The 1,096,231-nt window shown below is 36.4% G+C and overlaps 2 protein-coding genes, 1 non-coding gene and 1 pseudogene across 6 annotated transcripts; 2 read left to right on the top strand and 2 right to left on the bottom strand.

The window, feature by feature from the left end:
• Window positions 1-27,984: 27,984 nt before the first annotated feature.
• LOC138377742 (small nucleolar RNA SNORD5) lies at window positions 27,985-28,056 on the bottom strand. Its single transcript, XR_011231893.1, has one exon. It is a non-coding gene; the product is annotated as a small nucleolar RNA SNORD5 (small nucleolar RNA).
• Window positions 28,057-124,222: 96,166 nt separating this feature from the next.
• IMMP2L (inner mitochondrial membrane peptidase subunit 2) lies at window positions 124,223-971,692 on the top strand. Of its 4 annotated transcripts, none has more exons than XM_069461995.1 (8): window positions 124,223-124,260; window positions 124,773-124,845; window positions 164,468-164,604; window positions 179,371-179,472; window positions 192,793-192,896; window positions 698,085-698,150; window positions 786,280-786,382; window positions 971,129-971,692. In XM_069461995.1, exons 3-8 carry the CDS (start codon window positions 164,470-164,472, stop codon window positions 971,246-971,248), a joined length of 630 nt encoding a protein of 209 aa, XP_069318096.1. In that variant the 5' UTR covers window positions 124,223-124,260; window positions 124,773-124,845; window positions 164,468-164,469; the 3' UTR covers window positions 971,249-971,692. The 4 variants fall into 4 exon arrangements, with proteins under 4 accessions (XP_069318096.1, XP_069318098.1, XP_069318095.1 ...); XM_069461994.1 differs by having other exon boundaries at window positions 124,235-124,289; XM_069461996.1 differs by lacking the exon at window positions 179,371-179,472 and having other exon boundaries at window positions 124,235-124,289.
• On the bottom strand, window positions 527,840-529,966 carry LRRN3 (leucine rich repeat neuronal 3). The gene has a single exon (XM_069462206.1). It carries the CDS (start codon window positions 529,964-529,966, stop codon window positions 527,840-527,842), a length of 2,127 nt encoding a protein of 708 aa, XP_069318307.1.
• Window positions 541,345-541,442, top strand: LOC138377752 (small nucleolar RNA U13; annotated as a pseudogene).
• Window positions 971,693-1,096,231: the final 124,539 nt, after the last annotated feature.

The raw sequence follows: 1,096,231 nt of genomic DNA, 5'->3' as shown, positions 1-1,096,231 counted from the left end.
CAAAATTTGATTGCTTTAGAAAACTTGACACAAAACAGATAACTGTACAAGGGAATAGTTGAATGCTACCCGTGCCAGCTGTGGCAAAATCTATCCGCATTCCAGCTTTTCTCCCTGTGTTTCACAAAATGACAGGAAATACATTTGACAAACACTGCTGTGGGGGTGAGGGGATACTTTCCCTTTGCCCTGGAAGATCAACTCACAATAAGGCAGATTAATAAGAGAAAGAGATTTATTTACCATGCACAGGGGGAGAAGCACAGAGTGATTACCCAATGTCCCAGTGGGGTCCAGAGTTTATATACCCTCATTTTAGAGGGCAGTGGGAGATGAGTCATGTATGTAATTCTGTTTAGGGACAATAAATGGTTACTAGGGAGGATGAATGTATACTTGGGAGAATGAACAGACGGGGGGAAATAGATTGACTTGTAAATGATTCTCTTTGGAAATTAACCTGAAAGAAAGGTATTGTCTGTAAAATGGGTTGGCCAGCTCTGGTTGCATCCTTGATCTTCTTCCCTGCAATAGATTGAGATAACCAGGAGGGGAAGGGAAGGCAATTGTTCTTTGGATGGATCTCTCTGGTTTTATACAGATAGAGGGAAAGCCCCTTCCAATGCCTGTTGATCTCTAAGGGCCTTTAATTCAAAATACTCTTTATACCAAGGAGTCATATTTTGGGGTGAAAATCCCTAAGCTCCTTCACTGCAAAACCCATTGACTACAAGCTTTCTGTTAATAAAAAATGGCTTTTAGTTTGGTGAAATGTGTCTATGCTGTGTTAGTTTTAGGACATTTATGTAAGCAAACTATCGTCTAAAGCTTCTGTCCCATTAAATACCAAAACCCATTTAAAGGCCATTGTCAATGTCCTCCTGATTGTTCCTCAACATTAAGTGACTTTAGAGCATTTTTGGATCACTTTCATTACAACTGTGTTTCCATTCTACAAGCATAATTACAATACGAATAGCTCAGTTTCCTATTTAAGTAGGCTTCTCCCTTGATTATTATTGATTATTCTACAAAACACAACAGAGAATAACAAGTTGCACCATTTTGCCGTTATCTGATCTTTACACATTAAAAAGCGGCCTGTACCAAAATGTATTCTTGGTTATTGAAGTAAGCCTTGCCCTCATTATATAAGAATACCATAAAAAAGTTTTGAAAAACTGACAAAATATCAATTCCTTAACATAACTGTTATTATTTTTTACATATCCCTTTGTTTTTTCTACATGGATATATTACATAGTTTTTCTACATCGTTGACTGCTGGTTCTTCAACACCAACACAATCTATTGACAATACAGGGCTGAGTTCATTACTCACTGTCATAAGAGAGACCCATCTATTGGTATCTTAGAAGCAGAAGGGCACAGTCAGATTTTATTTAAATTTCTGAGTTTTAAGGGGAATCTTTCAATGAGCAGGCCTTAAGTAGGACTGAGTAAAGATCATGGTGTAATTGCTTAGGATTTGTGGAAACAGCAAAGCAAGGATTTTGAGTCAAGGGGTTCAGAGAGTTGTAACACATAAACTATCAATCAGCAACTGATGCTTTTTGTTAAAAAGTTGATGAGTCTGCTGAGAACTTCCTGTTAAGAAGAATAAAGTTATTTGTCTGGGCAAGAGACTCCTGGAAGATTAAAGGTATGCTAATGAACATTGGAATAGTAAAGTCATGTTCATATAGACATAAGCTGTACGGGTTGATGGTGTCAGTTCTCAACATGTATATTTTACATGTTGGAATCACAATGTACTCAGACAGACAACTCCTATTTTCATATTATTACATGTATGTAAAAAGCAAAAAATATATTCCACACTTTGTTTAGCCATTTCCGTGTTAATGGACATTATTATTTCCAGTTTTTCAGTACTACAAATAACACCACTGTGACCTTGTTATGTACAACTTTTTCCATGTTTTACATTATTTCCTTAAAACGGATTCCCAGACTGAAGTTGCCAGAGCAATGGATTGATGGTTTTTGTGATTCTCTTGTGTTGGAGGGGAAAAAATAATTTTCCCTCTACCCTTTATAGTTCTTAGCTGGAACCCCTGTAACAAAAGACTGTTTACCAAGAGAAAAACAAGTTTTACTAACATGTATACCTCATGTATACCTGGGAGATATCCCGGGAAAAATGAGTTAATCTCAAGGGTGGCTTAGAATTCAGGCTTAAGTTCCATCTTCAGCTAAAAGCACAGAAAGAAGGGGTGGGAGAAGGCCAGTTGTGGGGAGATGTTCAGGAAAAGTAACCAAGAGTATGGGTTGTTATGCAGATTGAAGTCAGTGCTTTCTCCATTGAGAGGAGTCTCCTGAGATTTAATCATTGTTTTCTTCCTAGCACAGAGAGCGAGCCACCCTTACAAATGGAGATTTCCTTTATAGGTGCAAATTTCTCTTACAAAAGGGTAACTTCTACCCTGTTTTCAGAGCTTCTCCTGTGTCTGCCCTTACTCAAAAAATCCTTATGCCAGAGGAACATATGTTGGGGTGGTAAATTCTGGTCTCCTGTAAGAATATTGGCAAATTATTTCCCAAAAGTGTTATGTCCATTTTAGTGCCACCAGCAATATATTTTCATGGTAGTTTTTTCAAGATTAGATATCGATGTGCTATTTTGTTTGTTTTTTGCTAATTTAATATTAATATGTGGTAAGAAAATACTGCTGCCTTAAAGTTGGAGAAAATGTTAATATGTCAATTAAGTATTTTACAGAATCTCAGGCTAAGTACATTGATATCTTGATAAAAGAAATAAAAAGGGGAATCTCAAGAAGAAAACTAACAAGCATTAAAACTTAGGATGGCACCCACTAAAAATATTGCATCCTGGAGAAGAGCTTACTAGGAAGACATTTTAGATCCTCTATTAGTGTATAATACTAGAAAGTCCCAAACATTCTGAATACATGTGTTGTGTATACCACCTTACTTAGCTGGAGTTAACCTCTGTCGTTCACAACCAGTGAAGGAGCCAGAAGCCTAGAAGTGAGGACGATGGTCTGAACAGCCACAGTAGATGGCCCAGTCTGCTCACTCAGTGAACCGTCTCCAAGATGATGAAGTTGATGAAGTGCCTGATGTGTTTGAACTTACTGAAGGGAAACTTACACTTCATAAGAGAGTTGAGCGATGGATTAACTAGATAACCAGAAAGCTGTGCAAGTGGGAAAAACAGCTAATAACTCCAGAGAGAACAAAAAATTTTTACACAAGAAAATAAACATAACTACAATATACTATGTGGATCAGTTACATGTAATATTAACATAGTTATGGAAATGTAAAATTTATATATTGATCTAGCCCCAAATTATAATATAATTATATTAGGAGGATGAGAGTAAGGCAGGAATTTGTATGAGTGGAGAATAAAATAAATTCTCATCTTCCATAAAGGGATGTCAATAGATAATGCCTAAAACTTACTGACAATCAAAAGTAGCAATAGAAGATACTTTTTTACTCAGAGATATAAGGGTAAACATTAAGAAATAACTTTAAAAATTGAAAATAGTTGCCTCTTGGGAGTGAAAATGGCTTGGGGCCTGGGACATTTGCTCCTGTTTTTTGCAATGGCTTTAAAGAAATACATGTAAGTATGACTGATGCATTTTAAGAGAGTGAGAAAAATTATACAACATTCAGATACCACCACACTGGTTTCACTTCTCTTATTTTTTGCCTCCTTTATGTCACAGCAAATATGGATCTGGACCTCTTTGAGGAGTATGTGCAGGGTTTGCACTCAGGTGTCTACTGAAGGCAGTATGTGTAGCAGCTGGGAAATCAGAAATGTTAGTCATATAGAGATGGTTTACATAGAATGTGATACATTCAATCAATGGAATGGAGTTAACATGATATTTAAGAATATTTTGAAGACTGGTGTAACAAGGGGAAAAAGGTAATATATGAAATGAGAAAAAGCAAAATTTCAAGTATAGGTACACTGTGATTACAACTATGTTTTTAAAATTGCATACTTAAAAAAACACCATATAATAGTTGTTTTAAGTAGTAAAAATATGGGTGATAATTTCTTTATTTACAAAAAAAAAAAAAAAACCCCAAATTGTAATGGAAATGGAGAGAAAAGGTGGGCAAGGAACCGCCAAATCAAAGCATTTTCTAGAAATGCTGGGCAAGGAGAAGCAGGAGCAGCCTCAGGCCGGGATGAGGTGAACCCCTCCCAAGAGCCGGCGCCGGGACGCGAACTAACGCTGACCCCCGGGAATGGGGTAAGTGAGGACGTCCGGATACAGCGTAAAGGAGAGCACTGGGGGGAAACAGATAAGAAGTGAGAAAAAGGGGTGTTGGCCGCAATGGAATCGGAGCTGGGTGAGGCCAAAGGAGAGGACGGGGGGAGGAAGAAGAGGAGAGTGAGATGGCGGCCAAGCGCAGGGAGGCGGCAGGAGAGGCGAGTCCCCAACCGCGGACACCAAAGGCGCTGTTCGGAGGCGAGTGGTTGGGGAAAGCGGGAAACCAGGTATCGTGGACTCAAGGAGTGTGTCCGAAATGCCGGCATTGCTCCATCATGAAGTTTTCACACATTTTTTCGTGACGTGAGAAAGGTAAGAACAATACGATGTGGATATGTATGTTGTCTTAAATTCCTACTTGTCTGAAGTTGAGAACTTCTCTTCAGCCTTTCTAGTATGTTCTAGTGCTCTCTGTTCTTGAACTATCAGTGAGAGTAGAGGAGAGAGTTTTACCCCGGTATTTTTACTTGCACAATTAAAAGTTAACAAGCTGCAACTGTCCCCCGTTGCTTTCGTCGTGCTGCGTCATGAACCCCAAGGCCGGGGAAGCGGAAGTGGGGTGCCAGCCCGGCTGTCCGAATGCGACGCGGTGCGGGCCGGGCCCGGCGGGCGTCGCTCTGAGGAAACAGGACGGACATTAGCAGGAACTACTTTTAATACTGTTCTCTGAAGGAACCAAAACATTTTACAGAAATGCACTGATTAGTTAGCCCCTTCGCTTCAAGTTCCTTAGTAGTAATTTTACGTGGTTCAGTTAAGTGTGAACCGGTTTCGTTCCTTCCCCTCCATCTCACCACGCTCAGCTGTGATTTCAGACTTTCTAGGCTGAGAGCAGGGGGTTCATCTCGAACCTTGAGCTTTGAGGGCTTGATTGCGGCAGAATTCAAGCTGAAAGTGCTTGAGTCATGCTGGTGAGCGGGTACTGTCGCCCAGACACTAATTTCGTTTTCTCCCATATTCCTGTTACTGGCTTTTAAAGAAAATTCTGACATTCTTTAAAGTTGATGGGAAGCTGTGTGTCATTCAGATTTGTTCAAGCGACATGTGCACAGTGCTGAAAGGAACTGATGGGTTGAAGGGTGAGGTCTGGGTGGCAACAGCAAAGGTTACTTACTGTGCTGAAATGGCCTTTGACCTTATGTGGGACTCCTAAGGACACCCACCAGCTGCCTCAGCCAAAACTGCCCACTCACTGCCACCTGTGAGTGATGCTGAGCAGAATCACCTCCAGCTGCATTTTACAAGCGTGCCAGGGCTCACCGTGGAAGGCAGCTAATTCCCTGATGGAGTCCTATGTCAGAGGCTGAAAACATTAGCAGAACATGGCCCTGTCCCATCTCCTCGTAGTTTTATGATCAAGACTAGATTCATCTGGGTGATTAAAAACCATTTACTGAGGGCTTCCTAAGAGCACAAAAGTGTAGGTATACAAAAAAGTATAATCCTTGCCATTTTCCAGTCATTTTCTCTTAACTGAGAAAAATAAAGTTATGTATATTATCTAGTGGAGATATGTGTGTTACTCTCACAAGAAGAACAATTGATTAGTCACCACAGGAGTGACACAGCCCATAAATACTGACTTCGTATGATACATACCCATTCAACACATAGGTCCAAACACTCTGCTTATCATGTTGTTAGGTTGATTTATTTTCTTAAAAACAGTAAAACTATGTTTGTATGGGGCTGATGATCCTGACGTCCTGTTTTATGTTTCCCTGTTCTTAGAGAGGGGCAGTCAGCCAGATGCCATGAATCTCTGACATGTTTGACTCTGATATGAGGCACTGATACTTAAAGTGTGGTCCTAGGGACATAGCAACTGACAACACGATGTTTCCAACTTGGAGGAGGCTAGACTAATGGGAAAGAACAGAAATAGACCAGCACTTAAATACAGGGTGTTTCGCCTATTGAGCAAAATATCTACCAACACTCTCTAAAATTCTCCTTGACACAGAAATTCTACTTCTAAAAATGTATTCTATGAAAATATCCTTATCATAAATGTGTACAAATATTTATGCATAATCATTGAAGCATTGATTATAATAATGACAACTTGAAATATTCTAAATGGCTAACAATAGAGAATGGCTTTAATAAAATATCCATACAATGTAATGCTCAGCAGCTATTAAGAATTATGATGTGTTGTATATTTATTGGCACGGAGAGATATTTACAGTGCTGCTAACTGAAAATTTATGACATAAAACAATATTTATAAACCTCTATCAAAGAATCATATATTTATATGTACATACTTAGAAATATATACTAGAATATGTGCCAAGAATTTAGTAATGATTAAATCTGGGTAGAGGAATTATATAGGTTGGGTTTCTTTTTTTCTCTCTTTGCCTAGATGTAGTTTCAATTTTCCTACAGTTAATTTGTATAAAGAAGTAAATAGCTAAATATAAGAATAAATGATAAAGGCATGATAAGGACTAAAAAAGAATCATGAGGAGGATGCTATGGTAATGCCAAGGCATTTAGCCTAGAGTGAGGTGAAGTGGGTAGAGAAGGTATCAATGAGGTGGTAGCCCTTTATCAAAGACTTGAAGGACAATTAGGAATGACAAAACAGTGAAAAAGACATTCCAGGCATAGATACCTGCGCAAGCAGAGACCTGTAAGCTAGCAGTATTTAGGGGATAGTAAGAGGGTCCTGATAGCAAAAGCATCAGGTGGCAAACTGGGAAGGTGGAGAGATGGAGCTGGACATGTGGGGGAAGAACAGGTTATGAAGGGCATGACCTGCCATGCCAGGGAGTTTGGACTTTTTTCTTAGTGGTGATAAGGATCCACTAAAGGATCTTAAGCATGGGGCAGGACTGCTTAGGTTTATGTTTTAGAAAGATTGTTGTGCTAGATTACTTGTAAATCATGAGGAGAATGGATTGAAATAAGCAAAGAATGGAGGAGGCAGGAAGACCAGCAAGGAGCTCCTGTGGGCCTGCAGTAAAGATGATCTGATTAAAGGCAGAACTGCAGAGAAGCAGGAAGGACAAATTGAAGACATCTATCTGCAATAGAAATAATAGGATGTGTCTAAGACAGAAAGAGTTGGCCTATGGGGTGGATGAAGATGTTCCTGAGAATGGGAATGGGATCCAGGCAACAGAAAAGGGATTGTTCTTGAGCAGGAGGAAGGATGCCTCTTTCTCAGGAGCTCTTGGTGTTGGATACAGATGAGCATTTTTTTAGTGCTGCAGTAGGAGTTTAAAGAGTTCACTCTTAGTGACCCTATTTTATCCATGTAGCAGGAAGAGAATTATTTGCAGAGAGTAAGGACAGTGAACTGGTAAAATAGGTCTGAGAAGAGTTGTGAAGTTTGGGACAAATTTGTCGGAGCTAATGATGTCTAAGCATATACAAGAATTTCTGGACAGTGCAGAGGGCCATCTGAGACTAGTGATTGTGATTTTGCAATGGCACCAAGTGGTGCAATTTTGCAGTTCTGTTTAATAGCATTCAGTGGCCAAGGACTAGCTTCCAGGAAGGTAGATGAATGTCACTTCTATCTTGGTTCAGAACTTGTGGTGCTCTGATAGACTTAGAGGAATGTGACTGGAGGGTTGGACAAAGCCAAAGAGGGGATGTGGAAGGAGTAAGTGCTAGATGGAGGAAGCGAGGGCCAAGAGTGGATGTTATATATCATTTTAGACTTGTTCTGGGTGATCAGCAATCCAGAGAGTGCCATGGAAGTGAGTGGCTGATGTTGAGGGGAGGTGAAAGTCAGAAATCAAAGCACAGGGCAGCAAATAACCATAATATTTACGGTAATGTAAATGTTTGTAATAGTCCTTGATTCATTCTTCTTTGGAATACATGTATTTATTATTTTACCTGTTTTATTCTTTGTAGATGAACACAGTTTTTTTTGCACTAAAATATTCTGTTGCTTATGTCCTTAGTGACCTTGTCTTTCCATTGATTGAAATACTCAATTATTTCTCTTATTCTGTAGAGCTAGAATCTACAGGAAAAAAAAAAAAATAGGTGAAGTGGAGTGTCCTGGCTTGCTCACTGAGCCACACTGTAAAGTAGACTTCTTCAGACCTGTACCTTCATTTTGGAGGCTTCAGTTTAATGCCTTGGTAGATTTCATCAGAGGAATCTTTGGATCCAAGATCCTTGTTTGGTATGGCTCAAAAACTCTTTTGTAGTAAAAATCAGCCAAATTTTCAAACATTTCTCTCTCCAAAGAAGTGACAGTGAACCAGATAAACAATTACTGACTTGAGCCCATGGAGGGACATCCTCTGAGATATCCTTTCTCATTAACTGGTCCTAAGCGAGCCCTTTGTGTGTGTGTGTGCGCGTGTGTGTGTGTGTATTTCTCTCCAGATGGCTATTTGACATACCTTTCTACCATTTTTTTCTCATGTTTTTTCTTCATGCTCCAGTATTTTATCACTGACTAGTCATCACTTCACTTCATATATAACAAGGAAAAAAAATGTTGACGTTCCATTAAAAACTGCAATGAGCAGATGAAAATGTTTCTTTCCTCTGCCTAGTTAAAAAAAAAAGTGCCAAGGAGGCTTAGTTTCACAGCCTTGGGAACCTCATCAAATGTAATGAGCCAAGAAACAGCTGGTGAACCAGACGTGTGGATTAAAACCAGGAAATGGTGCCCGTCAGGCATGAGTGGATGCTGAGTAGCAGAAGTGGCCACAAAAGGCCTCAAAGTTTGTATTTTACATTAAGCCCCTTTCGTGTTTTCTACTACAAGTAGTGTCCAGGTCATTTGAGTCACATTTGGAATTACTAGCTTAAATGCCAAGATAACATTTTTTTTTTCATGTAGCTACTGGCCATAAATCACGGTGCTAATCAAACAAGACAGCACTGGAAAGAATTAAAGACTCCTGTTCTCCTTATCAATTACAACCAGGCCAAACTCCCTGAAGCTGTCCAGAAGACAGAAATATGAAAAGAAAGCACTGTTGTTATTCTGACCTACAGGTTTCCCTGGCCTCAGTGACTCATTATCCATTCATTCAACAATTACTATGAGCCTATTATGTGTTCATAAATACCCTCTCAGAGTTCATTTTTAAAAATTTAAAAAGAAGAATTCACTAACTCTCCAGACTTCAATAGTATTGTTGAAAGGACACATCACAAATCCCTAGTAACTAGAATTATTATCAAGATACCAAAGGATTTGTGGCTGAGATGTGACAGTTTTCTTGTAATGAGACTGGTGTGGCACTAGACTCACCTACCAGGTCAAACCTGCTGCTGGGGTTACTGATTAGCTTGTAGGAGCTAATAGCTGAGCACAGTCTGGATAAAGAAAAGCACAAAGCCCAAATCTTATGATATCTACAGTTACAGCTTATGCATGGTTAATCCATGATTTGAGCTCAGGGTGAGAAGGCAGGGGGCCAGCACAGATGGGCAAGGGAGCTCTCCAGGGAAACCAGAGGGCGATGGATGCTCAGGAGGCTGACGTTGTTGTCTGTTAGGTCTTCTCAAGGAGAGCAGAGTGCCAGTATCTAGACCAGGGTCAGAGGCAGCAAATGCCCAGCAGGCTTCTGACCAGGAGTCAGGATGGGGAGCAGAAAGAAGCCCAGTTCTATAAGCTGACACTCACTTGGAAGACTTAGGCTTAAAACAAGGACTCAGAAGTTTATTCGTGTAAAAGAACAGGCAAGAGGTGGACATGAGCTGCATCAGAGCGATTGAGAAGCCCATCACCTGTCCCTGGGATCCCACTTCTCAGATGAGAGGTGAAGCAGGTACAATGAGGACACAATTCTAGAGCCTCGTGTAGGGTGCGGGGCAGCCCCATGCCAGGTCAGGTTACTTGGTAGAGTGAGTCAGTGCTAGAGTCAGGGGGGTACGATGTGAAGCAGGAGAAAATTTAAAGTAAGTAACTCTGGAGCTGAATAGGACAGAGCTTTCACCTGAGCGGGGAAAGACACAGGAAATAAGCGGAAAGGGTGGATTTATCAGTGTGTAGCTGGAGAAGGCAAAGACGAGAGGAATGAAGAGTTAGGTGGCTGCTGGTGCTGGTTCATCTGACTCATGATACTAATAGAAACCCCAGCTCTTTATTTCTGTTGCATCATCCTTAGTGGATTTGCTTTATTCCTCCTGTGTGTCGCCTCGTGGACACAAGGTCACTGCTGCAAATTCAGACATTATACACACCAACTGTAAGAAAGCACGGGGTGGGGGTCGTGGAAGAAGAAGGGGCAAAACGGCCATGTTGACAAAGATCCTGTGAGCCCTCTTGTCAGCTCGGCCTCATCCTGTCTTCCGCCTGCCTGGTCCAGTTGTAGCTAGAATCCTGCTAAGTCGGTCTAGTAAGAATCCATCCACCCCTGGTATCTGAGTCTCATCAAAGTCCTCATCACCCACGCTTGGCATCCAATCAGCCTGGCCTGCCTTAGCACGAATCCCCCTCCCCATGACGTCTCCTCTGAGTGGTTTCCCACCCACTGAGCCCTCACTGTCCTCGCAGGCTGCGTATCCCCGGCGGTCTTTGCTGTATTCAGAGGGGAGCTTGATCTAGGCCCCCATCGTGATAAGTCTTGATGTCTGTAGACACCAATACTCCTGAATAAAGTCTTCTTTACCATTTTAACACGTTTCTGAATAATTTTTTTCTTTAACAATGTCTTCCTCTTTTATTAGTAAAAGGAAAAGCCTTCCCAAATCCCTAAACAGACATCTCCTTCGCCAGAACTGTCACATGGGTATCCCTAGCTGCCAGCAAGGGAGGCTGGGAAAGTTTGTTTTGTTTTACCTGGGGCTGAAAGTATTGCTATCTTGAATAAATTGGGTTTCTAATAGCAAGCAAAAAAGGGCAATGGATATTTGGGAGGCAATTAATAGTGTCTACCAGAGAGACAGAGCACCGTGTCAGCCAGTACGAGAGAAGATGCTAAAATGGGCATCTATCAACGTAGGGGAGCTTACCATGTATGAGCAGTGGGATTGGACAAGAGTTGCTTGGGTGGGGATTTGAGAGGAGAGTTTGAGAGAACTCTGAGTATGAATTATCTGGAAGGGATTGAAAGGAAGAAATAGAATGAGCCAAGGCAGGAAGCAGCAAGGTGTTGGGGATGGAAGGAAATTCAGAGGAGTAAGAAGAAGTTGGAATAGTTACAGAAGATGAGAGAGGAAGTCAATTAAATAGGGCCATGGGTGCTCTTTAAAAAATACTACCCATGTTGGGACAATACAAACAATAATTTCAGGCTATTGTAATAATTAAAAATATTAACTAAAAAGCTAATACCCTCTATGGCTTCAGGTTTATATACAAAGATTGAGTGATTGCTATAACCTAGACACTGTTCCAGCTACTTTCATCCCTATCATCCTAAGAAGGAAACTGAAGCATAGAAAAAATTAAGTCATTTACTCACAGTCACAGAGCCAATAAATACCAAAGCTTGGATTATGAACCCAGATAGTTCCCATACTCTTAACTCTATCTAAAGCCTACTGCCTTTCTCCTCTGTAGGAAGCACACAGTAAGAAGTCACTTATTCAATAGGACATTCCTCTCTGTGCTTCATTGAAGCAAGGAAGGAGTTAACTGCGGAAAAACTAGTAAACATGCACACATCAGCTGTCCCCTGATTGGGCGGAGACTGCTAAACCTTCTTCCTTTGGTGCTAGAACTCCTCTGTTAGCTGGGCTCGTGGCAGAGACTTCATCTCCTAGCCTCCCTTTAAACTGGGAATGGCCATGTGACTAAATTCAGGCCATAGGGAAGTGATCATAAGTGATATATGCAAATTATGGGACAACTCATATAAGACAAGCTGCTTGCCCTGGACTAGAGCCTTCCCCTTACTGACAGTTGGAAATGGGAAGAACCGCAGCTGAGGCCTTGGGCCTAGAGATGGAAGCCGTGCGTTGAAGGCAGAGATCTCAGGTCATGGAGCAGGGACATTTACCCATTTTAGAACCTTTGGATTATTATGGGTGAGGGGTGGAGAACTCAATCAAATGTAATCCACAGTATTTAAGCAGGTTAGAATGAATCCTAACCAATACATATGTGGAACCTAAATTATAGAATTGATACAAGTTGTGTCAAAAAAATTAAATCACATTTACAAGGGGTTCCTGTTAAATTTTTGTGCCACAATAGGCAGCTATAGGTAGAATGGGATAAATCAAAGCAGACGCTTAGTATATTTTTACATATACATGAAAGACTTTTCAATGAGTCTTGGCAGGGAGTGTGTGCATGTGTTGAAAATACTTAAGGATTATATGATGCCTTAAAAATACTTTTGAAGATTACACTCTCCCAAAATATCTAAGCTGATCAAATTCATATCTCAAACCACCCAGAGCAAACATGCACATTAAAAGTGACAGAAAATTGAATCTCTGTCACCTAGTTTAGAGGATTTTATCTGAAAAATTCTTTGAAGGTAGACACAAACTTAATAAACAGTCTCTAGGTAGCAGATTTTTGTGTTTTAGGGGGAGGTTATTACCCAGAATCAAATCCCCATTGCCATTTGTGGTAAGCCTCATTGTGGGTAGTGTTGTGGGAGGCAGGACTCAACCTCTCACTTATAAACCAAGAGTGCTGGGCCCTGCTCCTCTCTGCTCCCTGGAAGCCAGAGGCTGCCAGCTGGCTACATCATCTCAGAACTTTGACTCTTGTAGTGATGCAAAAACAAAGTGTCAATAAGAATGTACTGCAGGCCTCCCCCAAAGTGACCCACTCTACCAATCATACACCAGCCCCACCCTTCCTTGCACCTTCTCTGACTCCCAAGCACTGACTGATAAACTGTCCTATGTCTTTAACCTCTTTTCTGAACATTCTTTTGATTTCTTTCTCTACCTATTAATAAAAGCTGGCGTTTCCTGAGAACACCTCCCTTGCGAGTCGCAGCCCTCTCCAGTGGAGGCTGTTCTCTCTCTGACAGCCTATGGACCTCAGCACCAGGAGTTGACTTATGTGGTCTCCCTAACCCCTCACAATTTACTGCATTAAGGATCCAGCCCCAATTCTCGGTAACCTTCTTCCAAAGTCACAGATTACTTCCTTGTCACCAAACCTGTGGTTGTTTCTTTGTCCTCACTTTACCCAGTCTCTCAGAAGCATTCAAAGCACGGTTGACCATGACACCAGAAGCACATGCAACAAAATTAAAAATAGAGCGAGTTGAACTTCACCAAAATTAAAAACTTTTGTGCTTCAAAGGGCACTCCTAAGAAAGTGAAAAGACCCACAGATTGAGAGAAAATATTTGCAAATCATGTCTGATTAGGAACTTGTATCCAGAATGTATAAAGAACTCTTACAAACTAAGCAGTAAAAGACAAATAACCCAATTTAAAAATTGGCAAAGGATTTGAATAGACATCTCTTCAAAGAAGATATACAAATGGCCAATAAGCCCATGAAAAGATGCTCAACATCATTAGTACTCAGAGAAATGCAAATCGAAGCCACGAGATACTATTTCACATGGACTAGGGTAGACATAATCAAAAAGATAGACAATGACAAGTATTGGCAAGGATGCGGAGAGATTGGAACCTCATCCACTGCTGGTGGTGGACATGTAAAATAGTGAAGCCATTTTGGTAAACAGCCTGGCAGTTCCTCAAATGGTTAAAGGGAGAGTTACTATATGACCCAACAGTTCCACTCCCAGGCATATATGCAAGAGGGCTGAAAATGTATGTCACACAAAAATGGATACACAAATGTTTATAGCAACATTTCTCACAAGAGCTAAAGAGTGGAAACATGCAAATGCTCGTCAACTGATGAATAATAAGATGTGGTATAGCTACATGACAGGATACTATTTGGCAACAAAAAGGAATGAAGTACTGATGATGCTACAACATGATGAACCTTGAAAACATCAGTAAAAGAAGCCAGTCACAAAGGACCACGTAGTGTACGATTCCATCTATATCTAATGTCCAGAATAGACATATCCATAAGGACAGAAGTAGATTAGAGGATGCCAAGGGCTAGGGGCAGGGGAATGGAGAATAACTGCTAATGGATATGGGCTTTCTATTTGGGGGTGGAGGGAGTATGAAAATGTTCTGGAACAGACTATGGTAATGGATCCACAAGTCTTGTACACGTTAAAAGGGGTGAACTTTTTGATATGTGCATTATATCTCAATAAAGCTGTTAATAAAAATCCCACAGTTGACCATTCTATCCTTCTTGAAGCACTCTGGTTCCCAGTATATCACCCTCTCCTTATTTTCTCTCTATTTCCTAGCCTTCTTTGCAGGTTCTACATCCTCTCCCGGGGCCTCTAGCTTGAGTTATCCAAGCTCACTCTAAACCCTCTTCTCTCCCTAGATGACCTCATCCCACTTCCATGGTTTCTTATAGCAGTTTTATGCTAACACCCACATTTCTTCTCTGAGTTCAAGATTTCATTATCAGGTGGCCTAACTGATGTATCTGGTTGAATGTCTTATAAGCATCTCAGTTTTAGCATATCCAAAACCAAACTCCTGAAGCACACAAAGTCATTTTGGGAACAAAACTATAGCTTATGAAAGCAACTAGGAGTTAGAGTAGATAACCATAGGGGAGGGGAGAAATACAGGGGTGCATCATAGAAATAGACAAGATACTGGCAGGAAGCACTCCAAGGTTGATTTGTGCCCTGAAATCCTTGACGGAATACATGAGTGTTTTAGGTATATCTGATATGACCATATGCATTGCGAGTGTGTGAATACCTCTGATAAGATGCAGCCTTCACCATACCGTATCCACAGTGAAGTATACAATAAAGCCACAATCTCTCTCCTACCCATAGAGAAGAGACATAGAAATGTGGAGTCAGTCTTAAGGCACCAAAATCAGTCTGGATCAACTCCCATATTGGTTTGCAAGCAACTCTTCTGACATGACTGTATATTGTAGCACAGGAGTCCAGGAAACAGACTCTGAGAAAGAGATTTGCTTGAGGAATTTTCTTGGGAAACTCAAGAACATGACAAGGGGTGAAAGTAGCAAGATTAGGCAGAGAGAGAAGCTGAACTGAGATGTCCTTGCCAAAGATGCTCAGCTGATCCCACAGCAAGCTTGGAGCGGAGGTGGCTTTCACAGTTGTCTCAGTTTGAGTTGAGGGGGCAGGTACCCCTGCATTGACCAATCATCAGGTGGCCACTGCTGGGGCTGGGGGTGCAGCAGGAGTGATGTAACCCAGAGTGAGGCAGCTCCCTTGGGCAAGGGGGTGGGAGTTAGGGTGAGGGTGGGGTCACATCTATGAGCCATTTGTGCCCACATTCCCAGCAACTAACACCTCAGTCCTGAAGGGGACCTGTGTCAAGTACATACATTCTACTACTCGGCCTGTGTTTACTTGTATCACTGCCATTGTCACACCATGTCACTATAGCTGCCACCAAGTATCATAGCAAAGCAAGCCTTTCAGGCCTCAGACTTCCTTGAGGAGAAGCAATTGTTGACTGGACAAAAGAGAAAGGGGTGTAATTTACTCCCTTTTGTTTGGAGCAAGAATGGAATTGTTTAGATCCTTACCAACTGGTTTTAGAAAATTGTTTTCTGTTCACTCAACCACTGGCTATACTGATAGATTAACTGTAAGTTCCGTGCAGGGTAGGTGAAACGGATTCTGCTCTGAAGAGAACTAAAATTTTATGTGCAACAAATGAAATGATCTACCCAGGAAGAGAAATGACAGCAGATGGTGAGGTCAGCTTGTTAGCTCTACTTATCTAATTAAAGCCTTTACACATATTGTCAGGTAAAAATCAGCTGTCAAAAAGTCCACCTGGTCATAATTGATCATCATTAATAAATCTCTTCTAACCACTGCTGCCAAAATCTTAATCTCAATTAATTAAGAACACAACTCCAATAACGGAGCTTGGCATTACTTTTCCAAACTGGAATGCAATGTTGATTGACAGCAGTGAGGGGAACAGAGCATGTTATGTGACTATCTCAGCCCTAGACCCAGGCACCACCACAAATCGGGGTGCTGAGGTCAGGCTTCTCCCTCGAGCTGAATTTGATTATCACTTGTGTATCATGGGTGCAGCAAAATATTGATGAAAATAAATGAGTCTGGAGTTCCTATTTGCCCTTTGAAACCAAATTTTGCTTGAGGCCTTCTCTTGACCTTTCCTTGAGACATCTTCATCTGAAATATCAATTTGCATAAATCCGTTGAATGAAATTAGCCTTGACTTGCCAAGGGAGAAAGCCTGATTTCTGCTCACTCTTCACAGAGGTAAGGAAGACTGATTAAGCGTTTTCATCTGAAAGGAATTGGAAGAACCAATGGGCTATATTTCATCAGTTTTTTAAAATATCAAATAATTCCTGAAGTTCTTTGATATAGCTTCTCTACTTTCTTACATGACCTATATGTACATCTAAAAAGTGCAAAAGAACAAAACAGAATATAGGTATCTGTCCGTCATTCCAGTGCTATGAACTATAATATTTTCTTATGTAACTCATTCACTTGTATTTTAAATACATATTGGTACATTTTAAGATAATTTTATCTGTTACAATGTGCAATTTCTCAGGAGCATTTCAACATAATTTCTCTTAAAAGCTACTTAAGCAGTTGAAGCAAAGGGGAGAGACATTAATGCAAACTAGAGTGGAAGTTGCACCTGTTCACTAATACATAGTCCACCAGAATTTTCAGACACCAAGGAACTAAAGGAAGTATAGAGAAAAGGAAGATCTTATAAGGGTAATATGACTAGAAACATGAGCTGGTTCCTAAGGTTGGCAAAACTCCCTTTGAAGTCAAAAAAGAGTTTTACTTACCTAAGAAGCAAAGGATTTAGTTCTCAAGGAATATCATATGAAACGATGTTAGTTTGAATTAGCTCTCGGTAAGTAGATAGTGGATATGCCTCTAATTTGCTTTGTTGTATAAAATCATACCAATTCAGACGTTAGAGCTCCATAGATTATATTTTCTCATACAGCAAATTTCTTAGCCTCTGGGCCTGTTTTAACCCCATTGGGATGGTTTTGATATTCCCAACGAAAGATTTATTAAGAAGTGACGGATGATTTCAAGTAAAATATCAAAGTTTACCTAATACTTTCTAAAAAGGACTTCAAAGATGTAACATTTTAAGCAAAATCTTCCTGTTGCTTTTAATTTTTTGGGGGGGGGGTCACTCTGTGGGAACAAATTTGAAATGTTCAAGTAAATGAATACAAGCTTTGTATTATTTGACCACAAATCAACATTATATCTTAGGAACTGCATATTGAATCCTTGGCCTTTTTATTTCTATTTTTTACAAGTGGGATGTTTAGAAGAGAAATGTTGTAATTATAATAGATTTCTGACATTACTGGGTTTGAAAAATAGCAATTTTTTCTTATTAATTGTGACCTTCTAAGTTTATGAAATACATTGGAACTTTCCTAGAACACAAATTTGAATTCCATGGGTTTTAAGGGAGCTTGCTAGTATGTGAGCCTACAGTCCACCCCATATGGAATCCCTATCTCAAGTCAAATTTTTTGTTCTCTATAATTGTAACAATTTTTTTTTAAGGCTAGTCAAGTGAAGCAGTGAGAGTAGAGAAGCAACAAAGGAATCTGTAACTGGTTGTGATCAATTAGTTGTAAACACCACTGCACTCGGACCAGCCTATAATTAATTTAAAATCCAACATTTATTTAGCAATTACTCTGTGCCAAGTACTGCGATAAAACTTTCTATCACAAAGTCCTCTTAATAATGCCTTGAGGTAAGTTTTGTGGTTATCCCCGTTTTATAAATGAGGAAAGGAGGGCATGAAAAAGACAGATAACTTGCACAAGGCCACTAAGCTGTTAGAGAGAAGAGTCAGAATCTGACCCCAGTAATCCGGCTCCAGGACCTGTGTTCTTCACCTCACCTATACACTATTACTGCATTCAGAATCCCATTCGACATGACTCCCACAGTGCTACAAACTCTGCTTCTTTATCAACCATGACCATTATATGAGGAGAAAACACTAGTCAAAGTTAAACTATGTGATGAACGTGACCTGTGAGAAAGTCTGGCATCTGTACAAACATTCTCATGGCTCTAATCCTGGAAGGCAGGCAAAAACCCCAGGGAGAGTCTTTACAAATGCCAAGGGTGTGCTGTATTTAGCTCAGGTTTTCTAATTGCCTTAGATAGATGTATGTGGTATCCTTTAGAAAAACTGCCATTCAAAAATGTTTAATATTTTTATCATGGCAATGAAAGAGTAAGTAGAAATTATCAAGGAAATTCATCTATGTATATTAACTCATTTCCAATAATGCCAAGATAAAATATTATTCAATTTGTGCTTATTGATTAGGAATTAGCAAAAAAATACAATGCAGATATGTTCATGGTTCTTGATTTTATTTTCTTCAGTGTTTTTACTGGGTTGAAGTCCTAGCAAGCAGCACTTTGTCCTTCAGCTTACAATACGAATAGTGTACTTTATGCAGTATGACACTACCTGAAGGGCTGAGTAGAGCTATGTCTAAGTCACATAGCTGAATGAACGGTTTCCAGCCCCATCATTGTTTATCTGTAGAATAATGATGAAGTAAGTGGCTTATAAGTACATAGTTGGTCCAATTTCATCATTAAAGTGGCTGAAATAGCAAAACAAGTGTGCAGTATGATCAACTGCTTGTCCGTTGGTGGCTGATGTGCATGAAAGAGCCAACATTTCCAGAATGGTCCTATTTGGCCATATGTATAGACGTAGCTGAACTTTCATTTTTTCCATTGATTTTGCTATCTAGGCAAGGGCAAAGAAAATCAGACTAAAACCAAACTTTATAAATAGGACTGATTCAGACTTGAAAATTAGTAATTTGGTCTCCTAGGGCCCAGTCTGTGACTAAGCCAGACAGTACATCTCTACAGAGGCAAGGCGGGTGACAGGAGGAGACCAAGGCAACAGTAGTGATCCAAGCCATCTGCACCAGCGAACTCCAGCGGTGAGTGCCGGGAGTTACAGGCCAGAGTCAAGCATAACAGTTAACTTACGTTTATATTTTGCTTTTACATTTACAAAGTCATTTCACATATATTAACATATGATCCTCAAAAAGCACCAAAAGACTCATGACATTGTTTTCTAATTCACATAAAAAGAACTGAGGCTCAGAAATGAAGGAGCCTTACATTAACTGGGGGCCTATGGGCCACATGTCTCCACTATGTAACTTATAATAGCTAATCTTCCTAACTACCCGGTGAGTTAGATATTTGAAAACATTCAGGGTATCTACTTGTTTTATTAGCTGCTCCATTTCTCTGAGTTCTTCCTTCTCCCTATAGAGACAAACCCTAAGACCACAATTCTACCACCTGCCACTGACAAATGACTACACAGAGCAGACGGGGACACTTGATCCAAGTTCAGTCAGAACTCACTGCCAGAAATTTAGAAATCTGGAAATGGCTCTGAGCTTGCACAGAGACCTATAAGGCAGCCCTGCACGTGGAAAGGCCAAGAAAGCTCACCTACAGAGAGAAGAATGAAGCTGATGGGCTGATTAAGAGTATAAAAAGACCATGAGGCCACAAAGTTGGAGAAATTCAGAGAGAAGCAAAGAGGCGGAGAGAAATTGAGAGTGGCTGCCGGATCAGTTTCCCAGTCTGCATTCCATCTGGCTGAGCTGTGCTTCCTGCCCTTGGATTTTGTGAAATAGCTCTGTTAAATCTTAAGATAAATTCCACACTTTTTTCTTATGGTGGTTTGAAGTGGTTTTCTGTGATTCACAGACACCAGAGCCTGGCTCTCCAAGCAGGAGGTTACATGGTCCCAGCTACAGAGGCCAGGAAGCCAGAGCACCAGGGCACCATGTTTGTTCTCACACAGAGATCTCTAAACAAGGTTGAAACAGTTTTCTCAAGTCCTGAGTCACAGCTAATGTTTATCACAGAGCAGAGAATAAGTGGAGGGAGTCCTTGCTGAAACTTCAGTGCTTAACCTAGAATAATTTGTTAATGTCACTGGTAAGTGTTGTCATTGAGTTAGTGAGTTTCAGAACTGGAAGGGACTTTCCTATGACTTCCCTAGCAGATGCTCACCCTGCTGCTGTGTGACTCAACTCACCTCCTCATGAGACATCTGATTCTCTTGCTGAGGAGCTCTGGGACACTTTGCTGAGGCCAAAGGCGTTCTTGCTGCAGCATTTGCCTGCTAAAGTTTAGCTCTTTGGAATACAAGTCTCTTTCTTCCCAAGAACAGCCCATGATACGTTTGCAGACAGCTTATTCTGCTTTGTGTCAGACTAATATTCCTTCAAACATTCTGTATGACATGCATTCAGGATCACCCACTACCCTGAGACAGGGTCCAGCAGTCATTCTCCCCTGTCATGTGCTTAGAACCAAAAGTGAGGTTCCAGTGTACTCTGAGAGGATTCGGAGTATCAGGTACAGTTGAATACATTTTAGGGAGAAACTATTATTTACAGTGATCTGAACTCCAAACATACATGCAGCTTAGAGTGCCCTAACTGTTGTTCTTAACGTACTGACTTCATTTACTTATTTATGTACTTATTTATTTTTATTGTGGCAAGAATACATGAGATCCACACTCTTAACAAAAATTCTAAGTGTACAGTACAGTGTTGTTAACTGTAAACACGATGTTGTACAGCAGATCTCTAGAACTTTTTTATCTTGTGTGACTGAAACTCTAGATCCGCTGGACAGCAACTCCTCATTTCCCTCTCTCCCCAGCACCTGGCAACCTCCATTCTCCTTTCTGTTTCTAGAAATTTGATTACTTTAGAGACAACATTTTAATATAAATGGAATCATGTAGTATAGATATGTAATGGAATTATTCAGCTATAAAAAAGATGGAAATCCTATCATATGCTACAACATGGATGGCACATGAGGACATCATGCTAAGAAATAAGCTACTCATATATTAAGGACAAATACTGCATGATTCCACTTAATGCACTGATTCTTAAAATTGTGAAGTCTATCCTACATGTAAAAGTATATTTTTATTTGCTTGTTTTTTTTTTTTTGTTTTTTTTTTTTTTTTTTTTTTTTGAGACAGAGTCTCACTCTGTTGCCCAGGCTAGAGTGAGTGCCGTGGCGTCAGCCTAGCTCACAGCAACCTCAAACTCCTGAGCTCAAACGATCCTCCTGTCTCAGCCTCCCGAGTAGCTGGGACTACAGGCATGCGCCACCATGCCCGGCTAATTTTTTCTATATATATATTTTTAGCTGTCCATATAATTTCTTTCTATTTTTAGTAGAGGTGGGGTCTCGCTCTTGCTCAGGCTGGTCTCGAACTCCTGAGCTCAAACAATCCGCCCACCTCGGCCTTCCAGAGTGCTAGGATTACAGGCGTGAGCCACCGCGCCCGGCCATATTTGCTTGTTTTTTAAGTTGTGAAATACATATACTAAAGGGCCTATGTTGTATACTTAGGCAGTTTTGAAATAATAATAAACAAATAAGTATACACCAAACTCCTCATTAACCAACTTGAAAAACAGAACATCTCTAACATCTTTGAAGCCAACTGTGAACCACTTCCTGACTACATTCATCCTCTCCTCAGAGGGAGCCACTATTCTCAATTTTGTGTTTATCATTGCCTTGTTTTTTCTTATCATTTTATTACATGAAATACATATCCTTAACAATATAATATTATTCCATTTTAAAGTTCATATAAATAGAATCGTGCTGTTTATTGTTTCTCTGATTTTTTTTCTTCCGCATTGTTTTAAAGATTCATCTACAATTCTGCATGTAGCTTAGTTTGTTAATTTTCATTGCTTCATTTATCCATTTCCCTGATGGTGGATGTTTTGAGTTGATTCTAGTTTTATGCCCTTAAAAAGTTTTTTAATGAAGATTCTTGCACGTGCCTCCTTATGCACATGTTTAAGAATTTTTCTAAGGTACATACCTAGAGAGTCACAGAATATGTACATGGTCATCTTTACTGGAAAATGTTCATTTTCCAGTATCGTTTTACCAATATGCAATCCCATCAACAGTGTGTAGGTGGTCTGTGATTCCACATTCTTGCTATACTTAATATTGTAAGACTAATTGGTTTTTCCAATATAATGGGGATAAAATGGTACCTCACTGTGATTTTAATTTGTTTTTCCTTGATTACTAATGAGGTTGAACATAATTTTATTTGTTTATTTGCTGTTCTTGTATCTTCCCTGTGAAATTCCTCTTTGTGCCTTTTCTATTGAGTTGAAATGTCTCTTCTATTGAGTTGAAATGTCTTTTCTTATTATTGGATTTATGTGCATATTTTGCATATTAATCTGTCTTTTTAATATATTGCATATATTTTCTTCTAGTGCAAACCTTGTATTTTCTACTCTCTTTAGGATGCTTTTGATAATCTTAATTTTTTAATTTCAGTACAGTCAAGGTCTTTTAGATCACTAATTGTCCCATTTATTGAAGAATCTCTTCTTGCTGATCTGTAATGCCAGTTCAATCACACATCACAGTTCCATACATGGATGGGTTTGTTTCTGGGCTCTATTGTGTTCCGTTAGGCTATTTGTCTCTCCTTGCCTGCATCAATATCATACTATTTTGCTTAACATGGTTTTATATGTTTTTTTGTCTGGTGCCACAAGTAAGCCCTTCCTGTCTCTTCTTCTATATGCATGTTAGGCATATATTTTTCTGTCAGTTGACTATTTTGAAAAATAAATGCAGAGCTTTATATTCATGCCTTTCAGAATTCCTTATATTTACTTGGGCTATAATTTTAGCACATTGAGAATTTTTAAATGATAATTTTGTCATCTTTTATATTATCTACCCCTCATAACTTTTAATACCTTCATCTCATTAGTTGATGAAAATTTGGAACAGGGCAGAGCCTGCTTTTCTAAGAGTCTCTAGTGGGGCCATATCATGAAGACATTTAATGGAAAATTTAAAACCATCACTTGTGAGAAAGTCCAGCCCTTCCAGAAATCTGTGGATGACCATAATCATTTTAACCTCCCTGGATTTTAGTTCCTGTATCTAATATGAGCAATAGTGATAGTAGTAACTCAAACAAACAAAAAGGACAGAGGCCGATCTCTTGGACAGAAAACAGTGAGCAATGAATTTCAGGATCAAACCAGAACGATTTATAGTTTCTCCTGTTGTTAAGGTTGATAATAAAAATAAATTTAATCTCAAAGGGTAATATATTAAAGAATCTATCACTGACATAAAGGAAGAAAAATGTTTCTTGGAACTATTTAAACTTGTTGATCTTGATGACCTTGGCTTATATTTGACAAGAAAGTAGAGGCCATCAGGTAAGAACCTCTTCGACCTTCTGCCCCATCCTGCTAAATTTACCAGACATTGTTCCCACTCTGGCTTTTTTTCCCTGTCTCAGTGGAAACTGTGTCTCTCCTCCTGTCCAAATCTATTCTCTCAATTCTTCTTTTCTCCTCAGGGACTTACTATATCATCAATCCCCATTTGTTCCAGAATCTTCTATCTTTCTCATCTACTGACTCCATCCTCTCAGCATCTAAATAAGCTCAAATATCTCCCATCATAAATAAGCAACACAAAGCAAAACAAACAAAAATCTCCTTTGCTCTTAATCACTGTATAGCTATCATTCAAACTGCTTTTTTCCGTAGACAAGCTTCTGGACAGAGTTGGTTCCGTTCACTTTATCCAATGAATCCCCTTCCATTAACCCTTCAATTTACTCCAGTCTGCCTCTGACCCCAGTGGTCTTGCCAATTACATCAGAATTTCCAAGTCCAGTTGACAGTCCTTCTATTAATTGGATAATATAAGCATATAACACTGTCAACTAGTCCTTTCTTCTGGAAATACGTTCTTTAACTTCCATAGCATTCTTTCCTCTAGGTTTTCTTCTTAACTTTCTCGATTTCTCATTCTCAGTTCCTTTCACGGGCATCTCTTCCTCTACCATCTGTTAAATACCTGTGTGCCCCAAGGTTTGCTCACTCTTTCTCCCTCTTCTTCCTCCCTGTTCACACCCCTGTTGAGCAATCTCATCCCTGAATCTAGATCTTTATCTCAAACGTTTCTCTGAAACGCTCTGATGAGGTGGCCTGCAGGCATTGAACACCATCATTTTCTCACCCAGAGTGTTTTCTCTTTTTCTTTTGGTTTCTCTTTCTTGCTGGTCATTCTAGCCCCAGACCTGCAAATTATTTTAGGCTTTTCAAGTCTCACAGCTGCTCATAAAGTACGGCTAATCTACTTTTTAAACTTTGCTTGCTCATCTCTCCATCTGCCTTGCCTCTGTATGAGTTCTTTCCTTGTGTTGTGGATTTAATTATGCCCCCCTGAAATAGTATGTTGAGGTCCTAAGCCCTGGTACTTGTGAATGTGATCTTATTTGGAAATAAGGTCTTTGCAGATGTAATCAAGTTAAGATAAGGTCATACAGGATTAGGGTGAGCCCTGAGCCAGGACTGGTGTCCTTATAAGAAGAGGGAAATTTGGATGCAGAGATGCAAAGACACACAGGGGAGAAGGCCATGTGATGACAGAGGCAGAGATGAGAGTGATATGGCTACAAGCCAAGGAATATCGGCAACTACTAAAAGCTAGAGGAAGCAAGGAGGGATTCTCCCCTAGAGACTTCAGAGAAAGTTCGGCCCTGCCCACACCTTGATTTTGAACTTCCAGCCTCCAGAATTGTAAAAGAATAAATTTCTGTTGTTTTAAGCCAAGTAGCTTGTGGTACATTTTTATGGTAGCCCTAGGAAATTATTACACATTTATTATCTCTTGCTTAGATTGTTACAATAACATCCTAGCTGGTCTCCTGCCTTCAGTTTCACATTCAATGTTCATTCTCCACCATGCTGCCAAAGTGCCCTTTTCGAAAAGGGCTTTTTAACTTCCCCGGGCCTCCAGTTTGTCATCTGTAAATAGGTGCCCCACTTCACAGGAGCACAGGGAGGATTAAATGAGCAATTACAAATAAGAAAGTATAAAAATATGTTAAAAATGAGACTTTTTCTGTCTTAGTTTTGGTTAAGATCAAAAGGCCAACAAAAATACCGCTTACACCAAATACCTCTACATATTAAAGTAAATTTCTAAACTGGCCTGTCCCATAGAACTTTCTTCAGTAATGAAAATATATTCATGGCCCAATATAGTAATACTAGGCACACGTGGCTATGGAGCACTTGAAATGTGGATAGTGGAATTAAGGAACTAAATTTTTAATTTAATTTAATTTAAATGTAAATAGTTACTGTGTTAGTGGCTACCATATTGAGCAACATAATTCTAAACCAAGAGTTTGCAAAGTTTTCCTGCACAGGGCCAGATAGTAAATATTTTAGGCTTTGTGGGCCATCTGGTCTGTGTTGTAACTACTCAACTTTGCCATTATAGCGTGAAAGCAGCCATAGGCAATATGTAAATGAATGAGCGGTCTGTGCTTCACTACAACTTTATTTACCAAGACAGGTGGCAGGCAAGATTTGGCCTGTGGGCCACAGTTTAACAAACCTTGTTCTAGACCATCCATGCAAGCAAGTCATACTGAGAGATGGTAAAACTAGCTTTGCTAGCATAAACTCGTCACTTCCCTGGAGGTTACAAAAGAGGTAACTGAAGTGCAAAGAAAGGTTCTAGAGAGGGCTACGGGTGTGCTGTGGATGTGCTGGTGTGTTTGTGTGTTAGCGTATCACCAACAGGGTGGTGGGTGGGTGCTTCTCTCTCACCCTAGGCCCCGTAAGAGGAGGTCAAGGATACCACTCAAAGAGCTTGCCAAGTGTTCTCTAGAATGCAGAGAATGTAGGAGTGACTCATGACTGACTCATGTCTGGAAACTTTAAAGCTGAGAGGCTGTGATCTGCATGAGGCGGCAGAGCAGAGATACAAGGCTGCCATGGAAGATAGCTGCTCTCCCTTCTCCAGCAGTGAAAGGTGTTATTTCCAGGGAACTAAAGTCAGATACCACAAAAGAGAGCTTGCCTGGGCTCTTCCTAAAAAATCGCTCCTCCCAGATGGGCTGCTAAACATGCAATATGACCCCAAAACACTGGTGCATGGCAGAGACCGGAAGCTGCCACTTCCTCTGGTGGGGAAAGTCAGGTGCCAGCTGTAAGAGGGCCACTACCCACGACAAGTGAACTGCAGTCTGAAGGCCCTGGCGGGGACCTCTGAGGAATGTGCAATGACAGAAAGCCGGCTTTGAACTCCTGCCATGTCCAGGGGGTACCACCCTCAAATCTTAACCACATTAGTCAAATAAGACCCTTCTTCAACTCCTTCCCTCTGGCACGTAGCCCTGGAAGGATCCAAAGCAGTAGCCATGACTGAGAAAGAGGTGGCTTAAGGACTTCAGCTGCAAGAGTCAAGGAGGAATTCACTTTGCACTTACAAAATTACTAGACTGACTGGAGGTTTTATTATTTCAGGTTGACCAAGGAAGCTGTGAAGTCTACCTAAAATTTTGTCCTGGGCAGATGAAGGTGTTTTTCAACAGAGCAGGGTGACTAAAAAGGGTTGGAAGACTACAAAGATCTCTTCCACTTGCATCCTTTTGAGTCCAGCTCAAACAACAGGCCACTTACATACGTAGATTTCTTAGCAGGTGCTCAGCCATTGTTATTATCTTGTTTCCCCCCTGCCCGAAATCCTTCAGTGTTTTTTTCCAAACTCCATGGCATTGCATATTATGAAATTTGTGACCTGAAACCTGAATCCTTTTTCCTGTCAGTTCCATTTGTCTGGATTCCTGGGCTCTAGACCCCCCTGGCCCCTAGGAAGCCTTAAATGTTATACTTGCCCACACAGCTATGACTTTGTATGTGATGCTGCCTCTGTCATGAATGTCCTTCTCCTCTGCCTACTTCCTACTTGTCCTCTTTCAGGACTCGATTCACGTGGCCCTCCCTTCCTCCAGAAGTCTTCCCAGATGCTCCTTCCTCTCCCTGAGGCTGGTTTACTTGACTCTGTTCCCAGAGCGCCTGTGCAAACCTCCATCAGCATTTATCACAGATACGTAATTATTGTCTGCACGAGTTGGTGCCAGACTGTCAGGTGCCGAAAGTCAGGGCCGTGTCTAATTCATTATTTTGTGCCCAGAATCTATCACAGTAACTGACTTAGTAGATGCTCTAAATATTGACTGAATGAACAAAAAACACCTTTGGTTTAACAGGCAGAAAAGGAATATGTATATAGTAACACTGGTACTCTAGTGTTATCAGTATTTCACAAATATAGAATATCTTTTGATATTTTGCATTGCTGTGGAATCTTAGGTGGGGAAGTGGGGTAAACTTTTGTAAATATTATAGTTATTTAAATTCAAGAAATGGCTTTTTAAATAGTCATTTAGAATGACTATAGTCAAGGTAGAATGTTATCCCATATCATTTTTCCTTTGTATTATGAAATACTTTGCACCTACAGAAAGCATATGGAATAAAATAGCAAGCATCACATACTGACTGTCCAGCTTTTTCAGACCCCAGCTTCAGATAGATTTATAAGAAATGAAACAAAAATGTGTAGAAGCTTCTTGTGTTCCCCTCCCCAATAGATACCTTCCCTCTCTCCTGCTGCAAAGGTTATCCCTAGGTTTAATTCAGCATTTAGCATTTCCATGCATAGTTTATCCTTTTTACAACATGCCTATCTCTATAAACAAGATATAGCATTATTTCCTGTGTGGTTTTTTTTTTTCCTGTCAGAATTAAGTTTTGGTTCATGTCTGTATGATTCAGCAGTTGAACAGGTAAATTCATCATCTGAATATTTCCCATGTTTTAACATTTTATATATACTTGATATCATATTGTAGGTCTCCTTCTATACCTTGCTTATTTTGCTTAATTGTGCTTTTGATATTTATTGGATACATGATGTCATGATACATGTAGCTCATTCATTTACCTTAAGCACTAAATAGAACTCCATTGCAAGAAGATACCCAATTTATTTATTCATTTTTTTGTGATGCATAACAAGAAATTTGGGTTATTTCCAAGTTTTTACTCTTATAATGGTACAATGAGCATTCTTCTTTGTGTCTCTTTGTGCACAGGTGAGAGAATTTATCTAGACCATTTACCCAATAATAAAATTGCTAAATCTTAGTACATACATCTTCAGATGTATTAGGGATTATGAAATTACCCTTCAAAGGAAAGCACTAATTTCAGTCCCACAAGTAGTATATGAGTGTTCTTATTGCTTTATATTCTCACTACACTTCACAGTATATTATTAACTTTACTTTTTGCCAAATTTGTAGGTATGAAATGGTATGTCATGTGGCTTTCTATCCATTTCCCTGGTTACTGAGTTTGAGTATCTTCTCACACTTTGTTTGTTTTGCTTCCACTTCCATAAATCCCTTGTTCAAATCCTTTGTCATTTTCTATTGAGTCCTTTGTCTTTTTATTATTCATAATTTGCAGGAATTCTTTACTTTCTTAATTGTCATAGCTTCATGATAATTGGTAAGACAAATTCACCTCCCTAATCTTCAAAATTACTTACTTGAAAATTTTTAGTTTTTTCTTGTACTTCAATCTTTATAGTTTTTTGGGAGTAGGGGGAAGATGGTGAGGAAGTGTCTAACTGCCCTGTTTAGTACCTTCAGTTCAATATTAAACAGATTCAATAGAAGCATTCAAGACATAGGACATGCTTATCTTATTCTTGACTTAAATGGTTTCATTATTAAGCACACTTTTATAATAAAGAGTCTGCCCCATTTTTGATGTTTGACTGCGAATGGCTTTCGTGTTTACCACGTCTCTCCTCCATTTCTGCCCCACGTTTGGGCAAGCTAATAGGAAAGCCAGGATGCTGTCTCCTTTGGCATTGGTAGGAAACTCACACCAGCCCCAGGCCCCATGCTAAGGAACCTTCGTGCTAGGGAACCCAGCCCTATCCCCTAACCACCATATCTTTGTCTGCAAGGGTAGCTATTGCAAAACTATAGACTGGGTAGCTTCAACAGCACAAATTTATTTTTCATGGTTCTGAAAGCTACAAGTCCAAGATCAAGATGCCAGCAGAGTAGGTTTCACTCTGAGGCCTCTTCTCTTGGTTTATAGGTGCCAGCTTCTCACTGAGGATTCACATGACCTCATCTCTGTGTGTGCACACGGAGAGAGCCCTGGTGTCTTTTCTTATAAGGACACTAATCACCTCCCAGAGGTCCCATCTCCAAATACCATCACATTGAGGATTAGGTTTCAATATAGGAATTTGGGGACATAGTCTATAGCACCTCATCTTTTGATGAGAAAAGTGTCAAAGAGTTTATGGCCAAGTTTTTAAACTACCACAATTGTCCTACTAGCCACACCATTTATATTCCTCCCCCATGCAAAATACACTCACTTTCTGCTAAGAACCCACAAAAGTCCCATTCTTTTGCAATAAGCAAGCTCAGATTTGAGGTCCAGGATCTTGCTATCTAAATCAGGTCCAGATGTGGGTAAGACTTTGGGGTACAATTCCTCAGATATGATTCCTGTTGATCTAAAAAGCTGTGAACTAAAGAGACAAGTCACCTCCGCACACCCAACATATGAGGTACAGGACAGGCATAGGATCAGTGCAATAGGTACTCCTCCTCCAAAAGGAGGAACCAGAGGCAGACAGCAGTCACCAGTCCATACAAGTCTGAAATCAGTCAGGCCCATGCTGCTAGTTCGTTGATAAGGGCCTGCCTAGAATGGTTCACAATGACTCTAGGCTCCACTCTCTGGTTTCTCTGTTTCACCTCCTGTGTCATCCTTCCTTTCCTAAAAGAAATAGCCCATTTTTGCATTTGACAAAGTATTCTCAGTTTGATTCCTGCCAATAGACATTCAGGGGTCCAAAGACCTCCTTTCATTTTATACTGTTTCTGTCCCTTTCATTTGAAGCTGATATAATTTCTTTAAAAATGATGCAAGTTTCTTGTGCATCCATTTGTAATATATTTTATTAGGCATACCTAGGAAATTCTCCTAAAAAGTCTTTCTCTCCCTTGGGCCTCCTCTGAGTCTGCTATGGAAAAATGCCCTTAACGTTCTTAAATTTGTCTGCTCATTTGTCTTTCTTAGAAAGTATATGTTTAATGAAAAGTGTCTCTGCACAGCACACCCTTAAAATCCTTAGAAGACTTTTGCTTGTTTGAAAAGGTAAGACCCCCACCTTAAACTTTGTGAGGTCTAAATAGAGGTTGATAAGTCACACTTTGGGCTCCATCTTTTCCCTGAAACTACCTTTTCCTGACAGCAACTAGAACTTGACCTTTTCCCTGAGGTCTTTTCTTACTTGGAGATCTGTTTACAAGTTGGGAAAATTCATCTGTACCCTTTTCATTTTATACAAGCTCTATTCATTAGTGCATTACTCTCTCATGTTTTATTATAGGCACATAGATGAAGCCAGGAGACATTTTCAATATTCTGCACAGAAACCTCATTATCTAGATCATTGAGTTCATTAGATATATTTCCTATTTTCCACATTATCACAGGTGACAGCGTTACCAAACTTTTCACTAATGCTGAGAAGGTTCTTCTTTCCTCCAACTTCCCCTAACACGGAAGGGGAATTCCTTCAATTCTTCACTTCTGGTTTCTCAAGGTCCATCAGGCTCCTACCTCCCACCTGGCCCCTAAATCAACACCACATGTTCCAGGTCTTACTATGAAAGCACTCCTTTTTGGGTACCAAGTTATGTTCTAGTTATCTATTGCTAAATAACAAACAATCCCAAAACTTAGAAGCATGAAACCACCACCATTTTATTGTGCTCATGGGTTCTGTGGGTGATAAATTCAGACAGGGCACAATGAGGATGGCTTGTCCCTGTTCCATGACATCTGGGGTTTCTCAGCTAAGAAGCCTTGAATAGCTAGAGGTGACTCAAAGGGCTGAATCATCTGGAAGTTTCTTCATTCATGCTTGGTGCCTTTGTAGGGATACAGGAAGTTGCTTCATTCATGCTGGCTGGCCTCAAGCAGAAATGTCCATTGGAAAACTTACATGATGCCTTTCTAGCTGGGTGATTTCCAGGTAGCTGAGCTTCTTATATGGTGGCTTAGGGCTTCAAGAGTAAGTATTCCAGAAAACAAACTGCATGGTTCTTTGTGTCCTAGCATCATAGATCATTTAGTGTCATTTCTATTGAGCTCTATTGTTGAAGGCTTCAAAACCTGCCCAAATTCAAGGGGAAGGAGAACTTCACCTCTTGATGGGAGGAGTGTCAAAGAAAAAAAGACCATGTTTCTCAAGCAATTCCAAGTTTTTTTATGTTATCAAGTTTGCCATATTCGGAAATGAGAGTTTTCTGAAGTTTTTTAACTAGCACATACTCCTATTTTGAACCACTATGTTTATAAAAAGTGTACCCAACTGTATATGAGTGGAGTAAGACATTATGAGTTGAAATTTCAAATGAACAATAAGTATCATGATGTAGCTGGGGGAAATGGTTCAAATAACTTTAAGAAGCTGCTGAAATGAGATCTTGACTCAACATTAACCTCAATAAAAATGATATATAACTTGGGGAACAATTGTATTTAACCTTATGGAGTAAGATCAATGCAATTAAAATAAATATTCTCTTGAGGCTGCCACATGACTTGTGCTTTCTCTTGTTTCATGTGCCTTAGTTTAGGTACTTGAGAAAAGCAAAACTCTCAAACAGAATACCTTAATTGGAAGCAAGTAAATGTAGTTTATAGAACCAACACTTTTTACCAAGAATCAGTATGCAAATGCTATGCATAAAATATTCTAATTATGAATAATTCACACAGATGAAATAGTTCTCAGAACTTCATCCTCTTAAATTATGTGTAAGAGTTTTTTATAGGAAAAAAAATACTGCTTTCCTTATTCTAGAACACAATAAATTGAGAATTTTAATTGTAACCTTAATACAGATGGTCCCCAACTTAGAATAGTTTGACTTCGGATTCTTTGACTTTATGGTGGTGTGAAAGTAATAGGCATTCAGTAGAAACCATACTTCACGTAATGATACAACCATTCTGTTTCTTACTTTCAGTATTCAATAAATTACATGAGATATTCAATACTTGATTATAAAATAGGCTTTCTTGTAGATGAGTTTGCCCAACTGTAGGCTAACATAAGTGTTCTGGGCACGTTTAAGGTAGGTTAGGCTAAGCCATGATATTCAATAGTTATGTGTATTAAATGCATTTTTGACTCATGCTGGGACATAACCCCATCAAAAGTTGAGGAGCATCTGTATGTGTATGTTTTCACTCCTTTCCTGTCAAACAATGTCATTTCAGCAAAAAGGATTTCATATATTTTCTTTGTTATGTATATCAGAAAACATGGCCTCAGAAGTTGATTCATAAACTGGCATCTGGGATCTGCTTAAGTTTAAAAAGAAAGAAAAATTATTTCGGAGGGCTTGAAAGCCATAGATAAATTAAAAAATCACTTTTATTGAAATTTAGCCAAGGAGTTAAACAGTGAAATTCTCAAGACAAAGAACTGAAGTTGTTTTTAAACCCTTAAGCTAGTCTTCAAACTGGGGAAAATTTTATCTATGAAATTGCAAATGGATTATATAATCCATTTAACATTGAACTTGTTCAGTCAGAAGCAAACAATTTTGGATTTAACAAACACAAGCGCAAAAATTGGTAAAACCTTATTGTGTATTTTGTGATATTTATTTGTAACAGATTATCAAATCTAATGCAGACATCCAGTCCTACTGGTTGTTTCTATGAAGTACCTGTATTAGTTTATTTGATTCACCTTAAGAGTATAGATAATATTGAGTTGCATAAAAAAGACAAATAACAATGTTCCCAGGCACCTTCACACAATTAGATTTAAATTTTAAAACTTGAGTAGCCCAGAGAAGTAATATGAAACCAAAAGTACCACTGCTAGCCGTAAATAAAAGGAGAAAATATAGAGTATGTAAATGCTAACTAGGAAATGACTGAACCCATATAAGTACAGTAGTGCCCCCTTATCTGAGGGGGATATATTCCAAGACCTCCAGGAGAGGCCTATAGTACCAAACCCTATATATTACTATGCTTTTCCCTATACACACATACCTATGATAAAGTTTACTTTATAAATTAGGCACAGTTAGAGATTAACAACATAAGTAATAATAGAACAATGATAACTACATGCCAACCTCAGGACTCTTGTGCTTTGGGGCCATGATTAAGTAAAATAAGAGTTCCTTGAACACAAGCACTGTAATACTGAGACAGTCAGTCTGATAACCCAGAGAGCTACTAAGTGATTAATGGGCAGGTAGTACAGATGTAGCCGGTCCCCTTGAGATTTCAGTGCCCCAGCATTTTTAGTGACAAACATAATGTAAATTCTGACTAGGCCTTTGTTTTCATACATCTGGTAACTACTCACTGGCTCCCTGCCCAATAGTGCTTGTTCTCAGAGTAATCATTAACGGCTGGTGTACTGTTTCTTTGTCAAGCTGGAGGAGACAACTCCAGGGTCACAGGAAAAATGCACACGTTTGTTTTGCAGAAGGAATGAAGGCCTTTGAAGAAGTTCGCTGCCACTGCTCAGAAGTCTGGTTGCTCAGGATGTTATCTGAAACTAAAGAAACACAGACTTCACCCTCAGTCCCCTGAAATCTCCCTCTTACCCACTTAGCCCCATAAAACCTCCCCACTTCATCTCTTTGGGAAGATGGATCTGAGAGATTTTGCTCTCCTGTCTTCTCACTTTGGCCAAATCAAGCATCTCCAAGCACCAGTGTCGCAGTATTTGACTTTGGCTATGCATCAGGTACACGAGCCTGAATTTGGGGTTCTACAACACAGCGTGAACACAAACACCTGACAAAGGGATGATTCATGTCCAGAGCAGGACTGAGTGGGACAGTGAAGGATTGCATTGCGCTACTCAGAACAGCATGCAGCTTGAAATGTATGATTTGTTTATTTCTGCAATTTTCCATTTAATATTTTCAGACTACAGTTGACTATGGGGTAAGTAAGACTGTGGCTAAGGGGCACTACAGTAATTCCATAAAAGAGTGCACCATGCATGGCAAATGCGTGGTCCTTGTGCTGTCACTCCCCACTCCTGGGCCCATGAAAGGCATTTCTAATCATCTTTTTCTGCCAAGCCTAGAAAAAGTCTCCCAGTGCAGAACTCCAGGCAGCTTCTGCCTGTTGTTTGGTGCATGGCATTCAGATGAAATGGTCATAGTGACCCCAAACTGAAAATGAGTCATGAGCATAGCTGATTTGATTGTATCACTAGGAATACAGCAAGTAAGAATTTCGAGACAACGCTGCTGTGATGCTCAGCCATGATGTGACTGCTGCAAAAACTCCGCAGATTCATGGATGCAGCACGAAGTAGGGGAGAATGAATGGACAATTTGAACCTTAGCTCTGTAATGTTAAGCACAATTTTCATGTCTGTAACATAGGAATCATGTTACCTATGTCTCAAGGTGGTTATGATGATTAATAGAGATAGACCCATATAAATAACCTTAAAATAGGTGCTTGCTAAATGTCAGTTCCAAATTCTAGCTGCATGGTTTTTAAAGGGACATAAAGAGGTTCCTAGAGCAAAGCATCTGAAGCAGTTAAAAAAAGTTGGAAAATAAAATCAAGATGTTAATCAGAATTGGTTTTGGTACATAAATGAAAAATCAGGAATTCCTACTTGACACAGAATAACCTACATAATAACAAGACATTTTCATCTATTTGGAGATGGGAAACTAGAGAAATGTTGTCCAAAGTGCAGTACAGATGTCAGTGGTGGTGCCTGGTGTCTACCACCTGGGCCATACTAGCTGCCTTGCTTTCCATGGGACCCAAATTGCACTGGAATTTCGAACACAGCCTTTCAACTCACACAGAGCAGATCACCAAGAAGGAAGAGCCTCTGTAGGCAAATAGGACCAAAATTGGGAGCCTTTCTGAATTCTTCTGCTGTGTAGAGGTGGAGTTATGTTCCCGGCTGGCTAGAGGACAAGAACTTCTTTGGCTCATGAAAATTAATACTGGTTATTGTTTAAGGTAGTCATATAAAGTTTGCTTTTTTTGGTGTATTAATAAAATAAAACATGAACCACATAAACATTAATGGTAAGTAGATATGGCAGGAATTATAAAAACACTCAAAGTTGGGAATGAGTGAACTGAAGTGTGAAAGAGAAAAAAGGAAAGAGAAGGGTAGGTAACAGGGAACAAGTAAGGAGGGAGCCCCTCATCTAGGTAGCCCAAGGTTCCCTTCTTGCCGCCCTGCTTTTGACCTTGTGATGCCTGCCCGGGGCTGCAATCCAGCACCCAGGGGAAAGAAACTGAGGGTTATTCTAAGGATTCAGCATGGTCACTTAAAACAATTACCAGACATTTAATTCAATTGCTCTCTCCCTTTAATTAAGAGACAATTCATGCTTTGCAATTTAGTCCCTTTTGACATTTAATTAGGGCCTCCAATCTGTAAAGGGTGAATGCTATCAATCAAATCAGAGCAGCAGCAACGCTCATTTCCACATAAACAGCACAGAGGCAGCTATTACCATAGAAAGTCTACTCTCAATCTATGGTCATTAATCAGGCAGCTTTTTTCCTGCGAACACTTATTAAGTACCTTTTCACCAGGCACCGTGGAGCTCACAGTCTAATAGGGTTTTACCTGTTTTAAGGTAAGTAAATGGGAGAGCTGTAACATAGTGCAGAAGCGAAAAGGTAATATCTTTTCCTCACCCATTGCAAAGGGTCACGGCCCAACACTCCTATAACAAAAGACAGATTAACAAGAGGAAAGCATACAAGTTTATTTAATCAAAGTTTTACGTGACATGGAAGCCTTTAGAAATGAAGACCCAAAGACCTAGGGAAAACTGTATTGTTATGCTAAGTCTGATAAAAGAAGTGGCTAGTTATGGAGAAATATGATTGGACAAAAAGGATATGATCAAATGGTAATAGACTGATGGGGAACCCAGCAAGGCCGTCTGTCCAGATTCTTGTTTGCCTTTCTGTGTAGCATTTCTTTCCTCTGGGTAGGACAGGACACCTGTTACACAAGGTGTTTATTACCCACCTTCAGGGGAGGTGGGTCAGGGTGAACATTCAAGGTTTTATGGCTTGCTTGGGGGAGAAACAAGAGTGGGAGACAGGAGGGCAGGAGAAGCTCAGAGAGACTTCCTTGCTTCTAAGGCCCTCCTGTCTCCTTCAGCTTGGAAACACTCAGCATGCCAAGGCGCCATACTTTGGGGTTTCATATCCAGAGGCCCGACAACAGCATAACTAATGTGGTACGGTCAGCACTCTGACATAGGTAAACGCAACGCCATGAGTCGTGGAGGAGGTTGAAGAAGGCTTCCAAAAAGGGGGTAGATAGCTCAGCTTAGTCTAGAAGGATGATCGGGACTAGCTGGAAAGATGCGGGGAGTTAGCTACGCTCCCCGCAAAGAGGTTTATTCTCTTTGTTCCGATCAGGTCTCTAAGTTGACTACGCCAGTTTGCAGGGAGCTAGCTACGCTCCCTGCAAAGAGGTTTTTTCTTCCGATCAGGTCTCTCAGGCAGAGGTCATCGCAAAGGATGAAAAATAGTAGGAAACAGAAATAAAAAATAAAGTAATGGCAATAATAATACACAGAGCCAAAGATATAGTTTATAAAGTAAAGGTTTATGAAAATAGATATAAGGAGGGTATCCGGATGGATATATTTCTACCCGCATAAAATATATCCCCGACTGAAACTCCACACAGGTATTTTATAGGGTAGATACAGGCTCCTGTTGCCCATTTACATATTAACAGGCAGTTTGCTTTAGGATCAAAGTCTCCTAAAAGGCTACTACAGATCCTTTAACTAACTCTAACTAGGGGAACAATGAGTTATAAAATCGTCTTGGGGCAAACTTCTAAGTTTTATGATAAGGCTATTACTTTAGCAACAAACAGAGACATCTTGGCTCCGGTGATTGTGTTCTTGGAGACAGAGATGATCCCAGAAGTCAACATGGGCTGTGCTTTGTGTTAATTACTTTAACTGCATGGTTCCGTCTGGGCCCGGCTTAGGCATTAGCATAACATCAGCTCTCATCTCCCGGGGTCCTCGCCAGTCAGCTGCGGCAACCTTTTGGTTCTAAGGGAGAGGCCTGCCTTTCAAAACAGGTGAGAATCAAAGGCCCAGTTTACAGCTGTCTCTTTGAAGTGCAGCTTTTACTGACCAACGAGACCCCCTCCTGAGACGAGGCAGCTTTTTTTTTTTTTGAGACAGAGTCTCACTCTGTTGCCCAGGCTAGAGTGAGTGCCATGGCGTCAGCCTAGCTCACAGCAACCTCAAACTCCTGAGCTCAAGGGATCCTCCTGTCTCAGCCTCCCGAGTAGCTGGGACTACAGGCATGCACCACCATGCCCGGCTGATTTTTTCTATATATATTTTTAGTTGTCCATATAATTTCTTCCTATTTTTAGTAGAGATGGGGTCTCGCTCTTGCTCAGGCTGGTCTCGAACTCCTGAGCTCAAACGATCCGCCCACCTCGGCCTCCCAGAGTGCTAGGATTACAGGCGTGAGCCACCGCGCCCAGCCACGAGGCAGCTTTTAAACTAACACATTTATTTTTTCTTTAAGGCAAAGCCTTATTTGACTTCTGAAATCAAATCTTGTCTCCAGAAATACAGGGGGCATTTCTATAACTCAGTATTCTTAGGCTCAACAGAAAGAGGAGGAAGGTGGTGAGTTCTGCCCAGTGGGAGTAGCTTATGCAAAGGCAGAGAGCCCTGGAAGAACTTGGTACTGTCGGGGCTCAGAACACAATCCCTTGAAGGATGGCAGTTTGAACTGATAGACAGAGGGGCCTCAGAAGGAGGGGCCTCAGAAGCAACGTCTGTCTGACCTTCTCTGGCCCTCCTGTTTTACACACTTCTGTCTCCCTCTATGCAGAATTTCTCTTCCCCAATGCAGATCGTAGAAACTACAACCCGTCTCTTACAAAGCAAGCCATATAACCTAGACAGGTCACTCTCTCCCTTCTCCCTTGAGGACCCTCATTCCAGAAGGGTCCTGCCCCATACCCAGAAAGAAGAAATGCTACACAGAGAGGCCAAGAAGGATCTGGACAGGCCTTGCTGGGTTTTCCCCCTCAGTCTATTATCATTAGATCAAACCCTTTTGTCCAGTCCATTTCTGCATGGCTGTCCATTCTTCATTGAACCTAAGCATAAAAATACACAGGTTTCCCGGGGTCTTTGAGTTTTCATTTCTGAAGGCTCCTGTAAAATTTTCATTAAATAGATTTGTTGTGCTTTTCTCTTGTTAACCGGTCTTTTGTTACAGGGAATGTCAACCAATACCCTTATGGTGAGTGAAGAAAGGTAGCACACCTTTCTGCCCCTACAGTACTAATGGTTAAATGAAAATAGACCGTGAGGTCAGGGTACAGCGTTTGCTGGAGGAATGACAAGGGAGGAGTCTGGAGATGTAAGCAGGAGTTAGACCATGAAGGACTTTCTGTGAAATGCTAAGGAGTTTGGACTTCTAAAAGACAAAATGCATCGGACAATTAAGGAGATGATTTTATTCAGGCTACACAGGGAGAACAGTCATTAATGAGAACTGTCTCAAAAAGAGGGCAAGAAAATGAGGTTTTGTGAAACAAGAGAGTCTTTGAGGAAGGGTGGAAGTGGGTCTTACCTGGGAATATGCAAGGACAGGCTGGTCTTTCACAGTTAGCCTTGTCTCAGAACACAAAGGGTCACAAAGAGTGGGAATGACCCCTCCATCCCCATCGCTGCTTTCTTTAGCATGGAGCTAAGATAAAGTTCAATATTCTTGGACTTTCTCTTGTTTGTGCCAAAGAGGATATTCAAGGTACTCAAGATTTGTAAGCAGGGATGAGAACTAATCAGATTAGCATCCTAGAACAATGGTCTGTGCTATCTATCTGCTACCATTTACTTGCTCTCATTGGGAGAACTTATCTCTGGCCTCTTACATGCCTCAGTTTTGTCTTTGTTTCCATTCCTGGGTCTTCTGGATCCCAATCTAAGCATCATGCCTTAGTTTGATAACTAAGGAGTCTCAAGTTCCCACCCTGTTCTCTGAGGCTTGTATATAGCTGAGATGGCAACTGCTAACGAGATCAACACAGTGCTTTGGCCCATTTTCTTAGAGAACCTTATCTCTTTGCTCCCCTCCAGACTACTTAAATCTGATGCCTGGCCACAGCCCCCAAATCACACCAGAAATGTCTTGAATGAACAGCCTTTTCTGTTCCTTCAGTAAGGAAGGTTATTGGCAAGCTCTGGATTGCTGCAGCAACTCAGCTATTCTCCCTACAGGTAGGTTGTTGTCCCACAGCCCGGGGAAGGGCTGGTCCTTGTGGTCTAAACTCCAGCTCCTGCAGGTTAGATGTGTACTAAACACTGCTTTGGACCTCTGAGCAAGTTCAGCCGTGAGTTGAGCTGCTCAACGCCTGGGCATTTAAGCCCCGAGCCACGCAGTCACCCCTCAGCCAACTGTAACTGGGGTTTGCAAACCTTGACTCCTATGAATAAGTTGGAATAATGATTCTACTTAATCCATTAGCCCTGAAATAAGTTAACATTGTACCAGAAGATGTACTAGGGGAAAAACAAAAACACTACAAATTACACTGTGAGGAAATTATGTTATCAGATAAACAAGCTCAGCTCAGAAGTTCTGCTTCAGAAAAAAACAACTAATAAAATATAAAACATCAGTAATGTTGCTGAAGTTTCCCAAGAAGAAAGCCAACAAAGTTAATATGCAGGTTTGACAACACATCCATGAGCTCTGTAGAGATGGAAATACCTCAAAGTAAGTCCAATTACCATCTAGGTGACTGGGGTGTGTTTTCTGGTTGAACTTCACAGAAAACCAAGGATCCTCATGCACGTCGCTTTCTTAGGAGACAGATATAAAAATAGCAGATTTTAATCTCTGTAACAAATAGCTATAATGCAGTTGCTTAGGTTTGTACTATCATTATGAATTTAAACAAAATTAAACTGAGCCATGAAACTTAATAATACCTTGAATTTATAGACCACTCTACTTAACTCCCTTTGTTCATTGGTACTTACAAAATCAATTTACTTCTGTCTGGTATAATTTTCCAAGTAAAGTGTAAGACTTAACCAATCCAATCCTCCTCATCTCCCAGTAAATTTTACTAGCATTTTCCTTCACAGCAATCTTTTGCAATTACATAGTAATGTCTATATAAAGTCCTCCAAGTGTTTTGCAAACATTAATTAAGCTTTGCAATACCCCAGCAAGAAAGAAGACTGGCTTCATACCCAGGAGTCTTCCTCATGCTGTGCTGGTGGTTGGAATGACATTTGTTCCTGTCACTCAGCACATAGAGCTCCAGCCTGTGGGAGAAGAGCATGGGCTGATTCTGCCAGAATTACAAATGACACCACAATGCCTCTGCTTGTTTTAACTGAGGAAAATGGAGTGACTTTTCCTATCAAGATATCGCTTTCTTACAGAGCACGAGAAGATATTTTTATCTATGAACCTGAATAACTGATCCGATTCTTATTAATGTTTTGAAATTAATGGAAAATTAATGTTCTATCTATCCTATTCTATTCATAAATATTATGTTAGCAGCTCTAAATCTTATGTAACTAACCAGTGGAAAATGAGAAGTTATCATACAGAACATAGTCGGAGAGGTGTTCGCTTCTAGACACACATGGATCTTATCCCACCTTCTAAGTGTACAAAGATAAAACTTTAGCTTACAAACAACAGGCAAATGGAGAAATGAAGGAAGAAAGGATCTAGCTGGACGAACTGGCCACTCCTCTCCAGCCATGAGCTACGACTTAGAGAGATCAAGATGCTTGAGGCCTAACAGATACTTGGTCTATTAAGCTAAGTTTAAATTTCTGTGAGATGTTTTTAAAGCTACTTTCTTTAAAACATTATCTTATAAATGATTATAGTGGTCACTTCTGGCCCAGCAATGTAGGCTGCCTGCTTCCCAGCACACTGACAGCAGAGCAGGCCTAACAAAGGCACCAACGCTGTCTTGGCATTTAACCCTGAGGATCCTGTGTCGCCGTCTCTAGTCCCTGCCATAGACTCTCTAGTAACGAGAAACGTCTGCTGAGTATGATGCCTTCTTGGTTCTCAGCCCTGACTGCACCTCATGAGCACTTGAGGAGCTATACAAAAATACTTCTGCAGCAGGGCCCTACCTAATTAAAATAGCATCTCTGGGGATGAGGCCACTGTGGGCATTTTAAATGAGTGACTGCTAGCTCTAGCCCTGGTTAATGTCCCTTGGGGAGCAGCTGTGGAACTTTCCAGGCGTCAGGTGAAGTAGCCCAGCCTTGCCTGCAAGGTAATGGCTATGGGACCTCCAATTCTAAGAAAAGTCCTCCACAAAAACCTTATAAAGTCTTTGCCCTTGCCAAATTGCCTTTTATGATTCCCACCTTTCTCATGTCGTAAGTACCTGGTTGCTGGCTTGATACGTTGGCCAGTCGTGGGGAGGGACTGGCTGAGCTGAACCTGTTCTCACCTTCGAGGTCAATGGTGTTCCTGCCGGGTGTCACCCTTGGCACTAGTGCCCGTCTCACACTATGCTGGCCACTTGTGGGATGATATTCCCAGCTTGGGTGGCTACAGTCCATGTTAAGGCAAAGAAGTATTACAGAGGGGAATGAACTCAGATTTGAAGAGCAGAAGGCAGATGCTGTGAAAATATATAGGCCAATGAGTCAAGGAATATACACTACAAATATAGTTTGCAGAAATGTGGCAAAACAGGTCTGCTGGGACTGCCGCAAAGATGTTACCTTGGTCAGCATTTAGCAAAAAAAGACATTTCATTTTTCATTCCTATCCTCTAACTAAAGCTTTTGATAGAACAGGTTTTCTACGTGGATCTAATGGAGGAGGACATGCAGTATTAATTGTGTGGCAGAGAGAAGAAATTATGCTTCAGCTGTGTTTGGTATTCCTGATGGTTTTAGGTGGGGCCACAGAAACTGCATTAAGCAGATGTTGAATCAAAATGAGAAAATGATTTCCTTTTCTATTCTTTTTTAATCCTTCTGATTATACCAAGATAAAAGTCTCAGTTTGTGTTAGTGAGTCTTAAACATCTTTCTGGAACTTGATATCTCTTTTTAACAAAGCATTTAAGGAACAATGGTAATCAGCTAGAATTTAAGAATATACCTTAGTTTTCGTTTGTATTTATTTATGTGATATCTTTTATTCATAACAAGCAATAATGTTTTAAAATTTGTTTTGGTAATGTAAAGCTTCTTTATAAATTACATTAGCTTAAGAAAATGTGTGTTGATTTAAAGAGATAATAAAACCAGTAGTACATATATATAGCAAACACTCTGAAGGGCATATATTACTTTAGCTGAAAATTATTCCACTATTTTTTTAGAGGTGAGCATGTTTTTTCAACAGAGCTCATTGCCAACTTGATCTTAGGGAAAAATGTAAGAAGCATTATGCCTAATTTTTAAATCTGTTAAGTAATTAATATTTTAAATCTAAATGCACCTTTGATTTATTGTGCACACTTCTAACTTGGTTTTCAAATGAAAGTCCTTAATAATGTCACATTTACCCATTTGGGTTATCTATAATAATTTCCACTTGCTTTCAGTATTCACACTGGAAATGGGAGTTTTTAAAACCTCAAAATAGGTTTTCTAAATGTGAACAGCTGTTCAGTTTAATGATAAGTTGGGAAAACTTTATCTGCTTCATACCTATGTGGCCAATTTATAATTTGGGTCATTTCGTCCTCAGTTAATCAAGATGTTCTATATTGACATCGTGCTTTTAGGTAATACATTTTTGTTGACCTCCTTACTTGTTTCCCTGTGAATATTGAGATTGAGTGACCATAATGTAGATTTGTACCATATGAATCTACTGTGGAGATGAGATAAAGCCTAAGCAATCCTAGAGGGTAGTTGATTTAGATTACATTCCCACGCAACATGTGCGTATACTGAAAAGAAATTACCATGTCAAAATAAAATAATGAAATGAATATAACAACTACCTTCAGAAAATTTGGGGAAACGAGAAACACTGCCCATAAGCCCACCATTTTAACACTATCACTGTTATGACTTGGCTGCATTTCATTCCATTATTGTGTGTGTGTAGCTTTTAAATATAATTTCAAACTTACTAAGAAGTTGCAAGAGGAGTACAAACAACTCTGGTATATGCACCAGAGTTTCTGACTGTTAATATTTTGCTGCTTATTTGCCTTCTCATTCTCATTCTTTCTCCCTCTCTCTGCACAATTTATTTCTGGGCGTGGGTTTCATTCAGCATGTCCCTTCATCAGGATGTGATTTCCTAACAACAAGAATAATCTTTTACATAACCACATAATTGTCAAATTTGGGAAAATTATCACTGATACAAATCTATAATCTACAGCCCATATTCAGGTTCCCCAATTGTCTCAATAATGTCCTTTATAGCAATTTGTTTTTCTAGTCCAGGATCCAATCCAGGGTCACTTATTGCATTTAATGGTGACACTCTTTAGCCTCCTTCCATGTGGACAGTTCTTTTGCCTTTCTTTACCTTTCACGACACTGATATTTTTGACAATTTAAGCCAGTTATGTTGCAAAATGTCCCTCAAGTTCAGTTTGTCTGATGTTTCCCCATGCTTGATGGCTTATTTATCACAAAGCTGTAAATATTCCAATGTCATAAGGTTTTTTTGTGTTGTTTAGGAGTCTTAATATTGACTTCAATTATTTCATAATAGAATATAGATATATCAATACCGTAATGGGCAACCTTAGAACCTTTTCCATGCTTTAGATTATTTCCTTAAAACGTAAGATCCGAAACTGGTTCAATGAATATGGGCATCTTTATAAGTATATGATATAAGTTTCCAAATTGCTTTCCAAAAAGGCTGTTCTAGTCTACATTCTTACCAGCTAGGTTTGAGAGGACCACATTCATGATGCCCTCACAAGCTTTAGGACTAATCACTATATTTTTCCCCATTCATTTAAAAATCACTTAAAAATACCAATTTGAGAGAGTTTTAATTGGCATTTATTGTATTTTCAGTTAAGAAGAAAAAAATTGGGGAGGAATTTTTCCTCCCTGATATTTTCCAATAAATACTTTTGACTTCACAAATTTCTGGGTGTTTATAAGTTGATGTGCCCTGTGTTCTGATCCAGGGCCCTCAGAATAAGCCTGAACTGCTTACTATTGCCTTGCTGGCATTCCATGACCTGGCCAGCGCTTCCCTCCCCAGCCTGAACACACCCCGCTCCCAACAGTCCCTCCTCACGTCTTACCTGACACTCACACTATTTGCAGTTCCCTGAAGTCCACGGGTTCTTTCTTACCTCTGGCCCTTTGCACTGTAGGGGAGGAAAAATAATTTCTCTCTGCCCTTCATAGTTCTTAGCTGGGACAGATCCCTGTGCCAAAAGACAGATAAACACAAGAAAAACAAACAGGTTATTAACATGTATACCTCATATATACCTGGGAGATACCCAGGCCATGAGTAATTCTCAAAGAGTAGCTTTGAATTCAGGCTTATGTAGTGTCTTAGTCCATTTTATGATGCTATAACAGAATATCACACACTGGGTAATTTATAAAGAAAAGATATTTATTTCTTACAGCGGTGGAAGCTGGGAAGTCCAAAATCAAGGGGCTGGCATCTGGAAAAGGCTTTCCTGCTGCTCTATCCCATGGCAGAAGGTGAAAGGGCAGGAGGACATGAGCGAGGAAGGAGGGCTGAACCCATTCTTGCAATAGATATAACCCACTCCCGTGATAACAACATTAACCCATTTGTGAGGGCAGAGCCCTCATGACCCAGTCACCTTTAAAGGTCCCACCTCCCAACAGCGTTGCATTGGCGATTAAGTTTCCAACACATGGACTTTGAGGGGCCCATTCAAACCATAACATATAGCATTTTAACAAAGAACAATCAATTTTCAGAGAAGTGATAAGACAAAGGAAAAGGACTTTGAGTCTCCAGGAATGATAAATTGTAGGAAGGCAAAAAAGTGGGATTTTGTTATATATGTTCCTCTGGTGCTATCTCCAGGCTGATAAGGGCCTAAAGTTGTCTTTGGTGATAAATCTGTGTTCTTCTTGGTAAAGAAGGGAGGAGGGACACCTTTGCCTTTGTAAGTTTATGTCCTGCTTTTAGGCAAACAGTGAGAACAGAGAACATTTCTTCTATCTGCTTGTTCTCAGTTGCCTTCAGCTCAAAATAATCCCTGTGCCAAAGTGGCATATTTTGTTGTTGCATATTCTAGTCTTACACTTTCCCTCTGTCCCCAGCCCTCTTCTTCCTCTTCCTCTATTATCCCCTCCACCCAATCTGGCTGACATCACACTTTGAGGTTTCTGCCTGTATGTCACTTATTGTTGTCAAGACACCCACTCCTCCCCTGCCTCCGAAGACTGAGGTAGCTGTCCTCCTGTGCACTCCTACTGTGCCCTGTACTTACCTGTTTATCACCCCACACTGTGATCGTTAGTTTACCCATCTGCACCCATTCCTGTCCATTTGCCCCTAGCACTTGGCACAGTGCTCAATAAATTTGCTGACTTAAATCACAGGGGAACATATCAAGGCAACTTCTTGCTATTTATTCCTGCCCCTTTTTGTCTTCTGTTGCATCTCAGAATTCATTTCCAAGGCAGTCACTGTCTCTAATATATATAATGTTCTTTACTGCCTTTACTATGATACTTCTCTGCATCACTCTTGGGGCAGTAAAGGTTTGGAGCCCGTAGCTAAGCAGTTCACTGACTGTGGGATAAAAGTGAAAAGGGGAAATTGGAGTCATGGGAAATAAGAGATGATGGGAAAATCCATTTTCAAAATTTAAAGCTCTGATATTGCCATATATTTTGCACATTTGCTGAAAAACTGCCTAGGACATCACTGTTCAATATGGTTCTGTGGCTACTAAAATTAAAATCAACTTTAAAATTCAGTTTTTTAGTCATACTATTTCAAGTGCCCAGTAGCCACACATGGATAGTGGGTAATAAACAGTGCAGATGTAGAATGTTTCTAGCAATACAGAAAGTTTTATCAGATAGAACTGGTTTAGAACATAAAAGTTTCAACATGGTACTGAACTCCTTTCAGAAGGAATACACATTAAAATACCTAAAGCCCAATTCTACTATTAATAATTATTCCACAGCCATGCTTTAGATTGGGGATTCAAGTCACAAGCATAGCTAATAGCAAGTAGAGCGAAGAAATTTGGTAACTTCAATTTTTCAAAGTCATATGTAATTTTTGGAATTAACAAGTTGTCAATGGGAAGATTTACTTGGGTACTGGCTCTTAGTGTTTCCTAAAGGCGATATTAATTCACTATCTTAGATTGTTCACTTTGACCTCCTATGTCAAGCTATTTTGATAAAAGCAACCATGTTTTGACTTTTTAAAATAATTTAGTTGTGTGTAGTAGTTTAGATAATATCTACATGGACAAGGGTCTTGTTTAAAAACTTTTGAAAAACACAATCACTTAAACAAGTGTTCCAGGATATGGGCCATAGGCAATAGGAACGAACAAGACACAGCTCTGCCTTGTGGAGCTGATAATCAGTGAGGAGAACAGAAAAGAAACAAGTAAACAAATAATATAATTTCAAATAGTGATGTGTGGCAATACTCTCTGTGGAACTGACACTTTGAGCAGGAAACAATCATGCAAAGACCTAGTGGCAAAAAAAAAAATGTTCGAGGGGTAAAAAAAATTGTAATGGCTCCATCTGCACATTTCATAGTTATTATTTATTAAGCAGTTAGTATGGGTCAAGCAATGTGCTAAGCACCTTATATGCATCATGTCATTATCTTTTACCTACCTTTGATATAGGTATTATTATTCTTATCTTTGTTTTAACAGATGAAACTGGCAGTTAGGGAGATTGAGTGACTTGTTAGGGTCACATGGCTAATATATGCGGGAAATCAGATTTGAACTTAGAAAGTCTGAATCCTGAGTTGGGACTCCAGAACACTAAGCTATAGATTCAGCTTTGTAAGAAGTTGTGTATTTACTTGTGCACTTGGACATTAGTCTAATGATCCTATTTAGGCAGGTCTCCTTTGTTTTGCTTAAGAAGGGTTATTTCCTGGCAATAGCTTTATATGTGGATCAGTAATAACCAGTTACTAAGAATGAATATTTATTAATTGACGAACAGAAGAATTTTTTTTTTTTTTTTTTGAAGAATGCCTGTTCTCATTCCCCTAGAACAGCGTCTCAAACTGTGGCTGGTGGATAACTAGATTCAAGACATTTGGGTGCTTGTTAAAATGCAGACTCCTGGACCTTATCTGGAATTAGGAATGTCTTACACCTGAAATCTGCTCGTGTAACCACCACCCTAAGTGTTTCTAATGCATACCAAAAAGAGTTCTCTCTCTCTGATGTGGAAGACATTGTTAATTGTCTACACAAGGGCCATTCTCTTCTTGTTAATAGAATTCTGATTTTATTGCTTTGCTGTTGGGGATGAGATACTCAAGAAAATTGTGCCCAAGCCTAGCAGGGCAATCAAGATCCATATAAAACAAACAAGGTCATCTGAGTTTCTTTCCCTGGGGTTGGTTTAGGGACTCATTTTTGGCAAAAGATTTAAAAGAAGACCTCTCTGTTGGGACCATTGGAAAACATTTTCCTTTCCTCCTAAGAAAAGGAAGACATGCAGAGGTAGGACTTGCCTGTGTGATACCTAGAGCTTTTGAAAAGCAGGTGTGTAAAGGATAGTGGAGCAGAAGGGTGGATAAGCCCAGAGGCCTGGCTGAGCCTCTCACCCCACCTGAGATCACCTCTTGATTTCCTGTTTCGAAAGACAATAACTGCCCCTATTCTTTAAACCACTTTTTTTTTTTTTTTATATTCTGATGTTTGCAGCTGAAAACATGCATATTGATATACTGGGGAGGGAGACGCTAGGCAGAATTATTTTAAAGAAGAGTTGGTAGATACTGAAGTCTTAAAGTGTCAGGTTTTTGTGATATTAGACATTGAGTTGAATCAAAAACCATACTTGACAAAAGTGTGAGAAAATCATCAACAGGTGTGGACTGGTATAAATACATTTTTGGGAGATGATAACAAAAGCCATTTTTAGGAGATATAACAAAAATACTTGGCATAAGCCAAGGCCCTTGGACTCCCGGGAGGTTTGCTGAAAAATCAGCTTGCAAAAGAAAGAATAATTAGAGAAAATGCATACAAATTTATTTAATGTGTATACAAAGGAACCTTCAGAATGAAGTCCTAAAGATACAGGAAAAATTCTCCATTTTTATGTTTAGGGTCAACAAAATATGGACAGCCATGTAGAAATATGATTGGACAGAAAGGGTATGATCTAATGTTAACAGACTGAGTGGGGAAATCTGATAAGGCCTAGTAACAGAGGTAAAGGTTTGAAAAAGGGCAATGAAATGTATTTTTGAGTTTTGTTTTTTACCCCCACCCCTTTTTAGAATTAAAACTTGTGCTCCTTCCCAAGGCCACTGATCAAAGGGGCAGAAAAATGTTCTTTGCTGTGTTTGTTCTCTATTAAAGCACAGGAGATGGCTCAATAGAATTGTTTGGACAAGGATCACAAGATTGTTGTCACCGGAGATAAGGTCAAGATAACCCAAGACTGAAATCACCTATCATAGTTAAGCAACAATAGCTTAAAGCCAGGACATGGAACAGCGGTCACATAGACCCAAGCCAAACCACTGAACTCCTCCACCCCCCCCCCCCCCCCCCCCCCCCCGCTGCCACCCCGTGGCTTAAAAAGCCCTGTTTTTCTGCTTAAAGGCAGCATAGTAGTCTTTGAGACTCTAGTCTGCCAGGCTTCTCATTTGCCAGAAAATTAATAAATTCCTCTTTCCTTTTCCTCAAACCACTTGTCCTCATTCTCCCTTCTCATTGATTTAGCCTCAGCGACAAGTACCAGGCTTTGGGTAATAGCCTGTCTATCTAGATTTTCCTTGGCCTCTCTGAGCATGTGGTCCTTCCTTCTGGGTGTGGGGCAGGGCTGTGTCTGGAATGGGGTCTTACAACAAGGTAGGTCAGATCATCTCTTTATGGCCAGTTTTTAAACAGAATATTTTTAGGTGTTATGATTGGCTTTGGGGAAAAAGGGGTTCTGATTTCTATCACTGGCCTTGGAGGAGGATGGGACTGAGAGACAGGAAGGCATGAGGAGGTCAGAGAAAAAGCAAGAGGGTGCTTCTGAGGATTTTATTTTGGGGTATTGTTTTCTGAGTCCCAGGAAGCTTAGAGGAGCTGGTCTCCAGTCTACCTGCCACGGTTGGGAAAAGGATACTTGTAACCAAAAGTTTTTGAAGGGGTAAAGAAATGAAATATAAATACCACATTATGTGCAGAGAAAATCAGTAGCTTATAGGTTTTGGTTCTCCTTTCTTCTGTAGGATACTCCTGCAATCTGCCCTGATGGGGTTGCTACAAGTTTGGGGTAGGGGGGACACATTTCCCCTTTTCTCCCCTGGGAAACTGACTACAAATAAAAAAACGAATAGATGTCAAGCACAGTAAAATTCGAACCCCCCATCCCGATGCAGCTGGTTTTCCTGTTTTCTTTCTGTGGCCTTTGTCTAATCAGCCACTCAGCCTGTGAGCACCCTGTGAGATTGGAAACAGGCATTGTCACTCAGTGACCCCCCTTAACTAACTCTAAAATTCTTTTCATCTAAAATCCCGGGACTTCAAACTCAGAAATCATGTCTGAAGCAGAAATGACAAAGGAAGCTTAACACAAAGGCCGATTTTCATCTTCCCTCATGTGGTGCCACTTGCCAAACAGAAGGAAAGATCTGGAAGTGAGCTTTCTTCTGTAGGGTGGATTGTGCTTTGAAGGTTCTGCAGTTGCCAAGGCATAGAAGGGTCCTTCATGTGATTATTACCTCTCAATACACGTGTGGCTCTGAGGTGTGCATTCACATATATGTAACGAAGAAGAGAATTAAGGTAAAAACCTGTAAAACTTGGGTCTTCCCAAAACCCCTCTCATTTTAATCATTTGTGTCCCTCAGGCACAGGTGGCTTGAGCTTAAAATAACTCACTAATTTACACTTCCTATGTGGCTACATAACGCAAAGTCATCTGGTATTTGAAGAACATGAGCATCTTATAACCTCTGTGGTGAATACGGGTTGGTCAGGAATCCCACAGGCATTTTTGTGTGCAACCAGAGCGATGACTTGTGCAGAAATGATGGACCAGATACTGAATGCTCTGTGGTTGATGTGATGACTTTCAAAAACTTTTGGTCCTTCTACTTACACATGGCCAGAAGTTAGGTTACGAGTTCTGGGACCTTCTTCAAGGGCTACTCTACCCTTACTGTTTTACTGCTATCCAAAACAAAACATTTTCTAGTGATGAGGTAGAGATGTTAAGAAAACAACAGTGGGAAGCACAAATCTACTTGCAAGTAACACTTGTATGCAATTGAATACAGCTTCCACCCTAGAACTTGAATAGATTCAATGCTTAAAGTTTGATGTTTGGAGCCTGTTGAACACTTTGATGTCAGTCATGATATATCCAGAATTTATATACTGAGATGCTCACTTACCCTAAAACAAAAAGATGAAGAACTTTGGATTAGTGTTCTATTGCTGTGATAACAAACTACCACAACTTTAGCAGACTGAAAGGACACAAATTAATTATAGTTCTGTAGGTATCTGGCATAGGTGTCCATGGGCTAAAATCAAGGTGTTGGCGGGGCTGCATTCCTGTCTGTCAGCTCTCAGGTAGAATTTGTTTCCTTGCCTTGTCCAGCCCTGGAGGCTGCCTGTGTTCCTTCGCTCATGGCCCCCTTTCTCCATTTTCGAAGCCTGCAATGGGGGTTTGGGTGCCTTTCATGCCGCCAGGTCTCTGGCTTTCTGCAGCTGAGAATGGTTCTCCTGTAAGTGTTAGGGTGGAAAACCTATTAGGTTCTCACCTTGCAGGTGGAGAAAATTTCCACACAGAGATTAGGATATAAAAGTATAAAATTGATTTTCTTTTTAGAAGGAGAGAGAGAGAGAGAGAGAGTGGGAGAGAGAAAAGGGAAATAAAGAGAAAAAGAGAGAGGAGAGCTGAGTGGTGAGATGGAGAAAGAAGGATGGTAGCTGCACTGAGGCCAGGTGGCTTGCTGTTTTTATGGGGACAAGGAGAAAGGAAAAAGAAAGTGATTGCTGTCAGTTGATAACAGAATCGGCTGTGAGTAATTAGCAGGAGGCAGCTACAAAACATCAGGTTGTGTCCCCGCCCCCTAGGAATTTCTCAGGCACTCCTTGAGGCTATGAAACAAATTCTCAAAGGTAGTGAGCTGTTGGATGTGAAGAGAAGGATTTACATTTCCTTTCTGTCTGTTCATCTCTTTTCAGATGTGAAGATGGAACTCCACAGGGTGCCTGTCAGCTAGGGGGAGAGAGAGAGCAGAGAGCTCATTTTCTGTTATTTCCCTAGCAAGACTGTCTATCCTTTTGGTAAGTAGACATTGGATTCACGGGGATAACCCTTTTTACTCTCTCCATCTCAAGGTCCTTAACCTTAATCTCATCTGCAGAGTCCCTCTGGCCACATAAGGTAACATATTCACAGGTTCCAGGGATTAGGATATGGGCACCCTTTTGGTGCCATTATTCTACTTAGCACAGGCCACTACATAGAAGTGTGCCAAACTCATGATGTGCACCGGAATATGATCTCTTAGTGCTCTTGTTTTTACCAAAACACAGATGCTTGAGAGTTTATGGGATTACTGATGTCTGGTCTCATAAACTGTCATTATTCAGAGAGTCACATTCCAAACACACAGTCTAATGAAAACTTTTTTGCATCAATGGCAAAGCCATGGCCCTTCTCTCCACATAACAGCGTGGGGATTGTGTATCACGTGTTGGGAAGCACAATCTGAGAGGATGACGCAGTTTGCATTTATTGAGTTTCTACTTTACATGCTTGCCAGCATTTGATTTTCCTAACTCCTACTCCAGTATTCTTTCCACAATATCTTGTGGAAATTTATCAGCACACCTACCAAGGCAAGAGGGGAATGTGGTGGTCAAGGGCTCAGGCTCTGGATTCTGATACCCCGGGGTGTCCAATGTCTCTGTTTCTCCTCCAGACACACTCTCCAACCTTCTTTGTCCTGCCTTTTGCCCAGGGAGGCTCACATTTATGGATTGTATCAGCCAGGCTTCCTCCTCCTCTGCCTTTGGGTTGAGTATGGCCTATCAGCTATGAGCAGGAGATCAGAATGTGTGGTGAGTGCTGAGTGTGGTGCCTCAGACTTACAACCCCAGTATCCTGGAAGGCCAAGGCGGGAGGATTGCTTGAGGCTAGGAGTGCAAGACCAGCCTGGGCAGTACAGTAAGACCCCATCTCTGCAAAAGATTTAAAAAGGCGTGATGAGAAATTTGCTCAAGGAATTTCTTCTGTCAGTTCCTTTGGGACCACAGTTTGTCAGTGTCTGCTTTCCTCTACCTAAGAGAACAGATTCTGTAGGGTATCTCCTGACCCACAGCTACAGGCCTCTCGGGTTCCAGTAAGTGCTCCTCCCCTTGTCCCTGGAGGCCTGGGGGTTGTATGGCTCCCACTGGTGCTAGTCCTTGGAGTGCTACTTATCCCTGCCCACTGCTTGACAAATACTTCCTTCATTAAACTCTCCTCAATTACCCTGTTTAAGCATGCAAGCTGCTTCTTGCCAGGGCCCTACCTGACACACATGGGTGCGCCATCATCTGTGCTCTTGGATGAATTATTTAACCTCCTTAAACCTCAGTATTCTCATATGTGAAATGGAAATAAAACATAGCTACCTCATGGAGTAGAGGGAAGGACTATATTATTTAATTCATATACATGAATTAAATGTTTACCACTGTCTTTGGCACACAGCAAACACCTAAAGGAATTTTTGCTGAAATAAAGGGAATGAATTCTCTGAGAACTGATAGCTTAGTGTGGATACAAATGTTCCACCAAGACGTTTCTTAAAATGCACTTTTTGCTCCAACACAAAAGATTTATCTTGAGCTACTATTAAACTGAGGTCTTTGGATTTACCAATATGTATTAGTGATGTTGCTGAAGGTACCCAAACAGTCCTCACCTACTGAGGGATGTTCAAATTCGATCATCTGTAATTTATATTTTGACACCTCTGGAATTTTCCAATATGACACTGAGATGTTGATTTCTAGTTCTGTAGATATGGAATAATTTAAGTAATGTACGCAGAAAATTTTTGACAATAGAATAGGTAATATTTTGGAAATACAAGTCTATTGATAAAACTACCCAAACACACTAATTGCTTCTCATTACAAAGAGTTTACACCATGATCTATTTACAGGTATAAGAATGTCATGGTAGAAGTTTTAAGAGGACACTCAATCCTTAAAAAGGGATGCTTATGGAATTAGGAAAAAGATGAAATTGCAAAAAACTACAGGAAGTCCTTTAGTATTTTGGTACTTGATCCACATTGAGAGAGAGACAGAGGGAGATTGGGAATCAGAACTTCCAGTGTCAGCTTTTCAAACACCAGATGAAAAAGCTATGTTCACAGCTGACTGTGTTGCGGTCATTGCTTTAAGACTGTACTTTGAAAGGTCCCTTTCAGAAGGAAGATAAGGCCCTGGGGGTATCATCTGAAAAGACAGAACTGTTCTGAATAAGAAATAACAGGAATTTGGGGGTGAGGGAAAGCGCAGAGAAAGGAGGGAGCCAAGGTGTGGGTGGGGGAGCCACGGAAGCCCTGACAGGCGGCTGGAGCCAAATATATTTTGAGTTGTTTGCCTTGCTGTGATTTAATCACTATCTCCCCAAATCTTTCCCCCCCCAATACCTGGAGGTTTGAGTGTTTCCCCAAGTCTTTAACAAAACCTGCTGCACGTAACCCAAATGTTTTATCTGCATGATTTTCTCAAGAGAGAAAGGGCACTGTAGTCCACATCTGAGTCAGCACACAGCAAAGACAAGAGCAGAGGGTGAGGGTTGGGGGCTGTGAGGGTGAATTTTAGGTGTCAACCTGACTGGATGCCCAGGGAGCTGGTATATCATCATGTATGTCTATGAGGGTGTGTTGGAAAGAGATTGTTACAGCCCAACCAGGTTCATTGTCCACTGCTCAAGAGCAGCCAATACACTGAGACAGCAGGGGTTATAGTAGAGAAAGAGTTTAATATCACAGGCGCCATGCCAGGAGATGAGACGAATTTCTCAAGTCCTTCTCCTAGAGAATTTGGGAGAAAAGGTTTTTAAAGATAGTTTGGTGGGGGAAGGGCTAGGGAATTAGATCTGCTGGGGATGAATTCGTAGGGTTGTGAAACAGAGATTATCTTCTCAGTTGGGGGATTTCCTAGGTTAGGAGGGTCTTCAGGCTGTTGGCTCCGTTCCCATGCTTATCCTCGGGTGCAGTTGGCATCACTGGGTCTCTCTGGAATGCAGAGTCTGAAATATACTTCAAAGACCAGTCTTAGGCTTTGTAATAGTAATGTTATCACAAGTCTTGGGCTTTAAAATGGCAATGTTATCTATAGAAGTAGTGAGAGAAGTCACAAATCTTGTACCTGTCAGGGAGGATAGTGACATTAAGGAGTAACCAGTTAAAGCAGCAAGGATGCTAGGGAACAATGGCTGGTTAATTTCTGGCTATATCTATATCTATAGTTTTTATAAAAATCAGACTTTGATTACTATTTATACCTTATGGCTCTATATTACTTTAATATAGATGGATTCTAGATTAGCATCCATCAGTGGACTGAGTAAGGAAGATCCTCCCTCACCCAATGTGGGTGGGCACCATCCTGTCCGCTGAGGGCCCAGATAGAACAAAAAGGCAGAGGAAAGGTAAATTATCTTCCTCTTCTGGAGCTGGGACACTTTTCCTCTTCTGCCCTTAGACATCAGAACTCCAGGTTCTCTGGCCTGCGGACTCCAGGACTTACACTAGCAGCCCCCGAGGTCCTCAGGCCTTTGGCCTCAGATAGAAAGTTTCGCCATCAGCTTCCCTGGTTCTTGAGGCCTTCAGACTTGAACTGAGCCACGCTACCAGCTTCCCTGCTTCTCCAGCTTGCAGATGGCATATTGTGAAACTTCTCAGCCTCCACAGTTGTGTGAGCCAATTCTCCTAATAAATCCTCTCTCACATGTCTATATATATCCTATTGGTTCTGTCTCTCTGAGGAATCTTGTCTAACACAGGGGTCAGACAACAGTGAACTAAGAGGTCAGCAGAAGTGGAAACTCTGAGCAAATGAGTCCATAGAAATATGAGCTCTAAGAACTTTGTGAAAATATTGGGGAGAGCATTATACTTCCCATAGAGCAGATGACAAAGAGACTGAAGCCAACTTTATTTAAATCTAAAAGGGCAGGATGACCTCAGCTGATGTCTGAATTATAATTTGTTAGGGATGCAAGTGAAAAAACAGAAATATAAAATTAGAGCTACTGGTGTCAATCTATTAGAATAGTTGTATTCTAATTGCTAGTATTTTCCTGACCCCATATTTCAATAGTTCTTGCTGAATCTATACTAAAAATGGAGTATTTAGTGTCAAGTCTATTAAAAGGTTACTCAACTTTTTTCCTTGATAAAAGACAGCCATTGTTGAAACACCATATCGACTGTTGGGAGAATGCTGGCATTAGATTTTCTCACATGAGGACTTTAAAATTTTTTATTTAGTTAGTCTTTTACTGTCAGGCATTTATTGACTTCCAAATCTATGCTGGCACATTAAATAACTATAAACCATTACCTTACCCCATGACATCTCACCTTTTAGAGATTAACTACAAAATACTACATGGCACCAAAGCTCACTATTCAAGAGCATTGTTTTCAATAAAATATAATAGAAAGACACATGCCCACCATATATATACACACATATACCATATACATATAAACATATATGCCCACCATATACATACATACACACATACATGCATATATACACACATATACCCCATACGAATACATGTACCCTATATGTACACACATATATATATCTTGTATTTCCTCTTATTATAGGAATCTACATGTTTTACAATGATCTTCAAACTTGTGTAATTTGTATTGATCACAACAGTTGCTAAACTTTCACAGTTTGTAATGATAACAGGCCTCTTTGTGGGTTTCTCTGGGGCTTGAGACTTTTGCCCAATGCTTATGGCTTCAGATTTTCCTCCAAGCTCAGAAAGGCCATATATAACTTTGATGTTCTAGGCCATTACCAATCAAAGATCTCAGATTCTCTCAGGCCACCTCCAGTAGAAGTGTTGGTGTTGGAAGATCTATCATGCTCACCTCTTAGCTTGTTTAAAGCATGTGAATAATTGAATATGACCTATTTTAGTAAAGAAACTGACTGAGCAATTTCTCAGTTTCCCTAATATAATGGAGACCTTTAATGGTAAGAGTAATTTTTTTTTTTTTTTTTTTTGAGACAGAGTCTCACTCTGTTGCCCGGGCTAGAGTGAGTGCCGTGGCGTCAGCCTAGCTCACAGCAACCTCAGACTCCTGGGCTCAAGCGATCCTCCTGTCTCAGCCTCCCGAGTAGCTGGGACTACAGGCATGCGCCACCATGCCCGGCTAATTTTTTGTATATATATATTTTAGTTGTCCATATAATTTCTTTCTATTTTTAGTAGAGACAGGGTCTCACTCTTGCTCAGGCTAGTCTCGAACTCCTGACCTTGAGCGATCCACCCGCCTCGGCCTCCCAGAGTGCTAGGATTACAGGCGTGAGCCACCACGCCCGGCCTAAGAGTAATTTTTGATGGCCACTCATATTTCCTTGGCCCCGTTATAGGAAAATTACCTCATGCGTTTATCACTTACTCTCCTACAAACCAGTGTATCCAAGGAGTTTACAGATAAGTGAAGAGACAAAGCAGGAAAATCGAAAATATACGTATTTGAAATAACCTACATGTGATAGCTAATTTTATGCGTCAATTTGGCTGGGCCACGGTGCCCGGATAATTGGATAAACATTATTCTGGATGTTTCTGTGAAGGATATCTCTGTGTTTTTTTGGATGTGATTAACATTTAAATCAGTGGACTTGGAGTAAAGTAGATTGCCCTCTATCTAGATGGGGAAGGACCCTATTTAATCAGTTGAAGGCCTTAATATTATAGAATAAAGACAGACCACCCCTGAGCAAGGAGGAATTCTGCCAATAGACTGCCTTCGGATTCAAACTGCAACTCTTCTCTGAGTCTCCAGCCTGCCAGTCTACACTGCAGACTTTGGACTCAGCAAGCCTCTACAATCACATGAGTCAATTCCTTAAAATAAATTTCTGTCTATATATACACATTCTGTTGGTTTCGTTTTTCTGGATTAACACACTACCCAAGCCATTTTTATATTTTGGAAGTAACATCTACAACAAAAAGTCTTGGTCAAGAATTTACATTTATTTTGCAATTTTATTCTTGATTATTCCATATATAAATTGGGCTGTTGTAGGTTGATTTTTAAAGTAATCCAGGTAATTCTAGTTTCAGCTCAATCTCCTAAAGTGAAAGTTTCTGCTCTAAGCAATTGCAATTGGCAGCACTTATGCAGCAAATATTTTTTGAGTACCTATTCTGTGCAGTAAGTGCTGAGGACAGACCAATGAATAAAAGAGACAAAATCCCTGCTTTCATGGAGTTCGAAGGAGATGGACAACAAACAAATGTATGCTAGTCGGATGGTTATAAATGCTAAGAATAAAACTAAACACAGTTATCCTGTTCCAGGATGGGGAAGGATGAGATGAGGTAGGTTTGTGTAATTTTATTTTTATTTATTTATTTATTTTGAAACAGAGTCTCGCTCTATTGCCCAGGGTAGTAGAGTGCCATGGCATCAGCCTAGCTCACAGCAACCTCAAACTCCTGGGCTCAAGCAGTCCTCCTGCCTCAGCCTCCCGAGTAGCTGGGGCTACAGGCACTTGCCACAACACTCATCAAATTTTTTGTTTCTATTTTTGGTTGCCTGGCTAATTTTTTCTATTTTTAGTAGAGAAGGTGTCTCGTTCTTGCTCAGGCTGGTCTCAAACTCTTGAGCTCAAGAGATCCTTCCACCTTGGCCTCCCAGAGTGCTAGGATTACAGGTGTGAGCCACCGCCCCTGGCCTGTGCAATTTTACAAGGGGTGTTTGGAGTAGTAAATGACTGACATATGAATGGAGACCTAAATGAAGTAAAACAGTCATGCAGATTTATGAATGGGAAGGGTTTTAGGCACTGAGAGCAGCAAGGGGAAGGGTTCTGGGGCCGAAGTGTGTACAGGGTGTTAGAGGAATGCAAGGAGGGCAGTGTGTCTGGAGAGGACTGACAGAGGGTAAAGACAAGGCCAGAGAAGTTCCCAGAACTGGACTGTGTGGGGACTTGTGGATCACGGGAAAGAGAGAATCTTGTCTGGATGAGATGGAAAACAAATGGAGTGTTTTAAACAGACGCTTTATATAATTTAACTTAAGCTTTACTAGATTCACTCAGGCTGCTCTGGAGACTGTGTGTCTGTGTGTTTGTGTGTGTGTATGTGTGTGTGTGTGTGTGTGTGTGGTGGGGTGCAGGGGTTAGAGAGAGAAACTGGTGGAAGACTACTGCAAAATCCTACCAGGAAATGATGATAGTGGGAGCAGTAGAGTTGGGTATATTTTGAAAGTAGAGCCGACATAACTGAAAAATAGAGAAGTCAAGGATGACTCCATTTTTTTTGACATGAGTAACTAGAAGAATGAAATTGACTTTATTGAGATGGAAAATTCTGGGAAAGGAGCAATTGGGGGAGGGATGTGGATCAAGGATCTGGCTTTGGATATGTGGCATCTGAGATGTCACTTAGACATCTAAGTGGAAATGTCAAGAAGGCAGTTGGATAAATGAATATGGAACTCAAGGGTGAGGTCTCAGCCGATGATATGTATTTAGGAATTGTCAGCAAATAGATGGTTTATAAAGTCATGAGACGGGATAAAATCTCCCAGAGAGTAAATGTAAAAATTGAAATGGAGAAGTCTGAGGACAGAGTCTTAGGATACTCCAGTGTTTAGAGGTCAGAAGAGGTTTTTGGCTGAGCTCGTGATGGATTTGCTTTTTTCTGATAAAGCTAGTTAAAAAAAGAAAGAGAAAGGAGGAACATCAAGCAAAGAAGACCAAAGAGCAGCAGCCAGTGAGGTGGAAGAAAAGCTCAGAGAAGGTGGGGTCTTGGAAGACAAGTGAGGAAGGGGTTTCAAATAAGCAGGGTGTGATCTATGTACAGGTGCAGCAAAACAAGGACTGAGAATTAATCATTGGCTTTAACCAACAGTTATAAGTATCTTGAAAATAGGAGTTTGTGTACAGTAGAGGAAACAAAAGACTAATTAGAGTGTGTTCAAGGATGACACAGACAAGAGGAAGTGTAGTCAAGAATATAGGCAAGGCCGGGCGCGGTGGCTCACGCCTGTAATCCTAGCACTCTGGGAGGCCGAGGCGGGTGGATTGCTCAAGGTCAGGAGTTCGAGACCAGCCTGAGCGAGACCCCGTCTCTACTAAAAATAGAAAGACATTATATGGACACCTAAAAATCTATATAGAAAAAATTAGCCGGGCATAGTGGCGCATGCCTGTAGTCCCAGCTACTCGGGAGGCTGAGACAGTAGGATCGCTTGAGCCCAGGAGTTTGAGGTTGCTGTGAGCTAAGCTGACGCCACGGCACTCACTGTAGCCCGGGCAACAGAGTGAGACTCTGTCTCAACAAAAAAAAAAAAAAAAAAAAAGAATATAGGCAAATCTTTTTGGGGTTTTGAAGTAAAGGCAGTAAAAGATGAAGTGCTGGCAATGTTAGCTAGTGAGGGGCCGAGGGAGGGTTTTTATTTTTCAGACTAGAGATTTCTTTTCTACAGGATCCAGCCATTCCAACAGGCTAGAGATTTAAGGACATACATGCATGTTGATGGATAAGATCCAACAGAGCAGGGGCATTTGGTAAGGCAAGGGTGAGAGGGAATAAAATCAATGCCCAAAGTTGGATTTAGATAGGATAAAACACAAAGTTTTGGGTATACATGCACATAGGTTGGTAGATTTGGTGGTGGGAATGTGGGGAAACTCTCTCTGATTGGTTAGGGTCAGTTGATTTCAATGAAATGAAAGCAGTAAGCCAAGAGTGAGGAAGAGTGAGGATGAGAAGAGAAGGTGTTAAATGCCAGAAACTTTATTTTCTGACTGTGGTTCTCTGTTTTCCTCAGTTGAGTTTAAGGCATTTGGAGCAGGAGCCTTTTCATGTCATCCTCTTCAAGCAGAAGTATTTACAACAAAGGACATCTTTTAGTTTATTTTTGAAAAAAGATCGGCTGTGAACATCAGCCAGCTTTCCCATTACTTAACTTGCCACTCTGCTGCTCCAAGTACCAGGGTCAGTCCTGTCACCTTACTAATGGGAATACAACCTACCCAGACTTAGATAAGAACTTGTGAATAAAATTGTGTTCTAAATGTTGCACTGGCTCTTCTTACTCCTTTCTTGTTCTCAAAGGAATATCTAATCCCCAAATGGGTTAAGAACACCTGCTTTAGAATTGTCACCAAGTGCTGATTTTTTAAATCCATTCCTTCTAGCAACCGACAAGACAAAACAAGCAGCTGTTGAGTACCCACCATGCATGAAATTAATCTTTTGTAGGATCCACAATGTAAAGGAAGAAATAATTGTCTGCCTTCCATAATTGCTGAAGGTGAACTTCTTAAAATTCTTACACCCACTAGTATAACTTTGAAACATCCTTTCAAAAGTATTCTACTTGATGGTTAAACTATTATTAATTAAGTGGTAATATTTTCATATGCCAGAGGGTGGCTTACAGTTCAATGACAATATTTTTGTTTCTTGGAAGATTCTTTTTTTCTTTTAAATGTCTATATTTTTCTTCCCAGTGCTGGTCCCTCTAGAACAAGGTGGGAAAATAGGGAGGAGGAAGGGAACTAACATTCAGCACATAATGTCTGTCAGGCATTTTCCAGAGGTTATTTAAATTTTAAAAGAATATTGTAAGACAGGTCTTTGAGTCTCCATTTTACAAATTAGGAAACTAGTATAATAAAAGTAATTCTAAACTACCTGGCATCATGGAGAGTTGCTAATTAATTATAGTGCTTCAGAAATTTTTCGAAATAAAACACTGCCCAATTTTACTGCAAGGCGCCATAAGCCTTCCTGAAAGGAAAATTTGCCCACTGTGTCTTGGCCTGGTATCCTGGCTCTGAGATTGTCTCACTCCACCACCCCGACTTAATCAAGGTCATTGAAAGCTATTCCCATCTTGCCAGGTGTAAGCAGCTGCTCCAGATTGGTGTTATCAGCAAATTTATTGAACTTGCTCTCACTTCCATCACCCTGTGGATAACTCTGGCCCACAACCAGCCCTTATGGATGGACACCCCTTGATAAATGTCCTCAAGATGACAAGAAGTCACTGATAGCTACTCTTTGATTGCAGCTCTTCAGCCACTTGACAGCACTGTGATCCAAGCCATGTATTACCAGCTTGTTGAAAAGAAATGTCATGTGAAATGGTTCAAAAGCCTGACTGAAGTCTGGGTCTATTATATCTATTGCTTTCCCTTTGTCAGTGTGCCAAAGGAAGGAATTACATTTGTTTAGCTGTTTTTTTTCCTCAAGGCAAGTTGGTGACTACCCTACAGCTCTTATTTTGTTCATTTGCTAATCAATGGATCATTTTTATCTTTCCACAAGTTGAGATTTGAGATTTTGCGTGTCAACTAACAAGCATCCCTAACACTTTATTCTAAAAATCTTAAGACATTTTTAGATTGCCTTTTCTCAGGTTCTATTCTAACTCTATGAAGTATAGGAATATGCCGTTAGCATCCAAAGAGTAGTGAAAATATTCTCTTTGTCCATTCACAAGTGCTGTATTTAAGCTCACTTCAAACAAGTAACTACTGATCACTAGAAAAGAGTTGTCTTTTTATTCTAGTTGTGACTCCAACATCGTAGTACAAAGAAGTATCATTAATCCCAGGAGATCAGCAGCTTTGTGTGATGGGGAGGATTAAGTAAGTGTTCAGTGTCTGTGTACGTATGTGAAAGACGAGGCAGAACCACACTTTTCCAAGGCAAGGTAAGTTCTTGCCCACCACTGTGCCTTCTTTCTTCCCTTTAGTAAGTTCATAGAGGCAGAGAGCTTGCCTCCACTACAATTTTTTATATTTCCAGTGAGTATAATTCAATCCATAGAACAGAAAACTAAACTTAATGACTTACATTTGTAATGATAGATTTGGCTTTATAAGTTTTGAATCATCCCAGTGACAATTCCTCTCTTTTCCCTAATATCACTTCCTACCTCCTTGCCATCAGCTTTTTTGAAATACTATTCAATATCCTCCTGTTCCTGGTGGAGATATCTAGGCTTTGGTTTGATACTGAATCTATTCTTTTACATCTCCCATTTCCCATTATGCTGCTCTTACTTCTGGAAACGGAATGAAAACATAGGGCTGATAAATATTTGGCGCTCCTCCTCCATGAACGTGGCAGACATAAAAAACTCAATCACAACATTCTTTTCTTCTGAGACTAGCTGAATCCTCAGCAGCTTTCCCAACATAATATTCTAGACCAGGAGTCAGCAAACATTTATTGTAAAAGGCCAGTAAATATTTTACATTAAATATTTTAGGTTTTGCAATCCACACAGTCTTTGTTGTACCTATATTCAACTCTGCTGTTGTAGGGTGAAAACAGCCATAGACAATATAGAATGAATGAGCTTGGCTGTGTTTCAACACAACTTTATTTACAAAAACAGGGGACTGGATGTGGTCCATGGACTTTGGTCTGTAGTTTGCCTGCTGTAAACTGTAGGTCCCTACTCTAGATACCTAACACCAATCAGAGTTGCCGTCTGAAGATGGAACCTTCCTGGTGTTCCTGGGCTGAAGGGACAAGATGCTACAATGTTTCAGTGTTGACTCTTAACCTGTTGTAGATTCGCATCTAAGGAACTGATCTAACTTAGTTTAGTGCCCTCTCCTTAGAGTGTCTCAAAAGAGTCATTTTGAGAGAGACCTAAGAGAGCAACTTTCAGGCCCCACCATTTTCATTCTCTTTAACTTTGTCAGTGGTGTAGCCAGCATGGGAATTCTATACATTCTTTTGTTTCAAGATATGAAAAGAAATGGCATGAAATACCTCAAAGTCATTGCCTTAGAATAGTTACAATTAAATATGGCAGTTCTGTCATCAGAAGCTTTTCCCTGTAGGATTAAAAAGAAGCCAAAACAAAAAACAACCAAACAAACCTAAATTACATTATAATGGGTTAGGATAAAATGGAATTCGACTGCAGCCTAGCAACCATCAACTATATCTCAGTTATTTATGAGATTTAAAATGCATGAAGTAGTCCTGATTTCTGTGGGCTGGCTCGTTAGCCAGGTAGATATGGCTTTGAAAACCTAATGGGACACTTCAAGCTAAAATAAAATAAATAAAATAAGAGAGAGAGAGAGAGAGATGAATTTTTCTCAGAAGAATATCGCAGTAGTGAAACTTATCTCTCATTGTCTTTCTGCAACGGTAATTAACAAACCTCTTAGGGACTGTTAAATATTATTATGTAATGTATCTTTATACTTTGAAAGGAAAACTTCTGTGATTTCAATGACAGAAAGTTAACACGGGCCCTCTCTTAGGAAGTTGTTCAATGGAATTCATTCTCTTCTCTCAGCCTGGTACGATCATCTACACACTTTTGACTCTTCTCCTGACATCACTGCCAGGAGAGATCATGAATGTCCTCTTCTCAGATTATTATCTGAATGAAAAAGCACAAAATACTTCATTTTATCCTTCCAGCCCAACATTATATGAAAAGAAAAGAAGTCTATTTTTATATCCACTCATTACTTTCAAGCTCTCTTTAATGAAGCTGTTTCAATTTGGACAATAAAATCTCATTAATTTGTACGTCATCACTTTAGAATTTGAGATAATTTGGGCAGGGGTGGCCTAAAGATGATCTGTTCAATATTTATGGGAAAATAGAATTATTCATGATGACAATTAATGCAAATAACTTACCAAAGCAAGCTAAGTGTTCAAATGGGATTATTAAAATCTAAACTCTCTGGTAGATTTTCAAGGCCCTCTCCATGCTAGCCAGAACATATCTCTGCAGTTTGTACAACGGCTACATGCAGTCTCTGTCATAGTCAAAGAGAAAGATTACCCTGTATTTTCCTTTGTTTATTCTGTTCTTGGTATTGGAAATACCCTTTTCTTCTTCCTCTTGTTCTACTTTTCAAAATTCTATTTCTTCTTTAAAAGCAAAGCTGAAATGTCACCAGTATTATGAAGTCCAATACTGCAACAAGATGAGCTCTCTTCCAAGATTTTGTGACAAGCACTACAGTGGTGTGTTAGTTTGCATGTGTGGTTGGGTCACTGCCAATGACTTCACATATAGGCCCAAACATTGAACTCATTATGCTTTTATGTAGTCATGCCTGAACATTTATATAATTGCTATATTTTTGTCCTCCTTTACTTTCTTTTTATATACTTTGTCTTATTGTTAAGCCATAGTATTAAAGTTTTACAAGTATGTATATAAGTCTGTTATATTATCTATCTATCTATATATGTATTTTTTTTTTTTTTAGAGAGAGATAGTATCTTGCTATGTTGCCCAGGCTGGACTCCAACTCCTCAGCTCAAGCTGTCCTCCCACCTCAGCCTCCTGAGTAGCTAGGATTACAGGTATGAGCCACCATGCCTGGCAATTATCTATAAATTTTCACTGTAGTCAAAGGAATGTGACAATTCCTTTTGTGTAAAAGGGTATGTTGGGTCTGATGGGTTGAAGAACATCTGAAAGAGATTCTGGAAAGATCTGTTCCCCTTTCATTAAGTCCTACATCAAAGAATGATACCACCAGACACCCATTTTTCCAATGCAGAAATTTTGGCAATGTCATAAATCCCTCCCTCCGCCTCCCTTCACCATCCAATCAATTGCTAAGACTTGCTGGTTCTGCCTCTGAAGAGTCCACTCATCCCCAGGCCCAGCGCCAGAACTGCTGTAGCTCACCAGGGTCTCAGCATCTGTGATCTAGATTATTTCAGTTCTATCCAGTTTCCAGAGGATGTTTTACAATGTGAATCTGATTATGTTAGCTTCCTATTCAAAATTCTTGGCTGCTAACTATTGCTCACGGGATAAAAATCTCAATTTCCTAGCATGACAAAAAAGACCTTCCATGATCTGGCCCCAAGTCCCTATCTAGCACCATCTCTGTCTGGTCCCACCTCCCGCTCCCATAGTTCTCACCTTGTCATTTCCATGTGGCAACATGAACAGCACATTGGTTTCCAGCCCACTCAGCTTATATTCTTCAGTGACTTGGTACATGTTTATGTACTTCATATGTTTATGTTTATATGTTCATGTACTTTAGTAACATACATTTAATGAAATACTAGGCAGCAGTTTAAAAGAATGCGATAGAGCTCTATATAGACAGATCTTAAGTTATATGGATTAAATTTTAAAAAGATACATGACAGTAAACATGCATGATTCACTTTTTATACACAATACAAAATATATGCACATAAATTCTAACATTTTTCTGGGGAATAACAAGAAACTTAATGATGATTATACTTTTTGAACATACTTTTCTAAGCATAAACTATGTATAATTTTTTATGTTAACTATGTATAAAATTAGTATTAAAAATGAATATTCACAAGTAATTCTCAAACTTTATTGTGTACCAGAATCACCTGAGTACTTCTTAAAAAGTAAATTCCAGATTCTTACTGCAAACCTCTGTATTAGAATCTCTGAGTGTTGGGTGCCTAAGAAGATGAATTTTTAACAAGGGTCTTAGATGATTCTGGTGTAGGTGGTCTGAGCAATATTCTTTGAGAAATACTGCAGCACTACCAATTAGTACTTCAGATTCATTCCTCTGTAAGTCATTCTCTGTATGTCTGCACCAGCGATATAATAATAGTAAATTGTTGTAAGAATAAAATTAGATAATCCATGTAGATCTTTAACATAGTGCCTTGTATAGAACAAATGCTCAGAGAATGGGGGTGGAGGCAATGTGTTGTCATTTGGCTTGATCTGGGGGGTTTGTTGTTATTGTTGATCATTATTGCTGCTAGTTCAAAGATTCCTGGAAAAAAGCCAATCATTTAAATAAACTGGAACAATAAATTATACACTGAGAAAAAGTGTTCTTTGAGAACCTTTAAAAAATATGATGTGTTCTTTCCTATTCTTCACTGACAGCAGTCACTTTTTCATTTGGTACAGCAATTATATTTTTTTTTAAATTTAACCTTTTGATGCTATTATTTTATTATACAGTTATTTTTCTGTTAAATATATGGATCTTTATAATGTTTTGAACTCAAGATTTATGTTGTACGGGAATATACATCTTAAAAAATGAAAAGTCAATGGCAGAATATTATTTGATTTAAAATAGTGTGGTTGTCTTCAAACTTTTCAAGATATTTTCTTATCCAAAGTAGGATACAAAATATGGGAAGGGTCTGCAGTCAACTCTCTGCATTCTGATTCATACTGGGTAGAGTGCAGTGGCGTCATCACAGCTCACCACAACCTCAAACTCCTGAGTTCAGGCAATCCTCCTGCCTCAGCCTCCCAGAGTTCTAGGATTACAGGTGTGAGCCACCATGCTGCTCTCTACAACTCTTTTTAAATAAGAATACTGTCTGAGACAAAACATTCCTTCACTTTTAGAATGTTACGCAAAGGAACTTTAGCTAAGGAGTTTGACTTTTTCCAGTCAAATAATTTAGTACACCATATCGAATTGTCCTGGAAAAGAATTACACCTTTCTCAAAAGAGAGAACCTCCTGGCTTCTTCCTAGAAAGCTTTGGCTGAACTCCAGTGTCTTTCCTGACAACTCAGAGTGAGTGATTTCTTGATTAATTTTTTTACTTCTAACAATGTTCCTCAATGTTCTTGTTCACTCTCTGAAATGTCACTAACCTGTGTTCTAGGGTCTTGGGGAAGTCTATTCAAAAAGATAATCTTCAAAACAGGATTATATTAGCCTGAAGGAGTTAATGCAACACTAGAAAGGAAAAACTGAATCGCCACTCTTCTACACGTTTTAAATTCTTAAACATTGCTCAAATTTTAGCCACCTGTCAATAAATAAAGCAAAGATAACAATAGACTAAAGAACGTGAATAATGGAGATTTCTTGTATTCTCAAGTAAGATTTATGTCTTGGGATATAATTAACAATGAAAAAGTTTAGAAAAGTATAAAAAATGGTAAACCTAAATGCATTTTGCATTGACATTTTTTAGCCCAGTTTATATATTTTATAATATAATAGAAAACAAAATAAATGAACAGTCATTATTTGATTGTTCAGGAACAAAAGAAAACTGTTTTTTCTTCTTGAATATTCTTGACAGAATGTGAAACAGTCTTGCAGAGAATAAATCATTATATTTTACTAGCATTTCCAAAATGCATAGGTAAACAAAATTTAAACTTGCTCTCTAATCACTAAAATATTTTGAATGTGTTTTGAACTGTGCTTTTTCCATTAAAATCTGAAACTAAACAACAGGAATCATATGGAGTAGTATGCTTTAAAACATCTACAGCATTAAGTTAACCAAACACACAGTTATGAGCTCTTGATAACAGACACACACCTTTTTTTATAATCAGGCACTTCAAAGTAATCATCACCCTCTTAGAATCCTTCATACAAAAAAGATGTGATCACATACTGCTGTAAGCACAAATATCTGGGCATTTTCCCCTTGGCTGACATATTAAAGAATAAGAAACCAACATGACATTACAAATGAGAGCTTCTCTAATACCTTCCAGGAGTCTAGGCAGAACACCCTTCCTGATAGTCCAGAATCATTCTGAAGCAATTTACAAACACTTCTTCCTGGGAGAAGATGAATTGAGGTTAGTATTGAGCGGCCTGAGATAAATGGTAGCAGTGCTGCACACCATCATGTTTATAATGCCTTCATTTTTTCTTTTTCTTTCTTCTCTGGCATTTGGACAAAAGCCAGTGGGTGCGTCGGTAAAATATTTTGCAGATTTTAAATGCACCATAAATGCTCTCAACACATCCACCACAATGCTGTCAACTGAAATAGGGCCCTTGACCTTAGCTACACCTTAATCTGCAACTATTTCTCTCTAGGTAGCCCATTCTTTCAAAGTCTGTGCAAACCAGGACAGACTTTGTGAAAAGAAGTGCATCTAAGGACAGTATCAGAGATCCACAAGGATATAAAGTTTTGTCCAAAGAGTAAATTGGAAAAGTTTTTAGAGAGATTGTTGATAAGAAAAAAAAAAAAAGTGGCATTGGAAGTACACAATAATGAGAAAATGGCTAAGACTCATGGATTTTTCAACTAGTTTTTGAGGCACTGATCCCTTTGGTAGTCTGGTAAAGACTGTGGATCTCCCTTCTCAGGAGATGCTTTCAAATTCAGCATGATACAGCCCACCCCCCAACCCCACCACCCATCTACGTTCACAGAACTGCTCTCCCGCAGGCTAAGAACACCCCTGGGAGTGAATAACACTGGCCGTGGTTGGAAATGTAAAGCGGACTAAGTTTATCTGTGACGCTCTGCATTCCTTCTCTCTCTGCAGCTGCCTCTCTTGTCCCAGGCTCCAGCATTCATCAGGACCCCTTGTTTTGATGTCCCGTCCAGGCTTGATGTTTCTGAGCAACACCCTATCTTAAAGTCCTTTTTCTCTCTTCTCACCGACCACAACCCCCCATGTTCCCCAATTCCATGTGCTCCTCTCTCAGCTTTTACTTTCACAGATGAGAAATTTTTAAGAGCGGGATTCATTTTCTGGCAAAGCATATCAGATTGGGAGCACAGCAGGTTTTTAAACCACCCATGACACACATATGTGTATCATGTGGTATGTATGTCTCCACGGGGGTGGTTGGGGAGAGGTGACCTTGGCTTCCACTGCTGGTTCCCATTGAAAATGAGTAAGTAGGAGGAGAGTTGCCATGATTGCCCCATGTGTGGGAACCGAAGGAAGCAGAAACAAAGCCTTGTGGCCTAAAGAAAGTAATTGAGGCTTGTCCATTAGTCAATAAATTTACATTAAAGTGTGTCCAAAGTGAAATCCATTTTATTTAAAATAGATTACCTTTTTAAAATAGGATTGATTTCAATACTACAAATTAGGATAGTTTGGGTATGGCGACATTTTGAGGTACTCTTTCCATTTAATAAGAGGCAAATGCCTACTCCCTCCCACAAACCTGGATGTGTGAATTTACCTGTTGGCTAGAGACTCATACAGTGGACTAGGCTTCCATAAAGAGAAACAAACCTTGGCACAACCCACATAACAAGAAGCTCCAGAACACAGGGCTGATGTCTAGGTAGAGAATGTCACTTTCCTGAAGGGAGTAGAGGTAGAATTGCAAGCAAGGACAATGGGTGCAAGATAAAGCTAGAAAAATAGGCTAACTCTGTTAAAATTTATATTATTTGTCTAAAATATGATGGGAAGCTATTTGAAGGATTTTAAACTATAGAGATGATATTATAATAAATTCAAAATTTTGGAGAAAAAATCCCTTTAAAATCAGTTATTTAACATGCCAGTACTAACTGCCAAAGTTAAAATACTGTTAAAGTTAGCCAGTCCTGATTAATATTTTAAATTCTTACTCGTTCTTATTATTTTTCTATTTTATTCCTTTAATGTCTTATTTCCTTTCTTATTTACACAAGGAGTCCATAGTTGCTATAGATTGAATATTTGTATCCCCCCAAAATCCATATGTTGAAATCCTAGCCCCTAAGGTGATGGTATTAGGAGGTGGGGCCTTTGGGAGGTGAGTAGGTCATGAGAGTAGAGCCCTCATGAATAGGATTAGTGCCCTTTTAAAAGAGACCCAAGGGCCGAGGTGGGAGGATCACTTGGGGCCAGGAGTTCAAGATCAGCCTGGACAATATAGTGAGACTATGATTGTACCACTGTACTCCAGCTGGGCAACAGAGGGAGACATTGTCTTTATAAAAAATAAAATAAAATAAATAAAAGAGGCCCAAGAGATTTCCTGTACCCTTCCACCATGTGAGGCTATAGCAGAGAAGAGAGCCATTTATGAACCAGGAAGCAGGCCCTCACCAGGCCGTGAATCTGCTGGTAGCTTTATCTTGGACTTCTAGCCTCCAGAACTCTGAAAAGTAAATTTCTGTTGTTTATAAGCCACTAGGTCCCCTTATAAAAATGCCTTGAAGGGATTAAGATGGTAGTGGTATATATATATATATATATATATTTTTTTTTTTTTTTTTTTTTTTTTTTTTGAGACAAGAGTCTTGCTCTGTTGCCCAGGCTAGAGTGCCGTGGCATCAGCCTAGCTCACAGCAACCTCAAACTCCTAGGTTCAAGCAATCCTCTTGCCTCAGCCTCCCAAGTAGCTGGGACTACAGGCGAGCACCACCAAGCCTGGCTAATTTTTTCTATTTTTTAGTAGAGATGGGGTCTCGCTCTTGCTCAGGCTGGTCTTGGACTCCTGACCTCAAGCGATCCTCCCACCTCAGTCTCCCAGAGCTCTAGCATTATAGGCGTGAGCCACAGCACCCAGCCTAGTAGTGGTATATTTTATCTTACTTTTTGTCTACTCCATTCCAGAATTTCACTGTGATTCCAAGTGCTCAAAATATTTTATAATGACTTTATTTGTCTTAAATCCAGATGTATTTTCAGGAAATGAAAACCTGAGTAGTACCAACAATGAACAGATTGCTCCTCTTCCCATGAGCAATGAATCAGAACTGGAGAAGCTGAGCTGGACTTCCAGTGCTCTTTTTAATTTTGTTTGTTTTGTTCTGTTTAAAACTATTTGGCACAAACCCAAGAATGCAGTGTGACCCACGAAAAGCATGAGTGGTAGGAGTGGAATGATTTGCTAGAAGAAGATGGGGAAGGCAGGCAGTGAACTGATTTGAATTAAAATCGTATAAGTTTGGGTGAGGAGGATAATGGAAATAGGATCACAGGTTTGTTTTTATTATTGTCACACCAGGAAGAGCCCTTGCCTGAATGTCTGATATCAGACCTTACATCACACTTAAAAACTATATATTTCAAAAAGGGATACTTATAACTCTTACCAAATATAGAATGAAGACATGTCAAGTATTTTCTTTTTTTAAAAAAGTATTTTCTTTAACGCATTAATTAATAACAGAACTACTAAAATGTTAAAAACAGTTCAAAGAAAAATTTGAAGAACAATCATACACATAGGCTACCAGAAATGCCAACATGAACTTGTTAATAGATGCCAACTGGTTAATATTCTATAAGTCTTAAAATGTAACATTTGGGGTTTATTTTTTCTAAAAGGTAGAAAGCAATTATAACTCTACCAGACAAAATGTATTTGCATTTTTATGGGAAAAAATGTGAGAGTGGTCTTTGAGATATTTTCCAGACTCTCCATGCTGGTGGACTGACTGCTGCCAACCAGACCCGTGGCCATACTTAGGAATCGACAACAGGTCCTACAGAAGAAGGCAGTTTCTACTTCCCAACCCTGTGAGTCATCCCCAGCCAATCAGCAGACCCAATCCCTTAGCCCTTGGTTTGCTAAATAGTCTTTAAAAACCCGGCCCAAAAATTCTTGGGAAGATGGATTTGAGAAATTTCTTCCATCTCCTTCTCGGCACCCTGTGATGTTAAACTTTCTCCACAGCAATCCCCACTGTCTCCGTGTATTCACTTTCTTTTGAGCAGTGGGCATTGAACCTGGTAGAGAAAAATCTGTAGAGCATTTTCTAAATATGTAGAGAAAGAAATGTGTTGGTCAGTAACACGATGGGCTTGAAGAACATACAATGGCCTGGGACAAAGTCTGCTGGGCCAACAGAGAAGACAATGTTTTGTGACAAAAATCTGTCCAGGTGTGTTGACAGACTTTAGTCTTTCTTCCTACAATAGGAGCTCAGTTAATGAAAACTCAGAGAAGGGATCAGAGGTAATAGTTTTATTTTCTTCTTTGGTGGGTCTGGACTTTAAGCAGATAGTGGAACTTCAGAGAACAACTTCATCCTGTGCTTTGGGAGCCATAGAGGATTGAGAGACAGGAGGAGGACAGGGTGGTGGAGGGGAAGAGACCTTGTAGATTCTTCTTTAGTTCAGTATGTCAAAGTGCCATACTTTGAGGTATCAGTTTCTGAGTCCCAAATGGGGTATCAGCCATGACCCTTTATGATGGGAGAAAAGAGTTCACCCCCTTTCCATTCCTACATGTGCTATCAGAAGTTATTATTTCAATCAGGCAGAATAAGTGTTCAAAGTTTGTGACGTGTACTTTTTTAATACTATTCTTCCCAATCTAATACTCTAAAGCTCAAATTATCCCTTTATCTTCCTTTCCTGTCCATCAAAACTCCCATTTACAGTTTAAATAGCCTTCTAGATCACTTAGGCTAGTTCAGATTTCCTCTGTAATATGTTCTTAAAACACCTTGTACTTTTCATTCTCCTCAATTTCCCTGATTTTGTTTGATGGCTTTGAAAAACTATTTGTTTAATATGAGTCTCTCCACCTAGACCTTTAGTTCCATGAGGGAAAAATCATTGTCTCTCTTATTTATAATTACATTTCTAATGCCTAGCAAAATGCCTGATACATAGTAGGTGCTCAATACACAGGGGTTGAGTGTGTATGTCAATTTCCTTAGTGCATCACCTCTGACAAGTGGCTTCCAAATAGGAAACTTACAGAGATGGTATATCACATGATTTTTAAAAGGGCTTTAAAGCCAGACTATCTGGGCTTAACTTCACCACTTATTAGCTATTGTAAGAACAAATACAAAGTAAAAATAAGAGGCTTGATTCTTCCAGTTGAAAATAAGAGAAGAGATTTCCTTTCCCTTCTTTTTCTTACATCATTTACTTCAGCAGACTCCTAATTGTAAGGACTTCCTCCTGTCTTTGAAATGTATATAAATCCATTTGAAGACTAGATAGGCTTTTTGTCACCTTTATGAGGCAGGAATGTCTTTCTCAGAGACTGGGAGGCATCTCTCTACATTATAAAAATCAAGGGAGATAGTGCCCTATCTTCTGTGGGAGGGCAGGAGCCTAACTTTGCTCCAAGTTGCAAAACTACTCTATCATAAAGATATGAGTAGCTTGGTTTTCCTCTGGATGAAACCAATTAGTTAATACCACAATTACCAAGTAAAATTCAGATGAACTTACATGCGAAATTGTGCTATAAGTTCTTTTACCGTAATTGTTTATCTTGAAAACATTTATATAAGGGGTTGTACCTATATGGCTACATAAAAGGGTTATATTGCTTTCTGTCTTTGCAATATCTTAGCATACTGCCTGTGATGTGTATCACATTCTGGTTTAGCACTTATTCAATAATAAAACTGTTTTCTTTCTGTTCTGTCTCTGTTGAGAGGTTGGGAGATATTGTTTCTAATTTCCCCAACACTATGTAACCTTATGTAAGTTATTTTTAACTGCAAAACTGGGCCTCAGTTCCCTGGTCTATAAAATAAGAATTATAATAGTATTCTTACAGTTCTAACAGGATTTATGAGGTCGTTGTGAAGATTCAATGAGTTAATACTATAAAGCACTTAAAACAGTGCATATCATAAATTAAGAGCTCAGTAAGTTGGTTATTATTATCATACAAAAGTGTTCACCATAGCAGCTTCTGGAGACATATTTGCATTTGGAAAATAGTATCCTGGGGGCCACAGCATTCTAGATGGAAGTACAGACAACTAGAAAGGAAACTTGTTACTTACCTAACATTTCTGCTTCCTTCCATAGAGTTGCATAGAGAGTTGGTTAACTCTCTATCCAAGGGTTGTGGGCAGTTCTGGACATTATATATTTTTACATATTCTGTAACTTACTTTTGGTTATATTTTTTAAAAATGTGAGGACAAGGCCGGGCGCGGTGGCTCACGCCTGTAATCCTAGCACTCTGGGAGGCCGAGGTGGTCGGATCGTTTGAGCTCAGGAGTTCGAGACCAGCCTGAGCAAGAGCGAGACCCCATCTCTACTAAAAATAGAAAGAAATTATATAGACAGCTAAATATATATATATAGAAAAAATTAGCCGGGCATGGTGGCGCATGCCTGTAGTCCCAGCTACTCGGGAGGCTGAGGCAGTAGGATCACTTGAGTCCAGGAGTTTGAGGTTGCTGTGAGCTAGGCTAACGCCACGGCACTCACTCTAGCCTGGGCAACAGAGTGAGACTCTGTCTCAAACAAAAAAAAAAAAAAAAAAAAAAATGTGAGGACAGAATTTTCATTTTCATTTCTCTTTTCAAACTCATCCAATAACTCAATATCCTCCCTGGTTTCAAATTACCTCTTTTGATTACATACTGATTCTACATTTAGCCCTTTCTGTTTCAGCTGCATTTTCAATATTCTAGTCTTGTGTTCTTAGCAATTCTCATTTCATTATGTTTCCATTTTAATTTCTTAAACTGATTTTTAAAAAAAATGTATTATTAAACAGGAGGCAAGGCAATTTGAAGGGGAAGGCAAACTATTTTACTGATAATACAATAATAATCATTGTGTAACATATTATTCCTTTGGGTTATATGATAAATTCTAAAGCAATAAAGTATGTTAGCTGCAAACATTGGCAATAAAGCCAATGCCAACTGCATGGAGGCTATTTCATTTCAGAAGTTGTAGGTCAGTATTAGGGCTGAGTTCAGTTAAGTGCAGGCAAACCCTTAACATTATAGCTAAAATAGGGCCACGTTCGAAGTGCTGTTGTGTGATCACATTTTAGTGCCTATTATGTCTTGATTAAGACTCCCCTGGATATTCCTTTTTAATGGAATTTGAGGAATTAAAAATGGCTTCACAAATCACTTTTTAATCTGGTGAAGCAAGCAGGGAATGAAAAACATCATGCTGTCATCTTCAAGTGCAAGGAAAGTTGTAAATAAAGAAAACAAATTAGTGGCTGGTTCACACCTCATCAGCTACCTAACAACCTGTTACAAGTTAATTACATACCTTTAAAATGCACGTACAAGGGAAATTATTCAGAAATCAGTTTCTCTAAAAGAGAGGGTGGCAGACAAGTACCATATCAAAAGAAGTTTCATTTAACTATTTAATGTTATAACCAACCATGAAGGGGAAAAAATATTTTCTCAAGAATTACAGTCCTGATGGTGCCACCAATTAGTGTCCTAGCTTCAAGGGCATCTCTACCAATAATTCACTCTAGGTGGATAAATATTTACTGAGGACTTCCTCGGTAATAGAATTTCCAGTATCCCTTTGTGCTTATTCCAATCTTCTTGGTCTCTTAATAGCATCCACTCGTCTGTTTACTCTGTTCAGAGCCCAAGCCTAAGCAATGTGAGGAGAGTTAGATCACAGAGAACAAAGCTAAACACCACCACAGCAAAGAAGTTTGAATGGAGACCTGTCAAGATGGCTGAACAGAAGCACAGGACTCTCCACTGTGCCACAAAGAACCAAAATAGCAAGTCATCTCACACTTTGAATAGAACATCTCAGAGACGGATTCAGCAAAGAAATGACAGGAAACGCCTGAGGCACTCAAGAAGAGGGAGGCTAGGTAAAAAGCCCAGCAGGGATCAGCCAGGAGCTTGGAGAGGCTCCTCTATCGGGGTGGGGAGAAGGGGGGAAGGGTGAGAGATCCGCCCCCCCCCCCCATAGCATTGCTCCAGAGGGGGCGCTCGCAATGCATCTTATGCACACCTCAAGTCCCAGGAAGCTGCGGCAAAGCCCGTTGCAGCCTTGGATAACACCAGCAAAGCCCACCTTGAAACTGAGGGTTGTCCTACCGCTGCTACTACCCAGGGTCGCAACACACACGCTGCTCAGGAGCTGGAGGACTCACCCACCGCCTGGCCCACCGCTGCCACCACCAGCCTCCACTAACAACTGCAGCCTAAGCAACAAAAACAAAAATAGACAATCGGGACTGTATTAAACCAAAAAGCTTCTGAACAGCAAAGGAAACAATCAACAGAATGAAGAAACGACCTATTGTATGGGAGAAAATATTTGCAAATTATTCATCCAACAAGAGACTAATATCCAGAATATACAAAGAACTCAAACTCAAATTCAACAGCAAAAACTCAAACAATCCCATGAAAAAGTGGGCAAAAGATCTAAATAGATATCCCTCAAAAGAAGACATACAAATGGACAAGTATATGAAGAAATGCTCAACATCACGAATCATTAGGGAAATGCAAATCAAAATGCGTCTTTAGTCCCAGCTACGTTGGAGGCTGAGGCAGGAGGATGGCTTGAGCCCACAAGTTTTTTGTTTGTTTTTGTTTTTGTTTTGTTTTTTTGAGACAGAGTCTGGCTCTGTTGCCCTGGCAAGAGTGCCGTGGTGTCAGCCTAGCTCACAGCAACCTCAGACTCCTGGGCTCAAGTGATCCTTCTGCCTCAGCCTCCCAAGCAGCTGGGACTACAGGCATGTGCCACCATGCCTGGCTAATTTTTTTATATATATTTTTAGTTGTCCAGATAATTTCTTTCTATTTTTTAGTAGAGACAGGGTCTCGTTCATGCTTAGGCTGGTCTCAAACTCTTGACCTCAAGCTATTCTCCTGCCTCGGCTTCCCAGAGTGCTAGGATTACAGGCGTGAGCCACCACGCCTGGCAAAGCCCCCAAGTTTGAGGTTGCTGTGAGCTAGGCTGACAACATAGCACTCTAGCTGGGGCAATAGAGTGAGACTCTGTCTCAAAAAGATAAAAAATAAATAAAAATAGAAACAATGAGTTAAAGGATACCTGTATTTAAATATTATTAAATATTTTTAAATAGTCTCCCCAAGAGTTTATACGACTTACACACTATTCACAAAAAGAAATGTGTCTATTCCTGCTATTGTCTTGCCTCCACTGATAGTATCACACTTTTATGTCTTTACTACGCTCTTAAGTAAAAAAAGATTGAGGTTTTTAATTTATTTTTTTCATTAATTATTATTTACTCTTCACCCTCATCTCATGACATTTTCTGGTTGTAACTTTGGGCAAGTCAGCCTCTCAGAGACTTTGTTTCATTATCTAAATATAGTCCAAATGAATTACATACAAAACCTGTGCATTTTCATAAGTCCCCTTCTCTCTTAACTAATTTCATCTCCATCTCATTTTGTAATGTCTTGTTGAAGATAATTTTTTGAAAAAAAGGTAAAGGCATGCTCACAAAGACAAAAAAGGAACACATTAAAGATTTTACTTTACTCATTTGATTAGGAAAATAGGCAGAGGTTATACTGGTTCAAAGGAAAAGTCAAAAGGTACAAATTTTTATAGAGTAAAGGAATGGAATTACAAATGGAAGCAAAAGTGGTTTTTCCCTGAAAGGAGAGGAAAGTGGATTAAAACTCTCATCAGACAAGATAGAAGGTCTATCAATTTATAAAAAGTTATAAAGCAGCTTGAAGATTATAAAGTGCTAGAATATGATAACACAGAAGGATATGCTATATATAGATAATGCATATATTCTATCTTCCTTTTTGATCAAAAATAATCTCAAAAGATTACTCTTGATCACAAAATAAGATTGATGTTAGTAGATTTGGCTTGATTATTCATATAGGTACAGCAAGAATATTACTATACCACATAGACCTTCTTAAGTTTGCTTTGCTGGAAGTTTTCATAAGTAATCTCAGAATGGACTTTTAAAAGCCTCTTGTTGGCAGAGGGTGGTGGCTCACACTTGTAATTCCAGCACTTTGGGAGGCTGAGGCAGGAGGATCACTTGAGGCCAGGAGGTGGAGGTCACAGTGAGCAATGATTGTACTATTGTACTACAGCCTAGGCAACGAAGACCCTATGTGAAAAAAACAAAAACAAAAGCAAACAAACAAAAAAAGACATCTCGTTATGTGCTCTCCTGAGGCTAAGAAACCAAGGTAAGGACTGATCACCAGATTTCACTTTCAGTTCCTATAGATTTGGGCAAACTCTTTCCATTTCTGCATCCCCAAAATATGCCAAGATTCTTGGATTCTTGGGTCTACCAGGAAGTGATCTTCCGTACTCATCTGGAAGGCTGTGAACCCTGTAAGACAATTCCAGACCAGCCTTCCCTGCAGGACTTTGCAAGCATTGGTTTCATGAAGTCTAAAACCTTAGTTTCCTAAAAGTTCATGATCATATTTGATAAAATGAGCATCATTCTCAAATATGACAACTGGACATACACATGCAAAAGAATAAATTTGGATTCCTTTCTCACATCATACACAGAAATTAACTCAAAATGGATTTAAGTCCTAAATGTAAGAGCCAAAACAATAAAACTCTTAGAACAAAATGTAGGGCATAAATCTTTGTGACATTTGGGTTTGGCAAAGCCTTCTTAAATATAACACCAAAATACAAATGACAAAAGAAAAGTTAGATAATTTGGACCACACCACAATTGTGTTTCAAAAAACACCATCAAGAAAGTAAAAGAAAGAAAGAAAGAGAGAGAGAAAGAAAGAAAGATGAAAGAAAGAAAGAAAGAAAGAAAGAAAGAAAGAAAAGACAACCCATAAAATGAGAGAAAATATTTGCAACTCTTATATCTGCTAAGGAACTTGTATCTAGAATATATAGTTTTTTTTATAACTCAATAATAAAATAACCCAATTACAAAATGAGCAAAATATTTAAATAGACATTTCTCAAAAAAAAAAAAAAAAAAAAAAAAAAAACAACCAAATGACCCCAAAGCACATGAAAAGATGCTCAGCATCATTAGCTATCAGGGAAATGCAAAAAGAAATCACAAGGTGATGCTACTTCACAGCCATAAGGATGGCTGTAATAAAGAAGACATATAATAACAAGTATTGTCAATGTCATAGAGAAATTGGAACCCTCATACCCTGCTGGTGGGCGTGTAAAATGGTGTATTGCTTTCGAAAACAGTCTGGTAGTTCAACAAAGTGTTGCCATAAAAATGGCTAAAGAGAGTTAAAAGACCTAGCAAATCTACTTTTAGGTATATATCCAGTGAAAACATATGCCCACATAAAAACTTGTAAATGAATTTTTACAGCATCAGTATTGATAATAGTGAAAAAGTAGAAACAACTCAAATGCCTACCAACTGATGAATGGATAAATAAAATGGGTTATATCCATACAGTGGAATAATAGTTGTAAATAACAGGGAATGAAGTACTGATACATGGTACAACATGGATGAAGTTTGGAATGTTATGCTAAGAGAGAGACGCTAGTCAGAAAAGATCACATATGGTATGATTCATTCTATATAAAATGTCCATAATAGGCAAATCTGGGTTGGTGGTTAGTGGGGAAATGACTGCTAATGGGTACAGAATTTATTTTTGAGGTGATAAAGATACTCTGAAATTGTGCTGAAGGTTGAATAACTCTGAGTATGTTAATAAACATTGAAATGTACACTTTAAGTGGTTAAATTGTATGGCATGTGAATTATACTTCAATAAGGCTGTCACACACAAATAACTAAAGTTATGACAGACAACGGTATACTCTTATCTATTATCGGGCAAAGCTGCACCAGAACTCTGATAAACAGAACCAATTTATGGGTAGGAGGGCATTGAGAACTCTCCGGGAACTTCACATATAGACTTCAGTTTCTGTAATGTTTGTAATGATTTTACCTGTATAAATTTAAACTTGGAAAGGATAAGCATCTTTTCTGATTTGACAACTCTTTTTATGTAACCCATTAATAATAACATATTGTAGGGGTGAAAGGAACTTTTCTTTCACTCCCTGAAGGATTGAGAATTTGAGTTTATTAAATGAACTGATGATAGATAAATAGGAGAAAAAGCATGCAAACTTATTAACATGCAGGCGCAAGGCAGTCACACAAAATATGAAACTGAAAGAAGGGCCAGATGGTTGAAGTTTAAATACCCTCTTCATAGGAGAGAGGGTGGAGGATGTAGGCAATTTTAGAGGAAGAGTAAATGATTTTTAGGGGAGATGAATGAGCTGGAAAAACAGAAAATAGCTTGTGACAAAGTTCCTCTGGGCTTTGAGTATGGTAGCAACTTTAGTCTTCCTTCCTCGGAGTTAATCTTCTCTGTTTGATGAGGTTATAGGGAGGGGTCCAGGACAACTCTTTCTTTAGTCAAATAAGGGAACTTCAGAGAATATCCCTCCCTGTGCTTTGGGAGAGGCGGAAGGTCAGAGACAGGAGAGTGGCAAAGGTTAGAGAGACCTTGGTTCTAAGGCTGCCTTAGTTCAAAGTACTCAGCATGTCAAAGCTGAGTATTGTATTCTGAGCCCCAACAATTTCACATTCACCTAATTACTTCTATCACCTTTCTTTTCATAAGATGAAAGAACAAATCTCTGTGACTTCACAGGAGGTCCTCTGGGAAATCTCAAAGGCAGTTTTATTTCTTTGGGGTTCTCAATAAACTTGAAGAGCACAAAGGGGTTTAGAGACAATATTTCACTCCTGTAGGACAAAACTGTTCTTTTCCTCAAAAAATGGAAATACACAGCTATATTTCTCTGAAACCATGGCTCCCAAATATAGTCTAAGACACATATCATGACAACTTTTAGTGAAAGTAATGCACTTCCATTTCACAGAGAGAACTGGGGAGTGGATAATTGCGTACTGTCACAATAGCATTTCGCAACAGACGAGCAGAACTTGTGAATACACACAACACAGCTTTCCTCAAGCACACACATCATTTTTATACACTTCTCAAAGTGGCAGAAATGAGCACATTCATTATAGACCCATATAGATAGCCCCATAAAAATGAGAAGCAAAAGGACATAAACTCAAAGTTATGAATAGCAATGAGCATTTCAGTATTCTATCTTACTATCCTGAGATACTGTCTTATGGTCTATCTAATGACTGTCCATTCATTAACTCAACTTAGCATCAGTCCAAGGTTTTAAATTACCTATCAATCTTGGAAATTATCTTTAAGCTGACATAAGAAAAACATAATTACTATTGAAATAAAGTTTATTGGAATAATGATTCAATCTGGGTAAACACAAATGTATATTTTTTATAATATTCAACATTAAGTAGAAGTAAGACAAGCTTATTCGGTTAAACTGCTTAAGATTAGGAAGAACATATACAAGTAGCATAAATATCTACATTTATATTATTGATATACTCTGATAAATCAGAATACATAGCTATTTTTTTTTTCCGAAATATTAAGGGGATACAAATTTTTTGAAACATGGCTTGAATCTGGGATATAAATCTGCCCATCCCCCAAATAGGGTTCATTGTACCTGTTAAGTGGGTTTTTCCCCCCTCTCCTCTCCTCTGCCCTCTGCTTGATTTCCTATGACTTTTCCTTCCTTCTGTGCATTTGTGTGTCCATCGGTTAGATCCCAATTAGAGAGTACGTGTGGTGTTTTTTTTTGAAATTCCTAAGATACTTTGCTTAGGATAATGGTCTCCAGTTCCTTCCATATTGCTGCAAAAGACATTAATCCATCCTTTTTCATGGCTGAGTAGTACTCCAGAGGTATACATATATCACATTTTGTTAATCCACTCATGAATTGATGGGTACTTGGGTTGATTACACATCTTTGCAATTTTGAATTGTGCTACAGTAAACATTTAAGTGTAGGTGTCTTTTTGATAAAATACCTTCTTTTCTTTTGTATAGATATCCAGTAGTGGGGTTGCTGGATCAAATGGTAGGTCTACTTTTAGTTCTTTGAGGAATCTTCATATTGTTTTCCACAGGGGTTGTACTAATTTGCAGTCCCACCAACAGTGTATAAGTGATATTTTCTCTCTGCATCGATGCCAGCATCTATTGTTTTGGGACTTTTTAGTAAAAGCCATTCCCATTGGGGTTAGGTGATATCTCATTGTGGTTTTGATTTGCATATCCCTGATGATTAGCGATGCTGAGCATTTTTTCATATGTTTGTTGGCCATTTGTTTATCTTCGTTTGAAAAGTTCCTGTTCATGTCTTTTGCCCATTTTTTAATGGTGTCATTTGTTTTTCTCTTGTTGATTTGTTTGAGTTCTTTGTAGATTCTGGTATTAGCTTTTTATTGGATGTGTAGATTGTGAATATTTTCTCCCATTCTGTAGGTTGTCTGTTTGCTCTATTGATTATTTCCTTAGCTGTGCAGAAGCTTTTTTAATTTAATCAAATTCCATTTATTTATTTTGGGGGTTTTGGGCATAAATTCTTTGCCTAGACCAATATCTAAAAGAGTTTCACATATGTTTTCTTGTAGAATTCTTATGGTTTCATGCCTTACATTTAATTCTTTTATCCATTTTGAATTAATTTTTGTGAGTGGTGAGAGGTAGGGGTCCTGTTTCATTCTTTTGCATGTGGTTATCCAATATTCCCAGCATCATTTGTTTAATAGGTTTTCTTTTTCCCAGTGTACATTGTTGCCTGCTTTGTCAAAGATCAGTTGGCTATAGGTAGATGGTTTAATATCTGGGTTCTCTATTCTGTTCCATTGGTCTATGCCTCTATTTTGGTACCAATAGCCTGTTTTTATTATAGCCTTATAGTATAGTCTGTTTATTGGTTTGTTTTGGTTGTTATATGCTGTTTGGTTATTATAGCCTTATAGTATAGTTTGATTTGGTTGTTATATGCTGTTTGGTTATTATAGCCTTATAGTATAGTTTGGTTTGGTTGTTATATGCTGTTTGGTTATTATAGCCTTAGAGTATAGTTTGAAGTCTGGTAATGTGATGCCTCCAGCTTTGTTTGGTTGTTTTTTGTTTTTGGTTTTTGCTTAGGATTGCTTTGGCTATTCAGGCTCTTTTCTAGTTCCAAACATACCATAAATCACTATGGGTAGTATGGACATTTTAACAATGATGATTCTACCAATCCATAAACAGGATATGTTTCTCCATTTGCTTATGTCATCCACGATTTCTTTTCTCAGTGTTTTGTAGTTTTCCTTTTAGAGATCTTTCACCTCCTTGGTTAAGCATTAAATATATTCCCACATATTTTATTTTCTTTGAAGCTACTGTGAATAGTATGGAGTCTTTGATTTGACTCTCAGCTTGACTATTATTGGTACATAGAAATGCTACTGATTTGTGTACATTGATTTTATATCCTGAGACCTTGCTGAACTTCTTTATTAATTCCAGGAGTTTCTTGGTGGTGTCTTTGGGGTGTTCTAGATACAAAATCACATCATCAGTGAAAAGTGATAGTTTGACTTCCTCTTTCCTGATTTGGATACTCTATTTCATTCTCTTGCCTGATTGCTCTGGCTAGGACTTCCGGCACTATGTTGAATAGAAGTGGTGACAGTGAGCATCCTTGTCTTGTTCTGGTTCTTAGTGGGAATACTTTCAACTTTTCCCCATTTCGGTATGTTGGCTATGGGTTTGTCATATATGGCTTTTATAATTTTTTGAGATGTTCCTTCTATGCCTAGTTTGTGGGGGGTTTTTATCTTGAAAGGGTGGTGGATTTTGTCAAATGTTTTTTCTGCATCTATCGAGATGATCATCTAGTCTTTGTTTTTGCTTCTGTTTATGTGGTGAATCACATTTATTGATTTATGTATATTGAACCATCCTTACATATCCCTAGGATGAAGCTCACTTGGTCATGGTGGATTATTCTTTTGATGTCTTGGTGAATTCTGTTTCCTAGTATTTTACTGAGGATTTTTGCATGTATATTCATAAGGGATATTGGTCTGTAGTTTTCTTTTTCTTTTTTTGTTATATTCTTTTCTGGCTTTGGTATCAAGGTGATACTGGCTTCGTAGAATGAGTTGGAGAGAATTCTATCCTTCTTGATGTTATAGAATAATTTCTGCAGTATAGGTACCATGTCTTTTTTGTAGGTCCAGTAGAATTAGGCTATGAATCTATCTGGTCTATTTTGTTTTTGTTGGAAGACTTTTTATTACTGCTTCAATATCACTGTTCATTATTGGTCTGTTCAGGAGTCTGTTTCTTCCTGATTGAGTCTTGGAAGATTGTGTGTTTTCAGGAATTAGTTCACTTGCTATGTATTTTCTAGTTTATGTGCTAGAGATTTTCATAGTGTTCACAGATGATGTTTTCTATTTCTGTGCTATCAGTTGTAATATTTCCTTTTTTATTTATGATTGAGCTTATTTGGTTTCCTTCTCTTCTATTCCTAGTTAATCTCATAAGAGGTCTATCAATTTTGTTTATCTTTTCAAAGAACCAACTTTTTGTTTCACTGACTTTTTACACTTGATCTTAGCCAAAAGGCAAAGAAGAAATTCCACTAACCTTTTGTATTATTTTCTTGTTTTCCATTTCATTTGGTTCTGCTCTGACTTTGTTATTGTTTTCTTCTGCTTGCTTTAGGTTTTGTTTGCTCTTCCTTTTCTAGTTTCTTGAGATGTGATTTTATGCTATTAATTTGTGATCTTTCTGACTTTTTGATGTTGGCGTTTAAGACTGACTTTTCCCATTAGAGCTGCTTTTGCTGAGTCCCATAGATTTTGATAGTTTGTATTCCCTTTGTCATTCAGTTCAGGAGTTTTTTTGATTTCCATCTTAATTTCATTATTGACCCAATAATCGTTCAGTAGCAGGTTGTTTAATTTCCATGACTTTGTGTAGAATTGAGTGTTACTCTTGGAATTGATTTCTAGTTTTAATCCACTATGGTCTGAGAGGATACATGATATGATTTCAATTTTTATTAATTTTTTGAGACATGTTTTGTGCCCTAAGATATGATCAGTCTTGGAGAATGTCCCATTTGCTAATAAGAATAATGTATATTGAGTAGTTTTTGTAAGAACATTCTGTTAGCATTTTTTAGGTCCATTTGTTCTAGGGTCCCATTTAGTCCAGTGTTTCCTTATTCATTTTCTGCTTTGATAATCTGTCAGCTCTGATAGTGGGGTGTCAAAGTCCCTGGCAATTATGATGCTATTATTTATTTCCTTGCTTAGCTCTAGTAGAATGTGTTTTATGTATGTAGGAGATCCTGTGTTAGATGCATATATATTTAGCATTGTTATGTTTTCTTGTTGAATTGTTCCCTTTACCATTATATAATGACTATCTTTGTCTTTCTTTACTATTGTTGATTTAAAGTCAATTTTTTCTAATATGAGAATGGCTACACCTGCTGTCTTTTGATTTCCATTTGCCTGTAATATTTTCTTCCATCCTTTTACATTGAGCCAGTGTGCATCTTTGAGGTTTAGATGTCTCCTCTACAGGAAGAGACAGTAGGTGTTTGGGTTGTGTTTTTTCTTCCATTCAGCTAGCCTGTCTTTTGAGTGGTACATTTAAACCATTAATGTTAAGAAATAGAATTGATATGTGGGATGCTACTCAGTATGCTGTTCATCATACTGAGTAGTACCTTATTATTTTGTTTTCCTACTTTTGCTATTGTTTTATACGGGCTCTGAGCTTTAGCTCTTGGGTGGTTTTACACTGGTGGGTGTATATTTTGCTCATTTGTGTATAATGCAGTTCTGCGTATTTCCTGCAGGGCAGGTCTGGTCATGACAAATTCTCTCAATGTTTGTTTGTCTGGAAAACACTTGATTTCTCTATCGGTTGTGAAACTTAGTTTTGCAGGATACACAATTTTAGACTGGCAGTTGTTCTGTTTCAGAAGATTGAAAATGGGGCCCCATTCCTTCTGGCTTGTACGGTTTCCAGTGAGAAGCGTGCTGTTTGCCTAATGAGTTTTCCCTTGTAGGTCAGTTTTTGCTTACATCCAGCTGTTTGTAGAATTTTGTCCTTCATTTTGCCTTTCACCAGGTTGATTACTATGTGCCTTGGAGATGTCCTATTTGCTCTGTATCTTCCTGGTGTTTGATGACCATCTTGTACCTGGATGTCTGGATATCTGGCGATGCCAGGGAATTTTTGCTCAGTAATTCCCTTGAATAGATTTTCCATCCTTTTAGCTCTTTCTTCTTCTCCCTCCACGATACCTATAATCAGTATGCTGGTTCACTTTGCATAGTCCCATATCTCTCTAAGTGATTGCTCCACCTTTTTTGTTCTCTTCTCTGTCTCTTTAAATGACCGGGTTAGCTTGAGAGCCTTGTCTTCAAGCTCTGAGATTATTTCTTCTCCTTGGTTTAGTCTGTTGCTGAAACTTTCTGCTGTGTTTTGAAATTCCCTAAATGACTCTTTCAGTTCTTTGAGTTCTATTATATCCTTCCTTAGGTAGTCTGGCTCTTTAGTAACACTTTTATTAATTTCCTGAAATTTTTTTTGGCTTATTTTTCTTGGTTTTCAGCTTTCTCTTCAATTCTATTCATCTTATTTGCCATCTGTATTCTGAATTCCATTTCTGACATTTCGATAATTTCCTTGTGGTTGACGTGCACTACTATAGTTCCATTGTGATCCCTTGTGGGAGGGTGTCGATCTGTTTTGTATTTTCATGTTGCCAGGGTTCTTTTGCTGGTTTGTTCTCATCTGAAACCTCTTTTCTTGACTCAGGGCTAGTAAGTTTGCAGGTCACCTGTTCTTTGCTGGGAACTCTCCTGCTTAATTAGAAGGGGAGGTCCCTAGATGATGATATTTTTCCTGTTCTGGAATGTTGATGCAGCAGGGGAGGGGTGTGTGCTCTGGAGGCCTATAATGCAGCTGTTCTGATTTGTTCTATTTGCCTGTGATTGCCTCCGTTCCAGCCTGTGCTGGCTACTGTTTGTGCTGGATATTGGGTTGTTCACCAGATAGTTGTTCACCAGATGTTCGAGTTGGGAGCTAGGTAAGACCCTCTTCACTGAGGCTGGTGTGGGGATTGCTGTGGCCAGGGTCACCCCGCAGAGGTGACAGTGGCAGCTGGGAGAGGCTATCTAGTCAGTGTTCATGTGTTCTTGGGCTGTGGGCATTTGCTTGAACCAGGTTCCAGTGTGATGGTGGCTTGAGGCTGGGGGGTCCCTGGTAGGGCATTGGACTTTGGAGCAATTCCACCAGCCCTGTGGCAGTGGTGGAGGCTCTGGGGTGGGGTCTTGGGGCCCAGGCGCAATGCTAGAATCTTGGGGTGGTGTCTGGGGCCTGGTGGGGGCTCTGGAGGCACAGAGGCAGAGCCTTGGCCTGCTGTGTGAGAGCCTCATAGCCAGGACTGGGGAGAAGCCAGAAGCAGGGCTTCTGAGCAGTGCCTCAGAGCTGAAAGCTCTGTGGTTGGTGGGGCTGATCCAGCCTGGAGGGCATGGTCAGGCTAAGTAGGTGGCACTCAGTTGAGACCTGGAGGATGGAGTCAGGGCTGAGCAGGGGGCAGGTGGAGATGCCAAGTTATGCAGTCAGAAGTCGGTTCCAGTGACCCAGGGACTAGGAGTTCTCCCTGCCTCTGCCAGGACCCACCAAAGCAGTCACACAAAGCCTCCCAGACTGGAGCCTGTAGTGCCCCAGTCAATTCCCAAGCTCAGATCCCACTGCACTGTAAGGGAGAGGCATTTGTCTTCCAGGCACCAGGTATGGCTTAGAAGAGCCTCGGGTTAGTCCACCCCCTCTCCAGCCTGGTGGGGGCGATGTGAAGGCCGCCACTGCAGAGTTGCGTCCCTTGCTGACCAGGTGCTGAGCACCTGAGAGCTCAGGACGGCTTTATCGGCTGCTCTATCCCCACCGCACCTGTTGTTTGGTGCTCTGACTCCACGCAGCCTCCGGGCAGGTCCCCGGTCTGTCGGGGTAGGGTCTGTGGCAGTGGAGGGAGCCCTCTCACAACTTGGCCACGGCGCCTGCGAGCTCAGGGTGGCGCCCCAGTGCTCCATACTCCTATTCTTCCCCATACATACTTTGATCTTGTCAAGCGTCCGTTACCTTTTATTTTTCCCCACTGAGTGTCCCGCTTTGTTTCTCTGTGATTTCACAATTTCCTTCAGAGAAGAGTGTCCATAGACAGCACCAGCTTGCAGTTTACTTTTCTTTCCTGGAGCACTGCGGGCTCCTGGGCTGCTTCTAGTCCACCATCTTTTTTCCCTTCTGAGTTCTCCTTTTGATGGTGGCTTCAGGATGAACTCTTTCAGCAGTGGCAGCTGGACCCCACGCCTACTCCTGCCGGCAAACACAGGGGAAGCTTTCTCTGGGCAGAGAGGCGTGCTCACAACTTGCTTGGCGCCGGCTGCCCTCCCTGTGGTGGCGGCTTGTCTGGGGACCAGTGGCACGAAGCGGTGGCGCGTGCGGGCCGGGGCTTGGGTGTGGGCAGCCTCACATGGCTCCACTGTGGATTGCTTGGTGCTGCATCCGCTCTGCAGCCTGGAGCCCCTGAGATGCCTGTGGCAGCCTTTCCCTGGCTCCAAGCCTCTCAGGGGTTGATCTCTAGCGAAATCTTGCTCTTCTTGTTCTGCTCTGCAACTTCTTCCTGTGGAATCTCTGGTAGGTTCAGGCACTTTTCCTTCATAGTTACACCTGAGCTATGTTTTTGTTCAACTAAAACTTTTTCTTCTTTCTGAGACTATCTGGTGACTGATGTCTCTACTCAGCCAGCGTGCCGCTCACATAGCTACTTTTTATTTATTTATTTATTTATTTATTTTATTTCAGTCATTATGGGGGTATAAAAGTTCAGGTTATATATATTGCCCATGCCCCCAATCCCCCCCAAGTCTGAGTTTCAAGCGTGTCCATTCCCTAGACAGTGCACATCGCATTCATCATGTAGGTATGTACCCATCCCCTCCCCCCACCCCCATCCCCCCCAGTCAGAACTTCAAGCATGTCCATTCCCCAGGCAGTGCGCATCGCACTCATCAAGTAGGTATACACCCATCCCTTCCCCCCAGCCCCCACCTCTGTCCAATACCCAATTGGTGTTATTCCCAAATGTGCGCTTAGGTGATGATCAGGGAAACCAGTTTGCTGGTGAGTACATGTGGTGCTTGTTTTTCCATTCTTGGGATACTTCACTTAATAGAATGGGTTCCAACTCTCTCCAGGAGAACCAAAGAGATGCCATATCGCCATTATTTCTAATAGCTGAGTAATATTCCATGGTATACATATACCACATTTTGCTAATCCATTCATGAATTGATGGGCATTTGGGTTGTTTCCACAGCTTTGCCATTGTAAATTGTGCTGCTATAAACATTCGGGTGCAGGTATCTTTTTTATAGAATGACTTTTGTTCTTCTGGGTAGATGCCCAATAATGGGATTGCTGGATCGAATGGTAGGTCTACTTGAATCTGTTTAAGGTATCTCCATATTGTTTTCCACAGGGGTTGCACTAGTTTACAGTCCCACAAGCAGTGTATGAGTGTTCCTGTCTCTCCAGATCCACGCCAACATGTATTGTTTTGCGACTTTTTTATAACGGCCTTTCTCACTGGAGTTAAGTGATATCTCATTGTGGTTTTGATTTGCATTTCCCCGATGATTAGAGATGTTGAACATTTTTTCATATGTTTGTTAGCCATTTTTATATCTTCTTTTGAAAAATTTCTATTCATGTCCTTTGCCCACTTTTTGATAGGGTCGTTTGATTTTTTCTTACTGATTTTCCTGAGTTCTAAATAGCTACTTTTTATTAAACTAATAATATTAAAGTTGTCTCATTTGCCAAAGATTTACCTAAATTATGTGAACTTCAATTCTTAAGACATTTCTGAATTGGTTTCTGCAATAGCACAAAAGAGAAAATAGACAAACCAGAAAAGACTAAGACACCAGATCTCTGCCATCTCTCACCTAGCAGATCTCTATAAACCATTAATCCATTTACAGGTATCATCAGATAATCAAATCATCAAACCTAATTCCCAACCATTACTGCCAGCAATGGGGAATAACTTATTGACTGCAAACAAACCAAAACCAAAACTTAAAATATAAAATTAGTACAAGGTAAAATTAAAATGAGAAAAACAGAAAATGAGCAAAATTCCATTGCCACCTTGGATTCACCTCTGTGAATCAAGAAAAGAACCACTAGGGCTTACACTGCTCATGAAGTGCACTTCTCTGCCTGCGAAGGTTTCCTGGATCTGGTAGGTAAATCCACTGGGCATCTCAATCTCCAAAACTGTTAAAAGACAATTTTCCATAAGAGGTAAAATCATGACTCTCATATGGGTCTAAAAATGAACATGTGTTAAAGATTTTATTTTACTCATTCAATGAGGGAACCAGGTAGATATCATAATTTATTTAAAGAAAAAGTCAAAAGGCACAAATTTCTATGGAGTAAAGGAATGGAATTAAAAATAGAGGCAAAACTAGTTTTTTTTCCCCCACAGGGGATGGGAAGTCAATTGAATTCTACCAGACAAGACAGAAAATGCAAGTCTATCATCAAAGAAAATCAGAGCTAGACAGAAGTTGAAGTGGTGAAGGCAAATTTTATTCGGGAACTATTACAATAAGGGAAAAGAGATCTCAGTATAGAACCGAACTCCGTTCTGAATACAACAAGGAAAAGTGGTGATTTATAGCCAAGGAACTGAGTGGAAGTCATTAGATGGAAAATTGCTAAGAGGAAACATCAAGAATAGGGAGGTTATTGCTAGACTGACTTGTAACAGAAGAAGAGAGGCTTAGCGTGACTAGCTCCATTTTGTGTCTTACCTCCTGGGGCAGCATCCTTTAGGTTAAATGCTTCTGCTTATCTCTGCACGTAGGACAGTTAATAATTATAGGAAGAATTTACTTTGTAGTTCAACTCTAGAAGAAAGATGAGAATCATTCCTTTCCCAAAACTAACTCCTGGGAAGATAAGGAAAGTATGTACACAGTAACAATGCTATGTAAATATATAGGAACATCCATGACCTGACCTATGTCAATCAAAGTTAACTGACCCAAAACAAAGAATTTTCACAACCTCCTCAGACCCTCGCTGATGCCCAGATGTCTGTAGTCATCAGTCACTTCTTGCAACCCCCTTCTCTTCTGTCTTCTCTTAACATAAAAAGGAGCCTAAAATTCATAGTAACTTAAGATGGTTCTTTGGAACACTAGACCTGCCATCTTGGTTTGCTGGCTTCCCAAATAAAAGTCACCTTCTTTGTCCCAACATCTTGTCTCTAGACTTATTGGCTGTCATATGGTGAGTGATACGAGCTTGGACTTGGTTACAGACTTAACAGGATTCTTGCCGAAGGCAGGCCAAGGTGATAAGATGTAGAGGGTGAGGGAAGAGGAATTTGATCAACTATCAAGGGTGACCAGATACCAAGGGTGGGGGATGTTTGCCAAATTGACTCAGCAGGGTTCTTGCTAAAAGTGTACTGTGTGAGCCAATAAAAGAGCCTCAGGGTGAGACCTAGTCAAAAAGAGGATTCAGAGGAGCCTGACTAAGGGGTGGGTCTTTGTCACTATCAATTTACACAGAGTCATAGTTCAAAGATTATGAAAGGCTAGAATCTAATAACCAACCAAGAAGGGTATGCTGTATGTAGATAATGCATAGTTGTCCACTGGAGCACAAATTTATTTTTTCTATAGTCTGTTTTTTTTTACTTCTTTATATAGCATTTGTTCATGTCTCCTGTATACCCCATTATTATCGAAAGTTTGGTACTTGCCCCCGAGGCCTAATCAATGAGAACCAAGAAGGAGGACAACTGGTTTCAGGAAAAAGTAAAGAAAAGTTTATTAATTTGCCAGCAAATGAGGAGGGTAGTGGACCAGTGTCTCAAAGACTAACAACCCCCCTGTAAGCAGAAATACAGGGCTTTTTAAAAGGGGTTTTTGGCAGCGGAGCTCGGGCCTGCATTACCAGTGTCACATGTCACAGCTTCCAGCTGTTGTTGCTCAACTATAATTGGTGTTTTCAGTCTTGGGTCTTGGGCCATCATGACTTTATCTCCAGTGACTATGACCTTGTGGTCCTTGTCCTTGTCCAGACAATCCTGTTTTCAGATAATAAAGAACAAACAGCAAAGAACATTTTTCTGCCCCTTTGATCACTGACCTTGGGAGGGAATACAAGTTTTAATTCCTAAAAAGGGTGGGAGGTTCAGAGAGACAACTTGTAAAACATTCTGTTGCCCTTTTTCCAACCTTTACCTCTATTACACCATCAATATTTAATTGCTTTTCAAATAAAACCTGGCTGTTAAATGACTTGTTGAGAATAGATTCTTACTTTTAGGGTAAATGCAAAGCAACTTCATTAATACTGATGGATAATGCAGCAATTGGCCCTAAGTTTGTCTCTTAAGAAACAAAACAATAATAACAACATAAAGCTACTTGTCTAATTTCAATCTGAAAAAAAAAATTTAATTGAGTTAAAAAGCTTCTTTCCTTTATATTAGTGAGGTTTAGGACATGTCACCTAAAAATATGACTGTAGGAGACCAGAATATGCCACTCCAAATAAGCCTCTTTGGCATAAGGATTATTTTGAGCTGATTATTTTGGGAAACAGCAGATACAGGAGAAGCTCTGAAAACAAGAGTAGAAGTTACCCTTTTGTAAGAGAAGTTTACATCTATAATATAAAGGCAGTCTCTATTTGTATGGGTATCTCTCTCTAAGTACCATGAAGAGAAGGATGACCAAAACACAGGAGACTCAATCATTGAAAGAAGCCATTGACTTAAATGTACATAACAAACCTTGTTCTTGCTGACTTTACTTTTCCTGACCATCTCCCATAACCAGCATTTCCCCAGGCACTGCTCCTTTTGTTTCAACAAAGGATGGTACTATGGCTCGCGCCTGTAATCCTAGCACTCTGGGAGGCCGAGGCGGGTGGATCGCTCAAGGTCAGGAGTTCGAGACCAGCCTGAGCAAAAGCGAGACCCCGTCTCTACTAAAAAAAAAATAGAAAAAAATTATATGGACAACTAAAAATATATATATAGAAAAAATTAGCCGGGCATAGTGGCGCATGCCTGTAGTCCCAGCTACTAGGGAGGCTGAGGCAGGAGGATCGCTTGAGCCCAGGAGTTTGAGGTTGCTGTGAGCTAGGCTGATGCCACGGCACTCACTCTAGCCTGGGCAACAAAGTGAGACTCTGTCTCAAAAAAAAAAAAAAAAAAAAAAAAAAAAAAAAAAAAGGATGGTACTAAAGCCTGAAGTTTAAACCACCTTCTGAGATCTACTCTTGAGATTTACCACTGGAGAGTTCCCTGAGTATCTCCCATGTATACGGGAGGTATACATATTACTAAACTTCAGTCTGTTTTTCTCTTGTTAATCTGTCTTTTTTAATAGGGAGTCACAGCTAAGAACAATGAAGAATAGAGATAAAATTATTTTTCCTCTGCTATAAGTTTGATATTGAATTACCAGTTTAACTGATTCAGAAAAAAAATCAGTTTTTTTCTAAATTTTTATTAGTTGTTTGCATATCATTTATAGACAATATGTAAAATAAAATAAATTGCCCACAGCTGGGAACAAATGAAAGTATAGGCTGCAGTGGAGGGGCCAGAAGCTTATTAGATTAATGAAATAACTCATTGATTCATTTAATAACCATTATAGATTATGTGCCAGGTACCATGCTTTGCAAAAATAGTTTCAGCTTTCAAGAATTTTAAATTTACCAACAGCAATAATCATCTACAGACAGTGGTGGAGAATGTTATAATACAGGTATGTAGAGGGTGTCTTAGGGGCACAGTCTGAGAGTCAAAGTCACCTAAGACACCTTAGCACAGCCTTCAAGGGGTTAGCAAGGCCAGGGGTATGTGGGGCAGAGTGTTTCAGGCAGAGGGAGTAACAAGTGCACGGGTAGAAAGGCAAGGGAGCAGGTATCGTGCTGGAAATTACGAGTCTTTCCATGTAGCTGAAGCATAACATGTGAGAAGGAAGGAATGGCAAGAGAGGAGGAGGTGGGGAAAGCAGTGGCAACCATAGAGGAGCCTATTGTGATAAGCTAGAGAGCCAAGGCTTTCTATTGTAGGTCAAGCATTTTAAGTGTACAATACTTTCTATTGTAGGTCAACTTTGCATTTTAGAAAGATGGTTGAGGCAGCAGGATGGGGAATGGCTTGTTAATACTAATGTTTCCCAGTATATATGTCATTAATGATTTAGCACAGAATTTTAACTGATTCTCAGGTTCCCCTTGCAATCTTTCCAAATGTAATGGGTAGCCACAGCTTTGCTGCATTTTGAGTGCAGGGCTGTGACTCTGATAGAAGACGAATGAAAGCAACGAAATGGGGGGAAATGATGATACTGTGGGGGTGAAGGTAAAACTTCCCTTTTGCCCTTGAAAGGTTCACTGAAAAATCAACTCACAATAAAGCATATTAATAAGAGAAAAATGATCAAATTTACTTAATACGGTATACATGGGGACTCCCAGAAAATGAGGATTGAGAAACTTACATGCCTTTCCAGTAAAATGGGTTATGGGAGGGGGAAAAGATGAATTCTGTCTAGGGGCAACAAAGGACCACCAGGGAGGATGAGTGAGTGGGGAAGGAAGATTAAGTGGTAAATATTATAGTTCCCTTTTGGGATTTAAATAAGTCTGAGAGATGGGACATTATCTTCTCAAAGAGGATGGTTAGGTGTGGTCACACCCCTGATCTTAAAGGGATGGGGAAAAAAAGGACAATTGTTCTCCTAGGTGGGTCCAGATCTTAGGCAGATAATGAAACCTCAATGATTTGGGGAAGTCAATGGCATTGGTGGTAGGGGAAGGTCAGAGAGAACTTGAGGCTTCTTCAGACAGTGCAGAATGTCAAAGTGCCATATTTTGGGGTAAAATATTTCTAAATTCCTTCAAGGCCAAAAAAAAAAAAGTCTCTTATTGTAAAGAAAATGTTATTGGAGCACAGACACCCCTATTTGTGTATGTATTGTCTATGGCTGTTTTTGTGCTACAATGGCAGAGTTGAATAGTTCTAAGAGTGTAAGGAATTCAAACTGGGACGTATTTACTATCTGACTCTTTTTTTTTTTTGAGCTAGGGTCTTGACCTGTCACCCAGGTTGGAGTGTGGTGGCTCAGTCATAGCTCATTGCAGCCTCAAACTCCTGGGCTCAAATGATTCTCCTGCCTCAGCCTCCAGAGTAGCTGGGACTAGAGGTGTGCACCACCTCACCAGATAATTTTTTTGCTTTTTATAGATATGGGGTCTTGCCATGTTGCCCAGGCTGGTCTCAAGCTCCTGGCCTCAAGCAATCTTTCCACCTCAGCCTTCCAAAGTGCTGGGATTACAGGCATGAGTCACCGCACCTGGACTACTATCTGATTCTTAATAGAAAAAGTTTGCTTACCTCTAATTTAAAGGTGTAAGCATGGAAAGCTCTCTAGGTGCTCATGCCACGGGTGTAGAAAGATTTCTCACGTAGAGATTAGGATATATAAAAGTAAAAAGTTTACTTACTTTCTCGAGAAAGAAAGAAAGAAAGGAAGAAAGAAAGAAGAGAGAGAGAAGGAAAATGGCACAGCAAGAAGGAGTGTGGAAAGGTGCTGGCAGTTGAAGAAAAGCTGCTCCAGCTTGTAAAAGGTAAAAATGGTTCTTTCTTTTTCTTTGCTGCAGACTGATAACAGAAGTGGCTATGAGGTGTAGGGGAGTTGGCTTCCCGCTTCCTCTTTCCCCCGGAGGCAGGTTTGTCCATGGGATGTGGTTTTTGCAGGAACTGAGAGCTGGAGTGAGGAGTTTGCATCCCTAATGTCCACTTAGGGCTCTTTGAGGCTGAGAAAATGAAACTCCTAGAGATAACGAGTTAGGCCACAGGTATTTTAAACAAAACAAAGGGAGTAGTTGTGTTTTGAGTTTTCTCTTTAAAGGGGTGATTATGTGCTGTGAGATTCTCTTACTTTCTGTTAGATAGCTTATTTTCCTCCATTAGATAGGTGATTAGTAAGGCCACCTTTCAAAAGGGTTAAAAATTTGTATGTTAACTTATTTTTTAAATTTATTATTTATTCTCTATATTTGAAAATATTTATGCAAATGCTTAAGACCAGCCCAATGCAAATTTTCAAATCTTGAAAACTATACTGGTAATATTGCTTGTGAAGATGACTATTTTAATAACTTAAAGAAGATTACCTCCATGACATTAAGTCTTCTCAAAATCTTCCAAGAAGGAGCAGAAAGACCTGGTCCATGTGCTATTAGTTTGATTTATTTTTGTTCAATGAAAAATGTTTGATAACAGATAAATTTTTAAATATTCTGCATAACTTTTAGGACCTTGAATTTGAAAATCTCAAAGTCAATAAGCAAAGTTTGGGATTGAGTACGATAGTCATGGTTTTTACTGGTTTCCCTGTTGAATATCCATGGGCTTAGCATGACACCTTATTTGTAGGAAAAATGCATGGAATTGATTTTCCTTTGCCTGATTTTAGCAACTTCTTTGAATCCCTATTCTAAATAAGACTCTTAGATTGCATCGGTTAGGCACCTTCCAGAGACTCCAGGCTTCAGGTCATACTCCAACACTTTACTGCTGTTGTCTGCTGTACCCTTCACTAGGTAGCACAAGCTGCCTGCTCCTTAGCTAGGGCACCTCCTGATATTTGAAACCTGTTGCAAAGAGGCAAAACCCTATTTCATGTTTAAATTTTCTGTAGTGTCTTCACACTCACCTCAGGAGACTGTGACTGGAACATATAATGCAACAGTAGCATTTATTTAATAAGAAACTCCTTGGGGGAAAAAAGTATATTTCAGTTCTTGATTGAAATTATCCAACATTTTGGGAAAAGTCAATTTGCATAACAGTTGGTGTTTCACCTCCTAGTGCTAAACCTATCTTCCCTAGCTGTCTTTTTGGATGTGTTAATCAAATTTCCTGTCTTCTCCCGGAAGCAGCTTAATTGCTTATGTCCTGAAGAAACCCCTTACTGAGAAAGGGATTTAATTTGTACCTTAATCCAATATTTTTATGCAGTATGGTAAAACTCTATTACTTGTTACAGTATTTTGTCAACTTCATGATTAGTCTCCTGATAGAATTTTTTCCTTTGATCATAATCTGACTTCTATTTTTCTACTACCTGTGTCACAATTTTTGGTTTATTTTTTGACCCAGAACATCCTTTTCTGCCAGAGAAAAGTCATCATCACCACCATAAGAAATATTGATTGCATGCCCACAGGGTGCATGTCATCGTACCTGGTGCTGTGGGGTTTTACCAGGTTTCATTAGCTTTCTTCCCTGATTCAGCAGAACAGGAATAAAACAATAACCAAGTACAAAACAAAACAAAACAAAAACCCACTTTGTACCATTCCTTTTACCTGGAGAAAATGAAAACTGGTATTCTAAAGTGTAAATCAGGCACTAACATGAATCTCAAAACTGGGTGATTTAATTGGAAATGTATTCAAGCCTATAAATATATTATTAGCCTGACCTTGTTTGTTTCTTGCTGGAATAACCTTCTCTTGCATCCACTTTTTCCTCTTTGCCCTCATCTGCCCTTCTGACAGCAACAAAATGAGTGTTAGCAATGTGCTATGATTTGACATCCTTCTTTTTATAAAATTGAATTTCTTTTGATAAATGTCAGAAGGGGACACACATTCCTCAGTAAAATGAGCTGAGCCCAGGACAGATTTTTCACTGCCACCTCACCAGTCATCTCTTTTGCTTCTGACAAATACAGTATGTCCTGAGCTTGTCTGTCCTTGGTGACCTTAAGGAAATGGAAAAGTGATTCCACCCTTTCTGATTTCGGCACGGTGAATTGTCACAGATGGCAAGGTAGAAATGATTAAAGTGTTTACATATTCTTTCTTTGTTGCTGTCCTCTCTGGGCAGATGAATAAAAGGATGGCAGATCAAAGCAATGTGAAGGGCTTTATGTTAAATATGAGCATTTTACATTTTGGTTTTGAAATCTTTAATGTATAAAGATTCTGTTAGTGTTCATTTCACACATGTTTTTAGTATTACAACAGAGGGATCAATTTAAAAGTAGCCAATTCTTCAACCTTGATTCTCCCACTATATAAATCATATTAAAACAAGAAAATTCACACAAAATAACCTTTAACCTTATTCCAGCGAGTAGATCAGTCTTTCTTAAGAACATGATATTACTGTTAGTTATTCCAATGTTAAAACTGCCCTGAAACATTGGCAGTGTAGGAAATCTAAGTCAGGAAGAAGGTGTGAGATTGGAATCATTACCCTTAAAAACAGAGGACTATAAAAATGAGTATGTTAATGTAGTGATGCAAGGTATTATCCTATTTTAGGGTAGTTTGTCCTAGAAATAATATGAAGTCCTTCTTTCCCAGGTATTCCTGAAAGTCTGTTGTTACTATCCCTTATTTTTCTTTTAACTGTGAACTAGAAGTTTCAGCGTTAGCACTATAAGAAAGATTTAAATTGGACTTTACAGAAGGTAAAAATGGATCATCCATCAATTTATTCCTTTAACAAACTGTTACTAATCTCTACTGTGTACAGATATTGTGTTAGGCATGGAATGAGTGGAGAATTCAACAAAGTTCTTGCCTTCATTAAATTTATTTGCCAATAGTCAAGTAAATTAATTTCTAGATTTTTGTCTTAGTCCATTTGCTATAAAGGTATACATGAGACTAAGCAATTTATAAAGAAAGGAGGTTTACTGGGCTCGCAGTTCTGCAGGCTGTGCAAGAAGCATGGTGCCAACATCTGCTTCTAGTGAGGGCTTCCAGCTGCTTCCACTCATGGTGGAAGGCAAAGGGTAGCTGGCATGTGCAAAGATCCCATGGTGTGAGAGGAGTTGATAAAAATTGAGAGTGCATGTGAAATTGAGAAGGATAGGGGGAGGGAGCCTCTTCTAAACAACCAGCTTTCACTGGAACTAATAGAGCGAGAACTCATTCATTCATGAGAGATCCACCTCCATGACCAAAACACCTCCCATTAGGCCCCACCTCCAACATGGGAGATGAAATTTCAACATGAGATTTGGAAGGGTCAGACAAACCAAACTATGGCAATTATGAAATTTCCATGAGGGAAATAAATAGGAAGATGTAAAATAAAATAACAAGGAAAGGAGGATTGGATAGCAGTATGGAATGCCTGAAGGCTTTATTCTATTTAATAACTCAGTGACATATTTGTATATTGAGCACTTACTATATGCTTACTAATCTTCTAAGTGCTTTGAACATATTATTTTTTTAATCATCACAATAATTTTATGATGAGAGTTGCTAGGGACTGAATGTTTGTGTCCTCCCACTATTCATATGTTGAAATCCTAATCTCCAATGTGATGGTATTTGGAGATGGAGCCTTTGGGAGATAATTAGTTCATAAGGGTGGAGCCCTCATGAATAGGATTAGTGCCCTTCTAAGAAGAGACACTAAAGATAATCTCTCTTTCTCTCACCCATGTGAGGAGACAGCAAGAAGGAGGCTGTACGCAAACCAGAATGAGGGCCCTCACTAGATACTGAATCTGCTGTCACCTTATCTTGGATTTCCCAGCCTCCAGAACTGCGAGAAATAAATGTTTGTTGTTTAAGCCACCTAGTCCATGATATTTTTGTTATAGTAGTCTGAACTGACCAAGACAAGGGTCTTTATTATTCCACACTGTGATGAGAAAACTGAGGCACAGAGAGGTTTAGTAATTTTCCTAAAGTCACAAAGCTAATGAACAATAAAACCAGGATTTATCCCAGTTAGTCTAGCTAGAAAGCTTGGGCCCTTAACGACTACTGTTATTGCAAGTCATCCAATAGTTATTATATAAATTGCTTAAGTGCTGAATATTGTGCCAGGTAACTGAATATAAATAAGAGTAAAAATGGTGCATTACCTTCAAGAAACTCACAGTCTAAAGAGGGAGACAGAATGATAATTAGAATGCAGTGCAGTAAATGTAATACTAGAAATATGAACAAATTATACTAGAGGCAACTGAGGATATAACAATGCCATGCAAATATTTATTGTTTTGTTGTTAAAAAAATTAATAGAGACAGTAATCCGTGGGGCAGTTTAGAAAGTGCTGCTAAATTTGCTACTAGGGCAAATGGGAAATCAAAGTGTTGCTAATGAGTTTTTCCAAACTTAGTTTGCAGATATTCATTGGCCCTTATAGGCCAAATTCATTAACCCTCATTGATGTTAGCTTTTTCCCCTATTCCTGTCACATAGGAATAAAATTTGGAAATGAAAGGGAAAGAATTGTGTTGAAGTGGTTTATTAAGCACTAAATTATACACTATTTTACATTGAAAAATTTTTTTTTTGTGGAGACAAGGTCTCTCTGTTGCCCAAGCTGGTCTCAAACTCCTGGCCTGAAACCATCCTCCTAACTTGGCCCCTCAAAGTGCTGGGATTATAGGTGTGAGCCATTGCACCTAGCCTATTTTACATTAACTATTGTTTGATGAAGTTTACTTTTGTTTCCTCTTTATTCTTTGCTTCATGCCTCAATTCTGAATCCACAATGCCTACTCTTGCCTGCCATCCCCATATGAGTATTTCCCAAATGTCTCATAGACAGCATGTTCAACCCCAGGTATTAATATTACAGGGGCAGAGAAGTGTAGTATTTTTCCTCACCCATCGTAAGGGTCACCACTGATACTCCTTAACAAAAGACAGGTTAACAAGAGAAAAACATAGTGAATTTATTTAATCAAAATTTTATGAGACACAGAAGCCCTCAGAAATGAAGACCCAAAGACCCAGGATAAAACTGTTTTTATGCATAGGTTCCATCAAGAATGGACAGCCAAGTAGAAATGTGATTGGACAAAAGGGTAAGAACTATTGGTAACAGACTGAGGGAGAAATGCCAGCAAGGCCTGTCTGTTCAGATACTTCTTGGCCTCTCTGTGTAGTGTTTCTTTCTCCCAGGTATAAGGCAGGGCCCCTCTGGAAAGACGGTCGTTACGGGAGAAAGAAGAGAATGATGTTTTTAGATTTTATAGCTTGCTCTGGGGAAGAGGGGTTCTAGTTTTTATGTTCTGCCTCGGGGAAGAGGAATTCTGGCTTCTATGACTTGATTTGGAGGAATAAAAAGAGTAGCAGGAGACAGGAGGGTGAGAGAAGTTAGAAAGACCTTGCTTCTGAAGTCCTTCAGTTCAAAGGGCTCAGCATGCCAAGGTGCCATACTGTGGGATATTGTGAGACAACAATCAAAAGAACCGAGAAATGCTGCCACTGATATGTTCAAGCTTCTGGACTAATGCCAGCGGCCACCTACCTACATTTACTTGAGTAAAATAAGCCCCTATATGTTAAGCCCTGTTCAAAAGAAATTCTTTTTCTTACATCCAAATGCATTTCTAATTGATTTACTCACCACGCTCAGTTAATTTTCTTTTTGAAATGTCTCCTATTTATTGCTTCCCATCCAGTCAATCAAGTTTTCATCATTCCTCACTAGACAATTATAACATCCTAATTATCATCCCTGCCTCATTCCAGTCTCATCTACTCCCCATGGGCTCACGTAGAGTAATTGTTCTGAAGCACAGATCATGCCCTCTGCTCAAAAACTTTCCTCAGCTCCCAATTACTTAGAGAATAAAGTCTAAACTTGTTAATAGTAATGATCTGGCCTCAATCTATTTTTTCCTAGTCTCATTTACTTCTATATCCCTTATGCAGTCTATTCTTTGCATCACAAAATTATATTCCTAGACAGACACTGTATTTTCACATCTCAGCCTCTCTCCTTAGTCTGGAAAAATTTCTAGGAATCCTATTTATTCCTTAGAACCCAGTCCAATGTATTTTTTTCTAGGAAGGCCTTAATAGTCATCCAGTAGGAATTAATTCTTGAACTCTGATACTATGTTTTTTGTTTCTCTATATTAGGCAGTCCTAGGCTTTAGAATAATTTTTGCCTTTATCCAATGCACATTTCCACATCTAAATTCTCTTTCCTATGCTGAATCTAGACTTTCATCCTTCACTGACAGTTGTTTGATATTGGCAATTTCATCATTTCTACCCTTTTGTAATACTCGTGCAGTTATTTAAATGTTCTAATGCATTTTACTTTTGATATTTTAAAAACATGAAAATGATACTACTAATGAAAATATAATTGAGGCCAACATTCAAATCATGAACCAGGTTCAAATTTGCTATATCTTTAGCTTCAATCAGATATTCATTGTACTTAAATTGGTCTACCATGTTTAATTTTGAAGAAATAGTACAAAATTAGAGAATATGTAGAAAATATATACTTTGGTGTTACATCCTGATAAATCATCATAAATTTAAAATATTGTAAGTTGAAATGCATTTACCACACTTCACCTATTGAACATTATAGATCAGCCTAACCTACCTTAAACATGCTCAGAACGCTTACATTAGCCTACAGTTGAGCAAACCTGGTTGCTATAGGCCAACCAGGTTTATGGCCCACTGCTAAAGAGGAACCCAATATGCTGAAACAGCAGGGGTTACAGTGGAGAAACAGTTTAATATTGTAGGCACCATTCAAGGAGATGGGAGAAATTTCTCAAAGTTGTCTCCCCAAGAATTTGGGAGAAAGGGTTTTTAATAGTTTGGTGGGCAAAAGGCTAGCTAGGCAATTGGGTCTGCTGATTGCGTGGGTCCGGGTAGAATCATAGGTATGTAGAAATTTTCTTCCTGTGCTGAGTTATTTCCTGAGCGGGGGTTGCAAAATCAGCTGAATCAGTTTGTTAGTATGGGCCACTGGTCTGGGTGGATCAGCCCATCCAATCACAATGCAGGGCCTGGATCATCTCTCAAAAACTAGCGTTAGGTTTCACAAGGGTAATGTTATCTATGGGAGCAATGAAGAAAGCTAAGAATCTTTATGATCATCAGCTATCTGACTCCTGAGTAGTAAGCACTTATAGGAAAACAAGATACGGAACAATGGTTGATTGTATATATTTTTTAACTATGCCTATACCTTTGCAGAGTTCAGGCCCCTACTACAGTTCCCACTTTGTGGCCCTTTATTAATTTCACAAAGGGTGGTTTCAAAATTATCTAACACGAAGCCTATTTCATAATAAAGTGTTGAATATCTCATGTAATTTGTGAATACCGTACTGAAAGTGAAAAACAGAATGGTTGAATGAGCATGCAAAGTATGATTTCTACTGAATGCATATCGCTTTTGCACCATCAAGTCAAAAAATTGTAAGTCAAACCATCGTAAATTGGGGATTGTCTGTAGATTGTTGTAGGTTGTAACTTAAAGTCCAGGCTTAGTAATGAGGAAAATGGATACATACTTAAAGTTATGGATTAAGAATCAGCCTCAGAAATTTGCAGTTATCCAACAGCAGAGAGAAAATTACAGATTCTTAAAGCTATTAATTGGATAAAATTTGGTAGGAATTCTTTTAACAAGAAAAGAATGAGGATTGGCATTCTGTGTTTCTTCTTATTAAAAATGTTTACAAGTTACCTATGACAAAGCCAGCATCACAGTTTTCTGCAAAGTCTCCATTAGCAAGTCCTTCCCCACAAAATGAGAATATCCTTTTTTCCAGAATAGTAAATGCTATCTAAAGGAGATAAAGAATTATAAATTAAGGTAAGAAATTACTTTAGAAAATTACTTTGTTGTCTCTATTTAATGTTTAATTTACATTTTTAAATTTTAAAAATGTTTCAAAAAATCATGTACACATTCTAGAACATGTAGGGATAAAATAAACTGCACATTTATACTATAATTACAGATTGCATAATATATTTAGCCTTGTATAAAAAGAATCCCCCATGTAGCTCAGCTTCTATAGGCACAGTACAAAGAGAGATGTTAATTAATTGGGGTTCAAGAGAACAAAGAATTCCTGATCAAATAGGCTCAGGAATGCCATTTACTAAATCCTGTTGAGGAGATTCAAAATACACATTAGCATATTAAAGGTTATGAGAAGTCTCTGCACTTAAAAAAAATCCATTTACCTGTGTTTAATGATTAAAGACATATTTATTTGTAAAGAGGAAAAATTTTTTCCCCTCAGCACACCTATTAACAACCCTTCCCAACAAAAGAAAACAAAACCATACAAAAATTAAACAGCTTTTCCTTAATCCCAATTTAGAAAGAGCTAAATGATGGATTTCAGAGAAAGAAAGCACCTTATTAATTTGAATTTCTGCTGTGCCTAGCACAGTGTTTAATAGAAAATCTCCCAATAAATGCTCATTAATTAATTAGTGTAATGAGAGAAAATAAAAATGGAAGCCAGTTTGGAATGTTCGGAGCTCTGAAAGAGATTTAAAACCTTGATTCCGACCAATATTTTTTTTATTATGGTAAAACATATACAATGTCAAATTTACCATTTTAACCTTTTAAAAATGTACAATTCGGTGGCATTAAGCACATCCACATTGTTGTGCAACCCTTACTATCCGTTTCCAGAACTCTTTCGTTATCCCAAACAGAAACACTGTGCCCATTAAATAAGAACTCCCCATCCTTACTCCTCTCCAGCCCTAGAAACTTCTCTTCTACTTTCTGTCTCTATAAATTTGACTGTTTGAGTACCTCTTATAAATAGAATCATATAATATTTGCTCCTTTGTGCCTGGCTTGTTTCACTTAGCATAATGGTCTCAAGATTAATCCAGGTTGTAGCATGTATCAAAATTTCACTTTTAAGGCTGAATAATATTCCATTCTATGTATATTATTTACTTTATCCATTCATCTGTTGATGAACATTTGGATTGTTTCTACCTTTTAGCTATTGTGATGGAGGGGAAGAGGGCAAGAGAAATGCCTTTTCCTCATCCATCCTTGGTTCATGGCTAAGGGCTCTATTATAAAATACAGATTAATGAGAAAAACATATACATTTATTCACTATAAGATTTATGTAACGTGGGTGCCTGTGTCAGGAAGTGAAGGCCCAAAGAAATGGGTTAAATTTGTGTATCTTTATGTTAGGTTTAATGACGAAGTGGACAAGGGGAAATAGGATTGGACAAAGGGAATATCATCTAATTGTAATAAACTAGGGGAAAACCTTAACAAGGCTTGTTTGTTCAGATTTTTTTTTTTTTTTTTTTTTGGCATCTCTGTGTCTTTGGCTCCTTTTCTCCAGGTGTAGAGGGGCACCTCTCATATGAGGGTTGTATGGTCTGCTTCAAGGGAAGGTCAGAAAATCCTTCCTAGGTTTTATTACCTGCTTCAGGGAAGAAAGGTTGGGTAAGGTGAGAGTAACCTTCCTGCTTCTGCTGTTGTCTCAAATTTTTTCAGCTTGAAGTGTTTGGGGGTAGTGTGTCCTGAACCTCGTCAGTGAATAATGCTGCTATGAACATTGGTATACAAGTACCTGTTTGAGCCCCTGCTTTCAATTCTTTTGGGTATACACCTAGAAGTGCAATTGCTGGATCCTGTGGTAATTCTATGTTTAGCTTTTTGAGAAATTGCCATACAGTTTTCCACGGCAGCTGTACCATTTTACATTCCCACCAGCAATACATGATAGTTCTAATTTCTCCACATCCTCACTGCTGTGGTTTAAATATTTTTGTCTTCTCCAAAACTCATGCTGAAACTTAATCCTCAGTGCAACAGTGGTGGGAGGTGGGGCTTCAGGGGATGTATTTAGGTTATGAGGCTCTGTCCTCATGAACGGATTAACGCTGCTATGAAGAAGGCTTGCAAGAGCAGGTTTGCTCACTCTCCTGTTCTTCTGCTATGTGAGCACATAATGTTCTTCCTCTCTGGAGAACTCAGCATTCGAGGTGCCATCCTAGAAGCAGAGGGGCCAGGCCCTAACCCACTGGTAACTACATCTTGGTCTTCCCAGCCTCCAGAACTGTGAGAGAATAAATTTCTGTTCTGTATAAATTATCCAGTCTGTGGTATTCTGTTATAGCAGCACAAAACAGACTAAGATGCTCACCAATACATATTATGTTCAGTTAAAAAAAATTGCCATTCTAATGGATATAAGGTAGTATCTTATTGTTTTGAGTTGTGTTTCCATAATAACTAGTGATATTGAACATCCTGTTGTGTGCTTATTGGCCATTATTATATTTTCTTTTACTATTTCTGAATCTCAGTGATTTTTAAAAAATTTTTATATGACACTTACAAGTTGTCATATTTCTAATGTACACTGATCTTAAGTCACACAGGGATTTGGCTGGAGGAGAATGTTATTCCTTGATTGTCAATGCTAGGATTCTTTGTGCAGAGCAGCTAGTTGACTCCTCATTTCTTCTTCATGGTCTCACAGAAGAGAAAAGAGGATCCAGGACCTTCTGATTCACTAACAGGGAGAACAGAGAAACTTCCCACTCTAAACACATAAAAATGCTAGATAAAATATTATATCATTCAATCAATGATCTTTTAACACAAACAATTGTGTTTTTATCTTCAGCGTGTTAGCAATCATCTGGTCAAATAAAATGTCATTAATTACATAACATTGCTTTTAAGTACAATTTTTGGCAGATGAATGAGAAGGTATATGAAAATAATTTATTAATTTTCTCTTTTTCTCTTCTTTTTTCCTAGACCTATCTGACCTTGTGTATAGAGACTAAGAGGTTTATTTGAAGAATGAGACAAAGAAGAATCTAAGAAAATAACTTCATGATTTTCCTGGATTATTCCTTTTCTTATAGATTCTCGTATGTCTTTTTTTTTAAATTATAAAATATTTCCAACATTGTAAATTTGCATTTAATCAGCAAGGTTTTCCCAGTTTTTCTGCTTGATGTTTTTCTAAAAACCTTGTTAGGAAGGATTGTGAAAAATTTTGCAATAGGCATGATTACCGGCTGTTCTTTCAGTGGAATGTTTGACATTGCCTAGCTTACTCTTCTAAGTTATCTGATTCTACTGGGGTCTGTGCTTTGGACTGTTCTCCAACAACCTATTTTACAACTTAGGAAGAAAATTGACTGATAGTAAAATACAGATTATTTTTTATAGGTTTGCTAATGAATTTTATCATAGAGATACAATTGATTTCCTCTGTATAAAAAAAATTATTCCAAACATTACAATTTAGCATCTGTAGGATCTATTGTTTTGCATCTATTAGCAAATTTGCTTCAGCATTCCTGATTGCCTACATATAACTGTTCCTGTTCTTTTTGAAGAGGTTGTAATATCATACAGGTCTCCTCATTAGTTAATGAGCTAAATAAAAGCCTTCACATATTCTCATTTAATATTTGTGTTTTGCCATTTTGAGATTTATCGTTTAACAACTTATCATCTTAGGTATAAACCTTTAGGCAACACTTTACCTTTGAGCAAATTCAATTTTTTTCCAGTTGCAAAGAAAGTCAATATTTAGTAGGTTTTGCCTACTTGGTTATTAATAAAATATATGCTTATTAATTCTAAAAAGCATTATTTAATTTTCCCTTATTCCCCCACTAAATTCTAACTGCCTGTTGCTTATTCAGTCTCGGGCTCATTTCTTTTTTTGACAAGATCACTGGGCTGGTCAATTAAAGAAATGATATGGAACCAGTATATCTGGACTTAAAAACATTAGGCTTAAACTTAAACATTTATGTTTGTCTGATAGTTTTCTGTATAATAGGTAAGTGCCAACTGGGTGAGACTGCAATTAGTGCTGGCCCTGCCTGGTTGAATATTTTATCAATGATGGTTACTCCTATTGTGGGGATGATTTAGATTAATCTTTGCTGAATACATTCTGTTTGTCCGGCACTTTTACTATATCATTTAATTTATGAATATTATCTTTATCCTGTGTGTGCCCAAGGGCCAAATTAAGATCAGTGACTGAAAGTTCCAAGGAAAATACTTTCACTGAATATAAAAGAGCAACATTTTAGCATTTAGAACTGTCTGAAAACAGAATAATATGTTTCATGAAACAGAATATATCAGAGTAGATAAGAACATAAAGTTTGGTGTCAGGCAGACCTGTGCTTGTGTGTTCTGGGTCCATACATAGTAGCCTCATGAGACTGGCAACACTCCTTAGTTTCTTCACCTGTAAAATTAGGATAATAATAGTACCTACCTCATAGGGGTTTTGTGAGAAATAAAGGAGATAATATATTTTTTAACTGTTTTGAGCACAGAATCTAGCACATTGTAAGCCTTCAGGTGGCAACTTTAAAAAATACTATTATTATTATTTTCTTTGTGATTGAGGAAGAATGAGAAACACATGGAACAGAATCACCCCAGCTGATCCCAGCCTAGATCAGCCAACCCCCAGCTAATCTACAGACATGTGAGCAAAAATATATGTTGTTTTAAGCCGCTGAGTTTTGGGGTGGCTTGTTATACAGCAATAGCTGACCGATTCAGCAAGGTCTCTTTCACTTCTAAAATTTCATAATTCTATGGAAGTATACTGTACATATCTACCGTCTTATTTGAAAGCTAAATTATAAGCACTTCCTAACCATGAAGTGAAGAGTAAAATGTATCTGTTCTCATCACTGATGCTTGTCTGAGTTTCTATTTGCTATACGATGGCTGTCTCAAGAAGCAGTATATGATTACTAATCATCTTTCTCATTCCTTCGACAATTCTTGCACACACCATCTCTTAGAAGAATAGATGTTGTCTGGCTGGTTACTACAAAAAAGCCAAAGTCTGTATTGCAAGTACATGGTGGCTTATTAATTAATTTAAAAAGCATTGCTTGGTGTTTTCAACAGTATTGATATGTATAGTCTTAATGATTTAAACATTGATCTCTTAGGATCTGTTCCTGCCATTGCTACTGGAAGAGGAGGGAAAAAATTTTATGGAATTCTAATAGCCTCATTCATGTCTTTAAGGGTGTAGGAGTCCTTGGTTTGTTTAAAATTCAGTTAATTTTAGTTATTCATGCTCAAGAATAATCTCGGTGCATCACATCCAGTTTACCTTAAGTTTTTGAATCTAATCTTAATGGGTACAAGTAAAATACAATTAGCAACTTTTACTTATTTGGAACTGATTATCCAAATCATTCTTTCCTTTTCTTTTTTATTTTTGCTTAATTTTGAAGCTCCTTTACAGAAATAAACAAGCCCAAAAACTTCACATAGTTTTATTTTATATTATGTAGTGGAAAGTATTAAAATACTTTAAATATGATTTTCAATTAATTATGTGTTTTATTAATAATTCATTCCTCTACTCCATGTTAGCATAGCAGTGTTTAGGATATGTTTACAACGTTTAAGGAAATAGCATAGTTTAGTTAAGTATTTTGAAAGAACTAAGTTGTTTAACTGAATTCAGTCTTTTCTTCTTCTGAATTGGTCTTTAAGTTTGGTAGAAATAGTAAATTATTGAGATTGCGAAGGCCTTAGGTTAGCCTTTCTATTCATACCCTTAGGTCTCTCCATCAGTTATTAATTCACAAGTAAAAATTAATCCAATAAGAATAAATTCAATGTTGATTGGTAAGATGCATTGGTTCTTCTTAAAGTTCTGATATTAAACTCCTCTATGGTTTGGGCCACTTGCTAAATGTCTATGCAAAAAGACACTTATCGGGGTATCTGCCCATCCTCCCTTCCCTGGCAACTGCTTCTCCTCTTCATAGGGGTAGACCTCTGACCATCAGTTTTCCTCTACAAGGGCCAAACCCACTGGTATAGCTGATTGGAATACAGGCAAGTTTTTAGTTGTAAACAACATAAAATGACTCTGGTATACTTAAGAAGAAAAAAATTATCGGAAGAATTTAGGAATGCTCACAGAATCAGTGAGAAGACCTGAAGATCGGGCTTGGAAAAACTGAGTAAAAACTAAGGGAGGCCATATCCCAGGATAGCCAAAATCATTCTACAGAAAGAACCTGGTTATAACCAGACGTTACTGCTGTCATTGCTGAGCAGTCACCACTGAGCAGACACTGGAAGTTGTTATTGGCATGACTGCCACCAGAACTAGATGCCACTGCCATTGGTGCCGCAGCTATAGGGAAAAAATCCAAACTGTGTGTATTCCCTGCTCTGGATTCAAAGTTCCAGGCAAGAGCATCAGATTGGCTGAACTTAGGTCACATGTCTTTGTTTTAGGAACCCAAGAGCTGGGAGTTAGAATATCTGCCCACCTAACTCAAGATTCTGTATAATTAGAAAGATGTTTGGATGCTGGGCACACACCACCAATGAAGGCTCACTGAAAGGACAAACTGAGTCAATCAGGTTTTCTCCCTGGACGTACCTGAATGAAAACCAATGATTTTAGCATACCATTCTTGGCCTGCCAAATAAAGGTGGTATGAACTTGGGAGCTGCTGAGTGGACAGAGAGGCAAAGAAAGCCTATCTACAGAGAGAGAAAAATGAAGCAAACAAGAAGATATGAGAGATGAAGAAAGATCTAGTAACTTTTCAGCTCCTTCCTCAGACCTGAAAGCCCTTCTATATTCTTAAATTAAATTATTTTCTTGCTTAGGCTGGCTCGAGATAGTTTCTTTTTTTCCCTTTTTAAAAATTAATACTACTGTATTAACGAGGATCAAGACGGTTTCTATTACATACAACTTGCAGCAACAAAGATTTTCATTTAATACAAAGATTGGTACCTGTGGTATGTGGTATGGTTTTGAGTAATAGATTCTTAATCAGGAAAAATGAAATTTGGGAGCTCAAGGCACGGTGTGAGGTAGCGAAGAGCCTTTTACCCCCACCACCCACCCCAAATTTATCAGTACTTTAGGGAGTACTGAAGTCACTAGTGAAAAATGGCTTATTGTCTCTTACAACTCAGACCATTGTCCACCATGCCATCGGGGGGCCTTGGCAGAAAATATTAGTATATATCTATTTTTTTGTAGCTGTCACTATAAGGTACAGCAACAGAAAAAAATCAAGTTGGATTTGCTTGACAGGAATCACACAGAGAAAATCTGAGCTTCCAAATAGATTGCTGAGGTTCAGGTGAAGAAATAAATCAAGGAGATGTGAATTGCAGTAGTCAAGTTCTGGATTGACTCCCCTTTTTGTAATTATGAGACATACATATCTTGACTGGGAAAGTGCAGGATCCTGGAAACAGGAATGGGAGTAGCCTGGAAGAAGTAGAAGAGTAGGAAAACACTGACCATACTTCTACCTCCCATCCCCTTCTTTCCAAGTCTTCTCACTAGCTAGAGTAGGAGAATAGGGACAATGTTCCATAGCTGATTAGAAAAGAAGGGATTCTGCCATTCTGGCTACTTCACGCCAGGCCAGAGTTTCTAATTCATGTACTCTAGAGAGCCATGTAGATGGCAGAACCTTCAGAGTTGCTTCAAAATCAAGCAAAGAAACAAAATAGGCCTGCGTGGCATGTGCAAGTCCTGACTATTCAGTTCAGGGCATGACCTAACAAGATTTGTCGTGCTGGATTTTAGCAAATGGAGTCCAAAATGAATGTGACAGCTAGCCAGAAAGGACTTATAGGGGTCAAAGTGCCAGTAAAAATACTAAACCTGGTGAAAGGGGCCCACAGTTGACTCAAACCAGAAGAGAAGGGAGATGTAATTCTCAGGAAATCTTGAGACACAATCCCAAGGAAAGCATTACCATGTGGAAGTGTTAGGCGGATAGGATCGCTGGCTCTTCTTGGGACAAGGGTTCCCTGCTTTGGTGCTATCTTGAGCAATTGCTCCACTTGGGAAGAAGGATAAGGGTGGGCACTCCATTTTGGGGTTGCCCCACCCTTAATTCTATCCTGAGGAACTGCTATACCCGGGGAAGGAGGGAATGCTTTATTAATCTAGGAATTCCCCAGCCCAGGCATAATGGGGCTTAGAAAGTGACCTAGAGTAACAAAAGGATAATTATTATGCCATGAGCTTGAATCTACATTGTGGTTCACCCCTGCCAGGTGGGCTTTCTTAGAGGGAGCTCATGTATGCAGATGGGATCTTGAGGACACCTGTTGATCATCTGATAACATCCCACACCTCTGGGAAGCCCGCCTCCAGACTGAGCTAATAAAAGGAAACAATCCGAGAAGTGAGTCAGTCAGTCTGTCAGTCTCTCTCCCTCTGCTCTCGGAGACAGACCCATTTTGTTCTATAATTAAAAAGCTGCTCCTGTGAATGTGCTTCCTGCCTGGAGTTACTCTACTGCACTGGCCCTGCTAGTGATTTTTCCAAACAAGGAGTCAGAGGACCAGGATAATAGTCTGGACTTGACACTTTGGTGTGTCTGGTCATTCTTTGGCCAAGAGCATGCCAAGAACCAAGGGCAGGCTGCCACGCCGACAGAAGTTCACTGGCAGGTAAAGAAATTTTTCAAAGGAGTGTGTGAAAATTATGCCTATATGTGTCACTGGTTCTTTAAGCTTTTCAAACTGCCAATGTCCAGCAAAATTCACATGTTTTCGACCAGTGACCATTATGCGGAGTTTTCTTCCCATTTGACTTCTCCACATGGGTATTTCCCTTAAGTATTGTATGTAAGATATGTTGGGGGTGGTTAAGTTTGTAATTTAATTCTTAAATTATAAGCAAATGAGAATCGAATTAGCACTGGATTAGGCAGGAAGTATCACCCAGAAATTGTACACGAGAAGAGCAATGGCCTCAACATCACTTACGAATGCAATGGATTATCCATTCATTACTTGGGGTGGTCTTCCACTGCAGAGCAGGTGTGAGTGAGTATGTGCATATATGTATGTGTGTGCATATGTGTATATGTTTGCATTTGAACATGGGGTGGTTGGATCTTATTGATCATGAATATCTTTATAATTTGAAGAAGTGTATGTGTTCTGAGTGTACTTATTGGGATATCTGCCTAGCCAGTTTTACCAGGAATTGCCTATCATATCCATGATAGCCCCTTGGCAGTGTGTTTTTCCATTGAGAGACTCTGCTGAAGCCGTAATTGATTGGACCTAGATGAACACCTGGCTCAAAGTAGGCAAATTAGCTTCTCTATTTCCAGAAATAAGAATTGGTAATTGTGGGAAGGCTATACTTTTCCCATCTCCACATTGCTGCCTTAGTCCATCATATAAAATTCCTATTCTCTTGGAAATATTACAGAGAAAATTTCCCCCCTTCTTTCCATTTTTTAGCAGCTCATCCCTATGGGAGTTAGTGGAGTGAGTCAATTAGTAAGTTTGATAAAGAGTCATGTCTGACCAGGCCCTTGATTGTCTTTTTGCATTTGTGCAAGTGGAATGTTCTCCCCTCCTGGAGGTCTTCCCCATATGATAAGCTCACCGAGTCAGGCCTGCTCCTGAGATGCAAGAAATGCAGTTGTTGGATAATCTTCCGGGAGTTCAATTTAAAGAAAAGTTGTAGAAAACTACATTCTGGGGCCGAGTCCAACCCACGTTCTCTAACCTAGATTTACTGTGACTAGTTCTCAATTGGCTTAGCATTCAGAAGGGAGAATGATGGGATTAATTGGCTACATAATGTCCAAAATAACTGAGGCACCCAATCATTGGGGACTGGTCTCTTGCATGATGAAGATGTAAATTAGGAAGCTGTGGAGCAAATATCTTCCACCTATTGTGTGGTTAGGAAGTGTAGGAAATATATCCGCAGAAATAGAGAACAAAGCAGTTGTGCAGAGAGAAATAGAATGAAGACATAAGAGAGTTCTGATGACTTAAGTCCCATCCTAGAGCCCAGCTGCATTATGTTGGCCTTAGGTTCTGTGAAATACCACTTGTTCTTTTTATTTTTTACCACTTGTTTTTATACTGTATTTTGGTTTTGCTCAAGCTAGCTCAAGTTGCTTTATAATTTACAAAGAATCCTAACTAATACTTTCTCTGAATTTCATTATTCTCACCTATAAATGGCAATTTTAATACATGTCCTATGTATTTCACTTGGAGAACAGAATGAGATAATAGAGACAAAAAAATCAGACTCCTACAAGTTTATGATAATATCCCCAGTAAGTAGTTGTTCAGCCCTTTACCTTGACAGGAAATCACTATTTCTCCAGGCAGCCTGTTCTCTTTTCAGAGTTCTCTAGTTGCTAGAAAGTTTACTATATATTAAATATATATAATAAATCAAAATTTTCTTCCCTGTAACTTTATCTCATTTATCCTAATTCTTTCCTCTTGGGTCACACAGAATAAACGTAATCTCTCTTGTTCAGGGCAGCCCTTGAAGTTTACGAAGACAGATATTAAATTCTCACCTAAGTCTTGTCTTCTATATGCTGAATATTTTCAGATAGTTTGAAGATATGTTGTGATTTCCCTGAATCAGTGTGCCTGGAAGAAGTAAGTAAGTTTAGACATAGGAGTTGGAGAGTGAAAAAAATTTTGATTAAGGCTTGATCATTGAAAAAGAAAAAGAAAATGCCTTGTTAATAAGGGAATTGGCTGCAGCATTTATCTTTTTATAGTGTTTCTAGATTCCTGACAGATATCTTCATGATTCACGGGAAAAAAATAGAAATTTTGGGGAATTCTCAAATCATAAGTTATTCTGTATATTTAATGGTAATTATGTGTTTTTAAAAAACAATTGACAATAATAATAAGCAGTGTATCTTTTTTTGGTAATAGGCTTATATAAAAAGTTTTGGAGGTTTTCTGTAAAAAGATACAATCCTAAATGCATTTAATGAGAGTACATATTTTGATAACATGTAAAAATGATCTCTACCTGATAACAGAAAAAATTAAAAGATAAAATCATCACTAAGGAAATTCCAAATAAAACTGATTAAAAATTGAAAGATAATACAAATATTTAAAAGTTATTCTTAAAATAAAAATTTTAAATACACAAAGCATGAATTGCCATATCTGATAGGCTTGATCTTTGTTTTGTGACAAACATTCCAAACACAGAAAAATCTTTTTGTGTTGGTGTTAGTTGAATTGTTAAGAGTGCATCCAAAAGCACCTTGAAGTTAAGTGTTATAGCACACACATCTTCGTATAAGTTCATTTATTTCTTTATTTTGTCTGTTTGCCCTGATTTTAGAAATTCACATTCTTTTTGATAATTCAGACTTGAGATCGGTTTCTGATTTCATGTTGGAATATTCCACAAATTTATATCTTCTTTGCATTTCCTCTGTCAAAGTATTTACAAGGAGGACTTCTGGTTGTTGGGCAAGTGGAAGTGGTCCCATTCCTCCCAGGTTCTCCTTCCTGGGCTTAACTCAGCAAACAAACACAGGAAGACTCTGAAGGTTGAAAAGAAGAAGGTGAACTACTTAGGAAAATGTAGGCCCGAGGAATGACATGGCACCGAGTTCCCTGGACTTCCTTATTGCTTCGCACGTATCCCAGACAGAACACTGCAGAAGCTTCCAACTTGGAACCACCAACACACATACACAAAAAATGCTCCAAGACAAGCCTGTTCATTTCCCCCAGCCAAAACTTTTTGGCAACATCTGCCCTACTCCAGCCAAACGCCAATGGAAAAACTGCACCCCTCTGTCTCTCAAGGTTTCTGTCTCTCCATTTCTCAAGGTGGGACCAGGCAGGAAGCTGATGTTTCACTCCATTCACTGGAAGCAGCAGCAGCAGCATTCTGATTCCCCGCAGGGTGGCTTTGGCTGGCTGAGCAGAGAGCTGATCTTCCATCCCTTGCCCAGTGTCAGCAGGGTTCAGCAATGAGCAGAGCCTATGCCCACAATGAGACTTAATGAGATGGTGGGATGCAGGGCTTGTCACGCTATGCTTCAGTCCAGTAGGATCCAACAGGGAGCTGAGTCCCCATTCTCACCCAGCATCAACAAGACGGAACAAGTACATGTGATACAAGTCTAATCAGCATTCCCACCTACCGGCGGCACTCAGAAGCAGAGCCCAGTGGGCTGCTAAGCCACCACTCCCCATTTGGCATCAACAAGACAGACTGAAATGGTGGATGCAGGGATAGCTGGCACTCCGCTTACCTCTCTCCTCTCCTCTGTCATCAGGGAGGCCCAGCAGAGAGTTGGGAACTGAACTTCCACCACAATCCTGCTGTAACAGAATGGTGTAAATCACCTGTCTGCTTTTCCCATTTCTGGTGGCACCTCCACCCAGAGGCATCCATGTGAGTGGGTACCCCACTTTCACTGGGAAGGGCTGAGGGGTAGCTAAACTTCTGCCCCACATGGTATGAGTTGAATTGTGCTCCGCCCACTGTCCCTGCCAAATTCATATGGTGAAGCCCTCATCCCCAGGACCTCAGAATGACTGTATTTGGAGATAGGACCTTAAAAGAGGTAATTAAGTTAAAATGAGGTGATTAGGGTGGGCCTAATCCAATCTGAGTGGTGTCCTTGTAAGAAGAGGAGATTAGGACACACATAATGACACCACGGGCATTTGTGCACAGAGGCATGATCATGTGAGGACACAGTGAGAGGGTGCCTATCTGCAATCCAAGCAGAGATGCTTCAGAGGAAACCAACCCTGCCAACACCTTGATCTTGGATGTCTAGCCTCCACACCATGAGAAAATAAATTCCTGTTGTTCAAGAAACCCAGACTATTTTGTTATGGCAGCACTGGAAAATGAATACCCTACCCACAAGCATCAAGACAGCGTGAGTAAGCACCCCACTATTGCCTGGATGGTGTTGGTGGGAGCCACTGAGAGACTGAACATGCAAAATCACCTGGCTTTACTGTTTCACTTCAACAGGAGGACTGCCTGATTAAAAAGAAAGATTAAATAGGATTCAGGGTCTTATAATATCAAAAATGTCTAGGACATAATTGGACATCATTCATCATACCAAGAACTAGGAAAATCACAACTTGAATGAGAAAAGATAATCAACAGATTCCAAAATTAAGATGAATCAGACGTTGGAATTCTCTAACAAGGATTTTAAAGCAGTCATCATAAAAATGCATTAACCAGCAATTATAAATTCTCTTGACACAAATGAAAAAAATAGAATATCTCAGCAAATAAATAAGTTACAATAAAACAACAAAATAGAAATTATAGAACTATAAAATATAATAACAAACTTGCTAGATGGTTTCAATAGTAGAAAAGAGATGACTAAAGATAGAACTGGTGAACTGTAGGACACATCAATGGAATTTACCCAACCTGAACAATAAAGAGAAAATAAACTGGAACAACAACAACAAAAAAAAACAGTCTTAGGAAACTGTGAGACATAACAAAAGAGCCAATATTTGTGTCATTGGGGTTTCAGAAGTAGAAGAGAAAGAACGAGACCAAAAAGTATTGGAAGAAATAATTTGCTGATAATATACCAAATTTGGCAAAAATGAGAAGCCTACAGATTTAAGAGGCTGAGTGAATCCCAGATAGGAGAAATTTATGCCCAGACATCCTAATTAAAAGCAAAGACAAATAAAAAAATCTTGAAAGCAGTACATTACTTACAGAGGTACACCAATTTGAATGAGAGCATATTTCTCATCTGGCAACCAAGGAGGCCAGAAGGAAGTGACACAACATTTTCAAGTACTGAAAGAAAAGAACTGTCAGTTCTATTTCTAGTGAAAATATCCTTCAGAAATGTGTGGGAAATAAAGACAATCTCAGATGAAGGAAAACAGAGAATTTGTTAATTATAGTCAATAATACTTTTACATGTGTACAGGTCTAGACGCTGCTGCATTATTTCATATTGATTATTCTAACTAAATCTATTTCAGTGTTTTTAGTTTTTATAGCTATCAACAAGACACGAATCTTGGGTTGTTTATTACTTTAACAAATTTTTGCCATGTGCAGATTTATTTTGAATTGTTTCTCCCATTACTAGTTATTATGAATTGCTGGCTTGTAAGTATTATCTGGCGAATTCATTAGCTAACTTAAGCAATTCCTTCGGATATTCTCAGGACTATCAATCAAAAGGCAATGAAAGAACTCCAATTTTTACCCCTGTAGAGTACTAGGAAATCCTTGCACAAAGTATGAGGCAGGCTAGGGTCTCTTATGTAATAACTACTTCCTTCATGTATGGATCTAAGAATTTGATCAGCTGTTACTAGGATAGTCATTTAGCATGGCTTCTGTATTTCCTTTACTGAGAGATGCTTTACACATGTTGTGATAAAGGAAAGAAACAAAAAACATATAATCTTTAGCCTTTATATTTTGTCCTCACTCACTGTTTTTCTGTTTGCTACTTTATTATATTCCTATAAAAGAATAGAGAAACCCTGCCTCTCAATGTTCCAAATAAAAAAGGCAAGTCATAATTGGTTGACATCATTGTCAATCACCTTGTGCATAAAAATAGAGGCAGGTCGCCTACCTATGAAATGGTGAGTAAGACATGTCCATAGAGCTTGATCTTTGATGCTTCTCTAATTCCAGTTTTTCCCAAAATTTTGAACCCTAATACTGATAACAACCAAGCATGATTAGCGAATAAAGGACCTTTCTGATTGATCCTCATCTTTTAGGAGGTTTGAATCTTGACCTGGCTTGTAAGAATAACCTATTAATTAATTTGAAGTCAAGGCAAGGAGAAGGAAGGCTCCTTTGACTATTGGCTAAAAATTATCCTACAACACTTAGAGAGAATAGTTACTGTTTCTGATAATGTGAATCTAAGTCTTTCACATACTCTGATTGGTCTGTGTACTGGTAACTGACTATCCACCCTGTAGGCTCAGCAAAGGGCAGAAAGGAAAGAGTAAAGGATCTCTTTAGGGTGAAATAAAGTAAACATTTCTTGCTTAGAATTTGTCAAGGTAAGGCAAGTCTGGTAGATTCGGCCAGTAAGGAAGCAATGAGCTGCTATTTTTTAGATTCAGATAGTTTTATTACTTACTTGGAGAGCAAATGCTAAAGTAGCCAAAGTTCCCAGCTCTAGTGTCTCTTGCACAGAATGACACTGACGCAAAAATGGCCAGATGACCACAGCCTAGGTGCTAGGACACCCTGTTGCTGAGGAGCCAATGTCATGCTTCAGCAAAGCAGTTTTACAAAGTCAGAACATCAGAACACAGGACGCAATGAGAAACTGGAGGAGAATGAGAAATGGCCTTGCAGAAGCTCCTCACAAGCCTCCCGAGAGCTCATGTTCAAGGAGAATCAAAGAGCATTCCACCATGACCTAGATGTGCTGCAGCCAAGCCTTGCTGACATAACCTATGTGCATCTACCTACGTGCAGATGTGCAGGGCACTATGGTAGAGTCACTCTCCTGTATTTAGTCCCTGCAGTCATTTATGTGACTGTGACTTTGTTAATCGAAAGCAATGACTTTGGCCTGAATAAATTATTTCTTGACGTTAAAAGAAAATTAAGCAGAATGATTATTCTGGTTGAAGGAAGTTAAATTATTAATAATAAAGTCTTCACTAAACCTGAAAGTCACTGATTGGTTTAAATCCTAAATAGTGAGGCTAAAAATATCTCAGTCACTTCATGAGCCCCAGTCATTTGCCTCTTCATTTCCACTCTCCTGTGTCCCAATCTTTTTTTCCACACACTTGTCCTGCTTTATGGAACAAACACTGAGGAATGAGAGACAGAATGCAGGAAGAATCCAGCAAAAAAAAAAATTGCTTATGGCCCAGTGTGGTGGCCCATGCCTATAATCCCAGCACTTTAGGAGGCTGAGCCGGGACGATTGCTTGAGTCCAGGAGTTTGAAATTAGCCTGGGCAACACAGCGAGACACCCTCACTACAAAAATTAAAAAAAAAAAAAAAAATTAGCTGGGTGTGGTGGCTGTAGAAACCTATAGTCCCAGCTACTTGGGAGACTGAGGCAGGAGGATCACTTGAGCCAGGAGTTCAAGGTTGTAGTGACCTCTGATCGCACCACTGCACTCCTGGGGGATAGAGCGAGAAGTCTAAAAAATTAAAAAATTCATCCATTTATGTCACATATGTCATTTACCCCTTTTTCTTCCTTTTTTTTTTTTTTTTGTTGAAATATTTAAAAGCCAATTCCAGAAAGAATATCATTTAACTTCAACATACTTCAGAATGTCTCTGCAAAAATTATGGACATTTTCCTACAGAAACACAATGCCATTATTACAGCTAATGAAATAATATTTCTTTGGTATTGTCTAACACCAATTCGTAGTCCAATCCACAATTGTCTTACAAATCATTTTGTAGTTGTGATATTTGAATCAGGATCCAAACAAGTTTCACACCTTATATTTCGTTGCTATATTTCTTTAATCTAGAACTTTCCTGACCCCTTCCCTCTCCCTTTTGTCTGTAATTTTGTTGTACGGACTACGTCAGTTGTCTTCTAGTGTCCCACATCCTAGATTTATCTGTTTCCTTCTTGTGGTGTCATTTAACTTGTTCCTCTTAACCCTCATGTTTCCTGTAAATCTGTAAGTGGGAAGTCAGTTTTAGGGATTGATTAGATTCCATTTTTGTTTTTTGGTAAGAACATTTTGTAGTTCTGTGCTAAGTACTTCAGATGGCATTAGATCAGGAAGCACACAATGTCTGGAGTCCCATTTGTAGTGATATTTATATGATTAGGCTCAGGCAGTGACAGTCTGATGTCCATTGTAAAGTTCCTCATCAACCTTTTATTTAATGGTTTCATCCATTGATGATTATTGCCCGAATCATTTATTACATGAAAGACTGCTAAATGGTAGTTTTCCAATTCTGTTATTTCTTTCACATTTATAAAAATTCTCTTAACAACTATTTGGTTTTCTGAAATATAGTTCAATCAGGAAAAGCAAATCAGAAAAAGTAAGTTCTAATTCTTTTCTTTTAATTGACAATTTTAGAGTAAGGAGTTAGTGCTAGTTACTAGCAATAGTGTCCAATGAATTTTTTTTTTGGTCTTATTTTTGGCTTTCCTTTGGAGCATAATTTCTTAATCATGAATTTTTGTATATTCAGTATGTTTCAAACAACTGCATTCATAGCTTTTGTTTGTTTGTTTCAGAATATTATGGGGGTAAAAAAATGTTTTGGTTACATAATTTGCTTTTGTACAGTTTGAGTCAAAGTTATAAGTGTGCCCATCACTTATCACCCAGATAGTGTGCATTTTACCCATTAGGTGTGAACTTACCCATCCCTTCCTCCCCCTTCCTACCTGCTTCATTTCCATTTAATTTTACTACCATATGTAAACATGAGTGTTGATCATTTAGTTCCAATTTAATAGTGAGTGTGCGTGGTGTTTGTTTTTCCACTCCTGTGATACTTCACTTAGAAGAATGGTCTCCAGTTCCACCCAGGTTGTTACAAAAGGTATCAGTTCACCATTTTTTTTTAATGGCTGAGTAGTCATAGCTTTTTTATGATGATTAAATTGTTCCATCTTTGACCTTGATGTTGTTTCCTATGTCCTTTTGACACTCTTATTTATTTATTTATTTTTGAGACAGAGTCTCACTCTCTCGCCCCAGCTAGAGTTCAGTGGCATCATCATAGCTGCTCACTGCAACCTCAAACTCCCGGGCTCAAGTGATCCTCCTGCCTCAGCCTTCTGAGTAGCTGGGACTACAGGCATGTGCCACCATGCCCGGCCGACACTCTTATTTGTTGTTAACAGATTCCTTATTTTATGGCACAAGATAGCTTATACTCGTCTTATATATATATATCTTGCCCCAGACCTGAAGTCAGATATTCCTCTGGGCAGCCCTTGTTTGTTTTAGATGGAAATTGTATTTTAATACCAAAAACTGATAACTCATATTATTTGTAATAAAAATGAAAGCTTATATATTTAAAATCTTATTCCAAGGCAGTCACTTTAGAATCAAGTATTTAGGTAATAAATAAAACTGTAATTGGTTGTTTTATTTTTATTTTAAACTCGCTTTTAAATTATTTATATAAAAAGAGATGTACACTATTCATTATAAGTTCACCTAAAATTGGTGAAAAACCTAAAATTCACCTAATAATTATATACCAATGTTTCATTTTCTCAGATGGTACAATTTATGTTCAGAATTTCCCAAAAAGTTTGAAATGAAGGATATGAAGGAAATCTCAAATGTTTTCATATCAATTCAAATGTTATCAGAGTTGCTATAGTAAAAGCTTTGAAAAAGTTTTAGAAATGTGCTTGTTTGATACGAGCTGTCACATTTGAGTTTTAGCTTGAAATAAGTGAAGGGCTATAATTTTGGGTGTTAGCAGACTCCTATGTGGGAATACATGACATTTAAACAAATGAAATGCAAAATGCAATTTGGCAATAATTCTCAAAGTAAGGTCTGAGGATCCCTAAGGGTTACTGAGACCCTTTCTGGGGCTTTGCAAAGCCCTCCCTTTTTCAACTATAAATTTGTATGAGGGCCAGTTTTCTTAATAGTACCTTAAATATCAACATAACACAATAGACTGAAGCAAAATATGAGAATACAGCTGTCTCCATTAAGCCAGAGAGTAAAGATAGTAAAGAGATTTTTAAAAAATGCCACTATTCTCACTAAGTTTTTTAAAAAGATATAGTCATTACTCATAAAAATGAACTTTAAAGTAACATGTAATGGGTTTAAAATAAACATATCTAAAATGTTTCTGTTTTAAATTTTAATACAGTAAATACGGACACACAGAACCCACACAAACAATTGTCTTTAAAGTTCTCAATCACCTTTTAAGAATGTAAAGAGACCTTGAGACTAAAAAGTTTGAGAACTGCTACTCTATGATATTTTGCACTATTTGCTTACTGATTGTAGGTATGTATAGATAGGAATAAATTTTAACATATATGTATATATCATAGAATTTGTAAATTTAATTATTTCAAGTTAACTTTGCTTAAATTTCTCCCACAATATTAGATGTCTAACCATAATTTAAATTTGTACCTTAGGAGTATATGATTCATTTTTCTCTGACGGTATTAATATCCAAATAGAGGTCTTTTTACTACAGGAGGAGACAAATCATTATATTTCAACTAGATACATAACCCAAATATTTAGCTTAGAATTTAATCGATGAATTTGAAGAAAATGGGACGTTCTGAAGTTTGATGTCAGCTGTTGCTTTTTTTTAAATAGTTTTTTTTTTTTTAAAGAGCAGTTTTAGGTTCAGAGCAAAATTGAGCTGAAGGTACAGAGTTCCCATGTATTCCTGGACCCCACAAATGCACAGCATCCCTGATAGCAATTATTTCCATGACAAATACGTAAAAATGGGCACATATCCCCTTTACAGAGCAATTCTGTTCTCTTTACGAGATTCTTGGTATTCGAGTTATCAGGCCATTTAACTCTGAGTAGATTCTTAAAACTTTAGAATAAATCTTTTTGTTGTTTTTCCTTTTTTTTGTTGTTTTTTTTTTTGGTCTTTTTAAAATTACTTCATCCCTCTTTTTCTTTTGTTCTTGTTTTTCATTTTTTTTAGAATAAATTTTGAAACGAGTGCCAGAACGTCTGTAATTTAAATTAGTATTGAGTGATTAAAAAGTGCACAGAGTAGTTTGGCAGTATCTAGAAGTAGAATAAAGACAGAAATGATAAAGGTATAATGGGAGGAGGGGCAAAAAAAGAGAACAAAGCATTTTATATCTGTTCAGTACTTTTGGGTTCCACTTTCTTTGTAGGTTGTAATAACCCAGTTAAGAGTTTGTACCATTTGAGGACAAAAGCTTAAGCAGGAAATTCCAGTTTCTCCTAAGTAAACGACCTGTTCTGAGTTACTCCGTTTGGCTTGCCCTGAGGTAGCAAAATTGTTTTCCTGTGCGCATACAAGTAGAAAAACCAGAAGGAGTCGCTAGTGAGGAGCTTTACCGCTAAAGCTATGCACTTAAGCAACCATGGGGTCTCAGTTTCCTTACCTATAGAAACAAGAGGAGGGACTGAAGACACAGTTTCATAAATTTTTCTGCTTTGTTGCCCTCCCAGACTTTATTATGATGCTGAGCTTATAGCAAGCGCTCAGTAACTGCTTGCTGAATGACTGCTGTTTCCGATCCGTTGCAGATCCAGGCCAGGTTTTGAGCCTGACCTGTGTGGCCGCTCCAGGGGCTGGTTTCCTCCGGGGGCGGAGCTTCGTGCTGCCGCGGCTCGCCGGGGGTTCGGGGCGGAGCTTGCCGCCGGCGGAGGGCGGGGTTCGCGCGGGGACTTCCCCTGGGCTGAGCGGTGCTGCGGGTGCGGAGGGCGGGGGGTTCTGGCGACGGGTGAGGGGCTGTGAGGCCGGCAGGGGTGGGCGGGTGCGCAGCCGCCAGTCCTTGGTGGTCTCCTGGGTGGGACCCTTCTCCGGGAGTCGGCCCCGGCGGGGCGGGCGCTGCTGGGAGGTGGAGGGCTGCTTGGCCGCGAGTCCACGGGGACTGCGAGCATGTGTACGTGCGCGTGTTTATCTGAGGCCCGCGGCGGCCTCCTCTTCCTCCTGGCGATCTCGGGTGGGAAACCGGCGCCTAGAGGCGGCGACGACACCTGGCCCGGAGATGACCCGCTCTTTCCCGCCGAGCTGGCCCCCCAGCGCGTGCCCTCTCCTTGTCCCGACAGAGGGGACTCCTCCGGCCCCAAGCCCTGGCCGGGAGGGAGCGCTGTGGGGACGCGTTGCCTTCTGCCTGGAAGTGTTGGGCAGGTGGTGGGAGTTCCTTGGGGTTCAACAACAGGATTTTAAAGCACATGCCTGTCTCTGTCGTTTTTACTTTTAGGCTTTTGGCCAAATTGGGCGAGGGCACAAAATAGCCACTTACCCCTTCTCACCGAGGAAGAGCGGGAGAAAGGGTAAGTAAGGACTGATCAGGGGTGGAAGGAGCTAGGACTTCATCCCGAGAGAGCGCGTGTGCCCTGAAGCGGGAGCAAGGGAGAGAAGGGCTAGATCCAGAACTGCCCCCTGGGGAACTTGGGCCCCAAATCCACTTGTTCATTAGGAACAGGAGCCCCGCCTTCAGAGGTCACAGGCCCCAAACCCAGGACTTGTTTTCAAGCTTACAGTGTGGGTCGAGTTGGCTGGGAGTTTTAACAGCTTGGGCATAAATCTCTTTTAGCCACTTGCCCTGACAGAAAACTGCCCTTACCTTTTATCTCTTTTTAACTTTGGAACATTGGTCTTATAGTTGTCTGTCTTGGGCCCATATCTTGTTAGCCAGCTTTTATCCCTGGGACAGGAGTATTAAAGAATCAAAGTCCTGCTTGATAATTAACAGGAATTCCTTCCAGAGTTTTTTACATTTTAAAAGGGAATTCCTGAAAAAAGCCCCTAGAACCCCTAAGCCTAAAGTTAATAGCAGTATCGCAAGTGTTTAAGTTCATTGGGACCTTCTCACGTTTATAGAAGATGATATTTTGAAGGGAGAGAAATTACCAGGCGGGGCCTTTTTCTCTAGGCTTTCTCTTTGATAACCCCACACAAGCATTCTATTCACTTGTGAAAAGTCGCCAAACAGTACACTGAAGTCCTTGGAGGTTTGCTGTGATTTCAGCATGGTCCTTTTGTGGGTTCTTCTCTGGGACTTTTCCATCACTTCAGTACACTGCTTCCCTCTCTGCTGTATGGTGAAACGAAACACAGCTCCCCAAACACGGTTGGAAACCCCTTATGGATCCTGTATGTCATACATAAATACACGTTTTAAATTAGTTAAAATTCAGGTTAGCTACAGGCAAGAATGTAGCAAATCACGTTCTTGGATGCTTGCAGGAAAATTAGAATTGCCTCCTGTGGCCATCTTGACATTGGCAGCTGGGTCCTGAACCTGCCTTCTTATTTGTTCGTGCTCAAGTCGTGGGTGACCACATAATTTATTTTATGAAAATCCAGGAAGTGGTTGTCTGTTGATGATGGGTTCATTCATTGATTCAATAGATAATTACCTTTTTCCTACCATGTTCTGAGCACTGTGATGGAGGTAGAATGGTGAGAGTGAGGAGACTGCTGGAGATGGCCATTTTGGAGCAGGCCTTTCACCAGTTTTTTGTGGATTTTCTGAATAGTTATGTGTTAATTGACAAGACCTTCCCAATACTACCACTGATCTTAATGGTGTGCAGGTCCATGCAATTAAGTGGAAGAAATGTTACTCTGTTTTTCTAGTATTTGCAATAATAAACTTGCGAGGATGATCGACCGTGGTGATTTGTGTCCTGTAATGAATAGTGTCATAGTCACTTTCCCATGTACAAGTATAATAATTAGATGAGGATAACTTTTTGAATTGTGCCATAAGAAGGACCTAATATTAGAAAACATGGAGAGTATTAATTAAGGATGATGCACTTAGGAAAATAAATAATAAAGTAGACTATTACATAGGTTTCTGTGCATTTAATCTCATTTTTTAAACTCTAAGCTAGAAAAGTTCTTTTGTCTTTTTCTGATTATAAGAGTAATATAAGGTCAAAACAAAGTTCTTTGGAATTAAATCTTGCAGAGATATAAAAGGTAGAAAGTGAGTCTTCTATGAGTCCACCCTCGGAAGACCGCTGTTAACAATTTGGTATTTATTTCTTCAACTATGTGTTCGATATATGTGTGCACATATAAACACACTAAATATACAGCTTAACTATATGTAAAACATACATATAGCTTAGCTGTATATTAATATATAGAATATATATTGAATATAATATATGTGTATATATATATGTTATTGTTATTTGGTAAAATTGTATATTCCCTTTTCTCCAATTCCTGGCTATTTACCACTACTCCTTGCTCCACCCCAAATCTTCATGTAGAAGTAGTATGCCCTTCATATTTTAGATATCACCTTGAATTCTGGCTCTTATTACCTATGTCACTTTTGCCAAGTTAAAACTTACCTGCTCCTTGATTTCTCACCAGTCAAAACAGAACAATGAGTATATAAAATAGAATGTGTGAAAAACAGTGCCTGGCCTGTGGATTCTCAATATTAATATCTTCATTTGGTCACCCATCACTGTCTTAGGATCTTCCTTTTGATTGTGGAAAGCAGCTTTCTAATAGGTGCTAAGCCTCCTGCGTTATTTGAATTTTCACAGGGACCTGCTGTATCTGATCCTAGAATTTCTGGAACAAGGACTGACACCTCATGTGGCTCGATTTCCTCCTATCAGATCATCCCATAGCCCTGCCTAAAGGGTGTCAGCTTGAAAAATGAAGGGAAAGGGTTTCTATGTGTCTTAAAAGCTTTGATACTGTTCACTAAGTGAGAAAGACATACTACCACATTTAGATGAGTGCTTAAACTTAGGATTTCTATTTCAGAAATGTCTTCGGTTTATAAAAATTACAATAAAAATGCTGATGCTTCATGTCCAAACTGTCATGATTTTGCCAAGTTGTGGGTTTAATATACAGCTAAGCTGTGTATTTAGTGTATCTAATACTGCTCTGGAAGCTGAGAAAGACAAGTCCACAGACATCTGATTTCACACTAGACATCTGGTTTCACGTTGCTGAGGAGTACTTTTTGTCAGTAGATTATAGGCACATCAACTGTACTGCTGTAGTCTGGCATTTCTATCATAAGCTCTGTTCTGTAGGGTTTAGTATGTTGTATTCAAATGACAGCACACTGAAAACGAACACCTGGTTAGATAAGCACATTTCCCACAGGTGTCTTCTAATGTCATTATTTCTTACAGGTTAACAAGGCAAAATAATTTCTATCCTTGGTGATTTTTACATTAAGAGTTTTTGTGGAAGCAAAAATATTCTTAAAGAAAAGCCTCACTTAAGAACCCATTATATTCCAGAAGTTCATTTTTAAGTCTATTCTTGTTTGTAATGTGAACAATGTACTTATAGGAATAAAATAACAAACAATTAGATTTCCAGGTCAGAACCCCAAAACTTTTTTTAACTCATAGTGTGCCTGTTATGTTTTAGTGGTACTGTAGACTCTAACCAACATTAACAACAGTACTTTGGAGGTAAATGTATTCTGACTTCCAACCTAGAATGGCTGGACCACATCCCCCTCCATTTTGAGGTAGAGAGGGGTATATAAAACTCTAAAGGCTGTAAATCTTTTTTTTTTTTTTTGAGACAGAGTCTCACTCTGTTGCCTGGGCTAGAGTGCCATGGTGTCAGCCTCACTCACAGCAACCTCCACCTCCTGGGCTCAAGCAATCCTCCTGCCTCAGCCTCCCGAGTAGCTGGGACTACAGGCACGCACCACCATGCCCGGCTAATTTTTTCTTTATACTTTTAGTTGTCCAGCTAATTTCTTTCTTTTTTTTTTTTTTTAGTAGAGGCGGGGTCTCACTCTTGCTCTTGCTCAGGCTGGTTTCGAACTCCTGAGCTCAAACAATCCGCCCACCTCGGCCTCCCAGAGTGCTAGGATTACAGGTATGAGCCACTGCACCTGGCCAAGGCTATCAGTCTTCATTTTTTGGGAGGGCTCTGTCATTGCTTAGCTGTGTGACTTTGGACCCAAATTCTTCATCTGTAAAATGGGTTAATTATTCATGATTACCGTGAGATTCAGTGAGTGTGTTTGTAAAGTAGCACAATGTCTGCCAAAAAATTGGCCCTCAGTAAATGGTAGTTTCATTTTTTTCCTCTAGCTCCTGGCCATGAATAAAACAAGATCCTCTGCCTCTCCCTTCCACTTATATCCAGACTAACCCACTGGCCAGGACATGTGGCTCCAATGGAGGGGAATTACCCATGGGACCTGGGATTTGGTAGTGGGCAGTGGGAAAGGGGTATGCAAAATAATGACAAAGGAGAGCGGTGGTGAACTGAGAGAGGAAGGTGCCAGTCTTTTGCTTAGTCCATAGACTTAGGCCAATGAATTATTTGGATCCTAGAACCATCTTTTTCTCTGGCTTCTCTGTTGATCTTCTGTCAATTGTTCCACTGGAAATGCTTGCCTTCTTATTGTTTGCTTAGTCCAGTAATAAGTTTTTTTTTTTTTTTGTCACCTTGACACTACCTGAATAACCAACATACCATATTTTTCTATTTTTTTTTAATGAGTAGGACTTAATAGTATTTGTCTGTATTTTCTTAAGATCTGTTTTTTTTTCTATACTCAAAATCCAGTTGATTTTCTCTTGCCCATTTGTTGGCCTATGGTTCATTCATTAACCACCCTCTCTTCTTTTCTATTACATGCTTATGTGCATTCAACTAGTGATGAACATACAAAGATGAAAAGGCATTGTCACAAGGAGCTTGTAGCCTAGTAGGACTATAGACAGCTTGACCAACAAGTCAAATATCGGGTGCTATTTGCCGTAACAGAGGTAGGTACAAGTGCAAAGGAAACCTAGCAAGAGGTCTTGATCCCTGCAGGGAATGCCAGAGAAGGGTTTTAGTAGTGGTTGTGTTTGAGCTGAGACTTGAAAGCTGAGCAGGAGTGGGCACGTTGACAAGCAACGGAGAACATTTCCAAGGTGGAGCTAACAGCATGAGTAGTTGTGTGGCATTATGAGAACATAGTTTGTTCTGGGAACTATATGTAGATCAGTTATATTAAAGTGTGGAGGGCAAGGTCAGGGGTGAAAGGAGGTGAAACTAGATGGCTAATTCAGGGTGCACCTCCTATCTACCCCATGTGTAGTAGTGAGCTGTGGAGAATTGTGACTGGCGTGAAAGATCACTGTGAAGCAATGTGCTGGGTAGATTGGGGGTGGACTGGAGTAGGGGATGGGGATGTGGCGAGAGTGGAGCCATTGAGGACAGTGCATCAGTACCGATAAGAGGTTGAGAGCTCAGACAAGGGTGGAAGTAGTGGGGATAGAGAAATGAGAATGTTTAGGAAAAGAAGGAAGAGGGAGAATTGGCTGGTGTTTGTGACGGAATGTAAAAGGTATGGGAGAGTGAGGATGCTACAGTGCTTCCCAGGTTTCTGGGTAGTGAGTGGGGAAGGAGAAGAGGAAGCATGTATGAGGGAGAAGAGAATGAGTTCAGCTTTGGGCATGTTTAGTGTGCTTGCGAAGCATATCATTGGCAAGTTGGAGGTGTCTAGAAGGCTTGGATATAGGGTCCTGGAACATCACAAGAGATTGTGAAGGCTAGATACAGATTTCTGAGTTCTTACCATATGGAGAGTAGTTTAAGGGATGGGTAATGATAAAAGTGCTTAGAGGAATTGTATAGAAAGAGAAAAGGCTAAAAATAAGTCTTAGAGAATATTGAAATTTAAAGGACAAACCATGAAAGAGAAAGATGCAAGGATGCTTAAGGAGTGTAGCCAGGGAGGTTGCGAGAAAAGGGAAAGGGAAGCTTTTCAGGCCAGTGGCAGAGAATTTTAGGAAGTAGGACCCCGTTACAATTTAATACTACAAATCGTCAAGTATGATGAAGGTTTATAGTATCTGTTGGAAGTCACTGATTTCATTGGAGTGGCAGAGCTAAACTGCCGTGGGTAGAGGACTGGACAGGAGGTGAGGATAGAGAGTAGACATGCTTGGGTCCCTCTTAGGATGTAATGACTTAGTGTTCTTCAGTCAGGATATTTACTTATTTATTTAATTTTATTGTGTATATTTAAGTAACGACAGTGATGTTATAGAATATATATGGATAGTAAAGTGGTTACTGTTTAATATAAGTGAAACATTTTAACATATCCATCATCTTACACAGTTACCCATTTGTGTGTGTGGGACAAGAGTAGCTAATACTCATTTAGCAAAAATCCCGAATGCAATACCAAATGCAATGCAATATTAACTATAGTCCTCATGTTGTATGTTAGATCTCTAGACTTGTTCATCCCGCATATCTGCTACTTTCTGTCCTTTGACCTACTTCTTTGCATTTCCTGCCCTTTCTCCCATAACCACTGTTTTATTCTCAATCTCTGTATATTTGACTTTTTTTTTTTTTTTTGGTAAGATTCCACATGTAAGTGAGATCATGTAGTATTTTTCTTTCTGTGTCTGGCTTATTTCACTTAGCATAATGCCCTCCATGTTCATCTGTGTGGCAAATGGCAGGATCTCTTTCTTTTTTAAGGCTGAATAATATTCCATTGTGTATGTGTGTGTATATATACACCACAGTTTCTTTTTCTATTCATCTGTTGGCAGACACTCAGGTTGTTTTCATATCTTCACACCCTTTAAGATGGCTATTATCAAAAAGACAAGAGATAACAAGTGTTGGTGAGGTGGTGGAGAAAAGGGAACACTTGATCACTGTTGGTGGGAATGTAGATTGGTACCACCATTATGGAAAAAGCATAGAGGTTCCTAAAAAAATTAAAACCAGAACTACCATATAATCCAGTAATCCCTCTTGTGGGTTATGTCTAAAGGAAATGAAATCACCACCTTATAAAGATATCAGTTGGGGTTTTTATTTATTTATTTTTAATTTTTTATTGATACACAATAATTGTACGTATTCATGGATTACATGTTATATTTTGATACAAGCATATAACATATAATGATCAAATCAGGGTAATTGGGACATGATTCACCTGAACCATTTATCATTGCTTTATGCTGGGAACATTTGAAAACTTCTAGCTATTCTGAAATGTAATAAATTATTGTTAACTGTCAGTTGGGGTTTTTAAAAGCTCTCTGGGGGCTTCTGTGTGCCCAAGAATGAGCAGCACTGGAGAGAGATGTGTTTGTATGCTGCAAGGAAGGAACCCAATAGAGAGGGAGATGTTGAAAATACAGTTGCTTGTATGCTAGATTCCTTATCATATTTTCTTATGAGCGAAAATCAGGTTGTTGTCTTTTTGTTTGCCTAATCCTTCCCTGCTTTTTAAATTCATATCTGGACCCACCCTTATATCTCCTGTCCACTCTACTCTTTCCTGGCCTAGAGTTCCACTGCTGTCTTGCTCTCACCTCATGTGGCCTTTTTGCATACATTATTCTCTAACCTAATCCAGTTGTGAGGAAAAAAGTCCATTTTCCTTCATTAAAAGTTAAACAATTTCACAGGAGTGTCTACCAGGAGAATAGGGGGAAATAACCACACCAAACAAAAATCATTAAGTGTAGCCAAGACTTATTAATATCTGCTATGTTTGAGGCCCCGGATCCAAAGGTATATAAGATGGGAAGGATAAATAAAATAGGAATCTGCCCTTAAGAACCCCTCAGGGCCGTGAGAGAAATGGATACATAAAGAAAGAAATGCCTTGAGGTGCAATGTATGCTATTATGTCAAGAAGTAGAATTCAAGGTAGGATGGGTGCAAAAAAATGGACTTCTTTATTTTGTGTGATCCTGAAGCCTTCACAGAGGAGGTGGTGCTTAAGCTACAGCTCGAAGTATGGTGTGAAGTTTAGGGAGTGAGATTAGGTGAATGAAATCTTCCTTGATGGCCCTATGATAACAACAGAAGGGTTTTGGGTTTCTCACCTCCTTTTCCTTTTTGTTCAGCTTAGTTTATTGCAAGGTAACTTTGTCCTTGAGTGAGTTCTTAGGGGATAAAGATGTTTCAGCTTACATATAGAAATATCATCATTTTCTTCCCTTGTGGTATAAACTTCCCATGAATTTATCACCACTGGTTTATTATATATTAGACAGCTAACACAGACCAGAGCAATTAAATCACAATATCTAGGAGATGAGGTCTAGGCACTGATATTTTTCAAAGCATCCTAGGTGTTCTAATGGCAGTCAGGGTAGAGAACCACGGGGCTGAAACACGATTTAGAAGAAAAGGTTGGGATTTGGAGCTAAAAAATTAGATTCTTGCAATTTGTTTTAATAGCTGTGTTAAGTTACCTCAACTTCACTAAGTTACCTCATTGGTTGGAAGATGGGATGGTGGGTAGTATACTTGTCCTACATGTCTTGCAAAGTTTGTAAGGGTTAAAAGAGGAGATTTGTGTGAAGGAACATCATATGCAGATGTGGTTGTAACAGTAAAATGTTCTGGGCCAGGTATGAGGTGGGAGGATTGCTTGAGGCCAGGAGTTTGAGACCAGTATGGGCAACATAGCAGTACCCTGTCTCTAAAAAAATAAATAATAAATACAATTAGCCGAGCTTGGTAACGTGCACTTGTAGTCCCAGCTACTTGGGATGCTGAGGCAGGAGGATCACTTGAACTCAGGAGTTCAAGGTTACAGTGAGCTATGATCCTGCTTTCACATTCTGGCCTGGGTGAGAGCGAGACCCTGTCTCTAAAAGGAAGAAAAATGTTCTGTTGACCTTCTTCAGAAGTGGTCAGGCTAAGAGCTGGCCACTTTGTTCTGCAAGATAGTAACTATTCTATGGATTTGAATCTATTATTTCATCCTTATGAGATTTTTGATGATATATTTTATTACATTTTTATATTGCTATAAAAATGTTGAAGACTAAATCAAAAAAGCAAATGCTTAAACAATCAGCAGTTGAGCATGTCCAGTGTGGCATATTAATTCTAACTGTTTAAAATTACACAAATGTTTAAGATTTTAAAGTATATAAATATATATAAAGTATATAAATATATACTTTAAAGTATATAAATATTCTCGATGTCAGTAATGTAATTGTTTAGTATTAAAATTCTATAAACATGTTAGGTATTTATTTTGAAGATGTGTACATTAAAGAATAGTAAACTTCCAGAAGATAGTAAATACTCCATAGACTACCATGGAGCACCACAAATTTAATTATATGGTAGGTCCCCTGTTGTCTATTAAGAATACAAGGACATATGCTATGTCTGTGTATTGTGGGAGGCTTGGGTATTAGTGTCAGTCATATAATTATATAGGAATGATCATCCTTAGACCTTATTTTGATTGAGAAGTAGTATTGCTTAATGACAAAACTGAACCTAAAGCCTAAAGACTGGGTTCCAGACCTGTTTTCTCTACTCATTCTCATATAATAGTAACCTTTCTGAGCCTCATATGTAAAACTGGAATGCATTAGTTCTTTGTTGCTTTGTATTTATCAAAAACCTAGTGGCTGAAAAGCATAATCATTTGTCATCTCATGGTTGCTGTGGGTCAGCAGTTTGGGGCACCTTGCTCAGGGTCTCCCGAGGTTGCTGTCAGATGTCAGCTGGAGCTGCAGTTATCAGAGCATGACTAGGGCTAAAAGGTTCACTTCCAAGGTGGCAAGTTGGTGTTGTAAGCTGGTTCTTCTCCATGAGGGGCTTTCCATGGGTCTGTCCTCATGCCATGGGAGCTGGCTTCCCCCAGAGAGAGATCCAAGAAGCCAAAGTGGAAACTGCAGTGCCTTTTATGACGTATTCTTGGAAGTCACACACCATCATTTTTGAGATATTCCATTGGTCTCACAGACCAGCCCTGATTCCGTGTGGGAGGGGACTACACAAGGACAAGAGGCAAGAACCAACGGGGATTATCTTGTGAGGGTCAGCTACCTGCGATAATAACAGCATCTACCTGGCATAGGATAGTTTTCAGTTTCGTTTAAGAATTTATGTGAGTCCTTTGTAAACCGTTAAAGCAGCATATAAATGTGATATAAAAGTGATACTGTTCTCCTTGACCAATAAAATTGAGGCTGGATGGAAGCTGAATTATTTTGCTTTGTGTCATGTTAGCATTATTTCACCATTTGCCTGCTCCAATCTTTTCCTTCTTTTTTTAAGAATTATTTTATCTTATATCTTTAACATATTTATATTCAGGAAATATCCCCCTTTAATAATCTGGAACAAAAAGCTATTTTTTGGGTTTTAACATCTGGTATAGAAGTACTATGTTGAATGGGAGAAAATTATAAATACAAGCAGTGACTGTAGCAAGAATCTGTTGGTCACCTGAGTAATATCCTCAGGTTTCACCCTAGGGAATCTTGAAGAAATCTCTGAATGTCTTGTTCTTTGTACCTGTCTTTTGGTACCTCTCTTCCTCTACCTTGCCTGGATTATAGTTTTATCATATTTTCTATTGGAAACTTCTTAAGGTAGGGGCCACATCTTACTGTTGCTTAATGTCCCCCAGCACCTTTAGCACAATGCTTTCTGCTTCATGGTACTTAATCAGTGTTTGGTGAACTGAATTGGATTGCTGGCAGAACTCCAGCCTCTGTGCCTCCCTGCAATTGCAGATGAAGAGGAGGTTGTGTTTTGCTGAGGTGATGGTGATGATGATGAGGTGGCAGATCCTGCCAGACCATCTTTAAGCCTGTCTTATGGATCCCTGATTTGCCATTGGAGCCCTAGCCTGTCCTAAATGACTCAGATGTTTGGACTGCTGGTTGCTTATTCTGGCTTCCTCACTGATGACCAAAGCAAGCAAGCAAGCAGACATACACACCCCTAACAGTCATTCGTATGCGACTTTCGCAGTCTTGTTGAACTCTTTCTGCTCAGTTTGGTAACTCATGGCATGTTTTTGACTTCTCAGATTAAGAATACCCAGAAGGTGCAAATATGTAATAAATCATAAAAATTTAATCTTTGCAATTTACTGCAAGTTTATTCTGAGAGATAGGTCTTTGTGATGGCACTTTGACATACTTTTATATATCTTTCTGTTGAAAAATGTAGCATTTACAGTCACCTTTTGAAAAATCATCTTGCTTGTAGATGGAGGACACATTGTAAACACATCCAGTTCTAGCTTTGAAATTGCATACAGCAAAGATGCTTTTTAAAGAAAGGACATGTTTGTAATGTCATCACGTTCTGTATTTTAGGATAATTTCATTTTATATGATTTTCTCACTACATAGAACAAAAAACAAATTCAGAGCAACTCATTCTTTTCTCCTTTTTGCTCTATCCTGCGGATTATCCTGCTGATTTCCCTCTTTAGGAATCCTTTGCTTCCTTAGCCTCACTACCTGCCTTCTCCACCTCTTGTCTGAACCTAACTCCCTTCCTGTCTTTGGGCTTAGTGTACTGATGACAGAGGATGAGTGGGCTAGAAGGGGCGGAGCAGGTGTTGTGAGGAGCAGTGGGGGTGTAAAGGAGAGTTGCACTGGAGCTTAGGGTGCTCGTTAATAAGAAGGTAATAGGAGAACTGTGAAGTAATGATTGGTAGGAAAGGATTAAAGTTGCCACTGATATTTGCCTTTTTTTTAATAGACTTAATTTTTTTAGGTCATTTTTAGTTCATAGCAAAATTGAGTGGAAGGTACAGAGATTTCCCATATACCCTCTGCCCCCACACATGCACAGCCTCCCCACTATCAACATCCCCTCAACAGAGTGATACGTTTGTTAGTTGATGAACCTACATTGACACATCGTTACCCAACGTCCATAGTTTAGGGTTCACTCTTGGCATTGTGCATTCTATGAGTTTATACAAATGTGTAGTGATCATATATCCACCATTATAGTGTCATGCAGAGTGTTTTCACTGCCCTAAAAATGCCGTCTTCTGCCTATTCATCCCTCCCTTTCCCTACCCTCAGCCAACCTCTGATCTTTTTACCATCTCCAGTAAAAAGTTTTGCCTTTTCCAGAATGTCATAGAATCATACAGCATGGAGTCTTTTTTGCCTTTACTTTTAGTTTGCCTGATGTAGTAGATTATTTACAAAGTATCTTGGTGTTTTTCCAGCAGCTTATTTTGCTTGATAGTTGCTTGAATAAGAGTTTTATTAGTGTCAGATTAAAGACTGGGTGATTATTATTTAGTTTCGTTAAATACTATTTATCATTGTTATTATGTAAGGGTAGTTTGCAGAACTTTGTAAATGAATTAGCTTGTACTTTTTATGGGTCTCACTATTTCCCATGCATAAGAGAACTCCTGTAGTCTGAACACATGAGTTATGACAATACGTTAGAACAGGGGTCCCCAAGCAATGGTGAGTTGTGTAATTATTTCATTATATATTACAATGTAATAGAAATAAAGTGCACAATAAATGTAATGTGCTTAATGCTGAAACCATGCCCAACCCCCTGGTCCATGGAAAAATTGTTTTCCATGAAACCAGTCCCTGGTACCAAAAAGGTTGGGGATCACTGCATTATTACTTAAGAACTGCCTGGTGTATATGACTATGTGATATTAATACTGTAAACATTCAGTTAAAACCTGTATATTAAAGCTTGAAAAGTAGACATTAAATATAAGTTTCCGGATAACAAAGCGGTGGTAGATTGTGAGAAGGACATGGAATTGGGGTATGAAGACCTTTATTCAAGTGCTAGCTCAGCTATCAGCTGTGTGAACATGAACCAGTCATTGTTTGTCTCTGAACTTCGTTTTCTTTTGGGGAAAATGGAGATAACACATACTTCATAGGTTATTTTTTGAGGACTGTATGAGCTGTTTGTGAAAATTGTGTGAATTTTAACTCATTATAAAGCAATGTGAGCAATTGTTTGGTTTATGAGTCAGACTTGGTTATTGTAACTTTAAAATTTACAACTTTAAAATTTTTTAGTTTCGCAGACAATAAAGTAAGGAAATAATGATTTGGGGCTAACAAGGCAATACTGCTGAAAAGAAGGTGATTTATAGGTATCTGAGAAAAAAAATGACTGCATTTTTTACTGAAAATGTCTCATTGATTAAGCCTGCTTGTGTCTTCCTGTGGAAGGTATGCACTTTGGGGTATTCTGCTTGTGTGCTTGACTCCTAATCATATTTATTACCTAGTTGTCAGCTTTAGATGTTAGTCTTCCTTCCAAAAGTGTGAATTATATTGTCACATTCTGTATGGAGTAAGAGACACATAATTTCCTATTTTTGGAAAGAAAAGACTAGATTCTAAAGCTCTTATGACCAGTCTCTATGTGGTTCAAGCCACTAGGGCAAGGAGGAATTAGATAGAAGGATTCTGGGGAAAAGAATAGAAATAGCCTTGTGAATTTGAATTCCCGAGGGAGGTGATATATTAAATACAATTCTGGTTTCAGTCAAAATGTCCCTGTAGTTTAGAACACTTAGAAAGGAATTGTCAGTGACATAATGATGAATTAAAATTAGAGAAAACTGTATACTTCTGAGTTTGAGAATGCTCTGTGTATGGTACTTACTTGAAGATAAAAGTCATCTCTTATTAATAACATTGACCGTTGACATGTTTATTGTAATCTCAACTTTTTGTGTTTCTACCAACTTAAAGTAACTTTCTTTCATTACCTTCGAAATGCATCACATGGCCAAAGATAGAATGATGGAATATCCCGTGGACAGAAGATTTAAGAGTGACTGTTCAACTACTAACCTCTAAAGTAGACATGGGAAATCAAGAAGGAATTGTAACCAGCAAACAAGACAGAGTACAAACAATTCCTGTTAAGTGTTATTTGACCAATGATATTGAGAATGGGGAGAAGAAAACGTAACAAGCATTTTAGAGAAGCATGCAGGGGAACAGACTTTTCATTTTTTTAATGTCTGTGTTTGGAACAACTTTTCTTTGTAGCAGGCGTATAGAATGCCACTTCAGGGAATTGAACTGTGTGATGAGATAGATAATATTCTCTTCCTGCAACCGGTTTCTCACTACCCAGGTTAAATGTGGGGAAATTCAATGCTCTTGACATTTCATGAAATCTTCCTGGACATTTAATCCCAGATCTTGAAAGTAGGATAAAACAGGGATATGACAGTTTGTTTCTACTTCAAATCGAGAAATAAGAGTGAAATTGTTTAGTGAATGGCACAATTTGAGGTCCATGCTTATCTGTCTTGGATTTTATAGTAATAAAAAAAGTGGGGCAAGTCATCTACGATTTTTTGTCATCAGCAGTCTTATCTTTAACTTGGTCTGATTGTTTGGTTGTTTAAAGTTAACTAGAGAGAATAATTGTTCTAAGTCCTCAGTGAAAGAAGCAGAGCAGCACCTTACCTTATTCCAGCCTTCTGCGGCATTCTGTTTCATAGTAGTTAAAAATTGATTTATTGGGTAAATAAGAGTATATTTGATATTTGACTTAGTTTCAATTGTGGACACTTAAGTGCTGGTTAAACTCAAGATTGCAGTCAGTGATCTTTGTAAAATTCCTCTCTGACCAGCTCACTCTCCTGCTTACAATGGTTCTGTGGCTTCCAGTTGCCCTTAGATTAAAGATTGAAACTTGCTTAAATTGGCCTAAAAGACTTTATCCTACTTGGCCCTACTTGCCTCTCCAGATTTTTCTTTTTTTCACTCCAGCATTAGCACTTTGTGCTCGAGTCAGACTAATTTATAGGAAATAAGTTTTTGTTTACCTTGCCCTAGTCATGTCTTCTCATTTGTTCAGGTTTCAGCTTAAAGGTTTAGAGACTGCCATAGTACAAAATTCATTGGAAGACCTATTCGTCTACTTTTGTATAATGTAATAGACCCTCACTAAACAGTTGTTGAATCAAGGTGATTTTAAGTGATTAGGAAGAGAGTAGAGACATCAACTTGAACTGACTTTTGAAGGAAGGAAGAACGTTCAAATTAGGAGATACAGTTTGAACAAAGACATAGTGGAAGTACTTTGGTTCCTAAATTTAACATCAGTGAGTAAACCACTTGGCTACAGTACGGGGCTGTGGGACATATAAATTGAAGTTAGATTGTGAGTGACCTAAATATTAGACCCAGTTATTTATAAACGATGTACACTTAATAGTTTATAAACATTAAGGAAGGACTAATTGAAGGATTTTTGACTGGGGACCCATATGGCAAACAGTGTTTTAGGAAGAATGCTCTGACAAGTATATAGGACTGGTTGGAAAGTAGAGAGGATGATGAAAAGTAGACCAATCGTGAAACTAATTTACTTGCAAGGTAGTAAGGATTTTCACTATAGTGATTGTGGGAATAGAAGATAAGAGATGCTCAGAAACCGTTAAAGAAAAGAGTAATAAAACATAACTGCATAACAATTCTGTATTGCTAAAAAAGAATGAAAGAAAACACAGTGTATCAAAAAAGCAAAGTCAAGCAGGAAAGAGATTTGCAATTCATAGCATAGGAAAAAGACTAATTTTATAAATATGTAAAGAACAACAGCAAGTCAAGGGGAAAAAGGCCAACTGGATAGAAAAATGAACAAAGATACAAAAAATATGAATAGTTCATAATAAGAGAAATGTAAAACAAAACTTTAATGAGATGCATTTTTTAAACCTAATTGGCAAATAAATAAATTTTGAAAACATAAAGTGTCTTTGAGGGAATAGGGGACTAGGCAGTGTGATCACTGCTAATGGGAGTATGGATTTCTACAATTTTCATTGAGGACAATTTGGAAATAGTAATCAAAACTTAAAATACACATAGCATTTTGATTCTTCCACTAGATTGTATCTTATAGATCTTATACTTGTGTGAAGTAATATGTATTTAAGGATATTCTTGGCAGCAATTTGAGACAACTTAAATGCCCATCTGTAGAGGGATCAATAAATTATAGTGCTTATAGTGGAATATTTAGTAGTTAAAAAGAATAAGGCAGTTTTATATATACGGAAGTGGAATAATCTTTAAGGTATATTATTAAGTCAGAGAGATAAGGTGTGGAACAATGGGTATTAATTAGTAGGTTATTATTTCAGAGGAGACTAAGATGTATTTTCTTGTATATGCATAGAATATCTCTGGAGGGAATTACAAGAAAAGGGAAAATGCCTTGGGGATTGGAAGTTGGCAGCTTGAGAACAGGGATGGGAGGGAATCTTGTTTTCCATTGTATACCTCTTTTTGAGTATTTAAAAGTTTGTATTATATAAAAATTTTAAAAAGGTGAAACATATTCAACTCCAAATGTACTTCTGTATTACATATAGCCAATTCTGAGAAATTAGGGAATAAAAAATGAATTAAAAAAGAATCCTCTTGTTCACATATCTGATAAAGGGTTAATATTCATAATATATAAAAGTTATAACTCAACAAGAAACAACCTTACTGAAAAAGGGGCAAAGGACTTGAATAGACATTTCTCCGAAGAACGTATAAAAATGGCCAGTAAGCACACCCCAAAAGATGCTCCACCATCACTAATCATTAGGGAAATCCCTATCAAAACCACAAGGAGATTCTTCTATCTTGGACCCACTGGGATGACTGACTACTTTGAAGTTTTTTGGAAGTATTTGTGAGTAGAGATGACCAAGCAGGTATAGCTGTTTTCTTCTTGGTTTTCTCTATCTTTTAAGAAAATTTTTTAAATTGACGCATAATAATTGTACTGATTTTCTCTTAATATTGTGAAATATGTCGTCATTTTTTCTCCTTCTGCTCAAAAATCCTTCAATTATTCCTTCCTTAATGTTTATAAACTATTAAGTGTACATTGTTTATAAATAACTGGGTCTAATATTTAGGTAACTCACAATCTAACTTCAATTTATACGTCCCACAGCCCCGTACCGTAGCCAAGTGGTTTACTCACTGATGTTAAATTTAGGAACCAAGGTACTTCCACTATGTCTTTGTTCAAACTCTATCTCCTATTTTGAATGTTCTTCCCCTCCTTCAAAAGTCAGTTTGACTTCTGGTTGCACCTACCTTTGTTCTTGGTATTGTGTCTTAATTCTCTCAGAATAAGAGAAGAGGGTTAGGGTTTTTATCTCAATTGGGGTTTTTGTCTTTTTCTTACTTCAGTTTGTCTCACCTTTGTTTGGGGTATAAGCCACTCTCCTTTAATCCTTCTGTTTTATCTCTTGCCATGCTGATTCTGCCTGTTTCATTCTTAGACTGGGCAGTTACATTCTTTTTCCCATTTAAAAAAAATCCAGTATAACATTATTTTACAAATGTTGAATGTAGATCTCTCCTCCCCAGCTGCTTTCTCTGACCTTGTTTTGCTGCTCTGTTACGGTGAGCCTGAGTCCTTTTTGCCCTCTGCCATGGGGGCCATCTTCTCTTGGATACCTCCCAGCCAGTGGAGCAGACTGTGTCTAGTATACAAAAGGTGAAGATGTTTTATTCTAAAGCTTTTTCATAAGTAAATTCATTGGGCTTTATTGATTTTCTCTGTGACAGGTGAGGTATCTAATTTAGTTGCTTTGTTGATGTTGTACTGTTTTGGCTCTTCATACTATAACCTTTCCCTTTCTCTCTTTGCATTAAAGAAATACGAACTGAATTCTTAGAGTCGATAGGAACCATATTCAATTTTAAGGATAGAATTTGTCCTTTCACCAGGCATTACATTGCTCTGTTAATTTTTTTATCTCTTTTTTTCCCCTAATTCTCAGGTATTAAAGCCAATAGGATATATACATCCACACCATTTAACGAAGGTAGATGGGGTAGATTCTGAATTCATTTGTCTTGCTAATTTTTCTCTCCTGCTAGGAAAGGTGCAGGAAAAAAATCTGAGAAAAAGTATTTTCTGTTCAGCTTCTGTTGGAAAAACTTAAAGTAGTCAAAGGGGAAAGACAGATATATTCTCAAGGATTTCTATTTGATTATGGAATAAAGAAAATTTTGAGTGGTTTATCTGAAGTTTGATTCTTTCTTGGGGTGAGTTTGACATTCTCTTTGTGTGGATTTGCGTATCTTTTAACAAATATGATTGGATCTGAAGATATAAAGACTATACATTTGCTATCATACAACATTTAATCTTATAGTAATATCATTGACTGTCTAATTTTTATCTTTATTTTTCACTAAAGAATCTGATTGGTTAGAAAACATGCTGTTGAACCAGTACCTTAGGGTTAATCAAGGGTGGTCTTGTTGGCGCACAGAGAGGGATTATCCTAGTCCTTTGGCCAACACATATTTTTGTTCTCAAGCAAACTAAATTGGTGGGAAGCTTGTTATACTGGTAAGCCCTACCAGTTGTAGAAGGTGACTTGGGTGGTATGGTGGTGGTTACATTAGCTTCCCCTTTGAAAAGTAGAGCACGTTAATACAGTTATGAATGTTTACACATAGGTAATGAACTACTGCAGAAAAAGTAGTAGTTTAAAATTAATTGCAGCTTTATTTTAAAATGTAGTTGATCTTTAAGTGCTTTGTTCTGTATTTGCTTTTATATTTGCTGAAAATATTACACATGAAGATTATGCTTTAAACACTGAAGTGTTTTCCTAGTATTAACTAAACAATTGTGGGAAACGTTATACTTGAAAGGTCACGTTGATTTTTGTGGCATTTCCAATTTTACATTTTATACATACAGTTGAATTGGTTTAGCTCCTAGTTGAGTGTTTAAAGATCCCGGTAATAAATGTAGAAGGGAAATTGCAAAAGGGCACAATGTTTTGGTGTGCACCTATCTTTCATCTTTCTTTTGTTTCAGCAGTGAAATTTCAAATCCTAAGAGGCAATTGAGGGTGCTGAAAAGACAGCAGGATAATAAGGGCCTTCAGTACTTGTTAAGTCTACAGACAACTCTAATTATATTTTTCTATTAATTGATGTTGCATATAGACTTTGTCTTTTCTTCCTTTTCCACCCTTCCCCATTTGAGTGAGACTTGAGCATTTACCTTTTACACAGTGGATTGAATTAATTGTGTATTCAGAACACTTTTTCCAAGTAAGTTGCATCTGAATGCTGTAGTAGCAGTTATGAAATCAATAACTCATTCTGCCTCATGTTTTATTGGAGTGTTGAATATTTATTGGGACTGGTGAATAACTAGGAGGCAGCGTAGCATAGTGCTTAAGTGTACAGGCCAGGGGGTCATGTAATCCGAATTCAGCTCTGCTATTTACTGTCTGTACCACCCTGAGAAGATTCCTTAACCACTCAGAGGATCAGTTTATATCTTTAAAAATGGGGATAAAAATAGGCTTAATGCAAAGATTGAGATAATTAGGATAACAACATTTTTTATTTTACTATTTTTAATACAGTGATATATTTTAGACAACACAAAATGAACAGTCTTTGCTAGACTGAAATTTTTATTTCATTGGTTTTATAATAAAATTGTTATTTACAGTTTTTCTTTCTTTTCCCAGTTAATACTTTCTTCAGAGTTTGTAGATTTGATCATAATTTGGGGAAGAGTAATTATGACTGATTTGTGAATGGCTAATCACTGTATTAAAAATGAAACAAAACCTTACTGTACCATTAGTCAAAAATTTTTATGTACCTGTTTAATATTTGTACTGAAATTAATACCCCAAATATAGCAAAATGTTGGTATACTTTTGGCCAAGGAAAAATAACCTTTTTAATATTTCCTGGAGGATTCTGTTACCCACTAACCTTTCATCTGTGATTTTATTATGGCTGTTTTGCTTGACATATATGAAGAGGTGAAATTGCCATTTTTCTTTTTAATTACTTGGATGACAAATTGGCTGGCTGGAGAAAGGTCTTTGTGTGATATACCTAGTCTTATTTTGCAGAACAAAGCTACATTAGATTCTGAAACACTTCATTATTCAAAACTGATAGATATTAATTTAAATTACTTCAAATTTCTATATGGCTCATGTATTTTTTTCTAGTTCATATATTGTGTAGAACCTATCAAAATTGTTACTGGACTTTCTAAGTCATTTACTGTCCCAGCCATTGCAACATTCTCTAATACCATTAGTAGTGTTGTTGATGAGACAATAAAAATAAATTTCTTACAAAACGGGAGAGGTCAGGCGATTGTTCTCAGGGTTACTAAGCTATTGATGAAGATGAAAACAACTTTTTTTGGTGACCGGTATGAAAATAATTAGTTTTATTTATTATTTTTGGTGCTTATTTGCAAATGAAGTCATTCTTTATCTTTGCCGCTGAAAACTGGAATATACTAGAAGCTTCCTAAATGTATATATTTTCCCATATCACCCAACCAGCCACTCGACAAGTATTTGTTCAATGAGAACAGGTATGAAGTAAAGATCAGACAAGAAATTTAATAGTGTTATCATTAGAAGTCTTGACCTTGCGGCAGAAATCAGAAGTGGTCTTGGAGCCTGGGCACAACGGTGATGATGGTGGGACACATCACGGAAGATGGATAATTATAGTACTGAGAGGGAGGGACAATTCTGATGTGGAATGTAAAGGCCTGAGGTTAGACTCAGAACCATAGCTAGTTGGAGCTAGAACCTTAAACATAGTCTGTTCAAATAAATGAATTGTTTGCTCATTGGCATAGCTAGGACTAGAATCCAAGTCTTCTGATTTCTGATTTGGCACAGAGCGTAGGAGGAGGAGAAAAGATTTAGCCCTAGAACAGGGTGGGCGCTTGGTTCTTTGGGACTGACGCATTAATGGAGGGAGGCGTATTAGGTGGCTTGCGTGGCTGTCTATACAGCCTGACCTGGCCGCTCATTTTCTCCCTTACTCTCCTGGCTGGCATTTGCAGGAATGGAGTGTCTGAGACAACCATGTGAAACTGACTTTCTATCAGCATTGTACATGGATGGTAATATAAACGATACCTACAATTATAAAAGCAGTGAAGGTATATTTATTTAGCAGCTGCAAATGCTTAGCACAATTCTCAGAATTTAGGATATACAGGAAAGAGTGAGACATTGTCTTTGCCCATTAGAGGCTTGCAGTCCAGCTGGGGAGAATGGCCATACCTGTAAACACTAACTAAGAATCTTGGGGCTGGGGCGGTGGCTCACGCCTGTAATCCTAGCACTCTGGGAGGCCGAGGTGGGCGGATCGTTTGAGCTCAGGAGTTCGAGACCAGCCTGAGCAAGAGCGAGACCCCATCTCTACTAAAAATAGAAAGAAATTATATGGACAGCTAAAAATATATATAGAAAAAAAAAATTAGCCGGGCATGGTGGTGCATGCCTGTAGTCCCAGCTACTCGGAAGGCTGAGACAGGAGGATCGCTTGAATTCAGGAGTTTGAGGTTGCTGTGAGCTAGGCTGACGCCACGGCACTCACTCTAGCCTGGGCAACAGAGTGAGACTCTGTCTCAAAAAAAAAAAAAAAAAGAATCTTGGGTGCCAAATTAGAGTGTGGCTAAGTGAATGCCAGAGGTGTCTGGAAGCAGAAGAGAGCACGGTGGGTGAGAGTGCTCATGTAAGTTTTCCCAGAAGAGGTGAGAATTAGGTTTGTTTCTTCTCAGCTCAGTGTATCTTATGAGTTATTTTATGTGTTCAGCTCTAAAGGTTTCTGGTTCACCTAACTTGTTAAGTTACAGAGCTGGGGCTTGATTGCAAGTGTTTCTGTGACTTGCAGTCGAGTGCCAGTCCAAAATTGCACATTCTTGTACTGTTTTGCACAGGTTGGCAGGAGGTTTCTGTTGGAGGGAATCCCGTTTCTGTTCATCGCTCCTCAGTGAGTTCACCAGCAGATCAAATTCTCCACACTGGTCTTCTGGATGTTACATGATGGAGTCCCCCTTGGTTTCAGTTACCCTGTGCCCTGTTGTTCCTTCATTGGCAAAATAGCTAAAATTGCTAGTTAACGATGACTTTGGTGCATCTTTCCATTTAAGGTGATCTTTCTACCAAGAAACTATTAAAGTGAAATGGGATATTTGTCTACAGTATATGAAACACAGCAGCAGCTGGCATGTACAGTGGGCTTCTGTTGTTCAACTAGATTATTTTGGTGTTCTGTGTTATGAATCATTAACTTGAAGATTGGTACATAAATAATGCCATTAAACATAATAAGAGAAATCAATTTAGAAAAAGCTGCATCAGAGAATAAATGTACTCCTCAAAACTCATATTATTTTTCTTCTACCTGGATATTTCTGCATTCAAATAGTATTTCTCATTTTAGCACAAATAAGGGCCTATAAACCTGACAGAGTTGAATTTAGTCTAACCAAGAAATATGAAATACATTAAGGCTTGAATTATATAGTGCAAACCTCAAGCCATTGCTGATTCTTTAAGGCAATGGTTTTTAAACTTTTTCTTTTCTTCTTTTTATTCTTATGTATTGAGTCTTTCACAGAAAATCTTGCTTGGAATTCCATTATTTTTTATAAAAAGGAAACCAACAGATAAAAGCAGAGTGGCTCTGATTGAGCCAGGGGGGCTGGGGCTCAGAGCTCTCCTTGCTTAGTGTCTGTTACCCCCGGCCTTTGAGCCTCCAGTGAATCCTTAGGATACCATGGGACACAGATTGAAAAACATCACTTTTAAGAAAAAGCAAACTAAATACTTCTAGAAAATAAGCTGTTAATTGAAAAAAAAATTCTTAGTGCCTTGTAGTTGAATGGGTTATGAAAATTACTTGATCCTTCTTACACATCTTTATTGCCTTTGGACTTGAGTACTGTGCTATGATTTATTGATCAACACACACACACACACAAAATCTCCCCAAAGTTCAATATAAATATATTAACAGTATACACATGTATGTGGGTATATGTATGTATAATTTCATTTAAAAATCACTTTATTCATAAATATCTTCAATTGTGAGGTAAAACTTAGGTGAGAGATGGAGATAGTCATTTGTGTGCACATGGGTGTGCACACACGCACACACACACACGCACACATGATTTGCTGGATGTGGTTGGGCAATGCCCTTCTCTCAATCTGAGCCACCAGAGCATATATGTTACATTCTGAATATGACATAGATAGTCTACGTGGACAGGAAATTGTAAGGTTAGCTTACCAAAATAATTTTACAAATTACTTTTAGTAATAAATTATTAGAAGTGATTTATTAATTTCTTAAGTAAAACTGTATTGAAAGTTGAACACCTAAGTGCCAGGCACTGAAGTATGGCAGTGAACAAAATGTTTCTTCCCTCACAGAACTCACAGCTGATTGGGGGTAAGGGTGAGAAAATCAGGTGGAAGCATAGAGTGTTACGGGAACAAAGAGGAAAGGCATCTAACTCAGACTTGGAGAGACAGGGTAGACTTCCCATTAGAGTGACAGCTAAGCTAACCTGAAGGATGAATAAGAGCTGACCCAAACAAAGAAAGGTGAAAAGAGTGATGTATACAGAAGGGAGAGCATGTCTAAGGGCCCAGAGGCAAGTAAAAGCATGGCACATGGTAGAAATTGCATGGAGCTGGGTTTGTTTGGAGCATGATGTGCTAATGAAAGAGTAGGAATGATGAGACCAGGGAATCTAATCAGAATTAGACTTGTATGCCAAATTTAAGAAGCTTGGTATCATGCTATAGCAAATGGGGACTTATTGAAGGATTTCAAGCAGGAGAAAGGATGATCTGTATTTCATGAGAGGCACTTTGGCTAACTACCATGTTGACCGTGGGTCAGCTATTTGGATGGTAACAGTCATTCTCTGAAAGTGGAAGGACCAGAGAGTATAGAATACTGTATAGTTTGTCTTCCCATAACATCTCCAATTGCCTCTATTCTTTATAAAATCTATCTATCTTCATGTTATTTTATGGCCCTCTTAAACTTATCACAAGGCTGGCATAATTCAAAAGAATAATGCATGATGTTCAGTGTCTATGTGGATACTACATAGATATGTCCTCATTCTTTCACTATCGAAACTGGCATGATGCCTGGCACATAGCAGGTATTCAGTAAATGCTTATTTATGTGAAAGGAGTAAATACCAAAGAAAGAGATACCAACTGAATTCTTTTCATCATAATGATTTCTTTGCTCCTCTCAATATGTCCTTTAGGCTCAGATAATTTCAGTGTAAGATGTTTCTTAACAATCCCACAAGGGTCCAATCACTGTGTGCTAGTACTAATGATAATTAATAAAACACTGTACATTTTAAATGGTCTTCAAATTCACAAGCTTTCATTCTACTACTGGACCCCAAATTCAATTAATAGTTGGCTATATCAGTAATCAAAGAACAGTGAAAAATGAACTCAGCTAACAGTTATTTTTTTGGAAATTAGTGTAGAAGGGTCATCTGTGAATTGAAAAATTTTCTTTGTACTTGCAAAGGAACTTTCTTTCTTTCTTTCTTTCTTTCTTTTTTTTTTTTTTTTTTGAGACAGGGTCCTGTTCTGTCGCCTGGGCTAGATTGCAGTGTGCCGTCATCATAGCTCAGTCAATCCTCCTGCCCCAGCCTCCTAGGTAGCTGGGACTACAGGTGTGTGCCACCATGCCTGGCTAATTTTTCTTTCCTTTTCTTTTTTTTTTTTCCTTTGTGGTAGAGACAGGGCCTCAATCTTGCTCAGGCTGGTCTTGAACTCCTGGCCTCAAGCAAATTTCCTGCCTTGGCCTCCCAAAGTGCCAGGATTACAGGCATGAGCCACTGTGCCCAGCTGGGAGCTTCTTTTTTTTTTAACATGCTTCTGAGAATGGTCATAAAGGGAACATACTTTAAAATAATATTTTGTATTAATAGTTTATAAAGTTTTTTCTTGGTATATTACTTGTATGAAATTAAATTATCTAATTTACCTTTTGAAGCTAAATACCTATATTTTTAAATTGCCCATATTCAGAAAATAAGCAAATTCAAAACTATTTTTTAGTGGTTTATACTCATTAATGACTTTAGGTGATCAGATTTTCCCATATTTAGCCATTGGGATCACATGGCAAGCTCCTGTGTCCTTTTGATGTACTTCCATCATTTTTCTGAACACTTCTTTATTTGGTGACATATTAAGATGTTCCACACTCATACCTTCCCTGCCCCAGCCCTGGAATCACCCCTTTCCTGAAGAGACCTATTTCCTTATCGTGGGGAATGGTCTTAGAACCTAAGAACTGGGTACTAGATGTACTCATTGCCATTTCTTTAAAATAGTGTCTTTATTTCTAGAGCCCCGCAGCATTCTTCTTTGACTTCGGCTTGTGTGCCTGTTATCTCCCTTATTCCACAGTCAGCACCCTGCTCTCAACTAATGCTTACACTCATTTGCTCAGTCCTGCAATGCATTTGTGATAGTTTTGGAATTATTTCCCTCATTGTTTGCATTTCTTTCCCCCTACCTCCAACCCCAGGGTATATAATAAAATACTATGTTGAAAAGTTGATTGGATTAGTCCCTTCCCCCAATAGTTGATGCTGTTTAATTTCCTGTCTTGTTTAGATTTTAAGTGGGACAAAAAATTATATATAAATAAAAATGAGTGGTGTAAATCAAGAAAATTAGTGGTATTACTTTGACCTGCATCGAGTATCTTTCATTCGAAACTATCGCTGAAGCAAAATAATGTATAAAGGTTTTCTTTTCTTTTACTTTTCTTCCTCCATCCCTCCTTCCTTCCTTTCTCTTTTTTGTTTTGTTCCATGTTTCTTATGGATAGTTTCTCTACCTCATTGTATTTTACTTAAAATAGTAGAGGCATTTCTGCTATTAATGACATATGTGTATTCCTGAAAATCTTTATGCAAAATCATGTCCTAAAAATTATAGGGCTTATAAGGAAAATAGGACTAGGAATAGATCATTTAAAACCAGTGGAATTTTGTAAACTGACCTAAAGAAGTAGCAATCATAATAAAAACAGCATCATTAAGTCCCTACTGGCATTTGCACCCAGCATCACAATAAATCTTAGCCTTAAACCCTGGTTTTCTTCCTTTGTTATAGGTCCTTAAAGTCATCCACTTCTAACACAGAACAATTTCATCACAGTTAAAGATCTGCTCCAGGGTGTTGATCTATCAATTTTATTTTATTTTAAACACAGGGGAAATTATCTTTGCATTTCACTTGTTTTCAGTTTTTCACTGTTATAAATAATGATGTATTGAAAATCCTTGCTCGTATCTTTGCATACGTAAAATAAATTCCTGGGAGTGGTGCCTCTGCATTAGAAGGTATATTCATGTAACATTTTGGTACACAGTGCTGTATTATATTCAAGAAAGGTTGTGCCCATTTATATTCTAAAGAGAGCATGAGAGGTTCTATTTTCCCTTACTGGGTACTGTCAGTTTTTAAAACCTTTGCCAGTCTGGTAGGCTAAAAAAGAGATATCTTGTTTTTATTTGTATTCATTTTATTATTAGTGTGATTGAACATCTTTTTATATCCTTATATAGTATCCTTATTTTGTTTCAGTGAAATTCCCTTCCATGTATTTTACTCCCTATTCTCTCATAACTTTTGTCTCTTATAAGAAACAATACTTTTAGCGACATTGAGCCTTTGTGATTAATACATATTGCAATATTTAAATCTCATACTCATTATCATTTAACCTTATGTATGGTATGCTTTAATTTTTATGTAGTGAAATCCATCAGTAATTTTCTTTCATGTGTTTTGGGTTTGTAAAATGTTCAGAAGGGCCTCTTTCTAGAAACCCTTAAAAGACTGTTTGCATTTATTTTCTTTTATTACTTTACTATTTTTATTAATTACATTTAATGTTTGACTTATCTGGAATTTATTTTCTTATAATTAATTAAATATTCAGCTTTGATTTTTTTTCTCCTCCAAATTGTGGCTTGCTGTTTTAACATAATTTATTAATTCAACTCCCTCTCTTCCCAATGTGAATATCAACTTTATCTTATACCAAGTTTCTTTGTGTCCTTGGATCTTTTTGTGGTTTCAATATTGTGTTAGTTACTTCTACAAAACAAATTGCCCCAAAACTCACATACATTATTGTATTTCATTGCAGATTCCTGCTTACAGCATAGTAACTTAAGGGCACTGCATGTTGATGAAATTTCATAGGTATCTTAAAACAGTATACTCTAATGTATAGGCAAGTGCACAAAAATCAAGGCATTTAAGTGTGCGGAACAATCTAAATGGCATCTCAGCTCCATATGCTGTAATACTCACCAGAGGCTCATTATAATCCCTGGGCTTTCTGTGCAGCAGACACTTGAGTCCGGGTAGTGCTGTGCTCCATCTGCCTTAGTCCCCAGGCTATGAAGTATAAGCTTCTTTGTACTCTGACCTCTTGGCTGTTTTCATTTATTTATTTTTACTTTTTCTTTTTTTTCTTTTTAAACATATACTGACGGCTTGTCCTTTGTTGCTATTCAGCAATTGCATGTGCTTGTTTGTGTGTGCACATATACACTTGGGCTTACAAGCTTAAAGGACCACAACCACTCATTCCAAAGGACTTTGTTATTGTTGTTTTCACCTTAAATTGCATAAATCTTCATTTGGCTTGCATCTTTACTACTGAGCCTGCACCACTGCTGTTTGAGCTCCCCATGGACTTGCAGCTGCCATAGATGGGCTGTGGGCAGCCTTCCAGATCTTCCAGCCATAGTTTGGACAGGTTTTATTTTTGACAGACTAATCAGAGCCTTAATGTGCTTCCCTGCTGGGGGAGCCAGTGTTTCTAATTTTTCATATTTATTGTTCTATTAAGAGTAGTTACAATCCCTAGGCTGGCCTTAAGTTTGCTGGTTAAATTGTATTTTTCAGTCCTACTTTTTTATGACCTTACCTTTCTATCTTTGTCCCTTTGGGGTCTTGGTTGTTTTGAGAAACATTCCTACTCCTTATTCCCAACACCGATCAAAGGGAAAAGCCATGTTGGTGTGAATTTGAGTTGATATGTTATATTTACTTATAGGCATTTATATTTGTATTCTGGTAAACAAAATATTTGGGGCAAGAAGGGTAGGGATCAGGATAGGATTTTCATGAATCCTGAAATCATGTTCTTTTAAATTTTTTTTTTAATTCTACTTACGTTGAGCTAGTGACTTTTCCGCCACTACTCATGTTATTGTTTGATGCTCACTAATATTCTTCTTGTTTATTTTGTGGTCTTCATTTTTTAGGTTCTGAATGTTATTTTTTCCTTATTTCCCCTGTCTCATTCCTATTTCTTAGTTTTGATTTTTGAAGGGTTTTTGAGATTATTTTTGAGAAGGGTGCCTTTTCTGTTTACAGGCTTTCTTAATTTTTTAAAGCCAATTTCACACACAGCTCAAATGCCAAATAGTGCAGTATTTTCTTCTTAGCTACTCAGTAAATATTCCTATACTAGAAATACATTCTTTTACTAATCAAAAATATTATTGCTTTAGGAATAAATAAACTTGCGGTGAATTAGGGCAGCATCCTCTAATGGCTTTGTTTGGGTTGTGGATAAGTACCTGGTCTGTTTCATTTACACATGTATTTAAGTTGCCACATTGTTAGCTTAAAAATCCACATTGCCTTTGGCTTCTACTTAATGATAGCAGTTATGCTTTTCTATTAAACTGGAAAAAAATATAGAGTGCAGTGTTGAAATCCAAATTTTGTGGTTATTAGGGTTTAAAGCTTACCAAGCTTTTCCTTCCTAATGGTTATCGTTTAATAGGATTTTTCTCATTCTATAATAAGCTATTCACTGTATTATTAATTTTTATGGTAAACTATTTTTGTAGAATTTATGGCATTTTAATAACTGAAATTTGAGATTGGGCCTTAGTGCTGTCAAATGGCATCTATTTGGAGTTATAGAATAAGGATAATTTACAGGATTAGGGTAGCCTGATCCAGTTCTTAGAGAGGCCTAGTGTATTGTTATGAATTTTTGATTTATGATATATGATTTCCAAAAATACTGGAGCCATGAAGATTTCCATAGTGCTAAGGAAAAAAACAAAACAAAGCAAATCAAAAAATTAGTATTAAATTCAGTCTTATTCCTACTTCTCTTAATATCTGTTCTGTTCCTAGATCTGGCCAGCATTCTCACTATCTCAAATAGTCAATATATACCTTTACTTTTATGATTATATATATTTTTTATCTGAGAGATTTACCAAATGTAATTTATTCTTCTTTTATATCCAACAATTTAATGAAAAATTTTAAACATACAGAAAAGTTCTAAGAATTTTATAGTGAACATTCTTAAACCTACCACCTACATTTTAAATCATTTTTTTCTTTTCAGCTTTTTTCATCATGAATTTTTTCCTTGCAACCCCAGCTTTTACTTATCTTTCCCCAACCCCCCCATGACTATTATGTAATATAATTTATTCCTGTGGTCCACTTCTGGCACTAAGTCATATATTTCCTTTCATTTTCCTTTTTAAAAAAAAAAAATCTCAAAACACCTAAGACGGTGCTGAATACATTCTTGTCAATGTGTTCAATTGTTGAAGCCCCTGACCAGTCAAATCCTAGAACAGGATAAGGTTCAAAGCAGAACAAAATGATTACTCTATGTATTAGGTATCCTATCACCTAGATGGGCTTTATGGGTTTATTGTATGTAATGGACATCCTTAATTTGTATTCTTTTTTGATTTGTTATTGCTAGTCCTCTTCCTTTGACATGGCTAGTGCTTTTATCTGAAAAAAAAAAAACAACTTTTATTTGATGGTCTAGCCATTGTTCTTGGAATATATTACATAAAATATATTCAGATACTAGTTTTGTGGGTGGTTTTTTTTTTTTTCTTCATACAAGTGCTTACTTAAAATAACCACACACACATACACACACACGTAAACATTCTGAATCTCCCCAAACCCTGCAGGATGTCACAGATGAAAACATTTGTCTTGGTGAGATGAAGTGATTTTGTCCAAAGTCACATGAATGAATCGTGATTTGAGCTGAGGTCTATTAGATTCAAAGCTCACCAGCTTTTCATTGACTTTCCCTCTTTGCTGATGCTGAGTCTGCAGAGCACTCTTAGACTCAACTGAGACAAGGTGTGGCCTGCTCTGAGGTAGGGTAAGGGTGTGCATAAATGTACGATGTTTGCAAGTTGAAGGAGTCCTCACTAGAAACTCTGAAAGCCTTTATGAATTTCTGTGTCCTGGTTGTTACCTGGCGGTATTTTCTCTCTATACCAGTTTTACTAGAGTATGACCTTGAAGTTCGTTTGTTTTAAAATATTGCTGACTTAAAATTGAATATGTAAATTCTAATCTCCCTTCTCTTACTATCCAGGTGCTTAACAACTTACCAATAGAGAGTTACAATTATCTCTATCAAAGAGCAGTTTAGGTCAAGATGTAGGGCCATTAGCTTCTTCATTGTACCAGTGTTAAGATTTTTTATTGGGTATCTTTGCCAGAACATGATTCACTTTATGCCTTACCCCATTACATTTCACCTATTTTGGCTGGTTTCATTCATTCATTTATTTTTTTCTCTTCCTCTGTCTTGTCTTTCCTTGTTGCCATTTTTGTCCTTTCTGAGAATTTTCAAGTGAGAACTGTTAAGTCAGACAAGTTAAACGATATTTGATACTCGTATTTATGTTCTAAAGAGTGCCAAGTGTCTGTTTATGACATACTATTTATTTATAATGTGAAAGGAGAAAGATGGTCCTGAAAAAAATTTTTTTTTGAATTGGTTTCTGTAGACTACTTGGCCAGATCTGCTTCCATAGAACTGAAATTATTCTAATTCACCGGTTGTTATTTTTTTTTTTTTCCCTTGTATTAGTTCAAATGTATCCAAATGCCTCCTGGTTTCTCACACGCTTAGATTCTGTTTGCAGAGCCAGGTTACTGGTACCAGGAGTTGGTGGAAAGATCCATGGAGGAGAATACCCTGATTATATGTGGTCATCCACTTGTTTCTTGTGATTTTGTCACAGGTCCCTCTGAGGAGGAACTATGGCTTGCTCAATCTGGTGTCTTAACATAGTGCCTAACACAAAGCAGGTACTTAATGTTGAAAGAATGGAAATGGAAGCTCCACATCTGCAAGGAGCATGCTAGCCTTGTTCTACATTGTATTAATATATTTGTCCCTTAGCCAGTTCCATTATACATGGCATGTATATATTGAATAATTCAGGGATTGCATGTTGGATTTGCTTTGATCCTTGATCTTATGTTCGCTGATTTTCATGATTTGATGGTTTCCTCTTTTTAAATAAAATCTTGATTTTGTTATCCAAATGTGTAGGCTTATTATGATGATTGAAAGGTTACATTTTACATAAGATATTGCTTTATAAAATGATTTTCCTCTTATCTTCAAACCTCCCACACAACTTTTAAATAGTTTTTATAATTAGGATGGCTTGTGGTGGATTTATCCACCTGCTTGCTGTGGATGAGTGATTGGTGACTTTGTACAGGCTGAGATATAAACAGGTTTAAGAACAATTTTAGATGAATTCATGCATGAGCAAGCCACAAATTGTTCTGGGAAGGAGAGGAGTTTACAGTGTGTTTTGTTATGTGGTTGAGGTCAGTATCACTAGGAAATGTTAACTTGTAGGTAGCAAATATGATTTCAACTGATTCTGAAAGCTTATTTAAAAATATTCTTAGCCTAAGTACTTCAGCAATGAACCAGGTGTGCTTACTACTTAAATAATAATTTTCTCAGGAGCGATGTTTTGAACCTAAATGACTTGCATGGTTATTGGAAGAATGAGGTAACTGATAAAAATTATTCCCTTTTTGCCAGGTTTGATTTTAGTACTTCATCATTATTGCTTAAACAAATTTTCTCAGAAGAAGCAAGTGCTACGTGCTTATTACTATGGTGGTTTTAAACATTTAAGGTGTGAACAAAAGACCAGATCATCTGAATGATTCTCTGGCAATTTATATAGACAAAGAAATTTATTAACTTTACCAAAATGTGAACGCCATAGAACTTTATAAATTTTATTTGATATGACTTGACATAGAAATGTAATGTTCATTCTTTCATTTATGTATGGCTTCTTTAGTATTTACGTGATAGTTGGAAGCTGTAAATTGTGTTTCCTTATTATGATATATAGATACCCTTCACAATTCAGGTAGGACAGGGCCGAATTAAGCCTTTGCTTTTGAGCTTCTGAAAATAGCAGCTGCTTGTACCTTGTTTGCAGAGTAGCTTTTATTTTTCCCTTGCTCCCTTATCTTGGAGCAAGATCTGCACGCTATCAGATTGGCACACCTCCCACATGCTCCTTTATAATCTCTCAGTAAAAAAACTACTTGCCCTGACTTTGTTGTGCACGGGATGGTGGCAATGCTCTTGTCACCAGTGGAGTTGTGGAAATGAGAAATGAAAGGGCAGCAGCTGTCAGGGCTTTATCTATATTTAAAATGTTCTTTTACATGATCTGCATTGGTTCCAGCTTCTTGTCTGCTGCCCCTTTTAACTAGTTATTTAATAAAAATTAACTTACTTCTTTTCAATACTTAAAATTAAGCCTCAAACCTAAAAGATAATTTCTTATCTTTTCTGAGTCAATAATAACATGAGTGTTTGTCTTAGTATCTGCCAAAGTCCTGGAAAAACACTTTAAGAACAATAAAAAATTATAAAAATAAAGAATGCTGGTCCTAGAAAGGACTTTAGAAATAACTCTAAGCCCTTTCTTATTACAGATGAGGAAACTGAGGCCCAGAAGTGACTTGTTCACAGTTGTACAGCTAGTTATGGGCTGAGTGAGAAGCCCACCTCGGGGCTCTGACTCTCACTGTGGTGCTCCTTCCTGAGTACCAGGGACTGAATGGAGTAGGGGTATATAGGAGGGCATTATCGGTAAAGAAGAGGAGGCTCAAAATTCTGGGAATGTGAATTTATTGCAACTTACGTTAATGTCTTTTTTTTTCCCTCTTAAGTTACCTTTTCATCATGCATGCTACCTTATAACTGGGATGGCTGTGGTATCGTGCAAAAGCATTCCCAGTTTCTATTCTGCAGGTATTCCCAGCTGTTTTGTGAAGGTCTTTGCATGGAAGGCATGATGAACAGCAAAGAGAACACATGCTTTCATTCTGTGGCTCTCAGAATAAAAGTAGCAAATATTCGACAGAACTCTCAATAAGTTTTTTAAAATGTGTGGTATTTCTTCATAGTCTGCATTGGTTACATAAAAACAGTGTAGTCAGTTATGTATATCGATTGCTGCATAAATAGGGAATAATCTTGCTCATTGTATTTTGTACTACTTAGAGTAGCAGAGAGACTGGGCTGAGAAAGTGTGGTTTGTTTATTGTGATGGGAAAGAGATTAAGATGAGTGTTACTCCATGTTAATTGTATATCAAAGTGACTTCTTAGGGCAGGGACTATCTTTTTTAAATGTTAGAAATCAACCAAAAGGTCAAAGAAGAAAATGGTAATTATCTCCATTCCTGGCCTCTAGAATTAACCACTGTTAACATTTTGATGCTGATTTTTTTCCTTCTTTCTCTATATTTTAGTAGTTATACAAGTGACACATGGGTGTTTATTCAATAATTAAAATAATGCAAATAATATTGCATTTAAAATACTTTTGTATGCATTTATAAATTTACATAGAAAATATGAAGTATTGTTAGAGTTTTTAAATGGTATTATTCTGTATGCTTAGCCATCTTTATATCCTCTACATTTAGCATTGGTGCTTTACACTCAATAAATAAATGCTTACTGAAGTAAAAATTCACACAATAAATGTTATATATATTAATACTTCATCCAAACTGAACTTCTTTTAGTTTCTTAAATAGCCACATTTTGCCCCAGGCCTTAGCATGTGCCTACTCCTTTTGCCCAGGTCTTACCTCAAATGCCATTTTTAAGGGACATATTCCCTGATCATTTTCTGATGAATAGACTCCTCCATGCTCTCATGCTTCAGGGCCATTGTCCCCTTTTAATGCTCATCCACTAGAAATATTTATTTAAGGGCAGTATTCCCTGGTACATTGTAACTCCCTGAGGGCAAGGAACACATCTTCTTGTTCACTGAGTAAAAGTTTGAGGAATGGAATTATGAGCATGTTTTTAATACTTTGGCATGTAATTCAAGGGAATAACAAAATAACAGTACTTTAACACGTCACCACTGCCTCTTGACACTTCCTTCTCTTCTCCCTTCCCCCACTATTACCCATCTGTCCGCAGATACTATCAATTTAACCTCCAAAATATCTGTGTTAAATTTGCCCATTCGAATCCATCTCCCACTACCATCCTAGGCCAACCTAATATCATCTCTTGCCTTGGACCACTAGAATACTCGTGTCTCCTTATATTCATTCTTGCTGTATCCAGTCATTCTGCTAGAATGGTCATTTTAAAATGCAGACGTGATCATTCACCTCTGTTTTAAAATACTTCAAGTACTTCTCATTTGCCACAAAATCCTTGCAAGACCTATGAGGTCCTAGCAGCTCTGGCATTTACGTTGTCTCCTCCGGTTCATGTCCCACCATGCTCTCCTGTTTTCTCTGTGCTTTGTCTATACCAGCCTCCCTTCAGCCGTTCCATCACAACATGGTCACTCCTGCTACAAGGACTTTGCCCGTCATGTGGCCGCTCTCTGGAATGCCCTTCCCTACCCCACAATCCTTTATCTAGGCAACCCCTCCTCATCTTTTAGTTCAGTCCCTCCCTTAGAGACCTTCTCTGACCTCTATGTATTTCTCTCATAGCACCTATTTCAACTTAATTTTATGTGTGTTTATGTGATTTTCTGATTGACATTTATTATTCCATAGTGGGTTGTAAAAACTGAATGAGACCAGGGACTGGGCTTGCTTTGCTCACTGTTTTATGATTCCCTGGTGTCTAGCACAATGCTTGTGGAAGGCCCTTAGCAAATATTGGTTGCAAGAATGCATGAGTCACGGGATAAATGAATGGGTAAAGGAGTGGATGGATGATTGAAATGTCTTAGGGGCAAAGAGAGAGTCCCCTGGAAGTCACTTTCTGATGGAACCAGGCAGAGGTTAGAAAGCAGGATCTGGTGGTAGTTATTTTCTATACAAGGTTTGTTCTTCAGATGCTTTCTTTCTTACTCTATCTAGTAAGGAGGAAAACTAAATGTAGCTTTGAGAAGACATTCAAGTTTTCCCCCTGTTCTCATTTTGAGACAGTAATAAGCCTGAGACAGTGAGTAAACATCTGACCTTTGAGGGGTGGGGGGAGGGGATGGGTGCATACCAACATGATGAGTGCGATGTGCACTGTCTAGGGAATGGACACACTTGAAGCTCAGATTCGGGGGGATGGGGAGGCATGGGCAATATATATAACCTGAACTTCTGTACCCCCATAATGAGCTGAAATAAAAAAAAAAAAAAGAAAAGCCAATGTCAGTGAAACTATACAATTTATAGAACTCAAAGGTAGTAAATTTAATGTAAATATAGTTCAGTAAAAAAAACAAACAAACAAAAAAAAATCCAAAGATCAGTATTTTCTAAACTTGCTCAATTAAGGGAATCACCTGGAGGGTTTGGTTTTGGAGGTCTCAGTGAGGGTGGGGATCTTCGTTATTAAGCATGTCAATCAAGGCAAGCTTGGGAAACACTACCTTAGAGTTATTATCTGGGAGTTGTATATGACTTAAACGTAAGTGTGGACCACTTGAATGAACTTGAACCTATCAAACTGGGAAACGAGTTGATTATTTACTTTCAAGCTTTCTCCTTTCTCTTCTACATAGTGACTAATTTTTTTTTTCTATATACATGGGAGCACTTCATAAATTATCTCTGGATTCAGATATTTATTTATTTGTATTTTGGAAAACATTAAAAGGAAAGACATGGAGGTTGTTGAACTTTTAAATTTGCTATACGACTGATGTTTGACTTTTTAAACTTGTGATTGGAAGTGTTTTCAAAGAGAATGAGCTAATGAAATCTAATGTTGAGGAAAATATATCTTTTATACCTTGAAGGTACTGATTTGATAAGTATGCCAGAGTTATTCCTCTTTTATGAAGTCATGTAGAAGCTGATAAATGGGACCTTTGTAAGATAGTCCATTGAGAAAGTATATTAAATATCTTATAGAGATGTATAAAAGGAGTTAGTAAAAGTGTTTTGATTCTAGGTGAAAGATGTCATTGAAGAGAAATTAGTTTTACTGAAGGGCTCATGTTAAAGCTGAGTATGAATGAATGAGACATGTCAAACAGCTTTACTATTTTGTGAGTGCAATGGTGAAGGCTGTTCTCAGAAACATTTAGTACCTTGAGCCAAACACATTTCTTGGGTACCAGATGTGTGAACTCATAAACAATTTAACTTACGATTATAGTTGTTAAATGAGTTTGAATGAATATGTTTTTAAATTGCTTATTTTCTAAAGTTAGTCTGCAGTTTCACTTATTTTAGTTAGATATGAAAGGGTTACTGGTTTGGGTGAATGTTATGTTATGTGCTATAATATTGATAAAGCTGTAGGAAAAAAAGGATAACTGGTCTTTATTCCTTACCATGCATACATGTAACCCTCATTGATGTCAGTTATAGTAGATCAATAAGAATTAACCAATTCAGGTTATTATCTATCTATTTCCTGTGATATATTAAACATTTTAGAGGGAATTAGTGGTTGGGTATTTTTATTTCATTTATTTTTTTAAATGGATGGATGACATTGTATGTTTTTGTTATGTACAACATGGTGTTTTGAAGTATATATACATTGTGGAATAGTTAAATCTAGCTAATTAAAAATGCATTATCTTACATAGTTATCATTTTTGTGGTGAGAGCATATAGCATCTACTCTGTTTACATTTTTCAAGAATACAATATACTATTAACTGTAGTCACCTTTCTGTATAATAGATCTCTTGAAATGTTTTCCTTCTATCTAACTGTAATTATGTATCCTTTGACCAATATCTCCCCATCCTCCCCTCCTCCCTACCCACCCCAGTGGTAACTACCATTCTATTCTGAACTTTCATGAGTTCAACTTTTTAGATTCCAGATGAGTGAAATCATGCAGTATTGTTCTTTCTGTGCCTAGCTTATTTCACTTAATGTCGTCCAGGTTTATCCATGTTGTCACAAATGGCAGGATTTCATTCTTTTTTTATGGCCGGGTAGTATTCCATTGTGTATATATATCATATTTTAAAATCTGTTTATCCATTTGTGGACACTTAGGTTGATTCTGTATCTTGGCTGTTGTGAATAATGCTATGATAAACATGGGAGTGCATATATATCTTTGATGTACTGATTTTAATTCCTCTAGATCTATACCCAGGAGTAGGAATGCTGGATCATATGTTATTACTAGTTCTATTTTTAATTTTTTGAGGACCCTCCATACTGTTTTCCATAACGGCTGTCCTAATTTACATTCCCACCAACAGTGTATAAAAGTTCACTTTTCTCCACATCTTCGTCAGCACTTGTTACCTTTTGATAATGGCCATTATAACTGGACTGAGATGATATCTCATGTGGTTTAGATTTGCATTTCCTGATGATTAGTGATGTTCAGCATCTTTTCATATAGCTGTTGGCCATTTGTATGTCTTCTTTCGAGCAATGTCTATTTAGGTCTTTTGCCCATTTTTTAATCAGGTTATTTCTCTTTTTGCTATTGAGTTGTTTGGATTCCTTATATATTTTGGGTATTAACCCATTTTCAGAAGTATAGTTTGCAAATATTTTCTACCATTCTGTAGGTTGTCTCTTCATTCTGTTGATTGTTTCATTTGCTGTGGAGAAACTTTTTATTAGATAGTTTGATATAATTCCATTTGTCTACTTTTGCTTTTGTTGCCTATGCTTTTAAGGTCTTACTCCCCAAATTTTTGCCAACTAATTTCATGAAGCATTTCCCCTGTGTTTTCTATGGTATTTTCATAGTTTTGGGTCTTATATTTGTCTTTAATCCATTTTGAGTTAATTTTTGTATATGGTGAGAGATAAGGGTTTAATTTCATTCTGCATGTGGATGTCCAGTTTTTAATTGGGGTATTTTGAGGTCTGTTTACATAAATCTGTAGGTTAAGAACCTTTAGTGGATTATACAAATCAACTTAGTGATTTGAAACTAGCAGTTTCTTTTAAAAATGAAATACACTAGACCATAATTATAGCCTATTATATCGTAAGCCTAAGTGTTGCTTTGTGAAACGTTTTAGTTCTTACTTGCTATGAGGTGAGTATATGTATGTGTGTATGTCTGTGTGTGTGTATGAGTGAGTACTGGGTTGTTATAAAATGTATTTCTTCATGTGGTGCATGGTCAAAAAAGTTTGAAAGCCATTGTCCTAGACTAAAAATTCGAGAGAATTCTTTTGCTTTATCAGGGTCAGAAAACTGCGTTCCTCATTACCATGTCACCCTCTCCTGTATGTGTCTTCAAAAGGAAAGATTCCTTCAAAATAAAATGAGAAGTGGACTCTTTTAGATGAAACTCTTTGTAAGTGGTTCTGTAACTACGATAATTTGTGTGTTGTATAGATAGTAATATCCTTTCTTCATAGATTCCTCTGGCCTCTCATTTCAATGTTAAAGTATACAGTTCACTGGACAAAGTCCTCAGAAATGATTATCTGGACAGAATTTGATTATAGTTTTTCTGCTTTGTTAAATATATTTTATCCTCTTCCTCCTCTTTATTCTTTTTTTCCCATGACTATATTTCTTAGTCTTTTTACTTTCCTTCCCATATTCTTACCTACTTTTGCTTCTTTTCATTTCTTAAATATTAATATTGTCACACCAATGCTCTTACTGGTAGTGCGACTTTTGGGAACTTGATAAGTCACAATATTCTGGTGTATGCCTTTCTGGCAAATACTTGGTCTGAATTGCATTTCTGGACCCTTCTGGACCTGCTCTCAAGAGAACAAGAAATCTCAGATCATTTGGAAGCTAACTGACCTGTGGGGTTTGTGGGATTTGTTAGGGCTGAACAAACCTGGTGATTATGTTAAGGAATTTTTCAGTTGCTCTGATCTAGTCTCACACACTAAGGGAGTGGAGAAGTTAAGAGACTTCAGTATTCCCCACCTCCACTTACCCACCCTGCCCTCTTCTTCCTTCGCCCACTCCTTCCAGTCTTGGGCAGTACACGGAGCTTGTCCAAGATAGACAGGGAACAAACTGGTCTTAGCTAGGAGAGTTCTTTATCTGTTGGACTATGTTTGGCTCCATTTAGTCTGGTCAGGTAACATGGCTTGATCTTTCACTATTTTGTTTTTCATTGCATGAGACAGTTAAGAGATCTTCTGATCCTTAGAAAATCTGAAAATTAAATCAGATGGTTACAGGGCTAAGTGAGAATTGGTAATTATATGTATTGAATTCACACATTGTGCTTCCCCGCCCCCCATCTATGATAGATTTCATTGTTGTATTGGTTAGGATCAGTTTGGCTACTATAGCAGTGGTTTAAACATGATAGAAAGTGATTTATCTCTCATTTAACAATCTGAGTGTAAGCCGTGCAGGATAGTTATGGTACCTCCATGGTGTTGGGGATCTAGGATCCTTCTATTTTGTTGCTTTGCCATCTTTACTTAAAGCTTTTATCTCATAGTTGAGATGGCTACTCCTTTTCCTACCACAATATCATTAGTACAGTTACACAATGGGGAACGGAAAGGGGAGGACATGCTTCTTTTAAGGGTATAACGTAGAAGTATGTCATTTCTGCTCATATACCATTGATCAAACCTAGTTTCATGGTCACACTCAGCTGCAAGAGAGCCTGGGAGATAGTCTTCAGTTGGGTAGCCAGCCATATGTTCCACTAAAACTTCTATTGCTATAGAAGAGAACAGACATCAGGGTATAAGGAACATCCCCACCATAATATTCAGCATCAGAGAAGAATTTACTTCTGGAATGCCTATTTTTTCTAACTTATTATTGCTTTGTGGGGTGAAATTTTTCACTGATACTATCAAGTTACCTAAAAGAGGTAACCTGAATTAATGTATTTCCCTTTGGGACTTTAAGTCAAATTTATTCTAATGGTTACAGGGACGAGTGTGAAATACATTAAGAGACAAGATTGTTCTTCTCATTTTTCTTGTGCTGTTTCTGTATCTTTATTTTTCACCTTTCTGGAGGCTAATCACCTACTTGTTTTGTTTGTATTTTTAGGTATGGCACAGTCACTAGGGTGGGTGAAGAGATACTTCAAGGCCTTTTGTAAAGGCTTCTTTGTGGCAGTGCCCGTGGCAGTGACTTTCTTGGATCGGGTCGCCTGTGTAGCAAGAGTGGAAGGAGCATCAATGCAGGTGAAAATGAATACAACTTCACTCTTTAAAGCACATGCTTCATTGTTTCCCACGCACTAGAAATGAGAGTTCTAGTTATTATGTCTATTCTGGGAACTGAAAGGTCATAAAAAGGCACTGAACTAAAATTTCACTTTACTAAATTTCTTTTTAAGGTCTTCTAATGTAGTCATATTATAATCAGAGTACAGGTGAATAAAAATAACTATCAGATAGTCCCCTGGGTTGTGGTTTGATTTTTTTCTGAGAATCGTGAATAGAGATTCCAAAGGAATTTTGCTAAATGATACCATTTTCTGTGAATATGGCCATATTTGAATATCCTTTTAAGATCAAATTATTAGAACAGTTGCAGGATAGGTTTGGGTCAAATTCATTTACTCTATTACATCATATAGCTGCATGATTTTAGTTTGTAGAAAAGTCTAGATCACTGATCCCCGATATTCTAGTGTGTTCTTCAAGCATGTTGCTCATTGAAATGATTAAGTGTAGTTTATAGTGGAAGAACTTTGGAGTAGAAATTTCCAAAAGTTACATGTGAATAGTCTTCTGGAATAACTTAGAGGAAGTTTTGTTTTTCTCAAGTTGATGTCTAAAACCTAGCTATTTAAGTAAGTTTATACAGTTAAACAGAATTTGCATTTTATAATATGATTTGGTTTCTTCCCTTGTTGGCATGCATTAAGTTCATGAATCATGCTAAATAGCTGTATAAAACAAATACCTACAATGAATATATAAGCTTCTAAGAAGTTAAAATTATACAGATAATAACCAACTTAGTTTTTTTTTTTTGTTGTTGTTGTTGTTAGACCTAGTTAAGGGCATAGATACCAGCTTTAAGGAGTTAGAATGAATTTGCTTTATTTATTGCAATTATGGTATTGAAAACCAGACTTCTTTCTGAGTCCTGGTAGTCAATGAGATAAGGAAGGCCAGGGGATCCTTAGGGTGTTGTGCTTTTAGGGTGAAGATAAAGGTTTAAAGCAGGGCTGCCTTTATATTCTACTTCCATCACTTGAGGATACATAGGGCCTTCTCTTGGGCAGGGGAGTCTGAGGTCAATCTTTGTCTTTCAGGTTCCCTTCATAAGGGGTCACCAGCCTAAAGCAAACTGATCACTTACTTTGAATGCAAAAAATATTGTAATGTAGGGATACAGTAAACATTGGAAGAGAGATTTACAGGTATATGGCTTTATTTCTAAATACAGTTTAATACCTTTAACATAGACTGGATTTTACACTTTCTGCCTCTTTAATTTTGAGTTCCTAGCAGCCTTGTCTTAGACTCAATCCTTAGTGAAAGGTAGACTTTCTTTGCTGAGCTTTTGAGTCAAAGTCTTCATTTCAGATTAAAACTGTCTTCTATACAGCCACCCAAATCCCCTTTTGGTCCCGAGGATTCCTTCAAATCCATCCATGGGTATGTATCTTTTGGTAACAAATAATCAGGTTAATAATGATTTTCTCCAATTTTTTTAGTGCTGTCTTACTACACAACCATCACTATCCTGAGAAGGATTTTTCCAGACCACAAAACCTCCTTACTTTGGATCTGATAATCAAGAAGATCACGGGGCAATCATAGTATCTGAATCTTCATATTTTTAGCCCAGTATATTCCTATTGAACATCTGTGTTCATGTCTTATGCTGAGAGCCAAGGAAATTTATTAAAAAATATATGGTTCTTGCTCACAAGAAATCGATTGTCTTATGAAAGGACAAAGCTTATCTTCAATGAAGAAGGCAGTGAAGAAAGTGTTAAATCATGTCTTTCCTAAATGCAGTCCATGGACTAATGCCGGATTTGCATTAGATGCATTAGAATCTGTAGATACATTAGAATTTCTTGCAATATTCCTGGGCCTCATCCCCAAGAAGTCAAATTTATTACCTTGGAATTTGTTTGGTTTGTTATGTAGAGTTTCCTTGGCTACTGGTTATAGAAAAACAGCTCAAATTAACTTTGGTCTAAAGTGGAATTTATTGGAAGGCTTATTATGTACTGATGAGGAAGGCAGTAGTATGGCAGTTGTCAGGGACAACTGGAACCAGGGCTTGAACGTTGCCAGGGTGTTCGGTCTTCTGTTAGTAAGTTCTGCTTCTGTCTGCATCTTGGCTTAGTTTTCTCAGAGCAGCTTTCTCCGCATGGCAAGGCACATGGCTGCTGGCAGCTCTCATGCCTAAGGATGCCCAGTTTCATCACTACCTGAGAGAGATCACTCCTCTTGTCTTAATTTTAGTTTGAAAAATCTTGGAGAAGAACTGTGGTTGATTGAGCTTAGGTCACAGTCCCTTAACTATAGAAATAAATAGATCAACTTCGGCTATCAGGATGGAGAACCATGATTGGTCTAGCTTTGGACAGGTACATACAACTAGTCTGTAGCTAGGATGAGTGATCTGTAAGAAAATGACAATGTCTGTTTGAACCACATTGTTCTGTGGGAGTTAGGGGTGGAATACAGGTGACATTTCCCAGAGGAAGAGGGATGCTGTTTTCAGAATAAAAGCAAAAAGGATATTCTGGGCTGGGTGCTGTGGCTCATATCTGTAATCCCAGCACTTTGGGAGGCTGAGGTGGGAGGATTGATTGAGGCCAGGAGTTTGAGACCAGCCTGGGCAATATAGAGAGACCCTATCCCTATAATAAAAATGGATATTCTGGGAAGAAAGGAAAAATATATGTTTATTACATTTGGGTCTACATGTTATGAATTTGAGACCAACTCTATGTATAATAGATAATTTCATTTACAGTTTCATTAGATATCACTAAATCATATGTAAAATTATTTAAGAGCAGAAATTGCAATAATGAGATTTGGTAATTAACTAATTCAGCATATTTGAAGACATCTTTGCTACTCTACGGCTTTGATGAACTAAACATGTTTAGACCATGGGGTTCAGCAGAATTTTTGACAGTAGGAATAAATTCTTGTCTTTAAATTTCTCTAATGACTTAAGTACTGAAATAGCTGGCAGGGTGTGGAGATCTCTGGAAGTCCCTGAGCATCCTGCAGGGAACACATTTATTTTTCTTGACTCGGAGAAAAGCCACTCTGAAAGATCACTCAGCAACTTGTAGACGTGCCATTTAAGAAAATCCAAGGATTGAAAGATCAAATCTCCTTTAACACTAGTCCTTTGGGTTTATTGAATAAGTATTATTATGGCAACACTGAAAAATTCACTTTGAGTAACAAATTTTACTGTAAGAACTGTTTTTAGGTCTTGCAAAAATGGGCTTGTGATTAGGGGAAACTTGTTTTTAGGATTCCCTCTTATGAGAAAGAATTCTTTCCTTTTTAAACGCTACTCAGTGGTTCTTTTTTTAGGTTAGGTTTTTCAGTATTAATTTATAATTCATTAAGTATCTGACTAGAAGGATAGGAGTGATCAAACATGAGGACTCCCAGCAAGTTGAAGGTAAATCATAAATGAACATAAAGTTTATAGTGGTACATTGATGTAATTTAATGGAAAATAGGATTGTGTTTATAAAACATTTGATTTTTTATAAAGCTTTATAGCTACATCCATTTTTATTGGGTGAGATGTCCCTTTTGCAGTGCTGAACATACAGTGAATGCTGGCACAAATTGTTGGTTAATAATTATTCATACTGACCTATTCCCCTCTAGTGCACATGCATCACTTCTACTCGTTGCTGAAAGGTTACTATGAAAGTAAATGCACTTTTTTTTTTAAAGAGGGGCACCACATTACATGACATTAATTTAATTCAGGAAATGAAGACCGATACTGCATACAGTTGAAACTACAAAGGGAATTTATGTAGGTGGAATGCAATTATTCAAATTAGAACTTCAATCGCTTACAGAAGCTTTTAGAGTAAAAGGGTGCCCTGGGAATAGTTTAATGACCTCACACCAAAGTTTTAGATTTTATTTGATTGAGAATGCCTGCGGCAGGGTCATTGGTTCTGATGAAAGATGTATGCTTTCTACATTTAAAATTAAGATTTAAGAATTTAAAAAGTAAAAGAAATAATTTAGATGTTTTATTTTTGTTGCAATTGCTACATAATTTTCATATAATGTAGTATTTTCTTTTTTCTATTTTGTGTAGCCAGAGGGGAAAAAGATTGAAAACATTACTACACAATACTGTCTCTCTCTAGCTCAGCCTTCAGAGATATATGTATGCAGAATATATTAGGAACTTAGAGAATATGAGATAACGTAGAATTTAATCAACATTGAGGTCTTTGTTCATCAATAACACACATTCATTGGTTTGAAATTGTCTTGATTTTCAGCTACCTGTGTATGATCCTGAAGAAACTGGTTTGTAATAAACCTCTTCGACTCCTACCTGGCTCTTTGCAGTTATTATCTTGTTTCCTGCTGAGTTCGAAATTAAAAGTTCTGACAAAAAAAGCAAGCCAAGAGGCACTCTCTCTCAATTTTTATTTTTATTTAAAAAAATTTTTAACCTACAGAGGGCTAATAATACTCAACAGTCATTGTTGGTTGTAACTGTTATTTTGACATTTACAAATAGACTCTCAAGAAAAGAGACATATTGTGATTTATACACCAGCATTTAAGGTACAGTTAGGGAGTTTTATGTTACCTGCTGAATTTGCACTTCCAAGATGCTGGGAACCACCTGGCACACATTTCCTCCTGTGCTGACTCCTCTGTGTTGTCGCTCACCTTGGCCTGCCGGGGCTGACGTCAAAGGAAGCCAGGATTTAATGTTGGAATGCTCTATTGGCTTACTTGTGTGCTTTCTTCCCGAATTACCTTTGGCTCAGAAATCTCACCTGAGGTTTTTACCCCTTAGGATGTTATGAGTTTTTGTGTAATCTGTAACATGTCATTAACAGAGAGTTTGTTGTATTTATAGCAACAAACATATGTGATCCTGAAACAGTTGGTGAGGGATGACTTTATAATGTTCCTTTGTGGATTTTTCTTCACATCCCATGTTAGACACTGTATGTTTCTGTTTCATAGAGCCAGGGTTATGTCTGTTATTTAAACACTGACTTCATTATGCTTTTTAAAAGAATTCTTAAAGTAATTTTAGATTTACACAAAAGTTGCAAGAATAGTACAGAGAACTCCCATGGATTCTCTACTCAGATATACCAGTTTGTAATATTTTGGAAAATTTATTTTATTCTCTCCCTCCTTCCCTGCCTCTACTCCCCCCACCACCATATTTATACAGGTATATACACACATATGTGTATATGTATGCACATATATGTATGTATATATCCACACAAACATTCTTGTGTTATTGAACTATTTGAGGGTAAGTTGTGTGGATAATTCCCTTTTAACACTTAATAATTCTATACACTCTTCCTTCTAAGTTATGATGCTTGCTGATTGGTATAGTAATGTTTTTCTTTAGCTGATTTTTAAATTGTATACTTTCTTCAGAGTAGTGTAGGGGTTTAGATACATTAAGGGATATTGACTCAAATTCTAAACTTTACATCTGAAAAAACTGAGGCTCAGATAGTTGAGGTATTTTACCTAAGCTTACACAATCATGTAAGTTTTATTAATATAACTCTGGTTTGAACCAATCTGTGCTACCCATTTTCCTAAATAATAACTAATAAAAGTTATATTTTATCACTGTTAGGATGCCTCTCTATACTGTTCCTTCTCACAGTGATATTTTGTTTCATTTTATTTAGGTTTATGGAATGATAATTAGTAAGTTATTTAATTTTGGGATGGTTCTGTAGTATATTTAGGATTTAAATACATATAGAAATTAAGCCTTATACTGGTAGAGGAATGATTTTAAACTTTGAAGCTAAGGTTGATGGAAGATACTCTTTTTGTTTTGTTTTTGTTTCTTTTTGATACAGGATCTCGCTCTGTTGCCCAGGCTAGAGTGCAGTGGCATCATCATAGCTCACTGCAGCCTCCAACTCCTGGGCTCAAGCAATCCTCCTGCCTCAGCCTCCCATGTAGCTGGGACTACAGGTGTGTTACATCACACCCAGCTAATTTTTTTTTTTTTTTTTTTTTTTTTGTAGAGAAGGGGGTCTCAGTGTTGCTTAGGCTGGTCTTGAACTCCTGGCTTCAAATGATTCTCCTGCCTTGACCTCTCAAAGTATTAGGATTGTAGGCATGAGCCATTGCACCTGGCCTATTCTTTTCTTATAAAGGCTAAACATTATAAACTTTATAAGAAGGGATTAGAATTTAGCTTCTGGACCTATGGCAGACTAGACATCTTGAAATACTCCTAATACAAAACTCTTAAGAAATGAAAACATTAAGAATCTTTAAAAATGTATAACTGACTTTTCAGGGAAGCAAAGGGAATGCTCAGAGACCACAGTAAGGGGGAATGTATTTCCAGGGTGGTAAGTATGCATTAAAGCCGGCAGCTGCTGTGCTGTGGACATTTGGCAATTCCAGGTAATTTAGAGTTTTTGGTTTAGTGGCCACATGAAGATTGAAAGACAAAGCCCTGGGCTCATGCAAGGTAGAAAACTGGAACAGAAATTCTAAATAAAATCAGGACCATGGAAGAGACATATCTTTAGGAAATGGATAAACTAAAACAAAAATCTGTTATGCAAGAAATATTGTCCAGGCTCTGAGCAGCAGGAGAAAGCTCTAATGGGGGATTAAGGCTTGAATTCACTTTCCCTGCAACTGAAAAACACTGAACTGAGATATTAATGTACAGTGGCCTTGCGTTTAGAGCAGCCACAGGCACCTGGAAGAAGCTATCATCAACCCCCCCCCCCCCCCCGGGCACATGCAGCTTGTAGCCAGGCTTCATAGAATCCCAGAAATAAAGTTTGATGAACATGATCTCGTAGTAAATACAACTCACAGGAGGAAATGAGTGCTGTAAGGGAGAGTCAGAAGCAACCTTTAGCAGAACCAGATCTTAAAGGCTTCAGCTATTGGAAGTATCAGGTATTAAATGTAGTATTCTTTAACAGAATAAAAGAGGAGACTGAAAATAGGAGAAAGCAATATAACATTATTTAAAATGTCCAAGTAAAGTACTAATCTTATCTCTTGTAAATTTTTTTTAGGTGTGATAATATTGTGGTTGTATTAAAAAACCCTTATTACAGTATGAATCTTATGAAATTTACTATTAAATAATATAAGAGGAAGAAGAGTGGAGATGAAGTAAGAAGGCCATGAGTTCATAAGTGTTGACTGTAAGCGACGGGTAACATGGTGGTTCATTATACTATCCCGTCTAGTGTTTTAAAAAACAGGTATATGGAGGTATAATTGTTTTATACCATTGAGTTTACCCATAGTGAGTGATAGAACAATTTTTCTCAGCGATACTGAGGTAAGCTGGCTTATAAAAATTGTATCAAAGTATACATGTTTTCATATGTATACACATTATGAAATGATTACCACAACCTAATTAATGTATCGATCACCTCTCATAGTTACTGTTCTTTTTTTTTTTTTTGTGGTAACGACCTTTATGATCTGTCTTAGCAAATTTCAAGTATGCAAAACAGTGTTACTCTAGTCAACATGCTATACATTAAATTTCGAGAAATTATTCATCCTACATAACTGAAATTATGTACCCTTTGACCAACATCTTCTCATTTCTACCCTCCTTCCCCAGTTCATGGAAACCACCATTCTGTTGTACTCTGCTTCTGTGAGTTCAACTTTTTTGATTCCGCACAGAAGTGAGATCATGTAATATTATATTTGTCTTTCTGTGCCTGGCTTATTTCACTTAGCATAATGTCCTCCAAGTTCATCCATGTTGTCACAAATGACAGGATTTCCTTCCTTTTAAAGGCTGAATAATATTTGATAGTGTGTGTATATGTGTGTACACGTGTCACATTTTCATTATCTGTTCATTGATCAATGAACACTTAAGTTGATTCCCTCTCTTGGCTATTGTGAATAGTGCTGCAATGAACATAGGAGTGTAGATATCTCTTTAACATACTGATTTCATTTCCTTTGCATACATACCCAGAAGTGGGATTGGTAGATCATCTGGTAGTTGAATTTTTAATTGTTTGAAGAATGTCCCTACTATTTTTCATAATGGCTATACTAATATACATTTGCAACAACAATGCACAGAGGTTTTCTTTTCTCCACACTCTTGCCAACAGTTGTTATCTCTTGTAGTTTTGGTAATAGTCATCCTGACAGGTGTGAGATGATATCTCACTGTGCTTTTAATTTACGTTTCCGTGATAATTGGTGATATTTTTCATATACCTGTTGGCCATTTGTATGTCTGCTTTTGAGAATTGTCTATTCAGGTCCTTTGCCCATTTTTAAATTGGGTTATTTGTTTTCTTGTTTAGAATTGTTTGAGAACCTTATATATTTTATATATTAACCCCTTATCAGATGTATGGTTTGTAAATATTTTCTCCCATTTCATAGATTCATTCTATGGATTGTTTCCTTTGCTTTGCAGAAACTTTCCAATTTGATGAAATCTCGGTTGTCTATTTTTGCTTTTGTTCACTGTGCTTTTGGGGTAACATCCAAGAAATCATTGCCCAGACCAAAGTCATGGAGTTTTTCCTCTGTGTTTTCTTCTAGCAGTTTTGTGGCTTTAGGTTTTATTTTTAATGCATTTTGAGTTGACTTCTGTATATGGTGTGAGATACGGGTCCAATTTTATTCTTCTGCATGTGGATATCCAGTTTTCTGAGTACCATTTATGGAAGAGGCTATCCTTTCCCCATTGTGTGTCCTTGGTAACTTGGTTGAAGATTGATTTACTGCTAATGTGCGCATTTATTTCTGGATTCTCTATTTCGTTCCATTGGTTTGTATGTTTGTTTATATGCCAGTACCATACTGTTTTGATTACTATAGCTTTGTAGTATATTTTGAGATCAAGTTGTTTGATGCCTCATACTTTGTTCTTCTTGTACTCTCATTCTACATTTTTGCTGCCTGATAGGGAGAACTGAAGGGCCTACTTGCCCCATCTCATTATGGTGGGATTAGAAGTCCAGCTTTGTTTCCTTTGGTGTTTGACTGGATTAGGATGGTTATTAGCAAAAATGTTTTCTGTTCTGCTAGGCCATTCTTTTCCTGGTCCTTTGGCTTAGAGAGAGTAGGCTTTCCTTTAGGCCTTTTTTGTCTGGCCCGTTGCAGGCTTCTCCAGTGCCTCATCTAGGATATATGAGAAGCAAAAAGAAAATCTAGGGGAGTTGCCATGGTGTTATTCCTCAAGTCTTAAGGTTCCCACCCTCTAGTCTTTCTTCTTTCCACCTTGCAGATCTTCCTGTATTTGTTTGTTGTGTTATGTTCGGGATATTTTAGTTATAACATAGGAATAGTGATGAATGGAATTTCTCCATTTTGGCCCTATTTTTTAAATCTTCCCTAATAGCAGATGTGACTGAGTTCTGGCCAGTGAAAAATGGGAGAAATAAGGTGCCACTTCCAGGCCTGGCCCTTGAAAACCTTCTTTGTGATGCTCTATGCTCTCTCTTTTGTCTGCTGGCTGGATGCAGATGTTTTGTATTCTTTTGAGTTGATTAGTAAGGTGTGGCTACTAGAGGAGCCAGAAGAGAGGCTCAGGAAAACAAAGTTTATTATAGTCACAGGTCCTAGAAACAGGAGGCAAAGCAGGGTATGTAGGGCCACATGGGAAAGACATCAGGGTGTTCAGGAGGCCGAAGATGATAACGAGAGCCTTTACTTGGGTTTCTGGGCAGGAAAGACAAGGTAGGGGAGGGTGAACAGTTTAGGATTGGCTAGTTTGAATAATTGTGATTGGCAGTAAGGTATACGTTTGTCCCTAGTTGCCTGGTACCTCGCCCTGGGATGATTAAGACAGAGGAATATTGTCTTTTGGGGTATACTGGCCTGGTAGAGGAGATATGGTTCTGGATTGGTTAGTTTGCATATCAAAGGCATGCTTCTGGTTGAGTCTTTTCTATCTCTAAGAATTGACTAGCCCTGAGAGGCTGTAGTCCCCAACCCCTGGGCCACAGACTCTACCAGTCAGTGGCTTGTCAGGGAGCAGGCTGCAGAGCTCCCTTGCCTCCCCTCACCACCTACCATCCCATGGAAAAATTGTCTTCCATGAAACCAGTCTCTAGTGCCAAAAAGGGGACTGTTGTTGGGAGGGACAGTCTCCCCTTAGCCAGAAAGATTTTTTTTAAAATGTCAAAACATCATAATATAGTATGTACAGACACACAGACACATGAACATATACACATGTGCAAGATATACAAGATTCAAAGAACCTGAGTTTCTGAATTACTGCGTGGAGCTCATCCACTCACTTTTGTGTTATGCCCCTGAGCTTTTGGAATTCTTTTTATCAGCATTTAGCCTACTTTGACTATATAACAAGACTCATTACCATGCCTTTTCGTCTCTGCTTTTTAAAATCTTATTAATATGTTTCCTTTAAGGCTACACTCAAGTTCTATCTTTATACAACTTTCCTTAATTCTGAAATTTATTTATTTGAAATCCTACAGCACTGTAAATTTAACTCGTGATCATAAATCCTTTTGTATTGTCCTCCAGTTATTTCTAGTTATTAACCCTAATTTGTAAGCTTCTAAAAGAAAGGAACCATATTTCTCTTACTGTACCTGTTCAGAAGGATGCTGAATAAATGCATATTAAATTTGTTCTTTGAAGCATTGATGTTTCTAAATAATTAAACCCCACAGAACTATGATAAAATGAAATTATCATCATTAATTTTTTTTCTTAGTCTTTGAGGGTGTTTCTGGACTATTATTCTGAAAAATTTTTAGCTTTTTGATGAATCCATCCTATTCTTTATGAGATTTTCAAACCTTTTTGACCATGACTTATATTAAGTAATGTAATTTTGCATTATATACCCATACACACAACTGAAACAAAAGTTTCATGTAACAGTACTTAGACTGTAATTACCATCATTATGTGCAATGCCCTCTGATATTTTCTGTTTTGGTCACAACCCATTAAATTGATTCTATGACTCACTGATTGGTCATGACCTGTAGTTTGAAAAATACTGTTTTATTGCTAGAGGGAGGCTTAAAAGGGTGAAGCAGCTCCAATTGAGCTATAACTAAGGGAATGGATCATGTTAACTTTTGCTTCTGAAATTTTAAATGTGGGCTCGTCATAAGGGCTTCAAGCAATAAGTGAAACGTAAAGGATAAGGAGGCCCATCGTCTGTCCCTTGTCTGAGAAAGCCCTTTTGTAGTCACTGAGACCCTTGTGCCTTTTTTTATAATATTAACATCATCTGAGGTACTTATGAAAGTTCATGAGCCTCATTCTCCCCATTTCAGACCTATGAAATTAGAATTATTTTCTGAGCACTTTTGGAATCTGCATTTTAACAAGCTCTGTAAATAATAAAGCTTGAGAACCATTTTCTTACAAATAGCCCTATGTCTCAGGTGAGGGCACATTGTTGGGGAGTTTGTTGGACATGGTGGTTGTTTTTACTTGAAAAATGCTGATTATTAAACTTTTGAATTCTTACTCTTACACCTTTAAAAAAATTTATATTTCACTTCCCTTCCCTTTGTCTGTTAGATTATGCATCAAATATTTACATAGTTTTAGCTTATTTTTAATATTATACTCAGGATTTTATTAGTTTATATGTCATTTTTAATTTTTTAATTTTAACTTACTTTTTTTTTCTATTTTATGAGGTTTTAGTCTTCCTAATTTTCATTTTCCATTATCTTTTGATTTTATTTTTATTTTTTAAATGCCTGTTGTATACTTATTAGATTATCATTTGCTTTTAAAAGTATTTATCTTTAAAATTTTAAAAGTTATTTATTTATTTTTGCCAGTGAATATTTTTCCTTTTTTAAAAAAGATAAACTGTCTTTTATTTCTTTGGCTTTTAAAATGACCAACAGGAAGCATAAGCACAAGAGTTACAGCTGAGTGAAAGGCCCGTCCCTCTAGCAAGGGAGATGTGTAGATTTTTACAGTAATGACTCCTCAGTGAATCAGGCCTCCCTCATTGATCTGTGTAGTTTCCTTCCATGGTGTCTCTGGCTGTATGACTTGCTTTGGCCAGTGGGACATCAGCAGATATTCCTCAAGTAGAAGCTTGGTGTAAGTACTTGTGAACTGGGACTATGTAAGAACTCAGGCTATTCTGATTAAGGAGACACTGGAGGAGACATGAGACATCCTGGCCAGCAAGCCCCAGCTGAGTGCCTGACAGGTCAATGAGGCCCTCTGGGACTGTCCAGCCCCTGTTGAGCCCAGATGATTGCAGCCACGTGAGTGACCTCAAGAGAGACCAGCAGATGATTTTCCCAGCTGAGGAGAGCCCAAGTTGTAGGACCATGAGCAGATAAATTTTAGTTTTTCTTTTAATACACATAGTTTTGGAGTGGGTTGTTACGGAGCAATAGATAACTGAAAAAAAATCTAAAATATGTGGCATTGGTTTTGGGCCTGAGTGTCAGTGGAGGCTGGTAGAGTGGTGAGGGAATTGTTGGCAGAGGCTGGACAAATGACAAGCAACTGTTTATGGAAACCAGAAAAGCGGTACGGAAGTAGTTGTTGGAGACTGGAATGATGGTGACCCATGTTTTATGGTACTGAAACAATTTAAAAAACTATCACCTGCAGGAACTTGGAAAATATAAAATATGTCTAACGTATTTGTCAGTTTGGCTAAGGAGATTTCCAGGCCGAATGTTGAAATTGTCAGTTGGCTTCTTACAGCTTTGTGTAAGGTATGGGAAGAGATAAATGAACTTGCAGCAGAAATTAGGGGAAGTAGGGGGTGGCCAGGATTTTCTGGGTCAGAAAATAAAAGTGTTTTCATTCCTGGCCTGTAGCAGGCAAAAGATTCTCAAAAGTAAGAAATGGTTTGAGGTAAAGATCATGTGAGGACTGGAAGACTCTGTGTTAAGATCTCAGAAAGATTTAAGGTGGTGTGTTGTAGATTTTTTTAGTAAGAATAGATCGTAAGATTCCTAAGGGCTGTGTGCTACAATAGCCTGATACTTCCAAAGTAGAGAAAAGTCTGGTTCAAAAAGAGTAACAGATATAGTTTTTGGGGGAAATGGAATGAACTCCAATTAGATTAATAGAAAGTATACAAAGTATTAAGGAAGTTAAATTAGCTTGTACTAAAAGGAATGGTCAGGCTGGGCATAGCGGCTCACACCTGTAATCCCAGTACTTTGGGAGGCTGAGGTAGGAGGATCATTTAAGGCCAGGAATTTGAGACCAGCCTGGATAATACAGCAAGACACTGTCTCTACCGGAAAAAAAAAAGAGAACTTAGCTGGGTGTGGTGGTGTGCGCCTGTTGACCCAGCTACTCAGGAGGCTGAGGTAGGAAGATTGTTTGAGCCTCGGAGTTTGAGGCTATAGTGAGCTATGATCCTGCTGCTGCACTCCAGTCTGGATGACTGTCTGAAAAAAAAAAAAAAAAAAAAAAAGAGATGGTCAGTTTAAAAAGAGGCCTCTGAGAGTCTCCAATTTATAATAAAGGGGAACATTTCTTTTTAAAAATGGAGCCAAAAGCCTTTAGGGCAGAGCTAAGAGCCATATTAGAACAATAGATTAGGGAACCTTTACAGAGAACAGAAAAAGGCCCTAATAACAGAACATTCCTGTCCTTCGGGTAGGAGGCCCTGACAATATATGCTGCTGGATTTTAAACTTCCTAGGGACAAGTGACTTCTATGTTTCTCCCATTGCTTTTTAAAAATTCTATTGTGGTTATCTTGTTCTTGTCCTTCCATTGTATGTTGAGTGTTTGGCGGACAGTTAATTTGTCTTTTTGCTTCCTAAGTGTCTGATTCAAGATGAGCTGTGCTCAAGTGGCACCTTAGAGTCCTTGTCTATACTTGGATCTGATGTATGTCATGAGTTAATGGACTTTTAACCTATTGCAAAAGTCTGAGGACACTTTGGGGTTCTTGGGAAGAGTAGTATATATTTTGTATGTGGGAGGGATATGATTCTTCAGGGCAAGAGGGCAGAGGTTTGGTAGATTGTCATATTAATGTCCCCTCCCCACACCAGGTCCCATGAATTGTGCCTCTTGGTACCTGAGCTCTGTGATGTCCTCTCCTGCTCTGATTCTTGACTTGGCCACATGACTCCCTTTGGCAGGTGGAATATCAGCAAATATGCAAATGATCTCGTTAGATGCTTATGCAATGGAGCTTGTGCTCTTGGAACACTGCTGCCTCCATGACTGCAGATGCCAGAGTGATCCCAGCCACACTAGCTGACTAACTGCCTAGCCAAGCAGAGCCTAAATTGTAGAATCATAAGCAAATAAAGGATTTTTGTTTTAAGTTATGGAGTGGATTGTTTTGTGGCCTTAGATAAGTAATACCAGGACTGTTGCTTTTGTCCCTTTGATCTGCCACAATGCTGTTTAATTCCTTTTGATAGGCTGTGTTTTTCATACACATGTAATTCAGGGGGCCCAGGGACCAGATTTTCTACCGATACACATCTGTATTGATAGGGTGGTGGCTGTTTTTTTTGTTTTGTTTTTAATATAATACAGTATCAGGTTCAACGATGAGGACCTAAAGGATCTAAAATCCGTGGTATTATTTTCACAGATGTTACATAAGTGATGCAAATACATTGCTATACCATTGTACCTGTTGGGGAATGTGGCCTCTTTGGAGTGATGTGCTTCTGGGAAAATCATCCACGAAACCTCCTAAAAACTTTGTTATTTATTGAACCACTTCCTTCCTTTCTGTTGCTACACACTTTACTATGAACTTTTTTTTTTTTTTAGGTCATGAGGACATATCAGAGAGAAAAGTGGTTTCTTCTGGGGAAGAAGGACTTGCCCGTGAATAAGAAAGCCTTATTCAGTTTTATGAGAAAGTTGAGATTTGTCAGTATTTAGATATATCTTATCTTATCTTCTTCCTTTCCCTTTCCATGTAGCTGGCTTATAATATTAATACATATAGCATCTGTTGTCTTGTCAATATGTAGATATATTTATATAAATTTTATATTTCATTAATTATACATGTTTTATTTCTGGTATGATTAATTAGAAATGCAAGTTAGAATAGCTATCTCAAAATGTTGTATTAGCTAAGAAATACCATGCATATATTTAATGTTTTATATTTATTGGATTATTGCATTGAACCAGAAAGTTTGCAGATTTTAACCTTGTAATCTAGTTGCAGTTATCTGAATTAAGGGGATGCTTAAATACAAGAGCTTGTTAAAGAAGAAAATAAACTGTTAAAATGTTAATAATCAAAAGATATAAAAATTAAATGCTTTTCCCCTTCAAAAACAATTCATTGCTTAGTTCTTATATAAAAGCATTGCATATTGATTGGCAAAACCTTAGAAAATATAGAAAAATACACAAAATAAAAAAAACTGTATCATCTTCCAGAATTAATTACTTGTGAGATGTTATTATTTAATAGCTAAAAAGCATTGATCACCATGTTTAAATCATTATAGTATTCACTTTACAGATATTAATTTATTTAATATCCTCTACAACTGAAGGTACTACTATTAACCCATTTTTCACATGAAGAAATAAGATCAGAGAGATTAAATTTATTGGACATTATACAGATTTAAGCCTAGGCTTCTGACTTCAAAGTTTGCAATTCTAAACCGTTATAAATTCTTTCCTTCTTTTTCTGCATAATTCCCTTCCTTCCTTCTCTCCCTTCCTCCTTTCTTTCCTCCCTCCGATCCTTCTCTAAATACCAATTTTTTATCACATTTTTCACTTTGTTTGTTTGCCAAACATATCCAAATGTACTTATATATTTTTCTGCATGTGACTTTTGTTTTTCATGTGCATATTGTTTAACCATTCTTAAACCATGGTTTAATCAGTTCCCTTTTATTGATATTGAGGTTGGCTCAGTTATTCACTATTATAAATAATGATGATGAATATCTTTGTACATACATATTTGCACCTATTTCTGATTATTTTCTTAGGACAACTTTTTTTTCTTTTTGAACTATGGAATATATTGAGTATTGGAGGACAACTTTTTAGTGTGGCATTTCCAGGTCTAAGGATAAGATCACTTTAAAGACTTTAAATACATTTTGGCAAATTATCTTGTAGATAGTTTGTAAAGATTTTCATTCCTACAAGCAATATGTGAGAGAGTCTATAACACGTTGTTTTGTCACTCTGTAGTAGAACAAACAGTTAAGCTTAGGAGAATGAAAAATTAGCAACTCAATGTATTATACTTCCAAATTAAATTAATGTGTATTTTTACTTTTATTAATATAGGTTTAAATACTTTTTAAGGAAAAATTAAGAAATTGTGGTCAGGATTCTCCATAGAGTCAAGATCAATACTAATAGGAATATATATATGAGAGGTGATTAGGGGAATGGCTCATGTGATTATAGACATTGAGAAATCCCATAATGACCTGTCCGCAAGTCGAAGAACCAGGGAAACTGGTAGCTGGGCTCAGTCCAAGTACAAGGGAGGCCTCAGAATTAGGGAAGCCAATGGTGTAACTCTCAGTCTGAGGCTAAACGCCTGAGGCCAAGGGGGACACTGGTGCAAGTCCCAGAGTCAAAAGGCAGAGAACCTAGAGTGCTAATGTCCAAGGGAAGGAGGAGAAGGGTGTCCCAGCTCCAGAGGAGAGAGAATTTACCTTTCCTCTGCCTTTTTTTTTTTCTTGTTTGTTCCTATGATTGGATGGTGCCTGCCCACATTGGGTGAAGGCAGACCTTTCTTACTCAGTCCATTCTTTTTGTCATTCTCTTCTAGAAACATCCTCACAGACATACAGAATTAGTGCTTCATCAGCTCTCTAGGTATCCCTTAATCTAGTCAAGTTGACACCTAAAATTAACTATCACAAGGGGTATTGGTAATAAGTACCCTTTATGTGAGAGGAATCTTCCATTTCTAACTTAAAGCTTATATAGAGCTGGGTCCAGGATAGTCCATTTTATTATGCACTCCTGGTAAGACAAATCTCAGCACTCTAGAAGCCATGCAAATGACAGAGGCACCTGAATAGCAAGGGAAGAAAGATAGCAGTCTAGACCATTTTGTCCACATTCTTTAAAAAATGTGGCATCTAATAATAATTCTATAATCGGAATATACATTTATTTTAACTGTACTTCATGCTTCTTGGTCAGTGCTGCGGTGTTAAGAAATTTAAAACCAACAGTACCATTTCAGTTGCTTCTCTGTTATTTTTTTAAAGGATTTGGTTTTCTCTAAGGAAGTTGGTTTGCTTCTAAAGAAGTAAGGTTAAAATCAGGCTTTGTTGATAGACAGTAGGCAGTGAATCACAGGCTATGAATTATTTTTAAATTAAAAAATGAATGGGAAATTCAGAGGAAAAAAAGCCAGAATGATATCATTTATTGATCAATGACTTCAGTTAGGTCTTACAAGGTAAGAAATCTATTGTGACTGTTTAATTCTCAACTGGGGTTTTATTTTCCTAAACCAAAACATAAATTCTCCCAAAACTGTCATATGATTTGAAGTTGGATACAAGCTGAGGATTTAGGATACCTAGACAATAATATTTGTTTGTAGGATGAATAAAAATCCTTTAGCATCGTCTTTGATCAAAGAAAACATTAAAGCCCCATTTTTGTGTTATACATGTTTCAGAACCAGGTTTGATACCAGTTATTTTTAATTTTAGCATAATTTATTAAGATCTGTTGAAATCTGATGACTTTCTAGGGTGAAATATGCTGTCTTTCTTTCAGTGAACTATATAGTACATAGGTCGTAGCAAAGTGTACAAAAGAAATACATGTTTGTTGTAAAAAATAATATGTGAAATGTAACTGAATAACAACAAAAAAAAACAGGGAAAGAAAAGGAAAATCATAATCTAATAAACCAGAACTAAGAACTTTTAGATTTTTAATGTATATCTTTTTTTCACACTCTCCCCCATAAATATTTTATTTTTTATTTTTAAAATTTAAAACATTTTTTATTTCAGTAGGTTTAGGTGGGGCAAGTGTTTTTTTGTTACATGGATGAATTGTGTAGTGATGAAGTGAGGGCTCTCAGTGTACTTGTCACCAGAATAGGGTACATTTTACCTGATAGGTAATTTTTGACCTCTTACCCTGTCGTAACCTCCACTCTTTTGAGTCTCCAAAGCTCATTATACCACTCTGTGTGACCGTATATACCCATTATTTAGCTCTCACTTATAAATGAGTACATGTGGTATTTGTTTTTCCATTCCTGATGTACTTCACTTTAGATAATGGCCTCCAGTTCCATCTGAGTTGTTGCAAAAGACATTATTTCATTCTTTTTTATGGCAAAGTATTAGTCCATTAGACACACACACACACACACACACACACACCTCATTTTCTTTATCCACTCACCAGTTGGTGGGCACTTAGGTTGATTCTCTATCTTTGCAATTGTAAATTGCTTTGTGATAAACATGAGTGTATGTGTCTTTTTGATAAAATGACTTCTTTTCCTTTGAGTAGATACCTAATAGTGGGATTGCTGGATTGAATGGTAAGTCTACTTTTAGTTCTTTGAGGAATCTCCGTACTGTTTTCTATAGAGGTTGTACTAATTTACAGTCCCACCAAAAATGTTTAAGTGTTTCTTCTTTACCACATCTGCACCAACATCTATTTTTTTTTTTGACTTATTAGTAATGGCCATTCTGACAGGGGTAAGGTGATATCTCATTGTGGTTTTAAAATAATTTGCATTTCCCCGATGATTAGTGATGCTGAACGTTTTTTCATGTTTGTTGGCCATTTCTATATCTTCTTTTGAAAAGTGTCTGTTCATGTCTTAGACACACTTTTTAATGGGATTATTTGTTTTTTCATGTGTGTGTGTGTGTGTGTGTGTGTTTTGCTAATTTGTTTGAATTCTTTGTAGATTCTAGATATGCAAGTATTTTCTCCCATTCTGTAGGTTGCCTATTTACTTTGGATTATTTCCTTTGCTGTGCAGAAACTTTTTAGTTTAATTAAGTCCCATTTATTTTTGTTGTTGTTGTTCTTGCTTTCGGGGTCTTATAAATTCTTTGCCTAGGCCAATGTCCAGAAGAGTTTTCCTAAGTTTTCTTCTAGAATTTTCATGGTTTTGGGTCTTTATATTTAAATCTTTAATCCATCTTGAGTTAAACACAGGGATCCAGTTTTGTACTTCCGCATGTGGCTTTCCAATTTTCTAGCACCTTTTATAGAATAGGGTATCCTTTCCCCACTGTATGTTTTTGTCTGCTTTGTTGAAGATCAGTTGGTTACAGGTGTATAGTTTTATTTCTGAGTTCTCTGTTTGGTTTCATTGGTCTGTGTGTCTACTTTTATACCAGTACCATGCTGTTTTGGTTACTATAGCTTTGTAGGATAATTTGAAGTCGGGTAATGTGTTGCCTCCACATTTGTTATTTTTGCTTAGTATTGCTTTAGCTATTAGGGCTCTGTTTTGATTCCATACGAAATTTAGGATTGTTTTCTCTAATTTTGTGAATGACGTTTGATAGGAATTGTATAGACTCTGTAAATTACTTGGTGCAGTGCAGACATTTTGATAATATTTGTTCTTCCAATCTGTGAGCATGGGTTGTTTTCCATTTGTTTGTGTCATCTATAATTTCTTTCATCAGTGTTTTGTTGTCCTATTTGTAGAGATCTTTTGCCTTCTGTTAAGTATATTCCTAGATATTTTATTTTATTTGCAGCTATTATAAATGGCATTGAATTCTTTTTTTTTTTTTTAAACTAATTTTTTTTTATTTAATTTTACAGAATCAAAGAGTCTAACAGTATATCTTGTTAGATACAGTATGTCCTCATAATGTATACATTATTTCTTGTACAATGATATGAAATAATATGGGAAATATTCATGATAAATTATTAAGTCAACAGTGCAAGTTAAAAACAATAGTTTCATATTTTTTTCCCCACCCCCCCTTTCCCGAGTCAGCACCTTCAAGTGTTACCACTCCCCAAACGGTGCGCAATGCCCTCATTGTGTAGGCATACCCCCATCCCCTCCCCCACCCCCCACCTCAGTCTGATGTCCAATTGGTGTCGTTTCCAGATTTGTATTTAGGTGATGATCAAGGAAACCAATTTTCTGGTGAGTACATGTGATGCTTGTTTTTCCATTCTTGGGATACTTCACTTAATATAATGGGTTCCAACTCTCTCCAGGAGAACCATAGAGATGTTGTATCTTCATCATTCCTTATAGCTGAGTAGTATTCCATGGTATACATATACCACAGTTTACTAATCCAATCATGTATTGATGGGCATTTGGGTTGTTTCCACATCTTTGCTATTGTGAATTGTGCTGCTATAAACATTTGGGTACACGTGCCTTTGTTACAGAATGACCTTTTTTCCTTTGGGTATATGCCCAGTAATGGGATTGCTGGGTCAAATGGCAGGTCTACTTGAATCTGTTTAAGATACCTCCATAATGCTTTCCACAGAGGTTGCACTAATACACTGCTGGCATTGAATTCTTGATTGATGCTCAGCATTTCTCAGAAATGCTAATGATTTGTGTCCATTAGTTTTGTAACCTGAAACTTCACTGAATTTATTTATCAATCCTAGGAGTTTTTTGAAAGAGTCTTTAGTATGTTCTAGATACAAGATCATACCATTAGCAAACAGGGACAGTTTGACCTCCTCTTTGCCAATTTGAATGTCCTTTATTTGTTTCTCTTGACTGATTGCTCTGGCTAGGACTTCCAGTACCATGTTGAATAGAAGTGGTGACAGTGGGCATCCTTGTCTAGTTCTAGTTCTTAGGGGGAATGCTTTCAACTTTACCCCATTCATTATGATATTAGCTGTGGGTTTGTCGTATATGGCTTTTATTATTTTGAGATATGTTCCTTCTATGCCCAGTTTGTTAAGGGTTTTTATCATGAAGGGGTGCTGGATTTTATTGAGTGTTTTTTCCTATGCTGATTGAGATGATCATATTGTTTTTGTTTTTGATTCTGTTTATGTGGTGAATCACATTTATTGACTTGCATATGTTGAATCATTCTTATGTCCCTGGGATGAAGCCCACTTGATTGTGGTGAGTTATTTTTTTTTATATGCTGTTGGATTCAGTTTGCTAGTATTTTCTTGAGGATTTTTGCATCTACATTCATGAAGAATATTGGTCTGTAGTTTTCTTTTTTTGTTGTGTCCTTTCCTGACTTTGATATTAGGGTGATATTAACTTTGTAGATGGAGTTAGGGAGGATTCCTTCCTTTTTGCTGTTATGGGACAATTTCAGTAGGATAGATAGAATTTGGCTGTGAATCTATCTGTTCTTGGGAGATCTTTTTTGGGAGATTTTTAATTACTGATTCATTTTCTCTACTTGTTATTGGTCTGTTCAGTGTATATCTTTTTATATGTGTATATTTTAAAAATAAAAATTTAAAATAAGGGGTGTAATATTTTTATAGATATTTATAACTAAATTTTTATGTATATTAAAATTTTTTGGATTAATTTCTAGAGGCAGAATAAAATAAAAACGTGCTTGCTTTTCTTGCTTAAAAGAAGTGAAGAAACAATCCACCAAGAATTTATAAATGAGGGGTAGAATTTTTTTGTCTGAAGACTTCCAGTTTAGTATTTAAAACGAGAAATGTGCAGGGCAATATGTAAAGGATTAATTTTTCTTGAATCTTATGGAAAGAATACCATATTTGATTTTGTTTCCCTTTATTCTGTTGTTGCTACCATCATCATTGTCATATTTGTTGACTGCTACTCTGCATCATACACTGTAATAGGAACCTGTTGTAGATCATCTCATTTAATTCTCATAGTAACCCTATGAGGTTGGTGTTAGTTACTGCAATCCCCATTTTATAGATGAGGAAGTGAGGCTTAGAAAGGTTAAATAATTTGTTTAATATAATATGGCTATCAAGGAAATGGAGACAGGATTTGAACACAATTTTCTGTCTTTATAGTAGGTACTATTCAAAAGATTTCTCCATGTTTGATTTTTAATCTTAGTGATCCGTGGTAGGAGAGAAATAGATTGAGTGTAAGAATGCAAATTTTTGAAGAAAAGACTGGCAGCTGTTGGGCTTGTTTTGTTCTTTGTTAGTAATCCCAACAATTATCAGTGTTGGAAATCACCTTGATTATTAGCAGGAGTATCTGATACAGTTACACAGTTTGAGATATAGGTGGAAACTCCTAGATTAAATATTCCTTGAGATTTCTTCAAAAACTTTATTATTTTAGGTTAGTTATAATTTTGATATAATCTCTGGGAATATTAACCACATAAAAGGAAAATTTAAATTCTTTGGTCACATCATATTATCAAAGTTTATGACTTAAAATCTTGATTTGATGTGTATAACTTCTTTGATTTGAAAAGATTACTTTCTCTGTCACAAGCATACATTGTTATTCCTACAAGGAAGAAGAAGATGTAAAATTTCTAAGTAATAACATGGTTTACTAAGTTTACTAAAATTACATCATCCAAATTAGGTTTTCTTAATTTCCCATATAAAATTTTCATTTTGAATTTAGTACATTACTTCTCTTAAAAGTAATTTTAGAAAACTCAAAAACTAAAATGTTTTTTTCTTTTTAATATTTTTTTCTGAAATACAGAGAACTGGTATTTTATAATGCTATAGGAACAGCTTCCCAGTTCAAGAAAGTTTTTATGATATGTTATTATTCATATTCATAGGTGAACAATAAAGATAGTTATTGTGTTGTGATTACCATTATTTCATTATGGGTAATAATAAAGCTCTATTCAACTTTATTCCTAGTGCTTAAATTGCCTGAGTTGATGAGTCACAACAAATGTCTTACTATACTTAAACTCATCTAGAATATGTTTTCATTGAAAGAGAGGTATGCATTGTTCAGATAATATATATTGCAGGAACCATCTTATTTAAATATGCTTCAAAAAACTTTTAATCTTTTAAACTTTAATGTATAGAAATAATATTTTCCAGCCATTGTTCTGGGATTAGACATACAAAAAATGAATAAGACATGATTCCAGCAATTGAGGAGCTTACACTTGAGTGAAAGAGTCCTATTTGTAGGCAGATAATTATTAAGTACTATCTTTTAAGTTTACCTGCATTGCTGTGGGAGTGCACATGGGAGAATAATTAATTTAACCTTGTGGAGGAGAGGAAAGGTAAAGAAAATGCTATTGCTTCCTTTATAAAATCAAGCAAGGTCATTTAGGTGTTGACTGGTGATTCTAATGTGTCTGTGTTTGAAATTAGACATGCTTCCTTCTGGGTTTATTACCCCTGCATAAATCTTTTGTTTACAATGCCTTACCTTTTGGTTCTGACAATTACCATTAGAAAAGTTGGATAAATGAGTGATTGTACGTGGGAAAGATTAAGTCAAGATTTGGGGCTATGGGGATTTTTCTAGCCCCAGCCTAGGAGCAACAGGATGTAATTTCCTAATGTCCTCAAGCGAACTGCATTTTTTTTTTTTTTTTAAGGCTTTGCAGAATAGGCACCCTCTGAACAGGGCTTTGAGAGATGAATAGAATTTTTCAAGTACGGAAAAGGCATTATGGGCAGAGGGAAAGTCTGATGATGAGAGATTCAAAGAGTTTGAAACTGAAGCTGACTCAAGAGCTAGTATGGGGGATCGGGTGAATGGTACTACCTGTTAACTAAGGAGGGGAATATAGAAGTACATTTGGGGGCTGGAGTGGATGGAATAGGATCTCTGTTAGGGGCATGTTAATTTGAGAAATCTTTCGGAATTTCACTAATTGATTTTTTTATTCTTTCCATTAAATTCTATTAATTACCTACAAAATGCCCAGACCTCATGAACACAGACATAAGAAATAATGTATTTTCAAAACGCTTATAGACTCTTGGAAAGAGAGACAAGGGAATAATTATAATGCACATTTAAATATGCTATGATAGAAATAATCGCAGGGTATGATGAGGAACTTGGGATTTTTGATCACCTAACTGAGACTGAGAATGGAATGGAGAGAAGATGATGAAGAGTGTTAGGACAGAATTTCTGTGAGCTTGCCCCATGTGACTCAAGTTTTCTTTTGAAGTATGAGTTAACCAGATGACAGGAAGGTGGAGAGAGAGGGAAACGCTTTCAGCTAAAATATGTTTATATGACACCCTGGCGGTGTGAGAAAATAACCTGAGTAAAGGGCAGTACTTGTTGAGTTTAACTAGCAGCGGGTCCTGAAGATCATGTGTGTTTTAATTTTTATCTTAAAGACAGTCTTTAGAGAAAAGGTGGTAGGAAGCTAATAAGGATTTTAAACAGGGGAATGACTTGATCAGATGTGGTGCTCAGTAACCAGTTGGAAATATGTGCCTGAAGCTCACAAAAGCAGTTGGTTTTGGAGTATAAATTTAACTAGGGTGTTAACAATAATGAATAAAAAGCCCTTCCTGCTTAGTTGCAAATATAGACAGGTAGAAAAAAGAATTACATTACAGTATGTTAAGTGTTGTCGTATGAAGTGCTATGAATTGCGTATAGAGGAGGGGGAAATGATTTGGGACTGTGTATGTAGGAGTCATGGGTATATGGATGGCATGTGAAACTGAGAATGTTGATGAGATTTTCTAGAGAAAGAATTTAAAGACAAATGAAAGAACTGCAAGTACAATTCTGGGAAAAAGCAACTTTTATAGGATAGTGGTTGAAGAAAAATCATCTTAAAGCCATGATTTTAACACTGTGGATTGCAACCCATTAGTAGGTTGCAAAATCAATGTAGTGGATGTGAAATCAATATGGTTGGTTATAGGCAGAATTTTAAAAACACGGATTAGGAGTGAATAGAAAATATCAGTGTGTATGTAGTAAAGCTAATTATTGTGAAATTTTATTCAGATGTTTTTGTGTGTATGTGTATTGGGTATGGTGTAAAATGCATTTCTTGTTATGGGTTGTAGTCACAAACTTCTGAAAAACACCAATAAAAGAGGCCACGGAAGAGCAGTCAGGAATAATTTTTTTTTTCTTTTTTGAGACAGAGTCTTGCTCTGTTGCCCAGGCTGGAGTGCTGTGGCATCAACAGAGCTCACAGCAACCTCAAACTTGTGGGCTCAAGCAATCCTCTTGCCTTAGCCTCCTGAGTAGCTGGGACTACAGGCGCACACTACCACGCCCACCTAATTTTCTCTATTTTTTTTTTTTTTTTTTAGTTGGCTGGCTAATTTTTTCTATTTTTAGTAGAGACGGGGTCTTGCTCTTGCTCAGGCTGGGCTTGAACTCCTGAGCTCAAGCAATCCTCCTGCCTTGGCCTCCCAGAGTGCTAGAGCCACCACGCCCCTGCCTCAGTCAGGAATAATTAAATCACCTTTGTTCCTCACTGTTCTCATGGCACGGAAAACAATGATCACAGTGAAAGTGCAATGGGAAGGAGATTTTCTCTTTATGGTTTAGAAGTCTGATGGTCTCCCCTTAGGCCACCTTCACTGCATCAATAACACAGGGGGAAGAATACAAGACATAAGGAAGAGTACTTGCAGATACTGAACTCAAAGATCAAGAAGAAGAGGGAGACAGAGAATATGAATCACAAATGTGAATGAGAGAGAATGAACCCTTGTGGAAGCTCAACTGTTAATCTAACCCTACTGTTGTGATGACAAGAGCTCCATTTCCTAGTACCATGACCCAGTAATGCCCTGGACTTATCCTGCTGTGTCAACTCTGTTCCTCATTAGATATAGAGCCTGAGGAGGAACCCGGGGAAGTATACAAAACTACCTGTAAATAAAATTCTGGTGTCGTAATATCAATAATAGGAGTTATTGAGAGGTTAACTATGGACCAAGAACTAATATAAGCACTTTAAATGAACGATCTCACCAAATAGGTTAGTACAGTTAACTCTTGAACAATGAGAGGGTTGGGGCACTGACACTCCCTCCCTTCGGTTGAAAATCCACCTTTCTCATAACATAAGCAGTTAACACGTTTTGTATGTTTTATGTATTATATAGTGTATTCTTACAATGAATTAACCTAGAGAAGAGAAAATGTTATTATATAGTGGCACCTCTGATTTAAAAAAAAAGAAAATGTTATTTAGAAAATCATAAGGAAAAGAAAATGTACGTACTATTCATTTAGTGGAAGTAGATCATCATAAAGGTCAAGGTCTTCATCCTCATCATCTTCACATTGAGTAAGTGGAGGAGGAGGAGGAAGAGGAGGGGTTGGTCTTCCTGTCTCAGGGTAGCAGAGGCAGAAGAGGTGGAGGAGGTGGAAGGGGAGGCAGGAGAGACAGGCACAGTAGTGTAACGTTTATTGAAATTAATCTGTGTATAAGTGGTCCTGTGTAGTTCAAACCTGTGTTGTTCAAGGGTCAACTGTGTTTGTAAAACCCTTAAACAGTGTCTTGCACATGGTAAGCACTTAGTATGTCTGACATTATTATCAGAACAGTGCACATGGTAAGCACTAAGTTGGTATTAGCTATTATTAATATTTAATTACTAGGTAATAGTTACTAATTGTCACCATTTTACTAGTAAAGAAAGGCATAAGGCATAATAAAGGTACGTAACTTGCTCAAGATCGTATAGCTGGGAAGAAATGGAATGATTTCTTTCTGAGTTGGAAGTAAGAGACTGATTAGTGCAGATATATCATGAATTATACGATGATTGGTGCTTGAAATATGACGGTAGAGAGGAGAGAAAAGATGTGCCATAGGTGAAAGGCATTATGATTTAAAAAAACCCCTTTAGCTTGTGACTGGTTGGATATAAAGTAAAAAGATAACTACGATTTTAGGCTGGTTGACTAGGAAAAGGGTAAATAGGATATAAGAAAATAAGGAAGAAAATTTTTTATTTGGAAGGAAATAATGACATTCCATTGTAATCATGTTGAATTTTATGTCAAGTGACTACAATCCAATGAAATCACTAGCAGGGAATTCAAAACTAAGAGATTTAGTCATTATCACATAAAGAAATTGGGAAAAGTTCTGGGAATGTTTGACATGTCCAAGAATAATCAATATTTTTTTTGGCCACAAAACCTGAAGAGTCTGTGTATTTAGTATGTCTGGCCAGCATTAGCCTCCATGCAGAATTTTGACCTTTTTACCCATGCTTGCTTTGTAGAAAATCTGCAAACAATTCCAAGAATATTCACAAAAGGGTATGTCACTACTGCTCCAGGCAATGGCTGTTGCCTGACATTCTCTGTGTTCCTTACTTCTGCCCAACTTGCTGTGGTTATGTCTCCACTTGTTGCTGTCAACGGCACTTCAGTGAAGGCAGAGAGCCTCAGTTTAGCACCTTTCCCATCACCACAGAAGTTACTGCTTCCCATGGGGGCATTCTCAGAGAGTATATAGTGAGAGAACTCTTAGTTTTTCTTATTTTTTTTGTTTCACCATTCTTACCTCAGGTGTCAGATTTGTTTTCCATTGGCTTTGTGTATGCCCCTGTCCAAACGACAAGATATGTTGGCTTCATGGTTCCCCAATCAAATTTTTGTGCTTATAAAGTTCCTGACCTTCAGATGAATTCTTACATGTTTAAATGTTTCTCAGTTCTTGCTCCGTTAATCCTCAGGCATAGCTAGCTAGAGTTGTCTGAATCCTAGGATGAAGGCCATGTATTAGGGTCAAACTGGGACCAGGATCCTTGGTACACGCTTTCTCGAGAAAAGGGAGGTCAAGGTGGGAAATCCCTACATTTTTTACGATTATCCCACCACCTGTTGTTTTTGCTCCCTTCAGTTCTTCACAGGGGCGTTTTTCTGGTTCGTTTGAGATTATGTCCTCATTTGCCCAGTTGGAACAATGATGTGTCCTGCTGTGGAATTAGATCCTATCTGAATTTTGTGTTGGAAGCTTTGACTCACTTCTTCCTCATATTTTTAAATCCTTCTTAAAGCTTTCCATACCTCTTTATTACAGTTTAGTAAAGATTTGAATATCTAGCACATTTTCCTTTCAAATAAGTATTGGTAATTTATTTTTTTCTGGCTCATATGTGAAGAATCCCGATGAGCCTTTTTGAAAACTCATCATTTGCAGTTACTGTAGAACAGCAATTTATTGAAAGGTACTATATTAAAAGTGTTTTATTGTACTCCATTCAAGCTATGAAGTGCAAGGAACCATGAAGATTGAAAAATACAAATGATAGATGTGTCTCTTTCTCCTTATTTTCTAGCCTTCTTTGAATCCTGGGGGGAGCCAGTCATCTGACGTGGTACTTTTGAACCACTGGAAAGTGAGGAATTTTGAAGTACAACGTGGTGACATTGTATCATTGGTGTAAGTAATTCATAAGCATACTCTATTTGTATATAAAATTATTTGTACTTATGCTGATTTAACTGGTAATCCATTGTTAATACTATTGCTAATCATTCAATTAATGAAAATATTTTAAATATAATGTATTTTTTAAAAATCAATTTTGAAATATAACAGTGCTATAAAAGAGAATTTTTTCTTTTATGTTTAGAATATATTAGTTGATTGACATTTTGGATTTTGGATTTGGCTTAATGTGTTCAATGAAATGTTGATTAGAATTTATTATACTGATCCCAGATACATGCATTTGGTATTAGTTTGGAATATTTTGAAAGTTTGCATCTTATTAAGCAACTTTTGTTACCCCAGTGTTTGTATAGCTCAAAAGTATTGCTAGAAGGTGATAATTATGACATGACGTTCTCTGACATTTAATGTAAATCAGGAGTTTAAATGAAAAAAGGAGGTTTGAGAATACTACTGGAGGCTTCTGTTTGGGACCAAAAGGTGGCACTGTTTCTCTGTTAAAATGTTATGACTGGTCAGGAACAAAAATTTCATTCCAGTCTTAACGTAGAAAAGGAATGTCAAAGTGTGTGTAACTGACATGATGATATAATGCATAGTCCTAGTACATGCTTGAATGGTTTAGATTTGAAATTTTTGTTTGTTTTAAAAGTAAATTCACACTGGGAAGACTGCAGCTGAACCTGCCTAATTTCTTCTGGTTTCAGCTACTTATAAAAATGTTTTATTATGATTCCCTGTTATGTCAGTTAGTGCACTGGGGTAGCAACTAATGTAGCAGTGTTACTGCCATTTGTTTTAGTTGTAGTAAAAACTTACTGTTGGGTAGACTTTTCCAATTGATATTTCTGATTCTTGAGTTGGAATGGCTTTTTCTTTCTTGTTGGATGATAATTTATAATCGTTTGGTAAAAGCAAAACATTATCTTCTTGTTCATACTTACCTTTGGCTAGTGCTTTGTGGAAACAGATATTCTATAAATATGTCTCTTTCAAGACTGTTTTATCAGGATTCATTTGAAAACGTATTAACCAAATCTACTTAGTAGCTAATGAAGTAAATAAATTCAAGTGGAAGTTTGTATGGCAGACATGTAAGGATGGGTACTAAATGCTTCTCAGGTTTTAAGTGCTTTCTTTGCTATTAATCTACACTTTGGAGTGTACTTTTATTTTGTCATCCAGAGTACTATTTTTGCAACTGCCTTAACAACCTTTCCATGCTGGGTTAGCCTGTGGTATGCTCATTATTCTTTTGCCTTTGGTTTGACAAGGTTACATCCTCACTTAGTCGGTGATGGAGGGGACGCCTACTCAAGTGAAAGAGGTCATACTATCTGCAGACAATAGTGTGGTATTTTTTTTTTTTTTTTATGGGAAACATGCTAACTATCTCTAAGCAAGTGAATTTGAATAGGTAACTGAAAAATTTTAAAAAGCTCCTTGAAATTCAAGGTTACATGGGTCCATAAAAGTACACTGCCATATCATGGATTATGTTAAAGAGAGAATGCTATTCTTTTATGTAAATAATAAAGTGATTTATATTTATTATATAACTAATTTAAAAACATTATATTCATATTGGAGTTTATATAATAAATTACAGCTATTCCAGGTGAACTGTATTTTTAATGAGTCCATTATGTGCTATATCTTTGTTATATATAAATAACAAACTTTTATAATGCACGTTGCTAGTAGGAGCCATTTACATAAAAGAATGCTTAGTTATTGCTATTATATTATTTAACAACAAATAATCATAAAGCAATATTATTGCTTTTTTTGAGAAAGAAACAAAAAGTCTGATACTAAATTCTTCTTTAGCATGATGCAATACTATAAAAACCACTATTTAAAGTACCTTTTTAGTTTTATGAGCAAAAATGCTTTCTAGACACATATCCTTATATTATCCTTAATTTATAGACTGTTTCATTTTAAAAGAGTGATGTTGGTTTGATTAAAGTTCATAATATACATTTGATTCATGTTAAACAACATTGAATATTTATTTTTCTTACAAAATGTATCAGTATGGTTTTAACAGATGATAATTTTTCATTACTACATTGGAACATCCTATGTATTTAATAAATAAGTGACTAATACAGAAATGCATATCTGATTGTCGAATATAAAGCTAAATATAGAATGTACTTTATCATTTTGTTTAGAAATTAACATTAATAATGCTTCATTGATACATAAGTAATCTTTGGAAACAAAGTAGTGTGACCTTTTTATGTTTAAAAAATCCTGGGATGGTGTTTGATGTATTCAGAATGTATGGAAATATATTAATAGCATTTCTACTATAATATTATATATACATTTGTGGAAAATTTACAGATTGCAAATCCATATTTAAATTAGTAGGGCTTATATAACTTTGTAACCAGAGCACTAATGGAAACAATCCGAATCCCAATAAAAATACTAACAATTTAAGACATGAAATTTCTGATAAATAAACTGCAGTAAAAGTAACATTTTAGTTAAAACATAAATGGTGAAGGTAGCCTGATTATAGGTGACATAAGCAGGGGATGAGGCTAGGAGAGACATTATAATCAGAAGTTACAAGTAGGAAAAAGCTTCTAAGCTTTGTACAAAATATGCTGACATCAGAGATGTATTTTCTGCTCATTGTTTTGTGTTACTTTGTTTTACTTATTTATTTATAAAAAAAGTTTTAAACAAAGATCAGGGTGGTTTAACTTTGCAATAAGCGCTTCTAAGAGAGAAGGGTCGAATGTATAATATGGATTCCTTCCTGGCTTGCTGCCATTAGTGTACTTGGCCTTCAGTTGCTGTTACTAATGAGGCAAAACATTAATGATTTTGGGGAAAAAAAATCACATATGAACGAATGTAACTTCTGCATTACATTGAAATCTTTTTTCCGTTTACCAGTTGTCTATGTTAACTCATGTTATGTTTATGGTAACTCATGTTACAGAAACATATGCTCTAGCAGAACAGACTTTCTCTTCGATTGCAAAGGGTTTTGTTCAGAGCCTGTCGACCAATTCTGTTTCTTAAAGCATGAGAGGTCTAGGAGAGGGAGGTAGATGCATATTGGGATATCTTTCTTTGCATCTCTTCCTTATTGTGTCTCTTTTTTCTGTTAAAACCTGGTCACAGTGGAGCTATTGTTTAAGCATGTTATTCAGTAATGTTAATTTGAAAGATATATTTATTAAATAACATTGCTGGTTGTAAAAAATATGATTTGCTGTCATCAAGTCCTCAGTATCACTGAGGCCTCATACTCTCTTAGTGGATTTACAAACTAATAGCGGTGATTAAGGTGGATTTTCCATACCTTAGAATTGACTGTTCATTAACCTATGTGATGGCCTTACTGCAATTGGCTTAATATACAAGTAGCACTATTTCACAATAATATGTATTGCTCAACAAGTCCACTGGGACAGAGGTTCTTTCATAATAAAGTTCCAAATAATCACATTTAAAAGTGTTTTAACTTTATTTTTATTTTTTTAAAGAAAAGTTGCAAAAGTAGTACAGAGAGTTCCCATAGACCCTCTAATATTAACATTATACACAACCATAGTTCAATTATTGAAACCAGGAAATTGATATCCATACAACGTTATTAGCTTATCTCTAGACCTAACTCAAATTTTCCCACTAAGTGTCCTCTTTTGGGTCATGATCCCATCTAAGATCCCTTATTTCATTTTAATTTTTCATGTCTCTCTAGTCTCCTTCAATCTATGACAGTTCCTCAGTCTTTCTTTTTCTTTTATGACCTTGACACTTTTGAAGTGGCTTATTTTGCAGAATGCTGCTCAACCTCTTTCAAGTTTGAGGCCAGTCTCTCTTCAAATGGAGGAGCAGTGATGTTGATGGTAGTTGGTGAGGAGGCTGCAGCCCTGGTAGCGGCTGAATGAGGGAGAAACTCTGGCTGAGTAGGCAGCAGAGCCAGCTGAGGAGGTGGATGAGGCAGGGGCAGAGGAGGAGGAGATTGTAGGGTCTTTCAGGCACAGGTCTGTTTAGTTTCTTGAGACCACATACTTGCGCCATGGCTAAAAGGGCCCATGCCTTCTACAAATAAGTCTGCCTAGTCAAATTTATAACTGCTAGGAAGCAAGGAAGGAGAGCTGTGCAGATAGGGGAGGGCGTGGGAGTGGGGAAAAGGCCACAGTTGCTAGTAAAGATAGAAGGGAAAGAAAAAGAGCTAGATCACAGATTTCACTATATTAAATCATTCTTCAGTTCCAGGGTAGAAGGTCAAGGTGAAGGAATTATCATTTAATAAGCATCTTGGATACAGGCATTGTGCTAAGTACTTTGGGTATGCCATTTTTATTTAGTTCTCTTATCTGGAGATAGTTATTTTTAACAACATGGAACTGAGATTCAGAGCAAGTAAATGGCAAATAAATAGTAGAGCCAGAATTTGAATCTAGGTCCATTTGACTCTAAACCTGTACTGTCTGATATAGTGGGCACATGTAGTTATTATGTACTTGAAATGTAGCTACTGCCACTAGTTAAAATGATGACATTTTGGATATTTTCAGGAAAATAAATATATTATTAAAATTATACCTATTTATTTTTCCTTTTTAAATGTGGCTAGTGGAAAATTTAAAATTAGGCATGTGACATGTGTTATATTTCTACTGGACAATGCTATATCTAAACCTTTTTCCATTATATGTTGCTGCTTCCCTGGAGTGTGTCTAAGGTAACTAAGATGAAATCCCAAAGTCTGAGGTGGGACACACTAAGGTAGTTGCTATGAAGCAAAGGTAGACTTCCAAAGGCAGGTAAACACTGGGTTGGGGAAAATGCTGGAGTGATCAGATTCAAAGACAAAGGGAAAAAGATAAGTAATCTATCAGAGAAAAAAATAGCCATAATAGTTTTTTAAAATATTTATTGATTGTTTATTTTCTAGCCACTAAGCTAAGAGTTCTAAATCTATTTTTATTTAATTGTTAATTTTAAAAAGATCCAGTAAAATACATGCTGTTGTTACCCCCATTTTATAGATGAGAACACTGAAGCATAGAGGTTCAGTATCTTGCTTAAGGACATGGTAAGTAAATGGCAGAGCAAAGGTTTGAAACACCTCACACCAAAGCTATGTTCTCAGCGATCATACTATAATGCCTCTGTATATTGTGGTGTGATGGTGTGGTTGAGCAACTTACCCATTCTCAGCAAAGAAGTCATGCTGGCCTTGGTATGTCATTTCTCGTTCCAATTTCTGTCATCAAATTTCTGATACAGTGGTTCCTGAAATGTACAGCAGTCTCTTCATTAATAGCAATAATACTTTATTGTGAACATATAGTATGCACGTGATTTCAAAGCTGGTTTGTGTCAGGCTAAACTAGTTGCCACCTTCAGACAAATGGTCAGCGTGATGACTATATCTCTAGCAATTAATATGAGCAAGGAATTATGAAGATTTGAGCCAGAGAAATAGATCAAATAGAATAGAGCCTTTGTGAAAAAATGAAAGGTGCTAATTCCTTTGTGTCTTGAATGCTTGTAAATATATAAAGGTCCTTGACCCACCAAGGGAAATTATTTGGAGCCTGCTAAAAAAGGAAATTCATGTTTTGAAAGAAATGCCCAGGGCAATGGTCATGCTCAATAATGACCCATAATTGTATTAAAAGCCATTTGTCAGTTGAGCTGGGAAAATATAATTGTGTACACTTATCTGTTCTATCTGTACTCATTCGCCAATTTTTTGTTTATAGCCAAATATTTCTCTGAGTTGGTAGGTAATACTGTACATTTAGGAACATAAATATAGGAAGACCATGACTTTCAAAGAAAGATTCTATAGGCAGGACAAAGTGCCTGGGTTTCTAGGTTTTGTTTGTTTGTTTTTTTTGTTTTTAATTGACAGTAAAATGCTGAGGAGTGAAATCTTGTGTTTCAGTTTATTTTGAAGAGATTTAGTTTTTGGCACTTTTAATTATCCATAGTAATTTGCATGCATTACTAAGTATATCTACAAATGATATTTTTTCTTTAAAATGATATATTTTATATAAAATGCTATTATTTGATATAGTCTAAACTGATTTTTTAAATGCTATTCATAGGCATACAAAAAGTTGGTGTCCTTAAGGCAATCCTACATGGCAATTTGCTTTCTTGAGTAGGATAAACTGCCTTACAATGTTTATACATTTAATTTTATAATAAAACATTTTCTTAGTTCAGAGACAAATTACAGCTTAGAAATGTTTCAGTGATCATAAATTTCAATTTTGAATTATTGATATTCTATGGTAATGTCACTATAGGAGATACCCATTGCTTCTGCTCATCCCACTTTATAAATCTTGCATCCTTTGAGCAGTAACTAGAAGTTATCAAAGAATAAAGTTATACAGGAAGCATTCTATAAAACAGTGAGCAATTATATTTATAACTGTGTTTATTTTTACTTGAAAAAATGCAGTCTCTGAGAACACTGTTACTTATATTTTAAAAAACAAGTGCAAGACAGCGTGTACAAAGAAGGACCTCCCACATACACATCATATGTTTTATGTAAGGAGTCATATTTATTGAGCTGTTGAGAAGCATTTTAAATATGTTTAAATAATAATTATAACAGAGAATTAAGATTTTAGAGCAGTAAACAGCTTAGGGTTCAAGTAAGAAATATAACCCAAGGTAAGTAAACTATCACATAGGTATGCCAACCTATCTAAAATACTTTTGGAATCAATAAGTTATAAAGGCATACATAAAGATAGGCCACTAAGATCACTCACAACCTCATTTCCATTTATAGCTATAATGAACTAGTTTATTTCAAACTAAGGCCCATACTGAGAAAAATTAGAAAGCTGAACTTAAAAATCTAAAGGCACTGGAGCACTATGAAGGGGTAAAGATCTAAGAATGAAGCAAAACACGTTGAAGTGAGCCATTAGGTTGAGAAGCCAAGTAGTAGCAGCTAAGATGGTGGGATGGTGAGCACAATTTTTGGCAGTTTCACAGCTCTAGGGGAGTCAGAGACTAGAATTCAGGGAGGAGGAGGAGGGACCCTGGTAAAACACTCTAAGCTTTTCATTGGGATCTCTGAAGGGTTATATCCTAGGAGTTAGAAAGCACTAGAAATAGATCACAACTTACAAAAATTGAAATGCAGCTTATGATAAACTAAATCCTGGTTTTAATGTGATCTACCTTTACTTTTAAACTCTCTGTCGATGCCAGAATCAAGAGACTTCATGCAGAGTTTCTGTAATTTTTTTGTGTAGAACACCTGACATTTAATAAAATATTATATGATAAATATCAGAAGCTAGGATGAATAAACACAAAATAAAACAATCAATGATAGAAACAATCTCTTGGTGATCCAGATATTGTAAAGATCAGATATGGACTATAAAATAATTATAATCAATGTATTTTAAAAAATCATATTAAAACATGTTTTAAAAGATCATTTCAGTAGAGAATGAGAAGTTGTAAAAAGAATTCAAAGGAATTCTAGAAGTGAAACCTACTGTAACTAAAATGAGGAACTCAATAGATGAGTTTTATAGCAAATTAAACACAGCTGAGGAGAGAATTAGTGAACTGGGTTTTAGGTCATTTAGAAAATATATGTTTGGAGTTTGGGGGGCAAAAATGAAGTCAACACACAATAGTGTAAATAGTGTGATAATGAAAAAGGCTGACTACCATCTAATTGGAGTCTCAGAAGAACAGGAAAGAAGAAATGAGGAGTAAGCAATATCTGAATAGATTAAGATGAAGAATTTTCCAAAACTAATGGAAGATATCCACCCACAGAATTAAAAAGCACTATCAGTGTAAATACAGTGAAACCACATTTAAAGTACAAGTTAGTCAAACTACTGAAAACTAGAGACAGAAAGAAAATCTTAAAAGGACTAAAAGATGTATTAACTTCAAAGAAGCAAAACTATAGCTAACTTTTCAACTGATAGAAGACAGGAAACAGCTGAATGACGTCTTTAAAGTGGTAAAAGAAAGAAAAAATCTCTCAACCTAGAATTTTGTACCTATTGGAAATATTCTTTAAAAATGAAAGAGAGATACTTTTTTTTTTTTTTTTCAGGCAAGCTTCAGCACATGCTCAATTGTTCTCCTGAGCTTCACTTAAAAAACAAATTCAAAGTGTTTAGAATTTCAAAATGGCAACTTCAGAGCATTAAGCCCCTTTGTGAGTGCAGGCCCATGTGGGACTACACTGGTCACATCCCCAGGAAGCCAGCTCTGGTGATTGGTGCAGGGGTGGGCATGGGCCCTAAGCTGGGCCAATCAAAGTCATTCCTGGGAAATTGATATATAAATGTTGGGGGTGATAAGTTATTTTTTTGTTAGAGTTTGAACAATATGATTTGTTAGAAAACCAGTCATATTTCCTCATCAATAAAGTATGTGCTAAGTATGATAGGTAGAATTTTGGTTCCCAGGATACTTGAATCCTCAGGACAGTGTATATGATGAGATATTGTGTCCTTGAATAAGTTACCTTACGTTGCCAAAGGAACTTTGCAGATGTGATTAAGGTTACTAATCAGCTGACCTTAAAATAGAGAGGTTATACTGGATTATCCAGCTGGGCACAATGTAATCACCTTTAAAGGTAGAGGCAGAAGAGGAAGTAAGGGAGATATAGCATAAGAAGTCAGATCCAAAGCATAAGAATTCAACACACTGTTACTGGCTTTGAAGATTTAGGGACCATGAGCAGAGGAAAGCAGGCTACCTCAGGAAGCTAAGTATGAAATGTAGCTAAAGGCCAGCAAGGAAACAAGGATCTCAGTCCTACAACCACACAGAATTTTTTCAGCAACCTAATAAGCCTGGAAATGGATTCTCCTAGAATGTCCAGATAAGGGCCAGACCAACTATCACCTTGATAATGTTCTTGTGAGGCACTAAGCAGACTAAGCCAAACACACTAGACTTCTGTCTTGGAGAACTGTGAGAGAATAAATGGGTGTTATTGAAAACTGCTAAATTTGATGTAATTTGTTAGAATGACAATAAAAAATCATGTTAAGCAACAAAAAATACAAAATAGTTCTAAAACTAAGGTTTGTTGCATTTAAAAAATTGCATGAAAATAGTTTTAGGGATCAAGGTAGAATTGTTAGGAAGCTGGACATCAGAATCAATCCCTCAGAATGTCAAAAAAATACGTTGTATGCTTTTGAAGTTAGAGGTAAAACTGATCTGAAATTTTTTAAAGACGAGAGCCATGTTGACACATTAAACAAATTCTGGAATAGATAGGAGACTGTAAACACCACATTGGTTTATTGGTTAAAGACATTAAATGAATATGTGCTTATCAAGATTATGTCTTTAGTTGAAATTATTGAAAATTGAAAACATGAAAGTTGGGAAGTAGATGTTTTACAGGAGAAAGATCAAAATCCTTTCCAATTGTTTAAAATTATTCAAAATAAGAGAGTTGTAGAAAACATGCATTTCTTTGTTCTTTGTAATTTATTCTGGTAGTAGAGTTTTTAAGATTTTAATGGTTAAATGTCTTCTTGTTAACTCCATTTGTGTTGTCGACTTAAGATGCATTTCCTATCAGTAAATACTCTGTCCACTTGTTCTTGCAAAAGAAAGATGCTACATTTTATATTCTGTTTCATAACTTAGGTCCTAAAAATGTGGACGAAATCTCAAAAATTAAACTTAAACACAACCTTATTTGATCCAAGGTCAGCAGTTACCCTCCCATTTTTCTTTTCCTTTTAGAAAAAAAAAAGGCACTGTTTTTGGTGAGTGGAGGTGGCAGTAGCTGGGAAATGTGTCTGTGGCTGATAAGAAAGGGAAAGGGCTTAAAGCGACAGCCACCAAATTTTATCAGTACTTTGGAGCTCAGGAAAACATTTCTTTCCCAGAAGAGAACGAGAATACCTTTTCAAAAAACTATTTATTTCCATTAATGAGAAATCTCAGTGCCTCATCTTATAAAATGTTACTACTTAGCATAATCTAGTGACAGGTTTACTCATACTCAGAGCTTATATTAATATTTGCTGATGGTAAAAGTGCAAGTTTTACTTTATTAAAAATTGTATGGATGCTGGAACTGCTGACGGAGAAGCTAGCTTAGTTTGATTTTGCTATGGATATGATAATTATAATATGGCTTTCTGTGCTTTTAGAGGTCATAAGTTACATTGCAAAGATTTGTATATTTGGATTTGGAAAGTTACCATATAGTATTATGACAATACAGTAGCACACATTTCAGTGTGAAGAATAGTATATCTCACATAAATTTTACCACTGAATTAAATGAGAGTCATTAAAATATTCCAGGTTTATTAAAAATTCATTATTCTACTAGAGGATCTTTAAAGAGCAATGAGAACTTGAAGAAATAATAGGAACGCTTTGGTAATAGTGACAGTGTGTTAATTGAGTTGAAAGAAGGTAAAGAATGTATTAACAGAATGGATCCAAATTTGGCAAAAAAGATTTGTAATAAATCAAGGGGGGAAATCAGTTAATAAAGAAAGAGTCCAATTATCAGTGAAGGAGGGAGTTGTATTTAATGATTCTAAATGAAAGGTTAAACTGCTTGGGTGAATTTCAGTTTAGCAAAAAGGAAGGAAAGCAATATGGATAATTAGGCAGTAATAAGATCATACTGAAAAAAAATCAGAAAACTGCCTTAGGTATTAGGGGAATATTGGCTAATGAACTGAACCTCCTGCAATTATCTTTGAATACTCACTTTTGATTTAGAAATGGGGAAGTAATATTTTTAGTTATTTTCAAGGAGGTATGACTCTTTAGCACAATTTATCATTGTGGATTTTTAAATGGAGAAAAATAATTTATGAGAAGGATATCTATCATCTCTAACTGGTTAAAATACTGTAATGTTAGCAATAATTTTTTTGAGTTATTAATCGGTTCTTTTTTTTTAATATTTATGTTTATTTGTTTATTTATTTTATTTATTTATTTTTGAGACAGAGTCTCACTCTGTTGCCTCGGCTATCCTGGGCTCACGCTCTCCTCTCACCTCAGCCTCTCAAGTAGCTGAGACTACAGGCACATGCCACTGTGTCCAGCTCAGTTCTTTAAATTTGGATTCTGTTTTATTCATCTGTTTTATAATAGAAACACCTTTGTCAGCCTAATTGAACTATTAAAAGATATTCAGTATAGGATATTATGATGCTTATAAGTTTATCTCAGATTAGGACTCATTGAAAACTTACAGGCAAAAATCTTAAATATTATCTAAAATTTTTTCTTCTCTAATTAAATTATATATAGTAATTAGAATATTATAATGATAATAGATTATTGACTATTTTCACAGTTTATGCTTTATGCATCTGTAAATCTTAAATTGTGGGAAGATCTTGGCAATTGTTTCTGGAATCAATAAAGGTCTAATTTTATATGACCTCTGTACTAATGATCAGATAGAGGAGATAGTAACTAAGATAATTAAATTCAGAGATGATTCCAAATTTAAAGATGGCATGGATAAAAACTTGCATTCATTTCACCTCCTATGATGTTATATTGAGGAAAAGGTCATCTGATGTATACAGAAATATTCTTTATAATTGTAGCTTTTTTTGTTGTTGATATTCTTACAATTAGCTTGGCTTGGCTTTTATTAGATACTATATCAAATGTAGTTCTGCATTGTATATTAGTGCTTAAAACCAATGAAAAAGTCTAATTTCCAAAATGTTAGCAGCTTTGTCACAGGTTATTTTCTCTCAAATAGACAATAACTTAAGGGTCAGTAATGATTATATAGTTAAAAAAGATTTGAACTAGATACCAAGAACCCTGAGTTCTAGGCTCACTCTGGCACTGAGTATATTAACTTCTGTGAATCAATTTTCATTTTTAGTAAATTGAAGGGATTGTATCTGATAACTTCTAAGGTATTCTTAAACTTGAAAGCTCTTTTCTTTGTGATTATTTTATTTTCCACATGCATAGGTTAAATTTATTTTATAATGTGAGGCAGATTGCAACTTCTACTGGATACCTATATAATGATATTTTGTTGTATTTAAAAATATTGACAATTTTTTTGTTTTGGCAAATATTTTCTAAGTGTCTACTTTGTGCACAGAATTAGCCACTGGTGATACAGAAGTAAAGAAAACAGACAAGCTAAGTACCTCTCCTCATGGAGCTTATTATTTTAGTGGATGGGTGTGTCTTGAATAAGACGAAATTGAGAATAGACATTTTTGAAACTTGTCAAAAATGTGACACGTGGGCATATTAGTAAGGAAGCTTCATGTTCAGTAAATCAGCAATTGTGTCAAGCATGGTATAGTTGCTTGTATTCGTTCTCAAGAGTCAGTTTGAGCATCTCTTCCCAACTCTGCATTTAGTAACTTCATGTTGCTAATTTCAAATCAGCCATGGTGGGAGTATTTATACCATGAAAATTGCCAGACTCTACATATCAGAGTTTGTTTGTTTGATTGTTGAACTTAACTGGTTTAACAGCATGCAGTGGTAAATGTCAGGTGGCACAACAGAAATAGCAAACAGTTTCTACTCATGTATGTCCTATGATCAAAGTAGAGATGAGACAAAGACACATGGGTATGCAATGAATTTTTAAAGCCACCTGAACAGCTGTTGATACGATACTGAAACAAATGAGTTACTGGAGGTAGAAGGGCTGAAGAAAAATAGTTGTGAATTTGAAACTAGATTTTAAAGATGGGTGGTACATACTTGACCAGTGAAGAAACAAGATGATTTTAGACATGGCATGTACAAAAATTTCAAGACACAAGTGAATAGTTGTATGGAAGAGGTGGTAAGTGGTTTTGTTGGTGTTGAACAAGGTGTCTAAGCCTGGCCTCACATAGGCATAACGATGTTTAAATTACGTATTAGTCAAGTCTACTGATAAAGAAAAAAAACTAAATTACATATTAGCCTGCACCAGAAAAATTCTAAACACAGCCAGATTTTCACTGATAGTAAAAGAAATTAAAGACTGTCACTGAATTTTGTGCCTTTATCTCTTAGTAATGCCCTGAGAATTAAGGAAATAAAATCCTTCATACCAAATTTTAGGCATTATACCAAATTTAAGGCCTATCAAATGTTGCTTTTGGGAAATGTTCTCTAAAATATAGAGTTTGAATCTACCACAAACGCTTATGCAATTCCATCACCGTTGACTGTCAAGTTATTCTTCCTATGAAGTAGGTTGACATAAACACTGAAATGTGATTCTACCTGCCAGCATTGAAGGAGCAGTGATTCTCTGTAACTCCATGTTGGATTGAGCTTTACTATTGATAAGAACAGATGACAGTGGAACAAGCCAAAGAAAAGAAAACATTTAGATCAAAATTGAAAACTCCTCTTTGGAAAGCATAGTTACCCTGGGCATAAATAACTCTATTTGTTATCCTTGTGATATATTGATCTAGCACCAAATAATCAAGAAGTGCAGCTGGTATTCTTTATTTTTATTACTTTCAATAATGTCATTTTAGAATACCAGTAGTAGTTAATATTTGTTAAAGTCAATATAGGGTATATATATAGAATGAAATAAGCATGCTGTTTAATCAGATAATATTTATTCATTTTTATCAACACTGTATTTTGGAGCAACAGCTCTTCAAAGAAGATAACTACCATGATCTGGCAGTTATTAGCTTATTAATCTATCTCACAAAGTTAAGTACTATGTACAGTTTAAAGTGATGTTTATTTTTCAATTTTACATGGAAAATTAGCATGAAAAGACAATTTAATTTTTTTATTGTGCCCTTTCTTCCATGGGAAATATAAATAGATTTACAGTAGGTTGGAGTATTGGAGAAATTACTTTACAGGCAAAGATTTTGATTATAATTGGTGATTCTGCAATTGTGGTTGACCTACAATATAATGTCTTTGAAGGTTTTATTGGACAAAGTAGGATGTTAAATTTTGCCAGAATTTGAAATATGATATATTATCATATACTCTAGCCATATTTTGAACTTTGTGACTTTTAATTTTCTGTGAGTACCATACTGATGAGCACTGTGAATTCTTAGTAAGTTATCACTCTCAAATGGCAGATAAACACAAGAGTTGCAAAATAAATTCTTTGAACTTTTCCAGATATGTTTTCTTGCAACTATTTTTAAGGAGTTATGTACTTAAATGGATGATATTCTCTTAAAATTAGTGTGGAATTGGGTTGAAACAAGCTCAATGTATATGAGGGTTGTCCAGAAAGTATCCAGCCACATAACCATTCTTGTTATATTAGCAATGACTGGATACTTTCCGGATAGCCCCTGTATATATGCCTAAAGTAAAACAAAACCAAAATAAATCACAAGTTGACATAAAATATTAGTTAAATTACAGATTGACTGGTAAACAAAGGATACTCTATGTTTATTGAGGTCATTATTTTAAGATATTTCAGTGTTACCTTTTATACAAGTAATTTTATTGAATGTGGCATGGAATAAAATGTGTATAACTGTTTCTACTATCTTTTTAAATTTAAACCATTAAATTTTCACTGAATTTCAAGAGGTGGAATAATAGAGGTAATACTCATGGACTGAGTTATAGTTTGGGTTTTGTTTCTAACTACCTAGTGACCTGAGTAAGCCACTTAATCAATTAGGACCTTATTTCCTTAAACTATAAATGAAGTTGTCGTGGGTGACCTCTTCATTAACTTCCACCCTAATGTGATGCATAGGGCCGGCTCTGATGGAACTGTTCTGAATCCTGTTCTTTCAATCTATGTTTATTCACTAGCTCAGGGATGTCCAATAGAAATACATTGTAAGCCATATATGTAATTTTAAATTGTCTAGTGCCACATTAAAAAAAGTAAAAAACAAGTAAAATTAATTTTAATAATATATTTTAACTCAATAATCCAAAATATTGTTTCCACATATAATTAATATTAAAATATCAATGAGATCTTTTACATTTTTTGAAGTACAAAGTCTTGAAAATCTGGTGTGAATTTCATTCAGCACATCTCAATTTGGACTGGTCACATTTCAGGTGTTTGGTAAACACATGTGGCTTTTGGCTACTGTACTGGGCCTTACAGCTGAGGTCATGGCATCCTTGCATCTCTACCTGTGAATCAAATTTAGAGACTTCAGAGTCAGCTTTAATGCCTTTCGTTTTTTCCCTTCTTCTATCGAGTAATGACAGAGACTTGCACTCCCTAGAATCTGTCCAGATTTAGAGCTAAGTCAGTACATTTTTTCTTCTTTATTTCCAAACATCTGGAAAGAGTAGTCTGAATTTTCTTCAATTCCTTAAGTCATTTACTGTCTTCTTAGCACAGTGAAATCAGACTTCTGTCTCTAATATTCTACAGACATTCTTTAGAAAGATTCCCACCTTTCTTGTTGCTAAATCCAATGACCACAGTACAAATATTTCTTGATCTCTTAGCAGAAATGGACATTGTGAATACTTCTTCCTTGGAACTTTTTTGTCCCTTGTTGTATATTACACCATTCTTTCTTGGTTTTCTTTTCTTTTTTTTTTTTTTTTTTCCCTCTGTTTTTCTGGTTCCCTTCTTGGCCCTCTTCTCTTTTCCCTTTTCCTGCTACTCTTGACTCCTTGCCTACCTGATTTCTTTCCGAAGCATCATTCCTGTATTTTTAGCTGTCTACTGAATATATTTATATGATGGTATTTTGCAGACTTCTTAAACCCAACCTAGCCTTCTCTCCCCTATTGAACTTGTTTTCATCTTCTGTTTGCTATTTGAATTCTTGGCATCATCATACTTAGTCACAAGTCAAAGTAAGAGATCACACTGTCATCTTTAACCCGTAGATTTTCTTACCATCTATGTCCAATTAGACAGAGTTTCTTTGGGTCTACCTGAAAAATATCTATTAAATATTTTTCTTTTCTTCTTTGTAATGCTTTAGTCCAGGTGCTACATTGATCTTTCTTTCTTTGACTATTTCCTCTAGTACATTTTCCACATTGCTACCAGAGTCATTTCCAACATAATTTGGATAATATCACTTTCCTGCTTAGAACTTCTGCTGATTCCATTTTCTTCTTACATTGCATGTAAGTCCTAGACTTCTGTTCTATCTTTAACTCTGAGCACTCTCTTTTATAGTTCTCTCTCCTCTGAAAGTCGAGACTTAAAAATGTTTCAAATGATGAAATTTTAGACTTCTTGATGGCTACTGGAGGAAACTAGCCATCAAGTGTAGAAAGTATGGCCTGTGGAGTACTCCTATGCTCATAATACATGGGCAAATATAAGGTGTATTTATGTGATAGCCATAATTAGGTTAATAAGCAGATTTGTTTCTCTTCAAAAGAATCCCTGTATAGATATTTCAGTCCCTAGGAAGCAAGAGTTAATAATTAATAACATCCAAGTAACAATGAAATGTATGCTTTATGTAAGGTATGCTTTCTATACTTGGAAATTAATACAGAGGACTATCTTGGTTAAGCTGTACAGGTCAGCTGATTTTTATAGGAAAACAATAGATTCCCCGAGGAATACTAATGTGAGTAGAAATAACTATGACAGTTAGTGTATCTAGTTGGGGTGAGAAAGAATGACTTTGTTACCTATTCATTAATATTTTTCAATTAGTTGTCTCCTGGCCTCTTTATTCTCATGTCATATTTTAGTGAAATGAGATGTTATTTCTTTAAAATGCAGCACATTTTTTCTTCTAGCCAAATCGTGTTATTGTTAACTTCATATGCCTTAGCTGGCAACAGGCTTCCCATAGGCAGTGTAAACATCAATGCTATGATGCTACAAGGAAGAGGATAAATATTAATTGGAGTGTATTATTTCTGGGAAACCTTGAAGAAGTACTAAGTAGGCTGAGGAAGTGATTTTTGCCTCTACTTTGAGTGTTTGTTTAAAACCTTAACTGCTTAATTTGAAAAAAAACTAGATAGAGGTCATAAACAGCAATGAATAAATTGTCAACAGGAATATTTTTGCGTATAGTAATAATATTTTGCCCTTTTATCAAAAGGGAAGCAAGGTAATAACCCATCATCATATTTAAAATGATAATTAACTTTACCATCTCTGTAATTCCAAGTATGTCTAGACATGAACTTAGGATCTGGCATATTGTTTTCAGTATAAACATCAGTGGATCTTTGAACATTTATTCTATAAAATCACTTATATTGTGCTTAAATGAGTGTGACCAGTGTGACTCATTTAAATAGGAGGAAAAAAGCGAAAGACTGCAACTAAATATTCCCTTTAAAATGAATACCATCTTTCACAGAACTGTATGTAATTCTGGACTATATATAAAATTGGAAATTTTAGAACTTAAAGTTTTTGAGGGCTGACTACGTGTCAGGAATTGTTCTAAACACTTTGCCTGTTACCTCATTTAATCTTTCCAATGGCCCAATGAGGTAAGAACTACTATTATACTATGAGGAAACTGAGGCACATAGGATTGGGTAACTTGCCCAAAGTCACGCAGTAAGTGCTGGAATGAGGATTCAGACCTAGGCCTGCTCACCTCAGAGGCTGTGCTTTTGACCACTTAGCTCTTCTGCTCATCAGTGATTTAATCTGCCAGTCGGTCAAACTGGTTTTCTCCTAAGGAACTCTCTAGTTACTACTATTGACTCATACCTAATACAGATGTCCCATGGTATCCATGGGGAATTGATTCCAGGACCTCTTGAGGAGGAATTTGAGGATGCTGAAGTCCTTGATATAAAATGGTGTAGTATTTGCGTAAGACCTATGCACATCCTTGCATACACTTTAAATCATCTCTAGATTACTTATAATACCTAATACAAGGTAAATGCTATGTAAATAGTTGTTATACTGTATTGTTTAGGGGATAATGACAAGAAAAAAAGTCTGTGCATGTTCAGTATAGACATAATTTTTTTTTATTTGCTGTTGGTTGAATCCATGGATGTCGAACCCTCAGATACAGAAGACCAACTGTACTCTCATTTCTAAGTTAAACCTTTCTTAACTAGATATTTCCGATGTGTTGACAAATATGTTTATATAAATACACAAATATGTACAGCTGCATCTCAAAGCCATTTTATACAGTAACAATAATCACTTTCTGTTCATTATAGTTATTGTAGCTAAGGTGTATTTCTGCTAAGCCAAATAAGGATATTTTTTAAAGAAGTTTTTTGTTCATTTTTAATTTAAAAAGGAGGCTTATAGTTTATAGAGATCGATGGGAGTTTCTTTTCCCAGGTTCTCTAAGTCCTTACCTTGTACTAAAAAGCTACTAAATTTGATTATTTTTAATGTTTTTTTTTTGTTTGTTTTTTGGGACTCCTGGGCTCAAACACCACCTCTTTTCTCCCCACAATTAAACATAACCAAGTCCATGTATTTTGGGAGGAAAGTCACTATTAAGGGCCAATTCTCTGGCTGAAGAAGGGCTTTGAGAACTCTCTTTTAAAAGCCTGAATAGACCCTGGGGAAGCAAGTGGGGGTGTAGTTTCTCACATACAGCTGGAAATGGCCCCACTAGGGGATTGAGGCATATCAGAATCTTGTCTGACAGCAAAGTCATCAAAAATGAATTGTAAGCAAATAAGTTTTGAGGATTGAAGGTGTACTGCCAAATGGGAGTCAGAGAGCCTGGCATTGTAGAAGTGACAGGTCTTACTGACCTTTTGAACAATAGGTCATTTAGATGGTAAAAGTTAAAGACTTGGCTGTGTTTTTGTATATTCCTAGCATACATTTGATTGGGCAGGTAGATTCCACATAAACTGATTGAGGCTAAATTGACTTAAAGTGGGGATCAAGTGCAATCACCAGAGGAAAAATTAATAATAATAGCTGCTAATGCTCATAGCTATTATTTTTATGCCTATTTTATTGGTGTACAAAGAGGTAAAGTAATATACAGTCTAGTGTGGAGACAAGATTCAAAGTGGAGTTGACTGCTTTCTCAACTCTGCTCCTGACTTCTTTTTTTTTTTTTTTTTTTTTTTGAGACAGAGTCTCACTCTGTTGCCCAGGCTAGAGTGAGTGCCGTGGCGTCAGCCTAGCTCACAGCAACCTCAAACTCCTGGGCTCAAGCAATCCTCCTGTCTCAGCCTCCCGAGTAGCTGGGACTACAGGCATGCACCACCATGCCCGGCTAATTTTTTCTATATATATTTTTAGCTGTCCATATAATTTCTTTCTATTTTTAGTAGAGATGGGGTCTTGCTCTTGCTCATGCTGGTCTCGAACTCCTGAGCTCAAACGATCCGCCCACCTCGGCCTCCCAGAGTGCTAGGATTACAGGCGTGAGCCACCGCGCCCGGCCTGCTCCTGACTTCTACACATGCTTCTAGATGAAGATGTAAGAGTGAGAGGCTAAAGGAGCAACAGATGTATATATGATAGAGAGTGATGCCTTTACTACCAGTTATTTCAGGTCTCAATCTGAGGCAGCAATACTTCAGGTTAAACTCCTGTTTGGAGCTGTCGTAAACAAATCATGTAGGTCATCCGAAGTAAAGAATTGGCATATCCTTGTATACCAGACAGGGCCTTGGTGAAAAACAGATGGTACATTCAATGGGGGTAATAAAGAGAGTTTAAGGAAGGAACTGTTTACAGAGGGCTGGGCAGTAATGCAGGATGCAACAAACTCAAGAGATAGTGAAGTGCCCAGGGACTAGCAACAATGGGAGATCATCATAGCCTCATGCCAGAAAAGACAAGAAGAGGGAATGGAATTACCCATCCTGGCTAGAGCTGTAATCATGGGAGACAGGGACTTGTGGACAAGAATCAGGATCGTGAGTGGCTGAATGTAGTTGCTACCAAAAGAGTAGCCTGGTGTGGGGGGTAGGGAGTGGCAATAAGTGCCCTACTTTCTCTCTTCTATTAGCTTGTGATTTCCTATAGGGGCTTCCCATTTGCTGAACCCATCTGGAAGCTAGAAGTCAAGGAAGCTTGGTTGGTGCAGTTCACAGAGGTTACCATATGAGGTACATGGCAGAAAAGAACAGAGAGTGAATCTGGGAGGCAACAGAGACTAACCAGTAAGCTATATGTTATGGGTTGAATTGTATCCCCTCAGAAAGGTTAAAGTGCCTAATCTGTTGAAGTTCCAACCCCTAGTTCCTCAGAATGGGACCTCATTTGGGAATGCGGTCTTTACAGAGGTAATCAAGTTACAATGAGGTGTCATTAGTGTGGTCCCTAATCCACAATGACTGGTGTCCTTATAAAAAGGGGAAATTGGGACACAGACACACACACACACACACACACACACACACACACACGCGCGCACACAGGGAATATGATGCGACAAGACACAAGGTGAAGATAGCTATCTGCAAGTCAAGGAACACCTGAGACTGCCAGAAACTAGGAGAGAGGCATGGAACAGATCTTTCCCTACTACCTTTAGAGGGAGCTTGGCCTTCCTGGCACCTTAATTTTGGACTTCTGGCCTCCAGAACTGTGAGAGAATAAATTTCTGTTGTTCGAAGCCACCCAGTTTTTGGTACTTTGTTATAGGAGCCCTAGGGAACTAACATACCAGGTATCATGAAAAACATCCTTATTGATCAGATTAGCTTTCAGTTTTTTTTTTTTTCCTAACATGTATATAGAATCACAGAGCCATGAAGACCTTAGAGATCAGTTGATGTTAAACACTGATTTTGGAGAAAAGGGCCTTGCCCACGGTCGCACAACCTTAATGGCAGAGGCAGAGCTGGGTTCCTGTAGGCAAACTGTATTGGAATTGTTAGAGGTGGACATGTTAGGGTTTCAGTTAAGCCCATAAGTGCCTTTTATCGCTGATCTTTTAGTTAAGAAAAGCTTTATCACTATAAATTTATGGGTTTTAATATCTGGGTGTTAATTAATTGTGCCTCATTGGTTTGTTAATTTTCCTAATCTCTACTTTTAACCAAAATTTTCCTGTTAATATGAGGTAGTTTTGGAAAATCTTTATTTACAAAAGTCTATTTCGAAAATTTAGAAAAAAAACAGTTATTCAATTGATGATCATGTTATCTATCACATTGTTTAATAAATATAAATTCACTAAAGTGTATCTAGTTGGGAGATCACTTATATACTTGAACTGGAAATTGACATGTATACATAATAAATTGCACAGGTGATGACTGGTTATACTTTGAAACTTGCTTTAGTTGATAATTTTAAAAATATATGTACATTTAGAATGTTTATTAAAACATGTAACGATGTTTATAAAAATCACCAGCAATATCAGCTTCCCAAGAAGATACTATTTTTTAGTATATACACATCCGTTTTTTTTTCTTGTGTGTGTACGTGTGTGTATAATCTATATATAATGGAATTATGTCATACAGTTTTGTAGCCTACTTTTTAAAACTCAGTGATATAATGGCAACTGAACTTTTTTTCCATATCAGTAAATGCAGTTTGAAGGAATGCTGTTCAGCCCCTGAAAGTTATATAGAAATGATTCCTTCCAAGTTTGCTAAATAACATTATGGTAAATGTATTTTTGCCTTGTAAACAACAATATGATAAACATCCTTGTAGGTAAATCATTGTACTGTTATCCAATTCTTGTTCTTCATGGAACCATGCTTGCATGATGAAAACAGCTTTATAGAAGCAATTACCAGTGTCCAAAATAAAGTGAAAACTTAGGAGCATATCTCAATAGAAAAAATTTGCAGTAGGTTGGAGAGATAAGCCAAAGTCAATGTATAAACAAAGTCTTCAAGAGGAGAGGAGTTAAAGAAGCCTTCACAATAAACCTTAAGCAATATGTTTGTTGGGAGTAAAAGTGATTACAACCCTTTAGGGAAGCAGTTTGGCAATGTGTAGCAGGAGCCATAAAAAAACTTTTATTTTTACTACAATGCGTGTGTGTGTGTGTGTGTGTGTGTGTGTGTATATACATAGTTTTTTTTTCTTTTGAGGATGATTGCTTTTTATATTTTGTTTGAATGTTTTATTTTGGAAAAATTTAAACATCTTGTTTCATCTGTAACTCTCATCCACTCCCCCACTCTGTATTATTTTGTACCAAATCCCAGATATTATATTTATTGGCTTTTCATTTTGATTATTGTTTTTTGAGATACAGTACTGCAATTGTCAGGAGTGTATTCTAAGAAAAGAATTTGAAATATTGGAAAAACTTATGTCCAATAAGTTCTTTATAGAATTATTTCTAATTGTATAAAAGTTGAAAGCAATTATCCAACACCAAGGAAAAATATAAATTGTGGAATGTCCACTTGATGGAATGCTATACTTAAAATGAAACTTCTTGTTGATTTTTTTAAGTTCTAGGTAGATTCTTGGTATCAGCCCTTTTTTGGATGTGTAGAGAGCGAATATTTTCTCCCATTCCGCAGACTGTCTATTCACTCCAATGATAGTTTCCTTGGCTGTGCAAAAGCTTTTTAATTTGATCAGATACCATTTATTTACTTTTGTTGCTGCTGTGATTGCTTTGGGGGTCTTCTTCAAAAATTCTTTGCCTAGGTCAATGTCTGAAACAGTCTTCCCAACATCTTCTTCTAGAGTTCTTAAGGTTTCATGCCTTAGAAGTCTGTTATCTATCTTGAATTGATTTTTTGTGAGAGGTGAGAGGTGGGAATCCAGTTCCAATCTTCTGCATGTGGCTATCCAGTTTCCCCAGCACCATTTATTGAAAAGATATTCTTTTCCCCAGTGTATATTTTTGTCTGTTTTGTGAAAGATTAGATTACCATATGTGGATGGTTTCATCTCTGGATTCTCAATCCTGTTCCAAAGGTCTGTGTCTCTGTTTTTGTGCCAGTACCATGCCGTTTTAATTACTATAGCCTTGTAGTACAGCTTGAAGTCTGGTAGACTGATACCTCCCAGTGTGTTCCTTTTACTTAAGATTTCTTTGGCGATATGAGGTCTTCCCTGGTTCTGTACAAAGTGTAGAATTATTTTTTCTAAATCTGTAAAGAATGATGATGGTACTTTGATAGGGATTGCATTAATTCTATAGATTACTTTAGGTTGTATGGGCATTTTAACTATATTGATTGTACCAATCCACAAGCAAGGTAGATTTTTCCATCTGTTTACATGTTCTACAATTTCTTTTCTCAGTGTTTCGTAGAACAAATGGACAAAGGAAATGAACAGAACTTTTCAAAAGAAGACAGAATAATGGCCAGCAAACATATAAAAAAATGTTCAACGTCTGTAATCATTAGAGAAATGCAAATCAAAACCACAATGAGATATCACCTAACCCCAGAGAGATTGGCCTCTATCAAAAAATCCCAAAACAACAAATGCTGGCAAGGATGTGGAGAGATGGGAACACTCTTACACTGCTGGTGGGACCGCAGATTGGTGCAACCTCTGTGGAAAAGAATTTGGAGATACTTCCAAGAGCTAAAAATAGAAATATCATTCAATCCAGCAACAGCACTATTAGGCATCTACCTAAAAGAGTAAAAGACATTCTATAATACAGACATCTGCGCACGAATGTTTATGGCAGCACAATTCACTATTGCAAGGATGTGGAAACAACCCAAGTGCCTGTCTATTCATGAGTGGATTATTAAAATATGGTATATGTATACAATGGAATATTACTGAATTATAATAAATGACAGTGACCTAGTACCTCTTATATTTTGCTGGATAGAGCTTGAGCCCATTATCCGCAGTGAGGTATCACAAGATCTGAAGAATAGCCTCCACATGTACTCGTCATCAAATTGGCACTGACTGAGCAACACTATGGTGCTCATATGGTAGTAATATTCTCCAGGGATTAGGGGGTTGGGGGGTAAACTCACAACTGTTGGTCACAGACATGGTGAGCATTGCAGAGGGGAAGGGCATGCCTCCAATCCTTGCTTGGGTGAGGCAAAGACGTAAAATGTAACCAAAATGTTTGTACCCTCACAATATCCTGAAATAAAATAAATAAATAAATAAAAATAAAATGCCAAAAAAAATGAAACTTCTGAAGAGTTTCTGGTACCATGGGAAAAAACTTATGTTGTTATGTTAAATATGAAGATTAAGCAAGTATATAGAATCAAATAAGCAAGCAAAAACTTGACTTGGAAAAATATAAAGAAAGATACTGAAATCTAGAATGATGATTTAGTTGGGTCACAGTCTTGTGGGTGTTTATTTTTTTTCCTTTTGTCTACTGTTCAGTATAGTCCATATTTTTATATCAACCATTAATTAGTCTCATTATAGGAAAAATGCAATAAACTTGAATTATGACGAAAACATAGAATAGAACATCATATTGGGCTTTAGATAATCATGCAACCTGACTCTAATCATTTTTGGTGTTTGTGGGAACTAATTATAAGGCCAAACACTATCAAGGAAGGATTTTGATAGGATTCTACTGGTTGTAAAACTTTCAAATACCTGCTCTTATTCCTTCCTTCCCCTAGTTAACTTTTCTTTGCTTACCACTTACAAAAAAACAAACAAATGAGGAAAACATCTGTTGAAAAATCTCCCATAAACACTTTTGCTTATGAAATATGAAAAAAAATAATAAAATATCCTGCCCTTCTTTGTAACTTTCTGAAATGTTAATTGATTAGCATTAAACCGGCTTCTCATTTCTAATTTGACTTCCTCTACTTTTCTTTTAGTTCTTGGAATTTGTGGTACAACTGTTAAACACCAACATGTTAAGCTGTATTTGTAAAAGAAATATTCCTTATCTAATAGGATTTAGATAATAACACTTAAGATTTCTTAAGAAACTAAATTTGAGTGCCCAGGTGTTTATATGTTTATTCTGTTTGGTTTGTTTATTGCATGCAAATATCTTGAGTTTAAGTTTCAGTCACAATTTATATCTGAGGCTCTGGCTACCCTCTCTTCTGTACCCCTCTACCTTCATGTTAGGGTGATACCTCAGCTCACACAGCTGAATTTCAAAGTGAAGCACCTTGCCTGGTTTCTAGTTGTCTTTTGGGGCCTCTAGAGTTGCAATAAAACTATGTTAGAGCTGCTTTATGAAACATTTTTGTTTCACTGAAATCTAACAAAACTTTATTAGAATTCTCTGAATTAAAGTATTCTCTGATTTTCAAAGTTAGCTTGATCTCAAACAGCATCCCAAGGATGCTTTCCAGACTTTAGCAATTTTTTTTATTGCTTCATAGTATTTCATAGGGATAGTACTGTATACTTTTAATCCTCCTACTAAAGGACCCTCTTGTACTGAGTTCATTTTAAGGCAGTTTCCCATGAATTTCTGCTCAGTAAAAATAAGTTTTAAGGGAGAAACTACATTTTACTATAAGAAATTAATGATGATGATAAGTAACAATACCAAAAACTTTCACCTCACATTTCAGTTGCTATGACAGAGGAAAAAGAACATGAAAAATGGCTCTTTTGAGTATCACATTCCAGTTATCCTCATATTTCATTGGTCAAAGCAAGTAAGTGATATGACCACTCTTAAAGGGGAGTAAGGGAATGTAGTATAAAGATATAACAAGCATATAAAGGAATGTTTAATATTTATAGATCATTGCATAGGTCTGATTGGTTGATTGAGTCATCTGTTTATTTAAATAAAATTTAATGAGCACTTACTGTTTACTATTCATTGTTGTATTACCAGTGCCTGCTATGTGCACAAAACAAAGATCCCTGTACTCATGGAGCTCTAACATTGTTGTGATAGCACTGTTTTGGAAGTCAGCTTGTCAGCATTAATCAGGAAACTTAGTAATTCTTATATCTTTTATTTATTTTTAATTAATTTATTTTTTTGGAGACATGGTCTCATTCTGAAGCCTTACCTAGAGTGCAGTGGCATCATCATAGCTCACTGCAACCTCAGACTCCTGGGCTCAAGCGATCCTCCTGTCTTAGCCTCCTGAGCAGCTAGAACTACAGGCACGCACCACCATGCCTAGCTATTTTTTCTGTTTTTTGTAGAGATGGGGTCTTGCTCTTGCTCAGGTTTGTCTCAAACTCCTGGCTTCAAGCAATCCTCCCTCCTTGGGCTCCCAGAGTGCTAGGATTACAGGTGTGAGCCACCATGCCAGCCTAATTCTTACATCATTTGACCAATTATTTCCACTTCTGGACTGCTACACTAAAGAGATGTTATTAAATTTGAAAAAATACATGTAATCACAAAGATTGCAGTTTTTTGAAATATTGAAAAATTAAAAAACAAATTTGTAGTAGGGAAATAGAGTGAATTATATTATATTTAGTCACAGAATATTATGAACTCATCAGTTTGTATTGGAAACAGTTGCCTCATTTTTTGGTGGCTATTTCCAGCAACATTTTAGCATCCTGTGGTAACATAGTTCATTCTGGGCTTGAGGACTGGAAAAATGGTGAAAATTTTAGATTGTTAGGATTACCTAGGGGAATTACATGTCCTCAGGTATGAGTTTATGTACAGAGGGATTAGGAGGCTGTAGAGAAACTGCAAGTTTTGAATTCTAATAGCCTGTCAAGTCATTCAAGTAGACATATCCTAAAGGCAACTGGAAATACAGGATCAGAGACTGGTTAAAAATAAAAGCTAAAAATATTCTTTGGGGATTCATCAGTATGGAAATGTTAGTTGAACTTGTGGAAGCAGATGAGCTGTGAAGGAGTAAATCAAGATGAAGGGGAATATAGGCAGAGAATCAAAGAGGAATGCTGGTGGGAGAAAGAGGAAAAGGATCCTGAAGAAAGGGATAGGAAGATGAGATGGATAGAAGAATAAGGAAAATTTGCTGTTTTTGGAAGTTGTGGAGCAAATAATGTTTTAATGGGAAATAAAGCAGAGAGGCAAAGAAGAAAGATTAATTTCAGTGATAAGTGTAGTATGGTGATAGATTACTCATTTGTTAGAATGGAAAGCATATCATGGATGTTATTGATAGAATAATATTCTATAAAAATTGATCAAAGTCTTTTGACCATTTAAAAACTACTTTTAATTAAAGGCTCCACTGATAGATTAAGTGGAAATAATTTACATTTTTAATAGGAATTTTACTCATGCAAAAAATGTGCTCATACAAAGAAAATTAGCTCATACAAAGAAAAGATTTATACTAACCAAGTAGTCAAAAATACCAATTTTATTTATTCCCTTATTGAAAAAATAATTTATAGCTTAGAGATTGAAGCAGGTTTAGTGACCTGGAAGCTGAATAGGAGAAAAAAAAATGTGGCAAATTTACATTTTATATCTTTTAGACAAAAATATCTAGGTAGTATAGTTCTGTTTAGAAATGCAGTCATTTATATGCTATATCTTGAAGCAACTAAAGGACATAGTGAACATTTTTTGTATGTCACAGAATGTTTTATATGTTTGCTTTAAGGGACAAATTAGTGACATTTGGAGACTTCACAATAACTTTATGAGAAGACTTAGGGCATTTGTTATGAGAAAAGTATAGTTTCGCCATGTCTGAGAAAGTATATTATAGGCCAGTAAAATGTAACAGTATCTTGTATACCTAGAAGGACTGCTGTGGCAATTGTGCTTGTATAGATCTTCTTTATACTCAAAACCTTCTAGTTTTATATTGATACAGACAGTGTCCTTAGTCAAGCAGTATGGTCAGAATATATTTAAAGTTCTGTTTATGTATTCTATATTCTTGGCCCACTGTAGAATCTAACAGCTAGGTTTCTATAGTTTCCTCTTTTTCTTTCAATGCATTATGAAAAGTCCAATATTAAGAAGTAAAATTTAGCAGGAAATCTGATTGATATCAATGATAAGTATTTAGAACATTAGGTTTTTAATTAGGAAAAGACCTTAAAGATCATCTATATTTCACCTGCTTTTTCCAGACCAAGAATTTGAGGCACAGGAAAATTCAGAGTTCTGGTCGTACTAGAACTGGGCTACATGACTGTTCATATTGTATATTAGCAGTAGTCTCTGCTGTGCCTAATTTTACAATATCAGTGCTAAAATGCAAATGTAACCAAGTAGAGAATTATCTCATTAATAATAATTAACTCACTGTTGATGTGGTTTCAGTAACTCAGTAAGCCAGATCCCTGGCTCAGGTATCTTTTGGTAGGTGGGGAAAGAGAAAGGGAAGGAAAGCTCCTAAAAATGGAACATTTGGTCTCTTATTGTAAGAATTATCCTGAACTCAGAGTCAGAAGGCCTGGGATTCAGTTTTGACAATGCCACTTATTAACTATGTGATTTTGGGGGAAAATCCTAAATTCTCCAAGCTTCAGTTTCTTTATGAATGAAATGGGACTAATAATTGTTGCCCTACTTCACAGGTTAATTGTGAGACTCAAAGCTATTGTGAGAAAGTAAATTTCTAGTTTGCCAACATTTATTGGCTAATACTATGTCCTAGGCAATATTGCAGACTCCAGACATAAAGAGACAATTAAAACTTTTATGAAAGGCTAAAAATTAAGAAGCAATATTTAATAGGAAATCTGATAGCACTGATAACTATTTAGAATATTAGGTTTTTAATTAGGAAAAGACCTTAGTCTTCAGAGAGACTACTGTCTCCTTTGTCTTCAAGGAGATTACAATTGGTTGGAGAGACAATCCTTTAGGCAAAAAGCCTTATGATATATTGATTGAGATTATTGTTATAATAGCAGCAGTTTTATAACCTGTTAACTAATCTAAGATTGAAAAGAGGAACGGAATGTCAGCAGAACATCAAAAAGAAGGAGCAAGATAATTTCCTCAGGAATAGGAGCAGTGGGGGTGTTTTTTCATTTTTATTGTTTTGCTTTAAGCCAGCCCCATTGTGCTACCATCTTTCTTGCCCTTTTACTGGAGACCAAACTACCATTGCTAGTCTTTCAGTCAACAAGAGATTGAATGACCTTGGGTCTGTCAAGGATATCACCTTTTATTACCCTTAAGAATTATTTAGCTTCATTGAGATTTTGGCTCTCAGTTTTAAGATTCATAAATTTCCAGCAGTCTATATGGATTATCCTAGCTCCACTATTTAAGCAAATGATGACCATTTAGTGATAGGGTTTCTGATTGTAAGCTATTTGCTATATATAGTTCTGCTATATGTATTTGCCTTTGTAGTGATGGCATTTTATGGATTCTAGGATTCATATTTTCCTTCCTATTTTAACACATCTGAAATAAGGATGCATCTTCAAATTGATGGCCTCTTAAAATCCATGTAGGTCAGGTGGTGGTTTTGAAGTAGTTGACATTGTGCATCTGTGAATGTGGTCATAATGTCAAACTTTGAGTTATGTGCATTTTAGGCCCTATAGTAATTGCCAAATCCTATGTTTTGGCTTTGGAAAGATAAGTTATGTGTGCACGAAGGCATGGGAGCAGGACAGTAGAATATATGATAAATATATATATAAAAATACAAAAAAGCTAAATGATAAAAAAGCATTATGTCATAGTTTAATTGACAATCTTTTTCTTTTTAGTGGTATATAAACAATAAAGGTACATCATATAATTATGGTGTTTTGGGTTCATTAAAGCATGCTATAATATTTTAGTTTGAATAATTTTTCTTTTTTTTTGGAGACAGAGTCTCACTCTGTCTCCCCAGCTAGAGTGCAGCAGTGTCATCATAGCTCACTGTAACCTCCAACTCCTGAGCTCAAGCAATACAGGTGCGTGCTACCATGCCTGGCTACTGTTTTCTATTTTTAGTAGAAATGGGATCTCACTCTTGCTCAGGCTGGTCTCAAATTCCTGAGCTCAAGCTATCCTTCCAACTCAGCCTCTCAGTGTGCCATCACAGGTGTGAGCACTGCGCCTGGCCTAGTTTGAGTAATTTAAATGGATGACTTAAGACCTAGTAGAAATTTTAAGAAAGTGTATTCATGGAAGGTGAATATTATTTCAAAAGTCATACTTTTTAGTATAGATTCTGTTAAGGGATACTTTTTAAGAAAGGTTAAAGTCATGACTTTTATTCAAATATAGAATGAACAGACATTGAAGACTTTATTTAGCTTGTTAATCAGTGAGGGACCAGTAAGATGTTACAGGTTGTTCAAAGGAGAATTATAAGAATTATAAGAGCATAAAGGTGATCAGGGATGCTAAAATGAATGTACAACATTTATAAAACTGGCCAATATCCACAGGACAATTATCCATTCCATCTCACTGGACAAACTCTATTTGCATTTTTATGGAAAAGAATTATTTGTATTATTATGTATCTTACAACTACATATAATAGTTGTGAAGTGGCCAAAAGAGAATGAAAAGCTCAAGCTGTTACTGAATCAGATGATCTGGAAGGGCATATATACTAGACAGGACATCCACTAATACATTTTTGTGTATGTGCCCATTTCAGCGTTTCACACTTTTTTCTGAAAAAGAAGGTTTCCTGATAAAACTTGTGTTAAACTTCAATTTTATGGGAAGGACTGCATTCAGGACATACTAGAAAGATCATTACCTGATCTTCTCTTAGGGCCTCTTCCTCCATCACTCATCATTCTATGTAGCTGTATTAGAGTGTTACTGATTTTGAATTTCTCATTTATGTCTTTAGGTTAGTAAATTGAATTTAATACAGATTGTATTTTTGGGTAGAGAACAACATTTCAAAAATCTTTAAACATCAGGAATCTACACGCTTATTAATCACATATCTTATAAAAGTCCAGCTAATTTAAATAATTTATCCCAAGAACTAATTCTTAATAATTAAACTGTAAAAATTAAAAAAAAGAAACCCAGCAATATGTTTAGCTATGTTTTTGAAATGATATTAACAGTCAATATTATCAATGAAATTAGTTGTCTTTATATTTAATACCTATTAAACTTCCTTTAGTGAGTTAAGAATGAAACATTTCCCATTTTTTAAATATGATTAATCTGCTTAAATATGGGTGAATGGGAAATGTATTTTATGGACACCAGAATCAAAGATATTATAACAGAATATGTATTTTTTCAAAATTGAGAGTAAGTTAAAATTAATTTTTACTGTGTTTTTATTTTTGTTTTTTATTATTTATTAGAGGTGGAGTTTTGCTCTGTTGCCCAGCCTGGGGTACAGCTAGCCTTGAACTCCTCAGCTCAAGCTATCTTCTTGCCTCATCCTCCCAAGTAGCTGGGCCTATAGGTAGACATCATTGTGCCAGGCTAATTTTTTCATTTTTTACGAGATGGAGTCTCTCTATGTTGTCCAGCCTGATCTCAAATTCCTGGCCTCAAGCAATCCTCTGACTTGAGCCTTGCAAGTGACTGGGATTATAGACATGAGCCATGGTGCCTGGCTTTACTTTGTTTCTACCCATTAATTTTGGCCGCAAATAAATTGTCACTTGAATTAACTGTTTCCAATCAAGTGTTTATATGGTTTCAATTCATTGTTATAAAATTGTCACAATGGTTTGATGATGTGTTGAATATATGAATGCATAAAGTTCTTACTGAGCTTACAGATAACATTTATTTGTGTTGTTATATTTATCAGCTGATAAAATACAGTTTTGAGATATAACGCTTTATATTTAAAAGTCTGCATTTAACCTGGGCTGAACTTCTCAAATCATAGGGAAATACTGATTGATTCATAAAAATTTATTTAGCAAATATTTATTGAGTGCCTATTGTGTACCCATCATTTTATTAATGCATGTTATTTTAGGAAACTTTTTCTTGCCACAACTAAAAGAACATGAATGATTGTATTTTGCTGTGTAAGAGTGATTCTTGGGTTAGTTTGAGACACTGGTGGTGGGTAGCCTGGCATTTAATACCTGGACTGCTCAGAGTCATCCTGTGCTCTAGTGGAAGCCCCCTTCAGTCTTTCTTTCTTTCCTCTCACTGATTCAAGAGCAGATAGTTGAGCTCTGAAGCTGTTCCCCATTAACAATCAAGGTGATTTTCTGTTTCATCCTGTCCTGTTGGTAGCATCTATTTCTGCATGTGCTCAATCAGTTTGAGGGAAGATATAGACATCAAATAATGCTACAGTTTAAGATGAATACTTTTATAATCATACATGTTAAATAGATTCACAAATGTGTATATGAATTTGTTACTAATGAGCTTTTGTGGAGGTTGTTGAGGGATGGTGTTGATCAGGGGAAAATGAGAAGAGTAAATCTATAAAGGTGGGGAGAAAGCATCAAAGATAATGTACCCCAAAATGAATTAAAGTAATAATTTATAGGAAAGGTATTAAGGGCAGGAAACTCTATGAAGACACTGCCTAAAGAGGGAGAAAAAAACAAGGTAAACAATGGCGTGCTTCGAGTTTTTGTGGCATAACAAAGAAGTTAGCTAAGAACCGAAGTATTGTTAAGGTTTTAGTAAAGGTTGAACTGTGCACGGATCACTTCTAGTTGTTGTAGTAATGGACTCTTGCCCATCATAGTGACATGAGAGTGGGAAAAATCACATGCAAATTAAGTAATTACAGATGGAACAATATGTAGTTTGGGTAGTGCTACCTCAGATGGGGAGTTAGGTACAGGCAGAGTAAGAGTTCATTCAGTCATTAGATTTTTGAGCACTTGCTGTGTGTCAGGCACTGTTCTAGGTATTGGGATGGGCCAGTGAACAAAATGATACAGATCCCTGCCCTTTTGAAGCTTACTTTCTAGCAGGAAGAGACAGATACTAAATATAATAAATGTGTAAGTTATATAATAGGAAATAAGTGCTGCAGAAAAGAGTTGTATAAGGGGAATCAGAGTATTAGAGGAGGAGACTATGGCAGATTGCTGTATTAAATAGAGTAATAATTTGGCTTTGAATTGAAGCATTGTAGCAATCTGCTATTTAGTTTTCTTTCTCTTCCCTTACAAATCCAGAGAATTAGAAGTTGGGCCTTCCCAGAGAGATTAGAGGCAAAGGAACAGGAAGGTAACAGATGTGTATTTTTCAAGATTATAATAAAATTTGGATATTTAACTTGTGATGTTCTTTTTGTCCTTTAATTTCTTTTCTATTTAGCAATAGAAAATAATAAAATATGGTATAGGAAAATGGGCAGCAAATTATCAGAGTTCTGAAACAAAGATGTAATTTATTGGAAATGAATCTTATGAAGGATTTTGGTAGCGTTTGAGTCATATGCTTCATAGGAATTTTATGACAATTTTGTGTAACTATGGTTTGCTTAGGGAATTCTAAGTTTTATCTACTTTTCAAAAGACCAGTATAATCAATGTTTCTTTGGCAAAACTGTACATATCTTGACAGCTTGTTAAAATAATAGCTTCTGGCTTTCAATTTCAAATATGCAGACTGTATGATAAATTGCCTTACTAAACCTGATGCATATGTATAGTCTTGGTAGATTATACAAGATTGTTGCTGATAAGAACTTTAAAATAAGGCTTAAAATTAGACTATAAACCTGCATCTTGATTAATATATAATTGTTACTAGAAAAAGATAAGTCTAAACTATTTCATGTATCACCGAATATTGTTATACCTTCTAGAGATATCTCCCTGTTCTAGTCCTATTGACCTTTTGTAACTAGAACTGTTTTAAGTCAGTAAGGAAAGATACCATTAATTTTAGATTCTAGTAACTTGTATATCTTCTTTTATCTACTTAAGACATCCTTTTAAAAAAGTATATATTGATTTCTTGCATATGCTACTAGTGATATGTCCAGAGAAAATGTAGGATTTCTTGTCTAAGTAGCATTCAGACATTTTATTTTGGTAACATGGCATTTTTATTACTGATTATTCTCTATTAATTTGTGGCCTTTATGAAATTGAAAGGATTTTTTCCTATACTATTAAGTCAGTTTGCCTTGCTCTGCTCTCTTTTCTTTCCTTTGTTCTCTTGGTCTTCAATCCTATTTCCCAACTGTACCCTTTCAGCACTCCACAAACAGTATCATCTAGTGTGAACTCTGAAGTGTATCTGAGAATTCTCATAATGTCTTAGAGAACATGTTTGAACTCTAATTCTCTGTTAGTACTTTCAAGTTTCATCATTCTTAATCTTCACAGTAGTCCTTCTTTATTATTTACCATGATGGTAAATAATGATTTTGTTCCTTTGAAGACCAGAGCTGTTTAAACTAATGTATGTACGTATGTATTAATGTATGTGTCTATCATTTTTTTCTACATTCTTCATGAAAGAGAGGGAATAAATTGGTATTAATAGAAAGGAAAAAAGAGGATAGTATGGTTTCTCACTTCAGGTGAGAGCGCCTGTATTCACAAAATACATGAGATGTTCTTTTTTTGGTGCCCCAGGTTTTTCTGTCCAGAACAGTGTCCTATAATATTCTTGGGGATGTGTTAGAGCAGAACTTTTATAAAGCAGAATAGTAGTTGTAGGAAAGGAGCTGGGAAAAGATATCCTACTTGAGAGGCACATAGGTCAGTTTTAGAAGAGTTTTTATGGAAGTTGAGGGTCTGGAAATTGATTTCCTTAAATATGTATGTGTATGCCTAGCTACCCTTAGAAAAATTTTCACCTAATTAGAGTATAGTGGTATACTGTACCCCAATTTGAAGACCACTGCATTTTGCCCTATAGTTTCTGTCCCTGATTGCTATTATTTTTATTCTCTTCTTTGTGTTAGGTATGTAATCATCATCAGGGATAATAACTGCCTATTTATTTTATGAGGGTAGGAAGTATATCAGTATTATCTGTAATGCTGGATTTGATAGTTAAGCACTTGATAAAGATGTTGCGGTGGAAACAATAGTGATGAAGAAAAGAAAGGAGAAGAGAAGGAGAAAGAAGAAAGGGAAAGTTAAAAATAATTTTTAAAAATTCAACAATTATTTATAGACACTTAACAATGCCAGACATTATTCTAATTACTTAACAAATATGAAATCTTTATTTAGTCATATTTAGTCCCTGAGAAGTAATTTCTATTATTATCCTCATTTCACAGATGAGGAAATTATGGCAGTGAGAGGTTGAGAAATTTGTCCATACTTGTGAGTGGTGGAGCCAGAATTTGAATCAAGCAGTCTTACCCTAGAGAGAGCCTTAAGCACCATGCCATCTTTCTTGTTATAGGCATGTATACATACATATACATATATATGTATTAATACATATTTGTGAGTATGTTAGCTGAGCTAGACCATAAATATCTTTATATCAAGGTATATGAATATGTTAAATATTTTAAAACATAAGAGAAAGGACATTATAATTAATGGAGAAAAACATAAATTTAAGAGTTTGATAATAGGGGAAAATATTAATAGAAAAATAATAATAAACTTCTCCCATGTGACAAAGGAAGTGATTTTTAAAAATAAAAATACAGCATTTAAAAATCACTGTCATAGTAATAAGCCTATACATTTAATGTTTTACAATGTTTACAGAGAAAGAATTTTAAAATCTATTTAAACATTTTTTATCTTTTGGAATTGGATGCTATCAAAATGTACACATTATATCTTTACAGTTCAATTTTCACATCTATAATGCCATTTAAACTTTTCCTCCCTTTATAAAAAGCAAATTGCTTCCCTTCTAACTCCCACCCCTTTTCTATTGCCACCCCTTTTCATTGCAGTATATAAAAAAGTGAAAATATACTAAGTTTTAGAATATTTACAGAAAGTCCTGCATTTAAAAATACACAGGACAAATGAGTAGCAGCTGAACATCTTTGAATTAAATGTAATAGTTTCTGAGGTTTTAATAATTTCAACCATTTCAGTGTGTGTCAGAACATTTGAAAAAATGGATCTGAAGTGTCTCTGGGATGTTTTGAGTCGAGTCCTGTTCTGTACAGCCTGGACTGGGAAGGAGTATAAACAGCACACCGGTATGTCCCCATATTTAGAACTCTTCAGGGAGACTGATAAATGTTTGAACTCTGTGTGCTTAGCTGTACTAGATCACTTCCAGTTTATCAGGTTTCCTGGGAACTGAGTTCTTTTTTTTTTTTTTTTAATTTTTTTTTTCCCAGCTCATTATGGGGGTACAAAAGTTCAGGTTATATATATATTGCCCATGCCTCCCCATCCCCCTGAGTCTGAGCTTCAAGTGTGTCCATTCCCTAGACAGTGCACATCGCACTCATCTTGTAGGTATGCAGCCATCCCCTCCCCCCGCCCCCATCCCCCCCAGTCAGAACTCTTCATGGAGACTGATAAATGTTTCAACTCTGTGTGCTTAGCTGTACTAAATCACTTCCAGTTTATCAGGTTTACTGGAACTGAGTTCATTTTGAATTAAAGAGAGAGTACAATTTTGTCCTCCTCTGCATCTTTTACTAGTCCACTCAGGTTTCCTCCTCTTAAGGCACTGTTCTTAGCACTCCCATTGTCTTGAAAGTAGCATGTTACTTTGTGAGATTCGTAACTTATTTTACTGTATTTGAAAAATGGGCTATTTTATGGGGCAAAAGTATAAATAATTAACAGAGAAATTCTTGTCTATGAATTACCCTTTTTGGGCTTCATTTTCTCATCTTTAAAATGAAGGGGATTGAATGAGATAATGTTAAATCTCCACATTAAAAAATAAAGCCAACCTATGCTATTATGTGTATATATTTTTACTAACTGATTTTAAAAGTTTGTGTTGGATGCTCTGGAAAGAAAAAGTGAAATGAAAAATCCTCAGGATTTCAAAAGCAAATGTGAGAGTGATTCTAGATGGTTGTATGAGGCCTGTGCTCCACTTTGGTGTTGTCCCTGTCAACATAGAGGCTTTTGTTCTGTTTAAATGGTAATTATAACTAGGTCCAAACCAACTCAGTTTGGCTTTTCAATTCACAGAACTTGCTTGTGCAGCAGCACTTAACTATATGGGGAAATTTAATGTTCAAACCACTTACTCTACTATGATTTACAAAGAACCTCCTGGCACAGAATTTTAGAAAATACTGTTGGCATATATATTTAACATTATAGTGTCATGTGCTTTATTAGCTGCACCAAGTCCTGGTTTTTTTGTACCAGAGTGGTTTTTCGTTGGTAGCTGAAGTAGCTACACAGACATACTGCAACAAACACTTGGGCCTTCTCATTAGCACAGGCCATTACTGAAGGTTAGAGATACACCTTGTAGCCATCCGTGATATGACGGCTGGTTCAGGGTTATTTCATATAATATCTTGGCATTGATAGAAGTTTATATTGGGAGCAAAGGGTCATTAAAGGGGTAAAATCCAGTATTTGGAAGGTCTAGAAAAATCAGTCAACTGTAAATGATGAAGTTCTTAAATACATGTCTCTTTAGCTACTTCCAGTGATTGAAACCAGTTTTGAAAAGCCAAAAATCTGAAATAGTTTTTGGCTGTAACTTCTTGTAGTTCCACTAAGGAAGTGGAACTACACTTAGTGTAGTTACATGGAGACTATTGTGGAACCAATTTGTGGGACATGGTAGGTGCCTCCCAAAAAGGAATCCCTATTTTGCAGTGAACACTGAAATGTATGGCTTTGGACATGCTATGATAAATACTCCAGACCACATTGCCTACACCTCTTTCACATGGTTTTCACACTGCCTTATTTTCTAGCTAGTTGTTTGTAGGCATACCTTGTTTTATTGTGCTCCACTTTATTGCACTTTGCAGATACTGAAGGTTGGTGACAACCTGCGTTGAACGAGTCTATCAGTGCCATTTTCCAACAGCATGTGCTCACTTCATGTCTCTATGTCACATTTTGGTAATTCTTACAATATTTCAAACTTTTCCATTGCTGTTATACCTGTTACGGTGATCTGTGATCAGTGATCTTTGATGTTACTACTGTAATTGGTTTTTTTGTTTGTTTGTTTTGTTTTTTTTTTTCCTTTGGAAAAAGGAGAGCTTTGTTTCTCATAAAGGGTAGCAACCTGATGGGTGGCCATTCCAACAAGTTGGGACACAGAGCCCTGGCCAGAAGCCGGGCACATGGGCTTCCTGTAATTGTTTTTGAGACTCCACAAGCCATACCCGCATATGACTGTGAACTTAATTAATAAATGTTGTGTGTGCTCTGACTGCTCCACCTACCAGCCATTCCCCTCTTTCTTTAGGCCTCCCTATTCCTTGAGATACAATAATGTTGAAATTAGGTCAATTAATAAAAGATAGAAATGACTCAGACTAGTGAGGAAGGCATGACGAAAGCCAAGAGGGGCCAAAAGCTAGGCCTCTTGTGCCAAACAGTTAGCCAAGTTGTGAATGTAAACTCCAGTGAACAGACAAATTAGAAAGCAAAACAGCCTTATTGCTGTTATGGAGAAAGTTGTTGTGGTCTGGATAGAAGATCAAATCAGCTTCTCTTAAGCCAAAGCCTAATACGGAGCAAGGCCCTACTTCTCTTCAATTCTGTGAAGTCTGAGAGAGGTGAGGAAGCTGCAGAAGAAAAGTTGGAAGCTAGCAGAGGTTAGGTTATGAGGTTTAAGCAAAGAAGCCATTTCCATAACATGAAAGTATAAAGTGAAGCAGCAAGTGTTGATGTTGAGAAGCTGCAGCAAATTATCCAGAAGATCTAGCTAAGATCTTTCATGAAAGTGGCTACATTAAATGACACATTTCAAGGTACATGAAGCAGGCTTCTATTAGAAGAAGATGTCATCTAGGACTTTTCTAGCTAGAGAAGAGAAGTTAATGCCTGCCTTCAAAGCTTCAGAGGACAGGCTGTTTTGTTAGAGGCTAATGTTGCTGGTGACTTGAAGTTGAAGCCAAGGTTCACTGACCATTCTAAAAATCCCAGGGCCCTTAAGAATTATTCTAAATCTACTCTTCCAGTGCTCTAAAAATGGGACAACAAAGCCTGGATGTTTACAGTATGGTTTACTGAATATTTTAAGCCTGCTGTTGAGACCGACCTACTGTTTTTTGTTTTTTTTTTTTTTTTGAGACAGAGTCTCACTCTCTTGCCCGGGCTAGAGTGAGTGCCGTGGCGTCAGTCTAGCTCACAGCAACCTCAAACTCCTGGGCTTAAGCGATCCTACTGCCTCAGCCTCCCGAGTAGCTGGGACTACAGACATGCGCCACCATGCCCGGCTAATTTTTTGTATATATATATTTTAGTTGTCCATATAATTTCTTTCTATTTTTAGTAGAGACGGGGTCTCACTCTTGCTCAGGCTGGTCTCGAACTCCTGACCTCGAGCGATCCACCCGCCTCGGCCTCCCAGAGTGCTAGGATTACAGGCGTGAGCCACCGCGCCCGGCCGAGACCGACCTACTGTTAAGAAAAAAAGATTCCTTTCAAAATATTACTGCTCATTGGCATTTCACCTGGTTACCCAAGAGCTCTGGTGGAGATGTACAGGAGATTAATGTTTTCATGCCTGCTAATACAACATCCATTCTGCAGTCCATGGATCAAGGAGTAATTTTGACTTTCAAGTCTTATTATTTAAGAAATACATTTTGTAAAGCTAAAGCTGCCAAAGACAGTGATTCCTCTGATGGATCTGGGCAAAGTACATTGAAAACTTCCTGGAAAAGATTCACCCTTCTAGATATCCTTAAAAGCATTAGTGATTCTTGAGAAGAGATACAATGTCAACATAAGCAGGAGTTTGGAAGAAGTTGATTCCAACTTTCATAGACGACTTAGAGGGGTTCAAGACTTCAGTCGATGAAGTAACTGTGTATATGGTGGATACAGCAAGACAACTATTGTAGAATTAGAGGCTGAAGTTGTGACTGAATTATTTTAATCTTATAATAAAACTTTAACGGATAAGGAGCTGCTGCTTATGAATGAGCAAAGAAAGTATTTTCTTGGGATGGAAATTTCTTCATCTTCCTGGGGAAGATGCTGTGAACATCGTTGAAATGACAACAAAGGATTTAGAGTATCCATAAACTTAGTTGATAAAGCAGTGGCAGGGTTTGAGAGAGTTGACTCCAATTTTGAAAGAAATCCTACTGTGGGTAAAATGTTACCAAACAGCATTACATGCTACATTGAAGACTTTCTTGAGAGGAAGCGTTAATCTATGCAGCAGACTTCGTTGTTATTTTACCTTAAGAAATTGTCGCAACCACCCCACCTTCAGTAACCACCACTCAGATTAGTCAGCAGCCATCAACATTGAGGCAAGACACTCCACCAGCAAAAAGATTATGACTCACTGATGGCTTGGATGATTATTAGTATTTTTTAGCAATAAAGTATTTTAAAAATGAGGTGTATACATTATTTTTTAGACATAATGCTATTTCCACTTAACAGACTACAGAACACTGTAAACATAACTTTTATGTATACTGGGAGACCAAAAAATTCATTTGACTTACTTTATTGTCATATTTGCCTTATTGCATTTGTCTGGAACTGAACCCTTGATACCTCCATGGCCATACTGTGAAGGTATTCCATGTACTTGTCTCTCTTCAATGTAAAGTGTGGGCACAAGTTTCCTTTCCCCAGGTTTTTAGGACTGGAAGTGCAGTTTTGAGAAGGTTTGAGAGCACTTGACTGGGAGAGAGAATGCCTGAGACTGGGATACTAGAGTTGTGGAGTGGGCATTAGAAGAGGAGATTGGGAAGAGCCATTTCTTCAAAGCAGAGATGAATGGATTAGCTTTGAAGTATGTGGGTGGAATAGCTAAGCAAGAACAGAAACTTCCGGGGAAGCATTTCCAGAACATTACCGGATACTGGGTTGTAGGACAGTATGGTTTCAACTTAGTCTGCTCCTGGTGTAATCAAAGAAGGGCTTATTCTAACAGCTGGGCCTCACCTTGTATCAACACTCCTTTGTTGCCGAAAAACGTTCTTATGAGTATGAAGCTCCTCTGGGGGCAAGTAGTGTTTTGTAGTTATACTTTATCCTATTAGTGTCTAGCATATGGTTGACAAAGGTTTGTTGAATTTAATTCATATTTGTGATGACCTGTATCTTTAAACTCTAGATACCTGCCAAGTGGGGAATTGGGGTTGTAATTTCTTTTTTAAGGGAGGGTGTGTGTGGGTGGGAGTGAGAGGGTTATTGTTTAGTGACGGATAGTTTCACTGGTCAGCATCTGTCTTCTAGGAGGAAGGTTGGCTATCCCCACGCATTCCTTTCACATTGGCCTTCGTATGCTTTCTTTTGGCTACGAGCTTTGTCCAGATTGTAAACAACAACCTAGAAGAGTAAGGTTTTATATTTCATTATCATCTTCTAACAATAAAGCTTTGTGTGAATAGAACAATCTCAAGTAGGTTGTTTACTTTGAATTAGATTTCCTGGGAAATAGTTCTAGCCTTCAAGCTTCTATTAAAACTGAATTTTTGTTCTCTAGAGAATTGTCAGAAGTTATTATAAAAAGAGCTATGTTTGGAAACATTGAGTATGGTACTCCTGAATTTAATAATAATTTAAACTCAGAACTTCTTATTTTTATGAAAAAGAAATGATAGTTTTTTTTAAAACTGTAGTTCTGTAATTTTTAATGTTTAAGAAGAACTTTTTCTGTCCTTAAACTTCTAATGGGTTATGTTACAGATATATGAGTATATATTGATTATAGTATCCTTTGAGACCATTAGAATATTATTTAAAAAATAAGTGATATATACCTAACAGTAAACAAGTGAATGTTTTTGGTTGAAAAATACTTTAAAAAAAATTACTGCTATCATAATTCATTCATATGGGCCTTTAATAGTAACACTTTTGCATTGGTTTCTGCCTCAGGAATATTTTGCTTATATAGATTTTGTGGAATAACCAGAAATAATTCATACATGCTTGTATGAAATAATGTTAAATAAAATTTAGGAATTGAAAACTTTGAGGAATAGCTTCTTCTGGTATGCTTGCTTAGAGTGAGGTTGCATCACCACTAGGGGCATAGCATTGTTAAGATTTCTGGCCTTTTATTACATGTTCATAGCCACACCTTCCATATTCAGTTGTGCAGATTGTGTACTGCAAAACTGTAGTCATGTTTTATTCACATATGTAAAACCTGTACATCTGTGTGTGATGACTCTGGAAGTGAACAAGATAGAAAACACTCCTTTATTCCAGGAGTTTACATTCTGGTGGGCCAGACAGATAATCAATACATAAAATAGGGATATACCAGATAAAAATAGTGCTATGCAAATAACTAAAGCACTGTAATGTGATAGAGGCCAGATGACTAGTTTAGATTAGATGGTCAAGAAGAAATAATAAAGTGAAAAGAAATGGCAATTTAAAAATAAAATCTTTAATAAATGATATAATTAAAATTATTTTATATACATCTTTTTAGACTTTGTCATTTTTATATTTTATTGCTAAAGATACTCAGTCTGACACAGTTCTTTGTTTTCACTTTGGGTTTTTTAAAACTGTTATAGCAGTGGGATGTATTTTTTTAAAGATCTATTTTGGCTGATTTTCATAAAATAAATGCAGTTTTGTGTAATGACCTTGTGTTAAATTCTTTGAGTTTAGCTCAGTGACAATATTCCAAGTGTAATCAAATATTTAAGGCTTAAAAATTTTTGAGTTACTTTATTTGGATTTTTACATAATGAGAAAAATTCTTTTTTAAGTATTCAGTGATTATATATATCTAAGCATAAGAAGAAAAGACTTGGAAGGCAATTCAGAGCTGTCTTACTTAAAAATGCATCTTATTTAAGTTTTCTAGTTTCTTTATGAAATATGAGGAACAATTTTGTTTTTGTGTTCTTACATTGTTTGGTAAAACAATTCCTTTTTAGGGGATTGTGTTCTTCTAGCCTAATGTCAATTTTTTTTTCAGCAAAACATTTCTATATTGCCACTTGGTTTTTATGTTCATCATTTTAATGGCTTTGAAATAGAAGGTCAAGTGGATATACCATAATTTGTGAAATCATTTCCTTATTTTAATAATTTTTGGTTTTTCTGGAGTTTTGTGGTTGTAAACAATTCTGTCACAGATATTTTATAGCTTATAGCTTTTTAATATTTTGGAATATTATAGTAAGATAGATTGTCCAAATGTGAATATCTAAGTTTTACTTTTTTTTGTTGCCCAAACAGCACAAACATTTTAAAATAGACATTAAGAAAGGTTTGACATCATCGTTATTTCAAATTATGTTTGGACATTTAACAAAGATTTAAACTGGAAGTAACAAAGAAAAAGCTCATTACTTCTGAAAGAGAAACTGGACTTCTATGACTTTTCCATAATGTTTAGAACTAGAGCTTTTGGTAGAGTTTTGGTAACATCTGATGGAGGCCACTCTGTAATAAAGTGAGTAATCAAAGCTTAGAATTACTTATATTTACCAAAAGACAATATTAAGATTTAACCGATGTAAATGTATCTTCTTATATCTTAATTTCCATCTTGGGGATTCTCTTTGAAACCTTATTTCTGGTAACATAAAAGAAAAAGGCAGGTAGTTAGTTCTTCAGATAATCTTCCACTGCAGCAAATTATTTCTTTCTCTTATGGTCTTCAATTTGTTCTACCACATTTTTGTGGACCGACCCACCCTGTTATTAGTCCTGCTGTACTTTATGGACCTACCCACCCAAGTATCAGACTTAAAACAATTATATAATTGAAGATTAAGTAGACTGGAAAGAACTTTTGTAATCCTGTATTCTGCACATTATTTTTTGGCTATCTGTTTTGGGTGGTTATTAGGGTACCATTGTCTTTGCTTATAGAGTTTATGGATAAATAAAACTAATAAACAAAATACTTTATTATATGTGAGAAGACTGAGACCTAGCAAGCAACATGACTTGCTCATGAGTACACGTAATTTCCATTTGCATTGACCGGTGAAATCTTGAGGAAGTGTGGAGTGCACTGGTGATGGATGTTATCCTACCATGGGTTGTATTTACTCTCTAGGTTTATCTGGAACTTGTTATCTAACAAAAGAGCTATAAATCTTGGCTGCATGGAAGTGCTGCATGTGTAATTCCTATTACTGATATGGAGTACTTTTGTTTTGAAGATTAAAAAAAGGTACAGTGTATTTAAATTTAATAATGTCTTTTGTTTATTTACATCCTGGGATAAAGGAGAAAACAATACAAATCTTCATGAGCCGATATAAATTCTTATTTTGTGTACCCAGCATCTAGGACAATATTTGGTTACACTACTTAGATGTCTTGATGTCTTAAAAAGAAGTTTATTTTTAAAAAGATAAATAGTTTAATACAGCTATCTCACCACTTTTTCTAGGTGATTACTTTTACTTGCCCTGCTTAAATAAGGATTTTGGCTTAAGGATGGAGTATCTGATAAATTAAGGAAGTTCAAGAATTTTATCTGCAATTATTTACCTCTTTTTCAACAACAGAAATATATACTCTCAACTATAGCTCTCATATAAACTCAGATTTTGAAAAAAAGTATTAGAGCAGGCTTAAAGGCATACTTGATGATAACTTTAGTTTTCCTAGAAATTTATAAATTTATATGCTTTTATTTTTCCTATCAGAAAGGAAAAGAATAATATTTTAGTCTCTGTTATTTTCAGATTCCATTATAGTAGTTTTCAGACATAGGACATTTAGCTTCTCAGGAGGCATATTGCAGAAATTGTGAAAAATTCAAACATATTTCCTCAACTTGTTATTAATTTCCAATATTCTTACCTTATGCATTCTCCAATTTTGCTTTTTTCCCCAATTGTTATATTATAATTAGAGTCTCAAACAGTGATTTGTAATTTACATGATTAAACGAGATGAACAAGAAGTAGAGTACCTCAAGAATATAATGCATTTCCTTATGTTTGCATTGTATACATGTGTCAATAGTCACTGAAAGGCAACTACATTATGATCATTATTGCTCAGAAACTCATGTCCTTTCAGCAGGTTTTAGAGTCAAGACCTTAAGTCTTCTAATTTGATTCTTGTCCAGCATACTTTCTGTAATACTGTGTTGCTCGTCTCCAGCTTTGATTTTGATTTTTGGGTCGATATTTCTCAAAGTACAGGCTGATAGGTCCAATAAAGAAACTTAAGAAATTATTTTGCTAACACAATAAATGTTTGTGAGAACCTCTAAGGGATCCCTAGGAAGGTTTTTCTATTGCCTTTGAATTCTATTGCCTTTGAAAGGCAAAATTTAGCAGTTGGAGTCTCAGTTTAAGAAACACAGGCTGTTTCATCTGAGTTATAGTTCAATTAGATGTGAATATTTAAATCCTTTACTTAATTCTTCTGTGCTATTGTGATAGGATGTTGCATCATAAATATGAAATTAGTGATAGTATGTTGATTTTTTTTAAAGCTAACTTTTAGTCCTTTTATTACATAGTGGACAAATATTATACTGCTGCTCAATTTAGGAACCCCCACCCTAGCACCAGCTGTGAGTGCTGAAGCTTCCATGGTCTATCTGTGGAAATCTTGCTTGTTCAGGCTGCCAAACCAGAGCAGCCTTCATACTTTTCACTCAGGCCTTGCTTCTTTTGATGACAGGTGGACGACTGGCAAAGTAGAGATTTAAAAAAGAGCAAGTTAATTGTTTCTGGAGATTAGAAGAAGGGGCCATATTTGTGTGGATGCCTTTGCACACATTCACCCCCAATTCCCACTCCCCCAACTCATGCTTGTACCCATATCACCATGCATCTCCCTCCTCACGGTTCCCAGAGGTTCCTGAACCTGTTCCTGAAGCTCTTGGGCAATTCACAGATTAAGAATTTATGCAAGTGTTAAAGGAGAAAAAAAATTGCATGTTCTTTTCTTTTATAGAAAGCATCATATTCATCCATTCACTTGAGCATCTATTCATTCTTCTGCTTATGTATCTATCCATTCATTTACTTGTCCATCCATCCACCCATCTATCCATTCATCCACCTGTCCATACATGTGTTATCAGGTATTTTCTATTTGTGAAAACTCTTTGTGTTTTATTTTTATAATCTCCTTTTTTCTTTCTCTCTTTTTTCCTTTTAAAATCAGGAACTGTACTGCTTTATAAGTATTTGTGGAAAATGAATGAATGATTTATGGCAACTATGAAGGGATTCAAGTAGAGAGTATGTACATATTTGTGGTTGTATAGTGATATACTTGTAAGCATTAGCAGATTTGGGAAGGTGGCATAGATAGTCATTTCAACTGTGGCTTGGTTTATCTTAGGCTCATTTTATACTTTGAAAAGTCTTTCTTTGAATTTTTTGTGCTGCTCTAGTTTTAAATAAAGCACATTGTCAGTAAAGTAGAATAGGATTTCCTCGGGTGAAAATAAAACTGTTGGATACCTGACTATTTCTTTAGAAAGATACTCTATCAAAGTAATTTTTTAAAGTTTTTATTGTAGAATTTATTCCTTTTACCAAAATATTTCTCTTCTCTTTTTGAATTGACAAGTTTATTTATTTCACATATGAATCATCTTAAGTTTTTTTTTTTTTTTTAGGACAGTAGGGATTCACTTATTTTTTAATTATTCAAATTTTCATATCATATTGTTTTTATTAGTCCTTATTACTTTAAAAATTATTATTGAAGCCTACTTCTTTTGATATTAAAAATATTGAATACTGAAAGTGTTCATTTTTCTACTGCCTTAATCTTTCTCATCTATATATGAAACAGAAAATCTACTTTTTTTAAGACAAGGAAGAGCGACTTAATTGTGAAATAAGATTCTAATTGCTCTATAATTTTCTCTAAGATTGAAATACAAGATAAGGGAACAATAAAGGAAATCACTCCCTTAGAATATTGCAAATAAAGAAAAGGCAATATAAAGATTCAAATGCACACAATCTGCTGACAGGACCTAGCCAATGAGGAGTAACGCATGAATGTGGTTGCTACGCAGTCTATACTTGTATCAAGAGCATATCATGAAAGATGAAAAAGTGAAAGTCATTACTAATAGCTCTTAGGGTTTTAAATGAATATAATTAGCATTCCAGCAAAACAAGATTCATACCTGTATCTTAAATTCAGCATGTCTCATAGGAAGAGAATGTCAGTGTCCTGGATTTACCTAATAGAACTGAGCCTTAGGCTCTGTTATTTGCTCTTATGACATTAAAGATTTAGCTTTTTAAATCTTTATGATATGTGGAGCTGGGTTTATAATTTAATTCTGTAGTAAATATCAAGAATGCTTAATTTCTTTGCATACTGTAAACACAGCATGGAGATTAATAAGCTGATCAATAGTCAAGATCATTTTGCAAGGTTGTTCACAAATTTACGCTGTTCTGGTACTCTGCAGAAATGCTCCCTTCTCTTTAAGATTTATTGAGTTGGATCACTTAATTGCATGTCAAAGTTATAGCTTTAAATTCTCACTTCTTTCTATCTCAATGTGATAATATAATCTGTGAAATAGTAACATTATTACAGGTACTAACAAATGAAATCAGGTTTCCTATTTAATTTTCTTGTTTTAGGAATCTCTTTTTTCTTGAATCTCTGAATGTTCTTCATCTTCTTTTACAATGCACTGTTCAGTCTTAAGAAGTGCCCTAATATTACCTTTCTTAACTATTTTTTCAAAGACTTTCAGAACAAAACATCTCATTCAGCCTAGGGATCATTTGAAAGTACCTATAGAAAATGGTTTGAAACAAATTACAAAGCATCTTGAGTCTGAACCCCTGGCCCAACTCACTGGGAATTTTTTAGAGGATTATTTGAGGTGAAGGTCCAGTGGTTTCTATCCTCAGCCACTAACAGATAAATGATGAAAGAATTCTAAGGTCTTTGCTAGTGAACTGTGTAAAGAGTACCAGTCTTGGTTGAGCAGTGAAGTAAGGAGTACGGATCTGAAAGGGAGCAAATAAAAAACTATCATGACATTAAAGTGGGTGGTCAGTGATGCAATGAGACTAAGAGTTGGGACTTTGTAACTATACTCAAAAGATATGGTGAATTCTGGCTCACCTTAGCTCCTGGCCCAGATTAAAAAGTATGGTTGTGCAATTGCATGAATATGTATATGGGTAAATATTTTTATTATTAATTACTACTATTTATTAAACACCAAGCACTGATTGATTTTCATTTTTTTAAAAAAATCTCATTTAACCTTCACGTTAAGCATGTGAGGTATATAATAATATCTACATCTTGCAGAAAATACAAAAGATATATTATAGTAAACCCACATATACTAGAATTTTGGTTAGGTTGTTTAGAAAAGCAAACTTCTCATCAAAGGAAATGTGACCATCCACATGCCTTAAAAAGGATGATATAAAATATTTAAAGTCTCTAAATAGAGTGTAGACAATTTAGACAGTACTTTGATATTTGTCTTTTGTGCATTTTATATTGAGCTGAGTTGCTGTGTGAGAGATCTGCATTTTTATTTGCTTTCTGATCTAGGAGACCTTTCTAACCCCTGATTATTCACTCTTGAAATTTCAAGACTTTACAGCATTGTTTCCTGAGTGATTTCCAAGTAAAACTTTTCATGGACAAAATCTTTAAGAAGTAATAAAATCAAATGTGAAAATACCTTTAATTGTTTAAAATGAAATAAATGCAGCTGTGATTCAGTGGTGAACAAGAGGTGCCTAGATTATATTGTTGATTGAAAAGATTGCAGAATCTTCCAATAGCAATACATAAGATACTAAAAGGTGGGATCTATTGTACCTGTGTTTATTTTAGATTTTTTGACACATTCAAGAAGCAACTACCATAAATATATAATTTACTTTTTTAGCTGTAAAATAAAGTTTATGTATTATAAGCTTACACAGTTTTCCACAGCCTGGAATGAACTTTCTGCTCCCTGCACTCCATTTGGCAAAATTTTACTCTGCCTGGTCCAGAAAATGCCCTGCCTGCTGTATTCCTGCAGCACTTAATATATATCACATTGTATTACAATTAAGTTGTCTGTCTTCTGTAGCACTTAGAGACATCTGCCTCATAGATGTATTTGACAAGTATTTGTGGAATAAATGAAGGAGTGGATGAATAATTTATATGCTTAATTAATTAGCAAGGTTTTTTTTATCCAGTCTTAAGACTTTGGACCAATTTTTCTAAAAACCTGAAATGATCAAGCAAGTGGGTAACTAAGATCATGGCTCAAAATCTTTGGGAACACTTGCTGATTCCTCTGTCTTTACCAAGTGAATTTTAAAGTTAAAAGGATTTTTCAGAAATTAGTTTTTAAATTTGAAAATATATTTTATTATGGAAATTTTCAAACGTACAGAGAAAGTGAAAGAAATTTACAGTGAACACCACCACTCATATTTTACCAAACGCTTTCCTATTACATATCTACCCATTTATTCATCCCTCTACTCATTCATCAGTCCATCTTGTTTATGATGCCTTTCAGAGTAAATAGTAGGCACTTCCCTCTAAATACCTTCTGTATTGCATATTGTTAACTAGAGTACGATAATAGTTTAAAGTTTATTGTCTTTTGAGATAAAATTTAAATACAGTGGCCTGTATAAATCTTAAGTGAACATTTGCTGAGTTTTGACATATACTGTGTCTGTGGTCCCTAACCCCCCGGCTGTGGCCCGGAATTGGTCCTGGCCTTTTAGGAACTGGGCCGCATCACTGCCTGAGCTCTGTGTGCCTGTCCCACCCCTCAAGGTCTGTGTAAAAATTGTCTTCCATGAAACTTAGGAACCGGCTGTGGCCACTCAGCAGGAGGTGAGAGGTGGGCCAATGAGCGAAGCTTCATCTGTATTTACAAGCTGTTAGCATCAGTGCCTGAGCTCCCCTCCCGGTCCACTCTCCCACCCCCGACCCCTCCTTCGGTCCATGGAAAAATTGTCTTGCATGAAACTGGTCCCTGGTGCCACAAAGTCTGGGGATCTCTGTACTGTGTAACTTGAACCTCTCTCAAGATATAAAATGTTACCATCACCCCTGAAAGTCCTCTCATGGTCCTTCCCAGTCAGCCTCTGCCCCAACACCTCACAGGCAACCACTTTTAAAAGGTTTTTCCCTTCCCTATAGATTAGTTTTTTCCAAAACATGACATCTTTACCGAATCAAAGTTTTTAAGTGAAAAACGTAGTAAGGTGAAGGATTGCTGTGTGAAGTGAACAACTGAAATGACAGCTGGAAAACCTGAGTGGGCAATTGATGAAGGAAAGTTGAAATGACTTCATGAAATGACTAATGACATGGATTTAGGGGAATGTCAAAAGTACACACGGCCAGCATTCCATTAAGCCTTGTAATTGCTATAATGGCAGCAGACGATGTAAACCTGAAAGTCACTTGACAGAGATTTTTGCCTGGTGGTCAGCAAAAGTGACACAGTCCTATGACCCAAATAGGAACATATTTTACAAAGGTTATAAAGTCAAAATATGGTGATTGTTTCAAATGTTTTGCTTTTGTGATAGAATTGCTTAATGTTTGGCCTTCAGAATGATCTATTATAAAATGTTGTTGAAAGTACAGTTTTAATTTTCTTCATATGATAATTTATGAAATTACTTTGTGCTAAGAGCTTCTGTATTTAAAATATAATTTTTAATAGCATGGTTATACATCATGCATATATAATTATACAGATGTAATGAGTCCCAGATGTTATTCAGTTGCCTTATGATATATACATCACATAATATATTAATATTTAAATGCTGAACTTTAGTAGAGGAAAAGTTACCAATAAAATCTAAAAATAGCATGGCTTAGTCTGGCCACTGACCCTTGCCGTTTATTAACTACTTGTAGTCTCTAGCCTCTCTCTCTTTCTGTTCATTCTACTGCCAAACACTGAGTACTAGGTGATAGGTTATAAGAATCTACAGAATCCACCTATCCACTTTCCTTCTCTCCCTCATTCTCTTCCCTCTCTGTTTCCTTTGCTGCTAACTAAACAGTTATGTGTTATGGCCCCACTTTGTAACACAGTGTTAAATGCTGGGGATACTATGATGAGTCGAAAGTACCTTACTGTAAGTCAGGTTCTACAGATGCTCTTTGGATTTGTAAACACTAACATCTAATGAATCTGAATTCTCTTTTAAAAAGTCACGCATCCTAGAATTTGTGAATGGGTTTTTTGAAAGTCAGGATGTGTAGGTATGTGTGACCAGATAGATTATTCAAAGTTTATTTAATTCTATTAGCACCACAACTGAAATAACTGGATTTGCCTTATTTTTCTGCCTGCCCCACCCATCAACTCTCAGGCTCAGTGTAGGTATTAGTATGACTAATACTTTTTCTTTAAAAATGTTTCACTTGTACATCTACTTCTACGGATAGTTTTTTATTTGTTCAAAATAACTTCTTGGTTGGAGAAATTTGGAATATCTTAGGTGCTCTCTCAGTTTGTATAGTGGTAGAGTAAAATGTCCACAGAGCCAGAAGTCAGAAAACTTGACTTCTTTTCTCCATTTTATTAGTTGTGACTTTGAATGACCAGCTTAAATATTTAATTCCCATTATTTATAATGAAGTACTTTTCAATTCAGGCCGAATGCTAGAAGAGAAAAAATAAATGTAAATATAAGCACATTAGAACAATTAAAACATTTTTATTGTGATAAAATGGATATAACATATAATGTACTATTTTAACCATTTTTAAATGTGCAGTTCAATGACATTAACTAAATTCTTACTGTTGTGCAGCCAGCACCACCATCCATTTCCAGAACTTTTTCATCTTCCCAAACTGAAACTCTGTATCCATTAAACAGTAACTCAGTAAACCCCCATTCTCCACTGCTTCCAGCCTCTGGTAACCACCATTCTACTTTCTGTCTCTATGAATAGAATGATATTTTTTGAGTAAGAGTGGTAAATTATTGCTTTTCTCTCAATCCTCTTAGGTAAGAATGTTTTTTTTTCCTTTTTGTCTTTAGTAAGTGTATCAGTCAGGGCTCAATCAGAGAAACAGAACTACTAGAATATGCATATTCTTTTTTTTTTTTATTTCAGTTCATTATGGGGGTACAAAAATTCAGGTTATATATATTGCCCATGCCCCCACATCCTCCCAAGTCTGAGCTTCAAGCGTGTCCATTCCCTAGACAGTGCACATTGCACTCATCATGTAGGTGTGCACCCATCCCCTCCCCCCACCCCATCCCCCCCAGTCAGAACTTCAAGTGTGTCCATTCCCCAGGCAGTGCGCATCGCACTCATCAAGTAGGTATACACCCATCCCTTCTCCCCAGCCCCCACCTCTGTCTGATACCCAATTGGTGTTATTCCCAAATGTGCACTTAGGTGATGATCAGGAAAACCAGTTTGCTGGTGAGTACATGTGGTGCTTATTTTTCCATTCTTGGGATACTTCACTTAATAGAATGGGTTCCAACTCTCTCCAGGAGAACCAAAGAGATGCCATATTGCCGTTATTTCTTATTCCATGGTATACATATACCACATTTTGCTAATCCATTCATGAATATGGATATTCTAAGTCTAAATTCTAGTCTTTATTTAACATAATTTCTCATTTTTATTAATAGTTTGAAATTTTTTGTCTTGGTTACCAATATATTATTGATATATTGGAATAACATTCTGCAGCTAAAAGAGCCAGCAAGTGAAAGAAAATATTTCAGAAGTGGTATGTCTTGGCAATTATATAAATGTAATCCATTTATAGCTTTAACCATTTATGTGAAATTAGGCATTTCATTTGATTTTCACCTATGGCTATGGCTTTCAGAAATTTGATTTACAATTTATTTGATGTAATTTTAGGCTGAGAATGTCTTTGCAATACAATATTGAAAAATTAGGTTATTGAAGTATGGCTTAATGAAGTGTAAAGGGTATGAAATGAAATATAAATAAAATATAACTTAGGGAACATTTTCGTAAATGGCATTTAGCTATTCAACATTTTTATATTTATATTATATGCACATTTCCATAATACATAAAGGTGGTTTTACAAATGTTGGTATCATTTGGAACATTCTCTTAAATATAATTAGATGACAGAATTTTTTTTGTATTTTTTATTTTCTCGAATGAATTAGGATTGTCAAGCTAGCATTTGATTTAATATATTTTTACTCTAAGAAAAGCCTTGGTGGTTTGAATAACTGTTACTGTAAATGTATTGAGAACCTGACTGGCATTAGGACTACAAAGCTCAAAGGCAGTCAATGTAACCTAATTACCTGGGATGACATTTGTATTAGTGCTGGTGAGATGTGAGCTTTTTGTACTGAAAGTTGAAGAGATATTAGATTAGGTCCAGAGTGGGCAGAAGGGATGTATTTCAGATTAACCTTTTTAAATCCTGGGATTCAATGACAATGATGCGACTAGGTTATTGGTGGTATAATACATATGGAATGAAGAAATGAAAATGTAGAGATTACTAACTAGTGAATATATATTTTAATCAAGGTACAATTGCCTAGCATCAGGGGCAGATCAAAGCTTTGTTGGGGACCTGAAGCAGACCATTTGGGGTGAGTCCTCTTTAAGGTAAAAATGATAAATTACAAACACAAATTTATCTATAAGAGTCAATATATTTTTAGAATGAGAAAAGAAATACCACCAATTACAAATTTCAAAAAAGATGGTTGACTTATCATCATAATATTTGGAAAAATAACATTTTTAAACTACTAATCACATTTTTAATTTACTTTTTTCTGTCTCTATAGGATGAATAGTATTTAATTGCCTTTTCATATGACAATGCTTTTATAATATGATTTTCTGCAGAGTGATTGGAAAGGTGAATTAGTCTTTCTGGTAATATAGTTAATAAAATCTTTTTTTTATTATTGATAGTTGAGCTGTATAAAACATGCAACTTCCCTCGTAGACATACTCACTGTTTGAAGAGCAACTACAGGTTTGTGCTCTACAAACACATGTAAGTCCCATCAAGAAAGAGAAAAGAAATACCTACTGCATTTGTAATTGTGTATGCATTATGAACCATATTCCTAATAAGAGAAAACTTCCGATTTGACTAAACATTGATTAAATACTGAATTATCTGCTTATTCTATTTCATAGCTCCTGATTGGAAGAATTTTTCCCAGGCTAGCTTCTGGCTGTGCACATTTCAGACTTTGCTTTTCTCCCACTTACCACATACCTGTAGTTCTAGTTGCCCTGGGACACATTCATGGCAGAGATCACACATTCAGAGCTCTTCACGAACCACTAACTCTACACTTTCATATCATGACTCCAGGTGAGTTAGTGCAGTGGGGAAAAGGTATATTCCTAGAAGCCATTCCTATACTGGAACAGATGGTAGTAATTAATTACACATGGAAATGACTGAGAACCACATACATACATCCCGCTAAAAGCTCAATGTACCACCAACTCGACTTCCACTTTGCTTTGTCGTTCGCTGTGACTCCCACCACCCTACACAAGTGTGGCAGAAGGGAAGTGGGAGTGGAAAGAGATATTTAATGGTTAAAAGATTTTACTTTTGCAAATTTTACTAAAATATTTAATGTATAATCATGTGAACACATTGCTAAGGCCCCTTTCAGGTCCCTACAGGGGCCTTTTCAAATGAGGAGCCCAGAAGCTTAAGCTTCATGATGAGTTTTATGCTAAGTGCACCTCTGTCAAACAAGCGCTGTTTCTACAATGAAGGAAGTCTTCCGTATCTGTGCCGTCCAACATAGCAGCTAGTAATACCTTTTCAAAGCAGAGGTTAAAACCTTTTGCATGAAGTGCTATCTTTTATTTTTCTCTCAGAAAATTTATTAAGGTGTTTCCAAAGACAAAGTGGATTATTTGTTTGACCTGCTTAATATTTTATTCCACTGCTTAGTTTTCTAATCCTAGTGGCTCAAATCAGATTTCAAAATTTGGGCCAAATCTGTCTTGCTATGACATGGTATTTGACAGTAACTCATGAATATTTAATTGGCAGTAAAAGGAGAAAGCATGCATATTGTTGGTACAGTTATATGAACTGCCACTGTGGCATAGCATTACAAATAATTTTCTAAAAGACTTTGCATATTTTATTCATTAATGCTCATCACATGAAAGAAATTTTTCATTATTGTTAATTCAGTGAACAGGTGACCTTTCAAGCATCACGTATAAAGTTTCAATATGTACTTTAATGGGATAGTTAATGATTTTCTGTTCAGTGCTGTTGATTTTTATTTACATAGTTGTGTGTTGACAGAAGCTGGGAATAGATGGTCTCTATACATCTATATAATCAATATATAGAATGACTAGATTAACTTTTAAAAATTGAAGTGAAATTCACCTAATATAATTAACCATTTTAAAGTGTACAATTGAGTGGCATAAAATACATTTGCAATACTGTGTCACCTCCATCTAGTTCTGAAACATTTTAATCATCCCTAAAGCAGTTCCCCCCACACAGTAAGCAGTCACTACCTGTTTCCCCCTGCCTGGTTGCCCCAGCAAAGACTACTCTGTTTTCTGTCTGTTTGGATTTATTTATCCTGGATAATTCATATAAATGAAATAATACAAAATGTGGCCTGTGTCTGGCTTCCTTCAACTTGGCATGATGTTTTCAAGGTTCATCCATATTCTAGCATGTATCAGTACTTCATTTCTTTTTAATACAAAATAATATTCATTCCATTGTATATCATATTTTGTTTATTCATTAATCCATTTAGATTAGCTTTTAATTATAATTGAAACTGTCTTTCAGTAGTTTTTCTCAACCAGTTCTAAGCCGTGATTGACTATAAACATTTTCATGTATAGTTACTCAAACACTTCTCAAGTTTAGCATACCTAAATATTACCAATATTTCATTTTTCCCCTCACTGTCATTCCCATTCATTACTTTTTAAAAATAGTAATATTTGCATTTATTAATAATTCACAACATATTGACAATGGGAATAGATGAAATATTTAAAATACAGAATATGTAGCAGTTCTCCAAACTTGGATTCTTCAATACACTTAATCGTTGTACATTAAAAATACTTCTGGACAGAAGGTGTTGGTCTGTTTATATTTATCACAAGATTTTGCTTGCCCACAATATAATACTGAAGACAGTGAAGATAAGTTAATTTGGAGTGCTCTTTTTCTCATCATGATCTCACTTCCTCTTAACTAAATAAATCCATACAATATTATCTAATGTCATCGTCCAAGTCGTCTATTAATTAATTGAACTAAGGTACAATTGAATTATCAATGTTTGACTATTCCATGGCTCTTAAGATAACTTTTGTGATTAATTTTTTATACCATTTCATGTGCCAAACATCATACATGAACTTCTCTTTAAAGTATTTTTTAATGTTAATAAGGTAATCCAATACAAATACTCTACATTTAGTCTGATGAATCATTGAATCATAAATAAGGCTGGAAGAAGGAGAACACTTGATATCTAGGGGACTAATATTATTTTTTTTAACTGTAATTTGATGAGAAAAAAGAAACAGAAAAATCAAATACCCCTTTTAGCTTTTTAGTCATAGAAAGAAAAGTCATAAAAATCTTTGGATTTTAAATTTTCAATATTCCCTCTCATATCAGTGATAATACATTTTTAAATGCTGAACCTTACTTAACCAGAATTTTAAATTCTATGACTTAAGATGTGTCATATCATGGTATAAAGGGTTTTGGTTTTTTTCTTTCTTTTTTTTAAATCTCTTGTTTTAGTAGTTTGGGCCTCATTTTTTTCTAATCTAGATATTGGCACATAGAAAAGCATGAACCTTGGCTCTGCTTTCTAAAATTATGTAAAATCCCTATTCAGAAATTTAGGGCATGATATAAAAATTTAAAGATGTTTGATTTAAAAATTTTTGTTTCTACAGTTTTTTTTTTTGGTCAAAACCTATATATGTTTAAACATTTTTAAAAAACATTTTAATTATCATTTGATAATAATTTGCAAAATCCTAAGTAGAGTTTTAAAAGTTGCTTCCTGATTTGTTCTTGCATTTTATTCTTGATTGTACAATTTTTTTAATAGACTGTGGTTGTGGCATATATGCTAGTTGTACTTCGGCTTTTCAAAATGCTTTTCATAGGATGTTTACTAGCCCTTCTCAGCTAGGCTTCTGCAAGAGAATTAATTCCTATAGAAAATGGTTTGAATCGATGTTTTCTAAATTTTCCTAAGGATGGGACAAAGCAAGTATCAGTCTAGATGCATAAAAGATAAGGTAATTTATTGCATATAATAAATGCCTTAAGGCATTAGGGCTTAATTATTTCTGGGAGCCCTGACAGAGTGGCTGGTTTAGATTATTTACATATAATGTAATTATCTATGTGGTTAGGTTTAAACTGCCATCTTGCTGTTTGTTTTCTCTTTGTCACATTTTTTTTTTGTTCTAATTTCTTCTTTTCCTGCTTTCTTTTGGAATAATGGAGTATATTTTGTATCCCATTTTATCTCTACCATATTGGCTCTATGTCTTTCTTTTATTTTTTTATGGTTTGTTCTAGGATTTGTAATATGTATTAGTAACTCATTACATTGTACCTTCAAATAATATTATACCATTTCACATACAATATAATAATCTTAAAATAGTATGCTTCTATTTGTCACTGCCTGCCATCCTTTGTGCTATTATGGTCATATGTTTTACTCCTATGCATCTGTAAGCTCCACAATACATTATTCTTGCCATATAGTCAGTTATCCTTAAAGAGGTTAAAATTTGGGAAAAAGTCTTATGTTTACTGCATTTATATTCTTTCCAATATTGTTCATTCTTTTATGTAGACCCAAGTTTCCATCTCGATATTCTTTGCCTTCTATTTACAGAACTTCCTTTAATATTTTTTATAATGCAGGTGTATTGGCGATAACATTTCTGCCTTTATTTTGTGCTCATTTTTCAAAGATATTTGAGCTGGGTATACAATTATAGCGTCACAGTCATTTTTTTCAGCACGTTAAGAGTGTCCTTCCATTTCCTTCTGGCTTATCTGACGAGACATCTGTGCTATTCTTATCTTTGTTCCTGTATGCATAAGGTGTCCTTTTTTTTTTTTTTTTTTCTTTCCTGGCTGTTTTTTAAGAGTTCCTTTTCATTACTGGTTTTTAGCAATTTGATTGTAAAATTTGTTGTGATCTTTCTTAGTGATTATTCTGCCTGGCCTCTCTTGAACTTCCTGGATTTGATGGCTTACAATCTTTATTAGATTCAGAAAAATTTGGGGCATGTTCTTAAAAATATTTTTTGACCTGCTTCTCTTTTCTCTCCTTTTAGAACTTCAGTTACACAAATGTTACATTATTTAGTATTGTCCCACATGTTCTCAAGGCTCTGTTCATTTTTAAGTCTTTTCTTCATTTAAGTCTTTAACCTAACTGAACCTATTTTAATAGCTATTTTTGTTGTTGAATCCACAAGGGGGTTTTGTTCCAGGTCTGTTTGCTTGTTGCACAAAGACCCAATTCTTGACAAGGAGGGTTGCCAAGGAAGAAAGGAATTTTGTAATATGACAGACATCTTGTGAGAAAGGGAGAAGTGGGGTGTCAGGTCCATCCTTCCAACTAATGGAGATCATGGGCTTTTAAAGGAGGGGTCATGTGCCTTGGGGCAGGTTGTGATGTAACTAACAAGGGGCTATGTGCATTGGAGGGAAGGTTGTGTGGGATGTGAATCTTGTCAGAAAGTCTGCCTAGGGGCCTTCAGAATCTCAGCACCTTTGTCTTGCAGGAAATCCATTATTTCTAGGAAACAACTCAAAAGGTCAAATGGTTAAGGGAGAGGATTCTATGGGGGTCATTGAAATTTGTTAATGGGCGGGGACTTTAAGGCCTTTTAATGTTAATTCCATTATCTTTGTTAATTCTGGATCTGTTTTTATTGACTGATTTTTTTTTTTTCCTCCTGGTTCTGGGTAACATTTTCCTGCCCATTTTTGCCTGTTTCTAATTTTTTTTTTATCAGGTAATGAATATTGTTCAGCTGAATTTGATGGTTTTCCTTTAAATAGTGTTTGCCTCCACTCCTTTTCTTTGTAGGCAGTTCAGTTACTGGCAGATCAGTCTGATCATTTCAAGGCTCATTTTTATGCTTTTCAAGGACTATCTAGGGTAGCATTTACTCTAGAGTTAGTCTAGGCTCATTACTAAGGCATGAGCTTTCTGGAGTCTCTACAGAATGCTCTGGGTATTCAACAGGGTCTCTCTATTCTGGGAATTGTTCAGTTAACAGCTCCCCCGAAATCAATTTTTTCCTGCTAGTTGTTTTCTACTTGGCCTCTTGGAGTTTCACTCTATGCAGCACAGATCCCTATTCAAAGCCTCATGGATATTTTTATGCCTATTACTACAACTCTTTCTGCATACTTCCCTCCTTACCTGTACTCTGTCCCTCTCTGTCCCACAAATTCCAGACATTCCAGCCTCCTCAAACTCCAGTCTGTTTCTCAGCTTATTTGGTCCATGAGGATTTTGGTAGACTTTTCATTCATATACCATAGTCTGGACTTTTCATCTAAGGTGAAATAGAGATATAGCACCTGATTTGTTTCCTTTCTCTTAATAATTACAGGCCTGTCCTGTCTTTTGTCCACTATCTGAAATAGCTTTATATATTTTGCTCACTTCTCTAGTTATGTACAGAATTGGGAGGCAGTCTTGTAGCAGTTCAGGATAGTTATTTTTTCCACTTAAATTCATTGTAATGAATGTTGCTCTAAACCTGAATATTGAATCTGGTTACTCTCGGAGGCAAACCTTATGTTACTGTTTGTTTTTGTTTTCAGGAATTTCAAAGCATTCTTTATATAGAGACAGAAAGAGTATTAAATCAAAGTTATACCAATCTCTTTTTAGAAAAAACCCAAACTCTTAAGTTTTTCACAAGATGATACCCTTTAGGTCATTTGATTTTGTATGTGTATATGTGCAAGTTGGTGATTTCATTCATTATATTGACAACATGTACATCTTCTTTTAAAAATGAATTGAGACCTAAAAATGAACACGTTATAATGTTCCTTACTGTAGTGCATGTTGAATTATGAGAATTACTCATGGTTATATGCTCAGGGCGACTATTCAATGTGCTTGGTAATATAGAACTGCAAATTTTTAGCTATGGGCTGATATCCATATTGAATCATAAATTTATTATTGATGCATTGCTTTCTAGGTAGACATGTTATACTCTAAGAGAATTAAGTGTAGGAATTAAATTTCTGTTATGGAATGATTTCTTCAACCTTAAATGAATGCCTTAAATATACATATTACTAACTCATATAACCAACACACAAAAAAGTTATTTAATTATTAGTTTGGAACAAAAATTAATTACAGAGTTTCCTAATAAAAATAGTAGAGGAGACATTTGGGAAAAAACGGTTCTACATAAAAGCAATTTAACTGACAGAGGCTTGTCAACACTTAGAAACATGTATTCTCAACTATAAATGGCACAGTTTTAAGCATCATTTTTATTTTAGCTTTGCATCAATATATCATTTAGGCAAAGGTGCTGATGTAGGTTTTTTTAGTCCTAGCTTGCAAAGGTATTGAAGGTGAACATAGTTTTAGTTACACATGCTGTTTCCTCTACTATCTGTGCATTGTGTTTTATTAGACTATTTAAAATACTTTGTTAAATATAAGCTTGCTTATATTTGCTTATATTTAAATATAAGCTTATTTTTTTGTATTGACTACATACAAGGTGGTTCATTTATCAGTTCTCATATCTAGGCCTGTCTCTAAATTTGAGAGTGTTTTCCTGGGAGATGTACAAGAAGTTAGTGTCTGTAAGTTTGTCATTCATTTTGGTTTACTGCCATGTGAAATTTATTACTAAAATTTCATGTGAAAAAGATAAAGCATACTGTCATCTCGTCCTATTGTGCACTTCAGTTATAGGAGCAATGATATGCCTTTAGTTTTGTGACATGATATACTAGAAAAATCTTTATTCTAAAGAGTGTGTGACTCAGTGTCTGTATGTATGTTTATACATGACTCTTGCAGAATAAAATTGTATTTATATATACTATCGTGATATTTCTGTGTCTGTATGAACATAGTGATTCAGTAAGTTAGATCATGGGCATTCTTTGTATTTGTTTATAGTAATTAAGTCTCTTAGGGAATATTAACTAGTTATTGACCAAACTGTTTTGTAATGAATATTTATTACAGTTTCAAAAGCTACTAGAAATAACTGGAAATGTTGCAAGTTGGTCACTTTTTGGACAATCTGAAATATGCTACTTACAGGGAATTTATGCACACATGATGTCATCTTCTAGGTTTGCTGGTAATATAGGTAAATGCTGTTATTAGCATTTTAAGGTAGAATGATTTATTTTTATAAGTTATTTAATATATTTTTAATATATTTAGTTCTATGAACTTGAACATGTTTAGTTTTCCCGTGCCTCAGTTATCTCATCTATGAAATGAAGATAAAATAGTCCCTGCTTTATAGGATTGTGGTAAAGATTAGATAAGTTAATACATATAAAGCACTTAGAACAATTCTTGCGCCCAAGCAAACTCTCAGTATTAGCTATCATTGTCATTATTTCTTTAGTTAATTCAAGAAACACTTAGTCAATGATGTTTTTTATTTTTTACATCTTTATTAATATATAATTAACATCTCATAAAATTGATTCATGCTAAGTATAGATATCCATGATATATAGTGAATTTATAGAGTTGTGAAGCTATTGCCATAATCTAATTTTAGAATATTTCTGTCATCCCCAAAATATTCCTCATGGCTATTTATAGTCACCCCCCTTTCTTACCCTCAGCCCCAAGTAACCACTAATCTACTTTCTGTTACTATAGATTTGCCTTTTCTGGATATTTTATTTAAATGGAATCATACAATAAATGGTCTTTCGTGTTGGCTCCTTTCACTGAGCATAATGTTACTGAGGTTCTTCCATGTTGTAGCGTGTGTCAGTGTTTCATTCCTTTTATTGCTGAACATTATTCCTTATTTAGATGTACCTCGTTTTGTTAATCCATATACCATTTGATAGACTTTTATGTTGTGTTGTTTTTAGGTATTATGAATATTACTGCTACAAATATTCTTTTATAAGTCTTTCTGTAGACATATGTTTTCATTTTTCTTGGGTACATTTCTAGGTGTAGAATTGCTGAGTTGTGTGATAAATTTATGTTTAACTTTTGAAGAAACTGCCAAACCGTTTGCCAAGGCAGCTGTGTGTACCATATTACATTCCCACCAGCAATGTATGAGGGTTCTATTTTCTCCATATCCTCGCCAACATTTGTTATTTTCTGTCTTTTTGATTCTAGCTATTCTAGTGTGTATGAAGTAGTATCTTATTTTGGTTTTAATTTGCATTTCTCTAAAGTACATACTCACACATCTTACCCAAGGTTACACCCCCACTCTGGGGGTACCCTGAATCTCCTAATGCATCAATACATAGGCTCAAGGACCCAGCCACCTTGCCTCAATTGGGACAATTCTAAAGTGCTGTTCCTACTCCAGGAGTTATTATGACTGAAGCCTCTGTTACAACTGCAGTGCAGTTCAGCTTCCTCCTCTGTCTGTCCTGCTTCCTTCACTCCTGTCCAGTTGTTGTTCCTGAGAGCATTCCCCAAAATGCATGCAAATCTCAGGAGCCTTAGCGCCTATTTCCCAGGGAATTCAACTGTATTGCAGGGATTTAGAGTAGGCAGGAACCACTAATTTAGAGAGAGTGATTAAGGAAGGCCTCTAGTTTGAAGTAACGTTTGAGCAGAGACCTGAATAAAATGAGGAAGTGAGCCAGTTAGGTAGCTGGAGGAAAATTTTCCCAGACAGAACAGCAAGTATAAAAATCCAAGCAGGACCATGCTTGACAGTTGGAGGCCCATGTGTGGAGAGACCAGAGTCAGTAAGAGGGAGAAGGGCAGCACTTAACAAGGTGTCACATCCTACATGGCCTTTGAAGTATTTTTAGCAGTGAGATTCCATGGCCAGTTTAGGTGCTTTGTAAAAATGGAAAGTAAGTGGCCCAGAGCAGAGTTAGGGAGCCAAGAGGGAGGCTACTGTAATAGTACAGGTGAAAATGGCTGTGGCTTGAGTTGGGGTGGTAGCATTGGAGTGGATGAGAAATGACCACATTCTGGATATATTTTGAGCATGTAATTTTTTGATGGTTGGGATATGGATGGTAAGAGGAAGAGAGGAGTCAAGAAGGATTATGAGGTCTTGGGCCTAAGCAATCGGACAAGTGGAAATTGTGTGTTAAGATCCAAGAGGCATAGGAGCAGGTGGAGATGGTGGAAATAAACTTTTCCCTCTTAAACATGTTAAATCTGTATTCCTGTTAGACATCCAAGGATACATGTGGCATGAGAAGTTGGAATGCAAGTCTGGGTCAGGACTGAAGATAGAATTTGGGGAGTTGTAAGGATATGGATTATATTTAAAGCTATGCATCTGAATGAGATTGCCTAGGCAGTGGTTGGAAAACTTTTTCTGTAAAGGGTCAGAAACACTGTATGATCGTCATTGCAACTCTTCAACGTTGACCTTGTATTTTGAACAGAGATATACACAATAGTTAAGCCAGTAGGCATGGCTATATTCAATAAAAGTGTATTTATAAAAATTTGTAGGTGGTAAACTTGATTTGGCCAGCAGGTGGTAGTTTACCAACCTCTGACCTGGACAGTGAGTACAGAAAGAGAAGAGGCTTGTACCCCTTCTGGGGTAGTCTAGCACTCAGAGGCCAGGAACAGTGGGAGAATCCAGCGAGGGAGATGAGCAGGAGCAGCCAGTGACATAGGAGGGAAACTGAGAGAATGTGGTTCGCTTACTGTTTACGTTTATCCTTGTTTCACCTATGTTTTCAAGAGGACAAATAATTTATGTAAAAATCCATATAGGTAATATTCTAATCCCCTGTGGTCTTAGACATACTGTTTCTCTGATGTACTTCAATAATCATCCTGTAGAATTTATGTTATAGTATCATGTTCAATGCTTATAAAGTCTTTAGACATTTGAATGTGAAGTTCTAATCATAATTTTTAATGCATTGTTCCAAATAATGCTTTTTTGATGTGTATTCTAATGTGTGGTGTTATTTGTCAAGTTGGTGCAGTTGGAGTTTTCTGTTCCTGAATTTTTAGTTGGTCTCTGTGTTGGGAGCATCTATATATACTCAGTAACAGTAAAAGCAGAGGAAGAGAGTTCAGAGATAACAGGTAACTCCTTTAAATTTGAGCATTTGCATTTCTTGAGACCTTTGAAATCTTTGTAAAAGCATGCCATTGCACATTTTCTATTAAGCAACTAAAATTGAGCTATATAAGCACATGCAAAATTCACTGTACCATAGCTGGTAAAAGGAAATTTCACAGAATTGTAATGTCTTAGCTCAGAAAGATGGCTGATTAGATATTACCAGAAATCTTGTTTAAACTTATACCATATTTAATTTGTAGAATTGTAGCTCTAGCAATCTACACCTGATATAATTTTTCTTTTTTTTGACTTTGCTATAAGCAACAGACACAAGGTGAAGTAACAATTAAGGAACTACTTTAGGTGTATTTCTTTGGGTTGCTTTTTGGAGTTTGGATACCAGAAGTGATTCTGAAATTTTTGTATTGCTTGCTGACAGACATTATGTATCAAGAACTCACATTACTGTAGGTCACTGAGTTAATTTAAGACATACAAATTGACATCATTCCTTTAGGGAATTGTGGGCTGCTGTTTGATATTATTGTCTTTGTCAAATGTGAAAATTTAGGATAAATTTTATTTTCAGTGTGTAGAAACCTTAAGAATGAGGTGTAATCCTCTTCATATTTAAATTTTTCAAAGGCATAAGAAGTGGAGTTTATAGACATTCTTTCTACCTGTTTTCATTAAAATAGTTACGTGTTTGAATTTTCCATGAACTGTTATATGTAGTTGCTTATTCCTAAACGGAAAAAGAAAATTCCAAAAAGCATTTAAAACTCTTGAGAGTCATTTGTGATTTGTGGAAAGAAGATAGTCATAATCAGTATTCCTTATGCTCCTATTATATTTGAATGCGTTTATATTCCGTCAAATACAGCATGTACTAGATGAAATCATTAGAATATAAAACTTTTCATTGTAATTACAATAGCAGTTGGACAAACCCTTTTTACTAAAACACTCTTCAGTAATTCCACTGAACACTCCTTATATTTCAACTTTTTGTGGTGACCCTTTTTAATTGTATTATCCTGAATTGAATTCCTTGATATGCTTGTTATCTAATCAGATGAATTTATATCGTTTGTATTCCAAAATACTTTAGAAAATAGATTAACTAGTATGAATTCTTGTGGCCATTTATTTTCTGGATAAATTATGGTGAGCTAGAGCAGTGTTAAATATGATGCATATGTCAGGTCTTCATGATATTATTAATAAAACTCCTGTTTGTTATGCTGCCACTGGTATTAATTAGTGTATATGTTTGGGTTATTTCCAAATATGCCCCTTACAGTAATGTCCAGGTTAAAAAATAAATATAGACTTTTCAAAAGACTTCTAAGTGGCATGGCTAACTTTGCCCAAATATTATCACTCATGTATAAACAGCTGCAAAATAATAATAAAAACCAAGTGCCTTCAAAGGAAAATGGGCAAAGGTCATGAAAAGACAGTTCAAAAAAGAAAAAAAAAAAGCCAGAAAATGAATATATCAAAGTACTAACCCTACTTGTAAATGAAATAACGTGAAATTAAATGAGACACGCTTTCACATCCATCACACAGCAACACTTAGTTTTGATGAAATTTCTGGTAAACCTGTACTCTTATGTATTATTGAAGAGAGGACAGTTTGGTGGTGGGCATCAAAAGCCTTGAAAATGCTTACATGCCTTTACTTGATGTTTTCAACTTTTAGAAATTTTTTCCTAAAAAATAAGAAGCCAGAGGAAAGATAAAGGGATATTCACTACTGCATTATTATGGTAATAAATGCTCAACAGTGGTGGTCAACAAAATAAGCTATGTATATTTTGTATGTGTGTGTATATATATATATATATATATATATATATATATATGATGGAGTATTTGTGCAGCCATTCCCAAATCTTGTTTTTGAAGACCAAGGGTATTGAAAATGCTCCTATGATATTGTCAAATAAACAAAAGTTATCAAATGAGTATACTATAATCTTAATATTAGAAAATAAAGTATACACATGAGATAAAAGACTAGAAGAACTAGAAGATTATAGAGAAAGCTATATAGAAATTATAAATATGTTTATTATAGATTATTTTATGTTTTATAATTTTAAAAATATTTTTTGTTTTGTGAAGCTTCATTTTATGAGAAAAAATTAAAAATTGTAGCCTAGCAGTATATCTTGAGTTATAATGATATTTATACATATAATTTTCCAACCATATCTATCTATTCTTAATATGATACATAAAAATTCACTAATTTGAATTTTATAGTTTAAGTAAATTTTTTGAGTAATGCTTTGTTTAGGGGAGGGTCCAGACTGAATACCTAAGTTTTCTTTGAGAACATTACAGAATACCGTTAGTACGGGTAGTTGTGTACTTTTAGTATGACAGAGATGACATTATACTATGCTTTCTATTAACTTATATAAATAGGAGAAAGGCAAAAACCACAAACAGCAGACTAAACATGGAATTTCATATATAAAAATACCAAAAATCTGTAGTGTGTTTGCCTTATTTCCTCACTTTTAAAAATATTGTAGTTAGTTATATTATACTTTTCATTGAAATGTAGATATTTCTTATATAAGCACATTCATTTACAAGAAATACAATGATTCTGCTCAAATGACTACATGGTACAGTATAAAGTAAAACTGAGTACAAGTAACTAATGTGTGGTTAGGAAAACAAAATTGGGCTAAAATTTTTTATTGATTGTTTTCTAATTGAAGTAGAAATACATTTCAGATTGCTGTTTGTGGAGAAAGAAAAAAATGGCAGAGTGTGGAAGAATGATAAGAAAAATAGAGAATATGATTTGGATCTTTTACTTGAAAAAAGATGATTGATTATAGTTGTTTTCAAAAAGAACTTCTAATCATGGAATTGTCTTACAGCGTATTATCTAGTGAGATTCCTTTTTTTCTGATTTGGTAGCTAGTGATAGGAACTGTTACTTAAAGTCGTTTGAGATGAAAAGATCCCAACCTGTTTGGGCTTTGAATACGCTGAGCTAAGTCATTTAGCATAACCTCCAGCAATTCCATTAGAGTTTTTACTGTTTTCTCACATGGAGACAAATGAAAAGTTTAGAAAATTAGGACAGAAAAACAACAATTAACAACAACAACAAAAATTCCCAAGATGCACTCAAAGAGGAAGTAGAATAAGGAGAATACGTCACAACCCTAACTTGACTTATCTTTATTTCTGAAACTTCTGTTATTATTATTCTGAAATTTCATGATGATGATGTGAATGATGGCAACAGTTAAAATTTATTGAGCACTTACTCTATGCCATAGTCAATGCTAGATGCTTTACATGGATTATCTCCGGGGTCAGCCAGAAACTGTTGAGAGAGAAACTTACTATATTGAATCTAAGATGCAGACTTATTTTATGTACCACTAAGCAAGACAAAATACTGTCAATTAAACTATGATATCATTGACTGTAAGATATATCCCACTTCCAGAGATCACAAAATATTTTAAAGATTGTATCCTAATGAGTGAAACACGTTGGTTGGTGGACATGACTGTTGACTTGCAGACTGATTGTTTCCTATCTTGAAGATCAGTTTTTTAAAGGGTTATCATCAATGAAAGGAGGAAATTTTGAAAATGTGAGAACATGATAATAAAAACCAGTGTTCCGATACTGAATCTCATGGCTACCTTTGGGCCTATCCTTTGTTGAAAAGCATGTGTATATAAACCCATTTATGTGAACAGACAGTCAGAAAAAAGTATTCAGAGGGGTCTTCTTGTGTTTAGGCAGGAGTAGCTTTTTATGTAAGCAGAGGTTAAGCTCTAATTTCTGCTAGTTTTATACATTAGATTGCAAAGTTGTACCCTTAGTGGGGAATGGTGGTATGGAGGATTTTGAAAGCAAAACAGAAAATGAACATTGAAAAATAGATATGTTGTTCCTTAGGGAATATTCTTTCTAAAGACATTGAGCCTGTAAACCATTCTCTCTTATATAAAACATCAGGAGCAAGATTAAATAGCTCTTCCTAGCATGCAGAGTTTACAGACCGCGGATCCTCCCTGAGCACAGCAGACAGTGGAGAGTAAGTCTAGTTGAAAATCTGTGATGTTCTAAATTCTGCCTATTATCTGGTGAGGAAAGAGGTAAGAAGGGAAGGAAAAATGGGAGTTTTTCCCAAGAGGTACTGGGAGGGGAACCGTTGCAGGGCCTAGGCCACAAGTCTCTGTTACTTGTAAGATAATACAAGTCTGTGGAAGAGTAGACAAAAGGAAAAAAGAGATTAATGTACTGTGATATTATGGAAAGATCCTGGTTTTCATGCCCAGTTCTTGGCAGAGAGCTTCTAAAAACCTTGGAAAATTCTGGGTGATTAATATAAGGGTGTTGGGGGTATCTTTTGGTCTAATGAGGCTACTCTTGGTGGCCCCCTAAAAAGCTTCAGGGTGGGGGCTGATTGCCAGAAAGATCAAGCCTTGATATTAGCAGTTTGGAACTTTCATCCCACTTCACAATCTCTGGGGTGGGGAATGGGACTGAAGATTGAGCCAATCACTGATGGCCAATGATTTAATCAATAATTATATAATGAAGCTGCCACAAAAATCTCTGAATAAATGGATTTGGAAAGCTTCACAGCTGTCAAACACATTCACTTGCCAGAAGGGTGGTGCCCCCCAACTTCATAGGATAAAAGCTTCTGTACGGGGGGTCCTTCCAAGTGCCACCCTATGTGCCTCTCATCTGGCCATGTGCTTATATTCTTTAGAGTAAGCTAGTGTAAGCAACATGTTTTTCTGGAATTTTGTGAGCCATTCTAGCAAATCATTGAACCCCCATTGAGGTGGGGGAAGGACCACCCCACTTCAGATTTTTTAGCCAAGTTGGACAGAAGTGTGGGTAACCTGGGGACTTGGAACTTACAACTGGCATCTAAAGTGAGGGCAGTCTTGTGGGACTGAGCCCGTAAACCTGAGGAGTCTGTTGCTAACTCTGGGTTGTTACTGTCAGAACTGAGTCGAATTATAGGACTCCCAGCTGGGGTCAGAATGAATTGGTGTTGGAAGGAAAAACACCTCTCACTTGGTGTCAGAAGTGGTGTGACTAAACCCAGCTCAAGCATAATTAGGGGAGGCATTGAGTTAAAGGCCTAGAAAACCGGAGGGAGGTAAGGATGTGATAGGTTGATGGGAAGTGAAGTCAGTAGTAGCTAATGAAGTTAAGACAATAGAATGGAGTAAAAAGTAGCCAGATCAGATGCTTTAGGATCTAAATCTACAAATGCCCTTGGCATCAAATTCTTTTTATGGTAGCTTCTGTACATTTCCAGTGGACAGGGGCATCGATCATTAAAAGATGAGTAGAATAGGAAAAGAGACTTGACTGATCCAGGTAACCGTTTTCCTGGTTAGACAATTGGGAAGTGTGCTAAAAGGATTGGAAATGTGTCAAGTAAGTAATTGCCCATGTGACTTTGGGGGTAAGAATAAGTTCTTGTCTGAGCCCTACCTTGGGTAGCAGGTAGCCAAAGAGAAAATATAGTTGTAGATTGTGGTATGCTGGGCGTAAGTACAATCAAGCTGGAAATGAAGAATCTGTATATGCACAGCAAGAACAGGACAGTGAGGCAAGCAGGGAAAGAACACTTTCTGAGCCTTCATTGCCAACCAGGAAGAATTAGCTTGACAGTGAAGTGCATATCTCAGGTCAAGGACAACGGGGCAGTGCTCCATGTCATTCTTGACAGATGGCAGGAATCCTCCTACCTGGAGAGTGGAGGCAGATAAAAGAGAGGTGTGGTTATGGTGCCACACAGAATCCTATCTAGGCTTCCTTGAACTCATACTCTAGTCTCACTTAATATTTCCATGTTTGCAATTTTTTTTGTTGTTGTAAAGATGAAGCTTTTTACTTTAAAAAGTTTGAAGTTTTGCGTAGTCATTGTTGTATAGAGCACAGACAATGCATTATGTACAATTTTCAGTTTAGTTTATAAAAAAGGGCAAAAATTTAAGGCACTTACAAAGCAGTCTGAGTGTAGAATTCTTCTAGATTTGAATTATTTTTCCCCAGATTGTCCATAGTCTAGCACTGCTCACACCCGATTTGTTCATATTTATCTTTATCAAATCTTTGCAAAGCATTGTACTTATTTTCTTTAGGTGCAATAATCCTTCCCTTTTTTTGCACTCTCATTTCATCAGTTTGTGAACAGTTTAGTTAAATTATATGATTACAGTAACAGGAAGAAATGGCAATAAGTGTGGGCACCAAACAGTGACTCTTGGTGAGTGTGGGGCTCAGGGGCTGGGAGAAGAGCAGGTGCAGAGTGAGAGTGGCCTGCACAGGGTGCTGCAGGAGGGCGCTGTCCTGCCGCTCGACAAGGGGAGTGGACAGCCTCAGCCAACTGAGTATCCAGCAAGAGATCTGCTGATGCTCACAGACTGTGCAGTTGCTCTATTCCTGTGCTTTCTAGAGATTCTTCAGTCCTTGGAAAATCTTTTATGCACAGTCATAAGCCATATTTGTAATTATTGCTAAAAATGAAAATAGTGGAATATATTAGTAATTCGATCTGATATTATAGTAGATAATAGACTTTCAAATAAAAACTGTAAGAATTTTCAAATTCATAAGGTAAGATTTTTTTATGTTAGTTGAATATATTTTGGTAGTAAGGTAGGGAGTGATATTCCACGTTGATTATTGAGATCTTACAAATTTATCCTATAATTAGAATTTTACCCTCATAGTCATGTGTATATGTATCTGCATTTGTTTGTGCTTTCTTTGTTTTAAGATGTGATACTAAAAATACACACACAGAAATTGAAAGTTACCTTCACTGCAGTCCCATAATTTTCTCTTATTTTATTCTGTTGCTAAGTCAGAAATTCACATTTACTAGATTATTATCTATTGCCATGGAAGTTGTTTTGTTATATTTCAATTTCACTGTGAGAACAAGCAGCAGGAGCTAATGGACCATAAGAGGGAAATTTGTTGTTTAAACAATGATTATCTTTTAGATTTGGCTAACATGTAAAGGGAAAGTACAGTTCTTCTGTCACACAGCATGAGAAGTTAAATATGAGAATTAGAGTTAGAATTTACCTGGAAAAAATTTATAATTGTCTTGTGAGTTGGAAATAAAGTTACCCACTCACAAGACAAAATTATAGAATGTGCCTATATGAAACTACGTTTTATCAAATCACAAAGGTGGGCTTTGTGGCAGGTTGGGTTTTCCAGAAGCAGACACTGAGAAGGAGTTTGGGGTGCAAGATGTATGTTAGGGATCACCGCCGGGGAAAGAAAGGGGGAAGGTACAGGTAGGGCAGGGGAGGAAGCCAAATTGTGATGCAGGCCCAGCTGGGTTGGGGACACTGTGGTTCTCAGAGTTTCCCTGTGTCGCCTCTGCTCTGTCACAGGATGTGAATGCCCCAGGGCAGGATGGTTCTCTGCTCTGCAGCTGTGGCTATATCGAATCTACTGACCCGGAGTCCTACGGCACTCCCCACACATGGGCCATGAGTGAGTGAGTCCTTCCTCGAAGAGGGGTCTGGGTGACAAGTCTCTTTGTCTACATGGCTTTCTTATTTTATGACTGCTGGGGATTCTCTACAATTTTACCCTATAATATTGATAATTACCTGAAATACATCACCTTTCCTCAGCCAAGTGCTTTATAAGAATTAACAGGTTATATTTTTTAGACATGTTGATGTTAAAAGCCCTTTTTAACATCCTTATTTTGTTTGAGTGCTTTTAGAATGATACAGGCTGTCTTTTGCCTCTAGTCACAAGCATACTTTTTTTTTTTCCGGCAAAATTCATAGCAGATTGTGGCTCTTCATAGAATGTTAAGGTTTTTCCTAATAGTATGTGAGCATTTAAGGCCAAACATTTCTTTCTTTTTTAAACTTTTTATTTTACAATGATTTCAAGCTTATGGAAACATTGTGAGAATAGAACAAAGAACTTACATATGTTTTTCATTCAGATTTCCATTATTAACATTTTATTACAGTTGCCGTGTATTCTCTCTCCCTCTTCTCTCTCTCCCCTTACTTGCCACACATTATTATTATTTTCAAGATTTTTTTTTTTTTGGCTTGAGTATAAGTTGCAGATATGATGCCCAGAACTCCCTTAGTACTTCAGTGACTGTTTTCTAAAAATTAGGACATTCTCCAACATAACTTCAATATAACCATCAAAATAGGAAATTAATATTGATACAGTATTACCACCTATTCCACAGATCCTATTCATAATTCACCAGTTGTCCCAGTGATGTTCTTTTGGTGTCCAGAATCCAATCCTTGTATTTAGTTGTCCTGGCTCTTTGGGCTCCTTCAGTCTGGAACTGTTCCTTAGTGTTGCCTTGTCTTTGATGATCTTGACATTTTTGAAAAGGGCAGCCAAATTATGTTTCCCTACTTGGGTTATCTGATGTTTCTTCATGAATAAGTTGTGATTATGTATTTTGGGAAGGATAATCACAGAAGTGACTCTGCGTTCTCAGTTCATCATGTTAAAAGGTGATCAAGGCTTACTTTTCCTGCCCCAGCCCTAGGACTACCAAGGATTTCTGGTTCCTTTTACCAGAGAATGACATTTAGAAACTAAGATCTGGGTTGTAAGGTTGCTCATTGCTACTGGGATATTGTTGCTCCTAGATCTTTTCAATAAACAAACCTAGGAAATACAAGTTTGTATGTGCATACATACATACACACATAATCTCCATCTATTGATTGAGTGATCTATCTAAAAAAAAATGTTACCACTGATCTTTCCAATTCAAATTCAAAACAACAGGGTTTATTCTGTCTCCCTCTTTTTATACTTGTTTCCTTCTCCAACATTGGAAAGCCTGGCTCCCATCATCTTCTCTATGTTTACTTGTTTGCCCGATTCCTCCTGTATGTAACCAATCCTGCAACTCTGTGGGTCACCTTCTTGACCCCACCCTACTGTCCCCAACCAGCTGTTGAATATTTGGTCCTAACCTTGCTGGCTGTGCCAGCCAATTCCTCAGCCCCAACCAAGGGGAAGGGGCCTAGATACTTATTATTTTTCCCAGCCCTATTATTATTTTCCTTTGGATATAAAGTGACGTATGGACTTTTAAAGTAATTTGGCTGAGCAGGTAGCATTTGGTATGGGCTATATCATAAAAGCAATTTCTAAATTAAAAATGCGGTTCTATAGTATTTTAGTTGTTTTTATCTTAAATATTATTCTAGATGTGAATGACAGAATTTTAGTGCTTAGCTTAAGATTCTATTATGGAAGATAATAGCACTGTGATATGTGATAACCATTTCTGATATTAAAGATAGTTTGCGAATAAGAAGCCATCTATATTGTTAAGGCAGATTTTCCTTTGGTTTCTTCTGGATTTCTTTCTTGGCAGCTTGATAAGCAATAGCTATTAGGATAAAACAATTTTTTGTTGAGCCTTGTTTATTGGTTTGCAATAATGAGAACAGTTATTGAGTCCAATAATGTTGTGCTTTTATTTTCAAGTAACAAAGTGTTCTTATTTTGTGATGATACCACAAAAAGATAGCTTAAAAGCTAGTTGTAAAGGATCTGTAGCTTTGAGAGGTTATAATTTAAAATGGAAGCATGGTGGTCAGAGGAAATGAGCCAAAGTTAAAAGCCTTTTCTGTGCCATTGCATCTGTAACCATCCTCAAAGTACTCTGCACTTTATGTCACAAGAAAGCCTCAAATCCTGTGGGTAAATGTTATCTGCAGGAACCTCATCATTTCTGAAAACAGTTCTTTTATTCTTAGAGTGTTTGAACAAGAAATACAAATAACAGTATTTTCTTTTCTTTTTGCAGGACAACAAATAGATATAGGGATTCTTCTGATATTTTTGAATAAGTTCTATGTCATATAAAAGGCAAAATGAAATTTAAAATTAATGGCTGATAAGATAGAAACTTTAGGTTGTTATCTTGGTTCATTCTCTCTCTTATGTCTTTTGAGAAACATGGGTATCACTTCTCTTCTTTTTGGGGGGTTGTGTTGTGCCTAATTTTCTTTTGCAAGGTAAAATATAATTACTTCTCAGCTAATAGTTTATGGCACCGATATTTTTGTCAATAGCTTTAAAGACAGTTCTTGGTTACATACAACCTTTAAGGAATACAGGAAGCATATAGGATAAAACAAAGCAGTTGATGAACAGTGAACATGGTTACACAGGGAAGAGAAGTGAGTGAAGGCTCACGTTATTCTTTTTCTTTACGTATGTTTACATTTTCTCATGAGCTTTTTAAGATTTTTCCTGTCCTTATCTAATCTAACTTTACTTGCATCTTATCCCATTCCCCTAATCTCTCTGTCTACATCTGTCTCTCACATACACACTCATTCACAAATACAAATACATATGCGTTCACACTTGAATTTAATTAATTGATATGCTTGGAAATATTCTCAAGGGGGAGCCACATAGGGCTAATGTATATAATTGTGTGTGGGTATGTGTATGTGTACACACACACGTAGCATTTTCAAATAAGAAACAACTCAAAGTTTTTGCCTTATTACAGATATTCAGTTCCTGTTTGTTAAGCAAATGAATAGGTGAGGCTCAAAAGAACAAGATATTAAGGACTGGGGTAAACTGGGCCTGGGGGGGTATTACTCGTGGTGAAGGTCATTTATTCAGCAAAGGTTTACTTGCTGTCTAGATGGTTACATCGGGTTGTTTATTAGTCATGTGGAGTAGCTATGATGTTGACTTTCCTTCTTTACCCCATCTAACTCAACCAAATCTTACTTCCAGTTGGTATGGGCATGTGAGTAATAAACTGAGAAGTATAGATACTTCACTAGAAAAAATAAATCATGCCTCAGATGAAGACAGTGACCTGGGTATGGGACCAGCTATTTGTGCTTTTTTTTTTTTTCCCTCTTGATAAGCTCTTCTTATTGCAGCTCATTTTGTCTTGTGACAGCCAAGTAACTCAGTAGAGTGAAATGAATTTTGTATGATAGAACCTATAACGAACCACCCAGGACATTTGCCTTCAAAAATAGCAATAAAGAGATCAAACATTCTCTAGTTACAACTTTAACATTTTACTACTTGGGGTGATATTGCTAGTCCTGTCAGTGAAAATGACCATTTGGCATCTTTTTGGAGTATCTCGATGTTTGGTTGGGGACTCACTAGGGGTAGTGCTCTGGGTCCTGTTCAGGATTTTCTGAACCTGTTTCCACTGTGCCTGAAATACTGAGAACAGGGTACTGCTTCCCCTGCTACTTTGCTGAATGTCAGGATCTTCCTCTTTTATAGGCAAAGCACTGTATTGAAAAGAACATAAGCCTGTGGTCCCCAACCCCTAGGCTAGGGACATAGCAGGCCTGGCCTGTTAGGTACCTGGATGCAGACCTCTGCCTCCCCCACCTCTGCCCCCACTTTCAATTGAAAAATTGTCTTCCATGAAACTTAGGAACTGGGCCCACAGCAGGAGGTGAGCGGCAGGTGAGCCAGCAAAGCTTCATCTGTATTTACAGCTGCTCCCCATTGCTCACATCAGTGAATGAGCTCCACCTCCCATCTCCCCCCCCAACAAATTGTCTTCCGTGAAACCAGTGCCTGGTGCAAAAAAGGTTGACTGCTGACATTAGCAATAGAAAGCCAAGATTTGGGTCATAGTTGAGGTTAGGATACCAACTACTTGGCTCTCTTCCTCCCCTTTCCTGTCTTTGCTCCAATGTCATTCTTGTCAATTAGGCCTTTTTTGGCCATCTTATTCAAAACTATAACCTTATCCCCACCCTGCCTTATTTTCCCAGTAGCACCATTTGCCATATTTTACTTTTAATTTGTTTTTGTTTTTTTTTTTAATTTATTATCTGTCTCCCCATAAGAAAAAGCTCCATGAGGGCAGAACTGCTGCAATTGTAGTGCCTTGTACATAGTAGGCATTTGTTCAATATTGGTTGATAAGCGAGACCTTACAGAACTCACCCAATTTTTCTGAAATTTCATTTCCTCAAGTGTAAAATGGATGTCTTTGGAAGTACTTTTTGTGCTTCAATTTACTTTATAAGGTACCTTGCCATTATTCATAATCAAGTTTGAAATTCTGTATTAAGTACAATTTGTGTATTTCCTAACTTTAGCCACTTTAAAATATATGAGTGTAAAATACTGCTTCTGAAATAAAGGGGGACAGCCCCAAGTGCTGGCTGTCTCTCTGGCCTCTGTCCTGTGTACTACTTCATGACTCAGTTTTGCCTGTCTGTGGATCTTCTTTTGCCTGATGCTTAGGAGATTCCTTAGCTCCAGGCCAAATGGAACAGTGTTTGGCTGAAGAGTCAAAAGAGATTGTTTATCTATTATATACAATATCTCCTTCTTTCTGTCTTCCAGAAGTAGAGGGACCGTTCTGATAGACTGCAGCTGGGCCCAGTTGCTGCCCTACAAAGTGCTGTGGGAGTTTGGGAGAAGGAGAGATGAATTGTGACTTGGAGGAGGACTAACCTTGACAATGTGCTCAAGGCCAGAGATATTAATATAAAGCTGAATTTAGCAATGTCTGTCTGATTGACTAGTGGAGATACAATTAGATAACTAATTATAACAAAGTGCCTACTAGAGATCTAAGTAAGGCATGTGACAACAAGGATGAGGCAGTGATACTGAAATGCAGCTGGGCAGATCAGGGAAAACTTCCTCGAGAAGGTGACATACAAACTGGATATTCACGGACTTGAGCATATGAAAGTGGAAGGAGGAAAGACTTCAGGGGGCCTGAGAAAAAAAGAAAAAGAGGCAGAAAAACTTAGTGCAAATTTTAGTCTGTTGCTCAGGGCTTTGGATAAAGGGGTTTCGGGAGTGGTTTTGGTGATTGAATCCTCCGCCTACTCCTCTTGCCTTCTGGGGTTCTGGACCAAAGTATTATTTTAGAAAAAGATATGGAAGCCAACAGTGAAATACAGTGCTGTTTAATAGCTGGACAAATGCTATCTAGCATTGAGGGCTATCTAGCCCTCAGTGTCTGGCTTTTCGAGTAAGGGGTGTTGAACCATGAAGCTTTCGTTTGGAGGCTTAACTGAGCTTCCTAGTCCAGTGAGGCTCTATATTCCTCACCTACCCACTGGTAGGTGGAGAAACTGGGGCACAGTGGAGATGAGGATGGCCAGGCCAACGTTTCTTTTTCTTTTTTTTTTAATTATATGATATGATCATGACCACTTTGCCTGGAGGACCAGATCCTGCCTAGGTGTGCTTACCACCATCAGAAACAGAAAGAGTCAAGGTCGAAAGAGGGAATTTGGGTTCCTCTCTTTAAAGCATAGTAACTCCATCCAAAACTTTTAAACTATAGCCCGGTGTGATAGCTATGACTGTTTCCTTGGGAAGGAGCTAGTTAGGGTTATGCAGATAGGATGGAAACTCTCTCCCATACCCACTACTTCAGCTGTGCATAGATAAAAATCCTAGAAGGACATTTGAGTTTCCTTGTACCCACATGGGATCACCTTCATAGTCAGCAGTGATCTCTGACTTGCCAAATGTTTTTGTATTTTTTGCATTTTGTTTACTTTTCAATGCTTCTCTGAAATTATTCATTTTCCTGCTGTATTTGGTCCTATTGAATGTTATGTCCTTAAAACGTTCTTCTCTTTTGATTTTTTCGATTCTATCTTTTATGGATTTTTCTTATTCGTAGCTGGCTACTCTTTGCTAGTGGACCTGCTATCTCCACTTTCTCTTTTTTAGTGTCTTTGAGTGTTGTTTTTTTCTCAGATCCTGGCCCTTATCATTCTACCACCTTTTCTGGAATAAAACCCCTCCTAAGGGTCTGCTGCTAATTCTATACTGACAGCTCCAAATTCTCTAGCTTCAGCTTAGAACTTTTCTTGCACTTCAGATCCTGACATCCAGTTGCTTCCCAGACATTTCCATTTAAATAACCTACAGGCATTTCATACTTGATACATTTGATGATAACAAGAGTTCCTCTTTCCTCTGTTTGCTATTTCAGTGGAGGGTAACAGCCTCCTGCCAGTTTCCCAAACCAGAGAGTTGATAAGCATTTATACTTCCATTTAGCTCACTGTAGCCTAACCAGCATGGTACCTGGCATATCCTACACATGCAATATGATTTGTTTGAATGAATGAATGAATGAACAAGTGACTTCTTCATCCCTTACATCCAATCAGTCACCACGTCCCATCTCTTCTATTTTCCTTTCTTCTCTTGAAGCTTTCTCTCCTGTTCCTCTCCATTCTTAGTATTCTGGTTGAGGCTATCATCTTCTCTCACCTTACTGATTGCAACAGCCTAACTTGGTATCATCATTGCTAGTGTATTTTCCTCCTTCCAGTTCATCCTCTACACCAGTACTGCCCAATTGACTTATTATTCAAGCCATATATACCTAGTATTACATATTCTAGTGGCTATAGTAAAAGAATAGAGATGGTATTGATCATAATAATATATTTCATTTGACTTCGTCTATCTAAAATATTATTCAAGTGCTCAGTAGGCACATGTGGCTAGGGGATACCATGTTGGCCAAAGCAACTCTATATTGCTATCAGAATATCATCCAGCCTCTTGCTTATATTGCTTCTCCGCTCCTACTTTTTCAACTTTTTATAGGACAAAATTCTCAACTCAGCAGTGTCTCTTATAAGATCTGACATGATCTGGTTCTTCTCTCCTTCCCTCCATAACCCTTGTACTTTGCATCCCACTGATACCAAACTAATCTGGTTCTTAGAAACATGCTGGGTTCAACCTGTATGTACTCTGATCCCTTTGTCTTAGGGCCTCCTGTCCGTTTGCTGTAGAAACCTTTTCATACTGTCTCAGCTTGAATGCTGTTTTTTTTTTTTTTTTTTTTTTTGTGAAGACTGCCTTGAAAATTTACACAGGCAAATTTTCATTTCCTCTATTTGTGCCTTTCAAAGTTGTTTGACCATACCTGGTTAGAAGTATGCTTTAGAATGTGACCCAGTAAACATATGTATGGAGATATGTATATTGTACTCATATTTATGTGTATAGCTATACTGTCTAAAGCTATACTTTGATAAAACTGGAACAAGAGTTCACAAAACAGTGTTTTATTTCATGAGGTACATTTTAGTGTCTTATATTCTATAAAAAATTTACTTTAAATATCCTATTTGTGACTGACTATTATTGATTCCATGGCTCACAAGAGTCCACAGTTTGAAAAACTCAGGTCTACATTAGCAACAATATTATACATAAGTCTATTCCTGCATTTATTAGGATACACTAATATTTACTTTTTTCTGCATGTATCTCCTTACCATACTCTAAACACTTTTTTTTTTTAACCTTTATGTTTCTAGTGCTAAGTACAATGTCTGGTGCAATGTGGATACTCATTATCTATTGAATGACTCAAGTCCAGGAGAGCTATTCACATGGGTCCAAGGGCAGTATTATAACCATCCAAGTCAATCAGCTACAACAGTTTGTGCAGTGTTGTCTCAGCGCTTGTTGACTCAAGTACAGATATCTGGGTAATAACATGGTTTTCTTTCTTTTTAGATCTACTTATATCTGAATGAGAAGCTCAGATTTGTTCTCTCACTCTGGCAACATAGAAAATAGATAGCAGTGAGAAGGAAGCTGAAGTCAAGTTTATACTCTGAGGTTAGCAAAGTATGCCTGGTATATTTTTTTTTAATTTCTGATGACATGATAGGATCTCAGAGTATATCAGAGACAAGCCAGATGGCCAATTTCTAAACTAGTTTTACTGCTAATTAAAGGACTAATTTTTCTGTCTCAAACTTAAGGGTGTGAATATATTTATTGTCAAAATATTCAATAGCTGGACATGCTAAATTGGTCCAGGAAAACTTAATTGGGTATTTTCTATCTTGCATACCTCTGGTGCTTATATTTATGAGAGCCTGGGGAATAGCTGTTAGTAAAGGTATTGATTACAAGTCTGCTGCTTTCTAATAGTGGTATATTAACTCAAGAAGTTAAATTTCAAGGAACTAAAATTTTAAAGAAAAATAAAAATCTGAAGAGTAGAACTAGTCCTTTCACTTCCACTTGGGTAAATAGTTTCACATTTATTACATTCTGAGTGTTGCTGTCAGTCTGTATGAGGAGGACCACATGATTAGATTGCTCAGAATTTGACAAAAGATCATTATCTGGCTGGAGTATGTTGTAGAAGTCAATAAATATATAATCTGCTATTTCAGATCCTTTAAAGATATTAAGTCTAATGTCATTTTAAATGTAAAGGATTTTTCTTAACAAATGTTTAAAAACTCGTGGGAGAATATTAATATGACAGCTAATAAATGTGCCATTGGATAGGTGTTAATAAAAAAACACCATACTGTGAATGCCTTCACATTATTTTGGTGCTATAATAAAGTATCATTTTTTGTCCTGACAAATTAGCGATGATATAATTATTTTATGTTAATTTATATTGAGGAATATGCACAGAAGAGTTTTGATGGAGCTGTTTTTACCATCTTCTAGTATTTCACTTGATTTTATTTAGATAATTTATAGTACTGAATTGGCTGTAGAGAACAGTTGCCACTTGCAATGTATACATGGATTTTATTTTTACCTAAACTTATGTGTATGTATGAATTCTGTTATTAATGTTAGGAAACATTTAGCCAAGATTCCAGTTTAGAAAATTGCTTATGAATTCTATTTCATCTAAAAATTTCAGATTTGAGCTGACTGTCTACTTTTCTGACTTAATCTTAGGATGAGTTCCTGTTTACTTGATGAGCAAATGTTGGCAGTTACGTGCTGAACAATTTTGTTATTTAGAGTTTGTTAATATGTGCCCTTTTGATCTCTCTGGAATTTTCTGATCTTGAATCTGAAAGCTTTCAGATGTATATTTTTATTAATATTATTATTTGAGCAAATGACAGGCATTTCTACTTGCCTTTCAGCACGGTAACTTTCTACTATATTCACATAATAAGGGAATTACCAGCAATGTTTTTCGGAGGTGCAGCAATCTAATGTGAGATTCATTTAAGGTACATTGTTAAGAAGTTTTATTTTATCATGTAAACATCTTGACTTATCTTGTAATTTTAAAATGGCTTGTATTTAAATATCTATAACAATTATAATTCTGCATCATGAATATATAATTTACATACTCTCATTAGGTAAGTTCTTTGACTAGAATACAAATTTTCATTTACCTATCAGTGTAAGCTTCAATTCTGTTGTGCAAGTGGGGAGGTGACATTGTACATCGTTTTTCTTATTTCTGATAGGAATAATGTAATGTAATTTTTAATGTAATGTTTATGAGGAGCTTTCAATGATATTTTATTGATATTTCTGGTCTTACTGGATATGGATGTCACATATCTTGTTCTTCAGTTAATAAACAGATTGTATTCTACTGTCTCATTAGACTTTCAGGAAATGTGTTTCAAAATGGTCTCATTAGCCTTTTGATAAATACCATTTTAATTAAATATGCATAAATGTGGAAAGAGCTACAGTATAACAATGTAGTAATTATGATATATTTCATATTATTTTGTATTCTTATGAAATTGTGTGTCTGTTTCTTATGCAGAATAACTATGCCATTAGGAGTGTATACTAATCTGTTTTTGTGTTTGTAAAGATTATAAGTGTATCAACTAGGTGGTTTGCATTAATTTGAGTTCACTTTTATCATAGTGCTAAAGAAATTGATATCTTAACTTCTCATGTACCAAGGAGTAAAGAACTCAGGTTTAATAAGTTTTGTGCTGATTCAGGAAATTGATTTATTACTTACAGGTTTTTTGTTAATATCAATGTGATAATACAATTGAATATTATAAAAAGTCTTCAGTTCCACTCTTCAGGTAGTTATTAAAATAATTGTTATGATATTACAGAGGTATTGGTTAAGAAAGATACTTTAGAGATAGAACTGACTTCAGATCTCAGATTTGCCCATTACAGCTACAACAATGCCCTTGGATGATTATAACAATACTTACCTCATAGGATTGTTTTTGAAAAATAATTGAGACAGTAAGACTTAGTACTAAAAAAAAAAGTTAAGTATTATTATAATTATAATGATAATCTATGAACATTTTTTCTAAGTATATTTAATTTTGCTGGAAATTTTATTTATCAATTTTTATATCTGTGACAATTATAAAATGTTGACTAAGTGGATTATAAGTATACCTAAGCTGTAAACTTTTTTTATGGATGCCTTGAATGCTAATATAATCAGCACATTGAAAAACATTATAAAGTTGACATTTAATAGAATCGAATTGCATTTGCATGGCTTTAACTGGTATAAGATGATTGTCATGCAGTTTTGCTTATATCCTGATATATAATTGTTTTATAATTGTTCTATATTATCTGCATAAAGAATTATAAACAACAATTGATTAGCAATTATTTTTCACCTTTTTCTCATCTTATTTAAAGGTGTGTTAAAAAATTCAGCCACCAAAGCTATTTAGTAAATATTTTTTGGATTTTAACTTGATATGTTTTTAACGGATATGCCGTATTCCTCTTGATGTTAAAATAAAAATAAATAAATAAAAGTTGGTTAGGTATTAGAATTATTAATGAAAAATGATAAAATCAATTATGGTGTATTTATATAAAACATTATGATAAGACATTTATATATATGGATATGTAGTTGTGTATGCATAGAGAAAACTACAGTAGCATTAATAGCAAATTGTTCATAGAATTACTTTTGGAGAAAGGATTGGAACAACTTAAAGTGTCTATCTAATAGAGTTTTATAATTGTAAGCAACCTAAACTGAGAGATTATCTAAGCAAATTGAGAGGGGGAGATTTCAAGGCAGGTGGATCGTTTGTGCTCAGGAGTTCGAGACCTGTCTGAGCAAGAGTGAGACCCCATCTCTACTAAAAAAAAAAAAAAAAATAGAAAGAAATTAGCCGGACAACTAAAAATATATAGAAAAAATTAGCCAGGCATGGTGGCACATGCCTGTAGTCCCAGCTACTCGGGAGGCTGAGGCAGTAGGATTGCTTGAGCCCAGGAGTTTGAGGTTGCTGTGAGCTAGGCTGGCACCACAGCACTCTAGCCTGGCAACACAGTGAGACTCTGTCGCAAAAAAAAAAAAAAAAAAAAAAAAAAAGGGGGGTCAGGGGCAATTTATTGGATCAAGTGTGGATATATCACAGAATCAAAAGCAAAGCTGAATAAGTGGTCCTTTGGAAGCATGGAAATATAGACAGCTGAGGCTATTCAGTGGCAGAAATTTCCAAGCAGTTTCTGTGGCAGGAATAGGGTTTGGTGATTTCCTGTGCCTGACAGCCCTGCTAGAATGACATAGAATAGAGGGAATAGCAGTTCCCTGTATATAGAAGAGTATGTGTGTGTATATTATATGATGCCATTCTTTCCTTTCTATAATATATATGTAAGATGCCATTCTTCCTTTTCGTATATATTTTTAGCTTTCTTTTATCTTACCTTATAAATATATATATACACACATATATATACATATATACACATATATATAGGAAAATAAAGAATATATAAGAAAGGAAATAATAGTATTTTAGAAGAATTACCAAGAAAAACCAATAGAACTTAGTAATAAGAAGTGAGTTCTCGGGGAAAAAATCCAATATTAGAAGAAAACATATATATTTATTATAAATATTTAATATATCTTTTTAAAAAATAACAGCTTTATTAAGATTTAATTTACATATGATATGATTCATCCATTTAAACTGTATATAATACAATGCCTTTTATTATATTCACAGGATAGTATATTCATCAGAACCATTTTAATTAATTAATTATTTTTTGGAGACAGAGTCTTGCTGTTTCATCCAGGCTGGAATGCAGCAACATGATCATAGCTCACTGCAGCCTCCGACTCCTAACCTCAAGCGATCCTTCTGCCTCAGCCTTCTGTGTAGCTAGGACTATAGGCATAGGCCACTGTACCTGGATTATTTTTAAGCTTTTTTGTAGAGATGGGGTCTCACTGTTGACCGGGCTAGTGTTGAACTCCTGGCCTCAAGCAATCCTCTCACCTCAGCCTCCCAAATGCTGGGATTATGGGTGTGTACACCTGGCCAAGAATAATTTTAGAATATTTTTATTATCCTCAAAGGAAATCCCACATCCAATAGCTGTCATCACCAAACCACTGTAATCCCCTCGCCCCCTAGTAATGACTAATCTTCTTTCTGTCTCTATCGATTTCCCTCTTCTGAACATTTCATATAAATGGAATTATACAACATGTGGACCTTTGTGACTAGTTTCATTCATTTAGCATAATGTTTTCAAGGTTTATCATGTTATACCATGAATTAGTACTTTGTTCCTTTTTATGGCTTAATAATATTCCATTCTATGGATATACCACATTTTATTTATCCATTCATCAGTTGATAGAAATTTGGATTGTTTCTGCCTTTTACCTATTATGAATAATGCTGCTATGAACATTTATTTACAAGTGTTTGTTTGAATACCTGTTTTCAGTTCTCTTGGGTATATAGCTGGGAGGTAAATTTCTGGATCATATGGTAACTCTATGCTTAAGCATTTGTGGAACTGCCAAACTGTTTTCTGAAGCAGCTGAAGCATTTCATGTTCTCACCAATGTATAGGGTTTCCATTTCTCCCCATCCTCATCAAGATTGTTGTTATTTGTCTCTTTGATTAACTACTACCTTCCTAGTAGATGTGAAGTGATATCTCATTGTGGTTTTGATTTGCATTTCCCTCATGGCTAATGATGTTGAATATGTTCTTATGTGTTTATTGGCCACCTATACATTTTAAAGTAATGAGATTATGATTTTAACTAAATCATAATTTATGTTCATAATTTATGTTTTTAACTAAAAACATGTCAGACTTGTCCAGATATTCTTACCATTACTTTTCATTGTTTATAATTTTGAGGTATATTACTTAACACGAAGTTCGTTACTCCTCATAATTTCTCTGTGAAATAAGTGCTGTACCCATAAGAAAATTGAGGCTTAGAAGATATGTAATTTACTCAAGGACAACAGAGCTATTAAGTGATTTGAGCCCAGGTCACTTTAAATCTAGAGCCTGAGTCCTTAATGATGACACTATAATGCGTATCAAGTCATATATGTTTTTAAGTTATTTGTGTTATTGTTGTGGTCGTGGTTGTTATTTTGCTTTAGCTAACTACATAATCTCATAGAAACAAAGACTCTTAAATTTCAAATGGGCCTAATGTCACTTTTACCCAATGTAGGAAATCTGTTTATAGGTTTGCTAAGGCATGATTGTTTAGCCAGGAGTGTATGTTGTTTTCTACCTACATGAGAATCAACTGGATTGTATGTTAAAAATGCATATTTCCAGTCTTCATCCAGATTTTATGAATGAGCCAATTGAGTACCATACCTGGAAATCAAAATTTAAGCAAGTGGATTGAGCACCGATTATTTCGTGGCAGACATCTCTCTATCTTACAAGACTATTATTATTACTTTTTATTAGTTTTTCATCTGTTTCCTGGTAGCTTGTATCATTTGATCTGCCTCTCCTCTCTGTAGCAACACTCAACAAGCCTATACCTTTTTATGCTTGGCAAATATGGCACCAGTGTTTGAGGACTTTCAGTCTAGTTTCCTTCCTGGGAGTTCTGCTGAGTTAATCATTCAGTTAAGACTCTGTTACTGAGCACCTCCTAAATGGGAGACAGCACTAAAGTGTATGACCTCTGCTATGAAAGACCCAAAACTCTGGTAGGAATTATAAGAATTTACCAAAAATATTCAAGTCTTCTTGACAGATCATGATAGCATCTTTAAATATATATGATGTTTTCTTATCTCTGAAAACAAAAGTGTAGTCTTAGTGATAATAGTCTTACCTGATTTCATGTGAGAATTTTTCTGAACAATTTGATAGCTACAGCTAGTATCAGATGCAGCATCCAGTGTCTTTGCACAGACAATAACCCCAACACTTTGTTTTCTCACTTGGGTTGCCAAGCTAGGAGAGAATACTATTAAAGGGTCAGACTCATGTTTCGGGCCCTATTAGCTTTTGATTTATGACCACAGCCATTTTACTTATGTCTTCACTTGTTTGACTCTCAGGATCTGACTGTCCTTCAGTTTTAACTTGATAAGAACTGTATGGATTTCTTGCCTTAATACTGTGAAAAATGCAAGGAGCCTGATGATAAGTTGTGCATCAGAGTTCTTGTTGGATGTAAGTACAGTAATAATGTGGGGATGGAATGGACTTGGAAAAGCTCACTTTGTAGAATTGCTAAGTCCTGTCATTTTCTTCTAATGCTGGGTTTTCCCCCCTGAGAACTAGCTTCTTATCACCGAGTTCTATAGGTTTTTCTTAGTCGTTCTGCTAGTATTGCCATTCTTTCCTGTCCAGTTATCTCCTGTCATCAGCCTGGTCCAGGACCTCGCCGGCTCCAGAATGATCAATATGGGGAAGGATAAAAGGCTCAGTTGTGAATTTATTACATGAATATTCACTTGATTTTTGCAAATGAATTTTCAACAGATTACCAATTTGCATTATATAGTATATTCATTTACAGACATTTATGACACTGTATGTGTAACTTTAACTTGTTTTTAAAGACCTGCTTTATGCTTGGATAGGTCATAATTTGAAGTGACCATGATGAGGGTTTGGCTTTTTTCAGGAACTGAATGGGGTCTTTGCTGCAGACTGAAATAGGAAGGGTCAGAGCAAGCCTACTACCAGAAAGAGGTGTTTGGCATATTTTTTTCTTCATGATTAAAAAATAAACAACTTTGTGACTTTGATTTGATTCAAAACAGTGTTTTCTAAAACATAAGCCATTCTTGTCAAATATGAGTTCCTTAACTTAAAAATATGTTCATTTAAATCCCTGATATATTTCCCTGTGTTCTCCATTCATGCTTAGGGGGCAGAGTGAGTAGGATTTATGAGTTACTGTACTCAGCAGAGGAGAAATTAATTTGGCATAAAAGATGTAGAATCAAATCTTGGTGCTTCTTTTTGGTATAATATTAGAATTCATTCTACCCTTTCCACCGCTTCCTTGAAGGCATTTTTCCTTTAGTTCATAACCCTCACTAACCAATTTTTCTCCTATAGGAATTTGTAAGCATTAACAAAGCTTATAACCAAAGTTGTCAAGAAAAACAGACAAATTAAAATCTCTACCCCACAGCAGCTTACAAGTGGCAGCTTCTGGATCATCAAAGAACCAGGAAAGAGGATCCTAACTGCATGGCCTCTTTTCTATTTTATCTTATTTAGCAGCATTGGAAAGCAGTTTTCTCTCCTTTACTCAGTGGTTTTTCTCAGTTTTAAGATTTTTATTGCCTGACATTTGTTCAGTATATTTGCAAACATCTCATCGCGTTTTCAAAACAACTCTACCTAGTAGGTAATACCAGCCTTTATTTCAACATGCCACTATGACTGCCCTGCAGTATATTAACTTTTTTGACCATCTCTGATTTTTTTTTCTTTTTCATAGCAAATTTCTTCCTTTCCTTGATATATATTTTTAGTTAAATTTAAGAAATCTTCATTTAACAACTACTCTGTGGGAGGCATATGATTGATCTCTCTTTCTCTCTATAATTTTTTTAATCATTTATGCAAGTTGCTTAATCCTCTCTAAGGAAAAAAGATGGATAATTTTGTAGGCCCCTTCCTCCAATACGTAACAAAACAGATTAAATCAATGTCTTATCTTCACTTTTATCTTGATAATTTGTTCACCTTAAATGTGTAGATTTATGAGTATTTGTAAGAATATAATCATGATCTCCAGCACTTGCAAGAGGAAAATGAAATTGATGAGGAATTCTCATTACTCGTGTCATTCTTTCCTTGTTTGGTTTGGTAGCGTAAAACTAATGTTTCTTAGTTTGTTCATACATTGTATTAATGACCTTTTGAGCAGACTAGGAGGGAAAGAGATAGCCCTGGTCCCACTCTTACCATTTCTTTTTCTATGAAACATAATTTGCTTGTATTAGAAAAAAAACAGAACTCATGAGAAGAGGTGACAATGTCAGTGATCACTTGAAAGCTCATAGGAAGTCTGTTTGCGTGCATTTATTTATTTATTTTTAATCAATACTTTATTTTTAGAGCAGTTTTATGCTTATGTAAAAATTGAACAAAAAGTACAGAGAATTTCCATAATCCCTTTCCTACCACTCTCACACAGTTTCTCCTTTATTCTTTGTGTTGTACAGTTCTATGGGTTTTTAGAAATGCATAATGTTGTGTATCCCCCATCCCAGTGTCACATAGAATAGTCCTGCTGCCCACCTATTCATCTTTCTCTTCCTCTCACCCCCACTAAACCTCTGGCAACCACTGATCTTTTTTTTTTTAAATCTTTTTATTTCATGAAATTATGGGAGTACAAACATTTTGGTTACATGTTATGACTTTGCCACATCCCAACCATGATTTGAGATGTGCCCTTCCTCCTCCCCCACAACGCTCACCGTGTTCATTAGTTGTGAGTTTACCCACCACCAACCCCTCCCCCCAAAGGATATTACTGCTGTGTGAGCACCTTAGTGTTGATCAGTCAGTGCCAGTTTGATGGTGAGTACATGTGTTGCCTATTCTTCCATTCTTATGATACTTCACTTCAGAGGATGACTCAAGCTCTATCTAGGAAAATATAAGAGGTGCTAGATCAGCATCATTTCTAATAATTGAGTAGTATTCCATTGTATACATGTACCATATTTTATTAATCCACTTATGGATTGATGGGCACTTGGGTTGTTTCCACATCCTTGCTATAGTGAATTGTGCTGCCGTAAACATTCCAGTGCAGATGTCTTTATTACAGAATGACTTTTGTTTCTTTGGGTAGATGCCTAATAGTGGTATTGCTAGATCAAATGGTCGTTCCACTTGTAGCTCTTTTGAGGTATCTCCAAATTTTTTTCCACAAAGGTTGCACTAATTTGCAGTCCTACCAGCACTTTTGCCTTTTCCAGAATGTCATGTAGTTGGGATTATAGAGAAGGCAGCCTTTTCAGACTGACTTCTTTCCCTTAGCAATATGCCCTTAAGGCTTCTCCTTGTCCTTTGTAGCTTGATAGCTCATTTCTTTTTATTACAGAACTGGATAATATTCCATTGTATAGATGTACTACAGTTTGTTTATCCATTTACTTATCTGGGAATGTCTTAGTTGCTTCCAAGTTTTGGCAATTATGAATAAAAATGATAGAAACATTTGTGTGCAGGTTTTTGTATGGACATATGCTGTCACCTCATTTAGTTTAAAAAGGAGTTCTTGTACCTTTTTAAAATTTCAGAAAATTAGAATGCCTGTGAATATTTTAGAGCTTTAAAACAGTCCATATAAAAGATGTAAAACATATACTCAATAAAATGAGTGTATGTGTTTGATTTTGAAAAGTGCATTGTGAATAATGGAAACCATTTTGGTAATAATGAGGAAGCAATTAGTTTTTGAAACTTGTTATTGACTTGAGGATATATGTTTATATTTTATATGAAAAATTATAGATATAAACTGAAAACAAAATAGCTTTTTTTTTCAGAGCAGTATTCCAGGGTTGATAGACATAGGTTTTGGTAGTGTTTGTATGTGTTGAAGATATTTTATGTTTTATGAGTCCAAATATTACCTTATAAGAAAAGATTAAAACATGCCAAGTCTAGAAAAAACCATCTTTTCCCTTCCTGACCACACATTTTTAAAACAACTTTTGGATATTCCTCCATTGAACAAATACTTACTGAGTGCTCTTTGTGTCTGTGGTACAGCAGTTAACAAAACAGATAGAAATCTCTGCCCTTGTGGAGGTTATATTTTAATGGAGGAAACAAACCAATGAATAGAATTCATCGTGCATTTGCCTTTTGAAAGCAGTCGTGGAAAGAAGGGTGGGAGGTCTTTGGTGTGTTTGGGTTGTCTCATTGCCCACAGAGTTGTGTGGGAATTAGATGATTCAGGGAGTCCTGAGCTTCTCTGGGGCTGACGAAAAGGGGAAATAAGGAGTCCACTTGCTCAAGGCTTCTTGGGCTTGGCTCTGGACAAAAGATATTAAAAATTAAAAAAAAAAAAATCAAGTAATAAAATAAAAAAATAAAAAAAACAAAAAAGGGGAAGTAAGGACATTACAATATGATTAGTTTTGATGATCCTGAGGACAATAAACACTGTAAGATTGTGAGTGTTGTGGCGAGAGAGGGAGGGGTAGAATCTCAGTTTTTACTCCCGACATGGTTGTGTAGATTCTGGGGAGGTGTGGTCCTCTCTGAAGCTCCTGGGCTGTTCCTTTGATTTGTGCTGATTGAGCCCTACATGTTGGGGGAGATGATGTCTTATCCAAAGTATGAAAGTGCCAAGGATATTTTTCGGCAGATATAAGTGAAAAGAACAGAGCTAGAGCAGGCTATGGGAAAGACTTGATCAATGCCTTAACCATGTCACTAAAGCCCCAGTTCTAGCTCTCTTCTCTGCCCTCCTTGGTATCTGCATTCTTTTAAGGTGACTCATTTTGTGGTTGTGTGATGGCAGCCAGTGGCATCTGGGGGGTGGCGGGTGGAGGGGAAGGGAGTATGTGTTATCTTCTGCCCACCATAAGAAAGAAAGAAAACAGAGAGTATCCTTTTCTTTCATATGGCTCTAGTATTTTATAGAAGTGTCCTACATAAAGCAAGTTTTTTTTTTTTTTTTTTTTTTTTTGAGACAGAATCTTACTCTGTTGCCGCAGGTAGAGTGCCGTGGCGTCAGCTTAGCTCACAGCAACCTCAAACTCATCGGCTCAAGCAGTCCTCCTGCTTCAGCCTTCCAAGAAGCTAGGACTATAGGCATATGCTACAACACCTGGCTTATTTTTCTATTGTTAGCAGGGACGGGGTCTCACTCTTCCTTAAGACTGGTCTTGAGCTCAAGCAATCCTCCCACCTCGGCCTCCCAGAGTGCTGGGATTACAGGTGTAAGCCACAGTACCTGGCCTAACAAGTTTTATTTCAAATTTTTGTTGTCGTTGTTGTGTTTTATTTTTATTTTTTTTTTGGCAGTTGCTTGCAATTTTTATGCGTGAAGTTGGGACAGAACCTCAGACTAGCAGTTGTGTAATGCTGGCTGTTCCTCACTGGTAAAATTGGAATGCTGAAACTTGGGGAAATAGTTGCCAGGATGATTACTTTCTCACCCAGAATTGTGGCCATTTGTCAATATATTCTAAGTTTCACAGCTTGGAGAGTACCAATTATGGCTGACTAGTTGAAACTTAAGACATGCCACTTTGCAGTGCATGTTTGATGCTGACGGGCTCAGCTTTAAAAATAGTGTTTTTACAGTGTGTTTTATTTGTGTGTTTGTTTTCCTTTGCTTTAAAGAATAGTTCCCAAGCTGAATTTATTTATTCTAAAGCATATAAACAAGTAAACACATCCACCTCTTCATACCTTTTAGAATTTTAAATTTCTAGTATGTGTCATAAATATTTGCCAGTGTTCACTTCACTTTTGTGTCTTTAAAGAAATGGTCTAACTTTGCGGGAGTGACTTTTCAGTTCAGTTTCTGTACTTATGGTCTCTATGGCGATACTGTATCAGTATGTACTGAACAGTCCACAGAAAGTGCTTGCCCATCACAATGGGTCTTTCTTAGAAACCTCATGGTACCTGCTGTCCTGTAGTCCTCTTGATGGGTGCATATGTTACCAAGATTTGGGTTTTTATTTTATTTTATTTTTTTTACTGAATGATGTGACCCCATTATTCAGAAGCTGTCAAGGGCACACAGCTATTGAAGAGGCTGAACAGATGAACTCTGTTCCACAGGTCTGCTCTATGCAGGAGAGTCCCTATAACCCAGTAGGAGCGTCTCTCCTAAGGAAAGGGGTGCAATTTATAGAATGATAAAGACGTTCTGAGAGAAGGCAGACTGCACAATCTAGGAGGCTTGTAGCAGCCACTAAAAAGATATCACCGTGAGATAATGGGAAAGGGAGTGCAGAGAAATTAGGAGATGAGAAAGGAGAGAAGCAGATCGAGAAGAGTCTAAGCACAGAAGACCATCAGACTTGCCATGTGAGCCCTCAGGTTGCTGTGTATTCTGAGGGCAGGTAGATTCTGTTCTTCCTTACCTCATCACGGATCCTTTTAGTAACTCCCCTCACCTTACATACACTCTGTGTTTCTATTTTGGAGGTGTCTGAGAGTGGATATGTCACAACTGCATATGAATAATAAATCAGTTTTCAAATAGTACTAATATATAACTCTCAAATAAAGACCTTGTATAATGAAATAGTCTAAAACAAGTATGGAAATGAAATGTTTGAAAAAGAAGTGAGATTTTAAGTTTTTGTGTTAATATTTTCTCACCACGTACAGCGTTTATTTATCTTTAAATAAAACTTATCTTTAAATAAAACTGGCTGTATCATAGTTCTCAAGAAACTATGGAATTGTTTAAATGAGGAAGAAAAGATGGCTGTATACTAAATTGGTTTATGGGATCTCATTAACATACTGTCTTTTTGTCAAGCTGCTTAAGGCTCACTGACTCAGTGTGAATTTAGAGAAACATGATTTTGACGGTAGTGTTACCAGCTATACTTGATCATCACCCTATAGATTTCCCTTTGTGTGTTAATGTTTATAGTTAGTTGGAAATTTCCCAGTGTTAACTGTTTTTAATATGTATGTAAACTGCACAGGAAAATGATGTTTGAGCAAACAGATAACAAAGCATTTTTAAAGGTTTTCAATAGATGTTTTCTGTGTAATCTCCCTGAGAATAGAGATTTTTGCCTATTTTGTTCACTGATACATCCCACATGCCTAGAATAGTACCTGACACGTAGTAGGTACTGTGAGGTATATGCTAAATGAAGACATCCAACGGAGATAGGAATTTCTCTGATTTGATATCACATATAGATTCATGTTAGAACCAGAGTGGATATTAAGGATCATAGAGCATTACTCTATCACTCCCTTTGTAGATTAGGAAATCGGGGCTGAGAGATGTTAAATGTTGCCTAAGTCATGGCTAGTGAACAGTGGAACTAGGACTAGATTCTAGGTTTCCAAACAACTTGCTCAGTTTCACATGGCCAACAGGGTTAGAGTTAGAGCTTAAACTCAGATCTTACCGATTGTTGAAGTCCTTTATTTAGATGAGAGTTTTAGTCTTCATATTTTTTGATATTTTTATAAAGGTTTATGTTACCTTTTCTCTGTAGCTTTTCCTTTGCCCCTGAACAGAGTTAATTGTTTCCTTAACAGTACTAAATACCATTGTTTTCAAGCATGTATCACATTATACTGAGTTGATTTCATTGCTGTGAACATCTTAAGAACAGGGACCAATTCATATTAATCTTTGCCATCCCAGAATTCAACATAGTGACGTTCATGATAGATGGAGTTTCCTGTGTTTTGAATTGCTTTGAGAAGTGGTGACAAACAGTATATCAAAGCTTAGGTCTAGGGAGATAAAACTTTAATGAGAGGAGCAAAATCTCATTGCCTTTCAAATACATTTAATGCTTGATAAATGTTAAAATTAAATAATCATTATTCTTGGAGATGTGATTTAATGATTTTTAGTCTTCTTGATTTGGCTTTTTGACAATGGCCTTACTTTTGATTTTTAAATAATTAGCACTACTTTTAGATGTCTTGGTTTCAATGTTAAAACTCCTTCTGACCTTATGATATGACTTCCTACTGATTTTTAGGCTTTCACCAATTCATGATGAAAGCCAATTTGCAAAATTTTGGCTGACTTTGATGTTAGTAATTTTAGACCTTTTAGGAAAATTGAAACCCTAGTACTTCTATCAATATATTCTTTAGTAAGTGTACCAATTTCATACACATGTATCGAAACATGTCTTTCAAATTATCAATGAATTTTTGAGAGGAATTATTTGTTCTTTTGAGCTTGAAACTTTTATGTGAGGCTGGTATTTATATAGTATTTGAGGACATGATGGAAATCACATTTTAGGAGAATGTTGTGGTGTTACAAAATATAAAAACCTATAGAAGATGGGTCCAAAAAATAGATGCTGGTATGGATGCAGAGAGAAAGGAATGCTTATACACTGTTGGTGGGACTGCAAATTAGTACAACCTCTATGGAAAACAGTATGGAGATTCCTCAAAGAACTAAAAGTAGACCTACTATTTGATCCAGCAATCCCATTACTGGGTATGTACCCAAAGGGAAAGAAGTCATTGTATCAAAAAGATACCTACACTCAAATGTTTATTGCTGCACAATTCACAGTTGCAAAGATGTGGGATTGATCCAAGTGCTAAGCAATTCATAAGTGGATTAACAAAATGTGGTATGTGTATACCATTGGAGTACTACTCAGCCACAAAAGGATGAATTAATGTCTTTTGAAGCAATATGGAAGGAAGTGGAGACCATTATCCTAAGCGAAGTATCTCAGGAACTTAAAAAAAAAAAAAAACACCACATGTACTCTCTGATAAACTGGAATTAACTGATGAACACACACGTGCACAGAGGGAAGTAAAACTCCATGGAAATCAATCAAGGGGGAGGGAAGTGGAGGGGATGGGCAAAAACCTACGTAAAGGGGATAATGAACACTATCTGGCTGGGCACACTTATAACCCTGACTCAAGCATTACAGAAGTGATCCTTGTAACCAAAAACAGTTATACTTTGAAAGTATAAAACGTTTTTAAAAATTAGAAAAAAAACAACTATAGAAGATGCGTTTCTTTGCCTGTGGACCTTATAAATGTAAGGGTATTTACTAAGGAATAATATTTCAAACCAATTTATTCCTTACAGCTAAATCTTCTGAGATTACGGAAACAGTCTGAAAGTATTTGATTCCTATTTGTCATGTGAGAAACTACTGTAACATTTTATTTATAAGAAAAACAATATTGTTAAAAGAAAATGGGAAATACTAAATTCAGCAGTTATCCATGTGCTAATTGTTTGAAAGAATATATTATTGGTATTATCATTAAGAATCTTCAGTCTTTTCTACAAAACATAATATTTTATGAATACAAGAAAACTTGCAGTTCAAACCATCTTCCCTTATGGATAAAAAAATATTGAGAACAAGAGTGAATTCACACTTCAGATGTTGAAGCCAGATGATGGAAAGCCTGGATTAGATTCTAGATCTTTAAATACTTTGGCCAGTATTTTTTCCAGTTATACCAAACGAATGGAAAAGAATAAAAGTCACCCCAAAAATGCTAAATAAGATTATATAATTTTATACCCTTATGTCTTTGTTTTTTATTCTATAGATTTTCCATTGTTGTTACTGTTGTTGCCAGCAAAGGAAACAGACTCTGACTTAAAAGCAAAAAAGGAGTTTCTTAGAATTAACTGGGATGGGAAGAGTTCACAGAATTGAAAGGAGATGGAAGAGTAATGCTTAGAACAGATAAGAACCGGGCAGATCTGGAAGGTCTGGGTAGCAGGAACTCTCAGGGAAAAAAGAAAAAAAAAAAATGCCCAGGCTCTATTGCTGGCATGAATCAACTCTAACCATATCTTTTGTATATGCATCAACTTTGTTTAATACACTAAGTCCCAAGAGAACGAGTCTGATTGACTGACCGTGAGTTTTATGTTCACCTCCCTATCCTAATGGAATGAGCAGAGGGTTTTCTGGAAGCAGCTTTCAAGGGACACCTTTGGTTTCCATAATTTGAGAGCATGTATTTGGCTTTATGCTTCCACCGGGACTACACAGTGGGGGAGAAAATTCCCCAAAAGGAAGTGGAGTGATGTCAGGAAGAGGGCTGGACAATGGGCTGCCATAAAATGACATATATCCACTTATCACATCTGACAGTGATTGTATTATGCTGGAAAACTCTTTTTTACTTATTAGCTGCGTGGTTTTCAGCAAGTTACTTAACCTTTTTGTTTCTGTTTTTTCCCCAGTCTGAAAAAAGGGAAAATGATAGGATCTATGTCATAAGAGTGACTATGAAAATTAAAAGACATAATGTATATCAAGTACTTATTCGCATGGTGCCTAGCATTTAGTAAACAATAAATATTAGCTATAATTATTTGTATTAGCTCTTATCAACTGTATTACTTGTTGCATTAAAAAAGTGTTGCAACAGAAAAAACTTTTTGGTGAGGGGGAAAAAGTACCACTGAATTGAGGAAGAAAGAAGATGACTAAATAACTAAAACTAAAGATAGCATTATGCTTTTAACCCAGTGGAATAAAAACAAATTAATGATTATTACTCCAGAAATACCTGTTAGTCTATGGTCATGCATGCTTTGTGAGGACTTTTCACATTCTTCTAGTAGGTTTGAAGGAATTATTAAATCAATTTACAGAGGATTAGTTTTTCCCCATTCTCCTTTCTAATGTAATGCTTTGCACACATAAGAATAATGTAAACATGTGTATTTTTAAATCATAGTAAGAGGAACAGCCATGGGTCTGTCACCGAGAATATTGTCAACACATCCTTCTGTGCGTTCCTTCCCTCTGATCCCTCTGCCTCTGCCTCTCTCACAGAGCAGAATTTTGTGTTTATCATTCACCTGCCTTTTTTTCTTAAGCTTTTTATTTGGAAATAATTTTAAACTTAAAGTTGCCCGTATAGAAAAAGAACACTCCTATACTTTTTAAACCAGGTTTACCAAGCGTTGGTTAACATTTTGTTCCATTGGTTTTGTCTCTCTCCCCCCACACACATATGTATGTGCATATATACGTATATATGGAGAGAATGAATATATAGAGAGAATGAATATGTGTATATATATTCAGTCTTTTCTTAGAATCTTTTGAGCGTAAGATGCCTTTCATTTCCTCTAAGTATTTCAATACAATTTCCTAAGAGTAAGGCGTTTCCTTACATAACCACAGTATGGTTTCCGACATCAGTAAATTTAACATTGATATGTTGCTATTATGTAATTTACAATTCATAGCTGAATTTTATCATTGTTCCCAGTAATGTACTGTATAAGCATTTGTTTTTTCTCTTCATTATGGGATCCAGTATAGGGTCACGTATTGTATTCGGTTCTTATGTCTTAGTCTCTTTTAATCTTTAACCTGTAACAATTCTTCAGCCTGCTTTTTTGTCTTTTATAACACTGATATATTTTAAGAATACAGGGCCCATGCTCTTTATTTTTTCTTTCTTTCTTTTTTTTTTTTTTTTTGTTTAAACAGAATGCTCTTCACTTCCGGTCTGTCTAGTGTTTTCTCGTGATTTAGATTCAGATTTTGCATTCCCAACCAGAATACCGTATAAATGATACTTCCTTTTCCAGGCATCGCATCTGGAAGCACTCAGTGTTTGTCTGGTCAAGGTGTTGTCTAGTTTCTCCATTTTGTTGTTACTAATTATCCCTTGCTATTAATGAGCAATCTGTTAGCAGACATTTTGAGACTATGCATATATCCTGCTCCTAATTGAAATTTCTCTTCTTGATTTAGCATCTATTAATAATTCTTGCCTGGACCAGGCTTTATTGTGTTGGTTGCAAAGTTATGATGTACCAGTGCCAGCAGATCCTCCACATTTACCAGTCCATCTTCAGCATTCTACTCTATAGACCTTCCCTCCCCTTCCCCCAATTTCTTTCTGCCTTTTTGGTTTTAAAAACATTTTTCCCCAGTGGCTTATAATTCTGAGTCCTGACAGGTATTACCATTCTTTGAGCATTTCCTTGCATTTTGGCCAAATAAGGTGCTCTGGACTAATTGTATACCTTTTCTGCTCAGCCCTAGAAGCAGCCATTTCTCCAAGAAGCCATGGTTCTTTTTAGCAAGGAATAGCATTAAAAACCAAGATCTAAGTGCTCTTACTGGCTCTGTAAGTTGAGATTAAATTGTGGTTTATAAACCAGTTGGTGACTGTTTCTTCTTTTCATTCTTAAGAAAGCTTTGATTATTTATGGAGTATCTCTCTCTTAAGTCAAGATACTTTCCTCAGAAACTATGATGTTTTAATTCTCTTTGCCTTATTTATAGTCCTTTATAATTTATCATAGTATTCCTCATAAGAATGTCAGGATTGGCTGCCATGTTGTTGGAAATCCAATAGCTGCTCTAGTGTGGCATGAAACAAGCAGCTAGATGGGATTAGTAATGATGTCTGTCACAGGCAGCTGAAATAAAGCAGTACGATGTGGCATTATTGAAAAGGATAAGTGTGAAAATATTTTCAAGAAATGAAATATTCATGATAGCAGATCGTGTTTCAGAACCTGAACAGTTTCAAATAATCACTTATTTCTTCTCCATCTTTCATGAAGTACAGGGAACTAAGGAGATGTAGGATTGTGCAAAGGCCACTCCGGTATATTAATTTTATATTGAATTAAATTTTAAAAGTTCAGCAGCAGAAAGGTTAAGACCTTCTCATTTAAAGTTTATCTTATTTCTTAAGATATTGTCTGTTGGTTTAGAGTTCTAACCTCTATAGTTTTTATTATAATTATAATTTTTAATAAAAATCACATCTGTTAATTACTGTACAAGTAATTACTATGTATATTATTAATTACCATACTATGTATAATATACTATGTATATTATTATAAAAAGATACTATGCATATTTTACTGTACTATGTATATTAATTACTATATAATTATGTACATAATTTTTTAAGTTTATATGAAATATTTCATATACATCCCTAATTTGATCCTACCTACTTAACATGATCCTATAATTACTATTCTATTAATAAAGAAACTATAATTGAGACAGATTATGTAATTTCACCAAAGTCACAGAGCCATACTCTATATATGTATGTATACCCTGCCTAGTTGCAAAAAAAGATATTGAGGCAGATTATTTTTAAAACATCTAAATAAAACCAAACCGTAAAAACTACCAGTTAACGTAAGAACACCAAAAGCATATTAACAGGGAAAAAGCAAATATGCTAATTATAAGAACTATTACAATCCTTATGATTAAAAATTAAATTTCGCTTTATTCTATTTGACTCTTAATATTCATCACCTACTTTGTGCTGTTAATTTTGTTAGTCCCTGGAGGAGATTAATGTCTATATAGGGAGACAGAGATGTAAAGATATTATTTGAATATACAATGATTACATGCTGTGGGATACAAAGGAAACAAACTCTTCTCGTGTGTATGAAGGGGTAGGTATGTGTGTGTCGGGGGGTCATACATGAGAGCTTCCTGGAAGAGAAGATGATTGAGTTGGGCCTTGAGGGCAGGTAAGTATTAGCCAGGCAATGAGTAGGTAAAGGGTATTCTAGGAAGGGACAACATGATGGTTAATAGAGACATAATACCACATGGTATGTGCAGGCAGCTGAAAGAAAAATTGTAGGAGGAAATGGGAGGTGGTTGGGAGATGAGGTAATCTTGTCCTCATGTGCTTGTATTTTATTTGAAGTTGGAGACACCTTGAAGGCTTTTAAACAGGAGAGTGCCAAGATCAGATTTGTTATATAAATTTTACTCTTGCAGCTGTGGAGAAGGATGGATTGAAGGGAGAAAAGACTATAGGTGGACAAGACAGCTAGAATAACATGGCAGAAGTCCAGGATAATGAGGAAAAGACGCATTGTGTGTATGTATATATATATTTCACAGTTAACTTGTAACATATTTTTTAGTTGAAGCCTTACGGTCTTTGTAAATAAACTGATCAGTGCTAGTAAGATGGACAAAAGTGGAAACATCAGGGTTACTTAATTCATATGATCAGGAAGGAGGAAATATTTCTTCAAGAGAGAAATGTTTTTTACATATTAAAAATTTAAAATTATTTCTCCTCGTCTTAGTTCATTGCTTTTAAAACTTTTATCTGCATAGGAATCACCTGGGAATTTTGTTGAAATCAGATTCTGATTCAATAGATTTAGGGTGGGGCCCCCCATTCTGCATTTCTACCAAGGTTACAGATGATACTTCATGCTGTTTTTCTGAAGACTGTGTGTGTGTGTGTGTGTGTGTGTGTGTGTGTGTGTGAGAGAGAGAGAGAGAAAAGAAGAGAGAAAATTTAAAACACTTAGTGTAGCCAAGGGATAATGTGCCTCTTAGACCTGAGGTTTTCAAAGTAGTACATGATTACTTCCCAAGGGACACAGAGTTGATTTTGAAGGAATCTATTTCTAAGTCCTCAATGTCCATAGTCTTTCCTAAAATTGGTTCACTTGAAAAAGCGAAAGCAAGTTTTTCTTTCCTACCTCCCTTTTCACAATTGGTCTTATCTCATATGACAATAAGAAAGGCAAATCTTTCACCCAACCCTTCTGCAGGATGGAAAATTCCCTTGCATGGAAGAGAGGATCAGTTGGAAACATTGGTATTGTTATCGGCCTGAACACTAGGTAACAAATCCTTTTACAATTCAGATAGTTTCTAATTTTTTGGCTTCAACAAACGTTAAGATATAATTGAGTTAACAACTAATAGTTTATTAAAAAGATTTGTTGTATGAAAACTATGAGATTGTCAGGAATTCAGTAACCTTGCTATAACAAACTCCCTTCTCATCTATTTATTTAAGTAAACAAGGTTTTTCAATTCATTTATACAAAGAGAAAATTTTCTTTCTAGAAAATTTGTTTCTAGAAAATTGATCTAAAACCTTGTTTTATACTAGCATTCAGAGGCCTATCAACTATTTTCAAAAGGGAAAGCATTAAGAAAAGCATTTCCAATATATTTTTTTAGTTTGAATATCAGTTTTAGGGAATAAAATTTAAAAGTTCAGTTTTAAGATAAATATTTTTATTGTAGAGAAGCATGATAGAGTGATCAATTAAAAACTTTCAGAAATAAAAACTATATTATATTAGGGTAAAATTCTGTAGGGGAGTGAGTGAAAATGAGTTTAAGCAAAAAAATAAACCATGTCAATTTTTTCTAACTCTTGAATTTTTTTTAATGCATGCTGGTGTTTATCAAATTACTTTGGAATTTAGATTCCTTTGGTACCCTTAAAGGAATGATGTAGCAGTTTTATTTTAAAATGGAAATATTTATAACATACTGGGAATTATATCACATCCTTTCCAATCATTTAAATTTATGATGAAAAATTTTAGATGTCACCTAAAAATGTGCATTGTTTAGTTTTAGAAAATTCTTTTGGAAGTGATGGAGGAAAAAAAATGGAGGCTATTGTTTTAGAGCTCTGTTCTTAGAACGTAACTTTCCTCAACAAGCCTTTTTGTAAAATTTACATGAGAAAAAGAATTGAGATTATACCCATAGAGAGGTTATTATTTTGTTAGTAATAAAGAGTGGACTCCTAGGTTTGGGGTGCATGATAAACAGGTATGAGAAAGTTGATCTTCTGTTACCAAAGATGAGTGGCCTAGACAGCTCTCTTAGATGAACACTTCTTCATTGAAAGGTGGGAATATCCCTAGGCAACACCAGCATTTGGTGGTGGTGTTGGTGGAAGAAATCTTTGGATCAATGCAGACATTTGAATAAGTAAGTATTTTGTTGACTTTCCATAGAACAAGACAGATAGAATTTAAAGGAAAAAAAATATGCTGGATTTTGTTAATTGCTTGCTTTAGCCATACTCAGTTATGTTGCAAATAACTGCTGTAGAATGTGTAACTCTGAATAGTGTTAGCTCTAAAATATATTCCCAGATAATTGAATTAGTAAGTATATATAATTATATGTAAATTATTCTATATAATTCTGGGTAATTAAATGTTTCAGAATGCTTGCAAAATGCAACAATTTTAGTTTTGACATGCTTACTGTTGAGTTTGTTGTAATGGTAGTAGTGAGAATAATAGAGACCAGATGCCCACACAGCTAATAAATTGTGAAGCTGGTGTTTAACCCTACTGTTTTCAATATCATGTCCTTTCTACTGCAGCAGTTAGAAAGGCTGCCTAATGTGTTACACATATAGAAAGCTGGTTATATTTAAATATAGCTTATTGTTTACTAAGAAGAATCTTGGTGGTGTTTTGCTAATTTATGGTCTTTTCAGACTCTTAAAAATTGAGAACCCTAAAGAGCTTTTGTTAACATGGATTTGTTTTATCAGTATTTATCATATTAGAAATTAAGATTGGGAAAATTTAAAATGTATGTTTATTCATTTTAAAATAATAATAAACCCATTATATATTAATATAAGACAGTTTTATGAAAAATAGCTATACTTTCCAGAACAAAACATTTAGTGAGAAGAGGGGCACTGTTTCACATATTTGTAAATCTCTTTGACATCTGACTTAACAGAAACAGCTGGATGCCCACATCTGCTTTTGCATTCAATCTGTTGTATAATGTTGGGGTTGAAGTCTATGAAGACAATTTGCCCTCACCCAGATACTTGGAAAAGAGAGACCTTGTGGACTCCCTGAAATTTTCTTGGGTACCATCAGATGTCTTGGGGCCAGACTATGAAGACACTGCTTTAAAACATTGTAACAAGTGTTGTATTACACTTTCATAATTTGTATGTAATGGGAGTAAAGGTTTTGAATATGTATTATTTTTATGTCTACATTTGGTTTTAGCTTCATGTTTTATGGAGGACTTTTCCTAACTTTTGGATGTGTAATTACATTTATGGAAAAAATTGTAATCAGAACCTGAAAATATATTAAAAAAATTATGGAGTATATTAGAATATAAGTTCAACAGGATAGGATTTGTGAAAAGATGTTTTACTTGTACAGAAAAAACAATAGCAAAGAAGTTCAAATATATTATTATTAATTTAGTAATTTTAATAGTTCCAAAGAATTCTATGTTTCAGGATAATGTTTATTTCATAAATCCTTTAAAAAATCAGGATTCTCAACCATCTATTCCTCTTTTTCCATCATTCCCACTCTCCTGCCTCCTCCCTCTTTTATTTGCTCCCTTTTCTTTAACATTCATTCAATAAATATTTATTGGATTCTTTATCAGCTATGGTAAGAACTAGTTTATGTAAGAGAGAGATTAAAAAATGTACAATAGTTCAAACACAATAAAAGTTTATTTTTTGCTACATCAAATGAGCCTGTTTCTGCTTGGAGGAGGGGCTGCTCATTACAGAGGTGGCCAGCCGAGGAAGTTGCAATTTCTACTGTGTTTAAGAACCTGGAGCATTGGAAGGTCACCTCTCAACTGCTGGCTCTGGAATCACGTCATCTCAGCCATGATTCACGCTAGGTAAATTGGATGCCCTGGCCCTGTCTCTTGACACTTGTGAAAGTAGGTCTGGACATAAGGATCTATGTTGCAGAAAAATCAGATTTCTATATGACTGATTTTTGCAAGCAAAAACAGCTGAGGCAACAGCAGCCACCCTCTGTCTCACTGTGTTAAATCTGCCTTCCAAAGTTATGACAGTGCATGTGCTTGACAAAAGCAAGATTGTATGCCAAAGTCTAGTTGTCAGGGAGTCTCTGAAACAAACTTTAGCTTTCTAGCTTAGCTTTTTCTAGTTATCTAGCTTAGCATGCATTAAAGAATGTAACTGAAATGGAGTTGAAGGAACTAATCTGCACACCTAGAAAAAATGACTAAAATGCTATATAATAAAATGTTGATAATGATTATCTCTGACTAATTAAATCACAGTACCTTCTCCTTCCTTTACAGTCCTGATTTCTGTCCTTTGTTAATCTTCAACATTATAAAAGAGACTTTCCCTTTCTCCCAATTCCAAAAGTCTCCCTTGATTGCTATAAGTGCATAAGACCAAGTTAGAACTGGTCTTATTGATCATTTCCAGCAGCCACAAGAAAACTTTACTTCTGGTGCTGAATCTGTAGAAGTTTCACCCATGCATAGTTCTTTTAGAGGTAGAGGATCATCTAGTGAATTGGTTAAGTGAGCCTATCAGTGCAACTCTGTGTATGTTGAAATATGTCAGTCTAGATCATTCCGGTTTTGCTGCCTTCTATGGATGTTTTGGGGTTTCTAACTCCTAATTGAGGTTGGGCATTCTGGTAACCAAAGGATATTGTGTTCTGGAAGAAACCAAGATAATCACAGATAATGTGATTCCCCCCTCTCTTCCCCCCCACCCCTGCAGGTCAGAATTAGTCACTTTTCTCTTCTGTGCATTGCTTCTTGCTGAAGCATCTATATAATATATTATGAGAAAAGATACTTTCATTAATGATTGGAAATTTCCTTAGTAACTGGTGGAGTAAATAATTTATCCTCAACTCCTGGTGGTATCTTGATCTTTGGGGAGCAGTAACATAATGAAACTGTGGGGTTGGTGAGGAGACCTGAAAAAGTAGATGAAAAAGAAAGCCAAATGCCAACACACTGGGGGGCTACATGTCAAATAGTTCATTTTAGAGAGTGAGGCACTCAGAAGGTACAACAAAAACAAGCCGTGATTATATACTCTGAATATGAAAGGTGAGTAGTTGACAGCCAGTGGAGAGACTGGGTTTTCACATTTGAGGTAGCCTGTCAAATATGTCCATATAGCCCTAGGGCGGCTTAGGTCTTTGTGGTTTGCAGAAATCTATGAGAATGGGGAGTAGGGTCAGGGTGGTGCAGGAGTGATTGTAGCAATAATTCCAAGGCTGGCTAGTGCTCTTGGTTTACCTTCAGTTTTTTTGTTCATGTGGAGATGAATATATCCCAGAAGGCTAAAGGTACCAGATAAAAATGGACAGCAGCATATATATATATTTTTTTCAGTAATTTCTTCATGATGATTGATGTTGCTTAAGGCTAAGACAGTTTTTTCTTTAAAATGAATTGCTTACCTCCTGAAAAAAACTTTGATGGTTTTAATTACATTCATTTGTTTAATAAAAATATTTAGACATAATAGCTAAAGCTCATGAATGTTACCAGTAATATTATATAAATGAAAACAACAAGTGCAACATTCAGACAAAACAAGTTAATTCAGTTGACACTGCTCTGAATTGTAAAAGGACAGACCAGCATCTGAAGGGTTTTTAATGTGGCAATTAAACATGGTTAGGGGGCTATGTAAATTAGCATGTTTTTAACTGCATTTATGGTCATCTTAATCTGATATGGCTGACTTAATTTCATAGTCATTTGAGGATAGTTAATTCTACTTTATAGTTGCTTACCAGGAAATTATGCCTCATGCTGTGTGGTGAGGTTTTGTAAATGAATTTAAAGAAAATTGTTATTGTTGAAAAAAAATTCATTGTTTAAGCACCATTTAAAGTTGCTGCCTCTAAGGGATCATTGCTGCATTGTATTTTTTAAAAAAAGGTTTGAATGTGTTTATATCTTGACAGTTTGAATAAAGACACAGATGTGTGTATTTAGCCAAAAAAAAAAAAAAAAAAAAAAAACCAAAAAACTGTAAATACCACAGTGGGCCAGTCTGTGTCCTCATCTCCTTCTTGAAGTGGTTAGTGATTAATCCCATGGCAAAGATGTGTTTCCAGTTTGTGAAGTACTATACCAGTTGATAATAATCTTCTGGTTTGTACATATGTGTTTTTTTAAATATTTGAAATAAAATATCCATAAAAATGTCAATTCTTTCTTTCTTCTTTTTTCTTCTAAACCAGGAGTTTTATTGCAGCTAATTTAGAAAGTTAAACAATTTTCTCATAAATAGAATTGCTTATATGGGAATTCTACAAATTGTCAGTTCTACATTAAATAGTGCACATTTAGGATTTAATATTGAGCAAGACATTACAGTTGTCCCTCGGTATCCATGGAGGATTGGCTCCAGGACCTCCCTTGAATCCCCCAATTAAAGGACAGTCAAATTCCTTATATAAAATTGTGTAGTATTTGCATGTAACTTACATACTTCTACCCATATAGTTTAAATCATCTCTACATTATTTATAATGCCTAATACAATGTAAATGCTGTGCAAATAGTTGTTATACTCTATTGTTCAGAGAATAATGACAAGAAAAGAGTCTATACATGTTTAGTACAGATGTAATATTTTTTCCAAATGTTTTCAATCTGTGCTTGGTTGAATCAACCTATATAGAACCCATGGATATGGAGAGCCGACTATATTTCAAGATGTTATGTGAGTCAAATTTACTAGTCTAAAAAGAAATCTGAGTCTATTAATTCAGTTTACAGCTGATTACATTTTATCTAATATATAGTTTTGTGTGTGTGTGTGTGTATATGGGATGTGTGTATGTGTTTAGGTGTGTGTATCTAATTTTCTATGTTCTGCTTATGTGGAACCTTATATGGCTTAATATTGTCCTTTGAAGTTTGCTTTTCAGGTAATCATATATACTCATGAAAGCAAATATTTTAAAAATCATTAAGATTTTCTAACAGAATTAGACTTTTCAGATACATATACTTAAAGACCTATTGAGAGGAAAATAAAGAGCACTGTTAACAAAGCTTAAACAAGAATCTTTGAAATAGAAAGCAAAATTAAAATAGACTAAATTGTATGTATGTTCCTAATTTAAAAAAGATTTGAATATGTTTGGATCATTCCTCAGAGGAAGAGTGGAAAATGAATTACATTTGATATGGAGGTGAAAGTTTAAAAGATTACTATGAACGACATTTCTGTACATCTTATGAGTGTGTAGGTTTTTCTGTTCTCTTTTTTGCTTTTTCTATTTTTTATTGTCTATTTTGAGTAGAAGTTTTTTAAAAAGTTATTTTTAAAACTGGGTGGGAAATTTATGAAAATAAATGAAGAAAAGCAAGAAATTTTGGCCAAGATATGGAATCAACCTAAGTGTCCATCAATGGATGAATAAAGAAAATGTGGCATATATATACATAATGGAATATTATTTATTATTTAGCCATAAAAATAATGAAATCCTGTCATTTGTAAAAACATGATAGAACTGGAGAACATTATTTTATGTGACATAAGCCAGGCACAGAAAGACAAATGTCACATATTGGCACTAATTTGAGGGAGCTAAAAAAACATTGAACTCATGGAGATAGAGAGTAGAATGATGGTTATCAGAGGCTGGGAATGCTAGTGGGGAGGGGGATATAAACAGGGTAGGGTTAATGCCTACAAAACTAACATTAGATAGAAGGAATGCAATCTAGTGTTTAGTAGAACAATAGGGTGCCTATAGTTACCAATTTATTGTATATTTAAAAATTACTAAAGGGGTGGGTATCACTGGGGACATCTATGTGGAAATAGCCTATAGTTCTCTTTTTTACTTACTGTGTCTTAAGAAGGGTATTCCAGAGTCCGGAAATAATTGAGAAAGTTTTTAGTTTTCTTTCCCAAGATAAAATGAACAAATGTAAAGATAGAGATATATGAGCCTACTTTTCCCTACCATTTTTGAGCCAGCCATTCATTAAATAATGTGTGTTTCCCTATGTTATATATTTTGAATTCTTTATTTCTTCTGAACTTTCTTTGCTTACATACATGTCAAAGTCTTTGTCACCTTTATACTGTGTATATAAGCTTTAAAGAAAAACCACTTCTCCCATATTTTGCCAAGCATTAACATTCATGTAGGCTTTACCATGCCTCTGGTGTTCTTGCCCATGATTCCAAACATCTGGCTGATTGACTACATTTATCCCTTTTACTCATATGTCTTGGTGTTATGGATATATTTGTTGTCTTTGTGGGAAACAGACTTATAGAAAATGCTACTTTAAAAAAAATTGTACAGAAAAAGGAAATATTCCCTGTCAAGTGCCATGGTATTGAAATAAAACTGATATTTAAGTAGATCAACATCATTTCACTGGGAAGTTGTAGCCTAATCAGGTTCAGTTGTATGTTAATAAATCAAACAGGAAATACTGAGGTAATGTGTAACAGCTGTCTTGAAGTATACAGGTTGAAAAAATCTAAAGTGATTATACATTGGATATATGGTACAGCATGTATGAAATTGAGATGGACATTGTGTCTGCATTTATTTCAAATATGTGACTTGAAGTCTAGCACGATGATCATGTAATTAAATAACAATAAAGAACTTTGAGTGGATGCCTTTTATTTTTGCAATCTTGTGTTACCATAGCCATTCATATAATAATTTTTATCTGTAGCACATGTTTGAAATTTACATATGTCAAAAAGGAATAGGTTTTATCAGGAATGAAAAAACTTGGTGATAAAATGATGTTGGTGATGAATTGCTCCTGTTGCTTGTTATCATCTCGAACTGGGAGTTATCTATAGTGCAGTATAAGTAAAAAAGATGCCACCTCATTCATTTTGATTTAATGGGTTGGTGTGGAATACAAGATACCATTTTTCCCACTGTACATGCAATGGTGAATTGAGCAAGAAATGTATTAAGTAAGCTTTTTAGTTTTACATCAAAATCAATACTAGCCTGTTGTTAAAAATTTTAAGATTATGATTTCCTCATCAATTTGTGTTGTACTTTCATCTCTTACTATGTAATAGTCGGCCATCTAACCTAATAATATTAAATACAATGATTGAAAATGCAGAGTCCATTTTTCATCTAATTCATCATCCCCAACAATTACAGTAGTCATCTTTCTGGTCTAAGTAAATGGAAACTCTATGAGGAAATTAGAGTAGCATGGATTCAAACACAATTAAACATAGATCAAAAGGAGGAGAGGTGGAAGTCCTCATGGTCACTGTGAATAAACGATTAAACGTTGTGGATTATTTTTGGAAAAGATGTTGGAATCTGTTTTCATAAACTATAAAATGCTCTGTAGAAAGGAAGTAAAAGTCAATATTCTGTGGCAAGGCCAAGTGGAAGCCTCCTCTTAATCAATAAGCCACTTCAGATAAAATCTGCCAGAGTGGCTATGATTATTTATGGGAATGATTATATAAAATTCAGATAATTAGTAAACTCCTAGACCTTCCTATTCGATGAAGGAATGTTCTACCATTAAAATGTATTGAACAACTACTATATACTGCTCTAGGATCTGTGGTCAATAAAATAACCCTGTCCTCCAGGAGTTCATAGCCTAACAATTTATAATTAATGCATTAATAATTACAAAATAGAGCTAAGTCCAGCAATACATATAACTATGTATGCAAGTTTAATGATATGTAATACATATATTATTTTAATGGTTGGCATCAGGATTCTTTTTGAGAAGGGAACATCTTTGTTTTGATAAATAACATAACGAGCTCACCTGGAGTAGCTGAGAGCCATGATACTGGAGGGAGGGGGTCAGGGGCTCTAACTCTTCTACATCAGAGAAGGGACATTTATTTTGATTAGGACAGGGGGACACCTGCTGAGAGACATGAGGAGAGGAGGTCAAGGTAGAAGGCTGGGTTGGTGCTGGTGGTCTGGCCCTGCTGGGAGAAGGTCGTGTATTTCCCCTGGCCTGCCCCTCCACCATTGCTTTCAGTGGCTATTCCATGCAGCAATTTTTTCTTCTGAAGCTGAGGTCTCCATTCTACTCCCGTCCCTGGTACCACATGACCTTCTTCTACAGACATTCTTAGTAAAAGCCTGTTGCACTTTTTTATTATTTCATATAAAGAAAAAAACCATATTGCATAGTTCAGGCTCTTAGGGCTCCATGAAAGCTGAGCAATATTTATTTGCTTTATTAAAGTTTAGAAAGAGAAGCTTACTTTTGACATTTGAAATTTAAAGAGAAAGGCACCTAATATAAATTAACTGGCAGTGTTTGTTGAATTCTTGCTCAAAACTCTTTAAACTATTTTTTTTCTTTTATCTCATTTCTTTCATAGCAGGGTATATTCCATCCCACTTGCTTGTTAAATTTCTGGAGGGTGGAAATAATGTTTCATGCATTTTGGTTACCAATACCTAAGATAGCAGCTGCCCTATGTAGGTGCTTGTTCATATTTGTCAAATAATTTATTGTTATTGCTACTAGCAATAATTTTTATTTAATTTTTGTTTTGCCAAAATTTTAGAGAAAATAGAATTGCGGTAAAAATCTTATGTTCTGATTCTGGTAATTAGAGCTCAGGGAGGCTCCTTTGTTTGGATAATGTGGTTTTAGCTCAGAAATATATTTTTTTTCCTTATGGCAAACAACAAAATTGCAGGAAAACAGTATCTGGAGATAAAACAGCCTCTGATGTGTTTGGCATGCAAGTCCAAGCTTATAAAGTATTAACCAGTACACATAGAACTCAGTCAACTTGGGAAAGATATAAATACTTGAAAGGATTTGTGATGAAGAAAATACTTTTTTGCTAGTTTAAATTTATTCTAAGAAAGTCCTTAGGAGTTTATGATATGCACCCATAAGAAGGGCAGAAGCAATATTCTTTGCTTTTAAATATCAGGCCTTTGGATGTCAGAGTCAGCTGGTATGTAAATGGCAGAGGTTCATTTTACAAGGAGAACATCTAGGGACCTATGAAACATAGTTTAATGCTATCTTAACAGTTTCTAAAGACTACTTCTAGTCTGCCTTTATAAATGATACTAAAAATGCCATTGGGGCATATTTTAAAAACCTATGGAAGCAATGACCTTAATATAGGGCAAATTTATATTAACTACTGTAAGAAAAATTTTGCAGGTTTTCTGCATTTTATTTATTATATTAAAAAGCCATGTTATTTAGTTTTTAACATACCAAGATAGTGAAAGACATCTATTAAAGTACAGTTACTCTATTGATTACTGGTTTATTCCTTTTTTTTGAGATTGGGTCTTGCTCTGTTGCCCAGGCTAGAGAGTGCAGTGGACATCTTCATAGCTCACTGCAACCTCAAACTTCTGGCCTCAAGTGATTCTCCTGCCTCAGACTCCCTAGTAGCTGGAACTACAGGCACGTGCCACCATGCCTGGCTTTCTAGTATTTTTTTTTTTTTTGTAGAGACTGGGTCTGGCTATATTGCCCAGTCTGGTCTCGAACTGCTAGCCTCAAGCAATCCCCCTGCATCAGTATCCCAGAGTGCTGGGATTATAGGCATGAACCACCATGCCCAGCTGGCTTGATCCTTTTAGGAAAAAAAAAGCAACTATTGTATTTTAGGGAATAGCTGAGTATTTTGTACTGAACAAAATGTGACCTAGTTGGAAAGATTAATATATATATTACCTTAATACTTTTAATAGACTTTTTAACCAAATGTTGTGTGAGAGATAAAAGTTTCATTTATGAGAGAAGACAGTTGAGGAAAATATCACAGGTGACAGACAACCAAATCGGGCACTGAAAGATGAGCAGAAGCTCATTGCAGGAATGCCTGTCCCTCGCCCCTCTCTCTCCCATTTTTTTCAAATAGTATTTAAATCTTTGCCATCATGCTCAGGTCCGGTTCCTTACTCCCCAGTCCCCCCACTTCTGCTCCCATGGAGTTGATTTCAAGTTATTGGGAAATAGGAACGTAGTTGAGAAGCTTCCTCTCTGCATCCATCCTTGCCTCTTTTCCTGCCTCTGTAGGAGGAGGAAGGTGCCTCTGTGCCTGCTCAAGCCTTGTCCTTGTGCTCTGGCCCACTTTTCCGGTGGTCTGTCCTCTCCTCTGCTGTGGTTAGGTCTCCTGTGAAGAAATCTATGACAGGAGTTAGGGCAAAGGTTTGTAGTCAAACAGGGGTTCAGTTCTGACCTTGTCCCCTGAGACACTGGTTTCATCCAGTTAACCCCTTAATCGTTTTTACCTTCAGCTCCTCCCTGTCTTCAGGCTTTTCTCTTCCAAACTCTCGCCAGGCATCAAGATAAGTTACGCTCCTCCTCTGGCCTGTATGTGCTTTCTACTTTCCTTCATAGCCAAGCTTCTTTAAAAGGCTAGATCACACTGCTGGCACTTCTATATTCTTCGGTGTTGAGGACGCCCATTGGACACCTCAAGCTCGTCACATTCAAAACTGAACTCGTGACTCCCTCCTGAAGGCTGTCTTTCTGACAGTCACCTAAGCAGAGCCGTGGCAGTCATTCTGGACCGCCTTTTCTCCCTGTCTTCTACCTCTTCTTTCTCATCTTCATCGCTAACATTAGTGACTGTTTCTTTTGCGACAAGGACTTTTGTAACTCTACATCTGCCTGATATCACAGTTCATTTTGCCAGCATCTGTATGAGTTGGGTGCTCTTGCGTCTATTTATAGTGGCAGAAACTAGAGTATAGCTTCATTTACACAAATTGAAGTGGTGAAGCTGGAATTCAAATCTCCCAGTCTGACTAGAGCCACATTCTAAATCACTACTACTCTGCAGCTTACAAATCTAAATCATCACCAAGGACTGTCAGGTCTGCTTTCCGAGTCTCTCTTGAATCCATAAACTTTGCTCCATCCTCACACCACTAAGCTAGTCAGACTCTTGTCATGGCTCACTTGACTGTTGTCAGAGCAATCTGTCTCAGGTGTGACTTTCTGTTTACCTGTCCTTACACACTTTTAGAGCAATCTTTTAAAATCACCTTAGCAAAAGTATAATTCTATCACTTAAAAACTCAATGGCCTCATAAATCTAAGGTAAGTTCATACTTCTTCCTATAGCATTTGGAAGGCATCATTCTCAACCTTGCCTTGCTTAGCCTTTTTTTTAGTTACTTGGAAAAAAATGTAATTTGGTATGTTGATCACATAGATATTTTGAGTATTTGGGTCAGTTTATATAGTAAATAACAGAATCTGGATCTGACAGATGTTCGGTAGCTTCTCCCACCCCCATTCTCTGCTCCCTGTCCTGGTCAGGTCTCCCCTGAGGTGGTCCAAGACCGGGGTTAGGGCATAGGCTTTGGGGTCAACATGGGTTTAATTCCTGACTTTGCTACTAACAATATAGCCTCTATCAAGTATTTCTATTTCTGTCTTCCTCATTATAAGGTGGTGATTATAATTTTTTCCTTATTAGGATTCAGTGAGATAAGAAATGCAAAGCTTTTAGTATACATGTTGGTTCTTATTGTTAGATTAGTGCATTTGGCTTTGATTATTGAAATATAGCAATGGCAACATATTTAGAGGAGAGTGGCTAGGTAATTGGAATGACTCAATGCTATGTCTTATGATAAAGGTTACAATAGAATACACTACAGCTGTTTAATATGAAGACAAGAAAATTGAGTATGAGGGTATGTAAGAGCTGTTTCCAAATATTTGTGGGGCTGTTGAAGATGAGTTTGATTTATTCTGTTGACTCTAAGAAACATAACCTAATGGGAATAAATTAAAGAGTTGATGTAGTTTTTCACTCAATATAAAGAATTCCATAACAGAGCTTGCCTTAAAATAGCCTGCACAATATAGCAGGTGTTTCCAGTGGAGGCTTGAAGTCCACCAATCAGGGTTGTCAAATGGGACATTTGTGCTTTGAATACAGAGACCTATTATCCGTTAGCCAGAGCCCCACCAGTTAATGTCCATAGTGCTACCCACCTCTGATGTTCTACGAGTCAACTCAATTTTTGCACATGTTATTTTCCAGCACATTCCACCTGGGCCATTTACAGATCATAGTTTCTGTGGTAACCACTTCCTGTAATATGTTGCAGTCCTCAAGTAATCAAATGCCATGCATTATTTCTTCTTCTGTGCTTGCTTGCTGTCTTTTATATTTCCCCAAAGTGTTAAATCTGGCCTTTAGGAATCAACATCCTGTAAACCCCGGGAGATAGCCTAATGTCTGCAACACGGGGCTTATTGCAAACAGCTGCTTATTGCAGAGTGGTGGGTAGCAAATTGTGCCTCAGGTGACCAACGTGAAATGAACCTGATTGTGTTGAGCTTTTTAATTAAGCACAACTAAAACAGTTTGCTGTGAAAGTCCACCTACTTGGCAGTTTTATCTGACCTCAAATTAGTAATATTATACAATATTAGAGTTGCTCAGGAGTTGTAAAGGGATTGTTTGAATGCTAAAATGTGGATAACGTTTTATGTGATCCTATATGAAATTTCCAATTTTCATTCTTGATATTTCTGTTCAGGAAATCTCTAAGGAAAACTGTGTGTGAAAAAATCAGGGTGTGTGTTTGCTACTACCTCTGTCGTTCCATCCCTGAGTTGAGTCCCTGGGTTTCTGGGGCTTAAATGTTGTTTTGCCTCATATTCGCCTCCAAAGACTTGTCACTGTGGCTTCTTTCTGGGTGCTACGTCATTTTCAGAACTTTGTGTACTTGTTTTTGCACAAAGATTCTCATGTTTTCTTTTCCTCCATGCTCCTATTTGTCCTTCCTAAGATAATAGCTACCTATTTTATAACCTCAATTATATCAATACATGATTTATCACAGGTAACTTATGTATGAATAGTAGTCTTCAGAACAGAAGCATTTATCCACCTTTACTGATGGGTATCAGGCTGTGGAAGGTGAAGTTTAGAATAAATAAGGAACCTGTGTTCACATCATAATAGTCTGTGCATGTTATATCTGTGTACAGCTTCCTTTCCTTTTTACTTCTTTCCTAAAACTTTTTGTCTATTTTTCATATTCCAGCCATGGCTCTACCTTTTGGGCATATGCTGAAGTGGAAAGAAGGACAGACCAATGAATGGTGATAGAGGATGACAGGATTGCGAACTGAGGGTTCAGTTTAGATGTGGTGGAAAGTCTCTCTCTGAAGAGCTTTCACGTTGAACCTGAAGGAAGGCAAGAAAGAGAAGAGTGTGCTCGCCAGAGTGAACAGCATGTGTAAAGGCTCAGAGGCACTAAAAAGCTTGGCATGTTGAGAGATCTAGAAGGGGGCCGGAGGAGGTGACTTTCAAGAGGTCAGTAGGGTTCAGATCATTAATAGGGCAGTAAAAATCATTGAAGAAGATTTTCAGTAGAGTGACAGTTTTATTTATACTCTGAAAGCTCCAGGTTAGAATAAATTAGATGGGGCAGCAATGGAAATAATACATTAAGAAATCTAAGAGAGAAAGTAGATTACTGTGCAGACAGACAAAGATGGAGAGAAGTGGACAGATTGGAATACTCTTTGGAGGTACACACTTAGACTTTTTGGGTTGTATTGGAGACGGTAGTACAGGAAGCGAGAGGAGACAGGGAGCATGACTGATTTCTGGTTTGTTCAGTAAGTGGATGGTTGTACCCCAAGATAAGATGGTGAAGATTCCCCAAGAGGGAATAGGAAGAGGAAGATAAAGCTTGAAGAGGAAGATAAAGCTCGAAGAGGTTAAGGTGACCAAAAGTTCACCTTCTACTCCACTGTGCCTCTCCAAATTCCAGTGAGCACTTAGATTATGAAATTCTCTGTACAAGAAATATATTTTTATTTTGTGTTATATCCCAAGCACATAGCACAGGGCTGGCATTGATATCATTCACACATTTATCCAGCAGATAATGAGTTCAGTGGGTATCATGAATGCAGAATAGTGACACAGAGAAATGGTCCCTCTCTTGCTGGTGGCAGAGAAGACTGGCCATCACACAGCAGCTGCACTAGGTGTGCAGGGAGCCAGGAAAGTCTTCTGGGTGAAGATCATGTCTCAGCTGAATATTTATTTATTTATTTATTTGAGATAGAGTCTCACTCTGTTGCCCGGGCTAGAGTGCCATGGCGTCAGCCTAGCTCACAGCAACCTCAAACTCCCGGGCTTAAGAAATCCTTCTGCCTCAGCCTCCCGAGTTGCTGGGACTACAGGCATGCGCCACCATGCTCAGCTAATTTTTTCTATATAGTTTTAGTTGTCCAGCTAATTTCTTTTGATTTTTTTTTAGTATAGACGGGGTCTCGCTCTTGCTCAGGCTAGTCTCGAACTCCTGAGCTCAAATGATTCACCCGCCTCGGCCTCCCAAGTGCTAAGTTTACAGGCCTGAGCCACCGCGCCTGGCCTCAGCTGAATATTTAAAGCTGAGTAGAAGTTAGGAAGAGATGGCAGGAAATAGTGTGCTAGGCAGAGGTGACAGCTTATGATCAGAGCTGGGTATCTAAAAAGCCCAGAGAACCTGAAGTTGGATCCCTGCAGTTGAGGACTTTAGTCCAGATAGAATAGAGAAAGGTAAAATTGCACAAGTAAGCAGGGCATGTTATGTTACCTTAAGAGTCATTTTAAGGAATGTGATCTTGTGGTGGAAGGGGAGCCTTTTACAATTTTTAGAAGGGGCGTGGCTTGGTATAATTTTAGAAAGACCATTGTAATTGTAGTGCGGAGAATAGATTGGAAATGGGTACAACCACTCAAATATTTGCTGATAATATTCTACATATGTCTAATGTCTAACGTATAATAGGTAATGTATAATGTATAATATGTATAATAAGTAGTTGCATAGATTTTCAGCTTGGTTAGGTTTAACTGATGGGAGACAGTTTGAAACCATTCATTAAGGAATGACATACAGGGCCTCAGTGAGTCTCATTGCTATTTTATTCTGTTATTTAAATTTTTAGGCAATTTGAGTTTAGTATATATAAAAGTCTTTTTTTATGGTTTGCTGGGTTTTTGCACAATTTTTGTGCTAGAAAGGTGTTAAAACACATTTAAAACAAACCATGTAACTTTTTAGAAATTTATGTTAATATATCTTTTTCTGTTTGAAAAATTGAATATTTACTGATATAAAAATTCTCACCTCACTAGACAGTACAAATTAACATACTTAAAGTACTTAATAGACAGAATGCTCAATGAAAAAGAAATACAAAATTTTATCCTTTATAATTATATTTCTATGTAATTCTAATAGCTTTTTAAAGATCTACAAGATAATACAGAGAAATTCAAATGTCAGTTTATTATCAGGATAAGAGTGTATGACCTTTATTCTTTTTATTATTGTATATATGTAATAAAGATTTTTTAAAAATATAATATTTTAATCTATTTTCAAAACTCCCAATTGACAAAATTAAGTTCTAGAAAAGTCTTGCAAGTCAAATCCAACCTACTTCCCAAATACAAAAGTTATTTCTTCTCTATAATACAGTATAAAGTCTCTCTTTTATCACTGTCTTTATAAATGTTTTGGTTACTTAAAGTACTTTTCCTTCTTTCCTTCCTTCCTTCCTTTCTTCAGACAGGTTCTACTCTATTGCCCAGGCTAGAGTGCAATGGAATCATCATAGCTCACTGCAACCTCAAATTCTTGTGCTCAAGGGGTCCTCCTGCCTCAGCCTCCAAGTAGCTGGGACTACAGGCATGAGCCACCATGCCCAGATAATTTTTCTATTTTTTGTAGAGATGTGTTGTCCAGGCTGGTTTTGAACTCCTGGCCTCAAGCAATTCTCCTGCCTCAGCCTCCCAAAGTGCTAGGATTACAGGCATGAGCCACTGCAACTAGCCAAAGTTCTTTCTTAAATACTTGTCTTAGTCTGTTTTGTGCTGCTACAACAGAATACCTGGGATTAGGTAATTTGTCGTGAACATATATTTATTGGGTCATGGTTCTGGAGGCTGAGAAGTTCAAGATCAAGGGGCTGTCATCTGATGACAGCTTTCTTGCTGTGTCATCCCATGGTGGAAGGGCAAAGAGAGGGCAAAGGTGAGTGGGAGATCATACAGCTTCCAGCCCTTTTATAATCAGCAATAATCCATGCTTGGGGCTTCAGCCCTCATGACCTAAACACCGCTCACTAGGCCCACCTCTCAACACTGTTGTATTGAGGATTGAGTTTCCAAGACATGCTTTTTGGGGATACATTCAAACCATAACAATATTGATCTAATCTCTTTTTTGAAAAATCTGCCTTTTTGGCTCTAGCTCTATCCTCTGTGGTTTCAAAGATATGATTAAATATTTCATATGTTTCCAAGACTTATTCATGAAGATTTATGCAGAAGCATTAACCCTGGGATTGGTCTTACTTCAGATCATAATGAAATAGTTATTTCAAGCTAGTTTCCTTTCTGTATTTACATGTGATCAAGTGTGTTCAGACTGAATTGAAAGTCTCATTTGGTATGCATATTTTAAACAGTGATTGTAGTCTGCAACATTCATTCATATATTCATTATGTCTGCTGCATATTTTGTATTTCCCTCCATTAGAATGTAAGTGACTGGGGCCCAGAACAGTGTCCTGTACATAGTAGGCTCACAATACATATTTGTTAAATGAATTGAAATGATTTAATATTTAAAAAAAATTTAGAACTTATCTCTGAGATTTATTGGCCACTAGAATTATCAGTGAGAGTTTGAATTATGTTAGAGATTATATAGCTGATGAATAGAAGAGTCATTACTCAAATCTGGTTATTATGAATACTCCTATGTGGAATTCACTGCTCCAGTGTGTAACCTTAGAAAAATTCTAACTTAATGCAATGTGAAAATTTAAAATTGAAGTATAACATGCAAACAGAAACATGTGTACATCTTTTAAGAGTTAAGCTTGGTGAACTTTTTTTCCCAAGGTGATGGCCCATGTAACTACACATTGATCAAGATAAAGAATATTACCTCTGGGCCAGGGATAGTGGCTCAGGCCTGTAATCCCAGCACTTTGGGAGGCCAGGTGGGAGGGTCACCGGAGCCCAGGAGTTTGAGACTGGCCTGGGCAACATAGCAGGAATCTATCTCTACAAAAATTTTAAAAAATTAATCAGGCATGGATATAGTCACAGTCACTTGGCAGGCTGAGGCAGGAGGATCTCTTGAGCCCAGGAGTTTGAGGCTACAGTGAACTATGATCGTACCACTCCAGCCTGGGCAATAGAGTAAGACCCCATCTTCCTCATGTTCCCCTCTTGTCATTACTGTATCCAGATGATACTTGTCTCCATAGATTAGTTTTGACTGTTTTTGAAATGTGTATTATAAATCAGTTTTGCCTGTTTCTGAAATGCATATTAATTGAATCATATAGTAAGTACTCTTTTGAGCTTGCTGCCTTTCACTCACCCATTCTGTAGGTAAGGTTCATTTGTGCTGTGTATAGTGAAACGTCAATGTTACTTTGCTATATAGTATTCCTTTGTAAGGCTGTTCCACAATTTACATTTCTGTTCTATTGTTGATAGATACTTGAGTTGTTTCCAGTTTGGGCTACTATAAATAATGCTTGAACTTTCTCGTTCATATGTGACTTTCTCTTGGGGTATATATATATATATCTAGGAGTTGAATTGCTGGGAACTAGGATATGTATATGTTCAGCTTTTGGAGATACAGCTACAAAGTTTTCTAAAGTGGTTGTATTATATTCTCTATTTTAAAATATGGTGAATGTTGGAGATGTGTTTTGAGGAAATAGAGATCATACTGGCTGAAAATGCATGAGGTGTGTCTAGAAAGTATCCAGCCACTGTTAATATAAGGAGAATGGTTTGCAGGACATCAGCTTAACCTGGCAGCCAAGGAGAGTGGTCAGGAATGTGCATGCATAAGCAATGACAACTTCTCTGTACTAATCAGTGGAGCTCTAGACACCATCGAGTGAGCGTGTGTATTGTGTGGCCGTCGCACTCAAAATGACTGAGTAGTAGAGCAATGAATCTGTATCAAATTTTATATTAAGCTTGAACATTCCGCCATGGAAATTATTAGGATGATTCAGAAGGCTTTCAGGGGTGATGCAATGAGTGCAGCGCAAATAAAAGTGTGGTACAAATGCTTCAAAGATGGTCAAGAATCTATTGAAAGTGATCCACATTCTGGAAGGCCTATAACAAGCAGCACACCTGAGGATGTTGAACATGTATGGGTTAGGTTAAGAGATGCTGGGAGAACTGTGTGATGTCCCAAGGTGTGCCCACTTTGCAGAGGACTGAGGCGTCATTGTCCTATGGACAATGTTTCTTGTATCTTGTATGTTCTTCAGTAAGTGTCTCTATTTTTCATATTACATGGCTGAATACTTTCTGGACAGACCTCGTATACAATTTTAATTCTACAGAAATCTAAATAGGATATAATTATTTTATTTTTTAAAAGTGACCAGAATAATGTCTTTTCTACTTTTCTGTGTCCCAGCTTTTCCTTTAAATAGTAAAAAACTGTGGCTCACGCCTGTAATCCTAGCACTCTGGGAGGCCGAGGCGGGTGGATCGCTCGAGGTCAGGAGTTCGAGACCGAGTTCGAGCAAGAGTGAGACCCCGTCTCTACTAAAAATAGAAAGAAATTATATGAACAACTAAAATATATATATACAAAAAATTAGCCAGGCATGGTGGCGCATGCCTGTAGTCCCAGCTACTCGGGAGGCTGAGGCAGTAGGATTGCTTAAGCCCAGGAGTCTGAGGTTGCTGTGAGCTAGGCTGACGCCACGGCACTCACTCTAGCCCGGGCAACAGAGTGAGACTCTGTCTCAAAAAAAAAAAAAAAAAGGTAAAAAACTGAATGGATAAGTATATTATCTTGCAGCTGTCATCTTAAAGTAAAAAGAGATCTGTAATAGAACAAAAAAATTTAAATTTTCAGGGTCCATACTGAATTACTATAGATGCATTTGTTGCCCAGTAGTAATAGAGTAATGACTATAATAAGTCACTATCATACTTGAAGTTAGGAAAAAGACATTTTCAGATTTCAGTTCATTTGATATCCAATAACTTTTTTGTTCTCTTCTTTCCCATTTACTAGAGTTTCTTGATCATATTTAACATATTATAGACAATGAACTGTGTCTACAGTATTCTGTATATAGAATGATAGTATCAGTGATCTACATAGGATTGATATCTCTTTGACAATTATAATTGCCTGATAATCCTAATTGGCATTTTGGGGTACATTCTGGTCTCACCATGCACTATAAAACAGGCATCCTGATTTGATATGGTTTTTGAATGTTATTTCAGCCTCAGACCCATTTAGTATCGTGTGCGGAAAGTGTATTTCAGTGTATTGCAGAAGGATGACTACTCAGTTTTTGTCAACATTCTTTTACTATGTAAGTGTAGGCAAAAAAAAAACAAAGTTGAGTTAAAGTATGTAAATGATATAGGGGAATGAAAATATCACTAGTTTTCATATCTTTGTTTCATATTCAGTTGTACTGAATAGCTTTTATCTAGCTGAGAGGAATGGTATAGTTTGTTTAATTATTCTTCTTCTAGTTCTCTTTTTTTTCATAAGCTACATCATAGTTTTTTTTGTTTGTTTGTTTTTAAGAGGGAACATGACAGGTTTATTTAGTATAATGATTCCCCACATACCCATTGCCCACCCAGCTATCACATGCGTGGCTAACCATGTTTTGCCTATAAACTCTCCTTCCTTCCCCACCCTGACCATGGATTTTGGAACAAATCTCAGGCTTCTACTTCTTTTAATCGCTATTTCTGCAACGTTGGTTGGGCAAATATTTCGTTTCACTGAGTTTTAGTTTCCCTATCTGTAAAATAAGGGTGTAGGACTAAGCACACCTTTTCTTCCCAGGCTGATATCTAGGTATATGTTCTCTATGTTAATATAGGGATTAGATGAATTTAATAAAGAGAGACTTATATGGGCCTCTCTGTTTTTTGTTTTGCTTTGTTTTTTTTTTCTCTTCCTTGCAAGTGGAAGTATTTCAGAGAAAGAATATCTTTCCTTTTCAGAGCTTCATAACTAGTGCTAAATGAACCAGGGAGGAGAGAGATTTGCTGAATCATGGCATTGAACTTACTGTTCTAAGCATTATAATTTTTGATGAATAGTGTCTCAAGAGACTTCTGTAAAATGATACATTCTGACATCCAGTGACCTTTTAAACTAATATTTCTATTATATAATTCAGTTGCTTCTGTTTCCTGAAAGTAATAACATTAGTTTGTACTGAGGTAGATAATGATTTTGTTAGCAATTTCCTTTGTGGTAAGTGTTTTTACAGTAATTTGGTTTGAAGGAAGAATTGTTTGTACAAATAAAATTCAGAGGAACTCACCTGTAGTGTACTGGGATCAAGAAAAAAGGTAGTCATTGACTTCTGGGACAATATTCTTGAGACTTAGGGTAAATAGTCACATTGACTGAATTTATCTTTGGTAAAGCTTGTTGCCATCTACAAAGCTTGCATAAGTGTGCTCATGCACAAACACACATAAAGTTTTGGGGCAAAGGGACAAGAATGTGGAATCAGACCTATTGTTAGTTCTTTCTCATTAGTGGGTAAACCTTACAAACCTGGATTTCTTTATCCATAAGACAAGAGTAATAATACTTCACAGAGTGTATAGTAAGTATTAGTGAAATGGTAATCAGAAGAACATAATACAGTGCCTGGCTAAATGATGCTAAATAAAGATCACCAATTTTTCTTTCCTTCATTGTGCTATGAGATCCTAAAATGACTCCTGCCTTACTAAAGACAATTTATTTTCTATCAGCTTTTACCGAGTGTATTTATTATATCTGATTGATTCATGGTATATTCATTAATTCTTTTTACCAAAGTAATTTATTACTCAGAATATCTAGTATTCATTTATGAGTCATAACAATTTGCTGTAGCTTGAGTGACAAAGGTGGGAGTGGGTGGTTGAACTTTATTTAGTCTTACATTCTTATCTAAAATATTGACAGTCACAGCAAAAAAAGGAGTATGCTAAGGAGGAACAAAATAGCATTTCTTTCCTTCCACAATTTGCTTCTATTCTTTAATCATGCATACTTCCACATATCTTTCCTACAAGCCCTCTCCTCTGCTAAACTGATCTCACCTTTGCCCTACAGCTATCATCTCTGCCACTGTGCATTTGATTGTATAAATAGAACTTTCTCTTCTCTACCATAGCTAAAGTCCTGCCTCCTTCTTGAAGGTGCACCACGACTGTGCTTCTGTCCTTGCCTTCTTTTTTTTGTCTCACATTGTTTTCTGTCTCACCTACGTGGCACTTAGCAAAAGCTGCCCTAAATTGTAATCTATCCTCTTACATGTGTCTTAACTCTCCAACTGGATTATGTGCAGAGGCAGTCTTGTTTATTTCTTTGTATTTCTTGTAAGCCTCATAGAGTCCTTAACATGACAGACTTTTAGTGAATGTTTGTTGATGCTGTTGCTGCTTTTGCTTCTGCTAATGCTGATGAAAAGAATGAAAATCTGCTCCTTTATGTATGGTACTTAGTTTTGCCATTTCTTTGATCACCTTGGGTAACTAAGACACTCCAGGTTTCACTAATTTAAGGTCAGACTTGTTTTTTTCTGCTGAATGGTTGATTCATTCATTCCTTTCCCATCCATCCACCTATCTGTCCATCCATCTATCCATCCAATCCATCCATTCATCTATCCGTCCATCTATCTATCCATCCAATCCATCCATCCATCTATCTGTCCATCTGTCTATCCATCCAATCCATCCATTCATCCCTTCAAATAATTTAATTAATACATTCATTTAGATAGTGCAAAAACGTACTAGGAGCTTTGGGATACGGGAAAAAAATCAATAGGGGATAATTATAGTATAATTACTGTTTTGGCTATTCCTAAATAATTACTTTTATATATTCAAATAACTTCAAAAGATTTGCAAATCAATGTTTGTGTTTCTAAGTTAAAATAAACTATTTAATATAATTTATTAGTTTTATGATTCTCTGCTTTAAAAAATCCTGACATTTTTATTTAACTGACAGCTGCTGATCCTTGTTAAATTAGATGGAATTTTCATCCTAATATAAAAATCTTACAGTACCAAGAAAGTAATGCAGACATTCTGAAAGCCAAATATTGAAACTTAAATAATAAAATGTAGGCTTGCCTTTGAATAACTTGACTAAAATTTAAAGATGGAGTTGAAACAAGATTGGGACAACTAGCATTAAATATATACAATGCTTACTACTCTGTGTTTGGGACTCTTCTTGCTTATTTGGTTTACCTCATCAAGGCTAGTTTCTGTTGGGCTACTTTACCTTATCCACTATACATGAGCATTCATACCAAAGTTCTTAAAATAATGAAGAAATTTATTTCTGAGAAAGACAACTTGATCAATCAATAATGTAAACATGAATTCATTTTGAATAAAATTAACTTAATAGAAATGTTGGATGAATACTTTAGATAAGTATGCTTTTTAATCATAAGGATAAATGAGGTGATAACTTTCATTAAGAAAGAACAACAAATTATGTTACAAAACCTACAGAATGAAACATGAATGCATGGATATGAAAAAGAACTAATTAGAAGTTGTGGAATTGAAAAATGTTGTCATTGAAATTAAAACACTGCTATAGAAAAGGTAAATGTTAGAAAATTTACTATTCGAATTTTTGAAATGAAAGTATTTGCAGAATCCACCCCAAAATCAAAGATAGTAACAAAATGTAAAAATATGGTTGAGACTCCAGGGTAGGTTGAGAAGTGCCATCACAACTAAAAATGTCTAAAACATTTTAAACAAATAATATTTTCCTTTACTTTAAAATAACTTAAGGTGAAATTATATAAATATACACGAAACCAGCTCCTTGTGTATTTTAAATATTAACTCCTTGGATGTGAATCTTGTTTTTCGTAAATTTATTTCCAATCTAATTCTTTTATTTTTGCATATTATTTGAAATGTTTTGCCTAGGGACTCTGAGGATTTTTTCTTCTTTTGAATGTTGAGTAGTTTTACTAGAATATGTCTCTGTTTCAACCACTTTCTCTCTGACCCTTTTTACTTTTTTCTCTATTTCATTCATTTAGTTGATTTTCTACTGTTTTTCTAATATTTCCGATTGCATTTTCTTTCAAATCTCTTTTCCCTTGGGCATCTTGTAATTTACTTTCCATTTCTGATGTATTTTTATCTTTTTCTTTTATTTCCCTCTGAGTTCAATCAACTCGTATTTTATTTCTTCCTTCTTAAGTTTTCTGGTCATCCACTTCACTGTTTTTAGTTTTGGTTTCAAGGTGGTTTTTTATCTACCCAAATGAAGGACTTGTGCATATTTAATTCAGTTTTGAGTATTACAGTTTTCTTCTGTTTGGACAGTTTTTTGGTGAGAGGATAGAATCTTCATCAGCTGAATTGTTCTCATTTTCACTTTTGTTTTTATACTAGCTTTTTGGCTTTTAGTGGGTTGGTATGGTTACAACATTCCTAGTTCAAGAACACCCTTTTCTGTCATTGTAAGTAAAGTATTATTCCTTTACTGGGTGGCATAGCTTTTGAATAGTCTTATACCCTTCAATTTTTAAATTGTCTTTTGTCTTATATAAGTCTAAATGTTCTCCCTTCTTTTTTTACTTTTCAAATGTATAGTTTCCAAAGAAACCTCTCCTTTTGTTTTAGCTCTTTTCTCTCCAAAGTGACACCTTTTCAAGATTGCCTTTTCATGTCCCATGTGCCTTTTCAAGTCTCTTCTCTGTTGTCAGTGTTCTGATCTAACTGTTGACTTTTCAGTATTTTTATACATAGGGTGGGCTTTCTCTTTCTAGCAGTGGTTTTAGATCATGTTTTGAACTGCCCTTACCTCCTCTCTTCTGTCTTCTGTGTAATTTTTCATGAACTGCTCTTGGTCTCCATGAAGGCTGATGGCAGGAGTGTATGAGAGAGGTAGGTAGGTTTTGATGTTCATTATATTTTTGTACTTAGAAGTAATTTGAAGTTTTGAAGGTCTTTGTTTTCTAGTTATATTGAGGTAATGAGTTTTGCATAGTTTTATTTCTTCTGCTTTTCTCATTCTTCCTTCTTCTTTCTTCTTTCCTGGATATTTTGGGATTTTCAGATTTATACCTCTGTCACTGCTTTCGCTACCTAAAATCCGCTTTATTAATGCATTATTGATAGCACCCAACATCCTGTAGCAACTTAAATATTTCCTATTTTGGCTTATTAAGAAATTCAGATCCTGAATGTACATGATCATACATGAAAGCTTCTAAAAAGATGAGAAGGTAGTTCAAATTATTGTAGGCTTTATCAGATACGTAACTCTGAGCAGGTTCAAAGAAAAGACTTTGAGGTGTTACCAAGGTCTCACTAATGTAAAAATCGATGGCTTTTTGTTTCTCTGTTATTAATGTTCAGAGTTCTAAGGTGTTTTGTGAGGCTAAATAATAAAGCAATGATCATCTTTTTAAGTGTGATGCATCATTGGTGTCTTTTTGCGAAGATTATCTGAGACAACTGTGCATGTTTAGTAAGTCCAAGGGCACGTTGAAGTTTCGTGTGGAATAGTTACACGGGAATTTGCTGCAGCAATTACTCTGCTGTTTAATGACAAGTAATTATCCACATCACTTCCCAAGCTATACATCTCTCTCTTGCCCTTCAGCATTATGAGCATCCCACCCATGGGCATGAACATTTATTCTGCATAGTATCCAGCTGTTACCTGCTCCAAGATGTAACACACCTCTCGTAAGCTTTGCTTCATTGTGGCTTGTAAAATATAAATCCTCACTTTTTCTAATTGCCATTTATTTTATGTTCTTCAAGCTTTGTAATACTTCTAGAATCTGTGGCCCCTGCAATAAGTTTTGTACCAACAGGGAGCACGAAGGGACAGTTACTTTTGTACGGGGGAAAACTAAGTAATCATGTAAATGCATTTCTAATTATCATTCTGTGGGCTCCTATTCATTTCTAGATGCCATGGATTTCATTGTGACATGCCATAATTGCAGTAATATTGTTTAAATTATGTTTCCTGAATTATATCAATTTTTGAAGCATCTTTAATATTCTTTTGTCACCTGCAGGTGAGTCGAAAAGACCTCCAGCTGTATTGACAATTTTCGAAATAACTTTTAAAAGCTTATGGGAGAGTACTCTGAGAGCTATTGCAATGGTGCTGTTTTTAAAAATCGCACAAATTCTCTAAGATTGGTTCACTGTAGTTTCATTAGTTCTATTATGATGGAGAGGTCATGAAGTGGCTACCGCAGTTATTTATATTTTCCAGCTTAATGATGAAAAGATGGAGAAATGTGAGTGGTTTCTGCACTTGATAATGTTTTACTCCCATATTTATTCCCATGTATTACATATCTACTATATTTACCCCCTCCCCTAAACAGGTAATCACATGTATAGTTAAACCCTCATTTCCACACTGAAATCAGGAGCTTTTGATATTTAGAAATCTGGAGGGTTCAGAATGACTTAGATAATATACTTCATGCTTTGCAGGTTCCATTTCTGACCTCAAACAATTTATGGCTCTCTCGTCCTACTTTTGCATTTATCTAGGCTAAACCAAAGGATTTCATGATAACATTTAAGTTATAAAGATAACATAAGATTACTTTCTAGCTTTTCACTTCTGAAAATAGTTAAAAATATTTTTTTCTTTTTTATTCTGAAATTGCATGTTTGTGAGCAAAAGTCTCTTATGTTCATTTAGTTTTTATTTATGCATATATTGTGTATTTGCTCTGTGTCAAATGCCATGAAAGATATGGTTCAGTCTTCTGGAGTGTAATGAAGTAGATGGATAAATGAAGAGTGGATTACAGTACCTTGTAAGAGCAGCTGTAATGGAGATGTATAGCAAGGGGAGTGGAGTGCATGCTAATGAACTCATAGAAATTATTTCGTTATAGTGATACTTTTTTATACATAATAATCTATATCTAACTTGACTGAAGTCTCATAAAAAGCAAGTTAAATGAATCATTCTATTTAGATAATATTTTCTTTTACATAAATTTTAAGAATTAGTATCTTTAGTCACCTTTTTATGTATGTTAGGTATGCTTCCTTTATTTATGAAAATTTATTTATTTTTTAAATTCAGGATATTATGAGGGTACAAACATTTTAGTTGTTTTCTGACTTGAGTTTAGGAAATGCCTAAACCTTTAAAGTCATGATTGACATACAACATGTTAAAATCTACAACCCCAAAGGCCCAAATTCTTGTGTATGTCATTGTACACATGCCCATTTGCCCTGTAGGTAGTTATCAGAGGTGACCATTTATATGATAATTACTGAAATTAAAGTTTTTGGGTGACATATTTCTTATTTTAGCAAAGTAATGAAAATCACAGTCTATGTTTGTTTATATTATAATTTTGAGCTATTGAAGAATCATAGGTTTATAGGCAGTTCTCTTTCAAAATCCACTGGGGATTTCCTAATTTCTAAGTACCACTATGTCAGATAATTTTTGCTAGATGTTGTTGTGTGCTGTGTTTCTGTATGCCATACACTATTTATGTATATTTTCTGAGCATTCATATTATTTGTTTTTCAATATTTAGTTAAAATGACTTTGATACTTGAATGGTATATGCTATTTCTCTGTCTTTACCCTACTACATTTAGTGAAGTCATTCTTAGTTCATATATATATATATCATCTAAGGTGATATACACGCTTGCAAATTTGGAATAGGAAAATGAAGTTATAAATACCAGAAAGTGAAAAAAATACATCTAAAAACTGTAAGTGAATAAGATTGGTACATGAACGATTTAATGTTATAATCATTATTTTTATTGTTTTGTCCAAATAACAATTGTATTAACAGAAAAAAGAATATCTTAGAACAAAAGTAGAAAAATGCTCTAAAGTATAAAATAAATTAATTGAAAGAAAATGATACCTGCTATAGTCACAAATTATATGACTCTTTTGAAGTTTTGTTTAGGTTTGCCTAAGAGTCTTTGAACCAGTGACTCCTCTTAGAACAACAGTTGTGCTTACTTAACGAACAACTGATTATGACTAAAGTGGCAAGAGATAGTGGATTTGGAATAGATCATTTTAAAACATGTCCATAATAAGTACAAGAACATTCTTTTTAAATTGGTTAAAGAGTACATCAAATATAAAAATTAAAATTCAAACTCTAATGCCATTTTGAACTCACTAATATTTGCCATTAGCCAGCTAATTTAGAAGGATTAAAGAACTATAAGTTTCAACAATATAGGTGTGAGGGACCACTGTTTACATTTTTCTAAATCAGCTCAGTAAGATAATAATCTGCAGCTGTCTGCATATAATTTAATATTATCTAGACCATTGTACTTAATGTTAACTAAATATTTATACTAATCCACTCTTCACATATACAAGAAAAAAATAATTCTCATTTTAAACATTCTGAATATTATTAGTGTACCTAACTACATTTTGGTGTTTAAGACAGCAATTTGGGATCAAACATTTAAAGATAAATACTTAAAAGTGTCCATACTTGCAGCAAAGAACATTCTCCGTCATAACTTTGATTACCTTTTCACACCTAAGAAAATTGTAATTCTGTAATATCATCTAATATTCAGCCTACAATTTTCCCTAAAATTGTCTTCTACAGTTTGTTTTCTTTTCCTGGTACTAGGACCAATCAAAGTTCACAAGATTCTTCTGTCTTATACCTGTTTTTGAATAAAATCCTGTGCTTTCTGTTTGGTGCCTATCAAGGTGAAAAAGAGAAGTGGCTCTTTCCCAGGGAATAGTCTTTCTTTGTAAAAAAAAAAAGTTGAGAATGTTTCCTACAAACACATAGTGGTAATAATTCTGAAGCCCCTGTTTTGCCTTCTTTGTCAATTCCAGTAGGATCGCAGTGGAGAAGGTAGTCATGTCTAGCTCCTTTATTTTTCTCTCTTCACCTTTTGCTCCACTCCTCCTTTGTACTTTACCCCTTGGCTTCTGTTATTCCATATTCAAGAAGTAGGAATCTTTTTTTAAGTGAAAATCAAAAATCAGTTTATTTTGTGCAGAAATATTTCTTCAGTAGCCTTTTTAAAATTCTCAACAAATTTTTAAGTATATAGTACAATATTATTACATAATAACTGTAAGGTCAATGTTGTACAGCAAATCTTTAGAACTTTTTCATCTTGCTTAGCTAAAACTTTATACCAGTTGGATGACAACTCCCCTTTTCTTCCTCTCTACAGCCCCTGGCAACTGGCATTCTACTTTTTGCTTCTATGAGTTGAACTATTTTAGGTACTTAATATTAAGTGGAATTGTGCAGTTATTTGTCCTTCTGTGACTGGCTTGTTTCATGTATCATGATATCCTCTGTGTTCATCCATGTTGTCAAATGTGGCAGGATTCCCTTCTTTTTTAAGGCTGAGTAGTATTCTAGTGTATGTATAGATCCTTCATTTTCTTTATGTTTTCATCTATGGATGGAAACTTAGCTTGATTCCATATCTTGGCTATTGGGAATACTGCCACAATCAACATGGGAATACAAATACTTCTTTGAGATCCTTTGAGATTTTAATTATTTTGGATAAATATCTAGAAATGGAATTGCCACCAGCAATGGTAGTTCATTTTTATATTTTTTAAATTTCATACTGTTTCCGTAGCTACTGCACCATTTTACATTCCCAGCAGCAATGTATAGGGTTTCAATTTCTCCACAGTGTTGCCAACACTTGTTTTTTGTTTATTTGTTTGCTTTTTTGATAATCACCATTCTAAGAGGTATGAGGTGATATCTCACTGTGGTTCTGATTGCATATTCTTGATGATCAGTGATGTTGAGCATCCTTTCATAATCCTGTTTGCTATTTGTATGTCTTTGAGAAATGTTATAAGAAGTAGGAATCTTAACAGGGAATATGCTATCAGCAACCAAAGAGTATTTCTGAAAAGGGTAGTGTAAAGGACAACTGAACACTGAGCCATTTTGGAATTTTCACTTATGGAGGGAGATTCCATGTTCACAATTCGGGAATTTTTGTAATATCCATGTCTGAGATGGAGAGATATTTTAATTCTAATCTCTGGTCTTCAAATTTTTTTTTCTGTAGTTTTTAGAAAATTTTAAAAACCTTTTATCAAACTTATTATTTTGATCTTAGTTTATATTTTGTACTCTCACCCTTATGTATGGATTATTTATATTCTTAATTGAGATATCATGATGAACTGATTGCTTTCAAAGTACCTAAAATGTATAAAACTGTATTAAGTGTAATTTTCTTTATATCTTTATAGACCTAAAAGTAATAGTAAATGAGTAGAGGAGAAATTTACTCTGGTTTGTTTTAGGAGATTTTATGAAATGTAAGTATAAAAAAAACTGTACATAATTTAAGCACAGCATGTTTTACCTATGTGACTTCAAGCAATAATAAATTATAAATAGTACTGTGGCTCACAATTCAGTTATAGGCAAAACTACATTATAATTTAAATTAAAATTCCAGCAGATTATTACTACAGTAAAATTTCATGAGGGGCTCAACCTCTCCAATAAAGAAATGCAAATGAATCAACTGTGAGATGCCATTTTGATCTACCACATTGACAATGCTAAAAGATAATGTGTAATATGGGCAGGGGATCAAGGCAATCAAAGAAGTCATACACTCATGGTGGGAATTTAAAATGTTTCAATCTTTTGGAAGGTATTTAGATGATACATATTAATATTAAAATTTACATCCTTTGATTCAGTAATTTTACTTCAAGGAATTTTTCTTAAGGAAATAATTAGAGAGCTATACAAATACCTATATGAAGGGCTTTATTATAGACGTATTTATATTAAAACATTTTTTAAACATCTAAACTCTACAGTATAATGAAAGATTAAAAATATTTCTGTTTGTTCATATGATTATCATGCTATGCATTCATTTAAAATTATATTTTTAAATTCATTTACTAATGTGGTAAAATACCTATAATATAATGATAAGTGAAAAGGGTAGAATTCAAAATGATTTATTTTGCATGCTTTTTTTTCGCATTTATATTTTTTAAAAAATGTAGTTGTTTGGGTACCAGAAGAATGAAACAAAATATACCAAAATACTAGCAGTTGTTAGTCATAATTTTAAAATACCAGATTTTAAAAGTATTCTCCTTTTATATGCCTTTCTTAGCCTTCCAAGATTTCTAACATTAACCAGTTTTATTTTAAAGGTAAAAAAAAAAAAAATGTTTTTAAAGCTGTCAGAGTTAAATCAAAAAATATACATGTATGAAAATGTATGTAAATTATTTTGTGACTAAAATCTTAGATTTCTTTTTTGGTGTGGATTAACCTATTATTGGGTTTAGTGCTAATAAGATAATATTCACTGAACATTGAATTCTCTATGGGATGGCATTTGCAAAACTCATAAATTTAGAGAACACAATTATGCCAGTGAATTGAAATTAATGAAATGGCATCCCACACAGGCACCATAATTTGCATATTAATTTCAGTTAATTTTTTTATGGATGTGACAGACTTATCCTAGTCATATTTGATAAAACAAAAAGTAACAGATTGTGAAGCAACCAAATGTTGAGCAGTTATTCCAGTAGGTTCACAGTATTCCAAAAAACATCTTTGAAATGTTAGTGTTTGGCACTTAGAGTTTTAGTCTATTTACATTTTATTGCTTTGTTAAAAATAAAAATACATTAAATGGAAAGATAGTTGATACTGACTATTTTTTAGCTGCAATAAGTATTTTTTCTGTTAGTATAGATTTGAAATTTCTCACTTAAAGAAATTACATTTCAATTAAAAATTATATTACTCATGACCTTGAATAGATGTTATTATTTTTGGATTCTGCACCTATTTAAAATATTCAATGGTTTTCTCAAACATGCCTTCAGGTTTTTTAGTGTCTTTTCAGGTGACTTGCCCCAACTTAACTTAAGAACTCTTTTATGAATTATGGTCTGTAGTTAGATGAATAAGTTTTAGGCATTTCCTCAATAGCATTTTCTCTCTATTAAGGTCAGTTTTGCGAAATGAAATTTTATTTCATCTATGTTTCAAATTTATTTGTGTACAAAATAGACTTTGCTTCCTTTTTGTGCCTCATTTCATCTCTTTTTTTTTGGTTTTGTCTCTTTTGATGATTATTTCTCCTTTATTATTTCTTATTTTATGTGTTCGGGCTTTATATTCACTTCACTCTTACACCCTCCCCCCGCCCCCAGCTTTTAAAATTTAGTTGGCTAGTAGTTTGTCTATTTTTTGTGTGTTTCAAAAGAACCAGCTTTTAAATTTATTTATTAATTCTACTGTTTTTCCTGTTTTATTGTTATTACTTTTTTCCTTCTGCTTTTGTTTTACTTTTTAGTCTTTTTCTAATTTTTTGAATATTTAAATCATTTCATTTCTTTTTTAAAAAAATTATGTTAAGTATTAATATTTAATGCTTTGGCTTTTCTTTGGAGAAGTCCTTTTATAATGACCCATAAATATTAGCTATTTAATAGCCTGCTTTTAAATTTGCTGATGAAAAAGTCTTTTTCTCATTTAAATTATTATTATTAGGAGGTCTTTTTTTATTGTTGCATTGTGACCTGAGAACACTATTAGTGTATTGGTATATTAATATTAATATACTAACATTAGTATATTTCTAATTTTTGGATTCAGTTCCTACTACCACCTAGACTTTGAATTCCTTTTTCATTTTTTTTGATGCCTGGAGATTTCTCTCCTTTTGGTTCAAATTTGACCACATAAACCAAAATTCTTATATTATTGCCTTCTACCTCAACATTTCATTGATTTGGAGCAGAAAATGACTGATGGCTCTGTCTGCACAATTCAGTATTATGCTGAAGTTATATTTGTGTTAAATTCAGTTTCAAGGTATCTATGTGACATAAACTAAAATTCTGCATCTAACCAGTGTTGGGGATCAATTCGACCTCAATAAACATTTATTAAGAATCTGTTACCTGTCATATACTATTCCCATGGGTCAGGCATAAAGGAATTTTTGGGACAGCCTTTTATTTATTAGTAATTGTTCAGTAGCTATCAAGTCTTAAAGTCACAGTGCCCATGTTCAAGATTAATTACGCAGCCTGAACTACAAATTGGAATCTGCTATCTTACATTACTTCCTACAAGGATGTCTCTTGGCATTGTTTTCTCTTGCAGAAATTATAAAAGTTCAGAAATGAAAGAAAATACTCTTAAGTGCTGTGAATGAGGTAGTTCATATTATGCTTAGGGTTTTAAAATACTTTGGGGTTTAACATACTCTGGGTTTTAACATAAGGCATTTTAGGTTTAAGGATTCGTGTCAGCTTAAGGTATTTTGATATACATGACTTAGTCACAAGGGCAAGGACGAATGTAAAGTCTTAGAAGTATTTTACTGACCTATCAAAGGGCATACTGAACTTTTCTAATCATTCTATAGTTCTCTACCTTTTAATTAAATAAACTGCTAACCATGGAGTTTTCTTTTCATTTTGGACTTTGAAGAGTGACTGAAGAGTGTTAAGAGAATATTTAAATTGAAAGAGTGTTGAGAGTATTTAAATTGAAACCACATTCATGTGTCTATATTCAAGGATTTCTGAATTTAGAGTTTTGGGACATAGTTACATATTACAGTAACTCCAAGCTTTGGATTTAGGACTAAAATTTTGCAGTTTTTTAAAGGACTCCTTTTTTTCTATCACTCCCATGATGCATTGCAAAAACCCGAGACTCTCAACCTCACAGATAAATAATTTAGATAAAAGAGATTTTTGTAGATTTTTGGCCTTGAGAATATTTGCATTTAATTTAGGTCATTGAGAACATTATCTTAGATCAATTGTGAGCTTCTCAGGAGCACTCAAAATGGATGGAAAACTTTCTTTATAATTACTGTCATTTATTTAATCAGTGCGCAATGATTAAATCATATAAGGAAGCAAGATTTTGATTAGAATCATTTTCTTTCAGTAGAGGTTGTAATCTGCTGACACGGAGCCAATTGGGTGGTGACTTACACTCACAGTGTGGACAGATGCTTTTTGGTATTAGGGGAGGAAAAGAAGGGGACATCAGATCTAAAGGCCTGCATGACTCTGTAGCCTCTCAATCAGTTGACCTCCCAGGATTCATTAAGAGTGTCCTGGAATTTCTGACAATCTCTTAACTGTTACATTTTTTTCTTTGGGCAGATCTGGAGAGTACTTAGTTGGTAGTTAATACACATTGTGTTGGCCATTTTTTCTTGAAGAAAGCACAGATTTGTGTACATCACATCCCCTCCCCCCCTTAAGTTATGTATTCTTCGTTCAGCAAACATTTATTGAGAGTCTCATTTGTTACAAGTCTAGTCACTATGATAGTCACTAGTTACTGTGCTAGTCGCTATGATACGAATATGAATAAGGTTGCTTCTGCTTTGAAGGATATTATAGTCTGGGTAGGGGGAGGGATAAGAAGTAAACATCACAGTATAGTATGTACAATAACTGTTAGCACAGAGTACTTTTGCAGCATGTAGGTGGGCTACCTGGCCAAACGGGAGAAGTCTAACAATGTTTTCTTGGGGATTACACCTGAATTAAGTTATGAGGAGTGGTGGGGCCTGGTACTGAGAGAGTATGGCTAATGGAGTAATTTCAAATAGTTGGCATTGCTGGGTGTGAAAAGTTGGAGTGGTGAGAGAGCGGCATGAGGAGTAAGCAGAGTGAGACTATCCAGGGTCTCGTGAGCTATGGGAAGGAGTCTGGACTCGAGGGAGGAGAGTTGCCTCTAAAAAGTTTGAGGAAAAGATTACTCTGAGTTTTGGAGTATGAATTTTTGCATCAGAGGTCAGAGACAGAGAACCCAGTTAGGAAACTGATGAAATTCCCTGGATCCAAAATGATGTGAGCTTCTGTAAATGTCAAGGCAATGGGGAAAGCAATGAATAGATTCAGGAGCAGGGGTACGGAAACTTTTCATGTTGGAAGGCCACATTAATTTAGCTGTAATCAAACAAGGCTTCATTCAAGAAACTTCAATTAGGTATACTTAAAAAATGTACATTATTTTGTAAAAATCTAACTACTGTGTACTTAATAATTTCAAAAAATGAAAACTATTTGTTAACCTTAAAGTTAACCTTTTAATGGCTTTCTTATGTCTGCTTTTTGTTGGAAAGCATTTGACTATTTGGTTGTGGCATGGAGGTCCGCAGTTTGGGTTGATCCTCTCAATGAGTACCAGTCATTTGTGACCTTACAGTGTCTTGATTTGGGTTAGCAAGAAAATGTAGATTCACAGCAATAAATGGTTGAAAAGCAAGAAAGCATTTTTAAAGCATGTTGCTGAAGGCGTGGTTATTCTACTGTATTTTTCCATATTTCAGTTGGATCTTTCTTATCATCAAACAATGACTTTAAAATGTCATCTCCTGAGAGCTCAATCAATTTCATCTGTAGTTCTTTAGGTGCCGTGGTGATATGTAGGCTGAAATGCTAATTTGAGTGTGATGTCATGGTTCTCAAAGTCAGTGAACCTTTCATTGTATTCCCCAATTAGTAGGTCTACAACAGCTATATATTCTTCAAATGATTTGCATATATCATCCTGCTCATCAATGACCTTTGCTAACTGCAGAAAATGTTCAGCTTGACCTGGTGTTGTCTATGGCCCAACAGTGCCCAGCCTGGTGTGATCTACTGTTGAAGCCTCATGTGATTTATGGGTGGGGATTGATGACTTGTCCTCTCTTTCTACTAGATGTTGTCCCAGGATGGAGGTTGATGTGAGGATAAAGTTATTTTTCAAAGAGCTCTCAATGCACAGCAATATACAGTAATAAATAGTTAACAAGGGAGGAAAGAGTTCCAATTAATAACATTAAAGTGAAAAATAAAAAGCAAAAAATAGAAATGTTTCATATAAAGTTATTGTTATCACCTCCTATGGAATGTAGCACTTGCAATATTAACCATTAGTTATCCCCTAATAGATCTTGGGCATTCAAAAATGTGCCCTGAAAGTGAATTTTCAGCCAGTTTTCTGGCTTTCCTTTAATCTGTTTGTTTCTTTTTTTATGCTATGTTAGCATTCTAGAAAAACTTAGGTTTTAAACTGCCAACATTGGAAATGAAATGATTTCTTTTCTAAAATATTAATAGCATCTATCTCTCTAGAATATATTTTCGCTGTTGAAGCAGGTAATGGGATTGTTTTTGATGGCCGGTCTTTGAAGTAATCAAATACATAAAATTGATGAATGATGAGAATTTTGGTAGTTAACTGATTACCATTTTCTTCTGAATCTTCTTCCTCCCTTTCCTGTTCCAATCTATTCCCTGCCCATCTCACCAGCCAAAAGGAGTCCTGTTTGAATCTGTTATGCTATAAATTTTTTTTTTTTACTGTTTTGGAAATAACATTGTATCACATTTGGAACATATTGGAGAAGTCTATAACGTGTAGCACATTAGTGTAGAAGGATATTGTCCTTCTTGTGCAGAGATGACTTTTAGTGCTTATGAGGACTTTGTGGTCTTTAAGCTATATAAAACATCAGGGTCACGACTTGATAATGCTGAGCAGTTCTCCGGATGCTGTGAGGGTAGAAAAAGAATGCTCTCAGCACTTTGTGGTGTGTGACATGATTACAAATGATTCCTCACAAAGTCCTGAAAGCATAAGCATGCCCTCAGGCTTGCCCTCCTACAGACATATTTGGTAGCATTTACTCGACTACCAAAGTCTAAAATACTCTAGCATTAATCCATATGATGATTTTTCTGATTATCGTGATGGATATCAGAAGAGATACTTTCTTTTTTGATTATTATGATATGTGTGCAAAATTTAAGGTAATGACAACAAAGATATAGTTGATATAGATGGCTAACTTCTGGCTAATTATCAAGGTAATCTTAGAATTATTCAGTAAAGTCTGGCTAAAGGCTGAGTCTTGTGAAGAATAGAAAATATATTTGTTCATTAATTGATTTGAAAGAACTGTCATTTCCATACTTATAAATAACATATAAATAACACCAGCTATTTAATACTCCTAATTTGGTAACCGAAATATTTTTTAAAGAATCTATTAAGTAAGAGAAATCTTTCTTAATTATTATTATTTAGTTCTTTAGTCTCAAAGTAGCTTGGTAAGGTAGAGCCTTTACTAAGTGCTGTGTCCTAGGATCTCTGGACTTAGACGTTTGCCACGCACCTCAGAGCTGGAAAATCCATTTCTGCTTTGATCTGAGCCATAGCACTGTTTTTGCAATTAATTACTTTCGTCTAAGGTTTAGTTTTGTTTAGGCCTGCCATAGGTTGCATCTGATCTTAGACTGTTTCATGGTTAAGATGACTTGTGTGGTAAAATCTTTTCGTGGGGAGTGGGTTCTCAGATCTGCCTTTTTCTGACTGCTTCAGACACCTATATGGAAATGCAATCTGTTACCACCAGACGTTACCACGCACGCCTGTACTCACCTTGAATTGTTTGTGTGTTCAAACCCTATGCTAGTCTTTGTAAGGAATCCAAGTTCCCTGCCTGCTTCCACATCTGTATTAACCAGGCATCTTGGGGAAAGGATGCCATCTGCTTTGTGCACAGAATCTATCAGCCTTTCAATCACACCGCTGTTGGGCCCCTTAAAGGCCATCTCCCAGCACCTGTGGCCCTCCTTCACTCTTTAACTTTTTAGATGCTGGCCTATTGGAAAATATCCGTGCTGGATCATAAGCCAATATACTAATAGTCTCTACTTCCCTAATCCTCCATGGCTTCGATAAGTATAACATTATAAGCATTGCATTTAAGTAAATGTTTACATTCTATTAATATTTATTTAACATAATTGGTGCTTATCAAAGGGCAGGTTGAGAAAAATGTAGATTTTAAAAATATAACTGCCTACTTAATATTTTTCTTAAAAGTGAAGGAAAATGAGAACACGTAGGACCTATAACAAACTTTTATTCAACTTTTCTTGGCATTTTGATAAAGTTTCATTTAACGCTGACAGGTTCAGGAAGTAATAAAATATTAAATTTACAGACTTTAAAAATCTTACTATTACTGTGCTTAAAGAACTTGCTTTAAGCATCTTAAATGTTCCTTAAGCAATTCTGCAACAAAATAAACTAACCAAGTGAAAGCAGTCACTGCAGGCTGCCCCCAGCAGCCTCCTGGGGCCATGACCTGAGGGAATGAAGATGAATTTTTGATTTTTATAATTCTTTAAATTTCTAGATTTAAGAGTTAAATGGAATCTCATATACTCTTTGCTAAGAATGTTTGCCTTTAATTTTTAGACTTTTAAACACCTTATTACTAGAGGAGTTTATTTCTGTCTCTGGTTTGTTACTATTTTGTCTTTAAAGTACTGAATATCTATCTAGGGACTCTTGTAGTGATAAACCTCAATTTCCAGGGCGTCATGTAGTATTTCTTTGTAGTAGTTGGATCTTAACATATAAATATTGCATTCAGGTAAATCACTTTAAGCTTGGGTAAATCTTTGTTTCTACTTTAGGTCGGAATAAGGATACATGAACAGTTAAAGTCTTCATTTATCTCTAGTTCAGAGTAGCTTTAGATAGTGAATGAACTTCGTGTTGTTTGTATCTCTTGGATGAACTGAGCTAGGCTGGAGTTGGGTACAGAATTTAGAGTCAGAGACCTGGATGAGAATCTGGCTCTTCCACGTGTACTTTACCACTTTGCGCCACTTTTCATGTCTGTGTGAGAAAGCCAACGATAGCCCTCTCCCTGGGCTGCTGTGAGAATTAGAAGAGACACTATATGTGAGGTCCTTTGCAAATGGTCCTTTATCATTGTTTAGAAATATGAGAATATATTTCTTTTACGCAAGCATACATGAATAAATATGAGACAATACATGTTAACTATCATATATATCCCCATTTTTCTTTATTTTCCCTTTCTTCCCTTTACTTTTAAAAAACTTGTTTATTCTCTCTACTCTTTTATAAAGGAATGTATGTATTACTAGGTTATTAAGTATGGGATGTCCGATTTCCTTAAATACTAAGTTTGACAGTTGATATCTGTGACAGTTCACTTTCACACTTCTTGTTTTGTTTTTGTGAAAGTACATCCTCATTCTTTCAAACGCATGTTTCAGATTGTGATTATCTTTCAAATTTTTTTAAGAGCAATTTTTGTGAAACCATGGGTAAGTAAAAATTTGTATTATTTTTGAATATGAGTCCTGTTGTGGAACCAATGCAGTGTAGAAAGCTTGAAATATTAACAAAGTGTTTTGGAAGGATGTGGCTAATAAACAGTATGTTGATGGTTGAGAAATTCCATTCTGATGATTTCAGTCTTGAAAATGAGCCACATGGGTAACCTGAGACCAAGGTGAATGATGAAGAGCTGAAAGCTGTAGAAGCAAATCCATCTCAACGTGTGTGTGCATTAGCAGCAAGGTTTGACATTACTATTTCAGCAATATTGTACCATTTGAAACAAACGGGCAGGATACAGAAACTGGATAGATGGGTTCTGCATGAATTAAATGAGTGTCAGAAGAGAAATCGTCTCAAAGCTTGCCTTTCTTTGCTCTCACGACATAAAGGCAAATCATTTCTACACCGCATTGTTACATGTGATGAAAATTGGATTCTTTTTGACAATCGCCAGCATTTGGCACAATGGTTGGATAAAGATGAAGTGGCAAAACACAGTCCAAAACCAGATATTCATCAAAAAAACCTAATGGTGTCTGTTTGGTGGTCCAGTGCTTGTTTTATCGACTACAGCTCCATGAGACCTGGTCAATCGATTACAATGGATGTCTACTGCAACCAGTTGCAAGAAATGATGAGGATGGTTGTGATTAAGCAGCTGAGATTGGTCAATAGAGACAGGCCAATCCTCTTGGAAGACAGTGCTTGACCACATGTCACACAAACAACACTGCTCAAACTACAGGGGCTGGACTTGACTCCCTGTCATCCCTCGTATTCACCAGACCTTGCACCAACTGATTACCACTTCTTCCAGGCTTTGGACCACTTTTTTTTTTTTTTTTTTTAATTTTTTGAGACAGAGTCTCACTCCGTTGCCCGGGCTAGAGTGCTGTGGTATCAGCCTAGCTCACAGCAACCTCCAACTCCTGGGCTCAAGCAATCCTGCTGCCTCAGCCTCCCGAGCAGCTGGGACTACAGACATGTGCAACCATGCCCAGCTAATTTTTTCTATATATTTTTAGTTGTTCAGCTAATTTCTTTCTATTATTTTTTAGTAGAGAGACGGTCTCGCTCTTACTCAGGCTGATCTCGAATTCCTGAACTCAAACGATCCTCCCACCTCAGCCTCCCAGAGTGCTAGGATTACAGGCGTGAGCCACCGTGCTCAGCCTGGACCAGTTCTTGCAAGGAAATACTCAATTCTCAACAAGCTGTGGAAAACGCCTTTCATGATTTCATCACCACTTGCTCTCCAGGCTTCTTTGCTGCTGGCTACTGTTAAGCAAGCTACTGTTAAGATGGTAAAACTATGTCGGTAAGTTAGGCACATAATTTAATTATATAGCTTCTTGTTTGAGATATAATGAACTAAACTTTTGATTTTGAAATCAGACATTTCATATTTAATGACCTCATAAATTGAAGTTCCTGGTAGCTTGGGGCTTCTAAACTGTAGTTCGCTTTGGAATGTAGTCCTGAAGAATAATAAGAAGCTGGTTTAGTTTATTTATGGCTACAGAGTTTTTCTTTTCTCCCTAACTATGTATTCATCCTTAAACCATACATTTAGATCATAATCAGGTATTTTACTTTGTTGGCTCTTAACACAATGAAATACATTCTGGTGTTCAGATCCTTTTTCCTACTTACTTTTTGTCACAGCTTCTTTCTTCATGTATGAATCTTTCACTCAGGGTGGCTGGCTTGTGCTATATCCAACACCTTCCACTTTTTATCTTGCTTATGCCTTTGCTCACACCACCCACCCACTTGCAGTTCCTTTCTACTCTTGGAAGTATAGTCACGTGCCGCTGCATAATGATGTTTTGGTGGTCTCATAAGATGATAATACTGTATTTTTACTATACCTTTTCTATATTTAGATATGTTGAGATGCACAAATACTTACCATTATGTTACAGTTGCCTACAGTATTCAGGACAGTAAGATGCTGTACAGGTTTGTAGCCCAGGAGCAATCGGCTATACCCTATAGCCTAGGGGCGTATTAGGTTATTCTATTTAGTTTTGTGTAAGTACATTCTTAGATGTTCACACAATGACAAAATTGCCTAACAACATGTTTCTCAGAACATATCCCCATTGTTAAGCGACACACAACTGTTCTTTCATATTATTTAGGTGTGGTTTAAGTCTAATTTCTTCCATGACATCTTTTCAGACTACTACAGCCACAGTGATTATTCTGTTTTTTTTATTCCTATGTAATTATTATATATAATATTCATCTTTGTATTAGTTGAGAAGTGAGGAAGCCTTTTTTTCTAGAAGCCTCTAAGAAACGTTTTTTTGTATGTCATTTGCCTAAATGGACTTAGTTTGATTCATTACTGAAGCACTAGTTGATCTTGAGGAAGGTATTACTGGGATTATTGGTTTATATTAAACAGAGCTTAACTCTGCAGCTGGAGTGGAATCGATTTAGGGGAGTAAACTGCATTGTGTACACAGATAATTTTTCTTTCTAGAAAACAGCCATGGAAATTGTTAAGAAATCCAAAAGCTTCAAAAATCTAAGTCATTTCTTTCTTTATTCATTTTTTCATGTATTTATTTGTTTTTTAAGTCATTTTCTGTCATTCACAGTCTCATAGGCTACTGGAGGAGTTAGATAAATAATTTTTAGCAAAGTATCATAAGTACTATAATACAGTGTAAGCAAGATGCTAAGGAAATACCAGTTTCTTTCTATTTGTTCTACCACATATCAAGGCTAATTTCCTATTCTTCTCTTCTGTTCTTTGGACCTTCCTCTGCCCAACTGCCCAAATTTTCTATAACAATAAAAGAAGTGTAGCACAAAATTATTGATTGCAATTGAAAAGACCTTTTTCCTGGTTTGCTGTATAAAATGGACTGTGATAACATCACAGATGATTGCCTTTTATTATGGTATTAAAAAAAAAGGTCAGTGCTATTCTAAAGGAGGTCCACCTTAAAAGCAATAAAAATTGATCTGAATTTTTCCATATACTTTTTAAACAATACTTTTTTTTTGAGACATGGTTTTGCTCTGTTGCTGGGGCTAGAGTGCAGTGGCATCATCATAGCTCACTGCAACCTCAAACTCCTGGACTCATGCGATCATCCTGCTTCAGCCTCCTGAGTAGCTTGGACTACAGATGTGGGCTACCATGTCTGGCTAATTCTTCTGTTTTTTGTAGAAATGGGGTCTCACTATGCTCAGGCTGGTCTTGAACTCCTGGCCTCAAGCAGTCCTCTTGCCTTGGCCTTCCTTCCAAAGTGCTAGGGTTATAGGTGTGAGCCACCATGCCTGGCCTGCCACTATACTTTTAAAATAGTTTTCCCTGGTTTGCTTAACTGCTACTTCTATTTAATGTGTATGAATTTGACATATCATATGACAGAATTTAAATGAGAAATTAAAAGCTATTAAGAAGGTAGATTTTTTTATAAAACAATCATGACATAATAGTCAAACAAAAAAAAACAGAATATATTCTACAACTTAATTTAAATTGCTTGTTACTAGCTAGTCTTTTCAATTATATTTTATAGGTCTCCATGTTTTGTTTAGAAATATCTATAGGAAAATTTTATCTTTTTAGTTTTAGTAGAGAAATATTATTAAAATGGACATTGAAAACATATTAATAGTTCTCGAACTGGAGTTAACTGACGGATTGTTTAGGGAACTTACATATAGAAGGAAGAGGAGAGCTAGCTACAATATGAATATAGGACAAATGGGAATTAGTTCAATGTATTGCACCTTTCATTTTATTACCCTGCACTAGAATATCTTTCTAACTGATCTTCTGTTCCCCTCATCTTATTCACTGTAATCAATCCTTCATTCATCTGGCAGCTATCTTTCTAAAATACAAATTTAAAAATTTAAGATGCAACACTGTCCAATCAATTGTAGGAATGATATATTAATAGAATCTTGCTTTGCCTACTACCTGTTTTACCACCTTATAGCCTGTTCTCCATCTTATATCTGATTATCTCCTCAGTTGCCATATATCAACTGTAAGCAATTCTGCCACTTTTCAGGACATCTCATGCTTTGTCATGTCTGTATGCCTCTGCACATCCTGTTTTTCTGATCTGGAATACCATCTTCTTCCTGTATTCTGGAAAAGCCCTAATTTTCTCCTACGAGTCACTTTTCAGAAGCCATCCATGACTTTTCTTGTCATTTGTGATTGTTTCTGGTACACAGTTGTGTATAACTGGTACACATAGCCTAGTTAGTAATTATTATATTATATGTTGTTTCTTCCCCCTGTATCTGTTTCCTAACTAGAGTAAAAACTCCTGTAGTTGATTTTACATATGTAACTCCAGGGTTTGGCACAGTGTCAAGTACATAGACACATTAAGTATTTGTCAAATATCAAGAAAGCTAAGATTAGATTGAAATGACATTTTGAGTGCGTGGTATTTGGTTTTCTTTATAATTCTTATTATACCATAAAACTTAAGTTTAACTTCTTTAGATGGGTAAGAGAAAATAAAAATTGTCATACTTAATTTTTTCAGTAGTGTTTAGTTTTGTGCCTGCTAGTGTTATTATCTCTTAGCTGTATACCTGCCTTCTATACTCTACTGCAGAGATAGAAAACCTGTGAACCGTGTATGCCAGACTCCATTACTAGCAAGTTTTCTGTTACGTACAGCCAAAGCAAGGCAATGGTAAAAAAATGGAAGGTGGGAAGAAAGAAGCGACTATTTCCTCGTATTGGATGGTGTACTTCAGTATGCAGTAGAGGATGACTGAAGGTAACCACAAGTGGCTGCGAGTTCCAGTAGCATTGTTGTTGGCTTCTTGAGCATCAGTAGCAGCTCTCCTGCTGCTGGGCGGTACACACTCTGTTGAGCAATAACAGAGCAGTCCCAGTGGTACCTGTTAGCAATGTTTCCAAAAGCTCAGTGGTGGTCACAGGCTTGTGGGCCCCAGCCTAGTGTGGTAGCACCCCGCCTTTGGTTTGCAACCTTGTTTTTGTTTTGTTCCTCCAAGTATGCCCCCTTCTCCCTTTTGCTTTTCTAACCCCTTCAACAACTGTATAATCAATTTCCTGCATTAAATTTCCCATGATGGAAATACCTATAGTAGTTTCTGCTTTCTTTAATGGACAATAACCAGAAGTGGTTTTAGGAAACAGAACTTCAAAGCTGAGAATTTGCGATTGGTTATCTCACCTTATTGGAATTGAGCACAATAGGATCTCGCTCCCCTGGAAAATTGCCATTGCATGTAGGGACAACTTAGTTATGTAACTATGAGCTTTCATACCAGAAATGAAGTGCTTATTAAAGTCAAAGCTTTGGGAAATCAAGTGGAAGTGGTAATTGACTGTTACGATGGGAATAATGACTTCTAGGACCTTGGGATGTCTTGGATGCTTTTGAATACACTAGAAAGTTTATAGAAAGGAAATTATGAGCTCAGGGCTTTAAACTCTCAGTTCAAGGATGGTCAGAGAAACAGAGATCCATGATGGTCCCCCAAGATTGTCTTATCTTTTATCATTGCAGTAATGACACAGCTGAAAATAAGAAACAAAATTCAACCCTGAGAATTACAGAATCACAGTACAATTTGAATTCATAGCTTCCCAAGCTTTGTTATATGAAAGATAAGAATTGAATGGTAGACACTGGATCATGAGAATTGAAATGAATATACTTATGTGAACTCATCTGAACCTGAGACTTTGAACCCCAGTTTCTCATACTTTACTGTCAGGGCTATGTAAAATCTGCTCTCTATCATCATCTAGTATATATTAGAGTTAATTTTAAAATGGTTATGTGAGGATAAGAAATGTCATACATTTTCCATTATCAGTGTAAAATTTTAAACCAGAGAACGTTCTTAGAACTAATAAAGGGTAGAAGAGGAAAGTGTTAATTAGTGCTTAAAGCATTTATTTGATTGGATTCATCTAGGATGATTGTTCTTCCAGAATTGAAAATAAAAAGCAAAACAAAAACAAAACTTTAACACAAAAATTAGTTTTAAACTTCAGAGTTTCTTATCTCCCTACCTTTTACCTCATCTTATTTGCTAAATTAAAAATCAGAGGTTCTTAATACTTTTTTGTGCCAACCTCTTGGCAGTGCAGAGAGTCAGTCTTAGAATGTTTTTAAATGCACAAACTTTATGCATAGGATTATAAAGGAAATAAATTGAAATAGAGTCATCAAAGTATATTAAAATCTCTAATATAGTAATATATGAATAGCAGTAATAATAGGATGCAACATTACTTCTAATAGGTATGTTAATTTTGGTGTTAGTGGTGAGTGTAACAATGTTTCAAAATATCTATGGTTTCTATTGGTCACAAATATTGTTAATACTATTATAATTTGTTTGTATTCTTAATGGAGGGAGATTTAAAATTTTAGTTAAATGTTAGTGGAAATAAATATATGAACTCTTTTATATGTGAATACGTGGACCATATCCCTTGAATTCTATCTGTTGAATTCTTTGGTGTGGGAAAGGTTCATGAACACCACTTAATGAATCTCTGCTCTAAATCGATTTATATAACACAATTATGTTGAAAATGAATGTTTATTTTCTTTTGAGTATTTTTGCTTAACTATATATTTTACCCCAATGTTTTATTCACTTTACGGGGGGCGAGAACCTCTAACATAATGGAACGAAGAGACTAAGTTTACATGAATAAGTATTAACTCTTTGATCAATGAGATACCTCATAGTAAATTAACTTCTAATATACTAAGTGGTGCCATGCGGATCTTTAGGAGCAAAGCTATTTGGAGCATACACTGTTTTCTTCCATTTTGTCAACTGGTTCAAGCTCATTTACTTGTAATGCTCAACTACATTGGCCCCATAGCATTTAAAATTTTTGTTTATTTCCAAAAGATTGACTTTCTGCAATAATCTTCACTAATTGCCTGGTACAACATTCTTACTAGGATATTTACAAATGTATTGTTTGTTGTCCATTTGTCAGCCTGCCCAAATAAAACTGGAAATAAAGAAAACAATTGTATTTTGGCCATTACAGCTATGAAATAATTTCTGCATTTTTGTCCTTCCTTCTCTCCAATCTCAACCCAAATTATGACAATTTCCCAAGCATTTGAAATATTATTGTGTTAGTCAGATTATTTTCAGGTGGGACTGTGTACTTTAGTCTACAAATCAGTGGTTAATTTAATGATGTACTAGTTTATATTAAGCAAAATGAAACCTAACAAGTTAAGCTGAAAAATGATTCCTGTTTTAACTAGTATCTTCACACAGCTGTTTAAATACCATATTGTACTTTTTTTCCCCCTTTCCTTATTTAGATGGCACATGGTACTTGTGTAATCTTTGCTTATTTTAAGCTGGCATAAAAGAATGGTTCTCAGCAAATTGGACCAATTTGCAAAGCTGAAGGATAATCTTATGAATTCAGGCCAAGTTAAATTATTATTGAAGAATACATCTTTTTCTCCCCAAAATTTCTCTGAGATCCTTGTCTTTATAATGTTACATTTCAAAATTTATGACAAAGGTACTTTTTTCATTTGGTCCATGTAATTTTCTTTCTTTTGTATGATGATACCATTAAAGTAAGGTTGGGCAAGAAATGTCAGATGTTTTAAAATTGTAGTAGTTCACTCTCTGTATTATCAATTTTATTATATTTTTGTGGCTAGAAATGTTTTTTTCTCCATATACAAATGAACAGGCTGACTCAAAATATATAACACCAAGATGGAAAGTTTAAGTAATTTTTTGTAACTGTTTTTTTTTTTTTTTACTGTTGTCACATCCCCACTGCCTGCTTCCTCAACCCCCAGACTCCTACCTCACCAATAAGACTCAAAGTTTCCTCTTGTTTTGTATTTGCATCAAATGTACCAAATGAAACTTTATCTTGAGATTCCATTGTTTTGTTTCCCATTATACATTTATTTAACTTTCATATTTTCATGAATGTACTGTAATATTTTCAGAAGGTAACATTTTGTCACAATACATCTGTGAAGCAGGACACTGCCATATGTAGACATTACATCTACTTTTTAGCGTGGAACTTTTTCCTCTATATTGGCTGATATAAACAAATAATCTCATAGGCAAGGAACATAATTGAGATTGGAAAAATAAGGGATAGAGATACAGGATCATAGATATTACTTAGGAGACTGAGTTGAATTACACTGATGTGTAATTGTTCTACTTTTTGAAAAACTCAGTTTGTATCTCTATTTCCTAAAACGTGTAGTGTTGCTTAAAATATTCAATTATATTCTATATATTAACTCCAATTCTCTTAATATCAGGCCGATTTTATTGATTTTTACTGTTTTGTATTTGATAGAACTGTTATTTTTCCTTACTGCTAGACACAGTGAAACGGTATCTCATAAACTATTATAACAATAGAAATTGTATTGCTATGGCCATTTCTAACGAAGTTAGAAATGCGATCAGAACATATAGGTTATAGTTCCAAGTTAAAAAAAAATGCTATTAAAGAATAAAAGCAAGCTGTGTAAATTATGAATATGGTAAAACTTATGGGGAACTTAGTGACTCGAAAATTATTTTCTTGAATTAATAAATATTGTAAGTCTAATTGCATTTTATAATGGTACATTAAGTTTTTATACAAAGTAAACGTTATATATTGCATATAGCATGTATAATTTTGAGAAGTGAGTATTACTCTGGAACCTGCTATGTTTTTACCTACTGTGAGGTAGATAATCATAGTGTTTTTGCCTGGTTGTATTTTATAATAGAATATGACATATATAAACATGTTTAGTGCAAAGATCAGGACTAAAGTATCTAAGTGTGAAACTAAAGAAATGGAACCAAAAATCAAAACTTAGAAATGCTACTAAAATAACAATAACAAAATAAATAGTAACATTTATATAACATGAGCCAATAACTGATAACGAGATTGGATATATAAGGACAGATCTGTGCTAGAATTTTTTTTTTAAATGAACTTAATTTTTTAGAGCAATTTTAGGTTCACAGCAAAATTGAATGGAAGATACAGAAATTTCTCATTTATCCCCTCTCCCTACACATGCACAGCCTGCCCCATTATCAACATTCCCTCCAGAGTGGTACATTTGTCACAACTGACAAGTTGACATTCACATATCATTGTCACCTGAAGTCCATAGTTTATGTTAGGGTTCATCCTTGGTATTGTACATTCTGTGGGTTTGGACAAGTTTATAATGACATGTATTCATCATTATAGTGAGTAGAGTACTTTCACTGATCTAAAAATCTTCTGTGAATTTTTAAATATTTTTTATTAAATTTGTATGTGTGCACTGTAGAAAATATATAAATATAGACTGGAATGAAGAAGAAAATGAAAAGGTGGCCATTACACACATTTGATCTAAGTCAGTTTCATTTAAACAAATTATCAAAATGATCTCTGCGAATTTGAGATATCTTCTTTTACATTTCATGATATTTAGAGATCTATTATATATGTGGCTGAAATTTGTGATAGTTTCTAGAAGGTAACTACCATCCTCTTCCCTGCCCTACTTTTTCATCCACCACTTTTTCTCAGAAGCTGCTTCACCTCATTGTCAGCCACTTTTTGCGGCAAACACTGCATATAGGGCAACAGAACAGAGACCTCATCCAGGATAGTGATAGTCTCATAGAGAAGCTGTTGGTTTGAGTACCAAATTCTAGGATCTGGTTATTAGCTTTGCGGGTTCTGAAAGCTGATTCTTCAGTATTTAAAAATGTATTAGTCTTTCTGGGATAGATTTGCCAAACAAATTCGTAAACATATTATTATATGGTTTTACTGATATGTAAATCAGAGTGCTAATTTATTAATTTGCCATTACAGTTTAGCACCAAGAAATGAATTTCTTTTTAAAGCCCTGAAGCCAGCTGATCCCACTGAGCTTCACACTGCTGTTGCTCTAGGTTGCTGCCAATCCTTTTCCCATAATCTGGCCCTGTCTTCTGCTCAATTCATACTCTTCTCTGATTCTTTTCTTCTACACAACTTCCTTCTCTTCTGAACCCTTGCAACCCTCTGGAGATCCTATTTCATAGAAAACCGAAAGAAAACAACCTTCCCCATCAAATAAAACAAGAAAAACATTTTTTCTATATTCTTATAGTTGTCAAAGAGTTCCATTATTCTATTTCTAGGCATTAACTAAAACCTGAAATCTGGATACATTTTCCCCAGTGAAGGACCTTCTCTTTCAAGTAGTCATACTTTCAAATTCTTATTTCTGGGGCTTTTCTTTGATAAATGTCAGGTAGGTCATTTTTGAATGCATTAGTTTTTTTTTTGTTTGTTTATTTGTTTTTTGAGGAAAATAAGAAAGGTCACATTTAAACTTTCTTACATTTCTCTTCTAATGATACTTTTTAAAGTAACACGTGGGTCATCTTGATTTTGGAAACTGAATGTTCAGATAGTTTAATCTTCTCTTTCTAAGGATGCTTGTGCACATGCTCTCCCCCTGCCATATATATATTGATATAAACACACACACACACACACACACACACATACACATTGGCTCACAATATTTCTACAAATGGTTGAACATTACATTTTAACTCTTCTCAATTCATTCTCAGGTTGTTAATTTCATTCCCATTTGGGGCACAATATTTACTATTGTTCTCTTTCTCCACCATGCCACCATTAGTGTATTTTTGCTTTGGAAAAATCTATCTATACAAATGCTGTGGCATTTATTTTCTGTAAAAGCTTTAGCTGCAAATTTTATTTGAACATTGATTTCTCATCATATGAAACAGATGGCAAAGTTAGCATTTCAGGAGAGCTTCTCTCTTCTGTTAACAGTATCTTCATCCTCTCATTAGTTTAATTCAAAATAATGCAGACAAGCTTTGACCATTAAATCCTTTTAGGCAGCAGTGATTCCCAAAGGCCATGCTTCGATTTTGAATAATTAGTTTCTTTAATTCATTTTAGTGTATGAAATTAATAGTATTTGGGAATTCATTTTCTTTCTGATGCAATAAACTTTCCGTTAATGTATGAGATTAACCTTTCTGTTTTTTTCCTTTCCTATAGAACCGATGATAAAAGTATTCAATGGGGTATTTTATTCTGTTCAGACTAAAGTTCTTTTGGGGGGTTTGTGGTTTTAATAGTTGTTCCCTCAACTCTTCCTTCCATCACACATTTTTCTTTTACTACACAGGAAATGATGAAGTCTCTCCAAAAAACATTTATGAAATCCCTGAAGAACCCTAGTAAAGGTGCTGAGATTGATTTTTGTGTTTCCTTTTTAAAAAAATGCACAATGAAATTTGTGAAGCCCATGTCTTTGGGAAGCTTAATATTCAAAAACTGTCAACTCAGTTTTGAAAAATTGCCTTTTTATTGCCATTATTATTTCTGACAAATACATCAGTTGTAATATTAAGAAACAAGTGAATCAACCTTATTTCTTCACAAACATGATGGGAGTCTCATAGAATAAAATACAGGATGTCCTAATTTTACAGTCATGATCATAGAAATGAAATCCCAAGCTACCTTATAGAGATAAATAAAAGCATTGCAGAAATAAATAATCAAGATTGGTTGCTTCCAAACTATTACTGTATGTAAAAATTAAAAAAAATTTGCATTGTGAGACTGAACTTTTTAATTTATTTAGCTAAAGATTTATTGCTCTGATTTTTATGTGGTTTTCTCTTGAAGGAAGGGCTGAGAAGTATTCATGCTTTATGAATTGCTAATATTTACTAGTGGATATAATGATGAGATGATTTGTAAGTAATAAATGCTGTTTTAATTTTTCAGATTTTTATAGTCCCCTTAGAGAAAAAAAAAAAAAAAGCACTGTGAGGATGCTTAGAGCAGAACAAGCAATCAAAGGGAGAAAATGTATACTTAGAAGTGCATTTGGGTTTTTAAACATTTGTGTCCTGGATATCTCTGCAGTTTCAGAATTCCAAATGTTATTTGTCTAAGGCCATCTTTTGCTTTCCAAAATTTCAAGGATGGGGGCAAAAAAAAAAAAAAGTCAGCGTAATGAGCTATCCTGAGGCTAGTAGGATCCAATTATGTTTGAAAAGAAAATTTAGTGAATACTATATTGGGGACTCAGGTCACTGGAGCCTAGTATAAAGCTAGGGATGTTGTAACCCCAGTAATTATCTCACAAATGAGTCATATTGAGAAAACTCTTCTTAAAATCTATTCTATGTCATACCCTTTCCTGATATAGCAGTATTTTTCTTTGGTACTCAAGCTAGAAGCAATCAAATAAAAGGGTCTAGGTAACAAAGATTTTGGTAATTGTTGTAATATCTATTAGAGAAGCCAAAGAGGGGGAAAAACCATTCTTTATTGCACCACTTTTTTAGCGTGATAACTAATACTCTGCCACTTAGTAGATGTGTGACCTTGGTTTGGTTAACCTCTCTGTGTCTCAGTTTCTTTATATGTAGAATAGAGGCAGTAAATAGCACCTCCTAGCATTATTGTGAGGACTGAATGGGCCCATATATACACCTGTACACATACAGAAAGAGACAGAGATGGAGATTTTAGATGAGTGCTATGTATAGGTGTTAGTTGTTATTGCTATTGGCTTTAGTTATTATTATTCATGCTAGACTTCATAAATAAGGACTTATAATTTATTCATAAAATAATTAATTAAGGCTCCATTTTGTGCCAAATACTATTTGAGGTGCTGATCATACAATATTGAATGAGGCGGGCAAATATCCTGTTTATGTGTAACTTATATTTTGGTTTGGTAGGTCAGAGAGACAATTCAACAAGTTATTAATAACAAGTGATAAAAATATCAGGTAGTACTAACTGCTATATAGAGGATTAAAGTAAGGTGATGGGATAGACTGGGTAGGCAAGGAAGTGTTTTTTAGGAAGGTGACATTTGAGAACTGATGACAAAGAACCAATCTTGTAAAGATTTGGGGCAAGAGCATTCTAGTGTACAATTTCTAAGATGTGCTCATAGAACAAAAAGGATACTAGTGATGCTAAGGGGTAGTAACCTGGATAGTGTGGGGTGTAACTTGAGAGGCAAGTGGGGATCTGGTCTTGTGGGTCTCTGTAAGCCTAGATAAGGAGTTAGGATACTATTCTAATTGTGACAGGGGAATTTTGGAGGGTTTTTTAGCATGAGATTGGCATGACCTAATTTACATTTTAAAAACCATTTTGATTAAGGCCTCCTATATAGCTACTATATAGCTACCTAAAAGACAATATGGTATTGGTGGAGGGATGGAGACATACATAGATCAGTGCCATAGAATATGGAACCCAGAAATAGTCCTACACAGATATGGGCAATTTAATTTTTGAAAAAGGTGCAAAAGAAGTTCAATGGAGGAAAATTAGAGATTTCAACAAATGGTGAGGGAGCTGTTGGGCATTCAGTGGTAAAATAATGCACCTTGACTTAAATCTCACACTTTCTACAAAAATTAGCTCAAATCGATCATTAACTTAAATGCAAAACATGAAAGTATAAAACTTTTAAGAAAAGAAAATAGGATAAAATTGTTAGACTCTAGGGCTAGGCAAAGAGTTCTTAGACTTGATACCAAAAACATGATCCCCAGAAGGAAAGTTTGATAAATGTGATTTCATTTGTTCTGTGGAAGACTCTTGTTAAGAGAATGGAAAGATAAGCTGCAGACTAGGAGAAAAAACTTGCAAATCACATATCTGACAAAAAACTCATGTATCTAGAATATATAAATAACTCTCACAACTTAACTTCAAAAAACCTAAGCAGTCCAACTAGAAAATGGGCAAAAGCCAAGAACAAACATTTTACCAGGGTATGGCAAATAAGCACATGAAAAGATGTTCAACATCATTAGCCATTAGAGAAATGTAAATCAAAGTAATATAAATTATTACTATACCCCTATCAGTATGTCTAAAATCATAAAGTAAAAACCACAGTGCTGGTGAGGATGTAAAAAAATTGGATCACTCATATATTGCTGGTAGGAATATAAAATGGTACAGCCACTCAGGAAAACAGTATGGCAATTTCTTATACATCTAAACATGCAATTATCATGTGACCCAGAAATTGTACTCTTGGATATTTATCTTAGAAAGATGAAAACTTATGTTCAAACAAAAACGTGTAGATGAATGTTCATAGCAGCTTTATTGATAATAAAACTGGACACATCTCAGATGTTCTTCAACTATGATTGGTTAAATAAATTGTGATACATGTACCTGGAATCTTACACAGCAATTAAAAGGAATGATACATGAAATAGCCTGGCTGAATCTCCAGGGAATTATTTTAAGTCAAAGAAAACCAATCCCCGAAGGTCACATACTGGATGTTTACATTTATAGCACATTCTTGAAATGACAAAATTATGAAATTGTCAGGAGTCAGGACTGTGGTTGGTGATGAGGAAGGAAGGATGTGGTTGTGTCTATGAAAGGACAACAGGAGAGATCCTTGTGGTGATGGAATTATTTTATGTTTTGACTCTGTCAATGTTAATATCCTGGTTGTGATTTTGTATTATAATTTTGCAAGATGTCACCATTGGGGGAATCCATGTGGTGGATATGTGGGATTGTGTTATTTCTTACAATGGCATAGGAGTCTACAATTATGTCAGAATAAAACAGTTTAATTAAAGAAAAAAAACCTTTATTTGTTATTTTGGCTGATCAGTAGAGAATATATGGCCTCCAACCCTAGTAATCTTGATTTAACCGGTGGGGTCTGTGTGTTGTACATTTAGAAAGACCTTCAGGTGATTCTACTGTGCAGACAGGATTGAGGACCTCTGCAAAGCTGCAAACAAATCTGGGCTTTTAAGTTCAGGATGTTATCCATTTTTTTAGGGTGTATGTGATGCGTGTTACAGGCCTTTGACTCTGCAAGTCTGTGACCTGATCCCAGACGACCATTGTTACTTCCTCAACTGAGAACCACTCAACTGAGAATATCTATAGATACCTTAATATTTTCCCTTCATAGTTTAATCTTTACTCTGATGTTTCCCTCCCCCCATTCAGCTTTTATTTTAGACACCTGTTGAAATAATTACTGTCCTTGCTTATAGTTACTATAATTTTGTCAGCAAGGATGCGGCACGGCTTATTTGTGTTTCCAGGTCGCTATTAGTCCTTTTCTTTTCCTTTCTCTTTGAAATCAGTTCTGGCTGGGCAATAAAATCCCACATGTAAACAGAACACATGCAAGTCTTTTTACATGGTAGCTGCAGGATTCTATTTTTAAAAAGCCCTAATATTTAATTCACACAGAAGATACCTCTTTTGAATGCATGTTGCTTATGATCAGAAACCACCGTAAACTGTTACCTCATCAATACATTTAATACTTTATTTTCTACAAGACCTCCTTTATGTCTTTTTTAAGTAGAGAAGCACATATTTCTTTTTCCTCTGCTTCAGCTATACTTTTACGGAATTAATCTGGTAAAACCCGCTAATGATAGGTTTGTATTTGCTCGTGAAATTGCCACACTCTTGTTTGGTTTTCTAGTGGCCACTACATTATGTGTTGCATTTTGAAGATTATTTATTTGACATAGAGCTCACCAGAACACCTAGTGCATAGTAGGCATTCAGTGACGGTTATTGAATAAAATTAACATCTATTTAGTGATCACTGCTATGTACCAGCACTGCTTGGCATTGTGGATAGTCCCGTATTCATGTAGCTTTCAATTTTGTGGTGTGATACATGAATAATGACAGCTATCCAAGACTTATCATAATATCCTGTATATCCCATAATATCCCATAATATCCCATTATGAACACAACAAACTTTCTCAAATGTATTTGGTATTCTCGTGTGTGTGTGTGTGTTTGTGTGTGTGTTAAATAGTGTACTAGCTGGATGCCTTCTGTCTTTGCCTTAGTCTCTCATCCTTTTTCTTGTCTCAGTGTCATAATCATGCACCTATTTTTTATGGTTCTGGTAATTCAAGACAAACAGTGAAGTACGTAGGTTGTTCCTTAAATAAAGTGTGGTCTGGATAATTTTGCCTCTTGACTGTACTTTTTCCCGTTATGACCTCAAGTACACAGACTTTGTTGGTTTATTGCAGATACTTATCGTTGATCAGTATTAGCCCCTCTTTTATTCTAGTTTATTATTTTTTCATCCTGCCTGCATTTTTCTTCCTCCATTAAGTAGGAAGTATTTAATGCATGTCCTTACAATTTGCTCTTTATCAGCTTATTGAGATATAAGTATATTTTTAAAAAAGATTGTACTGTTTTATTTATTTTTTAACAACACTTTTTAGCAATGTTTACATCCAAGACATGGTTTTAAGCTTTTAGCAACATTAATTTATTGAATCCTCACAACAACCTGGCAGGGCAGGTTTTCTTAACCCTCTTGGCACAGAAAGGGTGAATAACTTGCCCGAGGCTATGTAACTCATAGGTGTGGAGCCAGGATTTCAACTGAGGCTGTCTGGCTCTAGAGTCCACACCTTTAACCATTATAGTAAGCTTCCTCTCCATTAATACCAAGGTATTGTGCTATATGTCCCACTTGGTTCTTTCCTCCTTTTCCATGTTGCCATGTGTACATCAAACTTATGATCTTCAGTTGCTACTTAATGTTCTGTTGTGAGCATATACCACATTTTACAAATATCAACTTTATTGAGTTATAATATATATATATACAATAAAATAATCTCATTTTAATTATATAATTTACTGAGTTTGGCAAATGTCTACATCTTTGTAACTGACATTACAATCTATCTATCTATCTATCTATCTATCTATATAACATTCTCTTCACCCCAGGATGTACCCTGGTATCCTTCCCAGTCAGTTTTATCCTAGCTCTTAGAAACCACTAATCTTTCTGTCCCAGCAGATTAGTTTTTCCTAAACTAAATTTTTTATACATGGAATCACATAGTATGTACTTTTTGAGTGTGGCTTCTTTTGTTATACTTATTTTCAAGATTCATTCATGCTGTTGCTTGAATTACTAATTTATTTCATTTTATTACTGTACAATTTTTCATTGTAGGAATGTACCACAATTTGTTTATTCATTTACCTGTCGGTGGATATTTTGGTTATTTACAGATTTCAGCTAGTATGAATAAAGCTGGTATGAACATTTGTGCATAAGTCATAGTTTTGACATGTGTTTTAATTTCTCTTGGGTAAATACCTAGGAATGGAATTTCTGGGTCTTATGATAAATATGTTTATCTTTATAAAAATCTACTAAAATGTTTTACAAGGTGATTGTGTACTACTTGAACCAGTAATGAATAAGAGTTCAAGTTCCTCCGTATTCTTGACAACTCTTGGTATTGTCAGTCTTTTATTTTTAAGCTTTTTATTTTGAAATAATTAAAGAGTTATAGTTGCAAAAATAATATTGGGAGGTCCTTTGTTTCTTTTTTTTTTTATTTTATTTTATTTTATTTTTCTTTTTCAATTTAGTTTTACAAAATCAAAGAGTCTAACAGTATATCTTGTTAGATACAGTATGTCCTCATAATGTATACATTATTTCTTGTACAATGATATAAAATAATATGGGAAATATTCATGATAAATTATTAAGTGAACAGTGCAAGTTAAAAACAATAGTTTCATATTTTTTTCCCCACCCCCCCTTTCCCGAGTCAGCACCTTCAAGTGTTACCACTCCCCAAACGGTGTGCAATGCACTCATTGTGTAGGCATACCCCCATCCCCTCCCCCACCCCCCACCTCAGTCTGATGTCCAATTGGTGTCATTCCCAGATTTGTATTTAGGTGATGATCAGGGAAACCAATTTTCTGGTGAGTACATGTGATGCTTGTTTTTCCATTCTTGGGATACTTCACTTAATATAATGGGTTCCAACTCTCTCCAGGAGAACCATAGAGATGTCATATCTTCATCATTCCTTATAGCTGAGTAATATTCCATGGTATACATATACCACAGCTTACTAATCCAATCATGTATTGATGGGCATTTGGGTTGTTTCCACATCTTTGCTATTGTGAATTGTGCTGCTATAAACATTTGGGTACACGTGCCTTTGTTACAGAATGACCTTTTTTCCTTTGGGTATATGCCCAGTAATGGGATTGCTGGGTCAAATGGCAGGTCTACTTGAATCTGTTTAAGATACCTCCATAATGCTTTCCACAGGGGTTGCACTAGTTTGCAGTCCCACCAGCAGTGTATTAGTGTTCCTGTCTCTCCACACCCACGCCAACATGTGTTGTTTTGGGTTTTTTTGATAAAGGCCATTCTCACTGGAGTTAAGTGATATCTCATTGTGGTTTTGATTTGCATTTCCCTGATGATTAGAGATGTTGAACACTTTTTCATATGTTTGTTAGCCATTTTTATATCTTCTTTTGAAAAATTTCTATTCATGTCCTTTGCCCACTTTTTGATAGGGTTGCTTGATTTTTTCTTGCTGATTTTCCTGAGTTCTAAATAGATTCTTGTTATCAGTCCTTTATCTGATGTGTAGTATGCAAAAATTTTTTCCCATTCTGTAGGTGATCTGTTTATTCTCTGGACTGTTTCTTTGGCTGTGCAGAAGCTTTTTAGTTTAATCATGTCCCATTCATTTATTTTTGTTGCTGCTGTGATTGCCTTGGGGGTCTTCTTCATAAATTCTCTGCCTAGGCCAATGTCTGTAAGAGTCTTTCCTACATTTTCTTCTAGAATTCTGATTGTATCACGCCTAAGGTTTAAGTCTGTTATCCACCGTGATTTGATTTTTGTGAGAGGTGAAAGCTGTGGGTCCTGTTTCAGTCTTCTGCAAGTGGCTAACCAATTCTCCCAGCACCATTTGTTGAATAGGGATTCTTGTCCCCGGAGTATATTCTTTCCCGCTTTGTCAAAAATTAGGTGACTATATGAGGATGGTTCTATATTTGGATTTTCTGTTGTGTTCCACTGGTCTGTGTCCCTGCACTTGTGCCAATACCAGGCTGTTTTAAGAACCACGGCCTTGTAGTATAGTTTGAGGTCTGGCAAATTAATACCTCCCATTTTGTTTTTATTGCTTAAAATTGCTTTTGCTATACGGGGTCTTCTTTGATTCCATACAAATTGTATAATTATTTTCTCTATGTCTGTAAAGAATGATGTTGGTAATTTAATAGGGATTGCATTGAATTTGTAGATCACTTTGGGTAGTATAGACATTTTAACAATGTTGATTCTTCCGATCCACGAGCATGGTATATTTTTCCATCTATTTGCAAGTTCTGCTATTTCTTTTCTCAGTGTTTCATAGTTTTCCTTATAGAGGTCCTTTACCTCTTTAGTTAGATATATACCTAGATATTTTATTTTCTTTGTTGCTATTTTGAAGGGTATTGAGTCTTTAATTTGGTTTTCCGATTGACTGTTATTGGCATATATAAATGCCTCTGATTTGTGTATATTAATTTTGTAGCCTGAGACTTTGCTGTATTCGTTAATCAATTCCAGGAGTCTCTTGGTTGAATCCTGGGGGTTTTCCAGATATAACATCATATCATCAGCAAAAAGTGAGAGTTTGATCTCTTCCTTCCCTATTTGGACTCCCTTGATTCTGGTCTCTTGCCTGATAGCTCTCGCAAGGACTTCCAATACTATGTTGAAAAGTAATGGAGACAATGGGCAGCCCTGTCTGGTTCCAGTTCTAAGTGGGAGTGCTTTCAGTTTTTCCCCATTCAGTATGATGTTGGCTGTGGGTTTGTCATATATGGCTTGTATCATTTTTAGGTAGGTTCCATCAATGCCTATTTTGTTAAGCGTTTTTATCATAAAAGGGTGTTGAATTTTGTCAAATGCTTTTTCTGCATCTAATGAGAGTATCATATGATTTTTGTTTTTGCTTCTATTTATGTGGTGAATTACATTTATAGATTTACGTATGTTGAACCACCCCTGCATCTCGGGGATGAAGCCCACTTGGTCGTGGTGGATTACTTTTTTGATAAGTACTTGGATTCGATTTGCTAGTATTTTATTGAAAATTTTTGCATCTATATTCATGAGGGAAATTGGTCTGTAGTTCTCTATTTTTGTTGAGTCCTTTCCAGGCTTTGGTATTAATGTTATATTGGCTTGGTAGAACGTGTCGGGGAGAACTCCATCCTTCTCAATATTGGAGAATAGTTTATGTAGGATGGGCACCAGTTCTTCTTTGTATGTATGGTAAAATTCAGGTGTGAACCCATCTGGACCAGGGCTTTTCTTTTTGGGAAGGTTTTTTATTGCTGTTTCGATTTCAGTTCTTGATATTGGTCTGTTCAGGTACTCTATTTCTTCCTGGTTGAGCCTGGGAAGACTATGTGTCTCTAAAAATTTGTCCATTTCCTCCACGTTCTCCAGTTTGTGTGCATAAAGATTTTTGTAGAATTCATAGATGATATCTTGTATCTCTGTAGCATCGGTTGTGATTTCTCCTTTCATGTTCCTAATGGAGGTTATTAGAGATTTTACTTTTGTGCTCTTGGTTAGTCTAGCCAGAGGTGTGTCTATTTTGTTTATCTTTTCAAAGAACCAACTTTTTGTTTTATTAATTTCCCTTATAGTTTCTTTGTTGTCCTTTTCATTTAGTTCTGATTTGATCTTAGTAATTTCTCGCCTTCTGCTGGGTTTGGGATCGTTCTGTTCTTCTTTCTCCAGCTCTTTGAGTCTATTCGTTAGGTTGTCTATTTGCATGTTTTCTGTCTTTTTGATATAGGCATTTATGGATATGAATTTTCCTCTCAGGACTGCTTTAGCTGCATCCCATAGATTTTGATAAGTTGTATCTCCATTGTCATTTAATTCAAAGAAATTTTTGATTTCCATCTTGATTTCTTCTTTTATAGAATAATTATTCAGGAGAAGGTTATTTAGCTTCCATGACTTTGAGTAAGAGTGAGGGTTTCTGTTTGTGATCATTGTTACTTTTATTCCGCTGTGATCTGAGAAGATGCATGGTATAATTTCTATTTTTTTGAATTTTTGAAGACATGATTTATGTCCTAGGACATGGTCAATCTTAGAGAATGTCCTGTGAGCTGATGAGAAGAATGTATATTCTGTGGACTTTGGGTAGAATGTCCTATAGATGTCAGCCATGCCCATTTGTTCTAGCTTTCTATTTAGGTCCATTATGTCTTTGTTTATTTTCTGTTTAGAGGATCTGTCCTGTACTGTCAGTGGGGTGTTAAAGTCTCCAGCTATTACAGTATTATTATCTATCATCTGGTTCAGATCTAGTAGGGTTTGCTTTATGAATCTAGGTGCACCTAGGTTGGGTGCATATATATTGAGTATAGTCATGGCTTCTTGTTGAATTGTGCCCTTGACCAGTATGTAGTAGCCATTTTTGTCTTTTATTATTTTTGTTGGTTTGAAAGCTAAGTTATTGGAAATTAAGATTGCCACACCAGCTTTCTTTTCGTTACCGTTTGCTTGAAATACCGATTTCCATCCTTTTACTTTCAGTCTAAATGCATCTTTGCTCGTTAGGTGGGTTTCTTGGAGACAGCAGATACTTGGCTTGTGCTTTTTTATCCATTGGGACAGTCTATGTCTCTTGAGCGGGGAATTCAAGCCATTCACATTTATTGAGAAAACTGATAAGTGAGACGGTTTTTTGTTCAGCTTGTTGGGTAGAACTTCATTGCAATGTTTTCTCTCCTGAGCCATTGTGGTATCTGGAATTTGATCTTTAGCTCTTGAGTAGTTTTACATTCGTGGATCTTTCTTGTGCTGGTCCGTGTGTAACTCTCTTTTGAGTACTTCTTGCAGGGCTGGTCTTGTCTTGGTGAATTCCCTCAACCTTTGTTTATCTGAGAATGTCTTGATTTCTCCTTCGTATAGAAAACTTAGCTTAGCTGGGTACAAGATTCTAGGCTGGGCATTATTCTGTTTCAGAAGCGTGAAAATGGGGCCCCAACCTCTTCTTGCTTGTAAGGTTTCAGCTGAGAAATCTGGCGTAATTCTGATGGGTTTTCCTTTGTAAGTTACCTGTTTCTTTCTCCTTACAGCTCGGAGAAGGGACTCTTTAGTGGATATTTTGGTCAGCCTGATGACTACGTGGCGTGGTGTTTTCCTATTTGCTATGAATCTCCCAGGGGTCCTTTGAGCTTCTTGAATCTGTATGTCTAGAGTATTGGCAAGGCCTGGAAAATTTTCCTCGATTATGTCTTCAAATAGCTTGTCCAACCCTTGCTTATTGTCTTCTTCACCCTCAGGGATGCCAATAACTCTCAAGTTAGGTTTCTTCACATAATCTCACATTTCTTGAAGACTCAGATCATTTCTCTTACTTTTTTGATCTATCTCTGTTACTGACTTATTTAGTTGAAAGGAGTTATCTTCAATTTCTGAAATTCTTTCCTCTGTTTGATCTACCCTGCTTTTGAGACTTTCCACAGTGTTTTGTAGCTCTCTGAGTGAATTCTTCATTTCTAGGAGTTCAGTTTGGTTTTTCTTCAATATTTCAATTTCTTTAGTGAATTTTTCCTCCAAATCCTGAATTTTTTTTTGCATTTTCCTTGTGTTGTCTGTCCATTGATTCTTGTATATTATTTAGCTTGTTTATGATCCATAATTGGAATTCTTCCTGTGACATGTTGGTGTTTTGAGTCTGGTTTGTGTCAAATGGTTGAGAGCCGGTATTTCTCTTTGGGGGTGAGCTTTCTGTTTGATTCTTTGTGCTTCCTGTGTTTTTTCGCTGGGCCCTTCCCATCTAGATTAATCGTTGGATCTTTACTTATAGATTTAGTCTGGTTAACAGCACTCTCTGTGCTCTATTCTTAGGCTGTGGAGTAGTCTCGGTATATTGCTTCCTTTGGCAAGAGGGGAAGACTGTTGTGAATTGTTTAGAAATTTTTCTATTTCAGTTGGGGGACTGCTTCTGATGGGTCCAATCCTAGAGGATTGGAGTGATCCAAGACTGCTTTGGTGAGTTAGGACACTGTGTTGTAGTCTTTCAGAGGGCAGGCAGGGTCCACACTAGTAGTGGGCCAAAATTCTCTTTGTTTGTTTGTTTCCCTTTGGTTCTTCCTCTATAGGGGTGGTTTCTGTCTCTATCTGCAGGAAAAATACTAGTTGTGGGGAGTGGATGGTGCCCTCGCTCGCTCAGCGCCCCATTTGCCGCAACTCCCACAGGCAAAAGTCTGCCTTGGCCCAATGTCCCCAGGGACCAGGCTCCACACTCTCGCTTCTGGAGAAGTAGTCAATGTTTAGACGTGGGTGGGGACCCTATATAAGGTCTGTGGACCAGGGGAGGGGGCCGTCCAGGGAGCCTCTTGGCACCCTATTGCTCCGCAGTGACTTGGCTGTGGGCCCCAAGATGGCTATTGCGCGCCTGCAGATCGCCGGCGTTGGGAGTGACTACTCAGGTTCTGGTATGTACCAGAGCCAGGGGCCTGGCCCGTTCCCAAGCTCAGCGTGGGTTCCCAGTTAGAAGGCAAAAAGAGAGAAGAAATAAGGAAAAAGAAAAAAGAAAAGAAAAGAAAAAAAGAAAAAAAAAATAGAAGTGAAAAGAAAGAACAGAAGGAGAAGAAAAAGAAAGAGAAAAGAAAAGGAGAAGAGAAGAGGAAAAAAAGAAAAAAAAAAAAAAAACCAAAAAAAAAAAAAAAAAAAACAAAGACAAAAACAAAAACCAAACTAACAAATAACACAAAGAGACCTAACCCAGAAACAGCGAAAACACAAACACAAAAGAACAAAAACAGAGCTACACAGCACCACAGCGCATCGCTAAACGAAGGGATACACAATTCTGAAGTATACAGTTCAGCGGCTCAATGATCGTGTTTTTGCGCCTTAGCGCAGCTCCGCCCCTTCACTCCCGCTCCGTTGGTTCCGGAGCGGCAACTCAGTGTTTATTTTACGTCTTAGCGCAGCTCCGCCCCTTCACGCCGGCTCCGTTGGTTCCGGAGCGGCAACTCAGTGTTTATTTTACGTCTTAGCGCAGCTCCGCCCCTTCACGCCGGCTCCGTTGGTTCCGGAGCGGCAACTCAGTGTTTATTTTAAGTCTTAGCGCAGCTCCGCCCCTTCACTCCCGCTCCGTTGGTTCCGGAGCGGCAACTCAGTGTTTATTTTAAGTCTTAGCGCAGCTCCGCCCCTTCACGCCCGCTCCGTTGGTTCTGGAGCGGCAACTCAGTGTTTATTTTAAGTCTTAGCGCAGCTCCGCCCCTTCACGCCGAGTGCCGCCGGCGGAGATGGCGCGGGCCCAGAGACCAGCGGGGGGCGCCGGGGAGAGAGAGCCGCTGGGCACCTTATGGCTCCCGAGCGGTTCCGACTTTGCTTTCAAGATGGCGCCCGCAGAGCTCCGGGGTCAGAGGGGGACCGGCTCCCCGGCAGGCAGAGACCAGGGACCGCCGCTGCCGGGGGGTTTGGCGGGCAAAGCCGCCGGGGGCCACCGGCTGAAGAACCACCGACAAAAGTAGCGCAGAGGTACAGCGCAATTCGCTGATCGGGGATTGATCGTGCCCCTCCCCCCTGGCACAGGTCCGTCCCTTCTCGCCAAGGACTGTCTCAGCCGAGACTTCCCAGGTTCCAAGCTATTCTCCCGAAAAAGCCTCCTGTCTGCAATGCCCTACGTCTCGCTCGGAGATTCTGCTCTGGCTTGCGAGGGTGTCTCCAAGCAATTGGGGGTGGAGGTCAGTGAGGAGCGCAAGCCGCTTTTCCTAAAGACTGCCCCCGCCCCACCTGGGGGCGGGCGCAGCCGCCTGTGCTCCGCTGGCTACTGTCTGTTCCGCGCCTTCCGCAGAGTTCCGCGATCTTAATTTCTGTTCACCTCAGACCTCACTTGCTCTGTTTGTCCCACGCTGATTCTCCGTGGATTCACACCGCTGTTCCTGTGTGGGAGCGGTCCTCTAGCGTTGTGGCAGGTCCGGATCCACGGTTCCTCGCCGGAGCGCAGATCCAAGCAGTCACCGCCACTCCGCCATCTTCCTCTACCTCGGTCCTTTGTTTCTTTCACCCAGTTTTCCCCAATGGCAACATCGTGTATAATTTTAGTGTAGCATCAAAACCAGGGAACTGACATGTAAACCCACAGACCTTATTCAGATTTCACTATTTTACATGCACACATTTCAATGTATATGTGCATATAGTTCTATGGAATATGTCTCACCTGTGTAGATTCTCCTAACCATCATCATAGTCAAGATATAGAACTTTCCCATTGTCACATGCTAGCCCTTTATCGCCTCCCCCATCCTTCTTGGCTGTCTTTTCACCATCTCCTCCTCCCTTTTGTTAAGCCTTGGCAACCACGAGTCTGTTCTTCATTTTGAGAATGTTGTATACATGGAATCATATAGAATATAACCTTTTGAGGTTCAGCATAAGTCGTTTCATATCCATCCAAGGTGTTGTGTTAAATGTATCAGTTCTTCTAGTTCTTTCCATTTCATGGCTGAGTAGTATGGATGTAGCACCATTTGTTTAAACATTCACGCATTGAAAGATGTTTGGATTGTTTTTAATTTTTGGTTATTACCAAAAAAAGCTATTATGAACATCTGTATGCATAATTTTGTGTGGACTTAAGTTCTGATTTCTGTGAGATAGTATGAGTGCTGGGCCATACATTAAGTGTATGCCATGTTTTGCTTTCAAAATTTTTAAAGAAACTGTCAGGCTGTTCTATGGAGTGGCTATACCAGTTTATATTGCTACCATCATATGTATGATTTATCTTGTTTCTCCATATCCTCACCAGCATTTGGTACTGCCATTAGTTTTTATTTTAGCCATTCTAATAGTTGTGTAAAAATACCTCATTTTGGTTTCAATTTACTTTTCCTGAATGAATAATGATGTTGAACAAATCTTTGCATCTGCTCATTTGCCATCTTTATATCCTCTTTGGTGAAATGTCTGCGTCTAATATTATCCATTTTTAATCTTAGCCATTCTAGTTGTGTGTATTGGTATCTCACTGTGGTTTTAATTTTCATTTTTCTGATGAATTAAGATGTTGAGCATCGTTTTCAAATGCTTATTGATCATCTTCTTTTCAGACTATCTGTTCAGATTTTTTTTGTCCATTTTTAAGTTGGCTTGTATGTCTTATAAAGTTATGAGTTCTTTACTTCTGGATATGTTAGTGCTTTTTTACATCCTTTCTAAGAAATCCTTGCCTACTCAGAAGTCTTGACAAATGTCTCCTGTTTTCTCCTAGAAGTCTTATATTAATAGTTATAGATTTTACATTGAATCTAAGATCCATTTAGAGTTGATTTTTGTTCATATGCCACTTTTCTTTTTTTTTTTTTTTTTAGACAGAGTCTCACTCTGTTGCCCTGGCTTAGAGTGTGATGATATGATGATGGCTTACTGCAACCTCAACCTCCTGGGCTCAAGCCATCCTCCTGCCTCGGCCTCCCGAAGTTCTGGGAGGCATGAGCCACCCACACCTGAGCCCACATTTCTATTATTGAACCCCCTAGTGTTTGTTATTTAGGTTTACTAGCATGAATAATACTGATGAAATATCATCATACATAGCTCCATGTGGATATATAGAAAAGTATCTCTGGGTGGTAAGGTATATACATTAATTTCACTAAGTGTATGCAAATTGCTATCTATAATCATTGCACACATTTATACTCCTACTAATATGGCAGGACAATTTCTATTTCCTTTATTTTGACTTCTTATGAATAATTATATAAGATTTTTCCTTCTCCTCACTTGCTTCCAAACTTCTATGTCATGTCTTGTTCTCAGCATTCTTCTGTCTGATGGTCTTGTGGCTCTTTTCCAATTTACTTATTCTAATCTTTTGCGGAAGGGGAAACCTATACCCTTAACCTGTTTGTACTGTCTCTAAAGTATGAGTACGTAGGCTGCAAGGGAGGGCCGGAGGGCTGCACCACCAGTCTGGTGCTCAAGCTTTCTCATATGTGCTTGGCCACCCTTTTATCTTCTTTTTGGTTCTCACCTGTGGTCCTTATTTTTCATGATACTGAATTGGTGACCTCAGGTAAGTGAAATATTAATACATATAATTAAGTGCCAAATTGTGTGAAGATAATTTTCTAATATAGTTATGAATGCTCTATAATTTTAGGTGAAAATATATACGAGCAGATGGTGAGGTGAGCAGTAACTTCAGTACCTTATTACAGGTCACACCTTGAAAGTTTCCTATCTAGTAAAGGACAAAATCATCATGTTATAAATATGCTGAAAAATGCCATAATATGCAGTTTAAAACTTCACATATTATAAGAAAAACTAGAATGAACAGATGTTTCAAGTCATAAGGGCTGCAATACAAACCAGTTAAATTTACATAATGATTTCATAGGCTAAAATATTAGTTATCTTTTCACTTATTGAAAAGTCCATTTATTGCCACATTACACTTAGCTGGGGTAAGAAATACCTGTACTAATCTTCACTGTGAAATACTGACTGAGAAAATTACATATGAAAATGAAATATTCCCTTTTTTAGTTTTTGCTAAGTTCTTTGAAAATTAATATTAGTTTTGAATTATATTTATAAAACCTGTCACTTGCATTAAATGTTGCTTGCATCTGGTGAGCATTATGTCACAGTATGAGCAATTTGGGTTGGAATCTGTCCTTGCCAGTTTTGGTATCAACGCTAGAAAATACTGGGACATCATTGTGAACTGTTAACAAGGTCTTGATGGTTTTTTTGCTATGGTTGTTCAAAATGTATAATTTTTCTTTCTGTTTCTCTGGTAGTTTGGTGTCTAAACTGTCTGAACATTTTTTTTTTTTAAAGGATAAAGAATTAGAAGATAAATATAAGGGCTATTACTTACAGGTTTATGTGTAAGTTGAAACTGCTCTACTTTGTTTTTTATTTAAAAAAAAAAAAAACTTCCATGGAACAAAAATTTTTCTTACCATGTTTGCTTGATAAACAAGTTTTGGTTTGTTTCTAAAGCCATATACTGTTTATTCTGGTTTGCCCACGACAGGTCAGGTTTATGACTATGTTCCTGGTGTAATTATTGATAGCATCCCCTTTCACTCCCAAACTATAGATATATCTTACAGTACATCTCTCAAATCAATATGGTTTTGATACCCCTAGGCTCTTTTTCTGACCCTCCTACCAACTAGCCATATGACTATGGGTAACAAAACTCACCCAGACTTTCGTTGAGTTTCTTCATCTCCAAAGTGAAATAGAATATTAAGGCTAAATGATGTCTGAATATTCTTGAATGCTTTAAAGTTCAATGTTTCTAGGTGTTTAGTTACCTCCAGTATAATAGTGGTTAAGAGTAGTGGCTTTCAAAAAGTTTATTCTATTTTACTATTTTGGGTCTTATTCTGTTCTATCCTATCCTATTAAAAGAAATGCCAGTGATGGCCTACTAATTTGATTTCATGACCAGAATTTGGTTGGGTTGAGATGCACATCTTGATTTAGATGTTCTTGAGTATCAATCTTAGTTTGTCACCCTGAGCAGTGATTTACTTCTCTAAGCTTCGATTTTGCCATTCACCCTAAGGATGTTCTGAGGATTAAATGAAATAAGCCATATAAAGCAGTCAGCGTAGTGCCTTGTGTGTGGAAGAACTCATTGCATGTTAACTATTCTTGTTAGTTTTTCATACTATAAACATGATTTCCTTCTGCTAAGATTACATTACATAGAATGTAATAGATGAAAAGTTTTTACCACACTGTTGTGAAATCTTTTAAAATCAAGGATAAAATTATGTTCTTGTCAATCAGCAGTTTTGAAGCATATCCATAGGTGCTTTGTCAAACAGTAGTTATGTTTTTACAGAATTCCTGTGAAGGATATAACTCTTTGGTTTTCTAGCGAGTTGATTTCCTACAAAGAGGTTGAATATCAGGGAAGTCATGAGAGAAAATACATTATTAATTTTCTGCCCTGTTCTACTTAGGATTCGTTTAAATATTTTAAAAAATAGAAAAATTTTCATCTTGATTTTAACTTAATATATATCCTCTTTATATTAAAACATATGCCTTCTTGAAATATTAGAATCAAAAATTGTTTTCACAGAAAGTGGAAAGCATTAATATTTTATTATCTTTGAAGCAATAAGATATTTTCTTCTTTTCTAAAATAAAATGCTAAATTTATACTTGAACACAGTCTTTTCATCTAATGCTCAATCAATACATGAGGAATGTGGTCAAATTCAAAGGCTTGGCTTCTAAGTTTATTTTGTCTGTACCAGGTTACTGTTGGTGAGTTTGCCTGCACTTCTGTTGTGTGCACCATTGCTTGTATCCCATGTCGTTGATGCTGCTCTTCCTGAGAAACGGGGGGTAGTGAGGTATTTGCTAACAGTTAAGTCTTCTGACTTATTGCTATTACTCTGACCAGCCTTTCATCCTTCCTGCTGAGTTTCATTCTGCAGAGGAATGAACTCTCTTGGCTTTTACTATTGTGCTGTGACAGTAGTTCATAGTGGCTAGGATGATTGTTATGAAGAAGATAAAATAATGAATACAGATCCGTATTATGACACAGCACATGTCACTCTGCCATATCCTTTCCATTATTAATTCAATTCATTTCTCATAACCCTGTGAAGTAGGTATTATTAATATTATTCTCAGAAAAGTTCAATATTTGCCACAGTCCTGAAACTAGTAAATGGCAGAGTTGAAATTTAAGCCCATGAGTGTCTGACTCATACCATTTTAGGCTCACCTGGGGAAGTTTGCAGAAGTGGATTCTGAATAATGCTCTCCAGATCGCAGTCTTTAGCTTGGTGTTTTTCATTTTCACTGGTGACACACAGTATGTCAGTATCTTCAAACCAGGCTCGGATGCCAGTACTCTGGGAAACAAAAAAGGGCTTACAATTCAAAAGTAATCATGGCAAGTTGGAGGAACTAGTAAATGTAAACAGACTGTAGCTCAGTAGAGATGTGTGCAGGGTAATTAACATAGGGAGGGAAAACAAACTGTACAAATGCAAGAGTATATAACATTAAGAGTCTGCCAGGCAATTCCCCTTTTCTCCTGAAGCCCTGGTCATGATTTTATTATGTAGAATTTGGAAAGAATTCAGAGGAATCCAACAGAAATTATTAAAAGGTTTGAGAAATCTCTGTGATGAAAGTCTAAAGGATTGAGTTTATTTAGCTTAGAGAAATGAAGTCTGAATGGGGACTTAATTATAGTCTTCAAGTTCAGTGAAATCACAGACACAGAGGCCGTGAGTGGTTCCCAGGAGAATTGTCTTTGACAGGCATTCTTGAATATCGTTGTTTTCTTGGTTTTCACTGTGTGTGAAAGGATATTATATGAGTGATGATGAGCAGCTGTTCTTCCTTCACTGCAGGGGATAACCAAGAAAGAGCTTAAATCACCGCAGGAGTGATTTAAGGAGAACTTTTCAAATATTCTTGGAAGCAGGTGGAGATTCCTTCAGTAAAGCTTTGTTTGTTTGTTTTTAAGTTTTTTTTTTTAAGTTTTATTTTTAGTTGACAAATAATAATTGTATGTATTTATGGGTGCAATGTGATGTTTGATAATATGTTTACAATGTGGAATGATTAAATTGGTTAATTAACAGATTCATCACCTCACAACACTTATCATTTGTTTGCAGTGAAAACATTTAAAATATATTTTTTAGCAATTTTGAAGTATACAAGGCATTGTTATTTATTACAGTCCCCATTCTGTGCGACAGATCACTAAGGCATATTCCTCCCGTCTAACTGAAACTTTGTATCCTTTGCCCCAAATTTCCCCTTTCCCCATCACCAGCCTCTGGTACCCATCATTTTATTTTTTGTGTAGACTGCCAGGGTTCAGTGGAATGGATTTTAGGCTGAAAGGAAAAAAAAAATTTGCTTTTATTCATGGTTAAAGGTAGACATTTTTAAAACTCATTCACTCTAAGCTCTGTAAAATTATGAGAGCACCTGTCAAAAGTAAGGAGGGATGATAGGTATTTTCATGAGTCTCATTCCATTTGGTAGAACCACTTAGGGGCTCTCTGAGACATTTGTGGGCCATGCACTAACCTTTGAAAAAGAGGACCCTCAGATAATATGAGCTACTGCTACCACTATTCTGCAACGACTTCCTGTTTTTTTTTTCCTGACTTTTGTTGTTCTTGTTCCTCAAAAGCTCTCTTCTGATTGAATCACCCCAAGTTATAAGATATTATCTGTGTCTTTTTATTGTCTCTTTTCATCTAGAGATGACACTCATTTCCTTAGTGGCTGGCCTCAGTTAGATTTTTTTAAGGGAGGGGATGGTTTCTAATTAATGTGACAGTAAGGTACGAAAAGCACATAAAGAGCTCCCATAGGTTCTTTATTTGGACAGATTTCTTCCTTCTTCCTGCAAATATTAACTGAAATCCCACTAGGTGCCAGGTACTGTTTAGGCATTGGGGATATGAAACAGAAAAAAAATCTCTGCCCTCTTGGAGGTTGCATTCTAGTTGGAAGGTAGATAAAAAATTATAAACATACACACACACGTATACATGAACATGTATATAAAGAGAGAATTAAATAGTGATAAGTGCAATTGGAAAACATGAAATATAAAAAGGGGATTATACAGGGTCAAAAGTTCAATTTGAAGTAGGTTTGTCAGAAAGGCCTCACATATCTATGCATCACAGATGTTTCTAGTTGCCTATTCTGGGCTTCTGCTTCCTTTCTCCCTTGCTTGTCAGAAACAGGAATTGGCAGCTTGGCACACACACTTCTGCAAGGTTGCTGACCTCTGAGATGAGTAGAGCCTATGGGATTTAAATCATCTTTTAAAAAGAAGTCAATCATGCTTTAATAAACACTAATTATATTTAAAACTCACCTCTGAAGGCATGTAAAACATCCCAGTGACTATGCAAATATGACCAGAGTTAACAAGTATATAAAGCAGTCTGTTTTACTTGTATATGTTTAGAGGAATATTTCTCTTTACTTTTTATTATACCTCATATTGCGTGTTGCATAATGAGTAATCTTTGCAAAGGCCAATAGGCAATGGAGTGTGAAAGGATTCATCAACCCCACTCCTGGAAAGCCCTCTTAATGCACGTGATCCTTGTGGTGGGTCAATAGCGTGACCTTTGTATTTGAAGAAAAACCCTTATAAAAGAAAATTAAGAATGATGTAGAATTATTGCTATGATCCTGAGAAGCAATTGAACTATGTCCTTCTTTTCTTTGTATAATATCATGTTGAGGAGAAGACAACATAAGAGTTAGGATTAAGGTTAGAGATGTGCAATAAGGCTGTGAATGGTTCAAACAGAGTAAGACTTAATTCAAGGCTTTGCTTTTGAGGTGAGAGATATTAATAGTTAACTGTGCTAATAGGTAATATGTTCATTAACCAAATTTCATTTCACATGGCCTTTACAATTATTAGGTCATTCAATATGAATGTCCAATTTCAAATCAAAAGTTTGGTTTATTATATCTCAAACAAGAAGCAGTACAATTAATCAAAGTATGTGCCTAAACTATCAACACAGTTTTGCCATCTTAATGGTAGCTGGTTTGTGCCAGCAACAAAGAATCCTGGAGAGCGAGTGGTGATGAAATCATGAAAGGCGTTTTCCACAGCTTGCTGAGAATTGACTATTTTTCCTTGCAAGAGGTGGTCCAAAGCCTGGAAGAAGTGGTAGTTGGTGCAAGGTCTGGTGTATACAGTGGATGTCAGAGAGTGTCCAAGTCCAGACTCTGCAGTTTGAGCAGCCTTGTTTGTGTGGCAAGTGGTCGAGGGTTGTCTTGCAAGAGGATTGGCCTGTCTCTATTGACCAATCTCTGCTGCTTAGTCGCAAGCATCCTCAGCATTTCATACAATTGGTTGCAGTAGACATCCGCTGTAATCGATTGACCAGGTCTCATGAAGCTGTGATGGATATACCAGGGCTACACCAGCAAACAGACGCCATTAGCTTTATTTTTGATGAATATTTGGTTTTGGACTGTGTTCTGGCATTTCATCTTTATCCAACCATTGTGCCGAATGCTTGTGATTGTCAAAAAGAATCCATTTTTCATCACGTCACAATATAATATAGAAATGGTTCGCCTTTATGTTGTGACGGCAAAAAAGGCAAACTTGAAGACAGTTTCTTTTCTGATACTTGTTTAATTCATGTGGTACCCATCTATACAGCTTATTTATCTTGCCAATTTGTGTTTGCAGTTTGTCTTGATATATTAACCTCTTCCTTCATTTTCTGATCATTTTAAAAGCCAAAAGCTTTCCTTTGAACCCTCTCAAGTTAAGTTAGTTCTTTCCAAGGAAACATTACATAATAGTTTTGTAAATGATGATTTCTGATTATTTTATCATTTTTGTTTTCCTCAAAGTGCGTCCTATTTTGATGATTGTAGGACTTTGAGGTTATTCACTGGGCTGTGCCATGGTACTAAGGGCCCTCTGCAACCTGTATTCTGATGGCCTTTCCAGCCTTTTTTCCTTCACTTCCTCTTCATTAGTCACACAGTTTCATGTCATAGGGTAAGCTATTGCCTGTCTCTACGAGGCCCTTATTGCATGATGCTGTTTATGCAAATTCCTTCCCATCTTTCATGATGCTCTCATTCACCTGAGAAGCCCTTCTTGGTCTTCTACCTAGTCATTGTATCCCTGTGGCTCTGGACTCTAGACATAAGACCTCATCAGTCCTGATTTCACTGATTGCAGCTATTAATTTACATTTCTCTATTTCCGGTAGATTTGACCTTGAGCTCCTCAAAGGCCGGGGATGCATTGTATTTGACTTGCTCCAATGCCTGGTAGAGTGAGTGTGGTTTTCTGTATTTGCAATCTTCTTTCTAACTATAAGATGCACAGTTTTGCAGTATGTCAAAAGCTCCTTGAACTTTTATTGCTCACAGAGCTCGTTGTCATGATGAAGTTAGAGGTTTCACCTTGGACTTCTTTACAAACATGTTAAATAAGTACTGTGCTAGGGTCTCTGAGGAACACTTGTTTAAACTTCTTTTAAAAGAGACGTTCCTGTTCATAACTGATTTTTTTTCCTTCTCCCTAAATTAATTAGCTGTTTGTGACCAATATAAAATTTGGCAAATGTTAACTGAATTATTGTAGATTTTTTATAGAATTTTTTAAAAACTCTGAACCTATTTTGTTTCATCATATTGATTATAATGAACTATATCCTGGCCACCCTGAATAACATTAGGTAAAGCCATTGCTTAATTGTATGTTCTCAAAGACTGCCAATTTCTTGTTAACTTGTTCTAAGAAATCTTTTTTGTGTAAAACTTGAACAGCTGTTTCTCAGTCTGTGGACACTCCTTTGGAAAATTCAAATAGGTTAATCAGATGTCATGTGTTCTTATAGATGCCATAGGTCTTTCCCACCACAGGGTATTGCACTTAGGCACTGTGGTAGTGCATCATAATTGCTAATAGGAAAAATGTATTTCTGATTATTTTTATATTTTTCATATGTATTTGTTCACCATAAAATTGGGTACAAATTTATTTAATATCCTCTCCTTCTTTTGCCTCCTATTACTTTGTAAATCAGAAAGAATTGTCAGTATACCTGTGAGAATTTACAGCAAGCTAGAAAATGGGGACTGTTTGTAAATTCTTAAAGTAATTGCTTCATTTGGTTTTCACAAATGGTTTCTTGGCTTTAAGTTTTCACTGATAGTTAAATATATAATGCTCTGATGATATTTTTACAAAGGTAGGCAATTTCTGGGAACATGATGAGATTATTTTATGGTGATGTCTTATCCATGCAGTATATAATTGGGCAAATAATTTTATATTTTAGTGATTAAATTTTTTTTGGCAAACATTTTGACTTCTTGAAAAAATGTCAGGAGAAACTCTGGGTCTGTATTGCTTTATCCAGTTGATTTTGACAATAGAAAACATATCCTGCTAGCATATATTATGGTAGGCAAAATGTGGTTTAATTGTATGTGCTATAATCCCTTGCTACTCACAGTGTGGATTATAAAGTAGCAGCATCTGTACACTGGGGGTAATGAGAAATGTGGAATATTCAGTTCTACTTTATACCTACTGAACCATAATGTACATGTTAACAAAGTCTCTAAGTGATTTATATGCACATCGAAGTATGAGGAGCCTTCCTCTAAGGCATATACACGTTGTGCTGTCAGGAAGGTGCTGAAATCAAGGTTCTTGTTACTCGTAGTGGTCTGTATACCAGCAGCATCAGTGACACCTGGGAGCTTCTTTGAAATCCAGAGTCTTATGTCCAGTCCGTATCTACTGAATCAGAATCTACATTTTCACAAGATCTCTATGTGATTTCTATGAACCTTAAAGTCACAAGCATTGATCTAAATTATATTCTCTTCCTGAAGCTAGCTGAATGTGAATTCTAGTTTTAGAATAATATGTGACATTATTTTTTTTTTCCAAAATGTCTCCTTAGTCGTCTTAGCTAGAACATGGCCAATTGAGTAAATACTGCTAGATTTCTGCATACATAATCCAAGGAAGACTCTGTTCCACCTTAACGATTATCCTATACCTTCTGACATTTGACCTTGACTGCTCCTCTCAAAACTACTCAGTGGAGCCCACTTTTCCTGTTCCCTTTGCTTCTCATAAAAATAGAGGTGAAGTTTGTCATATTTTTTCCTTACCTGTTATGATTTCCAGAGCATTGTTCTGCAAAATTATTCAGCAATTTCTCTTATGATAATGCTTCTCCATCTGTGAGTTCCCATTCTCCCCAGCCTCGTTTCTGCTGTTTCCTATCCTTCTGGGCATTATCCCTCTTTCCTCAATGGCAGCATCTTATTCGGTTTTCTTGTTGGTCTCAGTGCCTGGTAACTTTTATATTTGTGAGAATTTTAATGCCTCGGGTTCACAGTCATTCTCAGCTCTGTTGATCTTTCTTTCCTCTTCACTTTTGCTACCTTTAGGCAAAGCCATCATCACTACAACTTTCCCACATGTATTTTTCCAAACTGTTCCATTTCCAAGAATCTTGAATTTCCCTTCAAATTTCCTTTCCATGAACTACATACTTTTTTCTTTTCTTTTTTCTTTTCTTTTTTTTTTTTTTTTGCCAATTTCTTACTCCTATTCTATCTGTTCAAACCTGATGTTCACTTGGCTGACCACCACAGTGAATGGTTGTCACAATGCCTTTCCTAGCAATTTTGAAGGTTCATTCCTTTTTGATGTTCCCAGTACTCATCCGTTAACCCCAGACTGCCTCAGCCATCTGCTTTATCTGCATTTGTTTTCAGGTGATCAAGTTTTGCTTCAGAAAATTATGAAAACGAGATGATTGAGTCAAAACTTTTGATAACTCAGCTGGATGGTCCCTTCTGCTCTGCTGTCTTCTTATGAATTTCCTATGCTAACTTATCCCATGTGCATCATTTCAGTGTCTCAGGACAGGTGGGAGATAGTCTTTCCATAGAGTAGTAAGGCTTTATGCTCTCAGGTTGAATTTGCTGCTAGACTTCTAAATCATTGTGCTTTTATTTCATTACAAATTTTTCTAGTATAGTTACAATAAACTTTAATACCTGGTACATTGCTGTGTTGCAGATTTTATTATGGTCTTTAGATGCAGATGGGTTTTACCTTCTCATGAATATAAACGGCATTAACAAATATTCTGTTGTCTTACTTGGTCTCATTTGCTGTTAAGACTTGTTGCTTTAAAAATTACTACATGTAAGTAAGAAAAGAGAATGTTAAGACTTTTTTCCCCAGTGGCATTAAAGGGTAAGGGAATACAATTCAGTTGTAATTAGTTCAATTATATTGAATAGTCAGCAAGACTAACTGAATTGGTAAAAGAAAAGAGCAATTCTTCAGTTTATGGGCAAAATAGCTCTGGAAGTTTTACACGATTTGTGCAGTTAAAAAGTAACTCTTTTATTTAGATCGTTCACTGCAGTGTCTCCAGCATTGTTCCAATAACTGTGGCAGGGCTGTAGGAGATACAGGGTATTTTACTTGACTTGAAAAACTTGTGTTATATACTGAGGAGAAAATGAGTACTGTTGTTATCGAACCAAATAGAGACCATTTACCTGTGCATGATGGAAAGCCAAATATCAAAGCACTGGTCTTTTGCAGTGAGAAAGGTTTATTAAGGGGCAGTCATGCAAGGAGACAGGATGCTAGCTCATATATGTTTCCCTTATCAGCCTAGAAGCAGTATATTTATGGGGAAGGTTTTAGGACTAAGGTTTCAGGATTGGCAAGTGATTGGTGGAAGGAAAGGGGAAGTTTGGAAAGTCCCTTAGCGTATGCAGTTGCCTCTTCATGTCTCTTCACAGGTTGCCTGTGGAAATTCAGGGGGTTTGGTATGAAAAATGCAGTAGAAATTCCGGCTGTAACACCAAAGTTCACCCACGGGGTGAGCAAGTCTATTTTGTGCAAACTCTAGTCAGCCATATTGGTTCTAGCCAGTTTCCACCACTTTGGTTGTTTTGCAAGCAGACCAGGAGTTTCAACAAGCTATTTCCTTATCTGCAGTCCTGTAAGACAAGCTCAAGAATTCCTATTAGACACCAGGTTCTTTAACTGTTGGGCATAGTTTCTCTGTGAGACAGAATATGGTATAATACGCAAATCAGATCATGGTCACCTCCCTTTTTACAACTTGAATGGGTCTTATTTTTGGATCTTATTACCCCACATAAAGTCTATACCCCTTGGAATAGTGTCCTTGGTCATTAACAATCTGGCCCTAACCTCCCTTTCCAGTGTCATCTTCCTCCACTGCTGTCCTCCTACCATGGGCCCCGCACTCTAGCCACTGTGAACTGCTCATTATTTCAGAGTGTATCATTTACTTCAGTACTTCTCTCCTTTGGTACACTTCTTCTATAAATTATGTTTTTCTTTCTCCTTGTCTTTACCATCTAAATGTTACTTCCTCTGCTCTGCGGAGCTTTCTTTCATTTTCCCCAAAAGAATTAGTGTTTACTCTCGATATGCTCTTTCAGCTCCTCACTAGCTTCCATTCTTGCATTTACCACAGCGTTCTATAATTTTGTTTTCTGATTTACCTTTTGATTTTTCCTTTGACACATCAGTTATCAATTTTTTTCCTGTTTTTGATGTTTAATTTTATGCCACTGTGGTCAGAGAACATAAATCTTATTATTTTTATTCTTTTAATTGACTAGATTTGTTTTATGACCTAGCACATGGTCTGTCCTGGAGAATGTTCCAAGTGTGCTTGAAAATAGTGTATATTCAGGTGTTGTTGGGTGGACTGTTCTATACGTGTCTGTTAAGTTACTTGGTTTATAATGTTGTTTGAGTCTCCTGTTTCCTTGTTGATCTTCTGTATACTTGTTCAATTTTGTATTGAAAGTAAGATTTTGAAGCCTCCAGCTGTTATTGTTGAATTATCTATTTCTCCCTTCATTTCTGTCAGTTTTTGTTCCATATATTTTAATGCAGTACTGTTGTCTACATATATTTGTATAATTTTTATATCTTCCCGATGGGTTAACCGTTTTATCATTATAAAATGTCCCTCTTTATCTCCGAACTGGGAGTGAAGAAGAAGGGAGAAGTCTTGGTTCAAATACTATGGACTCCTGCCTTTCATATAGAATTTTCATAGATTTTTGTGAATAGATGTTTTTTCATTTTCTGTTTGCCCTTAGGACAATCCCCCTTCCCCCCCACCTTTTTTTTTTTTTTTTTTTTTTAATAATTTTCAACAGTGTCACTGGACACCAGGGCAGTGGAGCTCCATATATTGTCATGCAGAAGTTGATTTGTCATACCTCTTGCTAATTTTGCATTTGTGTATGTATTCCATTTCCTTAGTAGCAATGAATCTCATAAGCCTTATGAGGCTGTGTTTTATTCATGTTCATTTGCCTAGTATCTAGCACAATGCTTGAAATATTGAAAGCCAATAATTCTCAGACATTTTTTATTTTGGGCACAGTTGAATACTGAAATATTTGGTGGTACACTTGAAGGAATTATAAAATCAAGCATTGAATAGCTCAACAATTGTGAAGTGTTTATTGATAGAGTTTAACAGCATCTCATAATGCCTATAAAAACAGCCACGGTTGTCCTACCATTCCTATGGTCTCTTTCCAGTGTCCTGTCACTTTTAGAGGAGAGCTGTTTACTGCCCTGACAGACCTGTCTTATAACTGTATGAAATTGATTTTGTTTGTGTTTGGTGCCACTTGATGTCAACCTCTATCCCTGACTTGCAGCAGAATACCCCTATTTATACAGTGTTGATATACAATATATTTGTATACCTGTTCAATCCAGCATTCTTTCTGATAAACATGGATATAATAATATCTCTGCTTAGTTTTGGCAAAACTACCTACTTATTTTTTGGGTCAAATTGGGTGGCATCTCTGTGAAGTTTATGAAGCTTCCTGAGTATCTCTGATGGATACTTAGGCAGTGTTTGGTTACCGTTGAATAAATCAAAAGCTAAATTATGAACTATATGAAGTGTGACTCCAAATGCTAGGGACGTCTTCCATGTAACCTAAGCTTGTGAATTTCTTGACTTGCAACAATTTTAGTCTCTGTATCCTATATATTTATTGGGTCACTAAATTTTATTGCCTTTATCTTCTACAGGTTTCTAAATTTTACTCTCTCTTTGCTGTTCTTACTCATTCAGTTTTCATCTAAGCTTTTAAACATATCACTAATTTGTAGTAAGAGCCTCCTAATTTGTCTTTCTTTGGTATGTGCTTTTCTCTTTTTTTGCACCCCTCCCCCCCACCCAGTATGTGCTTTTTTGAAGCCATCCTGTACTTTACCACCCAGACCAAGTTTCCTAGAATACCAATTCATCATGACATTGCCTTTATTGCTTGCCACAGATGTTTTCTGAATGTTTTATATGTGTCGGCCACTGTCTTAGGTACTATAGTTCAGTGGTAAACAAGATAGACAAAGTCCCTGCTCTCTTGAGCCTTCTGTGTTGCTGTAGATAGTAAACAAGTAAATAGGCAAGACTGTGGTAAGTGCTATGAGAGTAATAAACACAATGATGGGATAACTTAATGAGAGCACCTTAGGTGAGTGATGGGTAAAGTCATCTCTGAGGAGATGTCATGTGAGCTGAGACCTGAAGGATGTTGAAAAGTTAGCCACACAGCAACCGGAAAAAGAGGACTTCATGCAGAGGGAACAGCAAGTGTGAAGGTCTAGAGACAAAGAAGAAGTTGGCATGCTTGCAAAACACAAAGGAGACAATTACAGCTAGAGTATAATGAAAGATGGGGATAATGATATGAGATGATGTTGAAGGGGAAGCCACATTATGTAGGGCCTTGTTAGATAGTGGAAAGGAGTCTAGATTTTATTCTAGGAGCGCTGAGAAGTCACTGATGATTTTAAGAGGAGTGAGATGACTTGTTTTTAAAAGATAAATCTGACTTGTGTGTAGAAGAGTTTGAGTAGGCAAAAGTAGAAGTAGGAGACTACTACGGAGGTTGATACTTGTTCTAGGTGAGTGACACTGGTAGCTTATTGTAGGATAGTGACATTAAAGATGGAGAAAAGTGGGTAGATTCATGATATTCCAGATGTTGGCAGGGTTAGTTCTCCCTGCAACCTCTGAGGGAAAATTTGTTCCATGCCACTCTCCTAGTGGCTGCTGGCAATCATTGGAATTCTTTGGCTTCTAAAAGTAGGTCTCCGAACTCTCCCTCCATCTTCACATATCTTTCTCTTTTGTGTTCCTGTTTGTTTCTCTTTCTCTTCTAGGGACTTGTCTTTGGATTTAGGGCACATCTTAATTCACCATACTTACATCTGAAGTTCCTAACTTTAAAAAGGAGAACAGAAGATACTAGAGGCTGGGAAATATAGGGGAAAGGGGGTGATGGAGAGAGATTTGTTACAGGGTACAAAATTAGAGCTAGATAGGAGGAATAAATTCTAGTATTCTATAGCACTGTAGTATGACTATAGTTAACAATCATATATAGTTTCATATGGCTAGAAGGAGGATATTGAATGTTCCCAACACAAAGAAATTATAAATATTTGAGATGATGGGTATGCTAATTACTCTGATTTGTATAGATTTCATGTATGGCAACATCACCATGTACCCCATAAATATGTACAATTCCTTTGTGTCAATTAAAAAAACTTTTTAAAGATTCTAACTTAATTACAAAGATCCTCTTTCCAAATACAGTCACATTTACAGTTTCTGGGAGTTGGGACACAGGCATATCATTTTGGGGGTCACCATTCTACTCACTACAGTGAGCTGTCATCTTTTTATCTGCCTGAGACCACACTTAATTCCAACTTTCATTTCATTCTAATGTTTTATAAATTTTACCCAATTTTGAAAGCCTGGCTTAAGCCTTACTACCTCCATAAAATAGCTTCTACTGTATAAGATTTGTTATTAAAGATAACAAATAACATCAAATACCTCGATATTTTTGAATGTCTGTGATTATAAAAACAGCACAGGAGACTCAGTCACTCCCAATAGACTACTTATGTGCCTTGCCTTTTATTGATTACTCAGGTAGTTCAAGTTCTCTTTTTCTTGTTTCATTTCTTAAGGATTAGGAAAAAGATTTCATTCTCATAAATATTTGTTTTGATGACTCAAACTGTTAAAAATGAATATTTTTAATTTTATTAAGAAGAATAAGATATCTTGAAATTTGGACTGGAGGTAGAGTTTTAAATCTAACCTCTGGGGTGCAAGTTAAGTATAGATTCTAAGGAAAAAGCTTTGATCACAAAAAATCTAGACCGTTGGTGTATGTGAGAAAGGTAAGAGCAAGAAAAATGCATATGAGCTAGAAAATGATAAAATAAGTTATTAATAGAAGACCATAATTTATTAGGTCCCCCTTTCTCACCTTCAAATTCGTAGCTTAGAGATTAAAAAGTCTTAAGTTGGAGATTTTATACAAATATGTGTAGATCATGCCTCATTACACAGCTTCACACTTGAGGTGCATGACTCATGTCTATGTATATTCCTAGAAGGGTAACTGGAATGATGTTTACTGAAGCATTAACAATGCTAAATGGCAAGATTTCAGGTATTTTTTGATTTTTAAAATTATCACTTCTGATTGAAGTGTTTTTTGCAATGAAAGAGTGTCATTTTAAAAACACAATGGTTTGAGGGTGTGGAGAGATGAAGAATTAGAGAGTGGCTGGAGCCTCCAGGCTAGTTACCTCTAGACAAACAAGGAGGTTTGTATGCTTGTTCCATACAAAAAAACCCCATAATTTTCCCTATATGATACAAGGTAGAAAAGGTTGGGAAGGGCTACATGATGTACATGTTAAAACTTAATTGTGTTGCCTTGTGAATATTTCATGGAAACACATACATAAACACACACACACCAGACTGAATAAGGTCTATCTGATTTGTTAAAAGTGGGATTTTTATTATACATTTTCAGTGTTATCACCTGCTTTTCTTCACTAATCCCCCACAACTGTTTTTGGAGTGTGGTTTAGTTATAGGAAGTAGCTCAAATATAAAAATGTTAGTGGGGGAACAATAATTCTGGTCCAAAGCCATTCGGAATTCAATCTAGAAGATAAACTTCCTTTTTAACAAGCTAATTCCCCTTGGAAATATTTGAATTTGTTGGTAGCATTATTTATATAAGAATGCTTTACTTTTATTTGCAGAGAAAGAAGCATTTGTGCCGACTCCATGTCTCATTAGAGGTCCCCCTCCGCATTAGTGGGCAGTGTAGTCTATTGACTTACAAGCACTGATCTGTATTCCTTAAGTCCCTGTGAGCAGATCCTCTGGGAGTTTCCATGGAATTTCTATGAATATGCTCAGTGCAATAGCATTTTTCCAAACATGAAAGAATTCAAATAGGCCGGAAACTTGCCAACTTTAATTTTGACACATCTGAAGATTAGAATGTCAATGTAAATGAAGAGGCAGAGTTGTGCCTTGGTGCTACTGCTTTGGGATCAGAGACTGGGAGATGTCGAGCAGACAGAGCTGTAAATGATCAAGCGTGAGTGCTTTACATACTGATGGGGAATGCTGGTATCTTTTCATGTCTGCACTCTATTAATTCTCTAAATCGTTACAGTGTTACTCTTTCTGTTGGGAATAGCCAGAAAAGCTATTCTATCTGTGTTGCCTGCTCCTGGGACGTGTGCCTATTTGCTTAAAGACTGGTCTTTGAATTTAGGGTTACAAAACAGTTGTTCAGGAAACAAACACAGCAGTATACTTCAGAAAACTCTTCTCTCTTTTGAGATATAACTGGATTGGTGATTCGTGTCTGTTTGTTAATTGCAATAAAGCTGCTATTGTAATTTAGTATGCTTGTTAAGAACAGTCCAACAGTCCTCTGAGGAACAATAGATAACCTGCTATGTGTCTTGCTTAGGGAGCTAGTAATTATTTTACTGTAAATGAATCTAACAATAGCCTATCGGAAAACCACAAGAGGGATAGGCTTTGAGGGAGGAGTGTTAAAGTCAAGGCTCTTTGTTATTGACTACATTCATCAGCCCAAATTACTGGTAATAAGGTTTTTAGAGAGGTTCAAGTGAAGGAAAATAATTAAGATTCTCTTCAGTTACTGTAAAAAATTCTTAGTATGAGTGCGTCTTATTTAAGATTCATTTTAACCTTCCTTTTAATGGAAATTTTAATGTTTCATATTATGTAATGATGACTTTTTATATTTAAAAGGTGATCCTACCAGATCAGAGACTTGTAAATTTTTCCTGTAGGAATTGCTTGATTATTATCACTAATTACATTTTAGAGCTACCTACTATATTGTATTTTGATTTATGCTGATTTTTTTTTTCCTGGGGAAAACAGGTGTAAGTAAAATCCCAGGTGCAAGTAATAATTTTGGGTGTTTTTAGAAAAGTAAATAAAGGATAAATTAGAGAAGCACATTATCTTCCCATAAAAAGTCCTTCAAAATTATATGTTGGCTAAGGAAACTGTAGGCAAGTTATTAATTTCCAGAAATTTCAGGAAGTATATATAGTATTTAATACAGAATGGAGTTTGTTATAAATCAAACTGGTGACTCGGGTATTTGCATACTCCCAGTCTTAGTATCAAACCTACTTTTATTCACACCCTTTCCACTCCTTCCCTTTATCCCATTGTGCTGCAGCCAAACATAATTGTTAGTTCTGAGAATATTCCATGCACCTCTGTTTTGGCCATGATTCTCCCTGAGCCTTGAATGCTCCTAACCTCAACCTCTGTGTCCACATCTGAAGACTGCTTCCGATCTTGATCCCTCAGACAGTGTTCCCTCATTGGGTGGAATGAATGTCCCCTATCTCTGAAGTCCCACAACAGTGTATCTGCACCTGCCTGTATCCTCAAAGCCAAAGCTTATTTGCTCTGTTCATGATGACCCCATGCCCAAATTCCCGCTATTTGGGGCTTCATTCCTTATGTTCCAGTTTTGCTGAGCTATTTTTATTTCACTACAAGGCTTCTGATGTTCTGAACTTTGGTCAAGGTATTCCTTTTTCTTGTAATGTTCTTTCTAATCTTCCTCAATACATAGCTAATGTCAGATCCTCTGTAAAGACTCCATTGTCACCTCCTCCAACATCTAGATCAATTAGCTAATCTCTGGACTCTTGCCACATACTTCAATATTGTAATCCAAGGTGATGTTTTATACAGGGCAACCATAATTTCTTATTTTTTATTGTATTCTTAACATCTAGCATTGTACTTAGCACACAGTAGATTCCCAATAAGTATTTGAAAGAATGGGAAAACAGAGATTAAGAATATCTCATAGGCTGTATGAAGATGAGGAGTAAGAATCTTGGAGTAAAATCAAGACATGAGTTTTGGGGCAAAGATTATGTTGATAGCTTCCAACTTGAGAGAGGAGTCTGTGGGCATAAGGGCTAGCAGTGTACCTGTTGTTGAAGGCCTGAGTTGGTTCTGCATAAGTTTCCATTTGGGGAAGGACAGACACTTAATAGTGAGTTAGATTACCTTCTGAGGTTTATATAAGTGGTTACTATTGGGAATGGTCTTAAAGGGATAAACTGGGTTTCATATTTACTTAGTCAGGGTTCAGAGGTATGCTGAGTTTTGGGAATCAGGCTGAAATATAGTCTTGGAGGGTTCACAGAGTTGGAGTATAAGGGAAATGGTCCTAGGACAACTGTGTAGAAGCTTGTCTACTGTAAAGCAGGCCTGGAATGGTTAAGCCAGTGCATGAGGATTACTGAGTAAATGAGAAACTGATTTTTAAGTCTCCATCTTTCTGCCAATGGCTAGCACTGGTCCTAAAGTCTGGGGTGTGTGGGCCCAAAGAGAAGGGCTAAGTGGGTCCAGCTGTGAAAGTTGGAGATGTGCTGTGTGAACAAATCCAGGATGGACATTACAGTGAGCTTGGCTAACCGTTTCTATTCTTGTTCAATCCTTGTATCTATTAATATATCAAAATTCTCACATTAGTCCATGTGTCAGCAATAAATGCTTAGTTTGGGATACTTACTATGTGTTAAGCACCATATAAGGCCTTGGGAGTAAAATGGTGAACAAGACATAATGGTTCTTTGTGGAGCTTAGCTAGTGAGGTAGATGTACAACCACCAAGTAATTCCAAATGTGATTAATCATACTAAAGGGGCAGTGCACAGTGCCTTGTGAGAATGTAGTAGTGGTGATTTAATTTATTCTGGGGAATCAGGAAAGGTTTACATTGGACACGCCATGTAAGCTGAGATCTAAGAAATGAGGAGTTTGCTAAAAAAACAAGGTGGATCAGCATAAGCAAAAGCCCTGAGTTGGGATAAAGTGAGATGTGGTTGAAGGTAGTGTGGTCAGGTGAGAAAGTTTATACAAGATAATCCTGTTGAGATATAGTCAGGGCTTTACCTTGGAAGCTTATGGGAAGACACATTAAGGATTTTAGACCTTGTCTAAAAGTTATAGGAAGTGCTTGGAGAGTATTAACATCACCGTGTTTGTGTTTTAAAACAATTACTCTGTCTGCACTGTGGAAAGTAGATTGAATAGGGGCAAAAGTGGACATGGAGTATTTGTCTGGTTAGAAGGCTGTTGCCATGGTGCAAATATGAGATGATGCTGGCCTAGATCAGTGTGTTGGTAGAGATGAAATGAAGTGGATAGAATAGAAAGGTGTATAGGAATAGAATAGGCAATATTTTGGCCAATTGATTAGCTGTAGCCAGAGAGAAAAAGTAGTTAAAAATGACTTCAAAGCTTTGGACTTAGCATCTTGCTTTAGGATAATAATGTTTTTTCTGAGGAACATTTTGGGTAGTGTGGGCCGTTTGTACTCAGGCACTGTCCAAGATGAGCAATTGGATAGATGGACCTGATATGGAGGTGGAAATTTGGAGTCATGGCAGGCATCTGAGTGGATGCAATTATCTAGGCCAGTGGTTTCCAAAATGAGGTTCCTGGACCAGCAATTTCAGCATCACCTGGGAATTTACACATACACATTCTTAGGTCCCAACCCAGACCTGCTTTACTGTGGGATCCAACAGTCTGTGTTAATAAGCCTTCCATGCAATTTTGATGTATGTTGAAGCTTGAAAACCCCTGGCCAAGGCAGTGAAAAGTAGTGTGAGGAACAAAAGAAGGTCTAGGGCATGAGTATATTTGTGTTATTTTACTCCGGAAGCAGACTTAATTTGTGGTGAAATTAATACGTCATTCTACTTTTGGCCATTCCATCAGCTGGGCATGTTAATGGAGAATGTAACAGTCTTAGCAGGAGTTATGTGGTCCTGAGACTGTGCATTAAGAGTTTAAAAATTGTTCATGTAAGGTAAGTGCTCTTTTTACGGATGCCATTTTAGTATGTATAAGCAAAATCCAATTGTTATATCTTTCTAGAGGACTGAGGAAAAAATGCTATAAGGAAGAAAATAAGCAGATACATACTTGTATTTTCATTAGAAGGAGGCCTTTTTAGGTCAACTTACAGTCCATAAATGATTGAAATATAGGTATCATGTAGAAAGTTCTTCCGATTAAACTTTTTACCTTGTAAACTACTTTCCAAAAGGTAGAATGCTATTTAGCAAGCCTGTTAAAGTTGGTTTTGACAGTTAATTTGCTCACATAATAGCATAAGGTTTCCTCTCTTACACATCACATTTTTTAAAGGAGAATATTTGTCCTTTATAATGAACTCTGATAAATATACGAGATAATTGATGGACTACATCTATGTAAAAAGAATTCCAGTTGCTAAATACAATATTCATGACAAATGGAATGTATTTAGACTCTTCGGCCTTGGGATTGCATTCTGTCACCATGATCAAGAATAATACTGAACGGTATGAAAAAGTGAAAAACAGGTCAGTAAAAGAGGTTTCTTTAAGGTGGTGCTGAAGTTTATTTATCATAATGGGAGGCAGGTAATGATAACTTTCAAGTAATGGAGTCTGTGCTATAGCACATTCACTTGATACATTTTCTTTGAATGAAATAGGTTTTTTTTTTTTTTCAATAGAATGTAAACTATCTTCTTCCTGCCCCCATTTAATTAGGGCAGCTACACTATAGGCATTAGAAAAAGCAAATGGGTAATTTTCAGATCAGTGGGGGAGATACATACATGAACACAAAGACAGTACAATAGGAATAAAGGTTGCACAGGTAAATACTGTACAAACACTGTTACTAAGGAATGATGCCTGAGCTGAGTCTTGAAAGACAGGGAGAGTTAGCCAGTATGGAGAGAGGTATTCTTGAATCAGAACACGGTTTGTTCTTCCCTGAGAGCAAGTGCAGGTAGCCAGGGATGGTGCAGCTTCAGGTAAATTTATAAGTGGATTTTGACTATATGCTTTAGGAAAGAATTTTTATGTGGTGAGTTTGTATTCCACAGTCTTCTTTCAGATGGGTCAGTGGGGCTTAGCTGGACTTAAACATGTAATTCCATATTTGGGTAATATACGTCCATGATTTGTTATCTCTTCTTTCATAATGTGAACATAGGTTATTTTTTTTAAAAGCTGTAATACATACTACCATTAATTAAAATTTATGTTTAACATCATATACAAAGAGAAGAAAATACTGTATTCATAGTATAATGAAATAATTATTTAACAGTCCTTTCAAATGAATGTCTTTTTATTTTTAAACTATAGGATAAAATAAGTGGCATTCTCTCTGAAGAGAGAGGATATAGTATATGGTAAACATATAGTTTTTGTATGTTTTATTTTCTACTTCATTTTATAATATTATTTCTACTTCATTTTACAGTTATTTGCATACTTGCGTGTATTTCAGGATGGTATATACTTGATTTGGCTTAAAAATCCTACCGTTGGTTCAATTTTCCCCTATGAATAATTTTTTTCCTATATGAACTATATTAATGCCTATTTATAGTTTTTTAGCACAATGAGACAATTTAATAATACAAAAACTTGAAAAAGATTATTTGTTGGGATAAGGAAATAAATAAGATAAAAGTGTTTCTTAAATGGGCTTTTGATAAAAATTTTACACTGAATCCACCATTATCTCCACAAAATCACATCTGCCTGGTAATGTAATCATGGCTGATTATCTGATCTTGGACACTGGCAGCTTTACAGGCAGAGGGAGCACAGTCAGAGCCTAGGGTTTTCTCTCCCTGTGTGACCCTTTACTTTTGTGCCCTGTTTGTCACTGGGCCTTGCTTTACCTGCTTTAGAAGCAACAAATAATGGGCAAGATTTGCAGATGCCTCCAAGTTACCAAGGACCAGCAAAGATAATAGCTTGTATAGAAATGTGAAGTTTCACTCATATCTCTACCCTAGGCATGCAGTTTTCACTTTTGTTTTTGTTGAGAAAAACAACAAAAACATTTTTGTAATCAGCAAGTTTACCTTTTTGCCATTGTGTTTTCCCTTGCTACCATCACAAAGCTAAAATCTATTACTGTAAGCCTGCCTTTTGCAAAACCATGAAATAGGTGAAATTCGTCTTAGACATCTGATGCTTCCCTTTTCTAACTCTGCCAGCTCCCAAACACCTAACACTCTTGAGTTCCTCCTGCCAGCAGGGCTTCACGCGGTGTTAGTGATCCTAGTATCCTACCCTTTCAGGGATAACAGCTTTTTAAAAGATAATGTCTGGGGGAGTAATATATAACAAATGGGAATAAATCTCTAATGGTAGAATTTAAAACATCAGAGTTGTGGGGGGTTGACGAATGAGAAAATTGGAATCATCTAATTCTGAAGTAAATGTGTAAGTGACTGCTTCTTCTGTTCTTTTTGAAAAGCTGGAGTTATTATTAATAATTAGTGCCAATTAAAAATCTCCTGAATTACATACTTAAATAGATAATATACAGTCTTGAATGGGCCAGCATTTACTTATTCTTCTTTGAAGAAGTTACTCTGTAATGATATAAAGAATGAACTATTTTTATGCAATGGCTTATGAACTTGTAGACATGAAGGAATGATCATTGTTCAGCATTTCAATGTGTGGCCTATCTTGGAATCATGTTAATTAACCCAGCTAACACCTTTGTGAATGATAAGTAGTATTATCCCTGGAGAATAGTATATAGAAAAAAAAAAAATGAAATACAATTTGAAAGCTTGGGAGGAGGAAAAAAAAAATGTTGCCCTGATCAGGTCTGTTAAAGACTGGGTTAAAGAGATAGCTCAAGGTTAAGAACATCCTGCTAACAAGTTTCCCAGTAAATCAGTGAGAGAATTGGAAGAAGGACATCTGAGCTTGTGGCCTCTTAGGGCACGGAGTCACTGTTTCCTTTGAGGCTATGCTTATAATCACAGTAAGCGACCTTGGGAGACCAGCGCTCCTGGCAATGGAGCAGATGGCATGATTCTCCCGTCGCCCTGCAGCCCGTGAGCCATAGTGCTGGCCAACTGTGACACGAATGTTAAATAATAACAAAGCGGGGTATGTTTAAAGAAGGGCACAGAATATATCTCAGAAATGTTATATTTCCAAAGGTCTTTACAATTATTTTTTATTATCCATTCAAACTAACTAAAATTCCCTTAATCCAAAATCACTATGTTTCTTCTCTATCCTTAAAAAGTCCATCGGGTGGTACCATACATATTCTGTTGGCAAATTCGTATTTAGAAGGAAGAAATATTATCAGCCCCACAACATTGTAAGGTCCTATAAAATTTTATGGGAATATAGCATGTTAGCACTAAATCTTGGACATGGGGAGGGAATGAATTTGTAATTGGGATCTTCAGACTACACTCATTATCAGAACCATCCAGAAAGCACAGTATTAAATCAGCTAAGGGTGGCCTTTGGGAAAACAAACTTTCTGGATCATTGGAAGGGTAGGGCAGAGAGATTGATCAAGAACACCCAGGCTCTGACTCTGCTTTCTCAGTCTGGATGAGGCTGTGACCTTGCTGATACTGAGTTTGACTCACGAAATAGGAGAGCTGCTGTTTGTAAACATTCCTTTAAATGGAAGCATGTCTATTGCAGCACAAGTTCTTTCTGGGTAAGCAATTTTAACCACATGTATAAGAGGGCAGTGGCATGATAAGAATTTGGCCATTTCATAGATCGAGCAGGAAGACTCCATATCCTTGGCTAATTACATTGGGGACTTGGTCTGATCCTACAGTGGGCATGTGTAAGTTCAGTTAAACCCCAATTTTACAGATGAAGGAAATTCACTTTTTGGGAGAAAAATGACTTTCCTAAACTGACAGATGTTAGTGCCAGAGCAGGAGATAGAAACCAGGTCTCCTGACCCTGCTTAATGCTTTTTTTTTTGTGATCATCTTAGCCTCCTGACTCAGAAAAGAAAACCCTGACTCCATGGTTTCTGTTAATGACACCATCAGATTTCAGTCATTTTTGCCTTTATTCATGTATTCATTCATTTAATGAATATTTACTAAGTACCTGCAGTTGTAGAGGATTCAGCAGTCCCTATCCTGATGAACTTTACTTTATAGTTGAGGAAGATGGACAATAAACTATGTAAGTAAAATATGCCTTAATATGTTTAAATATGTTCAAAGTATGTTAGATGTTGGCAAATGCTATTTAAAAAATAAAGTCAAAAAGAGGCATGGAAGTGTGTGTGTGTGTGTGTGTGTGTGTTAGTGAGTGGGCTGCTGCAATTTTAAATAGCTTGATCACGGGATGCCTCACTGAATGGGTAATCTTTTTACCTAGTAAGGTGGACTCTACTCCTGTAATGCCTACAAGAATCTATATTTCCTTGAATAAAAATAGCAACTGCACTGTGTCTCTTCTTGACTACAGATGCATGTTTTCTCTTTCTCTCTCATATTTTTAGGGCTTCCATTATCCTGCCCCCAGCCTAATTTTCAAGAAATCAAACCTGGATCATCTCACTCTGCTAACTCTGAAGTCTTCAGTGATTCCTGAGCAGGCCTTTCTTGGGCCATTGAACACTCAATGGTTCAGCCCTTCTTGGTCTTTGCTTGTGTTTCGTTTTAGGGAAGGTTCTTCTACCCATTGAAACCCTAGCCATGTTTCACAGATCTCAAATAATGTCCCTTCCATAAACTTTTTTTCAGATCCCTTTTTCTCTCCCTACCCCTTCAATCGTTGGGGATAAAAATTGGTCTCTTAATCATCTTTTCATTAGCACAGCTCTTGGCACAGTATAACTGCTCCATAAGGGTTTGTTGAATCAAATTACATGATATTCATCAGATTCCACTGTGAATCAGAGATCTCAACAAAAAATTGAAATTTCAATTTGGGTTCAATATACTGCTCATGAAATGCAACCAAGGCATAGAAAAAAAAAAGTATTTAATAGAATACATTTCACACAGAAAGTAGCTTTCAGTAATATAGCCTATTCTATGTTCAGGGACAGTTGGAGAGAATGTACTCACGTGAATTTATGTGGGAAGCTGGCTGTCAGCTGAGCCATGTGGAAATAAATCTGCCTTAAACTGTTTTCTTCTAAAATAAGCAACATTTTAGAAATGTTGTGTATCTCTTTAGATTAGTATTAAATTACCCATAGCTCTTTGAAGCTCAAGTTGATAATTGTTTCCAATGATCTGTAAACAAGCTTGCTTTAAACAATTAACCCTTTTCCTTATTTGTGTAAAAGACTCGGGTAACAAAGGGTTAGAAGTTAACAGGGTCAATTCAGGATGTCATTGTCCTTGCCTATTGGCTCCTGCCCTACTGCCTACTGTGTTGCACAGCTGTTGGTACCAGAGACTCACCTCTGGGAGATCCAGCCCTCTCTCCAGCCCTGATCCACATTTACTGAGATCTAGGAACTGCTTCTTCCGTAGTGAACAGAGTCTGGAAATGGAAGGCTGCTTCCATTGCTAGTGTCCCTGGCCTCGGGGTAGTGGGGCAGCCTCCCGGTTGGCCACAAATTGTGTTTAGATGTCAGCCTCACCATCTAATCTTCCCTGAAACTGCTCAGTCAGCTCTGAGTTTGTCTCAGTTTCTGGTTTATAATCAATTAAAAGGTAGTGCTGGTGTCCAGCCTTAAATTTCCTAACCGTAGGTTGGATTCCTGTAGGGCAGAAACCTAAAAAAATTCTGCTCGGAGGATTAGTTTCTACTGGGCAAGTTTTTCAGAGATGTATTTGCCAATAGGGTACATATAACACAAAACAAAGTCCTCATCCACTGTTTCCAGCAGAAATGTCTGATTTGGAAATATCTTTTCTACCCAGACTCTGTTGAGTGAGCTTGTTGGCCCAAATCTGGATCCTTTCTCTTAGATGGGGGAGGCCTTTTAATCCAAGATAATTTTAGTGGTAAATGAGCGCAGTACCCTATTCAGGTAATGGTTATGATCTCATTTGAGAAGAGACAGGTGAAAAACAGTGAATTGTATAATCTGAGACTTTTCCCCCAGGTTTTCTGTGTTGGTATATTGATATTTCACTTTATGTGTTAAATGGTTTATTAGTTAGAAATGTAATTGGGGATTTTTTTTTTTTTTATATTCTGAAGCCAAGTGTGGAGTATTATAACTGCACACATTATGTCCACCTGTGAATACACCATCAAGCACAGTCCTGCTGCAGGGCCGTGGTCCTTGCTCTTCCCTGTGATGGGAACGCTCTGGACTCAGATCTCATAGCCTGACCCTTTACTTCCTTCAGGTCTTTAAATACCTTCTTGGTGCGATCCTCCCTGGTAAGATTTCAGCCCCACTCCCTGACACATTCTCTTCCTCTTCCCAGCCTTTTTGTCTTTTATATTTATCCCTATCTTAAATACTATTATTTTACTTATCTTGTTTGTAAATCGTTTGTGCCATTAGAATACAAGTTCTATGTAGGTAGATATTTTTGTTCACTTTTTTATTCCTAGTGCCTAGAGTGGTGCCTGACCATGGTAGGTTCTACTCTATGGAGTGAATTCCTGTCTCTCCCTGCCTACTACCACTACCTTGGTTGAGGACCTCATCATTTCTCACTTAAATTACTACAGTCATCTCCTAACAGACTGCTGATGTGCTGTTCCCAATGTGATCTTTCTAAAACTCAAATGTGGTCATATCTTTATCTTGCTGAAAATTCTTCAGTGTCTTACCATAACCTTCAGGATAAGATCCATATTTCTTAGCATGACACTCAAGGCCTTACTTTCCTTTATGACCTCCTTATCGTCCCTCTCTCACTCATACTTTATGTGTCTTTCCCGCTTAAGGTCTTAATGAATTTTGTTTCTGAGGTTTTGTGCCTGAAATGACCTGTCTGAGTCATCTGAATAACTAGCTCCTCGATGATTTAGCCTAAAGCTCTTTCCTGTAATGTTTCCCTTTATTTCCTTTAACCTGGATTAAGAGTTCTCCTATAGCAACTAGTACCTATGTCTGCGATAGCATTTACACATTATAATTACCCTTGAATATATATGTCTTATTCATTGGACTCCAACTTTCTTGAGTTCTGTTCAATTTGTATGTCCAAGACATTTGGGAATTTGGTTCATAGTAGATATAGACCTTCACATTGTCTTATAGATGCTATTTCAAAATTTCAGATCTTCATTCTTTCAGTTAACATAATCTCTCTAGATCAGGTCCAAAAATGAACTACCTCATACCAGATTCTGCTCTGTAGTGAACTGGTCAAGGGGCCAGTGTAGCTTAATCCTAATACCGTAGAATTCAAATACAATTTAGATGCAGTGACCTGCCCCATAGTGACATGCCCATCAACTTTGAACCACGTATATGACTATGATTCTGTAAGATTATAATGGAGCTGAAAAATTCCTATGGCCTAGTGAAGTCATTGCTGTCATAACATCGTAGCACTATGCATTATTCATGTGTTTGTGGTAACACTGGTATAAACAAACTTAATGCATTGCCAGTCATGTAAAAATGTACCATATGTAATCATATACAGTATATAATACTTGATAATCATAATAAATGACTGTTACTGGTTTGTGTATTTACTGTAGTATACTTTGTATCATTATTTTATAGCATACTACTTAAAAAAAAGTTAACAATAAAACAGCCTCAAGCAAATCCTTCAGGAGGTATTCCAGAAGAGGGCATTGTTATCATGGGAGATGACAGCTCCATGTGTGTTATTGTCCCTGAACACCTTACAGTGGGACAAGATGTGGAGGTGGAAGACAGTAATATTGACAATCCTGACCACTTTGTGAGCCTAGGCTAATGTGTGTGTTGTGTCTTAGTTTTTTTTTTTTTTGTTGTTGTTGAGACAGAGTCTCACTTTGTTGCCCAGGCTAGAGTGAGTGCCGTGGCGTCAGCTTAGCTCACAGCAACCTCAGACTCCTCGGCTTAAGCGATCCTACTGCCTCAGCCTCCCGAGTAGCTGGGACTACAGGCATGCGCCACTATGCCCGGCTAATTTTTTTTCTATATATATTTTTAGCTGTCCATATAATGTCTTTCTATTTTTAGTAGAGACGGGGTCTCGCTCTTGCTCAGGCTGGTCTCGAATTCCTGACCTCGAGCGATCCACCTGCCTCGGCCTCCCAGAGTGCTAGGATTACAGGCGTGAGCCACCATGCCCGGCCGTGTCTTAGTTTTTAATTTAAAAGTTTACAAAGAAGAAAAAAAGTATGAAAAATGTTAAAAATGGAAAAAACGTATAGAATGAAGATATAAACAAAGAAAATGTATTTGTACAATCATACAGTGTGTTTGTGTTTTAAGCTAAGTGTTATGACAAAAGTCAAAAAGTTTAAAAAATTAAAAAGTTCATAAAGTTAAAAAGTTACAGCAAGGTTAATGAATTACTAAGAAAATATTTTTATAAATTTTATGTAGCCTAAGTGTACAGTGTTCATGAAGTCTACAGTAGTATACAGTAATGTCCTAGTCCTTCACATTTACTCACCACTCACTCACTCGCCCAGACCTACTTCCAGTCCTGCAAGCTGCATTCATCATAAGTGCATTATACAGGTGTACCATTTTTTAATCTTTTATTCCATATTTTTACTGTACCTTTCCTATGTTTAGATATGTTAGATATCTGTAGTTACAAAAATATTTACCATTGTGTTACAATTGCCTACAGTATTCAGTACAGTAACATACTGTACAGGTTTGTGGCGTAGGAGCAATATGCTATACGATACAGCCTAGGTGTATAATAGGCTATACTGTGTAGTTTTGTGTAAGTACACTTTGCATAACAACCAAATTGCCTAAGTGATGCATGACTATAATTAATAATTTTGTTTCCTTATTTATCTGTTAGTGATCATGAATATAAGTATTAAAAAATGTAATTTTAACATATTCATTTTAAAATATGCTTTTATTCATAAAACCAGTATTTTATAAATACATAGGACTATCACATATATGGGTCATTATATAGAAGACATACAAATAAGAGTGAACATAATGGAAGATAATTAGTTATTAATTTAAGGCCTTCCTACTTCCTTGTGAATATATTTTATATTTTCCATTTGACCTTCTTGTTTTCAATCAATTCACCTTTTTTCTTCTTGAGCATGCACATTGTACTTTGTGATCACCCATATTTGAGGGACGGCATGTTCACTGATCTTTTAATACATTTCTCCAAATATCTGCAGCATTCAGATTTGTGATGGAAGCATAAAAGAACAACTCTTATTTTTCATTATTTTATTGATGTTCCAAGAGTTTCTTTATTAGCCTTCATGCAAAGTTGTGGGGTTTAGTAATTATACATCATTGTGATAGGAAAACACAAAATGCCTTGCTTAATTATTGATTCAAATATCCTTTAGAAAAAGGTGTTTAAAGATGTATAGGTCATATATTTTGTACCAATGTGTTGTTTAAGCAAATATGCTAGTTTAAATAAGCTCGTAATGAGTTTTTAATTTATAGAGAAATAAATCAGTAGAGCAAAGAGAGGCACAAAGTCTTAGAAGAATTTGCCTTGTACAATAATTGAAGAATCACTTGAGTAAAATCCCCACTGAACTAGCTTTTGTTGGACTAAAGAATGCAATTATATTAAAAATTAATACTTCAGTTTAATATGAAACCAGTGCTGCCTGAATTATTATGTGCCAAATTAGGTTCCTGTAAACAATAACAAAATGGGTGGCTGTGCAAATTAAAGCACTGAGTTATTTAAACTTGCAGTAGCATGTTTAATGAGATGCGGTGAAAGCAGAAAATGTTTAATTTAGTAACAGGTGACCTGAATCAATCTGCCCTACAGAATGATAGGCTTTGGACTAATTTTCAGTTAAAACAAAATAACTGAATACTCACCCCTATTACTATACAATATAGACTATTTCATATTATTATTATTTTTTTTTTAGTAAGACAGCTTTTTTAGTATGACAGCTTTCAGTGGGAATTACTATGAGTTCTTTGTGAAACACTGCCAACCAATTGAAGTTTTTGTTGGATTTTTCCCTTATGGAATGAAAAAGCTTTTCATTTTTTTCTGTTTGGATTATAATCTAATAAATGTCTTAAAAGAAAGAAAAACTATGTTTTGATATTTTGCTGGACAATAATTGTGTACGTCTAGTCTACGTTTATAAATTATAGGTGGTTCAAGATGCTCACCCACAAAAATGACGGACTCATTTCATCTTTTTTTTTTTTTTTTGTTGAGACAGAGTCTCACTTTGTTGCCCAGGCTAGAGTGAGTGCCGTGGCGTCAGCTTAGCTCACAGCAACCTCAGACTCCTCGGCTTAAGCGATCCTACTGCCTCAGCCTCCCGAGTAGCTGGGACTACAGGAATGCGCCACTATGCCCGGCTAATTTTTTCTATATAGATTTTTAGTTGTCCATATAATGTCTTTCTATTTTTAGTAGAGACGGGGTCTCGCTCAGGCTGGTCTCGAACTCCTGACCTTGAGCGATCCACCCGCCTCGGCCTCCCAGAGTGCTAGGATTACAGGCGTGAGCCACCGCGCCCGGCCTCATTTCATCTTTAGAAAGGTCTCTGGAGTTGACGATTTACCTAGATAATTTTAGTTAAGTACCAGTTAAGTACTGCTTTTTGCCATTGTGTTTTCTGTCTTTTCGAGTCATCACAGTTCAGTTATTTTGAAAACTTTTCTCAGAGGGTGTGAATTCACAGTATATGGTAATTTAACATGGCAACTCAGCGCAGAGAGTTAAATTAAGGGAGAGCCTCCTTAAATCCCATGAGGGATACTCACTTTCAATTGTCCTGTGATGCAGGAAAAATCCTATTATTCTATTTTAAAGAAGTTTTCTTTGTAAGCAGCCTGGTGCTCTATGAACAATGGACCTATAGTGAATATGTGTCATGAGAATGAGAAACTGGAAGTATCTTTCAAAAATGAAACTGCTTATTTGTAAATGTGGAGTACAGTTTCCTGTCTTAACCCTCCTTCAATGGGATGTTTCACTGATATATTCTGTTCATTAGGAGTTAATTTCCAAACTGAGTTAGAAAAAGACGATAGCATATACCAGCTTACATAGTGAAACAGTATGTCCCGAGAGTCATCTTGTAAACACTTCAGTGTTAGGAATGATACTGTATTTCTTTTTCACATCTGCATTCTGTAGTTATCAAAGTGGTATTTGTAGAAAATATTGAATGTTAGATTCAAACATTATTTTTCAAATTCAAAAATTACTATACTTCATATGTGCATATGTTGCAGATGTGTAACCTTAAATCTGTTTGGTTTAAAGGCAAAACAAAGTTTTACATTTATGTGTGCTATTTTGTAACTGTGAAACTTTGGTAAATAACTGTTTTTGTATGAATAAACTTAATTAGCATAGTACTTTAAAAACAAAGGAAAAGAACAGATGATTTTTTTTAAATGAGGTTGCTAGAATATTATCTAAATCAAAGAAGCAAGTCTTTTGTTTTAAATAAAAATGATCTCACTTTCCAAAGAAAGAATATGTAATATATGGAAATCTCCATGTTTTATTTTCATTTTTTGAGACAAGAATTTTTCCTGGTTTATTGTTTTGAATGATAAGCTTTAGAATGTTACTGCTCGTTGAATATCTTTGAAAACCTGAAAAAAACCAAAAGCATTTATTGTTTCCAGTAACATTCCTTGGTAATTGTGGCTTTGAACAATAGAATATAGATAAAGCTATAGTAGTATGTGGGAGTTTTTATCTGGTTAGAAGCAGCATAGAAATACACTTTTCTTGAAAAGAATTCTAATGTTTAGGGAAGACTTTTAGTTTGGGAAACAATCATTAACGGATACTCTCTGCACTTGAGTGTTCTAAGAATGCCTGTGTTAACCAAAGCATGAGACCTGGAAATAGTAGACCTCCGTGCAGTCCTGGCTGGCTCATCTTCCCCCAGCTCCTTTATCTTTTGATCCTAGATGGCTCACCTACCTTTCCTGAGCCTGATTTTCCTCACTTATAAACTGATGTACATAATACATAATTTATAGGATTTTATTAGGGTAAAGTGACATGTACATGAAAGTTTTAAATTATAATAATTATATTTAATTATTTAAATCTATTATTATAGTGTATAATTAACAAAAAATTCACTTATTATTCTTAGAGGGAGTTTTTCTATCAAAAAAATCCTATAATGACTCATTTTAAGTGGATAATTTCTTTGTAACATGTATGACCACCACATTCCTTTCTGTCCCTACTTCTGCTACCATTGTTCTTGCCGCTAATTTTATGCTCTGAAGTTTTCAAACTCTGTGTTTAAAATTGCATCTGACTGCTGTTTTATGATTGTCTCACACACACAAAAATAAAATTGCATCTGTCAATATTGTGCTTGTGATGTATTTATTTGAGAATGCATTCTAGGCTCATAGAAAAGGTGGCATTCAATTTATGGTTGAGATTTATTAGTTTTCCTTAATTATGATATTTGCATTCTTTTTTGGAAGATAAATTAGTCTGTCAGGATTGGTACCCATTTTGATTGCTGTGGGGAAAAATGCCTTAAAAAAATGCATCGGTGGTGGTGGTTAAAATAGTGGGGTTGGGGTAGAGGTGAAATTGATGAACTGGCAATTTCATCAGGCCAAAAATACTTGATTTATTAGTGTGGACTATAGACTGAAAATATAAAGTGGTTAAATCTGGGTATGGGATCATGGATAATGAAAAAATGTTCTGTATCATGTTAATTGAATTACATTTGGGAGTTACAGATATGTTTTCTGTGTAAAAATTAACATTGATAATGAGCTGAAGATTTCTTCCAGAAAGAATATACAGTTGACTGTTGAACAACATGGGTTGGAACTCTGTAGGTCCTGCAATGCTCAGCTTTTTTTCAACCACATGGGGATTCGATGGATGAAAAATCCACATATACGGAGGGTAAGCTTTTCATAAGGAAGGGTACACAGTGCCGACTCTGGGACTTGAGTATGCCTAGATTTGATTATATGCAGGCAGTTTTGCAACCAATCCCCCCTGCATATTCTGAGGGACAGCTACATGTTAGATAAGCATTTGCATGTAACTTGATTTTTTTCTTTTTACCTATAAAATTTTAACACATTGAGCCCATCAGTGTGGGCTCAGTAGTTTACTCAATAAACTAGGTATTAGGTATTCTGACAGTCTACCCTGAGGTTTAAAACAACACTTTGAGTACAGTATTAGGTAATGAAATGCCCTGTTTTAGAGGAGTTTTTCATCCATGAAATAGCATTCTTGTGTTCATTTCTGTTTACCAGATGAGAGATTGATAGGCGAAAACAAAAATGTTCCATGTATGTTGTGGCCCATATTTGTAAGCTTTCCCCTTTGCAGATTTGCATATAATCAAGAGCTTTTAGGATCATTACAAAGTTCTTAGGACCATCCATTTTACTTTGAGACAAGCAAAACAAAACAAAAGACAAAAACCAGGTTTCTGCTTAAATGAGAACTAGTTAACTTAACTTAACTCTACCATTCATAGCCACCAAAGCAGAATTTTTAAAACCTTTAACACTCAGAAATCTCTTTCAATGAGGGTATTTGAGAGAAAAAAAATGCTTAGTTAAGATAATAAGTAACTTGTTGCACAAATTTTTTGGTCTTAGTGAATTGGTTTTAAATGGCTTTGCAATCTGTTGAGTTAGATGATTACCACAAATATTTTGTTTGACATTTCAGTATTTTGAAAAACATTGATGTAGGTGTTGTTTTTGAAAAATCAATATATTTCACCTAAGAATCTTGATTTCTGGTTGCCTTTAAATGTTTGATCAGGCCATGTGCTGCGTTCACACCTCTGCCTGGTACTGGTTTTCTCAGGTTCTTTGCTTCTGTTACTTGCCCGGCTTTTGTAAGCATTTGACTGTGTGAACCTTGGCCTAAATGATTCTCTGACTTTAGATAATAAAGTTCTGTGCAATAGGTTGTGAGAGCTTTAACACACATTGATACATATTTTGTGATTCTTTGGTCACCAACTTTGACCCCAATTAGTTTACATGCTCTTTCTGCAACACACGCTTTAGACTGGCCAGATTAAAGCCCAGAGAAGATTCCTTCCTCAGATCTTTGACGTTGCTTTTCAAGGCTTTGGCCTTGCCTTTCTCTCAGGGCCTTTCTTTTCCAGCAGTACCCACAGCCCAACAATCAGATACAGCTTCCACTCACCTCTGAGCCTTGCATCCTGTTGCTTGGAGTGCTCTCCCACCCTTGTTCCCCTGATCCACACATCGATCCACCTCTTCCCTGCCACCTCTCCCTAATGCTCACTCTTCTGATGCACGCCCACCCCGCCTGAATGTGAGCTTCTTGAGACATCGCAGCTACCATCTTTTGCTCTGTTCTACACATAAACTGCACCTGTGAGTATTCACTTAGTAAAGAGAGATTATGTGGTTTTTTTGTGTGTTACTTGTGTATCATAACTAACTCTTAACATTGAACTTTAGGCAGTTTGTGTTTGGGAAGTGTTTAATTTTACTGGAGGAAGGGCAAGTTTTCCCCCGTAAATATTCTAAGTGAGACATTTATCATGTAAAATTTTATTAGATTTCAGTGAGTCTTTCTCGTCCATTTTCTGATTCTTACACTTTCTATTAATACTTACGATATAATTGGGAACATTTATGGAAATTAGAGAAAGCCCACACAATATTAGTAAAATCTAGGAAGTTTTGTTAACTCTTATCATATCATTTTTACTTTTAAAGAAATCATTTCGTATGGACACAAACTGAATCTTAGTTCTCATAAATGACATTGTTCTTGTAAATGATATTGTCAATCCTAGAACTGAGTAATTTTTTTTTTTATTTCAGAATATTGTGGGGTTACAAACATTTTGGTTACATATAACACCTTAGCCTTGCCCAAGTGAGGGCTACAAGTGTGCCCTTCCCCCATACAGTGCTCTCCGCATCCATTTGTTGTGAGTTTACCCACACGACCCCCCCTCCCACCTGACCGGCACCCAGTGAATATTACCTCCTTGTGAGCACCTTAGTATTGATCAGTTAGTACCAGTTTGATGGCAAGTACATGTGGTGCTTGTTTTTCCATTCTTGTGATACCTCACTTCGAAGGATGGGCTCAACCTCTATCCAGGATAGTGTAAGAGGTGCGAGTTCACCCTTGTTTTTTGTAGTTGAGTAGTATTCCATGGTATACATATACCACATTTTATTAATCCACTCATGCATTGATGGGCACCAAGTAACTTTTAAATCTAATGTCAAGCAAAACTCTTAAGGTTTTAGAATATGCAGGCCAGGCGTTGTGGCTAATGCCTATAATCCTAGCACTTTGGAAGGCTTAGGTGGGAGGATTGCCTGAGCCAGGATTTCAAGACCAGCCTAGGCAATAGCAAGATCCTGTCTCTACCCCCCCCCCCCAAAAAAAAATGTAGACTATGCAATAGAAAATGCCATTTTCTAATGCTTTGGGTCTTAGAAAACCAAGTTCATGCATCTGAAACAATATCAAAAGATATGTCTGAATAATTATCTGCATATTGTGCCAATGTTGATAATCTTAAATAGACTCTTCACAGATTGTCTGTATAGAATTTTAATTTAAATCCTCTAAAACGCCAATTTAGTTTTGGCTTCAAGTGTAATGCGATATTGGAGCCGCATATTATTCATCAGAGGCTGATATTCTTTTCCTCCCCTGCTTTCCATCCCAAATTATTCCCTGTCCTCTTTCCTTTTTCCAAAGGCTACTCCCACTAGACTTTCTCTTCTGTAATCAAATAACAGCTGTTTAAAATATACTTATGAAAATATTTAGGATGCTTGTTCATCTGCCATAATAATTTATAAATGTGGAATCTTTTTGCCAGATCTGATTTTATACTGTTGAATTCAGAATCTTTCCATTGCTGTATTTCTAATAGATAGCTCCAACACACACATAAACATTTGCATGGGTACATGCATGGCTGTGCATATACACATGCTTTGAATTTGTTTCCACTTGTTGGTTGAGGATGCCTATCTTTCGTATGTACCACCGGCTGAAGATTCTCTGCTTCATTTGAACTCATAAGGGAAAGAATCCTTCATGTAGGCTTCAAGTAAAGAGGGCTATCCTTTTTCATACTCCTGAATGACCTACTTTAAGAAATGATGCTTTGGTAAGATTCTGAGAAATACTGCCTTCTCATTTGGTTAAAACAAAATGTGTTTCTCTTTTCTGTTCATGTCACAGTTTTCACTGACATGAGAATTGTTTGTTAGAAGAGAGTTTATTAGGTAGGCCTTCATACAAGTTCTTATATTAGGGAATAAAACTCAAGAATAAAGAGGTGACAGAATAGAATTATATTTTAAAATATAAGATGGAAGCTCAATAGAAATATGACTATCCCCTCCATATGCAATGTTTTATATACTTAGAAGAAGTTTGTACATATTTAGTTAAAGCAATAAGAAGTAGGAATTGAACACTTTATTTCTATAAAGCATATAACTTTCCTGTCATATAAGATTGCAGCCCAATACATGAAGGACTTTAAGATGTATAGCTGTTGTAGAAATTATTAATTCATGTTAGAATATCAAGTTGAACAACTTGGGAATTTACCAATATGGTCTGTATGCATCAGATATATCACAGCTTTTAATTCTACCAGAATTTTAGATGGAGAATTACTAGTGATAGAGAACACTTTTGGCATAATAAATATTTTATAATTCAACATGTAATAAATATTTTATAATCAGAATAATAAATATTTAGAGAATGATTGCATGACTAGTGAGCAAGGCAACATCATGCCATATTTTTCAAAATTCCTGTTGTTTCTTTTGAGGACAACTATTTACTCAGGATAATAAGAATAAGGTAGTTTTTTTTTATTAGATGCTTTAATTTTTAGAAAGAAAAATAAAAAGCATAAAATACAATAAAAGTGTTAGAAGGACAATAAAGAAGTCTTAGGAAATCAAAAAGAAGAAATAAAAACAATTTGGTTAATAAGTATCTTCCAGAATGTTCTTCATATATCATCAAAATGAATTAAATTTGAAAAGAATTCTGTAAACACATGTATACTTTTAAAAAATGCATTAGCAATACTGAAAATTTAATCCATGAAGATCCTTCTACTTAAATTTCCTATATCCTTCAATAAAACATGTTCATATATATTTTTATAGAATTACATATTTAATAGCATTTTCAAATGTATTAATATACAGAAGTACATGTATGTGTAACATTAAATATATTTCTAATTTTCTGTATCAAGGTAGTTTTTTAGTAACAATATTTTTCCCCTTCAGACATTTGGGTCATAAGAAAATGGCAGAAAAAGGTTTGTTATATAGCAGAAAAAAATAAGGTATCCTTTTTATTCTCTAGTAAAATATTAATGCAACTTAGTAAATATAACAAGTTAATTAATATTGGTTATAGAATCACCAGACAATAGATTGTTTTTAAATTGAGTCATTATGAAAGATAATAGTATATCCAGAGTCCAAAAACTTAATTAATTGAGGAAGACTTACAAACTTATTTCTATTTGTAGATAAATTATTTCCCACATAGCCAAGTGGTTAGGGAAAAAAAAAAAAAAAAAAAAAAAACAATTCTAACTTGTTCCTGTTTCTAGTCTTCCAGATTTTTTCTTGTTTCATCAGTATCGTGATCTAGTTGTCCTGTAGGCTTTGGTTGAGTTGGGGAGTGTTTAGGGTGGTCATCTAAGATGTCCAGCATTCAGTGATGCTTGAGGCCTTCAGAGTGAAGAAGGATTGTAAAAATAGTTCCCAGCAAGCTCATTTGTGTGGTATGAATGGCTCACTAGGTGAAATACAGCTCATGCAAAAAGTACTTGGGCGGTTCAGGGCAATGAATTGTATTTTGTAGCCCCCTGGATTTTTCACCACTTCAAAAACTGCTTTCCCACTGTTCCTTTAACTAGGCTCCTGGATTGTGAAGTATTGTGCTGCAGTTCCCTTTTGTTTTCTTTTATGCGCTGGAGTTAGAGCTGTGAAAGGCAGATTCATTTATTGTTTAGTTGAATCAAAATGACTGCAATTCCACAAACAAATTGGACTTCAGTTAGGAGTGCTTTGTCATAAATAATCTTGGAAGAGATTGGATTCTCTCCTAGCTCATGTACTTCTGCTGTACGTTAAAATCAGTGTCTAAAAGACACTGATTTATTACTGAACTGACTGATCACTGAGCAACATACACCTGTCCTTGTTCTGTTCTGTTGTTGCCGTCTCTATTTCCCTAAAACACATTCAGCCAGAGTTTATGGTAAGGGAAACAAACATTCTATTTTCTGAATTATTGTTTTCATTTTAGCCTCCATTTAAAAAAAAATCAACTCTATGATGCAAAACTCAGTGAATAATTCTTCATGATTTGAAAAGAAAATCTGTTTCATAGATTGATTAAAGGCATGGTTGAGTCAGATGCATCATTTTTTTCACACATAATGTTAGGACATTTTAAAAATTAATAACATGTTTTTGTTAGAGGCTGCAAATACTTTAGCAATACCTGCAAGTACCTCTTTTCATTGACTGTAAAAATGTTTTCTTTCCATTAAGGTGTATTTGCTTCATTTTGTTTCCAGTTATTCGGTTCCATAAGTCATCTGGAGACAGAAAATCTGGTGTTTTCCTTCTCGGTGGAATATATATGTGTGTGTGCATTTGTGTGTGTGTGTGTGTGTGTGTGTGTATATATATATATAAAATGTACTTTATACTTACATATAAAAATAAAAACTAAAGCACAAGATATACATACATTTGGCTGGACCCTTGGTGCATAAGTACAAATGTCATAACAAGTAGCACATTGCTTCCTTGATTTAAACAATTCTGTGTGGTCAGTTTTACTCTGTCAGTAAGAATCGTTTCAGGCATAGGTTTGTCCTCCAAATAGGCTAGATTAGCTTTATTTTTCATTTTTCTCCTCTCCTCAACCCAACCCCTCCCCTCCCCTCCCCTCCCCTCCCCTCCCCTCCTCTTCTCTCTTCTCTTCTCTTCTCTTCTATACTCCAATATTCAGGCATTATTTTTTAAGCATTTTTTGTGAGATAAATTTATATGTACTATTTAACTTTGAGGTAAATATTATCTCCATTTTTACCTCTGAGAAACCTAACACTTTAAACTGTTAAATGACTTGCCCCAAAATCACACAGTTAGTGAATTGTACATCCAAAAATTTCATCTGTGTCTATCTAGTTTCAAAGCTTATGTATTTTCATCTTTGCCTATTACTTGTTGTCTTGTGCAGGAATAAAATTTTTACAAAGCAAGTCATATTTTAAATTTGATACATAATAGAAAACAGTGGTGAATGTATTTTTAAAGTGACCGTTTCTTTGGTAAGATCTGTTTTTAACATTGAAGTCTTATATGTTATATATTCCTCAAATGAGTCACACCCACAGTGAGTTGGAGTGTATTTAAAGATGTTTTAAATATATTTAATCATGTTTATTATATTCAAAAACATATTAAATTAATAGTTTTTGGAATATAAGATGCAAATGTAAATTAAATATTTGCACAATTCAAACATAATTGAATTGTCACAATTCAAACAATGACTTAAATTATAGTTACCTTAAAGTGTTTTAAGGAAGGTATGGTCATAACACTGTAGGATTTACCTCTGTTCAGGGTGTTCATTTATTATTACTGTACCACATATATTTTTAGGTGCCCCACAGTTAGAATTTTGAAAGCATTTGGTGTTTATAGCACCTCAGTCTTTCTCAGTCATATGGCTTGACTAGGTCTGATGTCTAATGTGATGTTGAGAAACATCACATTAAGTGTGACTTAAGTGGGGGAGTTGGAATAAGAATGAAAATGTTGACCGGACGCGGTGGCTCACGCCTGTAATCTTAGCACTCTGGGAGGCCGAGGTGGGCGGATCGTTTGAGCTCAGGAGTTGGAGACCAGCCTGAGCAAGAGCGAGACCCGATCTCTACTAAAAATAGAAAGAAATTATATGGACAGCTAAAAATATATATAGAAAAAATTAGCCGGGCATGGTGGCGCATGCCTGTAGTCCCAGCTACTCGGGAGGCTGAGACAGGAGGATCCCTTGAGCTCAGGAGTTTGAGGTTGCTGTGAGCTAAGCTGACGCCACGGCACTCACTCTAGCCTGGGCAACAAAGTGAGACTCTGTCCAAAAAAAAAAAAAAAGAATGAAAATGTTTAATTTTTCTGACATTAGATTAGTGTGCCTCAGGGAGAAATTTAGCAAAGGTAATTGGACAGACTACCAGTATAAATTAGCTCAATAGCCTAGACCTATGAACACTAGCCTTTATAACATACTTGACAGTAACACAAATCGTTAAAAGAAAATGGCACTGTCCTTGACATGAAATAATGGGATTGTCATAGATACAACACATGGTACAGTTTTTCCTTTTAATTACTGTATGAGAACAAAATCAGTTTTTGCAGCTGGTCCTTCTTCATTTTATTTGCCTTGACTAAATCTCGCACCTGAGGGCTTTGAAACATGACAGACAACAGGTGTGAATATGAATCTAATAATTGACTGCATTTTCTGTCCTTCCTTTAAAAATTGACTATGTTGTAAACATCTGTAACACTAATACAGACAGCCTTTTTTTTCTTATGTGTAAAATGCTTTTCCAAACCATAGTTAGATTATATGTCTGAATCAAATCACAAACTTACATAAGTCAAATTATTAAATTACTATTGCTATACTTATACATTTTAAAGGAATGATGAGTTTCAGCCAGTTTAAGTGCAGCTGGCAAGCAGCCATTCATTAGAGCCTAGTGTGACATTGATTTTTGACTAGAAGAAATGGAAACATAGCAGTAAGTGTGTATCCTTAAGGAAACATCCTATATTATTGATGCACTTTGTTTCCTTAAAAGGCACTACCAAAACTTTATTGAAATTGAATTTTGATTGTGCTAATGAGGAAGTCTATTGTCAATGTCAAAACATCCATTATTGTCAAAATAAGATGGTAATCTCAAATTATTGCCTTAGCATCTACTTTTACCACTTTTCCTTAAGGACAAAAGGTGTTTTATTTTAGACAAGATTTTTTATTTTTAAAGCAGGAATTACAAAATACCACTTAATTACACTTAGCAAGAACACTTAGGCTTACTCATTGTGCAGAGTAAATAGACTATTGAAACAAAATCAATTGATTTGGCTCATTTTTTCCCCTACATTTTCTCCAGTGAGTACTGCTCCCATCTATTTGCCAAATTGATGGGACTTGGCAGTAAAACATAAGCAGTTTAGAGTGTTAGAGAAGATTAAGTTTTCTGGATTTCACAAAGGATCATCAGAGGTAAAGAGATTATGAAAGAGTTGGTTTTATCAGGTTGATATTCCACATCATGCATTTGTCTGTTGTCTATCATAGTCAACTAGTTCTAAATTAAGAACCCTTATTTTAAAAAAGTGTTGTTTTTGCTTTCCAGATTTTGGTAAATATAATAGATTCAACCAAGTATGTATTTGTAATTCTTGCACATTTTATCATTGTCTTTTTTTAACATTTTTTTCAGATTTATCTTTGTCTTATTAAGTGTTAGTACATTAGATTCAAATTTTATTGAAAGTTCTTGAAAATTAACAGTGGAACATGGTATGGTGTTTAATTAGCATAGGTTAGGCTTTGTTGAAATTAGTGCCTAGGAGATTAAATACTGGCTTTTGAGGTCTGATCAATACTTAAATGTTATATGGGACATTTGCATAAGCAAAATAAGTGAAGGAGGTGATTTTTAGGAAAAGTAAGAACTATTTACTCATCATTGTAGCTTGGATAACAAATTGGCTATAGGATAATGTTGAACATATGTGGATTTAAACCAGTCGTTCAAGTTCTAATTGGCAGAGACCTGAAATTAGTCCAAATTTACATATGAAGAAGATGTTCTCTTAAAACAAAAATAATGGCCCAATCAGACTGGCACAGGGCAATTAGAAAAGTTGCTGTTACTTTGGACACAGAGACTATAAGCCTGATTCATTTCTTTAGCTAGGTTGGGGGCATTTCAACTGATCTTTACAATACTTCTCTACCCCAATAATGAAAGCTACTATTATTGCAATTATGGCAAGTACATTTCATGCATTATCATGTAATTTTTAGAACAATGCTGAAAGGTAGTTCTTGTTATGCCTATTTTAAAGTTGTAAAAATTAGGGTTCAGAGAATTTAATGAACTTAACTCAAGGTTAAGCAGCTACTCAGTGGCAAAATATGTACTCAAACTAGATATCTCTTGACCTTTACACACTCTATTCCAAATTATCAAAAAATGTAACTACTGTTATAAGGTATAACAGGTTTATATTGGATCAGCTTTCAGTTCAACTTAGGTCATAAAAGCTGTTTTCACAACATGAATGTTTTACCTTGCAAGAAGTCTTTAACACTCTAAAATCTTTCTTTTATATCATTTGGTTGAGATATTAAAAGAGAGGTAGCCGCTAGAATTCTATCTTTCCATGTTTCATCCACCTCTATAAGCTTGTATCTGATGCTTTTTGAACTGTCCAGTCTTCCTGGCTTTTACAATATTAACAGTTATTAGGTATTAGGTATTAGGCATTTGTTATTAGATATAGAGCTCTGATATACAGTATTAGGTCAATGAATCTTAACAACATGTGTAGTAACAATTATTGTTGTCTTCATTTTATAGATGGGGTCAAGTAACTTGCCAAAATTGAACCATAAAGACAATTGATGGAGCTGGGATTGAAAGCCTTACAGGTTCCATAGACTGAAACCTTGTTGTCCAGTTTCTCTATCTTGTGATATATCATTTATGTTCAGACTTCTAGCTTGCCTTCTCCTTCCTGGTACAGGATTGTTTTCTGATTACTCTGAAATTTAGCACCCCCCACCACCACCATTTGGCTTATCTTCCCATAAGCAATCCTAATGGCAGCCCTAGAAATTACAGCTTAGCATTCCAGTAGACTGGTCTTATCATTGGAGAATAGAGTATATAAGACAATGCATCTTTGGAATCTATATTCTTCACAAAAGGGCTTTATTTGTAGGCAGAATAATGTTAAACTTGTAAAATAATATCCAACTCAGTGCTAAGTACTAAGTTAGGTGCTTTTCATGCATTCCTTTATTAATCCTTACAACCACTTTATTGGATACGTATGGTTATCACCATTTTACAGATTAGGAAACTGAAGCTTAGCGAGGATAAGTAATTAGCAGAGGTATTATCTATCTTTAAGGCTATTTTGCTGTAGAGTTCCTGAGCTAATATGACCACGCTTACTCTCTGAATAAAGCCTGCAGATCTTAAACAACAAATTGAATTAACAGGACATTCTGAATCATGGTAGAAATTATCCTAAAGGTTTTTTTTTTTTTTTTTTGAGAAACAAACTATATGCATTTATAAGTTGTAATTTCTGTGATTACAGGGAAATGTAGCCTATATTGCTTCATTTGAATTATTTTTGCTTAATTTCTTCTATTTTATAATTCTTATATCTTACCTAAATACATGGTTATTAAAATTATATAAGCAAGGTAATATATGGTTTAATCTTAATTAGATTATGAAATTACTACCAAAATAGAAATTTTTTTAAAAGAAACAAGTTATACAACAGTTTTTATTTAACTTAATTCAGAGGAAATTAAAATACATACGAATATATTGTGTCAGCCATAAAATTGAAGACTCTTCCAGTAAATTGAAACAAGACACAATTATATAATTTTATTAATTACTCTTATAGGCTATCAAATTGAATTAATTATTCAGTTATTAAGGCTCAGGATAGCACTGTTTTCCTGTTGTTTTTTAAATAAATTATTCTTTTTAATTTTGATTACCATCAAAATAAGAAATTATGAGCTACCATTAAGATTTATTCACTCAATATTTAGCATATATTTCAAGCTTCTGTGTGTCACACATGCCTGGGTATAGAAGTATTTATTCCTTTTAATTGGATATTTAGGTTTCTTCTTTTGAGAACTATTTCTTTCCTTTGTCCATTTTTAAAGTATTATAAATTCTAAATTATAGAAATATCAATGTTGTAGGTTCTTAATTTTTATGACGAGAGGATGATCATTTAATTATATTATAATATTTCAGCCTACATAGAGTTACAGGGACTGGAGTTACCTTCTTTCCTAAAACAAGTAGCAAGACCAGATACAATATATGAAAGAATGGTTTTCAGATATTAGATACCAGGCATTTGAGGACACTGATCCTTTGAGATGGAAACAAATGAGGTAATTCCTATGATTGTACCAGTTAATTGCCTTGAGAGATTTCCTAGGCCCCAGCACAGGGAGGAAAACTCAGGCAAAGTTGGAATTCTCTTAGAGTTGGTAAGACAGAGGTGGGAGGACAAGGTGGTTAGAGTTTGTAGGATAGAGTATTGGAGAGAAGAACCTGAACAGAGAGAACTCTTAAATCCCTCAGCTCAGTACCAGTCAGCATTTGAAGAATCTATATAGAAAGTTGGAAAGATGATCATCTCAAAAGAACACAGGGAACAAACCTCAGAATTTACACAGGGCTGGGAATAATTCATGTTCCTGTCAGCCAGAAACTGGAAAACCTCATAATTCATGAGGCATCAGATGGAATAATCAGAAGAATATTGCCCTAGCAGTGAAGCAAACTCAGGCCTTAGATCAAAGGCTGCTCCAGTTCTGCCTAATGAAGTTTAAAAGCCAGCCTCTATAGGATTAGTTGTTCCCAAGTAACTTAACTGTATTCAAAAACAAAGCTTAAGGATGTTATAAGAACACCAGAATATTCAGTACCCCAAAAGGTGGAAATCATAATGTTTGGAATACAATGAAAAAATTACTAGTTATGCAAAGACACAGGGAAATCATGACCCAAAATGAGAAAAAATCAATCAATTTTTAAAAAGATACAAAAATGTCATAAATGATAGAAATAGTGGGTGTAGCATAAAAACAGTTATTGTTACATTTCAGTTGTTCAAAAGAGTAAAGATTGAATGTGTTGAGTAAAGAAATGGGAGATATGAAAAAGTCTCAAATCTAGTTTCTAGAGAGGAATATCATGGTGTCTAAGATGAAAAATTTTCTGGGTGCATATATCACAGTTTAGACTCTGCAAAGAAAACAAAAATGAGTGAACTTGGCAGCATAGCAATAGAAACTACTCACAGTGAACCATAGAGATGAACCACAGAAAGAATAATGAGTGGGAAAAGAAAAGGATTTGTAATCTGTGTAACAATTTCAAGTGGCTCAATATACACATCATTGGAGTTCCTGAAGAGGAAGAGAGGGAGGGATTTAGACAGCAGTATTTGAAAAAATGGTGGGCAAAATAAAAAAAAAAAATGATGAAGGCTATAAACTCAGATCCAAGAAACTCAAAGAACCTCAAGCACAAGAAATCTATGCAAAAACACATCATAATCAAATTGCTTGATACCAATGATGAAGAGAAACTCTTAAGGCAGAGAAAAGAAACCTATCAGCTATAGAGGGATAAAAGATGGCAAGAGACAAATAATCCAGCACAGAGATAATGGAATAACATTTTTAAAGTATTGAAAGGGAGAAATTATCTATGTGGAATTTTACATTTAGTGGAAATATCTTTCATAAATAAAGATGAAATAAAAACTTGTTTGAATATAGTAAAGCTGAAAGAGTTACTCACTGGCAAGACTGTAATGTAAGAAATGTTAAAAAAAAAAAGGCCTTCAGACAGAAGAAAAATGTTATCCATTGGAAACCTGGATTACGCAAAGGAATAAAGAACACGGAAAATGTTAATTTTGTCCCCTCATAATCTTTTTAAAAGACACTTGACTATTTAAAAAATAATAAAAATATATGGTGGACCTTATATGGAAGTAAAATTATAATAGTAATAGTATAAAGGCAAGGAGGGGAGAAAATGTCAGTATACTGTTGTGAATTTCTTATACTATATGCGAAATGGTATAATACTACTTGAAGTCAGTTCATGATAAATTAAGGGTGGATACTATAAACTGTGAATCAACCACTACAACTAAAGTAAAATGAATTATAGATAATAAGTCAAGAAAGTAGATAAATAAAATAATATAAGAGATGCAGTTAATCCAAGTGTTTCAGAAAAATCCCAGAACATCCTCCAAATTGAGATGGAACCCAGAGGGAAAGAATGACTCTCATAAGTCCAGGTTGGTGTGTTAGATGAGTTTATTATGCATTACTTACTAGGGCACTTGCTCTTGGGGAGGGACAGGAATTTGATCCACAGGAGCTTCTTGCTAGCAAAATCTGCATCTGCCTACCCTATGGTGTTGCTTTAAACCTCTTCCTAACGAGTAATGCAAAGTTTGTACATTGTATCTTTGCTTGGTCACAGTGAAACAAATCATGCCGGCCCAGTACCATGATAATACTTTGTCATGTAACACGTTATGCTAATGATATTAGAATTTTCCACCAGGTGGGGACTTTAGTGTTAGAATTAGCTAAAGGACACTACATACAGGACCGCCAAAGCAGCTTTAAGCAGTCAGGACCAGTTTGTGCCAGCCATTTGAAGACAAGAAAGTGTTGAGACACGGAAAAAAGTGCTGGGTACTTTCCCCCCAGCCTAGTAGTTATCTTGGTACGTGACCAGTCTACTTTTTCACAATTTTGCTGAGCACTGCAGGCTAGCACAGTGTTTCTGTTATGTTTTGGGGAACCTGCATTTTTCCCTCCCCAAGGGAAGGCAGAAAAAGGAAAAAAAGAGGGAGGGCAAATAACAGGTAGAAGGAATAGAAAACAAGCGGCAAGGTAGTAAATTCGAACCCAATCATGATTGCATACATCCAGGGAAAAAGAGGATTGTCTCATAGTGATAGAAGGGTTAGTTCATCAAGAAGGCATAAAATGCTAAACATTTATGTACCTAATAAAAGCATCAAAATACAGGACGCAAAACCTAACAAAACTTCAAGGAACAATAGACAAATCCCCATATTTTTTTTTGTTGGAAACTTAAATATTCCCTCTCAGTAATTGATAGACAAAGGAGGCAGAAATCAGTAAGGATATAGAAGACTTGAACAGCGCTATGTCCCTGATGTTACTGACATCTTTAGAATACTCTGCCGAAAACATCAGAATGTACCTTCTTTTTAAGTACATGGAAAATTTACTACGACCATATTTTTGACGTAAAATCTTTTTTTTTTTTTTTCTTGAGACAGAGTCTCACTCTGTTGCCCGGGCTGGAGTGCCGTGGCATCAGCCTAGCTCACAGCAACCTCAAACTCCTGGGCTCAAGGGATCTTTCTGCCTCAGCCTCCCGAGTAGCTGGGACTACAAGCATGTGCCACCATGCCTGGCTAATTTTTTTCTGTGTATTTTTAGTTGTCCAGCTAATTTCTTTCCATTTTTAGTAGAGATGGGTTCTGGCTCTCACTCAGGCTGGTCTCGAACTCCTGAGCTCAAACGATCTGCCCGCCTTGGCCTCCCAGAATGCTAGGATTACAGGTGTGAACCACCACTCCCAACCCGTAAAGATTCTTAAACATAAAAGATTCTATGTCATACAAAGTATGTTATCTAAGTTTAATGGAATTAAATTAGGAATCAATAACAGAAAGATCTCTAGAAAATCTCTACATACTTGGAAATTAAATGACCCTACACTAAATAACCTGTAGGTTAAAGAAGAAATCAAAAAAGAATTAAGAAAGTATTTTGAACCGAATGGAAAGGAAAACACGTTAAGATTTGTGGGATGTAGCTAAAGCAGTATTTGGTGGGAAATTTATACCACCAATTTTATTAGCATGACCGTCCTACTTCATTACTTAAAGTTACTCATTAAAGAGTTCATTGTTTTCCTGTATTTTCCCAAGCAAGTTCTGCCTGTGGAGAGAAATTTTTGCTACAGAGTAAACATAACATTTAATTTGCAAGATGGTACTACAAAGCCATTGGTATGTAGAAATTATATTCTATATTTTGAATTGCTTAAATATTTGGACTTTCATTAGACATTGTTATAGGTATAGAATAGTCTATTGATGGTTAGTTTCTAAGTTATTCCATATAAGTTGAATGTTGATTTTAGGAGCATTGTCTTCTGTTGCCAAGCTTATACCATTAGTGCTAGCACCAAACAACAACAAACACCAATGAAAGACTGATCTAATACTAATCAAACAAATATATATTTATAAATCTTTACTTCTCAAATTTAAAATTCATATTTTGGAAATTAGTAACTTTTACACCCTGAATAAAAAATTATTCATGATTTTTTTTTTCTTTTCTTGGTTAAGGTTTCAAATAACCATTTTGTGTTATGATTATCTTTTTCATTAATTCTAGAAATCATATCAGTGAAATGATCATATAGACAATTGATCAAATACTACTGCATTCAGAGGGCTATTTTCCCAAATTCTGATTTACTGTATGTTAGAGAGTATTTTGAATTTAAAGAGCAATTTATAGTGTTTATTTCATGGAAGAAAACTTGATATTTTTAAAATGTGATCACATTTTTTAATATATAAAATAGCTGAACAATCAATTATATAAGACCATTTGCACTAATAAGCTATTATTTTAAATATTAGAGGTTGTACTAATCATTCTGTGAAGGGATTACTTATTTAAAAAGTGGTTAACTAGCATGCATTGGATGTAATTTACATTCATTGGATAAGATGTACATTCATTTAGCAAAAATATTTATTAGGCATCTAAGATGAGTCAGGTTTAATGTTTTCACTGGGAATACAGAAATGAAAGACAAATTCTGTCCTGAAGCAGTTTACAGTCTAGTGTGGGTAGGTGGCAGCCTGACAAAGCAGAAATTGCAATACAGGGAGATATGTTCTGTGAAGTTATAAGCAGGATGCTTTGGGAGAACAGCATAGTCGTATTAATGCAGCCTGAAGAGTAAGGGAACTCCTTCCCAGAGGAGTTGACTCTTTGAGAAGTCTCTTTGAGAATCCTCTTTGAGAAGAGGATTCCAGGCACAGAATGGGTGGATGTTCAGAATTGTCAGCTTACAGGGTATATAAATTAGAATGGTAGGTGGAGATGTAACGGTAGCAGGGATAATTTATGGGGTTTAAATTTATCCTATATGCAAGGAGAAACTATAGAGTGAGTGACCCAATCGTATTTTCATTTCGGGACTGTCATTCTGAAAGCATTCTATAAGACTGAATGAAGGAGTAATTGACGAATGGGAGTAGGAAGAGTGGTTTACAGAGTTCCTAAATAATTGTTATTGATCAGTACTTTTTCCATTTCAAGAGTCAAAAATCTAAGACGGGTTAACAAGAAAAAAAGAAAAAGTAAAGAAAATGGTTGGTTTGGGAAATGGAAAATTTTCAAGTCAAATCTAGGTGACCTCAAGACTTACCTTTGTAGTCCATCTCTGGTGTCTGTGTTGCTTTACACTGAGTTGGGCTCACTGCAGGTTACGACTCCTGAGTTCACACATAACTAAATGATTTTTCTTTTAAAAATATCCCTCCAAAATGAATCAATGTAGTGAATTAATTACACATTCCTGTGGGCTTTGTTGGCTATTTTTATTGGTATTTGTGAATTCTTTAAATTGAAGATTCTTTACCTGTGACTCTAAACTGCTTCTGGAACCACAGATACAGATATATTGACAAAAATTCTATATCCTGACTTTTCTCTAAAGTTTATAAGAGTAATTTTGTTGAAGTGTCATATGTAGATTCATGTTATATTTAAAATTGTGAAGAAAACAGTTGTAGAACTACCAAATATTTCTTTTCATTCATTTCACATTTATTATTTCTTTTGCGTCATGTGTGATGTTAAATCTTGGCATGTGAAAGTAATTTGGTTTAGTAAGGTTTTTATTATTGAGAACATTTTTCCTGTTTTCTATTTTGAATTACTTTAAAATTCAGATTGACTTCCTAGATAGCACAATGAAATTTGGCAGTATTCTTTATAGAAAAAATTATTATACTTGACACTTGTGTCATATGATATCTCTTGAGAAATTCTAAGAAGGGTGTTTCAGTTATTTTCAAAGTGCCTACACTTATAGAACTTTTTATGAAGATTATAATACATATTCATTCATAGTTCTCTGGCTTTATCTTACTTCAGTATTCAGTTATCCTTCATTCATTCACTTTCAGTCAAAAAATATTTACTAAACCCCTGGGTTGTTCTTGGTCCGTAAAATAGATGTGAATATTTTCCCTCATGGGACTTAACGCTGTGTTGGGGAAGACAGATGAAACTAACAAACACATTGAGTTGACAGCTGGCAGGAGGGAAGACAATAAGGAGATATGAGAGAGGCAGCCTACGCTAGAATGAGAAAGCATGGAGGGCCTCACCGGGGAAGTAACATTTAGCAGAGATCTTTTGGGTGATTAGGAGTTATTTAATATTTTTCTTGGTAAACATTTGTGAGAAAGCCTGTATAAATAACCTCAGAGAGAAAGAGTTGGACTTTTCAGAAGAATCAAAGAAGACCTGTGGCAGTTAGAGTGAAGGTTCGGTTGTACAAGATGGGATTTTGCTATTTTATGATTTCCATTTCTCAAAAAGTATGAAGTTTGCTAGGCACTCATGCATTAATTATATGATGATATTAAATATATGATGGTATAAAGTATCAGAATAATTTAGCCATTTTTAAAATGGAGACTTTGTTGTCAGTTACCAAGGGCTTGCAAAGGTAGAAGATCAAGTAATCTGATTGCTGATAGGACATCTCAACAATTCTTGGTTTCAGTATTATAAATATTTTTCTGTTTTGTGTATGTACACTCACACATACCCCATTTACTTATTTAGGTATTGATCTTTAAAGAAATCTTACAATATGTTGATTAAAGTCAATATTTATTTACTTCATTCTCTTTATATTATAAAAAAGCAGGGTGAGGTCAATTTCCACCTTTCCTTTATTGAATTGTCATCTTGCAAAATGAAAACCGGTAGTCTTTTTCAAGATTATTGTTCTAATCTGCTAATGTGAAGTGAAAGACATTTACTTATAGTTTTTGGGTGTGTGAACAGGTCTTGTTGTTTCTGGGAACAGTGGGAAGAGTGTGATCCTTGAAGTAAGAATTTGACCTAAATATTTTAGTCTAAATGAGCTGCTGGAAGCAAGCACATTTCTCATTTGTAACTTACGTGATTCCTTTTGTATGTCATTATTTAAAACTACAACCTACTGTATTATAGCAGATTCCAGTTAGCTTCATTCATTTATTAAACTAACTCCTCTGAAATTCTGCTAGTGGTCCTGACTGTTGTATTGAGAATGCTTTTATCTCTCAAGACAACTTGAATTCTTTCTTGCTTAAGTACTTGATTTTTACCACCCTTCTTCACTTGTTTGTTAAGTAACACTGACTAGGCTTAATTTGGGAGTCTTAGGATCAACTTCACATTGTATATGTCCCAGGACCCGATTGTAGTGCATGTAGCTTAGTAACTGCACCCCGGGGATCCCTTGGTTCTTGTGTGCTTCTCAGTACCCATGATTTGTCTTCAGCTACGCCACCTATAACTCCCCCGACCCCTGTCTTTGTCTCTCCTCATTTCTCCCCAGCCCCGTAGATATTTCCCTTACTTACACAGAAATCTTCCTTACCAATAACACAACTAAGACTGTGCTAATACTGGATCTACATGTAGGTCCATGAACGGTCTTCCCAAGGGCCTTAGTCTGCCATATAAATTGAAGTGAACATCTTTTTTGGATTCTTTTGGAGCTACTGCCCACTTCACTGTCTACATTCTGCTTTTATTGACTTTTTATTTTTGTACCTTGATGATGTCTTATCCCCCTCCCACCCTGTCCCACACACATATAGCTTCTGTACATTTTGCCTTTGTCAGAATTCATTCCTTTTCCATTAACTTGAACCCATTCTTTAGTTCTCAACTCAAGCATTTCTTTTTCAAAGAAGTTTTTCTTGATCCCCTTTCCTCAGTAACCCCACGCCTAAAACAGGTTACTTTGTCACAAATATTCATAGATCTGTACTTCCTTTATTTGGATTATATCTCCATTAGCAATTACACACTTGTTAGTGCTTGATTACTGTTTCTTGCTCTTGTACCCACTCAGTAAACTGAAAGCTCCATGAGAGCTGGTATCCTTGTATTTTCAGATCTTCAGAGCTTGGCACAGAGGCTGGCACTTGCATGATTCAGTAAGTATTTGGTCAAAAAAAAAAAAGAACGAGTGAATGAATAAGTAAGTGTATACTACCACCGCAGCTAAAATTTCCTGTATACCAGAGCTAGCTTTGCCCCACATTTATTTTCTTCCAAGATAAACTATGAAGTTCAATTAAAGTTTTTTGAAATTATATACATATAACACCCTTATAAGAATATCAACACTATCATCAAAACTGCCTTAAAAATAAAAGTATAGTAAGTATTTACCTTCTTGCTCTTCTTTTTGCATTTCTTCCCTTTGAATCTCTCTATTCCTCAAACTCTGTGTGATCTAGAGTATGGAAGACCTGCTAATGTTTGAGTTGATATCAGATTTCAGGAGGTACTTGGGAAGTGAAGAAATGAATTATTTACAAGACAAGAAGCTGTTCTTCACATTAATTAAATGGGCTGTAGAAATGATTCAGCGATGAAGAATGCTGAGCACTAACTGCCCCATTTTTGTGATTAAAATAAATGCCCTAGGCACACATTTCTTTTTCTATGCCATCATAACAAATAAAGACCCTGTCACCCCAGCAACTCATTATTGTTTTTTTTCTGTTTGGTAAAGCCCAAAGAGATCTTCTGTGGTTATAGTTGGGAATTTATTAAAGCCTACAAATCCCTGTTGTTCCATAAAGCTGAAAATAAACCGTATGCTGGCCCATTCCACACTGTCCAGGGTCTTTTTTGGAATTACATCTAAGAGTTGAGAAAATGTTACACATAGGTTTTTACCAAAGCTTACATAATCTTCAGTTCTTTACACTTGGGCTTTTTTTTTTTTTTTTGAGCATTTCTCCAGTGTAACTTTCCCATATATTTAGACAGAATTGAGAATGATTTTCCATAGAGAGTGAAAAAAATGCTTCTAATTGAACCTTTTCAAACATTTGCCTTTGAAATGTAAAAGCTTGTTTTGTACTAATGATATGGAGTATTTTAATATATACAATAATTCCTTTTCTCTTTTAGTCAAATACTCTGGAAATTCTTTACTAACTCCAATTTTATCCATTGTTGAGGTTTCTCCAAATGATAAGTTAAGCACTTAAATCACACAATTAATCTAGAAAGATGGAAGATGGTGGGGATGGGGGTGGGGTGAGATGGTGTGACAACCTTTGGAACAGCTGTAGCACATTCAACAAAACAGTACCTTTCCTATCAGAAACCAGGGATGATTCCAATCCTAAGAAAAAGCACCTGATTGTGCTTGATTACCTGGTTATGATTTTTCATACCTAACGTTGCTAAAATCCTAACTGGCACATATATATATGTGATGTGTACATATAGTACTTACTATCCTAAGTTTCTGTCCTATGGTCAAGATACATTAAATAATCTCAGTATTTCCTTTCAAGAGGAAATTAAGGATTGTTAAATCAATCGTTTTGAAAAATTATTATACAGTTATTAGGAATTCATAGTCCTATTGGACTATATCTGTCATCAATGTGGAAAGATGTTACTTTGTAATAAAAGTGACCAAGTAGAAGAACTGAAGGTTTGTAAACTGTTAATGTGTTAGTAAATTGTTAGTAGGAAAACTCAGGGTTTGATATGACATTAACAATAGATGGTTAAAAACAAAAAAAGTAGCATTGCTAGCACTTGTTGATTTACCTTTCTTTGCACCATAATGTTCACTATTACTTAGTCATTTTTGAAAGGTATAAATTATTTTACCCATTGTTTTTACATATATCCATTAATTTTTTTACAACATATTAAAATACCTTTCACCTGAAATGGCTGAGGCTTTTGTAAAATCTCTTTCTTAAAATTGATATCCTTAAAAACATAGGCTATATTTAATCATAGATATTCCTTCTGCAAATAACTATAGAATATTTGTGCATTTTGGACAGTTTTGGGGGCAACCATTGCCCAACAGAGGAATCTCATACAAAACTCACCAATCTCAACCAATTTTGTCAGTTTCTGGGAATGGATACTTCTGTACACTTTAACTTGTTCCCCAGTACTCTTACAATTCCAACACACACTTGAGAGAGCTGACCTGTGCGATTGTGCTGGTCTTGCCATCTGGTTCCAAGGACCATCAGAAAGCTACCTTGGTTCTTGTGCTTGGAGTCCAGTGTCTCTTGGTTTTGCAAAGATACATCCAGATTTGAGATCTTTTGATTTTTGGCTTTTTTGTTTTGTGATAAAAGATTTTCTTTTAGAGTAGGATTTTTTTTTTAATGATAACCTACTCATCCTCTGATACAAATGGATAGAAAAGTCTTGGCTCTATCAAGTATTCTGATGGTAGACACATGTTGTATTCCAGCACCTGTCCTCAGTTCTCCTGTCCCCACCTACACAGCCTTTTAGGTGTGTGGCTTTTCTTAATATGCTGGTGCCCTGCAGTTAGTACTTTCTCTTGAATATGTGGGAAAAGAATTATTTTGTGTTCTGGAAATCTTTTTTGAAAATACAAAGATAAAAATGTTTCATCAACAGATAATCTCTTAATGATGGGATTCATAGTTAACCCATCTGAAGTCAATCCTAATATTTTTTCTGACAGATTTCTGTGGCCTGGGGCTAGATTTCAATGGAAGCAGTTCAGAAATGTCCACATGCTGTTGAACCCAAAACTTGTTATGTTATGCTCTCTAACAAACGCAACTGAGACAACAGTTTATAGTGGAAAAAAATTTTCAAATATCATTCAAAGGTGTATGGGATTGGTTTACTTGAAATTTTATAAATACCACTCCATACTAACTTTCAGATGGGTTACCATGTGATTTTTTTTTTTTGGGGGGGGGTGGTTTGTTGGGTTTGTTTGTTTTGTAGATGCTACAATTCTGTTTTAAGAATGCTTTACTGATAAAATTTTAATGTTAAAAGCTATTGCATTTGACAAATACACCAAATATTAGATGTTTATTGTGTGCTTACAATATTAGAAATGGTTTATTTCTGTTTTATACAGAGTATAAGAACAACTTTATTAAATATTTCTACTTAGTTTTTGTCTTTATGAGCATTGACTTCTTGTAGACAGACATATATGCCTTGGGATTCCTCTCTAACATTGTCCTTTGGGACTGGTGAAGGCAGTTTTAGGTAGATGTAGCTTCATACAGAACTGGTTTCTGTGACTAGTGTTTCCTCTTGGGTGCTATAAAAATAACTTGCCCTTACAGTCTGAGCCTAAAAGGAAACAGGGAGATATTCTCTAATAAATCCTATTTCCTTCTTTGCTTATTGATTTTTGGGAACATGTGTTGACTGGAGGCAGAAATTTGCAGTCTCTTAAAGTAATGACTTAGTGAGCAACTGAAATATAGAAAAAAGGGAAGAGTTAGGTAAAGAATCAGTGGTAAAGGATAATGCAGAATTGTGTGAAAAGTGTATATGGGTCTAAATGGAGCACTGTATGTCTATTTGCAAGGCAGTAGTGTGTGGCAGGTGCTGTGTTCTGTGCTACCAATGCCGGAGAACAGTGTCTGGAACCGATGAATGTCACTTTCTCAGCTTTTCCTTCTCTGTCTTTTTTTTCCACCTTAGCATTTCCTGTGGTGTTCATTCTTCCATTCATTCATTACATTCTTTTTTTTTTCTTGTTCCCTCCCATTTCATCAGGAATATCAAACCAACAGGCACATTGCTTTTTATTGGCATTTCCAGTCTTGTTTCCTCCCCTGATTATTTTCTTGACTCATAAACATGCTCATGTGTTTCTTGTATAGTTCTCTCCATTCTGTCCCATCACACAGTTGCTATGTTGCTTCTATTTCCTTCTAGCCAGCTTCCTAGAAGAATGTTACAATTCTCGTAGATTCAAAAATATGCACCTGCTAATGTCCTTTTGGAGAAATGAACCCAGGTTATAAACAAAATTTTTTTTTCTGTTTTTGGCATAGTTAAAATTTTCCTTGTTTCATTTTACAATTAGCTATAATTTTGTTGATATAAAATGACATCGTACATTAACTTTCCTATTATTACATCATTTAGCAGAGAATCAAAGACAATAATGATCAAACAATTGAGTGATCCTTTGCTAGCTGTCAGAGGTTAGGTTCCCCAGAAGCAGACATTGAGATGAGGATTTGTTTGCAAATAATTTAAGAAAATGAGAAACCAATTAAATAGTGATGGGACAGGAAAAGAAGGAGAAGAAGAGATGTGATTTTAGGCAAAGTCTCTTTAACGATAGCTTTAATCTAAACCTTCATGGGAGGTCTGGAACATGAATTATATGTCTGTTCCAACCCACATTAAATGAACTGGATATTCATTCCTATCAGCCATTGACTGAGAACCACTGGACTGGAGGAGAGTTGGTAGGGGAGATGCTCATCACAATTGGACAAAGGGGCTTTAGTAGGCTGAGGGCAGAAGAACACTTAGCAGGTGCCATCTTTTGGGAGCAAAATTACACTGAAACATGAGAGGCACAGTATGTTTTGTCATGTGCACAGGTCTTAAGGAACCATGTGATAGGGTTGAATAATGTACTTTCTACTCCACTCTACTCTTTTTTTTCTTTTAATTCCTCTTCCTCCTGTTCCTCCTCCTCACTCTCCTTCCTTTCTTCCTCCCTCCCTCCCTGCTTCCTCTTCCTCCTCCTCCTTCACATTTCACTACTTTGATTGGAAAAAGGAAGGAGGAGCTTTTGGATGGAATATTGTGGACATTCTTCTTTGATATTATACCAGAACTCAACAAGTGGTATTTTCTTAGAGATTAGTTATGATGTGGAATCTCAAGCTACATCAGTGTATTTTTTTGCTTCAGAATCTACTGGTCTATCTTACATTTGAATAGTTTATCCATGCATAATATTGTATCATCATGTATTGGTCATTTGGAAAATGTCAATTTCCTGATTTATATAAATCTTCCCAATGTTGGTGCATTTCATTATATGGCATTGACAAATCCCATTTGTTAATATCACCACTGATTTAATGAGAAAAGTCATTGTACTGGGAAGCTGTTACAATGGAAAATATAAGTTTTTCTTATACCTGTCATAGTGGCAGATATAATTTTTCAAACCTCTTATTTTTGCTTGAAAGCTTTAATGAATACTGTCAATTGTTTCTCTTGAAGTGACAGATTCACTTTATTCATTTTTGTGAAAATGGTCTGCCAAAAGCCCAACTCTAAATAACCATGGTTTATTTGTCAGTTGTTTTTTTTTTTTTATTTTTATTTTTTTATTTTTTTGAGACAGAGTCTCACTTTGTTGCCCGGGCTAGAGTGAGTGCCGCGGCATCAGCCTAGCTCACAGCAACCTCCAACTCGTGGGCTCAAGCAATCCTCCTGCCTCAGCCTCCTGTGTAGCTGGGACTACAGGCATGTGCCACCATGCCCGGCTAATTTTTTCTATATATAATTTTAGTTGGCCAGATAATTTCTTTCTATTTTTAGTAGAGACGGGGTCTCGCTCTTGCTCAGGCTGGTCTCGAACTCCTGACCTTGAGCCATCCACCCGCCTCGGCCTCCCAGAGTGCTAGGATGACAGGCGTGAGCCACCTCGCCCAGCCTGTCAGTTGTGTTTTCAGGTAAAAGTTGCGTTTCATGAAAAAAAAAGTGGCTAGTTCAGCTTGCAACTAAGACAACCACATGGGTGGTGTCCTTTGAAACCACCATCATACTTTGGTATGCAACAAATGCTTTTTGTATATTTTCCTTTTCACCCTACAGAATAACAGAACAAATTAAACTTGAGATATAATGGAAGTAAGATTTTTTTACTACTTTATCAAGGACAGTCTTGAATAAAACTGGCTGTTTTGTTCCTTTGCTTTAATGACAGTGCATGGCAGTGAAGAGTACAATGCTTCTTAGTACAGTTTTGTGTCGGGGTCTTGATTTGTGCTAAATCACTAGAAATTCTCTCATCAGTGATTTTGTACCATCTGTGCAAATATTAACACAGAAAAAGAGGCAAATAACATCTTAATACTTTTATGAAAATAATTTTGCCCTCATGGATTTTGAAAAGTTCTCAGGGATGCCAGGAGTCCATTGAGCACAGTTTAAGAATTACGACTTTAAGGAAAGCAACAACGCTCAGTATTCTGCATCTTCCCTTGCCCCTTTCAATTTTTGCACACAAATTGCAATCACCATTTAATTTAGTCCTTGAGTAATTTTGGAAGATGGCACTACAGACCTCTTTTTTCAACTTCCTTGGGTACTCCTAATTTTGAAAGAGATCCTTTCTAGTATGTCATTAGCAGTTATTTTTTTCATGGAAATTTTCCTGTCACTGATTATTCACTCATGTGCAAACCATAGTTTGCTGAGGCCACCAAATTAATTTTCCTTAATCTATTTGTTTCAAAGAATTTTTGTGTTATTCATTTTATTAGTATATACTTCAGTTTTGAAAGGATCAGAATCATGACATTCCCACTTTGTGGTTTTCAAATGCACTTTAGTTCACAAAGCACTTCCAAATACATCATCTCTATCAGGACTGGCACCAATCCTGTGTGGTTGAGGGACAGGGCCATTGTCTCCATCTGAGTAAGCCCAGGTTGAGAGAGGGGAAGTGAGTTGAGGCCACACAAGGAGTGAGTGGAAGAACAGAACTAAGATGTCCTGTTTCTTTTATTTATTTGTTTATTTATTTATTTTTTCCACCCCCGCCCCAAGATGTTCTGTTTCTATCTCCAGTTCCCTCCAGTGTACAGAGCTCCTTTACTTTTAATAATTTAAAAGACATTTCATATTTTCTCCCTACTGTGTGTAGCAGGTTTCTGTTGTCATTTCATGTTGTAAGATGCCTGCATAGGCTGTTGACTTAGATACAAATACTGTGCAACTGAAGAAATGGCAATTACCCATAGGAGCCATGGTCTCAGCAAAGGCCTGATACTGCTCAGAATTCTGTTGTAACCATGAAGGTTAATACCTTTTTCACCTTAATAAATATCAGCAAACCCAGGTATGAAATTTTCAGCTGCAGAGAGAACTGCAGGAAACAACATAAATAAACCCTACAGCCAATTTAAGGCAAAACAATACGGAGATTGGAGATTTGCTGGGTAATTACGCATGTTACAAAGTAAAGTTGACTGACTAATCTGTAATCATATGCTGGGATTAATAATACAAAAGGCTGAAGTACATGGTGTGAATTAATGAAAAAGGGTTTTTAACAGTTTACAATAGCAAACAGTGTTTGCATATTATAAAAATTAATTAAACATTAGTTTATTATATTTCTTTGTTGTATTCCCTTTTGGCCAAGAGAGTTGAATTGAGCTTCCTAGAATTCATTTTCTTTAATTACACTTAAACATTTTTTCCTTAATTTATTAGAAAATATTTTTAAAACACTGAAAATGAAAAAGAATAACAAAATCTATGTACCCATCATCTATTTTATATTTTAATATTTTACTATATTAGCTTTTCTTAAAGAAATGAAATATTACAAAGATAATTAAAGCTTCCTTATCACTACTGAGTTAATCATTATTCTGAATTTATTGCTCATTTTTGCACAATGCATGCTTTTATATTTTGATACATATTTTTATTGATATATTTATAGTACTTTTCAAAATTTGGCATCCTCTGTATCATTTTGCAATAATTTTTTCTTCAACATTGTTTTTAGGATTATCCATATTTACATGTGTAGCTCTTATCTAAGAATATAATATGCAGTATTCCCTAATGAGTATGCTAATTCATGTAAATTCTTCTGATGGCTATCTAGGTTCCTTCCAATTCTTGCTATAAGGAGCGATGTCACGACATTGCTATGTGTAATTTCTTGTGCACACGGACATCAATTTCTTTGGGGTATATACCAAGAAGTAGAATTGTTAAGTTTTTGGTATTGTTAGTCAGTGACCAAATCTGCAGGTGGCAGATACCAGGCAGTTCCTAGGGCTGGCGAAGGGAGAGGGGAAGGGGCTGCAGGTAAACGCAGCTTCAGCTAACACGTGCAAAGAGGAGGAATTTGAGGTTTTGAAGCATAGGTACACATCTGTGGAGCTGCAACTTTGTTATAAGAACACTTGTCAATCATTTATCTCAATCATCTGGTAACATCCTACACCTCCCATAATCCCCCCCTCCCCGCCCCCAGCCAGTAAAAGGAAACCACCTGGGCGTTCTCAACTTCTTTCTCCGCTCCACTCATGGAGACTGGTTCCTCTCTAGAAGGTACTCTCGCTTTGCATAGCTCCTTTTTTTCTGCAATAAAAGCTGTTTGTGTGGAATTGCTCCCTGCCTGTGGTCACCTTGTCACACCAGACCTGCTTGTGAATTTTCCAAGCAAGGAGCCAAAGAACCGGCGGGACAACAGTCAGTCCTCCAAGCGTCTGGACCCGACGGTATGTGCTTCTTCAACTTTACTAAGCAATACCAAATTGTTTTCAAAACAATTATCTTGAACGAATATTTAATTTGACAAAATGCTTTTCTTACATTTACTAATATAATAAATTTTCTGATGTTGAACCATATTGCAATCTTGGAGTTAAATCTAGCTTCTATGCCCCCTAAGCTTTTAACAAATTTCTTTGAAATATTCAGAAACATCAACAAATTTGTTTTAAACCCTAACTTTGGATTTTCTCTTCTCAAACAATATTTTGAGATCTTCTCTTCATCTTTTATTAATATATTTTATAGTATACATACTATATTTTACTTTTTAATGCATATAAATTATAAGTAACAGCTCAGCTCTGACTTTGAAATTCATTTCTTTTTTTTTTTTTTTTTATTTTGTGGGCCCATGCTATTTTAGTATGATAGGGATAGGGTGTGGTGTTTTGTTCTTTAACATTAACTGGAAAAATGTAATAGAAAAATGACATAATTCCTTGGAACTTGGAGAAATACTGTGAGCATGAATTCATAGTCTAAAAATTGGGTACCAAATTTATTTGGTGAAATTTCTTTTTCCATTAGGCATTTACTGGCTTCTGAGGGAAGAATTTAAAATGGTATTTCTATTGCTTGAATCATTCTAGAACTTACTTGTTTAGGATTTATACCTCATTTACTTCCATTAAGGATCTGAGAAAGCTTTTCAAATTAAACATGGTAAAAACAGACAAAAACGTTAAAAAGCATGATTAAATTCTTGTTATATAGAGTAGAAAAATTAGTAGTACTAGTGGTACTGTTTAATTATTGCAGTTGTATTTGATTCAATTGAACATTGATTTCAGATCATAGAATAAATTAAATATGATTTTATTGTTTCAAAAGAGAAAACACGTTATGGAAGCTTAATAAAAATATATAAGCAAGAATAGAGACCCTCATTTAATTTGAAGAATATGTAACTTAAATTTGTGACATAAATAGGGATAATTTTTGTGTTGAGCTAGCCCTATTTAAAATTTATGCAGTGGCAAATACAGCAGCTCAAACCGTTGTGAAGGTATTATACCTACACCATTTGTTTAAAATTTAGGGCCTTGAGCCTCACTTCCAGGGATTAGGTCTTGGGAAGGGCCTGAAAATCAGGATATTAAACATTGATAGTGGTCCTGGATCACACTTTGAGAAACAGTGCCTCAAACAAAGGGGAAAAAAGGCTATGATTTTACTGTGACTGGGTCATTATTCCAGATTGTATAAAGAGGCTTTTAAAAATTTTTAGTAGTCTGGCATTTCGAAGTAGAGTAACTTAGAAATTTCCATATAAAAATAATTTGATAGTTAACAGCTGAATAGCTAAACCCAACAACCATTGTAACATGTATCAGTAGATGACCTAGTAAGTTAGCAGTGTTGTAGTCTTTTCCTCTCTAACCTAATACTCTTATGTCCTTAAGTATTTTCATGACCTCCTTCACCCCTTTACTAATTTTAGTAGTCCAACTTAGGTGAGTTTTTAACTTGTACAGATATTCTAAGTTTTAAAAGTATTGCAGTTTTTAAGAAGAACATTGGGATTTTTGTTAATATTCATTATTTTGTATTAGAAGAGACAGGCCCTTGATTTCCAAGATTTATTACACTTTTGCAATAACTGGCTTTAGCCAGGGGCCCAGATTCCAGAGCTCTTCATAGAAAAGTAATTTCTATCGGTGTCATTGCTAACCAAGTGAATGACTTTGACATACATAGCTTTGCCCTACAACTGGTCAGCCAGAAATAATTACTCAGAAACATGAACTATTTTAGTAACTAAATTCAAACCTTGCAGGTTATAAACTAGGTTAATTGGAGATCTTTCCACAATAGACTTTCACAACTCTTATTGGGTTAATGAAAAATATTCTAGATCTCACTGGGTGTTATAGCCTTGGACATTTCTGTGATTTCTTTTAAGACCATATGGGGAGCATTTTATTTATGTTGCTTGAGTTTATTGATGCAGTTTGCTTTAACACTGTCATGGAAATAACTGATAAAACTTTTGTAAATATATTGAAAGTTTACACTTTCATTATTAAAAGTAGCAAATATAGCATATAATAGCACAGTTACATGTGTTCTTGATTTGCAGCTCTTTCAGGAGGTGGACATTTATTTTCATAAGAAATGTGACATTTATAAGGATTGAAAAGCTTAACAGGGTATGCCCAGAAATTGGTAAGGCTTGCAAAACTTTGGTTTACTAGGCCTAGTGATGCCTTGCACAAAAAACTTTAGGAGCAGAGACTCAGTTTCCAGCTTGAAACATTTTTTATATTTTGGTATTTTTTTTAATTAAGACCATAAATGCTAGGCTACACCTGTCACATATAGGGAAAAAAGATGAGTAAGGAGAGAAGATTCTTATTATTGTGCTTATGATTCAGGTTTTTTGTCCACAGTAGAGTCCTTTGAATTTTAGTGCTTATTAAAGCACAAAAAGGTAATATTTTCTATAGCTCTTGATTCTGAAAAGTGAAGAATATGAAAAATACTGCTGCTTCTGAGCATTCTAACGCCCACCCCTAGAGAGATACTGAAGAACTTCAATTCATAGAGAACTACACTTTTAAAAATTGTTACTTATTTTTATATTATTATAGAAATAAGATTTCTAGAATATATAGGGAAGACTGATAGTTAATTTATTTCTAATAGCTTTTCTTCCTTGTACTGGAATTTCATTCATAGTTATTATTCTTCAGTTTCATAATTTTGAAGTGAGGATTTCCTGAAATGACTGAAATTTCATCTAATTAGAATATAAAATACGCCAGTTTTGTTATTTATAAAGAAGAAAGTAAAAGAGGCAGGATAATTTTGTCACAGCTCTCATTCTGGCCCAGTGGACATTGTTAGTTATACGCAACATTGATGTCCCTTTGTTCCTTTCCTTACAGTGTGTCCTAGTTTCTTCATGCAGCTTCTCTGCTCTCCTGTAGGCCAAATGCTTCAGGAGATGCTGAGCCCAAAGTTCTGACTGGGCTTAATGTGTCTAAAGCAAGCACTGCCTTTCTTTCCCCCTAACTGTTTCATGTTACAGGGGTCAGGTGACCTACTTAAGCAGGCTGATACTAGCAATAGTGTTGCTGGTGCCTCCCTGAACAGGTCTTCCTTTACTCTCACTCAGAGAGCTTCTAGAATTCTCTTTCTGTCTTGCTGGGCTCCTGGCTGCCATCCTAACACCAAAAGGAGAACTAGCTTTAGGATAAAGATTTACTGTAGATTAAGGGGGGGGGGAGGGAGAACAGAGAGAAAAAAAGAGAGAGATATCGGTAGATGGGGAACATCCTGGATAAGAATGTACATCTGCATTTATCATTTTATTCAGAAATTTACCAAGGGAAATTAAAATGTGCCATTGGGCTTTCACTTCAAATATTTGTATAGACCAAATCATTTGCATGTGATAAAATGTCTTGTTTTCTCTTCCCCTTCCCATGAAAGATGTTTGTGTTTCCCAGTGAAAGACTTCAAAATGATTACATGGTTGACTGGATAATGTCATTAAACTAAACTTTCTTAAGTTGAAGAAATCCCAGTTTAACAGTACGAAATCTTGGACAGGAGGAATATGCTTTTTTTCCCGATTGCACAACGTGAATATAGTTAATAATATAAGTGTAATATATGTCAAAATTACTAAAAGTAAATTTTAGATGTTCTCACCAGAAAAAGTGGTATTTAAGGTGATGATGTATTAACTAGATTTATTCCATGTTCTATTCATAAATCATAATATTGTAGTCTACCCCATAAATTTATGCAATTTTAAGCCATCAATTTATAGTAAAAAAATATTCCAAAAATTTAAATTCAGAGCAGTTTTAAAATATGGAGTTCACTCTGAGCCATTTCTTTTTCTAGGGAAGAAAGAAAATACAGATGTAGTTACTCCTTTACAAATTTTCCTGCTATTTCATCTTGATAGGCAACATTTTAAAACTATGCTCTTGAAAAGAGAAATCTCAAGGAATATTTGCCTGAGACCTCATTGAAGGGAAGTGAGATGACAAAATTGATGATGTGTGACTCCTATGGAGTCATTCTACTGACAGAGAAGATAATTACAGTGAGGTAATTGGAGTGATTTGGAGGTGAATGATTTGGAGGTGAATTGGAATTTTCCAAGAGAGAACGAAGATGCATTTGTGAGAAAGAGACAATTGGAGGGAAATGTTATTTTAGCTACATATTCTGGCCATACATGACTTAATAAGTATGAATTTCAAGAGGACAATAAAAAAGAAATTATAGTAATCAAGATAGGAAATGATTAAAGAATGGCAGAAAATTTCAGCTGAGAGGGAATGTGAAGATTAAGTGCAAATTCTAACAGTCTGGTTGACAAGTTGATGAGTACATTTACAGAAGATAAATGTAGAAGGAACAAAAGAATGACTGCAATGTTTTGTGTAAGAGCTAACCTTAGGTTTGTATTAGAAAAAATGAAAGTAGAATTTGAGCTAAAGTTTCTGAAAGAAGGAGAAAATTAATGTTTTGCCAAAGTTTCCTTCTGAGGCTTCCCTGAAGATTGACATACTTTTCTTTTTCAGATGCCTATTTGTGGGTGGTCTGAAGTTTTTTGTATCCAACCTTTCTTTTACTGTTGAAGAAAATAAGACGAGAATTCAGAGAGGAGAGAGTGTATATCATTTTTAAGTTAGGCTGAATGAGTGCCCTCCATATTTTGTCTATGTGTAGTAAATTTGATCTTGTGATGTGAAAGTGGCTGTAATCACATGAACTGCAATATCTTCATAATTCCTGTTTGGGAGAAATAATTGTTGGTTATTTGCTAGCCATATTCATTGTGCCAAAGCTGGGAAAGCACTGGATTTTCCGTCTGAAGATTCACATTCAAGTCTAATTCTGTTATTGGCAGCTTTTTGATTCTGAGCAAGACACTTAACTTCTTCAGACAGAAGGGTATGGTCATAAGTATGCATGGGAAGCTTACCAAGGAATAAAATGGCTCATGGAGATGATCTGGAAAGTACTTACAATGCTAAGGAAATAGTTCTTCTGTTTTTTTGGTTTGTTTGTTTTGTTTTTTTAGTACACGTACAGTATCTCTGTGGAGGCAGCTACTGGCTTGTTTTTATCTGTTAACCAATGTTGTCTGAATGCCAAGATTAAAGAGCATATTTTCTATTCAGCTCAAAGTGCTTGTTGACATTTGGGGATGGAGGCTTAGTTTTGCTGGTACTTCCAGTCTTTGTTTCTGTTCATAAGGAGAAGACTGAAATTTGGATTTTTTTTCAGTGAAGTTTATCATTTATATACATGAAAGCAATTCATCAAAAAACAATGTTGCTATACTGGTGTGTGCCAAACAAGTCTCTGAGCCAGATCTGGCCTATGGCTACAGTTTGGGTGTTCTACTGTAATCTCTTTTTCTTACATGTTTATTGAGCTTTAGATAATCTACATAGCATTGTACTAGACTCTTTTTAAATATTGAACGGTATTTTAGAAATTTCTGATGTATTTTATTTAGGTGAGATTTAAACGTTTACCTAAATTTGAAAAAAAATTAATTTATCGTGTTAAAAAAACAAAGTTCCTAACAGTATACATGTTATTAAAGCAAAGTAAGGACTATAAAGGAAATAATTGATTTCATTTTTTTAATTTTATTGAGTTACAACTGTAAAGTTTGTCTTGGGTGTTTCCTATGGAATTTTCTAAATAAGAAAAGACACCTTTGGAAGAGATTGTGGATACTCAAGTGTGAAAGATAATGAATTTTTATAAAAAATTTTTCTTCAAAATAAAATCATTACTTGCCCATTTAATTGGCTTATTGTGAATTTTAAAAAAGTCTCTACCCTCATGGATACCAAAGTTAAATATGATACATTTTGCATTAGAAAAATATGGATACTTACAATTCTTCAGTATTTGTGTGATTCAAGTCTTTTGCTGCTGCCTTCTATTTTTGCCCATACTCTTTGGGTGTAGACTTTCCAATTAACAAAAATAATTGTGGCCATTTGGTAACTTTTTGAAGCAGCTATGGTTTGAATTGAATTACCCTTGCCTTATAGATGACTGGTTTGAGATGGGCTCATGATCCAAAGAGAGTCAAGCTATATAGATCACTGGTCCTGTGATATGACCTGACTCATAAATAGGAGCGGGTTTGTCAGATCAAGACAAAGAGTTAATTAGTTAGCAGTTGCAGTGAAGCTAAAATAGTACTACAAATTAGCAGATGACCATAAGAGGTCTTGGCAAGCCAAAATTACAATGTGTATTAAGGTAATAAAGAACCACATTCATCTAATAGAGTAGTTTTCTCTGGGGTTTTAAGAGTTTTGGCCAGCTGAAGCAGCTGATACTTATAATCCTAGCACTCTGGGAGGCTGAGGTTGGGAGGATTGTTTGAGCTCGGGAGTTCGAGACCCTGAACAAGAGTGAGACCCCCATCTCTACCAAAAATAAAACAAATTAGCCAGGCATGGTGGTGTGTGCCTGTAGTTCCAGCTACTCAAGAGACTGAGGCAGGAAAATCAGTTGAGCCCAGGAGTTTGAGGTTGCAGTGAGATACAAAGATGCTGTAGAGAAATCTCAGTGTAAGAATGGCTACTTTTTATTTTTTTTAGCACTGAATTTTTAAGCTCCTTAGAGTTAAGGTAAGATCTGTGCTTGTATTTTCCCATCCTGTTCAAGCTTTTCTCTCTTATGTCAGCTCCATTAATAAGAATGCTTCTAAATCGTGGTTTATCGTGTCTACTTAATTATATTTTTCAGGAATAATGGGCTGTTTTGTAATAATTGCCTGAATGACTAGATTCAAAAATCTAGTCTAGATTCAAAAATCTCTTCAAAATGAGAACAAATTTAAGAATTCACTATATTTTTAAAATATGACTTTCAGTTAACCCTTGATAAATATTGCATGTAGAATGTGATTGCCTACACAAAAGCAGTGGTCAGTCTTCGTTTGCGTAGGTAAGTGTTAAAGGCATGCCTATGTTATGGTAATACAGATAGTATCTAATTATATCCAATTTTCTGAGAGATTTGGAGCGATGAGAGCATCCTGAAGCAGAGACTGTGGATATCATAGCAGACCCCAGATTCCTTTTTTCTTTCCTGCTGAAGCTGGTGTCAGATTTTCCCCTTCCTCCTTCCTGCACCTCTCGGGAGTTCAGCGGCTGAGATGACATTCAGGCTGCACAGCTGCACAGACCACTTTGTTCTGGGCTGGACATCATAACATACTTGTATATTATGAGTTTTTGGATAGCAAACAACAGAAATCCAAACCAGACTAGGTTACATAAACATTTCAAGGGATACATTATGGGATTTGGAGGATGGTTATTAATTCACGAAACTGAGAAGTCTGGGGTAAAACTGACCTCAGAAACTCCAGGTGCTCCAGTGGTGTCACATTGCCCTCTTTTCCCCTCTTTGTCCAATTTTTGTTTCTCAGCTGTGCTTCTGTGTGTATTTGTTTTATTTTCTTCTACTTGGGGTAAGGTTCAGAGGGGCACATGGTGGCAGGTATCTCCGCAGTCATACTGTGTCCTAGCTCATTTCCTTCAGAATAAAGGCACTCTCTTTCTATCAGTGAACATTTATAAAATCCCAGGGAGCGACTCTAATTGATTTTGATTTGGTCCTCTGGCCAGCCTTTATGTAGATCAGCCACTGTGAGAGGTTCAGGGATCTGCAATTGGCTAGGCTGTTGGCAGAATTTGAGCAGAGGGATTGAGGACCCCAGAACACAAGGAAAAAGCAGAGGATGGGAAGGGCACTGGTCAGACATAACAGCAGATGTCCCATACTACCCACAATTTAGCTTGGGGTTGTCCTTTACATTTAGCTTCGCTCTTTTTTCAGCCCAATCCCCACTGTGTGTAATCATTATATTTCTTTGTAGTTGGGTTTTTAACATTTTATTTATCCATTGTGTGTATTAAAGCATTTGTATTTTTGTGATGGAAAAAATAATGCAAAATTATTGAACAAAAGTTACTTGCTTTTAAAGGAAAATCTATGATATATTATTTTATAAAGTGGAATTAACCTTCTAGCGCAAGGTTCCCAGACCTGATTCGTCATTTTAATTTTCCAGAAAGTTGAAAGAGAGAGAGATCTGATTCAGTAGATAGAGATGAAGATTAGGGATATGAATGATTAGGAAGATTCAATGAGGAGAACCAAGTTTCATTTATGTTATACAAACACAAGAGCAAAATCAAGCAGGATTTCAGTCTTCTAATCTGGATTTTTGAACATTCCAACTTCTTCGCACAATCTTCTTCCCTATTTTACATCTCTTCCTGAGGTGAACAGGGCGTTCTTACTGTAAGACCAACTATATGTTTGTACTGCAGAATTTTCCTTGCCTGCTTCAAAATTTATCTGGTATTCTTGTTCCTCTCACTAACTTGTTTGAGGAAAGTTCTGTGAAAACATTGCTGAGGATAAAACAAAAACAAAAACAAAAACTTGAGAAGTGTGAGTCTTTTTCTCCAGCTTTATTGAGTTACAATTGACAGCCATGTGAGTTGTATCTAATTCAGGTTAGTTTTGACTCCAGGGCCTCCTGAAGCAAAACCTTGAAGTTGGTTTGTGAAAATCTCCCTTGTTGATGTTCTTACTGTTAGAATTACTATTGACAATTTAATTCTAAAAATGTGAATTGCATTGCATATAATTCATGCACAGAAAACAATAAAAAATAAAATAGAAAGGATCATTTTGTTTTAATAAAACATTGTGGCCCCAGGAAAATTTTTTTTCCAGTGTCAGTCATTGTGTTAAAAATTGTATATATTTACAGTGTATAACATCATGTTTCAATGTATGTATACACTGTGAAATGATTACCACAGCTAAGCTAATTAACATATCTGTCAAATCACAGTTTTTGTGGGGAGTAAGAACATTTAAGATATACTCTATTAGCAAATTTTAAGTATACAATCTATCTTCTTGCTAAACTGATACTTTGTACCCTTTGACCTAACATTTCTTCATGTTCTCTACCTCCCAGCCCTTGACAAACCATTCTACACTCTGTTTCTATGAATTTGACTTTTTGTTAGATTTTACATATAAGTGAGATAATACAATACTTGTCTTTCTGTGTCTGGCTTATTTTACTCAGCATGATGTCTTCCAGGTTCATTATATTGTTGCAAATGACAGGATTTCTTTTTCTTTTTTAAGGCTTAATTGTATTCCATTATATAATCTGTATCTATACACACATTTTCTTCATTTATGTGTTGATGAATACTTAAGTTGATTCTCTATGTTGGCTTTTGTGAATAAAAGGACTACATGAGTTTCTAAGTATAGAATGTTAAGTTCCATAGCAGCCTATTTTTTTAACTCACTATATTTGTTAATAACTACTTCTATATGACAAGTGTGGCCTATATAGAGAAAAATCAAACTGGAGAAAAATTGGGCCAGGGATGCTGTGCTGTATCTAGTTAATTCTTGTTCTTTAGAATGTATCCTCTTGACAAATGATTCTGAGTATCTCACAAAGGCTACTTCTAATTCTTTCCACTTTCTTCAAGCTCTTAACAGACCGTCTTGCCTCTTTGTCCAAAAACAGCCAAATAATTTGACGTAACATCTATCACCATTCTTTTTCTGCCTCAAAAAATTTCCCTGGATGTTTTAGTCTGTTCCTTTCACCTGTTTTTATGATCTTGCTTAAGAAGTGATTTCCCCCTCTCTCCTGTGTCTGCCGTTGCTTCCTGTTCCGACTAAACCAATGTGCCAAATTCCTCCCATTTATTATATTGCCTCTTCAGGCTCCCATATCTCAACCTTTCTATTCATGGTCAGATTTTTTCAAGGCGAGGGAGGTGGCTGTAGGAGTTGCTTACACTTTAATACAACCACTCACTTCTTCCTCCCATCTCATCTGGCTTCTATCCTTGCCACTCCACTCAAATGGCTGGTTTTGAAGGTCACCGATTATCCGCTTCAGTGGCTTTTTCCTACTGCCTTTCTTCCATGAATTTTCTGTAATATTCATATTATTTACCAGCATTTTCTTCTTAAACTCGTTTTGGCTTCAGCTTCCCTAAGTCCATCTCCTTCCTCTCCTTTACTGCCCTGTTTGCTCATCTTTCTGCTGGGACTCTGTTTTGGACTCCCCGTATATTTAATTTCCTAAGTTCTCTTCCAAGCCTTTTTCTCTCTATTTTCTTCTTTTTGATCTCATCCCATTTTTATGGATTCTATTGCTAACAGTCTGCTGAACATTCCTAAATTTGTATTTCCATCCTTAATCTTTCTGATGAGCTCTTATTGCCTACTTTTAGCTATGTATATGTAACATATTTTCCTTATTTTTAGCTGTTAGCTCCTTAAACTGCACTTATTCCATTTCCTTGATGCCTCATCAAACCTCTTCTATTTTATTTCAACTAATATAATATGACCTCCTAGACACAGGGACAATACTTCAGGGTCCTCATCCCTTTCACTCACTTATTTTCCCGTTTATGTCAATTTATGTTACTATTCCTAGTTAATTTAAATTAAATTGAAAATATAACTATATACAATATTTTAAACACAGAGAATAATATAGGCAACACAATATAAATTGTATGTGTAGTGTATGTGTGTGTGTGAGGAATAGTAACAAAATGATAATCCATGAACCCACTATCCAGTCCAAGAACCAAACCATTGTGTGTTCCAAATGTGTTTATTCCTTTCTATTCTAATTTCTGTAGCTTCAGTTTAGGATTTGTGTTTCAATACCCACCCACCCCCAATTTTTCTCCTTGTTTCATATTATGCTTTAGAACTATACTACATTTCTCTGTCAAGCTTCTGATCATGTATCCTTGGCCACAATCCCTTTCAGGTTCCCCAATATCTAATAAATTAATAATTAAATAAACTGGGCCTAATATTCAAAACCTTTTTGATCTGGCCCAACCTGTGAGTCCAGCTCCATTTCCTGCTATTGCCATTGAATTGTTTCAGGCTTCTAACTCTAGCTGTTTTCCTTCTGTCTTTCTTCATTTTTTTTTTTTTTTAATCTTTTTCTGAACAAACCATCGCTTGCTTCTTTCCGCACTTTTGCTTCCATAGTTGCACATTGAGTCATTTCCTGGGACGCCCTCTACCTTACCTCCTTGGTTAAAAACCAGTCCATGCTTTAGGGTCTATCTGAAATGCATTCATATCGACGCAGACTAATTGTATGTGGGTTCTTTCCTCTGAACTACTTAGCACTCTCTCTTGTATTTCCTTGAAGTACTTAGTTTTCTTGAATGTTTTTTTCATGTACTTTATGGGATTGCACAAAGTCTTATATACAGATTCAAGAAATGTTTGTTAAAGGAATTGGTGAGTAGAACAGCTGAACTGAATATACTCTTTTTTTAGGAAAAAGCAGATAATTTCAGCTTAATTTAAATTGATTATTCTAATTCTCGTTCCCTTTTAATCCAAAGTAGGTCCAGGTAAGTCCAGAAGCCCTGTCCTTACCCACACTATTGAGGGACATACCACAGGAGTCTCATATTCTAATTTATTTCTCATTTTGATTAAAGTTCTGTTCTCTCAGAAAAAGATTGCTCTTTGTATATTTTAATATTTCTTAGTTGGGGTTTTTATTTCAATAGTCATACTACTATCATGGTACAAGGGCAATTTTCATTTTCTTTAAGACCTTCGTTTAGAGGGCAGTCCTATGATTAAAAGTATAAATATAGTTGGATGCAGAATTTCTTATATTTTAGCCAGTTGGTGAATCTAGAAAAGGAAACACTTAAAAATGTATAATTCATAAAAGTATATCAGGCATAGAAAAAGGGAAATATTTCCTTCCTATGGCAATGAGAAGATACCTTAATGGGGTTATAACACAAGGTTGCACATCATCTTTAGTTTTCTGAGAATATTGAGGCACCTGTCCGCTTGTTGAAGAGACTGCTACCTAGAAATATGAGAGTAGATTAGAGAAATTTTGTAAGTTTTTTCTGCTTTCAGTTTGCATGTGAAACCCGGCTTGGAAATTTCAAACTGATGAATAAAGTAGATACAGCTACGTAATTATGTTGGAAGTGTGCTCCATCTTTTAAAAAGAGCTTTCTGATTTTTAAGACAAATATGCCAACTAAACTCGACTAATCTTCACATCAGGGGTCTCTTTCTAGGAAAATGCTGAGGCTAGGGTAATTAAGTTGAGGCAAGGAATCAAGAAAGCAAAAAACAAAGTCTCAACTAAAAGGGGTTCCTTGGAAAGGAATCACTCAACTAAAAGGAGTTACAAGGAGCTACTTGGAAACAAAGTCACAATCAAAAGGACAGGAAAAGGAGAAGAGATTGATTTTCCACTTTTGGGAAAAAACACCTTGCTTGAAATTTGAAAGGACAGGGAGAACACTAAACTGTACTTCACTCCCACAGATTGGAACAGGGCTGATAGGCATGTGGGTTGGAGCCTAGAAATCAAGGACACCTGAGTCGATTTTTCTTCCTGATCCAAACTTTCATGTCCACCTGTAAGTGTCCTACCCACCTAATTACTGATGTTTTACTTGTGCATACAATAAGAGTAATGAAGTTATTTCATATTTAATAGTTTAAATACTGTTCTATGTTGCTAGAATAATCAGGGAGATACTCTTTAGAGATTCATTTAGCACAATTATGTCTTTGCAAAAGTCATTTACTCTGAAGGGCTGGTTGAACCATACTATTATAGGAGGGCATCTTATCCTGATAAAAGTGATGATTATTTATCTAGCTAAGCATCTTATTGCTTGAATATAGCTAAATGTTTGGCATATTGGCTAAGAGATACTTCAGGCTTTATTAGTATGTGAATAAATTGAATAGGAATATGAGTTTTACCACTTCTATTAGCTGAAACTACATATTCACCTTTGAATTTAAATGTAATTAGTGAGTTCTTACTTTCTGAAAATTACTACCAAATTTCTGATGAAATAAATAAGTTGTGCTCCTTAAATTCTCATCATCGTATTCTTATAAATGCTATTAGTTTTAAACTATAAACATGGAGTCAGTACCCATGGAAGTAAGGTAGGGAATGTTTAACACCTTTGTACATAACCTGCCTCAAAGGATAATTAGGTGATTATAATGGTACTTTCTTTGAGATAGCTAATTAAAAAAATCTATTGCTCCCATGCCTAATTATTTGAGTAATGATAACATATTAGCAACTGTGGAACTCCAGTCACAGCCAATCCCATGGAAGGAAGAAAAAGTAAATAAATTAATGATATTTTCTACAAAGACCCTAAAGATGACACAAGACCAATCTTTTCATTTTCTGCTCTGTATTCTACACCCAGCCTCCCACTGGAATGTACTCTTCACCACTTACACTTGGATCATTCATCCGATGTCTCTTTATTTGTTTTCATTTGTTTCATAACTCTTCCTTTTGCAGCGGGGAGATAATTTTCTACCTGTTCTCCACCCTTTGTGAGCCTCTGAAAGAAATCTTTTGTAATCAGACTTCACAGCTTTAGCAAACATTTCATAACCTGCCAGTAAAAATGTCAGTTCTCTGGGCCAAGCCATAATTAAATTGAATAAGTATCACTGTGGTAATTAAGCCACAAAATAAAATAATTTAAAGGGGTTATTAATTAAGGGTTTTCTTTGATTTTGGAATTCTAATTAATAATGAGCTATGTGTGTTATGGATGAACATACATATGGTTTTCACTTTCACCATTCTCATTACTTGTTCTATTAAAATATTAAATAAAACCATAACAATGAAAATTTTACTTCATTGTTCTTTTCCTGAATGATTAGTTACCTGAGAGAACCTTGTTAAAATATCAACAAATTGAGTATGGTCAAAATAAATTGTTTGCTGTGAGCCTTTAAAACCAAACCTGAGTGATACAAGCAATATATAAAACTTTATGATGGACTCTGTTTGAGGCCATTACTTCCTGATTGAAGACTGAAAAAACAGCAAGATTTCAGTCTTGGAAGCTAATCATAGTTTGTTTAGTAGGGGGTCCCTAGAGCTGAGAGCAGTAGGAGGATGACGAATGTGTAACGTGGGGGGTACTATAATGATAGGGTACAGTGAGGATGGATCAACTAGTGCTAGCTCTTGGAACACCGAAGAATGAAAAGTTAATGTTGAGGACAAATCAGAAAGCTGGTAGAGTATAATTAATCTTTTAGAATAGACAAGTCCTATCTTTTGCTAGGAATTAACTGGTTGTTTTTACATCTTTTAAGGTATATTTGGTGAGGGTGACCAATGACTTAGTAGTCAATATAATAATGACTAGCAATAATTGAGCTCTTACTTTGTTCCAGAAACTGAAGTGCTTTATGTCTACCATTTCAATTTGTCTTATGTCCCCCTGAAATAGATCCATGAGGAAACTGAGGCACAAAGATTACTTTACTAGTGGCTGAGCTGAGATAATTAACCTAGGCAGCCCAATTCCAAAGTGCAGTGCTTGGCTGCCATTCTATATCACCTTGAAGGTGTATTTTATTAATGATGCTTTAAGTACATTTCTAGTCAGGACTGTATGTTAATGACAGTTTTTAAATGGCTGTCGTTAAGTGAGGGACAGGGGACTCCGTAGAAAGTACCACAGTGTACAATATATCCCAAAGCTGGGGGAGAGATGTTCCTGAGGTTATATCATAGAATAAGTTTCCTTGAAAGTCTTAAAAATATTTTTAGTAAAAATTATTTTTTATTCAAAAAGAATTGAAGAGTAGTAAATGACAGTTGCTCGTCTTTTTTTTTCTTTTTAATTTCAATAAATTTAAGGGGTACAAGGTGGGTTTTTTTAATACACAGGTGAATAGTTAGTGGTGCAGTCAGGGCTTTTAGTATACCTGTCACCTGAATAGTATGTATTGTGCCTGACAGTTAATTTTTGATTGTTCACCTGCCTTCCTCCTCCCTGCTCCTGAGTCTCCTTATGACACTGTATATGGTTATGTATACCCATTGCTTAGCATCCATTTATAAGTGAGTACATGCAGTATTCATCTTCTCATTCCTGACATACTTCACTTAGGATAATGGCCTCCAGTTCCATCCAAGTTGTTGCAAAAGACATTATTTCTCTTTTTTATGGTGAGTAGTATTCTATTGTGTGTGTATGTGTATGTGTGTGACATTTTCTTTATCCATCAGTAGAAGGGCACTTAGACTGATTACATATCTTTGCAATTGTGAATTGTGCTGCAATAAACACAAGTATCCATATGTCTTTTTGATACAATGACTTCTTTTCCGTTGGGTAGATACCCAGTAGTCAGATTGCTGGATTGAATAGTAGAGCTACTTTCAGTTCTTTGAGGAATTTCCTTACTGTTTCCCATAGAGGTTGTACTAATTCACATTCCCACCAACAGTGTATAAGTGTTCCCTTGTCACCCCATCTGCCCATCACCTATTTTTTTCTGACTTTTTAATAATGGCTATTCTGACAGGGGTAAAGTGGTATCTCGCTGGAACAGTTTCCGTAGGATAGGTCCCAGTTCTTCTTTGTAGGTCTGGTAGAATTTGGCTGTGACTCCATCTGGTGTGGTCCTGGGCTTTTTTGCTGTTGTTGTTGGGAGATTATTATTACTGATTCAATCTTAATACTCTTTATTGGTCTTTTCAGGATTTCTGTTTCTTCCATATTCAAGCTTGGGAGGTTGTGCGTTATCCCAAATTTATCCATTTCCTCTAGATACTCTAGTTTGTGTGCCTAGAGATATTGATAATGGTCTCGTTGGATTGTTTGTATTTCTGTGGTATCAGTGGTAGTATGTCTTTTTTCATTTTTGTTTGAGCTCATTTGAATCTTTTCTCTTCTTGGTTAATCTAGGTAGTGGTCTGTCGATTTTGTTTATCTTTTCAAATAACCAACTTTTCATTTCATTGATCCTTTTAATTTGTTTTTTTGTTTGTTTGTTTCAGTTTCATTCAGTTCCACTCTGATCTTTGTTATTTCTTGTCCTCTGCTAGCTTTGGGTTTGGTTTGTTCTTATTTTTCTAATTCCCTCAGGTGTGACATTAGGCTGTTGATTTGTGATCTTTCTGCCTTTTTTATGTAGGCATTTAGTGCTATGAGTTTCCTTCTTAGCTCTGCTTTTCCTGTATCCCATATATTTTGGTAGTTTGTGTCATCAGTGTCATTCAGTTCAAAAATTTTTTTTATTTTCCTCTTGATTTTGTCCTTGATCCAAAGATAGTTCAGCTGCAGATTATTTAATTTCTATGTATTTGAGAATTCCTCTTGGAATTGATTTCTATTTTATTCCACTGTGATCTGAGAAGATATATGTTATTATTTCAGTTTATTAAAATTTGCTGAGACTTATGTTGTGGCCTAGCGTATGATCTATCTTGGAAGTATTTTATGTGCTGATGAAAAGAATGTATATTCTGCAACTTTTGGGTAGAATATTCCATAAATGTCTGTTAGGTCCATTTTTTTCTACAGTCCTGTTTAACTCCAGTGTTTCTTTGTTTTTTTTTTTTTTGTTTTTTTTTTTTTTTGCCTTGACGTTGTCTAGTTCTGTCAGTGGAGTGATAAAGTCCCCCACCACTATTATGTTGCTGTTTATTCCATTTCTTGGGTGTAGTAGCATTTATTTTATCAATCTGGAAGCTTTGGTATTATGTGCCTCCATATTTAGGATTGTTATATCTTTTTCTTAAATTGATCCCTTTAGCATTGTGTAATGATCATCTTTGTCTTTTTTTACTGTTAATTAAAAGTCTGTTTTATCTGGAATTTCTTTCCCAATTCTTTACCTTGAGTCTATGCTACTCTTTACAAGTTCACTGAGTTTCTTTGAGATAGCAGATACTTGAGTTATGGTTTTTTTGTTTTTTTTTTTTATCTATTCCATCATCCTACATCTTTTTTTTTTTTTTTTTTTTTTCTCACTCTGTTGCCCAGGTTAGAGTGCCTTGGTGTCAGCCTAGCTCACAGCAACCTCAAACTCCTGGGCTCAATCAATCCTCCTGCCTCAGCCTCCCGAGTAGCTGGGACTACAGTCATGCACCACCATGCCTGGCTAATTTTTTCTCTATATATTTTTAGTTGCCCATATAATTTCTTTAAAATTTTTTAGTAGAGACGGGGTCTCGCTTTTGCTTAGGCTGGTCTTGAACTCCTGAGCTCAAAAGATGGACCCGCCTCGGCCTCCTGGAGTGCTAGCTAGGATTACAGGCATGAGCCACTGTGCCCGGCCCATCCTATATCTTTTAAGTGGGACATTTAGACCATTTACATTCAGTGTTAATGTTGATAAGTGAGATACTGTTCCAGTCATGTTGATTGTTACCATTACCTGTTGCTTTGTATTCTCCCTTTTGTGTTACCGTTTTACAAGTACAGTGAGTTTTGACTTTGAGTATTATTCTTTTCAGTGTTCAGAGCATTTTTGAGCATATCTTTTAGTGCAGGTCTAGTGATGACAAATTAATGTTTGCTTGTCTGGGAAAGATTTTATTTCTCCATTTATGAAACTTAGTTTTGACTCATAGAAAATCCTTGGCTAACAGTTACTCTTAAGAAAACTAGAGGTCGGACCCCAATCCTCTCTTGCTTGTAAGATTTCTGCTGAGAATATGCTGTTAATCTGATGAGTTTTTTCTTTGTAATTTACTTGATACTTTCATCTCCCAGCATGTAGGATTTTCTCCTTCACTTTGACTTTGGCCAGACTGATGACCATGTGCATTGGTGATGTCCTATTTGCAGTAAATCTTCCAGTAGTTCCTTGATCTTCTGTATTTGGATGTCTAAATCTCTCGTGATACTGGGGATGTTTTCCTCGCATATTCACTCACATATGTTTCCCATGCTTTTGCTTTTTCTTCTTCTTCCTCAGGGATATCTATGATACTTGCTTGGGTGTTTTACATAATGGCCATATTTCTTGAGGACTTTGTTCATTTCTCTTGATTCTTTTTTTTTTTTTAATTTTTTACTGACTGAGTTAATTCAAAAGCCTTGTCTTCAAGCTCTGAAATTCTTTCTTCAGCTTGGTTTAGTCTGTTGTTAAGACTTTCCACTGTAAATTTTGAAATTCCCCAAATGACTCTTTCATTTCCAGACGTTCTGGTTTTTTAACAAATATTCATCTCTTTAGTGAATTTTTCATTCATGTCCTGAATGATACTGTTGGTTTCTTTGTCAGCTTATTTGAAATATATATTTGGTGTGCTCATCTGGAGCCTAAGGAAAAATAATCTGCCCCAGTGAGGCTCATTGTTATTTATTTTGTTCTATTTTTTAATTCTCTTGCTTGGGAGATGAGAATGAGCTGCTCAGTCTGTACTCTGACTTTAAATATCTGAAGAGCACAGTCACTCATTTGGTCACCATACACCAACAAGAACATATGCACACACCCTGCCTTTACTGCAGTTTGAGATACTGATTTTGGGGAACTAATCAAAAGGCTGGAAAATTGCCTAGGAAGTCTGGACTTACGTAGCTTACAGCTGGAAAGATAAAGGGGACTTACTTGCATAAAGGGATATTAAAAGAAACATGTTTTTGTTTGGTTCCTCTGGGTAGATAGGAAATAGTCTTAGGTTAAAGCAAGTAGAATCTAGTGCTCTAAGATAGATATAATGAAAAATCTCAAGTCTGTACTAATGGTGATATCTGAAGGAATTTATAGCTTTTTAAAAATCTCTAGTGTGTAAGAATACGATAGTATTTGAGGTGTTTTAAAGCAGTCTTGTGTGGCATTAGGAAAACAGATTTGATGTCATTGGGCTATCTTTGGAGTTTTTACACTGTGTATGCTGTATGTTTTAATTGTGTGAACTTGAGTTTGGAGCTGTGCAGCCAGTCCTCTACTTAGAGTGATTGTACTTACAAATGATGGAGAAATGCTTGCAGCCAGTTTCACCCATGTTATTATGTAATGGTACTTAACACAAGCAGGGCATAAATGAACTTGCCCTCGCTAGTTTCATTCCTGATGTAAATCAAATAAGGTCCCCCTCATCAACAGGCTCAGCTTGTTCCCATGGGCTCCTCAGCTCCACAGTGGCAGCTAAGAGAGAGCAGAGCTGGAGCAAAATGGCATGGCCCACAGTCCTGATTTAATCTTTTTAAAAATGTGTAAAACTCCTCTATTTTTTATTTATTGTCATTTAATGTTATTTTTAATAGTGATACGGTTAGTTTGCAAATTTCATTCTTTAAATCAATTCAAAGAGGTAAAGATGGAAGGAGGAAAAAAATACATATATATTAAGGTAGCAGAAGAAACCTTAGACCTATGTAATGTCCTGTGACATTTGATGGAACCGATTTCCTTGATTAGCTGGTAAATTGGCTCTGTGACAGTCCCCACAGAGAAGTTTTGTGATTGTAGCAATGACAATGCCCTTGAAATAAATATATAGCCAATCAAGTGAAAACACTTTAAAGAATTGGACCCATTTGGTGAATGCTGTCATCTGAATGTGTCTCTAAAATTTATTTGTTGCAACTTAATCACCAATGGGGTAGTATTTAAAAGGTGGGGCCTTTAGAAAGTGATGAATTCCTAAGGCCAAAGCTCTTATGACTGGGATTAGTGAGCTTACATAAGAGGTTAAAAGGTGTTTCCTATGGCTTTTGCCCTTCTGCCTCTGCTTGTGAGAACATAGTGTTGTTCCTTTTGTCCTTTTCACCCCTCACACCATGGGAGGATGCAGCAACAAGACCCTCACCAGACACCCAATACTTCATCTTGGACTTCCCTGCCTCCAGAATTGCAAGAAATAAATTTCTGTTCTTTATAAATTACTCAGTCTGTTATTTTGTTATAGCAGCAAGAATGGACTAAGCCAAAGTATGAGGTCTGACATATTTTTGAAAAAGAATTCAGTCTCATTACTGCATAGCCACACCTTACATCCAAATCCACCCTCCAACAACGTTTAAGTAATGAGTACACATTATTTCCCAAATAAAAGGCATTTGAATCCTATCTTCTTACTCTGTGATCTTGAGTAGGCCAGTTAACTTCCCTAAGGCATAGTTTATCTATTAAAATGGAGATAGCAAAACATACTCACAGGCTGTTGTAAAGACTGGTGATTTATTTATTATGTGAAAGTACTAAACATGATATTTAAGTATGAAAGTACCTCAAAAATGTAGGTTGTGAACAAGAAGTGCTTTTTTTTTTTAATGTGTTATTTGTAATCTAGCAAATTATAGTGTAGAATTTTCATGGGAAAAGAGAGTTTATAGATCATGTAATACCATCATATATATCTACTTTATGTTTATGTGCTAATGCACATAATATAGATCAGTCAGTCAGCATTATTTAATACTTAGTATGCATGGAAAATTGTACATAATATTATATTTTAATCAGAGATATTTTTCATGTGTATTGGAATGCAGAGGTGATTATATGCTCTGGGTTTTATTATAAACTAAAATGAGTTTTTTTGTTTTATGCCTTGTGGTTCACATTGTAATTTATTTTTAACAGAAGGGTATTGTAAGTTGTGTTTTGAAAGTAGAACCCTCTCAGGAGACGTTTGCATCATTGAGCAATGTGGGTTTTGAAAGTAATTTCACAACTGCTCACAGCAGGATTTGTCTTCAGTCATTGAAAATTCTTGGACAGGACATGATAATTTCTCATCCATTAGATAAATTATATTATTTTAGAATAATATTTTAAAATGTAGAATCCTATAATAGGTGATTAATGATTTTTCTAAAGTGAGATTTATTTCCTTTCTGAGTGAAGATTCGACTGGTTAGACTTTAAGAGAATGAGTAATCTGAGTCTATTCAGCAGTTCCATAGTGAGAGATCTTTTGTATTAAAGTAACCATTTTAAACTATTCTTAAAAAAGTTCTGACAATAGTAACCAATGTAATGGTCCCAAGACATGGAAATTATTTCCAAGAGAAGTTTTTGATTTCAGTAATTTTTTGTCAAATATTTGGGAGCTATCTTTTTGGAATAACATTGCTCTGCTACTGATTGTCCTACATGATATCCTGAGGATCTTTTTAGTTTTAATGATTCTTAGTATCAAACCTATGTTCCTTCTTCCAGAAAATAGAAAAGAGGAACTTAAGATAAATTATTTTACCTAATTTGGTGGAGACAGAGTAACAGAACAGGTAGCATTATGAATCTAATCCACTGGATGTCTTTGGTCCTCAAGTTTTAATTAAAAAAAAAAAAACCAGAAAAAAAAAAACACTGATTTCTTTTAATGTAATATAATCCTAGCCTAATCTTCCAAAAGATTACCTTTTCTTTTCCTTTAAAAAACTTGTCTTACATTCCCTGACCGCCTTATTTAAAATAACACCTTCCTCATTACTCTCTCTCTTGACTTCCTCATTTTTTTCTTCAAAGCACTTATTGCAATCTGATATCCTTCATTAGAATAAAAACTCCACAAGGGCAGGGACTGATAACTGTTTTGTTTATTGCTGTATCCCAGTGCCAAGAACAGTGACTGGCACATGGAGTACTCTCAATAAATATTTATTGAATGAATGTGGTAAAACAAACAAAACAAAATGCCTTGCCTATTAAGATGATTGAGTTCTTTTTATCGTAGCATTTAAGAACCAATTTATCTCAAAGGAAATATCATCTGTTTGAACATTAGCCCTTTTCCTTTTCCTCATATTTGTATGTGAATAGATACTACTGGTTTGGGAAGTTTTAGTATTCACTTCTGATTTTCTACATAGCAAATGGCCATGTTTGCAGAGAGCTAGGTTACTTACCCTATTAATGTTTATAGCTTGGGGCAAGATACCAGCGTTCAAGTCATCTTTACTAAGCATGGTCTCCCAGTATGGTGGACACCTGTGGATTTCTTTGTTTGCTTGCTTGCTTATTTCTATCCACCATTTTCCAAAATGGATCTCAAGAGTCCAGCTGTCTACAAATTCACAATATACCATGCACACTCAACTCCGTTTCTACTCTACTAATCCATCAGTATAAGGTCAACTAGAGTTTATGGAGTAAAATCGCTTATTATCTCTTTATCCCTTTCCTAAAGAGAAGTAGTCCATTTCCCCAAACTCCCTTCTTGCTCGGATAATGTTTTCCTTTGATGTTATATTTTAGCACTGTTTCAGCCAGTCTCTGTGAAGAGTCAATTCTACATATCCTCTTTACTGTCGATCATTAGAGTGCAGCAACCTAGAACAAAGTAGAGGCACTTGAATTGCTGGCTGGGTTCATGAGTGAAACTAACTGTGAGGACACTCATCTTTGCCCCGTTGGGTTTATTTGGAGTAGATAATTTTAAATGATAGGCCTCCATGGGAGAAAGGAAGACACTTCCATAACAATGAATTCTATATGACAGAAAGCTGTGAGGGCAGGACAAGTACAGTTAAATTTATTCTCGAGACTTGTCATCAGGGGATTGTTAGCAAGCTTGACTTAGGGACCAGCACTCCAGTTGACAGCTCTCTTTTCCAGACAAATTTAAGTTCCATTCATGAATTTTAATTGCACTGACTTTTTCTGCCAAGCGTGGGAATCATGGAAGTTAATAACATGATATCAAAAGAAGTAAATTCTTCATTTGGCTTCTGATCATTTCTCAATGACAATTCTTCTTTATCCTAGGACCAATGTGTTTATTATAAAACTAGAAGCATGTTTAGTCAAATAAAGAAGCTACTTCTTAAAAAATGTGCTTTGAGACTGGTGTCTAGTTTTTCACGTGGATTGATCAATATCTTAGTCCATTTGCGATGCTCTAACAAAATGCCTTAGACTGGGTAGCCTATAAACAACAGAAATTTATTTCTCACAGTTCTGGAGGATGAGAAGTCCAAGATCAAGATGCCAGGGGATTCGGGGCTCCTTCCATATAGATAGTACTTTCTTGCTATGCCCTGGTGTGGTAGAAGAGGCAAACAAGCTCCCTTGGCCTCTTTGATAAGGGCCTGTTTTATAGATGACACCTCATTGTGTCCTCACATGGTGGAAGGGACAAGCACGTTCCCTTATAAGGACACTAATTTCATTCATGACAGCAGAGTCCTGATGACCTAATCACCTCCTAAAGGCCCCACCTCTTAACGTTATTGCAATGTGGGTTACGTTTCAACATAGAAATTTTGGGGGGATATAAACACAGACCATAGTGGGTATGTTACAGTTCTCCAAAAATTGTATAAAGATTACATTACTGAAATTGAAGCAGTTTCTTGTGGGTTTGATAAGGTCAATGTTGATTGGGGAGCAACACATTGATTTTCATTATATATTTGTAGGATATAGGCATGCTCTGCATATCTGCTTTGGATTGTTGGTGTTGAAATGATGTTTTTGGAACCCCCCAAGCATATGTGTGTGATACTAGATTTTTCATATGTGTTTCTTAGAAGAATATAAGAATTGTTCCTAAAAATCCACACAAACCAAGATGGAAATCAGGATTATATGAATAGGATCTGATTTTGTCTCTGTACAAGACCTAATCTAAAAACTTTCCACAGGGAAAAGTTCTTTTGTTTTTCACTATAACTCTATAATTTTGATGAGATTGTTGTTGAATAAAGTAAATAGCAATGAAAATAGTAATTATTGCAAAGTACTAAATTTTTATTAGCAGTTATATATATGATTTCTTCCTAGTGTTTGCAATCAATGCCTTTTCATCTTTTATCTGTTTGGTGGGCTCCTTGTTATTCCCCAAGTTCCAGATGAAACGTCATCTCCATGAAGTATTCCTTTCGCTGCTAGGCAGAATTAGTTGCTGCCATTATTGTTTCTCCCGTGGCCCCCTTACTGTTTTATCAATATAGACGTTTATTATATCTATTATTTATTTATAGCCATCTCACAATATATTATAATTATTTATGTGTCTGTCTCTTTTCTCCAGCAGATAGTGAGTTCTTCACGGGCAGAGATAGTGCCTTAGTCACTCTTAAATATCAGCTTCTTAAACAGGACCCAGTTTATAATAGGTTCTTTAGTTCGGAAAGTAAACACAGAAAATGTCCTGTAGCTAACTTTACTTCATTTCTAATAATCCCTGCTGTTGGGCTTGAATTAGATTTTGATGGTGTAAACAAAGCCAGTCTGTCTGAAAATTTTATATGGTTGCACTAGATATAATAAAGAGACTGATTAAAGATTCACCAAGTTAAATTAAGCAGTATTACACTCTCCACTGTGCCAATAAGACATTTTAAAAAGATTTTATTATACTTTATTCTGGAAAAGGCATCTCGTGAATCCTGCCTTATTAATACCTAAATATGTTATATACCTTGATATAACCATTCATTAGTTTTGTATGATGGAAAGGATATAGAAAGAATCAGAATAGAAAGAGACTTTAATATTCTGTATTTTTCCCTGCAATTTTATAAACCTGCACCCCATACACACCAGTAAAAATAACTCTATACCTTTATTAAAACTTCAATATCTTCATTTATATTTAGAGTGGTAGCAACATAAAATTGAAACCTGAGAGATGTGAATGATATAAAGTCATGTTTTAATAGAGAAACTAAATTGCTCCTTCAAAGAGCCTATAAAACTGAAAAGCATTCATTATAAATGTAATAAAAACTTATGAGTCCCATTTTATTAAAACTACACCCAGTTTCCTGAAGGGACTGGATCATTTAGAGATAAACCAGTGACACTTTATGTCTAGCACCATACTTTATGTGAGATAAGATATCTACTGAAATGAGGTTGGTGGTTTTAACATGATCCCTAATGGACATCCATTCATGTTATAAGATTAGAATTTTTACGTTAGCAGAGTTTGCAGCTTTTGATAATAACATACCCAGATCAGGTTAATGACAATAGTAAATCATTTACTACTTGAAGCTCCTTCAAAAAACAGAATAATAGTGAAAGATAAAGCTTATGCTTCTTGTAATTGGTCTGTTATATCATACTATCATTTTGTAAACTTCTTACTCGAGTCAGATTATATAGATTAACATTGTTACCGGATAACAACTTTCTAGTGACTAACGTTGGCCTTTTTTCTTTCAGATACAGCACTATTTTTAATGTGTTAAAGAGGAATCATTTTCTTTTAGTTTTGGCTTTTCAGTGTTTTGAACTTTTCTGTATTCTATAATTGATACTATTTACATATTTCATATACATATTTTAATATTTTAACCTACTGTGCTTGTAGTGCTCCTGTGTTTGAAGGTACAAAAGGAAATTACAGTGAAGTGACAGGTTATCCAGTTACTCTTACTTTTAGAATCGAGTAACTTTAAATAGAAATACTTGCATATTTAAATGAGAGAATTGAAGTATTTGAGTTAATATGCATTATACATAGGTTGTATTGATTTATCTCCAAAATAAGGCAGAGTTTCTGGTAGATAATGACAGAATGAAAATGTTTTTATTCCAATCCCTTTCTTGATACCCCACAAATAAATGCAAAAGAACTAGAAAAAAATGGGTACAAATTGTATCAACAGCCAAACTGGGAAATAATAACAAAACACAATGACTAACATCAAAACACAACGACTAACATATCTGTCAAATTCAGTGGAATATGGATCACGCTGAGGGAGGATACTGAGAGTCGAAACATAAATTGCCAGGTCTCTACCCATCGGTATGTACCTTTGAAAATGCACGTATTCTCTGCTCAGACATTCAGTAGGTAGTTTTGTGTTCACTGTGGTAAATATTGAAGAGGTTACAAAGATAAGTAAGAGTGTTCTTTTTAGGAACTTATAATCTAAAGAGAAATGAATACAAGAATGAATATACAACTCGAAGGCCAGATTATGGGAACGTGACATCCCACAGTGTAGGGCTTCTGACAACAGATGAGGATTAGGGCAAAAAAAGACTTCATAAAGGAAGTAGCATTTGCAAAACTGTTTAAAGAAGGATAAGATTTCAGTAGCTAATGATGGAGGAAGAAGACATCAATTATAGAGGAAATAGCATGAATCGCGGCAGAAAATAAGCAGGGGACGTTCACAGAACAGTTATGGATTCCAGTTTGATTGTAGCACGAGATACACAGTGGAACGTATGAATCACTGTTTCATAATGAGCTATGGTTAACCAGAGTGACCTGACACCTGTAGTGTTAGGCACTTTGAGTTCGTTATCTCAATTAATCCACACAGCAGCCCATGAGGTAAAAATAACTCTGTGTGCAGGTTGGGAAAACAAAACTCAGAACTTTCCTAAAATCACTCTACTATTGAATGGTTGAGCCAGGGATGTGAACTCAGGCCTTGCTGCCCTGTGTTCTTACTCACTGTATTATATGATTCTAAGGGCAGGTCTGGAGCCATATTTAGAGGAATCATCACGTCAGGTTGAACATTCAGCCAGTTTATGCCCACTAGAGAGAACATCGTCTTCCTATTTTCAAAATGAGTAGAAGAAAGGCCTTCTCATTTTCCCATTAGTAATTGCATTCATATGTCCTGGCAAACAGGAAAAAAACATTTGGCTTCAAAATACCATCCTTGGAATCCTTGAAGAAAAATTATAATTAAAACCTAAACATCTTTAAATTTGGCTTGTCTATGTAATCTCCATTCTTCTATGCAATATCATCTCTCTACTAATTTCTAAATTATATTTAATCAGTGTTTTTTCCTTCTTGTTGGTTACTATAAGGCAGGTCTTTGCCTCTAAATCCCTAAGAAAGTTGTAAATATGAAGAACCTTTTAATTTGAAAGTAATTGCTTGGCATCAAGTGCAATTGTTAGAGAAGCAAAATTATTTTAAACATTTGAAACTGCAATTGTAGTCCTTAGAATTAGACAGATTTATCCTTTGATGGAATGTAATAGTATTGAGTGAGCACATTGAAGGCTACCACATGGTATACTAGTTCTGGAGTTTTAAATATGACTATTATATTCCTCATTCTTCCCACTTGTACTACCTTTAAGGTTTCTTGGAATTGGCATTCATATTTAAGAAGTTTCTTTTTTTATTTTTAACTGATGATGTTCTTCTTTGGTTTTTTGAAGCCTAATTCTATGATTATTTTATCTACAGCCTACTACTATGATTATTTTGCATCGAAAACAATTGCTTTTCTGTCGTGTAAATACTTGGTTCATATTCAAAGTAATTGGGTTGGCTTTGTGTGAGTTGCTGTATTTCTTCAACATACTCACTATATCCTGGGCCTCACATCATGTAAAATAATATACCATTATTTCAAGATGTCTTTGTGGATTCAAGATGATTCAAAGGAATTCATGGAAGTTTAGGGCAGCTTCTTTTTTCTTTCTTCTTCTTCTTTTTTTTTTTTTTTTTTTTTTGAGACATGGTCTCACTGTCACCAAGGCTAGAGTGCATTGGCGTCATCATAGCTTACTGTAATCTCAAACTTCTGGGTTGAAGGTATCCTCCTATCTCAGCCTCCCAAAATGTTAGGATTGCAGGCATGAGCCATCACATCCAGCTCATGGCAGCTTCTTAATAGGGAAAACTGGAAGTACCCCAAGTCATCCTCAATAAGGGTAAAATAAATTTGATATACCCATTCAGTAAAATACTACACAGCTATGAAAACCAGCAAGCAAATTTTTTATGTACTGATAGAGATGCCTAAGATATATTTTTAAGTCAAAAAAAAGTAACATATAAAACCTCAAATAGTATGAGAGCGTTTATGTAAAGATAAAACTATACAGATACATAAATAATAAACATGTACAAATAAAAATTTTAGAAGATATCTAAGGAACCATTAACAATGGTTACTTCTGGGGAAAGAAACGGGAAAATAAGAGTTTGCATTCTCATGTTTTTATTTATTATTTTGCTGAACTTTAATTTTTTCCTTTGTCTGTCTCATTGAGTGTGTGTTGCTTTTATTAACTAAAATGCTTTTTATAAAAATTCCCATTTACTTAGAAAACAAAGTATGAAAGACGCTTGATGTCCTTCATAACCTTTATTGAATGGAACTGGATAATGTTCTAATTTACAATAATGGTAAGAAACTTTATGGAAATTACCACATTGTTCTAGTTTAAAACTTCAAGTACTGAATGGGTTAATTCATCACATTACTTTTTTTTTTCCTACTTTGATTTTATGGTTCGAGTCTGAAAATGATGAATAGGGCTGAGCCTTGGCTGGGGTGTGGTGTGGAGGGCTAGCACCATAAAGTAGAGGCGGTCCCTGGGGTTATTCATGAGATACAGTCTCAGTTCCTGAGAATGTCTTTAGGTCAGATTCGTATGTAACTTGGATTCCTGATGAACAGCACATATATGGTAATACTACTACTACTACTAACCACATGGTAATGGCTTATATATGGTAATAATACAGTGTAACACTGCAATAATAAAAATAATAATACGCCTGTACTGTAATAAGTTACAAAAACTGTTGTGCTCTTTCTTTTAATTCAAACAAGTAGAAAATGAAAACAAACTCATGCAAAAAGTTTGGACAGGAGATAAGAGAAATTTCAAAAAAGAATATTAAAAGTTACTCATCTAAAGTAGTATCAATGCTAGGCTAATAGAATGTTATACTTATTTTGATCTTCTAACAAAATTAGTTAATAACCTTTTCATTTCAATAATTAATCCTCTATGCTACTTTGTAATAATTGATGCTTTCATTGCAGCACTGCCTGTTACATGTTGCATTATTCTCACTTTATCCCTTATAATTGTTCCGATAGTTGCATGACTGATACTTTCCCAATGAATGATTATTTCTACTTTTATTTCTGTTGCAATCACCTGTCTTTTCAGTGCAGACTCTCCTGGTTTTGCAGTGGACTTTCACTCTGGAGGCATGGTAATAAGGGGAAACATAGACTCACAAAATCAAATAAAAAGTGAAAATGAATGTGATACTGTGCCTAAGCGACCATATAAACAATGAGACTACCTGCTAGGGTAAAGATGCTGTGCCAACCAGCTGCTTATGCCATGCGGGTTTGTTTACATGCACAGAGGAAACTAGTTCCCAGATTATTAATTTAATTACTTCATGATAAATTATAGGGAGCCTTCAGTTCGTAAGTACTGAACTCCATAAGTTGGGTTGTCTGTAACCTGGGACTGCCTACGTTTTGTTTCTTTGGGAGGACAATATAATCTTTCACTTCATTCCAAAAGATTAATTATTTTGATTACTTAGCTTTTGTAAGGCCAAAAATAAACTTGGTTTAAAAAATTAAATTTCATTATACATCCCAGCATTTTATTCATATTGCTGAAGTAAATTTATAGGCTTGGAGACACCCCAGATAAACTTTTGTATATGTTGGTTTTAGTGAATTTTATGTTTTCTGATAATTTATACAAATTAAAGCCATAATGTTCTGGAAAGAACATGGAGTTTGGAATCATTTAGACTTGGAAAAATGTATACATAGCACAGTTAAAATGAAAATAAATGAGATCACATATCTAAAGCACCCTGAGGAAGGACTTGGTCCATAATAGAACTTCAGTAAAAATATCTATATGTGTTTGTTTTTAAAAATAAAAACTCCGGCCAAGCATGGTGGCTCATGCCTGTAATGCTAGCACTTTGGGAGGCCCAAACGGAGGATCACTTAAGGCTAGGAGATTGGGACCAGCCTGAGCAAGAGCGAGACTCTGTCTCTACAAAAAATAGAAAAATTAGCCAGGCCTGGTGGTGCACACTTGTAGTCCCAGCTACTTGAGAGGCTGAGCCATGAGGATCACTTGAGCTCAGGAGTTGCAGGTGGCAGTGAACTATGATGACGTTAATGTACTCCAGCCTGGGCAGCAGAGTGAGGCCCTGTCTCAAACAAACAAAAATAAATACATATATACATTTTCATAATAAAGCTTCTACACAATAAAAAGGTAATGTGGCAATTGAGAGAAGGGAAGCATTTGAAAATTTTCACTGAATTTTGACCGTTTGTTTTGAATGTATTGACTTCTCTATGTAGTGTTGCCTCTTATATTCTTGTGGCCTGTCTCATTTTTATTCCTTGAAACTTTATGCTTTTATTAAATTAGTCTTCAGAAGCAACTGATAATGTCAGTGCAGTTTGTACTGAGATCATATAAACTGGCATCAGTTGAAACAGAACTGATAAGTTTACAAAAAAATACTGTTTCTAGCTTCTCATCTGTCTTCCAAAAATATTAATGGGATTTAGGTTTCTATTGTCCTTATTATTTTAAGTTTAAATTTAAGTTATAAAGATTTAATAAAATCTTTATAATTCTATGTAAATATAAATGGAAGCCAAAAATCTATTACTTCGTTCTTCTTTCATACACTTTACAATATAAGTTTCCTGTAGTGCGTGTTATATCTTTAAGAACTAACATATGAAATTATATACCAAATGTTGGCAGTTTTAATTGTGTTAGATTAAAATAATTTAGCTTTTTTCAACAATTTTCTGAAATACATTATTCAAAGCTTGTACCTACAAAAATAACATATTTCTCCTTATGGAAAATCATCTATGAAAATGATGAATAAAAATTGTTTTACTGCAATCTTTTTGCATATTTTAAGTATATACATAGCAAAATAAACTGGAAATTTAGTGTCTGCATGCTAAATGTGTTTATAGAAGTTGATACTGGCTGAAGGTAGGCAGATTTCTTCTTGGTAAATGATTTTGTGATTTGTAATATAAGGTTGGAAATCCTGCTTCACAGAGTTAGAATAATTTGTAAAAGAAATTTTATAAAGGGAATACTATGTTTTAGGTATTACTCTTATTTAGAAACAAATACTGATAAATATTTTTATGAACTACATATGTTTATTGGATTGTGAAGAGATAAATAACTATTCATTCACAAACATCCATTGAGTATTTGCTAGATACTAGGCATTGTGCCAGGGAGTGGCTCTAGTAATAACTAAGGTGAGGTTCTTCTTACATTGATGAAGCTCATAGTTATTGAAGGAGAGGAGGAATTAAAAGCAAATAATATGGTACATAATAACAAATGTTGTAAACAGGTGTCGTGGTACGGAGAGAGGATTGATTCGGCTGGGGGTCTCAGGAATCATTCACAGAGGCTGCACTTGAAGCAGGATAAATGAGGGTATAAACGTGGCCAAATAGTAATGGTTGTCATAGGTAGACTGACCATTAGGTAAACATTTACTCTAATATTAAAAAAAAAAAACTGAATACAGAAGAAGAACAATACTCAGTTCATCAAATGTTTATTGAAGAGCTGTAGTAGACAAGTCCCTGTTCTAGCTACTGAAGAACTAGAAAGCTGAAAAGATCTGGTCCTTGCTCATAGTCCCGCAGGAGCCAGATGTGTATGCACAAAGAACCATGCTCCAAGGCATAAGTTGAGTAAAGGTGGTATGGAAACTTCATGCCATCTCACCAGGCCATGGTATAACTGCTAAATCCCAAAGAGACAGCTGTGACTTTATAAGCTATTCGGCCTCTGGAGTACTGAGTTAAAAATGGACTGGCATGGAAGAGAAGAGAAATTGTAAGAAATCACTAATATTTTAAAAACACACATGGCATAGTCTTGAGACATAATGTCAATTACTGGGTAGGATACAGTTTAAATTACAGGAAGTTTACCCATAGCATGACCAAAATAAGTGTTGTAAATAATAGGTACAAACAAGCACTATCAAAAGGGATCTAAATTATGCTTTCTAAAACTACCGTGGCTAACCTAGCTAGAACTCTTAACCGGGCATATCAAGAGACAATCCCTTACTGGTTTCTGAGTTTTTCACACTCAAATGAGGAGGCTTTTTCCAATTTGGCCCCAATACTCTCTGGTCAGAATTTCTGGATATTGAAGATTTCCCATTCAGAGGACAGTATTTAGCACCCTTCCCTCCTTAATCCCAAATAATCACTTTTAGGGCTGTTTCTAGGTCTTCATTCCAAACGCTTACTGTACTTTCTCACCACTGGACATAAATTCCTTCAATTTTATTTTTACTGGATCTTCAAGCTTGTTTAGCCATTCATCCATTCTTACCTTACTCATTCTCAGAGTCGGGGGCAGCAGCATCTGAACTCACTTCCAAGAGCAAAGCATTCACCTGTGCTCTTACCCTGTCACCCTCTGCTTCCTGCAAGAGCTAACATAGTAATCACTGATCAATTTTCTTCTGTTTTTTAATTTCTTTCCTTTAGCTCTCAAACAGGCTAAATCTTCACATCCTTCAAAAAAGAAAAGAAAAGAAATGAACAAACAGAAGAGGAAATCTCTCACATTAATATCCCCCCAAACTTTTCCTTTCTCTCTCTTCAGTCTTTAAACAGTTGCTTTTACTCAATTTTGCCATTTCTGCATTTCCTATTAATTCTCTATTTACTGAATTCTGGTGTCTTCCCCAGTCATCCATTCTGCTGAAGCAGAGCTCACTGAGGTTGCCCAGGGCTGCCCAATTGACAAACTCAGCCTCTCCTCAGGTGCTTCATCACTGCACAGTCTACAAGGTTGTTCATCCCCTCTCTCAACTCCTCCCTCAGCTACCATTCCGTCCTCTTGCACTATGACTTGTTTTCAGTCTTCCTGGTTTCATCTGCCCTTATCCTTGTGACTGTGACGGTTTGCTTTAGTTCTGTATTTGATCTTCTCTTTGTACACTTTGCACTCTTTTGGGTTATCACCCACTTTCCTTGATTAAGATTGCCCATGTGACCCCCCAAATCTGGAGCTCCTGTCCAGGTTTCTCCTGAGCTCCAGCCTCATGGCTTCGTCTGGATGGCTCAGGCCCTCCAAACTTGGTATCTTCCAAACCTCGTATTGATTTATATCTGTTGTCAACTAGAATTGAGAGTTCTCTCATTCAAAATAAATACCACTTACATTTATTAAAGATTAAGTATTTTATTAAGTTTTATTGGAAGAAGTGAAACAAAAAAGGAATTATGGTTGGTGGCACTACTAGATTGTTCACTTTGCAGACTAAACACAAATTTACTGTACCAGTATTGCAGGAAATACTAATCAAATTTCTCTGAAAGAAATTTACATATGATATTCTTAAAAGTCATAGTGGGAAACAAAGGATTGTATTTGAGTTCCTTATGCTTATATCGTGGTGTAGTTTCATTTTAAAATATTTGGACTTGATGTTAAATAGTATTAATATGTGGAGGTATGGGACCTCATAATATTTTCAGGACATAAGGTAATCTGATCATAGTTGGTGAGCATTATACAAATTTATTGTTGTAGTCTCCTTTTGTTGGCTTCTGGGTAAGTCTGAGAGAAAATTTCTTCTTCCACTTGCAGACTTAGTTGATCAACCAAATTCTAAGTGATACCTGATGAGTAACAGTGGCAACCTACAGGTTGCTCTGTACAAGTGTGACTTCTGTTTGCTCCTCTTATCTTATGCCAGATCCTGATAATCAGATTTCCACGTGGCCCCTCTCACTTAGCTTCTGCTTCTGTCAATGATCCTCTTTCCCTGTTTTTGCTACACGGTTCCTGCTGTAGAAATAGAACCAAATAGCCTTCTTTTGCAGAATAAATAGATTTATCTTTATGCAGCAGTGGACAATTAGAATAGGATGGTAAGGTGAAGGGATGTGTATAAAGAGTGCGAAATGTGAAATGCCCTTTTAAAAAAGTGTTTCTTGCTTAGCTCAGAGAAGATCAACTCTTTGGCCTGAGGTACTCACTGGACTTAAGATAGGCTTAAGAGTAAAAGATGCTAGCATTTTCTTACCTTAGAAGATGGATTGTGCTACTGACCTAAAATACTTCCAAGTCTGGAGGAAGGAATATACAGGTATTTGCCTTTAGGATGTTTGCTTATGAGAGTGCATTAAAAGTCAATCCCAGTCAAGGTGGTTTGTTAGAAGTAGAGGCATGTCAGTGGGGAGAGTGTGTGTGTGTGTGTGTGGTTGTGTGTGTTTGAATAGCAGCGTTTTACCTTGCTGGAGATGTAAACTATCTTTCTGTAAGTATTCTGTTAGCAAATGTGACTGTGATGTAATTGGCTCTGTGAAGCAAAGTAAAATAGTCTACTTTTCCTTGGTTTTCTTACCTGCAGTTTTGGGGATGGATATTGCAAAGAATATTGTTTTAAAACGAATATCGTTCAAAATACAGAGTAATGTACTATAACTTGTATTAAGTCATGTAACTATTAATGCATTAGATTGAAGACTTGGAAGCCAAGCTGGCCCTGGAAAGAGTTGGGAGCAAAGCAGGCTGCCTTTGCTGCTGGCTCACCTTTACCATCTCTGCGATGCTTTCTCATCTGCCAGTTCGGGTACTCAGTGGTGAGTGCATTTCTACTCATTGAACCCTGCACAAAGGAGAAAGGAAGTAGCATTATTTATGTTTGCTATGTGTCAGACTTTGTATTAGCTGTTTTACATATATTCTCATTTAGATGACTGTCAAGCTTGTGACACCAGCTCTCCTTCCGCAGCTCCAGACTCCATTTAGTCAACTGCCTAGTCAAAATGGCAATAGCATTTATTTATATCACATGATGTTACATGTAAATATCTACTTACCTACCTACATACATATTAATAATCATGTTTTATATAGAGAAGCAATACACCTGCAGTAGTGAAGAGTGTGACTTTTTATGACAGACTACTTGAGGAAACTAAATCTCCAGAGATTGTCACCTGCCCAAGGTCACATATTGTTACTGACATATATAGTAAAAGGATTTTAACCCAAGTATGGTGGACTCCAACTCCCATTCTTTCAAGTACTTTCAACCACTTTTCTCTACCCTACTTTTCTATTTGTTCTATTTGTACATAAAGAAGGGAAATATTTCCTTCAAACTTGCATTTTATATTTTATATATATCATATATTTTATGCAAAACAAAAATAATTTTCACTTTTGGCAAGTCTAAAAGTACATTTGATGATACATGAAAAAGTTCTATAATCCACAGTTGGCATTTTTGTAATGCTACATTTAATTTTACACTTAAGCCTGAAGGACTAGTAGAATCAGAGAAAACCTTGTTTTTGCTTAAGTGTCATTGTTTACTTTGAGCATGAAAAATAGAGCAAGTAGTTAGAAAGCTTAGAGGAATAAAAAATAATAACCAGCACGCTGCCAGGGAAATAACAGGAAATGATAAAGCATATATCTACTCTCAGTGATCAGTGATTTTAGCTATTGGCCAGACATTTAATTTAGTGTAAAAAATGGTGTGAGGTGATGCTTGAAAACATATGTCGGCAGACACTTTTTGCCTTATTATTTATTTTGATATACTGACAACTGGCCATGTTAATTTCCACTGGTAATACAACTGAAATGATCTCATCAACATACATATCAACACCCCCCACCCAAACATACTTAAAATTGTCCTGTAAACAATACCTTATTATAATCACACACAGTTTGATATGTTAAGGCTAATTTATGGTAGAAGTTTCTCTGAATAAGCATTTAGGTGGCAAAGGCATCCTTTTCTCTTAAAAGACATAGTAAGCTTTCTTTTTCCACTCCTGACTTCTCAGTTCTTTTATTCCCCATGCCTGGGGTGGTTTGGAGGTGGAGAATGCACCTTAAGCTAAATCAGTTAAAGACCCTAAGAGCTATGAAGAATTTCAATTCTCTGAAACTTTTCAGTATTAAAAATAGCACTCTCTTCATCTTTCCCCTAGTTCTCTGCTGAAGGATACCATAGTTTCTTCCGTATTTACAGGGGGTAACATGTACCATTATTTTTTTCATTTATTTAAAAAATTGTTTTTATTTCAAAATATTAAGGAGGTACAATTATGTGTGTGTGTCTGTGTCTGTATGTATATACACATATATATGTATACATATATATATATATACACACACACACACACACACACACACACTACATTTTCTTTATCCACTCATGAATTGATGGGCACATAGGTTGATTCCGCATCTTTGCAATTGTGAATTACACTGTGGTAAACATTTGGATGCAGGTGTCTTTTTTATTAATATAAAATGACTTCAATTCCTTTGCATAAATACCCAGCAGTGGGATTGTTGGATCGAATGGTAAGTCTACATTTATTTCTATGAGGAATCTCCATAATGTTTTCCATAGAGGTTGTACTAATTTGCAGTCCTATCAACAGTGTACAAGCATTCCTTTCTCTGTACATCCATGCCACTATCTATTGAGTTGGTTTTTTGTTTTTTTTGTTTTTTTTTTACTTTTTAATAATGAGCATTCTGGTAGGAGTAAAGTGGTATCTCATTGTAGTTTTAATTTGCATTTCCTTGAAGAGTAGGGATGTTGAGCATTTTATTCATATTGATATATTTGTTAGTCATTTATCTATCTTCATTTGAAAAACTTGTGTTCATATCTTCTGCCCACTTTTTAATGAGGCTGTGTTAGTGTAGTATTGAAGTCACTTGCAATTAAGATGCTACTGTTTATTTCTTTGCTTAGATCTAGAATGATTTGTTTTATGAAACTGGGAGCTCCTGTGTTAGGTGCTTATATATTTAGGATTGTTATGTCTTGTTGAATTGCTCCCATTGCCATTCTATAATGACCATCTTTGTCTTTTTTTTTTGAAAGACATTGATTTAAATTCTATTTTATCAGATATGAGAATGGCTACACCTGCTCACTTTTGGTTTCCATTTGCATGGAATTTTTTTTCCATCCCTTAACCCTGAGTCTGTGTGAGTCCTTGTGGTTTAGATATGTTTTTTGAATATGGCAAATAATTGGATTCTATTTTTTCATCCATTCAGCCAGTTTAAGTTTTTAAGGGGGCATTAAGACTGTTCATGTTGTTTGTATTGATACCTGGGCTGCTGTTAGGTTCATCATGTCGGATGATACCTTATTGTTTTATTTTCCTTCTTCTGCTATTGTTTTATAAGAGCTGTGAGCTATAACTTTTGGATGTTTTTACACTGGTGGGTATCTATTGTGGTGTTGTGTGTATAATGCACTGGTAAGCATTTCCTATAGGGCAGGTCTAGAGGTAACAAATTTCTTTAGTGTTTGCTTGTCTGAAAAAGACTTTATTTCGCCATCATTTATGAAACTTACTTTTGCAGGATACAAAATTCTTGGCAGGTGGTTATTCTGTTTAAGAAGATTAAAAATTGTGCCCCAGTCGCTTCTTGACTGTGAGGTCTCTGCTAAGAAATCTGCTGTTAGCCTGATGGGATTTCCTTTGTAGGTTAGTGTTGCTTTCGTCTTACATCTTGTGGAATTTTCTCCTTCATTTTGACTTTGACGAAGTTGATGACTATGTGTCATGGAGATGTCCTCTTTACTATGATTCTTCCCAGTGTTCCACGCACATCTTGTATCTGGATATCCGAATCTCTGGTGATACCAGGGAAATTTTCCTCGGTAATTGCCTCAGATAGGTTTTCCATCCTTTTTGCCTTTTCTTCTTTTCTCTGTGGATACCCATAATTTATATATTGGTTCATCTCACAAAGTACCCTCTTTCTTTGAGTGATTATTCATTCTTTTTTCGTCATCTTTGACTGGGTTAGTTAGAAAGTCGTATCTTCAAGCTCTGAGACTCTTTTGCAAGGTCTAGCCTGTTTTTGAAGTTTTCTGCTGTATTTTGTAATTTCCTAAGTGACTCTTGCATTTCTTCAAGTTCTGTTATACCCATTCTTATGTTATCTATCTGTTTAGCTAGTTTTTCATTTGTTTCATTCATGTCCTGAAACACTATTGGTTTGTGTCAGTTTTCAACTTTCTCCTCAATCCCATCCATCTTGTTTGCCATCCATATTCTGAATTCCAGTTCCAACATTTCAACAATTTCCTCTTGATTGGGATCTATTGCTGCGGATCTATTGTGATCCTTTGGGCTTGTCATACTAGGTTTATTTTTCATGTTGCCAGAAATTTTTGCCGGTTTCTTCTCATCTGAAACCTTTTCTTTCAGCTCAGGGCTGACAGGTTTGCAGTGCACCTGTTCTCCTTTGCTGGGAACTCCCGTCCTTAATCAGGAGGAGGAGAGATCCCTAGGTAACCCTTTTTTTTTTCTTACTCCGGAGGATTGATCTGGTGGGAGATGGGTGGATGCCCCCAGAACCTGTAACTCAGCTGTTCTCCTGCATTGTCTCAGTCCCCTGTTGCCACAGTCCAAGCCTATGCTCAAGAATATTCATTCAGATTGGTTTGGTCCCCAGGCCACTGTTGGAAGCTTGGGCAGTGAGCTGGAAAGTCCCTCTCCACAGAGGAAGGTGGTGTGACCTTGGCCAGCTCCTGTGAGGGTTGTGGGACCTTGGTAGGTACCTGGATATGCCATGGGACTGCAGCCAGTGGCAGGACGGATGGCAGGATTTTGTGGGGCTTCTGGGCCCATCACAGGACTGCAGTTGGTGGTGGGCTGGTTGCTGAACTGCGTGGGTGCATTGCAGGACCATGGCCAGGGCCTGTGCCTGGGCAAATCGACGACCTGGGCCATTGCTGGGTGATTTTGGTGTGGTTTAGGCTGCTGTTTGAAGCCCGGGCTAGGAGAGGGGTGGGGATTGTGAGTGTCCCTCTTCACTGAGGTGGGTATTGCTGGAGATTGCTCTTCCCGGGTCTCCCCACAGTGGCAGCAGTGGCTGGCAAGGCTATCTAGACACTGGCCACAGGCGTCAGGGCTGCGGGTGGGTGTTCCCTCTCCCCAGGTATAGGTGTAATGATGGTACCTGGTCAGGCGAGGGGCAGCTTGTGGCTAGCGAGTCTGTGGTAGAGCGCTGGACCACAGGCGTAGTGGCACAAAGTACCTTGGTAATGTGGCGTACTGGCTGGCATGCAGCACTAGGCGGCTGGTTCTGCACGTCAGTGCTTCGGGCTGCAGTGGTGTGGCCTGTAGGCTGGCACACAGAACCAAGGGCTGTGTGGGTTTGCAGGGATCTGACCACCCACATGGTGCACAGGGCAGGGGGCTTGGCCTGCTGGTTGGCACAGGGGTCTGCAGGGTCGTGGATCTCCGCTTGGTGCTGGGTCCTAGTGGGCGGGGGGGTCCGGGGGCTTGTTCCACTGGTTGGCTGGCAGGGCCGTGCCACATGGCTGCTGGATGGCGGTGAGGCACCCTCCCCACACGGGTTCTGCCCAGGCCGCTACTGTGAGACCTCTCGGGTCCAGTTCCTTGGTAGTGGGGTGGGGGCTTCCAGTCATGGGCATGCGAGTGTCTGCTCTTTCTGCTCCCTCCCTGGCCTGGCAAGGGGCGATGTTGGGGCAGCTGCAGTGAAGCCGATCCCTGCGTGGACAGGAGGCTCGAGACCTGAGAGCTCGGAGTGGCATCAGCTGCAGACAACCCAGGAACTGAGACCAGCGGGTCGCTGCTGAGCCCACCCTGGAGTGCAACTTGACAGTCTGCAAGCAGTTCCCTGATGAGTACAGAGGCCCCTGGCGGCAGCGGCGGTGCTGGTGGTCGTGGGCCCCTCACAGTTCCAGTTCCAGTGTCCGCGGCGGAAGCGCGGGGTCCTGGGGCTCTCTGCTTTATCACTTCCCCACGGGTAGGGGTCTCCCCCAAGCACCTTCCGATCTTGGCGAGTGGAACTCTCTGTTCCCGTCTCCTTCATTGTGAGTTTCTCCCATCTGTTCTCTGTTGAGCTACAATGCTGTGTCCAAGAGGGTCCGTCTAAAGGTGAGCACCCACCTGCAGTTTTCAGTCCTCTCCCACAGAGTGGCTGTGCAGGCAGCTTGTACTCCGCCATCTTGGCCCCTCTGTTTCTTCTTTGATTACTTTCTATCCTCGGGTTACCAGTGGTAGGACAGTTAAAGTGTAAGCCATGAGTAGAGTGCAAAACATTAAAGGAAAGCTCTTGAGAAAATAACTCTGCCATATTTATTAAGTATTAATGAAGTTTTTCTAGTCATTAATGTTGAGCTAATTTCCTTTCTGGCAAGTCTTTATAATATTTCATTTTTTTTTCCTTTAAAAAAGGTGGGGGACTTGAAACCATTGATATCTCCCAGTTGTAAGTGATACAGAGGCCTCTCAGGCCTCTGGGACCACAGAGGCAAAAAGTCTCTGCTTTGGAGATGTCTCTCTGCCCCTTTGCTTCCCCCTAGTTGGTTTTGTTACTATAATAGAGAGCTCTGGTTTCAAAGACTGTAATACTATAAGAGCCTTGATTGAAGAGTGGTCACAATAAAAGCACACATGGATTTTCTTTCTTCTGAGTAGCACACTTTAGCTTGTGGTGCATCTAGACCACTTTCTACATCTTGCTCTGGTTTGCTACTTGAGAGCAGTTTTATCTCAGCAATACTCCTAGTGGGTGTGATAGTGGAGCTAGCTGATGGTATTGGAATGGTGCTTGAACTTGAGGAACGTTGTTATAAGCCATTTTTATAGGTCTGGTCTTCCATGAAGCTAGCTAAGTTGGAATAGGTCTTTGGCTCAAAAATATCTTAGTTGGTAGGAAATCTTCCTACTGAGTAAGGAGATGTTTATTCTACAGGAATAATACCTATATAACAAGCTAATGTGATTGAGGACCTAAGTCTCCCTCTTTAGGGGAGTATAACACCAAGCTTGTCAAGTGGCCACTCTCTGGGTACCTTTCCATTGTGCACAGGTGCCTGGCTATCACTTGCACCGGAAGATTGACTCCTGGCTCCAACAAGGACAAAATAGTTCTTTCCTTAAACAACAGGACACAACTTCTACAGGCAGAGCCATCTAAAGCTGATATGGACTGAATGTTTGTTCATGTGTTTAAATACAAATCCCCAATATGATTATATTAGAAAGTGGGGCCTTTGGGAGATATTTAGGTCATGAGGGTGGAGCCCTAATTACCTAAGTATCTTTATAAAAGGGACTCCAGCATGGTCTCTTTCCCCCTTTCTGCCATGTGAGGATACAACGAGAAGAGGGCAGTCTACAAATTGGAAGAGGTCTCTCATCAGAACTTGACCATGATGGCACCCTGATCTCAGACTTGCAGCCTCCAAAATTGTGAGAAATAAATTTCTGTTGTTTATAAGCCACTCAGTTTGTGATACTTTGTTAACATGAGCCTGAACTAAGATACGTCATGAACTGACCTGACACATGTGGGATACAACCTTTATTTAAGCTTTTATTAAAACAGTAACAGAGAATTGAAGCCACACTGTGGCAGAGGCTGACAGGAACAGTAGAGGGAGCAAGAGAGGCAGGAGCTTGCAAGGGAGTACCAGCATTGACCTCTGCTGCTGTTCTCCAGAGGGACCCTGCCAGGCGGGTCCAAGTCTTCTAACTAATGCTTCTCCTCCTCCGACATGTCCTAAGTCAACCTGGCTTCCTCCATCCCCTGGCCCACTTTTTAAAAATACTTTCATTTTCCCTTTAGAGACAATGTCATCAATAGAGATGTAAACCTTACCATGACTTAGCAGTATGATGAAGTGTTTAAGGCCTCAGACTCTGGAGCCAGAGTGCCTGGATTTGACTCCCAGATCTACAATTACTGCCTAAGTGATTTGGGGCAGATGATTCAAGGTGTCTGAGCTTCAGTTGCTGCTTCTGTAAACAATCCATGTGGGCCTTGTAGAGGATTATTTAAGTTAGCATTTGTAAATGCACTTAAAACATTATCTGCTATATGACAAGCTCCTTTTAAGTGGTTGCTATGATAATGATTATTACTCAAAATATCATTTTGTTGACAGCATTCATTCCTTCATTCAAAAAATATTAAGAACATACTATGTGCTAGGCACAGTATCCAATCTGTTTCATTTCCAACAGGCTCTAGACTATAAGGCCAGAACCTATCTGGAATATAGCAGTTTAAATTCCTGCTGCAGTACTATGTTTGACATACAAGAATGTGAATGGCTTCTAGCTGTTTATTTTAGAAGGTTAGATGTGTAATTTGGGCTTTCGTAATACCGTCCCGGAAGGTCCGGTTACTCTTCCAGAGTACCAGGATTAGTTAGCTGGTCCTGATGGGGAGAGCCTGGGGGCCCTATCCGCAGGCAGCAGTACTTACCCTTACCTGTGCAGTTACTCTGCTTCCCCAGATCCACTGTTAGAAGGGTTAAGACCCCCTTGACCAGAAGAGGAAGGTGCTAAATTCCTAAACACCACCTTACCTGCTTCTCTTACTCCACTTTATATCAGGCACTGCCTGTGTACAGTGGTCCTAGATGACATTAATGCTTACTTTGATTTTATTCATACTTTTGAAGTCTTTTTTTCTCTGTAGAAAGGTATATTCATTTAGCCAGGAAAAAAAAAAAAAAAAAGCATACTACTAATTCTACTCCCAGAACTACCTAGTAGGTAGGCTAGTTTATACTGCGTCGGGGAGATAAGAAGGTATTAAAACTGAAAAATGAGGAAAAGGCTACAGAAAATTCTAGGGGGAGAGTTTTCAAAAAACAAATGTGGCCTCTTCTCAGTGTTGCCTTGATCTGACCTTGTCCTTGATTCACAAACCCCAGAGATTCTTGAAGAACTGGGTAGTAAGAACCATTCTCAGGTTGTATATTGAAATTGATTTCCTCATCAACCTGCCTGAGGAAAGTTGAGATATGGCCCTTGACGCTTAAAACAATTGAGTGGAATGATAGTCACATATATATTAGGGAGAAAAGAGGAATAAAGAAGACCAGAGTAGACAGGAGGATGTAAGCAGTCTCACGGCTATAACTGTAGATGTGACAACCATGTGCCAGAAGCACATACTTTGACATCACAGTCTGTGTGTCTGTGTGGTATTTCCTTTAGAAAAGGTAACTGTGACTCTTTTTGCAGCGTGGACTCCTTTGGTGGAAATCTACTGTAGCCTATAGACATCTTCTCAGAATACATTTTTAAATGCATAAAATAGAAATATATAGAATTAAAAAGGAAACCAGTTTTATTGAATACATTGAGCAAAATATTTCAAAGTTTGTGATGTACTATAAATGTGTTTCTTCACAATGGTATTAATCTATGTGCTCTGTCACTAGGTCTAAAAGCAATCATAATTTCAAAGAAGTGTTTAAAGTAAAAAATATTTCAAGATACATAAAACAATGGGAATATGATACAAAAAAAACATAAGATTTCTATTGGGGCCCAAGTTATGGGATTTAGAATAAAGTATATTTCCCTACATGTCCAAAAGCTAAGCAAGCTAATCACTCATTTCTGTTTATACTTCTCATGTTATTCTAAAATGCTTAGATCCATTGAAATAAAGAATTGAATGACAAAGTGGTTGGACTTTCAAAAAGCATGTGGCAAATAGCTCTAATCTCCTTGCTGTTCTTTTCATTAGGTTATAGAAATTTTAATCTTCTATTATTAATACTATTCTAATCTATATGAATATACTCAAAGTGAGTTTTCAGTTTTGGTAATTGTTTACTTACATATATTGAACTTAATAAATTTTTGTGTTTAAGTGCTTGTTTCCTTTAGAAATAAATCTCTTGGAGGAAATATGCCTAAAACCTAAATATTTTCTTATTTTGCTATCGCTTTCAGATCTTCAGTCATCACGCCTCCTGACATCCAGACTGATTTCTCTTGGTAGATTTTATTTCCAGTTGCCAAATGCAGTGAATACAGTCAGACATAGTCAGAAGGAAAAGGCCTGTGAGCTATGGGTGATTGCTTTTATGTATCATTGGTGCCTATGGAGGGTCTCATTAACACGCACAGCATGGAGAATTTTCACAACTATCACACAGAGCTCAAAAAATCCAACTGCAAAGCAGGCTTGATTGTTTATGTCTCAGTATTTTTATTTGGAGCTTTAAAAGACATTAATAAAACTTCTTGGGACAGGTGGAATGCCATATGGCACAGGGACTGGACCACTGCCATAGCTTTAGAGATTTATTGAAGCTTCCTCTTCTAGCGGGAGTGTTGGGAGTCTCGCGGACTGCTTCCATTCCGTGATGGCATTCATGTACAGATCCACAATGAAGCTACTTCAAAACAAAACAGTAATCTTCTCGATGGAGACTTCTTACTGTAATATATACTTATTGGTAGGGCCTAAAGGAGAACATCTCTGTATACAAAATTCATAAAAATACCATTGTGGGATAATTTGGAGGGGGGTATGGCCATAGTGGTTTCTGTCCATTGAGTACTTCTGAATTCAGGTTTTATGTCTTCCTAACATACACACACACACATCCCCACACACTCACATTTTTTACACGTCTATGGGTAGTTTTGAATGGTGGCATAGCCTTTGAATGGCAGTGTCTGGGGTTTGCTGGACAGAACGCCAGAAGTCAGGCTGCTATCATGGTTCTAACTTTACTTAGCACAGCAACTTTCCTCTTCACAGTGTTTTTACACCAACTTTGAGGCAGGTTGGAAAGAACTGCTTGCTACAACTGCTCCTAATGGTCTGTGTAGCAGTCGTGAGACCAAGAGCTGTAGAGAAGGAAAAGGTAAGGGAAGTTCTTTTCAATGGTTGAGAGAGAAAATAGATTTCATCCTTGTTTAATACAATATGGAGAAATTGAATATTTATAATTCTGTCAGTGTCTTCAAATTATTGATATGTATGTACTTTGGAATATATAGATAATTCTGTACAAGATAACTTTTGTAAAGAATGGTACCTTTGAGGGTGTCATTTTACATGGAAATTGGCACCTCAAGTAATTTAAGGTAAAGATTAAAGAATATAGAAGAACATTTACTTATTGATTTATTTCCATTGTTTTCATCTCTATCTCTCTTAGATTCCTAAGGCAGAATTATAATTTGTCATGGGAAGACCCCAGAGTACTCTTGGATTCTTCATAAGTGCTCATATACCTATAATAAGTGGTGAATCATAATATAAAAAAATGTATTTCGTTGAATATAAAGTATACTAACTACCAATTATGGGCGCCTTTTATTTCCATAAATGAGCTAGTCACCTTATATTTTTCCCTATTATTGTGACAACAGTGCAAATAGGTGTTGTTATTTCCATTTTATAAATCTAGAAAATGATGACCAAGAGAAATTAAGTAATTTCCCAACTTCTTACAGACATAACTATTAAGTGGCAGAAATGGCTTTTAAAAAAACATTATCAGTTGAATTATGGAGTCCATGTTTTTCCTTTTGTGTCTGAAATTCTAGTCTTTTGTTCTGTGGCAAATATTTCACAGAGATTTGCAGTTACTTGATTGAGGCATTTTGCCCCTTTGAGTTATAAGGACATCAGTGATCTACAAATAGGTCTTGTGGAAGACTCTCCCAATGGAAAAAAAAAAAAAAATGTAAATGAGAGTTAATGACAAACAGTGTACGACATAGCTGTCTAGGAAAGTGCCAACCCAACTTGTGGCTCTAAGTATGAGAATATAGCTCTGCTTGTCCCAGTTAAGCTCTGAATGCATATGTAGTCATTTCCCTTTATAACTCTCTATGGACAGAGTTTGCAATATCAGATCTGAAATGATACAAATGTCTCCCAGTAATAAGAAGCTGAGGAAGCCCTGGCCTAAAATGTAGACTCTTTTAAAAAGCTTGTTTCCTTACTGAGCTTGCCAATTTCCATAATTAGTCAGAGGCAATTAAGTACCTTAATTAGTTTGATCTTTATGGACTTTCCAGCATATTTTTGTTTTGTAATCAGAACTAAATTTGAGTATATGACTAATATCCCTTATAAAGGCTTACATTAGCATACATCAAAATGGTTTACTTCCCTTTTAGGATGGAGATATTTTATTGACATAATTTTAACATGGATTTCATGAAAACACAGTGTTGTTTATACATTATTATTTGAAATATCACTTCAGTTTGCAGGCAGCATGGGGGTAAGCAGAACATAATGGCTTTTCTTCATCTTTTTGGTTTAGACCCAGCCACAAAATCAACATTTAAAATGCATGTATTAATACTTAATACATCTTAAATGCTTTATATAAATGATAATTTAAATTTTGGTATAGAATAATTGTTAATATAAAAGTTTATGTAATCTAGCAAGGCACCGATTTAAGAGAAAACTGTCAGTCCATATCTGTGAGATGTAGCCTTTGAGCCATAGTACAAATAAGGCTGATTTGATCAGTGATTGCCGAATTTCACATTTCAGTTTATATAAGCACTTGAAAGAATACGAACTATTTAAAAACTAGCCTGAGTTCTCTTGTTTTCTTTTGAATACTTCTGCTTCTATGTCCATTGGATACATCTGTAGGATCTTTTTTTTTTTTTGTCTTATTTGCAACTAAATTCATTATGGAAATTAGGACTGTCCTAGATTTCATACCGTACTCTTCCACCTTCCACTCCAGGGCTGTTTTCTCAGAGGAACACAGTTGATTTTCCTTAGTGTCTTAATACTGATACTTTTTTTTTCTTCTTTTAAATCTCTAGGGGTACTTTGTATGCTATTTTATAATTCTCATTTTTCAAACTTACTGTCTTCCTTTTTTTTCTCTTCAGTTGATAAATAAACTGACAAACTCTATCTGGACTCCAAGTTGACTGCTTTCTTGAGTTTTCGGAGGTCTGAGGGTTCCTTTGACTGGAATGCATCATGGAGTTCGGGGGGTCTAGGCTCATAGACAGCCTGGCTCCTTTGAAATTGAATCCTGTCGAGGTCTTAGGACAGCTTCTGACTTCCTTAGTTCTAATGGGACCAAAGAAGACATGGTGGTAGCAGAAGACCTGATGATAGCGGAAACTGTTACAGAACACAAACTACAGACTTAGTTTCATTAGTGCTATTACTAGCCTGGTCTGTGGCAGTCCTGTCCCAGAGTTCTGTTGCGCACACTGAGCAGCTGAGTCCTGCAAGTGTAAAAGTGACGCGCAGTTAAACAGAATCGACTGTACTGAGAATCAGGACCAGGGAGAAGAAAAGGTTTTTCATTTTGTGTATCGATTCCACACTCATTCCTTCTTCTGATACTTAGGGGAGAGAATTTAAAAATCTATTTTATATGTGTTTTATTTATTTTTATGCTTATGTCTTTTTATTGAAGTAAGAAATGGCTGTATGTATTGAAATGTTTATTTTTAAAGCCAAAGAATTTTATTCAATATTTGTTATATATGTAAGCAAGTTTTGAGCATATCAGAAGTGACAGATGAATTAGCTACAAAATTTATAGCTATTAGTTTTACTAAGAAGTAATCGGTAGTGTGGAAGCAATGATAAGAAGCCCTTAGTGTGCTTTATTCTTGTGTTAGCTTTTATCATGCCACTGAAAAGAGTTACGGGCAATATTTCGTTATTGTTTGTGTCTTACAATTAGATTAGATAATGCTGGTCATTTTTTTAAGATTATCAAAAAACCTGTACATTTATGTCAGTATTCACTGTTAAAATTGGATTTTGTGTGTTGTAGGGCAACAGAGCCTTCCTTTGTACGCCTTATTGATCACCTGGGTTTGGACTCGCTGCTGTGCTTCCAATTAGTAGCTGAGCATGTAGGACCGGGGCCTATGCATCAAGGCAGAGGCTTCCGTACGGGATTTACTCATTTATTAAATACATTTATTGAGCAGTTATGTATCAGGCATTATTTAGAGCATTGAGTTATGTAATGATGAAAAAGACACATAAGATCTCCATTCATGAATCTTATGTTCTATTAAACACATATAAGTAAGAAAATATCTGGATAGTGGTTAAATACGACACAAGTAAGGACTATTCCTTAGAAGCATCTTCACGGTATGTGTGGTTAGGGGAAATATTATTCATTCCTAATTTGGAAAGCCACATGAAGATACTGCTATATTTATTCTCCAGCCAGCTACAACACGGGGAAATTGGGCTCAGTGATCTTAAAGCATTCCTATTATGCGGATCTTAAGCATATATGCAGATTGTCTACTGGCAACAAAAATAGTATGGTAATAAGGACACCAGGTAATGTAGACTCCTAATTATATTTAAATAGGCCTACATATAGCGATAATAATGGTAAGATAACATAGCAATAATGGTATAATGCTAAGATAGCATAGAAATAATGGTAAAATATTTGGTGCTTATAAAAGTTAATATTCCAGTAACATCAATTTTAATTTGCTAGATTTACTTTAAGGAATAACATTTTTCCATCCAGGAAATAGCATAGAAACCTAACACACAGCATGTAAAAATTATCTTCAATTTATAAAATGAAGCACATATCCCATATAGAGCCAAAATGAAAAAAATAAAAGAGGCATTGTTAATGTGTGCATAATTGAATCAAAATAATTAGACAGTATGTTCATTTCAGCACAATTTTATTACAGGGATAGCTTATTTTGTTTGTGCTTCATTTTATTTTTGTTCTGTGCAAATTTATGGGGTACCTGAGAAATTTTGTCACATCTGTATAATGTGTAGTGACCAAGTCAGGCTATTTAGAGTGTCCATCACCCAAGTACAACACATTTTTGCTAAGTATAGTCATCTTACTCTGTTATCAAACATTGAATTTATTCGTTCTATCTCACCATATGTCTGTACCCTTTAACCCCCTTCTCTTCCTCCTCCCCTCCTTTCACCTACCCTTGACTCACACTACCCAGTCTCTGTTACCTACTTTTCCACTCTGTACCTTCATGTGTTCACATTTTTTTAGCTCACATATGAAAAGGAGAACAAGGTATATTTGTCTTTTTGTGCCTGGTTTATTCCACTTGTGGTAACAACCTCCAGTTCCCTTCATGTTGCTGCAAATGACATAATTTCATTCCTTTTTATGTCTGAATAGTATTCTATTGTGTATATATACCACATTTTCTTTACCCATTTATCCATTGATACTTAGTTTGATTTCATATCTTTGTTGTTTTGAATAGTGCTTCAATAACTTTATTACACTGTGCAGATACTGTGTTTTCCACATACTGAATGTCTGTGCTAACCCTGCAACAAGTAAGTCTATTGGCACCATTTTTCCAATGGCATGTGCTCACTTCATGTCTCTCTGTCACAGTTTGGTAATTCTCACAATATTTCAAACTGTTTCATCATTATTACATCAATTATGGTGATCTGTGTTCGGTGTTTTTTGATGTTACTATTGTAATTGTTTTGGGGTGCCATGAACCATGCTCATATAAGATGGCAAACTTAATAAATGTATGTGCTCTGACTGCTTCACCAACTGGCCATTCCACCATGTGTCCCCTTCTCCTTGGGACCTCCCTGTTGTCTGAGAAACAACAATATTGAAATTAGGCCGGTTAATAACCCTACAGTGGCCTCTGAGTTTTCAAGTGAAAGGAGTCATACCTCTCACTTTAAATCGAAAGCTAGAAATGATTAAGCTTAGATTAATTAAGAAGAAATCCAAGATGGGCTGAAAGCTAAGCCTCTTACGCCAAACAGCCACATTTTGAATGCAAAGGAAAATTTCTTGAAGGAAGTTAAAAACACTATTTCAGTGAGTAAGTGAATGATAGCAGAGTGAAACAGCCTTATTGCTAATGTGGAGAAAGTTTTAGTGGTCTGGATAGAAAAATCAAGCCATCCAGAACATTCCCTCAAGCCAAAGCCCAATTTAGAATGAGGTCATAACGCTCTTCAATTTTATGAAGGTGGAGAAAGGTGAGGAAACTGCAGGAAAAAAGTTGGAGGTTGATTCATGGAATTTAAGGCAAGAAGCTGGCTTCATAACATAAAAGCACCAGGGGAAGCAGCAAGTGCTGGTGCAGAAGCTGCAACAAGTTATCCGGAAAACCTGGCTAAGCTCATTGATGAAGGTGGCTAATTAAACAACAGATATTCAATGTAGGGGAAACAGCCTTCTATTGGAAAAAGATGCCATGTGGGACTTTCCTAGCTAGAGAGAAGTCAATGCCTGGCCAAAGCTTCAATGGACAGGCCGATTCTCTTGTTAGGAGCTAATGGAGCTGATGACCTTATGATGAAGCCAGTGCTCATTGACCATTTAGAAAATCCTAGGGCCCTTAAGGATTATGCTAATTCTATTCTGCCTCTGTTCTAGAAATGTAACAACAAAGCCTGGATTTTCACAGTATGATTTACTGAATATTTTAAGCCCGATGTTGACATTTACTGCTTAGAAAAAAAAATAAATCCTTTCAAAATTACTGTCCATTGACGATGCACCTGGTCACCTAAGAGCTCTGATGGACATGTACAAGGGAGATTAATGTTGCTTTCATGGCTGCTAACACAATATCCATTCTGTAGCCCATGGATCAAGGAGTAATTTTGACTTTCAAGTCTTTTTATTTAACAAATAAATTTTGTAAAGGTACAGCTGCCATAGATAGTGATTCCTGTGATGGATATAGGCAAAGTCAATTGAAAAATTTCTGGAAAGGATTTACCCTTCTAGATGTCACTAAGAACACTCTTGATTCATAGGAAGAGGTCAAAATGTCACCACAAACAGGAGTTTTGAAGAAGTTGATTCCAACCTTCATGGATGACTTAGAGGGGTTCAAGACTTCAGTGGGAGAAGTAACTGCACATGTGGTGGAAACAGCAGGAGAACTAGAATTAGAAGTGGAAACTGAAGATGTGACTGAATTGCTGTGATCTTTATGATAGAACTTGAATGGATGAAGAGTTGCTTCTTATGTATGAGTGAAGAAATGGTTTCTTAACATAGACTCTACTCATGGTGAAAATGCTGTGAACATTGTTGAAATGACAACAAAGTATTTAGAATATTCCATCATCTTAGTTGATGAAGCAGTGGTAGGATTTGAGAGGACTGACTCCAATTTTGAAAGAAGTTCTATAGTGGGACAAATGCTATCAGACGTTACCACATGAGACAGAGATTTCTTTCTCCAAAGAAAGTCAGTCAATGGGGAAAACCCTCATTTCTGTCTTATATTAAGGCATTAAGGGCAACAAAAAGAACAAATTTTCAGAAAGTAGGACTTTTTGATAAAAGCCATTCTCACTGGAGTTTGGTGATATCTCATTGTGGTTTTGATTTGCATTTCCCTGATGATTAGAGAGGCTCTGGCTTGGACGAGGCAAAGGCATTATATGTAACCAAAATGTTTGTACCCCCATAATATTCTGAAATTTAAACAAAAAAAAGGGCAGGCTTAAACTCAATAATTAAGTTTTTGTTGTGCTGATGATAAGCTTTACTTGACTATTTTGTTATGAATTTTTTATGAATTACTTTTCAAGATTCCACATTTTTCCTAGATTTTTTAATCCATATTCACCAGTGAATTTTAGGATTGGTATTTATCCAATGAAGTGCATATTCAGAAAGAAAAGTATTGCATGAGTGAAGGACAGCTATTAAGTGATGCAGAGTCTCCCTTCTTTCTAATTTTGACTGTGTAGAAAATAGAATAAGTAAACAGTGTCTCATAACTGGAAGATCATTGAAAAGCCATAGGTAATAAGGAAATCAACACTAGGGATCATTCAATTTTGTTAATGGTTTGAAAGGGTTTAAATGATTTTTTATAATATTTTTAAGTAGCATATTTTAATTTTCATGAGTGAAAAAAGGAACGTTTGATGACTTTTTGTTGGTCTATATTTACGAGTAGATTTATGCTATGCTATAAATTTAACAAATGACATCAGTTTGCCAAAACTAAATTTTTCAAACCCTTCATTTCAAATATAGCTCATACATGATACTTGAGAAATAAAAGATACTTTTAAGTAATGAATCAAATACATTTCTTCTTCGGTCCCGTTTAGAAATATTATTTCCAGATAGAAAATCAAACATTCTGCTTTTCAAAAGAGAAAATATATATTTCTTAAACTTAAAAAATTCTTCCTTATTTACTTTATGTACTTTTGTTTCTAAAGCTCCACATCTCAGATACATTTTCCATTTTTCCAAATAATTTCTTGTGTTATGAACCCTGTTATTTCTAATGTATTATGAATTTTTGCATAAACATATTATAGATTCCTCTTGACAACAAACCTAGAATAGTCTGTATATATTTCTCTTCTACTCTGCATGTTATATTACCACTAATGTTATGCATATTGTATAACTTAGGAATTGAAATAAAAGAATGGATAGTCTAGTCCAACTTCAATGAGTTTACAATCTATGCAGTAGGAAAAGAAACTCCATGAAAGGATTTTGAAATAACTATAAGTTAATATAGCATATATTCTCGGAATAATGCAGTGATGATCATTATGTGAGGAAAGGGTTACTCAGAGTGCTTTATTTTGCCATTTATGTTCACTTTATATTAATCAACAGCTTTATTGAAATAGAGAATTAATACAGACAAAAAGAATATGGTTGCCTAGGGCTGAGGGAGGGGGACTGTAGTGATGGCTGCCCATGTGAACATTTTCATCACCTCAAAAAGAACCATATCTGTTAGCTTTCACCCTTCTATTCACCTGTCCCCCTCCCTCAGCCCTAGACAACCATTATTCTTTTTGTCTGTATTAATTCTCTTGTTCTAAACATTTTATATAAATAGAATCATATAGTATGTGGTCTTTTGTGACTGACTTTTTCACTTAGTGTAATGTATTCAAGGTTCATTCATGTCGTAGCATGCATTAGTATTTTATATGGTGGAATAATATTCTATTATATAGATATTTCACAATTTGCTTACCATTCTTCTGTTGGTGGACATATGACTGGTTTCCACCTTGTGGCCATTATGATTAATACTTCTGTGAACACTGGTATATAGGTTTTTTGTGGATATGTATATTCAGTTCTCCTGGGGACATATCTATGAGTAGAATTTCTGGTTCATATGGTAGCTCTGTTTAATTGTTTGAGAAACTGTTTTCCAAAATGGAAGCACCATTTTACATTCTCAGAAGTAATAGAGGAGTCTTTCAGTTTCTCCATGTTATGAACTGAATGTTTGTATTCCCCTAAATTCATACATTGAAGACTTAACCCCCAATGTGATGGCATTGGAGATGGGGCCTTTGGGAAGTATTTAGGAGTTAGATAAAGTCATAGGAGTGGGGCCCTCATGATGGAATTAGTGCCAGTATCAGAAAAGGCACCGGAGAGCTTGCTTCCCCTGCACCCCCACTTACATGCACTGGTGAAAGGCCATGTGAACACAGTGGCTGTCTGCTAGCCAGGAAAAAGAGCCCTTACCATCAACCACGTTGGCTGGCACTTTGATCTTGAACTTCCTAGCCTTTAGGACTATGAGAAATAAATTTTTTTGCGTAAGCCACAGTCTATGCTATTTTGTTACGGTACCTCTAGCTGACTAATAGTACACTTTTTATTATCTGTCTCTTTGATTATGGAAATCCTAGTGGGTGTTAAAGTGGTATTTTATTATGGTTTTTATTTGCATTTCCCTGATGACTAATGGTGTTGAACATTTTTTCATGTGCTTCTTGGCCATTTTTCATCTTTGGAGAAATTTTTATTCCTTGATGCATTTTTAAATTGGGTTCTTTGTCTGTATTGGATAAAGAGTTGTAAGAGTTAATTATGTATCTGGACCAACTTTGTTCTTTTGCAGGTGGCTATCCATTTGTCCTAGGACCATTTGTTGAAAGGATGATTGTTTTTCCCCAGCACCATCCTCATGGGGAAAGAATTTTGTTGAAAATCAGTTAACCATAGATACATGGGTTTATTTCTGGTCTCTTAATTCTATGCCATTGAGCTATGTCTATCCTTATGACAGCACCATGTTGTCTTTATTACTGTTGCTTTGTAACAGGTTTAAAATCAAGAAGTTTGTGCCTTCCTACTTTGTTTTTGGTTTTTAATATTGTTTTGGCTAGTCTGGGTCCTTTGCAATTCCATATGAATTTTGGAATCAGCTTCTCAATTTCTACACAGAAGTTAGTTTGGTTTCTGATGGGAATTTCATACAATCTGTAGATCAGTTTGGAGAATATTTCCATCTTAATAGTGTAAGGTGTTTCAAACAACGAATGGATAGGTTTCCATTCATTTAGATCTTTAGTTTCTTTCAACATGTTTTGTAGTTTTCAGAGTGTAAATTTTACATTTCTTTTGCAAAATTTATTTTTAAGTATTTTTTAAGCTACTGTAAATGGAATTGTTCCACTAATTTGTTTTTCAGATTGTTCATTGCAAGTGTATAGAAATACAACGATTTTATGTCCTGCAACCTAACTGAACCTTTAAATTAATCGTAATAGTTTTGAGGTGGATTCCTTAGGATTTTTTTTATATAAAAGATCATATTATTTGCAAATAGAGTTAGTTTCCCTTCTTCCTTTTCAATCTAGATGATTTTTCTTTTTCTTACCTACTTATTCTGTCTGGAACCTCCAATACAAGCTCTATCTCCTCAGGTGAAAATTGGATTTTTAAGTTTAATTTTTTCAATTCAAAATTAGGAAAGCTATTTATTCCTTTTCCTTGTTAAAGCAACATTTTTAGTGTTTTAAAGATGAGTGATGGTTTTTCTGCTAGAAGCCAGATATATCAGTGTTAGTTCACCCTGAGCCTACATACAGCTCTTACAGAAGCTAATTTGCTTTCTGTTTGTGCAGGTGAGGAAAATTTGTAGTTAGGAATGGAGAGAGTGAATAGGTACTGCAGGGTTTTTTTTTGGTTTCTTTAATATAGCTAAGGTAGGATGGAGAATATGTTGGCTGCTATAGTAAAACCTTTTCCTTGACCATCTGCTGGCCCACATTCGGAATGAGTCAGAAATGGAAGTGAGGCAGTAACTAGGGTGCTGTGTAGTTAATCCTAATCCTCCTGCATAAAGCCAGAGTAAATAATGCAATGAGGACTCTGAAATGAAGGCAGTACTTCCTTTTGATTTTTCACTTAATTTCTGATACATTTCAAAAGAAATCATTTTCAATTTAATAGAGTTCAGTATATGCTTTTATAAAATATAAAGGTTCTTTATGGCAGTAAGAAATTATTAAGTCCCTACTGTATGCACAGTATTCTATCTAGAGACTTACTTATCTTTGATTTATTGGCTTTTTATTCTTTATTGGAAAGTCTAGCTCACGTAAAGGAATTCTTTTAATGCTGAGCTTTATACATGTATACTTCCACTGCCTTTCATATTTCTTTTTGACCATTTACTGCACAAGTATTGATTTCAAAATACCGTTCAGATTCTTTCTCGGCGATTTGAGTTTGTGTATCTGTGCCAGGAAGGGATTATATTCGTTTCCATGCACATGCTTTATGGGGCTATGTTCTTTTTTCAATAATTGTTTTACTAGAGTCAATAGGAGGCTGGTTAATAGTTTTTCATACTGTAATAGAATTTTTTGAAGCAGAGAGAATGTAATCATGAAATTTAAAAATAAGCAAACAAGGGCCAAAAGATTTAGGCTGTACATTTCCTGTAAGTACTCTGAACTTTGAAATTCAGCAATATGGTTTTACATTGAATGAGGTAGTAGCTGCAAAAATTAAAACATATAATGTAGATTGTGGCTCTAGGCATAAGGCGTATAAATATGCCTGTGTGTATACGTGATAATGTGCATTGAATTAGGAGTCAAAAGACTATGTTTTGCCATTCACCATCTGTAGGAACTCATTAAACCTCTATCTGCCTCAATTTTCTGATATGTAATATCTGCTTTGTCTGTCTCATTTGTAAGTATGTAATAAGATCAACTATATTAAAGGACTGAAAATTTTAGAGTTTAATTGGAATATAGTATCATGATAATTCCGTGTGTTTATAGCCAGTTCACTGTTGATTGTAGTAGTATTCTAATGAAACTGAGGCCAGGGCCCCAAGGTTTTAAAAAAATATTCTTACATGAGTATATGTATGTGCATAATTCTCCTTTATGATATTAGGCAGGTAATGAAAATTGAAGGATGCTGTTCCATACAAATGGAGACCCGTGGGAGGTTCATATGTATGAGAAAAGTTGATGTTTATAATCCATTTTAAGGAGACGTTTAAAATACTAAGTAAGCACTGTTACATTAATATATTTAACCTAACCATAAGGAAGATATTTTTAGAACAATAGTTTGAAATTTTAGATTAGTTTCCTTTTTTTAAGAAATGAGAAGAACATGAAATGATAGAACAGAGAATGACAGACTATTACTGGTAGGTGTCTTAAATGTTTTAATAGTCTTATAAACATGTTACTTTCCTCATATTTGACCTACATTTTCTAGATATCTCCTGTAATGGATTAATCCCCAACTCATCTTACTCCTATTTAACATATGGATTCCTTTTCAGTCCTGGCTTGTTCTTCTGATAATATGATAAATATCCCAGAAGGCAGGTTGTATTTGCCATTCCACTTGGGATTGGGAAAGTTACACTGTTACTTCAGAAATGCATTCATTGTTGTTCTCTGAGAGTGAATATAAAAATTATAGTTAACTATTCTCTAAACATGGGAAAAAGAGTTGAGTGCATAGGTTCCCGACCCATTGTGGTTGTCACAAGTGATACAGGCAATATATAAAAATCATACATGCTCCCAACAGTGTTTCTCTTCTGCTGTGGAGACACTGACTCAACATTCTCAGCATCTTCAGGAAGTTTACTAAGTATCTCACAAGCAGTGTGTATATAACACAATAGGTGTGAGAGGACAAATGTGGGCAAGTAGTTCAATGATTTAGGTTATTAATTTTGTGTGTTGTTTAATACTTACATTTTTATTCATATAGAAAGTTTTAGAAATGCATTTTTAAAAACCACTAAGACATTAATTTATCAGAAAAATGCAATACCTGATGAGCTGTATGTTGTTTACAGATAAACTGAGTTTTAGATGCCATCACCTAATTATGTTAAATTATGAAAACAGAAAAGTCAAGTTATTAAAATTCTTTTTATGAGTACAGCACTTTTGTAGTGATGTTAATGCTTTGAGAGAAAGCCCTACTTCTAGGAAATTATAATCTCCTGGAGCTTTTATGACCTAAACTCTCAGTTATTCTTAGCTGGAATTCTTACTGACTTCATGTACTGTTCATTTGTCTGTAGCATGTGGTGCAATAACAGCCCCTCAGCAGGTTACATTTCTCTCCCTGCCATACAGAAAACAGTAGTCCCATTGCTTACATAGATTATCAGCACAGTGGTTTTCTGAACATTTTACCGTGTGTTCTCTGCCATTTTGTCAATTTCAAGTTGATTTTAATTAATTTAATCGTATGTTGCTTTTTAGAAATGCTTTTATAATATGACGTATACAAGTCCCCATGGGCTTGGAGCACATTATGTTAAGTGAAATAAGCCAGGCACAGAAAGATAAATACTGCATGTTCTTCTCGTATATGGACGCTAAAAAAGTTGATCTCACGGAAGTAGAGAGTTGAATAGAGGCAGAGAAGGGTCAGGAAAAGGAGATTCTTGCCAAAGGTTGGTTAACAGATGCAAAAGTACAGGAGGAGCACATTCTTGGGTTCTATAGTATTATAGAGTGACTATAATTAGCAACAATTTATTCTATATTTTCAAATAGCTAGAAAAGCAGATTTTGAATGTTTCAAACACAAAGAAATGATAAATGTTTGAGGTGATGGATATGCTAACTATCCTGAATGTGTATCAAAATATTACACTGTACCCCACAAATATGTGCAATTATGTGTCATTTAAAAATAATAATGAAAGCAAAAAAAATCTCATCATAGAATCTTCTACTTTGTAGATTAAATTTAATATTGAATACAATATCAGTGATAGATAAAGCTTCTAAGTTTCCTTTCTCATGTCTCTAAAGAACTCAAAGTTGAGTGGAATCTGCTTAAGAACCAGCACTGTGATGCGTATTTGTATTAAGAATGTCCCTTCCATTTCATAGCATTTAGCAAACAGGTTTACCTGTTTACCCAGGTGACATATATGATCTCCTTATCTTCAAAATATAGCCTCAACCATACATATGTCTGTAGTATTGAAGAAATTCTTCTGGGCATATATTACTTTTTTGATTGAGATTATCACTGTTCTGTTAAATCACAGAAGAAATTATGAAATGCCTATGCCCTATTTTTCACCAATCCCCTATTTTTCACTAAGCCCACAATATTTCACTCATTCTTTTCTTCTAGGTACTACTTCCTTGTTCCTTTTCTGACCCATAGCCTTACCTTGTTACTTGGCCCTTTAGTTACGTTTCTATATGTTTTTAGTGTAAGCTGCCTCATTTTCTTTTAGAGGCAGCAGAATTATAATTTAAAAGAAAAATTCTTCATGTTGCTTTTTTTGTAAAAGGAGCATCCTAAAACATGTTCAAAGCAAATCCCAGTCTGATCAGGATGTTGGTAAACTTCCTTCAGGATTTTAGGTCTTTTCCCTCTAGATTCTCTTATTCTAAACATGATGTCTTTAAATACCTAACTCTGTGTGATAGATTTTTTTTCATAAATGTTTGATTGACCATGCTTTCTTTGGAGGCAGAAGAATCTTGAATCTTTGGCATGGAGGTGAGAAAGCTTTAAATGATTTATGTTCTACAGGTTGTTCTCTCTGGGTGTCTCTCTGGGCTTTTAAGGCAAATATTTAAATGGTTGTTGTGATATTTATAAAACTAAGAGTCTAAAATATTATTTTCCTTGAGGTCAGTGTTTCAAAAGATTGGTTTTATACTCCCCTAGTGAATTTTTAATAATTTCAAGGTAGCACAATATTGAGAAGGCCTCGTGGGAAAATTTAATTCATGATAATTTTAAATATAAGTGTATGCCATATGGCATGCACCATGTACTTTGTGTGTGTGTGTGTGTGTGTGTGTGTGTGTGTCTTCCATGCATACTTTCCTTTTTAGGAAAAGGGCTGTAGAAAGTGCTCATGAAAAAAAGCTGGTTGCATTCATTGCTTTATACTTAAGAAACTTTTAGATTTTTATACTGATTTCTCAGAGATAAAAACGAACCAATGACATACAAACACACAATCAGAATTTTCTCTTTTTGAGTGATTAGAACTTTTTAGTATAACTTAATTCTAAGGTAAAATCACTGTTTTCTTATACTATGATCATGTATCTCAAGCTTCATGTTTCTGTTTTAAGAATCTTTCCAAGTACAGGAAAAAAAAAAATGTAGGTGACATGGTATCTTTGCTGAACTAGCAGCTAGGCAGATGATGATAGGAAACCTTAGACCTTGTTATTTTGACATGCTACTACTAAATGGGTAGATTTGTAGGATTTTTTTTTTTCTGAGGTACCTTGTCCTTTAGATCACATTGTCTGCCTGTCTAGATCTACTTCCAGTGCTATCAGTTTCTTCTGGAAATGACTGCCATGGACTTTAGTTCTTAAGAGTATTAGCCTAGGCTGGTCAAAAGGTAGTGAGTTATCTCGTTTGCTTGTTCACAGTCAGTTATAGATTGAACTCCTTATTCTACTATTTCCCCCCCTTCTCACTACTGCACTTGACTAGTCTTAAAAAGAATATTATCCTAAACTGTTGTATTATGGGATCCTCTTCTGGCCTCAGTCTTCTTTTAAATAACTGTGTTTCTGGACTTTCTGTTCCTGCCAGTTGTTTTGGACTTTTGCCCCTGACATGATCATCTGGCGTTACTGCAGAAGAAATTAATTCAGTTCTTAAACTGGCCTTTATTTTTTTGCTAAATCATCTGTTAGCTGTACATCCTGGTTTGTTGGTTTGAAGGTTGCCTTGATTTCTCAACTTAGTTGTTGGGGCTCTTGAGGGTATAAAAACCAACACAAACTGACAAAGAAAAAACCTTCTTTTCTTTTTTAGAAAAGGATTCTAGGAATTTTTTTTTTTTCTTCTTACAAATGCTGATCCACAATATGTGCCAAAATACATTGACTCAGTTTCAGCAGTTTCACCTGTTAAAGCCTGTGTTACTTTTTGAAATAAATTCTGAATATGTACATATATATAGAACAAAATGGCTTATGAATATATTTCATCAGCAGTATATATGCTATCATATATCACTTTTTATATCTATATATCTCTTTTATGAACCTTAATTAACTTAGGTGCTTCTAAAATCTAATATAGAAAATTAACATAACAAAATACCATCATGAACAACAAAAGGAGATGACAAAAGAATAGCACCACTGGATCTGATGGAAATGTGGAAATACTAATGTGACAGTGTAATTTGTAATATGAATGAATTTTGTTATGGATTGGATCATGTCCCCCTGAAAGACGTTGAAGTCCTAACGTTTAGTACCTGTGACTGTGACCTTATTTGGAAAGATCTTTGCAGAATATCAAGTTAAGATGAAGTCATTAAGGTGAGCCCTTGTCGGGTATGACTATGTCTCATATAACGGGGAAATCTGGACATAGAGACCCAGAGAGAACGCCACGTGGAGACTGGAATTGTGCTACCGTAAGCCAAGGAATACCAAAGAGTGTCATTGCTAGCAAACCACCAACAGGAGAGGCACGGGACAGATTTTCCCTTACAACCTTCAGAAGAAAGCAACCCTGAAGATACCTTGATTTTGGACTTCTAATCTCCAGACTGTGAGACAAAAATTTTTGTTGTTTAAACCGCCCAGTTTGTAACACTTTGTTACAGTAGATCTAGCAAACTGGTACCAATTAAATTTGGTAACAGATGATCTAATATCCATTTAAAAAGCCGTAGCAACTTTACTTTTAAGGTCAGTTTTAAAGGCTGGATTATTTACTCATCACAAATTATTTCCCATAGAAAAAATGTAAGGAAAGGCTAGAATATGTTATATAACCTTACTTGAAAGGGATACAAGTAGGTCTTTAAGATTAGATCTGTTTTTCAAATTAAGGAAGTCCTTGTTAAGTAAAATCTATATAGCAATATGGAAGGTGCTTCAAAGGCAAGGGTAAAAAAGCAAACTAAATTTAGCATAGGTCAATAAATGTATATATTTGCCCAGAAAGAAATATAAACTGGCTTAGAAGCAAGACACCTATCTTTTTTAATGATGTGCTGGTTTAAAATGCACTGACCTACTGTCAACTTATAAGACTGGCTCACATCCAAACCTCCAGTTTATAGATGCTGCTAGGTGGTTTGCTTAGCAACATACTTAATGGGACCACAGGGAATTTGGTTTTCCAGCTAAATGAGTTTAGAATGTTCAAATAAAAGCAAAGACTCAGGTTTAAAAAAAATCATTAAAAAGCCCACAAGTAAAAACTAATCAGAAAGAATTAGATCATTTTGGAAAATCATTTTTTCAGTTTTTTTGGTAGCTCGATATTCATAAATGATTTTAACACTGAAAATTAAATGCATTTTTACAGAAAACATACCCAACAGAAAACCAGGCTTCAAATTTCACCACAAAGGTATACACATCCGGTGTTTTTTTAAATATACCTAAATTATTAAGATCGAAAACTATTTCTATTAATAAGCAAAATTTTAATGCTTTAATGAAATAAGTAGAAATGTCTTCTTTCTAGTGTAAAGATAAAAACATCGACAACAAAACAACACCTAGGGTGGCAGGCAGAAGATCTGCAAAATAATAAAAAATAGTAATCAATAAGCAGAGGTGGGGTAGTTGATAGAAAAGATATTGTTCCAATTTATGAAAGAATTCCTAGTGCATATACCCAGTAGCCCAGAAACTAAGTCTTGAATGTTAATCACCACAGCCAGCAGACTTTTCTCTTTCTCAACATTATTTTACTGGTCATTTTGAGTGGGGTAATACAGAACCCATAGGCTCTTGTTAATTTCTCAGGGCCAGCTCTTTTGTAGGCACATGATGTTAAATGCTTAGAAGGCTATTAGAGAGAGTAACCCTAATACTTGATTCTCTCTTTATCTTAGTCATTGGGAAGTGTGCTCCTCAATACACTAAAGGTAAGAAACTGCAACAAACCATTTTTTTTTGGTGAGGGGCAATTTGGAGTAATGTGATTCCAGTTGTTGACCTTCTGATACTATTTGGGTTGAGATGAGGTAGGGTGTCCATATAATTTTGAGCCTAAAGTGGGCTGAAAAATCAGGTGAATTGGCAAGGTTCTAGACAGAGCAGACCAGTTCTTCAGGGTGAAAAAAAAATGTTTTGGATTTATGATTCATGAGTGATGTCAACACTGTAGCTAATGAAGAAAGTCTCAAACAGAGCATGGTGATAATGAGTTAGATGAGCGCCAGTCAAAAGGAGCTGATATTCCACATTGTTGGACATAATCAGAGGAAACACCCAAAGGCAGACTGTGAAGAGGGCAGATGTGGTTTGTGAAATGGTCAGATCAAGCCCTTTAGATGGGAAAATAGTTCAGTAATAAATAAGTTAGAGATCAGAGTAAATGGTAAATGTTGTCATGATATTCAGTATTATAGCTTCACATGTGCCTGTGATACTGTTTGGTTTTTCCATGGTGTAGTGGGTTGACTGGTGGCCCCCAAAAGAAGTATCTATATCTTAGAACCTGTGAATGTCATCTTATTTGGAGAAGGAGTCTTTATAGATATAATATAAAGACTCTCAAGATGACATCATCCTGGAGTATCCAGGTGTGCCCTAAATCAAGTGATTAGTGTCTTTATAAAAGAGACAAGAGATACACAGAGAAGAGGTGAAGGTCTTGTGAAGATAAAGGCAGAGATTGGAGTGATGCGGCCACAAGCCAAGGAATGCCTGGGGCCAGGAGAAGTTAGACAAGAAAAATTCTTCCCTAGAGCCTTTGGAGGAAATGTGGCCCTGAGGACGCCTTGAATTCAGACTTCTGGCCTCCAGAACTGTGAGAGAATAAATTTCTGTTGTAAGCCACCCAGTCTGTGGTACTTTGTTGGAGCAGTCCCAGTACCTGTGGGGCAGGAATGAACTAACTCAGATGTTCTGCAATTTGCGCTGCCTAGAGGTAGAAGAGGCCTTTTGGCAAGGGACCTCTGAAATCCTAGCAACTCCTTGATTGTTAAAGGATTCCTGTCTCTGTTTTTATGTAGTTTAACAGGATATCGTTTAATAAGATAAAAGGTAGTAGAATAAATTACATTTTCAAGCAGAACTGGACGGGAGGAATCCTAGTTTCTTGGTAACATGATTGTGCCTCTGGATAAGAACTTTAATCTATAAGCTATCTAAGTTTAAGGACTACATTTTGATTAGCTAGAATTTAAATCTCTGTAGAGATTACATTTTTCCATGTATTGAATTTCCTCAGTTAGCCAGACAAGTTACCTATCTAAGGTAAATACTAATTGTTACTTTTTTCTTATTTAAAAATTATAATTAAGAGACTGAATATTTCTAGAAATGATAATATAATGTTTGTTGGGTTCTTGAGATTTTGGGAGGAATGAATATATTACTATTTTATGACAAATTTCAGTCTGGATCTTTGCTGATTGGCTGAGAGCAATTGTGTTTGTTATTACTGCAACCTATATTTATTGAGAATGTGCTGCAATCCTGACAATTTTCAGGTGTTTTGAATTCAAATGGTAAGAGGTAGAGCTGCAATTTGGCCTGAGGATACTCTCAAGCTTCTAAAGCAACTGCTGTATGAAGGTAGTTCAGGGGTCTGTCTGCTTATCATCTGGTTTTAGGCTGGAACAAACAGTGAATTCTCCTAGTAGCATTGAGCTCTTTTTATAAAAGCACTGTAAGGGGGGAGGGACATCCTAGGAGTGTGGCTTTGAAATAGTGTTTGTTCAGGTCTCTTAGTATTTACGTTGGGAGTGGAGGTCTACTAGAAATCATTTGTGCTTAGACGTTTCAGTTTTTTTTTTTTTTTTTTTTTTTTTTTTTTTTGAGACAGAGTCTCACTCTGTTGCCCAGGCTAGAGTGAGTGCCGTGGCGTCAGTCTAGCTCACAGCAACCTCAAACTCCTGGGCTTAAGTGATCCTACTGCCTCAGCCTCCCGAGTAGCTGGGACTACAGGCATGCGCCACCATGCCCGGCTAATTTTTTTTTTTTTGTATATATATATTTTAGTTGTCCATATAATTTCTTTCTATTTTTAGTAGAGACGGGGTCTCACTCTTGCTCAGGCTGGTCTCGAACTCCTGACCTCGAGTGATCCACCCGCCTCCGCCTCCCAGAGAGCTAGGATTACAGGCGTGAGCCACCGCGCCCGGCCAGACGTTTCAGTTTTTACAGGACAAATTTGAGGCTTAGTCAAGAAGAGGGATCAGAGGAGACTGACTATAGTTTGGTCAAGAGAAAGTCTTTGGCAAGAACATACCTTCCTAGCTGGGATTTTTGTCTAGTGTTGGAGCTGAGGGATCACCCATCTTGGGTAAGAAAAAGAACTGATAGCTAAAGATCTGGAGTTTTCCTTCATTTACAAACGTGACTATCATAAAGGTAAAAATCAATTTTAAAATGGATAATAGATGGATCTCTATGGCGGATGTGCCCTCTCTAAGCTGAGTAGATGACAACATTTGGTGACTTTAATATATATTTTTATAAACATTAGTATATTTGTATTACACTTAAATTTTAACATGTCACCTTTTCCCTTTTTAATCAGCTTTCTTTTTTTTTTTGCCTTATATGACTTTAAGAGTGCATGTTTACTTGAGGCCATTGCCCCTTGAGATGACTTGAGGAACAAATTCCAATGCTGGTGTAATCAAATTTCAGTACTTACTCAATTTCTTCAAATTTCTCTTAAATTTCTTGGACATGGACATTTGTAAAACTCCCCAGAAACATGTACATGTATGCATTTAGGGAGATTTAGAAAACATAATATTTAATAAAATTTTAGTAATCAACAATTTGTTTATTGATAAATGTAAAACTACTGGTATGACCTTACTTTTGGCTGGCGATCATTGATTTTAAGATTCTGATATAAGCAATTTAAGTGTGCTAACTAGAGCACCAGGCAATCCTTTGGATTAATGTGGGATGTGTAACAGTTATTAAATGCAAGTGGTAACTCACACATACTCAAATATTGTGGAGATTCAGGACCAGAATTGTGTTTAAAGCAGTATTCTAACATAAAAATTTAAAAATATTGTGTCTTTTACTTGAAGAAGAGACATTTTATTTTGTCAAGGTATATGGGAAATAATTTTTATAGGGTGTCGGGCAGGTGTGAGGGGGTAGTAGAGTATGGGTAACTTCACAACTAACCTATGAGGTACACGCTGTCTGGGGGTGGAGCACACTTGTAGCTTTGACTTCGGTGGTGCAAAGGCGACTTATGTAACCAAAGCATTTGTACCCCTGTAATACTCTGAAATTAAAAAAAAAAAAAAAACCTATTGATAAAAGTATTTACACCTAAAATGAATGAGTTGCTTCTTTGCTATCAAAAGACAGCAAGTATTTTATTATTATAAAAACAAGCTTTGTAGATAATGAATGTCCTGAAATCTCTCTACCACACTTTCAAGCAAATTGGTTGTTTATCCATACTATGCTCTTGTTTAGAATACTAATTACTCATATCCTTGAATTCTTGAGGAGTATATTCTTAAATATTTGTGAAATCTGAATATACCATGATAGAGTATCTAACAATTTATCATTAACAGCTTTCCTGAAAGTTTTTTGTAGGTACCTTTTTCTTTTCCTAGTTTACTAATAGTTTTTATCATAACTGGGTATTGAGATAATTATAATTTTCCCTTTTAGCATGTTCATGTGGTGAATGACATTTATAGATTTTTTCATTATAATCTCCCTTGTACTCAAAAATTGAACTTAAACAGTAGAGATGTTTTTATATATCACTGGATTTGATTTTTTAAACATTTTGTTCAGGATATCTATATATATTTCATGAGAGAGAGGGCATATTATTTTCTGTTCTCATTTTCTTGTTTTGTTGTCAAGGTTATATCAACTTCATAGAGTTGGGGAACAATTCACCCTTCCACCACCTTTTTTTCACATACCGTGGAGAAGTATGAGATTGAAATGCTTTGTTTACTGAAAGTCTGATAAAACTTGCATCTAAAAATCTCTTAGACTATTATACTCATGGAAAGATCTTAAGCTAATTATTCCATTTCTTTAAAAGTTGTAGATTTCTTTGTATTTTTATTCTTTATTGAGATTGGCTGTATTTTTATGAAGATATTTCTATATAATGAAAATTTAAAAATTTCTTAGTCTAAAATTATTCATTTAATTCTCTTAATATATTTTTATTCTGTTATATCTGTGATACATTGTCTTTTTCATTTCTAATATTTATTTGCATCTCCTTTTCTCTCTTGTCTATTTTAAATTTTTGAAATTCACCAGAGGTTCATCTGAATTCTTAGTGTTTTCAAAAAATTATAATAACTTTGGGCTTTGTGATTGCTTGTTTAATCTTCATTTTCTGTTTCCTTAATTTTTGGCCATATCTTTATTATCACCTTCAGTTATCTTTATTTTTACTTTATTTTTCATTGTCTAACGTCCTCAGTAGCACACTTAGCTCATAAATTTATAGCCTTCTATAAACAAAGTGACTTATTCACCATACTAGACTTAAAACATTTGCTTAAATTTGAGTATCACTACAAACTTCTTGTAACCACAACTTGGAAATGTAGAAATTATAGTAGACTAATATATATAAATCCAAACAAAAACACTGCTCAGAAGTTTTAGTGGGATTTATCATTTGTCCTAGGTATGGCCATTCTAGTCACCATTTTATTATAATTTTTAAACATTTTCAAATAACTTTATAATGTAAACATAATTATGATATAATTTCATGAATGCAAGTCAAATTTGCCTTTAATTTTTTTCATTGTATGTGGAGATATTTAATACTGATTTATTCTGTTTTCTCATATTTATGAAATGAAGAAGAATTTAGCATCATATTATCATTGATTAGTTTTAACCAGAATTAGAATTTTACAAACCAAACACTAAAATACTCTCTACAAATTCTGTCATTCAGTGAATGAAGAACCAGAAGTCTAAAGCTGGACTGTGCACTGTGGCACCCCTAGCTGTGGGCACGTGACATGCAGCTAGTCCTAATTGAGATGTGCCTTATGTGAAAAGTACACGTTAGATTTTGATGACTTAGTGATATAAAAAATATAACACCTTATTAATAATTTCCATATTGATTACATGTTGAATTGCTAACATTTTGGATGTACTGGATAAAAAAATATGCTATCAAAATTTCAGCTTTTTTTTTTTTTTTTTTACTTCTTTAATGTGGCAATTAGAAAACTTAAAATTGCATATATGGCTCACCTTACATTTCTATAGGGCAATGCTGCTGGTGTAAGAGTTTATTTTTTCATGTAAGCCTTCGTAACAAAGCCTTTCTGAAAACTGTACAAACAAACCACAATATACTGATTCCCTGTCTAAGGCATTTGGCTTATTTCAAAAGCAATTTATTTTCTTTTGTTCCCGTTTGTTTAGTTTAGTGAGTTTCTTTTTGCTGGCTGAGTGTTCTCTTAATTTGAAGTTACAAAATATCACAGGAAAGGGTGTTGTTTCTTAAGCAAAGCATATGAACCAGATAAAAGTTTTAAATTATAAACATTGTGAGCACCAAGCTGAATGGACAGTACCCTTTCTTAGTGGAATACTGCCAGAAACATTTTAAATTTCAAAACACTTATAATTTTCTGTGACCTAGTTTAGAATTTTTAAAGGTATGTTATGACATTTGGTGGACTAAGCATCTAGATACTAAGCATATGCTTGTAAAAGAAGAGAAGACTGTCCATTTCATTTTAGTCATGCCATTTCATTGATAGTCTAATTTAGGCGGAAGTATAAGGCATCTATTGGAGAAAGGTTAGACCAGTCCCTGATTTCCAGTCAGATTTTGTGTTATCTGTGGGCTGAATAGTTTGGAATGGAAGCTTAGAATTTATTCTACAGAAGAAATTCTTCTTTCATCAGTTGGATAATTCTATAAAACTGGAATACATAACTCTATTATCTACATTATTTTAAAAAATACATATTTGTGGATCTTTGAGAAATGTGTATGCAGTATAACTTCTTACCTGTTTAGAAACAATATCATAGCACCTGTGAATATGGCAGTGTCCTAAAATAACTGAAAACTGTGTGATTTGAAAAACTAGAATTTTGGATGGGAGTTAAATTTGCATTTCATAACAGTTCTTCATTCTGAAATTATTCTTAGCAATTGTAAAAGCACATAATTACCTTGAAGCTTCATTGCCACTACTTTCTGTATGAAGTGAACAGTGTTTAGTTGCAAGTGCTATAATGGATTATATTATACAATTTAAAAATCTCACCCTTATGAATTATGTGTTGACTGTTATTGGTGTTGGGTTTATTTTGTATGCAACATTGTTTAGAGATTGTTTCTCTCTGTGTGCTTCTATATCTACCTACCTATATTTATCTATAATGAGAGTACTTTGAAGAGTTAAATACTGGAATAAATTTTCTTTAACGTGTAAAAAATGCAGAAATCTCATTTTATAATTTTCCGATTCTATGCCAAAACGTGTTGTTTCTTGACCAGTAAAAAGATACAAGAAAATATTCTTTATGTAAATAGAGTATGTTATCAGAGAACACTCACATGCTAGAAAACTGTAATAAAGATTCTGGCAAGCAGTGCTGACAGTAGTACCTTTTAATGATGTCATCATTGTGGCCAGATTTGCCCTGTTTGTGCTTCTGTGTAGCAGAATAAGTTAATATAATTGTGTAATAATCAACAGTATCCACCAAATGTGTTTACAATTTAATTATGTTTTTCTTCTTTTATTGGAGCCTATAATTCTATAACATAATGCAGTTTTAAAACCGGAAGGTAGACATCTGTCACTTTCTATACTTTTATCTTTCTTTGTGGAGTGTGTTCTGCCACACAGGAAAAGTCAGTTTTCATTAATAGGTGCTTAAGGTTATTAGTAATAAAGTTTAAAACAGTTTTCTCCAGGAGATACCTATAGAAAATAATAAAATCATGGGTCAGAATTCAGTAACACGGGTACTTTTGACTAATTTGTTTAGAATCATAGCCTTCTACAACCATAGCCCACTTCCCCCCCCCCCCAGAGTGGAGAATTCAAATAGGGACAATTGTGTTCTGCCCACTCCGAATTATTTCTAGGAATTGCAATTGTATAGCTCTTATAAATAATAAATTTTAGTATTCAAAACCCTGTAGACATCCCAGTATATTTCAGAATCATTTTGAATATGAAAGGGTAGATCTGGCAGAAAATAAAATTCTTGTCATTGAATGTTATTTAGTGATGTGTGAAGGCAAGGAAATACTTGTTTTATTATTTATAATGACAAATGGTTTTACAGCCTTCTATGATACACTGCTTTATAATGATAAAAGATTAAATTATTTGCACATATTAGTCTTTCTATATTTTTAGTGCCGTGGGGCTGAAATAGTATAGCACAAAAAGTTTGATATTTTCTTCTATCATATATCTGGGATCCATGAAATCAACCCTTCAGGTAAATGATAACGTTTTTGTGATTAGAATATCCTAAATATACAAAATATTACCGTAATTTCATCTTCTGAACTTTAAACCATAATGCTTGATTTCAAGACGACTTCTTTTTAACATTCTTCAGCTAGAGAGAATAAAGTGGTACAATTGTTCTAGAAAGGAGTTTAGCAATATGCATGAAGAGTACTATTGACTGCTAGAAATTTATTTTATACAAATAAAGATATTTACAAAGATTACTCTGTACGAATGTTTATATTGCATTTATTTCTAATAACAGAATGTTGGATACAATAAAACCCACAGAAAAATGTGGTGATTGATTTTTTTTTAATTACAGCGTATCTGATGTAATATAATTGCTATGTAGCTGTTTAATGCTGTCCTTTTGAACAATGAATATATTTTTTTTAAAGTGGTATCATACTAAGTATATAAAATAAAATCTTACCATAACTTTGTCCTATATGCTGTCAATTTTATATGAGAAAAAATTGCACCAAAAGTATCTTAATTATCCAGTCTTAACATTGAATATGTTATCTTTAGGGGGTAGGAGTATGCCTAATATTTTTCTTGTTTGGACTTTTAAGTATTTTTCAAATTTTGTTTAGAATGATTATGAATTGTATCTCTAATCAGAATGAATTACTGTAAATATTAATGTCAAAAACCAGAAGTCTTACTAAGGTGTGTTGCCTTTGCATTTCAGTGTCAGTCAACAGGCAACTGAGTGGCCTTAGCCTTTCATGATGAAGAGAAGATTCCTCTCCATATTATTTTGAATTTCTTTTCTCCTTTTTAATTTCAGAATATTACAGGGGTACTAACGTTTTGGTTACATGAATTGCTTTTGTACGGTTTGAGCCAAAGTTATGAATGTGTCCATTACCCGGATAGTGTGCATTGTACCCATTAGGTGTGAATCAACCCACCTCCCCCCCCCACCTGCTTGATTTCTGTTGAATTTTACTACCATATGTACACATGAGTGTTGATCATTTAGTTCCAATTTAACAGGGGGCATATGTGGTGTGTGTTTTTCCATTCTTAGGATATTTCACTTAGAATGGTCTCCAGTTCCATACAGGTTGTTACAAAAGGTATTACTTCACCATTTTTTATGGCTGAGTAATACTTCATGGTATACATATACTACATTTTATTAATCCACTCATGGTTTGATGGGCCTGGCTTGTAGGCCTGTCTCTGGGTTCCCAAAGATCAATCCCTGAGCATGCCATGGTGAGAAGTGCTGGTCCTGAGTTGCCTTATGGGGTGTTCTAGTAGGTCTGGTGTACCTCTCGGGTTACCTCTGTTCTGCTGTCTACACTTTTCCCCAACAGTGTGTAGTGAGTTATGTCACCCAGCTTACTCTGGGTGATGGTGGGTGGTACCTGTGAGTGTGAATCGGCCACGCTGGTTTGCTTGAGTTGGAAGACACTATGATGAACTACATTGTTCATCTCCCTGTCTTTGGTTGGTATTTGTGTGATAGAGCCAGATGCCAAGGTGTTCTTTTGTGTCTGTGGTAGACTGTGGTCCCCCGGGTGGAGTAGTTGAATGCTCCAGGCTATAGCAGGGACCCTGTAGCTCCCAGGGGTTTTTTGATCTGTACCACCACCAAGGTGGGAGGAGGAGCAAGGCAGCTGGTGGTTAGGTTTTGGGAATCTGAAAGGCTTTGCAAAGCCTCAGCAAGACTCAGAAGTTGCTTTTCTGGCCACTAGGGGGAGCCACTTGTAGGAGGGTCAGGATAAGCTTTCCAAACCAGGAGGGCTGTTCATTGGGAAGGGCCTAAATGCTTGTATGCTAAGGCTCCCGGGTGGGTTCTTTCTGCCCTTATCCACCAGTACAGTGTTTCTGTGGAGGGCTAGGCACTCCTCCGAACGGCCATTCCTTAGACCCCACACACCCCATAAAATTGAGTCAGTAAATGCTGTAAAGGGCATGCAAGTTGATCTCCCTGCCAGTAGGTGCCGCTTTCTGGAAGGAACAAGCTGCAATGTTGTTTTGGGGTCCTGTGACCAGTTCTAGTCCCTTAGGAGAAGCACTTGAATGCCCCAGGTGGTAGGTAGGCCCCTGGAATTTCCAGGTGAATTCTTATTCTCTGCCACAGCAGATGTGGGTGGAGTGTGTGGCAGGGTTGGGTGAGCTTGCCTTCAGGCTCCACAAAAGCTGGCAAGCTAGCTATTTTATCAGGGTTCAAAAGTCTCCTCCTAGCTTTTGGGCAGAGCTGCCAGGAAGGGGCTGAATCCAACCAGAAAGTCTGCTTGTAGAGGCAGGTTTCTCTGAGATTCACACACTGGCAGTCTGCAGTGGGCCTTGTTCCTCTCTCCCCTTTTCTGCTCCGCGGTTTTCTCTTGGCATCGGCCAGCAGGCAGGATCCCAAGCCAACCAAGCTCCCTCACGACTGTCGTGTGGGCCACGAGGTTCCCTGTCTAGGACCCTGGCCTGATCTGACAATGTGGCCTGCGTGTGGGGGAAGGCTTGCCCCGTGAGCATGCCACAGCTAGGATCCACACTGCACTCTCCCCCTAGATCTGCCCACGTGGGCCCCCTCACCTCCTGATACCAAGAAGATCAATCCCTGACCATGCTAGGGGGAAGCACATAGGTCCTGAGGCACCCACAAGGTGCCCAAGCGGGATCTATGTCGCTGTGCCTAGGAACATGCCCTCCTCTGATGGAGCCACCAGGCAAGCAGCACCAGGGAGGGCTGGTGAGCAGGGAGCTGACAGCCTGAGCACCCCTCAGTTTGCTGCAGGACCCCAGGAGGAAGGGCCTGAGCCCCACTCTCTATGGCAGCCTCAGTGTGGTGGCTCAATTGTCTCACAGCAGCCACAAGTGGGAGTGGGGGAGGGGAAGTGGAGGAAAAGAGTCTGTATGGGGGATTGCTTGAACTCCGGTCGTTTCCAACCCTCTTTCCTGGATGCAGTCTGCCCAGAATGTCTAGGCTCTCGAATCACGCAGTTCGCCTGGGTCCCACTGGACCTGAATGACTCCTGCAGTTTGGGCCAGAATTGGGAAATGTCTATGTGGGAATGAGCAGGATGAAACCACTCGGGAGGCACCTGCTGCCTGAGCTTGGGTCTGTGGGGGCGGGCAGTACCCTTGGCGGGCTGGGAACCCCGGTGCCCTGTCCACAGTGAGTTCCCAGCTCGCTGGTGGCAGTCTCTGGGCTCGTGCAGCCAGAAAGTCTCCCTAGCAGCTCAGGAACCCACCGACTATCAAAGATGTGAGGGAAGGAGAAACCAACTGCTCCACCTACCCTTCTTGCTGGACTCCAAGCCTCTTGGGGGTTGATCTTTGCCAGTACCTTGCTCCTTCTTGTTCTGCACTGCAGCTTCTTCTCATGGAGTCTCCTGAGGGCTCTGGCACCCTTCCTTCAGATCCACGTCTGATCTATGTCTGTCTGGTCATTTCTCTGTTTCATCTAAAATTTCTGCTTACTGATATGCTCTGGCAGCTGGTGTCTCCAGTCAACCATCTTGCTGCTCCTTGAATTTCTTAAAGGTTAAGGATCTTAAATTGCAAATCTCTGCTTCCTCTTTATTTTTTGTAAAACACATTTACATCCTCTTTTTTTTTTTTTTTTTGGAATTATTATTTCCTTATACTATGTCATGGCTGAGGAAGATAAAAAGATAATTAAGGTAGAACCCTAAGGCCACAGACTTTTCTTTTTTTTCATGAAAGCAAAAGAAAAATTATAAGTGAATAGCCAGCGTATGTGTGTTTTTCCAGGTATTTATTATAGCGATACCACAGATAATTGTTACCATCTCACATTATCTTCTCTTTATAGATAATATAGAAGTAAATAGTGACAAATATATTAATAGACAAAAGTTTTTACATGAAATGACTATGTATTTGTAAGGTTAATTGTAAATGATGGATGATAAAGGGACAGGATCCAGGCAAGTCACTTTCTTACTTAATTTGATGAAATATGTGAAAAAATATGAGAATTCTCTATTTTGCACATGCGTAAATTCTGCTCCAGAGGTTCTTGCCTAAAATCACATAGTAAATAGTGGCTACATTGGGCTTTGAGGAAAGAATCATCTGAATTTCTCATATACTTACACCAATTAGTGTTCATACATACTTAAAATTTTAATAGTCTATTTGATTTATATTTCCTTGTCATTAAATACATTTGGAGGGAACTTCCATTATCAGCTTTGATGGAGCTGGTAGTAGTCTATCCTTCTTGCCTTAAAGAGCCAAAAATTACAGGATAAATAAGGAAAAGAAGCTGTTTGAAGGCATTGGAAGGAAACCAAGATATCCAATATTGTGGAGAAAGTAGTAGGGTATTAGTATGAACACTGCCCTCTCAGCTGCTTTTTTCCTCAGGACATTTAGGAATTGTCATCATAGACCAGGGTGGCTGAATAGAAGCAGTGCCTACTTGGGCAGCAAAAAATTGAGGTATAGAGTTCCCAGACAGCCAGAACCCAAAGGTCTTAGAGAGAAAGCTACAGGGGAAGAGAAAAACCACAGAGGAAGTGAGCCCAGTGTCTCGCTTCTCAGTGCACGTATGGGGGTAGGCGGGGTTAGACTTCCAGAAACCAAGCAGAGCTCATGTTGTTTCTGAGGACATAAAAATTAGATTTTTGGATCAGCAAGGAGGGAGGGGGTCCTAACTAATACCCTGGGCTTTTCAGGGAGTCCAAGGGCTTTGCCTTGGGAATAAAGGCAAATGAGAAATGCATTGGCCTCTTTGGGTCATCTTTTATCTATCTTTATATCTTCTCTCTGCCACAAAAATATATCTTCTCTGTAGGAAGATACTATCACACAAAATCTCTACAGTTTTTTGTAGTAATTATCTAATAGTCATTGGAAAATTACCAGTAGTGTACATTTAATATGAACAAGTAATGGTAAAATGGAAGCAAAAGATGATCCAGATATTGGGAATATCAAGCCCAGACTTTAAAATAACCATGGTTAAAATGATCAAGAAAATAGATAAAAATATTGATTATGTCAGCAAAAAGCTAGAATCTGTAAAAATCCTCAGATGGAAATTCTAGAACCAAAAAAGAAAGAAAGAAACCACAAATTAAATGCAAAGAAATTAGATGGAAGAGTTAAAAACAATGAAACAGAAACAAATGTACATTATACAAATAATAAGAAAGGAAAAACAGTTCTTTGAAAAGATAAGTGAAATTTATAACCCTTTAGTAAGACAGATAAAGAGAATAAGAGAAAAGGTACAAATTACCAATATAAGTAATTTTAAAAGAAGACAACACTAAAGATTTTAAAAATATTAAAAGATAATAAAAAGATTTAAGCATTTGAGTGAAATAGAAAAACGTCTTGAAAACCTCCAGTTCTGACAACTCACACAGGGAGGAATAGAAAATATGAACACTCATGTCTGTTAAATAAAAGTCCATATATAAAAACCTCCTCACAGAAAAAATGTTAGGCCCAGAAGACTTCACAAATGAATTCTTCCAAATATGTAAGAAAAATACTAGATACAAGGTCAGCACACAAGATCGATTGTTTTTCTGTGTGCTAACTTGAAACAATTAGAAAGTGAAATTTTAAAAAGATGAAATTAACAATACCATCAAAATCATCATATACCTAGGGAGAAAAAGAATCTAACCAAATATTTGCAAAACCTGCATGCACGGCATTTCAAAACTAAATGAAACTTAAGTAAATGGAGTGATACATATCACGTGTTTATGGATTGTGTCAAGATCAACTCTGCAAACTGACTATAGAGTCAGTGCAATACCAATTAAAAACCCAGTGGGATTTTGTGGGGGAAATTGACAGGCTGATTCTGAAATGCATAAAGGCCCAAGAATAACCAAGTCAATACTGATGAATAAAGTTCAAGGACTAACACTACCTGATAACAAAATTTATTATAATGTTACGGTAATAGAGTGTAGTAGTGGTTTAAGTATGAAAAAGAGATCAATGGAGCAAAACAAAGAGTCCAAATACAGACTCACTCGTTTATGACCACCTGATTTATTGACAGAGTGTTGCTGTGGTGAAGTGTGGCATAAATAATGGAAATACATGTCACAGTGATACATATCTGAAAAGAACTCATCCAGAATAAATAAAGAACTCCTACAAATCCATGAGAAAAGGATAATATTATTAAAGTGGGAATAATACTTGACATTTTACAAAGAATCTATCCAAATGGTCAATTACTATGTGAAGAGATAATCAGCTTTATTCCTCAGGGAATTGTAAATTAAAACCACAAGAGATGCTACACTACCACCAGTATGGCTAAAATTTTAAAAATAATATAAAATACCAAGTGTTGGGAGGGAAAATAAAGAGCAACTAGAACTTCTAAGGTACTGGTGACAAAGTGAGTTGGTGTAATAACTTTGGAAAACTCTCAGTAGTCTATTCTAAAGCTGAACATAAACATCCCCTGTGATTCAGCTGTCCCAGTCCTAGATAAATCCCCAACAGAAAAATGTAGGTAGGGACACCAAAAACGTGTGTACAAAAATGATCATAACAGCGTTATTTTAACCCCAAGCTGGAAACAAATAACTGTCAACAATAGAAACAGCAAATAACTTGGGGATATAAAATTAAATTCTGTAAAACAACAAAAAGAAATGGTTACAACACAACATGGAAAATCTCACAGGTATAATTTGGAAGAAAGAAGTAAAACACAAAAGAAGCATATTATATATTTCGATCAACATGATTTCAAAGACAGGCGAAGTTGATCTAAGGTGGTAGCAGAGTTTAAATTTTTATTACCTTGAAAGAGGGGCAGTGACTGGGATGGGGCATGAGGGAGACTTCCTGGGATTGTGGACGACGTAAACATGTTCCCTTCGTAAAACTATTAGGATGTCCAGCTGTGCTTAAAATTTGTGCATTTTGCAATATTTATGTTATACAACAATGAAAAGTTTTAAAGAGTAGATATTATTTTAGTTCAATAGAAAACATGCATGCGTTGCAATGGAAAATTATATGCAATTGTATACATACACAGAGGGACAGACAGGAAAGGATTCTCATTCACCACTTGGGCATTTCAGGTGGGTTAGAGATTGGTTGGAAGAGAGCGTAGTTTTAACCATCATGATGTCTTAATTTATTTAACCAAAGTTCAAACTTCACAGAAGGAAAATGCCTATCCAGAGCAGATCTAAATAATTTCTTTCAGAGTATTTCTTAGCCCCTTGGTTTCCTAGTGAAAAAGCAGTTGTCAGTGACATTCTGTCCATAAGCAGAGCCATCCAGAGTTGAATGTTATGACTCAGCTTTGCCACTGCCCTATTACCCTCAGGGCTTGCGTCACCGTCTTCAAAGTCAACGTACACACTACTCTCATGATGTCTGCACTCTGCTTAAGGAAGCATGACAAACTTTGTACTCTTCTGTTTCTTAAGACAAATTCAGAGACAGCCATGTTCATCTTGATCCTGGGGAAAAAGGCAGAATTATCACTCACACATCTCTGAATGTCTCCCCCACCAGCAGAGTTTTAATAATAACCAATGTACAATGATTTTATATTGCAGCGATCTGTGTGAAATGGAAACTCAAACTGTTACTTAGGAGTTTATTGATTATTACGAGTTCACAGCAATTAAGATTCAGAGTAATGAGGCTCTACATTCCAATTAAAATCCCTTCTTTCAAATAGTGTTACTGGTATCGGTTCACCATTATTTTTCTCCTTTTTGAAATTAATTTGAAATTCAGATAAAACAATTTTAGTGATAAAAAGGATTTTTTTTTTTGCATGTGGATGTTTTGGTTTTATTGGTGTTATTTTTCTTAATATACTTAAAAAAGAAAATTTTATTTGCTAATGTGGTACTCCTAATTCTCACTGGGAAAATCCTAAAAAAATATATACGTGGTGGATAATAATGATAATGCCTACCTACCTACTATTATTTGTTCCTAGCAGAACTTTGAAAATCTAAGAAATAAGCAGTCAGCCAGTCAGTACAGGATAAATCAGAAAAAATAAGACAGTAGGGTTTTAGAAATGTCCATGAAAGGTATTTTAGAGTAGTTTTAATTTTATTTTTAACATTTTTTTAGCCAACTATTGAATATAATAGCATGTCACAATAGGGCATATGCATCTTTAATTTTAATAGACTAAGAAACAAGATTGAGTATGAATGAATCATTGTACTGTGAAATTAGTGAGGATCCCTTTCTTTTTCACAAAAAGAAAAAAGCAGATACATGAGAGCCTTGTTAGTATGAACCTGACTGTGAGAATAATTTGATGAAATGTGAAGACTCTCTGCAGTGCAATTTCTAGTCCAAAGACTTTGAATAAGTGTTAGGAAATATGAATTTGTTTCTGCTTCATCTAACTAGATTTGGTACAATGGGGTGTGCAGTTAGGGAGAAAAGTCTCTGATACTTAATAAGGCAATAATTCATGCCAAATGGATATGAGCATTCACTCAATGAAAAATTGATTTTATAGTGTCCTAGACTAGGTAACTTTTGGAGATTTGTGTGCTTATTGTGCAAGTTCCATAAGGAAAATACATAGTTCTCATTAAAAAGTGAGTTTTTTCTATTATCGATATATATGTGTTAAGAGTTTAATCATTTTTTTCATTTCCAATTTTAGACACTCTTACTATGTTTTTAAGAAGAGTGTAAGTAAAGAAAAATAACATGGCTCCAGAGTATTGTGATTTCTGTTAGTCATGAGTAGGTTTATGCATAAACTGGCCAATTTTTATCCTTAGCAAGAGAGGCTAGGCATGGTTTAGTTTATATTGTAAATCAAAATATCCTTTAGCAGTTCGAAAGGTTCCAAAGTCAAGATTACTCATCTTGACTAACAGAAAGTTACACTATTTATTGAGTATGTTGTAGATCAAACTACAACACTATAGTAATTCTATATGGGGGCACGTATTTATTGTTAGAGTATGTCTCAATCTGTAAAATAAAAAACTTGGTATAATGTCTTGCATTGATATTTTAATGACAGGGAAGTTTGAGTACATGTAACTCTACTTTAAAACTTCCAAAGTCATGATGATTTTTAAATATTACTTTGATAAGAGCTTTAAAAAAAAAAATGAATACCTAGCTATTTGCCATAAGGCAGTACTCCCAAAACAGACAAAATGCTATTTTAAAGAGATACACTTCCTTTCCACTCATGCTGTAATATATTCTCTTTTGGCATACCTAAAGGCCTTTAGAATTCTTTACACTAAAACTGCAGGTTTTTGCATTTATATTTAACTTAGAAAAATTAAAAAATATTACTTTGGAGCTGTATATTTATCCATCCATAACTCCCAATTTTTTTATACTATCCACTATTTACCTTGCACTGTGCTAAACTCTGAATCACTAAGAAGAATATTAGTATTGGTTCCTAATTTGTCAGCTCACAATCTACTACAGAGAGATAATAATTTAAAAAGAAATTGAGGAGGTGTGGTTAGAAAAAAATAGGAATAGATGATTTTTGTAGTAATTTCTTGAAAAAGATGAAATAATGGTGTTTTTTCTCTTAATGAGGAAGAGCTGAGTTGTGGATGAAGTAAACAACATGTTGCTAGCATCTGTTGTGTTCTGCTAGAGTTTTATGGGCCAAGTTGAAGCTTAAGCAAGTGATCTCATTTATTAAGGAAGGTGACAAAAGAATAACTTTGGGTATATGTAGCTTGTTTTTTATTATACCGGGCCAAGTAAATTAAGATTTACTTCTGCAAAATATTTTCTACTGAAGAAGTTTCCAATGTGAGAAATAAACAAACACAGTGCTAAAATGTGATATGTGCAATAATAGAGATGTGTGCAGGATACAATGAGAAGAATGAGCACCACAATTTTGCTGACTTGAGACTAAGGAAAAGTTGTATAATACATATTAATAAAAGGCAAGGTGGTATAAATAAACGCAATGTGGAAGTAGCATGAAATATTCAAAAAGAGGAAAATGTATAGCCTTGAAGCATTTAAAAGCTTTTAATTATAATAAATTGTATAGCAGCAACTATTACATATTAAAATTTCAAACATACACTAAATTGTAGTGGAGTCTAGTAAAACACAATGTACATATCCCCAAGTTTCAATAACCCCACCTACTTTCTTTCTTCCAAGATTATTTTAAAGCAAATCCTAGACATGATAGTATTTTATCTGTAAATATTTCCATCAATGTTTAGAAAAGATAAGGTCTTGACAACATTGTTGTCACACCATTGTCACAGCTAAAACTTTGACAATAATCTTGTGGATTTTTGTTTTTTTGTGAGATAGTCTCACTCTGTTGCCCAGGCTGGAGTGCAGTGGTGTGATCACAGGTATTTTGCCCAGGCTGGTCTCGAACTCCTGGCTTTAAACAATTCTCCTGCCTTGTTCTCTCAAAGTGCTTGAGATTACAGGTGTGAGCCACCAGCACCTGCCAAATAATTCCTTAATATCAGATATTGTGTTCAAATTTTCATGATTGCCTCATAAATGTTGATTTTTTTTTTTTTCATTTGGTTAGTTCAAATCAGGTCCACATTTTGTATTTTGGTTATGTCTTTTAAATATGTTTTAAAGTCCATAAATCAGTCAGTCTCTCACTCTGTCTCTCTCTGTTTTCCCCTTCCCTCTCCCCCATCTTATTACAATTATTTCTTAAATAAACCAGGTTAGTTGTGCAGTAGAGAGTGTTTCTCGCATGTTGGATTTTGCTGATTAAATTTCTACAATGTGATTCAATCTATCTCTCTCTGCCCTATATTTCATGTAAGCTGGTCATTAGATCTTTTCTATGCATTTTAAAGACCTGGAAAGAAGAATGAAAAATTAACTGGATATCCAAATGGCTATCAGTAGGACTGAGGCTTTCTCTTTCTCAATTACTATTTAAGTTCAGTAAATGCTGACTGAACCTTCTGTATGTTCAGATTCTCTGGTAGGTGGCTAGTGTTATACAGATCAGTAAAATTGAATGTCTGTATTCAAGAGCTTATGATAGTTTCATGTTATACAGGAGACACACCTGCCACCTTGCTCCAGAATCCCTGGGACAGTTTTCTCTGTAACATCTTGACCCTAACGCAGGCAGGCAGCAGCTCTCTGGTGGGAAACAGATTTTCCTAAGGAGTAAAACCCTTCAGTGCTTATAATCTCTTCAGGCACCAGGAATGGACTGTAGCTAATGAAATGGCACAGTTGGTCATATGGAAGCTGTGCACATGAGCAGGTAGCTGAAGTAATCAGCTAGGAGACCAAAGAGAAAATCAAGCTCGAAAAAGATTAGTGGAGTGATTTAAAGGAATATGATTATTTCTCTGAGAAAAGAATAGCAATAAAATGGTAGACACACATACATATGTATATGGGTACTGTTTTTATTTCAAGAGTGCAAAATTACTTACAAATGAATATTTTGAGTGCTCAGTGGAAAAACAAAGCACAGAAAATATCCCAACCTTGCTTCTCCTTAGTTGGTTTTGTTTCATGTTTGAAATGCAAAACCGGCTCAGTGGCACAGCCAATTAAAACAAAGATCTGTCAGACTCAGTCCTGGGGACTCGGTTTGGTCCAAGTTTGTACTGTCAAGATGAGTGGTTATTAAATGATCTTAAAGGTAATAGCAGATAATGTGCTCTCTAATACCAGGAAGTTCATTTGTGGTGGAGAGAGATCAGCTTGGTCAGGGAGGCAGAACAGGGTCCCCCGTGACTGACAGCCTGGGGATGAGAGTACCCTGAATCTTGGAGATAGCTGGGGAAATAAGGAATTGTTTGAACATATGATGAGAGGGTTTATTTGAAAATTCAAAAGCAAACGCATGTATCTTTGGTGGGTTTTATCAACCCCTATATTAAATTACAATACACTATTAAACCTGCGAAGAGATCATTGTATTCTTTTCGTTTTTCATGTCATGGTTGAGGTTTTAAGTTTTCTTACAGGTCACTGCATGGTAAATACAGGTATGATAAAGTCAACGAAAACAAAGGAGTACAAAAATAAAAAGTAAAATGGAATTCTGCTAAGGTTTGACTTTCTGGCATAATTCAGATTTACTGGTGAACTGCAAATGGATTAATTTATGAGGTATAAGAATAGCTAGGAGTTATTTTTTGGATACTTTTAATAGAAAACTCAGTAGTTGTATATGTCGTATATTCCCCAAAGAAAGGTAATTTTGGGCCAGGCGCGGTGGCTCACGCCTGTAATCCTAGCACTCTGGGAGGCCAAGGCGGGTGGATCACTCGAGGTCAGGAGTTCAAGACCAGCCTGAGCAAGAGCGAGACCCTGTTTCTACTAAAAATAGAAAGAAATTATCTGGCCAACTAAAATATATATAGAAAAAACGAGCTGGGCATGGTGGTACATGCCTGTAGTCCCAGCTACTCGGGAGGCTGAGGCAGTAGGATTGCTTAAGCCCAGGAGTTTGAGGTTGCTGTGAGCTAGGCTGACGCCATGGCACTCACTTTAGCCAGGGCAACAAAGTGACACTCTGTCTCAAAAAAAAAAAAAAAAAAAAAAAAAGGTAATTTTGAACAAAAGGTGATCCCCTGTTTTTTCATAGACATAATTGTTGATAACTCTAATATCTACTTAACATTTCATTTTATTTTTGTTATAATTATTTAAAATCACATGTATTTATTACATATACATTTAACCCTTGAACAATACAGGTTTGAACTGCATGAATTTTTTTTCAATAAATGTATTAAAAATTTGGGGGAGATTTGTAGCAATTAAAAAAAAATGCAGATGAACCACATAGCCTAGAAAGATCAAAAAAACAAAATAAGAAAAAGTTAAGTATGTCACGAATGCATAAATATTATAGGTGCTGGTCTATTTATGTATTTGTGTTAACCAACTGTTTGTTATTGGCAAGGCTTCCAGTCAACAGTAGGCTGTTGGTAGTAAAGTTTTGGGGGAGTTAAAAGTTACATCTAAATTTTTGACAGCACTGGGGTAGGTTCCCCTAAGCCCCATGTTGTTCAGGGTTCACTGCATTGCTTTTTCTGCTCTTGCCCTTCAGTGAAGAATCTTTTGGTTTTTCACATGCATCTTCAATGTCAGTGTATTTCATTACTACAACCACTTTTGGAGTCATTTAATAGCACTTCAGAGCACACCTTCGTTTTCCTAAGCTGACTTCCAACATGATGATATAACCAGAATTACATCCCATGCTGTAAGAACTTATTTTCAGAATATTAGGAAATTGTTTTGTTTCTGTTTTTTTTTTTTTTTTTTTTTTTTTTGCTCTCCTCCTTGTGGTAACTACTTGTGATGTCTTCAAGATAGATACTTACTGTGTTACTTTTAAGGTGCTCTTTAAAAATTTTCGTTACCACAGCAGCATAGCATGTGGTTAAAAGCACAGGCTCTGGAGCCAGTCTGTCTAGATTCAAATTTAACTTGCTACATCTGTGACCTTGGCCTCCTTATCTCCGTTTTAGTTTTTTTCTCTGGGGTTAATAATAGTACCAACCTCATAGAGTAGTTTTGAGAATTCAATGAGTTTTGCAATGTGGAGCACTTAGAACAACTATTTAAGTGTTTCTTAAAGAAGTTTAAGCATGTGACAATAAATAAGCATTTTTTTAATAAATAGCGCTCTATATACTCTCTCACACAAATACATATGTACACATGTGCCATCCACTTCTTGCAACTGTGAGGTCATTCTCCCGGAAGTAATTTTAGAATGAATAAAGATGGGAACAAATAAATCTGGTAAGTCACCACTGTAAAGGCAAATATACAGAAATTTTTGCAGTTGTTTCATGTTAATATGGCTTCTTTAAGTATTTTTTGCCCCAAGTGAAAACTGTCATCTACTGAAACATTGTTTAAAACAACTTGATCGAGATATAATTCATATACTATAAAGTTCACTTTTAATATGTATAATTCAGTAGGTTTTAGTATATTCACGGAGTTCTACAGTTATCACCACTATGGGATTTCAGAATATTTTTCATCCCCCCAGAAAGAAACCCCGTACCCCTTAGCAATCATTCCTTTCTCTACCCCGGCCCTAGTGAGCACTTGCCTGTTTTTACTTTGTTTCTATGGATTGGCTTATTTTTGCCATTTCATATAAATGGAGTCGTACAACATTTAGCCTATTGTGACTGGCTTCTTGCACTCAGCATAATGTTTTCCAGGTTCCTCAGTGTTACAGCATGTGTCAGAACTTAATTTCTTTTTATTGCCAAATAAAATGTCACTCTATAGAGTTCTCCGTTTATTTATCCATTCACCAGCTGATGGAGGCCCATTATGAAAAACGCTGCCATGAACACTGGTGTAGAGGTTTTTGCATAGACATGTGCTTTCATTTCTCTTAGACTTGTACCTAGGAATGGGACTGCTGGGTCATATGGTAACTGTATTTTTAATATTTTCTTTCATAATATCCCATTCAATCGTGTCTTTGTTGTCTGCTGTATCTTTAACCAGTTCCCCAGAATGTCCATCCTCCATGGGTTTAATATATTTTATCTCAGCAACACTCAAATAAGTAGCAGTGTGTTTTGGATAGTAAGAAAGGGGAAAAAGAAGTAAAATCTATGGGATTATAAGGGAAAGGGTGATCCTGGAGCTCTGAGGGGTGGGCAAGTTGTATTAGAGCTACTCTACCAATCAGCGTTACGATCAACTTCCCTACGGAAGGTATGAGTTCTCCCTTAACAAACTCTCCAAGGATATCTGACTCCCAAACTTACATGGCTTATCAACTCTAAATGCACAAGATCTGTCTTGCTAGCCGCTGTGTCCCTAGAACTTACTGCTATGGGTGGCAAATAGGCACCAAATGGCTGACTTGAAATTTTAACTGAATATGGCTGTATTCTGTACTGACTTAGAAGTATTATATTAATAGGAAAAGGAATAAGTAGTTATTCAGAAGGATTTTGTACACTATGTCACTAATGTCAGGTAATGAGGAAGCATAGAGAAATATTTGTGCTCACGGTTTTGACTGCTTTTCTCTAGTAAATATAGTAGATTTCATTAGTAACATGGTGGGATTACCTTGCAAGTAAAATCATCTTATAATATGGATATTTTATTAGTCCAGAAACTAAATCTTGTCATTTCACAAGGTTGTAGTGTATTAGCTATGACATTAAAATGGAAATAATGTGTTTTTTAAAGTTTTTCAAAACAGGGCAGGATGAGAAATGATTAAAAAAAAAAAACTGTTTTAAAGCCTTGGTTCGATCACTGATTTGTGTATATGGGTAGCTTTGATTGAACATACAGTGTCTGGGTTGGTTTTGCTCTAAGGCACAAAGAGATGACTATTGTTATTTAAAATGAGAATGCATTTTCCCACAGTGGACAGCACAGTAGATGTCCTGAGTCTCGTATGGCCCTGATGAAAGGATCAGTCACTGGCTCTGGTTTAAATTTATTTTTTGTGACCTTCCACAGTAAGAGCTCTCGTCATTATTATTATCATTATTATTGCATCTGTCGTCATCAGTAAGTAGTGTCTGTAAAGAATGCTTTCATTTCAAATCAGTGAAACAGCAAATTTGTAAGAAAAAGAAAATAATTTGCTAATAAATAAATATTTATAAAATGATCCATGGTGTTTTTTTGAAGAAAAATGTATGTGGATAGAACATTTTTATTCTCTTAAAAAAATCCGAAAATTGCCTTCCACAGGGAACATCTCAGTACTTTTAAAATAACTCATGTTGTCATGGAAATCCATCCAAAAATTCCTGGAATTTTTGTCCCAATAGTGAATGCTGCAAGGCCTGGTGCCAGGAGTGTTTACCCCACCTGTTTAGCCTCGTGCAGGGTTGAGTAGTTATATGGTATCATAATTATATAATATATCACATCTTTTTGAAATAAATGCTTTTGTTTCCTTTTTATTTGCATAATAACATAGCAGTTTCCCATGATGGGTATCTTTGGCTTTTTAATGACATGCTGATTTTTTCCCTTATGTTTGCAAACATTTTTGTGTTTTTTGATCTCAGAACAAACATACAAATATAAAACATTGATGGGAGCTCACACAGAAGTTAGAAAATAATGTCATTTTGGCTATTGTGTAAAAGTGAATACACGTGTCTCTTAAAGTTAGGAAAAAAGTACACAACTCTCCAGTGCAGGCAGTAATACAGGACGGGTTATGTTCACAAGCTTTCTGTCTATAACATAAAAGATACCACAATCTAAAAATAAAATCAGAATGATGAATTTCAATGGCAATAATAGAAGTTTTGGGGCCAGGAGAGTTGTTTATATAATTGAGGGCACTGCCTTCTCCTGTCCTCAGGTATAGGATATTGCTCCATTTTAAGACATTGAGGGAGAAGTGCTTTATATTTAAATTGCAAGCTAATAAATGCTCTTTTTCTCATTAACACACATGACCTCTATGATTTATGCTCTCATGCTTACTGGCCCACTTTCTCAGTCTCAGTTAATGATGTTGGAAACCTCTGTGTAACATGAATTGTTTTCTAACTAAATTGCTGTAAATTCACAATAGATGTTAATTGTAGTGATCTGCTTGTCCTATTCAGGAAAGAAAAATATCAAAATGAACCCTGCTTGTTGCTCCTTTTCTGATTTCTGCAACATGTGTATGTATGAAATGATCCCATTTATGGGGAATTATGCAGGCAGCTTTGTCATACTTATGATAGTACAGATAATACATAAGTTTATTATTTCAAGTAATAAACTATTTGTTCAAATAATTAGTAGAGCTGGAATGAGAAAGGCAGATGAAGGGTAACTGATGATTAGGTTTAGAGGGATCTGTCCTATTTTATGTCCTTAATTTATGGTGGATTAAATATTCTTATATTGTTTTGCCTTCCTTGACATAGATGAGTATGGAATCTAAATTTAACTCCAAATTCCTAATTTCTGCAGGAAAGTCCTACAAAGTGATAAATACATTCTAAAAACCTGCATAATTAATAGATTGATTTAATATTTGTTTTTTTTAATTTCAGCATATTACAGGGCTACAAACGCTTTAGTTACATATATTGCCTTTGCATCAGCAATCATAGCAACAACAAAAATAAATAAATGGGACCTGATCAAATTAAAAAGCTTCTGCACAGCCAAGGAAACTATCACTAGAGTGGAATAGACAACCTACAGAATGGGAGAAAATATTCGCATGCTATATATCCAATAAAGGGCTAATAATTAGAATCTATCTAGAACTCAGGAAAATCAACAAGAAAAAAATCAAACAACTCCATTAATAAGTGGGCAAAGGATATGAACAGAAACTTTTCAAAAGAAGACTAGGCTAATGGCCAAAAAAATATGAAAAAATGCTCAACATCTCTAATATCAGTGAAATGCAAATCAAAATCACAATGAGATATCACGTAACTCCAGTGAGAATTGCTTTTATCAAAAAGTCCCAAAATATTTAGCTTTTAAAATCAGTGAAAAAGAGAATTTAGGGAAAAGAGTTTAGCAAAATATGCACCTCAGGACAAGCTGATATTATAACCATTGTTCACAAGAAATCATTTGACAGTTGTTGGATTATCACATTCCTGCAATTACCACAAGGATGTTTGTTATAGTCTTCGTTTTTACCCATCAAGAGGTGATAATTTTTGCAACTGACAAAATCACTCTATAATTGAGCAAACGATTAATGTAGATTTTTCTGAACTTGTAGAATTATAGGATGTTAGAGCCAGAAAGTACTAATGAGATCATCCAATCCAATCTATTACTAATACAAGAGAGAAAACTAAACCCCAGCAAGATGGAGTAATTTGTCACATACATTTTTCCAATTTTCTTAAGAACCAGACAAGTTTTAAGTTTTACTTCTTGTCTTTGGTGACCTCTACCTCTCTGAATGTATTCTTAGTAAGGATTTTTTTTTTTTTTTCTGTTCAAGTATGAGAAAAACCAGTGAAATTTACCAAATAGAATAGATGGAAATTGCTATGTAATAAGCATTTCGTCTAATCTTTTTCCTCGGTTCCTGGCAGTGTCTTTGTTACTCATGAACCTCTTGATTGACATCCGAGATTATGTTAACAAGGTGACTCATGGTGGCTCCTTGATAGCATCAGGAGCACGTTGGCAAGAACAACCTTGTGATTAGAGTTTTGGGGCTTTCAGCCACATGGTATCAGCCAATCTCTTGATGGCTAAAAGAGAATAGTGGACTGGACGTTGAGTTCTATCGTGTAACCAAAACTCCAATAAAAACTCTGAACACTGAAGCTCAGTGAAGCGTCCTGGTAGGGGAACACATTGATGTGCTGGGAGGAGGCCATACCTTTACTTATGAGGAGAGGGCACACAAGCTCTGTATTTGGGACCCTCCAAAATCTCATCCTATGTGTCTTTTTATTTGGTTGATCTAGTTGGTATTCTTTATAATAAAATTATAATCTTAATTATAGCACTTTTCCGAGTTCTGTGAATCATTCTATTGAGTTATCAAACTCAAATGTGGTCCTGGAAGCCCCCAAATTTGTAAACATGTGATCAGAAATTCTGGTGGCTTGCGGACCTCATTTGAGGCTGGCTTCTGAAGTAAAAGACTCAGTCCTTAACTTGTGCAATCTGCACTAACTCTGTGTAGTTGGCATCAGAATTGAAATATATTGCAGAATCCTAGGTGGAATTAGTGTCAGAATAGAAGCATTGGAATAATATAGTTGCACTGCAGCCCCCCAGTACTGTGACTTCTTTTGTTGACAGCTAATTTGATATAGTGAAGCTGGTCAATTGTGAGTCACATAGTCCATGAATTGTTTGTAGAGCATTGACTTGCGATGCCTGTTTCTCTCCTTTTGGGTGGTATTTTGCTTTCTTTAGGGAGGAACTTGTGTTCAAATCATGAACTGTAAAACTTAAGATATATCCCAAGGTTATTTGCCAAGTTTGAGTAGGTCTCCCCCAGTTTGCACACTTTTTATAGCAAGGCTAATATACTTTAAAGCCTTGCTACTCAAACTGTAGTTCTTAGACCCAGATCATTGGTATCACCTAGGTACTTGTTAGAAATGACTTAATCATTATCTGTAGTTTAACAAGCTCCTCAGCCAAGTTGTATATATATTAAAATTATAGAATTTGGAGGTAATGAGAGAGACTTCTAGTAAATCCAAACCATTTACTTGAAAAAGTGAATATGAAAATGATGGCTTATTTTTTGATCTGTTATTTTCCTCAGCAATCAAAAGTCTCTTGTAATTGATAAATTATTCCACATCTACTCACTGTGATGATAATCTGTTTCATGACATTTAGCATTTAAGATCTGTTAATGTTTCTATCTTGCATATAGGTAGTAAAAATTGTTCTCTAGCTACTATTCCAGTATGGTGGATTGAAGACATATGTTTATCTCCTCTCCTTGAAATGTCACTAAAATGCCACTAAGGAATAAAAAAAATCCCCACAAACCCATAATAATAAAGACAATGAGAAGGATACTATAATGGAGAAGAGATATGTGCAAATTTATAGTTCTGTGGAGAATTTGGGAATGAATTGTTGTAGGTACATAGATAATTAAGCAAGTGAAAAAAAGATAGATACAATGCAGTGGATATCTGTAGAGAATACAAAATTGTACCAAAAAAAGAATGTAATGATAGTATACTATGTGGCTCAGCTCTAATATTCATAATAACGTATATATAAATGTTGATTTACTAAAAATTTTTGAACTTACATTTTAAGGAAAGATTGGGGAGAGAAAATGTGAAGGAGTGTAAGGGAAGTAAATTCTAATTCTTTATAGTATTATTTCTAAGCAAATAAATTATATCTAAGACTTTAAAATTAAGTATTAGTAGTACAGGTATGGAATGTGGTGGTAATACTAGGAAAAAAAAAAAAATAGCTGAGCTAATGTTACTTATCTCTCTTTTACTTTTCTTCATTTCTCAACCACACCAGAATATACAGACACTAATGCACAGGGTAGAGACCATTGCAATTAGAAGATCTCAGTGCTAGTCCTGGCTCTGTCACTGAGTAGCCATACATTTTTCAATTTTAAAAAGGCATATTAATCCATGATTCTCACGTTATTTTATCACCCAAGTTCACGGATATTTTCCTCTATGATAAGCAGAGTAGTTAAGAAGAGACTATTTCCAGCAACTCTCTCAGAGGTATTAATTTTTTATTTGCTTTGTCACTCAGCCATTTATCTAAGTGGCTTTAGAATTACCCTTTCAGGGGGAGAATAGACAATTTTTCTTTTCAAGCGGCCAGTCTTAATAACTGGAAGAACAGCATGGGATTATCATTTGGATGAATGAGGAGCAATAGTTCTTTTAGTTTGGGCAGATGGAAATGTTTTCAATTCTCACACCCTGTGACATTTGTGAGAAGTTCAGATATTTCCAAAATTGCAAAACACCATCTGGCCAAAATGGCTTCGACCTGTTAGTTTATTTGTCCCTGTCCAATTATATTTCTTAGCTTTCTCATAACTTTTGTTCCAAATTGTTATTGTTTGTTCAATAACAAATATAATATTAAATGAAGTATAGTGTGTTGAAAGGCACCCAGCTACTTTGAAATTCATTTAGATTTCATGACCCTGGATGTTGGATATACAAGCAGAAAATATCTAGTTTTGACACACCTGGGCTCAGGAATACATAATCTTGTCCAAAAGGTTCGTATTAGCCAGGTCACTGCCACTTCAGGTCATATCTGTACTTGCCAACCAATTTTTTACAGGGCAGTAGAGAATATGTGATCATAGACACAAGCCAACATTGAATGAGGGCAAATAAGCTAACACTTCAAGGGGAAAGGCGGCTTTGTCCTCTCTAATCTCTCTGAATCTCAGTCTCTCTTTCCAACTTTTTTGCTGTCCCCCTTTTCTTACCTTGACTTTTAGTCTCATTTCACTTTTTTTGATTGGTTGGTTGGTTTCCTCTGTATCTCTTTTTTTTTCTTTCTTGTCTGCTATTTTTTTCACTCCTATTCATTGAGCTCCAACAAAATAATGTAAGTAGGAGATTGAATTGTAACTGTGGTTGAGAAGATGAGATAATAGAAGCCTAGGAAGTAACTGTAGAAATAAAATTAGAGTTTCAGTTTTTGAAGTAGCTTTGCCACCAGCATAGGCAATCTTGTCAGAGAAAGAATTATCCTAGTTTTTCCCTTTTGCCAGCAAATTGTGAGGCGAACCAAATTTCCAGCAGGCAAAATACATTGTAATGAGTGTTCTCTTTTCTTAGCTCAAAATAGGATTTTTAATTCAGAGGAAAATGTATTTTATTTCTACTTGAGGAAATGGCGATCTATTGATATTTTAATAAAGTGAATATGCACTATTTTATGTGTCTTCTGTTACAGAAAGAACAACTTTGTAGATGGAGATTATTAGCCTGCATATCAGGGTTAGCCTAATTATTACTATCTGAAATTTACCCAAAATATATTTGGAAGCTACTTAATTGCTACAGCATTTTTTTTTATCTCTTTCTTCCTTCATAGTTTTCCCCACCATAGATAAATCTCTAAATTCTTCCAAGGAAGGTGCATATCTTTGTATCTTTGTGTCCTCTGAAGCTTCTAACATTTTAGTTTCTTAGTAAATACTTACTGAACAAAGAAATATCAACCTCGTCCAATCTCTGGCCATTGTTATAGTTCATTACCTGTTCATAGACTCATTTAGGATTTTTGCCTCTGGGTAATAATGCCAATGAAATTCCCAGAACACTAAAATTGTGTCTTAATTTAGTCCTTTTATTAGCTCAGTTCCAAATTTTTTCCTCATTGTACAGTATAAATAGGGCAAAGATAAAAATTCCATGCTTATCCATTCTATTGGTGAAATAGTAGATTTCAGATGAACATCGTATTCATTTGTTAGTTTCTTCTCAGAATAGCCAAATAGAATTTTAAATAGATGAATGGAGATGATTTTAAAAATCATGTAAACTAAAAAACATTTAGTAGTATGGTATTTTCCTTTGTAGTTGTGATCTTTGAATGCCTCTGATTTTCAGTATTTTTCCTTTCTAGTTGGAGGCAATTCTCTGTTGCCTTAAAGGATTTTATAAGTAGGTTATGTTAATGGAAGATGCACAAATGCCTGGTAAATCCAAGCAAATGACCAAATAATTTCTGGGATTTTTTTGGCAAAACAACTAACTATACATTTTTGTCCATAAGACCCAAATATGACTTCAGCTGAATTTTTTTAAAAAATAAGAGAATATTTTGGTAGAACTTTATATCTAATCTTTTTATAGTTATGTCTTCACTTTTATTATATGACTATTCTGATTTATTGTGAGTCATTTTGCAGGGTTTTATCTATAAGTTACACCTAACTTGGAACAAGTGATGCCATTTGTTTGTTTGTGGATCACTATTAAAATTTAAAATGGGTTAAGCAGTTATATAAGAAACAGTGAATTATATTGCCTGTGTAATAAAAAGTAGCTACCCCAACTAAACAGAATGGCACACTATTTCCTTCTAACTTTGATGCTGTGGCCCCAGGAGTTAATGCAGGGCATGAAATATCAGTGCTGGAGGGATGCCAAGTCACTGGACAAAGTGAGTGCCTTTGATTATTTTCTTTATGAGACTGTCACCCTAGTTGTGCAAGTGCTGAAGAGACAAAAACAGAAAACCTTTAGCTAAAGGGACCTTGTTCCTTCCAGGAGAACAAAAGCATCAAGATTAGACAATATAACATTATCCATATTCAGTAAATATAGTGAATAAATTGATGGAATACTTTTTTGTATTTTAAAGTATGTTTATAGAAAGGTGTAGTGAATATCTGTATTCTAACTTAATGAGATTTTAAAAATGTATTTTCTTTTCCTTCTTTTATTTTTTTTAATTTAATTTTTTTTAATTTCAGGAAATTATGGGGGTACAAATATTTTGGTTACATGTTATGGACTTTGCCACATCCCAACCATGATTTGAGATGTGCCCTCCCCCTCCCCCCACAACACTCACCGAGTCCATTAGTTGTGAGTTTACCCACCCTCAACCCCCTACCCCCAAATAATATTACTACTGTGTGAGCACCTTAGTGTTAAGTCAGTGCCAGTTTGATAGTGAGTACACGTGGTGCCTATTCTTCCATTCTTGTGATACCTCATTTCGGAGGATGGGCTCAAGCTCTATCCAGGAAAATATGAGAAGTGCTAGATCACCGTCGTTTTTTTAATGATTGAGTATTCCATTGTATACATATACCATATTTTATTAATCCACTCATGGATTGATGGGCACTTGGGTTGTTTCCACATCCTTGCTATAGTGAATTGTGCTGCCATAAACATTGCAGTGCAAATGTCTTTTTTATAGAATGACTTTTGTTCCTTTGGGTAGATGCCTAGTAGTGCTATTACTGGATCGAATGGTAGTTCTACTTGTAGCTCTTTGAGGTATCTCCCAATTCTTTTCCACAGAACTTGTATTAGTTTGCAGTCCCATCAGCAGTGTAAGATTGTTTCTATTATTCCATATCCTCGCCAGCATTTGTTGCTTTGGGATTTTTTGATACAGACCCGTTTTACTGGAGTTACGTGATATTTCATTGTGGTTTTGATTTGCATTTCCCTAATGATTAGAGATGTTTAGCATTTTTTTACATGTTTGCTGGCCATTATTCTGTCTTCTTTTGAAAAGTTTCTGTTCATGTCCTTTGCCCATTTATTGAGTGGGTTGTTTGATTTTTTCTTGTTGATTTTTTTTTTTTGAATCCTAGATGGATTCTTGTTATCAGCCCTTTATTGGATGTGTAGAGAGCAAATATTTTTTTCCCCTTCTGTAGGTTGTCTGTTTGCTCTAATGATAGTTTCCTTGGCTGTAAAACAAACCAACACTAATTTCTGTGCTTCTTTCATAAAGCTGTTGAAATACAACTTGGTTTTAAGAAACCAAACTGTTTTTGACTCTGCTTTTATCATTCAGAGCATTGAGGTGATAATTTAATATCTTTACCCTTCAATTCAAATTATTTTTTCCTTTCATTTACTCTGCTTCTTGGCTTATCAAGCTTGATGACATTTGCCTTTTCTTACTTTGAGCGTTGTGGTCTGAAAGTGTGAAATAGAAAAAAAATTGATCTTCCTAAGTATATAAACCAATATGCCAGTGTTTTGTATAAATTTTGTTTTACATGATAGAAAATTGTGATTCTAGCTTAACATCCTCTTTTTTCTCCATGATTAGGAAATAGTAAAATGAATCATCAGCAACAAAATACCCACTGATTAAAAAATTCTTTATTTCAAACCATTTTTATAAGGCATCTAAATAGCTCTTCCAGCAGGCTAATTAGTGTAAATTGGGTATAGAATGAGTCCTCTTGAAAATTAATTTTATTTTTTGTCACATCACTGTCAATGCTACCAAAGAAATGAGGTGAAGGGAGTTGATTATAGTTCCAGCAAACCCTGTTGCCACTAGAAATCGAACTGACCCACCATACCTCTGCAGCATTCTAGCTTGACAAAGACTATATATAGTTGACATCCAGATTTAAGCATTTCTATGTTTGTAATGGGTTGATTTGTGCTCCTTCAAAAGACATTCAAGTCCTAACCCCCGATAACTGTGAATGTGACCTTATTTCTGAAATAGGGTCTTTGCAGATATAATTAAGTTAAGATGAGGTCATATTGGAATTACTACAATGACTGATGCTATTCTAAAAGGAGAGAGGGAGATTTAGACACAGAGACTCAGAAACAAAGGAAGAAGATCATGTGATGGTGGAGGCAGAGATTGGAATGATGCCAAAGATTGTTGGTAACCACCAGAAGCTAGGAAGATGCAAGGAAAGATTCTTCCCTAGAATCTTGAGAGAGAGCATGGCCTTGCTGACTCCTTGATTTTAAATTTTTAGCCTTCAGAACTGTGAGAGAATGAATTTCTCTCTTAAGTCACCCAGTTTGTGATACTTTCTTATGTCAGTCCTGGAAAACTAATACTCTGCTCCATTCTTTAAATGAAACTCAAGAACATTCCCAGATGAAAACCATGGAATCTACCAGTGGAGATACTTGCTTAGAAATATGTAAGGAGTTTATCTGAAAATCTCCTGATTTAATAATTTTAAGATTTTTCTACCTTTTGAGAGTCCTATAGTATTGTGATTTTGACTGATGGACTTTAGAGATTATCAATCAGATTTCTGTAGGCCATTCTCTAAGCCATGGAAAAATTACGAACCTCGGAGTTATACATATTTGATTGTATTAATCCCAACACAGCTTCCTCTTGGTCAAGTTATTCAACTTCTCTAAACCTCAGTATGCGTATAACATGTTCACCTTCCTCTCCCACTTCACATCACACCTCTTTACAACTGCTGCTGCCATCTTTTCCTCTCTTCTATTTTCCGTTATTTATCCGGGACTTAATAAAAGCAATATTAAAGTTTGGATTAATCACTACAGAAAAGAGGAGCTCAATGGCAATCCCACAATCATTCCTTGACTTTTGATTTCTGAGCATCATTATACCAGTAAATAATGCTCAGTGTTTTCAAGTTGCAGATCATGACTCATTTGTATTTAATGAAATCAATTACTAGATCATGGGAGCTAAAAAATAAGCAAAAACTAGAACATAAAACAGTATACATTGTGCAAGGTAAAAATATTTTATTTTCGTGAAATGTGTGTGCATATTGTAATGTGCTATATTTATTTTAATATGGGGCATAGTTTAAAAAAAAAAAGGCTTAGAAGCCAAGTGTCTAAATAAATACAAATTTTGGTTATTCTAATCTGTATTTTACCCCCTATAAACTCATGGTGGTGTTTGACTACTGTTAATAAGTTGAACAATAAAATAAGCAGGATGTGTGGTCATTGGGAATACCTTTCACTAGTTTTCCAGTGGCTGATACTGTCTTTCTGGTTGTGACTAAAAGCTTTGTAACTTTATTGGTTTCTCTAATGACCATGGTGTTGATGAGGTGAAATTGTTCTGCTTCTCTTTTCCAGTTCTTAGTTTATGTCACACTTCACTTCAGAAAGTATGTGATCAATGAAAGATGATTTCTACCTATAGTCACTCTAAATTCTCTTGCTTTTATGATAATCACTGATGCTAAGAAGTTATCATAAGACTAACCCCTGCTACCTGCTGAATGACATTTGTCTAAGAGATCATAATAGTACATATGAGAAATTCCAAGATTTATAGTAGGTGTTAGCAAGCTAACAATCTGTCAGTTTGTTTCACGTGGAGACCAAATCCCTCTCACTACTGCCCCTAAAAACTTGCTAGTGATGGTCTTGGCAAGACCATCACTTTTTTAACCTATAATATAAAATATGGTTACTGATAGAATATTCCTCATAGAAATTAAATGAATTTATATGTCTTCTAATATTTAGTATTTACTAAGTGCTGGTGATAATGATACTGATGATGCTGTTAATGACATAATTTGGCATCAGGTATAATTACCTTTGTCTGCCTAGAGTTGGCTTTGATTCCAATTGAAAATAGTCTAGGAATTTGGTTAACACTACTCTCCAACCAAATAAAGAGATTAGAGATTATCATACCTGGGGGATTGTATTCAGTTTCTCGTACTGTATTTTAAGAGAGATTTAATGACTTGGGTTAAGTCCAAAGAAGAGTGACCTGAATTGCTATAAGGACATGGGTTTCTTCAGTGTGAAGCAAAGATAACTTAGGGCCAACCTTGTATAATCAACAGCTTGCTGGGCTGCCCTATGGGACATAGATTAAACTTATTATTTTTTGCTTCCTAAAATGTTAGTAGTAAAGATTAGAAATAAACAACTATCTTGGGTTTAATGTGAGAGGGAAAAAATCTATTTACTTCTAGAGCTTGTCAGAAATTTAATAGGCTGACACGTAAGGGACTGACCTACTTACTAGAGAATGGTCACATCTGTTGGTCATGTCACTGTGAGATTTGGGGGCTGTGTTGGGCGATGACAGAATGATCACTGAAGATGTCTTTCATTCTGAGATTGGTGGTCATTGATGCCACTTTTATTGTGTGGGCAGCTCTAGTATGGATTAAGAGTGAAAATAGTGGAGTCAGAGATGATATTACAAAGTTTGTTGAAGACAGAATGGCAGGCTTTTGTAAGAGTGTATTTGGAGGACAGGGAGAATGTGAGAGCTTTTCTGTATGTTCTTAATTTTATTTTTTTTAAATTTCAGATTATTACGGGGGTACAGATGTTTTGGTTAAATGTATTGGTTTTGTACAACTTGATTCAAACTTAAAAGTGTGAGCATCACCCAAAAAGTGTTTGTATCTGTTAAGGTGTGATTTCACTCATCCCTTCTTCCCTCCTCCCCCCTTCCACCTGCTTGATTTCCATTGAGTTTTATTTCCATATATGCCCAGGAGTGCTGATCAATTAGTTTCAATTTAATAGTGAGTACATGTGGTGTTTGTTTTTCCATTTTTGCAATATTTCACTTAGGAGAATGGTCTCCTGTTCCATCCAGGTTGTCATAAAAAGTATTGATTCATCATTTTTTATGACTGAGTAGTACTCCATGGTATACACATATACCACATTTTATTGATCTACTTATGAATTGGTGGGCACTTCAGTTGATTGTGAATTGGGCTCCAATAAACATTTGAGTGTAGGTGTCTTTTTGAGAAAATGGCTTTTTTTCCTTTGGGTAAACACCTAGTAGTGGAATTGCTGGATCTTTTTTTTTTTTTTTGAGACAGAGTCTCACTCTGTTGCCCAGGCTAGAGTGAGTGCCGTGGCGTCAGCCTAGCTCACAGCAACCTCAAACTCCTGAGCTCAAGCGATCCTCCTGTCTCAGCCTCCTGAGTAGCGACTACAGGCATGCACCACCATGCCCGGCTAATTTTTTCTATATATATTTTTAGCTGTCCATATAATTTCTTTCTATTTTTAGTAGAGGTGGGGTCTCGCTCTTGCTCAGGCTGGTCTGGAACTCCTGAGCTCAAATGATCCGCCCACCTCGGCCTCCCAGAGTGCTAGGATTACAGGCGTGAGCCACCGCGCCCGGCCGGAATTGCTGGATCTTCATTTCATATATACAGATACTACTTTTGCAACAAAGTATATGAAGATAAAATAATATCAAAATTATTTCTTGGCTGGGCGCGGTGGCTCACGCCTGTAATCCTAGCACTCTGGGAGGCCGAGGTGGGCGGATCGTTTGAGCTCAGGAGTTCCAGACCAGCCTGAGCAAGAGCGAGACCCCACCTCTACTAAAAATAGAAAGAAATTATATGGACAGCTAAAAATATATATAGAAAAAATTAGCCGGGCATGGTGGCGCATGCCTGTAGTCCCAGCTACTCGAGAGGCTGAGACAGGAGGCTCACTTGCGCTCAGGAGTTTGAGGTTGCTGTGAGCTAGGCTGACGCCACGGCACTCACTCTAGCCTGGGCAACAGAGTGAGACTCTGTCTCAAAAAAAAAAAAAAAAAAAAAAAAATTATTTCCTATTTTAAAATAATATATTTTAAAAGAGTAACGTGACGTTATGATGCTAAGGTTGGGATTTCAAGTCAAAGAGAATTTTGGAAGAGGTTTAATATAAAGATTGCTTTCTGAAGCCAGAGTATTTAAAAACCACATGGTTGGCTTTTCCCAGTACAACAAAAATCTTTATTGATAGACCTATCACTGTTGAAAAGGCACCCACAGCTGTTTTACAGTGTTCATTCTGGAGCAGTGAAGAGATTCAATGGGTTTGAAAATTTGTCTGATAATTTTATTTAGGTCCTTCCTCATGACCAGTAATTCATCAAGGTCAGTTAGCATAATTTTTCTGATACCACAAACTAGGTGAGAATAATATAATCAAATGCCAGATAAAATATATGTGAGAAGATCTTATATCTTAAAAAGTACTTTAAAGATGTGTAATCAATAGTGTTTTATGATGTCCTTATAATTTTAGGATTTTAATTTTAGTTTCAAAATCAGGGGCTGTTGCTCTCATAGATATTCTGGTGTTTTGTATCTTCTGGCTTCAGTGGAGCTAAAATGTGATTACTTTTCCAGAATGAAATGACAGTTTGTGCCGAGTTACATGCACATGCTACCTGGTGTTTGAGTATTCACACAGAATAGTAGTTGGTTTGAGTACTACAGCCTAGAGCTGGGGCAGAATTCCCTTATCAGTAAAATAAAATCACTCTGTTGTTACATTTATTTATAATAGTAAACATTTTGTCTAAAAGGCTACATGGTTCTTTTCTATTGTGTATATCATAGTGAAATGGAACAGATACATCTGCCATGGTGAGGTGGAATCTTCTCCACGAAATGAGGAGCTAGCATGAGGACATTAAAAGTCTTTCTGGGTATACTCAGATTACCAGTATTCTGAATGGCATAAGAAGATGGATGCGCTCTTACCCAATTTATCTTTTGTTTAGAATTTTCTCCTTGGTTTCAGGTGAAAATCTTCAAAAGTTTTTAAACAAAATAATCAAGAATTGAAAAATATTAATAATTATTAATATTTTAATAAAATCTTTGTATCACACTTCCCCAAAACACTCTTGGGAAAATTTAATAGCAATACTATCTCCAAATTTTTGTGTTTTATATCATAGAAGAGATAAGCTAATGCTTTAAAAATGCATCTTCAAAATTACGCTTTAAAATCTTCTAGTGTAATACACTTATTACTCTGATCATCTATACTAGACTCCCTTACATTAGATGATCTTAATAAAACTTTTCTTTTTAAGGGGGTATAATGGTGAGAGACTATAGAAAATACAGAATGGATATCTTATTTATGTGGGTTAGTACTTCTATAAATATTCTTTTCTATATTTAGTTGTCTTGAGTTCAAGGTCCCAACTGGAAACATAATAGAGACAATTTTTTTATATTATCTGAAGAAAATGATATTTATAAAATCCAGGTAGTTAGAAGTATGTCTGGTATTATACAAAATATAGTCCAAAAGAAATGAAACACAATACTTTTTCCTGGTTTTCCCATATCTATTTTTATACTTATCTATTTATTAAACTCTATGTAACATATTTGTGAAATTTCTGAAAGAGAAATACAATTGACAGTGGAAATAGAACTAGGTCAGTCTTAAATTCAAAGACATAGGTCACAATTTTACATTACATTTGGGTTTCTATATACAAAACTACTCAGAATACCTAGTATCTCTTTCATTTATTTGACCTTTGGGGAGAAAGTGGAGAACTGGAGTGACATTTTGACCCTCTTCTAATTTCATGTATTTTTAAAATACCTTAAATTAGGATACTAACAAATATTTGATTTTAATAACCCTGAAGATAAAGTGTGTATATCTGAGTGTATGCCTGTGAGGGTGTTGAGCGTGTGTGTGTGTGTGTGTGTGTGTGTGTAGTTTCAGATTAGGGAAGGTCCAAGAGGGTAGAGTATAGGGTGTGCCTATGTCTATTTACTTTTCTCTTTTATGTCGCACTTCTCACATTCCTAGCTATGGAGGACTAGGGATTAGATAGGGAGATGGGGTTGGACTACAGAGGGAAACTGGATTGAAATACGGGAAACCAACTTTTGTACCCTTATAAGTTAGTTTTGGTGTGTTTTAAATTTGGCATAGCATTTTTTCCTGGGATACTAGTTTCTATCATGTTGAGTAAGAAGTTAAGTTTGGTTTTTACACACCCTCCTATTTTTCTTTCTGAAGCCAGCTCCTCCTTTTCCCTTCTTCCGAACTTTCTTCCATTTACTCAGCACTGTCCTAATAAAATTCTTCAGCCTATTGTCATCTTCATGCCATTGCTAGTCTACACCCAACACGTCTCTGCCTTCTAATTGGGGATGAGATTGTGTAAATACTGTCTTAGTTGTGCATTAGAAGACTTTTGGGGCTGCTTTAAAATAACACTGTACCCCTCAAATATGTGTAAGGTGTTCGTATGCCTGTCATACTTTTATTACCCTATATTGCAGTTGCCCGATTTATTTGTTGATATCTACCTTTTCACTATAAGTTGTATGATATTGGAGGATTTGTCTATCACTGTCAATGTTGAATCTCTAGGAGTTAACATTTTGTCTGACACATAGTAGATCTTAAGTAAATAGTACGCGAATAAAGCATGATTCACTCCTTGCTTCCCTGCTTAGAAACTTTGCTGTTATTTCCCTTGGAAGAAGCTCTCCATGCAAATTATTCATTGAAAAAAAAAGTGAGGGCATATCATTTGGAATGAGAACATGGGCCAGTATAGTGACTTTTAAATATTTTCAAGCAAAAATTACTACTCATTGAATATTGAAGAACTTCTTTACACATAGTTATTTTTACATGTCAGTTTAATTCCATAGAACCTCATTAATCTATGAAAGTATTTTTTTTAAAGAACCACCTTGTCTCTTCTACTAGGAAGTACAAATAACCAACTTCCAATATGGGCACCTATAGTTTTTAGTCACATGGAAAAGTTTGGTGATGTCAAGTTTTTATTTAATTTTTTTTTTTTTGCTACCTCATTTATCAGTACACAATCCATGTCATCTCTATCAAATAATTTTATTCCTAGAACTACAGGATACAATTCATAAATTAGAACTCCTGAGAACCCAAAGTTTACAATAGATTATATGTCAGCTAACAAAGATAAACTTATCAGAGCACAATAACTTCTGACTCTCCAAGCTGTTGGTGTTAAGGTAGTGTTCTGAGTTTCCAATACCTGCTATGTACTCACAAGGGTGGGATTGTTGAAAGAGCTTGAAGGGGGAGGGTTTTGTTTTCCCAATCTTACTCTTCATGCAGGATGGACCTTCTAAGGTTGGGTTATTGTGCATGATAAATGTAATCTGAGAGGTAGAACACAGGTTAAACAGGTAATTGGCCATCCTCTGCTTTTCTTTAATGGGCTAGAGAAGGAAAAAGAGCTTTATACATTGGGACAGTGAAATGGATGCCTGGAAGTAATTACAGAAAAAGTCTTTTAAAAGTCCCTAGTCTTGCATCTGTTGGGTACTTAGTGAATATGCATAGCTTTTCTTTTTTTGACAAACCAGTGCTCTTTGTCTTTTGCAAAGAAGTAGTAATTGAAAGGTGACAAATGGGAACCTTTTATCCTCAATTCCTGATGCAACATTGAGATAGGAATATGATTCAAGAACATATTGATGGAGATAGTTAGAAGATAATAGGCACTATTAATGAATCTAGTGTCCTACTGATGGATTGTCCCCTCCCAAAAAATCACCTATTAGTTATTTTTGTGGGTTATGGCATGCTTATAAAGTACATGGGTTTTATTATTTCTCCTGGTGTTGTATCATTTGGTTTTTCTGCTTCTATGTTATCATTATTGCTTTCTTTGGGGAAAAAATACTTTTCTGACTCATAGATAAAATGGTAATGTTAATACTAAACTAATGGGGATTTCACTAGCATTGAATAAATTGACTTATATAATAAATACTTGTATATAGTACATATTCTATGTTTAGAGATATATACTATCCTATCTATCAATATGCCTGGCACATAGTAAGATGGTAGATGTTGATTTTTCCCATGTTCTTTCTCCTATAGATTTGGAATAAATTTCCTAAGACCGTAGCAAATTGTTAGTATGGCACATATTCACATTTTAGTAAATTTTTTCTCCTTTTCTCACTTCCTTTTTCCTTCCTTCCTAATTTTTAATCTTGATACTCAAGTAAATATGAATGCATATTTATTCAAATATAAGTTAGTATATTTATTGATTGCTATGCACTTTATGTGTCAGGAAAATATCTCAAGCATTGCATTGTCACTTTAGGACTGATCCTACACTGATGCACACATAATCCGCTGAAGGGAAAACCTAGTTTCCCTTAGCTTCACAGGGTTATTTTTGATGTAATTCATTTTTTTCACTGCAGTCACTTAATTCCTACTGATTTGTATGGAGAAGGACATTAGTAGGAAGAAATATATTGTTTCACACTATTTTTATAACTTTTCTATATCATATCCATAGGTAGAAGGAATTTTTTTTACACGCATGAGTTTGAGTTGGCTTGTTAGTATCACATAATTATATAAATTCATGCATTTTACATGTACATATGTTTTTTATAATCCTGATAACATAAATGATTTAATATGAAAACTGGGCCGGGCGCAGTGGACCACACCTGCAATCCTAGCACTCTGAGAGGCCGAGGTGGGAGTGTAGCTTGACCTTAGGAGATCGAAACCAGCCTGAGCAAGAGCAAGACCCTATCTCTACTAACAATAGAAAAAATTAGCTGGGTATGGTGGTTCGCACCTGTAGCCCCAGCTACTCAGGAGGCTGAGGCAGGAGGATTGCATGAGCCCAGGAGTTTGAGGTTGCTGTGAGCTAGGCCAACGCCACTGCACTTGCCCAGGCAACAGAGTGAGACTGTCTCAAAAAAAAAAAAAAATTATATATTGCAATGTTGATTTATTGATTAACTGACAAGCAAACAGGGATGGGAAGCTTTGAACCTTAAAGTTATTTTGGAGACATGATTTCTTGTTCTTTATTGAATAGGTGACTCTTCCCTGCAACCATTATTAAAGGAATGTTTTGTAGCAGTATCTCACCTTAATCTCAGTTCTGCTAATGAATTTCAAGTTTTATATAGTACTCTTTTGAGGAACTGTTTTGGTGTGTTTAGCTATATTGTTTTAATAATGGCACCTCTGATGGTTTAAGAACCATTTCTGTCTTTACCAGCCTTGAGTTGGGAACCACAAATGACAGGGAGGTTATTTTATTACACTCTGATTCTCTCAATGCGAGGATTAGGAGGGTCAATTTATGTCCCGAGCTTACTCCATTATTTGTTCCAGAAGCTGGTAAACATTATAAAGGGGTATCACAATTGGATTTTGAATCAATAACTTCAGACACTGAACCATATGTTTTAATGAGAAGCTGGATTTTTCTTACAGTGGTGGCATAATGCTATTAGTTTCTTAAAAATATATAAGAGTTAGAAAAGATAAATACAAACAAAGTACTGTGAGGTCCCCAAATGTCATTATAGTGCATTCTTATAAAAAGCATACTAAGGTCAACTATAATTCTTTTTGCTATGCTTTGTTACTCTGGGCCACTTGCCAATAATTTTGAAATTGTATATGATACTTGCTCTCAGTGTATTACTTATTAAAAGACCTCAGTTTGCTTTTAAAAGAAAGTCCTGTTGATGTTATCTGTGAGGTATTTAATCTCTTGGTATACACTACGTGGCTGATTTCAACAATGAGTTAAGAGGCTTCTGAGGTATATGTCAAGTGAACTAGAATAGGTAAATTCATATCACTTTAGGCTTGTCTATTTTCAGAACAAATGAAAAGGAATCACATTCTATTTCCTATGGTATTGTCTCACCTTAGAATACTGAGTGCTTATTACTCAATTCATGAGCACTTACATGTGCGTGTGTGTGTGTGTGTGTGTGTGTGTATATATATATATATAGATAGATAGATATAATTAATGAACTCTTTAGGCCAGATTTTAGAAATAATCTCTCTTTTGCTGGAATATTCTTCTTTATAATTTCTCTCTTAATATTTTTTTCTTAGGATTGGATATGTGGTTTATGACTATAAGTATTAAATCTGAATTTGTCCTTTGTTCCTGTGTAAAAATATTATTTTTATTTTCTCCTTGTTTCATAGGAGTAAGATAAAGCTAGGCTGTGGTCACTCTTAACAGTGAAGTCCTCACTTTTCAAATGAACACATAAAAGCAGCCACTACTGTGTTGAAACTGGAGTCAATTTCTTTCTTTTTCCAGAATTCCATGATACTGATTGTAGCATTTTGATTCTGGGCATGACTGTTTCATTCCAGTACAATGCTACAGTTCTCCCCAGCAACGACCTAGTTAGCAATGCATTAGTCAGGGCAAAATGATATTATAGAAGTAGGGGCTGTAGAACCAGGGGTGAAAAAAATACCATCTGAAAGAAAAGATCACGGTAGTATTTTCTGTGTAATCTATCACAAAATGGCAATTTGGAATCCTTGATACAGTGAATATATGAGTGGTACCCATATCCTTCACAAAAACTTTTACTTATTTGTTATAATTTGTCTTGGGAAATTTGAAAAAAATTGGATTAAAGAAAAGATAACCACAACTTAATTACTATTCATTATTTTCCACCTAATGATAACATATACAACTGGAATTATTTCATGATATTTGTGATAGCTGTGGGGACATTCTTGGAATTTTTCCTTTCTTTAGTAAATTTTTAAATTTTTAGTTGTTTTTGTTTGCTTTATTAGTTTCTGACTTAAAACTTCTGATTTTTAATCTAAAAATCCAATCTATGTAATTTTCAGGTTTTTCTTCATAGTTATTGGAAGATCTTGTGAGAGTTAGTGTGGTTAGAGTAGTGTGCTACTTCTGGTATAATATATAAATGTTTTGTCACTATTAGATTACCTTTTTGAATTTTACTTCTGATTTTCTTGGGTGACCAATTTTCTCTGAGTTTAAAATGGGAAACATAACAGTTATTCACATCTTTATGCCTAGAAATAATTTATGGTAAATAAATATGCCTTCAATTTAACTAGTCTAAGGATAATATTAGGCTAGCTTCTGTAGATATACATAATACGATCAATAATAAACGAATCAAGTTCTTATGTCAACATATTGTGGTAAGTGATATTCTGTGAAAATATGGATGAAAGCTGAAATTTTACTAAGTAACATAGTTAACATATTTGTGAAAACATTGATAAAGAAAATAAAGCAGAATATAATCCAGTAGAAAATTCATCGCTAGATGGTGGGTAATTTGTTCACTTCTGTTTCCAATGACTAATAGCCTTGCAATACAAATTTCTTGAATATAAATAAAAAATTAATAAGGAATTATCATTTTAAGTTTATGCTTGTTGATATGTAGTTTTGCTTAAAAACTTTTTGTTTAGTTATAATAAAAACTTAAGCACTGAAATAAGTATCAAAAGACTGATGCATATACCATAAATCTATTTCATTTCTTTTGAGGCAAAATATTTAGCATATGACTGACAACGTGTTGCTGCTTGGCTTTACTGACAATTAGAAGTTTTGTTCCATACTGTTTTTATATATTTTCTTATTCAGTTGGGTATGCTTATTTCCCTAAAATCTGAATTTTATTTTGTAGTATAAATTATAAAATATGTAATCCTCTAAAATCATTTTTGTGAAAAGGTGGTTTCCTCCATACAAGGTGAGCAGATTAGTTGGCATTCATAGAGGTGTAAACTTCAGGGTTTTATGTGTTATAGGTAAAAGTCTTTTATTGCAACAGGTGCATTCATAAGGTATCACAAAATTGTAAGCTATACAGTTTGAGTACTGTGACCAGTGCATAGTTAATTTTATGTGAGGTTTAGGAGGTAACATAGGGAATATGAAATACTGTTCCCATTATTGAAGCAAATATCTTTTCTCTTTCACTAGCAATTTGAATCAAAATTTAATCAAATAAATAGGATCTTGATTTGCTTTGAGCATGTATATTTATTTAGGTGCAGCAAAAATACTTTATTTCATTGCTCACTACTAGATGTCTATTCAGAGTACTTATTTCATAAAAAAAATTAAAAGAAATATGTAGCTTGAAATAGATTCTCAGTTTTATAGTACGTTTATGATAGTTTTTCATGCAGATAGGTTTAATAGAAACATGTAAGATACTTGCTCAAGTTCTTGCTGACCTACACGATGCCTGCATCCTAATAGGTCATATTTCAGCTCCCATATTTTTGACAAATAGCTGAGCTCTAAAAAGCTCTGTCCGTGGTGCTGAAACCTCTCATGATGTATGAGCATGTCTGGCTGATAAATTCTAATGTCAGCCTCTGTGTGATAGTGATTCATCAGGTTGTAAAATTTGTGTTTGGGAAACACATTGAATTAGCAAGTTATATATTTTGGTTGTGTTAAAAGTAACACAGTTTGTCTTTCATTTTAAGAGTTCATAACGATTACCTTACACATTGTCAAAAACAGTTAGGATTTAATTAAAAATTGTCAATGCTAACATGAAAGAAATGTGTAATATTAAATAAATTCATGTGATTACAGTGCTGGAAATATTTGCAGGCCAGTGACATGTTGATAATATGCAGCAAGCTACTGTAAGAAAAGTTAAATGCTTGCTTATAAACAGGCACAGTGACAATTAACATGGAAGCCTGTAGCTTTGTAGAGATAAGTGATTGACAAGCAAAACTATGGCTTATTATCCTAGGTTTTTTTTTTTATTGTTTCAGGATGTTTCTTTTGTGCAAAAATACATTTAATTTTGCAAGATTGTTGGGTTTTGTATGTAAAAATGACTAAAACTCTCAAAAATCTTAGTTTTTTCCAAGTGACATCCTTATATTTTCTAGACTTTTAAATAGCTAATAATGTTTTTGTCACTTCAATTCAATGATTTACTATCTTTTAAGCTGTAGTATTCAGGTGCCTTAAATGTAATCATAGTGGACTGCACTTAATTTTTTTCTTTTACTTTAGTTTCAGAAGCTCTTTAGTTAATAAAACTTTCCTCTTTAATTTTTATTGAACTCTGAAATTATCTGAATGATGTCATTTTTATACTGAGGTGAACTAAATAAAAGGGAGAATTTCAGAAAATTGAATCTGATAAACTTCTATTAACGCTATATATTTTATAGTGAAATTCTAAAATCCTAGTCTTGGGATGGGTCATATTTCCTTGCCATGTTTGTAAGAGAGTAAATGATTAAGTTGTTTGCTTGTTATTTTAGTGTGAAGCTCATGAGTATTTATCACAGAGAGATTTGACATTACACCTAGATCATAAGTCCTACTGAAATATGGCAATATTTTTCTGCAAAGCAAATAGCCTAAAGCTTAGCTACCACTAATTATTGAAATAAGACTTTGAGTTGCTAAGATACTGGATTTATGTTATTTGAACCTAACAATTAAATCTACTCTAAAAGCTGCTTGTTGAGAAAAGAAAATCTTTAAGTGAATACATAATTTTCTAGAGGATTTGTTTCTGTCAATAGTTAAAGGGTTAAAGACAGTATTATTATTATTGCCTTTTCATATTGATAAAATGCATTCTAAAATCCATTTTTGTGCATTATAAACTTGTAGTTACATACCTAATAAAAGTGTCTTACTCTTAGCATTCCAAATGCCATTATAGAAAAACACTTTTTAAAACTTTGTCATTTAAATGATACCTGGTCAGATGATATTTCCCAGAAATTATTCTTTATTTAGAAACAAAAACAAGACAAAAGCAATTGATTTTAATCCAAAATGTATTTTTCCTTATAAAATAGGTCCACATACTCACTGTGTCTACTCTACAGAATTTGACCATTTTATTACACCACGTGTCAATTCAAGTTTATCTGGTCACTGCAAAAACTCGTGGCTAATATGTGTAATACAACACAGGAGGAGGTATTGCTCAGTTCAACTACTCTTATAGACTTAAAAAAAATACAGAAATGTTTTTGTCCACGTTAACTGTAGTCCAGACATAAAAGTTACATGAAAGTTCTAGAAAATGGAGTTATTTTATTTGGTTGCCACAGTACTCCTTGAAGCCAGTTAATTAAAATGCTGAACTTGTACGTATTTCCATTTGTCAGGAGCAGCATTGGTGAAGCTTAAACTTCTTTTTTTAGGAAGTAAAGTAATGTTTCTCGGCCTCTTTTTTTTTTTTTTTTTTTAAGCACAACTGCAGTCTTGAGCTTTTCTTTGAAGTAGATTTCGTTGGTTGTTTTTAGGACATGTTTGTTGGCACACCTATGACAGTTGCTTTCACTTCCAGCGATGTACCTTTTTCTTTGCCAGCTTCCCAGAGGTTTATCAGAGGAGGATAAAGATCGCTGAATGCAAAGCTTGGTTTCTGTAAGTAATTCCTCACGTAGCTATGTCCACCATCACAGTTCATTTCTTGAGAGAGGCAGCTGATAAGACATATCACACCAATAATCCCCAGAAGGCCTCCGAGGCAGGCCATAAGTGTTGCGGTGTTACTCTTTTCATATTCCTTTTGATCAGGATCCAAAGCTTTTGTGGTGACATTTACACATTGTTTTCTGTTTCTCTGATAGATGGTAGGGAGATCAATACAAATCTTATACTCAGTTGATGGGTTCAGATGAGTAAGGTTATATACCTTGACATCAGATGGTATTCGAGCACTTTGGGCAGCATGAGAGTTTTCAGACTTGACAAATGCTGTCCACTTAACACTGGATTTGAGAATTTTAGAGCTTGCTTTCCAAGACACCAGAACCGAATTGGCCTGAATATCTCTTATTTTAATATTCAAAGATCCATTGTTATCCTGGGGAAAAGAACCATCCACTTTGATTATCACAGACTTCAAGTCAGCACCAACTAGGTTAGTTGCTATACAGGTGTATAAACCCCCTTCTTTGGGGGTTATGCCACTTATATCTAGTGTGCCTTCAGAATGGACATAGAACTTCTCTGTTAGAGTATTAGGCAATAGTTTTTGACCAGAAGGTGTTATCCAGTAGATTTCGGGCTGTGGTTCTGCAGTAGCTCTACAGTGTAAGGAAACATAACTCCCAGCTTCTACATTTAGATTAGAAGGAAAGCTCTCAGGGGCTATAAGAGGGAGGCAAATTTCCATCATGTCCCTGAAATGTACTTGCCGAACATTCTGGCCTTGGAATTCAGGTGGGTCCATGCAAAACAGTGAATCTGGCTCCATAAATCGAATGTTGGTTTTGTTCATATTAATCCAACGGATGACACAATCACACCTGATGGGGTTACTGTGTATGCTGATTTCCTTGAGGTTTGGTAGAGATTCAATGGTACCATGGTACAGGGCACTGAGGGCATTGCTGTTCAGCATGAGTGATTCTAGTTTGGGGAGTCGGAAAAATGCATTGGGGTGAATGTAAGACAATCTAGGGTTGTTAGTAGCTTCTATTTTCCTTAGATCTGGCAAGTTATCCACAGCAAGACTGTCGATGGAAATAAGCTCAGGCATATTATTTATCCCCAACTCTTTTAAATGCAGCATATTGCTAAAATCACCCCTTCGTATTCTATTAATAGGGTTTTTATTTAGATCCAAAAATTTGAGATTTATAACTTTTTGAAGAGCGACGTGGGGCACTTTAATAAGCCTATTGTCATAAAAAGAGATACTTTCTAAGTTTTCAAGTCCAACCAAGGCATTATCTGGTATTTCTGTGAGGTTTATACCAGCTATAACCAGGCTGCGAAGATTGATAAGAGGCTTAAAGTTCATGTCTTTGATTTTGATGATTGGATTTTCCCCAATCATCAGAATCTCTAGATTTGGAAGAGCATCAAACCACTTACTGTTGATCATCTCCAATCTATTTGAATTGAGATGAAGTCGAAGAAGATTGTGTAGGCCAATAAAGGCTCCAGGTGAAATTGTAGAAAGCAAGTTGTGATTAATATAGAGTTCTTGTAAGTTGCTTAGTTCAGACAGACATTTTTCAGGCAGCTCAGTAAGTTTGTTTTCCTCTAGGTACACAGAAAGGAGCTGAGGCATCTTTTTTACATTAATATTGGTGACTGAAGATAAATTGTTTTGAGATAAATCCAGGCCAGTGAGGTTTACTGGAAAGTCTATGGAGTATTCAATTTTTGCAATATTGTTAGTCTGTAGGAGCAGAATTTGTGTGTCAGCAGGCAATCTGGCTGGAAAATTTAAAAGACCTAAGTCATTACAATCCACTGTAGATGCTTCCATATAAATGGATCTGGGTGTAAACCAAGGCCTGATTTCACATGTACATAATTGTGGGCAATCCACTTTTTTATCTACAGCTTGTACTAGTGTAGTGATAGCTAGGCCAAGTAGCACATGAATTCGGAGTGGCATGTCCTTCATCTTAGCTTTCTTCTTCAGAAATTTAATGGCCCCTTAAGGATTCCACCGTCACTGCTAGTAAGTTCAATAATAGCTGATTGATAAGGAAAATACTTGCATTTGTCAAATGATGAATGCCATAGAACCGCAAAGTTTTTCTTCATGGAAATAAGTGCCAATGCCACAATTGCACTGTCCAAAAATGTCATGCATATTGGAGAAGAGAAGGTCACTATCTCCTTAATGATATAATATTGATGTATTTTTTGAAGATGAAGAATGCATAGATGGTCATAGGAGATTGAGCAATTCATTTATTTAGGAGTACAATATTCAAATCTCATGCTTGTTCAGTACTTGCAGGAGTAGCAGCATGTTGCTAAATATAATAAATCAAATATGAAAGAGAAAAGAGAAAAATAATTAGCACAAAGGAAAAATACCATAATTAATATCCATTAATTATAATTGTTTTATGCATAAATAGTATTCCTAAGGTTTATAGTTACTTCAGTATGTTTTCATGACTTTATCCTTGTCATGATTGTCCTTGATTATTCTTGGCCTAGAAATTGGACAGGCTGAGAAATTTCATCTTTAAAAGACCAAAGTTTCGTTAAATATAATGAACATATTTCCACAATTTTTGTTACTTTAAATCTGTACTTGTTTACTCCTTGTAATTTTGTTCATTATATTTTTCATTCTCTTTGACAGTTATCAGAGAAAAAAGGAAATCGACTTTTCACTGATTTTTTTCTCCCTCTCAGAGAGGCAAAATAAAAAGGTTATAAATAAATAATACTGTTCTGTTACAGCCAAATGAGTTAGACTGTGCTTCCTCTAGCCCCTGGGAGACAGCATTTGGAGACAAAATTATAAAATGATTGTTAAATAAACTAGAAGTAGTGATATTTAGCTTGGTTTCCCATTTTCATTCATACTTTTTTCCATAGTCTCCTTTGCATAAAGTGACTTGAATTTTGCAGTCTTTGGAAGAGATTAAATCTAACTTGCTGTAGATATGTCTGTACATTATCATTCTTAACTTCAGATTTATTTTTTCTTGATAATTTACATTCCATTGCTAACTGGAAAAAAAACTTTATTATATCAGTAAACCAAACACTTAGATATTTTTCTTTTAAGTGAATGCTGATGTCTCTATCACAGAAAAATGAGCTATTCCAAAACCAAGTTACAATTTTTATATATGCTGTTTTAAAATATCATGTTCCTTTTAGGGATTTTTATCATTCAGTTGGACTGCTGGTGAGCTTTTCCCTTCAAGTGTACAGGAGAGCTGGAGAACAGCTAGACCCTTCATTCTGGGGCCTTTTGCCTACCAGCAATAATGTTTTAGTGAATAATCAGTCAGTGAATATTGTCCTCCTTGCATTGCTGCCTAATACTGACATTCATAATGACACTGTTGACTGAGTCTAAGATAAGGTGGACTTTTCACTAACAGAGATATGGTAAATATATTTGGTGATGTAATCTCTACAGAGAGAAATATTCATTTTTTTAAAGTAAAAAATTTCTTTTTCAAAATTGTAAATCATTTACAGTTCAAAGTCAAACCTATTATGCCTTTTACCCTTTGTTTTCAGAGATGTGATTTTATCTGAAAACTGAATCATGAGGTTAAGATAAATTATCTTGAATTAAAGTGTCTTTGCTATTTTTTCATTACTTTATCTGTATGCTGAACTAAAGTTTTGGGTTTTTTATTCAACATTTCAGCTATAACTTCAAATCTGTTTTAAGTGGATTCTAAATCCCTGGAGGAAAGAATGTAACACAGTGATTTTTTTCAATGAAGATGCCTGATAAATCCTTCTTGGCCCACAGACCCCTCCATAATCCCTTTTTCCTATGTTTATCCTCATTTTCTGCCATTTTCCTACATGCAACTTTGTCGCTATTGGTAGAGCAATAGTTGCCTCACCCTGTTCACTGCCTGGAATGCTTCTTTGTTTTTTTAAACTAACTTTTACTGCTTTTTCAAACCTCAGTTCAAGCATCTCCCTCCTGGGAAGTCTTCCATATAACTCCTCCCTCCAGATGTACTTAGCTGCCTCTCCACACTCCACAGGGCTCCCATGGCCCTAGTACACACCACTATCAGAGCATTTACTCTATTTCTTCCTTAACCAAGCACTGACCTCCTTGAAAATGAAGCTTTTCTGATTTCTCATTCCCAATTCTTGAGCATAGTAACCAGAATGTAGTAAATGTTCAAGAAATGTTTTGAATGAAGCAATAAATGAATTTTATTGATTAATAAAATTATATATGCATCTTTTTACATATAATTCAAGCAATTCAATCTGTTTAATTCCCTACCTTCAGTAAGTTTAGCCTCTTTAACTTTCATAGTTCTATTTACTTACGCAGAATTTGTGTTGCTTGTGTTACTAAAATCCAAAGATTAGATTTGAGGATAATACAAAGGAACACTAGACTTTAAAAGAGAAGTCAAGCTAACATTATACCTGCGGCTTATTCTTTAATTTATTCAGTCAACATTTATGAAACACCTTCTATGTGCCAGGTATTGAATTAATAGCTAGAGGAAATAAAGATGACTTAGATATGGTTACTTCCTTTGATAAACTTTCAGTCTGGAGGGACAAACATAAGTAAACAGATGGTTATAATTCCATTTGGGAGCTCATATGGGAGCATATAAGAGGGTCCCCTGAATAAAAATAAAATAAGAATCTATTGCTTCTTTATGTCCCAAATGAAGAAAAAGCCTGGGTGCAAAGTGTAAAATACATTTCTATATGTTTCCATAAATGACTCACTGAGAACAGAGAAAACCACAACTTATGCCAATTAATCAGTTAGGTCTACTTTCTCTAGCAGAGCAAAGAGGTGTCTATATCCTCCTTTAAGTTAACTATAGGATCAGAAATATTAAAGATGAAACATTCAGGAAGCTTTTCAAAATGAGAATTCTTATAGTAGTGAACAATTAAAATTTTGTTTTTCCTGGTCTGTAGGAAGAAATTGTCAGTATGGGAAACACAATAGAGAATATAGAAATTTAGCCTTTCTTTGTTATAATACTGATTTTTTTCCTATGTCTGTGGAAATGATTATGATGCTTTCACTAATAGACTATTTGGCATGGTTTCTTTGCAAGCTAGTAAGTCAGTCATAATAATATCTCCTTAGTGCTTTAGTTTTCAAAGTCTATCCTTATTCATTATTTATTCCATGTTAACAATGACCTTGTGAGAAACAGGTTTATGAGGTGCTTTAATCCCCATTTTTAAATGTAAGGTATTGAGACCCATCTACCTGAGATCACAAGGCTAATAAATGATGGCTGGGATTAGAACCCAGTTTAGGTCATTAAAAGAAAACAATTTTAAGAATTACCATATTTTATTACATTTTTAATACTTGTGGACATTCATAATCATATTTCTTTAATCTAAAAATCCCATTTTTTTCTAGATATAATAGTGTGTGAAATCTTTTATGGAAAAAGCTGCTCTTAGTAAAGAGGTCTTCATTCTTCAGCCTCATCTGCTTTTCATCATTTATGAAACAGTGATTGAACACCTACTTTTTGGCAGGCATTGTTCTAGACAATGTCAAGTGGACAGTTGACAATAAGATGCAATATCTGCTCACCAACTACTCAGTTCTCAAAGTAGGAAATAGTTAAGGAGAATGCTGCACAGTAGATTTGATTTTCAATAAAACTGAGCAGTGCTCTGTGAATGCACAAAGGAAGGAATGCTTAGTTCTGTCCTCTAAAGGGAGCAACATGAATGTTCTATGGTCTTTTTGTAATGCTTATAAAAAATCAACTTGAGTATAGTGGGGAAACACGTGGTTAAAACTATATAAAATGCACTATTTTTTAGATGGGTTTTCACAAGCTAAAGCTTAAGAACAAAGTGTGCCTTCTTCTATGTACCTCATTATGTGTATTACAAAGACTACAGAGTCTGCGGAAGAGAAACATTTTGATACTTAAGTTAAAAATTGGTGACATTAGAAAATTGCCATGGCTACGTAAAAACCCAGTTTTTCCTTTTCTTCTATAGCAAATTGCTAGCTAAGTTCATTTGTGTAAAGAACTTAAATTCCATTCTCCCATTATCTGGTTTTATATTCCCTTGTAAGACTCAGTCTTTCTTCAATTCTAATTGAAGGTTCCATATCCCAAAGGTATTGTTGAGTTACACTAAATTACCTTCCCATAAAAGACTGTTTTCTTTTCCTTGGGAAGTATTTATTTTCCAGTTTTTCAAATCTAATTATTTGTACGTCAACTTTCAGGAAGTAGATAATGATAATTGGTAATTATTTAGAATAGTTTAATGAATGCTGTCCTTAAAATATGGATCTTGTATTGAGAGTGATATAGGGAAAGAAATTTTACTTTGCATTAAGAAACGTGGACCAGGTTTACTAGATGATTTTGTAATTTTGGACAAGATACTTCACTTTCCTGTGCCTCCAGTTATCGATCTTTAAAATTTAGAATTGGGTTGCGTGATCTAAATGTAAGATTCTTTCATTTTCTAAACTTATACTATTCTGTGAACATGAAAAATTTTTTTTAAAAGATGTCTAACAACTGGATGTGGACAAACTCATCTAATCTTAATCTTTTGTGTTCTTTAATTGATCACAAGTTTATATTCAATACTCTAGTCCTGTGCCATTAACAAATCAGGACCAGTGGATTTTAGTCATTATGGGACTTTTAAAGGCTATCAAATTAATTACCTGCCATTATTTCTATGTATGTTTATGTTTACACATTAGTAAATGAAGTAGAGAGTTACTTTAGTCATCAAATTAAGGTAAAGTAACCACTAGAAAGATAAATTGTCTGGATTAGGTCACTTGATCTAAATTCAGATATGGATTCAAATCCCATTATTTTGCCTCCAAAGCCCAGTCTGAAGCACTAAGTTCTACTTCTTCTCAAATATTTATTAAAAAGCACCATTCACCTTGGTATTTTTTTTAGAAAGGTGTTTCCTCCAACTGTATGGGTGCACTGACTTTTTTGTCATTATTTTTGAGTGTTTTTCTTCCTCTGATAGTGAAATTTTACTAAGATGAAATTTATAAGGCAGTTGAGTGTTGTGGAAGGAATAAAATAAGAAAAACTGTTTTCTAGGCCTAGTTTTGCTGTGGTGATTCAGACAAATCACTTTGCTCTCTGAATCTTAGTTTCCCACAAAATGTGGGGTTTGGGCTAAATTTTCATTGTTTTCAAATTGATTATTAATGTTCTATCAAATCCCAAAGATTTGTTACAGAGTTGCCATTGTAAAGATTTCTGTGTATCATAAATTTTTTTTCACTATTGTACAGAATTTGTTTAGTAGAATGTGTGTCTTTTATACCCTTTCTTTTAATGGATACAATCTTTTAGAGTGACTTTAGACTGGATTCTGATAGTTTGAGATTCTCAAACTGTCAAAGATCCTCTCATTATTATTATAGGAATAGCTATAGATTTTTAAAGGGGGGGCTTGATATTTTGTTTCCTTGTCGTAGTCAAAACTTTATGTTTTAACACAGAGAACATTAATGTGGATCATAAACAAATCATGTATTTCCATTCCTCATGAAACTAGGCTCAGATGACTTCTTTAGATTAAAATGTAGGCCTTATAGTAAAGTTCTCTTAGAGAAACCAGTAGTAACTTAGCACAACTCTTTCCTCTCCCAAGTCGCAAAATATGCTTTGGCCAGATTTTGAGGGAATCTTGAACTTTTAATCTTTATTCTTCTACTGTTTTCAGAATTTGAGGCTTGTTCTACATGGGGATAATTTTCTTTAAAGAACGATTCCAAATAATTACAATGGATTCCAATACATCAGATTTTTGGAAGCTATTAATAGTTACAGCATAGCTCCAATTCAGAAAGGATAGTTTGCAGTATAGAAATTCCCTTTTAGAATTTTCTTTTAAAGAGTGGAGAGTGAAATCTGAATCCCAAGAGTGTTGCATGTTGATGTAGTGATTTCTGTGTAGTCATAAATTACCTCCTTGTCATGATACTGTCATTTCTCATTATGAAAAGAGTTCTGATTTGTGTTAATTTTTAATTACAGTTATTGCTCAGCTGAGTACTTCATTAATAGCATTATATGTGAAGTTGATTTTTGCACATGATTAGCAAAACAAATGATATTGTTAAGCCATAACTTGTCTCTTTATGCTTATTTTCTTCTATGAGCATCACTCCATGTGTTGGAGAGCTCTAATTTACAGTATGGCATAACAGTACTTTACTGAATATTCTCTGAAAGCCAATGGATTTTGATTGCCTTGCTTGCTGTTTCAACTTCCCTTTTATCATTACCTTGTTATTTATCATTTGTGTAGTCCCAAGTGTAGGCCTCTCTGGAGGAAAAACACTTATTTACGCATTGTCCTTAACATTCATTCATCTTACATTGAAGTATAATCATCTTGTTTTCTAAATTGGGAAACAGAGTGATGACAAACTTGCTTCATGTTATAATTAAAATATAGATCTCCATTTGGGTGATGCCCCTCTCTTAAATTACTGACACATTAGCAGTAAGGTTGCTGTGAAAGTGTGCAATCTGAGGAGTTGGGAGGAGCCTTCATCATCTTTAGTGACTTTATTTCTAAAATGAAAGTTACCTTCAGGCTCTATGACTGCATGCTTTTTGTAATAACCTTAAATACTGTCAAAACAGTTTTAATACATTTCTTGTGCAGACATAATATAAAGTACTTGATAAATATTGACAGAATTTACACAGAGATTTCATTATATTATCAGGTTTTCATCACATTCATTCACATGTTTTACATGTGTCAGACTAGGGCATAGAGATAGGTAGGGTGCTAATTTCACTAGGATAAGAGTAGTCTATGAAATGATTCCTAGGACCTATATACATTCATGGAAAATTTGGAGATTATCCTCTTAATTGTATGTAGGAATAATTTATATACATTTGTCAGAGAAATGATTGTTCTTTTGGCAAAATGTGTGTATGTGTACACATGTATACATATGGATGCTGAGATACTTTATTTCTGTTCAAGAAAATCCTGGATGCAATTGACTAAATTTATGCATTAAAGTTTCCCATTTTATTCCAGTTTTTGTTCCTATCAATAGTTGCTTTGGGTGATTCATTTAATTAGGAATTAATTTGTATTTTAACAATTTCACATGTGTTAAGAGGGAAAGTCTCCCAAAATATGCTTCATTTATTCCCTTGACATTTTTGACCTCTAAAAGCTCATTGTTATCATCCAATTCCAGTTTATTTCAGAAGCTAGTGCAGTGAGATGATTTATGAATGATCCATCCTTTTATCTTTGAAGGAATTTCCAGCTATATTTGGAGATAGTTTCTCTGGCAAATTCCCGTAACTGAATGACAGGAGAAAGTCTCATATTATGCCTTGTAATACAATGGTTTGGAAATGCATGTCTCATATAGAACCACTCTCAATTATCCTACATTTCAGATGAAAACAATTTGGAGTAATTATTCAGATAATTCAAACAATTGTAAATCATTTTCTTCTTCATTAGAAGACAGCCAGATACCCTTAGTCTTTGAAGTCTCCATTCTTTAAGTCACTTGAAGACTGTCCGTCTCCCTGGTATAATTAGAAGAAAAGAAATAAACACAGTGATCCCAGCTTGAATTGGTCCTATGGACAGGCATGTCTATGTTGCTCTACGCTTTATGATCTCCCTAGAGTCCTATGCATGGGAGGACATGAAAGGCATATGCCACCCCAAAAAGTTTGTTGTGTATTGATTGCCACAAGTAAAGGCTTTAATAACAGTCTCAGGAGAGATGGTTTTCGACACAGATCTGCTGAGAAAGGATGACAGCCAAAAGGTTTTCATCCTGTTCATACTCCTTGATTAACTGAATCTGGCAGAACAGAAAGTCATTGGTTTGTAAAGAAGATAAAGAAGCCTCTGGACCAGAGTCCAATGATGTACTATGAATACAAAATGAAGAATATTTTAGTTATACTATTACAGAAATCTCAAAATTATATTTCAGGTAAGAACATTCCTCTGGCAGAAACTCAGAGTAGAGGGTCTCCAGGTAGTTTAGTTTCTGTTCTGCATATAATAAAACATTGGTTCTCATTGCTGTTAAACAGCATGCATATCAGTGTTTTATATTTTTACCAAGAATTGGGAAGATAAAACATGTTTTGAAAGGAAGTGAAATAAAATGAGCTCCTATGGTCACAGAACTTCTTCAAAGGGGATAAACAAGAGAATAAATTATAGCACCACATTTTCAGTTGTGCCATGGGTGAGTCTATGCCTGCCATGAGTTCAATTATGGATGACGCTTTTTTATTAACTGTACCTAAGGGGGCTTATAATACAGATGTGGTCTGTATTGTTAGTTCCTTATAATCATGGAATTGTTCACCTATTTTCATTTCAAAAGTATGCCAGACTTCCCTCATGCTCTTTGGTTTCCCCCTTATATTCTCTTTTGATGATCTGCTTAGAACAACATTGCTATATTTGTGTCCAGAGACTACGAGAAAGATTTTAGAATAGAAAATCTTTGAAAGCTTGCAAAAGGCTTCCTGAATTATGGCTTTGAATCTCAAAAGTCATCTTTTAAACAAGACATTTAGGCAGTTTTCATGTCTATGTGCATGTTTGTGCATGTTTCTGTGAGTAGAAATTCATTACTGTACATATATTGGGTTCTTTCCCTAACACTTGTGTTAAATGGTTAATGTGTAATGACTTGGTGGCTCTCTGAAGAAGTCCGAAGGGGCAAAGTTAATTCTTGTTGCATGACAGGTCAGTGGAGTTTTATTATTTATTTCATGTGCGGAAATAAGAGACACCATATGCAAGCTGAGTTTCCTTTTTTCTTGTCAGCTAACTTATAGCCACTTAATAGGACCTTCACAAGAGACCTTTACTTGGAGTTAATTATGTAGGACTGCCTTATGTAGATGATTTTGCAAGATTTGCTTGCGTAAAACCCTCTTGAATTTATTTTAAATTACTATTGACACATGGGGACATGGGTTGAGATTCACATTATACCTGCTCATAATGGGCTTTATGGTGAATTCTACTTTACTATGTTTCCAATAATATTTGACCACTGTACCATTTAAGGGATAGACTACATCTGGGTTATGAACATTTGGGAATTATGAGATCCCTAAAAGCAGTGGCATAAAAAAAGGAGTATGTTTTGCCTTATAAGTGTTGAATAGAGTTAAAAGGGGAAGTAAAAATACTGAAGGGTCATTTTTTTGGAATGAAAAGCAGCATAATTGTGATGCCTACCAAATTTTAATTTTGTGTTAGTGGGCAATATGGGCCCTTGCTAGCACTACTTCTTTTACAACAGGTACCTCATGAGGAGCGTGGGCAACATGCCTGCTTAAGCATCTTTTTTCAAGGTTGCACAAGCCTGGAGGATCAAAGGGAGTTCTAAATCTTAATGGAGAAAAAGGATTCTTTCAAAACAACATTGTAAATTTGCATTTACTTTACACATAGAAGCCTGGTATTCATCTCCTATGTGGATTAAGTGAAAATTAAGTGACAAATCATCTGTTTGGAAGAATTTTTTCATAGATAAACTTTCTCTAGATAATTTAGGATTATATTTCAGAGTATCAGTTTAGGCTAAGGAAAGCAAATGGTTTTACATTATGTCATACCAGCTTCATGGGGTAGGATTTAGTACAATTTTATGGATAAAATGAAGAGTGTTTGATTACTGGATCTGAGTTATGAGAAGAATTTTTCCCTTTACAATTGCATAATTGAAGATCCAGAATCCTTTAAATTTGATGTGGGACATTCTCTTAACTTTGTTGCAATGTGCCGAAACAAAATTACTTTGTGAAGTAAAGTTATTTAATTTATCATTAATGTCTGTTGTAGGAATATTTCACATTGCTCAGTCAAGAATTACTCAACATGAATTTTACATTATTGAGAAACTTTATTTGAAGCTTAAAAGTTTGTGTTCTGGCCGGGCGCGGTGGCTCACGCCTGTAATCCTAGCACTCTGGGAGGCCGAGGTGGGCGGATCGTTTGAGCTCAGGAGTTCGAGACCTGCCTGAGCAAGAGCGAGACCCCATCTCTACTAAAAATAGAAAGAAGTTATATGGACAGCTAAAAATATATATAGAAAAAATTAGCCGGGCATGGTGGTGCATGCCTGTAGTCCCAGCTACTCGGGAGGCTGAGGCAGGAGGATCGCTTGAGCCCAGGAGTTTGAGGTTGCTGTGAGCTAGGCTGACGCCACGGCACTCACTCTAGCCTGGGCAACAGAGTGAGACTCTGTCTCAAAAAAAAAAAAAAAAAAAAAAAAAAAAAAGTTTGTGTTCTATACTTAGTCAAGAATTACTCAACTTTAATTTCATATTATTGAGAAACATTGAGGCTCAAAAATTTGTATTCTATACTTATATAATATTTTCATGTTATATTTGTTTCATAGATTTTATTTAAGATAGCCATGTAGTAATGTTTACATTAAACCACTATAGATTTCAAGCTCAAGATCCAAACTAAAAATAGAATACAACTTTTTTCATGATTTCTGTTCATTATAATTCATGATGCTAGTTAATAAGATAGTCTGTCTTTGCAGTTATTTATATTGTTCTTTAGGTTTTCTTGGAAGGTAAGGTATTGTTTCAGTGAAAAAAAATTATCCTAAGTATATGAGAAGAATAATTAAAATGTGTCAGGATAATGAAAAATATGGAGTTGAAAAATATTAGTTTTGAAGTTTTCTCTAATGACTGATTCTCATCCATTTGATGGCAAAACATAGACTAGAAAAAGAATATTGTTCTCTCTGATGCAGACTTAATTTCAATATCCTTAGACAGATAGGGTCCTGTTTGGTTTACTTGTCCTTGCATATTTTACTATAGTTCAGATCGTAAAGAATCTTTAAGGTCCTCGTTATTTCCATTAACTTCAGTTTTCTGTCATATAACAATAGCAACAAACAGCAAAATGAGCTACGTTGCAAAAATTCAGTTCAGTTTTCATACATAGTTTTATTTGATTCCCACAATAATCCTATCAATATGTACAGTTCTGCCCACTGTACAGGTGATAACGTGAGGCTCAGAGAGATTTAATGAGTTGGTCAAAATTGAAAGGGGTCCTAAGTGAGGGCTTCATTATCAGTCAGCTTTCTGTTAGCCTGTGCTGCATGAAGCTTTGGGTTACAGATGAGTATGTACTTGATTGTCCCCTTGCTAGTTGTCAATGAAATGCCTTCAAGTCTAGCCCTGTGTCTTACTCACTTCCTAAGTATACACAATGCTGAGTTTTCTTCTTTGCACAATGAAATTAAACGATATTTTCTTTCAAAACTTAATTAAGACCCTTTTGTAGTTCATAGGCATTGGGTTTTCACACTGAAGTGTGAGGTGTGCCTCCCTCAAACCTTGTCATGATGGCAGCACATTACCTGTCTGACATGGAAAAAAAACTTAAGGAAGAAAAGTTAATGGTTTATCACATAGCTGCTAATGAACTTGTTAAATTGTACTGAAATTATTTTAGATATATTTGATCTTTGTTCTTTAATTTGTTTGTTTAGTCTTCTGCCCCGGTAATAACTTATTTAGGGACCACTTTACCTAACAGTGCCCGGTAATAACTTATTTAGGGACCACTTTACCTAATAGTGTCCCCCTTGAGTCACTCCCAGCATGTCATTTTCCTTATGTAGCACTAAGACTACCACAAATTTCCTTTTTGTTTATTGCCTGCTTCCCATCATTGCCACTAGAATGTTAGCTTTATCAGAGTAGTTTCCTGTTTTGTTCGTAACTCTATCTCCAACGCTTAGTTAGAATAGTGCCTGGCATTGTAGCTCAATAAATATCTACTGAGTGAATGGATGAATATCAGTTGTTTTTAACATAAACTCCCATAATATCATCATAAATTGTTAAAAAAAAATTGCTGTACAAGATGCTCATTTGTGACCGTGGTTTTGCTGATGAATGCTGAGTTTATACAGTTTATGCAAGTGAACTATGAATGAGGATATAAGGTTGGCAAACTGAGAAATAAATGTGTGTGTATTTATTTTTTTTTAATTCAGGAGACTACAAAACTAACAAAACTTACTTGAAAACACTAACATGTTTAAAAAAGTATAATTAAATATATATTGTTTAAAAAGAATTATAAAACTACTTCCAATCTAATTTGTACCCTCACAGTATCTTGAATAAATCTGTTGTGATGAAACTAAGGGAGATAGTATATTTTGTTTGTGTATCTTTTCAGTTAAGATGTGGTTTTCAATTGATTTTTATAAATTGTATCTTTAGTAATAGCATAGTGTGGTGAGGGTGTAAGGTATACAGTTTTTTTTTTTGTTTTTTTTTTTTTTTGCATTTCTGGCATTTCTACTTGGAGAACAGAGGAAGCAATGCAAATTGGTTTATAATATGTTCTTAATGTCTGGAAGTGCCATGGACATTTAAAGTTAATGTAAAATGCAATAGCAGCAACAAAAAGAGCCATAATAAACTTTAAGATAACTGAGTGTTAAGTGTTGAGAAAAGTCCTCTAACTGTGGTCCTCAAGCCCCCATACCAATCGGGGTGGGGGTGGGGGGCTGCACAGCAGGAGATGAGTGTGGATGGGCCAGCAAAGCTTCATCTGTGCTTACAGACATTGCCCATCACTCACATCACACCTAGCTCTACCTCCCCCCCCCCCCCCCCCCCCCCGCCGTCAGTGCAACAACTGTCTTCCATGAAACTGGTCCTGGTGCTAAAATGGTTGGGGACCACTGCTAGAAAATCGGTTTGGTGTGGCTGGAGCCCAGACTGTGCTTGTTTTCAGCTGATAGTGGAAAGTAATTATTACCTCAACAATATGAAATTGCGTCCTTAGTAAAGTCTAGATTAGAATTAAGAATATGTACTGGAAAGTGATACTTTCAGAAGACAGTAGACTTTAGGTTAGGAAAACACCCATGTTGTAAAGAAATTCATATGTACTCTGTTAAAGAAAAAAGTTGATGCAAATCAAAGCAATATCTCCTCTGTGTTAAGATTGGGAAAATATTTTTGGTTCCAGATTTCATCAGAGGAACTCATTCCATGCAACACATATGAAACTAGTAAAATTTACTCAAAAATTTAAGCTTTGTATGCTGCTAAATTCTATAATATTATCTGCAGAATTGGAAATATTTTATGACTCAGAGCTTTGAAATGGACAGCTGAGTGTTTCAAATAAATCTTTGGGAGTTCATTATTATCCAACAAAGTTATTGCTCACTAGATCTGAAATAACAAATCTGTGGCCTTGACATTTAATCAAAGCATGAAACACATTTATTGAATCTCATATTTGAGATTATTATTCAATAGCTCCCCAATTAAAGCATGCAAATTTTAAAATTCAATTCAGATGAAGTAAAATACAAAATGCTTGTTATATATGCACAGAATTTTTTTATTCATTGCTTCATAATCCATTGCCTTTTCTTCAGAATGTTTATTTTGAGTTTTTAATGAACAAAATAGCTTTAATGTAAGTATACAAAGAACCACCCAGAATTTATTTATTTATTTTTGAGACAAAGAGCTAGAAGGTTGAAGCTGCCCATATTTCCCTGTGACTGATCAGTTCAATGTAAATTATTTGTAATGCAATGTTGAAAGGAAGTTTCTACCTGCTCTAGGGCTGGTATTGTACATAGTACAATTTTACATGTCGACATCATTTAAATTATTCGACTTTTAAATCTCTTCTTCAAAGTGTGTCTAAAAAGAAAGGAAGAAAAGGGAGAGGAAGGATAGAAGGAAGAAAGGAAGAGAAGCCAGAGAGAGAGAGAAGGAAGGGAATTTCTACCATGATTCTTTTTCACATTCTAGTGAGAGATATTCTAAGTATTGTCTATTCATGAGCATCTGCAAATCACATTGCAGCTTAACTGTCTCTTCTCTGATTTAATAGAAACTTTGATTGTTTTCTAGGACTTACATCCAAAGTAATTGTTTTTGCATTTTAATATAGAAAGAAGTAGATTGAATAAATGCATAACATATTAGAAATGCTATTAAGCGAATGATTCTATGTGGTACTGTTGAGTGAATGTTTTTCTTTAGTCTTCTAACAAAACACAAATTTCTCCAATTATTTTTAAACTGATTGTTCTCTATTGTTGCCCAAGGAACAGTGAAAAACCGAGTTTGTATGTTGATTCCATTTCTTTGGTATGATTAAATGCTGTAGCACAAGACTAACACAGTGTACAGTCAGGCGTTTTTCCCTCCAAGATCGGTAAGGGCAGTTTTTATCTGCATCCTTGATACAAAGTATTTTCACACACTGAGCTTTTTTTTTGAGACAGAGTCTCACTCTGTTGCCCAGGCTAGAGTGCCATGGCGTCAGCCTAGCTCACAGCAACCTCAGACTGCTGGGCTTAAGCGATCCTCCTGCCTCAGCCTCCCAAGTAGTTAGGACTACAGGCATGCACCACCATGTCCAGCTAATTTTTTCTATATATATATATTTTTAGTTGACTAGATAATTTTTTTCTATGTTCAGTAGAGACGGGGTCTTGCTCTTGCTCAGGCTGGTCTCGAACTCCTGACCTCGAGCAATCCACCCGCCTTGGCCTCCCAGAGTGCTGGGATTACAGACGTGAGCCACTGCACCCAGCCTACACTGAGACTTTAATTCCTGTTGTCTTATTGTTATTTATATTATAAATCCCTGTTATCTTTTAGTAGCCATACTTTACCAAACCTTGCCCTATTTGATTCTTTCCTTCAAAAATTGTGAGCCCTTCACTCAAGCTTAGAGTGGTGGGAAGGTTCCCCATGGCAGCAGTGGTAATGGTGGAAGACCTATCTGTTTTTCCAAATGTTTTTTAAGTGAACCATTTTTCTTAGGTTTCTCAAAATTAGTGAGCTTTCAGAGAGAAGAGACTTAACATTATTTTAAGGGCTGATAATTGAGTTGTTTTAGAAAAGTTGACCTTCCCACATCAGACCAATACCTGGAGAGTTTGAAAAGTTGTCAGACTTGCCATTGAATAAGGAGAACAATGACTTGAGTTTCTGTTGGTCCATATTCAGGGCCTTATATGTTCCAAATACTTTGCTGCTTTTCTTTTAGGTCCCAATAGAGAAGTAAGTAAAGGATTGAGTATTCTTCCCATTTTATTTAGCATGGAGGTGTTAATTTGCCTGCTTCAGTGTACACCGGTTTTGATATTATGTGTTCTAAGGTCCTGTGCAGCAATTTTGTGAAAAGATTATGTTACATGTTACTGTGAGATTAAGAATATGTTCCCAAGAAAATTAACTCATTTGTACTTTCTCTTGTTTCTGGTCCAGGAAAATAAGCTTGCCCTTACTGGTACATTAAGTATTAAGTTGTAGTGTATTCCTGGGATTTGATACATACATCAGTGGAGTTAAATTGGCTAAAAGAGCCATCAATGATAAAAGTGGGGATGCTATAAAAGTCTATGGCCTATCACATTCATGTGACTTAGGCAATCTGTATCTGTGTCTTTCATATTTATATGGATTTTTTCCCTTTCTCCATTTGCATAAATCGGTAGTGTATGTAATATAAATGCAAACAACAAAAAGCAAACCCATTTTTAAAGCTATGAGAAAATAGACCTACTGTAAGGAGCTTTGTTCTTTTGAGGCAGGAGGAACAATAAAAATACATGCAGAATTTGTATAGTGGAAGGTACTCTGAGGGTGTTTTTCCCTCAGTAAGCTAAATAAATAAATAACCTGTGGCAGTTGCTACAGCAACCCATTTTTGTGATTTGCAGAATAAGGGAGCAAACCAGATGTAAATTGTCAATCAGTAAGTTTGTTGTCATGGAAGATGGTAACATATGCAGTCTCATTTGGTCAATTTATATACTTCTATGGTGTTTTGTTCTCTATGCAACATGCTGTCATGAATTAGTATTCCATTCTTTGGCTGCATACTCTGAGTTCCTGAGTTTTATACATGATGTTAACTGGAATAACTAGATGTCAGCTTCATAGAAGATTGTTATTGCAAAATGAAGATTATTTGACATCTGTTTTGTAATTTTCCAGCCTATTGACAGGCAAATTCTTTAGCTTATTTCATGGAGAAGAATCTAATTTTTAAAGGGCACTTTAAAAGGTTTTTTGATTATTTTATTTGGAAATACATATTTGCAATCTACAGAGATAAGAATACATTTTTTGTGTCAGACCTTTCCTGTGGAAATAGAAACAGCTCTGGACTGGAAGCTTCTGAAAGTCTAGTCATGCCTCTCTCTGCTCTCTGTGTTGTGGCAAGTGGACCTACATTTTAGATCCAATTCACTCTAATAGCTATTATATCTTCAACTCCCCATCCTTTGCTTTTATTTTTCCTCCATTCTTCTGTCTGAGACTATTCCCTTCTCTCTGTCTTCCCCACTGTTCAAGAAGCCAGGACCCACGGAATAGATTTATGTCCCTGCTTGTAATGGAATGAGAGCCTCGATGTTTGTATGCATTTTTTCTTTTTTTTAAGAAACAGGGTTTTACTCTGTCTCCCAGGCTGGAATGCAATGGCATGATCATATCTCACTGCAAACTCAAACTCCTTTGCTTAAGTGATCCTCCCACCTCAGCCTCCCCAGTAGCTGGGCCTACAGATGTATGCTACAATGCCTGGCTAATTTTTTTTTTTTCTTGTATGGGCAAGGCCCAGGCTGGTCTCAAACTGCTGTCCTCAAGCAGTTCTCCTTCCTGGGCCTCCCAAAGTGTTGGGATTACAGGCATGAGCCACCGTGCTTGGTCTGTATGCATATTTTTAATTTGATAAGAAGTACAGTTTACAGTTTACTGGAAATAGATTAATATCTCCTCTCCTCATGGCCCCTTAGTAAGTCCTCACATTTTCCTTCCCTACTAGCAACCTTCCTTTCCCTACATTTAAAAATCTTTCTTTAGCATTTATTCCAAAATGTCAACAATCGAAAAGACTAGGTAGAAGGATTAGTGATAAGACTTTTCTGTTATTTAGCACTATTTAACACTATTGTTGGCAACCATACTAAGTAGTTTCACATATAATATCCCCCTCATTCTTTAAGATTGATACCAGCATCAATAGAAGTAATGGTGTTAGTTACTAAACTGACAGCATAAGAATATTCTAAATATATATGCATGGAGCACTAGCAACAGGAGTGAAAACATTTTTAAAACACAAGGTAGAGTTTGGTCATTCTAAAGCAGATGAGAAAAGAAATTGTTTCATTCTCTAAAATAATAACTATGGATTATAGAACTAAACATTTATGGAAAAATGGGACACAGAAGAAGTGGGAGAAAGAAAATTGTATGGCTTTTGTCTCTTCCCAACCTGAGGTTTTTTCATTTCCAGCTCTGCCAAATTGGCTCAAGATGTGAAGAGTAGAGGCATGTATGTGCATGCATGAACAAAGGAAGGAAGGAGTCCTTCAACAGTGGGGGTCATTTCTGTAGCAACGTTGGCTTTTGAAAAAGTTGCCTGAAAATAGGCCAACACCCAGAGATAAGAGGGGTATAACACCTGCTGGGGAAGTGAATATGAAAATGTAGCTTTTCTCCCAAAACACTTATTACAGGAGAATCACTTTTCAGGGTTCCCACTTTGTTCTACACTTAACACCAATATTTCTTAAATAGCAAATGGAAATGCTTGCTTTCTCTGTTGCTCTCTGGCACTGTCAGAATGGTGTTCAGTAGAAGCAGCCTAGTGATTAAGGGATTGAATATGGACTCTAGTTCTTCCTCTACATCTACCACATCACTGTTTACTCATCTACCTAAAGGTCAGTGATGATAGTACCTATCACACAGGGATGTTGTGAAAATTAAATAAAATAATGCTTTAAAAATTCTTAATACAAAAGAGTTCTTTGTTCTGCACCATAACAATATAAAGTAATTACTAAATATTAATCAACACCAAATTAAGAGTAATCATCATTGTGATAATAACTGACGAGAATTTGTTGTAACTTAAGCCTAGTTTAGAGGTAGAGATGTGGGAGCAGAAGGAGTGGTAGAGCAAAGCACAGCTACTTGAATGGCATTTGACTCTGATTTTATCATAAAAAGTTGTAGAATTTTGCTTGCCCAGTAGATTTTTTCAGTTATTTCTATGAAAATTACTCTTAAAATGTGCCACAATATTTGTCATCTCAATTATATGACATGTCTTAGAAGAAGAAAAAAGTCATTGGAAACTGGGTCCAAGTAAGTGTGGCTAGACTTTAATTTAATATCCTTAAACTGGTTAAGAAGTATAGGCCGGGCGCGGTGGCTCACGTCTGTAATCCTAGCACTCTGGGAGGCCGAGGCGGGTGGATCGCTCGAGGTCAGGAGTTCGAGATCAGCCTGAGCAAGAGTGAGACCCCGTCTCTACTAAAAATAGAAAGAAATTATATGGACAACTAAAATATATATATACAAAAAAATTAGCCGGGCATGGTGGCTCATGCCTGTAGTCCCAGCTACTCGGGAGGCTGAGGCAGTAGGATCGCTTAAGCCCAGGAGTTTGAGGTTGCTGTGAGCTAGGCTGACGCCACGGCACTCACTCTAGCCCGGGCAACAGAGTGAGACTCTGTCTCAAAAAAAAAAAAAAAAAAAGAAGTATTAACAGTTGGCAAATGTTCAAAAAAATCTAGTGTTTGTGTGCAGGTGTGCATGTGTACGTGCATACTTGTTGGCATTGCAATAGATAGCAGTGTGTAGAAGTCAAGTTTTTAACTATAAATCTATAAAAATGCTAATACAGTATGTTTTTTGAGTTGATAGAATTGGGTAGTTGTCATTTTCTTGAGATGTGGTTATATTTGGGGAAACGACTTGTCTTACAAAGATTGTTAAAATTTAATTTAAAAATTGTTCATTAGTACACACAAGAACTGCTAAGGAGAGTGCACATGAGAGAAATGAAAACTCTTTCTGTGAATTCACTATGATGAATGGACACTCTGTAGTCATGAAGAAGACCATGTTATTGTCAGCAGTTTTAGTATTTTAGCAACGCAGGGGCTTGAGTGCTCATTGTTCTATACCGTGCGTTCTTTTGGGAGGCAACTTATAACAAAATTTTAAAGTTTAAAAAATTTTTCATGACATATATAATTTCAAATAATGTAATTTTTTTGTGTATGTTACAAAGACTTTTATGACCCCAGCAAAACAGATTTGGGCAGAATGGTGTCAGAGCCTTTTAAATTTGGGATGGAATGTCTAAGAGTATTAGAAGTTTCAAATAGAATACCACAAAGAAGATGGATCATTCTATTTATACTTTGGATAAATATGAAACTCACTATCTTTATGGTTGCCATTTTCTTGCTTATGGGTTTTCATTTAATAATTTTTCTTTCCCTCTCTTATTATTTATTTGCCTGATTTAAAAAACAAAACTACTCTTCAGTTACAATCACTTTAGGGCAAAAATTCAAAACTCCAGACCCAAGTAATTAACATGCTTGATGCAGAGCAGTAGCAGCACATTACTGTCAATAAAATGCCAATCTAAAGGGACATCTTGAAAAGTGACTGGATGATAATGAGTTGGGCTTCTGCCTAACTCCAGCAGCTAAGAGGTTGTACAAATAAGGACCTTTCACAGGGAAGGTATTGCTGAGTTACTCTATAGAGTTGAGTTTGGGAACTGTTGGTCATCATGGTGCATAAAAAAACCATGATTTGATAGAAGCACATAGTCTAATCTTTTTGAAACTCTATTATCACAGTCAGTGTACTGTGAAATACCCACTGTTCAAGGATTAAATCACCTGGTTTTGGTTCCGATTGTCTTTAAATAATGGGGTCCCATTGACCAAGTGATGTAATAGCTGTAAATTCTGTCTCGTTTAGAGATTGTGTTATGCCAATTCTGACTCTTTGTATTATTCAGTGGCATTTGAAAGCAAATCCACAGGCAATGTAGAATTCAATAATTGTGTGTTTGTGGCAGATTCTGAGTGACCCTTGGTTGAATTCCATATGGAATGTGGTATTGTATATGAAAGTTGGAGCTCATGAACATACGGGCAAAAGGTTTGTCTGTTTCAGGTAGATGTTCCTCCTAAGGATACATAATCTAACACCCAACAGACATCATCCAAGAGCCAAGAAATGACTATGGATGATGTACCTTTTTAGACTGGGGGAAGTACAGATAGCAGTTATGTTTGCCACACTCTTACATTATTACATATTAAAAGGTCATCCTCTTGCATGTTGTAGATCCCTTACATATAAACCTATTCCGGTCTTGGGAAAAATGCAACAGAATGTACCCATTATTGTATGCATATTCTGTATAAATTCAAGGAATTGTTTATCTCAAATAAAAATGTTTCACTAAACCTAAAACAAAATGGTAGACAATACACAAAAAGGATTTGAATCTTCACCTGCCAATTATGAAACTTTGTGCAGAAAATAACTAGGGATTTTTAGGTGTCATTCTCAGAGACTCTGAGAGTCTGCATTAAAAGTAGGAAACCAAGTGAGTTTGGTGTAGATCATCACAGTTACAGATATTTGATTTTATTTGAGATGTCATACATACATCATTCTTTATTGATATGCCAAAGTTCTGTTTACTGACTATGGATATATCCATGGTCATTGATTAAATGACCGTAATATAACACATCTAAATGAATAAGTGGCAAAATATCTTAGAATCTCTCTCTCTTCAAAGACTCATGGAAGTCTCTATCAAGTAAAATACAGAGCAGCACACTGCTTTATAATTAAACATGATGATGTAAAAAGAAAGCCCCATGATTATGTGGGGTTAAGAATTTAACACATTAACTGCCATGTGAGTTATTTAACTAAGGCTAGTTTTGAACCTGTGGCCTCGTGAAACATATGTAGCTCACACGTCTCTTCACCTTGGGAGCTGCGAGAACTATTTTTCAAGTTATAACTCACATGCAGAAAACAATAAAAAATAGTTTCATTAAATTACAAAGGGTCATTTTGTTTTCAAAGTTTTTATTCTATTTTCATAATAAAACACTGTGACCCCACGGAATTTTTTTTTTTTTTTTTTTTTTTGCTAGTGTGGCAGTCAATGTGTTAATATGCCATTACCTTCACCATGGTGTGGGGAAGGAGTGGAACCTGAATGTGGTGATCAAGGAGGAGGAATTACCATTCTAGATAGGAAAAATTATCTTTGCAAATATTTCCCAGTCTGGTAAGCAACATTCAGGGGTGAAAGGATCAGGTAGAAACACTGTTCTATTGGTTCAATTTGCAAGATATTTATGGTCAAGAAAATTTTCCGTATTTCATTACTGATTTCCATTCCCTAAGAAATGATAAAGATCTTAGATGTTCACAAGTCCTTAGGGAATTCAACCATGATCATTTTTAATACATATTACACTTCTGAAATTACACAGATTAATGAGAATGTTTAAGGAGAAAATCTACAAGTAATACTTTTATTTTAGATTAGTTGAATTATATTAAGTGTTCATTATATTATTCATGAAATAAGATTATACTAATCAGGTTGTACCATGTGCTAAAACTAGAAAGTTTGATAAATTATTATATAAGCTTCCTGATCTTTGCTGAGCAGCATAAAGCTATAGAAAGAGCCTGTTATTGGATGCTTCTGCATAAAAAGTCAAATGCTTTCCAAAGGAGAAATATATTATGCTCATTCTAAGAAATATGTGATGTGGAATAACATTGTTTTTAATAGAATGAGCTCTGGAGTTAGACTTTCAGGGTTCAAATCAGGACCCTGCCACTAAATGCAGTTGGGCAAATACTTCTTCTTTCTAAGGCTCATTTCCCACATGGAACTGAGAAGTGAAATGAGATGAAGTGTGCAAAGAGCTTCACCAGGGTCCAGGCTGTGGTGCATATTTAACAGATGTTGCCCGGCATCCCCCCTTCTTTATCCTCTTCTTCCTCCTCATTATATTATATGAATATAAGAAATAGCAGGAAGAAAAAAAAGCAGAAGTTTGAAATTATACACGTCCTTCTTTATCTCTTACATAGAGGTAGGTTATTCATAATGCAAAGCTATTTTAACCTTTTATCATCTCAAAATTGAATTTCATTTTTCAGTTGTCTAATTGTTTACAATTTTGAAAAAAATCTTCATTTTGAGAAGATGTATGTCGACATGAGCTCTCTAAACCCCATTTCTAATCATTGCAAGAATCCTCAGTAACATTTTTGCCTTAATTTTGCATTCAGCTTTTTCTTATGTAGGACAGTCAAACTGAAGGACTCCCCCGATAGCCCTTTGAGGAGGTCACTTAGCAAGAAATGCTGAAGTTTTACAAACAGCTGGTATAGAACACTTCTGCTGAAGTTTTAGGTTTGGCTCAGCATTCTCAGCTTGAAAACCAAATTACAGCCTCTGTGAATTAACTTTGCAGGGCGGGAAGCTTATTAATACTGAGGTAGATTGATGAATTGCATTGAAAATTGATGATCATACTAGCAGTGAAATAGTATTCAGGCTGTTTTCATCTTCATCATTTAAAAGAGAATGTAGGAGGAAAACTAGTGTCCACAAATTAAAATTGGATCCATGGAAAGATTGTTATAAATAATGAAATTGGAGACCATGAGCTAAGCTTTGCATTTTTTCCTTGTGCCGCTTATTGCACTGAATAACCTCAGGTAAAGAAGCGTGTGGAATCCTCCTTGATGGCGCAGTGGTGAAAGTGGACCATAAGCTGCCAGTTCACAGGTCCAGCTGTGAACCGAACTGCAAAAATCATTTTAGTTAATGGATAGCAAGACTCAAATATAAATAAGTAACTCATAACTCCTTTCTCAGAAATGAAAAAAAAAAACACGTATGAATGAATCCGGCAAAGAGACAATATTCTAGTGTAAGCAGAATGTATAGTATGAAGTTATCAATGGAGTTACCGTATTTTGCTATAGCATCTGACTTCGGGAAGGCAGTATAGACTAGCTATATCTAGGCGGTACCAACGGGAGGCAGTGTTGCCTCGTGCACAAGGGTGTGTTCTTCAGAGCCAAACTGACCTAGGTTCTTTTTTCCTGTTCTGCCTTTAATTAGTTGTGGCAAGCTATGTTTCTTCTCTAAGCCTTATTTTCCACATTTGTAATGTGGGGCTAATAATAGTACTTACTTCATGTGGTTGTTATGAGGATTAAATAAGAAAATGCATGTTACATATGGCACAGAAAATGCTTCTATATAATAAATGAGAATGGCTGATATTTATCACTCCCTTAGTAAAAGATTGTCTAAGACAGATGATAAGGTCTCAGCTTCCATTGATTTATGTCATAGCATTTATTTTAATTCTTCATTTCTCTGACCATTTTGTCTAACAGCAGCATATGATACAATTTATGGTGTAAATGTAAAAACGAGACTGATAGCTACATGGCTTTTGCTTCTTTGTTAAAAATAAAGTAACTGATTAAGGAAATGGTAGTTTGGCAGATGCCTCACTGATTTGAAAAAGTTAGCTGCCCATCACCTTATGGCACTCTGAGCAGCGATATTCTTTGTGTAAAAATTGTGTGGGTGATAAACTACAATAAGAGGAACAAATACGAATTATGTGTTTGGTAAGTGAATGAGGTCAGCTATGTGCATAACGAATTGACATGGTTGAATATAGTTTAGGCTCACATCTTGTAATGGCATTGTATGTGTTTTTCATTTAAGAATTACTATGAATAGAGCTTCCAAGGTTTATATGTTGTTAGAACGTATGTATGTTCCATATATGGTGGTCTTTCCCTTCTGTACTACTCACTTCCTCTTCAATGATGCAGCATTGTGACCTAGACTCACTTCGCTCTTTGCCTACTCTATTTTTTGTTCTCAATGCTCTGGGTACCTGTGGTGTAAGGCTGTTAACCCCATGGCCTTTGTAGAAAATCAAGATATACGAACTGATGGGCACACAAGTGCACAGAGGGAAGTAAAAGTCATAGGAAATCAAGCAAGGGGCCGGGGGGAGGAGGGAAGGAACAAAAACTCACCTAACGTGTACAGTGAACACTATTTGGGTGACGGGCACATCTACAGCCCTGACTCAAGCCATGTATCAAAAACATTTGTACCCCCTTTAAATTAAATTAAAAATAAACTATAATCTGTGTGGATTATATTGAAATTATTCCCTGCAAATATTGAAATTTCAATAAAGGTTATTGTGGTTCCATGTGTTCTACAGATGTTGAATACTTTTTGTAGAACATGTTCAGTATTTGGTGTTTCTGAGTGACTGAGTTTTGATAAGAATAAAGTTAAACTTAGAGCCCATTAATCACTAATAAATAATGGTAATACCAATATTTCTGAGGCACATGAATATAGTGATGAAGAAAATAGTCTAATGACATAAAGGCCAACATGAATTTTATCTTTGAAAATATACACACATTTTTAACATTTTTTTCTTAACGAAGGTAAACTGCAAATTAGGTGACAATGTAATTCTTAAGTGCTTTAACCTCTTAGCCTTAGGAGACTGTAAGTTTATGGAACAAATGTTACTCCAGGAAATGAATCTTCAAAAATATTGGCCTTTATTTCTTTATAGTCATTATATTAATTTAGTAATTTTAGAAAAAAAAATTATAATAAGCCCAAATCAATCCTCTCTACCATAGTGAAAATGAGGCCTCTCAAATATTTTCTGTAGTCAAATATCCACTTTTATTCATGTCATTCGTAAGTGTGAGTCCTAAGCCTTCCTGAAGGCTTAGCCCACAGCAGTTTAGGGGGCTTAGTCCCAGGAGAATACATTCTCCCTTTCCTAGAGTCCCTGTTGTGTACAATTCAGTGAACACTTCCTCCCTCTTTCATTTCTCAGGGAATTGGATCTCAGGGGTTTCAGGCTTCCTGAAATAGAAAATATCACCTGTGATGCTAAGCCTTTAATTGATTCAGTGGGATTTTGGTGCAGGCATGCCAAAAATGGTGATGGTCACGTGCCTTTCCTGAATAGAGTAGCTGGTTGTGGAATGGTTCTCCTTCTGAAAGTAAAGCTCAACATGACAAACTTCAGAACATGTCTTTTATAGGTATGTTTATTCATTTCAAGGATTATATTACTTTTGAAATTCAAAATATCCCTTAGAAAGAGCTCTCAGAATAATGTAAATGTTTACTGGAATTCTGACTTTACTAGTTTACAAATATAGTAGTGTATTTTTAAATTAACTCATATTTTTGACTTGTTTAGTGTATCATTGTCTCCCCAAAACAGACTAATCAGAAAGGAGATGCCAGAGAAGTTCCTTTTAAGTTGACATTTAATCCAGTGGTGATTCTTCAAGTGACTTTGGGGACTTTGTTCATAATTTTCAGCAACCTGGAAAATCCCTGAATAATTTACTCATTTCATTTTATCCAATTTTTGAGACCTTTGCCAAGTATCTCTTTATCAACGTGCTAATGCTGTCAGACAAACATATGGATGAGTAGGTAGAACTACAGACACTCTTTTTTCCCAAGAATAGATGTTAGTTGTGTTTTACTTATTTAACTCAGGCATAGTAATAGCTGTGATTTAAATTAAGAAATACACATTTCAATTTGCAAAAATCCATCCAGATACAGTGTGGTATGGTACAAAGAACAAAGAATTTGGAAGGGTAACATCTGGAGTGGGAGTTCAAGAAAAAGGGGACAGATATTTATTAATGGCTTCTAAAATGCCAGGGATCAGTGCTGCATCCATGCTAACTCCTACTCTGGGGTCAGGAGACCCTTGCTCCTCTACATGTTAGCAAGTCTCGACCATCACAGAACGTTACCCCCCATCTTAGAAGAACAATGATGACGATCATCATACCCACCCTACTTCACCAGCTTGTTGTGAAGAGCCAAGTCTTTGTTGAAAAATTGCTCTGTAAACAGTTGAGCCCTAAAAAAATATTCAGTTATTATGTTATTTTTTTGTATCTCTCTTCTCAAAAGTTTTTGAGTCAGTTAATTACTATTATGTTAAGCAAAATTTGGAGAGCACATTTAGAAACAGAGAGAAATTTGCTAAAAAGAAAAAAATGGAGTTGTGAGATTAAGGAGGTATAATTGCCTCCACCTACAAAGCTCTCACTCTAAATCTGGAAATGATAAAGTGGGCAGGTTGGAGTAGATGGAGGGAAAACGAAAGAGAGTGAGTGAGAGAGAGAGAGGGTTTGCTATCCTGAGACTGCATTCATTGCTTCCCAGTGAGATGTATAAGCAAATACGGATCCTGAAAAGGGACATGGTATATAAAAAGGGCACATCTTAATTGCCTTAAAATATTTATAGTGAAACCAAGTAAAAAAGAATATGGATACTCTCCTCACAATTCTTAGAAAAAACTTACAACTTATTGTGGATGATCGTTAGCTGAATCTCTTTTAGGTGAAGGATAGTAGTATTACTATAAAGATGTTTCAAAAACAGGGCAAAGCTCTAATTTTTATAACTCACTACACAATATAGTGGACTATATCCAAAAGATGAATTATTTAAAATATGTGGATATTATAGTAATTGCTGCTTCTATTACTGAATGTTGGCTTTTGCTTTTAGAGTACTTCATTATCTGGATAAACATTTCCTTACCTTTTGGGGGGCATATATCTGTGAGTTTTGGGGCATTTTTTTTGCACATATTTATGAGTTTTTAAAAAATGCTATCTTTGAAAGACTGAGGAGGCAAACTTCTAATGAAATGCTGGAGGAAGCGCTCTACAGGATTCTGTCCTAGGCCTCTCCAATAAATAGCTGTGTGAATTCAAAATGTCTATTATATTACATTATAAAGATGTTAAATACTTTAGGCCTCAGTTTCTCCATCTATTAAATGAGCACATTAGCTACTAAGAGTCTCTTGCAATTCAAAAATTCTGTGAAAACATTTTTTCCTTCTTTATTCTCATATGCTGAAGCTGTATAATATATTTTTATTAATGGCACCATAGAAAAAAAGCCCTCACTTATGACCTAAAGATGATTTAACATAATAACAAGCAGATAAATACAAACTTCACAAATGTAGTAGAAGGCCTGGTAGGCACTGCACTAATAGACATTTAGTCTTCTCTGCTAATCTTGTACTTGATGACCTCTGTTTAGCATCTATTGAGATCTTCCATTGCTTCCATAAAGTTAAGAAAAACATTTTGATTTCTATGTTACTTTTTCCCATGCTCTGATACCACCTACTTTCTTTATATTCTAAGCTGATTTCCTTTGACATTGTGTCTAAAGGAGCAATTGTTACCATGGTCTAGTGACCTCCCAGGAGTCTAACTAGACATCACTTTATCAGAAGGGGAGGGGAGGAATTCACTGAGCTCCATGCAGGACCTATCTTCAGTTGTTACACAGTGAAGCTTTCCTAAGTACTGGTTGCATGGCCACTATCAGAGAGCTTTATCTTTGACAGTGCTGATAAGATGTACTGATGTTTTGCCTAGTGTCGACCTGCTTTATTTAGTTTCAGGTACCAAAGAGTGATACATAAGTAGCTAAACCCTCAGAACCAGATCTACATGGAACATTTTAATGAGATGCAGACATGTCCACTGTTTTTCTAGATAGGCTGGAACCACATTATTTTAAATTATTCTTTGAGGGCATCCTAACTGAGGCCAAAAGTAGGGACTCATTTTTTAGCTTCTTTTTAGTGATCTTTTCCAGATTCATCAACAGATAACTTATCTGTGCCTATGTTTAGGGGCTGCTAATTAAGTAATAACATTTAATTTACATATTTTTTTTTAAAACTCGGGTTACAAACCTTTCTGATCAACTTAGTTTGCTAAAAATATCATAATGCCATGTTACATAGGAATGTTACACGAGAAAAAATTCAGAATGGGGAGGGAGTGAAACATCAAACCCATTTTGTGGCAAAAGCAGTAGGTATAGAAAAAGAACAAAGAAACACTGAAATACAGTTAGTGTATCCTAAGTTCATCACCTTTTCCATAGGTCCCTAAATTGCTGGCCTAGAAAGCTGGTAACACTGTTTATTAAGCCATTAACAACACAACCACCACCTCCAAATACAAAACCCCACCTATCCATCGGCACTCTAACTCAGCATGTTGCCTGAGACAAGCGACACCCTGAAAAGACGGTCCTTTGAAGCTTGTCTTGCCAGGACACTAGTATTTCTGGTGTAGTTACATGACTAGGGGAGACCATGGTTAGTTAAGTCTTCCAGGCATGCACATATGTCCATTATCTGGCATTGGTAGACACTGATCAAATCACCAAACTCACTGGCACACACTAAGAGACAACACCGGCAGCCTGGAGTGACTGTATTTCTCAGACTCAAGTGGGCACATCACTGATCTCTGTAATCCACAAAATATGTATGTGAGCTTTACTAAGGTTAAAGAGTGAATCCACTGTTCTTAGATGTCATCGATTGCAATTTTAAAATAGGCTGGGTAAGATTTAAGAGTGTGTGTGTTTGGTATGAAAAGTTTCCCCGGAAAAGGTCTAGGAAAAACTGAAATCAATACTGCAATGCTACATTATATAGGAGTTTGAAATCGGGAGGTTGAATATCTACTTCAAGCTTTTCCTTTTGTTTAGGAACTTAGGAGGTACCTCAAAATATCAGATCTGGTCTATTTCAAAAGCAGCACTTCTAATGAATAGCAGAAAGGCAAATAAAACACCTTTTCGTCTTTGTAATAAATCATTTTTTATATAGATTGCATGTGCTGTTTGAGGCAGAGCGAGCAAGCCTGCCAATATTGCAAGCTGATGCTTCAGCACCTTTCATTTTTCACTCTGAGCAGGAACCCTCTTCTTAAACTTGTTCATTTTACACAGGGAAAATCGAAGCCACTGGCATACTGTCAGAGCAGCTTTATTGTCATCATTTACAAAGGTCATTGGAATTAATTGACTTCTTACATTACATATTGTAAACTGATTCATTTTTTGACACATTTATGGGAAAGTGGCAGGATCTAAGTGGCTGGTTATTGTCTTTTGGCTTTGGCTTACATTATAAACTAGGAAACCAATAATAACTCTAAAATCGCAGTTGTGGGGGGGGAGACAACAAAATTTAAAAGAAGCGGACTCCATTAACTATTTGGTTAGTTGAACCAAAGGCAAGGGAGGAGAGAGCTCCAGAAAATGAAATATAAATACTGGGTTTGTTTTAATGTCTGTCCAGGATCCATTAAACGGTGCAGTGAACATTTCTTTGAACATCATCAATTGTTGTTGTCTATTTGAAAGCATATTCTAAGTAGCTGGCTTCTTTTTACCACATTGGAAGTAAAAATTAACCCACACTGTATTACATGAATCATCACTACATGGATGCCCATAGAGTTTACTGAAAGTAATTCTGTCTCAAAGGCATTGAAAGTAAAGATGAGAAATATAGGATATGAGTAATTATAGTACCAGGGTGCTTTATTTTCTAGGTAGATAATTTTGAATCTTTGCTTCTCTTTTTATTTTTCACATTATCCCCTTTTTAGTAAATTAGGAAGGTTCCACTCATATTCATAGCCTGCTTTCACTGAAATTAGAGGCACGGAAACAAGGACATATTGTTAAAAATGAATAAATTAGAGCTGAATTAAGCCATCCAGCTCAATAACAGCAAGGGGAATATAGCAGTTGGTTTGAACAAACAATCTTCTTAAATAGGAAATGTACTTTAAAGCCATCCTGCTGTGATCCTGTTAATTACCAAAGAAGATTAGAACTCTTCTGGTTCATGGGATCCTTTTACCTAGTGTGTGGCAGTTCCAGCTGCATTAGCAATCAGACATTCGCACTGTCCCTTCAGACCAGCGAGGGGATGTTATTAAAGGGAAGTCATTTACCCCAATCCGTAAGATATAGCCTGGCAGAAATTCAGTAACTGTTTGTGATATGCTCATTCCGCTACTCTGCCTAGTGGTTTTAGCTCTTGATACAAAACAGCATTTGCCTTAATTCCCATCCACTGGGTGAGAGGAAACAAAAATTCCCCCTTTGGGGGGTTGGTTTCAAAACACAGAATAATGTGTGATCATCTTTTCATTACAAATTAAGTGAAGAAAAAGGAAAATTGCCACCCCCCAACCCGTGTCTCTCTCTCCTCTCTGTTATCTGTCTCCTTCTCTCTCTCCCCCTCTCCCTCCCTACCCACCCTCCTTCTCTCTCTCCCCCAGTGTTCCCTTCTCGTCTCTCTCCCTCCTCTTTCTCCTCCCCCCAGCACTGCTTTTTCTCTCCCACTCACATCCTCTGATGGGCATTCAAGCTAGTAAAATGCATGTTGGAGAATCCCACAAACACAGCCAGGCACACACAGAGCCAGCGAGGTTTTGCATGTGAATTTCTTCTCAAAAGTAAAATGTAAAGAAACATGCTCTTAAAATTCAGACAAGAAGAAAATATCAAAGGAGAATGTAGGCATAAAAACATGAGCATCGACAGAACAAGAAATAGAGCACATTTTAAAAGATACGTGTATTTTAAACTTACCTCGAAAAGCAGTTTCAGTGCTAGACCACCTCCGGTGTCCCTGCGTGCCGGATTCCTCAGTTCCTTGGTTGAGATAATCACATGGTTGTGTTCTTGCCGGGGTGTAAATAGGTGCGTGTGTGTGTGTGTGTGTGTGTGCGTGCGTGTAATAAAATATCCACAGATATGTACTATAGATATGCACACATGCAAGCAATCTTATCTCTGTATTTTAAAATATAAAGGAAGGCAGGAAGCTGCAGCTCGGATTCCTTCTTTTTCCTGGAACTCTTTCTCTCGGTCGGCAGGCTGAGGCTCTCAATCCCGTGAAGAGAGATCCTGCGAGCTGGCTTTATTTCTCCCTGTTTCCATGGTGGTTAGTGGTGCATCGTTCACCCGATCAGTTGTCACACTGACATGGTGCTGCCTGCTCAGCGGTCATTAATAACTGAACACCCTCCACTCCCCAGAGAGGAGCCAATCGCTTCAGACTGCCAAGATGTAGCTCTCGCAGCTGCTCCAGTCTGGTTGGCTGAAACAACCTGTCTGTTCTATGACACTGCTGCTTAGGATACAAATAAGTGAAACAGGCTTGCATATTTTCCTAGGTATCATTTTCCTTTTCTCTCTCTCTCTCTCTCTCTCTCTCTCTTTTTCTCCAGGGAAATATGTTGGGAATTTTTGACAAGTTTTTCTACTTTGAGGTTATCAGTCATTTAGAGAAACTATGTTTTCACTCTGAAAATGGACAGGGCACACTGCTATTAAGGATTTCCCAAGTATTAAAAACACCTGGGAGAGACTCAAGCCTCCGACTCCCTCTCTGTGAAGTTCAGCAATGGCTGTATTATTTAAGAAGAGCAGCTTGAAACTGTTTTGAGTGGCATTTGATTCGCTATAGGTCCTACTTAATTTAACATATGTGCTTGCTGTTAAATAACACTTTTTTTTTAAAGCAATGACATTTCTTAACTGGATTGACCAGATTTTTAAAATAAGACATATATTTGCCTCTCTAATTCATAACATTGGGGGAGTAATTGTTTAAAATATGTATTTAAATTATATTCACTTCTTATGTGATGGAATAAATTTTCCAGGCACATATGAATGGGTACATGTGTAGGAGTGTTTGTGTGTATATCTCTGTGTGTGTTTAGGATGTATGTTTTACTACTCTGGGGAAATATTTCGACTATAATGAAGTCTCAAGAAAGTGATTTATGCTTATTATTAGTCCTGTTAACTCTGAATGGATATTTACGATAGTCTATATGAGCCACATATATAAAACATTGTTTGCATTACCAGAAATATGGAAAACAGAAAAACATAGCAGTTTATATTTTTCAAAAAAACACCTATGAAAAAATATACAGCAGTTTTAAAAATGTGTGTTTGGTAACCTTAATTAGCATGCTGGAGAAACATTTTGTTGAGAAGAATGGAACATGAGGATTAATTAATCAACAGGTCAAAAGCAGGCTAGATTCATGACTCTAGCCCTAGCTTTGAGAGACTACCCTCTAGTGGAGTAAAAAGAAATGACATTTATTAGATTTACTTGGGGGAAAGGCTTCATATCTAATTGTTCCTTAAGTGTTTATTGAAATGACATAGACAGTAGTTTGCGGTAATTATGGTCATAATAGGAAATTTTAAAAATGATAGGTTTGTCTTTAACTAGTAAATATTCTCACTCTATAGTTGTCTATAGTTTCCAACTGCTTTATTTTTTCCCTATAAGTATATGTTGAAATGATTTCTAACCCTTTGGTAAAGTTCAAGTCAAAAGCAGCTTCTCACTTAACCTAATAACACTTATTTCAGAATGTTATTGTAAGGTTTCATTCTTTACTAGATACTAGGGTTTGCTCAGAAACCACATAGTCAATTCTGTGTGTATTAGGGATTATGGTTGAATGTTGGGATATTGTGTTGAAGGATGTCTACATATAATTTAATATACCTATAATGGTAATTATCACCCTTCTTACCCCTTTATTTTACTCTCTCCAATTCTAATTTCTTTCATATTATGAATCATTTCAACACTTGCAGTATTTACTTTCACATATCGAAAAATTATCTTAAAATTGTGATAATTATTTGAAAAAGGAGTTTTAGTTTTATACCATGGATTCTTAAGTGATTGATTTTGGTTGACTGGTATCAACTATGTAATTGACAAATCTAGTAATCAAACCAATTAAAATGCACCAGCCTAACAAAAGTAAGTTGTGATAGATACATGACTAAACTATTAATACTTTCTTAGTTTTTAAAAGAAATTAACAGTCATATCTAATATTTTAAATTTCAATCTGATTCAGAAAACAAAGAAAAATCTTTTAAGTTTTAATTTAGTTAGAATTGATAATGATAGGTATTTTATATGCTATCTTAGATTATTTTATAGGGAGTCGTTTTATAAATGATTACTTTTTTTTGGAAGGTGAGAGATGATGAGATTTCTCTTCCTATAATTGTCCTTTTAATGTAGGTACATGATAAATTCAAAAGATTTTATACTCATTGTTACAAATTAAATATCATGGAACACCAGAAATGAGATTTCAGTGTGGGACAGAAAATAACTCTGGTTTTGGATGAAAAGGATGAGGGTTATTTTTTTTGGCTGGAATTTCCATCTTGGTACCACAGCATTGGCAGCTTAGTACAATCAGTGTGTGTTTCAGGTAGGTGTTTTTTTCACTTATCAGGGAGTTTAGTCATTTACTGGAAATACGAAAGATGACTATCCCAAAGATACAGGAAAACATGATTAATATTTAGGTATTTACATAGCAAAATACCATATGAAAGCATGCAGTTGTGATAGGATAAGGATTTTAGGGCTTTTGAATCAGTACAATTGTGAGCGGTCAAACGAGAACCATGGACTCTTAGAACTCTAACATTCTAGAAGGTCAAGAGACTTGCATAGGTGCACGCAGCTGGTACAAGACAGTCAGGAATAAAACCCCTGAGGTCTTCCAAGATTTTTCCTCCACATCACCCTATCATCTACTAGATAATTGACAGATCTCTGCTATTTTTTCTTTTCCTTCTCTTTTTTTCTTCCTTCCTCTCCCTTCTTTTGTTTCTTTCTTAAGTTTGTTCCTTTAGAACCCACTAAAACTTAAGAGAAATTTCACATTGCAAATCTGTATTAAATGGGTGTGTGTGTTAGCTACATTGTAGTAAATGTCTGCAGGGTTTCCCAAAGGAATGTTCAGTTTTAGTGAAAGTATATTGAAAGGATTTTAATACATAAATGAACAATCACAACCCTTAAGTTATGTTGAAAGAGTTCTTTCTTCATCATAAAGTAAAATACTGGAATGTGATATTTTCTTCATTATATTCACTTGTACATTAATTTTCTATGTGTTCCTCAGTTTAAGTTATTAATTTATGACTGGTTCATTGCTATTTCATCCTGGGCTTTATTTGCCTGTGTGTTTTTTGTTACAGAAGTAGTGTGGGTAGTGGGTACAGTGCAGGTTCTGGAGACACACTGTCTTGAATCCTTACCTGCCACTTCTGGTGACCCTGAGCATCATTTTAAGTATCATCTCTGTTAAGTATCATCTGTACATCTCGGGTTAAGTATCATCTGTGAATCTCCTTTTTGTCCTGGAATTGTTATGAGGATTAAAGTAGTTAATACATACCCAAGAGCTTAGAAAAGTGCCTGAAACATAGTAAGCTTGAAAGCGTGTTTGGCATCATCATCATTGCCATTATTATCACAGTGGTCATTGTTATCATGGTGATTCTCCTCCTCCTCCTCCTGCTCCTCCTCTTCCTCTTCATGTTCTTTGTTTTTTTCAAGCTTTCCCCTTTGTTTGAAATGCCCTTTCTTCTTTCTACTCCAAGCCCTTGACTTTTGCCTGTCTACCTATTGTTATATAAATTATTTGAGTTCAAATGTTCCTTCCCTGTGGAATCTTCTCTGACCCTCTTACAAGATGTGATCATTCATTTGACCCACTCTAGCACTCCTTATCCTTCTTAATACTTACCACATTTTTTTGGCTATTATAATTGTTTCTATAATTTTACCCATTTCCCCTTTTAGTTTGTAAGATTCTCCTAGAGGGGGAGTATGTCTTATTATGTCTTCAAGCTCCATAATGCATACAAAATGGAGAAAATAACATTTGTTTAGCACTAACATATGTCTGTGTGTGTTTTAAAAGTTGTTTAATCTTCACAGCATCTTTATAAGTTAGATATTTTTGTCTTCATTTGACAGTGTAGAAACATTGGCTGAAAGAAGTTAGGTTACTTGCCCAATGTCCCCAAACTATTAAATAATGGGGCTAAAATTTGAACTCGGTTCTGTCTCTTTACGGAGCCAAGCCTCTTTCCACTGCACAAGGCGCTCAATATTCATTTGTAACATAAACGAACGCTTGATGGATGGCTGAGCCAACCAATTCAGTGTAGTCAGCAACAAGGGATGCCAAAAATAAAATACTATTTTTAAAAAGGAATGAATTTTATGCACCAGACAGTGGATGCTTTTATATAGTTAGGGTTGTTCAGTGTTGATGACAGAATTTTTATTGCTGTCACGATTTGAGAAATAAAGCTCTGAAGAAATGCAGTGCCTAGTGGGAAAGATGAGTTTATATGCTCAGAAAGCTAAATACATATGAATGAGGCACTGATGGTGAGGGGCTGACATTGTGTTAGAAAGGTCTTCAGTGACTTTGTCCTTTGTGGTATAAATTTGTATTGCAGATTAGCTCTCAGTTAACTTAGAAACATGATGTAAGGTAAGTAGCATTGGTTGTTTGTTGGGTCAGAGTTCTCATTTTCTTTTTCAAAAGTGTTTGGAAAGTAGAATTGAAGGAAAAAATGAGATTCTTATTTAACTATAGGTCTTATTTTTATTGAAGGATATGACTAATTTGAAGAAAAAAAGTAATTTCACCACTCCAGGAAATTCACAAGCAAGAACAAGATGTTGGAAATCAAAGAGGCAGATTCGTTTCTCTCTCCATCTCTTCTTCAGGTTCTTTTCTTCTTCCCTTTGTTTCTGTTATCTTTTTCTGTAGGTCCAAAAGGATCCTCATCTTGACTTTTCTCTGTGCCTCTGTCCATTCTTTTCTCTCAGATGATTGACTTTTACCACTTCTCTAGGGATGTGAAAAAAACTTGGGTGGTGTTAACTCTCATGTACAGGATAGAAATTGTATATATAGTTTGATCCAGATTTGTAAAATAAAATTTTTAAAAAGTATGGTGGGTAGATAGTTAAATAAATAGATAGGTACACAGTTTGTAAGTTACACAGAAATGACTGAAAAAAAAATATACTAAAAACCTACATATACCAAACTATTGCCAGTAGTTTTTTCTTTGATGAGGGATAATGGGTGTTTTTTCTTTTTCTTTTTTTTTTTTAATACTTCTCAAATTTTCTACAATCAGTACATATTGTGTTTATAATAAAAATAATTATTTTAAAAATAAGGTATACATTTCTTTTGGGTAGCATTTTATGTCTATAAATTGGAGCTGTCTTGTTAAATATCTAACCTTCTTAACTTTGTATTCAATTCCATCCACAATCTAACTATTAAAATAGCAATAAGAACAGTAACAGCAATAATAGTAGACATTTTTTGAGTGCTTATCTTGTGCCAAATAGTCTGTAAAGAGTTTTTCATGAATTGCGTCATTCAGTCCTCCTTATTAGAATACTAGGTAACTGTTAGCCTCATTTTACAGATCAGAAAACTGAGAAAGTTTGGCTGAGTGTGCAGAAAGTCACATAGTTACTCACTGGTAGCGTCAGCAATCAAACCAAGTCTGTATCTGATGCCAAAGCTGACGTCTGTAACCACTATGTACACTAAGTCTGAGATATTCCCCATGTCACTGTGCAGTCTTTCTTTGCCTCTCTCCCAACACATCCCATCCCTCTGCCACTTCAAATACCTCATCATTTCCTAAACATATCCTGCGTCTTGCATTCTTTGATGTTTATTTGTTCTACAAGGATACCAATTATATAAAGCTTCTGCTCAAAAACTTCATCCTTTAAGAAGGCTCCTCCATCTTAATGCAAACAAGTTTTTTCCTTATTTTGTCACATTTTAAATTTAGTTTTCATTATTTATCGTGTTCCAACATATTTTTCACTTTATGGTTTATTTGTGCCTAGATAGTAAGCAACTTGAAGACAGAAAATGTGTCCTGTTGGCTTTGTATTTCCAACAGTTCATTTTACATATTAAAAGGTTGTTGACTGACTGAAGGAGTAATTTACTACTTACTTTTGTGTGCCCAATTTTGTTCCAAACATTTGAGTAAAATCAGAGAATCATTTACTTAAAACCTAAATGGAAACAGTCCCATCAAGGGGATAGATTTTGTCAGATTGGTGACTTTAGTTATGCATAAGGTTATTCATAACAGAGCTATTAGTTGTGGGAGAATAGAGCATATCTCTTGACCTGGCTTTTTCTTTGATGATCATTTCTTATTTTTTTTATCATCTTTGATTAGTACTTATTAAGTGCCCTTGGGTTCATATAACTCTACTAAGATTCATGTAACTTCTAGGCAAAAATTAAACTACAAGAACCAAGACGGCATGTAAGTTTATATAAGTTTTAGGCAATAATTAAGAACCAAGATGGCAATGAGATGACATCTCATTTGCCCTTGGTGCAGTATTCTTATGCAAAGTTTGTTGATATTTTCTTTGCTTTGACATGGGTTCTTTAGTAAATGTGGGCTAATGAAAATCATGAGTTTACATTTGAGTAAGAGATCAGGGCAGTGATTTCTGAGAAAGAAAAAAGAAACTTTTTTTTTTAAGTAAAATACTAATGCTTAGGAATTGAGTTACATTACACCATCTAGAAGTTAAAGGGTCATTTGAATTTTCATGAATATTTTGTGTCACTTTTACTTGACTTCTACTAGAAGGGAGAACCAGGGTGGCTGTTATCATTCTCATCAGAATCTCTTTCTTCATTGATGGAGAGTACAGATGGCCCAGAGCTAAAATTCTCTAATTTGTTAACGATTGTTCATAGAGTTATTCCTTTTAGTGTAGGGAAGGTGTTTTCCAGAATGAAAGCCACCTACGGCAGCTATTAGGGACAGCAAAGTGGATGGGAGATTCCTGTAGCTACTGCCCACATCAACACCACCGCTGAGATTTTAGCTTTAAATCTTAAAATTATCTTCAACTGTATCTTACAATCCTAATATATTCTACTGGGACTACACAAATCCTCCCAATTCTTTTTTTTTTTTTCTTCCTTATTACTCAGTTGAAAGCAGATTTGCCATACTTTTAACTATTCCTGAGACCTGTTCTTCCTTTTCCTTCCTTAACTGACATCCAGTCTGCATTTAGGACCTGATAATTTTTATGACTCTTTCTGCTTGAAGACCACTCATTGTCTTACCTCTTAGGGCTGGATGTGTTGGGCACATGCATGTACACATCTGTGTTTATGGGGAATCATGTTCCTGCACTTCCTCTGGCTTCCCAATACCAATTTTAATCCATTAATTCTTTTACTCTTCCATATGGCACATTCCACTGTTTACCTTCCCATTTTGCTATTACCTACCTACTTCTCAGTAGATTCTAGACTGCATTATCTGGTGAACAGTATTCTTTCCCACCTAAATTGCTGCTAAAATCTTGGTAGGTTTCAAATTTTAAGTATAAAACCCGTCCCAAATTACTAGAATTCCTTAAATGAAAATCACTTTCACTTTCACTTCATTTCAGAGACCTATTCCCAGGCATACTCCCTTGATCTTGTTGGTGACTGGAGTTGTTCTACCTCAGTAGTTTGAACTTCAGTTTTCTGCTTTTGACCATAGCCCTCTAGCCATCTGGCTATTTTACAGCTATGCTCCCCCTATGTCTGCTTTTTGACATCACAGATCCTTCAAATCTTCGGAGGCCAGTTCTCTCCTGGTTGTCCTCATATCTCTCCCTTTCGTATCTATCAAAGTTGATCATCTAAACTACTTATCAGTAACCTTAATTCTCTTGTTCTCGTCACCCACCATACCTGTCCAGGCAGAACCCCTGGACAACGCTGTTATCTTGGGTCTCTGCTCCTGTCTCCACGAGGCAGAGTGCTTCTGGAAGAAATCACGCAGTGGTGCACACTGGTATCCACTATAAATGTAGAGTCAGGTTTCAGCTGAGTCTTCAGAAGTGCCTTCCCAGCCTTATATGTGTCCTAAGTCATTACTTTGTTCATGATCTTCAAGGATGTTTCGGAACTTTAGCACTCTCTTTTAACATCCCTTCTCAGTCACTGACTATTCTTATGAAAATGTCATTGCTTTTAACTTTATGGGACTTGGCCTTTAGGTATGAACTCCCTTAATTTCACAACTTCCTGACCTACTAATATATCTTTATCCAAACTTGTCATTATCTCTCTTTTTTAGTCTCAAAGGATGAGACTTTTCTCATTGCCTATCTCTATGTCATTCCTTTTATCCTTCAAATTCATCATCTTTTGTGTTCTCAGGAATTTGTCTCCAGTAGCCTTTCTGCCTTTCTACCCTCCAAATGACATATTCCCACAAAGTCCATAGATATGCTTAATTCTCACTGAAATGATAACAACAATCATCCCTTTAATCTTTAACCCTGGTCTATCTTTCCATCTCTGTTCTGCTCATACAGGTGTCTCAAAAGAGCTGTCACTATTTGCTACAAGCACACCATCACTTCCTACTTACTTTTTCAGCTTTCCTTTATCTGGCTTCAAATCCAACCCTGCTACTGAAGTTCTGCTTTGGGGAACCAGTGCCCTCCCAAGTTGGTTCTTGCATACTAAAGCCTCCAAGTCATTCTTGTGCTTGTCTGCACATTCTACTGTCATTATTGGCTTGTCTACCTCTTATGTATTAATTTTAAGCGGTTTTGCCTATGGCTCTTCACATGTTCTCTCTCTTTTTTTTTTTTGAGACAGAGTCTCACTCTGTTGCCCAGGCTAGAGTGTTGTGGCGTCAGCCTTGCTCGCAGCAACCTCAAACTCCGGGGCTCAAGCAATCCTCCTGCCTCAGCCTCCCAAGTAGCTGGGACTACAGCCATGTGCCACCATGCCCGGCTAATTTTTTCTGTATATATTTTTAGTTGTCTATATCATTTCTTTCTATTTTTAGTACAGACGCCATCTTGCTCTTGCTCAGGCTGGTCTCGAACTCCTGAGCTCAAACCATCCACCCACCTCGGCTTCCCAGAGTGCTAGGATTACAGGTGTGAGCCACCCGCCCGGCCCACATGCTCTCTTAGATAATATTATCTCTTCTATTTACATACTTACTACTTTGTATCACTACTTTTGCAAATAAAATTCTTCCCCTATATCTATCTATATACTCCTCAATCTGTCTGATAAATATCTCTACTTGCAAGACCCTCAGACACCTTGTACTCTACGTGTTTAAAACTGACCTCTTAAGCTCTCCCCTAAATTAGCTTTCCTTACTTTATTTTTATTTCTGTTGTGGTATCACCACCTAGTTACCCAGAGAAGTCCAGGATCTTTGGCCCTCCTTGTGCCTCATATCCTGCATTTAACCAGTCACTAAATCCTGCTGGTTTTTTCTTTCTTTCTTTCTTTTTTTTTTTTTTTTTTTTCTTGAGACAGAGTCTTGCTCTATTGCCCTGGCTAGATGCAATGACGCACTCTAGCTCACTGCAACCTCCAACACCTGGGCTCAAGCGATCCTCCTGCCTCAACTTCCTGAGTAGCTGGGACTACAGGTACATGCCACCATGCCCGGCTCTTTTTTTTTTTTTCCTTCTGTTTTTAGTAGAGACATTAGGGTTTTGCTCTTATTCAGGCTGGTCTCAAACTCCTGGCCTCAAGCAATCCTCCCGCCTTGGCCTCCCAGAGTGCTAGGACTACAGGAGTGAACCACCACACCTGGCCTAAATCCTGCTGATGTTTATCCACAAATTTTCATGAATCATGTTCCCTATCTGCTAGGCCTCTTACCTTGTTGGCTGCAATTACTCCTACGTCCTGCTTCCAGACTCATCCATTCTAGTCCAGCTTCTCCTTCCAACAGCACAGTGAGGCACACATTTGCCTTTAGCAAGGCTGCCTCTCGTTGTTCACTCTTTATTTTTCAGCTCAATTATTTCCTCTTCTAAGAAATCTGTTTCCTGACATGAGAGGCTGGGTTTGGTGCTTTGCCTCTGGGTTCATAATACATAGTAATTGATCAGAATGTTTTGTTGACTAAATGGACAAATAAATTTTAAGTAGAGGTTTCATGGGTAAGAAAGTAAAATGGCAAATTGTTTAAAAGTAGCAGCACTATATCTTTAAATCTGTAATTGTGGATATGTGGACTCATATAAATGAGAGTAGGACTGTGCTTTGATACTTGTGTGAGACAGCCATAATCCATGGCCAGCTGGGTCAGAGATATTTGCTGTTAATTACGTAGAGAACTGATGTGGTGAATATGAGCCATGAGGAGCAATCCATCACAATTTCTGGAAAAAAGAGCACACAACCATCAAGATGGGGAAGCAGAATTCTCTTTGATAGCAAATTTAGTATTATTATTATTTTTGTTATATTTATTATTACTGTTCAGGAAAATACAAATGACTTTCCTTGAGCTATCCACAAAACACAATAGAATACATCACAATTTGAAATATGTTTTGCTATGCAAATGAAGAAATTATGTATGCTGAAATAAAAGTACCTAGAATAATAATAAATGGCATTTGTTGGGTTTAACTATATGCAAGACTCTGAAGCTTGGTAAGCATTGCATACATATGGTTTCATTCTTACAGTACTGAACTGTGAGGGAGTGAGGGGCTTTCCTCTTTTTACAGAAGAGGAAACTGAGGTTGGTTAACTTCTGCGGTCATCAAGCGAGTGAGGAGCTAGTGCTGGAAGACAAGTCAGACTCCAAAGCCAGCAGTCTTAAAACTGTACTTTCTTCTCTCTACTTACCATCCAAGCCCCTTATTCTCTTCTTCTTTGCATATATTATAGCCCAACTTTTGCTTCTTGTATGTGCTTGTTTATAACCAGATTGACAAAACATGTTCATAGTAGAATGCTAACATAATTTAGTTGTACCTCACACTTTTCTCAACTCAGAATCTTTGACTATATTCTTATCCTCCTAATTGGATGATTGACACAGTGTTAAGATATCTATAAACCATTATCCTCAAAGGCAAGCATCATATCAACTCAGATTCTTTTTTTTATAACTTACATGTTGGTTTTCATTTTGGATAGTTGTCTGTATTTGCTTTTGAGAGTCAAGATAAATGACAATTGTATAACTCAATTAGAGAAACCAGCTCTTTTCCTAAGTATTGTGTTGTCCTAAAAATAAGCAAATGGATAAATAGACACACATACATAAAACTTCTACATAAAGCTATTTTATTATGTATATACATATATATATATATATATATATATATACTTGAGACTATAAAAAGGCAAAATTTGCACCCCATTTTACTAACAGAATTTCAAAGCTTTTTTGAAGACTATCGCTATGCAGAAAACTGGAAAATCAGAAATAGTCTTCAGGCATAGACAGAACAAGAATACGACCAACATAGGTTTTTAAGGTAAGGAAATATTGTAAAATATAATCAAACAAAAGAACAACACGTGTCTCTTTTGTGAAATCACTTATCTCTCTTTCCATTCCATAGACATGCAGAAAAAGAGCAAATTAACCCTCACCGTTAAGAGTACTTCTTACACCCTTAACCTTTTATAAAGGGTACATTTTATTAGAAATGTAATGAATATTCAGTGCTTTGGCCAGTTTAGACTTTGGAGGTGCTCCCCAGCTGTATAAGGCTCACTGAGAGCCTAGATGTGAACCGAAAGCCCGAGAGAGGGCTGGCTGGCTGGAGGGGCTGAGCTGAAGGCTTTTGCATAGTTCCCATTACTAAGGAAACCACTCGTTTTGTCTGAACATGCTCTGAATAGATGTCTCATTTGAAGTCTAGTGCTCAAACCATGAGGATTGCATTATGGAGCCGAGAAAGAAATGAGGGGAACAAAAAATGCCACCAAGCATTCACAAAGCATCGCACTGTAATAACATTCCACGAGACAGAAGGTGCATTTATTTTTGCCGCATTCCAACTTATTTTGGTGTTATAAAAGCAAATTCCTTTGCCTGCCCACGTAATCAAAATAAGAAAAGCAGATGTTCTTCTGACCTAATCTTAATTCCTGCTCTTGTTAGGGTCTCACTGAGAAGTGTGACATACAGCACAGGAAGGACAAAATATGGATTCTCATATTAATCTAGATTTGCTCTGTTGTGCTTTGTAACTAAATGGTGTAGTGCTATCTCTGTGCCAATAAACAAACACATGTTCAGAGTCAGACCTCAGGATTTGCAGCCTCCAAATTGTCACTGTTAAATTCAGAATGACTACTGCAAACTGGTGCTTGGTGCTCTTTAATGAGCATTCAATTCAGATTCCAAGTGAGAAAACACTGCTTCTAGGAGGCTCCTGCTCCACTCTCTGGCTCCTATCAACCCACAGCAAAGAAAGTATTAAATAGCTACTACTTCAAAAAAGCAGGTGATCTTCTTTCTCCCTCACCCTAGAAAGCAGGGTTTGTGAGATTCTGATTACAACATACTCTCTATTATCCCCCTCCATATCCATCCATCTGCCTGTCTGTCTGTCTATCTGTCTATCTATCATCTATTTAGAAAATGACATTTTCTTAAAGTACATAAAGTGCTATGCAGACACCCAATCAGAAGTTGCTGCCTTTAAACTGATAAAGAAAATCAGAGGGAGGCATCATTACCTGTATTTTGAACTACTTTAATCCTTTCAGCAAACAAAAGATTTATCAGCACATTAATTAATCCACAAATGCAGGAAGTAGTAAGTATTTATAGATTACTTGTTTTACTGTTTTGCTGACAGTCATTACAGTTAGGTGACCTCTCTGCACAAGAGTCCATGATCAAATGAGATCCTTGGACTCCTAGTCCAGAGCTTTTGCACTGCACTAGGGACAGTCCCTATGTGCAGAGGCTGCTCCAGTCTCTCCTTGAAGCACCACCGTCACAAAGAGGTGCTAGCATGTCTAAAAGCTAGAAACAAGCATGACAAACAACTATGTTTATTTCCTTCATGGATCTTTAAAGATTAGTAATATAAAATTAATAAATGTGAAAAGCCAACAGCAGCATTGTCATAAGAAGTCTTGTTTTTTTTTCTTAAGACCTTTTCCTTTTTCCTCAAGTTCTCTTAAATATATTGGCAGTCATGCATTTTTAATAAACATATATTTCAAGTAGTTGTCTTTTTCAGATTTCCTGCCTGACTAAGTTTAAGGAATGCCAAATTCAATAGAATTGAGTCAGGATAAACGAAGTAGTTTTCTAGCATTTAATATGGTGTCCTAGTACCACTAAAAAGGCCCTAGATTTGAAAGCATAGCAGATGAAAGTTTTTTCTTGTGAAAGTACAGAAATACTTACCCTGTCAGTAATATCCTCACTAGTTCTGATTATGGGTTTTCAATTCATTTTGAAATGAACAGCCAGAAGGCCAGAAGCTGCCAGCTGTTTCTGATCTGATGTGTCTACAGAATATTTACTTAGAGTGTATACTTAGTAGTTTAGATATTGTGGCTGCTGATGAGAAAATTCTTCTAACACTGAGACTTATTATGAAGTTTGTGTTTTTAAAATGAACATACGTTAGGCTCCTTATAAGTTACCCTGTCAAGGTTTGGGAGAAAACAGGATGTCTGCATCTTTGTATTCCTGGTACTTAGCACAATGCCTGGCATACAGTAAGAATTCAGTAAGAGGAGATTGAATTGAATTGTTTGATATGAGAAAAATATAGCAAACTCGGCATTTATAGGTGACCCTTTGCCTAAAATAATTGAGTGTAAGATGATGGAAACAGCAACTCTTTCACTTTCTTTAACAATTAGCTAACAAAATCTATTTTTTCTATGTCCTTTCAATCACCTATAACCTTTTCTGAAATATTCTTTTTGTATGTATATATACATACATATTTATAAGTATATAAGTGATAAAATTGCATTGAAAGGATTGAGTCTAACAGCTCTTGTTTCAAGCTTACAATGGTTGTATTGTATTTCAGTCTTACTGGGAGAACTCTCAAAATGTCTTCAGGTACCATGAAATATCAGATATTCATTATAATTCTGTTACTGCCTGCAGCAATAAGATCTGCAGTCCATTGTAACAATCGTACATTTCACTTAACACCAAGCGTCATCTTATTTGGAGAAGTAAGTCCTGTTTAGAAGACTGAAATTTTTTCTCAGATCAAAGAGATTATGTCTTTGTCTGTTTTCTGTTGTTATTCCAGATTACCACAGACTGAGTAATTGATAAAGAAAAGAAATTTATATTTTACAGTTCTGGAGGCTGGGAAGTCCTAGGCTGAGGGGCCATCCCTGGCAAAGTCCTTCTTTCTGCGTCACACATGGCAGAGGGCATCACATAGTGAGAGGCCAAGAACATGCTGGCTCAGATCTCTCTTTGTCTTCTTATAAAGCATGTCTCATCATGGGGGCTCAACTCTGCTGACTTTATCTAATCCTAATTACCTCCCAAAGGCCCTACCTCCAAATGCTATCAACATGCAAATGTAGGGATCAAGATTCCAACATGAAATTAGGGACATATTCAAACCATTAGCAGATTATAATTAGAATAAGAATGGAGAATCTAGTTATCATCTAAATTATTAGTACATATCTATAAATGTAAAGTTAGAAGCTCTTTACTATTTCTTTTTGAAAGGTTACAGTTTTTACTGTGCATACACAAGCAAATATGTTGAATTATGAAGTTTTCTCATATGTGATTTGAGACATTGTGTTAAGTCACAAGACAAACTTACCTTCCCATTAAAGATAAAAGTGTGAGAATGATTAAAATGTAGTAAATTTAAACATAAGTAAATGCCCATTTGTACAGTATTATGTTTAGAAAGAGTGGATTTAGGAAAAAAATCGGTGTCATATTTAACTGAAATATGTGTTGATTTTGATTCCTTCCATATTATTTAATTAAATAAATGTTGGGATTTTAAATGTTTATTGCGTCAAATAGGATTTGCTTTATGAATCTGCGTGCACCTGAGTTAGGTGCGTAAATATTTAGGATTCTTATGTCTTCTTGTTCAATTGTACGCTTCACCATTATATAGTGACCATCTTTGTCATTACTCTTGTTGATTTCGAGACTAAGTTATCTGAAATCAGAACTGCTATGCCAGCTTTCTTTTGGCTTCCATTTGCATAAAATATTATTTATCATCCCTTCACGTTGAGTCTGAATGCATCCTTGTGGGTTAGATGTATTTCCTGAAGACAGCATATACTTGTCTTGTGTAAATTTATGCATTTGGCCAGCCTATGTCACTTTAGTGGGTAGTTCAAGCCATTCACATTTATTGAAAAAATTGATAAGTAGGGCAGATTTCTGTTCATCCTGTTGAGTTGAACTTTGTTGCTTTGTTTTCTCTCTTGAGCCATTGTGGTATCTGACTTTTGACCTTTAGCTTTTGGATGATATGTACACTGGTGAGTGTTTGTTGTGCTGATCTGTGTGTAACACTGTTCTGAGTCCTTCCTAGAGGGCAGGTCTTGTCGTGGTGAATTCCCTCAGCCTTTGCTTGTCTGAGAAGGTCTTTATTTCTCCTTCATATAAGAAACTTAGTTTTGCAGGGTACAAGATTCTAGGCTGGGCATTATTCTGTTTGAGAAGAGTGAGAATGGGGTCCCATTTGATCTAAAGAAAATGATAAACAGCAACACTGTGATAGCCAGGGATTTCAACATCCATCTGACAGAACTGGACAGATCCTCCAAACAGAAAATAAACAAAGAAATAATGGACTTAAAGAGAACTCCAGAACAAATGGGCCTGACTGACATTTACAGAACGTTCTACCCCAAAACCACTGAATATATGTTTTCCAGTTAGCTCATGGGATATTCTCTAAGATTGACCATATCCTAGGCTTGGGGTACCTTTTAGCCAAATGATAGACATATCATATTTTGGATATACAAGCATGGCTCTCAGAGGAGAGATCAGAGTTTAACGTGAAAATTTTTTAGTCATCAGCATGTCTTCCGATGCAACAACCTGGGGAAAAGGGGGTACAGAGAGACAGTAAGGTCTGAGGATCTAGCCCTGGGGCACTGTATCCTTTAACGTGAAGCAAAAATGGGAAGGCCAGTAGAGAAGAATGAGAAGGAGCAGCCAGCAGGAAGAAAACCAGAACTTAGTGTTACGGAGTCTCAGAGAAGAAACCTTCTCAAGAAGAAAGGTGTGGCTGTTTTAAATGTTCCTATAATTTTGAGTATTAAGAAATCAGAATACTAACCATCAGATCTGGCAACTACTTATTTATATATATGTATTTTAAAATATATTTTTATATATATTTATATATGTGCATATACATACGTAGCTTTTAAGAGTTTGAAACAGCTTGTAAAAATATAGCTGTCAAGTTTGCTCCCATTACAGTGAAACTTCTTGAACACATTGACTTAGCCCCTTTGTCTCTACTTCCTTGCTGCCCAGAATCTCTTCAGCCCACTGGAAATGGCCTATGATCTCTGTCATTACATTGAATGTTTCCTACTAGTCACCTCCATGTGGCCAAATTCCCTCAGATTTCTTTATTCTTAAAGCGTCTATGTGCAAGTAGTTTTTCTCTTGAGATTTTCAGCATTTTTGGTTTCTTGGTCATAGCCAAAAATACTGTAAAACTACTGTTATTGCTGAAATCTGACATGTGATTACAATCTTGGCCAGAACCAGAAGTGAAAGGAAAAACAGGTATTCAAATGTTTCTGAAAGTTAAAAAGGCATTCTAAGAAAAATGGGGACTCTGGCATCCTCTTCTGTAGTACTCAAGCCCTATTAGCAAGAACATTAGAATGTTGGTTTCCAGCAGCGTTTGTGCGGAATGAAATCTCTGTGAGCCAATTTCCTTTTTTCCAAAGTGATCTAGATATTTCTCACAGAATTCTAGTTAGTTGGCAGAGGAACAAATATTTAGGCAGAAATATGTCCAAAAATGAGAGGACTAAAGATATACCTCGTGTGCCTTTGTATTTTACATGGGCCCAAGATTAACTGGGTTTTGCTCCGAACCCTAAGAATAAAGCTTTTCCAGCATTGCTAGAAATAAACCTTGCTTTAAAAGTTGTTACGAGTGTATTGTTTACGAAAAGCAAATTAGTATTCCATAAATTCTCTCACACATTTAAACTGATAAGCAGCTAAAAGAGAGACCCTGAAGCATTTGATGAGGCATCCTGGTAGGTGGACAGATTACAGGTCAGGGAGTGAATAAACCAGGTTTCTAATTCTAGCTCTGACCTCAGTTTTAATATATTAGTTTGGGTGGGTCATTTAAGCTTTCTAGACCTTATTTCCTTATCTATAAAATGAGGGTATTAAACCTAGTTGTCTCCAGGGTCCCTTCTAGCTCTGAGGTTTTATGAACCTGTAGTTCAAAGGTCAAAATCACTGGGTAACAAAGCAGAATGCACGAAGTATTTTTGGCACAAAAGTGATTTCCATTTGAATGGTTAGATTGGGCATTGTCCTAGATTTTAGGGACAGGCTAAGGGATAGAGAGGAACAGAAGACTGACCAGTAAACAGAAACACTCATGCAGCAGTTTATGCCAAATACATTCCTTGAATTTCCCTACAAAGAAGCCAAAGGTTAATAATTAAAGGAAGTTAGTGTATAGACCATTAGAAATAAGTATTATCCTCCTGAATGGCACAGTTCTGCTACATAATTGGTAACACAACTAAGGAAGCATTTAAGGGTGACCTCCATTTCAGAAAACAACAGTTAACAGAAGATGCCTCTTAAGGGAAGTGGTGGAATCTCACACACTTAAGACTTCTAAAAATGAACTCAAAATAGCAGTAAATATGATGCCACAGGGAATAATCTGGCATTGGCAAGCACATGGACTTGATTAGCAAATGGGATTTCTCATTTCTGTTTGTCATGTTTCTAACAGGAAAATGGCCATCCAGAGAGAATATGGCTGAGAACATAGTCTCAGATTTATGCAAACATACTGGCTTGAATGAAAAAACAAAAAGTATCTCAAAGATACTATTTTTAAAAAAAAATAACTTATAATTTTGAAAAAAAATTAAACTTGAAAAAAGTTGTAAGAATACCACAAGGAATCCCCAAATATTCAGCAATTGAGAATATTTTAGCACATTTATTCTCTCTCTCTCTCTCCCCTCCCCACCTCCCTCTCTCCCTCCCCCTCTTTCCCTCCCTTTCTCCTTCCCCACCTCTCTCTCTATATATGTAGGTATGTGGATGTGTATGAGTGTATTTATATGCATGTGTATATACTCATTATTGTCATTTTTTTTACTATCATTATTGCTAATCCACTTGAAAATAAGTTGCAAATATGAAGACCTTTTAGCCATAAATCCTTTCTAAGAAGTTTATCTCTTTCATAGTTACAGTATAATTATTAAATTCATGGCTTTTAACATCAGTACAATGCTATTATGTAATATATATTCCATATTCAAATTTTACCAGTTATTCCAATAGTGTTCTTTATAGCCATTTCTTTGTCCTTGCCAAGGATCCAGTCTTGGATTATGTGTCACCTTTAGTTATCATGTTGCTTTAGACTCTTAACTTTAATCTAAAATTTTCTGTCTTTCTTTGTCTTTTATGACACTGACATTTTTTGAGTTTTGTATGAAGTCTCTTGGGTTCTTCTAATGTTTCCTCATGCATGTATTGAGATTATGCATTTTGAAATTAATATAAGTACGTCATATCAGGAGGCCCAGGGTGCCAGTTTGCCCGAGGTCTAGTGACATTAATTATCAGGGATAGTGTCTGCCAGGTTTCCCCACTGTAGAGTTAACTTTTTTTTTTGGTATTAAGTAATACATTTTGTATAAATACTCGTTTTCTTGTAAATATTTATGCAATAGTTTTAGCACCCATTGATGATTCTTGCCTGAGTCAAGTGCTCTTATGATGTTGCCAAAATGGTTGTTTCTTTTTGTATTTATTAGTTGGCATCTTATTGTAAGGAACAGCTTTCTCTTCTCTCTTTTTGTTTAGCATCATTAATCATTGCGATTCTTAAATTGTCCCATATTCACCAGTGTGCAATGTTTCCTTTTAAAATTCTTTTTCATTCATTTGTCATGATCCCATCTTTTTATTATGGATGATTATCATCAACAGTGTCTTGAGAATTTAAAAGCAAAAATTAAAAAAAAAATGTTTAAAAAGTTAGGCATGTAACATAAAATTGATCATTTAAAAATGTACCATATACCAATTCATTTAGTATATTCATAGTGTTATGCAACTACCACCTATATCAAGTTCCAAACCTTTTCACCACATCAAAAGAAAACTCTGTATCCATTTAAGCAATCATTTCCTGTCCTCCATTTCCCCTAGTTTTTGGCAACTACCAATCTGCTTTCTGTCTGTATGAATTTACTTACTCTGGAAATGTCATATAAATGAAATTATACAATATGTGATCTTTTGTGTCTGGATTCTTTCACTTAGTATAATATTTTCTAGGTTCATCCACATGGTAGCGTGGAACAGTACTTTACTCCTTTATAACTGAATAATATTCTATTGTTTATACCACATTTGGTTTATCCATTCATCCACTGGTAGATATTCTGGTTGTTTCTGCCTTCTGACTATTGTGAATAGTACTACTGTGAACATTCATGTACAAATATTTGCTTGAGTACCTATTTTCAATTTTGAGGGGTATATACCTAGGAATGGAATCATTGGATTATATGGTAATTCTGTGTATTTTCTGTTTTTTTTTTTTGTTGTTGTTGTTTTGTTTTTTTTTTATTCTTACAATTCTAGTGTGTGTGAAATGGCATCTGGTAGTTTTGATTTGTGTTTCTCTAATGACTAATTATGTTGAGAATCCTTTTATGTACTTGTTGACCATTTACCTTCTTTGGATAAATGTCTGTTCAAGTTCTTTGCCCATTTTTAAAGTGGTTATTTGTTTTTTTGTTATTAAGTTGTAAGAGTTCTTTATATGCTATAAACTCTTAGTAATATATAATATCATTGCTTAAAAAATAAAAAGTACAAATGTTTTCAAAGTCATAATTTTTTTCTGACCTGAAATTTAAGTGAGAGACTTGAATGAATAATCCTGCCAAGAAAAATATCAAATAGATAATCCTTTTAATTAACTGAAATTTGAAGATATTTCTATTTATATATACTATTGAGGAGTATAGGGTTGTTCTATATTTATGTATCTAGGATTCAGTTAAAATATCATATGATATTTTACCAGCTGTCTCAGGTACCTTCAGTGTAACCACCATGATGCAACAGAGCATTTTGGAGTCCCTCGGTGAATCAGTAATCTGAACTCACTAGGGAAATCATTTTAAACTCAGTTAATATTTCCCCGATAAGGCTCAATTTGGCAAACTTACAATGTCTCGTTTCTGAAAACAAATTACCCTGGTTAAATTTTTATCAATCTTGTTCTCTTAATCAAAAATGTCTGATCACCAGTTCCTTTCTAAACAGATAAAATTTTTGTTTAACAAAAAAAAATCCAGAGTGATACAATCAGAATTCTAGAAGAAAATGTAGGAAAGACTCTTAAAGACATTGGCCTAGGCAAAGAATTTATGAAGAAGACCCCTAAGGCCATCACAGCAGCAACAAAAATAAATGAATGGGACATGATTAAATTAAAAAGCTTCTGCATAGCCAAAGAAACAGTCACGAGAATAAACAGACCACCTACAGAATGGGAAAAAATTTTTGCATACTACACATCAGATAAAGGACTGATAACAAGAATCTATTTAGAACTCAGGAAAATCAGCAAGAAAAAATCAAGCAACCCTATCAAAAAGTGGGCAAATGACATGAATAGAAACTTCTCGAAAGAAGATATAAGAATGGCTAACAAACATATGAAAAAATGCTCAACATCCCTAATCATCAGAGAAATGCAAATCAAAACCACAATGAGATATCATTTAACCCCAATGAGAATGGCCTTTATCAAAAAAACCCAAAACAACACATGTTGGCGTGGATGTGGAGAGACAGGAACACTCATACACTGCTGGTGGGACTGCAAACTAGTGCAACCCCTGTGGAAAGCATTATGGAGGTATCTTAAACAGATTCAAGTAGACCTGCCATTTGACCCAGCAATCCCATTACTGGGCATATACCCAAAGGAAAAAAGGTCATTCTGTAACAAAGACACATGTACCCGAATGTTTATAGCAGCACAATTCACAATTGCACAGATGTGGAAACAACCCAAATGCCCATCAATACATGATTGGATTAGTAAGCTGTGGTATATGTATACCATGGAATATTACTCAGCTATAGGGAATAACAAAGATACGACATCTCTATGGTTCTCCTGGAGAGAGTTGGAACCCATTATATTAAGTGAAGTATCCCAAGAATAGAAAAACAAGCATCACATGTACTCACCAGAAAATTGGTTTCCCTGAACATCACCTAAATACACATCTAGGAATGACACCAATCGGATATCAGACTGAGGTGGGGGGTGGGGGAGGGGATGGGGGTATGCCTACACAATGAGTGCATTGCACACCGTTTGGGGAATGGTAACACTTGAAGGTGCTGACTCGGGAAGTGGGGGGTGGAGGGGAGGGACATATATCTACATGATGGGTGCAACGCGCACTACCTGGGGAACGGACCCGCCTGGAGCTCTGACTTGGGGGGAAAGGCAGTACATGGGCAACATATGTAACCTGCAATTCTGTATCCCCCATAACAATAAGATGAAATAAAAAAAAAAAAAAAATCCAAAGTATTTTCTAGCTGTTGTCTCCATATATAACTACTCTCCTGTTTACAGTCATTCATGAACTGAACACTAACCACTATTTGCCATGGCAGCCATGAAGCAGGCTAATTTAAACTTTGGTGGAATGTTTTGGAGCACATGGGATTGCTGACATTTTCAGGTGCAAAGTCTTCCTTTTGAGGTGAAGCCCAAAACCCTTTGTAGTTTTGTGGTACTCAATATTTTTCTCATTGAATTTATAGCTTTCTTTTTATTATTCAAAGCTTCTTTGGACTTTACACATTGGCGGGTGTTTTTCTCACCATCATTTTACATCTAGTTCTACATTCCCGACAAAAATGTGAACTACTTTAGCTAAAAACTGTTTTCATTCCAACCTATAAATCTGTGTTGTGAGGTTCTGGATAATATTTATCACCTTTCTTCTGTTATATATGGACTATCTTTGAAAGAGGGCACCCTGCATGTAAAACTTCAGGGATGGCTGTACCTAAAGCTGAAATGTGACTTATGTGATGATATATTTGCAAATAGTAGAAGCACTTTTTGGTAGGACATTGTCCCTTCTTTGGCTATGAAAGCTGGTTCAGTAGCATATTCTAGAAAGATGGGAAGAGAGCCTGGGGGTCAATTTTTTAGTGTTTGTGCCACTCTCCTCCCACCTTAGCTTTCTCTCCAGGAAGGAGGCAAGTTCCAGATGACCCATCTCTCCTCTTCATCTGGGCCCTAAATGGTAATTGGGTGGGAATTATGAACAGTACCTCAGAGGGGTCTCAGGAGACTCACTGCTTTGTATAACCACATGTATATTTGTGTTTGGAATCCAAATGCTAGTAAACATTGGTAAGTATAATCATCCATCTCCGTTATAATTATTAATCTCTAAATAGCAATGAAGAGACATACATAACTTTTTTTTTTTTTTTGGCTAGAAACACATAATGTTGTATTTTAAGAGACCTTAGATATTATCGACTGTAATTTTCTAATTTTATAGCTCAAAAACTCAGGTCCAGTGTTCTTTCTGGCCTATTATTATAGATTACTTCATTATTATTCCTCATTTTATCAAATGTTTGAGTTCAAAGGATAGCCAACAATCATCTAGTCCAGATATGTCAAATAAACAACATTTCTGCTGCATCTTGCCTGTGGCAGACACTGGTCATTGATCAAATTAATACTCCTTCTCACTGAGCACAGAGCAGCCTTCTTCATGCCCACCAGTCACCTGTAAAAAGGAGTTTGTACAAGGGGAGGAATTTATTTGCTTTACCAGATCTAGTACAGTCCCCTCAATTTAAAGATGGGGCTATTACAGAAAAATAATAATGAATTTATTTGCCTAAGTTACAAAAGGAATCATTTACCAAGTAGACCTCTTGAGTCTTGGTAGACTGTCCACTCTACTTTGCCAGAGCGTATCCATATGCCCAGGTGAGTACCAGACTGAGTACTGAGTAAAACACAACCTTCTCAAGGAATTACTCTTTTATTTTTATTGGCAAAGAGATAGCTAATTTCATTCTCTGATTGGCCCAATAATTCAATAGACAGAATAACAGAAGGGATTTGAGTTAGACTTCTGAGATGTCTTTTCTAAAAATAGAATGACCTCATGGTTGGTTCGTTCTGAGAAATTTAAAGTTCAAAGAATAGTCTTGTAATGTTGATATTCTCTGTATTTAAATTTTAGTTGGAAATTAAAGGGAACTTTTTAATTGGCTTATGGTAGCACTAAGAGGTTTTTCTTTCTATTGCTGGAAGTTGATATAGTGCTGTTATAAATATTAACAATAATAACTTGGAATGATCATAATTTATTACTCGATATTTTTCCTCCAAAACATTTTATTGTTTGATCAAAGAATCTTTGTGAAATTTTGAAGCCCATACCTTGTACAGTTGGTTGTTTTCCTTCCAGAACTGTGAAGCAGTCCTGTTTTTCAAAATATGTATAAAATGACAACTTTAAGCTGCACATTGATTTCATGAAAATACGAAGACCACTTTTTCTTGGTGCTCTTTGCATATTAACTTATATCAGCTTTGAAATGTGAGCAATTATTTCATGCTGAATACATATTTCTCTGTCGAAATCTATTGTGAAATGTTTCTTTTGTACAGTGAAAAATGCTGTCCGTCAGTCATAAATATTTTTGCAAAATAATTAGTGATACATGAAATAAATTAGCCACCTATCTTCTCATACACTTTCTTTCTATTATTCTGTATTCTCTATGGTCTCTTTATATATGTACATGCGTGTGTATAGGTGAGCATGTATACATATGCTGATACATACATACATTATTCTTCACTGTTATTTGACCTCTAGTGCATGTTTGTATGATTTTGTTTGTGTGTGTGTGTGTGTGTGTGTATGTGTATATATATTTAATGCTTCACATTTCAAATATGCTGCTGGTACATAGGTTAATTCCAGGATTACTAAGCACTCAGGGTTCTTTGAAGGACCTCGTATCTTTTGCACACATCCCTGATCATTTGCTGAAATTATCTTATCTATTGGAGACTATACCTGTGCATTTTCCTAGTTCACTGCCTATTTGTCTTACATTTCTTTCTTTGTCCTCTTTGCCAACTTTTCTTCTGCCTGTTGTAATGGAAAGTGCATGTTCTCTGTAGTTAAACAAACCTGGGTTCAAATTTCACTTTTGTTACTGTAACTTCACTTTATGTTACTGTAACTTAAAACAAGTTATTTTTTACCTTTTTGGGCCTCAGTTTCCCCATGAAATAATGCTTTCCTGTGTCAGTGACTTTCCCAACGGGGAAAGAAAAAAATAGACCAGTCAGATTAGGAGAAATTGAAGAGGATTATTTATAAAGGGACTTATTTAATTACAAATGTAATTATCCAAAGGAAGAAGTGCAGGAGGAGCTACTTTCTGTCAAAGAGGGATACAGCCAGTCTGAGGCAATTCTATTGGGAGAGAAACACATGAATAGATGCCAGCTTCTCTCCCCTCTGTGTCTCTACCCCTCATCTGGGCTCCCCATTGGCCACACTCAACCTTAAGCCAGGAGTTAAGCTTGTGTATGTAATCCATACAGTTCAGCCTCCCAGGTCAGAGATCATGTCAAATGCAAGAGTTTAACCCAACTATAATGTTAGAGGTAACAGTCCCCAAGACTGCCCTCACCTCTGATACCAACTGCATTCTGGTGGAGGGTCCCACAACTACTTGCCAGTTTGATAATTTGCTTGAGGGACTTACATAACTCACCAAAAGTTGTAATGCTCATTATGGTTTATTAGAGGGAAATGACACAAATTAAAATCAGCCAATATAAGAGGCACATAGAGCAGGTTGCAGAAAGTACCAGTCATGAAGGTTCCATTGTCCTTTTCTTGTGGAGTCTGGACACATTCCTTTCTGGCCTAAATGTGTGACAATATGCATGGACTATTGCTAACCAGTGGAGCCTACCAAGTCTCGGTGTTCAGAATTTGTAGTGAGGCTCCGTATACATAGACATGGTTGATTGCTGACTTGCCCGTGTGGCTGATCTCCGTCTCTAGACTGACTGACATCATGTGACCCGAAGCCTCCACCCTAAGCCACATTGTTGGTTTATATGGTGTGGCCAGGCCTTACCTTAAATCATGTTGTTAAACTATCCAGTGTGACCCAAGTCCCCCAGGCAATCAGAGACACTCGTGACATTCCAGGGACCTAGAAATTACCTACCAGAAGCCAAGGCCAAAGGCCAGACCTTGTTCTGGGTAGGATAAAATCCTGTACTACACAGTAGAAAAGAGTGGGGAAGGTGGATCTGGAGATGCAAAAATTAGCTGTTTGGTCCCTTACTTTTGAGAATTACTTAATTCTTAAGATTAAAAGAAACAACCAATTAAAAGCACCTAGTATGCTACTTCGAACATGGTCCCTGTCTGTTTGAAATGTTATTTTGCTAAGCATTTTCGTTGATCCTTCTCTCCTTTTCCTTCAGAAGTATCATTTATTTCTACGTATTCTCCTTTGTTTTAGTTACTGATGATCATATTTTAAAATCTCATTTGTTTGTTTATCCTTTGTTCATTAATTTATTCATTCAGTAAGTATTTATTGAATGCCTACTTTATCCCAGTACAGATGTGGTTCGTGTCCTCATAGAATTTACAGCCTAGGATGAGAGACAAACAACCCAGCCAACCGGCCATCCTTCCTCCCACCACACACTTGTAAATACAAAATAGAGTAGCTCCAAATTATAGAAAAACTTTAAGGAAAAGAAAGGGTACTGAGTTAGAGAACAACAGTGGCATTGTATTGAATGGGGAAAGAGATAACCTTAAAGCTGAGATGCTAGAGTTGTAAAGGAGCCAACTCTGAAATGATGGTGGCAGTGGGAGAGCGTTCCATAAAGGAGTATTTCCTGAGGCGGGAAAGAGCTTGGTGCAAAGAGTAAGTGAAAGAATATTCATGTGGCTAGAACATTGTGAGTGAAGGGCAATGAAAAATGGAAAACATAGACTTTAATGGAAGTGTCACAGGAAAACCAAGGAAAGGGCTTTGTGCAAAAAAAAAAAAAAAAAAATCATTCTGTTTGTGCTTTTGAGTATTACATTGGCTGCACTTTGGACAACTGATGTGTTTCGTAAACTGGATGGGAACAAAGTGGAACCCAAAAGACCTCTTAGAGTCTGTTAGAGCAGTCAAGTCGAAGAGATGAGGGTGTCATGGATGTTTGAGGGGACAGTGCATATCTCGAAAAGCCTGTGGACTTATGGTGTATTGGGAGGTAGGTTGACAGGGGGTGCTGGTAAGGAAAGTGAGGGAGAGGGAGTAACGGAACATGAGCTCTGGCCAACTCCCTCACTTTTGGCAGTTGATACCAGTCTGAACCAGAGGAGACCTCCATAGATTCCCAGCTTCATCATTTCCAGCTCCTACAGGCAATGCTACCTGGACTTCCTCCAGATTATCCAAGACCAGCATTCTGCCTTGCCTAGATAACAAAGTCCAGGCTCAGCCAGCCAGTGAGCCCTCTGTGGTTTGGTCCTGGCATTACCTGCTTTATTGACCACCTTTTCACTAGTGTGGATGGTTCACTAGCCAGTCTGATTAGCCGCTGTGCTCTGAATTACATGCCCACTTCTCTCCAGTCTGTGAACCTGACTTAGCTATGTTCACCATTCAACTCTTACTTGGTTTTGAAAATTAGCTGATAGACCATCTCCTGCATGAAACTCCTCCCCTACCCCAGGTGATTAAAGAAGCAGATTTCACACTCGTAGACATGCAGTTTAAGAGTGCAACTAGAAGCATGAAAGCGTGAAAAGAAACACTGTTCTCTTCCAAGTCTATTTTATCTTTTCTTATGCATAAAAAATTATAGAAATGTTGGGATGGTTTAAAAAGGAGCATTCGGTCCTAACTTGGTCTAAATCTCAGTAACCTAATGTCATAGGTTTCTTATAGTTTGTGAGAGTGAAATTCATCGAAGTAAGTGAAATACCTAAACTTTTAAGATAGTATCTGACTCAAAACAGGAAAAGAAAGCAAGCTCTGAAAATGTACACAATATTCATTTTCCCAAGCAGCTTATTTTTAAATAAGTATCTGCACTGATGCATAAAGTGTTCTAGAGTTCTAGAGTTCTTAGTCGCCCTAAGCATTTTATATGAATTAATTCATTTAGTGGTTTTGCAAAAACAGTGAGCTGAATACTAAATCATCTCCATCTTTTAGATTTAAGACAGGCTTAAAAAGCTGAGATAACTGGCCCCAAAGTCTTACAACCAGTAAGTAATGGAGCCAGGACTCAAACAACTTCACTCCTGCACATGCCTTGTTCCAAACCCCACTATCATACCTGTTCATAGAATTCCCATCAAATACAGTGAATTTAAAGCTGAAGGTTATATGCAGGCATGCTGAGGGAAAAGAGTGGAATTCTTGAATATTATTTCAATTTGTAGATTTATATTATCGGGTTTTCCTGAAAGGTCAGAAATAATAAGATACGTGGATAAAATAATGGGATTTCTTGTATAAAAGTGGGAATGCAAAATTGAGGGCATTTTTAAACTTGAGTTGTGGTGTACCTGCAAATGCAGTTAAGATAAATGAATGACTAGTTCACATAGTCTTTCTGAATTGTCAGTAATAGGCTTGGTTAAAAAGGTCATATCCATCTTGATAGCAAATGAATATTTATTTTTTTAAAATTTGCTTTTTTGGCTTCCTTGGGTTTATTACACTGCTGTTTACAAAAATAAATCAGTGAAGACTTGGCACATTGCAGACTCTGTTTTCTAGACACTGAAAGAAATGTTGGCAGCATTTCCATTAGCTTACTAACTAATGAGACAGCGCTGGCTACTTTCACAGGACTTGGATTCTGGCAAGAACAGATTTTTGTTTTTTTTTTTTCCCCACAATTAGGCATTTAATCTTAAAGTTATTACCATATGCTGTAAAGTCAAAAATATATTTACTTACACATATGCTGAAGGAAAAGGCTCTACCTTCTCATGGCGTATAGAGTGCCATAATTGTAGATACTTGAAGTGAAAAAGGAAGGATATTAAGTTTACCCTTGGGGAGAGTTTCTTTTGTGGTTTCCTGTCACAATTTTTAGCAGTAGCTCAATGCCTATCCCACTTGATTAGGAGAGTATGTGAACGACAAATATGTATGCCAAAATATATCAAAATCAATCCAGTGGTTTGATTTTAGACACGGGAGAACACAGTTGATAATAAGATAGAATCTTTCCCTCATGAAGTGTCTAATCTAGCAGAGGCGATAGGTCTGTAATAACAAAACATTTTGGAGAACTAAAAGCTGGGTACTATGGGCGACTATGGTGGACTACAGAGGGGAAAATGCTTAATTTCCTCTAGAACAATTAGAGAAGCCTTAAGTTTTTCAGTGTCATATATATAAGTAGATAAGTTTAAATCCTTTAATGCGTTTAATTTCATTTCAGTTTATGGTCCTATTTTATATGGCTAAAGTACTGAATACTTATCTACCATGGGTAAGATGGGAGAAAGGGGACATAAGGAAGGAAAAAACACAGTGAGAAACTCTCAAGCTGAGAAAATACAGTGATTTTTTAATAGAAAAAAGATAATGATTTCCGTTTTCAAGGGTTTAATTTTTTTAAAGCAGAAATTTGGTAGTAGGGCTTAAGTTTGTACATGCTGGATTCGTTCCAAGTAAGTGTGTTCCTAAGACTTCCACTAATTTTTCTGAAGGTAAGCAAAGGTGACAGTAATTTGGATAACTATTTACGGGTTTCTATATACTGATTTACTTTGTGAGTTCTTAAAGCTTCATACTTAGGGAAGATGAGTTAGAAGGTAGCGTGGCAAACTGAACTATATGGATTCTTTTGTCCTTAATTGTCTCATTTTCATAAATGCTACAAATTTATTTTTTAATTTATAATATAAAGAACCATGTTCTCTTGAATTTTAATGTTATTTGTGATTTTGTTCTTAGTTCATATTTAATGGGAACAAACTGTGTCCTACAAACACCAAACACCAAGAATTCTTAAGTTTATTTTATCAGAATTGTTTTCTTTTTTAAGTCTGAATTATTTTAAACAGATTAGCCAGGACATTTCAGAAATAAGACTAAAATACACATTATAATTTTGTAGTGACATTAATATAGTCCTGGTGTAAAAATTGTAGATATCCTTTTTATTAATTGTCTTTCATGTGAACTCATAATAATGAGATTGTCTTTGGGATGACAGCCTGAGCTAGAAATGATGTGGCTTTTACTCTCTCTTTAGGGTGCATGTATCTACATTTCTATGGCTTTATGAAAGAAAAAAGAAGAAAAATTCATGTGTTCATGGGAATTTGAGGCATTATAATTTTTAGTTGACCAAATTCTGCCTTTTGTAGAAATGGAGATGTTAGTTACTTTGGGCCTTTATGTTGTGATCGTGAGAGTTCTGCCAAAGAGCCTGTAGAACAAAATTTGGATAATAATTCATTTAGAATACATACATTATAATGTAGATACACAATATATATGCTGTATATATGTGCATGTCATATTGATAAAATTGTATAAAATTCTCACGGATAAGAATGTTTTATCATGACCACATAGTTAACGTTAAGGAAGTTTTTACAGTGATTATTTGATTATTTTTTTCTATTGCTGAATAATTAAAGATGACATTTCATCAGGCTTGAAAGCACCAAATAATACTTAATGAGCATTTAGTTGATTAGAATTTTGATCCAAAAAGATACATTTATTACTTTTAACAGTACTAGTACCACTGACAGGTGTTATTTCACAGCTAATCTTGACATAGGTTACCATTTATTCAGTTGCATTTAGTATGTATACAGCTTTCTATGAATGATAAACATTGTTAAGCCTTTAAAATAAATGTCCATAGCATATTAACCAAGGGATAACTTTTACTTGTCATATTATTTTTAAAATTTTCAGATTTCTTTTCTGCAAGACTTGCAAAAGAAGATGTGTTTTGGTGTTAGATTGTAATGAATAAGAATTACAATTTTAAAAGATTATTATTTTAAAAACCAACTTCTCTTCTCTGACGATGAGATCTCAAGACAGTATAAATACCTCCAATATCCTGGAGGAATGGAAGATGCAGATGGCTGGTGCCTACCTCATAGCAGGCATCAGTTTGCACAAAAGGGGAAAGTGTCATGAGTGAATCAAATGTAGGAAGCAGGCTCTGAAAACTACAGAGAAGGGGGAGTCTGATTCATGAGAGAACACTTTAAAATTAATTATTGTCACTGGAAGCCAAAGTGGTGTGTCCTTTACGAACTCAAAAAAGAATGTCATTAACAATTTAGAAAAATTGTATCTGTAACCAAAAATGGGAGAATTGAAGGTAATTACATTTTGAAGTGAAATCCAGCTTAATTGATAAACCCTATTAAGTAGATTTGGGGTTCTCGTATGCAGTTGATTCTTGAAGTACACAGATTTGAGCTGCACAGGTCCACTTACATGTGGATTTTCTTTTGCCTCTGCCACCTCTGAGACAGCAAGACCAATCCCCCCGCCTCTCAGCCTATTCAACATGAAGATGACTGGGATGAAGATCTTTATCAAGATCCACTTCCACATAAGGACCAGTAAATATATTTTCTCTCCTCACGATTTTTAATAACATTTTCGGCCGGGCGCGGTGGCTCACGCCTGTAATCCTAGCACTCTGGGAGGCCGAGGTGGGCGGATCGTTTGAGCTCAGGAGTTCGAGACCAACCTGAGCAAGAGCGAGACCCCATCTCTACTAAAAATAGAAAGAAATTATATGGACAGCTAAAAATATATATAGAAAAAATAAGCCGGGCATGGTGGTGCATGCCTGTAGTCCCAGCTACTCGGGAGGCTGAGACATGAGGATCGCTTGAGCTCAGGAGTTTGAGGTTGCTGTGAGCTAGGCTGACGCCACGGCACTCACTCTAGCCTGGGCAACAGAGTGAGACTCTGTCTCAAAAAAAAAAAAAAAAAAAAAAAAAAAAAATAACATTTTCTTTTCTCTAACGTTCTTCATTGTAAGAATATAGTATGCAGTGCATATAATGTACAAAATATGTGTTAATTGACCATTTATGTTATCAGTAAGACTGCCAGTCAACAGTAGGCTATTAGTAGTTAAATTTTAGGGGAGTTAAGAGTTACACTGGAGTTTTCAACCACACGGGGGGGTCAGTGCCCCTAACCCATGCAGGTGAAGGGTCACCTGAATTATGAGAGGGCTTCACCTCAAACATTTTAAATATCTTAAATTTATAGCTATTTGGAACAATATTGATGATGTTGATGTATCAATAAGTGAAGGGAAGGGATTTAACCCTGTGAGTGTCTTTCCAAGTAAACATAATGTGTAAATATAAAGGCTTTCTTTCCCTTTCTTTTACATCTAAGGTTTCATCTTAACTCCAGGCTTAAGAGGCAGGAGGAAGATATCATTGAGCAAAATCGTCACAGTCACTGTCAAGCTTTATGGTTGGAAGAATGTCAGTGTAGTGTTTTATGTAATTGAATATTTATAGATGATAAATATTCATCTGTATTAGTGTTATTCACTTTATTTTTACTAGATTTTCCTTAATAACATTAATTGTTTTAAATGCTATGTCATGCTAAACAGGTATGAGTGTACTCAGAGATACATTAGTGGGTTAAATAAACAACTTACTCTTATATTCATCTTCAATTATAAAATTAGAAATGAATTTAAAATAACATAAAATATGGATATTAGGTTTTAATAGATAAAATATAAATTATGAAAAATATTTAAAACAGTTAAATGGCATAAGTTTTTATTAAACATGCCAATTCTACAAGTACTAGCCTAAGTATGTTGACACATGTACATCATTATAACAAATTTCTGGTATTAGCACATACTAGCCACTAGAATTTACCACATCATATCTCGTGATGATAACAAAGCATATTCAAATATATGTATATTTACCCCTTAGGCTGGTTTTATATACTTACAAGTCATTCTACTTCCTCCCCTGAATTTCCTCATCCGTTTGCCTACTATGTCCTTTGAAGGATCATTTTCAGTCAGTCATTATTATCCATTCTTAACCAAGGACAGCAATTAAGCTTGTGCAGAGTGGCAGAGAACTCAGGCCCAAGGGTCCAATCTAAGAAAGCAGTTAAGCAGTTTGCTAAGACAGCTGGGGGTCAAAACAGATTGGAAACCAGCATCCAGCAGAGAAAGGTAGATAATGTAGAAGAGAACAGAGGCCCAGGCAAGGGTTTGTGAACAAGTTAGGAAGAGAATCCATTTTAGCAATGGAAACAAGTTTCCACAGAGGAAGAAAGGACAGTGAAGTATGAGAACTCTTGGCTTCTGAGGTGGCAGCTTCCTGCATGTAAGTGTGCAAAGGCATAGAACCACATTCAGGAAGGTGCCAACTCCATGACTAGAGAAATGGGTGAGGGCAAGGTCAGTGCTGCTCCTGGTGGTCACTTTTGAGCCAGCCCAACTATTTTGTTTCCTATTAATTTATTGCTGTTTTTTTTTTCTAGTGGATAATGTATAGCTTGAACCTGTGACTTTACTAATAATTCTCTTCTATCTTTCGCTGTTTTGTTCTTCAAATTTATCACATTGAGAAGACTTATTCTGACCTGTTAAAGCACTGCCCAGTGGAGAAAGGAAGAAGTACAGAGATTTTCCTCCTGAGATTGATTTTACAGCCTGGTGTAAGGAATACACATTCCGACAGTGGGAGGTGCTGGCACAGTTTCATTTCCTCTGGCCATGCTCTCTCTCCTGAGAGGGTATTTGTGGTCATTACGTTCAGCTTGAAAACCCCTTCTCTTCTGCGGTAACTAACATCCTCCAGTGTGTGTCTGAGACAAACGGCCCCTCATGGGTTTCTGCAGGGATTTATGTGCCCAGTTCCTGAGACATAGCTCATTGGTAAAGATAATTCTGCATCAGGAACCATTTGACATTTCTTGGGTACATTTAGATTGTGTCTTGTAAAGACTGCAAACGGTTTAATTGGGCCATTTGGTGTGCCCTGATGCCAAGCATATGTGCCAGTTGATGTCCCTTTGATAGTTTCTTCAAAATGAAGTATTTTTAAATGTCTTCAAGACAAGGGAGCTCTTATCATGGTTAAAAAATAGCTGAAGAGAGAAAAGGACATTTAAGAAGTCAAAACAACAGAATGATTAAAAAAATCTCCTGTCTCAATGGCATAGATTTTTTTGAAAATTCAGATCAATATACAGAAGAATTTGTACATTTCTGTATATCAAAATATATCAAGTAGATTTCTTTTTAAATGTAGTCTTAAAACTATGTTTTCACAAAGAAGATGGTGGTTTTAAAGATTTTAGTGCACTGATTTGCTTCTTTCCCTAATGACTCATTTTTTCTTTCTCCTTTTATTGCAAATTACCACTTCACTGATTCCCCTTATAGTAATGATTCACATAAATCTAATTTCTTTTTGAAAATGAGGGTTTCTTTTTTTTTGGATTACCTTACCTCCTTACCATAAAGACCTTAATTAATTGAAATTAAAATACTAAATACAAAATGCTTAATTTGTTTAGCAATTAAGGGTTTTATTATTCTACAATCTGATATGGTTCCGTCTTGGTAAATCTTGTGGAATTGACACAGCAGAGATACACTTATTTATCAGATTATTCGGTGTGTTTGGCACAGAATCGAATTTCCTATCCATGTGTTTCTTGGAATTCTTTCTTGACTGTATTTTATTGTCTGTCCTGTGATGTAGATAGAGCTAAGCTTATGTGGTGCCAAATTTTGGTGAGAGAAAACAGAAACCTCTTAGGAGGGAAAAGAACAGGGGAATGACCAAACATAGAAGCTGGTTATTCATTTAGACTTTAGAGCTGGAGCAGCAACTGTTCACAAGGGGAAAACTAGACTATGAAGTCCCTGTCTTCTTTCTCTGCAGGCTACTGATGCTCACCGATATTCTTGGTACCTATTCTAAAAAAAAAAAAAAAAAAGTCTGTTTATGATATAATCAATCATGATTCTTAAAATGGCAGAACATGAGATTTAAAAAAGTTTCAATATATAAACGCTTTAACATTTTTTATAGTGCCTTCTGTGATTAGCCACAATTAGAATGAATCCACTATTCTTTTTTTAGCCAACTTATGTCTCAAAAGGTAGACATTTCTCAAACATTTTTCCCCGTGAAATTTGTAAGCATGAAAGCTTGAGCTATTAGTGAATCTCTGAGAATTTTTGTACTAAGTAGCCTTGTATTTGTAAAGAATTTTTTATTAAGTGGGTTCAAAGCACTTTAGAAATATTTTCTGGAGCTAATCAGAATCGAGGTGACTCTTCGGAAGGCACAGAACCAAGACTGGTCTTCTCCAGTTTCTTTGTCCTGTATTCTGTTCACTAGATGCATTTACTCAGGACAGTTTCCTGGCACTCTCCCAGGCTCCCCAGGGGAAATACTCAGTAGTCTCAAAAACAAAATAACTTAGACACATAAGAGAAAAACAAAGCACAGTTTTAATAAAAATGCTGACAATGTAGTAGTAAACAGTCACATACTAGTCCCTCTTTGCCTTTGTTTTTGGAGTAGGGGAGATGCATAAGAATACTTTAAATACCATTAAAAAAACTAAACTACACCCTCCCTTTGTAGGGTGCTGAATATTGTTTATCTTATCCATTGTTTGCCAATAAGTTTTAAGTCAGCTGTCTCCTTTGTTAATTTGCTCAGCTTTTACTGAGTTTTTCTAGACAAGAGGCCTGATGACTAAAACAACTTGAATGCATCCTATTCTTTTTAACTCACCCAGTTCTGATTTCCTTTCTATAGCCCATGGATATCACAGATACGTGTTTTTAGGGGAGAAATTTTTTTTTTTTTTTTTTTGCATTTTATTTTTTTTTTTTTCAGGTTACCAATTTTTTTTTTATTTTTTTTTATTTTTATTTTTTGTTTGTTTTTCAGCTCATTAAGGGGGTACAAAAGATCAGGCTATATACATTGCCCATGCCTCCCCATCCCCCCGAGTCTGAGCTTTAGTTGTGTCCATTTCCTAGACAGTGCACATCACTCTCATCATATAGGTGTGCACTCCTCCCCTCCCCCCACCCCATCCCCCCCAGAGAGAACTTCAAACGTGTCTATTCCCCAGGCAGTGTGCATCGCACTCATCAAGTAGGTATACACCCATCCCTTCCACCCAGCCCCGACCTCTGTCCAATACCCAATTGGTGTGAATCCCAAATGTGCACTCAGGGAAACCAGTTTGCTGGTGAGTACATGTGGTGCTTGTTTTTCCATTCTTGGGATACTTCACTTAATAGAATGGGTTCCAGCTCACTCCAGGAGAACCAAAGAGATGCCATATCGCCATCATTTCTAATAGCTGAGTAATATTCCATGGTATACATATACCACATTTTGCTAATCCATTCATGAATCGATGGGCATTTGGGTTGTTTCCACATCTTTGCGATTGTGAATTGTGCTGCTATAAACATTCGGGTGCAGGTGTCTTTTTTATAGAATGACTTTTGTTCTTCTGGGTAGATGCCCAGTAATGGGATTGCTGGATCAAATGGTAGGTCTACTTGAATCTGTTTAAGGTATCTCCACGTTGCTTTCCACAGGGGCTGCACTAGTTTACAGTCCCACCAGCAGTGTATGAGAGTACCTGTCTCTCCACACCCACAGTCAAACGGAGAACCAAATTAAGGACTCAATACCCTTCAAAATAGCAACAAAGAAAATAAAATATCTAGGAATATATCTAACTAAGGAAGTAAAGGACCTCTATAGGGAGAACTATGAAACTCTGAGGAAGGAAATTGCAGAACATGTAAATAGGTGGAAAACCATACCATGCTCATGGATTGGTAGAATCAACATTGTTAAAATGTCTATACTGCCCAAAGTTATCTACAGATTCAATGCAATCCCTATTAAATTACCAACATCTTTTTTCACAGACATAGAAAAAATAATTTTACGCTTTGTATGGAACCAGAGAAGACCCCGTTTAGCAAAAGCAATATTAAACAACAAAAACAAAATGGGAGGTATTAATTTGCCAGACTTCAAACTTTACTACAAGGCTGTGGTTCTAAAAACAGCCTGGTACTGGCACAAGTGCCGAGACACAGACCAGTGGAACAGAACAGAAAATCCAAATATAAAACCATCCTCATATAGCCATCTAATCTTTGACAAAGCACACAAAAACATACTCTGGGGAAAAGATTCCTTATTTAATAAATGGTGCTGGGAAAACTGGATATCCACATGTAGAAGACTAAAACAGGACACACAGCTCTCACCCCTCACAAAAATCAAATCACGGTGGTTAACAGACTTAAACCTTAGGTCAGAAACTATTAGAATTCTAGAAGAAAACGTAGGTAAGACTCTTACAGACATTGGCCTAGGCAAAGAATTTATGAGGAAGACCCCTAAGACAATCACAGCAGCAACAAAAATAAATAAATGGGACCTGATCAAATTAAAAAGCTTCTGCACAGCCAAAGAAACAGTCACAAGAGTAAATAGACAACCTACAGAATGGGAAAAAATTTTCGCATACTACACATCAGATAAAGGACTGATAACAAGAATCTATTTAGAATTCAGGAAAATCAGTAAGAAAAAATCGAACAACCCTATCAAAAAGTGGGCAAAGGACATGAATAGAAATTTTTCAAAAGAAGATATAAAAATGGCTAACAAACATATGAAAAAGTGTTCAACATCTCTAATCATCAGGGAAATGCAAATCAAAACCACAATGAGATATCACTTAACTCCAGTGAGAACGGCCTTTTTTTTTTTTTTTTAAAGGATGTAGTACCTATTGGGAACAAATGTAGTTGAACCCAAAAGAATACATTTGTTAAGCTGCTATCCATGCATAGGGAGTGATTAGGCCCAGAACTGATCACCCACAAAACAGAGATACTTATGCTACGAAAATCTGCACATGGTAGGTAATTCACCTTATCTGGTGAATTTGCTTTACAAAGACTGTTGATCTGCCAGGTAAAAAGCAGAAAAAGAGGTTTCCACTTTAAACCAAACATCATATCTTAAACTTACATTTCTGGCCTCAAGTGATGCTCTAGCCTTGGCCTCCCTCCCAGAGTGCTAGGATTGCAGGCATGAGCCACCCCTCCTGGCCTAAACCAGAGAACATGTCATTAACATACCTAAAGAAAGAATGTATCAACACAAAGGGGATGCCAGAGCATGGACTAACATTTTCAGTATCTTTTAGTATTATGTAGATACTTTGTGTATGTTTTCTTTATTCCTCACGACCCTCCTAGTAGATTTTATTACCTCTGTTTTACAGAGGGGATAACTGAACCCACGGAGGTTGATATAATTTCTCCTAAGTTTCAGAAGGGGGAAATGTCAGTTATAATTTGAAATCTGGTGAATTTGGCTTCAAAATCTATAGGATTCTTTACTAGTGGCATCAGTTTCTATGGAGTGAAAGCTTCTGGGGAAATTAGGAAAGGTTTTGGTGAATGGGCAGTCTATGATTATCGAATAAATGCTTAACTAATGCCTATTATGTACTTTATTCTTAGAAAGGAAACTGTTGGAGCACAATCATTTTACTTTAACAGCACTATTAGAATGAAATAAATTTCAGCATTTGAGACTATGCCTGCCCCTCGAATCCCCCTCTGTGCACCTCCATGACCACCCTGCACCCCCTAGCATATACATACACCCATAAATCTTTCCTACAACTGGTGCAGGAGAAATTTACAACTCAAACCTTTGACCAGGGAGAGGTAAGTTACCTTACAATCCTCTTCAGCCAAGCTCTGCTCCTTAGATTTGTTAGGTGGGGATCAGACCACTGTGTCCACTGTGCTCTCTGATGGCATAGTCCAATGGTCCTTTAATTCCTCACCCTCCCCTATGGGAGGTGTGGGACTCACAGCACGTCGGTCAATTCTCTTTAAGTATCTACTCTTTGCAATTTCTGCTTTAATCCTCTTATAACTTCAGAGTGCATGCTGAACTGTGAAACTGTTTTGACTATTTCCTTTGCAAGTCCTGTAAAAGTGGTCTGGCTTTTGCTTGGAATTTGTTTTGGAAGTACTTGGCACATAGTTTTTTGTTCTCAACCTTTTGAGACTTCAGTGACCAGTTCATCTGACAAAGAGACTCAATTTAATATCCTGTTGTTACACACTTTTTTTATGAAGGAAGAAAATTCACTAAGTTATATAGAATTTAACTGGTGGATCAAAGGCAAGAGACATTCCAAGATAATGACCAAATTCTTACAAAGAGTGATCAGTTATTTGGAATTGTAAAAGAACCAAAATGTCACATAACCATAGTCTGAAATCTTAATATCCCTTAACACTCTTTAGAATATCATAAAAATCAATGCTCTAAGCTTAAAGAGAGCAGTTTCTTTAGCATTGTAATTTTAAAAGATGCCTGGAGGTATCTGGCTATCTATTTAATTTGGTCTCTGCTAATGGTTGAGAACATGCCAATGTAACAACTCTGGGTCCAATTAATAGACAATTTCTCCTAAATTTCAAACTGATACATGTAGCATTTGGATATGCCAGATTCTCTTCTGAGGACAGAGACCAGCTTTGTGTTTTTGTGGTACTTCAGAATAGTGCTTTGCAGAAGATAGATGCTCAGGAAATATAGATTATTTAAGTGACTCTATTTATGGTCACTTCCGACCTACTGTAAACAAGTTGTCTTTTCAGAGTCCTTATGAAGCACAAGTATAATATATTCCTTGGAGATTATGCTTTAAGAATCACAACATGTTGACCATGTAGATAGTATTGTAGTACATGTTTTAAAATGTTATTTTGCTTGTTGACTTATTTAACAAATACTTACTGACTGTGGTGGTGTTGCAGCCTCCATCCCTCTAAAAAAGAATCTAACAATAACCAGAGTCAGTATGTTAATTACTGTATTACTTAAGTACTGTATTAATTACGATATAATAAATACCTAATGGGAAAACAGGATGGATGCAAGCAACTGGTGGGTGGTGGTCAGGAAAGAGTTTACAGAGAAGGTGATATTTGAATCAGTTCTAGAAGGATGAGAACAGACATTCCCAGCAGAGATAACAGCATGTTTTCATCATAGAGAGAGGAAATAGCGAAAGTATAAGCAAATGGTTGTCTGCCTAGGAGCTGAAGAGCTGTATGATCTTGAACAACTGCTTCAGCCTCCTTGAGTCTCAGTTTTCTTATCTTTAACATAATGCCCATCTGATAAGTTCTTGGAGAATTAGGTTATGATGTAAAGCTCTTGACTTAATACCTGTTACAGAGTCAGCACAGGATAAATGGAGGCAATGTGTATAAAGTTCCTAGCACCAAGTGTGGCAAGTAGTAAACACCCTCAACTATAAATTATTGTAATTTCATCCTTTGTTTCCTTCCTCTAGTCTATATAGACTTAATTTCATTATTAAGATGAAATAGAAACTAGTAAAGATTAATTCCTAATCCAGGTTTGGGACATTTGATGACAAATTTTTTTGCAATGGGATGTTGAAGGACAACAAAAACTCAGATTGTTCAGTGACCCTGCAAAAGTAAGCTGCCAGTGACTCAATTTCCTCTTTGAGTAAAAAATCACATTATGCCTTTAGCTTTCAAATGCATTTGGCATCTTTACCATGGATCAACATGGAAAGCAACAGTAATATTTGTGGTAGAAGGAAATATTTTGTTTTGCAGAATTAAAAAGGTTTGTGAGAAAACTTAAATTTATTTACCAGCTTTTCTAAGGGGATACTTTATACTGCAAGAGAAGGGGTCTTGAGGTTAGTTTGTTAGCTGAGTGTTCAAAGCAGCATTTTTAGTTAGTACTGCTTACAATTGATTGAATCAATGAGTCTAGAGAAGTGCATTTTCAATAAGAAACTGTTCACAGAAAAAGACCCAAACTCTGTAAAATAATTTAAAGAGATTTATTCTGAGCCAAATGTGTGTTACTGGCCCAGAGGACATCACCTCAAAAGATCCTGAGAAAATGTGCTCAAGGTAGCTGGGTGATAGTTTGGTTTTATATGTTCATAGAGACAAGAATTACATGTAAGACCCTAAGTCAATAAGTGGAGGACATACATTGGTTTGCCTCGAAAAGGCTTGACATCTCTGTGTGTGTGTGTGTGTGTGTGTGTGTGTGTGTGTAATAGGTTATAGGTGGGTTTAAAGCTTCTTTTTGATTTGTAATTGGTTAAAGAAATGAGGCTTTGTCTAAAGGCCTGGAATGTTTTAATTTAAGATGAGGGTGTCTGTTAATCAGAGACAGGCCTCTGGACATTTACCAAACTCACATGACCTGAGTCACTTGAGTAAATTGATGGCCTGCAGGTATGGTATAAGCTTTATTTTGTATAGCCGTAGGCCTATTAATGAGTTACAGAGGATATCTCCAAGAAGGGAAGGGGGCATGATGAGGCATGTCTGACCTCCCTTCTCATGGCCAGGAACTCAGCTTTAGGATGTTTCTGGGGTCCCCTTTGCCAAGAGGAGTTCCATTCAGTCAGCTGGCAGGGGAGTAAGACTTTATTTTAGTTCACAAAACTAATAGGCTTCAATACATTGCTCTACCTAAGTTACTCTCTCAAATTATCATACTCATTAAAAAAAAAAAAAACTGTGTTCTTTTTTTTCACATATGGTGGAATAAGGAAGGTAGAAGTTTTAACTGAGGAAGACTAAGAAGATACAGTTATTGGGGCTTTATGCTGTGGGGCGGCTGACTATCAGTTTAAATAGGAATCAGAATGTAGGGTGAGGGGAAACTTTCCCTTTCCCCCAAAAGTTTGCTGAAATATCAACTGACAATTAAGGTAGACTAATAAGAGAAAGGTTTATCTACTGTTGCCATGGGGAGAAAGCACAGAGTGACTACCCAGTATCCCAATGAAGTTAATATTTTTACACATGCTTTGTAGAGGGTAGGCGGGAGAATGAGGAGTATAGGTAATTCTGTTTACAGGGTGGAAAAGGGTTGCTAGGGAGGATGTGTGGATGGAGGAAACAGATTGACTTGTAAATTAACCTGAGAGACAGGTTATTATGTTTGAAATGACTAGGGCTAGGTCTGATTGCATTCCATAATACATTGAGATAATAGGGAGAGGAAGGGAGGTCAGTTTGCCTTTGATCTTTTGGTCAGGTCAATCCTGTTTATGCAGACAGAGGGAAAGCCTCTTCTAAAGGCCTGTTAATCTCTGAGAGCCTTTAATTCAAAATACTCTTTATACCAGAGAGTCATATTTGGGGGTGAAATTCCCTGAGATTCTTCAAGATCAATCCTCCAAGCTTTCAGATTTTCGGGGTTGGATTATCAAGGCTGCTCTGTAAACCTACTCACTCTCAAAAGCTGAGGAGTTCTGGCCAGCATTATCCCAACACTTTGTGCCTGTGGGTTCCCCAAACAAGGAAAGGAATTGTTCATGATTTTCTAATATGGGACTAGTCACTTAGCTCTTGCTGTGAGATCACTGTCAGTGCTAATTCACTGTTGTTCTAAGTGAGATAACCATACAACTTGCAAAGTCAAATGTGCCTGCATTTCATTTCCCTGTTCCTTTTGTCAGCATCTCTGATATTGGCTGTCTTCTCACTCTGGTTCCTTTACTTTTCCTTGGATGAACATTGACATCTGTGTACCCCTTGCAAATAACTAAATAAATACCACATAGGAACCGGTAAAATACTGAAGTGCATCTTGTGTCCCACCTTTTTAGACTTGAGTGAAGAACAGTGGCTTATACATAGTGTATTACGATTAAATGCTGAATATGTTACCAAAAGTTTGGTACTTGTCCCCAAGGCAGAATCAGTGAGAACAAAGAACAAGGACAAGTGGTTTGAGGGAAAAAAAAAAGAAAAGTTTGTTCTGGCAAATGAGGAGGGAAGCAGACTAATGTCTTAAAAGACCACCATCCTACCTTTAACCAGAAAAACAGGACTTTTTAAAAGGGGGGTTTCAGTGGTTGTGCTCTGGTCTATGTGACCAGTGTCATATGTCATGGCTTCAGGCTATTGTTGTTTAACTGTAATTGGTGGTTTCTGTGGACCTTATCTCCAGTGATTATGATCTTGTGACCCTTGTCTGGACAATTCTGTTGAGCCATTTCCTGTGGTTTAAGATAATAGAAAACAAACAGCAAAGAACATTTTTCTGCCCCTTTAATTATTGGCCTCAGGAACAAATGCAGGTTTTAATTCCCAAAAAGGGTGAGGCATATTAAAAAGGCAATTATAAAACATTCTGTTGCCCTTTTTCAGACCTTTACCTCTATTATAAGCATGCCTGTATTACCAAAACTCATGTCTCAGGAACATTTAGAATAACTCTCCATATGAAGCTTGTTTCTATATCTTTGATTGAAACTTCATAAAAATGTTTCTTTATGATACTTAAGAGAAGTGGTATGTTTCTTGTCTCTTTTAATTGGTCTGCACTCTTGTCTTAGCATTATTATTTCTGAGGTTGAGGGCATTTGAAGGGTAATGGGTCTCTGGTGAGTTACCAGTTTAGTGATTAGATGGTTGGAAAGTTTCACTGGGATTTAAGCCCTTTGGAGAAGTGGTTCCCAAACTCTTCGACACATTGGAATCTTCTAGGAAGTGTCAAGAAATGCTGATTCCTGGGTCCTACCCCCAAAAAGGGTTATTTAATTGTTTGAGGGTATGAACTGGGTTTGGAATTTTTTAAAAGATCCCTAGGTAATTCCAATGTACAGACAGTTTTGAGAATCACTGCCTAGTGAGCTTTTAAATACTTCTGCTTAAACTCCAGCTCATACCAATGATATCAGGACCTTTGGGATGGGGACCCAGGAATTCTTCTTAAAATATCCTAATGTATATCCAGGAATGTTAAAATAGTAGTAAGTTCAGGCTATGAAATATCTGTTGGGTATCATTCCTAAAAATGGAGGCTTTCAATAAAACCAATCAATTTATTTATTATGCCTTCAGTCAATTATTGAATAGTTTCTAAATAGTTGGGTCTTAAGAATTAATTTACTAAGCATTCTAACTAAACTTGTACTTAATTATAAATGTGTATTCTTCCTCCTATCTCTAAGTAAACTATAGAAAATAAATATGGTATAGCTTATTAGTACTCCCTCATAAAGACAACTGACAACAAGCAATTAGATCTGGGTTTCCCTGCTGCTGGGTGTCTTACTCTGTAGTCATTCTAGTAGTCTGTCTTGCTGAACTCCCTGTCATCTCTGGGATGACATCATCTAGTGCCACTGACTTGTGGCTCTAGATGTTGCTAGAGTTTTAAAGATTCTCCTTGGAATTAGTTGAAGAGTCATCTATAACTAGATACATTGTAGTTAGCAATGGCCTTTCTTTACCAATCTGTATAGAGGTTCATGTCCCTTTATTCATTAATTCTACAACTATTATTAGCATCTCCTATGTACCATGTATTGTGGTATGTTGAGGAATACAATTTATGAATAAAACATAGTCCCTGGCCTACAGGAACTCTCGGTCTGTTCCAGTTTACTATGATGAATGCTAAGATAGTGATAAGTCCAGGGTGCCAGATAATATCTATTTTTTGTTATCGCTTACCCAGCAGTGAACACTTGCTCTCTTGCTCCTCCTTTTTGAAATTGGATTCAGTAGGTTTCTTTACGGTCCTCAGACAGAGCTATACATAATGCTCCTGTATCCCTTTTCCTCCTTAAACTGATCAGCAGTCTGCTGAGGAGAAAGGCCTAAATAGAATCTCAACGCTGGTAATGTATTGCTGCCCATTAATATGTTGGTTCACACACATTTTCTGGATACCTCTTAAATGGCAAGCGAAGTAAATTCTCCCAAGAGCTAGGCTCACGTTAGTTTATGATTCTCATTTAATTTATTTTACAATAGCTCCTCTGAGGTAGGTATCTTCATTTCATTGTCTAGATAAGAATAGCGGGACATAAAATGATGGTAGCAGATGTTAAAGAAATGTGGGGAAACACGAAGTTTCTTTATTTATAGTCCACTGTCTTTTCTGCTAAATGACATAGACTTTGAAAAGTTGCTAACGTATGACTTTGTTCTATGAAGAGCTTCCTTTATATAACAGATGAAGGGCTTCTAGCCATTCTCTGAGTGAGTCCTGGTAATGCACTCTCACACCATACAGCTACTGTCATCTTAGGCAGAATAGGCACCAAGGGAAGACGTGTTGCCCTGTGAAGGGTTTAAGAACCACCCCTAACAGTAGATGCTGAGCCTTGCTAACAAGCTCTCTGCTGCCAACCCTAAGTGAGTGAGCATGATTGGATGCAGAGCCAAGAATATCATTTGCAAAGGCAACAATTCTTCATCACCCCCAGATTATAAAAAAATTAATAGCTGCCCCATCAAAATATGTTTCATATTTTTTGCTGTATAAACTGTTAACCTAGGCTTTCCAGGCCAGTGATTTTCCACATTTATGCTATCATCTTCCTGACAAAGGCCTTGGTATATCTAAACTACCCATGTTAATATTAATTATAATTTTTAAGACATCTTTTTCATACAAATTTTAGTTATTTTTATGCCCTATTATCACTTAAGCTTCTCAAAACATTTTGCCAATTGCAGTGTTTAATATTAATATTACTTGTGTCCCACTCTTTTCTCTGGGTTCACTGACCTTTTTGCTGAAGTAAAGGGCAGATCCAGGTTATGGGGCCTGCAGCTTATACAATTTTGAGAACACCTTTAAAGAAATACAGAACTACAAATGGAATTGTGTATTTTTCTGGAACAGGAGAAAAATACCCAATAATTATTGGAGCTTTGGAGACATAGGTCCCTTCATTTTGAGATCTCTTCAGGAAGTTTACCAGAAATGTCCCATAGATGTGTTTTCCCTCTCTGGAATACTCTGTATCCTTCAACAATACCCAGCATTTTAGGGGCCTATATAGATGAAGGTCCCTGAAGATCAAGTTGCATTAGCTTATAGTAAATCTACCTTTGAATGATGTACATCTTTTATTTGGCTCATTCTTGATGGATAGTTTAGCTGATATAGAGTTCTAGTTCCTTCACATTTAGAAGATAATATTTAATAGTCTTCTGCAATCTGTTGCTGATGAGAAATCCATTGCCAATCTAATTTCCTTCTCAGTAGAAGATTTTTGTCTTTCAGGTAGCAATTAAGCTTTTCTCTTTATCTTGATGTATTACAATTTCCCTATCATGGTTCTACAGGTGGATTTATTTTTTGTTTTCCTGCTTGGTCCTCAGTATATACTTTTCCATATAAATATCTTCAGTTCTGGAAATTTCTTATACATTGTTTCTCCTATTTTTTTTTCTTTTTCTTTCCCTCTTTGTTTTACTGTGTGACTCTTACTGGATGTATGTGGGGGCTTCTCAATTTCTCCTTCATGTCCTTCAATTGTTCCTTCATCTTTTTTATTACATCATCTTTCTGGATGCATTCTGGGTATCTGCTAAGTGCTATTTAAAATTTACTAATTCCCTCCTTTACTATGATAAGTTTACAGTGTATTCAATCTGTTCCTGTATTTCCCATATTCCCTTATTCCCATATTTCTAATTGCTTCTTTTTTATCTGTACTTGATATTGTTTTATTTCTGTCTTAAATTTCTTACGCTTTATTTTATCAACTTATTTCTTCTTTTATCTTTCTGAGTTTTTAAAATATCCTTATTTTCAAATTATTTTAGATTTTATTAAGGTTTTCAGTGTTTCTCTAATGAATACTTCTCCAGATTTTATTTTACTATTCTTCCCTCTTATTATTTCTCTTTTAAAATCTGTTGTGTAGTTTTGTTCTGTATTCTTACCTTGTGTGGGAGGTTCTTATTCCAATCTGTATTAGTTTCCCATTGCTGTTGTAACAAAGTACCGCAAACTTAGTGGTTTAAAACAACACAAATTTATTGTCTTATAATTCTGTAGATCAGAAGTGTGACATTTCTCACTGGGCTAAAGTCAACGTGTCAGCAAGTCTGCATTCGTCTGGAGGTTCTCGGGGAACATTAGTTTCCTTGCCTTTTCCAGTCTTTAGAGGCTGCCCACATCCTTGGCTCACGGCCCCCGCTACCTTCAAAGCCAGCAGTGTCTTAGATTGCATGAGTGCATCAGTCTAACACTGACTCTCTGCCCGCTGCTTTCACTTTTAAGGACACTAGGAGAAAGGTTCAAAGAGGTAGTCAAGGTCCAGATCACAAAGGTCATGGGAAAGGGCTTGGGTTTCAGTGAAAGTACAACAGGAAACCATAACTAGTTATATACAAAGAAGTTACAAGATTCAGTTTGTATTTCTAAATAAATGATCCTACTAGTTACTATGTGGGGAATAATGTAGGGAGACCATGTAGGAGACCTCTTTTGAATAATCCAGATGGGAGAACATATATATTTTACCAGGGTAGCAGTAGAAATGAAGAGGGGGTGCATTTTGAAGATATATTTTGGAGATAAAGCCTATAGGATTTACTAATTGCTTGAGCCCGGGAAATGTGGGAAAAGGAAAAATCAAGGATGTCTCCTGTTGTTTTGGTGAGTACTAGGAGGCCAAATAGTTGCACTTCTGCAGAGAAGCAGATTTTATTTTACCTTGTAGCTATTGTCAGCCTCATATCTGAAAGCTAAGAATGAAATCTGTCAACTGTTTTTAGCAGTTTCTTGTTGGAGGATTTCATTGACTGCAATTTATATATTAATCTCACTATTATTTTTGTTACTTTCCTATCTTTATAGTCTTTATCTTCATTTAAAAATTTTTCAATGACATTTTTCACACTCTGTAAGCTGCCTTAAATCAAGGCAGTATATAAATAAATTATAAATAAACATAAATAAATTATAATCAAACAGCATCCTGAGTTGTTAATTACCCACTACCTATATATGTAAACTTTAGAAAGATTGTCATTCATTATTTCACTTAAAACACAGATACACATACCTTAACTTGTTGGGGGGATAAAAAAGCATCAAATTTGTTGATTTGTTTTTGTCTGTCAGTCACGCCTTTTATGCATTAGTGTTGTCTACCTAAGTTTGTTGTTGTTGTTCTGTCATTCTTCAACCAATTTTGAATAGTTAAGAAGTAGGACATTAATAGGTTGACAAATGGTAGATCTGATTTGTTCATAAAGAGATCCAAAATTACAGAGTTTGTACATTTTTAGACTCTAAGTCGTCCCTAGAGGTCAAGGCACGGTTGGTTTCATTCTCTGCATTTGGCATTTCGTCCTGTTACATAGTATGTGAAGATGCGACTGTATGTACCGTTTTTAATGGTGATGGTGAGGAAACTTCTAAATAGATCATAAAGCACCTAGCAAATAACAAGTTCACTCTATTGAAAAGGCTTCAGAGAATACAATTGCTTGACATGTCTTTTGATTTATACTGAAATGACAAGAATTAACTTAGTGAATTACTTAATGTTTCATTATTTTTGTTAAAGGATCAGTACCTCTTGGATTATAAACTTTATTGTACATCTCTATCAAATCCCTTTACTGACAAAAGTACTGACAAAATGATTAGTCATTCTCTTGTATTTGAAGGTCGACTGATGATCTCTAATATTCCTGCCCATAACTGTTTTTGGTCTCATATTTAGTAGTAAACATTTTCTTCTATGCTACTTCTTATCTGATACATATTAACTAAGATTTCTTCACTACACCTCTGCAGAGATGTCAGGAAGAATGCTCCTGATGTAATTATTTCTGGTATTAGACTAAAAAAACTATTATATCAAGGGTCATACAATAATACTAACCTTTTCCAGTACTGAAGCACAGATTTTTACTGTTCTGTTTGTCCTTTTTTTATGTTTAATTTTTAACCCATAGTATTTAAAAGGGAATGAATTTGTACCTAAAGAAAATTTTCAAATTCGGCTAACGTGGAGAAATTAAAACTGTGCAAGACTGAACTGGCAGATGTCAAATTTGCATCTCATTTAATGTTTATGTATTTTCCTACTGGCATTTTTGGGTGCTGTATAAATAAACTGTTAAGATGTTAATGTTGGCAGGAGGAGGGGCAAGAAAGTAGGACCCTAAGTAACCATAAAATTAAAGGCTTCCTGGTTGAGTAAATTGTAATACCTCATCAATGTACCATATTAGTACTTTTTTTAAATGCCATTGTTTAAAATTAAATTATAGATGTATGTAATTCAAGAGAAGCCTTTAAGAAAGGATCTTATGTAAGCATTTGTTTTTCTTTTCATATTTTGGAAATTAAAAGAGAGTATAAAAAATTGCCCTTGGCAGTTACTACAGGTTGGGAAATCAGCTACTGATAGAGATTACAGGAATGTGTGTGGATTGGGAGAGGCACAGTGGAGGTATAGGATGTTGTAGTTTCTGAGACAAGTACAGTCAACAGAATCAATAGAAATAGGAGTTTGAGTTCTTTTGCCCTATTCACTTTTTTTTCTTTTAGCAAACAGGCTCTTGCTCTGTCACCCAGGCTGGAGTATATAGTGCTGCCATCATAGCTCACTGTAACCTTAAATTCCTGGGCTCAAGTGATTCTCCTCCCTCAGCCTCCCAGAGAGCTAGGACTATACCCACAAGCCACCAGGCCTGGCTAATTTTTAAAATTTTTTTGTAGAGATGGAGTCTTGCTCTGTTGCCCAGGATGGTTTTACACGTTGGAGCCCAAGTGATCCTCCAGCCTCAGCCTCCCAAAGTGTGAGGATTACAGGTGTGAGCCACAGTGCCTGAATCCCCATTGACATTTGACATCTATTCTTTTATTCAAGAGATATTTATTGAACTGCAGGTATAAGCCAGATGCTCTGCTAGGTACTGAGTTACAGTGAACAAGACACGATCTCTGCCCTTTCGAAACATATAGCCATCTTTCATTTTTCTTTATTATTTTTCCTAGCCTCAGAATACCAAAGGGTGGGCCAAGACAAGATTATCGTAGATTAGAGAAAATAGGGAAAGGTTGAGATTTAATAAACGTCTTTAAAATCTTGAAATTCCGATTTAGTTGTTAGTCATCTATGTGGCAGGGCAGACCTGGTATTCACTAAGCTCTTAGGCAGAGCTCAGACCTTACGCAGGGTATTATATAGATCAAGCTCTTACCTGGCTTGCCCTATTTCCTTGCTTTCTCCCTGCCTGACCAGGGACCCTGTGATCCCTGCCGGCATCCAGGTTCCTGCTTGAGTTTATTCTTTCCCCAAGTGCCTTGGATATTAACAGTAGGTTAACTCTTACAGGAGATAAAATCTTTAAATGGTATGTATGATGGCCATACTAAAAATCAGGACGTGGCTTTACGAGTGAGTGTACACGAGGAGACTATAAGGAATATTTTAAGAATCTTAAATTATAGTGTTACTTATTTCATTTAACAAATACTTTATTTAGCACTTATTATATGACAGGCTCCATTCTAAGCTCATTTCACCCTTATAGCAGCCCTGTAAGGTAGATTATTATTTTTACTTCCATTTTATAGATAAGGAAACTGAGGCACTGAGAGGTTAAGTGACTCAAGTTCACACATCTAGTGGACTTGGCATTAAAATTCAGGCGTTCTGGCTCCGGAGTCTATGTACTTAACACTATTCTAGATTTCCTCATGTCTCTATATAATCATATGGGGGGCGCCAATGTCTGTGGCCTCATGGATTGTATGAGTCAGAAATTCAAAGGAAAGTCCTGGGCTGAAAACAGAACAGAATTCATTCACCTAGATGGTAGTTTTAAGCCAAAAGAGTCAGGGAGATTCTCAAGGGTCCTGGGATCTAGCGACACTTAAATGACTGGTGACAAAAGCACGATCAAAAATGTAGACTGAGGGTAAAGAGGTTCAGGAAAATGCTATCTTGGAAACCAAGGAAAGATAGAGTTTCAGCAAGAGTTTAACTTCACATGTGCCCCTGAGAGGTTAACAGAATGCAGGGTAGAAAAAGCCACTGTATTTGGCAGTTAAGAGATCATTGCTACCTTTTTCTAGAATTGAATATTTATAGTAACGAAGAGAGAATGAGCTGCTGCCACAAAGACACATTGTAAGGAAACATAAGTACATGCTTAGACTTTTTATTTACACATATTTATTACTCCTTTTGTGAAACAAATTCAGTGAATTTCATGGCTTTTTTTTTTTCTGTAAGCTTAATATTTTGATCACAACTCAGCTAGGTTTAGTTTAGCTTTTTACCTTGTAGACACGTACATATTTTTTCAATAAAGGAATATCAAAAATTTATGAGCCCCAGGAAAACAATAATTTAAATTTCCGTAGGTGGTACATGGCCGTAAGAATTAGCCACTAATCCCTAAGCAGGATTATCTTCTGGAAGATTTATTATACCAAAATACTAGCTGTGAATCATAATTCAGAGCTGCTAGAATTATATGATGACATTGTACATTTGTAACTGAATGCATGCTAACGTGAATGATTTGAGCATTTTCCCTCGGTGCAATATTTGAGCCAAGTTATAGCATCAGTATTAATTTATGATATTTTTCAATGCAACTAAAACTTGATTTATCATAGTGTTTCATTGCCATAAAGTCTTATCCATCTTTGTTATACATCAGTCTTGAAGAGTATGCCTTAAAAAGTGAAAACAGCTATAGATTCTTTAAATACAGGAGAGTTTTAGATTAAAAGATATTTCAGGACATATAATCAAATGTTAGATAAATTTGGTTAAATTCTGTCTTTGTTATAATTGTTTAGTATGATACATTTCATTAAACTCAGGGGAGAAAATCTCCTTAACTGGTTATTTGCTTCAGTAAGAATAAAAATTCAAGTTGTTTTAATTAAGTTTTCAATGTCACTATTGTTGTTACTCTATGTATCCTAAGTTTTCCCAGCCTGTAAACTGCTGTTGGTCATTTTGGTAACTACAAAGTTCCTTAAGGAATTTAGTTATTTAATAGGAATATAAAAATCTTTTCAGATAAATCATTTTTGGAAAATGTTTAATTTTTTATTCATAGAAATAACTGGCTAGTGTAGTGGCCATGCCCTTTTATAGATGGTTCTGCACGTATGTAATTGGGCAAATGTGCTTCTGAAGTGCAATGATAGCCAATAATATGTCAATATGTAGAAAGATGGGAACATATTCCATAGGTAAAATTTGCACATGATTAAGGAAGGAATGGAGATGTTGGAATGACTTCATCAGTTTCTTATTTTTGTGAACTTTTGATTAATACAGTAAAAATTGCTAGATTTTTTTTGCCATTAAAAAATATTACCGTGTTAATATTTTATTATATGGGCTAATAAATAAACAGGGAATACAGAAGGGAGAGTTCACTTACCTGAATTAATGTGAATTTCTTTGAATTGGGTTATCTATACTTGATGCTAAATTTAATGTTTTATTTTCCAGGGGACTCCTACCTACTTACAAGGATTACCACACGTAGCATCTGAACATATCTTCCTTAACGTGCCATAGGTGTAACATTTATGTTAATCATAAGGGTTAACAAATTGGCTTAGAAAATGCATTCTGTTTTCATTAAAAATAAACTAGGTGTTTTAAAAACTTTCATAACTCCCTAAATAGAACACTTAACCATACTTTTTATCCCAGTAGTCATTTGAATAACTGAGTTGTAGTACATAAATTTTGAAACTTAAGTTTTCAAATTTGAAATTTTTTTTTCTAAAATTAAAATGAAATAAATGTTTTGAATTGATGTTTGGAATAGATGCAGTGACTAATATATTAAAAAATGATGGAAAATATGAGATTGAGGCTATCATCATGCTACCAGTGCCAAACATCCTATTTTGTGCATTGTGGTTATCAGAGTTTGGAATAGAAATTACATGCAAAAGGAAATGACACCTCTTCCCCAGATATTTTAAGTCTGAGCTTTAAAAGAAAAAAAAAATCCCTGAATTTCAAGGCTCAGAAATTTATTTCTATTACCTTCTTATTTATATTTAAGTCACAAGTAGAAATCTTAATTTTGATTAATGGGTTATCATCCTTAAGTTTGATCTTAAGTATTATTTATGCTTTGAGAAGATTCCCAAGATTTTATTTCCCAGATTTCTTAATCTATTCTCTAGTTATGATCTATAAAGATGACCGATCGTCTTTGATTTTTAACTATGCTTCCTTTCTTTTTTTTTTTTATTTCATATTATTATGGGGGATACAGAATTTCAGGTTATATACGTTGCCCATGTACCGCCTGGCCCCCCAAGTCAAAACTCCAGGTGTGTCCGTTCCCCAGACAGTGTGCGTTGCACTCATCATGTAGGTATATATCCATCCCCTCCTCGCCCCCCCCTCCCCAAGTCAGCACCTTCAAGCGTGACCATTCCCCAAACGGTGCGCAATGCACTCATCATATAGGCATACACCCATTCCCCTCCCCCCACCCCCCACCTCAGTCTGATATCCGATTGGTATCGTTCCCAGATGTGTATTTAGGTGATGATCAGGGAAACCAATTTTCTGGTGAGTACATGTGATGCTTGTTTTTCCATTCTTGGGATACTTCACTTAATATAATGTGTTCCAACTCTCTCCAGGAGAACCATGGAGATGTATCTTCGTTATTTCTTATAGCTGAATAATATTCCATGCTATACATATACCACAGCTTACTAATCCAATCATGTATTGATGGGCATTTGGGTTGTTTCCACATCTTTGCAATTGTGAATTGTGCTGCTATAAACATTCGGGTACACGTGTCTTTGTTATAGAATGACCTTTTTTCCTTTGGGTATATGCCCAATAATGGGATTGCTGGATCAAATGGTAGGTCTACTTGAATCTGTTTAAGATACCTCCATAATGCTTTCCACAGTGGTTGCACTAGTTTGCAGTCCCACCAGCAGTGTATGAGTGTTCCTATCTCTCCACATCCACGCCAACATGTGTTGTTTTGGGATTTTTTGATGAAGGCCATTCTCACTGGAGTTAAGTGATATCTCATTGTGGTTTTGATTTGCATTTCCCTGATCATTAGGGATGTTGAGCATTTTTTCATATGTTTGTTAGCCATTCTTATATCTTCTTTTGAGAAATTTCTATTCATGTCATTTGCCCATTTTTTGATAGGATTGTTTGATTTTTTCTTGCTGATTTTCCTGAGTTCTAAATAGATTCTTATTATCAGTCCTTCATCTGATGTGTAGTATGCAAAAATTTTTTCCCATTCTGTAGGTGATCTGTTTATTCTCGTGACTGTTTCTTTGGCTGTGCAGAAGCTTTTTAATTTAATCATGTCCCATTCATTTATTTTTTTTGTTGCTGTGATTGCCTTAGAGGTCTTCTTCATAAATTCTTTGCCTAGGTCAATGTCTGTAAGAGTCTTTCCTACATTTTCTTCTAGAATTCTAATAGTTTCACACCTGAGGTTTAAGTCTGTTATCCACCGTGATTTGATTTTTGTAAGAGGTGAAAGCTGTGGGTCCTGTTTCAGTCTTCTACATGTGGCTAACCAATTTTCCCAGCACCATTTATTGAATAGGGATTCTTGTCCTCAGAGTATGTTCTTGCCTGCTTTGTCAAAAATTAGGTGTCTATATAAGGATGGTTCTATATTTGGATTTTCTGTTGTGTTCCACTGGTCTGTGTCCCTGTACTTGTGCCAGTACCAGGCTGTTTTAAGAACCACGGCCTTGTAGTATAGTTTGAGGTCTGGCAAATTAATACCTCCCATTTTGTTTTTATTGCTTAAAATTGCTTTTGCTATACGGGGTCTTCTCTGATTCCATACAAAGTGTGTAATTATTTTCTCTACGTCTGTGAAGAATGATGTTGGTAGTTTAATAGGGATTGCATTGAATCTGTAGATCACTTTGGGTAGTACAGACATTTTAACAATGTTGATTCTTCTGATCCACAAGCATGGTATATTTTCCCATCTATTTGCAAGTTCTGCTATTTCTTTTCTCAGTGTTTCATAGTTTTCCTTATAGAGGTCCTTTACCTCTTTAGTTAGGTACATTCCTAGATATTTTATTTTCTTTGTTGCTATTTTGAAGGGTATTGAGTCTTTAATTTGGTTTTCCGATTGACTGTTATTGGCATATATAAATGCCTCTGATTTGTGTATATTGATTTTGTAGCCTGAGACTTTGCTATATTCGTTAATCAATTCCAGAAGTCTCATGGTTGAATCCTGGGGGTTTTCCAGATATAACATCGTATCATCAGCAAAAAGTGAGAGAATCAAGGGAATCCAAATAGGAAAAGAAGAGATCAAACTCTCACTTTTTGCTTCCTTTCAACTTATGTCAGATAAAATAGTTTCATAGAAGTACTGAAAATGGTACCTCACCTCTGCAAAATACTCAATAATATTCCATGTATCCTTTTACTATTCATTGTATTTCCATTGAGTGCTAGAAATGGCATAGTTTTATGCCCAAGGGTTCATTTCACTGACCAGATCAGAATTCCTCTTCACCTCTGTAGGTTTTAGTTAGATATGACCACCCATTGCACACCATTCGGAATCATGGTTGATTTTGGTGAGCTTGCTCACCCAGGTTAGGGTCTTTGAACCTGGCTGGCTTTAGCAGGTTGGAAAAGAGGACAACTTTCTTTCCCTTCCCTCCCCGGCCCCCCTTTTATTGCTAGTCATCGATGAGGACAGGATCCTCAACAGTAACTAAACCAGGCAGTGCTGTGCGTTCACTCCATTCCCATTGCCCTTCCAGTTTGCTCTCCACCAATCTGTCGCTTATCATTTCACTTTTGCCACCAAGAAATTGTGAATAATTACATTTAGATTTTATAAATACAAGAATCACTGGATTCTCACTCTCTTTTCTTTGTCTTTTAAATTCTGTAGGTACTTTTAAATGGACATGGGCTTTTGCCTTAAGTTAGGATATGCTGCCGTACCTACCAGTGATTATGTGAAAATATTTTAACCTCAAATTAGGGTTCTTCATTGCAATATTTGGCAGTTCTGGTGTGTTGAGTATTTTACTGTTATGTTAACCATCTCATACTGATCTATGGGAGAGAGTTTCCCCGTGATGGATAGATTATTTAGGCGGGGGGAGGAGGGGAGGGGAGGTGAGCACATTAAGATATCGCCACAGTTTTTTTGTTTCTTAATAAAATGCAGTGCATTGTGAATTGTCATCTGGAAATAGATACGTAAACTTTACCATCTCATTTTTTAATTTTTCTGCACATGTTTCTCCCTTTTCATTATGTCCTTTATCAGATAATTTATAATTAATTACCTTAAATCGTTTTAGTGGAGTTTGCTGTATGTCTGATATTAACAAGGCCAGCATTCTATTATGTAAATCTCAATACATGAGAGAACCCAGAAAGCAAATATGTGAATAATAACTACCTGCCCTGAAGAGAAGATAACTGAGTTTATTTATATTGTAAATGTTATTTCACAGTTCATTCAGTTACCTTGCTGGGCAATAAAAGACCCTGAAATTAAAATGACCCCTTTTCACAAAATGCGGCTGTAGGATTCATTTGCTACAAAGTTGCCTTGGTCGGATATCACTCCTCCTGAAACAGAAAATGATATCCTACTAATGCATCTGAAGTGGGCTTTGAAACCATCCAAGGCACTCGTGTGAAATTAATGACTTCTGCTTTTGGTCTCCATTACATCTTATGTTTCTCTTGTACTATGCTTACTTTTCCTGTGCTTCCTCTGACTTCATATCTTATTGGTTTCATTCCGATCCTTGGAAACTTCCACTTCAGAAATAGTATGTTTTTACAGCTGCTTTGAAATCCTTTAGACCTCTACAAATTTGAAAACATAAATCTTAAGATTAATGTTCCATACTATGCATAGTACTTTAAGGACATCTTAGCCTTCTAGATATTGAAGCATCTAACAGCTTGATGAAGAAAATCAGCTTACAGCAGAACAGCGTAATGATGAGAAAATGTTAATTAAATTTTTCCTTGTAAAAAATTTCATTTTTAGTCTGAATGATCCTATACAGCAGTGTTATTAGCTAAGAGTGAGGAATCTGCTTAGTAGTTCTGACTACTCATTATTGGTCCTTGACATTTCATTCATGAGCATATTTATTCTATTACAAAACATTTTGTCACTTAAAGATATTAATAAACAACATGTTTTCTTTTAATTAAAAAACTCTCCTGGGTGATTCCGTATGCAGAAATTTATAATCTTAATAGATTAATTAGAAAAATAAGTGACACCATTTTGAACATGTCAAGCCCCTTATTCAACTGTTCAAAACTACAGAAATTTGTAAAGTTACCTGGTTTGTAAAAATACCCTTTTACAAGAGTGTGTGATAGAATTGAACAGCTTTTAGATCAAGTAGTAGTATTAAAAAAGAGATGTGTAACATCAATAAAATTCCAGATCCTTTGGAAGCACTGATGGTTTTATTAATCCTTTATTTTTCACTTGCTTGGCATTTTTTTGACTAATCATCTAAACTTCTGAAAGAGGAAGGTGCTATGAAGAGAAAAGAAAAGGAGACTAAAGATCCTACCCTACAGGATCCTGATGGTTATAATCTACTTAAGTATCTCGAGATAAATTCTAAATTATCAAAAAGCCAAATTTATAATGTCATATAAATACATTAAAGAACACTGAAGAATTTATTGAATCAGAATATTAGAACTAAAAGGGACCTTAGCAATCCTTAAGTGTCAACATTTTGTTTTAGAAATGAGTAAGCTGAGGGCCCAAAGAGAAGGTGACTTACCTGAGGCTCACCAGCTGGCCCAGGTAGAGTTGGGACCAGAATTTCGTTCACAGTGCTATACACTGTCATGAAGGGGCCATGTTAATACAGAGAAAGGATTCTGGGAAAAGATAAATCTTGAGCTTAAAGGAAATAGCATTATAAATAGCAGTAGACTAGATCCAGAGATTTGTGTTTCTTGTGTCAGTTCTAAGTTTTTTTTAGTTCTAAAATTCCATATTTCTTGATTTTGCTTGGTAGCATACAGGTAATAATATGAGCAATAATAATTAAAAATAGTAATAATGACTAAAAATTACAGAACTTCCTGTGCTGGGCTCAGTTTTAAGCAATTTATATTCATTCACTCACTCAATCGTCACAATAACCACTTGAGGTAAGTGTTGTTATCATTCCCATTTTACAGATGAGGAAGCTGAGGCACAGAGAAGTAACTTGCCTGAGGTAAAATGTGAAATGTTACAAGAATATACACATGGAATGACCAGCCCAATCCATGTTAGGTGACTCCATTTAGAAAAGGGGTTACTATGTTAAGGAATAGAGATAGTTAAGAAGGGTTTCTCCAAAGAGAATTTTAAAAAAATAAAATAAAATAAAATAATATGGTAATTCTTTATTGTCTGACATTATGATGTGCAACATTTCCTGTAACCTCCCCCTAATTGATGGGAGAAAATAATAATTTGAAAGTGCCTAACCATGGCTTGTGTGCGTAGTTCTCAAAGGCATTATTGCTAGGATTGGTATATGTTAGGATGTATATGATGAGTCAAGACTCTTTTCACTTGTGGTCAGTCATGCATGTAGAAGCAGTCACTATTTGTTACTGTATTCTTTGGTTTAAGGGCTCATTCTAATCAGATAATCTTATCTCTGAAAGCATCTATAGTTAACTACTAACTCATATTGCCCATATTTTGGTTTGGAGTTGTGTGTTGTCTTTTATTTCTTGCTTGCTTTAGAAAGTTTTATTTAGCTTTTTTACTTCCATTTACTAAATGCCAGTTTATACAGGAAGGTTCGAATGGGGTTAACTGATGCTGCCTTTTTATCCCTGTTCTTGTCCTTACATTTCAGGCATCTCCCAGTGTTACTGGTCAAAGTGGTGCCAAAGATACAGAATGAGGTAGTAATAGTAGTTCTAAAGAAAACTGCTGATTTTTATAGGCTTGGAGAAGCTGATGCCATTTCAAAGTAGAGCTGTATTTTATCCTGTCTCAAAGGAGTGTTGGATTCCTTAATGTTCTCTGGTTTCTTTTAACATCCTATTATTGACTAATAAAATGGTAAAAAAAACATATCTATATTGAAACTTTATAGGGTCTATAATGGAAGTAAAGTTTAGTTACATGTGTAGTTCTGCGAAGTTTGATAAACTTTAATGTCTGTGTCTTTTGTTTTTATTCAACAATATTTACTCCTCTCCTCATGAGTATTAGATACTGTTGTGGGTGTGGGAATGTGTGTCTGGTGCCATTGTAGTCATTGGCCTGTTATTATTCTAGGTTACCTGTTGAAGTAAAGTTTCCCAGAGGATCAGATTTTTTTTCAGCTAAGGCATGAGAAATATTTAGTGATATACAGCCTAAATTTATTCTAACTGCTGTCCAGATGTTGTGAGACATAAAATTATTAGACATATAAATTATTATGATGCAAGCTAAGTGCTGAGTATTGCGTTTCAACGATACAAAATTTTATCTACAACGCTTTCCTTTCCCTTCCTCTTTCCCTTTCTCCATCCCCTTCCTCCCTTTCTCTCTCCTTCTCTTTGTGCTTCCTTCATATTTTGTTATAGAATCATTAGAAAAAAATTTAAAATTAGGTCTATGAATTAAACAAATTTCTGTTCTAACTAGTAAAAAACTGACTTGTCATCTAGAGAACATACTGAGTAAATTATAAAAATCTACAAAGTGTATATCTGATAATATCAAAATAAGTAAGAGTTAAATAACTAGTTACTAATATATAGAGGTTGATAGTACTCACAAAGTTTGTATCCATCATAACTACTTTCTTGATGTGTTCTTTTGGGGATAACCAACTTGTTCCCATTTGCCTGGAACATTCCCATTTTTAGCCCTAAATGTCTTATATCTCAGGAAACTCCTCAGTCTTAGGCACGTGGAATGGCTGGTCATCTGATTATATGTAAATCTAAAGATTTAATGTTCTCAATTCCATGGAGGAAGTAATTAATGAGCAAATATTTCACACAAGCCTATTTAGCTCTTTTGTTTATCTAAATATAATGATAGATAATTTAAAGATGGATGAGGCACAGATTGGATGGGTGAATAGATAAACATATAGGAAAATGTGCAATATACCTTATGATTGGTTAGCCAACATCACCTGCTGAAATCCTCATCATTTCTTAAGCCCAACTCATTTGTCATTTTCGGGACAAGATTTTTATGATTATTGTAGAATTAATCCCTTTCCCTTATGCCTAGAAAATTCTGTTTATACTGTCATTACTATATGTACCATAGTTATGTTATACTTAGTTGTGTACATGCCTGTCTTCTCTACTAGAATATAAATTCTTTGCAGTCAGAATTAGGTCTTAATACATCTTTGTACTTCCACCCCTGTATACCATCCTGTGCTGTGCAAGAACTGAATACATGATTGCTGAATTAGCATTCATCACTTCAATTTCATTACTATTTTATTTTTAATCATCTTTATTGAACTATAATTTACCTACAGTAAAATTCACCAGTTTTAAATGTACAGTCCAATAAATTGTAACAAAATCAAGACAGAAAGCATTCCTGGCTGGGCATGGTGGCTCACTCCTTTAATCCTAACACTTTAGGAGGTCGAGGGGTAGGGGGTCACGGGAGGATCACTTGTGGTCAGGAGTTCGGGACCAGCCTGAGCAAGAGGGAGACCTGAGACCCTGTCTGTAGAAAAATTAGCTACAAGGGGTAGCTCATGCCTGTAGTACCAGCTACTCTTAAGGCTGAGGCAGGAGAATCACTTGAGCCGAGGAGTCTGAGGTTGTAGTGAGCTATGATGCTGCTGCTTCACTCTAGCCCCAGCAACTGAGCAAGACCCTGTATCCAAGAAAAAAAAAAAAAAGCATTCCCTTCACTCTCAAAACTCCCCCTGTGCCCCTTTGCAGCTACTCTCTTCCCAACACCTCTAGCCTCTTGCAGCTACTGATGTGCTCATGTCACTATAGTTTCGTCTTTCCTAGCATTGCATTTGAATTTCATATATCTTGCTTGGATTGTCAGTAATTTGTTTCATATTATTTCTGAGTAAAATTCAATCGTATGAATATACCACAATTTCTTTGTCCATTAATCTGTTGATGGGAATTTGTGTTATTTATAGTTTTTGGCTATTATAAGTAACACTGCTATGAATATTAATATGCAAGTTATTGTATTGACATATGTTTTTATTTCTCATGGGTATATATCAGAATGTCATATATTGGAATCACATACTATGTAGCTTCTTCAGATTGCCTTCTTCCACTTAGCAACATGCATTAATGGTTTCTGCATGTTTTTAGTGACTTTATAGCTCACTTTTTTTAATAGCCAAGTAATGTTCTGTTACATGGATGTACCACAGTTTATTTACTATTGAAGGGTCTTGGTTGCTTATAAGTTTGGGCAATTATGAATAAAGCTACTATAAATATTCCTGTGCAGGTTTTTGAAATGATATAACATTTAATTCATTTAATTAAATATCAAGGAGCACAGTTGATGGATTGTATGGTTAGAGTCTGTTTAGTTTTATAAAAAACTGCCAAACTGTCTTCCAAAGTGGCTGTACCATTTTGGACTCCCAGCACCATGAATGAGAGTTTCTCCTGATCCATATCCTCACCAGCATTTGGTGTTATCAGTAATTTGGACATCAGTCACTCTTATTAGTGTGTAATGTAAAGATCTCATTGTCTTAATTTGAAATTCTGTAATGATATATGATATTGGGCATTTCATATGTTTATTTTCCATCTGTATATTTTCTTAGATGATAGGTCTGTTCAGATCTTTTGTTCATTTTTAAGTTGGGTTGTTTTCTTATTGCTGAGTTTTAAGGTTCTTTGCAATGTTCTTATTTTGGATATGTCACTTATCAGATACGTATTTTGCAAATATTTTCTCTTAGACCGTGATTTGTCCTTTAATTAATAGTGCTTTTCATAGAGAAGAAGTTTTTAATTTTAATGAAATTCAACTTAACAATTTTTTTCTTCATGAATTACACTTTTGGTGTTATATCTAAAAAATTTTCAAACCCAAGGTCATCTAGCTTTTCTCCTGTGTTATCTTCTTGGCTTGTATTGTTTTGTGTTTTATGTTTAAGTCTATGACCCATTTAGAGTTAATTTTTGTAGAACATGTAAATTCCATGTCCAGATCTATTTTTGCAAGTGGATGTTGTTCCAGCACCATTGGTTGAAATAGCTGTCCTTTCTCCATTGAATTGCCTTTTCTCCTTTGTCAAAGATCAGAGCTCATTTCTCAGCTCTCTGTTCTTTTGGTCTATTTTTTGTTCTTTTGCTAGTACTAACTATCTTGATTACTGTATCTTTATTGTAAGTTTTGAAGTCAGGTAGCGTCAGTCCTCAGACTTTGTTCTTCTCCTTCAACACTGGGTTAGCTGTACTGGGTCTTTTTCCTTTCTATATAAACTTCAGGATCAGTTCATTGATATCCACAAAATAATTTGCTATGATTGATTGGGATTGCATTGAATCTGTAGGTCAAGTTGGGAAAAACTGACATCTTGACAATATTGAGTGTTCCTATTTATTCATGCACATGGAATATTTCTCCATTCATTTAGATCTTTGATTTCTTTTATCTGAGTTTTATAGTTTTCCTTATATAGATCCAGTACATATTTTGTTAGATTTGTACCTCCGTCTGTCTGTCTTGTCTTGTCTTTTCTTTCTTTCTTTTTTTTTTTTTTTGGTACAGGGATGCATTTATTAGACTTCTCCAGATAAAGAGAACCAACAGGATGTGTTCGTGTGTGTGTGTGTGTGTGTGTGTGCACACGTGCGTGTGTACTTTGTAGAATTACCCTGTCTTGAAATTTCCCTGGTGTTTTTCTCATGGTGAAATGGGGTTATTGGTTTTTGGAGCAATAGCACAGAGGTAAAGTGCCTTTAAAAAATTATATAGCAAAGCTGCTTACTAGCAACATGATTTATTACCCTTGATGTTGACTTTGATCACCTGGCTGAGGTAATGTTTGCCAGGTTCCTGCACTGTAAAGTTACTCTTTTTCTCTGCTTTCTATGCTGTATTCTTTGGAAGGTAGTCATTATGAGCAGCCCACAGTCAAGGAGTGGAGAGTTATTCTCCTCCTCCTTGAGGGCAAAGTACCAACATAAATTATTTGAAATTCTTCTGCTTGGGATATTTGCCTCTTCATCCTCATTAATGCATATATTCAATTGTTTGTTTATATCTGTATAGGCTAATGGATATTTATTTTAGATTTTGAATTATAACCCAGTACTTTGAAATTTATTGCTCAAATTCTTTCAGCTTTGGTCATTAGGAGGTTTTTTAGTTGGCTTTGGTGTCCCTTTTACACATCCACATCAATATAAGATCTGTTTCTCTCACCTCTTTATTTTCTGGCACTACAAAATGCTCCAGGCTCACCTTTTATGTTCCCTGCCCTTGTCCTAGAATGAACCATTCTCTCAAGGAGCCCAGGTACATTTTATTGGAGAATGGTATTAGAAATGAATATCAGAGCGCTAGGTATGCTCATTGCTACTGGGATGAGATTGCTTCTAGGCCCTCTTAGCTGACAGAACAAAGAAATACATGTATGTAGAAATCTGTGTCTGTACTAAGCTAAACATGAGTTCACACTGATGTCTCCTACTCTGATCCATTACCAAATGGATGATTCTAGTCACCCCGCTTTGCTTACCTCTAACCTCCTGCACCAAAAGTGAGAACTCTAGCTCCTACTCTACGTCTTCCATTTACTTAAGTTTTCAATTTTTACATATATATGCTTTTGCTTTCATTTATTGTTCTTACCATATACATTTTTGCTTGAGAGTATTGTAAACACAGTAACTATCTAATTAATTATTTTTTATTAGTATAAAGTCAATACATATTTATCAGCCTCCAATAGTGGGTAATTTCAGTAGCCCACCTCCACTCCCAAGGAATGTCTGGGCTGGAGTCTTGGTGACCGCAATTCAGTGAGATTCCTTTAGAAGCTGCAAAGCTAAATCCTTAATCAGAGTCAAAATTGACATCTTCTCTGACTTCCCTGTGTTTGTTGTGTAGAGCCTTTAACTGTACAAAACCCATGTGAAGGATGGGAAAAAATTTTTTTAAATTTCATAATAAAACTAAATTATATCATTTATTGATATATTAATATGATCATATGTTTTCACATCAAATGAGGAAATAAGGAAAGAAGCTCGTTTAATGAAAGGAAATAAAGTTTTTTAAAGTGGCATCAATTTTGAGTATATATTATAGGTCTTTTTCATGTATTTTTCTTCATTTTAGATGATGGGGACATTATAGGAAGCAACTGCTGTTTAAAAAGTAATTGCCTCAGCTCTCTGGTTTCCTGTTAGTGATTGCATGCACTAGGTTCAGTCCTGAACTCTGCACCTCCTCATTGCCATGTGGCTCTTCAGGGTGAGTTTCACCTGTGGCAGGATCCAGGCTGCCTTTTGTGGTAATGAGCTGGAATGTGCTAGAGTCTGGTTTTCTGGAAGGAATCAGAAATCGGGAGAAGAAACAATTCTGGCAGACTGGGTTTTAGGATTGTCACTTGTGATTCTGTCACTGTCCCATTAGAGTGTTTTTGTTTCCTTTTTCCATTGCCCGTGAAACATGATCTGGAATCCTGCCAGAAGCCATTTATGCTGTCAATTGTTTTTAAAGCTGTTCTTCTCTTTGACTAACACTAACTTTCTTAAAAATCAGGAATATCTAGTTCACTCCTTCAGTAGTTTCAGAAATGTGTTGCTGGATCGAAGTGGTTGAAATTACAGCTGGTGTGGAAAGTGATGAGCAATAAATTGAAATACCGAAATACCTTATATATAACACTCATTTTCTTCTAACATGGTAGGCTTCAATTATTTATCTTTTTGGATCCATGGCAAAGGAGTCAGAAGGTATTTGACCATTACTAATGGGCTCTAGGCATTAATAGGATAATTTAGGTAGTCTAGATGACTTCAATTATAATAAAACCTTTGGATCTTGAGATAAAACAAGTCTTTGAAAGGAATTTATTCTTGTCTGGTCAGAGCTACCTGATGCAGAGAAATGGGTACTTATATCCCTTCAGCTGCTTACTATTAATTTGATCTAAATATGTCAATGACTTCTTTATGTTTTAATATTTGCACCTCTAAAATGAGGAGAGTACCTCCCTTGAGGGAGGACCCCACTGCCCAGAAGAGCACTTTGAAAAGTATGAAGACATTGTCTGCTCTCATTTCTAGTGGCTCCCAGGAAGCAGTGAGCTGAAACCAGATCTTTCCCTGATGTAATTCTCTGCTTGACCTTCCTTGACCTATGTCCCACAGAGGTTACTAAACTCTCTATTGTACCTAGAGAGTTAAGCTACTGGTTTACGGAAATTGGGTCAATGTCCGAGGAGTTTTAACTCTGTTGAGAACTCATATAAGTGACTGTTTAGTCGTGTGGCTGATCAACTGTAACTACCTACAAAGAATCATATTTGCTCCCTTTGCAATAACTATGGATGGTTTCTCTAATACTTTATAAGCAGTGTTTTTTCGGAAGGCTAGTAGGTATTTTATGTAAAGATTATATAATTTTAATTCATGCATGCATATCCTAATTCATTAGGCATATTTCCTATTTTCTGAAGAGGATATTCAGATTCCAATAACATTTAAAGAAAATCTTATTTTATAACTTAGTTTTTAAAGTCCTACTCAAAAGATTTTTTTCCTTGCCTCAAACCAATCATTTTATATTATAGATGTATGGTATTTATACTATTTTAATACATAGGTGTTTCATTAGCAATATATTATAACATTGAGAGAAAAGAAAGCAAGGAAAACCATGGAATACTAACCAAAAGTTTTGTACATTATCAGCATCTAATACCTATTAAGGAAATGACTTCTCAAATAATAAGGTCTATATTGAAATACAACATAGTTTATTATTTTTTTCTAGAGAAATTCTTTTTGGTGGCCTAATTAACAAGTGGTTTCACAGACAGTAGTACCGTCTTGATTACAAGTAAACTACATAGCCTTTACATTACATAAAAATTTCATCATGGCTTTTTGCTGTTATCTTTATATACAAAGAAGATGATTAAGTATATTTGGCAATAATGAGATTTCCTTATGCTGATTGCAAAATCTAATTTGTATAATATGTAAATCAAAGAGAAGAAGAGAGAGAATGTGGTAGAGTACAAGGAAAAAGACACATACCAAGCAATGTACAGTATTTGTAGTTTGTCACTGTCCCTGTGTTCAATAGGAGTGTGCTTCATCTACTAAAATATGACAGCTACCAAGTTAATGGTTACTAGACTTGACAAGGCAAGTTTATTTTACCAAGCTTTGGCTAAGGTTTACAAAAGTCTCATTCCCATTGCTGAATTTGTGACTTATTTGCAAACATTATTAAAGATTAGTTTTACCCCTGAGGGTTCTTCAGATGTCTATCAGAGAAAGAAATAAGATTGATTGATAATTTTTATACTATCATCCTTTTAAAAAAATTTGTCTGCTTTGCTTTTTTTTTTTTGAGACAGAGTCTGGCTGTGTTGCCTGGCTAGACTGTAGTGGTGTCAGCTCACCACAACCTCAAACTCCTAGGCTCAAGTGATCTTCCTGCCTCAGTCTCCCAAGTACCTGAGATTAGAGGCACATGCCACCATGCCCAGCTAAGTTTTTCTATTTTTTGTAGAGATGGAGTCTCGCTTTTTCTCAGGCTGGTCTTGAACTCCTGAGCTCAAGTAATCTTCCCGCCTCCACCTCGTAGAGTGCTAGGATTACAGCTCTGCCATATGTTTTTGAACTTCTTAAATTTTAAGCATATGAACCTTTAAACTATAAACTTTAAAGTACATGGCTTATTTTTACCCCATGTATTCAAATCTCCTTATTGAATATGTTCCATTTTGCTTTTGCCATTTATTTTTAAGAAATCATTTTCTCCTAGTCTGTCTTTCCAAATTGTCAAGCTTTTGTGATTACAAACAGTAATACTGCTTTAGTTTGTGAATTTAGATTTCTTCCTATTTTAAGACCATCCTGCCCTATAAAATACAAAGTTAGGATTTTTTTTATCCTTCCTATAGATATGTCAAGATTTGTTTCTTAATATTGCCTGACATACACAGAAACAGTGTGAGACTTCCCTGCATATGGCAGATAATCACTAATGTCCATGGTTTATCAGTTGAAGGTGAAACTTACAATAGTAGTCATTTTTGGAAGTACTTCAACTGTGTCTATAGACCAAGAATGTTTCTACCATGTGAACTGTCGAGAATCTTCCCTTAGGTCAAGAAGTTCCCACTAAATGTCTCTGGCCATCCCAATTACAGAGGATGGTTTGCAGCTTCATTCACAATTAGCCTCTTTCCCCTACCAGCACCATTACTGGGAGTCATTTTAGGCATTTTAGCTTGTACCATTGTATCTGTGCAATTCAGTGAACTAAATATTTTCAGCTATTTACAAAGAACAAATAATTGTATTTTATAAAATATCAAAGATCGTCAATATTATTTCAGTGCACAAACAGTTCGCAAAACCTGCCTTCTTTTCTCTGTGTAACTATCTAGTCCCTGAAGTGAATCCAGCAAATTGGAACCCAGCCCTTTCTGGTTATGTACAGCCTTGTACTCTACCTTGCAGAGTTGTTTGTTTTACCATCTGTCAGATCCAGTTGTGAAAATGCAGTGGAAAATTGAAGTGGCTCTTAGTAAGCAATAGATCAATAAATAGAGTAGTTAGTCTATGGTGAGTTAGTGGTTGGAGACTGCTGATGAAGTTACACTCATTCCAAAATATCTTTCAGTGTGAGAGAAGATGACCAGGATAGAACATTTGAACCAGGTTATCTAGAAAGATAAAAGCAAATTATGTTGGAAAAGTGTAGCTTGTTTTATTTATGTCTTTTAGAAGGCCCTAGCTATCTCAAGAGCCATCTCTGACTTACACAGAAAAAACTTAAGAGGAAATTAAAAAAACAGCATTATATATCCTAACATCATGCAACAAGTCTATACAACTGCTAATCCTTTTCTCCCCAGCCAAAAACAAACAAACAAAAAAATAACTAATAGCATGCTAAAAGAAATCTTGACTGAAGGGTTTAAGAGCAGTGAGGGGATAATTTCAATAATTTAAAAAGACGTTGCTTTCTGTAATAAAAATTGATTCCATTTCTTTTATTTACTTGAATGCATGCTTCTTGTAAACACCTTAAAATTAAATTGAAATGCGCCTAATCTATGTTTTTCTCAACTACCTGATTCAGTGTTTTCAAGTACATTTGTGTTGGAATTTCTGAGCTATTTATATGTAAATGGAAAGTCCTCTGTAATTGGCACAGGGAGAACCTGCTAGAAGCCCAGTAATCTAATCTGAGTTGCACATTTTCTCCTCTCTGTTATACATTCATAATGGCATTTGAGGGCAAATAGTTTGATCCTTATGTCAACATCACTCTCCTTCTCAATAAGGGGAAGAAAAGGGAAACTTTGTTTTAAGGATTAAATGGTGGAATTTTTCTGTGACACACCATCTTAAACAGAACTGCTAGGTTTTATATGGAGCAAAAAGATATCATTAACTTCTAACTACTTGGAATAGGAATTTAAATTATTTGCTTCAGGTAGTAAAATGAAGATAAAATTGCACAATTGTTCCAGCTGCAGTAGGGTTAGTTTTATCAAATTTTATTTTATTTCTTAACATTTGTGCTGCCAGAGACTTTGGTAAAAATAATACCAAAACAATTTTTCTTTTTTCAACATTTTTCCTAATTTGTGTTTTTTTCCTTTGGAAAACATTAGCAGAAACACCTATCAGGTAGGTAAGAACATTGAATGATGTTAGATACCTGTGAAACTTGTTACATGCCTATTATAAATCATGGACTGTTTAAACTTTAAGGAATCTGATAGAAAGCCACGTGAATCACAAATTCCATTCCTGAGCAAACAATGTTAAAAAAAAGATTAAGTACTGAATTAGTTAAAATGAGATTTGTTTTTCATGCAGCTGTCTAGCTATCCATTCATATATCTATCCATTCACCCATTCCTTCAATAAATATCATGCTTAACTAAACTTAAGCCCAGGGCTAGGGTGCTGGGAGTATAGTAGTAGGCAGGAAACTCGCTTGCCCTCCTGGATAGGAATGCCTTGTAATTAGAGCCATAATCCCACCGTACGTAATGGAATGAAAACGACATTAAAGTTTTAAATATTTGACATTTTCGGGAACTTCATGGTTCTGTCTTTTCATCTAGACAATTAAGAGTTAACCGCTTAACCAAATCTGTTTTACGTGGAAATCTTTCTAATACATGACCCCTAAATACAAAGTATGGGACATAATCTTTCTTTATGCTTTCAGAATTATGGTTTTGGATGTTATGCTGTCTTGTCATGCAATATCTAAATAACTCAGGTGACTAAATTATTATATTTCATTTTAATTAGTATTTGCATTTCTTTTCCAGCTGCCACACTGTCATATATTGTCTTCTTGCTTTAGTCACTGTGGCTGCTTGTGTAGCAGCGCCCCTACCCCCATGGTTTCTTCTAACCTCCCATGTTTATTGTCACAAGATTACTGGGGTTATTAAAATTATTAAAGTTATGTTTTAAATAAGAGGACCTTCATAAAGAAAGATGGCTTCTCCTATGAATAAAATGCATTCTTTTTGCTAAATTTATTTTTACTGCCCACAGATCTTTTTTATTTGTATTTTCGGCCCTGTTCCTAATAGATGAGATGCTATTATATCTATAATAACTTTTATCAGTTTAGGAAATCCAAGTTAGAAAGATGGTAGGATCAATAATTCACATGTAGATCAAATAACATATTTTTTAGTAGCTGGGCAATTCACCTGAATTTCAGATGTCAGAAGCAGCAAGATACAATACTATCTTTTGGCAGTACTATGAACAATAGCTGTTTTGATTGTGATAATTCTTATTGGTAAAATCACTAATATTAGCATAAAACTTCAGGATTTACCAAAGTAAAACTTTTTCTCATTTAATCTTCACAACTATAAGAAGTAGATGATGCAATCCCACTACTAGGCATCTACCCAAAGGAAAAAAAGACATTGTATAATGAAGACAACTGTACTAGAATGTGTATGGCAGCACAATTCACAACTGCAAAGATGTGGAAGCAACCCAAGTGCACATCAATACATGACTGGATTAATGTGGTATATGTATACCATGGAACACTACTCAACCACAAAAAACAATGGTGAACTAGCACCTCTTATATTATCCTGGGTAGAGCTAGAGCCCATTCTTTGAAGTGAAGTATCACAAGAATGGAAAAACAAGCCCTGCATGTACTCACCATCAAATTGGTACTAACTGATCAATTCCTTTGGTGTTCACATGGAAATAATATTTGTCGGTTGCCAGGCAGGTGGAAGGGGAGAGAAGGGGAAGGGTAAACTCATAACTAATGGGTGTGGAGTGCAGTGTTGGAGGGATGGGCACACTTTTAGCTCTGGCTTGGCCAATGCAAAGGCAGTATATGTAGCCAAAATGTTTGTACCTCCATAATATTCTGAAATTTAAAAAAAAAAGAAATAACTAAATTGAAGGAAAAAAGTAGATGACATTGTTAATCACGTTTTGTAGATAATGAAACCTCACAGGGATTAAGTATTGAGCCACTTTACTCATTTACATCACCTTCTTGGTGCCTCTAGGCAACAGAGTTTCTGGATTGTTCAGAGTTCAAAAGTATTTTTTTTCACAGTTAGGAAGTAATATTACTAACGTATTTCAGAATAATATAGGGGCTGGATTATGGTGGGAGGATGGGAATGGGTGAAGGAAGGCGCTAAAGCGATAGATGCATCTGAAAGTTGCAATAGTGAGATTTTAGAACTATTTCCATTCCTATTAGGAGAATCTAATAATTTGATAAGGGTTTTTTATAAGTAACCAAAATTGCAAAAGTTCTTCTTCCTAAAATGCTGATTATCAATACTCCTGTAATCAAGCCTCTTCAGTAGTCATTCTCTGTAATATTTTCCAAATACCAACCATTAACCCTGAAAATGTTTGATATAATTAAGAAAAATTTAAAAGATAAGAAAAAATAGGCAAATTAAAATCAGGGAAGTCTTCTCTCTGTTGTCCATTTTTCTTTTTCCACAGTTAAACAGTGCTAAAGTTGTTTGTATATTATGTGTTCTAGTTATTTGGTAGTTATTAAGGGAGTAAAGATCAGGATGGAGTAACAGGGTCTGAATTTACCCTTCCTGAAAAAAAAAAAAAGCAACAGTAAAAAAGGACAAAACATATGAAACAAGAGTGTGGGCATCAGGCAATTGAGGACAATTCTTCTTAGAAGCTGAGAAACAAACAAGGTAAACCTTACCATTGTCCCAGCTCACTTTCAGGGTGCGGCAGAGAAAGGAGGAACTAGGGCAGAGCCCAGAGGACTTGAGTCGATGGAGCTGAGAATCTAGGAAGAACAAGGCATTTGGAGTTCATAAGATGGACTAGGAAAGAGAAGAAAGCTGCCCAGAGAGAGCCTCCTCTGGAGATCTGCTCCCTTGAGTACTCAGCTGATGCACTGCAGGAAGCTGTTCAAGGCTGGAAGGAAAAAAACTATCCGAAAGGATTAGAGATAACAGTGCCCACTATTCCACAAGGCTGGAAATAGTGCTGGTTCTTGCCAGCCAGGCTGGAAATCATAATACTCACCAGGTGCTTAAGATTCAGAAGGTCTTAGCTTAAGATTGGGGAATAATTAGCCCACACTGAACGCTGCTCCAGTCCTACCTAAGAAATCTTAAAAGCAAAACCCAAAGGAATCAAACTATTTTCAAGAAAGTTAAGTGTATCTGTTTCGCATAGAAATACAAAAAATATCCAGCAGCCAGCAAGATAAAATCTATAATATCTGTCATCCAATAAAAAAAAATCCCAGAATGCATAAAAGCCCCAATAAAATATGATCTATAAAGAGTAGATTACCAAAAACACTAACCTAGACCTGTTAGAATTAGGAGACAATGGCATTAAAAGTTATAATAGTTGTATTCCCTATGTTTAAAAATTGGAAGGCTCTTACATTAGGAATGTAAGATGATGCACTTTGGAAACCAGTTTAACTGTTTCTTAGAAAGGTAAACATACACTTACTGTATGATCCAGCTGTAGGGGTGAGGAGAAATTTGCCTTTTCCCCCAAAAGTTCACTGAAACATCAACTTGGAATTAAGGCTGATTAATAAGAGAAAGGTTATTTACCAATACCATGTGCTTGGGGAGAATCACATAGTGATTACCCAGTATCCCCATGAAGTCCAGATGTTTTTATACCTGTCTTTTTGGAGGGGAGGGGAAATGTGGAGTACAGGTAATTCTGTTTAGGGGTGACAAATGGTGCCAGGGAGGACAAATGGATGGGGGACAGATTAATTTGTAAATTGTTCTCTTTGCAAGTTAACCTGAGAGACACAGGTATTGTGTTTGAAATAATTTGGGCCAAGTCTGCTTGCATTCTTGATCTTCTTTCCTGCAATATATTGAGATAACTGGGAGAAGGAGGGAAGTCAGTTGCCCCCTTTGACCTTTTGATGAGTTCATTCTGTTTTATGCAGATAGAGAGAAAGCCCCTTCCAGTGTTTTGGTTTTTTTTTGTTTGTTTGTTTGTTTGTTTTTGTTTTTTCCTGTTATCTCAAATGTTGTTTAATTCAAAATGGTCTTTATACCAAGGAGTTATATTTTGGAGTGAAATTTCCTGAGTTCCTTCCTTCCTCCTGTCTGGAACTTCCCTAGAAGTTACACACATTAAAAGCTGAGTTGGTAGCTGCGGAAAGAGAGATCGGGGTTTGTAGCTGTAGAAAGAGAGATCTGAAAAGGGAGACAAGAACATGGATCAGAATGAGAATAAGTAGAAAAGAACAGAACTAAGCACAGTTCCCCACAGCCCATTAAACCAGTCTCTCATTCTTAGAAATAGGTCTTCATTAATTTGATGGAGAATATTTATCTTGTCTTTTAAGAAGTGTAGATCACAGTCTCTACTTGCCCTGAGTGGTAAGCCATTTTTCACTCAAGCTTCTCCCTGTTGGGAGGTCAGGGCATCCAGGATGCAGCTGTTTTCAAATACAGCAGAGTCTAGGCTGTTGACTTCTGACTGAAGTGCTACTAATGCTTGCATAGTGATATTGAACTCGTATTCTATTACTCTGGAGAGATTCAAAACTATCTTTTCAATCTCTTGAGTTCCAAATGCCAGGCAAAAAGTCCTCAGCACCAAAAAGTATTGTAATATACAAGTGTTGCTGGTTTTTTTTTTTTTTATAATACCACATCTAATACAATAGCTTGGTACCACTTTATGAACGAAAGAGCCCAAGTTTGTAATTTGGCTGGCATTTAAAGTGGAATAGCTGGTAACAGAGGGTGTCAGATAACCAAGTGCATAGGGTCCTGACCATGCAGGTGGCAACCACTTGTGTATTTTATTGCCACATACAATATTTACAGTTAGGATCAGATTGGAACCCGTGACCTGCCAGTCTGGAGTTTGCTGTGCCTCTTCTTCCTCATTGGCAATTCCGTATCTCCAGTGTCCATGTGTCCCTGCCAGTCTATGGGAACAGAACAGCTTACAAAATATTTGATATTAAAGGCCTTTGTTCCAGTTCTGGCAGTTACAGTGCTTGGTTTTGTCACTTAACCAAGTCAGTCCAGACTTTTGGTCTCTCTGTATATAATCTTTAGCATCTGGCAACTTTAACAAGGGAAGTGAGTGTTCTACCCAGAGTTGTGCAGGCCTGGCTTGCGAGCTGTTCATAACATCTGGTGATTTGACAATTGTTGACATCATGAGGGTTACTGTCAGCACCATCTAAGAGGAGCAAGAATGCCATCTGTGGAATCAAACTGTAGAGTCTGATCACAATATTGCTCTAGTATGCCACTCAGAAAAGATCCAGCATTATCCCTGCTTTAAATGTAGAGGGAAAAATTTATTTCCAGTGACTTTATCTGAGAAAAAGATAGTTTTTGAGCTTTCACAGAAGTTTTTCTGTGTCCAATTGACTCACCAACAGGAGAAACAGCATGAGGTTTTTTTTCCTCTGGTTGTGGATACCATGTCCTGTCATACATCCATCTTCTGCACTGGTTCCACTAGGCGTACACATTGGCAGAAACAAAAATGAGTTCAGGTTCCTTTGCATGATTTAGGTGTTGGCATAAGCAGCAATGAGATTGATTAGTTAGTGTGGCCAGGGTTTGAAAGACTGGTATAGAGAGACGCTGGGTCTATGCCTGAACTGCTGGAAAAACAGTAAGGGTTAGTAAGAGCAAGGCATAGTTTGAAAGAGTGATAGTGGAAGATTAAAGGGAGAATGGGATAGGTTGAGGTGATCCCCACTCAGCTTCCAATGTGCAATCCTTGAAGAGGAAGTCTTAAAAAAAGGAGTATTTAAAAAGGACCATTTTCGGGGGGGTGGTTAAAAGACAAAAAAGAATTTAGAGATGAAAAATGGGGTTTCTTGACCTGTGATCGTGGAAAAAGCCATCTGCTTCATGAAGAAGTCTGTTTCAGGGACCTGGGAACTGGCCCTGGAAATCCTTGCTTTCAAGTCACCTGTAGGGGTCATCCTCTAATTGTCTCAGTGTAGATTGGTGTGGCTCACGTGAATACAGTAGGATTTTTCTTTCATTTTTTGTGGCAGTGTAGATGCTTAACAGTACTTTATAAGGGCCTTCTTAGAGAGGTGACGGTGCAGGTCTTCTAAAAACTTTGTACACGTGATCTCTGGGTCAAACAGGATGACAAGGCCTGTCAGTTGGTGGAGACCATGCTCCTTTCACCTGTTGATGACATGCTCCAAACATGGTTAGTGCCTGTATGTAGCTGGTCATGGTATCAGACTGTTCACTTAAATCCCCATAGTGTTTGGTCAGTCCAGGAATAGAACCTTTATAGGTGTCAGTAGGCATGGGGTGACAGAACACTATTTCAAAAGGGGTTAAACCATGTCTCCTAATTAGAACGTTCCAGATTTTTATAAGGGCCAAAAGTAATACTTCTGGCCATTTAAGTCCAGTGTCTTGACAGACTTTTTTTTTAATGTCCTTTGTATTTCTAAATTTTTATGTTCCACTTACCCTGAGGATTGTCGATGTATGAAATTTTAATGAGTGCCCCAGAGCATTTGTATGCAAGTGGTTTAAAATGAATCCCTTGATCTGACTCAAACCATAAAAGAATACCAAAGCAAGGAATAATCTCAGTTACTAATTTATTTACCACTGTTGTGACGTCAGCACACCTACTTGGTCAGTACTCAAGTCTATCCACAAATCATGTAAACAATAACTAAACAGTGGGAAAAGCCCAAAGCTGGAGGTAAGTCTATCAGGTGAATTTGGAGTGCCAAAAAGGGATAGTCTAGGCCTCTTGGGGCCAGTTTCCGCCAGAGATTTGATGAGATTTACAAGCAGTGCACTGGGAAATAATTTGGTCAGAGATATTATGGATCCCAGGGAATTACCAACTATATACATATTTTTACCTTAATTATCCCCCATTTGTACATATGCCCCATGTGACGGGAGATACGTGCAAGTCAAAAAGTTAAAAGGGGCCACAGGGAAACTGGCCCAATATACAATCTATCTGATATTATAGGTCCATTGGCAATAAGAATGTCAGCAGAAATTAAGAAATGAGATTTCTAAATTGTGCCAACTGTGTGGCAGACTCCAAAGGCATATTTGAAGTCTGTGTAAATAGTGGCAGCTTTTCCTTTTGCCAGTGTGCAAGCTCTAGTGAGGGTTATAACAAAATTGACTCAAGGCGTTTTGGGGTGAGTTTGAGTGCCCTGAGATATTTCATGTCCTAAATAAGTAACAGTTGTCTGTACCCTGGAATCCAGACATGGAGGCTTTATGGCCTCATTTAGCAGAGTCTTTAAAAGAATGAATCCAAGATTGCACAGAGAGCACCCTGCTTACAGAATAAAAGATTGTAAACATACTGAACAAGAGTGGATCTCTGGGTAAAGGTTATAGAGCCCAAATCAGCTTAGAGAATGAGAGAATACTGAAGGAGACACAGAGTATTTCTGAGGTATTCGGGTCCACGTTAACTATCTCCTTCTGAAGGTGAATGCAAAGAGAAATTGTGAATCAGGGTGTAATGGAATCGAAAAGAAAGTTGAACCGGGGGTCAATTATTCTTAAAGTCATTTGAACTAAAAACCATTTGAGTTAGTTTCTATCTTTATCTTCTTGATAAAATATTTGACTTAAGTGCTTATTATTTCAAGCTAACTAGAGCTCTTTTTATGTAATTTGGTAGTAAGATACCACATACAAATGACATATATAGAGACATAGACATATAGACAGAGCAGTTCCAATAGCTCTTTTAATAATTTACTTGCGAGCTCTTAAATATTATTTTTTATTCACATTATCAATCTTTTAATTACCTATTATTTTAAGCAATTACTAGCCAGGCAACAATTTTGCCTTTAGTAAGAGTTTGCCATTTCAGTAAGCATTTGTTGCTTCCAGGGCCTAATATTTATACATGTATAGTTAGGCATTGCCAGAAAGTACTCAGTTATTCAGAAATTAAGGATCCTATTTTTACCTTAAATCTTGGCTTTGGCTCTCAGATCTACATGATCAACTTAGGCAATGATTTTTCCTTACTCAAGCACACAAGAAAAAGGAACAAAGGGATAGAAAACAGAAAGCTTTGCGAATTCCTGAAAGGTGGAATTTGCACCCCCTGTAGTATCGCCATTTACTGTTAGTTTCTGCCTGACTCAGTCAGACATTTGAGGCCTCTAAATGGATCTAAGCTAATTAATTATCAGATCCAATCTGATCCTAGACCTAGTTCAGTTTCTATTGCAACTTCTGAATCCAGATAGGATAAAAAGTTTGCTCAAACAAACTCAGAAAGCTCAAAACACAATCTGAGAGAGAATTTACCTACAAGCCTCAGTTGCAATGAGAGAGCAAAGAACAACAGGCCAGCGGGTACCTCGCTTGGACTCTGGGTGCTCCTGGGTGTCTCTGGGAGCTCTATCTCGGAACCACTTTTGATAAAAGTTAAAGTTAACAGTTTAATTCAGCAAAGAGCAATTCACAGATTGGGCAGCTGAACTTAAAACAGGTTCAGAAAGACTCCAATGCTGTAGCATGTTTGAAGAAGATTCGTGGTCAGAAAAGAGAAAGTGACGTGGAGAAAATGGAAGTGAGGTATAGAAACAGCTGGATTGGTTAGAGCTCAGCATTGGCCTTACGTACAGTTTGAACAGTTGGCCGCCTTTGATTGGCCAAAACTCGACGACCGGCAAAGAGGAAGGAGTAGAAAGGAGTGAAGATGAATGGAGCAAACTTAGCCGGGACGTACGGCTGACATTTTGCTTTTGAACTTTTACACTAAAGTATTCTTGTAAGTGAAACCAGTAAGCCTTAACCAAGGTTACAACTTAATCAAAGAAGCAAGAGGTGTGAAGAACAGTTTTTACAAGATTTAGAAAAGCCACACAAAAACAGCTCAAAGAAGGAAAAGCCTCCGTAGCCATAAATGAAGTAGAACCCACATTTTGTCCAGTCATATTTTCTAAGGGTCTCATCTGACTATGTGTAAATATCTAAAAGCCCCACATGTCTCTATAGAATACAGGAAAGCTAAAGCTGTGCACAGAAAGGAAGAAAATCAGTGAATGGAGAAATTTACACAAATATCAAACCAGAACAGGCTCTTTCCCTGTCTGGGAATCAAACTTAGGCTGTTGAGGTGAAAGCACAGAACTTTAACCATTAGGCTACAAGGAAAATTGGCCTCTGCCATTATTCCCACAGGGCTAGTATTCAAAGGACTTTTAACTTTGTTTTAAATCAGATATTTATTTCTCAATTTTTTCAAGAGAGTTTTTAAGGCCAGCCATAACATTATGTGTTTGTCTTTTAATCTAATTTCTTTATTAATACAAATAAGGCAATTGTTTCAATTAAGAGATCTCCAAAATTTATTTTTAAGAAAAATTTAGAAGTCTTCTAATTTAAAGAATCCATCTTTTGTCCATTAATTTTGATGGTATGTTTATTCCAAAAATGACTCCATCCAATGCCTCTTCATAGAAAACCCAGCTGGTAATTTTCCAGTTTAACCTGGAGGGGGCACAGAGAAGGCAGTTTCCAAAATTCCCAAAAATTCACTCTCGCAAAGATTGACATTTCTTGAGCTCCTTCCAAGCCATGCAAGGAAATGAATGCATATGTCCAAACAATGACAACCACAAATCTTCATAGCAACTCGATTTATAATAGTCTGAAACTGGAAAGAAAGCAAATCTTCGTTAACAGGTGAATGGGTAAAGGAACCCTGGTATATCCATACAATTAAATACTATTTAGCAATAAAAAGGAATGAACTATTCATACATGATGCAACATGGATGAATATCAAAATGATTATGCTGAGTTTTAAAGGCCAGACAAAAAGGAATACCTATTAATTTTCTGTTGCTAACAAATCCATAAACTTGGTGGCTTGAAACAACAGAACTTTATTCCTGCACGATTCTAGAGACTAGAAGTCCAAAATCAAAGTGTTGACAGGGCTGTTCTCTTTATAGAGCCTCGAGGGGAGGACTGTTTTTCCCTTTTCCAGCATCTGGTAACTGTCAGCATTCCTGATTTGTGGCTTGTGACTGTATCGCTCTCTGCTCTGCCTCTCTTCACGTTGCCTTCTCTCTTTTTCCTCCTCTGTATGTATCTCTTATAAATAAGGATATTTCTTATTAGATATAGGGTCTATCCGGATGATCTAGGATGATCTCATCTCAAAATCCGTAATCTAAAAAGATTCTTTTTCCAAATAAGGTAACTTTCCCAAGTTCTAGGAATTAGTATGCATACATATCTTTTTGGTGGTCACCATTCAATCATTTACACTGTGCAATTCCATTTATATAAAATTCTGGGAAATGAAAACTAATCTGCAGTGACAAGGAACTTTAAAAGGACAGGATTTGAAGGAGGGATTACGAAGGGATTGATTACTAGGAAACTTTCGGGAATGATAGATATGTTTTTATTATATTGATTATAATGATGGTTTTATAGGTATATACATGTGTCACAACACCTGTTTGTACACTTTAAATATATGCTATTATCATATATTAATTACAGTTTAATAAAACTATTTTTTTCAAGGTTAAGGGATACCTTGCTGAAATTTTGACTCAGAATTTTACCTGTCTTTGATACAATTTGCATTCTCTATTTCAGTTTCCTTATAAATTCTTAACTAATAATTTAATGGCAGAACTCACATGGCCAGTATTTTATATCTACTCATTTGTGTGTATAATATGGCCATCTGTAAGTTACTGATGTACTTTACTTTTCTTACCTGTATCATGAGATTTACAGTGAATATATCTTGGACTATTCACCCATCTCTCTAAATTAGTAAGTCTTAACCTTTCTGGAGGCATTTACCCTCTTGAAAATTTGATAAGAGTCATGGAGTCTTTGCCCATTAGCAATGTATATGTGATTCCAAATGGTTTCATAACGTTCCAAAGTCCATGCATTAACTACTCCACCCCCAACATTCACAAACTTTAACTCATAATATAAATAAAATTACAAATTTATATTTGTTTGAAAAGGGGCATTTTGAGCCACGATAGTTTAAATGATTTATTTATGTATTTACCGTGACCATGAGCACTTGAATATTTAAGTATCACTTTACTGAGGAAATGATGTCATTGTGTGTGTGCACGTGTGTTTAGCTGATAGGGAAAATGTGTGAAATCAAAAGCTTACTTTCAGTGAGCCTGTGCATTGCTGCAGATGTTAAGCAAGCAACAGAACTTGCCTTCAGGACACTGTTGAGAGATGCGAAAATCTCATCAGGCCTTCGCATATCACATCCTCATGTCCACAGCAGCAAATTCACAGGGTCTTCTGTGACCATGTAGCCCTGTCAACAGTTTTACTGCTACATTATGTATGGCTTTCTTCTATTGAGGGCATGAGCAGTTGGTACAGAGCTGCAAGGGTGATCTTTGTATTGTGTCTGGCTCATAGCTCAAAAATGAGTTGCATCTGCTTTGTGTATTTGCTGTCTTTCTCATTCAATTTCACAACATTTTCTCATAAAAAAAGAAAGGTCAGCATTAAAAATGAATGAAATTTCTGATCAGAGTTCTAGGATGTTTTTTAAGGCCGTCTAAATGTCTGTTATACAGGGGGCTGAGGAAAGGATCAGTGGATTTTGTGACACAGCAATTGGATGTTATGACATGAATTAGTGACCTCTCTGCTTCTGTTTTTGGTCCTAAAGCTAAGGGAAATAGATCATCCTTGAGGAAAGCCAAAATTTTTAGTGAAGACAGATCAGTGTTTTCCTTTTTTTCTTTTTTTAACCCCAACACTGGCAAAGTGTATTATATGTTACCATCAATAACAGCTGCTACGCTCTAAAATTCTTATGGGAGCAGCGTATCTCAGAATGTCTGGAGGTAGGCAGGTGGTTAGAGTTTAAAGAGTCCTGCCCTATCCTAACAACTCTGGAGATCTTACTAATTTCCTTGCCCCAAGGTTGAAAAAAACACTTGTAAGGATTGACTTGTGACATTGAATCTGTAGGAAAATCATGGCAGTGTAAAACAGGCTTTGAGCCTGGGTTTTGTTTCTTTGTCGGCTTCATGGGGAGGACTGCATTCTAAGGATGCCCCTTAGATCCTGAAATTATGATGCCAGAGAGTTACGTTTCTGCTTTGCCCAACTTACTCTCATTCATACCCTAGTCCTCTTAGGAATTTGACAGCAAAGCCCAGAATCATCTATACTTAGGTAGAAAATAAAAGATTTAAAAAGCATCTGTAGCCTCAAACTAGGATTTGTTGGCAGAACAGGGACAGTTTTAGTTCTCTCGGAAGGAGAGTGGTATAATGCTCAGGATAGGTTATTCTATTATACTCACGATGTGTGGTTGATTGATTAGGGTGAATGAGGAATCAAATTACGGAGAATATTTATTTAATAAATAATGCCTGCTTTCAGATATAATTTTCTGAGACTTATGAAAAAATAAATTTTGCTAAATAAAAGAGAAAAGGAGTGAGAAGTGGGAGAATGGAAGGAAGAAATATATGTTCCATCATGGAAATTGCTTCACCTCCCCTGAGGAAGTAGCTAACCTAAATCTTAAATTTTTTTTTTTTTTTTTGTGGTTTCCTCATGTAAATAATGGTGTATGTAGACCCACTATCTATATTGAACAGTATAATTGTGAATAGTTTGGTCTTTACTGTTTTATTAGTTACATTGTGGTTTTTATCATTACACTTGGATACTTGGGAAATAAAAGTCAAATGAGGAAATACCTGATCTATTTTAGTTATTACAAAGTGTCTTATTTTTTTCAAAATGAGCAGGAATTTAAGAAATACCTCATGACACACTTTATTATAACCCTTTGGAAATAATTTGAATTACATCAGTCACTGATTTTATAACTGCTTCCTCCTTCTCTTTCCCTTAACTTAGTTTAGTGAACACTCTTTTGCAAAATAGAAACTTCGTACTATTGACAAAATTTGAAATTTATTATTATATCACATTAGAAATAGAAATTGAATTCTTCCTTTCCTCTGACCAAGTGTATTCAACTTTCTACTTATTCATGTCTAGAATAGATGATAAAATATGAGCATTTATGCCAAAAACAAAAGTGAAATTTTCTCTTGAAAGTCCATTGAAGGTCAGATGTTTGACTACTATATGGAAATATAGATTTCCTATGGATTTTAAAAGATTGAACTGAATTGTATTTTTTTAAAGCAGTGCTTGTCAAATACTAGGAAAGAGGGGAATTCAGAGGCCTAAGCACTATGAAGGTTGTTTATTACAAGCCCATTAGCCAATAAGAGGCTTATAAAATATGTAATACGTACTATCAGAACTATAATTTGCTGTACAATATACTACAGATGAATGTAAGCACCCTGAATGAAGGAATTTGGACCTTTTTTTCATCACCATATTCCTAGTATGAACTAAAATAAAATCTTAAGCTTCCCAACTGACCGAATGGTCTCCATCTTGGCCAAGGGGACCCCAGAAATACCCTAAAGTTGAGCTGCTGGTCACGAGACGGAAGGTCAGACATGCCTCACCATGCCATCTTCCCTTCTTGGAGATGTCCTTTGTAGCTCAGTAACAGCCATAAGGCTATACAAGATAAAAGCTTAAACCATATCTGCAGGTCATCAATTTACTTAACAGATCACTTGACTCTGGGTATATGTCTGTGTATGTCTGGTGGCCTGTCTCTGATTAACAGACTTCCTTATCTTAATTAAGACATCCCAAGCCTTTAGACAAAGTTTCATTTATTCAACCAATTACAAATCCAAGAATCCTTAAACCCACCTATAACCCGTAATACCGTGCTTTGAGATATCCTGCCTTTTGGGGCCAAACAACTGTATGCCTTCCATGTATTGATTTATGACATGCATTCCTGTCATCCTGAAATGTATAAAACCAAACTGTAACTCAACCATGGCAAGACCACTTGCTCAAGGCTTCTTGGGTGTGGCTCTCCAGGCCATGGTAGTACATATTTGAGTCAGAATAAACCTCTTTAAATTATTTTACAGAATTTGGGTTCTTTTCCATTGACACTGGTATCTAGAAAGATGCCTGGCACATGGCAGACATGCAATAAATGTCTATTGAGTAACTAAGTAGACGACACAAGTGACATCTAAGAGCTATCTAGATAAAGTATCCTAGGATTTGTTGGCAGAACAGGGGCAGTTTTTGTTCTCTTTGAAAGAGGATGGTATAATGCTTAAGATAGTATATCATTGTGGTGATCAAGGAGGGCTTCATGGAAGAAGTGGCATTTGGACTGTGATGTGGAAATGTATGGCAGTACTGCATTTCAGAAAAAGGTGAAGGTGGCAGGAAGGGAGGCCGTTGAACTTCCTTTCAATTTATGCCTCTAGTTCCAATAAATTTTTTGTAGGGATCAGCAACCGTGTCAGCAGGCAGGGTTCCAGAACCCCATGGTAGTGGGTCCCTTCCAAACACACTGGCATTTGCTGCTGATTTACACTGGCTCTTCCAACATGTTTTAACTCTCTAGGCATGAATCTGACTTTCTTTTGTGTTCCCTTTCAACCTTGCCTTTTCTTTCCTAAAGTCATTTTCAAAGGAAGACGGAAGACCCTGTGTAAGAGGAGGCAAAAGCCTTTTTTCTTTCAGTTTGACTTCTTGGTTCTTTGAAAAGTAGGTGGAGGCCCCCTTGCTGCCTGCCTCCCCCTCTGTCCCCTCCGTGGATGCCTCACTCCTGCCAGTGCTCCCCTGAGGATGGAGGTGTGACTCTCAGCCACTGCAGCTTCCCTGCTGCGGGCCCCTCTCTGATTTCTGACTTCCCTCTTTGCTCTCCCTGCCCCTCGCCCTGCTGCCTGAACTCCCTTCCAGCACAGCAAGATGCAGATCCTGGGCTGCAGAGCTTTGCCAAGAGGAAGGAGGCCCTGGAGCAAAGGCAGCAGAGAGCTTGCAGTCACCTTTAGTTCCCCATCCTCCTCCCTCTCCATGTTCCTTCCTCTCAGTGCCACCAGACATCTCCTTCATGGATGTTGATTTATTTACCTTCTATCTTTGTTCAACACATTTATTGAGTATTTACAATGTGCTTGATGCCCAGAATATAAAGATAGTAATCTCTGCTTTCAAGGAACAGAGTTATCTACACAGCATCTAGGTGTTGAATAACTAGTCATTACAGTGGATTTTGTCATTTAGACTCTGTCTACACCCCCAGCTAGTTTGAACATGTTCACTAACTCAGTTGACAATTTGTCTTAGTTAACTGAGCAAGTTTATTTGTGAGAAAGATTGAACCACTGCATATGTAGGTGTAACATTTTTTTTTTAAATCAGTGCCATTGTGAAATGGATAGTCATAAAAAAACACTGATGCTTGTAAAAAAAGAAAAAGACACACTATTTTTTATTGGTTGGATTATAAATTATGGACTTTAGCCAAACTTGTGGTTCAAATTTTGGTTTCTCCATTTATTAGCTGTGTAGTATCAGGCAAATCATTTAACTGTGATCCTCAGTTTCTTTATATGTGAAATGGGAACAATAACGTTAGCTATCTTTTGGGGTTGTTGGGGTTGGCTTTTTTCTTTTTGTTTTCCTATGAGACAGGGTCTCACTCTGTTACCCAGGTTGGAGTGCAGTGGCTCAATCATAGCTCATTGCAACTTGAAACTCCTGGGCTCAAGTGATCCTTCCACCTCAGCCTCCCAAGTAACTAGGAATAAGACAAGTGTGAGCCACCACACCCAGCTAATTTAAATTATTTTGTAGAGACAGGGTCTCACTGTGTTGCCCAGCCTGGTCTCAAGCTCCTGGCCTCAAGCAGTGTTCCCACCTTGGGAAACAACCTTCCCAGCCTCCCTCAAAATTCTCCCTCAAAATTACAGGTGGGAGCCACTGTGCCTGGCCTTGGTGGTGGTGTTTGAGGATTAAATGAATATATGCAAAGTACTTAGAACAGCAGCTGGTACATACAAAATGCTCTATAAGTGTTAGTTCCTATTTGAAGTGTGTCTACTTTTTAGGTCTTAACCATGCAACAACCTAGAGTTCAATGCCTAGCTTGAACAAGAGAAAGTGTTTCTTACCTTTAGAAACTGTCCTGTGTTTTAGGGCTCTACCTTCCATGCATGCTACTTCAGTGAAGGACCCAGAGATTCCTGCGTGTACCATCATGCACAGTTTGCAATGAGGGTCAACACTGGCTCTGCAGAGTTGTTACCATTGTGTTCCGTCAACACTGCGTCCCACCACACTGCCTGGTGACTGTAATGAACACCCAGGGTGGCTCTGCAGCACTGAAACTTCTCTTGCTACCTTTCAGAATAATGCATGCGTAGGAAATTATTAGATTTTTTTCCTACTTCTGAGAAATAACCTGAGTTCACATATTAATATAGTAGAATAATGATGCTGCCTTAGAATTGAAAGATAGAAAAGCAAACAAAGACAGTTTAAAAATAGCTGTAACTTGCATGTGACTGATACTCCATATTAGAGCCCAAATGCACTAAAGATACCCATCGCTTTCATTTTCCAAAATGACTAACAGTTTGTCCAAACAGTATTGTTAAGTGAGTTTGCTGCTTTAGGAAAATAAGCCTATGTATAATTCAAAATGGCGTCTTTTTTTTTTTTGTGAAGTCAGGAGCCTTCCCTTTCCTTTCTTTCCGCTGAATGGGTCTTTTCTCTGACACTGTTTCTGGAGGTTGTGTTCTGGTGGTTCTTATTACCTTGTAGGGGACTTGGCTAAAGCTTCTTGAGGGTGGCTAGAGGGAAAGAGAGTGGCAGTAGGCACAGCACAAAGAGTCAACATCAAGGAAACCTCCACCTGTCCAGTGTGATTAAAGAAACGATTGTATCAAAGATAAAGGCAAGTTGAAAGTAAACTGAATGGGGAGCAAAAAGAAAGGGCAATGAAAGGAAGAGGATTAAGACAGTTTCCATACCTCGGACTGGGGTGTTTGAGCCTCCTGTTGTTTAGTCGCTGATCCTGTTGTGGTTGGCTTTCCAGGCACAAGATTACAGCACGGTATACTTAACCCTCCTTCCAGCTGACCCACATAATAGTCTCTGTTAGAAGTAAGAGGTATTACATTATCCTAGAGTTTTGACACTACTGGAAAATAAGTAATGGCAATAGAGTTAAAAATAAGCAAATATATTTATAAAATACAATTTGAAGTTCCATTGATTATAATCATTATGAAATGTCTAGTGAGATGAAGTGATTGCTGTCATCTTAGTGAAATTTCTACTTTATTTTTTCTGCTCAAAATTTCATTAAAGTTTAAATATAACATCTTTAAAACAGTTATATTACTGCAAGATACATACAAATTATTGAACGTTTTTTTTCACATTTGAGGGGGGAGGAAGACAACATTCAAATAACCATTCTTGTAGCTAATCTCCTTCATTCTAAATTCTTATCCGACTTTAACCTAGATGAAACACAAGGCTTTTAGTGCAAATTGAAGATGTAGTTTTAATTTTAGATGTTGAGATAAGATGTCAAAACATCTTACTCAAGGTGGCTGATCCATATAGTTGTTTTTGCAATGCACACTAAATCTCAGGCAAGGAAATTTCATATTTTTACCCTTGAAATTCTCTGGCTTTGTGCCATTGTTCTTAGCATAACATATTAATGCTGCATTTTAGTTTGTTGTTTGAGGATTCCTAGGGAGCTGAATGCAGTGGCTCAAAGAAAATAATGATTATGATATCTGAAGGAATTACTTTATAATATTTCTGAGAGTGTTTGAAGGGGCTACTGAATGGTTTGGAATTGCTTAAGAGTCTTTAGTGTGTGAGAGAGGCTATGTAAGAGTCAGCACAAACATGTCAATCATTAGATATAAAAAAGCTGTTTTAAAAAATTGTATAATTTAATGGTTCTTAATGTATTCAAAGAGTTGTGCAACCATCACCGATATTTAATTCCAGGACATTTTTATCAGCTCCGTAGAATTCCTGTACCTATCAGCATCCACACCCCATTCACCCCTCCAATCTTCCCTAAGCAACCCTAAGCAACCACCAATCTGCTTTCTGTCTCTATAGTCTTACCTATTCTTTACATTTCATAGAAATAAAATCATACCATATGTGGCCTCTTTTTTTGTGATAGAAAACACCTGACATGCAATTTAGCCTCTTAACCATTTTCAAGTGTACTTTTCAGTAGTGCTAAGTATAGTCACTTTGTCATCAAACAGATCTCTAGAACTTTCTGATTTTGCATATCTGAATCTCTATACCCATTAAGCAATAACTCCCCTTTTCCTTCATTCCTCATCCTCTGGACCCACTGTTCTGTTTTCTGTATGTATGATTTTCACTACTTTAGATGTCTCATATAAATGGAATCATACAGTATTTGACTTTTTGTAACTGGTTTATTTCTCTCAGCATAATGTTCTCAAGGTTCATCCATTATTATAGCATATGATAGGATATATTTTCTTCTTAAGGGTGAATATTGTTTTCATTGCATGTACATACCACATTTATTATCCATCCATTTGTTTCCACCTCTTGGTTTTGTGAGTAGTGTTGCTATAAAATGTGAAAATATGTCTTTGAGACTCTGGTTTCAATTCCTTTGTATATATACCCAGATGTAGGATTGCTGAATCTTACGGTAGTTTTATTTTCAATTTTTTGATAAATTTCCATAGAGACTACACCATTTTACAGTGCCACCAATGGTACATCAGGGTTCCAATTTCTCCACATCTTTGACAGCACTTGTTAATGTTGTGGTTTGTTTTTTTTTTGTTTGTTTGTTTTTTGATAGTAGTCATCCTAATGGGTAGCTGTGAGGTGATATCTCATTATAGTTTTGATTTGCATTTCTTTGATGATTAGTAATATTGAACATCTTTTCATATTTGTTGGCCATTTGTATATCATCTTTTGAGAAATGTCTATTCAAGTTCTTTGTCCATTTTTTAATAGGGTTACTTAGTTTTTTTGTTGTTGTTGAGTTGTAGGAGGTTTTTTTAATACTCTGAATATTAGTCCCTTATTAAATACATGATTTGCAAATATTTTCTCCCATTTTGTAGGTTATCTTTCACTCTGTTGGTTGTGTCCTTTGATGCGCAAAAGTTTTTAAGTTTGATATAGTCCCATTAGTCTATTTTTGCTTTTATTGCCTGTGCTTTTGGTGTCATATCCAAGAAATCATTCCAAAAGCCTTTTAAATGTATACACATAGTCAACTTTTGATTATAAAAACAGTTCAATAATTCAAGCAAAGATTAATCTGGGAGTCATTTATATTTGCATTTAAAATGTAATTTGTACTTATATCTGATTACGTGTATGCCTACTGTTCTGAAAAGTAATTGCCAGCAAAATAATAAAGTGTTTTTCTATGAATATATGACTCTAAAGAAGCAGAAAATATGTCCAGTTTTCTTGGCTTAACCCCTAGGTCAAGACCTCCTTGATGTGAGGGAACTTTTTACATGTCTGTCTTACAAGGAATTTTCGTGGTAGGATGCAAGCTATACAAGGAAGTAATCCAGATTTGTTTTCTAAGAAAGAAAAAAAATACAAGTAGACTGCTTAATGTTTAATCAGTCGCAATATGCCACAGATATGCTAAACTTGAATAAAAGGTGGGCATAATTAAGATTTTACTCTGTAGTAATGTCCACGTTACAGGGATTTATGTTTCCTTGCTATAAAATGGATTCTTTTTCCCACTTGTAGACAGTGGGCTTAGATGTGAGTTTGTATGTGGGAGGAGTTAGTTTGGCGTTGGGCATGCAGACATATTCTGCTTGCACTCAAAGCCTCCTCTCCTCCTCCTATGTTCTTTTTGATGTGTGAATGGCTTCCTGTTCAACCACTTACTAAAACAGAAACTAGAGTGCCCACCTTCAGTTTCCGTCTCCCTCACACCTCCCAGCCAGCCAGTCACCCAGTTCTTTCAGTTTTACCACCAACATGTAAGGCTGCTTCTCTCTAGCCTGACTGCAAAGTGCTGCAGTAGCCTTTCTATTGGTCTGCCTGGCTTGACTTGCCCTCTTGAATATGAATTCATATTTCTAAATACAATTTGTTCATAACTACCTCTTACTTACAACCCTGATGTGATTCTCAATTGCCCTTAGGACTAATCATGGCTCCCAAGGTCTTTTGCGGCCTTACACATGTTTACTACCACAACCTCATCTGTCCTTATTTGCTTTTTCCTTTTACAGCCTTTATCTCAGGGCCTTCTAATAGCCTTTTTACTTGCCTATATCTCTCAGTGGCTTGTGAGGCTTTTGAGGTCAGCAGTCATACCAATCTTACTCATTGCCGTAACCTAATTCCTAGCACAATGTAAAAGGCGTCAGGCATGCAATAAAAATGTGTTGAGTGAATGAAAGCTGCAGTACACATAAGCTATATGGATCCCCCTTCCTCTTGCTAATTGCAATTTTCTTATAATAACTTAGTGTGTTTGTTATTTTCTGCCTCCCAAGGAAGCTTGAATAAATTCTGAAGAAATAAGACATAGTGAACCCTCTAAACTTCCATTTCCTTATCTGCAAGATAAGGGCTAAAGCCTTTACAAATAAATCTGTAAACTAAAGTGTTGGACTAGGTCATTTCTGAAATTCTGTTCTGTGATCCTATATATATATATATGTCTACCTTAATTTACCTAAAACTCTATAGTAGCTACCACATATGTAATATGTACAAATATTGGTTCTAAATCTGTGTTTATTTGCCTTCTAAAATTTAACCTCTATCAAGGTTTGTTATATTTTCAGACATCAAAAGTTTGTCTTTTTCAACTTAAGTTTGATTTTCCCCAGGTTAATACCATATATAAACATTATTTAAGTGAATACTTTCATCTTAAACTGAAAAAATATATAAGTAGAGGAAATGAATGCATTCATGATTATTTGCCTATGTGAAATTTGTATTTGTTTTTATTTTGTTGGCTGCTTTATTATGAAGTGCTGTTCCCACTGTAGTGAGGTATTTCAGACGGTAATTGCTGTATTGTATGAGGAGCTGAAACTCCTTAAAGAAAGAACACAATATGAATTCAAAATAATAATGGAAATAATTACATTGTTTACTCTGAAAACTCAAGCTTGGACATCTCATCATAAATGGTGCATATGAAAATTAGCTACATCAAATTTTAACTGAAACAGCTGTAGAAATTTCTTTTATTCATCTGCCTTTGATCCATGTTACATTTCAGCTTCTCTGCTAATAGAATTCTCCCTGCCTGTGCCTCTTTTCTCACTCTAACTCAGTAAATACCTGGGTTATTCAGCTCCTCTTGCCACCCTACAAATGAGTAGAAATGGCTCTGAAAAAGTGAGCTCCAGTCATATGCTTCCCAGCTGTGAAGTCCCAGAGGGAAATACAGCATGACGGGGAGTGGTAATGCCATGAGCATTTTGGGCTGACTCTCCTACTAGAGTCATGGCAATTCCTAGCTTATGGCATCCCTTCTCCACCCAAGGCACAGTTTCTTCCCAGTGAGAGTTGATCCATAACCTTTCAAAATCACACAAGTATATGAATCATTTTCATTTCTCCTTTTGCTCATTTGATTATTCACTCATTCATTCATTCATTCATTATGGAGGAAATAATCACTGACACTGTCAGTTGTTGCAGCCTTCAATCCAACATGGTTCCATATTTCGTTCCTTGCCCAGTGGCTAAGTTGCAAACTATCACATCATACCAAAGAGATGTCTTGGCTAGGAGTATGATAGGAAATGGTCCTGGTCAGAAAAGAAGGCTTTAGTATCCCCACAAGTTTCCCATTTATTGCCTCCCTCCCCCCAGGCTTCATTTCAGAGTGATGAAAAACAGTAAGGGGCCTCTTTTCTTTATCAAACTGTTTTTCATATATGCTGCATCTCTGAAGGAAAATGTCCCTGTGTGTGCATTTTATGTATGCTTTATTATTTAATGATAACATAGACACCTGCACATTTTGGGTGCACAGAGCTTTAGGAAAAGGGCAAGAGCAGTATTTCTCCATGTAAACAGTCTGACCAACACTTATTTATAAGTGTTACTGAATCAGATATTAATGAATACAGCTATCAGCAAATGACAGTCCATTTAAAATTTAATCTTGATAATTCAACATGGTAAAGCCAGCACGCTATTTTCTCTTTCCACTGGTAAGTGAAGCTGGAAATTTGAAAATACTCTTGAGTACATGCTTTTCTTTCTCTCCATGATAACTGCCTGTCTTCACATCTCTACCTACTCACCAGTGCCATTTGCTTCTGCAGCCCCTTCCTGAGTATCACTCTCATCTTCTGATCTCTGGAGCACTCTCTCCCTTCCATGGGGATATTGCACCTGACTCATCTCATCCTGGGGACACTTTCAATGCCTTGCCTTTTTTTTTTTTTTTTTTTTTTTTTTTTTTTTTTTTTTTTTCATTTTAGGAGCTCTGATGTCCTCATTAAGTAATAAACTTTGAGACCCTACCTGAAACTTGTCTGCAGTTAAGACTTTGCTACGTTTGTAGTCTTTAGGTCTGTGGCCAAACTATGATCTATGCTTGCAATTCTCTCCTTCCTTTATGCTCACTGAACTTACCCTTTACACTAGCATGAGCTTCAGTTATCTGATTTCTCTCAGTGTACCTGAGTTGAAGACCTAGATGGTTCTTTGACCTTTAGAAATTCATCAAATGTCCACAAACTTCAGTTTCTTTCTGCATAAACTAGTCCATCCTGGATCTGTATGTACCATTCCGGTTCTACAATTTTATAAACTATGATCAGTAGTAAGAGTCTTTTTGAGATAAGCATGCTAATGAATCCTACTATGAGATCCCTATAGTTTTAATATAAACTATCCATTTTTGCCCCCTTATACCTATGAGAATGTGTTAAGTGAAGATACTACCATATGAATGGAGAAACTCATTAAAATGATTTAGTCTATGTCCATATAAATAATTGTTAAACTACAATTTCAGTTACATGGGTAAAGACATAAGACTCTATGATTTCTCTAAGACCTCTTATTTGTTATTAATGAAAACATTTATATTTTAAATAGCAAACCCTTTGAAAATGTGTATCAGAAATGAGATGCAACTAAGAAAAATAATCAGAATGATACGCCAAGTAATTTACAGAATGTTATCTGCTCTAAGACTATTTTTTCTCTTTACCTTGCCTGTTAAATCTATGGGAGATGCTTGGAATATTTATCTAAGGAACCTGCAGATACGCTGATATAGTTAAAACCATAACTGTTCAATTAAGACTCAATTGTAAGTCAGCCAGTGGCTAGGTTGTTTAGTAGCGGGGACACTGACACGGAGAGTTCATTTCTTAATTTCCTGAGTAAATGAGGGCATACATTTAAAAATAAAAATGTTGCCTTGAAGCAGTGTTACAGAACACAAATAAGGTTCAGAGCCTTTGTTTAATTTCTCTTCAGTGCTTTTGCAATACTCTCAAAGCCACAACATTTATTTTCAGCTTCTGCTCAGGATGCACCAAAAGCCCTAAATCCATTTTCCAGAGTAGAATATGAATATGAGTGGGAGTGTCTTTGTGAGCCTTTGGACTATGCTTACAGTGTTGCCAAAGATCGACTTTCTCTCTTTATCCATTTTGGAGACAGACTGAAAACAGAAACAAAAAATAAATATGGTTAAAACCATATTTAACTTGTAAATTTTCAATATGTCAAAATTTAAATTTTTCTCATATTGACAACTTAAAATAGAAATATTTCATCTGCAGGATGTTCTTCATGCCATGCTTCATCATTATTGACATTTTTAAAGTGCCTGTTGTGTGTGAGGTGCTGTGTTAGATAATCTGAGTAACAACACATTTTCTGCCCTCATGGAATTTACAGTCTTTGGGAAATTAAGAGCAAAGCTAAAATGAAAAAATAGGCTGAGAAATATACATGTATGTTCTGCATTAAATCTGCAATTAATTTGACTTGCTAATATACTGTTAATGAAATCATTGGAATTATAGCTCTTTACCAAATAACAAAGATATCCATTTTGGCGAAACTAAAGAAATGACTTGCAACAATGAAGTTATTTATGGGCAAAATCTGCTTATGTGAAACAATCTGTTAAGGCCAGATAACCAAATTTTTAAATGGTTTTTAGAGAGAAGCTATACCAGCAGATAGTTAGGGCAGGCACATAGTAGATAAACAATAAATACATATTGATTGTATAAGAAGAATAGCCAGAAAAAAAATGTAAAATGTTATTGAAACAAATGCTAGAGTGTGTACTATGGATCATATATGCCAAAGAAATTTAGATATAGAGCAATGAACGTAACTTGGGACTAGTGAGGGGTTGTCTTCGTGAATAACCGACCACTGAGATGACCAAAGTGGCACAAGATCAGTGTACATTCCTCCTATTGCTTAGAATTTACTATTCAATTTCTGAAGCCTCCAAACATCCTTTATAACTCAAAACCAGTACCAATATTGTATCATTACATTGTAACTTTGCTGGACCTTTTCACGCAATTACTTCCCCCTCAGTACTCACACAACACTTTATTCTAGGCACTGCGGATACACCAGTTAATACACCTAACTAAAGTTCCTGTCAACATGCAAGCTACAGTTTTTTGTGTGTGGGTGGGGAGCAGGAGAGGTGACAGAAAAATAAACAATAGCAGCAACATTATGTGGGTATGTTTGTGTGTGTGTGTGTGTGTGTGTGTGTAGCCATATCTCTGAGTGTTGTGGAGAAAGATAAAATTCAAGAGGGATGGACAATGGCTAGGAGCCTGGGAGGGGCGGTTTTTTGTCAGGGAAGACTTTTCTCATATGATGACATTTGGCCAGAGACTTGAAGAAAATGAGGGAAGGAGCCATGCAGATAGCTAGAGTAAGACTGATCTTAGGCAGAAGGACCATAAGGACAAAGTCCCTGAGATGGTGGCATTCTTGGTATGCTCAGAGAATATCAAGGCAGCCAGTGTGATCAAGAGTAGCGTGGGTGACAGTAGATGGAAGGAGATGAGCTCAGAGCAGTATTGGGAGAGTCAGACTTTGTAGGGTCTTATAAGCCATTGGTGGATGTGAGCAAAGGAATATGCCAGTCTGGAGTGGTAAAAGGCTCACACTGGCATCACCTTGAGAATAGAGAAGGGGGAGGGGCAAGAGATAAAATAGGAAAAAGGGTCAGGAGGCTATTGCAGTAGTCCAGGAGAGATTTGACCATGGATCAGACCAGTGGTGGTAGAAGTGGTGAGAAGTAGTAGATTCTGGATATATTTTGAAGCAAGAGCTAGCAAGATTTGCTGATAAATTACAATAGATGTGGTTAAGAGATAGGGAAGTCAATAATGCTTTAATGTTGTTAGCCTAGAAGGATAGAGATGCCATTAACTGAAGTTGGGTAGACAGGGCAGACTGCCTGAGAAACAGGGTAGAAAGTGCGGAGTCAGGCTTTTGGTTTGAGACTTAAGTTTTATATGTCTGTGGCACATCCAAGTGGACATAACAAATAAGAAGTCGGATATAAGTTTGAATTTTAGAGAAGATTGGAAAATATATACACATACATGCATACATATATTCATGCACACACATGCATACGTACATAAACATATCAATGATATTTAAACACATGAGAATTAACAAAGAGAGAGAAATTGATGAAGCAGGTGATACAAAGGAAATTCCTAGAGTGCTTTCCTTGACCAGGAAAAAGGAGAGGGATCTCAGAGTGCTTACATGATTGTGATGGGGTTTTGGAAAGAGAGAGAAAAAGTAGATTCAAAAGGTGAGAACCTGGTAGCATTGGCAGCAGTTCAAGTAAGGAGGCAGCTGAAGCAATCAGATGCTGAGATCCTAGAAGCAACTAACAACAGTTACTCAATGACAGCAAAAACTTGGGAATTTGGAACACTGGATAAAATTGTTCTTGAAAGAAATAGGAAAGCAGGGAAATGTGCTCCCTCTAGTATAGTGTCTGTCAAAAGATGTGTGCTTAAATAATGTCTGATGAATGAATAAATGAATAAATAGCTGTTATGGAAAAATGTGCTTTTGTTTAACGGGATTAAACTAGTTTTCTAGAATCACTTTTAGTGTGAAAAGTCTATGCATCTATCCAAAAAACCCAATAATACATTATAAAATACAGAAGCCAAATAATATGATATAAATGCCATCCTGTTTCCCTGTCCTATATCCTTGTGAGTGCACATCAATCATTGTACTCATTTTGACATTGAGTTAGGAGTTGTCCTCAGAATCTTTTTCGAGTCAGTCAGCCACTATGTTTTGATTGGTTTTGGCATTCAAGGTCATATTCATGTGTCATCACACGTGTGTGTGCACACACGTGTGTAATATATACAGACTCAGATGAGCCCCTTAGGAGTTGGCAGGGAGGGTAAGTCTTTGTGGAGGGACTGGAGTAACTCAGCTTTCATCTGTTACTCTTGACCAAGGAGTCCATGGCTTTACTAAAACCACTGGCCTTGCTGAAATTAGTTTCTGTTATCTACCTCATATTGCTGTGCTCACCAAGCAGTGTTCCAGCCACTAATTCTATTTCCATACATTCTGACACTAGAAAAAATGATTGATGGTGGAGAGCAGTCTTCAGCATTTAATCTAAATGGAAGACCCATTTAGAATGAAAGACCCCCTTTTCAAAGAATATACTTGCATTCTCTGCCCTCTCTTGAATGAGTAACTGTCTTCAAAATCAAACCCAACTAAAGGAAACAGAGTCCTTTAATAACTGTTTAATTACAGGAGACTAGATTTCCCCAGAACCGAAACTAATCTGGTCATTTACCATTGTGACTCTCTTTACAGGGACATCGTAAATAATGAACTGTGTAGACTAATTATCTGCTTGATTGAGGCAAATGTGAATTCTGGACTCTGAATGCATGTGGTCAACAGATGGTGGAATAGTTGTTATGGAGGTTGGTGATGTGCATGCAGGATTTAAGTAGTTTCCCAAAACTGTATCATTACAAGCTATGTTTTCTCTGCGTAATCTGGACTTTAGCTTTATATATAGTTCAAAACAAACTCCTTATTAATTTCCAAGAGGTACTTTATATAACATTCAGACATGTATGATTGCTAACAAGAAACACTGTGTATGGTTTTCCTCTTCTTTTTTCCTTTTTTTTTTTTTGGCCTGTAGGGGAGATAGCATAAAGATGAAACAATTCGATCCATCAGCCATTCTGGGTGGGTTAATCTGCAGACCTATAGTAAGGCAGGTGGAATTCTTAATGGAATCACCAACTAGGAAAGCAACAGAATGAAGCACTGAACTGATGGCCATACAAATAGGAATACAGGCACAAGTTCTTTGAATCTAGAACAGTAAATTCAAATATTTCAATCTTTCTGATAATAAAAGTAACTGCCTTTTAGGTGGACTCCTGAGTTGTTCATAACTTAGTAGCTGTACTGTATATTGGATCTTATTGCAACTGGGACAGTTTGAATTAGATTTAGCTACATTTATTTAATAGTGTCAATGTGATAAGTGAGAATAGCTTTGTTTTTCTTTGTACATCTACCCTGAGATTTCAAAATCTACCTTTTATTTGTATTCCCAAATGCCTAGTTATTTTATTAGTGGATTTATTTCTCAAAGTTAAATACATGAACCATCCGTGTAGCATACACTGAAAGAATAACCATGCCCAGATATAGTGGGCCACTGAGTATACAACCAGAAATTCGTGCTTCATACAGAAACTGTACAGCTTTGCAGTCTTCGGAAGGAGTGGGTGGATGAAAATGGTCTGTATTTTATTCACCCCTGGTCATATTTTATGCACCATGGTGTTGCTTTAATTCTCAGTATAATTCTGGGGATCTTCTCAGACGATTTTGGAACACCCATTTTGCAAGGAGGTAGGAGTGGAAACTTGGGACCATAGCAATCATCAACCAGTACTTATGCTTCTAGTATAGCTTAAAGTTTGGTAAAGTGATGCCTCTCATTTTGTTCTTTTTGCTTAATGTTGCTTTGATTGTTCATGGTCATTTCTGGTTTCATACAGAGTGTAAAATTATTTTTTTAGATCTAGCAGGGATATTTTGATTACATGAGTAAGTGAATATGTAGATAAATCATAAATAGTTTTATAGTTTACATAATATTTGATAAAGAGTATAGTATTTGGCCATTATATAGCACAGGTCTCTAAGATGGAGAGGATATGGATGAGTATTATCTCTTCTTACAGTTAGGAAAAGTTAGGTCAAACTGATTATCAGTAATAAAAGTTTTACAGCCAGACCAAACCAGGTTTTTTGATTCAGTGTACAATAAACGAAGTGCTAACATAAACTAAGAAAGAATAATAACAAAAATAACAACAATGACATGCTAGTGGAAACATCCTCCCAGAGGGTAAATATGGTTTGAGAGTTCCAGCAACAGTGTCTGTGTCACCAAGAGGATGTTCTGGACTCTCGGAGAAGAACATGCAGGGGAGGCATTACCTGCCTGGTGTCATTTCCGTGGTCCTAGAATGTGCAGTTTGGTTTTACCCACGTTCCCCAAAGCATTCAGTCTCCTGTACACTGGCTCATCCTCACCAGACTCATAAGATCTGATTAAAACAAAACAGAACAGAGTGCAAGTGTGCTATTTCCAAAAGAAATCTTTCTTTTGAGTGAACTAAATGCTTAAGATTGCTCGTCAGGATAGTTTCCAGAGTCAGGATGCAACGGAAACCGAAGTAGTGTCAGGAACTCTGTGTGGTGAACCGGTCGTCAGAACAGTAGAAACAATTTCAAGTAAGCCTGTGAATTGTTCATTCTTAAAAGCACATGGACCCCTTGGTCAAGTGCATAACAGAACTGCTCTATGGTCTCCTCTTACCCCAGCCACAGCCCCCCTTCCCATCACAGCCTCTGAAGCTGCTTCAAGAACTCAGTGCTTAAGATTTCAAACCACTCGTCTAGGCCATAGAGAATTCTGAAGAAGCATTTCTACTTTAAAACAGACACGTATCTTTAGTGAATGATGGAAAGTAGCCCAGCTCCCTCAAATTCGTCATCTCTTTTCTTGAGGACTTTGTGGATAAATCTTTGGCAGATTTGGTCACTCTCTGATTCTTTTCCGTGCTCTTTCTTTTGACCATCCTAACTGGTTAACACACTCCTTCTCCTAGGAATGTTTGTACGTTGGTATTGCTATAAACAAAGGATGTTTATACTTTGATTGGGTGATAGCAAGGCTTATTCTTCTCTATTTGGGCCTAGAGGCATTCTATCACTTCAGGGTGACATTTGTCTAGACCTTATAGCTTCTACTCTATGCTACTTTTAGGAACTTATTTTCAGAATTCTGCTGGTACCTCACTGGGTCTCTTCATTTATACTCCTTGCACTGGACTCTTACAATGTCAGGAATCCCAGTTAATTTTGTCAAATAAGGAGAAAAAGCTGTAGTTTTGATACTATAGTATTATTGAAGTTTTATGTATCAGTGGGTGCTCATGTTCAATTTTAGTTTTCTCAGTTCCCTTGTAATTCCTGGACGACATGATTAGATTGTATTTGCATGTTGAAGGGATTTGGGCATGATCAGTTTTGTAGCCTTTAACTACTTGGCTGTAGTGAGTTCTCTGCCTCTGTCACTTCCATCTCACAGACATTGCACTGGATTGTATGTCTGTTTTTCTTGGTGACTGATTTTGAGGATGGTGTCAGCCGAATCTTTTGGTAAGAAAAGTCCTAGCCCATTACAAATTGGGAACTGTAGTTTGACCTTAGTGTACCACTAATGCTATTAACTATTCATATGTGAACTTTGCCTGACATTTAAATATCATATTCATCATGTTTTTGCAGTGAAGGATTTTGACATATTATTAATTGTAAGGTTCTAATAAATGTTTCTTTAATTAATTCATGTAAGGTATAATTAACTGCTTTCAAAATTTCATAATAGTAGTTATTCAAATACTTAGTTAAAATGAAACCAGTTTTTTTTGCTATAAAAAAACTGATTTTAACCTCTCAAGTTTTTTTTTTTAATATATTTAAAACTAATCTGTTAAAACATTTTTTCAGGACATATTTATTTAATAGCTTTGTATTTTTATTTTTTTAATACCTTTGTATTTTTAACACACATTCATAAAGAATTAAATACCATCATATAAAATATTAAAATATGTAAGTTGAACTTATGCTCCAACGGATTTTAATTGTATTGGGACCCTCATAGAAGATTGGCCTAAAAAACGTTTGAAATAGTTAAATATTAGATTATTTTAGAAGAGCAAAATAATGTTTTGTACAACAACAGACAGGTGTTTCAGCACCTATATAGAAGATTAAAAGATGACGTTTTTGCTGATCCTCTGTGGCACTGATGTCCTTACGCTGTGATTCTACATGTAGAGGTTTACCTGCATTCTGCTGATAATGTTGTGTCTACACATTACCACCAATGTGTGAAATGTGGATGAATTGGCCAGTCAAGATTGTTGTCTATACAGAACATCTATTTGTGGCTCTGGTTCAGTGCTCTTGCTACTAACTTTGTTTATTCTAGATTTTTTATTACCTTTTTGGTACATTTGTGAAACAAACAAGAGGATGTTAAAATACAGGTAGAATTTCCATATTTTCAGCCTGCTGCAAGGAATCATCTGTTTTTTAATGTGCATAATAAAAAATAAATTGTAAATGGTTTATGATAAAAGATATTTCCAAGGTGAAGCCCCGTTATCCAAATATATTATCGCCTAATTGCCATTTCTGTTACATCATGTTGTTTTCTGATGATCCTTTGAAATCTGTACCTATAAAAGCAAGAGCTGTTCCCATGGCTAAGTTGAATGCAAATATAAAAGATTATTAAGAGCTTCTGGTTAGAAACAGTAGACATGGAATATGTGCTTGCCTTCCATCCTCATGATATATTTTAAAAGGGATAAACATTTATCGAGCAGAGAAATTCTAGGCTGATTGTCAGCAAGGTCCATAGGGGTTTGGGTAAGAAGTGCAGCTGTAAGCAGGGATTACTTGAGGGTATTTCCATTCCTCTCCCCAATTTCTTTTCCCAGAATGAGTTAACTGGTAGGGGCTTGGTAAAACAAAGACAAGACAACAACAACAAAGAAATAAAAATGGCTATTCTGTACAAAAATTAAATGGATCGAGTTAGGAAAGCTAAGGCTTCTAGTGTGGATATTGATGTTCCACAGTAAAGGGAGTAAAACTCTTCTTACTCTGTCAAGTGAGGGTGTTGGAGATACTTGTCAGATGATTCCCTGCCCTTTGCCTTCACCTTTACCTTTGATTTTCCCTATGATGCTGCCCTTCCCCACACAAATAGGCCAGTCACAATTCCCGCTCAAGAAAAAGTCCTCCTTACCCAACGGCAGTCCCATCTTCTTTTTGTAACTGTGAATGGGCCACCAGTTATTGCTAGGCCTGGAAGGAGACCCAAGAACATGAAAATAAAAGAGTAAATAAACGAAGAAAGCTGATCCCAGCAGAAAGAGTAACTGTTAAGAGAATATAAGTATCTTAGTTTTTTTTAATTCATCTAATATATTCAGAAATGTTTGAGAACATATTGTATCCATAAAACAAGAATTAGGGTTACTATGATAAAGGAACCATTAGCGAGCTAGTGAGCACTCTTGGAGAATACAAATATGATTGCTGAAATTAAATCAATAAAGTTAGAAAACAACACTGAGAAAATCTCACAGAAAATAGAGCAAGAAGACAAACAGAGAAAAAATATAAGGAAAAAAGCTATAAAGCATAGATGCCAATAAAAGAGGTACAACTAGGAATCTCAGAAAAATATATGGAAAATAAAAAAATAACATATTAACAAGAAAATAGTAGAAGACCATACCAGACCTGAAGAAGCATATTTGTCATTTAATTTCTCCTATATAATAACCTACACCTAGTTACATATTGAATTTTTGGAACACAAGAGATACAGATGAGATCATAAAAGCTTCAAGAGAAGAACAAAATGTCTTAACGAAAGAACACAGATCGGATTTACATCTGACTTCTTGGGAGCGGCACATACCAGAAGACAGAGCATTGTTTGCATTTATGAGGGAAAATCTCTTTTGCAACTTAAAATGATATCTGCTCTCCACTCAGTAGTGACAGACTGAAGTCATTTTCAGATATTCAAAAACTCAGAACATTTTTCCCCTAATCTATCGCTAAATTATGTGGTACATTAGAGCTGTAAGTTCTTTAACATATCTCCTGTCAAGAGATGTGGTACTGTATCCTCTCTCCTTGAATCCGAGTGGACTCAATGACAGCTTTCACCAGCAGAGTACAGTGGAGTGACACTACGCACGTTTCCTAGCCCAGGCTTTAAGAAACTATCGTCAGTCACTTCTTATCATTTGGAGCACTCTTTTCTTCAGTTGGCCCCATTTGGCACTCTAGTTGACAGCCCCTATCGAGCCCAGCCCTCCAGCCATCCCCTAGTGGATGCGAGTGATGCCATCTTTGAATTAACAACATTTTCATAAGAAACAAATTAACCATATGAAATTCAAAAGGGGGAGTACATATTGCCAAGTTAGCAAACTTTGATTTACTTAGATGAAATGTTTACTAATTTGCAACGATTAACTGATAATTGCTTGAAAAAGTAGATAGGGAAGAGGCATTTAATTTCCTAGCAAGAGAATCATGTACCTTGTGCTAGAGAACTTTTTTGCTCTTTATTCTAGTAAAAGCCCCAAGCTAGGAGAGTAAGAACAGCCCTCATTATAGGGAAACATAAGCCTTTTTAGAGGCAAATTGTAGGATATAATGACTATACTAGAAATTTTAGGACACAGGAAGTGAGACTAGAAAGGCCACTTGGGTTATACAGTCATAATCCTTAATTGCTAGGTTGTAAAATTTATGCTTTTTGTGGGCAGTGAGAAGAACCAAAGATTTTGGTAAGTGGAAGGAAGGACCCTCTTCAGGTCACACTGGGAACAGGGCAGAAGCCCAGTGATGTAGGGTGCTCATTTAGCCAGATATCCTGAGAAAGGTCAGCTTTGGGCATGTGATATGTAGTTGTCTGTATTGATTACCCCTTAAGAATAATTCTATATCCTGGATGGCAAGAGCCCACATAAACAATAGGCAGATGTGAGAGGAGGAAGCAGAAGTTAAAGTGCAACAGAGTTTCCATTTTCCATTCCTGGAGCATCTCAGAAACCAGTTTTATTCTCAAGATCCAGTACTAAAAGAGCTTTGCAAGCTCTGAGTCTTTCACGTATTTGATATATATTTTTTGATGCCCTAAATTCTTTATACTCATTATTATTTATAATCACTAATAAGACCAGCTATAGACTGGGAAAAGTGTTTGCAAACCATATATCTGAGGAAGAATTTGTGGCTGGAATATATAAGGAACTCTTAAAACTCCACAGTAAAGAAGCCAACCAATCCAGTTAGAAAATGGGAAAAAGACACATACAAAAAAATCAACAGCAGCAACAAGAACAACAACAAAAACTCACCGGAAAGGACATACAGATGGCAAAGAAGCACACAAAAAGATGTTAAACAGCATTAGTCATTAAGGAAATGCAAATTAAAACCACAATGAGATATCACCGCACAACTATTAGAATTGCTAAAATAAATAATAGTGACAGCACCAAATGCTGTCAAGGATTTAGAGGCTCTGGATCATTCCTACATGCTGGTGGGAATGTAAATGGTACCGCTGCTCTAGGAAACAAATTGGCAGTTTCTCATAAAACTAAACTTCCAACTACCGTATGACCCAGCCATTGTCACTTGGATGTTTGTCCCAGAGAAATGAAAACTTATGTTTACACAAACACCTGAACATTACTGTCCACAGCATCTTTATTTGTATTAGCCTAAAACCAGAAGCAATCTAAATATCCGTAATGGTTAAATAAACTTAACAATGCAAAGGAATGAATAATTGATACATGCAGTAACTTGGATGGAATCTTAAAGGGATTATGCTGAGTAAAAAAAAAAAAATCCCAAAAAGGTACATTTTGTATGAATGTACATTTTATATCACATTCTTAAAATGACAGAATTGTAGAGATGGAGAACACATGAGTGGTTGCCAGGATTTACAGAGAGGGGAAGGAGGAGGGTGAGTGTGACTGTTAAAGGTTAGCATGAGGGCCCCTTGTGATTGACTGTGACGGTGGTCACGTGGATCTACATATGTGACAAAATTGCGCAGGACTCAACATACACACCAGTACACACACATGCACATACTCTCACACAAATAAGTTTATGTAAACTGGTAAACTCTGAATAAGGCCAGTGGATTATTAACGTCAGTATTCTGGTTGTGATAATGTACTAGAGTTAAGCAAGATGTTACCATTGAAGGAAGCTGAGTGAAGGGTATTCAGGATCTCATTGTATTATTTCTTAGAATTGCATGTATTGCATGTGAATCTACAATTATCTCAAAAATGTCAAAAAAAAGAAAAAAAAGAAAAGGGCTTGAGTGTTTTTTGTAGCTCACTCAGAAAAAGGCTTTTAAATACCCTGTTCTAAAGGCAGGAACTGCTCATCTAGTTCTCTCTCTTCTGGTCACTGAATCAGCAGTTTCACCCAGCCCAGGTGTCATTTCATGTCCCGGTGTGATGATACAGCTAACATTTCCAGAGCACTTTGTGCATGTTGTCCTGCTACTTCACTGAATGATGACTTACGCTGTCCTGTGTTATCTGACAGATACTTACACCGCCAGCTTCATTTTATACCGAGCTCCGCTCCAGCTCCAGTTGCCTTCCTTCAGCCCCTGAAATGTGCCAGACTTTCTCCTACCACAAGCCATTTTCTCAAGGTGCTCCCTTTGCCTAGAACACTTTTTTACTGACCCGTGGTGAACCTTTCTCATCCTTCAGATCTTAAGTGTAATATCACTTCTTCCCTGATTTTCCAAACTATGTTAGGTGCCTTTTAACATGGTATTTTGACCTGTCGTAGCACGTACAGATGGATTTGCATGCTTGTGTGTGTTGTTTTTTTATTTCCTTTTTAATTTTTTTTATTTCTGCATATTACGGGGGTACAAATGTTTAGGTTATATATATTGTCTTTGCCCCACCTGAGTCAGAGCTTCAAGCATGTCCATCCCCCAGATGGTGCACACCACATCCATTAGGTGTGACTATACCCATCTGCTCCTCTCCCCTCCCACCTGCCCGACACCTGATGAATGCGACTGCTGTATGTGCACTTAAGTGTTGAGCAGTTAATACCAATTTGATGGTGAGTACACGTGGTGCTTGTTTTTCCATTCTTGTGGTACTTCACTTAGTAGAATGGGCTCCAGCTCTAGCCAGGATAACACAAGAGGTGCTACATCACCATTGTTTTTTGTAGCTGAGTAGAACTCCATGGTATAGATATATCACATTTTATTAATGCACTCATGTATTGATGGGCACTTGGGTCGTTTCCACATCTTTGCAATTGCAATTGTGAATTGTGCTGTTATAAACATTCTAGTGCAGATGTCTTTTTTATAGAATGTCTTTTGTTCCTTTGGGTAGATGCCCAGTAATGGGATTCCTGGATCAAATGGTAGTTCTACTTGTGTCTCTTTGAGGTATCTCCATATTTCTTTCCGCAGAGGTTGTACTAGTTTGCAGTCCCACCAGCAGTGTATGAGTGTTCATATCTCTCTGCATCAACACCAACATGTATTGTTTTGGGACTGTTTGATAAAGGCCATTCTCACTGGAGATAAGTGACATCTCATTGTGGTTTTGATTTGCATTTCCCTGATGATTAGAGATGTTGAGCAGTTTTTCATATGTTTTTTGGCCATTAGTCTGTCTTCTTTTGAAAAGGGATGTATAGCATGTGAACATTTTCTCCCATTCTGTAAGTTGTGTGTTTGCTCTTGTGATGGTTTCCTTGGCTGTGCAGAAGCTTTTTAATTGGATCAGGTCCCATTTATTTATTTTTGTTGTTGCTGTGATTGCCTTTGGAGTCTTCATAAATTCTTTCCCTAGGCCAATGTCTCTAAGAGTTTTTCCAACATTTTCTTCTAGAATTCTTATAGTTTCATGGCTTAGGTTTAAGTCTATTATCCACTATGAGTTGATTTTTGTGAGAGGTGAAAGGTGTGGATCCTGTTTCAGTTTTCTACATGTGGCTATCTAATTTTCCCAGCACCATTTATTGAATAAGTATTCTTTCCCCCAGTGTATGTTTTTGTCTGCTTTGTCAAAGATCAGATGGCTATATGTGGATGGTTTTATATCAGGGTTCTCAGTTTGTGTGGTATTTGATCTTAATTTGCAGTTGAATAAAACCGAAGCTTAGAAATGTTTATAAGTTGCCTGAAGTTACACACCTACTATCGTGACAAAGCTGGGATTTAACTCCAGGTCTGTCTGACACTAAGTCTCACTAATTTGTAGGGCATCCTATGTGTATTACATCTGGAGAGATTTCTTACATCAGGATTTTATGAGCCACAAAATGATTTGTTGAGCATGACCTAAGCTGTAGAATTTTATTTCTTTACTATTCTAATATTCCAGGTGGATTATAGATAAGTAGGAAATACTACACAGCTTCATTTGGCTAAGGATACAGAGACTAGCAGGAACTAGGGCAGAAATGTAACATATCTTAGCCTGACTTTGCCTTGTCGAGGGTCCCTAATAGGATTCTTGGCCACTTATGATGCTGATGGTATTTGTAGAGTCCTGGGAAACCACCTGATTCTTAGACGCTTGAACTGGAATGAACTGAAATACAAAGGCTGTGTACAAACATATCAACAGTTATTGATGGAGGTTGAAATCTTCTTGTCATTAAATCTGCTTGTCATGAAACCAAACTCAGTAAAAACAATAGACTTCTTTATCTCAGGGAAGAAGGAAAAGAATTCTTTTGTGTCCCTGATCACTTCTGTGGCCTCTTGCTGATCAGCATCTGGGGAAAATAATTTTCTCACAACGATTTAATATAAACACAAGTATGATCAATATCTAAATAACTATAAATATGCTTCAGTGTGGTTCATGTATTAACTTAAGATTTTTCCTTAGTGCAGAAATTGTGGTAACTTTTAGCTTAGATTCTAGCATCTGGTATGACCCATTCTAACTTTCACTTCTTGTGTTCTTCCAATTCTATTTCTCTTCTTCAATACACCCAATAATGTTCTTATTCCACAGGCAGTCTGGGTTGGGATTGTATCTTCTAGTTTTCCTAATTCTTGTTTTTCAGGTCTGAGTCTTACAAGCAAGTGACTGATGACGTACACATTGGTTTTACTTTCCTCTGTTGTGCTTTTCTGATGTGTCCTTTTCTTTCTAATTGAAATGGTGTGATAGTTATAGCTCTCTAATTTGCTATCTAGCTTGAATGTACTGTAGCTGTGGACCTTTTTTTGGGAAGATTTACTTTTTTTATTAGGGCCAGAACTAAAAATGCATTTCTCCATTTCATGCCACCGTGTTTCTTTCTGTGTAATATCAATTAAGCCTTTATTCTTGGCATTAGAAGCTCAGCATTAGAAGCATAGGAGTGTTTCTGCTTAACACCCTCTTGCTATACAATATCCTGTAGTCCACACATGTTATCCCTGTTGGCCAGTAAGAGAGGTGCTGAAGAGACTGTGTTTATTTAGCGGTTAGCCTGTTGTATTGGCTACTTTAACAGAAACCACAATAACAAAGGCTTAAACAAGGTAAAAGTTTATTTCTCTCACACACAATCATCCAAGTTATAGGTGGCAGGAGGGAACATGGAGGAGCCTGGTTTTGTTCCAAGGTGTTGTTCAGGGACCAAATTCCTTATTGCTTCCCATCCCCTAGGGTGTTTCAGGCACTGGTATAGTCAACGATGGAAAGTAGAAAAGAAAGAAGTTGAGGACATACACCTTCCTTTTAAAGATGTGTTCTGGAAGCTGTATATATGGTTTCTGTTTATATCCCATTGGCCACAATAAAATCATATGGTCACATTTGGCAGTAAGGGAGGCTAGGAAATGTAGTCTTTAGCCAGGAGCTAATTTTTTTGTATTGTTAAAAAGAAGAAAGTGAGAGCTGACACTAAGAGACAACTTACCTCATTCTGCATCCAGGCTTGAAGGGGAAAAGAGAACCTGGAGAACAGTTAAGACTGGGCTGACTCTTAACTGGTTTTTGACCATTTGTATTTGAGGTATCAGTTAAATATCCAGATGGCCATGTTCGAAGAGAGTCAGACTATTGGAGAAGAGCTTTAGAACTTTAAGAAAAAGAAGTTATGAATCTAACAGATGAAGGCATGAGACCTTTTACTCTCTCAAGGGAAAGAGAGTGAAGGGTCAACTGAGGGGAGGAACTATGTTCTTTGAGGGATAGCAAAAAGAACTAGGAAAGCAACTAAAAAGAAAAAGGACTCTTCATTGATGTTGGCAAGAGTTTCAAGAAGGAGAGGAGCAGCCACCACGGTAATATTTCTAGAGAAAACAAGAACAATCTCCCAATGATCTGCTCATTGGGATATCGTGGTAACTTCTAAGTGACTAGTTTTAGTAGAGTGAGAAGCATGTGAGCCACAACTGCAGAGTCAACTAGTGTGCTGAGAGGGTGGCCAGGAGAGACAGTCAGCTGCTGTGATGTTTCCTTTTCCTTCCCACTACAGTCATTCAGATGGCAGGCACCTGTCTATTACAGTGAGCTGTAAGGAGCTGGCCTAGGAGGAAAGGTGGAAAGGCAGGAAAGTCTTAGGGAAACCTCGCTTGTTTTTAAAAATTTTTTTGATATAACACTATACTGCTACTTCTTTATTAATTAGTTGCATTAGTCTCCTGTGATTTTAAAGGAGTACAATATACACTTCAGCTTTTATATAATAATATTAAATTGAGAACTCAGTAAATATGTCATTATCTTTTACATGATGTACTCCTTTGGATGCAGTGAATTCTCACTAAAGAAATGATCTTTTCCCCCTGAGTGATTTGTAGTTGGAGTCTAGCCAAATTATTTTATCTTTAGGGACTGAATATAAGTGGCCTACAAGGACAACATGAATTTATTCACCAAGAATTTGACAGTTTGAATAAGCATTAATTATGGCATTATTTCTGAATGTTTTCTTCGTTATAGTTATACTGATATTGGCTAAGAGTTTTGATACATTTGGATGAACTTTCCATATGAACAAATACTTGAGTGATTTGATTATGCTTCCTAATGAATCTGTTGTATATTATGAAGCTTTTGCCAAGACATTTAGGAACTCAGTTTAAAAAAAAAAAGTAATACATCTTTATTTGAATTTCAAGTATGACTTAGATTATGTTCAGAAAATAAAACTAGATTGTGATTATGGTTTATCTTACTTTTGAGGGCTAATGGTGTTATGGATGCATTATCATTATACTTCTTTCTTTAATATTTATGAACTATATTCTTTATGTCTGGTATGCTTGAAATGGATAGCAAATCTATAATTATTATGCATGTTATTTAATAACTCAGCTGTTAAATACATAGTTGGTATTTAAGTTACTGAAACCATAGTAAATACTTACTTTAGTTAGCATGGTGCCAAAATCTGTGGCTATTGTAATTCTTAATTAATAAATATTTATTAAATGTTTACTATGTGCAATACATTATGCTAGAGAGCACAGGGAATGTGGAGAGGAATACAGTTTTTTCTTTACCCTCAATGGACTTACAAACTCATAGGGAAATAAAGAAATATACATATAATTGTAGCATATATTATAATTTATCCAGTGAAAAATATACAAGATACAATCAAGGTTAAAGAAATGCTAAAGGGAAAAGGTCAGGTATAGTGACAGTTTGAGAAAAGAGAGAATGCTTAAGAAAAGGCTTGGCCAATGGACAAAGATTGAGTGGCAGAAATGGGGAGTGTTTTCCAGGCAAAGGAAACAGCCTAAGCTAAGACTAAGAGGAGAGCATGATCTGAACTTGGAGTTGAATACAGGTAGACCAAGTGCAGAAGGTAAGCCTGAAGGGCAATGGTGGAGGGTGGGATTCATTGTGGATAGAATGTTAGCCAGAAGAAGCTGTTAACAAGTATTTTGATTCATAGGTAATAGGAAGCCATTGTGATGGTGGTGGTTATTATTATTGTTGTTCAAGCCATGTATTTCCTATGCAATTAGTAGAGTCTAATAGTAGTATGTCTTTCAAAAATTAGAAGATCAATCATTTGATCTGTATTTGGGGGAAAAGCCATACCCATCACAAGGAGGGCCAGCATGGCCCTGTGGACCTCAGCTTCCCTTTCAGAACAGGCTGAAACTGAGAGCTTTTGATGTTATCGTAAAGACAGAGACACACTGACAAGACTGAAAAAAGACTATCATTAAAAAACTTCAAGTTTTGCTCCTATTACTGGACCGTACCACTTTTAGTAAATGGTGAAATATTTATTGTGATGATAATGAATTCTAATTATTTTGTGAAAGGTAAAATTATATTGCATTGTATTTTTAAATTTTGAATTTGTTAATCTATTAAATATAAACATTTAGAACAAGCCATACTGTATATCCTTGAGTCTTGGTCTGCCTTCGTCATTTCTCCCTTTTTAAATATGCTGGGAGGCTCAAAAAATGGAACTGTCCTGGGCTTTTCTCAACCTCTGAGAGGCTTTGTCAAGGCCATAACATTTTCTTATATGTACAGAGAATTATCATTTATTAATCTTCTGGAGACTTTGCATTGATTATCCTAAATGATGTGGTTTAAAATACCAGTACTATGTAAACAGTTCATAGGATTTGTGCTAATCCAGTGTAACTCATGAAATTTACTTTTAATTATGAAACTCACATTTTAATCTTATTGCATGAAAATTAGGAAATTTTCTTTTCCAAGGGAAGACAAAGAAAGAACATTAAAATGTGCTGTTAATAAAAGATGTCACATGCGAATATGAGTTTGCTCTTGTCCAGCAGCACTTCAGAATTTGCCGTTGTTTAGAGTCTATAGCCCACGACAGCAGGGTTAGGTCTAATAGGTCTAACTTTCCATATTGTAGTACACAGTTTGAGAACCAACAAAGGTTTGTAAGTAAGAAATAATGTCCTCAGGCTTGTATTTTAAAAGCCAATCCTGGTGTAAGGTAATTGAGAGCCGATTGGCACTGGCATTAGGGAGGTTAGTTAGGAGGTTTATGCAGTAATCCAGCTACAAGATGATAAAGCTTGGATTTGGTAAATGACAAAGAAAAGGAGACTTTCTGTGGCAAAAATCAAAATCAGTCATTCTGACCCCAGTACCTCTGATCCTTCCACTATTCCAGGTTCTACACGAAAAAGAAGTATGACAAGGGTCCTGTCCTTTTGGTACTTATCATCTGATTAGGATGTAACAAAAAAACTCGGATTAAATCTTTAGAGGAATGACACTAGCTATGAGTACAGCACTGGTGGTAAATGTAGGTATAAAAATGTGCCCTGTCGTCTTAAATTTGTTGCATTTAGATTGGCCATAAATCTACTGTATCAGAGTACTCAAATTTGAATTTTGGGCTAGGATTATTTGTAGAGGCAATGACCGTGCCTTTTAAAATATTCTTAAAGAAGTTCACGAAGATAGTTACTTACATGTTATTTAATGTTTTCATGATTATGGGAGGGAATTATAAATATATTTATAGTTGCAAAGCATTAAGGATATTACCACAGTGTATATATTGCTAAAATTCCTTATTCATTTGGCTGTGTAGTCATATATATTTATGTGAATCTTTAACTTATAAACCCTTATTTGCTACTTGCTCCTCTGTGCTGCTTATTAGGATCAAGAAATAGAAAATAATGCATGCTTTTTTATTGAGCAAGACTCTTGATGGAAAGTAATTCCTGATGTATCAGTCAACACAAATAATTGGTGGCACAAAATAGAATTGTCCCTTGTCTACCCATGTTCATAGTGAATGCTCAGAATTTGTTGTTTATTGAAATGATGAAATGAAAATGTATTCCAGTTGAAGTAGAAGTCATTAATATTATTTTTTTTCTTTACCCAGATCTCTTTTATAACTTTTTTCTATTGTCTTAAAAAATACTTGCCCATCAGATATATGTGAAGAAAGAGATAAAATATGTTACATTTATGAAATGGCTTTAGGCCATGCATGGTGGCTCCACATCTGTAATCCCAGTACTTTGGGAGACTGAGGTGCAAGCATTGCTTGGGCCCGGGAGTCCAGGCTACAGTGAGCTATGATTGCACCACTGTACTCTAGCCTGGGCAAGAGGGTGAGCCTCTCTTAAAAATAAAAAATTGGTTCATTAGCTATGTGTAGGGAAAGAGACAAAATGTTTTTTGTGTTTATTTTTTATTATAAAGTAGCTTTAGAATTTTGTCACTGGTAAATATTTAGTTACATATTAATTTTTTATTTAGAAATATTTTGTTACATATATAAAAACATTTATTTTCAAAAATGAGAATTGCAGATAAAAAATTATAAATTAAACCTATAATCCCCAAACTCAAATACAGCTACCCAGAAATAACATCTTAATGTCCATCTTTCCAGACATTTTTCCACAAATGCTTATTTTTATATTTTTTATAAAATAAGATCATATCAAATACATTATATTTGTGTCTTAATATATTATGACAATTCTTCCAAATTATTAGATGTTTTTCTACAACATCATGTTTATTGAGTACATCCTGTTCTGTTTTAGGAATACTACAATTCACTTAACTAGTCTATTTTTGATGCTTGGATTATTTTTATTCTTTTCAAAAATAGTTTTCTTTTTAATGGCACAAACAAGTCTAATACTTGGTTTTTGCTGTCCTCACTGTGCTTTGTGACTTTTCCTTATTGGTATGACCTTATTTTTCCCTCTTTTTCCCTGCTCATATGTAGCAAAGGCTGCTATCTGTTCACTAAAATCTACACTTTCCCATTCTTCCTGTGCACCAGCTGGACCACATTTCACTGTTTCTCTCTCTCTCTCTCTTTTTTTTTTTTAACTCTTCCCTGTAGTTTATATTTGTGTGTCTAAGAAGGACAATAACACTAAAAACAGAGAAAACATATTGGTCACCACATGTGGCATATGGAATGTCCTTCTTGGCCACATGACCACATTCCAGTCAAAGAATGTGAGTAGAAGTCATGTACACCAATTATAGACCTGGCCCCCAAATATCTGCCATGTTTGTACCTCTCTTCTCTGTTCCTTTCCCACTGACTAGGCTGGAGGTGACTCCTGTGGTGACCTTGGAAGCTGTGTGTTGATAATGGAAGAGCCACCAACAACCTGGCCTCCCGCATCATAGAGTAAAACTGCAGAGCCCTATGGCTCCTACCAAATGGAAGCACTCTGTACTGTTATTTTTGTCACCAGTGAACTTTGATTGGATTTAAGCTAGTATACATTTTTTGGTTCACTTTGTTAGAACAATTAGTCTATGCTAAATCTTGTTCTTTAAGCCTCTAAACCCTGAGAATTGAGACTTGACTCCGCTTTCCGTAGTTGGCTTGCCATACTTCTTAAATAACTCTTTTTCCTTTCTCCCATTGGTTTTTCTAGCATTCTCCATTAAATTGATCTAGAAGTAAGCTGTAAAGATCGATAATGGGATAATGTGCCATTTTCTCAAGAGTACTTTTATTTTAGTAGAATATTTGGAGCAATTCAGGACCTTAGCTGATAAGAACTATAATTTTTAATTAATATCTTCAAAAGAATGTAATACCTCTTAACTAAATCATAGAGCAATGTTGCCCATACCATCTATGAAATGTTAACAGATTTTAGGAAAAAAAAAGAGATTCTATTCTTTTTTTGCTTTGTTTTGAGATAGAGTCTTATTCTGTTGCCTGGCCTAGAGTGCCGTGGTGTCATCATAGCTCACTGCAACCTCAAACTCCTGGGCTCAAGTGATCCTCCTACCTCAGTCTCCCAAGTAGCTGGGACTACAGGCAACAGGACACCATGCCGGGCTAATTTTTCTATTTTTAGTAGAGGCCAGGTCTCACTCTTGCTCAGCCTGGTCTCAAACTCCTGAGCTCAAGAGATCTTCCCATGTTGGTCTCCCAGAGTGCTAGGATTACTGGCCAAGCAATTCTAGTCTTAAAGGCATTTTGGATATCTGCATACTATGTCCATCTGTTGGCAATGTACAATTCATATTAGCATATCAAAGGCTCTGAGAAATGTAGCAAGTAAACGCATCTCCCTTTTCTAACCCAGTATCTCCAAAGTTTAATTTCCCATAGAATTTTTGTCTTAAGGTCCTACCATTAATATCTTAGAAAACTAACATTTCTAAGAAACACTAGTTTGAGAAATGCTGTTCTAGGATGTCAGAGTCAGAGAAAACTTTGAAATAATTGACTGAGAAAAACCAATGGAAAGGGCTATTTTAAATTTTGCATGTAGTTCTAAAGAGATAACTGTTTCTGTTCAAACAGAGTTGTCATTGTGTTTTCAAAAACAGATTTACTGAGTGAACACAGTGCATTGCAAATACCTGTCAACTCTGATTACCTTTTCCTCTGTCAAGAGTTTAAAAATAACAAGAACATTTGTTTTTGTAAGAATTCAACTATTATTTTTTTCTTGACATTTTCATAAATATTGTAGATTATTTAACTCAGTCAGGTAATTTGTTCAACCTGTCTCTTTCTTGAATTTTAACTTGGTTCCTGCCCATATACTGTAGGTAAATACAAAAGCGATGAAGTAATCTTGAAAAGTAACATTTATGATGTTTTAAATTTTCATTCTCCCTTCCCACTAGTTTGATACATATTTTTCTTAATCTAGTCATTTAGATTAAGAATTTTTTACTATTTTAATGAGAGTCAACTGGAGGTAGTAATCATATCATTATATAGCACTTTGTCTCACTTTAGGAAAATAAGAGATCCAAGAAGAAAAATATTTTAAAGATAAAATATGTGGAACATTATAACAAGCATTTGGGTGTTTTCTTTAAGTGAATAATGTTACTGTTTGATTTTTTTTTTTTTTAAGCAATTGTGAAGATATATTTCAACCTACCCTAACAGTAGTGTCACAGCCTCCAACCAGGTGTTGAAAATCCTTTTTTACAAATGAGCCAGCTGAGGCCCAGAGAGGGTATGAGATTAACCAGGAATCAAAACTAAGTTTCCCAACTATATTATGCTGTTTCTCATTTATCTTTTAAAGATTATGTTAGCTGGGACAGGCTTCACACCAGGGATAGTAGGTGACAATCTGTAAGGCAGGATTTGCAAGAGACCTGGGGAGTTCTGAAAGTGAAATTATTTTCCCCACAACCTGTCCTGTTTGACACAGATAAACTCCTTCATATCTTAAAGGCTTTTTAGTCTTTAAGGGCCTCTTGTTAAAATGTAAATATGCCTGGAGGAATCTCTCCTAAACTTATACTGGGCTAACATTTTATCTCAGAGATTAGGCAATCAAATTGGTTTCTAACCAAGAGAGCTGAGAGGAATGCCTTAGGGTAGAGAGGGGACATCTCTGGCTGGGGTGGAGGTTGGTGTAAGAGGGTTCTAAAACTTTGCCTCTTGTATGAGAGTAAACAGGAAAAGCTCAAACTTTTTTTTTTTTTTTTTTTGTTAAAGCTTAGTATACTTTAAATGAAATTAATTCTGCTTTGATAGATGGAATCACTAATATTGGAAAGCAGAAATTTGAGCCAGGTGGCAGCAACTTGGGCTTGCCTATGCAGAGTCTGTTATGAAAGCTTAAATTTCTCTCAAAGAATTAGCAAATTGCTTTTATATGATATTTTTTAATTTTTGAAAGGTCTACCCTCCATTCAGTATGATAACTTATGATTATAATAATTTGCTTTTATATTTTCAGTGATCTTCCTATGCTTGTTCAAGTTTATATGCTACGGAATTATTAGCCACCATTAGGTTGGTAAATGTGATTAGTTGTTTCTGCTTTTTACTTTTAAAAATTGCATTCTAATAATTCTTGTCCTTTAGGGATAATATAGTTTTTAGTGTTATTAATGACATTCAATTCCTGCCTCTGAATACCAAATAAAATGTAGATTTGTCTTTGAGAGAAACTGCATTCATCTTTGATTCTGATGCTCTATCTAACTCACTTGAGGGGGAAAAAAACTTTTAAGAACTGTAATTTTTCATGCTGTTAATATTTTATTACTTTATTCCTAACAAGTATAAGCTTTACATTCAAAAAACTTAAAACATACACATACTTTTAAAAGTACTTTTAAACTTGATTAATTTATATTTTATTTATATTGTCAGAGTAATATCAGCCATAACTATGTTAAAGAAAGAGAAGTTGAACAGTGAAAATCTACATGTTTTTGTTCTTGATTTGTGATACGAACTTGCTGTTATTTTATTTTTTGAAGACTTACTAGTCTTTTCAAACAATGATTATTAATTTCATAGCAATAATCCACATGTTTTTGTAATAGAGATTCTTGAGCCTTAGAGGTCTGGTGAAAGGCCAAAGAATCTGCCTTTTTAACAATTAAGCCACAGAAAGCAATTTGAGAAAACTGACCTATATTAGTTTTCTATTACGACTGTAATAAATTAACCATAGACTTAGTGGCTTAAAACAACAAAAATGTATCATGTTATAGTTCTCTAGTTCAGGAGTCCAGCAAGGGTCTCACTGGACTAAAAGTGTCAGTAGGGTTGAGTTTCTTTCTGGAAGCTCTAGAGGAGAATTTGTTTTCTTGCCTTTTCCCGCTTCTAGAGGCTGCCCTGCATTCCCTGGCTTACAGTCCACCTCCTCCATCTTCAAGATGACAGAATGCAGGGCTGGGGAACCCGCTGCCTTGGGGCCATATGTGGCCTTCGGGATCCTTGAGTGCAGCCTTTTGACTGAATCCAAATTTTACAGAACAAATCCTTTTAATAAAGATAGAATCACATCTGAATTCCTGTGGGAGAGAATCTGCTTGGTCTAGTTTGTATCAAGCTTTGACCTTTACTCGAACATACAATGAGTGACTGCAATAGGGCTACAGAGTATAAATGTGGCATCTGGGGCCCATACGTGCGTTATTTTTCGGTGATGGTAGGTGCTAATGTACTGGGAAGATGAAAACCGACAGTTTAAATACTAAAATCTTAATAACTAAATACATAGCAAGGAGTAGCTCTTTTCTCATTTTCTTCCCTTGATACTAGATAGTCATTTGATACCTAGGAAGTCACTTGATAACTAGATAGTCATTTTTGCCCTAGTTTCCTTCTAATAGGTCAGTGCTTTACCGTAACACTTGTTAAATACTTTGAATTTTAGCTCTAGTCCTTTGTGTGATTTTAGCAAAACAGGTAGAATCCAATAAATATTTAAGTATCATGTAGGCACTAAGAGCAATTGCAATAGTATATATTAAAAGGATTTATTATTATTTCTTGGTGATGATGTTGCATTTCTAGAAATTAAATTTCTAAATGATAATGGAAAAGGAAGAAATATGTGGAGGCAGTGATTTCTTAAGTGAATTTTGAGAAGATTCCTGTTTTTTGAAAGTTACTTTACAGACTCTGTTTATTATCAGTCTGCCAAATTACAGCATTAAGACTATATCGATTATTTTTACAAAGGGAAAAAAAAAACTTCTGTTTTATTGGTATATGCATTATCTTAACAATTAGGCTGTTAGATTTCTTTGAAGTCTGGGGTGTAATAATTTGCTTACTTCTTCTCTGTTCTTTGTTATTTTTTGTTTGTTTTATATAGAGTAACAGCCAATAACTTAATAGCAGAACTCATCGATCTATTTATATTTCTTTATAAAAATTATTTACATGAAATTCCTCAGGTGTTTTCATTTCCAGGAGGATTTATTTGTTGATAATTGCATGACTATAAATAGAATAAAAATTATATATATGTGATGTTTAATTATGAGCATAATTTTAAAGATATCCTAAATTGAGGAGCAGAAGAATGTTCAGGGATTATAGTTAATGATCATTAACCTATGGCTTTCTGTTTTGGGGACTAATGGATAATAGTTAATGGTTCTATCATATGATTTTTCAAAATTAGGTGAGAAGAATTATGTGACTTAAGGAAATTTACAAACTACCATTTCCACAACAGACTTGAATTGCAAAGATCCTATTAAAAACATGTTTATATACTTGATGTAGTTGAACCTGGATTATTTAATTTCTGATAATAAAGAAAATCTTAAATTATAAGAAAAATAAATATGTAGTTGATATATACTGCTCATGTCTTTTCAAATATACATTAGTTCTCACAAAGTATATTCTTGCAGTCACAGTAGAGTCTTTTCAAGTAGTTCACGGACCCTGTTGTGTTAGCTCCTTCATGATGCCTACCAATTTGCTTCATTTTTGACCCAGTAGGACCACCTCCAGGGATCAGAGAGTCGCTAGGTCGTCATGCCTATTCAATCTCAGGATTTTTTACTGAGACGACCAACAAAGGTACAAATTTTGATGTTCTGAATATCTTTTCTCCCTAATGTGAGCACTTATGCAATATGGACTTAACTAAAACTACTTGACTTTGAGTAACTAGTCATCTAGCTAAGGTCAAAATGTTGCTCTAAATATTGCTCTGAATCAATGGCTTCTTCCTGGAGGTGTGTACTTGGGTATGTGACCTGATTCAGTTTTATACCTTTGACTTACTGACGCAGCAGGGTCTAGCTTTTGGAGGAAAGTAGCTCAAACATATCTATGTTATTTTTGACAACGTGAGATTTATACAGGGAAAATCAGTGTGTTGCCTCAGGTTTTCTAATAGAACCTGAAATCAGATGCAGTTATTAATAAATTTGCACAGTTAATACATAACCAGTCCTTGCTGGAACATTAGAAAATGTCTTTGAAAAGGATCTTGCAATGTATGTTTCACTTTAAATACCCTACCAAAATGTCCTAGTATCATATCTTTAAATTAATCCCTTTATATTTAGTTCCTCATTCCTTTTTCCAAGAAATGGGAGAGCAAAGGTTAAGAGAAGGTATTTATTATCCCAGACGTTGGCATAGTGTTGTCTTGACCCTACAAACTGAGAAAATGACAGGTGCTGTTTTTTGTGTAGGGCCTGTTTCCATGGAGCAAAATTAAGGAAAGGGGGAGAAGTGGAAGAGGATCAAATTCAGGGAAAGAGGTTACATTTCCATTGCAAGAGAGTGAAAAACATGGAAAAGATTTTTCCTTAAGTGGAATGAAAAACCAGATGTTCCGCCTCAGTCCTGGAAATGTAATTGAATCAGTGTTCTAATGAATACATTTTTTTTTGTTTTTTGATTTTTCAAAATCTTGAAAAGGAATCCCTTCAATTCCCAAACACTACTTATTACTTCAATCTTTTTTTTTTTTGGAATCAAAAATACTAGTTTCTTTTTTTCTTTAAATGAAAAGTTAGTCATAATCACTCAATGCTCAAATTTTATTTTAAACATTTTGTCTTGCCTCAGGAGTATTGTTATAATTATTTATTTCATCAGACCCATTCTTACTAGAAAGTTTAGCGAGGTTTTCCTAAATGCTGTCTAAAGTATGACCAACTGATTTGATTTGCCCAATATAGACCTAATTTTACACAATTGTTGATTACCCACATAATCTTAACAGTGTGACTGTTGCCAAACCTAATAATTCTCCCAAAACCCTAATTTGGATTAGTATCTCATTGACCATCTGTATTAATAGAATTGATCAGATAATCACAAATCTTTCACTTTGAATTTGTTTTTGTCCTACCTGGAAGTTCTCATTCTGCTGGGAGTTAAGAATTAGAACTTGTCATGACAGACTGTTAATTTTTGTAATTATACATCTCTTATAATTTTATGTTTCAAAAAAAGAATGTGTAGAGTTAGAAAAAAGTGAGAAAAGATAAGTACCAAAATGTTTTTAGCAGTTATAATTGGATCAAGGGTGATTTTGGAAAAAAATAAAGACATAAATAATAAGAAAATAAAAGTTCTAGCAAAGTCCTTGAAACAATTTGTAGTGATAGTCAGAAAACATGGTATGCTCTGCCCCAGAGAAAATTATCATACACTGTATTTAGTCATGTGGATGTTGATATTGTACATATATTCTGGAAAAGTTGTATGTAAAACATATGGAGCTCAAGAGCACCTTATTTGACCAGACAGTTGGTCCAACTCATGATCATCTCAAACTGTACATGTTGACTGTAAAATGTTAATGATTAACCTAAAACACCCTTAATTTCCTGTTTAGACCTTAATTAATGTAAATTTCTAATTAATTCATTAATGTAAATAAGAATTATCATTAGAAGTATATTTATGTATTGCTATTTTTTAAAAGTCACACAAATTTTAAAACAAAATGCCATGAATTTAGCAAAGTTATAGATTTTTAAAAATTAAGCAGAGTTTTATGGTTTTGGTACACACCTTAAAAAGATTGATTAAAAAACTTTAAAGATTAAAAAGTTAGAAAATTAACTGGAGGGTTCTACAGGGACTTTCTATCAGTCATTAATCTATTAAAACAGGTTGATTATATTTTTTTCTTTCTTGCATGAAAATTGGGAATGTGTAGTATAGATGATCTTATTTTAAATGGGATTTGTCTCTTTAAGTAATTAATACTTTGATTCATTTATCTCTCATATTAAAATTTATTGTGATATACAGCCTTTTAGAAAGAAAATAATTTTAGGGTATCATCATCAATTTCTCTTTGGTGTTGCTTATGTTTCTTTGTATTGATTTAAAGTGAAATCACATTGCCAACAGTAATGAGAAAACCACCATGAGAAATCATAATGTAGTGTTCTGAGTAATTGATGAATAGACTCACATCCATAGTTATGGTCTCAGTTCCAGTGATCTATCTGATTTGTGTTTTTTGGGAAATATCCATTTGTCTATGGCATACCTTTCTTATTGTAAAACATGGGTAAAATTATTTCACTGTTTTAAAATATTTCCGTAATTAAGTCAGGGCATTTTAACATACTCAGAATAAAAGCCTAGAAATATACTAACAAATGGCACAATCCATTATCCTAGAAAGGAAACACTGAAACAAAGAATATGAGATTAAAAAGTGGTCTGATATCTGTCATTTGTCAACTTTCTAGTGGCTTATTCTGAATATATCTCAGGCCTAGGACTTCTTTAATTGTGCTTGTTTTCAAAAATTCTCTATGAACTATTTGCTGTATTTCTGGAGTATTTTTAATATATCATTGTTTTCATTTGATACCTAGTTATAAGTGAGAACCAATTAATTAAAATATACAACAGATAAACAGATTCCCTTTATTTTCCACACAAAATTGGTTGATTGAACTTTTGCATTTCACTGGAGCAATTAAATTTCCCAGTAAGAATACATTTAGCTACAAATTTAACAGCTCATAAACTAATTTTAAAAATCAACAAATTAAAGGGCCTAAAAATGGCTTAATCTATCTGTACCATCTCTAATTATTAAAATTGTCTTATGAAGAAGGCTATAAGAAGGAAGGAAAGAAGGGAAAGAGGAAAAATAGAAACGAAGAACGAAAGGGGGGGGAGAGAGAGAGAGGAGCCATTTGGCATTTATTTGGAAGCAGAGTCAAACTGCTATTTGGTGGTAGAATTGCTATTCTGGATGTAATAGACCACAACATAGACTTCATAGAATGTTATATAGTGATCTTTGTAGCGAGAAGTTCATTTTGTGGTTTAACTTTCAGAGATTATAGCTTCTTTCCTACTTAAATTAGAAATTGAACCCATGGAGCTCTCTATTATAACTGGTTCTCTAATTCTGAGACTCACTGTATGCCAAGCAGATGCCCGGCAGCTTATGTTTAGTAGCTCATGTGATTTCTACACCAACATTAGTGGCTGGAAGAGTCAGCAGTAACAGTTGTCATCATCCTTTTTAACTCATAACAAAACAGATGCTTAGATAGGTAAATAACTTGCTTAAGGTGATACAGCTAGGATTTTGGTCTGAACTGTAAAAATAATGCATGCCATAGATTGTAATAAGGTTTTGTAAGCTAGTGCCATACAGAGTACCTGGCACCTGGTTGTTTGCTGAATGATTAATGACTATAAAAAAAGAAGGAGAAAGACATTCTTTTGTACCTGATACCATAGCCTTTCTGTTAAATTATAGTTTATCATTTTGCCTGATGCAAGCAAGGTTTTTATATTCTAAAAAACCCTGGAAATGAGATGCCTTGCTCTTTTTTTACTTGAGTTATGCTGTTCCATACTAGTTATAGATCCAATTGCAGGTTGACATTAAATATGGAATTATGAGAATATTGTTTTTTTTTCCCTATTAAGAAATTGTAGAATTTTGTCTATGTTTTAAAATGAGTATTACTTGTCATGTTCATTTTGGAAACTTTTTATGACTTTTTAAAATGGCTATGTCTTTACTGAACGTGTGGGGAGCTAATATGCTCAATTTCATGGACTTTTCATTTGAGGGTTCACAGCTGTATTTATCAAAGGTGGGCTAGACTACTTGCATTAGAATCACCTCGGTGCTTGTTAAAATGCAGATTCTAGGTTCCCAGGACCCAACCCTAGACTTTAAATTAGTTTTAGAACCACTGATCTACAGGCTGAAGACTACAGAATCATTATTTTTCATGTCAGTATAAATTTTGTTGGAAAGAAATGAGAAGTTATATATTTTTCAAAGTCTCAGTTGCCAGGTTTTTTTTTTTATTAGATCATAAGAAATATACCAAGATATTTCTCCTAGGTTGATAACTCAATTTGGATATTCATGACTAGTGTCAGTCATGAAAATGGCAACTGGGGAATAAAATTCTGATACATGCTACAACATGGATGGGCCTTGAACACATTGATTATGGTAAGTGAAATAAACCAGACACAAAAGGACAAATATTATATGATTCCACTTAAATACTGAGGAGCAATATGATCTATTCATTATTATCAAAATTTTTTTTTTTTTTTAAGTGCAGGTAACTGGCTTGGGACTGGATATGATGAGAAGGGTAACACTACCTTCACGTCATCTTATGGTCTACTTACAGAGACAGAAATAATATATACATAGATAAGCAAATATGTAGCAAATGAGAACTTTTAAAATAGAAGTTCAAGAGATGCAAGATTCTTGGATTCCAGACTATCTTTTGGCTTTGTGGCTAGTTTTTCACATTTAGATCATCACTGGTATCAGTTCTGCTCTACCCACACATTACAAAATCCATTTTCACATTTATGTCAAAGCTATTTTCTTGTTCTGGTTTGGTGTTTCAGGATTTAAATGTGAAATTATATTCCTGAACTTAATGTAACCAAAAGTGTATGGGAAAAACTGATGAACTATTAGTTTACATACTTTCAATTTATACTGAAAGTATTCCATTTTTTTGTGTAATAAGATTTCTAACAAAACCAGTGTTTTACTGTGACAATACTACCCATTGCAGTGTTAGTGTGTCTCTTGATCCATATCAAGGGAATAGCTTAGCACTAACACCGCCATTCAGAACAAAGAGACTCTCTTGGAAGATGATATGACATCAGGTCAATATGTTACTTCAGCTGACTCTAGCATAAGACATCTAGGAGCTATGGTCTTGAAAATTAACTTTCTGGATCAAGATAGTTTATTAGTTGGCAGTTAAGAAATTCTGTGTGCATTCCCCAAAGCTAAGGTTAAGGTGAAAGCAATTGAGCCTTTTAACACTTAAAAAAAGGTGGAGGTGAAATGAAATAGCCATTCAAAACAGCAAATAATTAATTGAGTCTCTTTGTTAACAGGCAGGGGGTCAAGTACACATGGCCACAGCAATGATACAGTCTGCATTCTAAACAGCTGAGTCTTTGACTTGAAAGAGACTAGATTGGATCATTGGGAACTAATTAAAATGAGGTTTTAATTTAGAAGGATAGTGATATAGTTTGAAAGATACTATAAGAGATTCAACTATGGTCATTTACCTTTTTGTCTTCTCATCTGTTCTGTAGAGTTAAAAACTTTGAGTTTCATTTCCTTTTCTTTTTTTAAATCATGTTATCTATTCGTTTTAAACCTGTAACTAATAATTCTGCAGTAGGATATTGATTATTCAGTTAGATCAGTAGAACTATGAATAGATAGACTTTTATGTGTTAAAAGTTAATAAAAATGAAATATGACTTTTCTCAAAACATTTGAATTAGCTACCTCTTCATCATAGGTCTCCCTTGAATATTGCATTTAAATTTTTAAAGCCTGGAATTATAAGAACTTGGGGGTTTGTAATTGTAAAAGATGAGATGTGCAGAAAATTTTCCTCCTATGTATAACACAAACCAATACAACAGAAAATAATTATGTTTAAAATAAAGGGCCAAAAGCAAACGTGCATAATATTTAGTTGACAAATAATTTCAGAGAAGGATAACTTTCCAAAATATACAGGGGGTGGTGCTGAAGAAAATTTTTGGGAAGAAGAATAAGAAAAGACCTGGAACATTTCTTGGATTGTGCTGTAAAGAATTAGAGTAAGGCATCTGAGTGCCAGTGAACAGCCTGGAGGGATGGGCATCGTGCTGGAAAAAGCAAGGCAAACAGATGGCGGTGGGGAGAAAGAACTGATAAAGGGTGGGAGAGACATGGTATGCATCAGTAAGGCTTTGGGGCTCTATGTTTTAAAATGAAGCTGAATCAGAGGATTTTTGTGAGAAGTATTTACTTGATTTTGCTGTATCTTTTCCAGAAAGGCATTTTGTTTTAGGGAGTTGAGTTAGGCTATTAAAAAGTTTTAAATAGAGTTTAATAATGTTATATAAATCAAACATTTATCCATGTGGTCATTCCAAAACGTGGTGGTGTTACCTACAAAACCCACTCTAATGTGGTTTAGATCCCTGCAAACATGTTTTATGCAGGAGATCTTTCTTAATCACTGATGTTTGTGCTCATGTCTCTTGGCAAAGCTCTCATGCTAGAGTGAAATGAAACTCCTAAGTTTCTACCATTCAGATGAAGAATGGTGGGTGGTAAGCATATGTTTCTGAGAATCTGTTTTTATTTAAATCAAAGTCTCCTTCGTACATTTAATCCACAGGCATTGTAAGACCAGTTGGAGATTATTTCCCCTAATTTTATTTGGCCTTGTTTTACTCCATTGTAGAGGTATTTAGGATTACGAATGGTTCTTATGCCAGTGTCTGGGAGAGACTCATTAAGCTTCAACTGTGGGAACCATAGAGAAATCAGGCCCCCTGTGAATTTTGTCCACATGTGAAGATGAGGGTTAGCTCTCACTTTGACTTAATAATCCCCCACTGCTGTTCTGGCTTTGAGGAAAGCTGTTGATCGTGTTTGAGCTGTAGAATGGTTTCAAAGCCTGTGAAATGTACAACTCAGGAAGAACCTCAAAATGACATTTGTAGAGATTAGAGTCCATTTTGTGTGTGTACAGAATTAGAGGACTGACGCTCAGAAAAGCAGGTGAACCTTCTCACATTAATCAATGTCTTTCAACCTAGAATCAATGCAGCTTCCTGGAAGGAACAACACATGTGGGCAGTCACTGTATGTTTCCAGTGTAAGTGGGGACTCAGTTATTCAGAATAAAATTTTATGAAGTAGAAAAAATGTGGCTATCGTATGTGTGTACTAAATAAACAATGATAGAAAGGGGATAGTCTTCTGACAAATTGTGGCCTCAATATACTCAGTATTTTTATTAAAAAGAATTACCTAAATAAATTTTATATCTATTGCTATTTACAGTCAACTAAAAATGGCATGACAGAGTATTTTGCCTTGTGAAAGGAAGCATCACAGGTTGAGATATGGTTCTGATTTTTGGAAAGGGATTTCTTTGGTGTTCTAGAAATAGAACACTAGCAACTAAGAATTTTTCCTAGCCTTATTAAAGTATAATTGACAAATAAAAACTGTATATATTTATGGTGTAAATACATATGTATACATATGATATGCATATACATTGTGAAAGGATTAAATCAAGCTGATTAACACATCCGTCACCTCATCTCTCTTTCTTTTGTGGTAAGAACATTTAAGATCTACTCTTTTAGCAATTTTCAAGTGGATAGTACATTATTATTTACTGTAGTCACTAGGCTGTACAGTAGATCTCCAGAACTACTGTCTAACTGAAACTTCGTACCCTTTCACCAATATCTCCCCATTTTTGCCTCCTCCCCCTCGAACCCATAGGTTCTACTCCCTGTGACTAGTAAGAATTTGACCTCTGATTTCTTTTTTTTTTTTTAACAAATAATAAACTTTTCCAGGATAACCTAATAAGAGAAAGGGCAATCATAGGAATTGTGAGTAACAACAGCATGATAACCAAACTTTCTCTGATTCTGAGGCTCTGTTAAATGACTAGAACCCAAATGTAGCACCTGCAAGGATATTCTTTCTCCAAGTCAGTGCTTTGCTGCTGTCTTTGCTAAAGCCTCAGGCACTACACTATCTTCTTACTCACCTGCCTGTGTGTTTCTCTCCAGTCATGGCTCTGTACTTCTCAGGTGTGGTTTACCCCAATAAGGTAACTTCTATTAGTTCTTGGATATAATTCTCCCCCATTTTACTTTGATTGTCTCCAAAGTTCCCTTATAATCTCTCATAATTTTTTTAACCCCTAAATTTTTGCCGTTCTTAACTTTTCCTCTTTCACCGAAAGATATTTATTTGTTCTCTGCTACTAAAAATCCTTTCCAAATTAAGTCTTCCCTCTAGCTCTCTCCACCTCTCTCTAGCTCCATGTAGTTCATCCAGCAGAAAGGAAACAGGTAATACTAGAAGACTTAGAAACATATGTATACCATTAAGAATAGGAATTGTACATTTAATTTAATCTTAGTATTATTTTTATTAGCATTAGTATTAAAGCATTGATAAACTATAATAGTAACAAGTTCTTATAATATAAATAGCAGAAAAAAAATCATACGGAAAAAATTTCTGATAACTTAGCAGCTAGAGCTGTATAAATGGCCATCAAGCCAAGCCAGTAAACGATAATGCTATTTTTAGAGGTGACTAGTTGCAGTTGATTTTGTAAAATCCCAAACCTCATGTATTTTTTTTTTCCAGAGACAATTTGCTAATACTACTCAGTCTATTATTGGGGGCATAAAGTTGACATTTCCAAGGGAGCAAATTCTGTGTCTTTATTGGAACCTAACTGAGAACTCTTCTGCAAAACAATAGTACTGTATTTTAAAAATTAATAAGTTCAACAGGGTTAGAACAGAGATGAGTCAGGGTACTTCATATTCTACTTATGTTCTAACCTCCACACTGTCAACATTCTCCAGGGAGTGAGCATTTTACAGAAATTAGGATAGTATCACTGATTATGCAGAATTTCACCTCTCCCCACACAGACACCTAACTCAATTTTGCTAGGAAATTTTGACTCTAGCAGCACAGTTGAAACATTAATAATGCATGTCACTATGGTCACTAGAGAGCATATTAATCCACAGATGTATGCAGTGGAATAAAAAAAATGGAATGGGTACAAATTCTCAGGCCATAAAAATCAGGAATTCAAAAATGAGTAACTTTATTTTGCCATTACTGAATTTAAGTTTCCTATTGCAAACAATTGAGAGCAAATTTAAGAGCTTTCTGAGGCAATTCAAGGAAAATTAAATCTGATTATGGTTCTGCATCTTGTCTGACTAGCATGTAAGTTCTGGGGACTTTACAGTGTGATGGCATCAGGGGAGGAAGCCTGCACCTCAGTCAACACTTCTCCCTGCTGGCATCTATGGAGAGATGTGTTGGCCTGTCTGGTTCTCAGTTATAAAGGTCCACCCACTAACACCCCCCCAGTGCTGGCAACCACTGAAATGTCCCCATTCCCATGTGACTCTTTATTATCTATTGCCTGATCCTGAAAAGTGTCATATGGTGACCTGAAGTGCTCCAGGTAAAGTACTCTAGGTGAAACGCTCAAGACTGCCTCTGTTATCACTCTCCTCACTTTTACTAAGACACTCCCTGCCCGAAGCTTGGCATCTCATACCCTACCAAGGACCCGACGTCAGGGCAAACTGGCGAGTGAGCCATGGTGGGGACAGGCTGACCCTTGAGCCATTCTTCCAATAGCATTCTCCAGGTGACTACAGATACTACTAACATCTTGTATGGGCTTTAGCTTAAAGATCTTGACTTCAGCTCTTGTATACTGATACTCATTTTGCATTTCAGTTGGTCTGCCTTCTTGGTGCCATGGTGTTGGAGATGGATATGTTTCCATATAGGAAATACAAATAGCTTGCTCTTTCAGGGTGTTTTGTGGTAACTGAAAATACGTGGTATGTTTCCCAACCTGATTTAAACTAAGTCTAAAGCTGGTTAGCTTAATTGAAGTATTAGAGTTATGAGGCTAGATGGATGGATTTATTCCTTTGAAGACCAGTTAATTGTTTTATTCCACTCCCCTAAATGGTATTCTGTTGCAAAGGCATACTCAGTGAGATAGGGTGGATAGAGGGCTCAAACTTAGCTTGACTACAGGAAGAACAAACACTTCTGAATGTATGTTCAACTTTGGGAACAGAGTAGTGCTGTTTCTGTATGAAAGTGTGCACTTTGAGAGTCTATATTAAAAAAAGTTGGTATTTAAATTTATGTATTTATCTCCTTCATTTCCATAGATATGTTCAACTTTAGGCATATTCAAGATATAAAAACCCAGTTTTACACAGTAAATAAATCAGGGAATGTAACTTTTATAACCAGAGTTTCTTTATAGATCAAAGGAGTTTTTTTAAATACTATGATTCGATATTGCATGGTAGGATACATATACACACATATATTACATATGTGCCATATGTTATATGCTCTCCCTCTGTGTATATATATATAAATTTACATACAACCTATTCTCGACAATGAGGTACAACTGTAATTCAAAATCTTAAGATTGTATTGTTCTATGTTTTGAAATGCTTGAGTTAATAAACATTGGTGGAAATTGATTCATTGTTATGATTATACTAAATTTCTTAGATTTTTTTCATTGTTATATGAAGACATTTGATTTTCAGAATCAAAAACACTCAATTACAAAACTACTGCAGCTCTTTTCAATTACAGAAGTTAGACTCATAATACACAATTAATTGATTTTTACATAATCCCAGGCTGATTTACTAATAAGACCAGTTGTCACTATTTGCTTATTAAATACCTCCTAATCATAGTTACTGAAAGTGAAACAACTCTTATATTTAACCAAGAAATTTTTTTGTCGATAAGCAACAGTTTAATTCTTTAATGTTCATGCTTTTGTTGTTTTATCAGTACTATTAAACTGCATTTACTTGTGTAAGGGATTGTAGAAGGTAAATCTGAACCATAAAGTTGTTGTTCCTGCTGCTGCGTTCTGAGGTCATGAGAAACCTGGCTGGAATCTCCCTGGTGTCCTGACAGATTCTATTGTTGCTCCTCAGCAGCCTGATTTAGGGTAGGGTATGCTTTGAGAGTGGCCAAAGCAGATGAACCATCCCTTCCCTAAGCCATCCTCCACAAAAATGAGTTTGTATAAGCCCCAGTGTTTGAAATTCTACTCACTTCTTGTTAAAGTTTTCTGTACACATATCCACCTCTGTCCCAGCCCGATGATGCCTTTCTCACGCTCCCCTTCCACTTCTAGAAAATAAGACAAATTTGAGACATTAACCTGGGTTCTTACCACCTCATCTGTAAGTCATTTTGCTAATAATGAGGCCCTTGGATTGAAGCATTTTCTGGGATATCAAGGCAAAAGTGATTGTTAAGGATTGGATATACACATATCATTTTCTGAAAGTATATCTGAAGTTAAAAGCCCTGCACTTGTGAGCATCTCAAGCATGAATCCAAAGAACAACAAAAGTCTGTACTTTCTTTGGTTTAAAAGATTCACATGATACAAAGAGAAGTCAGCAAAGGGAAAAAGGTAGCTGAAATACTGACCTAGGTTTCTACTTGTGAGTATTAATTAATAAAACCATATTGAATTTCAAAAATGAATCATTAAAAATGGGGCAGGTATGTACAAACTTCACACTATTGACAGTGAAGTAAGTGCAGAGAATCTAAAAATGAAATTACTCATCTCTCCTTTATGAATTTATTTTAAGAAGGGATGCCTAAAATTTAGTGAGTGCCTACTGTGTGCTAGAATTCCTGCTAGAGCCTTTATACGTGTTCTCTCACTAGTTATATGATGCTGTAGGTAGAAGAACTCTTGAAGATTTCTAGACTCAAATGCCCTCAGCCACTACATATTTGTGACACTGTGTCACTGGTGGGGCTGTGGCAAATCCTCAGTATCTGCTTCTCAGAGACAATTGACTTTTTTTCATGTAAGAATGTGGGCCTAGGGATGCCAGATCTCCCCTTTTTTTCAAGAGGAATAAGAAATTAGAATGTTTATATGAAATCTCCAGTTTGCTTGACCAGCTCAAGATTAAAAAAAAAATACATGGACCACACAAAACTTTCCTACAAGCTAGATTTGATTGTCTGGCTTCTGGTTTAGGACCTCGGATCTAAGCTTATCTTCCTGAAAATGAGACATAGATTGGTTATGTAGCTCGTCTTCAGTCAGCAGCTCACTCACAGCAGAGATGGGGCAGCCACAGCAGACTCCATGTCCATTTTGCTCCAGTCCATCCATCTTCAGGGCGCAGGAGGACCATCATGTGCTCTCCAGTGTAAAACTTAGGTCATGGAGAATGCGCAAGATTAAAAGCAGCAGAGAAAGGACTAGCTATACTCCTAAGCCTTTTCTAACTCTAACCACTGTGTTAAACTCTGGCATCATTTTCTGAAATTTAAAAGAGAAGGAGGGAAGCTATCATTTGATGTGATTTTGTTATAACTGTGTTGAGTGGCCTTCTCATTCTACCTCTTATTTTGTTGATTAAAACAACAGCAAAATTCATGTTTTTTAAAATTATGATGATATAAAGTTACATGATTTAATGCATGGTCATCCTTTAGGACAGTGAAAAGTAGCCTACCTGATAAAAGGCATCGCTAGAATATAAATTGTTACTTTTACCTCATTAGTAAGGCACTAAGATTTACACCTCAGTGGGATATTTACAACATAGTTAGTGTCTGGAAAACAATGGTATTTTTGAGTGATCAGTGTTTATATTAGACTATGGCTAAGGTGACTTCTAATCCTTAGATTAATTCTATGATAATCTGGGACAATACTGACCAGAGATTATGAGACCTAAAACATAGCTCTGTTTGGCTGGTGGTGGATAAAAATTGCAACATTTATATTGAGATAGGAAGTGAAATTCAAAATAAGAACACTGAGCATCATGTTATGGAAATCCTATTGTGTCTACACTAGACCCTGCTCTCTCCTGCACAACTATTCCGATTAGAGACATACTCCACCAAACCACAGAGATCTGCTGAGACCCATGCAGTATAGATCCAATTCTAGGCTCCTTGTCCCAGCCTCAGGGAAATCTTATCTAACTAAATCAGAAGCATAAAATAGAATGTTTAAAACCCAGGTCCCAGAAAAAATATTATAAAATGTTGCTTATTAGGAAAACACTAAAATTAAAAACTTAAATGCAAATTTGCATATTTGTTGGGCAGCATACATTATGTTCCTAAAGTAAGGCATAATCCTTCACTTGCTATTCTTTACATTTTCTCAGAGTTAGGTGGCCAAGAAAATTAAGACAAAGAGAAGTTTAATAACTTTTATGATATAAATCTGTAATAACTCTCCTACCACTTCACTTACATCAAAGTAATGCATTCGACAGCCTAATGATTAAAATATAGATATAGATTTTAAGCAGTAATGGAATTAATGTTAGTAATAGCTTTTTTTATTTTGAATTATTTGATTGGATTCATGAATTTAATATTACATTAAAATTTATAGATATGTTTGAAGTAGTAATTCATAAGACTTTAATTATATAGATAGCTCACTTTGCATATTCTATTTGCCTCATGATCTTAAAATATAGATTATTTTAAGATGTAAAGTACTTTTCAAACATCTCAAAAGCTTACAGATTGTTGGCATAAAGTATTTTTTATGCTAATAGGGGTTGCTTTTCATATTATTTCATTAATGTTAATCTCACCTCATATTAGGTTAAACTTGGTAATGAGTTTAGGTCTTACCCCTGTCTTGGAGCATTTCTTCTCAGTTAATGTCATATGACACAAACAGTTGTCATCTGCTAAAGGGCGTCACAATAATCTGGACCAAAAATCTGGGCATGAAAATTTTTAACACACGCAGAACTTTTTTGCCCCTTTGTTTTAGATTCTTCTTAATCTTCTCCCAGTAAAATTGGCTGAACGTTTTTCTTTTTGTAATAACAGATGCGAAGTCATGATACCAATAATGTTTTCTAACTAGCATTTTCAGTCCACATAGTCTGTTGATATTTTCATATCATTGAATATTCTTCTATAACATTTTTAGTGACTGTAAGTTATTTCATTATATTGGTGGACTATAATTTATTTACTCAATCCCCTCTTATTGAATTTTTTTATGTTCATATAACTAAAATTTTGCATACATCCACAATCGTTTCATTAAGATAAATTCCTATAAGTATAATGGTCATGTTAAAAAGAATATAAAATCTTGACACTGCCTTAGCAAGAGGCATGTTACATGACCTCATAGTTTACATATAGAGTATCCATGTCCCTAAACCCTCAGTGACAGTTTATTTTTATTATTAGTAATACATCTTTGTCAATATGGTAAGAAAATGTTTTAAAATCTCATTGTTTTACTATTCAAACTTAATTGGTGACCACTGAGGCTGAATAGTGTTTTATGTACTTCTACTTATCTAAACAGAGAGATGTGTGTGTGGGGGGGTGTTTTCTAAAAGGTCTATAAGTAATGCTGCACAGAGGACCCAAATTCCATCAGCTTTAATGTGCCTAGACCTCTCACTCTACTTGTACATTAATGACATTAAAATTGTGGAAATATAATGTGTATTCATTTTAGTGAAGGGGAGAGGACAGTAAAACTCAGATCAAATTTTCTTTTAAAATAAAGAGTATCAGTAAATTAGTGGAAAACTGTGAAACTAATTATCACAAGTAGATGCAACTAGTTGACATGATTTCATTTTCTCTGCAAGATATGCTTGAAATATAAATCTGATTGAAACTGCTTGTTTTTTTTTTTTTTCAAAGTATACATTTTGAATGTATTTAATCTTTTCAGTTCTGGTACATTTTCATTCCTTTTTCTTTTTTTTTTTTTTTAGACAGAGTCTCACTTTGTTGCCCGGGATAGAGTGAGTGCCTTGGCGTCAGCCTAGCTCACAGCAACCTCAAACTCCTGGGCTCAAGCAATCCTTCTGCCTCAGCCTCCCGAGTAGCTGGGACTATAGGCATGTGCCACCATGCCCGGCTAATTTTTTGTATAGATATTTTTAGTTGGCCAGATAATTTCTTTCTATTTTTAGTAGAGAAGGGGTCTCGCTCTTGCTAAGGCTGGTCTCGAACTCCTGACCTCAAGCCATCCACCTGCCTCAGCCTCCCAGAGTGCTAGGATTACAGGTGTGAGCCACCGCGCCCGGCCTCATTCCTTTTAAAAGCAGTTCAATTCAAAATATGACTTGAATTGAAAATATTTTTGTCTATGATTTTCAAATGCATATTAAATAATCATTTATGTAATTATGAGATGTTCCTTGAAATGGGTCTGTAAAATCAAAAGACTTAAAATGTTACTTGTAGGAAAGTGACCATATTATGATAGGATTATCCATTGCTGCATAACAAATCATCCCAATAACTAGCAGTTTAAAACAACAAATATTTATTATCTCACATATTTTCTAAGGATCAGGAAACCAGAAGCAGCTTAGCTGGGAGGTTCTGGCTCAGGGTCTCTGGTGAATTTGTAGTCTAACTGTTGACCAGAGAGGCAGTCTCTGGCTGCAACTGAAGGATCTGCTGTGCAGAAGCTTTTTAGCATGATGTAGTCCTGTTGGTCTGTTTTTGCTTTTTTGCCAGTGCTTTTAAGGTCTTAAAAAAACTCTTTGCCCAGACCAATGTCCTGTAGTGGTTCCCCGATGTTTTACTTTAGTAGTTTCATACTTTCAGGTCTTACATTTAAATCTTTAAACTTTTTTGAGTTGATTTTTATGTGTGATGAAAGATGGGGATCTAGTTTCATTCTTCTGCATAATGATATCCAGTTTTTCCAGCACCATTTATTAAAGAGACTATCCTTTCCCCAGTGTATGTTCTTGGCATTTTTGTCCAAATTGAGTTGGCTGTACATGAATGGATTTAATTCTGGGTTCCCCCATTCTGTTCCATTGGTCTGTGTGACTCTTTGAATGCCAATGCCATGCTGTTTTGGTTACTATGGCTTTGTAGTATAATTTGAAATTAGGTAGTCTGATACCTCCAGCTTTGTTCTTTTTGCTTGGGATTGCTTTAGCTACTTAGGGTATTTTGTGGTTCCATATGAATTTGAGGATTTTTTTTTTCTATCTCTGTGAAGAATGTCTTTGGTATTTTGATAGGAATTTCATTGAATGTGTGGATCACTTTGGGTCATATAGGGATTTTTGGCAAATATTAATTCTTCCAATCCATGAACATGAGGTATCTATTTATGTTTTGTTTTCTCTTCAATTTCTTTCATCACCATTATACCGTTTTCATTATAGAGATTTTCAATTCTTTGGTTAAATTTATTACTAGGCATTTTTTTTTTTTTTTGGTAGCTATTGTAAATGAGATTGCTTTCCTGATTTCTTTTTTAGCTAGTTCATTATTGGTATATAGAAATGCTACTGATTTTTATATATTGGTATATCCTGCAACTTTAATGAGTTTATTGATAATTCTAAGTGTTTTTTAATGGAGTCTTTAGGTTTTTCTAAATATAAGGTCATGATGTTTGCAAACAAGGATAATTTGACTTCCTCGTTTCCAATTTGGATACCCTTTATTCCTTTCTCTTGCCTAATTTCTCTGGCTAGGCATTCCAGTATTATGTTGAATAGAGGTAGTAAAAGTGGGCATTCTTGTCTTGTTCCACATCTTAGTGGAAAGGCTTTCAGTTTTTCCCTGTTCAGTATGATATGAGCTGTGGGTTTGTTATATATGGCGTTTATCATGTTGAGGTATGTTCATTCTGTGCCCAATTCATTGAGAGTTTTTGTTTTGTTTTGTTATCTTGAAGGCATGTTGAATTTCATCTAGTGTTTTTCACCATCTGTTGAAATGATCATATGGATTTTGGTCCTTGATTCTGTTGATTTGGTATATCACATTAATTTATTGGTTTATGTTGAACCATCCTTGCATCCCTGGGATGAATCCCACTTGATTATAGTGAATGATCTTTTTAATGTGTTGTTTGTTTGTTTACTTATTTATTTATGTATTTTTGCATGCACACACTTCATTTAATTTATATTTATTTTTTAATAATTTTTATTTTAAAATAGTAGGGTGTACAAGTGTTCTCGTTACATGACTGCATTGTATAATGCTAAAGTCAGGGCTTTTAGTGTGCCTGTTACCATAATATTAACATTGTACCCAATAGGTAAGTTTTTATGCCTCACACTCTCCCATCCTTCCCCCTTCTCAGTTTCCAATGTCCTTTACAACAGTTTATGTCCATGTGTACCCACTATTTAACCCCCACTTATTAGTGAGAACACGTGGTGTTTATTTTTCAATTCCTGAGGTACTTCACTAGGTAATGTTCTTCAGTTCCATCCAACTTATTGCAAATGACATTATTTCATTCCTTTTTATGGCTGAGTAATATGCCACACACACACACAGACACACACCCCTCACATTTAGGTTGATTCCACATCATTGCAATTATGAATTGTGCTGCAATAAACATTTCAGTATAGGTCTATACTGTAAGACAGGGCTTGAATAGGACTCTAGAATAAATGGACCTAACAAACATTTATAGCATATTCTACCCAAAACTTAAGAGTATACATTCTTCTCATGAGTACATGGAACGTTTTCCAAGATAGATCATATGTTAGGCCACAAAACAAGTCTTAGCAAATTTAGAAAAACTGAAGTTGTATGTATCTTCTCAGACCACAATGGAATAAAACAATAAATCAATTCCAAGAGGAATTTTCAATGACACAAATATATGGAAATTAAACAATCTGCTGCTGAAGAATCCTTGGATTATTGACAAAATCAAGATGGAAATTAAAAAAAAATTCAAGTTGAATGATAAAGGGTACAAAAGCTTCCAAAATCTATGGGATACAGAAAAACCAGTGCTAAGGGGAAAGTTCATAGCCTTAAATGCTAACATCAAAGCCAGAAAGATCACAAATTACCAGTCTAATGCTATTGGATTTAATTTCCATTTTCATCTTTGATTTTATTTATTTGGGTTTCTTTCTCTCTTTTTTAGTTAATTTATGCTAAAGTTTTGTCAATTTTATCTTTTTTTTATTTATTTCATCTTATTATTATGGGGGATACAGAATTGCAGGTTACATACGTTGCCCATGTACCGCCTTTCCCCCCAAGTCAAAGCTCCAGGCGTGTCTGTTCCCCAGACAGTGCACGTTACACCCATCATGTAGGTATATATCCCTCCCTTCCCCAACCCCCTCTTCCCGGGTCAGCACCTTCAAGAGTGACCATTCCCCAAACAGTGCGCAATGCACTCATTATGTAGGCATACACCCATCCCCTCCCCCCACCCCCACCTCAGTCTGATATCCGATTGGTGCCGTTCCCAGATGTGTATTTAGGTGATAAAAATAACTTTTTGTTATGTTGATCTTCTGCAATTTTTTGTCTCTGTCATTTATCTGTGCTCTTTATTATTTATTTTTTCTATTAATTTGGGTTTGCTTTATTCTTACTTTTCTGCTTCCTTGAAGTGCATTTTTAGGCTACTTGAAGTCTGTTTTTTTATATAGATGTTCATTGCTGTAAAAATTTCCTTTTGTACTGCTTTTACTGTATTCTATAAGTACTAGTGTGTTGTGTTTCCATTTTTATTTGTTTCAAGAAATTTTTTAGTTTCTTAATTTGTTCTTTAATTCATTGTTTGTTCAGGAGCATGTGGCTTAATTTCCTTGTATTTGTATAGTTTCCAAAATTCCTTTTGTTATTGATTTCTGGTTTTATTCTGTTGGGGTTAAAGAAGATACTTGATATGATTTTGATTTTTTTGAATTTGGTGAGACTTGTTTTTTGACCTAATATTTTGTGTATCCTGGAGAATGTTCCATGTGATGATGATAAGATGTATATTCCACAGCAGTTGGATTAAATGTTCTATAAATGTGTGGTAGGTCCATTTAGTCTAGAGTATAGTTTAACTTTGGTGTTTTTTTGTTGATTTTTGCCTGGATGATCTGTCCATTGCAGGATGTTGGGTATAGAAGTTCCCTACCATTATCGTATTGCCATCTGTTTCTATCTTTAGATCTGTTAATATTTGCTTTATACATTTTGGTCCTCTGCTATAGATAATCACTTAACCACAAAGGAAGATAGTAAGAAAGGAAGAAAGGAGCAGATGATTTACAAAAACAACTAGAATACAGGGAACAAAATGACAGTAGTAATTTCTTACCTATCAATAATAACTTTAAATGTAAATGGACTAAATTCTCTAATTAAAAGATATAAAGTGGCTAAATGGATTAAAAAACAAGACTCAAAAAATCCTGCCTATAAGAAACTCACTTACAAAGACACACGTATACTGAAAGTGAAGAGATGGAGAAAGATACTCCTTGCAAATAGAAACCAACAAAGAGCAAGAGTAGCTGTCTTAGATAAAATAGGCTTTAATACAAAAACTGTAACAAGAGACAAAGAAGGCCAGTATATAATAACAAAGGAGTCAATTCAGCAAGAGGATTTTGTACGAAGATTCTACTTCTAAGCTCTCTTACATGACTGTTACTAGACATTTGTTGCTTACCACATGAGTCTCTCTCCTTTCGGCTGCTCAGAATAGACATGAATTCTCCTAGAGTGGGTGATCCAGGAGAGGGTCTTGAGAAAGAAAGAGGAACAAGGAAGGACGCAAGAGAGGGAGAGAGGCAGAATAAGAGGAAGACCCAAAGATGGAAGTGTAATTCTGTTTTATAACATAATCTCAAAAGTTTATACCATGCTCTCTTGACCTCACGGATCAGTCCTACTACAATGCAGAAAGGAACTACACAGAGTATACATACCAGGAAAGGCAGGGATTTATTTAAAGTAAATAGCATTACTTTAAGTAGCATAAAATAAATGATATCTGCATTAAGTATATCAAAACTGTCAAATTCTTTTAACTGTCGGTAACCCTATTTTAACAGTCTGAATATCTGTATATTATAATCATCAAATGACTTTTAAATGTAGTTTAAAAGAATTCTCTAATTCTTCATTAACAAATGCTTCTCATCTTCAGTATTTTTTTTGGTGAAGATTTAAATAAAATGTTTCTGTTAATTTTAAATGAAATTAAAAACTATAGTATATAATCATCTTAAAGAAATGTATAATCATTTTCTTACATATGAATTCTCTTTCCTATAAGTACTTATCTTTAATAACAGTAATAGATTAATAATAAACTTTATTCCCGAACAGTAAAATGTTTTTACTGCTGTTTTTTTTTATTTTTGTGAAGTTTCAGCGTTGATTCTTTCCCCCCAGAAGTTTAAAATGAAAATTACTTCAATAGTCATGTCATTCTCTTGGGACCTAAGTAGAATTGATGTCATGTCATGGGTACAAGGGATTCTGTAATGACTTACTTACATATTTATTTATGAATGAGACGAGGTCTCACTCTGTCACCCACACTGGAGTACAGTGACATCATCATAGTTCACAGCAACCTCAAACTCCTGGGCTCAAGTGATCCCCTTGCCTTAGCCTACCCAGTAGCTAGGACTGCAGGTGTATGCCACAAAGCCTGGCTAATTTTTTTTTAATGTTTTATAGAGATGGGGTCTTACAACGTTTCTCAGACTGGTCTTTTTTTTTTTTTTTTTTTGAGACAGAGTCTCACTCTGTTGCCCAGGCTAGAGTGAGTGCCGTGGCGTCAGCCTAGCTCACAGCAACCTCAAACTCCTGGGCTCGAGCGATCCTCCTGTCTCAGCCTCCCGAGTGGCTGGGACTACAGGCATGCACCACCATGCCCGGCTAATTTTTTCTATATATATTTTTAGCTGTCCATATAATTTCTTTCTATTTTTAGTAGAGATGGGGTCTCGCTCTTGCTCAGGCTGTTCTCGAACTCCTGAGCTCAAACGATCCGCCCACCTCAGCCTCCCAGAGTGCTAGGATTACAGGCGTGAGCCACCGCGCCCGGCCTCAGACTGGTCTTGAACTCCTTCGTGGCCTCCCTAATCCTCCCACCTCAGCCTTCTAAAGTGCAAGGATTACCAGCCTGTAATAACTTTAATATAGCCAACTTTGTTATAGCATTTCTTTTTATTTTCTTAAAGTAACAGAGGCATAACTAATTGGATAACTTTATCTTATTGTTCTAGGTCTCCCAAAAACCCAGAGCAGAAGATTATTAAGAGAGTGATTGCTCTTGAAGGAGATATTGTAAGGTAAGTACTTAAACTGTTGTTTCTGAATTCAAGTTTTAAATATCTAGATTATTTGATTTTAAATCACATTACTTGGGACATGTTTCAATTCACAGAGGCAAAGCTTCAGAGACATCCCAGATGAGCTGATAGATCTTTAGTGAGCTTCATTAACCATTTGAGAATGTAAGGCTTAAATAAGCTTACTGATAAAATTGTCATTCTTTAATTGTGAGGCATAGGAGAAATAAATATTAATTATACTATAATAAAATTAACCACATACTCTAAAATGGCCATTAAATTGTTTTTCAGATTTTAAAATTAGCACAATTATTTTAAGATTCTGATGTCAAGATCCATTTTAGAAAAATTCAGGAACATTGTATTAGAAGCTAATACAGAAACTAAGAGTAATCTTTTACAATCACAGAGATGGGGAAAATTGCAAGGGATATGAAACAGAAACTTCTGAATCAGTGACAAGAATGGAAGCTTTAGATAATAACATTGTAACAATCAGGTATTTAAGCATCCTGTAACAATATCTTATTTATTCTACTTGCTGATAAATCAAGAGAAATGTTTGAGATTCAGCAAGTAAATATTTATGTGACATAACCTATCTCATTTTTTTTTTATTTCATCTTATTGTTATGGGGGATACAGAATTGCAGGTTACATACGTTGCCCATGTACCGCCTTTCCCCCCAAGTCAGAGCTTCAGGCGTGTCTGTTCCCCAGATAGTGTGCGTTGCACCCATCATGTAGGTATATATCCCTCCCTTCCCCACCCCCCCTTCCCGAGTCAGCACCTTCAAGCGTGACCATTCCCCAAACGGTGCGCAATGCACTCATTGTGTAGTCATACACCCATCCCCTCCCCCACCCCCCACCTCAGTCTGATATCCAATTGGTGTCATTCCCAGATGTGTATTTAGGTGATGATCAGGGAAACCAATTTACTGGTGAGTACATGTGATGCTTGTTTTTCCATTCTTGGGATACTTCTCTTAATATAATGGGCTCCAACTCTCTCCAGGAGAACCATAGAGATGTCATATCTTCATTATTTCTTATAGCTGAGTAATATTCCATGGTATACATATACCACAGCTTACTAATCCAATCATGTATTGATGGGCATTTGGGTTGTTTCCACATCTTTGTGATTGTGAATTGTGCTGCTATAAACATTTGGATACATGTGTCTTTGTTACAGAATGACCTTTTTTCCTTTGGGTATATGCCCAGTAATGGGATTGCTGGATCAAATGGCAGGTCTACTTGAATCTGTTTAAGATACCTCCATAATGCTTTGCACAGGGGTTGCACTAGTTTGCAGTCCCACCAGCAGTGTATGAGTGTTCCTGTCTCTCCACATCCATGCCAACATGTGTTGTTTTGGGATTTTTTGATAAAGGCCATTCTCACTGGGGTTAAGTGATATCTCATTGTGGTTTTGATTTGCATTTCTCTGATGATTAGGGATGTTGAGCATTTTTTCATATGTTTGTTAGCCATTCTTATATCTTCTTTTGAGAAATTTCTATTCATGTCATTTGCCCTGGTCCAGATGGGTTCACACCTGAATTTTACCATACATACAAAGAACTGGTGCCCATCCTACATAAACTATTCTCCAATATTGAAGACGTTCCCAACACGTTCTACCAAGCCAATATAACATTGATACCAAAACCTGGAAAGGACGCAACAAAAATAGAGAACTACAGACCAATTTCTCTCATGAATATAGATGCAAAAATTTTCAATAAAATACTAGCAAATCGAATCCAAGTACTTATCAAAAAAGTAATCCACCACGACCAAGTGGGCTTCATCCCAGAGATGCAGGGGTGGTTCAACATACGTAAATCTATAAATGTAATTCACCACATAAATAGAAGCAAAAACAAAAACCATATGATACTCTCATTAGATGCAGAAAAAGCATTTGACAAAATTCAACACCCTTTTATGATAAAAACGCTTAACAAAATAGGCGTAGATGGAACCTACCTAAAAATGATACGAGCCATATATGACAAACCCACAGCCAACATCATTCTGAATGGGGAAAAACTGAAAGCACTCCCACTTAGAACTGGAACCAGACAGGGCTGCCCACTGTCCCCATTACTTTTCAACATAGTATTGGAAGTCCTTGCGAGAGCTATCAGGCAAGAGAGCAAAATCAAGGGAGTCCAAATAGGGAAGGAAGAGATCAAACTCTCACTTTTTGCTGATGATATGATGTTATATCTGGAAAACCCCCAGGATTCAACCATGAGACTCCTGGAATTGATTAATGAATATAGCAAAGTCTCAGGCTACAAAATTAACATACACAAATCAGAGGCATTTATATATGTCAATAACAGTCAATCGGAAAACTAAATTAAAGACTCAGTACCTTTCAAAATAGCAACAAAGAAAATAAAATATCTAGGTATATACCTAACTAAAGAGGTAAAGGACCTCTATAAGGAAAACTATGAAACACTGAGAAAAGAAATAGCAGAACTTGCAAATAGATGGAAAAATATACCATGCTCGTGGATCGGAAGAATCAACATTGTTAAAATGTCTATACTACCCAAAGTGATCTACAGATTCAATGCAATCCCTATTAAATTACCAACATCATTCTTCTCAGACGTAGAGAAAATAATTATACACTTTGTATGGAACCAGAGAAGACCCCGTATAGCAAAAGCAATTTTAAGCAATAAAAACAAAATGGGAGGTATTAATTTGCCAGACCTCAAACTATACTACAAGGCCGTGGTTCTTAAAACAGCCTGGTACTGGCACAAGTACAGGGACACAGACCAGTGGAACACAACAGAAAATCCAAATATAGAACCATCCTCATATAGTCACCTAATTTTTGACAAAGCAGGAAAGAATATACTCTGAGGACAAGAATCCCTATTCAATAAATGGTGCTGGGAGAATTGGTTAGCCACTTGTAGAAGACTGAAACAGGACCCACAGCTTTCACCTCTTACAAAAATCAAATCACGGTGGATAACAGACTTAAACCTTAGGCGTGATACAATTAGAATTCTAGAAGAAAATGTAGGAAAGACTCTTAAAGACATTGGCCTAGGCAAAGAATTTATGAAGAAGACCCCCAAGGCAATCACAGCAGCAACAAAAATAAATGAATGGGACATGATTAAAGTAAAAAGCTTCTTCACAGCCAAAGAAACAGTCCAGAGAATAAACAGACCACCTACAGAATGGGAAAAAATTTTTGCATACTACACATCAGATAAAGGACTGATAACAAGAATCTATTTAGAACTCAGGAAAATCAGCAAGAAAAAATCAAACGACCTGTCTCATTTTGATTGCTTTATTTAAATAAGTTGTAGCCAGATCCATATAATGCGGTAGCCAAAATTCTTTAAAAAACTTCATTCAAGAAGTTTTTTTATCCTATTTTCTCAAAACACGTAATCTTAAAGTATGTATATTAATGATAGTACATAAGTAATCTCAACAAAATGAACCTCAGTAGGTTTTAGAGCAGAATCTAGGCCCACAGTTCTCAAAAGATGGCTCAAGGATCCTGGGGGATCTCCAAGACCCTTTTAGTGTGTCTTTGAGATCAAAACTACTTTCCTAATAATACTGAGACATTATTTGCCTTTGTTACTCTCATTCTCTTGTGTGTGCATAGTGGAGTTTTCCAGATGTGTGATATTGCAATAGATTGAATGTAAGACCTGTTTTTCATTAGGCCAGACACTAAAAATATTTGAAAAATATGAAGAATACCATTCTCCTCACTATTTTTCATTTGTTTTGAAAAATAACAATTTTTATTAAAATATATTTGTTATGTGAACATGGGTTTATTGCTATTTGAATGAATACATAAAGATTTTTAGAAATTCTTTATTTTAATATGTAATATGGTAAATACTAGTATGCACATAAGCAAACGTTTTTTGGGATCTTCAATTATTTTTAAAAGCGTAAATAAGTTCTGAGACCAAACAATTTGAGAACTTGTTGATATAGGAATCTATGGCACACATTTTCAGTGAGGATTAACTGCTCATTAGTAGCCTGCATGATACTAATGAAGCCATTGTATTGAGGTATGGTTTGTATGATTTATCTTAATGGATATTTGTTTGGTCTTTTTTTCCTTTTAAAAGATTTTTTGAGATATAATTTATATATGATACCATTCTCCCATTTTAAATATACAGATCACAAGCTAGTTTTTGAACACTTCTGTTACCTCTGTAAGTTCTTTCCTATTCGCACTTAACTTCAGCTTCCGCTCCCAGTCACAGGAATCCACAGGTCTACTTTCTCTCTCTATAGTTTAGCCTTTTCTAGAAATTTTATTGAAGTGGAATTATACAATATATAGTCTTTTGTGTCTTTTTTTTTTTTTTTAACTTAGAAGAATATTCTGAATGTTTCTCTGTGCTGTGCATGTTATCTGCAGTTCATTTTTATTGCTGAGTATAATCCACTGTATGGACCTACCACATTTTGTTGATCCATTCACAAGCTGATACACATTAGGATTGCTTTCAGTTTGGGGATATTATGAGTAATACGGTGGGTATTTGTGTAAATCCTGTGAACATTTGTGTCTTTTGATGGGAATACGTTCTCATTTCTACTGAGTATACAGTCAGCCTTCCATATCTGTGGGTTAAGCATATCTGGATTCAATCAACTATGGATTGAAATTATTCAGAAGAAAAAAAAAGGATGGTTGTGTCTGTACTGAACATGTACAGATATTTTTGTTACTATTCGCTAAACAACACAGTATAATAACTATTTATATAGCATTTACACTGTATTAGGTATTATAAGTAATGCTGAGTGTTATGGTTGTTTAACTTTTTCAGAAACTGCCAAACTGTTTGAGAAAGTGGCTGTACCATTTTATGTTCCACCAACAATATACAAAGGTTCCAGTTTCTGTACATCCTTGCCAGCACATGCCATTGTGAATATTTTGAATTATAGCCATGCTAGTGAGTGAGAGGTAGAATCTCATTGTGGTTTTGATTTGTGTTTCTCTGAAGACTAATGATATTGAACATTTGTCCATGTGCATGCTTGCCACTCATATATCTTCTTGGGTGAAGTGTCTGTTCAAATCATCTACCCACTTTTGTATTGGGTTGTTTATATTTTGAGTCGTAAAATGTTCTTTGATTTTGATTATTTTAATAGAGTGAGCATTTTGGGAAGCTGTGTATATAATGCTGTGATTTAAGTCAGAAGTAAGTGTGTAAGTGTAAAAGGGCTTAGTTATCATTTCTTATAAAATATGCATTCTAAATTGAAAGAACTTGGTGACATTTTTTTTACTTTTTGAAGAACCTGTCCAGCCTTCTGATTTCTGTAAGAAACCAGGAAGAGCAGTAAATTCAGAAAACCATTTGATATGCATCCATAAATATCCAAAATATACTTTTTATAATTGGAAAATAATATATGGATATCATGCAAATCCCATTCAAAGAGGAGTCAGCAAACCTTGAAAACATTACGCTAAGTGAAAGAAGCCAGTCGGAAAAGATAACATATTATATGATTCCATTCATATGAAATATCCAGAATATGCAAATTTATAGAAACAGAAATAGATTAACAGTTACCAGAGGCATGGAATAGGGGGAATAGGAGTTACTACTAATGAATACAGGGGTTTTAGGATTTAGTTACACTTCCTGTAAGTTTTGGAAGTATTTTTATTTTGAATTATACATAATCAGAAGGTAGGAAAGGAACTGTATTTTTTTCAGAGGTTAAGCCTGTTAAAGGCTTAATACAGTCTACTATTTCATGTTCTGTTAGTCACTCTCCTTCAGGTTGCAGAAACCAGATATGTAGTGAAATACAGCTTACAGAGCACTTCTTTTAAAGATACCTGGGGAAGTAAGGGCAATAGGCCAAGCCGCAGTGTAGCCTCACCCAGGAATAGGAACGGTGGTGCAGCAGGACTTCCATTTCTGTCACTTGTGCCCTCTGCCTACCGGCACACTGCATCTGCCTGTCTCTTTGATTCGGTTGGCTTTTGCCCCATTGTCAACTGCTGATTTCCTTGGGGGTACCTCACGTCTAAACTGCCTGAGAGAAATCTGAGTGTGCCGCTTTGCAATACACATCTAGGACGTGTCCACCTAACAGACTGCTGGTCAACCAGCTGATTGGCTGTCTTTGGGGTCAGTGCCCTCCCTGGTCCAGTCATCTGCAGCAAGGTAGACCAGGTACCTGGGACACTCCCTGTTAGTTATGAGGAACCTGTTGGAAGAGGCTTGGAGGTATGATGACTATGAGTCGTTCCAGAACGAAGCATTGCAATTAGCAGTCACTTTTCTTAGCATTGCCTTTTAGGAAACCTCAGTTCAATAAAACCATAATCTGCTCTCCTTAGTAGTTGCCTCAACATTACCCTCTGAGGAAGATAAACTTTTTTTTTTTTTAGCTTTAGTTTTTAATTACGGAAATAACACAAACTTCTAAAATTCAGAATGCAATAAGGAACGTCGTTGCATACATAACTTTTTACACATGTGTGGTTTTGTAGAATAGATAGCTGGAAGTGAAAATATTGGGTTGAGGTATGTTGTTGCTATTAATTATGCTCGTTGTTATTTTTAGTTCTAATACATACTGACAAATTTTTCTCCCAAGAGGTTTGTGTATATTTATACTCTTTATCAACAAAGCATGAAATTACCTTTTCAGAGAAAATTTATTTAAAGGTCATGTGCAATGGGGAAGTTACAGACTTAAGATTCAGGATTTAAAACATTTCAACACAAATTTTAAAACTAGTTTTAGATGATCAGGTTGTATTTATCGAGTCGGTGAACTAACCACGTAGACCTTAGTACCATCCATTTAATGAGCAGCAGCCTAGATACCGGAGAGACATAATGAACAAAAGAGACAAGATTCCTGCCCTCATAATGCTTACATTCTCGTGGTTGGAAGCAGACAATAAAAAAATATTAATATATAACACATATTGCAATGGCATGGGTGAGAAATGCTATGAAAAAAATTATAGTAGGAAAAGATGTATAGAGAGATGGTAAGGTCTGGGACTGCTATTTCAGGTGGGATATTCACTGACAACGTCTGTAACACAAAGATATTTGATCAGACTCAAGGGAGGGATGCCAATACCAGTCTCTAGCCATACTGGTATCTGAGGGAAGGACCATTCAAATCAAAGGAATAACAAATGCTTACCTCTCAGGATACTTACTAAGTAAGTTCAAGGAATTACAAGAAGTGAGCGTGGTTAGACCCTATTGAAGGAGGGAAAGTGAGGTAAGAGATTAGATCTAAGAGGTTTGCAGAGCCTTGTGGGTCAAATATGGATCTTTTATTTATTTTAGTAGAATGATAAGCCAGTGGAGGCTTTTGGACCATGGAGCAATATGATCTGATTGGCATGTTTAAAGGATCACTCTTTCTGTGCTGCTTGGAGAATAGACTGAAAGGGGGAAATCTGACTCAAATAACTGATATTTTATTTTTCTCTTGAGAAAAAAATATTTAAGTTCTTGTAAAATAGTTAAGTATCCTTGTTTATGACATGCATGATAACTACTTTGATTTGTTATTTTCAGTGACTCAGATAAAAGTAGTCATTGTTATTTATAAGCACAGTCATCATAATTACATTGACAAGGTGAAAAGTAGAGTTGAAGTATTTTTTCAGAGAACTGAGCCAAATATTCTTAAGATTGTAGAAGATGAGACTTTTAGAGGTCTGAGCTTTCTACCTTGATGTCAGCATTGATTAAAATAATAATGCAATTGCTTGATTTTCGGGATCTCATAGCTAGCAATGTAGTCACTTTCATGATGTGGACCCAAATGGATATGCTTATCTCTAACACTGAACTTTAAAAAACTAATGATAGTGATATTTAGACAGATCCATTAGTTCCACCAAAATGTTTTTATAGTGATTTGCTTTTTTTTTTATTAATTTGTTATGATTCATATAGAAGCATTGTTTTAGAAAAACATAAAATGGATATAAAGCACTAAACTGCAGCAAGCCAATGTGAATCAACCACAGTTGAAATTTTTAAGGTATAAACTTTTTCTCTTTTTTTCCTTTTTTTTTTTTTTTTTTTTTTGAGACAGGGTCTCATTCTGTCACCTAGGCTAGAGTGCAGTGGTTTCATCATAGCTCACTGCAACCTCCAGTTCCTGGCCTCAGGCAATCCTCCTGCCTCGGCCTCTTGAGTGGCTGGGACTACAGGTGCATGCCACCATGCCCAGCTAATTTTTCTACTTTTTGTAGAGACAGGGTCCTCCTATGTTGACCAGGCTGGTGTCAAACTACTGGCCTCAAGCAATCCTCTCACCTTGGCCTTCCAAAGTGCTAGGATTACAGGTGTGAGCCACCACACCTGGCCAACATTTTTTATTGAGACACTTGTATTTCTCTTTCATGGATCTCCTCTGCCTGGTTAGAAATTAAGCCCAAAATAACTTCTCTTCTTACTTGGTAAAATATGCTTTATAGACTTTTGAAATCCAGGGCTCCATGTAGTTAGCAACCTCAGTGAAGCAAAGGAATGGAGTCTTTAGTCTCCAGTGAAGAGGGTGACCATGTAACTTATCACCTAAACTGGAACACTTTCAGAGTAAAAGAGGATGATATTAATTATTAAATTAGGATAATTAGCATAACTGGGATTGCCAAGACAAACTGGATCAAATAGTGACCCTTCCAGTGATTACTTTATAATTTACTTCACATAATTTGATTTTGTTTAGTTTGTAGCCCTCCCTGTTCAGGATAATTCTGAGTATTCATAGAAAACAGAATCATCTCTTGGCCTCAGGAAGGCATCAGATAGAGAAGGACCAATGCTGTTGTCAAGAAGTGTGTCCTGCTCACAACACAGTCACTTTTGTGCTTACGAGACAGTGCAAGGCTTTCTTTACCTCATGTGGATGTTGCAGAATTGTCTGAGGTAGAAAATCATGAGACTTTTTTCACAGCAAAATACATGATAATTCATCTTCAAGTCTATAGAAACTATATTGTAAAATGTCAAAACATCCTAATTTATTAAAAATAACTTTCTGGTATTAGCAAAAAAAAAAAATCCATTGAGTCACTAGAAATTAAACATCGTAAAGCCTGATGATTTTAAATGTACTATTGAACCTGCAGAAATCAATATTAGCCTATCACATGTGGTTGAATCATATTATGTTCCAGCAAATAATGAAGCTTTATAGGAAGAAAAACAGAACTAAATTGAGTTTTCTCCAGTAAAACTACAAATGATGCTTCTTTAATAACTTTTTTTTTTTTTTTATGGTTGGTGTAGTAGCTTGGAATAATACAAGCCTAATGGGCCCGTATGACTCTCCTTGAAGACCATGCATTGATTTAAGTCATGTTTGGTAGATTAGGATTTAGTGATGCTTTCTATCCTGAACGGAAGGAGATATGAAAAGAAATTTCTGTCCAGGACCCTGATAAAGATTGGTGAATAAAATGTTTCAGATCATGGAAGCCAAGAGTTTCATTTTACAGTTCTCAAGTAAAGCTGGATAGGCAGTTCTTTTGAGCACAGAGGATACTTATGCACTGATCCTTAGTTGTTGGTAGCTTTAACAGGTTTTCAGAAATCTCTGAGGCCCTTCAGTGTGGTTTAATATCAACCCTGAATTTTTCAAAATCAAAATGGCGTCTTGCATCCTTGTTTAATACTTAGGGTCTGACCAATGCTGCCATTTAATAGATTAGGGCTTGAGCAGGGAAATTAAGTGTCTCAGGGTCTGTTTAAGGATTTAGTTGCCACCAAATAAGAGGCATTTGTGAAAAATCATCAGTTTCCCTCTGATGTCACCCTCAGAAATTATCAATATATTCTAGGTATTCTTACCTTCTTCTTGCTAAAGAATTGTTATTCTTCCTTACTAAAGAATTACAGATTGGTAAGCAACCCATACCTTTATGGAAATATTTTTTTTATATACTTGTAGGTGATTATCATATTATTGCTGTATCAGTGAATAATAAAAACCATGTCTTAGGAATAGGCATTTCTTTCTACCATCAGAGGCAGACCATCAATCACCTTAAGTTTATATATAGAAATGTTTATCTTGATTTTATATCTAAATTAATAAATGTTATAAATGTTGATTTTTTTTAAGTACAAATTATTTCCGTAATAAGTTTAGCAATGTAGGGAGGTTTCTGGAGGCACTACCTCAAATATAGCCTGTACACTTTGATCTAGGAGGGTGTGACAGTTGCTGAATGTCAATAGACCATTTAGATTGAATTGCCCTTTCTAATAATGGTGACACCTGTTACTAGTGTTCTCCCCACCCGTCAGTGGTTTTTCTGAACGGTTTCATTTTATACCTTTGTCCACTTGTCTTTTGAACAGAGTTCTTCTTTAGAAGTGAAAATCTTCTGTGTTGATTCATTTATGCATAGTCATTCATTTATTCATTCAGTATGATGTAGAGGCCATGAGAACAAACTATGAATTCAGACTGCCTTGATTCAGATCCTAGCTTTGTCACTTACTGTGTTACTTTGCCAAATTGCTTAATTCTCTAAACCTAATTTTCCTCATCTATAAATTGGAAATTGTAATAGTGCATACTCCATAGAGCTTTCTTGAGGATTGTATGAAAGAATGGATATAATTTGTTAGCATAGTGCCTAGCATTTAAGTATGTGTTCAGTAAACATCAGATAATAGTAGTAGTTGTGATTTAATCATTATTTATTGAGTGCCTTGGTATTTACTATGTGCTAAACAATGTGCCAGGTTATGAGATTATAAATATTAAAATCCATAGGTAGCTCTTGCCCTTAAGAAGCTAATAGTCTGGTGGAAAGACAACAAAGTCAACAAAAGAGATACAGTATAACAAGAGACTTGTCATCATGGAGATGCACTAAAGCCCCCTGGAGCTGAGGGGAGGAGCATTTGGTTGGTCTAAGGAGCTGAGCTGTATTGGGAGACAACTTTCCAGTTGAACTTTGAGATGAGGAGATCTACAGCCTTCTTCTTAACTGCCAAAGTAACACATGCTTAATATGGAAAATTCAAACAGTGTTTGAGCATATGAAGTAAACTCACAATATTAAACTCACAACATCTAAACAGAAGTATTAGAACCATTATGTCCTCTCTAGGTAGACCATGGGCTGAAATAACTGAGGTGCTTCAGGTAGGAAACACATTGGCTTAGCTCAGTTAGGAAAAATCTCTCCAAGAGAGAGCCTACCAGAGTGATCTCATCTGGCTCTATTCTCATCCACATCTCCTTGCTTCTCTCTGAAAACAGTAATCAGTTTCTAACTTTTGATGCCTTTAACAAAACTTCTTTTCTGTTTTCTTGGGGTGGCTTTGGAACTTTACTCCATAGTTCTGCCATGAGCCTCACCTCTTCCCCCAATACAGAGAGAGGATGAAATCTGATGTTGCCTAACAGGAATACTTCGCACCTAGAGCTGCTTAGTGCATTCGTGTATTAGCCTTCTTTACTTCCGGTTCAGTTGCATTTCTTAGTAGTATAACTTTACAAAGTTATGAACACCAAGTAAAAATACAGAGAAATACCAACTTTTTTGCACTCCTTTGAACTAAATATTGATTTTTTTTCCCTCTGCCCACAGTAATGTAAGTCTGTCAAATATTTTGAAAAGACATATAATTATCTCAGTAGGGAGCTCAAAAGATTGTCTTTTAAAATACGTTCTTAAAACTAAGCTTAAGAAGCATTCCAGAAAGATTCAAGAATATTTAAGCATGAATAATTACTTAATAATTAAGGAGCAGATCGCTAATCTATTTTTGTGCAATTTCAGTTAACCTTGTTTAAACTTAACATTGACCACTGTTTCTCTTTTAAAATGTTTAGAGGAAAAATTTCATGCAGGGAACAGATATGTTCAAGATATTGATTGATATAGTTATGGATGGTTTTACATGTTTATAAAAAAATTTTTGTATAAAAGATTTTTTTAGATGTGTATGGACAGTAAGGGATAGTTCGATATAGTAGACAGAGTGTTACACTTGGAGCAAGATGATGGGAAGTTAAATTTCAGCTCTGTTCCTTATAAGCTGTGTGATCTTGGCAAAGTTATTGACCTCAGTTTGATTTATTTTTATATCTTTATTTTCAGGGTTATTTTGAAGACCAAATAAGATTTTTTAAAAATATGTGTACCGATACTTTGTGAATTTCAACACACTATCAAAATTTAGTGTATTTTTATTAATAGATCATATTTGTACATATTTGTGGGGTACATATGGTATTTTGATACATGCATACAATGTGTAATGATCAAATCAGGGTATTCTGGAAGGAATAGCTAGTGAAAAATACCAGGGTATTTATGATATCCATCATCTTGAACATTTATCATATCTTGAAATCTTTTCCTCTAGTTCTTTTGGAATATACAACCTATTGCTGTTAACTATAGTGCTATCAAACACTAGAACTTATTCCTTCTATATAACTCTATATTTATACCCATTAATGAATTTCTTTTCATGCCCCCCTAAACAAACTTCCCAGCCTCTAGTAACTATCATTCTACTTTACACCTCCATGGTATCAACTTTTTTAGTTCCCACATATGAGTGAGAACATATGATATTTGCTTTCTGTGCTTGGCTTATTTCACTTAAAATAATGACCTCCAGTTCTATCCATGTTGCTGCAAATTGCAGAATATCATTTTTTTATGGTTTAATAGTATTCTGTTGCATATATCTACCACATTTTATCCATTCATTTGTTGATGGACACTTAGTTTCATTCCATATCTTGGTTTTTGTGAATAGTGCTGCAATAAACCTGGGATGTGGGTATACCTTTGATATATTGATTTCCTTTCCTTTGGATAAATACCCAGTGGTGGGATTGTTGGATCATATGATAGTTCTATTTTTAGTTTTTAAGAAATCTCCATACTGTTTTCTATAATGTCTCTACTAATTTGCATTCCCACCAACAACATATAAAAATTGCCTTTTCTCTACATCCTTGTTAGCATTTGGGGTAAAAGGATATCTCGTTTTGATTTGCATTTCCCTGATGATTAGTGATGTTGAGCATTTTTTCATTGTCCATTTGTATGTATTCTTTTGAGAATTGTCTATTGACATTCTTGGTCCATTTCTAAATAAGATTATTTGGTTTTTTTGCTTTCAAGTTGTTTGAGTTCCTTGTATATTTTGGGTATAGTCCCTTTTCAAATGAATAGTTTGCAGGTATCTTCTGCCATTCATTACTCTGTTGAATGTTTCCTTTGCTGTACATGAGCTTTTTAGTTTAATATAACTCTTTTTTGTCTATTTTTGTTTTCGTTGCCTGTGCTTTTGAGATCTTAGACATAAGATCTTTGCCTAACTAAGGTCCTGTAGAATTTTCATCTAGTAGTTTATAGTTTGGGTACTTACATTTAAGTATTTAATCTACTTTGCATTTATTTTTGTGTATGGTAAGAGATAAGGGTCATTCTTCTCCATATGGATCTCCAATTTTCCCTGCACCATTTACTGAAGAGGGTGTTCTTTCCCCAGTGTATGTTCTTAGTACCCTTACTGAAAGTCAATCAGCTGTAAATATATCTGTTAGTTCCTCAGTGGCTTAGCTAGAAGTTGTTATTAGAGGCTGTGATGTTCCTTTGCTGGGGGTAGGAATGCCAGGTGGGCCAGTCCTCAGGCCCCATTGGTGCTAGCGGCAGATCAAGCATATGCCTGTCCTTGGGCCCCTTGGGCAGTGCATGCAGACATTGATGTTAGTGAGTCCAGGCAGACTGATCCTTGGGCCCCCAGGCAGCTTGCTCAGGGGCTAGCAGTGGCAGTGGTTGGTTGAGCAGGTGGGTGGGTTGTTTTGGGAAACATGCCATGAGGATAGCAGTAGTGGTGGCAGCCCAACCGTTGGGCCCTTAGGCAGCACATGCAGGCACCAGTGGTGGTGACTGTGGAATGCTGTGTAGGCCAGTCCTCAGGGCCTGGGAGATATGCATGGGAGCCAGCAATAGCAGGTGGGGGAATTAATCCCCAAGGCCACCTGGCTCTTCTATGTGGAGGAAGTGAGTGCCAGGTGCCTCTAGTCAGCCATCTTGAAGTCCCTCCCCTAATATGTTATTAAACAGTTTTCTCTTTGGCTTTTCCAGAGGTTAGCAAAATGTCTTGCTCATTTTAAATTATCAATTTTTTTGTTGTCATTGTTGAAATAATGTGATTTTCTTGCTAGATTAATATATAACTCCATATTTTGTGAATTCTTAAGTTGGGAGGAACAAAATCACTTTAAATTTTTCTTAATTTAAATTTTAAATTATTGTGGTGAAAACACTTCATAGGAAATCTACCCTGTTGACAGATTTTTAAGTGTGCAATTCAGTATTGTTAACTATAGGCACAATGTTGTGCAGCAGATTTCTAGATCTTACTCATTTTGTGTAACTGAAATTTTATGCCTATTGATTAGCAACTCCACATTTTTACCTGTGCCAGCCCCTGATAACCACTGTTGTACCCTCTGCTTCTGTGAGTTTAACTACTTTAAGTACCTCACATAAGTGAAATCATGCAGTATTTATCCTTCTGTCACTAGCTTAATGCACTTGACATAAAGTCCTCAAGGTTTATTTACGTTTTTGCATATGGGAGAATTTTCTTATTTTTAATTAAGACTGATTAACATTCCCATGTATTTGTATACCATATTTTCTTTATCCACTCATCAGTCAATGGATTGTTAGGGTTGATTCCACATCTTGGCTGTTACAAATAATGTTGCGAAGAGCATCTTTGAGATCCTGATTTTAATTCTTTTGAATAAATATCTGGAAGTAGAATTGTGGGATCATATGGTAGTTTAATTTTTAAGTTTTTGAGGAACCTCCATACCATTTTCCATAGCAGCTACACCATTTTGTATTCCCACTGAGAGTGCACTGGATAGTCAAAACAATCTTGAGAAAGAAGAGCAAAGTTGGAAGCATCACCCTTCCTGATTTCAAAATATATTACAAAGTTACAGTAATTAAAATAGTATAGTACTGGCATAAAGACAGACATATAGACCAATGGAACAGAATAAAGAGCCCAGAAATAAACCTATGTATATTCAATCTACTGATCTTTGACAAGGGTGCCAGTACAAGAGGAAAAGGACAAGTCTCTTCAATAAATGGTGTTGAGAAAACTGAATATCCCCATGCAGAAGAGTGAAATTGTACCTTTGTCTTACACCACACACAAAAATCAACTCAAAATTGATTAGACTTAAAAATAAGACCCCAAAATTTAAAACTCGTCAAAGAAAACATATTGGCAAAGCTTCATGACATTGGTCTTGGCAATGATTTCATGGACATGATGCCAAAAGTACATGCAATGAAAGCAAAACTAAACAAATGGGACAAAAATGCTTGTAAAACTTTCCGTGCATGTACTCAAATGCTCTCTACTATATCTTTTGGATCTTGACCTGCTGCTTCCTACATATTGTTACCTGTTGGCAAGAAATGGTATTTATGGTTTTAATTTTGATGTTTGTTTTTTTTCTTGTATCTATTTTAGAAATCAGCATACTTTTTCTGTTAAATAGTTTTGGTTTTGCAGGCCATATTGTCTCTGAGAAATCTATTAAACTCTGATATTATAGCATTAAAACAACCATAGACAGTATATAAAATAAATTTACAATAAGACTTTATTTACAAAAACAAGTGTTGGACTTGATTTGGACCATGGGCTGTAGTTTGCTGACCTTTGGTCTATGTTATTTACTTTCATTCCTTTAACTTGGAAATCAGTAGAAAATACAAACTTATTTATAGTTTTGACCTATAGTTTAAGTAGAAGAGAAGAATTAGCCTAAAAGCCATGGTTTCATTGGTTATATATTGGCTTAGGCAGAGGGTAGGGGAGAGAAAATACTAAGCTTCTACTTTAAGGGATGTCTTTGCCACATGGGCATACTTAGACAATGAAGGTATTTGTCTTGAGTTTGATGGCTGTATCGGTCAGGGTTTTCCAGAGAGACAGAATTAATAGGATGTAGATAGATTGAAAGACAGATAGATAATAGGGGGTTTATTTATTTATTAGGGAATTGGCTCATGTAATAATGGAGGCTAAGAAGGCCCATAACAAGCCATCTGCAAACTGGAGACCCTGAGATGTTGGTGGTGTGCCTCAGTCTAAGTCCAAAGGCCTCAGAGTAAGGGAAGCCAGTGATGTGACTCTCAGTCCAAGGCCAGAGGCCACAGAACCAGGGGGCCCACTGATGGAAATCCTGGAGTCCAAAAGCCAGAGAGCCTGATGTTCTGATGTCCAAGGACAGGAGAAGAGTTTATCCCATACCCCAGCTCTGGGAGACAGAGGAACTCGCCTTTTTGTTATGTCCAGGCCCCAGGTAATTAGATGGTGCCCTCCACATTGTGGGTGGATCCTCCCTACCTAGTCTAATGACTCACAGGCCAATCTCCTTTGGAAACACCCTCACAGACACTTGCATAGACAGTCCTTTACCATTTCTCTAGGTAATTCTTAATCTAGTTGACACCTAAAACCAACATCAGAATGGGGAAGAGCTATTATATTATAACACTATAGAACACCTTACCTGGAATGTCGCCACAGTGCTCACAAAAGAAAATACTAAATTTCATTCTCAAATAGTTTTTTCTTAATACAAAAGGATAAGCATTACTGTTGGGAAAATTCTGTATCAGAATACTCTTCCATGCTATTTATAGCTCCTTTAATAACCATAACATTAGAACACTACTATCTTTTGGCTATTATTTTAGTTTATTCTCCGTATGCTGGACCAAACCAGTAGTACAGAGAAGAAGCAGCTCATAATCTAGGGAATCTTTTTTTTTAAGTAATTTAGTACCTCAATTTATTCATCACTATGGAAAATATTCAAATATTATCTAACTTATCATGAGGGATACCTGTGTATATAATAGTATCTTAGGCACAAGCAGTCATTATTCCCAAATTTAAAATGTTGATGTTGAAACTAAAATCTGTTTGTTGTTTTGGAAAATGTGTGACAGAAATATCAATTGTAAACTGTTCATTTAAAAAAGGAGTGTCTAGTTTTCTTCTACAAAGTAAGAGGCTAAATGGTTTGTGCTAAGAGTACTAATATTTTCAAATTTATACTCATAGCTGTGATTCAAATGAGAATTTGCGTGAAAATGATTAATTTTTTTCATTGTTGGACTGATAGTTGTTGATATTTTCTTTCACAAGAGTAAACTGTGTGATGAAACCCGTATATTTGGGGTATGGTGAGTAGCAGTCATTATCTTTGGAGTCTGCAACTGGCCATCTCCGAACGAAGGAGACTTTCTACTTTTTTCATTACACAAATAAATCCTGTTCCCTGACTGTTATGCAACACCTGATTTTAATATGCAGCCCAGAGCAGGCAGTGATAACTGCTGCATCCCACGCGGCTTCACCTCTAGGTGTGTTGATACTTCCAAAGAATATTTCTGGATTCCAGGTTTCAAATTTACATACATCAAAAAGTAAATGACTATTTAATCTTTTACTATAACATGAAGAGGAGCAAGTAATACATACTGGAATGGAGTTTAGTAGGATGGAAAGCCAAAGCGGAAAGATTTTTCTATTTGAAATGAAAGTATAATAATCAGTAAGCTTTACAAAAGCATGGGATACGCTTTTAAGGAAACGAATGAACAGATTAGAATTTGGTATATGTATGGGAAAGTAAGGTGACCTTTAATCGATTTCTGGGGCTGTCTTTGGAGGATTATGTAAATCAAGCTTGAATTCTAAATCTAATACAGCTATCATTAAAATCAAGGAATGCTTAGTGCATGATGGAAATTGAAATGACTCTGAACTTTATAATGTTTCTGAGCTCTGGTATCCTCACATGACTTTCAAAAACATAATGTTTATTTTTTATTAAAACTTGCAATATCCTTAGCAATAAAATGGAAAGAAATCAAGAATATGATAATGAAACTTCCCCTAGCAATCTATGAAAATTTCACTGTGTGGAGCCAGTAATGAGTTTTAAAATCATTTAATCTTTGCTAAAATGAAAAGTGAAAAATATTTGTTATTGTTTTAATTTGTATTATTTTTACTGCTAATAAGAATGAATATTTTCTGTATTTATTAACATTTTATTACCTTTTCTAAGAACTGTCTATTCCAGAATTGCCCATTTTAAAAAATGGTATTGTTTTCTTAACAGTTTAATATATTAAGTATTTTAACTCCTTGTCATATTTAGATCAAATATATTTACAATTTGGGATTTGCCTTTTACTTTTATTTATTTATATAGATTATTTAAGGAAGTGAGTTAGGTTTTTATTTTTTATCTTTTTAAGTTTATATAATTTTTGTTGTTGTTGTTTTTTAGAGGCAGGCTCTCGCTCTGTCATTCTGGCTAGAGTACAGTGGTGTCATCATAGCTCACTGAAAGCTCAAACTCCTGGGCTCAAGGGATCCTTCTACCTTAGCCTCCCTAGTAGTTGAACTATAGGCAGGTACCACCACACCCAGCTAATCTTTCCATTTTTCCATAGAGATGAGGTCTTGCTTTTGCTCAGGCTAGTCTTGACCTCTTGGCCTCAAGCAATCCTCCTTCCTCAGCCTCCCAAAGTGTTAGGATTACAGGAGTGGGGCCACCGCGCCCAGCCTAGGAAGTTGGTTTAAAACAGATTTTTAAATCATTTAATCTTATTTTTGATGGTTTCAGAACCATGAAGTAGAACTCTAGAAATTGAAATATTTGGCATAATAAGTGTAATGTGCTTGAATCATCCCCAAAACATCCACCCACGCCCTGGTCCATGGAAAAATTGTCTTCTATGAAACTGGTCCCTGGTGCCAAAAAGTTTGGGGACCACTGCTCTGGGTGATTCTGATGCACACTGCAATTTGAGAACCTGTTCTGGTATTAGGTCTGTCATCAATTAACTGCTTGAATTTGAGCTGAATAGTTTAACCTGTTTAGACTTTGATGTAATCAGGCATAACATGGTGCTATCTTCCTACAGCATCGATTAGAATGTTTAGATCACATATCTCAAAGTCTTCAAGTTGGCTGCCACTGCCCCTGTGCTTAAGCTTAAACTCCCAGTGTTGGGATTTTGGTTGGAATGTTTGGTGGGAAAATATACAGAGTGGTGTAAGGTCGCCCTCTTCCTTTTGGGTACTTTAACATAAAATGTTAGATCCTGACCCCCACCTCCACCCCATTCATCTGTCTAGGAATTTACTTCCACTTTCTGCTAATCTCTGCCCTCTGTGTGATCTCAAGGCTTTAGACAAATGGAAGTCAGTTGACCGATCTGCAGACCCTTGGACTTAATGATTTCTAACAGGTCTTCTGGCTCTTAAATTCTACGGTTACTATTTCTTCTTTGGAAAAAAGGGAAGCAGTCAGTACTTCCACTGTTATGGAAGGATTAGCACCAGGAAGAATGTTTCCCATCAGGGGTAGAGGAGTGGATCCCACAGCTGAGTCTTTCTCTATGGCAGATGCTTTACCAGGAGGCATCTTAGATGCTGGCTTTTGAGGTCTCCCAAAAGGAGAAAGTGCAAGAAACAAGTCAGGGGAGAACTTTCTCTCACAGTGCTCAGGCAGATGGATTGCGGGGCCTTCACTATCTCCTCCCCAGATTACTATGGCTGCATCCTGACTGGCTTCCCTTTCTTACCCTTGCCACTCCATTCTTCACACTTCCACAAGAATAGTTTAAAAATGTTAATCTCATTACGCATGCCATACTCAGAAGCTCTGCATATATGGCCTTTCATAATCTGCCCTCTGAGTATCCCTCCAGGGACATTCTCCCTACTGTGTTCTGGCTGTACCTGTAGTTTGCAGTTTCTTGGCAGCTGTGTACATTTATTTTCACATAGTATTGCCTTTGCAGGAAGCACCTTCCTTTTGTCTTGTTCCTTTTGTTCTGCTTTGTTTTGACTGTCTAATTCCCACTCACCATTTCCATTTCTAGGAATTTATCTGGTAGGTATATTTTCCCATGAATGCAAAGGAATATGTATAAGGGAGTTAATTATGACATTGTTTATAATAGCAGAAGATTGAAAGCCTCCTAAATGTACATCAGTGCAGTTAAGGAAATTATAATGTATTTATAAGATAGAATATTCTGGGACAATTAATAATAAAAGGATAGCTCTATATGTATGTACAAAAACAAGTATGCCTATATATAAGTAAACTGTCTCTGTAACTAGTTAATAATGTGAAGTGTCAGATCCTGACCACCTTTTCCATTCCAATCATTCTTCTAGTAGTTCACTCCTACTTTCTTTGCTATCTAAATAAGTAAGTAGAAACTAATAAAACAGTTTGCAATCTAAACTAGTAGTAGATAGTAGTAAAGACTAGTATTAGCCTTTAAAATCTAAACTAGTAAGTAGATACTAGTAAATGGGTAACTTTTGTCTTTACAAAAGGGAACTGTAGGGTCATGAGAGTGAGGGAGATTTTTCGCTGTATACCTTTTGTTACTGAGGACTCTACCTTGAGGAACATTTCTCTCTCTCTCTCTATCTCTCTCTGTCTCTCACATAAACACTCATGTGTATGTGTGTGTCTATGTATGTAGATAGATAATATGTATACATACAAACATATATGTAAAAGAAATTGTGTGTGTGTTTGTGTGTGTAAACCAAAGTCTCAGTTCAAGCATAGCTTTTTAAAACCTTCTACAGTTGGGATTGGATACCTTCTGTGCTCCAGTTGTACACAGTGCTTACCCTATCATAACATTTACCACTCACAGAAGGCAGTTTTTCCTTTTCATCTTTTTCCCCTGTGCACTCACACCCATGCACACATGTACACTCATTGTGTGCTAGAGCTATATTGTTCCAGACTAAGAAATACCTTCACACTTCTCTACATATGTTCATGTTTTATCCTGAGTGTGGCAGATCTTCTCCATTCCCCATCCATCCAGCAAGATCCTATATTCTCACCCTGACAGAAACAATTGTCCTCTTCTCTGTTTCCATAGCACTTTATTGATCCGACAGGTGTAAAATACATCTGATTGTATTAGAGCCAGCGGTACACGTGTCTTTCTGTGAGCTCTCTGAGGTCAGGGGAATGACTTATTTCTGTAGCACAGCACAATCCTGCCTTATGAAATCTAGCATATTGAGGGTCTGCTCACTAAGCATTTGTCAGACTCTATGACTGCAGAAAGCTCTGTGCAATATTTATAAAACTTCAGTCCCGAGCATCACTCTGTGAAATGATTCTATTTATTTTGGAAATATTTCAACTTAGTCCAATTAGTAACAATCCCAACTCCTTATCTTTAAAAATGCACACTCTCTAATTTGCTGAACATTAGCTTTTCATGTTTCTGAAGGTTAAGGAAAGCAAGTGGTAAAGAACATCAGTCTCAGCCATCTGTTTTCCTTTCCTCTCTCCAGCAGCATAAATACTGCAGGGATTGCCCCTCATAGCACGGGGATGAGAATATGCTTGTTTATTATTGAAAAGGTTTAAATGGGCCCTGTGTCAGTCAGTTTAGGCTAATGTATTCTGTGATAACACACTACCCCCAAATCTCAGTGGTTCAGAGTTAACAGAGGCTTGTTTCTCACTCTATGTTCACCATGGTTTGCATGAGGCCCTACTCCATATTCTCTTCCCTCAGGGACTCAAGCTAACAGGGTATTAATAGTCTTAGGGGAGGTGGGTGAGAAAGCGCGGTGAACCAGAGGATAGATCTTAAGGCTTCTACTTCAAAGTGCTACATACTTCCTCTCACACATCATTGGCCAACATAAGCCACGTGACCAAGACTTATATCAACAGGGAGGGCATGTACAAACCTCCCTCAGGAATGGAAAGCAAATTTTTTGAACAATAATACACTCTATGAAAGTTTCATTTAGAGTTCTTCTCTTGAAAATGAAGTGGTTTTACACTTCTACCAATGTGTGTATTCAACACATCAAATGAGCATATACCAACAACAGCACAGTAGGGATCATGAAGCTGAGTCGTCTTCTCTTTTCAAGCAGCTATCAGAAGGGCCTAAAAATACAAATTATATTTTCCTGTACAGTGGTCAGGTTGGTACTGCTGGAGAGAGCCCATGGAGGAGAGAAAGCTGGAGTTGGGATAGTGTGAAACAGTATACATTAGCTACTGATTCATGAATTAATTTTGTATTATTATTATTTTTTAATCTCACTGGTTAAAAACAGGAATACTATTCAAGAATTCATTTGCCCTTTAATTCTTGTCATTTCAGAAATTTTATGGTAGATACGTGTCATTGCTTAATCCATAAATACTTGCATGTATGATGACAAAGTGGCAACACTGACTTTACAAGTCACTGATCAAAATAACTGGCATTACCTTATTTGTCATGCTTCTTGGGTGTTGGTTGTGTATAGTAGATCTAGAAAAGTCTTACAAAAACCACTAAATATTGCATTTCCTACTATTTTGTAGCCTTGCATCTATTAATTTTCTATTATTTTATCTGATATTTTTATGATTTTTAATTTTTATTGATATATAATAGATATACATATTTTGGGGGGTACAAGTGATAATTTAACACACATATAATTTGTAAAGCTCAAATAAGTATAATTGGGATATCCATTACCTTAAATACTTGTCTTTTCCTTATGCTAGAAACATTTCAATTATTTATCTTCCAGCTATTTTGAAATATGCAGTAGATTATTGTAAACTATAGTCACCCTACTGATCTATCAAACACTAGGTCTTATTTCTTCTGTCAAACTGTATATTTTATCAACCTCCTTCATTTCTCCCTCGTCCCTACCCTTCCAGGCCTCTGGTAAACAACAGTCTGCTCTCAGTCTTCCTGAGAGTCACTTTTTTCGCTCCCACATGTATGTGAGAACATGCAATATTTGTCTTTTCTGTGCTTGCATTAATTTACTTACCAAAATGATCTCCAGTTCCATCCAAGTTGCTGCAAATGACAACATTTATGGCTGAATAATATTCCATTATGTATATATACTACATTTGCTTTATCTATTCATCTGTTGATGGGCACTTAGATTGAGCCCATTATTTTGGCTATTGTGAATAGTGCTGCAATAAAAAAGGAAGTGCAGATATCTCTTTGATTTATAGATTTCCTATCTTTTGGATATATACCCAGTAATTGAATTTATGGATTATATAGTTCTATTTTTTTTATTTCAGAATATTACAGGGGTACAAATGCTTTGGTCACATAAATTGCCTTTGCACTGCCTGAGTTAAAGCTACAAGCTTGCTCATCCCCCAGACAATGCACACCACATTCATTAGGTATGAATTTGCCGACCCCTTCCGCCCTCCTCCCACCTGCCCTATGCCAGATGAATGTTACTTCCATATGTGCACATTAAGTGTTGATTGATTAGTACCAATTTAATGGTAAGTACATGTGGTACTTGTTTTTCCATTCTTGTGATACTTCACGTAGAAGAATGGGCTCCAGCTCTATCCAGGATAATACAAGAGGTATTATTAGTTCACCATTTTTTATGGCTGAGTAGAACTCCATGGTATACATATACCACATTTTATTAATCCACTCATGTATTGATGGGCACTTGGGTTGTTTCCACATCTTTGCAATTGTGAATTGTGCTGCTATAAACATTCGAGTGCAAGTGTCTTTTTTATAAAATGACTTTTTTTTTTCCTTTGGGTAAATACCCAGTAGCAGAATTTCTGGATCAAATGGAAGGTCCAATTTAGTTCTTTGAGGTATCTCTACCCTAATTTCCATAGAGGTTATACTAGTTTACAGTCCCACCAGCAGTGTCTGACTGTTCCTATCTCTCTGCATCTGTGCCAACATTTGTTGTTTGGGGACTTTTTGATAAAAGCCATTCTCACTGGAGTTAAGTGATATCTCATTGTGGTTTTGACTGCATTTCTCTGATGATTAGAGATGTTGGGCATTTTTTCATATGTTTGTTGGGCATTTGTCTTCTTTTGAGAAGTTTCTGTTCATGTCTTTTGCCCAGTTGTTAATGGGGTTGTCTGATTTTTTTTCTTGCTGATTTGCCTGAGTTCTTCACAGCTTCTAGTTATCAGCCCCTTATTGGATGTATAGCATGCAAGTATGTTCTCCCATTCTGTATGTTGTCTATTTGCTCTAATGATAGTTGCCTTGGCTGGGCAGAAGCTTTTTAATTTGATCTGGGTCCATTCATTGATCTTTGTTGTTGCCGTGATTGCTTTTGAGATCTTCTTCATAAATTCTTTGTCCATGTTGATGTCTATAAGAGTTTTTCCAACATTTTCTTCTAGAATTTTTATGGTTTCATGCCTTAGGTTTAAGTCTGTTATCCATCATGGTTTGACTATTGTGAGAGGTGAGACGTGCGGATCCTGTTTCAGTCTTCTACACGTGGCTATCCAATTTTCCCAGAACCATTTAATGAATAGAGATTGTTTTCCCCAGTGTATGTTTTATCTGCTTCATCAAAGATCAGATGGCTATGTGAGGATGGTTTTATATCTGGTTTTTCTATTCTGATCCATTGGTCTGTGTCTCTGTTTTTGTGCTAGTACCATGCTGTTTTGATTACTATATAGCCTTGTCGTATAGCTTGGAGTCTGGTAAATTGATGCCTCCCAATGTGTTCTTTTTGCTTAAGGTTGCTTTGGCTATACAGGGTTTTCTCTGGTTCCATACAAAGTGTAGAATTATTTTTTCTATATCTACAAAAATGATGTTGGTATTTTAGTAGGGATTGCATTGAATCTGTAGCTCACTTTGGGTAGTACAGACATTTTTGCACTGTTGATTCTGCCGATCCATGAGCATGGTATGATGTGTGTACATCCTCTGCTATTTCCTTCCTCAGTGTTTCATAGTTCTCCCTGTAGAGATCTTTCATATCCTTAAATATATTTCTAGGCATTTTCTTTTTTGCTGTTGTGAAAGGTATTGAATCTTTGATTTGGTTCTCAGTTTGACTGTTGTTGGCATATAGGAATGCTACTGATTTGTGCACATTGATTTTGTAACCTGAGACTTTGCTGAATTTATTTCTCAGTTCTAGCAGTCTCTTGGTAGTTCTATTTTTAATTTTCTGAGGAACATCCATACAGTTTTCCAGAGTAGCTGAACTAATTTACATTCCCACCAACAATGTAGGAGAGTTTCCTTTTCTCCCCATCCTCACCAACATTTGTTACTTCCTGTCTTTTTGATAAGAGTCATTCTAACTGGGATGACATAATACCTCATTGTGGTTTTGATTTGCATTTGTCTGATGATAAGTGATACTGAGCATTTTGTCATATACCTGTTGGCTATTTGCATGTCTTCTTCTGAGAAATGTCTATTCAAATCTGTGGCCCACTTCTTCATCAAATTATTTGTTTTGTTGCTATTAATTTGTTTGAGTTACTTATCTATTCTGGTTATTAATCCCTTGTCAGATGGGTAGTTTGCAAATATTTTCTCTCATTCTGAGGGTTGTCTCTTCACTTTGTTTATGGTTTTCTTTGTTGTGCAAAAGCTTTTTAGGTTGATGTAATCCTTCTATTTTTGCTTTGGTTGGCTGTGCTTTTGAGGTCTAACACAATAAATCTTTGCCCAGATCAGTGTCTTGGAGTGTTGCCCCAGTATATTCTTTTAGTAGTTTTATAGTTTCAGGTCTTAAATCCATTTTGATTTGACTTTTGTATATGATGAGATGGAGGGGTCTAGTTTTATTCTTTTGCATATAATTTTCCAGTTTTCCCAGCACCATTTATTGAAGAGACTGTCTTTCCTCCATTGTGTGTCCTTGGTACCTTTGTTGTAAACTAGTTTGCTGTAAAGTCTTGGATTTATGTCTGGGTTCTCTATTCTGTTCCATTGGTCAATTTGTTTATTTTTATGCCAGTATCACACTGCTTCTGCCCCATGTACGTCTTAGTTTTCCTGGTGGCCTGGGAATGTTTGGTCTACCCACTGAGTACATGGTACTGATGCTCTAAGGCAGGCTGTCAATGTTTTCTGTTGGAAGATTATTCTTTGTCCATTGACTTTTAAATATATATTCAGAAGGATCATATTTTAAGAAGGGATTAAGTATTTCAAGGGAGAAAAATCATTCTGCTGTTTCTAAAGCGTACACAGCTGTTAAACTTTAATTAAACAGGTTGGTAGGAAAGGGGACTGGAGACCAAGTTCATAAAACCAGACAGATATGCTTTGTAAATGAAGAAGAAAGCTAATTAAGCCAAACATAGCAGCTTAATATTAATTTTTAAAACACATCCAGTATATTTGTTGTAAATCTTGACATTGCTATTGCGTATTTCCTAATGAGTTATTCTGCAATTTAAGTTCAGCATTTGGTTGTCAAGGATTCCTAGTCAGTTGGAAAATTATAAAATCTTCCCACATTATGTTAATATTTATTGCAAGAAACTTAACTTTTGAATAAAATGTAATTCATCAATGAAAATAAATGGTGAACTTATACTTTGGGAATAGAATTTGTTAGGTAAATCACAAAAATAATCCAGGGAAACTAGCCATTTTTTAAAATTATTGGATTACCAACAGATTCTGTACACCAAAATAAGACTGATAAAACAAATTTAATATTCAGCTGTGATTTTTTTAAGCTTATAGTCTTCTTACCAGGGTATGATTTTTTAAAAATGTACTAGAGGATGGCTATGTCATTCTAACAAAAATTGAGCTCAACAGTGCACTCATAATTCTGTGAAGGAGGAAGAACAAAAAAGTCTAATGAATTAGAATTTATTGCCACACTGTCAGAAACTAAGAAACTTATAGAGGCATTCTGTTATTGAATTGAGTTCATGATTTTCCTTTGTGTTCTATTGTGCATGGACTCTGTGAAGGAACAAGGAATATTATTAAGCCTTAGATTTTCCCTTTTCAATAGGGAAGACCTTCAGGCAAAACTTGAAAAGCATAAAGGTGTTTAAGTCTGCTGAGAATGAATGCAGTAAATAACACCAAATTGTGATTTATTCAAATTATTCACAGGTTTAAAGCCTTTGTTTCTCATTCTATAATAAATGTCCTACTTTATTCTCAAAATATAATTATGAAGTACATAGTAAGCATTGACTATATGCTTAAATACATTAATGTAATTATAAGGATTTCAAACCATAACTTAATCATAACTGAAAAGATATCTTTTGTTTGAATTAAGCAAAAGGATCAGAGGCACTGTTCATTCAGAAGAACACCAAAGAATAAGAAGTCATTTGAGACAATCCATAGTTTTTCCAGATAGTGACAATAGCTGCAGATAAATGAGGATTTAGAAATAAATTACGCTGAGCAACGCAGATTGTATGGCATGTTGTCTTGTGGTACTTCAACTAATATATTGTGTAGTCATAATACTGTCATCAACACAATATCCCTGAAAATGGGATGTTTCTCCCAGTAGTTTTTTGAGTAAAATGAAATGTTTTACTTATGCTGGAGATGAAAAATACACAAACCACTCATCCGAGAGATGTATTCAACCTAACAGGGTACCGTTTCTCCAGGTTCCTATTTCCATTTTAAAGACAGTATTATCGCGCTCCATAGTAGCGATTTACTCTGTCATACTGGATGAATGTCAACAATGATGATTGGTCCCCTAAATACTTTATCAGGCCTTCTTCCTTTATGCAGCACACTGTCAGCATGTGATGCCGTGATGATTAAATCACCACTTATAAACATATTAATCATAAAGACTTTCTAAATTCTTTCATTTTTTTCCCAAGCCATCTAGTAACCAAAATATAATCCTGTGGTTTTTCTTTCCCATGACACCTGAGTCAGGTACATTACTCTGGGTTGCTATTTGTTGTGTTTGTTTAATTACTAATTTACTAAAAGAGAGTGACATATGTTTGCATAATTTGATGATGGAACTCCAAAGTTGAGATCAGATCACTCATGTTATTGATGATGTAATTAAGATCTTAAAAATTATGTAACTTGCCCAAGTTTTCATAGTCAGCTAATGATTAAAACTCAGTTCCCTTAACCCTTAGTCTATCTGGGTTAGCCAGTACTCATTGGAAATTGATAAACTTTAATGAAATTGTCTTACATTCTGTTGGATGGGTGAATAGTTGAATTAGATCTCTAAAAGCCTTTCTATTCCTGAGATTCTATAATTTTGTGATTTCTAATAAATAACCACCTTTTCAAATACGTGTATTTGAAATATTATTTCTGCTTATCTATATTACTACATAAATATTTATATTATTTTAACATTTTTAATGGTTACCTCACTGTGATATCTCTGGACTTAGATGTCCCTTATTTCCAGATAACACTATTGGGCTAATAGTATTGTTATAACATAGTACTTCTTCTGTATTGCTCACATGAGTTTATAATGTCAGGATCTGTTTCACCTTTTAGCAAAATACCACTGAGACTTCCTTTCTCTTGCCTGTCTGTGTCAGAACTTTCAACAGTCTTTTCTGTGTAAGTTCTCTTTTATGGCACTTGCACTTTAGGGTGTCACATGGGAGCTTTTCTAATAGCTTATTAGACTCTTCTATTGTTGGTATGAGTATAGTGAGATGCCCACATTTTAGATAAAGTTAACCACTGAGCTACACCCTAATGCCTGCTTTTATATGGTTGCTTAATTATGGGCAGGCTTTTCTAGGGGGAGATATATTTGTCATCTTCCTTAAACGGGGAGAGAGTAGAAGTCATTTGTTCTCCCTCCCTAGGGATGGGGGTTCAAGAGGAGAGCTTCATTTACTGCTTCATAGCGTTGTCAGTACTTTCCAGGTGGCCCAGGAAACTGTGAAGTCCTCAGGCTCCAGGGCAGTCTTTGTGCCACAGCATGAAAAATTTCATTACATTTATTTTTTGATGCTTTTATGTACTAGCTTTGTGATTTTGGAAACAACTGCCATGTTTTTATTTTGCATTAAGCCAGTGGTTTTAAAAATCTGGCCAAACATGCAAGCTCTTGGGACACTTTTAAAAACACAGGTTCCTGGAAGTCACTTTAACTCAACTTAATTAGAAATACCCAGGAATGAAGCCCAGGGATCTATGATGTTTGGAAGCTTTCCTGGGACACAAAAGGCTTGATCCCCACCCCAGATCAATTAAATCAGAATCCCTGGGGATGATGCCCCAGGATACAGATGTCTAGATGATGCCAATATCTCACCATGGTTGGAAACCACTGCTCTAAACTTTCTTCCAAATCGAGGAGCCAGCTTTGGGAGTCCCACTATTAATATTTTCTGCTTAGAGGATTTAGCAATTTAGACCTAGCTTTTTAGGGGCAAATAAAAAAAGCCTTGCCTATCATTTGTATGCTCCTGTGTGAAGCGGTCTGAAAGCCTTTGTGTCAGTTGCAGAATCTGTACTATCGGAAGCTTAGATTTTCGGCATATTCAGACTTCCTGATAGACTCAAGAAAAATGATTTGCATATAAAATGATCTAACATTAAGATCTTCATTCTCTATCATTTTTTGCTTTTTCATCTAGTAGGAGCTGCATATTATATTTAAGGATATTCTTCCCCTTAGGTGACCATTAGAAAAAGATCGGTTATCTTTTTAATCAAAAACATCATTAGGGCTTACCTTATTCAAATGTGTAAGCTGTAATTGGCATACATAGATGAATTAGTTTTAGAGGGGCTGTTTAGATTTCTTGTCGTTTCATTTAAATGAAAGTGTTTATTGGAAGCATATTTTCAGTAAAGAAATGTATTTCCTGTCCAGTCTGGCTCAGAAAACATCACAGTGCATTTTTCCCGCCATCCACCATTCCCTCAGCTCAGCTCAGCTCAGCTCCTTTTTTTTTCTTCTACGAGACAGGTTTTTGATCTGTCGCCAGGGATGGAGTGCAGTGGTGTGATCATAGCTCACTGCAACCTCAAACTCCTGGGCTCAGGTGATCTTCCTGCCTCAGCCTCCCTAGTAGTTGAGACCACAGGTGTGCGCCACTACGCCTGGCTAATTTTTCTTTTCTTTTTTTTTTTTTTTTTGTAGAGGTAAGGTCTCGCTCTTGCTCAGGCTGGTCTTGAACTCCTGGCCTCAAGCAGTCCTCCCACTTCCACCTCTCAGAGTGATAGGATTATAGCCGTGAGTCACCAAGCCTGGCCATCTCCCTTTTTATGTGTCTCCTAATTGTATCACTTTTATTATGAAATGCCTGCCTCCCCACCTAGACTGAATTCCTCAGGCAGAAAGTTTTTGATGCCATTGTTTGGTATACTTCCCTCCCTACTGACCCTGAACATAATGCTGAACACAGATCAGCACTCCATAAACATGAGTTGGATCAGGTATTGATAACCCGGACTGCCTTTTAAGGATGGTAAATACTATTAAGTCATTTTGCCGTGTACCTGATAAATGATAAAACAAAACTTGGGAATTCAAAAGCCAGGGAGAGCTGAAGTGATCTGCAAAATAGGAGAGGGACCTGGAGTGAGGCCTGGGAGGGAGCATGTGAGGACCAGGAGTGGGAGAGGGAAGAGGTCAGAGGGCCCAAGGAGACAGAGAGGCCACTCAGGGGACACAAGACCACTGTCTTTGACTCCCAAATTTTTCCTAAGTCTTTTACGTTTGTGTGCTTGGTATATATGAATTTCTTATAGAAACTAGCAAGGGCTTTGTGTGCATCCTTGTTGGTGCAGTTGAAACTGAGACAAAATTTATCGAAGGAGGATCCAGCAGAGGCCGAGATACTACTGTGAGAGCAACACCTCTTCTGCCAGGATATACTATAATGTATAAAATGGGTTTTGTCCTTCCACAAATGAGAACGTGGTATAAGCCAAGCTGAACTGGCTTTGCAAAGTGTAACAAGTCCAAAAGTGAACTTTTTCCTACTCCCATTTTTATCCCCAGTTGTATGAGGTTGAACCATATAATGTTGCCATGTTATAACTAAAAATGGGTAAAATGTCGACAATTACGTGACATCTGGGTTAGAATGACTGGAATCATTCAGCAGAGACTCCTGCCATTAAGTCTTAGAGCTATAAATTCTTCCTAGAGCTTGAAGTATGCTGAACATACTCTCAGATATGTAAGCTTTCTGAGCTGAAGTCATCTGCTCTGTAATCCTCTTCACCTCCAAACTCTGCAGCCCAGGCTGGGCATGCACAAACCCAGCGGCCCACTCCTCCTACTAGTACATTCACAGCCTGAGAAGGGACCTTTGTCTACAGTCACATCCTACCCAACCTTTATCTATAGTCATATCATACCCTATTCCTTTTTTTATTGTCTTTGCTTTTTGTGTTTGTTTTCATCATTAATTAGGAGAAGACATCTGAAGAGTGAAAAATCTGTACTTTCTTCTTATTGAAAAAGAACCACTGGTGTCAGGGCTACCTTGATAAAATGTCAGGACCCAGTGGCCTTATCCATGGAATAAGATTTGAGGGAAGATTGGAAGCAATCTTCTGAACCGGGTCATATAGCCTGGAACTGGAGCATCGGTCATGAAAAGCAGAGAGTGAGGCTAAAGACTTTAAAGAAAATATTCATGAGCCCTGTGTTAAAAGAGCACATACTTTTTATAAAAGCATCATACAATTTCTCTTCTCTCATATCATAAGAAAGCTTAATTCAGTGAATTCTCTGTTACGTGCTTACCATATTCAGAGAAATGTGCCTGAGAGTAGAGAGAGAAATAGGTGAAGAGCAGGAAGGGCTTCTTGAAAGGAAGTGGAAATTCTGCAAAGACAAACCTCAGGGTTTTAACTGCATCTTCCCTCTGGGTATCTGCCTGGGGCACGTCGAGATCATACACCTCGATCCAGTGTGGAGTGAGCCTGAGAACCCTGCGTTTCATCAATGCCTTGTTACCCCCCTGACAGACGGGCATCTGGTTGTCGTCTTCAAGTTCAGTGCAGCCGTGTCTCCACCAGGCCCTTGCCCAGGTCTGTTCCTCTGTGCAGCACACTGGGAAAATGAAGGAGCAGTGCTTTCAAGTGGGTTGAATACTTAACTGTACACGATAAAGTTAATATAGCTGTCGTTTCCACACACTTCTTATTTGTGATTATGTTTCAAATAAGCACAGTAGCAGCAATCTTAAAAACCCTGTGGCAAAACTGAAGAGAGTTAGAGCTCTTCGCTGATGTAATATTCTGAAATAACATTTCCGCATGTTTGCCTTCTTACCGAGGGCGTGTATAGTAATATATCATGCTAGAAAATTCTATTGCCTTTTCCAGAAAGACAACATGGAATTTTTTACACTATTCTTTCAATTACATCTTTCATCCTCCCGTTACAATTCTAAAGTTAGATTCCCACAGGAGCACCACAGTATTAAAATTATGTGTACAAGGAAAATATAGGTGACATATTCTCCTTTTTTCCCCCCAAAGGCAAAAATATCAAATATTTTCTCGAATATCATCTGGGAATGTAAAAACTATGTTCAACACACCTGGAAAATAAATTCTCAAGCAGCGATTTTAGAAAGGGTTTAATGCAACCAAGACTTTTTATTGGGATTCACTCATTTATTCGTTTATGCTGGAAATAGTTATTCAGCCCTTCCTATGTCACTGGTGTTCTAGGCAGGGAGTAAGAGTCCCTACTCTCATGAGCCTGTGTACAACTGTGGTACGAGGAGGTGGGGGAGAGAAATAGAACATAAAGACAGAACACACACAAGTAAATAAATACATAATAGTGGCAAATATCATGAAGAAAAAAGAAGAGGTTGCAGTGATATCCATTGACTGGATTCAGTGGAGGAGGAGTATGTGAGGGTGTAGGTAGTCAGGGAAGGTGGCCGAGACCTGGTTAGCAGAAAGGATTAGTTCTGCAAAGACATAGGGTCTGTGTATTTAAGGTAGAGGGAATGGCAGAACCTTAAGGAGCTAATGAGCTTGGTGTGAATGAGGAAGGGAAAGAAGGGTCCTCTAGTAGAGTATGAAGTAGAGAGTTGTGGGAGATGAGGCCAGGGAAGGAGGTAGGGTCCTGTGGGCCATGTAGAGCTTAGATTTTATTTTAAGAAAAATAGGAAGCCATTAGAAGATTTGAAGCAAGCAACATGATCGATAAGTATGTTTCAATGATCATTGGGGCTGGTATGTGTCAGACAGTCGTCAGCAGTAGAAGCAGGACGCTGGGGCAGGGGGGACCATAATCCAGGCAAGAGATGATGGCGACTTAGGCCAGGGTGACAGAATGGAAATGGAAAGAAACTATAGTAGATAGAATCCGGGTATGTTTTGAACAAGTCAAATGACTTACTGAGGATTAGGTATTAGGGGCTGAGGGAAAGAGAGGAATCAAATGTGGCTCCTTGGGTTTTGGTCTGAACAACTAAACGTTTGGTGGACATGTGTATTGAGATGGGAAGAATGGGGTGGAGAGAACAAGAGGAATAAGAGTCGATGAGAATGAGGCATAAATTACCCGAACACTATACTCAATTAAGAAGGGTCACTTTTGCTGCTGCCAGTGGCATCCGTTCCCTTCTCAGAGATTAGTGACATCTCTTCATTTACATGAGAGCCATATATGTTTTAAGCCAGGGAAATCCCTGACTCTCCTCTTTGTCTCCATGGAAACATTTGTGAAAACATACAGAATGAGGTAAAGTGCATTTCTTAATGCATCTGCAACCCAGGGCTCTAATCCTCGTCCCGGTATGTTCTCCTTTCCACCATGCGCTTGCTATCTGTACTCTCTAAGCACAGCTACCAACTCTTCTCCCCCGACCTCGTCCTTGATGGGACTATTATTAACTCTCATTCCTGTCCACCTGCTGAAACAATTACATTCATTAGAATTGGGGTACCTTTTAAGTCCCTAATAGAATATTTTGAGATCATACGATTTATAAGTGATTCAACCATCCTGTATTGATATTTTTGTGAATAGTACTGTGCTGGTCTCCAAAGAAGAAACTTTAAATTTGTATAAATGTAACCATTGCTTTTCATGAACTTAGAGTATAACTGAAGCTATAAAACAGATTCATATGAAATAACTAAGTAATAATATTAGATAATTAAACTTTGTGGAAACCATAGGGCAAAGTGTATCATGCAGCATAGTGTGATTCCGTCAGCATAGTGACAGTGATGTGATGGTAATTCTGCTCTCCTCTGTGACTTCAGACTTCACTAGTGATGCAAACTATTACTGTGATGATTAAGTGCTTTGGGTTTTATGTCATAGTTCCAGGGGTTGGAAACCTGCGGCCTTGAGGTTTAGAATAGTTAATAAGTTTTTCGGGGTCACAGGAAGTGGCCTTCTGGATTTCCAGTTGGGGCCCCTCACCGAAATCCAATCTTCACAGAACAAATCCCTTTATTAAAAGGATTTCTTCTGTAAAATTTGGATTCAGTCAAAAGGCCACACTCGAGGTTCCAGAAGGCCACTTCCTGTGACCCTGGGCAATGTATTAACTATTCCAAATCTCACTGTCCTCCTTAGTAAAGTGGGAATAATATAACTTACCTACATAACTATTATGACAAATACATGAAAAAACTGACGCACGGTAAGCGTTTGCTGTCCCCCTCCTTCTTGTCATCATTATCATTTGCTGGCCTGGGTGCTGGAAACAATGGGAGTTTCCAGGTACAGACTGGCTGCTCCTGGAGTCGCTCAAGTTGTGAGAAAACAAGGTAACACAGGTTTACTGTTGCCCAAAACCACAGGGCAAGGGAAGGAGGATGGTCTTGGTGGAATAAGGTAGAAGCAGCAGGAGACAATGAAGGAAGCTGTTTGATGGAAAAGCTGGTCACCATCTTTCCAAATCATTGTACCATAGGAAGTATGAAAAGGAAGTAAAGGCTTCTGCACAAGAATGAAGTTTTGTTGTGGTGCCATGTCAAAGCACCCTGGATGCATTGACTTTGCAGGGTTTCTGATTTCCCCTGCACAGTCTCCTATATGATGAAATGATTAAGAGCAGTATGCTCATTGGCTGCAGAGCTGATGGCTTCTCCTGAGCTAAGACTAAACCTGCCTCTAAGACTGTGATAAATTTCTCTTGACAGACGAATTTTTAATAGCAGTTATCTTCCCCCATCTACCACCTCCTTTTGTGGTCATTTTCTTATTATTGGGAACTAGAAGAAATTCACAATTCAATCGTTTCATGACATTTCTCTCTGTAATGGCACCTTCTCTGTCATTTCTTGATCAGGGAAGAATCAGTAAGTGAGTCATTCCTGATTTGTTAATGCTAAACCTTTTTGTTATTTAATCATTTTGAGACAGTCAGGGGTAGTTATTTAGCTTTGCAGATTCTTATAAGTCATGAGCCTGCTTAGGCAGAAGATGTTGAGTAGCTTGTTGAATTATGCAAAGTTAGGTTCAAAAAGTCAATCTTGATTTACAGCTGTTGCGTGAACAATTCAGTGCAGGCTCAGTGAAGCACAGTATCTGCAAATAATAATCTGTACTTGTACAGGGACTGCCTGAACAGAAAGAGACTTCATTCTATATGATTAATGTACAAGTGCTTTATAAACAGTGAAGCACTCTACTGATACAAAGTGGAATTCATATGTAACGTTTATGTGACGGTGGTGGGCCTATCCTAAGAATAATGAGGGGTTCCTGTTGATGCCCAAGATCAGAAGCGACCTTGCTTTCTCAATTTGGGGGGAAATATCTTATCGTTACTTAATCCTGTGTACTACTTACATGTTCTGTTGATTTTGATGATGAGAGCAACTTCATTAGCCTTTAAGTGCCATGAGCAGCAAATGCCAACCATTCTCTAGACACAAGGAAGGATGAGATACAATATTTAAGAATTCCCAACATCTTATTCTCCTGCCACATTCATTCCCAATAGACAAATAGCTTTGCCAAGTCAAGGGACTTTGCATGGATGGGGCTATATGTGCGCTTACGTCTCATTTTTATTCCTCTTTTTTCTGGCTTGCAATTGACAAACAAGGTAACTTTGCTTTTGCCTCTGTGTGACCGAAATCTTCTGCCATTTCTTTTAAAGCCAAAATGATTAAAAATAGAGAGAGAGAGAGAGAGAGAATGAGAGCAAGCACTGGGCTAGTGATTTCAATAAACTGTCCACAAGCACAAGTTAAAATATGGAAAGAGAGCATAAAATTTGGCCAGGTGGAGATCAACTGCAGGAATCAGTGGCCATGTCACTACAGATTGCAGCTTTGCTTAATACGTATGTGCTGGAGCAGGAACTCAGCAAGTAGCATTAAGTACATAGAAGAGACAGATATACACATTTAACAGGCTGTTCATCCCACAAGTGAGCTGGACTTTCAGGGCAGGTTTCCTGACCCAACAGGGGAACTGAGGCAGAAGCCTGGTTACAAGGATGTGGTCCACACAGAGATGGTTGTAGCCAGGTGACAGCTAGTGGGGCAGGCAAGTACGCGAGACTCACCTGAAGCAAAAGGAGGGATTCCAGTAGTCAGGTAATTTTCTCTATTGTACACTCTGTATTGTCGCTACTTCTGGCTCCAGAACCCAGAGAGGCTGAGTTGCCTTTAGGGGACTTGCTTCCTGCAGCTGAGAAGACCTGAGGAAGAAGGACTCACTGCATTTATAGAATAATTGCTGAGGGATGGATAATATCTCTATTAGTGTTTAGAATATTAAAACTCAATGTAATGTCAGAAATCCTCAGTAAGAATAACCCCAAAGGCACATGCTGGGAGCGTTATAATAGTTTTTTCCCGAAAGTGTCTTTGTCTTCTTTCTGAGTGTACCTGTTTTTGGATGAATTTTGTGTGTATTCCTGTTGGATTCTCTGTCACCTGTGTGTTTATCTGAGGATCCGTTATTCTGTATGTGTGTCTGTGTGTGTGTACACCAAACTGTTTTTTTGAATCATCTCCTTTTTCCTTCTGTTTCTGTGTCTGTCTCTGTCAACCCTGGTTGTTATTTATTCTCTTCCTTTATACACTCTGCCTGAACCAGATGGAATATGAAGCTGAAAGAGTGTGCGTGTATGTCTATGTGTAGATGCATGCACAAACACACATATATGTTTAATTATGTTTTAGATAGGAAGTTCGTATTTCTTGTCCTTAAATTGAAAGACAGAAGAGTTAAACACTTTATTGCCCTATTTTTAGAAAATATTAAAATAAATGTATTTTGCTTCTCGCTTCAGTTGATGCCATCCCTAGTTGTTGATCTGCTTTAGAAGTTTATTTCATTTTTATTCGAGACAAGGAAAAACTCTTCATTCTTTGAACTTCATTACTTCTGGTAGCTCATGATATCTGTATTGTTTTAGATAATCTTATTTATTTATTTATATCTGGCCCTGTTCTAAAAGGATTTGAGGTAGTATTCAAAAATAAGCATAACACAAGAGAGGGAACATCAAGAAAAAGGAATAATTAAGGTGGAGATAACAGATCTTACAAAGTGATCAAAAGTTTGAGCTTCCTATAGGCCAAAACTGAGAATTACGCAAGATCACATTTATAGAATAATGTATAAGAAAGCCACCCAAACTCAGAGGCTTAAAACAAGAGTATGTAGTTTTCTGTTGCTGCTGTAACATATTATCACAAACTGAATGACTAAACACAAATTTATCTTACAGTTCTGTAGGTCAGAGAACAGACATAAATATTATCAAGTTAAAATCAAGGTATAAAAAAAGCTGCATTCCTTTCTGGAATTTCTGGGAGAAAACCTGTTTCCTTGCCTTTTCCAGATTCTAGAGGCCACCCACATCCCTTGGCTCCTGGTCTCTTTTCCCCATCTTCAAAATCTGAGATGTTGCATCTCTCTGACCGTACTTTGCTCATATCTCCCTCTGACTCTCTCCTGCCTCTCTTTTCCTTTTTTAAGGACTTTTATGATTACCTTGGGCCCACCTGGTTGATCCAGGATAATCTCCCTTTCTTGGGGTTAACTAATTAGCAAATTTAATTCCAACTACAATCTTAATTCCCCTTTGCCATGTAGCCTAATATATATTCACTGACTCTGGGGATCAGGACATGGAAATCTTTGGGGGGCCATTGTTATGCCTTTCACACAAAAGGAACAAGTAATCTGGCATTTCCAGAGCATCTCTCTCTATGTCTATGTGGCTCAGGTAGCTAAACTTCTTATATATGTTGGCTAAGATCTCTAAGGCATGAGGAGAAAGAGGAAGAGGAGGAAGAAGAAAAGGAGGGGGAAAGGAGTAAGAGAAGGGAGGCCAACAGGCAGAAATGGGTGGAAACTGTGTTGTCTTTTATATCATAGCCTGTAAAATCCTGCTGTATCGCTTCTATCACGTTCTGTTCATTAGAACTGAGTCACTAAAGTAAAGCCACATTCAAGGCAAAGGAATTAGATTGAAGGAAGTGTCAGACAATCTGCAGACATGTTTTAAACCCAGCACAGTCACTTAAAAGATTTACAGTGTCCCCTGAACAGCTTTTCTTGAGGATAACAAGTAAATAAAACTTTTTTCATGGGTCTCATAAAAGGACACTGTGTGTGATGTAAAAGATGATGGCATCACCAATATCTGTACAAAAAAGTGCAATGATAAAATTCATAGAGATGTTTATTATAGCGTTTCTAGGTGCTAGCACCAAAGTATGTTTCAAGGAAAAAATAATTCTGCAAGCTTCTAAAGCCTTTAGTCCAAGTATACAGGTCTCTAATGGACTAAAGAGAATCCAGGCAAAAACTTAAAGACTATAGAAAAATTAATGGACTGTACATCCTTCAACTGATCCTCCATGAATATTGTACTTTATGATAAAATATTTAAAAAGACTTAGGCATCAAAGAGATGAGGATTATATTCCTTGACAAGAACCATGAGTAAAAAGAATCATGTGGCTCGTTAAGGGCAGATCTTTAGGTTTTTAAACTAGTGAAATGAAATAAATTGTGCTCCTCTCCATGTTTCTTTTTTGTTTTGTTTTATTTTTTTTTTTTCAGTGTTTGTGTAATGTTTATTCAGCTAAACAGAGGGCTGTTTTTCTCTGCTATTAATCCTCAGCTTTTCTTAGACTCCAGCATAAAGTATTGGTGGAAAGCAGTGTTTCAGTAGCATGTTACATTTTATTAAATGAATGTGGGCATATGAGTGAATTCTACAACTCTTTTTGAAGTCAAGCACATTTCCTAACCTGGTAATGTAACACTTTAAGTTATGTTCATTTTTTTCTCAATAGAAAATTATATTTCCATTCCATGTCTCTTTTATCTTGCAAACTGATAAGCAATAATATAATGTAAATTCTAAAAATATTTTTGTGTGATAATTTAAAATGTCCCAAAAAGAAAAAGATTTTATTTATTTATTCTTTTTAAAATTCAGGATATTATGGGAGTACAAGCATTTTGGTTACATGAAATGCATTTGCCTCGCTCGAGCCAGGTCTACAAGGGTGTCCTTCTCCCATGCAGTGCGCCCCGTCTCCATTAGCTGTGGGTTTACTCACCCCATCCTCTCTAGTCTCCACCCTCCACCCCCGCTGTACCTGACCAACACCCAGTGAGTATTACTACCACGTGAGCACCTTAGTGTTGATCAATTAGGACAAATTTGATGGTGAGTACATGTGGTGCATATTTTTCCATCCTTGTGATACCTCACTTGGAAGGATGGGCTCAATCTCTATTCAGGATAATATAAGAGGTGCTAGATCACCATTGTTTTTTGTAGTTGAGTAGTATTCCATGGTATACATATGCCACATTTTATTAATCCACTCATGTATTGATGGGCACTTCGGTTGTTTCCACATCTTTGCAATTGTGAATTGTGCTGCTATAAACATTCAAGTGCAGATGTCTTTTTTATAGAATGTTTTCTTTTCCTTTGGATAGATGCCTAGTAGTGAGATTGCTGGATCAAATGGTATTTCTATTTTTAGCTCTTTGAGGTATCTCCAAATTACTTTCCACAGGGGTTGTACTAATTTGCAGTCCCACCAACAGTGTAAGACTGTTCCAATCTTTCCACATACACGCCAGCATTTGTTATTTTGGGACTTTTTGATAGAGGCTATTCTCACTGGAGTTAGGTGATATCTCACTGTAGTTTTGATTTGCATTTCCCTAATGATTAGAGATGTTGAGCATTTTTTTATGTGTTTGCTGGCCATGAGTGTGTCTTCTTTTGAAAAATTTCTGTTCATGTCCTTTGCCCATTTATTGATGGGGTTGTTTTATTTTTTCTTGTTGATTTGCTTAAGTTCTATATAGATTCTTTTTATTAATTAGCCTTTTATTGGATGTGTAGAAAGCAGATATTTTCTCCCATTCTGTAGGTTGTCTATTCACTCTAAGGACAGTTTCCTTGGCTGTGTAGAAGCTTTTTAATTTGATTAAGTCCCATTTGTTTATTTTTGTTGCTGCTGTGATTGCTTTGGGGGTCTTCTTCATAAATTCTTTACCTAGAATGATGTCCAAAAGAGTCTTCCCCTCATTTTCTTCCAGATTTCTTAAGGTTTCACGCCTTAGGTTTAAGTCTTTTATCCAGCATGAGTTGATTTTTGTGAGAGGTGAGAGGTGGGGATCCAGTTTCAGTCTTCTGCACGTGGATATTCAGTTTTCCCAGCATCACTTACTGAATAGAGATTCTTTTCCCCAATGTATACTTTTGTCTGCTTTGTTGAAGATTAGATGACGGTATGAGGACGGTTTTCTATCTGGGATCTCTGTCCTATTCCAAAGGTCTGTATCTCTGTTGTTGTGCCAGTACCATGCTGTTTTGGTTACCATAGCCTTGTAGTACAGATTGAAGTCTGACAGACTGATGTCTCCCAATTTTTTCTTCTTGCTTAAGATTGCTTTGGCTATATGAGGTCTTCTCTGGTTCCAGATGAAGCATGGAATTATTTTTTCTAAATCTGTAAAAAGTGATGATATAATTTTGACAGGAATTCCATTAATTCTGTAGATCACTTTAGGTAGAATGAACAGTTTAAGAATATTGATTCTACCAATCCATGAGCATGATAGGGATTTCCATCTGTGCACATCATCTACAATTTCTTTTCTCGGTGTTTCATAATTCTCCCTATAAATCTCTCTCAACTCCTTTGTTAAATATATTCCTAAATATTTAATTTTCCTTGATGCTGTTGTAAATGGCGTTGTGTCTTTGATTTGATTTTTGTCTTGACTGTTATTGGCATATATGAATGCCATAGATTTGTGTGCATTGATTTTGTATCCTGAGACTTTACTGAATTTGTTTATCAATTCCAGGAGTCCCTTGGCTGAATCCTTGGGATTTTCTAGGTATAATAGCATATCATCAGCAAAGAGTGAAAGTTTGACCTCTTCTGGCCCCATTGAGACACCCTTAATTTTCTTCTCTTGTCTGATTACTCTGGGAAGGACTTCCGGCACTATGTTGAATAGAAGTGGAGATAGTGGGCAACCTTGTCTGGTTCCAGCTCTAAGCAGGAATGTTTCACTTTTTCCCCATTCAATATGATATTGGTTGTGGGTTTGTCATATATGGCCTTAATAATTTTAAGGAATGTCCCATCTGTTCCTATTTTGTTGAGGGTTTTTATCATAAAAGTGTGCTAGATTTTATTAAATCCCTTTTCTGTGTCTATTGAGAGAATCACATGGTCTTTGTTCTTGCTTTTATTAATGTGGTGAGTTACATTTATAGATTGGCGTATGTTGAACCAGCCTTGCATCCCCGGGATAAAGCCCACTTGGTCGTGGTGAATTATTTTTTTGATGTGCTGTTGGATTCGGTTTGATAAAATTTTATTGAGAAGTTTTACATCTATATTCATGGGGGATATTGGTCTGTAGTTTCCTTTTTTTTGCTACATCCTTTCCTGGCCTTGGTATCAAGGTGATTTTGGCTTCATAGAATGAGTTGCAAAGGATAGCATCCTTCTCAATGTTTTGCAATAATTTCTGCAGTATAGGTATGAGTTCTTCTTTGTATGTTTGGTAAAATTCAGGTGTGAATCCATCTGGTCCAGGACCTTTTTTTTTTTTTGGAAGATTTTTTATTGCTACTCCAATTTCTGTACCTCATATTGGTCTGTTCAGGAGTTCTATTTCCTCCTGACTGAGCTTAGGGGGGGGTTGTGTGTTTCCAAGAATTTGTCCATTTCCTCCATATTTTGTAGCTTTTGGGCATATAAATTTTTATAGTATTCAAAGATAATGTGTTTTATTTCCATGATGTCTATAGTGACTTCTCCTTTTTCATTTCTGATTGAGTTTATTAAAGACCTTTCCTTTCTAGTTCTTGTCAATCTAGCAAGAGGACTATCAATTTTTTTATCTTTTCTAAAATTCAGCTTTTGGTTTTATTGATCTTCTGCATAGTTCTTTTGTTCTCAATTTCATTTAGTTCTGCTCTAATCTTAGTTATTTCCTTTCTTCCGTGAGGTTTAGAATTAATTTACTCTCCCTTTTCCCATTCCTTGAGATAGTTTAATTAGTTTGTTGATTTGTGAGCTTTCTGTCTTTTGGATGTGAGCACTTAATGCTATTAGTTTTCCTCTCAGGAATGCTTTTGCTATATCCCACAGGTTTTGATACCCTGTGTCCCCGTTATCATTTAATTCAAAGAATTTTTTGATCTCCATCTGAATCTGTTCCTTCACCCAGAAGTCATTCAGCAATATATTGTTTAATTTCCATGACTTTATGAAGCAGTGAGTATTTCTGTTGGAATTGATCTCTAGTTTTATACCACTATGGTCTGAGAACATACATGGTACAATTTCTGTTTTTTAACTTTGTTGAGGTCTGATTTGTGGCCTAGGATGTGGTAGCTTTTGGAGAAAGTTCCATGAGCTGATGAGAAGAATGTATATTCAGCTTTATTTGGGTGGAATTTTCTGTAGATGTCTGTTAGACCCATTTGTTCTAGAGCTCTGTTTAAGTCCACTATTTCTTTGCTTATTTTTTGTTTGGAAGATCTGCCCATTTCAGACAGTGGGATGTTGAAATCCTCCGCAACTGTGGCATTACTGTTTATCACGCTATTTAGTTAATGCAGGGTTTGCTTTATATATCTGGGTGCTCCTGTGTTGAGTGCATAGATATTAAGAATTAGTAAGTCTCCTTGTTGGATTTTTCCTTTCATCATTATATAGTGACCATCCTTGTTTTTCTTTACTTTTGCCATTTTAAAATTTATGTCTGAAATCAAAATTGCTACCCCCACTCTCTTTTGGTTTCCATTTGTCTGAAAGTTTGTTTTCCAACCCTTGACCTTAAGTCTGAAAGCATCTCTGTGGGTTATGTGCATTTCCTGGAGATAGCAGATACTTGGCTTATAATGTTTTATCTACTCAGCCAGTCTATGTCACTTCAAAGGACAATTCAGGCCATTCACATTTATTGAGAGCATTGATATTTGGGGTAGATTTCTGTTCATATTGTTGGGTAAGTTCTTATTGTTTTGTTTTAACTCTCGAGGCATTGTGGAATCCAGGTTCTGGGCTTTAACTCTTGAGTGTTTTTAATTTGGTAAGTGTGTATTGCACTGTTCATTGTATATTGCAGGTCTGAGTACTTCCTGCAAAGCAGGTCTGGTCTTTGCAAGTTCCACCAGTGATTGCTTGTCTGGGACAGTCTTTATTTCTCCCTCGTAGATAAAGCTCAGTTTTGCTGGGTAAAGAATTCGAGGTTGGCCAGTGTTCTGTTTAAGAAGATTGAGGATGGTTCCCTAGTCCTTTCTGGCTTGTAGGGCTTCATTTGAGAAGTCTGCAGTTAGTCTTATGGGTTTTCCTTTGTAGGTTATTTGTTGTTTTCATCTTACTGTGAGAATTATTTCCTCTTTTGTGTTTACTTTGTCTGATAATTATGTGATGTGGTGTTTTCCTCTTCACGTTGAGTCTCCCAGGAGTTCTGTGTGCTTCTTTTATCTGGATATTTAGGTTTCTGGCCAGGCCAGTCATATTTTCTTCCAGTATTCCAATAAATAGATTTTCCAGCTGGTGTGTATTTTCTTATTCTGTCTGTGGGATGCCTATAATTCTTATATTTGGTTTCTGTACATAATCTCACATTTCTTGTATGTTCTGCTCTTGTCTCTTGCTTCTGTGTTCTTTTTCTTCATCTGATTTGTTTAGCACATAGGCATTATCTTCAAGCTCTGAGATTCTCTCCTCTGTGTGATCCATTCTATTTTTAAGGCTTTCCACTGTGTTTTTAAGTTCTTTGAATGCCTCCTTCATTTCCAAGATTTCTGTTTGTTTTTTTCATAATATTTCAATTTCTTTAGAGAATTTTTCATTTATTCCCTGTATAGTTCTCGTGGTTTCTTTGTGTTGGGTTTCTATTTTCTCTTTAATTCCATTGAGTTTCCTTACAATCCATATTCAGAATTCTTCCTCCATCAATTTAATCATTTCATTTAAATTAGTATCCGATTTTGAGGGTCTCATGATTTCTTTGGGGGGGTGACTTTTCTCTCTGCTCTTTCATAGTCCCTGTGTTCTTTCTCTGGTTCCTTTTCATCAGGGTAATTGATTGAGAACTGGAAGTGCTAGGACTGGTTGTGCCCTTAACTTCAAGCCCCCAAGGGATGTTCCTTAACAGTGGTGAGAGGAGGTGTGCTGATCTTGTATTGCCTTAGTGGTATTTTGTCAAGTTGGGTTACCTCTGACCTGTTGTCTTCATCTCTTGCCAGTGGAGATTAGTGAGTTTGGTCCCCCACCTTAAGCTCCTGTGTGGTGAATCACACCTGTATGTATAACTCCACTGCCCTCTAATAGCTTGAGATGGAGGGCTATGTATTGAGTTGTGGGGTTACCCTCTGTCATTGGTTGTAGATTGTGTGGAGGAGCCAATTATCGAGGTACTCTGATGCCTCTGTGTTGGTTTCTGGTCCCCAGGTGAGGAATACTAATGCCCCGATCTTTAGGAAGGATCTTGACACTCCTGAAGGTTACTTGTACCCTATTGCCCCCTAAAGTGGAGGTAGGAGCAAGGCAGATCGCAGCTGCTGCCTACCAACCTGGATGTGTATTCTTCTATGGACGCTTGATCTGCCTCTAGGGGGAGCCGCTAATATGTTATTCAGACGTCTTCCACCATGCTTGGGAGGGTGCTCCTGATGGGAGGGGTTACTTGGTGCACCTGCTGTGGCCTCTGGCCAGGATTTTCCTTCCCTGTCCATGACCCCACTGTGGGCAGCCGCGTGGACACAGAGATCAGGCTCCAGAGTTATGATCCTACTAGATGATCTAAGCTGGTCTCACAGGCTGAATCACTGGGCTGTCAACTAGTGATCTGCGCCAAGGCCCCTCACAGTCATACCAGTCACACAGGGAAAGTGGCTTTTCTTGGCTCCCCCTACCTCTATGGGTGCAGCCTTCCACTTTTGGTGCACAAGTCACTGTGCTAGGGGGAGGGGTTATGCCTGAGACCACCCAATGCACTAACATCTGTGAATCCCACAGGTGGTAGCTTCCCATAACTGGGGAAGCATTCAAAATTTGCCCATCAAAATGGGCCCGGCTAGCTGACAGTAGGTCGCGAAAGGGCTGAGCTTGTCACCAGAGTCACTGAGCTGGAGGAAGGGTGCTGCCCCAAACCGTAGTGCACCGCAGTGTCTGAGTTGTGGACCCCCAAAATGGTGGCCACAGAGCGCTAGCGCTGCAAGCGACTGTTCAGGTGTTGGCAGATGTGGGACTGGGGAGGTGAGTCAACAGGACGCCCGTTGTCCCTTGTGTGTCACCCTCGCGCAATCTCATGACTGTCTGGCAGGAGGTCTTGCTCTCTCTGACCCACCCTGAGCCAGCCTAATCCTACGCAGGGTTTCCAGGTTAGAGTCCTCTTTTCAGTGTTCACCTCGGTTGTTCTGGTCCCGCTGACTGCCGAGGTGAGGTGCCTGTCTTCTCACTCCCTTAAGTGGCAGCTCAGACTAGTCCCTGCTCCACCCAGTGCAGTCCTAACACAGAGCTCCAGGGAGTTCATGATGCTTCCTGCTATTGTCTCCTCTCCGCAGAGCCCAACGTCTCCTGCCGCAATTTTGCACCGACTTCAGGCAGGTCCCTGAGTGGGTGTGGAGGTCAGTGGGGAAACAGGACGTTCTCCTGTGGGTCAGACCCCACTGCTCTCGCTGGCCTGGCGGGTGCAGCCATCCCACGCTCTATTTTCTATAGTTTATGTCACACTCTCCAGACTTCGCGATCCTATCTCCCATTCACCATTTTTCCCCTATGTTGTGTGTCCCACGCTGTTTCTCTGCAGTTTCGTAACACTGTTCTTGCGGGGCAGTGATCCACTTGTGCATAGCAGACTGAGTTCTCCACCTCTTTCTCTGAGAGCAGAGAGACAGGAGGTCACCTTTACTCTGCCGTTTTTCCTCCGGCCTCCCCATGTTTCATACATACATTGACACAGTCCATTTTTTGAAAATAGAGGAGGAAACATATCAATTTAAAGATGATTGTTTTTGTATTCTAATATGATAGCCTCTTAGAAAATGTGCATTTGCTACTCTAGGGCTCCCATCCTTGAACTTAAAGTGGTTAGAGTAATTGACTTTTCATCACTGATTTTTTTTTTTTTTTACAAAAGTTTTAATCTGGTGTGATGTATTTTTAAAAACTTGGAGCATGACTACAATAAGCAAGATCAAGTGCAGGAGTTATCTAAATTAGTTCTTCTATTATCTGTTTTTAAATCATGTTTTACTAAGCGGGCAGCATATAATTTTGATGATTATATCCTCCTATTTTTGCCATCTTTATATTGTCTTCACTAATATTTTTTTCTGTATGGATTGAGAACCGGGTCATTCATTCAATCACTTATGCATTTGGCAATTAGTGTACATATGAGCAGTGTACTCTTTTCTTTGCAATTAAGTAATATGGGACATGAGTGACAAAATGAATGAATAAAACATAATTATATGGTGTACTTAATAGAAAGCCAGCTTTTTAAAGTTCTTTCATTTAAGTATCCATACTTGATACTTGTTGTGTTTTTCCTCCTGCTGCCTAATAAAACAGGAGCAGTCTCCTATTTCTTTACCTCAGACATAATGTGGGTATATCTACAGGCAAATTGAATGCAGCATTGATCTCAAAGTGTCTGTAGTAGAGCTATGAAAGTATTTGATGGGGAGAACCTTTCCAGGGTTTATTTTCATTTTTGAATAGTCCCCCTGTACTCTTTATGCCTAGAACTTTGATGTCTATGTGTGAGGCCATACCCTTGCACTTAGACCGAGCTTATTAAGACCAAATATCCAAAAATATGTGTAACTGTTTATTTTCTTTTCACTCAGCCTACTAAAAAATCAAACATGATTTATATGTTTGAGTATCTCTGCCCAGAAAATAAAAGCTAGTCTTCCTTGGCCCTTGCTCTTTAGCTTTAATGTCTTCCTTACCATCTTTTCCCCCCAACATCTTGTGCCACAAGTCAGTTTTTTTTTTTTTTTTTTTTTAACCCCGGGAATACAGGATTTAAAAGACAACCTTTCCCCTCCCATACTCCTATCTTTCTATTCCCTTGGCTATCATGTGTAGCCATGAATGGTTTTATGTAGTTAAAAGTTTTTGGTACCTCTTTTTGTCATCTTTCTTTTACAGAAAATATCCTTAACCTTTGATTGAATGGTGTGTATGAAAAGCTTTAGGGCAGTGTAGTGGCACATATAGACACAAGAGCATTTTTCCAAATTATTTAATCAGCTGTGTATACCTATTCTACTTTGGAGTAATAATTTTAACACATCGATGAGACTGAAAAGTGAGACATTAACAACTGTCTACGTATTTTTCTCCAACTTGAGAATCTTGTTTCTGAAATGAGGACATTGTTATCTACAGTTTATTTACATTGTTGTAATATCCAATACTTAAAACAAATTAGTCCAGTTTCCCATAGTGACAGAAATATGATAAATCTGGTACCTGCAGCCAAGAGGACCCTGTAGACTTGCCAAAAGGATGGGGCTCCTGTACGTCATTTGCAGGACTCCCCTTTGGCAAAAGTGCAGTTGCAATGGAACCGCAGGGGCCATTGTAGGGGAGAAATAAAAATAAATAAATCCTGATCCCCATTGTCTCCATTTTATCTGCCTGAAGAATTACATTTTCACCAGAAACTTCTTCACAATTTTGTTTTAATAAAGGGCATTGGAGAAACACTGGGGAGAAAGAGACACAGGACTGTCCACATTCTCATTGGCCGAAATGGGACTTCATGCTGATGATGGCTAGGTATTCAAAGAAAGCAGTGCTCCATGTGAAATCACGAAATGAGGGAAAGAATGTTTTAAATAGAAATCAGACTTCTCGATAATTATGGGAACTGCTCCTTTGTCATATATTAGACTCAATTGGGTAAACTTGCCACTGAGTGACAAGGTGAGCTGAATGCTACCTTAAAGGCCAATGAGCAGGGTAGGCTTTTAATTCCCCTGTACATCAGTGCAGGCCACTCCTAAGCAGTGTGAATCTGGGCTTCTGTTGTCAATCACCAGGTGAAACAATCCATAGGCCATCAGGGTATAGCACTCTCAGAAATGTGAGTTCTGAGAAATCGGTTTCAGTCTGTCTCGAAGGAATGCTTAAATAAAGAATAATGTCACAGTGATAAGAAGTAACGTTCTAATTAAAAAATGAGATCTTTTGAGTCATGATTTAGATCAAATTGTGTTGACAATATATTTCAGTTAATAATGAACTGTGACCTGAATATTTATGTGTAAAATATATTTGATAAACTTTATTTTTTGAAAAAAACACTTAAATATAATAGGCTTGGCCAATTTTTTTAAGTGTTCTAGTAATAAAAGGGTAGAATCTCCCTTTAAAGTAAAATGTGTATATACATGTAGTAAAGCCTCCTTTTAAGAAGAATCTGCTATATTCAAGAGTTCGCATTTTATGCTTTTATGAGTTCACTTTTTTATTGCCTTTTTAAGACTTTGTTTCTTTTTTTTCTTTTTTCATGATATTGAAGAACAGGAATTGGTAGTAGGAAAATGTGTGCTCTCTTTGATTCTAACTGATGCTATTCGCTTCTGTGACTGTGCTTGCTTTTAGTTGTTTAATAAATATAGTTAATCAGAATGAAAAACAGAGATAAGAACAAAGGTAACTCCATGATAGGCTAGGCTTCCTGGATGTGAGAAGCCTAGTTCTGCTTCTGTATATATGGCTTGCTGGCTTGGGGCTTAGCGTATGGCAGGCTTCACTAAAGTAAAGGAAAACAAAGCCCCGGGGAGATAACCGAGGTAACCGCAAGTTACTTCCTGATAAAGGGCTGGAGAGTCCAGGTGCCTTCCAACCAACTAAGTAGATAAGAAGAGCAAGACATGATCAGCGCATGAACGGCTTGTGCAGGGCGTGTGTTCCCAGTATCACTTGTAACCAAAAACTAGAAGGTATGCAACAACAGCCCCCCTCCCCGTCGGAGACCCTCCTCTTCCCCTGGATGACGTTAACTACAACTGGCGCCAGCGCGAAAAGCCCGAAGCTTAGAGTCAACAAACCAGAAGCCAACTCGATCAGCCACTTCTAAAAAAAGAACAAATAAACTGAAGGGGGATGATGTGCAGACTAGTGTGTTGTGTGCAGACTAGTGTGTCGTGTGCAGACTAACGTGTCGTGTACAGACTAACGTGTCGTGTGCAGACTAACCTGTCGTGTGAAAACTAGCATACAGAAAAGTATAAAAGCTTAACCTTTACCCCAGGGCGGGGTCCTAGTTCTTGGAGAGGCCACTACATTGGTGCTCTGGAATTTGGACCCTGGCTCGGGCTAGTCAATAAACTCCTTTGCCTTTTTGCAGCCTCAGTGACTCTGCCTCTCTGTTCCTGGGGCCAAAGGGAACCGGATCTAACAATATTAATGACTTCAAATGCATATGTCCTTTGTCTTTAATTTTGTTAATTTCCTAGATAAGTGACCCTATCAAATGCTTTACTCTAATTCTCAAAATAATACTTTTTAACAGGAAATTATCTTCTTCCTGTGTTTATGGTCAAGTCACAGAAGTTTTCTCTTAATAAGATAAGAATTACTTATTCTTGAGAATAAAATTAATAATGATAGTTAAAGGCATTGTTTCTTCATCACTGAAAGTCGATTCATGAGCAGTAAAGGGCTCATGACTCATTATTGATATGTTTCTTTCTTTCTGTAGTCAAGGGAGTAAAACTCAAAAGCTACGGTTACTGGTGCTCGGTACGGGATGTGTCTGCTGATGCCCGGGGGCCCAGCTCTGAGCACAGTCACCACAGCAACTGGCCCAGGCCTGTTTCTTCATAGGTAGAGATTTGGGCTGGCGAAATGAAAGGCTTCAAAACAACTAATCTAATTGTTGACTGTGCCATGCAGTGGGACAAATCAGAAAATCAATCAGAGTCCACTGGTTTCCAGGTTTTATCTTGTTACACATAAAATGAAGGTCTCGACAATCAATCTGATGAGAAAAACATTACATCCAGAATTTAGCAAGAAACCAAACAGAGTTTGCTTGTGCTAGACATCTGAAGCCACAGGACAACTTTGTTCTTATAATGGGTGGTCGGAAGAATTTTTCATTCTTCTAAGTCCAGCTTGATGTGGATAAAAGAGGACAATGGTGTTGGACCAGGGTCTTTCTAATTCCTGTGGTCCCCTCAGCCAAACCCAACCAGTGGATTAAGTGAAGAGAAGAAAAATGTTTTAAAGTTTCAAACATTTATCACAGGTTTTGAGTCATTTAATTTTTAAAGTCTTTTCTTGGGTAAGTGCTTATGTCAAGTGGATTTACGTAGTTAAAAAAAAAACCCTTCTAAAATATTATATCAAAGTATAGCAAGATTGATTGGGTGTTTTATATCTTATATATATGTATGTTTCTACTAGGTTTATTTAAATATAATTAATGATTTTGCCATTTATTGTCATTACCAAGGTCCTTTAGACCAAATATATTAAATAATTGACAAACATCTTAGGATTTTTATATGTAAAATTGTATGGAAGAGATAAAGAAGTAGATTTGCATTTAAGCCTGTTGTTTGCATACTTTCTTACAGTTTACAAACATTACCATATACATTCTGTCCTGAGCGCTAGGCTTTCCAATAACATCTTAAATAGGTAACAATTATTTCCACAATTTTATAAATGCTTTAATTTTCAAAGCAAAGTAGAATTATTAAAATTATTGTTTTCATAGCATTTGGGCACCATGAATGTTGTATGAGAGTGGTGGAAAACCCTAACAGACTGAAGCTTATTCTTATTTAACTGAAGGAAATACTGTGGCTGTTAATGTTTTTTTTTTCTAGCTAATGAACCAAAGGCTACAATAGTTCCAGCAGTGGTATAAGTGATTTGCAGTACACTGACACTAGACATGACACTGCAAGAAAAGATAATTTCTGACTAATGCCAAGGACTCTGGAGAATTACTAAAAAGCACCTCCCTGACCAGTTATGTTGGAGTGGTCTACTGTTAACTTCTGGGAGAGATAGAGCGCCAGAACAATTTATACTTCCAGTTTTCATATACATGTCAGAATACTGTGCTTTGTGGTATGCCTTGGGTAATTAAGGACATTTGTTATTCCAAGATCCAAGCTTTCCCATTTCTGAATAGATGAAAATATAATGTGATCCCAGCCAAGGCATCCAGTCTGAAAAGAACAGAAGAAGAAATAAGCAGAGGGGTCTCATCTCAGGCATTTCACTTTCTGGCCTGGTTTACTAGAATTCTTATGTGCAATTTACTGTGAAAGCCTTCAAAGGGAGGGCAGTCTGAAGTAAAGCACTTTGCTGTGTATTGGCTAATTAGATGAAAAATAATGCAGAGGAATAATGAGCGATATGCAGAGGTCATAGTGAAAAATCACCTCTTGCTTTGATGTTATTAATAGATGGTGGAGGAGCTGGTGTCTTTAGCAGATGAGCATCTCGATGTAGGTGCCTGCAGCCACCGCTCTCCCACTAGACTAGGGCACTTACAGATGCTACTGTTTTGAGAAATCTCACCAGATGGAACTGAACCTTCCATCCCCAAGGTAAAGAACCACCTTCAGATTTAAAACTGTAGAGTGTAGAGAACGGAATTGTGAAAAATGTATCTTTGTGCACCTACTGTGTGTCAGAGTTCAGCCAATGTTATACAATGAGAGCATACAAAAAAACATTGAACTAAGCTTATCTAACTTTAATGTTTCAAAACATAAAATAAAAAAAATATTCTTCAGCATGAATGTCTAATTTAAGAAGCTGGCAGAAATTCCTATTCCTTTTTTTCTCAAATAACTGATGATTCAGTAAATTATTTTTTAGAAAGGTTATGATCTCAGAAGAGAAAAAGGACATCACAGGAAAAACTGGTGAAATCTGAATGAAGTCTATAGTTAGTAGTATTAAGCCAGTGTTCATTTCTTAGTTTTGATAATTGTGCTATGGTTATATAAGATATTAACATTAGAGAAAGCTGGGTGAAAGGAGTATGAGAACTCTACTATTTTTGTTATTCCTCTGTAAATCTAAAATTATCTCAAAATAATTTTCTAAAAATTCACCATAATTATTGGGGGAAAGGAATGGTATGAATAAGAGCTATGATTATTAGTGGGACACACCCCATAGTGATCATTGCTTTTTAAAAATGTCCAAGTATCGTGAGATCTAGAAGCTTAGGAAAGCATAATAAATATGAGCATACTATTTCAAATATGTAGGAACAATAAGATCAATGTAGGAACAATAAGATCAATACCCAGCATTAGGACTTTCAAATTTATCTGAAGCCTCACAGTCATCTCTCGATAATAAAAGGTATGTTAAGGGATACTCCTTTTGAAAAAAGAAAAAAGCCAAATCACTTTCAAAAACTTTAAAGGAAAACTCTTTAGTAACCTTGTATCTTAAAGGCATCTGTGAAATGTTTCTTAATTCCCCTGGGACCCTGTCCTCCTCAGGCTCCTGGTACTTAACACTTCACAGTCACTTGTTTGTGGCACTTAGCACATCCCTCTGTGTCTCTAACTAGGGTTCACACCCCTCAAGGGCAAAAATCTAGTTTTTTGTTTACCTGTTCTATAACGCCTTAGCTCACAATAGATTTTTTTTTTTTTCCCCAAGGAATCAGTGAATGTGATTGTGGAAGATGTGCACATTGTAAAACCTTTTTTGTAAGAGTATCTTGGTTCGGTTTCTTCTCCATAATGCAAGTAAGGAGCAAGCCATGAGAGGATCACTTCCAGGTAGCCCTTGTTAACTTTAGGATGCTTGAAAACACACTCACTGCTCCACAGAATTAAATTTCAGTGATTGTGAAAGCAAGTGGGGTCTTTATATAGAGAAAGGCCTGGGTTCAATATAGGTTCAGTATGTTTGCTGATTCTGCTCTTTGTAAGTTCCATTTGTAATTTGTAATATTAAAATCCTAGTTATTTGAAGGTTTGAGTGAGTTTATTTTACCTTGACCACAATTTTCTATCTAATACAGTTTCTGTCTCTTATGGTTCATTTCAGTGTGTAATAGTGGGAGAAGTCAATCAAAAGTTAATTACCGGTAATCAGCTTGTCATTTTAAACTCTATTTAAAGTGGTGAAATAAAAGTTACAATTGAAAGTAAATATACTGAAAAGGGAAAGTCATGCAAAAGTCAGCAGATGGAAACGGACCATCCTTGGAAGTCCCTGAACTGGTTTTGGCTTTATCAAAACTTAGTATGTGCTATAGCTGCTGCTTTTTGAGGGTTATTAAGTTTGACCTAGATTTTATTGGTGTTCACTCTAATCTACTCAGTTATCTTTTGGGGTTTGTATGTATCTCTGGGAAAGATGAACCACCAACTTCTGTTGTTATATTGAGTAGTTGTATAGATTTGATAAAATGTTAATTGGTAATAATAAACTGAGTCACTATTTTGATTAAAAACTTATTTTTTTATTATTTTAAAAATTACTAGAGAAATTATTTTTTAATTTAAAGAGGAGTGACTTGAGGAAGTGACTTAGGAAGAATAATACAACAATGTAATGTAGTAATAACAGCAATATAACAATGAGAATCCCATTTGGTATTTTTAGTGGCTCTCATATCTTAGTTAAGGGGATTATGGTGAAAAGTACTAAAATTTTAGAATTGTAGGTTCAGGAATAGCTAGCACCAGTCATAATTATTTCCTTCTAACTCTAAATCAAAATGCAAATCACTGAGAACAGAAAATCTCCTTCATTTTCTTAAATAACATCAACAAAATAAAAATTTACAACTCTCTTAGTAATAATTTCATAATCTGTGTTTTGAGACATCTAATGGCCTACACTCTCTTACGCTACATTATCAAACCTTCAATAACTATAACAAATAGGAAAAGAAATTCCTGAGGGAGAGACATGTGCATTGAACATTGGGTTGTTTAGTTACTGTTATCCACACCAGACCTATTGTCAGTGGTGAGATTGATGCTTATGAGTGGAGAGGAACGTGGGAGAGTTCAGACATATTATCAGAAGGGGCTTTTATTTAAGCAGCATACCAGAAGTTACCTAATAATTTCTTGACATATTTTCTAAGTCTAATAGGATTTCAGTTACATTCTCAAAATTGTTTCTCTGCCCATAAATTTATAATATTTTCATTAATTTCTTATTACTCATTTGGAGATTTTTAAAATTCATTTTCACCAGGCCACTGATGTTTTTCTTTTGTGATTTATTTTTGAATAGATAGTATATTAACATGGTTCAGAAATTTTTAAAAATGTAGTACAGTGGAAGATACCCTTCCACCTTGCTGCCCATCTCTCTCTTCTCTGCCCTCCATTCAGAGACTCTCTAAATACATATGCAAGCAAGGAAGTTTTTATTTACTTTATATTCTCCATTCCTCTCCCCTCCACCTTTTTTTTTTTTGATACAAGGTCTCACGTGCGGGGGTGCGATCATAACTCACTGCAGCCTCGAACTCCTGGGCTCCATTGATCCTCCTGCCTCAGACTCCTGAGTAGCTGGCACTACAGGTGCATGCCACCGTGCCTGATTATTATTATTATTATTATTATTTGCTTTTTGTAGAGACTCTCACTGTGTTGTCTAAGCTGGTCTTGAATTCCTGGGCTCAAGTAATCTTCCCACCTCACCCTCCTAAAGTGCTGGGGTTACAGGCATGAGCCACTATACTATGCCCAGCCCATTCTTCCCTATTTTTAATGGAGAAGAATGGACTGCAGTAAGACTTGGGATTGAATCCTAGTTCTCAATTTCTGCATCAATAATATAAGTTAATAATGTCATCTTCACAGGGTCATTAGGAAGATTAAATAAGAAGACTGTAAAAAACTTATCAGTATTTCTGACATGCAGATAGTGCTCAGTGAGTGTGATTATTGTCATTATTTGTAACTTTGAATGAAAGGAAGGACATGAAAAGAAAAATTGTCGTATTAGTCTCCTAAAGCTGCCATAATAAATTACCACACACTTGGTGGCTTAAAACAACAGAAATTTATTCTCTCACAGTTCTGGAGGGCAGAAGTCTGAAATCAAGGTATTAAAAGAGCTTTCTCCCTCCAGAGATTCCTTCCCTTTACTCTTCCAGCTTCTGGTGGCTCTCAGCATTCCCGAGCTTGTAGATGTGTCACTCAGTCTCAGCCTCTGTCTTCACATGGCTTCCCCTCTTCCCTGTTTATTTCTCCTCTGTGTAGCTCTTGTCACATGACACTTGTCATTGAATTTAGGGCCCATCTAGATAATTCAAGATGATCTCCTCTTGAGATCCTTAATTTAGTTACATCTGTAGAAACTCTTTTCTCAAGTAACATCACATTCACAGGTTCTGGGGATTAGAATGTGGATTTATCTTTTGAAGGGCCACTATTCAAACCACTACACAGATTTATTTGTGATTTATTTTGTGATGACTGATCTATTAACAGGAAATATGTTTTTGAGAACCATTAATGTATTACCAACTCTAATATTACAAATATAGAAGCATTGATTGATACTTTGTTTAGAACAAACTCACAGATAGTAAAAGTTTACTTGGGAACTATTAAATATAAAATTATCAAATCTGTGGTAAAAAAAAAAAAAAAACACCACAAGCAAAGAAAACATACATGACTTTTGCTTGTGATTTTTCTGCCACCCTTTAGTTCTGTAAGTATATCTGCCTGGGGATGGAGGAAGTTGGGTCAGAGATGAAAAAATAAAAGAATGTATTAATGGGTTTAATCCTATTTTATAACAGAAACTTGAATTGGCTCGTTACATCTTCAAGGATTCCCTTTTACTCTTCGTTGTAAATTTCCTATCCCAGTGATGTCTCACCTCTTTTATATAATAGTAGAATGGCTCACCCATTCTGTGATAGCACAAAAGAGATGGAACATATAGAGGCACTAGATGCATTTTCTCTGTATCTTTTGGAACAGAAAAAGTAGAGGAAATGTTAAATTTTTTCTTTGAAATCCATATGACTCTGCTTCAAAGAATCACCTTTTCGAAGAGGGAAAATTCTTGATTACATTACAAGCATTCAGACAGAAATACCTTGTGTTTTCAAAAGCTACATTTCATCTACTGGTATCATAGTGACTGCAATGTCCTGCAATTTTTGTATGACTAAATCATACAACAAAAGCAATGCTTTTTAATTGTGATTTTGATTTTTTTTCCCCAATTGATTAGCCTGTAGAAATTCCACATACCCATCAAGGTGGTAGAGTACTGGAGCCATTGAGTATGACATGAGCCCTTTAATAAACATATTTTAGTTTACAGAATTAGAAAAACATTGATGGTGTTAAACAATTAACCTCACACTGGCTAAGAAATGCCTTACTAGTATTTTTAATTCTCTACTCAGACTATCTGAAGCTTTTCTGAAGCCTAGTCAGTGATATGCTTTCCTCTTTCTTTCTGCAGTATATTATTTCATTTTTTATTTTTAAATATTTAATTTGACAAGTAAAAATTGTGTATATTAAAAGTGTACAATTGATGATTTGCTATACATACACACTGTGCACTGATTACCACAGTCAAATTAATTATTTGTGTTATTAAGTATTAAATGTCCAATTTCTGTAAGTACTAAGTAGGCAGTTATTATCTCTTACATTTCATGTTGACACTTCTTGTTCTATGTTCATTGTGAAGGTACATGCTCAGTCTTGCAAACACGTTTTAGCTTGTCAAATTTTTTTTAGAGCAATTTTTGTGAAACCATGGATAAGTAAAAGCTTCATGTTATTTTTTAATATGAGTTCCATCATGGAACCAGTGCAGTGCAGATAGCTCGAAATACCAATGAAGTGTTTGGGAAGGATGTGGCTAATGAACAGACAGTACATTTGGTTCTGGTGAGTGTAATCTTGAAAATGAGCCACATGGGAGACCTGAGACCAAGGTGGATAAAGATGAGCTGAAAGCTGTAGTGGAAGTGAATCCATCTCAACCTACAGTGAATTAGCAGCAAGGTTTGACATTACTATTTCAAAAATATTGGACCATTTGAAACAAATCTACAAGGTAAAAAAAGCTGGATGGATGGGTTCCCCATGAATTAAATGAGCATCAGAAGAGAAATCATCTGGAAGTTTGCCTTTCTTTGCTGTCAAGACATAAAGGCAAACCATTTCTGCACCATATTGTTACATGTGATGAAAAATGGATTCTTTTTGACAATTGCAAATGTTTGGCACAAGGGGGGTGGATAAAGATGAAGTGTCGAAATACTCAACATCTCTAATCATCAGGGAAATACAAATCAAAACCGCAGTGAGATATCACTTAACTCCAGTGAGAATGGCTTTTATCAAAAAGTCCCAAAACAATAAATGTTGGCGTGGATGCAGAGAGACAAGAACACCCATACACTGCTGGTGGGACTGCAAACTAGCACAACCTCTGTGGATAGTAATGTGGAGATACCTCAAAGAGCTACAAGTAGAACTATCATTTGATCCAGTAATCCCATTACTGGGCATCTACCCAAAAGAACAAAAGACATTCCATAAAAAAGACATCTGCACTAGAATGTTTATAGCAGAACAATTCATAAGTGCAAATATGTGGAAACAACCCAAAAATGCCCATCAATACATGAGTGGATTAATAAAATGTGGTATATGTATACCATGGAGTTCTACTCAGTCCATAAAAACAATGGTGATCTAGCACCTCTTCCATTATCCTGAATAGAGCTGGAGCCCATTCTACTAAGTGGATTATCCCAAGAATGAAAAAACAAGCACCACATGTACTCACCATCAAATTGGTAATAATTGATCAACACTTGTGTGTATAGATAGTGGTAACATTCAGTGGGTGTCTGGCAGGTGGGATGGGGGAAGAGGGGCTGGGTATATTCACAACTAATTGGTGCTGTGTGCACTGTCTGGAGGATGGACACGTTTGAAGCTCTGACTTAGGCAGGGCAAAGCTAATATATGTAACCTAAACATCTGTAGCCCTGTAATATACTGAAATAAAAAAAAAAAAGATGAAGTGTCAAAACATAGTTCAAAACTGAACAGTCATCAAACAAAGCTAATGGTGTTGCAAATAGCAGGATTTTTTTCCGTCTTTTATGACTGGAAAATATTCCATTGTGTATGTGTGTTTGTCTATCACATTTTATCTACTCATGCATAGATGGACACTTAGGTTATTTCCATATATTGGCTATTGTGAATAATGCTACAATGAATATGGAAGTACAGATATCTGTTCAAAATACTGATTTCATTTTCTTTGTGTTTATATCCAGAAGTAGAATTGCTAGATCATACCATAGTTCTGTTTTAATTGTTTCAGATACTGTTCTCCATAATGCCTGTGCCAATCTATATTCCCACCAACAGTGTACAGATGTTCACTTTTCTCCTTGTCCTCACCAACACTTGTTATCTCTTGTCATTTTGGTAATAGTTGTCTTAACAAGTGTGAAATGATAGCATGGTTTTGACTTGCATTTCCTTGATTATTAGTGATATTGATCATCTTTTCATATACCTGTTGCCCATTTGTATGTCTTTTGGGGGAAAATGTCTAAATGTCTATCCAGGTTTTCATGTCCTTTGCTTGCTTTTTTTGTTTGTGTGTGTGTGTGTGTGTGTGTGTGTGACAGAGTCTTGCTCTGTCACCCTGGCTAGAGTAGAGTTCAGTGGCATCATCATAGCACTGCAACTTCAAACTCCTGGGCTCAAGTGATCCTCCTTCCTCAGCCTCTCTAGTAGTTGGGACTACAGGCACGTGCCACCTCATCTGGCTAATTTTTCTATGTTTTGTAGTGATGGGGATGAGGGGACAGGTCTCGCTCTTGCCCAGGATGTTCTCAGACTCTTGACCTCAAATGATCCTTCTGCCTCAGCCTCCCAAAGTCAGAGTGCTAGGATTACAGGTATGAGCCATTAGGCCCAGCCTTTTGCCCATTTTTTAATCAGGTGATTTGTGGTTTTTGCTGTTGAGTTGTATGAATTCCTTATATATTTTGGATGTCAATCCCTTTCATCTCTTACATAACAGAATGTTTTCACTGATGCCAATTCACTTTGTGAATTTTTGAGGATGTTCACATTTAGCTCTCATTGGTATACTAACCAGCAAGGTCTATAAGTTTGCTTAGATCCGTTGGTGCTCATTAAGTCTCATTGTCATATCTTAAGCTAAAGGATGGGATATGTGCATAGCCCCTCACCTGTTGTCCAATACCCAGTGATTATTAGTCTACTGGGATGTTCCTGGCCAGAATAGAGACATCTGTTCCCATTTTCTTCTTACCTGATTATAAGAAAGACTAGACATATTCTACCAATCCTGAGTCAGACTTGATATTTTCTTTGACAACAAAAGATGAAAAACTACAACCTCCAAAGTTTATTACTCCCAGGGTTCTTCTTGACTCCTCTTCACTCATGTGTCTTTAACATGAGTTAAAGACATGATCTCCACCTTTCAAAATGTCATTTGCCACTATGCATTCCCTCTCTAGCTGTGTCTGTCCTCTCTGCCATTCTGCCTTCTAGGAGTTGTAGTCACTGGGGAGATGCAAAATAACAAGTTTTTATAGTGTGGGTTGGAAGAGGATCCAGCTTTGATATCTCAGGAATCAGGCCTAAGCATTAAAAGAGGGTGTTACCTTCATTTTAGGGTGGATGTAGAGCTTCATTATCAAACTAAGAGCAAATATCAATTACTTCTCACGAAGTCACTGGCATTTAGTAAAACTTTTTGTTTCTCTTCTTGTTTTTACATGGACATTGTAAACACTTAAATACTGAATGGTATAAAGGCTAGGGTTTCTCTTCTTAAAACTGCCCTGTTACCCTATTCCCATTAAGCAAACAAAATTGACATTTAAATATGTCTTCTTGTATAATTTTTATTGCTCATTGTAACACATACGTACCTGAATACTTACTTTTCTTTTTCAATTCAGAGTTTGGATTTTCTTTAACTTGTTATTTCTAATCTGAGATCTAATCACAAATGTTATCTATTTCACCACAGATATGACTCTTTATTTGTAATCTCTGCCCAGCATTCCACAGTTTGAATGTATCATAATTTTTAAGTAATTTACTTATTATTGAAGACTTCTATTGTTTATGCTTTTTTGGTTATTTTATTATTAATACAAATAATGTTGCAGAGATCATTCTCATGCACATATGTGTTTTGCAATTGTTTCTGCTGGATAAAATCCTGAATTTGCTGGCCATAATATTCTGATAGGTATGGCCAAATTGTCCATTATAAAAGGGGCAAGGGGGAGAGAGATGACTTAGCCTTCTTGCATTTACAATGTGCTTGAGAGTTTTTGTCTTTGGTTTGTTTATGTGTTTCTTCTTTGGCATTTTAACTGTATACTAGGAAGAAGTATGTCAGTAAGTCTAGACTGATGCCTTTGGAATATAAATGCCTGACCAATATTTTTAACACTGCATGTCCTATAGGAAGTCATCTTCCTCTAGGAAATCCTTCTATCTTTTTTGGAGGAGAAATTTCTCAATGTATTTACTGTGATTTCCATAGAGGAAATTATTTTGATACATATTTACTACACCATCAAATGTCTGAAATAAGTGCATGAATTTACCAGGAAATCTTGAATAGAAATTGAAGGATTAGACAGGTTAAAGTAGATAGCAGTAATAGTTGTCTTTTTTTTCCTTGATAAATGTTGGTAAAGCGAGAGAAAATATTTCGTTTGTGTTGTCAAAAGATGAGAATAGGGATATTGCTGTCAAGATGGGGAAGTGAAAACATTTGCAGTTTTGTTCAGTGTCATGCATTTGATACCTGACTGCAGAGAATTTTTCAAAACTCCCATTTCAGCCTCTTCTAGCCAACTTGGTTTATTAGGAGTACTTAGCATTTACACATGTGAGTGAGAATCCCTTTATTTGTACAATTTGTGATGTACTGTTTAAACAAGGACAAGTTATTTATTCTTTATCCTTCTGTTTTCATGTCCATGAGGACAGAATAATTTCTACATAATTGAAATTAGAACATGACTGCTAAACTTAAGTTTGCTGAGTGCTTAAAAACCCTTGGAGGGAAAGGCAATTTTAGCATAAATTAATGCCTTTTGATTTACATTTTGTAATGCATTTTTAATTTCCCTTTTAAAGCTGAATTTGAATTCATGCATTTTTATGACTTCTTTCTTTTAGATATGAACTTCTTACCATACAAGATAGCTTAGGTAAATGGTTATGAGAAAGCACGCAATTCTTGGTTGAATAATATTCTTTTCTGTGGCTGTCTGTGTACTCTAATTTTAATGTCTAGTTTATAAATATCCATATTTTGGTTTGTTTTAAATGACAAAAAAGTATTCAAAAATAGCTTTTAAATTTATATGTGAAATTACCAATGGCTCACTTGGACAATGTTTTGAATAAATGTATGGGTATCTTCTACTATTTGATTCTGAAAAGCTCCGCCATCCACATCTTTGTAAGAAGAAATGTGCATACACGTGTATGTATATGTTTACATATATATGTATGTTTGTATATATAAACACATTTATATGTATACATATATGATTATATATTTTCATAAACATACTTTACATATACTTAAGAGTAAATTATAATATTCTTTCCTAAATATCTTGATTTTTCACACATCCTACAATTCTCTCATTAGGTACTTTCTGTGTTAAATCTCAGTAACATGAACATGCAGGCAGAATATTGATATAAAGCCTTCTCTTGGATCAAAAATATCTTCCTCAATAGCCAAGTATAATATTATATGTCTCAACTACCTGACTTTCAGAAGTATGTATTATCAACCAAAGATAATGAATAAGAAGAGAGAATTATCAGGTCCCACATGTAAACCACATCTATCAGTGCTACTTCTCCACTTGACTGAGATCACTTATGACTCGAGGCTCAGCCATTCATAGATGAGAGTCATCACCTCCCCCGCTAAATATGACCCAATTTTCTACTTGGTACCAACAGACTTCAAACTGTGGTGTCAGCTTTGATTCCCCTTTTTTGACTCAAATGATTAATCTGTGATAAAAATTTCAAAGTCTGTCTGATTCTTCCTTTCTTTTCACACCGGTGCCATCGTACATCAAACGTCAACATTTATATTAAGAAATATCTCCCTCCATGGTTTTGTCTACAGTTCTAGCATCCAGCACTATGTTCAGGGCCATGGTAGGAATTGAGTAACTATTCTTTGAATGTGGATAAACACTACAAGATTCATTTCAGTAATTTTATTAAAATGTAAGCCTCATTAAGTTTCTTTGCTGTATGCAGATTCCCAGTGGATCTCAGCTATCAAGAGGGGAAAGATGAGCCCTAGTGATTAGGGCTCTTCAGGATCTTGCTTTGCTAATTTTCCTTTCATCCCTGCTCTCACTATGAATGCTCTGTTGCGTTTATGCCACTTTTCAATTTCCCCTCGCATTTCATGCGTCATCCCAAGCCTAGCATGTATCATTTCCCCCCTACTGTGTTTTCTTGCCTGTTTTGCTCACTCTGGAATGACCTACCCTGTCTAGTCTCTCTCTTTCTAAACCTAAGACTTAACTGAAGTTTCAGAACTTAGGAGTTCCTTTAGTCAGTTTTAGCCCATGCTAGTATCTCCTTCCTTGGCATGCCCATTGTTTTAATGGTATCATCTCTTTTCTCTCTCTTATTTTTTTAATATTTCTTGTGGAAGTAAGAATCAATCCCCCCTTCCCTTCCTTGGACAGTACAGATAAACTTACCAAGTCATGGGAATGATAGGTAGAGTTTATGAGCCTTGGGTGTCTGCAGGTGGAGGATGGAGGAAGAAATGGCTGTGTGAATGGAGTGTGAAGGTGGTTGTTGAATAGAGAGTGCTGAACTCAGGAGGGCCTGGAGGTGGGGAGAGTTCGTGTTAGGCCAAGAGAAAAGTAGGCTCACAAAAATGGGCTCCAGACATAAACGTTTCCTTCTTCAAAATTCTGCCTTAACATAGCCTAGTCTGATATTTCCTTGGCAGCAGAGGTAGAGTAATTTCATAGCCCTGTTCTCTGGCTTTCGATGCATTAGAAGTTTTCTCATGTGTCTGCAGGTACAGATCATGTAAGTTCATTACACCCTACCAAGCTACATTGTCCTCTCTCTTCCAGTACTTCTTTTAGGGCCATCAGTCACTGGATTTCTGTGTAAAGTGAATTCATGCCTCTTGTGGCTGAGTTAGCAACTATTTCATCTATCTTGACTAAACTATTTATCCAAGCACCGAACCAGCTAAATAAATGGAATCACTGGACTAAGTTTCTTAATTCTCCCAGAAAAGTACAGCATGGTTTGGTCCCTGGTCACCACTCCTAGGACATTTCAAACTGCTTTCCTACTCTCTTTGAGTTTCTGCACCCCTGCCCTTCCTACAGTTTCTCAAATGCCCTAGGATTCCTCTGAACATAGGACCTGTGCCCATGAGCTCAATCTGCCTGAAACTTTCCTTTTCTTCTCTGTGCATTTCTTTCCTTTCTCTCAAACTAGGTCCTATTTTCCTATTATAAGTATTTGTGGTTTCAGGACTTCTCTTTCATAGTCCTTAGCACAGCTATGATATTACATTTTTGGAGTGATTACTTGATCAATGTTCATCTTTCCCACTAAATCTGAAGTTCCTTGAGACGGTGGACTGTATCTGTTCTTGCACATTTTTGTATCCCACTGCATGGCACCTACAAGGCACTCAATAAATATTTATTAAATTAAGTGAACTGGGAGTTTCAATTTTATTTGTGGATCCAATTATTTTACAATTCCATAGATACAGCTTTATTCTCTAACATTATCCCTGTTATTTAAGCCTTCTAAAGCACAAAAGAAATCAAACACATATGAAAGGGCTTCTAATCATAAATAGTTGAAAACATAAAGTTATCTATTTAGTCAAAAATTAATTTTGGTCTTTTATACAGGAGAGACAGTTCTTTAAGGATGTGGTAACTTCCTCCCTCTGTGTGGTTTTGGGAAACTTTAAATACATTTTTAGTATCAATATATACCCAGTTCTAGGCAAGGTTATACACAGAAAAATCTGAAACATCCTCAAAGCCTTTCACGTTTCAATAGAGGGAGCATAATGATTTTACTAGTTGACTTTGTTGTACAGAGTTTTCTCAGTAGAGTGAACACTAAATCAGTTATCCAGCAAGTTCATGTTAAAGGAAAGATGTTCAAAGAATTATTCCACAAGGCTTCTCATGCCTGGATCTTCAAAGAATACCTACATGGTTTAGTGATACTAAACTATAAATAATTTTGAAGGCGAGAGAGAAGTTTGATGGCTTAATAAGAAAGGGGTTAGTTTATTCTGGACACTGAGGATGCTGGATGCAGAGCTACTGTTTATAAAGATAAGGCTTTTTCTCTCTTTGTAACTGATTTTGGGAATTTCTTAGAAATATCTGCTTTGACTTTCCTACTTCTTTCCTGGGTTTACCCTTAAACCAAAAGCTATATAATATTTGAGTGCAGCTGCATAGAAAAAGTATCCATGATAAATGTCATTAACTCCTCCCTCTTGCTCATGAGTCATATCCAGCCAAGCAGCAAGTACTGTCACTTCTGTCATATGAGTAAGTCTTGACTCCTACTTGTCCTCTACCTCTCCACCCTGGGAATGCCCTGGCTCAGCATCAGTAACTTCCCAAGCATTGCCCCCGCTTCCCCATCCCTCCCTCTCACTGTAGGCAGGGTTTCTTCTGAAATGCAAATGTGAGCACTCCTTCATTTAAAACATTTAAATGGCTCATGATAACAGCAGCAACAACAACAAATTACTATGAAATTTTTACTATATGCCAAGTACTGGTCAAAGTGTTTTGCATAGATTAACTCACGCTCATGCCCTGGAACAGTAAATCTAGAAACTATTATCAGTCATCGCTGTGGTGTAATAATAAAGCTGACATTAATCGAGTGCCTGTTTTGACCAGCCACTGTCCTAAGCACTTAAAAATATTAATTCATCTCCTCTAACAACAACTGGATGAATACATACTGTTAGTATGTCCTCTTAAAAATTGTAGATTAATCAAATCACTAAGTATGGGTTAAGTAACTTGCCCAAGGTCATACAGCTAATAAGCAGAGAGCTGACACCCAAACCCAGACAGCCTAGCTCCATCCAGAGTCCATGTTCTGAAGCCTTGCTCATGCTGATCTTCCAGATAAGCCCCCTAACTTTACAGCCTGGTTTGCAGTGCTTATTTGTCTCTCTTTTCCAGCATCAGTTTTCACTAAGGTTACATTTGTCCATCTTGCATTTTATTCTGCCACACTGAACTAAACAAATGCCGTCTTAAATGGATCGCTCTTCACCTAGACTAGCTTGATTAACTCAAGCACTCTCTCTATTCCTTCTGTAAAGCATTTGGCTGAGTCCTGTGACCTAGAATGCTCACAACTAAAGATGACTCCCCAGTAACACTATGTACCTTTGTTCCCACCAGCTAAAGTATATGTTTAAAAGAAAAAACTGATTATTCCCAAATGTGCTAGTTGTACCTATTCTTGTGCCCATCTAATTTAATTAAATATTATACAAATGAAGCACGAGTTAAAAAAAAACACTCAAATGTTTTGAAAGATTAACTTATAATGAGTTTTCTTTTTTAAATGCCTGTCAGATGTGGTGAGACAACTGTGAAAGCCTGGGGGAAATTTGTCAAAAGTATAGAAAGGTTCTGTACTCAGATTTTGTTCACAAATATCTCTTTTATTCCAATGTAAAGAAACTAAAACTGGAAGTTGTAAACAGTGTGGTATGGGCATGGTTTATGAAAAGAAAAAATTTCTTGGAACTTCAACTTTCAGATTTCTACCCAAAGAGAATGATTTCTTATCTCATAAGATTGGTAAATGAATTGTGCATTATATGTTTTATAAGTCAATGTTATGATTAAGTCATGAATGTATAATTTTTATATAATTCTCTGTGTTTCTCAAGTTAAAAATATTGGCATGACAATTATTAGTCTACATCGTGTCGGATGAGATTTCTAATCTCTTGAAATATGGTGCTATGTGTACCATCACACCTGCACTCCAGCCAAGCTACAGAACTCAGAGTTCTTCTAATATTAACCTATGATGTGCTTCATGATCTCTCATGTTCTCCCTTTGAACATCCTTTCTTTCTGCATAAACTGCTTTTTCCTAATCTTCTTTGCCTGCTAACTTCTATTCATTTTTACTATCAGATATTACCTCTTCTGGAATATGTTTCCAGTCCTCCCAAGACTAGCTGGATGCTCCTATAGATACCTATTATGAATAACTAACCAGAGGAAAAAAAGATGAGTCTGTCCATCCTTTTTACTTTTTTTTTTTTTCCCCCTTTTCTGGAGAAGATGTGATAGGAGAGTCCTCAGAAATCTAATTTTAAGGATAAGTAATAAGTTAAACTTTTTTAATCCTAGTATCTTATCCTGAATAAGTCTCTAGGGCAATCACAGACTTGACAATGATTTATAGATTAATGATAATATTGTGTTGCTGAGGATAGAACTCATATGACAAGGGAATCATGTAAAATTTTGATTTGAGAATGAGCAGATGTAAAAACTTGATTTTTTAAAGGTATTATGGTCAGGGTGATTATTTCTAGAGGAGAAGTCCTGCTAGTAATAGACATGCAACTGCAGGGCAGATTCCTAAATATGGACGCATAACTGAGCCAGTAAATGGCAAAGTATGGTTTAGGCGGTTGTAGAGGTTTCATGGTAAGCCTATTTCATCTAATCAAAGTGGTATTTTGTAATCAGGAAGAGAAAATAATTATAAGCATTTATTATCTAAGTGAGATGATTTTTGATAAGGGTGAAACAGGATTGCTTTTATTAGAATGAGATAGATAGTCAATCAGAAGATACAGAGATTATGTTAATTATACAGTTCTGTTGCTTAAGAGGGAACACAAGCCCGTTTTGGACTCACTTGCACTGGCAAATAGCTATTTAACTTAAGATGTGCTAGAGCTACAAAGCCAAAATACTTATATACTTTGATTCCCCAGTGATCCTTATATAGCGAGCACCCAAAACAAGGGGTTGAGTTGAATGTAATTAAGTCTCAATGAGAACCAAGCTACAGTAATCAAAGTAGTATGGTATTGGCATAAAGACAGGCATGTAGACAAGGAATAGAATAGAGCAGAGAATAGAGCCTGGAAATACCTCCATGTGTATAACTGATCTTTGACAAGGGTGCCAAGAACACACAATGGGAAAAGGATATTCTCTTCAACAAATGGTGCTAGGAAAACTGGATATCCATATGCAAAAGAATGAATTGGGCCCTTATCTTACCCCCCACACAAAAATGAACTCAGAGTGGACTGAAGACTTAAGACCAAAAATGGGAAAGCTCCTAGAAAGAAATATAAAGGAAAACCTTCATGACACTGATCTTGGCAATGATTTCATGGATATAACACTAAAATAATAGTCAACAAAAATGAAGATAAACAACTGGGACTATATCAAACTAAAAAGTTTGTACACAGCAAAGGAAACAATCAGCATAGTGAAAAGGCAACCTGTGGAATGGGAGAAAGTATTTGCACACTTTATATCAGGGTTTAATCCATATGTAAACTACATATAAGGGTTTAATCTCCAGAATATATAAGGAACTCCTACAACTCTATATATAAAAAAAAAAAAAAAAAAAACTAATAACCTGATTAGAAAATGGGCTAAGGACTTCAACGGACATTTCTACAATGCAGATATACACATGACTAACAGCCTACATGAAAAAATGCTAAATGTCACACTAATCATCAGTGAAATGCAAATCAAAACTACAATGAGGTATCACCATACACTTGTGAGGATGACTATTAAAAAAACACAAGGTCAACAAATGTTGGTAGAGATGTGGAAAAATTAGAACCCTTGCACACTGTTGGTAGGAATGCCAAATGGTACAGACACTATTGAAAACAGTATGGAGTTTCTTACAAAATATTAAAAATAGAGCTGCCATATGATCCAGCAGCTCATTCATACAAAAAAAAATGAAATCAGCATCTTGAAAACATATCTGCAATCCTGTGTTTATTACAGCTCTCTTCATAATTGCCAAAATGTGGAAAACCACCTAGATGTCCATCAACAGATGAATGGATGAAATGTGGTACAGACATATAATAGAATACTATTCACCCTTAAAAAGCAAGGAAATCCTATAATATGCGACAACATGGATGAACCCTGAGGACATTATGCTAAGTGAAATAAACTAGTCACAAAACAACAAATATTGCATGATTTTACTTACATAAGATATCCAAAATAGTAAAATTGATAAAATCAAAAAGTAGAATGGTGGTTTCAATAGACTCAGAGAGGAGAAAATGGAGAGTTACTAATCTATAGGCATGAAGTTTCAGTTTTTCTCAAAATGTCCATAATGCCAAGGCTAGGAATCCCAGATATAGGGTTTGTAGACCACAGTGAGAAATTTATATTTTATTTTAAGTGTGACAGGGAATCTATTGGAGAATGTTTTAATAGGGCAGGGGGATGCTATGATTGGATCTATTGTGTGGAGAATGACTAAAGGTAGAGGATAACAGGAATGTGAAAACTAGTAAGGAGGTGACTGCAGAAGTCCTAGAAGGAGATGCTGGTGGCTTGGACCAGGGTGGGAGCCAAGGAGGAAGGGAGTGGAGATTGGTCTCCAGGGATGGATAAAACTGAATCCTGGATTTCTTTTTCTTTTTAGTTATGGTTTTCTGTCTGGTACTTAAGTTTCACATGGTGGTTTATGTCATTAAAAAATTTACATTAGGAGAACAATAGTTGTCCTACATGGCAGGGTATCATGGGAATGTAACTATAGAGGATGGACTCTTCAATTTAGATCTTCACAACAATATGAGAAATTACATCTTGTAAAGACTCACTTTATCCTCTTCAGTGCCATTTCTTATAGGTCAGACATTTAGCTCTTCCTACTGAACATTCCCTGAATTTTTCTCTTTCATAATAAAAATATCCAGGTTATAGTCAAGAGCACATTTCTTGGAAAGTGAGAGAACTGTTCTCCAATTATTTGTGGCTTAGATAATTGATAGCAAATATTCAAAGATATGCAAGACGCAAAATATCCTGAAAAGCTTTAAATGAACTTTATGTTTTATAGCAAAGCCACTTGACATACATTCTGATCCATAACTCCATCCATGCTTTGTATCCCAGAGAATTCACAGGTAACGGCTCTGCCACTATGTAATAGTCCTGCATGGGGAAGGGAAAAAAATGTCTTCTGACTTCTAACAATTCACTCACCACAGTACGTATAAATGCTGGTAAGCTGGACATTATAATATGGGTTTATAATAGAGATTCAATAGGCTGAGGCAATTTGGGCTTGAATTATCAAGATCCTTTATTTGATAATCAATAAAACTTACTCATATTTTTATTTTGTGAAGAATAATCTGTAGCTGTCAAATATGTAATCTAGTACGGTAATTCTTTTAAGAAGTCATTACATTCTTTCCCTATAATACTGTTGTTTGTATGAAACTGTTAAATGAATTTGTGTTAAGGAATATTCAGTTGGAAAAATGCATAATGATTAGTAAAGTAAGCCCTGCTGATTTTCATTAGGTAGCTTCGCTTGGTACCATTGGCCATGTAAAAAGAAGGATCCCAATTCAAATTTAACCAAATTTCAATTGGTTCCTTTGATGTAGTTGTATATAGTAATGTTATTGGTAGATAATTAACACTTATAAAAGTGATTAAAAAACAAATGAAAAGTTATTTCAAAAGATACTGCATCATTCTATACTTTGAAGATCAAATAGTTTCACAACCGTTGCAGGCAATAAATAATGACTTGAGTTAACAGTGAAATTATCAAAAAATAAAATTGCGGGCCTCTATAAAGAACAGAGGAAAAGAAAGAAAATCAGTTAGTTCATAAGTCTTAATTAAAGAGTTGTCTTTGTGTCTTAGAAGGCTTAAAAATTTTAAAACATTAAATTATTAACTCTGAAATGGGAGTACAAAGGCAGGTTTCCTGAGCTTTCCACCCAGAAGAGGATAACAAACTTCACTCTAATGACCCTGTAGAATGGGGGCTAAGTTCTTTGATTAAAAAAGGACCAGGAAAGTTCTTTTTAACTTCTAAAAAGATTTTCTAGCTTGAGAGTATCTTCTGATTCTTTATGAATTACGTGACAAAAAGAGCCATTGTAGACTCAGCCCATCAGCAGGTACCCCTGCTCTAAAATCTTTCTCTCCTAACTTTAATCACACATGGGGAGCAATCCTTAGAGAACTAAAGAACATGTTTTCTTTGTTCTTGTTGTTTTTGGTTTTGTGTTGTTTTGTTTTTTGGGTTTTCATTTTTTTGCTTTTTTGTTTTGTTTTTGCTTTTACATTCCTTATCTATGGGATATATAGTAAACTTTTTAGACTTCTAAATAGGAAGACATTTTATTCTCATTACTTAAACAAAAATGATTATTAGGCATCGTGTTAGGACTAGCATTTGAGAAATATTTTGTTTAGTGTAGTGAGCGGCCATGTCAAAAGGAAAGATAGTTCCATGAACTTGATTCATCTGCTATTCCTGCCCTCCAGCATTTATTTACCGATTCATTCAAAGAGGAAAGACCACCGAAGGGAGGATTTCTGGAGCTACTATCCTTAGCTTTTATAAAGTAGTGTTTATTTTCTCCCTTTTTTACTTTTGGCTTGTTTCACTATTATGAAACATTCTCAGTTTAAATCTTTATATGTTGCATTTATATACATATATAAAAGTATATTTGTATTTTATGTATTATAATTACTTATTTTTATATGAATCCACATATAATTTACCCAAAGACATAAATGTGGTAATATCATAATGCTTGATTTGGAAGTGCTGTTTAATTTTTTTTTTCCTCCTTTTCTGTTAGACTTTTTTCCTCTTATCCTTGTTGAGTTCCCTCACCTCCTACTCATGACTGCAACCTCTTGTGTATCCCCAATATAATTTTCTTTATGCTACTACAATGCTTCGTATATTCACATTTGCATATATAGTGGCCTTTGATCCTTATTATTTTATTTTTTTCATCCACAAAACATAAAATATATCACTTACACTTTTCTGCTTTTTTCATTCAACAATACATTTTGAAAGATCTCTCAAGTTAATTGATAACTCTAATTCATTCCTTTTATGGATTGTATAGCTTTCCATGGTATGGACATACCATTATTTATTAAATCATTCCCCTGTTTTAAAATATTACCTTTGCTTCCAGATTTTTTTTTTTTTTTGCCACTGTGAATAATGTTGTAAAAAACACTGTTGTGCCTGTGTCCTTACATAGTTATTTTTATGGCATTGAATCCCAGGAGTGAAATTGCTAGATCATAAAGCAAATGAATATTTAAAATTTTATGGATGCTACCAGATTGCTTTCCAAAAAGACTATAACTCCTTATATTTCCACCGGAACATGAAAGAGTATGCTTTTCTTATACTCATGCCAGCAATAGGTTTCAGTTGTTGGTTATAAACTTGTTTCTTATGTTTACTTTAATTTGTATTTTCCTGACTACTGGTGAATTTGAGCAGTTTTTCACATTTCATCTGTAACTTAACCATTCATATCTGCTACCCATTTTCTATTGTTTGTCTTTTTTTTTTTTAGTAAATGACTTGTTTTTGTTGTTGTTGTTTTTTTTTAATTTCAGAATATCACAGGAGTACAAATGCTTCATTCACATAAATTGCCTTTGCACTGCCCCCAGTCAAAGCTGCAAGCATGCCCATCCCCCAGACAGAGCACAATGAATGGCTTTTAGAGAGCTCTTCGTGTAGTGTAAATATCATTTCTTTGTATGTCACCTGGGCAGCATTTATTTTCACATAGCTACTATTAGTGTATTGACTTCTAACTTTATTTACAGTATATTTTGTCTTTCAAAAATTTTTAACTTTTAAGTAGTTAGATATTTTTGTATCTTATTTTACAGTATGCCTTTTGTTTTTTAGTCTTGCTTAAAAAGGCTTTCCCCTTTTTGTACATGTAGCTTCCCGATTATTTTCTTATTACTCATAATACTGTCTTTTTAAATTAATTGCAAAATTGTATACATTTTCCATGGCTTAAGCTTGAAGATTCAGGGATGTTGATAATTGATACCAATTGTGTAATCCAGTGGATGTTGATAATTTCAGAAATATGAGCATAATGTATCAAAAATGTCCTTAAAGCCATTCCTATAACCCTGAGTTGGGTATCTGTGGCCTGGTTTCCTGTTTTACCCTATCTTCACCTCTAACATTGTCCTCTTGCCACTTTGAGTTGAAATTATCCATTTAAAATCATCTATTTGCTTATTTAAACTAAAAATTCTTCCAGGGCTGAGTCTGTGTCATATTTATGTTTACATCTCTAGTGCCTAACAAGTCTTGATGCTAGTGGACACTTAATAAATACTTGTAGAATTAATTGAAATTAGAGAAGAATATTTTTTCTAGCTGCTTTAATTAATATATGACAAGAATAGCTAAGCTTATTTCCTAATAATGTCTACCACTTATTGGGGTTTGCTCTGCTAGGCACTGTTCTAAAAATGTTGCATGCATTAACTCATTATATTTCACCACACTTCTATGAAACAGATACTATATTATTTTTACTTGGTAAGTGAGGAACCTGTGGGCCCAAGGTCCAAGGTCATGCTACTAGGCAGTGTCAGAACTAGAATTCGATCTAAATCTGTCTAGCCTGGAAGTCCACCTTACGTTTCCCTTTGCCATACTGTCTTCATGCTGAAATGTTATCCTATTGTTTACATTTCTAAAGACAAATTTTAAAAGAAGAGTCATTTTTTAGTGAACTCTTTAGCTCTGAGGGATACCTTTTTCATTTTAGTAAATCCAAAAGCTCATTAATTTTATTTGTAGGAAACAGCATACATTTCTTTTAATACTAAGCAGTTACGGTTGTAAGACTGAGATCAGAGCAAAAAGGTGGAATATTGTTCATTGGTCCCTAAATATTTACACATTATCAGACCTTACCAAAAGAAAACCCACTGAAATGTCATTTTTCCCCTATATAGCTAGCATGTGGGAAAGACCTACAAACTAAATGGTGAATGATGCAAATACACAGGAAATTATTTAGAGAGAGGACTTTGTAAACAAGTGCAACAATACCATTTATAATAAATATTGATTTTTTGAAAAATACAATTATGCATTACAAGTTCATTGTATTTGAATTGGTTTGCTAGGAAGTCCGTTATGGAATAATGACATGAGTCACTATTTTTATCCATGATAAAGTCCAGCTTAGTAATAGGTAAGCTGATTATGGTATTTACACCTTTAACATTTCATGCAACCATCATTTTATCAAAAACCAATTTTAAATATTATATATGCAAGTTAGAATATTTTTTTCTTTACAATGTGGAATTACCTTTTCTATATTCAGTCAGCTTATATTAATATAATATCTGTAATTATGCCATAATTACAGTAATATTTTGACCTTAAAACATTTGACTAAGTATGATTTAAGATAAATTAATATTAGACATATTATATCTATAGATATTAGCATACAGAATACTTGAGAGAAAAACCAATAATGCCTTTATGATTCAATAATTTAAATATTTAATATTTCTATATTGGATATCTTCATTAGAAAATGGCTTATAAAATATTTTCCTTAATTTATAATGGCATTTCCCAAGGAAATAATGCACTAAGAAAAAAAATTTCATTCTGTAAGTGAATAGGATTTGAATTCCACACTACATTCTTTACCTTATCAGTTCTTGGCTTTTATCAGTTCTTCATACCTTTATTCAAATGTTCATAATGCCTTTTCTGATTATTCCAGCCTAAAACAGTACCATTTTTTGAACACCAAGGCAGTTAACAATATTTGACATTCATTCATTTATTTCCTCCTCCTTCAACCAATTATTTTATTGTAAATGGTTCCAATGTTTTAAATTTTCTCTATGGTAGTTTAGACTGTCTAATATATATTTCACTTACCACTTTTCTTGCTTATAGTTTGAATCATGGCATAAGTTATAATCTTAATCAAAAGGACTAGATCTTATTCTTTTTTGTGGCTTCACCCACACAAACTACACTGCCTCACATAGGAGTCATTCAGTAAATGTTGATTTATACCAAGAAAGAAAAATCATAGTGCCTATTCTTACAGATTTCATAATCTTAGCCTCACAAACTAACAATAATATACAGGAAAACACGGCATAAATTGCACATCCCACTGCTGGATTGATGGACATAGTTAAAATATGTGTTACATCCATAGCCTGATCTAGCATGTATGTAATCTGTTATTTAGTAAGTGTCAACACAGTTCTCAAATTCTCGTTAATAATCGCATTGATTTTTATAGACACTAACAGACATTTTAAAATGTATGTTTAACAGGAGAAAATAGTCTATATATTAGGTAAAATTGTCACATTTATGCTCCTATAATCCAAATTTAGAAAAAATACACCAAGAATATTTACCGCTAAAATAAAGAACATTCATATTAAATTGATAAAATTAATTCTGCAACTTTATTGTGAAGATGCATAAATCTTTTAACTTAAAGGAACTAAATAGATTTGCTCTGATCACCTAGCAACCATCTACAGTCTATTTAGAAAATAACATAGACCTATTTGTTGAAATTCCAAGTAGTTAGGATTGATGGTACAATGGAAAGGAAATTATGGAATCTGGTTTCTGTAGTCTTTGCCCTGCCACTAACTAGCTAGATTACATTATTACATCACTTAAGTGCTTTTAACCTCTGCTTCTTTAAGTGAACTTAGAGGAGTTGTTAGGTCATTGTTAGGGTCTTTTTAACTGTGATCCTAAGAAAATATAATCACTTTTAGCCATAGGTGATCCAACTTCCTAGAAACATTATCACCTCGTCTGCTTAAAATCAACTTCTATTAGTCTATTAATTACTTAAACTTTTTTTTTTTTTTTTTTTTTGAGACAGAGTCTTGCTCAGTTGCCAGGGCTAGAGTGCCGTGGTGTCATCATAGCTCATCACAACCTCAAACTCCTTGGCTCAAGTGATCTGCCTGCCTCAACCTCCCTAGAAGCTAGGACTATAGGCGCATGCTACCACGGCTGCCTAATTTTTCTGTTTTTTGTAGAGACTGGGTCTCCCTGTGTTGCTCAGTCTGGTCTAGAACTCTTGGTCTCAAGTAATCCTCCTGCCTTGACCTCCCAAAGTGCTGGAACATGGGTGAAGCACCACATCCCACACATAAACTTCATTTCTAATGCAATACACACTGCAAGGGAAAAAGTACTTAATTTCAAAGCCAACATTTGAGAGCATTTAGGCTTAAAATTGAGAATGAGTATATTGAGCAGCAAAAAGGTTGACGTGTTGTGATAGAAAGAGTGTCTTAGGAGTTTTTAGAATCCTCTGACTATGGATCTAAAAAAAATTAAATTTATTCATTAAAGAGTTTTAGGCTCAACTTACCTGCTTAAAATCCTCTTACAGGATAAAATAGGCACTTAAGGCCTTTCATGATCAGGTGCCGTTGAAACTCTAGTCCCAGAGACCTGATCTCATTTTGTCTGATCTTAAAAATAGCTATTATTTTCCTGATTTACTGTTTTATTATTATTGTTATCAAATTCTTTGTGTCTTTTTTGGCTTGTGTATCTCTCTCATATATCTCTTAGCACATAAATTCTACAGCTAGAATTTTTTCCCCAATTGTACAATCATTTTTAATTAGATTAGTCTATTTACTTTTATTATAATTATTGATATATTTGGATGCCATATTATTTTGTGCTTTCTGTTGATCCTGTTTTTTCTGTTTTTTTGTCCTTTCCTGCATTCTTCCGAATTAACTAAGATTTTTAAATTCTATTTTCTTTCTACCAGTTTGAGAATTATAGACTATATTTCCATTATTATTCTTAAAATGTTTCAAATGTATACTGAACAAAGTCAAAGATAATAAATATCTCTACTCTTCATTGTAAATAATTTAAAAACCTTAGAAAACTTTGACTTCAATCATTTACCTCCTATGTTATATGTTATTAGTATAAGTAATATAATTCTTATCCCGAAATTAAACATTATTTTTTGATTTATGGACATGTTTACAAGTTTCTATGTTTACTCTTTCTTTTTGAATCTCAGACATTTTTTTTCTGAAAGTCTTTTTCTTGAAGTTTGTTTTTTAAAAGTTAGTGTCAACCTTTATTGCACATTATAATCACCTAAGGAACTTTTAAATCTCCCACTATCCAGGCTCTACCACAGATCACTTACAAAGAATCTGAGGGCCAATTTCTCCTACTCATGAAAAAAAGTGCTATAGGAATTGTCTTTATGCAATTAACAACTAAAACATCAGATATTTACTATATGAAACAACTGCTTTTAGGCATTGGGCAACAGGCAGCACAGAACTGTTATCCTGTGAGGGGAGGGGAAGCAAACAACATAAGCTTTCTGATGGCTCCCAACTTTCTACCGAGAGGCAGTTTCTGGACTGCAACAGATCCTACTGTTTCTCAGCATTGAAGAGTCAGATTGAGTTCCTGGAGGCTAAGGCAGTACTTTGTGGAACAAAGTACTAAAGGAGGGAGCGACACACAGATAGACCTCTGGAGATCTGTAGAAGGGTTCCTTTAAATCATTATATTGATCTATACAAGTATAAAGTAAAAATTCATAGAACTAGGGAAATACAAACTGAAAGCTGTAGGTTGTACATTTCCCAGATTTCACAGAAGATTGGAAATTGAGTTTCCACCAGCCAGTGGGGAAATTCTGTAAAGAGGGCCTTGGTTAGAGTCCTCAGAAGAGTATCATCTTAGTTATGAAGGTAAATTGTCTAATGGCTGCTCTGGACTTTACCTAACAAAGGTTAAGGTCAAGACTTAAAAAGGATTAAACTAATCCTCAGAAACTTAAGGGTTTGCTAGAGCAAAGTCCAACATTCTTTAAAGGAATACAATGAAATCCAGCACTCAACAACATAGATTTCATAATGTCTACATCTAGTAAAAAATTGCCAGAAAGGCAAAGAAGTAAAAAACATGGTCTATAATGTAAAGAAAATTCAATCAACAGAAACAAATCCAAAATGATAAAAATGATGAAATTTGTGGTAAGGAACCTTAAAACAACTATTATATGCATTGTTAATATGCTCAAGGATGTAAAAGTAAACAAGAAAGTGATGAGGAGAGAAGTGAAAGATATAAAATATATGCCAGTGGAACTTCTGTTGAAAAATACATTTGAAAGGCAAATTCATTGGAAAAGCAAATTAATCAAATTAAGTAGAAGGAAAGAAATAATGTTAACAGTAGAAAACAACAAAATGGGAAATGGACAAACAAAAGAGATGATCAATGCTATCAAAAAGTGGTTCTTTGAACAAATAAATAAAATTGATAAACTACAAGCCAGAATGGTCACAAAAATACAGAGAAGGCAAAATTACCATTACCAGTTGGAACGTGAAAGTTGGAACATCGTTGTAGATTTACTATGCTAAGAATTTCTTGTCAATAAATTCAATAGTCTAAGTAAAATGAAAGAATTCCTTGGATACAAACTACTAAAGCTCTTTAAAGAAGTAATAGACTATCTAAATAAAACTATATCTTTTAATTAAATTGAATTCATAATATAAAAAACTGGTCAGGTGCATTGGCACATGCATGTAATCCTAGCATTTTGGGAGGCTAAGGTGAGAGGATAGCTTGAGGCCAGGAGTTCAAGACCAATCTGGGCAATATAGCGAGACCCCCATCTCTACAAAAAAAATTAAAAAAAGCTGGGGATGGTAGTGCTTGCCTATAGTCCTAGCTACTTGGGAAGCTGAACCAGGAGGATTGCTTGAGCCCAGGAGTTTGAGGTTGCAATGAGTTATGATGACACCACTGTACTCCAGCCTAGGCAAAAGAGCTAGACACTGTCTTAAAAAAAAAAAGGAAATAAAACTCTTCCTCAAGGGGAACTCTAGACCTAGATTGCTTCACTGGTGAACTCTACCAAACATTATGAAGAAATAATATGAATTCTGCAAAAACTCTGCCAAGACATAAAAGACAAGGGAACACTCTTATATCATTTTATGAAGACAGTATTGCCCTCATACTAAAACCAGACAAATATAGTATACACACACGCACACACACACACACACACACACACACACAAAACCTACAGATAAGTATTTCTCATGAATATAGATGCAAACAACCTTAATTAATACTGAATTCATCATGACCAAGCTGGGGGTGTCTTAATTAGCAAGGTTGCAGGATACAAAACCAATACAGAAAAATCAATTGTATTCCTGTATATTACTAATGAAAAACTGAGAGTTAAATTTTTTAAAAAAATCTTTTAAAAATGACATCAAAAAAACAGTAAATACTTAGAAATCAATTTAACAAAAGATGTACAAGACTGTTATGGTATCAATCACACAACGTAACTGAGAAAAAAATTAAAATATCTTTAAAATTGGAGAGATATACCATGTTCATTAATGGGAACACTCAGTGTTGTTAAGATGTCAATTCTACCCAATTTTCTCTGTAGGCCCAGTGCAATCCCAGTCAAACTTTCAGCAGCTGCTTTTCATAGAAATGGACAGGTGTTTCTAAAATCTATTTGGAAATGCAAAGGACATAGAATAGCCAAAATGATTTGGAAAGAGGTAGAACAGAAAGTTAGAGTATTAACTGTACCTGGTTTCAAGACATTTTTTTGGTGGAAGATTTTTTAATTGCTGCTTCAGTTTTGTTGCTGATAATTGATCTATTCAGGAGTTCTATTTCTCCCTGATTGAGCCTTGGGAGGTTGTGTGTTTCCAGGAATTTGTCTGTTTCCTCAACGTTTTCAAGTTTATGTGCATAGAGATTTAAATAGTGTTTTCAGAAGATACTTTGTGTTTCTGTGGTATCAGTTGTAATATCTCCTTTTTCATCTCTGATTGAGGTTACTTGGGTCCTTTCTTTCTGGTTAATCTAGATAGAGGTCTATCAATTTTGTTTATCTTTTCAAAGAACCAAATCTTTGTTTCATTAATCTTCTGTATTTTTTTTTTTTTCGTATTTCATTTGGTTCTGCTCTGACCCTAGTTATTTCTTTTTTTGTGTTGGGTTTGGGCTTGATTTGCTCTTCCTTTTCTAGTTCCCTGATACAATTCATTAGATTTTTGATTTGCAATCTTTGCATCTTTTTGATGTAGGCATTTAAAGCTATAAATTTTCCCCTTAGGACTGCATTTGCTAAATCCCACAGATTTTGACAACTTGTGTCCCCTTTGTCATTTATTTTAAGAAATCTTTTGATTTCTATCTTAATTTCCTTCTTGACCCAATAAACTTTCTGCAGTAGGTTATTTAATTTCCATGACTTTGTGTAGAATTGAGTGTTTCTGTTGGAGTTGATTTCTAATTTTATTCTACTATGATCTGAGAAGACGTTATGATCATCTCAATAGATGCAGAAAAAGAATTTGACAAAATTCAACACCCTTTTATGATAAAAACTTTTAACAAGATAGGCATAGTTGGAACATACCTCAAAATTATGAAAACCATATATGACATATCCACAGTCAACATCATATTGAATGGGGGAAAATTGAAAGCATTTTCACTAAGAACTGGAACAAGACAAGGATGTCCACTGTCACAACTTCTATACAGCATAGTGATGGACATCTAGCCAGAGCAATCAGATAAGAGATGGAAATTAAGGGTGTCCAAATGGGGAAAGAGGAGGTCAAACTATCACTCTTTGCTAATGATATGATATTATATTTAGAAAACCCCAAAGATTCCACCAAGAGACTCCTGGAATTGATAAATAAATTTGGCAAAGTCTCAGGCTACAAAAATCAATCTACACAAATCAGTAGTATTCCTATACACCAGTAACAGTCTAGCTGAGAATCAAATCAAAGACTGTATAGATACAAAGAAAATAAAATACCTAGGAATTTATTTAACCAAGGAGGGGAAAGACCTCTACAGGAAGAACTACATATCAGCGAGGAAGGATATTGCAGATGATGTAAACAAAGGGAAAAAAACATGTCATGCTCATGGATCGGCAGAATCAACATTGTTAAAATGTCCATACTACCCAAAGCGATTTACAGATTCAATGCAATCCCCATCAAAATACCAATATCATTTTTCATAGATCTGGAAAAAATAATTCTATGCTTTGTTTGGAACCAGAAAAGATCCCGAATAGCCAAAGCAACCTTAAGCAAAAGGAACAAATCTGGAGCCATCACTTTACCAGACTTTAAGCTGTACTAAAAGGCTATAGTAACCAAAACAACATGGTACTGCCACACAAAAAAAGACATAGACCAAAGAAACAGAAAAGAGAACCCAGACATAAATCCATCCACATATTGCCATCTGATTTTTGACAAAGTAGACAAAAACATACACTTGGGAAAAGAATCCCTGTTCAGTAAATGGTCCTGGGAAAATTGGATAGCTACATGTAGAAGACGGAGACAGGATCCATATATCTCACATTCACAAAAATTAATTCAAGGTTGATAACAGACTTAAATCTAAGACATGAAACCGTAAGAATTCTAGAAGAATATGTTGCAAAAAGTCTTCTAGATATCAGCTTAGGGAAATAATTTATGGAGAACCCTAGGGCAATCACAACAACAATAAATATAAATAAATAGGACTTGATTAAATTAAAAAAAAACTTCTGCATAGCCAAGGAAACAGTCAACAGAGCAAATAGGCAACCTACAGAATGGGAGAAAATAGTCACATGTTGTAGATCTGATAAAGGTCTGATACCTAGAATCTATAAAGAATTTGGGCAAATCAGCAAGAAAAAAATCAAGCAACCCCATTAAAAAGTGGGCAAAAGACATGAAAAGGAGCTTTTCAAAGAAGACAGACTAATGGCCAATAGACATATGAAAAAATACTCAATGTCACTAATAAGAAAAATGCAAATCAAAACCATAATGAGATATCACCTAACCCCAGTGATAATTACTTTTATCAAAAAGTCCCAAAACAGTAGATGCTGGTATGGATGCAGAGAGATAGGAACACTTATAATTGTTGGTGGGACTGCAAACTAGTGCAAACTCTGTGGAAAATAGTATGGAGATTCCTCAAAGAACTGAAAGTAGACCTACCATTTGATTCAGCAATTCCGCTACTGGGTATTTATCCATAGGAAAAGAGGTCATTTTATCAAAAAGACCCTGGCACTAGAATTTTTATTGCAGCACAATTCACAGTTGCAAAAATGTGCAATCAGCCCAAGTGCCCATCAATTCATGAGTGGGTTAATAAAATGCGGTATATGTACAACATGGAGTACTACTACTTAGCCATAAAAAAAAAATAATACCTTATGCAACAATCTGGATGTAACTGGAGACCATCCTCCTAAATGAAGTATCACAAGAATGGAAAAACAAACACCATATGTACTCACTTTTAAATTGCAACTAACTGATCAGCGCTCATGTGCACAAATGGAAGTAAAACTCAGTGGAAATCATGTATGGGGGAGGAGGGAATGGGGAAATCATACCTAACTTACACAATATACAGTATCTGGGTGATGGGTACACTTATAACTTTGACTCAAGCAGTACAAAAGCAATCCATGTAACCAAAATATTTGTACCCCCATAATACTCTGAAACAAAAAAAAGAAAAAAAAAAGACTTATAAAGCCACAATAATCATGACTGTGATATTGACATAAATATCAATGAAAAAAAAATAGCATCCAGAAATAGACTGATCCACATATGATAAATTAATTTTTGACAATGGTGCCAAATTAATTCAAGGGTAGTCTTTTCAAAAAATTATGCTGGGAAAATTGGATAACCATATGCAAAAAAAAATGAAACGTGCACCATACCTTGCACCATATAAAAATTATTACAAATGGCCTAATACAAAACTAAAAGAAGAAAACATAGGAGAAAATCTTTGAGTTTGGATTAGGCAATGATTTCTTATGGTAAGAAAAGCATGTACCATAAAAGAGAAAAAAATTGATTAAACAGACTTCATCATAATTGGAAGTCTATATTCTTTGTAGGAAAAAAACTTAAGAAAATGAAAAATGCACAGCACAGATTAGGAGGACATATTTGCCGAAACACATATCTGATAAAATATTTACATCAAGAATCAGAAAAGAATATCCCAAAATGAAGTCCTCAGAAGCTGCTGCAGAATGAAGAGTTTTTCTCTAACCTTCTCCTGCCCTCCTGTCTATCAGTCCCATTCTGCCCCTAGCCTAGCTGTAGAAACTAGCATTCCTCTTCCCCAAGGCAGGTCATAGAAACCGGAACCCTTTTTCCCCAAAGCCAGCCTTAAAACCTAAAAATATTACTCTAACTTTCCCTCCACCTCTCTGTATAAAGAATAGCCATAAAGAAATTATCTGACTTACCTTGTTTGACTGTGGGTCATAAAACCTTCCTTTCAGAGAGGGTCTTGCACCACACTCAGAAGGAAGGACCACATGCTCAGAGAAGCCAAGAAGAATCTAGTCAGACAGGCTTTGCTGGGCGTCTCCACTCAGTCTGTTAGCATTAGATCATACTCTTTTTGTCCAGTCATATTTCTATATAACTGTATATACTATATTGAACCTAAGCATAAAAATGGGAAATTTCCCCCTATATCTTTGGGTCTTCATTCTGTCTGCCTTGTCTACAATTAATCTGCCTTTCGAGTTGACTTTTCAGTGAGCCTTCACAAGGCCAAGGGAAAGTTCTGTTTGATTCTTTTTCAAATGTCTGTCTTAAAAATATGGTAATCTTCCTTACTCATGTTTTTAATTCCCTTTTTATTTTAAAAAAGTATTTAAAGAGGTATGATTTATATTCATAAATTCAGCATTTGAAGTCCTTGGGGGTCATCTAAGTCTGCTGGTTTATTGTTTGTCCTGACTCACTAATGGTGGCTGTTTCCTCATGAGATCTGTAATTTTGGATTGTGGATTCCTGTTGCCTGAGACTTATCTAAAGAAAACCTGAAAACCAGATTTGAGGGATTATCCCTGAAGAGATTTGTATTTACCACTGTGAGATGCCTGGGGCCAATTAAAGTTAATTCTTAACTTTCCCAAGCCATTCAAGTAGTGTGAATTTGAACCTTAATCTCCCCTGAGAACAGAATGTAGATTCTCAAGGGAGAGCCTTTTACCTTCGAGAGGACAACCCTAGATAGGCAATTGTTCATTTTATTTTCCTTTCCTCATGGTAAATTATTTTTTTCTGGTCCTATCTACTAGTGATGATAAAGAGAGTTAGTTCTGATTTCTGATCTATTAGGGTCCTGAGCCCTTGACCCCTGGTCCCTTTGAGACAATGAAAGCCTGAAGACTTGGATCCAGGGAGCAGTAAACATCCCCAGAGCAGCTACTGCTTTGCATTATGAGAAAAATCAATAGAATGCTTTGAAAAATAGAGAAATAATACCTTCAATCAATTATGAATTATTAATATGACGTACCTAAATTAGAAACGTGTGTGTGTGTTTGTGTGTGTCTGTGTGTGTTTGTTTATTTGGGAAATACTTTTAGCAAGAATTCCTTCCCTCCTTGTGGTATCAAGAATTACATGGACAATACTTTGTATTCAACTGATGGCATTCAACAGATTCAAAGACTTATAAAACACTATTTTCAAGGTCAAATCAAATTGGAGGCAATGATTCTTCATTTCGTTTATAAAACCTAGGTAACTTGTCTTGGTAAAGCTAGTACTAAAAATGCCTGTTTTTTAGACAGGTAGTTAGAATATCATACAGAACTCATTTTTGACTGTCAAAACCAAAATTATTTGCAAGCCATAGATACATACAACCTTGTAGGCTGACACCTCACTTAACTGTTAAATCACCTAAAAGATTATCTTGTCTTCTTTTATGTGAATTCAAGAGCACAAAGCTATTTAAAATTCTTTCTTTAAAGAAATTCTATTAGGAGCATTATATTTCTTTGGCAGTCCTAAAAGGATCTAGTCCAATATTTTAACATCATATTTTTTAAAGCCACTTTAGGTTATTCTTTAAAAAGTTAGATTGAAACCTGAGACACAGATATGCACTATGTATGTGGGATGAATCTTACCAGGGTTCTGTAGCTCAAATAGCTCTTTCAAAACTGTGTGCTATCTGGTATTAACATAACAATATTCAAATATGCAAGAGACTAGTAGGTAAAAATACAAATAGAATGTGCTTTCACCTACTATTCTCTGCATATTTGAATATTCACAAATAGATAGATTGTGTTTTCACATGTAAGTTTTAGAGTGCTCCCAAAGGACATAAGAATAAAAGAAAAAAAAAGATTCATTGTACCATTAAAAATAGTCTATAGTTGCAGCGCAACTGTGGGGAAAGGAAATTATTGAGGCGTAGTTCAGGTAATTTTAAGAGACTGATGCTAATAGATAGCAAAAGCTGAACACATTCTGAATTATAAAATGAAATAAAATAATGGACAAAGGAAGACAATAGCAATAATAACTACCACTTATTGGGTTCTAACTATATATCAGAACTATATTCATTGCTTTTTTAAAAAAGTCTCAACTAAAAGAGAATCCATTTACCAAGTGTTTAATATATGCCACTTTTATCCATAGAACAACTTTTTGAGTTAGGTATTATTATTTGTCCAGTTGTGTAAATGAGGAAACTGACAAGAGTTTTGTCAACTTGCCCAGATCATCTAAGCTTGAAGGTGTTAAGATATAAAAGCTAAGGTAGGCTGGCTCCAGAGACTATGCTGTGTAACAAGTCTCCATTATATTTTCATCTAACTATTAATAATAAGCTTTATCTTATCCTGGTTAGGGTATGTCTTATTAATCCCATTTTAAAGATGAACAAATAGAAGTAGAAACTGTAAGTAAGTTGCACAAGATTATGTGTGAGTAATAATGTCAATATTAAAACTGGTTTAGTCTGTTTCCAGAATCTATGTACTTTCCACTATATTATTCTGCCGCTGTGGCTTTGTATTTTATTAGTCATTCGTTTAACAAGTATTTGTTGAGCGCTTGTGTGCAATGTATTCTTCTGGACTCTGTAGATACTGTAGTAAACAAGAATGGTATAGTTCCAAAGATTGCATTCTAGTGAGGAGAAATAAAAAATAAACAAATAAATCCATAAATGCATTTCAGGTGTTAGGTGCAATAAAGAAAAATAAAGCATTGTAAGTGGCTAGAAAATATTGAGATAAAGGGGTGTATTTAAATTTTTTAGACAAGACGGTTAATGCAAAGAAACATGCAACTGTCTATCACTGGTACATTTATGATGTTGCCTTCTATCTCAAGTACCTTGACTCCTTGATTTTATGACATTGAAACTCAATCTGGGTTTTATTTCATTCTTCTGTTTTCTAGAAGAATATATTTGATTTAAGACCCATCATGTCATTGCACAGATGATTTTATGCTGGTTTTACTTTGTAATTCTGGAATGGTTATTTGAAGAGACAAAATTGGTAATTGTTTTTTATTTTTTCTAAGTATTTATCCAAAATACCCAGCTTAATAAGGTGGGACTTGTTTGGAGAGTATGCCTTGCCAACAATCAAGTAAAGGGTCTTCTCCCTGTCATCAGCACTGGATGTGGGATATTAGTTCTTAGAGGCAACCTCATAATAAAAGTAGTAGTGATGTCAAGAACTAATTGACTGATTTTAATTGAAGAACACTTATGTTACAGAGTATATGATGGTAAGATGTGTTCAACTTGTGTTTTGCTTTTCTTTAGAACGCTGGAAACTTTCTTCCCAGTAGTAATTAACAATAAACAGCAGTCATTAACTTACTGTGGGCTTCTAATGGATTCAACATTGCTTCCTTGCATGAATGATTTTCTGAGCTAAAGAAAAGTAATTTAACACCGAAATTATCTTGAAAATTAAAAGCCATCCTAGATAATGAATAGTTTCAATTTCTGTAACACGAATTTATGTGTAGTTTTCATTTTTAATGTATTCTTCCATACACATACAACTTGCTAACTAACAAAAATGGCCTCCTAGGGACTCCACCTCAAAGAACAGCGTGCCAAGTTCAGTCTCTGAACTCTGTAGCCTTGGAGGTAGTATTTATTCATTCATCTAGTCAGCCAACATTTATTGAGAAGCTTCTTCAGGCTAGGCATTTTCCTGAGTGCTTTGGGGAACAAAAGGGAAAAAAAAAAGCAGTTTCTGCCCGCAAAAGAATATATTATTTTGGGATTAGAATAATATTTTATCCTAATCTTGCCTCATTTATTTAATTAGTTGTATAATAATTTATTGAACCAATTCTGTGTTGTTGTATATTTAGGTAAATTGGGGTATTTTTGTTTTTTTGCTATAAAAAGCCTGGGTTGAACTCCTCTGATAACAAATATTTGTCCATATTTCTCATTTATTTAGGATGGATTTCTACAAGTAGAGTAACTAGGTCAAAAGGCATGAACATTTTAGTCTCCTAAAATTTTGTGAAAAATTGCCCTAAAATGGAAATATAGACAAAAAAACGTTGTATCATTTTACATTGCTACCAGCACTGTATGAAAGAGCCTTTTCCTACTTCCTTTTCTTGCCAGCATTAAGAATCTGGAATGTTCTGCCAAATGTGTATTTTTTTTTTTTTTTGAGACAGGGTTTTGCTCTGTTTCCCAGGCTAGAGTACAGCAGCAGCATCATAACTCACTGCAACTTCGAACTTCTGGGCTCAAGCAATCCTCCTGCCTCTGCCTCCCTAGTAGAAGGGACTACAGGCACATGCCACCATGCCCGACTAATTTTTCTATTTTTTTTTTTTTTTTTAGAGATAGGTTCTCGCTCTTGTTCAGGCTGGTCTCAAACTCCTGGCCTCAAGCAATCCTCCCACCTCGGCCTCTCAAAGTCCTAGGATTACAGGCTTGAGCCACTGCTCCTGGCCCAAATGTGTATCATTGATCATTAATCTTTAGTTTTCAAAATTGCCAAAAAGTTACTCATTTTTTAAGGATAATTTAGTGCTGATCAAAAAATTTCAAGTGATATTATTAGTTTATATCTAACAAGAAATCATCCAGATTATTTTCTTTCCTTTTCTTATTATATATGCCAAAATTTAGAGTATTAAGAAGTACGAAAGTGTTCTCCATTGGTTTGAGAAGTTTGACTAAAACAACAATGAAGATTGCAGCTGTCGATGAGTCAGCTGGAAGAGTTGAATATTGACACAAAAGCACGTGTCAAAAATCAAATGGATCTCTATTTTGCTAGGGCCCATTGAATTTCATAAGTACCTATTGAGGGTATTATCAAATAAATTAAGTACCAACACATTATGTTTGATGCTAATGCATTTTATTTAAGCACAGAATTCCTACCTATAGAATTAATAATGCCATGAATACGTTTACAGGAACCTAACCCTATCTTAATTAAAAATGAAGTTATGAGGAAGCTTCATGGTTAACTTGTCTGTTACATCTTTATAACATTTTGCCTTTACTGAGTTTGTATGCTCGGCTGTTTGATCTCCTTTCTGCTCTTATCTCAATGGTTGCACTGTTTTTTTTCTAGAACCATTGGACACAAAAATCGGTATGTCAAAGTCCCCCGTGGTCACATCTGGGTTGAAGGTGATCATCATGGACACAGTTTTGACAGTAACTCTTTTGGGCCGGTAAGTCATCTTTTATCTTGTTGCTGATATAATTGGATTTCAAAAGTGGAAACTAAAGTATGTCAGATAGATTGCTCAGGTAAGTCAGCCAAGACTGATCATGAATTTTATAGTGAAACAGTTTATGTTTGAAAATTTCCTTTTAAGTATTGTAAACATATAACATAAACTATCAAGGTGTATGTTTGTATGTGCATGTGTGTGTGTTTCATAGAAAAGAACTTGGAAACTTCAACAAAGTGCCAAAAGATGCTTTTTAGCTGGGCCTGAGAATTAAGTTACATAACACAGATTAACAGAAGGAAAGCATGCAAATTTAACATAAGTTTTAAGTGGTACAGGAGCCCTCACAAAGAAATGAAGACCCAAAGAAATGGCAAGACCTACATACTTTTGTATTAGATTGAACAAAGAGGTAATTATGAAAAAGTAACTTAATTATGTGGGGAAGCTAAAGAAAAATAAGAATTATTTTAACAAGGTCTATTTGTACAGAATTTTTTCTGCTGTTACTCCCCATAGAAGAGTGTTTCTTTTCTCTTGATATAAGGAGGACATCATTCACACGAAAGTTTTTATCTCCTGTTTTCAGAAAGAAAAGGGGAAGATTAAATCCCCTTCTTGCATCTGCTGTTTTTCAAGTGCCCATAACTTAAAGTAATCCCCTTATATCATAAAGTGGCATATTTTGGGGTGGCAAATTCTGACACTCTTCATAAGTAACATTTTCTAAGCATTTAATTTGTAGCAGAAGTGCAGGCATTCCTTATTCCATGCTTATATTCCGTAAAATGTGACTAAGCTTATATTTTATGAATTTTTTCATGTTGAATGCATACAGAAATTCTCTATTTGTGAATCTCTGCAGTGGCTCATTATATAAAGTGAAAAATCTTTTAGATAATGGAAACTATTCCTGATTTCTAATTATCTAGACTGTTTAAATACTTGGATTTTCACCTATTACATTTTCCTAAAACTAGACATAGCTATACTTGTTATGTATGTATAGGTTGAGCATCCCTAATCCGAAAATCTAAAATCTGAAATGCCCCAAAACCCAAAACTTTTTGAGTGCCAATATGATGCTCAAAGGAGATGCTCATTGGGGCATTTTAGATTTCAAATTTTCAGATTAGGGGTGCTCAATCAGTACGCATAATGCAAATATTCAAAAATCTGAAATCCAAAACACTTCTGGTCCCAAGCATTTTGCATAAGGGAAACTCAACCTGTGTAACTTAATTGAGTACCTTTAGATATGTTTGTGAAAAAAATTATCCACATTGTTTCATCTAAAATTCAATGGTGGTCTCCAATAAAACAATTTCCTTCAGATATTATGAGGGACCACTATTATTGTTACTAAGGAGCAGCCACTTTGACTCACCTTTGGCCAAAAAAGAATAATTGAACTGGGGTTAGGGTATGGATATGTGGCAGATAATTTTAGGAGACTAATCCTTCTTCTTTTTGCTAGTTGCAGCGATGATAATAAATACTTCTAAGGCCTTTTCTCACTTTTGAATCGTAATTATTACAAAAATGTAATCTAATACCAAAAATGAGACAAACCGTTTGGAAAATTCTAGGTCACTTACAGTATAGAAGTGAATGTTGTGAAGAAATTTAGTAGCAATCTGAAAGTGAAAATAAATTACCTAAAAGCCATTTTATTTCTCTTTCCTCATAGTTGTGATTGGATATGAAGTGTTTCCATTATGCATAATATCTCTATGAAATATCTTTATGCTAACCCTCTTGAATATATCGTCATTGCACAATGGTAGAAAATGTCTTATCATCTCATAATATGGATTCACTAATTTATGACTTTAGTTTGGATTTCTAGCGTGAAAAATATCTTTTGTAAGTTTCCTTTAAAATTATGGTAATTGCCTGGAAGTGTTACTAGATTTTACTGGATTATGTATTAAAGATGTATGATGATTCTGATGTGTTGGTTTGCGATTGCTCAGAATACTTTCTAAGCATTTCTCTGAGCAATTCTTTTGCTTTGTGAAAGAAATTAGTATCTTTTTTTTTTTACCACCCCTAATTCTATGTAGAACACATTAATACATCTTTTATTATAGCCAGGCTGTTCTTTGCCAGCACTCAAAAGTAATTGATTATTATAGGTATTGATGAATGGTCTACTTGCTTTAAAATGGAGGCACATAAAAAGCAAGTTTTGTATTTGTATGTGTGCGTGCATAGCTGTGAATTGTCAAATAGTCATTTTTAACCTCTTCAGATCAGCAGACTCTTCATCAATTAAAAATGCATGCAGCAGTTCTTTCTCCCATTTATTACACATATTCATTTCAGTACTTACATTTGACCTGTTCTCATACATAGTCATTCTTTGTGGTGAAAACACAAATGCAATTCTTTTCATGGCCTAGCTTGTACATTTTCTATCTTTGAGGTTTTTCTATCATTCTTTATCTAGCTTTAAGTCATGAGCAACTGAGATACTTTCACTATTTGCTGCATAGTGATGTGTGAAACTCTAGTATCTAAAAATAAATCTAAAATACATTATTTATTTTAACTACATTGATGAAAGGACATTAGAAGAAAAATTTTTCACTTAAATATTTTAAGGCAAAGATAATCTTTCCAATATATATAAATGTATTTTGATATTTAGGTTTGTGATCATAGTGTCACCTTGTGAGCAATTTGTGTGCAGGGACCGTGAAGCAGAACTGAACAATTTGGATGTAGAAACTATGCATGATATACTGCCTCTATCTGAGAATGGAAACTTCAAGTTATACTAAACATGAAATCTTTTTACTTCCAAGTCTCTTGGAAAAGAGCTAATTCAATCACTTATTTCATTGATACCTAATTAAATAAAATATTAGCTGCCTAGAGTATTTTCTTGAAGGAAATATGCCTAATAGAAAATGATAGACTTAGTAATAAATGACCATTACAAATATTGTTTATTAATGAAATCAGCTGATGGTCTGAGAGTGATGATATATAGGAAGGTATGGAAAATGAGGATTAAAATTCCATAGCATTCCTTTTGAAGTTTATGAAGTGCAAAAAAAGTTTTTCATTTTTTAAAAACTAGTGAAAAAGCAAAGGAGAAAAGCAAAATTCATGTTTTCATATCATGAAAAGCCTTTAATTTATGCCTTCAAGACACATTTTTGAGCATCTATTTGTCCACCTTGATTTTGGCCTGTGGATCCTGATGGGTGGAAGGAATCTGGAGAATAAGACTTGTATTAACTGGAGAGAGATTGTTAAATTAGGTGCTATGTGTGGGAAATGGACATTTTAAGAGGTTTAATATCTAGTCATACCTGTTTTTATTTTTTTCCCTATGTTGTGCATTTTTGGTTAAAAAAATACAATATGTGTTAACTAGGGCAGCAAGAACAAGATTCTTGGCGTTGCAGGAAGGATGAAAGGAAGGGACTTTTTGGTATTAGACCACATAACAAAGGGAGGAATTGGGATGGAGTTTTGGGATATGTTTAAAATAATCAGAGATCATAAGGGCAAAGATTCAAGTCATGGATAATAAGGAGTACACTGAACCTGTGAGTCTTCCTAATCCTTTGGACACTGTCACCAAGTCTGAAAAAAAATGCCCTGATGCCCATAAGGAGAAGGTAAGAAAGTCAATAGATACAACAATGACTGATGTGTAATCCCCACCCTCCAGAAAGGATAGACTAGAGGGGAGGCTCACAGTCAGGTCATCCCAGTAGAGTGTAACCAGTACTCTAAGTGGGGGTATGGCAGAGTCTCTTAGAGGAGTAGAGCATTTGTGTACTGGAAACTCATATGAAAAACCTATGCAACTTCCTCAGTGGATTTGGTAGAACAGTGTTCTAAAATCAGTAAAAATAATAACTATCTGGTAAAATCTTGCATTACATAAAGCACTGTAGATGCTGTGTGTTTTGTGAATGGAGTGATTTTATGCCTGCAGTGGTTCAGGGGTTTCAGCTGCATTGAAAATATTCTGTTTATACATACATAATTATCTTGTGGACATATGAGAATAAATTGACATTTCATTTTATTTATTGTTGAAGTGTAACATTTTCCTTGTGTAAGTTCTCTAGAGCAGTTATAATAGCTTTTATTTAAAATCAGCCATTTTCAAATAAAGAAAAAGATCGTTAGACTGTGTTGACAAGCTCCACATAAAGTGTTCTTCTATTCACACTTTCTTTGAAAAACGTTGCTTAGACTTTAATTGGTTTTATTTTCTTATTGTCTCATAGTACCTGCTTATTCATTAAAAATTTTTGTTAGGAACTAAAATAATCTATATTTTATAGAAAAATAATGGTAACACCAGTCCTTTGGTTTTTGAAGTCATAAAGTCTTACCTTGGTGCTTTTCTTCAATTGTTTCTCACAGTCCCTTAAACAGTGCTACAACTTCACAATGCCACAGATTTTACTTAAATATAATTTTCATTAAACTGGCATAGGCAAAGGCATGCATTTCATAAAAAGATCAAAACCAATTAAAAGAGATGACATATTAATGAAAATATCTATATAACCAATGATAGTTAAGTCTCAGAAGAAAGCCCATTCTCTAAAGCAATGTTTAAAACCAAGAAATACCTACACAGCAAAAAGAAAAAAGCCCTTCAGGATTAGCTTCACTATTAGTAGGATTTGTTGCTGTACAGTTAGGATATCAAAAAAATATATGATTTTAAAAAGAGATCATGGAAACATAACATAGTGGTAAACTAAACAATGTCACCCCTACCCCCAAGAACAGAGGTTATCTAAGCTGCTGTTTCTACCACATCAAATTTTGTCCTCTGTCTTAATTATTCTGCTAGTGTAAAAATCATTTTCCACATGATTTCATTTTTAGATAGGAGAATGTCAGCAGAATTGTCATTAGACTCCATTACTATGGCAGATAGACTCCATTACTATGGCAGATACTGTTCCTTTGGGCCGTTTAGTTACAGAATTAAGCATGTTCATTTTATTAGAAATGTATATTTATTGACAGTGGTTCAGGAGCCAAGACTCAGTGCAATATATGCTGGATTATTAGCAATTTTATAAGCTCTTAGAATTTTTTTAAGCAGTGGAGTTGGAGCCTTTATCTTACTTGTAAGATAAAATAGAAAATATGAGGGGCCCATAAGTGATTAAAAAAAAACCCTGCTATCAAACATACTGTGATTCAAGGTTTGAGATTGAATTACCTCATTTACATGAAATATATTTATAAAATGTTTGGTGGGTAATTGTTTGCTCTCTCCTTCTCTTAATAAACACCAAACTATTTAACTGACTCTCTTTTGACTGAGCTTCTGGGAGATAAGATTCCTTGGAAATTTTTAATTTTCCTAAAGCTTCTTGGGTAATCTTAAAAACTTTGTTCTGAGTCAGTATCTTATTGGTTATATTTACTGAAGTGACTTGCAAGAGAAATAAATACAAGATCAGTTTGATTGTGAGTGACTTGGGTGATTCTTTTCTGTATAATGGAGCCAATTACGAAGACTATAGTAAATCACAACAACTACACTTTTAGATATTATCCGTAGGAAGATCCGTGTGATTTTTGTAGTATATTCATATTTGTCCAACTTAGTGTATCAATCAAGTAAAAATGCAATTTTTTATTACGGTAGTCAAAATCAAAGCCATGAAGTATATTCCATTAATAGGGCATCACAAACGACTTGGTTTTTGCACTAAATAGAAGTGATTTCTGCAATATGACTTCTGGATAATTCTGCTCCAGACCATCCTTCTGTCACTAAGGATTTATTCTGAAAAGAACTCTAATCTCAGCATTCTGTTTCTTAAAACAATATTATCAACCCGTGGCACCTATGATACTCAATGAGGAAATGTTATAAGCCTCCCCTTTAAATCAGAAACACAGCAAGAAAGCCCACTTTTACCACTTTTGTTTGACATGATGCTAAAGGTCATTGCCAGTGTATAGTAAGACAAGAAAGAGAAATAAAAGATGTAGAAATGGGAGAGGAAGATTCCAAACTCTATTTTTCATAAGTATGATATTACTTACTTAGAAAACCCAAGAGTAATCTGTAGAACTGTTAAAACAGTTAATGCAAATTTATTAGTATATTAGCTATTTATAATGGAGCATGGCTAGATATCGTCAACAAATAAAAAACATACTTTTAAAGAATTCACCATTTAAAATAACAATAAAAATTTAAGATATTGGTTACTTCTGGAAAGGATGGGAGTGAATGTGATTGGGAGGAGAGTACAGGGACACCAACTTGTACTTATAGCTTAATTAAGATGATGAGTATACCGACATTTATTATATTATGCTTTATACATTTTATGTCTGAAATATACTACAATAGAATATTTTTAAAGGCTGCATAAGTAAAATTACTAAAAATTAGCATCAGTGACTATATTAGGCAGATCTTTCCCTAACATTAGGGCATGGAAGTCCATATACCATGTCTGAATACTTAATAGCTATAAATCAAGTATTAAATGAAATATGTTACTTTTTCTTAATTTGGTAAGTATACCTCTATGTGGCTAAAACCAGCAAACATATCAAAGATTACTGAATTATTGTTACAACTCTGAATATTCTGTTGAAAGGTCTGTGATGTTCGGAAGAGCAATTAAATAAATATATATATAATTCATAAATTATATTTATTTATAAGTTTTTTCTGGCCTCCATTTCAGCAAAATTATTCTGTCATTATAATAAAGATTTTCACATAATTTGCATTCTATTGACAACTGTATAAAGATTAAAATGTAATTGTAGTTAGAGTATAGATAATTTGAATAAATATTAATCAAAATGTAAATGAAAAATAAATGTAAAAAGTTAAAAAGTAAATTTTTAACTCCTTCAAAAAAGATTTTTTTTTGTAAAATATCAAAATGTATCTTTTAAAATAAAAGCCAAAAAAAAAAAATCAAAGCCAAAAAATAAAATCAAAGCCAAAATATAAATAACTACTAATTACCATAAAAATTATATTGGGATTATTTGAATGAACCTAAATTTTTAACTATTTAAAGAATTAATTGTCTTATGGTATATTGGTATAAAATATGTAATATTTACAGGTTTAGGGTTTAATTTCTATGTGGCTGTCAATGTAAAGAGTATCATGCTCCATGTCTGTCATATCCTGAACTACATACATACAAATTTAAGAGTAATATGAATTGTTTAACATTCACAAATTTTCCTCTTTAGTCATGCACAACTGTGGTGAATGCTGTTTTCCTGAGTACCTCTAGAATCACAAATTGAAACACGAAAGGAAATAAGAACAGAGGCACTCAGCACTCCTGGCAAATGATGCTGTGTTGTATGAGAATCTGTTGCCTTCATGCTGAAAAGGCTTGTCAAGTCATTTAATTTGCTTCTTCTCTTAGCTAAGTGCTTACATGGCTGAAATCATCCCTGTGATCAACTGACAAACTTTTATGGCATTTGGAATCAGTCCACATTTTTTATTTTTTTAGAACACAAGAGATGTGGAAAAGCGTTTTTCTTCATCCTTAATGATGTTAGTTTGTTAAAAGTAAATACTTCATGCATAATCAGGGTTAGGATGTCACACATTGCTAGTGCTAAATGCCAGATCTCGAGTGAGACTGAGACCCATGTGTTCTTTAATAAATTTATTTTTTGTAAAATTTGTGATATGCAGGTTCCTCAGAAACACAGGCACCAAAATGTATCCCCTTCTGTCTAGGACTAAGGGCAGTATAACTCAAAGGAACTGGTCGAAACTCATTAGTATGACATTAAAACACTTTTGAATCTGTCCCCAGTCAAATTTTCCATATCCCTATTTCCTCCTTACCTGTGAATGCCTATGCCTTGACCATTCCCTAAATCTACCATTTGGTTTTGCATCTGTGTATCTCGGGACATGTTCTCATTTTCTCTCCCTTACGTTGTCTTCTGCCTGCCCACCTCAATCTGGAGAATGACCACTTCCAGACCTACTCCAATATGAAGCTTTGCTTCTGGCTGAGTCCATTACCCAACAGAGCATTTACAGAGTAATTGCAGAGTTATTTTGTGTATGTAGCGAAAACTGAGCTTTGCCAAGGTAGATATGGGAGCTAACTCATCCTTGTTTCCCTGTATCCTTCAAGTGGGAATAGAGTTTAACAGCTGTTTCATAACACAATTAATGACCAATTTGTGAGACGTGAAGATTCATCTAGTTCAGTTAACTGTGGCCCTTGTTGGAACACAGCCACACTCTGTTTTTCATATTGACTGTGGCTGCTTTCCCACTGTAAGGACTGAGTTAAGTACTTGTAACAAAGACTTCTGGCCCACAGTCCTAAAATATTTACTACCTGGCTTGAACAGAAAAAAAGTTTGCCAACCTCTGACCTTGTGAATTAGTAATAGATAACTTTACAAAGATTAGTTAAGGACTGATTATGTTTGGCCTTGAACACGAAGGTCACAAATTTGAACAGTATCTGGAAGACACTAAAAAGCCACTTACATTTTGGAACAAGAGAGTAAAAAGTTAGAAGAGGAAGCCTGGCAAGACTGATTTTGGAAAATTAAGAATGAAAGATTAGATTGGAAATAGGTTATAGGTAGAGAGTGTAATTATCTGATGATTGTATTTGTTCAAGTGGAAGATGATTAAGCCCTAGAATAAGGTGGCAGTAATAAAAATAAGAAGTGGATTGATGTGAGTGTCCTTAGGAACCAATAATTGATTGGATATGTGTTAGATTTTGTTGCCTAGAATTAACCGACCACCTCTGTCAGAGAAATTCACTAGCTGCAATACTGAACTACCTTCATGCTCACCTCTGATGGGTCAAACCCTGACGTTAAGCATGAGGAGCAGTCTTGGACACCTGATGAGAATTGTGTTGCCTTGTAAGGATTAGGTTTGCTTGCCTGTCCTTGGGAGCTATAATCAAGTCTTCATGACTCATTAAAACCTATAGGCAAGTGTTATTCCATGAAAGCTCTGATCTGTTACACCTGCCATCCATGTCCACTGATGGACTCTCCGCCATTTCACAGGCCTTCTCTGCTCTCTTCTCTAAAGTTCTCACTTGTTTCAAGAGATGTAGGTGATTCCTAGAAAGTGGAGGCTAATGAGCAGGAAACATAATGGAAGAGTAACCATTTTGATAGTTAAATTGGCTTATAGAAAAGCACATTTTTTATCTTTTTCTAATATTTAAAATGATTTAAAATGTACAAGTATATATGATACATTTCAAAATTAAAATATTTTCAAGAAAATTAATCAGTTTTCCTAAAGAAATGATGTAGAATATATACTAATTCTAATTTCTAATAACAAATCTACCCTTTAAATAAAAATTCTTATATTAAAATAAGTATATTGATATTGTGAATTAAAATTAGGAGATCATCAGTGGAAGGAAAGAGGAAATTATGAGGCTTCATCAAGCTGTGGAATGTTGAGATTAGTTTTTGGATCACTAAACCTGATTTTCATAAAGATAATAATTATCAACTAGAACATACGTTAGACTAACAACTACATTTTGCTGAAGTTTTACTTAGACCTTCTGTGATTTTATTTACAGTTGAGGAACTTTGACCAAACCATTTTCAAAGCTACTTACATCTCCCTTGTTGTGAAATGTATCTGCTTATTCCCCGCTGAGGCTTTAAACTCTATCTTCCTAGAGTTGCTGGGAACCTGCAGGCAAATGAAACATTCCTCTCAAATTAGTCATGATTATATTTAGGTTGTTCATATAAATTAAGTTTCACTTCACAAAAACCTAATGAGATTATAAATTATGTTATTTCTACAAGTCATTATGGAATTATGTAGACTCTGGTCAAGGAGAAATTCTAATCCTCTTAAAATACTTGGTCCAGAGGCCATAAAAAAATCTTTATTATGTTCTTCTGACATAAAAAAAAAAAAACCAGAAACAAAAACCATAGGTATTTACTCAGCTTTTCAAAAAAAAAAATTATGTTTTGAATAGGGAGCTATTGAATGGTATTAAGGGGAATACCATTAAATGAATGAATTTTTTAAATCTGTAGGCATGTAGGCATGGTTTCACTGGGCTGTGGTTTCTAGATTTAATGTATTATCCTGCACTGACTGAAAAGTAATAGTACAAAATGCGCAAGGCCATTTAAAGGTCATCCATCAAAGTGTATAGTACTTAAATAGCCTTTTCATCCGAGTGGACATTGCTAGTTAAACTGTTATGTTTTTTCAAATGGTATTTGCTATGGTTTGAATGGTTGTCTTCTCTAAAACTGATGCTGAAATTTAATTGCCATTGTAACAGTATTAAAAGGTAGACTGTTTAAGAGATCATTAGGCCATAAGGTCTCCATCCTCATGGGTGGGATTAATATCAATATAGCAGAATGAGTTCAGCCCCCTTTTATCTCTTTGTCCTCTGTCTTCCACCATGTGAAAATGAAGGGTTCCTCCCTTCTGGGGGATGCAGCGTTCAAGGCGCCATCTTGGAATCAGAATTGCCAAACCTACCAGAGCGTTGACATGGGACTTCCCAGCCTCCAGAGCTATAATCCAGTAAATTTCTGTTTGTAAATAACCCAGTCTGTGGTATTCTGTTATAGCAGCACAAATGGACTAAGGCAGTATTATACCGTTGAGTCACAAAGGTATACTTTACAAAGAACTTTAAATACATTTTCAAAAGTAAGTTCTGATTTGATTTTCTTACAGTCACATAATACTTCTCTTTATTTTAATTTAAAAAACAACCACCTTGCTTTAGGTGGAAGTATTTTTCCCATTAGATGAAAGAATATTATTTAAAATGCTGTTTGGTTGCAGGAAAGTATTCCTACAGTTTTTATGAATTTCATATAACTATATTAATGTGAAATTTTATTATATGCTTCTTCATCCTATCATTACCCTTAACCATCTCACTCCTCATTCTTTTAAGGTTCATCATCCGTAATGCCTTTTATTTTTGTCTCATCAAAGGAGATTTAGTGCTTGATTATAAGAACTGTTATGAATAAGATGCCCCTTTATGAAAAGGATTTAAATAAGCTATGGCTGTGAATGAGGGAATTACCCAAAATTGATAGATTATCATCCTTTAGGTTCAGGAATAATGCCTTCTGAATAAAGTTATGTACAATATTTTCTGTTTATAATGCCTCAAAGGCTCCCAAACAGCCATGTGACTTTACCATGATCCTTTGATTAGTATATCTACTCTAATGTGCTTCTCTGTAACTCCAATCCTATTTAAAAACAAATCACCCAAAAACATCATGAATCATGCAAAGCTGAATCATTTACAGATATATAAAATATATATACTATATATTCTTCCCACCTAGTTGAGGTGAACTAGGCCTAAAGTAAAATACAGTATCTTTAAAGCTCATCATACATTCTGTATTCTCAGCCCCTGATTTCTTGTACCCCACAGTAATAGTCCCTCCTTAGGAGGAGAGATCTCTCTTGCTCTCAAATTTCTTTTCTTCTACCTCTTTGCAAAAGGAGGAAATCTGATAACCTTTCACAGAAAAGGAGAGAGAAAGAAAGAGACATGGAAATGAATATCATCTCTTGCAAATTTAACTTTCTTTTAACTTTTTATAAATGTAGCATGAACCTCTCTCCTCCATTCAGTATCACCACAAGAAGGAAAAAATAATAAAATGGAAGAAATCAGCTAGCAGACAGAGGAATTATTTGTGTGGTGGTGGCTTTCCCAAAACTACTACAATTCACTTCACTTGTCCCTGAAGCCAACACTGAATAGTGCTTGGAAAGTGTTTTGAACCATGAGAGCTAAAATAGTGGCATCTAGCCTCACCTCCACCAGATGGCTGTCTCTTCTACCCAATGCCTTCTGAATGAATCTGTGGGGAACCCGAATCCCATGGCTGTTTTCCTGTGTTATTAATACGTATCCCAGTTTGAGCCATAGGAGAGGGAATGACCTGACCTTTCCTAGCTCTCAATCCAGAGGGTCAGCTTGGTCAGGTACCAGTCCTGGACCAATTAACTATGGTCCAGTGGGGCAGAATCTAGATGATAAAGGACTGTGATTTGTCTAGCTTGAGTTAAATGCCAATCCTGGAACAATCAATCATTGTCAAGGGCTGGAATACTATGGTTGCAATAGTTTGGATCAGGTATCTACCTCTAGAGCAACCAATTCTGGCCAAGGGGCAGGGTTATATAAAAATTGTGGCAACTCCATGGAAACCTTATTTTGCTGATGTCAGCATAGGGAAACAGGTTATTGTTCCCAGCTAGTACAGAGTGCTTGGCAGACAAAAGAATGTACAACACTATAATATAATAAAAGGTAAAAAGTTTAAAAGCCAGACAGATACTGGTGAAACACCAAGAAGTTCATAGAACTGAGTATCAAGCAGGAGAGAATTGGAAAGCCTTCAGTAAGTTCAACCATGAAGAAAAGATAGGATTTGGACTTATGGACAAGTAGGAAAGTGACTTTCTAGAAGTAGAGAGCAAGTTAGCAGAAGCATGGAGGTGGAAGTGTTTAGAACATGTATTGGGTACTTGAGCGATTTTGTTTGGCTAGAAGTTCAACTATGGGAAGGGCAAAGTATGAAGCCATCACTAAGGACCTTGAACACACAAAAACAATTTTGAATATTATTTTTCAGGCTATGAAGCACCACAGAAGGCTTTTGAGCATGCTAAACAAATAGTTAAATAGCAAGTTAACAACAATAATCTGGCAGTATTCTGTAAAATTAGTTGGAGAATAAAGAAACAAAAGATGAAAACGCCCAAACCTGCAAAGTTCTTGCAGCATAGTCCTCAGTAACAAATAAAGACAATGGTTCCCAGACTGAAGTGTGTCTAGGAAACACTTGGGGAGCTTATTGAAAACGCAGATGCTTGTGCCCACCCCACAAATATTTTGGGCTTGGGGAGTCTGCATTTTTTAAAAGCCCAATAACCAAGTGAATGTGTTCTGAGGACCACACACTGAGAAATGCTGATCTTGAGAAGTAATTTAGAAAACCAGTTTAAGAATTATCGAGTATGAAAGAGTCCTTATTCACCCTTGCAACTTGAGGAGCTTTCAGAGCTCTGGAAGTTAGCCCTGGTCTTGGTGTAATATATCTGAAGGCAGAGCCAAGCAGAAGTTTGAACACACAAAGTGAAGGCTCACTTCTCTCCAAAGTTATGTGGGCTCTGTTTCATGTAGTGCCATCTCTCTGTGGGTAAGTCAACTGGAAATCTTACAGCATGACTCACTGAAAGAATTGCGTTAAGTTGTGTGGTTTCAGTGGGGAGCAGTGCCAGAAAAGATTAATAGATTCTGTTTTAAGACTCAGTGTGATTATTTTATGTGGCTTCAAGATCCTGTTCTCTACTTGCAACCTATGCAAATTCAAATTCAGTGCAATTTAAATGACAGAGGGTGATTTGTGCTATTTAACAAATGGGAGATTGGTATTAATCATCAGGTTTTTGGCAGCTTTGCTCTAAGAGAGGGAGGAGTGATAAGTACTCCTAGCAGCAATACCCAGGAACAGTATAATTGCAGACTTTGCTTAGCTATACTTTATTAAATTATTATTTATAAATCTTTTTAAAAAAAATCTCCTTATGTCTTCTGAATCAGGAGTAATAAAATGGTTATTTTGTGCTGCTAAATTCTAAGATCTTTGTTTAGATAGATTTAATATGTGTGCCAGATAGTATTTCATATTTTTTAAAAAATTCTATTGTATGTCATACTTGTATGACATGTATGTGTCACTGTAGTTTTTCTTAGATTAGAAGCCATTAAAATTCTGAAGCTGTGGTAAGATTTTCTCTGCATTCTCTTTTTCCTTTTCACCTTTCTACCTTTCTTTCGTAGTTCTGCTAAACACCTGGGCTTTGAAGAGATTGCCCAATCATTTGGTTTAGGGTTTGTCCGAGTTATGTTCATGTTGCCAAAACGAGTGATCTCTTCCAAATATTCACCTTAGCTTTTCAAAAATATCTGATACGGTTGACCACTTCCTCTTTAAAAGATTTTGAGAATTTTCTCCTCTTAGCTTCCTTGAACACATATAACCAGTCATTTTTTTTCTGGGCTTCTTTTGCATTTTCATGCTTCTCTGGCAGACCTCTAAATTTAGGCATTCCCCTGAGCTCTATCCTGAACTTTCATCTGCATTTAAAGCCCTTTCTAAGAACATGGATCCCATGTCTTTAAATCCTGTTTATAATTGCATAAGCACTGGTGCTCAGATTTATTTCTCCAGATCTTACCACACGTGAATTTTCAATAAACATCTCAGATTTAACAAGTCTAAGATAAAACCCTCCATTCCCTTTCTTCCCATCTCCATCTTCTTTCCTCGTATTTCCCCACTTCAGTAGATGGCACCACCATCCACCCAGTTACTCAAGGAAAAAAAGTCAGGAGGCATCCTTGGGGTCTCTCTTTTCATCGACCCCCAACTGCAGCCCAGCATCAAGGCCTGTTAACTCCACCAGCAACATCACAAACCCAGCTGCTTTCTGCCATCTCTGCTGCTGCCTCCCTGATTCAAGTCATCATCCTGTCCTACTACAAGAGCTTCCTAACTGGCCTAAGTGCTTCCCCCCTTCATCTTCTAAATTCCAATATCTATGTGGCAGTTGGGGTCATCTTATCGTCAAACCAGATCTCTCTCCTGCATGAAACGCTTCAGTGGCTTCCTGTTGCTACTAGAATTAAAAACTTCCTCCAAGAACTTTTCTCCGCTTCACTTAACCATGGCCTTCAGGGTTTCTCATTGTGTGACCGCTGCATCTCTCTCTTCCCTACCCTGTGCCTCTGGTTGTCTTTCAATTTCTTGAACAGGCCCAACTGTGCTTAAACATAGTCAAAAATGTTATGAATGCCTGAAGAAATAGGGTGTGTTTGTGTGTGTGTAATTGTCAGGTAGATAGAGTGGAACTTCAGAGACATTTCATTCTAAAGATTTGAGATTCTCATTTTTATTGACCTTGTTTATAAGTATTACGTTTATGCATAATCTGCCTTTTTTGGGGTTGAATTTTGAAAAATGTAATTGTTTCAGATGATTTGCAAATCATCTGAACTTACAGAATCAGATTTTTAATTAGGAAATTGAATGGGAGAAATGAAAGAGTATGGTAATTAAACATGTATTTTCTCTTATTAAATAGTTCTAATAGCCCCCCTACAATTGCTTTTTTTTTTTATTTTTTTTTTTTTCAATTTAATTTTACAGAATCAAAGAGTCTAACAGTATATCTTGTTAGATACAGTATGTCCTCATAATGTATACATTATTTCTTGTACAATGATATGAAATAATATGGGAAATATTCATGATAAATTATTAAGTGAACAGTGCAAGTTAAAAACAATAGTTTCATATTTTTTCCCCACCCCCCCTTTCCCGAGTCAGCACCTTCAAGTGTAACCACTCCCCAAACGGTGCGCAATGCACTCATTGTGTAGGCATACCCCCATCCCCTCCCCCACCCCCCACCTCAGTCTGATGTCCAGTTGGTGTCAGAAGACCCCCAAGGCAATCACAGCAGCAACAAAAATAAATGAATGGGACATGATTAAATTAAAAAGCTTCTGCACAGCCAAAGAAACAGTCCAGAGAATAAACAGACCACCTACAGAATGGGAAAAAATTTTTGCATACTACACATCAGATAAAGGACTGATAACAAGAATCTATTTAGAACTCAGGAAAATCAGCAAGAAAAAATCAAGCAACCCTATCAAAAAGTGGGCAAAGGACATGAATAGAAATTTTTCAAAAGAAGATATAAAAATGGCTAACAAACATATGAAAAAGTGTTCAACATCTCTAATCATCAGGGAAATGCAAATCAAAACCACAATGAGATATCACTTAACCCCAGTGAGAATGGCCTTTATCAAAAAAACCCAAAACAACACATGTTGGCGTGGGTGTGGAGAGACAGGAACACTAATACACTGCTGGTGGGACTGCAAACTAGTGCAACCCCTGTGGAAAGCATTATGGAGGTATCTTAAACAGATTCAAGTAGACCTGCCATTTGACCCAGCAATCCCATTACTGGGCATATACCCAAAGGAAAAAAGGTCATTCTGTAACAAAGGCACGTGTACCCAAATGTTTATAGCAGCACAATTCACAATAGCAAAGATGTGGAAACAACCCAAATGCCCATCAATACATGATTGGATTAGTAAACTGTGGTATATGTATACCATGGAATATTACTCAGCTATAAGGAATGATGAAGATACGACATCTCTATGGTTCTCCTGGAGAGAGTTGGAACCCATTATATTAAGTGAAGTATCCCAAGAATGGAAATACAATTGCTTTTATACACGATTTTCGTGAACTCTAGAAGCAGAAATTCCACTATTTGTTATTTACTTAAGCAGCTTATGTATGACTAAATAAAAACTAAAGAAACTATTTATATTGTAAAAATGGCTACCACAATAAAAGCCATAGCATTCCCTAGAAAGAAATATTCTTGTGTTAGTAAAAATTACAGCTTCCTTTTCCAAGAGAATATTAAAATAATTGGAGTCTTCCTTACTCTTTTTTTTTTCATTTATTTCCCCAGAAATTTTGTCCCTGTTTTAGAGATTTCTCTTTGTATTCAGTTCAGGAACTGTTAAAATTTGGCTATTTTCCAGAACAAGAAATTGATTAGATTGTAGAAAGAATAATGGAGACAGGCTAGTTGATTTAAGGAAAATTGTATGTGTAAAAAGCCCCAAAATACAATGCTTAGTGAAGTATTCTGCCCATTGCAATCATTCATTTAAAAACGCCGGCTGGCTGCTTGTGTAAACAGAGCAGTGCCTGCCTAATGCCAGGTCATATTTTCTATGTTAGAGATTTTCTTAAGATAGAAAATGTCTTAGTGGTCTTTGTGTCTGTCTGTCTTTGCCTAGCCCAGGGCTTGACACTCAAAAGTTTAATGAATGCCTAGATTAGACTGGAACAGCTTGGAATGAAATATGTAATAAACATACTATGATTTGAGCCCCCTAGCCTCTGGGCCTGGATTTGATGATCACAGTTATGACAGAATAACCTACTGGGCTGATTGATTTGGGTTCCTTTGGCTAAACTAGCTCAGAGGGTTGTCTTGATCCAGCATTGCTACTATTGCTGTAATTACTGTATCTATAAATTTCATGGCTCTTTTATTTCAAACAGGAAAATGGGCTGGGGGAATAAGAAAAACGAAGAAATCCTTAGCTGAAATAATATCCACCAGGTGTTCTTTTTCTGGGCTTGATTCAGTTAGTCTTGCTACCCAACCCTCATGCATGTCTCTGTATATCACTGAATTTTAAAGTTCGTTACACATTTAAAAAGAAAAACTCACGAGAACCTTGTATTTGGAATAAAAAGGACTAGAGATAGAAACTTTTCAAAGTTTTAGCTTGCATCTCTTTGAAGGTCGGCTGCCTTTAGTTAATTACTCAGTTTTGTTGTTCTCTATGTTGATTATTTTTATCTGAAGCCACAAAGACCCATGGGGACTTCTGGGGGTGACCGCACCGTCACCAAGCAGTGCAAGTGAGGGGCCGAGAAACGTCAGCATCGGAAACCTCCATGCGAGGCTAATGAGTTCAGGCATTTCAGAAACCAGCTAGCGTCCGAGAATGGCACGTGAGTGCAGTCATGCTTAGTTTTGAAATAAAACAGCTTGAGGCTCACCTACTGAAGTAAAGCCTGGAGGAGCCTGGATTGGTGGTTGCTTTTACATGCAAGGGAATGGTACTGCTCTTCGACTTGATCGAAAGTGAAATCTAGAGATGAGGGCAAAGAAGAGAAATACTTAAGGATAGTTAAATTCACAGAAACTTCTTATTAAGAAAAAAAAAATACGTGAGAGGTTTATTTGGTAGTAACTGTGTTTTTATTTCTCACCATTCATCTCCCCATGTACCTAAAGGCATTATTTTATTGTTCATATATTTAATTGTTTAATTTTTTAAACATTTTTGCTCAGGCATTTTGTTGCAGAAATGTTTTAAGGAATTGGGGCAGTCTTTTGTCACCGCTGTGGACTGAATTGTGTCCCCTCCAAATTCATATGTTGAAGCCCTAACCCCCAATAGGATGGTATTTAGGAATGAGGCCCTTGGGAGGTAATTAGGTTTAGATGTGGTCATGAGTATGGGGTCCCCCACGATGGGATAGTGCCCTTCTAAGAAGAGGAAGAGACACCAGAGCTCTCTGTGCCATATGAGGACGTAGCGAGAAGGCAGCCATCTGCAAGCCAGGCAAAGAACCTTGAATGTTAATAGAACCCAACAGGCTGGCACCTTGATCTAGGACTTTCAGCCTCCAGAACTTTGAGAAAATGCATTGCTGTTGTTTAAGCCACCTAGTGTATGGTATTTTATTATGGCAGTCCAGGCAGACTAACACACTCGCATAGTAATAATTATCATATGAATAGGTTAAAGGGTAAGGATGATATGAATAAAAAGATCTCATGTACATAAAATTCCTATAGTGTACATAGAGGTATATAATTTTTTTTTTGTCTACGAAAAATCTGCCACTGTGTTTGCAGTTGGTAACTATAGCTTGAGGTTCTTTTAATGCATTTTAGGTTCTTTAAACATTTTGTTAAATGCTGCCATGGCTGGTGTACAGCAGAACATGCAGCTATGTGTAGATGGTTTGATTTAGGAAACACTGGAATCCCCCAGAAACTTATCACTACATGTGAGATGCCCAAGATTGGCGATTCATTCCTTTAGGCTCAAGCCTTTGTGTCTCTTGGAAACCCTTTGTAAAATGTAAAAATTCTTTAAAAAGTAATAAAGTGAAACTTCACCATTATTTTTGTCAGCATGAATTAATTTTTAAGATTAGCAAATTGTTATTTTAGGAAGAAAAGTTAAGACTCTAAGGAAGAGGAGATCAAAATAGGGGAGTTTCGTGGTGGGGAGGATGGGCCATGCCATGCACACCAGGGTGGAGCATTAGAGGGAAGAGTACCCCAAGACAGCTTAGGTAGCAATAGGATGCCAGTTGGCACTGAGTACCTGGAATATGCCAAGAGGAGATAATCTAATCAGTCCTCTGATTATTGTGGCTTAAAAATCTTTCTTCTCCCTACCTCTGCCCTCTAATCTGAATGTTCTCAACCCATTGCTTTTGTGATGTTTTAAAACTTGCTCCCATCTCTATAACTAATTAGCGAATATTTATGTGACTCTTACATTGTTCCTAGCCCCATTGCCCTTTCTGTCACTCAGGCTTCTTGCTGAAATTAGTGTTTTCTGTCTTGTCTTCTCTTTATCCCAAAGAGAAATTTCCTAAAGTGCAATAACAACAAAGAGCCTAAAATTTGAACCAAAACAGCACATATAATAGATATTCAAGGATAAGGATTTGTGATTAGGCTTTGCTATGGAAAACATAATAAATAATTATAATTTTTAAAACATGTCAATCACGTCCTTAAAATATGATTCAAAAATCATAGAACTTTCTTTGCTAGACAGAATCTCTTAATTGACGTTAGTCAGAGATGCTTTTGCCTTCTCTCTATCCCTTTAGTCCTGTGGCTCCCAAAACTAGATGCACTTTGACATGCCTCAAGGAGTTTTGAAGAAATTCTGCTTTGTATCAATTTTTAGCCTATACTTAAGTACACTGATGCCCATGCCCTCCTTGAAAAAATTAGTTTTGGGGAATGAATGTAGGGCTCTTACTTTATTACCCCCTGCAAAAAAAAAAAAAAAAAAAAAAGCTGAAATCAGGTTAAATGCTATAAATGAAAAGCTGTCTTAACTGCTCATCTGCTTAATTAATGAATAGAGAAAAATACAGAAGGGTCTATATCGAAGCTGACTTTTTTCCTGTGGGTTCATGGATGCTGCCTAGCTGATTGTTTTTTGAAAGAGAGTGTCTTTTGTGATTAAGTCACTTGTCAGATTTGCATTGATATGCAAAGTCTCATTTTTATATCTCAAGAAGCTCCACCATCTGTTACTAACATTCTTCCAGCAGGAAGTTCAAGAGAATAGCATTTGTAAGGTAAAAATACATCAGCCATAGCTAGAGCTTCACACAATTGTTTGTAATTAAGAAATAGAGTAAATCTTGATTGAATGTGGTTGATAAGAATGAAATGAAGGGTGACACTGGAGAGTAGAGGCAAGATGTGAAAAGCTGAAAGACAGGAAGTATATTTACATTTCTTTTTTAAAAATTTTAGAAAAGGCTGTCTTATTTAAGAGTAGGGTTAAAATTTAGCGTTTGTTAGAATTCATCTTTTCGCTCATTTAAGTAATACTTACTGAACCCAACAATGAATGAATAAGCATAAAGTGTTTGTGCAAATGTATGCACTTCTTGACATTTATAATCTTATATAAATAATAGAGAAAATAGCTAACATTTATTTTTAAATATATAAATATCAAATGCTAAATTAAAAGTACTTATGTTAAAGGTGGGTGAGAATAGTTAAATATTTGAATATCCTGAATAACATTAGATAGATGTCATGATAATAGATAAATATCCCTTTAATGGAACATAGCCACTTACGTAAGGGGGATGCAGTCAATGGATCACAGTACATGCGATTGTTAAATTAAAGAGAAAATGGGGGGAAAGACCTGTTAGAATGGAGCTGATTATCATGATTTTTAGAATCCCAAAATTATGGCTTCTGATTTGAAATTAGGCATATAGAGTAAGTAGATGATTTTAATTGGTTCATTGGCTTCAAAGCAAATCATGTTTATTTCATGCACAATGTCTAATATGAAGCAATGCACAGGTAACAAATTCAAAGAGATTCTTTGATGAAAAGCTGGCTCAAAGGATGATTACATCTAAAACACTCCAGAGGAGAAGTCATAACCCTTTTTGCACCCTACATTTCTTGGGGGTGATTTTGAAAAAATTCAGAACAGAAAAATTCAAAAGGGAACATGAGATATGGTAAGCATACTTTTAAAAGAATTATTCTAGGAACTTTAGTTGCAATTATTAAATGATGGTTTGGTCAAAACTTTGCATTATGTATTAAATATATATTTGTTCTACTAATAGTAGCAATAATATTTCTCTTTATGCCTCCTAAAATATTTTTTCATGTTTGTTTATCTCTGTGCATATAAACATATGCACACTAACTGTATTACATTTATTCCAATTTATATATTATCTCATTGAGCCCATTTCTACTCTCAAGTTTTAAAAAAATAATCATTAAACTTTGGTATATTCTTTTCTATCATAAATGTAATGCCTAACAATTAGAAACCATTTTGAAACATGATGAAGGTCTTTTAAATTTTTTATTTGTCCTAATATAACTAGCATAACTAGTCTTAGAATAACTATCATTATTAAGTACATGTTATGTGTGTAATAGAATGTATTATTACTTCCATTATTCACTCTTTGGCCTTGTAAGTAAATAATGCATCCCTCCCTTTTTCTGTTTTTGATGGTCATATTTCAATTCTCTCTGTGAGAAGAGAGTACTTCTCTATCCCATTGGTAACAGGCTTATCAGTGTGATTTGCTTTGGCCAATAGAGTACAGACGCTCCTCCACTTACAATGAATTAATAGTTGTGTCCCGGTAAACCCATCATAAGTTGAAAGTATCCTAAGATGTAAGGTGAAAATGCATTTAGTACACCTACCATATCAAACATCGTAGCTTAGCCTACCTGAAATGTGCTCAGAACACTTACATTAGCCTACAGTTGGGCAAAATCATCTGGCAGCATAGTATGCTGTAGAGTGACAGTTGTTTACCCTGTGATCATGTGGCTGACGGGGAGTTTTGGCTTGCGTCTGCTGCCAGCATCATGAAAGAATATCATAGGGCATATGGCTAGCCTGGGAAAAGATTAGAATTGAAAAAATCAAAGCACGGTTTCTACTGAATGCGTAGCACTTTCCCACCATCATAAAGCCAAAAAATCCTAAGTCAAAGCATCGTTAAGTCAAGGACCTTCTGTGTAAGTGAGCACGAGGTATGCTGTGACTGAGCAAAAATGTTAAAAGTCATGGTGTGATCTTCCCATGCCTCTTTTCTCTGCACCAGAACACCAGACATGGCCCAAATGGGGGCTGCTCTCTTACCCTGGATCCCAGAAAAAAGGTGTGGGGCAGAGCTAAGCCGTTACCCAGTGACACTTGGCAGTTATGTAAAGTGAGCAAAATGTAAGGAAACTGATAAGTAAACAGGTGTTGTTATAAGCCCCTGAGGTTCAGAGGTTGGCAAGAGCTGTTGGAGGGTCTGAAATTTTACCCTGCTTGCAAGCTACTAAGTTAGCCAGCCATAGGATCATGGATGCTGGCAGAGAATTCAAAACTTTGGATCAGAGAAAAAGGGCAGTTTGTTACACATATAAATAGCAGTTACCTGTATCAGGATTTGTGCTGGTTCCCTGAGCCCCAGTTTCCACAGGGCAATGTGTAGAGGGCCAGGTGAAAACCCACACACACAGTGAGTTGTGTTATAGGAGAGGGACCCTGAACTTTGGAAATCTGAATCTTTTTTATGGGGAAATAAGTGGCAGCTCTCTGCTTCCAAGAGTGATATCTCTATTTTCTAAGGCTATAAGCAAATCTGCCATTTGCTCTAGAGGGAAATATTATCTTTATCTTCCAAGGTTATTAAAAGTCCTTGAAAGGTAGTCTAAAATAAATTAATGTGTTTAGAAGACAGAGGTCTTTGTAGGCACTAAAATAATGGAGAAGTTTTAGTTATATTGAGAATCAAAAAGTAAAGTTTTTTCTTTTCCTATTAAATTTCACTTTAAGAATCTGCTTCTCTAAAGACATTCCTAATGCCCATTGGGAAGTGTAAGGGTATAAAAATCCACATGTAAGTGTTTTTTATCCATACAGGCACACAGCTTAAGAACACACATAGTGTACTGGAGATATCAAAAATTTCTAATATAAAAATTAATGTACATACTTATCACATAAAATATATGCTTTAGAAATAAATCATGTTGGTCACATGGACATAATTTATACTTGTGTTATAATAGTATTAATTGGAATTAATGTTTTCCATGTCTTCTGAATCTGCTGTCAGTATTTAGATATTATAATAAGTACTTATATTTGGTGAACAGATTAACAAATCGTATACTTTCTGAATTATCCTTAAAATATTTTAAAATTAGAAATAGGCTTATAATTTGGCCACATTTTTAGAGTTAGTTGAGAAATGAGAAATGGATATTTCTAATTCTTTTTCTGGCCTATGATAATTAACGAGCTTTTAGGAACTTTGAACTGTATTTTCAGAAAAGTGAAAATTCAAATTCTTATTAATAATAATTATAGTGAGAAAATTGTGTCCTCCAGAGGTAAGGCCCCTCTCCAAAGGCTTGCCAAAGTTTTGTTATCTAAAACCTTTCCTGATTTTAAAAGAATGATTGTTCTTTTTAGCCACCAAAAAGCACTGTGCTAATGGAAATATATTTCATTTTCTCCTCTTGATGAAAATTAAATTAACAAACATTATTTTTGTTCATTTGCCTTCTCTTTGTTTTATGGTAGATCCCTTTCCCACTCACAATAAAACAACTACTGGTGATAGTCATTCTTTTTCCCTTGGGCTTTGAGATAAATCCCTTTAAAGAATTTGTAAATTTTTTGTAATCAGAAAATATTGATGTTAGTATTTTTACATAATTGGCTTCATTACATACACTTTTACTCATTAATATTATTTGACTAGTTCCCTTTAATTGTAACTATATGTGATTTCAAAATTGAAAGCATTGCTCTGTTTTTTTTAATGAACAAGGACATTTAGTTAACCTCGGTTTTAGTTTTCTCAAGTTTTCTTTTCTTTTTTAAATGGCTTTGAGAAACACAAAAGAAATAAGTGAGTTCACTTGCAAACCTGTTTCGAACCGAGTTTGTGATTTTGAAACTGTTGGTAGATGTAAGGGGATCTGCTATAAATTTAATCTCTGTATTAGTGAACTATCAAGACAGTTGTAGCATCAATGAAGGATAAATTATTTTTCTTTAATTATATAGAAAATGAGGCTTGCACTAATCCAGTTACATAAATCTCAAGGCCAACCTTCTGATAATATCTTTTTTGCACTACCTGTGCAGTAATTGACAGACATGCTTGCAGAAAATAAGACATTTTTTTCTTCAGCTTCCAGAAAGTATATTTTCAAATTCTATACATGTACCTGTCAACATTCAAATGGCCAATAAAAGGTATTACCTTCAACTTGGCATTGCTTTTTAAGTAATCTTACAAACTTCAAGAACATACTATATATACAAATGCCTCGCAACTGGAGGTAATATTTTCTATGAAATTTATTACTCTAGGCATAGCATATTCAAATGACTAAAATATTTTTAAAATATGAGGATAAATGAAAAATGTGCTATTTATAATTTACATGATTTAATTCTCTTGTATTTTTCTCTTTTTCCCAGTTCAGTTTGTTTATTTTATACATTCCACAAAATGTGACATAATGCTGCCCAACAGTTGATTTGTTTGTTCTGAGCATCCTAATCGTTGATGTTGGTCTCTCCTTAATGAGTTCAGAAGAGACTAAATGTTGAATATAACAATGGCAAAACTAAACAATGATGTATTTGGCAAATAGGTTCATGAATTCCTAATAGTAATGTTTTACTAAAAATATGATATCAATTTAAGTCCAGAGTAGATAAAATGCAGTTATAAATTTATAATTCATAATTCTTCATGAGTACAATTATGAAGGATAATCTATAATAATTTGGATATATTGCTTATTCTGCGCTTAAGACTGAAAAACTATACATTACCCCTAACAAAGGAAATAGATTTTAAAATTTGATTTGTATGACATTTTACTCCTAAAAAACATACTAGATTTTCATTTGGCAAAAATTCAATATGTGGGCTAAACTTTTTAGTCTCAAACTTTTCTCTGAAATATTTTCTAAAAACTGTCTTTATCTGAATTTCTAACGTTTTTGCATTTAGGTTTTTCCGTGTGCCCAAAGATATTAGACTTCCCTAGTCAGACTCAAAAAAAGATTTTGAAAAGCTCTATATTCTCTAATAATACAGATTTCTGAGTCAAAAGCTTCAGAGAGACATTGGAATCCTCAGAATTTTGATGAGTACTCGCACTTTTATCATGTAATTGTCATTTGGGCCTACAGAATTCCACATCTACTTTTTAACGTCAATCAAAACTGCTAATCAACCAGTCATTTCTAGTAAAAAGGAAAGGAAACAATAAAGAAAAAAAGTCAACTAGTTGCTTATCTGTTTGGGGCTATCTATAAACCAATTATGGTTGGTGTAATGATCTCAGAAAGGCATGATCAGAAAGCAAAAAGGAGTGATTTGAAAATTTTTTCAAATTGATATAGGCTTCCAGCAGACCTACTCTAGCCAGTGCTGTAGGTTCCAGATATTTCCAATCTATAGTGCTGAAGTCTGAGTCATCTGTCCAGATTGACAGTGGTCTGTAGATTTCAAACTGGTACGTGGTTAATTTTGATTCTCCCCCACCCCTGTACTATTCAAGGAATTTGATTTAATTAGAGTGTTCCAGAAACTTTAATCTGGAAACAGGGACCACCTCTCTGGAGTTCTTAGGGACTTAGGATGCCTTATGACGAATCTAGACCTACTACATTTCTGTTCAGGCAACTGTATGGGGCAAAAAATAGAACAAGGCTATCCCCAAATGGAAACAGATGATTATTTTAAGTCAAAGAGGATAAAAATGATAAACCTGGTATAATTTTTAGTTGATATTTTTTTCATATCCTGCCTCTTTCCAAGAGAACTTTGAAAGTTTGTCTTCTTTTGTAACTTACCAAAAAAGATGAATACAAAATGTAATTGTAAAGAAGAAAGAAATCGGAAAGGAGGAAACAAATTAAAGTGATTGCTGTAGTTAGGCATGTTTGGTTCTGAGCTTCCTGGCAGCATAGGGGAATGTGGAGATATTATGAAATACATAGTTTTTATAATCAGGAAAGAGAATTTTATCGTTTCTTAGAAAGAGATAGAGTTGATGCTGAGTGATACGCTAGCAGTGTCTTTCTTAACATTTTTAGGGGCAAAGACCAAAGCAGAAAGCACATAGTTGTTTTATGATAGTCATCAAAATAAAATATGATGTTTTAACATTGAAAGGCATGTTATTCAAGCTAATCCTTCAAATGGTGAATATCTGCAGAGGTTAAATGCTACCCAAAGACAGAAGAGGCTCACATGCCTCAAGGACTGACTGGATTCTGAATTCTTTAGGCTGGTGGTTTTCAATTTGAGTACCCATAAAACTGCACGTTCTTGTTAAAAATACAGATTGTTAAGCTCTATTCCTGGAATTTCTGATTTAGTCAGTTTGAGATGAAATCCAGGAATCTATATTTTTAGAAGGTACCTAATATGATTCTAATGTAACTAGTCCGAGTGGCATTTAAAAATCACCGTCTTAAGCTCTCTTTTTCAAATTTCTTTTATGCTAGTCAAATTTTTCATAAGAATTAGATAGACTAGTTTAATGTTATACTATCTGAAGACAGCCTACAGGACAGATATTCTATAGTGCCGATTAAGGACAGATCTATAAGGGATCACACAAATGGTCAGACTTCTATTATGAAAATTATATAGCCAGACCAATGTCCTAGGCTAGTCAAAGGCCAGACACCCATAGGTTTCCTCTGGTCAAGGCCAGGTATTCCTCAAGAAAGAGTTTTGAGTTTGCCCCAGTACCTGGATAACTGTTATATTCAAATATCAAGTTAGAAAAAGTCAAAGATAGTTTTGTGTTTGAGTCTTTAAGAAAAAGTTACCTATGTCACACAATAGCTTTCCCAAAAGCCTTAATGATGATCCCATGCAGGTCTCCAGATAGGTCTGCCAGGATAAGTGAGCTGCTAGATGTTCCCCAGACAGTTGAACTCACTGACCTATTATATGATATTATTCAATATCGATCAGATGAATGTCAGGGAATGTCTAACACAGGCAGTGGTTTTTGTTCCATCAGAGGTAATGATGAGTCATTGTTCCAAACAGCTGTTGCATCCTAGGACTCCTTGTCTCTTAAGGCTTAACATCAAGCCATCTCAAGAGCATTTAGGAGGACGAAACTATTGAGTTTTTATTTCTTATTAATGCAAGGCCACTGGTCTTAGCCTCTCTTAGTTATTTGGCAACATTCCAAAGTATATCTTGATGTAAATGTTCACTAAATATAACTATTGGGTTTTGTTACAGAACAAAAGATAAGGTTGATATTCTCCCTTTTCCAAATCAGTTTCTCTTAAGTGCCAGATTGATTTGACATGTCAGGTCTTGAAAGCTGCTCAAGACCCTTACATAATTTTTGATCTTCTATAAGAAAATAGCCTGATTTTCCCTTTTCATGAATTTGTATCAGATAATGTCACTTCCATTATACATCACCAGGCTGCTTTTCTCTTGCCTTAATTTCTAGGTGGCATGTCCTAAGTGATTGGTTTACCTTCTAGACATTAACATTGTTTTCCTGTTTATCTTGGCGGTGACATTATTCTGCCCTTAACTAAGTGTACTTACAACCTCTAAAAATCTGTGCATGCCTTTAGCTGAGGATTTTTTTAAAGTTTGACACAAAAAGGACTCCTTGCCTTAAATGGAATAGACTAAGTTCTTTAAACTGCCTTTTCCCTACTATCTCACCATAACAGACTTGACAGTGAATGTATTTAAATACTAGTTTTGATATGGTTTTCATTGTTTTTTACTGGAAGTTCTATAAATTTGATGGTTTGGAAGAAAGCATATTAAGTGAGAAGAATGGTTGTTGTAGTGGATGAATGGTTTAAACCTTACAAGAAGTATGTGGAAAAAGCAAATTGAGGCTTTGAATATTTTCAAAACTTTCTATTAAACTCATTTTACTATAACAGTTTTCTACCTTTGGTTCTATTGTGTTGTTTGAGCATTGAACAGATTGATTAGTTAATGTTTCTATATTAAGTATAATTTGTAAGGAGATTGCCCAGATAGGTGCCCATATATAATTTAAGATATAGATTGACAAGTGCATGTCTAATTTTAAGTTTAAGGAGTGGCATATCTAATTGAAGTATTGTAGCACTGATTATAGTGATCAAATAAAGGTGAGATATGTTTGGCAAGGAATATTGGAGAAGATGAATTTTGGGAAGAGTTTTAAAAGAAAGAGGAAGGACAAATTTGGATTGACAAAATAGAAATGTCATTCACATTGAATAAATTGACAGATGGCTAAGGTTATAGGGATAATAAATACTATCTGTTAGGATCATGAAGAATTAGCTCTCTTCCTTTGTTGGGTCTGCTTCTGCCCAGAATAGTTTCTAACAAAGAATCAGAGATATTTTTGGCAGATCATCAAATTCATCCCACACATCAACGTTATGAAATGAAGTCCTGAGAAGTGAATTGACTTCTCCAGGACCAAACAAGTGGTAGAGGTGGAGCCAAAATGTGCAATTTCCAAAACAGAATACATTTTATTACATTTTACCTTACATTGCACTGCTATATCACTCAATAGGCATTTGATCTCTATTATCCTAACCATTTTAGTCTCACAGAGAAGAAAAAATTATCTAACATGGAGAACTTTAGCTTACATATTTTCCATTATCCAGTGTTGTTTGTTTTTCTGTTAGAAGCTATGTCTTCTTGGACAGAAACCTTAATAATCATATAAGATAACATTTCTTTCTGAATTTTGTTTGTCCCTGATCCTTCACGCTCTGGGTCTGTTATCTTCTTAGTGCATATTTTTAAATTGACTGAATATTTTTGGACTGTTCTCATGATGGTGTATTTTCTTAAATTGTGGTGGAACTGGTTTCATGGGTTTTGTTGTTAACATTGGTTTGGGAATATAACACATCTATTTGGGTTTTTTTTTTTGGGTTTTTTTTTTTTTTTGAGACAGAGTCTCACTGTCGCCCCAGCTAGAGTGCCGTGGCATCATCATAGCTCACTGCGACCTCAAACTCCTGGACTCAAGTGATCCTCTTGCCTCCCAAGTAGCTAGGACTACAGGCATGTGCCATGGTGCCTGGCTAATTTTTTCTATTTTTAGTAGACATGGGATCTTGCTCTTTTTTTTTTTTTTTGTTTGTTTGTTTTTCAGCTCATTAAGGGGGTAAAAAAGATCAGGCTATATACATTGCCCATGCCTCCCCATCCCCCCGAGTCTGAGCTTTAGTTGTGTCCATTCCCTAGACAGTGCACATCGCTCTCATCATATAGGTGTGCACCCCTCCCCTCCCCCCACCCCATCCCCCCCAGTCAGAACTTCAATCGTGTCCATTCCCCAGGCAGTGCGGGGATCTTGCTCTTGACACATCTATTCTTTAGAATAAAAAAATACACAACTCTAGGAACCTCATTTTCTTTTCTCTTTATTCAAGAGCAAATATTTATTTTATACTTGCTGTATATTGGGCATAGTTTAGGCACCAGGACTACAAAGCTGCATGTGGACAGTCCCTGACTTCCAGAATATTATAGTGTAACAGGAGACAGAGGAACATGCAGGAAATTACTGCAGACTCAAGTGAACTATTTTATTTCAAGATGGTGATGTGTGATTTAAGTTCTAATCATTCGGTTAAAAACCCCCTTTAGCTGATTTTTATGTATTTTCAGAATCTGTGAGTTAGATATGTTTTTAAAAATGTTACTAATCTTGGAATATTAGTGTACTCATATGCCAATTATTTTTTAATGTTATTTCATTTGGCTAGATTAACTATTTTCATGAGATTTGAGGAATTTCACCATGTCAATGCAGTCATTTTTACATTACTAACTAAAGAATAATGAGTGCCCTTTGATGATAAAATTTTTTAAGATTAGGGAACAAAAACAGAAGGAGACAAATCAGGACTGTAAAGGGTGTGCCAAATGATTTGCCATTGAAACTTTCATGAAATTTTCCTTGATAAGAGGAATAAGTGTGAGTATTGTCTTATTGGAGAAGGACTCTCTAGTGAAGCATTCCTGGGCGTTTTTCTGCTAAAGCTTTAGCTTACTTTCTCAAAAATCTCTCCTAATGAGCAGATATTATCATTCTTTGGCTCTCCAGAAAGTCAATGAGGAAAATGCTCTGAGCATCCCAAGACACTATTGCCATGACCTTTACTTTTGACCAGTCCACTTTTGCTTTGACTGGACCACTTCCCCCTGTTGGTAGCCATTGCTTTGATTGTGCTTTGTCTTCAGGATTATAGTGGAAAAGCCATGTTTCTTCTCCTGTTACAGTTCCTCAAAGAAATGCTTCTGAATCTTGATCCCACTTGTTTAAAATTTCCATTGAAAGCTCTGCTCTTGTCTGCAGCTGATCTGGGCACAACAATTTTGGCACCCATCAAGTGGAAAATTTGCTCAATCTTAATTTCTTCAGTCAGAATTGTGTAAGTTGAACTAATTGAGATGTCTGTGATGCTGGCTATTGTTTGTGCTGTGAATTGTCATCCCTCTTAGATTATGACATAAACAAGATTAATTTTTGCCTTGAAAATTGATGTGGATGATCTGCCACTGTGGGCTTCATCTCAACATCGGCTTGTCCCTTCTTAAAATTAATTACTCATTTGTAAACTGCTCCTTTCTTTGGGGCATGGTCCCCATAAACTTTTTGTAAGGCATCAATGATGTCACCATTCTTCCACTCAAGCTTCATCGTAAATTTAAGGTTTATTTTTATTTCAATTTTAGCAGAATTCATGTTGCTCTGATGGGGCTTTTTTCAAATGGATGCCTTATTCTTCTTAGTGCCTCAAACCAGATCTTTTTCAGACATGTTATAACAAGTTAGTACAAGTTTATTTTGGTGCAGAGAATTTTTAAAAATCCATGCATAGTTTTTTTATAATATGTATTTTCTATTAACTTTTGAAGACCCTCCTATATGTGCATCCATCTATCCTGTGGCAGTGTAAATTGTTCACTTGTAAGATAAAATATCAGACCCTTCACAGTTTCTGATATAATGATTTTCTCATGAAATGGTGGCTGTGTTCAAAAGGTAAGTGTTTTGGGAGAGATACATAAACAGGTGGAAGTGGTAACATCTTAATATTATATCCTCAGAAGTTATGCTGTGTCAGTCTTGCTGGATTTAATTGGTCATTCACTCACAAAGCCCTCTCCATGTTCAAGAATATGGGAAGTAGTAGACTCCAGCTCTTAATAGAAAAGTAGAAAGATTCTGGAAAAGAATGTAAGACCAGAAATAATGCTAGACTGTTATTGGAAAATCTAATCTGCCATGCATATCAATACAAATGTATCTACCTCATCCTTTTTAACTTCTGCATAGCTTGAATTTCTATTGATGGACATTTAGAATTTCCACTTTTCTTTAAGCTTGGAATTCCTCAGATAACAACACATAAGGCGAAGGCTTTTGTGCCGTAACTTTATAAGTTAGTCCACACCCTAGAGGATAAATGACAACAAAAAGGGAAATGAGGCAAAGATGTCAGGAGGGTCAAAGGAAGGATGATTTACTGAGCTGACCACTGCTCAGTATCAAACCTGATTGATTGTTCAGTCTTGCAGAATCATATTGTAAAAGACGGCATAAATGTTGTCTCGGAAAAAGGAAGGAAGGCAGAGTTACTTGTTTTCTGATTCCTGCCTCCTATTGGTCAAAGCTTGCTCATGGAGTATTAATTCCTCTGCATCCTGCACCTGTTTGGATGGTGCTACTTCTACGTTAGACTTAGTAAATATGAAGTGGCTTACAAGAGGTGTCTAATTTTCTTTTTACTGTCATGAATTTTGTTGTAAAGATCATCTACCTATCTACATAAATCTTTGTGCACATGCCAAATTATGTCCTTAAAATAAATGACAGAATTGAAATCTCACAATCTTTGAATATATACATTTAAATTTTTTTTGTCTATTGACATAGATTACTAATTTTCCTCCATAAAATCTATATACATATATACTCACCAAGTGATCAGGAAGTAAACATAAGCTTATACTCTAGACTTAATGTCCTAATTAGTGCCAGATAGGCATAAGAAGACAAATTTTTTTGTTTTCCTAGTTTGTTTCTTTAATTTTTTTGTGATGAATAAATTTTCATATGCTTACTAATAATCTTTGTTTTTCTTTTAGTAAATTCTTTTTCTTTATTTTTACATTTCTTTTTCTTTCCTTCTTTTCTTTCTTTTTTTTTTTTTTTTTTATTAAAAATGTGGTCTCACTATGTTGCCCAGGCTGAACTTGAAATCCTGGACTCAAGCAATACTTCCTCAGCCTCTTGAGTAGCTGGGGCTACAGGCACGTGCCACCACACTCAGCTGTTTTTTTTGTTTTTCAGTTGAGGCATGTTTCCTTTTTCTTAATGATGTTTTAACTTGCTGTATAGATTATTAATAGGAAGTCTTTGTCTAAATTTGCAAATATATTTTCTAGTTTTTATCTTTTATATTAATTTTGCCATTTCTTCTGTCAAAGGGCATAAAAATCTCAGTCTTTTGCTTTATAGTTTCTGACTTTTGAACATAAAATCTCATGTTTTATTTTTTATATTTTCTAATTTGTTATAGTTGACATATATATGTCTTTCTGAATTTATTTTCTGTTTAGGCATTATACTTTCTGGCTCTATTTTTTCCATTGATTCTCTTTGTATTTTTAGTAGATAATTATATCATCTTAAAATATCATTATTTTCTGTACACATTTTCATGTGTGCATTTTGAATTTTTCTCTAAAATTTTTTCTAAATCCATCTCACTTTTACCTTATTAGCCCTGAGTTCTATCACTTAATTTAATTTTTATTATTAATAATTTGATAAGTGGTAAACAGTATTTTATGCTTTGATTAAAGGACAGTGGAACATTTTTTCGTATGCTCGTTAGTGATTTACGTTTCATCTGTAAATTTTTCTTTCATTAATTTAATCTTTTTTAGTTGAACCTTGTTTTTCAAATTGATTTATATAATAAGAACGTTATCAGATTATGAGTGATATTTGGGACAAGTATCTTTCGTACATTGCAGTTTGACTTTTAAATATGCATATATTCTTTTTTTTTAGTACAGTCAGATCCCTTGATTATTTTACCTTTGTGATTTCTTTTCATTTCTTAGAAATTGCTCTTCATCAAGAAGTTAGAGACATGTACACACTAAAGTTTTCTTAATTAATAAACTTTATTTTTAGAGCAGTTTTAGGTTGACAGCAAAATTGAGCAGAAAGTACAGAGAGTTCTGATATACCCTCTATCCTCACACACACACAACTTTGCCTGCTTTTGATATCCTGTACCAGAGTAGTACATTTGGTACAATTGAACATACATTGATACAGCAGTATTATCCAAAGACCATAGTTTAGATTAGGGTTCATTCTTGGTTATGTACATTCTATGGGTTTGACAAATGCACAAGGACATGTATCCAACATTGTAGTATCATACAGAATAGTTTCACTGCCCTAAAAATTTTCTGTGCTCTGCCTATTCATTCCTCCCTTGCCCCTAACTTCCAGCAACCACTGTTCTTTTTACTGCCTCAATATTTTGTTTTTGTTTTTTTTCCCCCAGAATGTCATATAGTTGGAATCATATAGTATGTAGCCTTTTCAGATTGGCTTCTTTTACTTAGTAATAGGCATTTAAGTTCTTGCGTATCTTTTCATGGCTTGATAGCTCATGTCTTTATAGCACTGAATAATGTTTCATTGTCTGGATATACCACAGTTTATTTTATCCATTTACCTACTGAAAGACATCTTGGTTGCTTCCAAGTTTTAGACGTTATGAATAAAGCTGCTATACATATCCCTGTGCAGATTTTCTCTGGGCATAAGTTTTCAATTTGTTCATTTAGGTAAATGTCAGGTCTGGCCTCTTGGCAGACTGTTGTCCTGGTTCTTTGGCTCCTTGCTTGGAAAAATCATAAGCAGGCTGGTGCAACGGAGTGATCACAGACAGGAAGCAATTCCACACAAACAGCTTTTATTGCAGAAAGGAAGGAAGCTCCACAAAGCAAAAATACATTCCAGAGAGAGGAACAGGTCAGTCTCCACGAGTAGAGAAAGACGTTAAGAACTCCCCAGGTGGTTTCCTTTTATTGGCCTGGTCTGGGGAAGGGCTTACAGGAGATGTGGGATGTTAGATGATTTATATAAATGATTGTCAGGTGTTCTGCATTCTCTTGCAGTCCCTTCGCCTGATTGGTCCCCCCTTCCCTTCCCCACCCCTAGGAACCACCCTCCTGGCCTGTATCTGCCACCTGCAGATTTGGTCCCTGCCTAACAGTAAATACCAAGAATCCTGACTGCTGGATCATACAGTCTAACAGTATGTTTAGTCTTGCAAGAAACTGCCAAACTGTCTTCTAAGTGGCTATACCATTTTGTATTCCCATCAGCAGTGAATGAGACTTCCTGTTACTCTACATCCTCACCAAAATTTGGTGTTGTCAGTGTTTTGGATTTTGGCAGTTCTAATAGGTGTGTAGTGACATCTCATTGTTTTAATTTGCAATTCCGTAATGACATCATGTTGAACATGATTTCATATGCTTGCTTACCATCTGTGTTTCTTCTTTGGTGTGGTGTCTGTTCAGGTCTTTTCCCATTTTTAATCAAGTGATTCACTTTCTTATTTTTGAGTTTTAATAGTTTTTTGTGTATTCTGAATAACAATCCTTTATCATATGTTTCTTTAACAAATACTTTCTCACTCCCTGTGACTTGTCTTCTTGTTCTCTTGCCATAATCTTTCACAGAGCAGAAGTTTTAAATTTTAACGAAGTCTGGCTTATCAGTTATTTCTTTTATGGATTGTGCCTTTGATGTTATATCTGAAAAGTCATTGCCATACCCAAGGCCATCTATTTTTTCTCCTATGTTATCTTCTAGGATTTTTATAATTTTGTGTTTTACATTTAGGTCCCTGATCCATTTTGAGTTAATTTTTGTGAAGGGCACAAAGTCTATGTCTAGATTTATTTATTTATTTATTTTCTGCAAGTGGATGTCCAGCTGTCCCAGCACAATTTGTTGAAGAGACTGTCCTTCTCCATTAAATTGCCTTTGCTCCTTTGTCAAAGATCAGTTGACTGTATATGTGCGGGTCCATTTCTGGGCTCATCACTCAGTTCCATTGATGTATTTGTCTATTCTTTCACCAATACTATGCTTCAGTGCTCCCCAACCTCTTTGGCACCAGGGACCAGTTTCGTGAAAGCCAGTTTTTCCAGTGTTGGGGGCTTGGTGGGGGCAGAGTTCAGGCAGTGATTCGAGTGATAGGGAGCAGCTATAAATACAAGAAGAATCTTCACTCGCTCACTGCCTACCTTCTGCTGTGTGACCCCCCCCATTCCTAGGTTTCATGGAGTTGGGGACCACAGCCATACTGTCTTGATGACTATAGCTTTAAAGTCAGATAATGTCAGTCGCCTGACTTTCTCCTTCTCCTTCAATACTGAGTTGGCTATTCTGGGTCTTTTACTTCTCGGGATAAACTTTAGAATCAATTTGTCGATATCCACATAATAACTTGTTTTTATTGGGATTATGTTGAATCTACAGATCAAATTGTGATCAATGATTAACTAGAGAAAGAAATGATATTTTACTTTTCTCCTTAAGCTTTCTGTATTATCTAAAATTTTTTTTCAAATGAGCATGAATTACATTTATTTTAATCAGTCTAAAAGAAATATATTTAAAATAAAGCATATAGTGTTTTTACAGAAATACGAACAGAAAATCAGTTGCTTTGCATGTAGTATATTACTTTCCCCCATCCATGTTATACATTTTTAAAAATTTTTCAACAAACCTTTTCAATGTAGGAGGTCTAAGAGTTAATAAACATTATTAAAATAATCCTATAACTTTAATTTATGAGAATGTGTCTAGTTTGATTTTTTTAAAAAATCACAATCCAACAAATATTTTTTGAATATCTATGACATGCAATATTTTGGGGGCCCATATTGAAAGAGATAGAGAAATGCAATATTTGAGAATGTGACATAATACAGGAGTTCTTGGACTGTGATACTGATGCAGGGTTGAATAAAGGGGACATCTGGAAAACACTAACGAAACTTTAGGTTAGACAGTAAGTAGGCTGAGGAGACCTTTGACTCCAGTGGTAGCACTAGTAGAATAGAGGATAAGATAAATGTCAAATTTCAACAGGGCTTTGTGATAAAAGGATTTTAATTATCAGATTTGTTTATTTAAAATAGCTAGGGAAATTGAAGTCAATGACAGAAACAGTGATGTTCTACACAGGGATTTGAATCACAGCTAATATATTAAGAATGCCTATGTGCTTATTTATTTTCAAGTGAAAACAGGAAAGCTAAGTAAAATTTTCCCATGGGCAGATTGAAATATTCAAGGTTGAGTAAGAAATCAGGCTTTGGGAGAAGCTGTGAAGCAAAGTAGAAAGCATCCTGGCCTTGGCTTCATAAACCTGGTGTTTTTGGAAGTTACTACCCATATTATCTTGGCCAAGTCACTTAGCATTCAGGCTCTCAGTTTTCTTGTGGGTTAAATGGTAGGAGTGGAAGACTGTATATATTCTAACATCACTGCTAGATTATTATCAGATGAAGCTGTGATAACAAATCACCTGATTGTGATAATAATAAGAGGGTTTACTCAAGACAATGTATGTCTTACTCCTTTCTGGCTGCTATAACAAAATACCATAGATTGGATTGCTTATAAACAGAAATGTATTTCTCACAGTTCTAGATGCTGCGAAATCCAAGGTCAGTGTGGCCTCAGATTCAGTGTCTGGTGAGGTCCCGTTTCCTAGATCCTAGATGGTACCTTCTCCCTGTATCCTCACATGGTGGAAAAAGGGCAGGGCAGTTCTCTGGGGCCTCTTACAGCTCCATTCATGACGACTGCACCATCATGATCTAATCACTTCCTAAATGCCCCACCTCCTACTGCCATCACATTGGTGAATAGGTTTTAAACATGAATTTTGGGGGAACACAAACATTCAAACCATAACAATGCAGAATAATGAAATTAAGAGACAAGAGAGTTTGGGATGAAGTATTGGACAATCCAGTCAAATGCTGCAAAGTATTCAAGGAATATTACAATAAATAGATATGAGCTAGAAGAAATTAGATGGAAGTAGATTAAGAGAAGAGATAGGATAAATGGCATATGACAGAGGGAAACTAGTGGAAATATAGCTGATAAAAATATAATAACTTGATAAAATTATAAACTTTTTTATCCCAGGCCCTTGAGGCACTAACAGAAGTTTATAAGGCAGGCTTCTTAACATGGCTGGAGAGAAGAATCACCTGGAAGTTTTTTAAAAATACAGATGATCAGACCTCACCCTAGATAATGAAGTCAAAATCTGGGAAATGGAGAATGAAGCTGATACTTTTCAAAAGCTCTCTCAGACTGGAACAAAGATAAATAATTAACATATATTTTCATTCATCAATTACTAGCTTCATAAATAAACATTAAACTGATATTAATTTGGTGTGCACTATGGCTAAGCACTGTGCTAGATGCTGAGGAAGACAGATATGCAAATAAATAATAGAAGGCAATGAATGAAAGAGAGAGGAAAGGAAGGATGAGAGGGAAATGTCTGAGTGTGTTCTGACACAGAAACAACTGCTCTCTTAGATTTTAGGTTGAAATGTTGAAGTTAGGGCACATGGTAATTTTAAATCCTCCTTAGCTGATGAGAGGTTGGAAATAGAAGAGCCATTCATTTCTTAGACAAAATGAGGAAGTAGGAAAATTTGTGCCTGGGACTCCCTGGCCTCCTTTTCTAGGCCTCCTCTTCCAGTCCTCCTCATTGTACCTTGACTCCAGGGATTTGTATGTTGTCTTTGGTTTAACTACACTGAAACCCTGTGGCCAGTAAACTTCTTGGCTATACGTGGTTGTGGGAGAAGCCCAGAAGTGATTGTGAGGTGTTGGGATAATAACTCTGTCCATCCCTGCCATTGCCACACTCTCCTTTGGGTTGTGCCTTTACCTTCTCTCCTTTTGGACTACTGCAGAAGTTTCTTAACTGTCCTCCCTGCCACTGAGTGTTTTCCTCTCCCAGTCAGTCTTCCACAAAAGACTAGAATTATCTTTCTAAAATACAGTGTATCATCTGGCTTGAATTCATCTGAAAGCTCCTCCATTGACTAACCATAAGATGAAGTTCAAATACTTTATAGCAAGAAAATACTCCCATGCATTTGTCCCAAGCTTACTTTCGCAGTCTTCTCTCTTTTCTGGGGCTTAAATCACTAAACTTCTTTTGTCTCCATTCCATATCATGCTCTTTCATCCCTCCATTATTTTGCAATTGCTACTGCCTGGAATATTTTCCCTCTCTTCTTACAAGATCTTGTTCGATGTTTATCTTTTTTGTGAAGTTTTCCCCTGGTGTCCCTTGGCATTTTATATATGCCTCTAAATACACATTTACCTCTAATAAATCATATTTATTTAATAATTTGTTACACTTCTTGAAAGCAAAATCTAAGCCTTATTGATCTTTGCATTTCTCTCCCCTTCAGTGGAACTGGCAAACAGTAGATGTTGAAAAATGTTTCTTGAATGAATACACTCACCAGCGCATATTGGGAATCCAGAGACTTCTCTTTTTCAACACTGTCGCTTGTCTGCTTAAACCTGTCCAAAGTCTCCCCACTTCACTTAGGTCCTAAGTCTTAGCATGCCTTTCCTGGTCTGTATGAACCAGCCCCTTCTTCCTACTCTAGACACCTCCCCTCATGTCCTGTGCCTTAGCCAGCCACCCTGGGCACTTCTCTGCCCCCAGTGCCCACACAAGGCCTGCTTCCTCAGTCCAGGACATTCTTCCCTTGGCGTTGGTTAGCCCCTTCCTCCAGCTTCAGATCTTGGCTTGGATGTAACTTCCTCAGTAAGACCCTTATCCAAAACATACTTCCCTGCTATCATCTTACATGGGTGGCTTTATACTTTTTATCATGCTTATTACAATGTGTAATTTATATTTATGTGCTATTTCTGTTTAATATCCATTCTGTCCACTAGGTTTTGGTCTCCATTGTAGCAGAAAGCTTTTAGATTTTGTTCTAAGATGTATCCCCAGCGTGTTGCCTAAGACATACTTGCCCAATAAATATGACTGAACAAGTGGCAAGCTTTAGGACTGTACCTACCATAGATATTTTTCTCTTCCTCGCCTCTCCCATTATTTGTAACTCTAATGCCTCATACTTGTCTAGTAAATATAATACTCTGTTGATTGTTTGACTGGCCCCCTCCATGCCCACACTGTCATCACCTTCAAATCACAACAGTGTTATGTAAATTGTTGACTCCCAAATGAATAATAAATTGGAGTATCTTAAACTTTTACTGTAAGGTTAGGAATAAATGCAACACTATTAAAAGTTCATGCTCCCAGGATGGCATGCACCTGTAGTCCAAGCTTCTTGGGAGGCTAAAATGGGAGGAGCACAAGAGCTTGAGACAATCTTGGGCAACATAGCCAGACCCTGTCTCAAAAAGAGAAAAAAAATTTGTGCTCACTATCTTCTTTGTCTTTTTGTTGTTATTCCTCATACAAGCTAAATTTTAGAACCACCGGCACAAAGCTATACAGACCATCTTGAGTAATCCAATAATAACCATGCATTTTATCTCAGATTTTTTTTATCTGATTCGATATAGCTAATTTAGTTTTTCTAAGCCCTGGTTTTAAATCTAATTAAGACATCTTAAATTGCTCAATTTCCATTTGGATAGCCTGCTTTGCCCGTAATTTTCAGGTTTCAAGACTTCTCTAATGAATTTCTTCCATTGCTTTTCTGCAATTAAGCTTCTCTTCCATTAAGCTCTGTCAGGCTTAGTCATAAGGCAATCAGTCTCATTAATTAAGCAAAAAAAGATTTTTAAGAAAATCCCTTTGTATACAAGGTAATTTAGGGGAATGGCCTATCCTTTTGCAGATGCCAACATATTCTTTTCTCATCATAGCAGGTTGTACGTATTTTGGAAACTGATTAACTTCCCCTTCTGTGTCACCTATTTTGTCTTCCTTACCTCTCACAGTCTCCCCTCCCCTCCCCCTGATTCCCTAGAAGGTTAGAAATACAATAAGCAGCTACATACTAAGATAGAGCCTGAGGCTTGAGGAAGATGGCATTTGGTTTACCCTTTGGCAAAGAGTACAGTAGCACTTGCCAGCCCCAGTCCTTCCGAGTTGAATATATCATTCCCAGGGTGTGATCTGCCTCTGTTGTCCTGTGGCCTGTGGACCCGAACTCAAGCCTCCATTTCGAAGGCATTATGTTACAGCGCACCATCTGGTCAGCTGGCCCCACATCCAAAGAGATTTGGAATCGCAGTGCAGGGGAGCTAATTATGTTCAGTGACTGTTTCATGATTTGCTATTCTAGCCAAATAAACAAAAATAAATTATTGAAATATTTCCATTCTGTTCTCCCTCAAAAGTAGAGGGGGAAAAAAAATCCCCAAATAGTTAGGAAATTATTGGAGAAACTGTTGAGTCCATTTTGAATAGCTGATCATGCATATGTTCTAAATTGTAATCCTTTTGGACTTGAGATTGATAAGAAAATTTAATGTGTTCTGCCCCATTTTGCAGTGGACGATTTTCATGCTAAGTGCTTTAATGTATGTCTGTACTGCTAATGTATCACTTGAGGCTGTACATTTCAAAGCTTTGAGTGTACTTTATGAATTTGAGAATTATTGACCCAGTGTTTATTTTAACTGAGACATATTTATATTTATACCCTTTTGAAGACCATACCAATGGGACAGAGGCAAGTTTTTAAATCTTACATCTGTTCTTAGACAATGTGATAATGTACTCATTGATCTCTGCAGTTATTTATGCAAATGTTGAAGCACATTTTGTTGGCCAAGTTCAGATATAGTTCACCTTGTACTCAGTAGGTCTTATCTCAAAATTAAGTTTCACCTAAAGCCCCAGTTCTTATAAAAAGACTTCAAGCAATAGCATTTCAATATTTGTTAATTCCATAATGTATCTATTGAAGTCATGTAAAATTTGATTTGAAATGCAGTGTGAATGACAAATCTATTAGGATAAAAGAAAGCCAGGAAGCTGTGAAGCAAGCATTCATGTGGGAATATTTGTTAAACTCTAATTAAACTAAATGATTCTAGATTAGCCTTACTAGTTATCTAAAAATAAACATCTATACAGAAATGATTCTACTTTGTAATCTATCATTAATTTTCATGCATAGATTTCCCATCATACATTTTAGGGATAAGAATGATCTCTCTCTTTCTTTGTATCATCTATTGTTTATATATAGACAAAATATAAATATCAATTAAAATTTTTGAAGTAAAGTTTCTATTAAAAAAAAGAGACTATGAGATAATGGATATGTTAAATTGCTTGCCTGAAGGAATCATTTCACTATATATGTCTGTATGTCAAAACACCATGTTGTACACTTTAAATTTATATAATAAAAAGACAGGCAAAAAGAAAAATATGTATTATACATTTGTTAATCCATCTGATATTCTAATAGGGCTTGAAAATCTAAATCTAACTGTTCATGTAAAAGTGCTACTTTTTCCACTTTATTGAATGGACCCTTGAATTAAATAAACACCATTAATTGGTATCCTTTTTTTACTTCAAAGCCAGTGCCTTCTCACTACTAAAACCCAGCCAATTGTTTGTTATAATTAAATTATTCCGAAATTGAGTTTGTATCCCTACCAAATTCCTAAAATGTATAATTAATAGTCCCATTAACAGCAGATAGTTTTAATATTCTGTAAAAGAAAATTTTAGTATTTGTGGCCTTATATATAGAAGTTTAAAAAATACTATGTAGAAAAGAAACAAGAATTTTTCATAAAATGGGCATGTATATAATATTAGGAGCAAGAGAATATAATTTTTAATTTCCCTTTTAAATATCATATTACATATGCATAAATTATAGGAAGGTAGACATTTTAAAATCTTGTTAAAATGTTTCTAACTACAATTCCATTCTATTATATGTAAATAAATTATTTCAAGCTGGCATATAGAGAACAAGTCATCCCATGGAATTTTCTACCTTTCTTTTTACCCCCTGTACTTATGTGACAATACTATCACCTTTTCAATTTTATCTAAGCAGACATTAACCAATGATCAGATGAACCACAGTTATCTCCTTTACCAGACTGTAAATTGTTTGAGAGCAGAATCAATTTCTAATTTACTTTTATATGTTATAGAGCCCTTAATAGGTTCTTTGCATATAATTGTGTGACTCGGGATCCCAGAAGGAAATTGATGATGGCACACTCCATTGATGTAATTTTAGAGAGTTTAATAAGGGGACTATTTACAAAGGTATGAACATGGGTAATGGAGAACAAGGATGGTGAAGCACTCTTGGGCTAGCAAGAGCAGGAGCTATTCCCACTCATAGCTCTGAGGGGGAAAGGGAGGAGATATTACCAGGAGCTGAAAAGAGCTTTAGCTGAGATTGTAGCCCCAGGAGAGAACTGCTGGCAGGAGCTGTAGCCTTTCGAGGAACTTGGGCTGCTGCCAAACTGCAGCCCAGCAGAAAGGGAGCCACACTCTGACGCTCTGCCATTGCTTCTCTCTGGCCCTCTATTGGCTAATCCCAAACAAAAGCCACACACTAGAGAAGTCCATCAATACGCCCATCAAAGACTTATCCAGGAGCACAGAACAAGAAGGAGAAAGGTAGAGAGTGGATAGAATCAAGGCAGGGAGAGATTTCTGCAAGCAGAGAATGTCTAATTTATTAGATGTTCAATGAATGAGTGGGATTATGTAAAGTCTTTAAATGTTTTAACTTAGTAAAATATATTTGCTTAATTGCGGTTAACAATATAGAGACATATTTATTTAAGCACATAAATGCTTAAATAAACTTCATTGCCTCTCTCAAATCAATAATCTAGACTATATATATTATATATACATACATATTTGGGTGCCTGGGGTAAGCTGTAGAAGGAGGCAGTTGTTTCAGGGATACATACCCAACATTCTCTTATAATGACCTTTTTTTTTTCGTTATAAAGATGATTTCTGGTAAGTCTATACCCAGTCAAGAGAAAATATCATTCTTTTAACCTCTGTTGGAAATGAGTTGGCCTTTCAGCACAACCCGATTAGTCTAATAGACTTTTTAAAAAAATTATTATCCAAGCACTGTTTACAAGTCCTAATGAATATGACTTGTTCATTTGATGTTTCTATTGAGGCCTATTCAGAGCTATTATATATATAAAGCATAATTTTACAAATAACTCATGGAGTTATTTAAAGATAGATGTCCCAAGGTCTGTCCTTCACTTAACAAAACAAGTTTTTTGTAATGTACGTCATCTGCTAATCTGTTTTTTGTTTAAGTCCATATTTTCATATATTAATATTAAGAAAGTTTAAATGAAAGGATTTTGGGGTCAAATCATAACACTGAAATAAGTTGTTAAACTAAAGTAGTTCTATAAAGTAATGCAGTGATATTGACTACGCTGTTAATATGTTAATAAGAACATCTACCAGATCTAACATGTTGCATGTTCATGGAAATAAAATTAGTAGATCTTAAAACATTTAAGATTAACAATTGAATGGCAGTCAGAGATTCATTCTCATAATCTAACTTTCTGACTCAAATAAATTAACTTCCACTTATCTAATGGAACATATAATTAGACTCAATAAATAAATCATTAGAACTTGTATATTAATCCATTTTTCATTGCTCATAACAGAATACCTGAAACTGGATAATTTATAAATAAAAGGAATTTATTTCTTACAGTTATAGAGGCTGAGAAGTCCAGCGTTGAGGGACCGCCTCCAGTGAGAGCTTTCTTGCCTGTCACATGGTGAGGGGCTAAGTGTGCTAATGCAATTGCTCATGTTTTTCTCTTCTTATAAAGCCACCAATCCCACTCCCATGATAACTCCTTAATCCATTAACCCATTAATCCATGAATGAATTAGTCCATTCATGAAGGTAGAGCCATCATGATCCAATCACCTCTTAAAAATGCTCTCCATTTCAATACTGCCATGGGGATTAAGTTCCACACATGAAATTTGGGGGACACATTCAAACCATAGCAACTTGTAAAACCATATCCCAAAGAAGAGTGCACACATCACAAACACAAGGAACATTACTTTGGGGGATGCGTTAATAAAAAGTAATAAAACATCTACTTCTATTTAGTTTCATAAAAATTAAGTCAAAATATTGCTTAACAGTAGAACATGTATATTGTTTATAAATAAATTTACATTTATTTGGAATGCCTGCCCAAAAATTCTTTAGGAAGATGTGATCAAAGGCCCTATATAACTACTTGACTAAGCCTGATTTTTTAGGAAGCTAAAAACTAGTCTATTAAAAATTCTAACTGCTATTTATATGTATGATATTAAATGTATATCTTAAGCTCAGGCTTTTCCTGGAAGAACAGTAGGAGTTCATTATTCCTGGGATTCATTAGGCAAAAACCAATTGGGTGTTCCTGGTCTAGGCCCAGAAACAATATGTTCTTACATGGTCTGCTGATCTCTCGATAGTCATCCCCAACATGTAAATTGCAACTTCTAGGTAGAAATTAAACACTCAATTGCCAGGCCCTCTGGGCATTTTCATGTCCAAACTATGCTGGAATTCCTGCTAGGAAGGAAAGCACCTTTTAGTCTCCTTCATCTTTCAGAAACACACTTCTAGCGTATGGTACCCTGCCCACCCACCCCCACGTTCATCTCAAAGCTTCAATGAACTAAAAACTGATTTCTTCTCAAGTAGTTGGAGGTCCCTACATGGTCTACATTAACCTTTATTCTTCATTAGGCTATTATTTTTTAAACAATGGTGAGCAACAGTAATTCATACTCTGTACCAAATAAAACCCTGCATAGGTATATAAAGAAAAACTAATAATAACTTCACCTTCCCTCCTCTAGTCTCATCTCCCTCTGTAACCAGTGTTAAAATCTTCATCTGCAGTATAGCATTCTTTATGTTCATGCAAACATAGACATACACAAGTAGATTTTTGCATATTACCTACCCTTACCTCTTTCTTTCTCTTTCTCCCGTTCTTTCTTTGTCTCTGTCTCTCTCCCTTTCTTTGTCTCTCCCCTTCCTTCCTCCCTCCCTCCCTCCCTCCCTCCCTTATTTCCTTTCTCCCTCCCTCTCTTCTCTCCTAAATTGCAATACTGTACACATTTTCTGTAACTTGCTTCTTTTTATACATTGTATTATAGAGATTCCCCTGATGTCAATACTTATAGATCTAATTCATTCTGTTTAATAGCTGTATAATATTTTTATAATACAAATGCATTATATTTTATTTAATCATTCCTCTATTGATAAGCATTCTGGTTGTTTCAAGTTTTTGTGCCATTACTAATAGTACTGCAATAAACAACTGTGTACGTAAATCTTTAGGTGTTCTGTTTTAAATTTGTATGACAAATCTCTTAACCTGAGATTGTCAATTATTTAAAAGTATCTTCACCTTTAAATCATAAAGGAAGTTGCCATATTACTTTCCATAAAGGTGGTGGCAATCACATGGCCATCAGCAGTAAATGAGAATTTCCCTGCACCCTGGGCATCCTTAGGAGTACTAGATTTATCAATCTCTTTAATTTTTTCTAATTTAATAGAACATTATTAATGCTTTAGATTTCATTACAGCACATAAGCCACCTAAAGCACAAGGGCAATAAACTGGAGTCCTAGGGCCACAGAGGTTTTTAAGGAGATTCTTTAATAATAACTAATGACGCATGAGAAGATTTTGCCATGCCTGTTCATGAGTGTACCCTCTATCCCCAAACTAGGACAATACTTGTAAGTTCAGGTTTCACTCTCAGAGAAACTCTGGGAAACAGCCACTGGAATGTATGAATTGAGTGGGAATGGGAACCCGGGGACCATATCATTTCTAAACTGCTGTTATAGGAATTTTATCCCACCAAGTCGTATGATTACAAAGAACTCAGCTCCGTTCTCCTCCCCGCCCCGCAATTTATGTAATACTGACTGAGATTTGTTATCCTATTAACTCACTGCGGGATCTTATTCATTAATATATGTCATTTGTAGGTGCTTCCAGCTACAGATGAGAGTGAACAATTGGGTATTGCCCTGAGTCTAAATGTAATTACAATGTTCCATTCAGCAGATGCCAGGCTCTACAAAGTCAGTGACCCATCTGGGTAGATAGTAACCCCCGGGTCCCCCACTGTGAGGCATTTGAAGAAAGATTTGTTAAATAAAATGAATGGGAGAAAAAAGACAGTAAGAATAATAAATAGGATTATTAAAATATTTCTAATCCTCTACTACTTAGCATTTATTGAATACAGTATCATCAATGGCAAAATAATAGCTCTCATTTCCACTCAATGAATCCATAGAGAAAGAAAAAGAGATTTAGGGAGGGGGAAAAAACAACATATCACAAAACTATCTTCAGGGAACAAAGGCAAGCATTTCAGTTTGAAGAAATAATTTGAAATTTATGACCGGTTTACTTTTCCTGACTTTTCTCCTTCTGGTTGTTTTCTCTGGTTTATGTTGTCTTTGGTCACAGGGCTCTCAGGATGTTTGAGGAAGGTTGATGAGCCAGAGACATTTCTTGGCAGCTTTCTCAGAATCTTTGATAATCTGAGAGATCTGAGGAAAAACTTCAGAGTCTTTAAAACCTTCTGCCATATTCTGTATTAGGTAGGTGGATCAGAACTTGGGCCTCAGGTAATAAACACGTTTATTCTTCAGCATACAATGATAGGGTCCTGCTACCCACTATCCAGTCCTGTTCTTTCACCTTGCCCCCTAAAATGAGCCCCTGGGCTAAATCTCCTTTGAGCCTTTGGCAGTAGAGATTTGTTTGTTTGATGTTGTTGTTGTTGTTTGGTGAAGCAAATGCTTTTCCTGTTCTGAGCGCTAGAGGTGATTTAGTTACCTGTTTTACATACTTATTCCTGCTTGAGGTGCTCTGCTGGTACCATTACAAACCTAAATGGCACAGTTGACAAGTCCTCTGGGGGGAAAGTTTTGTGTGAGTGTTTCCACCTGAAGCCCACCCCTGCTGATGGCTCTCAGTGTTTACCTATAATCTGTTCTGAGGCTGATGGGTTACATGGCAAGCATGTGGCCTTTTGTCAGGTGGAAAAAGGCATCTATGCCATAAGAACCACAGTGTGCTTTGCTCCATAAAGGCCAGAGTGTCTGAGAAGATCACTACTCCTGACTGTGATTAATTCTTCTAATGCTTTCTGTTAAATTTTTCTTAATCCCTACAGTTTCTCTTTGTAGCAAACGACAACCCCTAATCTCCATCTACTTCCATACTCTGTGCTGCCACATGCTATAATTTTCTCTTCTTCAACCTGGCTGGAATTCAAGAGTTAAGTTTTTAATTATATAATAAATATTAACTGTAAAAGCTGTAAACACACAAATTTAGTTCTTTGTTCCAAGATGGTGTAATGGTGATATAGTTGGCAGGATAGAAAACAAAGCTTTCTTCCTTTCAGAGGTTGTCTCCTATTCCTCTTGTACCAGTCTCCTGGTAATCAGTTGCTAGAACACTGATGAGGAACTTCCTTTAGGACTGATGGGGACTAATGTGTATATATGTGAAATATACATATACACATATGTAATATATATGTAATATCATATATATTCTGAAGTCCTTAACTTCTTTTTATTCATATGGTAGATAAGGCTTGATTTATGTCTAACGGCCATTTCTTAAAAGATAGACTGCTGTGCTTATATGGGACTATTCTAGACTAAATTGAGTGTATTTCAGAGGTAACCACATCTGGTGTATTTCTGTGGAAGTCTCTATTTAAGAGCTATATTTAAGATTTATTATTTATAAAGAATAGGAATCTTTAAAAATAAATTATAGTAAAAAAGTAGAAACTTCTAAATAAACTCAGAACAACCAATGAAATTATAGGAAAAAGATGTTAGAAGCAACTTCAAATGAATTTATTAATGTTGATGAGCACTAAACTTAATTCTGAAGTTATTGGCAACTAAAACAAAAAAGACAATAGTTTGTCTGGTTCTTAGTGTTAACCTGAAGGAGAACTTTCATATTCATCTCAGGGGCCCTTGCAGGTCAGGCTGGTAAGTAAATGTATGAAGTAGCCAAGTGTGAACCAAAGAGAATGGTACAGCTTGTGTTTGCTCCATCCAAAAGAATTCAAACTGAAGCCAAACTGAAACGAAAATCTCCACTGGCCAAATAAAACCAAAGGGTTGGCATGGGATGGGCACTACTTAGCAACTCCTGAGCTAGAATTGAAATCCAGGAGAAATTTATCACATGGCTCTATTAGGCCTTCTGTAACATAAAATACAGTGTTTAATGTGCAAGTTATTTTATAGAAAAAGCACAGAAATGGTCATTGCTTTAAAGAGTATTTCTAATATTGTACTTTTGAAAAAGCTGAAGAATTAAAATTATTGTTTTGCCTCAGTGAAAATGCTATGAAGTCTCTAGAAATCAGCCCTGCCCCCAGATGGTCTCAGAATGCCCCTAGGTGGCAGGACATACTCAATTAAAAATACTTCGGATTAGAGATTAGAGCTCTTCTGAGAGCTCCACTTTTCCTCGTTTTGGAGCGAATAGTTCCCATGATTGGGAGTTAGCAATGCAGTAAACTTCCTGCATCCCTTGCATCAACAAAAACAAGGCCATTCAAAGCATATTGATTACATCTTGTGCATTAGGTAGGATATGGTAGGTGAGGAGCACGGCATTGGCCATCACATGTAGAGTTCCCAGAGGAAACCGGGTCAGGAGATATACTAGAAGGAGCAGAAAAAAACCTCTCTTAAATCTTTTCTCCTACTGGCCTGGTTACCTAAAGTCAGCTCTCAGGTCATTAGAAAAAGTCATCACTACTTCTGTGTCCATGTCATCTATGTTTATGTCATGCACATGCTCAGAAAACACTGAATTCTCCCCCTGCATTCTCATACTTTACAGTAATTTTTGTTTCTATGACATAGAATCCCTATGAAGAAGTCTAAGGTTCTTGATGATACTTGGGAATAAACTTTACACTATTTTCAGTGTCAGATATCTGCAAAATGTCCAGGCTCGAGTGGCAGTCCATGTGATACAAATTGAGTTCTGGGTGTGTATGGGAAGGAGCATAGCACAGGACTTGGGCTACAAAATGTTCTGAGTTGACCAATGACCACCACACCAAGTAAAGCAACAGAAAAGCTATTACACAAAGTGTGCCACTAGCAGGCCCGATTTGGACTTTGAAAAATTAGGGGAGGCAGGCTTGTCCACTGAAGACAGTGGTCTCTGACCATGAGTGGAGGAGAAGGAATGTGTCAACTACTGGGAATTCCCAAACTCTGGCGTGTCTTACTTTGCACAGATGTTATTGAGCAAAACCCATGAATATGCCAGGGTAAAGACAGTGCAGTGTAAACACTGGCTAAAATCAGAATGACAGAGTGGTTCTGAAGTCAAACCAGTTTGGAAGCAAGTTTTTCAAAACCCAGCTGGGATCTTTAGATTCAATTAGGGACTTTGACCTAGGCCTGTAGCAAGTCTCAGAGCACTGTTTGTTTTAAAGCACTAAGCACTTTGGACTTCCCTGGCAAGAAGTAACACCTGGGCACCTCTAAATAAATCAGCGACCCCAAATGTCTAGAAAACAAATGAAGCTTCTGCAGCCTTTTTCCCTCTAGTATTTTTGTCAGGCCAGGGCATTCTTCTCTTAGTGCATGCTTATTTTTATTCTTGCTATTACAACCCTTTCTGGTTTTATCTAAATATTTGTAATCTCTCATAACAGCCTCTTTGATAAGTTTTCATCTGGGTCTTCATTTTGCAAATGAGATCTTATTTACCAGCTTGGCTCCCTGTGTCTTTTGGCCTAAATATGTAATATATTTTAGGGTCTATCAGGAAGTATGTTTGAGCGACCAAGAATTGGTTATTGCGGTATTGTGGAAAGAATACTAAAGGTGTATTCTCAAGATTCCTATCCAAGTTATTTAATCAAACACTCATCTATTTCTCATACAAGGTAACCTGGGATGTTAGTGATAAATAATCTAATTTAATCTGTGAAAACGTGGAGGGTGGAGAAAGGGAGTAACACCAAGAACATATGGGACTTGCCCCAACAGCGTTTCCTCATTGGTATCCCCAGTGCCCAGAAAAAAGAGCTGATTGAGATGATAACCTAGCTTCCATATTTCTTCTTCCTCAAATCTCTGCAGTTTTCTGTGGAGGAAACTGTGGAGGCCTCCAACAGATTGGGTCATTTTAACAAAAATACATTTCTTCTGCCCTCTACAACCTTCAGGAGCCTTCAAACATGAAGTTAATTTTACATATTAAAAAAAGAAACCAAACGCAGAATCCTAAGGATTTCAGTTCTAAAACCAAATTTATTATGTTCAAAGTTGTGTCTGAATCAAAGGCAAGTATATCATTAAAATATTAATCTATTCATGCCATTTAGTAATTTGAATTATTCACAGATGCTTGTGATTTTTTTTCTTTTCTCTTGTTTTTTTTTTTTTTTTCCTCTCTCTAAGAATAAGACGTTTATCTGAAACCAATCTAATGAAAGGCATATCTTCTGCTTTTAGAATCCTTCCCAGTTGGGGTTGTTTTATTATAGAACATCCCCCCTTGGACATTTTATGAGCTGTATTCATAATGCATTTATATGTGGTTGAAGCACATAACAGAGAAACTAGGTAAATTGAACGCTAACAGCTAAAGCAAAATGCTAGGCAACTATTTCCAAATTTAAAGTGCTTTGAAGCTGCTAAGCTGTTATATCCCACTCCCCCAAGCTCTCCTTCCTACTAGAATTATAAAGGAGATGATATTCTATAAAATATATGGTGATGTCTGTTTTTAGTCTTCAGTCTACATTTTCTAAGCTGATTTGGGAACTTGGCTTTATCTCCTCATTTTATGTTGTTTAGTCAAGAATCTTCTAGGTGAAGAATAATCTTTTTAAATTTCTACTCCTCTATTTGTAAAAAGGCAGTAATAATACTCATCTTTGCCAATCTCCTAGAGTCAGGAAGCTTGTACTGTATAATACACAAGCATATAAACTCTAAATAGCAATACAAATATAAGGTATTAGAAATGATGTTACCTCTAACATTTTTATTAGCAGTAACTTTACAGGCTCAAGATACTATGAAGATTCAGAAGGCACTGAACTTATACTTCATCATAGCCCAGGATTCAGAAATATCATCTGGGCCTAGAATATTTTATTTAGTTTCCAATATTTGTTTGATTCTAAGCATTTTAAAAGTAATATTAAGCCCACTTAATTTTTGCTTTTTACTCTTTGCCCAGTTTTTTCAACCACATCTCAGTTTCTAAACTCTCCAGATTATTTTAGGTCCCTGGTTGCTTTCCTCTGTACAGTCTTGTTAGTGTTTTACCCAGAGTTGAATTTTACATTTGCTATGACCTGTATAGCATGGATCAGATCTGCCCCGTCTTCATTGAGATATATATTTCTTTTAGTATCACCTAAGGTCACATTCATTTTTTGTCAGTCTCTCACACTGTTTATTGCATGATGGAATTAATGAGGAATATTGCAGGGAGGAGACATACTCTGCAGTAACTCTTTGGAATTTAGCAAGGGCCATTATTGATCAAATAATCTAAAGATCCTTGATTCAACAGAAGAAACAGTGACAGAGTGGTAAAGCAGTTTGCTTATGATCACACACCTAGTTATTTGCAAGGATAGAATTAAAAGTTGTAAGGCTCCTTCTACTAGACTGTGGAAGGAAGGAGGACACAGGAAGAAAGAGGCTTTAGAGAAAGAGTCAGCAAACTATGGCCTATGAGCCATCGTTGGCCCACTGCCTACTTTTGTAAATAAAGGGTTTTTTTTTGAACACTGCCATGCCCGTTCATTGACATATTGTCTATGACTGTTTTTACACTACAAGGGCAGAGCTGAATAGTTGTAAGAGACTATCTGTTCTACAAAGCCTGAAATATTTACTATCTGGTCTTTTACAGAAAATATTTGCTGACCTTGAGTTAGAGGAAAAGTTGACTAAAAACAATCTCCCTTTATTTTGCATGCTTGTTTTTAGTTGTTTAGAATAAGCTATTTGGATATTAGGTAAAATTGTCCAGCTCTCTCATGATGAATTATAGGTTGATGTTAATAAATGTGTACATGCACTTGCAGAAAAAGGATCAATACATATTTTCAGAAGGTATTTCCTATAATATGAGATTTGTTTCCTATATTCATCTTCACAATATATTCTTGAGGGCATTGGGGATATTTAATTCAAAGTACTAGAAACTTATGTAGGATACCTGTATTCAAATATGTGAAGAACTATCCTGAAAAAAATGGGATTAGACGCATTTATCCTTCAAGTCCAACTAAAATGCACTTTTGCTGTTAAGCCCCTGATCCTGGCTGCTCCTTTCTTTGGGCAGAATTAATCACTCTCTCTTCTGTGCTTCTGAAATATTAATACTTTGTACAAGTACTATTATAGCATTCATCACACAGCATTATGAGTAGTTGTTTACACATTTGTCTCCCCAGTCAATTGTGAAATCCTTGAAAGTGAGGCCAAGACCTTATTCATTCTGGCATCCCCATCACGGCATCCCTGGCTCATAGTAGAAGCATTCTAAATGCTCAGTGAGTGAGTGTATATTATAATCCCAGAGGGCACAGCAAGGACCATTGTGAAATTTCAGTAAAGAGCACTTTGTGACAGTACTGGCAACCAATAGAAAGGTCTCCTAAGTAGTGTGCTTGGTCCTCAAAGACAAGAACTTTGATTTGGAATGCCTGGGTTTCCATTTCAACTATGCTGTTTAATAACTGTCTTTGGGTAGGTTACTTAATATCTGAACATCAATTTCCTCAGCTTTGAAATTAAGATAATATAGGCCAGTAGTTTTCTAAGTATGGCCTATAAACTCCTGGGTATCCCCCAGACACTTTTAAGGGGTCCGTGAGGTCAAAACTATTTTTATAAGAATGCTAAGACATTTGTCATTATCACTGTGTTGATATTGGCATTGATGGTACAAAAGCAATGGTGGGAAGACTTCTGGTATCTTAGCACAAATCAAGGCAATGGTACCAGGTTGAACTAGTAGTCATTGTTTTCATGTCCATCATACACTGGGCATGAAAAAAATATATTCCAGTTTCAGTTAAGAATGCCCTTGATGGAGTAAAACTATTAATTTTTATTAAATTTCAACCTTTGAATACAATTTCCTTTTTAATACTTTATGTGATGAAGTGAGAAATATGCATAAATCAGTTCTACATTTAGAAGTACAATGGCTGTCTTGAGGAAAAGTACTCATGCAATTGAGTTGCCAGCTGAACGAGCCACTTTTTTTTTCATGAAACATCATTTTTACTGGAAAGAATGACTGAAAAACTATAGTTACTGAGACTCTGGTATTTGAAAGACATTTTCTCAGAAATTAATGAAATGAATCTATCACTTCAAGGAAAACAACAATATTTGTTGCCAATCATAGAATTAAGCTTTTTAGAAGTGTTTTTAATTTAGGGAAACCTGTATCCTTTACCATTTTCTTGAGAACTTCTCAATACTTAAAAACTTTTCTGAAGAGATCATATAAATGTGTTTTTCAATATCATATGATGACATAATACAATATTTGGATGGTCTGTATAACTTAGTGAACTGATAGTTTCCAAATGCCCAATGCATGATATCACAAAATTGCATATAGGTAAAAAGTATGGAAATTATAGTATGGCTGTGTCTCAAGGTGAAAAGATATTAATGTAATAGAGTCATTACATTAAGTTTACTGCTAGAGTTTCAGATTTCACATGGCAACCACTTTTTAAGAAACTACTGTCAAGTTTTGGTGTGGTATTAAAGAAGAATATCTGCAATTTTATGTGAGTGGGCTATTAAAGTTCACCTCCCTTTTCTAACTACGTATCTGCTGTGTGAGCTCAAATTTCTTCATGTACTTCAAGCAAAGTAACGTATTACAACAGATTCAATGTTATAAGCAGATACGAAAATCCAGCTGTCTTCCTTCTATTAAGGCAGACATGAAAAAGACTTGCAACAGTTCTTAAACAAAGCTGCTCTCCTCACTGTTTTAGAAAATATTTATTTATATTAATGTGTACTGGGTCTATAATTTTTATTTTAAATGTATTGGTAAACATTTAAACATTTCTTAGTCTTAATTTCTAATATGGCAAATATTGATAGATACAACTCATGTAACGAAAACTCATTGAGGTCTTCAATTTTTAAGAGTATATCAGCCGGTGGCTCATTCCTGTAATCCTAGCACTCTGGGAAGCCAAGGCAGGTGGATCACTCGAGGTCAAGAGTTCAAGACCAGCCTGAGTAAGAGCGAGACCCTGTCTCTACTAAAAAATAGAAACAAATACTCTGGCTAACTAAAAATATATATAGAAAAAATTAGCCGGGCATGGTGGCGTATGCCTGCAGTCCCAGCTACTCGGGAGGCTGAGGCAGGAGGATTGCTTAAGCCCAGGAGTTTGAGTTTGCTGTGAGCGAGGCTGACGCCGCGTCACTCTAGCCAGGGCAACAGAGTGAGACTCTGTTTCCAGAAAAAAATAAAAAATAAAAAGGGTATATGGTAGGATCCTGAGACCAAAATACTAATATTTGAGAACTGCTGATGTTGGGGGGCACGGGCATTTTCATATACTTACTGCTCATGGGAGTATAAATTGGTACCAACTCTTTGGAAACAATTTAACAATATCTACCAGAACTTAAATTTACATGCACATTGATTCAGCAATACAATACAATATTAGTTGTAATAGAGAAACAAAAGAAAATGGGGATTAATCCAAGTATACAACAATAGAAACTGGTTAAATACGTACATACAAAAAGTGAATTAGTATGTATTTTGCACACATTAAAAAGTTATTTGTGGCTGTGCATAGTTTTCTGAAATATTTTTAGTGTTAAAAATAGGTATAAAAATTATTTTTAGTATAACCCATTTGTGTAAATAATTAGCAGTTACCTGGTTGTAGAGATAAATGGCTAGAAACTGGGAGCCAGAGTTATATTGGGGAAAATTATTACAGTTGAAGAAGGGTGAAAGGAGACATTCAGATTTCATTTGGTACCCTCCCATATTTTATTATTTCCATATCCATTTTCTCTTTTATTTAAGAAATCAATGTAGGTAATAATATTTACAACTGTAATGAAAACTAGTTGAGCAATGATAAATCTCCCGGACTGTGATGAATAGTTGTAAGTATTACATTGTATATGTAACTTACATATGCATTGTTAAGTATCGGTTGAACAAGTAAATGATCACTTCATATATTAGTGTGGTCCCATCAGTAGAGCATTTTCCGAGAAATAACTGAATGACAATTTAACAGAAATATCATAAATCAGATTTCTACCTCTGAGTATATTTAAGTGATTTCTAGGGTTGAATTCTGATATTATTTGCTACTACTATTATTTATAAATGTATAGCTATAACATTTTGACAATGGAAGTTCTATATCAAATGTCTTCTACTAAAAGCTTCTCTCTGAGAAACTTTGAAATCTTCAAAATTTCTTTTTCATCCATTGGCTTTCATGGCATTCACTTTTCCCCTTTAATTTTATTCTAAGTATGAAGGGGCTAGTGGCAAATAGGCAAATATTCACTTAGTTTTATACTATGCCATGATAGAAGCACTTAGGGTCTTTTATAAAGTTATGACAAGAATTTAGTAGACTAGTTTAGCAATTACCAGTTCCATAAACTAGAATTTATGTAGTAGAAGGCCCCATTCTTAGGATAAGCTTATCTTTAGGATAAATTTATGCTATGAGATAAATGATGCAATTTGCCTTCTTAAAAACACTCCAGAATTAATTATATTACTTCTTAAAAACCATTTAGTGATTGCCAATACTGTTTTTTATAGAGTCAGGAAATATGATTGTACAAAGATATACAGACAAACTAATGTCAACTGTATATGCAAATGTTTTTGTATAAAGCAGGGCTTACGTCATTGTGTGAAAAATGGATGGACCTTTCTGGAAGAACAGAAATTAATTTATCCCAAGCATCTTCTTGAAAGAAAAAAAGCCAATTCAATTTGAATAATGTTGGAAGATAAAGCACACCAGTATTATTCTTTATTTCTTTTATTAATGAGTCAGGATACAAAAATTCAATAAAAATTACATTAAAAACTTATAAACATTGTTCAAATCTTTTCTCACCATCAGTCATGTTCATAAAGCTGACATTTCTATTTAAATGGTAGTTAATAACAATACGATTTTATTTAGTGAGTCGAACAACACATGGGCTCATTCGTTTACTCATGAGACATTTGTTGAATGCTTTCTCTGTGCCACACCCTGTCCCTATTACTGAGGCCCTGGCCTTCAACAAGACATACTTCTTGCATTCTACAAGTTCAATGGCCAGTGGAGCCGACAGACATGTTAACAAGTAATTAAGGAAGTAATGGTGAAATGAGAAAAGCATAGGGTTTTGGAGGTCAACAAATTTTAAACCTGGTCTTCTCCACTTCTGAATTATATAGCTTTCTAACCTTTCTAAACTTCAGGGACTTCATCTGTAAACTGGGGATAATATTTTCATTGCATGGCTTTTCTAAGGTTTTGAGAAAACATTCAAAGCACAGAGCCTAGAACTAAATCTCATCAAATGGTAGATATTTATTACTCCTAAACTATAATATGAAAGGTACTATATTATGGGTATGTATGAGAAAGAAAGGGTGCTTAATTTGGGTATGGAGACAGGTAAGGAAAAATTTGCTAGAGAAAGAAGTTTTTAGGATAAGGAGGTATGGATAATAAAAAGGAATTCTAGGCAGAGAAATTTGCCTGCACAGAAGCATGGGTGGAGCTTGTGCTAAAGTATAAGGAATTGTGAATAATTTGTCGAGGCTGTAGCGTAAGGGTACAAAAGAGTTTAAATGAAGATGGTGAGTTAATGTTAGTCAAACACAGAAGACATTTTATGTCTTGCAAATGATTCAAAACTTTAAACAGCAGCAATGGGAATGAAGATAAATAAAACTGTACTATATTTTGGAGGTAGAATTTATAGAATGAGTGACAATGTCAGATTGAGGGAAAAGAAAGAAGGAGAATTCCAGATTTCTGGTTTAGGTAAGTAATTTTTGTGTCATGGCTCAAAAGAAAGAATTTAGGAGAAAAAGTAGGTTTGGGAAGAAAATGATGAATTTCATTTGGGTATATTAAATCTGAATTTTCAGGCAGGACAGAGACCTAGGTTGGAGAAAAGATTTGAGAGTGCTAAACATTCGGATGAGTAGAAATCAGAAATCCCAAGTTTGTATCCTGTATTGTTCATTGGCTTTGTCACGAGTGAGCTTTACTTTTCCTTGTTCTGTAGGGCTGCAGCTGGGTGACCTGTCTGTGGCATGTTGGGAACCAGGCCTCACATCACTGCCTGAGCTCCCCAGCTTCCCCCAGTCCATGGAAAAATTGTCTTCCTGGAACTTAGGTACCAGGCAGCACAGCAGGAGGTGGGTGGCCAGCGAGCAAAGCTTCATGGGTATTTACAGCCACTCCCCATTGCTCACATCACCGCCTGAGCTCTGCCTCCACCACCAATCCTGCCCATCCATGAAAAAATTGTCTTCCATGAAGCCCGTCTCTGGTGCTAAAAAGATTGGAAACCGCTCCAGGAGATTTAAACAAGCTTAATTTTGTAATTAGAAAGTCTCTTAAATTTCTGAGTCTTATCTCTAAATTTTCTCTTAAACAAAATGCAGATTTAAAAAAAAACCTACTCAACATCCTTCACAGAGTTTAAGGATCACATTTTTTGATATTTGTGAAATCCCTTTGACATGTTGCACATACAAGCAGAGAATTACAGATTTAGCAATTAAAGATTTAAATTAGATTAATGGCAGCAAACATGAGTTTGGATAATGAATGAGTAAATTTATTGGGAAGGACTCTGTTTATAGTTATACTGTCAAGTATGATCATTTGTTGTAATGTAGCCTAATGGTTGGGATTATGGGCTCTGAGTCAAACTGCCTGGATCTGAATATCAGCCACTTAATTATCTCTGACTTTGGCCAAGTTATTTAACCTTTTCTGTAAAACAAATAATTAGAGTATCTACCACATAGGTGGTTATGAAGATGAAATGAGTTAGTGTATATAAAGCATATAAGACGGGGTCTGGTGCATAATTAAGGTCTCAGTGTGTACCGGATAATTTTCACTATCATCATCAAAGGCAATAGATGCATCACAATCATTTATCATTATGAAATGGCAGGATTTTGGTGCAGGAGGAATGTTGGAGATAATCATATTGGTTTTACAGATGAGGAAAAGGGAGCCCAGAAAGATTGAAAAGATAAGTTCAAGGATGCACAGCTAGTGAAAGACAGCACTGAGTTCCAAGCACCTCTCAGATCAGAGTATTCATGCCAACCTTTGTTAAAGCAGGATCTGTCTTCATGAGCAGGTTAAGCAAAAGTATTAGTTGATAATTAGGATGTCTTACAATAGAATTGCAAATGTCCTCCTTTATTAACTTGCCGAAGGTCAGAAATTTTTCTTTACAGATGCTAGTTTAAGTTTAGCATGAACTATTGTCGGGGTATGTGTGCATGTGTGTGTGTGTTTGTGTATTATATAAGATAATATTCATAATATACATATGTTCAGATAATATTTAATAGTTACTCAGTAGCAGTTGCAGACTGCCCAGTATTCAACCAGAAACAAAACACCAAGATTCCATAAGACAGTTTATTGATACTCCTTCAATTTTATAATTTTCTTTCTGATTTATTAGGTAAATTAAACTCATATGTTAAGAAGAGATTTTCTTATTTTGTGAGTTTGTGATGAATATTAGACCTCAGGCTAAAGTTATTGAACATCAGCACAGATGCACACAAAATATTGTGATAGCATCATAGAATATTTAATAATACTTGAGTTTCATATAAAATATTTTCACCTGCAAAGCCCAGAGCATTTCATAAATATACATGCTGTTAATCAAAGACTTGAATAAATAGATGGATTTTGTATTGTACCCTGAAGATAAGTAGATTTGGATTCTTATTGAATTTGTGTAGTCTACTTGAGGAGTTAGGTTGAGGTGATAAGAATGAGCACAGATTTTTATCATCTGCCCATAATAAGTGGTGCCAAATAAAACATTTGAGAATATTACCAGAAACAAACAGTTGTTGAATTGTCAGGCCTCAAATATAAAAAACAAGATAAAGATGAAAAATTATATAAAATGAACAATAGGTTTAGTAACTATTAGTTAAAAGATATGTAGAAATTAACAGAAAAAATGGAATTGATCTATATAGCACACATATATGCTGTCTTAATTTAAGCACATCATGGAAATTAATAGTTATAGTTTTGCTTGGAAGATACAGTTTATAATGGAGAATTTCACCCTCTTCTTCCTTTTTAATTTGCAGTATCTTCCTTTTTCTCGATTCTGAGCTCCCTTTAGCTCTAAAATTCACATGATTTTCTTCAGTGGGACATTCTGTTTAGTAAAATCACTAGTGCCTAGCTCAACTAAAACAATTCATACTATGTGGTTTAAGAAATTCCTAGTGAATATGTAACAATTGCATCGTTGCTGTCATCATTGGTTTTATTACTTTGTGATCATGGTGGCTTGGGTTTGCGTGAAAAAGTAGGGGAAAGCAACTCTCCACCAACACATTTATGGAGTCACTTCCCTTACCTCTCCCCCGTTTTTACCAGCCTTCTTGGTGCTCCTCACAGGTTTCAAAAAGGGGACATTTCTGTACTTCAGTCAAAATATACACATCACATTTGCAGGTAGGGTAATGTCCACGTCACACTAACTGCTTCAGCTTGAAGGTCTTTCTCAGTTCCATCTAAGCCTCATTTTCTCCCAGTCCTCTAAACTTCCTCAGACAAACACTAAGCTGCTTTTCTTCTCCTTTAACCCATTGGTACCATGACTTCCAACAAGGTCCTAACCAAGTCCCAGTTCTTTCATAAAGGAACCCTTTTCTGACTTCTCCAGGCCACATTGATTTATTATATCATATTCCTAGAGAGCTCTCTTGGCATCTCACAGTTGAGATTATTGTTCAGTATGGTTTTATGAGGCTTGCTGTTGTCTCAGTTATATTTTGTTTCTAGAAGAAAAAGACCACGTGTTCCGTTTCTGTAAACCATACGGTCCCTGGCATAGTGAGGAGGAGATAGATTAAACATAATGATAAATGCCTGTTAGCACGTTAGGTACTGTGACTGCATTTATCTTAAGTTCATTTTATACTTACCATACCCGTTTATAATGAGGTTGAAAGTTTTCTTTTTGAGTAATCAATTATGAGAAATGGTTTTCATAAGAGTAAATTTTAATTATATATAGCTCTATACTTGACAAATTGTTTTCCTTGAAAAAGAAATCAGGCTGTCCTGGTAAATATTAGACATACATATTTAACAACCAAAACAGTTCATTGGCTTATGATATTTTTTAGACCTTTGAAAGCATTCTCTATTTTAATTCTTAGTCTATTATTAATCATTAATGTACTCTGATAATGCTATTTGTTTTTTACTATATGAAAGTTTTTACTTTGCTATTATCTCAAGGTCATATGCATTTCAATCGTAGAGAAGAGTAAGTTGAGAGCAAATGCTATTTGATTTTTCTTTAGTCATAATAATATTATATAGGTGCCAAAATATGCAAAATTCTAATCAGAATATAAACTTCAGGTGGGCCCTAGTTAATGATTTCGCTATCTACCATGAAATGGCAATTGCATATAAAAACTTACACCATTTCTTTGACATAGAAAAAAAATTCCCCATAGAGGAAAAATGGGAATGGAATTTGGAATGTTGCTTGACTATTTATCTAGAATTGCCCCTGAAAAGAATAAGTAAAACCAAAATGTAGCAATTCTCTGGTTAATGTCATAAGCAGAGAGAGGTTAGTCCTGCCAATCAAATCAAGAGTGTTATTTGTTTCATTCTGGATTGGTGCCTTTAGTTAATACACTCTTCATAATCATAAAAAATAGCCTATGTTCTGAGTTAAGTATAGAAAATATTTTTCCATTTGGAAAATGAGATGAAATTATTTTATCTGAAGAAACAGCACAGTAAAATTTCTTTTTATAGGTGTAATTTTAAAGTGTTCTTTTTATCTTAACTCAGACCAAAAAAAAAAAAAAAGTATGAATTACTTAAGTAAATGGAGAGTTAATAAATATTAGCCTAGGGCAGTATCTATAGAAAATAAACGTCCTGGAGTATTTACTTAAAATTATTGATCTTTTTATTCAGAATTAAAATCTTTATCATTTTATGTCAGATCTACAATTAACTACAGTAATACATACTTCTATCATTCCCCCTGGCAGCTCCAGTTTGATCAAAAAGTGTTTTAATTTGATGTTTTTTAATAATCCTAAATCTACAGAAATTCAGAATTTTCATACTCAGTGTAGAACTCAAGTAATGTCAGAAAATGGTAAATTTTTTTCTGTTAGAATGACCTAGTCAAAAAGAAACAATTTGACTTCATTTTGTGCTCAAATGAATTCAATGAGAGAGGGAGTTTCAGTTTAAAATGGGAATTAGTTATTGAATAAAGTGCAAAAATAAGATTTAAAAGTTAGAAAATTTCTTCATGTATCTCTTTCCACTCAATATCTTTTGATTTTATGACAATTTTTTCACAATGTACTTAATCCTGAAAAAGAGGATAGTGCTAAAATAGAGAGGAAAACATTTTACTGCAGAGTGTTTTCTCATAACTCTTATTCAGTTTTATGCTGCTTCAGGTCTTCTAGGGGTATTTATTAACCAAACTAGCTGGCATAAGAAAAATGCAATACCACTTGAAAATTCCAGTTATATGAGTGTATGTATATTTTGATAAAAATAGACTTGGCATTTGCTTGACTTGCCTTTTTGTTTTTTTTTAGGAAGGGAGCAATGTATAAGGAAGAACAATCTATATATAGAATTTTAGGTAATAAAGAAGAACAACAAAATAAAACTATTATTAATATAATCTCAGTCCTTTCTAATTATGTCTTATTCTTAGTAACTTCACAAAAAAGAAGATCTCAGCTTCATGGAATACTTTTACAGGATAATGTGCATGATTTTGAAATAAGTTTTTTCTTCTTCTATGGACTCTTTCTCCTCTACCTTTTTTTTTTTTCCATTCCTTCTATCTTTTCCCTCTCTCTTTCCTTTTCTCCTCTCCTGTCTATCACTGCTCATGAACACATTCAGCAAAATGGCATATGTGCTGAGGGTACATTACAGAATATAATAGACATGATTCTTTTCCTTAAGGAACTTAAAATCTAGTAAGCAAAAAACTTTAAGCAAATAATTACACAATTACAAAACTTTAAGCAAATAATTACACAGTTTTCAGTAAGTATGAAGAAGTAAAGGGTTAGGGATATCAATTTTCAGTAATTATATACAATATAGTATATATATATATGTATTTGTGTGTGTTTTTTCTTTCAGAATATTGAGTAAATATAGTTCCCAGCCCAAGAAATTAGTAATTTTTGGACATGTTCATTGCTATGATTGACATATGGAAATTATTTGTGCACTACATAATTAGATGAACATACATAGTTTTTGGCTTTGATAAGGCCAACTCATGCATATACTTGACATATGAACCCATGAACAACTAGTGGCCCCCTAGAAGTCAGTCCTCACACCCGAGTGTTCTTTGAATGCTGTCTTCATTCACCCCCAGCCTCCATCTCCTGTGAGTTGATTGAGACCTCAATCCCAAGCTCCCAATCCTGATCCAGGATTTGTGACTTCATTCCAAGGCTAGCCTGAGATTGGTTTTTACTAGAACCAACATGGACCTGCCACCCCTTATATTTTTTTATGAATATATTACCCTTTATCACATTTCTCACCAGACTCATGCTTGGCATGAAGGCCTTGTAGATTTGATTTTTAGTACTTTCTGTGACGTCTTCTTTATTTGTCACTAAAGTCACTGTTGAATGGGCATTTTTTTTTTTTTTTTACTTGTTAAACCTTATGGTTTGGACACTGTGAGAAAAAGTATTTTACATTGTTATAGAAATACAGAAAATTGTTAAAAAGCAATATTGTTTGTTCCTTTCCTTAAGAAAAATAACTATGGAGCCAACAAAGAACTAATAAATTTGACTGATCTCATTACCCAAGTACCTGCCAAACAAATCAAAAACATTCAAGCATATGAGGTCTAGTATCAGAAACCAGAGCCTGGGGAGTCTTTGTCCATCTCATGTGCCCCCAACGCCATCTCTCCTGTCATCCCAGGGAAGGGACACAGTATTCTGTGTTGCCAGGCTGATAGAAATGGAAATGGCTGCAGCTTTAGCTGTCTCAGCACATTTTCAGGAAAACCTAAATTTTTGATGATGTCAGGTCATGGCACCCATAATTGAAGTTTCAGAGATCTAATTATATTATTTTGAAGAACACCACATATTTGAGACTCAAATAATATCTCAGTACTAACTGCTTAACAAATTCAGGTCTCTCTCATCATGACTAACCCACTTTCAAACCGAATTAGGCCATGGGCTCTTTCTTTCTCCCTGAGCTTCCAGCTCTGCCACTGAGAAGCAGTAGCGTCCTAAGGATATTTGAGGCCCGTTAAAGCTCTTATCATTGGCCAGACGACTGACAAGCAGCTTAAACATTCATCCCCATGTCAACAATTCAGCTCTCTTCTTAGGCTAGTTAATAACTGACATATCCGGAAATGGGTCCTATGCCTCCCAGTATATCAAGGTGTTTGAAGTGGGGGAAAAAATTAGCTCCTTTAGAAACACATGCTGTTCAAACTTTAACCAATTATTTCCTCAGTGTGTCACAGCAGAACTTTTCTCACTGGAGGATTTCAAATGTTAAGAGTCTTTTTACTCATTGGACCAGAAATGATATCAGCAGCCATATGTGAATTTTGTTATAGTCCTTCTTAGCTGAACGTTGATAAGTGAATTAAACGCAGCCATTGTAATGTTTTACCAAGTTAAATGAAAGGCAAGCAAGTGAGAAGAGAGAAATTAAGAGGACTAACCAAGGGATAAGCAAAACATTTCCAGCTGAGAGTTGGGAATGAAACGGAAGCTGGCAAGGCAGAGCAGAGAGGACACCAGCTCCAGATGGCAGGCATTTAGGAAAGAAGCCTTCACACCAGCCACCAACCTCCTAGAGCTGGCATTGGGAGGCTTTGTCTTTCCTTGCTCATAATGTAAAGCTATTGCTGTCTTCCACAGCGTATGAAACACTCATGGAACTCAAGAATGGGGGAAGGGGTGAGCAGTGGACAAGAGGAGTTTTTATCTTTATCTAGATAATTTGGGGTTTGATGTCATTTGATAGTAGGGCTTCACAACATATTTGGCCTGATGAACTCTTTTGTTATTTAAAACTCATGAACTGTCTAACTGATGAAGCACATAGTCACCCAGTGAGAGAAATGGAACTTCCTTTTAACACTTGACTTTCTAGGAGATTTGAGAATACAAAAAGAAATTATTATATTTAACTATGTATATTATATACATATAATTATTATATTTAACTATTTATAATTTATTTCATCTAAGTAATATCACCTGTTGGGCCTACTTATTAATAAAGTATGTACAAAGTCTTTTAGATAACTTTTCATTATAAAAGTAAGACAGTATATGTTTTAAGAAAATCCAAGATTAGCACCTGACCAAAAAAAGGTGAGAAAAATTATCCATAAATGCTATAATCTTTAATCAGAATGAATAAATTGCTAATATTTTGGTCTTCTATCTACCTATATATGAAATGATGCATATTCATGTTTATATGCATGGCAAGTATTTTGTTTGGCACCGCTGCAATCCCAGTGTCTAGAAGAGTATTGAACACACATTTGTGAAACCTGATTTCTTCTTAGTGCTACTTAGTCTTCAGTAGACTAAATGCATTATTATTACCTGCTGGGTATTAACAGGCCAAACCCATTCATTGATGTGACTTTGTTCTTTCCCTGCCCACCAGCCAGGCTTTTTTTTATTTGATGGTTTTTTCCTGCCAGGATAAAATAAATGATGTGAAGTATTAAATAGAAATGGTAATTGAGCTTCACTGTGCATTTTTATTTAGAAAGATGACAGGGTGCTAGGTTGCGACACTAAGGAGGAAGAATGAAGGTTAGCAGTGACTTTCAAGTGACTCCTTTGGTGGAAGGGTGATTTCAGCTTTACCCATCTCAGCATATTTTAAGGGAAACTTAAACTTTTGATGATGTCGAGGATTATGAATCATGACACCCATAATTGAAGTTTCAGAGAGATTTAATTATATTGTTGCTTTGAAGAAAACCACACAGAACCATATTTAAGTACAATTTCAAAATCATTTCATTGAGTTTTCACGTCTCTGTTTCTTTTAAACTATCTGGTAAACATCCAGAGATTCTGAATGCTTCTCTCTGATAGATGCAGAGAGCATTTAAGCTAACACTCAGCTGTTTGTTTATTATGTTTTCAAACTTTTTCCAGTTTCTGTTTAGTATTCAGTGAAATGGTGTAAAGAAAACCATCTGCACCGCAGCTGCAAAGGGATTACCTTCGGTTCTTCTTTTCAAAAAGAAGCCAAATGCCCCCTGTGCACAGCCCTGGACAGTTGCTTGGATCTTGTGCCATATGTTTTATACGGTACTCCTGGAGCTAAGTCAATTAATAGCTCAGAAGATACAATTAGCCTTTTAGTGACTGCATTCATTCATAAAGGGCTACCTAAAATAAAGAAACTCTTGATTCTCTGCCCCTATTATAATTGCAGAGTGAAGATTTGAAATGTTGGATGACAGCAGATGTACTGAGATCGTTGGCCCACAGTGCCTGCTCTGGTGGATATAGCTCACTGCCACCAAACCAGATTCCTAAGTGTAGGCTAGGGTATTGGCACAGAATAATAATGGAATTATTCTCAACAGAATGTGTTCAAATTGAATTTTATAGTCTTTACCATGTCTTTATCCAAATATATGTTTTAAGCAGACACTAAGTGAGAACATGTGGTGAAATGTAATTATTAAAGTAAAAATCCATTATTTTACCACCCTCTGTCCTTACCTAGGCGCTTTTTTTTTTTTTCCTACAGTAGAATTAAAAACCCTTTGAAAATATTTCAGCAAACTGACTCTGAACTTTTTCTTAAAAACCTCCAGGCTGTGTGTAACTCTAGAAACCCTTGTAATCATAACACACGGATATTAAGCCAATGCCTCTCATGAACTAGGGCAGAAGTTATACTGATTTCTTCTGACTTATGTCTGGTTTGAGGGAAGGTCTACAGTGGTCAATGGTGTAGCTGAGGGACAGTTTTTGAGAGGGTAACAGGATTTACATACAGAATTGAAAATTTGCTGTTTCCTAGGTAGGATGACACCTGCCGTAAATAGCTATAATGTTAATGATGTTGTATTAAAAGGGTAGATTTAAAGACTTCTATACAAAAAGTTGTAATCTTTTTTCAAACTTTATATATATATATATATATATATACACATACATATATTTAAATGACTTTTTCGAATTACTGCTTTGGAAATACCAGTTGCTTTCATGTGAGTACAAAGTAATTTATTTCAAATTATCAAAGATTTATTCAGCAAAAATTAGACTTTGTGTCTAGTTGGCTGGGAAAAAGTTACAACTAACAAATGGAAGGAAGTTGTTAGGTAGAGGCGGAATGATTTGTCCCTTTTTCTGTTTTGTTTTGTATTGTTTAGGTTGGAAATGGATTTTGAGGGTTTTTAAAAATACACATTAAAAAATGCAGATACACCTTCAAATTAATTTTTCCGACGGCCAAACACAGAAATGTCCTGATGGGTTGAGAATAAGAATGAGGATACCGTATTTGACAGAATGGAACTAACTGTATCAGCTTTAAAATGGGGTAGAACTCCATTAAGACTAGAAGAACTGGCTTGAAAAGTAAAGCTTCCCAGAGAGGGAGAAACCAGAGTTAGCATCTGCAAGGAGTGTAGAAAATTAGAGCATATTGGGTTTTAATCTATCCACTAATAAGATTTTAAAACTAAGAGCCAGAACAAGTCTCCTGAACAGTGACCAAGAAACGATGCAGAGATGGAGACTATTTGATTGTGAGAGCAATTCATCTTAAGGAAATATTTAACTATTTTTCAAATGTTTTTTACTTTCTGAGAGTCCTTTGTACTTTTTGGCATAATTAAGGTTTTCTCATCTTTCACATCACCATTCTCTGAATATGCCAGATATTTTCAGAGGGGAGTAAGAGAAAAGGCATTTGAATTAGATCATATTTCTATGTTGGGAAGTTAACCAGAAATTTGGCAGTCACAGAGCTGAGCGCAGAAATATTTCATTATCTTAATTGCTATTTTAGTGTGCAATATCCCTTTAATTGGATACTTTTTTGAGGCCAATCATTTTTTTTTTTTTTTTAGGTTTTGTGAGTTTTTTTTTTTTTTTGAAGATTGTTAAAAATTCTCCATGTTTAACATGGAGTGAATAGGATTATCTCTTAGAGCATGTAGACAATAGGGAATAAGACACGGAATACTTTTGAAACTATGGATAATTCCAATAATCAGTTTAATGTTATCTTGGAGCCATACCATATCTTTCTTCCATAGCCCTTACTCTATTTTAATACATTTTTATCATGTTAATCTGTCAATGTTCCCATGAGTTAAGTGGATGCAAAATAATACCTGCATTGAACATATTGAAAAATTATGGTACAGTGAATTCTATGGTGACTCACCCCGAATGATGCAGAAAAGAACTTCAGATCCAGAACATGAACCAAGTCTCTTGAACGTCCACTGATATGTGAGCTCATTGCCTTAAACAATGCAATAAGCTTTGCACTGTTTTTGTAGTAATTCTATGGGTTTACCTATCCATCTTATTACTTATCAGGTTCCCTCTGTGATCAATATCGAGCACTCCTAATTAAGGTTGAAGTTTCCGGCCTTAGAAGGGAACAAAAATAACAGGTCCACCAATCGATTTATTGAATTAATGGCTTTGCCCGCTTTAGCAAGAGTTGAGTGTGGAACCTGCGGCCTTAGGGTCATATATGGCCCTCCACATCCCCAAGTGCCACCCCTCAACTGAATCCAATCTTCACAGAACAAATCCTCTTCACAGAACAAATCACTTTATTAAAAGGATTTGTTCTGTGAAGTGTGGATTCAGTCAAAAGGCTGCACTGAAGGATCCAGAAGGCCACATGTAGCCGCAAGGCTGCAGGTTCCCCACCTCTTTTGGGGACCTTAATAATTTATATATTTTTTTAAAAGTTTCAAAATATCTCTGAAACTTAACTATGTACAGTAAAAGCCACGTATAAGACAAGCCAGGATTATCAAATCCATCAAGTCCAGCATTATTCCGTTGTTATAAGGAACTCGCTATGTTTATTATGCTGTGGTAAAATACAGTTTTATATTCTACATTATTTTTAATAGTCATAAGAGATATATTTTCCCATAGCACAATTGCTCATTAATCTTCAACAAGTAAGTTCAATAGCAAAAGTTTTGTTTTAGGATCATGGAATTTTTTTCTTTATATACTTTTTTATCTTTTTTTTAGTTCAAAATATTACAGGGGTACAAATGTTTTTGGTCACATGTATCGATTTTGTTATGCTTGAGTTGGGGTTATAAGTGTGCCCATCACCCAGATAGTGTTCACTGTATCTGTTAGGTAGGTTTTTGCCCACCCCCTTCTCTCCTCCCCTTGCTTGATTTCCACTGAGTTTTACTTCCCTCTGTGCACATGTGTACTCGTCGATCAGTTCCAATTTAACAGCGAGTACATGTGGTGTTTATTTTTCCATTTTTCAGATACTTCACTTAGGATAATGGTCTCCAGTTCCATCCAAATTGTTGCAAAAGTCTTTAATACATCATTCTTCATGGCTGCACAGTATTCCATGGTATACATACAAAACATTTTGTTAATTCACTCATATATTGATGGGCACTTAGGTTGATTCTCCATCTTTGCAATTGTGAGCTGTGCCGCAATAAACATTCAAGTGCAAGTGTCTTTTTGATAAAATGACTTCTTTTCCTTTGGGTATTCACTCAAAGGAAAAGTAGTTGGATCAAATGGTAGGTCTACTTTTAGTTCTGCTTCAGTTCTTTGAGGAATCTCCATACCGTTTTTCATAGAGGTTGTACTAATTTTCAGTCCCACTAACATTGTATAAGTGTTCTTTTCTCTCTGCATCTATGCTAGCATCTATTGTCTTTGGACTTTTTAATAAAAGCCGTTCTAACTGGGGTAAGGTGATATCTCATTGTGGTTTTAATTTGCATTTCCCTGATGATTAACTATATTGAGCATTTTTTCATATGTTTATTGGCCATTTGTCTATCTTCTTTTGAAAAGCTTCTGGTCATGTCTATTGCCCAGTTTTTAATGGGGTTGTTTTTTTTTTTTTTTTTTTTTTTTTCTTGCTGATTTGCTTGAATTCTTTGTAGATTCTGATTATCAACCCTTTTTCAGATGTATATCTTACAATATTTTCTCCTATACTGTAGGTTGTCTTTTTGCTCTGTTGATTATTTCCTGTGCAAAAGTTTTTTAATTTAATCAAGTCCCAGTTATTTATTTTTGTTGTTGCTGTGATTGCATTGTTGTCTTCTTCATAAATTCTTTGCCTAGACCAATATCTAGAAGAATTTTTCCAACATTGTCTTCTAGAGTTCTTATGGTTTCATGCCTTACATTTAAGTCATTTATCTATGTTGAAATAATTTTTTTGAGTGGTGAGAGAGATGGATCCTGTTTCATTCTGCTTCATGTGGCTATCCAGTTTTCCCAGCACCATTTATTGAATAAGGCTTCTTTTCCCCAGTGTATATTATTGTCTGTTTTGTCAAAGATCTGTTGGCTGTATATGCATGGTTTTATATCTGGGTTCTCTGTTCTGTTCCATTGGTCTATCACTCTATTTTTGTACTAATACAATGCTGTTTTGGTTACTATAGCCTTGTAGTATAGTTTGAATGTCTGGTAATGTGATGCCTCCACATTTGTTCCTTTTGCTCAAGATTGCTTTGGCTATTTGGGCTCTTTGCTGTTTCCAAATGAAGCATAGAATTATTTTTTCTAGATCTGTGAAATATGATGTTGGTATTTTGATGGGGATCACATTGAATCTGTAAATCACTTTGGGTAGTATGGACATTTTGTCAATGTTTATTCTACTGAACCATGAGCATCATATGTTTTTCCACTTGTTTGTATTGTCTGCAATTTCTCTCCTCAGTGTTTCATAGTTCTCTTTGTAGCGATCTTTCATCTCCTTCTTTAAGTATATTCCTAGGTATTTTATTTTCTTTGTAGCTACTGTGAATGATATTGAGTCTTTGATTTGACTCTCAGCTTGACTGTTATTGATATGTAAGAATGCTACTGATTTGTGTACATTGATTTTGTATCCTGAAGCTTTGCTGAATTTATTTATTAATTCTAAGAGTCCCTTGGTGGAGTCTTTGGGGTTTTCTAGATATAAGATTGTATTCTCAGCTTTTTATTAATTTTTAAAACCGACTTAATTTTGTTTTATTTTGAAGAGAAGGTTTAATGTTTCAGGATAGGCATAAATCTTTCAATACTATTATTGTATATATCTGTTCTGATTATTCACAGATCTTGGATGATGAAAGAGATTATATTCATTAATTATATAATTGTATTCAGTGCCTATCATATGCCAGGAATTTTTTCTAGGCTCTGTGAATTTAACAAGAAATAAGCCATTTATTACCCTCCTGGAGATTACCTCCTAGTAGTCACTTGTACTATAGATCAAAAGTTACCATTTATCATGCTGGTAAGGCTTGGTCTTATCAATATGTTTTCTATTAAATGCTAATTAATTTACATTATATCATTAAGTAATGGAGGAAACATTTCCTTGGTACTCTTGTTATTTATTTTTTCAATAGTACCTTTGGATCACTCACCTACCATTTAAAACTGGTGTGAATTCTTTGCACTTTGTTCAAGATTAGGAAATACTTAAATGTAGCATCTGTGATAATATTCATAATTAAAGTCAGTTTCTTTCCAAGCAGTTCAGGAACATGAAGGACATCAGTGATTTTATTTCTTGGTTTAATTTCAGGTGCTTTCTTGTAACACAGCTGGCTATAAATGTTTAAGTCAGTATAAATGCTAGGCTGCTGAAACAAAAATGTTAGAGGTTTGTTTCTTTCTTATATAACATTTTGGCCTAGACTGGAAGGGTAGCTCTGAACCTTTAGGTCATTTAGAGATCCAGATCACTTACATGTTTTTCTTTCATCTTCTAAGTTGTCCTCATCTGCATGGCAATTTGGATTGCTGCTACATTAGCATTCCAGACCCTGGTAGGAGTGAGTTGGGGAGGAAGCTGATTGTCAGTTGAAAATAACAAGAAATTACACATTTCACTTTTCTCATATCCTGTTGGCCCAAACTTACATGGCCACCTTACACTGCAAGGAAGGCTGGGACATATAGTCCCTAACTGAGCTGCCATGTGCCCAGCAAGACTAGGAGAATGCATTGAAAGAACTAGTTGTATGTCACAGGACTTGGTGTACTTGAGCAACCAGAGTTCTAGAATACCCTAGCTTCTGATTGGGTTTAGTCAGTCCCACAAGTGATAAGGTGGATCATTACTCTTTTAGACATCAAAGACTCTATGTAGCAAGGTTTTGCCTCAGGGCCTCAGAATAGCCTATGAACAAAAAGAGTTCATTATGATATGAACTTTCGCCTTGAGGATATTGAGTGTTTAGAAGGTCTTTTAGGAATGCTGCACAGAATTTCTTTTCATCTGAAAACAATAATTGGGGTGAAAGAAGGATCTAGCATTTAAATAAATACTAAATCTCCAACAGCATGATCATAAACAGACTGTTTACCCCCCAAATCCTGGGTATATGGAGAGTCTAAGTGTACTAAGCATATGGGTAAGAAAACAGGGAGTGCTTCTTCTGTTCACTAGTTTTAAGAGAGTTTAGATGTGAGTTCAAAACAATACAACCAAGAAGTTAGATGTAGAACTTTGGGAAATGAGGCTCTTTGCATTTCCTTAGTTTTCTCATTGATCATGAACTCATTCTCCTCTTTCAAGTACCCATTTTAGTCATTGTTGTTAAACTTTATCATGTATCATAATCACCTGGAAGGCTATATAAACAGATTCCTAGATGGACCCCAACCCCAGAGTTTATGATTCACTAGGTCTTAGGTTGGGGCCAGATAATATGCATATCTAACAAGTCCCCAGGTACTGCTGGTTCCTAAATCATTCTTTGAAAACCATTGTATTATACTGTTAAGTCACTCTGGTAACTGTGACTCCCCAGATGTTCCTTCAAGGAATGACTTGTCCCGGCTACTGGGAGTGCTACAGCCTGTCAGCGCCATCAGGGATTGCGCTGGCTGCAGAGAGCTGCTGGTCTGGTCATACCCATTTCTGGCAGTGTCCACTTCCAATGACTGACACCAGACACTCTACCGGGCTCTTTCAGCTCAGAGATTCTTATATAATCAGCTGACTTCTCCCCCTCCCTGTGCAAATGTTGATCCCAAGGGCACTCCCTAATAGCCATCCTAACTACTAAATTCTGTTTCAGAGTCTCCGTTTCCAGAGACCCAAACTGCAACAGTAATGAGTGCACCTCTAGTGTCTCTCTGTGATGGATCAAATGGAGCCCAGGTTCTGTAGTCTGATATTCAAGGAGGGCCATCAACCAGCTGTCCCTAACCTCTGCAGCTCATGCCTCTCAGCTGCTTCCCAGGCCGCTCTTCTTTGGTGTGTCTGATCATCACCATACCCTACACAGCTGCTACTATTGATTCCTGTCTCAGGGATTTTGTCCATTTTCTTCCCACTACCCAATATGCCCCTCCATTATTGCTCTTTTTACCTGTCCTGCTCCTACACATCCTTCAAGGGTCAGATACAAACTCACCTATTTCAAGAAGCCTTCCCTATAAAACCACTGTGGAGCTGATTTTGACATTCTCTAAGTAATTGTGTTTATAATCCATACTTCTTGTACATGATTCTGTTATGTTATAACAACATATGGTATTGAAAATGGTCATTTGCTTCTGTCCATCCTTTTAGATTGTGAACTCCCTGAGGGCAAGAACCACACCTGTAGTTATCCTTGAATGAATAACTAGCCCAGAAATGAGTACTGAACCATTGCACTGAGCTAAATAGTGTGCCCATATTGCCTTGTAATTTCTCCATCAGCCTTCCATATGCATCTTCCTGCTTCATTCTCTTTACAAGCTCCTTAGGGACAGGGCTTTGTTTTTTGGCTTTGTTATATTCTCGTGGTTCTTAGTAGTATGCTTTGAATAGAGCAGATGTTCCATAAATACTTACTGAATAAAGGAACCTATTATAGTTAGTAGTTTTTGTGACCCATAACAAAGAACATGCTAATAATAATTATTCTGAATATAATACCATCTCTTATAATTTTATTGTATATTACTCAATATCTGAATGCTTATAGTATCTGAAGAAAATGAGTTTTCATAATCTATTTTATAGTGCATTTATAAATAAAATTATAAATTCATAATGATATAGGATATTAATTTGAAGTAAACCACAAAATGCCACCTAACAATGTGGGAAAAATATAATAAAAAACAATATGGTGTTATACTTACCATCTCACACACAAATTGTCTTTAAAATAAAAATTCCTTTTAAAATATAATCCTTACTACCACGTGAACCTCAGGACTTCTAATTTCATGAAAATTTGGGAGATAATGTAGAGTAATGTAAGTTTCATTTTAATTATCATAATTTCTATTTCTGCTAGGTCAGACCAAGGAGTCTTATCTAGATTCAAAGATGGGCAAGATCAATGAATTGGATTTCATTCAAATTGGCTTCTATTTTGGTTCACTTATAACACAGCAAAGAATGTATGTTGTCAAGGCTACAGGTATATACCCAGGGATCCATGTATTTAATGGAGACATGCCTAAGGTTTGGTGAGCTTGGCTGTCATGTGGAATGAGATATCTCTGCCAAGTAAGAGGATCCTAAAACACTGAATTTTCTGCCTTTTATCCCCACCCCCCCTACCCCCACAGTGCTGTCAGCACCAGAGACAGACAAACCAGGCAATAATTCTACCACTCGGCAAGCTGTGTCACCTAGCCCTATATCTACCGGAACACTACCCGGTGTTCCAGGCCTTCACAATCCTGTTGTTCCAGGACTGGGAATTTGTCCTTTAACAATAAACACAACCTTAATATTTTCCATCTTTGTCCATGTTGAGACTTTCTTTGGGCATGACTAGCTATGACCTTCCTTTTTCAATATCAGAGGATTCACAACTGAAATAATTGAAGAGTAAAATTGTTTTCACATTCTATAAACCTATTCAATTTCCAGTTCTAGCTAGAATTGTAAGCAGCGTAAGTAAACAGGAATATCAATTCTTCTTTTACCCATCCTCTAGGATATGATTAAATAACATCACTGTTTATAGTTTTTTGGCAATCTTTATTGTTCAGAGTCTCAGTCAACTGAGTTAGTCCTCATAAGAACAATGACGGGAAAAAAAAGTTTAAGTCAAGCACATATTTGGAAAATCTAGTTTTGAGACAGGGGTCTGAAGAGCATATATTCATTTCTAATCTGAGCAGTTCAAATAAAATTCAGACAAGCAGCATATGGGAAGGCTCAATTTTAGCAAAATATTATATTCTAACAGCACCATGCCCGTAAAGGGGCAACTACAGCAGCTAAGTAAATAGCAGATAACATGTGCAGGCTTTGGGTTAGAAAATGAATGGTTTTGGTTTTCCAGCCAGACCTAGAAAGCTTGTGGAAACCTAAAAAAGTAACATTATTTTCAACTATCTATAGCAGTTATGAGCTAAAAGGAATCACAGATAATACTGTGCTGCCATCCATATATAAAAATGAATCTACTAAACCAAGAGCCAGGTGCTTTGGTTTGATTTGATTAGGGTTTTGTATTTCTTTTAATGCTTGGCCCACATTTCTGATGAAGGCACCCATTACTACTGCTGGCCCCATTTGTGAGGTAAGTGGCTAAGGTTGTAGAACGGAGCTGCCTCATCTTAGGAGCTACTCCTTTATCCTACATCACTGGCATTCTGCCTGTACCAAACGTACCATGGAAAGCAGTTATGATTGGCTATTATATATCTAGGTATATGAGTCTTGAAATAGGAACATGGTTAGAGTCAAATGATGCTAACGTGTCATTGTTTCCAAGAAAATGCAAATGTCCTTTGCTACAATGGATAAAAATACTATGATAATATATTTTTAAAGGCATTATGCTAGGGAAAATTTGTTATGAGGAAAAAATGATATATCTACATAAATGTTTTTATTCAAACCAGCATATAAACTTTCTGGGCAGAAACTATGATTCCTTTAGCCGGGCGTGGTGGTGTGCATCTCAGTAGTCTCAGCTACTAGGGAGGCTGAGCCAGGAGGATCACTTCAGTAAGCTGTGATCACGCCGCTGCTCTTTAGCCTGAGCGACAGAGCAAGACCCTTTCTCTCTAAACAAACAAAAAGAATGAAACTATGATTCCTCCTTTTTGTAGCTGCTCAGAGAGTTGGCAGTTGTGTACATACAGGAGGTACTTCATGAATTTTTGTTGCTTTTATGCTTTGGTTGATTAATGTGTATCTGCATATTTTCTGGCTTTGTTCTCATCTCTCTTCTTGGTCATTCAAAAATTCCCTGCCCATAGAAAACTCCAAAAATTAGCTTATTCAGAAGATGTACATCATTAGATGAGATGGACATGCCATTCAGCTGTGGATGGCAGGGGAGCTTCATTATTTGCTCTCTGTATTCATTTTCAAACTGCTTCTGTTACTCTCTTATAACATTTGTTGTGTCTGTTCCCTCAAACTTCCTGCTTGATACTTCCTCTCCTTTCCTGTTGATCTTTCCTATTAGTTAGATGCTTTGTTTGTAGAGTGTACAGCCATAAAAAACTAGAAATTTATAAGTGACAAGAAAGTAGGAATGCAGAAAAAAGCTATTAGATTCGTCTCTCAAGTATTTCAAGTGTGTGAATTCTGTTTGAATAAATATGACTTTGAAATAATGAAGAAAAGATTAATAAATATTTTAAACATGGATTTAATATTTTAGCAAAATTTTAAGGTCAGTTTTGTGTTAAAATTTATAGCACCACTTCAGGGAACATTGTGGAAATGAATTTCAAAATCCACCCTCATTATCACGGGGTGATTTACAGTGGGGTTGGTCTAGTCTGCATCATTGCAAAGCTCGTTGTGGTACAGACTTACAGACTCTTGGGTCGATGGAATTGGTAATTCAGACAAAACCATCAGTATTGCCAATGAATCACCTATCTCCTTGGTCTATGGTGTCTTGACTTTGCCTGAAGTTGCTATTACTGAACAGCTTCTGTCTTTATTTGGACAAATAAATGACTGGTGGTAAATAAAAATGGCAAATAGTCACCTTTGATTTTTTTTTCTTTCAGAAATTATATACCATAGTTCCTTGAGTAAATCAGACTCTAATATGTACCCCTTTCCTAAAGTCTTTTGGGCAGTTATGTATTAAATGCAGAAGAGGTGGTAATCCATACATTACATGACATGCTTCCAAAAACAAGTTCAACAATATAAAAACAGAAGATAATTTCTTCCTCTTTCTTTTACAAATAACTGTACAATCTAATTTGTTTTTTATAATATACTCAATAAATTAATCTTACAAATATGTCCTGGCTTGAGTTTTAGAAAGCAAAGCAAGTTGTTCATTTATTTTTTCTTGAATTTATATTGAATATTTTCTTGGTTTTAGTGAAGGAATCCGCCTTTTAAAAGGTAGCTTTAACATCCTCAAATTCAGGCTTTTATTTTCTAATTCTTAGCTTCCAGATGTACCTGTGGTAAGCATCCAGTTACCAAAATCAGGAGTAATCTGAGCGTTACTTGTAAAGAACTCAAACTTTCACTGCCTCGTAGCCAGCACCTGTCGGTAATATCAAAGGGAGACAGCTGGTATTTGAGATTGACAACATTCATTTATTCCTTTACATTTTTCCCCAAACTTTATTTTATAAATCAATAAATCATTAGAAAGCAACAAGCTTAACTGCCAATAAAAATGCCTTATTTGAGTTACATTTTATTACCATTCTTTTAATTTTATCAAAAGTGAGCAAAATGAAGGATCACACGAAGGAGCCTTTCTGCATCATCTATCTGCAAAAGGATGTTGATGTCATAGCCCATTAAGTTACCCAGATTCCTTATATTTAAATTCCGTATATGTACATTTCTATGTGAAAATTCTCTTATGGTTCCAAGAAAATGACTTTCTCTAAAGACATATTTCCCTTTAATTAGACAATAAGAACAGAAAAATTAATTGTTTCCCTTTTGTCTCGACTGGTAGGGAACTCAGAAATAAATATAATGCTCAACTGATGTTACCATGTTTCTTCAGGTCTTAGTATTTTTCCCCCTTCCTTTCTATTTGGTTTCTAATCTCTCTTGTTAGTATTAATCTTAGGTATTCTATTACAAATATATATTTTTTTTCTAAAATAGAATTCATATAAGTAACTGTTAATAATATAAATGCCAAAAGTTAGGGATTTTGTCCTTCATTCATTTATTCAATCATTCATTTCTCTAAGTTTACTTCTCGAAAATATTAGTTGGGTATCTCCTGTGAGGCAGGGATGTCCTGGGCACTGTGCATAGAATTGTGGGTGAGGTATAGTCTCTGCCCTCAAGGAGCTTCCCCCTTGATTCTTCTCTGCACCCTTCATGAAGCCACGCACATAGTAAGTGTTCAGCAGAAATGTGTTGTCTAACCAACTGCCTCTTCCTTTAGTTGATTATTTTTGAGGCTTTATTTATTTGAATGTTTCAAAATCAGATGAATTTTACTATCTGAATTAATCACAGAGCCTAAACTTTAAAATCTCTGTGCATTGTTTTTCTGTAACCATGCCCTGGTGTGATTAGAACATAGTATTTTATATTTATTGATTAATAAAAACTAGGCATAAAGCCTGTGACCTCTAAAGGATTCTTTTGATTTTGTGATTAATTGTGCAACAAATACTTTTTCTTATAGTTTGATATTTCTTTTGTGTTAATAACCATTGTTTGCCCTCTGTTATTCTCAGATATCATAGGTATTCTTTAAATCTTTCTTCCTCATCATTTAATTTTTCATAGGCAAATGCAGGGATTTATTTCAAAGCAAATAACCAATTTTAGATGAGTTGGCACTTTTTGATGCTGATATGACACTTATTTTATACTGTCATGCACTATAATTATTCATGAGCTTTATTTCTGTTAGTAGATTTCAGCTGTTAGGAGGTCAGGGATTATTATAACTTCTTAACTGTCCCATAAGGCCTAGAAATACCAGCTGAATAAAGTAATCGATTCCCAGTATATAACATGGGTGTATAGAATGGCAGATTTTTTTTTTTTTCTTAGAGACAGGGTCTCATTCTGTTGGCCAGACTGAAGTGCAGTGGCGTGATCATAGCGCACTCTAAACTTGAACTCCTGGGCTCAAGTGATCGTCCTGCCTCAGCCTCCTGAGAAGCTCAGACTACAGACATGTGTCTACACACCCAGCAACTTCTTTTTTTTTGTAGAGACAGGATCTCACTATGTTACACAGGCTGGTCTCAAACTCCTGACTCCTGGGTTCAAGCAATCCTCCTGACTTCAGCCTCCCAAAGTGCTGGAATTATAGGCCTGAGCCACTGTGCCTGGCCAGCAGATATTCCTATACTAGAATCTGGTGTGCTCACACTTACAAGCGTGAGCTTGCCCTAGCACAACAGAAATGTGTTGTCTACCTGATTGCCTCTTCTTTTAGTTAATTATTTTTCAGGCTTCATTTATTTTCATGTTTCAAAATAAGATGAATTTTATCTATCTGAATTGGTTAATTACAGCAGGGAGAAGGGAAGATGACATTAAAAGCAAACTTTAATTCGGCCTAAAAATTAAAACTTTTTTTCATTAATGTTTTATTCTTGAATAAAGGGCCATTTCCTAAAACCAACATTATCTCTCCCTCAAACTTCCTGTAGTATTTCAAATATGGCCTACCATGTGATTTGGGTGAGGATTCAAATTTGGTGAGATACTTCATTCAGGATTTTTTTTTTCACTTTTCAGTTTGTCGAAATAAGCTAGTAATAATTTAAATTTCATGGAAAAAATTTTTTGTATGTGCTCAGACAGAAGCAAAAACAGAACTGTTATTCCCCGAACAAAAGGATCATGAAAGATAACCTTGCTTTACCTTTTCAATTGAGAAGCAAAACTCTATAGATCCTGCATTTTAGTACTTACATAGGAGTTGTTTACTCAGGGGGAATGAGGAAAATCAAACTGGTATGACCTCTTTTTGGGAGGGGGAAGTTCTGATTCACTTTTTTCTGTCTTCACTCTTAATGAATTAACTTATTACTTGCTTGGGCTCTCAATATGCGATAAAAGGCTAGCATAATGTGGCTTAAGGCATTTAGCTATACTTTGTATGCATTGTAAATGTGGTATTTTCTGGAGTTTTCTGGTAACACCCTGTAGATGTTCTGGTTAATTAACCAAATGCTGAAGGAAAAAAGCCCACATTTTCTCCTGTGATCTTACAGCACTTGCTTTCGAGGTGACCAGAGCTGTGGCTTGTGACACCATGATTCCTGTTGGTATCGGGAATCTGTTCAAGTTCTTCCTTATTTAGCTTAAACTGTTTCCTCTTCCTTTTTAGTAGAGTCTGTGATATAACATAATACAGTGTGTATTTTCAGTAATTGGAGGAAATTGAGATTGTGTTTTAAGCTAAGTGAGAACTTGTTCCAATGATATTCAACTAGACAGTTTTGCTAAAAAAAAAAAAATCCTTGTCTAAAAGTCAGAAATAAAGCTTTTGAATAATGAAGAGAAGAAAAGATAGTAAAATAAAATATATTCTCATTTTGAACTGGGGTGTTGGAAAGAGTCCTGGGTCGGGGTTCAGGTGCCCAGAGTTCTGCTGTTTGAACTCATTGCTTTACCCCTCTGCAGCTTGGCATCCAGGGCCACGCTGGATGAGTTCTAAGTACATCCCTCTCTGTCTGGCTGCAATGTCAAGCATTCTTTATGTAGTGCTGTCCGTGAGGGTAAGTTGCCTTCTCCTCTGTATCCCAGAGTCTGGGATTTCGAAGCTGTTTCCTAAATGTGGGTTGATTCCTATTGAATTCCAAGATGTGTGACCAAAATCTTAGAGTAATTCCCTGGTTCAACGCACAAGGCATCAGCCTCAGGGTTAAAAAGCAGGACATAGACCTGAATCCCAGAGTAAACATGGACCCAGTGCCATCTTCTCTTTTCATCAAAGATTTCATGTGTTTCCATATTTCTGGTTCAGCAGATGTTTCTTTATAGCTGCTATGCTTATGCTTGAGTTGGTTGTCAGGGCTGTTAAGTAAAAAGCACTGTCAGCATACTCTCTTGCCCTCAAGAGAGAATGTAACTTGAATTTTATGACAATGTTCATTATTATTGATATAGGAAAGAAAGTTCCTTGCTTGTTTCTGGCCCACTTGCTCAATAACCTCATATTTAAACCATGACAGGATACTGATTTTTAAAAATGGTATGCTTCCTTTGGAATTTTAATTATCACTAAGTAGGAGAATCTGGAATCATGTGACAAATACTGAGTCAACAGCCAGGGAAACCATACTAGTTTGCTTCTGTGATCAGGGAAAAAAAGCAGTGCTGGGGTATAAACAGCAAACTCAGGAACTCAGCTGTAATCCTAAGGCGTATTTTATTTGTGGCCTCATCACAAACATGACAACACTTGCCTTCAGAATGTTCCAGCCGCTTTCATCCCCTCCTTATTCTGTCTGTTTGGAAAGCACCTGGTGTCTTAAATCACCCTGACTGCCCAGGGTCTTCACTGCATCTCCCCATCTCTTTACCTCTATGTATCTGATCCAGAGGAAAGAGCACCAAGCCAGAAGTCAGAAGACTGGACCAGGCTGAGTCACTAACTAAATGAGCAACTTTTCTTTATCTTGGATTCCATACATATATTTAAAAAAAATTAAGGGGTTGGAACTATAATAAAGTTCCTTTTAACTCATATGTATGGTTCTATGGGGTCTTGTTCAATTTATAACCAAAACATTCTTACGCTTTCCACATTCCCTACTGAGTAAACTTGGAAACTTTCTCCCAAGGTGACAATGGCAATAGTCATGTACTATAGTAGAGTCACCAGGAGGTGGGGATATTTGTTTGGTGGTATTGTTTTTTGTTTTTTTTTTTTGTTAACTTTATGTACTAAATATCTTAAGTCAAAAATGTGAATATCTGATAGCATTTAACAGTGGAAAATGTAATTTTTTAAAAGGAATCTTTTATCATCACTAAAATAAATGACCATATATTGTTCTTTTTACTGTCTCCATAGTTGTGCCTTTTCCAGAATGTTATATAGTTGGAATCACACAGTATGTAGCCTTTTCAGATTGGTTTTGTTCACTTAGTTATAAGCATTTAAGTTTCCTTTGTGTCTTTGTCTTGATAGCTCATTTCTTTTTACTGTTGAGTAATATTCCATGGTATGAATGTACCATAGTTTATTAATCCATTCACCTACTAAAGTACATCTTGCTGCTTCCGTGTTTTGGCAATTATGAATAAAGCTGCTATAAATATCCACGTGCAGGTTTTTGTGTTGACATAGGTTTCCAGTTCATCTGGGTAAACACCAAGGAGTGTCATTATTGGATCATATGGCAAAAGTATATTTAATTTTGAAAGAAACTGCCAAATTGTCTTCCGAAGTGCCCAGTACCATTTTGCATTCCTACCAGCAATGAATGAGAGTTCTTATTGCTCCACATCCTTTTCAGCATTTGGAGTTGTTAGTGTTTTGGATTTTGGCCATTCCAATAGATGTCTAATGGTATCTTGTTTCAATTTGTAATTCCCTGATGACACACCATGTTGGACATCTTTCTCATTTGCAATCTATATATATGCATTTAAAAATTTTTTAAATAAAAATTGTATATACTTAAGGTATACAACATGATGTTTTGACATGCATATATATATATATATATATATATATATATATACAGTGAATGATTACTACTATCAAGCTAGTTAACATGTTCATCTCCTTACATAATTATCATTGTTATCTTTGTGTGGTGAGAACACCTGGAAATCTACCCTCTTAGCAAATTTCCTGTATATAATAATGTTATTAACTATAGTCATGCTGTACATTAGATCTGTAGATTTATTCATCGTATGTAACTGCAACTTTGTACTCTTTGACCGACACCTCTCCGTTTCCCACGCTGGCCCACCCTGGTAACCGTCCTTCTTCTCTCTGCTGCTTCTACGTATTCAACTTTTTTACATTCCACATATAGGTGAGATTGTACAGTATTTTTCTTTCGTGTCTGGTTAACTGCATTTAGGGTAATGTCTTCCAGTTTTATTCATATTGTCACAGTGACAGGACATTCTTTTTTAAGGCTGGACAATATTTCATTGTATGATTGCCAGAGATTAGGGGGAGGGAGAGATGAATATATAGAGCACAGGGAACTTTTAAGGCAACGAAACTACTTTATATGATATTATAATGGTGTATATGTGTCAGTATACATTTGTCAAAACCCCTAGAATGTGTAAGACCAAGAGTGAACTGTGGACTTTGGGAGATAATGATGTGTCAGTGTAGGTTCATCAAAATGTAACAAATGTCCCACTCTTGTGTGGGGTGTGGATAGCGGGAGAGCCTGGGTGCATGCAGAAGATGGGTGTACATGGAATCTCTGTACTTACTGTTCAATTTTGCTGTGAATCTAAAGCTTCTTTAAAAAATAAATTCTACTTAAAAATTTTTAAAAACCATATAAGCTTGAGGTTTAGTCCCAATGACTATCAAGAGATCAACCAAGCGGCAGGGTCTGGGAAAAAGTTACAGGGTTTGATTTAATACAAATTTTAATCCCTAAACTTGTCCTGAATCAGATTAGAGAAGGGAAAAAAATAGTGTTAATTCAGCACTAGCATGCCAGTCCCTTCACATTTATTTCCATTTAATTCTAACAAAACTCTTGGAGGTAAGTATAATAATCCCTTCTCAGGTAAGAAAATTGCATTCTGAGAAGTTAGATTATTTGCTAAATTCTACAAGCTAGAGGTGGAAGGAGCAGCTTTCAAAACTGTCTGCTTCTCTCTATGCCCAACAGCCACCAGCTGCTTCATTCATATATAGGAGGAATTATGAAAAAAATGAAGTATACATAGATGGTTGGTAAAAATCCAGTTCTCTGATTGGAGATAAAATTCAGTTCCTTTTTCCAACTTTGGAGGGCAAGATGGAGGAACATCCATTCCTAACTGCTCAAGTTTTCACAGAGGGAGGTAATTTCTACTCTACTCTCCAGGAGGGAAAGGCATGTGAGGACAACATGCATATGCCTCTCTCTGCCTCCTCATTTGCTCCTTCTGGGGCAGGAGGAGTCACTTCTCTGAAAGTTGAGTTTGGGAGAAGGAAACAATTGTGCCCAGATCATCCTTCTGGCTCCTATCTGCTGGATACCTTTTCTGCTTCTCTATTCAGGGGGCTGTTAGGCCAAGGTTTCTGCTGAGAGATTGGCTGCCAATTGTCCAGTCCAGAAGTATTAGAAGGTATCAGAGGCTCACTGTGGTCGTACCTCTAAGCCACGTCCTTTGATCAGCTTTATTTGTAATAAAGCTGACATTTGATCATCTATTTATCTACCCCTCATTGGTTCCAAACCAGGAGAAGAATATCATTTTATTTGCTGGCCCTTGAAAACCTCAAAAATAAGTAGGATAAAGCCCAGAAGATCAATATGTTAACATTTACGTATGTCAGGATAATTATTATTAAAGATGGTACAGTAATGGTTTTCATTTCTACCTCTGGGGGAGATGATGAGAAAAATCCCAGGCAAAATATTTTAAGGAAATTGAATGGCAGATATGTTAAAAAGGTTAATAGTTTATGGAAGAGAAGAGATGTTCAGGCATCTCTGTTTTTCTGCTTGGGTAGCACCAAGCCAGTGGAGCCCATTTTAATAGCTGCTCCCTACAGAGCTATATTTGGGATGTTTCATTATTTTACATTCCTTTTTGGTCCTGGTCAGCAGCTGTCTCACAAATTTGTTTTTGGTAATGTGCATGTTGGGAGAAGGGAATGAAAGTACTTAATTCTTTACATGAGTGGTGGTGTTTACCTAACCTTTCATTGGGGTTTTTAGTGTTATTCTTCTTCCCCCCACCTGGTATCTGTAAATGTTCTGAAGAGCTATGTTTTCATGAGAAGTCTGCGTCTATGGAACTTTCTAGATGGCTCACCTGCCAGATGCCAAGTCTGTCTGTCTTCAGGGTGCCCAGTCAGACACCGTGTGTGTGCAGGTGTCAGAGGTGTTTCTCCAAGACAGTGGCACACACAGGTCTCCATTATGTGAGGTGTCATTATTAGTATCTTTGCATATTTTTATTGAAATTTAGGTATTGTGTCCAGTGCTTAGGAATCCTAAGAATCAAAGAATTTACTCATTGGTTTTTAGGACTTCAGTTTGACCAAACCAAAGAGTAACTGAACATTGTTTTGGGACTCATTTACTGAGTCTGAATTCATCATATGAGAATAGGACCCTCGTTTAAAGTAAACCTACTTCTAAAGCAGTACCACTGTACCATTGTTTATCTATATACTGAGGCCAAAAATCTAGACGGCATCCTTTATTGCTCTCATTTTCTTACATCCAAACTATCAAATCCATTCAGTTCTACTTTCAGAATACTTCCTGTACCTGACCACCTTGGATACCTCTGTCATTACCATCAAAGTATAAGCCACCCTCCCCTCTTGCTTGTTTGAATTATTGCAAAAGCCTCTGGACTGGTCTCCTTGACAGCTCTTCCCCTGTGGTTCTCCATAAGGACTGTTTTTCACAGAGCATCCCAAATTGTCTTTCTACAGTGTCAATCAGAGCACATCACTGTCCTTCAGTTTCTTCCTGTCAGTCTTTGCCATAGCCTGTAAGGACTTACACGATCTGGCCTTTGGCCGCCTCTGCAAACTTGTCTCATTCACTCTCCCCCATTCTCATTCTGTCCTGGTCACTCTGTTTCTCAAAAAGTAAAGCTAGTTCCTATTTCATGGCCTTTGTACTTGCTCTTCCTTCTGCTTAGAATATCGTTTAACAACAGGAAATGTTTATAGAGTTCCTGCTATGCACTAGGGACTACTCTATTCCTAGGAACTAGCGCTTTCAACAAGACAAAGTTTCTATCCTAGAAAGCCTTTACCCTACAGAAGGGAGGTAGAAAATAAACAAATGTGTAATAATTCAGGTGATGGTAAGTCAGGATAAGAAGATAGTGAGTGATGGGTCTATGGCATGCTGCTTTACATAAAGTGTTCAGAGAAGACCTGACAAGTGACTCTTGAGCAGAAGCCTGGAGGAAATGAAAGAGTGTCCACAGGGCTATTGGAGGAAGAATATTCCAGGGAGAGGGAATAGTGAATACAAAGGCTTAGAGGCATGAATGTGCTAGATGTTTTTAGGGAAGAGCAAGGAAGCCAGTGTGCCTAGGGTACAACAGCAAGTCAGGGAGGGTAGAAGGAGATGAGGTTAGTGAGGGGTGGAGGCCCAGACCATAAAGGGCCTTGCAGGCCATTAAGGACATGAGCTTTTAAGCTATATCACAAAGAAAGCCATTGGATGCTTTGGTTTTGAAGTGACATGAACTGGCTTATACTTTTAGAGAAATACTTTCCTATTGCATTGGGAATAGATACTATGGGGAGGGAGAGAGGTAGAAGCAGAAAGAGTAAAAGACTAATGCAATTTCAGGCAGAAGATATGGTGGTGTGAAGTCATAGGATTCTGGATATATCTCAAAGGAAGAGCTGGACTTTGCAGGATTTGCTAATAGATTTAATGTGGGTATGAGAGAAAGGGAAAAGTTGAAGACAAATCCAGGTTATTCTGAGCAACTGGTAAATCTGTTCCATTTACTATTATTGTAAAAAAAAAAAACCTTGTGGCATAAAACATCTGTATTATTTTACTCACAGATTCGATGGGTTAGGAATTCAAATGGGGCACAGCAGGAGCAGCTTATCTCTGCTCCACAATAGCTAGAGCCTCAGTTGGGAAGATGCAGAGCCTGGAGTTCACTCAGTGGTGGAGAACTGGAATTATCTGCAGGTGTCTTCATTCACATGTCTGGCAGTTGATGCTAGCTATTGGTTAGGATGTCAGCTGGAACACCTACCCAAGGCTTCTCCAGGTGGTCCCTCTATGTGGGTCAACTTGGGCTTTCACACAGCATAGCCGCTTGATTCGGCAAGTGATTGACCCAAGAGAGCCAAATGGAATTGCATTCTCATGATCTAGTCTCAGAAATCGCACATCACTTCCACTGTACTCTGTTGAATGAGGCAGTCATAAAGGTTCACACAGAGGTTCAAGGGCAGGGAGACAAACACAATACCACTCAATGGGAATATTCACATTGTAAGAAGAGCATGTAGGATGGGAAATATTGTGGCAGCCCTCTTTGGATACACACTCTGCCACAGTGGGGAAGGCTGTGGGAGTAGCAGGTCTTTGCAGGAGTGCAAAATGAAGAATTAGATTTTGGAGGTGTTTTGTTTGTGATATCTATTAGACAACTAAGTGGAGATGTCATGTGAGCAGTTGAATACATGAATTTTGAGAGAGGCCTGTGCTACAGTAGGTATATCTGGAAGTCATTGTTCTATTTGAAAACATAGGCCTGGGTGAGGCAGAGTGAGTATAGACAGAGAAGGGAAGGTCCAAGGACAGAGCCCCAGAGCACTTCAATATTTAGGGTCAGGAATATGGTAAGGAGCCAGCCAAGAAGACTGAGATGAGTAGCCAGTTCCACTACGAGAGTGATGTTCCAGAAGCCAAGAAAAGAAAGCATTTGAAGAAGAATCTACCGTGTCAAGTGATATTTTAAGATGTGGACTGAGCATTAACTCTGGTAATATGAAGGGCATTGATGACCCTTATGAGATATTTCTATGAGTTGTGGAGGTCAAAACCAGCTCTGCATGGGTTCAAAAACAAATGAGAGGAAAAGAAGACTTTGAATGCAGACACCTATTTTGAAGAGTTTGGCTATAAAGGGAAATAGATGCATGAGATGATTTTTAGAAGATGTCAGGTCTTTTTATTTTTCATTTTTTATTTTTAGGCCGGAATATTTTAGAGTCTATTTGTATACTAGTGGGGCAAAAGCAGAAAGTGGAGTAATAATGATGAGGACATCTGCAGGAGCAAATCCTTGAGCAGGAGAGAGGGAAAGGCAGGCAGTGTAAAAGATGTTGGCTTGGCTCCCTTCCTCCCCTCATCCAGATCTGTCTCCGAAAGTCCTCTCCTTGGAGAATCCTTCTCTAACTACTTATGTAAAAGCTCCTACCCTATTCTTTTAACCTGTTTTATTGTTCTCATGGCACTTCACCATTCATTTATTCATTCATTCATTATCAACCCATCAGAACATGAGCTCCATGAGGGCAAGGATTTTGCCCATCTTGTTCACTGACCCATTCCTAGTATCTAGAACCTGGCATGTAATGAATGTTTAGAAAAATATTTTGAGTGAATGACTGCTGAATGAATTTTTTTTTGTTTTGCCTTAGTACCCTCCAAAATTATTTTATAAATTTAAGCAATTTGAATATGATTTTGGCCTCCCATTTTAATTAGAACATCATTTTGAGATTTCTGGGAATTAATGGAGGACTTAATGCAGGAATAGTTTGCAGGATTTTATTTTACTTAGTGCTAAGTTTATCCTTAGCAACTTGATTACTTCTAAAAATGGATCCTCATTTGACAATGTGTAAGATAAGCAACCATGTAACCCCTTCCCTTCCTTCCATTGTTCACACTGAGTAGCACTTCAGTTGCTCAGAAGACAACACTGAAAATCAAGAGATAAAAACTACAAGAAAAGTTTTGTAACGTTCTTACCTATCTATGCTCTAACTCATCTTACCTGTTAGGAAAATGTACAATATAACATGTTGATACTTCACTAGGAAGTGTATTGAAACATCATGAATTAAGATTTGGAAGCACATTCAGATTCTCAGATAAAAGACACTCTGTAAGTTCACAGTGTCATTATCCATTATCATGGTAATGACAAATGAAAATATTCACTTCACTTTCCTCTCTTAAGTCACTTCTTATTGATTTGCCATGTCAAATAATATTGTATTTTCTTATACATCTTTTTTTTTTCTTTTCTTGTACTTTAAGAAAATAATTTCACAGCAAGAAGAGAGTACTCTTGTGTGGAATATCATGCTGTATATCCCAAGTTTCTTTTATTTGATGAGCACTCCAAATTCAACTGTCAACTTACAAAGCTGTGTTATTTTTCATTATGTTATGTTTTTGGCTTTCAGTGTTATGAAGAAATGCCTGATTAAAAGGAAGCCTGCAAGTTAATCCCCAACATGCCCTTTGGCAGCTTGTTCATTTCACTTAGAGGTGGGAGCAGGTGGTGTCATTTAGAATTAAATGCATCATGTCTCTGTTGGCAGGAAAACAGCATTCAGTGATGAAATATCCCTGCAATGAATCTCATTAATTGTTCACCAATTTGTGGTAACTTTATTTATATTTGCATACTGTAATACAAGTACAATGAAGTGCCATATATTTAGATCATGCTTATTGTTAACTTTGGCTATAAGCTGTAAAAGGCTTTTGGTGTAACAGCTCTGAAGGTCTAGTATGTGAGTGCCAATCCGTCTTCTACAGCAGGCCCCCCAGAACAGGCTGGTTTAATTTCCCCCATTTTCTAGTGAAGTGATAGCAATTTCACAAAAGTGTGGCCCAGCTTAAGCCCACATTATTTTTAGCATCTTTACTCTGCAAAAAGATAGAACAGATCCTATTTGAACTCTCATGTATTTTCAGAGGCTTAATATTCCTGCAAATTATAATGTTTTGCTGGCATTTAAATGTCTCTAAATGCGAAAGGGCAACTGAAAAATCCATCTGATGTTTTCCATAGAGAGATATATATTTAGATTCAAGTAACCATGTATTATATTAGATGTAGTTTATTAGAAAAATAGTCCTAGGAACATTAGACTAAAGTAATTATTTGCTTTTTACGCAGCTGTTTCCATCATGGAATATTTGAGAAAAGATGAAAACATGTCAGTCAAAAAAGATTTATTGTTAATATACAGAAAATATGACAATCTAGTAAGTATCCCTTTTCTGAATTAATCATTTTTATTTATAAAAGAACTTGTGATGCATCAGTTATAAGCTGGGTTTTGGGCTGGCTTGTAGAAAACATGAAAGACACTTAAGATAGCCTCTCTCTTTCAAGGAACCTGAAATCTCTTTGAAAAACTAGGTATAAACATATGAAAGGGAGAGAAAGAAATATCAATATACAATTGATAAATTATGTGGGGCAAACAATAAGTATTATAGGTAGCAGTCCCCAGCCTTTTTGGCACCAGGGACTAGTTTCATGGAAGACAATTTTTCCATGGACTGGGGATGGAGAGGGGGTGGTTTCAGGATAATTCAATCGCATTACATTTCTTGTGCAGTCAAACCTCTCTGTTAATGATAATCTGTATTTGCAGCTGCTCCCCAGTGCTAGCGTCACCTCTTCAGCTCCACCTCAGATCATCAGGCATTAGATTCTCATAAGGAGTGTGCAACCTAGATCCCTCTCATGCGCCGTTTACAGTAGGGTTCACGGTCCTATAAAAATCTAATGCCACTGCTGATCTGACAGGAGGCAAAGCTCAGGCAGTGATGTGAGGGATGGGGAGCAACTGTAAATATAGATTTTCACCTCCAGCTGTGGAGCCCAGCTACTAACAGGCCATAGGCTGGCAATGGTCCATAGCCTGGGGTTTGGGGAGTACAGTTATAGAGCCTAGTATCTCAGATGTTTTGTTCTAGTACTTTCCATTATTAAAGGTTTGCACTTATAATAAATATACAGTGATATAGCCTATTGAGCAGGTCAAACATCTCTACGATAAAGTAAGCTGATATGGTTTACAATACTTTATGTTGATAAATACGCATTCCTGTCATCGGTGATACAAAGTGTTCTCTTGAAAAGACTGTTCTAATAGGGGATGGAAGACATTGCCCTATCTTCTCTTCACCTCTTCCTACACCTGTGGCCTTAAGGAAGTCACTTATTTTCCAATTCTTTGTAATAATAAAATGGGAAGCTGTATGGAAAATTGAATGCCTTAGGGCCTATTTTTGCTCTCCTAACTCATTGTTTAGTCCTACTACTGAAAAAGATTCTTGGGACTCTTTACCACCACAGAGGGTGAGAACATCTTCTGATTTTCAAGTTCACAAGAACCATTTTTAAGTCCAGCCACACTTGATACGGAGTCACTACCAATAGAATTAGAAATATTTAATAAGAAAATGAATCAATAAAAAAAATTACTTAAAAATGATGATAAACATATGATTAAGTTGATGCAAATTTTTAGAAGATGGTGAGGTGGTAAGGTTTGTTTCAAAGATATTTTTTCTGGCTAAGACACACTCATTTTAGCTTTTGAGAAAAAGAACTTTAGACATAATTGAACATTCTGACTTCTACCACCACCTGCTGTTATTTTAACTCCAAAATTTACTTGTCATATCTGAATCTGTTTTTCTAAAAGTAATATGTCATGAAATTGATGATAAAAGTAACCTGATTTCAGAATAAAGTTAATCTCTAATACCATGTTTTAGAAAATATTTTACAAGTTTTTCTAGTATCTTATTTAAAAAGTAAAAATTTATTTCACATGAAATTATAATTTTAAAACTTACATCAGTGATTATAAGCTCTGTGTAAGTGGCTACCATATTGGACTATGCGGCTCTGGACTACAGGTTCTCCACCCTGGTGGCACAGAAGAGCTCTCAGTGGAGCTTTAAAAATCTGGATGCCAGCCCCATCCCAGGCCAATTATATAAAAGTCTCTGGGGGTGGGTCCAGGCATTAGGACTTAAAAAAAAAAGTGCTTTCCAGGTGATTTCAGTGTGCAGTCAAGTATGAGGACCACTGTGTGGATCGGAGGCCTTGTTGGGGCATTTTGTTTTTAGCCTAGAACAATGATAAACCTTTAAAGAGTGTTAAACAGAGATGAGGAGTGATCAGATTTATATTTTTAAGAGATCACTCTGGTGAAAGCACAGAGAACAGATTAGAGGGAAATACAGTAGATGTAAATGTTGGCAGATCTACTTAGTGGCTTGGGCAATAGCCCAGTTCAGAGATGGTGGCTTCATGGTGGTGGATGGAGATGAAATCAAGAGTTATTTAGAAGATAAAAGGTCTTCATTGCAAATTGAATGTAGAGGTGGAGGTGAGAAGGAGGTGCGGTGTAGCATGATGGAAGATACTGCAAGAAAGTGCATGAGTAATGTGATTTTTGAAGGATGAAATACATGTAAATAGTTATTGCCTGTCATGAGTTTTGAGCCCTGTACATCCAGATACATAAAAAGATAAAATAAAATCTTTCCATTGCTGTAGAAGCCCATAGTTTACTTTCAAGTATTTAAATCACTAACTGTAACACTGTAGGAGTTTAGGAATTGTACCGCTGAAGAGGAGTATTACTTATTTCATTCTCGTTACCTAGAAGGTAAGTCATCCAAGGAAAAGGCAAATTGGAGAGCAATGAGGAAAACATTTATTTGTGCCAGAAAAGACTTACAGAATTAGCCATTGAGTTTTAATTTTAGATTGCTGTAATGATTTTATTGATAGGCTAGTTCAGCATCATCTTTTATGGAGAGATTGAAGCTCCAGGAGTTTTAGGAATGTGCTCAATGTTACACAGTTCTCATTTCTCCACACTGCAATGAACTTGTTGGATTGTATGCTACAGCTAACTTGTCCTCTGTAAACCTGTGGCTCCTCAAAGAGCCTGCTTCTCTATGTTTACATACATTTTTGCATTTTTGGAACTTCCATTAATATATATTTTTCTCTTCTTATATTGAAAATATAATTTAAGCTGAGACAGACTTATGTCTCTTTTAATTTTTGATATTGGATTTTTCACAGTACCCGGATAACATAAAATGTTGTGAAAACCTTTTACTCAAATGTCACATGTTCCATTGACTTAAGAATGTCCATATATACCAGTAGTAATTTTAATTTAATTTAATAAGATAAGTTTCTATTTACCATACTCTTGGATTTTCTTCAGTTCTTTAAAACCCATATTTCAACAGTAGACATTTATTCAATAATGTCACTTACTGTCACGTTGTAATAGAAGGAACATCTAATTTGAGCTGAAAAGAATAGATTGCTTAAGTTGTGACTTAAGAACCAGCTCTATGATGACCTCAGACAAGTAAATTATTTTTTCTGTCCTTTGTTTCCTCATTGTAATTGAGTACCTGACAAAGCTACTATAAAATTCAACAGAGATAATATTATTACTAGGCTTTAATCCCTATCAATAAGTATAGGGATCCAAAATTTTAAAAAACCCAGCTTATTAGCATGTTATGGTTTTCCTTGTTCTATATGTTCACTGAAGGCTGAGTTGAAACTAATTAGACCCAAGATAGAGAAAAATAACTTTGTCAGCATGTATATTTCCCTGGTTCACTATTTTTGCTCTCCAACCTCAGTGTACTAAAGATCTCTCATCTTCTCCCACTTATATCCTCCCAGGAAAAATCACAATTACCCCTTACTCATTTTTCTTCCGTGACTTCAGCCTACACACTAAAAGTTTATTTATTTGTTTTCTGGGGCTTCAGGATCGTGGTTTTTTCTGAAGCTTCATTTTCAGGTTCTGTTCTGGTCTTTCTATGTTCCTGTCCTTTGAACCTCTCTATTTTTAATCCAAGAAGGCAGTAATTCCCCATGCTCCTGAAAACACTGCCTATCCATTTTCTCTATCCAAGGCTGGTGATAGTTTTGCACAATGCTGAAGATTTAATTGACCTCTAAGCAAAGAATTTCTGAGGATCAGGTGTTGTAAGACAAATTCTTATGGAGTTATGTGGCTGAGTGTGCAGCACATAGAAAGTACCTAGTAACTATATTAAGCTTAAGCTTTGGGGTTATATGGAAGTAAATTGAACTTTCTGATATATTTTTTAATTTAAGGGTCCAAATATGTGCAAATAAACATTCCTTAAATGGAATACTATGTCAAATTCACTAACAGACCATCAAAAACAATAATAAAAAAATTTTGAAAAGGACTAATGGTAGTTCATACAGGTGCTTTTCCATCTGCCCTCCTCCACCAATGAGGCTCCATGATCATATTTAAGCAAGTAACATATTGTCAGAACATGAAATTGCAAACTGACAATGCCAAGGTAAGGCTTCCTAAAGCTGTCCAAATCTCATAGCAGGTTAGACTCTTGTGCTGCTGATTTCCCCACCTACTGTTAATTCTAATTTAAAATAGCCACATGTATTATTTCTTTTTGACACTCTTCCTGAGGATTGGAATTGTACCCTGTCTATCTTAGGCTTAAAATACATTTGCCGTCATCAGTTATAAGTCCGGTGAATGTTTCAGAATCTCTTTTTTGTGTACGTCTGGATTAAAGGCTAGAGATGATCCAGGAGTCATATTGAAGCAAGACTTACAGCAGCCCAGATCTTCCTGCTCTGGACTGAACATTCCATTCTAGGTGTTTATTGGGCTGACTCAGCTAGTGGCTAAATTAATCTTACCTCTTACACCGACAACTGGGTTAGAAAGAAAGTAGGATAACAAGCTAATCTTCTCCTATTTCATACTCAAAGGAGAAGGCTTTAAATTAATTGAACAAAGTGATCATTCTTCTTTATTGGAAAAGAGAATTTGATTTCTATTGCCTGTTAATTTTTCAAAGAAGTATAAGGGCTATATATCATATCACTTTAGGTGTATAATAATAATGAAATTTTATATGTATTTTTATTAAAATAAGTATAATTAGGTAGGCTGACTTCCCTTATCTCTTTAAAGTTTTATTTTAGGTGGAGGTTATTGTTAATATTTAACATAGGTCTGATTTTTTTTAGATAAAGATTTTTGACAATTCATGACATGTCAGATAAGTTTCATTTATATCTTTCCTAAATTATATTTGAATGTAGGAAAATGGATGTTTTAGTCCATTTTAAGGACATATTCTGTAGATAACTTTTACGAAAAAAATATAAAATATCTTAGAAATTATATATTGACTCATTGAGTGGATATCTGATATTATTGAAAATCAAATAATAATACCATAATGGCAAATTAAAATTCAGTAGTTTATTTTTTGCCATTTTGAAATTGAAGACCATATTTTAATAAACTTAATGGAAAAGCAGTACATTTTATTCACTTTAAGAATTATTTTATAAATCTAAATGTGTAGAGTTTTCATTTATAATATGTAGAATGGATCATGTTATATGATGCTGAAAATTTTTACTCAGTGTAGTGAATGTTCTACATTATTGGAGGAAAATTAGTATATCTCTTCAACTTCTAGTTTAGTAAATGGATGGTTTTTATAGCATAAAATGAATAAATTACTATGGAAAATATTTTTACACATACTATTTTCCCTTGCCTCATATTGCTGTCAAACATGGTATATACTAATATATAATTGAAAGCCTTTTCAGTGATCTATGAGATATTATAAAATCATGATCAATAATTATCCTGAAATTTTTCATGGTTAACAAATGGTACACATACATGAAATCCTAAATTCTATAATAACAACTTCCCCGTTTCCTTGAAGGATTCTAGTCAAATCTCAATTAGTTCCCTACTGAAAAGCCTGCATCCATATATAATAAGCCCACACTAGTGGGACTACTCTCTCAAGCAATCTCTGATCTCAGGAGACAAGAAATGCAAATGATGAGACAGATCAGGACTCTGAGGGAAAAGCCTAATGCTCTGATCCTCTGCTGTGAAGAAATAGAGGGGTTTAGCAAAGGCATTCTTTACTAAATGAGATGTGCACTTTTGAGTTTGGGTGAGTAAAAGTCTCTCATTTAAATACAGATAAGTTTGTAGGGTAAGACCTCTAGATTTTTTTTATCAACTGACACTTTCCCAGGAATTAATTGACTCCTAATTAACAAGAAGACAGAGTGGGAATGGAAGAGTTGAGTCCGCAGCCTGGGGAAGGGTCAGTGGCAATGGAGAGAGGTACTGTAAGGGGGTAGGTGCTTTGTGGGCCTGACGACTAGTGAAGTGAGAGGTGGGAGGAGTCCAGAACAGTGAAACCAACAGGAGTCTGACAGTGCACCTCTGAATACACTCTCAGTTTATATGTGAAAGTTAGTTCTAGAACATTTGCAGAGATAGAGACTTTGGGAAAATGTTTTCTGTTTTAAGTAATACTATTGCCAGTGGTGAATCCCAAACTCTCTTTTCAGTACTAGTGTAAACTGTAACATTTTATTTTTTTTATAATACAAAGTCCTTTTTCTATCTAGTTTATAGAGAACTAATCCAGAGAGTCAGCTTCTAATTCAATTACAGGAATTGAACAGCACACTTAATTTCCTGAATACCAATTTGGATCAACCTTGTTTTTGAAGCTTTGGTGCAAAGCACTCAAATTACAATGAAGTAGAGAAAGGAACAAGGAGATCTCAGCACTTCCTCAAGAGATGCTCACCTAGGCCAGCCACATAAATAACTCATGTGTCAAGAATGAGTTTAAAGACAATACAAAAGGTAGAAAAATAAAATATGAATTTATTTAATTAGCATTAGAAGATATGTTCTTGACAATACTCATGTTAAAAAGTTTGTAGGATATGGTGTTTTCATATATTTCTTTTAGAGCCAACCCATGGGTTTTGTTTTTCTTTTTTTTTTTTTTTTTTTTTTTAGTTTCTAGAATTTTTTTTCTTTTTTTTTTTTATTCATGATAAATTATTAAGTGAACAGTGCAAGTTAAAAACAATAGTTTCATATTTTTTCCCCACCCCCCCTTTCCCGAGTCAGCACCTTCAAGTGTTACCACTCCCCAAACAGTGCGCAATGCACTCATTGTGTAGGCATACCCCCATCCCCTCCCCCACCCCCCACCTCAGTCTGATGTCCAATTGGTGTCGTTCCCAGATTTGTATTTAGGTGATGATCAGGGAAACCAATTTTCTGGTGAGTACATGTGATGCATGTTTTTCCATTCTTGTGATACTTCACTTAATATAATGGGTTCCAACTCTCTCTAGGAGAACCATAGAGATGTCGTATCTTCATCATTCCTTATAGCTGAGTAATATTCCATGGTATACATATACCACAGTTTACTAATCCAATCATGTATTGATGGGCATTTTTCTTAAATCAACTTCAAAGTCCAAATCTTTTACTAACTTCCTGGTTAGACAGTTCCTTAGGAACTCTACTCCTTTAATTCCCTTACTATTAGAATAGTACTGATTGTTGTCACCATAGTACATAGCTGGCTAATGAGTAGGATTCTTCCAGGAAAAGAACTAAATATCAACTTTTAACCTGAGTAATCTTTAATTAATCTCTGATAGAATATTCTGCAGTGGCCTAGGACCCTGAGAAGTGATAACACACCTCTTAAACAGGTTTTCCTTGCTCACGGTAGAAGTTGGGAAGTACTAAAGTACTATTCCTAGAAATACCACTATGTGTACATTGTAGACTATTTTGCTACATATACTGCTTAGAGTTCAAGAATGAGCTACATACGTTAGCACATCGCCCAAACTGCCCCTGAGTCAGAAATGCCTCACTCCCCCGCCATGCCTCATTCGAAGTCATGGCCTTCTCAATGACTGAACCTCCACTGTTCAAATTTAGTGAGAACAGTACCTGTTGACCCAAATTTTCTTTGCCTCCACTATGATGTATTTGTGGTAACTTACTGTATCTTTCAGGTATATAAGAAGTTTGAATAAAAAGACAATTCCTTATAATCATTGCATATAAAAATAGCATTGATTCAGTTTTATTTGCTTATAACAAGAGCTATAGAATAATTAATAGAATCTTTCTCTTTATTATATATCACATGGATGGGGAAGTATACAAAATAAAATTACTCTTATGGCCAGTTTGTGCTGGGAGTGGCTTATACTGGCTTCTGGGAGGTGATTATTAAATTTTCAGGAGTTTTCTTGGTGAGTATTAAAATATAGCTATTATTAAAAATTATATTTTTAAACTTATTAATTATTAAAATTGAAGGTAATAAATTCTTAAGACATCACTTTCTGATAATTTTACTGTGTTTTATGACTGTACATGGTAGACATAATGGTGTGCTACTGAGCATCTCTTCCCAACTATACATTTAGTGATTTCATCCTGATAGCTTGACATTGGCCATAGTGACAGAATTCACACCACAAAAATAGGCAGACACTACCAATCAGCTTCACCCCACCAAGAGCCGTTGTTAAACATTATCCAACACATCACTTCTTATAGCTGAATTTTGTTAAAGATAGGTGCTGTTACAGTTCTAGGGTAGCATATCTCAAATGATTCTTATGGCAACACTATTTCTATCCTCTGCAGACCTTATTTAAACATACGGTCTCTTTCGTTCGACCTTTGTCCTTCTCAATAAGGTTATTTTGTCAAAATAATTAATTTATATGCTAAAATTTGAGCACATTGACTGTCCTAGAGCTTTCTAAATTATGGAAGAATAAAAATAATTTTGCTTTGCTCTGTTTTAGTTTATTTTTATACTGAAAAAGAAGCTTAACTCTGGTAATAATAGTAATGTTACAGCAATGAGAATAAAATCATTCACTACCTTACAACAGAAGTAAAGGATGATGGCTGTGTGCATCCTAAGAGATTATCTACAACTTTGTAACCTCAGTACTTCTCCAATATATGGCATAGATGGCATATAGATGTTTCTTGAATTCAAGACCATATTCTGAATTGTTTCATATTTTCTATTTCCTGCATTTTGTGTAAAACACTGTTATCTTTACGGTCCATATTTACACACATATCTAAAAACACCCATCAAATATCAACTCTCTTGTTCTCGTTAAATACAAATATTAAATAGAACTATTTAAATATCTTTAATCTCCTAGACTCGCTGTCCATTAGATTTCTCTGCTGAGAAACTTTTATATGACAAAATATTTTTTACCTCCTACATTTCCCCCTTCATTTGGGGTGGCTCTAGAGCCAGATGTTCATCTTAGTAAAGGTGACATATTCTCATCTTCTTCCTAACCCAGCACTGCCTTAAAAACTGCCAAGAAGTTTTAAGCGTAGGTGTTGCAGCAGAAAGGAATTCACTGCTGTCCATCAGTTACAAAATGTTAGGTTTCCTTTTTTAGACTAGAACAATAAATGAAAAACAAGTCAAAGTCTTAGAACAGGAAAAACTTATTTTCAGCATCTTAAAATTAAAATAATTAATTGGTTTTAAAATAAGACTGCACATATAACCACCAAACTATATCTTTTTTGACAGTTTATTTGGTATTAAGGTTATTTTTTCTCTCGTAACTGTCAATATGGAAGCTTTAATATAGTGGATCTGCAAGCCACCACTATAGCAGATCCTTAGAATAACACATATTGTAGCAAAAATAATGCAGAATGACACTTCTGCCAAACATATTTATAGAATGGAGCTTATATAACATAAGACATTTAGAAGCAGTGTTCATTCTCTAGCTCTGCAGCTTTCTCAGCAGTATTCCTCAATTTTATTTTTGGTATAGAACGTTTGTATGAAATTAATAGCCTAAAGAAACTATTCGATTTATGGGGTCTTATTGGAGCAGCAAGTTTAAAACTAGATTCTGGGGAAAAAAAAAAAATTTTGCTGTGGGGAATATGTATGAGTGGCAGGTTTGATTGTTTCCAGATTGTCCCACGCAACTGCATCTTGCTTGTTTATACTGCTACGAATCCAGTTCTCCCTCATGGTAAACAGTGGGTTGTGGGGCACTCATAGCTGACAAGAGTTGCATTCGTGTATTTATTTAGTTATTGCCTACGTTTTCCAAATATGACCTGAGCAAATGTTTGTCAGGCATACCTACTGAGATGGGGTCCTCTGACGGTTGCACAAAGATGCAAAGACCTAGCTAAGAAGTCCACGTTCCTGAACGGTGGTGAGAAGGCCCGTGGGAAAGGATTTGAGACATCCTGAGGAATTTTTAGTGATACTGAGTTCTCACTGCTTTTATCCTCATCATCCCCCACCTCTCACAACATTTAACATAGAGCTGCTGTCAAATTCATAGCTAAGAATATTAACAAGCACTGTCCTGGAAAGTTACAGGGATAAAGTTTACACGATTCCTACCCTAAACATTAACATGTAAAGAAACATACAATCAGTGGGAAAGACAAACATTAAAAAGAAAAATCAATCCTTTTGTGAACTTCATGTATTATGTCAGAATAAATAGAAGACCAGATATTTTCTGTCGCCGCAGACCCGAGCTGAGACAGCAGGCACCATATTGCTTCTCTACCCACTGTGTGCCTTTGTCCTCCTGAGGGGGCTTTAGCCCCTCAGTTTTTGTCTCGCTCATTCCCACCCAAACATTTCCCAACTCTGGACCAGACTATGGGAGCCACAGGTGCCAGTGGGTTCTGGGGGATCTGCTTGACCCCGGAGCCCGGACGTTCCGGGAAGGCTGCCTTCTGGAGAAAGGGACAGAGATGACCAGAATGCTAGCTTTCCCCCATTCAGACTCTTTTCCTTGCTTGCCACTCTCCCACCCATCGATGACAAAAGAGACGATTGAGCCAGGTTTCTCAGAAGCAGCTGCCTCCCCTCTGTTGGTGCATACCCACACACAGAGAGTGGGGCTCGGACCTGCACAGGACCTGCACAGGACCAAGAGATGCTTGGACTGTGAGCTCCCTGCTCTCACGGGCCCTCCATGGTGCTGCTTGCCCTGCTGTTCCATCAGAGAAGGGCACACCCTGAAGAGGAGGGACATCAAACCTGCTGGAACACCCCATAGGCAACATGGGACCAGCATGCCTCTCCCTGGCACAGCCAGGGATTGATCTTCAGGGATCCAGGGACAAGCCTGCAGGCCATATCCAGTACCCCTAGGACTCAATTGTGTTGCTCAGGGGCATGGACGGGAGATTTGTGAACTAATATCTGGAGGCAAGAAATTGCAGTACAGCAACAACAAAAATAAATAAATGGGCCTTGATTAAATTAAAACCTTCTGCACAGCAAAGGAAACAATCAACAGAACAAATAGAGAACCTACAGAATGGCAGAAAATATTTGCAAGCTATACAAATAAGCAAATCAGCAAGAAAAAAACAAACAGCTCCATTAAAAACTGGGCAGTAGACATAAACAGAAGCTTTTCAAAAGCAGATAGACAAATGGCCAATAAACATACGAAAAAATGTTCAACATCTCTAATCATCGGGGAAATGCAAATTAAAACCACAATGACATATCACCTTACCCCAGTTAGAATGGCTTTTATTAAAAAGTCCAACAACAATAGATGCTGGCATGGATGCAGAGAGAAAGGAATGCTTACACACTGTAGGTAGGACTGCAAATTCGTACAACCTTTATTGAAAACAATATGGAGAGTCCCCAAAGAACTAGAAGTAGACATATCATTCATTCCAGCAATCCCATTGCTTGGTATCTATCCTAAGGAAAAGAAGCTGTTTTATCAAAAAGACACCTGCACTTGAATGGTTATGCGACATAATTCACAATTGCAAAGATGTGGGATCAGCCCAAGTGCCCATCAATTCACGAGTAAATTAACAAAATGTGAGATACACACACACACACACACACACACACACACACTGTGGAATACTACTCAGCCATATAAAGGGATGAATTAATGCCTGTTGAAACAATTTGTATGGAACTGGAGACCCTTATCCTAAGTGAAATATCTAAACAATGGAAAAACAAATGCTACATGTACTCACTATTAAATTGGAATTAACTGATGGGCACACGTGCACAGAGGGAAGTAAAATTCAGTGTAAATCAAGGAGGGCAGAGGATAAAATGGGTGAAAACCTACCTAATGGGTACAGCAAACACTATTTGGGTGATGGGCACATTTATAGCCATGACTCTAGCATTACAAAAGCGATCCATGTAACAAGAATAACAAAAAAAAAGTTTGTACCCCTGTAATATTTTGAAATTAAAAAAAAAATGATACAACAATAATATGGTGACAGGATTGGGAAGCCCTCTCATTTTCCCGGATGATAGTGTCCTCTGTTAAGTAAGACACACAGCTAAAAAAAATTCTAAACCTACAGTGCTATTGGAATGGTAGATTCTTACTCATGGAAGGAATAGGTATCTGTACATTCTTTCTGGGAAACCACTTCCCTTAAATATCACTAGTTTTATCAAAAAAAAAGATTATTTTCAATATTATTTCAGTCAACTAATTCACCCTGTAGTACAGAAATAGTAGTAATATTTGAAGTATATAACATAACCATTTCTGGAGTATAAACTCCTGATTATGATCTTTAGTTGCTAATTACCCTGGACTATAAATTACTGATGACTTTGGTATTCATAAACATACACAGGATGTAGATTAAAGATAATTTACATACATACACTGTCGTGGCTCATTATGAGGTATTTTATGTAAATTACAGAAGATTTATTGTCTAGAGTATGATGTTTTAACTCTGTCTTGAGGTTTGTCAGTTCTTTCCTCAAGAAGTTATTTTTTCATGGGCGTTTTCTGTATATGTGTATATTTTGTTTTTTTAAAAGCAAGTTGACTTTATTGCCCTTGGGATTCTGCAGAACCATGGTAATGCGTGGGCGTGGTATACTAACAAGGAGAAATAGCTTCCCTGTTTAAGAGCAGCTCCCAAGGTTTTTTCTACGGGAGAAAACTGAGAGCTCTTTGTCTCTGGTGGCTGTATTACTTTTACTCTACATTTACTTTACCTTCAACATTTTGTTTTCCGAGTAAAGAAGGGTAACATTTGATGGAGCAAAAACAAAACATTTTATTCTTCAGAGCCTTCAATTATGAAAGAATAGCACTTGGACAAGATGAAAAGTATTTTATTTGAGGGTTTCTCTAGGAGTGGCTTTGAACCAAAGACAAATGTGTGTGTTTGAAAGTTTATAACATATATATATTTTTGTATTTTGGAACACCAGAATGAAGCCTTCAAGCTCTTTTTTCCAATCATGGTTTTTCTCTACTAGTTTAGATCTAGAAAAGACTCATACAATTGCTCTCATTAGGTTTCCAATTGCTATCAGGTATTTACTCGGAATTTAAATTGAATATTTCTATGTCAGGTGACATTACCCATAGCAGTGAACTCAGCCCACTGCCAGTTCTGTTTTTCAAACTGTGCATACTTTAAGATACACATACAAGCTAATATTAGATCAGAAACATGCACACACACAGCTTGCTTGTGTTATACTCTCATTATAAAAAATTTGGAAAATGCAGAAAACTATAAGAAAACATGCATGATCTCACTATCAAGAGATGGTTAGTGCTTGAAATATTAATGTTTCCTGCTTATATTTTCTATATGCATACATTTTTTTCCCAAATTGGAACACGGCATATAAACTTTTGTATCTTCCATTTCACCTGTTAAACTTGTCTTCCTGTATCACTAAATAAGCAGCGAAGGTGTGATTTTTTTTATTGGCTGCATAGCATTCCATCCTTTGGATTTACCATGATTTATTTAACCATTTCATTATTCATTTTACACTTAGGAAGTTTGCTTACAATTTAGTCTAAAGATGTATATATGTGTATACACACACACACACACACACGCACACACACATAGATGTCCCTTAGTGATGATGATGCATTCTGAGAAATGTGTCATTAGGCAATTTTATCATTGTGTGAACATCACAGAGTGTACTTACACCAACCTGGATGGCATAGCCTACTACAGACCAAGGCTATATGGTATAGCATATTGCTCCTAGGCTACAAACCTGCACAGCATGTTACTGTACTGAATACTATAGGCAATTGTAACACAATGGTAAATATTTGTACTTAAACATATGTAAGCATAGAAAAGGAATAATAAAAATACAATATTATAATCTTATGGGACCAATGCCATATATGCAGTCTATTGTTGACCAAAACATCATTATGTAGTATGTGACTGTTTAAATTTAACTTATTAAGGCTTTAAAACAGGTTTAATTTATTTCATGATGCATTGAAGGGTTTCTTCTTCCATCTAGATAAAAGTAGTAAAAAATACCTTTAGAGATAAAATAGTATTTTTACTGATGACTATTTGCTTTTTTTTTCTGTCTAGATAAAAGTAGTAAAAAATACCTTTAAAGATAAAATAGTATTTTTATTGATAACTATTTGCTTTGGGGCCTGAAAAAGCAGCTGGGGATATTCACTTAGTGCCACGTTTACACACTAATCGTGCTCTTTCCCCACTGGCTTAGTCAGGTTTGCAGCACTGAAGAGCAGTTTCAGCTACTAGCCAACCAAAGAGCATGATCAAACGGAGGCTCTCCTTTCAATAAAAAGGTTATGGGTAACTGAGGGTTTACCAGTCACTTACTCAACAGTCTTTTCCTTTGTAAAATGTTTTCCATCTGTTATGTAGACTAGCGGCTTTTAAATTTGGTGAAACTGTAAAACACCATACAATATTTTTGTGTGGCATGCTTATACAGTGTTTTAACCTGTCCCTTTCCCAAAGTGTTATCAGACACAATCTCAAATAGCAACAGTTATCAAAGACAAAAAGGAAGTAATTTAATTTCTAACGATACAAGAAAAGAATATGTGCCTGTTTACAACACTACTCTCATTTAAAATTGCTACTTTTATACATTTTTGGATTATTTTTCCAAATGTTATAACTTGCAACTCCGGCAGAAAAGAGTTTAAAGAATTCCAGTTCAGAATCTAGAAAAGAATAGACTATTAACTGACATTGAGCCTTGCCTAATTGCCTTCCTGGATAGATTAACCCCTGAGTGAAATGAATGATTTAATTCTGCCTGTCTCCTCTCACCTAGAACTCAATTTGTATGGCCATGTTGCTAGATCTGTTCTTGAACAACAGGTTAAGTAGTGCAATACTAGCATAGTTGTTTTGTTGTGGTTGATTTTGTTTGTTTGTAGCCCTTAGGGAAATATAGTAAAAGGAAACTTGTGGTTTTTCTTTTTTTTTTAAATAGATTTAGGGGTACAAGTGGTTTTTGGTTACATGGATGAATTGTATAGTGGTGATGTCTGGGTTTTTAGTGCACCCATCACTGAATAGGGTATTTTTCTTATAACTATACTCATATGTTCCTAGATACTGTTTGGCCAGAGTTCCAAATTTAATCTGTCTCTGCATCTGATATTAATGATTTTTTTTAATGTTCTACACTGGACCCCTTATATAAAGTATTCCATAATAGTAGATTGAGATTCTGGTTCAGGATGTCTTCAGATAAGAGTGATCTAATGTTACTGTTTTCTGAAACACCGGGATTTTCTGTGACTGCGTCTCAGCCAATTGGGAGGTAGATTTAGTGCTCTTTGCTTAAAGCAGTTGCAAGATTATAGCCCCAGGCAGGTTGTGAACATTTTGTCAGTATAGAAACCTTGAAACATTGAAAGCTTCAACATTTCATTTGTTTATACAGGTGAAAATCCTTGGCTTTCTAGTATACACTGACTAAACTAATAATACCGCTTTTTCTGCTTGATAGTCTCTTATGAACCCTTGCTTCAAGATGACCAGAAAATTTTCTTAGGTCTTATTATTTGCAACTTACATATTGCCTTGGGAATATATATATCCTCAGTGTTTTAAAGTTAAACTCAGATTGCTTAGTTATAAAAATTCCATGTTTGTAATTATTTTAAGGGTAGTATACATTTGAAAGGACAAAGGAAAAAAAATGCATATGGCAAATAGTGCGTCCGGTTCTAACTGAATTGTTCTCTGCACAGCTGAGTACAAGTTACTTACTGCAGTTGGTCCCTTGAATGCAGTGCTTGAGGCCTCCTGCCAGTAATACTGAGAAGACTGGAGTCTGAGTTTTTCCTCTACAGTGTTCTACACCCAGGGGTTTTGTGGTGCTTACAAATGACTTGAGCAGGGAAGTCAAGACCAACTTGGTTCTGTTTCCCTGTAGTCAAGGGGCCCTGGCCATTGAAGAGAAATGGGCCTTGCTGAGGCCCATCCAAAGCCAGGAATGCTAGACAAAATGCCTCTCTCCAGTGAAACCCACCAGTGTTAGAGCAGCATCATGCCTTTCAAGAGAGGATTGGCCCACTCCTCAGCATCACATGCATTGAAGGGGCTCGCAGCCCAGCTGGCCATGGCCAGTGCAGGGATAATGCTATGGAAATGTGAACCATGGTGGAATAGGGCCCCTGGTCAGCATAGTGCTGCTCTTGGAGCAGCTGTGGGTCATGTGGGGTGACCACCTGCATTAGTGAAGCTGTCCCCAAGGGTCCAGCAGTCAGGAGCTGAGTCCTCTGACCAGACACCAGAGCAGAGCCTTAGGGCAAGAAGACTGAAGCCCGTTCTCTGACATCACACACAGCTGTGTGGCCTCATGCCCTATAGATAGCCCCCAAATTCCTGCAACTCATGGGGATCACCATTCTCATTTTATAGACTCAACCAAATCTCAAGGGAGAAGAACACCTCAGGAGCATTGGAAGGTTGTTTCATTTTCTGCCACATCAATGATCCAGAGCCACTGGCTCCCCCTCAACTTATTAAGGCCTGATCACCCACAGGCAGCTTTCGGAGGGTTAGGTATTCTGCCAAATTTCCTCAGTACTTAGATCCCATCAAAACCCTAATTTATTAAAAGATCATGACTAACAGTTCTCCTTAATACCATAAAGGAAGTCTAGCATAGTGGTTAAGAGCAGAGATTTTTGGAACCAAGTGCTGGGTCCAGATCCTGGTTCTCAAGGTGATTTAACCTTTATCTGCCCCAAGTTACTCATCTATAAAACGCAGATCCAAAGAGTACCTGCCTAGGGTTATTATGAAGATCACACTTGATAATATGTGTAAAGCCATTGGAATACCTGGCATATGTTCCATGCCGTAACAGTCTTAGTTGTTGGCTTTTGTGTTTTTGTTTTTGATAAATCCTTTTGACTTACTCTATCCTCATATGTTTATTTAACATATAATGTGTATCAGACACTATTCTAAGTGTGGCCATATTCTAGATCATTTAAACTTCATGACAAGCCTAAGAGGTAAGTAGTTTTATTATGCTTGTTTTCAGTTGAGGAAACTGAGACCCAGCTAAGCTAAGTATCTTGCCCAAGATTGTACAGCTAAAAGCAGCAAAGCTGAGAGTCAGACAGTCTGGTGGTCCCTGCTCTCAACCACTTTGCTCCACTAACTCCATTTCCAAGGTCCTTTCCATTTATTAACCAGCCCTGCTTTCTCCTGTTAAGATGAGCCTTGCTTTTTCCTCATCACTTCTCAAAGTTGCAGCCTAATTGGTTAGAGGGATGGCCCCATACAGGGAGGCCCGGGGCAACTCCCTCATCCTCCTTAGTAACAGCATCCACACTAGTGCGTGACTTGATCCTGCTCAATGAGATTCTTGCCCAAACTTGCAATCCCACCAAGGCCTTCTTGACATAATCTCACCTCCCAACTTCTAATAATTCTGCCGCAAAATGACAAAAGCAGGAATCCCATCTTTGGAGAAACTCTGATTATTTACCATTGGAATCTTCCAAAGATTAATTTTCATAAGGTAACTTCATTTTTGAAATTGTCATAGTTTTCTTCCCCTCCTTCCTATTAGCATTTCAGTCTCTTTCCCAGGCCTTGTTGAGCAGGTGAATTCTGGGTGTCCCCGATAGACCCTAGTTTTACAGCATAGGCCCCACAGAGCAAGTGCCTTGTAAATCCCACAGGGACAAATCAGTTTTGTTGCTCATGTTGATTACATGGTGATTTTGCCAGACAGATATTCCTTTTGCCACAAAGTGACATGTGCTGCACAGGAACCCCAAGTCCTCCTGGAATGTCTTAGAGGGTCAGCTGTCCCAGGGGCACTATACCCACCTGATAACCTGATGCCTTCAGGAAGACCTCTTTCTCTGAACGATTGCATTTCTCTACACATCCCTAATGTAATAATTACCCAAATCAGAACATTAGTACAGCCTTCAATACCTTCCTGTGAAGATGCAGAGATGCTCAAAAGGAACATTTGCCATATTGTGTAGATAAATATAATTTCAGAAACATCTACTGCCACAAAACACATCAGAATGATTTTGACAGGAACAAGATAGCGCATGAAATGTAAAGATTTGAACTTCTGAGGGGAAGTTTGACTGGGAGGTACTTCATTGTTAATTTTAATGTATTCAGAAAAGTCCATGAAATAAAATACATTTTCACTGATGTTTTCTAATTATAAACAAAGGCTAATTTCTCTTAAACCTTTTAATATATTCACAGAAATGTTTGGAATTCACTAATGAGTGCCGTTATATTGAGGGGCACACTGCACACAAAGGATTGCATTTGTGCAGGAATGACCCTGCATAAATGCAGATGGCTTCACATTAGCTATAAGGGAATTAAGGATTGGAATCTCTATCCCCTGACCTGAGTTCTTCACAGAAAATAGCTATTGCTTTACAAGTGCCTGAGATTTTATAGCACAATTAGTTTTATCTTCTAGATTTTCTTAAGAAAGAATTCAACTCTTTAGACCCCTTTGGGATCAGGAAAGCACTAACTGTATGCCATATTGTGTGTACATGAGTGGGTCTGTGTGTATGAGTGTACAGAGATTGGGGAGTTTTCAGTGGGTTGTAACTACCTGAACAAAGAAGGTCATTATAAAACCAAACAGTTCAGATAGTCAACCTGTCAGTTTTTTAGTCTGTGGTACACAAAATAATCAGTCAGATGGATGGTTATTTGTCCCAATAATTGTACATTTTTTCCCATCAGGAGACCCAGTCAGTAGAAATTGCTCTGAATCCAGGGCAGACTCCTCTTACTCATTGGTTGAGTTGTAGTGTAGTATAATTTCTATCTTACTTTTAGTTCTCTCTTTTCTTTTTATTTATCATGATCTTTTGTTGTTTCCCCTTCTGCCCATTTTCTTTTCAATTATCCATGATAAATGGTGACCAGAAATAGCATGAGTAAATGACACCTATGGACAGTTTGTAATTCTCAATTGAGCCAATAATTTAACCTTGTCTTCCATCAAATATTTTTAGAAGAACTCAAAATGATAAAAATTGATTAATTTGCAGTTCATTTCCTCTCTTCACCTCTGCATATTATCTAGCAAAAATATAAAAATGCTGTGGCCAGAAGATAGCAGGAGAATGAAGGAGCTAGGTAATCTATCCATTGGACAATCCATCCCAGAATAATGAGGAATTAGTAGACTATTAAATTACAAGCTAACATGCAAATGGATGGTGGTATGAAGCAGCATTGTGTGTGTTCTCTGTACAAGAGGCCATTCTTGTTAACACAAGATGAATGCAAAATGGCACTGAAGTGAATGTGGAAGTCTATGAGCTAAAGAGGTTGGATGTAAAACGTGAGATGTAACCAGAAAAGAGCAAATACTAGTCTAGGCAGGTAAAGAAAATACCAAGGGAAGAGTACTGGCAATCAATAAAATAATTTAGAAAGGTAGCAGAAGAAATGTGTGCTGTGAAAATGAAAATGCATTCAAAAGATTGGACCAGAGGAAGATATGAAATTGTGCTATCAGACAAAGAGGTACAAGGATCTTAGGAGCACACTCTGTTCATTTTCTCTTAAAAATTTTAAGTACACCTACCTCTGTGCATGTTTCCACAAAGCCATCTCTACCCTGTAAACACTCAGTGGTCACTATTACTAAAATGCAAAAACAAAAACAGAAAAACAAAACCTTCCTTCCTTCATTCAGAAAATATGTTTTGATTGCCTGCTGTACATCAGGGCTCTGGCTAGTTCTGGGAATCAACTAAGCAACATGTGTTTTCTAGAAGCTAATGATTCAGTGAGGGAAATAGGAAAGTAAGCAATCACAACATGTTACAATAAATGCTGTGATACTAAAGCTTGAAGGTAGAAAGGAGAGAGTCCTGTTTCAGCCCGGGGGGAAAAGGGTTCCTCCAGGCAATGACGTCTGCATTGAAAGGTCCAAAGGATAAGTGGAATCTGGCCCAGGAGAGAGGGAGGCATTGAAGATATTCCAAGCAGAAGGAATAACAGGTGCACAAGCCTGGAGAAAGAGTATGGAACTTCGTGGGGCCAAATGTAGTTCATTATGGCTAAAGCATGAGGAGAGAGTGGGAAGTGAAGAAAGCTGAGGGAAGCTTTTAATGTGAAAATCAGGTCACTCCTCTCTCTACTTAAAACCCTCCAGTGGCTTCCCACTGCGAGCAGAATAGAATTGAAACTGCGTCATGGCCTGCAAAGTCCTGTGCATCTGGCCCATTCTCAACAGTCTGACCTCACATCCTCTGTTGTGGCCTTTTTTCCCCCTTTCTTTCTGTCCTTTAAACATATCAAGGTCATTACACTCCTAGTATCTTTAAATTCAGGGTCTTCCCTCTCGTCTTCACATTCCTGCTTATTATTCCAGACTCTAGTCATACGCCATCTCTTCCTGGAGGCTTGGCATAGAGTGAGGCTGTCCCCAACCTGTCCAGAATTAAAGCAGCATTCCAAGTCACTCTCTGTAAAGTTCTCTCATCTGTTTTAGTGACAGCACCTATCAAACATGCATTCCTCTGTTTGTCTTCTATCTCCCTCTTTTAATAGTAAGACCTCGTGGGCAGGGACACACTAGTTTATTTCTACATTACCAGCATCTGGAATGGTGCTTGGCACATAATAGGTAATCAGTGAAATTTTCTTCTAGTACTGATAGGAAAATAAGCAGAGACCAGCTTCATAAAATGCCTCAAATGTCATGCCAGGGACTTTATGCCGAAAGCAATAGGTTTTAAGTAGGGTAGGGACATTATCAGGATTCTGTGCTTTAGAAAAACCGTCCTGGCTATAGCATGAGACATGGATTTAGTGGGGCTTGGTGGAAGCAGGACTAGTTAAGAGATTTTTCCAGCCCTCTCCCTTCCCTAAATGCTGACTTGAACCAAGGAATAGCAGTGGAAATAGAGTGAGGTGGACGGAGAATACATTGTACTTGATGATTAATTGATAGGCATAGGATGGAGAAGGAGGAATCAAAATGATATCAAGGTATTTTTCTTGCATAACTGAGTAAAGAGGGAGATGTGCACAGGAGATTTTGATTTGTGAGTTATCAGAAAATAGGTGGCAAAGGACACTGTGAAAGTGTCTGAGCTTAGCCTGGGGAGTGGAGAGGATGAGACTAGGAGAGAGTTAATATTGAAATTCTGAGACACACAGATACATTCAAAATCAATTTTTAAAAAGCGAACAAATTTAAACCAGTATTGAAAGGAAATTAAAGTAATTTAAAAATTTAGATTTGGGAACATAATTTCTCCCATCTGTGAAGTCTCTGGTTCTGTTTGCATGTGCCTCTGGTTGATCTTTCCAATTTTGCCAAAGCACAAACTAGTTCTTCAGGTAGGTACGATTATGTTTAGGCAAGCCTGCCCAACTCACAAGCAACAACAATATGGCTTAGGATAAATAATTCGTATGGCAGACTGAAGGATCAGTTTTGCATCTTGCAAAATAAATATTAGAACAAGAAAAACAGGAAATACTGATAGCATTGTAATGACTCTAAAGTTAATGCTTCCAGGTAATCATTAATGAAGTCATTTTAAATGCCAGACAAGCAAGACTTTGTTTTTCTCCCCTCACACAGACAGGATCCAGTGGCCCAATTAAGCATGAAAATTGCCATAAGTTTCATCAGAAGCCCTGAGGACCCAAACACCAGCCTCTACCCCCTAATACTTAATTACCTGAAGCTTCTGATTACAACTCTCTGAATTCATCAGAAACTTTAATCAACTGTGATTCTGTATTCTATACAGGAAGACTAGAAAGCAAGATATTGAGCATATTCTCTTAGATAAAAAGTTAGGGCAAATGTAAATTCTTAGTTTTCATAAAAGAAATGTAGTTCAAAGGGGACTAAAAATGATTATATTTCCTGCCTCCACTCCCACCATGAAAATCTCCTATTCCCAAATAAGAAATGAAAAATTATTTTTTCTAGGTTATATACATTTATATTATTCCACAAATTTTTGACAAGTTAAAGCCCTTCAGGATTGGACTCAAATTCAAGTTTTTTAGGAGCCATAAAGTAGTAGGAAATAGCCTATCTTTGGGTTGTATTTCATTAATTAAGCTATGTATAAATAAAAAATCTCTCCTATGTTATTTGGAAATGTGTAATTTATTCTATTTGTAGGTAACTCAATAACTAATACAGTCACAACAAATTCTATTTAATAAAATCATTAGAACCAATCATTTTACAGCAAATAAATTATAGCCATATGATATAGAATCTCTGCTGAAACATGATCTATGTGATCCTGAAAACACCCAGAATCTACACAACCACACACTAAAAATAACTGAGTTTATTAAAAAAAAAATAGGCCCAGGCAGACCACTCAAAACTTATCAAGTTTGCAACCAGAGCAATTAGCAAAAACAATTAAAAATCTAATAAAAATACTAGCCTAGTGTAAAAAGACATGTTAAATTCCTATTTAATAAATATGTGGATACTATAGTAAATACAGTACTGAAGGAAAGCTACAGATAGCTTGATGGAAGCAGGTAGAAGGAAAAGTTGAAGCTGCTCAATTATGGAAACGAAATAAAGATAAAATGAGCAAGTCCATGGGAGAACTACACATTAAGCTCTTTTCAAGACAGGTAGTGTGGACAGCCTGAGCAGGAGAATTGAATGAGATGATTCAGCATCATGTACAGCACTGTGTCCAGATGAGTTCAGATGTATCAGTGAATCCCTGTTCAGCTGCTGTGGGAATCCCCTGTTCAGTCTTGCTGAAAAGCATTAAAAATTTGCATATAAAACAATGTGACATCCATGTGTTTCTGACCTCATTCCTCCATTTACCAATTGCACATGAATGACTTCACATTACAGAAACATGTTGTAGCAGAAGAGACCATCACTGCATTTGGGTAATTTTGTGTAGCATATTCATCATTTGATTAAATTATACTTAGATATTGGTTGTGAATGCCAGGGAACTGCCCGTGAGCCTTTCTACTGGTTCTTTCTTGGACCCGTCAGCCTAGCTTCCTGGATTTTTTTCCTTCCTTGCCACACATATATTTTTCTCCCTTGGTAGCAGCCCCCCCATCTCTCCTTAACTGGGGTTCCTCTAGCCCAACCTGATGTATAAAGTAAAGCTGAAGCTTACAACAGTATTACCCTTATCATCTCTGATTTATTATTTCTGACTGCTGGGAGATGAACAGCATCACCTTTGCAGACAAAATGCCTGATTTTAAATGTAGGCTCTACCACTTCCAGTCTGTATTGTTGGGGGAAAGTTGACTTTTGTAAGACTCTGTTGTTTATCCATAAAACAAGGCTGTTAATATCAGCTGGCTCTACGTTGCTGTGAAGGTAGCTGACATAATGTATATTATATCGTTATGTTGAAATGAAACCCCTTTTGACAGTCAACCCTCCAAACTGCCTTCTTCCTCTCCTCACCTTACAGAGAAGGTCTTTCCTTAGAGAACTATCCTCTTTTCACCCCAAAGATGTCATCTTGGCCAACCTTGTGTCAATGGCTTTTCTCAGGGGAACAGATTAGATCTCTGAAGACGTCCAGATGGGTCCTAGTTCTATCCCAAAATTATGGATCCTCTAGGGCATTTACTTATAGTGAATTAGAGCAGTTAGGAGAGAAACTCTGGATTTAACTAACAAGCTTTCCTTTTGTAGTAAATTTAGCTGTTTTGAGGTCCCTATTTATAACATAGCCCTTTCCCCAAACCTCCAAAAAAGAACCTTAGAAAATGATCATTGAGATTCTTTTCCACTTCATTTCTGAAAGGATAGTATGCTGAGTGGAGTATTTCTTTTTGCCAGATAATAATCATTTGAGCTTTACCTTACAGTCTTCACTTGACTATAATGGCTCTGTCATAAACTTTATAGAAGAGCAGAAATGCCAGAAATAAAAATATCTTCTTAATGCTTTTTTCTTCTGAAAGTATAGAGATGTACATGCTTTGAGGAGCATCTTATAGCAGTACAACTAGATGTGAAAAAAGTGCAGCAAAAATTATTTTTAATGTCTTCTTGGCTTCTAAGAAAATGGGGAAAATTTCTACTAGTAAATCTATTTCATAGAGTTTCTTATTAGTAAACCTTTAGGTTAGTAAATTCTTATTAGTTAACTAAGTCCAACATTAGATGTAGATATATATATATATATATATATGACCGGTTGGGTTTATTATGAGCATGAAATAGTTTAACATTAGAAAATATAAAATGTAGTTCACTTTATTAATAGATTAAAGGAGAAAAGGATGTGATCATTTTGTTAGATAAAGAAAATTTTGTTTGATAATATTTTACCTCCATTATTTAAATTCTCCAAATAAACTAAGAATAGAAGGGAATTCTGTTGTCCTAATAAAATGTGTCTACCAAAAGCCTACAAAAAATACCGTCCTGAGGTAAAAAAGTTAGGAATGTCCCCTTTAAAATCAGAAAGAAGACAAAGACATCCGTTGTCACCCCTTCTGTCCATACAGTATTAGAATTTATAGTCCTAAGTATAAAGTGATAGTGGTAATGTCATATTGAGGAAAAAGTCATTTTAAAATATTGACCCTTCAGTCCATGCTATCTTCCCCCCACCATCATTTTTAATGGGCATATATTGAGAGTCATGATAACGACTTCAGCCCACCCACAATTTTTGCAAACTTGAATCTCATTAGTAATCTTGTCTTCTCTTCTGGGCTATAAATATGTCTATAACTTTTCTCTATAAGTATTTAATTTCCTATGATAATGTTTATGGTTAGAAACTTCTATTCATCATTAACCCTAGCAATCTGATTTATTATAAGCATGTAATACTTTATGAAGGGAAATGAAAATTGTTTCTCCTATTTGGCCTACTTTTACATAACAGTTATGTACTCTTCAGATACAAAAAATAACTTGTCCTTTGATTTTGCACTATATTCTAGATGTTAAGCTTTTCCTTTCAGACTGCTGAATAAGGATATACTAGAATGTCTAGGTCAGCAGTATCTCTTCATTTTACATATGCAAAAATTAAGATTTGGAATTTAGGTTCAAGCCTCTTACCAGAGTGGTGTAGTTTTCAGTAACTCTTCCCTTTATCATCTTGGATCAATACAAGCAACCACAGAGACATTCAATAGTTTTTAAAATTTTTGATAATGTCTTGGTTGGTTAGATGATTAGAAGTAAAAGAATATAGCATTTATTTTGAGCTTGATAGATTTATGAGTAGTACTTTACAGAGTAATGATGCTGCATTTAAATACTAACATTCCCCCCTCCAACTAATTTAGTAACACAAAAAAGAAGCTATATATATATATTTTTCCCTCTCTGGGGTCATAACTTTCCTTCATTGACGCATTCATTTCTCCTATGTTTGAATTTTTTATTATTTTAATTAAGTGTTACTTTTAGGAGCAATCATTTCAAAATAGATGTTTGTTGATTTGGCAAGTGCACAATTTTTTTAATACAAGTTTTGCTGAAATTAATGTGCCTTATACAGAGAATTCTCAATACCAGTGAGTTATTTTAAACGTTTACCATGATATGCTAATGTTGTAGAAAATATTAAATATGATATATTGTCTCATGTAATTATTTTTGGTGAAATAATACAAATAGGAGTATTTTACATTTTTGTGGGTGGGGGTTTATGTTTAAATCATATACCATTTTATGATTAAATGAATTAAAGACCTGAATATCAAAAACCCTCTTCAATTTATTTTTAATGTGCCATAAGATTGTGTATATTTATGTGATTTGTGAGAATCACTGTACCCAAGAAGGGATTTTTAAGTGACTTTCTGTTCTTTAAGTGATTGTGTAGTTGGCATTGTCAGTGGGTGGCCGGAGCCCTCTCATTCGCCAGGGGCTATACTTTGAAGGTGATTTCAGTGTTGGCAGGTAGTTATCCAGTTCTGTTACCTTACATTCAAGTCAGATTTACATTTCTGGATTGTTATTTTCATTAAATGGAAACAAGGATGCATCGCTTCATTTAAGGCCCTTGTGAATTCAGAGCTTTGAGTGAAACCTCATTAATCTGCACCCCATTTGTTCAGAGGATGTAATAATTTAGAAAAGAGCTGGGCTGAAGTTTACTTTCCTCCTATCTATAAAGAAAGGATTACTAACCCATTAACCAAATTAATAGTGCAAACAAGATTGGAAGAACAAATGGTATTAAACACCCTTAAGCACTTTAGAAGCGCCCATATTCCTAAAGACAGTCTAAACTTGAAATACAAAATATTCCCAGAGTTTTCTTTAAGCAGGATCTCTGTCCAGCAACAATGATGAGAGTTTAAAATGGCCCGTACTTGAAATACTTCCCTAATTCACTGACCTTGGTTCAAACCCAGTTATTCCAAATTTGTGCGATTTAGCTGAACTTGACAGGCAAATTATGAAGTTTTTATAAAGATGAGGTAGGTTTTCAGGGTTACGTAGTGATTACTAGAAAATAGATGAAAAGACTCTGCCCAATTAGTGGTGTTCATGTAGGACTTTGATGTCTAGCTTCTAGTACAGCCAGCTATTTGAGATGGAAACATTTAATTTATCTTTCACAAATATTTGTGCTATAAAAACTCATGAACCTAGACCCCAGCATACTACCCACCACAGGGGTTTGCTTGCACAGAGGAGGCACCCAGTAAATGTTGAGTAAGTGAATGAATGAAGCTAATTCAATATATGCCGGAGAGTGTGACATCGGGGAGTTCTTTTTTCTGCATTGACTAGGAAATGCATTTTTCATCTCTTTAGGGAGCTAAAACAAAAGATTTATTTCAAACCTTGATATTCCATCGCTAGCTTATTAACATTTTAAGCTTTTTCTATCGCTTGACTCCATTTTCCTTCCCCCACCCCCAATAACCTCACAAGATTGTTGATTTTCTCAGGATGTCATCCCAAGGAAGGAAAGAAACCCAATGTAGATTTCATCATTTTCCTCGTCTTCCTTTTCTGAACTGTGATCACACACTGAAAGCTCCATCCTGTGCTGATGTTTGAGAATCTGTTACCATGGAGCTGTTCCCCAGCTCAAAGGATGGTTTTATTGCATACAGTGTTATAGGAAAAGAGAATGGTTAAAATTAATTTAAAAAAATGCTGATTAATAATAATAATAGAAAATGGAGAAAATGTTTTCAAAATCAAATATAGGCTGGAGTACAGTACATTTTTATGGTTGCCCTGTCTCTTGTTCTCTAAACATTTCATTTTATTTTTTGCTTTCTCTTTTTGGCAATTGTATTGGTTATAAAAGATTCTGCTGTCCACTAGCTTCTGGGCATATGTCCAAAATACAAGTGGACATTAACTCAATTCAGCAGATCGGATTTCCTTGGAGACCTCCATAGGACTTCACTAGTCCATTCCTACCATCCTGCCTCTGACCTGTGCCCTCCCCAGACAAAGCTACTTAAAGTAGTGGAGGTCAAGAAGGATACAAAAGAGTGAAGGATAAATACAAGATTCTGAAGCAAAGGTGACTTGGAGGCCTGACATTGAGACAGTTCTGGAGGAGATTTGATGTTGGAGCAATGTGATAAGCTCTTCAAATGAAGGTCTTCATTATACACAGAGCCTGCTATTAATACTTTGCGGCCAGTAACGATCCTACCAAGAAGGCTGGAACCTTGTTTTCTTTCATGGATTGAGTGATTAGGATTTATAGTTTTTGCAGAGCCACAATTTTAGAAATTTTCAGTTATACCCTAGTTCAAGTATTTTGTACATTCTAGAGCATTTAGAGCACTTTGAATCACCTTACTGATGAAACAAAAATCATACCAAAAGTCTCTTTTCCAGATAAAAACTCTGAAAAGTTATTTTTTTAAAAACTTTTAGGAAAAATAAAGTTCAAAAATACGTTAGGAAGCAAATGTAATGAGTTACAATTAAATCTTTTTAATACCTTAAAATAGCTGTTTAAGATATTTGTCAAGTTCTATGATTCCTTGGAAGCTAAAGGACAATGACTGTTAGAGAAAGAATTGAAAGCATTTTCTGCTTAGGGGACCTTAGTCTAGAAAGAAGGTCAGGAGGGTATCAGGGACTGAGTATGGACCCATTGTGGACCAGGGAAGCAATGTTGGCAGTATCTAGCTTTGGCACAAACAGAATATTTGAAGTATGTTACAAAAACCTGACAATTATCATGATGACAATAGGGATCAGAAGTTAGAAAAATGAGTCAGTTGTGACTTATAGTCAGCATGGCATAGAGGTGAAGAGCTCAGGCTTTCAATTAACAGCTAAATGTTTGTTTAAACCCTGTAAGCATCAGGTTCCTCATCTGTGAAATTGGATTCATAATCATATTTGCCTCATAAAATAGTTGTAAGGATTAAATTAGAAAATACATTCAATTAGATTAGCCATTTTACATAGCATGTTCCCAGCCTACAATAAGCATCTGATAAGTATGAATGGTTATTTTTATAAAAATTTAAAATATCCTGAGAGGTACTTCATAGGTCTATATCTATTTCATGATATTATAGATCTTCCTGTATAATATGTTGAATTTTGGAGATCATTAGGAAGGACTCCAGAATAGTGTTCTCATAACCAGTGTAAATGGACATGGGTCTAATTCCACTCTAGTACCATATCTCAATCTAGGTGAAGAGCTCGAGACTCTTCACGGAAAGGACACCACTGATCATTTGAAAGCTTTATTCTCTTAAATAGCAGGGTTTGATCTGAGGTAGATAAAGAGGGATGGATACACTGTTTCTTTTATCTTTTTGCCCTCCGTATCCTCATGAAGTAATCATTTCTATCAGGCAGTTCATTGTTTCTCTGGTGGAGTGCTCGTATTGCTCAGACTCAGAAACCACTCACTTAGTAGGTCCTTCTGGAATCCCATGACATTAGAGATAATTGCAGACACCAAAAGTTTAACATTTGACTGGCTGAAAGGTGGACTAACTTGGAATCTCAGCATTCCATGGAGAGAACTACTCTGATATAACCAACATCTCTCTCCTTCCCTTACTTATCAGCAAGCTCTGTGTTTGGCAGCAAATGCTCTTAATTCACCAATTTTCCTTGACGTTGTTGCATTGCCATGTTTGCTTTCTCGTTTCTCCATACCATTTATGTAGCTTATAAATCTGATTTGATTTATGGTTTGGCTCCTGTGGGTTGTTGGGCCCTAATTTATGATCCTTGTAAAGGTCCTATCGTGATGATCATATCTGGTGTTCCATACTCATAGTAAGAAATGTGTGTTTAGTCAGAATTGTTATTAATACAATAGTCAACACACCTTTTGAGATATTCCAGGTATTGAAGTGCTACAAGTGATTTTCAAATACACAGACTGCAGAACAATACTAAGCACAGACAAAAAAAAAAAAAAAAAAAAAATGCAATTCTGTGGTTTGTTTGAAAGCAAACAAAACCAGCACTTTCTCTGCTCGTTCTCAATATGAGCTGGTATATTCTAGACATTTCATTCCTTTCCAGTAGTTGTCCTCCTGGGAGTTGGGGACAATAAAAACTTTTTTTATAAGCTGAAAGCAGTGAGTAATAGATGAGAGCCTCCCATTTCTTAGTTGTTGTTATGGGCATTTCATTTCTGACCTTAATGTAATTTACCTACACAAGCAACTGATGGAAAACATCAGCTTCCAAGCCCTGCACAGCTCTGAAACATTTTCATCTACCACTGAATTATTGTAGTTTCCTGAAGACTATATAGATTATGAGAAAAAAAGTAGTTGAATACTGGATGTAAACAACTTCTCTGAGGCAGATGCAGATAAACATTAATGGAAAGGGAGTGATAGTATCTCAGGCCTGGACGTGGGGAATTAAGACTGAATTCTCAAGGTGGCACGAAGGCAAGTGAATTCTCAGCTCAAAACTGATAAGTAGATAATAATTAAAAAAAATAAAACTGTTTCTTTTTTTTGATGACAAAGCACAGATGTCTCCACTTGATTTCATATTAAATGGAAGGATTAACTGCCATTGTGGGGGGAAAGGAAGCTTTTTTTCCTTTTTTCCCCCTCAGAAAGTGCTGGAGCAGATTGTCTATTAAAAAGCTTAATAGAGAATTCAAAGATAGAGACTTCACAGCAAGAGGAAAAGTGTAACTGGGTTGGGAAAGAGGGAATCTAATAATAGTAAATAACTTTACTTCTGCCAGGAAGTTTACACAATGTAAACTCAATTCATTTATATCCTTTCTTACTTGATAATATTAAAGCTATGGCTTCAGTAGTTTATTGATGTCATGATTTCCCTAGAAATAAAAGTTGGACAAGGGCATTTATGTACTTTCCTAAGGAAACAAGCAATCCCCTAAGTCCGTATGTACGTACGTGTTGCCAAGACAGGAAGTAGAACAGCTCTGAAATCTGTTTTTGATATTAAAGCCTAGTCAAGAAAGTGTTCCCAGATTCTGTTTACCATAGCAGTCCTCGAAAACTAGGGTCTCTTTATAAAATACTCAGAATTAATAAGTATATGCACCATGAGCCTCCATTTCTCGTGAGCACTTACACAAACTTTCTTAGTACCCATTTACTCCATTTCTTTCCTTGTATACCATGCCATTTTATTTGATCAGCCTCTGTTCAGAAATTTATATTTAAATTCATTCATTTGGCAAATATCTGTCTCGTATCTGTGCGAGTCACTGAGGACTCAGAGGAAGGTAAGATAAGGTGCTCATAGTCTGGTGGAGAAGATGGAATTGTAAACAGATCATTAACAAGGCAGCCTGCTTGGTGTCATAGCACAGGTATGAACAGAGCGCAGTGGGGACAAGAAGATCTTCTCCCTGGGGGCGACCCAGGAATGCTTCTCAGTGGCAGTGACATTTCAGCTGTGTCTCCAAGGATGATGAATCTGTGATCAAGCTTCACATGCAAGATTCTTGTGTAAATAATGGCAACTAGAATACGAAACTTGTGCTGTTTATATAAAAGATAAGCCTTCCCAGAAATGAAACTGAATTACAGTGAGAATTATATCTTTCATTTGGGGGAAATTTAAGAAAGTTCACAAAATGGGAATAGTAACGGACTGTGAGAAGATCTCTATGTGGCAGTTACTAGGTAGACGTCTGTGTCTACAAACACCCTTCATTTTTTCTATGAAGTTCTGTAGCAGCAAGTATCAGAGATTTGGTGCCTGGGAAGATTTATTTATATAGCTAATTGATTTTCCAGGCACTGCAATGACTATTAGATGCTGCATTTCATAATTAAAGGTAAGCTAAGTCATATAAAGGTTGGATGTTTTGTCTGGGGTCTTAAAGCTCATCGGTGACAACACAGTAAGTTGAACTTCAAGATCGTGATTGTATAATAATGTCCTAACTGTTCACAAAGTATTAGGAGTTTGTATTGCAAAAAGACTGAAAGTCAATATTGATTGATTATTATTTACTAAATAGCTCAGTGTCACATGCCCTGGGACCTCTCCTTCCTCACAACTAAGGGTGGTACTCCACTTACTAGAGCCCATCCCCTTTCACCTACAAAGACATGGCTCTAGCATTTCTTACACTCTCCCCTGCATCATTGATATTTTCCTGTCTGTAAGATCTTTCCTAATAGCATGCTAACTTGCTGTTTTTTTATTCTATATATTGGAAATAAAAACAACTCTCGACTCTTCTGCCTCCAGCAACTTCCTGTTTCTTTTCTTTTCCTCACTTCTAGACTCCTTCAAAAAGTGGTCTTTATTCACAGTCTGTATTTTCTCTCCTCTCATTCTCTCATTCTCATGAGGCTTTCACTCATACCACTTTACAGAAACTGCTCTTGTGAAAGTTACCAGTGAGCTCCAAGTTGTTAATTTCACTGGTCCATTCTTCATCCTCATCATATTTGACCTACAGCTACATTGACACAGTGAATCCTTCCTTCCTTCCTCCTTGAAACATTTTCTTCCCTAAATCCTAGGGCAATATGTTCTCCTAGTTTTCCTCCTATCTTGTATCTACCCAGGTGTTTAGTATTAATAGAAATTTAAATCTCCCAATGTCTGAAACTGAACTTATGAAATACATACCACTCCTACTCTTATCCCTACATCCCCGATCCCACTTCCTTCCACCACCTTCTCCGTAGCTGTCTCCAGGGCCTGAAATTCTCTTCCTCCAGACAACTACATGGCTTCCACCTCCCCACTTTGAGGAATCTATTCAAGTGTTGCCTTCTTAATGAGACTTTCCCAAAGTGCTGGCAAAACACATATGGCATACTGAAATTAAAAAAAATTCATGAAAGGTTTAACAAAGGTATGGGAAGGGTTTAGGGAGCCCAGGAAGGATATAGATATCCCAAGCCTGATAAAGCAGAGCTATTACCACCACTGGGCCTTAGATGGACAAAGGGTAGGAGCAATTGTAGAACCCAGTATGAAAGAAGTGGGTAGACAGGGCCTCCTTTCAGAGAAGTGGTGACCCTTTGAACTTCTTCTGGGGCTCCTCATTATTTGTACCAGATCAGAAGCCAGAAGACAAAGGAATTCACTGATATGGTCCATGTAGGTCAGCCTCCTGGGACAAAGAGTTCAGTGAAAGGTGGAGAGTATATCTGTTGAGCCAAGTGAAAGATATCACACACAAAGGCCTCCCTTACCCACCATATTTAAAATTACAACCAGTATCAACTACATCACTTGAGGAGTCCAGTGCAAAGTGAAAATGTGGGGCCACTTGTTGAAAAATTACAAAGTTCATGATGGCAACACTGAGCATTAAACCAAACATGGAGCCCTTCTGAATGTGCCCTATTGTGACTACCTGGGTCACATACCTGGGAATCCAGCCCTGATTTCAACCTTTGCCTCCAACACTGGCTTCCCTATGCCTCTTCTCTACTTTAATTTTCTCCATTATATGTATCTCAATCTAACTAACATGCTTATAACTTATTTAGTTTATTATCTCTCTGCCCCCCTTGAATTTAAGCTCCCCAAGGCAGGGATTTTAATATCTTTCATTACATGCTGGATATAATGCCTCAAACACTCCCTGGAACATAGTAAATGCAATAAATATGTTTAATATATACAAAATGAATAGACCATTCTCCTAAAAAGAGGAAGAAGAAAGACGACAGGATAAGATCAAACCCTTCCTGATTGGGTTCCCTTTCCACAGCCTCACTCCTCTTCATTAATCATAACTCAAAGCTATGTACAAGCCAATATCTCCCATTGGAAAGGGTAATTTTTAAAACTGTCAGTGTTTAAGATCATCTGTCTTAACAATTTCTTATATAAAGGCAGTAATCAAAATAAGACCTCTAACTTAAATTAACAGTTGGCGTGTAGCATAGAAAAGTACTCATGAATATAATTTTAAAGTTTTATAAGGTTTATTTCCCTGAAAAGAACCTTGCTAATATTTTTTGTGGTCTGCTCTGGGAATCAGTCCTTCTCAGAGGTCAGTGCTTGGCCTACTTCTTTCCTCACCATGCAGACTCTACAGTAGACTCTATAGCCATGGGTTCAAAATAACATTTTAAGCAGATAAGACACAAACACTATTTCCAGCATATATCTTCTATCTGGGCTTGAAAATGTATATGCTACATCCAACTGCCTACTACCTATCATCGCTTGCAAATCCCAGAAGGATCGAGCTCACTCTGAATGGATACGACTCCATCTCCCTTCTCCCGTTCCAGCCACCAGCCTGCTGTTGCTGCTTTGTCTCTGAGGACAGCATCTTTATCCCTCATGATCCAGAACAGAAACCTGGAAGTCATTGGTGGCTTCTTTGTCTTCCTCATCCACCATCTAATTAACCACAAAAGCCTACTTGTTTTTTCACCTTCTAAATATCCCTCGTATGGGCATCTTTCTTGTCATCTCCACATCTGTTGTCCTAATTCATGTGCTCATCATTTCTAGTATAGATGTTGACAGTGGTCCCCTAAGTGGTCTTCGTGTCTTTAACTGTGCTATTAAATCTGTCATCCATAAAGCTGCTAATGTGGTTGTCTTACATGCAAATCTTATCATGTATGTCTTGTGAAAATTTTGTTCCACGGCTCCTCTTTACCTATAGCATGAAATCTGAGCTTCTTTAAATGGCATATAAAATCATTCAAAGATTTATCTCCCTCCATATTTTTTCAATTTATCCTCCAGAAATACACAACTACAGTACTAGTACTTATTCAACCAAATCTTTTTCATGGCCTCTAAACCCTCCATGCCTTAGCACCTAATGTTTCTCCTGAGTAGTCCCCAACTTTTTTGGCACCAGGGACCAGTTTCATGGAAGACAAATTTTCCATGGACTTGGACTGGGTTGAATGGTTTGAGGATGACTCAAGTGCATTACATTTATTATGCAGTCAAATCTCTCTGCTAATGATAATCTGTATTTGCAGCCACTCCCCAGTGCTAGCATCATCCCCTTAGCTCCACCTCAGATCATCGAGCATTACATTCTCAAGAAGAGCACAACCTAGATCCCTTGCATGCACAGTTTATAGTAGGGTTGTGCTCCTTTGAGAATGCTGCTGATCTGATAGGAGGCGGAGCTTATGCAGTGATGCAAGCAATGGGAGCAGCAATAAATACAGATGAAGTTTTGTTGGCTTGCCTGCCTACTGCTCACCTCCTGCTGTCTGATTAGGTTCCTAACTGGTCCGTGGCCAGGGATTGGGAACCATAATCCTAACAGGGAAAGTTTTTCCCATTCTTATCGACCCAACAAACTTCTGATTCTCCTCTAAGACCCATCTTCATCCCCTCGGTTCCCACTCCACCTTGTAACAACTCTGTTGTAGCTTTACATAGAACATTGGAATAATCCATTTAAATTTTTCACAATATTAGGTACTAGACTTCTTTGGAAAAGAGGCAATTTTATCTTTGTTTGCCTATGCTTAGCAAAGTGCCCCAGCACATACCAGGTGCTCAATAAATACGTGGTGGGCAAAGGCTACATTTAGATTTTGACAATCACACAATATACATATCTGTGTATAAATTTAAACCACAGTTCTAGAACTACATGATCACCATTTATTTTTTAAATAAGTACTTAAGTTTTAACGTCTTTTAAATAGTATTCTAAATAAATGATCTATGAACTTTAATTTTATATAGAAAGTACTAAAAGCAGGTAGTTTCATTTTTCCAATTACTGTGAAAAAGTTATTTTTAAAATAAAAATTAGTAAAATTTTAATTGTTATTTTTAAAAGCTTTAGAAAGAAAACTAAATATATTGCTCTAAATAAATATATACAAATACATAATATACACACTTATGAACAAAATATTTCAAGAGTTTCTTAAAAACCACAGTTATATAGTCTAAACTGAAGATCATATGTAATTAAAAGTGAATATCTTACTCACATAGTTTATGTTGCAGATATTGTTATTTATATCTTAATCCCTTGCCTATGTCATGCTGCATCAAATAATAAAACCCTTTTCAGTTCAAACATATACTAATTGGAGTATGTGTCATCAGAGCCTGATATTCAGATTAAAATTGGGCAATAATATTTGAAAAGATTAGAATATGCAGTAATCATGCCATGTTCCCTGATTTTCTGAGGGGCACATTAAAAGGATGATATTCTTGTTGGAGGAATAAATAGGGCACTAAACAGTTTTGTGGGTGATTAAACAGTGGAGTGAAGCCGAGTCTTCCAATTACCAGCAAAAGGCTCTTATTGCAAATATGTTATGGTACTGGAAAAATTTTCTTTTGTATATTACTTTTTCTAACATATTATTTTATGAACTTGATTATAATTAGACTTATATTAAGCAGTAAGCAGATGTGTATCTGTTCACTTAAAAAATCCTAAATTGAATTTCTAAAATTCAAGATCCAAGTTAATATCACTAGACCCAAAAATAACTTTTCATTTTCTATAAACTATTTCTGTACCCATAGAAAAGCAGGAAGAAAAGAAGAGAGGACTGACATTTAATCCAGAACAGATATGCCTTTGGGTAGAGATAGCTGCTGAGTAAAGCTGACAGATTTCTACAAAAAGTGCAGTTCATAGATAGAAAAACTGTACTTTACAACTGCAGGCTATTAAATCTGGACTTTCTGAACAAGAACCATCCAGCTAACCCCAGTCATCTCTGAAATAAAGTATTATCTATCTTGTTGTAGCATCAGTATCCACTGATTTACATTAATTGGAATATCATTATTTTTACAATAGCAGTAAAAATACAGAAAAAAGAGCTGGTAAACCATTACATTAGTTTTTCCTTCTCTGGCACTATGACTTGAATGTTGATATCTTTTTACCTTTTGACCCCATTTTTAAGGGGAGTCTTCAAAAAGAGATAGATTGTTTGATGGAAATGTTGTAAGCTTGAAGAGAGGACAGAAAAAATGCTAGTCAGAAGAATTTCTCTGATACCAAAATAACTGTCATGGTGGTTTCATACTATATACCAGATTTTGTAGAAAGAAATTTAAGACCTGTTTACTGTGAGCTTGGATAACACCCCAAAACCTTTATGACAAGAAGTAAAAGACAGCTGAGTCACCATTTGTCTTTCCGTATCCATTATAAAGTGACTCAGGATCTTCTGAACAAGGAATCAGCTAATTATAGTGATGTTTGGGCACAACTTCCCGCCATTGTGTACATTCTCTCCCTATTTCATCTTTCTTTCTCTTCAACTAACTTCTTGCTGTCTCTCTCTCAAATGAAAGCCTCTTACCTTCTTAGCCATTTCTCTTTGACTATTTTCCTTTGAAAAATCAAGACATGATGTTCTATCACATGTTCTTGGTATCTACCAATATGAATGTCCATTTAATGACCATTAGTCATGAAAAAATTGGTAAATCCTGTGTGTGGTTGTTAGAAAATTGAGGTATGGTGATAATAATACTCTGATAGTTTAGAATTCAGCATTTCATTGAAAGTTGAGCTTTTAGATATAAATCTTACATATATAAATCCAATATAACACTGGATGGGATTTTTATTATAAGTTAAGCATCAGAAGGCACTGTGGCCATCATCAGAGGTCAGTAAAGGAAGCCACCATGGGTTGTTTATACCTCCCTCTATTCCCTTTTCTACAATCTAAGATTTTGTAGATTGGAGTCTTCTATTTGAGCAGGTGGTTTGAAATTGGACTCCCTAACTAGATTATTTAAGGTAGAAGAATTCAAGGAGATTTAAAATTTAACTGTTGATTTATAAAAAAAAGCAATGGAGTTAGGAAACATTTGCAGTCTTTTCTTTCACCCCCTTACTTTCTGCTCCCAACATCAATCATTTTCCATAAAGCAGAACTACTATAGAGAAAAAACTTATACTGTGTACTCCATTATGGGTTAAAGCAACTTCATGGAAACCGTAATAAACAAGATCCATATGGTGATCCGTGAAATCTTTTCTTTTGAAAACCTAGCACTTTATTTAACCTTTCCCTGCTTTTCCTTCTTCACTGGTAAAATGAAGGGCCTTATTTATTTGGTCCCTCAAATCTGTTCCAACTTTAATGTTTGATAATTTATGATGTTTGATTTGCTGCAGATTCAAGTTTCTTTCTGTTCGCCACTAATAGGTTGAGATGTATTTTCAACCCATCCTCTTCTTTTAGGCAAGCTGTTTTCTCTTCTCTTCTCCACATCCCTTCACAGTCTGGAGGTTTCTTCTTTGATTGGCTGAAGGTGGGCCTGCCTGTTTCCACTATTTCATCCCTGGAGCAGTAGGGAAATGTTTTTCAGAAGCTCTCCATGATGTCAGAACCACCATGGTAATGGAGAGGCAAAGGCTCCAATGGCCCTGGAATACCAAACTTGAAAACAATAGAGTGAGTGTCCCAGTTACTTCCTGTTGTTTAACAGAATTGAAACCAAGATTTTAAAATATAGTAAGTAAAATAATTAAATATATAAATTGTCTGTGTGTGTATATATAGATAGAGAAGAAGTTAGTAATCATAAAGTCTCATAATCTAGGACATTAACACATTTTAAAAAGACAAAACCATTATAATCTTTGGTTACACATTTTCAGACCAAGACAATAAGGCAATAAAACATACTTTAAAATATTTTTTGCTATGGTAATGTCCAATCATGTACCCTAAACAAGCTGTTATAATTTTTCTTCGTCAATTCTAATTGAACTGAATCAGAGGAAATCATATATCCTATATAATGGTCAGCTTTGCGGCTGACCATTTCTGTAACCCTAAAAATCCACCCCATGAGCTATTTCTGTCATGCCTATTTCTAAAAGCCTAGTTTAAAACTCTACACTCAGCCGTATTGTTCTCAAACTTGGGCATAAGTATAAACATCACAGGGGGTTCTTCCTAAAAGTGCCATTTATGGGGTCCTAACCCTAGAGATACTGATTTAGAAAATTTAATATGGAACTTAGGAATCAGCAATTTCATTAATCTTCCTCTGCCAAGTGAGATGAGAATTTATCAGATGAGGCTCTAAGTAGAATAGAACCACTCCAGAAGGTAATAAAGTTTTCTGGATGAATATAATCACCTAAAGTCATAATTCATATTTTTTTCACTTTATTGAAAAACGGTATTAATTTATTTTTTAAAATTTCAAAACATTTAATATGAACAAATGTAAAATATGTTAATGTTATACATAGTTACCAGACTATTAATTTGGAAGTAGCTATTTGCATTCATAGACTATAACCTAGGTTTAAAAAAACCAGTCTTTAAGGTCATTAAATATCAGAGTTTCCTGGTTATTAACTTGCTGTGTCATGGCTGTGGGGCAGCTATCTTCTATACCTTATTACAATTTATTATGTTACAGCTAGATCTTGTTTCAGTGTTCCAAAGGAAATTTCCTGGAGCTCTGACTGGTTACCGGGGCGATTCTTTTTTTCTCTTTAGTGCTCTTGCTTTTGTTTCTTGTTTATGTTTCATCTTACTTCCTTAAGGCCTCTTAGAGTTGCTTGAATGTTGGCTTTCTAGAAGATTATTTGTAAAAGGCTTGGAGAAATCAGCTGAAATGTCTAGACAATGAAAAAACAGGAGGTGAGCCAAATATTAAATATGTTTCTAAAGCAGTATCATAATGATATTTTTCACTTTTTAAAATTTTTCCTTGGCCGGGCGTGGTGGCTCACGCCTGTAATCTTAGCACTCTCGGTGGCTGAGGTGGGAGGATCACTTGAGGTCAGGAGTTCAAGACCAGCTTGAGCAAGAGCGAGAACCCCGGTCTCTACTAAAAATAGAAAGAAATTAGCTGGGCACCTAAAAATATATAGAAAAAATTAGCCGGGCATGGTGGTGCATGCCTGTACTCCCAGCTACTTGGGAAGCTGAGACAGAAGGATGGCTAGAGCCCAGGAGTTTGAGGTTGCTGTGGGCCAGGCTGATGCCACAGCACTCTAGCCCAGGCAACAGAGTGAGACTCTGTCTCCAAAAATAAACAAATAAATAAATAAATAAATTTTTTCCTGTTCTAACCATCCATCATATATAATGAGATTTGCTTTGTAAATACCGATGTGTTATTTTTCCATAATGGCTTTCTCCTAAAGATGTTTATGTCTTACACGTGATTGCCTTTTTTTCCTCTTTGTGAAGGACAAATGTGGAAATATTTTGGATGATGTTTTCTCATGATGGTCTCAAGAGAGAATTATTTAAAGAAGATTATAAAGTATTAAAAATAAACAAGACATTCTACTAAAAAGGCTTATCTTCTTTTCACTCTCAACACATTTTTCAGCATATTATTTTTATCATTTTCACTTGAACCAAGTGGTATTTGGCATATGCTTTCTGACAGATCGTTATTAAAATTTTGATATTTTGTGTGTAAGTTTTTTGCATTTTTATTTGAAGACTGTTTCATTAAAATATTGCCTATTTTGATTACTGATGTGTTGTGTGTGTGTGTGCCCCCATAAATTTAGTGCCCAAAGTAAAGTCCTCACTAGTCTCACTCTGCCCCTCTCCATATTCCTTATTATTAATAGGCTGTGTGGAGAGAAAGTACAGTATTTAGGAAGCATTAACGGTAGATTTACACAACTTGCAGTGTCTAGCATGGGCCAGGCCCTCATTAAATTGGATTAAAATTTTGTCAGCATTTAGTTGCAAACTTTTCTTATTTGTTATCTTGGATTTTCCATAGTGAATCATCGTGATTGCCATCTATTTATTTTCTTGGTATGTATGTTTCTTTCTATTGCTTTGAAATAAAGAGTAAGGACATTTAGTTAAAAATGTACAAAAATAAATGGAAACAATTTTTAAAAATTCACTCTTTGCTTCTATTTACAACATAATTCAAGAATATCCCAATAGATATATTTAGGGTTTTTCCAAAGTTGTCTGTTTTTCCAGGGGTTTCAGTGCTTCTCAGAATCATTCTTTGAGAATTTGCCCTTGAACAATCTCTTTATGGAAGTGAAATAAACAGAGTGCTGAGTCTTCCTATAATGTAGTGACCTTGCTTTGTATTGACAAAAAAAAAATCTCTTACAGCCGGTTCTTATGTACTGCATGTATTGATGTGTTTCTGAAGGCCCAGATCAGTGAGTTGAAGCTATAACTGTGCTTTCTCTTTGGACATGTTTAAAAAAAATCCTTTAGACCACAAAGATTTTTAGCAATATCATTTCAAATTGAACTTGCACTTGGAAACTTAAACTGGGTAATCCTCATAGCATTTCTCTATTGGAAAGTTTTTATTTTGGTGACATACTTATGCTACTGGAGTTTCATACTGGCATCTTGTCTAAGCAAAGTAATTATTTTCTGGGAGCTAAATGTTAGCTGCAAAAGGTTTACTCTAATCTGAAATTTAACATAATGGCAGTTGTTTAAATAACAGTTTAAATAAATAGCACACCTTCTTTTGATTAACTTTTATATAGCACTCTGAGAGTTATCTCTAAGTCATACAGATATGAATTCTGCAAATGCAAATTAAAATGCATTATTTGGTAATGCATTGTTACTATAAGGTGAGCAATTACCATCTAAATTGTAATTTAGACATTTCCTGTTGCATGAAGTCAAATTGACTATGCGAATGTCCTTCAAACTCCGTTTCTCAGACCCAGGGACATGTATCTCTCCATTTCCCAGCACTAGAAATATAGGGCTATTTAAGATATTTACTAATTTTGAGGATCTTCGTATTTATATTTTCTGTCAAGATAACTTTCCATAAGATGGATTTGCAATAACATTGACTTCTTCTTATATGAATGTAACACATATTTGTGCCAGGGAATTTGGAAAATACAGCAAACTATAAGGAAGATAGTAAAAATCTTCCCTAATATAATTCCGTGCACAGCATTAAAATTTGGGCATTTTTGCTTTTAGGCATTTATCTGTGTAATGTATATAGGAATGTGCATGTGTGCAGAAGAGGGAGAGAAAAGGGCATGTAAGGCAGTGTGTGGCTTAATTTGTTATGTTGCTTCTTCCACTTAATGCTATATCACGGGCATTTTTTCATGTCACCAAATAGCCTTTGCAGGTCTAATGTTTAATAGTTGCACAATGTTTCATTGTATGGTTGTATTATAATTTGCTAAACCATTTTTGCCTAGTTTTGATACATAAATTGTTTCTATTAAATTGTATTATTACCAACTATCTGTAATGAACATCTTTTGAACATCTTTATAAATTTTTCACCACATCTGATTCTTTCTCTAAGCTCTTAGAAGTTCTGAGAAGTTTACTTATGATATATAAACATTTTTAAAGCTTCTGGGTAAATACTGCCATTGTGCTTTTTAGAAATGTTGCTATAATTACATTTTTAGAAAAAGTTCCCATTTGAAATAAATATATGAGAATAACCTCAAAGTCTTTATGTAGCTAATACCTATTAATTTATATTGTTTTTATTTTCCACATTTTTGTTTTACATTACTGGTGTTCTCACATGCTAATGTTGTAATTCTTGAGGCTACATTAAACTTCTAGCCTTGCCATTACTCAGAATTAGTCCAGCTGTCTGGCTGGTAACTTGCCTCAGTGGAGATAGACTTTTCCTCAGTAGACAAGGGAATAGCTCATACCCCTAAGACTTTCTAGATTCTATGACTATTTTCTTGCCAATCTCAAAAGTAGAATCTAAGTGTTTATACTTATTGTCTCCTAGAGCAATCTTCAAAATGATTTATATATTACAATCCACTGAGATTGGAAAGACCACATAGGAAATTTTATCTATATTTATTTTTTTCTTTAACAAAATTCTTGTTCATACTGTATAATTTCTATAAAATAATATGTATAATAGAGCATGTCTATAATTTATAAATTGAAAAAATATATATGCACATACATATATAGGCATTACATGCTTAGTCTATTCTGGCTGTTATAACAAAATACCTTAGATTGGATAATTTATAAACAACAGAAATTTATTGCTTACCATTTTAAAGTCTGAGAAATCCAAGATCAAGTCACCAGCAGATTCAGTATCTGGTGAGAGCTTGTTCTCTGCTGCAAAGAGTGCTTTCTTGCAGTGTCCTCACATGGCAGAAAGGCAAAAAGAGAAAAACAGACTCCCTCAAGCCCTTTATAAGGGCACTAATCCCATTCATGAGGGCTCTGCCTTGAGGCCCTAATTACCTCCTAAAGGCGTACCTCTTAATAATACTGCATTGGGGATTAAGTTTCAGTATGAATTTTGAACAGCCACAAACACTCAAATCATAGCATTCTGCATTTGATCTACCCAAATTTATGACCTCACATATAAAAACATTCATTCCATCCTAATGGGCCCCAAGTTTCTGACTTACTCCAGCACCAACTCAAAAGTCTAATGCCTGGAGTCTCATCGAAACATCATCTAAATCAAATATGGCTAAGACTCAAGGTATGATTCCTCCTGAGGCAAATTGCTCCCCAGCTGTGAATCTGTGAAATCAAACAAGTTATGTACTTTCAAAACACAATGGTGGGACAGGCATGGGATAGATATTCCCATCCCAAAAGGGAGAAAGAGGAAAGGAGAAAGGAGTAACAGGTCCCAAGTAAGTCCAAAACCCAACAAGGCAAACAAGATTAACTCTGGAGGCCTGAGAATAATCTTTGACTCCATGTCCCACTTTCTGGACACACTGAGTGGGGTTGGACCCCCAAAGCTCACAGTAGTTCTGCCCCCTAGCTTTGCTAGCTAGGTGCAACCCACACAGTGCATTGGTGTGGCACTCCTGCAGCTCTCCTGGGTTGAAGCTGCATGCTGTTGACTCTACTGCTCTGGAGTCTCAGGGGTGGCCCTGACCCCATGGCTCTGCTCAGTATTGCCCTAGTAGGGGCTCTCCGTGGTGGCCTTGCCTCTGTAACAGTTGTCTGTCTGGACCCAGAGTCTCTATGGGGTTTCCTTTGAAATCTACGTGGAGATAGCCATGCCCCCACAGCTCTTGTACTCTGAATGCTTGTGGAGTTGTCACTATGTGGAGACTGCCAAGGTTTACTGCTTGTGCCTTCCAGAAGGGTAGCCCAAGCTGCACCTGGGCCCACTTGATTCACAGCTGGAGTGGCTGAGGAGCACTGCCCCTGAATTTGGGGAACATAGACTTGAGGCAGTCCTGGGCAGTGAGCCTTGAGATCACACAAGAGCCCTGAGCCCTTTTTTGAAATCTTACTGACCTCAAGACCCTGGCACTCTGGGCCTGTGATAGGAGTGGGCATCCCCAACAATCTCCAAAATCCCTTTGGGGTCATTCTTCCATTGTCTTGATGAATAGAGTCTGGCCTCTTTCTATCCATACTTATCTTATCAAATAAGATGCCCTTGACATCCTTTCCCAAACACACTTTTTATCTTCTTTATAACCTCTCCAGGCTGAGAATTTTCCAAATCTTCAAATTCTGCTTCCCTTTTGATTCCAAATTTTATCTTTAGTTCATTCTCTCTTCTTGCATTTTACTATAAGCAGTAAAAGGAAGCCATACCACACCCTCAACACTTTGCTTAGAGATTTATTCCACCAGATATCCTATTTGTTTGCTGTTCAGTTCTGCCTTGCACAAAACACTAGGACACAAACACAATTTAGCCAAGTTATTTATCACTTTATAACAAGGATGGCTGTTCCTCCAGTTTCTAATAAGATAGTTCTAATGTCCATCTAAGATCTCATCAGAATGGCCGTAGATTTCTACAAACATTCTGCTAACATCCATCTGAATAGTCTCTAAGAAGATCAAGTCTCTCTTTACAGCTTTCTTCTTCTGAGCTCTCACCATTGCCTTTAGTTTAATCCAGTCATGGCAGTGCACTTCAAAACTCTTCAACTCTCTACTCGTTACCTGGTTCGAAAGCTGCTTTCACATTTTAAGGTATTTGTTACAACAGCACCCCACTTCTGGTGCCTATTTCTGTCTCAGTCTGTTTATGCTGCCATAACAAGGTACCTTAGATTGAGTAATTTATAAATAATAGAAAGTTATTTCTCACTGTTCTGGAGGGTGGGAAGTCCAAGGTCGAGGTTCTGGCAGATTCAGTGTCTCATGAAGGCTCATCCTCTGCTTCATAGAAGGTACCTTGGTGCTGCCTTTCACATGATGGAAGGGGTGAATGCTGCGTCTCATAGAAGCACCAAAGGGGTAAAAAAAGGACCAAACAGGCTCCCTCAAACCGTTTTATAAAGATACTAATCCCTCTGTGAAGGTGAAGCCCTCATGACCTAATACTGTTTCACTGAGGATTAATTCCAACATGAATTTTGGAGGTACACATACAAACCATAATACATGCTTACATTTTTTAACTTATATGAGTGTGTGCTTATGGCAGAGATTGAGCCTTGCCTTCTCAAATCCATCTTTCCCTTCCCGTCCTTCCTTCCTTTCTTCCTTCCTCCTCACTTAGAAAAAAACATACTTTTCAGCTGTGTTCTTTGCCATATATCTAGAACAGTTATATTCCTTGGCTCTCTTTGCAGTTAAGTAGAGCCTTAACTGTGACTAAATTTTGGCTAATAAAATTTAAACAGAGCTGTGTACAACTTCCCAGAGGATGCCTTGAAAAAAAGAGGGCATGCCTTCTCTCAGTTCTTCCTCCATCTTACTGCATACATTCCAGATGTGATGACTGACACTTGCACAGCTAGCTTGGGAATAACAGCCATCGTGGTAGAAACAGTAGGAGACTGGTCCCCGACAACCCTGTAGAGCTGCCATACTAGAAACAGACAGCATGACTATGACTTGTCTCTTGTTTAAACCACTGTTTTAGAGGTCTCTATTTCTTGCAGCCAAATCCAATCTTAACTGATAAGGTATCAAAGCAATTGAAATCTGTTGTACTTGAGCCTTCGTCCTTTCCATTCAGCCACTTATGCCAGATGCCTGGATCATATACTAAGCAAGGTTATCTAGTTGCTTACTCTGATCCTAGGAAATCATTATCTATCAGTAAATTAAAACTGTTGACATTTTCCTAAAAGTCAGTTATTTGGTGTAGGGAGCATTAATTTTTTCATGAATTCTCAGGGTTCATGGACAGTGTGAAAAACCCTTATAAAACAAAACTGGCATAAGCCCAAGGGAAAAGTCATCTTTCTGTCTGTGTCCATTCTTTCTCAGAGCTAGTGAACTCAGTATCATATTTATTTCAAGTTCTCAAATCATAATGCACATTTCCAGAAGCAGGGAGAGGCAGCTCCAAAGATCTCTTTATTTGTAATGAGAAAAATATTTAGAGAGGCTTGTTTTAGGTCTTTGCACTCTTCCTTTTTTGATTAAATTTTGAAACTTCTTCAAAGGCAGTTAGCAATTATTAATAATAATCATTAGAGGTAAAGAAATGAATATGCTTGACATACATGGAAATATTTTTATTCAGTGTTACTACCTAAGGAGTCATAGCAGGTTGTCTCTTCAGCCCCTACTCTAGCCACTCTTACTCCCCCAGGATCTTGAATTCTTCATGTTCTTCAGCCCCTCAGACATCACCATCCTATGCTCTCCCAGTAGAGTGCTCGCGCCCCGCCATGTCAGCTTAGACGTCATTATGCACAGGGAACTCTTCTGAAAATTCCTCTCTTGCATGCTCTGTAGTCTTCAGTACCTCCCTACTCCTAGTAGACACCATGCTGTTTCATAATTGCTGGTCAGTTGTTTGTGTCCCTAACTAGTCTAAAAATTCCACAAAGGGGCCACTTTTTTTTTTTTTTTTACCTAGCACCTAGTTCAGTACTTTGTACCTAGTAGGTGCTCAACAATTACGGAATGATGAATAAATTATTTAGATAGATAGGTAGATAAAGTCAGTCGTGGCTCTTTTATCTATTTCACGTTAAGTTAATGGAGAAAATAGACTTTATAATCTCAGACTCATGATATAAATACTGTAAAATTTGAGCACATCAAGAATTCTTTACCTAATTATTGCAAGGTATTATTTTTCATGGCATTTTTCACGGTCATAATTGTATATTTGCCTATGTTCTTAGGGAGAAAAGGCTACAAAAACAGTGATATGAGTTTGAATTCCAGATTTGGGAGTGTTGCTTATAGTCTTTGAGAGCTTCCCCTGCTGGGTCTCCCCCAAACTACAGAGGCTGCTGGTGGAGTTCAAGATTGCAGTGACAAACATATGAGGCCACTATTCAACTCACTGAGTGCTAAGTACATTCTTGCTTTTAGTAAGGCTCTCAGAGCATCAGTATTTATGCACACACATGCATACACTTGCCCACAAACACACAATCTTTCTCTCTCACCCAAGCTGGAGTATAATGGCGTGATCATAGCTTGCTACAGCCTCGAACTCTTAGGCTCAAGTGATCCTCCTGTCTCAGCCTCCCTAAGTGCTGGGATTACAGCCGCGAGCCACCTCGCCCAGCTGTATTTATGTATTAAACATTTATTAAGCATCTTCTATAGGTAAAGCATTATATACCATTGGGCAGCTAAATATTTCTATTTAAAATTTTGAAGATACTCTGTATATTAAAATACAGTAATAACTCTTATAATAACCATAAGTGCTAATATTTTATAGACTTTTATAGATTAAAAAAAGTAGTTTTTACATACACACACACATGATTTCCTTTAATAAAATATAAGATAAGCTAAATAAAGATATGAAGTAAAAGATGATTTTCAGAAGAGTTCACCTGATTAGTGTTTTAAATTTATTTAAATTGCTACCTCTTTCTCTTCACACCCATTAAATAGTGAATCTATCAGCTGCAATATGTGTTTAATTGCTGTTTGGTTTTGTATGTACTCTAACATGAAAATCTTTCACTTGAAATTAAAAGTCAATCTGTTTTATTTTACCTCATAATGTTCAATATATCCCCCAAACAAGTATAAGATATGACTAAAGAAGGATTGCTTCTTTATAAAAAGATGCATAGCTTTAATTTGAGTTACGAGTGGCCTTTAGCAAAGTCCCTAGGACATGTAGCATATTAAATATTTCACCCCAAAATTAACAATAATTTTCATTACCTTAAGTTGACAAAAATATTGACAACAACTGTTCATCCTGCTTCTACCATTCACTAGTTGTGTCACCAAGGTCAAGGGCCTTAACATAAGTCCCCGTTTCTCACCAGTAAGATAGTAGCCACCTCATAGAATGTGGTGGGGAGTAAATGAGCAAACATGCACAGAAACCATCATACAAAGTGCATGGAGTTAGGCACTCAATTAAAAACACTTTTTTTGAGGCTATACTTTTTTCTGTCCATTGGATGAGGTGAGGGTATCAGTGGCAGTACTTGGGTTGTTGCTTTGAAAGCAGTCAGAAGGTGATTAGATAAAACATAATAGTGGTGATCTTCCTGCCTTGGTTTTTCTTGCAAGTAAGGTGGGTCAAAAAGGACCTTTTAATATTATTAATAATAATAATATTGGCAATAATAACAAACATGGCAAATGTCATTTATGGAGTGCTTACTGTGGGCTAAGCTTAAATTAAATGCTTTCTATGTGAAACAGATTGTTTCATAGGCTCTTCCCAGCAACACTGTGAAGTATATACTATTAGTACCCCTGTTTTACAGATGAAGAAACTGGCTCCAGAGTCCAGACTCTGAAGCTTCCTGTGTTGCCTTTTACGACATGAGCAGAAGTGAGCAGAATTACATGTGTACAAGTACCCAGTGCAGAGATTGTTATGTGTAGCTGTTATGGTGACTAAGCACAACTTGTTAGATGTAATTATAAAAAAAAAGTCTAAGTTTCTTTAAATCCACTCTGTGAAGCAAGTTCTTTCCTTGCCCCTTGATACAAGTTCCGACAAGTCCCGTGACTTTTTTGGACACTTCAACAGTAACTCGTTCTATAGTACTTTTGGGGTAAAAATGCAGATTTAATTTAATAATTTAAATATCTAGCCCATGTAATATTTGATATTCTAAACTTTATTTCAAGTTAAAGCTTCTCCGCTTGAGCTCTCAAACCCCAGCCTCCTGCAGGCAGGAAACTTGCAATGGGGAAAGGGATTGTTGATTTCCTCTTTCTTTCCCTACTTTGCCTTCCACTCCTCTATGCCCAGTTTGCTAACGTCAATTTCTTCTCTGGGTTTGGAGCATTGGGACGTAGAGAAGGAAACAGGGATAGGAAAGTGCATCCTTGATAAATTCCATACTGTTAGTCCAGCATTGCTGCTCTCTGGACTTGGAGGATGTCAAAGCTGACTTCCTTGTGAATGCTTGCTCTGGTTCCTTGTATACTCTCCCCTCTGCAGTTATTTTAATAGAGAGAAGCACTTCCATTCTGGCTCAGAAAGTCAGTAGTCCCTCCAGTGGTTTTGAGATGCTGACCCCTTCCATAATGGGCTTCTTGGACATGATCATAGGTGACCCCATTCTGATTCCATCTTATGAATTGTGCACATCTGGTTCATAGAAAACACTCAGATATTATGAACCTCCGTGTACTCTGGAAATTGGTGATTCCCACCTTGGCAACTTGCCCTTTGTTCCACTTATGGTGCTTTCACTGGGACCTAAAGGTTTCTCATGCACAAGTCAGACACCAGTCTACACGTACATGAAACTGCAGGGAACACGTATTAGGTTCTGCTGAAGTCTCTTTCCCCACGTCAGAGATGAGGAGAAACATCTCCCATCTTTCAGAGTCTACTTCACAGCTTATAAATAACTTTTTCCAAATAAGTTCTCCTCCTTAATTTCTGATTCTAGAACTTTGATATGGGTATGGCATTTAAGAATTGTGTAATTGGTTCTCAGAATCCTCCTTTGGAAATTCAACATATGGACTAACACCTCCTTTGGAATGTGTTAATTATTGTCTCGGTACTTCAGCCAAAACTTCCATTTTAATATTCCATTATATATAATATTAACTTCTGGATAAAATGGATTTCTTTGCTTTTGTGCACTTTCTTTTCTTCATCTGTTTTCGTCTCTTTCCTTCTCTTCTATGAGGACAGCTGAATTGGAGCCATATGGTGGGAAGAATCAGGGAGTGCTATATATTTCACATACCTACTCAGATGGCGAAGGAGTTATTCACAGAGCTCAGTGATTGAAGATAGCACAATCATTTATCTCATAACTCTTACATGTTACTAGTCCCTCCATTTGGGTTGGCCTATTACTGTTTCTCCGTGGTGAATTTCTATATGAGAGGCAGTTTAATGTAGTGGTTAGGCACAAAGTCTGGGGCCAGACCATGTTGGTCAAATCCCAGCTCCACAATTTATTAGCTGTGTGCCTTTGGGCAAGTGATTTAATCTCTGTGGCCCTCTGTTTTCTCGTCTGTAGAATGGGGATAATAGTACTTGCTTCACAGAGCCGTGAGAATTCAATGAGTTAATATATGTAAGACTCTTAGAACAGTGCCTGGCACACAGCAAGTACTGTGTAAGTAGTAGCAGCAGTAGCTGTACTTGTAATTACTGCTACTGCTAGTATTCATTCTTTAAGGTTCAGTTTAAATATCACATAGTTTGTGAAGCCTTTTGGCATCGTTCCAGTTGGAATAAGCCAGCTTTTAATCCACGGTCTCAGAACAAATAAATGCTCTACCACCCCCCTTGTCACGGGATGCCAAGGTTGGTGTTGGCATATCTACCCTCTCCACTTGCCAGCGAATGTTTCAAGGTTATTGTATTTCTTGCTGGATACAGTGCTTAAACATAGCAGATACGATCAGCAAATGTTCGTTCTTTCCTCTCCTATTTGTTGAAGAGTGGAATCTAACTCTTCAAATCTAAAAAATAAATTTGTAATATTTAAATATTATAAAATAAGAATATTCCTTGAAAATTTTGGATGTATAAAGCAAATACCATGGAAATTAAAATAAAGTGGGTTTTTAAATAACTATTAATAAAGTCTGACATGTATTTGCAATAGATACGAGAACAAGAAAACATATTCCACTTTGTACAGCTAGTAACAAAAGCCAAAATTTACCAAAAACCTAACGTCTCAAAGTAGAAAATCAAAATATTTAGGACAAGAATTTCTTTAGTAACTGAGGACATATTAATGAAAAATGCAAACCTGGAGTCAGCTTTTCATATATATCGTCATTTCTGGCTTCCTCGGTGTGCAGTCAAGATGGGCAAGCCGGATCCGTGTCTGGAACGCCTTCGTGGCAGCAGCGATAAGGTGAACTCTGGCACAATCAGTGTAGTTTCCAGAGCAAAGACTTTGAAAGCAACACGACTGGTTATAACAAATGTGTTGTTTAGACAGGTACTGCCTCATTTTATCTGTCTACCCCAAGGGACTTGGAGCTTTACTATTCTCATACTCCCTCAGTCTCAGCCCTGTCATCGAGTATAATGGTGTAGTTAAATGAATTGTACTTGGAAATGCTTTTACTTTAGTCAAGGTCATGAAGACTTTAACATCTCACAGCCAATTCTTGAGAAGCCACTCACAGGTGCATGATACCCTTAATGGTGGCGATTCCTGGGTGAAGAGGAGGGGACAGGTGATTCTTAATGGGAAGAGACTTAGTTCTTGTGAACTTTAATAGTCATTTTAAAAAACCTGGGGGATAAGAACCATATTTATGAAAGCATATTCACAAAAGTATTGGAATTATTAAAGTGCCTTTTTTTCTTTACCAAATCTGCTTTTTAAAATATCTCTTTCCTAACGCAAAAAAAATAAAAAGCTCAGGACATTTTCTCTTATCCTAAGGAAACTGGAAGAGTCCACCTCTAACATTCCTCGGAACAGCTGCAACATTACTCTAAAGGAAGTTATAGCAGTATATCCAGCTGCTGCTTTCCTACAATATAGCAAGCAGACACTTTGATTCTAGAATGTTCCTGAGTGCAACACAGTAAAATTTCTTGGTAGGAATGCTTTACAAAAGATGGCATGGAAGAGGCCCAGTTTGGAAGTTAAAGTGTGGACTCTGATACTAGCTTTTCTTCATTAGTTTTCTTAGTTTGGGAGAGTTGGATATAGGGCAGGATCTAGCTAACAGTTGTCCTTGACTAGAAGCATAATCCTATTTCAGGGGAAAATAACACCAACTAAACTGCCAATCAGGTAAATGTTGATAATTTGAAATCTGTTTTATATTTATAAGTAAATCTCAAAATATTATCCATGCTTAAAATATGAAATGATATTTTGACACATAGGTACAATGTGGTTCAAATGCCCCAAGTGTTCTACAATATTTTTCAGTGTTGTTGATAAGAAAAATACATAAGAAACAGAAAATAACTAGAAATTATATTAGAGCTCCATACCAAAATTTAGCATAAACATTCCAGTTACTATTATAAGTCATATAAATTATTTATAAGCCCTTTCTCCTAAGCATTTGCAAATGTTTCAGCTAAATATTTCCTGAGCATTATTTCCCTCCTAAATTCCTTGTGTTTACTGTTCCAAAATGTCTATTCTTAAGTATAGGAATCATTTGAGATTGTAGCTGAGAGTTATATGGCATATATATTTTTTTACCTCTATTTTCTAATTCATTTGTTTCCATGGCCATAACCAGAGGATATAAAATGAAGTTTCCTGTAAATATCTCTTGAAATTGTGGGTATATTTTTTTGTTACAAAAAACATTTTATTAAGACATGTTGCCAGATATATGGACTTTGTCTTTTTCTACATCAATCGACTTTTAGAACTACTATCATTTCTAACCAGTGAGGATTTATTTAAAGGATAAGAAAAAATCAATTCAAAAGAATAGGTCACTACTAGTTAGCTACGTTTTATTTCCCTTGTTCAGAGAAAATTGTAGTGATTTCAAAATATTAAAAACAAGACGCATATACATGGGTTTCAGTTTGCTTGTGAGCATGATCCCTTTGTGGCAGCTGCATCTCAACTGTGGGATCAAAAGCTTGGGTCAGGATTTAGCATCAGACTGGTGGTAGTTTATTCCATTAGCTGGAATGACAGTGACTTCTAGCCATCTTCCTTGCTTGGAGGGGAATGTTTACACACATGCATAACTTCTGTCCCCTTTGGAGAAGACCTCAAAATCCCAATCATAATACAATTTGGCATCCCCATCTATGGTCCAGTGACCAAAGTTTTAGATTATAGCATCACGATCATTTTCTTATTCTTTATTACTTACACAAGAGGGTATTTTTGGCTTTTAGTTGGTATGTCTGTGTTTTAGAAAATGCACTGCAGTATCCTAGGTACAAGGAAATCTTCCTTCTAAGGAATAGTTGGTGATTGGGGCACAGACCTAAAGAGAACTTTGACACAGTTGTCTGGTCCCCAGCTAGAGTTTTTTACTGCCCGGGTTATACCCAATTCCAGATCTTTATGACCTGTGAGAAGCATGATAACGAAGAATGAGGAGTTTTCATTTTCAGAAACTTGCTTCACCCATGTATTTCTCTGTTCCACACCACTACTCCGTCCTCCCAGCATCAGTATCCTCAAACCATCCCAGTTGGTAATTATAGAAAAGGCAGGGCTCAGTTATGATCCTTGTCATTGTAGAAAGGGCCTAGAAGATAGGCCTTGATTTCCTCACCAGAAATAATGGTATATGTTATGTTTTATGTGTACCTTTTAAACTCTTAATAACATTTTCCATAGAAATAAAATTTGGTATATATTTTCACATTGATTGCAATGTGTAGCATCTATTTGCTAAAAAAAAAAAAAAGAAAGAAAGAAAGAATAAACAAAACAAATTGGATCCAACTATTATGTGGAAAAAACAGATTATATTATTTCTCAGTTTTCACATGAAAGAGAAACAATTCATGCTAGGATTAGCTAATGTGACAGTGACTTCTAGCTCACTACAGGTCAGATAGGTTTTGGAGTCAGATCTCTTTGAATCTAGACCTTTTTCTTTCATTACCTGTGTGAGCTCTAGAAAGTTTCTTAACTTCCCTGCACCTGGTTTTTCATTTTGTAAAAAGACAGAGATGGTATAAATCTTAAAGAGTGTTTTCTGAGAAATGAATGAGATAGAAGTATTAAATAAGTGTTAGCTACTTAACTAATTCTGCTGTAATTCCTGCCGCTTCTCCCACTGCGGTTACTATTGATGCTGTTATCAGTTCACCCTATTACTTAAAGCGCTTCAGGCTTTCCATTGCTCCATCCCCACCCCATTCTGCTTATTTGACTATCTCATCCTTACCTGTTTTCCATCTATTCCAAAATATTTTTATCCTATCATTTATCCTGTAAATTTTTCCTCTTTCACACCTATTGAAATCCTATTCCTCTTTTAAGTGCTGGCTCAACTGAGTCCTCTCACTGAATCTTCATCAATCTACCCAGTTAAATCAATCCTCCACATAGCTGTGCTCTCAAATACCTTGATTTTTACTTTTACTATAGCACTTCAAGTCTTTCTTATCTTGTAGTTGTTTACAATTTTCTCTCTCTCTGTCTCTCATTATGTTGCAAGGTCTTTGAAACACTTTCTTATCTTTATCCTCTCCCTCTACCTACAATCCCCGCCAGTAAGTGCAAGGCTTTTCCACATGGCCACAATTCAGTCAGTACATATTGAATTAAATTGTTATCCAGAATTCTCTAATAGCAAGGATTTCCATGCTTTGCTACTAAAATGAAAATTGATGGTCATACTGATAGCCCTGAGGTCATATAAGAGACCGAGGTGTTCTCTAAATAATCAAATCACATTCAACATGTTATAGAATTATGTTTTTTGTCATATTCAGTTCTTTTGCCAGTTGGTCACTCATACATAGCAACTCATTTTTTAACCAGCATTATTGATTTACCAGAAAATCTCATTTCCTGCTATGTGATTAGCCCCTCTTGAAATAGTACAACTTATGGTCCTATGATTCCTCACAAATGAAATCTTAAAAACAAGTAACAGAATACAAGGGACTTGTAGGATTGTCTTGTTAGGAAGAAAAAAACCTGTAAGATATATTTATTTCCTATAAATCTCCATGATTCTTATCTTTGATTTTTTCCATTGGCTAAACTATTTGCAAGGTAAAATTGCAATAAACAGTAGTAATAATAACAATAATATTAGAAATGGATGGCACCTTACAACTTGCCAGATACTGCTCAAGCACTTCATGATGCATTATTTCACTTAGTCCTTGCATCAACGCTGAACAATCTGAGACTTAGGGAGGTTAAAAGTTTCCCAGGGTCATACACATAGAGATGGTGTTTGTCCCTCTGCTTGTCTTTGATGTCGGTGAAAGTCTGCAGGATGCCCGAGTCCATGCATTTAACTGGTAGTACACTTTAGCATGGTAACTCCATTGGAGGGAAAGCAAGAGAATTCTTCTTGAAGCTGGTTTCGTATAGCAAGCATACTATTTTTACATATTATTTATTAATCTTGATGGTGACTGTGGTTGAGTGAGGGAAGCTGAGAGAAAGATGGAGGGTAAGTCCTCCCAAAGCACTACTTGGCACTGCAGTCATGAAGGAGCCTCACAAAGGAGAAACATGTGTTACTAGATACCCGTGAATAACAATCCACCTATACTGGCAAAACACATTGGCAAGAATCCAAAAATATTTCTATTCCATTTTAAAGGTGTAATCATAACCACTAAGAGAAATGCACTTAAAAGATTTCAGAAATATTCAGCATAAATACTGACCCTCCAAGGGTCACATTGTTATGAGCACTATGAACACAAGACAGCTAACGTAACAACAGAAGGGCCCTCGGCAATTAGTAGTGGAGCAAAGACTAGATTGTATCTTATTTTCCAAAATTTAAATTGTTTTATTTTATATACATGAAACATCCTGTGGCTTCATTAAATTATTTTAAGATAATAATACTGACATAGCCATTTTTACTTTGAAACCTCAAGCAATGATGACAGTATTCCCCTGTGGTGGTGAACAGTTTCCTTATTGTTTACATCCTTGCCCGAGCTCATCCCTTTAGTTCTCTTTTATTTCTTTCACTAATTGTTACAACAGCCTTGAAGAAGAGCAATTACTTTCTACATGAATGTTTTGTTAGAATAATTACCAGACTCAACCCGGGGCTCTGACTCTTTATCCTTTAGCTGACTTTCTAGAATAAAACAGAATATATCTCTATGTTTTATCATCCTATTAATAGCCACACCTTAATTCCCATTTGGACATCTCTTAAAATTTCATTGTTCATGATCGCTTGCTTTTGGCTTCGTAGTTAATGTCCCCTTACTATGATTCTCCTGTGAGTTTCATTCGGTAATAATGATCTGCTTATGCCCCTCTCAGCTGGTTTCCCAGACATCGTGAGATTTCCAGGATTTTCACTGGAATGCATCAGGTCATCCAAAATTGTGATTTTTAGACTTCAAACACTAAGATGTAAAATAAGTCTTGAGTTTTACAGCTGTCAGGAGCAAGAACATATTGGATCGGTTTAAGCCAAAAATATTTCATCTCCAATTTGATTTACTTGATATTTTGGCTAGAACTGCAGATATTCCATAAATAGTGGGTGGTGATTTACAGTGTAACTACATAAAAGAGTGCTATAATTCAGAACCACAGGATAGAGCATGTGATGAGCTCTTGTTATTGTAATATGGCCAAAATTGACAGCTTCTTCTCTTTGAAAGCTGTTTGTTTTCTTTGAAGATCACAGAGCAAGGTCATTTGATAATGCAGATGCCATTCTGCTTCTTTGATCGTTTCTTTAGAGATGTTCAAGCAGAATAAAGCATGTTATATCCTACTGAAACACAAAAATGTTATTTTATAAGCATCCCAGACTTAAGTGAATTTCCTGTTAATTTGTGCAGTTGTCAAATGGGAAAATATTAGTGTACATTTTAAGAAGTAAATTTTTGTATTTTAACAATGGGTTCATTTTTTTTTCAGACCACAATTATTTCATTCCTTAAAAACTCTACATCTTTTAAATTGCCCTTTTAAAAACAATTTTTCTAAATAATTTTCTGTGATACCCTTGGTTGTGTATTACATGAGTAATTAAAATCAAAATTAGTGAAAGAAAACCTTACATCTTAGCACTTTGAAATACCTATTCCTAAAATTATGGACTCTAAATTTTATCTTCATGTTTGCCTCTGTGTTGACTTATCTATATACCACAAGGCCCACGTCATATGGTATATGAGACCAATTTGTAGCAATGGTCATAGACTCTCTTCCTTTATTCCTGTCTTTGCTCTTTTTTCCCCACATCCAGTCCAGTGTTTACCTGGATTCAGATCTTATTATCTTTGTTTTGAATCTCTCACCTTAACTTTCTGAGCTATGTCATTAGTTGTGCAATTGATTTTCCTTATTTTGGCCTTCAATGTTTCCTAAGGCAGAATTTTCCTGTGTCCTGTGTTCTGGTGCACAGGCAGGGAATAGGTTGGAATGGGTTATAAGCATGTCTGGGTATTGTGTCACTTTGGCAGTATGTTCCCTCGATCCAGTCACCTACAGCTTTAGGCAGCCTCATTTCTTTCTTCCAGTGTAGCAGACAAATGTTAGCATCTGCATTGTGTTCCTTGACTGCTGTAGGCTATGTTCTAGCTAGCTCAGGTAAGCACCTGAGCTAATCTAATGTTTGCACCTGAGGTTCTCATCTCAGTTTAAAACCACACCCAGCTAAATCTGCCTTTTATGATTCAGGGCTCTAATCTTTTCTCCCTCAGACACCCATACTCCTTTAGTCCCTCTGATCTCCCTTGCCCTTCATACTCTGCAGTCACCTCCACCCCCTCCTTTTAAATGTAAATTATTGCCACCCTCATCCCAGGCTAGCTTCGAAGTGCACGAATTCCAGCACTTTCAGCTACCTGGTTTCTATCCATGCTGTCATACTTTTCTGACAACTTCTAGCCTTGGATTAAACCTGCTATTCACCTTTTGATTTTTAAGCTAGGACTGCTGAATGCTGCTGACAAAAACCCAAACATTGAACAGAGTAGTACAAACAGCTACAATTTATCATCTCCTCTTCAGGTGAACAGCAGCAATTCTTTCTGTGTATCCCTGTTAAACTCCCTAGTCTAGTGCCATGGTTTACTCCAAATATCTGCTACTCTCTTCAAAATTCCTTTTACCCCGAAACCTTCTAAAAAGTTGACATCGTCACATTTTACTGAGAAATTTGAAGCAAAGTGTCCATCCTATTTTTGCACCAGTAAACTGTAAGGCTGGTGGCAGGCACCCCTCCCTTCCCTAATGAAAAAAGAAGAAGCCCCTCCTATTCCCCTATGCCTGCCCTAAAACTGAAACAAAGAAATTCCTTACTCTTAGCGCTGAAAACTCCCCTCCAAAGAAACTCCCATCCCCCAGCCCTAAAAACTCATATAAGCCCACTCAGACTTCTGGACGGGGCGACTTCTCTGGTCCCACTTTGTGGGACTATGAAGCTCACCGGGGTCCCTCTCTTGGGACTCGTTACCCTCACCCTGGAGCACTCTAATAAAGCCTCTTTTCTTATCCCTTTCAACTCTGCTCGTCTTTCTTTCTCTCGTGCCGGCCAATCCAAAAAATCTTACATACACATGCCTATATTCCCTCTTATTCTCACCTCCTTACAGAGGGAAGAGGTGTAGATTACCACCTTATATCAGAAACCTGGGAGTTATCCTTGACTCTTCTTTTACCCTGACCATCTGCATTTAATGACTCTTTAGATGGACAGATCCCTCTTTTGGTCTGAACTCATTTCCTCCATGTCCCGGAGACCACATTTTATCAGTTGTATCCTTTTTTGCCTCTTCAATTTCTTCTCCCCTTTGGCTTCTTCCCCAACATGTAAACCTGCCTACATCTCTCCTGATAAAAATGTTCTCAATAATGTTTCCTCCTCTAGTTTTATCTATCAATAATTCCTGTTCTTTTATGACAGTATATTTGAAGGAGAAGCCAGTTTTCAACATCTCCACTGATTCATTATCCATTTGCGCCTCAATCCATTCCCATCTGCGTTCCACCAGCAAAACTCCACAGCAGCTGCTCTTGAGAAGGTTTTTAAGACTTCATAATGGCCAGATCCAATGGTCACATCTCAGTGCCACTGGAATTGACTTCCTCCTTCTTGAAACCCTCTTTGCATTTTATTTTCATAATATCCCTCTCTTGATTTGCTTGTTCATTTAGTAAACAAATGATTATCTACTGTGTTCTAGTAGTGTCATAGGTGCTGCGGATATGTACAATAGCAAGCATTACAAAAGGTCTTCCCTCTGAGAGCTTACACTCTGAGTTGCTTGTATTTTAGACTGTGCCTGTATAATCTACTTAGATGCCTCCTGATGTTTCAGATAATCCTTCTGATGTTGTCAGACAATAGTACTCTGTCCTCTGCCTTCTTTCTCATACTGAGTTGTCTCTTAGACTTGCCCAAATCCTCTAATTCTTTTATTTCCCATGTTCTTATGGTGTTCAAATATTTCTTTATTCCAGACATCTATAGTGAGCTTTACTATCATATTTCTAAATGCTTACTTCTTTTCCTAGGTTTCCAGTTTCAATGATTAACACCATCATCTTATAGTAGAAACCTGTGAGTTATCTTTGACTATTTTTTTCCTCGCTTTTAATCGCATTTAATCAGTGCCTATTTAATTAGTCAAAAAAATTCTGCAGATTATATATCCTTTATCCTTAACATTTCTAATGACCATTTATTCTTTCCAGAGTTGATCATTCCTTTCTTATACCAGAAATACCAGGATTAAAAAATGACTGCCCTAATATAAACATGAAAACTTATGAAAGACAATATTTTGACCCTTTTCACACTTTGGATTTGTTGCACGACATTTTGTAACCTTTTATCAGGTTGGCAACCTTAATTACCTGAGGTACATCTCTTAGGGCTTGGACAAATCAGCTCACAGCAAGCAGTTATGTTTCTTAATAAATAAAAGTACCATGAAATAAGCTTAAAATTGCACTTTTTTTCAGTCTGAGATATAATCATACATTTACTTTTTGCTCACCTGAAATACTGTACTAGAAATCATTTAGCAGTCTCTTTCCCCTAATGCAAACAACTGTCCGATGAGATGGTGGGGGTGTTTTAGCCAACTCCGGATTATCTTTGGTAATGGATCAGCATGGATAGAAGACACTTACACATCCTTTAAAACTGTCTTTTTAGCCAGTAGCTGTAAATTCCTTCACTAAATCCCTTATGACATTGAAAGTATACTTCTACTTTAATCTCCTTTTTGTTCTCTATGGTTATTTCTGGTAGATATAATAATAATGAGCTGATCACATATAAAAATGACTACTAACATTTTATTATATGAATATAAAATATGAGTTGACTTTTTTCCAAAAAGAAGCAATTTGATCTGGACTAAGCAAATGCTTTATTGGAAAGTTTTGTTTGCTTTGGCGCATGCTGTGGAATCAGGATAAGTAGCCAAGTGTAAAATGAGAGGAAGTGTTAGACAAATAGGGTAAAGAAAGAGTCTCACTAACCTCCCAACTGGTTAATTAACTTAAGATGATTCTCACCAGTACTTAATTTTTCCCCCAAGAGACTTCTGAGTTTACTTTTCCTGATAGTCTTACTTTCTTTCCTTTTCTTTGAAAAAGGTAATTTCTTCTTAGTCTAGCAAAACCAGGTGAATAGAAATTGACATTTAAAGCACAAAAACTTGACAAACTGGGCCAGACAAAGTTACTAGGCTAGTGAAGAGCTTACCGTGCAATCTAATGTTGCATGTTGTTGTTATAGCCTAAGATGCGAGAAATGACCACCTAAAGACCGAATTGAGCCAAATTAGGAGTCTTTATTAGCTGGCCAGCAACCACCCCCTGTTCTGGTAAAGTCCAGAGACAGAGAATGGCCCCTATCTTAAAGTGGGCAGGGGTTATATACCTTTACCACTAACAATACTAACAATACACATGCAGCTCAGAACATGTTGATTATAATAATTCATAAGCAAGCAAACTTATAGAAGCAAATAGCAACCGTTAAATCAAGGAACATTTCTTTGAGGAACATCCAAGGAACATTTTTCCAAGGAACTGCCAAGTGTAGTACAATGTAACTATACACACCTAATGATTTTAAACAATCACTTACAAGTTAATCACTGTATAAATTTTTTTCTGTTATTCATGTATTCTTTTTTTAACTTCACACAACAGTGAGTCCGTACACAAGATGGCTGCACTAGCCTGCATACAAGATGGCTTCACTGTGGCTCACAGAACTATAGTGATTACTGTGCCTCATCACAGTTGTCACCTGACTTGTGGTAGGGGCGGTGTGAGGCATTGCACAGTAGTGCTTCTCCCTGATGCTGGATTCACCACGTATCAAAATGGTTAGGACAAGAGAACCGTAAATATTACTGAGAATAGTTTACAGTTGCACACTGCATCGAAAAGTTGCATTGTTTAATAGGTATGATGATATTGTAAGAGAAACTTGGAAATGTTAGGAAGGAGTGATATTCCTAAGGGAAATTATTCAACCTGAAGTAACTTAAACTCTGTTTTTCTTATTCAGCAATCCAAAGGTTGTTATTAACATCTTAAATTGGTGATTTTTCTCACTAAACACATGTAACAAATATAGTTGCATTGAAAATTTTTTTTAGAAATCATAAAATCAATTGAGAATATTAGGAATTTGGGAGGTAACTCTTAAATCTTAAAAATCCTCTCAAGAGCGATTAGAAAATTATTCTTTTCTATATAATTATAGTTCAATAAGATTTTGCATATATTCCACATTTTATTTTGAAACCTAGTCATTATATAAGCAATATACTTCATCACACTCAGACCTATTTGAAAACATCAAAGTTTTATTTTCTGAATGCAATATTTAGTTTCTAAAGATATTTCAAATTTCTTTGTTCCCCATTGGTTTTTATAGCTCATATTTCTAAAACATTATTTCTACAAGGCAGATTAATTTTGTGTATTGATCTATTTTAAAATATAAATAAGCTACACATTGAATTTTTGGAATACCTAAGTAAAAGGAATTACCTCTGGGAGATGGGTGTGTGGGGAAGTGAATCAGAAATGATGGAACACTCCCTAACTCATTTGATAAGACAAGAATTACTTGATATCAAAACTAGACAAAAATATTACAAGGAAAGAAAACTACATACCAATATTTCAATGACCATAGACACCAAAGTTCTTGTAAAATATTAGCAGCTTGAATCCAACGATATATGTAAGAAAGGATAATATATCATCACCAAGTGGGGATTATCCCAAGAATACAAGGATATTTAATTTTCAAAAGTCAGTGTATACTATCATATTAACATAATAAAGGAGAAAACACATATGATCATTTCAACTGATACAGAAAAAAACATTTGACAAAATGTAATGTTCATTCCTAATACAAATTCTGAGAAAAGGAGAAATATAAGGAAATTTCCTCATTCTGATAAAAGTTATAAAAACCTACAGCAACATTATAGTTAATCATAATGTTTTCAGAAATCATAAGGATTTCATAATTTAATAATCATAACTTATTTCTGAAATAGAAAATAAGGTAAAGCTATCTAATCTCATTCCTTTTATTTAGTGTTGTCCTAGAGGTCTTAGAGAGTGTAATATAGCAAGAAAAGGAAATTAGAGGTATATAGAGTAAGAAGTGAAAATTACAAGTTTTGAAGACATGATTGTATATGTAGAAAATACTAAGAAATATGTAGAAGCACTATCTGAACTAATACATAAATTTAGTAAGGTTGAAGAATACAAGGACAATATACCAAAAAATTGTGTTTCTGTATACCAGCAATAAAATAAAAGGTGACCAAAGCTGAAGCTTCAGAGCTGTGGGCTAGAGCTCTCAGGATTCAGAAGGTCTTCAATTAAGAGAGCAGTGAGAAGACCAACATTGGAACGATGGGTCCCAGGTCAGCAGGGAGGCTTGAGGAGTGTGTCAGCTTTTTATGATACTAAATAAATTACGACAAACTTAGTGGCTTAAAACAAGTCATATTTATTATCTCACAGTTCTGTGAGTCTGGAATCATAGCTAAGTTGGGTTCTCTGCTTATGGTCTCACAAGGCTGTAATCAAAATGTTTGCTGGGCTGTGTTGTTACCTGGGGGCTTGGCCAGGGAAATACTCACTTCCAAGCTCATTCAGGCTATTGGCAGACTTCCTCTCTTTGTGGTTATGTAACTGAGGGCCCTGGCTGCTTACAGGCTGGAGGCCACCATCAGGTCCTAGAGGCTGCCCTCAGGTGCCTAGCATGTGACCCTTTCTGTGGACAGCTTACCACAGGGCTTGCTAAGACAGTCTTACATAATGTAGCATAATGTAGTCATGAGAATGGTATCCCATCACCATTTCCATATCGTTGGTTAGAATAAATCACAGGTTCCATCTGTACTCCAGCAGAAGGTGGGCTGTATTCAGTGGGTGGAAATCATGCAGACCATCTCAGAATCCCTTCTACTACAGGGAGAAAGCCCAGCAATCTTCCTAGGTGTAGCAACCTCTACATCCTAACATCTGTGACTTAATATTCTGTGTCCCAATAAATTGGATATTCAAAAGCATAAGTACTTTGCTATTTAGCTGGGATTGGCACAGGGGCTGGGACAGAATCTGAAACTGGGGCCATGTCTGAGACAGAAGCTTAGGACAGCTGAGGCAGGGAGACATGATCGGAGGTGGGCAGTTATGGGAAAGGCTAACACTATTTCTTCAGTGGATGCCAATTTTTAGCAGCTTGGTAAGACCAAATTAAGGCCACCGAGAATAAGGGCTTTTAAATCCCCTTACCTTTCACTGCCACAGTCTATTTGACACCTGGCTGACAGCTGTCAAAGCATCTCACCCTTCATTGGAAATCTATAAAAACAATTACCATGTCATTAGCATTTACTTAAAAAATAGGAATTCAAAACATTTCTCAAAGTATCTCAGATAATCACAAGGCTGTGGACTATCCAGGCATGTGCTAGTGTCTTTCTGTACTTTGATATTTGTGAAAACGTTAGAATGACTTGCAAATAGTACAGTCTTAAATTAGGCAACATCTTATGACTAGAATGGTGTGATGGAAAGGTGAGAAGGTAAGTACTGGATATCTTGTGTGTACTGGTTTTGGCTAAGTTTAACTGTAGATAACAAAATCTATTTGGCTTTATCTCTCTCTTAGAGGCCAGAGCTCCTCCAGTCTTCCAGCCCTGCCATCTTTAGCTCGAAGGAGTTTTAGACCTAAGGGCATCTAAAGTTTCTATGCCAGTTTCTGTGGCTGGTACTCAGTTCCAGCCATCACTACTGAATTCTACAAAGGATGAAAGAGGAAGACAGTGAGGATTAGGGGAGAGGGTATTCTCTAAGCCCCCTTTTAAAGAGCCAGTATCTTCCATTTTCATCTCATTGATCACCTTTGGTAAGAAGGGAGGCAGGGGAATGGTCTTTACTGACATATTGCCAACAGGAAAAAAATTAGGGTTATGTTAATAAGAAAGAAGGAGAGAAAGAATGTAGGTTATGCATGTAACAGTCTCTTCCACATAACACAAACTCTGATCCTACAGTGGGTGGCATCTAAACTAGGGAAAGGATTTCCCGTCCATCCATTCATCCATCTATCTGTCCTTTTACAATTCTGGATTCTAAAGGTTTAATTGCTATGAAATAATAAGACTCATACATTCAGGGGTAAGTACTTTGTAAGTATCATTAGGAAGGGATAATATTAAATTAAGTTTTATATTGAGACATCATTAATATCTGAATGACTAAATCTATTTATTCCATTAGGTAGCAGTTATAGATGATTGATTTCTCTTTTGAGAGAACACATTATCTTGTTAGGTCCTTTTTGAACTCTTTATTTTTAGGGTATTTTGCAGCTACATATCGGCCATTTCTGCCAGCACACAGTGAAGGGGGGGGAGGGCGGAGGGTTTGGATAGGAGCTCAGTCTGTCCTGTCTTCCCCTGTACTTAATTTTCAGGCCCTGCGGCCTCTCCATGGAATTTCAGTGATAAATTCTTCAAATGGAAATTGCTGATACTTTGAAATATTGAAAGACAATTTTTATAATGAATGCTTTGACAAAGATGAGCATATATTGACATGTACAGTTAACCACAATATTTTAGCAATAAAACATTTAAGCCTCCCAAATTATTAAACAGGGAATTCTTACATGCAGACATTCTACAAAGACAACATGCTGTGTTTAGCCATTTCCTTCCAGATAATATTCACAAGTAATCTTATCTTATTCTTTTGAGGTAATTTCTTAAGAATTCTTTCTGTGGTCAGTTTTAGTTAAAATTTCAAACCGTGGAATAGCACTTTAGACTGTAGGGGCCAGGGGAAAATTTCCCCTTTGCCTTCTGAAGGTTTGCTGAAAAATCGACTCACAAAAGACACATTAATTGGAAAAGAGACATAAAACTTTATTAATGTATACCCAGGAGCCTTCAGAATGAAGACCCAAAGATACAGGGGAAATCTTTATGCTTAGGTTCAACAAAGTACAGATAGCAGTGTAGAAATATGATTGGAGAAAAAAGTTGTGCTCTAATGCTAATAGACTGAGTGGGGAAACCCAGCAAGGCCTGTCTGTCTAGATCCTTCTTGACCTCTATGAATATGTGGTCCCTCCTTCTGGGTGTGGGGCAGGACCCTCTTTGGAATGGGGGTCTTATGTCCTACAGTCAAACAAGGTAGGTCAGATAATTTCTTTATGGCCAGTTTTTACACAGAAAGGCAGAGGGAAAGTTAGAATAATATTTTTAGGCTTTATGACTAGCTTTGGGGAAAAGGGGTTCTGGTTTCTGTGACCTGCCTTGGAGAAGAGGGATTCTAGTTTCTGTGGCTGGCCTAGGGGAGGAAGGGACTGAGAGACAGGAGGACAGAAGGTCAGGGAAAAACTTTTGCTTCTGAGGCTGTGTCTGAGGCCTTCATTTTGGAGTATTGTTTTCTGAGCCCCAACAAACCCAACAAAATATTTTGTTGTGATTGTATCAGAGGTTTCTTCAGCTACTCAGCGAGGTAAATAAGCCATTCCTTTAAGAGTATGAATATTTTAGTGTAAAGTTAAAACATCTTAGTCCTCCCTTGTTTGTGTCCATGTCAACACTGATATCGTGATCAGTGTGCTTCAGGTATGATTATTCAGTTAACTCTGAATCTGTCTACATCTGCCTTGTTACCTAGCATGCTTCCATTTTAGTCATGAGCTATCATGAAATACATGTCACATGTGCAGCTGAAATCAAGATATACCGTGTCTAAAACACTTCACTGATTGATAGTCTAGATACCTCATCACAAAGGAACGGAGGTTAATTTGGCATAACTAGTTGGCAGCAAACTCCTGCTTACCTCTGGTTGATTTCATTTCCCCAAGTGCTCACAGACCATCTGCATAACAAACTTCAATCGAATTTCAACCCTCACACCTTTATGGGTGTCTCCTAGACTTCTAGTCTCCTCCCTTGGGCTTTATTGCTACCTATTGGGATCTCCACCTGGTTGTTCCTGCAGCATTTCCAACATAATACATGTAAAATGGAACTCATGCACGTGCGGTATCCACCTCCTACCTGATTACTTACAATACCTCTTTATTAAACTAATGACACAATTATCCTCCCAGTCTCCCCAGATCAAATTCTTGGAGTATTCTTTTTGTCCACTTCTTCCAATCAGCTTTCTGCTTTATCTGTGCCTCTTCCCTGAGCCCATGAAAATTATCTCAACACATGAACTTATTCCCTCTTGACCTAATAAAATCTACTTCTAGTTGCTCTCCCTAACTATAGTGCTTTTTTCTTCTTACACATACCTGCCAGATTAATTTTCCTGAAGCAAAACTCATGTCACTTGTGACTTAGAACCCTCTGTGGCTCCACATTAGATGATGAATACGATGTAGACTCTTCAGCCCGGCATTCAGGCCCTGGTCCAGACAGAGCCCTCGTCGCCAGCCTTGTTGCCTGCGGAGCCACTTCCTGCATGCGGCACGCCCTCTGTCTCCATGGGCTTTTCCCTCTTTCCCCCCACCCCCATCTGTGATCCTGCAGTAAGGGACAGTGCGAATGTTTAGGAAGCTTTTGCTGTTTAAACAGAAATAGTTTAATACTTTTGAAAAGTGGTTCCTCTCTCTTCTGAATGATCCTAACGCTTACGATTACCTCTATCATGACACGAGGCCTTTCTCTGAAAGTCACAGGTATATTAGAGCATTGGCTTTTGGAGATAAAGACCTCACCTTATTAACCTTTGCAGTTCCCACAGTAGATGTCATCTGCGGAGTGCATCATTCATCTTTTGTCTCAGTGTTTTGCCTCCTGAATTGGAAATTATTGTTCTCAATGGTCTGTCTGACTTCCTTTCACAGTTCTGTTGCTTCTGTGTCTCGCTACCCTGTTATCCCCACGAGGGAGCCCTGCAGTCTGCCGCTGCCCTCAGGTGTGGGCTGTTCCTATAAGCGTTTGTCTTTTTATCATGGACCACTGCTCCCTCCTCCCTTCCCCTCTCCTTTTCCCTTTGCTCTCCTCTCTGTCTTTTTTTTTTTTTTTTTTTCTTTGTTGAGACAGAGTCTCACTTTGTTGCCCAGGCTAGAGTGAGTGCCGTGGCGTCAGCTTAGCTCACAGCAACCTCAGACTCCTCGGCTTAAGCGATCCTACTGCCTCAGCCTCCCGAGTAGCTGGGACTACAGGCATGCGCCACCATGCCCGGCTAATTTTTTCTATATAGATTTTTAGTTGTCCATATAATGTCTTTCTATTTTTAGTAGAGACGGGGTCTCACTCAGGCTGGTCTCGAACTCCTGACCTTGAGCAATCCACCCGCCTCGGCCTCCCAGAGTGCTAGGATTACAGGCGTGAGCCACCGCGCCCGGCCTCTCCTCTCTGTCTTTTAAAAAATTTATTTAAGAATGCTTTTTAGCCTTTGAGACTATATTTATTCTTTTTATTATTCAGGTGAAATTCATACAACATGAAATTAACCACTTTAGAGTGAACAATTCTGTCACTTAGGACATTTACAATGGCATGCAACCACTATCTCTAGTTTAGAAATGTTTTCATCACCCCAAAAGAAAATCCTGTACCCATTAAACAATTACTACCTGTTCCCTACTGACCCCAGCCCCTGGCAGGGACCAATCTGCTTTCTAGCTCTCTGAATTTACCTATTCTAGATATTTCAAATAAATGGAATCATATGCTATCATATCATATGAAATCTTTCACTTAGGAAGATGTTTTCAAGGTTTATTCATGTTCATGTATCAGTAATTCATTCCTGTTTATAGATGAATAATATCCAACTGCACGTGTATATCACATTTCAGCTATCCAATCATTCTTTGATGGATACTGTGGGTTATTTCCACTTTTAGCTATTGTGAACAGTGCTACTATGAACATGAGTGTTCAAGTATTTGTTTGAGTCCCTGTTTTCAGTTCTCTTGTATATATACCTAGGAATGGAATTGCTGGCTCATACAGTAATTCTATATTCAACTTTTTGAGGAACCACCCTCTCCTCAGTCAATCATATATTCAGTCCTGAGTACCTTCTCACACAACCTTAGTAATAGCCAAGAGATCACATTTACTCCCGTGTCGGAACTTACACACTGTCTCGCAGGCTTATTGGACCTAAATACTAGACTAAATTTCTCTTCCGGTTAACTTTCCCCTGAGACATACTTGACTTTACTATAGTTCCTTTTCCTGCATAACTTCTATTGTTCTCTTTTGTATCTAATTTTATCTGGCTTTACAACATCTTGGGCAAGGCTGCCAAATGCTTTCTTCCTCATCTCCTTAAGATTGTGCTCTGTCCCTGCCAGGAGCCAGTCATTCCAAGATTGTAAGTCACCACCCAGAAAAACAAATTCCAATCTTTTCCTCTTTTTTTTTAGCCAGCTATTCATTTGTGCATGATCTTTTCTTTTTTCAAAGGAAACAAAAGAAAAAGATAATCCTTATGTATCCCACAGTTTCATAAGTCTGCAGGGAGATAGTTTTATTTTTTAGGACTTTATCATTCTTCCAGGGTCAGTCGTCAAAGATGTTAGTACCCTCGGTCGGCTGTATTTGAGATCCTTATCCTAGGTAGGAAACTAGCACCTGATTAAGATGAAAGTTCCCCTGTGTTGTCTGAGAAGGAAAGCCTCTATCTTCAACCTTGTTACCTCCCACTTGCTAGCGTCTCCAGAGCCTCCCCTGTAGCATAGCTGCTGCTACTACTCCAGAAAGACTAGTTTGACCTTCTGTTACCAGAAACTGATTTCAGGGCAGGAGGTCCAGGGGCTTCAAAGTTCTGTTCTTTCCTTTTGCTGTGAGGTTCTTCTTCATATGAAATTCATGACACTGGTTTGGTTTGCTCCACACTCACAAGGCATCTTCCTCTCTGGTCCCTCTCTGGATTTTTCCCCTCTTGTCTCTAGAAATCCTCCATTCTCTTTAGTCAGCCAGAAGGAAGAGAGGACTTTGTTAAGTATTTGTTGAGCTTCTACATGTGCCAGGCAGTCTTCAAGGCGCTTGAGATACAGCAGTTAAAAAAGCAAAGTCCTTGTTCTTATAGTTTTACAGCCTAGAGAGTGACTATAGATAGAGGACAAATGAATAAGCCTATGCTATGTAATACATCAACTGGAGATAAGTGCTATGAAGAAAAGTAGCACACGGTAAGGAGAGCAGAGAGTGATCAGATGGTGCTATTTTAAATGTGGAGAACATAGAAAGCTTTTCTGATAAGGTGATATTTGAAACCAATTAGGGGGCTAATGGAATAGTCCTGGTAAAATGTGATGGTGTCTCAGACTAGAGTGGTTGGGATAGATGAGATTTTTCTATTTCGTGTTCTCTTATACCTGGGAGATCACTTTACATTAGGGCACACAAAACCCCTGTTTTTCTTAAGAAGTAGACAATTTAATAGATATCCTATAGTTCATGTCAGTTGTCCTTGGTTTTCATTCTTCTTTGTCTCAAACGTAACTTCAATTCTCTTGATATGATTTATATTTTCTCACCAAAATTGTTGCTTTTATACACTTTACTAGTTGATCTCAAACTTAAATGTAGAAAAGCATCACCAATAGGGATTGTTTAAAATGGAGATTCAAATAAGCACCCTGGGAGAGTCATGTGTAGATGGCTTGGACTGTATTTTGAAAAACACTGCTCTTAGCCCTTTATTTAAACTGTGCTGGTTTCTCTGCACTGTATTGCCAAATTGTTGAAGATTATTAGCAACTAATAAAGTGATCACTAATGCCCTTCTAGTTAGCAGCCACACTGACACATACAATGTCTAGTGGAATCCCTTGCCTTTCCTGGGAATAAGCCGTATTTTGATTTCCTGTTTCTATCTGTTTTCACACTGGTTCAAACTGCTCTGAGTTGTAATGCCTCCTAGAAAGAGCTATTTATACCCGCGGCTATAATCTACACCAAAAAAAAAATAAAATAAAATAACAAATCTTAAATAACCAGCAAGGCTTGAGATTTATTTTCTTTAATAAAACACTATTTTCAGCTCCCAAAATCAAACGTACCTGTTCTATTTAACAGTACATGCATTTAATGTGGTTATTATATTTAGTAGAGCCCATTTTTAATAATCAAGGGATTTTTTTCAATTAATTGCAAGAGCAGTCTAATAACATTAAAGGAAATGTGAAGATTCCATCAGTATGGCACACTGAACTAATGTGAAATTTCCTCCTTCCATAAACCTTAAAAATGTTAAATAAAATATAAAGAGGAACATAAGGAAAAATAAACCTGCCCTAGACCATACAAGGGCTGACCCCTCAGTGAAAGGCTAACTAGCAAACTTGACCCAAGGTACAAAGAAACTAGTAGCTAGTTCATTTTGTCCTGGGACTCTGAATGACAATAATAAAAAAGCTTCCCATGAAAAAAAGATGTATAGTGGGAACTTACACCACATGTGTGGTACATGAAATTCTAAACTGAGAAATTAGGGCCCAAAATGGTTTATGTACACATGTTTTGGCTATTTCATCAAAAATTGTAAAATTTTAAAAATTTCTTCTTTTAAAGTACATTTTTGTGAGCATTAGATCTAAATTTTAAAGTAATTTGTTATGAAATATATTTAATGCTAAAATTAATACATAGGTCCGTGTTGTCAGCCATGAACATTTAGAGGTTCCTTCCTAAACTGATTTTGTCTAAGAGAATGTCATTATAACATTTTGTTGATGAAGAAGGTATTTGTTGAGTGCCTAGTATGGATAAAATGTTATATTTAGTAATTCAAGAAAGAAAAAGATGAATTAGACATGGGTTCTGCGTTTGAGGATCTTACAGATATGTAGGGAAGATGAGGCATATAAATAACTATAAATAAGGCAATGAGAGACAGATATATAGAATTGGAGGTGGAAGAGAGTCATTTTTAAAGACCTTTATGGAAAATGTTGCTGGATATTAAAGGATGAGTAGATGAGGCTGGGGAGGTGGTGACGAAGAATACTTACAGGAATAGCAGGAGTAAAGTCATGAATACAGAGCAAACAAGCAATAATTGTGACCATTTCCTTTTGGTTGTAGTTTAGTGCAGTAATTTTGGTGGGCACTGAAGTGCCCACACTTTGGTGGGCACTGAAGTCACCCTGGAGAACTTGTATGGAGCTTGTGTAAGTTACAGGGTAGAGGAATATGCAGAGAAATGAACAGAAAAGTAGGTTGGTATAACATTGTGATGGTTCTTGAATGCCAAGCTATGCATCTTTTACTCATGTTAGCAGGACGTCAAAGGTGACTGAAGTGTTTTAATCATGGGAATGACCTGACTGAAGACGAGCTTTAGAAAATTAATCTAGTGCCAGTGTGTATAGTAATTGAAGCCAAACAAGGTTGCAAGTGGAGAGTTTGGTATACAGGTTGCCATGTTCATTCAGAGAGGAGGAAGTGAGAACTTGTGCCTAGATGAGGGCAGTGGGAATGGAAGGAGCAGAGGAATTCAAGCAATAAAGAATCTGACATCTAATTAGATATGAGGGTGGTGATGTGAAGACAATCCAGTTATTGCCCTGAGGTTACAGGTTAAGTTGGATGATGGGGAGATCCCAAAATCAAGAAGCCGGGGCACGATACTCAGTTGAGGGAACCGAAGATGAACTGATGTGTTGCATGCGCCATGTTTGCATAACTAGGAGGACACCCTGTTGGGGATGTCCTGCTGGCCTCTGAGAATCAGCTCTGGAGGTCAGGAGAAAGGTTAGGGCTTGTAAATATGGATTTGAGGGTTATTGGCAGCATGGTAGGAGTTGAAACAATGGTGATGGATGAGTTCACTAAGGGAAAGAAGACAAAGAGGGAAGAAAAATAGAGAAGGTAAAACTTCAGGAAATATAGCTACATTTAGGAAATGTGGATTATCATAAGTCAGCAAAACTTTATTACCATGTGTTCAGAGTACAGGAAGAGAAGTAGGGTAGTAACCACAGAGGGCTTTTTAAAAAGCAGGGATTAATTAGCATGAGCAATATTGCAGAGGAAAATGGAGACTGAAGACAAATCACTGGAGGTGTTGGTGATTTTTAAGAATGCACTTCTGTCCAATAGCACAAACGAAGCCAGCAGGACTTAAGGAATGAGTCAGTAGTCAGAAACTGGCACCATGTATAATGCAGTGTTATTTTGCTAACAAAATTCATACTTCCAATGGACCTTTTAACTGGTATTAAAGAGGGGGGAGAAAAATCAAGAAAATATTACTCATTTAACTAAAAGCAGTTTCTTTGTGATCTATCATACATGTAATTTAAAGCAAGAGTGGAGTCTCCCATTCTTCTTTTGTTTATTACTGCAAATGCCTCTACCAGAGGCAGAGGTATCTTAGGGATGTTACCTTAATCCAAGGGATTTCATTTTTATTGAGCTCATCTCAGTACATAGAAAAGCTCCTTCAAAGTTTATCTCTGTATCAAAAAATGAAACATAACAGCAATCATATTTTATTGCTATTATAGATAAATTTTCTAAGAAGAATACTTATTGGTACAAGATTTCTTGCAATCATTTTACACTTATGATAAACATTGTAAACCAGTAACCGCAAGCTAACCAAATACAATTTTTGTCAAAGAAGTAACTCCTAATTTAGCACTATTAACAGTTAACAACGGGTTATGATATACTGCAGATATTTTTAACACTTTATTTTTTATTTGTTATTATTGTGCAGTACCTCAGACTTTATCTGTACCTGACTTTCTGTGGGGCTAGTTAGTATAGCAGGGCAGTTAGTATATAGCAGGGCACCATGCTAGAGCTTTGCAAACTATACCATTTAATGCTTGTGGCAACCTTACAGAGTTGATATTGTTACTCTCATTAGAAAATGAGAAAAGTAAGACTTAAATAAGTGAAGTAACAATAAATATGATACAGTTGTTAATTTTCAGAGTCTGGATTCCAACTTGGTTTTCTGACTCCAAAAGCCCGTGCTCTCTGCACGCAGACTGCTCTTCCTTGGACTATCTATACATTAATACCTTGGTGCTCCAGGAGCATGGGCACTGTGGCTATTGACAGTGAACTATCAGGATTTTTGATGGTTAGAGAAGATGTTCTCTTTGACTGATAAATAAGTTAGATTGAGACACATCCTCTCTTACCCTCAACCTGAGTGAAAATCTCTTTAAAGTAATGAAGCAGTTGTCTTTCAGGTTTAAGAAGACATAGAGAAGCCAACTGGAAAAAAATAAAAATAACTTGAAGAAAAAGGAAAACTATTTGGAACTGTGGTTTCCTATGCTAGTAATTACTGGATGCAGGGGTTAAATATGGGTTAAATATGGCCAAAAATTTTTGTGAAAAGACTTCATCCAAAGGCAGGGCAGATTGTATTTGTGGTGTTACATGCATACCGTATTCCATTTTGCTTTGGTAGGGAATGGACTGATGAAAGCACAGAGCATGCATGAAGACAGGAGTGCCAAATATGAAACTTTCATCCTCACCCCAAATCTCTCTTTCTCTCCACAAGGCAGTGAGTGTTTCCATTGAGCAGTAGGGCCACACAGGCTAAGCATACTTTATTCTTCAGACTGGAGCCCTGACAATTTAACATTATCCCTAGGCCAGTAAAGCATCAAGAGTTTTAACAGTCAACTTCAGCCTTTTGCATGGCTAAGATCAATCTAAATATATTACACAACAGAATTGTTTTAGAAAACATTAAGAGAATTTATAAATTAGAGCCACCACTAAATTATCTGAGTCAGTGGAGTAAAGTTATAATCCATAGCAGTGGATAATCTCAAAATAATTTATAACTTTGCTTTGAGAAAATTAATTTGTCTCTGTTATCATATTTTCCTCAGGCTACTGTTAAAATGATCAGCCTTTTCTCTGGCATATACATAACCAACACAGAGAAAAGAAATATGATTTACAATTATTCAGTCTACCTGAGGAAATATCAATTTGAAATATAATTTTTTTTGTAAATAAACTACGTACAGATAGTCCATGGTTAGCCAAAGGAACTTCTGGTTCACAGTAATCCTACCAGTATTTATTTTATTCCCACTATGTTATCTTTGTCATGAAACACATATCTCTTTATAAATTTTAACTTTAATCTGTTATTAATTTTTAGGCAATAATTATTTGGCACATTGAGAATCAAAAGACTACATGTTATTTACTCTTAGCAACTTCAGTATATAGAAGAGCTAGTATCTCACAGAGCATTCGAGCCCTGGCCTTGTGCCAGCATGTTATTGATTGAATGTTGAATAACCCTCAACAGATTTCTCTGAATTAACTACTGTAATCAAAGTACTAAAGCAAGATAACTATTATTTGTAGGAACTCAAAATAAAAAAAAAAAAGTCACAGAGGCAATAGAAAGCATATAAAGCTGAAATGACTCAATTAACTTAATTCTCCCTAACATAGCAACAATGAGGTCAATATATTCAAGAACTTAATATCAATATTAGGACTGACATTGAACCAATATACTTTTAACATGATCACACAGTAGCATTACTTTGTTGATTATTCAAACTGTATTTTACTAACAAGATGACTTCTCAAGAGGCAGCTAGATTCTTTATAAATAAAAGAAAAGTAGCAAAAATCTATATGATAGTTTAAATTTCTTTTATTTTGCTTAATTCACTTAGTGGTTAACCTGATAAAAAGTGAACAGATCAGGCCGGGCGCGGTGGCTCACGCCTGTAATCCTAGCACTCTGGGAGGCCGAGGCGGGTGGATCGCTCAAGGTCAGGAGTTCGAGACCAGCCTGAGCAAGAGCGAGACCCCGTCTCTACTACAAATAGAAAGAAATTATATGGACAACTAAAATATATATAGAAAAAATTAGCCGGGCATGGTGGCGCGTGCCTGTAGTCCCAGCTACTCGGGAGGCTGAGGCAGTAGGATCGCTTGAACCCAGGAGTTTGAGGTTGCTGTGAGCTAGGCTGACGCCATGGCACTCACTCTAGCCCGGGCAACAAAGTGAGACTCTGTCTCAAAAAAAAAAAAAAAAAAAAAAAAAAAAAAGTGAACAGATCATAATATTTAAAGTAAAAGATTTGCAATTATTTCTCATACATGGTACATATTGGCCATTTTGGTAGCATCTTTGTTTCACATAGGCACAGTTTCTTTCTGACCAAAGTGGTATTAAGAGCTTATGAAATTCATTTCAGCTAAAATTTTTAGAAAGCATTTCATTTACTCTTCTGAAAACAAAGTGTTTATAAAGTAACAAAACACTTCCATTAGAAGAGATATTTTAATCTGCTGAGTTGTTTTACATTATATGTTTAGTCTATATGAGTCATAAGCATTTAAACAGATGTATAACTATACTATGTGAACATAATTTTTGGAGTTGTAAGAGATTTTATCTGCATATTTTTATGTTCTTTAAGACTTAATCAAAAGAATGAAAAGCGGCAGTCTTAAAGGTGATTTACAACCATTTCCTCCCCTCATCTTTGACTGCTTTATTCTGTTGTGCCTAATCTCAGTGCCTTCCTTTTTCCAAGCTGAGCAGTGCAGCTCTGCGTCTGCATAAGTCTCGTGAGCTCTGGTCTAGAGGTGCATGTGTTACTGCTCAAACAAGTTTACTGATTCTTGCATATAGCTGATAGCTTTCTAGCCTTGCCTCTGAAATGCTATGTCCCACCAGGTGTCTATCCGTAGCAGTCTTGCTTTCTTCTCCCTAGGTGAGCACATGCATTCCCATGGGTGCAACTGGGTAACTCCTGAATCTCTAAGTTTTACTTCACATTCTTGCCTAAACTCTTGCCCAGAATTTTCAGCTGCATGCAGGATATCTTCCCATGTCATTCAATAGGAACCTCAGATTGAATAATCCAAAACTGAACTCATCGTTTTCCAAATCTGCTCCTTGTACTGTAACCCCTGGGTTGTTAATGGCATTACTATCTTTCCAGTTAGGTGGGAAACAATGGTCCTCTCCATACCTTGTTGTTTTCTCAGCTCCATGTCCAATCAGTTGCCAAGTTGTCTCTAACCTACATCCACATTTTCTGTAGTTTCATTTATTTAATCAATTGACAAACATTTTTTGAGCTTCTTTGTACTTTTATGCCATGTATTTGGAATATGATACATTTATATGCCCACACCTAATAAGAGAGAAAGAACTAATTAGACCATCACTACCAAGTATAATAATTATTAGTTATAAGTATTCATGGGCTGCTGAAACTGGGAAAAAGACCTGGTGCCTTCACAGAGGAAGAGGCATGTAAGCACTGTCTGGAGAGATGAAGAGGAGTTACCTAGGTAAAGAGCAGGAGAACACCTTCCAGGAGGCAGAAACAGCAGTACATGCAAACGTCCAGAGCTACGAGAGAGCAAGGCATTTTCAAGGAGGTATAAGAGTGATCCAGGGTACAAGTTGAGGAGTGCTGAGAAATGAAGAAAAACAAGAGGCACATTTATGAAGGGCTGTGTATACCATACTAGGAAATTTGGATTTCATTCTTAAATATCTTTCTTTCCTTTTTTCCTACACATGATCATATCTCTTATCAGCACCATTGCAAAAAAACTCCTGATTGTTCTCTTGCTGGTCACTTTCTTGTCATTTTTTTTTTCCCATTCCATAGATTGCAGTCAGAGGTGGCTCCCCCAATTATAGTTTAGGACCTGTCTCTCTTCCTGATCCTTCAGTGGAATGTAATACTTACCAGGTTATTCTCATTCCCTGCAACCTCCACTTCTCCACTTCTGCCAAACACCTCTCATGGGTCAAGTTTGTGATGACTGTCTTCCCCTCTGAATTATAAGCTCCCTATGCCCCATGTCTATGTCTCATACATCTCAGTAGATTTAGAACATCTTGCCCTGTGCATTGCCTGTAGTAGGCCTTTAAATATCTATTGTGTTGAGTAAAAAGCGTCTTTCCACATTTCTTTATTTTCCAGGGTCTTTTATGCACATCGATGTGACCATGTTGCTGTAATAAGCACTGACTTTCCTGTTGCTGTCAGCAAGCATTCCTTACAGCCCAGTGGCTTGTAACATGCCCTGCTGCTACAAGTCAGCAGTAGTTTCCAAACAGAGTGGCATGGCCATGTGCAAACCTTAATGTGCCATGTTTGGTTTTTTCTGCAATAAATGAAATACCTCACTTTTCCCTAGGGTAAAAGCAGGCTTACAAAACATCAATACAGGGACCCTTGCCAAACGTTACAATTTCCAGGGCTCTACACCTCATTTCACTGACAGGTATAGTGAAAAGGGTTCTGCACTAAGAGCCAGTACTAGATTTGGAATCCCAGCTCTAACTAATGGGTGACTCTGGGTAGCATATGTGGGCCTTGGTTTTCCCACCTGTAGAACTGGGAGTTAGACATAATTTCCCATTTTCCTTATGAACATTATTCTTTCACTAGTATTTTCATAGTGGGGAACTAATCAGTCATCTTGGTTGCAAACAACTCAAACCCATTCTGACTTTGTCTTTTTCATCCTAACTAATTAAAACAGAAAAGATGTCATTAGAAGGATATTGGATAGTTTACAAAATAAATTGGGATGAAAACCAGGCTTGGGAGTTTGACAGTTAGCAACATAGGACACCCCATGCCTCTCCACAGGACCAGGGTAGGGAGGATGGCAATTGATGTTTCCAGACCCTTCCTGGCACTCATGTCTCTCTCTGTGTCTTCAAATCACTCTCTCCTTGTTCATAGGCCCAGATGCGAGTATCTGACTGGCTGAGCCCAGGTCAGGTACTTCCCCTTAGCCGCTAGGGGTGGAGAAAAGTAATATCTGGACCATTTGGCTTGGGGAATAGGCCGTGGAAGAGGGCACTGACTGTCACGGATTTGCACAGACATTGCAACTATTGTGAAGACTGGTGGTGCCAATTGTGCCATGCCCATGCCTGTAATTATCTTAATCAAGTGCAACCTGCTTCAGCATGTGCACCTTTAAAACCTGAAGCACCTGCTAGAAGCTAGATCTATTTCTTCTAGTGAAGCCAGTTTTGCTGGGGTTAAGACCACTCTTTCAATTATCTTTTATTAAACTTTATTTTTTCTTTAGCAACATAGTTCTCTGAATTTTGGTAAGCTTCTAACAGAAATTAAAAACCCATTATATCTCTGACCACTTGAGGTATCATGCCAGGGTGAGGAGAAAGGCAGAGTGGAGTGGATCACTAGTTCTGGCTCATCATTCACTTGCAGATGTATAGCAAAAGTTTGGGATCAGGAAAGTTTGGGATCAGGAATTATCTCTGGTCACAAACAGCTTATCCAATCTCCAGGTAATGTAAGTTCTTATCATTGGCATAAGTTAGATCTCTAGAAGATTATACATATGACTGCGTCACCTTGGTCTCCTGCAAAACAACATTCCCCAAATTGCCAGCAACTTGAATTCTGCTTCTGCCTTTTTGGGGAACCCTACTGCTGTGGATGTTGTCCATTGTGATACTTGGAGTGTCCTCTGCTAGACACCGTGTCAGAAATGTCTTGTAAAAATTTAATCAGAGAAAAACTTAGCTTCTCTTAAAAAATCGGAAGTTTCTTCTCATACAAGAGCAATGTAAGTTAGCATGTTCTCTTCTTCACTTGGCTCTTAGATAGCTAAATACCAGGTGTGGTGCTATTCATGGGCAAATATCTTGACACTTGTAGTTGTCACCTTTATTTATCTTCTCTTGTTCCTGGTTGTTTATTTGGTGACACTCCTCACTTTTAGTTTGAAATAAGCGATAAAAGAGGGAGGGCAAGTGAAGAGAGAGGCTAGAGGCTGGATGCCAAACAGCCACCCAAATGAACAGAGGTAACTTCAGTAAAAGAATGGCTGCGACCAACACAGCAGCGGGGCTGGCAGTGGATATCGGATACCTTCATCCCAAATCCTCTCTTGACCAATGCCAGTCTAATCTACCTCAGTAGCTGCCTTCTCAGTTGGTCTAAATATGGTGTAAAACAATGTCAACAACAATAAAGACTTTTACACCTCCCTCCTCATGTATTTATATGAACTGTTTTATCTCCTATATAAAAATAGCTTGTGGGACAACAGCTACTAGAAAGAAAACAAGTAAACAATGAGGCATCAATCCGTAATGTCACCCATTCACCCTGGGTCATTGTAAATACTGCGAGTTGCTAACTATCCAAATTATATTCAAGCCTTTCATCACCTGCTTAATCAAGCTGCAAAATAAGGAGTTAGACCACTTCAACTCCAGTGATTTGATTATGTGGTAAAGAGACTGGTGCATAAACATTAATCCTGGGAAATTAATTTATGAAAATTAGCTGAAGATACCCCTAGAGGCCTGTTTTGTATCTATTTTTGCATAAAATGTTGAACTAACTACTTAGTGAGGGTGTCTTGGGGGGACTAGAGTGATTATGCATGATTCTGTAGTTATCTAGAGAGAATCATGAAGCGGCCATGAAGTGACCTGAAAATGCATTCTGATTAAAGCTAAGTCTTGAACAGGAAAATTGCTTTGAAATGATTAAAGTTAAAATTGTTGGTAATGAAGGAAAATACTTGTCCTAGAATGAGGCCTTTAAAAGAGAGAGTCTCTCATTTTGAATCTTTTGTAAAGCACATGGTTTTACTTTTCAATTGCAAAATACTGCATTGTATCAACCTATCACATTATGTCTTTGAAATTAGTGGAGCATTAGAAAAATGTTCTAGATAAAAATCTGGTAGGGGATACCATGGGTGAAGATCTGCCCTTAGGAGAGTGAAGTCTTCGGCATCCTTTAGAGCCAGCTTAGATGAATCTGTTGAGTGGAGCCTTCCCAAGGCATATCCACAACCTCTGCTCCCAGGCACTTGGCTCTTTTGTATGTCTAGCATGTCAGATTGTAGTTCAATGTTTTATTTAAACATCGGTCTTTCCCACCAGATCATGAGGTCCTAGAGGACACGGATCATGTTTATTATCTTCTGTATACCTCCAACATCTAGCAGGGTGCCCATCCCACTTAGGATGGAGCCTATAAATCTGATTAAATTTATCGTCTTTGCTAAATATTCGCCTTTGGGTGTATTTGAAGATATCATAGGGACAGCTGTATTTCAGAATCCAAACTTTTTGGCTGTTGGAAAGGTGATATCAGTGTCTATAAACTGTGTGTATAAACAATGTCTATACCATATGTAACATACTCCCAGCAGAGACTGAGACAGCTCCTATAATCAAGCATATTAATATTTCTGGAGCCAAAATTATGAATTGGCACACTCTGCAGAATAAATACAGACTATAATTTTATAACAACTCAGGTCAGGTCATGTTCTGTTACTAGAGGATTACAAAAAACCTTATTTATTTATTTACGTATTTATTTATTTGGAGATCTTTAGACTTTGGAATTGTCCGTAAGGTATTGTGAACCTGTATTATGTCTTTAGGAAGGAAGGCATTCTCGTCTAAGGGAAATATTCCTAGGTGCAAAGATTCTCACTCTTGTCAGTTCAGGGAAGAGGAAGAGAACAATGCAGTGTTTTTCTGCATAGTGACTTGTTTGCAGAACTGTCACTGCTACTAAGGTCCCTACATAATGGCAATACCAGAGGGAAAAATGGAAGCAGTTCATTCCCCACTAAGAAAGCTCTCTCGTTGTGCAAACACTGATGCTGTTCTTGTTTACTTCCTGCACAATTCTTTAGCATGTGAGGCTCCTGTACCTCATTCACCTAAAAAAAAACAAAGCTTTGCTCTTATCCATTTATCTCTGAGTAGACACCAGTTAGTGCTTACTTAGAATGGAAGCAGTTTCTGGACAAGGTTTTGTTCATCAGGAGCCGTGTTTATCTGTTCAGTGTGCTGTGTAGATAAGCATCTTGGGAATGTGTAGGTGGATGATAGGCTAATAATGCTCTGTTTATGAACCTTGTCTACTCTATCAAAAATTATTGATGAAAAATTCAAATCTGGATATGTTAATCCATATTTAAAAATAAAGTAGGTAGCATCATTTCTATTATTTAGTATTTTTTTAAAAAATATCTTCTTATTCCAGCGCCTTAGACCGCTCGGCCACGCTACACCAATTGGGTATTGGACAGAGGTGGGGGCTGGGTGGAAGGGATGGGTGTATACCTACTTGATGAGTGCGATGCGCACTGCCTGGGGAATGGACATGCTTGAAGTTCTGACTGGGAGGGGTGGGGTGGGGGGAGGGAATGGGTGCATACCTACATGATAAGTGGGATGTGCACTGTCTAGGGAATGGACACAATTGAAGCTCAGACTCGGGGGGATGGGTAGGCATGGGCAATATACATAGCCTGAACTTTTGTACCCCCATAATGAGCTGAAAAAAAATAAAAAAATTAAAAAAAATCTTCTTGGTAACATTTTTTAAACAGTGCAATTGTTCATTTTTCCATGTGACGTTTGTTGTCACCTGCCTTTATTTCTAATCCTGTTTGACTGACTTAGACCATGCATCTGCTTTGCCAGTATCCATAAGAAAGCTCAATGTTATGCTATCTATTAAAAGAATTATTTTACTCTTCTCACTCTCTTCTTCTTCGTCTCTAGGTTGTTTGTAAATCTGTGCCTTTAGTGTTGTTGTTGTTGTTGATGTGTAATGTTGAAATGAGCAAAATATGGTGACCAGAGACGTGGGAGCAGAAAGGCAGCATCTCCACAATGTCGGGGCCGCCCCCTCCACTACTGCATCGTGTCAAATGTGTGATAGCAAAGCGGAGGCTGTGAGTGAGGTCCCACCTTTCTCTTCAGTGACCTCACTTTACTCTCTATGTACCACTGCCAGCTCTGGTCTCAACAGTGGTTCCAAGGACAGAGTCCCCCTTTCTAAGACCCCAATCCAGAAAGAGTTGGAGCACTTTGCCAGTGCATTAGCAAGAAGTGTTCCCCAGGTAACACTGTGAGCAAACTGGCATTGATGTTGTGTTCTGGAAAATTTTAGTGTGGGAAGAGGACAAATAGCCAGACTGGTGATCAATTACTTAACTACCTGGGACCCACCGTACAAGACTGGACATCAGTTGTGATAAGTTGGTCTCCTCCCTCTTATTGTTCATTTCTCTTGGAAGTAGATGGTAGTCACCACAGGCAATGCAGACCAATTTTCTTTGCCTTTGTAAAATAGGAAAACAAATTTTTAAGAATATGTAGCAAACATGAAAATTTAAAATCTATGCATTACATGTGTATGTGTTTTAGATTCCATATTGTACCTTGTAAAAATTCTTTTGAGACTGTATCGCAGTTCATTGGTAAATTACTGTCAACCCGTGTGGCACATCATCAGAGATTGTGGAAGCCCTCATGTACTTAATGTTGTTTTCTAAAGAATTATTGATGTTTTTCTTAAGATAGGTTAGGGAATGTCTATGGTACCCAGATAATAAAATACAACATTCCTAGACTTACGCCTTCCTCCTTAATCAATTCACTCTTTTCATAAATGCTTATTTCTGACAGATAGTTCCCAATTTTGTTTGAAGCACTGCATTAATTTCTAACACAGAAACAGTAAGACACGGCCTCTGCACTCAGAGATGTTGTAGAGTCTACAGTACAGACCAAGGGCTGGTAAACAATGGCCCTCAGGCCAAATACAGTTTGCTGCCTGTTTTTTATAAATAAAGTTTTATTGGAACAAATCTTCTATTCGCTTCCATGTTGTCTGTGGTTGCTTTGTGCTGCAAGGACAGAGTCAAGTAGTTGGAACAGAGACCACAAGGCCTGACAAGCATAAACTATTTACTGTCTGGCCCATTACAGAAAAAGTCTGCTGACCCTTGCTATAGAGGTGAAAACATAAATTATTAAATAATATCGTAGGGAAGCAGCACATCCTAGTGGAGGGCAGCATGAATTTTGAACCATGCCTATTTCAAATCCCGCTTCTATCATTTACTAGCCTTATGAACTTTAGCATGTTACTTAGTATTTCTAAACCAGTGTTTCCTTTTTGCAAAATGCAAATAATATCTATACTGCAGGTTGAATGTAAGAGTAAGAGACAGAACGTATTATATATGTAATGCATTCAGAATACAACAATAGTTAATAAATGTTCACTGTGTCAAAAGAATGAGATGACACATAGGTAGGAAAACGCTATATCCTAAAGCCACCTGGTTTACACCGGTTGTTCCAGTATAATTACTAATAATCCCTTTCACTCTTAAATGTCCCACTTTGGGTACTAAATTACATGGTCATGCTACGCTTAGGCAATTTCTTAAAGTTTCATTTGTGATTATCTCATTTTAGAAGATTTATTTAAAAAATTATTTTAAAATTATTTATTTAAAAATTTATTTATAAATTTACTTAAAATTTATTTAAAAATTTTAAGTTTCATTTAAAACTTATTTTAAAGTTGTAAGTACTATGATAAGAAAGTAAATTATTTTGCATTGGTTCTTGTTAACTTAGCCACACAAATGTTTTGGCTTCCATATTATTGAACTTTGCCCCTCTAAGAAAGATACGTTTATGAACCCGATACTAATATTTCCCAGTTCTCATAAAGAGAATTTATAAGTAAGTAAACCAGTGAGAAGAAAGTTGGTTTTCTGATGTGGCAACCTTGCAGTAAGTGGGCCGGGAGGAGTGGGTCCTTCTTCTGACAAAGCAGGGGTGCACCTAGGGGGAGGGAAACTATGAGAAAACCGAGCCTGATAAAGGATGTGCCACTACTGTGCTCATTTTGTTCGTTGGAATTAGGTGTCGAGGCCTGAACCATGGGTTTCTGCTTTTAAACAAGGACCTAAAGATATTGATCATGGTCCCAGAGGGGTCATAGACGTAGCCCTCCCCACCAAACTTATATATTCTAAGAGAAAACACTGGATTGTAGCTGTATAGTCCCCTGGGGCCAAAGGTGGAAGGTTAAGAAGAATAGAGTTGTGCTACATTTATTTTTTATATATTTAACACAAATAGTTTGATCACTTTTCTTTTTTAAGAACCTGATTTTGGGGAGACCTAACACCAGGCCTTGATTCAAATGGTCGGGAACAAATGGATATGAATTGCAGTGGCTGGGAAGGACTCCATGAGAGTGTTAGGACTGAATGGGTCTTCCAGGAGAGCTCCAGGGGTCTAAGGAAGAAGATTACAAACCGGGAGGACAGCAGTAATCAGAAGTATGCAGGAAAGCTGACTTACTTCTTTAAGCACTGAGAAATCAGTGCTTATTCTAGAACCACATCCTTCAAATTTTGGATATTGTTCCAGTTTGATTTGCCTTTCAAACAAAATTGTACATAATTTAATATTGTAGAATAAATATCATCTGACTACTGCTTTATGTGGAAATTTCTCCTTATGTTGCTAAGTAAATTCATCAAAAGATTTTATTTGCTAATAGTGCAGATTGCTTTTCCTACTTAGAAAACATTTTAATCAAATGAACTTCCAAGTTTTGTGCTTCATCTCATTCCTCACACTGATCCTCTTCTAACCCTGGCTCTCATTCTGAACATCTTTTCAAAAAGGTTTCTGCTCCCACTAAGAGTCTTCTTTCTTCCTTATCTCCTTTCCTGTGTTTTTCTCTCTATTCCCCCTTCAGGACTCTTTTGCTTTTGCGTGTCCTTATCTTGTCCTTGTAAGCCCTTTCCTCAAGAGAGTGTGTCCTGAAGCCAAGAAATGAAGGAGTGTTCTGTAGACTGCAGGTTTACGGAAAGGGGGTGGAGGGAACCAGAACAACACACACCTGTCTCCCTGGCAGCTGAAGGAAAGGGCTGGGCTCACAAATGCTGTGTCTACCAGATGCCAAAACAACTTCTCCGTGGAGCCAATTCAATCAAAGGCAGGCAATTCCGTGTAAATTTAGTCCATGTGGTTCCTTGGCACTATGTGGGCAAAACAAACCAGTTGACTGATAAGCCTCAATCCCTTTCCAGCCAGTAATTTTGGTGTTTCCTAGAGCAGAGATCCGTAAAGTAGGGAGTAAGAATATTCAGCTGGTATGTACAATGATCCACTGGATGCAAGAAAAAAGTATTAGAATTTCTATTTATATCTAAAAATTAAGAATTTGAGCTTTACCAACATTTGATTTTATGCATTATTGGCAATATATATAATTTTAAAATAAATAATTTCGGTGAATTCTGAAACTTTTTGCTGATAGGGTACACAATCAGAACAGTTTCGTGACTCATGTTCCAGATCATTCCCCATCTGTGGGCTGGGTGTCCCCCCATTCTCCCTTAGGGGCAACAGAGTTATTGCAAGAGGCTCATTAATACATGTAAATAGACCTATTTTCTCATCCAGTTTTGATACTAAAGATAGAGTGATCTGCTAACGGTTTGCAGTGGTTCCTTTAATATGTTTTTGTTGTTGTGTTTTAGAATTGAATGTAAAAGTAGATTCCTTATCCCTGAAAAATGTCATGACTCCATTGAAGGAGACACAGTCACACATGGGACACAAGTGAGCAAGGAGAGGGGAGCATCAGGTTCCATAAGACGTTGGGTGGGTTGGTCAAAGCATTTAGCCTGTTGAAAGGGTTCTATATGCTTAAGCATCTCTCCCTCTCTCTCTTTAATAACAAAGATGTTTTTCTTTTTCCCTCAACATGTTCCTTTGTTCCCCTATGTTGAGTAAGTATTGGGAAATCACACGGACCTGACTTCCAACACACTGTTCCTTTTTCTTCATGCATGTACTAGTTTGCTGTGTGTCTTCAACAACAGAAATTCATTTTCTCACAGTTCTGGAGCTGGAAGTTCCAGATCAAGAGGTCAGCATGTTTGGTTTCTTCTGAGGCCTCTCTCCTTGGCTTTCAGATCTCCACTTTCTTGCTGTGTTCTCACATGGTCTTTCCCCTGTGTGCACAGGTGCCCCTGGAGTTTCTCTGTGTCCTAATCTCCTCCTCTTATAAGGACACCGGTCAGATTGGATTAGGGCTTCATTGTAACTTAGTCATCTCTTTAAAGGCTCTGTCTCCAAATACAGTCACATTCTAAGGTACCGGGGCTTAAGGCTTCAACATAAATTTGGGGGGACCCAATTCAGCCTGTAATCATGTACGTTTACTTTTGATGAATCTAGTTTTTTCAGGAAAGGATGTGGGACCTAGCAGTGTCAAGAAGCATTATGATTAGGGCAACCATATCCTGATTAGTCCAGAGACAGTCCTGTTCTATTCTTATTTTCCTGACTTAATTAAAATAGTGCCCCCTTTGACTGTCAGAAGTGTCTCATTTGGATGATAAATTATACGGTCATCCTGATACAAACATCTTAGAGCCAGAGATCATGTACTTGAGTCTCAGCTCAAAAAATATATTTTTGTACCTAGGCTTCCTAAAGTATGAAGTGGAAACAATAATAGTTCCTACCTCATGGGTTAGTGTGAGAATTATTAATAAATGAGTCAGTACATGCAAGTCATCAAACCCTGCCCTGCATGCACTGCATAACACTGAGGAAGCAAAGAGGAGGAGGAGGACCATATTTGTCAGGAGTGATGGTTGGTTTTATATGTCAACCTGGCTGGGTCATGGTGCCCAGATCTTTGGCCAAAAATCATTCTGGATGTTTCCGTGAGAGTGTTTTTGGATGAGATATATATTTAAATCAGTGGACTTTGAGTAAAAAAAGTTGCCTTATGTGGGTGGGCCTCATCCAGTCAGTTGAAGCCTAAATGGAACAATAATAGGCTGACTTCCCCGGAGCAAGAGGGAACGAGCCAGCAGATTGCAGTCAGATCACATCCGCAACATCAGCTCGTCTTGGTGTGCAAGCAGACAGCCTTTGAATTCAAACTGCAACTCTTTCCTGAATCTCCAGCCTGCCGACTTCTCCCGTCAGATTTTGGACTTTCCAAGCCTCCACAATCACATATACTGATTTCTTAAAATACATCTCTTTCCCTCTCTATATGTATATACGCACTGCTGGTTCTGTTTCTCTGGCTAACCCTAACTAATACAGCAGGTGTGGAAGCCAAAACTGTACCTAAAGCACAACTTTCAATCTTAAAATTGACATATTTCTAGATTTTTATTTCTTTCCATATTCATTATACTCTTTGCATGTCTATAGACATATCAATAAAAACATAAAGATCCATGGCAAGACAGTTAAGAGAGAGAATAGTCTCTCTCTCTCTCTCTCTCTCTCACTATTAATCTCAGTCTTAAAAAAAAAGAAATTTTGCATTCTCATATTATGCCTTAAACAATATTGAAATTATCCATCTGATAGGATTTTGACTGTTGTTCATAATTGTGAAGATGAATTACTTTTTTCAGGATGCGAGAGGAGTGTCTTTAATCAATGTTTGGAATAAAAGACTTATAAGATTAGTTTTGGTGAAATGAGTGTTGATTTAAAAAACAGAACTGAAGCACTGTGTCCAAAACTGAGCTCCAAAACTAAGCAAGCAAGCAAATATATTGGCAAGAGTTCAGCCATGTTAAAAGACTGGCAAATCACCCTCATGAAAAAAGTTAAACATCTTGGAAAAGCAAATAAAAGCTTGAGGTACAACTGAGTAGCGGCTATCAAGTCTAAAAATGGCTATTTTGGAGGGAATGGAGACCAGCTGTTCTCTAACTCAGCTAAGCCCAGACAAGAACAAAACTAGATAAAAACTGCAGTATAACAGATGATTTAGAGCTAGGCAAGTGCTTCCTGGCAGTTAATATGGTTGGAATGGTTACTTAGGATGTTCTGGAATATATTCAAGGGGTTCTTTCAAGTTAGTTAGGTTTACCTTTTCTGGATGTGAAGCTAAATGGAAAGTACAGATCTAGATTCCCCAACTGGGTTAATCAGCAGAATCACCTGGGGGCGAGGTGGGAGTGGGGCTTTTTACAAAAGCACAGGCTTTATTTCTGTGAAGCAATAGGAAGTAGCTTCTAGGATGTATTGTTGAGAATGGGAGCAAGATGCAAAACAGACTGTACTGCATGCAACCTTTGGTATAAGAAAAAAGAAATAAGAACGTGTATGTATATTTGCTTTTTATTTTTCCTTCAAAAAGAAACACCCGAACATTAAACCAGAAACTGAAGGAATCTGTTACCTGGTGGAGGTGGGGTGGGAGTTGGGAAAGGGACTTCTTTGTGTATACTTTTGTATTGTTTCCAATTGCTGCTGTAATCAAATGACAAATTGAGTGTCTTGAAACAACACAGATTTTTTAATTCACAGTTCTGGAGGTCAAAGAGTCCAGTGTGGGTCACACTGGGCTAAAATTAAGGTGCCAAAGGGGCCGCATTCCCTTTGAAGGCTCTAGGGGATACTCCCTCTCCTAGCCTTCTCCAGCTTTTAGAGCCACCTGCATTCCCTGGCTCCTGGCCCTTTTCTCCATCTTCAAAGCCAGAAGCATCTTCAAATCTCTGTGAATCTGACCCTTCTGCCTCCTTCTTTCCCATTTAAGCACCCTTGTGATTACATTTGGGTCCATGAGATAATACAGAAAACTCCCATTATCTTAAGATCAACGGATTAGCAACCTTAATTCTTCTTTGCCCTGTGATATAACATATTCACAGCTTCTGGCAATTAGGATGTGGACATCTCAGGTGGGAGGCAAGCACTATTCTGCCTACCACACCCTTTAAAAATAATTTTGACTTGAGAGAACCATGTAAATAATTACATATTCAAAAATGAAATTGAATAAAAAAAGAATAATGTAAGCAAGCTCTAAAACTGAATATAAATACAAAAAAAAGAACCTGACTGTGTATCAAATGGTAACGTAACTACACTGGGCAGAAAAAGAAATTGATTCAAATTTTGTACATAGGACTCTGCCAATACACCCTTACAATGAAAGGTATTTTAAGAACCAAAATAATTACAGAGAAATCTTGATTTTTACTCAACAAATTTGTTGTTGGTAGTGGTTATGGTATAGTCACCCTGAAACTATTCTGTGTGTTTTGTTAGGAAAGTGAATAGATTTGCGTATGCTCACTCTGGGAGACAGAAGATAAAACATAGAATGAGGAAGGTCTAGGAGAACATTGTGTTGTTGGATTGTTTATGTTTATTCCCTGAAATGGCATAGAATATTGATACCCCAGGAACAATGAGCACTTGGTTTCTAATAGCATTCCTTGCTAAAATAAACCAAGGCACTTAAAAGAAATGCCTGATTTCAGGTGGACAGGTATAAAGTACAAGGTAAGCCTGCAACAACTAGTGGTGCCAGAAAGTAAGGAAGTCCTTAAAGACTGATGGTGACATGTCCAAAGTACACACAGAGCTCCCTCTGGCCAAATTTAGGACATCTGAGCCTCAACCAACCAACCAAACAAATGCTAATAGATTTTGACTTAAAAAAAAAAAAATCCTTGATGTTAAAATAGAGGTAGTTGACGTTGAGAGAGAAAGCACTTTTTTAGAGAAGGATGACAGCTAATAAATATAAAAGAAATATTAGAATTGAAAAATCACTATTTTTGTAATCTCTAATGTAATAATTGATTCAGAGAGCATCGTGAATGGATGTTAAAATCATTAGATGAAATGTGTTGACATATAGGATACTTAAATTATTTCAAAATATCCCATAGATTGCTTATTAATTAAAAAAGGAAAAAGATGTGTTTACAGTGGAGAAATGTGGTCAACATCACCTTAATCAACTGATTAAATTTAGCATCACAATAATGGGACAAACCAGTACTTTGTGCCTCCTGATGAGATGGAAAGGGAAGAATACAATATCAACCATTTTGTATTCTTGCCAAAAACATTTAACTTCAGTCCATTCATGAGAGAAAAAAAATCAAGCAATTCCGATGTGGGACATTTTACAAGGCAAATTAAGTAATGTAAACCAAAGCAAACTGTGACCACCACATGCAATGTGCGATTCTTGATTAGACCCTAAATTTTAAAAATAAAGTGGCCATACCAGACATTATTGGGAAAATTAGAAAATTTTGAATGTAGACTGTATATTAAGTAATATTATTGTATCAGTATTAAATATCTAGTGTATAATAATGCTATTGTGTTCATACAGGAAAAGGTTTTAGTTCTTAGTAGATACATGTTGAAGTGTTTATGGATAAAATTCAGCATGATGTCAACAACTTTCAGACAATTCAGAAAAAACGTATATGGGTGCACATATAATGAGAAAGAAGTGAATGCAGCAAAATGTAAATAAGTGGTGACTTTTGAAGGAGCTGTTTCCTGCACCACACTTTCAAATCTTCTTAGGTTTGATTTTCAAAATAACAAGTTGAAGAAAAAAATCTTTTATTGATTTCATGGGCTTCTTGCTCCCTTTGGGGCTATTTTTGTTTGTATTTCAAGTTGTTGTTAACATTTTTTTCCCTTCCATTTGTTTTTCTTCTTCTTTTTTTGAGCAATGTGTTTCTGATTATCTTTTTATAAGTCTTTCCCTACATGCAGCTCCTGCTTTGAATCCCTAGAAAATGTGATTTTTTTTTTAATACATATTATAGTAAATAGAAGAGCTTCAATGAAAGCAATGTTTTATGTTAATCTCTGTGGAGGTCTAATTTATAGAAAAAACATTTGAAAATAAAATGGGCACGTAATCTGTTTTATAGCTGGCACTCAAAAAATATGTGCTAAGTAGAAAAGTATTTTGTAAGCTTCTAAATACCATTAAAATATTGTCTGTTAGTAAAAAGAAGAAAAGACGGGTTTCCAGGCCCTTCCTCTGACCTGTTCAAGGGCGATCTCTGAGGGTAAGACTTTGATCTGTATTTTAAACAAGTTTGCCAAATCCTCCCGGTTGCTGAAATTTATGTATTGAAAGAGAGTTAAGATGTTTAAGGGCTTCCTTCAATGCTCCAGGAAAACTTTCCCCACTCGCCTTCTCTTCCATCCTGTGGGATCTCTGCTTATCTCTGCAGATGGTGGTTCTTTACCATCTGCCACGATCTTTATACTTTTTTCGTTTCCCTCCCTACCCATCCCACCTTGTTTGGCTTTTCCTTGGTTTGCCACCTCTCTCCTTGAGTACTAGTTCCCTGTGGCTCAGGGTGCTCTCCATGGAGACGGCCCACCCAGTCTCACACCTAACTCTTGCTGCTCATCCAGTAGGTGGGACAATATTTCTCACAAAATATATTTTTTCCCAGTCTCTATGATTTGTCCATAAAGAAAAGTCTCTCTGAGATACTAGGAACTCCATAGGAAATTCTGAGAATGTAAACCAGCTTTATGTGTCCTGGGTCTGTGCATATAGGCAACTTATAGTAGCGGTTAAGATTGTGGACTCTGGAGTTAGACTGCTTGGCCCTAAGGCCAGATTCCACCACTTAGTAGCTCTATGACTTTTGCCAATTCCTTAACCTCCCTGCACTTAGTTTTCTCATCGGTAAAAGGAAGATAATCACAGAATGCACCTCAGATGGTTTTTGTGAGGATTAAAGGAGTTTACATATATATGGCCCCTAGAAAAATGCTGTAAGTGTTTACTATTTTTTTCTTTGTATGTCAGTGGCTACAAAATGTGTTTACTATTTTTTTTTGTCATTGCAAGAAAGGTATACTTTATTTTTTTAATTTTTTTAATTCAGGATATTGTGGGGGTATAAACATTTTGGTTATGTGTAATGTGTTTGCCCCACCCAAGCCAGGGATACAAGCGTGTCCCTCCCCCATATAGTGCGTTCCACTTCCATTAGTTGTGGGTTTACCCCCCCAATGCTCCCCATGGGACTGGCACCCAGTGAGTATTACTACCATGTGAACACCTTAGTGTTGGGCAGTTAGTACCAATTGATGGGCGAGTACATGGGGTGCATGTTTTTCCATCCTTGTGATACCTCACTTCCAAGTATGGGCTCAATCTCTATCCAGGATAATATAAGAGGTGCTAGATCACCATTGCTTTTGTAGTTGAGTAGTATTCCATGGTATACATATGCCACATTTTATTAATCCACTCATCTATTGATGGGAAGTTGGTTTGTTTCCACATCTTTGCAATTGTGAATTGTGCTGCTCTAAACATTCAACTACAGATGTCTATATTATAGAATGACTTTTTTTCCTTTGGGTAGATGCCTAGTAGTGGGATTGCTGGATCAAATGGATCTATTTTTAGCTCTTTGAGGTATCTCCAAATTACTCTCCACAAGGGTTGTGCTAATTTGCAATGCCACCAGCAGTTCCAGTCTCTCCACATCCACGACAGCATTTGTTGTTTTGGAACTTTTTGATAAAGGCCATTCTCTCTGGAGTTAGGTGATATCTCATTGTAGTTTTGATTTGCATTTCCCTAATGATTAGAGATGTTAAGCATTTTTTTATGTGTTTGCTGGCCATCAGTGTATCTTCTTTTGAAAAATTTCTGTTCATGTCCTTTGCCCATTTATTGATAGGGTTGTTTTATTTATGTGGAGAATTGCATTTATAGATTTGCATATGTGGAACCACCCTTGCATCTCTGGGATAAAGCCCGCCTGGTCATGGTGAATTATCTTTCTGATGTTTTGTTGGATTCAATTTGCTAAGATTTTTTGAGACTTTTTGTATCTATATTCATAAGGTATATTGGTCTGTAGTTTTCTTGTTTTGTTTTGTCCTTTCCTGGCTTTGGTATCAAGGTGATACTGGCTTTGTAAAATGAGTTGGGGAGGATACATACCACCCTTCTCAATGTTGTTGAAGAGTGTCTGCAGTAAAGGTATGAGTTCTTCTTTGTATGTTTGGTAAAATTCAGATGTGAACCCATGTGGTCCAGGACTTTTTCTTTATGGAAGATTTTTAATTGCTGCTCCAATTTCTGTGCTGTTATTGGTCTGTTCAGGAATTCTGTGTCATCCTGATTGAGCTTAGGGAGGTTGTGTGTTTCTAAGAATTTGTCCATTTCCTCCACATTTTGTAGCTTTTGGGCATATTGATTTTTATAGTATTCAAAGATAATGCTTTGTATTTCCATGATGTCTGTAGTGACCTCTCCTTCTTCATTTCTGATTGAGTTTATTAAGGTCTTTTCCTTTCTAGTTCTTGTCAATCTAGCAAGAGGGCTATCAGTTTTATCTTTTCTAAAAACCAACTTTTGGTTTTATTGATCTTCTGTATACTTCTTTTGTTCTCAATTTAATTTAGTTCTGCTCTAATCTTTGTTATTTCCTTTCTTCTGCTAGGTTTAAAGTTAATTTGCTCTTCCTTTTCCAGTTCCTTGAGATGATTTATTAGTTTGTTGATTTGTGAGCTTTTTGTATTTTGGATGTGAGCATTTAATGCTGTTAGTTTTTCTCTCAGGAATGCTTTTGCTGTATCCCACAGATTTTGATAACTTGTGTGCCCATTATCATTTGGTTCAAAGAATCTTTTGATTTCCATTTGGATCTCCTCCTTGACCCAGCAGTTGTTCAGCAATAGATTATTTAATTTCCATGATCTTGTGAAGTGATCAGTGTTTTTGTTAGAATTTCTCTCTAATTTTATACTACTATGGTCTGAGAAGATACATGGTACAATTTCTATTTTTTTTAACTTTGTTGAGGTCTGATTTGTGGCCCAGGATGTGGTCGATTTTGGAGAAAGTTCCATAAGCTGATGAGAAGAATGTGTATTTTGCTTTATTTGGGTGGAGATGTGGCCAGCAAGCCCTAGAGTTATGTTCTTATTAGATGACCTAAGCCGATCTGGTGGGCGGGATCAATGGGCTGTCAATTATTGCACAGGGTTCAGGTCCCGCAGATTCATACCAGTTGCACAGGAAAAGTGGCTTTTCTCGGTTCTGCCCACCTCCAAAGGGGAAAGCCCGCTATGCCCAATGCCAAAGTCACTGGGCTAGAGGAGGGGTGTTGCCTGACCGCCAAGCGCACCAGCATCTGGGGATCCCACTGAGGGGGCATCCCTCCTCTGGGAAACTAGCACTGGGGGAAGCGCTCAAGATCGCCCCCCCACACAGGCCTGGCTAGCCAAATCAACAGGTCGTGGACATCCCACAGATTCACTCCAGCTGCACAGAGCAAGCAGTTATACTCACGTCTCCCCACCTCCAAGGGCGGAGCCCCCCACGCCTTGCACGAGAGTCGCTGGGCAAGGGGAAGGGTGTTGCCTGACCACTGAGCGCACCAGCTTTCAGGGATCCCGCTGCTGGGGGCTTCCCACCACTGGGGAACTAGCGTTGGAGGGAAGTACTCATGATTGCCCACCAACACAGTCCTGGCTAGCAGAATCAACAGGTCGCAGATGTCCAGCGAATTCACGCCAGCCACACAAAGCAAGGGGCTTTTCGCACTTCTTCCCACCTCCAAGGGCAGAACCTGCCGCACCCAGCGCAAAAGTCTCCAGGCTGGGCAAGGGATGCCCCCCGAAACCATAGCACGCTGCACCATCCGAGTTCTGGACCCCCAAAATAGCAGCTGCCCACCCGTGGACAGCTAGCACCGGGGGTGACTGCTCAGGAGTTGGCAGATGCCTGTTCAGCGGGCTGAATCAACAGGACACCCGCAGTCTCTTGTGTGTCACAGTCCCGCAATCACATGCCTGTCCTGCAAAAAGTCCTGCCTTTTCTGGCCCGCCCTGAGCCTGCTCAGTCCTCAGCGGTTTCCAGGGGCGGATCCCCGTTTTCAGTGTTCACCTCCTTTGTTCTGGCCCTGCTGACCACCAGAGGCGAGGCGCCTGTCTCCACACTCCCTCTCGGGGTCACGGTAAGTAATCGCTCAGATCAGTCCTTCCCTGACCCAGTGCAGTCTTAGCACAGAGCACCCGGGAGTTCAAGATGTTTCCTGCTGTTGTCCCCTCTCCACAGAGCCCACCGTCTTGTGCCCCAACTCTGCACCAACTTCAGGCACGTCCCGGTCTGAGTGGGTGTGGAGGTCAGTCCGGGGGGCAGGCGTCCTCCTATGGGTCAGATCCCACTGCGCTCCCTCACTGACCAGGCCAGCACGGTTGTCCCACACTCTATTCTCTGCTGTTTAGCTCGTACTTTACAGAATTTTCGATTGTATCTCCCATTCCCTTTTTTTTTTTTCCCCCTCCGTTGCATGTCCAATGCTGTTTCTCTGCAGCTTCACAACGCTGTTCTTGGGGGAGACTGATCCACTTCTGTGTAGCCATCTGGGTTCTTCACCTCCATCTCTGGGAGCAGAGAGCCAGGAGGTCACCTCTACTCCACCATTTATTCTTCTCTGCCCATGTTTACTAGTTTTAATCATCATCACCTTTCCGTGGAATGTCAGACCTGGATAAGATTTTGTTTTTAAGATATTAATAATCATCATTATAAAATTATTTCTTTTTTCTTTCTCCATGATTCTCATGGTTTCAGGTTTCCCTGGGACTTCTGCACGCCCATGCCACACATATCCTGTGGCCTCCAGAGCGCTGGCGGAAATTGGAATCTGTTCTTCCTCCAGAGCGCTTACTAGTACAGAGTGAAGAAGAATGACTGCGTGGATCTACCCGAGCTGTTGGCTTGGAAGCCAACTTCCAGTTACTGGAGGAAGGAGAGAGAAAAGGAAACTCCAAAAGGGAAAACTTACAACAATACGATGCTGTGCAAGAAACATTTATATCACATTAAAATCTGTATTGTTAAAACTTTTAAAAATGTTAAACAGTATTAAATGGCACCTGATTTTGTGTTAAATTTCAATACCCTATTGTTTAATGCCCTTCCAAAAATATACAGACCTTTGAGAATGTGAAAATATTGTATCCATATGTCTTAATGGGGATAACCTTGAGATTATTTGTTATGCATACTTATTCTGTTGATTGTTGGGTTTTGATTTTGGTGCTTGCTGCTGAAAGAATTTGAAAATTAATATTTGATGAAAATAATTTATTTGCCATTTACTGTTAAGATGGAACAAAAAGAAACATATATACAGTGATAGAAATTATATTGTGATTGACAGTATCTATAATGTAATTGCCAATTAGAAACAACAATAAACTACGATGTTAAAATAAAACAATGATTTGTACAGGTCCTGTTTTGAGTGTTTAGTTATCATTTAGCCTATATATCCATTCATAAGGAATATGTTGTCTCTTCTGGAAGTAAGAAACTAGAGTATGGGAGAACCAATTGTATCAATACTGGCATAAAATCAAACCTTTCTTCTTGGCCCTTTTTGATCCAAACCTTCTGAATGATCTCATGCCTGTTTGCAATGAATAAACCCATTTATCAGCAGTCAGTCACTATTTGGTAAAAAGTCCTGAGTGAAATGGAAAAAATTCCTTCTAGATCAACAAGTTTTGTTTCCCTCCCCCAGTGATTTCTCAGTGTTCGTGTCTGTAATACAGATATCACCTGCAGAGGGGAGCAGCAGTAGAATAACAGATTCTGTAATTTGTGCAGATAAGGAGGTAAATTCTCTGCACACAAGTCTATATTTATGAAGACTTTCTTCTTTTTTTCTCCCATTGGTTAGAGGTTTGTGCTGATAGAAACAAAGCCTGTGGGTCAATTCCCTCTGTTCATTTGTTCTCTTTTTCTTCTGTTTCATCAACAGACAAGATCCAGAATAATGACTAGCCATCTTGCAAATGGGGTGCTAACCCATTATTAGCTGACAGAAACAGAGCAATAGCAAAAAGCATGCATATTAAGAGCATATGTTACTACTAACAATTTAGTATTAGCATCATAATAGCTCATTCAACAAACATCCGCTGAGCACTTACATACTAATGTTGGTCAAAATTGTTTTTAAAAAGCAGATCTGCTCAAAATTCTTCTGTGGATCTTCATTGCCTGTCTCAATTCTTCAATTCCATTTCCTCTTTTCCCCAACTGGAACTTCATACTCTTGCCTTTAACTGCAATTTACCAAATACTTACCTGCTATTTAAAGGCATATATATATATATATATATATTTTTTTTTTCCTTCTTGGAACAGTGCATCCCCTGGGATTATAGATAAAATACTTAGGGCATAAGGGTATTGACCCTTACTTGCTGAAACACAAGAAGATCTGACGGTCATGGAAGAGGGTTTTGGGGAGTCCTGAAAGAAGATAGAATAAAGAATAGACAGAGGGGTGTGTGGAGTAGCTGCTATTTACCACTGGAACAGAAGAATTCAATATTTTAACAGTTTAGCAAACTGCATATCAGCCTTGCAACCTTATTGATGACCTGTTCTTATTCAAACTATTTATCTAAGACTGTAAATCTTCAGAGAGGTGATAAATGCCCTTTCTATTTAATTTTTTGTTCTCTAAGTGTCTAGCACGTCACCAGTTGTTAATGTCTAATGCTTGTTTTATTATTATTGCAAAAATTTACAGGGGGACAGATGTTTTTGGTTACATGGATCAATTTTGTTATGCTTGAGTCAAGATTATAAGTGTGCCCATCACCCAGATAGTGTTCATTTTACCTGTTAGGTAAATTTTTGCCCATCCCCTCCTCCCCTATGCCTCCTGCTTGATTTCTACTGAGTTTTACGTCCCTCTGTGCACATGTGTGATCATCATTTAGTTCCAATTTAACAGTGAGTACATGTGGTGTTTATTTTTCCATTCTTTACATACTTCACTTAGAATAATGGTCTCCAGTTCCATCCAAATTGTTGCAAAAAGCATTAAGCCATCCTTCTTGGCTGTGTAGTATCCCATAGTATACATATGCCACATTTTGTTAATTTGTTCATATATTGATGGATACTGGGTTGATTCCACATCTTTGCAATTGTGAATTCTGGTGCAATAAACATTTACGTGAAGGTGTCTTTTGATAAAATGACTTCTTTTCCTTTTGGGTAAATACCCATGCTAGATCAAATGGTTGGTTTGCTTTGAGTTCTTTGAAAAATCTCCATACTGTTTTCCATAGAAGTTATACTAATTTGCAGTCCCCCCAACATTGTATAAGCATTCCTTTCTCTCTGCATCCATGCCAGTTTCTATTATTTTGGACTTTTTAATAAAAGCCATTCTAACTTAGGTAAGGTGATGTCTCATTGTAGTTTTAATTTGCCTTTCCCTGATGATTAGTGGTGATGAACATTTTTTTCTTTTTTTTTTTTTTTTGGCCATTTCTCTATATTCTTTTGAAAAGTTTCTGTTCCTATTTTTGTCCACTTTTTAATAGGGTTGTTTGGCTTTTTTCTTGCTGATTTGCTTTTGTTCTTTGTAGATTCTGGTTATTAGCCCTTTATCGCATGTATAGTTTCGGATATTTTCTCCCATCTGTAGGTTCTCTATTTGCTTCGCTGATTATTTCCTTAGCTGTGAATAAGCTTCTTAATTTAATCAAGTCCAATTTTTTTTGTTGTTGTTATTTCTGTGATTAACATTGGGGTATTTTTCATAAATTCTTTGTCTTGGCCAATATCTAGAAGAATGTTTCCAACATTTCCTTCTAAAATTCTTATAGTTTCATGGCTTACAGTTAAGTCTTTTATCCATCCTGAATTAATTTTTGTGAGTGGTGATAGAAATGGATCTTGTTGCATTTTTCTGCATGTGGCTATCCAATTTTCCCAGCACCATTTACTGAATAGGGCTTCTTTTCCCCAGTGTATGTTGTTATCTGCATTGTCAAAGATCAGTTGACTGTAAGTGGATAGCTTTATATCTGGTTTCTCTGTGTGTTCCATTGGTCTATGTCTCTACTTTAGTGCCAGTACCATGTTGTTTAGGTTACTGTAGCCTTGCAGTGTCATTTGAAGTCAGGTAATATGATGCCTCCACATTTGTTCTTTTTGCTTAAGATTGCTTTGGCTATAGGGGCTCTTTTCTGGTTCCAAATGAAGTGTAGAATTATTTTTTTCTAGATCTGTGATATATGCCATTAGTATTTTGATGGGGATTGCATTGAATCTGTAAATCACTTTGTGTAGTATAGACATTTTAACAATATTGATTCTGGTAATCCATGAGCATGATATGTTTTTCCATTTGTTTGTGTCCTCTGCGATTTCATTCCTCAGTCTTTCATAGTTCTCTTTGTAGAGATTTTTCATCTCCTTCTTTAAGTATATTCCTAAGTATTTTATTTTCTTTGTGGCTATTGTGAATGGTATTGAGTCTTTGATTTGATTTTCAGCTTGACTGTTACTGGTGTATAGGAATGCTGCTGATTCGTGTACATAGATTTTGTAACCTGAGAGTTTGCTGAATTTTATCAATTCCAGGGGTTTTTGGTGCATTATTTGGAGTTTTCTAAATATAACATCATATCATCAGCAAAAAGCAATATTTTGACCTCCTCTTTCCTGATTTGGATACCCTTAATTTCTTTCTCTTGCCTGATTGCTCTGGCTAGGACTTCCATCACTGTGTTTAATAGAAGTAGTGACACTGGGCACCGTTGCCTTGTTCCAGGTCTTAGTGGGGATGTTTTCAAATTTTCCCCATTTATTATGATGTTGGCTCTTGGTTTGTCATATATAGCTTTATCATTTTGAGATATATTCCTTCTGTGCCTAGTTCCTTCTATGCCTAGTATGATTTCTATTTGTTGAGGGTTTTTTTAATCATGAAACCATTCTGAATTTTGTCAAATGCTCTTTCTGCATCTATTGAGATGATGATATGGTCTGTTTTTTCTTCTGCTTATGTGGTGAATTACATTTATGATTTCTGTATGTTGAACCATCCTTGAATCCCTGGGATTAAGCCCACTTGGTCACAGTGGATTATTTTTTTGATATGCTGTTGAATTTGGTTTGCTGGCATTTTATTGAGGAATTTTACATTTATATTCATAAGGAATACTGGTATGTAGTTTTTTTGTTGTTGTTGTTATGTCCTTTCCTAGCTTCAGTATCAAGGCAATACTGACTTCATAGAATGAGTTGGGGAAGATTCCCTCCTTCTTAATGTTATGAAATAATTTCTGCACTTCTTTGTAGGTCTAGTAAACTTTTGGTGTGAATCCGTCTGCTCCAGGGCTTTTTTTGTTGGAAGCTTTTTTATTACTGCTTCAATTTTGTTGCATGTTATTGTCTATTCAGGAGTTCTATTTCTTCCTGATTGATTCTTGGGAGGTTGTGTGTTTCCAGGAATTTGTCCATTTCCTTTATGTTTTCACATTTATGTGCATACAGATTTTCACAGTACTCATAGATGATATTTTGTATTTCTTTGGTACCAGTTGTAATATCTCCTTTTTTATTTCTGTTCCAGTTATTTTGGGTCCTTTCTCTTCTATTCCTGGTTAATATAGCAAGAGGTCTATCAATTTTATTTATCTTTTCAAAGAACCAACTTTTTGTTTCATTGATCCTTTGCATTTTTTTTTGTTGTTGTTGTTGTTATTTTCATTTCCTTTAGTTATGCTCTGATCTTAGTTATTTCTTTTCTTCTGCTGGCTTTGGGTTTGGTTTGCTCTTATTTTTCTAGTTCCTTGAGAAATGTAATTAGATTGTTGATTTGTGATCTTTCCATCTTTTTGATACAGGTATTTAAGGTTATGACTTTTCCCCTTAGGGATACTTTTGTTGAATCCCATAGATTTTGATAGTTTGTGTCCCCTTTGTTGTTTGATTCGAGGAATCTTTTGATTTCCATCTTAATTTTGTTATTAACCCAATAATTGTTCAGCGGCAGGTTGTTTAATTTTCATGATTTTGTGTAGAATTAACTGTTTCTCTTGGCGATTGTTTCTAGTTTTTAGTCTACCGTGGAAGATACATGGTATGATTTCTATTTTTTTTTTTTTTAATTTGTTGAGACATGTTTTGTGGCCTGACATTTGATCAATCTTGGAAAATGTTCCATGTGCTGATGATGTTCAGTAGTTTTGGGATAAAATATTCTTTAAATGTCTCTTAGGCCCATTTGTTGTAGAATCTGGTTTAAATCCAGAGTTTATTTATTTATTTTCTGCTTGGATGATTAATCTATCCAGTTCAGTCAGTGGGGTGTTAAAGTCCCTGACAATTACAATACTACTTTTTATCTCTTTGCTTATATCTAGTAGGGTTTGCTTTATGAATCTGGGAGCTTCTGTCTTAGGTGCATTAATATTTAGGATTGTTATGCCTTGTTGAATTGCTCACTTTACCATTATGTAATGATCGTATTTGTCTTTCTTTACTATTGTTGATTTACAGTCTACTTTATCTGATATGAGAAGGGCTACACACGTTTTCTTTTGGTTTCCATTTGCATGGAATATTTTTTCATCCCTTGACCATGAGTCTGTTAGATTTCTTGTGGGTTAGATGTTTTTCCTGGAGACAGGAGATACATGGCTTGTGTGTTTTTCCTCTTTTTTATCCATTCAGCCAGCCTATGTCTCTCGAGTGGGGAATTTAAACCATTTATGTTGATTGATAGACTTGATATGTGGGATGCTGTTTTGTTCTTCCTGTTGGGTAATACCTTATTGCTTTGTTGTATGTCTTGTGCTGTTGTTTTATATGCACTCTGAGCTTTAGCTTTTGGGGAGTTTTACACTGGTGGGTGTCTATTATGCTAATCCATGTATTAATATAATGCAGTTCTGAGTATTTCCTGCAGGGCAAGTCTGGCCTTGACAAATTCTATGAGAATGTTTGCTTGCCTGGAAAGGTCTTTATTTCTTCTTCATATATGAAACTTAGCTTTGCATGATACAAAATTCTAGTCTGGCAGTTGTTCTGTTGAAGAAGACTGAAGATCAGGCCCCACTACCTTCTGGCTTGTAAGACCTCAGTTGAGAAGTCTGCAGTTAGCCTGATGGGTTTTTCTTTGTAAGTTACTTGATGTTTTCACCTCATGGCTTGCAGATTCATGTTGACTTTGGCCAGTCTGATGACTATGTGTCTTGGTGATTACCTCTGTGCAATGAATCTCCCAGGTGTCCGTCGAGCGTCTTGTACCTGATGTCTAAATCTCTAGCAAGACCAGCAAAGTTTTCCTCAATTATTCCCTCAAATAGGTTTTACAGCCTATGTATGTTTTCTTCTTCACCCTCAGAGATGCCTATGATTCTTATATTTGGCCATTTTACATAATCCCATGTTTCTCGTAGGCTTTGTTCATTATTCTTCATTCTCTGTTCTTTATTGTTGACTGACTGATTTAATTCAAAAGAGTTGCCTTTACGTTCTCAGATTCTTTCTTCTGCCTTGTCTAGTCTATTCTTAAAACTTTCCATGGTGTCTTGTATTTTCATAAGTGATTTTTTTTTCATTTCCAGAAGTTTTATTTAGTATATTTTTTTTAATATATCAATCTCTTTAGTGAATTTTTCATTAACTACCTGAATTGTTTTTCTGGTTTCTTTGAGTTGATTTTCCATTTTCTCTTAGATTTCACTGAACTTCCTGACAATCCATATTTTGAATTCTTCATGTGTCATTTCAGTATTTTCATTTTGGTTGGTATCCATGCTAGAGAGCTGGTGTTTACTTTTGGGTATGCCCTTTCACTCTGATTTTTCATACTTCCAGAGTTTTTTTCCTGATTCCGTCTCATCTGGAGCAGCTGTCACTTCTTATTTTTGGATTTTCTTTTGTTTAAATGGGGCTTCCCACCCACCCCTCTCAGTTTTAAAAGAGTGTCTGTAGCATATGTTGGATAAGAAGCTTTGGCTTTGCTTGTGGGTGCTTTGATGGCAATGTAGTTTCTGGATGGATGCCTTGGTTATATATATTCTTACTTGGTGGTTTTTTCCAGTTGCTCATTATTTGTAGGCTGTAGCAGTGGCCAGATTCCATGTGTCTCTTTGGTAAGGTAGCATGGAGGTCTCTGAAATCCTTTCTCTTTCTCCAGCCCTGTGGTCTTCCTATCAGTGTGAATTGCATTGGCACACTCATTTTAATCTCTGAGACAATGGATGGTGCTTGTGGGTAAGAATCAACCACCCCCTGTATGATTGAGTTAGTAAATGCTGTAAAGGGCTGTGCAAATTGACCTCCCTGTCAATAGGTGTTGCTTCCCACAAGGAAAAAGCTGCAATGTCATTTTTGGGACTTGTGACCTGTTCTAGCCCCTCGGGGGAAGCACTTTAATGCTTCAGCTTCTGGGTGGGTCCCTGGAACTTCTAAGTTAGTCCTCATTCTCCACCACAGTGGAGGCAGGTTAGAGAGTGAGGCTGGGCAGGGATGGGTTGGGTGTTCTTGCCCTGAGGCTCCACAAAAGCTGATAAGGTAGGTGTTTTGGCAGTCATCAAAGATCTGTGCCCAGCTTCTTTGGGAAGCTTCCAGGGAGGGACTAAAGTGGCCCTACCCAGCCAGAAAGTCTACTTGTGGAGGCAGGGGCCACCTGAGAGTCACAATCTGTCTGGTAGGTTTGGGTTTCACTCTTCTCCTCCCTCCCCTGCTTCACATTCTCCCTCCAGCGTCTGCCAGAAGGCAGGAGCTCAAACTAGCTGAGCTCCCCAGCAATGGTGCTGCAGGCTGGGAGCTTCCCTGTCTGGGATTCCACCCTGACTGAGAGCATGGCCTTCCTATGGTGGGAGAGGTGTTCTATGACTGTGTTGCAGCTGGGTCCCACACTGCACTCTTTTTTCAGTTCTTCCCACACAAGCTCCCTTGCCTCCCAAGGTTAGTTCATACATCTCCCCTCCAGGCCCCTGAGCAACACAATTGAGTCCTGGGGAATGGGATCTGGTCTTCAGACCTGTTCCTAGGTTCCTGAAGATCAATTCCTGACCATGCCAGGGAGAAGCATGATGGTCCCAAGTTGCTTATCAGGTATTCAAGTAGGTTTGATGTCCCTCCACTTTGGGATTTGCCCTGCTCTGATGGAACAGCTGGGCGAGCAGCACTGGGGAGAGACAGTGATCAGGGAGCTCACCATCTGAGTACCCCTTAGTTCTCTGCAGGTCTTTAAGAGGTAAAGTTTGAGCCTGTCTCTTTTTGGAAGCCCCAGTGTGGTGTATGCACCAATGGAGAAGAAGCAGCAGCTCCTGAGAGCCCTGACTCAGTCGTCTCTCTCGGCAGCCAGGGGTGGGAGAGGGAAAGGGGAGGAAAAGAGTTTAGATGAAGGAAAGCTAGCATGCTGGTCATCTCTGTCCCTCTATTTGGAAAGCAGCCTGCCCAGAATGTCCAGATTAGGAGGTCAGGCAGATCCCCTGGGACCCAGCGGCCCCCTGTGGCTCCCACAGTCTGGGCCTGAGGTGGGAAATGTTTGTGTGGGTGTGAGCAAGACAAAAACTGAGGGGCTAAAGCCTTCTAGGGAGAACAAAGGCCACACGGTTGGTGGAGAAGTGGTATGGCACCTGCTGTCTTGGCTAAGGTCTGTGGTGACAGGAAGTGTCCTAGGGGACTGGCAGCTGGTGCTTTGTTCTCAAGAAGCTCCCAGTTCACTGGCAGCAGCAGTTTTTGTACTCTTCAGGTAGAAAGACTCTCCAGCAGTTCAGGGGCCTGCTGATTGCCAGAGATGTGAGGGAGAAAAGAACAAACCATTCCACCTACCCTTTCACTGGACTCCAAGCCTCTCAGTTGACCTCTGCTGATATCTTGCTCCTTCTTGTTCTGCTCTGCAACTTCTTCCCATGGAATCTCTTGTAGCTTCTGGCACTTTTCCTTCAGAATTTTACCCTATTTATGTTCATTAGTTTTTTTATTTTTCATTTAAAACTCTTCCTTCTTTCTGAGATGATCTGGCAGCTGGTGTCTGTGGTCAGCCATCTTGTCTCTCCTAATTAGCATTTCAATACTCCCCCCACCTCGGGATCCCCTGCCCCTCAGCAAGAGCAGAGATTGTTCCCTTCACCAGATTTCCAGTTCTCACCTGTGAGGGATCCTTTCTTCTTTGTTGCCTCACACCCAGCTGCACAACCCCACTAGGCCTAATGCCACTAACCCTGTTCTGACCATCTCAGGGCAGTTCCTCTGCCCCCAAGGCTTGTTGAATAATCAGCTTGAGTTATTTCCTTAGAAACCCAGATCCAGGCAGAGTTAATCACTGTGCTACCTGTTGTGTACATTCACAAGTGCATCAACGACTGTATGAGAATGATTTATGCACATATTATCTCCCCTACAAGTCTAGTCTAGTCTAGGGCATGGTTTATCTTGCTCAACTTGGTAATATGATTGCATCTAATTGACAGTAAAATTCTGTCCAATCAATGTATGAATGCTAGGCACTATGTTAAGGATTGGATAATCAAGGCAAATTAAAAAAAAAGATTCTCATTGTCTACTAGTAGAAGGTTGGGGGAACTAATAAAGATGAAAACAGTTATACAATTTAGCAGTAGATATAGGGCATGGAATAGGTACTGTGGGAGCAGAAAGGGCTGTGAATCTAATTCCGCCTGGGAAAATGGGGGTTGGGGAGCCTTCACCAGAGACATGCCCTGGGCAGAGCCTTCCACAGGATGAATAGAGTTGCCCCACTGAGAATTAAAAACAATCTATATAAAATGATTTTAGTCACTTTAATTGTTTCCACTGTAACATTACTGCCAATGAACTCTCAAGGGGGTGTGTATTAAGTTTTGAAACTGTATTTATTTATTTTGTAGAGATGTGGTCTCACTGTTGCTCAGGTTGGTCTCTAACTCCTGAGCTCAAGTGATCCTCCCACCTTGGCTTCCCAGAGTGCTAGGATTACGGGCATAAGCCATCACACCTGGCCCATGTTTTATATATTTAATCTGTAGAGTGTAAAATAGTGATTGTACATCAGGAAGATTGAGAGCTATAATTAATTTTTTTTCACTTTTTGCAAAAGTCATATAAAATAATTTTACCAAATCCATAAAAATGTGTTATATATGGAAAAACTTTTAAACTTAAATGAATTTTACTACCAAATTAGCATGTCATTTTTGCCTTTAACATATAGTTTCTGAATTCAGATGGTCAGAAAAAAAGGAATTTAAAGAAAATTTTTAAATTATACCATAGATATAGAACTTCACTGGAATATATTTTTGGGAGAGGGTGTATACTGGCCTTTGAAAATGGAACTTGGAAAGTATTTCAATACCCTTATTTAAATTATACTGCTTACTCCCAATATTTTTAATTAAATAATCAACTATAATCATAAGTTGATTTTTTTTAAAGTTTCACCTTCAATAATACTAGTCCAAAGAATAAGAATATCTACATTTTTCTCACTCCTTTCCTAGTTCACACCCATGACCTCATTCAGGTCTCTACTCCAAATAGCCTCCTCATGGGGTGTTTCTGGTCATTCTTCCCAAAGCAGCCACCACATCTGTGTTACTTTCTCTCCCCCATACTACGTCATTTCCTTAGTAGTACTCTCACTGTCATTATATTACATTATTTGTTGATTCTGTACCAAGTGGAAGGTAAAATGCATGTAATTTGTGTTAAGAGTATCTGAAGCATCCTCATCAACACCTTCACTCTCAGATCACATTCTCTGTTCTTTCTTGTGTTGCAGTTCTGTTCTATTTAGTTACTTTCTTTGAACTTTTCTCACTGTTCACATTTTTGAATCTTTTACTTCCTTATTCCACGTCTATAATCTTTTAAATTATTTTTGTTTCTTTGTTTCATAATTTATCCTGCATTCTGGAGATGTTTGTCAAATTTATCTTTCCTATCACTAATTTGGTTTTCTATAATATGAATATGGATTTTACTATTTCCAGCATTAATTTTACTTACTTTCTTGCATATTTCATTTACTTATATTCTTTTTTATCTTGCCTTTGCTTAAATGGTAGATGTAACATACTATTTTAGCACATTGAGGAGAGAAAAACTTGGTTTCTACAGTTCTGTTTTTTTAAGTAGTAACTTTATGGAAATAATTTCTTTCAAACTCTTATGACATTTTTAAAAATATACATTGCAGAAATTTTTTCATTGTCTAACATTGTCTATTTCTTTATTATCACTTGACTTTGATTGCCGATCTGTCTGTGCTGCTGTTCAGAAATCAGGGGTCTCAGTTCTGGAGCTAGGGAGTTTCAAGCTGAAAGGGTAGGTTTTTAACTCCAGTTGCCACAACTCAGGTGCTAGTACATATCCTTTCCTGAATCTGGGACCAAAGCAATGACTAAGTATGTGTGCAAAGTCTGTATCTCATCTCTACGACTCCACTTAGAACCAGAGTAGCCTTGGTTGCTCCTAAAAATATACTCTATCTTGAATGATTTCTTTAATGTTTATTTATTTGTTTATTATTTGATTGTTTGATAGATAGAGAGACAGGGCCTCACTCTTGCTCAGGCTGGTCTGGAACTCCTGACCTCAAGCAATGTTCCCACCTTGGCCTCCCAGAATGCTAGGATTACAGGGCATGAGCCACAGTGCCTGGCCTTATTTTTATTTTTAATGAACAGCAATGGACCAATATGACAGACCTATCAGGGAAAACTACAATGATCCAAGCTTACTAATATGTCCTATGTATGTCCTATACTCCTTACAAACCCCTTACTCTTAGCAGTTTTTGTAGTGCAGTAGTTATCACATTCACCTCACAAACTCCTTACCCTTAAACAAAAATTGTATATATACATATATGTACTATTGATATATATTATATATTACTAAGAGGGCAAAGATAAAGATAAAAAATACTGTAATACACATAAAACAAATTATTTAATATATCTGTAAATGTCACATATTTATAACATATTTATTCCACTGAATATTAAGCTATGTAGAAAATCTTAATCAAATATAAGTCTACATTTTCTAATCATAATTTAATGAAAACAAATATTCTGTCTTGGTCTATTCAGCCTGTTCTAACAAAATAGATTACGTAGCTCATAAACAAGAGAAATTTATTTCTCACAGTTTTGGAAGTCGGGAAGTCCAGGATCAAGGTGCCAGTAGATTTACTCTCTGGTGAGGGTCCTTTTCCTTCATAGAGAGATGACTTCTCACTGTAACCTCACGTAGCAAAGAGAGCAAACGCATTCATGTGGGCCTCTTTATTGGGCCAATTCCATTCATAAGGGCTCCATTTCATAATCTAATCACCACCCAAAGCCCCCAGCTCCTAGTACTATCACCTTGGGAGTCTGGATTTCAACATATGAATTTGTTGGGGGTGGGGTCTGAACATTCAGACCATAGCATATTCCTAATATAGACAATGTTAGGACCTCAAATCACTTTAAGTCCATTTAACAACCACTGCCTTTTGTGCTATCTTTGTCATTTTTAAAAATTACATATATTTTAAACTCCATAATATATTGTTTCATAAAGTCGATATTTTTAAAATTTACTTAACATATTTACTGTTCATTTTTTCCTCCATTTTTGTGCCTCTAGCTGGAATTAATTTTCTTATGCCTGAGAAACTCCTTTAAGAATTTTCTTTGATGAGGATCTGCTAATGATTCATTCTCTCAGTTTTTGGTTGTTTGGAAAGTAATTAGTATTTATTCTTAAAAGATATTTTCATTGAGTTTAGAATTCTAGCTTTTCAGTTATCACTTTGAAGATAACATTCCATTGTCTTCTGACTTCCTTTGTTTCTTTGTTTTGAATCAGTCTTCTTAATTCCTGTAATGGTTATAATAAAACTGTTGTTTTTTTTTCTGTCTGCTTTTATAATTTCTGTTGCCTTTAGTCTGCAGTTTGACTGTCATGTGCCCAGGTGTGGTTTTCTTTGTATATCCCCAAGATGATTTTTGTTGAGTTTCTTGGATGCATAATTTGGTGCTTTATACCAAATTTCTGTATTTTTAAGCCATCATTTCTTCAAATATTTTTCTCATCATTTTTTCTCCTCTGGGGTTCCAATTATGCATATATTAACTTCTTGATATGTACCACAGGTTACTGAGGACTTATTCAATTTTTAAAATCTTTTTCTTTTTTTACTTCATAGTGAATAGTTAATAGTGTTCTGTTTCAAGTTCATTGATTCTGTCTTCTGCCACTTCTTCTCTTCTATTAACTCTATCCAGTGAATTTCTCATTTCAGTCAAGAATTTTTTTATAGCTTATTTATTTCTCTCTTTACATTCTCGCTCTATTCACATATAATGACCATCATTCCTTTAACTCATTGACCATGTAGATAATAGTTACCTTAAAAACTTCTCTGATAACTTCTCTGGTTTATCTCAGGATCAATTTGTATTGATTATTATTTCTCTTGATTATGGCCATACTTTTCTGTGTCTGTTCCTTTGCATGTCTAGTGATATACTAGAAAGTTTGGGTTATATATTGTAGGTGTTCTTGATTCTGCTGTTTTCATCAGAAGAGCATTAGATTTTGTTCTGGTAAGCAGGTAAATTACTAAAAAATTACCTTGAACTTGTGTGGTGGTTTGGTTTTATATTTTGTTAGGGAACATCTTCTTTGGATTTGCCATTAATCCTGGAACATAATTCTTCTCTTAAGATGTAGCCCTTCTGGAGTTTCAGTGGAAAGCCAAAGGTGTTTATCAAACCCAATGTGGCAGGATTCCAAATCTAAAATCTATCTTCCTTTTGCTGTGCAACAACAGAAATCCCTGCTTGGCTTTCACAGCTCTTCAAGTTGTTGCTATCCACTGGCTCCTCGGAATCTCTCCTGTCTATGTGCCATTTAGGGGATCAGTCAAGGATTTTAGGAGAGATTATGCACAGGTGTGAGAGCTTCTCCTTTCTAGTATTTCCCCTTCAATCTTCATCACTTGGGCAGCCCAATTCTATCTTCTGACACTTCAAACGAACAAGACTTGTTACTTTCTGTTTGATCCTAGCCATCCCGTGTCATGTGGACTAGAGAATATCCTCAGGGGAAAAGCTATATTAATGTAGAGCTCACCCAATTTGGTTCCCTTATTTCAAAGACTGACCCACTCCAGTTTTGACCTATCTTTGATTACTCTACAATTATTTTAAGTGGTTTTAAAATATTTGCCCATAATTTATAATTGTTATCTGCAGAAGAGTTGGTATAATACAAGCTGCTATGCTATTTCCAAAAGGGAACTGAGATATAGGTATGGTTTTTCTTTACTTCTTCTGCTTGCCATTCTTAGTAATTGTTAAATCTATGGCTAAATGTTTTTCATCAGTCTTGGAAAAATTTTAGTCATTATCTCCTCAAAATTTGTTTCTATGTCATTCTATCTTTCCTACTTTCTTAATTTTAATTACACAGATCTTTGACTTTGTCATATATGTCTCCTTTACATTTTTTCCTCTGTTTTTAATTCTTTTTTCTCTCTACCTCAGTCTGGATTTTTTTTTTTTTTTCCCTGACCTGTCTTTCAGTTCACGAATTCTCTTCTTTGGTTGTGTCTAAATAATTATTAAATCATCCATCAAGTTCCTAATTTCAGTTACTATATTTTTCAATCCTTTAGTTTCCATTTGATTCTCTTTATAGTTCCTAGTTTTCTGCTAAAGCTCCTCATTTTATCATCTATTTCTTATTTCTTTTTTTTTTTTTTTTTTTTTTTTTTGAGACAGAGTCTCACTCTGTTGCCCAGGCTAGAGTGAGTGCCGTGGCGTCAGCCTAGCTCACAGCAACCTCAAACTCCTGAGCTCAAGGGATCCTCCTGTCTCAGCCTCCCGAGTAGCTGGGACTACAGGCATGTGCCACCATGCCCGGCTAATTTTTTCTATATATATTTTTAGCTGTCCATATAATTTCTTTCTATTTTTAGTAGAGATGGGGTCTCGCTCTTGCTCAGGCTGGTCTCGAACTCCTGAGCTCAAACGATCCGCCCACCTCGGCCTCCCAGAGTAGGATTACAGGCGTGAGCCACCGCGCCCGGCCTTCATCTATTTCTTAAACATAGTAATATTTTTATTATGTTTACGTATTTACATGATCACATCAATATTTGGATTTCTCATATGTCAGTTCTATTGTCTATATTTTTCTGAAAGTTTGGTCAATACTGGCAATTTTGTGTACTACATGTTTTTAATATGGTTTGAAAAAAATTACATTTGAAAAATTTTAGAGATAATTTGAGGCTATTAAGATAATATTAGAAATAATTTGATAAATATTAACTTCTACCAAAGTGGATTTCTACTTTTTCTTCAACCTCTTGAGATGTAGTCCTTTGGAGTCCCAACCTGTAATGTTTACTAGGACCCCTTCTTTTTTAGCCTGCCAAATCTTTTCTCAGCTTCTAAGTCTCTCAGCTGTGCACTCACATTGGCAAATACCTTGAGAAAAAGAGTGAGCCAAATGTCATACATTCATTTTCTCTTTTGTCCCAAACCTTGATTTTATAAGTCCTTGGTAATACTCAAATAAATTGCCCAGATTTCTAGTTGTAGTTGGTAGTAAATTAGGTGGTCAAAAGAAGATGCTCTGCTATTGCAAGATCTAGAATCTTATATGATATTTATTGGCATAATATGGGCTATGGAAAAAGATAGGAAGGGTAATTGTGCTGGCATGACATTGAGAACCTTTGTTTAGAATTTTGCAATCCAGCAGAACATTTTAGAATCTTGTCTTTAATACATATTATTTGTTAGATTGTAGGAACAATGTAAATCTAAATGTAATTTGGTGTTCAAATTACTAGATGTTTACATATATTATATCCTATCAGATGACTAATGGAATCATATTTGGCACATGTTCATCTTAAGTTTGTACTGGATTCTATTCCACATTTCCTTGGTTTTTTTGTGAAATCAGATCAAATAATCATTTATTCAATTCACATGTGAATGCTTATCATATACCAGAAACTACTAATAGATAATGAATAGTTAAGACCACTGGGGGAAATGTCAGGAGTGATAAAGAAAGATGGAATCTGAAATTTAATATTTTTAATCTGTGTTGTATTCTTGTATGTTCTTATATGTTATTTCCCCTTACCACAGTTCCTGCTAAATGTAGAGTGGAAATAGTGGGGAGACTGGATTTAGAGGATGGACAGATTGCTTATTTATAGACCATCTTCACTTTTTATGCTGCTTATCCCAATTCATTAGTTCCTTTCTAATAGTAAAGAGAGAATCAGGGATCTCCATTACTAAATGAAAATTTTAGAACATTAAGCTTTCTGTTTTATTGGTTTTTGGGGGGTTTTCTTTTTGCATGAAGGATGTGGAAGTTAGTGCTTTTATCCTGTGTTCAAAGGGAAAATATGTTTTTAATAATAGTTTATACATTTTGAATTCCCATGAACAGATATCAAATGGTATTTTTAATATGACAAAAATGTATTAGATTTTGTAAATTGAACATTAAACTTCTTACAAATTAAGTAAGTGATTTTAACATAAATTGAGGGAAATCACAGGAAATCTATTAACACAGAGGGAATATGATCTGGAATCTATTGATTTTTAGAAAAATAATGCAGAGTATAACACTAATAGGACAGCACTGTTGCATTTTCACTTCAGCCTCTTCCCAGAAGTCCTTGCAAATGTAATGTGTCTCAATACATATAGGATCACAAGAACAATTAGTGATGAATTACTTTTCCTCCTTATTTGCATTACACTATGAACCATTGTACTTTCTCATGTTGCACTCTCTTTTCCATTCTTCTGTATTATGCACCTACTCAGATTTGATTTCTTTTCAGAGATTGCCACATAATCAACTCCGTTCTCACCCTGTTAAGCAGGCTTCATGCCAATTTATAGTCTCTTCCTTTTTTTTCCACAATTCTAAATTTCCATAGGTTAAAGCCTAAAAAAGAAATAAACCTTTGTTTTTTGTAAAGTTTTAATAGCAATAAAAGACTTTTATAAAGTTTGTCTACTTGTATTATAGTCTAAGATATATATCATTGTATGTAGTCTTTATATTCCTGAGAGTATCATTCAACTAAATCTACTGAAGGAAGAGTTTTTAATAGAACTGTTCTACCATAAAAGTTAGAGAAACTTTTTAGGGACTTAATAAGGGTTCCTCTCCTGCTTAGTAAGTTAGTCATCCTTGTAGGTATAGTGCAAAAATAAAGTAACTGGCAGAAGTATGAACTAATAAGCATGTGAACTTATTCTGGGTTATATCATGACAGAATACATTTGATAGTCATGTGTTCTTGATTTTAGGTTTTAGCATATTCAAACTTCAGCTGATAAGTTATGTTTGCTCACTTATATTCATATACTCATCATCCAGTTGCAAATCATGGATGCTTCAGAGATTTCCCTTGTGATTTTCAAGCTCAAACCACTGATAGATTGTGTCATGGAATGTTCTCTGAAGTCATCACTACGGTGTCAGCCTGCAGTATCTCTTTTAAATCTCTGGCTGTTTAGTTATTAACTGAATGACAGTTAAACATTTCTAATCTAATTGAAATTTACATCATAGGGGATTACTTTGCGTTATCATCTGGATATTCAATATCCTTGTATTAATAATAAATGAAACAAATTACAGATGGATTATACTTCTCTCTTTAAAAAGTTTTTTTTATAGCTCTTGTTTGATCACCAACAGATATCATCTTCACACAAATTGTTACTGAAGAAGCCTCTGATTATATGTATTAATCCTGTATTTTGGCATTTAAAGATCTAAATCCTTCATGTACTGCTATCGTTTGATTAACATACTTTTGATGAGGTTATAATTAAAGAAATGGATTTCCCTTAGCTCTCGTTTAGTCTCTAAATTTAAGGGCCTAGCTCTTCCCAAGATCAAGAGGCTTTTTACATCTTCTCCATATTCCTGCAGCAGCCACATACACTTTAAATCAATTTTGGAGACCTTTACAACCAAACCTAATTTTTCTCATTAAGTTAGGTAGATATGAGTATACATTAATTTTATTGAATTTAATTTTTATATGATTTTTAAAGTAAGGTCATTAAACCTCCTAAATGGGATCAAATTGCTAAAATCATATGACGGCCTGACATATGTCTAATGGATAAGATAATTTAAATATTTTAGACTTTTAATATCTGAATTTGTGGTTTCTCATTACCTCTAATTTTCCCTTGAAAGAAAAGTATTGAGGTTTGTTAAAGTGTTGCTTTCTCTCCTGTGGAATTCTCTCATACTCATCCAATCCGTCTGACTTTCCCCCACAATGAACTCCATAGTAGAGCACAGTGAACAGGAGTTGGGCCCCTCATACCTGCTTGTTCTTCATGACATTATGGTGCTATGTAGTGGCAACTTCCAAGGAGCAACTCTGGTCAATAAAATTATGGTGATGATGATGACAATGACAATAATTGCAGCCATTATTTATTGAATACCTCCCATGTATCAGACACGGTGCTAAATGATTTACATATGTCATGTCATTTAATCTTCCCAGCAATACATGTCTAAAAGGTATGTGCTCTCCCTGTGATACAAGTGGGAAGACTGAGGCTCCCAGAAGTCAAATGATTTGCCCAGGATCACAGAGCTAGTAAAATGGTAGGACCAAGATGGGAATCTAGTGTTGATCTGGCTCTAAAAGTACATTATCTTTTCTTTATTTCAGTAGATTTCCAACTGGAATCATTGTTACAGTCTCCTGGGGATCATTTCCTAAAAATAAAGATAATCATGGATTCTTATTCACCTGGGCTTTGGCTAGACAGCTGCTTGAGGCAGGAACAAGGAGTTTTCTCTCCCAAGTTTTCTAGGAGCTGCTTTGATCATTCTTGAACTTGGATACCACTGTAAGCACAGGGAGATTTTCCAGGAGGTGTGGGGCATATGTAGTTTTAGAGGAATTCTTTTCCATTCTAGATCTTCCAAAATTCATTTTCTTACCTCATTCCCTCTTATAGAAGAAAAGCATACTTAAACGATCTCCAATCTTAGTATGGTACATTCCCACACACTGTAAAATCTATAGGTCAGATAATTTTTTAAATAGAAATTATTAGGTGTTGAGAAAATGAATGACTGTAATAACTAGGTACAAATCTGTTTGCAAATCTAGTCCTTTCTAATTTTTTGGTTTCAACAAAATTGAAGGAAGACCTAATTGAATTGTCAGTTGTTTTTAATGATAGGTCATAATGTGATATTTTACCTACAACTTGGATATTCAAAGAATTAAAATACTGCTTTAAGAAATCTTCCATTCCCATCTAGTTATTTATATGAAAAAAATTTTAAGTCCTTACATATATGAAAATGAAATATAAAAATAGAATTGATGGTGAAACTTGTCTCATTCTGGCAATAAATATTGTTTGTCCATATATACGTGAAAAGAAAACCTTATATAGCTCATGAAAAGATCTGTTTCCAATAAAATTTTACTTTTGAAATGTAATTATTATTTATGAAAATTTGTAAAATATTATTTGGTTCAAATATTTTCTCATAGTAAATTTGCTAATTGCTCAGTCCAGAAAAATTGTTATTGTCCAGAGTCTATGATTACAAGAAATGAAAAAAATATACTTATCCGTATATCATTTTTATCTATATTTGCTAAAATTTAGTGATAGGAAAAATTTCATGGAACATTCCTAATCTATTGTTCAGCTGCTTACATTTGTTTAGAAGGAAAGGCATTTAAGTTTAAAGTTAATTTGAAGACATTCCAGAAATTCAGTGAAGAAGAGATAGTATACAATTTAGTTAGCATTTAGGCAATGCAATGTTTTTACCATTTTAGCCCCATGGCTGCCATGATCATAATGATTGACACTGGGTCAACTACCATTACTTTTAAATACATGTTATCAGAAAGTACAAAGCCACTTAACATGAATATCATGTACATTTATCTGTCTGCAACCTAATCCCTATGTGGTTGAGGACAAGTACAACTCTCAATCTGGAATCTCCTAAGTTATTCTAGTCATTGTCAGTAATATTAATGTGGAAAAACATATTATAAATTATACCACTTGAAATTTTCAAGTTATACCAAATTATTTATCAAAACAGTATCACTCTTGTCATAATCACTTCAAGTAAAGAATTTGAGGACAAAGTTACCTTTGCTGAAATTAGCTATACTGTGCCAGAAATACCCACTATGTAAAAGTATTTTTCTTTTTATTAAAGATTTGTGTCTGAATCACTATACATTGAATATATGCACTTAGTAAAACAAAGAATCAAGCAGTTTCTTGAAGAATAAAATATAGAAAACAAGGTATGTCATTAGAGTTTCCCAAACTTATTTTTAAAAATAATATTCACACTTATGAAATGGCTGTGTATATAGTTAAACTCCCTTTATTATTTAATGGTATTGTCATGTCAGAGAAAAATTATACTGGATGGATGTAATCAGACAGGGAAGAATTTATTCAAGACTACTGCAATAGGGGAGAGAGAGTGAATTTAACTTTGATAAAACAAAAATCAAGAGAGGTTTGAAACACTGGGGTGAGCTAGTAGAAAAGTGCTGGAGGACATTGTAGAGAGGTTGGTCAGTATGATTAGGCCACCTGTGTTCGCTAACAGGTGCTTATCAAAGTTAGGCTCCTACCTCCCAGAGAGACTGGGAGATGGGGCACTATCTTTCTTGATGTTTACATTTCAAAGGGCTGGCTCCCAGGTCCCTGAGAGCGACATTCCTGGGTTGTAAAACTGACAGGAGCTTGGGAGAGTATTTACAGCTCAAAGCAGCAGAGAAAGAATTTACAAATGAAAGTTTTCTAAAGTCAATGTTCTAAGAAAAGGGAGGTCAGCGACCTATAGTCAGGAAGAAACCTGTTGAAAATTTAGTTAAGCTGAGTGGTACATTAAGGCTGTCTTGGTCAGTCATAATGAAGGCAATTTTGCCTATTGAAGAAAACCCAATAAAAGAGACGGCTGTTGTTTCTTAGAGAATTTAAAGAAAATTGAAATTACATTGAGGTTCTATCATGAGTTAGCTGGACTGAGTGCATGTACCCTTATCTCTAGAACATGCTAGTGCTCTGGAGCGTGGTGGTGCCCCTTGGCCAATGCCATAGAATGTGTTAGTTAAAGATAAATGATATTCTATAACATGAGTCTTTGAGTTGTTCTGGGCAGGGAGAACCAGATAATTTGTACTTGGTTTAGTGAAACCTGGGGGTTTGTACAACTGAAGCCTGGTCGTGTAGCTGTACTGTGCGTATGTGACCAGCTTACTATAAGAAATCTCCACCATGAACAGATTTTGGCCCTCTTGGTAAGGAGGTGCTCCACATGCTCCCATGCAGATGGTGGCTCCAGACCTGGTGACAAAAGACATCCTGGTGACCCGGGGATAGAAAGTCAAAGAAGCCATCCTGGGATGTGAATCATCCCTTTGTCCAGTGTATCTAGGGTGTATACACTACCTCACTGTTAGTCACTTAGTAGCTGTCTGGGTTATCAAATTGACTATCACAGTATGACAGTGCTTTTGTTCAAGTAACCCTTATTTTACTTAATAATGGTCAGAAAGTGCAAGAGTAGTGATGTTTTCATATTATAATTGCTCTGTTTTATTACTTATTGTTGTCAGTCTCTTACTGTGCCTAATTTATAAATTAAACTTTATTATAGGTATGTATGTAAAGGAAAAAACACGCCTATATAGGCTTCAGTATTATTTACTGTTTCAGTCATCCACTGGTGGTCTTGGAACATACCTCTTGTGGATAAGAGGGGGTTACTGTATCCAGTATTAAGCACAGAGGTAAAAGAAGTTGTACTTACATCTCATGTTTCCCAGGCAGTTGTTAACAACCTACTTATTCAGCCAAGGAGGCTGGTGATGGGTAATTATACCAGTGAAGGTAACACCAACTGCTATAACAGATAAATCACAAAATATTAGTTCTCAAACGTGTAGAGGTTTATTTCTTTTTTAGATGAATTTCAAAATGCTGATGCCCCTTCTGTTGGCAGTGATTTGAGGACTCAGACCCCTTCCTTCATGTGGATTCCCATGGCCAGTGTATATTCCAAACATACTCTGGAATTATCTCCTTTCCAACCAGTAGAAAGTGAAAAGAACACAGAGAATATTGCACATGGGAAGTTTGTATGCACCAGACATGGAAATTATGCTCAACACACCTGCCCACACTCCAGTGGCCAGAAATACTACATGGCACAACTAAGTGCAGGAGAGGGTGGCAGCTGTAGTCTGGCTATGTGCCTAAGAGGAAGAGGAAATGAGTTTAGTAAATAGCTGTTCAGTTTCTGTTCCAGCAGCGCTTAGGCTTATTTTAGAGTAAGCACAGATACCTAAGCTATTAAAATCTTCACAATCCAAATAGCTCACTATGAATTTACATATACTTGTCAACATGAATATTGTCATTGTATGTTGTAGGTGAGCCTCACTATAATCCTGTCTGAATAAACTATCTTCTGTTCTCTCCCTTTTTTCTGACCTTTGATGTCAATCTAAGAGCATGACCTATAGAGTCAGAGATAGCTGGGTTCAAATCCCAGGTCAACCACTCACTAGCAGTATAATCTTGGGCAAATTATATTACCTCTCTAAACCTATCATCTCATTTGTAAAATAATTATAATAGAAATAATGGCTAATATTGAACAATTATCATGTATCAGATACTTATATTAATTATTTAATCACAGCAACTCAATGAGGAGGTTCTGTCATTGTCCCCGTTTTACAGAGAGGGAACCAAGGTACGGAAAAGCTAAGTGACTTTGAGGGTGGGGTCACACAGTTAAGAAGTAGTGCAACCAGGATTTTAACCTAGGTCTGTTTAACTCAGTCTCCGAGAGCCTGTGCTCTTAACCATTTGGCTATTCTATTTTCAGTACAATACATTGCAGGGTTGCAGTGAAGATCAATTAAAAAATAAAAGAAAGTATGAATGCATGTATCTTATTATGTGAGCAAATAGGACTAAACAAAATATCTAAGCCCTTTTACTTCAACATATTGTTCATAATTCAAAAAAGTAAGCTGGCCTGGTAGAGAAGTACAACAATGTTCACGTGTCTTTACAACTTTCACAAGTTGTTCTACTGTTTTGATAAGTGGTCAATGAAAAGGTTTGGTTAGCATTCTTTTTTCTCTCCTATGCTATGCCTTTTCTAAGGTACATGATGACAGTTTGTGATAGTCTTTAATAGGTATCTCAAATACACTAGCATTAACTTGTATTATGAAGAAATCACTTAGCAATTTTAAAATCTGTTATAGAAACATTCATGCAGAGCAAAGTATGACAGACAATGCTGCAGTAGCAGTGGTGATTATAAATGATGTGTCTACAAAATGTGACTCTGCAACCTTGAAATGATGCCACTGGGGTGTATTATGCATATGGCACTGATGCCCATGCAAAGATTTGTAATTACCAAGCACATGTTACAGGGTATAATTTTTTGCTATGGGAGAAATCAAAAATCTTGTGTCTCTCAGTTCAAGCATGGTTCACATCACTTTAATGTGTGACAAAGGTACCATATACTCAATTTTACATGTTACCTCTGAATGTCAAACAATGCCCTAGAAATGTCCAGTAGAATCTGTGTGCAAACCCCAAACAGGAGGTATATCACTCAGGACAAATGTTTCTAGGTTTCCCTCCCAGGGAAAAGGCTGTTACATCTCCTTGGGGAATGAACTAAACTTTTTAGTTGCAAGTAGCAAATCTAAAAATAAAAATGCTCCTGGAGAAGAAACGAGGAATAGGCAGCACTTACGGACTTTGGATAAGTTTAAAGACAAGGCAGGATTTCAAAAGATAATGAGATTTCCGTATCATTGATAGTCTGAGAGCAAATGGAAAAGATAACAGAATCTTCCAAATCTGGGGCTCTAGAACCCATATCTGCGGGGAATCATGTCACTGTGTTCTGATACCAATTGAACAAGTGACTCTAATTCCTTAGTGCCTGCCTCATAAAGGTGCCCTACAGGGATTAAAAAAAAGGTTAAGCCTCTCAAATATTTCCTTTATTCTTTCTGGAGAAAACGAGGTGGCTGGTAAACCTCCCAATTAAAGAGAGACTAACTTTCATCTTCAGATGGATCATTATGCACAAATAATTTTCTCTCTTAGCCCAGAAATGTTTCCTTAAATCCATTTCTGCATAGTCCTAGGCATATCGGGTCAACTGGAGTTCTCATCATCAACCCGAATTAAATAGATCAAAGACAGAACTACATATCTTCCCTCCCCTTTACCAACTGTCCCCTTTAGCTTGCATTTCTGAGTTGTCATTTTATGGTGCAAGATAGGAAAGATAAAATATTAACCTTAAAACATAAAATGGGGAAAATGAATGTGATAAAAATTTCTCATTCTACCAGTTTTTGACACAGATAATTGTTATATGCTTACCATGGGCTGAGTATTGCTTGTGTTGCTATGAAGCAGATCAAGCCCCTGCCTTCCTGCAGCTCACATTCTAGTGGGAGAGAGAGAACAAAACTAAAATCCAGTGTGCCAAGTGCTTGGAAGGAAAATAGTTCAGGGGAAAAAAGGATGCAATGGTAAGAAGAAAGTGTCTCTGAAGAGGTGAGCTTTGATTTGAAAAACAAAGGGAAAATCACTTGGAGATGAAGAATGAAGGAACTTGTCATGTTCAGGAAGCAGCAAGGTCAGTGTGACTAGAGCTGAGGGTGGGTGGTGGTAAGAGAGGACAGAGAGAGGCATGGGTTAGAAGGCAGGTCCTTGAAGCCTTGAAGAGGTTTAGATTCTAGTTTAAGTTTTTGCTTTGGTTACTCAGAGGAGAATATGCTGTACCAGGTCAAAAGGACAAACAGGAGACAGGGCTGAGGTAGGGGAAGAGACAATAGCCCCTTGCATGGAAAGATAACTCCTGTATTGGGCTGGGTTCTCCAGAGAAACAGAACCAACACACACATTCACTCACACACATACATATGTATGAAGAGATTTATTATAAGCTATTGGCTGGCACAAATTATGGAATCAGAATTTTCATGATCTGCCAACTGCGAGCTGAAGCCCCAGGAAAGCCAGTGGTGTAGTTCAAAGGCCTGAAAGCCAGAGGGCCAACGGTACAGACTCCAGTCCAAGTCTGAAGGCCTGAGCACCAGGAGCACCAAGGGCAGGAGAAGATCAGTGTCCCAGCTCAAGCAGTCAGGCAGAGTTAATGAAACCTTCCTCCACCTTTTTTTTCTATCCAGGGCCTCAGTGGGTTGGATGAGGCCCACCCACATGGGGAGGGCCATGTGCTTTACTCAGCCCACCAATTCAAATGCTCCTCTCTCCCAGAAACATCCTCACAGACACACCCAGAAATTATCTTTGACCCAGTCAAGTTAACCCATAAAGTTAATCATCTATAAGGCCCAAGCATTTAGCGTTGTGCACTTCAGCTTCAAGCAGCTCACTAACTGAACCGGCTCTGGAGCCAAGGTGGCAAGTATTTATTGAAGTGGTAGAGAGAAGATGCCTACCTGTATGTTTCATATTACCTGTCCTGTTCTCTATCAAAAATATGTTAAAAGACTAGGTGCCTGTGGCTATGGGACTTACTGTCAAGCTTTTTGGTGTTGGGACATAGAAGCTCTTGCTTAATACCCTAAAAAAGGGGATTTCAGATGGTGACTGATTGAGAAGCTGGAGCAGGAGAGTTTTGACTCATTTGCAGCAGAGTGGGCAATGTTTTTACTTTGTGACTAGTGGAAGAACTTCAAACTTATCTGCTTATACCATACCAAGTAGCATACTTACACGTACAGCTTGTACCAAGTACGGAACTCAAGACTCAGGCAGGTGATTGTGTAGAGGGGATTTCCTTCGGAGCCAGGGCAATCAGCTTCTGGTAGCAGAGACCCTAACTTCAGATCTCTCCACCTCCCAGCTCCCACCACGTATACATTGATGTAAAACTGACTGTCGTGTTTTTTTTTTTTTTTTTTACTCCAGTTAACTTGTGAGCTCACATATCAGAGCTATCCAGTTTCTCTGTGACACTGTATCAATGATTTTCTGGAGCAAATGTGGCTAATTTCCCAAGCTCTGTTATATTCTTCTTTCTTAATAACAAAACTTCTGACTTTCGGTTGCATATATGACCATCCAGAATAAAGATCACGTTTCCCAGCCTCCCTTACGTGAGATGCATCCACATGAATGACTGACTGCTAGCCAATGGCATGCAAGGTACGTGTGACTTCTAAAAAGTGGCTTAAAGGGAACTTCCTCCTCCCTTCTAGCCAGAAGGCTGATCTAATGGCTGCAGGTTTAGCATTCATTTTGGACCATGAGCTGGACTTAAGAATGGTAGAATGGCTGGGTATGGTGGTGTGTGCCTATAATCCCAGCTACCTGGGAGGTTGAGGCAGGAGGATCGCTTGAGGCCAGAAATTCTAGACCAGCCTGGGCAACATAGCAAGAGGCCTTGCCTCAAATAAATGAATAAATGAATGAATGAATGAAGGCATGTGCAGAGGACCCACAGAAAGAGCCTGAATTCCTGACTTCCTTGGACTGACTGCCTTAACTGAGTTCTTGGTTATGAAAGAACACCAACCATCTATTTTTCTGTTCTTCTATTTCTCCCACTTGTACCTATTTCTAACACATCTCCTAAAAAAGCAACAGGAGGGCCATTCTCCAGTGTTCATTGCCCTCCAGAGTTTGAAATATCTAAACCATAATCCAACTCTGTTATTATTTTTACTTCACAATTATTCACCCATATTTATCTTTTTCGCTCCCTTACACAGAGCCAGATTTACTGTGAAGCTAACGCAGTTCAAGCTTCAGGGTCCCTCACTGGCACGAGCCCCTTCCAAGGCACAGAGAGATGGATTCCACATGATCTCACTTACATGTGGAATCTAAAACATCTGAACTCATGGAAGCAACGAGTGGAAAAGTAGTTGTTAGAGGCCAAGGGAGGGAGGTGGAAGGGGAAAGTGGAGATGTTGGTCAGTGAGTACAAAGTTACAATTGCTAGAAGGAATAAGATGGGTTCTACTGCACAGTAGAGTAATTACAGTTAACAACCATGTACTGTATATTTCAGAATAGTTAGGAGAGAGAATTTTAAATGTTCTTACCACAGAGATAATAAATGGTTGAGATGATAAACATGCTAATTAACTCTGATTTGACCATTACAAAATGTATACATGTATTGAAACATTGCCCCCTAAATATGTATAATTATTAGTCAATAAAATATAAAAATTATACCATAAAATTAAATAAATAAATGAAAACTATTTAGGAAAACAATATTTTTTAAAAAATCCTCACTTATACTAGTTCTTGGATATCTTACTGATCTTTAAAAGAAATCTTAAGAAAACTTTTTTAAAACAAATCTTACACTGTCGTTCCTTAACTTCTTGAACCAGATGCTATATGAGTGGCCAATATGGTCAGTCCTATTTCTATTTTTGCGTTTTTATCTTGAGAGAGCAACTCGATTGTAAAGAGGAGATGGAAGGCAGCAGAACCCAATTACACAGGCTAGAAGAATCCTTGCTTCCAAACATGAGTGATGCCAGCATTCCTACCAGCGCATGTTAATTACCTTCTCTTCTATTGACCAGGACTTTAGTTTTCTCTTCCTCCTCTTTGTAGAGATCTATGGTCTCTTTGTGATGTCAATTGCAGGGCCACTGTTTTCTGCTTTATACATCAGGGTGGAATAGCCTGAAGGGAAAAGATAAAGCACTAAATAGGACACCCTGAAGGTATAAACCAGAACTACAGAGCTATTACTACAGAGTGTGCACCAGAAAGCCAAGGGAAGAGCCTTTTATGGCGAAGAAAGTCATTTTGGGTTTGCAGTACATTGTTAGATATTTGGATAATGAACCCTTATTCTGCTTTTGTACTTGACACTCAAACATTTATGCTTTAAAATTACTTTAACCTTTAAGACAGAAATAGTCTAATGCCCTTCAAGAGAAATTACATTACCACAAATATGCATTTACAAAGTCTGTTTTCCTCTCACATTCTCTATCAGATTAAGTGAAGTCTTTAAAAGGCGACATCATCCAGAGTCCTATAAAAATGTACATAGCAATGCTAAACCTGAGGCTGCCCTTTATGATCGGAAGGGCAATGCAGCCATATGCTGAGCAGGACAGTCTCCAAATTATGATGCCTCTAAATACGGCCCCATTTCTAGGTTAGGATCAGAATCTGCACAGTGTAAGCCTTGCAATTTCTTATTTTGGAACATATGCATCACTAGTCCATAAACGTACCTCATTTTCATAACTGTATTACTTATAGAAGCATCATAAACACTTTTGGAAATGATATTTTTCCTTAAATGTTTAGATTTAATGGAAATCTTAGAATAGAAGAAAATTGAAACTTCAAGTTGTGTCCTTAATAAAACTTTATCTCTTTAATGAAAAAAGTACTCTGTAAAGCTGATGTTTTTCTATTACCATTTACAGTTCCTTCCCTTATTAGCTGTCTAAAACTTCTAGGTTATAAAATTGTAATATCGTAGAGATGGCACCCAATCTAATCCTGGTATCACCACTACTGATTGGCAAGACACTGACTGCAGCCTATAAAACAGAGAGAGGCCTTGCTCTATCCTCTTCACAGACTGTTGTAAAAGTACGAATGGATAAATAAATATTTTGTTCTTTTGAGACATCTCCCATCAGCCTGGCTGATTGGATACAGTTCATTCTCCCGGTATTCTGCGTGTGGTTGATCTGTTCTCCTTCTGCCTAACTGTTCATTCTCATGCCACTGACCCAAACATGGCTTGTCCACAGCTAGTTTTTCAGGTCTGCTATCCTGAATAGCAACATTTTTCTTTCTTTCATTCTTCACAGCCATCAGCGCATGGCCTATCACATAAAAATGGCTAAATAAATTGAATCCAAACACATTAACAATTCAGTAATTCTACTTTACAGCATAACATTTTTCTAATTAGAAGAAAAATGATGCATTTTTATAGATCGATTAACCAAACTCTCCCAATCATCTTTTCTTTCCATTCATCTCTTCAGTGCTGACCAACAGGACTTTCTGCAGTGATGCAAACGCTCTGTATCTGTGTTAATACTGTAATCACTAGCCTCGTGTGGTCATTGAGCATTTAAAATGTGGCAGGTGCAACTGAGGAACTAAATGTTCAATTTTATTTAATTTCAATTAATTAAAATTTAAGTAGCCATGTGGCCAGTGGTTCTTGTATTAGACAGCATAGATCTATACCAAAGTCACCAAAATATTTTCTAGGGGCAAGAGAAAGTTTTCATGGCCACTTGAATGCTTAAAACAGTTTAGACATAGAATCTGCAGCCTGTATAAGCTGTGAAATTGGCTTCAGGTTAAACTGTCTCATATATACAGCCATCAATTTCCTTTTTAAACAGTCTACACCCAGCTGACTAGCACACCTACTTACTGGTTTCAACTACTTTCCCATGGTGGTTTACAAAAACTGTATCAGACATGAGTTGTTCTCCTATGACTCAAGCGTCCCTTTCCAGGGGAGACATTTGAGCATCTTAATGACCACTGATTCTCAGATATGGCTTCAAAGAATACTTCAAGATGATTTCTTAGACACAACTATAAGATAAGAGAAGTTAAATGATTTTGATGTGTCAGAGGTCAATGCTCTTATAGGAACTGAGGAAGAAATATTTTAGCCTGGTAGTCAGACAGACAGTATTTTTAAGAGAGTTCCATTTTTGTCTTCTTCTTTGGGAGAAAGCCATACATGGAGAACATTCAAATACAAGTCTTTGTGATGTAACTTTCTCAAAAACAGAGTCAAAATTCAAAAGCTGTGGTCTTTTAGCCAAGGCCACTTCAGAGTATCAAAAAAACCCATGATTAAAAACAACAAACAAGATGGATCAAATACTCTGAGGCCCAGCAAGAAAATTCAAAGATGTCAAAGATGGAAGAGTTTGGTTTGATGAGAGCCAACACGGTAAATTCCGGATTAAGTATATAAAGTGTGACTATATAAAAGATTCTCCAAATCAGGACATTTGATCGTGGGAAGAGCACCTTAGCAATTACACTGGGAATACAGGTGAAAATTGCAACTCTTCTGAGTTAACACAGGTGTATGATCATCTTAACTTTTGGGAAGAAAGTGTTCTGGGTCAACCTTAAGTGTTCGACAGCAATGGTTAGGACAATCCTGCTCTGTACGACATATCCTGGCTCCTTTCAAAGACTCAACATTTTCAGAATTTCCAAGAACTGGGTTTTTAAAGGTCAATAACAGTTTCAAAATCCCCCTTGTGCAGCTGCCTTCTGAGGAGTGCCCTTTATAGCCCCAAAGCTCTGTATCCAAACTTGTGGTGAGGTCTTCATTGTTATAATTCATTTCTTAAATGCGTATTTTAGGGCAGGCCTGAGCCATGTGGGATATTTAGATAAGGGCTTGGCAAACATTATTTGCAGGGGGCCAGACAGTAAATATTTTACATTTAGTGGCCCTGTGGTCTCTTCCACAGCTACCCAACTCTGGAACTCTGGTTGTAGCATGAAAGCAGCCATAGACAATACAAAAATGAATGGATCTGGCTTTGTTTGAATAAAACTTTATTTACAAAAACAGGTAGTGGGCTAATGACTCTAGATAGGCCCTAGCATGAAAGACCTAGAAGTCAGACCAACATTAAGGTTTCCTATATTCCCATGGGGCTTCTCCTCACATAGATACAGCCTCCTTCCTTCCTTCCCTTCCTCCCTTTCTCTTTCTGTTTTTCTTCCCTCCCTTCCTGATTCCTTTTTCATTCATTAAGCAAATACATACTGAGAACCAACTCTCCACCAGCAATTGGGGTTACAAAGATTAGTAAGATGAGATTCCTCCTAAATTTCCTCTGGATAAACTTCTACCATGCTGGCCTAAGGTATGTGATATGGCTCAGTGTTAGAGAAACTGAGGACCAAGGCCACAGGATGGTTGAAGCAGAGCCAGCACTAGACTTCGCTGACCTGACTCAGTCCACTGCAGCTTTCTTCACTGCCGCAGCCTGGCTGGTGTTTGGACCAACAAGAGAGACAGTAAACCAACATCAATCCATTTTTATAACTTACGTTCTATGCACAGCAACATTTCCCCAATCTCCCAAGGAAGATTTTTATTTTTAATAACCCTCACATAAAATGAGTAATAAATATATTTTCCTACATGGTATTGTATTTTCATCAGAAACCACTGGAAATATGTAAAACAATATAATGGCAAAGTAATTAGCACTTCCAACATTTTTATTAGACTCAATTACTATTCTGCTATGCAATAAGTATATACTAATTAGTAGGAACATCAATGTAAAAATGCTTTGTCTTTCTTCTATTTTACAACTTTATTTTCCTAAAGTATATTTATCTTAGAAAGTTGCATACTTTTCTTAGATCTAATTACTACAAATAAACTATATTTAGATGTAATGTTGAGGTTGATCTTAAATCAAAATGACTTAATTTCTTACTTTGCAGTTGCATTAGCCTCATTTAGGTCACCAAGAGCACCCCGGTGATATACCTCACGTAGCAGACGAAATGCACTATGGCAGCTTCAACATGTGAAGTCAACGATAGAGCACATCTAATCCAATTTGTCTCATTAACTTGGACATAATTTCTTAAAAAAATATAGTATAACATCTAGGCCAGGGTACCATCTTCTACTTTTTCAAGGTAGCCTCAAGGAATGTTACATCACTGTCCTGGCATTCCTGGACTACCTGTTATACAAGACAGGCAATATTTGTTCAACTTATCCTTACTACAAAATTAATTAGGCTATCATATAATAAAATGCAACAGACTTTGTGTTAATGTCTTCCATAACTCTCATTTAATCCTCATTAAAACCATGTGAGTGTAAGGAACTAAAACTTCCCTGGGTTACTTGGTGCTCTTGCCAAAAGCCCTAGCTTCCTGAGACTTTTTTTCCTTTCTAAGCAGAGAAAGATCATTTTTCCTTGTCCCTTTCCGATGGAGCGTCCAGCTACCCTCTTAGGAACTGACCTGGCTCTGATATCATGGTTCTGGGGGTAAGGCTGGAGAAAAGGGGGACCAATGCACTTATTATTTACTGTGAGGTAATAAGGAATCTGTCTCTGACCCAGAATATCTTGTGTGTGCATTCAGAATAAAATTAATAAAGATGACTATGAAAAACTTAACAGTGAGATAAATCGTTTTTATAGATGAGAAGATGAAAGTTTACTAGCCCATAAGGGAGTCTAAGTTAACAGATCAAGTATGGAAACTAAAATCTCTTCTGTCACTGAGAGATTGCAGTCTTTAAAATGTGCCTTCCCTTGCTGCTGGTATTGCAGTGGTGAGAAAGTTCCTGGACCAACTTCCTCTTAGCTCCAGTGGTTTGCCCTTTCTTGAGGCAGGGCTTAAGTCTCCCCACCCCAACCTTCCCTACCCTCTCCTCCAGCACTCTGGGGCCCCAGGCTGCTCTGCAGTCTCTGGGGTGGCTGCATTTGTGTCCTTCCTACCTGACTTATTTAACAGTGCTCGTGCCCTTGGCTTGGGTGAAATCTCCTACTGTGGGCAGTTCCCTCCTCCCTACCTTGTCACACTTGCCTCCTTCACAAAGGTGATGATCGTTCGTTCACTCATTCATTCTCTGTGCAACACTTGCCTTCACTAGTTTTCTTTCTGTTTGTTTCACATGTTTTTTTCAAAGAACCTTCTCCTGCATATTCCCCTCTTTATGGTTCAGGTCCTCAATGCCTTATCCACAATTCTGAAATCCAAAAATGTTCTGAAACTGGAAGGTTGCTTGATTTTTTTTTACCTATTTGGCAGCAAAATTCTTCTGACCTGAAGACATTTTGGGACAAAACCTGACCTGAATTGATGAGAGGCTATTTAGAGACTTTATGTCTTCAACTTTGAATACCGTACATTTCAGGGTAGCACCGTGATGTGCTTGCTTCTACAGTACTGCCCTTGATTCCTAGTTAAGAGAGGGATTCTGTAATGTGTATTATAAGCCTCATATTACCATTCTAAAATCTAAAAAATATTTTTGACTTCCAAAACACGCCTGGCCATAGGGGTTCAGAGAATGGACTGGACTCTCCATTTCCCGAGCTGATGCCCATTCCGAGGACATCAGTTGTGTCTTGGAACTGTTTTCTGTCTGTACCACGCCTGCTCAACTGAGCATAAAATGTTATTAGGTCTTCTTACCCCTTGTGTTAAAATTAATAAATTCAATTTTCTGCTCCTCTGAAGAGAGTTGTGGAGCCAAGACAAAGATGGAAATACTTGAGAGGAGTCTCTTCATTCAGAGGCAAGGAAACAGCGCTTTCCACAGGAGGGGGCAGGCCTTGGAATTAAGTTCCAAGTGGTGACGCTGATTTTGGGTGCAGACCTCAGGAGCTTGGCGGGGATTATTGTTCACTTGTGAGCCTCAGAGGGAGCTGGACTCAAGGCAGGTGAAAACAGGATCTAGAGGAGAGAAGAATTTTGGCAAATTACTCAGAATTGGAGGGGAGATTAGAACCTATTTTTTTTTTTTTTTTTTACTATTTGTTTATCTAGCAGTGGGAAGCTGAGGAGGCAGAGACTCTGGGGACACCAATGAAAAACAGACTAAGATTGCTCAGCAGAGCAAAATTCTTGGAAACAGAAATTTCCTAAAACAAAATTTTGAGGGAAGTTACCTTGGCAAACTATGGGGAGGGTGGGGAGTTAGGAGTTGATTTACATAAGTAGAAACCTGGAAAAGGAGTAACTAGGGCTGAGGTCTCTGCCCTGGTAATACCAGGATAGGATTTGTTCAAACCTGAGTCCTCCATTCTAGGAGAAATCTAATACCTTCTTTGAAATTCCTCTTAAAATTGTAGATGTTAGGACATGGTTAGGCTGGTGGTAAACTGGAGAGAAATGCTATATCTAAAGGTATTCAAATCTGATTAAAAAATAAAACCCTTTAGAAAAATTTATTTTTATTTTTATTTGCATATATTCATGAGGTACAAGTGCGATTTTTCTATGTTGATATATTGCAGAGGTGAAGTCAGGACCTTTGGTGCATCCATCACTGGAGCAATGCACATTGTACCCACTAAGCAACCTCCCATCATCCACCCCCTCACCCAACCCCTCTGAGTCTCCTTTGTCCGTCATTCCATGCTCTGCCTCCATGTGTACACGTTAGTGAGCTCCCACTTACAGGTGAGAATATGCAGTATTTATCTTTCTGTGTCTCAGTTGTTTCACTTAAGATAATGATCTCTAGTTCCTTCCATGCTGCTGCAAAAGACAGGATTTCATTCTTTTTTATGGGTGAATAATATTCCATTGTGTATATGACACCCTTATGGTGCCAAATTGGCAAATGAAGCACCACTTTGTGAGCCTGCCTGAAGGGATTATTGGTGACAGCTGGTAATCCCTTTTTTATCTTTCATGTCATTACAGCCAGTAAAAGATGCTGACCTTCTTGTTCCTTCACGTTATCTTTTCCTTCATTGACACAGTCGTCTTGCTTTTCTTAGATATGCATCTCTCCTTCTCTCTCAACCTCCTTCCTCACCCCTTTTTTCTCTTTATTCCCATAGCATTGCACTACCCTGTCTTGCACACTTCTCTTTGCCCCCTGTGTCTCTCTCTGTCTCCTGGACAATCAGATTACAACTCTGATTGTAATTTTTAGCACGAAACTCAATAGAATGATTTGTTTTCTTCAAAAAATCTCGTTCCTCTTTTACCCCTCCACCTCCATTAAATATAACCTTTAAACTTGGGTATGGCTCATGAGTATATATATATTTTTATTTGTCTCTTATTCATAATCAATTTAGAGAAATGCCTTTTCTGTTTTTGATATTTAAGTTATACTAAAGCTTTTTTTTTAAGAGAAGCAACTGTTCTGTTCTAAAGAGTTAATTATAATTTGCAGTGAATGGTCATTTTTTAAAACACATAATGAAGAACATAACTGAAATGTGTCTCTTTGGGAAAATATATGCATGGCGTCTTTCTGACTATGAATTTCCCTAAAGCAAAATTCTAGCATAGTTAAATTTGCTTTTCTATACCTATTCAGCAATCTAGAGAATTTTATTCAGAGAATAAGCAAATATTGACTGACCACCATGGGAGATAATTAGCAAAATGGGGAATTGGAATTTGGAGAAGCAAGTGGAGACTGAGCCCTGGCTACGCAGGAGAAGAGGTCTATTGCAGTGGCTTTTCAGAGAGACAAGAAGGCAAGGGGAGAGTCTCTTGGGTCGCAGGACTGCCTTCCCTCGTGGTGAGAGGAGCAGAAGCCAGGAGTCCTGCAACACAGGCTGGTGGAGCTAAGTCCTAGAATTCTGCTGCATTCTAGGATTTGCTGATGAATACAAAAAATACTCCATTTACTACTAGAACAGACGTACTAAATAAGGGAACACTATCAAGTTGTCTGAAGTGTCCAAGTTATTCTGCGGCCCTGCAGCAGAGTTGGACTTGGGAGACCAAGTTAATAACTTCAATTCGTAAAATCAGAAAGGCATTGACCTCCTGGAGGGAAGAGGAGACTGGAGGAGAGGCTGGGTGGAAGAAAACATCTCTCACAAGGTGATGCTTTCCTATAGCAAAGCACAATTGATTCCAAGCATTTCTTTGACAATGAATAAAAAGGAAAATTCTGAGAAAAAGATGGTCTGAAATTTTCATCTCAGAACCATTATCACTAGTATGTAAAAAGTAAAGATAGCATTTTTATTTACTATGTGTGGGGGTCTTTATGGCCTTTGTTTCAGCTAATGTTTAAAATATTTTAAGATTCTCTTTTATGCCCTTAGTTATTCTAACATTATTTATCCCATAAAGATTTTAGTTCTTCAACTTAACACATTGACTATTGACTGCCACAGTAGAAAAAGTTTTTCTTTGGGACCATAACGTTTTATTATGAAAATAGAATAAAAACTTAGAAAACAAAATAATCCTTTCTAATTTAATGAAAAAATTGTTATTTTTTTATTGTTTTCTATGTTTTTTCAATAAAAAATTAGTATAAAAACTTGAAAATTAGTAGTGTAAAAAGTAATGTGAAAACTTGAAAAATAGTTCATAAGGGTAAAGTGTTTGACTTGTCAGGCTTAAGTGTAATGTAAAGGTAAACATAAATGGAAAAATGAAATTTATTGACTTCTATTCATTTTTAGTCCACATTTTGAGAATTAAATTATCAATATTAATCGTAACAATAAGAACACCAACAAGTAAGATTTTTATGAACCAACTATAGGATTTTGCCAAGGGGGCCGCCCATCATGTAACATGTACACTACAGCATGGCAGTGTGAGTTGCCTACGCACCACATGGCTCCCAAGGTAAAGAGATGTGTGAGTTCTGTATGCTTCATGAGGCCCGGGCTCAAAACTAGTGTGAATTAAATACAACTCACATGGCACTTAATGGGTTAAAATTCTTTTGCTATGGTGGATTTCAGAAACATAGTCTTTAGAGTTGTTAGAATTGTGGAGAGAAATATTGGACATTTGATTTAAGGAATTTAAGAGGCCTTTATCAGTATAACTTTTCTGAGAAGGAGTTACCTAAGTTTTGTTTAACTGTTTATGGAAAATTTGCTGTCATATAGCTAGCCCATGAATCTTTAGATAGGATTATTTGTTCAAACGTTTTTCTTACACTGGTCTAACATATTCCTTCCAGCAATTTCTTCTGCCTTCTGAAGTAACAAAATCTATTTCCTTTTCTAAGAGGTTGTGACAAGTTTTATAGGCGTAGTTCAAGTTCTTTCCCTTAGTAGCAAGTTTCCTGTATATTCGTGTACAACATATTTTCTTAATTACCACATATGATACTTTTATTACGGTAATTTGTTATATCTGACGTAGGCCGGTGGCTTCATTTAATCTTATTTGCCCTCTGATCCTTTCCTCTTGCCCTTCCCTGGCTCCTGTCCTCCCCAGCTCCTCTCCCAGCGCGTCTCTCCGCCCCTGCACCTCCCGTCTTCCTCAGTGCTCCTCCCTGCAACAAACAGACAGAGCCTGGCTTCTCTGAGGCAGGTGGGGATGTCCTGGGGACAAGTGGGAGTCAGGCAGCCCAGGTCTAGCTGCCTTCCTGGTAAAGGAGGGAAATTAAAACTGCTGTGACTCAGAGCCACCAGCCCCAGTGCGAGCAGAGAAGCTTCCCATGGGCAGCGCCTCTAAAAAGTCCCCTGTCAGAACTAAGCCGGGCAGGAAGGTGCTGGAGTCCCAGCGGAGCAGCCACATCAGAGCCTGCAGCTCAGAAGCCCCCGGGACTCAGGCACGGGAGTCAGAGGAGCCTGTAGAGGCTGGAGGGATGTCTGACAGCATCTACACATTTCATATTTGAAATGCTTTAAGAACATGGGTTCTCTGATTTTTACAGAAACAAATTCTGACACTTAAAAATAATAAAATGCCAGTGGTAATACTGGTAGATCAGTCTGGCAGGAAGTAATACCAAAATGCAGCGATGCTATTTGCTCTGGTATTGCGGCCACTCCGCCCCCACTATGCCTTCCCGAGAAGACTTCACTCTCATCCGTCTTAAAGGACAGGGTTTCAGCTTCATTTCCTGGTTATTTTCTTGTTTTAATGCACAGTAAGTTTATGTGACAGATTTGGGACATTCATCTAATAAAACCAGCTATTAGGTACTCATTCAACAAACACTTAGTGAAAGCCACCTCTTGGGCACTGGCGGAGAGCTGGGGACACAGCAGTGGCTGAGATGGGGGGGTCGAGGGGGGGCTCTGGGGCCAGGCTGCCTTCACTCAGCCCAGCCCGGACCCTTGGCCGCCCTTCCAGCTATTACTGACTATTGCTGTTGCAGTTTCCTCACCTATCAAATGAGGACAATAATGGTAATTATTAATTAATTGATAGTGTAATTATTAATTAAAAATCTCATAGAGTTGTGAGGATTAAATTACTTTATACATATAAACCACTAAGAATGGCACTAAATATTGAATAACTGGCATATGTTATATTAGATATAACATATCTAAAATATATTATAAAAGAATAAATTATTCTTTTCGTAGACAGAATAAGAAGTCTTTTCCAGCAGACAGTGTTAAACAGATGAGAAACGTGGTGAAGGTCATTTGATCAACTAAGGCTCTACCAACAGCACTGTTTTGCAGCCCTTATTGTTACATTTTTCGATCTCATCCATAAAAATATCTCAAGACAGGCCAAAGACCTTCAGATGCCATTGCTTAGTGCATTGTGATTGCCAATACTGCATGTGAAACACAAAGCAGTGTGGTACTTTCGAAATGGTGTATATTTTGCTGTCAAAGAAGCTGGCTGCTAATTAAGTTTCTGTGAAAAGTTGGATAATAGTTAGCTCAGGCTACTATAGCAAAATAACATAGACTGGGTGACTCAAACATCAGACCGTTCTGGAGGCTGAGAAGTTCAAGATCAAGTTGCTGGCCGAGATCCTGCTTTCTGGCTTGTAGATAGAAACAGTCTTCTTGCTGTGTGGTCTCTATCTTCCTCTTACAAGGGCACTAATCCCATCATAAGAGTCCCATTCTGATCACCTCATCTAAACCTAATGATCTCCCAAAGGCCCCATCTCCAAATATTATCACATTAGGGGTCAGGGGACCATAACCGTTAAGGTACAAAACTTATCTACAACTCAAATTCTTCATCTCCACAGTGAAGATCAGCAATCACAATACCAACACTTCCCACTGTTGTGAGTGTGCAATGAGATGTTTTCTATAAAGCCCATTGCTCAGCATTTCAGAAGTCCTGTCCAGGAGTCAATAATAACAAATTTCTAGGAATACATACTGAAGGTAGACACATGTATCCTACATGATATTAATTTGCAGTTGATAGATGACTAAAATGTAACCCCCTTCCTGGTACTATCTTTCCAAACGATTTTTGCAAATGTATCAAAATATTATTCTAAAATCGTAAGTGGAGTACCATGTATACAATTTTTGAGAGCACAATTCTAGTTAGAATATGGCAACTGGGAAACATTTCAGTCTTTGTTATTCTTCAAACCTTGTCAGATAGAATTTTAATTGATCTTAAACATTGTCTTTCATTAATGTTTTATTTCTCTAGTCCCAAGAAATGTATTCTTTGTGTTGTGAGGTTTAGACATTTCTTAAAACATTTGAGCAGGCATCCTGCAACTGTTGGGACCCAAGAAAATATGTATTCCCAAAAATACTTGGCCTGGCTCAGTGGCGTCAGTGTGGGATCCTGAGGTTCCCAACAACAGTCACTGTAGTTCCTTGAGAGCTGCACACCAGTGGGAGCTTACGGCTTGGGAGGAGAGTGTTTGTGAGTGGCAGGCACCCTGTGGGCATGTAGCTAAGATGTTAGCTATGGGGATGACTTACGTGAGCTACTCCCACTTTTACTGCAAACTTCAAGAAGACAAGAGCAGGCTGGATACAGATTGTTAGGAGACACTGATCAACATTCATATGCACGGCATGCCTCTGGTAAACATTTGTTTGGTCTTTGTTGAAATATTTGCCTGTGAAAAACAAGTTTGCATTAATATCTTGGCCTTTTTATATCCATCATGAAAATTTTCGGTTTATTTAAAAGCAAATGGTGTATGAGAGAAGGCCAGGCTCAGTCAGGCAGCCTCAGTTTCCCTGCTCTTTCACTTCCAAATTGTGTCATTGTGATCAAGTTACTCGATCTCTTTGCCACTAAGTTTCCCGGTACATTAAATAACCCATTTCAGAGGGTTCCTATGAGAGGGGAGCTGGATACTGGGGCATTGCAGGTGTTCTAGAAATGTTCCTTTAAATCACATGCTAGAATTATAGCCATAATATTATTTCTATTCAGTTTGAATTCAATTTGTCTTTTTTGTAAGCAAAAGCCTGTTTATAAATTAGTGTGCTTTAGGTGCAAGAAAAGGAAAGCCTAACTAAAAGTGTTTTAAATAATAAACAATTTATTATCTTACACAGCAAGCCATCTGGAGGCATTTCAAGGAGGTTAATTCAGTAATGCAATGATGTCATCAAAAACCTGGGTTTTATCCTCCCATTTTCCTGTTCTGTGATCATTAGCATGATGAATCCGATGCCTGTCTATTCAAGGTGACACTAGCATATAATTTCATATGGCAGATTCAATATGAGTCTTTCTCTCATTAAACTTATGATGAAACCTTTCTCATAATCCCCACAGCAGATTGGTTAGATATGGTTTCATTGGTTAGAGATGTGTTACCTACTTGTGCCCAGACCAGTCACTGGCCAGGGTACTAGACGAGCCATAATGAACATTCATCATCTGTGTCTGGGAACAGATCTACAAAACACTTAGGCCTTCAGGTATCTAAACAGGTGTGCAAATTTCAGTAGCAAAAGAAGGAGTGAAATAATCCAGAGAGCAAATAGACAACCTACAGAATGGGAGAATATTTGGAAGCTATATAGCCTACAAAGGGCCAACAACTAGAATCTACAAAGAATTCAAGCAAATCAGCAAGAAAAAAAACAATCCCCTTAAAAAGTGGGCAAAAGACATGAACAGAAGCTTTTCAAAAGAAGATAGACAAAGGAATAATAAACATATGAAAAAATGCTCAATGTCACTAATCATCAGTGAAATGCAAATGAAAACCACAATAAAATACCACCTGATCCTGTTAGAATGGCTTTTACTATAAAGTCCAAAAACAATAGATGCTGGTGTGGATGCAGAGAGAAAGGAACACTTATACACTGTTGGTGGGACTGCAGCTTAGAATAACCTCTATGGCAAACAGTATGGAAATTCAACAAAGAACTAAAAGTAGACCTACCATTTGATTCAGAAATTACCCAAAGGAAAAGAAGTCATTTTATCAAAAAGACACTTGCACTGGAATGTTTATTGCAGCACAATTCACAATTGCAAAGATGTGGAATCAACCCAAGTGCCCATCAGTTCATGAGTGGATTAACAAAATGTGGTATATGTATACCACAGAATACTACTCAGCCATGAAAAGGGATGACTTAATGCCTTTTGCAACAATTTGGGTGGGACTGGAGACCATTATCCTAAGTATCTCAAGAATGGAAAAATAAACACCACATGTACTCGCTATTAAAATGGAACTGATCGATGAGTACACATGTGCACAGAGGGAAGTAAAACAGTGGAAATCAAGCAGAGGGGAGGGGAAGGAGGGGTTGGGTGAAAACCTACCTAATGGGTACAATGAACACTATCTGGGTGATGGGCACACCTATAACCCTGACTCAAGCATTACAAAAGTGATACATGTAACCAAAAACATTTGTACCTCTGTAGTATTTTGAAATTTAAAAAAGTCATTAAGAAAAAAAAATAAAAGGGCGAGGGGGAGTGAGTTGCTTTGGAGAAGGCAGTAAATAGAGGTTGAATAGGCAACTATTAGTCTATTAAAGCCTTGATTTACATTTCAGTATTATTAAAAATAAAGTAGCAAGTGAGAAAAGAGACAAGCTCTTTCAGAAAACAACTGAAAGGTTTACAGAGGAAAGCCTTAAATTATGGAGATGGCTAAAGCTCTCCAAGAAACATGATGGATTTATATACTGGTAACAGCTACAGTGGCCAGAAGTTGGAGGTTGGCGTAACTTTTGGAAAGCAGCTGCTTTCTCTCTCCGTTAGGAAACAGTGGACACTTACTCTCTTCTGACCGGGAAAAATTTAATTATGTGGAATGCATGCTTGATGATCTAAAAATGTTCTGTGTCTCTCTTCTAGCTGTTGCAGCTCCTGTTTCATGAAAAGAAAGGCAGGGACTGTCCTGTTTCCACCCCTTTCTCAAATGCCCTCTTGAGGAGGGGCACAAGGATAACCAGACTTATCAATAAGATGAGAAAGAAGCTATGGGACACTAACTTCAGGGAAAGCCTTAGCCAAGTTGGGGAGAAAGATCCAATGCCAAATGTCTGACAGTTAGGAGCCTTGTAGTAACCATTCCAGTATTTTTAATACTGTCCGGCAGATGAGACAATGTCTCTCCTTTAAAATTAAAGAGGGACATTTATTATTTATAGGGAAAAACCACTTCCCAATAACATGCATAGAATCTGCTAACACTTAGGGTGTGGTTGAGGGGACTAGGTTGAATTTAAATGTCATCTTCAAATACATAAAGTGGTACTTTGTGGAGGATAATGGCTGGGTTTTTTTTTTTTCCCCCCCATGCTTAGATTCTGCGTGGAACTTGAGCTTACATTAAGGTATGAAGGTTTGGGAAAAGTTACAGAGAGAATTTCTTAAGCATTTGTGCTATTACAAAGGAGGATGAGTTGCCAGTGGAGGCTGTGTCCTATATCTTTGCCAATTTCTATCAAAGGATAACTTCTAATTTGCTATGGTTTAAGCATGATTCAAACAGCTGGGGTCAGATTATATTGTGAGCTTCTCTTTAGTCCTTTAAAATAATTCTTAGCCATTTTAAGGCTTCTGGGGGAAGTGTTAGTATTCAAGTTTCCCTCCATGAAAAGCTTTGGGTTTCTTGCATTTGGGCACACTTACAAAGACATGTATTTTCCACACACTTTTACTTATCTTTATCATCCATTAGACTACGATGTCAGCAGAAGTATCAGTTATTTATATATGTAGTCTATTTTTTTTTTTTAAAGAAAGATAAATAGGTGCTGGATGTAGAGGACTGTCAGGGGAAAAAGCAACGAGGTTTCATGTTTGGTAATCCATGAGGGTTATTCAACACACTGCTGACTCCCCTGGAAATTTCTTTTTGCTCTTAGGTAGCTCATATTAGTTTTATTTAATAATGATATTCTTAAAAAAGGAAAATGGAAACTGACAAATAAGAATGGAATATAATTCAGTGAATCTAGTGCATGTCAGAATTTAGATTCAAAACATTTTTAAAGGGATGGAGGAAATAAACTTTCAGAGGAATATAGTTCTAACCCTTCATCTAATATTCCATTAAATGAACCCAGAACATAATGTCTTTACAGGAAGCTATCGCACTGCCCTTACATGGGTTCAGACACATTTCTTTTCTTCTTTAGATTCATAGACTAAAGGTGGCTATATGAATAAAACTAATTAGCTACCAGGGGAAGACCACAGCCTTTCATTACAATCGAAGTTGATAGGGGCTCTTCCAAAGGTTTAATACATTGCAGGCCTTGTCAATGCTTAAAAAGGAATTGAATAATTCCCATAATTAATATAGAAACTAGATTTGATTTTCTGCTTTGAAATTACATATTAAATTTAAAAAGTGAGACTGGCATAGTAATGAAACATTAGACACATAAAAGAGGTAAACAAATTATTATGTGTAGTCAGGAGAAGCCTGCTTAGACATTGCGATCTAGCAAGTTATGATCTGAAGGGACCATATATAAATGAGATTGTCTTCGTTTCTAATAATTTATTGTTTAGATCTAAAAATCAAATGATCCAAATACCTTTAGTGTCTCTAGACTCTGAGCTTCGTTATTAAAATGAAACTCTAATGATAAATTCTACTATGCCCTTGGGTAGTTAATCCAGTAGTGACACCATTTCTTCATCACACATACTTTGATGCTTTATTGCAAGGTATATTCTGAAAAATTAATTTTGCTAGAAGAAGAAGACTGTGTTTCAAACTAGAAGGCCAACTTTAGGTCTTTTGAACTGGATCATTTGTATTTGAGATCTTCATCAAGTTTGCCTCATATGTAGAGAAACTGAAATCCCTCAAACCAAGTCCTATTTAGTCTGAATATAGGAAGCCTCTATGACTCACCTAGCTAACCATTCAAAGAGTGGTTTAAGAATTAAGTACTTCTATTCTAACACCTTTTCTCTTTCTTACTTTAGTTTTAGAGATGAATTAGCTGGTTGCATATAGGAACTGGTAAAATTCATTTGTTCTAGATATCATATAAGTCTCGCTGCTATATATTTTTAAGATGCATTCTTGTCTCCTTTGGATATGAGAAAGATGAGGAAGGAATAAAGGGTGGTAGAGAGAAAGAGAGAGACAGAACAGGGAAGAGCTATTCTGATGAGGGACATCCAGCTGCCCCAACCCAACACCCTAGACACTACCCAGAACCCGCTTTCAATGTTGCTGCCCACTGAACTCCCTCTACTTTATTCTCCAACCCCTCTGTCACCTACCCCCCTTTATTCCTTCTTTGCATTCTTAAAAAATGTATTAACCATCTACTTTGTGCCAGTTGTCATGCTATCCCCTGGAGAAATAGCGATAAAAGGTGCCATTCCTTATCTTGGGAAAGCTTGAGACTGGTGAGGAACACAGACATTAAACCAACACCGAGCCAATTGCCCGTAGGCTGATAAGTACCATTAGAGAAGCAGTTATGGGAACTGAATTGTGCCACATCTTAATTTGGAATAGTAGTTGAGTGACAATATGGAGACATTGATGGCTTTGAAAGAAGGTTTTTAATGCTCACAGTTCCCTCGGAAATGAGAGGCACAGCATGTGACACACAGGGCCACACAAAGTCTGCCGCATGTGGGGGTCAGGCAACAGACAGACAGAGGAACTGGGACTATGTCTTTATGGCTGTAGTGGTGGGAATTAACTAGGTGGTGACAGCCCTCATTGGGTATGAAGTGGAAACAGGTAAGTCAGGGTCAGTGGTTGGGGGAATTGTTATATGACTTTTCAAACCTGTAAAAGCTAGCTTTCAGTGAAGATGTGAACAACCTTGGTCGTTAGTCTGGCCCTGTGATTTGGCAGATTTATAGAGACGTTAGGAGTAACAGATGTCAAATAGTGCAGAATCTAAAAGCATGGTTAATACAGAGGCCAGAAGAGAGGGACCTGATTGGGATTGTGTAGATGGGATGGCAGTGGGGTTGGACAGAAGGCCGCTAAACATGATGTGAACTGGCTAAAATCTCTTCTCTGGCTTCCAACTGCATCTGCAAATAATCTAATGCCTTAGATGGCCCCTGAGGTCCCCAAAAGTCTCTCCTTATCTGGTGCATCCCTGCCTGGCCAGCCCTCTCACTGTTTCTCTAAGGCACTGACCCCTTTCCTATCTCAGGGCTTTTGTACATGTTACTCCCTCAGCAGGGAAAACTCTTGTGCCTGCTCTGCCCACTCAATACTCAGCCATTCTTTAGGTCTCAGTTTGAGTGTTATTTTTCACAAAGAAGTCTGCATTCTCTCCAATTTATATTCTATTTCCCTGCCTTTGTAATTTCTGGCTTCAATCTCCTGAGGACTTAGCCCAGGTGATAATTATGTATTAATATTTATTTGTCTAGAGCTATGCTGTCCAGTACAGTAGCCACTACCCACATGAGGCTATAGAGCACTTTAAAGGTGGCTACTTTGAATTGAGATGTGCTGTAAGTATAAAATACAAGTTCAAAGACTTAGTACAAAAAAAGGAATATAAAATATCTCATTAATAATTTTTAATACTGATTACATTTGAAAATGATGTGACTTGGATATATTGGGCTAAATAAAATATTATTAAGTTAATTTTACCTTTTTTGATTTTTTAAATGTGGTTCTAAAACATTTAAAATGATACACGCGACTCACATTTGTGTTTCACATTACATTTCTCTGGTACCGTGCTAGTGTAGACTGTAAGCTGTGTGAGGGGAAGAGCTGGCCTACTCTGCTCACAGTAGGATCTAACTATTTGCTCAGTAAATGGCTGTAAGAATGTGAGTGGAGTTGTGAAGGTCACATAGGATGTAACCAAGTGAGGGTGTGTGTTGGGTGGTACTTGGGCGGGCAGCACCTTTCTAACGGAGGAACAGAAAAGCAAGATTGTGGGGGGATGGAGTAGCACAGGGTTTTCAAGGAGCTGCCATATGTCAGCAGAGTAAACACGAGCAGGATCACCCCGGAGATGTGCATGCCATAATAAGGAATTTGAACTTTGCGGAACGCAGTGGGAACCAGACTCAATGAAGAATTTTAAACAGGAGAGAAACTTGGTCAGATTTATGTTAAAAAAAAACTATCAGGGGAGTCAGGGAGAGGCTGAACTGAAGGCAGGGAAGCCAGTTTGGAGGCATTTTTATAATCGAGGCAAGAAGTAACGAGGTCATGAACAAAGGAGGACACTGTACAGAGGAAGAATAGTGGACTAACTCCAACTTTCTGTGAGGTAGAGACTCCGAGACTGTAGGACTCAGAATCCATTTGGGTGTAGGCATGAGACGCAGGAGGGAGTTGATACTCACCTTCTGAGTTGGGCAACGGAACGTATGGGGCATCTGCTAATAAATGAAATCTATGTAGGGGTCAACGAAAGCCACTTTTTAACAATGCATATCTAATTGTGTCACCATTCCCCTCTCACTCTCTCACCTCCTGCCCCCATGTTAAAAGGCTTAGAGGGCTTCCTATTTTCTTAGAACAAAGATTAAAATCCTATAGGACCAGTGTGGTCCACCCTGGAAATTCTGTCTATATCCCTATTTAACACTGTTCTTCCTAAGCACTGCCCTAGTCACACTGGGGGTCTACATTCCTTCAATGTGCTCTGTTCCCTCCCTCCTCTCCCAGGAGTGATCTTTCTTGTCTCTCTCACTTTGCTCTGGATCTGAGCTTAAGTCACTTCCTCAGGGAAGGCTTCCCTGTCTGACCACCCTGCCCCCAGGCGCCTTTGTTCAGTGCTCCTCCAGTATCCCCTTTTGTTTTGCTTTATTTTCCTTCAGAGCACTTCTTCTGTTTGACTGTTTGATTTATCTATGGTGCCCCTGCTAGACTCTCAGCAGCCTGTGTGTCTGTTTTCCTCCTCACCAAATTCTCTTGGCACATTGCAGGTACTCAGTATGTACTTGTTGAAAGAAGCAAGCAGTTGAATAAATAAATGAGTCTGGAGCCTGGGAAGCAGGTTGCAACTGTAAGTTCAGACTCACACTTGGATAGCATCTTCCTGCACCAAACCTGAGTACAGTACTCTCGTGTTCTGTTGTATCTCGAGCTGGTGTGGTTACCTGCTGTTCCAGCACATACCTCCAGCTGGAGAGGGCTCACATCTCTTCCCTGGAGCCCCGCCCAACTCCAGATACCTCCTCTTTCTTTCCAGCTTGATTTTCTAATGAGCCAAGTTTAGTTTTGCACATTTTACATGTTTTGACCAAGAAAAACAGGTGATTTGGAATATTTAGTGAAGGATGAAATGGAATATTTTGGCATCTTAACGATCTCAATTTTGAATTGTTTTTTATTCTTCATTTTCACATAATTTCACAAACTGATATGTCAGTGGGTGCAAGAATTATTACAGAAACCAGCCACCCAGAAAGTTTGTATTAGAAGAGTCAGCATTAGAAATGCTAGAATGTAGAAATATAGAGAAAGCAGACCCTACATTTTACCATGAATAATTTATGCAATTCTTCTATTAACTATTCAGTATCACTCCTCAAGCTTACGCTTAGCCAGAGTGTGTTATATTCATTTCAAATTCTGTGATGTTTAATTTCATTAAATTTCTCTTTAAATACTCAATAGCTGGTTTTGAAAGCTGACTTTAACACTCAACAACCAGATAGAAGAGACGACTGCTGTTTGCTATGCATGGGATGTCTACACTCAATGATAAATCTTGGTTTAAACTTTAATGTGACACTTCATAAATAAATAGGGAAAACTGCATAATTATCTCAAACACGTGTACTTGCCTGAGCAATAGTTTAACACATGCAACCTGGCTGCAGTCTGTACAAGAATATCTTTAAAACTTTAATGTGGCACCCCATGGATGGAAAAGTAACCATTATGAAGTTGTTACAATTGCAGTTTTCCCTTATTGGTTTGAAAATAATTCTAATTAGGCCAACAATAATCTTGGATACATTATCTTCAAAAAGGAAAAGATCTTATAATTTTTTAGCTTACCTAAAGGTAGTATCCCTCAGTTAAGATAGGCAAGGGTGAACTTGTGAATCACTCAACCCAATTCAAAACAGTTACTAAAAGAGAAAAAAAAAAAACCTATTACTATTACACATTAATGATTTGTTCACTATTATCATAAGCAATAATATGGCAAAATGGTAAGATTTTTTACTATTAACCACATCATCTTTGTTCAGTGGAATATGTCTTGTTTTTGTCTATCCAGACCTCTCCCTCTTCTAACAACAGAACTACTTCCCTACTATGATAGTGGCATTGACCTGGTGGTGGGAGGGGTCCATCCTAATTTTTCAGTCCTTGTTCTTGTGACTGGCCTAAGTGATGGGCAGGTGATCTAAGCTGGAGCAATCCAATTCCTGTATGGGGACTTTTCAAGTTCAAGATGTGAAAAGAAAGCCTTTTTTTCTTTGCTAGTCGTAAGCTCTAGGGGTGTGAGCCCAGATAAACACAGAGCTATGTCTTTTGCCATGTGCAGAAGATGATATGAGGGAAAGAAGCTGATGGGAAAATTAAAGAGGTCGAGCATTCAGAACAAGGGGTTTGAGTCCTTGGTTTCAGCCACAGAGGTCAGCAGATGGGTTATATGAGCCAATAAATTTCCCATTGTCCACTTTAGTTGGTTCACTTGGGGATTCAGTCAGTTGAAACAAGAAGAGTCATGACTGATACATCCCATTAATAAGGCAACAACTCAGTAAAATAATGAAGTGGCTACTTTCAGGTATCCTTAAATTCAAGTACACAATAGCATGTCTTTCACCATCATTCTACTTCTTTCAAATAAATTTACTTTTCAAAAAAAAAAAAAAACCTTCCGTGAAGTGATCAGGTAACTATTGCCATTCCTGATTATGAGTATTTTAATTTAAAAGCCAGTATTTTATTCAACCTAATCTCTAAAAAGTGCCTCCATGGTAGGTAATCAGGGCTGTCAAAGATAAATATTACACTGTTGATGTAAAGTGGAATTTACATCTGAATATTCCGCTGTGAGTTGCCAGAAGCATTTGTCATGATGTTTTTCACATCCTATCACCCTAAAGCAGCAGTGTCATCTGTCTTTGCTTGTAGCCATTTCCGTGCAGTGGCATTAAGAACAAACTTAATTGACAGTCAGTAGGAACCCAAGGGCAGCACACATGATCAATTATCTAAATATGCTGGCAGTTTCCAAAGAGAAAAGAGTTCATGAATCTCATATAACAAGGTTTTGATGTAAAAAAGATTTTTGTGCTTTGGTGGCATGGAGCTATCACCTGAACCTGATTTATTTTTATTTGGAATATATATTAAATGAAAGTTCAATAAGCTTTCCCCAGTTTGAAATCTCGAAAACTTTACCGGTATAAACTAATCCTAAATGGAATTAACAATTTTCAGTGTGATAGATAGTTCCTACCCGTCAGCTCTTTTCTGCGTATCACTCTTTTGATAGAAGATTCTTGAAGGTCTCATCCCTCAGCCATTCTCATAGGCTCTGTCACTGCACTGTCACAATTATGTTTTGGGAGAGGGAAGGGAATCTATTGTGAAGATAGAATTCTAGCATCATTTTTCTGGATTCAAAACTTATTAGGTATTAAGTCCTTGCTTTAAGAAATCAGTTGTACCAGAGATAATTAATTTGGTTTCTCATTCTAAGTCATTTTGAAAAAAGTGATTGATAAATTGTTTGAGAAGAGCTTGCATTTCACATGAAAAATTCTGAATATTCAGCAACATTCTCTGCTTGAAAAGGCAGACGTTGGGGTCTGGAATCAGACAGACTTGGGTCTGAATCCCAACTCTGCCATTTCCCAACTGTATGACCCTATGTAAGTTTCTTATCTCTTCAATTCTCTCTTTTGTAGTCTATGCATTAATAGTACCTCCCTCATAGGTGTCATCCAAAGGAACAACATGATGGATAGACAGAAAGAGAGCTTCATTGGTGATATCAGTTTGCAAACTGGGAAGACGTAGTCTCCGGTATGGACTGAAGGGGCTCTCTCTTCAAAGAGGGAAAGGGCAGATTGGGTTTTATAACTCCCAGGGTCTGTATTACATAGTACTCATACATATTTGGCAAGTTTGGGGGAAAAACTATATGTGTTTATGAGGGGGGTCAAGTGCATGTGCAGTGGATAAATATATATGTAACATACATCCCATGTTCATTTTGGAGTGGGGTTTTAGTATGGTGGAATTCGGCTCTATGTCAAAAGGTGAACTATGTGTGCAGGCTCTATAAACTGGCTGAAACTGGCTTAAGGTCTACAGTTGCTTATCATGAAAGAGTGTTTGTTAGGCTGTTCCTTTGTCCAGTCAGAGTTGTAGTGGGCTGAGTTGTAAAGTCAGAGTTAGGAACAGTCTGACAATTTGCCCAATAGCTCTTAAGGTTAGAGAGTTTAGCAATGGTGTGTTTTTTTTCTTGTAATAATGGTAATTTAGGTAGCTGCCATGCCAGCCAAATTACTTGGCCCATAGGTAACTTTCATTTCCTTAACCTTAGGGTTCACTTTAGTTAATAAAGGGGTATTTATTTTGGCCTCTCAGGTCACATAGGATTGTTCTGAGAACGAAATGAGATAATGTTTGAAAAGAGCTTAGCATGGAACTAAGCACAGAGTAGACATTTAATATTTTGTGTTTCTTTAAGGAATCTTTGGATTTTTTAAAAACTTAAGTCTAGATTGATATATGTGTACTGATGAGAATTTATTCTTATGGTTTGAAGTTAGAAGTCCTTTTGGACCTGCAGATTCTATCAAATCTGACAACAGTTTAGTGAGGCTTAACTTGTATATGTCATAGCAAAGCTCCCTCTCCTCATTATCATTCTTTGATGAGGTCCCAAAGGTGGTTATAAATGATTTGGAATTTCTGACAGTCTAACAAAACTGTTGCTTGATATAAAGCATATGTCTTTATTCTATTTTTGAAAAGTATTATTTCATTCTAAATAGTTCTATGTTTTTATATTTGTGCTTTCAGGAATTATTATTATTACCTATAATATGCTAGGATCCGAGGTAGGTAATATGTCAGGGACCTTGTCCACAAAGAGTGTACAGTCTGGGAGCATTGTGGTGTCAGGCATTCATATAACTAAAGTAAAAGTCAGCAAGAGAGAAATAAGAATGTTACAGAAGTTTAAGAGCAGAAGAGATTTACCTCCAACTGTGAGTATGAGAGAATGAGTCATTGTTCTGGAGCAATAGCCCTCAATCCTGGCTGAATGTCAGAATCAGCTAGAAATACTTAAATAAAAAAATCAAAACAAAAACCAATGTCTGTGTCCTTTCCCGGATCAGTGAAGTCTAAAGTTGTATGGATCCCAGCCATAGGTAATTTTTATAAAATCTCTCTAGGTGATTATACTATCTAACTACTTTTGAAAGCCGCTGTCCTAGACGTATAAGTGAAAGCTCATTGGAAAGGGGTTGGTGAAAATTCCAGGTGTAAACATTAATGAGCACAAAGTCAAGACCCACAATGTCAAGGACACAAGATAGAGCAGAGGATTATAGGAGAATGGTGAGTGGCCTGGTTTGTCTGGAGTGTAAGATACGTTCATGTTTTAAGGCTGTGCTAAGACCAGATTAAAAATGACATATGAATTCCATTAAAAGCATTGTAACTGTTTGTAGACAGCAAAGAGTCATAGGGATGTTGTCAGATTTGTACCTGAGGGAGAAAATGTGCGAGCAATCTCGATATGATTTCTGTCATTCTGTTGGTCACTCTGGTTGACTCTGCATCCATTCCCACCTTCTTCCTGGTAGAAACGTTACTGTGCTTAGGTATCCAGATACCCCTCACATACCTTGGGGGAATATGACTCCACCTGCCTTTCCCTCCTGGGATGAATTCTTGTTGTACAAGTACATAGCTTTCATCTGAAAACTCTTTAGAATCCATACGCAGTATTGCAAACAAAATTTATAACCCAATGGGAATGTGGTTTCTTCCTCCTGCTGGAATAAGGAATATTGTCCTAATGGTCACTTTAAGCATCATGTGATCACAGAGAGAACTAGACTTAGGATGAAATAGGAAAGCACAGAGGTTGAAAGAGCACGAGCCATTGTTGACATCACTGGGCTGTTGATTAGATTCTCCTCTTCTCTCCCCATTTCATATGGCCTCTGCATTTGCAGTTACATGAGATAATCATTTCCTTATGGTTTAAGTCACAGTTGACTTAAACACAGGTCTAAGGTTGAGGCACAGCTGAGACACAGTTTCTATTCCTAACAGCCAGAGTCACCCTGACTGATCCAAGGGAATTTAGGTAGAAATGGAGTAGTAATAGGTTTAGAGTTTAAAATTAACCAGGAGAATGATAGTATCATTAATAGAAACAGAAATGTTAGAAAGAAGAACAAATATTGATTCTTTTCATGTGTCTGAGGTGCCACTGGGAAGTAGGCACAAATGTCCAGTAGGCTTTTGAATATGCTATTTAGAAGACAGAATGAGACTAAAGATACATATCTGAGAGTCAACTGTATACATATAGTCTGGAATTTTAGAAAGTGAGAATCCCAAGACAGAAATTGGAATCCTAAAATAGAGACTGGGAGCCTGACCTCATCTACCTGAGCCTACAAAATCAATTCACATTTACTTTTATGTCCTTGCTACAGTGACTTATCTCTTCCTCTCCTGCCCAAGCAGGGATCTAACTGGGGATCACTCTGGGAGTGATTTCTGGGAGTCCCTAGAGGGAGACTCACACAGAATGCCAAGTGTTCTGATCTTACAAGCGTAAGGACTGGAGAGGTCCTAGTTCTACAGGTGACAGTCAGTTCTTTCTCAAACTTTGCTATGCTTTTGTCGTCTGGACCTTAATGACCTCTCCTTTTGTACAATTTTCACAAAGACTCTCGGAATCCTTTCAGCTTCTAGGCTTCACCTTCACTTAAAGCTGCACAAAGTTGTTCTTGTAAATGGATCCTTCCAGTGTGTGAAACTGTGGGGGAGGCTGGTTTTTAGCCTGTGCCGCTTCACTGTGGTGCTTCACACCCGGTCCAGGACTCTAGGTCAACCAAAGAAGCCAAACCATTTCTTCCAGTTTCCTCATCTTTCCCCCTGGTCCCTGCCCCATCAAAAGGAATTTCCTTTTTCTTTCCAGTTATAGAGCAAATATCCATTCACATCAGCTTCTGCACATAGACACAGGGTGCTGGGGGGAACTAGGGGAAGAAAGGGTCCAATATTAATGGCCCATTGTTCCAGAGTAGCCAACCTCGCAGGTGGCCCTGGTGACCCCAGCTTTCCGTAGGCCCCTCCCAATCACATCAGGGTTGGTCTGTGTGACCAACAGCGTGTGGCAAAAGTGGTGGGATGGCACTTCCAAAGTTAGAGTATAAAAAAATGTGGCCTCCATCTTAGGTTCTAAAAATTAAGAAGTAAGTGGGGAGTAAGGATATAGAAACAATATATGCAGTTTGTCTTTTGAATAGTTTGTTTCTTGTAATCTAGAGGAGAATTAAGTTTGGGGAAAACATATGATAGCATGGAATAAATGAGATATATATATAAATATCATTTTCATTTAAAAAATGTTGTATTATTTGTGTTGGGTTGGGATTGAACTGCAAATGATATTTTATTTTGCTTTGAAAGCAGAAACAAAGTAGCTCTACCCCAAAGCACACACAGACATGAATTATGTATGTTATATACATATGAACATATATGTGAATTAGTGATGTCTAAGTTAATAAGACTCTGTTAAGTGTAGTATCTTCGATACATCTTCCAGTGTTCATTATAACTAAGCCTTCATTACACAGTCTCATGGTTTTTAAGGAATAAAATAGTGGATACTTGTTTATCAAAATATTTAGAGAAAATACTCTGATCATTCATTTGGAAGAAGTACTGGTCAGGTATTTTGTAGAATATCCCCCAGTTTGGGTTTGTGTGATGTTTCTCATGATCAGGATTGTAGGTTTTGGAGAAGAAGACCATAGGAGTAAAGTACCATTCTCTTCATCCCATTCCAAAGGTATGTGCTACTAATGTGACTTATAACTGATATTAACCTTAAGCATTTTTTGAGAGATTTCTATTTGTTCATGACTCAAGGCCATGTGCTCAGACACTCATTTACTCATGGAGATACCAGAGCCTAGAAAGTGGAACAATTGACTTGGGGCTGCACCCAGGGTAAGGGCTGTCTGGAAGATGCTAAACCACGGAGGGAGGGAGAAGCCGTCTGACTGATCGTGTGGCCACAGAGAAGATGCAGCTGCTGCCGTAGGGCTGCTACACGTTCTCCAGCGTCTCCCACTGGCTACGCCCACCTGGAAGCCAGCTAACCAGAGAGCGGGGGTGATGTAACTGTCCGATTGGCAGGGCAGAGCAGGAGCAGGGCAGAATATAAGTCTGAGCCTCTAGCAGACAAAAGATAGATACTGCATGTAAAGGGAGGTGGGTTGTGCCATAAAATAAGGGTGAAAAATTGATGATGGAGCCAGAGGAAAAGACCCATTTCCTCTGGGATGAGACTACAGCTGATAAAGACCCACCAAAGATCGCCTCTTTTGCTAATGAATGAGGGCTGATTTGGGAACAAAGGGAACAAAGTTGATTATAAGTACAGCTGCCACTGGATTTTAAGATGTTTGCTTCTCTCATAGAATCTAAAACTCAAATATTTAGATTTTTAAGGAGATTTTAAAGTCTGAAAATTTAATTTCAGCATGAAGAAATGTATGGAAGTTATATATGAAATATATTAATAGTTATAAATTTGATGGAGATTTGTAAACATTTAGAAGACAAGTGGCTTTAGGAAGTGACCTCTAAGTTCTGATTCTTTGGCCTGATATTGAGTGTGATCTCACCTTCAAGAGAAATTCTGCCACTAAATCCAAAACTTTTGCTTCTTTACTTGGAAAATAGAGATTATGTAACCTTCACATAGCTCATTGACATTGAGAAATTACAGGTGCATTTTAAGTAATGAACATCATTAGACCAAACTCACTGCTAATGCTAGACCTCTAACTATAGACCATCATTCCAGCTCTATGATATAATCTTAAATATGAAAACATATTTGTCCCTATAAATAAATACCAACTTAATTCATCTTGAATTCAGCCAAGCTATCTGTGGCTGCTAGTATCTAGGGGAAAATGTGGCATTTTTCCTTAGGTAGGTATTATTTTTTTAATTTGATTTTTTATTCATGGGACATATGATTCCAATTATCTAAATATATTAATAGAAAGTATACACATCAATGACCCTTTTTCTAACCATATGTTTTTATGTGATCACTAAGTGAATCTGGCTTATACATGATTCTAAGAAATTGCTGCTTGAGATTCATTGTGGTTTTTTTTTTTTTATTTTTTACATCTATAAAGAGGAAAATTGCTCATATAATCATATACTCAGATCCTATGAGAGAATGGTACCTTGGCAAAAAGTACCAAACACTCTGCCGCCAATTCTTTACAATTTTCCTTTAAAAATATAGATGGGCCCTGTCATGTCTTAGATAATTGTTAGCTTTCCTTACCTGAGACTTGTAAGTCTTGCTTAAACATTTCTGAGAAAAATAATGAGAGTTAAGAAATGCATATAGAGTAGAAGGGAGGAGAAATACACCTGGAAAAATGAAAGGGTCAATACTGGTTAGTGAAAGGGCAAAGAACTTCAAATTCTTCCATCTGGCTTAAGGCTAGTCTTAAATATACTTCTAGGGAATGTTACCATATGATTTCTAACTCTGAACTGCCTTAACATCTTACAGTAACAATTAAAATTTTAAAATAATTGTTATCTTAATAGCTGGTACCAGAATTTTCTTAGGAGAGAATTATCTTTATTAGAAAAATTTTCTTGATCAGTGTTTGTAGTAGAAGAAAGATCTAAGGGCCTGGACATGGGTGAGTGTCAAGACTTCTAAGGGGAGAATTGAATTGTTCTGCCTAACAAAAGAGGTTTTTGGAGCTTCTAGAACTGTAGAGCAAGGAGGAAGTATGAGGTAGAGCATAGATGATGAAGGCTTTATGGTCTGTAATGTAATTACTCTTATTGACATCCAATTTTCCAGTAATAGCTACTAAACTCATGACATATGCATCTATATATTTAGTGGAAAACCAGTGATGAGACTTTCTTGTTTGAAGTGATGTAGTGGAAATAGAAACACCACTTCCACTTGACAGGCTCCAAAGCCAGAGAAGCCTGTGAACGTGGATTCCCTGAGAGCATCTGCAGGTGTGTTGGGGTGTGCTCTGGATTTCCATGAGATAGGGAAGTGGTGAAAGAGTGTTTGGGGGGCATAGGCTAAGTTGAACTGGCTCTGAGTGGCAGGAGGACCCTGGCTGCCACCTGGGTTTTATTGCTTACTTGTGACTGTTTCAGCCACCTCTTCTACATACTCCACCTGGGAGAAAGACAATGGGAGAAGGTACAAGAAAGTGCAGCTTAGGTTTGAATCTGAATGAGTTAAGGTGGCAAGGACTAATGCTGGTAGTTGAGGACAGAAAATGACTGGTATGATTCAAAGGTGGTTGTAGTCACTGGCTCTCTTTAGAATTCAAGTGTACCAAATGTAATTTTCTGTTTCTCATGCCTTTCACATTTTTCCACATGTCTCTTTCCCACCACAAATTTGTTAGTCAATTATCCAGGGTTTTTGAAATTAATAATCGTGTCAACATAAACATAGTTTAGTTTGTAAATATGGCTCTTTACAGTTTGCAGAACATTTTAAAATCATCTCATTTGATCCTTACAGTAGCCTTGAGGATACATACGACTCAATAATTATTGTCATTTACAAATAACGAAGGTTCCCAAGAGGCTAAGTACTCTCAGTCTCAATTACCAAGGGTTGAAGTTATTTTTTTTAACAGCTTTAGTGAGGTATAATTGACATAAAATGAACTGTACATATTGAAAACCTACAATTTGATAAATTTGGACATATACATGTATCCATGAAACAGTCACCTTGGTAAAGATAGTGAACAATCGCTCAAAGCTTCTCTGTTCCCTTTGTAACCTCTCCCACCTGACAGTCCTGCACCGCTGCCAACACCCATCTTCAGGGAACCACTGATCTGATTTCTGTCACTGTACATTAGTTCACATTTCCCAGAATTTTACATACATGGAATCATACAGTACATGCTCTTTTTTGTCTGTCTTCAATCACACAATAGAATTATTTTGAGAGTCATCCATGTTTTAGAGAATATCAACAGTTCATTAGTTCATTTTTTAAAAAACAAATTGTTGAATTATATTCTGATGCCAGTGAAAGGAAAAAGTAGAAGCCCCTAGTACTTGTCCCCTCCATAAAGACAGCCAAAACAATGAATAAACAGCTACATTTTGACAAAATAACTACAGGAGAGTGCTGGAGTACATCAAAGGAGTAACAAAAACCCTGGCGAGCACAGAAACTCAGGATAGCCATGTAGAGAGTGGAAGGAAACATCTGGCCTTCACCACACCATTCCTGAGCCCAGAGCAACTGGGAACCAGGAGGACCTTCTCCCTGTGGGAACAAGGTAAGCAAGAGGATCCCAGCAGCCCCCAGCAACACTTGGACACCTACAGTCCTCACCACTGGGGACCCCTGCAGTCGTCACAGGCACTAAGCCTAGCTAAGGGAGCTGCCTGGCATCCACACAGCTGTGCTTCCCCTGGAGGAGTCAACATTGTGCCCAACCCTGTGGCCCTCACGACTACTGCACTATGCCATCTTGGAACTGGAACTGCTGCTGGAGTGTATCTAATACTGGGGGCAAGTAGCCACCACACTCTTTCATCCCTGAGGCTAAGCTGCCACCAAACCACTCCTGCCTGGTGGCCTGACATCTCCAAGCAGAGCTGTGAGCAGCTGTTACACCCTTCCCTGGGCCATGCAGCAGTGAATTCACACTGTCTACCCCTCCCAGTTGCAGCTACTCCTCACCTCCTTGGGCTGGAGCTGAAGCTGTGTACTATCTCCTAGGAAAATGATACCTTGGCAGAGCAGCTCCATCTGCCCCTCCGAGCCACTGCTGCACCCTGTATCTGAGGACTGGAGCTGAAGCTGTGCACTCCTTCCTGGGGAAATAATGCTTTGGTAGAGCTGCTCCATATACCTCTTCCAGTTGCTCTGGCCCCTTGGGTCAGAGCTGAAGCAATGCCTGGTATTCTAAGGAAATGGGGGGCCTTGGCTGCCAGAGAAGTCATGTCCCCCTGTGTCTGAGATGAAGTAGTACCCTGCTTCCTAGGAAAACAGTGCCTTGACCTCCCAGAGCAGTTATGCCTCCCTGATGCCCAAGTTTAAGCAATGCCCTATCTCCAGGAAAACTGTGCCTTGGTCTCCCAAAGCAGTCATGTCCCCCAGTACCTAAGTTAAAGTGATTCCCTACATCCCAGAAAAATGGAGCCTGGGCTTCCCAGAGCAGTTATGCCCATAAGCCTGAGCTGAAGTGGTGAATCAGCCCCTGGGGGATTGGTGCCTTGTCCAAACTGAGCAGGTACACATACCAGGGCTGAACTGATGTAACACCCTGCATCTCAGGGAAAGAGCAGGAGCTGAGCTGAGGTATTCCATCCTACAGGCCAAACCACTCTAGTACCCTCCTTCCCTGTAGCTGGACTAGCTCCTCATAGTCTGAGCTTCTGAGACACTGCTTTCCCCAGAGGATGGAGGCCTCACTGTGCTGCTCTCTGCCCTTGCCCAGGGCCCAAATAACAGCTGTGCTCCACCATTTTGGGGTCCTTGCAGCCACTGTACCTAGCTTCACAGAATCTAGGACACTGCTGAGTCCTACAATCCCAAAGTCTAGAGTTATAACTAAATGGTGCCTCGTCCCCTGAGACTCAGTTGCCACTGAAACTTATTGTCTCTGGTTTCCAAATTATAGCCATACCCTACTTCCAAGACAAAACATCCATAGCACCTCTTCTTTCCTGGAGCAGGGCCAGAAGCACAGCTACAACATGGCCCCCTAAGCCCAAGCTCCTAGGGAGTACCCCAGAGTCACAGATCCTGGCTTATTGGGCATCCTATATCCAACCTTGACACAAAAAGTAAACCTACACTCCAAGACCCAGGTGCCACAATAGGTCCATAAGACCCTGAGCCTAGGACCCTGGCTCTATAGCTGCTTGGAGCACCAATACCTGGAACTCAACATCACTGTAGCTGCTTGTAGGCTGTGTTGGATCCAACATCAAGAAGGATCACCTTGGCTAAGTCTCCTGATTTTGGGGAGAAAGAAAATAGAATAACTCCCAAAGCTCTTGCCACTGAGAAACTTAACAACCTATACTGTTGCTGCTGATGCTACAAACTTCTACAGCCTAGGTCACTGAGGCACCCACAGTTATTGCTGACATTGATCACTTCTGAAGAAGCTGGAGACTACAGCACTCCATCTACTTAGAACCAGTCACTACAGTCTCCCAACTGGTACATTGACAAAAGTCTTTCTTTATGAAGGCCACTCTATGAAGCATAGAGGAGGTGATTGTTTAACCAGATGCACAGACATTGATGTAGAGAAACAAGAAACATGAAAAAGAAAGGAAATGTAACACCACCAAAAGGACACAGTAACAGACTCCAAAGAAGAGAAATCTATAAGTTTCCAGAAAATAAATTTTTAAAATGACCTTAAGGAAATTCAGGAAGATACAAGATACTACAGATAATTTGATGAAATCAGGACAATTGACAATGTGAACAAGAAATTTAACAGAGAGATAGATATCATAAAAAAGAACCAAACAGGAATCTTGCAACTAATTCAATGAATGAAATAAAAAATACAATAGAGAGCTGCAACAGCAGACTAGATCAAACCGAAGAAAGAACTTGAAAATAGGTCATTTGAAATTATTCAGTCAGAAAAGAAACAAGGTTGAAAAAGAGTAGAGAAAGCCTACAGGGCTTATGAGACACCATTAAGCAAACAAATATTTACATTATGGAATTTAAGAAGGAAAAGAGACTGGAGAAGGCATAGTAAACTTATTTAATGAAATAATAGCTGAAAAATTACCAAGTCTTGGAAGAGATATGGACATCCAGATCCTAGAAACTCAAAATTCTCAAATAGATTCAAGGCAAAAAGATTCTCTCTTAAGAACATTATAGTCAAATTATCAAAAGTTAAAGACAAAGAAAGAATTCTAAAAACAGTAAGAGAAATGTATCCAGTCACATATAAGGGAACCCCCATTGGATGAATAGCATATTTCTCAGTGGAAACCTTACAGGCTTGTAAAGAATGGCATAATATATTCAAAATTCTGAAAGAATAAAATGCCAACCAAGAATACTATACCATCTCACCCCAGGTAGAGTGGCTATTATGAAAAAGACAAAAAATAAATACCAGCGAGGATGTGGAGAAAGGGAAACTTTTATACACTGTTAGTGGGAATGTAAATTAATACAGCCATTATAGAAAACAGTATGGAGGTTCCTCTAAAAACTAAAAATAGAATTACCATGATACAATAATTCCACTACTGGGTTTATATCCAAAGGAAAGGAAATTGGTATGTCAAAGAGACATCTGCACTCCCATGTTTATGCACAGACATTGATGTAGGTAAACAAGAAACATGAAAAAGAAAGGAAATGTAACACCACCAAAAGGTAGCACTAGTCACAATAGCCAAGATATGGAATCAATTTAAGGGTTCATCAATGGATGAATGGATAAAGAAAATGTGGCATGTATACACAATGGAATACTATTCAGTCATAAAACATGAAATCCTGTCATTCGTGGAAGCATGGATGAGCTTAGAGAACCTTATGTTAAGTGAAAAAAAAAAAAAAGGCACAAAAAGATGAATACTGTATGTTCTCATTCATATGTGAAAGCTAAAAATTTGATCTCATAGGAGTAGAGAGTAGAATAGTGGTTACTGGAGGCTGAGAAGCATAGAGGGGAGGGAAGGATAGTAAGAGGCTGATTAATAGATACAAAATTATAACTAGATAGGAGGAATAAGTTCTAATGTTCTATAGCACTATGTGGTGACTATAATTAACAATAATTTATTACATATTTTCAAATAGCTAGAAGAGTGTATTTTGAATGCTTCCAACACAAAGAAATGATAAATGTTTGTGCTGATGGATATGCTGATTTCCGTGATTTGATTATTTCACATGTATCAAAATATGACACTGAAGCCAATAAATAGGTATAATTATGTGTTAATTAAAAATAATAACAAAAGCAAAAAAAATTAGTTGTATTTCATTGTATGAATACATGATGGTTTATCTATTAACCTGGCAATGGATCTTTGAGTTGTTTCCAGTTTTGACTATTACAAATAAATCTGCTATAAACGTTCATGTATAAATCTATATAGGGATTTATGGTATCTTTTCTCTTAGATGAATGCCTATGAGTAAATGGCTGAATTATGTGGTAGGTGTATGTTTAAATTTTAAGAAACTGTCAAACTGTTTTCTAAAATGGTTATACCATTGTACATTCCCATTAGCAGTGTATAAGGCCACCAATGCTCTACGTTCTTACTAAAACTTCTTATGGTCAATCTTTTTAATTTTAGCCACTGTAATCCACACAGGTATAATTGTATACCAGCATGGTTCTAATTTGCATTTCCACAAGGAGTAATGACATTGAGCATTTTCATGTGTTTCTCTGCATTTGACATATTTACTTTGTTGAAATATCTGTTGAAATATTTTGCCTATGTTTAAATTAGGTTTTTGCTCCTGTTATCATTGAGTTGTTAGTGTTCTTTATTCTATATACAAGTTCTTTGGTGGAAATATGTTTTGAAAATATTTTCTACAGTCTGACTTGCATTTTCTTTCTTTTTTTTTTTCCAAGATTTTATGAAGGTACAAACATTTAGGTTACATATATTGCCTTTATACTGCTAGAGGCAGAGCTCCAGGCATGCCCATCCCAGACAGTGCACATCACATTATCAAACTGGTACTAATTGAGCAACACTTATGTATACGTATAGAAGTAACATTCATTGGATGTCAGGCAAGTGGGAGAGGAGAGGAGGGGATGGGTAGATGCATGTTTTTAACAAGGATTTTTAAAACACAGCAGTTTTTAATTTTAAGTCCTATTTATTAATTTCTTTATGAATCATGCTTTTCTTTTTGTATGTAAGGAAGCACTGCTCAAAATAGCAATATTTTTTCTTTGTTTTCTTCTGGAAGTTTACAGTTTTAGGTATTGCATTTTGGTCTATGTTCTATTTTTGAGTTAATTTTTTATATAATGTGAAGTATGAATTTATGTACACTTATTTTTTTAATGAGGATTTCCAGTAGTTCTAGCTCCATTTCTTAAAAAGAAACTATCCTTTCTCCACTAAATTGCCTTTGCAGCATCCTGCTGGTTTAACAGCTCTCAGGCCCAGAGTGGGAAATGAAAGCTTAAAAATCTATGATTTGAGATTCTTGGGTTGAAGGATATAGAGCTTTTACATGATTTCCCCATTTCTGGTAAGAAGTGCCATGACTCAAAGAGTCTCTTTAGTCAAAGACCAGGACTCTCCCATCAACGTTTATTATAGTCATCAATTTTGGGGCATAGTGTCCAACGCACTGGCGAGTAACTGTGCTAATTAAAGTGTCTATTTCCTCTTAAGCACATGCCAAACTTTCATCTGTCAGTCAGACAAATCCAGGAGATATTATGCCCTCGGTTGAGGAAGTCTATTATTATATATGAAAAGGATTCATTGAGATCATCACTGTCAGAGAAGTCAAAGGAGAATATATAAATGGGAAAATATAATGCTTGATCTGATCCAAAGCAATTAATATAATTTTCTGTTTAAGTTGAAATTGCTGATATGACAGTGGGGCAGGGTTTGATTTATGAAGAATTGATTTAAACCCTAGGAGAAAGAAAGAGAATTAATCCAAAAAAGAATAAGATTTAAAAATATCTCATGATACATGTCCTTATCATTGTTAATTATTATTAATATAACAATGTTAATTATATTTTTGGTAATATAGTGATTATTAATATGCTGAAGAGACAAAGATCCATCATATATCATCTTTTTATTTGAAAGGGGGTCATTGGCTGAGACCTCAGTTATTGGTAATTTATTATTTCTCACTTAGAATTGAGGAATATCTCATTTTAGTTCAACCTACATAATCACAAAAACTTTGTTTTAGTGCTTCCACACAGAACAAGAAGTAATGTGTTCTTGGTGTCTTATGACACTGTTGTTTCTATGTCTGTGAAAGGAGAAAGACATTCTCTTTTTGAAACCAGAAATATATCCTGCCTGAAGTAACTTGGAACCCTCCTCATTGTGAAGTCTGCAGAGACATCAAAGAACCGCAGGTATCTGTTATCTAGATATATCTTCTCCTTTACCCCTCAGAGCATTTGTAGCTGCTCTTCCTATAAGAAAGAACCCTTTTGGAATCATGAGCAAAGGTTGATTCAAGATTTTATTGAGGGTATCTAAATATTCTTCATTCCAGAACTAGTTACATGTTCCTTATGGATAGAGGCCAACCTAATTTTTCTTGATGTCCTCAGGGGCTACCGTGTTGCCTGGCAGAGAATAGAAACTTGCTCAACACTGACGGGGAAATAGGAGCAAATATCACAGAAGTCTTTAATTCCTCCCAAATCTGAGGATTTAGTTCTCTTTCCCTATGTCCTACCCCCCACAAATTATACCTACTTTCCATCCCTCCATCCATTTGAGTTAGGTATATTTTAGTTTGGGTTATGTCAATTCAGTGTTTCTACTATTACGACTATATAAACACCTCTTATAACCACACCCACTTCCTCCTGCCCTTCTACCTGTTCTCCTCATCTGTGTCCCTAACCTCTAGCAACCACTAATCTGTTCTCCATTTCTAAAATTTTATCATTTTAAAATATTGTATAAATATGAAATCATACAAGTATGTAATGTTTTGAGGTTAATTTTTTTTTTTTTTTACTCAGCATAATTACTTGGATATTCATCCAAGTTCTTGCATGTATCAATAGTCCATCCCTTTTTATTTTTATTCCTTAGTAAGATACCATGGTATCTATGTATCACAGTATGGTTAAGCATTTGCCCATTGAGGAACATCTGGGATGTTTTCAGTTTTGGACTATTATGAATGAAGCTGCTTTGAACATGTATAGGTTTTTATGTGAACATAAGTTGTCATTTCTCTGGGAGAAATGCCCGAGAGTGTAATTGCCAGGTCGTACAGTAATTACATGTTTAGCATTATAAGAAATTGCTGAGTGTTTTCCACAGTGGCTGTAACATTTTACATTCCTACCAGCAATGTATGAGAGTTCCAATTTCTCCATATTCTCACTGACACTTGTTATTTCCTCTACCTCCCCTGGAGACACAAAAGTTTTTAATTTTGATGCAGATCAATTTATCTATTTTTCTCTGGTTGCTTGTGCTTTTGGGATCATATTTAAGAAACCATTCCCTAATTCAAGTCAAGAAAATTTACATCTATGATTCCTCCTAGGAAGTTTATAGCTTTGGCACTTAAATCTAGGTCTTTTATCAATTTTGAATTGATTTTTGTATGTGGTTGAGGTAGAAGTCCAAATTCATTATTTTGCATGTAGTTTCATTTATCCCAGCACCTTTTGTTCAAAATACTATTCCATCTCCATTGAATGGTCTTGGGACCCTTGTTGAAAATCAATTGACAATAGATACAGAGTTTTATTTCTAGAATCCAAATTATATATATAAAAATATATATTTATATAGAATATAAAATCTATATAAAATATAAATATATATATATATATATATATATAAATCTCATACCTTATGTCTTATGCCAGTAGCACACTGTTTTGATTAAGTTTTGAAATTAGGAAGTGTTAGTCCCCCAACTTTGTTCTTTCTTAAGATTGGTTATTTGGGGTCCCTTGAACTTATTTACTAATTTTAGACTTAGTTTTTGTGTTCACTATACAAACTTTCACTTAATTTCTCTTTTCACTATAGTTCCCTCACCCTAAACTGTGCCGGAGTTGCTCTGTTTACTCTCTGGGGATAATTCTCCAGTCCTCTTCTGGGTACAGGAGTGGTTGCTGGCTGCATGGAATCTGAAATAGTCTCTAGGTGTCTGACTGCTTCTACTTCTTTTTTGAAAACACACATTTTTAGCTTTTCTTAGGAGAAAAATAAAAAGAAGAAAATGAACTTTGAGGAAAATCTTTGAGTCCTACTGAGCTTGAGGCTTTGCCTCTGATTGCTTTCCTGTCTTTTGCTTTGGCACAAAACATTTTTTTCCTAACCACTTCTTAATCCAACTTTGAATCTTTATGTGTTTAGTGCTGTTTTTACAACTACCTTCAAAAGTACCTGATGCCACCAATTTCAAAGGTTTTTACAAGTTCTGCAACAGAATGGAGATCAAGTTGCTGATTGGTTCTTCACATTGCTGACTTGGGGCTTAGGTTTCTTGGAGCTTCTAAGTCAGTGACCACATGTCACTGCATTTAAAATGTTGTTCTTGTTTCCTTTCATTTCATCTTTGTCTTTGTGTGTCTGTTCCTTTACACAGCCCTTCACTGTCGCTGACTTTCAGGAAAGAGTGGGTCTAAATGTATGTGTTCAATCTGTCATTGCCATTTTTTACTGGAAGTCTCCTTAACAATAGTATCTTTGTATAATGGATTGAGAACTAGTTTCAATATGATTAAATTATTCTACTACATAATTTGAACAGAACATTATGTTCTATTATGGGAATATGATCATTTATTTAATAACTTTATTTTGGGTCATGTCCAGATTTTTAGTTTTGGAAAAAGTATTTTGATGAACATATGTGTAGGAAATTTTGTACATTCCCATAAATATTTCCCAAGAATAAAGTCCTAGAACTGGTTTTATGCAATCAAAAGTTACATACATATTAATACATTAAGATTTTTGATATTCATTAACAAATAGCCCAACAGAGTGGTTTTATTGATTTCATGCCTACCAGCTGTTTGTAAAAGTGCTCTTTTCTTAACACACTCATCAACATTGGGCATATCATTTAAAAAATATCCTTCTACTTTTACTTTTTCAAGCCAGAAGTGGACTCAATGCAATTGGTTTTGCTATAATATAAATTTAGGAAGAATGGCTTCAACCTCTCATCCTAAAATTGGATGTATTATATTTGGCAGAAATTTGGCAGAAGTCCCTACATTTTAATCAATTTATATTTAAAATAAAGAACCTGCCCTATAGCAGATCAGTTGGTTTCATTGTTTAGAAATGTATTTTCTTGTTAATTCTTCCCAGAATTTCAATAGGGAACTTGCTTGCTCAAGTGGATATTCATTGAGGAAAAAGTGACACTTATTTTCTATGGAGTTGGTAGAAAATTTATGAATCCTACTTAGACAATTTTCTGGGCTATTCACTGTAGAACAGAGTTTTGAGAACCTGAATAATTATTTATTCATGGCTAGAACAGGCCTGGGACTCTATTCTTCTGTACTGTACTTGTTAATTTTGGGGAAGTATCTTGCTCTTACTTGAAAGCATTCTTTTGGCCATTTAGTGAAGATATTGAAAGACTGTATATTCAGGAGAGAGTCATAGTTAGCTGCCTTAATTTTTATTAAGTAATTTCAGTCAGCTGCATCTGCTGTTTAATCTGTCTTTAGACAAGATGGAGCTGTTCTTAGTAACATTAGAGAATGCCTGTGCACCAAGTCACAAATAGTAATTAAAATTTTAGAGACAAATAGTAATCATGAAAGATTATTTGAATAACAGACAATTCATCCAACCTCATGAACTGTAATTTTCAAATAACTTTCAAATCTTTTATCACATGAAATTTTAAGTTTTATTTGCTTGACTTCCCCTTATTCCTGACAAGGTGAGCAATTTCCATCAGAGAGAAGCACCGAGAACACTTTGCTGGCCTTCTGAAAGAGAGTCAGGTAACTGACTGTCTCCCTTTTATGATCGCCACAATGTTTAGAGCCAAATTTTATGATTGTATGTCTCTTTCCCAACCTTTCTGCTGGTGTAATTCATTTACTTACTTTTTCTATAGTAATGATTAATTTATATTTATGTTTTTCCCTTTTATTAAATATATTTTGTCAGCTTCTAATTCATTGTAAAACATGTTGAAAAACGAAGGAAAGGGGAAATTTTAAAAATGTCATGGGCAAGGGGAGCCATTGAAAATTTCTAAAAAGAATGATGAATTGGTTATATTTGTACTTTAGGCAGATAACACAGGTAGCTCTGTGAAAATAGATCAGAGCAAGGTCAGGCTGGAGACAAAATGGCAGACTAAGGACATTATTAAAACCACTGGCCTCTAGGAGCTCACAGTCAAGAAGGGGAACACAACCCTGCATGTTAGACAGGATGCAGGCAGGAAAACAGAAAGCATTCTAGGTATTTCAAACAGAGAGGATTTAATAAAGAAAATTGTTTACATGGGTGTTGAAAGCACTGGGGAGCCAAATAGGAAGTTGTGAGACAATCTACAGCTTAGCTACAAGAGGAATGTCACATGGTGAAAGGAGAGACGCAGGAAGGATATGATATGACCGAGCTCACACGTGCCAGCAGTTTACCTGCAGCTGCACCCATGGCGAGGGCTGCCTGGAAGGTCTTAAACCCCGTAAGGAAGGAAGACGCCCTCTGATTAATTGTGTGCCATAAAATGAGAGAATAATTGGTGATAAGTTCAGAGGGAAAGACCCATTTTCACTGGGGTGAGAGTACAGCTGATAAAAACTTACCTAGAGCAACCTCTTTGCTGATGAATGAGGCCTGATTTGGGAACAAAGAGAGCAAAATTGATTATAAATATAGCTGCCACTAAATTTTAAGGGGGTTGGTTTTCTTATGAGAATTTTACAGAAGACTGAGATTTCAAATCCTTAGATTTTGAAAGAGATTTTTTAGTCTGTAATCGATTTATGCATGAAAAAAAAACATATGGAAGTTGTTTTTTTTTCTAAACAAAAAGCTTGAAGATTTATAAATATTTAGAAAAAAAGTGAATTTTGGAAGTGATTCCAAAGAGAAGGACCATGGGCTATACTGCCTGGAACTCATCTTGATCTCCAGAAAAGTGGAGTTGGCCTCCCATGTAGCTTGCAAAGCCATTGAGCAATTAGGGTGCAGTTTAAATGCGCATTGTTACCATAAATAACATGAAACTAAATTTACTGATAATGCCAGATATCAGACCATAGACCATGACTCCAGCTCTAAGACTCCTACATAGTCCTAATACCTTAGTCACATTTATCCCCATACATAAATACCAACTGTCTTCACTTTGAATTTGACCACTAATGTATGCCTCACTGGCTTCTTTGCTTAGGTATATTTTGTCAATTGATTTTTAATACTGGCATATAGCTATCTCACTTTCTAAATACAGAGAACATGAACAAAATTATTCTTTTTTTTTTTTTACCATTTGTATTGAGTGAACCCATTGTATATTTGACTCCACTGAAGATCTGACTATAATTTTTTATGTGTTTCTATGTCTATAAAGAGGATAATTGCACTGATTTTTTAGGTCTAAATTTACATAATATTTTTTTTTTCTTATACTTTACTTTCCATGACCCTAGTCTATACTTCCTCTGTACACCTTGTACAGAACAAAACATTTTATTTTGCAAACCAGACCTTTTATAATGCTTAAGGTTTCCATTTGTTTCTGAGTTTTTTACACTAAATATTTAAACCCTATTTATAAGATTTTTAGACAATTGGTCTTGTCAAAGATAACACTATCATCCCGATACATAATTCTAAAAGTTTCAGATTTGATCAACATAAGGAGGTTGCAGAAGACTCATTTCAAGAGGCCTATTCTAACTCTCCTCTGGGTTAATGACCACATAAAGTCACTGGGGCCCCCAGATAAATAGGCCATTATGTACAGAGTGGAGCCCTAGACCTTTGAGATTTGGGAGGAAACTTCAAGTTCATATAGTCTAACTGATGGGTAGTTTTATTAAGATAGATATAAGTATGTTTGGCAATAAAATATAACTTCTTTGTCTGATAATGTTTTATTATTCAGACACTTTCAGCAATGTTTTAGTGTCATCTTTCTCTCTTGTTTTCTTGTCACATGTTTATGGGATGTCATGGAATATAGCCTGGGTCAGTGCATTAGGCACTCTAAGAATGACTACTCTTTTGTACATCTAAAAATCACATTTGAAATAGAATTATAACAATCTGAGCATTATTTAGTCTTTTGTCTTAAACCCATAAGAATTAACTTTTTACAATATTTGAATTCTGAATGTCATCTGGCTTGAATTCATAATTCTTCAATTTGGAAGTTGATTAGTATGAATTACAAGGTGATAGTGGGATAGAAGGAGTCTAAAATCTCATCAAGTTACTCAAATCTTTACCAGGTGGAACTAATTCACCACAGAGGGTAAGCAGGGCCAGCTGCCCAACCTTGCCTGGTGATCAACAATAGAAGTTTGGACAGTCGTCACTGCTTTTAATAGGCTCTAACTTTCTCGGTCTCTCTGTCTGTCTGTCTCTTCTCTCAATATTTCCCTCTCTCTTTGTTTCCCTCCCTTCTTTTCTAATGTGGGACACATATATATCCAGGCTAATATTGACTTTCAGCATAGATTTCAAATTTCATAGACTTCTAAAGAGATAGAAGTTTGCCATGGTGACCATTGTGCTATTCTTTGCTGGGTACACGCAAACATTTTATAGACCTGAAAGTGTTAACATAGCTTTCAAAACAACCTAACTTTATAACCCAGGCTAGGTTCAGCTCCATCAGAAATTAAGCTCTCCATTAATAATTTTGATACAAGAACTCAATTAGTTTGTATGGATCTGATTAACAAGATAGTGGGGCAGTTCTGTGAAGTAGATACTATTTTTATCTCCTCATTTTGTAGATGGAAAAACCAAGTTTAGAGACAAAGATTTGCCCAAGATATTCACAGAGAATATCACCCAAAGTCACTCAAGATATTCACAAAGATAATAAGTGGAGGAGTGGTCTAAACTCAGTTCTGCTGACTACAAAGCCTGGGAACTTGGATGGCTATGTTATGAGCTGCTTTCTATAGGTGAGATATTAATAGCTAGATCCTGTTTTAATAAATTGAACTCCCTCCTAGCAAATTTCAAATATAAAACTGAAGAAAAGAAAGAGTGAAAGAAGAATGAAAGAGAAAAAATGAACACCCTCTTCTTGTTTTATTGGCAAATATTTTGCAAACTATGTGGTCTTGTCCATTCTTTCAGGGCCCCAGGGCTGCGTGTGCCTCCTCACCTCTAGCTCACCCTCATGCTGTCTTCTTAAGCACAGCCTGATGGGCTGTTCCCTTTTAGACTGCTGTATTTTCATTCTTCACCCTCCTCTTCTTCCTGTCCTTTATCTTCTGTGGTTATAACTCTTCTCCAGAGCATCCCATTGGACTTATAACACCTTGATGGAAGGAAGAAAAGATGTGACTACTGAATATAGATGCATGTCCATCTGCTCATATAGACATACTTTGTTTTGTTTCCTTTTATTTTAGTTTTCTTGAGGGCTGTGGTTGTATGTCCTTAAAACTACAAAAGGACAAAAAACAAAAGAAACTAATAGCAGTAGGAGTCCCAAAACTCAACTGTGTCTGTTTCTGGCATAGTTGGGCACAGGAGTGGAATCTGGCAAGAATGGAAGGAAATCCAAATAAATCTGCTTTCATGTAGGGCCTGCTTCTCTCTCAGGCATCTTGCTGTAGTGCTTAAGAAAAACATGAGCTTTCTTTTTATTTTCTTAGCTTTTAAATTTTTCTTAGGAGTAACAATGTCTTGTTTAATAAAAATCCAATGATATTGAAGGGTTATAATAAAAGTTAACTAACTCTCACCATCCTTCAGCCCTACTCACTTTTATCTGCTCTTTGATAGTTCAATTTTCATGTGTCTAAAGAATATGCTTATACTGCCATTTCTTCACTTGTAAATTTTGAAATCTATTCACTTGCTGCTAGGATAGTGTAAAAAATAAAATCAGATCAAGTTAGAAAAATTTTAGAAGTTTATTGTCATACAAAAAGAGAAAGCAAGGATCACCATTCAGGAGACTCCAAACCAAGTGGTGGGAAGATCGCCTCACAAAAGTTACAGCACAGTTTATGAAGCATAAAAGAGGAAGTATCTTGACCTTTTTTTTGTTATACGTTAACATTCTTTTTAAGGCAAGCAGAGCTGTTTAAGCTGATTTTTCTATAGCTGATTGGTTTAATTTCACTGAATCTTGCTGGTAAGGACATGAAGCTTATGGTTTGTGTTTCATTTATGATTAGAGCTAGCATTTAGGAGAAATCGGGATGACTTAAATTTCAGTTGTGTGATTTTGGGCTTTTGCCTTGAGTAAACTGTGGCCTCCATTTTTATTTTTCTTTACAATAGGGAGAATGTAGATCTCTTTAATCATGCTCTATCTTTCCAATAATAAAGTCATCTTTAGTTATGCTGATTATGTTTATGACATTAGGAATATGTAAATATTATTCATTATGCAACCAAATCCTGACTGTGAGAACACTTCTTTCTTTAAAAAGGATTTTACTCTTTTTGCTTTTGTTCTACTTTTGCATTCTCACATCTTTGGAATATTCCAATCCTCAAGCACTCTATGAGCTGGGGTCTTAAAAGGTAATTTGGCTAACACTTTAGGCTGTTATCAGCGACTATCTATGTGCCCTGCTTCCATCTTTTAGAAACTTGTGGGCATTTTTCATCTGCCTAAGGTCCCTCTCTTGTTGTCTTTGTTGGTTTATGCGGTTTTGTCTCACTACTGAATTCCTCTGTAAGGAGAAAAAATAAACACAAGTGGTTAATCTACATTCTTAATTTGGGAGTCTCACATTAGATTTAGGGGAGTAAGATTTTCAGAGTTGGACTTTAGAAATATCTCTCTGCTGCCTAGAAAAAATACAGGAGGGGACGATCCTGGAAGCAGGGTGACAGCAAGGATGGAAAGACTGGATTTTGTGACTGATTGAATGGCTCCAGTGTCGGGGGACACAGAGTCACAGGCTGTTCCGTACCCAGTGTGCCTCTCCCTGGCCTTGCAGCCATGGTTAACTTACTCTGTTTTTCTGAATCCCACTTACCTCATCTATTGTTCTTCAATTCCCTTAACTCATTTTTAGGATATATAAAATATAGAAATTTAATTTAAAACAAGTGGTAAAGAAATAAAAAACAATCTAGTCTCTTTTATTCTGCCTACACCCTCTGAACAAATCTTTTTACATTTTCTCAGAGTAGCAGTAGCAACTTAGCTTGGTTGCCTCTGAGCCCAGAAGACTTGTAGAGGCGGTGTCTTCTAGAACTGAACTTCTAGTATTGGACTTGCTGTGCTCGTGGCCATTGCTTTGCCAGCTGAGCTGAGTCTAAAGCTCACTTTCTAAAGATGTTCCTTTGCTGGGAACATCTTCAGGTGGGTGGGGGAGTCCACATGAAAGCAGAGAAGCTAATTTGTTCATACTGGGCTTGAACCTTTAGCATGATCACTAACCATGCCATGAAAAGCCATTATGTTACCCCAAGCTTGGGGAAAACAAGCAAGACGATTCTGAAAGATGTTCAAATTAATCTTTAAAATGCATTCTATGACTAAAAAACCTTTTAATCTTGGACTCAATACAAAATTTCAAAACTTAAGCTCAATGAGCCATAATAGGGCTAATCATAAAATTCTTAACTGCAACAGTCTTTAATTATGGCAAGCTGTAGCAATGCTTTGTAATGCTAACAGAGATGAGAAGCTACAACATTATTTTTTCAAAGGGTAGGACTATTTCTAGTACCCTACAAAATAATTACACTTCATAGTGCTTCCTAGGCTTGGCACGAAAAAAGAAAAAGGGAAAAAGTAAAATCATACAAAGACAGGAAGCTTTCACCTCTGTAGAATTTTATCTCCGTTTATTGATGTGATATGATAATTGTAATTGAAATTATAACTGCATGCCATTATTTCAGATCTGAGGAACAAAAATTCATGGACTTATTCATGTTAAAACTGAGAGTAATTTGTTCAAAATATCCTGGTGAGAAGAAAATTGCCTGATGTCTTTGAGGGGTCATAATAGTTTTCACAGTGTCTCCAATAAACCCATTGCAGGACATAACTGATAATTGAAAACAAAAACTGAATATATTAAGTCTGTTGGTATCAAGGTTAAAGTAGTGGAATAAAATATTCAGGTTAAGCGATGCTATTAACTCAGTGCCTTCGCGTGTGTTACATCTAACACATTAATAATGTGGTACTCATGCTTTTCATAGGAAGCTTCCACTCGCACTTGTAACTTGAATATTTTTTAGAAGGTAGAAATTTTTTCCCACAGTGAATATTTTTCTTGGAAAACTTTTTAACTGTAATTTAATTAAGTAATTGTGTCATAATCAAAGAAGACCAAAACTAACCTGAGGGATATATCATTATCACTGCCGGACCTCTGAATTTATTGTCCTATCCTGTAAAATGAACATGTATTTATAGTATCGATATCAGTAATACATGGGCTGATGAAAGCAACTGTGTTGAACTCATTAATGGTATAAAGGCTGTATTTTTTTTCCAAAACCTTGAGGGGGAAAAAAAATGTTTACTTTTCGGCTATTTTAAGAAGAATATACTCTTCCATTTTTTCCCATTTTTATCTTTTTCCTCATTTTGCATCCCATGTTGGTCCACTATACTTTTGTATATTTTATTCCCTCTTATTATTCCTCTTCTCTCTTTCTTTTCTTCCTCTCTCCTGCTCTCCTTCCATATTTTACTTCTGCAGCTTTCTTCTAACCAACAGAATTACAGAGGGATTTAAATTATATGTTCATTCAAAGTATTGAAATCTCAGGATCTTCAGTGTTTATGTAAAATGAAAGCCAATGAGAAGACCCTATTCCTACTTCCAGTTTTCTCATTCCTACTCTGAATTTCTCTCCAGTGGTGTCCATAAATATTATTGAATGCACTAATATTATTTGAGATGTAATGTCTAGCCTCTTATGTGGACTCTCCCTCACTCTGGTCTTTGTTTTCTCCAGTTCAAGCTGTATGCTGCCATGAAGATATATATATATATATATATATATATATGTATATGTATATATTGGACTGTCTTCTGCTCAGAAATATTTGGTGGCTCCCCAGCATCCACATGGATTCCATCACCCTTGGAGTGTCAGGCTTCTCACTACATTGTCTCTGCCGAGGGTCCAGTCTCCTCTACCACCCTGCTCTACCACCCTCCCGTACATTCCCCTCCCTGACTTCACTCCTGCTTTCCTCTTGGCTGTCTCCTTCTTCCTTCCACTTACCCAACTCTTTATCAGTCTGCAAAGTTCAATCCAAATCCTACCTTTTCTTAGTGAATATCTCTGATACCTTCCCCCACAGGCAGACTAAAGCATAATTTTTCCTGGGCTCCCACTTCATTTTGTAAGTACCCACCTGTAAGCATGTATTTTAATTCCATGTGAGTTTGCGTGCGTCTCTCACACCAGGCACAAGATTCTGAACTCCTTGAGGGCAGACTGTAATTCAGAATCAGGTCTTTCTGACTTCAAAGGCCACTGTGTTTTGTGTCATATTGAATGTGAGAGGTTGATGGTGATGGAGAAGTTGAGAGTGCCAATGAGATCTCAAATTCATGTCATTGAGCAGATGGTGCTATCTTGGATCAAGAGGAAGAAAGTGGAAGGAGTAGGTGTTGGGTGGTAGCACTCATATGAAGGATTTGAATAAAAAGAGAATTGGTTGAAGAACAGCCTCCTGAGAAAGGTCAACACTGAAGACATGAGGACTGGAGCTCAGAAGACACAGTCAGAAGGGAAAGAGACAAGGATAGAAGCCTAGGTGACAAATTTTTAAGAAGAAAAGAATTAATATAGTAAAATGCTTTAATAAAGCCCCTTAAGATTCTGGACTGAAAATAGACCATTGACCATTGAGTTTGATCATTAGGAAATCATTTAAAAGTTCAGAATCTGGGATGGGATAAACGAAATTATAATAAGTTTTAGAGGGAGTTACAGTTGAGGAAGTATAGATGTTGTATGTAGTTTACTAAATTTGGACTCGAAATTTGGGTAAGGGATAGAGGGTGGTACAGTTGGGGTAGGGTCTTACCTTGTAATGAGAAACAAGCATATATATTTTTAATGTACCTGTAGGTTTAGGGGAGGGAGCTGGTAGGACTGAAGGATTTAAAAGTACAGAAAAGAGGAAATATAATTGATGAACTAGTGTGTATAGGAAAAAGAAGGCAACAGGATGCAGGGCACAGATGGAGAGGTTAGCCTGGCATTGAAGACTTTTCTTTTGGTCTGGAGGGATGGGTTGAATATTGGTTAAAGAGGTAGCTATGTGTGAGGAGGCAGGGGGAGAGATTGGATAACTTTATAACTCATGATCCTGATTTTTCTTTTTTTATAATAAATGGGGCACACTCTTTGAGTTGAAAAGATTGTACATGTTCACTTTCTCTCTTTCTTATTTGCCTTTTGGATTTTGTGATGTCAGGGTGGGCACCACCTTACCTTAGTCCAACTTATGAATATACCAATTGCAGTTCGTATCAGTCTCAGGCAAGCAATGATGTTCTGTTACTCATTATATTAATAGAAAAGTAATTAAGGAATACTAATGGACTGTGCAGACATTTACCTTTAATTGTGATATCTGAGGTTTCTTCAAATGCTAATGCTGAAAAATAAATTTCTCTTTTCTTGTTAGGAGTTTTGGTTTGAATATTTAATATAGTTAGAAGGAAGCAAGTTTCTCACTGTGTGGCTTTACTTACTGGGAGACTTTAATTGTACTGAATGGAGTTAGAGATGTACATATAATGTTTTCCAAGAGTTGGGAGGGCCCTGAAAGATCAATTTTGATAAAAAATGAAATGGTACACTATTAGGACTAAAACACCCAATGCAGCCTCAGGGCCTACATGAGCTACAGGAAGTCAGCATCTTCATCCTCTTATCTCAAATCTTCTTCAAGTGGTATAACTTTGAGTGAGCCATATTTTAATTCATACATATTTTAAGGATTTTAAGGGATATATTCATTTAATTCTGTATGATTGAATAAGGCATCATTATCAATATTCTCCCCAAATCTTCACTATGTTTAATTCATGAAATGTTTGTTTTCATAAGCTCAGATACCTTAAACTATTAAGTATAGCCTACTTTAAATATTTGATAGGTTAATGAAAACTTTTGAGTATTTAATTTTTAAAAATGGATTTTTTTCAACATGTATTGGAACTCTCAATATAAAGAGGGTTTTGGGATTAACTGTTTTGATAAAATAATAATAGCTACTATTTATAGAGTCCCTACCTCATACTAAAAGCTTTGCATGCATTATCTTATTTATTTGAACAGCCACTATCTAATCTCACTATTTGTCAGTTTGGACTTTGTGTGTTGACTCTTCAATTCTTCTGTAATAAGAGAATTAGAATTTTTTTTTTAATTCCTCCCAATCTATCACATGATTAAGCCCAAAAGAGAAACTAAATAATTTCTACCTAGATAAAGCACAGTTGAAATGAAACAATCATGTTTTTTCTTTACAGGGACTGGTTTAGAAAGTGATTAATGCAAGGTTGTTTAAAAGTGTTAAATATCCATTAATAAAATGTTAAATGAATGAATTCAACATGGTGAACACTATACTTAAGATATTTTTTTTTTTTTTTTTTTGAAACAGAGTCTCGCTTTGTTGCCTGGGCTGGAGTGAGTGCTGTGGCATCAGCCTAGTTCACAGCAACCTCAAACTCCTGGGCTTAAGCGATCCTCCTGCCTCAGCCTCCTGAGTAGCTGGGACTACAGGCATGCGCCACCATGCCTGGCTAACATGGCCTGGAATTATTTGGCTCATTTTTGATACTGCTCATGAGGTTCTGATTTCCTGTAGTTTGTTTGACGGCATAATGTAAATTCATAATTTTGTTTTGTTTTTTTTTCAACAGAGAAGAAGTCACAATTCATACAGCACTTCTAATGCAAGGTGCTGTGACAGGCCTCAGAAGGGAAGAAGTTGGGAGTAAGGGTCAAAATTTGGGTAGAAAAGATGCAAAATCACTAAGTTATATTTCTGCTAGTGGAGTTTATACACTGTTGTAGGGGAGGAAATGATGATACCAATTACTGTGACACATTTAACAAATGTCAAGATATTACTTATGAATGGAGGTACTCAGAAAAACTACCATTTTCATATGATTCTATATTTAAAATTTTAAATTTATTTTATATTTTACTTCTAAGGGATGCAATGGAGCTTGAAGAAAAGTAGCAACATATCTCCTGATTTATTTCCCTTCTTCCGCTCTCTAAAAGTACACCGCCAAGAAGTACTGTTTTCCAGGATGAAATTTCTCCAGCCAAAGGGTCAATCAGCCTTAGAACTCCTATCCAAACTGATCCTCCTATTTAACGTTACATCTGGAATTTGCTAAGTATTTCACAAACTAAATGATGAGGTAGTTAGCAATTAGGCATTAGCCTTACCATGATAGCTCTTAGAATTAATATACTTCTAATTTATAGGAACTTTTAAAAAATCAAAATATTGGCTATAGTGGTAGTAATTACTCTCCACAGGGAAAATCTATAGGAAAATATTTTGGAGATAGATTAGGTTTTGTGTGCTCTGTGTTAAGAACTCTTAAGAGTCTGAGATTTCATCCTTCTTGCAAGGCATTTTCACAGAAGCTGGCAAAAGACACAAGACTCCTGGGTCAGACACAAACGACAAGATTATATGATACACTTTATGGCAGTACTCACAGGAATAATAATATCTAGAGTGTCATCATTTTCTTCTGCTACTTCTTGAAGCCCAGTTCCCACAGGGTGATGCAACAAGGGCTTGGTGATGCCTGCACACCCAGTGGGTTGTATGTCAAGAGGGGTATCCTGAGCTTAGGGAACCCAAATCTTTTATAATGGGCTCAAGAAAATCTGCCAAAACTGTCCCAGAAGGAGATATTTTCTTTATGGTATTGGATGAGAAGCAAACCTGCCCTCTGCTCTGTAGGGAGACACCATTTTTATCTTCCAAGCTATTCACTACATAGATATCCTTGCAAGAAAGTCCATAACAGAAGGGCAATGCGTGCCTCTGCATGGAAGACATGCAGAAATGCACAATACCCATGGAAAATTGTCTCCTGGCACTGTATTAAGAGTCGCTTCTCAGCAAGTATCTCCTATTACATGCCAAGCAATGTTTTAGGTGATTTAGAGCACAGGCAGTCCCCAGGTTATAGATAAGTTTCTAAAAACATCTTTAGTTTGGATTTGTATGTAACTTGGATCCCTGATGAATAGCACATATACGGTAATAATAATAATAACAACAACAATACTATAATGGCTCATATGTGGTAATAATAATACAGTGTAATACTGTAATAATACCCCTGTACTGTAATAATAAGTTATAGAAACTGTTGTGTTCTCTCTTTCAATTCAAACAAACAGAACATAAAAGAACAAATTAGATGAAAGGGTTCAGCTGATGCTTTCATGGTAAACTTTCTTGACTCTGGATCTTTTAAGTGTTCTTGTGTATCTATCAGCTTCTTCTCTATTTATGAGACTAGAGCTAGCTTAAAGATGCTGCACCAAAGAGCCACTTATGCCGTGTGTGTTTGTTTACATGCGTGGAAGAAACTAGTTCCTAAATTATTAATTTAATTATTTAATTATATATTATCCTTATGGGGAGTCTTGGGAGCCTGTTGGTAAACACAGAATGCTGTAAATCGGGTCATCTGTAAGCCAGGGACTGCCTGTATACTTCCAAACATCTTCATTTATTCCTCTAATGATCTTATGAAACAGATTCTATTATTCCTATTTTACTGATGAGCGGCCTGAGGCTTAGAGAAATCAAGTTACCTGCTTAGGTATAAACAATGAGTGGCCTTGTTGGAATTTAAATCCAAGTCTGACTTCTACACCCAGGCTTTTCCTTACTGCTATTTTCCACTCCAAAGATCAACCTATTATACCTTTCTACATGGGGTGCCTTTGCAACCAGGACCCCATAGGAGCATGAATCTCACTTAAAGGACCTCATGTGGAGGGTGATTATACATAGCAATTCATTAAATGAATACATAATACTCCTTCATTGATTAAATTCATTTTAAAAAGGGGGGCATTAATAAACAAACAAACAAACAAAAAAGAAACCTAGACTCAATTAAAGAACCTCTGGCTTAAGCCTCCTTCATATTTTGCCAGTTGTTACACAAGTTGCATCAATGAATTTGATAATTTTTCTTTGAAAAAGTGTTTTTTTCCCTTTCACTATAAAGAAAGAGACTTTTCCCAATTCCCTACAGTTTTTCTCCTAGAAGCTGTCCCGAATGTGTAAGTGTCAAGTGTAGAAATTTTTGCCTAGGGCATCAGATGCTGTTTTCTAGAGAGAACAAAACTTGAGTAAAGGTTCAATAATAAGATCAAGTAAGAGTGCTGATTCTGGCCAGAATTCTTCAAAAGAAAGGTAGCTCTCTAGTAAATATTTTATTTTTACTCGGTTCATTGCTTTGACTCTTTGGGACAGTTTATCGCTATCAAGAATTCAGTAGACATATACCACATTTTACTAATCCACTCATGTATTGATGGGCATTTGGGTTGTTTCCACATCTTTGCAATTGTGAATTGTGCTGCTATAAACATTCGGGTGCAGGTGTCTTTTTTATAGAATGACTTTTGTTCTTTTGGGTAGATGCCCAATAATGGGATTGCTGGATCGAATGGTAGGTCTACCTGAATCTGTTTAAGGTATCTCCATATTGCTTTCCACAGTGTTACACCAATTGCGTGTCGGACAGATGTGGGGGATGGCAGGAGGCAATGGGTGTAAACCTACATGATGAGTGCGATGCGCACTGTCTGGGGAATGAACACGCTTGAAGCTCTGACTCGGGGGGATGGGGGGGCATGGGAAATATACATAACCTGAATTTTTGTACCCCCATAATAAGCTGAAATAAAAAAAAAGAATTTGGTACTATGGATATCTTGACTTACTAGTCACTAAAATATGGTCTGTGTTCTTGGCCACTCAGGTGTGTTGAAAGTCGCTCATTAACAGCCTCTACAATCCCACTTTATTTCCCACTAATTTATGTGCATGTTTCTATGTACCATTCCCAGGACACGCTTTGTGTGGTACTTTTCCTGTGGTAACATTCAGGCTATTCATTTTGCTGCTCACCCTCTCCTTCCACGGTATTTCATGATATTCAAGTTTCATCTTGTTTATGTAATACTTGTTATGTATATATAAATGTAGATTATGTATGCCTATGACATTATACATATTATATACATATATATGTAAGTAGATAGATATAGATATATACATATAATATACCTCAATGCTAACATGCATATTTTTCTATATTAAAATGTTTTCTGATACTAGCTTGCTTCTTACATTGATTTGTATATGTAATGTAGTATTTTTTTCTCTGGAAAAAAATGAAAAGATACTATTTTAAAAAGCTGATGGTGCATTTTGTAATTGATAGCATCTTAGGAACAGCTAACTAAATTAATGATATGAGGGAGAGGCCAGTTGAAAGAAATCCACCACAGTTTATAATGGGAAATAAGCCCTTTTTCCAGAGTTTATTAAGCACATGAATATGATTGCCTTACCCCTAGATTTCTGAATGGAATGAGAGGTAGAGTCAGTGTTTGGCTTCAGTATAGCATTAACGTGAGATGGCAAGTGTTCCTGGGGATGCTGTGGTCCCAACTACATGATCTTCTCAAGTCTAACATCACAGTAATCTTTGCTGGCATTAAAGCTATTTCATCTTCAGCAGAGTAACATTCAGTGGATGGATTAGGAGTCTTATCTTGCTAAAACCAGCAACATCAGGAATCAATAGATGAGTGACTTCTGCAAACAGTACCTGAGGGAGGAGCATACTTTTTTTCTTGAAGTTTCCAGGGATGATCCTAACACTGTAGATGGCAAGAATGAAGTGGTGGAAGAATTTGAGTTTTCTGAATATTTTTTCAAGCTCAGATGAGGTCCTAGCGGATGAACAATCTAGTTTAGGTTCAGCTGTGTTTTTTGTTGTTGTTTTGTTTTGCTTTTGTTTTCATTTTAAGCAAAAGAAGGAAAACAAACATTTTGTTCCTTTTCCAGGTGCAGAAATTGATACATCCTGTAAACTTTACTGAAAATATCTAAGTGAATCCTGCCCAACTGTTTGCTTGTAAATCCCAACTCTATTTTTCATAAACAGTTTGACTCATCTCTGATATAATGTATATATTTCATTCACATAAATAGAGACAAAATGTTTTCTTCCAGAATAACATTCTTTTCTCCTTAAAAATGGTTTCGTGACAAGGAAGTAGTTTTCTTTTCTAGGACTCAGTTTTCCTATCTGAAAAATGGCGAAAATAGTAGCTTCTATATCAAAGAGTTGTTATGGAGAATAAATTAATTATATAATGCAGTAAGACACATGGCCTGGTGCTTGACAATGTAGAATTTTAGAAAATAATAAGAAATAAATAATAAGAGTAAATAATAATTACATGTAGACACTTTTCACACTCATGCATTTTTCAGTGTATTCAGAATTTGTATGTCTATCACCAGTCCACAGGGCGTTTGTGCAGACATGCACCAGTGAAAGCTGGGCTTTGGTCTTGTTTCTAGCCCATGCGTCCCCACTCTTGACAGACATTTTTCCAGATGCTGTCTGTAAGAAGCTTATTTCTTGGTGTTCAGAGGTCAGAGACCTGTCCATGTTGGGCCCTGTGGAGGGCTGGTTTTCCTTGTGTAGTCTCACAGCAAGATGGGTCACCAAAGTCCAAGCCTGGCTCACAAACCACACTTTCTACTTCCATTTCGTTTTCCAGCCTTTCTCCCTCTTGTGAAGGGCAGCGCCTGCCTCTGCTGTGATCGCATCCAGCCATTCTCCAACTCGAAATGCAGTGAAGCTTCTCTTCTCTGATCTCCCTACATTGAAGCAAATTATTCTCACTCTTGTTGCTAGTGGAAAGCGAATTAAATTGAAGTCTGGAGTGCAGTCGCCTGTAGATGTGACTCTCGTTTTTTGCTAAGCGATGTCATCAGCCAACAGCTCGCATTTTTCTTTTTGGTTTTATCTGTCATTTGCCTACATGTGGCATTAAACAAGCACCAAGAAAAAGAGAGAAAAAGGTGCAGAAGCTGACAATAAGAAACTGATCATTGGCATCTTTAATGCAAATCCCTTTTCTTAATTGTCTCTTTGTCTCTGAATGGGAAGTGTACACAACTCTACACCAGCAAACACTTATATCTTGGCCAAATAACATGGAGACAATCCTCCATCCAGCTTTCTAGGTGTACACGGGGAGCTTCTTTGAGATACAGAACAATTCCAGGTGCAGCAGCTTCTCTTCCACACCATAGATGCCATGAGCATGAATGGAAAAGGGTGGCCAGGGTTCTACCATGTATTGAATGGCATTCATGTTCCAGTAGCTATGTTAGATATTTATATTCTTAAATAAATAATAAACAATAATGAGAAGAATTGATTAGGAGCAATTACTTCCCACCTCTGGGACAGCTGCCCTGTAGTGCAAGGAAAAACTCAGCCCTGAAAGTTAGAATAACTGCACCAGGGCTGGTTTAGCCACTAACAACCTGTGGGGGTGTTACAGAATATCTTTGTACCAACAATTCCCTTGTTTGTACAATGAGCAAATTGGTTTTGCAAATTATATGCTTGAGATCACAAGATGGACAATTTTGGAACCATATTAACTCCCAATTAAGCCCTGAATGTTGTTTATCAGTATCTGTCATATTTTCATTCTCAATTATTTAGGGATTGATTATTAATAATTCATTCTCAATTACTTAGGGATTGATTATTAATAATTAATTGATGAGGTTTGGGGCTTTCTGATTTTTTTCGCTTTCTTCCTGCTGCTCACTTTTGGACCACTTAAGCACTCATTAATATATGTATTTCAGACTGAGAAAATAAGAAATATGGAGACTGAAAGAAGTTGATTGGGCTCCTTAGTAATAACTCTGATAAAAGGGCTTTAGGGGAAAAGACTGAAACCTTTTGATTCCAATGAAATTTGGAAATTTATTAAGATTTTGATGACATTTGGGAACTTATTATTCCATTTATTTTATATGTTCTATTGCAACATATAATCAGAAAATGGCTATAATATAAAGAAGGGTCTATCTGGAATTAGAGGATGGACAATTCTTACACACATTGAAGGATTTCGCATGGGTAACCTTTATTTCCAAATTTATTTGGTACAGGACGAAAAACTCATTACCATTCATGAAGTGCCAGCATGACTTACGATAGTAGATGGAGTATTTTATATATTTACTAGTACAAGGCTTTTTCTGGAAACAGACTAGTCCGGGCTCTCCCAGTAATTAAAGAAATATTGTCAGTATTGTTATCCTAATTAGCCACATTGTATACTTATAAAAACACACACAAACACACACCACTTTGGGAGAAGAAAAAGACCTACTGTTGTTACTATGCATCTGGCACTTTGCCTAGCTCATTATATACTTTATTTCATTTAATTCTCAAAAAAGAGCAGTAACATCGTTGATGCCAAAAATGTATTGTACTCTGCGAATGGGAATGGGAAGGCTGTTGTTCTTCACCACATTTACTTACTTTTTTCCTTTCTTTCAATTTATTTTCCTCTACCTCTCTTTCCCTCTGTGATGTCCCTTTTTTTGTTCTCCTTTCCTGAGCTCCTTGGTCCCAGTGGCTGATATCCATTCCTTTTCTTTCCCCTTCCCTGTGTTCCTGGCTCTGTAGTCTTGGTCTGCCAAAGGCTTCTGCGGGTCTCCTTTAACTCTGCTGGTAACTTTTGCAGTTAAAATGTTGCAGGCTGCTGGCATAAGTCAAGTCACATTTGGCAAAGTGTGTGTAGTGTATCTGCAAACTGGTTTATACTCATTCTACAGCAATTAACTAGATAATTGCTCTGGCATAAAGACAGCCTTGTACTATTCTTGTAACAAAATAAATAATTTTAACTATAGCTTCACCTGATACTTCCAGGGAGTGCTAAAAATCCTGGTTCATTCTTATTGTAGATCAATGAAATGTCTCTGCAGCTTCTTTATGTTTTCTTTTACAGGAATTATGCTGGCCATAATCACTGTGTTATTTTTGAAGTGGAAGTCCTTGGTCTCTCTCTGAATTAAGCAAAGCGTACACGGGAGGGAGCAAAACTTCATCACCTTTTCTCCCTTTATTTTTCTGTAGCCAGGACATTTTCCTGTCAGCACTTCAGATTAAGTGAACACAAAAAGGTTGAGGAAGCCCACAGTTTTAGGAGTGATATTTGAAAGAATTTCACAAATGAGAGGAAGAAGAATGTTCTTGGTCTAATCCTCGTATTATTCTTATCATTGACGAGTCATTCTACCTGATGTGACCTATGTACTTACAGAGAACCTAACCCCTGTGCTCAGCTTTGTGCTGATTGTGTGCTGTTCTAAAAATGAGGAAAACTATACGGTACCTTGCCTCTAGGACCTTATAATGGATTTGGGGAGTTTAGAAGACTTCACACACATAACAAGAATAAACTATGCAGGAGGGCTGGGGATAACTTTGTTTTTTTAATGGACATTAAGGGCTGCTGATGTTCAGGAGAAACAAAAAGAAGGGAAGATTTCTTGAAAGATTTGAGGCTGGGAAAAAGCCATACATGATGTGGCAAGTGAGTAAGAAAGGAATGTCTCAAGAAAAAATATTTTTTCTTATGTGTCCCCTTGCCCTGCCCCGTCCCCTCCTCCTTTACTGTGAAACTGGGCAAACAACCAATCATCTACCAGTGAGGCAGAGTAGGTGAGCCTTCAAGTTTTGGAATCTAACAGTGTTGGTTTGGAATGTTGTTTGTCACTCGCCAGCTGTGTGTCTTGACCTAAGTATCAGGTTTTCATCTATAAAATAAGGATGATGATAACACTTACCTCGGGGGCTCTCAGAGGATTCTTTATATTTTTCATTCATTCAATACATGGTTTCTGAATACTTATTTCTATGTCCTCTTCTAGGCTTGCGGTATGTAGAAATGGACACAATGAATATATCTTTGTCCTTAAGGAGCTTAGAGTCCAGCAGGGAAGACAGATTCAATTATATAAAATGCTTCCCAGAATTCCTGGATCATGGCAAGTCTTCAGTGTACATTGGTGCATATCAGCTGCTTTTTTTTTTTTTGAGTGGGATTGCCATATTTTATTAATACAAAGTTTCATTTGCTTTTCCCAAATGCTTCTTTTTTTTAAATTTCAGAGTATTACATGGTAATCCAAGTGAGGACCTTTAAAATAGAAAAAATACCCTTAATCTTTCAGCCAACACAATTGGATTAGTCAGTGGTATTTTGCAAGTTCAATATTCTATATTGAGTCACCAAATTTCCTTGAAAGCTTCTCACGCTAAAGAGCATCATATTGATTTTAATATACAGTCATACATTAGGCTGCACCTCCTTGAGAATAGGAGTTCTGCCTTTATATTTGTATGATCAATGACCAGGAAGCTGTATAGCATGGAGCGGTTACTCAACTGTGGAACTGAGATAACTGTTAGTTTCTTGATTTCCATTCTGAATACAAATTATCCAGTCACCCACATCTTTGGCACTCAAAGCTGTAAGGCTGTGTAATTGACACCTCGGACATATCTCAATCTAATGGACACTTAGTCTTGTAGGATTTTGTTGTCTTGTCTGCAGTATTTTGTACTCTCCCCCCTCAAGTTTTCGGTGCCCACCCTCACAGATTGCTGAGAAGCAGAGTGTGATTCAGAGATTGGGGTGCAGGAAGTTTATAAAGAAATTCTCTTAGGATCATACCTGCTAAAGGGAAGGACGGAAAGGAAGCAAGACTGGGCAGAGGGAGAAGTTGGGCTGTGGTGAGGCCACATAGGAGGCCTCAGCCAGCTCACAGGGAGCTCTGAGGTGGGATGGTCTTTTAGACCACAGGTGGGGCAATGTAGCCCCAGGCCATATGTCCTCAAGTTGACCAATCATTGGATGAGGGCTATCTGAGGAACTGGGAATGGCCGTGGGTGAGTTGGCCCTCTCCAGCAAACCCACTCCCTAAGAGGGCTGTTAGCAAGGGAGAAATTCTAGCAGCTGAAAGAACAAGTCCCTTATTCCTGAAGCAGGATCTGAGTGGCACATAACAGCATCCACTATAAAAGCACTCTTCCCAAAAAGGTAAATTTAGGAATGAATCCAAAGTGGTTAGTTTTCAGTTTTTGTATTCTATCAAGAGAATGCCCATGCTTCCTAAACTGATTATGGAATATTAAATACTCTTAGGTCTTTTAAAAGCTTCTGTCACAAGAGAAACTTGACAAGATGGTATGGATTGGATTTTCTGACCTGTGTAGACATGGGGTTGGAGAGGAGATGAGGTCTTAGACATGCAATCAGTCCCCCTTTATGACTAATCATTCCCCCTCATTTTACTTATATGTGATACAGCTGAAAACTTTTGCTCTCTTTTATGAGCTATTTCTTGGGTTCTGAGTCAGCATTCTCTCATGAAAATGTTACAGTTAAATTAGATAGTTGCCTATCCTTTACTGTCTTCCCTGTTGCTTGTGTATTCTTAATCTTGTTTACATTAGCAATAAATAGCTCCTGGAGAGCATAATGATACTTTTATTTCCATAAAGCGCTGTGATCACTGCTTCAGTCATATCATAACACATTGCTGTTCTGAGCTAAGTTAATGACTCCTCAAAACAGTGCAATAAACTCACAAATGAGCATTTATTCAATTTTCAGTAATTGTGGGTTAAATCTTCCAGGAATGCATAAAATAAAGGGCCTTCTGAGTTTATGATTATTTTTCTCACTTTTAAATTAATTTAATTTGTTACCATGTATCTGATATATTTTAATTCCAATTCAGAGATGTTGAAATCTTATATTGTTTAAAAATCTGTTCTTTAATGTTTTTATGGTTTTTGAAAGTAAAAGAACTATAAGGTAATACAGTGGGGGGGGGGGTGAAAGCAAATTACACATAAAAAATCCATTTCCATCTTAATGAAGTGTGTTATATGAGGCACTTCATGCTTTTGAAGAGAAAACAGACAATACTTAAGAAATTTGCTTCTTTAGATAAAAAAGTGTTTTTCAAAATTATAAACCATGAGCTTCATAGTTAGCTGTATTTCTGTATGTCTTGAGGAAAGTGTTTTGTTTGGAATTACCAGAAAAAAAAAAATCCCCAAACAAAACAGGTTAATAATCAATTACAAATCTGAGCATCTCTATTTTTTATTTTCTATTGTTAAATCTAGGGCTGCTGTTTTCAAACTTTTTAAAGAGTCATAATATTTTCACTCAAATGCTATAATACCAGTTGGAAAAAAAACATTCATTTTAGTTTAATATGCAAATTTCTATTCCCTCCCCCCAAACAGGTGTATTTTTATTGCTTCTTTTCTATACTTAAAAACAACTTATCCTGAAAAATTTCACACATATATAAGTGTAAAGGACAAGATGACAAATCTGTATGTACCCCTCACTCAGTTTTATCAATTATCAATGCATGCCCAATCTTGTTTTCTGTCTACCCTACTCACTCTCTTTTATCCCCATCTAAGTTAGTTCAATGTTTTATAATTTTGTCTGTCAATATTTTAATATGTACCTTTAGAAAATAAGGATTCTTTAAAACACAGAACCACAGACCTATTTTTATACTTAAAAGCTAACAATAATTTCCTAAGAGCATCAGCTAACCAATAAGTGTTCAAGATCTCTGAGTATGTTAGTATTTAAAAAAATTATTGGTTCAAATCAATATTCAAATAAGGCTCATGCATTATAACTGGTTCATAGAACTTTGAAATCTGCTTTGCTATATAGGTTTCCTCTGCATCTCTGATTTTGTTTTCTTTTTACAGTTTTTTTGCTGAAGAAGTCAGGTCATTTATCCTGTATAGTTTCCCACAGTCTGGATTTTGCTAGTTGCATTGCTATTTCAATTAACATGTTCCCTTGTCCTTTCTATTTCCTGTAAATTGGTAGTAAGATCTAGACAATTGATCAGATTTAACTTTAATTTTTTGACAAGAATACTTCAAGTAATATGTTGTATGTCTATCAAGAAGCATACAATATCTGGTTGACTTTTTAAAATAATTATTTCTTAGATCCATTACTTGTGATGTAAAAATATTAAAATTCTATCACTGCACTTCATTTATTAGCTGAGATACTTCTATAAAGAAATACCAGCCAGGAATGGTGGGTTACACCTATAATCCCAGCACTTGGGGGGCTGAGGCAGGAGGATCACTTGAGGTTAGGAGTTTGAGACCACCCTGGGCAACATAGCAAGACACTCTCTTTACAAAAAAATGATAAAAAAAAAAAAAAAAAAACAATTAGCTGGACGTAGTGCTGCATACCTGTAGTCCCAGCTAATCAGAGATTGCTTCAGCCGAGGAGCTTGGGTGACAGAGCAAGACTTTGTCTCAAAAAAAAAAAAAAAAAGGAAAAAAATTAAAAAAAAACCCAACGTCTTCTCATCAACTATTTAGGTGTCCTGAGGTATACAGTTTGTATATAGGTACAGTTTGATTCTTTCCCTTTCTTTACTAGTTTTAAAAACAACAAATTCATTCCCAGCACACTTTAAATATGACTAGTGAATGTTTATTATCATCAACCACACTTTAAATATATTTGATGCATTTGTCCATTGCTGTTATTAAAGTTATTGATGTTAAAGAGTCCCATCTTTGGCCAGATAGAGCCTCTTTAAGTTGTTTTGTATGTCCTTTTGACCCATCTCTAATACTCTTTAGTAGCTCCCTAATTTTCTGGGTGACAGGAAGTGCCAGGCTCATTTTGTGGCTCAAACCTGGAATCCGTCATTTCTCCAGAGTTCTGGGAAATGGTAATGAAAGTAACAATCTAGGTAAGGAATTATTATTTGCTTATTGTTAAAGGTTACTTATTGCTGTTGGGTTGGTCATTGTATCTAGGCTTTTTCAGTGAACAGAGCTTTTCTTTATTTTAATAAGTTACATCACAGCTTCATATGATATATTCTACACACCTTTAATACTATAGGGTATTTACTTAACTGCATTGATCCTCTCATTCCCCCCCAAAACTGATATAATCACCCATTGCTTTATCCCATGATACACACACTAGGGACCCAGAATAAAATATAAACACTGCCACCAAAAAATATGATGACTAAAGTTTAAATAAGTTCCTATGTTTTATTTTGCAATTCTTTTTGTACTTAGGTTATATCTTACTGGGCTTATATAGTAGAGGAACTGTGTTTCAAAGTGACTTAAAATAACTTTCCTGTAGGCAGTTATGCTACAAACTCAATACATTAGTGAATTCATTTGCTTTTCTTTGCTTTAATGTTTTAGAGATTCCTTTTAAAAAACATTAAAATTATGTGCAATATTTTCTTTGTTCCAATGTTAAATATATAAACAAGGTATGTTTGGAAGAGTCTAACTTCTATCTCTGTCCTCTTGGCCCCATTCCTTACCTCCCTTGTAGGTAATTACTTCGAAAATTTTTAATTGATCCCTTCATCAGCATTTTATTTGGTTTTTAGGAAGGTTTATATTTTTGTCTTAATGATTATTTTATACTAATATACTTATGCAATAACCATAATTCCTTTCTTTCTGAATATAGTTTTTTTTTTTGTTTTCTACCATAAGCAATATTGAAAGTAGCAAATAGCCTATTTCCCCCTCCCCATGCTCTCTCAGCATTTAATTTAAAGCATTATTCTTTTTCAGTTAATAATAATAAGGCAATCATTAATTTTGATGCACTTTTCCTATACTCTCTTCATTCTTCACCTTTTTGGTGGCTGTGAGACTAGGTAGCCATTACATATAATTTCTCTATTATGACTACCATTTAGCTTTAGTTTTTCAGGTAAACATTCAGTGTTCATCACTAGTCCTAATGTCAATGTAATTATAGTTATTTTGGTTGTCTTTGGTCTTTTTGCCTAGCTGCCCAATGGATTCTGTTTTATTTTTCTTTAACTTTTGTCATATTATTAGTATATGTCTCTGTATTGTTTGTTTTGGTTTTAGTCTTAAATTACAAGTTTTGTTCAATTAGGTTTTTATTTCAAAGTTTAAAAAGACTTAAATTTTTTAAAGACTTAAAATTTTTAGTATTTGTCCTATCACATTGTGCCTTTTTTCCTGTGTTTGTATGTGTGTGTGTGTGTGTGTGTGTGTGTATGATTTTCTTTACGTTTCTTCTTCCATATCTGTCACTGTCTCTTGAATCTTGTATATATTTTCATCTTTTAAGTTTTAGAATTTTTCTCCTTTATCTTATTTCTCTGAATATCTTATCCTGAGTATTTATTCATTCTTATGTTTCTTCTAGTTCGTTCTTTCTTTCTGGAATATTGTCCTTTTATTTCTATATCTTTCCTATATTTTTGCAGGTATTCTTTCAAGTCTTTCTTTTATCCAATAACCTAAATTCTGAGTTTTGCTATATCATTCTTTCATTGTTTGCTTGATCTGTCATGGCTATATTTTGAGGTATTAGATTATGATTTTCATCTTTTTAGGCATTTCTTTCTGATATTTATTCATTTATTCATAGGATCATTATTCTGCACCTTATTCTATTTTTAAAAAACATAAATTTTGAGTGATGTTTTATCATAATCCTTTTCTGTTACCCATGTTAAAGTGGAAACATTTTTTTTTTTTTTATTTTGTCTATTCTTATGAGGAGAAGATAGGCCAGGATAACTTTCCTTACCTCAAACTTCAGAATTCCTTCTTTTTTTTATTTCCACAGTACTAAAAAATATGAGTGAGATATGGAGGCCCTTCTTCTTACCTCTGCTTTTATCTGTATCTTTTCTTTGTCTCTGTTTCCCTTCCATATTCAATTGGATTCTACTTTTCCCACAATATGGACCTTTGTCCTAAAGGGAAGCTTCAGCTGATTACTTTCCAGAGTGTACAAGGCCCACACCTCTCCAACACCGTCTGACCTTTCGTGGTTCCATTATCCCACCAATTGGAGCCTATAAACTTCCCTTCTATTTTCGGCTGCTGTACTCGGCATGGCCTCTTTGTTACCGAAAGTTCAGTACTTATCCCAAAGGCCGAATTAGTGAGAATGAAAAATGAGGACAAGTGGTTTGAGGAAAAAGAAAGAGAATTTGCCAGCAAATGAGGAGGGGGTGGATTAGCGTCTCAAAGACTGCCATCCTGACTTTAAGTAGAAATACAGGACTTTTTAAAAGGGAGGTTTTTGGCTGTTGGGCTTGGGTCTGCGTGACCGGGTCACATGTTGTGGCTTCGGACTATTGTTGTTTAACTGTAATTGGTGGTTTCAGTGGACCTTATCTCTGGTGATGGTGGTCTCTTGACCCTCGTCAGTACAATTCTGTTGAGCCATCTCCTGTGATTTAAGATACTAGAAAACAAACAGCAAAGAACATTGTCCTGCCCCTTTGATTACTGGCCTCTGGGAAGGAATGCAGGTTTTAATTCCCAAAAAGGGTCAGAGATTTAGAGAGACAACATGTAAAACATTTTCTTGTCCTTTTTATGACCATGTTGAGTATTCTGGTTAGTGCTGCTGGTTTTCTGGGTCTCAAGGTCGTCTGAAATCCTCTAGTTTTCTTTCTGCTTCCTCTTGTACAGCTACTGATGCCACGTGGGTCTCTTTGTATTAGTGGCTTGTATCTCCCAGATTGTATGTTCAGGTTTGTGGGATACCTTGAAGCTACACTTTTGTGGAAGTACTTTTTGGGCTTTTGGTTTTACTATTCAGTTTTTCTGTCAGTTATTAGGGAGGGTGGTAGAATTCAGAAACTTTGCTATCATTATCATTTTTCCAAGCTACTGTTTTGAACATATGTTCTAGTTAACATTTCTGATGCAGAAAAACTATATGGAAATTTTCCTTCAAAATCTAACTCAGAAGTTTATCAGGTAAAATAATATCATATTTCTATTTGATTTTCTAGTCAAAAGCTTCTGTGAGAATAGTGTTCTAAGACAAAATATTAATAATATGAGAATAAGTCAATCATTTTAGTGTAGGCTAGTAGAAAACACATGGACACTATAGTTAGATTTGGATTTGACAGCCACAAATATCCCTGAATAATTTACTAGTGACCACCTTTCTGAGCCTAGATTTCAGTGTCTAGCACATAGGAGATACCTGATAAATTTTATGACTAAATAGTTGAATTCGTTTAAGCCCCAGTACCTTCCTTGTCAAATTACTATGGGTATAACAAAGAATATGTGTAAAGTGCCTACACATCATTCTCCTCACTGCACATATCCATTTCTTATCATTTCTTTCCTTTTCTTCTCAGTTATACCTTACATCTGCCTTTGATATACCTTATGTTGAGTTGTCTTCTCAGTTGTGGTTTAACTATACTGAACCACTTTATTTTTTCACCCAATTTTGTCCTGAAAGTGCTGTCATGCATATATGGAATGCTTGCTCAAGGGGGTTAGGTCCCTTAATGACAAATGAGTGTGTTCATATGGGAAGGCATATGCATGTTCATGCACGAGAGCATGGATTTGCTCATATCTGAGACCATGTTCATGTGCAAGGACAGGTTTGTGTTCATACCTGACAACATGCACGTGTTCGTGCCTGAGGGGGTTGGGGTGTGTGTTCATGAGGGCGTACACATGTGCACAGCATCCCCACCATGCTAATTATCTACATTTATTATAGCTTCATCTGGTGATATTTAAGTGAATTTCAGGTTTAAAAAAGGGTTAGAAATAAGCTTCAGTGACTCACTTATTTATTTATGAAATTGCTGACAACCCCAGGCTTCTATCATGGGGAATTCTGGTTAGTAGATTATCATTTGACCTTAGAGGAATCTCAGACAACATCAGCAAGGCTTGGAAATAGTAAGGACACTTAACTGAGGCTTTTGAAGCAGGCTTAGCTGGAGCAGTGATAAGACTGGTGATTAGGAACAAGCAGAGGAATAAAATGCCAATTTTCAGAAAAGATCAACACTCACAACAATCAAAAAAATGAAAGCTGACAGGCAATTGATTGCATCACTCCACTTCCACTAACCCATAAGGGCAATAAAACTGGATGGAGAAAAACAACTGATGGATGCCCAGGCTTTGCCTAATAAAGAGAACAGCCCACTTACCTAATAGAAGCCAGGAACAGCCTTTCCCTTTCTCAGTACAGCTTGTAGATTCATAGGCCAGGATTGAATCAAACAAAAACCTGAGAAAACTGTTGTTAATAGCAGAGATGCAGCTTTTTAAGGTAACCAGGGCACAGTTCTCTGTTCCATGACTCCAGACTTCTTACATCCATTTGGAGATTAATTTCAGCTACTGAATAGAATCAGAAGTAGGGGACATTGATGGTTCCTTAAGCATTGTGGCAGCTGTAACCACCTCAAATACAGCGCTGTAGGCAGGGGCTGAAATAATAAAAATCTTGGTAGCACTGTATGCTGGGGATTTGAGTTTTCATATACTCCATGATTTCATAGTTTTACAGATGCAGAAAATAAGCATGGAGAAAAATATACTTAGCAGAGTAGAAATGTATAGATGAATGCCTGCTAAACATTGAGGATTGGAAAAGAATCTGGGCCCATAAATTGTCTTCTGACTTTATATCAGAGAAAGGATGTTCCACAAGCGCCTAAAAGGGTATTGAGCACAGGCATGGTCAATTGTCTACCCTGACAGCTGGCAAATGTAGATTCTGGACAGAGTTTGTTTCATATACAGATGAGTACATAGAAAAACAAACAAATAAATGAACAGCAACTTGATCCTATAACAGCAATAACAGCAACAGCAACCACAACAGCTAAGAGAATGAGAATCACATCTTAACATAGTTAATTCAAAAGAACATGCCACTGAAAATGATTTACTTTCAGGATTCACACACGAACTAGAAAAACAATAAAAATGTTGTTCTGCTTCTTCAATAGTGTACTGAAAGGAGAGGAAAGATATTTGTGAAAAGTGGAACAAAATGAGGAAAAAAGTGAGATGGTTAGCGAAGGAAGAAGGGTTGCAAAGAAACAATGCGATAGCAGAATTAAATCTATGTTAGACATAGTGGAATGACATTGTTGGAAATAAAATCAGTAGAGAATCAAAGTGAAATTCTCCAAGAATATAAAGGGAAAGTACAAACAGATTAACAACATGATAGAAACAACAATAGCAGAATAACAGAGAACAAAGATGTATTCTAAAAGTAACAGTGTTTCTGAACTAGAATTGGAATAAAAACAACATTTAAGAACACAATACAAAAACTTTACTGAACCAAATGAAATATTCAAGAATGCAGATTTAAAGAATTCCCCATAATTGATATAAAAATCAAAGAGAAGATATACATAACCTAAACTTATTTTACTAAAAGTTTTTAGGAAGATTAAGAAAAAAATTTAAGCCCTGATTGAGTCAGAGTAAATGATTATTGTCTATAAAGTAACAAAAATCAGGTGGACCTTAGACTTCTCTTCTGTAGCATGACATGCATAACGACAAATAAAACAAGATATTTAAAAAAAAATAACATTTAGGGGGATGATTTAAAATGCAGCAATTTTCTTTTACATGTAAAGGCAGAAGAAAGTCTATAAGGTATGCAAAGATTCAGAAGAGAAGATATATTATGCACATTTCTTTTGATATATTAAAGACTACTGAACACAATAATTACTCAAAAATTAATAACTAAATATGAGGATATCATATTCAGTACAAAGGTAAGACATCTGGTCAAATTAAGAGTTATCAGATCACTTCCGTAATCTGTATTCAAATCTGAGGCCTATAATTTTTTACTAAATCACTCCTGTTTCGATTCTTCACCTTTTTCTTTAGAAGAAAAATGGTTTTTTATACCTTAAGCACTAAAGCATATGATTGATTCCACAATTTAGGTTTAATCTCTTGATTTGTTTGAAAAATCACCTAAAATAATTTGATTCTAACTAGTAAGCATAAAGGTATAAATATGTAAATAGATAAGTGTATATAAATACAAATATATAAAGATCAATGTTTGTATAGATCTAATTAACACAAGGGCTGTTACCTAAAGTTGTTTATACCTGAACAAATGTGACTAAAAGATAAGGAAGGGACTAAAATTTGGCCCCTGGTCCTCTCACAAGGAACATCCTAGCAGAGGGCTATATCAGTCTGGCGAAAGGCAAAAGAGTGACTTTGACTTTTCTTGATCAGAATTCCAAGTCTGTGCCCAAAGGGCTTTGTCCCTTTTTAATTCATTCACCCAGAAAGGATATCATTTTGTACTTCTCCTGAAGGCACCATATAGGCTACTAGTATGATACATGGTAGAGAGAATGACTCAACAAAGTACTGTTTCTCTCCCTCACACAGAAGTTGTGCAGAACAACATAAAGGCCATTTTAATAGCCAAAGACCTTGAGTAATGACTCTGTATATCTTTAAATACATAGTGAATGCCCTGGGTCATGCTTTTTAATTAGTAAAGAGTAGCAAACAAGCCAATGGCAGATAAACATCTTAAGGTCAAGCACCTTACCATGTGATAGTCTGTCTAAGCCCAATAAGGGTCCCTGAGATAATGATACTTTAAAGAACCAGTAAAATGTGCTGCATATACTAGCACCTGCACCCAAAGTTAGCTCTCCCTTAATAAAGGAATGCCACAAAATTTAAGTCCTTCAGCTTCACTTGACAGATCATCGAAAGAAGAAAAATTTAAAGAAAAGGAAAAAAAATTAAAAAAAAGAATTGAAAGATGGGGTGGAGGGGTAGGTGTAGAGTGGGAGTGGGGAGGAACATTATACATGGTATCAAAAAACAATGCTGACCTAGAGGAAAAACACCTATAAGGAAATAATAAAAATATTACCAGCTCTTATTTGTCAAGTGAGATTCTTGAAAATTTTTTAAGGACACAGAGACTTTTGCTAATTTTCACTATATACACTTCAGATCTCAGCATAGTTCCTTCAAAATGTTATGTGTCCAATAAACTGAATTAATTGGACTAAATGTGAAAGATACTGTGCATGTATGAATATACATGTTTATGTTAGAATATTGCACTGGCCTTGTATCATAGAAAACCCTGGATTAAAAGAATATATCATTTTGACATTTTAAGCAACTTGATTATGCCTAAAATATTTGACAATTAGGAGGTAGTATAATGTAATGGTTAAATGTAGGCTTTAGATTTAGACAGCTGTGTGACTTTGAGCAAATTTCTTAAATTTTCTGTATCTAATTTCCCTAATATTTTAAATAGGACTAATTATATCCATGTGTCAGGGAAATTTTAAGGTAAAATTACATAATGTAGAAATCATTTGGCATAATACCTAACACAGCTCTACCTGAAACATGGTACATGATAAATAGTAGTTAATATTATTATTTCTACAACTAAATTATACTGATAAAAAATGTTACTACACTGTCAAATATATTACTTATGCATGATTTTGAGGCTGTGCAAATACTATCTCCAATTAACAAGTAAAATATAAGACAAATGTTAAAATTTGACAGTATCTGTTGACTCTTCCATACTGCAGACATTTGTAAATATTCTTTATGAGCTTTCTTTACAGCAGATATGTACAAATTTTTAAATATCACATTGCAGTTTCCTAAAAATACAGCTGATCTTCTTTCAAGTCATGTCATGTAATTTTTTCAAAAGCCTTTCTAGAGAAACAAATGCAGGTTGTTTGGGGCTTATTTTCCCAAACATGGTGTCGAGTTTTGTTCTGTAGCTTCACATGTCATGATGGCCTTTTTAGTTTCCTGACAGACTGCCCAATAAGGTCTGCTCTTTTGACTCTCTTTATTTATCTCTTTCTTTCTTTCTAAGACATCCAGATTCACTTTGTCTCTTTCTTCCAGGAACACAGAACTCCCAATTTTCTGTAGCACTTTTTTCTTCTATAGCAATTTCACCTTGCCAAGCTGCGTGTACTGCCCTCCAAGGAGTTAACACAGACTCCATCTGGTATCTCATAAACGTACGCCTTTTAGTCTGTCTTCATTTTGTCATAAATTATCTTATCATGCTGCACAGAGCCTGGCAGCCTTCAGCCAAATTGAAATAAACTTTCTGAAGCCCATCCTAGGTCATCTGTTCTTAATGGTTTTGTCTTCACTTTGAACAGGGTTAGTGAACCTGGGAGCAAAGATCAGCTTTGAAGCCATGGAATTTTTAATGACTCCTAATGTAACAGAGAGAGTTCACCATGAAAGACTTGAATGGTAATAGTTATACAAATTTTATTTAAATTAAGCTGGTTCCTCAGGCTAGCAAACCTTCAAGAATCATCCTCTTTTTCTGAGTCTTCCCTATGGGGTGATTAGGGATGAAAAAAAAAAAAAATCTTCAGAGACTGCGGTACCCATGGAAAATGAACACTAGATAATCCGCCTAGAAATCAAGAAATACTGACAAGCAGGAAGAAGGATGTTCTGAGAGAAAATGTCATTTAATTTGTCTCATCTTTTCTCTTTGTGTTGATTTTCTCTCAGGGAAACCATGACTCTAGACGTATAATGTAAAAAAAAAGAAAGAAGGAAACATTTTGGAAAGAAATATGCTTGCATATGTGTGTGGTACATGTGTGTGGGCACAGCAGGATGTTAACATACAAACAACTCTCTACTTCAAAAATTTTCTGTTAAACATTAAGTTTCCTAAGATTCATTCATATCTGAATTAAATTGTATGTGTAGTAGTTTCTCTTATCCATGGTGTCAGTACCCATGGTCAAATGAGGTCCAAAAATATTAAATGGAAAATTGCAGAAATATACAATTGATATATTTTAAATCACATGTCATTCATAACTGCATGATGAAATCTCAGACCGTCCCGCTCAGTCCCTCCTGGGTCACGAATTATGCCTTTGTCCAGCAGATCTGCATTGTCTGTGTGACCTGCCTGTTAGTCACTTAGCCATCCAGGTTATCAGATCGACCGTCATGGTATCGCAGAGATTGTGTTCAAGTCACACTTATTTTACTTAATAATGGCCCCAAAGTGCGAGAGTAGTGACACTGGCAAATCAGATCTGCCAAAGGGAGGTTGTAAAGTACTTCTTTTATGTAAAAAAGTGAAAGTTCATGACTAAGTAAGGAGAGAAAAAAAATTGTACATTGAGGTTGCTAAGATCTATGGGAAGAACAAATCTTCTATCTATGAAATTGTGAACAGTATATTGTTATAATTGTTTATTTTATTATTAGTTATTGCTAATGTCTTATTCTACCTAATTTATAAATTAAACTTTATCATAGGTATGTATGTATAAGAAAAAAACATAGTATATATAGGGTTTGGTACTATCTGTGGTTTTAAGCATCTGTGAGTCTTAGAATATATCCCACGTGGATAAGGGGGGACTACTATATTACAGAACTTATATAATCAACTACACATCTTTTTAAACTTACATTTGTCGAGAATAAACAAGGTTCTGACTTACTGGCTCCACCATATGCTGACTGCCTGCTCTGGAGACCCAAGGCTGAGGCTGCCAGGGGGTGGGTTGATAAGTGGGTAATGTTGGATTATGCTGAAAAGCTGAGTTCTACTGTATTATAAATTTTTCCTAGCCTATGAAAAATTCTACTAGAAGAACCACTATATGATTTATATATGTGAAAATCTGGAAACTTGAAATCGTCTTTTTTATTAAGTTATCTTTATAATGTCTAGCTTTCCTTTTAGTCCCAGAGTTGGTTTAGGAAAAAGAAAAATCTGCAGGGTGGTTTTCTATCAATTTCTGACAGAAATATGGTTGGCCATCTTAGAACCATGATTTTGCTTAAGGTTTTCATGCTGAGCATGCCTCTAGCTGGACAGTGATCTGAGAACGGACACCAGGCACCTCATACACAGGGAGCACCCTGGTGGATAGAGGGGGCGGCCATCTTGCCTAGGCTTGTCATCTTCCTTGATTTGGGGCCTGGGGAAGGAGAAAGAGGAGGGAGGTAAAGGCTATGGTTATGGTTAGCTTGGGCCCAAAAAGGAGAGGGGAACGTCAAGTGGGCAGCACTGTGACTGGTGTTCCTGTCTACATATATACACTCAACCCTGAAGGTAGGCAAAGGTTCTGCTGCTTCAAAGAGAGGTGTATCTGAACCTCAGAAATTGCTCATGTCTTCACTCCATCCAGTCACTCTTGTTCAGCCATTTGATTTGATCACTGCCTTCTTGTCAGATTTTATTCTGAAATGTTGGTTCTTGGTGTACCTATGGCTGCAGAATGAGCAGACATGCCAAAGTTAGGCAAGCCTGAAAATGAGGTTTATTGAAGAGAGAAAGATAGGATTACAGGGCAAGAGCAAGATATAGGTTTACAGAGCATGATACGCCACAGATGACTAATAGGCCCACTGCTGCAGCAAAGGGAGAGCAAAAGGAAGGGTGCAAAACGGCCTGGTTTTATGGTCTGGGTCTTGTTTTATAGTGCCTGGATTGGGATCTCCCTTGTGGTTCAGAGGTCACCATAGAACCACTTTGATTCGACAGTTGGGAGCTGCATGATCTGAGACTTACTGCACATGCAGATCTCCCATGAGCCTTTCTAAAAGCCCATGGGGGGCGAGCAGTAAATCACAGCAGCAACCACTTTCATCCCTAGGAGACCCAGAATCCCTTGCTATCTACCCAACATTCTCCTGTCCTCCTTTGTTGCCCCTTTCTTTCTCCTCCCAGCCAGTTTTCATGCATGGTTTATTTTACCCATGGCTTGTTTGTCTTTATAGCCTCAAGATTTCCTTCTCCTGGTCTCTTTACTGTGGATCCCACCTTGATCCACTCTAAGCCCTAGGTCAGAGCCCTGTTGGGCCACTTTGTTTTCCCCCAATAAGAATGTGTGATCTTGGGTGGTAAGAGTCAGGACAGATGTCCATTCACTCACAGACATCCTCCTCCTGTTCAGATAGAAATTGGCATTGCTGGTGTTTACATAGCCAGTGCTCTGAAGACTTAGATGTTGAGGAGAGAGAGAAAGAGAGAGAGAGCTTTGACAGAAATTTTGGGTTTAGTGTCAGTATTTATGCAATGTTAGTTATAATTGATTTGTTAAATGAAATAGACTAATTTATAACATTGTCAAATCTAATGGACACTCTGGCCCATTTCATAACTTTCCATTCCTTTTTTTGTGAGGTGCTTTTTCTCTCTTGACCATTTGTGATAATACTTCCGTGTTTTCTCCTCTCTCTCTTGTACCTTCTTTCTTAATCTCTTTGCTAGCTTCTTTCCCTTAAGTGAAACATTAAAATCTGTAGATCCTATGGACATTGTCCTAGGTTGTTTTCTCTTTATTATCTCTCTCTCTGTCTTCTCATCCTGTCTTATGGCTGGCTTTGTTTTGGGAAAATCTCAGGGGGGGATCTAGAAAAAGAATGCCTTCTAAACTGAAATGGTGCTGAGAGACCAAAGACATGACCCAGACAAATCCAGCTTGGTCGGTTATATGAGTTTATTAGAGGTTACTTACACAGGGCTCTCATTCCTAATCTAGGCACTCACTCCTGGGTGGTGGCAGGAGTTCTTTGCAGAGTAAAATCCACACTGCCTGCCTGTTTGTGGAGCGTGGTGAGGCATGTCTGACCTCCCTTCACTTGGCCAGTAACTCAGTTTTAGGGTACCCCCTTGGCTAAGAATGAGTCCACTCAGTCATCTGGGTGGTGGGGAGGGAAGCTTAAATTTTATTTTAGTTCAGAGTATTCCTTTCTGCTTTCTTTCTTTGGTCTATAACTCTAAGTTTGAAAGAAACCTGTATGAGTTCTGTTAAACATTAAAAACCACTGGTGAATGTCTAGTCTTCCCTGAGGCTTCTCATGCTATCTGTATGTTTATGGCTACCAAGTTTTTGTCTCTAGACAAGATTGCCCTGCTGAGTGGCTTATACTAAAACCTAGATCTACTAATTCTTCTCTTTTCCTTATCACCCAGATCTATCTATGAGCAAGTCCTGCCATTTCTCTGCCCTCTGCATCAGCACCAGACCATTCTACTCTACCCTCAAACATCACCTTTCACCAAAACTACTGTAACAGTTTTCTAACATGTTCTCTTCCTTTTATTCTTCATAATTACTAGATTATTCCCCAGTAATCCAATATCTACACAAAAATCAGAGTGATTAAAATGGATATAGATTTATAGAACTCTCCTGCTTAAACCATTTTACTGGCTTCCTATTTTACCTAGAGTAAAATACATTGTCTACAAGGCCATGATCTGACTCCTTCTTACCTTGTTGGTTCCATCTTGTAGTTCGGTTCCCTTGACTCACTACTGTTATGTGCACAGCCAGCCTTTCTGGCCTTTAAATCCACCAAACTCTTTCATACTTTAGTCTTTGTACTTGCAATTCCCTCTCATTGGGAAGCTTGGCTCCTGGCTGAGTACACTGTTGCTCCTCTTTTATCCTTCACATTTGTCCAGGTTATCTAAAGCACACCTCACTCATGCATTCTCCATTCTATCAGGAACCTTTGTATGGCCTTCATACTTATCACTCTTTGTACTCTTTGTAATTATTCACTTGCTATTTATTTTGCATCCATTAATCTCCACTGACTAACCCCCCCAAAAGGTAAACTTTGTAGGGACAAGGTATTTGTCTGCCTTGCTTGCAGTAGTATCTCTATGGGATAGCAGTTTGTGTCATATATAAGGTGCTCAATACAATTTTGATGAATGAATGGATGAGAAGTTAAGTATAGCCACTCTTGCTCTTCAGGGATAACAGTCCATTCTTTCATTCATTTGGATAAAATTTCCTTCCTCCCTTCCTCCCTTCCTCCCTTCCTTTTGTAGAATGAGGGGTTGTTGAGAGAGTAGTAGCAAGTAGAAGAGGGTAAGAATCCATGGAGCTCTTTGTCATGCTGAAATATATTCTAGTCTAAATATATTTGGAAACTTCTGTGTAGGGGATTTCTTGTTCACTGCTATGGTGAATTTTAATGGGTTTTCTGTATTTCATCAGAACACAGGAATGAAAATTCACAGCTTTTAGTAAAACCTGAAACAAGGCTAGTTTTTCATGTACTGCGTACAGATACATCAGGCTTCCGCTGCAAGAAAATGATGATCAGAGTTAATGAGGAGTTAACAGAGCAAGACAATCTGTATGAAAGCCAAACACAAATATCTAGTCTAGGTTTTCTGTAAATCCCAAATCTAAAAAGCTCTGCAAAGTGAAAAGTTTTGTTGAAAATTTGTGGCAAGCTATTTTTGTAACAAATCCTGACCTGAACTTACAAGAGGCAATTTTAAGTCTTTATTTATCCAAAAATTCATATGTTTTCCTGAACAAATGTTAATGTTTTTAGTTAATATGACAAAATATTTATAGCTCATGTACATGAGGATCCATAACTCTCAGGTGATTTGAGAGGCTTTCAAACAATATTCTCATCCATTTTGGACTGACCTCAAGAGTGGTTCTTCTGTAGTGTCCCAGAATTACATTACATTACTGGATTCAAAATACAAGGGCTGTCCAGAAAGTATCTAGCCATGTATCTGTATCTGGATACTTTCCAGATAGCCCTTGCACGTGCTACTTCCTTTCATCACCTATTATATAAGTAAGCACCTGTTAAGGTGAAGGGAAATGTTTTTGTCTAGGAATTTAAAACATACAAACTTCTGACTGTAATTATTTGGAGCCAGAAAATAAGATTCTTTTTAGTAATGATATGCAATGCTTTAGACGAAGTTGTAATGAATAAAGAGAGGTGGTAGTGAATGGAATGAACAAACATAGGCAAATTAATAAAACATATTTTACAGTTTTAATGGTTTTTCAAATGAATGACAAGTGGTGACAAGGTTTGGGGTGTGATCCAAGTTGAATTGGCCATCACTAATTACCAGGTATTTTTTGTTTGTGCTTGGCTTTCATACAGATTGGCTTGCAATTATGCACAGATTCAGTCAACTGCAAACTCAAACTCTACATGTTCTGGCACTGACAACTCTTCATTAACTCTGACCATCATTTCACTGCAGCTGAATCCTTATCTATCATGAAGGGATACATCAGAAACCAGCCTTGTTTAGGGTTCTACTGATGGATATTTATGTCCTGAGGTGCTGCCACTGCAATTAGTCAATCCTATGTTTGGTATTTCTTATTTCTAAGGGTTCAGAATTGCATGTTTGATGGCTGGTAGATTGTTTGACATCTGGTGCTACTGAAAGCAGTATTAGTGCCAAGGAAAAAATAATAGACTGTCAGTGCTTTCTATTTTCTTTCCCATACCTGGTACTTTATTCTTTTTTTGCTTCTTCAATCTGTCTCTAATGGACCTTGGTGAACTTAGAAACCAGAAGTTAAAAATAGAAGCTTTCAAAGACAAAGAAGAAAAATGACTCCAGGTTAGTAAATATTATCTGTCCTAAATAAGTGAGAATAAAGTGCTTGATTCAAAATATGTAAATAGAATTTGTAAGTTCTTAGTGTATTCAAGATCATGATCTCCTAGATGGGAAAAAATTGCCTTATGAATAAAATACCAAGAACAGTTTACTATTTCCTTTTCATTACTATTGTATATTTAGCAAGAACAAAGAAAATAATTTCTGCCATTAATTTTAAATAGAACTTTTTTTGAAATAAAATCCTCATCCAGTGAAATATAGGTATCTTAAGTGAACACTTCCAAGAGTTTTGATAAATGCCTACACTGATTTAACCCACATCCGTAAGAAGATGTAGAATATTTCCATCAAATCAGAAAGTTATCCCCCTTTCCTATAAATTTCTCACTCTCAAGAGGCAAATATTTTTCTGATTTTTATTATTATAGATAATTTTTGTCTATTCTTGTACTTTATATAAGTGGATTCACTATGGTATACAGTGTTTTGTATCCAGTTTTCTTTGCTCAGCATAATGTTTTTGAGATTCATCCATGTTGTTTTGTGTATCTGTATTTTTTTTTCATTTTTATTTCTGAGAAGTATTTTATTACAGGACTATAACACATGTTTATGTTTTTAGATCTGTTCTTCTATTGATGAACATGTGAGTTATTTTTAAGTTTGACTATTAGGAATAAAGCTACTTGAACATTCTTACATAAATTTCTTTGTGTATCTATGTTTTCATTTAATCTGGATAAATATCTAGAAGTGCAGTTGTTGGGTAATAGAGTATATGTATGCTTATCTTTGTAAGAAACTGCCAAACAATTTTCCAAAGTGGTTATATCACCTTACATTCCCACCAGCAGTATATAAAGGTTCCAGTTGCTCAACATGCTTTTCACAGTGGTATAATTAGCCATTCTAGTCAGCATTTTTACAGCTTGAGGGTTTTAGCTTACATTTCTCTGATAACTAAGGAGTCTGGGATGGCTTCTACATGCCTGCTTTGATATGGGGTCAGAGGTGGGGAGGGAGGCAGTTTACAGAGATAGATAACACAAGAAGATAAAAGGGAAAGTGATAAAGTATCCAGTTTGAGGGTTATTAGACAGTTAGAAATATACCAGGTTTTAGGAATAGAGTTTGGAGATACAGGTTTAGAAATCTATGAAAGATGATCTAAGCAAATAGTGACAGAGTAGGTTACCAGCTCATATTCCCCCACAAAAACAAGAATTCTACACCCATCCACAGACAAAAGTCTCTTTGTGGGAGCCTTGGGATTCAGTTCCAGCCCATCTCAGCCATGAACCAGAGCAAGGACCTGTCCAGTGACACAACAGAAGCTTTCCCAGAAACCCAAAGGAAGCCACACCCATCGGCACACCTGATAAAAAGTCTCATTGTTTGTGAATCCTGAAATGGGCCCTCATGCCAGCATCAGCCCCACAGATCAAGGTCCTGAAGACAGATCAGTCCACCCAAGAACGATATAAGACTGACACCCACTAGGGTCTCTGGGAATAGGCCTGTCAACTGTGATCTCCACTATGGACCCAGCATGAACCATGTGATGTGGATTCAATCCCACTTAACTGTGATCCCAGAAACAATCTCATCAGCCCAGAGACCTAACAGGAAAGACTTTAATTTGTTGAAAACAGTCTGTAAGAGTAAAAGAAGGGTTTGCTTCTAAAAATGCACAGAAACCATGCAAAGCTACATGGAGAACAAAGAATCAAGCAGACATGATACCACCATAAGAAACTTGTAACACTCAATAACAGACCTCAAAGAAAGGAAGATATACAATGGTATACAATGGTCTGTTAAAGAAGCTCAATGAGATCCAAGAAAATAGAGATAGGCAATTAAATAAAATTAGAAAAACAATGTATGAACAAAATGATATGTTTAATAAAGAAATAGAAAACATAAAAAAGATCATACAAAAATCTCGAAACTGAAGAATATAATGACATAACTGAAAAGTTTAATAAAGAGTTTCAACAGCAGACTCAATCATGCAGAAGAAATAATTAGTAAATTTGAAGGCAGGTTATTTAAAATTAGCCAAGTAGAGAAATAGAAAGAAAAAAGATTGAAAAAGAATGAAGAAAGCATAAGAGATCAATGGAACACTATTAAACATAAAAAGATACAAGCTTTGGGACTACTTGAAGGAGAAGAGAGAGACAAAAGATTATAAAGCTTATTTTAAAAACTTCTGTCTGAACACTTTGCAAATCTTGGGAGAGATATGGAAATATAGATTCTGGAAGCTCAAAAGACCCCAAGCAATGTCAATTCAAAAGGAATACTCTAAGATCAATTATAATCAAATTCTCAAAAGTCAAAGACAAAGAGAGAATCTTGAAAGCAGCAAGAGAGAAGAAACCTATCACATATAAGAGATCTCTCATAAGAGTATCAGTGGACTTCTCAACAGAAACCTTGCAAGCCAGAAGGGAGTAACATAACATATTCAAAGTAGTAAAAGAAAAAAAAAAGTCAATCAAGAATACTATACCCTGCAAACTTGTTCTTCTGAAATGGAGGAGAAATAAAGAAATTCCAAGGGAAATAAAAGCTGAAGAAGTTTATCACCATGAGACCAGCCTTACAAAAAATGCTAAAGGGAGTTCTTTGAGTTGAAACAAAAGGATCATAAATAAAAATATGAAAACATTTGCAAGTATAAAACTCACTGGTAAAAGTAAATATATAGTCAAATTCAAAATACTCTAATATGGTAAAGGTGGTGTGTAAATCACTTTAATTCAAGTAAAAGAGTTAGACAAATGTATTAAAACAACTATAGCTATAAATAATTGGTTAACAGATACATCTGTATATTAAATAGATGTAAACTGTTACATCAATAGCATAAAATGTGGTGGAGGGAGAAATAAAATTTTAGGGTGTATGTGTTTGAAGTTAATGTACTATCAGCTTAAATTGGGACATTATAATTACTAGATATTTTATGTGAGCCTTATCATCACCACAAAGAAAAACCATCAAGTAAATACACAAAAGATAAAGGAATCAAAGCATAACATTACAAAAATATAACAAATTATAAAGAAAAACAGCAAGATTGAAAGGAAAGAACAAAAGAACTATAAAACAGTCAGTAAAAAATTAACATAATGCCAGTAGGAAGTTCTTACCTATCAATAGCTACTTTAAATGTATGTGGATTAAATTCTCCAGTCAAAGACAAACAGTAGCTGATTGAATGGATAAAAGACACTCACTTTAGCCTTAATGGCACATATAGACTGAGAGAGAAGTGTTGGAAAAGATATTCCAGGAAAATAGTAACCAAAAGAGAGCACATATGGCTATACTTACATCAGACAAAATATACTTCAAGTAAAAAACTGTATAAAGAGGTAGAGCAAGATTGGAGAAGGGCAGAGAGGGAGGCACAGGCCATAGGGAGGTAAAAAAAAAAAAAAAACTGTATAAAGAGATAAAGAAGGTCATTATCTTATGATAAAGGGGTCAATTCTTCAAGAGGATATAACAGTTTTAAATATATGCACACCCAACATTGGAGCACCTAAACATATAAAGTAAATATTAATAGATCTGAAGAGTAGATAGACTGCAATACAATAACAGTAGCTACTTGAATACTCCACTTTCAACAATGTACAGATCAACTAGACAGAAAATCAATAGGGAAAGAGCATCCTATCCTCAAAAGGAGGGTTTATACAGAGTGTATTATAACAGGATGCAGAAATTCTGGGAGCCTTCTTAAAATTTTGCCTACCATACTCTCTCCTGATGGCTGGACTGACTGAAAAGTTGAATAACTTTCCTTTATTTAATAGATATAACTAGCTGATTATTGCTAAGTGACAATTACTCAACAAACAGATAAATAACTCTGTTATCATGTATACCATAGTGTAGATACAGTGTATATTTCAACAAATAGAAACATGGCTTGAGTCAACTTTTTCATTTTGAAGAACCATAAGTTGTGTTTACCTCCTTACATGTAAACCATATACCCAATAAATAATTTACTTTGAAATTTGAGGAGGTATTTGGTATTTCTTACATAGTATTTGTAGGAAACTATTTTTATGTGACCAATTCCTACTGTAATGATTATTTGATGTCAGGTAGTTCAATCCCACAGTTGTTCTCACTGAAAAGACACTCTCCTTTAGAATAGAAATCAGGAAATACCCTTAATTATGGATGCCTATTGAAATTCTTTAAGAAAACTAGATGCTTGCATTGTTTGCCTAGGAGAAAATATTTTAAAACATCTTTAAAAATTCCAATTGATAGTTCCTTTATATTTACTTTTAAAATGTTCAAGTACTTTACAAATGCAAATTATATAAGTAATCATACAGAATTGGGCATACCTTAATGTTGAGAAGGAGGGAAACAGCAAAAAACAGTGATCCAGAAAGAAACGGATCTTTAATCCTTTATACTTAAACCATTTAAAATAAATAGATTACATTACATTATGCTGATTATGTATCTCAAATATGACCTTTTTATCAGACGATTGAGTAGGGCGATGAAAATACTGGTATATGGAAGAACTTTGAGTAACATTAATTTTTGGGTGATTTTACAGGCTTCATTGCAGAGCAGCAACTCTTAAAACTTCACTCCCCATGTGATTCACTTTATAATATAAAACTTCAACTTAAGAGAAAACCACAAAGATCAGCAATAAACATGTAAAATAAGTAACTCTCATACAGTTTTGAAAGTCTTACACATAACATTTTAACAGGTTTAGGGAAGGAAATAAAGCTACCTGAAACAGTATCCACTTTCTTTCTTGTCCCTACGCCAGGGCCGCTCACATCACTTCTGTAACACAAGGTAGTTGTAGAGATTGATTGGCTGTAGTGTGCATGGATGGCGATGAAAGGGGATAATTAAATATTTGAACTGAGAACCATCATCAGAAAGAGTGCTGCAGTGTTTGCTGTTGGCTTCCACTAACAGTGAAAGGCATTTTATTTAATATCTCCTTTTCAGGAAGAAATAAACAAATGAGAGAGAAAAGAAGAAATGCTAAAGGAAAGGAAATGGGAAGTTTTACCTTTTTTCCATAACTAAATGACAGGTTTTCAGTGGTATTCAGTAGTTACAGAGAACCAGAGGCCCAGGGCAGGCCCAGACTGGTAGAGATGAGTGTGGGTCTTGGGGCTGGAAGCTGGACATGCAAACAACAGGCCCAGAGACCGCTGGGATAGCCAGGGAGTGGGTAGGATGGGGCCTCCAGGGACCTTGAAGGACCTGGCAGAGCATTTCCTGTGGCCATTCAAAATTCAGATGGTGAAACAGGGAGCATTGTCACTTCCAGCTACTACTTGTAGAATTTCTACTTGATATAATCATAGTAGATACAGTCTAGTAGATACAGTCCAGGATTTTATTAGTGTTCATAAAGAGTAAAGTTATGGGGTGGGCTATAGTTTGAGATTCTCAACCTGGTGAGCAGGCTAAGAGGCATGTTTGTGTTCCTTGTAACTGGTGACAGCATGATGGACTCATCCCATGGCACTTTTTAGTTCTTTGCAATAAGGTACTATTTCGGTAACAAGTTGGAACCCTGAAGTTGGTTTTCTCTGGGGATTTAATTATTGAAGGAATAAACTATATTCATTGTAATATATTTAACATAATAGGTTCTCCCGTAGAAACTGTGGGTAGTGAAGCAGTATGTGTCTAAACAGGTTCCAAAGTGCTTGCCTTATCTTGCTACCAAAAATTAGCTTACCCTGGAAAAATTTGACTTGAGAAAAAGAAAAAAGTAGTCCTTCCATCAGATATTGATTAAGCCCCTCCTTTGGGCTTTCTTGGAGGAGCTGAGAATAAAAGGATGAAAAATCCACATTTCCTGCCCTGTAGGAGTTTATAGTCTAGTAAAAAAAAAAAAATTATACAGTACCTATGTACTCTCACTTCATAATTGAAAAGTAAAATTATGAATTGTGTGTCTTTATGGAATCATTTGTCTAAAACAGAAATATAAAGACAAAGAGACAGCAGAGTATAATAATATCTAATATCTATGGTAATCATGCATACTCGGGCCATTGGTCTACATACTTTTATAGGTACTGCATTCTATGCTGCTGTACAATATACAATGACAAAATCTCAGAGGCATATAAAAATAGGCACATTCATCTGAGCATTGGCTGGAGGTGGCTACTCCAGGCTGGTTGCACTTGGGGAAGTCTCAATCATGTTTCTGGTATCCTCCATCAGGGACTGGGGGCTACTCTAATCTGGGCATGTTCTGTCCATGGTGGTGGCAGAGAAAAAGCACACCAACTGGCACCATCGCTTTTACTCAATTCTATTGGCCAAAGTAAGTCACATGGCCCAACCCAAGTCAAGGGGTGGGGAAACAATTTACCCATTTGGAGGGAGGATCAGAAAAGTCTCATGGTAGAGAACATGAAGAGCAGAAGGGCTGAAGAATGAGAGTTAATAATGCAATCTACTACAGGTATTAATTCTGGAAATAACTTCATGAGGTAGATATTCTCCATAGTCCTTGCCTGTTAAAATTTAAGAAGAAATTGGTAGTGAGTGCTACATCTGAAGCCAGACTGTATTGAGACTATTGTTGGCTCTTCCACTTACCAGTTATATGACTTCTAGCACTTTCCCATTTGTGCCTGTTTCCTCATATGTAAACTAGAGATAATGACTTTACTTACCCTATAGGATGTCATGAGAAATAAATGAGTATGTGCATAAGATATTTAGACTAACGTTGGGCACATACTAAATGCTCACTAAATTTTAGTTGTTTTACTGAGTTGGTAACCAACATTTCTGGGAAGACAAAAGTAACGAACAAGGCCAGGCGAGGTGGCTCACTCCTGTAATTCTAGCATTCTGGGAGGCCAAGGAGGGAGAATCACCCTAGGTCAGCAGTTCGAGACCAGCCTGAGCAAGAGCGAGACCCTGTCTCTACTAAAAATAGAAAGAAATGATCTGGAAAGCTAAAAATATATATAGAAAAAAATTAGCCGGGCATGGTGACACATGCCTGTAGTCCCAGCTACTCGGGAGGCTGAGGCTGAGACAGAAGGATTGCTTGAACCCAGGAGTTTGAGGTTGCTGTGAGCTAGGCTGACACCAAGGCACTTTAGCCCAGGCAATAGAGCGAGACTCTGTCTCAAAAAAAAAAAAAAAAAAAAAAGTAATGAACAGAACAATTGATGTCAAATCATACCTACTCTTGATCTTGACCTTAAAATTATAGACACTATTCTCCACCTGCTATTCACAACTAGCTTTTTTTCATTAAACAATATTTTGAAGACATCCTGTCCTTTATTTGACAATAAAATGAAACAGTCCTCTTAGTAAAGGCTATATATTAATTTAATAATAATATTTACTGACAAATTAATTTTCATTTACCACCAGAAACAGTTATCAGGTTATGTTACCTAGTTACTATGAAAAGCTCTATTCCAAAAAATATGTTTTTCATTCAAATGTTAGATTTTTTTTTTTATTTCTCTTACTCAGATTTCTCTAACTTTTAAAATTTCTCTAACCCATTATTCATACATATAGAATTTGGAATTTTCAAAGTTGCAGCTAAGGTATACAAATTTAAGCCTGAGTATTTCAGAATTTTGCATGAAAGGTTTTGTGCTTGCAGAGGAATCATCTTGTGACAAACTACTGAAGTAGATAATTATTCAATTACAAAATATTATTTATAGACTCTCTACTTGAAGATAAAACTTGTATAATAGTAGGCACAGGGAAAACAGATGAATAAGACATTGTTCTTGTCTTCAAATAGTTTACAGGCCAATGGTAAAAAGTAAATGATTAAAGTACAGTGTGATAAGTCCCAATAATTATCCACACAGTGCTTTGAGCATCTTACCTAAATAAATGGCAGAGATGAAATTAGGGAAGGCTAGGAGTAAACCAAGTGGAAAAGTAATACCCTGAGTGGAAAGGACAGGGACTGTCATGCAAGCAGAGAGAGCAGTGAGTGCAAGTTCAGTGGTTCTGGCAACAAACGGATTGGAATGGATGGAGAATTGACTTGTAGAGGTGGGAATAGTAAGAAATGACTCTGGAGAAATAGGCACGAATCAGATCTTTAACCATCTTGGATGCCACTCTGAGGATTTTGGCTTTTATTGGAAAGCACCAGGCAGCCATTGAAAGATTTTACACAGTCTCATTTACATACGTTTCTAAACCTTCTGATAGCCTTGAGGGACAGAGGTTGGCAGAGAGAGGGCAGAGAGGAGGGTGAGACTAACTAGGAGGCTGTTGACTCTGGGTTAAGAATGGACAGGACCGGACTTAAGGCATAGGCAATAAGAAGGGGGAGGGGGGACAGATTCCAGAAATATTAAGTATCTGGGCATGGAACATTCGATAACTATGTACAGGGCACTTCCTCACAGGATTTGTTTTTTAAACAGGAAGGTAAAGAGGATTTAGCTTTTCCTACCTCCCCAACCCAGTAGAGTGAATACATTACATATGTCAATTGCTGCTGTGCACAACGTCCAGGTGCTTTCCCTAGGCCCACAGAGAACATTTAGGCATTTATTAAAATAGCAACAAGCATATGCTACCATAAAGCAAGGGTGGATACACAGGTTATTTGAATTGATTGAATAAAGATCCAGATCTATCAATTACTCAACCATAAAAAACAATGGTGAATGAGCACCTCTTATATTATCCTGGGTGGAGCTAAAGCCCATCCTTCAAAGGGAAGTATCACAACAATGGAAAAACAAGCACCGCATGTACTTGTCACCATATTGGTACTAACTGAGAAACACTTAGTGCTCACATGGAAATCATATTGATCGAGTGCAGGGCAGGTGCTGGGGGGTGATGGGGATGGGTTAACTCACAACTAATGAGTGAGGACGGAACTGTATGCGGGATGGGCATGCTTGTAGCTTTGGCTTGGGCGATGCAAGGGCATTATATGTAACCAAAATGTTTGCACCCCCATAATAGTCTGAAATTTTTTTAAAAAAGAAAATAAATAAATAAACTGGAAAAAAAAAAAACTGACCCTAAGGAAAAGTGTTTTCACTTAATCAAACTACACATGGTTCCTGACTTATGGTTGCATTTAGGATTTTTAGATTTTGTGATGGTGTGAATGTAATTTTGAATTTTGATCTTTTCCCGGGCTAATGATACGAAGTGCAACACTCTTTTGTGATGCCGGGCAGCGGTGGTGAGCCGCAGCTCCCAGTTGCAAAGTGAACAATGATACTGTACTCTGCAGTGTACTGTATTCAACAATTGCATGAGATAGTCAATACTTTATTATAAAATAGGCTTTACATTAGATGATTTTGCTCAACTGTAGGCTAATGTAAGTGTTCTTAGTCCACGTAAGGTAGACTAGGCTAAGCTAAGATGTTTGGTAGATTAGGAGTATTAAATGAATTTTCAGTTCTCAATGGGTTTATGGGAGTGTAACCTCATCATAAGTGGAGGAATGTCTGTAGTCCCTTAGAATATCAGAATTTTAGAGTTTGAAGGTAACCATGAAAACCTATTTTGCAGATGGGAATACTGAGATGAAGAGACATTGAGAACTTTGTCAGTGATAAAGTTGTGTTAAAATCCAGGTAGCCTAACTTAGTTTGCAACACTTTCTACCAGACCACACTGTTACTATTATTATATTTTATTTGAAAATTATCGTTGTTTAGATTAAATTGTTTTTCTTGTAATTCTTGAATGGGTGTTTAATGAACTGTTTTTATTTAGTTTCAACATTTTATGCCTACTCATTTTTTTTTTTCACTTTGTATTTTTAGCTCCACTTGATGATCTTCCTTTAATGGAATAAAATTTTAGTATCACTTTGTAGTGCAAAAGAAATGAATAAAAATAAAACTTTTTAAAAGAATAATTTAAGCCTCAAATGCATCTCACAGTAATTTGATATTAGAGTACTTTAAAATAAATTATAGTTAATTAAGCATGCAAATACACTAACTACTTTAAGTACCCAATTAGCTACCTTAACTGAAATAATTGTCCTGAACAGCACATTTTTTTTAAAGGTATTTTTCAAGGTGCTACATAAATCTTTGTCTCTGGTGTGAAAAATGTAATTACTCTTGGAAGAAAGAATATGGTAGCAGCTGATTGTTCAGGAATACAAATGTTGTAGCATGAATTACTAGCCTCTCTAGACCCCCAGTGTATTCATCTGTTAAATAAAGAGCCTGACCTAGAAATTTACAAAGGTTCTCCGCTTCCCCAAAGTCTTGTAGTCATTTATCTATTAACTGTGATCTATAACTCATTTGCCTACAGGCTCCTATACATTCTCCTAATTCTGACTTCTTTTATACCAACATCTGCTCCCACGCCCCTATCCCAGCCCTATCTCATCTCGTTATTTTCTGTGTTCTGTGAAATGGTGAATCACTTGGCATTTCTACTTCATTATCTTGAAAAAAAAAATCCCTCAAATTCTGACCTGTAGTCATATCCTCAAGGATCTGCATGGCGTCCCTCTATTTTTTGTTTAATTTTTTGTTTTCATTTAAATAACCTTCTAATAACAGCTTTCCAGATCATCTATGTGACCCCTCGTAACTAGGTACTGGGGCACGATTTCTATGCCTGTTACTTTTGTTAAGTCACACTCGAGGAAGGATGAAGAACATACCATCCCCTACCCCTCAGGACTTTTGTTCTCTTTCTATTCTTTCGGTATTACCTGTATATGTTCAACGTGCATTCATGCTTTAACACAGTCTAAAGTTAGTCATTATCCCTATCCTCCTCACTAACAATGTAAGTATATTCGAATGCCTTAAATATAATCAGTGCCCTGTATCTAATTTGTTATTATGTAGCATTTCACTTTCATTTGTTTTTAAAATCAACTTCAGGGCTATGATTTACATAAACTGCACACATGGTAAGTGTACAATTGGGTGTGTTTTGACAAATGTATACACCCATTCATTTGGCTTTTAACATCCTCAAAGTTAGTCATTATGATTAGATCAAATCATATGTAATTACCAAGATGATTCAATCTAGTTTTTGTTATACCTGAATTTAGATTTACTTACATGCTTTCAATTCCTTTGCCCTTTATTGCTGTTTTCATTTTACTCTATCATTTTGTGTTCAATTTTCTTCATCCAGAAATATGACCTTTAGGCTATTGCATATAGAAATCTAGTTTTGACAGTTAATTATCTTTCAGCACATTAAAGTTAGTTTTTTCTGCTGTCTTCTCCCATTGCTAAGTCAGCTGTCAGTTTAACTGTTATCCCTTTTTAAGTAAATTATCTTTTTAGCTGCTTTTAGATCTCCTGTGGTTTCACTATAATCATGTTGTGTGGATTTACTTTTATTTATTCGGCTTGGGATCTATCAAAGTTTCCTGAATTTGGGACAAATATTTCCCATAAACTCTGGAAAATTCTTGTTCATGGTGTCCTCCTTATTTTCTTGTTTTTTTTTTTTTTTTTTTTTTTCTCTATTTTCTCCTTCTATGTCTCCTATTTGGCTAGATATTAGACCTTACATTATAATTGGTACCTTTTAAGCTTTATTTAAAATTTTGATCTCTATTTCTCTTGCTGCATTCTAGGTAGTCTCCTCAGTTATGTATTGATATGTATTAATGTTTTTAGTTGCGTTTAACATAACAGTTGTGCTCAACCTGTTTGTGGAGATTTTAACTGGTATTGTCTATATTTCTCCTTATAGAACTTCTATTTTTAATAATGTCTTATTTTTTCTTATAATTTCTCTACCTTTTATTTATTTTTTACTCATTTTAGGCATACCTACTTTATAGTCTCTGTGTTAGTTTGCTAGGGCTGTTGTAACAAAGTACAACAAAGTAGGCAGCTTAAGCAACAGACATTATCTCCCAGTTCTGGAGGGTAGAAGTCTGAGATCAGAGTGTCAGCAGGGTCGGTTTCTTCTGAGGGCTGTGGGAAGGAATCTGTCCTATGCCTCTCTCCAAGCTGCTCACGGTTTGCTGTAATGTTTGGCCTCCTTTGACTTGTGGAAGCATCACCCCAATCTTTGCCTCCATGTTCATGTGGTGTTCTGTGTGTGTGTGTGTGTGTGTGTGTGTGTGTGTGCGCGCGCGCGCGCGCACTTCAATTTCCTTTTCTTAAAAGAACGCTAGTCGTATTGGATTAGGAGCCCACCCTTTCCAGCATGGCCTCGTTTTAACAAGTTAACATCTGCAATGACCCTATTTCCAAATAAGGTCAGATTCTGAGATACCGGGAGTTAGGACTTCAATGTGTGGATTTTGAGGGGAGACACAATCCAACACATAATGGTCTCATTTCTATTATGGTTCTATTAATAAAATCTGAGATTTTGGGGTGCTAATTGACTGTTTTTCATGTCTGCTGAGCCCTTTTTTGCAGATGGCTTCCTTATGGGTTTTGAAATTCTTGAACAAGAATTTGAATTTTCAATGAGGGAAAATTGTTTTTTCTTGGTGGGGATACTAGAAGGACAGGGTGGGCAAAGGGTCCTCCCTCAGCAGTTTTGTCTGAGCTGCTACAGGCAGGCTTGGGGGTAGTATCACCTCAGGGCCATTTTTATTGTTGTTATTAATTTCTCACCCTGGTATTTCCTGCACCATATGACTAACGTGAATCTGTACTCCAAACCCATAAGAAACACAAAACTAGAGTTTAAAATTCTCTCTAAATAATTTGTTTGTTTGTTTGTTATCTAGAGCCAAAGTAGAGAGCAGTATCCTTGCCTTTTCCTTGGGCTGTAGACCTGAGGATATTTTAGTCCCTCCTTAGTTAGGATTGTGGCCCCCGGAGAGGCCTGGATTCACACAAGATTTAAAGGCTCCTTCCCCTCCTCAAACACCCAGGGGCTCATCCTGTGGCCCATGGGGGAGTACAAAGTCCAGCCTGCTGCCATTCCCAAGACTCCTGAGCTGCCACCCTGGCTCTCGACTTTCTTTTCTCTCCTGCCTTCTGGGGACTTTTATTTCCCCATTCCCTGAAAAATCTCAAGCATGATTTATAAATTATATTTCACTCTGCACTGCTACTTGCCAGTAGAGGGAGGGTTTCTTCAAGGGCTTTTTCTCATTTGCTGGAAATAGAAGTCCCAGTCCTCTCTTTTTGAAGAGTTGGAAATAAATATTCAAAAAGGTTATAGTGTCTTAGCTAAGGCCATACCATTATTTAAAATTCTAGTCCCTTAACTTCCTGTTTGGCAACCTTGTACCCTCTCTCTCTTCACCTTCTGATTATTCTCTTTCTTTCCCGACCATTATCACCTCGCCCAGTAAAGCCACTCACAGGCCTTGCAGTTTGATGCCATCTTCCCTCGGATCCTAGGATACCCCCAAAGTCTTCTGAATCCCAGAAACCCCAGCAGTAATTGGTTTAAACATAGAGCACTGAATAATTTTAATGCCATTATTGATTATTATAGAGAAAAATTCCCTCCCCCCTTCTTTTCTCAAGGTTAACCAAATGTCAAGTGATGCTATAATCTTGACATTGTCTAATTAAGTCTCAATGGAGTCCTCTAGACATTTAATATTAAATTATCCTAACCTATTTTAAGGTATGAATTTGATTTTTTTTTTTCAACTTCTGATGAATGTTATTTGAGCCCAAGGCAGGTTTTGGTGACTTCTTAATCACCTTCTCACTTAAGTGTCCTTAGGGAAATCACCATAGATTCAGCCATAGCAGAAATGGGATTTTATAGGGAAACTATTCTGGAGATAAGGATGATTGAGAGTTAGATTTATTGGAATTTGTGTCTTATTCTACATTCTCCGTATAAAAGAGTATGTGTTAGCATTTCCCATTAGGCCAGACTGACTCTCGTTATATATCAAGATTCCTGACAGTCTTTCCAATGTGCTTCACACTTAAGACTCTTAGATCAAGGTTTTTGGATTCCACATAGCAATCAAGTAAAAATTGGAATAAAGGTATAAAATTAATATTCACACTTTTTATAACACATCCCCACCCATTTATTTTCAGCTTCATCCTCAAGAGATGGGATTTTAGAATGAGCCTAACCATAATTCTGCACTGTGACAATACTGGGATTTAAGGAGAGGCATACAAAGAGGGAGCTGGAGCGTGCGGTAGACAGACTAGCGGCGTCTATCAAACATGAAATCTCACCAGATCTTACAGTGAAAGCGTCAGGAATCAGAGAGCACCTGGGAATTTCTCTTGGCTTTTTTGACTGTCAAGAGCTATGTGTGTAAGTATGTATAGGTATGTGTGTGCACACACATGTTCCTGCCTCTGGGGCTACAACGCCTCTGATTGGCAAGCACTTTAACTTACATTCCTGTTAGATGTGAAAAAAATCTTGCTATGGCGTGACATCTACCATAACAAGGAAAGTGGGCATCGATCCAAATGACCTGGTTGGTAGACTATGATCCCAAATTTTTTTTCTTGGTGAAAAATAAAGATTTTCCATGCAAAAGAAACATAAATCATTTTACTTCCTTGTAAATTTTGCTATTCCTTACAAACCTACCAGATAAACAGAAGTAACATTTAAAATAGACTACTTTTCATTAAGCTATGAAACAATCAAAAATTTAGGAAAGAATTTATTCTTACATCACAGTACAAAGTATAAAACACCATTGCCTTAGAGATAAATAGTGTATGTATTTATATGGTTGCTCAGATTTCAGTGTGCTACCATTTTGAGGAGGAAAAAAAGATGGATTTATGATCTCATTAAAAAAAGATAACCTTGGTTAACTAGAAGGCCTGAGAGGGCTTTTGGAATCTTACCCAAACTTACTGAAAGAAAGAAGATTTCTTTCATGTTCATTGTTTCAAAAGAATATTAGTGAATAAAAGGAAAAGACAAATTCATGATTGTGTACTGATTGCAAATGAGATGCCTAGTCACCATTCTTAGAGTTGATGAATAGAGACCTCCTATGTGGTGTGAAAGTATTCATTGCACTAAACAGTATTTTAAAGCTTCGACCATCTGGAATAATCTTGAGAAATATGCTTACCACTGGGTTCTGCATTACATTTAGAATTCATTGTTTTAATGAATATCTCCCTAATATTAAGCTTTATTTCATTATTGGATATTTGGCATATTGCCTTTCCTAAATTAAGGAGTTTCATCCAAATGCAAAGGAAAAGAAACCAAAAAACCAAAACCTTGCTCATCACAACAATGAAAAAGAATCACTTTTAATTCATTTTTTTTTATTTTTTTTCCATCAAATTACCTTATGTTTCCAGAGTATTTAAAGGATATTTTGTAAGATAAATATTCCTTTGCTCTTTTATACTGGCATTGTTTTCCTATTAAGAGCTAAATGGTGGAATACTTTACATCAACAGCATTTTAGACTTTTTGTTAGCTTATTTTTGTCCTCTTTTGACATTTGACTTATGATATATCAAAATTGATAATACTGCAACAAACCATATTACAATAGAGAAATAGTCTATCTCACATAGTTCCTTAGTGAAGTGTGTATAAAATGTCCTGTCCTAGGAGATGGGAAACTCATAAATCTCAGTTTGTTCATATTGAAGTGGATATATATATTTTTTACCCCTCTTCTCTCCTTTTTTCCTTTATGTATCAATTCAACATGCATTTATCATATTCCTGGCTAGGGACAAAGACCAAAACAACCCCCTCATATAACTTAGTCAGGGACACAAAGTAGTAAACACTATGCAGAATTCCATAATAAACATAATGCATAGAGGACCACTGGTATCCAAAGGGGCAGTTGAACACTCTGGTGGGGTCAGCAAAGTCTTCATGAAGGAGAAAGTCCTTGAGTTGAGTTTTTAAAGACAAACAGAGTTAATGAGAAGTGGTGGAAGAGTATTCTAGGTTGAGGCAGAGGTAAGTATGCGGTCACAGAGCCATGAAACAGTATGATGTATCTGGAAAAGTCTAAATAACTCCATATAGCTTGAAAAAAGAATGTGGGTAGGGGAAGAGTGACAGGAGATTAAATACCAGTAAAGCAAACAATATGCAAATCATGAAGGGGTTAGTGTGCCTTTTAGAAAGATCACTCTCATAATAGTATGAGGAGGTTGTTAAGAAGAGTTCCAGTGAGCAGTTGGGAGGCAATGAAGGAACAGTGAAGACCTGACCTAAGGCTGTGGCAGTAGGACAATGAGGACGTAAATTATTTACGGGAAATTGAGGAGGTAGATGGGCAGGTCCAGGATTGACATTGGGATAGGTGACTTGGTAAAACCAAGGCTGATTCCCTGAATCATTTGGCCCAGATGGGAGAATATTGGAGCCATTCACAAAGAGAAAATAGAGGTATGAGTGCGTGTTTTGTGAAAGTAATACAATTGAATGGTTTTTAACTTGTAGAGTTTGGCATGTCTAGGGCATATCTCGGTAGATATGCTTTGTAACTGTTGGATACAGAGGTCCGGAAGTCTGCTGATTTCTGAGCTAGATATGGTTGTGGGAGTCTTCCGTGTATTCTATCTGTCCCATACATTCTACAGAGGTGTTTTGAGGAACAAGTAACATGGTGTTGGCAAAAAATATATTGCTTTTTACAATTGTATAGTAGCTACAACCTATTGTGTGTACTGGGCTAAGTACTTTACAGAAATCCTTGCTGCAATCCTATAGGATAGGTATTTACTAAGGCTTAAAGTCATTAAGTAACTGGCCAATATCACATTGCTTATAAGTGCTGGAGAAATAGTTTGAACCTAGGTCTCTGTGACTCAAAAGCCTGTGGACCACTGCATCACCTGACTTTCATTTTCCTCTCCAGATAATATAAATTATTTACAGTAGAAAGCATGACACTACATTTGATGGAATTGGTGCTTAAAAAATATTAAGATACCAGTAAATATTAGGCAAAGATCCATGAAAACTTATGAATTTCTTCATTGTGTCTAGACAAAAGAACAGGTAAAGATCTCTTTGGAATTAACAATTAAAAAAAAAACTGACCTGTTTGTACAGAATGGTTGATAAAGAGGGTGTCTTTCATATTTTCATGGAACTATATAGGTTGCATATGTTCTAATACTTCACTCATGATTTTTACAACAGACCTATGAAACAGGTATTCTTTTCATTTTATGTTTTAAGAGACTGAGTCACTTTGGCACATCAAAAATTTTGACAATATTTGCTTCTTCTTTATATATTAATATAAACAAGGCAACGGAAAATACAATGCTCTTATGCTTATATGCTGGAAAAGCTTATCAAGGAAATAATACCTAAATTGTCGCATAAGTTTTAATTTCCTAAAATCTCCCAAGCGATCAATTTTTCTTTTCCTTACGAAAATGATGATTTTCCCTTCACAGGAGTGAAAATTTAATTAAACTTTAGTTGCTGTTTAGCCAGACTACCATAAAATTTCATTGATTAAAAATGATGAATCATATTAATAAATTCAAGAGCATTAGGAAATGAAAATATATAATGCAACACTTTAGGAAAAGTCACTTTTATAGAAGGAAAGGAATCCTCCAGAGGTCACAAAAAGAAAAAGAACAATGCAATGTCATACTTATAAGTTTGATCATTTTGATTACTTATTAACAAGTTACTATCATCCTAATAACCCATTTACTATTGGATATCAGTAATAAGAGAGCTTGGCCAAGTGGCCCATCCGTACATATAAGCACCTATAGCATGAAGGTAGAGTAACATTTTTAACACTCAGTCTGGATTCTTACAGTAGGTTTACATACAAATGACACCAGTGGAATGAGGTGTGTGTTTTTGCTTACACAAGAACAAGGTCATCTAAAGAAATTTCATATAGGAATATTCTTAAATTCTGTGTTTATATTTAGGCAAAGCACTGCTCTAGTAAAAGATGTGCTGTACTGTTTGGAAAAACATTTTAACATTATGTAAGAGACAGATGAAAGTGATATTTTTAATATACTTTGCATACTTAATTCAGAATTATTTATAGAGATTATAAATGATGTTAAGTGGCAAAAAGATATAACTGAACTATATTCAGAAGGATTCAGCGGGGGCTCTGAATTGCAACAAGAACATGACTAGTAAAAAAAAAAAAAAAAATTCATGGTGTCTTATTGTCATCAAAGTGAGAACAACCTAAAAGATAAGCACTTTAAAAATGGTTTTCCTTTGATTTGCTAACTGCATTGGAAAGGAGCATGACATGAAATGGCATATTGAGAGTTCAAGGTTATTTTGGGCTGTATGTAAAGAGTGCTTTGGAATAAAAGTGCCAGTCCTTCACTCTGTGACTGGAGTGACCTTACTCATTGAGGAAGGGTCTCCTTTGGGATAAAAGCAATGCTGAAAAATGTAGAATTAGAATTGAGATTTTAAAAAGATCAGAGAATTGCTTTATGAAAAAAGGCTAAAGCACAATCAGGAAGTACCCTCATGCCCATTTGCTTTGGAATCCTAGGGCCCCTAGGTTTTAATGCAATTGAACCGAACTTATATTCATTGTACCATGTATACATCTAGGTTTCCTGGTACAAGGATTATATGGGGCACCCAGATAGGTCAGTTTCAGTCTCTGTTCTCAAGGAATTTACCTTCTAGTTGAAGGACAAGAGAAGGGCAGAAATAAAAATAATATAAAGCACAAAATGAGAAATTTCTCAAGTGTTACTGCATGGAGTCAGAGGACCAGGAAGGGGTTTCTGGATAAGGGGGCTTTGAGATTGTCTTGAAGAAAGAAAGGGTAGGATCTGGATAAAAGAGTGATATTGGGGAGAGTCTAAACAGCGGTTACAGACTGCAATGAATCGAGAGGGTTGGGAATGCTGAGCTAGGGTTTGATTGAACTGTAGGCTATTTGGAGGGGAATAGTGAAAGCCCAGACTGGAAAGGTTTATTGAGGCTTCACTGATGGGGAAATGAAGTGCCAGATGAGGAAAAGAGGCAGGAAAGCCTTTGATGGCTTTTGGCAGGCAGATGATTTGGTACATGGGCGTGGGTGTCTGGTAAACTTCGATGTAAATCCATAGTCTGGTCTTTGTGTGATGCATTTCCTTGAGCAAGATTAAATTTCTTGGAACATTTATCTCCCTCTGCACAATAAAAGTAAGGATTTTTAGTACCTACCTCCAGGAGTTATGAGAATCTGATAAGATAATGATGTTACTGTTGTACAAAGTAGATGATCATTAAATATTTATGATTGACGTTGTTATTGGTACTGTGATTAAGGGTGATTTATCTAACAGCGGTGTGCACAGATTTTTCCAAGGGAGATAGATATTGATGGTAGAAAGGTCAGTACAGAAGCTAGGCAGAGAGAAACAATGAGAAAATAGAATTTACAGGACTTAGCAAAACAGGTTTTTATAGGACATTGTGTAAAGAAGAAAGGTCATGGTTGACTCCAAAATTTGATCTTAATTGAGAAGGAAAAATTAGAAAGCAATGTTAGGTTTTTCTTATGGAGAAAGTGAGATAGATTTATGATATACTGAGTTTGTGGTTTGGATATAGACATATCATTCAGATATCACTTAGATATATTCAAAAGGCAGTTGGAAATATATGTCTGAAGCTTAGGAGAGAGGTTGAAGTTAGTGCAGTGAGCTTAGGAATTATCTGCTGAGAGATGCTAGCTAGGGACCTCACAGGGAATGGCATCACCATGGGCTGGTGTCTAGACACAGAAGAGGGTGAGGGCATAATCTGGGGATCATCTACACATGTGGGGCCCAGAAGGAGATGAGGCACCATCAAGGAAGAAGAAGACAACAGGATAATCCTACTAACTCAGTCCCATGTGAACCATCAAGTGAAATGGAGGGTTTGGGGAAGAAACAGTTGGCTGCAGAAGATATGGAAATATCAAAGAGAAAGAGGATTCCGAGGACTTCCCTTAAATTTGGTGAAAGGAAGGGCTTTGAAAGAACATTGTGAAAAAGTATTGGGAGTGGCAGTTAGATAGTAAAAAGATTAAGGAATGAATACAAAACTGAATATAGACTATTTAAAAGAAAGTTAGTAGCAAGGATAAAGAAAATACAGCTTTGGTTTGAGATAACAGTAAGAAGTAGGGAAGATTTTTAAAGTGCATGTGTTGGAGGTGGTGATGGTGTGTGTCTGTAGACAGAGAGATTGGAGAGGACAGAGCCAAAGAAGAGGAGAGAAGAAAAACGTTTCCTTTGCAGGGACTCTTGGAATAAAATTACGACCTCAGGTAGAACTGTGAGACCTCGTGGTTGGGCCAGAATGACATCTCACATCTTTAACAAGAACATTTTTTGGTCAGAGCCTCTTTCTATTTAAAGAACCCAACTACATTATGGTTGAGTGAGAAAGTGATTCCACTGTTGTAGTGAGCAGCTGGAGGAGGTACTGTGGAGGAAACAGCAACGTGTGCTCTCAAAGCAGGAATGAGATGAGATTCACACAGGCTGGGGCTGAAACACTGACCCTAACACTTACTAGTTGTGTGACCTTAGCAAATCTCTTAATCTTCGGAGGCTTCAGTTTCCTCATCCATAAAAGAAAAGCAGTTCAGAGAGCCCCTTCTATCTGTGTTTTAGGCACATACAAGTTGCTAAATTTGGTGTGAGTTACTATTAATATAATCAGATATGCTATTTACATTTTAGTTAATGTTATAATCTTACTATTAATACTCTATTACTATATTTTTTCCTGGCCATTAAGTTACTCCATCATCCACTGAAGTAATAGTTAAATAACTAGTTCCAAGTGGACTGAGAAAATCACTCTATGTTTCCAAAGGTAATTGATCAATTGTCTTTCTTACTGCACTCAGGAATTAATCTAAGATATTGACTCAGCATTTCCCTAATATGTATAATATTACGAAATAAAATATGACATGATTAATTCAAAGTGAAAACACTCTCGTTAATGAGGTTATATATATGATTATTACCTTTTAATGTCATGTTACATCATCTTAATTTTACATACGTGCACTGACGATGACCTTATCGGAGCCCAGGCATTCCTCACATGAGCCTGACAGAGTGGTTTCCCTTGGTCCAAATGGACTCTTCTTCTGAGGGGTTTCAGGAGACCTTGCAGGTAGCCAGTTAACATTCATATGTAGTATCCAGGGTTGTTTTTTTATTTTGTGTGTCAAACTTTTTTCATCTAGAACTATAAAAAGCATTCATGAGTCTATTTTTAATATCCACACCATTAAATGCCCGTCCCTTCCACTCTTCTCAATTGCACCTAGAAAAGTAGAATTCCCAAGCAAAAAAAAAAAAAAAAAAAAAATTACTAGACAGTGAACTGGGTCATAATTTTATAGAAGGATCTGAATTAGGAACA

The sequence above is a fragment of the Eulemur rufifrons genome, chromosome 29 (assembly GCF_041146395.1).
Source record: "Eulemur rufifrons isolate Redbay chromosome 29, OSU_ERuf_1, whole genome shotgun sequence".
Classification (NCBI taxonomy): Eukaryota; Metazoa; Chordata; class Mammalia; order Primates; family Lemuridae; genus Eulemur; species Eulemur rufifrons.
The sequence above is the reverse complement of the archived record's forward strand: the minus strand, read 5'-3'. Positions and strand labels throughout refer to the sequence as shown.

What these genes read in the sequence shown, in the direction of transcription:
- IMMP2L (XM_069461995.1), top strand. Translation starts at nt 164,470, where the DNA reads ATGGCACAGTCACTAGGGTGGGTGAAGAGATACTTCAAGGCCTTTTGT. An exon ending in TGGAAGGAGCATCAATGCAG is followed by an intron (nt 164,605 to 179,370) that starts GTGAAAATGAAT and finishes TTTTTTTTTTAG; the next exon opens with GTCATGAGGACATATCAGAG. An exon ending in TTATGAGAAAGTTGAGATTT is followed by an intron (nt 179,473 to 192,792) that starts GTCAGTATTTAG and finishes CTTATTTTCTAG; the next exon opens with CCTTCTTTGAATCCTGGGGG.
- LRRN3 (XM_069462206.1), bottom strand. Translation starts at nt 529,966, where the DNA reads ATGAAGGACATGCCACTCCGAATTCATGTGCTACTTGGCCTAGCTATC.